Below are 1,134,633 nucleotides of genomic sequence, written 5' to 3'. Positions count from 1 at the left end.
GAGGAGAGGGAGGGAAAGGAGGTCAGCTAAGGGAGGGATTTTGGTACGAAAGGTTCTCCAAGGTTCATCCCAAGTAAGAAATTCAGTTTTTGTTGGTTGTACGAAAATCTGCACTTTCCCCGCTGCTACGCCCGTGTCTCCAAATCCCTCTGCTCTTCGGGATCTCTGTGCTTAATACTGCTTCAAACCGGCCCATAGCACCCGAGTCTTCAGTTGACCAGCACAAAGCCATGCTGGGAGTCCACCGTCTCCATCATCTCACTGTCCAGGAGCGGGCTCTGCAGCTCGGCCAGAACCAGACCCTCACGCTGGCCCGGCTCACATGAGGCTTCCGCCCCGGGCCCTTCCACCTCGCCTATGATGGGAGGGGGGAGTAGCCCTAGGTCTAGTGGGAACTCATACTGGCCTGGGGGCGGAGCTTCAGCCGAGGGGCAGCAGGACTGCTGCTCTACAGGGTAGCAGAAACCGAGGCTGCTGGCTGAGGTTTCATGAGGCGACTGGTGGTGGTGGGGGAAGTGCTGATGGTGGAGAGGTTGCAAGGGGTGGTGCTGAAGGTGGGGGACAGGGAGCATATGCTGGGCGTAGTGGTGGTGGCTCATGTAGGGGTCATAAAGAGGGCCCTCCCCCGGTTCCAGAAGGGGGCTCAGGCTGTGGGGGTGGCTGTAAGGCGGCGAGGCTTGCGGCTGCGATTGAGGCTGGGGGCCGCCGGCCGACATCGGGGACACCTGGGGGGAGTTCTGGGAGGCTGTCGGGTCCAGAGGGGCACCAGTCGCTGGATAGGAGCCTTCAGCGATCTGCATCTGATTGAAGTAGACGGGCAGGCCTATACCCTGCGACTGCTGAAGGTACATCCGCTTCTGGTTCAGTCTGTGAGGATGACACGGCCGAGTTAGGCGCTAAATACTGTTTATGCCTTGGTTGTCAAAATCAGAACTTGATCAAACAACGGGTGTAACTAAAAATGTCTATTATGTCAATAAGTGCAGCTGTTTTGGTTAGCAATGAGACAATTTGGAGTAATGACTTACCGGTGTTCTTGTAGCTGTTGTTCTAAACTTCGGGGGGACTCCTTACAGTACATCTGACAGCTTGCAGGACTGTTTGCCAAAACGCCCGTCTAATGGACACAAGAAACACAAGACGGCTTTCAGCTCGATGAACGTCAGGTCTTGGATGAGCTACAAACAATTCAAACCCCATTATGGGGCCATCTGACCACTACTGAGTTTTGTAATATGAGCCAATTTCTGTCTCCAGTTGCAAACAAAATGTGCTTAAGATCCTCCAAAATGTCAACACTGAAGAAATGAGTTCAACTAGTTCAGGCTGATTGACTATGTAATGGAGGTGTGCTGTGTCCCATCGGAGCGTACCTGCAGACGATGGGTGAGGTACTGCGTCTCCAAACTCTGCCTGCGGGACAGGAGGGGTGGCTGCGGCCCACCTTGGTACAAAGTCGGGCCTTCCTGTTGCTTGGTTGCCTCGGTCTTCCAACACAAACATTGACAAGTCACAAACAGGATGTCCACGACTACACGCAATGCCGTAAAGTCAAGGACACACTTAACACTGCCGCCGTGTGCTCCTGGGTGCTTCGTGGCTCGGTCTAAGTGGCTTATCCGTACAATGTGGCTGCCAAAATGCCTTTGTGTTGACTGATCAACCAGATGCCTTTTCACTAAATGCCATGTTCCATGGGGATTACATACAAGCGGCATATTAAAAGGATGATGGGGCGCCGTGTTATTGCATTATGAACGAACGGGAACAAACAGATCTAGTCACTTTTGCCTATTAATTGTGTGTTTATGTTTAGACTTACTGGAAAACTCCTGTTCCCGTACAGTGTGTCTCATTCAGCGGGCTTGTGATTTGGGCTTATTGAACGGCCAGTCTCTGCTATGGCTAAGTCTGACAGCCTTTGACAATGGCGGCATTCACTTTGGCCCAGGCTGCGGGCCCCAAGGGGATGAGACACGGTAAACAAGCCTCGGTTGGCCAACTCTCTCGGGGTTACACAACAACCCCAGTGACTGTCTTTTTTTTTTCCTCCCCTGCCCAAAATGGGGTGAGGATAGTGGATGAACTGCCAAGCAATGAGTCTGCCATGCGTGTGTGTTTATGTCCGGATTCTCGAGTGCGACTGACCTCCAGGAGGTTGTGCAAGTGGTACTGGGCTGCCGGGGGTGCCATGGCTGTCATTTCACCCGAGCCCATCTGCTCCACCAGCATCTGGACTTTGTTCAGTTCCAGGATTCCTTTGGTCCTCGCCAGGTTCTGGAGATGCTGTCGAAAGGCAACCAGACCTGTGCGAATATTGAGAATGTTGAACGTCAGATTTTATAATTGCCCCCCCCCCCTTTTCTGACACATCTCCTTCCACACGCGTCACTGAACCGTAGTGGGTGTGTTGGTGTGTGTGCGCACATATGACACTGCGTGAGACTGATAAGAGCCATCCAGTGGTGACGAGCAACGGCCGTGTACGATATGTCCTGACTCACTGTGCTGGTGGGAGTTATTTCTAACCCGAGTCAGCAGTCTGACGCAAAAGAATCCGCCGCATCGACTCTCTCTCCCCAAAGAGGATTTAAAATGAAAACGAGCGAGTGAGCGAGCGAGCGAGAGAAACAAGTCACACAAACAGCAAATGGGAGCGCACACATTGCAGGCTGTCAATGAGGAGCTGGAGAAACAAATGTTTTCAAGCTGTAATTATCCTTTCGGCTCGGCAGAAGTGCATGCGAGTTTTATAACGTGTGGGCCAAGATCAGGGAGGCAGTATATGGAATGGCAAAGAGAGTGTTCAGAAATCCCTTCTTGATTACCCCCCACCAAGATTTTCATTGCTGTTTTTATGGCAGGATCGGGCATGGGGTGATGTAATTAAACATTGATACCGATCTAGACAGGGCAAGTGCAGTAGCTGAATATCTCTCAAGCTGTATGATTTTGTGCCGATCCATATTTGGTCTTGAAAGGTCTACCCCTCGACCGAATGCCATCACAATCTGGTAACAAGCCGTCTACAGTGATGTCTAAAGGAAAAGCAAGACAAGCGGGGCGAAAGGGGTGGCGGGAGAAATGGTAAGATGGCGACATGTGTGGGCTGAAACTTTCTAAAATCAGTCGGTGATTCATGAATCAGAGTCATCGGAGGGCCCGAGTAGATGAGGTGATAAGGAGGGAGGGCAAGAAAGAGGGCGTGAACGACAGTGTGAAAATGAGGCACTTTGTAATCTGGAATCTATATGCACATGAGTGAATGTGCAGGTAAGGGTGTGAAAGAGCAGCTGCAGCCGGCGTGTTATGATTGTGTGCTCTGTTGCATGTCAACCCCCCCCCACAGCGCGCCACCTCATGACAGCATCCAAAGAGACATGATCTGACACTTATTCATTCTCGCAGTCACGCTCGTCTCCTTCCGCGCCGGTGACTTTGCCGGTCATACAGGATTTGTCAGTGCGAGCTGGCTCAATCTATCTGAACTTGAATTGCACGCATGTTGAATCGCACTGATAAGCGTGAGTGGGCTCCTGACCTTGTGTGAGTGAGGTGTCAGAAGCGCGCCGTCCTTCTCTGAAGCTGATGGGCGAACGGTTGTGGGTGTCCCTGTGCTGCGAGGTCAAGGCAGCCATCGCCGGGTTGGCCGGCCGAGTGCTCAGAAAGGACGAGGGGGGCACGTGGGGGGCCGTGCTGTTGGCCAGCACCACTTCGTTGAGCGACGGGGGGTCCTCGAGCAGGCTGAGGTCGCTGTGCATGGAGCCCATGTCGTAGCCCATGTCAGAGTCCACGCTGCCCGTGGAGGGGTTGTGGCCCAGGGTGAACAGTTTACCTGGTGGAAAAGGATTTTAAGTGGAAGACTCGGGGGGGGGGGGGGGGGGGGAGACGCACATAAGACCTGAAGGCATCATACCCTGGTTTGACGTTCCCGGCTGGTTGGTGACCTCAGAGAGGGTGTGTCGCCTCTGGCCGAAACGAGCGGCCAGATAGGCCAAAGACATGTGGGGCGCGTCCTCCTCCGCGTCGGGCTCTTCGGTCTCGATGCCCTCATCAATCGACATCTCCATCATGTTGCTAGGAGACGAGGTGGAGGACTTGCGGAGTACAGTGATGGGAGGCAGGGGGTCCAGCATGCAGCCGTTTACCTTTAAAGAGATGTAGGAGATACGTTTATTTTCATCCTCATTGCCCACTTTGAGTCAGCAACTGGATTTTCACTGCCACATCCACTCAAAAGCATGCAAATGACTTGTTGCAATAACAGCCTGCTGTCGGTATGGAGACAGCAACTTTGCCCAAGTTCTCCATCTGCTTTCACTAGTGCACTGGATCGGAATGCAGTTACTCAACAGCCACACGCACGCGCGCGCACACACAAAAACACAACGAGAAACCGTCACTGAGACACAAACGACGAGAAAAAGTAGAGTAACAATTAAAAGTAAAGGAAAGGAAATACCAAAAACGCATTTGAGTTAACGGCTTGGAAAAACCTAAGTATTCACTTTGGCGGTTGAGCGCTGCGGCTTCCCGTCCATGCGTGTTCGCTCGGCAACACATTTAGTCAGTCACATCATCGCAGGACTGCTTACATAACCGAGCTCCATTCACGCAGACACACACATGCACGCACGCCTGTTTCCCTGCACTGCTCTGCTTAGCGCACACACACACACACATCACATTTGGTTGGAGCCACTGGTTGAGGGGGTTCTGCAAAGTACATTTTGGGGACTGCTAAATGAAAACTACATGTGTGTGTGGTGGTGGGACTCTAATAAGAAGCCAACTCACGACAGGCCAGCAGGAAGAAGGTCACTAGTTGGCACAGATAAACAGGAAGAAAAAAAAAAGTGTGTTTTGAGTCTATGTGAGTCTTACGCATATGGAGGACAGGTCGCTGTCCTGTCTGATACGCACACTAGCTTGGAGCTTACATAAGACGACGAGTCATCTGAACTCTGGCAGGTTGACGAAGCAAGCAAATGCCGGAGCCCTCAAAGGAGCATGACGTGCACGCACACACACACACACACACACACACACACACACACACACACACACACACACTTGTGACTCACAACGAGTGAGCTTATCAAAACCAATCACTGTCAGAGCGCATCAGGATAATGTTTCTGGACATTCTTTGGCAGCACGATAATGACTGTAATAACTGCATTTTCCAGAACCAAAGCCGATTGGCCGTCACATGAGGTTAGAGAACATGCACGCGAACATGGGGGTTCCAAAGACACGTGTGTCTCAGCCAACTGAGTTTGCTGCTGTTCACTGAACCTACTTTGGGCGTGTTGACGTCCTCAGCCATGAAGTTCTGCTCCAGGGCGCACGTGGGCTGGGTGAAGGTAAAGGCGTCGGAGGCGGCTTGGGAAACGGCGGGAGATCGCAGCAGACGGACCCCCTGCGGGAGTAAGCCCACCTGGGCTGAACCGCTCGTCGACTGCGGGGAGAAGGGTAAGACTGAGTCTTTCTCCAAATCGCAGCTGTTGACTCTCCGAGCACGGCCATGCGACAAACGGGGATGCTGCCGTTTTCGAACGGTACGAGCAATTAAACGGGGGTGTGTGAGAGGAAGGAGACGAGAAAACAATGCATAAGCGAGCGATGAAGATGAAGGCTGAGAGGAAGAACAGTTGGAGAAAAGAAATGATTGTGGTCAGTGGATGCAGGTGTGAATAAGAGGACTTTGATCATGGCGGCGAGCGAGGACGCGGGCTATGGATTATTCACGAGCTACCTTGGCGACCGTCTGCTCGGCGATGGTGCTGGGCCGCCGCTGACGTGCATCCAGCCTCTGCTCCACGGGGAAGCTGCAGCGGTGGGCCTTGAGCCGCTCTACCAGCAGGTAGTAGATGGCAGCAAAGTGGTTGTAGCTTTTGTTCTGCAGAGACTGGAGCACAGACAGCACATGTTCGATGACATCACTTGATCAAGATTTTTTTCTTTTTTCACAAATGGTCAGGTTCATCCTGAAATGTCACCTGACACTGAATATGTCATATTATTGGATTGACTTCACCTGCATTTAATGTTGTGATTTGCTAACAAAAAAAACCCAGAGAACCTAGTTTGATATAAGAAGCGACCAAAACTTATTATTAGAGTATTAGTTCTCCATCTCTCCCAAACGTCTGCTCCTCTAGCAACATTTCAGTTAACCCTCATGTTGGCCCAGTAATAACCTCCGTTATGCCTTTTTTTTTCCAGTTGCACACAAGCCAGAAGCAAAATTCCTTCATTACCGAATTCCGAGTCCTATTTTGCAATGCCGTGTGGTGTGTACTGTGATTATGTGGTTTTCGGAAATCAAAGACCTCTCATATGTTTCTATCTTGTGACAGAGCTACTCAAAGATATTACGTAATTTCTATTTACTTGTGTATATTAACTGCATCCTAAACGATTCGTGATGAATAATGTCCAACATTCTAATCTGCCTCATTACCTCGACAGTCTTGTGCTGGTCGATGCCAAGGCTGTGCATCAAGCGCACGACCTGCTCGCTGTACTCGCCCACGCCCGTCTGGCCCTCGGCGGAGACGGGCTGCTGGTACAGAACGGGCCGCTGCACCGGAACATCCAGCGCCATCCACTTGTGCTCTTTGATCTGCGCTACGGACAGACGCTTTGACGGATCCAGGACTAACATCCTGCGGATCAGATGCTCGCAGTCTAAGGGGAATAGGAGAAAAAATAAAATGGCAATGAACAAATTAGCGCTGATTCTCGTTAAAATGTCATTTTCTTCCTCTGTGAGACCGCAGTGTCTACAGTCCTTTCAAGTTCCCTCCCGCCCAAATAAAATCTCCTGACCTCTCGTTAATGGCTGGATGAGATTGACGTCAGTCACAGCTGGGTTCTTAACAGGATTAAGGTCTCCTGCCTGCTCCCGCAACGCCTCAACTGCATTCCGAGCTGCCGCACGGCACTCTGAGCCATTCGCACCGACTGCTGCGAGGCTCTTGAAATATGCTTTGGCAGGGTGTAATACACCTGGGATCGTTCGCAAGCCAATCAATTGGAGTCGATTATTCCCTTTCTGACAATCATCAGGACGCTGCGATTGCCGTAATAGCTCTAAAGATAATCTTTTCGTTTGAAGAATCCTTCCAAGGTGTGGCGGAGAAGGTTGGCAAAGTGTGTTTGACTCCAATGGGATTGCTTCAAAGTGGAAAAAGTTTGGAGTTCTTTTAAGGCACTAATCCTGGAACTTGTCTGACGCACCTTGTAAGATGCACAATCCATATTTTCAGCCTTCCAGAAAGTTGAATAAAATGTTCACCCTTGTTACGTGCAGATCCGAGAAGAAGTTCATCTCAACACATTCTTAGCAGCAATCGTCGTCGGATTTTCGGCAAGTTAAAGGAGGTTTGTCCTTGTTGCTACAGCTGTGTTTATAGCAACACCCGAAGACGAATATGTTCGCTCAAAGGTCTAACTTGCCCCGAGAAGATTGTGGACTACGTCAGGGGCAACACGGATGGAAGCTGGCTGACTGACTGACACGCCGTTCCTGGCCAGGACATTACACCACCACCACCACCATGACTCAAGCACAGAAGCATCCCAGTTAACACTCACAGCCTCCGAGTGGTGTAGAATTGCATGAAGCCAAGAGGAACGGCACTCCACTCCGATCAAGAAGCGGGTACTTCATTAGCGACGCTTTATTAGTGGCCATTAGGCATGTGGAGAGGGACTTATATGAAGCGATACATTGTCATAATTGTTGTTGCCAAAATTAAATGATGGAGTGAGTTGAGTAAGTGAGTACATTTAGATTTTGATGTCCCTAATTGTCAACTACGGGCTTGTGAAGCCCTTTGTGACTCTTGTTATTAAGAGCAATACCAATAAACTTGACTTGATGCAAATATAATTCAAAATGTCATTGAATAAAATATTTTAACCGCAAATCTTTGGATTTATGGCTAATAAGTAAAACAACAATGCTAATCTATTAGCCACTGAATTAAGGGCAATAAAAAATAACTACTATCTCGTGAATATTCACCCACCGGCAATTATACTCGGGTTTCCTTCATTCAAAGAATATTATATAAGATCGGTTAGGGTTTAAGAAGTTACCCTTGTTAAGCAGTTATGAACCAGAAAAAGTGATTTGAATCGTAGGATTGTGAAGCTTTTAGCTCAAAGGGTATAAAATAAATACATGACCTTTTCATTAGAAGTGAACAGATGAATTGTTCCTTTAAAATTGATTTCTTAGGGCAAAATGCTATAAATTACTCTTCATAACCCCCTGCAGTAATGGCTTCAAATATGGACATAACATGCTCATGAAGAAAAAATGATTTGCTAATTATTTATATTATTACAACCAATGACCTAAGTTTTAATGATACTCTGCTTTGCCGTCTCTGATGCATTTCAGCCACAACTGTCTGACGTGCACAAATAGAAACGCGGTGTTGGGTTGACGGTTTCCCTGGATAACATGACTCACGCGTCCTCTGCGGTGTGCCAACATCCAGCTGTGGAATAGCGAGAATGGTGGCAGACCATGTTTGCAGTGGGCCAAAATCTCTCCACCGAGATGTGAAACACTCATTGCCAGTTACAATATTGCAAAGGCTTGATTTCGCTTGTTGCTGCTTTGGGTGGGCCACGGAGTTCTTAGATTTAAGGGACAAACACTTTGTCACTCCACCGTATTTACTGCCTGGTGAGATGAGCAACACGACAGAGCAGGCAAGTGGTTTATGGATGGAGCAGAGGAACATACTGTTCTTATTTCTCATGAACAGCCAGTTTCCCTGCCACTCTCTAAACATCACCAGCCCTTTTTCATGTTGTTTCAAGGTCCAATCACAAACATAAAAAAAATGGCACGGTTGCCCATCAACTGCATAATCTCTTGCTAACTAGCTAGCATGGCCAATGACAGCATCAAGGGAGGGTTTCCTACCTTCAGTCATGAAGTAGGGGATGCGGAACCTTCCTTCCAAGACTCGCTGTCGGAGCACAGGTAAAGTGGGTCCGTCGAAGGGCAGGGCGCCACAGACTAACACGTATAGAACCACACCCATACTCTGGGACAATCCAAAGAAAAAAAAAATTGAAATAAAAAATCAGATGGGACAGCACCAGTGAATATTGTCAACAACTTACCCAGATGTCCAGTTGGGGACCCTCGTACTGTTGGCCCTCGAAGATCTCAGGGGCTGCGTAGGGGGGGCTGCCACACCACGTGGCCAGAGGCTCGCCAGGCTCGAAGAAGTTCCCAAATCCAAAGTCTGCCAAAGACACAAAGGTGGGATCATTTTCAAAGTGTTGCCAGAAGATAAAAATCCTGACTTTGATACGTTTACAAAGCAGTCAACTCATGGATGGGCAAAACATGGACTTGGATTGTAATAGTTCATAATAATATTGTGCAGTTGAGAATGATTACATGAAATGATCATTTATTATTTCAATTCTATTATCCAGTGGTATCATCTATACGAGTAGAATTGACAATAAATGAGCATCTTCAAACTGTCAGTTGATGTCACAAGGCTTTATTAGTTATGACATCTCAGATAAAAGTGGATCCAAGTTGGAAAATCTAAGTCCTAACAAAATTGGAAGAGCTTTCATGAAGAAGCTCAGAGACGCCACAGGTATGTAAAAACTATTTATTGTATATTTTTGTTTTGTGGATTGAAACTGTGCTTGCTTGATGGAAATACTAATTGTTTTATGCTGGCCAATTAGCAGTTTAGTCTAATTAATGCCATAGAACATTTATGTCTTTGATGAGAGATGGTCAACCAAATCGAAACCGCCCGTTAATCGTCAAAGTCTGGAGGCGTTTTTATCTCAAAACCAAGTTCTTGAGTTGTTTTTCTAGATAGGTGCAACTTAATAAATTAGCATATAATGGAAAATGTCAAAATATATGTCTTTGGTTAAATTAAAAAAGGGAATCTCATATTGACAACCAAAGGCAATCAACATTTCATTATTTTATTTTTATGTTTTTTTAATGACTGCATAAAGAAAACACCAAATGGGGATAATCTTACAAAAAAAAATTTAAACGATGTCTAATACAGAAATTAGGTAAGAATGGGCCATCTGAAAATGACCTCCCTATGTATTCAATGAATACGTTTCCATTTTTCTTGACTTTTCTAGGAAATCCTAATAGAATCGAGTAAGGCGTGTAACATCTTTACAGTATCAGTGGGCTTTGCATCATGTACTTTATAAGCCAAATATTTTGTATCCTGAGCAAAAGGGGCCCCCGAATGTTCAAATCACATGAGCTCATCAAAGGCTTTGCTCCGACTGGTTGTCTGGAGAGCAAAAACGAATCTGATTTTATCTACCGAAAAGCATGACACGAGAAGTGTCTACACGTACACACACTAAATACACACACTTTGAGGCAACGTCTTAAAATCAAAGTTCAAGCTGTAGTAGCTGTAAAAACACAGAGGCATCTTAAATGAGAAATGAATAAAAAAAAAGACTGTCTATTAATATAGAATGTATGTGGCGTTTATCCACAAAGGACATTTTTATCTCATGAGCAGTGTCTTAGATTTCCAGTGGCCAAAATGGATTTTAAAAAAAAATGTGGTTGCGTATGGAAAGTTACAGGTCAGGATAATAAACTAGTATTGTTTGCTTTTTACCAATGTGATCCATGATTCCTATGGCAGCCACTGATAACAAGCGTAGACAATGGTGCTCACTTAAACCTTTGTCCCCATGCTTTTTTTTTTTCCATCATTTGACACAGTTATATAAACAGGAAAGGGGAAAATAAAGCACAACGAATAAATAACGGTGATTAGGCCGGGAGGTGATGTCCACGAGTGTAGACTCACATGTTGTGCAGCGTGAGACAAAATGAGTTCTACAATTCTGTTCGGCACCAAGAACCTTTTCTAATTATTGGGGTGACAAATGTTCTCACGTAAACATCTAGAACTCCATAAGAAGTGCCACCGATACTACAAAATGATGTTCCACAGTAATGGTGCTTGCTGTGTGATGCTGCTGTGATGTGACACAGGTAAGAGGTTTTTTTTTTTGAGTGCGTTATTGCCAGTGCAGATTTAGCTTCACAAGCTGTGACCCACTTCGTGGAGCGGAATACTGAGCAGCCCGTTTGACGTCAAAACGCTGCCGCACGCTGTGGGCAAGTTGCGCTTGTGTGTGTATGACACACACAACGACATTAGCATAATATTAGCCTTAACGATGGCGCACTAAAAATGTGTACAGCTAAAGGCTCATCAAAGTTTGTGCTGCCAGGCGATTAAGTGGTGCCGTCACGCGATGCCAAGACATCCGAGCTCAAGAAATATGTTTACAGTTTATTTGACCCTAATTATACCGTGGTGAAATGAACCAAATTGTAGTGCTTGCTCAAAATGAGGCTTTAAAAAAATACTCTATTAGTCGCGAGCTGTTGGTGGCTAAAGCTAACTAGTGCCTGCAGATATCTCCATGTGCCAAAAACAGATAGATGATTGAGTCATCTCTTTGCCCCGATGGCTTAACTCGAGCTTCTGTTGCACAAACATGTCATATGTCACCATGGTGGTGTTATGCTTGAGGCTGAACAACAACAGTGTCTTATTTACCTTTGTCAAGAAGGCTATCTTTTCATAGTTGCCCATTAGCAATGTTAGGATGACTACACAACAACCCACTCAATACAATTCAATATAATTTTGTTGAGCGATGGGCAAGAACCCATTCAAGATGGTGAAGATCCAAATAAAATGTGGTATTGTATTCCACTTCAGCAGCAATCTTAAAAGATTCACAATTTAGTGCTGCTCCAGGAAACTGGAGATCTGAGTGTCCTTTTGGTTTTGCAAATGATATTCAACCACCTCTCTACCCAGCTTCAAACAGCCCACCTTGCATGTAAAAAGGCTTTTTGAGGTGGAAACATGAAGGGCACCCCCCTGCTGCCTGTGGTGCCCCCTCCACTCAGCAGTCTACTTGAGCCTGACCTTTTTTCACTGACCGCTACCTGGATGAGCTTCAAATAGCTAACCCGAAGAGAAGAGACATGAGTGAAAATTCAATTGGCTCCAATGTTAGGAATATGTGGAATAGGAAGTATAAGAAATATTGACAACATGTTTATTGATGACATGTCGGGGGGGGGATGAAAAAGGAAATGTAAAATTTCTTTCTAGCTTCGGCGGTTTGAGTCGCGTGGGCGTTATTGATTCAATCCCAATTAGTTTGAAAAGATTCCCCCCACCCCCAATATTGACGATTCATAGTATTTCGTAATTTGCTGTCATTTTAATAAGCCATTTTTGTAGCGCTGCCAATTTTGCATTCATGTCAATTAAAACAAAGAAGTCCACATTTACACTCAGTTGATCATATCCCTCCATTTGTCAGAGTGCATTCTGGGTAAAAAGCAGACGGCGTACAATGCTGCTCATCTCCTCCCCAGAGAGTTTTGTTTTTCTTCCTTCCGCCTAATCGCTAGCCAAGTAATGTTCTGTTCATTGTTTTTCAAAGCTCATCTGTGACGTGAACAATTGGCTGCGAGTCAAAAGTGTCTCTTTAAATTGAGGTAATAACATCTCCACGCAAATGGACCAATGTGCCAGTAAAATGACAGTAATACGCTTCTGTCAAAATTAACCTTTTCGGCTTGGAACATTGCGGATAAACAAACAGCTGCTGTAATTTGATGTTCTTGGACAAATTTGCTCCTTATGTGCTGTTGAAACAATAGTAAAACACGGCACAGTTCAGTGGCACTACAAGCTCCTGAGCATAAACAGAATTAACAGCAACTTATTATCTCAGCCATCACTATTCTCTTCATTGTTCCACCCAGTGACATCCTGACTAGCTGCCTTTAAACACAGTAACTCTAAATTAGCATAAATACTACTAAAACTGTCCACATTGATTTCATCAAGCCTACATCTGGTATTGTTTCTCCTTTGTCCTTCATCTTTAATGTTTCAAATATGAAGCTGTGGTGTCCCCGAGGAGGCATTTCACACTCTTTCCACATCAGTTTTGAAAGGACAGCCTTTTCCAGAATTTGCTCCGGCAAACAGGCATCTCGCACGCAACCCCCAACCACTTCCCGACACAAAAGTGCGAATGGCCAGAGCAGGTAGTTAAGACATTTCTAAAGTGCGTCACTCCTGACGCCATTGCACGGCTATGGATCAAAACCTTTTAGATTTCACACCAACAGGGGAATACAGATGTTGACAAAATTGTTGCCCCATGCCCCCTCCCCACCACTTAATGAAAGGAAAAAACGAAAAAACACAATAACAATATTTATAATAAAAATGTAATGAACATTAACCAAAGAAAATAAGACATTGCTTTTGACTTGTCGTAATTTATTGCATCAAAATTTTTGTCTGTGTGTGCATAGTCATACCTGCAATTTTAATGTTCATGTGGCCATCCAGCAGCAGATTTTCTGCCTTCAAATCCCGGTGGACAATTTTGCGGTTGTGACAGTATTCCACCGCAGACAAGATCTGCCAGAACTTCCTCCTGGCCTCTATCTCACTTAGTCGGCCGTGCTTTGCCAGATAGTCTGCAACAAAAGTAGAGAGGAAAATGATTAAAATGATAAATGAAATCCAGTGATACAAAATCACATGGTAATTTGTTCACAGTTAACAATCTCAAACCAATTTGACACCTTCGGGAAATTTTGAAGGGGTCTGTTGGTGTGATCTTAAAACAAAATTCTTGGGTCACCTGATAAAATGAAGTTTTAAAATCAGAGACTAGTAAAAACTGTTCAAATTTTAAAAAAAATGAATGGTAATAAATGCTAGTAATTTATCTATTTTTCTAAAAGTGAAGACAATTTGTAATTTTACTATTGACACATGAAGTCGATGCATGATTTGTCTTCACGGGCCACATCAAATGATGTGGTGGGCCGTATCTGGACCCGGCGCCTTGAGTTTGACACCCATGTCTTGGATGAAAATGCACATCAAATATTTTAAGTAGAGCAAAATATTTCCCACGAGCCAGCAACGCACATCAAGTGGCAAATTATTCAAGGCCTCAAAGTCTTGTGAAATAAAAGCATCTCGAGGACGTTAAGACTCGTTTTTCTCTTGCTCCGAGGGAATGTTAAATTACCCACGGTACGGTAGAGGAATTGCTAACATCAGAGAAAAGGCTACTGATTAGATAGTAGCTGGTACATTCCAAACGGTATGGCAGTCGGTGACCAGGGCCGCGCTTCATATTTTCATGTAAAGTTGCTAATCAAAAGAAACACCGCAGAGGGGAATGTGTCGAGGAGGTCCAAGAGAGCAGATCGCTAAAGGGACGTCATGCCTCCACGGTCTTTTGAGGCTGCAAGGAAACAGAATGGCCTGACGTGCCCTGGAGAATTTCAGGCAATGGGAGGAGAACCCCCGAGGACACAGATTCAATTTGAGGTTTACTGCTTGACTTTGATATTTGCAAATCATTATCACTGTGTGTTGGATTAAGGAAAGACTCCATTTAATATAGTTAGGTTGTTTACAAGTCAAGTCAAGTCAAGTCAAGTCAAAGACTATATTTAATATAGTTAGGTTGTTTACAACACTTGAAATATTTAAAGTGAATAGCATAAATAAAGTTTTCTCAGCCGGTTCCCTTGACAGGAAAATATAAATCAGAGTGTTTTGGACAAAAGCAGACTACGTGTCCAACGTCAGGTTTAAGCACTGACCCATGTAAAGCTTTTGTTTCCAAAAGAGCGCACATACTTTGAACTCCAGTTGAACAAGCCATCTTTAATTACCGGGCCGTTAAGTAGGAAATGAGTACCCAAAGCGAGTCAAAAGTCAAGCAGGATGAATAATCCCCAGATCCAATGTTGGCCAGGCCAAAGAACTCAACAGAACAAGGGTGACTCATAGCTGTATTAGGGAACAGATCACCAGTCGCTGAGCTATGCCAAAGAGCCGGCAGAGGAATTGAGAGTTTCGTAACAGCTGCTCAGGTTTAGACGGGACAAACAGTGTGTCTACAGGGAAGATTACTGGATCGATCCTTGGCCTAGCTTCAGATCACGCCGCGGTCGGAAAGAGGAGAGAGAGAGTCTGCGGGTGTGAAGTACAAGGGGCAAAAAAAGAAAAAACACTCGGTCTTTTTCCACATCAGTAACCGATAGCCGAGCCAACCGACCACATTCGAGTCACATCTATGCCGCGTGTCAAGAGACGGCGGTGCTTATTTCCTTCTGGAGCGATTCAAATGGCTCGGAGCCAGCTGGAGCTCAGCTCGGTTTTAATATACTACAACTATGATTTGATTTTTGTTTGGTTGAGACGTGTATATTTCAATAGGTTTGAAAATAAATGGATTGAGACGACATGTGATCCAAAAAGAACATTTTCATCAATCCAGGTGGCGCTGTTCTCAAACTCTAATGTTACAATTGAAGCATCATCAACTTTAAAAGACATTAATGATTTGTCGGTAGATATAATTTTATAGTATCTGAATCCTATTCTAGCCTGGTGATTAAATTTCATTACTGTATATTTAGAGCTCTATTAATCTATAAATTTAGGTTCGTAGGCGTAACATTGAAGCATGATGTTATTCCATGTAATGTTAGTTTTATATTACAGCTAATCTTTGAAAGACTTAATTAAAGCCGAGACCCATCCAGAATTTGAAATCGTTCAGGTATTGTTTTATGTCAACAATATTTATTTTAAAGGTCAGTTCACTGCGAGGGCTCTACTGGGCGTAATTTTCAAACGATGATGGTCAAACTATTTCTTTTCTGACAGAGCAAGATCCCCGAGTGATGATAACCGATACGAGATACTTGAAGTAGCTGGGGTCCAACAATTGTTTGTCTTTCAGCTTTTGACTGGTTTGAAATCTAATCTGTGATCACTTGACAGAAGCGGCACGGAGCTGGCAGACAATTTTCTACATCACTCCCATGCAAGCACTGGTACTGGTAGTTATTTTTTTCCCCCAGCAAGAAGATTATTAACTACTCGCAATATTGTCTCGATTTCAAATAAATGAGATATGCGTGTCGTGTACACGTAGTTTGTTTATGCAACAGCACATGACATTCCACAGACAGGACGGGATGTATCGGTTTGGTTCCTTATTTATATAAGCTTTCGTCCTTGAAATCAAATTAGTCAAGTGTGTAAATGTGAGTTTCACCGATGATGTAACAATCACTCGTGTCCATGAGAAAACAGCTGCTGGTGGGATGACTTTACTCATGACTCCTTTGCGGTAGGTAGGTCAAAACATTTTCAAAGGTTCTTTCCTAGCTAACTATTATTCTTAAAATCCACGATGGTTTTGTAAATTTTCTCGAGTACAGTAACATAAAATATATGATTGAGACAAACGGGCTGATTGTTTTGCTGAAATATCAGAAGAGATGCAGATAGACTAGAAACACATTTTGTGCAGTCATTTTTTTTTTTTATTACGAGTGACCCCATGATATGCCAGAGGGCTCATGAGCAAATGCAAATTGACAGTTTATGCAAATAGGGCGGTGTATCAGAAATAGGAATTCTTTGAAGGCAACAATGTTTCCTTCCTTTTCCATCAGGCAGACTGAGATCTGTGTGAGTGAGCGAGCGAGCTGCCAGCTTCGACGCTCCCCTCATCACGCCAGTAGTGCTTTCTTAAATATGCATGCCCTACATTTCCCCACCACCTTCCAAATTCAAATGGATGTCGCCACACGTTTCTCCATTCTATTCTTCTTCCTATTCTATTGAGCCTCCACTCACTGGACTGCTGCTGTATTTGCATTTGACCCAATTTCCAAGTTTGATCCGTTTTGAAATCTCTTGAAGCGCAGCATAAGCAGCTCAATTCAAAATTGCCTTATTGTGGGGGGGGGGAATGTTTTGAAATACAAACAACTAGGTGGACCTTTAAGGTCCCACTGCTGGTGATTGTACAAACCAATGTAATAAAACACTTTCGATATCTGGCTGTCTGAGTCAAAGCGCCGACTGCTGCAACTGATGACGCCATATACGCTGGCTCTTGCGTAACAATATTCCATTGTGCAATCAGGGCAAGGGGGTCAGAGGAATCGGGACACAATGGTTTTCTAAATCCCGGCGATGATCCGAGAGGAAACATACAGACTGTGCAATGTGAAATATCCATCCGTCATTGGTTATCTAAGAGAGACGCGGGCAAACGAGGTGAGAATGAGACGCGGCGGCAGCTGTACATGCCATCCCTTCTCTTTTGGCCAAAGCAGCAGTGAAGCCGTCTATTTTTGATTTTTTTTTTTTTTTTTCCTTTTCAGTTTTTCTTACTGTCTGCTTCCTAGCGCTCTGTGGGTCACATGAGCCGGACTGGCAGTTGCTGAGTCAACATCACAAGTGGAACACTGGCCTCAAAGACACGCAAAGACTGTTTGTTACGTAGACTGTTGAGTAATGCTCTCCAATCAACTGTGTCTGGAATTAGGCTTCTTACATTCTCAGACAGTCTCATGGGTCAGATTGATAAGCGGATCGTGATCTGATTGCATGTCGTTCATATCGGATCAATCTTTCTGTGCCATTCCATTATACACGTCATAACTGTTGTTCATATTACAACTGAGCCGATGAATTAAATTTATGGGTCATAATTTCACGTGACAATCGCTGTACGAACAAAAAATAATAGTTGCAAATTTGCGGGTCTCAGTAAATAAGTCTTTCACAAATTGTGATCCGAAGTAATCACATTTGGAAAACAGCTCTTTAAATATTTGATTGACTAGCCTGAGGTGTCATTAGACAATTGAAATGATTCCAGAAATATTTGTCTTTCAAAGAACTCGCTGCTGCAGTTGATGCAATCCTTGCAGCAACAACCCTCCCGGAGAAAAAAAAAAACCCTACTTGATTTCTGGTCCCCAAGTATGTCCCGTTGGCTGGGTTTAGAGATATCACGCGGCACACACTTGTCTGGTCTCAACAGACAAAGATTAAGATCTGGTTATGTTCCTTCTGAGTGGCTTTATTTGTGCTAGGCATTGGCATAAACACGGTGCATCATCCAAGACTATATGTACGAAAATGCTTACGCAACGACTCCCGCGACATGTGATAGCACTTAAGGGGAAAAAAGTAACTCTGTTCCTCAACAATCAGACGTGTGCCTTCGATGCGACCTTCTGCTGTTACATATTGCAAAGGGCTATATATATAACATCGAACTATTCAGACTTGATTCAGAAAAAAATGACTAAATGTGTGGGTGTGTTTCGTTCAGTCGTCTCGACCGACAATCATTCATGGAGTTTACTTCACACTTGTCGGTTGTATTGTTGTCTGTGGGTGTGCAAGTGTTGAGTTTGAAAAGGGTATTTTTTTGCGTGTGTAAGGGTCAAGGGGGTGCCAGATATTTCTATTCCTGGTACCTTTATAGGCCTCATCTATGCGCCTGTGAAGAGTCCATTGTTAGTCGTCAGGCGGCGAGTAGCGAAGACCTTTAGGCTACAAATGGTGATTAATCTTTTCCACATGCTAATTTGCTCCTGATGTGTTTTCAAAATTGTGCTTTTGAGAAATTTGGTCAAAACAATGACAAAATTTGTGAGGTTTTCAGAAAAGTTCCGAGAATTATGTCCATGTGTGTATCAGTTTATGGCCTCATCTAGATGTTTGCCTATCCTGTCTCTCATACGTCAATTTTAATGTTACTCGTGTAGTGCAAATAGAGCTAATAGCTCAGCAGGTAAATAGTGTGTTTCTACAGTGTGCAGATGCAAAACGACGATACCTTTAGCACTCATCGTGTAATCTACTGCTGTGAAACCTTTTATTTAATCAGCTTTAATGACATGCAGAAGTATGCAGAAACTAAATCAACATCAGTTGATTCTACCCTCGAGCAATAAATCCAACGTTTCTCCTTTTGAAGTGACGTTCACTCACATGTGCAGCATGTGACATACACTTGATCAGGACATTGATCTCAGATTTCTATCACAGGATGATTGCTACTGAGATCCATAAACCACGTGACGGTTGCAACCAATCTCAAACTTGTTTGTTTAAAGCGACGCATCGGGGAAGGTATGTGGTGAAACAGAGCTGGGAGGGACACAAAAGGTTGTGCGTGCTGACAATGCATTTTGAAAAGATCACTCACCGAAGATCTCGCCATTCTTGGCATACTCCGTGACCAGGTAAAGCATGTTCTTTGTCTCCATCACCTAAGGAGGGCAGAGGGCAGTATTGAATGGAAATACACACAAAGACATCACACCCACATTTTTTTTTTTTTTTTGACCGCTGAAATAACCCAATCAACACTTTCACAAGGAGTGTGGATACGACAATAGTGCACAGAGAGTGGAGGTGGACGGGTAGATATCTGAATGGGACTCGAAAACCCATGGCTGTGCTTGCTCAATGCGGCGGTGTGTGGGAGGCGGAGACCCAATTTAGAAGCAGAAACATTCAGGAGATCAAACAGAATTAAATGCGGAGAGCGGAGGGTGAATCAGACACACCGAGCCAGACGTTCACACTCGGGATCCCACTCTTTTTGTTGATGATCAATTTTCCATCTGCTCCGCTGACAAAAATCATTGAGTGAAGAAATGTTTTCTTGGAAAAGGTGCAGCATTGTTTCATAACACATTTCAGTTTGGGCTCTGCTCTGGTGGTAAGGAAGCTGGAGTTATGCATCAAGCAAATGAACCAAAAAAAAAAAGATTTTTGGCCCTCATTCTAGAATTTAATGTCTTCTTGTATCAGAGACTAATATTTAACTTTTTATTTAATTCAATGAATGTCATTGTGATTGATTTCGTTGATACTGGAGGTACTATTTATTTTTTATTTTATTTATTCATATCAGGCAGCTCACTGCAGTATGCAAACCGCACCTGCATAGCATTAAAAAAAAAAAGTAATCCTAAAAGTGGTGACAGTGCGCCTCCCTAACAAGCCATTGCGGTAGCTTTCGGGTATTAGCTGTCCCTGCCGTAAACAGACTCCTTGTTGTGACGACATGCTATGCAGGGAAATGACTCTCGCCCATTATGTGTCATGTCATAACATAAGATGCGGTACAAGCGGAGGGTTCATACTTGAAATTCCAGACAGGGCAAAGCGATGCGCCGTTGCTTTGTGACAAGCATGTAACCAGGCCCTTCTCCAATTATGATCTATGAACCAAGCCTTATGGTTGGCATGCTGAGCACACGTACCAACGATCATGATTTGCGATCGCTCTTGTTCAGTGCTAAGTCAAGATAATGGCGAGGCATGTTAGCCATCGAAAGAACCCCAAAAAATATATACACCGCAATGTTGACTGCAACTATTTTTAAAGCATTCTAATGTGGTTATGTTTATTTAATTTTCAGGCTGATGCCTTGTACAGACAACACAAGCGCTCACCTCCATATTTATTCCCATTTTCACGAATGGATGATGGACTGGACGGTTGTCACAATCCTATTTTCCATTAAAGTGTATAGCAAACATAAAAACAATTGAATTGTCCCCAATGACACAATGTCACAAATGACAAACGAGAGTAGGGACCATTGTGCCTGTGCCTGCGTGTTTCCCTTTACTGGCTCGGGCGTCCCACTGGGCCACAAGGCCAACGCCGGTTTGAGACGGGAGAAGAAATCACTAATTGACCCGAACTGATTGGTTGGCTATGCCTTTGGAAAGAATGACACCCACCAAAATAACATGGCAGAATACTGGAACATGGCCACGTGGTTGTTGTGTAAGGATAATGAACATTTGCCCACTTTGTCCAAACAAACTAGGACCCAACAAGCTTATGTAATTTCACAGATACTGCTAGCGTGTTGATGTTATTGTGTCAGATAGTTTGTTTCCAAGGTACTTAGTTAACCAAATTCAACAGTTATGCATGTTCAATTTGGGATTTTGGTTCCAAGCTGCTGCCTTTTTTTAACACCATCATTAAATTTGTCATTAGCCTAAAAGTATTTGGATAATCTGTGACTAATCTTTGTGTATTACCCTTATTGACAACTCCTGGAGACTTATCAGAAAACTGATTGTGCAGTATGTAGTCTGCTTTGCATTGTAGCGCTCTGGAATTCCTGGCTCATTACATACCCCTAACAAACATTACAAAATGCGCCCAAAAAAAAATCTCCAAACAGATGCAGATCATTATAGCAAAGGGGGCGGGGGAGGTGCCTTCAGCAAAGCCAAATGGAGGATAACGACGGATGCTGCAATGATCAGAAAGCGCTGACATGACGACTGCAGTTAAAGACCGCAACGTATTTCTAATGAGATATTTTACTCTTTCGTGACATGAACGAATAATTCTTTTCAAAACTCATCCAGACACATTTCAGGTCTGGTCAGTTGTCATGCAAAGTGCACGTGACAAGGTGTAGAACACACAGACACATCCTGGTGTCAGGATCGTCAAGACAACTGTTTGTTTGCGGAGCATTAGGATGTGTCTTGGACGGATCCAATTCCCTAAGGACAACAGGAAAGGTGTCTAACTAGGAAAAAGCTGCTCGACATTTTTTAGGGGCAACACTTTTTATTTAATTAATTATACTAATTAATATAATTATATTAATTTAATGATATTTATTTATAATATAATTATATATACATTTTAACATTTTTAACAAAAATACTGACAAATTTTAAATATCCCCAAAAAAGGGCCGAGTTGACCTTTACCTGATAGAGCTTGATGATATGCGGATGATCCAGCATTTTCATGATCTGCACTTCTCTGTAGATCTTCTCGAGATTGACTGCATCCAACTGGGTCTTGTCAATGATTTTAATAGCCACCTGCAAAGAAATGCCGCAAAATTTAAATTTTTAATTTCACAACTGATTAGTACTGACAAGTTTCTGAGCCTTCAACTTTTTTTTTTTTTTTACCTACTGTTCACTTTGTCATGCTTGTGATGGCTTTGTAAACATTGTTTGGCTTCTTTGGAAAAAAGAAAAAAAAATCTTTCAACTTTATGGCTCTCATTAAGAGTATTTTGGGTCGGGTCAAATAATTATTACTCGACGGACCTCGGAGAAATCTCGTTTGGTCCGCAGTGTTCTCTCAAGCTGCAAGAGCAAACAAGAGGACAGCCCAGTTCCCCCTCACAGCTGTGATTCCTCACGTACAAAGTGGAAAGAAACGCCACTGTGTTTTGAGAAAACACACACGGCATTGTGCTACTGTCCACATGCCCGGACCACAGCACAAACAGTACGTTGGTCAAAAGAAAATGATCGCACTGATAACTATGTCATCATAAATCAGTCAGGGTCAACCGTTAAAAACATCATTGAGTGCTTTAGGATATTAATAGTTGAAATCCACCGTATGTGTCATTTTTACAAAGAAACGGCTGAGTGTGTAATGAAGCCATCTTATTCATGTACTGGCTTGATTAATTTCAACTGAAGCGTGATTTTCACAATCGTGTTCATGATCTCGCAATCAACAACACGTTTTACTGTACGCCATTTTAGTGACTCATAAAAAAACAAATTAATTACAACAGTTGTTCTTGTATAAAAGTCTTGCGTGATTTGCAGGGTACATCCCGATAATTCAACTTCTATTAATTTGAGTAGTTTCAGATTTCCAAACATTTTTTCACTCCAGGAAACAAACCCAATTATCCATTACAAAGCAGTAAAATTTGACAGATTTGGAACTTGCTTGCTTTAGTTTAAGGCTCACCGAGAACTTTGACATGGCCTTGAAGGAATCAAATCAAAGAACCTTGTGGCATGTTCATTTGAGGAAAAGGCCTTCAACTCACACTGAAAGTTACGTACAGAGGATAAGAGCTTCGGAAGATGAATGAAAGAAAAAAAAAAAAACATGGAACAATGCAAAGGTCAAAATGGCGTAAAATGACTTCCTGCTGAGGTGGACCGACTGGAGGACCAAAGCCAGCAAATTTATCGCATTAAAGTTGGAAAAATAGGTTACATACACACACCGGGCTAACCTTTCCTCATTGACCCCGCCAAACACTCAATTGCGTCATACAAAGCGGACCCACAAAAGAACGCTGGATAATTTTACAATCTCCAGGTTGGACCAGGTCAGCTACCAGCCAGTCTCATGTGAGCTGTTAACACACGAGGGAAACTATGGAATTGGCAGGTGTCTCATTTGTTTGACATGCATTTGCTTTGGGATTAGCCCTCCATGGCTACAAATGACCCCGGCTAGACTATCGCTGTATTACTTCACTTTACTAACCGGATTAACGATAAGAGCCTTACGATGTGCTGGCCAACAATGGCAGTCTTTAAGGCTCCGCGAGCTTCGTCTTGGCAATGGTGCTTTTGTTGCACGTTATCACTGCTGACGTTACGCCACAAACAGTTGAAAGGCCCAAGTGATCAAAGGTCCTTTTCGCAAGTCTCGTGGCCTATTTTGTCTTGGGCTCTGTGTGGTACCAAGCACGCAAGGCCCCCTTTGCAAGATGACGTCAAGAATTCGGATCTCTGTCCCCCCCCTCCCCTTCCTTGTGGCGCTTCGCCTGAGAGTGTTTCGAATGTCAAATCTAGCAATGTCAGTGGACTGTGTGCGTGCAGCTGAACACATCCCAAACACAGATCTCTCCAGTGTATCCTACTCTTCAGAACCAGAGGCACAAGAAACCCACTAAATCACGTCATTATTTGGCTTACGTAACCAGACCGCCGACCCGTGAAGCTCGCCCCAGATACGGAACGGCTGTGTTTACACCCAGACAGGATCTTTGCTTGGTCGCTTGTTGGGATGGCTGTGTGGGTCATAAGCACAAAAGGTACAGGTGCATGGTACACGGTGACACTTTGTGGGTCAGCTACATGGTGGCACAAAGACAGAGAAACTACGTTGGTCGGCACTCCTGTAAAAGCACAAGAATAAAATAGAGCTGCCTAACATGAACTGAGGTGAAATAATATATGGTTGTTCTGTGTGTGTTTTCTGAAGCAAAAAAAATGGGTGGTATAAAATTGCTTAGTAATTAGCACATAAAGTATAAATGCAGGTGGCAGTGTCGGGGACAGAAAATACAGGTTCTGTACTTGCAAAATATTCCGGGTTCATGGGTAGTGTCGCAGCTTTTACCGAGGCGGTATGACACCTGTGTTTGAGAAAAAACAATTGTGTCACTAGCGTGTTCAAGAAAATGGCTGCTCTCAAAAATGTAATTTACATGTTAGGCCGCTACTGACGTCATCGCACATCTAAGGGCTGCAAGAGCACACAGTTGTGACAATTTATCCTGTTTTGCTGGGTTAGGCGTAAAATGCAGGTGAGAAAGACGCGAATATTTTGCACAATTTTGCAGCTAACAGGATTAAAAACCAAGATGATGAAAACTAAGTTGCTGTATATGATTTGTTTTTTTGCAGGCCACATAAAAGGAGGTGGCAGGTCGAATCTGGTACAGTACAGTACCGTTTCAGTCACAGGCCATTCCATTGAAACAATGGAGAAAGATATTTACAGTTTTGACAGGCTTTTGAATCCTTTAAATGTCATAACATCCCTAATTCTTACCATATTGACAAAAAGCCTGAATACCGTTTCTTAATTCCAGCTCTTTACAGTGACATTTGTCTTGCTAGGAATCAAAAATAATAATTTTGTTGTAACGTATCACCATATTGTGTCTTATTTCATGTCACCAAGGTTGACATGTCTATTCTGTCGTAGTGATATGTCATTGGGTTTAAAAAAAAATAAGATTACATAAATGTCCCATTTATTAGCTAAACGGTACCCAGACATCTTTCTAAGTGAATCATGATGCCAAATGAACGTCCACCATGGAGCAATGCATGTTTACAATTTGTGTTTCCCAGCAGCGCTCACGCTCATTGCTCTTACCGGCAGTGGAGCGTGCCAAGCAGGGTTAAACGTGCACGCTGTCAGCCTTCCGCCAACCTGGGGGCTAACAAGACACACTTCACCGAACCAACTTTGTTTTGCTACCACAATGTCGTCCCCAAATGCACAGGCTAAAAAGTTATGTAACTCGAATCGAACTCCACAGTAGCCTAAGTTAGCTTCCAAGCTAACCACTTCGCAAGACTTTTCTTTTTTTTAAACTCACCTCCGTCTTGGCTATACGATGTCGGGCCAGTTTGACAACGGCAAAGTTGCCCTTTCCTAAAGTGCGCTCGATGTCGTAGAAGCCCACACGAACCGGACCCCGGAGCAGCGGTTTCTGGACGCTGTCAGCCATGACCATGCTGTTCTCGACGACGGGACTGTCTCGGCGGCGGAGGACGAGCTGGGGGGTGATGATGGTGGCGTGGGGTGCTCACACGGGTTTCTTTCAGCTTTTGCAAACAAAAAGCCTAAACTAACCACCGGCTTCTGCCTCCACCTCCGCCGCCATTCGAAGCGTGTCCATTAAAAAAAAATACTTTAGTTATTTGTCGGCGTATTCTTTCAAAACGGCAGCGACACGAGGAGGTCCATTTTCTTCTTTTCTCTCTCTCTTTTTTTGGGGGGCGTGGGGGCAAACCTTGTATGTCACCTTCCTGCAGCCACAATGGTGCTCTACTGTTTCCGAATCAGCTCGCGGTCCTCTCTCTCAGCCAGCCAGCCAGCACACACGAGTTGCCTCGCAAAGAGGCATCATGTTCTCCGCCTGACGTGCATTGACGTCAAAGCCATGGGGGTATTTGTACAGGGGGCGGGGCCACGGCGCCGCTCCACACTTCGGTGCCAATCGGTTGCCACGACAACCAGACCCACCTCTTACGTCAACCGGTAAAATTGCTCTTCCGAAATGCATGTTTGCTCTACTGCCTTGCCTGCCCATCCATCGCCCTTGCTTGCATGCATAAGGTAACTTTCTTTGTGCAGCTCATGCAGGTGCTTCATAAAATTTTCGCGAGGTACAAAAGGGTTAATGTTCATATTCAGCTAGACCTTCATTTGCCTTTTTTGTCACGTGGGTAAAAAAAAAAAGTGCCGTGCAGCATGTGTGGACATTCTGTACATTGTACATGCTTTGATATTTGGAACTTCTGATGACGTATAGTTGTAATGCATTCCAGATCCTTATGATGCATACTAAACAATTATAGAGAATTCTAATTAAAACTTTATAGCATTGACACAAGTCCTCGTGATATACAGTACAAAACATTTTATCAGCCCCAAGCGTCCTGATCAGCTACGTTATAGCACCACTTGCAGGCTAAACAAGGCAATTGCAACAACCCTACGTACAGTAATCAATCCATCCATTTTCTAAACGGTTTATCCTTATTTATTAAACCTTCATTGAATGGTGGATCCATACATCCAAATCTTTCACGGGGGCTGCTGGTGAACCCATCTTAGTGTCAGCACACTCCATGAACTGGACTTCTGTCAATCAAAGAGCACACGTTTGTCAAACAACCATTCACATTCACAACAATGGACAATTTCGTCTTTAGTTACATGACTGAACTAAAAATATCTATGCAGCTACATCTATTTAAATATATATATGCAATATGTATTATTTACATACAAGGTATGTTGCATCTATACAATAAATATAAATAGTATACCGTATGTACTGTGTATTAATACAGTACAATGTGACCAAGCAAGTGTCACGTTTTGATGTACAGCCCACAGGCAGCTGTCTCCCACTGAGTGGTGGACTGCAGACAGGCAGAGCTGTGCTCTGAAGGCCCCTGCTGTCACGCACTAGACTTCCTGAATGTAAGAGTTCCAGATGTGCTTTTGGCATTTCCTGTCGAGCGTTCTCCAAGAACATACTCAGCCTCTTCTTGACTGGGTTGGCTGCAGCTTTCCATGACACACGTAGACCCGAACGGTACTCGTTCAGTCAGAGATTATTTATGAGACAGGCACGCTGGTGAGTGAATCCATGACATGTCTAAAACTTCCTACAAATCTGTTCATTGTCACGGAAGTTTATCGAACAGTCAGGTAAGCTCACAGCTTTATGCTTTGCAGGGGTCACGTTACGTTCTGTCATCTGTGGTTCGACATGTCCTGTTCCTTTGCATCAAGAATGAAATGACGTCACTCTTCAAGTTTAGAGGAAAAGGCCAGAATTATCCTGCTGAATCATTTTATTAAATGAATACAACCTTGCATGAAAACATGCTGAACCAAATATAGAAAGCGGTGCATTTGCGGGCAAGCTGACAAGGCGGAATATTTGGGTTAATCACTGGCTCTTTGAAATGAAAACTGCTGTTACATAACTCGACAGAAATGATGGATAAAAGGGGACAATGTAAACCACAAGAAGCAAAATGGATACAATCAAAACATCTGTGATTGCATAACCTGCCTCACTCATTCCAGACATTAAGCATGCGGGACTGTGTTGAACGGATTCTTTTATATGCAGCGGTATTTGAGTTTTTAGCCATTGATCAATTTTATTTTTGATATATTGACAATATGCATGACATTAATAGTCTCAAGTCCTACTAGTTCCACTGTAGAACCAGAATAATGTGGATATAGTTTCCAGTCACAGGCACATGTTCAGGTATCCTGCACCGGGCATGTGGTAGAGAAGGAGGATAAAGAATACGTCCTTTAGTCTGACAGGGTAAGATTCCTTAGCTCGCACCTGGCAGGCCGCGGAAGAGTGTATCATCCTACCCATAGATCTCATTTTCAACCCAACCAGGCTGAGGGGGACAGTGAGCTCCAGTGGTCTCGTAGATGTCATTTGTAACGAAGCCGCTCTCCCTGTCCGCTAAATATACATTCTCGTACTCATTCCACTGGGGTTCCTTTGTAGCAGCATACGGGTACTTGGTTTTGAAGTCAGCTGGTAGGGTGCTGTCCGGAGTAAGGTGAGAAAGTCTGGTGATGTCACTGAAGGCATAGGGTCCTTGAATAGGGCAAGTTGATGCTTCGGTGGGCAGCCACGGTTTTGGTTGGCCGGTTGAGTTTTTGGTTTTTGACTTTCTCCTGAAGGCAAAAAAAAAAGATAAATAAAAGCCTCTGATTCAATAGGTCTATAGACAGTTTGTAGGTAAGTTTGAATTTAGAGTTGATATCCTTGCTCGCCCCATGGCCCCCCCAAAGAAAAATAAAATCCTAGATCCGCCCATGCGTAGAAGTTCCAGCTCCAGTCATAGTTGTAAAACTTGAACAGTGCTAGCTCTAATTTTGACTCCTCAAAAGTGAATATTGCCATGTTTGTACTGTATCATGGAAAAGAGGCAATGTTTTTGGAGACGTTAGATAAATATTTGTGTTTTGGTTCGTACCGCTTAGCTTGTTTGTAGCAGAAGAAGCCCGAAACCGCAAGCAATAGCAGCAGTAGTGCAGGAATGGTTGCGTACAAGATGTAGGGAACATACAAGGAGTTGTCGGAGAAAGATACTGAAAGGGAGAACAAAAAACAGCTTTCAAAATATTATTCCAAAATATACTTGGCTGAGTGTAAAACAGTCAGTTTTCTTCCAACCTGATGACTCAGGCATTCCTACTTTAATCGTCTCGCCACTTGATGTTGTGAAGAATATATTTGGCATCACAGTAGGAACTGTGGGGAACAAAAGAAATGACTCCATGTTTATGGAAAAATAATTCAAAATGTCTTATTAATGATCCATCCAGTTAGAAAGAGGAATCATAAGTTCTAAACTGAGCAAGGACAAACTGTATGTGTGTCTGAATGCATTTTCAAGCCTTGAGGCATCGGACACATGAGACTTCATACGGTACATGTTGTACCTGCATGTGCTGCGTTCCCTCGCCCTGCCTCTGTAAATACTGCCGTCTTCTCTGAAAATATAAAGAGATTGGGTTTCTTCAGTTGCACAACATATAGTTATGTAATCAGGTACAGCACAAAAAACAAAACAAAAAACACTAACATACTATGAGAGTTGGAAATACTGATTTAATTCCAATAATGATGTCAGAAAACTGTATATATATATGTATTAGTGTTCCTGTGGCTCACCTTTTGGATATTTGCAAACGTAGTTGTTCTTGGCATTGCAGTTGTCGTCATTCCACTGGAAGAGGAAATGGCCTTCCTCATCAGGTGGTGCAGACGGTTGGTAGTAAAGAACCACACACATTTCTCCGCCGCAGGAAGGCTCGTCCCAGTGCCAGTTCCTGAAAGGCACAAGGTTCAAATGCTCAAATTAATCTGAATCAGAATATCTTCAATCTCTCCATTCTATAGCATTGATTATTTTCAGGGGTGGCCATGGCCACACCTGGCCACCCCCTAGCAGCTCCCCTGCACAAACATATGCCACGTAAATATAAAGAAAACTGAAAAACAGAAAAAGTGCTGTCTAGAATGGTGAATTGTCCCACGCAGAGTTTTTGAACGAGACTCAATTTTTTAGACTACGGTCCAATCCCTAATAACTACCATGTGGCCTGAGACAAAAAATGAGTTTGACACCGCTAATTTTGAAAATATGGTGAACCTCACATGCATGTTTTGGCATGCGGCTGAGTACCCGGAGACAACTCAGGCAAGCCCAGGAAGAAATTTGAACCCATGACCTCTTGACTGTGAAGCAGTACACCCTCTGCTTCCTATATTGATTTCACAACATTTCGTTTTGCAGTGTAAAACTGCTAGAGCTAACTGGATAGACTCCCAACAATGACTCATTTAAACCAATAGTGATTAAATTTTTTATGACAACGGCTATTTTCCAATTTTTTCCCCAAATAATGTCTGTGGTTATCAGTCTTGAAGCAGCAGTGGAAACACCAACATAGCACACGCAAGGACAATTTCTGAGTTGCATCTGTGAAAAGAAAAACAACCTGAACTTGGCTTTGCTCCCGTCCAGCCAAAAGTACTGGGACGGGCATCCCGGGTTGACGCTGCCAGTCCTGAAACGCTGCGGGCTGCGGCGAAGGCCAATCCAGAAATCTCCATCGGCGGCGTGGAGCTGCTGGATGAATCTTTCGATCAGTCGCTGCTCGCTTTCTGTTTCGATGCTGAGCAGATCTCCTCCGTCCGATCTGCAGGCCTGCCTGGCGTCTTGGAACGTCAGCCTTCGCCTGCTGTCCTGGATGTAGGACACTTTATAGCATGGACGCTCCGTCCCTCGCCGGCAGATCCTTTGGCCTGGACAGAAACATCAGCCATGAGAGAGAGAACAAGAGGCTGACTGTTGTCTTGAGACTTTCTGTGGTTCTCACGTGGTTGTAAAATTAGAAAGCAAATGGGGCTGTATTGCACTAGGAATGTCTACACAGCAGAGGTCATCAATGATATTTGTCAGAGGACCAGAAAACAGAAAAAAACTGGGAAGCACTGGCCTTAATCAATCAGATGTCACTTACCAGATATTGAATACTTGATTGCTTTTCAACATTTTATGAAATATATGTATATTCAGTAATGGACCGAGAGAAATACTGCCAATATATCCTAACTTATCTTCCTTTATAAAATCTAAAATATCATTTGGACTTGATTACCAATTTGTCAGCACTGACACAATAGTTTTTTTCACCCAACAATCACAACATTAAAGTGAAGGATAGACTGCTGTCTGCAACTTTTCTATTGATTTTGGCGGAACAATTCATGCCTGTGCAACTTTCTGATCATTTTCATCTGTTATTTTGGCTTGACAGCTTTGGCCCAAATATTTGAATTATATGAAAAACTTGTATAAAAGCAACTCCGAGAATGATTCGTGGTCGTATTTCCTGCTACTGGCGTCAGGATTGGAGCTGTTTAGTCGAACTCAAGATGGGACCTCCTGACTGAGCAGCTGAGACGAAAACAACATGTGGCTGTTGATATTTTCCACATCACTCCGCCTGTTAATAATTACAATGCCAACGCGCTTTTCCCCTTCTCAGTCCCTCTGACAATATTTAAAATCTCAGCAGATTGTGCAAAAACAAGCAATTGTTGCCGATTATTATTAAATACACAAAGACGCATGCAAGTTTTAAAATAATCTAGAAACTCCGAGTCAAGCAAGTGTTGGCGTCTTACCATTGATTTTAGAAGCGCACCCATTGTGGAAGAGGAAGGCGATCAGGGCGCCGAACAGTCTCATAAAATCCATCTCGACATGTTCACGTCGGTGTGCTGCTGCGCCGTTATAGCGAAAACAAAACGAAAACGTTGAATCACGCCGTTTTCGTGACAGCAAAAACTCGTGACGAACGCGCACTAGGGCCAACCAAGACTCGCGATGAAATGGGATGTGGATGGAAAAGTGGGTCGTGCGCTCGGCGTCTGACAGAAGGGGGGATGAGACCACCGGTCCCCCCCTCCTCAGTTAAAAAGACAAAGCACAAAAAAGTAATGTCACTTTATAAATTTAAGTAATCTGATCAGCACAAGAGACATTGCTGTTTTTGTCTTACATTGTTGAACATTTCATAATAATGTATTTTAAAAATAATGTACTTAATTCAAAACTGTAGTTTACAACATTAATGTGACTTACAGCATTTACAAACAAATGAAAAGTAAAACATTTTTTGAGATAGGAGATAAACAACTGAAACAATCGGATTGCATAAATGTGCACACCCCCTTGCAGTTTGGGATGTGGCCGTGTCACGAGTTTGATGCAGTTAGTTTCTGGGTGCATGGACAACTGACCCCCCCTACACACAGACCAAAAAGAGTGAATGCCGTCTGGGGAGAAATAACACATAAGGAGAGCACAGAGTCAATCTTGACTTGAAAAGCAGCAATGAAGTGTGCTAAGAGTGCGAGTGAGAGCGGATCTGCTGTCAAACGCATTATTCACTTCACGTCTGGCGAACTCTTGGCACAACAGCATGCTGCAATAAAATAAAAAAATAAAATCAAAACAGACATTGTGATGAGAGAATTGGTGGAGAAGTGTGCTGCATATATTGGCCATTGGACAGGAAGCAGTCCAGAGGAAAGAGAGGAAATCATTTTTTTTAACTCCATACTTCCTGTTCCTTGCTTTTCTTTCGTCTCTAGGCAATGTGACTTGATTTCCAGAATATCCAGATAGTGCTAGTGAGCATCGAGTTGAGCATTATGAAACAGAGATTTAAATTACTCTCCTCCAGTTAAATCAGACTTGATCACAGTTGTGCAAATAAACTGGTTTTATCTTATGGTTTACTTTTTCAGTCCTTTTTTTGTTGTGCTCTGGGCATGATTTGATTAGGATGCAAGCACATGATTTTTTGTCATGTGATGAAGACTTTGCGTGTTTCTCGTTTCCACTGCAACTCACTGGTGGCAGACACACAAGTGATTGTTGACTCTTTGCAGGAATGTATCTTTAATTTCACAGAAGGCCGCCAAAGTTGAAAAGTGAAGAGCAGTGCTTCTCTTTCAATGTAGGATTTACTAAATAATTTAGATACTTCTCCTGAGATCCTCAATTGACTCTCTTCTACTATTCTATTATTTTCTTATGTTTTGTTTCGTTAATACCATCTGGTCTATAAGAAAGAAGGTGAAAAAGTTAGTAGTCCTGGGACTTTTTTGACAAATTTGTTTGTCCTTTTTTGGCCACTAGACGGCAGCAGAGATACGCACTTAAGGCTAACGTGCTTGTTGTTGAGTATAAATACATTTTCACAGTCATTTTATTTTTGTTTTTTCTGTAATACTTTTGTAATTGCAAAATTTTACATTTGATGAAGTAGGTGCACATATAGGTGATCATGTGTGCAATTCCCAGTGTATCTTTTCCCACCCAAATCAACTCAACATCCTTCCTTCAGCCTGGAGGAATCAAACCATCTAATCCGTAAAATAATACCAATATTGTCCATTTCCATTTTGGCTTTGTGATTCATTGCTATTTGTTCCTCTCAGGATAATAATGCGACTTTGGGACATTTTGTTCCAGCACATTCACTACCTTTAAATAACCCATTCACCCAAATGGATTATCAGGAGGAAGAATAGTGTGATTAGCTTGGAGAGATATGATATTTTCAAGGGTTTTGTGTCGATGAGTCTTAGGACGTAAGTCGTGAGTGATGGCGATAGTATGGAGTGACGTGATTTGTGGATAGTATAACAAATGTCCCGTCTCATCATGGGGCAGATTAATGCTTCTTTTCTTGTCTCCTCTTGTGAACAATGACACTCTCTCACTTGAGCAGTTGATGTTGCCTGTGGCTATGTGAACTATATCATACAGCATACAAATGAGACAAAAGTCAGCTTTGACATGCAAGGGAAATTACAAAAAGTTGAGTCCTGTTTGCTTGGACACTTTATAGCTTTTGGCAAATGTGATCGGTTTACAGCTTTGCACAGTATTTCTCATCAAACTGCCATTCATGCCTGTTAATCTCCAAAAATGATATTTTAGCTATGGATGTGATGTTTACCCCCAAGCAGTGAATTGTTCTTTTTTGCATAACTAAAAATAAACAAGACAAAATCTGACTCCTCTCTGTAAATTGCATTGTTTTTCAAATGTGGACTTTTGCTAGTGTTACAAAACTGCAGTAAAAGTGAACTTGAGGTGTTTGCTAGGAAGTTCTCATTTGTTTTTGTGTGTAAGGGTCTAAAATTAGCTGAGTAGACGACTTGTGAGACACACCTTGGAGGTTTTAGGTGTCTCAAGGAGGTCTCATCCTATAAAAGTAACCTTGGATGACAGGCTCAGACAAACACCTGCTCAGGTACCAGACAGGTAAGGCTATCTATTTTTATTTATTTGATTTAAACACATTATTATTTGGATTTTTCAAAACATTATTTTATTTTTTTTATCTCCATGCATTTACTGTTGAACTTTTTTCATTTCACGAACTATCTGCAATGACAATTTTATTAAATAATTATTATTTATATATCAATAAACATGATGAATATATATAATAAATATTTAGCAGTACATATTAGACATTATTTTAGCTTTTAAAAGATTATAATATGAATACATGCATTACATTTCATTTGATTGTATTGCATATCTGTGACTGGTTTTCCAAATAACATCTGTATACATTTCCTGAAATAGACTATGCATAAATCAATAACATTACTTTGGGCTGTTACAATGTTCCTCCCTCTTAGTGCACACAACTGACGTGACATGCCGCATTCCAACAAGATGACTCTCATCCCCCTTTGTCTTCCTCTGCTGGCCATACTGCTGCATCCCACCCTCTGCCTCTACAACTGCTCCTCTGAGTATGACAGGCTCCCAGGTAGCTATTCCCCAAAACAACTACTTACTGTTAATTTTTGGAGTTTAGGTGTTGGAGTTTGTTCTGTCATGTTTTTGAAGATAGCTCAGACCTGACAGTCGACTGCGGCATCACCACGATCACGCTGGAGCTCAACCTGTGCACGGCCCAGTGGGCGGGATTCAATTCGTCTAGCATGGCGCTAAACGGGGAGCACAATGTGACAGAGTGCCAGGGTTCCATTGACTCCAGTGTGGACCCCCCCATCATTCGTTACCTGCTTCCGGTCAACGACAGCGACCAAAACCCCTGCCGACAATCCCTGCAGGTCAGAACCATGTCTGGTGGAAGATGATCGGATTGGTGTGGTAGTCACAGAAAAAATATTTCCTGGATGTGTTGGAGCAGAAAAAAAGTCCAATATTCACATCAACAGTATATGACAAATGACTTTTCAAATTCACTTACATGATGATTTTGCTTTGGCTCTGTTCTGGTTAAGATTGTGGATGAGACTCCAGACCCCACGGGACCCTTCAGCAACTTCCTCAGCATCCAGTCGGTCATCATCACAGGCTTCGTCGACACCCCCAGAACTGAGCAGGGCGTGATCAGTTACAACACGGACCTCTACTATCACTTCTCCTGCCGCTACCCCTTAGAGTACCTTGTCAACAACACACAGATAGTGGCGTGAGTAACCATGGCAACTACTGGCTATTTAAGATTTATTTATTTTATTTTTATTTATTTATTTATTCATCTATTTATTTATTCTGAACAGATCTTGGTTCTTTTGTTTCTTGATTGATTTCTTTTTTTTTTCTTGGCGTGTATTTTTAGCTCTTCGGTTTCGGTGGCAACGAGTGACAACAATGGAAGCTTCGTTGACACGCTAAAAATGGACGTCTATAATGTAAGTAAGCTTGGACGTGTTCAGACGTGTAAATGCAAAATTAATCTCTATTCAGCTTCTTCCTGTTTTTTTTCCATACATCTGTAGGACTCCAACTATGGCTATCCGCTAATCGTCCCCTCGTCAGGACTACAGCTACGGACGAGGATCTACGTGGAAGTAAAGGCTGTGAACCTGACTGGAAAGTAGGTCATAAAACTCTTAGAATAAACTTTAGCCAAACATGCTGTGTTCCTTGGCAAAACACTAACTGGTTAGCCTGTTTGCTCCAGCTTCCACGTGCTGTTGGATCACTGCTTCGGAACTCCCAGTGCTTATAATGTGTCGCAAACCGAGCAACACAATTTCTTCACCGGGTACGATTGCAAAAAACACACTTCTTGGATGGAAGACAGATATTGACCATCACATGTAATCGAAAACAGATTTTATGTTTGGACAACAGCTCACTGCCCAATGTTACAACATTTGTATTTGTTTACGATTAAAACTCGATTTCAGTGTAACAGCAATGTTAGTCGGAAGACCTTGTACACTGCAATTTGTCGTTTGATAGAAATGTCAATATTTACTCCCCATCAGGTGTTCAGTGGACACAATGGCAACAATAAATACCAACGGGAACTCGAATTTTGCCCGCTTTGATTTTGAGGCCTTCCGTTTTGTTCAACACCGTGATCAGACCAAGTCTAGCATCTACCTACATTGCATTGTCAGACTCTGTGAGCCCACCAAATGTGAAGAACTCTTGAACGTGAGCAAAAACAAATAGTCCATTTTTTAAAATATCCCTTACTTAAAGACATCCCTTAAATTTAACACCTTTTGGTTATTCCTCAGGCTTGTAACAAGAGAAAAAAAAGGTCCTTGACTCCTTTCGGACAGGAGGGAAGAGACTCAGCCACTCTTTCCGTTGGACCACTTTACACCTCCGGGGAAGGTAGGAGGAGCCACTGGTCCCCACTATTGACTTGTTTATGTAGTTTGACAAATATTTGACTTTTCCCCCACTTCTTTTTTTCTTTGCAACCCACAGACAGGCCTGCTGCAGAATCTTACAGTGAGTATATGTTGCTCACATGCATAGCTTCAGCTAGGAAGCATTCAAACTTCATTGATCTTCTGTATACCATCAGGTGACAATAATTTGGAATCTCGGAATAATGACCTGGATGTGACGGGTCTGGTTGTTGGGGTGGTGTTTGGATCGGCCGCCTGCGCTCTGTTGGTTCTTGGCGGCTGGTTTGTACTCAAGAGGTTTTGGAGGACACGCCATTTACCTCATGACTTCAACTGATCCCAATATTATGTTTACAACCCAAGATGTACTCCATCTATTAAAAACAACAACATCTCATTAAATATCAGAAGTCAAAGGAGCAAATATTTGCATTCATATTATATTTACAGCCATCTTCCAGTAGAAAATTGTTGAATGGATTTTCAAATTTTTTTGTGTTAAAGCAAATGCCTTTATCTACTTCCTGTCATTCATTTGCACTGTAGTGTTTCCTTTCTTGTGAGATTAAAATAAAACACAGAATCATTTAGTTACATTTCCCATGAGTTTGTTTACAGCAATATAGAAAATATGTACAAAACAATTATTGACAAAAAAGTTTCTATATATATACACATCATGTAGTGCCCTAACGTTTACTTATGTACTATAAAAGTACAAACATGAAACAAACAACAAAATAACTTTTTTTTAACAGTTTTTTTGTATATACAAACCATACTACTAAATTTCTGTTAACACACAAAACAATAAAAACATTTGACAAGCAACTACTAACTGAAAGTTTCAGGATTGTTGTCACAACAAGATTTCCCTTCAAATGTTCATTAGAGGAAGCCATTTTGAAAATAAGGACGGATCCTGCAAAAATCCTTCCTGGAGTGCATGTGATGGTTTTCGTTACATTGAAGAGAAAAACTTAATTTGCATTTGAAGTACATCCATTAGAATTGCAGGACTGGTAACATTATTAGAAACTGTTAATGGTAATACTGCTGAGTTTAAACACAAGAATTTTCAATCACAGCTATATTGATATTCTGGAAACACATTTCTTGTTATCGTTTCTACCTATTGATGGATCAAAATCTTGACCCGACGTGCTGGTTCAAATCCTCAGCCCAATTCGCTGGGTTGACATGTCATACACCATCGGCTCCACAACAAACCGACGAATAACTCGTTTTGGAATCAAATATTTTAAAAAGACGAATTGTAATAAAAATTGCTAGCAACGTCCCTATTTTCTTGAAAAGTGAAGACAATTTGTAATTTTAGTAATGACACAAATTTGATGCAAACTTTGTCTTTGCGGGCCACATAAAATGATGTGGTGGGCCGTATCTGGCCCCCGGGCCTTGGGTTTGACACCTATGCAGTCGTGGATGAGCGATTTCACCCAATTTGGGTTACCTTTGACCCAGTAGGTTATGTAAAGGCTGGTCACTACCTTGTAAGCCAACAATGTGCTAAACAAACAAGCGGGTGAGGGTGTCTCAGTTTATCGTCTCTGTATTGACATGTCACTGCACTGATTGCAAAATGTCCTGGATGAGAGCGGACAGTTTGACAGAGAAGTCTTCCTGCAATAAGCCACCAGAATATACAGGGTGGGAAGAACTCAACTGGACTTCCAGCTCCTCCTCCATTGACGTGAGCAATCTCTCAATCCTGGCGTGAGAAGTTTGGAGTTGGCAGAAGCATTCCACCGCGGCCTTGAGGGGCAGCACGCTTTCAGACTGATCGGCGAGTTCTGCTTTAAGAGTCTCCAAACTATTCTGTACCTCTGCCTTGAGGGACTTCACTTCTGATTCTAGCCTAGAACTAAATCCCCGCCAGAAATCCTCATGAGCCACCTCCACCTCACCCATCTCTCTCAGGCGTTCCGTCACCTCTCTGGTTTGAGACATAAATTCAGCTAGGATGTCAGCCATCTTGGAGGCACTCTGCTCCAGCTCTTGCGTCATCCAGCCGTGGACCTCCGGATACGGGTTGACCTCTGGATTGACGTACATCTTGAGCTGGTTGCACAGGCCGTGTGTGTTGTTGTCGAGTTGCTGGGTGAGCGGGGCCAAGCGTTCCCTCACGTTGGCCAGCATGGAGGCGAGGTGGGCTGGGGACGGAGCCAGCCTCTCCCTCAGCTGTGCCAGTTCCTGATGCAAACGGGCTCGAAGGCGGTCTGACTCCCCGATGATCTTACGCTGCATCTCATCCGTAACCGGGTTTTTGTTGTACTCGTCCTCGTTGTGGTAGAGGCTGCTGTCGTCAATTTGGCTCTTGTAGATTTTACTACGGGACATAACCACTCGGTTTGAATATTTCGGCTATTAATTAGTTGCGGCTCCCAATTACAAACAAATAAAGCTTCAAAACATACTAATAAATATACAGTATGCTGTCCTAAAATATTAACTTACTCTGCTTCTTTTGTGATTTCTGATTTGGTTTGAGCCTGATTGGCCTTGGAATCAGTCCAGGTCACTTCCCTGGTGCCACGATGTGGGTAAGCTGCAAGAAAAAAATAAAATAAATAATAATAAAAGTAAAATAAAATGATAAAAATAAAATAAATACATATATAAACCATATAGAAATAAATAATAAAAAAATATAATAAAATAAAAATGTTTTTGTAAATGTGTGGTAAAAATAGTGAAATTCAGACAAGGATACAGTGATACTATATTGACAATAATATTGAAAATAAAATACCTGAAATTGCCAAGATGGCAAAGGTGCAAATGATGACCATCACTTTTTCTGAATGCATATTTTCTTTTCTGTGGAGGATAGAATACATTAATTCTTGACTCTGCCATGAAAATTGCATTATCTTCATACATTCTATATTTTTAGTCAAGGAAAGACAGAGAAACCATTGTTGCCCCTTACCTGAGCTTCAAGGTGTCTATAGAGCAACCTCTCGGCACTGTCGGCCTTATAAAGCGCCTTGTTATCAGATCTTGCCTGTGTCAATAGTCAACACGTGGAGGGTCACACGGGTGACGGAACACAACATACACACACTTGCACTCACAGACACACTACGCACACAGATGAACTGCTATAAAACTTTCATTTTATGGACATAGCATGATTAGAGATAATGATGTCAAACCACTTTCAGATAATATCCTCAAATATCACCATGAAGATAAACAAGCAATCTTCAATTTATGATAATGGGGAAAGTCTACCAGCAATTATAAATGTCACGATGTACAAATGAGGCGGATCGGTGCAGCGTCCGCAATGGTACTTTTTTGTCCAAATCATTTTTGTTAACACAACACAGACCCAAAAATAAGTCAATCACCAATGCTGATGATGTTAAAAGGACTTTAGCACTTTTGCACAAATGCAAAGCCATTGCTGCATGTTCTGCTGCTTAAAGTGGGTCTTAGGTAAGCCACGACTCGTCACCCCAAGGTCATAGTCCACGGTTGCCATGATGAGCTAACTAGGTTATAACTGTCGTCCAAAGTCTGGTCAACACAATAATAAGAGATGTGTGCATTCCTGTCCAGGAAAACATCACCTTCCTGAATGTCGAATGCACACAACACATACTGAGATATCTGGAAAAAAATGATCCTTTTATTCTAAAAGTTTCTGCAACGTAGAACCAAGAAAATGGAGCAAAGGTTAACAACCTGATTTGTATTTATTTCACTCAGGCATACACTCACAGATTGCAGCTGTTTGCAGGTTAAACTTTTCTGTGAAAAAGTTCTCAGGGGAAAAGGCAACAATTTAAATAAAACAACAACTGAAAGCATAAAGGGGTTTCGTCGAATCTACACTTGCTTCCCAGATACGAACGCCCGATGACGCATGGAACAGTCACTAAATGTGAATAACACCGATGTCACCTTTAGTGAGTAAACACAGCTCCAGAATGAATGTGCTATTCGTATAATGGTAGGTCATAATGGAGTTTTTGCAAACACTGGGGGAGCTAGGATTTTTTTCCCCCTTGGATCCCCTAAAGCTATTTCAAGAGGTCCACACAAACAAAAAAAACCTATTTTTTATAAACTCTACTTTTACATGAGGGGGTCAGTGCCCCTGCAGCCCCCCCTCTCGCTCCACCAGGATTAGCGAGTTATGTTTGAGGTACAGAATATTAGAAAGCGCTCAAGCAAAGCCACAGGCCAGATCATGAATCACTTTCATGCTCATTCTTGAACCAAGAAGAACAAATAGAGCAATGTGATACTTTCTACTCTCCCTCTGCCGCTCTATAAATCATTCAGCATGCTAATGAAAGTCATGGAGCCCAAGCAGGAGCTCGCATGTTCCCTTTGCGTCTTATTAACAGTTAAATAAATGTGGAGAGCTCCATCTAATAGAGTATTTCTTCATTTTTGGGTCGTCGCCATGCCGGAAGGAAGCTGTAATGATCTAATGAGGTGTCTTTGTTTTTTGTTGCTTTCCTGTGGTCTGCATTCTGTTCATGGAGATAATATCAGCCAATATGTCCAAGAAAGACCATTCTGTCAACCTGGTATGTACAAATGTGTTTTATATTGTCCTAGTCTACACACATTAGCAAGACTCCAGTAATTTAATTTAATGTAATGTAAAATAATGCAACGTAACGTAACATAAATGTCACTAAAGAATTGCTCAATCAATTTATTACCGTATTTTCCGGACTATAAGGCGCACCTCAAAACCTAAAATTTTCTCTAAAGCTGACAGTGCGCCTTATAGTCGCGTGCGCCTTATGTATGTACCAAATTCCTAAATTTAAAATGGCCCGAAGCATTGTGTCATGAACTCAATCATAAGTGGCCCACTGAAGACTCTGAATCATGAATCAAAAAGACTATGGATCATTATTTTGTGATTATAAAGTAATTTGTTGCGTCTGAAGTTGAAATAAAAAAGATAAAATAGTGAATGATTTGATTTGGATTAAAAATCTGACATGATGCATTAATGGTGCACCTTATAGTCCGGTGCGCCTTATATAAGGACAAAGTTTTAAAATGGGCCATTCATTGAAAGTGCGCCTTATAGTCCAGTGTGCCTTATAGTCTGGAAAATACGGTAATTAATTTTCCCATTCATCAATTAATATGTGTTAATAAAATACAAATCTGCTTGATACCTGAAACTCAACTTCTTTTTGTGATGGTCTTGCTTTTGTCAGGTTTTTACTGCCTACCGGATACCATGACTCCAATTCCTTGTCCAAGGGGAACGTATGGGCCTTCTGCAAATAGCATAGCAATGGAAAATTGTCTCGAGTGTCCTCCTCAACATTATTGTCCCAGACCGGGTCTGTCTGCATCCCTCCCGTGTGGATCAGTGGCTCAGCAGCCTCACTCTGGCCAGGACACCTGCATCTGCCCGGGAGAAGGACAGAATTTTCAGGTGAGATGCTCCTCTACCCAATTAACTCTCATCATTCAGCACTAAGATAAGAAACCTGAACAATCTGTTGCATCAAGCTGAAAGATGAGCAGATCAGGTTCCCACGTGCACAGCGGGGTCTAGTTTCTGTCTCACCGTTACACTCATGGAGAATAGATTTGATTCTATTTCCCATCTCATTTATCTCATTGAATCGAATAAATTAACAGTGGTACAATGTTGCATAATCTTTTAGAATTGTATTTGTAGTTATATAACAGAACCTTATTGACTTTTCCACAGAGGAGTGACGGGCAGTGCCAATGTACCCTCAATTATCAACCCATCGACGGTGAAGATGCGTGTGTGCACAAAGTGTACAGCATCTGCAGGGATGCAAAAACACGGACCCAGCATGGAGAGTGTTTGGACCGACATGAGTGGTCAAATCACTGCAAGACGCAGGTCATGTGATCGCACACATGGATGCAAAAACTGAAAGTAGCCCAAAGAGCCAAATGTGGAATGTCTTTTGACATAACAGTGTAAATAACCTTTCACCTAAACTGAGAGTGAAGCAAAGGACCAAAGAGCCAAATGTGAAATGCAAACACTATCCGGATATGCTGTATGTCTTTTGACATGACAGTGTAAATAACCTTTCACCCACTCAGCTGACAGCACCCAATGATCCTTTATGAATGTGAGCGGAGCGATAATCTAAATGACTTCCTATCTTTTCTGCAGGTGTGTCCATCTGCAGAAGACTATGAGGGTTATGACGGAGAACTCGGTCTGTGTGTGTGCGTAGAGCCTCCTGGGAGAGCTGCCTGTGGAGGCCTATGTAGGAAAAGGCCTGAAAGTGAACTGAGACTCCAGTGCAAGTCTAGTGGAGAACTGGAGCTGGTTTTAGGTTCTGATAGTCGGGTGAGCAAAAGACATCCATCATTTAAGACAGTGGCGGGATTAGACTCTTATCCTTGAAGGAGCGCTGGATGTCAGAAAACTAGGTGGTCTGTAAATATATATATATATATATTTTTTACAAATTCGGAAAATGTTCAGAAAAAATGGTAAATATTCATTCTGAGATCTCAAAAATATAACAGGGTGAAATAAGGTGGAAATAATTCTGTAAAAAATATATATATATCTGGCCTGGGACCTGGGTGTCAGGGGGGACAATGCCCCCAGGGTTCCCCCTCTAACTCCGCCAGTGATTACTCATTACCCTTGAATGTTAGCGTGAATCATTTGTGCATATCTGCCTTGTGATTGGCTGCCGACCAATCCAGTGTGTGACCGCACTTCTAATCAAAACTCAGCAGCAATGGAAAAGTTCTTGCTGGACATTTTTTTCCTTTTCCACCGACTGCAGTTTTCCATTAGACAATACTAAACACAATAAATAGTTTGAGCTAGGCAGACAATGTACACAAAGCCCCACAACAGTTTTATATTTCCTGCGAAAGGTTCAGACAAGCTTCTTCAGTGTCTTGTTGACCTACTTGATAACCGATATTGTTTGTATGCAGGTGTCGGGCTTCTCCGGCACCATGCTGGAGACTCTCTTTAAAGTTTGGGACTCCCAGGGGAGCTTGCAATGCGGCAGCCATCTCACCCCTCCACGCCCGGTCTACATTGTTCAGACAAGCGGTTGGGCTCACACCTTTTCTCATTGTCGTTCCTCTCTGTACATATCTCTCAAGTTTTCCTTTGTCTTCATGTGCCGTGCGAATACAGAAGCGGGATTTATCGGCCTCTTTAGCGACGGCATCGAACTTCAACAACTGTTTTTGTCACTCGCAGAGCTGCGGGATACTCCGAGGCCTCATGGTTTGAAAATAATATCGATTCCTAATTCCACCAGTCAAATGCAAGGCAGTAAATATTTTTTATTTTATACTCTTTTTAGATGAGTCTGTCCTTCAGTGGGATATGCGCAAAATGGAAAATATGAGTGGGAGCATGGATAATAGCAATAAAGGAGAATCGAGGGAAAGTCTCAGTGGAATTCTCAACCCCACAACATGTCTCCACTTGGGCGATATTCTATTGTTCACCGTCACCCCTCGTGATTATCCTCAGTACGATGTGTAAGCGGCCAGTTAAAGTTTCCCTTTGTCAAGACAATCATAAATGATTCTTCATCTTTTTGTCAGTGACAACTTATACAACACAAACAGTGATTTTGACTGGGGGTCATTGAGGAAACTGAAAGAGGAGCTGACTCTCTCCTGGACACCTCCCAGCTTTTTTTCAATTGTCTTCAACCAACCCGGAGTTTATGTTTTTAGGCTTAGCAGCCATCATCACAAACATATGGTAAGATTATGTAATCTTAAAGAGGCAGTTATGAGGTTTCGTCTTCAAATCTCACGCTCTAAGATTCCATGTTCTGCTTGCAGTGTTTATTTGACCTCCACCTTTGTCCCTTACCAGTACGTGCGGGTAATGGCTGCAGGAGGCCAATGTTACGAGCCGGGGCCCTTCTTTGCAACTATTCCACGTCACGTCACAAGAATGGGCATCAGGAAGAGAAGAAACCTTTTACTGCGTCCTGACTGGCTGGTGACGGGAGGTCTTTTGTTTGGAGCTGCCCTCATCTTGTGTTTATGTGTCATTGTCTTGGTTGGTACACCACCCACAAAAATATTTACCAATGAGAATCAAAAGAACATCCCTCACTTTTTTTTGTGTACCACTCAACCATAATCCAACTCACGTTTCCAGATCCTTTTCCACGAGTATGGTTGGCCTGAGAAGAAGGCAATCACGGCGCGGTATCACACACGGCAGATGACCTATCACATGGAAGACTACGCATCAAAAGGTTCAAGGGTGATGTCACAAATGAAAATACACAGAAAACAACAAGCTGTCATCAGGTTGACTTCCATTCAACCAGGTACACGTCACACATGTTACGCAACATCTGCTCCACGTGCACCTGCTATACACAGAATGTTCATGTATGAACATAAGACACACGTGTACTGAGAGTTGATTGCCCAGCTCTCGAGATAGAAGCATTAATTGCAACATGATGTCAAAATATGTAATTTTTTCCTTCTACTACTGAGTTGGCTTGTTTCTACAGGCAGGTCAGACAATGATCAGAAATACATTCTATTTTAAAACTACATTGAAAATGTTATATTACATTTAAATCTACATTTTTACACATTCCCACTACAGATGTGGGTTTCCTAGAGCGGAATATTATATTTTAAATCAAATAAATTAATCTGCAAACATTTAAAAACTCATCCTCAATGTCTGTTTGTAAAAGACAAATTATTTTTCAAAGATACTGAAATAATTTTTTGGGGCAACAATTTAAAACTCATGAGATTGTTTTTAAACTATTGCTTTCTGCATTGCCTGTTTTTATGTTTAGAAAACATTTCCGGTCTGAACATTGAACTTCCAAATTGCAGGTTTGACTTTAGACTTGTCTTTGGTGAAACTGACCTCTTTATGATCGTCTCGGTACAGAGCCTTCTGAGGAATTCTGGGATTACGAACACCAGGTGGATCTGGAGGCCTTCAGCAGCAACACTTTCTACAACCTGCTTCTCAAACACAGTGTGTCAGTCACTTCACGGCTCGGACAGCTCACCACCGAGGTGCGTATGACAACCTTCAGATCAATCCATGTGGGATTCTGCTACGAGACGAAGTATGGCTTTTGTAAATGTAGGTCAAGGAGCTTTATCAGGGTGTCCTTGAGAAACTCCGGATGCTCCACCCTCGCTTGGTGGATGAGGAGAGCACGGACGACGTTTACGAGAAGACTAGAAGAGAGGTGGAGAAGGAGGTTGTCCGCAGGAGGTCTTTGGCTTCGCACCTGAGGATGCTGCTCAACAGTCAGCTTCAGGTTTAATTGACATAATTCTTAATCCACACCAATTTAATATTAAAAAGATTTCAACGTGGAAGTGTCACATTGAAAAAGTATTTCTTTTCCACTTGGCATCCTCCAGGTTTTGAGGCGAGAGCAGCAGGCACAGCAGAAGGTCCACAGTGTGTTCACGGCTCAAGTGCGAGAATGTAGCAGAATACTGGGCAAGATCCACCAGACAGCTTTTGGACAGCGCCAACAAAAGTATTGCCATTTTTTACAGCTTGCACTGAGGTCTTCTCCTGAACTCTCATTGCTCGTCTTTTCTCAGTTTGATTCAGCGGTTAAGGTCGCTAGTGGGAGAGATGGGAGGGTTGGTATCAGCAGAATGTCGGCGCCAGGGCTCCTGGGGGCTCTTGGGTGAAGGCACGGGGGCCAAGCTGCTCTGTCCTGACACAGGCACTGTGCTGAGCATAGACGGCATCTTTGGTAAATGCTCACTTGACTCACACTGCCATCTGTTGGCCAATGTATGTACTGCAATAACAAAAGTCTTTCCAGGTTCTGATGGATCTCTACGAGAATGTTGCCCTGCTCATTACGACACAGTCACAGGCCTTGTTAGACCAAATGCTCACAGCCACATGTTGCTGAGCAACGGTCACACTATGGCGGTTCCTCCAGATTTCTTTGTGCATCCACAAACCGGTCATGTTCTACCCATTGTTGGGAACGTCGCCTATGACCCTGAAAGTGCCACTTTGGTCATCACGACTGATTTGTGTGCAGGTATTGACCACTGAACAAGAGGAATGGTCTAAAGTTGATAATTATTGGGATAATAATTATAATTAGAATAATTGCTTTACATACCGTATTTTCCGCACTATAAAGTGCACAGGACTATAAGGCGCACCTTCAATGAATGGCCAATTTTAAAACTTTGTCCATATATAAGGCGCACTGGATTATAAGGCGCACCTTCAATGAATGGCCTATTTCAAAACTTTGTCCATATATAAGATATATACATTTGGCCCGTGGGCCGGACTTTGGACACGCCTCCTGTAGTGGCTAAGTATTGGTCCATATATAAGGCGCACCGGATTATAAGGCGCACTGTCAGCCTCTGAGAAAATTAGAGGTTTTTAGGTGCACCTTATAGTGCGGAAAATACGGTACATTATATCAAAAATATTATAAAGTATAGCTAGATTGACATTGTGACAAATAACACACATTGTAAATACCAATCACTGCTCTAACTCTCGTCTCACCTTTTATCCTTACAAGGAGACAACAAGAAATGGGAAAGTCCTCCTATACCTTTCATTCCATACCCGACCTCCTGGCACTCAAACCAACCTCTGCCCAACATCTGTCTCAGAGGCCTTCGACCAGGTCAAAAACTGCAGCTGGGTGCCCCCATGGCAGACGCAGACACGGGAGTCCCAGTACCTATTCTAGCCGTTACCATCCAGCCACAGACTGGTCTGGTCTACCCACTGGGAAAGACACATATATGCCCCATCACACGTTTGCCGCAACCTGTCCAGATTGGTTATCCAATGATGGATCCTCGGACGGGAAACGTTGTGTTGACTGTCGGCATCAGTCTCGATCCGGTGACGGGTATTGTCTTTTATTATGTGTTTACATAGTGCTATTCATTAATTTCATTAATGTAATTTATTTTGTATTTAACTTTATTTATTTTGATTAGTTTTTAGATTTAAATTAATTTCAATGGGGAAAGCCGTGAAACAAATAAAACACCGATGTCAAAGTACCACATAAGTTCATTAAAACTTTATGTACTTGTAAGGTGTTGTGCTGCCAGTAGGTGGAGTCCTGCTGGGTGAACCCTTTATGGAACCTCTGAGTGGGAGAATGACACGAGTGGGAGGTGCAAGCATCCGAGCCGGGCAGCTGGTACCTCATGCAGGAGGGTACCAGACTCTTTTAGATAGCAAGGTGTTTTTCATTAGCAAACATGACTAATGAAATAAAAAAAAACATATGTAAAGAAAAATCTTTGATTATAGGTTCTGGTGGTCATGTTCAAAACAGTAGAGCTCCTGAGGCTCATGAGTGAAGAGTGGGAGTCAGAACCGCCTTTGCAGCTTCATCATGGAGCCGAGCGAGGGTGTCACTGGCAAGATCGTATTGCTGCAATGGCAGAGGAGCTCCATCTGAACTGGAGGAGGAGTCAGCATTGTCAGCTGCACCTTCAGACCAGGTTTGAGATCCTGCTGGACACTACTGAGGGCCTGCAGCAGGATGGAGGCGCTCTGGGTGAGAACATGACCGGACATGATAGTCACTGGTGCAAGTCTTACACAACATTTATGCCCTTCAGGAGACATGACTCTGCCAGGTTCAAACACATCAGTCCCTGCCTTGCTGGGTATGGACTACCCTGATCCAATGGGAACAGGTCTCAGCGTACCCGTGTTGGGGTGCCAGTCCGATCCCATCACAGGATGCACGACAGGGCTGGCAGGGACCATGGAGGACCCTGATGGCAATGGTATAAAAAAAAGTGCAAGATTTGATATATTTTTAGAGCAAATAGACTTGCTTCAATTCTGCAGGTCTGGTGGCAATCCGTTATGGCTCTCAAGCAGTTGATCCTGTAACTGCTGTGTTGGCTCCTGTGGTTGGAGCCAGGCGGGATGTGCTCACAGACACCGTCGTACCAATCACAGCCTCCTATTGGTTGACTGTGGCGGATCAAAACGATAACTTGCAGGTTTTTTGGGGGGGTGGGGGTGATCAGGGAAGTGATTTCTTGACTTGCATGAAATCAGGCCTTTCTGGTAATCGTTGATTTTGAGGCCAGGTGGAGGCTCTGGAGAGAGAAGCGTGTGCACGGAACACTTATTGGCAGCAGCAGAGGCGACGGGAGGAGGACATCCTTGCTGATGTGGACTCAGCTGTGTTCCGGTGTTTTCTGAGACTGATGGACGTTGGCAGCCATCATGAGGTTAATGAGGTGTGACTTATTTCAATTTATTCATTCATTTAAATTAATTTCTATCTATTTTTTTAATTTTAATTTTTCTTTTTATTTTACTTTATTGAAATGTAATACTTTTTATTTACTTATTTAAATTAATTTCAGTTAATTATTTATTTCACCTTACCTTGCCTCGCAGGTCCTGTGGTCAGGCAGGCCGCTAAGGGAAGCAGCTGTGGAAATGCACGACTTAGCCCAGGCTGAAGCCCAAAGAAGAGTAGCCCAACGTGCCACCTTGTCTCTGATCCTTCCTCCACATGTTTTGAATATCCTCAGCCTGGGTAAGCTGCTTTGATAGAAAAACAAAAAAAAAGAAACCTTTAATTGACATTAATATTTACCTCCATTTTTGTTTCTGTTCACTTAGTGGATGAAGAGGAGTGGGATCAGCATTGTGTTTGGTACACTGAGTTGATGTCGGGGCTTGACATGATGGACTTACGCATGGAGCAGCTGCAACAAGATCAGGACAAATGGAACACACAAAGAGGAGAAGAATGGACAGCAAGTGTCCGCCTCACGGTCGGAACATTTATTTTTGGAGCGGAAAAATAAATTCTAATTTCCAGTGTGTTCAATTTGTAACCGCAGGACAGAGAGCCGACGCTGGGAGAAATGCGGGAGCAATGTTCTTCCAGATTGTCCGATTTAGATGTTGCTCTCATTAAGCTGCAATTTGTCCGCCACCTTTCCAAGCTACGTGCTGACACGGCTCAGGTTGGCACACATCAAAATACTTCAAGTAAAGCTTCCACTTTATAAAAATTTCTTTGTTCAGGAAGTCCTGCGTGGAAAATTCTGGTACAAAGAATACGGTCTGATTCGCTTGTGTCGACCCAGACCGACCGGGAACGTCATGAGTTTGCTCCAAAGGAAGATTTTACCTCTGCTGGACAGAATGAACCAGCAATTTGCGGTTGATAAACAGCAAGTCAACTCTAACCCTAACCTCAGTCGCCAAAACGCTTTTGGCACTAACCAGCAGCCAGATGGAGGTAATAAACAATTTGGAAAAAATATGACCTAATGCATAATGATTTTGTGAGTCACTGGGAGTAGACTAATTTTAACGGTGATTTCGATTATCACATTCTGTAATCAATCCTAATGTATTTGTTGCTAAGTATCGCAGATGTAAACACTGGTTGGTTAAAACTGGTGGAGTGGGGGGGGGTGGCATAGGTTAAATGGCATACTAAAGATAGAATACAATGTCCCAGCTGCTTCCTAGTTTAATCAAAGAGCAACTGACATGTTGGCCAGTAATTCGTTTTGCTTTTCCACCATAGTCACGGCAGGCAAATGCTCCAAAACAATAAAAAAATGACATTTCTTGACAGCATGTGTTCCACCAAGTCACATCACTGTCCCAACAATTCCAGGTAATCCAGTTGTAATAATTAAAATGCTGGATTTGTGCCACATTATTAGGATTTTGCTTTCATTCTCAGAGGAGGAGTGGGCAAAGTTGCTGCAACTTTCACCTCTGTTTCAGCTTTTGAAAGAAGTGGAGCAAGGGTTAAAAGGTGGGAGGAGAAGTTACATCATATCTCATTGTTGCTTTTTTTGTTTTTAATATATTATGTGTTAATTTGAGGAAAAAAAATCAATTGTGATGAAATCCTTGAGAATTTTGCTCTTACTGATCTCTCTCTTTATTGTCTGTACTGACACAGCAGTGTTAGTTACATTTTGCGTCACCATAAAAAAGGTTTAAACATTTGCTAGCTTTGATAAAAAAAAATGCTTTACTCTTCCCATCTCTTCTTGACTCCACTAGGATAACATTTCTTTTACTACCCTCATCCCGAATCAAGTCTCCACATGTACCGTAAGAAGATGGAATAGTCCATTGCTTGAGAACCATGGGGGTGCTCTATACAATCATATTCGCAGTTTTATGTGTTTTGTCATAGGTTGTTCTTTAAAACTCGGTCAATGGTGGTAAAAATATACCAGAAGCATTTTTTTTTTTTTTTTTACGAATATAGTGTTTCCTTATTTCATAAGCCCACTTGAGACTCAATCGAGGCCTTGTCATATCATTCTCCCCTAATGACTACACATTTCTCTGCGTATAATCAATCGGTCTCTGTTTTGCTTAGACAAAAGCGGTGAGAGATTTTTGGATGAACTGGAATGTCAGTGGGAATGTGAGGGAGAGTTAATCCCGTTGGAGCCATCCAGCCTCAACCCCAAAGAATTCCTCGTGTACCAACATGGGCTGTTCCTCATGCACACCTTGCATGCACGAAAACTTGTTTGTAACATTTCACTCTTTCTCATGATTATTATTTCACAATACATTGTGCCTGTATTTATTCATGAGGAGTCCGTATGATGTTTTTTCATTTCTCTCGACAGACTCCAACTGTTTCTCTCCAAATAGCTGCGAGGCTTCCTAGTAACAACTACCATAATAACACCTTCAGGAATTCCTTCTTTTATCGGGTAATGTGTTTACCGTATTTTCCGCACTACAAGGCGCACCTAAAAACCTCCAATTTTCTCAAAAGCCGACAGTGCGCCTTAAAATCAGGTGCACCTTATATATGGACCAATATTGAGCCACTACAGCAGGCGTGTCCAAAGTCCGGCCGCGGGTCAAACATATGTATCTTATATATGGACAAAGTTTTAAAATGGGCCATTCATTGAAGGTGCGCCTTATAATCCGGTGCGCCCTATAGTGCGGAAAATACGGTATGTTGAATCTGAAATATGTCTATCCATCCATCTACTTCCGCTTATCCGGGGTCGGGTCGCGGGGGCAGCAGCTTCAAGAGGGACTTCCAGACTTCCCTCTCCCCAGCCACTTCATCCAGCTCATCCCGGGGATCCCAAGGCGTTCCCAGACCAGCTGAGAGACATAGTCTCTCTAGCGTGTCCTGGGTCGTCCCCGGGGTCTCCTACGGGTGGGACATGCCCGGAACACCTCCCCAGGGAGGCGTCCAGGAGGCATCCTGATGAGATGCCCGAGCCACCTTATCTGGCTCCTCTCAACGTGGAGGAGTAGCGACTCTACTCCGAGTCTCTCCCGGATGACCGAGCTTCTCACCCTATCTCTAAGGGAGAGCCCGGACATCCTGCGGAAAAAACTCATTTCGGCCGCTTGTATCCGGGATCTCGTTTTTTCGGTCACGACCCATAGCTCGTGACCATAGATGAAGGTAGGAGCGTAAATCGACCGGTAAATTGAGAGCTTTACCGTTTCACACTCGGCTGCGAACCGCTCCAGTGAGAGCTGGAGATCACGGCCTGAAGAAGCCAACAGCACCACGTCGTCTGCAAAAAGCAGAGACGCGATGCTGAGGTCCCCAAACCGGACCCCCTCAGCGCCTCGGCTGCACCTAGAAATTCTGTCCATAAAAATTATGAACAGAATCGGTGACAAAGGGCAGCCTTGGCGGAGTCCAACCCTCACTGGGAACGAATCCGACTTACTGCCGGAAATGCGGACCAAACTCTGGCATTGGTGATACAGAGACCGAACCGCCCTTATCAGTTGGCTCGGCACCCCGTACTCCCGAGGAACACGGTCGAACGCCTTCTCCAAGTCCATAAAACACATGTGGACTGGTTGGGCGAACTCCCATGCACCCTTGAGGATCCTGCTGAGGGTGTAGAGTTGGTCCACTGTTGAAAAAAAAATCTGAAATGTGATTTTTTTTATTTAATTGCATAGAATTTTTTGCACATCAACTCAAAATCTTGCTGCATAGGTGAAAGGAAACATCTTTTCACATCAATCGTTCACCACGAATCTTCCTGTTGTCGACTTGGTTCACAAACCGCACTTTTACCGTTGTCGGGTTTGACCTGGAAACCTCAGCACAAACGCGACTCATCATCCTGTTGTCAATGTTCCGATATGCTTAAAGTCTTCTCTATTGGTCCAACTGAGGGTAGAAAAGAAAGCCAACAGCAGGACTGAAACCCGTCACAGAAAATGTTAGTTGTTTGTCAATCGGAAAAATTGGTTTGCTAAGCAAAAAACAAAATTATTGAAAAGAAATAATCTTCCACCATTTCAAAGTGGTTATGGATTATTATTGTGAAAATCCATCAACTCAAAAAAGCTTTTTCACAATGGCAACTTTTGTGAAAATCTGTGTTTGACCTTTAAATAATTTTTTCACCCTTCTTAGTGTTGCCATTTGATGGCTGAAAGTAAAGTGGCCGTTCATTGATAAGATAAAAGTTCTCACTGTACACTTCATGTCGCTATGTTGACAGGAAGCAGATGAGACGCTCTTTGTCCGCCGCCAGAGACTTCATTCAGTTGGGGGCTTTTCCCTGCTGTTGCTGCACTGTTTGTCCCATGTCGCAATTAAAGACATGAGTAACGATTCCGCTCCTGCCTTCGAGAGACTTTTCTGGAAGGTACAAACAAGCAAACATCCTGAAAATGAATTCAGCTTTTCCTTTCCTGGTCACTTTTGAGTGTGTCTTTGGACTTTTGTTGCAGCTGCCACAGTTATTTACTTTCTATATGGATTACTTGATTCAAAAATTAAAATAGTTCCTTTACTGACTACTTTGTTTTAAAAGTCAAGTTAGTTTAATAGTTACATTCAGCAGTCACCCTGTTTTGCCACTTCATTGGAAGTGTATTTTTAACAGCAAAATATAAAAATAATAAAATAAAATATATAAAATAAAATAGACAACATTTTTGGCTTTCCGTAATTATTTTAATCAAAATTATTTTTAACAGCAAATTGTTAAATAAAATAAATATATAAAATAAAATAGACAACTTTTGTGACTTTCTGTAATTATTTTAATTAAAAAAAGAGGAATCGTTTGATTGCTTCACTTCACATAAATGGTCTACTCCTTTTCAAGTCAAATAAAATGAAAAAGAGTCTTTCTAGATTCCAACTAACATAAATAAAAGTAACTAAAATAAAACCAGTCGAAACCAGACTATGGTTCTTTTCTGTGTAAAACACTGAACTGCGTAATTCACTGCAAATGTTTGAATTGGTATTCAACCTGGCCTCTCCCTCATGCTGTTCACATTTTGACATCATGAAACCAAGACAACACCCAATAATTGATCAAGTTATATCAGCACTTCCAGCTCTTTTACTGAGCCAAGTTGTTGTCGTGCCACTGTAGGTACTCCAGGCATCTCTCGGGCAACTATTTCAGGCCAAAGTGGGCTTAGATGTCTCCGCACACGAAGCCCATTGGTCATTTTGTGATAGCGAACCTCCTCAGGGACGTTCAAAGTCTGTCATTGTTCACAGCTGTGGGGAACAGTCTGCTTGTCTAGAACAGCCAAGCAGTGTGAGTACAGAGACGATGAAGTTGCATGGTGTTTGCGTCATGTAATCCAAGCGAAGAGTAACAAACTTGTCTTTGGGGAATAGGCCGTCGAGGAATTTGGAAGGAAACACGGAGAAACGTCTTTGGTGTCAAAACTCGAAGGGGTTTTAAGACAAAGAACCTCAGCGAAAGAGGAAGGCCCAAAGCGTCCTTTGAGACGAGGAAGCACGCTGTCATGTGATTTCTCTCAATCGATCATCAAAGAAAAGTGATGGGAAGAAAAAATATGATGGAACTTGTGAGGTCAACACCTCGCTTGGAGATTTAAATAAGCGCACAAGTTGCTCAGGAAGGATGTGCGGTGTTTGAAGACTAACTGTGACAAAAAAGTCAAGAAGTTCAAGGGGGCTAATACTTTTGCAAAGTAGTACAAAAACTATTTGTTGGTCATTTGTGTGTAAGGTGATGTTGGTGATTTCTTTTAATTTATTTATTGATAAAGTGATAAAGTGTCTTTAGGTAATTTATTACAAAAGTTGTTTTTTTCTGCAAAAGTATGTTTTATTTCTCCGCAATTTCCCATGAAACAAAAGACAACTAAAGCATAACTAAAAATCACGTTTATTCCTGCTCAGTTGAAATATTGTGACATCATATTTTTTATGTGACCTGTTTGTATGAAAACTTTCAGTAAATATTCAGTTATAATATTTGTTTGGTAATAAGATTTTTCATTGTTTATAAAACTTGAGAATCACATTTTTTCATAGTTTTAACTGATTTTATTTGTTGTTATTCAAATGTGGACAACTCATACATACATTTTGATTTGATTTGTTTATTTTGGGGGCATATTTAGTCCAAGCACATACACAGCGATTAATATGCCGCTCATAATGAATCCGCACACCAGCGCCGCTATATTGAGCGTCTTGGCGGTCCTTGACGCATTGGCAGCTGCTACCGAGTTCCCCGTAGTATTGGCTTCATTTACCTTAAATAAAACAAGACCTCCATTCAGGGTTATTTGGATTGGCATTTGAAACAACTTGGGCAATATATTATTTTGGGTATGCAGGAAGAGATGAGAGCAAAATAAGGCCTACCTTGGAGGAGAAGTAAATTGCTGCAATGCCAATTGGCAGACAGCAACATAAAGTGCTGCAGATGGACCACGCTAAATAGGAGGGCACTGCAGAACGGGTCTGTCCTCTCTCCATACTGCCTTGCATGTAAAGATCAAGTGGTTGGGGGGGGTGACAGTTGTTGCCTTATAAATGCTATGGGTGGAGTCCCCTGACTTTCAAGTGTTTTACACTCATGCTGCTAGCTATTTACATTTTTACATACACGCACACACACACTGAATTGAAGAGACATTTTTCTAAAAGTAAATGAAGCCTAACTTGTGTTGTATTGCAGTGGGAAATTTGAAGGGAGTGGGGCATCTTTCTTTGGAGATAACCTCGGAGAAAAGACTGAGTCTCAAGTGGATTGATTGTGGAAAGGCAGATAAAGAGCAAAGCGGGCATTTCATCAATAACACGAGCTTTTGTCCTCGGAGATGTACCCTGATGACGTCCATAGCAGTTGCAGTGACCATAGAAAAGAAAAAGAGTCATCTCTGAAACTTTCTTTTGCTACTCCCAAACTTCTTTTCCCTTTACAAGCAGATTATACGAATCTTCAGGTTACTTAACATGCTTGTGCTTCTTGAGAAGCACTTGACCTCTCAAGTCGTGCTTGTGGAAAAATATCACCTTTGCTATTTACAGAAACTTTAAAAGCCTGTCGAGTTGGCAGAGCAGCGAGGTGTACGGCCATTACCGTATTTTTCGGACTATAAGGCGCACCGGACTATAAGGCGCACCTTCATTGAATGGCCCATTTTAAAACTTTGTCCTTATATAAGGCGCACCAGACTATAAGGCGCACCATTAATGCATCATGTCAGATTTTTAATCCAAATCATTCTCCATTTTATCTGTTTTATTTCAACTTCAGGTGCAGCAAATTACTTTATAATCAGAAAATAATGATCCATGGTCTTTTTGATTCATGATTCATAGTCTTCAGTGGGCCACTTATGATTGATTTCATGACACAATGCTTCGGGCCAGTTTAAATTTAGGAATTTGGTCCATATATCAGGCGCACTGGACTATAAGGCGCACTGTTGGCTTTTGAGAAAATTTTAGGTTTTTAGGTGCGCCTTATAGTCCGGAAAACACGGTATGTTTAATGACACAATTCATGACAATGTAGTAGCTTCAGCATGTCCAGTGATGAAGGAGGAAGCTTTAGTTCCTATTCTTATACTCCAGTGTTGAAGGAGGACGCTTTAGTTCCCATTATACCAGAACGTTATGGTACTAGAGAAGTGGCTCTGAACTGGGTCAAAGGTTAAAAGGCAAGGGAAGGGGGAATGGCAGGCAGGCAAGCAGGTAGCACACAGGTGCAAATCCAAATTTTTTGTAATCCAACTAAGGTTTCAACATAAAGGCTTCCAAGAAGTAAATGAAAGTTTGTTTTCTAAGTTCAAAGTTTTCAAGTTCCAAAAAAATACAAGCGTGGAACAGGCTTGAAGTAGTTTGAAGCGGCCTTTGAGCGGTATAAAACTATATCACTACTATCGTCTGTCTTTGTCTAACTGAGACTGGCTGAGACTGATTACCAAGTGGAGCACCCATCTTTACCTGATCAGGTGACTGATCTGGTGACTAACCAGGTGACAAAAGGCTGTCAAATAAAAGTCCATGGCCCAAGGCCAGCAAATCTTAAACAAAAATAAGAATTTAACCCAAGGAAACTAAATTGGCTCCAACAATTATTATTATTAATTATTATTATTATTATTATTGTTTGGCATAAATTGTGCAACAGTACTGTTCAGTGACATAAAAGAAACACTCGAGGGCAGTGTTGTACAATGGATGACAATTTCATTTTTATTATTTTTTTATACTTTACATATAAAAAAATATTAACTCAATAGCGAACTCAATTGATTTTCGGACTTCAATTTTGGGCCAACGGTGTCATCTTTTTTTCAGATTTGATAGTGAAATTTACAATGATCTTTGAAGGCATCTCGTTGTCATGGTAACCCCGTGTTGACATACAGACAACGCGATCTGGTACACGAACCTGCTGGTGTCTCACTACATATTTTATGTGGCAATTTAGCACCCTTTAAGAATAAAAATTGACAGATTAGGTTTATTAATGTGAAAACGTTCCTTAACCGTCTGTACACTACACTGGGGGAAAGAAAAAGAAAAAAAAAAAGATGGAGCTAAACAACATTGATTCAATTGAAGACTTGGATCGTTTCTTGAAGAATGTCGACGAAATAAGTAATGTTCATTTGTTTTAGCCTATAGTTTTTTAATTAACTTGTTAGTTTGTGCTGAAGCTAGTGTACAGTTTTAATCTTTTATGCTATTTCATTTTATATGACAACATTGCTCATGGCTGCAGTGTTTTAATGTTTTTAATCGGATTTTTATGACACTTTGTTTTGCCAGGTAAGCTTGTGAAGGATCTAAACTCACCAGACATTGAAGTCCAGCAGAAAGCTATCAAAAAGGCAGATTGCCAAATTGCATCCCTGAATGGATCCTGCAGGACAAAAGTCAACAAGACCACAATCAATACAAACCCAACACCGAAAGCTCCCGTGGTAAAGATGTTGTCATTGTTCGTCAATTGCACATGGACCAATGCACACGCGTAAACATTATTTCCTCCTTTAAAAATCTATTGTCAACAATATCTCTTCATGTTTTGCAGGATGCCCAAACTGAAAGTGCGGGTAAGGCCCAATGAAAAGAAATATAATGAAAGGCAACAGATTCTTTATATTTCTTTTTATTGTTACGGTTTGTGTCACCAAGGAGTTCTACATCAGAGACATAAATGCCAATAGAAGTGTTTTTCTTTTTATGGCCAGAGAATTTCATGAGGTTTATGGAGAGAGATGCGGAAGACAGGAGGAAGAGGAGGCTCGCTCAAGAGAAAAAGGCCACTGGTGTGTTGTTACCTGCCACTTCAATATGTCGTAGTGAGGTGGATGGGTTGCTGTAGCATCTTGCAGGGCCAGCTGTATTTTCTGTTTAACGTTTTATCCTTTTTGTCTGCCCAGCGTTTAAGGACAAAGGAAATCAAGCCTATGCTCAAAGAGATTATGAGACCGCTGTGAAATATTACAGTAAAGGCTTGGAGGAACTACGTGACATGCAGCAGTTGTATACCAACAGAGCGCAAGTCAATACTTTTTATAAAAGCTTTTACTCTTTCAGTGTTTGACTGTGGAAATGATCTTGACTAATATAACAAAATAATTACTTTTGCAGCATTGCTTGTAACAAACGAAAACAGCATATATTTCAGTACTACTTAATATGAGGTTCCACAAAGATCTGTACTCGGTCCTTTATATTTCAAATATTACTCAGAATGGAATTCCATGTTAATATTTCTGTTGACGATAATACAATATAAAGTAAATAATATAGATGTATTAGAAATATGCAGCAACCTCACAACATGGCAACATGCTGAAAAAAAATAAAATAAATCAATTGATTAACACTTTACAGCTGAAATATAAGCCCTACTAACCCGTTTTCCCATAGCGTGGCTGCTTGCAAAAAGTAACAGGTGTCCATTAGAGGTGTTTATTGTAAAATAAAACAAAGATTTCCCCTGTTTTTACTCACAGCAAAATAAATATTTCATCATAATCGAATTTAAGATGTCCTTAGCGAGTAATTGAGGCACGGTGCGAATAATGAGATCGTTTGATATTGCCCAAAATTGTGCAGGTGTACCAAATTTCTCAGTCGTCAATAATCTCGTCTGGATATTGTGATGCCGAATGTATTTTTTTGACCCCTGTTTGTACCTCCATAGGCTTACATCAATCTAGAGAGGTATGAGGAGGCCATCAACGACTGCGAATGGGCTCTGAAGGTAAGACACTGCCGGATGTTTGCTTCATTTGTCATAGCATGTCACTCTCTGGTCAGATGTATTGATGGGAAAGCAGTCAGACAAACCCTTTTGTGAAATATAACTGTTTGCAATCAAGCCACAATTTAAGCCAATTTTACCGCAAACAGCTGGGGTAATTTTGGAAGGATGTGCTGTTTATGAAGTGGATGTTAATGAAAATGTGGCAACCTGGGTTTCACAGCTTGCTCCCCTCTGGGTAGATTCATCTTTAAAGAGGACATCAACCCAAATTTTTTTTTTTTGGGGGGGGAAATAATATGTTCTGTGCAGCCCAGCTAGTCAAAACACAATGCTATAATTAATGTTTTGTTTACGGAATATAAATTAAACAGGCAAAATCTAGCTTTTTTTATCCATCTCAGTGGGCGGCCATTTTGCCATTTGTTGTTGACTGAAAATGACATCACAGGTGCCAGCAACCAATCATAACTCATCATTTTTCTGAAGTTGAGCTGTTTAAATTTTTTATTTTCTATTTAATTACGTTATTATTACTGTATGTTTTTTTATATAAACTACAATATTATTGGTTGACATTTTCCTTATGACACATGACAAGTTTTGTTGATTTTGAAATATAATTTGAGATAAGAGTCTTTACAACAAAATACACTTGTATCTCAAGACACCACTGTAATAGGCAAGATCTCATCTCACGATGGCTTCTCAAGTTGTGTCCTTACAAATGCTTTACTCTTTTTTTTTTTTTTTTTAAATCAGTGTAATGAGAACTGCACAAAGGCTTACCTCCACATGGGCAAAGCGTATGTTGGATTAAAGAAGTATAGCGAGGTAAGTATGATTAGCGCTCATTATCTCTGAACACACTCTTTTTTTATTTGATGCGTGGCTTTTGTGCAGTACGCTCATCATCTCATCTAATAATGATGGACTTGTTTTAGCGCTGATGCTCAGAACAACTTGACAGAATTTCAAGTCTCAGCATGCATTCGAGTAAGCTGCCGAGCTTACTTGTCGACCCACTTTTTTTCTTTTCTTTCTTTCAACTCCCATGATAAAACTTGTTAAGGCAGAAGCACTGATCTATATTTCTGTAGCATATTTTATGGAGGAACAGAAATTACAGAGACGTTCAAACAGTTGAGGTTGGATCTGGAAGCCTTATTTTTTTTTTAAATATTCATGACGGGAAAGGTGGAAAATGAATAATGCAGGCTAGTGCGACTTAAACATCTCATTAAACAAGGCAAAAACATGTTATTGACTTTTGACTCGTCACTTTTTCTGGGCAACGCCTTTCATGACAATCTTTGACACAATGGTAGATAATGAGATCATAATTGAGTGAGTGTCAATACATACTGCATGAGACTATATTTCTCCTTTTTTTTCTGCAGTCCAGAGCATGCTTTGAAAAGATAGCTCAACTCGAACCACAGATGGAAAAGATGGCTGAAGGTAAAGTTATTTCCCATTGCTCATATTTAACTCATTCAATGCCATTGATGGCTAAAGACTTCAAAAATCCATTTTAACTGTGCTGGCAGTGAATTAGTTAGAATACAAAAAAAAAGGTAATTTTTTTTTTTTTTTTAGTATTTTGACCATTTTTTTGACATTTTTAATCAAATAAATGATTTGAATGACATTTGCATTTTAAATTTAGTAGTTATGTTGTCATTCATGCCAATTATTTCATTCTCAGGGTCCTGACGTGATCGCAACTGGACTGTTGTGGTTGTCTTTGAAGACATTTCTCATCCCATCAGAAACATAACAGTCCAGTTGCGATCGATTCCCGAGTATTTTCAGAATTTTTAAGAGCAAAAGTAAATATTTATCCACTATGGATAATTCAGATTCTGAGCTGGGAAATCCCGAGTGTAATATCCACATCAGGGCTTTGAGACACGATTCATGTATCACAGAATACCTGATCAAGATGGAGCTGGAAAAGAAGAAAGAGAGTGAAGAATTCAACGCCAGGCAAGATTTTGACAAGGGAGTGGAAAAGGCCAAACTAATCCCTCAGCTTGTGGAGAAGCTGTCAGAGCCTGGGCAGATGCTGCTCTACTACTGCGGAATATTGGAGATTCTCTCCCAAGCAGTGACCAACTGTGAGTGTCCTTTTTTTTTTTTTTTTTTAAAGTCGCTGTCTCCTCTGAATCAATTTGTGCTCATTCTAATGTTTCTTAATAATCTGCACCACTGAATCACCGATCGCAGCGAGGTTAATAAATTACAAAAGAAAATAAATCAAGTAAATGCCTGGAGTGAATCAACTGAAGCAAAGGACTTTTTGATTTAAATAATAAGTTCAAAGTCTTTATGTTCTTCTCCTTTCTACAGTTATTTATTTGCTTACAATAATTTATCACCAGACCTATAATAGTAACAATTTATTCAAACAGAATATTCAATCCCAAAACTACTAATTATTTATCGCTGATAATGCTTTATTTTTTGGTCGATATATTTTAGAATAAAATGTAAAATTGAATGAATTCAACACAATTTTTCTGCATAACTGTGTTGAATTAATGCTTATTCGGTATTCAACCAGCTCCCTTGTTGTGACCCAACGGTGACCCGCTTACACTAACTCATTCTGAGGCATTGCCCAAAGGCAGATATTGTAGTTTGCATATAATCCATCATGCTCACTGCGTTCTTTTTCTTCTTAATGTTAATTATGACACACTTTGGCAAGCGTCCCACAGTATAAATACAGATCCTACTAAAAATGACGGCTCTCCAATTCATTTCATGTAATAATCGTTTTTTACGCATCACTACTTGTTTCCCTTCGCACGGGCCGCCATTTCTCATCTACGTAATATATTTTTTTCTTCATTTTGATGACTGCTGAGTGATGTAATACCTGTCTCACGGTGCCATTCAGTAGAAAAGGGCAATTCTTACATAACTCGCCGCTGAAAGTATCTCAGCAGGGTTGACATTACGGCTTTAAAATAAAAAATAACGGCTCACTTCTTGGTTTGACTTTTTGCAGCTCATTGTTAGCGAGGAAGCTTGCCGTCGCTCCCAAATCATTTTTTCTTCTTACGTCCTAGCTACGAGGCTAACAAGGAAAATGAACCTGAACGTTGTCTACAGCTTCCACTGTCCTAAAATATGGTCCACTGACATCTGATGTCATTCTCTGGTTTTGTCCTAACAGGCAGCGGCCAGACGCTTTTCAGGCTGCACAATGGCTTCAATATCATCGACAGCAATGACACGACGAGGAGGTAAAGAGACCGGAGGGAGACTTGGCTGTCAGCTCTCAACGGAGCATTGACAAAAGGAGCAGCAGATAGGCACATTCACGGAAATCCCTCCCTGACCCGACCGAGACCGCTCATGTTGTACGAGGACATGATTATAATGAAAAGATTGAAATAAGTGAAAGGGATTTTTGGTTTAGTTTTACTTTTCCTCTCAGAAATTGCCACTCATGACTCCCTCATGTCACGTCAGTAGGGTTATAATTAACTCGTCAGTTGTTAGCACCGCTATGATTAAAGTGGGAAGACTCTGTCAGTTGAATACAGCTGGAGATTGGTAAAAATAGCTCATTTCGCTTCTGCCGGCAGAGGTGTTGAAAACTGTACAGCCACGCTTTGCAGACACTTCATTTAGTAGGTTCGTGTATGTATTTGATGAGATCCAATTTGAGAAGTGGATCAAAGTTTTTGCTGCTCCAAATATAACTTTGCTGCTTAGTTTTCCACCTTGTAACTGCCAAATTATTGGACGGAGAAACTGAGTTTAGGAGAAGGGTATTTATTTATTTTTATATTATTTTGACTGTTTTTTAAATTAATTTTATTTTTAAATAGTTTTATGCTTGTATTATTTTATTTATGTAATCTTTTTTTAATCAACTTTTATAATATTTCTTATTATTGTTATTTTATTTTTAAATGGTTTTATTTGGATTATCTTTTTTATTTTTTCACATGCCTGCATGTACCTCATTACTCCCCCCCCCCCCACACACACCAAAAAAAGCAATTTAAAAAGTCACTACTAATCAGTTTGAAGGAAACTAAAGTTTATGCATTTCTCCACAGTTGCCTATCGCAGGAAGCAAATGATCCATGCAGCCAAGACTTGTGTGCTTGCATTCTCAATGTTTGGACGATCACATGCAGAGAAAACGGTATGGAGATAATGAAATGAGCCTGAACAAGCCAACGTTCTTTCTTTTCTGTCCTTTCAAGGTAAACAGGAGAAAAATCCTAATGGTGACGTAATCCGTGTTGTATCATATACGGCACAGCTCTCTATTTTTGTCTCCCCCATTTTTTGCAGCTTTTGTATAAAACAGCAATCTTCTTGTGAATGATTGAACACAAAAAAAATCATTTATCACAGCAAGAAACTATTTTGATATTAGTCTCCATTTTCTGTTCCTGATTGCGTCCTTAAATTTTTGTTCCTGACCTTCCGTGTCCAGATATAACCGTAAACATTTCTTTGTGTGGTTTACAGAGGAAAATCAGAAAATACTGATGACGAGTCCAGTGTCCAAAGACTCCATTGTGGATTTGATCTCATCTGAACATGACGCAGTCCAGAAAGAGTGCCTGGAATTGTTATGTTTGTTTGTGCAAACTGCACACGGCAGACATCTTCTTTTGGACAACTTGGATGTCGCCAAGTATGTTCTGTATCACATTCAAGTCATGTGTTGCACATTGTTTCCTTCATAATGTGTCATAAACGCCAAATCGAATTCCAGAACAATTTCCATTTATGAAGCAGTTTCGTGATAGCCTTATTAAAATCTTAATGACATCATTTTGGATTACGATCTGAAAATTGGGCGTATTAGCGTTGTCGCCGAGGATTCGGCGCAACCGCTCTCAAAATGTTCACGTCGTTTCCAACCGAGTGCAATTTCAAGTTAATAACGTACCATTCGCCAAAACTCTTCATCATTTCTCCCTTTTTGTGTCCCCCCTTTTCCTATCTTCCCTTTCTTAATCTGACTCTAAAGGTTAACGAGGAGCCTCATGGCGTGCGTCTCGAAGCCGGGCCGGCGACGGGAGAACAAAGCGCTTCTCATTTTGCAGGAGTTGGCCGGAGAAAAAAAGTACAAGCGCAGCGCTACAAATTCGATTCTCCTCGCAAATGATTCGGATTTCCAAATGTGGAAACAAACCTTACTAGCTATGTGACTGTGACCTAGAGGCCAGCCTATTATACCGCCATGTATCATATCTATATTAAACGCACTTCAGAATGTGGCTCCATCACGGAAAGGTTCTCAGAGAAATGGAAAAGGTAGCATCTTTAATAAATCAACGCGCGGCCCGAGTGTTAATGTCTCTTCAAGGTAAAACGCTGTTTTCAAGCTGTTCCCCTTTCCGAAGCCTCATGAAAACAGACATGAAAGGACAACTGGGGCTCTTGAACACAGCAGGAAATAAGTCGATGCGGCAGCCGCTGAAATAGGGTGATCAATTTCCGCCGTCTCTTCCTCGGAGAGTTATGCGGCACCGAGTTCGACGGGGTCAAAAACATGCATTTTGTCGGTACTGTACGGCGGCTATAACAACCGATGGGATTAGAAAACAAATTAGGGGAAGATCTGCCCTAGAAGTTATAATTTTCAGTTAAAATTGACAGACTATATTAAATCAATATAACGTGGTAGTCAGCTGTTTCTAATGTTTTTGTGAGATTTAAAAAAAGGTAAAAATAATATATCACCAACTCTCTAATGATTTTTGTGAGATTTAAAAAAAAGGTAAAAATAATATATCACCGCAAACACAATTATTATGATCTTTTTTTTTTTTTTTTATACAGCTTGAGTGTTTACGTGAAAATTTTAAAGTCTCGTATGCAACTCCCTCTAGTGGCAAGTAAAGGAATCACTGCCCAAGTCTTTTTAGAGGTGGTACATTATGTCAGAACTATAAATTCCCATTTAGATAATTCAGGCATTCCTAATCAAGTGTCCAGAGAATATAGTGACATATTATATTCAATACAGTATGAATAGATAGTGCCTGGTGATTATCGGCAAAAAAAAAAATCCAAGCTCACTCACGGTCCTAATGAGCAAATGCACCATAGAAAATGGATTGAACTGGATTTAAAGTTTTCTTCATCAACTCGGCTTTGCGGATGCCGAGTCCAGTCTTCCCAGGCGATCACTCAGTACAGAATTGGAAAAATGTTTCCTAATTGGTTTGACATTTCTTGTAGATTAGGAAGTACAAGATGGTCATTTAATGCAGCAATTTGTCGTGTGGAAAGGTTACATTTGCTCGTTGTAAATGAACTCTCTATGTGATCAGCTCGCATGCATGTTGAACTTCATCATTTATTATTGATTTTACCCATAATTTGCGGTAAAATGCAAATATCTGTCTTTCGTATTACTGTTTTGCAGGTTTTGCCTCCAGCTAAGGAATGTGCTTACAATTTCGGTCTCTGAGCAGTTTGCAGCCATAATGGTGAGACAATTAAAAAAGAAGCAGTATTTACTTCTCTGCATGTTTTATGTATGTTTTCACATTCCAGAGCAACATCAGCGAGGACAATCGTCACGTCGTCCCTTCGCTTTTATCAGCTGTTGGCAGTATGAGTCAAGATGACGTCATCCGTCACGCTCTTGCTCACAATGCAGAGTGCTGGAAGGCCTTTCTGCTTTCCATTGTGAGTAATTTTTCAAATATACTCATGTAAATAAAAATAAAAAAAGCTTTGATTATATCCCCTTGGTTCTATCACACAATTTTGAAAACTGTGTGAAAAATTGTGTCCACTGTAGTTGCATGGAAGAGTTTATAATCAATATGGAGTTTTTGAGGCCATTGTTGATTCTGATATTTGACAGGGTAAAAAAAAAAAACTAATAATAAATAAATAACAGAAAATAATAATCAATTAATCAGTTAATTAATTTTATTATTGAATAATAATAAATAATTATTAAATATATAATATATATACATAAAATAAATAATTAATTGCGATATTTTTCATGGTTTTGCTGGCCTTATGACCGTTGAATGTCTTTGCAGAAGCAATGCCTTGCAAGCAGTTACAAGGAGATCCTTTACCCTCTCCTTGGGTTGATCATCAACCTTTCAACCGTGACCTCCTCTGTCATCAAGGTAAGGTTATTCTCATATGCCATCCTCCAACATAATATATTTGCCGAGTGTGATGTTCTGTTTCTTGCATTAAGAGGTGAGAGGTTTCTTTGTAGGAAAACGCAGTTTCGCTATGCGGCTGCTGCCTGGATCTGCTGAGGGATGATGACGAAGGTGTTGTTACTGTGAGTGGCTGATGCTTTTTATAGCACATGCTAAAATGCTAAAATAAAGCAACAAAATGCACCAGAAGGGCCTAACTCTTTAGGTTTTCATTTTTTTTTTTACAGTCATACTAAAATTGCCTGAAAAGTTTTATTTTTCAGAGCAACACCTCCTGACATTTGTGGGTCATTTCCTGGCTTGTAAGCTCTCAGTCAACAAAGTCGTAATGGAGAAGTTGAATTTCTCAATGTTCAGGGATTACTGTATATACGTCGATGTATTTGATTAAAAGCTTCAGCTCCAGGTGCTGTCGTGTGCGTTAATGGCCATTTCAGCAGTTCCACTCGACCTAAAATCGGGGCTGTTGTGTCCCACGCTTCCACCCATCTGTCTCGTCACTCATTTTTATAGCGCACCAACTGCCCGGCGGGCTTATTTTCGTCTCGCTGCCTCTCGTCAACATCCTTTTTTTTTTTTTTACATTTTCCGCTTTTCTCGTGCTATCTTTCCTCACTGTATTTTTAACGCATTAGAATCCCTCTCAAGGCATTGGCGCAGCTAGAGGGGGGCCTTGGGGCACTGCCCCCCCTCCACTCAAAATATGCATGTACCTCCTAGGTGCCAGATAATTGACTTTTAGGTTCAATTCGACTTTTCCGGGAATTGTTTTTCCACATTTCCACCGCATATGGGAACATACAATGAACATTTATCAGCATTTAAAAAAAAATGTTTTTCATTTTATAGCATTTTGATATAATGACACATCTCTTAAATTGATGGATGTGTCCTGAAATCTTTTCTGTTTTGATTTTTATTGTGAGCAAGATTGGGTAGCAAATTTGAACATTTGAGGAAAGGCTGCGTTAGAACTACAAAAATAAGTCTGTTGTTCAAACTGCATGACAAAAAAGCAATCATGGACTTCGAAGCAGTGGTTGCTCCCTAATCTATAAACTGCTTCTCAAATCAGACAAGACCCTCAGGCCTTTCTTAAATACTTGATTTTCTCTTTTCATTGTCTTGGCCTTTATCATTTTCTGGCCACTACAAGACTGAATTCTCACCACCAATGCCTTCATGCTCCTCGATGGCTTCAAATTCAGCTTCTAATACTTATTGATTGCATATACTAAAGCTTGCACCTGGTATCCTTTGTCCATTTGCAACCTATCTCCATGATGACTCAGTCCTCCCGCAAGAGGTCATTTTCTCTGAATGCTCTCTCTTCGGAAAAGTTCTCCCAAACACAAAAACACTCCACAGCCTGAAAGTCCATCACCTTTGCTATATATTACGGCTGCCTTTTGTGTGAGTGGCTATTGTTTGCTTAAGGTTCTTTTTTGTCCTCCAGAGAGCCATGGGCGTGTTGAGCAACGTCCTCTCTCAGTCTTCCAAGGCTGTTAATCATGTTGTTCAGCGAGATGTGATGAAGACGGTGCACCGGCAACTCAAGGTGCCCATATGTACACACAAACAAAATCGGTTTGGGGGTATTAATGCCTGGTAATTGTCAATTTTGGCTATGTGAAGCCCTTTGAGACTGTTTGTGATTTAGGGCTATACAAATAAACTTGACTTGACTTGACTTGGTACTATGGAACATGCTATATTTAAATACAGATTCAATTTATAGTACTGTGGATGAATATTTTTATTTTTTTACTTCTGCTTTAAATGTTTCGGGCTGAACATACTTTTGGTAGCTAAACCACAAAATGGAGCCTATTTTAACCAGAGACATTTATTAATTTTTAAAATGTTTAATTTTTTATTTTGAAAAAATATTTCTTGAAAAAAATCTATGTTTGAATATTTCTAATTTTTTTACATCTTTTAAATTTATTTATTTGTGCACTGCCTTGGTCAAATCAGTGAAACTATTTTCTGTTTTGGTGTTCTTGAACCCTGAGGATACTTTTATTTGTTTCAAAGATGTGTCTCTGTAGTTGTCCAATAACATGTTGTTTATTTTGTTGTGTTTTGACCATCTGCCAGCAAGCCGACTTGGCCACCACTAAGTACGCTGTAAAGATTCTGACAGCGTGTACAGCCGCCAGCCAAATTGCCCGGGAGGAGCTGGTAAAGTCTGACAAAAGTGAGAAATGATTGACAAAATCCGTTTACTATTCCCCTTCACGAGGATATTATCGGATTTATCGATTATGCAAAATAAACATCGACGTTCATGCCATTACACGGATGACCGGTCGCTCATATTCTCTTCCGAATGGGTTTATCATTGGCCACAGAGCTGTCTGTTCTCCGCCGTTTGCTGAGCTCCAGCTGTGATGAGATGGTGTCGGGAAACGCTGCACTGTGTTTGGCCCATTGCCTGGAATTGAAGGGTATCGCCAACAACCTGCTGGGCACCGATATCGTGCTTGAGCTGCTTCGCCATGCCGCCGGAGACGCTAAGAGGACAGCTGTGCAGCAAAATGCAGCCGTTGCTCTAGGGAAGTTGTGTCAATCCGAGCCCAGGTGCGCCCTCACCTCACTTTGCAAAACACATGGTGGTAATTATATGCTAGAATGAGGTCTGAAGTTGAATTAAATGGCCAGATAGCAAGCAGCTAATAGTTTCCCCAAATTCTTCCACTCAAAACCCAAATTAGGCATTTAGTTCCTCTCCAGTATTCATATTTGCTAATATACTCAACAAACCAAAAGCCCTTTGCCTTTTTTACTTTTCCACTTTCCACTGAAGACTAAAGAAAAATTGATCATTTTAAAAAAGCCCGAGCTGAATCGAGGTGACATACTTGCATACATTAACGGCATGAGGCTGCATTTACATTATATAACTCAAGTGACCCAGATTTTTTTTTTCTATCCATCTGGCCCATTTAGGATAGCAAAAAAAAAAATGAATGCACAAAGGTCAAACACATTTGGATAAAATTGGAAAGGTACCAATGTGAGTCTTTCGATATACTTTTAGTGCAAGACGTGATCCATCATTCTGTTATTTTAACGTTTCTGCCTGTCTGTCACTTAGCAGGGTGCCAAAGAAAGAACAAAGCATCAGAGAATAAAAAAAGTTCCGAAACCAATTTACGAAACATGGCCGCTTGTTATATTTACGCGTCCTTACCACCGTAGAACTTGTCGATAACTCTCCTCATCTGCAATTATTTTCCTTCCTGATTAAAGTCGATGATGCGTAAAATCAAAGTCAAACATAAGTAATTTCCTACCAGGGACACCTTCAGAGCGACTTTTTATTTTATCTTTTCCCCTTCAAGATCAAACTTTTGTTCATAAAAGCACACCCTATGTCACCATTTGAATTTCTATTTTTCAGACACGTGAACAAACTTCGAGAGCTGCACGGCTTTGAGATCCTGCACTCCTGTATGAAGCTCATTAAATAAATATGTGAGAATAATCATTTTATTATTATTATTTTTTTTACAACTTGGATCACTGTTCTTGACTGACCTTGTTTTTCACGCCAACATGGAATGCAGACTAATTAGCAGCAAGATGCCGCAACGATGGAACCGGTTCAGTCAGCTTTGCCATATTAACATGATTAATACATTCCAAAAAAAAATCACACTGACCGTAATGTTATTAATTATGCTGGATAAGAAACATGAATCCAGAGAAATGTTTGTCCCAAATATTTCAGCATCCTCGCTACATGACTGAGTGATGTGCTCGCCAGGCTCCACTAATCCACAGCCGCTATAGTTTCAAGGCGCTATAAATATATTTATTAAAAAAAAAAAAAAAAGTTTGTATCTTAAATATTCTGAGGATATTTTATATCTTTTTGGCAGTTATGCCCAGTTGACATTATAAATAGTTCATTCCTTTGCTACTTTTGTGTGGCTTTGTTTGAATGATGTAGATGGTGGCAAAGGATTTTAAAAATGTTAGGTGTGAAGTGAGGACAAGTAAAAAAACAAAAAAAAAACAAACAAAAAAACAGTTTGAACATTTTATTTCGGGTCAGATGAAGGAGGAACTATTTAAATATTGAACAAACCCACAGAGGGAAGGTCAGAATGGGAACGAATAATGTTTGCACACTCCATTTGTGTTTGGAAAACTGTTCTGGGGACAAACATGAACCTTTTTACCCTCTTCTTAACACTATTGTGACAAGTTGATGAAAATGTTGAATGTGGAATGAAAAGAGTATTAGGCAAAAATTAAACTATTAAACTACAACTATTTCTTTCCATAACACTTCAACTCGCAATTTCCTTATATCTCAATAAAGCGACCTTCTGCTTTTAAATCAGTGACGAATGCCACCTCAGAATTTAAAGTTTAATATGTTCACACACACTCCATGCTAATGAAACTCTCAGAACCATTATCTTTTATATAACTGCAGACTAAGGTTATGAAGCCGCGGTTGGTAATGATGACAAACAATCTTTGATAAAAAGGAGGCTTATAAAACTAGAGCGGCAATGAGAACCAATTAAACCGCATGTAATCCATCTTCCACCATGACAGAGCCGAGGATTTAAAGCAAGGAAACATCTTGACCAAGTTCACTTTGATCCAGCTGATAGATGAGAAGAGGTCAGTTCCTTTTGCGTTTGGAACAATCCCCAACCTCATTATTGGGTTTACGTCACTCGTCCCTTCAAGAACGAGAAGATATATCGTGCGGGGGAGGGAGATAAGTCACTAAAAGATTACTGTGTAGGAGACTTTGGTGAATGCGTGATTCAAGTGAGATAGCCACTTGAAACAAAAAAGAATACTGTGTTGAGAATAGGAAAGGGAATTCTTGCACAATTTTGATAACTAACTTGCAATGAAAACTTGAAGGTACAACAACAACAGCAAAGATACAAAAGCAAACCAGGTGACAAAGTGACCTGCACTACTACCGTATTTTCTGGACTATAAATCGCTCCTGAGTATAAATCGCACCCCCGGCCAAACTATGAAAAAAGAAGGTGACTTATAGTTTGGAAAGTACGGTAATTCCATCAATTTTACCGAAGCAATGTTATTCTTTCCTAACGCCGTTTAATCATAAAACCAGCACACCAAAGAGCAATCTGCGTAAAACACTGCAAAACTGATAAAAGGCTCATTCATACCAGTACTCGGATACATCTAATACCAAACAAACTAAGACAGACAAATCTCCTGAAAAGTTCCCCACATCTTTGTGTCAGTGCAATTATGCCTTGATTTACAAAACAAATCAACCAAATTCCAACAACAATCCCTTAAACTCTTTGGCAAGTTAGCTTGAAGCTAGCAATTTCCCCACATTAGTGCGACTCAATGCGTTTTTTTTGTATTGAATACCATCAGTCATAATTTGGCACTTCTTTCCAGCGGCAATCAAATGCTGGCACTGAGTGCTAAAAAACAAAAGCAAATACTTCTCGCCGTGTAATTGTATTCATGGTGGAATCACACAGGGAAATCTTTACAGGCCAACCTTGACAAAGAGCAAGTGCTCACATCGTGTATTTAAATCTGATGCCTAAAAACCACTGACCGCAAGCGATGTTCAAGTTGTTGATTTAATTTTGAAGAATCTTTTCACAGATGTACGATACTGTGACTCAGAAGGTCAGACTGCCCCGGAGGTTTGTCAGTCCATGACTTCGGGGAAGTAATGCTCATTTGCTACCAACACTTTAATCTGCTGCTTGCTCTTGTTGATGGTCATAAACTGAAATTAGAACAAGCTGGAATTTTTTCCTTGGGGAATCGAAGAATTACCCCAGTGGTCTGATACGAGGGGGTCCAAACATATTTCAGGGGGGCAGTGCCCCTGGGCCTCCCCCTTTTAGCTCCACCACTGGTATATGCCATCTCTTTGTATATCCTGTATACCAAAATATGTCATTTGAGAGTGGCCATGCTGGGTTCTTGTTAGACATAACTGACAAGTCAAATTGCGTAAATTAAATTGAAATATTTAGGACAAACTTCGACTATGAATATGTAATGTGTGAGTGTCCATGCTGTGTTCTTGTTACTGATACAACAAATCAAAGCGGGAGCGACAGCGCGCAAGCTCAAGTGACCTCGGCTGTAGAGCGCTGTTTTGCAATCAGGCAGGCATTGGTAAAGAACTGTGATTCAATGAAAAGATCAGCTTTAATAATACAAACAAATGCTGATGTAAACACCATACACTGAATTTGATTTAAAAAAAATAATGAAGCTAGCCAGATGGACTAATATCTGGATTTAGAACTGCTGCAAAACGTACAAACTTGGTGTTCCTCGTGTCACAAAGTAAACTCTTGTAGAGAAAACAACAAAAAGGAATTCAGAGACCTTTGGCGCTCACAAGTCAGGAGGGAGAGGTCACTTTACCCGAACTTGAAGATGAACAACTACACGGGCAATTGAAAAGTCTACCGAGCACCCAGCGCTGACCGTAAAAAATGGAAAACCCGAACAAAAACACAATTATCTCGAAGCCAAAGCGGAGATATTTGAAGCACAAAAATGCCACCGGGTCAGCTTTCGTTGTGGATAAAGGAGAAATAACAGTTCATGAGTCTGGGGTGCAATCTGGAGCACGTGTCGACGGAGCCAGGCTCAAGAGAATTACTACATCATCAGCTTCTATTGCTTTAATAATAGCTTTTAGAGCCGCAAATAATCACAAACATGAAAGGCCGTAGCTCTTCTGAAGTCTATTTAAGCAACAGCAACATAACAGTGTCTTACTCGGTTTGTTGTTTCACAATTAGAAGCGACCGCGAAGGAGATTGCATACTTGAACTCGTTTAACCTACGGACATATTTCAAGTGGAATACAAATTAATATGGTAATTTTAATTATTAAAATATTCTGTTAGAAGCGGACAGAAAATCAGAACCGTTTTTTGTATTGTACAACATATTATACGATTATGAGGATGAATAATTCATAATAGTCATCTTCTGTTGGCCGGTTGTCTTAGTTAATTTGTTTATCCGGAAAACATGTTTGATGGAAGCTATTTCCGATCATAAATAATAATACGAATAAAAAAGAGGTGGAAAAATAAATAAAGTAGAAATAAATAGAACAGGAATTTTGAAAATAGAATGACTGTAATAAAATAAAACTATCGTACTGATAGACCAAATTAAATTTAGAAAGATCCCTCAAAATCAATTAAAAAAATCCTTGAAATAAAAATATAAATAAAAAAATTGATTTGATGGCGTGCCCTATTTGATAACTGAACACACCATAAGCGGTGATACTAAAAGGGATGTTGACCTTTATCTAACATCATTTCTTCTCTCTTAACCTTTCAACTCAATTCAATTTACGATATTGATCGCAAGCCAGTCTGCATCTTCTGTGGCTTTGTCGTTTTGGCACTTGACATTACCTTCGGGATATGGTCAGCGTTTTCCTTCACTTCTTTATTGTAAGACTTTATAGTGTTGGTGTCTCATGTTAACCGGCGGGGATCGTGCCGCCGCCTGCTGCCCTATCAAGTGGTGCCAACCTCGCCATCCGTCTCCCGCAAATGATTAATTACCATGTAGTGTGTGTGCACTGTGATCTCAGGTCCCGCCTGAGGGAAGCTGTGAGACGGGAGGACAGTGGTGGATGTACTCAAAGTGAGCCGATGAAAGTGATTTAAATTTAGTAACACAGGGAGCGACGGCGTGGAAGGAAAAAAAAAAAGGGAGTCCAGCAAAGATGCTGCCGGTGACAGTCAGGGGAGTGAGGTCGGGATATCGTATAAATGGCAGCTTATGTGGTCAGATGATGAGACGTGAGAATTACTAGCCAGTCAGGTAATTTGCTATTCGAAAAAATCAAGAGGGAGGACGTTATTAAAAAAAAATGACTGGTTCAATTAAAAAAAAAGAGATAAAAGCCATTCGCAGAGTGGATACAGAATGAATCAGACACTTCATCGACCGCCCGAGTGTTTTGAGGTGTGATGTACTTGGCTCAGAAAAACTCGGGGGGAGGCAGCTTTGATACATCTGCCATGTTATTATGCACACTGAAGGTCAGATATGGGCTTCAAAGTTGTAGTAAAACACTAAGCGTGGCGAAAAAAAAAAATGCTGATGGTCCGATACAATCTGGTATCTCCTGATAGTGCCGAAATATCACGCAGCAATTAATTGGTTTCCAATCATTTTCGTATGTGGCTTTGTGAAGCTCAGTAATGACGAATAGCATTATAAATGTTTTTCAAAACAGCACAGAATTATATGGACTCGTATACAATGGTGTAGAATGGGGTTGTCTTTTTATAAACTGAATAGCATGCTTTGGTTGACCTGGTAATTTTCCTCTTTTGTGAATCTCTTTCACAGCAAAAAGCTGATTTAATCATCAGATGATTAAATCTATTTGTCTTTGTATGGTCCATCAGCTAACATGGTTTCATACAGGGGTGTCAAACTTATTTTTGTCACAGGCTAGGTTGTAGTCATAGTTTTCCTCGGAGTGCCATCATGACTGTCTTTTGTATACATACAGGCTAAACAACAAACCGATGAATAATAAGTTTTGAAATCAGAGACGAGTAAAAACTGTTCAAATGGTTTAAAAAGATGAAGGGTAACACAAAATTGCTTGCAATATCTAATTTTAAAAAGTGAAAACAATTTGTAATTTTGGTAAAAATTCAATGCAAAATTTGTCTTTGCGGGCCACATAAAATGATATGGCGGGTTGTATCTGGCCCCCGGGCCTTGGGTTTAACACCTATGGTTTAATACAACATTGTATTAGCAGGCTACTTGCGAGCGTACTTGGACGTCACTTCAAAGGTATTGTTGATAATAACAGAAAAAGAGATTCCAGCGATATTGCACAGGAAGCACACAATGCGGCCAAGCTGATTCAAATAAAACGATTATTATACGCTGGAAAGGTGACCTTACTGGTGTAGTTATTCTTTCAACAAGGTGCGCACTGACATATCAAACAATGCTGACATTCAACTTTCTTGCTTTTTATTTACTTTCCAATAACAAACAAATCCATCCTCACCCACATGCCACTCCAAGAAATATTATCAACAGAAAAACTCTATATTACGTCTCGCAGCACAGACAGATGCGTGATTGAAAGGATGCCGTCACTTTTAAGGCCAAATGGTTCTTTTGGAAGTTCTCGTTTCTGCACTTGAATACCCCAAAAGTAAACATTGACACATTAATCACGCAGCGCCACCTGCATTATTGCATTTGCCATGTGGCTGCATTGCGCCTGCTATCTTTAAGACAAAAACAGTACCCCCATCCTTCTTCCAAAAAGTTAATTACCCGTTTGCTACGTTGACATTTTTCATACTCACGCACTACATTTTGCTGTTGTCTTTTCTTAACACTGTCTTAGGCAGAAAAGTTTTCGTCTTTGAGAGTTCAGAGGCTATTGCCGCCAATCTCAGGGAGTCACACACTTTGGTCACATGTTATTGAAGTAATTATTAGCGCTGCCTTCAAACCAAAATGATCGATTTGAGATAAGGATGGGAAAATGTTGCAGGCAAGGAAATTGAGAGCTCATCCGAGCCGTGTGACAGTAAGAGTCACACTGTTTAATAACAGTGTGAGCAAATACGGGAGATATTAATGATATTACGGAAAGGCATTTGCGTATAAAGGCCAAAAGTCTTAGGTATAGACCTCTGAAAAAATTAATCAGTCCATTAAGAGATGGTCTAAGTTCGTTTTCAATCTTCACTCTTCATTTTACATCTCTGATACCTCTAATATTGAATTTGGCAAAGGTCTCTAAATGATAATCAATGTTATGATAAATGATAAACATTTCCTCAGATATCTTCCCAAACCAACTTCAGTTCTGTTATTCTTATTATAAATGTGTAAACCTAATCACAGTTGGATGTATAACATTTAACAATTGGGGACTCGTCTTAAGTCAACACACGTGTACCAACCTTGAATTCAACGAGACTTGGACAACCTTCACTCGAAGCCTGCTCGCTTCCGGGATATCAAGGAGGGACATTCTCGCCTTCAGTGACCGAGGAAGGTCCACGGTAGATCGTGTCCTTTACCAAAATAGCAACAGACAATTACGTTAGTCAACCGACAGTGATGCAGTCAATCATATTAGCGCCATACAGAGCACGGATGTACAGAGTGGGCTGGATGTTGAAAAGCCATCCAATTCACACATTAGTTACCCTCAGAAACGGCTCAGGTGCTGCCGTCAAATTTAGCACGTAATCACAAGAGGCTCAATTAACAATCTTTCAAATTCAACACCTTCGCTGAAGTTAATCCCCTTGCAGAGCAAACAAATCAAAACTTACTATAGGTTTTAATATAATGGAGTCATTTGCGGCTTGTTGTTAAGCCACAACAGTTCAGTGGGGGCCTTGGATTTAGATTCTTTCATCACTAAAAGAAAATAACATGCTGTACAAGATTGATTGTTGGATGTCTGATTGTCGGGACTGTCTTATTTATTGTAAATAAAATAGCTATTTATAAAATAAATTGAAATAAACACTGGGCCTCATTCTGTATTTTTTTTTCTCAAATTGTACTCAAGAAAGTCAAAGACTTCAAGTACAGAATATGAAGCACTTTTAGTGAAGTGATTTCCTTGAACAATACTGTGGTCCTATTAGCATAGATAAACGCTGCGTGTTACCCTTGGACTCAAAACTGCCGGGTCATGGGCATAAACAGAAACTAAGGGGGGGAACTCAATGAGAAGAATTCAAATGTGTTAAGACAAGGTTAAAGCCAATGGAAGTAAAAAAAAAAAAAAAAAATCTAATTCAGTATTTGTGAATGAATATACTGTATTTATCGATTATTTGGTCATGTCTGCATTTGACTTAGATAGGTGAAGAGAAAAAGGGGAATTGAAGGCCAGCCCAGAGCAAGGCTTTTCCATTTATACACTTAGAATTGCTTTGTAAAATGCTGCATATAACCAGTTTAACAATTTTAAAGTCCTTTGCAATTAAAAGTTGGATTATAAAAAGAATCCATTTATTGTATAAGCTAATGTGAATACGTTGTTCACCTCTGTTATCAAATGTGCACGGGTTCTCAGTGAGACATGAATTTCTTGAAATAAGCTTTCCAAGAATTTAAATGTGGACAGACAGATCATGTCATAGTTCATAACTACTTTTTTAGAACTGTTTCAAGGAAAACATCTTTTGTACATTCAAACATTTTGCAATTTTGCCAGTCACTTCAGCTCTTGCTTTGGACCTTTTGATAACATCAAAAAAAAAAAAAAAAATCAGCAAGCCGTCTATTGAAGCTAGAAAAGCAAAAAAAGTAAATTAACAAGCAAAACCGGATTGAATAAGCAAGGTTAGTTTCGCGCTTCAGGCCCACAATTGTCACCTTGAGACAATTACTGGTGAGTCAAAGGCATACGGCCGTGTTATTAATTATCATTTTGGGGTGAGAAGAATTTTCAAAGTAAATTGTGCAAGTAGCTGATAGCGATAGAAACAAAGTCAGGGACAGATGCCATCTTTGCAATTATGAAAACAAGAGACGGATCAAATGATAGCTTGCGCGTCCCTCAGGGTCGCTTTCTATGTCACATGCCCTTTTCATCCCTTTGCATCTGGAACGTTATCAAACATTAAGACAAAAACTTGTAATTAACCTTTTTAATCTTCTTAACTGAAAGCCCAGATGACTTGTTCACACGACATTGACTTGCATGTGTGGCATTCATACAAAAATCGCCTCAGAAATCTTCAAATGGAACAGATGAGCAACTTGTTACTCACTCTGCTTTTCCCATGCTTCCAGAAATACTTTTTGTGCCTGATTCTCACATCGCATCTGTTGTGGTTGTCTCATGCCTGCAGTTTGGTTATGAAACAAAGATTCTCCTCTTTGCTTCTGTTGTTTTCTGTGTATTCGCCCCAATGCAAACCATCGGCTAAATCAATTATTCAGTTTGCTCTTGGTGATCCAGTCAAGAGGCTCCCTGTCTATTGCACACAAATAGTATGAGGGGTCTATTTCTCAGAGGCTCTCTAGCTTTTATTGTTTACCTTTCTTGAGTTTTTCCACATATAGTGGAGCTTTGAGATACGATACAATAAATAATTAAATAAAAAATAAATAATTTAACATTGAAATTATAGAATGCCAGTCATTTTTGCTCAATCTCAGCTCCTCAGTATTGCAATATTCCATCCAGAGGATAAAGAATATAGGCCTGTGAGTACATTCGACCACCACTTATTCACCGGTCGGCAGAGAATTCGCATATTCATGTTTTTTTTTTTCCTAACTTATTTTTAATACGTAGGCTCAGTTGAATTTCAAGCCTTGACTTTGAATCGTGGTCTACTGCACTCTCGATTGGTTGCCATTGAGTCCCAGCACGATGAATAAATGAGTGCGTTGAAGTAGGATTGATCCCGTTTCAACTATTTGAATCACTAGCTGGTTGTAACGTTTCAAATTTGGTTTGTTGCCCTTGAGCTATCCACCAAAGTCGGCGTCTGCCATATGAATGCTATCCATTTGCTTCCAGCATGGTAATGGGGAAAATTAATTTCCTGTGGGGATTAATTATATAATTGTAATCATCAAAACTGATCTCGCTTCGTTTAAAGTCATAAAAGTCCTCCCTTGGAGTAACAAAGACCCGCCAAAATACGCACGGAGAGAGAGGAGGCATCAGGATAACATTCTAGCATTTTTCCTGAGGCTAATTATCAATTACCATGCAGACTAGTGTGAGAATAAGTCAACTAATGACGGTGAAAGTCTTTGTGTGTGACATTTCAGACTGTAGGATACATTCCCAACATCCTGCAGAATCACACTTGCTGAAATACAGGGTGTGCTGGGGGACTCGTTAATATCCATGTCCTTCCTATGCATTGCTTATCGCATTCCTTCATATGTTAATTTGTCTTGAGAAATACACAAAAAGTTAGTGTTGTACACTAATTTCATTAAATCGTGCTTAAAGCTCATTTGTAATGAAGTGACCCACATCCAAGTATTCACTATGCTAAGTGTGCGGCAATGAGTGGCTCTTTAGTGGCCACCACACTTGAATTTTTTTCGGGTCTGCTCCGTGTTCTCAAAGCCGGCAATAAACAGATGAAGGATTTTAAAGAGGTCAGTTAATCGAGGATATTAAGGGTTGAGAGCTCGCCCCGGCGTGGTGGAGCCTGCAAATGCGTTCGGCCGCCTGATGACATGCAACTCGATGAAGATAGACTTCTCGCCCGTAGGTAGCGTATCAACAATCCGATCACGAGCTCGAGGTTTTCATTGGAACATCAATCCACGAGTCTGTCCCGTATAATCGTGCGAGTTGGTAGAGCGTGAAACAGCGGCCGGCAGTGAATGTTAAATTCGATTGCAACACCTGCATACAGAGGTGGATTTGGACGTTCCAATGCAAACCGTTGAAAATGGAGTGACTGCCTTGGGCGAGTGAAACTTGTAAGGTTGAACCTCTAAGGTCAAGCACAATTTGCTTTGTGATGCCAGTTTTCTTCCATTTTGGTTTCGCCCCCCCAAATTTCATGAAATAACGGCAAACTTTGTCTCCAGAAAAACACTGAATACGGCAATCGAATAATTCTTGGTAGCTATCCAAGACATCTTGTGCAAATATTTTACGAGCCTTTCAACCTGTTTTGCTGAATACGCGCAATACTTTTCACACCGGCTTAACCACTTTTTCAGTTAGGTCATCAGTTAGTTTTCTCGTGTCTTCTCTGGACATCTCTGAATATAAATCATCCCGCATGCAAATTGCTCACCGAACACAGGGCAGCAATGCGAATCCAATTGAAGAGAGAGACAATGAGTCCCATTAGACAAGAATTATTCATTATGTCAACCTCACTTTCAAACAAGACTCACACAGTCAGAAAGGATAACAGTGTCAATGACTGCAGAAATCAAACACGTCACCCCCCCCCCCCATGAGACACAATCTGTTTGCCGAAAATCACAATAAATTACTTTTACAACAAAGTGGAATGAACTGCTGGGGTTGCTCACGATTGCGAATGTCATAAGCAGCGTGCTTTGTGCTCACAGTCGGAGCCACATGAAATCTAAATGTACTCTGGATGACAAAACCCACGGGAGATGGCCCAAATATTTATGTGTCTCAAAATGTCCAATTGTAACTTGCTGTATACAGCCACACTATTTCTTCTCTGTGTGTCACCATGTTACTATAATTGTGCATGCTTGAACTTGTCTCAGGCGACAAAACACTTCATGTCCCCTGGAAATTCTGCACAAAAGAGAACTGTGGTGATAATCCCTGTTAAACCCAACAGAAGGTGGAAATAGAAACACAGGTGGCAAAGAACAACTCAGTTGATACATTTTAAGAAGACTGACTAATCCAAATCTCATGAAGCACAAAGTTTAAATCATCCGTTCATCCCTCCAAAGATAGACAGACATTGTGGCAAACACTACTGAAAAAAAACCCCCCACCAATATATGTAGAAAAGCAGCATTGAGAAGAAGCCAAGGAAAACTAAGCTCTAATTGAAACAGGGAGAAAAGGAGAGATTTAAATATTTCAATACAGCAAAAATATTAATCATTTAAAGTTGGGCAACTTTCCAAATGATCAAAGTTGACAATTCTTGCTTTGACAATGTACCTTTTGTTTATATCACTGCCAATTATGCATTGTCAAGACTTCTATTTAACCCTTATTTTTATTTCATTATTTGTTTGACTGAGCTTGTGCAATCAGAATTTTCCCATGAGTTTTAATTATAACTGGTGTTTCAGGGAAATTTTTTGCAAACAAAAATTTTATAAAAACTGTCACATGATCCCCCTTCCACATTACTGCCTGCTTATATATAGATCCAACCCTGTGAAAAAACAAGGTATTACGAGACGTTGGGTAACGCGAGACATCTCCTGTATCGAGCCAACCGAACATAATTGCGGTCGCGTGATTTGGCAGCTGTGCTGTAAACATTTTGAGGCTATAGAAAATCTTATCTAGTACGCGCCACCAAAAGCCTGGGGCTGGCCCCCAACAGTGCCTTACTGGAAAAGCAACTCGAGTCTTCCAGAAAACAATACATAAGATGTTGTAATGTAAAATAACTGTAAATTACATATGTCCCGTGTCAGTCATATTCAAAACAAGAGAACCGGTTTGACAAGTGTTTAGTAAGAGAACAACCTGGCACATGTTTCCAGGACTCCCAGTTGACACTTGAAAATGAAAGTGTTTGCTTTCATAGATAAAGAAAAGGTTTGCACTTCTTTGACATTAAATAGACACCAGGAAATTATTCATTTTCATTTTTGCCTCCATTGAAAGAGAGCAGTTAGCCTTCAGATGTGTGCCCAGAAAATCCACAGCATCCAATTTATCTCAGAGAGACATTGGCACACTGAGTAAGAGTTTTGTTTAAATTCCAATGAAAGACTTAAGACTAAGAGAAGTATCCTGAATTGATTTAATTGTTGTTTAGAATACATTTATTTTTCCTTCCTCAGGTATCTGGGAATGGTGGACCCATGTGCAGGGATGCAATGAAGCAGGGAATGGCTTCAATCAAAATGGTTTGAATTGAATTAAGATGGAAAAAAAACCCTCATCATGGCAAAACAAAAAAAGCAAGAGAACAAAATCAAAATCAGAGACATCACTGTGCAATAACATCCTGCTCTTGCTACTTAAATGTTGTTAGTTACCTGAATGTTGTACAGAGGCTGAGATCAACTGGAGTCAAAGTCCCTGTTTGGCATGCACAAGGACTCAACAAAGAGCTAAGAGAAAGGAGGGAACTAAATCCCAACAAACTGACAATGAGGAATACCTGGACAAGACAAGAAGGAAGGAGCTGATTGGAAGACACAAGGGGCAGGGTTTACAAGTACAGGTGGGAGAAATGACCTAATGATAAATACAAAGACAGAGAAACCAAGGAAATCACAATACTGCCAAAAGGGACAAGAAAACCAAAACAAAGTCCAAAATAAAACCAAACAAACATTATATGCCCTCAAAATTTAGACCGACTTAGGTTTTTAACTCTAATTGCGGGTTTAACTCAGCATTTTTAAGGTGTATTATTTTTTTAAATGAACAGATAAATTGAACGTCTAAGTTTTGTGGATAGTGGCCTTATTTGAGAGAGGGAAAACTGGGAAGACTTGCATCAGGTTACATTACAGATTTACCAATAGACCACAAACGTAATAAATAATTTCCTCTAAATGTCCCTTGTTCGGTTCCCACTTTGTCAAGGAAACAACATTTAACCTAATAGTGTACACTACTCACTTGTTAGCCTTCGGGTTTCAAATTGTTCAGAGATGAGTGGGGAAAAAAAATCTATAATATGCTGTCGGGAGCCATGTACGGTATTAGGTACTTAGACCTTCAGTGGGGACTTAATCCACTGCCTAATACCACCACGTTCGCAGCACAATTTTAGAAACCATCAATGCTATACAAATTTGCAATATAACAGCAGTTCAGAATGAATATTTATCTAATACCATGTCCAGAAGATCCTGTAACGTTTATCTTCACTACAATGAAAAATATTGTTTGTGAGTTTGACAGAATTGTAAAAAAAATCAATAAATAAAAGCAAACACATCAAGAGTTGTGCCAAAGTGTCCCAGTGTCCCACTTTTGAATACTGTTGTGTAAATATATGCTGATACATGAGAGAACTGAAAAGTATATCGGCAGTGTTGGTCCAAAACCGGTTTTGTAACATTCACCGCAAACTCGCAAACGGGTTTTCAAGACAAGGTTTCTCCCACATATCAACAGTTGACTCAGTCCGCATTTCAGACACGCACTTGATGACACATTCATGGGCGCCGCCGATCGACGGGACAATGAGGAATAACCCCGTTAACGATTGGGATTAGAAAGCGAGGGCCTTCACGGAGTTTGCGTAAAGTGGAGGACAACACTCATGGACGCTTTGGAGGCGGCTCCTGGACCCTTCAGGAGCTTTGAAAAAAACGACTTTGAGACGGACTGGACTAAAGTGGCAGAAGGCAAATTTGGACAAGTCTATCAAGTCAAGATCAAGCTTTGGCGGGAGGTTTGCGCCCTTAAAGTCTTTGACACAATCGTGGGTACAAATAACCATTGCAGGTGGGTAGCTACAAGAGACTTCATATTTATATAATATTCTTTACAGGTGTATTGTACCGCTATGCCTTCTTTTTCCAGAAAACTAAAGGAGGACGCGTCCAACATAGCGAAAGTTAAATTCAAGTACCTGGTGTCGGTCTACGGATTCTGCATTGACGTGCCTGCCATTGTAATGGAGTATATGAGTCATGGATCCTTAACTACCCTCCTGAATAGTCACAATCTGATGTGGCCCAAGAAGTTCCAAATCATTCACGAGGCTTCCATGGGCATGAACTTCCTCCACAGCCTGCAACCCCCATTACTCCATCTCAACCTGAAACCATCCAATATACTAATAGATGACCATCTTCATGTCAAGGTCAGTGTCGCGGTATGATTTATTTGAAAGTGGAACGATTTGGTTCGATTCTGTCGGATTACGATTGGAGTCGATATGGTACAATCAATTTCTCGTTGTCATTTTACAGAATGAATGAATTGGTCAGTAGAAATACTGTAGGCATCTTCTTCAAAGTCATCTCTTTCCAAAAAAACTTTTGCATCTTAATTTATTTAATTTGGAACGATTTGATTCGTTTTGAATCCATGCACCCGTGTTTTGAATCAAAACCGATTTTCTGATTCAGATCATTTTGATGTTTTTTTTTTTAGATTTCAGACTTTGGTCTGATCCATTGTGAAGAAGGAACAGACAACAAGTTGTTTATGGAGCATTTGATTGCAAGAGGGAATCTCAGCTACATTCCTCCAGAGATTTTCACTCAGTCCTGTGAACCTTCTGGATTTTCCTTCGATGTGTACAGGTGACTTTTAAATCACACGGGAAATTCTCCAACATTGTAAATCACTCCCCTTTGTTGCAGACTACAAGTAATTTCATATTTCAATGTGATGTAACCTAATTGACCTCATGTGGGATTCGGGTTGTACTACATGCAAATCAAATGAAAATGGTAATTTAAAACTCCATTTTCTCTCACTCCTTTCATCGACAGCTTTGGAATAGTAATCTGGGAGATTCTGACACAACAGAAGCCATACGCAGGTAGGAATAAATTCAGCTCATACGCTGTGTAAAAAAAATAAACAAACGATAGGGACAAGCAAACGAAACAAGAATAATAAGTAGATTTTGCTTTCGCGTTATTGGCTTCATATAATTTGAAAACAACAACAGACCATTCGATCAATGCCTATGCTTTTACGACTGGCCAGTGCATTCCATTGCATATATATATATTCGTATAAAAGAAGGCAGCATTTCTCATAAACGTGTAAATTGGATTCTCCGTCAACAAAGGCAACATATACTGTAAATCCCATTTGGAAATGGTCCTGCCTTCAACCATCACACAATTGTATTCTTAAGAGCTTTAAGTTCGTATGGACATGCATGACCAATTACTTTTCCACCGTCTTGGCTGACATCTATTTTGTGGCTACAGGGTGCAGCATGACCACCGTGCTCTTAAATGTGTCACATGGCAGGAGACCCTGCGTGGAGATCATGCCTGAGCAGAGGCCACGTGAGTGTGATCAGATGATCAGCATCATGAAGCAGTGCTGGGATCAGGAACAAGAAAAGAGGCCACCGTTCTCAGGTGCATAACTTTTTTTTTTTCCCTAGCAGTTTTATGCCAGCCTTGAATGGGTACTTTTTTAAGCAAGAGAAGGTTTTGCACTGGTAAAATGATGTTTGCTGCAATCCATCCAATCTCATTCACAACTCGTGAAAAGGCCAGACAGTCAATTGACACCCCCAGAAAAGGTACAGACTAGTCCATTCACATACAACATTTATATATACCAGCTTATTCATTAACTTTGTATGAAACAGACCTGCATATATTATTGTAATTGTGGCTAACCCGACATTTTCTGACTATTGAGCAATTGCTGTGCTTCGAGAATGTGTGTAGGAGGATACATTAGAGAAAAGTTTCCAACTAATTCAGTGGACACATCTGTAGAAACTGCACACTCAGCAAAAACTGATTGAACATTTTTTTAAAAAGACATTCGTTGTAACTGTCCAGAAAATTTCTGATTTTGGTTGAAAAGCAAAAGACATTTTCATATCATTGAAAAAAAAAAAACATCTTGGTCTAAAAGTGAAAGGTGAAAAGACGTCATTGTTGTTGGAAAGACGTCTTTAAAAAGACCCATTTATCAACGGCTATTTTTTTGGACTAAAATTGGACCAAACAGGACGGGCTAAACACAACCCATTTATCAACTGTTATTTTCGTACTAAATTTCAACATCTATTTCCTCACTAAATAAAGTCCAAGACGGACAGAACGGATTTAGTCCAAACTCCAAACGTCTGGTTTCAAATTTTCATAATTGTAAAGCCTCATTTCATATCCTTATGGGGTGTTTTATTGAATCTTTAAAAATAAATGTTTCAGTATCCATGCATGGCATTCAAAAAGAATTTTACAGATGTGTGCAAGCCACCCGTAAAATGTATTTGTACTACGAGCAGTCAGTTTCCAAGCTGTGACAAAAGACTGAGAAGCGCTAATAACCTGCAATTGGCTCCATCAACGCCGATTTGTCATGTGTTTAATTGCTTTTTTTATCTAGGCAAAGTTTTTTTTTGTCACTGCGTGTTACGCATGAGTGACATGAGGGGGCTTTTAAAAGGAGATCAGACGATGCATCTAGCACAACTTTGTTCAAACAAGCTCTTACACCTCACAAAATCATGTTTATTCATGAACGGTAGCTAATAACATAGACTCTCGATGAGAGCATTAACTCGCAAGTCATGCGTGAAGGTACACTATGATATTGCGAGAACGATGATGAGATTCCACCGCGATTTTAGAGTCACTAGCAAATGCATAATCAGTTTTAATTAGGCAAATTCATGCCGATACTTGACTGTTGTTGTTTTCTTGCAGAAACTGTGAGGAAAACAGAGGCCCTAAGTGAAGTCTTGAAGATCCCCGGACCAATCGATGTCCTCCGCAGCAGTGAAAATGGACACAGTTTGGAATTTCCCAGCACCTATGAAGTTAATTCAGTTTGATAAGTGTAAACACAAAAGAGGTCACACTGTCTAGTACAGTGTTTTCAACCTTTATTGAGCAAAGGCGCCTATTTTTCGTTAGGAACATCTCACAAAACTAAAACATCACAAAGTAGTCATATTGGAATGATGATAATTGGTTTTAATTTACTCACAAATTGGTATCCAGTAATTTCTCAAGAATAAGATGCATTTAAAGATTATACGATTGCCAGTCAAAAGCAGATTTTCTTTTGTACTGTTGATTTTCTGGTATTCGTGATTAGAGATTGAAGTTATAAAATCTTATGAAATCAGAACAGTATTACAGGATCTAACCTGATTTAAGAATCTGCATTTGGGTAATTTGAACGATACATTTTTAAGAATCGATCCAATCCTTTAGCCAAAATTTGTTCGGAATACTTTTGAACAGCTGGGCCTTGGTTATTTTTAAAATATATGTTGGAATTGGTATAATTCTTTCTTTGACACAAAAGCCTAGAAAAAAAATCTAAAATTACCTCTATGCATCCAGTAGCCGAGAGTTTTTTGGTTTTTCTGGGCCCTCTAGAGCCACTATAGTCGACGATAATGTATTCCTAATCTAGGCCCAAACTGATTTAATCGTTTGTTTTTCTGCGTGAAGTAAAACTTAACGAGTAGCTTCTATGCAAAACATTTTTTCTAATATTTTCTTTTCATTGTCATTTTCCTCTTAGATTTCGTCGCCTCACTTTCCCAACCTTCCTACAGGTAAACACAGAAAAGCACATAATGGATCCTCAGCCAGGAATGTTGTTGGTTGACCTTGACCTAGAAATTCCGTGTACCCAACATTCCGCTGATACTACATTCTTAAAGTTTGTCTCCCTTCCAAAGTTTACATAGTGGACGACATACTTGACTTGACTTGACTTAACTTGAAGGGCATCAAACTTTTGTAACCACAACGCCCTTTGCTCTCATTTGACAGAAGAACAATGCGGCAAGGACAACGTGCTCTCGTTCCTCTTTAAGAAGGATTTCGGGAGTTTCCGATCGTCTGTGAAGCGGGAGCACGTGAGCACGCAATTTAACGGCAAAAAGAGTCTCCTGCACTACACGGTGGCCAGCGGGGATGCCAAGAGCGTGGAGCACGTCTTGAGTCTGGGCGCTGAAGTTGATTGTGTCATGGCCAAAGGCTACACCCCATTGATTGTAGCCGTCCTCAACAGGTCTGTACTGCATCGGTATACAACGTTAAAGAATAACATTGTTTGGAAAAGGTCAGGCATGTAGCAAGGGGATGGGATGAGCAGTCAGTTTTGTCAGTAAATAACAAAATCTGGAAAAAACAAGGTCACTTGTAACCTTTTGACGTGGACGTGCGTTCTCACAGGTCCAGCCTGTCTCCCTGCGATGTGGAAATACTAACTTGAATTGACGCCAAGGCTGAAAAGCAATTACAGTGAATCTGTAATCGTATCTCACTGTGTCTGATATTTGGGATGGGCGTGATAGCAGTTCATCAACTATGCAGTATGCAGAAGGACTTGTGGTGGCAGAGTTTTTTTTTTTTTTTTTTGAGTTGTTAAGTAATTGCGGTTGCTTTGAGGGATTGCCCGGCATTGTCTGGTAGCAGACGGTGTGAAATGCGCAGTCAGGTAGGACAAGTCGCATTTACGAGTTGGGCGGAAAAAAAAAGTTAATTTCTGGGTGGGTTGAGAACTTTTATTGGATCCCCAGTAAATTAATTGCGATTAATATCAAGAGCAATTAAATGACATTAGGAAAAATGTGTTGACAGACTGTCAACTGGACTTCGACTGAACACCATCAATGATATTTACTCAGTTTACTTATGTTTTGCATTGTGAAAGTTAATTAAGTCAAAGTCTCGTCTTAAATATTCATTTCTGCAGGTTTCACGATATCATCTTTCTGCTGCTGGAACATGGCGCCGATCCCAATCAGGGAGACGATGACCAGTGGACGGGCGTCCATTTCGCGGCTCAGAACGGCGACGACAAGGCCCTCCGTCAACTGTTGGACCGCGGGGCGACGGCGGATCCCCGTGAAAAATCCGGCTGGACGCCCTTGCACTTGGCCTGCCAGAACGGCCACGAAACGGTCGTCCGCCTGCTGCTGACGCGGCTTTCCGTCAAGGCGATCGGGGAGCGGGAGGATGTGGAGAACAGGACGCCGCTTCACCTGGCTGCCACTTACGGTCACATCAATATAACCAAACTGCTCCTCTCCAAGGGAGCCGATCTCAACGCTACTGACAGCTCCCTGTCCACTCCTCTTCACTTGTCAGCCAAGGCGGGCCATAACAGAATCGTACGGCAGTTGGTGAAGGACGGCGCTGTGGTTGATAGCGTGGACAAAAGAGGACACACTCCGCTTCACCTGGCAGCTCTCAATGGCCACAAAGGCATATGCAGGCAACTCCTAACCAACGGGGCCAGCCCGGAAACCAGGACCCACCAGGGCTGGACCGCCATGCACCTAGCCGTCATAAAGCGGCACGAAGCCACCATGACGGACCTGAAAATTCTGGGTGCTAGCGTCAACGCTCCTGGTGAGAACGATTGGACTCCTCTGCACCTGGCCTGCCACCAGAGCGAGGCCGAAATGGTGGCCAAACTCCTCGCCGCCCACGCCGACCCGAATGTGACCGAGAAGAGTGAGCAGTGGACGCCGTTGCACGTCGCCTGTGCCAGTCTTAGCTTCCCCAGCGTCCTGCATTTGATTTCTCATCGTGCAGATGTGAACACTACTAGCGCAGCGCAAGCTACGCCGTTACACATTGCCGCTCAGCACGGCCACTCGCCCATTGTGAAGGCGCTACTGCTCAACGGCGCCAACAGAACTCAACGAGACTCCTCGGGAGCGACACCTCTCGATGTGGCAAAGAGGCACGGAAAATGTGAAATAGTCCAGTTACTGGAAAATTGACATCTATTTTTCATTTGATCTTTTCATTGACTTGTTAATATACTTGACTTGTTTTGTTGATATACTTTAATATTTTGAGCAGTCCCCGTATTCATACTCACAGATTGTATATGTATATTTTTTTATCCTCTGCAAAGCACTAATATTTCTTCAAATAGAAATGGCCTCCACTCAAAACCTTATTTTGTCATTTTATTTATTTTTTAAACCAATTTTTTCACTTAAACAATATATCATATACTGTAAATGAAGACCCCAATAGTTAATTAAACATTATAAGCCTCAAAATGATTAAAACAATCAATTCAGTCCAGTCTCTTCATTATTTGTGCCACTTTGAATCTTTTCACTGAACTTTTCTAATTAAAAGTACATCGATGGATTGTGACAAGGTAAAAAATAGTGCTGCGAGGTTACTCCAATGATTAAGTCCATCCCTGCAAATGGAGCAAAGCACATCTTGGCATACGCGCTACTCCTTTACCACAGTGACATCTTATTAAATTAAAATGAAATGCATGAAGTCTGGAGCTGTTGACTCACATGTTCCATTTTATTTTTTTTGAACACTTAAGGAACCACTAGAGACTCAGACACAACGGCGAAGGATTGTGAGTGAGGCGGTGTCAAATAAATACTTGATGAGAGAAGACTTTATGTCTTTCCGAATGTGTTTCCTAATGAACGACTGTTGTGGTGTGCTCAAATGCAAAAAATCATTATGCAATTCTTGGTGTCTATTGCAAAAGTACTCTGGGGACAAAAATGCTAACCTCAGTTAAACACTAGTTTACACTGAGCTTAGAGCTTATTTATTTATTTTATTTATGTTTTGTTAAAATGCATATTGGCTTTAATTTATTGCTTATATCTTGGTAAAATCAAATAAATTCTAACTATTTTCCGTTCCATTCCCTGACAATTTACCGTACTTGTTTTTTTCTGCTTGCTCTTCAGGGGCTGGTTAGCACGAAGTAACTAAATGTTTACTCCCTCTGGGTAAGGGGAAAACAAAGCTTATCTTTATATACAAAAAAAATGATCCAGTGACATTTAAAGTGGAAGCAACAGCTTAAATCTCCTCTCTTTAGGAATGTTGTTGTTTATGTTTGACTCTCGGCTTAGTGCCTTTCAGTTACGGGTTGCCACAGCGAGTTACTCGCATGATATGTTTGGCACCGTTTTTTATTCCAGATGCCCTTCCTGATGCCAACCCACCCATGTCAGTGGCTGGGAAATGCCGAATAGCTTAAAGGGTCTTGGCGAGGAACCCAACTACGTTTAAGTAATGGACGATACAGAAAAATGTAATGGTAAATAAAAAATGTGTACCTTAGTGGCGTTATGAGAGCTGGTTAGAATTGAAAATCGGTTTTGCTTTAGCTGAAATGAATCGAAACGTTACATTTTTAAATGGACCAACCGCACCCAATTTTTCGTAAAAAAAACCCCAAAACAAGTCTTCACTACTAGGCTTGAAAACTCCAAGGCACATGGAAAAAAGCAATGCAATCAGAACCAATCGGAACCAGCACATTGCCCTTAATTAGTTGCAGATTGGTAATTGGTGACCAGGTAATTGTAACCCATGCCCAGACGTAGCGGTTCAGCGGTTTCGCCCAATGAACAATATGTTCTACTTTCTTGCCTTGACTGTCTTTTTCTCCTCTCACTGATCCTGACACTCAATAAATAAATCCGCCTCTTCCTTTCTAATCCTTTTGGACAGCTAACAGGGAGCACTTACAAAACGGTGTTTGCGAGTTAGATGAACGATATGCTGATTTATGCTGTCATCCAAGAAAAAAATCCGGTAACCTTGCACCGGCCTTCATTTATCCACTCGACTTTGTGCTGTTCTCAAATTTTATTACGTGATTTATGGAAACGAGCTTCCCTTTGGCGACAGTTTAAATATGATACAGCCGTCAGTATTTTAGAAGTTACGTAAAAAAATACTTTATGATTGTTGTGCACGGTAAAGCGTGTGAGGTTACACACGTTTATGGAATCCACGCCAGAGGCTTTGACGGACTCGTTTAACAACATTTTTCTCCTTCCAACAGTCAAACACTTTCTGTCAACATCATTGTCATTCCAGGCGCTAGGCAGATAAACTCCTTTCCGAAACAACCTTTAATCAGCTCGATCAATGGCGCCGCTGCAACCTTTGAACACATACGGTGACACATCGGATTCCCTCTATTAGCCACTAATTGAGTTAAGCTAATTCTATTTTGCAGAAGGCAGCAGACAGGAAGAAGATTCCTCTTGCAGATTGCTGCACTCTTGCAAGGCGAACGTTATGTCGTGGCTTCAAATGATTTGGTGGCGCAATTTCTCTGTATGATGCAATAACTTCACGATCTGTGTCTAATGAGCAAGTTCACAAAGCTGACGCCAACAATTTTGTCACTTAATAGCTTTGATCAAGAAGAAGCGCCACAAATATCAGAGCTGGGTTCGTTGTTATGGCTCATTAACTCTGGTCCACCTCCGATTTGTTACATTTTGAAACGATTAGAATTTTAGAACTGCTCGTAAAATCGGTTAGTCTATAAGATAGCATAAATCAATAAACATCAAGTTCACAAGTAAAAGGAGCAAATCTATGAATTATAATCGGGACTTTGGGTTAGTTCTGATGTTTCAGAGTTCTAAACTAATGTATTGGGGATTATGTCATGAGGTCACCTATTGGAGGTTCTCCGCAGAAGCCCACTGACTGCAACTACAGCATGGTGGGTGTTCAGTGGCCTTAAACAACCTCTGTCTCTGTTCACCATTGTAACCGGTCCATCTATCCACGCATTTCTGCTCATCCAAATCTCCTGGGGTGGTTATTGCCCTCTCTGGATGACTTCTTTCTTTTGACAGTAGGAAAAACACACAAGCTCTCTACATGTGTCAAAGGATCAAGCTGACTGGTGGTCCTCTTGACAGATCCTTGCAGACTACCGTGAAACGAAGTATTTTAGCGATTAATTTCACACTGGACTCAAAAGATAAAACGGGTTGAAGAAAAAAAAATGTCCCGTTTTAGCCGACGGCGCTATTCAAGTGGAGCCTCTGAAGGGACTTGTAGTCTTCGTATATTCTTATTATCTCTTCACGCTGATTTTTCTTGGTCTTGTCATGTTCTAATGATTAATGGTGAACCCCGCAGCTATCTCACAGGCACAGAACGCAACCCCCAACAATATTTGCAATTCATTCCACTATAGATTGACAACATTTCACCATAGGGATGCTTCAATGCTTATATTTGATCTAGAGCGTGAAAGATCATACAACTGTGATCAAAAAATTCGTCACGAGGAAAAAGCCTGCACTGTTTGATAAAAAAAATATGACATGGTGTAATTTTACCCAAACATCAATTAAGTCTGCGGTACTCACATCATTTTCTCACAATACAAAATTATTAACGCTTGATCGAGTGTGTAGCATCCTCGCTGCGATAAAAATGTCACAAAAGAATATTAATATTCCGCTGCGAGAAAATATTAATTTCACAACTCCACTTCATGTTTCAATCTAACCCCGGGGAATGATTGCATTTTGTGTTTCTCGTGCTTGAATACATTAGAATAAATGGCATTCAGGGAGTGTGTGTTTACCATGCATGAGAGCTCTAATGAATAGCCGTTGTCACCTTTTCAGTGTTTTTGTTGATAATTTATCGGGAATAAGGGATTACAAATATGGAGAGGGAGTGCCGAAGAGATCGCCGTCTCAAAACATCCAAACCTCCCTTGCCGTCGATTGCTGGCACAAGTCGACCCACAGTGAATTAAAGCCCACTCAGATATGCATCTTTTTTCATTTCCTCTCCGCTTCCCTCCTTCCTTCTACTCATCCAACCTCCACGTTTGTTTTTCCATTATAAGCCGCAATCCCCCACTGGACAACAAGCACTTGTGCAAAACCAGTCAGTCAGTGCTGTCACTTACAACAACAAATAAATAAACAAACAAACACACAGTGTTGTTTTGCGCACAAGTGGTCATGCATGCCTAAGTACTGCACAGCATAGAGAGGTAGTTTCAGAATGAAATCCTGGGAGTAATATATATAAAAAAAAAAAAAAACAACAACGATCATGACCAAATTCAGATGCAGCACACTTTTGGGGTGAGAAGAAAACCAGATATTCAATTCCCTTGTCATCATGAATTTCATGTGTTTTGCTGACAGAGTGTAAATGAAGTCTGTGTCATGACCTGACGTAACAAAAAGATACACTGAGAATCACAGATTTTTAAATTTTGATAGTTGAACCACATCGAAGAAGCTTTGCTGGATTGGATAATCAATTAAATTTGACACAATTAGAGTAGTAATAATCTTCTTGGCACGGGGCAGCAGTGTAAACCCTAAAACGCATCTATGGCAAATCTCATTGAAATGCGCTGCTAAATTTCCCTTGATATTCCCCATTTCCGCGAGGTCGGGAAAAGGAATCAGGAATCCATTAAGATCTGTCTTTCGGAATAAATTACCAGCACTGAGAGAAAATGTATATTCCAAGTGGGTGTGTCTTAATTTAAAACGGTGGCTGGAGCTAGTCTTGCATGTAATGGGAGTTTTGTAGGGCAACACTGCCTTCATCCCTTGACAAATAATAGCTCAAAATATATATTTACCCAAATCGTTGGATTGCAGCAAATGCTCATATTGAATCACCCAAGAATTCAGATTTGTTTTTTTCCTTCCTCCTTCGACGCTTTTGACGATTAGATTAAGGAAATGTTGGATTTTGATCAAAATAGTTGTTTTATTGGCCACACTTACAGTTAATATAAAATTGGCCAAAAATATATAATAAAATAAAAATAATATAAATTTGGCCAAAACCTGATTTGTGTGTGTGTTTTTTTTTTTTTTAACTGTTGTCACGTAAACGGCAGTAGTGGTGTTTTGCTTTCCTTGTTTTTGTGTTTTGATACTTTTAGTATTAATTTTTTTCTACTTGAAATACTTTGGATTTCTTTGTCGGCTTTTTTTGGCATTTATTTTAAACAAAAATTCTTATACATCACTCCTCACTTGCCTGCACTTGGCTCCTCCAACTTTTTGCATGACTCTTTAGTCCAACAAAATCCATTCAGAGATGACATTCCAAAAAATTAAATGTCAACTCTAGCCATGAATAGATATGACAGCTGTTCAAAAAATTCCTAGACTAATGTATTTGTATTTATATTTATATTTATAGTTTGGGCTTTTCAGTAGTCCTCCACGTGGATAACCACAATAAAAGTGTCTTTCAATTTTGCTGATGGAGGTGCTCAGGTCTTGGAATGGGACGCTTGACTAACGCTTTCAAATCCATTTGCTCAAAATTGGTTTGCAGGCGTGTTGACAGAGCTAAGCGCTTATCTCATACAAGGTAGGAATGCAACTATTGCTAGGCTATAAACCTTGACTTGCCGCCTCTTCTTCATATAGAATCCCCTCTAGGATAGCATAGAAGCTGTGACACAAATGTTCTTTTTTCTTTTCAGCTAACAAGAACAGCGATGTCCTCCTTGGACCCATCTTCTCCAAGTAAGGCTATTTCCGTGAGCTATGGTCAAGTATTCCAAAGGGCCTCAACAACCCATTGATTCTTTTGAATTACCGAGCTTTGACTTTTTTTTTTTTTTTTTTCTTCTTAACGGTGATTCATAAGCCTCTGATGCAGTTGTCCTTTCTGGCAGTACATGATTTCGAGGCCAATCTTGGAATAGAGCAAATCACTCTTCACACAACATAAAGCCCTTTGGTACTTTTCTCAATTCAGACTGTTCACGAACTGGAGAACTAATTTACCTTTACTTTTAGTGCACTTGCTGAACCCTGATTTAATGTTAGCACTGCGTAAAAAAACAACAACCGTCCATGCCAGTGATCATCATGAGCATGTCTTTGTTTTTTAGTTGAGAACCCCCCCCCATCAATTCACCCTCAAATCTCGGAGGTTCCAAGTAGAAGCTTTGGCAAAGATGTGCCAAGCTTATATGTAGGCTATTTATGAACCCCACCAGTCGTCTGGGATGGGAGGAATGCTACTAAGCAGCTGGCAGATCAATCCCCTCATGCTAAGGATGGGAAAAAGGGATAAATTATTACAACTGGATGACGTTCTCTATTTTGTGTCAACTATTGATGAATGCTCACTCACTTACTCAACGGGTTTTAAAGGCTAGAGAGTTATAGCACACTTTACACACTATTGCTGAAAGTAGCCTCATATAAAACATCAGATATTGACAACACTGGGTTCTGACTATTACATTTTTTATGCGCATGTGATTGATTTCCGTGAAGGAATTTGGTTTTTTTTACTACCACGTTTTAACCGCCACTGGCAATATTGGAAGAAAAGAAAATCCAATCATAATCCATCCAATCTTATTGGTGTGTGATAGTCTGCGTGATTTCCTATTTCCTCAACCTGTTGCTTTGGCTTGTATATATGGAATTAAAAACTCTATATGGAGTTTGCATGTTTTGCATGTTCTCCCCGTGGCTTCTTCCTATGCTCCAAAAACAGGTCAGTATTGAGCCATTCAAAAAACTCATTCATACTGATTTAAACAATTCTTGCTAATAATGGCTGAATTCATTAGCATCTACTGGGTGCATAGAAATGCACTGCAATTTATATAATTAAGGAAATCATCTTAGAATTATGATTCAGAGCTTTATACACCAAAATATAAAGCACTATTAGACATTATCATCATTTAAACAGAATCTTATGTGGCGTGAGAGCTTCCTCTACGCAATCACCACACTCGGATGCCGGGGCACGGAAAGTACGACGGCGATGTTGTCTTGGCAGCGGGGGGTCACTTAAGGTTGAGGGGCTGCTGACTCAGAAAGTAGGCAAGGTAAAAACAAGCAACGTAATATTTGGGAGTCGAGAATGGAGGTCAGGAGAGAAGCGAGTCGCATCGTGGACAGACATGCGGCGATTCTGTTTAGACAGGTACTCTGTAATCAAATCGCCACTGGGGCCAAACTAAGATGACAAAGCTGACCCCCACGCTGGCTGAATTGGTGATGCGGTGATGGCGGCATGAAAAACGTGTTTAATATTCTTCGCAGTTGATGAGATGATGGATAGCAGGTGTGCGGACTGATCAGCAATCAATCAGATGGGTCGGTGGCACACAGACACAAATAGGATTCAAGTCTTGGAAAATGTAGCTGAGATTGAAACGTGCAACACGGACGATCGGTGTTATTGCAATTGCTAATTTTAGTTTGACGGATTATATCGCTCTTATTCATGTTTGGATGCAGTCCTGCCAGGTTGGCCAGACGACTGAATCCTTAGCCAAACTGTCTACAAGTGATCTGCATTATGTAAATTTACACCTTCCTAAATTATATCGTTTCTGTTTATGGTTCCTGTCAGCAAGAGGTGGCCCCGGGCCACTCGGCATCGTGTTATTGCTTTTGTGTTGCAGACATTAAATTCAACATTGCACAGTGATTTTTGACTGCGCCATTTCTGGGGTCCAGCCAGAATTAATATTTGGTTCAAGACTCAGCTATCAATAAAAAAAAAATTCAAACTCTATTGCCGTTACTGAATAATTTGCGCTCTGCCGGGACGTTTTTGTTGTTTACATATTTTTCATAATCCGCGACGGTATTCCGCGTGGGAGGGAGTCGTGTTTATAGGCAAGAGAGGTGACTGATGTTAAACAGAACTCAAGTGGAGCCGCTGAAGGGCAAAGTCATCTAAGAATGTGATTATGACTACTTGCGCCGGGAGAGCGTTCACAATGGCTTATGTTGACTCCCAGCACAATTAACAAAAACTCAAGCTTAGCTTATTCCACGTTCCCCTGCATCTGATTGGCTGGTTTGTGTTTAGGTTGAGATTGATATGCTGCCTCGGGGACGACTCAATGAGTACAAGTGACTCAGCAAGATGGTAAATTAGGCGTACACAGATTATGATTTTTAACATAGGAGCAGAACTTTGCTCATTTGTTTCCGGCAACACACAAATACACTCAAGTTTGCTGAATCAGATGAAAAATGATTATGTCATACATACCAACTAGTTGCAATCAGATCAATCAGAGTTCAAGTCCAACCCTTTTCCATCCCTCAGGCACTTTTTCAGTATGAAAGAAGAAGCCATGCTTTGTTCTACTTTTGCACCTCTCCATGCACTTGGTTTGCGAGAATCACTGTGGAAGAACACAGGAGAATTCCTCGTTAATTGTATAATCATTAGTGCTGCTTCACCCCTTGAAAATCAACATGAACATTTGGGCCGTGATAATTATTCATGCTGATAATTGCGGGGATAATTAAAATCTTTAGCCAATCATGGCTCATTCATCCACCAGAACCCAGAAACTCAAAACAGTTCGGCAGTAGTACTAACTGGGATAGTAAAGTTCTGCAACCACGGAATCCAATTGTTGGCTCGTAAAGCAAAGGAACATTTTACTCCGCTTCTGTTCTCCTGCTGTGACCCCTATGACTATTTTTAGAACTGCTTGTCACCAAGATGTGGAGTTCTCAGAGGTGACAAGAGAAAACACTTGGACGACCAGTAAAAGATGCGCGAAACTGAGCAGCAGGATCCCCCCCCCCATCATGCCTCTGGTTTTTCGACTCGGAAATTCCTCAAAGTAAAAATCGATACTAACAAATGCATACTCATAAATCGCGGCTAAGTACGAACGCATCGTCATGCGTCATTTTAGATTGTCTTGGTAAGAGACAAGACCGGAAAACTGATGAAGTGTCTGAATTAAAATCAGATTAGGAGCAGGAGTGTGGGTGGCCAACAATGAAGAGATTGCATCTGATGTAATTATAAAATTAATAAGTGTGTCTGGGCAGCAACAATGATGAAATAATACTCAACTTACAAACCAATCAAGCCTGATCTAATTACAAACAAAGCAAATCACTGTTGCGTGTTTGTGTGCAGATGCCTGCCGCAATCCGTGTGGCACGGAACCGGAGCTGAGCACACACTCTGAAATTATTCATGAATTCAATCCTGTGTTATATTCCACTTACTTTTTATCACTGAAATTAATTTCAGCGATATGAGGAGTTAATTATTTACACAGCTATGTAAATATTAACACAGCACAAACTAATACTGCAATCCACACTGTTAGGGAAATGAAGTCAAAAGTACATTGAAGCGTGCTTGATGGCATTAACCCCATTATTGTTTGGGATGAGTAACAGTAAAGGTTTAATTTTTAATTAAAAACCCAACAAACAAACAAAAAAATATTTGTTAAAATTCTTAGCATGACCTCACAGTGTTACAAGAGTAATATCATAAGAAAAAAAATCTGTGTATAAAATATATATATACATATATATATATAATTTATATTTTTATTTTATTTTATTTTTATGTTATTTTTATACATATACATATATACATACATATACATATATATATGTAGATAGATATAAATATATATATATATACACACACACACACACACACACACACACACACACACACACACATATGCCATTGTGTTTGCAGACAGGCATTACTTGATGAAACCAACAAGACCCATAAACACGAGTTCATAATTAAATTGATTATGCGGCTATTTTGGATGTGACTGAAGCGGGTCTGCATTAATGGGGGAAATTATCTTCCTGGATTATATTAGAGTAATTCCATATGGCAGACATGGATAATGTTAGGTTCTTTTGGCAGCAATAAAATAAGAAATAACATGGCCTCTGCACATAATACATGTTACGTTTTGTTATATTATCTTTCTAAACGTGTTGGTCTCCCTGTAGAATCACCTTCAGTGTTTCATGTATTTATCCAAATGCTTTTTTGTTTTCCTTCCCAGTTATACCTAACCACTTTTCTCCGCTTATGATAGCCAGAGGAGCCAAAAAGAACCCAAATGTCCTTGGAGATGCTGCAAGTCTATTAAACTGAGTCGCCAAGCACGTCGCATCAGTCATTCAGTGCCAGAAGGAATGGGGTGGAAATGATATGACACCTTAGCTACTGATTTTGTCGGACCACCGGGAAAAGGCAGGAATTCATTTCTACGACGCAAAATCCTCTGAAATACATAACGGCCAATCATATCGCAGCACAGAAAGCCGTCTGATACTTACCTGTCACTTTTGTGTCTCAACAAATACATTAAAATAGATGCCTGCGGGTAATTAATTGTTTCGGGGATATTCTTTATTAACTGGATACTTTTTCAAGGTGTCACGTTATATCTAGCTGAAAGGGAAGAAGCTAATCCTCTCCAAGAATTTGGAAAGAACACATTTACACAACATGTAATGTCAATCTCAAGAGAAACTATCAAAAGTTCCAGAAGGAAGAAAAAGTCTTAAATCTTTAATTAGCTCCCTTTAGGCAAGCAAAACCAGCGGAATTATTCCCAGTATAACTGAGCATTTGGACAAATTACAAATATGAGCAGGATAAAAAAAAAAAAAAAATATGCAGAACATTGAAGGCATGAACCACAAACCCGTGATGGAGAGTTATTTACTATCTCCAAATATGAGGAACTTATTTTGCCCGAGGGGAAATGAAAACACATGCTTTTCATTGAAGAGCAACAATATTAATTTGTTAAAAATTGCCTCACGGGAAACAAATTTTAAACTAATTCCAGCTCTAACAAAACAAGAGGGAATTGTGCTGGATGCTCCAACAACATTGCACATCACTTAGTTGAATAATTGGGTTTGAAATAACAAAAACAAAATGTCCTGCAAACAGAACACACAAAGTGTATTTTTAAACCCCAAAAAATCATTACAAAACAAATGTTAACAAAATAAATGTCAATGTCATACAAGCTAATGGCAATTAGCATAAAGGCTGTAGTCATTAAAAACAACCTAACGGCAATTAGCATAAATGATATCGTCATTAAAATACTTCTTTAGCTCACATTCTTCTCCGTGTGTTCAACGAATATTAAAATGTTAAAATGGCTAACTTTACTTACCTCTTCTCTTTTCTCTGAATTACGTACTGCATCTCTTTAAGAAGACCAAGTGTGATTGAAGTCACAATTCTATGCACACTGTCAAAAGGCATTCAAAAAATATCAGTTAGAAATATGCCATATATGTCGTCGGCCTTTTCAACAACTCCCTTTATGAAGACAAATGTTTGATTAATCACTCACCTTTCTTGATACAATTTGTGTTTCTGGGCTCCCTTGCAAAACTGTCAACAGACATTCATCAATCATGTCATAACTGTTTATTTTGTTTTGATTAAAAGACAACATTTGAAAACCAAAAAGCCTCCTCTGCATTTCTTGACTGTCAGCCACAGCCCTTCAACTGCAACTGATGAATTGCTTTGCAAAGCAGAACATTTTGGGTCACTGAATATTACCAGCTGCTCAGCAACCTTCATGTCGCGCGAGCTGCTGGCGTGGATACGTCCTTTTTTCCAATCCAAATTTTATCGTTATAATGTTGCTGGGCTGCATGGCAAAGTCTTACGGGCGGAAATTGAGTGTCAGGGCCACCGTGATAGATTCTTGAAGGGTATTGAGGCAAACCGGCTATGCGACGCCACATTGAACGGCAAATTGCTAATTTACATTTTGTTTTTTGAGGCATGAATTTACACCCGCTTTCGTTCTGTTCAGCAAACTGCAAACTCATACCCGACCTCCACATCACATTTGCTTTTGAAGACATGATTTAAATATGGCGGCTACAGTTCTTTGTTATAAGCGCACTGTTATTTCACATATGGAATCCATAAATTGAACTGGAACTGTCGAAAACATGCCATATTTCTTACAATAGCAGCTCTAATTGGTCCGATACTTCGATTATGTAATCACAAGCTGAACCACAAGCCCCATCACACGTCATTATTTTTTTTTGTCGCTTTACAATGACTGTGACACCACCATGTGTTGCAATTAATCGGTAGATCATAACATTTTTTTTACATCTATTATGACCGTCATGTGCCGAAGAAGCATGGCATATGTAAAACTGACATTTAAGGGCATCTGCTCTAATTGACACCATACCTCAAAAAATTGCGACAGCCCATTTCATCCTTTTTTTTTCCCCCTATACTATGACAGATTCTAAATTGCCCAGAGATGTGCAAGGTTGTCTAGATGTGCTTTTGTGGTTGGCCAGAGACCAATTCAGGGGATAAGCACTATAGAAAAATGGATTTATGACGATCACCTCCATTTTGGGCATCCAAAACACAGCAGACAGCAGACATGGCACCTTTCTCTGTAATTGACAAAATGCTTCAATTACCCGGCACATGAATTCCATGACCAAGACTGATAACATGCCAAACAGACATCTGTAAAGAGATTTTAGAACATTTCATTTCAACATTGACCTAATAAGAACTGCATGTGGACAAAAAAGGTACATTCATAATAGTATAACACAAATAAAAGCCTCTCCCGCTATTTATTTAGAGATTGTTTCATATTTTTTACTCTTATGCGCTGTCCATTTAACCACTCTAAAACCTAAATGTCAATAAATAGCTTTATATAAGGAACCCGAGCAGTTGATGTACCTAATAAAGTGAATGACTTGGTGCGTTACTCCAGCGTTTGTCGTCGCGACACTTTAAAGGTGACATATCACATTTCTTCGGCATTTAAGAGGTGAGCAAAGGAAATTTGACTCAGCTTTTTAGTTATTAGTCGAGGAGATGAGACCTCAGCACTTTCTTTCGGGAAACGGCATCAATAAAAACAGTGCTAGGAATAGAATCAGTCCAATTTTTGGGGTGTAACTATATTCACAAATGAAATACTGTTGATCAAATGGCACTTGACAGTGTCTCACTGTTTATTGGACATCTTTTTGTCTTTTTCAATTGAACAGATACATTTCATGGGAAGCCGAGTAGAGAAACAGTGTAGCATGCATCACATTTCCGTCGCAGGCATATATAATATAAACACAATAAATGTGTTAGGAAAACATATTTACAACAAATTATAATCATGATAATAAATGAAATATGACATTCCAATTTATAAAATTGCAATCGTGTGGTTATTGGCATAGCCACGATATACAGCAAGAACTATAAAGAGTCTTTTGCCATGAACACACATTCCAAATAGGTTTTCAGAATATAGAGCTCACGTATTTGATTGAACACTGAAAATGAACACTGATTTTATAGATATATGTATATATTTTTTTTAGAAACGAGAAATACACACAATAAATAGCAATTTTGTGTGTGCAGTGTATACAGTACACGGGGACAAGCACAATGTTTTTCTTTTTTTTTTGGAGAACAAGGTACATTTGTCTTTGCCAAACAAGCCGTTGCTACAGACATTTCTTGTTTTACATTCAGAGTTTCGGAGAGAGAGAGAGAAAAAAAAAACACTCCTTAAATGATTCCAACGAAAAAGAAAAATCTCTTCTTTAGTCACTTAGCTCCCTGACTTTGAAAATGAAATTTCAGTTACCTCTTACTGTGCGGTCCTTTCCAAGATGAGGTATTTGCCCAGCCACATATTTGTGTTCATCCTTCAGCGTAAAAAAAAAAAAAAAAAAAAAGCTTCGCCGCGTTTCAGCAGTGCAAAATTTTTATGAACGCCTTTCGGAACTCGACGTTGAAAGTAGTGTAGATGATGGGATTCACAGCGCTATTAACGTAGCCCAACCATGTGAAGGCATTGTACATCTCGGCGGGAACTTTGCATTTTGTGCAATGGGTGTTCAAGATGTGAGTTATGAAAAATGGCAGCCAGCATATGATGAATACACCTGAGAAGAGAGGAGAACCTTTTCAATGATTGGAGGAAATTGGGAGATTTAAATTTTCTTTTTTTTTGGTGCTTTCAGTTTTACCTGCAACAGTAAAAAACTCACCGAGGACAATGGCTAACATCTGCGTGGCCTTCTTCTCCTTCTGCTGGGAGATCTTCCTCTTACTCATGCTTTTCAACGATGTTTGCGTCTTGCCGTTTGGTAACGTCTGCGTCTGGAAGACTTTGGCCACCATTTGTGTGGGATCTCCCAAGGCCTCCTTGCTGGGGTCTCCGTTCTTCTCCGCTTTCTGGCTTTCCTCCGGAGGCGTCGGGGGTGAAGAAGTTGGACTCGCGTTGGCCTTGGCTGGCATCAGCCGCTGGTGACTCGTGGCCGGGGTGTCTCCCAGGGCGCATTGCGGCTTCTGTTTATGGCTGCTGCTTCCGCTGTTGAGCTCGTCCAGTTCTAAATCGTCACCCTTGTTGGAGACGTCTTTAATAAATATCTGAGAAGTGTCAAAAGGTAACAGAAAATTAGAGATAGCTTATTAAAAGCTCATCCAAGCGTTAATGTCTTCAGGACCTAATAAAAGCACTTTTAATGGATCATAAATCTTCTTGTCTTTACCATAGCAATGAAAGAAAATCCCCATCTCAAGATAAGACCCAACGATAGCAAGTATAAAGACAAAAGCAGTGGGCCTAAAAATGATCCCTGCGGAAAGACAGTGCAGCTGTTCCACTGCTTCTGAATGTGGATAAAGAGTTTTTTATTGCTAGTCGTAAAATATGGAATGACTTCCTGGTGAACAGTAGCCAGAAATAATCATCACTGTCCATTCTGAAAATGCCTTAAAATTAATTTGTATCAGCTTGCATTCAATAAAGAATGGGACTCAGCTCTTATCTGTTTATTAATTTTATTTTTTATTTAATTTAATGTAATTTAATTTAATTTAAAAACATGTTGCTTTCTGGGGATTTTTTTTTAAACTACACATATTTCAAATTATATAATATATAACTACATACACCTACTGTGATTGGCTGGTGACCAATCCAGGACGTCGATTGAAGCTCGTACATGCACATCTCTGAGTCGGACGTGCTGACTAATATCTTAGATTCTCCTAAGTTAAACAATTTAAAACCCGGCCAACATCCCAAATTTAATTACAGAGGTTATTTTTTGGTCAGTTGGCGTCCCGGTAGCATCTAACAAATTGGCAGCGGCAACTGACCTTTGCACTGGAAGTGCCGTGTCATATGGTCCATTAATTCAAAAGACAATGAATCTGTTCTACACAATTGACTAAGCAATTATTATGTCGTTTAACGTAGTGAATGGGATGTCACATCTCAAGGTGACATCTTGCTAAATCTCTCCCGGGGTCCATCACATTCACTTTCCGTCACAGTCAAGAAGAAAGAGAGCAAAATGACAACGCACCACCTTCTTCTTGTTGGCGGGGAAACTCCCGTTTGACTTGACAATCATCGTGCACAACCTCACATCTTCCGGGTGAGTGCACTCCTGCAATTTCCCAAAAAAAAAAAAAAAAGTGTCAAGCAAGCAGCAGGTACAATGTCAGCTTACGAGTGATAAAAACGGGGAGCTGTCATCGCGTAGATACGGCATCCTGGAAGGTCAAAGCGGAATACATGAGTGTTAGCACGGCGAGACAGCTCAGCGAGGATATGATCTGCCGATGAAAGTCAGCCCATTAACTTGACAGCATCATAAAGTATACGTCGAGGTAATTTCCTTACAAACAAGTGCAGCCAGTCAGCCAGTAGCTGCATTGAAATGTGATTTGCTTACTCAACAATGATTATTTCCTCATCATAATGATTATCTGCTCATTTGTCAAGATGCTACCATGAAGTGATTTCACAGCCCATTGAATTATATCGTAATGTACCGTAAAAAAACAAAAAAACCCTTGTGTCATTATACAAACACGGATACACACCAGACATGTTTTCTGCCGCAGTGTGTGAGTCAACAAATGTCAACAATTTATATTTGTGGGTTGTTCCAACAAATTTTAGCCCAAGCAAAATGGGATGTTTTTTCTTTCTTTCTTTTTTTTTTTTTTTTTACGGTGCACCATTTAAAGATATACTTAACTCGGGATGTGTTATAGAACATCTCGCTGTAACCGAGACAAAAATCAATATTCATGCAACACAATCCAGGTCCATTCAAAGCATGATGTATAATAAAGCTAAAAATCATTCGAGATTTTTTTTTTTTTCCTGGAATGTTTTCAAAGCTTACCTTGAGTGACGTGGCCACATCAGGAACGGCGGCCGGACCCAAACGTTGCTTAGGTTTGGTGTTGACCCGCTTCCTTCGCTTCCTCAGCACCACGTAGATTTGCACGTAAACCAGCAAGGTGATGATGAAAGGAACATAGAAGGACACGATGGAGGAGTACACCACAAAGGCGGGGTTGGCGATCACGCACAGCGACGCTTCCCGAGTGGCTGCGAGGAGAAAGGAGAACAATCAAAACTACCGGTCGGAAAAAATAAATAAAGGGATTTGTGTTTAGCCCCCTTTCTTATGACTGGTGTGGAATTTGATCTCTTATCCAAAAGGCATCTTACGTGTGTACCATGCTGTTCCTTGAAATTGCATTCTTGGCGACAACTGAGGGTTTGTCTTGGAAATTCATTAGAAAATGTCACCTGGCCTCACCTGGGGGTTATTTACACAATTCCTTTTATTAGGCTCCTTTCCCCATCGCTTGGAACATGACAATACTTTTTTATTCCCACCAGCTTGGGGACTCAAACAAGGTGAGTCATGGAACACCTTTGTCAAGTCAAGTCAAGTCAAGTCAAGTCAAGTCAAGACTTGACTTGACTTGACTTGACTTGGAACACCTTTGTGAATCCGACTGCTTCAAATGTAGCATTTTAAAAATATCCACCCAGCTGCTTGTTCTCATTCAGGTCTTTGTTGGAGCCATCTGTGCTAATTTTGGGTGAGACACAAACGTTGAAGGACAATTTGGAAGATTCAATGATTCCTACTCGAAGGCTAATAAGGGAAGTGTTCAGATATTTTTTAATTTTTCATTACGTTGGTTTAGTTGTCGTTTTTTCCACGCACGAGTAAATGGGTCACTGTAAGTATTGTGCAATAAAGTAAACTCAACAACTGGCAAAGTTGGAGTGGCGGTCTTATTTCAAATCTTGTCATAGAATGTATCCAGACAAATGGTGGTTTACGTTGAAGGTCAGAGCGGCCCAATTTTTTTTTCCCTTCATTCCAGCTGAGTGATGTTTTCACAGGGAACAGTTTGCTCTAGCCAGCAAATAACATCTTTATCAAGTTGGACACTTGAAGATGAACTACTCGAACGTACGACCGCAATGTCGATGAACAAAAAAAATTTGTTCTCGGTTTTTATTATTTGTTTTAATACATCGAGTGTAGAAAAAACCTTACCTGTATTATTGAGCCCAAAGAGAAGAGGACAGGATATGGCAAAAGAGAGCACCCACACCACTGAGATCATGATCGTCACCCTTCTTCTGGAACTATAGCGGGTGTTGTAGAGCATTGGCATCGCAACTGCTGTATAACTGAGAGAGGGGAGGGAGGGGAGCAACTTTGTTTCAGGTCACAGAAACAATATGACATGTAGGATCTTTAAATTGATGCTAAAAGACTCAATTGAATTATAAATAAAAAATAAAATAAAATTAGTTATAAGTTAATTGTAATCATTATAATTAATACATTGAATTATAAATTAACTAATAAATAAAAAATAATAAAAAATAAATGAAATTTATTATTAGTTAATTGTAAAAATAAATAATTGCATTTACTAGCGCATTCAGCACTTGTGCCCTGAGGTAAGTCACGTCCACAAAAAGTCAAGTAGTGCAGCTAGACAAGGATTAATCATCCCTGCATGACGTGAACCAAAGGTTTGAAGTGTAGAGGTTGCCCTGACTTCATTGAGCGGTGAACTTTTGTCAATTGCTACTATTATGTTGTTTATTTGGAACAACATGGCGACTGAAGTTCTCCCATTCTATCCCCCCATGGCAGATTAAGTCGATCAAGGGTGTCTGTGGGCATTTTCAGGCTGATTCCTCAAGAGTTTTTGATTTTCCCAGTGGTCTTACCACTACCCCGACTTGATGACTTAAGTTGTTTAAGTCGTGCAGCTTCTCCATAATGACGTATTCCTCGACCCATTTGGTTTGAGTGATGTACTGATTGATTGAAATCTTGATTTGAGTTTCGCTATGTCTCCCAGCACTGATAAGAGTGTTGTGGAAGAGATACGAGGAGGCAACCCAGATCGGTTAATCAATGTTTTTTGATTAGTCTTCTAATCAGCATCAGGATTTTTTTTCTCTTTCCAGAAGCGAGGGCGAGTGATGACAAAAACAATCTGGAGATTGTTTGAATTGAATATGTGTGGATGACTAAACCTGTGATATGATTTATGGAAGCATTATATGTGTGTGTTTGTGTTCGTGTGTGATGTGAGAAAAATGGATTGGACCGTTGCAAGGTGCAAGGAAAGCAGAGGTTCACACTCCGAATGCTGCAGGGAACACCTTGATGTATTCGTCGACCTTGTTAGTGGAGCGGAGATAATCGTCAGGAAATGTATGGCTTCCTATGGTGTCCTGTACATTGATATTTTTGGTCAAATGTAATTTTGTTGAAGGTCTCCTGGAATGAACGTCGATTTTGAACGTCCGTTAGGGAAGGCATAAAGACAAAATAGATGAGTTAAGACAAATGTGCACTAAAGTCATACACATTTTTATTTTTTACATCTGCATTTACTTTTCCAGTTACTATGTTATTTATTTATTATATGCAGCTGTTTTTTTTTTTTTTCTTTTCAAGTGCTCTATAGGTAAAGTTGACCCGATTTGAGTCTCCAAGAACATCTGGCCTTTCCGGTAAATTAATGTTCATTGACTTTGTTGTTAAAAAAAACACTCTGATTGTTTACATTCTGTGTTTATGATTGGCAGATGTGCAGTTAATGTTAAAAAAGTCAAGGTCATTTGGATTTTTATGCAGAGGGGCCTTCAGATACGTTTTGGTATTTGTTTTGAGTAACTCGAGCTATCCCAAATCATCTTTCCCGATTGAAATGAATGGAAACGCCAGTTATCCGTTCCAGCCGCAAAAGCTTTTGTAATGTTACCAGTCATCTGAGACACAGACGTTTTTTCGAAAGTGTTTTTCAGTGCTGTGCTTTAAAAGTGGATTTTTTTTTAGGGCTAACCCTTAGGGAAAAACAATATTCTAACAAAATAATCAACTTACATTCAATTTTGCTTTTGTAAGGTTCCAAAATATTATTATTCATGTATGCATGTAGCTGCAGTGTGAGCATACGAAGCTGTGAAGTGAACCCTTTCTAATTTACTCCACTTTGATAAGCAGGAACAGGGCGATGTATGCAAAAGGGAGCAGAATAAGCAAACTAGCCTTTCATGTTGGAAAGAAATCGCCGCCTCCAGCTTTCACGACACATTTCATCCAAGACTCTCATAAAATAACTATCCTTTAGGTAAACACTTAGATGTTCTCAACCAAGAGGATGCCAGTCCTGAAAGCCGTCACAGTCATCCCCTCGAGAATCAGCAAGTGAACACCCAGCGTATACGAATCTTATAAATAACATCTAAATGCAAATTGTGGTGTCATTTACCTTTGGCTTCTATACAGACATTCATTTCAAATACAAATGATGATGCATTAGGGGATTATATGTGATGATGTGATTTTCTCCTGAAAAAAATGAAAAGAGACATGTACATGTATTCTATTCCAGTTCTATGTAATGAGAGGTTTGAGCAAGTATTTTATTCTGTGCAGCCAAGCAGAACATCATGTAAAATTGAACATGACAACATTCCGCCTCTATCTGTGTGGATATGCATACATATGTACATATATGCGTGTATATGCATATGTGTATGTGTATATGTATGAGTATAATGTATAGGTATAAGGATATGTATAAGAATATGTATATATACATAAGTATATGTGTATGTATATTAGAAGTATGTTTATGTGTGTATGAATTGTATATGTATAGGTATATGGACATATATGTATTTATATGTATGTAAGTATTTGCATACTATGTATATTTGTATACGTATATGTATAAGTATATGTCCATAAGTATATGTGTATTATAAGTATGTGTATGTGAATTGCATATATATATACTATGTACACAGTATATGTACATATAAGTATATGTATGTATAAGTATGTACGTATATGTATTCATTTCCAGAAAGATGCTATATAAGTCTGATGTATTATTATTATTATTATTATCATCATGATAATTATTGTTATTATTATTATTATAATATGTGCATATAAGTATAGGTATGTGTATGTGAATTGTATAAGTATATGCACGTATATCTATAAGTATATGTACATATATGTATATATGTACTATATGTCCAGATTACAAATTCGTTTACATAATGTATTTATACTCGCCCTTCTAAACAAATAACTAGTTGTTCATCTGACCACAGCATTGCTTGTGGTTGTCTCCTGATTTTCAACAGTATCTAATTAACTCACGGCTTCGCGTCCCCATGAGAATAGTTAACAAGTGAAAACATAATTCCACTTGTAAAGTAGAAAAGATGCGGTCGGGTGCACGCCTTTCCCAAACTGCGTCTCAAAACCTGTGACGAGGCTCATTTCAGTAATTCATATCCTGTCTTATTAATTGGTTCCTGCTGGTTGCCCGTACTCTTGTTAATAAACGTCTGCACTTTGGTGAACTATAGAATTACATTTCTGGACTAACGACATGCTTTTTTTTTATTATCTCTTGCCGTCGCATTTTAATATGAACATACAATTCACATGTTCAGATTGGAATTATCGACCCAGATAGAAATTTATTTTTGCAAACGTTTCATAATCTTAATTCAATCTCTATACAAACACGGATAGACTTCTAGGAATGGAGTACTTACATGAGCGTATTGCATTTTATCAAGATTCTTCGAAGCAAATTCAAACGTCATATTATATATAAAAATATATTCAGGGTGTTATTCATTAAGTGAAACATTTCCTTGAGGAAAAAAAAAATCAATGTAAAGGTGCCAGGAATGAAAAAGCAATGTGAGCATCGTCTGACTCACCGATCAATGCTGATGGCGCACAGATTGAGGATGCTGGCGGTACACATCATCACGTCAAGAGTGACAAAGATGTCACAGTGGATCTTGCTAAAGCGCCACTCCCCGACCACCTGCAAGAGGAAGAATACCGACAAGCGGTGGCTTCATGCAACCATCAACAAAAGGAAGCCGAGGCACTTAGGAAGAAATTGCTTGTCTGAATAACTCACTCTTTTGGGATTTATCCAACACGCCCAAGTGAGCAAGTCCAATTCATTGCTTGTTACTGATTTTTTTTTTTTCTTGAACCCCCTTTACGTATTCAATTGGACCATATAGTACTGTATTTTCCGGACTATAAGAAGCTACTTTTTTTGCACATGTATTTTTTATGATTTTTATTATTATGTATGATTTGTATACCGATCTTAAACATTAAAACATCTGCGGCTTATAGTCCAGTACGTCTTATAAATGTACAAAACAGGAATTCCCTCTAATTTTAGCTGGTGCGTTTTATATTCAGGTGCGGCTTATAGTCCAGAAATCCCGATACATGAAATACGTAAAAATACGTGCAAGGGCAAAAATGACAAACTGCAAACATTTTATAATTGATGTTTACAGTTTATCAGTAAACACACCCAGTTCTGATAAGACTGCTCCTACCCGAAAAAAAATACAACTCCAATCTCTTCGCCGTTCACCTTCATTCAGTGCTTGTAGCCCTCCTGCTGCTTTCAATCAAAAAAAGCGTGCATTTCTAAGTTAGTTAGTCCAAGCACCCCATTATGAACACCGCCCTGATAGGCCACCCCGTCTCGCCTGACACGAGCCCACCTGCCACTTCGCACGGCTCTGAAAAGGGGATGTGACGTATGCATCAGGGCGTCGATTAATCTTTGTCCCTGAGGCCTTGTCATCCAAAAATTAAGCCTCAAATGTTTCACCAACAGCGACCTGACAAAGATTAGACGTTCTAATGAGCTGCCTTTGAACCTTTCATCCTCTTTTACATTTTTCAACCTTTAGAACCTGACTAGTGTCTTGATAGATCACTTTTCTTCTCTCTTGCCGCTTCATGGCAAACTTTGTGGGGTCACCGGCTTTAATTTAGAACCTTAAGTCGGAACTGGCAGGACAAGACTTTGCGTCGACGGGCAACTGCTCGCTTTGTCTCTTTTTGACAGTGATGCCCAAAGAAAAGTGGGTTTGTCGGTGGGGCCGCAGCTGCTTTCGTTTCCGCACGCTCAAATTCCAGCCAAAGGGGGATTTTGCTTTCGCAAGATTGTTGCCATTCAAATTGTGTCAGCATTCTGGGTTTAATATGCAAAGGTGTTACGATGAGCAAGTGAAAAAATGGAGGCTGGGGAGCTGACAGCGGAAGTGGAGGGAGCAATTTCCAATGCCAGTTAAAATCAAACTAAAAGGAAAATAAAGATGTATATTCCTAATAAAATGAAAAATTGAAAACATTTTAGTAGCCTTTAAAAAATGGTCTCGTGGGATTTATTTATTCTCCGTCCAAGCATGTTATTATTATCCATCCCAAAATTCTGATATTGCAAAACCATTTTCCACAGTATAGGTTCAGAAAAAATATGCATCGCCGCTATCATGACATCATCTATGTTTAATCAAGAGTGACCTTTCCGTATTTGTTTTATATTAGAAATTTGAAGCTCAACCCCAGCCTCTGCTTTCCACTCTGGGTTGCACTGATGACTCACAGCTGCTTCGCCATTATGTTACAATACGAAATGATTATGGGTTGCAAAATTAGAAATATTCCCAATCGTGTGAACTGTGATTGGCGTGATATTCTGATGCTATGGTCAGATATAGCTGCTGTTTACAGTACAAAATATATATAAAATGCATATGAATATATATATAAAATATAAATATCATCATATAAAATGCTGTGCTATTTTTCTGTATTAAAAATATGTATACAATAAAGATTTTTTGGGGTTGGCTGGAATCCACTGGTGCAGCTAGCGGGGGGGCCATGGGGGCACTGCCTCCCCTGATCCTTGGACTCTCCGGGTGACAGGCCAGATTATTGACTCTAGGCTATTTTAGCATTTTACTGAGAATTTCTTTCAAGATTACTTTTTGTCCCCAGAAGGAAACTGATTCTCCATCAGCGTTTTCTGAAGAATTTTCAGGGTTGGTGACCCTCTGAGTTATCCGTGAAGTCAGCTGTGTCTGAATTTTTACATATGAATACCTCCAAGTAGACAACCCAGGGCATAACTAACGTAGCCACCAGAAGATCAGCAACCGCCAGGCTGACGATCAAGTAGTTGGTGGTTGTCTGCAGGGCTTTCTCCCGCGACACCGCCATGCACACCAGCACGTTGCCGAATACGATGACAAAGATGAGCAGCGTGAGCAGCATGGCGTAGTAGTTGTAGGCGTGCTTCTGCTCTTGAGCCGTTTCGTTGAAGCCCCATGTTGCATTGTCATAGAAACTGTCGTTGTAGGCATAGTGGGTAAAGACATCCATTAGCTGTGAGTGATGCAGGCCAGCAACCGGCCCTGAAAACACACACGAAAAAAAAAAAAAGGTTAGATAGTGGATTTATGAGAAGAAAAAAATATATACATGTTCAATCGTTGTTCATTGGGCTAGCAACAACAATGGATAAATATAGGCTACATGGGTTGTCATGGCAACCAAAGCCATTACTTTACTTTCATTGGGAACAATTAATGTCTGAGAAATCTTGAATCATTCAGTTGGAGAAGGCGACTGCAGTGACAGCCTAGAGGTTTCTGCATCTGCTTCACAGTTCTTGGTTTATTGAATGTAATATAACAACTGAATAGCACAGATGATTGGAGGCACCAACTCCCCCCCTCCCCCTCCCTTCCAGTGCGGGACACAAACAGTGAGAAGATATCCCAAAGGAGGCAGCGAAAGCACGGGAGATGTTCAGACAGCGAGACAAAGAACCGAAGCTTGCACGCTTTTTGACTTCTCATGTCGCTTGCTACTTACAAATGATGACTGCAGATGCGATTTTTGTGCACTATCATGCCCGAGGCCTGGAATTACTCATGGTGCGACTTTATCATACTACACGGTTGATAAATTGTTTCTAAGTAGGTTAACCATGTTATGCAAGCTTTGTATATGAGGAAAAATATTTCTATATTTCGAATATTTCTCCCCACCGCTGCTAAATTCTAAGTTTAGCAGCTGTTAGCAGTTTCAATTAGAAACATGTTAATAATTTTATATATCTGAATTATCGATTTTTTTTCCAGGTCCATCTTGCCTACACTTGGACTCATCACGAAAGGAGGAAAATTCAATTCAAATTCACTCATGCATTTTTTTTTACACTTGATGCCAATAATACACAATGTGATAGTGAATGAACACAAATTTGTTATAGTTCTAAAAAAGCAGATATATAATACAAAATTGCTATTTTATTTTTATACTTATCACTATACCGACACATTTTAGAGAACAGTCAAAAGTTTTTGAACACCAACTGTTGAATTCTGAATGGTGATTGTTACTTTAACATTATTTCAAAGAGACAACAAAAGCATTTGCAATCCTTCATAAACACCACATTTTGGTGTCATTCTAACGTCCTAAAAATATTATGATGCCTGAGGGATCAACAAAAGAAGCCCGCTGCGGTTGGGGAGGATATCGCAAAAGCCTGAGGCGAACCTGCAGCAGGGTGGTGTGGAAAAAAACATATAATGCTCTGCGCAAACACACACCAAAAAAGTTAACATCTCCGTGGGTCAAGGCCAAAATGTATAAAAGACATCCACGCAGCAAAGGCAACAAAAGGCAAACACAGTGAAACACAATAAGACGCCATTGACTGAAATTTCACGAATGGCTACTTGGCGAATTTCTACTGGCAGCATTCTTTGTATAAAATCAATGACTGAATAGACACCATATAGAAAACTGACTTCATTTAAGCCACACAATAAATTCTGAGAAAATGGAGCTTGAGAGAAGTTCCAAGAAAGTGTCACAAGTGGAGCTCCATCAGTTCGACATGCTTCACTTGAATGACTTTGTACAGTGGTGAGCAAGTACTGCTGATTTGGAACGTTTTCCTTCTAACTAAAAAATAAATAACTAAAATAAAATTAAACAAAATAAAATAAAATAGAATAAAATTAAATTAAACTAAATTAAATTAAACAATTAAATAAATAAGAAATTGAGATTGACATCATTGATGCTCTTTTGGAGTTTCTTACACAATCGGTTATCTAAATTGCTTGCCCATTTTTCAGGTGTGCAGTGTTATATTCAGGACCCATAAAATTCCACGAGAGCCGTAATTCTTGCTGGTTGGTAGGTGATCAAATAAATTCAGTGCAATAACAAAATACAAATTATTTCAAAATATTCCCATCATTTTCTGCTCTTGTTTTCACATTCCTTGCCATTGTAAGTGGCCAAGCGTGTAAAATCCGTGGTACATTAAATCCTCATTTTCCCCACTGTAACCTTTTTTTTAAATGGCTCACTACACAGCCATCGATATGATGCAGCACAAACTATAACCTCAATAATAAAGAAAGTAATTACGGAAATCTATAAATACATGTGTGGCTAATGTTGCGGTCAAAATGTGTATCTTTCGCCATGTCTGGGATTGCAAATGCAGGAAAGGGTAGATAATCGCATCAGCCCCCTCACACGCTATATGTTAATAAGACTACATAATGAAGCAAACTTTGCAAGTGTGTGTTTGTGTGTGTGTGCATGAGAGCATGTGTGACTGCATTTTTCTAAACGCGTAATCAGCCTATTAAAGAAGAGAAAATGCCAGAGGAGGCTGCCTCGGTGCATGGAGAGATGGCATAATTTCTGCAGAAAAACAAAGAGAAGAAAGACTAAGTGAGTGAGTGAAGCAAGAATGATGTGCTCCGGGGGACCAGTTTGTAGATGTAGCCTGCAGATGCCCCGTGCTGTCCATTCTTATTTATTTCGCTGCTCTGCGTATGTGTGAAACCGCTGGCCGCATAGCTGCTGTTTTTCCCTCTCGTTCATTTGAATGCTTTTGCTAACCAAAACAGCAGCACCTACCTAGAGCATGTCATAAATCCTTAATGAGATAAAATGTAGTCTTCACGTTAACTACAAAAGGTTATTCACATTTGGGGTGACATTTCAGGATGAACCTAAAATGCTCTTCAATCTTTATAATTGAACTTTGACCTTCTCTTAATTAGCCAAAGTACTTTTTGCTCAACCTGCTGATGACAAATAACCCTGTAGGTTCAACAGGGAGGGAATTCGTTCATCCACAAGGGAAATTAACAGTTCCAAAGCATAATAATATTAAATATATAAAAGTTGTTGTTTTCCCCTACAGAAATAAATTGAAAGTTATGATTTCAGTGCAATCTGAGGGTTAGGAACAAGGTGCATGCTCTGCTCCACTGACAGATTAAAGAAACCCGTCCTCCTCCTTGCCATGTGGCTTTTTAATTCCACTGTGGGAGGGAAACTAATATCGCATTCCCTTTGCAGAGATTTTTTTTTTTTTTTTTGCAGCCCACAGTAGCGTTACCATTAATACACATTTTCTGTTGCTGTCAAACATCTGCTCCACACATGAGTGAAGTTGTTGGCGATCATGCATAAATGAGCTGGTTTGCTAAATTAACTCGAAATGAGATAAACACCAAAGAGGGAGGGGTGAGCACTGTGATTGGCTAATGCATGAAAAGCGGCGGGTCTTAGGGTGTAAAATGCTTATTGGTGACTGTGATAATGAGTTATATAGTGAAAATGAAAAGAAATCAGCTCCTTTTTGAGCTTGTGTTTTTCAAATTTGATTTATTTCTGCTCCTGGAAAAAAAAAAAAATCTCTTGCCCTGCCTTTCAAACAGCTCCACACTGAGAAGTACCTACAAGACGCATTCCTCCATCGTTATTTGTCTCATTAGCACCAAGGTGCTGTGCTTTCCACTTTCTTGCACAACTATTTTGAAGTTGGAAAAACCCAGCCGTCGCCCAATACGGCCAATATCGACATTAAGCATATCGAAAAGTTGATGTTGGCAATCCCTTCTGAGATGGCGAGCAAACACCCAATTAGGCTTTGCCAAAACACAACCGTGATATAAAATCTGCAGAGAGAGATTTTATTTTAATTTGTCTCCTTAAGCAATCTATTAACTCAGTTTGTTTGATAAGTGATTAAACCAGCAGCTCAAGTTACCTACAGAATATTAAATCACCTCTGCATGAAGCCACAATGCAGTAGACTTGGAAGGAGGCAAGAAAATTAATGAGAGTAGTTAGATAACAATAATCTGTGTCGTTACTATTATTTCTTTTCTCATAATCAAGGATTGAGCACTGGTTTGTGTGCATAAATAAATTGTGCATTAAATTACTCTAAGCAACGCAGCATATCATTTTACCGTCGATATTTTGACAGCTTCGAACCTCCTACACGCTCGACTGCAATCTGGCACATTTAACGCGTTTCTATTCATTTGATCCAACTATTAGAGAGCCATCCCACGCAGTACTGTTGTTGTCACCCGTGTGACCTATAAAGCAATTACATGTCACATGACATAGCGATTTAGTCTGTCAATCAGTCCAGGGCGTTTTTGCAGCCTCTTCAGATGCAGAGGCTCCGCCCACATGTAAAATTACCATTCAAAGGTGACACGATTGCTTTGATGGGAAAAAGCGATGAAAGCATTTCGACATTTGTTTCGGTGTTGGCCTGAATACACACGCACAGCAACAAAACAATCAATTTTGCCTTCTTGTAAACATTTCATCAAGTAGTCCTGTGCTATGGGAAGGCTCAGTGATCCTTTACTAGTGTTTAGAAAGAGGCGCTAGGAAGCAGCCTGAGAGTGTAATCACCACTTGGCAAACACAATGACAATGGATGTTTAACTTTTTTTTTTTTTTTTGCCGCAGTATCACAAACACGATTAGGCATGAGGCCCACATGAATACACAACGACGTCAATCCCTGAAATCCGTTTTGGCAACTCGTCATTGTTTTCTGTCAAATTTGGATCGTTTCCCGTCTCTTTTGATCACCGGACAAAATGTCCTCGGGATTTTGGCTATTGTGAGCGGGCACGACAGCCAATAAAATCATTCCAATTCCCTCTTTGAAGTTGTCTGCTTGATTTTGTGATTGATTAGCAGGCTGATTTGAATCTCTTTACAGTTGTAATGAGGCATTTCCTGCTTTGACAGCACAACAAGAGAATACTTTCACATTTTGTTTTCACTTTGGAAGCTGTCACATGCAAAAAAAAAAAAAAGTCAGCCTCCTGACAGAAATCAATGAATATCTCACATCTATGCAATCCTTGAAAAAAAATGACAACTGCTTGGAATGGACTAAACCCTCGCAACTATCTTCAAACATATTCAAAATCACAGTCGTTAAAGTGCCAAATGAAAACAAATATTTAAATACAGAAAAAAATGTAGATGAATAATACATTGGATCATCATTGTTACATAAAATCAATTTCTGTGCTGCTGTTTTGGTTAGCAACCTCGTTAAAGTTGGTTTAGCAATTTATTTCAATGTATGTATGAACTTACAACCAGACAAGTCTGTCTCCCGAGTTTCTTTTGTGACTCTTCCACTACATGGACGCCGCGATGCGAGCAGAAAGGTTGCAACCCTGGATAGAAGCCAGCGGGGCTGCGTTTTGCGTGCCAGCTTTTATCCTCTCGACTCCCCGAGTGCCCCGGTGTTGTGTGAAGTGCAGATGACGAAGCCAGTCAATAAACTGGCATAAGAAAGCTTTCACCGGTAAACCTTCACGATAACATAAAATGGCCACAATATAATTGGGGGTGTAAAGCAGCCTGCAGCAATTCTGGTTAAAAAAAAAAAAAACATCAAAATACAAACAATTGTATGAATGATTAAAGTTGACAAAAACACATAGAAGACAAAGGATGACTTGAATCGCAACTCAACTCAATCGCACTGATTTTTATTCATAGGGATATGATTGTTTTCTACCATTACAAACCCATTTGAGAAAACAACAAAGTCAACAAATAGAAAAATAGTCACCCCTCTTTATATATCAACACAATTGAGATGTCGTTCAAATGCTAATTCTCAAACTCAGAAATATTGTCACTGAGTGGAACAACAAAAACAACAATAATTCCATACAATTATCAGCAACGTCAATTGAACTGACACAAATAAGAATCTGGTAACAGTGGGGAATAATTCAAGTTTAGGAAATAAACTGTATAAAAGTTGAAAAGTACAAGTAGGAAAGATTTCAAATCAAAGGGGAAACCATAGCAGGCAATTATTTTACAATAAATACATTCTACGGCTAATTCGCTTCTGTATAAAAGAGACTTATGAGTTACAAATTGGACTTTGTATAAAATGCTCCTTTTATGTTCTGTCTACAGCAGAACAATCTAATAGTGCTCGTTTATTCTTCATTGCAAAAAGTTAATTAATGATGATGACTGTAGAAAGAGGAAGAGAATATTAGATTTTTGCTTTGGCTCCAACAGCTCAAGCAAAAAAATGGCTCGCAATTAGATAGCTCGATATTTTGATTGTCTTTGATTGCAGCAATGAAAGAGCAGAAACTATAATTTGCCATCAGAAAAAAAAAATCACTTCTCCCAAGATATTATAATAACTTTCAGTTTGGACTGATACTGTTTGCAAATGGCTGGTGCTTTGCTCCCCCCCTCACCCACCTCTTGCTCAAAGTCAATTGCGATAATCACCGGATCATCCGTGTCCCTAATGAGTTCAATTAAGCCAGAAAAGCACAGCCCTACTCATGCGTCTGGATATTCAGATTCCTTTTTTAAATAAGTGGTCACAGATTAGAGCCTCGCCCAGCATCTTGGTAATATCAAGTTACTATCATAACAAAAAGCACAAACTTAGGCACCTCATACTCATACATCATAATGCACAGTTAATTTGTCTTCAGTAAAAAAAAATAATAATACAATAAAAAATCATGAAACTAACCATCACACTATTTTATGTAAATTTCCAAGACAAATTAAAAGTTTAATTTAATTAGAATTCAATTTAAATTAATGACTGATTTCAAGTTCACTATAAATGATTAATGTATTTGTATCATGCTATAACAGTGTCTCCTCATTCACCTTCTGATGACCTACTAATGACGCAGCAACGAGGGAGTGTGTGGGGGGGGGCAGTCTGTGCCACTCGGCGACAGTGCGGACAGTTAGCAGTGCCTTGCGATTAACTGGCAACCAACATGCTCGCCTTTCCCTCACAGTCATCCGAGACAGCCGCCAGCTCCCAGCGACCCTGAGCAGGATAAGCGATATAGAAAATGGATGGATGCACGCTTTAAAGCAAGCCTCCCTCCGGCAAATCCAATCTCTCACAAATAGACCTTAAAGCATCCATTCTGTACACCCTCCACCGACCTCAATTCCAAAAGTGTCAATTGACGGGATGTAGTATCTGTTGAAAGAAGCGAAAGCTACACTCGTCGGCTCTTATGCTTATTAATAACGAGCTGCTTAAAAGCGTGACACCAAATGCTAAAGTTTTAATGCAATAACTGTGAACGGAAAATTAAAAAAACAAACGATTTTGCATTCTAAACACGCCTTATAAAGTGCTGTAAATTGCGTTTTGTCGGATTTGAAAACAGTAGTTAGCATCACACTGAGCGATGTGGAAAAATGGATCAATTTCATTACATTGTGCCAAGCGGTAATTCAGATTCGGCCTCGGGTGAAAAACTGATAGTCGCACTTTTCCAAAAAAGATACACAACCACATAATATACAGTACAAATAGAACTCAGTGCGGCGAGCTCATTCGTTTAGCAAGTTAAACAGAATCTCGACCGGGTCAAGTCACCTCGGCAGTATGAGCGAAATCCTTACACTTACTTTTTTTACCCACAATGCTCGGTCTCGCATTTGAGCGGGCGCACTTATTCCCCGGTGACCCCGGCTGATCTATAAAAGCATTATCTAACTCCACCGCATTTACAGCGACTGGGCTTTCATTTCTCCGGCCTTACGATAAGCACATGAAAGGATGTTTGTCGTGTTCACAATAACTACTTTTTGTTGTTTCATCAGATAAAAGTGGAGAGAATTTCACTTTCCAAAAGGTAATCGAAACTGGATGTGACCTTTTGACAGCGAGCGAAGAATGAAGAAGCGACTGTAATCGTTCTTTTCTCCACTGAAGTGCAAACTGTTAAAAGTTTTTCCGACAGTCGATCAGGCGGGTGGGGTGATTATTTCACAGCAAAACAAAACTAGTTACTTTGAATAATTCATGTATCCTGATTCTAGACAGCTCACGACAATTTGATAATTATGTCTGACATAAAGAGTGATTAAGAATTTGGTCAATTAAATGGAATTGATTGTTCTTGTTTTGAAGAGAGTGATGCCAAACGTCCAAACAAATATTCGCTATCACTATCTTACCAAACATATTTTTGACAGCTCTTGTATGTGATCTTATGAAGTTTGAACCCATATAAATGCATGATTGACTATCACAAAAAAATATGGCTAACTAGCTTAGAAATCAAACGGCAGTAAATTGTTTGTTCAACCATTTTTCAATTTGATTTAAAAAGGGGGGGTGTAAGAAAAAAAATCTTGCAATATCTCATCTCAGTGTTGTTAAAAGTCAAGAAGATTTGCAAGAAACATAACCCACATCATCACACGGACCACATAAAATATTATTGTGGGCCAGATTTGCCCCCCAAGCCTTACGTTTGACACCCATGTATTAACTAGTACCTAATGTTGTGACCTGTGAGTATAATCCATTAAGATGCACCCTAGTTATGTGCACAATAGAGGACTTGAGTTTATTGCAACATCAACGGATAGCTTACCCTCTGCTACAATAACACAATAATGGTGTCATAATTCAAAAGGAGCTGCTCTGCCACAAAACCTCATAGAATGAAACTATCTTTAATTGCAATGCATTCATTGCCTGAATTGCTAGTAATTTCGCTGTGGAAAATAAAACACCTTTACGCTCCTATTCCAAAAGGCATTATTTTTTATTAAGCTCCTCTGCCTCTATTATTTTAAATGAAATTTGACATTTATTTCATTTTCTGCATTATAAGACTATTTTGTGCAGTTTTGCCCCGTGTTTAAAATGTATTTATGCCAACCTGAAGCTTTTTATTGTAATCTTTTAATCAGTCTTGGTGATTTATTTGTAGCAGCAGTTTTTTCACAGTAAATGTTTTTTTGCTAAGCTGTGTAGGCAATAAGTTAATAGGCTTATAGTTCTAAGAGTTGAGGATTGACTTTGGTCACACTCCAAAGCTCCATGAACATAAAATGTTCTCCTGAGTTCTAGAGATAGCAAAACCACTGACTGATACCGTCAACATGTTGATTTTGCTTTGCTATAATTAGATAATTAGTTTTCTATCAGGCAAGCATCTCAGTCGCCTAGTCAAAAGTCATCAATGCTGGAAAAAGTCAATGACTATCTTGTAAAATCATTTTTTTTTTCCTTTTACAGAAACCTCTCTTTTGTCGCCATATACGGAAAAAACTCACAATTACCTCGCTATGTTCCACAGGCTGGCTGTGTAGGTGGAAACTGCGATGACATTAACTGGCACTCAAAATAAACCTGCGCATTCGAGTTTGAGCAATTACTGTGTCACTATCCTGGCATTGCAATTATACACCCTCTTCTCTGTGCTCTTGTCATCACCGAACATTTCTGTGTCAAATTTCAAAACGTGCATCGACTTTTCTAAAGATTTTCATATCAAGCGTTTGATTAGAAATTACAGGGAGAGGATATAAACGTTTTTGAAAAATTGGTAATAGATGACCTTTCAAAGCGGTTTCACTATAAAATGTATATAAAGTGTATTTATTGAAAATCTCCTGAAATTCCCAATGACCAATGCAGAAAAACACATTAGCATTATGTTAAAAATCAACCTGTCATTGAAAAGAAAGGACATGCTATTTTAAAAAAATATTTTTTTTTGAAATGGCTGGAGCCACTCAGTCCAATATTTGACTGACATATGCAATAACCTATGATGACAGAAACGCCACTCAATAAAAATATTTCACAGCTGGCAGGGGACCGACTGTTCTCTACAGTAGGTAGTGTCACAAAGTGATGAAAGCCAATGAAACACTGGAGATATTCCTGGATGTTTCATGAGAACACACATTTATTAAAAAAAAAAAAAAACAAGGACCGTAGGTTAAATTTGAGGTGCATTGCTGGATTTCAGAGGTCGCCAGAGGGTAAAAATGAGAGAGAGAGCGAGAGAGCCTCCATCAGTCTCATTAGGTTGTAGGAAAGCTCCAACCTAACAACCGATCTTGTCTCATGTGAGGCTGCTTCTCACGCACGAGCATGTTTTTCCAGTCCACGCACACAGGAGCACACAAAAGAAAATCTGCACGCTGTCGTGACTGTAGGTAAATCTCACGTAGCATTATTTGCATCTAGTTATGTTCTTTATCAACCAAAAAGAGCCAAATCATTTTTTTTTTGCAATTTCAGGTAATTATAAAAAATAAATCAGTGCGACTGTATTGAAAGGGGATTGAAATTTGCATATGAATTTTATTTTATATACTCTTTTTTTTCATTTTTTTTTATGCTAATGTCTTGTGCATCCACACGTATTTATGATTCACTGAATTCAAATTCTAAATCATGGCGTATGGAGTTTTCCTTCAAACCATGAGAAAAATAACTTCAAACATGAAAATAGCTGCAAGACTCCAGACTATTTTTTTTTTTTTTAACTCAATGCACAGTGGCCCCTAACCAAAACATTGTGGAAATAGAGAAACACACTGTTACTTGTAAAGTAAATATTCACATTTCCACAAATTTTCATTATATTACTGATATACATTTTTAGGATTGTAGGAATTAACAAATGGAACACTGGACCTATAACTGAATGCATGTTTGCACATTCATTAATAAAAAAAGTGGCTAACTCTCCTTGCCCTACAGACCGGGCGAGTCAACTCATTACTCAGTTATTTTTATGTCTGGCACAGAAGCAAAATAAAAAACAAATGGTGACTCAACATTGCGCCATTATGATGACTGTAGATGAAGCAATACACTTTCAGCCTTTTTTTTTTTCAGTCTCTCTACATCCACTTGAAAGCTTTCTGGAAGTCGCTTACAACGCGTGACGAGGTTTATTGTGAGTGAATCCAAATTAGATTACTACAGCTGTTATATCAATCCTATTTCCCCAACGTGACATTCCGGCTAATCCGTCCCTTCATTTACGTTCTTCTTGCACTAATTAGAATCATCTTATTCCATGTGGATTATGCCAATTAGAAAAACGACTGTTTATGACAAGCCATAGCAAAATGGTATTCAAACGTGAACGTTTTACAGTTTTTTTCATGCAGAATCGATTTTCCTGCCAAGCCAATTTCTCTATTTTTCTATTTATACTTTTCCTGAAAGTGTAAATGAGAAGACAGTTTCTTGGTAAAGGAATGTCATTTATGCAGTTTAAGTTTTTCATGCATTTCTTCAATTGCTGTCATTTTGCCTAGGTTGCCACAGGAGGAAAATTCCTGCTCAAAAAACATATTTTACTAGCATACTACGAAGCAACACTTGACACGTTGAACAGTGAAAAGGTAGTTTGCTCAATAACATAAATAGAATCATGAAAACGGTAGATGATGCTTGGCTCTTGGACACAATGTCTGTCTCAATGGGTTGCAAGTGGTTTCAAGAATGCAGTCTACACAAAAGCAATCGGGACAAAGTGGCTGCAAATATAATAAGTAAGCCGGCTTTTTTGCGTCGAAGCAATAAAGATGGCGTATAGTAGCTTGATCGCCTTTTGATGCCAAGTTAGCTCGTTGGGCTTGATTGAATCTATCAAACCCAAGTTCATCAAAAAGTACCTTTTAGATCAGGGGTCTCAAAATGAATCTATATGCGGGTGTGTTTGGGCTGCATCGAGTATTGCACATAAAAATATTTTTAAAAAATCCACTATTTCAATCATTAGTAACTCAGGATTATATTTCGCTGAAAGCTGTCATGAGCCAGAACTACAGTAGTGCATAAAAGAACCCCCCCCACAAAAGACTAACGAACATTAAATGACAAGGGGGTCGCAAAATTTCATTATATGGGCCCCAAATGGCCCCCAAGCCACATGTTTGATACCACTGATAGATTTTGCTAATTAAAGAACTTGTTTAATTTTGTTGTTTATTATTTATTGTTATTTTTATTGATTGTGTTAAAACCTTGGTAATGATACTACCACCTACAGGACAGAAAAGGAACAACACCATGGCGGCATCTCATTTGTAAATCAAATGACTCAAAGGTCGATTTGTATTGGAGTATTTGTATTCACACAAAAAAAACCATACATCTCTTTCCACATTTTGCAAGCTAGTATGTTTTTTGACCTTCAAGTACGGTCTCCTCAGTCACCGACTGGTAATGAAGCGTTAGGAGCTCACTATCTTGCTTAAGGGCACGTTCGGGATCATACCCATAACCTTTGTGTTTTCAGGGAATTGCTCTACCACCTGAAGCATGCTGCACAGATCTTCCATTTGAAAGGCAATCAGTATCTAAGACTCCTGTGCTCACCAAACGACTCCATCCTCTCGAGTAAAATGTCAAAGAAGCCTCCAGTAAAAATGTCGTTTAGTACCACGCAAGCAATATCCGACCTTTGCCACAAGGGCTTGGAAAATTACCATTGAAGTGAGGCGTGCCGACCGGCGTAGCCCAGCAGCTTGACCCATCACCTTACTTGATCTTTCTATTTTTTCCAAATGTGACCTTTTGACTTACAGTACGTTGTGAGCGGAACCAAGTGATTCACTCAGCGCTTGTGAGCCAGCTGAGAAATCAATCTTGCCCGTGTGTCAGGTTTCATGTGCTGCAATCAGCCTGCCTGATTTAACAATCTGGACTCCTCAAGCGGACTGCGTTTTTATTTCCGTTTGCACACCTTCCTGAGGAAAAGTAGGCTAACTTTCCTCATTTTAACCTTACATTTATCAAAGCTCTATATACTTCTTATATTCAGAATGTGAGTTGCATTAAACACACGGACACCCATAAATACTCTCCGATGATAAATCCCATCTCTTTAAAAACTGGAATGACCTTGCACGTTTAAGCTAGTTTGCATTCCGGAACGCCTCCAATGGACCATAATGGACCATAATGGTAATCCCTGGCTTTAAAAATGCATAAATGGACTTTTTATGGTTGACGGTACTAATAGGGAAAGTGCTGCGAAATCAACGAGACACATCTAAATCCATAATGTAAATCCACTGACGAGCATTCTAAACACTATATTGCAAGGCATTGATTTGCGATTGTAAATATTGAACTTGTCTAACAATATAAGGGTTGCAAATAAAGCAAAATATGTTCCTAATAATTTGACACCATCGCTATCAATATGTCCAAAAAGCCATGTGAAGATGAGGTGTCGCCAGCAATTGGATGTTTTTATTTTTATTTTATTCAAACCTTCTAAATATAAAAGAAGGAAGGTGTTAGTTAACTTCAAATGTTTTTAGACAATGTGAGGCATATGGGCACCTTATCATGTGACAATGTAGGCGCAAAAAATGTGTGTGGGGGCAATTATAACGAGTGCTAAAAATAATGAAGATTCTGTGAAAAACAACACAAAATGAAGCAAAAACACTTCCCATGCATACTAAAAATTACTCGTATGAATCATGTGCAGCACAGACACAACTTTATCAACATTGTTGGGGGGGGGGTTACACATTCTGTTATTTAGGGGTCAGTCCTAGTAGTATTTCTGTATTTCATCCCTGTGTCCTGATGATACTGATAGAAGCACACGCAAAGGTCAGAGAAGCTCCTGTCTACATCCCTTTGCCTTTTTGGGGGTCATCCTGGGCCAAATAAAATCTTTTTTTGTGCACCAGGCTCCCACTGATGAAGCGTAGTTACAAATACGACGATATTTTGACATTGGTGATGTACAGTATACTTGTGATACTGCATGACAAAGTAGTACAAGGATATGCAAAAGAGCTGTCAATGTGATAGAAGTGTGAGGTGAAAGCGGGACTCCATCAGGGATCACCTCTAAGCCCCCTTCATCTTTGCAATACTGATGGCAGACAGATGAGGTTAGCCTGGAATGCCTTTGGACTACAATGTTTGCAGATGACATTGTGAGCTGCAGTGAATCCAGGGAGAAGGTGGGGGAACATTTAGAAAGGTGAGAAAAGTGAAGGATATGTGGTACATGATGATGCAAACTTATGGACACATCAATAGGTACACCTATTGTGGACCTGCTAGTAGATCAATGCTTATGTGATTAAACATGATCAGTGACGTGTTCATGTTGGGTTGAAGACACGTGGTCTCCCAAGAGAGCAGTTTGTTCAATTCAAATGTCACTATTGAATGACCAGCTGCAGAAAGTGATTTGACTCAAGCCATTGTGGTATGCCTGAGCTTTTAATCACTTAAAGACACCCTCGTGTAAATAAAGATGAAAAAAAAAAATCACATGAAGTTGGCTTCCTGTTATCAATTGCTGATTAGAATCAAATGCAGCTGGAGCGGACATGCCTTTCAGACAGACCCTTCTCAGAACCCCTCCAGGAGATTTGATTCACTGGAGCTATTTCTGTCAAATCATCTGCATGGCTTGATAAGTGCACAGGGAAAAAAAGCTGAATCAGTTGTGAGGATCCATAAGGGCCAATACTGAAGACTCCAACTGGGAAGCAAATTTACAGGACATCCTTTTTTCATATACAGCACGCCGCTATTACATTGGCCTTATTTTCTTCCTGCAGGATGCACTTGCACTAAGTACTTACGTGGTGTTCACCTTATCTTACCATACACAGCTTAACAAGCATAATTTCTTAATGACAGTTTCAATTTGAGAGTCAGAACAGCTGCTCACAAAAGATATCTCTTTTCAAAAATATACTCCATTTTTTTGTTCACATTGCAGTTTTTGCTCTTTCCGCTTCCCTATTACAGTCTCAGAATAGAATAAACCTGATCGGTCTGGAAGTCTGAAGGTCAACATCACCCATCTGATTAAAAATGTGACTCTATTTTTCCTCTTTGAAAAAAAGGTTAAACTCAACAATGCCCTCACTGTTGACTTCATTTTCAGCAGCATCACATGCAATTAATTCTCAGACACTGCCCACACGACAAACGCACATTGACTTTCTGCAAGGCTGCAAACACATGTCAGGCTTATTAGTGAGCACATACAAAGCCAATATCAATACAGTAAGAAAGAGGTCGGCAACCTATGGACAGTGGGTCATAAATGGCCAGCCTATGCAATTGTTATGGTCTGCATTCTGCATTTCTAAAAACAAAGACTATATCTTTATATATATACACAACATTCAAATCATTCAACCCACAAGCTCCTTAAAAGTCACTTTTTCAGACAACACAACACTGCCCTGATGTGTTCACTTAAGGATGTGAGCGATTTAGCAGAAGTGGGCAGTATCATGATATAGGCAAGAAAAATGATGTGTGCAAATTAGGGATGGATGATATTTTTCAGATTTTGCCATGTTTTTTGCTATGAGAGGAAAAGGCTTCTCACCACAGCTCTCTTAAGCAGTGGAGCCATTTACTCATATTTGGATATTATTAAAACCACGTAGTGATGAATGCACCTTTAACAGTTAATATGAGTTAATTAATGTCGTCATTAAATGACTCAATCCAAGCATCCTAACCTGACCAAAAAGCTCCAATTAGGCGATATATGTAGGGATAGCATGATTGAAAGGCAAAGTTTGTAAATCTTACCTTCACGCCATAAGTTTGAGCGGATCTGTGTCGCTGCTTGTGTTCTGTTGCCTTCGTTTAAATCCAGCATTGGCAATTAACTCCCCACTTTATTCGCCTTCATTTGCTTTGCACGTTGTCGAGCGCTCTCACGCAGGAGCGAGTGGTTGCATCGACTCCCGCAGGAGGCATCGGGCACGTTTGGAATTAAAAAAACAAAAGAAAAACACTTTAGAAAAAAAACGAAATGACAATAAGAGCCACAGAAATAATCAGCCCGATTTGAAACATCAACCGTGAGCAGGTTGATGATTAAAAATGAATTTCCAGGAATACTTTCGGTGAGAGGCAGAGCGCATCCAAGGGGCAGCTTTTACGCACGGAGTTACCTTCCGTACTGACTGACTGAGGAGGCGTACGTTGAAGACAAGGAGTGAGCAAGTGGCAAAAGAAGGCGGGGTTACATCTGTCCGAAGCCCTAATGCTTAATGTGCACGCTTGCCGGAAGAACGCTCAGTACGTTTTGCCTCACCGCGTCTCCGTTTCTTCTGATTCTCCGCCAATCCGCTCAAACGTGCGTAATATACGCGCACTCTGGTGATGGCATCAGCAGGGAACAAAGTGGACACGTTTTCCTGCCGTAGATCAGTGGCTGAGTGGAGGTGGTAATGTAGCGGGAAATTAAATGGGTATTAAGTGGAAATTAAATTTGGAAGGATGCGCTTTAAACACCGGAAATGTGGCTGATGCTTGAGGCGTGGTATTAGGACGCTCTGCAAGACGAAGTACTCCATCCTCCCTTATTGAAAGAGCTTGTTTTGTTTACGCACTTGCACAAACAAAAGGAATCATTTGTGTTACCTTATAGAGCAGCGGTGGGCAATTCTGTTTTTTTTTTTTAGGGGGGGTCCTGCATGTCTACCTGAACCCCTAATCCAAATCATGAGGATCATTACCCAATACCTAAAGAGTGATTATCTGATCATATGATACAGGTGAGAGGCAGAGAGAGCGAGAGAGAGAGAGAGAGAGAGAGAGAGAGAGAGAGAGAGAAAGAGAGAGAGAGAGAGAGAGAGAGATGTTCATGAAAAGTAAAGTTATCAAATTCATTACAGACAAAATATTTACTATTACTGCTGAAACTGGCTAAATAAGATCCCCTTAAATCACAGGTGTCAAACTCAAGGCCCGGGGGCCAGATACGGCCCACCACATCATTTTATGTGGCCCTCGAAGACAAATTGTGCATCAAATTCGTGTGTCATTACTAGAATTGCAAATTGTCTTCAGTTTTAATATCTTTTGTCTAAAATATTTGACCAATTTTTACTCGTCTGATTTGAAAACGAGTTATTTGTCAGTTTGTTTTGTAGCTTTTACTGTATATAATATGAGGTGCTCATACATTTATTTGGCCATAAAGAAGCTATGGCTACAATGCGGCCCGCGAAAAAAAAGAGTTTGACACCCCTGCCTTAAATAATCATTTTCTTGTACCACTTGTTTTTTCACAATTGTTGGACAAAAAGACACCAAAAGCCAAGAAAAAGCAAAACAGACATAAACTTGGTGGTAATTAGGATTTTATTCAGATGTGTGATTGAAGAGGCTTTTGTCATCTCCCATATCAAGTCACAATATAATAAAAGCGCTGCAAAAATGTTTCACAGTGAGAGTTGAAATATTCGTGTAATGGATCGCAGTTTCCCGCCACAATTAAATGTGTTTTCCTAGGGTACATTTCAAATTATTTCCCAGTTTCTATTTAGAATACAATCCAAAAACCATTCCACGGCGTGAGGCCAATCCTGCTGGATGCAACCACCATGCTGGGCTCACATCAGGGACAGATCCTTTCGTAACTGTTCCTGCATGTTTTGAAAAAAATAAAGCACACCGAGTGCCGGCTCCCCAGGAAGACACGTCCTCATATTCATACGGGTGGCTAGGACGCTCACATCTTCGCAGTTTGTAGCGGGGAGGACACAAACACATGTAAATGCTGACTGCCATCAGGAAACTTTACAGCCTGCTGCCACCCCGATATTGCCTCTATTAAGTTGAGTTGATGAAGGGATGTTGGGGGAATGCTAAGGCGATGGCAAAATTCTGCATGCTGGTTGTCACTTGAAGGATTAGGGCCATGAAAAATTTACAATATTAGCATGGGTCAGCTTGAGTGACAGTGATTAGCACATAAAGAAAAGACGACCCGGTGAAATCAGAGCAGGGGGAAAGGACGTGGTCGTTGATTCCTCTCAGGAGCTATGATATGAAGATATGAGACTCTTATGAAGAAGACAGAGTTGGGTTCAATCCAAGTACGAGACTTTACATCACGTCCTTCCAATGTCACGACACTCGTGGTTGGATTTGATGTTCCATTAGTCTTCTGAGTTGTTAGTAAACGTTAGCTAAAGAGCTAGCTTAAACGGCGTCGAAGTTTACGACTTTAGTATGTTCCTAATTCTCGGGGAATTTTTTTGTTTTGTCTTCGTAAATGTTAGGGGAAGGGCCAAGACAAAGGTTTTGGGTTAAGAGGAAAAAAATTACTTGTGAGTAAATGTTAGCTAAAGATCTAGCTTAAACGGCGTAGACGCTTACGACGTCACGAGTTTAGTACGTTCCCAATTCTCAGGGGATTTTTTTTGTTTTCTCTTCATAAAAGTTAGGTGAAGGGGCAAGACGGAGGTTTTGGGTTAAGAGGAAGGAAAGAGGTTTGGGCCTTAAAGTCTCTGTGTGGGAAAAAAAAAAAAAAAACTACACCAATACATACACTGTCAGTCCAATGTTAAGAAAAAGTTCTTTTATCGCCGTAGAAAAAAATCTTGCAGAGCAATGATTGTTTTCAAGAGGTACTCACCAAAGGGATAAAGAGTGTGAATGATAGACTGAAACGATTACGCTTGAAGGTATCAGTATGAGAAGCGGTGCCTCTAAGCTGCCAAACGGAATCAAACCCATCAAGAAGGCACGAAATTAAAATAGAAACAATAGGCAGAAAAATTGATTTTCCTCTGCAAAATGAATTAAAGGCAAAATATGGTATTTAATTGGGATAGAGGGTTGAAGACATCCCCAGAGAATGACAGCTCAGCGCCCTCACTTTTTCTTCATTTAAAACATATTATTATCTCATTGAGCTGGCTCGCTCTGCCGCAGCAATTATGTACTTAAGTGAATGTGATGGAAGAAAAGATGTTGGCAGTCAAGTCAACATACGGAAGCCGAGAGGCTTCTTGTCTTATTCAAAAAGCCTTTTTTTTTTGCTTTAATGACGCCTCTTTTCCTGTGCAATGCGTGATAACAGAGTGCAATTTTTTTTTTGAGAAGAAGCCAGACAAGACAAGAGAGAGCGATGAAGAGTGAAATATAACCACGGAGGCGGTAAAATAAATAATTAATGTGGGACTTTTAAAAACTAAATAAATTAAAAAGAAATCTCATCTTGCTTCACGCCATGACTTTTTTTTTTTTTTTGGATGACAGAAAGAATTAGAGGAAACTTGAAGCGCTTAAATTGCGGGAGCAGATGCTGGAGTGCGGATAAAGTAGCTCAAGGTCATTCAAGTGTTTTCACTGACACACTCAATAGCCTTTCGGTGACACGTGACCGCAAACGAAGGTGATGGATTTGTTAAGATCCTTTTAATGTTCTCCTCTTGCACGTCATAGACCTCATTGCGGAGTGAGTCAAGTTTAAAAAGCTTCTCTCTTTGGTGAGTTAATAAATGTGGAACATCAATGTGTACTGGAGAGGACAGGAAATGGTGATGGACTTATTTGCCCAGGTTGGAGACTTGGTTGAAGGCAATCTGATGAAGTAGTTCAGAAAAGCAAGCGGTTAAAAGGGCGAATGGGTGTTATGTGGATGATTGTAGAGTGAAAAGCAATTGTTCTCACACGTGACTCATTATTGCTCTGAATTGAAGCTACTGTGCTGGCTGGTCATCAGAGCTTTAGCTGAGAGAAATGGTTTCCTGTGTGCAGTTTATTGCCACCAACAAAACATTTTTTATGGATGAAGTCAAGGGTGAAGGTACTTATTAACAGTACAAAGAGGTCTTCGGTTTTTGGACAGAATTTTGTTCCGACACATGAAAATATTATGTGTTGTGTTCCGCATGAGCAGATTGAGTAACTATTAGCAAAAAGTGGATTAATATTTGGCCCATTCGATTGTATTTGGGGGAAAAAAAATTGCAGGCATGGGGAGAACTTGCAAACTCCAAACAGGAAGACCACCGTCACTGGCGAAACACAATTTATAATTTTTAAAAAATGTCTACATTTATTATAATATTAATTCACGACGGTTGCAACCGGTGCAATTCAAGTGATATATATTTGATATATTTTATATATTTATATCATTTTTCTATCCCATTAGTCAGGTAGTACGACTTGACAGAAACGATTGTGCTAGCTGATTATGACAAAAAAAAAAAATTCCACAAAGCAATATGAGGCTGAACAAACATTCTCAATTTTGGTACTGCAAATGCTAAGGTTAAGGCGCAACAGTGCTAGAAGAACAAACAACAAACGCACACACCATGTTTGCCACCTCACTGACCTCTGTGTGTTTGGGTGAGAGAACAAGCAACAGTTTGCTATTGGTGAAGCCGCAACAACGTGTTTTTCCTGGAAAAACAATAAAGCATTTAGTTTGACCCCTGGGTGCAAAGAGGAACGTTCGAGACAGAGCGAAAAGCACTCAAATGGATGCAATGAGGCGCGGTGAGGAAAAGCAGATCATGAGTGGCAACACTTGATTTTGCTTTTTCTCTTATTTTTGATCGAGGTTCACCGCATCACTGCATCCACCACAAAAAATGTTTATAGTCTGCTCGTGCAAATGCTAAGTTAAATATTCAAGGAGGAAATGCACGTCACTTTTACAGCCACACATCTGCTGGGGGATAATGCCCGAGGGAAGAAATAGCTCCAAGTCACTTTGAGATTGTAGAAATTCTGTATATTGTGTCATTTTGTCAACAGACTCATGCACCATTTCCCCACCCCTTGAATATTTAATAGGAACATGCTAATGGAGACCGAAGACATGCTAATGCAAATGAAACATTAGGCGAAAACAAGAGCGAGAGACAAACTCATTTTCTTTCATTTTCTTCCGTAGCTGTAACGGCTGAAGGACAAATGTGGTGAATCGATATGATTCATCTCGACATAGACTTTGCGTGATATTTGTTCAAAAAGTTTCATCTTCCTTATGCCAACAGACTTTTTCAACTCGACATCAGATTGCTTGCACTCTCTTTCTTAAGTTCTCATCACTTCTGAATATTTCTGTGTGAATTTAAATCAATTTAATCAACTTTTTGTCTCCAATTTACCAATTTGCTCCTCAACTAAAAATCACTGATTAGCATTCGTGTTACTTCGAACAATAATAAAACATTTTAGCTTATTTAAGCTTCTGTAACTTTACAAAAGTCAATACAGGTTCTGACGTTGCGTTTAAAAGATGATTTAGAGCAAGAAATATTCACAGAGAGCCAAAACTAAAGAAATTGGGACAGAGAAAGTCTGATAATGAAGGCAGTGGGTAGCAGAAGGTTAAGGATCTTTATTTTAAAGGAAGAGAAGGCGTATAATTGGAAGCCGGCCAAGTGCTGTGAAAGACGCTCTATGATGTGATCATTAGCTCGAGTGAGGATCTTTCTCTCCTGAGTCAGGTGGAGACGAGAGCGGGAAGGACAATGAGCCCGACATGGCCATGAAAGCCAAAAGGGGGAGGAAAAGGTTACAGTTGGTATGGCAGGACGGCGGAAAATAAAGAGAGGCGATTCGATGGGAGTGCACGCCAAGAATATTTCGATTCATCTTGGGAATCCTTCTGACACATCAGCCGTGGAGTCAAGTTAGCGTTTCAATTTATCAATGTCAAGAAGAGCAGTTGGGAGTACGTTGTGCTGGAATATTGAGCAGCATGAGAAATGAGCTTTGGGGTGGAAGGTGAAGTCAGCGGCACATTTGTGAGAAGAGCAACATATAATCAGGCAGGGGAGGAAAAAAACAAAAGGAAGACCCCCACAAATGGGGCAGCACCAAAGTCAAATGTTCCATTTCCCAAATTGCTGCAGAGGATGATTTTAAAAACTGCCAGCTTTATTTTTTGGGGTGAGTTGGTATTAGCCCCAAAACTGCTGTGAAAGAGAAACATTTTAGTTCGCTCTGGGCTTCCCTCAACAGTTGTCAAATGTAATTTACTGTGAAGCCATGTTGGAGAATATAAATCAAGCGTGGTAAACAAGTACTGAACGAGGCAAAGTTAGTTGGACGTAAACATCTTGGGAAAAAGTCGCACCATTTTTTTTTTTTTTATTCTTCTGCCAAGTGGCACCAATTGGATGAGTCACGGCAGAAAAAAAAAGAGGGGAAATGAACAAAAATACCCTTGATGAATAAAAACAAAATAAACCTAGCATTTGTAAATAAATATATACCTTTGGTCAATTAATATTTTTGATTTTTTTTCAAATTGTGGTTCTCTTTAATTGCTGAATTAAGTACAGTTCAGTTATATTTAACTTTAAAGTGGGATATATTTTCATTTATTCTTTTAGAATTGATTGAATTGATTCAGGAAGTCTTTTATTTCCCTGTTCCCTAAAACTAGGCTAGTGTCAAAATAAAAAATGTGATTCAGTTCAACATTGTCTCCTATTTTTACAAAAGAAGAGGCGAGGTTGCCATGGCAATGACAGGGCCACAATTCTCCCGAATATTAGATAGTCTGACATCCAAAATGAGTTTCCCGTTCGTGACACATGCAGTCATGCCCTTGACAAAAATCGTTGTTTGAGTTACAGACGGCGATGACGCCATACTGATGAAAGACTTCGTACCGTGAATGCGAACGCCCACCAATCGCAGGCGAAAAATACCTGTTGGCTTGATTCATTGTCATCCCCACTCCCACGCCGCCACCCTTTGCCCTTTTCCCGGCGGGCTAAATGTTCAGCGTCGCATCTTCCCATCAGACCACAAGCGAACACTCCTCCTCTAATTTGATTTGTTCGGAAAGGTCACTGCGGAAAATAATTGGTGGAGAATCTCTTAATTTATGTTGGTAATTATGAAACGCAAAAGGTGTGACCGGGAGGACCTGAGGAAAAAATAATAATGGGGAAGCGCTAAATGTAATACTGAAACTATGGAAGTGTAAAAATCTCGACCCTGCGGCTGCATCACTGAAAAGCGGACTCGCTATCGGTCGAAGGTCATGCATTGATTTTTTTTTTCTTGACAGACACACACGGATGGAGCTACATACGATGTTTTTCTAAGGATATTTCAGGGAGTCCACAAAACCGTTTTCCCTACAAACGCTTAAAATATTTCAGAAAACGCTGGTAAAGATTCATTATGTGTTCTGTACGGGAGACGGGTGTAAATTTTGAAAAAAAAATTACGTGAAATAGTCAAAAGTCTCCCTGGCACCTGGCGGGGATATTTTTCTGGGGGGGTCAGTGCCCTCCTAGCCCCCCTTCTAGCTCTGCCAATGCACATTTCAATTGGTTTTGTTAAACTGACTCACTCCCACTCATCAGCATCGCCCGGATTATCCATGAACCGAAAAGGAATCTTATTAACATAGAAAGTGTGGCATGGGCGGAAAATCTCCTTGCCGAAGGGTTCGCATGTCAGTGTGTGTGTGTTCAGCGGTTCCTGGGTGATAGTTGGGCATCCTCGGGCTTCTCGCGGACCGCACTTGTGTTTTTCCATACACGGCGCCGTCAACTACGAGACACATGTCACATGACCTCCTTCCTTTCCTCTTGCCGTCGCCGCCCTTTGTCCACTTTTATCCCATCGCCTTTCACATGCCGTCATCAACGAGGACAAAGTCACCCTTTCCAACTTCAGTCGGACTCCTTTACTGTCATCATAACATTGAGATGAAAAAAAAAAGATTGGAGTGGGTCAATATCAAAGTGCCTTTGGTGTATGTAGCATAAGAATAGCTACAAAAAAGAAAAATCTTGTTTCATGTTTTGCGGTAATGGTGCCTGGATGCAGCATAATGAGGACAAGCAGTATGGGAAATGGATTTGTTGTTGTAGAGGAATGCAATGTTCCTCGAGAACAGATGTCATTTTGGAAAGCACATGACGGTGAATTGTAATTATATTTCCTTGACAAATTTGAGCAACAATTTATTCTGCATTTTGTTGACTATTTTTCCATCTGGCAAATATACTCTTAAAAAAAAAATACTGGGTTTGCTATTTCATTTGGGTTACGTTCAACCAAGCATTTTAAAAGTTTTTATAATATTAAGTCTTGATGTGCAGTGTCAGCGTTTTTCTATTAAGCGAATGTGATATTAAAATTAGTGTCAGTAAATCAAGTAGCGTCTCGATTGGGCTTTTACGTCGAAACGAATGCAAACGCTCGGAGCGAATTGCCAAAAGTGTCATCAAGAGGATGACTTAACGCCAATTCAAACTTGAAAGAGGAGAAACGATGATGCGAAGATGGCCCGGAATAAAGAAGAGACAATTATAGCGGCTGGCGTGGGGCCATGAATACAACCAAGATCACAAAAACGGTGAAGAATGGATCATGCTATTGAAAAAACAGCAGGGGAATGTGTTGAGCTTAAATCGAGTCATTTATTTCAAAATTGTCTCTGTTGCAAACAAAACATTGCGCTTGACGCTCCACTGGGATTTGAGGTACCAAACAGCATTATGGCTCCAAACTATGTTCGCTTATGTAAACAAACTTCACAGACAGCTTCCAGCACTTTTAAAATATTCATTGCTGTGAGTTTCTTTGTTTTTTTAAGTGTACTGGAGGCCACTAGTGGCTCATCTGTAGTTTTGGCTTCTCTCCTAGCTTGTCATGGTGTGATAGCAGTACATGACCGGTGTTGGTTTCAGAGTGATACAAGAAATATTTGAGTGTGGGGAAATTATTGGCGAGTTGCCTTCACTGAAGGTGCTGTTCACTGTCACACTGTGGAGGCTTCACAACCTTCACAATCAATTAATGTCTCACTTTGTAGCCAAGAGGTGAGCTGGAGCGTCTCTACAGGCTTCAAGGGCACATGGTGGACCAGAGCGGGTTTTTAAATATTTATTATATATATATATATCTTCCTGGGAAGAATATTTTTTTTTACTTCTTCAAAAAGATTCATGATTGCAATAATGTTTGGGAAAAATATTTCCATCCGTTTTTTATGCCTCAGTCCTTATTAGATATCTAGTATTTTTTTTTCTTCGTCCGTTTATGACCCTTTTTTTCTTGTTATAATTGTTTATGCACCTATATGTGTTTTCAAAAAATAATATAAAAAATAATATAATAAAATATATAATAATCTCGGGTTCTAATTTAATAACGTGAACCTCAGTGAAGATGAGAGAGAGTGTCTGGCAAGGAGCAAGAACCCAATTAAGTCAAGAAAATTGTTTTTTTTTTTTTTTAGGAAGATACACGGAGGAGGGACATGTTAGACGAATTCAAACACAAATCTTTCTATAAGAAACACTATCGGCCAGCCACAACATTGAGCTCAAAAGTAAACCAAAAAAAAAAACATTGGCAGTTCATTTGAAAAGCTTCCATTTAAGGATTTAGATTTTTGTGTGTTTGACTTATTCACTGCCATTGACAAGAATAGACATCAAATATTACTTTGTACTGAGCTGGCAGTGAATGATTTGATCCTGCAAGCTGGAGTTTATCCCAGCTAACATTTTAAATTGTTTATTTTGACATTCAAGTTCTTGTGAAAGAAAAGTACTGACACAATGAAAACGTTAGACGTGTCAGAATTTCTGCTTGTATAAGGACTGTGAAATTCTGTGAAGCACCACGGTGGAAAAAAAAGTAGAGCGGAAGCCACATGAATAAAAATGCTTGCATAAAAGCACTAAGAAGAGAGAAATGGAAAAAAATAGCAATTTGCCGTAATGCTCATTTGAGGGCATTGATTGAATGGCTGTAGGTGGCTCTATAGAGAATGATTGCTTGTTAGTGCTTCTTCTTCAGAATACAAATGAACTGATTCCAACTAATTATTTACGACAAGTTGAAATGCAGGCAAACTTTAAGGCTTGGTTTTATATCAATGAGTGTTTCCAGGTTGGTGATTCATTTATTTACTTTATTGACTTATTCTTATAAAAAATAAAATAATAAAAATAAAATTAAAAATAGAAAGAAAGAAATACTTATATAAATATATATTTATTCATTATTTATCTTTAGTTTATATATAAAATGGATACAACAAATTTGATTCTACAAATGGAGCTATACGTGAAAATTTAAAACAATTATCAGTTGTTTAACATTTGCAGATTGTCTAACTGATATTAACCGGTTTTTAGTGAATGGCCCACTTTCATTCACGTGATCAAGCCTACTCCACATAGAGCTGGGTCAATGGCGAGTCCGGCTTTTGTTGCCATGACGACCGGTGGTGGAGCCTGAACTTTGCTAGAAGGTTTCAATGGCTGCCTCTCATTCCGCTGGCAAGTGGGTGCATAGCTATCTATCTCTCTATCAATCTATCAATCTCTCTCGCTCACTCTCTATTTCTCTCAGCAGGAACAGTCATGTACTTTAAACTAGTCGATGTGAATCGTGTTTTTCGTTCAGTATTGTACAATAATGGGCTTGGAACAAATTCGACATATTTTGCACACGTCTACAATAACTTTAAATTGATCACAGTTTTTAAAATGTCAGCGGAAATGAGGAGAACAATCACATAAGTGAGGCTGTTGCAGAATGCCAAACAGACATTTGTTGCTAGGCAACAAAGGGGAGATAAGCATCACCTTTCCCCCCCACCCCCACCTTTCTTCTTGATCATACCGAGATGTTGACCCCGGCCACTCGGCCACCTTGCTGACCCCCTCTGTTGACTCTGCACGACTGTTAGCAATCAAGAGGAAATTATTTTCTCAACCATTTTCTTAAGCGGTACTTTTTATATTAGATTATTTATTCTGACATTTTTTTTCCTATCATACAACTTCAGTTTTACCTTTTTTTTTTTTTTTCTTCAGTATGGCATTTGTAAGACTCCTTGATATGTGTGTGGACGTCCTTGGTGTGAGGTTGAGGACAAAATGTAGGTTTACCAGTTGATTTGTTTTGCTCATCTGGGAATGACTGAAACAATGAGAAAGAATGGACACAGTGGACAAATTAGCTTTCCTCTTTTTAGGTAGCTGTACTTTACGTGCCTTTTAGGCATTTGCAGAAAATGCGCTGCTATGTGTCACACTCAACTAAATGTTCCATTTTCAGTGTCATTCATTGCTCACCAGTCAAGGCCTGCTTTTCAATGCAAACTAAATATTTTTCTATCTCACGATACAACTGCACAATAGCCGACGAGATTCACTTTAAGCGAGATCAAATTCACTTGGTTAAATGATTTTTTTATGGCGCAGTGCAGATCAAATATACTGGGTGAAGTAAATTTGATCTGCACTGCGGAGAGGTGTAACACCCTGTTGGCGGGAACGCGACGCTTGTGGCGACAGTCTGGGATCAACTAGGAGGTCTACGTCTTTGGAGACCACTTTTAGGTCTTCGTAATAGTCATAAATGTCACTGTTTTATCGCGTCTTTTTTTTCAGTATATTCCCACTATGATGCTACCGACATTAAAAAAAAACACTGAGCGCCATAATTAAAAGCTAAATACAACTGAACTGTACCTTAAAAGTATTTACTTTACTTTTTGTGATGTTTTAATGTACATTTTATTTGTACTTACTTCAGAAATATTTTTGTGTCCCAGAATCACTGTACTAGGGTGTTATTATCATTTAAACAATAGACAGCCGTGTGAATTCAAATAAATATTTTGAAATATATTTCAATATATTAAATATATTTTTAAATATTTTAAAATATACGTATATAACATGTATGTAATTAATTCAGTTATCGATCAATTCAATAATAATAATAATATAATGTTTAAATATTTCAATATGTAATGGGGAGCTACAGCATGCTCAATGATAATTGTTAATACATCCATAGATTCTGCATCATAGTCTCAAGGGGATGGACATTAGCGTTTGTTGGAAGGGTGAAACGATTTTCTCTACAGGCTACCTTTACCGTCTATTATTTCAAAAACAAAAAGTAGCTCCTCTGTTCAGAGTGCCTTTTGTTTGCAGGCCTTTGACCCGATCAAAAGGCAAATCAGCCTTTCCCTGGCTGGCCCTGGCTGTTGTTTTGCTATCGATCTAGTGTGGTCATTACGCACCGCTCCGAACGATCAGTTAAGCCACAGACAATGCTCGCATTCATCTCTGTCAGAGCTTGAAGGCTTAATCGGAACGAGTTTAGGATGTGGTATTACATATGCAAATATTACAAAATGCTCACAAAAATAAATCTGGGATTTCAAACAACTAAAGGATTAAAACTGCGCTCAAAGCCTTTCCTTTGGTTTAATTGATCCCGGAGGGTTTTTTCCAGCGGGAAGTTTTGGCTTCTTCATGAACTTCATTGTTGAAATTGGATTCTACCTTGCTCATCACTTTTCAAACTCTACAAGCAATAAAGTTTCATTTCTTAGTTTAAATCATGCTCGTGTTGGACTAAGACTTTAGCGCAGTGCTATATTAGCATTTCAAACCTTTTACATGCACTCACATATAAGTGTGGGATTGCATTTAAAGCCAGCTAATGTCAAAACATGATCAACCATCTGCCACCTTGGCTGCTGCACAAAAGTGGTAAAGCTTTTCAAATATCTGGCAAAAGCTCCCTTTTCGTTTCCTTTCAGATCTCCACAGAATGCTTATTAGAGCTCCACAGAGCGCCACTACCACTGTCATCACACTCAGTGATGTTTCGTCATCACCTTCCCCTTCCCACAGGAAACCATGCCGCCACCGGTATGATAAACGTTCCTCTAATCAACGAGCTGCTGGCGAATGGAAAAAAAAAAGAGCGGGTGTGCGGAGGCCGAGATGAATCCAGCCATTGCGATGTCATGTTGTGCACTGTGTCATCTTATTGTGTGCAGTGCATCAGGTGCGGTTTAACACTTGCCCGGCAGCCAGGTGTTCATTTCACTAACAATAGAGCGAGCGCGTCATTGTGCCGTGCACGGCGCCAGCTTCACCCTCATTCGCAAATGAGAGCGCAGTCTGACTTGTAAATGGTCTTTTTATTTAAGGCATGCTCTTTGTTTCGCTAATCAAAGATGCCTCTTGTTTGAAATGCGAGAGAGCGTGGATTAGAAAGGTGGGAGCTGCGGACGCAGGAGGCTTTGGGTGCACTTTGGCGTGCGATGATGATTAGCGATAATTAAAATCGGGAAATATTGTCAAATGTTTTACAAATAACGTAATAAAAAATAAATGATGGTGTCGCTTTTGTTGTACAGGCTTTGTTTTAATGTTTTCACCTCCCTGTACTTATATGCAAATGGTGTCAATTGACACCTTTATCAGAGGTAATTTAATATTCTTCAGAACACTTTGGAATAATTGCATACATTGTGTCTTTGCAAAAGTCCCATGGAGCTGCTTCAAAGTTAAAGCGGAGGACAGGTGTTTTGAAAAAAATAAAACACCAACGATGAGTTGTTGTGCTAGTAGGATTGTGATTCCATCACAAAGCAACTCTGAATAATGCATGAATCAAAAGAACAAGGGGAGATATGAACAAATAATTTAAATCACACGCTTAACTCATCTAATAATGTAATATTAATATTTTGCAAGAACACTCATTCTGTTTGTTTAGCGCGGAAGAAGAAGCCGATTAGAGAAGACAATTAGCCACAAGAAAATAACATTTGGACGGATGTGCACAAGCTATTTAGCCTTCATCAAATTATGACACAACCATTTGTCAAACTTCGAAATTAGCCAGCCTCCCAAATAAGCTCCTTACATCATTTTAAATCCATGCAAAGTCATCACTTTGGTGTTCTGTGTCCAGAGAGCTGTTTAAAGATAAATTTGCATATTCCAAGAATTAATTAACTTTTTTTTGTGCAAATCAATGTAAGAACAGCAATGCCCTTTAAAGAAGCATAGAATGTATGATTAGGATACAGAATAGAAAGTAATACATTCAGTTATCTACTAATGCTCCGCCTAAGGCCGAACACGACTGAACTGAACAATCGGCCCAAAAAAAATACAGTCAGCGACTTATATCTGCAAACCCGGCGAATGACCCTCACTTACATAATCGACTTGCAGCTCTAGTCTCGCTATCTCAAAATGCTAAAGTCACGCATGACGGTGTGAATACAAATTTTAAATCAAGCCGGATTTGCGTTGCAAGAGTGGGAAAAGTGAGAGTGATAACAACCGCTACCTTTTTAAGCAGGTTAACTGATCCGTGTACTGTACATAATAAATGAGGTCACGCTTGGAAAAGCACTCGACTGGAGTTCACTCAGAGACAATTATGAAGTTCAAACAACGACACCTTTGGAAAATGTCACCGTGTGTTCCAGTGGGAGAATGTTATCATCAAGCACTGCCACTGCTTTGGATCTGGATGTTCTATAGGTGGGAAGGTTTTCGAACTCTAATGAAGGGGGGCGGGGCTTAGATTAAAGCTGTTTCAGTGAGTCGTCAGGAACATCATTCAAGATTTCCCCTCATGCAAGACAAACAGAATTAATTACTTAAAATGAGCACTCAACTTTGCCTTCTGATAGCTCAATGCTAACACAAAATGCAAAACATCATAGGGCGGCTAACAAATAGCATCGGTGAGGTAACAATACTCCCAAGCCTTTGAGTCATTTAAATTAGCTGAGTAACTCTTCTAATTTGTGGTACATGACTGTTTTATACTGCCCCTAGTGGCCAATTAGTTTTTTTCTCACGTTTGGCATGCTGAAGGACTCAAACGGCAAGGAACAGAGACACTAAAAATCAAGTGCGGAAATATAAATTCAGAAATAAGCCCAATCTTATGATGATACATGAATGGCATGTTAACAAAAAAATAAAAATAAATCAGCCTAAATTTGGTCAGACAATGATTTGCGGAAGAAGTGGTTAACAAGTTACATCCCAGACAGACGAAGCAAACCAAAGCCACATATTGACACACTTTGCATTTGATCAATACGTCTATCATAACACTTAAATGCTACAAACGAAAGAAGCCAGCTCCGGGAAAGTGACTATTGATCCACAATCACTAAGGCGCATCTGGCCACAGACAACATTCCGCATCATCTCGGCTCCAACATCCTGAACCGAGTGTTTCTTATCAACGTGGCCCCCGAAGAGGCGGGACTCGATAAATCAATGGCGGCAAGCATTCGTTCAGGATGAAGAAACATCAGTTTTTGATGACGTTTGATGTCACTTTACACTAGAGGGAGACAAAGATCCTCTGTGGATGGACACGTGTCACATGAAGATGTGATTTCTTTATTTTTTTAGAAACTAAAAACGTAAAACCGCTCAAGGCTATCTTTACGGCTTTTCGCTTTTTTTCTCAGTGTGATATCGATTCAGGCATGGCGTGATTACTCTACATGAGGGAAAAAAAAAGAATCCAAATGAAGGTGTTTATAGTCATGGCCTGTCTGAGTGCCTGATGTGATGTGACTTCAAATATTTGCCAGCAGCAGGAGGCCGTCTGCTTTAATCCAAATGTATTTTGGTACGTATGTGGGCCACATTACCGGGCTGTATCCTCGGGGATATAACGGTAACGGCAACACGAGAGGGAAGCAGCATGTTGGGAGAAAAGGACAGACGAGGACTTTACGAGATATGTTGCGCAATCAATAACCAATTTATCTGAACCTGATGGATGGATAAAGTTCGCACCGGTGATATTACCAGTTCACCGCCCTGGACTATATATTATCTGACCTTGGGAGTTTTGGAGGACATTTTAGTCGGGTGATTACACCTTGATAAAGGTATGGCTTGGTTGCCATGACAACAGCTGCTCTGGCTCATGGGCTTTGGAACAGAGCAACCTGGATTTTTTGCACTTTCTTTTCAGTTCACTATCCTGCAAGCTTTTGCTTCCTTTTTGTAAAGTCCAAAGCTTTAGTGAGGGCTTATTGTGCAGTGTTGTGTTGAGCCACCGTACTTGAAAAGCACCACAACAGCTATAAAGTTAAAAGTTAACACCATGTACGGCAAAACGTCTGAAACACAGCATGAAAAAAAAACATGGCCGCCTACTAACTCAACTATGTTGTTTTTCCTTTCCCGGGGAAAAAGCTGATATTTTCCGCTGACTCACTTAAAGATTCCAATTTAAAATGAAACACAGCAAATCCATGTCAGCAAACGTGAAATGTATAACCTGATAATAGTACGAGAAAAATTTAGTGTTAGCATGCTAATGCTAGCTTAGTACCGCTAGGCTTGCTGTTTTATTTAAGCTGTTGTCACAATTACGTACTTTTATACCCGCAAAAAAAAAATCCACATCGTGTATTTGGTGTCCAATCAGAATTGAAGATTGACGACAGATTTGGAATTTAGCGGAAGTTACTCAAACATTTGCAGAACAGCCACATGACATTAAGTGGAAAATGTATCCAAAATATAACAAAGTAGTGATAAAGCCTTGACTGAGTGTCGAACATCAGCAACAACTGGCAAAGCAGTGGCTTTTAAGACCTCACTTCTTCTTATGTATTAAAGATTTATACAGAGAAAATAAGAGGAAGAATTGAAAAGCTACAGAAATACAGCTGAGAAAAGATAATAGTCATATATTTGTTCTTTATAGCGGTAATGCACGTCATAACAATAAAAAGAAAGCAATGTAATTCTTCTTACAAAGGTATTAGCCAATACTACTGAAATCAGCCTCTCAGTATGTCTTATAAAATATTGTTGAATAAAATCCAGAGAACTACAGGCAGTAAATAAAATGCTGAGTAGCAGTTAAAGAGTGTGTTGACTTGATTGTACCGATTTCTAAAGGGTCTACATCACAGAGGCACTACGCGGTATGAAGAAGAGGCCCGAGTTCACATGAAGTGCAGCCGCTTTTTTTTTTTTTTACGTGACATTCGACATTTGAACTTGATTTACTAGCGTGGGCACTTGAGTTTAGCGTAGAAAGGTAAGAAACTGACATTTGTGGCTCTTCACAGGAAAACGGCATCGCGTTGGGGAAAGGGGTGAGTGATTCGCTTGGCAGGACTCTGGGATCGCCGATCGTTATCGTCCCGTCATGGTCCTTCAATACCTGGCAAAGCAGAAGACAATCTTCTCAATTTGTGAAGCTTCGTTTTGATCGGTGGAGGGGGTGGGGGGCATGGAAGATGTTATTGTAAAGAAAAAGTTTGGGTCGACTGCTTTTGGGGATTGTACGAACTTCATTCTGTGGATCGTCACTATTGTGGAAACGGGAAATGCACATTGTCGTATTGTCTGATAAAGGCCTTAATTGTAAAAAAAACAAAAAACAGGCTCGCATCTATTTGTTACGATTGTTCCATTGCACAAATAAATTGCTTGTTTAAATGCCGTCGGTCCGGATCAACACAATGGCGGTCCAGCGGGAGCTGACTACACAGGTGCCTTTGGGTCTTTGTCAGCCCTGACAAGGTGACGCAAACGCTCGGTCTCTAACGGAGCGGCGGCGCAAAGACGGCGCTTCCAACGATAAGAAAAAAAGAGCATTCAGCGGAGATTTATGTGGCGCCGTCTGATAGGTTTTGTGAAAAGATGTTAGACGAGGACTACAAACAGATGCGAAGCGGACTCAATTACCATCTGTCTGGCTGTTTTCTTGTCAGCTCTGTCAGGTTCTCTATGGTCTTGAAAATTCTTCACTTTCCAAGTTTTTGAAATGACTGATGCAATCTGCCGAAAGTCAGGCAGCAGTGACAACACCTACGTATCATGTTGCAATATGAGCAACCACCTTCATCCAGTCTCGGAGCGGGTACTCTGTCAAGCGGGTGATTCTAATCCTATTAGTTATTTTTTGTCCATTTAAGTTATTTATGTCTTCCTGTCCTTTCTAAGAAAAGCACAAATTATTTTCTCGTAATTCTATTAATTTGTCAATTTCCGATCACAAGATTAATATAGATGGAGGGGATGTAAGAAATGTTTTTGGGGTGAGGCTGGAACGGTTTAATGGCATTCCCATTCATTTCAATGCGGAAAGATGATTTGGATAACCGGGGGCAAATATGTTCTTTACAAAGCAACATTACCTGACATTAAAAAACTATCGAAACATTATGAAACACTCTAAATAAGGATTGACATCAACTTCTCCATAACGAAACTTGATCACCGTCGTTTAAACTTAGCCTGAATACATCGCTCCCCTTTCACTCACTACTTGTCATTCATCCCAATGGGACTCACCCTATGTCCGGCACCATCTCGTCAGACTTGGAGATCTTGCGGTAGCAGTAAACCATCTCGACCAACAGCCAGAAGGTCAAGAAGACCAGCAGCAAGTACATCATGATCTCCGAGTAGAGGGCTGTGGCGTCCGGGCTGGCTGCGAGAGCACACAAACATGTTTTATTCAATACCCTTGGGGTTATTTCTATCGCGAATCAAACGGTACTTTTTATTCACAGATTTGAGGAGGATGTGTGCAACCCACAATAAACAAATCGGGGCATCATAAAGAAGACATGCTTTTGAGCTTTGTTTTCAATAGGGACTCCATTCACGGGCTAATTTATTCGTAACACCTGCACAATGTAATGAAAATCAATACAAGAGATGTATGAAAAAAATTCTGCCTTTACATAGAATATGTAAAATTTTCAAAAGCAGATTTTTTTAAAAACATGTCTTGTATCACTTGTGCTACAAACAATACAACCTGTGAAGGTAAAGGCGACTTGTGGAGATTTGAATCATCTTCATTAAAGCTTTGGCAAGGACCACAACGTTTGATGGTTAAAAAAAATCACTTCAATACAACAACAACAAAAATATCTCCACAAGTTCGCCTTTAAAACGTGAAAAAAGATGAATTGTGTAAGACATGAGGAATATTTTAACATGTATGACTTAGTGATAAGAGAACCAAACCCATTACTGCTTAAATGTCTCTAATCAATTCAACTTTTTAAACTCGCTACGGTAAATAATGGTGTAACTGAATACAAGGTGCCAAATTCCACAAAGCGATGTGAATCTGCAGCCTCGGCAAATAGCTCTATTATAGTCATATAATCCCTCGCATGGCAAAGTACACACTGGCGCAAACACATGCACACATTTGCACTGAGCTATATAATCCATTTGACAACAATGACCATCATTAGTGGAACATAAAACCGGGCCGTCATTATGTGCAGAACACGGGGGATTCTTCGTGGCATTTGATAACACAGAAGTGGGATATAAAGGAAGACGCTTGAATTAATTACCGACACTACATACTAAACTCAAGATAAATTCTACTCAAAAATCTGCACAGATAAAAACATTCAGTTCATTTTTAGAACACACTAAATTGGGGAAACAATGTTGGCATCGGTGACGGCGAGTGTATGTATTGTAAACGGATGGCGTCATGGAAGCATTCAAATGCAAGTCAAAGATGCAGGAAGCAGAATACATTACCCCTTGCGAAAAGAAAGCAGACAAAAGGGCAGACAAGACAAAACAAAACACACAATTAATCCTTCAGAACATAGAGAGGGTGTGCACTATGGTTATGGTGATTTATTTGCTGTTTTTGCCTTTTTAGGCATGATAGAATGCACTTTGGTTAAAAAAAAAAAAAATTCCTCTCCTCTGATCTTATTTTGAATTTGCTGTGAAGGATATTTCTAATTGGAACTTAAAAGCAGACTAGCCATCCATTTTCAACTGCACTTATCTTCATTAGAGTCTATCCCAGCAGAGTTTGGGTGAGAGACCTGCCCTGGATGCAAGCCAAGCGCAAGGCTCATTTAAGCCTCGTTTCCACCGACGTTATCTACTCTACTCTACTTGACATTTAGCCCGGCCTCCACCGGCAAACTTGTATGGCTCTTCTGTACTTTGCTAGCTTTTTGGCGACCTACATTATTGTGGTTCTAAAAAAGTGGCCCGGTTCTAAAACGTGACGTAAATATTTTAGAGGCTAATTATTAGTCCGAGATAATCAATTTAAGGCTGCTCAAAAAAAAAAAAAAAAAAACATTCTGGGAAAACTGCTGCCATTAATGACCAACTTTGAAGAGAGGGAAAAATAATGACTTTCAAACAAATACTTGCGCTTTTGCGGGGAGGTCAACCTTTTTAACAGTACTTGAATTAACTAAACTAAAATAAAAAAAATAAAAAATCATGAATGAAAAAAATATGTATTATATGTAAAAAAAAAAAAAAAAATCTAACCAAAATTAAAGACTAATAACTAATACTACAATTAACCAAATAAATAAATGAATAAATAAATAAATAAAACAGAATTTTAAAAGCAAATATCAAACCAAAATTAATTAAAAATAATGACAAATTTGAATGCCAGTTTAAAAATGAACCCACAAATCTGATCTTGAGTCATCACATTCTTGTGTAAAGTGTCGGGCAACGAATCCCACCTTCCTCCTTCACTCTGAGCGTGATGTTCTTCAAGACATAAGCTGACGGAGTGAAGGAGTCAAACTCGAACTGGCGAAGCACGTGGCACTCGTAGACGCCGCTGTCGTTGTAGGTCACATTGACGATGCTGATGGAGAGGTCTTGCAGGTCCTGGCTGCCGTTCCACAACAGCCGGCCCTTGAACGGTCCATCCATCTCCATCGGAAAGTCTCCCTCATACTTGTATATCTAGGGATGGACAAAAAAGTGAGATGCTCTTGTTTTATGATCATCACTTAGATAAGAAATACTGGACTGGGTGAAAGATCTTACGAGGGTTTTGTCAGGTGTGACGCCTTCTTCCATCTTAGTGATGTAATACCAATCCACATGGGTTTTGGCTTTCACCTCCTCACGTTTCATACAAGAGATACATGTCAATTTCATCATCTTTCCCAGAACCGCTTCCGTCCCCGAGGGGAGGTCTACGCACACTGGCTGGCTCAGGTGCACTGCGATAGAAGAAGAGCATATGACTAGCTTAGCCGCTGACAACACACAAAAATAAGGAAATGAATCACAGCTCATGGAAAGTCAGCCCCATTAATATTTGGACATTGAGACAATTTTTAGCATTCCAGCTTTGTAAATCAAATACCGTAAAATTATAAATATTTTGTTTATTCTAATATTTTTGTAGTAAAATAAAGTATCACAACATAATGGTCCAGTCTTGCCTATGATCGATTCCTTGCAGCCTTTCAGTCTATAGCGAATCCAATTTGGAGCAAATGGCAAAGCTCAGTAAGCATTAAAGTGACGTCCACTCAATTTTACAGCTCTGCGAGCACTGGGAAAAGGTTTGCCTTCAGTACTTGATCACAAATCCAAGCTCATCCAGGCCAGTGAGCACTAATGATGGCCTCTGCACATTACTATTTGCTTTAAGGGGAAGGACAATTGAGTGGGAGGTAAAGGGGGGAAAAAATGTGACAGTCAAATTATAGGAGACAGGACCAAGTGGGAAGGATGCAATGGGAAGAATAAAAGAGATTATAAAAGACAAAGATGGATGTCTTCTAAGTGAAGCGTGGCAGCAGCAGCAGCCTGCCAGCTGGCCACATGGATGTCTCTAGTGTGACTGGGTAACGTTCTACTTATATAACCAACCCCCACCCCCCCTGCCCCACAGGCAGACTGTGACAACATTGATTCCATCATTTATCTGGCAGTTCAGGGGATGACCGAAAGTGGTCAAGTAAAGTGAGAATTTGAATGGCATTAAATTGATAATTCACAATCTCTGAATAAACAAAGGTCCATTTTAAGGCCTGTGAAGTTAACAAATGAAGTTAGCAAATTCATTATCGACAAAAAAATATATATTTTTTACTGCTGAAAAAGGCTAAGTAAAGTATGCATTTATTAAATTACTGTTATCTTTGCCTTTTAATTTTGTTGAAAATATGTTTGTAATTTTGGGGTTAGTTATTTAAATAACTAAACGAATCATTTTAAGTACTCAATTTTTATCATCGAGTTAGTTGAAAGCATTTTTAAACAGGTATGGATAAAATTAGGTAGGTTTCACTTTTGGGTAATTTAGCAAAAACAATGGCTAGCATGCTAAGAGCAACACTGCAGTGTGCAATACAATTCAGTTTCAAAATAATAGCCTGGATAACATCATTTTGGGGGGCTGCCCCTTCACACACAATAGAGAAAAATGCTAAAAAAATCAAAATTCAAGCCAGAAATATTTGCTCATTAATGGTGCCATCGGACATGCTTTGAACCTCATTCAAATGTAACCGTCAAAAGGACTACAGCTAATCTACACGTAAACACAACTAAGCAAACAAATTTATCGGTGAAGTTTTAAACTTACCCCAAAAAAGCAAAAGGACCACAATTTGTAGATGAACTCTGGCTGGAGTTTGCATATTCAAGTCTCTCTATAGGTACAGCTAAAGATTGACTTTTGGATCTTCCACACTTAACGAGGTCAGGAGTTCAGAGTTCTCAAGGGCAGTTCAGGACCCAGGACAGCGCCACTCCTCGGCGAGGGTGCGCGCGCAGCTCACCTCCGTCCGCGAAACTGGCAGTCAATCACAAACTTCAACTTTATGGCAGGAACTACAAAATAAATAGGCTTAATTCAGAAGCGAAGCTTGGACTTTTGTACAAATCTATGCAATCGAGACTCATAAATGTAACTTGAGCGAACTAACTTCATCAATTGCTTCCTTTCGTTAGTTGAAACGTGCTCACCTGACGCGTTGACATTGTTTCCAAAATCGACGAGACGACGGGCAAAAAAAAGCGAAGGACCTGTGGATTCTCTCTCGGATTTGTACTCCACGCGACAAAAATCAACGACCCCACTTCTCTCTTCAGCCCTCAAAGAATAGCAACGACGCTTCAAGTCTTTTCAAATCTATTTGCGCCATTAAAGAAAGATTTGAGACATTCGCCTGTCCCTCTCTTTCCCACTCCCTTTTGTTTTCCAGTAGTCGCTGATGGGCACTGACGCGCATGCGCGAGACTCCCACCTCCACCGTACGTAAATGTGCATCATGCACATTGCGTCGCCTTTAAGTCAGCTGTTTGCATGAGCGGGCAGACGGTTGCACAACAACAGAGTGGAATAGTTCCACTAAAAATAGCACAAAAAATGGACGCATTGTTAAAATAGTATTCGAACTGAAAAGTGATGCTTTCTATTGACTGGATCACCAAGCGTGACGTCAGCTGGGTCAATACCTCTTAAGTGCTGATGGTACACTCAATTACGTGGGAATGTAGTAAAGATCAAAATGTTTGATGTGGTTTTATTGCTCACAATTCAAATCATTTCAATTATGCATATTCTATTTTTATAATCATTTTTGAACATTTTTCCCTGAAATTGCTGTCCACCCTGTCATCATGCAAATTGCAAGTGTGAGACATATTGTGACATTGTTTGGTACCTCTGAATATACATTTTTTTGGGGGGGTAAATAAAGGCACTATTTATTGGAAAATGGTAAGCATAATTTAATTACATTAGGTGAGAAAATAATTGTGTCTAATGTGGCCTGTAATTGTAAATGTACAGACAATGATGATTCAATACCTAATGTATGTTTATACACTAAAGGATAGTCTCCCTTTTATCCTCGATGACTCAGAGACAGCAGATGTGGATTAAAGTGGTGTTTAACGTGATAATCTGTCAACTGTGTGACACAACACAGCGAGAGGGAAGATGAAGCGACGGTGAAGTATCCTCAGGAGGTGCAATGTTAGGAACGAATCGTTGAGCCTGTCAGATAATAGTCTGAGATGATGGGAGGTTTAGAAGCAGAGACGGGGAAAAAAAAAATATTGGGGATGCTTCTTTCTATTTTTAGCCCTCATCTTTGAGTGAGGAAAAACCACTCTTGGGTTAGATTAGCAGAAGCAGTGGCACGCTGGGAAACGAAGGGGAGCCCTAAATAAGGCACGTCTGCTTTGAGCCATATCCTGGCGATACGGAAACCATAGCAACAGTGATGCGGCGCCATGGTGACCAGCAGAAGAGGCCTGTGCTAGGAGAGTTCGAATTGTTTCTCCAAATTAGTTGATGATAAATTTTAATATTTAAAATCCTCAGAGTACATTATTACGGTTTTGCATTAGGCCTCTGAACATATACATTTAATTTAAAATAAATCATTCTAGTAGAATATCTAATTTATCGTGATTTATTAGCATCGCCCTAATACAAAAACAAATAGACACACACATGCTTCTTGTGAGCACTAACTTCTAAAAATAGCTATCGTGTGTGTCTAACTAAATAGAGCAAGCATAGTTTCTCTAGTACGATACAACAAAAGCTTGACGCACACACCAAGCTCCATTTCAGCAAAGTGTGGATGTGCTGGTGCTGATGCATTGCTGATGCAAACACCTCACTGGCACACTGCAACAAATCTGATTGATAAGACACGCACACACAGCCGTAGGCTCGTGCCAGTTTCCACTCAGGGGGGCGACTTGGCACTGAGCGGCAAACACATACTGATAATAAGTGAAGACTAGCTCGGTCTGACCTTGTGATTTGGCACATAGACACCTTTTGTTCTATTATAAGAAGCTGTCCAGGGAACGTGTCATCACGATGGCTAAATATACTCTAGTCACTTGGATAACATATTGGTGCCATTGAGGATTCTTTTCAACAAGGAGATGAATTATGAATTATACATGAACACATGTTGGTCATCGGCCATTACGTCGAAGTCTTTTCGTGTCTGGTTGGATGAAGTTTATTGTCTTAATTAGAGTGTGCTAATGAACGGGCTGTCTAACATGTCAACTGGAGTATTAGAAACCTGAGGTGGCAGTGCAAGGGGAATTGATTGGGTCGCGGTAAATAGAACCCATGAGGATCATGTCTACATTTATTTGATTATATTAAGTAGTGAAGAAATTCTAGTGAATGAATAAATAAATGAATAAATAGGTAAAATCGCCAACAATCACCTGGAAAAATGTTAGTAAAATACAAATACACATAAAACAAGTATAGAATCTACTTAATAAATGTACACTGTAAAAACCAGATTTTAGACACAGCTGACTATGAGCAACTAACATTTTTTGCAGTGTTGTGTGATGATTTACCTTCTTTCTGAAGTTGGAGAAACTTCTCCTTTGTTTCACGGTTGACGTCTTTCATGATTGATGTCGGTGCAACTTGTGATCACGCCCATTCGGCTGCAGATTAATCAGTGGATTCAATCTAATGCAGGTGTTAGTTTTGGAAATTGGAAAACCCCAAAATTGGGTTATTAAAACAATTGTTACTGACCGCCTCTTTTTTTTTTGTGCGCGTTTCTTAAAAGCCAGAAAATTGCCTTTTGAAATTACTTTAGTTTTTCTTTGGAAAAGAGTTTTCTGCTTGTTTTTTTTTTTAAATAAATCTTGCAAAGACGACCTTAAAATATATTTATTTGATTGCAATAGTAATACAGGGGAAAAAAAATAACAATTTGATTATTTTTCTGAATCGTTCTTTTCTAATTACTTTTTATTTCCTTTTATTTTGGTCTTTTCAGTGTGTACAAACACTGTTTTTCCTTGGGGGGGGCAAGAATATCTCAGGGTGGGTTCGAAAAAGAAAGTGTACAAACCCCAAATTCTTTAAAAAAATGGTGACGTGAAAATGTGGAAAATAAATTCCGGAAAAATCTAAACTACCAGTGTTTACTTCTTTAAGCAGCCGCATAAAAATGTGGTCTCACAAGATCATCACACGCTTAAGTTATATTCTAAACTGTGATTTGAATGATGCAGCACGTTTGGACTCTGTGGTATCTGTGAGCCCAGTAGCATATCAAAGCTTCAACTTTATTGTGCTGATACGTGACTATCAAGGTCACTCTTATCAAGACCTCTGTCTCCGCCGGTTGCTGGCCTCGAGCGCAACCAGCTGGAATACCGCAGGAGGAATCACAAATGTTCCGTGCCAGCGTAGCTTTCCGGAGGCGCCCGCTGAGTCGTGCCGCTGCAATCGTGCGTCCCAGCGCTGGACACGCTGCCTGGTCGCTGCCGCCCGATGCGCTCCAATGTGATTTGGAGCTCATCGAGGCGCTGAGATATGTAGCGTCTCTTCAAATCCAGCAGGAGTGTTTCATTACGGCTCAAGCTTGGCAGAGCTGACCTCTGCCACAGGACACAATCACGCAGCGTGTTACTCAAGATGTGATTTCTTGTGTTGGTTGATAATTTAATCAGTGTTTTATAAGATGAGTTCGACAAACAAACACTTTTTAGCAACAGCTTACCACAGACTGGTCTTCTTCCTCCTTTTCTGTCTTGCTCACATGACCTCTACTCTCCAGCTGCCTGCTGATCTCCAAGAAGGCTTCGTTCATGCGATCTATCTCCTCTTCCACGCAGGTCGCCTTGAAAACAGCTACTTTTTTAAACGGGCTAAGAGAATGAAGATAATTTTGTTTGTGCCACACATACCTCCATTGGAGACTCATTTGTTGGTAAAACTGAAAAAAAAAAAAAGGAAGTGATTTTTGGTCAGTGTTTGATAGAATCGTCATTATCCAAAAAGCACATTATTTTTTGCCGCGGAAGAAATTGGACCAATTCACCTGGAACCAAAAGTTTTTAAGCCAAAGCAAGCAGTGTGACTCCAGGGTCATTTCCTCCCACGAACATCAAATGGGGTCACACTTTCTATTTGCAAATGGACGTGTTTATTTGTTTGAATGAGTCTATTAGCATTATTCATGTGGGGAGATTGCAGATTTTTTTTTTCTCCACTTCGCTTTTCTGTCTTTGTCATAATGAGAGTGGTACTTGAAAAGGACTTTTTTTTATTATTATTATTTTTTTTAGGGTTGACGTTTTTAATTTCTGAATATTTAACCAGGTGCTGTGTAGACGGTCAAAATGTTTCAGGGATGTCTTGTTTTAAAATCACCAACCGGTAAAAAAAAATTCTAAACATGTATTTATTTATAAGCATTATTGGTGTCTATAGATGCATGCATCATTTAATAACTATAATAAAAATATATAAATAATTGGACCAGTGTGGTTTTCACAATCAATGCATATTCTTTGTTGATGAAAAGATACCAACCATGCATCATTATTATTTTTTTCCATCCAGGCTTGTTAAAGCTGTTTTCTAACATTTTAGATCCATTGTAAATTGTTTCATGGTCCAATGCACACGTGTGTTGTTTACAAACGGTGAGCGATAGGAATATGAACTATTTATATGTTTATGACCGACTGACGCAATTGGTGATCTTAATAAATTTCCCCATGATTGCAATGCAAACCAATTTCCCAGCGGGTATAATTAAGGTCTCCGTTTGAAAGTACAGCGGCTGAAAAGTTGACACCGCTGCCTGCTGTGAGGCTTGCGGAAGCCCAGAGGCGTGGAGGCGGAGACGCTTGGTTTGTTTGACTAATAACAGCAGGACACTTTTGTGCTGATGGAAATACTTTTGCTAAATCAACATTATGTTCCAAACTCCTACATAATTGCTGCTTTAGGTTGTGATCATATATTCTCATTTAAACAGATGAAGAGGACAAGTATGCCCGCGTCAGCACAACAATAATTATTTAGGTGTGGTTGGTAGCACGAGTGCTCCCTCTTGTGGTGTGAGAAGGTATTACAAAATTTAAAAAACATCTTTTGTGTGAGGGCTCTTACTTGACTGAGTGTCCTCAGTTGTACTTAATGAGAGATTTGCAAAAAACTGCTCTAAAATGGGATGCTTGTATTTCTCCGCTCTGAAAGAAGAAAATTCATAGCGTGAAATAAATGTGGAAATTCGACTCCACTTTTTTATTAGCTCACCTCGCGTCTAATACATCAGTGAAATGTACTCCTTTGGGAACTCTGACGTTGATAAATTCTTCGCTTAGTGCACCCTGGGGCGAGAAAGATTCATTCAGTCAAATGATGCCATATGGTATCAGTGGTGATATTGAAACATCAAATACGCACCTCTGCTGTGCTCTGTTTGAAAGACAGGCTGAATAGTTGAAGACTTAGAGCTGAGATTGCATCATGAAGAGCCTGCATGAAGCTCTGGGCATTGTTTCCTGGATTGAGGAATACATTTAAAATCTGGTTTAGAAATCGAGAAATACTTTTCAAAAGTGGTTCAACTGCTTCCAAAGGGGATTAGCTGAATTTTCAGTTTATCTTTGCAATCACCTGATGCTACGTGCACCATGGATTGAAGAATGATGGCGATAAATTGTCCCACGTGCTGGAGCTTAGCCTCGGATAGATAAAGAACTTGATGGCCGGCGTCAAAATAAAAGTCCCCCCTGCAATGTGCCAGCAGGCAATTATCGGAGCACGCTGGCAAAAGTGGAAGAGACTTGGTTAGCGTGAGAAGCACAGAAGGGGGCAACGGGAGGGATTTCTCAAGCAGCTCCATCACCCGGCAGCCAAATAGGAAAACGGCCGAGTGCGGAGGCGAGAGGCTGTCCAGCGCGGTTGGAATGAGTTGCACTTTCGGGTTCTCCTGGGATGAATGACAAATTACTGTGGAAGCAGAGGAAATGAGAGTTTATTTGGGGATTTTCGAAAACCGGTTGGTTGCTTTGGGGGATTTTTGTGTTTGTTTACCATTGGGGAGAGGTTGAATGGGATGAGCTGGGGTGGGATTCTGGAGGGATTGGTGGATCTCTTGCAGGGTCTTGTACAAGGGAGATATGCTGACTAGCTTGGCTAAATCCACATCACTGAGACAGGGAGCAGTCCTCTTTGAATGCACTAAGAAAAAACAAATTGTAATTGACGGAAAAAGGAAATCTTATCCAAAAAAATGAAGCATTTATTGAACACAATTTCTTTGACATATTTCTAAGTATTAGTCATTTTTTTGCAGATGACAGAGTAAATATGCTTGCAAATTTTATTATGTTGTCTGTCTACATATGTTGCTGCACCATTTGTGTTCAGATGTTCTTTCCTTAAGGTGATCCCTACATAGCTGTCATTTGTATACCCAGCTCATTAAGGTAGGGGGCCTTCAAGTCAAATAAATAAATAAAAAGACACAATTTAATTATTTTTATTTTAAATTGACCTTTACGGTAGATTTGATCCATTTTTATTGAAACATTTGTTCACTATGCAAATTTGCTGCTTGTTGTGATGTGAGCTAAGTTGAATTAGCTGCAAGAAAAAAAAAGAAATACTACGAATCAACTACTTTGAAGGTTTGTTACTTACTTGCATCATGGCAAAGTGCTTCCGTTTGGGTTAAATCTATAGGTGAAACCTAGACATGAATATTTGGAATCAATACTTTTATGAATGAATTTCTCAGTTATTAAATTAAAGGTTCAAATTGGATGTTGTACCAGTGTGGTCTCATCGTTACTGTTCTGAGCCTGTCGTTCATGTTCCTGACTGTGGCTGTGTAAGTGAAAGGGCTGATCCTGGGTATGCCAAGTCTCTTGGTTCATCTTATATAAAAGGGTCTCCACAGATTTGAGAACAGCTTCCAGTAGTGCTGCAGATTCACAAACTGGTAAATACCAGAGATTAAATGAGATTAAAAAAATCTTATTTATTAAATAAAATAAATGTGAAAACATATAATTAAAATTGAAAAAAAAGATATTCATCAAAATAAAATGTATTTTACATGACTAGAATTTTTTTTCTTACCTTCATCATTACTATTTTTAACAGTCGGGTTATCCTTCGTAGCATTTTGAGACGCTAGCAGTTGTTTCAGGATATGCAGCTTTTTACCATCCATCTTCTCAAACACATTCTTAAAAAAACAAAAACAAAGCAAGTGTCACTTGAGAACACCAGACATTGTCAAAGTATTTGAAAAGTGTTTGCTCATCTCACCTGTAGGGCGTCCACCTGTTGATTAATGTTCCGATAAAACTCCTGCGTATCTTTCCGATGCCGCGCCAACTGCGAAGCCACGTGAAGGTTTTGATCTTCCAGTTTGTCGTACAACGTCTTGACGTTGAACTCCTCCAAATCGCAGCGCCCTGATACCATTCCTACGTCGGAACAGACTCGAGTCACCTTATCGGCGCTAATAACTCTTGACTTTGACAGGACGAGATGGTGCATGTAACGAATAATAACTACACAATTAAAATCACAAAGGGTAACGGAGAGATAGAAATACTAGCACAGTTCAACGTGATAATGGCCGTTGTGTTCTCTTATCATCAATCAAATCGGGGTGGGAGCTCTTAAATGTTGCCCGGTCACGCTCTGTGGACTTTTAATGCAGCTTGCGGACATTAAAATATGCTATAAAGCTGCATGAATAATACAAAAGAGCACAATGAGGAAACTTGAAGCTCGAGTCGATACGAGGTTACTGAACTGGTAGTGCCTCGCGGCCTTCATTACATTTGTTTTAGCCTTGCTATGACAACATCTAAACCATAAGTTGTTTTTTTTACAGGATAATAATCTTTCACAATGTTCAGAGACAGTTACAAATGTGTGCGACAAATTTATTTTCAAGCTCCATTAAGCTTCCTACTCAATACAGATCTACATTTAAATGCGAGCTTACCACCTTTGGAGATAGTCGGCTCCTCAGCCTCCGCACCCTCTCCGACACCTCGACTCCCTGGAGAGCCAGCGAGACTAAAGAGGAAACAAATAAAAGTCATAAAAATAGGGATTCTGTAGCTTTCTTAAGTCTTGGTCAAATAAAGCAACCTCAAAAGACAATTTAATTATCCCGGCTTAATGTACCTGTGTTCACTGCATGAACAGTCCACAGGACGCAGAGGTTCTCCGAGACTCCGCCATTTGGGCTTTGTCCTCCACTGGGAGACCAGCTTGGCGTTGTTGGGCCAAAGAACCACAACTGTTGTGGTCACGGCCACGACGACCACAAAGAGCAGACTCAGGAGGCCTGAATAGAGTGTGGATGTCACGTTAGATGATTGTGTGACAAAAAAACAGCAGCGCTGGATACTGACCTGCGATTGTCCCCCAATCTGGTAGAAGGTTTAGTCGATGTTTCTTGATGACTCCACATCTGATAAGGTGTGCCGGGGTCATGGCCTGGAAGGTCGGAGCCCGAGGGTCACATTCTGTCCCATCCTCACTCACCACTACCACCAAACTCCAATCTGGGACGGCGCTGTCCAGGAATACATATTTTCCCGCTTCCCAAAACGCATGAGCAAACCTGATGGGAGATCAAACAGTATAAACATCGGAAATATTGAAGTATTGTACTCTGAAGTTATTCCAGCAGGGGCTTACCATGTGTTATTCAGATTTGACTGCTTGATGAGTGTTTGCACACGTCTGAAGACCCCAAAGTCCCAGCTGGGGTTACTGTTGAATAAGTGGTCTTTCTCGTAGAAAGGGAAGTGGCTGAGACTGCGATCTTATTGGTAGCCAATGAATTAGTACAGTCAAAATAAAATAAAATTAAATTAAATTAAAGTTACCTGTGTGGTTAATGGTTAGATGGAAAATGAGCATGTCACCAGTGGACAGACAAGCAACTGGATTTGGAATACGAGGAAGGACAGGCAAGTCGTCTTCATTATCGTCTGCGGTTCTCTTTTTCCGTGTGGAAGCAAAGACATCTATTGATTCTGAGAACAGACAAATTAAGTCAATAATTTTTCCATTTTTAATAATGTTATTACAGTGAAAATAGATGATTGTGATTGGAAAGTCAAATCACCGGAAAGAAATATTTCAATGTCTTCTCTTTGCTTGGGAATCCAACCAAACACTCCTTGAGCAGCAAACTGAACCAAATGGACTTTGCCAATATTCATTGCACGGGGGTCTGGTCCTAAAACATCCACTAAAGTCTGAAGGGGAAGAAAAAAAAATCCAATGAGAACCACTGATGTAAGACAAAATATCAACATCATAAAACTGAAGAAAAAAACCAATTAACTTTCACTTATGAATGTGACTGCACGTCTTCTTGTTTTGCTTGTCTTGAAAATTGGAAAACCAAGGACAGCTTTGCTTCATAAATTCCCATTAGAGTAAAATAATATTTTCATTTTGAGCCTTTGGACCGGCAGTATTTGTCGTGTTTTATTGAGAGACATGAAAATTGATCCAGACAGACAAACACAGTCCACCCAGAAAGTCAAGGTACACCAGAACAAAAGTCCACATAGTAATATAAAACAGTAGCAATTAGTCATAATCAGTAAATTTTACCAAGCCTATCATTCAAAATCTTACTTTGACCCAGACTGTGCTGTCTTTTTCTTTAACGCTGAGGAGCAACTGTCCATCTGGAGCGACATGAGCTGATAATTGAGGCATTTTGGAGAGGCAGGAAGCGTCGCACAGCTCCTCAGCAGACACGTATCGCTGACAATGGCAGCTGGGGAAAACAATACCGCACTTGAAAGTCACGACAAACATTTTTATGGAAATGACAACACTTTTACAGACTATGGAGTGAAACACAAATGTGAGTGTTAATCACATGCCCATCTCCACATCCAGAGTTCCTCCATCTGGTCCACATGTTACATTACAGGAGTAAAGAGAAGGTGATGCACATTCTCTAGAGGCTGCAAGCCGAACCTGCCCTGGAGCGCATCTCTTGTATAGCTAAAACGTACACAAACATGAATGTTGTACATCATATCCAGTTAGTAGTATACGTCTGACTTGCTTTCAGTATATGTAATAGAATTCCGAGTGACCTCAGGCTGGCAGTCGAGCGCACTGTCAGAAGTGGAGCTTTTGAAGTCCAGCTCGTTATAAAAGATGAAACCGGTTCTGCACAAGCAGGCACCGTCCGAGCGCTGAAAAGAGCGATTTTTGCCAGTGCAGCTACAAGATGAAGAACCTACAAAAACATAAATGTGCCACGTGGCTATTCCGAAGCGGTAAGAATAACAGTATCGGCAAAAAAAAAAAAAAATTGGGACTCGGCTCTTTCTTATCAGGTTAATGGGAAAGGAAGGACATGATGCCTTTTAAGTTGAAAATAATATCCTTCCAATTTTGTGGAAGGCCATTGTCTGATCAAGCTTGGCTAAGCAATGTTCTCAAAACAAATGAGTTCCAATACTTGGAATAAAGCCAGTTGTGGACTTTCTTACATTTTCACTTCTCGTTTAACTCATTCAGTGCCAGCCCAGTTAAAATGGATATTCGACATCTATAGCCGTAGTGAATGAATTAAGGTCCAAGTATTCTTCCCCATATGGTTTATGGTGATACAGAACATATAGTAGATATGGATGAGGCAATCTAACCTGGTGGCGAAGAGGAGGAACTACCACAAGGGAAGCAGGCCCTCTGGGCATGGAGGTGGTTGAAGGTGTTGGGCGGACATGAGTGACAGTCGCCGAGTGTCGGAGCTTTGGTCAGGTTGCCAAAGGAGCCAGGGAGGCAAGGTGTCGGTTGTGTGGATCCAGTTGGACAAACATACCCCTCGGGGCAAGAGTTGCTCTTGTAGTCATCAGTACCTATGTCATGAAAACACAGAAAGTGAAATATGGACGACAAGGATGAGTGGATTTTTTTTTCTTCCATATATAAATACAACTTGACATTGACGGTGTCCTTTTTTTGGATGTACACACCTGGTGGGCAAAAGTATCCTGGAGGGCATGGCAGGCATTCGAAGAGAGTTGATAGGTAAGGTCGATAGGTGCCACCTTCACATATACTGCAGCAGCACTTTTGGGATCCTCTAAGTCGGCTGATGTTGACAGGTTTTGAGCCGCCATCGCAAGACTTCATTGAGGAACTGTTGGCCGGGCAGTAGAAAGGAAACGGACAGCTGCGGAGGGAGTGCAACGAAGGTTATTTTTTTTTAAAATCCACACACTGCAGAGTCAGTAAGCTCCCTTATCAAAATCACCTTTAAAAAATGCCTTCTATGCCAAGAAATATTTGGTTATTGAAAGGTTAGTGTGCTCACAGTTGTTCGGGGAGATTGTAGAACCGTGACCCCGCTGGACAAATATAACCTGCCGGACAAATTTCAGGCTCAGCAGTCTGCGGTCCGCAGTATGAACCAGCTCTGCACAACTTCTCCGAGGCTGAACCTGAAGAGTCAACAAAAAATATTTTCATTCCCTTCTTTGTCATCATTTTCATATCTGCATTTTCACGGTAAGTGTGACTAAACTCACCTATGGGGCATTCATAAGAGGCCCTACATGGGATCCCATCCACATTGGGTTCCCCGGTTTCCTGAGGGTCTGGACAGAAGGTCCCCCCAGCACATGGTTCACATTGGCTAGGTTCAGCAGCACCAGGCAGGATCCTCTTTGTTCCCGCTGGACAGAAAATGGGTCCTCCAGACCCAGTACACCAGAATCCAGGTGGGCAAGGATTTTTGGAATAATCTGCAAGGCCTGAAAGAAAGTTGTTCTGAAATGAGCTCTTTAATCATTTATGAGATAGCGCCATGTTTATAAAGACGGGAGAATCATCTCATAGATATGATATCAATATGTTTTTTTTTATTATGTCTAGCAGGTGTTTGGTAGATTAAAAAAAAAGATCTGTTATAAATCCACCGCTCAATCTTCAATGTCACCTCACGTAATGTGTTTTAAATTCACGGTCTTCAGTCATATTAAAACGACTCCATTCTTATCTCCGCCACAGGCTCGATGACAAAGGATAATAGTGTGCACATAAACTGAAATTAAAATAACCCGGAAAAGCAGTTTGCTTTGAATTTGAGTCATGTCGAGCTAGAAGAGAAGCATAACATGGTGAAGCTCCACGCAACATTTTACACCTCATTATAAGATATTGCACAACGTGTCTACTTTGCATTTGCCATTTTAATTAACATTATGAATAAGTCCGCCGCCACTTTAATTAACATTTCAAGGAGTAGAGTGGTGCTCATTGTTTGAGATGCTTTGTGCGGCACCTGTGCTGTTGCAGTGGGACCCGGGAGGGCAAGGAAGGCAGTCGCCTATACTGCCCGCTCCGGGATCGGCTCGATAGGTGTGAGCGGGACACGGCTTGGGCCCGATCCATCCGTTACTGTCACCTCCTGGCAAACTGTTACAATAATGACCAGCGGGGCACGGACGAGGATGTGGCTCGCCTGTAAACAAACAAATTTTGGGATTTCGATTAATGATGGATGGAGTCTCTTCCACTGCACATTTATTACAGTCCGAGCACCCGGGTTGAAGAATTGATTTTATGATGTCATTTGGGAGCCTTGTAGAGTCGAGGCTTGGACATAATTCCCCAAACAGTGTTTTTTTTTTTATCCTCTTGCACACTGAGTCCAATTAGCACCATGTCAGACAAGCATGATAGAAGTTAAAAACTTTTCCCATCAGTCTGACCAATTTAAAGCACATAATGAGCACATAATACCGGGTCGGCACCAGTGTCCAGCTGGACATGTCAAACAATCCTGTGCGCTGGCACCTCCTGAATAACTTCTGAAGGTATTTTCAGGACACACCACAGCCTGTTCAGCACCCTCGGGACAGTAGAAACCTAAAAATAAGGATACAAAGTTACTTCCACCTTATAGCTAATATTAGTCATACGTTTTATTTTACAGAGAATAACTGGAGAATTGAAAATGATGTAATGCCGGTGAAGAAGTGGACCTGGTGGGCATGGTCCGGCACATTGCATCCCCCACTGACACTGGGTCAGGTCTGGCAATGATCCCCGAGGAGTTAAATCTGCACTGCCATAAACACATAGATACCCTGCAGCACACGCTCCTTGTATCCGACCAGCTCTGTTGGAAGGAAGAACATGCAGGAGTAGAAAGAATGGATCAAGGGTCACCGCTAAGGTGCCCGCGGGGTACCATGTAGCCACTAGGGCAGCCAGCGGGCATGTTTTAAAAATAGCTCAGCAGTGACGTTGGGGTTTCTTGGGAATATTAAAGAGGTGATCGGTGAGATTTTTATATTTTTTGTATATTTTATTTGATTATTTATTATATTTTATTCTATATATTTTATTATTTTTTGCGTATTGTCACCGATGTCATTATAACAATTTTTTTTACCTCGGATGCTCATTACAAGTGTTAAATTGGCAGTACGTTAGCTTACGCGAGCAAAGCAGAAACACAATTATTTCCCTTTGAGCAAATATGTCCTCGCATGCATGCTAACAGTGCATCTGCGTTTCGTATCTTGCCAACGAACACGTGCCACCTGACAGGAGGTCATGTGGGTGTAAAAGTGCTGTCATGCGTGAGCTCTGCTAGCATTTTGTTTTGTTATTTACCTGCAGAACCTCCCCGGGGGACAAGGTAAACACTCTCGGGCCTCCTGTAGTCCTCTTTTGTTTGGATCACTATATGACCCATTCGGGCATGGATGAGGCACCATGGTACCTGTAAAGAGGATGATTATAAAGTGATTCCTATTTTGATTCAGAATTATATTTGATCACTTTTATTATACCTGCTGGGCAGAATGAATGCGGTGGGCAGATTTGAGGCTCGCCTAGAATGGCCTCCTCGCAGAAGAAGCCAGGTCGACAGGGGATGCAGTTGTCGGAGCCTGGATTTGGCTGGTACTCTCCACTGGGACATGGGAGAGCGAGGGCAGAACCGTTTGGGCAATAGTGGCCCTTGGGGAGAAGCAAACATGGCATTCAAAATGGTATAGAAATACTGTCAATGACAAGAGAATTTTTTTGTCAGATGTAGATTATACCGAAATTGTTTTAGGGTTGGCTACAACAAGCAGTATTACTTTTAATAAAAACATTGTGCAATTAGCAATTTTGAAAGAAAATCTAATTGCCCCTCAACATTGTGAACTTGTTTTAGGGTTGGCTACAACAACTAGTATTATTCTTAATAAAAATTGTGCAAAAATTGCTTAATTTATTAGGGCCAAGCAATTTTGAAAAATAATCTAATTGCCCCTCAACATTGCGAAATTGTTTTAGGGTTGGCTCCAACAATCAGTATTATTTTTAATAAAAATCGTGCAAAAATTGCTTAATTTATTAGGGCCTAGCAATTTTGAAAAATAATATAATTGCCCCTCAACATTGCGATTTAATACGTGATTTTATTTTTGGTCCTCATGGAAAATGAACCACAAATTATTCAGACAGTTCATCTACTTCAATAAAAGTTAACGGAATTTTGTAGTAAATTCAGACTAGATCATTTTTTTTCTATATTTTTGTTTGATGGTGTGCTGTGACATTTTTTTTCAAACATAAAAAGAACTAGTGAACTTTTGCACAGGAAAACAACAAAGGTAGACCGAGACATACCTTGGGGCACAGGAAGGCATACGCAGTGGTTGAAGAGAAATCAAAAGGGCAGAAGAAACCGGCCGCACAGAGCCCAGTGGGGCTGGCGAGACCCTCAGCGGAGCAGTAGTGACCCGCAGGACAAGCAGAGCAGCTCTCCAAGGATACACCTCCTACAAGAGCACAATAAAATCAAAACACTCACTTTAGTTTTTTACAGCAAACAACCAGAACAAAAACTTCTTGATTACCAGTCGTGTTGCGGAAGCTGCCAAGAGGGCAAGGAATCGGAGAGAAGCACCCCGCCGGGCAATAGTGACCTGCAGGGCAAGGCCCATTCTCAGCGAAGTTATCAGAGTTTTGTGGAGTTGGTCCCATGGCTCCACTTTGGCAGAAATAGCCTTGCATACAAGAACCTTGACACAATTCAAAAGGGGCATTATAAACTTCCTTATCTTTTTTTAGACTGCTTGAATAGTACAACAGTAGGATGGTTGTTATGTTTTTGCAAAATACAGGCCAGGGCTAAATTAAGCACCTTGTGGTGATGAAGCTCCATATGTGCTGCAAAAGGATCCAGAAGGACAGGCTGTGCAAAGTGAGTGGGAGTGTGCGCCTGTCTGATTGTTGAAAGTCCCTAAAGGACAAGGTTGAGGCAGTGCTGTTCCAACAGGACAATAGTGACCTACACAGTTGATATGGAGTTGATTTACCTGCCGAGAGGCAATGTTTAATGATCTGACTCATACTCGACTCCTGCTCACCGAGTGGGCAGATGGCGGGCTCCGAGGTGGCTGAAGAGGAACACATCATTCCTCTGGGGCATAGGATGCACTCGGCGGCTCCGGAAGAAGGGCTGTAAGAGCCGGGCTCGCACGGCAGCGCTCTGGCTGAGCCGACAGGACAGCCGTGGCCGGCGGGGCAACGGTAGCCATGGGAACCGTCGGAAGGGGCGGGACTAGAACTGCCGCCAAGGCAAACGTATCTGTTTGTAAAAGCAGAGACGACAGCATTATTGTGGGTTGTTAAAATTTTTCCATAAAAACTATTTTGTTTAAATTGTCATCATATGAGGACTACTTCTCCAAAAACGGATCATGTACAAAATCTGGACAAAACCAGATTTCTCTAATAAGATGACATTGATTTACACCATAACTTCTTTATCCTGACATCATCAAAAAAAGGTCATATATCTCAAAGAACCAAGAAGAGTGCTTCCATTTAACGTTTGCGGTTTACTGAGAGGCTACACAGACATGCATATTTCATAATATAGCAATTCCACCGCACACCAAGAATTGAACAATTTCAAGTTATCCATTTACGGCACTTAAGCTTTTGATTTGAACGGTGTTTTTTCTTCATAAACACTTGAATACTGAACATGTAAGAAAATATGAATTCCAACCTTCCTGTCTTTGTTCTTCTGAGTTCCTTTGGTTACCTTATTTGTCTGGAACTGTACTTTCATAGAAATATGAGTAGCCAACTGAGAGCACTTTGCATAACATAAGCATTTGACAGCAAATACTCGGCAATCTTTTCAAGAGAACTGAAAAGAGCAAAGCGAATGCCTCCCTTTGACAGTTACATAAAGGTGAGGAAAAAAAAAAACACTCTTAATTACATACTAAGGCTTCAAAAATAGATGGATATTATTGCACAAGTGACAAGAGTAAGCAGAAAATAGAACATTGAAATAATGTTTACCCAGCATGACACGGAAGAGCGTCAGAGAGTTGTGTATTTGCAGGTCTATCACAAAAATGTCCAGGGGGGCAAGGGGGACAATCTTCAACCGTCTTAAGACCTCGGGAGATGGATAGCGTGCCTGCCGGGCATGGAATTGGATTTTTTGTTCCGGCGGGGCAATAGTAGCCAGAAAGACAAAGATGGCTTCTGGCAGAATGACTCTGAAGAAGAGCAAAAGTAATTTAGTATGTATTGATACAGTGTAGCTACAAAATGGCCGTGCTTATTTAGAGTAATACGCACTGCCAGAATGACTTCCTGGAAATGGCTGATGATAGATGTGTTACAATAGTAATGTAATGAAATATGACATTTCTTGTCAGACCAAAGATGTAATTGGATTTGAATAGTAGGTTGTACAAATAGGAGAAACAAAATGCAATTTTGTAGAAATACTGTCATTTGGCTATGTTGTAAACAAATCTGACATTTCATTTGATTGGGCGAAAGCTAATGACATGAAGAGGTCATCACAGGGGAAAGTGAAAATCTGGAGATTAGATGTGTGTTTCGTTTCGGACACGGATTTTCATATTAAATGAAACGGGATGTAAATATCAAGAATTTGATAGGAGGTGAAGGCAAGGACATATAACTTGTTGGATCAACGTGTTATATTTTGTAGAAAAGAAAAACAACCTGATATTCAGAAGAGTTTTTGCTGGTGGATCCAGTGGGGCAATAATATCCGGCTTCACACAATCCTGTGGGATGCGAAAGACCAGGCTGAGAACAAAACAGTCCTAAAAAAAATAAAAAAATAAGCAAAATGTTATTTGATAACATCGATTTTATATACCAACAATCCCCAAATGTGGACCAGTGCAAGACAAGTAGAAACTAAAACTTCTGAATTTTTTTTTTCTTCTTCAATGCAATCTTTGGGATTTCATCAGATTGCTCAAATGCTGTTAGCCAAAAATTACCAGCAGGACATGGAAGGCAAGCGTCAATACTTGAGGCTCCAAGTTGGTTCTGAACAGTACCGGTTGGACATGGTAAGCCCGTTCCTTGCGTCATTCCTAGCGGACAGTAATACCCAGCGAGACACAATGTGGGCTTCACAGTACCTTCAACTAAAATGCAGAAAATAACATTGTATTAGGTCACCTGGCGATTATTCCTAAGATTTTTTTTTTCCTACCGTCACAGTAGTATCCAACAGTACATTCAGTACAGTTGTTCAGGTGTGAGTTTCCTGTCATGGAGCTAAAAGTTCCTGCGGGACAGGGAACGGGCGCAGATGTTCCACGAGGGCAGAAGAAACCAGCCGGACACTGAGTCTGATCTGCCTTGCTCGAGCCCCACCCACAATAAAACCCGGACCAACAGTCGCCTACAGCACAACGTGAAGGATTTATTCATTGAAGGAGAAATTTATTGTAATCATCTCAAAAGTGTTCCAATTTGCTGTACCTGCTTTAAGCCCCTGTTTGCAGAAGCCACCAGGTGGACAAAGAGACCCAGTTGTGTTGTCAGTAGGGTTTGGAAGCGAGGCTCCCATCAAGCAAAGAAATCCATCTAGACACCATCCAGAAGGTTCTACCAAACCTTCAGACCCACAGAAGAGACCTGCAGGACAGGCTAAGCACTCACCTGTAAACACAAAGAAGTGACTGAGCTTGTTGATGATCATTTGAATCGGATGTGTCGGAGGACGGAAACATCTAAGACAGCATGGTGGTCCTTGAGGACCGGACTTGTGTTTCTGTGCAATTTACCTTCAGAGGTGAGACCCTGACTGGGCCCATATGTGCCTTTGGGGCAAGGAAGGGGTCGGCCATCTGGAGTCTCCCTGGGACAAAAGAACCCAGCAGGGCAGGGAAGAGGACTGGATAGTCCAGAAGAAGTCCCCCTAGTTGAGCTTAGCCTGAGAGCCTCACAATGGAAGCCGGAAGGACAGCGCCTACACTCAATCTGGCCTAACAGATCCTGGTAGAATCCTGGCAAGAGATGTGTCAGATGGTGGAAAAACATTTCCAATATATAAATCAAGTTGTGTGATTACCAGGCGGGCATGGCTGGCAGTCATCTTTGAATTTTCCTCCGGTTTCATTTCGGAATGAGCCAGTTGGGCACGGGGAGGGGACATTGCTACCCTCTGCACAGTAGTGCCCTGCTGGACACACACCTCCAGACACACTCGACATTGGTGCAGCCGTCTGTGATCCCTCCAGACAGTAGAACCCTGAAGCAAAAAGTGTTGAGCAAATGCTTTTCTCAAGGATTATGATGTAAAATGTGCCTGTCCTAATTAAGCCATTTCTATGCTGATACCAGCTAAGCAGGGTCCAGATACTGCTGAGAGGCCCGTCTCTGAGCAGTAGAAGCCCGGACTGCAAGTACGACACTGTGATTGATCCATCAGCCCGCTCTGCTCGCTGTCATGTTAAATTAAAACAGCAGAGAGAAGAAATAAAAAAAGTGGATTAATATATTAATTCATATTTTTGATGCGTTGTTTTTTTAACTCATTCCAATTATACTAAATAAATGAATAAATTGATTTATTTTTTGATTGGATCATTGATGTTATAATTTTTTGTTTTGAAACTAATTAAGTCTTCAGATTTGCTACACAGAGAAAAGTTTTATTATCAGATATTATTTTCTATAATTTTACTGATGTATTTCAGTTTGAATAATACATAAGGAATAACCAAGGTGTTTTTTTAATATAAAAATTAGGTGAGAATTGCCCTTCTGAAAAGTACGATGCCTCATTTTTATTGAATTTGCATAATATAATAGGTTTCACTTTTTAAATTGAACTCCTGGAATAAACCAACTTTTCCATAATATTTTAATTTATTGAGATCCACCTGGGGTTCATCAAAATTATGAAGCAGATGTTATTCATGAGTCTGAAAGCCTTGCAAATTGTAAATGCTTATACACCGCATGGCAGATTATGAACCTGAATGTTCCTTTGGGGCATGGTTGTGGTACCAAAGTCCCAGCAGAGCAAAAAAATCCAGCAGGACACGAAAAGCCAGTCACGTTGTCCGTTGGGGACGGTTCAGATGCTCCCCCAACACAAACAAACCCCGCGGCACACAAGCCACTGGGAAAAGTACTCCCTACAGAAAAAAGCATGTAATACATTGCTTTCATCAATCATAGATCGAGAAAGTTTCAGCAGAAGTCTCAGTCTGGGGACACATTGCACCTGTTCCTCGGCAGTACATTCCAGGGTCACACGAAGAGCACTGCCACGCTTCCATCAAGCCTATCAGATTTCCGTAAGAGCCCGCCGGGCAGGGCTGTGGAGTTACCGATTCCCTCGGACAGTAAAAGCCTCTCTCGCAGAGAAGTGCAAAGGAAGTTCCTGATTTACACGAAATTTAGATTACATTTTTGCATTTAGATGACTGAGGAAAACCGTCTTCTAATTCGCCTTGAAACTAACCTTGACCTTGGCAGTAGAAACCGGCAGGGCAGGACTCACAGCTACCCCGGCCTTGACTGGGCTGGTAGCTACCTGGTTGGCACGGTATTGGTTCTGCACTGCCCTGAAGTGACCATAATGATTATATTAGAATAGATATTATATATTACCGTATTTTCCACACTATAAGGTGCACCTAAAAACCTCCAATTTTCTCAAAAGTGTGCCTTATAATCCGGTGCGCCTTATATATGGACCAATATGGATTCGTGGATGAGGACTGTGATATTAACGTTTGAGCAATGTTGAGTTATTGACATATTGTTATTGTTATCACTATTTTGAGTGTTACTATATTGTGATTACATTAACGTTTGAGCAACGTTGAGTTATTTATTCTATGCGCCTTATAATTCGGTGCGCCTTCTATATGAACAAAGTTTTAAAATGGGCCATTCATTGAAGGGGCGCCTTATAATCCGGTGCGCCTTATAGTGCGGAAAACACGGTAAGGATTGATAATGTCTATCAATACTGCATGATTAAAATTTAAAACCTCATTAAAACAAACCACATGAGAACAACCTCCAGCAAGGACTTGACACAACAATTCCTCACATTATGTGACAGTGATGAGTGAAAATAGCTGCAAGACTCGGGACACTGGTTGTCTGACCTTCTCACAGTAGTGTCCCAGTGGGCAGACATGCTGTTGCGGCCTCTCCGAGTTCTGTCCCGGCGGACAGTAGTAACCGTCTGCACACTGGCCACTTGGCTCACTCGAGCCTCTCTGATGACAGTAATGACCCGCAGGACAGTGCTGACACGATTCCGCTGAGGACCCACCAACAGAGTCTGGAACGAATGTTATTAGAGAAGAGCTGTTTCCACCAATGTAATTGTGTCGTAGAACTGAGTGTAGGATTATCCACTAATGTTATAACCGAATTATCATATATAGTAGTTTCAGTCTTTTGGAATCAAGTCGCAGTTTCTAATACGTGACAACACAAAGGCGAAATTTGATACATTTCCAGCAATTTGCCGCAAGACAAGATTACAAGATTAAACTACTTTGTGACGGAAATCATTCACAAGTACCCGCAGGAGAGAATTTTCTTCTCTATTACTGAGCTGTAAAAGGCACACAGCAGTTCTTATAAGGATATCAACTAAGAGGATTAGGTGTTGCATTTCAATTACTTGCGATATTAAAATCTTACTTTGTATTGTTCCAAGCGGGCAGGCAAGAGGAAGCGCTGTTCCAAGAGGGCAGTAGTGGCCTGCTGGGCAGAGGGAGGCACGGGGGTCTTCAGAACCTCTCGGGCAGTAGTGTCCCGCAGCACAGGGGCCAGCTGGGGCTTCCAGACCTGCTTGGTTGCAGAAAGAACCCGTCTCACAAGGCTGCGGGTAGGCAGAGCCCACAGGACAATAAAAACCTGAAAAATAGAGGAAAAATATCCCTGAAATTTATCAAGAAGAATCTACAGGTCAAGTGAGGCTTATCTATGACTATGGACCCCTCATATTATAAGCTACAAAACAAACTGACAATTTGTTTTCATATCAGACTAGTGGAAACTTTTCAAATATTTTAAAAAGATGATTTTTAAAAGTTAAGACAATTTGCAATTTTAGTAAGATATAAATTTGATGCACAATTTGTCTTTGCGGGCCACATAAAATGATACGGCGGGCCGTATCTGGCCCCCAGGCCTTGAGTTTGACACCTACTGAATTTTTATGCAAGCCTAGGAGAATAACCACTTTGCTCCAAGAATTTTAAACTGCTCCTTACATCAGTTGCTTTTGTCAGCATGTCTCAATTCCTGTGTGGGGGAGTCCTGTTTTAAACAATGTTCCCGGGTTATTATAGAGAACTAATAAAAACATAAGGAAAAGACTTAAAAATCCAGGGGACCCAGAGGAAATCAGGAATATGTCATAGCAAAATTAAACATGAATATGTGTGTATGAGGGTGTGTAGAAAAGCCATGGAGTTGACGTTTGAGATTTACCCACCCTTGGGGCACATATCTCCCGTATAGGTGGCACATTTGCCATCGTGTAGACTCTTGAGGTGTAGCGGTGAGTGAGTAACAATAAATTGGGAATCTGAGCGGAGATCCTCTTTGACCCACTCGGAGTCTCCCTCTGTGACAGAACAGAATCAGCAAGAACAATGTCTGAGTTATGCTCAGTTTCCTTCACAAGCTGATTTAAACAGCTTTTTATTTGACTGATTAACTTCTTTTTACACTTGAATCAATTATATTTTACCGGTATTGCAGGAGTTGTGAAAGCACGACATGTTGTACATCCAGGACACATTGTTCATTTTTACGAGATACATTTCCTGAAGTATTTCATGAAGACAGCTGAGATGAAAGGAGTTGGCTCGAGGTGCTGGACTGCTTGCACCGATGGTACAAAAGAATCCAGCAGAACACAAACCTACAACAAAAAGAGGTTATGGTTACATTTTTAATTAGAAATTAATCAAAACAATTCATAAGATTGGAACGAAGCTAGTGTGATGCATTGCTCCATGACTGTTGGGACGGAAGGTGCAATCCCCTTACCTGTAGGCCGTGAAGCTCCGGGACCGAGACAGTATTTCCCAGGTGGGCAGGGGCGGCAGTGAGACATGGAGGAAGCGCCCTGCTCAGGAAGGAAGCTACCAACAAGGCAAGGTTGGGGTGAGTCACTACCAGAAGGGCAGAAGTGTCCGGGGGGACATATATCTCCGTGAGGCTGGGACACTGGGGACGACGCCGTGGACTCGTGTAAACAAAAATATCCTGTGGTAGAAAAAAAAAAAAATATATGTATATATATACATATATATATAATAAAAAAAATAGTTTTCAAGCTCTTTATTTTTTATTTTTTTAAGCTATTTATTTATAAATGATGGTTTTCCTCATTGAATTCCCTCTTAGATATTAGTATAATAAAATAAAATTCTTAATTTTATTTTAAATTAATTTCTTAATTTTATTTTAGAATTATGACAGAGCAAGAGCATCTGTGCTGGATTGACTATAAAATAAAAATCATGTGATTGTTTCTTATTCACAGCTCAGGCAAAGACACTCATTCAGAGATATTCCCTTCCCATGGGAGGGGGTGAGGCATCAGACGTGGGCTGCAGGCTCCAGACGGCTCAATGAGAACAGAGCTGTTGCAGAAGGCCCTTTGGCTTGCAGTCGCTGAAGGCCGTCCTACCGAGTGACAAACTGACAGTGCCAATTGGACAGGCAGACAAAACCGATGAACCCTCTGTGCAGTAAAAACCTGAACAAAATGCTCTCATCCCATAAACTCCTCTTCTGTTTTCACAAAAGGGAGGGTGCAGATAACTATTCTGCATATCTATGGAATAGCTGTTGCATGCAGATTGTCCAGATAAAGATTGAAAAGCTCCTGAGCCACAGATGGATGGTTTAGCACTGCCATATGGACATGCGTGGCCGGGCGGGCACTCACATCCTGTGGCCAAATCAGATCAAAAAGCTCATCTGGTGTTTTCTTGTTTCTGTAATGTGCATTGTGACATGTGGAATCCTCCTCACTCATGAGTATAAAGTAATGGTCATGTCCTGTAGGTCAGTCACAACATGTGCTCGTGCATCAAACAACATGTATGGATTTACAAAATGGCCACATTGATTCACTTGGTTAAGCAGCCGGCCTACCACGATGACGCTTTTATTGGACTGCCATTTAGTTTTACAACCTCCTTCCAGGATTGGGAATACATTCCACTCATCTACTGTACCTTTGGGGCTTTACGACACTGTACGGCCACCTAAGGAGCTGATATAGTTAAAAGCAAGCTGTCATCCACAAACTAAATGTTCATTGGGGAATTGACAAGGGCTGAGAAAAATCATTTGGAATCAGCTTTCTCATACCAGTTCTGAATAATTAGATTTCTTAGCCACTTTGGTGACGTTGGCTTGATTCATTAGATTGACTCAAAAGTGAAAGGCCCTTTGTAAGTAATTCCAAGGGGGAAAGAAATAGGACAGCAGTGCAATTTCCCTGATGAAATTAAGTAAAAAATCAATGTGCATTAAAAAAAAAAGTTTAAAATGCAATATTTCAATTTGCTAGCATTTTCAACATTACCTGTGATATTGATAAAAGGTGATGCAGTTGCAGAGCCTTCTGTGCAGTAGAATCCAGGCTTGCAAGGTCCAGATGGGGATGAGAGGCCAGCTCGGGCACAGTAATGGCCAGCCAAGCAAAGCTGACACTCTTCCACAGATGTTGCGCCTTGAATAAACATTTTTTTTTAACGATCAAATCGATTACAGAAAGAGCGGCTGTGAATTGATTAACTGTACATAGTAGATTAACCTTGGTTTTATCCAACCATAAGAGATTTTATCACATAATAGATTCCGCGTATCAAATATGTTAGGAGGATACGCTGTTCAGAAAATGAATGGGTGGCTAATTGCTTTCAGATTATCTACATCGCACAACTTTCAATCACATGTAGCAGTCTAGTCAGGCAAATTTCCATATCAATAATTGTGTCTGATCACCTTCTATGGTGCTGAAAGTGCCGATAGGACATGCAAGCATAATGCTGGTGCCCTCTGGGCAGTAGAACCCTGCAGGGCACCGCCCACCAGTTGGGCCGTCCTCAGGCTGGGGAGAGACAGATCTGTGGATGCAGAGATAACTAGCCCAGAAGTGGAGGACAATTTGGGGTGGGTGATGAGGAAAAGGATAGTTGTGAAAGCACAAGAGACATTTAATTAGTGTGTCCATACAAAAAAAATCTAATTTTAAAGAGTAAAAGGAAAATAAATTTAAAAGTTAAATATAACTGAATTGTACTCAAGGCAGCAATTATATCAATTATCACTAGAGGGAGCCCATGCACCATTAAGTGCCTAGCCAGGCTCGATTAAATGACCCCCTAAAAATGGAGGGCTCCACAGTCCCAGCATTTTACTTTTCTAACAAACCTGTCAAACCATGACGAGATTTTAATCTGTTTTACCCAGGAGAGCAGAACCCACTGGGGGTTTCCAGTCCAGAGGAGGCACAGTACGCTCCAGGAGGACACAGTTCACAGCCCTGTTCAGAAGACAAGCCCGTATGGTCGCTGAAGGTGCCAGCTGGGCATGGGACACCAGACGGTGACCCTGAGCACAAACGGCATATCGATTGTATTGCTGGTCATCAGAGAAGACCATTGTTATCATGATTATACTCAGATAAAAATATTTGCCAAATAATGTCTGAGCTGTTTACTAATGCAACCATCTGCTTGCGGGGGACAAATACACAAAAAAAAAAATTCTATTTTTGTCAAAATGGCTGCCGTCCTACCTGGTGGGCAATAATGTCCTTTAGGACACAGCTTGAGAGTGTGAATCCCGGACATATTGCCCACGTTGTCATCCATGAAGCAGAAAAATCCTGCTGGGCATGAAACACACTCGGCCTGTGGAGAGACAATTTGCAAATTCATACTTTGGGGAAAATAGAACGACAATGAGCAGATGTTTACTACAATCAACAAACGTGAACCCTTGAGCCGCTCGCTTTGCGGGTAGAGTGTGAACTATAAACTTTCCGATGCTCCAACACTTTAAGGGAATTGTAACATTCACTGGAGTAAGCAATTAAAACATCTAACGACACCGTAAGGATTTTAAAAGGTTATATGCACTCACCTGCGAGATCCAATACAAAGACTGCCATAAAAATGGCGCTTTTACGACCTAATAATAATCCCCTTTGATTGAATCTGTCATGTAATTATAATTTAACAAGAGACTATTATTACTGTGTGTGTTTTTTGGTCCTGTTACGTGGCTACACCAGAACAAAAATTACTTGTCAATGTGATGTATTGCAGTTCCAACACCATTGTAAACTAGAACCACAATAATATACAAATTGTTTTTTTTTAAAATGCAATTCCCTGTGGCAAATTGTCAAAAAAAAAAAAGAAGAAATGCATTACAGCATATCAGAACAATCCCTGGTTACGGTGCGAACATGCCCCAAAGGTCTTGTAAGAACCATTGGTACTTTGATTGGATATGAAGTAAGTGCTACGATCCTCCAGCAATGCCGTAACATATATTATTGTTGCATAATTGTAATTGTTGCATACATAATTGCTGTATTACTGTGGAGCTAAGAGGGAAATAAAAAAAGTTCAACATCTCAGAGCCAAAAAACATATCGTAACTGGCTAATTCTTGCACTGGAGTTGAGCTTGCCCAAAAAATGTGTTTTGTGTTAGTTCAATCAAATAACATAAATGAAAGTGCAAATACATGCAGATGTACATAATGCAAATTTTGACTCCTATTACCTAGTAAGGTATGTTTTTTCCCACAGAAAAGTTATGACTCGAGTATTAGTCATCATCTTTCTTACCTGCCCAGGTAGATTTTGAAAGGTCCCTGGCAAGCAAGGTACTGGTTTGTGAGATCCAGGTGGACACCTATTTCCAGAAGGGCAAGGTATTGATGTATTGAGGCTAGGGCAGTAAAAGCCTGCTGAGCACATGAGAGAAGGTAAAGAGAGCCCTCCAGTGGTGCAAAGAAACCCTGCGAGGAGACGGGAGACATCCGTCAACGAAAAGACTAATTGTTGGAAAACGTGATTAACTAGTGCTGACCTGAGGGACACGGCAAGCAGTCAGATATTTGACTGTTCCCGGTTTGATTGCTGTAATGTCCCGCTGGACAAGATAATGGAGCCGAGGAACCCTGTGGACAATAATGGCCCTCAGGACAGCGGTCACCTGTCAAGCCATCATCAGCTGGTGTGGGCGACCAAGCCCCAGAGGTGCAATAATAACCAGCCTTACACTGGCCTGATGCGACAGCCAATCCAGGTGATGCACAAAACAAACCTACATAGGCAGAAAAAGGTTGAACCTTTACAGAAATGTCAATGACTTAATATGAAATGCAACTTTGTATCTGTCGTATCTAGCTAGCTAGATCAGGGGTGTCAAACTCTTTTTTTTTCGCGGGCCGGATTATACTCATAGCTTCTTTCGGAGGGCCATTATGACTGTCAACCCAAATCGATGTATGAGCACCTCATATTATATACAGTAAAAGCTACAAAACTAACTGACAAATAACTCATTTTCAAATCAGATGAGTAAAAACTGGTCAAATATTTTTAAAAAAAAGATATTCAAAGTGAAGACAATTTGCAATTCGAGTAATGACACACGAATTTGATGCACAATTTGTCTTCGCGGGCCACATAAAATGATGTGGCGGGCCGTATCTGGCCCCCGGGCCTTGAGTTTGTGATAGCGTACGAGCTAGCTATCTATCTAATGAAGGTGATTTTAAAACATAAAAGCAAACAAAAATAAAGAAAAAAAAGTGTGTGTGTTGACCTGGTGGACATGGTAGGCAGTCCTGGACCTTTGCCATCTGAGTGAAGGGATTGATGGACCCAGCTGGACATGGGTAGAGGAATTTGGACCATGTCCCAACTGGACAGTAATGACCCTTTGGACACTCATAGAAAGAACCGTTACTGTTTCCAGGACAGTAGAACCTATCCAGATAAAAATATTGAATTAAAAAGTAATGTGGAGCACAGATTTGTTCCATCATTAACAGTGTTCCCATTGCACAAACATCTATGTGTTTACGGTGACTGTGTGTCTTGCTTTAGCAGGTTTACCCTTGGGGACAGGCACTGCAGCTGGCTAGGCCGTCCTCCATGCTGATGGTTCCTCGGGGACAGAGCTGAGGAGCCGCGGAGCCCTCGGAACAGTAATAACCTAGTTGCATGTCCACCAGTGTCATGAAAGAGACGCACACTTAAGCACACAAACGCAGACGCTCGCAATCCGCAACGGACGCACTTCGATTTCCATTGTCGGCACAGCAGCTGTTCATGTTTAGCTAAACCTATTAACTTGAAGAAGAGCTTTGTTTACAAGCTGAGCAGGCTAGCACTGAGCTTATGTAAATTCAGAATGAAATTATAGTTTGCCTTTATGTTCACTATAGTGACATGCATAGAAAAGCTTGTTATCCCTTGTTGTCTGGGTAACAACATTATTCCTATTTGCCTAAACATTTTAAAACCGATTTTAACCGATTTTTAAAACGTGAGTGACCAGCTTTGTTTATATTATGTTCCAGGTGGTCATGGCAACCTTTGCTTGCTTCAAGTTTTCTCACGGTCTATCTCATGTTATCTGTGGCGAGATTTAGCTAGGACTGGTGACTCCCTAAGAATCAAAGATTTATTCTGTGATTTTTTATATTTGGCACACGTTTGTGTCGTCGGCAAAATCGAACAACGCTCCTTGCTGGGATCCACAGTTGGCTCTAGGTAAATGCTGTAAATAATACTGAATTAGATTTCTGTCAGCAAATAATTCCCTAATCCATCTTCAGGAGCAAAATGTCCAAATGAGCCCATTATTCATTCACTCTCAGTTTCGCTCTCTCAAACTGAACTAACCCTAAACTGAAGGCAGCATGCACGGTGGTATGAGTCATCCAGACTGACAAAAAATACAACCAGGAAAGAGGAACAGACGTAAAAGAAAATAACTGCTAGCTGACTAGAGAAGAAACTCTTATTGACTGCCAACCCAATTAATATCTTTGACGTCTATAACCGAACACATCCAAAGATAATGACTCGAGAAAATATTTCAGAAAAATCCAAGAATTAAGCCTTTGAAGACTTTGAGAACATTATTCTCCCCAGAGATGTCTCATTTGTGTTGATCACCTTTTGGGCACAATCCACCACCGTCTTCTCCAGAAGTTGGATCAGGCCGAAGCGCCCCCCCTGCGCAGAAAAAACCTTCCAAGCATTTTCCGGAAGGCGCCGAGAGGCCGACAGCGTCACAGTAGTAACTAGGGAGACAGGGCTCACAATCCTCCTGAGAGGAGACAAGTGGGTCACAAAAAAAAGGATGAAAAAGCGAGTGTACCTCATTTTAACATTCATAACGGATTAAATATTGATTGGCTGCCACAATGAAAACCGTTAATTACTATAAGTAATGTACGGACGTGGCGAGGCGCAGCTGGAGGATAGAAATTATTGATTTACCGTAACTGTAATGGAAAAGTGTGTATTACCACACAGCGACATAAATGAAAACATGATGCAATAATAAATTGTGTTTTGTTTGGATTTTGCAATTGCATGGGCAATAACTGCATTCGTGCATATGGGTCATTTGGAGTCCCATCCATCCATCCATCCATCCATCCATCCATCCATCCATCCATCCATCCATCCATCCATCCATCCATCCATCCATCCATCCATCCATCCATCCATCCATCCATCCATCCATCCATCCATCCATCCATCCATCCATCCATCCATCCATCCATCCATCCATCCATCCATCCATCACGACTCACCTGGGAGGCTAATTTGGTGAGGTTGGAGAAAGTACCACGAGGACACGGTCGAGGATGGATACTGGCCTGGGGACAATAATGGCCAACAGGACAAGGCCCCCCCTCCCCTGGTAAGAAGGAAAATCTTTTGACAAGCATCTCAAAACCATTGATGGAGATTCCTCGTCATATAAATGTCAAGCGAGTGGGCAGATTATAAACGAGCAGCACATCCTGCGTGCTTGTTTACCTGCAGCCGGCGAGTCGGGTCGAGGAACGGCGTTTCCACGTACGCAGTAATATCCTTCCTGACACGCTCCACTGACAGCTGTGCCATTTGTGGAGGAGCAGTAATGGCCTCCATCACACTGCTTGCACTGAGTGACAGACCAGTATCCCGGGTCAGGACCATATGTCCCTGATGGACAGCTTCTCAGGTCAAAGCCAGTTTTCTCAGGGCAGTAGAAGCCTGCAAAACAAATATTAGGACTTTAAGCATAGCAAAAAAAAAAAAAAGGAAATTTATGTGTATTGATAGAGGGAGAAATGTCATAAAGGCAAGTGCTGGGGTCCCTAGTTGTTGGACTGGAGGGAACAAAAACAACGTGTTCAGCTATTGATTGCAAAACAGTCCACTCAACCTTTCGCCCTGAGAAATGCACATTTCATCAGCCAACATGCAGTACGGGCATGTTGTCATCAGGAACAAGGTTTGTTGGCTGATGAAAAACTGTAGCCATCTTTGATTTACCTTGTGATAAATTTGGTCAGTGTGAGCAATTGAACTTGTATCAAACCTGGAGGACACGGTTGCAAGATGCCAGTCACGCAGTGCCAGCCTGGAGGACAAGGCTCACACTGAGTGACATGTGTGACGGCAGCATATGTCCCCGGATCACAAGGTATTGGTTCGCCCGTCCCTTCTGGGCAGTAAGAGCCTTCGGGGCAAGGTCCTCCTGTCATTCCATCAGTCGGGGTGGGTGTGACAGCTCCCCCGAGACAATAATACCTACATAAAAATCATAAAATGATGAGCACTATGCAAGACAAAAATAAATCTTGCCAGGCAGATTGCTGCTTCAATGTTAATTGACAAGCCATGAAAATGAGGCTCATATAGAAATTCCAAGCTGACCTCAAATCTGAATCAAAAAACATCTAGTGACTTTCTGGACACTTTATAAAAGGAAGAGCATGTAGTGTACCCTCCAAGGCAGCGTCCAGTCGGGGAAGTCAACCCAGCTCGGTCACAAAAATATCCCCCAAGACAGATTTGACAGTCCTCCTGTGTTTGCAATCCTGTGCTGTTCGACCAGCTACCCGTGGGACACTCCATAGGAGCAGTGGCGCCTGTACGAGAAGCCGAGAAGATTGTAAAAACATACACGTCACTTTTGCATTTGGTGGCGGTGAAATAACTGACTCAGAAGCCACAATCAGTAGTTAAGGACAAAAAATGGCCTCATTTGAAAAGTAAAGGGTCAGTGCCTTTGCTGTAAGTAAACACATTAATCTGAAGAAAGCACTGTTAAAAGTTACAAGATAGATGTTGTCAGAAAATCCTTTAGGCCACTAGATGGTAATTAACATGAATAAAACAGGAGTGGCCTTAGACGAGGACGGAGCAGAATGTTAACTGCACGCGGCATACATTTGCTTACATTAGCCAGAAGTGTGAGCTCAGATAACCCTGGAAAATCTAAGGCTTCAAAAAATGTAAGGCTTGTGATTGAACAGTGTCCAGCATCACCCTTTGGGTATTGTAAATATTTAAGCAACCCTTAACATCTCAGCTAGGAGTCAGTCAGTAAAGGTCTCCAGTTGGAATATTAATTGGAACACATAAGAGGGAGCACAGAACTCCTATTCTGGAGGGAGCACAGAACTCCTATTCTGGCTTCCCTCCACCTGTGTGCACTTTAGAATTCCTTTTAGAATACTGTATTTTCCGCACTATAAGGCGCACCTAAAAACCTCCAATTTACTCAAAAGCCGACAGTGCACCTTATAATCAGGTGCGCCTTGTATATGGACCAATATTGAGCCACTACAGGAGGCGTGTTTTAAAATTTTTAAAAGTTTTAAAATGGGCCATTCATTGAAGGTGCGCCTTATAATCCAGTGCGCCTTATATATGGACAAAGTTTTAAAATGGGCCATTCATTGAAGGTGCGCCTTGTAATCCGGTGCACTTTATAGTGCGGAAAATACGGTAACTTAATTTTCCCGCCTTATCTCACATGTCTTCTTCCTTTGAATTGATTTATGTTTGATTGTTATTTCTGATGTGGTATGTTGTTATTGTCAATGACATCGTACATATTGTGCATTGCTACAATATGACCTAGTTACCTGCTGGGCAGTAATGACCAGGAGGACATTTTGAACCAGAAAGATCATCCAACGGGGTCGGAGAGGATGCGCCGCCTTGGCACCAAAAACCAGCAAGGCATGGTCCTAAGGGTAGTTTAAAAAAAATAAATAAAAGAATAATAATAGAAGAATTAATTAAAAATAAATAAATGACTGAATGAATAAATAAATAAATAAACGAATAAATAAATTTAAAAAAAAATAAATAAAAATGCATCATCATACTCCAGCACACAACACAACTCCTTGATCCAACCTGCCGGCTCTGAAAGTCCTAGCGAAGGACAGTACTGTCCACCAGGACATGGCATGCAGTCTGAAAGGCTGTCCGTGTGCTCTCTTGGGTTGAATGAGCCTACGGGGCAAGGGTGCTCCTTGGACATGCTTGTGCCTTCAGGGCAGTAATGTCCTTTCGGGCACAGCCTCAGCAAGGAGCCGTTAGCTGTACTCAGCCGGGGATCACAGTAGTAACCTTGTGAAAAGAGATGTGCATATATTTAAATAATATGGGGATATTCTTAAAACAACACTGACACGTTAGGTTAATTAATTGGATTCATGTCAGCATGTGGCTCATTTAATGTAAACATGTTCAGAGATGCTTGTTCAAGTGTTATGATAAATACCTGCATTATGTGGACTCACCTGCTTTACATGTAATGCACGCAGGTTGCCTCTCTCTGTCCTGGTAAGTTCCCGATGGACAAGGCTCTGGAGCCGCACTACCACTGAGGCAGAAATGACCCGGTGGACATGGCAGAGCTTTCGCAACAATTTGGCCAGGGGTGCACCAATAACCTGTGAAGTGTTACGAAATAGTTCCATGGCAGTTAATGTCGAAATTCCAATTATGTTACAGAGTTGAATGAGATAAGCAGTAAAGGAAAAAGATTGGCTGGACATTTCTAACGGCCATACAAATTAGCACTAAAAAATAAAAGTTGAAATACTCACTTGAGACCGAACAAGAGGGAGTTTTCAGAGTAATGTTGCCATCTAGTGGCAATGTTTTATTTATTTATTTTATATCTGACCTGTCAGCACTGGTGGAGCTAGGCTTTTTTTTCCTTGGGGGAGTCATGAGGCGGGGTAACAAGGATAACAAAAACAAAAATTACAAACTCAAAGTATTCTGCTGAAAAGACTGACAAAGATTCATATGTCCCTTCCTGGAAAAATATCAGAAAATACCCAAAAGTCTAACCATATTTCAGGAGGCCAGTGCCCCCGTGGTCCCCCTCTAGCTCCGTAATGTCAGTACAATAATTCTATACTAAAATTGGAATTCTACTTGAAGAAAATTAAAGTTTAATACCAAATTATACATGCTCAAATTTGGAGGTTCCACTATATCTTATAGTCATGACACAAACCTTGATCACAGGGCCCAGTTGGCGTACTAAGGCCCGGTCTACTGCAGTAGAATCCAGCCGTACAAGGTTGACAATCAGCTCTGCTGGTCAGACCTGGTACTGCAGAAAATGTACCAGCGGGACATAACTGCGGTTCTCCGGAACCTTCAACTGTAGGGTGAAAAAAAAAAGTTTATTCTTCATTCAGTAGTTCAAGTGATGTCGTACTACTCCACCATGGACAAATGGAATTTGTTTTTTACTCTTTGATAAGCTCACTTAAAAATGCTTATTGGCAATTAGCGAAACAACTGTTCCTCTGCAGTACAGCGGCGCTTACCGCAGTATGTCCCACTTGGACAGATGCTGCCTGTTCCGCCATCTGTTGGCTTGGCCTCAGTGGCTCCTCCTTTGCAATAATAACCTGGAGAACAGGGACCCATCGGCGAAGCCAAACCTGTTGATCATCAACGGTAGATTTGCATATCATATACCACCGATACTTCACCCAGAGGATACTTCACATTTTAATGAATCCAATATTTCTATCATTATGAAGATGGGAAAAAAAACTTTTCAGTTGGATTATACATTGATTGTTAGCTCTTGTAAATAATTGAGCTTCATTAAATTCTAATTACCTGAGATGTTACAGAAAGCTCCAGGTAGACAAGGGAGGGGCTCTGAGCTGCCTGTGGGGCAGTAAAAACCTGGATGGCAGCGCCCCCCTGTGGCAGTGGCGGGGCACAGACAGTTGGCGTTGGTGTAATTATCCAGGTCAAAGGGTTGGGAGTTCCACGCTGCTGAGACGCAAAACCAACCTGAGGTGTTTAAGATATGGGACAGGAAAATAATAACCTGAATTAGAAGAAGCTTTTTTGTGCAGTGCTGCTTAATCTGGCACTACCAGAAGTCTTTGCACTGACAATGATAAATGAGTCTTCTCTTTTTTGGGTTGAGAGCTCAACAACAGCAATAAAAAAGAAATCAGAACTGACCAGCTTTGCATTTTCCAGACACATTAGTAAGACGCTCCTTCCCACAGAAATATCCAGGGGGGCAAGGCAAGCAGCTGTCCAGACTCTGGGTCATGCGCTCGGGGTTGTAGTAACCACGAGGACACGGGTACTGAGTGGCATGCCTTGTACCTGCAGTATATACATTTAGGACTGTTTAATTGTGATATTTATTTTTACTCACCAACTTTAAACAGAAATTCAGAATGTAAGTTGTATCTAATACGAGAAAGTTTTGCCTCTAAAAATCAGACTCGAAGGGAATTCCGTCAAGGCCAAACAGTCTAAAGCTAGCCCAGCTGCAAACTGTTTTTGTCAAGTTCATAAATTGTTTGGATTGTTGCAAAATGTCACTTTTGTAACCCCTTAATAATCAGAACCAAAAAAAAGTACAATTAAATGAAACATCTCATAAAACCAGTGAATACACAATTAAGTGTAAATAATATAATAAACTAAAATAAAATGAATAATGCACAATTAAGTGTAAATACTAAATAATATAATAAATAAAATGAATAATGCACATTTTAATTTGTTAAAATTCAAAGGAGAGTCTTAGCAAACATCATCTTGGTGGCATAGACTTCTTTCAGATTTACAATTTAAATCTTGATTTTGTATTGGATCTCATTAAATATGCAGGTGTACCTAATGAATTGTCCAGCGAGCAAAATATGCCAAGCAAGAACACAAAGAGGTTTCTTGGTGAGCCTACCATCGGGACAATAGAACCCTGGCGGGCAAGGAAACTTAGCAAAGTCGCTTGTCTTCTCCGGGCAGTAGTAGCCAGCAGGGCAGGGTGAGCATATCGACTGTCCTGTGAGGTTTGTGTAGGATCCAGCTGGGCAGGATATTGGGGCTGTACTGCCTTGCAGGCAATAATGAGCGGGTGGGCAAAGACCTCCCTCCGAGCCTGTAGAGGGGAAAAGCAATTAGATGCGGCAAATTACTGCCATCATGACGGTTAAGCTGTTATTATGATTAATCTTGTGATAAAGCCAGACTAATTCATGTATCACTGTCAACAAAGTATCGTCATGCATTTATATTTCCTGCATTTGGCATTGCTGGAGGTCTATAGGGAAAGAAAGAATTTAATATTTTATTATTATGTGTTACCTGTTGCTGCTGAGTCTCCACCCGGACAGTAAAAACCTGTCTGACATTTTCCCGACGGTCGACTCAGACCTTCAGTTGCACAGAATTGACCTGCCGTACACGGGCTGCACCCGGTGATATCTGTCACGTAAAGACTGAAAGCACAAAGAAATGTCAAAATGTTTAAATTTTAAAAATGTGTTGTATTCGTTCTCCCTGACCTATCCGAGTAGGTTCCAAGGGGACATGGGAACGGGAGACTGGTCCCCTCAGGACAGTATGTTCCCTTTGGACATGCTCCTCCAACTCCAGTACTGTAATTTACATCTGGATTTGGGAAGTTTACACCTGTAAAAAGTTTTTATTCGTTATCCGGTTCATCAGTATGTTGCCAAATTTGAAGTTTGCCTACCTGCTATGCAGTAGTAACCAGCCTGGCAGGGTCCGGTGGGCTCAGAAAGACCCCAGTCGTCACAGTAGAAGCCTGTTAACAAGCCAGAGAAAACAAAAACAGAAAGTCACAATAAAATTGAGATTCTTTCCAGTGCTGGTAAGTGATACCAAATATGAAACAATACTCTCACCTGCTGGACAAATGAGGCACTGCTCCACTTGGCTGAAGCCCAAATGAGGGTTATATGTGCCAGGCGGGCAGGGCAGGATGCCTTCGACACCCCCCTCGAGACAATAGTGACCTAAAGGGCAAGGTTGGATCACCTCCCCTGATAGACAGTAGCTCCCGGGGGGGCAATCTCTGCAGGCTGCTGCACCTTCAAATCAAAAAGAAATTTTAAAAATTTATTTGTATTTTATATTGAAATACTTTTATAGTACCTGTTGTGTTTGTGAAGGTCCCATCGGGGCACGGAGTAGGGGAGGCTGAACCCATGAGGCAGTAGTGCCCGATGGGACAAACGTTCCCTGTCAAACCATCAAATGGTTTTGGAGACACTGCGCCCCCTGAACAATAAAACCCTAAAAAAAAAAGACCAGGAGGAATTTAGTGATTTAAAACCCTATCAGCCATAATTTTTTATTTTTATTGGTCAACATCAAATTAGCTTTATAAGGCAATAAAAGGAACATTATTACTGGGAAGAGCTTTTATTTTTTTTTATTGTAGCTCTTTAGAAGTTGCATTATAAGGAAATTAAAAAAGTTATAATTGCAGAGATTATTATTATTATTAATTATTATCATTACTATTTAAAATAAAAGGCTATAAAAGGCAATCATGTATTATAGTTGTACTTTTTTGTGTAATGTAATGTATGACAGTAATAAATGTATTGACAAATTTGTGCATCACCTGGATCACATATCCCTGAAGGTTGTATTATTCCAGTTGTGTTACAGTATAGTCCAGGTGGGCAGGGTAGGCAGTCTGACAGATTTTGGGCCCCCAAACTATTACTCCAAGTTCCAACTGGACAGGGGTGTTGCTGTGGGTATTTGGTCCCTCTGGGACAAACGTAGCCTGCGGGACACACTCCTCCAGACTCCAAAGCAACCTGAGGGAATAAACGATCGAGTCATTGGAAATTTAGATATTGATGATGTCATACCAGATTGCTTGTCTTACTGGAGAAGCTGTAGAAGCTGCCGAGGTGCAATAATGCCCGGGGTCACAGGGGCCCTCGGGGTCAGCGAGGCCAGCCTTACTGCAAAACCATCCAGCCTCACATGGGCGACAATGATGAACATCTTCACCACCGGGCTCGTCTGAATACCGACCCTGAATCATCACATTACATATATTGTTGACATTAAATTATTATCAGTCCAAAAAAAAAGTCTTTAAATAAAGTTTACATTCATTTCATGTATTATGTACTCAACTGACAATAGGACAAGGGTGAGGAGAAGATGATGCTGGAGGACAGTAGTATCCTTTTGGGCACAGTGGTGGCTGGGACAAGCCGGTCTGGTTGCACAGTCGTCCTCCTTGACAGTGCACGCACGACTGTGCACCTCGGCGCTTTGGAGAAGAAGAGAAAACAACCTTGAATAATATATCAAGTCTGCATCAGCACAATGTCAATTTTTCTTCTTACTGGCTGGAAAGTTCCAAAAGGACAAGGCTCTGGTTTGACTGCTCCTTCCAATGTATAGTGACCCTGCTCTGCTTCGTGCTGGATGGGAGAAGCTGAACCGCCAGAGCAGTAATATCCAGGAGAGCAAAGGCCTGAAGGGGAGGTGTTGTTGGAACCTAAACAATAAAATCTTAGAGGACAAGAAGCAAAATATCTTGGGAGGCTCAAGGTGTTAAACCATTTTTTTTTTTGCTGTAACATGATGATACCCTGGTGGACAGCTGACACAATCTTGAAGTCTACCCAGACCGGAGCTGTTGCTGAAAGTTCCAGGGGGGCATGGAAGAGGCGAGGTGGAAGCTGGTGGACAGTAACTCCCTGGAGGACACAAACCGCCTGTCTTTCCGTCTATTGGAGTCTGGTTAGAATCACAATAAAAAATTCATGTGATTGAATATGTGAGGTCCTTATTCTTGCTAAAAAAAAAAAAAAAAAAACATACAGCAGACTTAGCTCCCTCTTTACAGTAGAATCCAGCTTTGCAGACACCAGAAGCCTCTGCCAGGCCTACCCCACTGCAGTACCAACCGGCACCACAAAGGGAGCACTCCGACACATCACTGAGAGCTGAGCGTGAGCCATAGCTTCCCTCCGGACAGGATTGAGCGGAGGAGGATCCTTCAGGACAATAAAAACCCTATAAAGTCAATGATAGATGAACACTAATAAAGGGAAACAGCTGGAAATCTAGTGTCAGTCTATAAAAGAGTGTGTAAAGCCACCTGAGGGCAGACAGAGGGGGTGTGCATTCCTGGTCGGTCACAATAGTGTCTGGACGGGCATGAAACACACACCTCTCCGCTGTGACCAAATTCTGTGCTTCTGTATTGCCCAGCTTGGCAGGGGTTGGAATATTTGTACCCAGTTCCGATAGGGCAGTAATGCCCGTCTGGGCAAAAGCCAGTCTGCAAGACAAGGGACTGAGAAATCAATTTCTGTGAAGGCAAATTTCTAATAAACTCATTCACTACCATTGAGGTCAAATATCCATTTTAACTAGGCTGGTCGTGAATGAGTTAACTAGAACTGAGTTGTCAAGGACAAATACTGAAACGTGCATGATTGATGGAGTCTTACAGGTGTTGTGATGGGGTGCTCCTCAGGGTGCTCGGAAAAACAGTACTTCCCTTCAGGGCACGGGACACATTCAGTGACTTCACTTAAACCGGGATTGGCACTGTAGGTACCATTGGGGCAGGGAATGGGGTTGGGATCCTGCAGGGAAATGTGGTGGGAGGTCACAAGCCATGATGATAAGTCCGAATGTGCGCTTCTTAAACTCACAATGCTTCCTCCAGGACAGAAGAAGCCACGAGGACAGAGAATGGCTGAGCGGCGAGGGTCTCGGGCCAAGCCCTGAGAGCAGAGGAAGCCCGGGGGGCACACCATGACACTTAGCATGGTTTCTTCACTTGTGGTCTCGTTACTGCAGAAGTGCCCCGGCAAGCACGGAGAACACTCTGCAGCACCTTCGTCCTACACACACACAGAAAAAGTTAAAAGGTTATGGAGGAAGATTCAGCAAGTTATTGATGTTAAAGATATCCACCGGTATGGGGGAGGAATATCGCAAGATGAAAACTTAAAAGACAAAAGGAGAAGAGGAAATGGAAGGTTGAAGAAATAATACATTATATAACGCTTTTATTTAACTAATTCTGTGTTGTCGTTTTTTTTTATTGATTATAAATTTTCTGAAATGTAGATAAATATTAATATTGATCGAATTATTGGCTAAAAAATGTCAGTGTCAGTAGGCCACGTTTTAACAACGCACCAAAAATCAGGAAAACTGAATTTAAATATGCCTAATAATGAAAACAATAATAATATCTCTAATAATCTTTAAGTCCTTTTTACCAAACTACCTACAAAATTAAAAAACTTTGCGGTGATGATAGTTTGAGCTTTTGACCAAATGACTTTTCATACATAAAACTCGGAACTTGGAAAAGTCAGCCAGCGTCAGAGTGAAAAAAAAAAACTTGCTCCTCTCCTCTACACATGACTAATATGAGCTGTATCACTGCGGAGGCTGAAAAGGTAAAAAAATAAAATAAAATAAATAACACCATCAGGATGACAAATATTATCTGCTTCTTACTGATCAGCTGACCAGTCACAAAAGACGGTGGGCGATGAATCTTACAGAATAGCTGCCGGCTCCGCACACTTTGGGGTTAACCGTGGCTGAGTGGGAGCAGAAATAACCGGCGGGGCAAGTTGAGCAGTCCTCCAGCGTCTCCCCTCCTTCCAGGCGGCGAAATGTTGATCTAGACAAAGATGGAACGAGAGTGCATATAGTGAGCCCTCTCGGATATTTAATATCGGTGCTTACGGGGGGCAGGGGGCAGGTTTGGAGCTTCCTTCGAGACAAAATGAGCCTTCGGGGCAAGGCAGGCAATCGTTTTTCTGCCTGTTGCCCATGTGGAGGCTATACGTGCCCGCGGGGCAGGGAAACTGGGCGCCGTATGCGGTCCCTAGGGATGAAAGATCATGCACATAAATGGATTTAGTTCCTCGAGAGATTTCCGATTTTTGTGTACCTTCGGGACAGTAGTGGCCAGAGTTGCATCGGCCCGACGGCGCTCCCGATCCTACCAAACAGTACCAACCCTGCGGGCATGGCTGACATTCGCTTTCGGCTTCTAATCCACTCTGACCGCTCCAAGTACCCACGGGACATTTGTACTGGGTGGGGAACTTGGTACCGGGTGGGCAATAATGGCCGACAGAGCAGGAGAGAGGTGGTCGGTGGATCCCACCTGTCCCTAAGAACCGATGTGAGGATATTGAGAATGAGAAAAAAAAAATTTCAAATACTCATCAATATTTTTTCACTCCAATAAACAGGAGCAACGAACCTCGAAGACAAGCGTATCGGGCCGGACACTGCTGACATTGCGAGCGATCCGTGAGGTCCGTACGGTTGCTCAGTGTCCCTGGAGGACACGCGTTGCTTGGAGCGTCGGGTTTCGATGAACCGGGAGGACACGCAAACCTAAACAGTGAGGGGAGGGGCGTAATTAGTTAAAATAGTCCAGATATTGAGAGTGTCGGTTCCTCACCCTTGCATGCAGTCCACATCTGGAGCCGTCAGAGCGATCCGAGTGCAGGCCTTTCCCGCGTGGCACTCTCTGCAGTCAGCCAACTCAGCCTGACCCTCCAAAGGGTTAAAGGAACCCGGCAAACACGGCACAGGGTCACTTATCCCCTCGGGGCAATAGAAACCAGCCGGGCATCTGAGACAGTCCTTGGAACCTGGAGAAGGAGAACGTTTATTTTTATCTTCCTTTTTCTGTACAATTCCTGGCATTTATTTCGAAGATAACCCCTCTGTGCCCTTTTTTGCATCCCATCTGTTAGGATTCATATTTATCTCATGAGTCATCCTGAATATAAGGACATCATATATGGGTTCATTTTTTATCTTACAACTGCAGTGACATTTCAAGCAACACATCCTTAAAGGGCAAACTTCAGCTTGGTGTTGAAGGAATTCACGTAAATGAAAAGATATTTAATTACATGATATCATAAAATGTAAACCAACTTATTGCTCCTTGATGAGGGGTGAAGGTGCCTCGAGGACATGTGACTTCCTCCGGGGTGCCAGCAGGACAGAACCTTCCGCGAGCGCAAGGCAAGCCAGGAGCTGAGGAGCCTGTCAATACAAACACATATTACATTTTCGGATTTAATTACCGTATTTCTCCTTCCAGTCATCAGGTTGAACTTACCAGCAGGGCAAAATCGTCCTTCGTTGCATCTTTTGCAAGATGCCCTACTTGTCTGACCGACTTGTTCTCCTGCCGTTCCAGCAGGACAAGGTGACCCATGAGGGATGGCTGTGCCCTCCTCACAATAGAAACCCGCTGGGCACAAGAACTGAGGGGAGGGCCGAGCTGAGGTCCCTTCCAGACAGTAAAACCCTCGAGACAAGTATTTGTGGATAAAAATAAATTACCTTAATCGTTCATCAACAATCTAATCAATCTACTACCTGCAGGACAGATTGTGCAGTTTGTCCGTCTCTGGAGACCTTCTTTGGGACCATAACTCCCTGCGGGACAAGGTATAGCGACACCTCCTTCACAGTAATGACCTATGTCGAAAAAGAAAGCATACCGTAATTTTCGAACTATAAGACGCACCAGACTATAAACCGCACCAGCTAAAATTCATGATTCAGGGTTCAAAATTTGAGAAAAAAGTAACGGCTTATATTCCGAAATTTACGGTAAATACTTTTTATATATTACAGACATTATTATCTCTCTACCGAGACAAATGATTACAATATAGATGGACACTAACCTACTGGACACGTAACGCAAACTGAATCCTCAAGTTTGTATGTTCCTGGTCTACATGGACCGGGTTGACTTGACTGCCGCCTACAGAGAGGGGGCGTGGCTCCCCGACACAATGTGGAGGTATCATTACATCTCTGACATGAGGTCTGACCCGGTGTGGAAGTTGAGCCTGGTGGACAAGAGAGCGGCTGGGACATCCCGCTGTGTGGACAGTAACTTCCTGTGGAATATTTGACTTTTTTTTGATTGGGTGTTGTAAATCACGTGCACTCATTTGCATTGAAAAAAAAAAGACAAACCTGCAGGACACTGAAGGCAGTGGATAGTACACAAGCTGGAGTAAAATCCAGCGTGGCAGTCATTACACTCTGTATGATCAAAGTTTGGCTCTTTTCCAGGCCCACACTGTTAGCCATGAAAGTACTGTTAGCAAAAAAATGCACGTAGCAAAACATAATAATCACCTCTTACTTTATGCGCAAATCCAAAAGAGCAAACTGAGTCTACAGGACATGTTAGACACTGAAGAATCCCTTCAGGAGAATATTCTCCGGGAGGACATAAGGAGATGCTTCCATTAGCTGGAAAGCAGGAGAAACCTGCTGGGCAGAGCTTGCAATCTACTCGGTCCTCGGACGCTATCAGACCTGGGAAACAAGGCTGTGACACACCACGGGGAGTCATGACATAATAGAATCGCTCATTCATAATAGAAGACATAATCACCGTTGGTATTCTACAGTGCATCTTTACGCCTAAGAGCTAAAGAATGAGGTCACCACGCTCCGTGTGAGGACCCCCCCCCCCCCCACTTTCTTCTATAACCACATGAATAGTTTTTCAGTTCAAAGTCTTCTGTGGGGGTTTTTTGTCTTTTCAATTGTTATGATTAATGGCTCTAAAGTGATGACAAATATAATCTTGGCAAGACCATTGTGAATCGTGTTGAAGTGGGATTCGACTCTTCACAAATGGTCTTGTTGGACTTTGTAGACCAGGGGTGGCAAAGTTATTTTTGTCGCGGGCCGCATCGTAGTCATAGTTTCCTTCGAAAGACCATTATGACTGTCAACCCAAAAATAGTATAAGCTATGAAACAAACTGATAAATAACTCGTTTTCAAATTAGACTAGTAAAAACAGTTGAAATATTAAAAAAACAATGAAAAAAAAGTGAACACAATTTGCAATTTTAGTAATTAATTAATTTGATGCACAATTTTTCCGCTGGCCACATAAAATGATGTGGCGGGCCGTATCTGGCCCCCGGGCCTTGAGTTTGACACCAGTTTACCTTGCAGTCAGTTATTCTGCTTTTCCCCGTATACGGATTAAATGTTCCCAAGGCACATCTCTGAGCCGCTGATTCATTTCCAGGACAACTGTGGAACAGCCATACGTCATTAAATCAATATTTACCTGCATATTTTTTTTCTTTGATTTTATTGGGGGCTTACAAATGACCCGAGGGGCACTCCAAGCAATATTGGTGGGAGAAGTACGTTCCTTCTGGACACTCAAGAAAATCATTTGAGAATTGGTCTGCGCTGGCTTCAAATGATTAGACACAAATATAACATATGAGATTTGACTTACAAAAAGAAATGAAGTAATATATCGCTCTTACCAGACGTCAATCCGAGTTGGACGCACATTACAAAAATCAATAAATCTAAAAACCACAACAGATGCATTTTCAATAAACATCCAATAAACCGCAAAAGGCTTTGTTAATTCAGAATTGTTTGGTCTGAACCTGCCTGACTGTTTAATGTATGAAAGTGAGAAGCTCTCAGTCGCTGAAAGTGAAACGAGAACACGATTGCCGAGGGAGCGCCGAAGTTGATAATGGTGTTCGGTGATGGAGTGTAACTGGATTCTCCTTCTTCATAATGCATGACTATGTGCTAAAGAGAACTTCGTATCTACGTTTGTAATTATTCATGCGGCCTGTGCTATTCGTTAAGTGGTGACAATGAAGCGAATGGAACACACGAAAATCCAAAAATGATGTGCTTGTTTCAAACATGCACATTTAGGATTTAAAGATTAACATCCTGTTTGAAATGATCATCAGTCGCACTTTCTACAGACATGTACCACATCTTCATCTATTGCATCATTTATCCAACGCTTTTTTTTCCCAACAATTGTCTAGCGCCTTTAAATATCAATGAGTGGGTTTACAGTTGGCATATCATCTTTGACGCCAAGCTTGTCATCTCTCAACTGAACTTTCCATACCGATGCGACAGCTGCAATAAAGTGGAAAGTTATTTTCTTACAGTCTTACGTATGCCACTTCCTGTGGTTAGATGGGGGCTCGGCAGTATATTTCCAAAACTCTGTAAACGAGCTGAGTTAACTTTAAAGGCAGGACTCGACAAGATTTCATTTGAACAATGCTGATCATATTCCATTCAACACTGCTTTATCTATGGATAACCAAAGGTAACATTGATTTTATTTTTCTGTAATTATATCATTATCTAACAAAGAATTTTCTATTTTTACAGATATGGTGTGCTGCAATGTGCCCTTTGAGTATAAGCTTGTTACATTGGGGCAATCCCTCACACTAAAATGCCATTACAACTGTTCTAATGAATTTCTTCGGGGTTGTTGGAGCAAAGAACCCAAGGTCTTTAAGTGCCTCGGGGACCGAAACCGCAGCTCTTGCGGAGTAACTCTTCATCTACCCAACGTTTCCACACAGGATCTGAAATTTAACTACACTTGTTCCACACAAGCAACAGATGACCCGGAACTTAAAACCAAAACATATCAAGTTGTAGCTCTTTATGTAAAAGGGAGTCAACGCTATAATAATATTGAAGCTAGGACAAGCACCCGAACCTGGAAAGTTGCTCCAAGTAATAGTAAGTAGAAAAAAATCTCGCACTCTCTCATTTGCATATTGTCTGATTCATGAAATGCATTTATTTACATTACACTTTTTTTTTTGCCACCACAAACTGTGATTTTCATTCATAGTGCCTGCTACTGTTAAGCCAATGGATTCAAGCGGAGGTGAGAAACCACTTGTTATATAAATACACAATAGTAAATATATTTATTAGCAATGAAATATGTTTTTTTTCTTCTCTCTGGAAGTATGGAGATTTACAGAAACTCAAGTTTTGGCAACTTTTTCCGTCGCTATGGCTATGGCGGTGATGGCTTTGGTCGTTTTTTTGTGTTTGAATCGCAAACGATGCCGGAGGAATGGTAAGTATGATGGGAAAAGTAAAATCTGTTAAATTTATCTGAATTGAATACTATTTAATTGTTTTACACACATTTCAGGGTATGATGATGACGATGATGATATCTCCAGGTCAGGGTTGATTTTTGATATAATATATCCATAATTGGGACTTCGTGATTTCTCATTTTTGTTTACTCCAATTTCAGTTCACCGACACATTCCCGAGTGATTTTGTCACCCACGAAAGGTAATATGAAAAAAATTAATGCACCAAATGAAAATCTGGTATTTACCATTTCGTTATTCCATCCAGATTCATCGGCATCCCAAAATGAACAACGAACCTTAAGGGTTACCTCTCAAGGTGAAATCTTCCCTGCAAGATACTTTTGACAGAGGATGAACTTGTGTCTAAATAAAATATTCTTTAAATATGCAGACAATGAGAGTCAAGGTGAGGTTTCATATGCCGAAATCATGATTTCAATCAGAGGTGTCAGCACACCAGAACTCACTCAGGCCTACTTGGCAACAGAAGACTTACAAAGGGTAAGCGAAGGGACTCTCTAACACTTTATATCTTTCTTTTACTTTTGTTGAACACTTTGTATTCAAAGTGCCATGGACACAGGTTGTTGGCTTGAAAAAAAAAATCCATTTTGTCCTATGATAAAGATGCATTGTATTTTATGTTGGGATGTGAAGTAGGCTAATACTAGTACTACTACTATTAGTGTGAATTTTTATGTGCAGGTTGTTTTTTAATGTTCTATTTACTCTAATACTCACGTTCTTGCTCTGCTGCTTCAGTGGCGAGGCTGTGAATCAATGGGTCACATAGAGGCCTCGCGCTCGGCTGAAAGACTTCACCTCCCGCAGCCCAGAGAGGTCAGACGCAAACTGAGCAGCAACTCGGAGTACGCAGTCATCACACACGCCTGACTTGAGAAGATATTAGCAGCCATCATCTGCAGGGAGAGACAGAAAAATATGGGGTCGATGTATTCTGTCTGATGGATCGATGGATAGAGAATTATCTTTTGAATCACTATAATGTAAATAATGCCAAGATGTTAGTATAAATGCAATGTGTCTGTCTGTATTCATGTTTGTTAATCCTTTGCAACCTGAAAAAATAAAGTTTCCTGAGATAGGCCAAAATACATTTTCAATGTGTGTGTGTGTGTGTGTGTAACACGCGAAAACGGACTTCTAAAGGAATGTAAACGAACATTTGGATCAACACTACATTGTCCTAAAGGTTAGACACATGTTTCCTCAATTTAGAAGTTTTATTTTGACTTTCAAATATTTTTTTAATTTGGAAAATAAAATTCGCGATGTAGTGAAGCCGCGATAAACGAAACGCGAAGTAGCGAGGGATCACTGTATATTATATAGAATTATAATATAGAATTAAGTTATTTTAATGAGAGTTACCACTAGCAAATGACGCCGACGTTTGGAAAGGCCCATACAGCAAAATCCAAATTCTTTTCTTAAATTATTTATGAGATTTAAATTTGTCCGTAGTTACAAACGTTGCCTAGCAACAGGTAACAACAACAACAGTGTCTCCACCGTTAGCATAAACGTTCAGCCATTCAAGGTAGGTCACAGTAATATATCTAAGTCGTCAACTTTAATACACATAAGTATATTTTAAACGTATTATATTTTCAACAGAAAAGGAGACAGATTGTCAGACATTCCAATGACAAGTATGACTTTACAGTGCTAACCGGTTAGCAGCAGAGCCTCATGGGCAAACTTCTCGCGAGTTAACTTCCCTAAAAAAAGAGATTCTTTCCTCGACGAGTTGTCAACATGTCGGTGCCTTTCTGCAACACCCAACTGAGAATCCCACGGGGATTCGGTGCCATTCTGGAAGGACTAGTCCGAGAAATCCTTCGAGATCAACCTGCAGATATTCCCAAATATGCTGCCCTCTACTTCAGGCGTCTTCTCGGCCAACGAGAAAGTAATAATCTTTGCATTTGTTCATTTACTGTGGCGTGTCACCATAGCAGCACCATGAAGTGATTTGCAATTGCTTACCTGTTTTTGGCATGCAGACAGTGGCGTGGATCCAATTCAGTGGGCTGCCAGCTTGGAAGAGCGATTTGACAACGACCGTTCATTTCAGGCCAGTTGGTGTTCAGTCAACGTCGACTGTGATTGATGTCACCTTCCATCTTGCTTATTAGGCTTCTCTTGTGTGTGCCAGTGCTGCTGCAATTCTTTTACAATAGCTCTGACGTTGTATTATATTGTTCTTCTGCAGGATGGTCCTCAAGCGGGGCCTGAAACAGGAGTTTCTGAGTAAGTTTATTTTTTGTCTTGTTATTGTTGTTATTTTTTTTCATGCAATTGTGCATTTTCTGCCTTGTGCTATTTTTGATGGATCTGCAATGACTGAATGATCTAATTTGATTTAATCTAATTGGCAGTATGTAGACGAGTGCCAATTTATAAAAAAAGATCAATTTAATTAACTGTCGGATTTGTTTATGACTAAACAACTGAGTTGATTGAAAGTTGATTAGAAAAAAAGGGCTTTGAAATGAAGCATTGCAATCACGTTATCACAGCATGACTCACGCATCCATGCGTATTGTTAAGATATTCATAATAATTCATCAAATGTACCCATTGAAAATTCAAACTCCACACAGAGGGGCTGAGGCTGTGATTTGAACACTGCCAAATCTCAGAACTGCAAGAAAGAATTGCTAACCACTAGAGCACCACGCTGCCTTTGATATCTGTGTAAAATGAATTTTGTCAGGAACAACACAGCTTGCGTGGGTGTCCCCCTCCAGGTACTCCAGCTTCCTCCTACAATTTGAGAATACACATTAGGTTAATTGAAGTCGAACTCAGCCATGAGTGTGAATGTTAGTCTGAATGGTTGAGTCTCGAACTAAAAGTTTTTTTTCTTCCAGGCTCAAACTGTTGCCATCATACAGTATTTAATTATGCACTCAAAAAAAATGTTGACTGCCTAAATAGATGTAAATGTAAATTTCAACTATTTATAATAAACTGTACTTGAATGAATTACATTTGTTAAATCCAAGTAAATTAAGTTGGAACCAATTTAGTAATTTTGTTAAATTAACCAGAATAAATTAAGTTGAGTCAACCCAAATACATTATGATAAGACCATTAATTTATTTAGTGCTTAAAAATTAATTATGTGGAATTTAAGTAACATTTTGATATTCAGACAAACACAAGTGTCAATCTCCATTTGTTTCCAGAGAAAAAAGACCTGAGCTACAAACCGAAGAAGTGTCCGCTCAGTCCTCAGAGTCCATACAACCTCAAGACTCCGCAGCAACAACTGACCAAACTGATGCTCAAAACGAGCAAGATCAGGAGGTACCTCAGTCCAAGACACAAAGTGGAGTCTCAGGGGGAGACGAAAGCACAGAAGCTGGAGAGTCGAGGGAAGTGGCTGAGGAGGATGTTAAGGAAGTGGCTCAGGAAGAGAAGATAGAAGTGGCTCGGGAAGAGGTTCAGGAGAAGGCGATAGAACTGGCTCAGGAGGAGGCTCAAGAGAATGCTCAGGAGGAAGCTCAGGGGGTGGCTGAGGGAGCTCAGTTGGCTGAAGGGGTTGCTGAGGAGGACACTGAAGGGAAAGCCAAGGAGGATGCTGAGGAAGTGGCTCAGGAGGAGTCTATAGAAGTGACTCAGGAAGAGGCTCAGGAGAATGCTATAGAAGTGGCTCAGGAAGAGGCTCTGGATGAGGCTCAGGAGAAGGCTCAAGAGAAGGCTCAGGAGTTGGCTGAAGTGGGTGTCGAGGAAGACGCAGAAGGGAGCGCCAAGGACACTGAAGGGACCACTGAGGGGGAAGCTGCCGAAGTTGGAGAACCAGAGGCAACCGTGGAGAACGTCACGGTTGCTGATAATCAAGATGATAATTCACAGGCTGCTGATGAAGAGAATGCCAAACCCGAGACAGAAGAAGCTGAAGAAGCACAGTCTCAAAGTGAAGCCCTCATTGACGAACAAGAAGTTCAAGATCAGGCTGAAAAGCCAAATGAGGTGGAAGGAGCGGTAACCGAGGCTCCTAATGAAGAAGATGGTCAATCAGCTGATACAGAAGGAAATTTGGACATCAGCGCTGAACCCATAGAAAATTCCTCAGTTGAGGTGGACTCCTTGCAAGCCGAGCCAGGTGATGATCAGCGAGAAGGTCTAGAGGTGGTTTCAGAAACATTGACACAGGAAGACCAAGTCAGTGAGGAGCCTGAAAAGGAAGGAGAACAAAATGATACCAACAATGAAGAAATTGAAGGTACTTTTAAGGATTTGGACACAATCATGAATACATTACAAAGGTTCTGTGGGTCCTTAAAAAGCATTAAAAGTCATTCTGTGGAGTTTTTGAACATTAGGTCACCATATCCAAACGTTCCATTCCAGGTCAGGCGGCCGATGAAGATCTCCAGGAGGCCGGGCCAGCGGAAGCACCCGAACCCGGCGATTAGAAGGAATCGAGGTAATATTTTGTGCATGCTCTAAATAAAGACAATAGACATCACCAAAAAAACAAATACAATTGTATCCGATTAATCCATGGCATAATCGATAGAATAATCGTGTCTAAAAATAGTGACAGCTAACACTGTAGGTGCATTGGAACCAGTGTAATTACTTGTTATCGGGGGTGTTGTATTAATTTAACGATATGTGTCTCGTTTATCAGCGCTTTGGGAGCGAGGATTCAGTCAGCTGTTGCTGGAGAGCTTGTGTGTTAATTAAAAGAGTCACTTTGTTATGCATTGGATTAATCACAGCAAACAACTCGGAGCCTCCACAGGCAAGGTCATTTATTATGAATGTCTTTTAAATAGCATCTTTCGATGAATGTGTCATTGTACTGTGGAGAGTAAAACGTATTGATGATTTTTTTTTTTTGATAATTAGTAACTGCACCTCTTTCTGTTTTTTTCTCCAGCTTTGTCTTCTAAAGGGTCATGTGATCATGAAAGTCAGCCCGGATCGTGCCCAGGTGTCGATGTCGCCTTCTTCCTCCTGCGACCAGTCGCGTTCCTCCTGTCGAGAAAATAATGGCATGGTGAGACCAACGTTTTTTTTTTTTTTTTTAGTACGCTGAGTGGTTCCGCTCAAGAGGTTAGTAACCCACATGGCTTGCAGTTTTTCTCTGTTTCTCATATGCTGTGTGACTGAGTCATCCTATTTCAAATTCATTAGCTGCGTTGCAAATTCTAACAGGCTTTTGGTTATCAACCAGACACATTAGCTCCACAAACTTCTGTCAAACCATTCAGAAGAACTTTCATCAAGAGCCACATTTGATTTTTAAAGATGTTATTGAAATGTAAAAAATATGTTAAGGTTTAGCTTTATAATAAATAAGGGTTAGCGTTATAATAAATAATGATAATTTTAATTGTATGTTCATCATCATTATTTATTGAGCCAATTAATATCCTAATACTAAAAAAATTGAATGTTATCAGCACCTCCCGATTTGAGCCTTTTTTCATGGTCACATATAAACCGTAATTGTCTTAGTCCCTAATGGCTCCGAGTTGTGTTGAGTGCCGCCGCTGCGCCCACAGATTGCAACTTGATTGAGACGTCCATCATCATCATCTGGAGTCGGCGTTTTAGCCTTATTTCGCCGCCGTCGCACTTGGCCCGCCTCGTCTGATTCGCCCGGACTGGCGAGCGTGCGTCTTCAATCGGTGGAGTAGGAAGAGTGGCTGAGGACGTTGCCATGGTAACGCCTCACTACTCATCCTGCATTCTAGTCGTGGAATTAATAGGTGATTGTTGCCAGGCACGGTGTGTAATAGTAAAAAAAAAAAAAGACTTTGATAGCCCTTGTTTGACTTTTTCCGGCCATACTCCTGAAATTGATCATCCCTTAAACTCGCCGTTAACTCTTCATATTACCTGCCCGACGATCGATGGCGGCAAAGTGAATTCAAGTCATCAGAGACAACTCAAGCGTGCGTCTCAGTTAACGTGGGACTCATTTAACAACGCGGCGGTGGGAGAGAATGAACACGAGAGATGGAAGTGGGATTAATGGCTGTTTCTCTGCCCCTGCATCTTGTCTCCGAGGCTGGCAGCGGCGTGTGGGCGGCCTCGCCAGCTGGGATCAGAGGGATGGAGAAGGCTGTTAGCTTTAATACATTTATAACACCGCCCGGCGCAACTCCGCTGCTTTTATTTTTTGCACTGTTACTAGCTGGAATGGGAAGTTTCAATTATTCGATATTTTGAAATCAGGGTTGGGTTGTTTTTCTATCAACGCACGACATCTGTGTAACTTTATATTGTTGTATGAGAAATGTGAACGCAGTAAGTCAGTAACCTTAATGAGGCTGAAAAGACGGAACACATGCTGACATGTTTGTAGGAGGTCTCTCTTTTCCACCCCCCCTCACACACACACTCCCTCCCTCTATATGTGTGTGTGTGTCTCTCTCCCTCCCTTCCTCTGTGTGTGAGCAAATGTTACTGAGCATGCAATGATTTGTTAGTAAGAGCCAGCGAGGCATCTGTATATAAGCAGAGAGTGACGGCGACACATTCGCACCACCTGAAGACCGAGGTCATCTCTGAGAGTTTTAATATGGACTGCCGCAACGTGAGTAATATTTTTATGATAACTTTCTTACTTTTTGATTTTTTTGTAAACATCGCTGAGGTGTGCGATAATCAAACCGATGACCCGACGATGCGGTTTTCATCATAGATTGATTTGCATTACGGTATTTAAAAAAAACAATGTGTCACATGATGTGGCTAAGCAACACAATCCTTCTCCCAGACCTGGCAACTGAGTTGAGGCTAATGAACGCTGGCTTGCACAGGTGGGTGGTCACCCTCCTACGTTGGAGGGTGTTACACCAGAGACACGATGGTGGGCTTACTGTTTTGTCTGAAATGTCAATACGACCCCCCCCGAGCCCCCCGAGCAATGCTCTGGGTGTTTGTGCCACAGAATCAGAAAGGATGTTTACATAAGTTGTCAGCAGCGACATGCGGCTGACACTTTTCAGAATTTTTCTTCCGCCCACCACTTTTCCTTCGGGACACTTCTGGGATGACTGAGATGGATGCTGGTGTCATTTTTTTCAGGGTCATCCTCTTAAAATGGTTTCAACAAATGTGTCCTACTGAAAGGTGTTTTTTTTACTAATAATATTTGGGATGATTTGTAACTGTCAAGCACAAGAATGTTTTTTTTTTTTTTTACAAACCACGCAGAAGAAGGCCTGCTACTTCCACAACAAATAAAAAAAAAACAACTCGCACAGCAGGCAAGCAAAGTATCCAGAAGGCTTCACTAGAACTCGACTCGATTAAGCGGCTCCTTTGGAGAGTGATAAACCTTTCGATTGTTGAGCGCTGTAATCTCACACTCGATGTCTTCGAACAACAGTACGGGGAAAAGCTCGATAATTCTCGGAAGCGATCGCTGGCTCCAGCTTTTGTTGACGCTGAGAAACTAACACTTCTCAAACTGGCATTGAAATGCAGTCTGGGAAAACAAGGCGCCAATTTCGCAATGTCAATGTCAGTCGTTGAGTGACGCGCAAAGGGAATTATATGCTGACAAAAAATTGCAACGCCTCAGCTGTCAAATTCGGATGGCCTCACATCTGTGTGAATGATACATGAAAAGAAGTCGAAGATACAAAAGCGTATTGTGACTTTTGGGACACCCTGCTTTTTAGTTCTATTATTTATCTGCGAGAGAGGCAAAATAAGAGAAACACTTTTAGAATGATGACGCACAACTACAACACTCTCTAAAAGCCACGATCGATATAATGATGTGGATAATGTTGTTTTGGAATAATACAACAAAGCCACTTAAAATTCTGTATACAAGCCAACTCAGTCATACGATGAGAAGAAGTCGAGAGAAAAATTAGAGCTGGGTTACTGACCTCCCTCCGCGCACATTTTTCGCTATCATAATAAAAATCAGGCGTTTAATGTGTCGTCATGCTATGGCTCTCTCAGCAGGAGGAACGCAGCAGACCCCAGGAGGAGGAGGACATCATGGACATCCCACTGGATGACCCCGAGGCCAACAGGGCAGCCGCCAAGATCCAGGCGGGCTTCCGTGGCCACATGACCCGTAAGAAGATGAAGCCGGAGGACAAAGCAGAAGGAGAGGAGGTGTGGTGTCACAAAATAATATTCCTAAAGACGCTAATTATGCTAACACCCAAAAAAACTAAATTCAACAGACATCTTCTTTTTAAGCCATCCAATTTTTAATTCCTAATAATGTTAGCATAATCTTATTCACATGACATGGACCAATAGACAATTTAGAATCCATACATAATTAATTACACCAATTAGAGCCCACCCTCTGTGTTATGTTATGTGTGATTAAGGCATAACTGAGTGACTCATTTAATTACCCCATAGGCGCTCCAGCAGCAGCCGACTGAATCGTCATTCTCTAAGCGCTGATAAATGAACCTGCTTCTCGAAACATTGTTCAATCACCAGAGAGATGTTAACGTTGTCATTTAGTCGAATTGAAATGGTAATTGAGCAGACAGCCTTCCTTTAGAAGACGCTGTTAAAAATAAAAAAGGGTTGCACTTGTTTCTGTGGTTGCTAACAAAGATACGTGCTGGTTATTTTTGTTTTGATTTACAAGACAAAAAATAAATATAAACAACACAACAATTGTGAAAGTTGTAATGTCATTATCCTGTATAAGCAATGGAGATTTGAACACAAAAGGTGAAACAACACACATAGACAGACAATATAACAATTCACTTGGACATAATTTTTTCATCTTTTGTTGAAAAAATATTAAGCTAGCTTCTAAACTTAATTGTGCCCACCTCTCTTTTAATAGCTTGATGCCTGTCTGTGCTATACTGCCCCCAGGTGGTCAAGTTAAATATACCAGAAGGAGCATCACAGTCGCAATGAATAAGAAGAAGAATGTGAGGGATGGAAAAATTAACCTTGGCAACATGGCTTACTTTCATATTTCATATCTTTAGCATGGTCCTTCGTGGACTCTAAAGATTTAATTAGCTGGATAGGGAAAATGTCTCCACTCTTGATCAAATATGAAACAGCAGGCTTGGGAACAAAAGTGGTTGCATCTAACCCACTTGCTTGCTCCCTTTTACTGTATGTAGGGGATGTACTGTATTTATAGCTGCAGGTGTATCAGCCATACTTCAGTGGGCCAGGCAGAATTAATGAACCTGTCAGACTGAATCCGGAGCCTGGCAAAAAGCATCCCTCTGGGGGAGACCCCCTTTTTGCAACAGGGTTTTTTTTTTTTGTCCGCGCAGTCACCCGTCGCTTGCGTGGGAGTGTCACAAACATTACGCAAAAACAGCAACTCTGGCGTTAAGGTACAGGAGACATAAAATGAACAACACAAAACAGGGAGTTGGATATAAAAGGTACCTAACGTAGCATTTCAAGTGATGATGTCCAAACATATTTTTGAAAAGTATAAAGCAAGGATGGTTTCACTTGTGCCACAAAGGTAATCTATTATACAAGTCAGTTGCGTAACTTAACATGAAATTGCATTATGTACAATGTAACATATGCATGACGAATTTATAATTTATGTCTATTGCATCCCTCATTGAACCATAGTTTCATTTAATTTTTTTATGGCATTTTATATGTTTTATGATTTCCCAACATGCACCTCAATCCTTACTTACCTGATATCAGTTGCACAGAACACACTCCAGCCCTGGAGGGGGAGCTCTATTTGCTGGATCCGGTTGGTCACTGCCCCCAGCGGCTGCAAAAAAAAGGAAAAATAAAACAAAAATTTTAAAAAAAATGTGTGCAGGTATTTTTTTAATCCAATAGCAATCATCACAGCGGTGTTTTAATAATACAATTTGGATTTTGACCACTGTCATGTGGACAATTCGCCTCTAAAAATGTTTTTCCTTTTGCCAGAAATATACAAAAAGTCTGTCTTTAAAATTATCTCATAGATTGAATAGAAATGTGACGTATCAGCTATTGGTATTGGTTGCTTGGTATCGGTATCGCCGAATACTAAAGAGAAGTCCTAATCTAAGATTTCTAAAATTGTGCCGGGATGTATTCTTTTCTACTTTATGACTTCCCACTGTCATTGTCTTCCCCCCTCCCCGACAAAACCACTGGAGCTTTTTTTGACCCTGATAACAAACAACTGTTCTGTCGGTGTTCTGACATACTTAAACTCCACTCGCCCGTTTCTGTTTTTAGAGGCAGGAGGATCGGGGACAGTAGAGAGCGATGACACATTGCAACGACGGCCCCGTCCTGGCCTGGATGTGCAAAGAGAGAAGTGGGAAAGGCTAAGCAACGTAGCAAGCAAGTATGGACGGCTGGCACAAGCTGGCTAAGTTGGTTTACAGGCGCACCAATTTACCATCGTTTTTGTTTCCTCCTTCAACAAAATAATTAGCTTAAATGAACCATTTGAGGATGTGTTGTTTTTGTCTTTTTTTCGTGAACTTTAGCACTTCTTCAGCTGTCTTCATCAGTGTGTACAGATGTATTTGAGGCAAAATTGACAAGCATGAACTTGTGAAACTTGTGCTAGTTTTAGATGATCTGTGAAGATGAATTCCCTTAAAATATATAACAGGGCTTCTCTTTTGGATGGTCAGTGTATGAACCTCGTTTGCATCGGCAGTAGACCTCTGTGGCTTAAATTGTTGTGCATTGTTTTTATGACGTGCTTGTATCTTAATATTTAACTCGCTTGCTAAATTCATTAAAGGGTGAAAAAAGATTCTCTAAAAATCCGCTTGTAGTAGCTTCTACTTCTTTTCTGTTTGTTGAATCGTATAGACACGAAGCTACCGAGTACTTCCATGGTGTCACCAGGCTCATAAATAACCATCCTGTTCTTTATTGCATATGGCAGTTCAAATTAAACACTAATATTTCTGCTCGGCTTACCGAGCCAGTCTCCCGTTATGAGAAATGAGCGCGAACATCTTCAGCCTCCCTGTGCTCCCACTCAGCCTGCCCACGCACATCTGAGCCACAGCACAGCACATATACATTCTCACACAGACAAAAAAAAACACACAAAATTGTCCTGTGCACTTTTGCAAGCAGGTTTTATTTTTGAATATTTTTTTTTAAATCTTTTTCTCAGTCTGCTTTTAATTCCAGAACTGAACTTCATCAAATACAGGAAATTGATCTCAATCTTAAAGTGCACCAAAGTGGTTTGAAGTCAGCGTGGAAATTATGTATTGAGCCCCACTTGACTAATCAGGACAAAAAAAAAAAAAAGGTTTTACATCAAATTCTGACTTGTGAACTGCGTGGGTGACAAAACATCAAGTGGTGTCAGACTATGTGACAATGGGTCCTCTCACGGCGCTCCTGCTTCTCCTCCTTTTGACTGCAAAGAGTCATCCTTGAGTTAAAGAGTGCCACGAGATGAGAGGATGAGGGACGACGAGATGGGCGGTGGTGGGCGGAGCTTAGGGGAATGGTCTTTGATGGCCGACTACACACGAGTGTGTTCTCACATTGCCCGCTTTTGAGCTTTCAATCAAGTTGTTGCTGCTTTATAAAATTTCCCTTTGTAGGCGGGCACTGCAAATTCTTTACAAGATGGAGAAATGTACTTGCAGTATTAATCATTTAGTCTAGAAAAAAAAATGGTACAATAGTCTGGACAGAATTAGTGTCACGTGAAAAAAAATGGTTGCATTTCAGTTAAATTGAATAGAAGAAATAAAGCAAGTAATATCCTTATACCTCCTCTCTTTGCCTGCAACAGGATTTGATTGCAAGCCTGGTTGCTAAGTAACCATTTTTGAATTTACCAAGCTGGCTCCAGTTAGGTTGAATAGAAGCTTAAAGAGGCAAGTTGTTTTTTTCCAACAAATGAGGACCTCGAGTGCACCATTCAAGTACAGTTGCACACTTTTCAACAGCGATTCTTTGCAAGTTCATTTATATTTTCAACTAGTATTTTTCAAAAAACACTCTTGTTGCTTTTACGGTGTGAAAGAGGCCAGCTCATCCATACTATGTCTCTGTCACACACACACAGACACACACACACACAGTTAGGCTGTTGTTGACTATGACTGGGGGTGCCGAGAGGAGAGAGTGGGGCTCAGTGTGTCCAGGAAGAGGCCAGTGTTGCAGTGCAGTGGCGAGAGAGACGTGCCCAGCGTGGTTAAACCATGCTCACTAAGTGGGAGAACGCCTCTGCCCAGGACACAAGATGAAGGCGGGGAGGAAGACAGGCCACAGTCTCTCTACTGACGTTCCTGCACTCCTCACCCTGCTCGGCCTCCTCCTTCTACTCTTCACAGGTGTGTCCTAACTTTTTACTTTTTAAAATGTTGACATGTATGAGCTCCTGGATTGTTGCTGATTGTGTAGTGTGATGTTTCTCTCCCCGTGGTGATTGCACAACAGTTTATTTGATAGCACTCTTAATTATAAACAGTTAAGGGCCCCGCAGAGGTGATTTAGGCATTTTATGACCTCCGCCAAGTGCAAAAGAGGTTGTGATGACTGTTCATTGGTTTGTTTACAAGCAGTATCAATGTTGTAACTGACTTCTCCTTAATCAGTTCCAACCTTTTAAATCCTATGATGCACACGAAGGTGGGCGAGATGCGAGGTACACCCTGGAATGGTCGCCAGACAATTGCAAGGCACTAACCCATTTAAAGTTAGGGAGAATATGTGTAAAGGTGCAGTACAGGTGTATACTTTTGTGGGTTTGTGCTCAGTGGAGCCATTATGGGCTACAGAATCCAATACAATTTCCAAATTGATTTTTGTTAGTGAACCAGGAAGTAGCCTGCTAAGCTAAATTTATTCATGTATTTATTTATTCATTTATTTAATTAATTAATTAATTTTAAATTTTATTTTTACTGGAGGAACTAGGAAGTTATCTGCCAACATAGTGATACATAGAGAAACACATTTGACAATGTTTTTTTTTTCTCTCACTGTTTTAAATAGTTAACCTCTGTGTGCTACTAATTGGCATTTTTACTTTGCGACTGTGATTCTGTTCAAATGTTGTTGAGCGCAGCAGAAAAGTTCAGACCAGCGAGCTGGACCTATCGTGCTAAGAGCTCTTGTGCCTATCTCCAACTTCACCGCTGACAAAGACTTTCTCTCTGGCTCCCAGTTTCTCGCTCACTCTTTTCAAGGGAGCTCCAACAATCGTGCCCTTTGTCTTATCGCCTAGACAACCCCTGTCCGCCGGCCAAAGAGGTTGCCATGACGAAGAGGCGATGCCCTGCTAACTGCCTGGCTGCACAGAATTAGTCAACAGTGCAGAATATTTCTCTCACTTTTTATTCTCTCTCTCTTTCCCTGTTTTCTTGCTCACATCACAGTGGGACTCCCCCCAAGACAGCCGGCCAAGAGCCAATGTTTGGACTTGTGTCCACTTAGGGAGAAGCTGTCTCCACAGGGAACATATGTGCTATGCTGTTTTGCTTACCAAGACAAAGCTTCCCTATAAAGATCTCATGGAAGGATGAGGGAAATCAAAATTTGTATTTTACATGTTGGGGAAGATGTCCTGCAGCTTCTGTGAAGCGGATTACCGATCAAGATGTGAAAAGCATGAGCACAGTGTGGGCACATTTTTTTGTTTTGTTTGTGTGCAGAGCACACAGTGAGCAAACTAATGGCTGCATTAAGGCGCCTATGCAAAGAATTTGGACTCATTAAATTGCCATCAAAGGGAGGACTAAAAACAAGAAGCTAAAATCGTGGCAACTCAGTGAAAGCAAGAAAAATATTTAACTCAATCTATTGCATTTTACTTTTTGTTTTGTAGTGTTTTATGCACATTTCAAGCATGGACAAAATAATGTAAGATAAGATGAAAAGACTTAACTATTCTTGATTGGCTCACTTCCTGGTTCAAGAAGCCCAACAGGACCATACCAATTTTCATTTTTGGAAGTGGGACAATTTAACCATTAAGAAAAACTAGCTTAGCCAGCAGGAGTATTAAAAAAAAGAGAGCTTAGCGAGCAGGCTATTTTCTGATTCATGAAGGAATTTTAAAAAGTGAGGAAGAAGAATAGGACTGTACCATTTGCCAAATAAATTTAGTCAGTAAATGGATCAAAAATTGCATTAAAGTGGGGCTCCAGTCTCTAAAGATTCAACAGTGGTGCAAAAGAAGCCTCTAAATAAGCAGGCCCATCATGATGAAAAATGCACCGTATCATCTGCCTTTAACAATGAAGACACTTTGACACTTCGGAGCAAAAAGAAGCCTGAACGTAAATAATGGAAGTCCAGGAGAACTAATTTGGCCTGGATTTCATTAGCGGTGCCAGTTTCATGCTGACTCGCTGTCACATGATTGTGACTTACTGCGACGTTTCAGAAGAAATGAACCACTTTAACATTGTTAGTGGGATCTTTTTTTTTTCTTTTCAGTCTGCAAATCTAACTACTGCTGTTAGTGGGTGACTTATTACAAGGGAGTGTCCTCCATGCTTTGTTTGACTCAAGTCACTTGAGACTTGACTTGACTTGCAATATATATTAGATCTTGAAACTCTTTTAAAACCTGAAAGTTAAAACTTCAGACGTACCCCAAGAGAGTTACTCGTTTTAACTCTTCATCCAACCTCTCTATTGGCCCCAGGTGAGGTGTCGGGGGTGAATGTGACGAGCCAAACCCAAGTGGTGAGGGGCATCGTGGGCAAAGAAGCTCTGCTGTCCGTCAGCTACTCCAGCCTCAGCGCGGACAAGCCGGTAATCAAGTGGCAGGTGAAGAGGGACAAAGTGAAGCCCGTCACCGTGGTGCAGTCCATCGGTATCGACATCATCGGGAATCTTCGGCCGGAGTACCGGAACCGCATCCTGGTGTTCGAGAACGGCTCGCTGCTGCTTCACAACCTGCAGCTGTCGGACGAAGGATTGTACGAGGTGGAGATCTCCATCACGGATGACACCTTCACGGGGGAGCACTATATTGAGCTGACTGTGGATGGTGAGTCTCTTATCCATTTAGATGGACATGTTGAACTGTGCCAGGAACTGTCAGATGCTCATGGTATTGTGAGCAGGCATGTTGTCCAGCCTTGAGCTCTTCTGCTACAAATCTCACCTTTTTTTGAATCGGCTGCAGTTTATAATCACTACAAAATACACTGATAGAGATAAATAATCCCGGATGCATAAATACGATTAAAAATCAAGTTATTTTGATAGTCTCTCGATTATTTTTGCCGATGAATCAGTGAAGCAGATTGTTTCTATCCCTTTATCCAAAAACAAGAACTCGAATGAACAGAAAATGCACAATCACAAGTTGATAATCAGTTACCGGTCCATATTATCTGTTAGAAATCCGGCAAAAATGTTTTACATTGTTTCCAAAGTAAAAGATGATGTTTGAAACATTTTTGTTTTGTGGCTGTTTGTACAAGGTCCAATATTAATCACTAAAGAGCAGATAGAAAATGTATAGCTGGACTATAAAGTACAAGAAGTTCAATTCAATTGGAATTTCTCAAAACATGTCTTTCTGTATATATGAGCTTCCTATCTCAAGCGCATCTATACTGTCGTCCTCAGTTCCAGTTTCCAAGCCCTACATCCAGATGGTGGCGTCATCTGTCCTCGAGTACAGCGAGCACTTCAACTTGCACTGCTCCCACGACAATGGCACCAAGCCCGTGTACGCTTGGCTGAAGGCAGGCAAGGTGCAGGCCAACGACTCCCGCCTGCTGCTCTCGCACGACCAAAAGGTGTTGACCATCGCCCGTGTCCTCATGTCGGATGACGACATCTACACCTGCCTGGTGGAGAACGCCGTCAGCAGCATGAAGAGCACGCCCGTCAAGCTCACGGTCTACAGTAGGTGGCATCATACATCACCGGGGTTCCAGTATGTATTCAGATGTCGTTTTCATTTGCATGCCAAAGCAATTATTCCATCTCAGTGAGCCGCACAGAGGCATGCCTGCCTTTCAAACAATGTTGGCATGAAAAAGGCATGAATGGACTATTATTTGGGGGGGCGGGGGGGGGGGGGGGAACTGTAAGCAGTGTGAGAATAAACAAATACATAAATAAATAATATGCATAGTATGTATATATGTGTTTATATGTATAAGGATATTTATATTAATTTTTTATATTTCTTTTTTTGTCTTCATCTCAACTGTCTGCATCTGGTTCAGGACGGAGCTCGCTGTACATCATCCTGTCCACCGGAGGCATTTTCCTTCTCATCACCCTGGTGACCGTGTGTGCCTGCTGGAAGCCATCCAAGTGAGAACTTGTCTTTTTTTTGTGTCCCGTCTAATTGATCTCTCTTTGGTCTGGCTGTCGCATAAACATGCAAGTTGTTTTTTGTTTTGTTTTTTTGTAGAAAGAAGCATAGACCCGTCCCGCAGAGAGCCCCCATCTACATGGAACAGGGAGAAAATGGCCATGATAGTAAGCAAAGATTTGTTTTTGCACAATGGTTTATTATTTTTGGCAATGGCAATACAAATATTTGAAGTACCATTTTATGTTCTGGATTATATTTAGCAATGATTTTTTTCATCTTAGTTTATTTAGGTTATTTCATTTTTTGAGATATTTTCATTTTTTGTTTTTAAATTTTGAATGCTCACGCAATACTGATTTTATCATTCGCCCTAATTTATAGCCATGACGTTTCAGAAAAAAATGGATATAATGCATTTCCATAACCTTTTATAATTTTAGATATTTTACAATTATTTTGTGTTGCACAATTATTGTATTGCTGTTTTTTTTTTGTCTCTATTGCAGTCGACGTCGTCCCCAAACCAACCACCCTCGGTCGAAGGAGTCCCATGCCTCTTTATGTACTCAATGAAGATGTAAGTGAAATCTCATTTACATGAATATAAAACAATAAATGTTGTAAAACACTGACAAGATAAACTCTTCACTCTCATCTTCCAGGAAACTCTTGAGCGTTTGGAAGAAAGTGCTTGCAATGCCTACAGCCAATCAGAATTGAATTTCCCCGCAAGCTACGTCCCGGTCCTCCCCACCCATGGCCACAGAACTGAGCCACCCATCTGGACCACCCCGCGCAGGTACTCGCGTAGCCCGTCCCCGCTGGCACAGCTTCTCCCGCAAGCCTCGACGGGACCTCCACTAACTCCCGCACGCTCGCCAGCCCACTCGCCCTGTTCGTCCCCGCGCAGTTTTAGCCCCATCCGAAAAGTTCGGCCCCCTGTCGGAATCCCAAACATTCGTCTTCCCGTGGAGGCGGAGAGTCCCGCGCCCAGCGAGGAGACGCAGCAGGGTTCGCCCCAGCAGTGACGTCACGCCTTGCGTTTACTTGCCAGCAATTCCTTCTGTGGCCATCAGCAATACTTGTGTAGCCTTTTGATGACATCCCGTAATATAAAAGTATTTTCATAGGTTACAAGTACCGAACTATGCAGAGCGCCCTTTTTTAATGTTTTACTCATTTCACTGGGAATATCTGATGAGTAGCTTGGGTATCTACACTTTTTTTTTTATCATTTAAATCTCGGATTAAATTAGAAATCTACAATATTTTGTACTTTGAGTTATTTTTTTAAATATATATCCATATTTGTTTACATTAATACCATCCTATGCCTAATACAGTCTTTTTTTTTTTTTTTTTTTTTTTTTTTTTAAAGCTGTTATGGCCTTTTAGTCCATAAGATGTCCCCATCACATTACATTCTCTCAACTCCCAGGCAGTGGACTTCATTTATCATGTCCATTTTCTTATTTAACTGCTGGGTTTTGGACTCAAAGTATATAGTAGTTCCTAAAATAAACATAGAATTAGGTGAATTAAAATGGCCGCCTAATTAACATGAAGAGGCTTTAATTCAATTATGGCGATTTGCGGTGATTAAAGGGCACTGTGCAATCATGCAACCTCCAATCAATTGGCTCTCAATGTGACCATTCATGATTTCCTTCTATTTGAAGACCTGTTGTGTGTGTTTTGCGTATGATATAATTATTTGTTGAGAAGGCCAGAATTAGAAACAGCTCTTATAGTATGACGCTGTTTGTTTCTTGTGATATTAAAAAAAAATCGACCAAGATAAATCATTTCAAAACTAAAGCCCTAAGAAAATACATTCGATTTTTTTTTTTTTGGTCATCTTCTCAAGACGGGAAATAAAAATAACTCAAATGTGATTGCACAAGTGTCCACAACCTCATAAATGGGGATGCGGCTGTGTTTAGAGTAAACAAATGATATTCATGTTAAACTGGGGGCTATCACAAACCTGTCACCATTTTAAGTGCCTTTGATTAATAAGAAATAAAGTTCAGATCTTCTAGTAAGCTTTTCCTCACGTTATTGCATGATTTTAAGCAGACCAGTATATCATCCGGGGAGCCTGATGTAAAAAGATTCAAGAGTGGATGCTGTTATCGGAAATGTATCTCACCAGTTTTGTCGAATCATCGCAAGGAGAGCACAAAAACACACCAAAAACAGAAGCGTCCTATTATCAGGATAATTTCCCTTCCCCTCAGATGTCCATCCAGCTGCACAGCGAGGCCTTTTGTCATTGAAATCGCTATCATGTCATTGGCACCTTTTATCCTGAAATCTGTCTTTCAGGTGTCTAAAGGTGTGATGTATCCTTTGGATTACGCAACAATATCTGTTTGTTTTGATGAGGACTCCCTTCTCTACGAATAAAAGCTTCTGGATACACATTAAGTCAAGCCAAGTAGAAATGTGGACATATCGTATAAAAAATATTCACAGAAGATAGGGACTAGATTAGTCAATACGTTAAAAATGCTAGCTAGCTAGCCATAACTTAGCGGCTAACGTGGAACGGAAAATATGAAAAGGTCAACTGTAATCACTTTTTAGACAAAAACACGATGTACTTTTCACATTTATTGCAGCATCTCTTCCATTGCGTAGCACCTGTATTGAGATATAGGGAGTGGGATTTAGCGATGCTAATTAGCCTCGAGGGACATGGATACCGCATGACGCTCTCCATCTCTAATTAATGACCTCCTACACGCTGGTTGGTGGAGCGTTTTCACTCAAGCCCTGTTGATGTGGAATTCCCCAGACGAGGGGAGGGGGTGACAGTATTGTCGGAAAACTCTTATCTGGCTTTTGTCTGTGACTGTAGGTCAAGATTTTAATAATTGGCAGTGGGCAGGTGGAGACCGGTTGGTAAAATGGCGGGTAAAATGACTCATATCTAAACTAGCATACATATGTGGAAAATACATGTGCTTAATTGATTTTATTTTTGACAATATAATTTTAATGTATGTATAAAAGATCCACTGAAAATTTCATGAATGTTTGTCAGTGTTTTGAAGATTTTTTTGGGGAAGGTAGTAAAAAACATTTCAAATCTTTTTGTGGGTGTGTAGGAGAAATCAAGGGGGCGGGTTTATACATAACATATATATGTATTATGTTTTTAATTGTGCCATCCATACGAAACTTCAAATAAAACCCACAATCAAGGATTTTCATCACTACTTCTACACTCCACCGATTATCAGGCCATGCCATCCCCTTGTGATCACCCGACTACAAATTAGCACCAAAAATAAACCAGAAAAAAATCTCTTCAAGTGCCTGCGTGGCCTCAACTCATCTGACCAAACCATCTGGTGTGCCTCCTCTCAAGAAGCAAGTCCGCGCATGAGTGGACAAGGGCACGAGAAGGCAAGCACAGAAGAATCATCATGCGCCTATTTGTGATGTGTGTTAATAAAAAAAAGGTCACGAGAGTCAGCAGTAGGGAGGATAACCCCCAAAACAACCCCGTTGGTTGCTCCCTTTTTGACCCATAATTGGGTTATTCTTGACCCAGAGTGTATTAATGGTTTATCTCATGGATCCGTATTTCATTCACCTATTGGCCATTTTAATCAAAACTGTGTTTATGCCCTCCGTATTTACGTGTATCGTTCCCCTCAGCATGTACAAGAGGCCTCTGACCACAGTGTAGGGTCACAGGGGGTTGTCTTATTTCTCACCATAGTAACGGTCCCCCGGCAACCAGCCAGGAGAGCCGGTTATATTGATGGTACACCAAAGCCCTCTGGCTCCCTCACATCTCCATCGCTCAGCTCATCGCCTCGCCTCCGCCGGCTCCGGTTTTTGAACACTCAGGCGAAAGTAAGCCGGCTGCAGCGTCGTCACCCCGGGGACGTTACCGTCGCGCTCCTCTGGGGAAGCCGCCCATCTTGTGTTGTGAGTATTGTTGGCACCTCTCGCTAATTTGACCCGTTTGTGATTTGCGTTTCATCGACTTGTATTCGTAATTAAATATGCTTACTTGTTATCTCTTGCTCATTTTTTATTTATGCCTTTCATTTTTCCTATTTTGTTTGTGTGATAGGATACGTTCCCGTGGTCCCCTCCTCAACTTTGCCCATCAGTGCCAGTCCGGGTCAGCATCGCTACGGGCGTGTAAGAGGAGAGGGAGGTCAAACATGGGCTCCAGCTCCTCCTCCTATGCCCCCAAAGCCATTTATCTGGACGTGGATGGGAAAGTACAAAAAGTGAGTATGCAAAAAAAACGTTTATTAAATTGCCATTTTTTGGGTGGTATGAGTATAGACTCTTTCGAGTTGTCTGCAATTAATTACAAATTAATTATTTTTATCATATGTGGTACATGTTTTGCTTTTAAAGTTGACTCAGTCTAACTTTCATGTAAACGTTAAATTTATGAGAATCTATTCAACGGGAAGTTTTTCCTGATCCTAATATATAAGTAGAGTATTCATGTTCCATTGTTTTAGTTTTTGAGTAGCTTACTATAATATCAAATACACTTTTGAGGAATCCAACCACTGCCTTGTTTTTGATATACAATTGTGCCAACTAAGTTACTGTATTTTAATGTTGGTCGTTATGCTGGTATTTGTTTTTTTCGGGGTGGAACTTAATGTAAAACGTTCAAGAACTGTCAAAATAGTGCAAAATGTACATTATTGTAAAACAACAATTAAAAATAATGAAGTTGAATATGCTTTCACGTCGCAAAACAAAGGCGCTTTATCAAACGAATGATGCTAATTCAATTTAAAGCACCTTCTTCCAAGTATTCTCAGTTGACTCACCCCGCCTGAGTCAGATCTAAAATTAACCTGCCACAGAGCGCACTTTGCCTTCCGGGTGTTTCTGACAGAGATAACTCAAACACCTTGCGGCCATAAATTCTGATGACTGTGATTCGATTCGCAAATTAGCCACATAAAAATTCTTGCTCACATAATTCTTTGCAATGCCGATAAAAAATGCCATCATTTTGTTATTATAACCACCCCGCCATCTTACAAACACTGCTACACCAGAAACTAAAAAATGGCTGTCTGCATTTAGACATCATTATGCATCATTGCAAGAGCACATTGGCAAAGAGCTTAAATGCAACACTTGCCGGTCCGCTGAGTGTTTCAAGTAGAGAGCTGCTGATGACACATGTCTGCTCAAGGGCCCGTACCCCCGATTCAGTTTGTCTGCTCCACCTGCTCCTTTTCAAGGTCACTGCAAGATCATCATCACTTGTGGTCTTTCTTCTACATGCATAGCCATTTTTGTTAATATTCGTGATATTGTTATGCTTTGAGCTGCAGAGCGATATATGATCACCGCACCACCCTGTGCAGCAACACCGAGGCCCCGTATCAAACAAAATAACATCAGAGCGCAATGTATTTTTTTAAGTTTGCTGTGGTTTGTTCTTTTTGTTATTTTTGCTTTGCATTAAATGTCAGGCAAAATCCAATTAAGTGTGTGTTCTTCCTAGGTGGTGTTTAGTAGGCACTGCAGTCCATGTGACATTAGGGAGCTTTTGTGTACCTCTTCTAACATCCCCAGGTTGGTACCACCTGCTTTGTTGATTTACATTTTTTTTCCAGTGACAATTATGATTTCAGTGTAATCTTTTTTTCTGACTAAATTTTCAGTAAATTAGTTTTCTACAAATACCGTAGGTGCTATGACAGGCTATGTAGTCCATCACATGACTAATTTATGCTAACAATTTGGAAGTTAATTTCCTCTTAGATTTTTATTTTTGTATTTAAAAGGAATATATATATATATATATATATATTCACTTGCACTTTAAACTCCATACCACAAGGGGGCAGTGCGTGACTAATAATACTAATGCATGAGTGATTGGACAATATTCTAATAATTGGTAATTGTACCTGCCATGTGCTTCCTGAAGGAACACTGCAATCATGATTGTGGATGCAGAAGGCGCCTTGGTTTCGATAGATCCCACCATGCCGACCAACTCACCCAAGTATGCACAAAATGATATTGCCACACTTTAAAGTGATGACATAAAAAGTCCATGCATCCCCTTGCACAGCCTTGGATGTATTTTATTTTGGATTCGTCCACTTACCTGTAACACATCGTCTATGGAGATTAAATGCAAATTGCTACTTATAACTATCTGCTTTGTGTACAGCTCATTGTATAAAGTTGTCCCCCTGACTACTGGTCAACTCGGGGGTAAGTAAGCAACATTGTGCGTCAACAACAACCTGCAAGGTGACGACTGTGACGTCATTGTGTGTACAGAGAAGGAGGACATGTTTCAGAATGTGCTGTCCCAGGTGGCAGAGCAATTCAGCAGGTAACACTTCTGTTGTTTATTAGTCTCTGGCTGTACCTCAAGTAAATAAATGACAAGCGCTGCCTTTAAAGTTGTTTGCGCAATCCCGTTGAAGATTAGCTCAGTCACACGACAAAACAAAGTATTGTGCGTGTTTTTCCCCTGTGCCGTTTATTTATGCAATATGGTTTCCTCGCAGAGCATTTCGCATCAATGAGCTGAAGACGGAGGTCACCAATAGGCTTGCTATGCTGGAGAAGAGAGTGGAACGTAAGTGGTGGATTTGAAGAAATCCAAATCTTGTCAACATTATGAACACTGTGCTCCTTCTTCAGTGGAGGGCTTGAAGGTGGTGGAGATTGAGAAGTGTAAAAATGATCTGAGGAAGCTTCGGGATGAGATGACATCGAGGAGTGGCGGCAGGTTTGACATGATTTTTGCAAAAGACAATTCCAAATTGTATATTTGAAATAACTTACTGTATATGTTTTCTTTATTTCCTCAGGATAAACTGCCCGTGTAAATACAATTTCGACGACGGGAAGAAGGTCACTCCGAGACGAGATGTTCCCAATTATCCAAAGGTGTGTTTGCTGGGGACATTATAGAAGTATTACCGCTGCTTCTTATACATTTTGTTCTCCACAGTATACACTGTCTCAGGAGACTGTCGAGGCACTGAAGAAGCCAACGTTTGACGTCTGGCACTGGGAGCACAACGAGGTATATGCAAATCCACTTTAATTTAGTCATTAATTAATTTATTATTATATCTGTATGTATTCCTTTATGGTTTCAGATGCTTAGCTGTTTGGAGTATATGTACCATGACTTGGGTCTAGTGAAAGAATTCAACATGAACCCAATCACACTCAAACGCTGGCTGGTAAACAAAATATATGAAGAAAAAAAATGCCTTAAAATATCGTAAATATAATATAATTTAATTTTTGCAGTTGGCCATCCAGGAGAACTACCGCAACAACCCCTTCCACAACTTCCGTCACTGCTTCTGCGTGAGTCAGATGATGTACGGCATGATCCACCTCTGCAACCTGCAGGTGAGGCTTCCCATTTTTTCAGGACTTCTTTGGGCCTTTCCCGATTATTTAAAGTCTCACTTGGTTTTTGTGCAGGAGAAGCTGACTCTCACTGATATGGGCATTCTAATGACAGCCGCGGTGTGTCACGACCTGGACCACCCTGGATACAACAACACGTAAGATCTGTTATTCACCACAAGGATGTTCCGTGAGGAAAAAACAACACCAATATTGTCAGTGTGTTGGAATTATTTTTTTTTTAGCATTTTCATAGCATCCTCCCATGTCGCACACCTATCAGGTATCAAATCAACGCTCGTACGGAGCTGGCGGTGCGCTACAACGACATCTCACCACTGGAGAATCATCACTGCGCGGTGGCTTTCCAAATTCTTTCCCTTCCCGAGTGCAACATCTTCGCAAATGTGGATCCCGAAGCGTTTAAACAGATTCGACAGGTGAGCGGACTTAGTGGTGTGCTCACCAATGCCAACTATGCAGTTTTCAAGCTGACTTCTGCTGACTTTGCTTTTTTTGTCTACAGGCTATAATCACCCTCATCCTGGCCACTGACATGGCCAGACATGGCGAGATACTGGACTCATTCAAGCAGAAAGTGGACAACTTTGACTTTACCAATGAGGAGCATGTGACATGTGTACGTACATTCATTTTTGGGCTACATTTTTTGCCACACACTGCAATTATGCAAATATCATTTATTTGTCATCATTTAATCTTCTCTCCAAATAATTGTGACTGTAAAAAAATCTGGCTGATAATGACAAAAATAACCAGATGGTTTGCCTTTACATTCAGTGGACATTGAGGCCTGCCATCTAGTGGTGACTGGTGTTAGTACAACAAAAATGCCCTTTGTTGTATTTTCAGCTCAAGATGGTATTGATCAAATGCTGTGACATCTCCAATGAAGTGCGACCGACCGAGGTGGCCGAACCGTGGGTGGACTGTCTTTTGGAGGAGTACTTCATGCAGGTGAGAATTTACCCAACTATTTTTTTAAATCTCAAAAAAATATTCAAAAGTCTTCAAGATTCAACTGTACATAGGGAGTCATTGCACAAGGCCAAACACACAAAAGTGATTCTGATGTGATCAACATCTGCGTCTCCCAGAGTGACCGGGAGAAGTCGGAGGGTCTCCCGGTGGCCCCCTTCATGGACAGAGACAAAGTCACCAAGCCCACCGCTCAAATCGGCTTCATCAAGTTTGTGCTCATCCCAATGTTTGAAACAGTCATGAAGGTCGGCTCGCCTGCGCTTTGCCACTAGTGTGAATACTTTGACAAGTCGCTAACTGGTGTTTTGTCAAACAGCTTTTCCCTCAAATTGAGGAGATCATGGTTCAACCCCTGAGGGACTCCCGAGACCACTACGAGGAGCTGAAACAAATTGACGATGCCATGACAGAGGTAAAACCTATTTTATCTATCGTGTATGTGGTTGAGTCGGTGTCTCAAATATGAGCCGTTTTGAACAAAACCATGAACATCATCATCATCAGATGCAGACACCTCTAAATTTCATGTCAAATTTTAATATGGACATTTGCACAAAAGTGATTTGATTGGGTAACATCTATTCCAATGGCTTTCAAAGTGTGGGCAACTTGAAAGAAATGAAACAACGGGAGAGAATTAGTCATTTTTAAAACACCACTTAGCTTAATGCTAACACAGTGCAAATTGTCATAGATAAGCTAGTGAATAGCATTAACATTGCCGTATGTAACTTTTGTACCCCTTACGATGGAAGTTTGCCTGGAAGACTGACATACTTTAAATCAGGCACCTTGTTAGGCTACTATATGGTCCTTGTGAGAGTTCATTCCTGGTAGTTATTGTTTTCTTTTCACTGATTTGGTAATGAGAATATCAGACGGAAATATCTCAGCCTGTACAATTGCTGACATTCCCTTTTCAAGTTCAGTGTTGTATTTTATGTATTTTACATCAGGCACCATGTTGGAAAGCTAAGGGGTCCTCATAAAGACACAAACTCATTGTACCGTCTCCTCTACCTTGGATGAAAATGGCGTCCGAGCTTTAAGCAAGAGATATTTGAACGCAAATTTCCCACACTTTGAAACCTCAAATCAACAGTTCCAATTTTACGCATTCAAAACATTTCATGTCGACGGCACCAACTCTCCTAAAGTCTCGTCCGTATGAGGTGCACACGGTCACACATGCATGCATGCGCACCGCCCCCATCCAAAGCCACTTGCTAACATAAAGGTATGTCTTTTGTTCAATGAGGCGCAGAAGAAAAAAACTGAAAATATGTCATTAGGCGGGAAGAAGAAGTAAGCTCTGCAGTGAGTGAGTGCAGTGGTATCTGTGTAAGTAAGAAGTGACGCCTTGGTTGTGTGCTAGTGTTTAGTGTCATGAGTGTGTGACTGTCTCTGCCTCTATCGACCGCTCTCGGTACTGCGGGAACATGCAAACACTTTCATCACATTAAATTGCAATCGTAATTCAGGTTACCCCAAAAATAGAAGCCATGAGTAAGAAAAAGGGCTTGAAAGGAAATTCACTACAAACTGTAGCAGTGATGAAATTGTCATGGATCCTTTTTTCCCCACTCTCAATCTCCTTGTTGAACTTTTTCCACCATTTCTGCTAATAAGCCAAAGTGAGCGATTTACAAAATCACGGTAGAAGGGTTGAAAATCAAATAGAACAAAGATTAAAAATTGTTGCTATTGGTTGACACTGTCAGAATGGTATTTTTTTTGGCATTTCACAGAAGCATATTGTAAATAAGATGGGAAATTATTTACAATGTACTACAAGGTGAACACACATTTCAACTAGTATCAGTATTCTAGAATACAAAATGTTATAGATATCATGCAATGATTAAAAACTTCCAATCGGATACACGTAATGGACTTCCCTGTCTTGGATGTGCGAGATCAGGTGTCAGCCGGCCCCGACTCTCAGCATCACACCAAAATTGCAATCAGGTAAGAATAAAGAATAAAATATGTTTTATGCTAATAATGAGCTGGCTAACAAGTTCAATTAGAGCTAATAAATGCATAAGGACAAGCGCGATAGAAAATGGAGGCATACAAATTATTACTTTTATTACCATTTTTAGGAGGATTTTAGAAACACCTTTCACTGGGTAGTTTGAAAATAATTGTAATTTTTTTTTAATTAATGCCTTTCTGACAGTGTCAATGATTTTTTTTTTATGCCACCACTTGATTGGATGTCATTCAATGACATTAATTTTTCACGCATGAAAGTTCTGCTTGCAGGTTTTAGGTGATATTGAATACATTCTAATTTTTTTAACACTAATTTGGAGTGTCCTTCCTTGGCAGGGGTCCTCTTTTGTGTTCAAATTCAGCAAAGACTTTAAGAAGAGCGAGTCTGGTTGAAGACGTTGCGTTTCTGCGTTCTGGCCATCAACAAACGTCGCGGCGGGAGAGAACAAAGAGACGACACAGCAACATACTCAACTAAAGTTAGGCACAGAGGGAGCATCCAATCTTGAACTTTGACTTAGACTTTTTTGCACTGCGTGTAACAGAGAGGCACCCCCGTGTGACCTTTGTCTGTTTCTTTGTGGAGTTAACGTTGGCTAGCTCTGTTTGTTTGTGTTTGTTGACAGCACTCCAAACACTCCGAAGAACAGATTTTCTAAAACCACATAAACAGAAAAACACATTCTGATAATTGCCAAGAACTCATATTTTGGTTGTTTTCATTGTTCCACTCATTCTACATTTCTCCACTGATTTAAACCATTGCCCTAATTTAAAATGTTATGTTTGTACAAGGTCATCGTGGGAAGTCCCATTCGTCAAATTCCAAAATTTTCCAAATTTAATCCCCAAATGAACACGTCATGTTATTCCCTCTTTCTTCCACATTTTAACCAGTTCAAACCATTCCAACTTATTCTTCAACTCATTTGCAGTAACTTTCATTACTCCCCTTCTCATCTGGATTATCTGTGAAACTATTCCCATTGCCCAAATAAAAATCTAAAATCCCACATTGAGAAATTCCATATCATTCCCTCCTTTCTTAACAAATTCAAACAGTCCCAAAATATTCTACACATCTCTGGAACTATTTGCATTACCAAAAATTCCCCAATGTTTTAGATTTAAAAAAAATAATCGCAAATTAACACATATTCCCAATCCAGTTTCATCATTTCAGCATTCACATTCAATAAATTGCCTTTTCCATTCACAATGAATAAGTAATTTGTATAAAAACACTTGTGTTTAAAAATACAAAAAAATTGCATGATAAAAAATAAGTACGAGCAACCGAGTGTGCCATTTTAATAACCTAAAACATATTAGGCTTGATTACCAAGGACCCCCAATTTTTTCGAAATGGGTATTGGGTTCACCCAAAACTTTTTAGTCCACATTGTGCAATTTGCATTTCAAAGGACGTTTTTAAAATAAATAATAACAGCACAAATGATTTTAACAACTCCAAATTTGTTTCAAGGTCATTCATAGATAACTCATCATAAAAACATTCAGTCGGTAACAAAAATATATTCCCTAGCATTAGCAATGAGTGCGTTGATGTGATATTGTCCCCCCCCCCCCACCCCTCCCACACTTGTTTCGTTATTGCTGAGGTCAAAGTACAGAAGCCATAACAGATACCAACATAACAAGGGTATTCAAATATATGTGTTTGCATTACTGTACTTCTAATTGTACAGAAATAAACAGTATACCGTAATGTCCGGAAGTATTTGGACAATGACAGCATTTTTATGATGTTTATTTTATACACCACAATGGATTTAAAATAAAATAAAAAAAATCAACGTGTATGTGCTAAGCTAATTTTTACCTCCTCCGTGTCATTGAACACAAGACGCTTGAGTTGCTGTAAATGAAAATATCTTGTACTCCAAACTCTACAACTGTGAAATATAAATACCAAGCGTTCTAAATGAAACCCAAACATTGATTTATAAAGGCAAAGTATTTTCCATCCATCCACTATCCGAACACAAAACAAAATCTGTCATTATCAAAATACTTCTCTTCCCTTGTTCTTGAATGTGATTGCAATCAAACATATCTTCAAAGCAATAAAAAGACAAATTTAGTGGCACTTCATAACTGAATACTTCATCACTTGGCTGTTTCAGTTGAGCTGACATGAATTGTTGCAATTCTAACCAAAGTACATTTTATCATCAGATTTCACACACGAGGCCGACTAAATGGAGCTCGTGATATGGCTGCAAGGGTGCCATTTATCATCTCTCTCTCTCTCTCTCTCTCTCTCTCTCTCTCTCTCTCTCTCTCTCTCTCTCTCTCTCTCTCTCTCTCACCTGAGGTGGCATACAAAACACAAAATAATTCACCAAAGAACACTAACTGTATTGTAGAGGCATTTCTGATCAATTTCACTTTGGTATGTAGCTTTATTTGATTGGTCTCACACACACACACTAGTATAATTGTTCCCACTTCTGCAATCTCGCAGATGATCTCAAAGCAATAAAAGAACATCAGCCCTCCAGCACATGATTGCATTTGAGATGAAATAAAATGTGTCTTTTATTTGTGCATGTGCCCTTTTTGTTAGCCGGCTTCAGGAATGTTCTCATTCAATTTAACACACCAAGCATGGCCAGTGGTTGAAACAATGTCATAAATAAAAGAGATGGGGCAACACTTTTATCATTTTGAGTCGTTCTTTGTTTAGCTTGGTTAAAACTATTTTATTTTATATTCTGTTATTCCATGCAAAACCGACGAAATGCGAAATGAACAAACGTCTGCAAGCGAAATGCTATCGTGCTAATCAAAATTAGCTCAGATGTAAACCGTTAACCAGGCTTCCAGGGTGTTGAATCAAAATATTTGCCTTTACAAACATTATACTCAGTTATGATTAGTTTTTTAAAGACAATTTGGGTTTGTTAAAAAAAATTCTCAGTCATTGTCCATTTAACCAACAGCTTTTCAGATGCAGTTACAACTTTTGGCCTGAAAACACATTATTTCCACATGGCTACATTCTTCTTTGTCTCCCGCTGGTATTTGCACTGCACTTTACCAAATTAAAATCCTCACTGGAAGGTTAGACACAGTTTATGCACGTTCAGGGTTTCGAAAAAAGGTCCAGTGTGTGTGCCTCAGTAATCCTGTACAGCCATTTTTATTGGTTAAGTACATAAAATCTGAGACACATGGGATTTGAATGATTACAGAAAATATTTCATGCTATCTTATTTTATTGTCTGTATTTGTTGCTCATTACATTGCTACTTCCAATTTTCGAGATAAATACAGAGTGTGTAAACTGCAAGATTCCCCGCCATGTCTATGTAAACACACAAAATTCCCCATTTATCCAGTGCCAAGCCACAGATTAGAGCGGAACATCAGGCAGACGGATGAGTCACTCACACGGGCTCGTCTTCTCTGCTGAGCCGACAAACAGCCCGGCTGGGATGGTCTCATGTGACCCCAACGCGTATGCAGACAATGAGGTGGATAATTTGTCATTGCTGACATTCTCCGAAATTATCAGCTTTCCCATCATCCAACCGGGAATTAGCATGCTAACATAAAGATGGACAAACAAGCACAAACTAAACCAAAACTTTTACAATTTTGTTTTGTAGTTTGAGTCATGAACACAGATTTTGTGAACTCTCCCTACAGATTTATTTGTGTTATTATTGCTTAAATAAAAACCATAAAGTGGCCAGCTAACGTACAGATAAGGTAGAAAAATACACAAAACCAGGAATTTTTCCCCTTTCGTTAAATAATAGCTTTTTTTTCAGTATGGGTCAAAATGGAACAGTCTCTCCTCCCCTTGCTAGAATAAACACTGGTACATTCCAGTCATATAAGTAGAAATTGGCTTGCTAATGTAAACGAACGAAAAATGACATGCTACATTTCCCCCCATTTATGCAAAACATATTTATTATGGTGTTTAAACAACGCAACAACAAAGTCACAGGTGTTTTTCCACAATACTAACAATTCTCCATTCTTGTTTGTGCAGACGAGCCTTCCACAATCAAAGTAAATAAGCACATCCAAGTAAGTCAAATGTTGTTTGAAGCGTTCGACTTTTTATTGGAAACGCTCAAGACCTCCCACACTCAGCCATAGGTTGCAAGACACCTGAGCAACTAAATCATAAAAAGGAGTCGTAAATATCATGTTGCTACTGAGGGCATTTAACGCCCTGAAGCAAAGGCAGCTTTGATTTGCAACAGTCTTGATGTTTATTGGCTTGTCACAAGTAGTCACATTTTTCCAATCCGCTCAAAAAGACAATACAGTGATTACACCAGATACTATTTACAGTATCCTTTTATATTGTTAGCTTTTATTGAGCCAGTGGCAGCAACTCACTTCACAAATAGTGAACAATTCTTCAAAAAAGAGGCTTTGACTTCTTTATTGCCACTCTCTGATGACGTTAGCCATCAAACTAAACATAAATCAAAGACAATCACTTAATGTGTATTTGTAACAACCACATAACTTTGCCTTAGAGTCTGCTAGCTTAATGCTACGCAAAACTCTATGGCAGGCAAACAAATGATATCTGTGTTGTGGTGTTAAGCAATGACTATTTTGGAGAAAACACATTTGACAGATACCATAACAGTACTGACAGGCATATATTCTTTATCCACTGCAAAGAACGACAAATATTGCTGTCTGGCTGAGGAGCTGTGACTGTGTACATCCATATGTCTGTATTTTACTGCTCCCTAGTGGCCAAGGCAGGCACTCACAAGATGGAGCAGTACGGTGAATTGATTTCTAGCAATAGTCACGATGAACTTTCACCTTTCTTCCCACAATGCATGTTGCCATTACAACATTCCACTCCATGTGTATGTTTCCCTTTGTTTTCAGTTCATTTATGGGTCACGTGGTTTCAGCATCGAAGCTAACGTCAGTTTTCGTAAATAAGGACAGATCTGATTTCCGAAGAAGTGCGTACATACAGGCTATCTTCAATGAGTCAAGTTTCCGACATACCAGCATCGTTTGGGGAGTATCCTGTGTTGTCGGATCTTTCCATGCAGGCAACCGCCCCCCCATACGATGACCAGATGAAGACTAGTGAATTGTTTTCCCAGCCACTGCGGTTTTCATAACCTTTTGATCGTAACTGTAGCCCATGTTCATCTGCTTGTTTTATTCTTCAACCCTTGTGTCCATTTATCAGTCTATCGATCCACAAGTCTGATCCTACCAAAGAGGCCTGATGGTCCACTACACGACGCTACTTTGTTTACAGCATAATAATCTAGCATAGGCATCTTGATTGTGAGCTGGCGGAAGAGCAGCAGCAGGCCTGGCCTCTTATCTATTTGACAAGCAGAAAACCGTCGGTGCTGTAAAGCAGCTCTAATGGACAAACTGTACGGCGAAGCCCGTTATCATCCTATGTGATAATCTAAACAAATGAGTGAAAAACAGCAAGGTGATGCTTGCCAGGTAGCAGTTCCACCAAAGTGATAAGATCACGACCTACCATGATAGACAACAAGAAATGATGTGTTTAATCATCTGTCATCACATGCAGGGACCGTGCCAGGAAATATTTGCAGTACCATGGAGCTTTAATGCCCTCAGCTATACTCCCCAACATGTTTATTTTTACACAAATGAAAAGCATGCCCCCCCCTACCTCGTCTTACTGTGTTATTAACTTTATGAGAGTTTCCATCGAATTCCTTCACAACAAGGGATGAGGCATTGTTTCAGTTCCTACTGAGATGAATGCAGAAGTAAAATGCGTCATTTTTAAGGGGGTGGGGGTCATATATTTCTACTCATAGTGGTTTGATTTCATGTTCGAAAATTTAGTACTAACGATCGTGCCTATTAGTACCTCCATGCGGGCCCGTGCGCCTCCTCGGTTCTTGCCGCTGGCCCCGGTTGGGCTCAATGTGTAAGGGGATATCTCCCGCCTGTTTGGCTGCAGCCCCGACACACTGAGCACAGCTTAAGAGAGAGGAAATATATGAAAATATCATCAGGAATCAGGAAAGCAGCGTGATTTTTTGGCTCTTGTGTGTCTCCTTGGATCAACAGGTTTTTTTTTTGTTGCATGTGTGGAGGAGAGGAGAGATCAAGCCCAGACGCTGTCTCCCCTCCCCACTGTCCTCATTCCGCTATGATGCAGCTGGGAAACATCCACACGTCTCTGGAGACCTTCTGTTAAAACTTAGCCTTATGAAGGAAAATATTGCAGATGTATAGCTGGTATTAGACGGTGTTAGAGCATGGCGAGCACCTCTGTGAAAATATTGTCGGAGCTCGGAAAGAAAGCAAAGTGTTCAAATAAGCATGTGTTTTTTTAGTCTTGCTACTGTAAATGATGAGGTGCTGCTCGTTGGCTAAAATGTAAAAAAAAAAAAAAGGGATGCAAATCCTCTGTCAAAGGTAATGGTTTTCCATTTAGCCACGAGCATGTCACTGCACATAAAGATATACACGAGTGGAATTGGAATGTAGGACGAGCGGCGAAAAGCAAACAGCTCACGATTAAGCCTTCAAAAGAGGAGAATGTGCGCCACATTTTTTTTAACAGTTAAAGGAAGTGCCTGGTTTAAAGCTGTCAATCAAATTTCTTCACGGGACTTTTGCGATTCTATTGATGTGGACAGGTATGGTGGAAAATCGTCTTTTCCAATTTTGTATGCTTCAAGTCAGGCACAGTTGAGCCAGACTGCGCATGCGCGCGTGTAAAATAGTAAACAATGAAGTGATTGCGAGTTAATAATGAACGTTATGTGCACACTGTGGCTTGCGTCTTTTCTTTGCTATGTGTCACTGCAGGCGTCACTCACGCGGTTACAGTATTGCACTTTGGACCAATTTGTGTTGCCGAAATTTTGAAATGACGCAACCAGCAAACACTGCATATTGACAATTAATCTAATGACGAATAATGCGGCCTGACAACATCAGTTTACTTCAGAACATCTGATGTTGCAAAAGGAGTGTAAGAACATTTCGGGTGAGGTTCTTGCATCCATTTTGGAAAGCTATTTGGAGGCTCTGTGTGAACAACTCTTAATGACACTAAAGAGATTTTGTTTTCTCAAGACCATTGCCTCCAATCTGTTCAGCCTACAGTTTGGTTTTCCAGGCCCTGACTAAAAAACGTTGTTTGCTCTGCCTGATGGCCTCTCTTTGTTTGCTTTCTCCTTCATTGAAGCGACCGTGCCTCGCAGTCAAGTGCTGGCACATTCGGGGGTCATCGGGCCCGGGGTCTCGGCCCACCCAGAATGCTGTGCGTGTGTCGAGAGAGATAAAGACCTCAGATGGTTCAATGCAAGGATGACATGCTGTTTGCAATCGAGCATTAATGCAGTGTGGCTCTGAGATTTGCATTCAGATTACGTGTTTTTTCGCTTTGGTAGCTTCCATCTAATCTGGGGTTTGTCAAAAATACCAAATAGCTCTTCAGAACACCTCACCTTTAGCATAATAAAGTTAGCTAACATGTACTCTTGAACATAAACGCCAACAATGGCATACATTTTCCAAATTTGCTGCAATTATAACTTTATTTAATGTTTCAGTATTACAGTTTTATATTTACTGCCCTGCACAATCTGAAGTTCATACAGCCACATATGAAAGAGACACCCCCTAAAAACTATTTAAAGCATATTGGTTGGGGGCTTCTGACATTTAAGTACATATAAAGACAAACAAACAAAACAACAAATGAAAACAGACACAAAACACTCCAAAGAAAACAAACGATATTTTAATTAAAGAATATTGCTTGAAAACAAAATGTAAAATACACGGTCGTGTGATACCACTATTAGCACGCGGGCTCCCGCTAGTGGCGAGCAAAGGAATCACTGAAAAAAATTGTGCTCAACGTTACTTAAAAACATCTCGCATGGTATTTTAAGTACAATACTTTTGCATTTAATCTTTTGCTTATATGTTTGTCATCATGGTGGTACTTGGAGAGTATAGTATATTTTTTTATGGTTGTTGTACTGTAAAGTTTGAGAGAAACACGTGTATACAGTATCAGAAAAAGAGTGTTCAGTCGAGGGGTATTATTAGTTGAGAGTGCAGAAAGGGGATCACATGAGAGGCCTCCTTCTTCTTTAGGGGGATGGGCAGAGAAGCTTGTGTGTGCGTGAATGTGTGTGTGGCTTTAAGAGTTTACTACCAGCCACACACACACACACGCGCTCTCACACACTAAAAGTTTGCACTGTGGCGCTCGGAAGTGACGAGGCTGCTCAGATCCACGCGTGAAAAGTTGGTGAGCGCAGAATAACAACGTGCTACAATCGGACCGGTGAGACAATCCTATAGAACCGAAAGCTTTTCAATGGAAAAGAAAAAAAAAGGGGGGGAGTCGTCACAACAAGTGAAATGCAGTGATTGAGCGCTTATGCAAAAGCGGACCGCGTACGTGATGTGAGGAGAAGATTTTAGATATGAACGCACACATCGGGATTACGCCTCCGATCTTGCAATCTTTGGGTTGGCTTTTGCGTCTTCGGGGATGTGTGCGAGCGCGACTAAGGTTCTGCTGCTGTTGCCGCTGCTTGTCGTCTGCGCCTTGGGACTGGGCTCCGAGCTGAGGGTTCGGGTCCGACTCATCGACGGGCTGGTGACTGAGGAGGTCCTGGAGGCGGACAGCGAGAAGGACACCATCTCGGTGGAGTTCAAGCAAGGAGACGGTACCCTCGTCACCTTTATGGTCGACTTCAAACAGGTGAGATAAAGTAATTTCGCATCGGATTATAAAATCTTTTTTCCGTTTTTAAGAAGTTTTCTTTCACTGAGATGTTTTGAATCATCATATTACTGTTAGTGTTAAATTGAAGAGTCAAAGTGTTTTTTTATGAACATTTTCCTTACTGTTGGTTGGAGAAGCTTGTTTAAAAAGTTTTGATGCCATTTTGAGCTCAAAAAGTATTCAAACTGAATTATTGAATACACCTGTCACACAACTCCAGGTTAGCAAACAGGTTATTTTTTTAGTCCTGGTAGCTTGTAACATAATGGAAGCTGTCATGCTGTTTTTCAATAAAAATAAAAATAATTTAGACTCAGCACACATGCTTTCTATTTATCCTTCATGCAAAATCATCTAATTTGTCTTTTTAGCACCCCGACTGTGCAGTTGATGCTCCTGATGCGGAGGCTAATTAACATTATTAGTTGACCTCGTGGAATTTCATTAACAAGAGCTTTCAAAAACACACCTACAGAGGGCGACTTCACGAGGGGCACATAGTTCACGCATCAACGCCAGTGATTGACAGGTCATGCAACCATTTCAATTTTAGAAACATTTTGGGCTGTGTTGCTACCACCATCATACTTGGATCTCCAGACTGCAAGGCACTCGTGCGAAGTACTGTTTACACCGTTCTTGCTGTACCAAATTGAAATCCATTTGTTTCCCTTTGTAATCATTGGAGTAATGCAGCACTTTGTTTCCAGGGTTGTAAAAATGTCAAGGCAGGATACCAACACAATGACAAGCTGTACAATATACACACATTCGCGCTCAAACTACTCATTAACTCCTGACTGCTTTGTGATTAAAGATCCCACAATGGCCTCAGATGTCCAGCTGACCACCAACAACAAGTCATTGTCCAATCTTTTCCCCCGAGGTCGAAGCAGAGCTGTCAAAATGAATCAATTAATCGGCGATTAATCGACAACTATTTTAATACTTGAGTAGTCATTTACACATTTTTTTACCTGAGACTTGTCCAAATTCTCTGTCAGCTTCTCAGTAGTAATTATTTGTTAATTTTTGTAGTCATTTATAAAAACAAAGCAAATAATAACCACACCAGTAGAGGAACCCGTTTTTTTTTTTTAATCATTAAACAATACCAAATAAACATCAGTAAATGGAGACGGGGGGGGGGGTGTAATACAATTTGATGCAAAATAATTTTTTCTCAAATTATCCGATTAATCGATTCGGAAAATACTCAATCGTGAGCTACACTTTTGTACTGCATAGCACAAATTTCTGGACTCCAATGTTCAATATGTTCCCAAACTGTAAAAGTCAGGGATACAAAGGCACGATCATTTTAAGGTAGCGCCCTAAGGGTATAATAAATTCTTTTTTTTCCCTGTAGAGCAGCCACAGCCTGTGTCATTTACCTCGTGGTTAGACCACAATGGTCTCTTCTGAGAAGTGGATTGCCCTTTCTTTAGGCTACAATGCTGCAAAAATTCCCCCCAACCTCCCCATAAGTGAATTTAATTCATCTTTTTCACAGAAAGAGGTCAAACCAGCTGTTCTTACTTAAATGCGGGATGACACCTTCCTGCTCTCACCCCCTTGAATATCCCTAAACCCGGCGCTCCCGATCGGAGACCATATTTAGCATTTTTCTAAAAGTAGCCAGGCAGATCCAGTGTCCCTTCCCTGACCGACAATCAAATTTGGAAAGATGACGCAGGCAGTGTTTGACTGTGGAAAAATGACTACTGGGAAGGACATGTCGATTGGGGGAAGCTACAAGTCTAGAGCATGCAGGGAGTGTGTGATCATGGGTGTGCGGTGGTGACGCAAAAGGGATGATCGCTGTCGCAGCCAAGCCTGGTGAGATGTGAAGGGGGGAGCTCGTACTGGGATTAAGTGGGGCACGTCTGACCTTTATGATCCAACGCGTCTGCTTGGCTAACCAAAACGGCTAATTTGCAGTTTAGGGGAGAGTGAGAGAAGAGGCCATCGCTCCAGTAATCGGTGACCCCGCCCCCCCTCTCGCTGCTCTCCCCTATTCTGTTTGCCACAATAAAGGGACATACTCTGAAGTTTTGAGCGGAGAGGCATCGCCGGGGTGTGCAGGGGGCCCCTTTTTTGATGCGCACCCCCCACTCATCCAGGCGCGCATATGGTTTTGTTTATTTGAAATAGAACCTCTTATGATTGTAGTCTTCTGCTGCTTTATCTGCTCCAGTCCAAGGTCACCTCCCCCCTGTGTTTTTTTTTCTTTTCTAACTCGCATCTTCCTGTTCTCGTTCCCCTCCATGTGTTTTTTATTCAGCGCCGTTTGCACTATCTCCAAGATTTATGGAAAGTTGGATGAGCTGTCACTTCCAGCTGCCATGAAAATTCGAAGCGTGTGGGAAGAAGAGCGTTTTAACAGTGATGTTAAACACTTGCAGCAGCTTGGCTACGATGTGCAATTTGTATTCCAAGCAGGAGTTAAAAAAAAAAAAAGACAGCTTTTTCACCTTATCAGGGTAAATTTTAATTGGATTGAATATTTTACCTCTGTGGTGATATTTCTGACAAATGATATGGGTGTTGCTTGGAAAAATGCTACGAAGTCACGATTCCATCGAGCGGCACTTGAGTTTTATTAAACGTGATGCTATTTGGAACGATAAACGCTGATCTCACTTGCTAGCCGTGGAAGCTACGTAATGCCAGTCAATGGTTTCATTCTAGCTGACCTAATTTGATGTGTTTCTTTTAACCATCTTTAATTTTTTTTTTAGCGTTGGGCAAGACAGCAGAGTCTGTTTTATCCGAGGCCAAGTTTCTCGGCCTTCATGCTTCTCGTCCAAGTTTTGGTGGCTTTTTGACTGCACACATGTGGAAACGGTGATGCGGTTGAGCTCACCGTATGAACGTGTCATGTTGGGTAAACCTTTAGAAGGTTGCTGATAAAGTCTTTGGCTGCAGCACTTAATCACTCTCTGTTTACACTAAACTTACTCATAACTTTATTCCAGATGTTTACAGTTCAGCAGAGGCTGATTGCGTCAGTTTAACCCCGGGCATATTTGAGTATTTACAACGTGGGTTAAATAAACTTGAAACGGGGGGACATGCTTTTGATTTCTTTTTTTTTTCTTTGTTCTCAATGGAAATTGCACCCTATTGGAAAATGGCTTATGTCTTTTGTTGGTGAAGCATAAGACACTTAAGCCAGGGTTTATCAACTGATCACATGACATCACGTCAGTGATCATCACCGTTCTCCAACAGCATTGATTTGCAAATAGCAAATCAGCTTGGCTGCTAGTTAATTTTTATATCCCTTTATTGCAGTACAAAGTAAAAGTTACTTCCTGTTTGTAAATATAGCATTTTTACGCACAGCATTGCGCTCATATTGTATTTCTCTACTAATCTTCGCAAAAGATGTTCCGATACTACAGCGCTGATACCAAATGTGTTGCAGGTTAGAAAAACATGAGGTGAAAATGTAAAAGCGTTATATTTGAGAGTACTCAGCCAAGGGAGCCTGGCTATAAAGATCATGGTTAATGTTTGACAGTATGAATTCATATTTCATAAGAGCAACTGAACCAAATTGTTTCCCAAGTGTAGGTTACCTGTCTTTTCTATCCAGATAGTGTTTAAAGTGTTATGGATACGCCCATCTTGCTGTAACAATGAATTGGGAATAAAGAGCACAATGTGCACGGGGAAATGGAGAGCTGCAGGGATTTGATTGGCTCCCTGGTTATCTATGACACACTTTTGTGTCTTTGAGCTTTCCCCACTTGTGACTCCTACTGTAACTTTCTAGCTGTCAATTTCTTTTTGTCTGTTGGTGAGAAATGCTGGTGCTCGCCAGTAATGTACTAGCTTAAGCTTTTTCCCATGACTATCTCTTTATCACATTTTGGCACCATCTCTCTTTGTCGCTTGCCCGATCTTGTACACTTTTTTCGAACAGCCAAGTGTCACCTATTCCAGGAAATGTTAATTGCATCATTACCATGGCGTGAATTCACCCCTATGATGTTATTAAAGCTCAGAGGGACTCGTTATACTCTTGAATGTGTGAAGTCATACATGTAATCAAATCCAAACGTGGTTCCAAAAAAGTCATCCTGGCCCTCAACCTAAGAAAATACAATGGCATCTCAAAATCCCATTAAGTCTGAAACTGAAAAAACAAATCAAGTGCAGTCCCTGGAATTGAATGGTAGCTAGCAAGCTGCTTATCAGAGTTGTTTTGCATAATACTAGCAATTACTTTCTTTTTACACTTGGTTGTCACTTAATGGTGGGAAAAGAATGACCACATATTACTTGGGGTTAGCTTCTTTTTACATGTAATGAAATATAGTTTGACAAGTTCTCCTGAAGTCTGAACTGACTTTTAAAGTTCAACAGCTACTTTGTTGTAGCTCTTTCTATAGAACAGAACTTTGTACATTCATCTTTTAAGATCCATCTTAAAAGGAATTGAAATAAGTTGAGTCATTGTGCTTTGGATTCTGAGCCATATCTGGATTTCATATCTGAAAACACAAGTCAGAGAGCTTTAACCAAGCCTTCCTGTTCCCCTTTCACTCTTTGTTGCCTGGTGACTTAAAAAAAGGCCTCCTGTGTTCTTTTGGTGGCCCTTGGGGTAGCACATGGGTGCCCCCTTTGGCCTCTCATGGCCCCTCGTTCCCTAGTGATGTCTTTATCCTTCATCCTCCTCCCGCCGGCAGACCAGATGTTCCTCTGAAATGCTGTAGATGAAGAAAAAAAAAAGCTTTAGAGAAAGACCAGTTTTCATGCACCTGTTTCAGCTCTCACTTCCACAGGAACTCAACATGGCTCCCAACAAACGTTCTAATCTGTCAGCGACAAAAAATAAAAGACAACAAAAGTCTTTTGACCTTGTTTGTGTGTAACCTGCCTGAGCAACGCCGGAGAGAAAAACATTGAAGATAAGCAATAACAAGGAATGACATTTGGAATAAATTTTAGAAATATATCGTAAAGTAAAACAGGCTCTTATTGTTGTAAGGCTTATCTATTTGAGTGTGTTGCAACAGGATATGAAAACAGCAGGACGCCAGTCAGAGGCTGAATGGGACGACAACCCTCTCCCTTGTTTATTTCTTATCTATTGACTTCATTTCCTTTCCTGTGAGCTGTCTCATTTCCTGAATTCAAAATTTTCCCACACACCGATAATTGCATTCTGTGTGGCAGTGATTTTTTTTTTTTTAAAGGTTACTTTCCATCGTTGACAAAACAAAACAGCAAGGGCCTCCCTCCTCTTGATCTGTATAGTTTTTAACGCCATTGACTTCCAACGGCTTTGCTCTTTGGACAGCCAGGTGTGACCAAGCCCAAATGTGACTCCACATTCCTGCCGTCAGAGTCTCTGTAATTAGCTTCAAGTCAGGCATTTCTTAGCACGGAGCTTTTTTCTCCAGCTTCTTTTGTGTCCCCTTTGTTTCCTGACATGATCTTTAATCCCTGTCCTGCACCTGAGTTCTTGTTGGGGGGGGCTTCTGCCCACCAAGGCAAACATCCTCCCCCATCACTAAACATCTTAACACTGTGTGTTGTTTTAAAAGGGCAAACGGAGACTTTTAGGTAGGACACGGGGGTCGAGGATAAACATTGGATCGTGTAAAGTTTCTACAAACAGAAGCCAAAAGCGGCACCTTCTCACATTCCACTTGCTTGCTTCGGAGCTTCCAATATGAGAAATCACGATTAATGTAAGGCAAGAGATTTTGGATCAAGACGGGTCGAAACTAGCGAAGTACCATCGTGATCATTGTGAAATACGGAATGGAAATTTTGAGGAACCTTGCTGAAAATATTTAGGGTTATTTTTAATTTCACTTCATTTAGTTTTAGCATTATTTTATTATTTTTCAACATTTATTATTATTATTTATTATTTTATTTATATATATATATTTTTTTTTACCAAAGCTTGTCGGGACACTTGATGTTTCGTGAGTCTGATTAAATAATTTATGAAAGAAGTGAAACAACAAATTTGATTAGATTTGAGATTTGTTTTATCGCATCTCAATTAATTCATTTTTGTTACAAACGCAATAGAAAGATAGATTGTTTTTTTCTGGGATTTTTAATGATTTTTTTGTATTTTTTTTGGTCTTGGTTTGGACCTCCAACTGTTTTGACCTTGTCTCCCTTGTCGTTGTCTTGACTACGACACTATCGAGAACTATGTACCAGGTTACAAAGAAGGCAATGATTGGCTAGTTAGTAGTCTAAAACAATCAGAAACTCGGGAACGTCTATTTGCTTTTGGTTCAAGTGAGGCATTAACACACCACATGCAAAAAGGTGGACTGGAACAGAAGAGTTACATTGAGACTGTCATGTTTAGGTTTGGAGGACTGTACTCCAACACAGTACCAGATGTGGAGTATCTGATTTTTTTTTTCTCATGTCCCCATGTGATTCAAACAAACATTCCATGCATGGTCAATTAGCCACAAAGCTGTGCCATTATCCAGATTGAGGCATCAGGACTCCCCAGGGACCATCCATCAACCTTATCTGGTTCTTAAGCGAGGATTGGAAATCGTGATTGGCGGATGTTTCGCTCACCTACTAACCCGCTGCTTTTATCCAATGCGTGCGTGTTCATGCATGTTTTGATTTTCAATGAGCATGCTTGCTAAAAGGGTGACCCATAGCATTGTTGGAGCGCTAAAACATTAATGTCACGTTGAATTATTCGTTCAGAGAGTCGGCCATGCCGGGTTACGACTACAGTGGCTGAGAATATTCTCAGTAAAAGGCACCCTTTGAGGCTTTCAATAGGCTTTTTGTGCACCTCTTAAATAATCGGGCCCACCGAAGGTAACGCGGCAATGAAAGCGGCACCCGACTCCTGTTTTAAAGGTCCAAGTATGAACCACTTGCATGAATGCCCGTTTGTGTTTGGCTACGGGCCAACGGTGGTTTTGCCCGCAAAGTCTTGGGTGTGAGGAAGCAACGCTGAGGAATCTGTAATTGTCTGGATTATTTACAGCCATGCTGACATTTGTAGCTCTCTGGTGGGGAGAAGCCTAAGGCTACACCATTCTTCTTCTTTTTTTATTTTTTATTTTAACGACGGAGACAGTTTAATCTGTCGCGTCCTTACCTGAAGAAGCTCGATGTTGGTGGGCGAAAACATCAATTGTATATGTTAAAGGGGTGTGTTTAACATACTTGCTGAATTATTTTGAGATGGAGTCTTTGTGTTTAGATTTATGGAATCCTATAGAGGGAGTCGTGGCACTCATAGTGAAACAGGTGCTTGGGAAGTTTGAAAGACTTTTTACTTTGATTTACTACCGGCAGCAGTTTTACTTGATGCTGTGATGAAATTTAATTTGTACTAGTTTTCTTTATAGTTGCAATGAATGCATTAGTTGTGTATTCTCCATTCATATTAGCTCTGCACATTATATTCTCATTCTACGTCTTCCATGATTTCGTCTGTGAATAATTTAGTGGCAGTGCTGGTTTTGGCCGGCGTACGTCCGTCTCGTCCAAGCAAACAGCTGAAGTCGACCGCAAGTGTGCGGGTATTTAGGACAAGATGATGTCATTGGTAGAAGTAAGTTTGCTTGTGAAAGCTCAACTGATTATTATCTTAGCGTCTCCTTAAGCACTAAGATGGTAACACATTATTATAATATTTTTTTTTAGAGCCTGAAACCCTCATCCCAATAATAGTTGACTTCAGATATTCATTAGGAAATTTATTTAATGACTACATCCCCTCAGGTAAAACTGAGTAATTGTCTAATTATTTTTTAAGAAGTCAAAGCACACCGTTTTATGTCAGGTTCCAAACAATTGTGCACAACATCAACACAACACCAATAATGTTAAATTGATCATTTAATGAGCTGGAAAAGGTTGCAAATTTTATTACGCTGTCATTGATTAAAATTATTGCTCACGTTGCTAGTATTGTAAATAATGTAAATGACTACGTACAATGTATAATAATAATAAAAACAATAATTAATAATAAAATATTGCAAAAATGTATGCTTCCAATTAACACAAAGGAAATTAAGTCAAACGCCCATCTGGATTTGTTTAATTGCCTTAAGAGGGCACAACCACTCTAAAGCCATTATGTTTGTTTTGCTGTTTAATGTAGCATCTTCAATCACAGTTGCAAAAGGTTAAACTGCTCTTTTTAAATGGCTCCATTGTGGTTTCATGAAAAAAAAAAAAAGTTGCCCTTTTTTTTTTTTTTTCCAGCCTTTTGGCAAAAATCCAAATAGCGGCCTATGGAAGTAGACAATCATTCATGTGGACTCATCGTGACACGGGGGGATTGTGTGCAAGCTGTTGTCACTTCAGCAGTGTTCCGACTACACACAGTTGGTACAGCTACTCTTTTCCTCTGTAATTACCCAGAGAGCCTCGGGGCACATCCATGCGGCTGACATGAACGCCTCCCCATTTCTATTTCCTTTCTCGGCTTTGCACACACGGTGTAGCAGCATGTGTGTACAATACGGGAGGTCCCGAAGCTGCTGAATATGATGTGTAGATCATAAATGTCAATGTATTTAGGGTGTGTCTTTTTTTAGAGCCGGTCATATATTTTCCAACTTTACATGCATATTCAGACATAGGGACAACTTAACTTGCATGTTTTGTGAAAACTCTGCACAAGAAAGCTGGAGTCCACATTGGTGCTCACATAACTGCTAGTACATTGTGTTTCCTCTTGCAGATATAAAAAAATAAATAAAAAAAAGTTTGGAGCACAGAATTTTTACTTTCATCTAAGTGAATGTCATAAAGTACCATTTGTCTTTTCCAATGGGGATGGCTCCATTGTGATTGTGTGGAGCGGAACTTTGTGGCTCAAACAGCTTAAGGGGAAAAAGTTATTTTTCCTCATATTTTTATTCATAGTTACATTTATACTGAATGTTTTCTTCCTTGAAGCTTGGGAATTGTTTTGCACAATCCTTCTCACTAATTCACATAACAGCAAAAAGCCAAATGATAAAAGAGCATTTTTAACTTCCTGCCTTTTCCTTGCCATGCATGAAGTTAATGTCACACAAAACTGCTAAATCAATATTTGCTCAGCAATTTGTTTCTAAAAGGTCAAATAGTGTCACATGATGATGTTTGCCTTTATTGTGTACTTGTCGGACACTCTCGACCGACAAAAATCCTTTGCTGAATGAGAAACGTGCAAAGCGGAGTAGTAAAAAATGCTTCTGGGGGGGCTTTGCATTCTTGTTATGCACGCAGGAAGTGGGAGTGCGGCTCATTAGGGTTATCAGGGGCATGTTTATTTGTCCCTCCTGCTTTTGCAGACTAAAAGCTTCTTCTCTGCAGCCTGTTTGCTTCATATGAGAGTGTGAAAAGCGGAGGAGGGGTGTTTAGGGACAGTGTGTCTGTCTCGGTGGGAGATGGGGAGAGGGGGGGTAATGTCAGATGAATGGGAGGACAGGTCTCCTGTGCTAGCTGGAGATTCCCATCATCCTTTGCATGTCCTCTCACAGAGCTCTTTATGGCCTTGGCTCCTGATGCCAAATCTTGCGTGTACTTGCCAACGGCAACAAGGTCTTTTTTTTTTCCATGGATTTTCCACTATCACCATTTGCTACGTCTGCAAGGCCCCATAAAAGAGGAGGTTTGAATGTTTTTAGCATTTACAGGAAGGGAAAGATTCAGTCAGAGGCTATTTGAACAATACAGTCACTCTGGTTTTTTTTTATTTCCATCTATACATCTAGTCCCAGGTTTACATATTTATATCCAAATTTTACATTTTACGTCAATGTTGCGATGGTTACAGTTGTTTAATTAAAGATTTGGATAATTGAGCACAAAAGCTGCAGCAACACATATTGACAGACTAAATAGAAAAGTTCTCACGTGCATATATTCTTTATCCTCTGTTAAAAACACACACACACAAACACTAGAAGTAAAATGATAATAAGCATTGGCGCACAAAATCATGACACATTAAAATTAATGTTGGTGTTGCAAGTGGAGTTGGAATGGATTAATGACATGTCCATTTATTTAAATGGGGAATGGTGTTTTGATTTATGAATGTAGTCACGCCGAGGAATAAAGTCACAAGTCAAGGCAGCACTTTATTTAAATCATTCCTGGCTGCATCATTGTGTAAATGAATGGTTAAAGCCCACATTGCTCAATGGAAAGTCGTCATTGCTCATCTCTGGGTTCTCTTGGCAGGAAGTAAAGATATTCCGATCGCTAATCCTGGGCGAGCTGGAAAGAGGACAGAACCAGTACCAGGCTCTGTGCTTCATATCCCGCCTGGGCCGCAATGAGATCATCCCTAGCGAGTCCATGGCCCGCCTCAGACAGGTACCACGTGGTCGGCGACCATTTCCATGTCAGATGCTGATTTATGTGATCTTCTTAGAAAAACCCTCACGCCATTCGTTTGGCGGAGGAGCGTCGCGGGCTGGAACAGCTGACCATGAGCGCCTCCGTCAACGTCAGCCGGGCTTGGCGGCTGAGCGGCCACATCCACAACATGTGTGGCGAGGCCCACGAGGCCATCTACACCACAGAGCCTGACGTCAAGCACTGGCTGGACAAAGGTCAGGGCTTGCGTTTCTTTGTTTAGCTTTGCCACTTTGCTCTTATCACAACTCTGATATGACTACTCCACTTATCTTGTTGATGGTACTTTTACTTACTTACTTTGATAAAGTTTTGTGTTTTATATTTGTATGTTTACATTCCTAATACCGTATTTTCCGGATTATAAGGCACACCGGACTATAAGGCGCACCTTCAATGAGTGGCCCATTATAAAACTTTGTCCTTATATAAGGCGCGCCGGACTATAAGTTGTACCATTAATGCATCATGTCAGATTTCTAATCCAAATCAAATCCTTCTCCATTTTATCTTTTTTATTTCAACTTCAGACGCAACAAATTACTTTATAATCACAAAATAATGATCCATAGTCTTTTAGATTCATGATTCATAGTCTTCAGCGGGCCACTTATGATTGATTTCATGACACAATGCTTTGGGCCAGTTTAAATTTAGGAATTTGGTCCATATAGTATAAGGCGCACCGGACTATAAAGCGCACTGTCAGCTTTTGAGAAAATTTTAGGTTTTTAGGTGCGCCTTATAGTCCGGAAAATACGGTAAGTGTCCTTGTTTCTGATTACCGATATTTCCTATTCGAATGGGACTGAATAATTCATCCACAGAAAATTGACATTGCAGTGAAACATAATTTAATTTTCAAAATTGTGTTATTTGAAATATATTGTTTTATGAAATATGAAAAGTAGAAGTGATAAAGACCATTAAAACTTAACGCCATATTAAATTGTGATATTTGGGGGAGAGGAAAAAAAATAAAATCACAATTCGATTACTTTCCAAAATGTCTCAACAGGAATTTAGACATGTTTGAACAGCCGCCAATAGCGAAGGAGACCACACAAAAGCATTCGCTTGTGGATGCTTGTCCCCGCATCGACACAATGAAATCCAAACGGTATCGGGGTGAGGAGAATGTGCTTGAAAGCTTCACCGTTGTCCTCTTCCAGCAGCGTTACAGCAAGCAAACAATGTTGGATGGTCATGGTCCTGCGTTATCTGTCACAGACGCATCTTCTTTGCATGATAAAGCTTCCTCATCTGCCCTCTTTGTTGCAGCTACTTTTAGGCCCGCCCCAATTTATTCAACTCAAAACATTGATCTAACTTGTAATTCTTTCTTTGCAGGCATGGACGGCTCCATGTTCGAGCCGCTACCCTACACATCGGTGGCACCTCAATTCCAGGCCTGTCACGCCACTAAGGACCTGTGGGAGCCATGTTTGTGCACGTACGGCCTGCGCCTGGAGTGGTACCCGTGCCTGCTCAAGTACTGCCGCAGCCGTGACACCACGGGCAAAGGCTCCACCTACAAGTGTGGCATCAAAAGCTGCAGCAAGGGCTACCACTTTACGTACTATGTTTCGCAAAAACAGCTATGCCTCTGGGATGAGGAGACCTAGTTAGACAGCAATTTTATATGATGAGTGAAACTGGATCAGGTGGAGCTGCGGCGAGTTCCAGATGTTGACGCTTGGAAAGAAATTAAGGGAAAAAAACAATTACTGTCAGCCATAAAGTGATTTTTGCCTTTACTTTGGAGGGAAACATGTCGCCAGGGATGATAAAAACCAGCCAAAAACTCGGATGGGGATGTGCCTTCATCGGACTTGAGGAAAAACACTGCAGTCATGGTTTCCCAAACTGTGGGTGGAGGCTCAAAAATGGGCCCAGAGGGGATTCATTTTAGGGTTAATCAAACATATGACAAACAATTAAGATTTGTTGTAATAAGTTAATCTCTTGTGTTAATTTATCTACGATACTTTTTTTTGTGAGGAGTGGAGGAAAGCTTCCCAATGCTGGATTATTTATTTTGCTCGCATATGGATTTTACTGGACTATCTTTTTCTTTAATTATTTTATCGTAACCTTTTATTGATGTCATTTTTGCTGTTTTTTTTAAGCAAGCTCAGTCAACCACGGGTACTCAAACCACAAAAAGTCTTCAAACTAATCCTGCAACATTTCCATTTGTGACTTTTGTGTTTTCAATCTTATAATAGGATACTTCGTTTGACCGCTTGAACCCATCATTTTTGGGCGTTGTTCTCGGCACTCACATGATTGTAATTGTGTGTCGAAATAAGCCAAAGTCAAAGGAAAGGTTGTCCAAAAGAAGGGTGTAATGTTTCTGTGGGTGAAAACAGGCTTCATTCAGGAAGACCTACTGCAATGTTGGCGCTCACATTCTTACTAAACAGAAATGTGGCCTTAGAGGTGCCAATACTGCCACCATGCGGTCATTTCTAACACGCTCATGTTTACGTCCTCTTCCCGTTTCAATGAAATTTTGTTCTTTATGCAGTTCAGCTCAGATCTGTGCTCACTTATCATGTATTGTTCAAGGAGAACTTCTTAAACTTGTGGGACCAAACAGAGCAATAATCAAACTTTGTCTCAGTCATATTGCGAAAGAGCCAAACTTTTAAATCTGTGGATTTTTCCAGAGAGCAAGTGCCTTAATATTTTTACCTTTGCTATGTGTCGGTGTGTGTAGGTTAGCATTTAATAAGACCTACCATGCAAATCTAAAATTTAATAAACCCGCAACTGTACGTTTGTATTATAATTGTCATACATTTAATATGGTGACATTTTACCCAGCCCAGTCTAGCTCAAGTTGTTTTTTTGTTTTTTTTGGCGTGAAAGAGGTTTTAATATGACATGAATTTGTGATATAAGGAGGAAATGAAGCCGTTAGCTAATGTGCCATTAAAGAGTTTCGTTTTTATAAGGATTGTCTTAAATTTTCTTTGCACTGTATTGTCTTGATTTCCCTTAAGTAATATGAACAAGACTTAACCACCTGTCTACTGGAGTAAACATTATTTTTAATAATAAAGGATATCTGTTTATATTTTTTAATATTTTTTTATCACCATTCCCCCCGATCAGATTAAGGATTTTTTTTTTACATCCATCGTCTGAGTTTATTACATAATCCACGTGCACTGCTTTGTCTGACCGCATGGTGTCGTTGTCGTACCAGAAAAAAATAAAATAAAAACAAAGCATCCATCTATCGTAGCGTGGGGTCAAGAAGACCACCGTATTACATTTCGAGAAGGAAAATCGAATAAGATCGCGAAATGACGAGTTAAAATGTAATTAGAAATAAATAATCCGTCTATTTACTAAAGGAGTCGTCTGCTTGGTGGGCGTTTAACTTGAGGTTGCGAACGAGGCATGAAGATGGAGCCTTGGACCACAGTTAGCAACGACTTCGAGCTAAATTTTATTCCAACCGAAACATATTTTCATTGTTTATTAAATATCTGACGTGACACCATCCACATGTGCGCCATCAAGGTAACAATTATTTTTAACCCCTTGTCAATATTTGTAAATGGGAGGGGCGGTTTATGGGCATGTTAGCTTGCCCTTGCTAACTAAGCAGCATCCCATTGTGTTGCATTAATGTCCACAGTCGAGGACTGTCGTTTGTTTGCCTTCTGGGTGGGACATGTGATATTTGCTTAAAAACGCATTCGCGTTGCTGAATGTCATTTAAATATATGTAACAGCAATTTACAGCAGTCATTTCAATGGCTACACAAATTGTTTTCATAAATTTAAAGCTCTCAGGGAGTGTCAATCTAAGACAAGTGCGAAGTTAGTAGTTATGTTTTAAATAGAAACACAAAGTCAAAAAATTTGGGTACAGTTTCTACAGCATTACAATTTTATTTGCATGAGTCAATTTGCACTTCAGTTTGCAGAGCACACAAAGTCCTCAAAACAAATGATGCATAAAAAGCACAAGTTCCCTATTCAAAAGCCTAAATTTAGTTTTGAAAATGTATTATCCACTTCCATGAACCTACTTTGATCCCCACTGAAAGTTTCCAACAGACATTTCCAAATTTGTTGACATAACTTGCTCAAGAAGCCAAAGTCTGAGGCCCAGTCATCTCTCATCTAGTTTTGCATTGTGCAAGGAGAGGCTCCGCCGCCCATGCAACAAGAGCCAGCCCGTCCAGCTGCTTGGTACAAACGTCACAGCCGGCGAAGGAACGTCCCCCTCACCCCACCAAGCCCTCAACGGGTCAACTGTAGTGCTATTCTTGCAAAAGCAAAGGCTAATTGTTGTAGAAAGAATACCACAGTGCTTGTACTGTAAGCGATCTCATTCGGCGGGATGCTTTCGTTGTCTTCAGAGGGGAACATGGTTGTGCTCGGGGCGCTCCTGAGCATCACCGGCTGGGCGTCTCTCTACTTGGCATTGTGTCACGCCAACAGCCGCCGCAGCGCTGAGTGGAACTGTCGCCTTGTCACCCTGCTGCATGGCATCCTGGTCATTTGCATCACGGCTTACATCGGCTATGTGGATGGACCCTGGCCCTTCGCCTATCCAGGTAAGTTGCTGGCCAGTGGTCCTCAAACTTTTCTCACCAAGAACCTAACACTATTGTGACCAATACTAAAATACAGAAGTAAAGTAGGTGTTTATATTCATGTTCCTCTGAATTTAATTTTGATAATGTGGTCTCAAACTGAATCTGGAAACGTATCATGTCCCATTTATTGCTCATTTTTTTTATTTGAATTTGAATTGTTGAATTATTCTCAGTGTAGTACATGTCACAATTGGCACACCGGCTCCCTCTAGTGGTCAATAAAAGAATCACCGTCTTAATTTATTGTTAAAAAAGTTTGTTTAAACATTTATCTAAGTTCATTCTTTTATTCAACTTTTATGTGTATTTTAATTGAATCAGCTCACCCATGAGCAGGGGAAGTGGTAAAAAAACTAATATGTCATTTAGAAATATTGAAACTTTTGTTTGTGTGTAAGGTACAAAGAACACACCTTTGCAGATAAGTGCCTTGTTGCTGAGCCTGGGCTACTTTGTCTTTGACATGGCCTGGTGCGTCTACTTTGGCACCGAGGGAGCCGTCATGTTGGCCCACCACACCATGAGCATCCTTGGAATCCTGCTCACCCTCTGGCTGGGCGAGTCGGGGATCGAGGGCTGCGCCGTCCTCTTCGGCAGCGAGATCACCAACCCGCTTCTGCAGGCGCGTTGGTTCCTCAAGCAGACGGGACGTTACGGCACGCCCCTGGCGCACACTGTGGATGCGCTGTTCGTGCTGCTCTTCGTGCTGATGCGGATCTTTGTGGGAGGCACAATGCTGTACTGTGAGCTGATCTCGCCAAGGCCCAGATTTTTCATCAAGTGCGGGGGCGTGGCCATGTACGCGCTCTCCTGGGTCTTCATGGTGGACATTGTTCGCTTCGCCGGCCGCAAGATCAAGACTTGGCAGGAGCGGCAGAGGGAACGACAAGAGGCCGCCAATGGAAAGAGCGATTAAATGCTGACAACTTCAGTGTAGTGACATGAAAATGGGAGTAAAAAATGCTTTAGGCGGTTATTCAGACTGAACCTTTTGTTTGGTTGTTGGGGATAAACAGCGCAGAGGAGTTTTATGTGGCTGGAAACCAAAGCACTAGCAGATGTTGCACTTGGTTACAAGTGTCTCTAATGGCGGCAACTGTTGGTGTGTACATCATGTAATGGCCATCATTTTTGGATGAGTCATTGTTGCCCGGAATCCAATACTGTTCGGTGGAAGCCCCAAACTTTGGAGTTCAACTAAAGACTTGGCTTAAAAACAAAAAAATCAAACATTCTGGGAAATTAGCATGAAGTTGAAAAAGAGAGGCTTGCCACAGAAGTTTTTTATTTCCCCTGAAACCTTTGAATAGTGAGTAGTTTTAGTTTTGGTTTCATCATGGGGAATTTGGGATTGTGGAATGTTTCGACGTTAAACAGCTTGATTGTAATTAATGTGGCAAAATGTTTGCGGTCCCGAGGTTGGGGGTTAAATTAAGTAATCTAATAAATGGATTGATTTGACTTTGAAGCTTCCACTAAAGAAACAATGTTGCTCTTGGTTGCAATGTTGAATGAACAGAGCAAAAAAGTGTTCCAAAAAAAGTAGACACTGTTTACAACTTGTGATCTTCTCAAACCATGTGAGTCATATCGAAAACTTAGTGTTTTGTTTTGTATATAACAAACTGTGAACAGATTTGGAAGCCTTACTCAGGGAGAAATATTAAACAACTTTAACTTCTTGTTTATTTTATTCAAATTCATTCATTCATGTTTTTTTCTTGTGTCATATTACTCTGACATACTTTCTATTTGGTAAAATCATAGTTATGAACTGTGATTAGTTTTGGTTAAAGGTGCTATGAGGCAAACGCTTTAATCTTGGTTGACTGGTGAAAGTACAATATGTAAATCTGTTGTCTTTACTTTTATAATATTAGTGTACAGTGTTATTTCATTGGTTTCAGCACAAGTCTGTTTTACCCAACTGCCACATTACCAGGTGAGGAACATCATTGTGTATATAAGGAGAAAGTAAAATGTCTAACTGTTCTGTGCCTTGCTATTCCCTGTATGAACATTGAAAACTAGTGGCTAAATGGGAATTTGTGTTTGGTAAATAAATGTTCTTCAATTGCTCAGTTGTACCTCGGTGGTAGAATTTCCATTGATGTCCACTAGATGGTGCTACTGTTTAGCAGTGATATGACAAGTGACGTGGATCCATATAGAAAAGGACTGTAAAGTTATTTTCTTTGTACAGAATAAAGTGCTTTAAAGACACGTTTAACTACGTCATCATAGTGTTTATCCATCCATCCACATAATTTAATAATATAACTGAGTATATCATAATCATTTAATAAGGGGAGGTTAAATTGCTTAATTTGTTAACGGTGATACGTCAGATAACAATTGTATGATTTACATTGTCTTCCAATCATTAGAAATGGTTAGATACACCCATAAGTAACAAAACTAAAGTAAAATAGCCATGTGATAAAAAACACGCTTCAAAAACAGCCCTTGCTTTGTGTGCCATTTGACCTGGTGTTAATTGGTGGTGAATGATATATTTTTTTCCATAAAGTAATACCTACGTATGAATTGAGTTTAACATTTTAAATTCTTTAAAAAAAAATTAAATTACATTTTGATTGTTATTTTTAACGCACCTCGACAGCCAGGATGCTGTTGGAGTTTTCCCCATCTCCCGGCGGAAGTGGTTGGTGGTGGAAGTTAGGAATTGCGGCGGCTAGCATGCTAGCAGGCTAGGGCGTTGCTAGCAGCACACTGGCAATTTTTTTTCTCTGCGTTCCTTCAACTTTTTAGTATTATACAAATGACGCCGAGCATTGTGAGAAAAGGTCGTGATCGTCCCTGAAAGTTTTAACACCTTTTCGGTTTGTTGGATTTTTTTTTTTACGACAAGTCGCTGGCAGGAGACTGCTCGTTACTTTCTGTCCCGTTAGCTTGACCACTTTAGCCTAGCCTGCTTTTCCATCCACGGGAATTGTGCTAAGAGACGACTGAGCGACTCCGTTCTGGAAACATGGAGTCAAGGAGCGTCGAGCGGTGCTAATACATACACAGACCACTCGGATTCTCTTATTGCCTCGCGGAGATACTTTTTCGAAAGCCGGGGGACGCAAAAAAAGACTACTGGACACTCGTGCAATATTTTTCTCCACTCTTTTTTAGATTCGGACTTGGTTTATTTGCAGTGGAAACAAGAGCACACGACGCAAAGTTTTTTTTTTTCTCTCATCCCAATAGAGCGCATCTGTTTTGTTAGCTGAGAGCTACCAAGACTAAACTCTGCTTTCCTTTGAGGATTTCCACACAAGATCATTGACAAACAATTTTTTTCGTTTTGCCCCTTTGATTTCAACATTACGGTATCGAACGACTCTTCTTGGTAACGACGAAATCGGGCAAGAGATAGCAAACCGCATAGTGCCGACTGGAGGAATCTGCCGGATCTCACGGGGACGTTCAGTCCCTTATTCAAGCCGAGCAGGGGAGGTGGCAGACGGACTGCATCGCCACGGTGTCCGTAAGATTGGATTACCCAAAAAACTGGGATGTGAATTCGAGTTTTACCCGCATGCAATTCGGGCCAGCGGTGTTATATATGACCAGAGGAAGGATATAATCTCTTTACTGATTCATTTTTAGGGTCTGCACCATTTTAATCCGTCTTGCTTGGACTACCCCCCATACATTGAGGATATCTGCCATCTGCATCTCTTGTTTGCATCTTTTTTTATATTTATTTTTTGAAACACCAAGGCTATCCTTTCACGAATGCCAGAGAAGGACGCTCAAGCAAGTCGCCACATCACACTCTGGAAAATGTTAATCGGATATAATTTGCTGCAAATCTAGAACCGGAAGCCCAATGAGTGACACACAGTCCAGCTTCACTGACAGGTACAGTATAAACACCAATTATATATTCTGCTATAGTATGAAAAGCACAATCTCTTCATTTACAATGGCCAGGCTCTGATTTATTAGGATTACATTTCATTATTAAATCTTTATTACCTGTGCGGCATCTGACAACTCCCCAAAGTGCCACACAAGTATAAAGAAAGCTTCACATTAATACTCAACAAAGCTAGCTTTAGGTTCTTATTTCATTGTTGTTTACTCAGCCATATTGCACCGACGAGTCAGGAAGAGTCACTTTTGGCGTACTGCTGCTATATTGTAATAAATTCCTTTTCCGATTTTATGATTATCACACCTTTCTTCTACTGTCACTTCAACCCTTCAAGAGTGTCATCGTCATCCCAAAGAAAAGGTGAAAGGTCGTCATGGGCTTTTATTTCTGAACGAGCCGAATCTCCACAATAATGTAACGCTGGCTAAAATGGAGTTCAGTGAGGTGTGCTGACTGGTCTGAATTCTATTTGGTGTTTTGATCTTCCTTGGAGACGCTTTGATTTCGCCGACGTAGCTCACCGATAAGACGTTGGTGCATTCCGAGTCGATCGCTCCGTTGTCGCAGTGTGCTGACTAATAACTGTGCCATGCAATCTAATTAACAAGGAGCTACATCCGATCTTGATGGAAACCCTGCTGATGTTTGCTCGGTTAATGGAGTTCCAACCCAGCAAAGTGTTCTTAAGAGACTCTGCTTGGCTAGGTAACATCGCTAAGCCTTCAACGCTTACCTTCTCCTGCACCCATTAAAACGATCTTTGGATTTAGTCGCAACCTCCTAATCATCTTATTGGAGCGATCAGTCAAGAGAGCTTGGACACCAACAGCAAATAAATCGCACCACTTAAATGTTTCTTGTTCTCTCTTTAATCCATTAGGATACTCTCGGACGCATTACATGAGGTTAATTCCTGCGTGGTTTTCTTCGTAGCAATTTATTCCCTCTTTTGCGTTTTGACCTGCTCCCTACCTGAGTCCCACATACCTGTGAGGAAAGCAAGCCAACTCCCTGGAATGTGCTTACTTAGTCAGGACGGAAGCAAGCACCAGTTGTAGCGTTAAGAGTTTGAAGCTCCGTTATACTTGCTAACCATCCCCCCCTTTGGAACGATGACAGCGATGGTTAGCACCCACTTTTCGCTGGTTTTTTTTAGTCGTGCTACCACAACACTGGCCCTAATGAACCTACTGGAGCGCAGTTGCTACAATCGTTCCCGTGTGAAGAACGTGTTTTGGAGATGTCAACCGCTATTTTCCTACTTTTAGAAAGAGAGCGCAAACCGCAGGTTTACAATATTTATGTCGTGTGAGTTAAAGATAACCCGACATCAGTAATGGATGTTTAGTGTTTTCTCCTCTGTGTTTAGTTCAAATTGAATATTTAATCGTGTTTCAATTCAGGTCGATTGTGGCACCATGATATGTTTTTGCTGCGTCGGCCAGGAGTGTGAATGTAACATCTATCGAGGACTGCGGGTCAGTTTTGTGAGCTACTGGTTCTTTGTCACAAAGTTCTGCTGATCTCCACGCTTTTTCTCCTACCCCGCCCCACCGGCCTGCCCTGAGGCCCTCCCGGAAAGTGGTGCTGGTGACATCACTAAAAATAAACAATAGCATTCAGTGGGAGCAGGCTAGCTTTAGTCTGTATGCTCCTCATAGATTCGTGGATCTAGGTCAGGTACATGTGAGGAATATCAGGGCAAGATTGTTTTGCGGATAGGTGGTAGTATTGATGATTTGTGTGAGAAACTGAGCTGTTTATATTTTTTTTGTTATGACTACAGACACTCATCCTACTTGTGACAATTTCAAATTGACCACCGAGCAAGTTCTCATTGGTCGGGAATGTCGTCAACATTGCTGACTCGTGAATCATTTGTGTCTCCCGCCTTCCTAAATGTTGCCCATTTTCAATTTTTTTAAAAGTGTTTTATTATTATCGCATTTGTCGATGTTGCCGGGCAAACTATATTTGGATTATTTGGGTAGAATGGCTCAGCAAACCATACATTGTGTTTTATGATTCGTGAAGAGCAATAATGAAAAATAATCCTCCACTTTGGCCTCCATGTCCTTCTTTTATAGATTCGGCAAAATACCTGTCCAATTCACTGCATTGTCTCATAATTGCATTTTATGGTTGTCATAAACGCAAACTCAATTTAGATCGCTATCATTCTGCCATGGTAGCATTTCATTCAAGGGCACTTTTACATTGTTAAGCAAAACCAAAGTGGAAGAATATTGAAAAGGAGACAGAAGACGGGGGGAAAAAAAATAACAACAATGCCCATAGATGCTAGACAGTGGGTGGAGTTTTTTTAGCCGGTGCTTTTATGTGCTATAGCATTATGATCCTGATGCTTGCGGACACTGTCTAGGGTCCTGCCCCCTTAAGCCAGGCGAAGGGAGCTTGAGGGCCACACATTACTCTCACTCCACTAAAGACACGATCCTTACAACTGAGAAAAAAAAAAAGAGGACAAGGAAAGAAAATGTTTTGTAGCTGTGAATGAGGCCAGCGGCATTGGGAATTATTTGGGAATTCATCTGAAAAGTCCTGCTATGTGATAAAAGTATGGAACAGTCTTGATGATACCAAAATGTTTTTTTTATGGACAGTATTTTGTAAATATAGGTTATGATTTGCAGTAGACTCTAATCTTGCCGTTTCAGTGCTGTCCTATACTGGATAATTTTGATTTATGGTTGGCATGTTGGGACTCCTTTTCCAGTCCATTTTTAGCTTCCACCACAGCATAAAAACTCCGATTCACTAATGTGTGCTTTGCTAAAATGCTAGGACTGGGAATGGGAGCGGGAAATCCTCCTACACAAGTTTGAAAGGGATCTCAGTTGGTTCTGACCATATTTGATAGTCAATACCTGGATTCCCTGGGTAACAGAGGAAATTATATTTTAAGGGATCCAGCAAGGGTCTGTCATTGGTCCAGTGTTTTTTTTTTTTTTTTTTGTGCTTCACTACCATATGCCAATAATTTTAGCTCTGCTGCGTGGCTACTTTATTATTGCTATATCACTGCACAGATATTCGAAACTCCATTTTTTTGCAGTTTCCGTAGTTTGAAGCACATCCTCACTTTTGTGGTTTGCGCTAACAAGATGGCTGGGAACCGAGAAGAGCGAGTATAGAAAAGCGCAGTCAGGGGGATTTTTTTATTTTTTTTTCCAAAGCTTGTTTGGTTTCTGGAGAAATAAAAAAGCAGAACTTGTTTTTGAATACAGTCGAGATATTTTATTTCAAGGCCAAATCATCCAGTTCTTGTACGACATAAATCATTTTGTTCCTCGTGGTATAAAATGTGTTTGAGAGTCTCTGCGGTTGGCTTTCACTTTTCAAGAAGAGGCAGTTCAGTACTTTGTGACGACTCTCTCCCTCTGGATGAGATACACCATCCCAAACATCTCTTTGCCAGCAGAACTTAATGCGCAGAGGGAAACGGAGCAGCAAACCTCCCACTGCACTGCGATTAACCTTGCACTGTTGCTTTTTGCTGATTCAGGGCTAAGCAGCCACTTTAAAACGCTGCTGCACTTTGTCAAAGAGCATCAGGACTAGGACACAGGTTCCACCACGGACTCGGATCCAGCCCGTATCGAGTTTTTCTCCACCTGTAATTTTCCCATAGCCAATCCCCGCAACTAGAAATACAAATTCAAATCTTTGTAAAGTTGACATTTTAAAATTTAGTATTAAATGTTTTTGCACTGATGTGACAAATAAATAAAAACACATTTCAAGCAAAAGTAAGACGAACCGACTTAGTGCTCCTCGAGCTTTTGTTCACATGCCTCGTCATGCCAGGAACTTTTTCCGACTGATCAGAGAAGTCCTCCGGTGTTCACGTTAAACAGCGTAACCCGTTGGACTACCTCCTTTCCTTTCTCAGTCCCAGAGGACAGGAGACAGCATAGCGTGAAGAAATGTCTATCCCCCGGCCTTCATGTCAGGAATCCTGATGAGGTTTATTGGGGCAGAAAGGGCAGCGTTTTCCCCCTGGAGGCTTTAGCTTGAGCTCCAGAACTATTACTTCTGTTTCTTCCTACGCCAACAACAATTGCGTTCTCACCTCCCCCCCTTTCGCCTCTCTGTCTGGTTCAAACGCTTTCTTTAAATCTGTGCCCCAGTTAACACATCGATACCTTGAGGGCTCCGCTAAGGTCACAGTCTGTTTGAAATTCGACATGGCGACAATACCGAATGGAACGCAAGTGCGTGGGTGTCAACGTCTCCTTTCTCCTTTGGAACGAAGGTGACCCGTTTTGTGTTGTGCGTGTGTTTGCGCACAATGACACTTTGTGACTCAGGTAGACAGATTAGATAACATCGGCGGCGCGCCGTCTCTTATTGACAAGCTGCAGTCGAGATAAAATCGGTCCCGCTGGCTGCGTTAGAAAATCTTTCCAATTTCCCAAGGTGCTCGATATGACTCAGCCGCCTTCACTCCCTCGGTTTCCAGTCTAATTTGCTGCTGCTGCTACGTGCGAGGTAATGTGGTCGTCTTTCTGGAATGGACCACTCCTCATTTTGATCTCCGCAGCCTCAAGGCAGCTTCCAATCCTTTGCAGACTTTAGGCAGGCCACGCCTCCTTCAGGTTTTAACACCACATGAGAATTGTTTTCATTCTTCGCAGGTAGGGTCGGCAAAAGTTAGATATGAGCAGGTTTTTTGCACATGGTCTTTCAAAACCTGAATATTGCCAATATAAACTTCTTGGAGTCCCGACATTGCGGAATTCTCCACACGTCGTCCCTGCGGCTGTGGCACTACCACCCAAAGTAGAAAATTGCTACGTCAACTTCAAGCACACCACCCCGCCCATCCTCCATATAGAACAGACGGAAAAAAAATCTGGAAAATAATGACTCTTCATTGGAGTGTAAAGAGGGCCAATGTTTCTCAACTTTGTTAGTTAACTTAAATGTTCAGCTTTAATCGTGTGTGTGCGTGCAGGATCCTTCCTGCAGGACTTCCCCTTGAATCCTCCCCCTGTTCATCTACTCTTTAATTATTCACCAATTTCCCTTCCTCTTCCTTTCGGGAGACTCTTTCACAAAAATAAGGCTGTTCGTCATCCCTCCCTCCCCTTTGCTGCTCACTCGGTCGGTCTCTCTCCCTCGCTGGTCGAGTCACGGTCTCCCTTTGCTGCCACTCTTGCTGAAGTTGGCCCAGCTCTGGCGCAGTTTTCCATCAAAACAGCAAACCTCAATGGAGCATTCAAGCCCGGGCCCGCTGCAGTACATCAGCACCCTCACCTCTCCACTCCCACCCTGCTCGCCCGCCCCACCCTTTTTCTCCCACATAACGCTTCCTGCACATTTTAATGGTTCGCTCTTTGAAGCTTGAGGAACAATTATATGCCTTGAGGAACTTTTTTTTTCTGGCTGATGAGTTCTATAAATAGTTCAATATGATTTGGGGGAAAAATTTCACGATAAAAACAAAAATGGTGGTAGGCTGATTGTGGTACTTAAAAATGATTTTATATTAATGTGAATATACATTGCATAATTTGAGAAGAGATGTCAAGAGGTCAGTTCTCCCAGACTTATCAGATAACAGGCAACTGGATCTAAAATCCAGTTTAATCAGATCTCGCCACTAAGTATGCGTCTTATCCTGTCCACGTTGTCATCCTGTTTCTTTCCCCTCGTGAGCTTCTCTGTTCTCATTACCGTGTCCATCGGAGTATTTAAGTCATTATGAGGAAACGTAACAAAGGAGCACTGTTGTCTGCCAGACAGACAATTGACTGTTAATGCGGAAGCGGTACAGTTCTCCTTTAGGATATGGCGAATATGGGAATTTTGCCCATAAGGTCTGTCCAGCTGGTTGGAAACCTCTCCGGTAAAGTTTCAGGCAGCTGTTTCCTAATCTCGCAATAAGCTAATGCGCCGAAGGATTCCTGGTGGATTTGGTATCAAATGAGAAGGACGGCTATTTGGTCGTAATGGTTCATTGTTCCCAATCAATCAATAACTATAATAATTGTTATATAAATTTATAATTTATATGATTAATTTCTAAAAATTGGCACCATGTGCCAAAATTGAGCAATGCAGTATTATTATTATTATTATTATTATTATTAATTTATAATTTATATTAATTTATAAAAATTGGCACCATGTGCCAGAATTGAGCAATGCAGTTTCATTATTATTATTTTCATCATACAGCATCAATAACTATAATAATTGTTATATTAATGTATAATTTATATTAATTTATAAAAATCGGCACCATGTGCTAAAATTGAGCAATGCAGTTTCATTATTATTATTATTATCATCATTATCATTATTCTTATTTTCATCATACAACAAGCTGTACTTGACTGTCTTGTTTTCATTAGCGCCCACATGAACCCAAGCTAGCCTGCTCGGTTTCGCCTTGTTCAGTCTGTGTTTATATGCCTGTTTTTTTCCGGGTCTCTCCAGTTTCGAGCTTTCATGGGAGTTGGTTCCTTAAATCTTTGGGATTTTTTTTTTTTTTTTTTTCTCGCTCTCTTGCTGAGTCCCTGGAACTTATTACAGACCGAGGCATTTTCATAAACGAGCCATTCAGATGCCCAGTCTGAATGGAACACACTGTCACCGGGAGAAAGAGAGTTAATAGTCACTCGTTAGTCGCGAGGCCTCCCCCGTTATGACGACTGAAATGTAAACTTACTCGCCCCCTCTGTTTTGTCCCATAATGGTACGTTCTTCAGCAGTTTAACAGTACGGGTAAAAGTAATATAATAATCAAAAGGAAACAAGGCTCTTTCTAAAAACAAATAATAAATCAGAAGTGTGGAGTTGGGATGTCACTCACACACACGCGAGCAATGAGTGATCTGCGAGTCGGAGGACATTTGACCTGGAAAACGCTTTAATCTGCCGCACAAGAACTCGCATGTTTGATCTGGATTATCATGTTTACCAGAGATGGGTCTCATGGACATGTATCTTGTTTTGCCCTCTTCCGTCTTTGCTTTAATCTCGATGAGGTCATCGTTCCGAGATATTAACATTGGCTCTTCTCTCTCTCTCTCTCTCTCTCTCTCCTCTCCTGCAGGTTTCCCAAGAAAGCAAACAGGTACGGAATCGTCTTTTTGCTGCAATACAGAAGTCTTCTGAGCTCAGACCAAACATGGCCTCCTCCACCCCCACCCTGCTGCTAACGCGCATGCACACACAGTGAGGGACAAAGGAGTCCCTCTTCTAAGTGCGGCCCATCACTGCCTTTCACTGCGAACAGAACAGTGGCCTTTCACATTTGGGGCCGGCATAGGCAGCGGCAACCATACATGGCCCGCCGAGGTCCGAGCCAGTGCGTGGCGGCCGTGGCCTTGCTTTTGGGAAAAGTCCTTTCTCCGGCCTTGCTCAGCAGAGCGCCTCCACATCCTCTCTGGCTGTCACATTATACACCGTGACACATTGGCTGTGACTCACACACGTTATTGTCAGTGCCAAAGTGAATAATTGCCGCTTCTGTGTGGCAAATGAATTCTCAGTTCCTCTCGCAAAAGCCCATCGAGCTTGCTGCGTATGCATTGCACGCAAGTTTTAATTAACTTTTCGTCAGTTACAAATATATCCCGCCACTTACACAAAGCAACCTCTGAGGGCCAACACAATTCATTACGGAATGCTAATTGTTTGAATTCCATAGTTGAATTGCCATAAAACGTTTTATTAAGTGTACTGGCAATTTGAACATATTGTGAAACAACCCCAAATGACTTCAATGATTGCAAGCACTTTAGGCTAGGCGCTAAGCTAACTTGCGCCGCACCCGCTATAAGCTGTGGCTAGCTTGCTAATCGCGAGCTAACGCTGTCCTGCCATGGTGCGAAGCTTTATTAGAGAACTTGCACAACTTTGTTTTCGTCTTTTGTTGTTATTAATTTTTTAGAAATTAAATAATCTTAGCTAAGTGACTTTATTTACGGTTTAGAAATACCTCCATTTTACTTTTTACTCTTCAGTTTGTATCTTGATAGACAGTGGACAGTATTCAACATTGACAAATTTGCATTTTCACAGAATTTTGGGGGTGAATTTATTTTTGTTTTTATTTTAGAACCAGCAGCATTCTCAGCAAAGACCACCCGCCGGACAAGAGACCTAAAAGTGACAAAACCTCGCTTTCCTCCAATGAGTTTGACCCGACAGGTAATGTTTAACTCGCAGGCAACCAACCTGTTTTTGTTCTGTTTTTCCTTTCCTCCTTAAATGTGCTCTGCACCTTTCCCCCCCACATCTCATCGCTTCATCTAACTGCCTTGTTTGTAACGGCGCACCCCGCCTCTTCTGCTCTGTGTTGTTACACAAAACACAGTCTAAAAAAAAAAAAAAGTGTGTGCCGATGACAGTTTGTGCAAGGCAGCTGAGATGCTGAAAGGATGTGTGTCCCCCTAATGGTTTTGTTGTCTTTGAAAACTTTGACCAGTGTGGTCTGATCTTTATCCTGCTTCTGTTCTGAATGTGTTTTGAAAATAGTCTGTCTCTTTCAAATCAATCAAATTTAGAATAGTTAGATGGTCACGTTTTAATTTCTTTATCTACGCGGCTGCCTGTCAGCCATTTTACTTGAGGGCGTGCAAATGTGGCGTCTTGTGTGTTTGGGTGGTCTTAATGCAGATTTCAAAAAGCCTTTCAACTGGCTACACACGTCAAAATGCTCTTTTAAGAAGAGTTTAAGAAGGTTTAAAAAAAAGAGATACAGTCCAACTCAAGCTTCTGTAATCGAACCGTCTAAAAAAAAAAATCCTGCACCTCATGATGGATTATATTAATGATACAACAGCACATGGAGAAATTGTTTTCTCTGGGAAGTTGGAGGTTGTCCGCCTGTGGGAGGTGCCACACACACATTAAGAGACACATTTTGGTCAGACAAATGGAAACACTGTTGCTACAATGAAGCAGAAATAGAAATGTTTGGATCGTCTAGTAGTGTGTCCACAGAGCACCGTGTAAAACCAAATCAGAAAGTACAACGCCAGGAACCCAAATCGAGTGTTTTATTATTCTTATTTTCTTTTTCCCCATGATCACTTTCCTCCCTCATGATTTTCTATTTGGTGTCTTTCCTTCCTTTTGTGTTGTTGGTTCGTGTTCTGTGTGTGCGTATGTGTGTGTGTGCGCGCCATGCTGTCTGCGTGGTTTGGGGGCTGTGAGCAGAAGCTCTGGTGGTGCAGAAGAGTGGCAGCAGCAGTGTGCTAGCAGAGGGGAAGCCTGAGTCCTGTGGTAAGGATACTCTTGCCGGGATGAGTGGTGTGACATCTGCACAACTTTTTTAACATCTAAACATGCTGGTGTGAGAATGCCTTAAGATGAAGACAGTGCTTTTTTTGTTTATTTTGCACTTAACGAGGAGAAAGTGCAAGACAAAGCTGGCGGTGCATTTTGAATCGATTTGATGAACAGTAAAAAAAATAAAAATACATTGCCTGTTAAATAGAAAATAAAAATAAAGCTTTTTTCAATTATTTCCATTCCCATGATTTTTTTTGCTAAGAAGAATTCTTTTTAAATCCCGACAAATCATTCGACCACATTTGATATATTTATAAGATTCCACAACTCCTCCTCCTTTTGTACGCTCTCAGTTTTAAATGTCAGTTCATCCTCTAGAGTCCTTTTTTTTTTTTATAGCGTTTCAGCAAAAGGGGTGCCAATAACAAATCAGTTAGGGCCTCTGAATAATGCATCATTGTAAATGGATTGGCCTGCTCATTGACCATGTCAGCACTCCCCACTTGTCAAGGTTTTTATAAAGCCTGACCTAATACACACAGTTAAGCGTGGAACTCAAGCGCAAGATCAACATCTCGAGGTAAATTCACACCAGCTCTTTAGCCCATATGGCTTAATCACTTTGACACCTCTGCTTTCACCTCGCTCCCTGCCCCCTCCTTTGCCCCCTTCTGTCTAGAGCTGTGTCACCCCCCCTCCTCCCCAAGCCTGAGGCTTTTTGCTTCCCCAAACCTCTCCACATCTATTAGCTCCCATTCCTTCCACAACCCCCCACAAGCCATATTGATCCATTCACCTCGCCGGTCGGTACGTCAATGGTTAGAAAATCTCAGCCGCAACAAGAAACTAGTTCAAAGGTCATACACGCTGGGGTCAATTTTAAGTAATATACTTTCCAAGATAACGAGGTATTTACTCAAAAATATCGGTCCTTTGGGAATTCTTGACATTGTCGTGTCAGCCCAGTCATTATCACTCAGACGTTAGATAAACGCTAATCTCCTCTCGCCACGCTAATGAAACCACGCGTTAAGAACCTGAGAAGAATCGTTTTCCCCCTTTAGGCTGTGAGAAAACAAGCAGCAATGTCTGGATCGCCAGATCGCTTTCAGACATCCTTCAAAACAAATGCACGGCCAAAAGGCATCCGTGTCCAAATACTAATAATGATCATTGGAAAATGTTTGAGCGGAGTTTTTGTGTAGGCGAGTTTAAACAATTTCCTGTGGTATCGCAAAGATATTGTGCAGCTGTTCTTTGCTATACACAGAACAGTTGACCTCCATGATCCAAAACAGTTCTGGTTGATTTTCATCTTGTATACATTATAAGATAACATAGAGAGAGAAAAAATGTCCTTTAAACATGATGAATGTGTGACATTTGATTCAGCTCATTTTCAAAACACGTACCACCCTTTCTGTGTCTCACTTGCAGGTCTGGTCCAGCGATGCGTCATCATCCAGAAAGACGAAAATGGCTTTGGGCTCACAGTCAGCGGTGACAATCCGGTGTTTGTGCAGCTCGTCAAAGAAGGTGACACAAGACTCGACGATTCTCATTATTTTGTTGCAATAACTGCCGCGGGGAAGTTGCCGCTGACGCACTTGAGGCACCATTGTGGCTGCCGATTGTTTATTTCCGGAGTCGGTCCATTTGAGCGGCATTATCAGGTGTCATCAATGCATGGGAGGACTTTGACGGGAAAATTGCTTATACTTATCAACACAAACAAAACTGAAGTATCGTTCGTTCCCGGGAAGCAAATCAATGAAGCTTCATTTGAGGCTTCATATGCTCCTCATAAGAAGTCAAAGACTTTCAGCTTGACAGGACTCACAAGTCTAATCTTTTGTTTGGGGTGGAGCTGTGAAACAGGTCCTTCATGAAACATAACCACGGTTGTAATACTCAAATAGCTGCTTTGAAATGTCAGGTAGTATTTTTCTCCAAAGTGTTCCGCCGAAACCAATTTGTTTTCCTTTTCTGTTTCTTTCACGCTCTGATCTCTGTGTGTTTCTCAGATGGTGCTGCAATGCGGGCAGGCGTTCAGACAGGAGACAGGATCATCAAGGTGTCGTGTTTATCTTCAACTACCCCCCTCCACCTCCTCCTCCGCATGAATCATATTGTTTTCTTGTCAAAGGTCTAAACAGGATCTAGGCTGCCACCTTGTGGCCATTCTTTCTTTTTCCTCAGCTGTGTGTTTGGTATGTCGGTGTGTTTCAGGTCAACGGAACCCTCGTAACACATTCGAACCACATTGAAGTGGTGAAGCTCATCAAATGTAAGTTCTTTTTAAATAAAATCTTGCCGTCGTGCTGGAATAGTATTGCTAATCTCTCCGCATTATTCTAGCGGGCTCCTATGTGGCCCTCACAGTACTGGGTCGCCCTCCGGGGCTCCCCCAGATCCCCCTGTCCGAAGCCGAGTCTGAAATGCTTGGCGTGACTATTTCCTCCCCAAACTCGCCTGCGACAGAACGCCCGTACAGCCCTCACGATCGGCTCTCCTCCACACCTCAATGGGTAATCATCTTATAAATTACCGAACGGGATTTAGGGATGAAAATGTTTTGGGGTGTTTGAACTATACGTCCCTTGCTGTCCAGGCGATGAAGGAAGAGTACGGCCGAAACCCCTCCCCCAAACTACTGAAAGACAACCAGGAAGCTAAGAAACACATTCCACAGCTGCAGGGTCAGCTCTTCAAGGCCACCGGCGCAACACAGGTAAGCCTGCTAACACGCAGGCAGGTATCGAGGGACGGGATCCCGAAGATCCCGGTGCGAGTCAGTGAAGAGCGTTTAGACTCCAGACATACATTAATCCTAATCTTATTTGAGGATTAGGCTTCAGAGGAAAGCCACTCTATTTTGCCCGTACCATCTTTATCTAGTTCCTCATGTAATCGCTAGGGGGTTGCCCTGAACGCATCGTAATTCCATGTTTAGAGTAGTGACGGCGCATACATAATTGTAAAGAAAAATTTCGGGTTGTTGTATTTTTGGTAGTATGTATTCTGTTGTGATGTATTTAATTTATCAGCAGCTAATTTTTCTGTGGATGTTTAGGAGGCTGCTCCAGGTGGAGATGCAGATGATGGTAGCATGTTTGAAACTGAGCACACTCATGCGGCGAGAGAGAAAAGTGCTGACTTGTCCTGGAGCAGCACACCTGTACGTTGGTCTCATTTTTTTTTTTTTTTTTTTTAAATGATGCAACATCTGTATTCCTCATCCTAATTTCAATACATCTTTATGTATGATTACTGTTTGGTTGATACGGAAATTTGAGGTTGATTGTAAATTGTTGTGCCTACAGATTTCTGGATTTGGACTCGTCTCTCCAGAGAGTTTTTGCCCGAGTCCAAAGAGCACACCCAGGAACAGCTTCAACTCCTGCCACTCCCCAGAAACAGAGGATGCCACTGATCTGGTACAAATCATCTCCACCCTTCTCCCGCTTCGGTGTTATTGTCGGACATTTTCGACTACAATATAATGTCCACCTGCACCGTTGTCAGAAGATTTTGAAACGGAAACCCTAAAATGTACAAATGTGTTGCCCGCAGGACTCTCTGTCTCCCACCACCGTCAGCAGTCCCTCCTCTCGTATCGTCTCGCATATCATTGGAGCTGAGGACGATTATTTTGATTCTGACCAAGAGCAGGTATATTGCAATATTGCCATTCATCAAATTTTTTTCTATTTTTACATCCTTGTCCATGGTTTTCTTTTGCAGACAAATGGCCAGTGTAACCGCTTTACCAGCATTGAGCAGCTCAAGTCTCGGCCCGCCCACCTCGCAGCCTTCATGCATCACGTCATATCTCAATTCGATCCGGCCCCGGTGGTACGACACTCAACGCCTTTTGTTTTGATTCCGTCTGAGCTCTTTGTTTGCGTTATTCATTCTTTGTCTCGTGTCCCCTTAGCTGTGCTACCTCTATGCTGACTTGTACAAGCAGACCAACTCCAAAGAGACCAGACGGATGTTCATGGACCTCCATACCTTCTTTATTGATCGGGGAGCAGTAAGCACTGACCTTCTTCTTTTTCATTATAGTGAACACAGCCAGAAAGATGATACAATTTAATTATCGCGGGTATTGAACAGTTGGCCTTTTCCTTTCAGCATTTGAAAGTGGCAGTTCCAGAATCCATTTCTGCTGATCTTGGTCAGTTTTTCTGCCTTTGCTTTTTTTTTTTTACGCTCAAATATAATCGGGCTCTATTTGTTCTTTAACGTTAAGTATTTGCGCTGGTTTTGCAGATCGACGGCGGACAGAGTTGATCCCAGAGGAAATAAACAGACAACACGTTCAAACACTACAAGATTCTTTACTCCCTGACATTCAGAAGAACCTTGAGGATTTCAGGTAGACTTGATTCTCATATCAATGTATTTTCCAGAGATGTTATTTTTTTTTAATCAATCACATCCACATCTCAACATTCCATGTTTGTACGTGTAGACAAAAACGCAGCATGGGCCTAACCGTTGCTGAAGTCGAGCTGGGCAGGCTGGACCAAGAACGTGGACGAGATCGTGTCACCCTCGAGCGCGAACGCTCTTATGCTGAAAACATCATAACCAAGATTGAGGACATTCTGTAAGTGAAACAAATCAACACGCCAGATTCGGTAATAAACATTCGTGTACAGTCAATGAGGCACTCAGAAATATTTGCCTTTGTAGGGTTACTGCTCAGACGACCGAAGAGGAGAAGTGGTAAGCTGATTTAAATGTATGAATGTTGCATTGCAGCACTCGTTTTGATTAGTTGTTATCGTTTTTCGAAATAAGACCAGACAAGCTAGATACAATATGCTCACATTAAATAATTAAAAAAATGAAACGATTGAAACGGCCCATTGCGCACCACCATATGTTGGAAGCATTTCCCAGATGGCATGCTGTGACATATGGTGCAGTATTGGCTCTTGATCTCATTGTTTTTCTATATCACAAGTTCCAGGGTAGGCTCGGTTCATTTTTATTTATTTTTTCCTCTCTTCCAGCACTACAATGCAGTATGTCATTTATACATACATGAAGCACCTTGGTGTGAGGGTCAAGGAACCTCGCAGTCTGGAGTCAAAACGGGTCCGGATCAATTTTCTTCCTAAAATTAAGGTATTGTCGCTAGCTATTTTTAACAGTGCCCCTTATTCTTCCATCCTGGCTTTTAATTTCATCTTTTGAATTCCTTATTCACAGAAAAGCATTAAGACAGAAAAGGATGGTGAAGAGAAGGTGAAGAAGCCGAGGTTTCCCAGTATCCTCGGACCTCAGCGTCGGCCCAGCCGCATTGAAGCAGCGTCGGGTGAGCTACTAAAAATCAGGAGTTCGCTTTTGAGGCATTTGGAGGTTCTGACCGTCCTTCTCTTTCCATAAAGTGGGCAAAGCCCTTGACGGTCGACCTAAGCCTCAGAAGCAAATGTCTCAGCCTAGTCTTCAGCCTAGCGAGCAAACGGATGCGGGGCGTTTAAGGGGTAGCCAATCCAGCGAGGGCCCCGAGCTCACACACCCCGCATCTGTCACCACCTCATCTCCAAACAGCACCACTTTCAGCTCCGATGGTAGCCGAGACACAGACTCAGGTAAGCTAGCCAACCAGTGAGTTTTGACTAGAAGAAGCGAGTGAGATTTTGTTCGTAACACAAGTCTTGACTTTCAGGTGGCACTCCAACTTCAGGCCCCAGCAGGCTGAGCGACGGGCTTCAGTCTGACCCCCTCGACGGGTTGCCATATCCTGCATCGCACTTTGACCTTTACAGCCTGGACCAACTCCAAGAGGAGGACAGAGAAACTGACAGGTGCCTGAACATTCACACGAACATCAATTAGCTTTTTTTACCATGAACACTCATATTTGCAGTTGATTTAAGGCGGGACGAATCACTTTATTGAACAAACAGTCAAAAATAAACTAAGCATTAAATAATTATATTCATACACAAGCTGCTAGGTTGCTGCTGCTTGATTACTCACTTCTGTGTTAATGTTGTAGAACCCACGAGGGAACACCAAGGGCCATCAGAAGGTGAGGTCATATTTCTTGGTGGTTTTAAATCAGAATCAAAATCGGAAGTGCAGCAGTGAATAATCCGATTTCTTTTCCCCGCAAGGCTCGAGGGAGTGGGTGCCACCGATGTCCAGAGCGAGGATGACCAGGGAACAGACTCGGAACATGACCCGCTTAACTGGCAGCAGCTTGTCGGACGTGAGGTTCTGGCGGGTCTCAGGCCTCTTGAAATCAAGAGACAGGAAGTTATCAACGGTGAGGGCATAGAATCATAAATACTGAATCTCTAGCTGAAACAAACTTCGAGAACTTTGGAGGATTAACATGACGGCCTTTTTTTTTTCCAGAGCTATTTTACACGGAACGTGCACACGTGGGAATGCTGAACGTTTTGGATCACATCTTCTACCAGAAGCTTTCAAAAGATGCTATCCTACCTCCTGCCGACATCAAAAACATCTTCACCAACTTGGAGGAGATTGTACAACTGCATGGTGCGCTTATACACACGCACACACTCGCATGTGCACACACTCCGACTTACTCGATTCTGCTTTTCAATCCAGTTTCCATTTCGGAGCAGATGGCAGCAGTGCGGAAGCGCAACGAGTCATTTGTCATTGATCAGATAGGAGATGACTTGCTCTCCTGGGTGAGTAAAGTTCTCAAGCTGGAATTGCATTTATGCCTTTATGTTACAGAAGCACTGATAGGGTGAAATTGCTTGACGGCAAAAGAAAACACGAGTGTTTGTTTTGATTACTCACATGAGGTCATTCTGACTGATTTGTACATGACTATTCAATTTCAAGCTTGTCTAAAAAATCCCTACGGGACATAAGTAGGCTAAACGCTCCATACCCGGGACCTCGTCTACATTTAAGCTGTCTCTGCCACAAGAACTTAAGCCTGGCTCCCTTCTGAGAGTGTGGTGGTTCAACACGGTCACCATGGCAACTGCCCCTGACCCACATTAACCCAGCCACTGTCTGTCTGTATTTGCCCCTTCGCGTCTTGGTGCGGGCGCCTAACAGTTCAGTGGTGGAGAGGAGGAGAAGATCAAACAGGCCGTGGGGACATTCTGCAGCAATCAGCCTTTTGCTCTGGAGATCATCAAGACCAAGCAGAAGAAAGATTCGCGCTTCATTTCGTTCATCCAGGTAATATGCGGACATGATTAGCCTTTCGTTTGCGTTCGGGGTGCTGAAATGAACCCGGTGTGCTTCTCAGGAGGCGCAAAGTAACCGATTGTGCCGGCGACTGCAGCTGAAGGACATTATTCCGGTCGAGATGCTGAGGTTCACCAAGTACCCCTTGCTGCTGGACAATATCTCCAAGTACACTGGTAAATCCCATGTGGCTTTCTCACTGGCACAATGATGTCACTGAAGAGCACATTCTTCTGCAAACCAATCACACTCATTATTTGGTGTCTCACACTGGGAAAGCACCAACGATAAAGTGCAACAATGTTTTATGCTGTTCTCTTGCCCAACTGTTTTATTTATACTGGCTCAATGGACGGAGGGAGTAGAAATTTACCAGAGTGGGCCTTAATTCATCACTAATGTCATATTGTTTTTCAGATGATGCAGTGGAGAAGGACAAAGTTAAGCAGGCAGCCGACTGCTGTCGAAAGATCCTCAATCATGTCAACCAGGCTGTAAAGGAAGCAGAAGACAAGCAGGTGTGTGTGTTTTCTGTCTGCTTCTGGCTCTTGCTTTAAGAAGTAAAAAAAAAAAAAAAAAACTTTTTCCCTCCCTACTACAGAGGTTAGAGGACTATCAGAGAAGACTGGACCTGTCATCTCTTAAGCAGACGGACAACCCAATGATCCTGGAGTTAAAGGTGAGCATTTTTTACCTTTAATTATTTAGGTGCTGCTGTTTTGGTTTGCTATTTTTGGGTGAACAATAGCATAAAAATAAGTAACTTATTTTCGTCAGAGAGAAAAATCGAGACGTCAATATGGGGAAGAACCTTTGATTTGATATGTTTTAAATGGATGACAGAACCAACTATTGAGAGATGGCATCTATTAAAATAGAGCCAATATTTGAAGAAATACTGTTCTAGCATAATGGGGATGATTATTTTTCTGGTGTAAATCGTTCTATCTGGTGCCCTATAAGCAAGTAGATTCTATAAAATAATAATTACCCTGTGATGTGTTATGTTCCTGTCAGAACCTTGACCTCACCAAGAAAACCATGGTGCACGAGGGGCCGCTGTCATGGAAAGTGAACAAGGACAAGACGATTGGTCAGACATCTAAAAATATAAAACCGTGACTGAAAACAGTTGTCGGCACGCACTGATGTTATCTGTTCGTGTCTTCGCAGAACTGTACACTCTCCTGTTGGAGGACATCCTGGTCCTTCTCCAGAAACAAGACGAGCGTCTCATCCTCAAGTGTCACAGCAAGAACCTGGCGGGCACCGCCGACACCAAACACATCTTCAGCCCCATCATCAAGCTCAGCACTGTGCTGGTGCGCTCCGTGGCTACAGGTTCGCTCGCAACCCGCCTCCTGCAATGTCATTGAATGCTTCTAGTAGATCCCTCAAGGTCACTTTTCTTCTTCTCTCCTGTCAGACAACAAGTCCTTCTTCGTGCTCTCCATGTCTGAGAACGGTGCACAGATCTACGAGCTGATGGCATCCACAGTTTCGGATCAGAGAACGTACGACACATTTTGCCAACATTGTAATATGTTTTAGCGCCACCTACAGGGCTGCAGTAGATTATTTACCTCAATTTAGAATCTGTTTTATTTCTTTAACAAATGAGTGATTTTTTATCTGTTTAACGCTAATGTGGGTTTTCTTTTCCACTCACCAGGTGGCAGAATTTGATCACTCAAAGAGCCGAAGCCATGAAGGTCAAACCCCACAGTGTCATACCTTTACCTCAGACAGAGTATGTCCATTCATCATCTCAAGACAGTGACTCCCCAACCTGTGATCTAAATGTCTCTTATTCGTTTGCCAGTGGAGAGCGAGATGGTGTGGAGATCATCACGGCTGGCGTCTCCAGACTGAGTAAAGATCCAGACCGCACATCCACCGGCAGCACTCAGTCCACAGGTGACTGGGCTCACACCTTTCTTCCACTGTATCAGTGTACTCCTTTGGATAAAGCTAATCACGGACTATCTTCTCAGATAAAGAGAGTAGTCCGGCTGTGAGGCGTGTGACTCCGAGCCCTCTCCCCGCAAACAATCCTTTTGAGGCGGGGAAGACGGAGGAAGAGGAGGATGGGGAGGAAGGTTTTGTGGACCCGGAGCTTTCGTACCGAGGGACTGAAGACGGCAGCGCAGACTCCTTTAATGTGTTTCCCTCGAGAGCAGATGAAGCACTTAAAACATGTGAGTACCTACCAAAACAAAAATCCTTTACCAATGTGGTACTGTAATTTACACTTTTGATTTGACAATATGCTTAGTAAGAATTCTAATAATAATAAAATGATTTCGTTCTTGGCAGTGTCAGCGCTGAAGCAGGTTTTGGTGACGCAGCTCATGTCGCAGGAAGCCGCAGAGCGGACCAAGCGCTCCACAGGAGCTCGTCTCCTCAGGACGACCTCGCTAAGGACGCCTGTAGAGAAACGCGTGATGGTCCACAATGGCTCGGAGAGGAACAACTCCCAGACCGAAGACCCCGCGCAAGACTTGGGCTCCGGTGACACGGGCTTCTTTGACTCACCCGAAGATTATGGTGAGCATCCTCGCTAAGCTAGTTAGCACTAGCTCCGGTGACTTCAAACTTCAGTTTTCGGCAGCAATTTGGCAGATAGTGAAATATTATATTATATATATATTTATTACAACTTCTAAAACGTTTCTGACTTATATTTGAACAAAAAATGAAGAAACATGCATCTAATATTCTGTACTGTCTGCAATGAAGCCTAATTGCACAGTCTTCTGTTTCATCATCACATTTAAGTGTAGTACAATACTGCCACCTGGTGGCTGAAACATGCACATCAGACACAATGTCCATTTAATTAATGTGTGAAATAATGACACAAACTTTAATTCATTACACTTTTTTTATATCACAAGTGTGGTCACAAATACAATATCTCAAGGGACCGCTGTATTTTGATTCTTTATCAGCAGGATTTTTAGTCCTGGAAGGATATGGCGGACAAGGGGAGAGCAGCACCGACGAGGACATGTCGCCCGCCGGGAAGCAGCTGAGCGCATCGCAAGGCTGCGCCGCCGACTCGGGCATCAATCTGAGGTTCTCCTCGGCGTCGCACGCCGGCAGCCTCTCATCTTTTAGCAGACAAGTCCTGTCTCACCTGCGCAACCTTCAGGCTAACCTCAACCATCTGAAGGTAACCATTCGTCACCGGCTAATGTCCATGTGCCCATCTCACCATTCATCTATTGTTCCAGGAGGTTGAAGCCAAGTATAATAATCTTCGTCAGAGGCAGGGGAAGTCAACCACACACTCGGATGGAAACAAAGGTATATTGGCTGTCTCACTGAGAACTTTGAGGACATTTTGAAAAACAATATTTATGGAAAAGTCACAAAAACTGAGTGATACAGAATTTGTCTCTTTGCTCATTGTGTCTTTCCCCAGATAAGAGATAGTGGACATCTCAGCTGCACCTTCTGCCTCAAGGGGGGGGGGGGGGCTAAGAGTGCTACCACCTTTGTGTGTGCGTGTCCTGGACATGGTGGACCTTCTATAAGCTTGTCCTCTCACTGCTAAGCCCCCCTGTCCGTTTTGTTGCTACACAAAGCAAGAGACTTAAAAGGGGCGCAGTCCGCCTCCTCATCAGCACAAGGCAATCACCCATATTTCCATCTTACAACCCCCCCTGCAAGAAAGAGAACTTATACCAAAATGTACAAAGAAATGTGGGTTTATATACAGAATATATTTATATATATACATAAAGATCTATGTATATATATATTTAGATACAGTATATGAAACAGCAAGCAAGAAAAGGAAAAAATTTAAGATAATGTATTAAGATTTTTTTTTTATCCCAAGATGTATTTATTTTCCTTTTGTTTGGTTCCTTTTTTTTTTTTTTTTTTTAAGTGTTTACTGCATTGCGTGCATGCTGTTGCTACTTTGGCTGCTTTCTTTCTTTCTTTCTTCTGTCACACAGGCTTGATGTGTGTGTTAGCAAGGCTCACCCCGCTTCCAGTGAAGTCCCACTGAGAGAGGCCCGTGTATAGAAAGAACTCCTTTCTGTGTTGTCTTTGAAACCGAGGACTTCACACGAACTAGAATGAAGAGTCGCCGGGGCTCTGATCTAGTCCTGTTGTCTTCTTCCTCCTCTTCCTCCCTTATGGATGTGCTCCTCTTCGCCCTCCCCCTTCCCTCCTTCCTTCCTTTCCTCTATACGTTCTTCCCGGTCATCCTGCCTGCAGGTTTCTTGTCTCTTCCTCGAGAAGGGCCCCACCACTCTTCCTAACCTGCCTGCTATCTGTCTCCTCTAATCCTGTCATGAAGTTCAACATGTACTGTACCACGCTCATGTTAGAAGGTTATGCATAACTTTAATAAATAAATGGTGCCCTGACCCATTCGAAAGAAAGCGACGTAGTGTTTACATTGTACATTTGGATCTCGTAGAACATCTGCGGGGAGTCAGTTCTGTTTTTATATTCGAGTACATGCATTATTTTTATTATAATTATTATAATGATTATTATTTTTTATAATTATCATTATTATTATTATTATTTAACCACAAATATGCCATTGTGCAATATTATATTATAAATTATATTATAAATATTATTTTTAATATATTCTATTTGAATGATCACTCCCCTGGACCCAAATGATTGTGCCAAAAAATGCATTGTTGGAGAAGTTGCCAACAGGTGGCACACTTTCTCTATTCAAATAAGATAGCGCTCTAAAAATCTGCACCATTTCGATTTTTAACTCTGTTTATTTCCCCAGGTAGTGTAAGATTGTGTATCTACCCAGATTATTTTTTTAACAAGTATTTGAAATGTATTAATGAATGCATCCCTGATATTACATTGCTCATAAATGAATGATTAAATAGTTTTGGAGCACGCCTGAAAGAAAAAAAATCAGAGTAACAGTTTCAAAAAATCCCCAAAACATCCAAACCAGAAATCCACAGCAAACATTTATTCAATCAATTTATTCCACCAGAACATTATTCCCATAAAACATCCCCAGATGGAAAAAGGGCTCTCCACCCCTGCTTCGGATGCTAATTGGATACATTTGCACAAATTGCCAGTGTTCACCTCATGGTGTAGTGGGATGTTGTTGCCATGGTGATTAATTCCAAGATAAGGATGCTTGACTAAATGACTTACCTGTGACAGTCAAGCAATCCTTTTCCCCTCAGCCTCGTGACAATATTGATGACTGCGCATATGTGCATGAATAACACCGTACATGTTTCCATTAACACATGCATGGCGCCGTCGAATAGATTGTGAATTTCTCATCAATATGTTAATGCGTCCACAAGTGTCTTATTGCCACCTTCATATTTATTGACTTGCTTACCTTCATGCTGCATCCACATATATATAATTGAATCATACTGCTGCTCCATGCAATATTTTTGACATTGTGTACCTTCCTCTATTTTTAATGTATTTCCCTCGTCAATTTGCATAGTCTCGCCATTTACATTTGATAAGAAAAGAACTCGGCGGATTTGTTTTAACCCTGTCTAATTACTACACAGCACTTTGATGGAGGAGTTAGTTAAAAAGCTCGAGGCGGTCCAGCTGGCAAAGCGCTCTAGCCTCTCCTCGCCTATTAACTCCGTAGCCTCTGTGGAGATATGTGACCCGGGAGCAGACCTGGGATTAACAGAGCGCACCTCCTCAGCGGCAATCGATGTTCTTTCTGGCAGGACCACCGCTAACAGGGAATACACTTGTGTCGCTGTCCCGACTGGGTTGCTACAAGTTGTAAACAATATGTCAAAATGGAATCAAATCTATGAGGTCTACAAAACAAAAGGGGCGAAGTAGTAAGGTCCATTAAAAAATGGTAAAAGGACTTTGGGATAAATCCAAACTTGTGTGTCCCATCGGGTTATTAAAAAGGCACATTGAGTCCGTACATCGTTTAATTTCATTGTGTGGGATTGTTTTACGAAAGCACGTCCAGAGAATGAACAGCCTTGCACAGTACGCTTATTATCCCATCCATAATTACAACACGCTGTCTTCTAATGAGTTCCTGATGCCCGACTGCTGCTTTGCTTTATGTTTAAAGCATGAGCATGAATTTTACATGAGCTCTGAAGCCGAACAGGTTTGTTTTATATTGACTGTATTTGTAAACAGTGAATTTGAAAAAAAAAGGCCTCCCATCTTCAGAGCGTCAAAGATGTTTGTGGTCATGGGTGAATCTCCTCAAGGAAACAGAATCTAATTTCCACTGACAAATTCATTTAGCGAGCGGATCCTTAAATAAATGTCAGGCTGGGCTGGAGAGCACGCCACAATCTAATCACACCTTGTTTCATATCCGGCCCGTTTTGTATTTCCATATACACACACAAAAAAAACCCCGACAAAACGCCATGTGAAGAAAAACACATTCCCTGAAAATATGATATTCCATATTAAAGGAGGCCTTCAGATAAGGTGGTAATGCATGCCTCCATGGAAGATGATGCGCCTATCCACAGGGACCAAACTCGGGTCAGGTGATTTAATCTGTCTGACAAGCTTCTGCAGAGTGCTGATCAATAATGCTCCGATGTTAATGTCAGACCCAAAGCGCAAATAAAGATAAGAGTGAGAAAAGAACAACAACAAAGCCTGAGCGGAATGGTAAACGGCTCTTTGTTAGTCGGGTCGACTCTCTGCTCTCTCTGCAGGACGGAGGCCCAAAGCGGCGCTTGGGAAGGGCTCCCCGCCGAATGCTTCCGTTCATCTGTCAGCGCCCTGCTGTCTTGGAAGAATGCAGCAGGTGCTGATTATTTGCAGGGAAGCATGAAGGTGAGACATCTCAACTTACTCTCAAGCAGTGGTAGAGCTAGAGGGGGGGACTGCGGGGTCACTGCCCCCTCCCTGTGAAATATGCTTGGACCTCCCCCAGGTGACGAGATAATTGACTTTGGGGTATTTTCCAGGATTTATTGTCCACATTTCTACCTGTACCCTATAGAAACATCTAATGAATCATTATCAGCAGTTTATGAAGAATTTTTGGGGTTTTGAAAAAAAAAAAAAAACATGTCTTGCAGAACCCCCAAAAGCCCCCCCCAAGAAAAAAATCCTAGCTCCGGCAGTGGTGCGTATTCCAGAAGAGATATGGCGAGGAATTAAAGCCGGTGTAGTAGTGAGTAATTATTATTTTTTATTATTTATTCATTATTTTACTTTTATTATTATCTTACAGCACTTTCAGTTGCATTTGTTGCTAAGGTGCCCATTTTTGTGACTTGTTTTCAAGCTCCTTAATGGCATTTTCAATGCAAACTGCACAAGCAACACTTTATTTATAAATAAAAAAAAAAAAAACAGCCTCTTTCCAACAGCATGTTTGCTTTAACAGCTAACCTAAAGAGACTTTCTTAATTCCCTCAGTGTCGATAGAGGTCACGCACTCAAAATCACCAGTGGTGATGAGGACGAAGAGTACAGATTGTAGACTTGCCTAAAGCGAGGGAGGCACTCGTTGTAATCGGTGCCATTTAACCCTCTAATCAAGTCCGGATTGGTGACTGGCAGCGTTAGTGGAATAAAAACAACACCGCATATAAGTGATTATTAAAATGTTCCCCTGCAGGCCTATGACTCCTTTTCAATTCTGAATGGAATTAAAGATGGTCTCAGGAGAGCCATGTACATCCCCACAAGTAGAAGGTCAGGTGGCCATCTTCACCGGAGATCGTTGATTGAGCTTGTGTGGACTTGAGCACTCCTGAGACGATTCTTGAGCGCATCGATTGACGTTCTGCTCTCTCTCACGTTAATGCTTGGATGCTCTCCGGTGTTTCGTTTCAGCAGTTAGATGAGCCGACTGAATTGATCCCCAAAAGAGTTTCTTTTATCCGTTTAAAAGAAAATCCTCTAACTTGAGATTTTTTTTTTGGAACGAGTCTTGCCATACACCATTTAAAAAAAAATCATTAGGGCAGCATGGTGATGAATCGAAGGTGCAAAATTCTTCACCTGATTCCTTGAATCGTCACTACTGAATATTTAGTAAATTGAAGCACTGTCTAAAAGTGACTCAAGATTCTGTCAAGATTTTTGACGTGTTTTTGCGTGCACGTGTCTATATGGTGCGACGGTATGATTTAGCAGCAATCATCCGTAAACACCGAGACATCATCATTGGCCATCTGTGCTGCTTTGCTGTGCATTTGGACGCAAACCAAGACAATAATGTGATTAATACGCTGCGTCACATTCTGACCCGCTTCACTTTCAAGCACCCACTGCATTACATTGATCATTTAATGTATCGAGAAACTTTCCAAAACTTTTCTCAGCCCTCTCATATCAGTGTTAATATTCAAACTGTGCATAATAAAATACTGCAGTGATATATATAATCGTCTTTTTACTCTTTTGTTTCATAAATCTACTGTGAAGCATTTTCGTGAAGGTTATTTGAGGACATCATAGGCTGTCAATACATCACCGCTTATAATGCAAATGAGGGAAATTCCTGTTCTGATTTGTCAGTGTTGTTTATTCCCACTCGGTATATATTGCCAGCGCCAGTCAATCAATATAGCAGCAAGGGACGGGCCTGACCATTCATGCCAATGTGTTCAGCATTGTGAGATGCGTCCTTTTGTATTGACATTTAGGCATTGGCAGCTTGATTTGCAATTCCCGAGCGGCCGAATCAGCCCTGTCAACGCACTGAGGTGCCAACACAGTTCATTTTGTGTCAGCTAAAACGGAAGTCCTCGAAAGTTTTACGCAAACCCTCAAATAAAGAAAAAAAAAATACTTGGGCCTCTAATTGCTTTGCCACTGTAACATTATGCATTTAAGTATCTGTAAAAAAAAAGGACTGATTCAAATTAAATGTATTTCTCATGAATGTTAAATAAAATTAATTAGTATTTAATTGATTAATTTGCCTACCACTCGAGAGAGCTTATACTTGTGCCACACTTTGGGAGTCACTGAGCTTAAACCGTTTAAGTGCTGTAATGGACATTTAACAGAATCAGTGCGTGATCGGATAATAATGCCTTTGTCCCTAGACATGGTAAAGCGGCATGTAATGCACTGTCGCAAGTAACTAAACAATTATTTGTGATCCCAAAGTGCCTTATGTTTAGTGTTTAGTGTGACAACAGCAAATGTGTTAGTAGACCTTGTCGGTGCAGATTGCATTGATTTGATTTGATCTTCTATTTCTTACAAGGAAAAGTAACTCTGTGTTTTCAAGGTTTTATTATACGTGAACAGAATATTTAGCACCATTATTGGTGCTTTGAGATTTTATTTATTATATGCGAACACCACCAAATTACATATTGGTGCTTTGAGATTTTTGTTTTGCAATAATATGTATGAGGCCCCGCCACTCTAAACACACTATTTTGATTAATATTGCATTTGTGGAATATGAATTAAGCATAAAAAAACCACACGTTGTTATCCTTCTATGCCCTCTATGAGCGAGGTTTTATCTGACAAGTAACTGGCTAGGAGTCATCTTTTTGAAAAAGGCGTAAATGCAACATTTATCGAGCACATTTTAACAATTTCTTTCCAGCTGCTGATTGCTTCTCCTGGGAACGGCGTGTACCAGGCCTGACCGCTTCTTCACGTTCGACCTTCTGCTACTCTTCTGACTTTCTCCACGCTCCATTAACGTCACATACGCACAGACTTTGAGCACGACCTCAAAATGGAACATCAAATGTGAGGTGTTAAACTGCAATGCAACACGGTGCAGAGCATTACTCCCACTCTGGAAAAATGACCGTGACAATATGCCTTGACATTCCCTTGCATATTTTTCCCACTTGGGGGCAGTAGATGCAACAGTGACATATGGCAATGGCAACTGGTTAGAAAACTGTTGCTTGGATGGACTCCATGTTAGATAAATCTTCTGTTTCCCAATCGCGTCAGAAGTTGACTTGTAATTTGTCATTTTTGTGCATGGGGGATCCCAGCAGCTTGCAAACGAGGGGTTACCAGCATGATGGGAGCCCTTTTAAAAAGGTCCACTTGTTCTAAAAATAGCCCTCCACTAAAATGCATCTAGCTTTTTTTTGTACTCTAAAAAAGAAAACAGAACCAGAACCAATTTTTGAATATAATTTTGCTTTGAACTATTTTTTATGACCAGTTGCGCCCCCTACTGGTCAATGTGTGTTCAAGCCAGAAGACTTAATTATATCAGGTGAGTTCGTGAGGAGGAAACATTTGATGCGGAAACATTGTCAACCGCGTCTGCAGACTGCATAGTGTTTGATTTATGGCAATAATTTGTCTTTATAACAAATATTTGGATATTACAATTGCACCTAAACGCAGCAAACGAACCGAGGAAAGAAAGTGGCACCAAGAGGGAAGTCATCTAAAAGGAAGTCAAACAAATCTTGCATATTGTCCTTCATGCTGAATGTGGATCTGACTTAAGCCAGATATCGCTTAATGGTAAGTCTGCCACCCTTAATATAGCATTGAAAGGCAGCTTGGCAAACTGCTACCTGCCAAAGCACTTAGTGTGCATCTGTGATGGATTTTCTCACCGTGTGTTCTCTGTCCTGAGTATGCTCATGTGATTATGCCACTTAAAAAAGAAAGCCTATCTAGCGTGGCTCATTTGATCCCACGCGGGTGCCAATGCAAAATTATTAACTCTACCCGCATTAGTAGGAGGAACACAAATATCCTATTACAATCCAATTTTAATTCCGCCCTCATATAATAGTGCGTGATGGAGTCCCTCTTGAAACCCTTTCTGCACCATTAATAGTTTATAAATTACTTAACACAAGGTGCACAAATTAAATTGGCGAACGGGACAAATTGTCGTGTGCATTTGTGCTGATTGCATGATATTTCTTTCATTCAATGCTGCTGAGCCTGTAAATAGGGCCTTGGCTATTTCCCCAGTGTGGATGAGCTCTGTGGAATAGAGTAGCTGTAATTCAGGAGCAGAGCAATGCAGAACAACAATAAAAAAAGAAAAAAAGATTCATCCATGATGTGCTTTGGAAGAAAACATCCCTCAATGGATTTTTCTTCCATCTTGCCAACATGTGAGTGGGCTGCAGTGTGTTCCGCTCATGCTTTTTGTTCTGACAAATTCTTTTGTAGCACCCAAAGTGGTGGGAGTACTCCCCCCCCACCATTACTCCCAGTTTGAGCAAAACCGCTGTGTGTATCTCGCCACCATATAATGAACCACACAGGCAGCTGCAGCAGTGTGACCTTTGTGAACTTGCTTTCCTGCCCACCAAAATGTTGACAGGTATACAAAGTGCAAAGTCGAGGTTGTGTGTTAATTGAAGGTCAGTAGTAGCTCCTCTCTGGAGGTTATGATGTACTTTTCACCTCTGTCAGGTGGGGCGGGGGGGGGGGGGGGGGGTGAGCAGTGCCACTCTGCTGCTGTGTAAATGATACTCGTACATCTCCGAGACGCACTGGAGGGGAAAAAAACAAATTAATGTTTTTGTTTTTTTCTAGTGAGGCTGGCAAATCCTGCAAATATTGCAGATCAATAGAAATAGTGGATGTAGTAGTCAATGTATGAAGGTCTATTATGTCAAATGCATTGATTTCCAATACAATAGTTTCATTCAAATCCAGACACGAGGCAACTATACAATGTAGGTGATGTAATGCTCTTAAAGATCCAGCAGATGGTGCTGCTGTGGAAAGAGTTTGTGACTTTATGTACAGTGAATCAATGCATATCGGGGGTCAGGAATTCATTTTGGTGGGGTGGGAGGAGGCTTGCTTGATTATTGACAAAAATGCAGTTTCACTGATTTTATGCTTAGTCCAAAACCATGTCTCAAACTATTGTCACAGTGCCATCTGGTGGCATCTTGGTGCCAAGCAGCTGTTTTGAACTGTGCGGAGTAGCTTCAACATTCAGGCAATCGCTTTGCCCATTGAATCCGAAACAAGAAAATAATCGGTATCGGCAGCCTCCACGAGTACCCAATACCTAAAAAATAAGACCGATATTGGTCTCATTCCGATACCAGATATCAGTACTCGCTCATTTCTACTTATTTTCACAATACCAGTTTCTGTGCACGATATATTACACTCCACAGCCTCAATTTTGTTCCTACCCTTAGTTCGGGTAAAATTTGCCTTCCTCCATTATTTGTTACCTTGGAACTTTTTGGAAATGTTTTCATTTGTCCATAAAGTAAAACGTCAACTCTGCAGGTATTTTTATTTTTTTTTCGGTCCATATGGACACTTGACACGCACCTTTTAATTATATACTAATTCACACGTTTGAAGAAGAACAGCTCATCGGATTTATGTAGGATTATACACGTTAACGAATCCGATTGCTTTTCACACCTGATCAGATGCGTTGAGAGAGAGAGAGACCAGTAATCTCGTTTGTGCGTGCGTGTGCGCGCGCGCAAAGAGAAGGAGAAGGCGCTCGCCTCCTGCGCTTCAGCTCAGTCTGCTCTGCGTCCTTTTAGCGGACTGCAGTGGATGCAGTCGAGCTGACGGGACTACACACACAGGCGCGCGCACACACACAACTACTTAACATGTAAAGGGAGGTTCGGAGCGTTCATCAGTTTGGAGTGTGAAGGAGAAAAAAAGGCTAAATGTCTTTTGGAATGTCTCTTTTGTTTCTCCACAGCGGGATACGGGATACGCAGCATGACCGGTGCGCGTGTTCAAATGAGCCCAATTGATGATGTGGACCCCCGGCGATGTGATTTTACTGCGATGGTGAGCCAACATGCAACTCTTCCTCGGCTTTCTAGCGACTGCTCCTCTTCGAGGATGATGAGCAAGGACCTGTGTGCATATTTGGATCTTGACTTTTGAATGAGAATGAAGAACAAGTGCACGACACTCGGGCTTTGAGGTGCCCATCTCTCAAGGAGGAACAGTTGTCTTATTTTGGGGGAGAGGAAAAAGCAAAGGAAAAGAGAAAAAGGTAAGATACTTTTGATTGTTTTATTGCTGCAGTATGCTGATTATTTAAATGCTCTTTTACTCCTTAAACTTGGTCATTCATCTTCGTCCTACTTGCTGCAGCCCAATTAGTAGAAGCTCATCTTTCTATCTCTCTATCTAATCGGCTCTCCCTTGTGGACCAATTTAGCATACCGCCACCTTGAGGTGGTCAACATAAGGTGTGGGGGCCATATATGGATCGAAAGAGCATTTAATGTGGCCTACCATGCAATCAATTGTAGTTTACATTTTAGCAGGGTGTTCAGAAATAAGAATAAAAAATCGAACGGTATAATATTTGATTTCCCACCAGCAACAATGAGCAAACAGAGCTTTTATATATTACCTGTCTGTGATGTGAATCCTTTTTGCACGAGACATCCAATGTTCATGGTGCCCTCTCTCGATATTTACTACGAGGTGCATCTGTGCATAACGTATCTGTTTATGACTCCCGTGTCTACAAATAGCAAAACATGAATGCTGCCTAATTAGGACTCTAGGCAGTAGGATGTTGAAACAACAAGACCTTCATGGGAGGCATCATTTCACAGCTTTCTTAAAAATAAAAAGAAAGTCTGGAAAAGGCTTGCTCGAGTACTTTGTGTGTCGCTCCCGCAATGAATAAACGCCGTTAAGCAATCTGGCCGAGGCTCCTCAGTCAGATAGTCGTTGAACAAAATCAATTTGCAGGGAAGAAGTTAATCTGTTGGCAGTTTTAAGTTGAGGCAGTGTGACGCAGCCTTGGAGGATCACAAAGGCTTTGCTGCACATATGACAAAGTGCCTCTTAAATTGTATTTGGAAGCAAAATACAGTGATTCATTCACTGAATAATAAGCCAATTTTTGTATGATAAGCTAGAATTGATCACCATGACAACCCTCCTCTATCCATATCATTTAGTCACTCGCTTTTTCCAAGATTGGAATCACGCCTTGGTGTTCTAATTTGGTCCTCTGATGTATGAGCTCATCACTAGTGTAATGGCTTGGTTACTCAAGTCATGTTTCAGCGTTGAATAAAACAAGGGAAAACACAAATTTTCGTGAGTGCATTAGAATTTTATATCAATTGGGTAGCAGTAAATTGAAAATGACTTGGGAATTATGCTCTTAGGCTAATGGTATACAGTATGTGGAGGCACATTTAATTGGTATTGAAATTAATGAAAGTGAAGTGGCTCAGTGGGCAGGGCAGCAAATCTGTCTAAAATCTGCAATTATTTTTTAAGACTTTGCATGAACTCTTTTGGTTCATCATCACGAAGCCGTGATAGTGATTGATTTATTTCGATGGTGTGGTGAGCAAGTGGGGTTACCAGCATTGGCGGTGCTAGGATTTTTTTTTTTCTTGGGGGGGGCATGGGGTGGCCAAGAATATCCCAGGAGGTTTGCAAAAAAACACAAACAAACCAAAAATATTCTTCTGGAAACATCAAATAAATGTGCCTCACAGGGGTCGGGGAAAAATGTGGAGAAAAATTCTCGGAAAAATCAGAAAATACCGAAGTCAATTATATAGGCTGGCACCTGGGGGGGGGGGGGTCCACAAAGCGCCCCACCCCCAGTCCCACCACAAGTGCAAATGCACTGCGATATGTCATGGGAAGTGCCACTTGTCAATTTTTAAAATTTTAACCTTTTTTAAGCGAAACATGACAAGAAACAGCTTTACACTTGCTTTCAGGATGTGTAGGACACCAGTTTTGTGTATTAATTATGTTAACTTATTAGTATGATTTGGTTTAAGAATTGGACGGCAAGCGACTTGGAATGCTGATACGGGCAGAAATGTTCCCGAAGCTTGCCTAAGACTTCAATATGTCACATTATGTTAATGTTTGTATTTGATTATGAGGGCAGTATGTTCTTGCATGATCATATTTTGCATGTACTTTACAAGGTCAGCAATTTGTTTGCTACGTTCTCAAGTGCTGGCTACACGTGTTGATCAATATTCATGGAACATCACTGCACCGATGTGCTCTTTTAAAGGACGTTTTGCTGATATTTCAATATGCTCTTTTTCGGTGTTAATTGCCGCTCAATACAGTTTATTATTGTGTGCTTCAAATTATTTTCCCTTACTACTTTTTTCGTGTTTGCGTTTAGTCACTAATGGAGGAAAATTCACATAGATTTTAAATGTTTGTCACAACTACCACATTTTTTATTTTTTTCCTTCAATTTAAGTATTAGTATCGGCAGCCTCGACGAGTATTGATACATCCGGGATCGGACCAGAACAAAAATTTGGTGTCATTACTCACCCGTCTTGGATTGATGCCAGCTCATCCGTGACCTTTATCAGGGAATTAGATGGATGGAATATTATTGATTTCCTGAGAGAAATTCTGCTTTGGGAGTAAGTGCAGAGCCCCACTAGCTCCAGGAGGTGGTGCTATTTTGCTCCTCAAGTATGAAGAAAAGAGGAAAGTATGTTAGGATTGTATTTTGATTCAGAATACACTTAACGGACGCCCTCAATCCCCTTTGGCCGACAAAACTAGTATATCTAACATTGAAGACGCATTTCATATTAAAACACACTTTGTTGTTGTTGGTAGCGCACATGATTCAAAAGACTACACATTCTCAGGCGTCATATCGGGTGATGCTTGTATGGATTTATGGCATTTATGGCACAACTGCTAGTACGTTATCCAATTTCACTCGCAGTAAATTCAATTTTTGGGTCCCCCCGAGTGGAGTTTTATGGCGCCGCCCGTCCCCATGTGGCTATTTGTGTGCTTGCTTGTGGTATTTTGACAGAGAAACTGCAGGTGGCAGGGCTGCTACTTTTGATATACCTTCACAATGTTAGAGGAAATATTTCCTCCGTTGCAAGTGTCAGGATGAATATTTATCAGCGGAGTAATCCCTACATATGATTTTTTTTAAGGTTAATTGATTAGTAGCGAAGTGATTACTGGAGCAAGGAGGAAAATATCGCTCCCTTGTTATCCATTCAGATAAGCACGTCTGAGCCACATTTACCAGAAATGACTGATGTTGGATGGCTGAAAGGTCAAAGTAATAAAGCAAATACGATGGCTGATGAAAGATTTTTTTTTTTTAATTCTCACAGAAGCGTAATTGGCTGTGTGCATCCATGCGTGTGTGATCGTGTGTGTGTGTTGTGGGTGGCTAAGTTGGACCACGATCCAACAACTTCATCAAGCTCATGTTTAGGGAGATGATGGAACATCGTCAGCCTCAACAACGTGTAGTTAGCATCACAGGTGACCTTGAGAGATGGACATGCACATCAATCTCACTTTTCCCGAGGTGTTGTACGTGACATGCTGAAGTCGTGAATAGTTGTGCACACAATTAAGGCCCGTTTTTGAAGAACATCTATTCCTGAAAATAATGCAAAACTATTTCAGTTGCCGTACTGGAAACCCGCCCACGCTCGGCCTACATTATGCGGGATGAAATATGTTAGTTTGCCTCGATGTCGATACTCCTCAATTTGCATGCTAAAGAAGTCAAACTTGGCATTGTAAAGTGGTACCTTGTATTATCAAACTACTTTTCCTCGTTGAAATGAATTGAAATTATTGTAATAAATACATCAAGTTAAAAAAAAACATCTCTTAGTGGAAAAGGTGTCAAACTCAAGGCTTGGGGGCCAAATCCGGTCCGCCACATCATTTTATGTGGCCTGCAAAGGCAACTCGTGTGTCAACTCAACGTTTCTTGTTGAAGTACCAAAATAGTAAATATTCTTCCCTTTTAATAACAGTGAGATATTGCAACATTTTGTAAAACCCCACTTTGAAAATAAATTAGAAAATTGTTCAACTTTTTTATGCTGGATTCTGTTGTGTATAATATAAGTCATTAATGGCCCCACGAGGGAAACCATGACTACGATGACCCCTGCCTTAGCGCATACAATAACAGATAAAATACAAATAAATCATTGATCATACCATGTATGCAGTAAATCATCAACATAACTCTGACTCACAAAAGTGCTCGGTGGCAACAATAATCCCAAGGCAACATGGTTATTACAAGCTGAGCCTCTCTGGGTTTGTGTGACATTTACTGTGAGGTCTTCACTGATCGCCTTCAGGTTAATTAGCATCACGCACTGCAGCAAAGTTTGTGAAAGCGACAAACACACCTCCGTATCTGTCTCGCTTTGTTCACTTAAATATCCGTTGCCACATATTCTATCGATTTGTTGTCCATCTTTTGTTTGTCCCTGACGCATGACACCTTTTGTGTATTGACAAAGCGGTCTTGATAGTTTTGCGTGCTTCTGCACACAATGAGAGGTGGAAGTAAGCAGAGCTGTATATTTCAACCTCCTCCAGAAATGAGATTTACCGTCAGTTTGCTCCAATAATTGTTCCACGCTTAAGTGCTCGATATATTATCGGAGCTGTACTGAAGGCGGCTCTAAAGGTGAGCAATGAACCAGAGGCAGCCCGGCGTGGAATAACCTCAGCAAAATATATATGGAATTTTTTTTTTTTTTGAATTACCAGAGGCAGACGCCCAGAGAAAAGCAGCTATACTTATCATGTTGAGTGTGCTAATGCAAGCAGAGTCATCCGGTCCAAGGTTACGCCAACAATGAGACTTGCATGATGAAGCCGGCATCCTAATGATGCTCAGGGATGTCTCGCCACTTTCCGTTCATAGACGGATTTATTGAAGAAGAAAAACCGTCAAGGAGGAACATTATCACTTTTCTTTAAGGGCATCTAAAGATGCTAAGTAGAAAAAAAAAAGCCAATTGTACTTGTGTCTAAAAAAAAGGCTTGCAAAATCTTTGAGGAGCGTTTCATCAATGGCTTGGTGTGAGCAGCAACTTTTTTTTTTTAATTTTGAGGATCAGTTTGTGGCAGTTTTCTTGGTCGTCTCTCAAGGTTTGTATTAAACAATAAAACATGACAGCGAATTTATAGGACTGTTACTATTAAATGTTTCAGGGTTGAAGTATTCTACTGCAATTTAAATTGAATCAAATATGAAGATAAAAATATTTTTTGCTTGCAATTATGAATATGAAACATTTGATAACAAACAACCATATATATTTTTTAATGAACCAGCAATTAAGTACCATCCACTTACGCTGTAGTCACATTTGGCCGTACCTTCGCCAGCTCACTCTGAGTTCAAATGTGAGTGCCTACAGCATGTGTTCTACACAAGCCGCTTACACTCTTCATCCATCACTGAAGAGAGTAATGACAGGTAGGCGAAGAGCTGATTGCGGTCTAGTCTTTTTTTTTTGGTCTAATTTTTGCAGCTCTGTTGCACAATATCGCCGGGATTAGGTTGCAGCCGTGTTGTTGAAAACCGAGTGAACCATTTTTTATGTGCTTCCTTTAAGGCTTTTTTTTTTTTGGTCACGAAAGTGCATGTTGTACGTGTGCTCCCTCGGGAGGTTCTCATCTAACTGTCTATAAGATGATCCATATCCACTGTGTTCCTTGTCAGCTGTTGAGACAGTGATGAACGACATGAAGAATTTTTTGCAAGGCAGGTTGCCATAGATAAAGCACCTGCGTGGTTGCTGACCTACCTGTGGCCAAGAATAAGAACTTGGACGCTGTAAATATGGTGACTGCGACATTCTGCTTCATGGCGATGATGATAATTTTAATTTTTTGGGTGGAATATATCACCGATTACTGAACAAGGACTTTTTCATTATTTGCTTAATTACCGTATTTTTCGCACTATAAAGTGCACCGGATTATAAAGCGCACCTTCAATGACTGGCCCATTTTAAAACTTTGTCCATATATAAGACATTTGGCTCGTGGGCCAGACTTTGGACACGCCTGCTGTAGTAGCTGAATATTGGTCCATATATAAGGCGCACCTGATTATAAGGCGCACTGTCGGCTTTGGAGAAAATTGGAGGTTTTTAGGTGCGCCTTATGGTGCGGAAAATACGGTACTATGTTCTGTTTAATGACTGTGCTATTTTTAAATGTTTTATTGTTTACAGACTGTCGTCACTGGGCTATATCCGACTTCCCCATCTCTTGTTGCATTCAAAGGTGCATTGATGTTGTTGTCTCAAGTTGGCACACATTTCTTAACAGCAGTCAAAGCGGCGTACTCCTAAAGATGGCATAGACATATAATTTCCCTTTGCTCTTTGTTGACACAGATAAATAGTCTCCCTGCCGCAGTGTCGGACTCATTATTATGTTACAAGCGAGGTTAGCTTTGCACAACGGCAAATCAATAACACATTAACGTAATAAAGGATTTGCAAGAAGGCAGGACAGACCTCACTCACTTTTTCAGAGGGGGCGGTGGTGGTGTTGGGATAATCGGCTATGATTAACGTCTAATTTCACAGATGGCTTGGAATGCCACCAATTTGCTTTGACAATGGAACGCAACTTGCGTGACATTACACCGCAGCTGCGATTATTCTGTTGGAGATGAGCATAGTTCAGGGATCGAGGAATAACTTCCTATAGCTGGCTCCGATTGCTTGATACTTGTTGCCATGGCAGCCAGTCTTTACCCTCTAGTTTGTCATTGTGCTGATGAGCCATTACATCTAATGTAAGAGTCAATCAATACTAGGAAATAGATTGTGCACTGCCATGGTGCCTCACATACATAAGGGAGCATAGAAAGCAGCATACTTGGACACATTTTTTTTCAAGGCGGAAAGTAAATTACTAGCCTCGCTTGTAGCTAGCCTTTTATAGCAACGTCATCAAAGTCTGAACAGTCTGTTAAAAGTTGTAGTTTTGTAACCTTTTTTAACCTTTGTCTACATGATTGGTTACTATTTGTGTTAAAATTATGCTTAAAGTTATAAGCGCTATTTGTTAGGCCTCTGTTGTGTTTTGCATTTTTGGTGGTGGAATCACAAAAAAGCAAAACAGACTTTTTACATAACGCAGATGCTTATCAAGATGAGATTTGTTGATGAGCTGCAAATGTTCTAATTTTGCAGCATCATTTTTGCTCATAGTAGATAACGCCAATATTTCCGCCCTCATCATTCTGTCCATACTGTTCTGATTCTCGGTTTTGGATCAGTGTATGATTATTTTAAGCAGTATCTCTATTGTGATTATCTGTGTACGTGTCTCAGCCTATTGATGCCAGAAGATAAAAATTCAGCTCGCCTCCACTCGGCCATGAGAAGTAAATTTGTCCACTAAAATGTTCAATTTGTACGAGTCGCAGACCTCAAGCGTAACCTTGACGTACAAGATCGGAACATTCTCACATTAGGAAGCTGTTCTTTCACGCTGTTGAGTGGGTTGCACTTTGCTGTCAGACTGTTTTCTTCCAGCCCTCGCAATACAAAAATACTTTATGAACTTGTCATGTGGGAAGTCAGTGTGACGCACCGTGGCACTCGTAAGACACTTGGACCCATGCTAACATACCGGGGATAAATTACATACGGCCACTTGAACTTTTCAGAAGGTCTTCATCGTACGCTATTCCAACATAAATATTTATTTAAAAAATTTATTTGATAGTTTTCTATGGTCCTTGAGGGTGTCAGAAGGGGCGTGCGCTCTAGTCCAGCCACCATCTGATCACAGGCCATAAAGTCCCAAAATATTTCACATTGACATCTCTAGATAATTTCGAGTCTTAAAATGAACATCTTGACTTTTATCACAAGTCCTAGAATTCATTGCCTTAGCTGGGGCAATTGTCACACTCTTTAAAACCCTCCGAACATGCCAAATACCTAATTGGCATTCTGTACTCATGTTTCAGTGTTGTGATTTATCACCAGAAGGTTGTTATGCAATATCATCATCAGTGTGGGTTTAATATACTCCAGGGGATATGTTGAGAAGGGAAAATTATCATATTGCAATAACCATCACAGAGAGACATAATACGACATTGTGGGCAGTATTTTAAAGTTAAACTCCCCCCCCCCACCTGTCTTTAAAATGATTGTAATGCTGACTTTGATATTTTTTAGAGGGATGTTAATTTGACATGTTTATTGTCAAGTCTTGTGGTTATTTAGTGGCATACAACTGCAACCACAATTACAATACTGTCAATAAAGTGCTCTAGGAAATTCTTGACATTCCCCCCCTAACCCTAACCCTAACCCTAACCCCCGCTTTAACTATGCTAATAGCTAACTGTGCATTTTGAGAGCAAAAAAAAAAACCTTGAACCATGCAGTGTAAATCATTCCACATATGTTTCATGCTCCTCCAATTGGCCAGTAAGGTTCACGAGTCACCGAACACGTGCCCGCCTACGCCTTGATTGACATGCGGCGTTACAGTGGAGAGCAGTCAAATGGAGACACACTATGCCCTGCCACTTTTTAATCATGTACTCCGGGCTGTGGCTGATAAGAGATGTAAGGGCGATTTACGGTTCAAGGAGAACGTCCTTGCGTTCGGGGCCTTGGGATTACGTCGCTTCAACCGTGTTCTGACTGGATCACATCAGTATTCCGATGAAGGCCTCCTCGGAGGGGTTACTGGAGAGATTGGGAACGTAGCACGGCCGGCAGAAGTTGAATGGAACAGACGAGGATTGTGTTTAATTTGAACTCCTAACGTTATGATGAGTACAGCAGAGAACGGTATATGTGTTAATAGCTTTTTAGATATGATGAGATTGGCTGACCTCGTATCTGTTCCAGAATAGAATAGCGTCTATGCAGAAGGTGCAGCGGGAGCTATCGACAAGTCACCGCGTGGCCTTTTCAGATAGCCCCGAGTCAAATCATCAAAAGATGGTAGTTAACATAGCGAGATCAAAAAGGGGGCCAAAAATAGCAGAATCATGTCGAGCCGTGCAAAAACCAACTCACTCTGGAAGAATAAGATGGTTAAATTAACTCCTTCCGAGCCTGAGGATACGGCAGCTGCAATTTTATCAGTGGTGGGGCAGTGAATTTGTGCTTTGCTGGCCACCAGTTCAGTTCAGGCTCCATCCTCTATGGTGTTATTAATTATTTAGGTTTTATTCTACCAAGACTCTGTAAAGTGAAGTCAGACATTTTTTAAATGAGACTTTTGAACTTGTATGTTTATTCATCCTCCATTAACAAAAGTCGGTTTTGACATCCTGGCAATTAACCCATGTTATTTTTCACAGTCTACAACCAATTTAGATTATAAAAAGAACGTTAGGAGAAAAAGATCTACCATCATAAATGTGCTCTAGTAATGAGCCATTCATTATACAGGCAAAAATGTGCTGAAAACGAAAAACAAATTCATGTTCAAACCAAAACAGTCGCAGTTTGTGCTTGTTGGTCTGATGTCAATTGCTTCATCATTCGTTTCCAAAAGGCGATCGCTTAATAACAGAGATGTCAGAGGGTGGAAGCTGTAGTTTACAAACAACAAAGCATACTGGACAGTTGCAATTTTTGGAGCCAGATGCATCGTCAGTATTTTGTCAAAAAGAACCAAAAAATATATGTTGGACAAATTCAAAGCATTCAAAAGTATTTGTTGCCAAGTAAGCTACAGGCTTTAATTTACTTTTGTTTGTTTTTTAATTGCAAAATTCCTCTAAGTCTGGAGACAGTCTGGATGAAATAATAACACCAGGAATGAGAAATGTTAAGCAGTGGGTGACCCCCCCCCCCCCTCCTCCCACCACACTAAGCCCCACTGATAATTCATCAGAATCCAACGAGGTCGACGATGTGCATCCAGACTTGCGTAAATCTCTTCTTTACCGTCGCCCTTCCCGCCCTACCTGTCACGACTGGTGCTGCTTGAAATTTTGTTGGCGTCTTTGATGAGCTCAAATGTGAAGAGCGATGAAACAGTGCTGAACTGAACTGATTGCTTTAATGACCTGGATGCTCATGCTGATCACAGTATGTGACCTGCAAAGGGGGAAGAGTGCTCCAAGAATATGCTTTTTAGTCGACGGACATGTTCTCCGCACACGCACACACCTTCTCCTCGGAGACACTTTATCGTTACAGAACCATCTTTGCTGACCTTTTCCAGCAAGACATTCGTAAATGCATGACTAATTTTTCTCAATAGCCTGCATTAAGGCATCAGTGTAATATTAAGAAATAGTGTTCCAAAATGAATTTGGCTGAGTACATTTGCCAGCTCAATCGCCTATCGGATTCTAATTACTTTCCTGAAAATCATGTGTAGGTGTTTTGCAAGCCTAATGATGTGATGTCATCGATCCGACAGTTTTCTACCGCACTTATTATCCTTGTTAGAGTCACGGATGACTTGGAGCTGAATTTTTAGGCACTAGTTTTTTAATCAACACAAAAAAAAAATCTTAAACGTTACAGAAAAGGACATACAGACTCTGGAGGACAGAAAATTTAGATTCGACGTCTATAGCCGCCAATGGTAGTGAATGAGTTAACCTCGAGACAAAAGTTTTTGTCACAATAGCTTTTAGCGGTGTCACAATAGCCGCGGGTTTCCGTACACGTTTTTACTGAACTCATCCTCCTGCGTATTATCATCCTAATTAACCCAATGAGTTGATTGGGTAGAAGAAGGTCTCTCAAATTGATGAGTTTATTGCAGGCAATTATTGTGCCGCCCTTCCTGTCCCGGCGTTATCGGCTCATGGCTAGAGATTTGGATCAGCGGATGTGAGGCCCAACTGTGTGTTCTGTGGAGTCGGCTATCGATTTGAGGAGCTGCGGAAGAAGTGGAGAGGAAGTCGCCGTAGGTGAAGATTACTGACGGGAGTAACGTAATGGCCTTCTCACAAAACCGAGACAAGTTGTACTGTCTCAGTTTTTGTTTTCCATTGAACTTTTTTGGCACGTTTAAGAGGTAAAGGTGTCATAAATACTGTATTTTCCGGACTATAAGGTGCACCTAAAAAAACTCCAATTTTCTCAAAAGCCGATGCGCCTTATAGTGCGGAAAATACGGTATGTTAAAACGGAATCGGTTTCAAATGCAAATAATCATTGCAGTAAATTGTTGCAAATGGTTGGCTAGGATTCTTATTGTCCTACCGAAGTTTTATTAGTTGAGGTCATAGCGCATTTTCTCGCTCTGTTTTATACTGAGGGCAACCGGCCAATTTGTGTAAAAACAGGAGGCGCATTTAACAAAAGGAAAATGCGTTATAGGTCAGGTGCAGCTGCCTCTTGCTCTCTGAAGACACACACACGCACGCAGATACACACTCTTTACGCCGAGATGTGGAGGAATCCACAAACACCCACTAAACCTCGTCCGGCGTGAGCCATAAAAGTGGAGTGAATGCACACAAAATGGTGGAAATAATCAAACAAGGTTATGGTGTGTGACGTATGATTAATTACCCGGAAAGATGGTTGCTTTTTATTCCGCTATTGAGGTACCCCCAGACTCCTTTTTTTTGGCTCGACAGAGGAAAAAAAAAATGCTATGAGTTTGCACAATGTATCATTGATTATACTTACGGGATTGTTTTGTCTGTTGGAGTGGATCAAGCGTGAGCTCTTTGCATTTGTTCTCTTTATGAGCTGTGTAAATTGTGTGCATTTTTTTGTCTTCACGGCTGTAACTGTTCATTGAATAGAGCGCAGTGAGGTAATCAATTGCTAATGCTATTCGGTTACACCATAGACTCGAATTAGGAAGTCAGCCAGACATACTTAAATGCATAATGTATGGACGCAATATTAACATACTTGAATGTGTGGGACAGGAAGGGAGCACTTAATTTTTTTTTTTTATGAGTGCTTCATATGTTTCCGCCGAGAAGAGTTTTTCATGCGAGTAATTACTGTGATTATCATATTTTGAGGTTATGTAAGTCACTCAAAGGACTAGTGCGTCATTAAACATAAGATCAAAAAGACTAATTTAATTTGGAATAGTTTGCAAATTTTTTTTCGGTTAGTATTTAATTATTTTCCCACATAGTAGTTAACGGAGCAGTTTTTGGAATATGTCAAAATTACATGCATCCAATAAAAAAATAGGATTGAAAATTGGATTGACCCAAACAAAACAACTCATTCGATTGCACAAAACAACCCAAAAAAAAAAAATATTGCAAAACAACCCGCCCACCCCCTGAGTCCAATTTTCGACCCAGCATATTGAAGAGTCCAAATTTGGGGGGGGGGGCGTGGACTGTGCAGGAGCAATCCTTTTGTACACTGACGAGCCTCTGTACTGGCATTAAGTACATCATTGCCTGCTTGAGCATCAATGAAACAGCTTGCACCTCTTTACTCTTAACAATAGGCTGCTCAATAAAACTGCACCTACTTTGCTTTCTCCCTTGCTCAACTTGCTTTTAATCACATTTTTCTTTCACACTTTAGTTTGTCCTTGAAGTTATTTGCAATGTCTTCTGAAATATGCGGCAGCTTCTTAGAGGTGAATCAAGCCCGCTTAATTACATCAACCCGACGGCTTCGTATACAACTAGGTTAGGCTTCGCCACAAGTAGGTGGACAATGTGACCCGTGCTGTAGATCAAACAGCTGAACGGCTGTTTGGGGACAGGGTCCTGTCTGCCTGACTGAACTTCATTTTTCTCCATTTAGCCCCCCATCTCACACCTGTAATAGGGTGGTGGTCCACATGAATGCTCACAGCACCGCTGGGATGGAGCAAAGCCGTACTGCTTTGTCATTAATGACACAAGTTAACACATTGGCAGAACTTCACAATTGGAGACATTTTCGGAGACTCACCCTTGGCATTTCTTCGCAGACGCAATGACAATTGCTTTCTGCACCGTCATGTGATTGGAAGGTTGGCATTAAGTTGATATTCCACATTTGATTATTTTTACATTAATAGTAAAATGTCATCTTCTCATGGTCTCCCTGGGCTTGATCGGGTTATCTTCAGAAGTCTCCTTTCGTAGTTTGATGGGATTTCCTCGCCAGTAGCCTCCCTGGCTAGACTTTCTCCCATGTGATGTCTTTGCCCAAAACAGAGTGTCGTCGCCAGTGAGTTAGCAGCCAGGCGGGCAAAGAGCCAAGACGTTTTGTTTTCTCGCAACTGACGAGCCAGACTACACCAAATCAAGGTCACGTCATAGCCAAAAGCGATGCAGAGTTGCGGTGTTGTACATGCACAGGTTAGCTAACCAGCAAATATTGGATTGTTTAACCAAGTTGCCACTGAGTGTATTTGGGAATTTGGTCCCGGACAGAAGCATGCATTCATTCAATAGCGATGAATCATTTTTTTTGACATAATTTAGTGATTATATTAGTTGACTGCTGTGCGGTGTTGCAGCTCTGCTGACACGGTGAAGACTTCCTGTGGTTTTTCCTCTTGGTTTATTTCTGATGAGCATCAACAGTAAAAAAGTAGCGTGTGCACCTTGCACACATGCTGCCGGAGAAGAGAATCAAGCCCTCGGGTTGGTGAGCAATGCTCTTTTGCTTGGACAGTGCACATGGGTTGTAAAATCAGGTCAGTACATTGAGCAAACAATAGATTTTCTGTTGAAATGCCTGGAAACTTTGTAATTCGGGTTCACCTCATGCCAGGTTTGGACGAATCAGTCCTGTAAAAGAAAAACATAATTTTATGCCTGATCTGATCACGCCACATCCCGTGATACTGATAAGAAGGCAATCGTAGGATCGTTAAAGCGCAACTTAAATGGGTTGTCACGGTGATGGTTTTGAAACTCACAAACATGACAATACATATATGAAGCTGGTTTTCTTCCGGATAAGATGAGATGACCTTTCTTAACGCATCCTTGCAACGGGCCTCATTGTTGACAGGACTCCTGACGTATTGTGCTTGAAGGTCAGACTTGCATGCATTCCGGAGCTCAAGGTGATAATGATAAGGTAAATATTGTACGTTTTCATCTGACAGTGTGACTGGTGGCAAGTAAATACATCATTTTTACCCTTTTGATGAACATACATTATGACCTTGTCACCTAGCAACCACATATGACAGAAATAAATATTGACAACCCCTTTTTTTCCCCCTATACCTGTAGACGTTCGTATGAACAAAACAGAGTTGTCTGGTTTGCACTGGATAACCGGCAATCCAAGCAAGCCACGCGCCAGGTCTTGTGAGAGTATCGATTGAATTGACTATGTTGCTTGAGCGCCAAAGAGCCACGCTGTGAACTGGGTCCTGACAGAAAATGGAAGAAATAATAGCGGAGGGTCATAAGTGTAATGGAAAACATTAGTTCAATTCTTGACAGTGGAGTGTTTACCACCAAATGAACAGAGCTAGAATGAATGAAATATTTTTCTTTGTTCGTATATATTTTAGGTTAGCTGGATATCATGTTTAAAAATACTAATTCTCTGTACAACTCGTCTTGGAATTCTCCCGTGTTTTACTCCAAGCTTAGTACATTCATTACCTCACTGCAGTTTGTCTTTTGAGCAACCCTCCCCTTTGCCCCGCCCCTGTCTTATTCCCAAACAAATTGGTCCTTAAAACATTTCTTCCTACCACTACCCTGTCATGTTTTTGGCTGCTGTGTCTCCAAACTTGGTGTTTGGAAACTGTGCTGTTTTTTTTTTCCTTAAGACGACTTTGTCTCTCAACTTACTCCAGATATGATGTATATTCCTATATGTGTTTTAATTGATATACTTTATAGATCAAACATGTACAGTAGATTTATTAAGCTACAGAAATGCAAGTTTTATTCTCCCGTTTTTTTATTTTTTTAGTTTAAATATTCACAGCAGGATAAGGATACAAATCACGACACGGTTCCTATTAATCAAACAGTCCGTTTCCAAAACATTTCTACAAGTTAATGAATGGGTGGGGAGAAAGTGACCCCGACAGCACTTTGCCCAAATTAATTGTCTTTCCTTGGAGCATACCAATATTAGGACAAACGACCGCTCGATACTTTGTGTGTGTGCCTAGTTGCACTAATCTCAGCCACTGGCAGGAATTAACATTTCATCTTATTTCGTCCCCTCCCTGTCTGGAAAAATCACTGACTGAGACATTACCACTGTCAGTCTTGGCGTTCGACAAATGTTGTTTTACAAAGCATCCATATGTTTTAACTGCACTTATTTTCTACATTGTACTGAAATGACTTGACATAGCCTTTTTTCTTTTTCGACTGCCGAATCTGAACGACGCCGACAGCTTTTATTTCCCGGCAACGACAATTATGGCACTGTCGTCAAAACAAACACCAAACCCCCCAAAAAAAGTGATGGATACTGAAAACTCTTGCTGGCTGCTTTAATAGTTGATACCGTGCCTTCCCCTTCACGGAAACATGCTGGCTCAGGTCATGCTGACTCACCCCTCACAGCGAGCGAGCTGAGAGTGATGAGTTCTGTCCGGCCTCAGGAGAGAAATGGATATCAGCTCCATTTTGCTAAATTTAAGACCATTTGGATAATATTGGCTAAGCATTATGTTCAACCATGTTATCTTCGTTAGGATGTTACAAAGACTTAATTAAAATTAATTGAAAAAGGCGACACAGAAGCTTTGAGTCTTATAGCTAGGTTTGAAACTTGAAACTAAAACTGTTGAAATATTTTTTAAAAATCAATGGCAACAAAATGTTCCTAGCAGAATTGGTATTTTTTTAAAAGTGAAGACAATTTGTAACTTTAGTATTGATATTGATGCACAATTTGTCTTCAGGGTCCACATAGAATGATCTGACGGGCCGTATCTAGTTTAGTTTGACACCTAAACTGTTAAATTGAGAGAAAAAAACCCCAAAAACTAATTCACTCTAGCTCCCAAATGACAGATTCCCAATATCACCAACTTTGAATGTTGAGCTCTTCCTTCCCCTTAATAGAATTCGAACTAATCAGTGAACCACAGAATGACTGGTTGGAGTTTGAGAGGGAGAGAACAACATGGCCACTCCAGTTGCGTCTGATGCAGCTTGATGTGAATGCATTGGGAGTGAGGCTTGCACTCCCACCAAGAAAGCTCCGGAAGCAGCCACTGATTACTCCTTGCGCTGCAGCCGCTAATGATTTATTTATTTGGAAATTACAGACGCCTGGAAGAGCTGGGCACCATTGATAAGGGAACGGAAGAACGAGCAAGGGAGAGAAGAGGTTGGAGGTTCCTCCTACTTCAGTGCTTGTGTATATTTATATGTACGACTATGCCTGAGGAGCAACACCGAAGGATGCATCAAAAGGCTAATTGTCGTATTGACATCAGTAAAAAAAAAAAAAAATCTTCCAGTCGGATATTTTCCTGGGAAACGATGCATGGATGTTCATGCCAAAGGCACTAGTCTGAACATATTGCTCTTTGATCATACTGCTTTTCCTGATTTTGTTTTTGTCCGTTAGTATAAGGAAATGTGAATTGGAAAAAAAACTCGTCATATTGAATCACATTTCCTTATCTAACGCCAATACAATGTCGCCAAAACCCGATTTAATTATCCGATTGTCAGATGCCATGTCACGAGTGAACAGCGGCAATAAAAGGTGAAGCCAGACAAAGGCCGCCTCTCCCGCTGTTCTAACGTGTCTTTAGTGTTTTCTCAGCACATTGAAATGGGAACCAATTCAGCATGCACAGGTGAAGTCGAGTTAGAAATAACTGTCTGAGTCTTGTTTCCATGACTTCACAGCAGCAGCATTCTGAATCAATTGATATTTGTTCCTGACACTAACAAAGCCCTTAACATGAGTTTTTTTCAACCAAATGTTTTTCAGTAGGCTGAGACAATGATGTTATGCCAATTTGGACAGCTTGAGGCACTGGAACATGCAACTCGCCTACGTATGTGATTTGTCTCATTTGCTGCGCGGGCCGCATTGTGGTCATAGCTTCTTTCCATTATGACTGTCAACCCAAATCAATGTATGAGCACCTCATATTCTATACAGTAAAAGCTACAAAACAAACTGACAAATAACCCGTTTTCAAATCAGACGAGTAAAAACTGGTCAAATATTTTTAACAAAACTATTAAAAGTGAAGACAATTTGCATTTCTAGTAATTACACACAAATTTGATGCACAATTTGTCTCCGCGGGCCACATAAAATGATGTGGCGGGCCGTATCTGGCCCCCGGGCCTTGAGTTTGACACCTGTGGTTTAAATAATAATAAAGAAAACGTTGATTATCTAAATCTAAACAATTGATCTCTGAACAAGAAGCTTTCTGGACTCGATCATGAATATCCACAATGTATTTAGTCATAATCTTATTCCTTATCTGTGCCTGGGTATCTGCATTGGCGTCGCCTATAGAAAATCAGTTGGTGTGTCCTGACCATTGGTCTCTCTCACTGAATGACGTGAACATTATCAAGATGAATGTTTCAAGGGTGCACGTCATGCGGTGGCCTCACTATTCAGAAGAGTCGGGGAATGTGATCTATTACCCGTCTGGCTTGACACCAGGCTGCCATTACCAGACAAACTGTCCCTAAATCAGATATGTCTACTGACTTTTTTGAATGTCTGGATCCAACTTGCAATTTAAGTCGAGGGGGGTGAGCATGTCAAGTTTGGCTGAATTTGCTTTGAAAAAGACGTGCAAATCAAACCGGGATCATCACCCGACTGTTTTCTGCAGGCTTCTGGTTTCACCACTTTGTCTTTGGCTGACAACATGGTTGTTAACATAAAAACGGAAGAGATAGACTATGACTCTATATATTTTCTTCTTCTCTGTCCTATGGATCATCCTGTCAGATATTCACGGTTGTCTTTTACAGAGCGCTTCGGTGCTCTCACTTCCGACAAGGAATTTCACCTCGTCAGCACGGTGCCTGAGCTCTTCCACAAGTGTTTGATTCATCACCATCACCTTCCACCCCATCAAGCAATGTGTGCAAGAGTCATTTCAGGACGTAAGAAACAGAGGAGTAAAAAAATATAAACCTGTGCTTGGATACAATCCTTAAAACGAAGTCAGGTCAACAAGCGTTATGGAACTGCTTTTGTCCAAGTACTGCTGTAATCAGTGTTCGGACAATAATTCCCTTCGTGCTATTGACCACTGGTACTTAACCGATTGACAAAACAATCCCGAAGGTGCGGCACATTACTATTGGTGATTTTAATTTGGCAACGCTGTTTCTGTTCGAATTCGAGTGTCTTGAAAGGTTCTGCGTGTTTTTATGAGGTAGAAAGAAGCCATGTAAATATGTTTCCCATTAGATAAGGAGGATTGTGAATAAAAGAAATGGCTTCAACTATCAACCTCCAAATGGGAAACGGTTTTATTGTTTTCCTAAATGGCAACTTCATAAGGCGGGCGTCTGTCACCCAAATGACTCCTGCTGACATTTTCGTTTAAGTTCTATTCAGCACAAAGCGGCGCCATATCACTACGTTTGCTCGTATAAGTCTTGTTACCTGCAGAGTGTTGTTTGGTGTTAATAAAACAGCTTGAGTGTGCAGAGTAAAAAGTTCAGCCCGTTGTACCTTTTTTGCTTTTCTTCACACCATGATTCCAATGTAAAAACAAAAGGCTGTAACCTTTTCGTTGATTACCCTGCTCAGCACCTAATCAGTTGCTGATTTTAAAAAATCTCTTGACTGTTTTTTTTTTCTTCCCTACAACATCACATGTTTTGAGATATAATTGTTTGACCTATATATAAGCTTTTTTCAGTCAGCTGACATTGGCTGCAGTTTTCTCGTAACGTTAATGAAGACCAAATTAGATTATAATCATCCTGAGTGACAAATAATTATATATTATGAAAAATAGACATTGGCTACTTACGAATACATAATCCCCCCCTTTCCAGTCGACAGGTTGTTTGCGCCACTCTCACTTTCAAACAAAGATCAAGTAGATTTTGCCCTGCATAAACTACATGCGAGAATGTTCTGCATTTTAATGATATCTTAATTGAGACGCTTGACCTTTTAAACGACGGCAAGATATGCTAATAAGCGAGCACGGTAAGAAACAGACACAGACGTGCCAGCAACGTCAATGTTATATTTTATCTTGTAAAAAAAAATCTGGTAGCTTCTCGCCTGTTTAACATATAAAAGCTTTATTTCAGTGATGTATTCTAGTCCAGAAGTTATGCTTAAACTTTTGAAGGACAATTCTGCATTTCATCTTTCCAGAATTCTGGCCATAAAGCATAAACGACAGGACGTATCTTACAAAGTCATAAAATATACTTCATTAAATTGGAAATAAAATTTTAACTCTTTGACTCCACATATTTTTTTGCAAATGTGCCGAATAAACTGCCATAATAATAAAACTTAATGGTCATGAGTCGGTTAGACAACATCATTCAGATTTGTTTTTTTCATCTTAATTTCAAATAATGAAACTTGCCAATATAACTAACTGGATGCTTTATCATCTGAATGATCGCTGGCCAAAAGTCACATTTAAATCACAATTACTCGTGAATAACTGATCAAAGCTTCATCTCCCCTTAATTTGCCATCTTGATCTTTCTTTGCTCGGGAAGATTTAAAGTATGCTTGTCTCATTTGACCTTTTTCCCCCCTCATACATAAAAATGCACGCAGTATAATTACAGCAGCGGCATCCTCCCAGATGTTACAAGACGGCAGCGGCGGGCATTAACATATCGTAGCAGAGCTTTACAAGTCATCCTCTGTTATGATTAACGAGATGGGACTCTACCTATGCTAGGCAGCAGCGTCGCGCAGTCTATTAAACAAATATTAAGAGTGTGACATGTCCATGTCATGCTGAAGTGGCCTCCATTAGTACCATAAAAAGCCTTTTGAGAATTGTTATTTTCCAGGAAATATTTTTTGGGTAATTATTCAAGCTTGTAGCGGAATCTCTGGATTTGGATCACTCTCCATCGCTAGTAAATCTCCTGCAGTGTTTTATTCTTATACAAATTTAATGATGCCTGTAAAACACATTTTAGCCCGCCTCGATCTTTTTTGGCAGCTAATCATCATTTCAAATGAAATTGGTGTGCTCCAGTGGAGCTGAGTCAGTCCCAAAGTAGACTCCATGAGCTCCTTAATGGAGAACTAATGAGGGTCTCTAGTCTCTGATCTATTTTCGTTGAATGTTTGCATGCTGTGAATGACTTAGCATGATGACTTAGCATGTGTTGATCACTTGAGTGGATACCCAGGGCACTTTGAATCTGTGGTAAAAAAACGAGACCAGAAAGCCTGTTTGACCGTCCCACGGAAATTCCACTTTGTCTTGTCCTTGGCTTGCTTTCCCGATTGCGGTGACACGCTCATGTCAACATCTTGCATGATTGAAGTGTAAAGTGAGCGTGGGATTGGTGCAGAATCGGGTCTATTTTGTTCAAACAAGTCATCGCCCTCAGCTGTCAAACTTTATGAATTTACTTCATCACTCTGTTGAAGCGTTCTGTCTTCGTTTTGGGTGACACGGAGTTAAGTGTAAGGTAATTGAGCGATTCTCGGGCTCATCCAATTTCTTCTCGTCTCAGCCTTCTCCTATGTGCGGTGTCTACAAGGTGCCACCTCGTCATAGATCTGCTTTAACGTGTTATATAAGCAGCTTTTGGTCGACGTTGTCTTTCCATTTCGGAGCTGCAAAGTGTGTTCACCTTACAATATGATTCTGAGAGGCAAGGAGACAAATGATGTGATTGTTGGCCCTTAGTGTGAGATATCACATGTGGCAGAGCAATTTCCATCATGGGCTGTCTAGCACAGCTATTAATTTTTCATTTTTGATAGGTAAAGATTTTTTTTTTTTGAGAGCCTGTCTTGCTAGTCCAACAATGTCAGTAAGATTGGTCTGGTTCCTATGAGGAATCAATCACACATGGAGGGGTCGTCTGACTCGGCTTCCTTTTTTTTTTTTTTTAACCTCGACACCTCGTCTTAGAGACGCTGAGTAATTGAAGGTGAAATGCAGTGGAAAATCGGGTATGGAAATGGTTTGATGTTAAAATGTACAGAAGTAACAATAATAATCGTCGTCGTGTTACGTTTTTCAAAGCAGCAAGTGATGTTTTTTTTAAAACATCACATTTTTGCCCGGTTCAGCCAAGCACAACATTGTGAATGACAGAGCATATTTTGCGCCTCTGAAGCAATCATTGGCGGAGCTAAAGTGGGAAATATGCTTGGACCCCCCAGGTGACATGTCAAATAATTGACTTTTGGGTATTTTCTGATATTATATGAATTTTTTTCCCCCACATTTGCCCTCGTCACCCACGGGGAACATTCAATGGATGTTTCTAAGATTTTATTTTAATAATTAAAATAAAAATTGGCGCGACCTCCTGAAATATTCTTGGTAATCTAATGATACCCCCAAGGAAAACATACAAGTGGACTCAATAGGAACACAATAAATTAAAATTATTTTTTTATTTGCTGTTCTAATGTACAAAAACAGTTTTTCAACATCATTAAGGATTATTGTATTTGATTATTGTAATTGAGTGAAACCTATGCCATGTTAAAGGCATGCAAGTTTTATTCATTAGTTAGTACTTATATTTGTTCATTCCAAATGTATCTCAAAGCAGTTCCATCCATCCCAACCTCATACAATATTAGTCATATCACCAAATTGGCTCTATTTTTCCCTCTGTCCATTTTTTTTTCGAACCACACTCGCTCCGACAAAGACAGCAAATAAGTCCCTGAGAAGTGAAGCAGCACAAAACCCACAACAGCCTCTCATTATCCACTAAATAGCAGCAGATTAATTACAATGACAGTGACAGATGGCTTGTTGCTGGATCATTGAGATGGGACCCAGGGGAGGGCCGCAAACATCACAGGTACAGAACGGTGACTCCACAGCCGCCTCGCGTGTCCTCGACAATGTTCGAACCTGGCTGAGAGACACATCATCTTCACTGCTCCAGGAGGCAGCTCTTTTCCTCCAAAATTCACTTGAACATTAATTCTGGATGAAGCCTGCTGTTTTGCGAGCTGCCTAAACGATCATCAAAAAAGATCCGTCCGGCCCTGCCACTAGTCCACAGTGTAAACTTTAGAGAATAATTCATTCATGTTGAATGATCGGCGGTCTAGTTTGCACTAATGGCATTCTTAAGTGAGTCTAAAAATGTGTCCCCAAAAAACCCAACCACTGTAATAGTAATTTTTTCCCTTGCCCGTCTTCGTTATTGCATTTCTCATCAACATTTTCCCACCCACTGTAATTCTCACCAATTATCTGTTTTTGAGTGGGCCACTTATATGGGTACTAAATATAATAAGTGTGCACTTCAAATGATAACAATGGCCTTTTTTTTTTTTTCTTATGGAGAGTTGTCATAAAATACACTATGCTCTGCAGTGGCACAGCAAGTCACTGAGATTCTCACTTAGATCACTGAAAATTATTATTATTATATTAGTTTCATTATTATATTGTTTTGTTATTATTGTTAATATATTTGTTTTATTATTATTCACATTATTATTTTTTATTATTAGTCATAACATTTTTAATTGGTTTGGTTGCAGTTAGAGACTTTTAATCCATGTTTTTAAAAAAAATATATATATATATATATTACAGTGACTTGATCCAATGCAAAGTGGCACCCAGCAACGCTGTGTCAATGAATGTGGTTCCACTCAAGTGTGTTAGAATTGAAACACGCTTCAATTTGCCGCACAGGTCAGTTTTCATGCTTTTATTCAGATTTTAAGGCTTGCTCCTAGGCCTTCATTATTCAGACGTGATGTTCTTTTCTGCCAAAGTCTGCACAATAGTTGTCAACTCCAATTGAAGCAGCGTAGCTTTGTGCTGGGCTGAATCTGTTCCAGAGGGCTGAGAAGTGCAAACATTTTCCAAAAAAAAGACAGATGTGATGTAATCATTGCTCTTAATATGTAGGATCTCACTGGTTTTGAATTTTGATTTTTACATTATTTTAATTTATATTTGGCAGATAGAAATTTCCGATTTATGGTATTTATTTTGTTTAATTTTTTTAATATTTTTACTTTTCAGTATAGCCATTTCATTTGTTAGTGGAAAATTTGATTAATATTCATATTATTGACAGAGAATAGTTTTCATGGTTTCAAATCCAGTAACGATTGTAAAAGCGTTTCAATGGGCGTTCTCCCGCCATGGCAATCGTCGGGGTATTCTTTGAATCGGAGTGGAAAATGGAATATAAAAATAGACCGGTTTAGTTGAGAGATGGCTCGAATGATGCAATGAAAGTGAAGCGAAAGATATATAAAAGTTGACAGCATAAAATGCAAATGGGGGTGATATTGTATGGTCACATGCTGTGTAAATAAGCATTTTTATGGCTTGTTTTTATGGGGTGATTACTACTTTTGGCTCTGGGATGTTTTTTTTTTTTCTTCCCCCAAAGAGAACGATAATAGTTGGTGAAGAGGGGGTTATACGAGGTGTGTTTTTTTGCAGCTGGTTTTCCATGTTTAGCATGCAATCTATTTATCTTTTCTCAAAGCGAACATCCGGGATGGACCTATTTCCGTAGACACATCCATCTGCTTGAGCTTATGCAAATAGCACAAAATGAAACACAGGATATTTGAGGCGAAAGAATTATTTGCTCCTGAAAAGGGGGGGACCATTTATCACATAACGTGATGGAGTGGCTGCAAAAGACTTGGAGAGAGGTGGAGATTCCAATGAATTTAATTTGCAGAGCAGTCGGAAGGGGGAAGAAAATAACGAAAGGCATAGACTGCTTTTAAAATTCAAAATAAATGGGGAAAAAGGAGAGCTCAATTTTCTCGCTTGATGCAATTACTCTAGTCACTAGAATCATATTTATTTATTACGGTTTTTTTGTGTAACTAATTATGTAATTAATGTTGTGGAAGTCGTCTTAGTCATGTGGTTGATTTGGAAAGCTGATTTTCAAGGGCGTCGAGTACTTTGAATAAAAGCACAGCAGTTGGGTAGCAGCCATTATGTGAAGTGTGTGGCATCTATTTAATGGTCAACACTTTAGGCTTGATATTGGAAAATCACAAATGACACTAAATTGCATGGTGACTTTAATGCAGTGGTTAGCATCGTTTAGCAAATACACTTGGCTCTCCAACTACCTCCATAATTACAGTACAGTAGTGAATTATGTTCCCAAGTTCATCCAGAAAATGCAGTTGTTACTTTTAAAGTCAATATTAAAAACTAACAAAAAAAATCAGCAGCCACAGGCTTCCCGCGGTCTGATGAATTACATTGCACGGGCTGAATTCATTTTTTTGAATATACGGTATTTCTTGGCTGACGCAATCCTGAGTGGGTCCAATCAGTTGCTCAGTTTCCACGTCGCTTTCTGTGACCAATCAAATTTGCATCCATTTTTACATGCAGAGTTTTCATAAATCACACCCTCCATGCTCTTTATATGGGGATGCGGTCCAAATGTCACCATTATAATAAACCTCATGCATCTCATTTATGAATATTGTCACAAGTATATTAAAAAAATATATCACTGTAATGAAAAATCTTGATAAATAACACACAATAATTATATTTTCAATTACGGACTTACGGCAGCGAGCCAGTTTGGAGCTAGCTATATCGTCACCGGGTGCGCCTTCTGGAAAACCCCCCACAAATGGACTTCAATGCCACAAATAAGACCCCCCCATAAATAAATGGAATGCAAATAAAATAGCACGATGGGAAACCTACCAAAATTGTGACATTTAAAGCCAAGTCCAACTAAGGTTTACACGCTTTGAGGCATTTGAGAATTGAGGTTTCACAGTTTTCCATGTTTTATTGGATCTACACCATTAACTTTTGGTCAGAGGAGAATGTTATGTTGCCCTCCTGTCATAATTACAATTTATCTGTTTCCTGCTCCCAAATTCCCCTCTCAAGCGCTATTGTTGCCGGCGGCGGTCTTCATATTCGGATGGAGGTGATTATATTCAAGTCACTCGCTCGTCTCAGAAACGGAAGCCAGGAAAGAGGAGCTGAAAATAAAAGCTGTGAAAGTTGTCTCTCTGCAGGTGTCATCCCTTTAATCACTAAAGTAGTGCTTCTGAAGCAGCAAAGTCTGCTTCTAGTCTTCAGGGGATGACCGTCTCCAAGTTGTGAGGATTTATTTTAACACTGTTTTTACAATGCGTGTTGGGAATTTATTTTTTATTTTTTTTCTGAAGAAGAAGATGAGGAAGAAATTACAAGTGATGCCTTGAGGGTCTCTGCAGGGCTTGTGTGGGCACGCCATGTGTCGGAGCAGATGTTTGAACATGTTCTGCTGCATTGGGGGATTGCGACAGACACCAAGGCCGCTCATAGGGGGCAAGTAGGGAGAAGATTTGACAATCACAAATTTAAGCTTGAAAATTTGGGTTGATCTATTAAATATCCATAATTTATTTTTTTTATTTAGAAAAAAATTCCTTGGATAGTTGGAAAAGCACACTGGTGCAGAATGTTAAAAAAAACAAACCATACAGCTCTCAGCCGAAATAGAGTCTCCAAATCCATGTCCCCCAAAGGAGTAGATGATAAAGTTCCGGGCTGCCCATTGACCCAATGTGTACCAGCAGGGACGATGAGAATGAGAATGAAAGCAGCTTATTACAGCCGTTCCCGGAGGCGCAGTGTCGGCCGGTCTCAGTCAGGTTCTGATTGATAGAGTCAGACTCTTGCTAACACACAGAAATGAAAGTGAAAAAAATCACTTAAATATAGCATATTTCAGATAAATATCAGCGTATGGAATTGTCTAAGGAGCTTTGTTACAACTCCACCAAACTCAGTGCTGGCAAATCAGTAATGCCAGTCACACAATGCTTTTGGTTGTGTGTCTGAATACCGTTGCCATATTTAAATGGTAAGGCCGGTTATCTGTTGAATATTAAACACAGTGAATGAATTTTACATCGAGTCAGCTATGTGTCATTTGGAGAAGTTAAGTGCTGTGTTGTAGTGCGAAATAAAACATTCATTTATTTTCAGTTTATTTTTTATTTTTTCTGTCACTGTGGTGCTAATTTCCTGATCCTTGTTTTGGTCCTACTCATTTCCTGGGCCACATCGCTCCTTGTAATTTGGGTGGATCAATAAAAGGTTTTAGGATTCAAATAGACAAAGGAAATTAGAAACTTGCCTTCATTACATGTTTTTGTTTGCATCTATTTCGGCTGCACGCTTCACGCGAACGTACATCAGACCTTTCGCTTGTGGATTTCATTTGGCGTGAGGCGAATCAATTACAGACGAGAGAATATGCAAATGAGATGATCAAATTAGCGGGGAGGCCGTGGGAGGACGGAGGGAATGACAGGGTGGGCGGTAAAGGACGTGGTGTGCGAGAAGATGAAACACGAGGCAATGGCGATAGCGGGGAAAGAAACAAACCGGAGAATTAGCAGCTAAGCTAAACTACTATTAAAAAAAATAATAATATAAATGAATAACATATACTACCATGTTTCTTTTTCTTGTCCCGTTGAATATTCATTCCTTCTTTTGAGGGTCATTTTTGATGTTAATGAAAAGACGGCCTTGATCATGAGAACTGCAGTATACATTGATCTTTTCACAGGGACCTCTACAAGCGGTTTTTAATTGCTTCTAAATGAGCCGGTATTACATCCTTTGAAGATCATCAATCACAAGTAAAAACAGGTTCAAAGAAATGCGTCGTGTTTCCAAATCAGTGCGTCGTGGATGTAAAAACAAAACTGGGTAGGAGTCCATGAATTGGAAAACTTCCTCACTTGCAGATGGGAAGGGATCAAAACAACAGATGCAAAATGGCCACTAAAATACATTTTATATAAGAACATTTCAATTCACTTTATTATTTTGCGACAATTGTTCGGAGTGGATCATTTTCCTGAGAGTTATGATTCATAAAATGTCCACCCATCCATCCATCTATCCATCCGTTTTTATGGCACTTGTCCTTATTATGATCGTGCAGGCTAACTGGAGCCTATCCCGGTTGACTTGAGGCAAAAGGCAGAATACGCCTGAAACTTATTGCTAGTAACCATTCACACTTGGGAAATTCAAGTCCTTAGCCCACTGGTGTCAAAGTCGAGGCCCGGGGGCCAGATCCGGCCCACCACATCATATTATTTGGCCCGCAAACTCAAAATTATGAGTCAACTCAATGTTTCTTGTTAAAATGCCAAAACTCTAAATTGTCTTTCCTCTTAATAAAAGTGAGATATTGCAATGGTCTTTTGTTAAAACCACACTTTCAAAATAAATTAGAAAATTGTTTTTTACTGGATTTTATTATGTCATTATTGGCCCTATGAGGGAAACCATAAAGATGATGTAGCCCGCAACAAAAATTAGTTTGACACCTCTGCGTGTTTTTGGAATATGAACGGAATCAGGAAGACAGCCAACGTTAAGTCACTTTATTAAAAACATGTTGGCTCATCTGATGACCTTTGACATGACCGTTCATAAATTCCTCCAAGATTCTACAGCGTCACCTTTAACTTCTATCCCAACGTCGTTTTGTCTTCACGGTCAAGCATCTCATTACAGAGCCATTAGTGTCGCTTCTTCTCTAAGCGCAAACAGGTAGAGGAGGAATACGCCTACAAAACAAAAGTTGGAAGTCGCTGAAGAATACGCAACGAGACGTGGATCAACATCGGGATGGATACTCGGGATTGTGTCAATTAGTTTATGCTACACAGTCAATCTTGGCTGACATTGGCTAAGGGAGACAGGGCACACTCCAGGGGGACAAAAAAAATCTATTCTCCTCTAATTGTCTCCATTTGTTTAGCCATGGTGGGGTTACTTATTGCGTGTGCAGTTTCCTAATCTTTGAGTCACGCCGCATATTTTACATGAGAAAAATCTCAAGACACACCACTAAACAAAAACATCCCAAATGTGTGCAATGTAATTGTTCTTCCCATAACTACATTAAGTCGCTGGCATAGATAGATGAACGGAGATATCTATAATTAATCCTAATAATTTTCACACCAATTAAGTGAAATTGGATCATTTCCTGTTTCACATCAGATGATCTCTATCTCTCCCTCTGTCTTTAGGGAAGGGCTGTCAAACTCATTTTTTGTCACGGGCCGCTTTGTAGTTACGTCTTCCCTCATTGAAAGTAATAAACACTTAATCGTTTCAGCATGTTATGACTCGGGATGGGAGAGTACCGATACCAGGTATCGGTATCGGACCGATACTGGCCTTATTTCAATGTATTGGTACTCTCCGTATTAGTCGCCCTCTTGTGGCTGTTTTGTGATTGGTACCTAACAAAAATCATTTATAGAAATAGAAAAAAAAACATGAACAATTGCCATGCCATGCACCTTTAAATGAGAATAATATAATGCGATGTATCGGTCTTTAAAATGATCCGTCCTTGTTTTGGGGGATATTTTGAGTGTCAATAATACCTGTGGTATCGGTAATTGGTATCGGTATCTGTCACACGAGCAGTTTGGCTACCTGGCCAACCCTGTATTGAGCATTCTTACCAGTTACCAGCCCTGCCACCATCTCCAACTATCTTTTAGGGCTCCCCCGATGGCTGCCTCACTCCATGTTGATTCATTTTCCAAATCAGATAGCTCAGTTCCCTCTGAGTGTTAAGTTTGGGGGTCAATGTTGTCTTCTTAACTTCCCCCCTCTGGGGACGGCATGAGCAAATGAGGCTATTTCATCGGCTATGAAAGCGAGGTTGGTGGAAACAGTGAGAAAGTAAAAGAGAGCGAGTTTGCAGCTGCTCTTTGTGTGTCTAGTGGAGAACTGATATAGGGCCACAGGAAGAAGGCCACTCAACACTCCGGGCACGTCCCTGAGAGCAGCAGCAGAGGAAGCACTATTGCCATTCAGTGGCATCGACTGCAGACAACTAAATGAGTCTGCTCTGTCCTGCAATGGCTAATGTGGCAGCGCAACCTACACTGCACCGAACTGTGCCCTCCCCTTCTGCTTTTCGCTTTTCGTAGCCTTTACTTTTCTACTTTGTGTCCTGTTTGCCACAAACATAGCGATAGAGTTGGCAACATTGGTCAAAATAATCCATCTGATGTTAATTAGGTAAAACAAAATTTCATTTTCAAATTCGGTTTATTTCTGCTAATCTGGAATGTATAAAGTGGAACGTTCTAAAGTCAAAAACATCTGTTTACTATTAGTTCGCATGAGTTAACATCTCATTTGTTTGGAGATAGAATCTAGTTTTCAAAGGAAAGCAAAGGAAATTGAAAATGGCTGCTTTATCTCATTTTTGGTCAACAGTGATTTTATTATTTTTGTTGACTAAATGTACTTAGCAGCTTAGACAAAAATATGTTTTCAGCCTCGCCGCATGTGTTGCACTTGATTTATCAAACTGGAAAAGGCAAAAAATAAAACTCGTCAAGTCCTCCTGGTATTTATTTTCGCTTAACTTTGGATCAAACTTTAGATTTTTGTGCAATTATAGAGGATTTTTCTGAAAAATATTCATCAAACTAATAATTACTTGTGACGCTTTCAACCTGCCACTGTACAAAAAAATTATTGTGAAACTTTGTGAGTTGGCCTGTGATATTGCCATTTTGCATCATCAGGAATCTAATTGGACAATTCCCATATGTAAGTGTTACTTCACATGTTGCAATCTTGAGCCCCTCTGAAAATGTTTTCATTTGGACTTTTCACATCTGTCACCAATTCCAACTTTAATCTGCTGCTGCCCATTTTTCGGCCTTCCACTGACTTTCTTCCTTGTGTTAAATTAATACTAGTACGGATTTTGGTTCCAGAAATCGTCACAAATTTGAATGGACAATACACGGATTAGTTCTTTGTTTTGATTCTTACTACTTAAATATCCATTCCATTGGCACGGACTAAGACGAGGATTTGTTTCCATAAGCCCGTTACGTATTTCCTGTGTTCAACTTTTCACCGAATGTCCCCTGGGCAATCCCACCTGAGGTTTGATGGCAAAAGAGTGACACGGGTCAGTATCACGGACGATGTAATGACAGCTCGTGAATTCTAAACGTTTTATCGGCTCTCTGCAGACCGCCCGGGCGCCGCGCAGCTGCCTTTCATTTCTCTTGTGATGCAATGAATATGGTTTTCCAATTGGGGTCGCGGCACGGACTGATAGGCAACCGTATTCCGTCACACCGCATAGTTGAAAATGGCAACTGAGGGATGGCAGGAAAGTGAATATCGGAAATCTGGCGCCGGCAAAAGAATTGTTTCACAAATCCGTAAATAAAAAAAGCAAGCAGGCCATGTTTGCTGAATTGAAGAAAAACAGTTGATAATGGAGACATGTTTTGGACTGATTAAGAGGTGTCAGGCTCTGGTAAAAACCAATAAAACAGATTTGTGATTTTCTTCTTGGCTACTGTAGCTGTAGGCTCCAAATGGCGAAATTGTCGACAGGTTTACTTGCCATGAAGTGAACAGATGCGCCGCACTGAGCATGGGGAGTAATGTAGCAGAATGTTTGACTTTCCAAATATTTACAACCAAAGTGCAACAGTCCAAGTTTTGAGAGTGTTGCTTCTCAAGCGCCCAGTCCTGCTTTGCGATTGCAAGATTTTAACACTGACGGAAGTGAATTTTAGATTTGGAGACTAGTATCGGCGTCTGTGACGACTTTTTGTGAAACGATTCTTAGGTACTTGTGTTTTACGGCTCTTGTCAGGTGGACACAACCCAATTAGAAATTGAGCCAGACTGATGCAACAAAGATTACAAAACTGACCTTTTGGCTGAACTGCAGCAGCCATCTTGAACCTTTTTTATCTAATTTGTCCAAGTTTGCGGATTACCTACATTGATTGATGGTTGTGTCAAAACCAAACATGATAATCCATACAGACTCGTTTCTCTTGGCATATTACATTGATTTCGTGGCCAAACATCAATGTTCATATTTCATGATTCTGGCTGTTGCAGGTAATTTAGCGCACAGTTTGACTGCAAATGACATTTTCACTTTTCGGAATAGGCTTGTGGAAAGGTGATTAGAAATTCTGTTGGATTTTATTATTGAATCAAAAGTTGATTTTATGCACCTTGGGGATGCCTTTTAATTATGAACACTGGAATTGTAATCGTCTTTATGGGATTGGCGGCTCGAGCAGTCATTTTGGCACAGATAGAGAAACATTTTCAAGGTCAAAACCAATCCATTGTTTTTCATAGGGAATCATGTAAAGTCAAATGATTTATTCCAGATGAAATTAATTTCACTATCGTAAAACCTTGATTAATTTTACAGGCAATTGTAATGTATGTGCAACATGACTTGAGTTAAAAGCGAAATGTTGGTTTGAGAACACCTTCAAGTCTTCCTGCATTAAAAGGATTGTTTTGTTTAAATTTGGACTCACTGGGGTGCTTGAAGGCAATTATCTGCTTGAGGAGCAAATTTTGCATTGCATGTTGAGCGATTTGGTGTTTCAAGTCCAAAACCAGTTTTGATTAGTTTTATTTTTTGTCAGGTAAACGAGTGGAGATTTGTGACGCACACCTCAAGGACTTTGTTCCTTTCAAAAAATGTCCCTAATTAAAAGAAGATTGGCCTTGAATTATTGAACAAACTTGAGTGTAGATTTTGTAAGCATGTTAATTGCTATTTAAGTTTTTTTTGTGTTAGCTACTGGACTCTCGGGAACATCTGCACGAAATTCTTTACTACAAGTTTTGAGGCTACTCCAAACCAGTTTACAGTCAAAATGCAAGTTTATTGATAAATTAAGATTGACTGATATTGTTTCTCTTCACAAACAGTCTCAAATGCTTGATTTTTTTTTTTTTTTTAAAGACTCAAGCTTCTGCCATTCAGTAATTGTATATATTAAAAAAATCCCAGCAGTAGGGTTTTTTTTTTATTATTATTATTTTTTTTATTGCTCCCTGATGATAAATTGTACACTTTGGGATCACAAGCTCACCACCTGTGATTTTATCATTTCATTATTACCAAATAAGCGTCATTTGCCTCATTTGGTTTTATAGCAGAGCAATTGAGGAGCAAATTCCACCTCTATCAATGCCGTAGTTATGAATTTATTAATTCACCATGTTTCTCCCATTCTGTATTTTTGAGAGGGTGGGGGGTGAGAAGAGGGTGGAGGTTGTTGTCAAAGAGCTTCTCTCCTGATGACATTTAAAAACAAGACAAATCATTTGAGTAGAACAAAGTGCCCTTTAGGGTGCTTCAGCCCGAGTCGGATCCCTTCATCTATTTTCAGCCTTCATCCCTGCTTTCAACATAAGTACCTCTTCTGCCGCTTGTTAATTTAATATTTAAAAAAAAAAAAAAGAAAAAAGGATGACAATCACCTGCTTTACTGGTGCTTGTGACTCTTTTGCACATTGAAATGAGAATGGATGCAGATTTTTTATCAAATGTTTTACAGATTGGGAAACTCATTATTTTAAATAATAAGCAACATTACTATATGGAGTACTATGTGAATGTAAAAACTGACTGTTTTTTAATAAACAGCACTTTTCCTCTTTAAGGTTGGATGAGCTGGAACTTGATTTAAAATTGACATTTTTGCTCGGGTTGGGGATATACGGGTCCTTGTGTTTGCAAACAATCGAGACAAAAGTAATGGCAGTCTGATAAAGGGATGAATTGCCTTTCACTCAAAGCTTTCCATTTGTGCTCTTCAAAAGTTCCAATCGCATTATTATTTATTCCACGTTCACTCCAAGAGCTGAAATATTCATTGGGGAATCAACTGTAAATCTACAGAACAAAGTGTGCACGATTTCTGACAAGTGGATGTTCTGGCAGAATAAAAGTGGGCAGGAAAAGGCAACACTGGATGCTTTAATTCTTGGATGACAATCCTGTCATAATGATTTCACATTCCTGTTGATATTGGAATAAAATACCGAACAGCCATGCACCAGATCACAGGGCGTCTAGAAACATTTGTTCCTTTGCACATTCAGATCATTACGTGTGTATCTGGGGATGTGACTGTTTCTTTTGACATAAGGGAATGAACAAAGAACAACATTTTAGGTGGTCATGTGAAAGGCGCTGGAGTTGACAAAAGGTTCGAGGCTGCTCTTTATATGTCTCCCTATAGAGAAATTTGTCTTGGGGCAAGGGACAGTGGCATACAGGAATACAAACAATCGTACATCAATATAACATACTGTGGCAGGGGCATTTTCGACATGGGCTTTCAGTGCACATGATTTATTCCATCTCTTAATACCACCAATATTTTGTTAGAAATGAATACACAATATTAGTTATATTTTTATTTTGTATATTTATTTTTATATTTTTATTTATATGCTATACACCTCTTAATACCTCCAATATTTTGTTGGAAATGAATACACAATATTATTGTTATATTTGTATTTTGCATATTTATTTTTATATTTTTATTTATATTTTATTGTTATAATTATTTTAATTCCTTATATTGTGGTCTACAGTATATGTACATGCTGAAACCATCCCAGGAAGTTGCCAATAATTTTATATAGTTTTAAGAAAAAGTACTGAATTAATTAATACAGTAATAATAATACTGTATATTTTAGTGGAATAGAAACTTACCTGTATCAGGATTCAAAATATTTTTGTCCATATCGTGCATCTCTACTTAATCTTATTGGCTGTCTATGTGAATTAACCAACTTGACTGAGGACGGAATGAGTTTTATACAGTATCAGATATATTTGCATAGTGATTGAATTTGTAAAAGTGACAATATTTTCTTCTTTGCTACTGATAAAATGTCTCTCAGCCAACCCAACAAAGAGCAGCAAACAAGAGTGGGTAGCAACAGTGGAATAAGCTATTTGCTATGATTTTATTTTACATGCCATTAACAAGGAACGCTACAAGATGAATGCTAATTGTAAATACATGAGCCACATATTACAATTATAATGAGTAATTACAGTGCAAATGTGCACGTTCTGCCCAGTTTTGAATGCCGATGAGTTTGAGAAGTTACTCAATGTATACACTGTGACAGCATGAAAAATGTTGAAGGCGCTAAATAAAGGGGAAGGCTGCTGAGTAAGGGACAAAGTAAAACAAACATCAGCAAAAATGGACAGTAAATTCTGAAGCTGCATTTTACACAGCCAATCCTCATGTGGATTTTGGATGTCCTCTGCAGTGCCACCAGGACGATGATTAAAAATGCAGACGTTAAGTCGTTTTTTTGCCTCTGGGGCGGAAAAGCATCCTTAAAGAAAATATTTACAACAATGAAATCAATTTTGTTTACGATCATCAAAATGTTTCCTCAAAGATTTTTCTCATGTTTCCTTTCAGATTGTATCGACGACGATTCTCATTTACCGGAATCCAAACGAGTTTGTGCTTGTGAGATGACGAGAAGCTAAGTGGCTTGTACAACCACTGACATTTGACAACCTGGTGCACTGCAACATGGATTAGAAACCCCGCACCTCAAGAAATCAAAGGTAAGAAGATGTTGCTGTCTTCCTTATCGTTTTTCAAACTTCACATTTGGGAATTGACAGCACCAGGAAGCGCTGGAGCTTTAGAATTGATAAGATGGCAATGTTTGGACGTGCGCCTACGAAGGCGACAGCTGCGATATGGAATTCTACCAAACAACTGATTTTTTTTTCTCAAACCATGGTATCAATTTTTATGAATTATTCAACACAATCCAAGGTGAGATCAGCGAGTGTGTGACACTGTGATGTTTTTTTTTTGTGATAATGCAAAACAAGGAATGTTGCTGTCAGACTTGTGACAGCTGTAAATAATTTCATTCAAGGGCAAAATAAACTTCAAGCATCCAAAAACAACAACAAAAAAGGACAAAATGCGTAATTATTTTTGTTTTTTTTTTGGTCGTCTCTTCCCATTAAAACAGTCCTTCAGCCTGCAACTTTTTTAAGCAAGCAGCAAACACAAACAGAGGTCATTCGAATTTGCAGTCGTGTCCGCTTTGCTGTTCTCTCAGGCTCATAGCTTCACTTTCTTCCTGACCTCCCGCTTATTTTTTTGTGCACTGCAGATGAAGATGCCCTCTCGGAAAAGACATTTTTATTGCTGCTGATTTAAAGGACAAAATGTGCCATTGCCTGAAAGCTTCCTTGTACCCTGCTACCTATTGTCTTTTGTTTATTGTTGCAGGGAGGGGTAAAAATAGGGGTATGAGTGGATAGATTTGTTCAAGCTGTAAAGGTATAAAAAAATATTTTCTATTGCAGGGTTTTAAAAAGCTTTGTCAACTCAAGAGGCAAGTTCAGAAAAAAAATCACATTACATTGAACCTCACAGTCAAAACAAGCTAACAAATGTAACGACAATTAGTCTCATATATTTACGTCTTGGCATCTGACTTTTGGTCAAAAAAGCAGATAATTCAGGGGGGGCAGTGCCCCCGCGACCCCCCCTACTAGCTACGCCACTGTGACCAAATACAGTACTTTATATAGTACCTGCTACTACCTGTCAGCAAATGTAACAAGCTGTGATTTCCCCATTAGTTTTACAAAAGTAAATATTTTGCTAAATTTGTGGATATACATTTTTTACAAGCTTTCTATGTGGAGAGCACAGTAACTTAAAATCCAACCATATCAGATAGCCCTCAAGATAGATGTGAGTTGGTAAGTACCGCTTTTGACTAACTAAATTATTTGTAGGACTCCTTGTTACACTTTAAGTCACATTATTCCAAAATAGCGATATTTTTAGTGAAGTCCAATTTTTGTCAACTCTGCCTACTCGCGTCCTCCCGTCTTTAAATGCTTTTTTAATTAACGTAGGAAGAGAAGGCAAGCGCAAAGTGACAGACCATATGCTTTTCATAATTTTTCAAGCTACTACTCTCCCACAGGCAGCTCCCGCGAATATAAACACCCACTGTAAGACAAAATTTCTCCGAGGCCAAATCTACTACTGTCAGTGTGACTTTTTACCAACTCTGGCACATTGCAAATGGGTTTGTGGAGATGGTTTCAGTTTCATTGCCCACATGTGCAATCTTGCATGAGATGCAAGTATTGACTATCACTTTGGTGCAGATGGCGTATAATACCACGCCCCCCCTCCCCCCCTCATAGTACGTGTCAACCGCTCTGTTTAGTGTTGCCGTCGGGTGAATCCTTTTTGCTCAGCCATGCTGGGAAAGAAAGACGCTTGCTGGTGTGTCATGCTCATTAGTGTTATCTTTGTAGCACTCCGGGTGCCGTCGCATTGATCCTGGCCTGTAGGACATTGATGTTTACCTGCATTGCAATTAAATAAAACATTTTATATTGTCTTTCAATTGGGGGGGGGGATGCTGAATGAAGGCTGTCTCTTCTTCCCAGTTTTTGGCAAGTGCAATTTTATTTGTGCGCCTGCTTGGATTTAATGAACTGTTTGCATTTTTTTTTGTGTGTGTTGACTGAATTCAGTCTGGTGTCGGTTGCCGCCGGGCCCCGTGGCCTTTCTCTGCTTCTTCCCTGACTGCTCCTGGAAAGTGGAGATAAGAGCCACTGATGTTTGTCTGCTCCCTGGCAGATTACTCAGGCAGACAGGTACGAGGAGTCTGGCAGTGCCAGTACGCCCGAGGCCAAAGAACTTTCACAGGATGGCTGAACAGATCACGGCTCGCCACCTGTACTCTGTGAGGGCTGTCGCTGCTTAGCCAATTACTTTTCAAAGAGAAACAAACAGAGAATATTTAGGAAAATGCGAATGTCATACTTGTGGTGGCCTGCAGCGTTTATTTACTCAACGGGGATAGTGGCGGAGCTGGAGCTTATTAGGCTTCGGTGCTTTTGTGGAATAATATTAAACAACGGCGGTTGTATACTGCATGTCAAGTGGAAGGGGATTTTACGACAAATACTTAGCTTATATTCTTCAGCTTTTTTGTGCCATCCAAATCAGAAAATAATTAGACTTCATATGCATAGCCAATAGGAGATGTAAAAGAAATGAGCTAACATGATGAACTGGATATAATCTGCATAAAAGTTAGCCTAGGGTGGATTTGCTTTTTGTTTAATTATGATTGAATGAAAAAGAGCTTTTGTTAAAATGCACAAAAGGCAAGGCAAAACTTTTCATGACGAGAAGTCAGACACAGATCAGGTCACATTGTAGCTGATTCTAAAATAAGACTTTGTGAATTGACTTTGGATTGAACTCAAACTTTTTCAAGGAGGTTATTAGAGAAAAAATAGACAAGCAATTTCCTTGTACTTGGAGACTTTTATTGTCAATCATCTATTCAAAACATCACAACAGTGAACCCGGGATGTTGGAAATAAGTTTTAATTTACTTTTAGAAATGAAGTCGACTTGCGAGCACGTTGACTGAAGCTCTGGAAGTGTTGGCTGTGTAAATCTTGGACATATATTAGCCTATTCTGTGTTGAAGTGGCTGTGGATTAAGGGAAGAAGGGCAAAGTGGGAAATCTCAGTCCAGAAAGAGTCAAAATGACTTTTACAAGAATGAGTACAGATTATGAAGTCAGTTTAACGTGAAATAGACAATGAATCCGCCACTGAATGACATTTTGATTGAAGCATACCACTGGAATAGCTGCATGACGTTTGAAAATTGTGACAACATAGTACACACTGCCTTCAGGCTCAAGTTATTATAGTTCCATATTGCCTAGCAGGCATAGCGACATCTTTGCTGGCTTGACACTTTTCTGCATGCAGTCAGTCACAGGGCAAATGGGACATTGTGCTGGAGGACACTAAGTTGGAATCAGCTGCAGCAATACAATATACCAAAAAGTCTGATTCTCAAAATTGGCAATTAATTGTGAGCAATGTTTTCAAGTGATAGGTTCAAATTAACTAAGTTTATGTCTGGTAATTAAAATCAACCAGGACTTGTTTGTTCAAGACTTTCTCTCCTTCTTGGTCTGTTTTGTTTTATTGCCAGCAAACAGTCATATATGCCAAAAGTATCAATTATCGAGCTTTATGGAGTAACTTCACTGCATAAATTAATACAAACTCAATTATAGATATATGATTTTTATTTTATTTCTATTATATATATATGAACATTTTATAATATACATATTTTTATATATTTTTGTAAATTGATATATTTTTATGATTTAAAAATCTATTATAAAATTATAAATAAATAGATAAGTAAATAAATTTATGTATATATAATTTTATAATGTACATGATCATTTTTATAACTTGCTATGATGCAAAACACTCAAGAGGTTTTAATGAAAAGAAATAAAATAAAAATAAGAGGAACGAAAACTAACAGAGAGAAATTTTAAGACGCCTGAGGCTCAACCGAGACGGATAAGACACAATGTGGAGTCTCAGGCAAAGACGGACGGGTATGTGGTGGAGGATTTAGGGGAGAAAAAAAAAATGTGGGAGAAATATTTGGGAAAAAGACATGATATCCGAGTGGGAATATGCTGTAGTTGGAGGAATCATAACATGTGTTGTCAATGTGACGATCAAACAAACTTCAACGCAACACTTTTATACAGTTTTGCCGTCTTTGTTTCATCTTGAGTTTTATCAGGTGAATATTTAGTTTTGGGTGGGGCGGGGGGTTTCTCTTGCTCTTTCCTGTAAGGCTAATGGTACACACTGAGGGTAGCCATGCAAAACTCAGTTGGCAGAGGATTTGTCTTGAGCTTTTCACTGTGGCTCACTTTGCATGCTTGATCTGTATCCCAGTTTTCAAACCGAACCTGATCTGATCTGCAAATGTATTCCTCTTGCATTTTGGAGAGCCAGGTGATGCTCTCAAAAACAGAATATGTTTTCATTCTGACAGCAGGCCTATGCAAACTGAGCTCATTATTTTATTTAGTCACCACTTTTGCAATTAGAGGCGGTATCAAAGCACCAAAAAGTCTTTTTGTGACTTAAGGGTCGCGAATAGAACAGGATGAAATTAAAACATAACCTGTATTTTTTATTTTTTTACTCTTCAGATGTTTTATTTTGGTAGTAGTTATTTTTGCTTTCACTGGGCCTCATTAAACCCAAGGCTGGTGTTTGTTTCACGACATTGTGCCTGCCTTCAGGAATGAAATCCAAAAACAATCCCGCATTAATTCTGCTTTCACAAACCCCCCCGACAATTAAAAATCAGGCACATTGCTATGCTACCCGGTTTCAGCCCACGCTGTCATAAATGGAGAGCAAAGATGAATGAGCGTAGCTCACGTGCCATATTGTCATTGTCTTTTTAGTTTGCACTCAGCCTTGGGCAAATCTCCTGCAATGGCACAGTTGGACAGCGTCGACAAATACGAGAGAGACAGATTTGCTTTTGGGTTATACTGCTGCTTTATTGTGAATGGCAGGTCCTTATCAACACTCTCACTGGTTGATCACAGTTGAAAGGGGGTCAGGCTGAATTAAAGACCAGCTAATTAAAATGTCCAGGGGACATGTGAGACCTTCTTTCTTTTATCTGATGGAGCATAGCTAGAGAGAGACTAGAAGGAGGAAACAAAAATTTCTTATTGAGCAAAAATATCGGATAAAAGATCACGTAATGTCGCTCTGTGGTTATTTTTAGTCTCTACTTTCTTTTCTGTTTGCAGTCTATTAGTCATTGCAGGAGACTTGGTTAGAGTTCGGTATTCCCAAGAGGAGAGACTCCTATAGCTGGATAGATTGAGGTTCCAGTGATGTCCATTAAATGACGCTTCTGTTCTTAGGCTTCTCTCATCTCGTCTTCATGGTGTGGCATTTTTTAAATTACCCCATTTTCATAGCCTATTGGAGAACAGCCACTTTGCATTTGCATATACAGTATATGTATGACATTGAGGTGGATTTAGGGGTGGTTGAAAGGTCGCACAGTGACCCTTGTTGTTCTGGGTATGTTTTCCTGACAAAATAGGAATTAAATAAATTGGTGCTGTTTCTGTTTCTGGATACCTGTTGTTTGCATGCATGATGCAGCCAAGGCTTGATGTGAAGGTGTCCTGAATTTGACTGACACCATGAGTGAATCAGCATAATGAGGTGCCATGTTGCCTGTGGAAATGATTACTGCGGTAGGAGAGGCATTAGATTGATTAGCACAATCTCCTCCTCTGTCCCTGAGATCCACCACTGTCATGTTTATATATTAGCCCATCCGTTCACTTTCAGGCAATATTACTTTTTGATGGGTTAACGACATGGTGGTTAACTATTAACTCTTTAAGGGTGATTGTTTTCTTTATTTCACCTCACACAGACAGCTTTAAATATTTAAATGGATGCTAATGTTAGGAGTTTCTAGCTCCAAATCCAAATAAGGCCTGTTTTGCAGGAACATGAAATTAAGCTCATATTTACTTTTTTTTTCTTCTAACCAAATATCACATATTTTCCGTTTGAATAATTTGGAGTTATCCGACTAGAAAATGTTCAATGTGTTTTTAAAAATGAAATCACGGTGGTTAAGTTGAGCCAGCCACAAGACCAATTGTGGCGTGTTGCGCTTGTAAAATTTTAACGCTGATTAATTGATTGCCAAGGTTAATTATTAATGCCGTAAACCGTGATTACTGAATGTCCCATTTGTTCCAGTTTGCGCTAACCCTTTAAGTTCGGTTGCCTTCTAGGAGACCTCAAGACCCATTTGTCAAGCTAGCTCCATCTCCCATGGGTCGCTGGTGATCCATGTCGTGAAGACTATAGGCATTAGTTATAACATCAGTCAAGTCAGTGTTTAAGGGTCCTTTTACATTTTCAACTGGTTCATGCAGACCTAAAGATCGTTTTTAGAATTATTTTACTTATCCTGTGTAGGTCTCTCCATCAGCTTGATTGATTGTACGATAGTCTCCTCCCCCTACAAGTCAGATCACCACTTTGGTTCTACATGAAGCTTGACGCGGCTTAATGCAGCTCTCCTCTGCAGTGCCATGAGCTGCTCACAGCAGAAGCAGCTAATTGGATTGATAAAAAGCTAATGTGAATGGTGCCTGAGGAGTGAGGAATACGGCGTACAGCCTGGCCAACTCAGCTTAGAAACTCGCATATGAATGATATCGTCTTCTGTACTTCAAAAGTTACAAGGCATCGTTACTGATTGACCCGTGGCTAAGAGATTGGATTCGCCGTACCTTTTCCACTCTCACGTTTTAGGCTAGCAGAACATTATTTGTGATGTACGACAATCAGGCTTGCAGCAAATTGCTTTTAGCCTTGAAAGACTTTCAGATTGACAGCCCGAATGATCACGATTAATTGATATTGCTGCTGAGATTGATAGGTGATGGTGTAATAAATGGGTGCATTAAAATATTTGAATGGGTCAAAGCAAGGAGTCATGAGTGAGGGGAAAAAAATAGGAATGATTAGTGGGATGATTGAGCCCCGCATCATTACTCAAGTTGCTCCTCATGAGCTCCATAACTGAATATGGAATACTGTTTACATGGCATGCGTAATGTCTAAAATCTTATGCTAAGCTATGCTAAGCAACTTTTGTTCTCATGGCTTCCGTTCTCATTTTGCATGCTGGACCTGCTCTCGTGTGAGTCCAGAAGCCCCCGCTCTGAGTCCAAGGCTTAACTCTGGGAAGGGATGTTATAGCTTGTCTCATGTGTTCTCCAAAGACAGCTTGGTGTGTTTTAATTATCCGGCTTTTTCCGCTTTGTGACATCATCGTTTGAATCTAAAAACTGGGACTGGAGGCCTAAATCAGGTTCAGCCATTATATAAAATCAAGGCATAGTTTCTTTGTGAATTGAAGTGTCCACAATGTGCCACAAGGCACAATTTACATTCAGCCGAACTGCATGTCATTTTTTTCCAAAAACTCCTTTTAGTCTGAGATGTACCAAACAGCTTGGCGTCCTTGAGCTCCCAAGTTTCTTGATTGAGGAAAGGCAACAGAGATCTCTCCGATACATTAACCTTTGCACCGCCCCACTGCAGTGTTTTCAGCTTCTAAGGCTATTTATAGACTCTTCCCAAAAACTTTCATTAAGATGCAGTAAAAGCTTTTGCTCTCATCCACACAATAATGAATGGCACCTTGAGCTCCAAATGTTATATTGCACTGAAAATCTTTGCTGAATGCCAGATCTCAGGTCACTAAAATCCATTTCCTTGGAAGCTGGCTAGTATTCTATCAGGCATATGCAAGATTTGCCAGTACAATATAGAAGATATATCAGAGAAGTTCCAGGGCTGGTGTCGCAAAATAAATATTTGAATAAACTTGCTTTACCCCTTAAAGTTTGGATTTGCAGTACTGTATTTTCCGTACTATAAGGCGCACCTAAAAACCTCCAATTTTCTCAAAAATCGACAGTGCAGTACCTGGGTGAGCTTTTCTAAACGTTGCAGTCACGGTAACCCCCAGAGACAGATCTTGTGAATGAGGTATGAATTTTAATTTAAGCCTCATGCACAAACGCACCGACCAACTCTCTGTATACTAATATATTCTGATAGTTCCACTTCTGCATATTCATTTTGCAAGGTGAGCCAAAACTACCAGTTACGGAACATAAACTGTGCAATAATCCTTGGCCTTGTAATAGCTGTACTACCAAATTATGTATGAGGTATGCTTCGTTTGCATCTCGATCAATGCTGGAACACACAGCAAATGGGCACATTAGTCAGCTCGGAATGGTGGACGACAAGTCTTACTCTGGCAGGAGCAGCCGTGTGCTTAGTTTAAGAGTGCTTTCACGTTAGCTAAAGCAAAATAAAACAAATTAAATGAAGTGGCACAATCATTAGTACGATTTTAAATAAATATGTTTCAGTTGTATTCAAAAATGAAGCTTCATTAAACCTTGGGTGTCTGAATGAAGTCATTGCTTGAAATTGCTATATCTTATCTAAACCGATAATCCAAATGTATTTTCATTCTGCCCGACAAAAAGCCAGACCCAAAGGAAGCGTGCGTATTGTGTCGCTATATAAAGGCGGTTTGAAAAAGTGTCTGTTCTGTTATTTATGGTCCACTCACGGACTTTATGAAGTAAGGTAGTTTTTGCCAGTGCCCTCTGTCTGCTGATGTTAGCTGGAGTACACTGCAGCATTTTAATGGATGCACTCAACGTGTGAGATCTGTTTGGCTCCAATCCTCAGAAACAATATTAGCTGGAACACAAAGTGGGAGCACACATTGGGGTTGGATGCCAAAGTCTGTCCGTGATAATGCTTTGGATAGGAGATGGTAGCATGAAAAGTGACAAGATGGACTTTACTTTTTTACAAAACTTAACATTGCCTGAACATCAGATTTGGGTGACTTGACTTACAAGTTTTTTTAGATACAAGCCCATCAATGGGATATTTTTTCATTAATTGGAGTTTGTTAATCAAAAAAGGCAATATCTATCTATTTATCACAAATGAAGATTGTAAATAGCGGCGCCCATGATTTGCTTTTGCAGGCCACAGAAAATGATGCGAGGGGAACACATGTGGCCCTCGAGCCTTAAGTTTGCCACCTGTGCAATAGATGCTCAGGAGATATATCGTAAAAATATTTAAATGAACAGGCGGTGCGGGTGTACTATATTTTACAACATACTCGAAAGTAGCGCTGTTGTCGCTGATGATAACGAGAGGGTTCCTCTCGGGGTGCTGAATGTTTAAATGCCACACTTTGGAAGTGTTGACTCGGGCAAAATGCCATCCATCCATTGAAACTGAATGAACTTGCTGCTTTATAACACAAAAGCCAGAGGGAGAGCGCAGATAAAAGGCTAATTTACTATATCAAATACTTTGACATGCTAATGTTCCGGTCCGTTGAAGGGAATGTAAAGTTATGAAACAAAGATTTAACGTCCTATCCAGCTTGTTTGTTTCCCTGAGCAAGCAACATGACAATGTAGATTTCGAGTGGTCTTTGGTTGCCATTAACCTCCCTTTGCCAGGAAATAATGCGTGCATGTCAAGATTTGTACTCTTAAAAAGTCAAAAAATAAATCTTTTTCATATTTGCCGTTCCAAAATAGACACTCAAGCACGCCGAGTCCTTAAATCCATTGTTAATAAATACTATAACATTTTTCTCAGTCAGATGCTGTTTATGCACAGCTCAATAAAAAGTAATTATATTGAAATCTTTTGAGACTTTTGTGATTAAATGCTATATATATATATTTCACTTGAATAGACATAGATTTAGTTTGTACAAATTGGCTAAGAGAACCCACAAATTTGATGTTCACAAAACATGACTTTTAGGATGCAAATTTTCTAATCCTTTTTATTGGAATGTTTATTTTTCAGCACTTTAAATTCTGATATTCCAGCCACTCCGAATGGTCAAATTGTGTGACTATGGACCCACGGTATCCCACTTTGTCAACTTGAAGGTTTCTTTTTGTTTTCATGAATAATGTAAAGCAAGCAATGGTAGGCAGCTACATCAAGCACTCTTTTTCTCGCTCGACCAGATTTTGTTACTTCAGATGAGACACTCTAGAAAACCAGCCAGGACATGTGCAAAAAAAATAAAATAAACCTCCCACGTAATGTGGAAACATGGCTTTTTGAAGCACAACTTCAGTTAGATGCATTGAGATTTTTTTTTTTTCTCACACAGCAGATCAGCAGATCTCCCTCAGATCAGCCATCAGTCATTCACCCTTGAGATTCTAGCTTGGAAGCCATACACCAGTGATTTCAAGATGACACAACTAAAATCAACGCTCACATTTTCTAAAATCAAAATCCTCTCATGAATGGGGCTGCAATAAACAGTGGTGCTACAGATACGAGTGACAGGATTTTCAAAATAAGAGCCAAGTCAAGCTAATTTTTGTGAGTAAATGTTTGGGATTGTTAAATTCAACATATCTGACTTCACAAAATGTAGTAATCTTGCAGCTATAGTGAACAGTTCTTCCAAAAGTCAAGCTGTTTACACTCTTTATTAAATTTCAACGAAACACAATTATCGTATTTTCCGGACCAGAAGGTGCACCAGACTATAAGGCGCACCTTCAATGAATGGCCTATTTTAAAACTTTGTCCTTATATAATGCGCACCGGACTATAAGGCGCACCATTAATGCATCATGTCAGATTTTTAATCCAATCAAATCAATCAAATCAACTTCAGACGCTACAAATTACTTTCTAATCACAAAATAATGATCCATAGTCTTTTTGATTCATGATTCATAGTCTTAAGCGGGCCACTTATGATTAATTTCATGACACAATGCTTTGGGCCAGTTTAAATTTAGGAATTTGGTACATAGTATATAAGACGCACTGGACTATAAGGGGCACTGTCGGCTTTTGAGAAAATTTTAGGTTTTTAGGTGCGCCTTATAGTCCGGAAAGTACGGTACAGTCTACTACTTAATGCTAATATACGAGATGAGCCAACGATTAGCATCTGGTGATGTTACAATACCAATTAATGGATATTTAGCTTTGAAGATATATTATAAAGTATGTTATTCTCATTAGGAGGAAACAACAAGACATTCACAGAGTCAAGAATGGAATGCAGGTATTTGGAATGTCCACATGTTTTCAACTGTAGAAATCAATGGTGGCCTAGCAGATGGCGGCGGTATCACGGGGGGGGCATGCCGTGTTCACCTCTTTATGCTGCACGGTCTCCTGGGAAATCCAGGAAGACTGTCTGCTATAATCAGTGTAGTCTATGATGCACACACGGTGTTTGACACGGGTGGCTCTGTCCTGCAACCAGTTAAAAGTGCGGCCTCGAGGGAGCAAACCGACTTAAGAAACTGGAATGTATCAAGCCGAATCTGCTTCATGAGGCTTCTGAGATGGTCTCCAATTTCAAAATATCTTTTCCCTTAGATGGCAATCCTTCTGGTTCAAAATATTCAGAAGCCAATCACAGCGACATTTATTTTAAAAGGAGATGACAAGACATTCACGGAGGAGTAAATAAGGAAGCATTCTGTTGCTTTTTATTCTGACTCAGCCGGAGCAAATTGGTTCCCTTTTCCTTTCCAACCTTGACAATTAAGCAAATATATTACATAAATGTATGTCAGTCTTAATCCCGCCGCTGCACATCTTCGATCACCCTCCAATGTTTTGTTTTAATTCCAGCGAGCGAGCGTCCGTGGTTTTTTACTGGCCATTTGGCTCGCATAATGACATCTCATTAGCAAGGCTCACCGGCAGAGCTTGGCAGAGCTCACAATTGTGTCAAAATTGCTGATAATTGTGACGAGCGCTGTGATCAAAACATTGCCAAGGATTTTTTTGCTTTCAAAGAGCTGGCTCCACTCATCATGATGAATTGGATTCTAATTGACAAAAGTAGGTATTGATGATGACAGCGCAATAAATCACTCAAGGCCACATAAGCTGATGGTGCAGCAGAATCATTAATTTTGTAAATTAGCAATACATTTTTAGCACTCCTCATTGGTCAGTGAATATTAGTGGTTCTTTGTGTTTGTTTAATATCAGATCGGTTAAACTTGTGATCTGCCAGAACACAGGTTTCATGATGGGGACAGTTTAGACTGCTAATATTTCATCTGAGTCGGGATTGTTGTTCCCCATCTCGCTGCGCAGAACCGACCATGTTTGACTTTAAAGGTTCCATTGCATTCTGTGCCAACTCGCTCGCTCCTCGTCGTCTTTGTGCCACCACATCCAAAGTCCCAGAGCGAGCGGAAGAGTAGCTATTGCACATACTCCGAAAGAAGTGACTTTGTTCGTCAAACAAAAATACAATAGCCTTATCTGAAGCTACTCAGTTTTTTTTTTCTCGCAGCACAGCAATGTCTAACAAAGGGGCTGCGGTCGCTGTGATTTCCCCCGACGCCTCCTCCACTGCGATGCTACGCTACGGTACCTCTGGTGGAAAAAGACTCTGGTAGTCAAAGTAAGTTCAGACCTGCAGAGAAACCGGGAAATTATATGTGCACACAAGACACACCAGGATACTCACACGGAGACATAAAACCTCGGTTGTAAAAGCTATCTTTCAAGAAACAGAATAATAGTAAAGGTGGAGAAACAGGCTTTTTACACGTAGTTACTGCTCGCCACAGACAGCCGGCAGATTAAATCAGCAGCTTAACTTGTTCTCAATTAAAATGTGGAGCACAGCAAGCGTTCACCTTCTCCCTCTCCTTTTCAATCACAGTAGTACCTCACTAGGTTTAACCGTCCTCTTTGATTTTTCGAGATAAATTACTAAAACAGACTTTGCTGTCGGTGAGATGTCATAAATAAGGTGTGTCACCAAAAACTATATCCAGCAACTATAAAATGGCTCGGAAATCTCAAGCAAGGTCATGACAAATTTTTGGGCCACGCGATCGATAAATCTCAGCCTTGTATGGTTCGAAGCAAACTTTTAAAATCAATGGAGGAATTTTAATGGTCATATATTGGGAATTTGCAGCTGGCCAAAACAAAACAGTCTGAAGGTTATCCAGTTTGTAACCGCTGAAGAGATTCCAAACGGTGTTTGGCCTTGGGTGTTGGAGAGGATTATTTTGCAATTATTGGCTGTTTGCACCAAAAGAGACATTCATCTAACACAGACCCTGAATTAGATCAGAGGTTGGTTGAAATGGATATAAATCAGGGACCTTTGAGATGGGCCTGGGATCTTAATCCTAGGAAATACGACCAAAAATAAATTCTCTTGCTTTTGGACTTCATAGCAAAGCAAAGAGTGACACAACTGCTGGGAGGGGCGGAGTCAGAAGCCGAAGTGAGGTGCTGAAACTGGAAGAAGCAAAGGAAAGTGCAGTGTGTAGGTGGCTCCCACACAGCTCAACTGGGCTCAGCTCGGCTTAACCAGCCTCGCATTCGCTTCCACGCTACGGCCTGTTTGCCTGAAATCTCCACGGAAGGGACACATCAAAGCCAGGGCATGAGGCCACCGGTGGGCTTAGGCGAGTAGCGCACATGTACAATAATGTGCGCAAACACAAAAAGCAGCTAAATGCTCTCGCTCCTTTGGCTTCCCATTGATTGTTTCTATATTGCTCCTGTTCTCCCCGAGCTCCACAGTCTTCACCATAAAAAGGCAGCCGCTACTGGCACGGCATTTAACAGTTAGAAAAGATCAGCCTGCAGCCAAACTCTATGTGCAAAAAAGACAAAATGGAAAAGCAGCTTTTACAACAAGTACGCATTTGTTTAAAAAGGGAATAGAGCTTTCTTTGATTTGAAAATAGTGGTTCTATAAAAAGGCAGACCGTCATTGTGCACGTATTTCGGTTTGTCTCAATTTGTCTTTAATGATGGTTATCATATTTTACGGACAATTAAGCACACCGTATTAATAGGCGCGGTTTTAATTAAAGGGTCGCTAAAGACGTATAATTTTTGTGTAGCACAGCAATTTAAAGAGTTTATTCCATAATTGTCTTCCGTTGGAACAATTTAAAGCTTAAAGCTTCGATCTAATTAGCTAGTAGGACTTCATTCCCCATGATTCATCGACATCAACAGGAAGTACGTAGTCCTAGTTGCGGTTGTTAATTGTTAGATGTTAGCCTGATAGCGGTTACTGTATTTTCCGGACTATAAGGCCCGCCAGAAAACCTAAAATTGTCTCAAAAGCCGACAGTGCGCCTTATAGTCCAGTGCGCCTTATATATGGAACAAATTCCAGCCCGCGGGTCAAATGTGTTGTGTGATATCAACATTATTTATATATTGTTATTGTTTTCACTATTTCAAGTTATTATATTGTGATTGCATTAATGGTGCGCCTTATAGTCGGGTGCGCCTTATATATGGACAACATTTTAAAATGGGCCATTCATTGAAGGTGCGCCTTATAGTCCGGAAAATACGGTACTTGCCGGTCAGATTGACAGCAAGGAATTAATAAAAAGGAATTTGTATGAACTAAAATGCTGAAATCATACGTAGGGCATACATTTGACATCATGCATCTAATTATCTCTTGGAGGAAAGCCTCGTCTCTGGATGAACAGTTAGCACAGACGCTGACATCAGGGACTAAATCTCTCCTCTGCTGTTGAATCTATAAAAAGTCAAATTGGTGGGAAAGGATAGTCCCACCTTCTTGCCCAATTTTCTCCCCTTCTGTTTCATGTCTTACAAGAGCTTCCTCCCACATGCCCAAAACATTTATTCTCGCTTGGACATAGACTCTAATTTGCGCGTAGGTGTGAATGTGATGGTTGTCTCTGTGTCAGTCCTGTAATTGACAGGTCATCAGTTCAAGGTGTACTCTGGTTTTCGCCCTAATGCTACTGGGATGGAGTCCAGCTATCCATGACCCTGAGCAGGATAATTGGTAGTGAAAATACATGGATCAATGGGATGTCTATCAGGGGCATAAAGTGGGGGTTGGCAGTCACCCTGGGTACAAATTTGGGACCAGGACGGAAATGCATACTCGGAGTACAGGCATAGCCATCTGGCAGCCCTGTTTTATTGTTGTCGCTTTCATCAATTCAATATATTTTTGCCATGAATTTTGTTTTACCGTGTTTTATATTTGGAACTCGGGAATATCTGACGAGGAACAACAGATGGAAATTAGCCTATAGCTACAATCTGGATTGTTTATATCTCTGCATCTGGTATGTCAATGGCGTTGATTAACTTGTCTTTTCTAATAAATACATTTAATTGAATTTACCGTATTTTCCGCACGATAAGGCGCACCGGATTATAAGGCGCACCTTCAATGAATGGCCCATTTTAAAACTCTGTTCATATATAAAGCGCACCGGATTATAAGGTGCATAGAATAAATAACGCAACGTTGCTCAAACGTTAATGCAATCACAATATAGTAACACTCGAAATAGTGAAAACAATAATAATATATCAATAACTCAAGGTTGCTCAAACGTTAATATCACACAACACACAAAATAAACACGTAAAGCTTACTTTAATAAATTAGACCTCATCCACAAATCCATATTGGTCCATATATAAGGCGCACCAGATTATAAGGCGCACTGTCGGCTTTTGAGAAAATTGGAGGTTTTTAAGTGAGCCTTATCGTGCGGAAAATACGGTATACAATTGTCTTGAAATGAAGGATTACAACCACCTATTTAGCGTGTCTACAGTAGCTTAAATAACCATGCTACCTAGCACGCTAACATCACATTATGACTTCACAATATGCAGAAGAGCAGAGAAGAATCCAATCATTTTCGTACCCTAAGTACATTTAGCGTCAAGAATGAATTCCTCTGCCTTTGGTCAGTCTTGTTTTCATTGAGTGTTGGTTGGCATTTGTAATTTAGTGTGACATGCGTTGGCGTGTATTTTGGTGCAGACAGTAATGCTTGCTGCCAACTTGAGCAATCCCCTTAATTTTTCATCAAACCTCATCAGTCAACTCACATTTCCATTTGTCATTTTCAAAGTGACAATTGCACAGCACTTGCAAGCATGACTGTTGAGTGGAGGTCTCGTTAATCAGGCCCTTGGGCCAGACATTGTATTATGTCACAGTTTGACATATCTTTAATGACAACCGCCACTTCAATGCTTGCACACAAATCAAAGTAATTGACAGCCACTCAGATTAGCTGACGTGTTTTGTACTTTGTCATTTTCAGACGTGGGGTGTGTAAATGGTGATTTGTTGCATTGTAGACATTTATGGAGAAGTATGTATTATTTATTTTTTTTCCCCCAAGAGCTTTGCCATTGTTTGTATTGTTGCTGCTCAGTAAACGCAATGCATTGATCTGTAAATAGACGAGAACAAGCACCTATATTCTGTGTCTTATTGTCAATTGTGTTTTAAATCTTGCATGGTTGACTAAAGCCATAGAAAAACATAAATTCAATTAGAACTGAGTTCGGGATTTTATATATTCTTCTCAACTGAATGAAAACATTCATGATTGCGTTTGTGTGCGTTTGTGTTTGACCATGAGAAATATGAGAATTAAGACTGACTGCTTAAACGACTCTTCCTGCCTTGACATCTCCTTCCAACCCATTGCATTATTAAACTAACAGACGCTGCCAAAAATGTCAAATTGAATATTTTTCTTGCTCCATCTTTCGATTTATTATCCTCGGTTTTGTGTGTATCCTTGACAAGCTTGTGTTCATGTGTCACAACATACAGTATTAAATGTTTATTAAATGTGGGCGTAATTGCATAAATTACAAAGATAGCAACATGTTGAATGTCTATACCAAATTATACAAACTGATGAACAGTGGACTAAATTTAGTCCAATTGTTATATTAAGCTCCTGTTTCCACGCGTGTCAATTACATCAAGATATAATAATAATAATTATAATAATAATAATAAACTTGAGCTTTTAATTCATGGAACCACAGATCATAAGGTCTGTACATACAAAAGTTGATTTTTTTTTTTTTCCCTAGTCAATTTTGTAGCCTCTTCAAGTAATTACTAGATTTATGTTTACACATTTACTACATTTTAATTTTATTTCCATATGACCTCATTTTATTACACACCTGCACCTATTCACAGTATGTGCAAGTTTAAGAGTTGACAAGAGCAGTTGCCTAGCAACAACTTTGGATTCCGATTGCTTCCTTTCCCTAACTGTAATTATTTGAATGCACGTGTAATCAAAAATAATGTCATAACATTTTCATCAGGGAAAAAACATTTTGTCATTGACATTTAATTGCATACAACAAACCCAATACATTTCTGTCTACAATCTGACAGAGTGGGAATTAAACACCACATTGCGAGTGACACGCCGAGGTACTGTTTGATGGAGCATTTTATTTCTCTTGTAAAAAAAAATGTTTTTAAATTGAATAAGAGTCTGCTGGGCAGAGGTGAGCTGCAGGATGTTGTAATCTCTTTAAGGAAATGTGTTTGTGATGTGCATATCTCTACATTGGCTGCTTGATAGTACAAGCAGATATCATATACACTATTGTTCCTCCGTCTTAAAAGAACAGATGAGATTTTCCTTGGAATGCTGATCTGGATTTTTTTATCCTAACAACTAAAGGACTGTCCGATTTTCTTTTCAATTCATTTACCTATTTCAAGTACACTTGCATGAGAATGGCTAGTAAATTGGGAGCCTCATTATTCAAGGTACTACTATACTTAAAGAAAGTTTTCTTTTTAGTCTGGGAAGTAACTTGAAAACTTACTATTTTGTACCCAAAAAACTAAAGGACTGCTAATTGGAAGCAGTATAACAAGTCTCTCCTGTCTTACAGGATTACCTTGCTTGATCCTGCCTGGCATTATCACCACCCTGACTTAATTTAAAGGGTGGTTATTCTTTGATGAATGGAAATTAAAGCTAATCCCAGTTACCCTGGCCTTTAGCATGGACGGCAACCCTTGCATACACATTAGCTTCCGTAATGGTAATCACATGGAGTCAATACAGAATGTAAAAATAGCATTTGGATTTAGGTGATTAAACGTGATGGGATACAGACGTACCCAAATCTGCAATTGTTGTCAATAAGATCAGAAGGATCAACAAGCTAATGACAAATGTGCATCGTTTGGCAGCTAGATTTTATGAGCGGAGCAACCGTCTGCTTTTGCTGGCGTTCAAACTTCGAATCGCTGGTGTCATGGATGAAACAATGAAAATGTTTTTAGCTTCGCAAAACGCAAATTTTATTCTCTATATTTGCATTATGTTTTCATGTATACATGTGACTAGAAAGCGAAGTGTGTGGAGTCTCTGTAGCCAGTGAACAGGGCTTGCGAGAGCCTCTCAAAATGTCTACAGTCTACTTTACTGTTGTTTTCCTCTCATTTAGGCAATTGGCTTCTTCCTTGAAAATCACACCATGTTTTTATGGTTCAGAAAATACTGGAATATATTGTGTAGAGCCTCAAAACCAGATTAAGGGTTGCAGTTGTGCAGTTGGAGCATGACGGTAGATGTGTGGTGCTCAATTGCGTCACCAACTGTCTTGTTTTTCCTCAACGGTCCGCTTCAGTCGCGTTTGGTGGCTTTAAAATATGCGAAGACGTCATTGGAAAAAAAACATTACTTTTATAACTTTGGACTGGACTCAATTTAATTCTCAAGAGTCAGAGAGAATATGACGCATTAACATTTTAATGAAAGATATTGCATGATTTTCATCTGCATGTTTATAAAAAAAAAAGAAAGCATTCCGTGAGAACCTCAGTTGTCGAGGATTAGAGTTATAAGAGTGTTTTTCTTTCTCCATTATGGTCTGGTTGTCCTCTAATGAACGAGTACCGGAATTCTTTATTAAAATCTAAATCTCACTTCATGAATATCAAGCTAATGCAAATTTTGAATGTCACCTACTCTCTTTGGTACAGACGCTCACCGTTGCTTCCCATTTCCTTTTAGTGTCTTGCATTTGATCGACATCTGGAATATGTTTTACAGTTAATTATTAGATGGTCCCATCAACACTTTTATGACTTCATACCTATTACTGCTTGTGATGAGATGTCTAATGAAAAAAGACCTTCTAAAGGGTTTGCGCTAACATTACTTTTTCTACGTGGCTTACGGCCCCATAGTCTCACAATCGCTCAATAAGGAAAGTCGATTCAATGGCTTCCGATGACAGATGATTAGCTTTGCAAAACTATCATTTGGAAGATGAATGGAAATTTTGGTGTAAGTAATGTTGAAAGATACATTTGATGGTGGCAGTCGCAATACACAACCATTTCCTCTTCTATGGTTATCGTTACACTTTTTAGATTCGCCATCAATGGTACTCTTACTCTAATTTTCTCTTTCCCAGATTGATTTGATGAAACTTTGTGACATAATCCACATGTTCAAAAACAATATATTGACTTAAAAAGAATTTTAAAGAGACTAGTTTTGAGTTGGAGGCTTCATTGTATATCAAGAACAGCAATTCTGTGTCCTCTGAACATACTACTTTCCATGCATACCTGAAATGGGATGCCACAGTCTCCCTGCTGCCATGTCAATGATCATTATTTCAAAACACCTTCAGAAATTCACTTGTAATGAGTTGTCTGTCTAAGCGACACGATTAGATCGGCTCTTTCATATGAACACATGATAAAGGTAGTCCAGGGAAAGAACTGCCTCAGATGTACGATCACAGGCAACGTTTTTTTTTTTTTTCATCTGACAAGATACACACGCACTCACGATCTTTTTATCTGTGTGCAAATTAGTTGATGTATGCACACATCCCAGAGTGTAATGGGAAAAAACGTTCGCCCCCTCGGCTACCCTTCATCCCTCCTGTCGTCTTTTCAGTACCTTCCCTCTACATTTACCTTCACATTGTGTTTTACCTTCACCTCATCTCGCCTTCTGTGTCATCTGTGCCGTGATACAGAACTATAATAAGCCACATTTCAACCAAGCTGTACGATGTACCAAAAATCAGTCTCCGTACTATATAGTATAATATAAAACATGAACTACAGGTGGATTCTGTTTTACTATATGTTCCACATTTTATTTGATTTTTTTCACTCATAAAAAATGCTCATGGCATGTCAAGGTCAGCCCACCATTCATAGAACAGTCTTAAAAGATATATGACAGGTTATTATCTGCTGCCCTTCAGAATGCCCTCCTTTGTGGCAAACAGTGTCTAATGTGTGCTTTTTCTCCTCAAAAAAATACAAAATTGCTCCCATCCCATTAATTCCCTTCATTTCTCTTCCATTTTTCTTTAAAGGCATCCCCCCGCTAACACCAGCTGCTGCCCAGCAACCTTGACTAAAACAAAAGCTCACCAGTGATTAAACAGAGTAATCCTGTTTCTGTGACAAAATATGGCCGCCATAGATCACACAGCCTCGTGAAATGAATCATTAGAAATTGTTGTTGCATTACCAGAGGCTTAGATGAGAAGTCAAGTGCATGCATTGCATATACATGCCAAGATTATGCCTGGAGAATCTATTGCTGCAGACCTTTACATAGCTCATTAATCATGAAAATGAATCTTTTTGGTGGTTCAATTAGGAGATAGAAGGCTACAACTTGTATACTGCTGGTTTTGTATTTAAGAATAAATGGGAAGTTCATTTTAGTGAGACTTCAACTATTTTAATGAGAAAACCAATAAGCTCCATTTGCAGACTGAATACCGATGCTTATGGGTGTGTTGTATAAGCAAAGACAAATGATTCTCCGTGTTGCGCAGGATAAACTTGGCAACCTATCTGGAACCGAATGCACGCTGGAGTAAAGTCCAAGCATTCATTAACTTTTTGTTTTCTGCTTCTTTTTCTGTATGTGCGAGCATTATGAGTGTGAAAATGGAAGATTACATTGGCAGCAGTTAATTGACTATTCAAGTAGATGAAAATGTGTCGATGAACGTGAACTTAACCAAATTAAGCTATCCAGGAAATTATCCAATGTCTAAATGATGAGTGGGCGGAAGTGGAAGTATGATTGCCCAACCTGACCTGACCTGACCTTTGTGCTCAGTATTGGACAAAAGTGAACAACACTTGACAGATTACAATTACCGGACCTAAAAATGGAAGAAAATGGTGAGTTCCTTTTCCCTGCTCGTCTTCTGGGCATATTTTCAACAAGATTTAAGTGTTTGATGTCATTGAGATGTTCAATATTTTATCACGTTAATGGATTCTTCAATCCCAAAATGTAATTGGATCATTTTTTTTCACCTCTATATGTGACTTTTCAAACTGACATTTCCACTGAACATATTTTCGTATTCTTCATCCATTCTTCAAATGTGGATTCAAGTGACCAGAGGGTCACTGCCACGTGTTATTTGACTGACTGCAGCAGACAAGCTGCCAGTGCGTCAAACCCAAGGGAAGGAGAGACTTTATAAACTGATGGCGATGTGACCGGACAGTGTACTTTGGTACTTTGGTACACAAAGCATTGAGAAGAGCCAGATGAGGTAGCCTGGGTATCCATTGAGGATTTTTCCTATACACCTCTCTGGGATCGTCTTTGGGTCCTCCAGGATAGAGATGGAATGTCTACGGAGAGGAACGTCTGGTTTAAATCCAGATATTATTTCTTAGTACGAAAAAATTTATGTATTCCTTCCATTCCGGAATAAGTTGTATCGGTCTTGGAGCAATACTATGGTGCTTTATTTGCAGCCTCAAACGCTAACCTCCATTATCCTGCACCCTGCAGGTACAAGCCATTTCTCTTTCCGACTATGCGGAGTCACAGAGGTAAACTAAATCTGTGATCGTTTTCCAGCCCGGCCACTTTGATTGATGACCGGAATGGCTGTTTAATATGATGGCTGGGTACCATAGAAACCTTCGAGAACTGTGAGCGGACACGGTCCTGACTGCTCTGTCTGCTTTTCATCTTTCATTAGGCTGAGTGATTGGTGGTAAACTGAGCTGGTTCACTTTGATGCTTTTAGGTAAAACGACTCACGTAAAATGGGATGACACATAATGGACGTTGCGTCACTAATGTTCGCCTGAACGGATCGTACAATCGGCTCGGTTGCTGCGCCGGTTTCTCTAAAGTCGACTGGAGTTGACTTTTCTTCTGCAACTCAATATGTGTGTTTGCCTCTTCCATCACTTTAAACATCTTATGCTTGCGGTTCTCTACTTAAATTTTTTATGGTGAAAATCATCTGAGCTACCTGAAGGGCGACAAACCTTTTTGAAATATCTCCATCACTTTTACACCTGTTGCCAACAGCGCGCACAATCTGTTAGTGAGTCAATATGCAATTTAGCACATATACTGTAAAATAGATATTTTTTTTATATTGAACTTTGTGCTTTACTGGCTTTCATCTGTCACATCTTTGACAGACTCAGAGAACGATATATCGGTGCCATCAATTAGGTGATGCTAATAGCACAATACAGTTTAACAGGTCAACTTATTTCGTAGGGTTACTACTAGTTTTTTGTGGGATCACAATTCAAAAGCAATATTTCATTTCCATTTGTTGATTTTTTAATTTTTTTTTTATTTTCATTGTAATTAATACTTCTGTCAGTTTGGAATTGTTTCAGTGACCGCTGTGTTCTTGTACCAGCAATTTTCTGCCAGTGTCTTAATTTCGCATCGTGACAGTCTCAGCAGCAGCAGAGTAATTAGTTGCACTACACGTGCCAAGAAGAGCAGCCTTTAGTTAATTATATAAGATACTTGACCCACATCGGTTTCATGGTTTAAACCTATTGAATTAATCTACAATGCACTCACTCTTGACCCCATAAGCAGCAATGGCCATCATGCTTCGTGTCTTTATAACGCAAGAGTTACCAGACAGATTTTATGGAACTGTCGTCATTCGTTCCTCCCCTTTTTGTCCCAATAAACGCTGTATTCCAGTTCCAAATTTCAGTAAACGTCTGACGTATTTCATACTGCAGTAATAATAAAAACTGTATTTTCCGGACTATAAAGCGCACCGGACTACAAGGCGCACCTTCAATGAATGGCCCATTTTAAAACTTTGTCCTTATATAATGTGCACCGCACAATAAGGCGCACCATCATGCCAGATTTTTAATCCAAATCAAATCATTCTCCATTTTGTCTTTTTTATTTCAACTTCAGACGCAACAAATTACTTTATAATCACAAAATAATGATCCATAGTCTTTTTGATTCATGATTCATAGTCTTCAGCAGGCCACTTATGATTGATTTCATGACACAATGCTTCGGGCCAGTTTAAATTTAGGAATTTGGTCCATATATAAGGCGCACCGGACTATAAGGCACACTGTCTGCTTTTGAGAAAATTTTAGGTTTTTAGGTGCGCCTTATAGTCCAGAAAATACTGTATTTATGGTTGCAATTTTGACCTGCTAGTCACAGAAAAGTGTCTGGCCTAAGAGCATGGTGTCCCCAACTAACACAGCAAAGTAAACAACCCGAGTGGCCGTCCTGTAGATATCCCCGTAATTGAAGCATCAGATGACCGTCAGGATTGGACCTCATTAGAGGAGCACTAAGAGATCTGAGTCTTCTCGGGACTTGAAGTTGAAAGTAGATAAAATAAGAACCCGGTTGATGATGACTACTGTGTACGATGTTCTTTAGTATTACAATAAACTATCCTGCACTGTGTAGATTTTTTTTGGGCACAGTTAACAACTATTTCATTCTTCCGAGTATATTTTGTTGACTGTACATTTGCAGTAGCTTTGAAAGGACTCTCTTGACTGCAATATAATTGGAATTTAGCTTCCTCCTTAACATTTGCATCTGCATTAATCCATTAATAGTTTTTTTATTGACAATAAATAGTAACAGAAAAGCGTGCTTCAGTACTGTGTATGTGATTATAAAATAGTTTTACCTGGCAGAAGTGCACCGAGTCGATTTGCTTTACAGTACAGGCCATGTCAATAAAACACGTTGACATTTATTTTACCGGGAGCTTTTTGCTTAGACCCGTACTGCTTGACATTCAGCATTTTCGGAATCAGCCGGCGTGTGTTTGATGGAATAATATTAGTAAACAGCTTTCATAAAACAGACCTAATTCAAAATGTCAACTCTTGAATATTGTTGGAAGTTCTAATAGCATGTTAAAAGGGGTTAAAAGATAAAACAGGTGCCGACTGAATTTATTTTCAGTATGATGGGCCTGGGAAAAGTACTGTGGGCCTCGAGGCAGGTCCCAGAGCTCGTTTGTCAAAAATAACAAGCAGTGATTTGGCATTCCATAACAGATATTAACATTTTTTTTTTAAACTACAAATTTAGTTTTGCAGATTTTTTTTTAAATTTTAAATTAGCCATTGTCAAATAATTCCTTTTGTGAGAAATGCTGATGTATAGTTTTGTATTGGCAGTATTGACATTACAGTTAAAAAGCCAAGTGTGCATTAAGGGATACTTTTTTTTTAAACCATTGGTGGTAAAATACAACTTGCAACAATTGAAATCTCCAAAGCACTTGCATTCAATTTATGTGCAGAAAAAGAATAACTAACGAAGCTAACGCCCACCTAAATTGGTGTGCTAGCTCCTTAACCAATGCAGCTGTTAAAGCAGAGTGACAAGCTGTTACAATTTAGTGGCACATTGATTCTGAAATGAACTTTGTTTCCCTCCAGCGCTTTCTGCCAAACGAGAGGCGTCATTGCCGGAATCTGCAGACGAACTGATTTTCAGACTCGTCTGTTGTTTGGTATTTTCTATACCTGCCCCTGGCGTTCTGAATTTTTATAGACTGAATGTGACAGTATCAGCACGTTGACCATTTTGTCAGTGCAAGTTGAGGTCAAACGCAGCAGTTTTGTTCTTTTGCGCTCTTATCTCAATCACCAACACCGAGCGTAGCCATGGAGTCGAGGCGCGCACTCGAGTGGTGACGGATCAGATGAGCGTGTACTATTTGGTAGCCATTCATTCTTTGATTCAAGCATGCCTTTTTCCTCTTGTCCTTTCTGCTGTCATCTTCTTCATGAAATAACACTGATTTCAGCCTCTCCACAGGCCACTCGTGAGGCTACACAGCCAGTCCCTCCGGCCCCCCTTCTATGCTCGGAACATTTCACCAATCAGTCACAATTGTTAGCTTTGCAGGAAAAGTTCCCATTTGAAAGGAATCAAATGGAATAAGTCTTTAATAGTCACAGAATGGGAAATATCAATTCAAATAGTTAATATGAAGGAAAAATTCATACAGTTTTAAAGCTAAGCTATTCAATGAGTTGCTCGCTAGGACCTTGGATGTCTCGCACGTATTACCGCATTTTCCGCACTATAAGGCGCACCGGATTATAAAGCGCACCTTCAATGAATGGCCCATTTTAAAACTTTGTTCGTATATAAGGCACACTGGATTATAAGGAGCACCTTCAATGAATGGCCCATTTTAAAACTTTGTCCATATATAAGACATTTGGCCCACGGGCCGGACTTTGGACACACCTGCTGTAGTGGCTCAATATTGGTCCATATATAAGGCGCACCTGATTATAAGGCTGTCGGCTTTTGAGAAAATTAGAGGTTTTTAAGTGCGCCTTATAGTGCGGAAAATACGGTATGTCGCACTTCCTAGCATGTGAGAGGTGTTTTAAATTGCATGCAATTTTCGAGACGCATTTTAAGGGAAAATATAGTTCCATACATAAATAATTATCTACGGCTTTTCCAAAAGGTAATCTCATAACAACTCGGTTGGATCTCGAGGCAATTTTCCTGATGTGCCATTACCTCAACTTATTCTGACTCTGCCTGATTGCACATTGTGGAATGTGTTGAAAGAAGGGACTGGATAAAATATATGGACGGGAGGGCAGAGCGGGCCTGTGCTGCTACAATGGCTATCGATTAACAGTTTGTTACTGCCTCTGGTCCTGCCCGACTGAACGTGGTGTGAGGCGGGCAAAAGAGGGTTTTGATGGCCGGATTTAATCTGAAATTGTCTACCTCTCGCTGCTCGTCTTCAGTGCGAGTAGCAAAAAGTTATCGTATGTAGAGATTTATCATGGTCAGTATTTTATTTTGGATTTTTGACAAAGAGCAATTTTGTTGTTTTTTTAGTTAGAAGCATTTTTGTTTAGTTAATGAAAAAATGTTTTCCATTATAGTTTTTTTTCAGTTTTTCAATAACTATAATTTGGAACTGGCAGTCTACAATTGTTATTTTTTTTTTGTCTTTCTTTAACCACAGGCTCTAGGTTAAACAATAGATGATTGAATAAATGGATGAATCAACAATAACATCACTCCACTTAAGCAGACTTCATTTCTGCAGTCCATAATTTCCTCACCATTTATACCGCCACAATCCAGTAGGCGCCCAATTGGGTCCTTCTGGGGAATTGGACAGTGACAGATGTTTTCCATACGCAAACACTTCACCCGACTTCATCGTTTCCTCTCCTGTCTCAACATTTTAAACATTCTAATATTTTATTCTCTCGAACTCAAATGTGAATCCTTACACTACTTGCATATTCATAATCTTCAACACAAGTTACACAATACATGCTTGATGCCACTCCAGAGACTCCCAGTGGAACAATAATAAATATGACTTTTTTTTTTTTTTCCTCGTGCTGTGTATGTGGATCAGACTGCCAGATGTAGTAACCCATTTTGCAAGTGAATCGCTCTGCGTTTGATGTTTGATTGGCAGTTGTGATATTTGAATTGTGTGGAGTGTCGCTGTGATGGGCACGTCAAGCAGCTGTCAGATTTTTCTGTCCTGTCAGTCAGATCCTCTTCATTCCGCCACGTTGAGACAGTGCAGACAACCTCGCCACTTGATTGCTAAGTCTGACCTCTCATTGTATTTTGTCTGCTGGGGCCTCTTACGGAAACACTCAATGTGTGTGTGTGTGTGTGTGTTTCGTGCAAATGAAGCTGTTTGTACGTGTCTTGGAAACGTTTGGATTGTTTTTACAACTTTGTTGAGAATACAATAATGACACTGCAGAACTAGTCGTAGTGATTTTATCTCAAGTTTGCTTTTGGAACAGAAACAAAGATAAAATGTTTCTCAATCCGCTGCCTAATCAGTAGTCTGGTCAGGATCAAACCAAAAATGAAATCCAAGCCAGTGCTCTATGATTGCCTGTCTCTACCTGTTCATACCAAGGCAGAGCAAAGAAAATCTCGGCAATTGCGGGGGTGTTTCCAAAACAATCCAGTCTGCATCGGAAAGTAAGACTTTATATTCTCGCGAAGCTTAAGTACCATTGATGCCTGCTTTTCCCAAGTGACCCTTTATTCTCCCTCTTTATACACCTTGTTTACTCTTACCTTTCCCACTTTAGGTGATTTATTATTGTTGAGAACTAGCAATCACCCAGATTTTGACAAGGCGGGAGTTGAGTCATGAATGTTATGCATTGCAATAAGTAGCACTCAAAGCTTATTGCCTTGGGGATCAAACTAAAGGCCCGGGGGCCAGATTCGGCCCGCCACTTCATTTTTTATGGCCCGCAAAGACATATTGTGCATCAGCTTTATATGTCAAAACAAAAATTACAAATTGTCTTCCCTTCCGAAGGAAACTATGACGACGATGCGGCCCACGACATAAATGTCTTAACGCAATGATTACTCAACCCGCATAAGCATCTTATATTAACTTCCATTGATGACATCATGGTTATACACGAGCTGTGTGTAGGTTTCTTTCATTTCCTTTTCCCGTGGGAGAAAAAAGCTTAGCTTACGGCTATTTTCTGCAGCAAATTTCAGTCGAGGAAGTCTCATCTATTATGTCACTGCCATACTAAACGTGCACTCCTGGCGTGAGTGCATGTCGCTTGCGTCCAACATGCCTCCTCCACATTCAGCTTCCATGAAGAATGAAGCAAGGTAAATCCTCTTGTGAGCATAATGAAATAAGCTGCAAGGAATTTCCGGTTCTCAATTACCTTTGGAAGAGACCCTTGATTTGAGCCTTTCCTTCTTGACATCTTCAGGGCAGCCTTTTTACAGCTGTTATTTGCAGAGATTTTCCAACAAAAGGTCTGAGGAATTTTTGGGATGTGTTCACAGTCCTATCACGTTCTCCTCGGGCCTTTTTTTTTTTTTTTTTGCAATTACTCAGCAATGTAATGCAGGAACTTTCCGTTGTTTTATCACTTCTCGCTGTCATTGATGCACATCGTATATTTCAACATTAGCTATCACACAAAATGACTGGAGATGAACTCAATCTGTAATGTACTGTCAAATCTTAAATCATAACATAAATCCTTAAACTTTATTTTTTCATCACCTAGAAGCCCGGCTTGTGATATTTCCTTCGTCACACAGGACACGCAGCGGATACTTTTTGTGCCGATCCATCACGTGACGATAGCGCAAGATGTGTTCTGTGATTAACCATCGACTCCATTCATCACCCAGATTCTACTCGGAGTGGATTCGACTGCCACTGGACGTATATTGTCCTGACAAATTGGCGACTCAAGAAGGAGATATACGATCACGCTGCTCATACTCTCGTGATTCACATCAGCCCTCTCACGCTACTAAGAGTATCAACAGGAACTAAATAACAAGATCATCTTTTCTTGCCACTCTTGAACTCTTCCAAACTTTCGCTTCACTGCGTCTGAAAATGAGTGTTTATTCAGAGTCTTTGATTTTTTTTCTCTCAATGCTCCAGGTAAGGTTTGAAAGTTTAAACAACAAGGAGTTTAATGAGAGCATGTGGATAAAACTTACATGTCAGTCTACTGGAAAGATAATCATCCTTGTAGATGCCGTCTCTACATCGTCTCATTTCCATTACCGTTCGCAGCAGCACTAACTCCACAGTTGGATTCATCCGAGACTGTTTTCACACAGCTGGTGCTGTTTTCTTAACCAAAGGCCTTCAAATGGGCTCGGCAATTAACTCTTTAATGTCCGTCTGTGAACAATAGCATCTGTGAATAGAGATAATTACGCTGGTTACTGCCTGTTTTCCCGTTTCCTAATTGGAAAGTCTCGATTCGAGAGAGATGTTTGTCTTAAGTGAGTGACACAGTCCGTGACTAATCGGGGTATGGTGTCTATATAAGAACATGGATTTCATCAGATCTGTCCATGTCGTCTTTTGTTGACATCTGTAAGGTAGCTTGAACTGGAGGTTGAACCACTCATGGTGATTTGTCTTTCATGTCAATTACAATATTGTTCTTAAAAGTTGATGTAGTCATCTTGGATCTGTCCATCTTAATGTCAGTCTTGAGGTACTTCCAATTTTCCATGGCTGAACAAATGATAGAAAGTCTGGCAATATGTTTTCAGTCTTGCTTGGCAGTTGTTTTGTCTTCTATAAAGTTTGATCAAATTCCAAATCAAATAACCTTTCAGATTTGATTTTAGTGCTGTTTGAAAAGTTTGGTAGTGGTCCTACAAAGCAGAACGCTTAGGTTAATGGTTTCATGTGTTGTCAAAAAAAAGTTCCGCTTAACCTTTTGTTCCTGACATTTCCCTGCTGGTCCAAACAATGATGAAAACACTGAGTCCTTTTGTTCCTGTTTTTGACTGAAGTGTCTGCCATCTTCACAGGTGAGACACTTTCCTCCTGTGCATTTTCCTGATCACACTGACACGCTTCTTTGTTTGTCCTATTTGATTAGCATTACTCTATCAAGCTGTCACCGGCACCTCGCTGACTTTCCGAGACGTCTTTGAGATGACTTGCTTTGTTGCGGACCATGTACGAAGAAAGTAGATGAAAACATCTCTTTATTTGTGCTTTGAAGAAGATAGCGCTGCTTTAGTATCCTGATAAAAGTGAACTGAATAAGAAATCTCAACCTTGGCCGATGCTGCTGTTTTTTGTTTTTAACCAAGTTGGCAACAGATCATCGTCATGAAACTGAAATTGTGAAAAATGGTCAGATTCTGGTGTTCCAATACTTTTGTACTTGCAGTACATTATTCACAAATTGATTGTTGCAATTATTGCTTTGATTCATTCTTGTTGAGTGCATGTCTTGTAATTGACCATGATGCATTGCAAGATTGCATTACATAGTGTGTAATCAACATTGCGGATGCAATAAATCGAATGACACGAAATCAGTTTCGTAATATAGTAGATTGATTCCCTATGTCTTATAAATTGAGCATGAAATTAAATATCTCTTGAGGTTTGTGTCTTGGTTAATGTGGAACAATAATTTGGAACATGTCCAAAATGAATCATTTAGTTGTTTTCAATTATGTATATTTTTTTCCTTTTTTTTTAAAAATAATAATCCATAGTGGATGCGATCATTTTCAACATTAATATCCTGATGAAGCAACACTTATGCTGAAATTGCAATGATGCTCGTCATGACCTTCATAAGCTTTCAAACACAAGGGAAACTTTTATGGTTACGTTTTCATAAAGCAACCAAACAACGTTTTCCTATTGACGAGCGTTGTTTCACATATCAGAACTTGTCTGCGCATTGTTACAGCGTGTATAAATAAGCCCCCATTTATTGTTGCTGACATAAATGAATCCGATAACAAGGGACTCGATGTCCTTGCCTTCCAAAATGTGCCTCATTAGTTTCACTGACTGCCATCGCATTTCACACTGTTCAGCTTTGCAACTACTGTTTTGAATTTGTATTTTTTATTCTCACAACTTTGATCTTTAAAGTTAAATTATTTTTTTTGCGTTGAATTTGCAAGCAAAAATGCTGCTTTGAATTTTTATTTTTCATTCTCCCAACTTTGATCTTTAAAGTTTTTGGGTTTATTTGCGTTGAATTTACAAGCTAAAATGTGAGACGTTTGCATTATATTGAGAATCATGGATTTAAAAAATACTTGCGGTATGCTTGCTCAATGCTAACAATTTGAGTTTTCCGCCTACTTGAACAAACCAATCAACCATTTGAAATAAAGTAAAATGTAGTGCTGCAGATCCCAGGTGGAGCTGGCATCTGTTTTAGACTCTCTCTAATAGCTTCCCACCATGCAAGAAGACCGACACAGAGACAACAAACACATTTGGAAATGGTTTGCGCCACACAGCACTTTGGAATTGAGTTTACCAGATGCTTAGCTTCCAGCAAGTTAATTGAAACGTCATCAAGCATCTCCTCAACATATACCTGCGATATCTGACTTTGCTATATTTTGTGTGTTCCAGGTGGCTGTGACAGGGGCACCCCCGGGGCAGGACCCATGAGGAGTTATAGAAGATGCTCACAGCCTGGGCGCTTCTGCTCTTCTTAGCCATGTGGGTGACAAGCACCTCTGGTGGCCCGCTCTCCTTCAGAATAGGTACGTCGTTTTTTGGATTCATGGATACTGTAATCCGTTAGTAGTTACCTTAGCATTTACTTTTTGCACACATTCAGTTCGCTTGGTTTACCTTCCTTGGGTGATTTAGTATTCTAGAAAAATAACCATTATTCTGGTACTATCCTTATATTGGCCAAATGGGAGGAAAGAGTTATCGGTATTAACGATCGACTAGATTCGGACAATGCTTAGTCAGCATGAATAAGCAGGTGGTGAGTATTTGTAGGCTGATTGATATTGTTTGGGCTCTGATTTGATTTAAACAAGATGTTTTTCAGTTAAGGAAAATGTTCTTCTACTTTTCCCTGAACAGTTTTTTAAGACCAAACTACGGTCCAATTTTCTCAAACAACTTTGGCCTCAAGAGGCATCATTGTCGTAAGCATTGTTAGTCCCTAACAATCCTGTTCCTCTGCATATTTGTTATTGATGCTTTTTGTTTGTTCTATTTCTTATGGATGGCCGGGGTTTCACGCTGTGCCGTGGTTTTTGACGGTTTCCCACGGTACGATTTTTAAGGGAAAAATGACCGCCCCAAACAGTCCTGAGCAGTGGCAAAAGTTCAAAAGATCAGATTCAAAGAAAACTCTTTAATGATTGAACTTGATGGAACACAATGCATAGCTAGGATTTTTGTAAGGAGTGGGAAAAACAAAATAGAGTGCCTCGTTGTTGCGCCATGAGTGTGCGTGTGTCACATTGCTGAAAAAGACTACACACTTTCTCCTAAAAGGCACCACATAGAGCAATGCAGCAATTATAAGAAAAAATAAATATCAGAAAAAAATAATGATCGGTCAATTTTATCCTCCACGCACCTGAACCACCAACTGAATTTGAATGTTCCCATCGATTCATTTTCTGCTGCCATAGCAGAGTTGTTTTCAGGTTAGAGGGGAGTACATTAATAATGTAAAAACCTTCCTAACGATCCCCATGTGGATATTACAAGTCTGTTGGAACATTAACTCAACCCATACATGAAACATGTGACTGTTTCTTGACTGGGAGCAGTAAGAGTGTGGTTTCAATTGGAGGTTTTTAAGTATCTTTTAAAAATAATTTTTCGCTCTTCCCACCCCTGAAAATGGGTTGCTTTAGGCTCTTTTAGAAAATCGGAGGCATATTTTCTCGAGAAACCTCATGCAGTAATTATGGAAATATGAAGTTCAACTAAGGGAAAAGTTAAAATTATTGAGGAAATGTGAATATACAGTAGATCATTATCTTTTTTGGCTCATAGTTGGCACGACAGGCCATTTTTCTTTCTAGTGCTCCAGACATTGATCAGACTAAGTGTCACCACCGAGAAATGTCAACATGTCTTTTATTTCTTTCCTTTTTTATTATTTCTTTGGAGTTTTCCCTCCTGCCATCATCTTGTTTTTAAGAGAACATGTTTTTTTGCTCATTTGTCATGACAACCCAAACAGCAGAGCTTGTTAATGTCGTTATACGCACCAGCAAAATCACAATCATATTAGTCTTCCTCCTTACCATTGTTCCAAATATATCCGCCGATGGCCCCCTGTGTTTACAGCCTCCTCCACCCAAATCCATCACATGTCATACACACAGCGAGTGTGTGCAAGTGCAAAACCTGATTGTGCAAACAATGTAAAGGTATATAAACACATTCAAACTAACACAAGCTCAAATCTCTGCCATTTGCGCTCCAGGACATGGTATTTAACATGACAGCCCCCTGAGTCCCGCCTGCCTTCCTTCCTGCTTGGCATGTCGCTGTCTGGCATGCACTGAATGCAAAAGGGCCAAAACCAGCATTTCGACCATGCCACACATTCCCCACGAGAACTTGCCAGCCTCAAGTCCAATACATCTCAGCTGTGCTTTTGGCACGACACATGTGAAATTGACATTTGTTTTGGAAATTAAATAGATGAGCACCGTAGTTGTTCATACTGCAGACTTTTGATTAACTGCCACTGTGTCACAACCATGAGAGGCACTGGGAAAATGACAAAAAGGAAGTGAAGCATAAATTAATTTGCTCATTGTTTCATGCTTGGTCATTAGAAAAGACAATTATTAAAAATACAGTGGAACAGGAAACCACCGGGCCTAAGGAAAAACAGTCATGTTAAAACTCGCTAGCATAGTAGCCATAGCCAACTTCCGCCTGTTCAAAGCAATAATGCTAGATCAGTATTGCTGGCGTTGCAACTTTATTGAAGTTGAATATGTGCTGACTATACATGACTATTTTTCATGCCGTTATGAACGATGACTTGCTAGCAGCTTTAGCACTGACTCGCGCTGCATAAATAACAATCATATTAAGAACTGATTAAAGACAAAGAACCAAAATAACAATCGTATTAAAGACAAATAACCTAATTAAAGAATTTCATTTTGTCTTGGGAAAAAAAAGGTAAAAAGGATGATTTACCGAATAAAACAATGACATTATTCCAAATCACCAGCATATGGTACTTAGTGGTAACATATGGTGGTGTAATAGTACTTGTATTTTCCAAATGAGTGAAAAAAAAGATTTCCTTTTAGCCATAGCTGTTGATTTTGATAAATCCTTTGGTTGCAAATTCATTCCTCCAAGCAGGTTGTCTGTTTTTCAACAAAGAAAAATGGAAGGACGTGCACCTTTATCAATATTCAGCTACCATTAGCATAGTGAATCTCCATAAACACAGTATGCAGCGCACTCTGCCTCTTCCAGCATCAAATATGACTATAAAAGCTTTTCATCTACTATTAATCATCCAATATTGCTTTCCAAACCCAGATGCATTTCTAAGCTTTACTCGCGTAAAATCAATTTTAAGAAACCCGTGCTTCCAAATGCATTCAAACTTTAACCTTTATAATATATTGAATAAGCTCCCGTGAAACAAATGTGTATTTAAAAAGCTGTGTGTCAAATGATAACATTGAAAGCGGTGTTTTATTCGCATATTTATTTCAGATGCATTAACCTGACGGCGACACTTTATTGCCGTTGAAGGTGACCTCATCTCAACGGCTTTAAGTGCAGAGCAGTCATTTGAGCTACAAGTGGTGGACGTTCTCTTTGGAAATCATTTCATTTTATGTAATCAAAATATTACATTAGGAATATCTTAAGGTGTACTATATATAGCTGCTGTCTAATAAAAAGCAGCACATAACATCGTGAATGTAAGAAAAACAATTCTCAATTACTTTTGCTCCTTTTAATGAACTCAACTTTGACACAGATCCAATTCTTTTTTTATTTAGAGACTGACACTACATGTTCGTTAACCAATTTAAACCAAATTAACCCTAACCCTTTTTCACGACAAGCTTTGTCAGAAAAGTTACAGGACAGGTGTCCCAAAATATATTTCTAAAATCCAAACTACAGTTTTCTCATTGTAAGCATAAAAACCTGTTGATTGTCTGTACTGTCTATCCTGTAATTCTATTCTGTCATTGCGAAATAAACCCATTCATTTCACATCTCACTGTGAACAACAAATGAGTTATGCAAAGGGGCAGCCAGGGAATGTTTGAGAACCGACTATTTTCACCGCCACTGACATTTGTTGGAAAAACATTTTTCATGATTAAGTCTTCAGGGAAACATCGAGGGCCACGCTGTCTGTATTTGTTAGCTTCACTCGCCCATTTATTCGCAATCTTTCTCTGCCTCGACTTCTTGAGAGGCTTGTTGTCACACTAACAAAATGGGTCAGAGCACCCATCATATTCCCTGGCAGCATACTTCAGCTCTCTTACCGATCCGGAGAACTCAGGGGACAGCTTAGGGATGTAAATCCTTAAGCGTGTCCTGTCCTGTGATCTCCTCCCACTTCAGAGAGACCTCGGTGAAGTCGGGGCATCCTTAACAAGCTACACATACAGGTTAGCTTGTGCCCCAAATTGATTGTATTCACTGTATATTAATCCGATTAATCTGAATTTTGTCACATATTGACAATGGCATTGAACTAAAAATAATTCTGTGTTGGTCGGGCCCTAGTACGTATTGAGCAGGGGTGTCAAACTAATTTTTGTCGGGGGCCGCATTGTAGTCAGTTTCCTTTGGACGACTGTCAACGCCTTATATATAGTATAAACTACACAATAAACTGATCAATAACTAGTTTTGAAATCAGAGACTAGTTAAAACAAATATTTCAAAAAAGATGAATGCAAATAAAAATTGCTTGCATTTTTTAAAACATTCTTCAAGTGGAGACAATTTGTAGTTTTAGTATTGACACATGAAGCCAATGCACAATTTGCCTTTGTGGGCCACATAAAATGATATGGTGGGCCGTATCTGGCCCCCAGGCCATGAGTTTGACAACCATGCACATCCAACTTCCCGAGGGCGAATAATTATTATTGAAACTAGATTCAATGCCTGGATTTATTTTTAAACCTCATCCACAAAAGACCCTAAATAGAAGGCGCAAACCTCACTGTCGTACAATAAGACAAGGACTCAAATTCACTTTGAATGGACTCGTTCACCTTGCTCGACAAATAAACCCACCACAATAGCTCAAACTTAAAGCGAGCTAAACAAACGACCAGCTTTGTGGCAATATTATTTCTTAAGAAGCAGTCGCAGAGCGCCCTTAAGCACCCAATGCATGCTCGTCAGACAAAAGATCAGGCAAATCCCTTTCTTTCCTCTTTACTTTTCTTTTCTTTTCTCTGTACATTTGGGAGCACATGTTCTAGGATTTTTGCTGGCCTGTATTCAATTTGCTCCGTTTTCTGCAAACGCCGTGCCTGTGCTATGTTTATGCAAGTTCCCAAGGCTGGAGCTCTCTGGGTGGTTGCGGGTTTGTCTTGCGATAGATGTGCATATGAAGGTAAAGCCTGATTCCCAGTAGAGTGAGCACTTGTGAAGCTAATACCCTCGCCTTGCACACCGCCCCATCCCATGAATCAGCCAGCAGAAAGAAATCCTGAAAACAAAAATCTCCTACACAGTTTTTATAGTGAACAGCAAATATTGTATACATAATGTCAGTGGGTCACTCTTGTCCAAGTTTCTAACTTTATTATTTTACTTTTTCCATTATACCCCCCTGACAGACCGCTGCGGTGTATTTGAATCATTACAAGTGTTTGTTTAAAAAAAAAAAAAAAAAACATTCTCAGGGCAGGTTACCAGGGTTGTCAGGAGATGCATGATGCATGTTTTATGCAGTATACAAACTCCATATGGGCCCGAAGGTACGAACACATGCAGCGAGGGTTATTGAAATTGAAATCTGGAGGAAGTGGTGGACTCTACTACTGATATGACTGATAATGTTTTGCCAACACTCACAAGTCAGCAGCAGCACTGGCAGCAAAAAGTCAATTTCTCAATTGAAACCACATCAACACTTGTCGTGGCTCATTGAAGTCTAAAACAGATGAATCGTTGCGTCCTTGCCACAAGCTCTTTTTGCCTTTACACGTTCATTTAATTTGGAGCTAACGATGCTTATAACTGCTTCTAAGAGAGAATATATATTTTTAATTTTTTGATAATTATTTTTTTTTAAATAAGCATATCTTCTCGCTGCTTTTCGAGCTGAATTGCTATTTTATTTATAATTAGTTTTTCTTCTTTTCTCTTCTTTTATGCTTGAAATAAAAATTTTCTATTCAAAAAAGTCCCACCCCCCAAATTTTTTTTTGTTGAAGTAGCACCATCATGGCCATCAATGAAACACAGCATAGTAATTCTGTTGGATATTAAAACATAAAATAAATACTTTATGCTTTCTGTCTCTGTTTACGGTCGTTTTATGTACTGCGGACCACAATGGAGATAAACCCTCAGGCTTATTGTATTTTTATCGTCTGTGATGCTGTGTGTCGGGAACTAAGACTTGGTGACACCACGCCCAAAAAAGTAGCAGCTTATAGTTAGGAAAATATGGCAGAAGTTTTCACCTCTTGGGTGTCGTTCCACTTTAATTTTCCAATTAATAACTATTACAAAAAGTGTTCTTGAACACAAAAGTGTGTTCTGTCCAAAACGGCACCCAAAGGTACCATTCATCCTATAATAAATAAATCTCAGGTTTTAATAAGTGTAGCAAAGTAAAAGACCCTTAAGGAGAGAGCAAAATTCATTTCTTATTGGCTGCAATGAAAGAGCCGAGCGATGTTCTGCAATTATGCACACTACTTGGCTGCTGAAGTGACCAAATAAATTATTCAGGAAATCTGATAACGTCACAGTCAACAACCACGCATTTGTATTACAAATACACAAAACACACGAGACAAAATGAACCTTGGCGAGTGAATGCTTCCTCAAGTGGTTTGTTAAAAATAAATTGTAATTCATATTTGTTCATTAGCACCGCAAGTCCTTTGCGTGCCGTAAAGTTTTGCACTTTTTCCTTACCTTCTTTCTTGAAAACACTATTGGTTAAATAATTAATATGGTAATTAAAACGTGAATGTTTACTGTGTAACCACAAGGGTCTTGCGCAATCTTAAAGCATCACCAATATTGATGTTTTCTCATCTACCTCATGGTGCTGCAGATATTCCTGACACAACAGCTTCCCCATATGGACCCCAGTGTTCTCTTCCATTATTTTGACAAACAATGGGAAGTTACCCAGTGCAACAGTTATGTAATATGATTACGGTAGTAAATCTACACAGAGGAAAAGCGGAGACCAATCAAATGCATTTCAATTCCCTCCGCACGGCATGACTCAATCAGTCGCACCTCGTATTCCGAGCAAGAGAGCGGTGAGGAGGAACGTTAAATGGATAATGACGTAATGATGATTTTTTTTTTTTTTTTTTATTACAACTCTACCGCATTGTTTATTAATCCATGCATCTGTTTTCTTTCATGGTTGTCCTCATTAATCTTTTGTGAGTTGCATGTGGTTTCAGGCAAGGGCAGACATAGCATTAGGCTAACACAAGACCGAAATGTCTTATGATAAACTGATGCTATATTTTTTACATAAAGCAATTATTATTCATTTTAATTATTGATTAAATAAAAAAACTATGAATTATTATTATTAATTTTATTATTTAGGATAGAATATTACTTATTTAGGAACATTTAATTTTAAGCCACCTCATTTTGAAAAATCCTCAATACAAATAAACATTTTGACAAATATCCTCACCACTACTAAGGTAATTATAATTATGCTCCAGCTCATTTTGACATTATTTTCTATTATTGTAGCTTTTTGTTTTTTTGCCTTTTTTTTTTTTTAAATATTTTTGACGGCTTACAAAACATAAAAACCATGAAGCCCCTTACAAACATTCATGACTGAGCCGTATTTTTTTATCAAGGCAGAAATAGGGATGTTTTTTAATTTATTCTTATTCAGTGCACATTTGCACTTTCCGCCGTTGAATCTTCAAAGACAAGGACATCAATTTCCTGCTAGCCTCCTCAAGCTGTTGTGCTGGGTCGCTTCCCCTTCCCTCATCCATTACGCTCCACGTGGCGTGGACAGCACTGCTTTTAAGGGGAATTAGAGGGGAAGATTTGATTAGTGGTTATTCATGCCAAGGAAACACTTTTTATAATCATGTTTGCATTCTTTACTTTTTAATCATGTCGCACGTGTGCACTGCTGTTGTGGCTGTTTCATGAAATTACGAATAAAATGAAAGAAATACAGTAATAGAGAAGGTCGGACACTATTAAGTTCCATCATAATTTTGGGCGTAATATGCCTTAAATAATACAAGCAAACATTGGATTTCATTAACCAACAAGGTGAAAAGCAAAAACGTGGTAGTAAATTTGGTTTAACTTGGTGTTTTGATTAAATCATAAGACAACGACTTTGAGTCGCATTTTCTATTAACTTTCTTGTGCATTTTCCTGTTAAGGAGCACTTTGTGAACAATAAAAAGGCGATACCTGCCACATTAGATTCCCATGCTAGCTAGAGAGAATGGTTGTATGTGCTAGGCATAGAAGTGATTGTCCCAGAATATTTTCATGGCTCAAACCCCTGTTCTGAATTTTGCCGTTAAACGTTTTATTAAGATGAAAAATTAGTGAAACATTCAACAGTTAGTAAAGGTCAAATTAAGTTCATCTTTAATCAGATTTTAGATTTAGGCGTCTAGGTATGTATATCTATATAAATGTACTATATATATGTACATGTAAAAATTTTGTGGATGGATGGATGGATGGATGGATGGATGGATGGATGGATGGATGGATGGATGGATGGATGGATGGATATGCGTGTATCAGCCTACTATTTTCTTCATAAAGGTTTTTATGGCTCCGACATTTGACGTACTCCAAGTATAATTGATCTCAATGGAAAAGTAGGATGAAAGTCAGTGTTATACTGTACTCTGCTTTACATCCCATAGAGTGTCGTTAGCTTTTTATCACCTATCTGCGGGAACTGCTTTTGTTGAGTGGGTTTTGATCAGGGTAGTAAAACACAACATTATTTGCCAATTATGCAAGCACTCATACGGCTGTAGTCTTTACCATCAACAGGAAAAGTTGTTCTTTCTGTTCTGGGATAATTAAAAGCTGTTTAACCAAACTGGAATTAAATGAAGCAAGAGTTTTACTTGTTGTTGTTCCTTTGTTAATCATTTTAATTAGACCCACCAAAATAATACTAAGCAGAGACATGACGAATCACAAATCTCAAATGCGCAGGTCAGGACCAGCTGAAAAATGTCCGTCACAGTTGAAAAGATCTTTAATGGCTAAAATTTGGACATTGCCAACTAACTGTATTGTCGTTGTAACCTTTTGTCTTGATTTGACGTCAGTTTGGTGATGCTGTGAAATTGTGTAGCGCTCTCTACAAGATTAAATTGGCCCCCAACTTTCCACCCAAACATCATATTTTTATGTTCTAGAGTTTTTGGTGTGGATTTGTCACAGTCTATTTCTCTTTCGCTTCTTTTTTTTTTTAATCTCTACCATATTTTAAATCTATCATATTCAAACGTAGTAAAATCCATGTATTTCTATAGGTACCAGCCTGTGCAAAAAGTAGTTGTGAAACTCTTCTTTGTTGGTCTGCATGACGACATTGTACTGCTCCTCCTAATGGCCAAGTTGATTTAATTGATCCACCCTGATGAAAAATGTTTTTCCTATCCAGTCTTTTTATTTTCTATTTTTAGTAACATCACCACAGAAACACACTCATGTCCTCATATGAGGAGCACCTCAAATATGGACCCTCTGTACCAACATCTCTAACCCATTGCACTACTGCGATTATGGCGCCCACTCAAAATTTTGAGTCATGAGTTGTTGCAATTTTTTTTTTTTTTTAATATTACATTTGGTTAGCACAGTCATCAGCAGGCATCATACTTGCCTTCAGCAGCATCTTTGCTAACCCGCCAGCACATACATGAGCTTTTTGTTCCCACTCACTTCTGACTGTGTTGAATATGCGCTGTGCTATTCGCATTGCCTGCTGCTTTTGTTCCTTTTAAGTTATTGCAGTGTAGTTTTGGGTAATTTATCAAGCCCTTCAAAGGGACACGAAGGGGGGCTAAAATATGCAGTAACTACGCCTTTAAGCGGTGTATTCTTATCCCTTAATCATTTTTCATTTTAATCTCTGTAATAGGTTATATTACATTGTATTCACACTTAAAGAAAAAAGCCGTTTAATGGAGACGACTATGACCCTTTATCTTATTGTTTTGCTTTTGGCAGATTAGATGAATTCATCATCCTGTTTTCTGTGTCCTCCATTGCATTCATTTGTGCACGTTTTTCTTCGTTTGATGTTTATATTTTGTGTTTGAGATCATACTGGAGATTCCTATATGACTAAATAAAAATTTGATTGGACCACATTCAAAAATCGCTTAACAATATCACTTGCGCTGATCAGATTTTCTTGTTCTACACATTCTGGTATGTCTGATATGGAATATGTTCTGGTTATTTTTGACAATGTCTTGTCTTAAATGTTGAATAGGGAACACATTTTTTATATTTAACCTTTGATAGATTTAAATCAAGCTTTTTTCACTCATCATTTAAGTGTGGCAATTCAGTGGCATGCGGGTTCACAGTTCACGTTTGGTCATGTTTCAATATCAAACTGTTTATTTTGATATGTGTGTTGGGAAACAATGTACCCTGTAAGGTTTGAACATCTTGGTTTGACAGACCCTTATAGGCAGGCTTTTCATATGATGGCGACCGAACAAAATGCCTCGGGGTCTGATGGCCGAGTGTACCTCATTGAGAGAAAAGGCCCTAGAGGCAGACAGCCTGAAGGGCTTGAGAACAGGTGCTCTGATGTAAGGTCAGGGCCAACCAATTGTAGTCCGTGAGTAAAATCAATTTATCTATCTCTATTTATCTCTCTAGCTAGCTATCTATCAAGCTAGCTTGCAGGCTTACTACCTTGCAGCGACCTATCCATCTTCCCTGCAACGCATCACTGCAGTTTGTGAATTCCTAGTCTAAGTTGAATTAAATGAAGCACCAAAGGGCACTTTTGTCCACCCAGGATTTCTAAAGTTAAAATTTCATGCTGAATTCCCTTTCTGATGCAGGGTTCACATTAATCAAGGCTTTCAACCAGCACTCTCGATCTTAGTACCTGAGTGTTGGGCAACTGCATTACAAATGCTCTTAGAAGCCCAGATCGGCACAGGATAATCGTGGAGAGCGTTCAGGGATGTGAGTGTATTTAATTGCGGACATTGTGGACAACATTGATAAGATAAGCACAGATGTAATTAAGCACACATTTAGGGTTGCCTCTCTGGTAGTCTTTTAACCATGTGTAGAGAAGACGGCTATTTTCCCCGGGCAGCCAGCTGTTATTAGCTCTGCACTGGTCTGCGTTGAGTACTTGTGTGCAGAATGAGTCAATGGGTGTCCTATTTATATTTCTTCCATCAATTTAACGCAGATTATAGAGTGCAATCCTGTCAGGGAGCCCTGTGGACTATTTGCCACTGCTTATGTCCAGGCCTGTGCTGTTTACACATTACTCACCCTTATCACTATTAAAGTAGCATAGCCCACCTTGAAGTTCTTTTACAACTGTAATTGCAAAAGCATTTTGGGCTTTTTGTTTCTACAAAACCTATATTCAATTGAACAGACTACAAAGAGATATGTGATGTTCAAACATTATTGCTTTGCGAAAAAAAATCTCTCATTTTGAAGTTGATGCTTGCAATATATTAAAAAAATGCTGGCCAACAATAGACTGGAAAAGTTGAAGAATGGCATAAACACTTTTGGAGCATTCCATTGTGGCACGATTGACTTGAATTGGATTTTTATTTTCCAGTGGGCGCACCAGCGCACCCCTTATGTGCGCCCCTGTCTATAACCTGTTTTTGATGTTAAAACTCATTTCTTGGCTGAAACGAGATGAAGTCAGATGCAGGCAAATATTGGCATTTCGATAGATTTCTTGAGCACTACTGCAAGTATAACGGCACCTCTTGGAGACAACTCTTCAACTTTCACACATGACTTGTCATTCTTCCTCATAACCGTCTCTCTTAGTGATTTCATTCTGTATCTCCCTGATATCATCCTTGAGCTTTCACATCTTTTCAAAAGGACTTACATTCTCGAGGGCTGCTGATTTTCCGCTCAGTTCACTTTGAGTATATTTTTTTTTCTTCAAGTGGATAAGTGCTGCTCCGTCAGGGCCACTTTGTCCAAATTATGATGTTTCAAGATGCTGAATTCTACCATTAGGCCTTCTTCTGCCATGAGGTTTCTTTGTTGTTACTAGCGAGACTCCGAGATACTTGTTCCTCCATCCTTAATCACAACTGTGTGCAGTAGACTAGTAATCAACATGACGTGTTCTCCTCAGATGAGGAAATTATATTTCTTATTATTCACCCGTGCATATGACAGGAACTTTTGCTTTCACAAGTCAGAGAAAATAAACTGTGGTAGTTAGCACATCTGCCTCAGAACTGAGCGAGTCTACTCCCAATCTCAGTTCTCGGCCTTCCTGTGTGTTAAAAAGAAGCTCCGAGTTTGCAGTCATGACTTGGTTCTGGGCCTTCACTGCACCGCCTCAATCGTTTTTCTATGAGGTTTGTAAACATCTGCTTTCTTTAGTCATCCCAACCTGATTTCTAAAATATAGCTCCTTTCTTGCCTTATTTTCCCCTCTTAACCTTTCCTCAAACTATCTGCTGCTTTCCCTTGACCTTGCAGACAATTACATGCCTCTATCTGGTAGCCCAGGTCTGTGCAGGAAGATAGGCCGACTGACAGTTAATGACACCCAGTAAGAGTGGAAATTCCCTAAGGCTTGTTTTCTTTTTCTTCTTTTTTTTATTTTGCCTGCCAACCTGCCAGCCTTTCATCCCTCGGGTTCTAAATTCAAACTACAGCTGCCACATCATTGCTATTTGCTTCATAATAACCATCATCCGTCTATACCTCGTCTCTGTTGTCCTTGCTGAGATTATCCATGTGACGCAGCCTTCATATTTTCACTGGGTGTCAAACACCATCTGTTGATTTCAACGGGTTTGCCTAAACATATTCATTTATTTTCATTATAATCTGGTTTGTCCGCTTTATTGGTCATACACTCAGTACTTGTGCGCAGCATTTATTAAATTTCACTCATTTGGAGTCTAAGGCAGAAGGAGAATTAATAGCGTGTGTTCAACAGCTCATTGAATTTTACTTTTTTTCATTTTCCCAGTACTCACACTTGAATTTATTCTGAAAGACTAAAGAGGTGACGGTTTGAAGTACTGTAAATTGAAAGGCAAATTTGAATGCATTATATGCTTTTAGCCACGGATGATAGTTGGAGCCTGTGTTTGTCAAACACGTGAACAAATAAATTTCCTTTTCCAACTCAGGTAGCAACATCCAACAGTTGATGCTTTTTAGTCATACACAGACATGAATTCCCGAATGTTGTTGCTAACCAAAACAGCAGCACCTAAACAATCTGAATTTCTCACTTCTACCACCCTGTTACTTTCTGAGCTTGACAGTCACAGTATTCCCTCGCACATTGAAAACATTGCTGCTTGTAAAGATTTATCCATCAACATGTTTTTTGACCTACAAAAGTGGTAGAACATGGTCCCGGTGTACTGTCTCCTCAAGTATCCGTCTTTTCTCCTTCGGAGAGCCCACAGCCTTTCAAAGATGATGTCATTGCCAGGCCCAGTTTTGACAGTAACTTTACAAGACACGGCACAATGCGGATTTCCACTGCTGTCATCATGTTATGATCCAGAAGGGTTGATCTTTTCATGAATGAATCAGTGAATAGATGAAAGTGCTTTACCTCCAATGGCTTTCCTCTCACTGCTGCAAGGTCCTTAAAGCTAGACTGGCCATGCTGGCTTCAATCAATTTAAGACCGGGTTATACGCTTACCTTTTTTGAGCTGATCGGAAGAATCCACTACATTGATGACATTTTTTTTTTTACTTCTGCCAAGTCCCAAAGTGTGACAGCTGTTTGTTGGTTGGATACACACCCAAAAAAAAAAAACATAGCTGATTAACGTGAAACTTTGTGAAAGGTTATTGTGTATCTTTAGAGCTTTTTTATATTTATGTGCCAGAGCATGTACGACATGATTTCACTTTTTTTTTTTTTTGATGGAAAATATAAATATCGTTATTTCCTACTGCTGCTCCCAAATGCAACGAGGATTGAAAGTGTAAATATAAGGTGACCAACGCTGCATATAACTGGAATCGGAATGAATAAATGTGTCTAACAACCTTGACTGTTTAAAAGATGTCCCTGTTAGAGGGCACGCTACATCACACTATATTTTGGTTGGAAATTGCCACCAAGATGTTGATTTTTTTTTTTTTTTTTTTTTCTCCTCCAGTTTCTCAGATTCACATTTTCCTACTCCCACTCAAAAATATTTCTCGCTCCCAATGAGCTACTATTTCTATCAGTAAATCAATAAATTGGTCAGAATGGGATGTATACAAAAACACAGGGTAACAAAATTTTTCTTGCTACGGATAAATAAAAAAAAAATTGACTTAAAAAGAAATAAACTGAGTGCACTTTTCAAATCAGCATACCAATTTTACTTTTAATTAGCATAAAATGTAACTCAACACATTTCTTTTCAAAGTCGTTCCCCTTTTATTAATGACATTTTTGTACAATTTCTATTCCATATCGAGATCATTTTCAGCAGACAGGTTACAGTGCCCGCACGTTATGTTCTGAAACTAATTGAAAAGTCATAACCCTCAGCAGTCACAATGGTGCACTCATGCTTCTGATGTCCTCTACACTCTGCTTCCTCCACTCATCTTCTCGGGTCGTAAATGAAAACTAGAAGGCTACATCTGACTACGTCTATCCCGACCTCCTGTCACAAGGATTCTCTGCATTTTATTTCTGCCCGCTCCCATGTGCCGAGGCGTTCAGTCAACCGCACTCCCTTGTCCGTCTTCTCATGACAACCATTGCTCACTCACGCTTGCACCACTGTCAAATGAAAGCCTTCTTGATGTCAGAAATCCTGCCAGCAGCTACAAAGCATGGAAGGAGATTAGTAGCTATAAGGACATCAGGATGTGGAGTGTTGTTCTTGGCTCCACTGATTTAATTTAGGTTTTTTTTTCGCTGATTAATTTCTTTCCTGGATAGCCAGCTTCTATGAGATTGGCATTGAGTCTCTCTGCTGTCATCGCATCAGAGAATGAAATCAAAGATGAGAGTCGGCTGGGCGGACGGTCCAACGTGGCGGTGTGGGACCTTCTGATGCTATCTAATTTTGTATTGCTTGAGTGTCGCCAGTTCACTCACAGAAGCAGTGGAGTGGGTGGACTGGTGCAGCTCACGTCTGCGTGACCGGACTTGTTTTGAAAAAAGCCTGCCAGACTCGCTACCTCTAAAAAAAAATATTTTTCGTGGGGCACTACCGTGTTTATTAGCGTCAACACCCTTACTAGCTGTCACCAACCAAATCACACTCAACACATTACTGTTGTGTCACATGTGGCTTTTTGTACCCAAGAGTCTTTTGTAACACTTTGCTTGGTTTCTTTTTTGTTATGGATCGCAATTTATCTTATTTGACACCTGCCACTCCCTACGTGACCCGGGTGAGCCTATTTCATCAATCTGAGTGCTCGTCTGACAGATGCAACACTGCTGCATTTTACGCTTTGCGGATGTCCTGTAATCACGCTGACATTGTCACAGTAACCCGAGTGTGGAGTCATTCTACAAACTTCTGCATTTTTTCTTTCCCCCCTCTTCAGCTTGAAAATTCAAAATTGACAGGAGCATGGAAAAAAGGTCAGAACGACTCTCCCATCTTATTAAAATTTTAACCATCCAAATTTTTCCTTCATTCGGTTAAGGAAATGAAGTCAAATGGCCTTCCTTCATGTAAAGATTTATTTAGTCACATTCCAACATGTCTGGACTGTGATGGATTGATTCTGGTCCCGTCCTCCCAAGCATTTAAATGGCAGTCCAGTCTATCTTTTAGCGTTCAGCCTCGCATTAACATGACTTCACACGTCAACCCATTTGCACACATTGTGTTACGTGGGGGCTATATTACATCATGTGACGACAGGAAGTCAATTTCTTGCCACCTTGTCTTCTGAGAACAAGGTTTTCTAATTATGTAAGGTTACAAGCGCTTCCTGCAGGACTGTTTGAGGATGGACTTGATTTAAAAAAAAAAAGGATCTGTCACTATGTCCATATTATATTACAGTGTACAGTAATGAAGGCGACCTTTGTATGATAAAGAAACCCATTTGAATTGCACGTCATTGGAAAACCTTGACCTCGCATGCACGTCATGCCGAAAGAAATTTTCAAAGGATTCCTTTTTGATGTAACCCCTTAATTAATTCCGCTCTTGTGTTAAGAAAGGACAAGATGCAGAAAGCTTGAATGTTGTACAGTGGACGAATGGAGGTAATCGGAGAGGGCAGTTGGCTTTGTGCGTCAGCTGTGAGGTCTGTATCATTGCTTATGTGAGTGGTTGATACTTGAGATTTCTTTCAATATATCTCCACTGAATGGATTTGATTAAAAATATTGGTATTCATGTTTGCCTGGTTCTGCAAAGGATGTTCATTTAAACGTTGCCTTTCAAAACTTTTTTTTTTCCAGGCTAAAGTTGTTTTATTTAGAGGAAAATAAATAAACACACCATTTAGTTTTGTATTTTTTTTTTCATTTTTATTATTATTTGTATATAAGCAGTTTTCTATAAACCAGCCTGAATAAGTGAATTCATTATTTATTTATTATTGTTTAATTTTTATAATATTTTTATTTAAGTAGTTTTCTAGAACCCAGCCTGAATAAGACCCTTGTGAATTTCTTGACTCTTCAGACAAATAAGCACAACTTTGATGGCCAATTATTTTTCCTAAATATTTTTGCATCACCGTTAATCCATTTTGGATTCTTGATACTTGACGTGAAAGTCACTTTGTGCACAAAGGTAATAAAAGTGCACAACAGTTACCTGTCAGTACTTGTGAATAAAACATGAACTAAAAAAAGTCCAAATGGAAGTCATGACACTAACGTGTTCAAAGTTCTTTTGGTCAAAGATCAAGTCAACTCAACTATTCACCATTTCACGTAACGGCTTTTACCTCCGACGCCTTTAAGCACTTCGCCATTAAATACAAGGTACAGTCGACTTCAAGTAGTTCATTCGATCTGCGTTTAGTACACGGCCTGATGGACAAGGAGACATAAGACCAGCCAGTCGATTTCTCAAAAGTATAATGAGTGTCTTACCCTTGACTGACACTTTACTGAAACTTCAACTAAAAGCATGTTCTACGCATCTCCAGCGCCTTAGTACAAACGTGGGGCAGCGCCTTTGCCTTTTTTTTTTACCATTAAGAGGCGGCTCAACTTCAATGAATACGATCCCGCCCACCCACCCCGATTCAGTTTGAAATGTGAGCGCCTCCCCTTAAGATATTCAATTTACTCTTGTTATTCTTAAGAAAACATACAGTCCATTTTCTTCAAAACTGGACGTGTTTTAATAATCAAATGTCGTACTGCTCTTTCTCGTATACACCTCTTGGCCCCCTTGAACATATAATACAAACTTCTGGGTTTAGGGTACATTTAAGGAGCTTTAGGCTTTAGTAATTTTCATTGTTCTTTGCAGAGGATAAAGAATATATGCCTGTGAGTATTTTTATATTGACGTTTACGTGTGTTAGTCCATCACTTGTGTTCAAATGCATCACACCAATACTATGTGTTAGCCCGCCTATGTTATTTAGCGTTCTTTGTTAGCATTAGCTAAATAAACTTTTGTCAGACACAATGCGTAGCTCTTACAGTGAACTTCAAGTGGGAGTGGCGATAAAAAGCCACCTTTTTGAAGAACTGTATTGCTTGAAAGTCTGCAAGCAACAGAGAGGCTCAGTTATTTGCGTTTCAATACTTTTGTCTTCCAATTCCAGAGCAATCTACCAGAACTCCTGACTCTTACTTTGCTGGAATTTAATTGTTATATCGCGCCGCACCGGTGTGATGTCACGCTATCCATGCATGCAGCTGATGCAGCAATTGGCATCTCAGCTATAGTACACACCTGTTGAGAAGCACAAGCCAAATCAGGGCTAACCTTTCCAAAGTGTACCCTTGCGAACTCCACTCGCTTGCCGTAGCGCATTAAATTTGAATGTAGTAATTGCACTGCACCATGCAATAAAGGCTCCCAGTTTGCCTCCGCAAACTATTATTGCAGATGAAAAACTTGATTTGCTTAATAGTTTAGTGCCGTTGAATGCTCAATGGGTATTGGCGTAGCAAATCAGCCAGGCGTGCATGTTTACAAAAGGATCGCATCTGTGAGAGATGCTAATAGACCTCCAAAGATCACTTTCTGCTGCTTTGCGCTCTCCGAGGATTTTCTTTTTCTAAATGCCTGCCGTCACAAAGACTTTCTTCCACGGTCCAAAGCCTTAGCACACCTCCCGGCAACTCATTGATTGCTTTCGCTGGATCAAGGGCCAACTCATGTTTCCCTGTATGGAATCAGTCTTCCTTGTTTGCCAGCTGTCACGTATTGACCGACCCTAAATGTCAGATCCCATAAGAGCGGGCCACGTTAGAATTCTAAGTTTCATTTAACAGACACATGCCTATTAGTCTGGATAGATTGGTTACATTTCTTCAGACGTGTGTAATGTGCCATTTCGTGACTCAGAATCGCTTGGGTGGCTGGGAGGGGTGAGATCACACATTTGCTTCTTGTCAAAGAAATGTAGCACTAATGAGACGAGAGAAACGGAAGGGAAAACAAAGGTGAAAACGAAAGATCACATGGGTTACATTACTCTTGTGAAGAGGCCATTGCAAGTTTTGTGCGAATAATAAAAGCCTATGGGTGGACATAAAAGCCACTGATTAATCTAAAAGTAGAATGACCCCAAGGTCATGCAATGGAGGGGTAACTCTGTACGATAGAAATTACTCTATATCGTCCAAAAATATCTTGGTATTGACCAAGGAAATGAATCAAAAAGATTCATTTTGAGAGCCGATTCTCCGGAATTCGATTCTTTTGACTCACTGTGTGTTTCTGTGTGTTAGTAGTTAAGTTCTCCACGTCGTCCAAAAAGATCTTAGTAATGATCAAGGAAATGGATCAAAAATGTTCATTTTGAGAGCCGATTCTCAGGAATTTGATTCTTCTGACTCATTTGTTCACTTGCCCGGTCATTTCTTTGAATTCACCTGTGTGTCTGTCTTTGCAGCTGCCATCCTTGATGATCCTATGGAGTGCAGCAGAGGCGAGCGTCTGGCCATCACGCTGGCCAAGGACAGCATCAACAGGAGCAGCAATCGCTCCATCACTGGAAAGTTGGAGGTGGACATCTTTGAGCTGCTCAGAGATAGCGAATATGAAATGGGAGAAACAAGTGAGCTGCAATTTTTCTTCCATCTTCACTTTCTATTCATGTGTTGGCCATGTGACATGATATATTGTGTCCAGATTTTTTGATTAGCAGTGTGACTGTGAAGCAAAGTGTGGAAAAGCAATCATTGATTGAGTTAATTAATTCACAATATTCAAGGTTCATGTTCATGTCTCAGTCTCTGATTTAATTTTCCAATTTCGCGGCCTTATTTACTGTATTAATTAAAATGACATCCACCATCAAAATAAACATCAATAGATGGTAAAAATATACTAAAAACACCTTCCCCAAATGGATTTTTTTTTCAAAACTATCTTAATGTAATTGGCTGGTTGCATTGACATTCAGTGAATACCACACAATATTCACCATGCAACCTTGAATCGCTCCTGCTCTCTCTACCTGACTAACAAACACATGCCTTCTCCTGCCAACCATTATTTTTATTTAAATAGACTACGAAAACTGATTTCCCAATGCTGTTTGTCTCTGCAAATCTCCATACTGACCTTTTAATGTTTTAATCTAAAAGTATCCAAAATCAATGCCATAAGACTTGGAGATACGAATTATGTGGTTACTGTCATCTGCTGTGACTGGAGCGTGTGCGTATTGATTTTCCATGTGAATCTGTTCGACGATCACTGACAGAGCTTCAGCTTTATTACTTTTTTTGGGTTTACATGGATGAGCGGTCAAAATATTTTTCATGTCACATTGAAGCAGGTTGGTGTGCTGGGTGCGCTTGGCAAATGTTTTTTGTGTGACAATATGCGGAATTAAAGGGGGAAATTGGATTAGGGATGGACGAGTGGTCATGGTTAGATGGGAATATCACGGAGGGAGCGGTCGGTACCTGATCGAAAAAGTCCTAGTTCTCACTCAACAAATCTTCTGCACTCAGTTATACATTTGGAAGGGAGGAAAAAACATCCCTCAGAGAATTTTGGGGCAAGTCCAAATACAGTTTTGGTGCAAGAATATGAATGTGTTCTCTCTCTGCCCTCTTCAGCCAAATTGAGGAGTTTTACTTTTGTTCTTTTTGTTTATACACATCTCTTCCTAACTTGTATGACAGTTATTATTAATAATAATAAAATATAATAAAATAATAAATTATATAAATAAAATAATAAATTAATAAAATATATGATATAATATATATATTAATAAAATATATATATTAAAATAATATTAAAATGTTACTGAAAACACTGAAGATGGAGGTCAAGTAGCATCCCGGATTTGATTGTGTTTGACGTTGATAGTTCTATCGCGGGAGCAGCACACACTCGATGAGACTCGAGATCTTTCGAATGACAAAAACAAATAACTTTCATGCACCAGTGTAGTTTAATAAATTCCAAACGCCACTTCCAATGAAGTTGTGACCACGTCTAAAACCTCCCCAACCAATATTCAGTTGAATACTCCAAAGACACTCACATGCGCACCTCCTACCTGTGCTAATGGAAGCATGTGGTCATCATTCATCCTCATAATCTGCTGAAGCCACAAAAACAGGTGCAAATACGTGGATGGGTGCACAAGTGCAAACCCGCACATATGCACGTCTCCGCAAGCCCCCACGGGTGACTGAGGGATTACTTCTTAATCATTCGATTCACTGCCTCTGGAGACACCACACGGACCTGAAACGTGTCCTCCTTTGCTTCTTTCTCTCACAAACACACACGTTTATCCTTACATAGTTCTACTATATGTGCCCGGCTCGCTTCATTGGGCATTGAAGTTTAATTGGAAGCCAGGGATTATAAACCCACAAGAAATATCTGTTTTGTGTTATGGGAGATGAAAATATATGGTGTGTATACCAAAGAGTGAATTTTTCGTGTTCACGGCCCCAAAGGTAAAGCAGATAAAACATGTAACCAGGATTCATGATGTTATATTAAACAGGTTATCATCATCCATTTGTGCTTTACTGTTTATTTATGTACTGCTTATCTGTCTTCTCCATTCATATGTGTCAGTTTTACATTCATATCAGATCCTCATACAAGTCACAGTGGAATTTCTAAAGTCTAATCCATTTGAGATGGTGCTGAACAAATGTTCCCATGGCAACAAATGCATACAAGGGTCAAAAGTGTCACTGGAATAAAAAAGGCAGTGGGATTTTGAGAAATCACATCATGCAAAAAAAAAAAAAAAAGACAAAGCAGAGATTTTTTTTTTTTTTTTTGCTAAGAGTAACACTTGTTTTTCTTTTCACAGTGTGCCAAATTATGTCAAAGGGCGTGGTGGCGGTCCTCGGTCCTTCTGCCAGTCCGGCCTCCAACTCTATCATCAGTAATATCTGCGGTGAGAAGGAGGTGAGTTGATTTATCCGCAATTTGGATTTAACAAAATTCTTCAAATGATGTGTTTTGGAGTGGCTCGCGAGTCGGTGCACTTGAATGAATTTTCACCAACACTAACCTCTCCTGGGAGATTCTCCTCATTATGAAAATTGCTTTGCCACTAATTATGAGTTTCTTTGCTTTCAATTACATCTATGAGCCATCTAATCTGATTATTTTCCTCACAACACGAAACAGACACATGATCATGAGGCAATGAATCGGAAAGATTCCATTTCTGGCTCACCATCCATTTTTAGGTTCATTTGTTTTTTTTATTTATTGCACTTTTGGCCAAATCTGCTATCAATTATGAGGTGACATCTCACATTTCTCCTTCATTGGTTGCTAATTTAAATAATGAAGTCCAAATTCAAAACTTGGGCTTTGTTTTGACAGTTTCATACAAAAAGTAACTTTTTTTTCCCCCAAATTTTAATCAGTGTAATTATGTTTGTGCGTCAGCACCGTTATGAGGTTCCGGCTACAAATCGTGGCATGTTTTTTTTTTGGTATTCAGTCTTCCTCCCACACTTCAAAAATATCTATGTTACATTAACTTGTGAAATCCACTTCAACCACAATATTAAGTTGGTCTCTTGCACACAGTGCCAATGGTTCAGCATCACTTTAAAAGCAAGAGAATACCTCTCTGATTGTGATTACCAAAATTTAACATAATTGTTTGCAATCTGTAGGCATTGTAATAGATTGGGTGCCTACAAATGTACCTAATGAGGTTATAAGAAAATGCATGTGGTGTGAAATTGCCTATGTTTTAAATTTAGGTTCATTTGTCCGCCCTCGTTGTTCATTTCGTTCATTTCACTTAGGCATTGATCTGAAAGTGTGTGCGTTTAAAGAAGCTGAGGTTGAACTAGTCGACCCGTATAAATGACATCATTCATTGACCGCCCTTTATGAATCACGGTATACGATTATCGACCTATAAAACGATGGCATGTAACAGTGAGACGATTTCCCCCTCCATAATTTAATCATAACATCATATCATTTTGTCTTCTTTCAGATGCTTCCAGTGTCAAGACATGGAAGTTAAAAAGAGTTCTAAAACGCTCCGTGAATAATTTAAGATTGCGCGGTGTGTGATCATTCGTTTTGAATTTGGCCATAATGACATGCGACATCCATACGTGGCAGCGCTTAGCCTCGGCAGTCTCTGTTACATCATGTGCGACACGCCATGTTTCAGTCTGTCAAACAAGCAAACAGATACTGACTGCCTGCTGTTCCGAGTGTCACTTGGCATTGATTGCCTGAGCTGACTGCTTTGCAACACCCACTGTGATAATCCCTACTGTAGAAATATTAAAGATCCTCAAAAAGGATTTTTACATTTATATCACTGCAGATTTATTGTCTTTGAGACTGAGATTTTTGCAGATTTTTTAAGCCCCCTTCCTTAACGACTGTTAGCCACCGCGTTAACGCGACATGCTCTTAGCTAGCTTGCTATACCTAGCTTCTAAAATCTTTCCGTCGGATAGTTATGAGGTTGCTTTATTGTTCTCTTAACGGTAGGTGAAGGTAGTTTGTCCCCAAGCTGTCCCCCAAATAATAACGCACAAGAAATAATGGACTCTTGGTGTATTACACACCCCACAGTTTGAAATGATTTCCTTCCAAAAGTGAGTTCCGAAACTGTCAGCCATTGGACTCCATCTAAATACCAGCCTGCAGTGACAAGGTCTTATCCCTCCTGTCATGTGAAATGGTGTAACCGGGTACCTTAGCTTCGGGTATTTTTGCGAGAAATAGCTGTCAAACGATATTTGTTTCATAGTTTCCTTTGAAATTATGAGCACTTCGGATTGCTGCAAAAGCTTTTTCACAGTTCCGCCACACCTATAGCTTCCATTTCTAAATTGTTTCCGAACATTTAGTCTCCTAGGAACATGGATGCCCATGGTGACAAGGAGTTAAAAATATGAGCCGATTTCCATTCCGAAAGTCATTTGGGCAATATTTATACATTTATTTTTGATCATATGCATTTGTAAGCCTCTCAGTTTGTTTACTACAATTTGCAACGTGAGCTGAAGCTTTGAGTAAAAAAAATAAACAGATTCTCATCAGAACTGTGAACCAAGATAACCTGTGTGTATGATTAACATATCCAGTGGAAAATTGTACCGCATGTGTTCGGAGAGGGTAAAACCGCAACCACGATTACCACCGTATTCGAAATGTACAATAATTCAGAAAGTGCTGCAAATCAGCCTCATCCAACAGCATGGGAGAGAAACTCGCCTTTGGGAAATAAACCTTTATTGAATATTTGATAGTCTGCAGCAGGCCTCTGTGAAAATGCTCCGCAGGAGATGAGAAGATTGGCTGGTGGCCTAATGTTGCATCCCAAATCAGATAGCACCCTATCACTTGCCACCCCCTCCCCAAAATGCCCTCCGAGCTGAGCAACTTAGACAGTCACGATGTCTTTGAATGTACCTAAAGGTGTGACGTGGTGACATATGGTAGCTCATCAAATCGAGGCCATCCATAAAATGACGTTAACACTTTATGTATTGCAGGAAACTTGGGCGTAATTGGCCAAAAATTGGTGTTTAATTTTTTAATAATTAAGAACTCAAAAAATATTATTATAATTAAACTTACCAAAACTGAGTGACAAAATATTTTCATTCAGGAAATTAAATGAAAACAACAGTGCTTTTAAAATAAAAGTGACATTTTAAATGTATTTACATTATTTTGGCGTTGCCGTATGTCCAACAGAGGGTTGAAAGGTCGTTTGGGAATTTTCAGTTCATATTACACAATACCCAGTGTGCTTTTTATATTCAATTTGGACAATTTTTATTTGAAGTGGTAAAAATAAACACCTTTGAAGACTCAAAATGACAACTTTTCAGGAAATGATACAAAAGAAAAATGGCAAAGTACTTAGAGAGCACTTTGAGAAACTCTAATAGACGTCAGAGGTCATCCACTGGAGGCAAATGCTCTTAGATGGATGGCACAAATATCAGTAATTATGTCAGTTCAAAGGTGTTATTGTTCACGCACAGGCTTGAAAGTTAGCTGCGGGGCCCATTTTGAAGTTCAGCTCACCAAAATCACAGCAGCAAGGCAAAGAATTTGAGAGTGCAAACTTGACAGCATGTCGTCAATGAATTCCCGAGCTTTGAGATTTGTTCATTTTACCCAGTCTATCACACTGGGCACAATTAGCGTATTTCAATATAATCAGACTAGAAATTATTTAAAATTTTTCACTTAAAAAAAAAAATAATAATCAAGATTTCGTCATGGCATTTGGATCTAGTGAATTTCTTTCAGGCTTTTTTTTTTTTTAAAGGGGATTCATTTCAACTGCGGGAACGCACCAGTGCATCAATGATTCATCTGCTGAAAGTGGATATAAAATGTGACAGCGGTTGTCACATTACGAATACATCATCATTTTCTTTTCGTTGTTCAAGGTGAAAGCGGGTCACCCTGAACAATATTTGCTCGGGGGGGGGGGAGACTTTGTGTGCGCGACCTGTTTCCACTGCGCACACCGCTAAGGTGATCGCACAGCGCGAGAGCGAGGCCACAGATGCTGTGCCGTCCCGTTGCGGCTTGCGTGGAACATTTGCTCCAATATTGCGGCTGACAGAGCCCACGAGATGATCAGCACATCATGGACAGCCGCCTATCAATCTCCATCCGCTGGTGCACTGTGGGACCAAGCCCATCTGGGTTTTGCTGTAACTAATGGCGGGGCAGCCACTGTGGAGAAGGCGGCTGACTGCGTACGCCGCGCCGCCGGTTTCTTTCGATCCTTTGCAGTCAGACATGCGGACCTCGGGGTCAGGATTTTGTGCAAGGGCAGATTTATATTGTCTAATGAGAAATATTTAGTCATGCATTAGATAAGAGTCGTGTTGCTTATCTGCAGGCTGGCAGAGGAACTGGAATTTACGCTCCATTTTCCATGGCTCCATTTGCTTCATCATTTTACATGAAGGAATTTAAAATTCATATTTTATATGCGAAGGACCAATGAGCGCGACTATTACGATTTGCTCGGTTAGGAATTGAACGTGATCCAAGTTCAACTTGGATTTGTTCAGTTAGAATATAAAGAAATTAAACTTTTTTGCCTAACTGCTTCAATTTGATGGACATTGTGCTGTTCTTTCTGTTGTGCACCACTTGGCCACGGGGGGGCAGTGTAATACAGTGGATCCATTGTTGGTCGTTTTTCGCCGAGGATAAAGAATATATGCCTTCTAGTTGATCCAACATTTTGGTGTGAGTAACTTTTTGAGAATGAACATTTTTCTAAAATAGTTTTGGCAATCTCTACGTTCTTACCTGTTATACCTGATATTATTTTTAGAGGTACTATATTTTTCCAAAACGCCTTGCACTTATAACCCCTGTGGCAATCAAATTGAGCCCAGTTTTTTTTTTCTATTTGTTATGGAAACTTTATATGTGATGGCTTGATTAGGTCAGCTCCCATTCTTACATTTTTGCAACCTAGTTTCCACTCCTGTACCACGAAATGTACATCAACCCTGTGTCTAAGTGAAAAGAGTCTTTCTTTTTTTTCTGTGACTCAAATGTGTCAGAAAGTCATGAATATTAATATCAAGTCTGATGTTCTGTAGTTGCTCGGGGCTTGCAAAGCCATCTGCTTGGAGGAGAGCGGAGAGATTACACCACTACATGGTGGATGGTGGGAGGGGAGGGAGGGCACTCAGGTAGGATTTAAAGGTGAGCTCGGGGTCAGGTGGGCACAGTTTTGACTTGGAGGGGTCACTGGTAGAGCACGAGCCCCCTGAGATAAGCAATAATGAGCTTTTTGCCTTCAAACACTCACAGGTGGATAAACACAATGCGCTGACAAATAAGGCTGCGTTCTCTATAAGCAGCTGCAAATTGCGGTCGCTTATGTGAATTTCGCTTTGATGCCTGCTTCTTTTTGGCCTCTTAATTTGTTCTTTGGGTTATATCATTAGCACTTGCTCCTTTTTTGTTTTCTCCCTTGCGCTAATTTCGTCATTTGCCTATTCATAACCTGCATGGTGGTGTCTTCTCAGTTTGTGTCAAGTGTATACGAAGCTGTCGAAAATGATTTTCACCTACGAGCCTTCCAGCTATTCAGCAGCTTTTTGTCACTCTAAGTCCGAGAGCCAAGCCTGCAAATCCTTTCTGGCCCGGAGAGCGTTTACACTGCAGCTATGCTTAAATTAGAGCGCTCCCGTGCCAGACGCCGGTCAAAAGCCCGGCCGGCGCATGGCAGCTGCTATCGTCGTGCAGCCAGCACACATATTCATCGCTCATTTGCTTCACTGCTCCAGACCAATGCAGACCTGCAGCTTTTTTTTTTTTTTTTAACTCCCTGGCAGAAAAAGCATCCAGAAAGCATACCTGCTCTCTCATGCCAAGTCAAAGGAGAGGAAGTAAATGTTTAATGGCGTACTCTCATTCACAACGCCGTTGAAAGTGTGTTCTGCTCTGGTGGGCTTAAGAGACATAAATTGAACCAGTGTCTAATAAAAAAAAAAAAAAAAAAGCAGCTAGCAATGCGAGGTGAGGAATAATTAGTGTCTAAGAGCCTTGCAAAGAATGTGTTATTGGAAAAGACGTACGGCTATAATTCCGTGTAAAAGAGGTTTGCAAATATCACATTCTAAGGAAGAATAGTCATATAGAAAAATGTGTTATTGGAAAACACGTATGGCTTTAATTCTCAGAGTGGCTTAAGTGCTAAACAACGTTGCCACAGACTTTTGATTTAACATGTATGATGCCATTTTCGCTTTTCTTGAGCTCTCGCGATCCATCTCACTGAGGAACTCTTAAAACTGAGGTGTCGATGCACAATTTGTCTTTGCGGGCCAAATAAAATGATGTGGTGGGCCGTATCTGGGCCCCCGGGCCTTGAGTTTGACACCTATGTCTTAAAAGATAAGAAGCTCTGATTCTCCAGATCTCCAAAAGTACAAAATGATTAAGGATATAATTGATTGTGTAGTTGTCTCTCACAAATGATGACAAACCACACGATTGATAATAGAAACTGCCACGGGGACATAATTCTGTGAAAAAAGAATGACTTGTTAAATTAATCATTACACAAATCTCTTTCATTTTAGATTAGTTGACATTTCTTTTGGTTGCACATTTCATGCTTTATTACATCATTGCTCTGATGCCCCCCCCCCCCCCCCCCCATTTCAACCCATCAGAATAAAAGATGATTAAAAAGATATTGAGTATGTAGGAGAGTTGACGTTTCCTTGATCTCCGACTTAAGGCGTGCTCATAACTTTGCATACCCTGGCAATATTTGTAAAATGTGTAAATAAAATAGAATGTGATCCGGCAAAACACATTTCATTTAACTGTTTGTCAAAATCTGCAAAGTGCTCTATACTTAATTTGAAGACCCGTCCAAACTTTTCATATTTTTTCCTCAAATCAATATTAATTTGTCCTCGCATTGACTTTTATTTTCATGCATTATGAACCAAAGTGTGGAAAATATCTTAAGAACAATTCTATGAACCCTTTTGGACACTTGAACTGTCTCAGAAGTGTCATAAAATTGTGTCGCCTCAAGATTAAAACTATAAATGGTTCAACGATCAGTGAAAATGGTTAGCTTGGATACATTTTCGTAACCCCGATAGCCGGCTTTGTTGCACTCCTCCTTCGAAAAAGTGATTGGGAAGTTCATACAACCTGTTTTCATATCTCTCTAACATGCTACCAAGTTCATTTTCATTTCTAAGCCCCCATCATGCACCCCCAAGGGAAATCTCCATAAATTCATTGTGTGACATTCCTTCTCCTGTCAATATTACGAACCCATTTGCACTTGTTGCTCTAATTTGCACTCATTTCTCTGCTTTTGTGTTGCTATACAATATTTCCAGTCAATTTTCTTCTCTATCTAGAGACATTTTTTCTAATATCCGTTATTATGGAATCTACACGAGCCACGGCTCGCTGAGTTTTCCTTGTTATTGTTCTCGGGCTCTTCCTGCGCCTGTCTTGCTTACTTTATCATTTGCCCTCTGCAACCTATTTCTTTCTCGCCCTTTTCCCTTCATCTCACACCCAAGTGTAAATGATAAGCGGGTCAGGCATGCTAATGGAAACCAGGGAATAGTAAAGGCTGCCACTCAATGTGGCTTTCCTTGTAATTGGCGCTTAGGCGCTTTATCAGTTAAAAAATGTCTTTTATGTTCATCCATTAACTCCAGATGATTTGAGTCACCATTTAATTCAAAACACGATCAGCCGCTAGCTGCTAATTTTGCTGGGTGACTCCTGAAAAGCTAATTTTCAGCTAACAGACACCGCAAACCGACTAGCTAGTGTCGTTACTGAACCTGTTTGTCATCTTTTGGTGAAAACTCACAAAAATGGGAAACTGCAGAGTGTCACAAAATTCCGCAGAGAAAAGAAATTGGCAAATCAGAGTTTGGAGTTTGTCTCGCTGACAAAGTGATATTCGTAGTATTATTTTAACAGCAACAGGAACCATTTACGAGCGTTGACATCAAAATAATGGACTCAGGAAAAAGCTTAGATCCACTTTCACAGGAACTAGACCTTTGAAAACTTAAAAAAACACTTTTATTTCAATGGTTGCAGTGCAGCAAGACAAGCAAGAGAAGAAACTGCTGAATGTTACAAGGATTGCAAAGTCAAAGCTTTAAATTGCTTATTAATGATGGTGAGGTGCTTGCTTAATCTCAATAGACACTGCCCAGGCAGAGTCAAAGAAAGACAAAATGCAGCTAATAAGCCTGCTGCAATGTGGGGCATTCCAGATGCCCAAAGTCGAGAATTGAACCAATGATAAAGTTCTAGCGCCACCACTGGACACAAGTGGGAACCGATTATTAGGTGTGAAATGATCGTTAGGTCCAGTTTGAAATGGAAGTGTTTTGAATGAGCTTTCTGCCGAACTTGTTCAAACATCACATAAATCACATTTTGATTATTTTTAATTGTTTTAGTTGTTCGCTTTTACCAGATGGTCTGATTATGTTAAGACTTAGTCTACCATTGTGGACTGTGACGATATGACTCATTCAAAGACTATGCCGCAGTACAAATTTATGTGGTTTCAGTGGTGGATGATGATAATCTTAAGATTAATGTTTTAAAGAGTCAGGGCAATTTAAACGAGCAATACTTAAGAGCCAAAACTCCGGACTGTTTCTCACATTCAACTTTTTGCCTTTCGAGCTGTCACCGCTTTCCTCAGATGTCTTTATTCAGCCACTAGGGAGATATCCATCCACCTACTCACTGAATTTTTTACAACACTCTCCAATAAGACTCCGTAAGGGGTTAGGGAAGAGGTTAGGTATATGCAGAAAGTGCTTTCCCGGTCATCCCTGGTATAGAGCCTTTCTAGCTAGCTCATTTTCCAATGACATTGGCTCTGGAAAAGGGCAGTGGAGTGAGGAACGGACTCCAGGAGGAAATGAACTTTTTTTTTTTTCCCCCCCATCTGAATGGTCTGATCAATGAGATAGAGATCTCGTGGTCAATGTTCCACTTTGCTAAAAGGCACCATGGGAGCCGCGGCACACTTCATCTTTATCACTCGGCTGCTACTTCCATGGCTACTGGGACCTGAAGCAGGCTCATTACTAGCACAAATTGAGATCTCGCTGCTGGTACTGACACCAAGATGAGATGGTTTCGATGGTGGAGTTGCTGCAGCCATGTTGGGCCTTACTTTTTCTTCCCTTTTTTTTTTTTTGGGGCAGCAGCATAAGCAATTCATTTCAATGCAAATACTGATTTACACAAAAAGGCAGCAGAACATTTGTTGACAAGTGTTTTCAAGGACAGCTCTCTTTTATCATCCAAGCCTGTGTTGTGTGCTAATTGATAGCCAGAACTTTGCAACATGTGTACAGTAAACAACACCCTTCAAACAGTGTGAACGCGGCTGACATGTTTGATGACCCATAAAAAAAGTGTTATGATGAACAGGTTTCGCTCTTCCGCTGCTCAAAGTAACAGATGTACTTTGCACATTATGACTCTGCTCTGCATATGGCGAGCTCACCTACTCGCTCTGCTCCACTCGGATTCACAGCAGACAGGTAGCAGAAAGGCTTTCACACTCGACTGCATAACTCCAGCTCAGTAGTTGGTGATTCCTGGCCTGTTATTTGAATATGACCAGAAATGTTCTGTTGAACTCGAATAGCCCGCAGTGGAGCAAAAACGTCTGCTAGGGTCGAACAATTCTTAACGTGGCAGTCTGTCTAACTGCTAAGCTACTTTATCCCCGAAGGTCTAGCGCAATATATATTGGTTTCGACCCTGATGCAAATTGACTAACTGCAAATGTTTGGGTGGTTTTATTGCATCGAGGGGAAAATAAAGGCATATATTGTTGCACGCCACCAAATTAAATGGAAGGATAAATTCTAATCACACATGATATTGTTGACACCCTTTTTGTTTTATCATGACAATGAGCTTAATATGGCTCTTTTGTGACAGTCATGATGCGACATTGTGTGATTTTTCATTGACGAGACTGGGTGTTCTGTTCATGTTCATTCGAAGGTGACTCACAGCAAGTCCTCATAACATTGTAGTGTCTGTTATGAATCATGGAGGCGTTGGTTAGCGCACTGTTTCTTAACAAAAGCAGAATTGTATGGCTGTCGGTAACGCAGAAAGAAAAAGTAACTGCACATATACATCTCTCTCTCGCCTGTCTCTCTCTCTCTCTCTCTCTCTCTCTCTCTCTCTCTCGCCTGTCTCTCTCTCTCTCTCTCTCTCGCCTGTCTCTCTCTCGCCTGTCTCGCTCCCACCTGTCTCTCTCTCACCTGTCTCTCTCACCTGTCTCTCTCTCTCTCGCCTCTCTCTCTCTCTCGCCTGTCTCGCTCCCACCTGTCTCTCTCACCTGTCTCTCTCTCTGTCTCGCTCTGTCTCTCACTCTGTCTAGCTCTCTCTCTCTCTCTTTCTCTCTCACCTCTCTCACCTGTCTAGCTCTCTCTCTCTCTCTCTCTCTCTCTCTCTCTCTCTCTCTCTCTCTCTCTCTCTCTCTCTCTCTCTCTCTCTCTCTCTCTCTCTCTCTCTCTCGCCTGTCTCTTGCTCTCTCTCTCTCGCTCGCCACACACACACACACACACACACACACACACACACACACACACACACACACACACACAATTTTAGACTTGCCGCTGTCATGACCCCCATCAACATAGCATAAATGTTGCCTATCAAACAATTAGCAATCAAAACAGGAACCTCTAAGACTCACAATTTGCGTACATAATTAAGTCAATGGACATCACACCACTGCCTTGCCTATCTAAGGATTCCAGCTTTCTTCTAGGTCATGCTAGCAAATCACAGGGTAATGTTGTCAATAATGAATGTAAGCCTATTGTCAGCGCATCGTAATTGGGTCAACATGTGTTTGCCGATGAGCAAAGGTGCATCCTCTTTCCTCCTGCGAGCAGGGCGTGCATTGTATTTGTTGGCTCCTGTGAGAACGTCCTCATTAAACGCCCGTCACGCCGCAGTCTGCAGACCTGCCATCCCTTCTGTCACACTGCAGGGAAAACACACGCGTGTGCATATGTGCGGACAAGAGCACATGCATACTGGATACACAAATCCAAAACAGAATGAACACCATTACCATTCGCTCAATCGGGAAGCGTAACTTGAGAAATTGTCACACAACCTATCAAATGATTCCTTCTATAATCGATATTACTGAGTGATGACAGTCAAAGTTTAAAATAAGAGGATTAACTTAAAAACACATTTTATCTTTAACACAGCCAAATTATAAAACTTAATAAATAGATCGAAACCAACATTGACTCAGTAAATATGATTTTAATTCCAAAAGAAGAGTACAAATGGCTACTGTCCATTTTGCTGCCAAATCGACAAAATCAACGTATCTGCCAACTTTAACCGAGAACGAAAGTCCTTGACCATTATAGCGTCTGTAGTTTGAACAAAAATGTATCACAACAAATTATCTAGTTTTTACTGGAATCTCACTCTTGGTCGTTCTCATATGACAATCGATCTGTAGGCTTTAAGTCTTGGCTTTCTCTCGTGTTTGACTTGTACTCTGTCTTCATCTGCTCATCCCGCTCGCTGACAAACGTTTTTCTTTCAGCAGCAGTCAACACTGCGGTTCATCACGACAATGCCGCCAGAAAGCACCGTTGGCTCTTAATGTTGGAAAATATTTGATATTTTCGTACAGCCTGCTCCAATAGCAATAATGACTCAGCAGATGTTGAAATAATGCTTCAATTTAATTTCAAATACCAAATGTTGACTTTCAGATATTTGTTTTGCGCCTTGGTAAAAATATGCCATCACTCTTCAAACAGCAAATTAAACACCTTAAAAACAGAGTGATGGAAAATATTGGATATTCATTTACATTCATGAGATGAAAATATAACTATATATATTCACGTATTTTATATTAAAGTGGAAACGGAGGCTTGGAATCAGTGGAACAAATAACAGACCTCAATTTCTTAATGTCACCACATGAAAATAGGTTTTAGTGCTACCTCAAAATTTCTAATGACTTTCCTCCATAGAGTTCAACTACATTTGGAGTAATACCGGAATGACGCAGAATACGCGATTTTCCCGATCAATCGACCAATAAGGGTGAATTATCGGAGCTGTTGGTTGTAGATAAGAAGTGTGGCAAGTGCTTCGAACGCGGTCGACAACTCGCTGTTCTTCTTGCCGGGACATTGATTTTTCTGTCTTTGGAGTCAAAACATTGCACGGCAACTGTTAGGTAATCAATTCATAGTATTGCTTAGAAAAAAAAAGGGGGGATTTGTAAGATCATATAGAAGCTGGTCTACAACCTTTTGGTTTAATTTAGCAAATTTGACTAATGAACCGATTAAAGAAATTTTTTTTTGCCTATTTAGACGGCAAACTATTGAATCAACAGCATGTTAGAAGACTACAGCGAAGTAGTGCTATCCATTTTCCCCCTCGATAGCTTCAAGGCACAATTAACAATCAATTCCACACAATTGACCAAATTCTTAACGAGCAATTAATCCTTTCCCTCCCCGTCCCCAATCGGAAATAGCTTTTTCCAGGAACAAACGTAACACCAGGACAAAGTTTAAAGAAACTTTGACAACTGTGGAAAATAGAACAGAACTGTACATTGCGAATCAAGAGAAAATGTGACAACTTTGAAAAGTGAAGTGTAAGATTGGACAAATCCAATTGGAACAATCAAAGATGGTCCCAGAGTGGGGCTCAGTTCCCCTGCATGCTGCCCTACTATTATTCAGGTTTAGGACTCCTTATTACCCAGGTTTGAATGTTCCATCAGGGGGCTGTCACCGCTCACTGTCCCTCTATCTATCCAGATACCAAGGGACTCCATTACACAACAATGGGCAAGGATTGAAAACCAATCAAGGGAATATGGGGACGAGGACGAGGCCAATGCATGGCCGCTGAGAAGAGCTCAGACAGGCAATCTGCCTTGATGAAGAGGCTCCCTTCCCCGTTGCTCTTCTCCAACTCGGCATGTCCTCCAGTATCCCCTTCAAGCCCCACTGGGCTCCGCCCTGATGGTTGGCCAGCTGACTGACCCAACACCTGCTACTCACTCTCACCCCATTTCCCACTCCGGCCTCATAGACAACCTTGGTTGTGAATATCTGGTCACATCTTCTGGCACTAATTTCATTCAGGGGAAATGGATGCAAGCTGGCTTTGAGTTGTGATGCCATGTTAGCAAGAGGTCACATAGAGTAGTTCCCATTATAAAAAGGTCATTGGCTTTGGAGTTTAACAATCTGATGACATGGTTTATGAGCACATTTCACAATTCCAGGTCATGTGACCTGAGAGGTTGTGATGGGCAAATGAAGCTTCAAATCGGCTTTATGAACCAGTTGTATATTTTGACTCCTCTAGATGGCGGGGTTGGTTTAAAGGGCTTGAAGGAACAGCTAATCAGTGTGCTTTCAGACCAGTTTTAAATAGCTTGATCAAAGACTGCAACTGGTTCGTGAAGCTTCATTTGCCCATTACTACTGTGAGGCATTTAACGTCAAATGTTCTGCTCCACATATCTGCTCACTTGCAGTAGAAACTCGCCTGTGTCTAAAACACTTTTTAGTGGAATTAGAGTTGTTTGGATTTAATTACACGCCATGTGGGAATACATATATTTCTAACGCTACAGCAAATCAACACTGTGAGAACAAGGGTAATCAATCAAGATTGCATGCCCCACTGAAGTGGACAGAAGTGTATTTATTGATTCTCAACAAGGGCTTGGCTGACTTTTCTTTTCTTACCCTCTGCGTCTAATTTTTGTTGACACAAGAAACACTGTATGCCTTTTCTACTCATTAATGAAATCCTTTTCTCTGAATAATACTAAGCCGAGATTTCAACCTGGGTTGTAGACGCAATTAGCATGCACAAAATGTGCCGATCAACATCCCTAATCAGAAAGATACAACTAATTTTGATAATGAATGATGCCAGTAAGAGTTACACTAATATTTCACTCTCGTCCAAGCAGATCAATTAACGTTAATTTTCCCTAGAGGTTCCTTGTTATAGCTGTACAACATGATCAGCGAGTAGATTTATGAGATGTTTTATATGTTTTGTCACTGTCACGTCACCTGGAATGTAGATCTAGTGATCCGTGGAGTCTTGTTAAAAGATGTTTGAAAACATTGGCTGCGGAGGCGTTCAAATGAATGCTGTGGAACAAGAGCTTGTTCTTGTGGGTGGCATGAAAACAATTTCTGTGATCCATAAAGACAGTTTAGTATCTTCGTCACTCGTGAAAAATGTGTGGTGAGTATGCATGTGCAGCTGCTTAGAGGCTTGGGCTGTCTTTGATTCTCTAATGGAAAATATTCACATCCTCATTTTTACATCTTTACAATTTTGTATATTTTTGTTGGTGGACGTGTCATGTCAAAGTGTGCCAAAAATGAGATGTCTGCTTGAGTTGTGATTTGACTCAAGGTCAAATTTGGGTTGCAGGTTGAGCTCAGAATTTTCTTTTGAATTGGAATAGTGATTTGAAGCTATTCTATTTTTAACCAAGAGTTGAGGGTATTATCAAACATCCCACACTAGCAGTGTCAGATGTTTGATAGTGAGATAGTCGACAGTAATGTGAATAAAGGTTAAGGGTACTTCTCCTCAGACCACGATCAGATAGTGTCAGAAATAAAATACTGAGCATGTGACTTCTCTGACCCCACCCCCTTGACAGGAATTGAATTTCTAGCCATGGTTCAAATTCAGGTTGAAGAGTGGTTCCTCAGACATCTGTCTGGGAAATGTCAGATGTGCTTTGACTGCTTTCAAATTCAGGTTGAGGGTCGTGTGCTCCTCAGGCATCTGTGGAAACTGCTGTCAAAAGTAAAATAGTCAGCTGATTTTAAGCTGGTGGAAATAAAGGTTGCGGGTGCTACTTCTCAGACAACTGTCAGGTGGTGCCAGAAATGATCACTTAGATTAGATTCATTTATTTTTTTATTATTCACAGATTTCCAAAATGTGGGACGGTTTCATTTAACACCTCTGGCAATAATTCGACGTAAATTGTAATGCTGACTTCCTTGTCCCGGTACAGGTTCCTTATGTGAAGGTGGCTCCGGAAGACATTCTGAAGGTCCAATTCCCTCGTTTCACCACTCTCGACCTGAGGCCAACCAACATGGATGTCAGTCTAGCTGTGGCGAGTCTTCTGACCTTCTTTAACAGCACCACCTCCTGCCTCATCTGTGCACAGGCCGACTGTGAGTACAGAATATGGAATCATCACTGGGGGGGGGGGCATGTTCACCGAGCTTCCATCCCTACACCTGCCGACATAGTGCAAACAGTGTTTCATGTGTTTTCTTTTAAGATGTGTTGACACACCGTGCTACCCCAGATGCACGACAACTGCGTTCCAGCAGCAGATGCGGCACTTTATCAAAATCTCACCCTCTGACACACTGTCTGAAGCAGCTGCTGCAATCCGCAGAGCGTGCTCGATGCCAACATCCCAAAATAAACAGTCTGCACTCCATAATCATCATCTAGAAATCCACATTAAATATACCTTGTCCTAGGGTAGTCCCTTAACGCCACCTGATAAGGATCAAGCTTTGACAGATGAAAGAAAAACAACGAGTTGGTGGGAGGAGGAAATTTTGTAGGTGAAGTCGGCATTGATTTCACCGACTCCTTGTCAAAGGCACTCGTTAGATTCCAAAGATACTAAACTGAATGACCTCAAAAAAGCCTCTTAGATCCCCTTGGGGCAAATTTATTTTGGCAAATAGAAAGGAAGATTAAATCATGGCCTGTTCCCACCCTCTTGTAGTCCAGCGAGCAGTAATTACAACTCCCCAGACAAAGGCATGGTGACCCTGAGTGGCACCGGCTAACATTTTTTCTTTGCTTCCACAGTCAGCTTCACACTTTCAGAAAGAGAAATGCATTCATATCGAACGGCACACAGAGGGAGTTGAAACATGTCGACTTTTGCGTCCACTTTGACTACTACCCGCCATTAATTTCCACTTAAGTGTTTTAACTGTCACTCAAAGTACGTCAGGGACATCTATGCATGAACAAAACATTTTTTGAAAGGCCACACCTTTTTAAGGTCACAAGGCGCTAAATGTACCGTATTTTCTGGACTATAAGGCGCACCGGACTATAGGCGCACCTTCAATGAATGGCCCATTTTAAAACTTTGTCCATATATAAGGCGCACCTGACTATAAGGCGCACCATTAATGCAATCACAATATAATAACTTGAAATGGTGAAAACACTAACAATATATCAATAATGTTAATATCACACAACACATTTGGCCCGCGGGCCGGAATTTGGTCCATATATAAGGCGCACCGGACTATAAGGCGCACTGTCGGCTTTTGAGAAATCTTGGGGATTTTAGGTGAGCCTTATAGTCTGGAAAATACGGTACGTAAAATATATTGAGGTTTCTGTTTCAGCGGTTACGTCCTATTTTTGTGAGTCTATTATTACATCTTACAGTGTTGGCCAAAAATGATGCCGGCCTCTAAGGTGGCCTTAGGACATCAACTTTGGAGTGTTGGGGCAAAAGAAACTCATTTTAAGCATTATTTCCTCCCTGTGATTGTGTGTTGGCATGCTGTGAGGGGTCTGAAACGGAAATGGGGAAAAGATGAAATAGGAGAGTGGTTTGTTGATGATGCTGTTGAGCTGCAAAACATAAGCAAAATGTAATGATGGAGCTGAGGAAAGCAGACAGACAACCTCCGGTTTCATACGCTGGCATCAAGTAGGAGATTGCCCAGAAGATGGGGGCGTATTGATTGCATGCTTTCCTCTGACCTTTTTCATTCATTTGAACTGAGTGGCAGCATGCCTCGTTTCACGCGCAAGGTCCTCCGGAATCGTTTGGTCCCAGCTCCCCGAGCCCCGCCCCCCCTTCCCCATCGACTATTGCAATCCGACATCGGCTTGGCACCGTGCTGTCAATGACTCGTCCACATGTTCTGGCCTCATTAATCATCCGCACTACCGCCAGCCTAATAGAGTGTGACCAATTCATGCACATTTTCCAACGATGGCTGAGGATGCACAGGAGTGGAGGTGTAATTGTGCCCAAAGGTAGATCGCACGCCAACACAGACGTTAGTCGAGCGACAATCCTCATGATGCAATGTTTTAACATTTTCCCTATACGACAACTGTGCGATAATTGCTATAATGGATGAAACCCATTTATGGCATGTCAAATGCTACTCAAGAAGGGAAAATGATTTTTTGCTCTAGGAATGGCCTTTTTAAGCATGTATTAAATTTTAGAATACAATCAAATATTTTGTATTTAAACCAAGCAATTTTTTATGGGTCCTGTTGGCTTCCCAAAAATAATTGGAGGGACTTGTATATGAATGCAGCTTCGTCGTCATCATGAGAAGTGAAGCCACCAGTGGCCACTCTTTTGCCCTGTGTAGGAATAAAGCCATTATACATAATGCTAATTATGCTATCATTCATAATGCTAATTATTCTATCTTATTTAATGCTAATTATGCCAACATAGTATACCTTTCTGATCTGGCACTCGTGAACCTGCTAGTTTTCTCATTTGTCAGTGTGGGTGCATAAAAGAAACACACAAATACATGGACACACACAAACACACACACAGAAATCACTTTACTTATTTGCACCAATACTTGTAGCGGCCATTTGAAGGGACACCAAAGTGCACTTTCATAAATGAGGTGATGGGAGGTAGCTGCAACTACGTAAGCTCAAACAGCACATTTAAGAAGACATTCTTATTTCATTAAGGAACCGGTTTCAGGAGCTAGTGGGCTCTTTTATTTGATCTTATAAAACACCCATGAGAGTATTTGTAGACGTACTTACTTGCCGTCCATATATTCTGTAATGCAAATGTGAACTTGACTTCAGTAGCACAATGAAAATTCTTCTGTTGTTGAAATCCTAAAGGTAGTGTTTAGCTTTAACTTCCTGCGATTGTTAATGGACTGACACTTGACATGAATTCCACATTTGTAACCTACGATTAAGGTTGGTCAGCGAGACACCTTGATGATTAAAGAAATCTAGAGAAAGGTGTAAGGTTGATTTGCAGAGTTTAATTGAAGGGTTTGGTATACATGAGTGTGACTGATGATATGATTAACTTGCCATGGTGGTGAAAGGTGCTCCATGTTCACATTCCGTCAGTTTGCTGAACACGCTGGAAAAAAAATGATTTCGTTTTGTCAGCTATTTAATTTGTGGACGGATGTAAAGGTGATTAAGTTTGGGTGTTCCTCGTGAGTTTGTTCAGTTTATATTACTTCTGTTTTTATTCAACAGATATCTTGGGTTACTCTTGGGGGTCATTTCTTGTTTTCCATTTGGTTCAAATAGAAAGTGTTTGTTGTCTCTGTTCAACAGTCCCAAGCGACGCCCACCCGCCCCTTGCATTAATGCAAGAATCACATTTTTCCTCAAGGTGAACTTTTTTTTTTTCTTTCTTTAGCAGTCGGTGGAGTGACTCCTATATAATGACTCTGGAAGTGAAGTGGTGCATAAATCTTAGTGAGTGCTGGGGAGGCAATTTGGTGGATAAGAGTATAACAAGACATTGACTATTTATCATCTTAGATGTCAGTATAAGGTGGACCCACATTTAAATCCCCAGGCCCTTGCACTGCAGTCAAACTAAATGACAGAGTAATGAATTTGTCTCTACGTGATTGTTTTTCATCATTCGAATCATTTGCTTGAAAAATAATGCACACGTTAATATTGCAGTTCTCACATTGTGCTCAACAGAAATGCAACAAAAACAATCATTATGTAAATCTATTGTGTCTGACATGTTCTTTAGCGTGTGATTTGCATCGAAGCACTGCCCTAACCAATAAAACAATAATTAGTTTCAAAAGACTCCTCAATCAAATAAATGATTTCCAGAATGTACATTGCACAATGGAGACTCATCCGTGAACGACACGTGAGTATAAAAACATAATGAGAAAAAAAATGTTGTGTACTTGGCCATTTATCAACCTAGTGGCCTTCAGTAGAACCCGAATACGGGTAACAATTTCACTTGAATAATCTCGATCGGTGTGTTTACGAGCCCTACGTTTTCGACAAAAAAAATCTTTGATTTTAAAGTTATGACACTCTTTTTAGTTGCTGTCATTGTTACTTTGTGTCAGCGTCTAATCCTTCCACATTAACTTTTGGCAAATTAAAAGCTTGTCTCATAAATCCGACTTCCCACCACGCGCGAGTATTTCTTGCGACTAGTGATGATGGAATAAATATTTAATTGTGTTAAGTTTCATTTTATTAAACACTTCATGAATATTTAGCTTGAAACATTCAAAACTAAATAATTCAGATGGCATTTAAGAGTAGTTGCAGTATGTTTAATCGGCATTTAGATTCTGAGGGGGTCCTTGGAAAATAAAATCTCCCCTTTATGAGGTCCCTCGACCCCAAAAAGAACTCGTATTTGGAGTGCGAGAGGAAGTTAGTGTCCTCAGCTCTGTGAGGCTAACGTGCTAACGGCTAGCACACTGCGGTATTGTCAGGCGACTGCACCTGACGGGAAGTCACCGATGAAATATGGTTCCCCTCTGTGGTTATATTTTGGGTTAATGGGGCGGCGATTACGCTGGCACCTCACGTTTTTTGACACATCTCCTCTACTGTACATTTTAAAGTTCATATTAGTAGCAAAGTCATAAAAGTAGGTCTTACGATGCCCACGGCTAAATGATGACTCATCACAAAGGTGTAATATATTATTCACCTGCACACGCTGTGGATTTTTATTCTCTGCAGCCTGTTGTGGCTGCATTTGCTCTTTCGATTTGGGCTTGCTCGTAATCTTGGCATCAAAGCAGAACTCAAAAAGTATATTAGGGAAAAAAAAAGGCTTATTGTTACTGCATTTCTCAGTAAAGCCAAAATGTGTCTGACAACACACATCAGTCAAGGTCAAACCTGATTTTTTTTATTCAGCTGTATATTTTTATTTTATTCAGGCGAAGCAAACTGGTTCCCCAAAGCAAACAGTGAACGATTATATCACCCGAGTGTGGAAAAACTCCTCTTTGATTGTGACGCAGTCAGAACCCTGATGAGAGCATGAACTTCCTTGGGTGTCACTATATTTGTACGCAGCCACGTCAGACACAGTTCACCGTCTGATGTCATAAAATCGACGTGAAATTGTACTTGATGTGAGCTGCAGCACAGGCTTGGATGCCAGGCAGGCAGACAAGGAGGGTGATTTAGTGGAAGCTATTTCAAGCTCATCAAAGACGCTCTGTGTTGTAGCACAGAGGGAGCTGCAATGACAGGTTCAAGGCGGGGGGGTGGAGGGGAACTGGGGGTCTCATGTCATGGGCGTCCACATACAGCAAAACAAACACTTTTAATATTATAGCGCCATGCAGACAGGAAGACATCGTTACTGGCGCTGTTAGGCACGACGGGGAGATCATGTGCTTGACCGGCCGTGCTGCTGACAAGCGTGATTTCTTTTCTGCATTTATTAAATAACAAACAGCTTCTTATGACATGAATATTAGAACAAAAGAATGGAAATTTCTTTTAAAATGAGGAGCTATTGCATAGTAATGGAATGTAAAATATTTCATAAAAAAATTGGCATTGATATTTATGACAATCAGGTTTTGTCAAGATTAGGTGAAGCAGCATGTGACTCATTATCGAAGGTTGCTTTTATAGTCGCTGTCAACAATCAGATGCTTATCATGAAGTTGGGAGTAAGTGTGGCAGAAGCTGCCCTTTGACCTTAGACTGTACTGACTGCACTTGCTCCGTTCGCCATCTCCTCCTCGAGTAATAAACAACAAAAGACCGGCTTCTTTTTTTTAATTACGGTAATATAAGATATTAACCTCTGCAGATGAGCTCTGACAAGATGCCAAGGCGACTTTCATGCTAATTTGCTGAGGTCTATGCTCTCTAATAATCCCAGTTGAGTTTTCTTTCTTTTCTATATTGGAAATTAGCCAAATAACCTCTCAGGGTCTCTGCTAAATATATGGATGCCAAGTGACTCGTTAACTTCTGCCAGGAGCCTTTTGATTAAGTTGGCTACGTTTTAATTAGTGCAAATCCCTCTTACCTTACTGGAATCAAAACAGTGTTAGCACAGCCAATGAGCAGAAGGCCATTTGCTCAAAGGCTTTTGTGTGCTAGACAGAAGTCACAACAGAGTGCTAGCTATCTTTTTTTCTGCATAGGAAAATTGTTTCATGGACATCAAATCAGTGATTGGTATAGTCATCATTAATAATTTCTACATCTACGTTTGTGAAATGTTATTAGTGTGAAGACAAATCAAGTCGAATTTAGAATCTTCACTTCGTTATAAGTAATCCACTGTGTGTCTATCTGTGCTTCTCAGGCTTATTGAACCTGGAGCAACTCCTCAGGCAGTTCCTCATCTCCAAGGAGACCTTGTCAGTGCGTATGCTCGACGACAGCCAGGACCCGACCCCGCTCCTGAAGGAGATACGAGACGACAAGACCGCCACCATCATCGTCGACGCCAACGCCACCATGTCCCACATCGTTCTGGAACGGGTCAGTGTTGTGTGCACACACGATAGAAATGTAACAAGACTCCCCCAGGACTGAGAAATGCTCAAGGCAAGAAATGTTCAAGGATAAAAGTAATTCAATATGTAGAGAATTTAAAAAAAAAAAAAATTGGTTGCACTTCAATTTTGATTTGTGGAGATATATATTGTATTTCCCACAGGGCACAAAGGAGAGAGAGAGAGAGAGAAAAAATACAGGAGGAGTAAAATGTTTTTTTACCGCCATAATCCATTTGCTGTCTTGAATCACAAGCAAGATAAATTGTTGCACTTTGGGCTGAGGGCACATCTTTAAAAAACACAGCATCATCAGTCTACAGTCAGAGAAACAGTCCGAAATAAAGGCAGAGGAAATAAAGCAATGTCATAAAGAATAATACTAAAAAAGATGCTGCGACATACAAAAAAATATTGATGACAGCATGTTTTACCATTTCAATGCGACTGTTTACCACAAATAAAATTATATGTGGGATCTCAATACACTGAAGATACTATGCCTGGAAAAAAAATGCGATATTTTGCTCACTGATTTTAATGCAGGAGGCACAAAATCAAATCCAGTGGGGCGGAAAAGGTGAGTACTGATGTCAGCTGTGCTGCTGAGGTATTTTGTAGCAGCAAATTGCACAAGGCATACTGTGTACATCTTTCCTTTTTTCTTGACACAGAAAAATGTCGCTCTACTTCTGCATTGATATGCTTTGAGGATGTTTGCCCACCAAAATTAGAATGACTTTTGTGAAATTTTAATTTGTGTCAATGACAATGTCGACTAGTCAGTGTTTAATTTCGGATTCATATTCCATTTCTAATCTGAGGACCATACGTTGTCCTTAAACCACCATGACTATGGGTAGTTCTCCGTAAGTATGGTCCACCCAGATGCTTAAAAGCAGACCCACTTTGAGAGTAAATATTAATTTCCCTTTACAATTAATCACCAGATTTTCCTGCTTACAATATTTCAAGCATACTGCATAGACACAATAAACAACCATGCTGAGATTTGTGCTAATTTTATTTGTGAAAAATAGTCATCACAGCCACTTTAGTTCTTTATTTATAACACACTATTTCTTTATTGATTCATAGCACACAGTTTAATTTTAACCATATGGAATGTACCTGATTTGGAACAAATTAATTATATCACACTTCTGGGTCATAGTCTCCCACCCAACCTGTAAATCCCTCTGTCCATCAAGTCCAAACAACTTTGTGAATCTCATTCTGTTCTAAAAACATCAGAATACTTCATAAGTGGAGCTATTATGCAAATCCAAATAGCCCATTGTGTTAGGGAAGAACATTTTTATGGTGCCATTAGTAAGTGTGACACTGTCTCCAACATAACAATATGATCCTTATGTGCTTTGTCCTCTCCGGCACATGCTGATAATTAACCTTTCAGTCCATTATTAACACTTTGGACACTTGAAATAATGACGCTTCATCTGATTGGAGACTAATGTCTGCGAGGGGCTCGATGGCATCGATAGTAGAATCTGGGGAAGTGAGGATGTTTGGCAGCAGCATATGGCCCTGCTGTAATTAATACACACCTCATTATTTCTGCAAGACAATGGATGGATAGATGGCCAGATTGAAGGTGACGTCAAGTGGATGCATAATGGAGTCGAGCGAGGCAGCGATTCGTTCTGTTCTCATTTGCGCTTTTCCGCTGTAGTCTTCTCCTCAATCAAGCATTCCGACTGCCATCAGCGGTCATCTGGTCACCATAGCAACCCTGACAACCACGGGCCAAAGAGCAGTGGGAGTCCACAGTGGGATGTCTTGCTTCTCGTCGCCTTTGTAACCCTTTCTCTCCTCCTTCTTTCCAACGTTATGACTTCAGAGACACTCCAAGTATTGATAGATCTATGACCATGACATTTAAAGGGATGACTGGAAGATTGGAGCAAACAACAGGAAATGAAAAGGAATTTGGCTTGATATGAAATTACCCCACAAACTTATACCTACAAATAAAGTGACAAGTTTGTAGAGAAGAAAACGATCCTGGCGACCATGGAAATCACAATTCAAGGCCACTATGGACGAAACTGGATGGATCCCAAAGGTGACAGGTTATAATTGGTGGTTGGATCAAACGTGACAGACTGTGATTGCCGTGGATGCCGGGCCTCGTTTAGAACTAGCTAGCATACTAGCTAGCATACACTCCTGCCACACCCATTAGCTGAATGCCTAAACACTTTGTCGTAACGTTGGCATATCTTTTCTTCTGTTCTTCCCGGACAAGATATTATTACTGTAGTTCTCCATGCGTTCTTGTTATCCATCCATCCAACTTCTTTCTCCCTTTGTGTCAAGCTGTCTGCCTTTGTGAATGTCAAGAGACAAGGGTGTGGAAAAGCTGGCAATCCCAACTCTCAAGTGGAGAGCAAATCATATCAAAGCTTCCCACCGACGCCTTTGCCAGGCTCAGATGATAAGAGCACCCCATCTTGTCCAAAGGGATCCCGACATGTCTTGTGTACATCCTCAAATTGAGCCTCTTTGGACAAAGGTCGATCTAGCAATCGCCTCTGAGCTTTTAGCATTCGGAGCGATTTAGGTCCGTTGTGCTAGCGTGTTGAATGTAATCTCATTCAGTCAGGGGACAGCCGCAAAGTCCTCGAGAAGTAAAGATAGTCAGCTCACGAGTCAGCTGGCTTGGAAAGACTTTCCTTTAGCATTGTTTTCTTGAAGTTGGCAGGATTTTAATAACTTCTATGCAACGATGCGTTAAACACCTAAAGGAGTCTTTCTTAATTCAGTTTAATGAACTTTTTCTTTTATTATTCATGTTGCTATTAAATACTCGAGATGAATATTCAAGACTTCTGCTGCTTCCAAACTAGGAATAGGAGTGAATTTACATGACAACAGTGAAGTAAATTAAATATGAAATGTAATTAAAAAAAATATTGGAATGGGAGAATTTGAATGTTATAAATATTTCATGCTCGCTACTTGGGGGTGGTAGAGCTATATTATGGGTTATTGACAATTTTATCAGCCATTTTATACTTTAGTCTTGGTTTTAGACAACTTTCAATCACGCCTGTTAGTTTTTAGGACTTTTCGTCAACCTCAATCTGTTTTTGTTTTTTTAATCAAGGATTGATTCAACATCACCTCCGCTAGTTACAGCCCAAATATTACGCTCCATTGTGCCTCATTTACTTCATGACACCACTAATCACCAATCAGTTCCACACAATCAACCAAATGCTTGACAATCAATTAATCGATTAATTGTTTTTATGGGACAGTCACGCTCTGAATGATCTGTTGTACTTGTTTGGACAGCAAACTCTTTGGGACACAATTAACTGTACCTGTGCAGCCAAGTGCTCCATTTTATTTTAACTGCTTCAAGAAACAGTTAAAGTAATAAATAAGAATTGATTTATTTCAATTACTATGCCCTTTACTATTTCGTATTTTTAAATTTGATAGAAATATATTCAAAGCGGAGATTTTTCAAGGTCATTGTTGCTAGTTTTGGAAAATACTGACCTGGTCATATCGCATACTGTGTGCCAATACCTATTTTTGATAATGACGGTAATTCTGAAAAGTTCACCATCTCCTTCACGGTCGCACTCTGCTGTGACTTTGATTTAATCAAATTGTCAGACAGTTGTCGAGCAGCATACTAATTCACCTCAGAAATTTAATTGCTCCCTCTAGAGCTGCAGTCAGATAAATGTCTGTTCTTATCAAGAATGGGATTTGATCAGCGTGCCGTCGAGTGGAGCGCAAGTTGGCTCACCTCTCACTCCTTCATATCCTTCACTCTCTCCAGTTTGTCTCTACAGCTTCCGTTCAATCTCCAAACCTTGACTTTTTGTATTTTTTTCCCCTCCTACCACACGTCTTCCCTCACTGCTCTTGTTTTTGTGTGCAGGCTTCAGAGCTGGGAATGCTGTCAGTCTACTACACGTACATCTTCACCTCTCTGGTAAGCAAAAAAAAAAAAGAAAACATTCAGTTGCATCTTGACTTTTTGCAAAACTTTGTGGTGGGGTCAAATCTTTGTAAAGATCCTTATAAACTTTTATCTTTAATTGTCGTATAAAGGTTCAAATTAGTTTTGTTCATAATAGCTCCACAGAGACGATTCACTCCAGGCTAATTTATAGCTCATTACAACTAAGTTGCGGCCATCTTTTGGCATTCGTTCACTGCCTGAGAATTATTCGCTTCTTTTCGTCACTCCTACAGAGAAATAATGCTTCACATCATTTCTCGCAGGCCGTCCAACACGTAATGGAGATGGTGTTGCATCTCTAAAGCTTATCCATTATTCTCACTGAGACACAAAAGTACAAGCAGCATTATCGCCACAAAAATGTATTTCAATGTTGTTATGGACAATTTAGAGTCTTCATTTAAAGGACAAAATATTCCAAGCATAATTTCAAATTTGTTATGAAAGTCAGCCAGATCTAGTAGGAGGTAGGATTGTACTTTATTTACCTCACATTTCTTGGTTGCTACATTATCTAATGGAATCATTGAGTCCAGAAAAAAATAGGAGAAATGGTCCTTTCTTCCTAAAAGCTTTTTCTACACTACAGCGAGCGAACATACATACAAAGGTTAGAGCAAGTTAAATAACCTACTGGCACTGTAATTTTTTTTTATTTCTGGCTTCCCTATATAACACCACTGCTTCACTTGGAGCCTATGACCTTTGACCCCAACAGAAGACGATACGGGAGCCCAGTGTCTTCATAATGGGATCTAAGGCTGATTTGCCAAGACAAAAACGTCTTAATTTACAACCTCAAAAATGCTCAAGGGAATTATTTAGCACTTCTCTTAAACAAAGGAAATACATTTCTGCCAACTAGAAGATTAAAATCCCGCTCAAACATCATGTATTTATAATACAGGAGGATGAAATTCACGATTGTAAATGATGAATCGTGCCGTAAAAGGACAACCGATGATGATACGTGCGCGGCGTACTTAAGAAGGGCACGTTCGATTAAATATGCATGGATTGGAAGAGATAATAGAATGTTAATACATGCGTATTAAGTGCAGCTAATTCACTTTAGAATCTAAAGTGAATTTTAGGTCATGTTATTGCTCCCCTTGCATGTCTTGCACTTAAGGGCGTCAATGAGCCTGTTCTTTGCTTTCATTTCGTGTTGGCTCTCATTCCTCGGCTTTGTTGGCTCTTATTTCCTCCGAGCGCCGCTTTCTTCTGTCTGCTTTAGCTCACTGGCACTTCATTTATCTTTGCTCGAGACACCCCTGACTAACGATCTGCCACAGCGCTCCATTGCCTAATCTGTTTCCCTTGAATCATCTCAAGACGCTCGTCAACGTCCTCGTGCTGCTCAACTGTAACTTTTCGCCTTTCTCTAGTCTTGCCCGCTCGGAAATTTGGCCCATTTCTGTTTTCAGTTTCTGCTGTGTTTATTCTGTTGTCTGTTTGTCAAGAAAAAGATGCATCTAAAGTCACAAAATGCCAAGCTTGTATTGTGTGAAATTAAAATGCTGTACTCCAAAATAGAAATATTTATATACAACAAACAGCTATAACAGAAATGAAAGTCTCAAAAGCCCCTTTTGTAGGCGTTTGGTTGCTGTTTTATAATTTCAGTTCTCACCAAAGCAAAAAATATTAGTCTTCTGTCTGATATGTTTCTTTTCACGAAAGCTTATTTTCTCCGCTTTTTGGTTTGAAAAGCTGTTTTTGATCATACAAACCTACGAACCCCATCTACTGCTCTAAGACAGCATGCTCATGAGTGGTTTGGAAGATGAATGAATAAAAGTTTGACATATATAAGATTGCGCAATATGGTTTTACCGCATGTTATAATTTATGGCTAACGTTTCCCAAAAAAAAAAAAAAAAAAAAACACCAGTTGATGAACTCAACCCTTCATTTATAAATATGACTAAGCTTTTACATTATATCGCATAATTATATAAGTATTAATATTATGAACACAGATTTATAATTAGGGCAATAATAATAATAATGATTTGATTTGCAATGAAAAAAATTGTAAAAATGTGTTGATTTATTATTTTTGAATAAACCCGTGCCACAAAAAGAGTGAAAAATAGCATCAGGCTTGGAAAGGTTACCTTTTACAGGATTGTTGCGGCGTAACAGCCGACATCATGCAGCCTCTCAGTGGCAACTTAATATAGCATACACACGGGAGTCATGCACACACACGCACAAACATACACAGAGGCTTGGCGTAGCCAAGCTGATGGATGGTAGGCACAAAGAATGATAAAAGGACACACGCTTGTGCAGGCAGACACATTTTCAGTCCCACTGGCACTCAGTCTGTGCTGCGTGGCTTCCATCTAAGTGATTTGTTCCCCACCGCCCGAGCTACTCGGCGGGATTGAATAAATCACATCAGGCTGCCAGTGACTCATCATATGTTGATGGTACCCCTAATGTCATTTGAAGGTTAGCCGAGCACAAGATCGGGCCTCCCGGTGACTGCGTTGCGTTTGTTTTGATCTCGACAGAAAGAAAAGCGAGGCGCCGCATGCGTGCTTTTATGCAATTGGGAACTTTACTGTGTGTTCAAGATGTGTTCTGAATGCAAATATTCGGTCAAATCGTGACTTGACGGTTGAGCTGAGCAATATGAATATCATGAAATACAAAATAGGCTATTATAAATCACAATGTACCACCACGTAGACATTCTCTGTTATTCTATAAAAAAAAAAAGATACAACACTGCTTACTTTTTCTCACTTTATTTTGAAGTGAGATTAAACAGACGTGTATCAAATGAGAAATGCAGCCAAAACTTTTCCCATATAAAACTAACAAATGTAAACAGATGAGGTAAACAACTACATATTTTTGCGGGAATGAAGCTATAAATCTAAAGAGGCATAAAACATAATATGGATTTAAAATTAAATGGATTCGAAAAAGACACAAGCTCTCCTGTAATGTATTTTTGATGACGTGAGTGCGTAACAGTACAAGTCCAGCCCAACAACGTTTTTTAGAACCGTGTCCCAACATAACCCCCAAATACAAATCTTGTCAGATATGATTCTCAAACTGCAGCACGAGTACATGGAGTGGTACCAAGGCTTTCATTAGTGGTTTATAAAACAATCCCTGAATTAAATACTAATATAAAATGTGTTTTTATTCTTCTGTCTGCACCCTCTTGATACCTTTTGAGTTCAGTCCTTCCTTTGGAGTATGATGCGTCTGTGAAAAAAAATGTTGCACTAGATTTTCTCAGGCTCATCCTTTAAGCCGCTGTTGAAAGGTCTGAAAGGTGCTGAAAAGAAAAACAACAACTTAAGTCTGTATATCATTTTGTTGTGTGGATAAGGTAGATTTACGTAGTTTGGATGGATCAGTGTTGCCAGCTGCAGTCATTGAAAATATGTCATACTTACATGCTGTAGAACTATATAAATAATAAAAATACACTTAAATTCATTTGAGAGACTTTGGGGATATTCATTATTATTATCATTATTATTTATTATTAAGTAAACTGTAACTTCATCTTTTGAGCTCTCTCGATGTCTTCAATCTTCTGATTTTGTGACACTATGGAGTTTTTTTTTTTTTATCACCATTCAATTTGAGAGATCCTCCTGTTCATTTCAGCTAATGTTGTCGTTTTTGACCCTTTTTAATGTAGCCCTATACTCTTATGAAGTGTCCCCCCCCCCCCCCCCTTAGGCTGAGGCTGTTATCTAAATGAATTTCCATTCTTCTTTGTCAACACACTGGCATGCCATCCATGCTTTATTTGCAAGACCTCTGAGCTCAACCTGTGCTTCTAATTATTTCTTTCATCCCCCCCCCACAAAAATAGAATTGTCATCTAAGAGCAGCTCAAATTATTATAAAGGTTTGTTTTCCTCCACTGTGGTTGTTTTGCCCTTTGGTGTTTTTGTCATTTCACCTTTTCCTCTTAAACAATCCTCGCTCCATCTTCTTCAGCAAACAATACATCTCCCTCCGCCCACGCTGCCTTCTTCAGACTTCAGCTTTGATGAAAAATATTATCTAGGTGATACAAAATTCAATTTCACGTGTTTATTTGCTCTGGCAGATTCTCCTTGTCAATATTTAAAAGAATTTGGGTAGTATATATAAAAACAAAAGCATCGAGCTTGCCCTGAATGAACTCTAGAAGCACCTTGTCATTCAAACTGCTTCAGCGTGCACTCATTGTGACTGTGAAAATGATTCCCATTTAATTAATTCCCCTCCGCTTATGTCAAGTTGATATTGCCCTGTTTAGACTCATACGTAGCTGAGACTCAATCAACTGAGAAATGGAAAATGTAATGGGCGACGCGGAAGGGCAAAAAGGCATGCAGACTGTTAATATTGTTACTATGTCATAAATATGTGCTTGCCTGCCATTTGTAATCCAAACAAATAATGTTCTCTGTACAGTACTGTACCGTGATTTACGCTATATATTTTTTTTCATCTGTCTGAGGATCACTTTCGTTTCCACGCTTTAAGCAACCATGTACAAAACCAAAATGGCGACCAAAACCGAGCGAAACACGCGGCGCTAACATAATAGCGGTAAATTTCTCCAATAAACTCGACAGTACCATTAGAATAAATGATTTAACGTTCAATGCTTCAGAAAAATAATGCACCTTATGTGTGGAAATGTTGTAAAATAAACCTCATTGACTTTACACCGAATAATACGATACGTGTCATAGGCTAACAAGCACCGCTTCAAAGTAATGAGTGCTACTCAAATCTTAAAGCATTTTAACATTGCAGAAAATGGATAGACATTGTAAACGGAATTTTCAGAGATTGAGTCAAACAGCTGGAACAGACTATAAATGGCCCCAAAGTCTCTACTTCTTTCTATTTCTCAGGTTACTAAGACAACAAAAGCAAACTTTTGTGAGCTCCAATTTTGCAATGGGAATGCGAGAAAATGTCACATGTAAGAAAAGGATGATGTGGAGCATCTTCGTACACGCTTTAGTCAACCTTCTCGAGGAGGAAAATGTCACATTTTCACTTAGAGAACAGAACGATGAAAGATTTGCAACGATATCCAAGGATGATGTTATTCTGAGTCATTTTTGCATAAATTTGTGGGTCACGTTGGCAGAAGGTGCAAATATGCCATCGTGAACTGAAGTGGTACGTTGGCTGATTATGCTAACCTTTGCAAAAAAGGTGCATTTCTTTCTGTTGACCCAGAAAACAAATGCACTGCAAATTATTATTATTATTATTAGCATGTAAGTGGCAACAATACTCACACTGTGCTTGAGTCGAAGTGCAGATCCTTGTCTTGTAAATACTTTAGTGAAAGTAGAAATACTGATTCAATCCGCAAAGTGCATGAATAATTTCTTTCTACGTATGTTATTTCTTCTCTTCCGATAACGCATTTTGTTCACCGCGAAATCCTCAAAACCCGCTTTCCTGTACTGTAATGACTCCATGTCTCCATCCACCCTGTTACCACCCACTTTCCTTCCCACTCCCACTTCTTGATGCCTCACTGAAGGCAATTGTATTACACGCTATTATCTTCTAAATCCCTCGGCTTGAGTCGCACAGCTTACTGTCGCCTCTTGCAAGGAAAGTTGGAATTGGTTGTTGACTTCCTTTTTATACGATGTTATTTCCTCCCATCATCATGTGCCGGATAACCAGTAAATCTTTTTCCCATAACATTTCTTCATTTATTCTGCATGCCATCTTCATCCAATTCTTCTATCACATAAAGTATGTAATAATAAAAAAAAAAAAAGAAATAATCATAATAATCATAATAATAATAAAATAATCAGTTCAGTATTGCCGGTGACAGTACACGATTCACTAACAATACTAAATCCTAACAAATATTTTTACCCAGATTTGCCTTTGATTCCAAAATATACTGTCTAAGATACGATACTTTTTTTTTGTCCTACATTTGAAAAAAAACGACACAAAACAGAGAACCAGGATGCAAAAAAAAAAACCTTCATACCAAATTACATCCCGCATGTCCTCAAATAATGGCCTCTGCTTTCAGACGTGATATCTCAATTAGTCAGCCAATGTTGTCCACTGAAGCAAGACAACAGCTCCCCTCGTACGGGCAGACACTTCGTTCCCATTGTAACCTCCATTGGATTAATTCTGTGTGGACTAATCAACAGACAACACTGGGTTTTTGTTCCAGCCTTTTTCAAGCATGATGTAAAGGTCAATAAAGGCCTCCTCGCTAATAGCTAGCATGAGCATCTGGCAGTTGCGTCAATAAACACGTCTTTCCCAGAACCATACGAGAAAACGTGCTGTTTAGTGTCGACCGCAAAATGAGAGCGGGTCCGTTTTGTGGCGCAAATGAACAATATTGTGTTGCCACCGTGTGATGTTGATTTTACTGCCTATGGTCATTTATATGATCCAATTTATCTTCATTTCTCGTGTGTTCTTTCACCACAGGGATTATTTTATTTACAATTCACTCCAATTTGTGTGAATTGTACAAATCAGCATTTAATTGAAGTGTTTTAGTTAAGGAGTCCAATCACACATTTACCATGCCAGGATCTTTTTCTTTTTAACCCACGGGCATATAAGGGCCACTTAACACTAAATACGCTGTTTGGGACTAAGTGCTACTAAAATGTTGCAACTGCTGTATTCCTCTGTTGGTTACCGGAACGTCTAAATGATTCGAGTTCAATTCCTCTTCTATGAATGAGAGCTTCGATATTTCAATAGTACGCTGCGTTAACATCCGCTCAGTAGTATGTAAGCAAACAAATTAAGGATGCAGCAACTTCTGGGAAACTAGACGTCAGCGTTGCTCTGTCACGATCAATTTATCAACATCCCGTTAGGCAAACATCACGAGATTAAATGTGAAATTGATTTAATTAGAGCGCGCACACACAAAAAAACTCTTAAGCCTCTTTGTCATCGCCATTGACGGTTTCCTTTTTAGTGACAGCAAGAGGTTTGAAACAAGACTCGGAATGGCCTTTAGTCAATTTAATCTTCCTCTAATTCTTTTCACTTTTGAGACGGTATTGAGTTTGGAAGATGGAAAGGTTGTTTATACAAGATGCAGTATGGCTGGAATTTTTTGATTTCCATGTTAAACTGGGTATTTAGTTTTTTTCAATTTGCTGAAATTTTGAGTTCACAATATATATGTTGTTTTTTACAATGTGGTCTGAAGTATAGAAAAATTAATCGCAAAAATCAATAACTAGATGTCAGAAGAGTTTCAAGGCCAAAAGAGATAGTAGGCTACTGTATAGTCCAAACTCTATTCAAAAGTGAACCTACAAGCTTTTTTTATTCAGTGTTAGCCAGACAATCAAGCAGGACATCTTGTGAGCAGATTGTGCGGCATTGGCTTCATTCAGTTCACATAAACAGGTGACAGTTTGGTGGCAGCAAATCTTGGAGCTGCTTCACCATGACAACACGTCTGCTTACAATTCCTTGCGCAACCTCCAGTTCCTGGAGAACATTTGGTGTGCGGGAGCAACCTTCTGGCCTGTGCGAACTCCCCCGACCCCCTTCTCTTTCACAACCTAAGGAGGGAAGGCTCTTTTTGAAGACATGGACAACATCTCGATGTCCATGATGTAGGATCTGGATCGGTTTCCAGAAGTATCCCTCCAGTAGAACATGAAGAGACACCCCAGAAACTAATTTAGAATTTTCTCAATCACCCCAAAGCTTCTACCAGTTTGTGACAACAAATAGAATTTGGAAGCCATTTTCCTCTGCTGGCTAGGTCCTGAATAGCTTCCTGGAATAGACTATTTCCGATTCCTAACATATGTCAGCGTCTTAAATATTCATACATTTTTAGACTCCAACGATCTAAATATTAATCTGGGCATAAGGTCGCTACCTCGCAAAATAGGCTGTTACTGTTCCAGGTCAAAGCCAATGTAATGGTGAATAATCGAATAAACCGAGCCATTTGTTTCCGACCCCCCCTGCAGGCGTCCAGCCAGATTTTGTTTTGATGTATGTGACTATTATGAGCTTTGAAGCCGAGCTAATGTATTAACAATAGCATGCTGCGCAGAGATAAATGCTATGATAAGGTTTTTCTGATGTAGCCGTGGACGCTTTTAGCCGCAAGGCGCCGCGCCCTGCGGTTCCTGGTTTCATGTCCAGCTATAGAAGATTCATTCCATTATATACACAACTTTCCGTGTATAACAAATCTTCACGGCATTTTCGGCCCCCCTTTGCGCTTCTTCTTTTCCTCCCACGCAGCCCCCCTAAAAGAGCATCATTCGGTAATTAAAAGCCCGCAGGAGGCTTTCGAGGCGAGATTTACGTGGCAATTGTTGCTATGATTTACCGCACTTTGCACAGAGAATCTGCATATTAGAAAATATATTTCATTCCGCAGTGAAGCCTCCAGCGGGGTGTTCAAGTTTTGAACTCACCTGACCTAACCCCTCATTTCATCAAAGGGCGGAAATATCAATAATTAGTACCTTATCTTTTCAGCAATCAATATCCAATTTAGAGAAACATGACTTAAGACTGCCTGCTTGGTTTGCAGTGCGGCATGGCAAGATAAGAAATATTGCCCTTTTCTTTTCGAATCGGCAGTACTTATCGCCACTTAAGACGCTCTTTATCGGAGCGTGCAGGAAGTGTAGGAAATGTCATTAATTAACGTTGCGAAACAGAATCAGATGACTACATCTTATGTGAAAGGTGTCCTTTATCGTGATCGACTGCTGAGAATTATCAGTCAAGTGTTGCTGGGTAGTTCTTGTGGCAATTAAGCCCTTTTAGCATGGCAACATTAAGATTTTTTTTTTTTCAAGAAAATCAATACAACTAACGGGAGACTACGCAATGAACATTCAACTAATAAATAGTTTAATTGCATTTTGTTTTAGGGAGCACTAGTAGTTTCCAAATAGAAATGATAATGAACTCATAATATGGATCACTATTCAATTTGGATGAGAGAAATTAGGGTGTTCTTCCCAGATCTGTGTTTCCTGAATCAATTAAAGTACAAATGTAATAAACGTGCAAAAATAGAAAGTCACATTAAAGGCCAAACTAATCTCATCATAATAAATGGAAATGCCACATAATAAGTCCTACAAGCAGTGTTTTTGTTGCTATATATGGCATGTCATTATCATCCTGCTAACAACGTTGAGGGCTAACTTGATTAGCGTGTGTGCTAATTTCCTTTAGCGTGTTAGCTTGTGAACTCTTGTTTCCTTACCAGTGATTTCTACTTGGACCTCAATTTCAAGGTAATCATTTTCATAATATACTAAATAAGTCATCATGCGTACTCAATAAATCAGTCATAAATATAAATTATAATCAATTAAATCCACAGAGTCGATAAAATCCTCAAGTATCTTTTTTTATTTATGTTCATCATTAGCGGCAGCGACAGTGCGCGTGGCTAGCGCACGTACAGTCAGCTATCATTTGGCAGCTACGAGTTGAGACGACTGAAGAGGCAAGGAATCCCTTATTAGTCCCTCAATAGTGACAACAGCAGCAGGATCAGCTCATCTTCCTCAAGGATACTTCAGCAGGTCTGAGGACCAACCTAGAGTCCAAGTAGCAATTCCCAGCTGGCTTCTCCTTTCCCAAAGAAGCGAAGCCTAGGGACAAATTGTTAGAAGCCGGTTGCTTCCAAGAGATCCTTCAAATCATTTTTTTAAAAGTATCAGGCTTTAAAGTATGATTTGAAAGACTTGTCCATGTGTCTGGAGAAGAGGAGGAGGTGTGATGGGAGGCAATTGTCAACTTATCTCTCATGGGATCTCATTATTCAGTAGTTAAACCAACAAGTTCACGGATACGGGAATTAGTGTTTGATGAGTGGATATGAATTTAGCATATGTAGCAACGATCCATTATGTGGGACATGCATCATTTTCTGTATTTCCCCCATCGTCCTACTTCTTTAGTAGTTTTGCCACTTTGAGTCAACTTTTCACTCCGCCCCTCTCTCTTCATCATTTTAATTCTGTGCCTTTTTCACCCTCTCAATGATCACAGTTGGGTTTGACCCTCCTAAAGTCTGCCTTCACTCTCCCACTGCTGAGAACCAATCGTCCTCCACTGAGCCATGCCCAGGTCACGTTTGCCCCTTTTAGTATGCCAGAGCGAGTTATCAGTGAAATAGTTGGAAGTAGTCTGCATTTGTCACTAGTAAAAAAAAAATGAGAACAAATAATTGGCTCCACAAGGAATACGAGGATTAAGTGCAAGATTTGCGTCAATTTTGATGTGTGTCCAACATTTTCAATTATTAACACAACTGCTGGCTCATGTTCAAAAACCCCGTGGCGCAATCCAGTCCGAGTCGTAGCCGATGTCAGGAAAAAAGTCGAGGACAATCCGGTGTTTGTCCCCCAGCGCTTATATTCTGTCTGCCACTTGCTCACAAGCCGCGAAAAAGATCTGCTTCCTTATCCTCATGTGGCTTTCAAAGTATTTTGTAAGTCTGAGGTGAGTACCCACATCACATTCACATTTTATGAGTGAGCCAAGCAAACAGACCGCCGTTAAGGGTGCCATGTGTTCCCAAACCTGTTGTGGTGAGATGTGCCTCGTAACATTCGTTCTGCTCTTAGGCTGCCAATAAAGGCTTTTAAAAGCAACATTGAAAATAGGTTGGAATCTCAGGAGAAACTTGTTGGTCTGCTGACATCACATGTGTGATCATGTGACAAACGTGCGGCCATTATGGAAATAATCCAAATTTGATGACAGCGGTCTTTTGCTCCGTCGACTGTGTCTATTTATTTTCGTGCTCATCTTCACAATCCATGGGAGGGGTGTCAAACTCATTTTTTTTCGCGGGCCGCATAAAATGATGTGGTGGGCCTTATCTGGCCCCCGTACCTTGAGTTTGACACCTGTGATCTATGGCCTCACTGGTTGACTGTCAACCTGTCAAATGCGAGATGGCACACGGGGGTCTGTCAGGGCTGCCACCTGAAGATTGGGGGGTTGTGCTTTCTGACATCTCCGTTAAGCTTCAGGAAACGACCTCCCCATCTCCGCCTTCTATACTCCCTTCACGTTTTCATTTCGATCTCCGCTTGTCCCCTGTCGGTGCTTCCCTGCCTGCAAGACGTGACTATAAACAAAAGAGCTGAATAAGATGCTACTTTTATTTTGCTTCTTGTTTTGTTATTTTATTGATGTTTTTATGAGCTCACCATTCTTGTTTGGTCTGACTCATTCAGTGATAATAAATAAATGGACGAGAGCGAATTGATGCCATTTTTGACAAATCAACCATAATAGCTGAAGTAAAACTTTTTGGATTTGAACCTTGACTGAGACGTGTTTTGTACTATTTTTCCCCAATTGAATATGGCCCTTGGAGGATTTGAAATGATACTGTTAGAAAAACAGATTCCATATCAAGTCACATGACTGAATACGATACGTTTACCGTATTTTCCGGACTATAAGGCGCACCTAAAATTTCCTCAAAAGCCAAAAGTGCGCCTTATAGTCCAGTGCGCCTTATATATGGACCAAATTCCTAAAGTTAAACTGGCCCGAAGCATTGTGTCATGAAATCAATCATAAGTGGCCTGCTAAAGACTATGAATCATGAATCAAAAAGACTATGGATCATTATTTTGTGATTATAAAGTAATTTGTTGCGTCTGAAGTTGAAATAAAGATAAAATGGAGAATGATTTGATTTGGATTAAAAATCTGACATGATCCATTAATGGTGCGCCTTATAGTCCGGTGCGCCTAATATAAGGACAAAGTTTTGAAATGGACCATTCATTGAAGGTGCACCTTATAGTCCGGTGCGCCTTATAGTCCGGATAATACGGTACTCTAATTGGCTAAAATTGTATATGCTGCATTGACATCATTGTCATTTCACCCCCACAGGAGTTCTCCATGCTGCGATTGGATGATGTGGCGGATGAGCGGGTCAACATCGTGGGTTTTTCCGTTTTCAACCAAACGCATCCATTCTTTGAGGATTTTGCGCTAAGCCTCAACCGCTCCTGGCAAGAGAACTGTGAACACGCTCCCTTCGCGGGCATCCCGGTTAGTCCACACAAACGAGCGCATAAATACAGCATGCACGTCGATGTGTTTCTTCACAAAGGCCAAGCGGACCTTTAAAGGCCGAATGCATCTGCAACTCAAACTCGCCACCCCGAAACAAAGTGGCCACATCAAAAACAACCGGCAAATTATACAAGTATGACATTTATCCAGTTAACTACCGTAATTGTAGCGGGCATCCGAGCCGGTTGTTTTCCTGGCGGCGTCTCATTAAATCTATTGTGGTGCCTTCATTCACTTTGAGGATTTAGAGACTACACAGTGTTGCTTGCTCACAGCCTAACATTTAAAATAGAAAAAAATAAATGGTTTTGTACTCGTATTATGTGGGGAAAATTACAAAAAATATTAACAATCGATTATCATCGGCTTTGCGATTTTTGTGAGCATATCGTTCTCACCTATTAATGTTGGAGCAGAGTTGTAAAATCAAATGCGGCTCTCTGGATACACTTTCTCTGGATTTGTGCCAACGCCTGCTCTAGGAGATTATTTTAATCGGTATTAGCTTCCCGTTTATTCGATTGATATGAAGGAGATGGAGACAATAGAGAGATAGATACGATAGATACGATGGAGATATGAGATAAATGCAACGGATACGATGGATAGATGGCTTTAGTAAGTGTTCATTGCTAATGTCTTGTCGAAGTGGAAAGTTCATAAAACAAATATGATGTGCACCAATATGAAAAGATGTCCAATTCAGATATAGTGTGTCAAATCGTTCCCTTCGCAAATCAAATTATTTCTGCAGTGCGGTTTGCACTGTCAAGTACTTAGTCAGAAGCCAATACAAGAGTCGGTTTAATGAGCAAATCTGTAATTGAACCGAATAAATGCCGGCGATGAGACAACGCTAAACAATTTGCCCCCCCTCCGTTGCGCACCAGCCGGCTGCCGAAAGAAGCCAATAAGCATTAGAACGCAGTGGGATCAAAAAACTGTACAGTTGCTCACGCAGCAGGTTGCTTGAATACTTTTCAGCTCGCAGCATTGCGCCTTTATGACTAATTAGCTGAAAGTTGAACAAATAAAAGGCTGATGGCACTTTTGTAAGATGAAGTCATCCGGCAACCCCAAGAAGAGATCTGCTGTCTTTGACGCTAATGACGTCTGATGGATAAGTGCAGGGCTCAACTGCATGCCAGGGGGGATTTATTCTGGTGGGATACACGGAAATTCCCGAATCCTAATAAATTTACCTTTCCGCCCAAATATCGGTTCAGGTGTACACTGCTGAAGCAAGAAGAAACTTGCAAGCAACGTGACGTCCGCTAATAACGCCATATGTCAAACCTAAAAAGCATGCAGCCATACTTCTCATATCCCCACACATTGTTTGAGGGCATCACGTCGCTCTTAATGCTCAATCCACCAATTAGGATGTTATAAAACACACCACGGTTTCGCAGTTTGATGACCTTTTTGCTAGCTTTGTTGCTGCACAATAGCCTGTATCATTATCCGTCAAATCATCAACACTGAGGACTCTCGCTGTGAGCTCAGCAAGGTGCAGCTGCTGTGAAGATGAGCCCATTTGGACATCAGACGTGAGAGGAAGTGAGATGGATGCTGTTCTTTTGATAGGAGAATGAAAAGACTGCATCTGAGACAAAGTGACACTCAGAACGCCACAGTGGGCCTGATGTGGAAGCTGATCGAGATAAATATGTGGATTTAGCTTACGCGCGAGTTGATTTTGCAACTTTAAAAGGGAGTGCGCAACATTTCAATGCACTCACCATTTGAGATTTCACTAAATCAATCCAACTACTATATTTAATGATCGAGTGGAATCATCTCAGCCCCCTGTCGAGCGCTCACCGAATGGCAACCGCTCACGTTTCACTCAGAGTTTGTGAAGTTGGTGTGCGCATGCATAATACATCCACCTTCCTCTCCATCTCGCTCTTGTGCAGCTCTCCTCAGCTCTTCTCTTTGATGCGGTATACGCGGTGGTGGCAGCGGTCCAGGAGCTGAACCGTAGCCAAAATGTAGGCGCTACTCAGCTCTCCTGCAAGTCCTCCAAAATCTGGGAGCACGGCACCAGCCTCATGAATTACCTGAGGATGGTAAGTTGGCCCCCTGGCAGGACTTAATAAAAATGATAGTAATAATAATTCAACGTGCCTTTATGGAAATGTTTATTATTTTGGCAGGGGGAGCTATTTATATGTCCATATAAATCAGGGATGGGGCCTATAGCTACACCTAGGTGCCCTTGAAGATTTTCAAAGTGGGTCAAGTCCAAATAGGGGACACTTTATGATCACTTTACTTATGGGTTTCTTTTTTTAGAGGATAGAATACCAAAACACAAATTACTTGTGACAATAATTTATTGTTTTTATAGTATATATGTACATAGTGTAAGAGTTAAAAACCTTGTGTACAGGAATAAATATTAGAAACACAATTTAATATACAGTAGAGTCAGTGAATATATATTTATACATAAATAATAAAGCTAAATTTCAGTTGTAAAAATGTTGCAAAAAAATGTTCTCATTAAAAGTTTGACTTTTGTCTGATGTGATATAATTTAGAATTGTTGTTTTTAATACATGTTCATATCTTGGCTAATAATTTCTCCATATATTTTGAGATATTGCCTTTTATTATTATTAATATTATTTTAATTCATTTCAATGAATGGGTCAGTGAATAAAATGTTTTTCAATTGAACATAATGGCTTTAAATGGCTGGTTTCAAAATACTCCATTTATTTTTTGCCATTTACTCAAACAACAAAGATAAAATAGAGCTAAAAAAATGGCTCACGTTTTCTTATTATTCTACATTTGACTAATGGATAAGAAAAAATCCTTTTGTCTTTTTTGGGACAGGTGGAGCTGGAGGGTCTAACAGGCCACATTGAATTCAACAGCAAAGGTCAACGCTCCAATTACGCCCTTCGGATCATGCAAAGCAGCAAGGATGGCCTAAGGCAGGTAAAGTGACCCCCCCTCAAAAGTCATATCCATAACGTGCTAATGCTATTTCAATGCACAGTTGTATTATTGTAAAATATGCCATCATTCATTATAATGTAAATAATTAAACCATTTAGCCATCATGCTAAATTCAACAGGCATGCTAATATGTGGTAAAAATTTCAATATGTCCTTTATATTTGTCGATGGGATTTCCCTGTGCAGGTGAGTTGTAAAGGTGAAACAATTCAGCCACTCTGCTGCGGCGTGCATGCTTAACAGCAGTCGTAAGATTTTTTTCTGATGTTATTGGAACATTCTTGGGAACACTTTAGAACGAAACAACAATCCTCGACAGGCAGGGGAGTGTCAATTTTGGGAGAAGCCATTGCTCAATTCTCTCCCATCCATCAACGCCTTCTTAAAATGCACCGCTGGAGCCCCAGCAGTTACAGGCAGCTGAAATCTGAGGTGGAAAATCAAGAGTGTATGCGAATAATGGATGGAAGGTAAAACTGGGGTGGGAGATAGAAATCAGGTGTAGAATAACTATATGGCGTCAAATAGATGAGGTGGAAGGGTTATCGAGATGAGGTACAGTTTATGGAAGTTAATGAGAGGGAGGTTGGACTGTATTTGCTGCCAATTAAAAATTTAAAACTTAAATTTTTTGCTGCCATTTAAAAAAAAAAAATGAAATGATTTCATCCAACCAAAAACTAATTAGTTATCTTGCTCATTTTAACCAAGCAGCTTTGTTTTGTAAGATTCCGAAATGAGATTCATTAGGAACCGAAATCAAATCCAGGTACCGGAATTGGAATCATCCGAATTCAAATGATGCCCAACTCTGTTTTTGGATCACCGTAGCTAGCGCACAATGCAAAAAAAAATTGCTTGGCCGAATCTGCTGTAGTTGTGCATCATGTACATGCTAGCACAATAAATGTCGAAGTCTTGAATATCCTGGACCGGTTTGACTGGAGTAATTAAAAAGCTCCTTTGTGTTACGCTGGAACAGGTATTTTTGCGTAGATGCTGTCCAGAAAGCCAATCGTCTTATATTTCTTTGTCCTACACATTTTAATCCAGTAATTCTTCCTCATCTTCTCTTTTCAATGGGATAATAAGTGATTACAAATGTCTTCTATTCTTATGTCCTCTTACGCATGAGCGGCAGAGATTACGATGAATAGCAACGTTTGAAGTGCTCCGGTCGATGCCGAGGCTTTCCTCTTCCTTTAAGACTTAATATCACTTTTCATTTGAAATCCTGACTGCTTGCTGTAAATCTGATGAGTTTAATCCCATGGTTTTATAAAATATGTCATTTCAGGCGGCCGTTGTCATTGTTAAGGAAGGCTCGCGAGACACCCAATCTATTATAAGAATCGAGGAGGTCACTGTTTTTGCGGCGCCATTACTCTTTTTTTTTAACACATAAAAAATGTCACTCTGTGGCCCAAAATGTTGCCGATTCAGACATCAGCTGCCTTTATTAACCTTGTCTGTGTCTTTTTAATCTGTCAGCAGTCTAGCGAACATCAGGCGAGTGTAGCGGTGTGTAATGCGATGATTTCAAGCAGAAGTTTGTTTTGGTTCGTGTGGAAAAGGCAGGGTTAGGGGGAGGTTGCCGGCGTGGGGGTGTTGTTTGTTTTTGTTGACTAACACCTCATGCGCCACATACTGATGCCTTTGGGCTCTCAGGGCCAAACAAAAACTGAAAGGTGTTAGGGTCTTGCCAGACGTAAGTAGTTCAATACAAATAGAGCAGGGGTGTCAAACTCATTTTATTTCGCGGGCCGCATTGTAGTCGTAGCTTCTTTTTGGAGGGCCCAACCCAAATAAATGTATGAGCACCTCATATTATATACAGTAAAAGCTACAAAACAAACTGACAAATAACTCATTTTTAAATCAGACAAGTAAAAACTGGTCAAATATTTAAAAAAGAAAGATATTAAAAGTGAAGACAATTTGCAATTCTAGTAACGACACACGAATTTGATGGACAATTTGTCTTCGCGGGCCACATAAAATGATGTGGTGGGCCGTATCTGGCCCCCGGGCTTTGAGTTTGACACCTGTGAAATAGAGTATAACATGTAAGCATGAATAGGTGCAGACTAAAAAGTTTCCAGAATCTTTGACCTGAAATATATCCTAAAATGATTTTCCATTATGGGTAAATTGTTTCCGCTAGCATCCTGGAAGGAATTGAATCTTAAAGGTTCCAATGTAACTGTCAGGCAAGAATTTTCTTTTTCATTCACAATCCACACATACCTGCACCATTGATAATGCGTCGGCATTACGCAAGTGTTTCGATTTGTTCGATCTTGGCAGGCAATGAAAATGAAGCAGCTGCTTGTGGTGCCGCTGTCCCACTAGGCCAAGCAGGCTGATGTAAGAAGGCGGTCTGGCATTCTCTCACGCTCTGGCACCTTTATCCACAGGAATCTGTGAATAGCAAGTGGAGCGAAAGCAGTGGGAGAACAAAGTGAAATACACCCAGAAGGTGACTACTGTGTAGTCTAATTGGAGGATGTTTTCTTTGGTTTATTTTTTGTGTGTGTGTGATTTTACTCTGTAATTTAGCTAAGTGACTGTTTATCTGCCTCAGCAGTAGGCATCAAATCAAGCCAGGAGTTGAAGACCCTGTAAAGTGGACTAAATGATTTGTTTCAAAATGCTTCTGCATGTTTCAGAATATTCACTAAAAACAATAAATCTGAGAACTATCTAGTAATGAATTGTAAAGCTATAGCGGATTTTTTTTTACTGGCTTTTATTTTATGTCATTTTCTTGGCACGGCAAAAATAGTGAAAAAATTAAAATCTTTGTTGTTAGCTGTGCCATTTCAACGCTTAGCTGGCTATGTCTACTTCCTGAAAATGCATCTTCTGCTTGGATAGTTCACTTACTTGGTTGCCATGTCACCATGGTGGTGGTGAAAGGATCAAAAAAAAAAAAGAAAAAGTCTGACGTGACAGCCAGCATGCGAGCAGGGACTTCGTGCTAGCCTGGCTGCTTTAGAGTGCCTCGTTGTCATGGCATGCTGTCTATTAGTGTAGCGGATCATATTTAAAGAATACACATTAGAAGAAACATCAAGCACATATTAATCTTTGACAGTTTTAACTGTCAGTATTGAGTTCCATATTGTGGGAATGACGAATGATATTATTTTAATGGAAGCATCTGTAATGCCCTTGACTCATCCGTCCATTTACAAGGCAACACAACGAGTTGGTTACATGTGGCTTGCGTGTGCATGGATGTTTTTGATTCTCCAGATGGTACAAACAGCAGGACGAGGCTGTAAACAGACATCATGGCTGATATATATAAATGGCTAAATATCACTGGAGCATCTCGAGTGACATTGGAGATGGTTACCGGAATAGATGGCCATATCATGTATTTGATGGCTTGAATCAAAGAGAAGTGGCGGGCTGTGGCGAGTGTTCAGATGCAGACTGATCAATCTGATGTAAGTTGCCAGCTTCTTTTTGCCTCTTTTGCTGTGTGCGCATCAGCACTTATGCGCTCGGTGGCTACGAGCAATGGTTACCCAATGCATTTTTAGCAGGGGTGCAGGTCCCCTCCAAGCAAACCACAGCACAACAAATTAGATAGCCCTCCTGGTCTACATGGAGATCTTTGACAACAGCCTGCCTGTTAAAAAGTGGACGCAATAAAATGAGTAATTACTGCAGTGTGGGACGTGCAGGCTGGCTGTTGGACTTCACACGTGTGCCTTGCAGGAGGCTGCCTGGCTGTGAAAAGCCCCGGCCAGCTCCTGCGGAGAAACAATCGCTAATGAAGTTTTGCTATGCAGTGACTTAACTAAGAGCCGTTGGGTAAAAGGAAGGAGGAAGGGGTGGAGGAGGGAAGCGATGCATGAATTCTATATTTTTAAGTTTGAAGACTGATGGAGAGACACTATAGTAGTGGATCCAGTTTATTTCACTCATTGGGGGGAAAAAAATGTCAAGAACGTGCCATGCATTTATTTTGTCAGTTTTCCCAACTCTCATTGAGTCGAGGCACGTCAGAGTATTATACAAGAGTAAACTTAATTTAAATAATATTTATAAATATAATTACACAAATTAAAAATATTATAGATAATTTTATTTCATAATTTAAATCACGACATCACTACCTGATCTGCAAATTAAAGATGTTATGCTAATTAAAGAATGTGCCTAAAATGCCAAAATGTCGGCTGAACCTATTTTTGGCAATTTGAAAATTATGCCTAAGCTCAATTGAATGAGCTGAAATGTGAAAGAAGCATGTCATAATGGGGGAAGGAGAAAAAAATAGAAAACATGTGAATTGCCTTCAGAATTCACGGAATTAAATCTTTCCTGGTGGACTTGTTTTCTTGGAAGCCGCACAACTTCTTTGTCATCATTTCCCGATACATGCCAAGTCCATTCATTTTTCTGGATGTCATTTTGTGTAAAATTCAGACTCCCTCCAATGGTTTTTGTTCTCCATTCTTGAGGTAATAGAAATCCCTCCCAAGGTGAATGAGCAAGCGATTCACAGCGGATTGACTGAAATAGAAAGCAAGTGTCCCAATTCATTCCTTTTTTTTTTCTTTGTCAATTTGCTGCACAATCCAAAGTGAATTGCCCAAATAAAAAGAACTGATGCCAGATACATCATCTTTGGCTTCGTTGCCCCATTTGTCTTCCATTTTTTTCCCCACCCCAATCTTCAAATCGCCTGTCACCTCCTTCGAAAAGACTTTCTTAAATTGTATCGATTTTCTTTTCACTAATGGACTCCTCTTCATTTCATCACCCCCTCTTCTCATTTTCATTTTATCTCCCTGCGGTGATTGTCTCAATGGACTATCAATAAACTCTTAAATCATTCAGTCTTGTCTTAGGAGTCCAGCAATTACAATCATCTTGCTACTTTTTATGTTTTAAACCTCATCTTGGTGTCCTTGTGTCCTTAAATTGAAAGTGAGTTAAACCCCGCCCACTGCTCCTCATCCTTGATTGACACGCTTCCCCGCATGGGCACGGCTCCCAATTTTTATAAAATGATTTGAGCAATGTTATTCACACGTGACTCGTTCCAGTTTAAAGGCCGAATATGCTCTTTCAATTTCTTTCTCTCTTTATAGTGGATTTATTTATTTCCTGTCAGCGCTAGCGTCTACTTTTATTATGGCAATCTGCTTTTTTTTTTTTCTTTCCTCTCTATACGCTGCCTTTCAGAACACTATTACTGTCACGGGGATGCGCCGCCACCAATGCAGATTCTCTCTGTTCAATCTTTCCCTGCTGCAACAGTGTGTGGAGGAGAAATGGGAAAGAGTTGGGAGGTAGGACAGGTGGGGGGGGGCTAAAATGAGAGGAGTAGCGTCGCCCGGCGAGTTGACACATTCCAGATCACAACCATCCCTTTTCTCTCATGAGTGACATAATCATTTGGGAGCAGCTGAGCTCTGCACATCACACCCCGTCTTTCTTTATGCATGTTTTTGCCTCGAGCTTAAAGGGATCCATCTTTAAAAAAAAAAGCCCTCCCTACGGTTTGCTTGTGTGTTTGAATTTTGTGCAACAAGGTGAGGTGGCAGTGTCATTCCATGAAAAAGCTCTCCAGATGGTGCGCTAAAATATACTGTAGCCGTTATATGGTCATGACATAAATGAACAGGCCTGATAATTGAGTTGATTTTGAATCATCCGAGTTTGTTTTAACGACCGTGGCAGTATAGAGTCAATGGGGATGGGATTAAATATTTATTTTGCCTCTTGTTATCGCTAATGTGATGGGCATAAATGGAAGAATGTAATTGTGAATATTTGGTGTGTAAATGTGAACTCAGTAAAGACGAGGAGAAGCCTAGCGTTGCTTTGCTAATGTTCTATCATCTATTTTTGAGTCAAAAGCCCGTATCTTGCTGAGCTGTGAGTTTTTGCGAACGTATTTTGTCTGGATTCTTAAACAGTTGCAAACAGTTGCAAATGGTTGCAAACCGTGTTTCTTGTTGAATGTGTTCACCTGTTTGGATTTGTTGTGACTCACAAGTCCGGTGTAATTGCTAAACAATTTAAAATGTTCACAACTTTTGTTTCCTTGAATACAAACATAGCGATGTATTTCCTCTGGATTCTTAAAAGGTTGCAAACAGTTGCAAACAGTTTTTCTTGTTGAATGCGTTCACCTGTTTGGATTTGTTGTGACTCACATGTCCGGTGTAATTGCAAAACAATTTAAACTTTTCCCGCCTTTGTATTCCATCTTAAGGCGAATTAGAATGTCCAGCCTGACTCGACAGCTTTGACGTTGGTGAGCACACGCATGCTGATATGCGGAGGTGGATTGTATGCTCAGATATCAAAGCTTGCTGATTGGATGTGGAGGCTGCTGATTATAATGCACTGCAACTGCATCACATGGCTGATAAATCACTCGTCATCTTTTGACATGTTATTTTCTCCGGGCTTTTTCCCCACATCTCGTCTCCTGAAGATTTATCGACAAAGACTTCCAAGCCCAGACGGCAAACACTGGAGTCATGTGAGTGCACCAAACAAAAGAAAGTCAACTCATCCTATGATGAGATCAAATGAGAACAGAAAGAAGTCAGGCTGAGTCACCAACCTTCTCAAAAGCATCTCCTCAGTTTGCATCTGCAATCTGAAATGGAGATGAATTATGGTATGTCAGGAGCGCACACAAATGCACACACACAAACACCGGCATGCACTTGTTGTGTTTTGTTTGGTCTCTGTGAGACATCCATCGGTCCCCCGTCCTCTTTTGTTTTCCTCGTTGTGCACTTTGCAGGCTGTGCAGATGGGGAATAGATCAAAAGCATAATGTCGAGTTGTTGTTCAGCCTTAAAGGATTTCAAAGCTGAGTGAAGCTCGTGTGCGTCTGTTTGCGTCAGCCCCGAAAACGACATGTATATATTTTATGTCCATTTTTAGCAAAATGCATTCGCTCATGCTTAAATTGAAAAACTCTGGTCACGGACAAATAACTTGAGATGCGTCTTGGAATTTTTTTCTCCCACTCTCACTGCCGGATATCGTCTCTGCTCAGCATGATTCTACTTGCTATTGACACATTTCCATTTGCAAAAGCAGATACTATTTTTGCTCCCAGTCAGGGGTTCCAAGTTGATAAACTATGTCAGCACGAACATGGGAAGTTGCAGTAAAATGGAGAATGTGGGTTATAATTCTATAATATTAGCATGTTTCGTCTACTGTCTTTTTCAACAACAATATGAGGGTGTGGAGTTACATGTCACTTGTTTACATGTACAGTTACATGAAGTATGTTCTGTTTTGTGTTGTTTTTAGGTTGTATAGACTTTTAGTTTGTATTTTTATTTTATTTTTTTATTTTAGTAGATGCACTGATCGGTTGGTACTTTTAATTTCATTGTACATGTGACAATGACAATATCTATCTATCTATCTATCTATCTATCTATCTATCTATCTATCTATCTATCTATCTATCTATCTATCTATCTATCTATCTATCTATCTATCTATCTATCTATCTATCTATCTATCACGACTAGTCGTGTACACGCTAACATCGGTATTATTGGTGAAGTGTCGTTATTGAATCGATGTCCAGATATGAACATTCAAAATATTCATATTAAAAATTAACCCATGCCAGTTAAAGTTAAGTTAAAGTTGTGGATAGAATAAGAAGTTGCTGAGGAAGAAGTAGGAGATCCTAATTTTTCTCCTTTGTGATTGGTTATTAAAAGTAAATAGTAAAAAATAAATAAAACAAATATTTGTAATATTATGGTTTTATTATGGCTGCAGTGCTTGATATATATTGACCGTTTTTTTTTTTTTTTTCTTCCCCCTGGGATTCTTCGCCTCTTGTTTGTTTTCACTAGCAGTGCCAATACGCATGGGGATATTTGAACAGCTGCCGGTGTCAGTAACTGCGGGTCTATTGTTTGCGTTGCTGCTAACACAAGATGCCGCGAACACGAGGCGCTGGCCTGCCACTGCCTGTCAGACTGACTCTTGAATTTGCAGCAAGCCATCTCAGTCACCCTAATACCACATAACGAGTGTTTGTGAGTTGAATCTCAGAAAATGACATGTGTGAAGAAGCACACACGGTTGTCGCCGCAGCTGGAAGTCATGGCAAAAATATGCCGTGTTCTCTTCAAAGTCAGTGTATTCTTTCTGGGCCCAATCGTCTTCACTGTGCGTCAGTGTCAAACACCCGCATCAGCACCTGTGAACTCCTCCAGCATCACCCGCATTCTTCTCATCCTGCCCCTTGATGAGACACATAGTGAGAACTTCGCTGGTCCACTGGAAAAAAAAACATGCTGCACACACGTCCAAGGCTGCAGGGTGTTTTTTTTTTTTGTTTGTGTATACTTGACATGCTTGCTGTGTTACCAGTTTGAGCATTCGCAGTGGGGTGGACTACTTTCTATTCAGTTTTTGTTAAGCTCCTGCTTGTTCTCATGTTATCCATGCTGCCAACCACAAAATCTATTTATTATAAAAGATCTAAAGATGTATAAAAATTCCCTTATGCCAGCGTAATGGTAAGTGAATGAACTGAAAATGGATGACTTCTTGCAGTAACGCAGTCAGTTTGGCTGACCTTTTTTAAGACTGAAGTTTTTAGAAGTTTTTTTTCATAAATAAATAAATAAATAAATACATATGAACGTAAATGTAAAAATACATTTAGAAATACATGTAAAAATAAATATACAAATAAAACTAAATATAAAAATAAATGTAAAAATAAAAACTAAGGTAGAATAGTTATGAGCTTTGAAAACAAAACACAGCAACCAAAAAAGCTGCATAAAACAAAATAGCACTTTCTATGATTACAAGTTTAAGAAAATAGCCAGAATTAATCCTTTTAAGTCAGAATCAGAATCAGCTTCATTGGCCAAGTTTGTGCATGCCAAACAAGGAATTTGACTCTGGTTGATCTATGCTAGCTGTCTGTTTAAAAGTATCAATAGTACCGACTTATTGAGAACCGCACACACCTCTCACCACACTGTCTCAATTGTGACCGCACCAACAAGTTGCCACGTCGATGACTCCAATCATGATGATTTAGTCTTTTTCCAATTAAAATCGATTTCTATCTTTGGGGATATTCAAACTCCATTTTTTTTCCTCCATTGGGGAAGAACATTTCTCAACACTGGAACCCCTACACACACAAACTAGGACGACAGCAACAATTTTTGAGCGCGCCTCATTTGTAGCGCCGTGTCACCCGAGTGCTTTGTGTCTGTAAGCGGCCTGTATGACATTCTACTTTATAACACTTCCCCATTCCCGCCCGCCTTCATGATGGATGCGTCTGTCATTTGAAGGTGGCACTTTTCTGACGGCCAATCCTAAAGCGCCACCTTAATCTCCAGCACCTTCACTAATTCCACATTATCGAAGGAAGACGAGATATTCCATGTTTGGGTGTCTCATCCTTGTTGTCATCGTTCACATGGGCTTCTTTTTCATTTCACACTTGCATTACCTCTCTGTTCGTCTGTCTTTCCTGTCTGCCAGTTGAGTCTAATTCCTCCTCCCTCAGCCCCCGAGTTGTGTCTGCCCAACCGGCTGCTGCTCGTACCTCCTCATTGATTTTCTTTCCCTTCTCAGCCATATTTCTCCCCAAGTCTTTTTGCTCCTGTAATATTACCCTGTTTTATGATACCCCATCACTCATCTTGCCTTCTTGTTTCTCTGCAACGTTCAAAATGTTCTAGCTGTCGGCACTCTAACCTGTACTTTTTGCACGCTTGTTTTTTTATTATAATTTCAGCGTGAATACCAAATTAACAACAGTGCAGATGTGAGAATTTGAACTGCTTGAGTTATTTAAATTCACACGGTCTGCTCCGTGCTGGGTTATTTCTTTCTAATTAAATTATGTCGGTTGGGCTTTGTCAGCGGCGGTTGCGGTGTTGTTTTTGCACCAAATTACTTCTGGAATTGTGGCCAGAATGTTCAACCTTGCTTGGATGTGGTTTCCAAACAAAAGGAGCTCCCGCATTCCAAAAAGACCCATGTCAAGCTGTTCGAAGATCCGACCTTGTCCCTAACACAAAAGTTTTACAAAGACTACATGACAAGGTTTTTCCATTTACTCCCGAGCGTACGTTCCTGCTTCCCCAAGCTGACGCACACATTTTTCCTTCCTGTAAATCGCACTGACTCACCGACGGCACCGCTTCGTTTCCACCGACCGGCCCAAAGAGAGTTGACGGCGCGGCCACCTAAGAACCGTTTCCTTCCCTTGTATCATCAACGCCTCGCCTCCTCATCCTGCTTACATCTCCTTCATCTTCCTCTTCCTGTATGAGTCACCGTGACACCCCACGCCATTATCTCCTCAGTCACACCCCTTTAGTAAGGCCTCCGCAGACTCCCCACCTAGATCAACGGAACCACCTCCGCATTCTCCGAGAAGCTATCACGCAGGCCGACTTGTTGAACACCGCAGGTCCCTTCTTTCTTTGTCACAACATCACAGTTTGAAGATACAAGGTAGCAGGAAAAGGAACGCGGGTTCATTTGGGTCAAAGTATCAACCGGAAGTAAGCCATGGTATCCAAGTACTTATGTCCAGGAAGTTTTAGTGTTGCCCCATTAAAAAATGATGGCCAGCATCATCGGTTTCTACTTCCTGTTTTTGTTTTTCCTTTTCTGCCATTTTGGTAGAGCTTTCAACCAGCCTGGTAAATTCATCTTTAAAGTTTTTTTCTTTCATCCAACCAAACTTTCTTTCCCCTTTGAGCATCAAAACTGCAATATGATTGAAACAACCTATTATCCAAACTATCTGATCAACATGAATGTAGTGGAATCTCAGGAGTATCGTCTCTTTTAAACGGTGACCAAGCTCAGTCTGCTCTTTTTATTATGCCTTATTCTATTCCCTTCTCCAGTCTTCAAATATACAAATTCCCCAAAGCATGAATTCCTGGAGCTCATTTGAATTCCACCTCGTGACACATTGAACCCGACAATGCATTAGACTGCTGAATTAGAAGCAGTCTTTTGCTCTGGCTATATAACATTCATAACACAGGCGAGGCTGATACTGTGATAAATGGCATAATATCAAAATGTTTCTAAACCAGAAATTTTTTTGATGTCTTGGATCACTGACTTTGAACGTAGATGATTAGAAAAGTTCTTTTGAATTGGCTCCCTAATGTATTTCAATGAGAATCACATTTTTGTCACCAAGCACTCTATGAATATTTAATGAAAGTTTGTCCTTTTTCCAGTTTGTAGGCTCTTTAGTTGCATTCTTCGCTGGTGCAGGTGGCTTCCTTGTATATTACAAGTATCAAAATAGAAGAAAACTAATAAAAAGTCAGTTTTGCATGTTATCTGATGTTCATCACTATGTTTTTGGTGCAGAATATTTGATGAGCTAAGGAAATTAAAATTCTTGGACTCATAACACCTGTGATGGCTAATCTTTAGGGTTAAGGCTTGTCTTTTGATCTAATCTAGTATTCAGGAAGATTTCATAATCTCACCATTTGCAGGAGTAATTTACATACTTGAAGGTCAAAGAAAGTATTAGAAATAGATATAGTTGAATAATAAAAAATAATATAAATACATACAAAATGAATAAATACATATCTTGGAAGACTCCAGCACACTTTGGTGTGGATATTGGCATTTTTCTTTTATTATAATTTATTGTCCTCATTAGAATCCCTCAAGGGGAAATTAAAACTCACACTCTGCTGCACATCTGTGTTGTACATCACACAGAGAACCAGATCACACACATACAGGGAGATATGTCAGAGTGAAAGGAGGGCAGATGAACAGAAGCCAGGAAGCAGATGAGCGTTTTTCCAACATCTAGTTACTTTTTTTACATTTCTCCCCGGTGGGAAGTGATCCATGACCCACTGACAGTCATACATATGAGCTACGGCTTTATCAGAATGAGACTTCATTGAAATGCAAAATTCACATTGAGAAACGCAAGAAATGATAGTTAGAATAAAGTTACAAAATACATTTTTGACTGACTGCTTGTTTTGTCACATGCCATGTTTGATTTATCTTTGTGCTACAACTGCACTTTTAAAACCACTGATAAAGCCTACAACACATTATCAGACAACGAAGTGCAGCTTCTGCTCAGTGTTTTTATTCCGAAGTGTGAAATTCACAGGGAAGTAGAAATGAATGTCCAATAATGAAGACTTTCCAATTCATGTGGGAAAATGAGTCCGCATCACATTAGTAGTTGTGGAAGAACCAACAAATGGTTTGTCTGATCTGACATTTGAGGGATTTAGTTCAGCGGATGGTGCCAATAATTTTCAACTGTGTGTTTGTGAAGCCCTTTGAGAATCTTTTGTCTGATTAATGTCTGTGAAACTCAGATCTTTTGTTCAAACACATTGTCCAAACATTTGTTCATCAATTCTTTATTTGTGTTTGGGGGTAAAAAAAAAAATTCCTTGTGATACAGCGTAGCAAATTCACAAAAATGAGAACATGGAAAAGTTGTTAATTGTTTTAATGAACGCATTATGCTGTTGCTGATTGAACACATGCCTTGTTTGTTCCTCTCGGAATCACAAACGCGTCTTTTTCACCTTCTACAATTACGCAAAGACTCTTAATTTCCTTTTTGTCTCACCATTTTGCAACGTCTCTCCTTGTTTATACGCTTGTGAATGTCATAGCGTTGCTCCTTTTGGTGTCAAATTATTCGATTGGCCTTTTCCAGCCGCTGGACATAATGACTGATTGTGTGTTTATTGTGTGTGCTCAGATTGGCCTGTGGCACTCTGAAGATGGACTGTCTATGGAGAAGAAGCTTCCATCAATCAACGTGACGGACACCCTCTTCAACACGACTCTTACCATCACTACAATACTCGTAAGTGGCGTGGCGCTCACGTGTCATGGTAATGCGTCAACAACAGCAGTATGACATTTAGCGGGCTGGCGGACAGAAATCAAATTGTGTCCTCTTGTGAAAAGAAGCCACGGCGTGCTATCGCTTTGCTTCTACCGAAGGCTCCATCACCGTGCATCAGCCAGAGCGATTAATTCACCGTGTAAGGGATTTCGCCATCTGATACGGATGGTGTGAGAGGCACTTTGCTGGCTTCACTCTCTTACCTGTTGACATTGTTTTTAAGGAATCTCATCAAACTGTTTTAGCTTTCGGCAATCGATTCGGCCATAAAAATGTAGCAATATAGAAGCACTTTTGACTTTACCCAACAACCGTTAATGTTATGACACAGTATGTGTAAAAACAGTAAAGGACAGTCCGCCATCTTGCTAACGTGGGTAACAACTTTTTCATGACTTTTTGTGACTCTCCCATTAAATGACGAAGTTGCGTAACGTGACTTGACGTGCGGTGAATTAATTTTATCGTTCCCTGCCACTAAAACAGCACAACAGTCTTTATTTATTCCAGCTTTGACTACCGTATTTTCCTGACTATAAGGCGCACCTAAAACTTAACATTTTTCTCAAAAGCCGACAGTGCGCCTAATAGTCTGGTGCGCCTTATATATGGACCAAATTCCTAAATTTAAACTGGCCCGAAGCATTGTGTCATGAAATCAATCATAAGTGGCCCGCTGAAGACTATGAATCATGAATCAAAAAGACTATGGATCATTATTTTGTGATTATAAAGTAATTTGGTGCATTGAAATAAAAAAGGTAAAATGGAGAATGATTTGATATGGATTAAAAATCTGACATGATGCATTAATGGTGCACCTTATAGTCCGGTACGCCTTATATAAGGACAAAGTTTTAAAATGGGCCATTCATTGATGGTGCGCTTTATAGTCCGGTGCGCCTTATAGTCCAGAAAATACGGTAGTTTGGATGGAACGCTAAAAGCTAACGCTACTCCATGCTACTACTGTGTTGGCTGCATATGCTAAATAATTAATTAAACAAACAAACTTTTATATGCTTTAGCTTATTACCGTTAACTAATAAAACAATGCTCATAAAAGTGTACGAAAGCAATATCACACGCAAGATCACGACGCATCGTATCGTATATCACCTTTGCTGTGATTATTTTTACAACCGAATCCCGATTAAGACTGTGCCACATTGCTCTCTCATGTGTGATATTACTTAATTGAGTACCTTGAAGGTACAAGCGTGCTATACAAGGGAAAACACATTACCTTTTATCATCGACTTGGGTCGAGAGGCATGCGTGTCCAATGAACAAGCAAACAAATATTTACACCTGTGGATGAGTTAGTGTCTTCAATGGACCCTTTTTTTTTTTTTAATGTGGAAAGAAGATGAAACAGGGAGCAGTCAGAGCGGCGTTTCGGAATCAGAACTGTGAGGGAGACGTGATGCTAAGACATTAACATTTTCTGTCACATGCAGAGTAGCATTGAAAAAAAACTCTATGGGCATCATTCAAATACAAATGTGAACGTATTTGCACCCAAATTGAGCTTGAACCTGCCTGGGCTTGTAAGTTTGCTACCTTCCAGATGTATTTCACCTCCAAACTGAGGTCAAATTGTGCAGAAAACTAAGGTTAAGTCGATTCCCCGGCTGCTTTCGTAACTACTCCAGCAAAACTTTTCGGCCTGTGCAATGACTGAAATATTAACACAGATGAGGAAAAAAAATGTGAAGGGTTAGGGTTTTTTTCCAACTGTTGTCTACACTATGACACAAGATGATACAAATATAACTTTTTTGATTCCGAGATCGGGGAACATGGATGAATTCATCAGTCACGGAAAAAAATGTCTTATTTAATCAGCTACTTTTATACAAAATGATGCAAGATATTAGATGGACGCTACTCTTACATACTAGTGGGTACATTATTATTATTAATCATTTTATTTTATTTATAGTACTATACCATCATAATAACCCATGGAAAAGATAACTTATTTAATTCCCTGCACCATACTCTGGTCTGGCCAACGGCAGAACACATTGGGAAGTATACTCACAAGTGTTCAACTTACAAGTGTTTTTTTTTTTTTTTGCTATCAGCTGTTAAAGTGTAAAGTAGCAATTTGCCCAATGTGGAGCCTGAGAATTCGTATTATCAGCTGCAGTGGCAAAGCAATAAGTAAAAGAACACCGACACATATTTTGTTGGTCTCATTGAGAAGGATTCCCACGGAACGTTCCATTTCACCCTGGGGGGGGGCTTGTTGGATGAAGATGTGAGCGTTTGATAACAAATGAAATGATTCTTTCACAACAAGAAGTGGATGTGAAAGAATGAATTGGGCGAGCTTGGCGGCTCAATTTCGTTTTGGAGATATAGAGTCCCTCGACCAAACTTTGGAATCCACCGCTGGGCAATTTTCAGGGCCTATCACAGCTCATTCATCACGATATGATTGCTATGTCGGGCTTATCTTGCTTGTGTGCAGCAGCTGATTTTTTTTTTTTCTCACCTGCACGACTTTGTGAGCTCTTGAATTAGCACTTCAACGAGTAATAGACACCTGCTTCCAACATGTACGCGTGCAAAAATTCCTGACGCCATTCCACGGCCTGTATGCAGCAGTTTTATGACACGATTGCTGTCACAGTCGGAATTGACAATTGCGTCTCGCACACCCAGGGGGCATGTGTTTGTAATCATTGATCCCATTTTTACACTGTAGTGAATTTGCGGTGGTTATTACCTCTGTAAGTGTAGCCATGTGATGGAAAAAGCCAATTGTTTGCCTCTGTGGTGCGGAAAAAAATATCTTTATATGTTGTGTTTTATTGCATTTTATCTCTGTTCTGAAATGCAGTCGTTGTCAAGCTGTAAAAAGGCTAACTTGTTTGCATTTTGATATCTTTGGCTCCTTATGGCTCAAGCTGGAGCTAGTATGTTGTTACGATGTACTTGTACGCATGTCCTATTGCATTTTGGTATTTCTAAAAAACGGATAAGCTACTTCTGTGTCTTGAGATACAAGTTACACGACTTGTGTGTTTTTCAAGGTATGCTGCCACAGTATAGCTTAAGTCTGGTTAGCTCAATGCTAATAAACTAAGCAAAACTCCATTGACAGGCTAATGGATAGCAGCTATGTACTGGTGTTAATAAACATAATGGCGGGAGGTTGGAACAGATTCCATGCATTTCCATTCACTTCAATGAGGAAAAGTAATTTAAGTTGAGCGTTAGACCAAACTACTCATTTCTATGTTGTTATTTATAGAACTACACTGATTTTTGTAATGTTTTGCCTTGACAAAAAAAGGAAAGCCATTCAGACAGTGAAAAAAATAAAAAAAGAATAGTCTTTGTAAATGCACAATTATCGATAGAGCACTTCTAATGCATCCCATTTGATTATGTAGGTGTACCTAATTTTATGGCCTGTGCACTGGTATTCTATTTAGTGTCCAAATAAGTTACCCGACGCACTTATCAGTCAACCACCAGACTTCTTCGCCTGGGAATAAGAGGCTGCTTTAGAAGTCTGACTTTTGTTTTGTCTTCAAACTTCAACTAAGTTTGTACTCATAGATGCTAAAGACTCATTTCCGTACAACCCTATAAGGCACTTTCAATTGTCATGATAGGTATTAATTAAATCATGGAAGGTTTTCCGATGGCCTCCGACCGTAGAACCGATTATATCTATTTCCATTACTTCCTTGTTCTAAGAAAAGTCTTCTAAATCCAAACAAATTGGAAATCGACTGGCATCTCAGAACAGATTGTTTCACCTCACACGTTTAAAAGTGCTTCTAGATTTGACTTCACGGAGTATTAGAATCAAAGTGATTGCGTCTGAGGTCTTTAGAGAGGGAAAAAACATCCTTTGGATTAGGAACAGATTGCAAAAGGAGGAGGCATGATAGCAGTCAGGCCAACACACGTAAATGAAAGACGGCCCCTCTTTTATCGATTCCTGTTCCTGCCAGCTTTAATGTTACGACTGCGTTGATCAGAGAAGAGATGTGGACTTTTAAGAGAATACATATAGCAAAGCTTTATCGCACACTCTACTGAAGGTCCAAAATGATCCTGTTTTTTTTGTAACAGGCATAAATCATCCAGGCAGAGTAGAAAAAAAATTATCAAGTGGTAGCTTGACACACAAGTCCAACCTGTTGATAAATGTTTTTAGTTTTCTCACACTTATTAAACATTATCACAGCATTAAGTTGAGGGAAAAATTACAATAAAATATCATACACATTTGCTATTTCATTATGAAAAGAAATGATTCAAAGCGAAGGTGCATAAGGTCTGGTAAAATAATTGCACTATAAATTCATTGTGATGTATGGCACTCTGGACCACAGTGGGTGGCCAGAAAAACTGGGAACGAGAACATAATTCCAAAAAAATACACACACACACGTATACTTAATTTAAAACGCCTTTAAAATGTGAGAAATCAGCAAGTCAGTATCTGGCCTGAGCACCTTTTGCTTCATGCATAGCAAAACATAATCAGAATCTTGATATGCCGAACCTGGGGAGGTGAATGGATCATCTCGGCAAAGGAGATAAATGCTCACTCACACTTCAGACCATATTTGAGATGTACCAGGCCGCAGTTGTAAATAAGAACTTGTTCTTAGTTGTTTGCCTGGGTAAATAAAGGTTAGATAAATAAATTAAATATATGCCTTGGAAAAAGGCTGAGATTTTGCAATTCGGCTAATTCATAAGATGTCAGTAAAAACATTGCTTTATATTTGTCTCCATAGTCGTCGTTCTGTTATGTGTGTTTAATATTTCTTTTATCTGAATTACGCCTACATTTTAGAACACATATATGGGACGTCGGTGTAAGTGGCAGGTCCACTTTTTTATATTTTCATTCATTTCAATGAAAGATGGATCGATAAAACTTTATTGCCTTTATATTTTACATCACTGTCAGCGTAATTCATAGGTTTGTAAGGCAAAATTTGATCTTTTATAGTCGTCCGTCTGCTCAAAACATTCCAATCATCATCCGAGAATGTCAGCTCTTTTTAGCCATTGAAAGGATGTCATTTTATTCACGTTAAACTTAAAATCTGCTGGATAAAGACTAGGCTGCACTTAAAATGCAATTTTGAGTAAATGCATCGCTTTAACGGTGACTATTGCTCTTGTATGTAACGTCAATAAACTTGCCCATTTACAATAATGGAGATTGTACAAAACTTCTTTTTCAGACTCTCTGATGTTGCAAATTTCACCTCATTGTCCTCAGACGAGCCATTTTAAACTCTTTAAGTCAACACAAAGGGTTGTTGCTATGACGACAACACGAGGCAGCCTGCTGGGCAACACGCTCTTTCAGAATTAGCGTGTGGAGTAATTATTATTATTACGAGGCTTGGAACAATCAACGTTTGCTTATATCAAAATCAAACTCATCAGACCGTTGTGAAATTCTCCCCAAAAAAATTCACAAAGCACTATTTTGAACATGTTGACGTCATTTAAAGTCTCGACAACTTACATTAGAAAGAAAAGTCGGATACTAGCTATGAAATTGGGCTCCGTCAGCGAAAGAAACATTCCGATGTCTTCTTCCGAGCCGTATTTTTTGCTGGGTTGACGAGCTGTGGAATCAGCAGCAAAGTGGTACACGACAGACACTCATTTCGATGTGTTGGAGCGCTTGACACTTGTATTGTTTGAAAAACAGTCCTCGGTCCAAAAGCATCAACTACATAAGACACTAATAAAGACATAGTCGGAGTGAGCTGCAGTAAATGCTGACAAATGTTTTGTTTTATTCTCTTACTGCTCTCTCAATCTTTCCCATTGAAATTGCCATGCCTGCACCACCCAAAAAAAAATTAGTTTTTCAATAATCAATCAAATCAATTTCTTGGCTGCTAAAAAAAATATTCTGTTATATTCAGGAGAATCCATACGTGATGCTGCGGTCGGATCACCAGGAAATGGAAGGAAACGAACGCTACGAAGGCTTCTGCGTGGACATGCTGAAGGAACTGGCAGCCATACTCAAGTTCAAATATCGAATCCGACTTGTGGGGGATGGACAGTATGGTGTCCCTGGAGCCAATGGAACGTGGAGCGGTATGGTGGGAGAGCTCATTTCAAGGGTATGCAAATATATATGAGTCCTGTGAACTTAAATGAACATGGTTATCTCATCAAATATACATGAACATTTCATATATGTGAGTTGTATTCTTAAGGGACTTGCATTCAAACGCTCATAGTACTGAACATTACTATTATCGAGCTATTCTGCTAATTTGAGAGCTTCAGAGGGACTAAAGTTAGTTTAAAATCGACTATACTACTTTCTATAGAGGACTCAGTATACATTAAGAGTTTAGATTGCAAATTTATTTTGTCCCATGACTTCATTTATAAACCAAAAGTATGTAAACCAAGGTAATGGTTCCCATTGAAATGAATAGAAATGCAATTCATCCGTTCAAGTACCAAAACTAAATTATACGTAACTTTTTTTTATCATTGTGTGATCAATGTAAATATACTACACAGCTCATTCTTCTTCGCTGGATTCTTAAAGCGTAACCACTTGATCGGTGAAACTTCGACTGTAAAGGACTGATGAAATATCACAGCTGTGAGATTTGTCACAGGGTAAAGGTCATTTGGAGGAGTGTTTCCACAATGTAATGGAACAATTTGTCTTGTTTGATTAAAGGCTTATAGACAAGAGGATGAAAAGGGGATCAAATAGAAGGAAAAAAAATTAAATGTTTGCCAACTCAATGGACGGCAGTGACAGAAATCGTCCAGGTTGCTCGAACCATTAATTACCTGCCGTTGCCTTTCGATACTGAACAGTATTTCATTCCAACAATTTGACAGCTGTCACACAACCTGGAAGAATAATTATTAAACATACCAATGAGAGTCCAGACTAGCGCACTTTTCATTGCGTCCTAACATTTACTTGGCCGCTAAGATGTAATAGGAAATGAAACCGCAGAGAGTTTTCTTGCAGTTAGCAACACTAGAAGGCATAACAGGAGGCAGCCAAAGGAATCCAGTTATCAATATTAATATTCTATTGTCACATAAATAATTCAGCCGCTGTTACGACCGCGTGTTCATCTCGCAAAGAATCTGCCTTTGTAGAAATTGCCTCGACAGCTGCTCCCCGCGTGCGGCTTCCTTCCGGCGCTGGGTGCAGCCGATCAGACTTTCAAACGACTGTGAGCTTAGGATAAAAAAAAAAGGAACGAAAAAGATGAGGCAGAGGTTTGGTCCCGCACATGATGAAGGGCAAAAACCTCGGGCAGCTGGATACACCAAGACACAATGTACTCGTTTGTGTGCAGATCCAACGCAAAGGCTTTCGTCTGGCCACCCTACCTCATAGCCGAAACGTATACACAAGACGGGAGATTGTTGTCACAATTATTAAGTAGCCAAAACATTACTTGCCAGAAATTCCTGCACACCATGGTTTGTGTGGTACGAGACAAGAAGGCATCAGGAAAAGCTGAACTTGATTCGCGGTCAATCAGAGATGCTTTAAATTGAGGCGGTTGAATGAGTTTGAGAGCACTGAGCACTGAGCAGAAGGTGTGGGTTCAAAGGCCAACCTGGTGATGTGATCTAAACGTGATCAAAAGCTTTGATTAATTATGGAACAAATCGAACAAAGAACAGCAGGTCATGCATTTGCAGCGGCATCTGCAGCGATGCGGTGTTCGCCTCCCTCCATTCTTCACAATCTCCTTCATTCTCCCACGGCGGCACAAGCGCTGCCCCTGCCACTTTGCGTCCCTCGGGGAGATGAAGAGTCCCTCGCAACTACATTTTACAACCTTGTTTTCTTGTTGGCCATTTTGTTACCGTGTTTTAGCAGCCACTACTGAGACCACTTCTCTGAGCTGCTGTATAAATGCATTTTCCAAACCTTCGACTAAGACAAAAGCGAGATGTACTTAATTGGGTACATGTCTACTATTTTGTCAAAATGTATTCTATTTGAAGCCCTCCCAAAACTTTCAAATGTATATTTTGTGAGACATCTACAGCTTTGTTCAGCTGGTCTTTGACTCCCGGGCATGACACGGAACTATTGACTGTGTGTGTTACAGAAAGCCGACTTGGCAGTCGCTGGCCTCACCATCACTGCGGAGCGTGAAAAGGTCATTGACTTCTCTAAACCCTTCATGACCCTCGGCATCAGCATCATGTATCGTGTCCACCTGGTAAGTTACATCACACACAGTCTAGCCAGTTCAAGGACGTTACTGTAAGTGCAATCGGCAGATGGGCTAGGACCAATTTTGCTTTTGTAGCTCTTTTGGGCTCTCATCCAAGCTGGGTTCCCAATTGCTGTAGTTTCACCAAGCGGTTCCATTCACTTTGTCTTTTGAGAGTTCCACAAACTCCAGTCCAGTCCTACATGTTTTAGAAGTTTTCCCTCTTTAAACACACCTGATGTTCTTTCCATCCAAACACATATCCATCCATCTTCCGACCTGCTTATCGTCACCAGGCTCGCGGATGTGCCGTGGTTCTCAAGGTTTCCTGGGTTAATAACGCTGTGGTTTGAAATAAGCTATTCCAGAAGCCAACTATGCAGAGAAGTAAACAGAGAAGACCCTGGTTCACCTCCATTATTGTTGTCACCATGTATTTTTGCGTATCGTTGTGCCGTGGGTTATCGATGAGGCGAGGCTATTTTCTGTTGAAGCAACATCTGACACGAATGGCTTCGAATGACACTGATTATCCAAAGTGTCTCAAAAGTGCATGTACTTACAATTATATATATATATATATGTATATATATTTATATATGTATATATATACACATATATATATATATACATATATATACACATATATACGTATATACATATATATATAATAATTATTATTTTTGGATTTATATTATTATTTTCATTTTTGATATCTATATACATATATATCAAAAATGAAAACAAATAAAAATCAATAAAATACATAAATAATAAAAAATAAAATAAATAAATAATAAAATAAATAATAAAATAAATAATAATTTTGTACAAACTGTCCAGCATAGTGCGGATAGGACTAATGTCTCTTGCCTCTACGCGGCGCCCTCCTTAACCTCTGTTGTATCAAGAGAGCAAACCCAAGCAAGAATCCTTGAAACAACTTAAGTGCAGCGGGATGCTTGCCAATGTTTGCAGAATCAGAGGCCCATTAATCAGGGTCGCCCTCCTCTAACACCCAAGGTGACCCGAGCAGCGCTTAGCATAGCACCAATTGGAGGCTAAATTGTCCTTTGTCATATCTCAGGAGCATTTATTCCCATTCTCCGTTGCTGTCCTGTTTCCCATTCTTGTAAACCTTTGTACCTCCCCGTGGTTGGCGGACTGTACTAATAAGTGGAGCGGCGAGGCTCTCAATTGAGCAGTTGGGGAGAATCAATCGATGGTCTCAGCAGGTGCAGTTTTAAAAGGCTGCTGGGAAGCGTGGCGCCTCTGAAGTAGGAGGCAGGCAAGCAACTGGGAGCTTGAAGCGACACGGGGATGACATCCCACAGGGTTCACACACACGCACACCGATGAGTCGAAGGTTTGAAAATAAGAGGAAAAGTGAATGTTCTTTGTTTCATAGCACTCTCTTGACTCCCGTTGGCCTTTCTGACACAACGACGTGTCACACATCGATTTTTGTCCGACTTTTTCAAACTAATTTTCAGTCAGACCAATGATTGTTAGATTGTTTGATATTGATTTCTTGGGGATAATTGGCCATTTGAAAGCTTTTTCTCCACATGTCTTGAATCTCCGTTAAATACTATTGTTGTCTAGTTTCTATAGTTCAAATATTTCAAGCCTAAACCCTTTGCAGATATTTAAAAATGTATTTTGTGGTTTACTTTGTAAAGCAGATGCGTTGATGGGAAAATACATTTTTGAGTGATAATTACTTTTAATTCTGTGGAATTAAAATCCTTTCCTTAGTCATTCACTGAAAAATTCACCCATTTGCAGAATCGTAGCAAAATTTAGCCTGGGTTGTTAGCAGAGATTTATTTTTAAAGGTAAGGTTATAAGATGAGTTTAAATATCTATTTGTGTTTTGTACTCATCGTCTATGTGGTATATTTATGGTTGAAACTATTCTAAATAAAAAAAACAGGGTGGCTCTTGACGTTTCCACTGTGGACATTTTATGAGCTTATGCGTAGGCAGCAATGTGCGTGCCTCTATTGGCCTCAGTCAGTCGTCATAAATATGAACAGTGACAGTGTAACCTTGAGCTATCGGCAGCCTGCTCATATTGAAACTTTCCCTTTTGTCACCTTCACCTTCGGTGTGACAAAGCCAAGTGAGGTAAAGGAGTCCTTAAGAGATGTCAATACACTCATTGCCTTCAAGTCGAGGACTCTTACGTGAAAGGAGTCGCTCGTAGTAGGTGTGTTGCATAATTAAATTGCCGTCCGTTGGGGTTGAAACGGAGTTGTCACATTCAGCAGTGGTCCTCAGGGCAGAGCGTGGCGTATAAAGCTTTATTGACTCGCAAACATAATGCCGAGTCTGTGGAAGTGCCACATGTCGAATAAATTTGTCACATGCATCGAGCGGAATCCACTTTTACGCCTCCACATTTTGAATATTTCGGTTGTTTTCTCGTGGGTGACACTCATGTCAGTTTTTAGAAAGGCTTCACTCTTGTAAGAATCGTGTTGTCAGTGACCTCGTGACCCCCGATTAATTCAAACGCCGTTTTTGAGAGTAGCGGGGGAAGTACAGAAGATCATAAAGAGAAGAAAGGAGAAGTAAATGAGCAAGGAGTATGCTAAAGGGCAAGGAGATGGGTAGATGAGAGCGGAGATGCAAGCCGAGGAGAAGAGTTGAAATGACAATGGGAAGTGTCCTTCAGTGAGTCAGTATTCATGCAGGCAGTCTCCAGGGGCAAACATTGTGGTGTGCATATAAAGAGGCGGGATGAAATCCTTGACTGGATAACCTCACCAGCTCTTTCAGACACGCGATAGAGAAAACAAAACTATTAAATGTCAAAAGAAAGGCTTCCTCTGGTTCTCAATAGAAACATTTGTCTTTCCTCGTCGTTTTAATGCTCAATTTGTTGAGATCGTATCTAGAAAATTGTGAAAATTATTTGGTGTTTTTTTTTTTTTTTCCCGTTTAATGATTGCCTTGGAGGCTGTTACTTTAAGGAGACGTTAGCCTCCGATGACATAATCCGCTTGCTTCGAGCAAAGAAATAATGAAGGACGTTAAATGTAACCTAGCTCAGTTTGCTATACAGTACATCTTTATTTATTATTTACTACTTTGTTATTTTTATTTTTCATTTTATTTGTATTTTATTCTTGTATTTTATTATTTTTCATTTTATGATTTTTTATTATGATGATGATGGTTGTTATTATTATTATTACTTTATGATTTATTAACTATGGCATCAGCCACGACTTTCTTAACTAGCAAAAACTTAACAGAGCAGACTGGCTAAGATCCACATAGTGTACGACAACGCAAACAGCTTCTGACAAGCTCTGAAGCGTCAACACGCAAAGATAAACACGCACCACTGTGGTCTCACTGTCTGTCATGCACAAACAAACAAACACAAAAAGCCAAACATGTACTGGAAAACACTTGTGAGCATCTGAAGAACATTCAATATTTGCCTACAAGTTATTATAAAACGTGAGCTAACCTTTTAGTGACACTCCATCCGCAATTAGAGTCACGTATAGCTTGTTGGGAGTGATTAATCTCATCGCACCAGGTTATTAAAGAAGTGGCACTCGTTTGACCTCGCAGAATATGGAAATAAATGTCATGCAAGGAATCAATTGGTTCTACTCTGTTTCTAGCCTCGTATTTAAAGGTTTAAGGGTTTGAATATCCGCTTTAGCCTTTTTGTTTGAAGTCTAAGAATTGAGTTCATTAGACTTTGACATCAATGTGCTTGATTAATTTTTTTTCTTTTATTTATATCTGTGAAAAATCATGGTAAGTCACAAATGATGCATGAGGTGGGTGACGTTATTCTCTGTAGTTTGTTAAATTTCTTATTTTCCTGCTAAATTTTACTTATCATTCTTTTATCAACGCATTTGAACACAAATGGTGCAGTAAGGCAAGTAGACAGACAATATTACAATCCTCATATATTCTTTATCCGTTCCAAATGCTTAATATTACTGCAGTTTAGTCAGTTTAAAAACTCTTTATATATAGTTCTGTATGCCTGAATAATACTGCATCCTGTTAGCCATGGTCCACACCCCATAAGGAACACAGTGTGTGTCTGTAATGGATCAATGGCTTTTCTAAGTAATTTGTGATGCTTTGAGATATTTGGAGTTGAAAGCGTCGACCCAAAAGGAATTAAATTTGTAAGTCAAGCCACCACTCTGTTTATCAGCTCCTTTTATCTACCACAGCTGGAAAAAAAAGTTTTTAAAAATTCACACTCTATGAATCCTAAAAAAAAAAAACGCTAAAAGGCACCATCAGAGTTCTTTTATATTATGAAAGGAAACATACAGAAAAGAAAGCAAATGGAAATGTGGAAACTTTTTATGCAGTTCCATTTCCAAAATAGCATATCTGCTGGAACCTTCCCATTATTTCCCCTGCAGCTCTTGAAAGCATAACTTTGTCTTAATGCACTCATATTAAAGCACTGAGATCTGCAGCAAACACAACACTATTTTGTTTTGTTTTTTATTAACCATCCACCCTCAGTCTCGATTTTGGATCTTTTGGCCACCATCTGTTGGCAAAGCTACAGCTCTGTTCATCTTTGTAATGGTGCCTCGGTGGGGACTTAAAATGCGGAGAAGAAGGCTTGGCAGTTAACAGATCGCTGCTTCAGCACGCAGCCAGCAAAGAGGAGGAGGAGGCGTGTCAGCACAAAAGGCCATTAGCACGTTCACGGCAACGGCAGCAACAAGTTTTCATCATCATGGGCGTGACATTGTCGTCATTCCTCCAAATTGCACATTCTTTCCTCTTTTGCTTTCCTAAGAACCCTAACAGTGCATCAAACAGCGCTAAATTGGACCTCGTCGATCATAACAAACCCTCAAAAAAATCATCCCACCCGTGTGCCGCAAATTTCATTTAGCTCAGGGCTAAGCAACTATTAGCCAGGCGATCTGGCATTCGTGGGGTCCCCCAGGGACTTAATTTGCAATTTGGCATTGGACTAATTTTGGGAGGTGGCTGATGAAATTCTAATTGATGAGCTAGTAACAGGATGGCGTTGTTGTAAACGGAACAATTGGTCATGTTTTATTGTCCCGCTGACCCTTTCAGGGTCGCAAAGCAGATGGCATATCTGCGTGGAAGTGGATTGTATTCAGCATGTCCGCTCAACACACACACACACACACTCATAGGTGAGCACACACACATTGCTGTGGCACTAGTGAAGGAGTAATTGGTTCCGTTTAGAGGACAGTGGCTGTTGGGGAGAGATAATGAAACATGAGGGTCCCTCTAGTCTATTACTTACAAAGAGTGGGGAGGAAGTGATGTTACTGTACTTCAGATTTTTTTTAGCTTTTTTTTTTTATCTGTACTTTAAGTGTTCATGTTACTGATGATTTCACATTTGGAAACTGATTTTTGTACTTTTATTCCTGACTTTGTCAATAGACACTTGTGGTTTTCAAACTCTGCAAAAGATGAGGTATAAAAACATTTAATGTGATAAATGAGTTTTTTAAGAAACCAGCTGTCATTTGACTTGTGAGCAAAAGTTTTAAATAGTTTAGTGACAGCGCACAAAGTTTGAAACTGACTTGGAAGAAGATAGTAAGAAAACTTTCCATTATGATGTTTTTCTTCTATTTTTATCTTTTGTTTTGTTGTAACAGAAAGTTAAAAATGCCTTGGTATTGCATAAATGTTTATTGGTAAACTATAAATGTCGCACATATGAAATTTGAATCACATTTTTCATTTTTCCTTTCTGGGTTTGTTTTGATCCTTTGTTATAAAAAAATTATTCCTCAAACTTTTTTTCTGGCCATAACAGGATATGTCAGCATAAACATGAATAGATATAATATGGAATTAAAAGTTGAATTTGAAGCAGCAGAGAATAGGATAGAAAGCGATTTGTTTGTATCTTTATTAGCTGTCATGGTAATATTACCCTCGTGTGTTAAATGAAATTCACCCCCTGTTGCTCTGATTATACTGTTTTGAGTCTCCTCCGCCCCCCAGCAATTGAGTCATGTTTCCTTTTATTACATTGTGTTGTTCAACACTTGACATAAATTGTGAAATTAATTTTTTACAGCTTAATCTTTGGGAATAGAAACTCTTATTTGCCATTTTGTCTCACTATTCACCATCACTCCGCAGTATTTACGGCACATGGGAGACCTACTTTATGACTGTTGATTTGAATGTTTGTTTATCAGTTTACAACGCGGAAATCTATACTTATCGCATCCAACTAGCATTGTTTACTGCCACACTGTTGCGGACAGCTGTAAATGTTGATTAACTCAGAGTCAATTCAGTCTGTGGGGCAATGGAGTCAACATGGAACTTGCCCGCTAATTAGTCCGCCTTTGTCGGGTTAGATTAAGTTTTATCATGATCCAAAGTTGATGTAAACACGGTTCTGGGTTTATTTCAGGGTCGACGGCCAGGCTACTTCTCCTTCCTGGATCCGTTCTCGCCAGGCGTGTGGCTCTTCATGCTGCTGGCCTACTTGGCCGTGAGCTGTGTGCTCTTCCTGGTTGCTAGGTAGGATGCACACTCACATTTTTGGCCCAACTGACAGCTGACCTAAAAACAATCACAAATAGACATGGGCTCATATGTATCAATTGTTTGTTCAGGTTGTAATTCAGACAAATGTATAATATCTACCCCATCTGCAGCTCTTTCTCTCTTTTTTCTGCAGATGGGGTATTTTTGAGTTTTTACTTGCCCCATTAGGGATTAAGATGAGGAGATGTCATTAATATTCATCAACAGTTAGGGCAGGGGTGTCAAACTCTTTTTTTTTCGCGGGCCGGATTATACTCATAGCTTCTTTCGGAGGGCCATTATGACTGTCAACCCAAATAAATGTATGATGACCCCATATTATATACAGTAAAAGCTACAAAACTGACAAATAACTCGTTTTCAAATCAGACGAGTAAAAACTGGTCAAATATTTAAAAAAAAAAGATATTCAAAGTGAAGACAATTTGCAATTCGAGTAATGACACACGAATTTGATGCACAATTTGTCTTCGCGGGCCACATAAAATGATGTGGCGGGCCGTATTTTGCCCCCAGGCCTTGAGTTTGACACCTGTGAGTTAGGGTGTGAATTCCATATGAGTCTTTTTTTCTGATTAAGGGCTTTATAAATTAATTTCATTTGACTTGGAATTGTCCCTAAATGATCTTTCCTCCATCTTTTAGTCAACTTAGCTGAAAAGTAAGTCTGGCTTTCAAGAAATCTACATCTAGTTAAAAAAAATTTCAGACGGCTTTAGGAGAAAAAGCTGGAATCATCGTTGAAGCCATTTACCCTTGTTTTCTCAATAGCTCTGCCTTTGTCAAACCACATGAAAGGATTTGTGGTGCCACTGGAGATGACTAAAGCTTCCGCTACCCAGAAGCACATGAAGTCATGGTGAAAAGGTCTACTGGGAGAGAAAGGAAACAAAAGAGACCAGGGAGATGAATAGTTTTTGTGTGGTTAGTTCTACGGGGGCTTAGACTGGTGTTTTTATCCTTTTCATTCAGTCTCTGCAGGTGATCACAACACCAATAGAAGAGACTTTCACTGGCTGGGTCTTCAGCGTAACACTGACACCTAGTGGTTGGATAGAGAACTGAAACTCAAAACAAGGCAATGAAATCTATCCAGTCATCCATTTTCCACTGTATTGTGTTAATAGAAAACTTGTGATTGGCTACCAACCAGCTTGTTCACTTCATCGTGGCTAAAGTTAGCAGTGGATCAGCTCCAGCTTACTGGCAACTGGCGTTTATGGCCCAGATGCGCACTAAGCAACACGGCCAAAACTAGCTGAAGTGGATCATCGTAAAACAAAAATATTAAAAAGAAAAAAACGCAGACAACCTTCGGACTTCATAAAATGTAATAGCTTTATCAAAAAAAAGACTTTCAAGCCCATTTTTCCTAATTCATACTGAAAACCTTCTTTGTACTTGACATCTACTGCGGGAAGTTATCCGACAAACTAACTTTTCTGAACAGCACCGTTTCATGTATTACAAACTTAATATTAAAGTAGGCAGCACATGAGAATAAGAAGTTAGTAGACACTCCAGAGGCAACTAAAAGCCTTTGTAACTGTCGGATTTAACTCCTGCGCCTTTTCCCTTTTACTTGTTTTTTATGGTAATGCCAATTCCTGAACTCACTTGAATTCCCACTCACGCTGCTTGCCTGGAGCCCAGTACACCGCTGTATATCTTGTTTCTCTACAGATTGACACCTTACGAGTGGTACAACCCGCACCCCTGCCTGAAAGGACGCTGCAACCTGCTCATCAATCAATACTCCCTCGGAAACAGCTTGTGGTTCCCCGTCGGAGGTTTCATGCAGCAAGGTTCCACCATCGCCCCCAGGGCGTTGTCCACGCGCTGTGTCAGCGGAGTGTGGTCAGTGTGGACACTAAAGTTGCCGATCCGTCATCTGTTCATCTTCATTTGTCTTTTTTGGAGCCGACGTTATCACCTTGCCCTCTTCGTGTCCGTGTCTTCTCATCTAAGTTATGCCGTCATTATGAAGCTCCTCGCTGCCCCTCGCCGTTTATCTCCATACATCTGTTGGCTCATTTGCATAAGAGCTACATATGCTCTCCATTCCCCTCGCGCAGGTGGGCGTTCACATTAATCATCATCTCGTCGTACACCGCCAACCTGGCCGCCTTCCTCACCGTTCAGAGGATGGAGGTGCCCATCGAGTCAGTGGATGACCTGGCGGATCAGACGGCCATCGAGTACGGCACCATGCACGGCGGCTCCACCATGACCTTCTTCCAGGTCAGGGCTCGTGCACAACACTCCCTTTGATAGACTGTTGATGCTGCTAGGTCAATATGGAACACGTGCAGATTGACCCAAGTGGCCTTTGAATCGATGACTCATCGGTGATGTTATCCCCCCGTGGTCACCTTCCTGTTTAGCGCTAATCACAGGTTTCCTGCCTCCTTGACCACATCTACTCAATAGCTTTCTCCTCAGAAACCAAGTCTTGAGCAAAGCAGCATGACCTCAGCCAAAACAGAAAAAAAAAATAGTGGAAAATGGAGAGCGGATGTGACAGGGGAAGTGAGGCAGTGAAGAACGATATGGAGCGAAGGAATTATATATGTAGACCTGGTGGCTGCTTCCCTGTGTGCTTTATAGCCCACTGGACTGTTAATTATTTCGGTAAAGACAAGCTCAAAGAAAGAAGAGGCCAAGTTAGAATGCTAAGTGAAGAATGGGTTCTGCGAGGAGAGCAGAGGAAAGAGAAACTTGCACATAAAAGTAACAAAACGTGCACCGCTGATGCTTCTGCTGGAAAAAAAAAGTCACTTCATCTTAAGTCGGAGCTAATATTTATCTTCGGACGTGAAGGAAATACAGTAGAATTGATCCCTGCGATCATAAAACACTGTATGGTCACTTTTAATAAATCACAAGCTCCCCCTGCTATTGGTTTATAATTGCCTACAGATGCCACAAGATGGCGGCAAAGCACTTAAAACAGACAGGATCATAAAGCATCCTGCATTTATTGTACATAGCCGTTAGTTACTTCAAGATGCCACAAAATGATGTCAAAGCACTACTTTACTCCAAATGACTTAACTCACGATACCGGTATATTACAAGTTGGTGGCAAAGCACTACTTTTGTCAGAAAGAAGCTCTTCAACACACTTCTACATAGTTTCTTAGTACCAAGATGCCACAAGTATTTAATCAAATAAAACTATGACCTGTATTTCACCCACAAATCTTTGTAGCAGATGGATAACAAAACAAACTTGGTCTTCATCTGCAGCTAAATTTGTCTTCTCACGATACGTTCTGTCACGGCTACGCAGAACTCCCGTTACCAGACGTACCAACGAATGTGGAACTTCATGCACTCCAAGCAGCCCAGCGTGTTTGTGAAGAGCACGGAGGAGGGCATCGCTCGTGTTCTCAATTCCAACTACGCCTACTTGCTGGAGAGCACCATGAACGAGTACTATCGCCAGAGGAACTGCAACCTGACGCAGATCGGCGGGCTGCTCGACACCAAGGGCTACGGTATCGGAATGCCGCTGGGTGAGTGGGGGAGACGGCGGGGAATCGAGTCGAAAATAAATCCAACGAACGGTTCTTCAATCCATTTTGAGGCTGGGAACAAAACTTGTGGAGCAAGAGAATTAGTTGGAGGATTTGACGGGAAAAGTTAAATTGAAATGTAGCGCATGAGCGGAAGGGGAAAAAAAGACAAAGACAAACAGGTTTTAATAGAACATCTCTGATGGGGGAAGGAAAGATAAGAAAATGTAGAACTTGGCTCCCCGCTTGCTCGGAGACTCAAATGTCTTCAACTTTGATCACATGTTGAGCGGAGGAGAAACACCTTAAAAGTAAACAGGAGTTATTTAAATTCCTCTTAAGTATGTATCAGCTCAATCTTTGTCAAACAAAATCATCCCATTGGATAACTAAAGTTTGCCTCACTAAAACATTTTATTAAAGTACAGTGGTGCCCTAGGTTTTTCCCCAAGATATCAGTTGTCATTTTTTTGTTTGATTTGTAAACTCAACTCACTTTACAGCTGTCTGCAGTTTGGCAGAAAGTGAACAAAAAAAAAATCTTTTTTTGCCACTCCCAGTTCAGGTTATCCGTTAAATTTAACATAAACATATTGTGTACTTAAAGCAACTACATAACTTAAAGCCTTATAATATACCGTCCATTATTCAAAACAAATCCTTGAGGAGAAAAAAAAAAATTCAGGATTTACAGCAACTTCATTTTTGTATACATATCCTGTTATTTTTAACAGAGGTGTGTTTACTTTCTATATCAGCTGTAAAAATCAGCTGCTGCTATAATTTCCCACTTGATAAATGTTTAACCTTGGTGGAGTTCTGCGCTCGCAAGGTGCTTTTTGTTATCTGATAAATGTGTTTGTTTCAAAATAGACTCAGCAAAAAAAGCTGAAAAAGCACCACGTTTCCAAATTGTGTCATAGTGGCCCCCTACAAGTTACACAATCAGTCAGCGTTTTGCCTCTTTTTTTTGACTGCAGGCTCCGTGTACCGTGATGAGTTTGACCTGGCCATCCTCAAGCTTCAGGAGGACAATCGCTTGGAGATCCTCAAGCGGAAATGGTGGGATGGCGGCAAATGCCCAAAGGAAGAGGACCACCGTGCCAAAGGTTCTCATCTTGTTGACCTTCTTGCTCCGATTATATTCAACTCACCTCATGCTGTCCTTTTGGTCTTACTCCCGCAGGTCTGGGAATGGAGAACATCGGCGGCATCTTTGTGGTCCTGGTGTGCGGCTTGCTGGTGGCCATCTTCATGGCGGTGCTGGAGTTTGTTTGGATGCTGAGGCACGCGCCAGGAAACGAGGTGAGAGAGGCGTATGTCACCTGCATCTGCTTTGTGTCCCTCTACCCCCCCTGGCGCCCGCCCCCCCGCGGGGCCGCCAGACTCCCCTCACACTGAGCAGGTCTGACACGTACTCGCCGTCTGCTTCCAAACACACTGAGCACAAAACCAAAGATTTACCTCGCGTGGTCTACATGTTTAGTAGATGTATTGCTGTTTAAAATTCTAAATATTCAGTATATCACATAGTTAAAATGAATGTAGTCGGGTCTTATTGGTGCAATAATGGTGCTGGCAGTCGTAGCCTTTTTATCTGTGTGTGATTATTGCTCTTCAAAATCCAAGCGAGCCTATTTGATGCCTTCCACTGTGTGCACTTGGCAACGGTGCAACTTTTATTGAAGTTATTGTTAGGGTAGATAACGTTTCGTAGCCGCTATACACTTCTAATGTGTAGTTATGATCAGGGTGTCCGTTGAATGTAGCCTCGTGTCAAATCGAGAAGTTTGAACAATCCTGTAGCAGCTATCGGTTTGCCTTCTTCCACACAAATCGTTCGATTGGACTAATCTCTGATGTGATGCCTTCCAAATGATCCTCGATGACTGTCCCTTTTTTTTTCTTCAAATGGACTCTCCGCACTGTGATTTTACTTCAATAAACATGCAGTATGTCAAAGTCAAACGCCGACTTGTGAGTCCTTCTTTTTATCGCATATACTGAATTTTATTTGCTCTAAAATTGAGTCTATTTGAGGAATTACGGTAATGTTTTGTGGTATTGACCAGCGTCTAACCTCTAATGTGTGATCAGTCTGCCCTCTCTCCCTTTCCCTCCCCCTTTCTATCTGCCATGGATGCTTCCCAACAGTCGGTGTGCGAGGAGATGCTTCGCGAGCTACATGGCATCGTCCTGTGTCACGACAGCCTGCAGGTGAGGCGCCGCCGGACGTCGTCGGTCACGAGGCCGCGACCCCTGCCCCAGGAAGAGCGCCGGGCGCGAGCGGCCGCCGTGGGCCTGGCCAACGGGAAGCTGTGCGGCGGCACAGGGCTACCCGAGCCGTTCTCCCACAGACTGGCTCAAGAAGCCGCCCTGGTGGCCAGAGGCTGCAGCCACATCCGCATTTGCCCCGAGTGCAGACGCTTCCAGGGGCTCAGGATGCGTCCCGGGGCGGCCGGAGCGCTGCCGTCCCCCACGCCGAGTGAAGAGAGCTTAGAGTGGGACAAGACGACAAACAGCAGCGAACCTGAATAACACGAGCCCCGAAGATGTCCGCCTTCCGAGTCGGACGGCGCTTTGTTGCTGGATGGCCAGACACAGGACCGAGGTACTGACTCATCTTTTTTTTTTTTTTTTTTTTTTTTTTTTTTGGAACCTCCTGGGGCGGCTTTGTCTTTTCCTTGCTCATGGAAAAACTGATGAGTCTGTCTCATGTCGGCCCTCGATACTGCTCCGAACAGGACGCGCAAAGGACAAAGCGCCATGGGCCATTTGTACTATGCAGTATTTTCAAGTCATTTATCAGTGTGCTGTTTCTTTCTCTCCCCGTCTTTTTAAATTATTCCTGTCCTCTGTTGAATTACCAGTACTGAATATTGTTGTTATATTGTTCCTGGGGGGGGGGCGAAAAAAATTAAACATTAAACCAGTTCCTTTTTTAATCTGACAATTGTATGTTACAAAATGCTGACAGAAAACAAATTACCGGTTCCTGAACTCTTTTTGATGTTTTGTCACATTTGCTTAAATAAGACGTTAATGAGTCTTTTAATGTTTTTTTTTCTTCTTAAACACTTCAAATTTTCCTGTGCCTTCGCCTCTCGTCTGACATCTTTGACTCCATGTCATATTCAGTATGACTTTTCTTCGCCTTTCTATGACCTCTTGTCCCAATGTAAACACGCACAGGGGAAATATTCATGAATGACTTGAGGCCAACAAACATTCCTATGACTAAAACGCAGCTGCATAAACAAATAAATCGGTCCGCAGTAAAAGGGAGAAGGTTTTTATATATTTATATCAGCAGTTGACATGTGTTCTTTTAAATGTCAAGGCCCTTCAACTTGAATTGAATGTGATAGGTTGCGCAAAGCCCGAGGACCCTTTCAGTTTGCATCGGCCGACTTGCTCTGACATTTTCATGCATTCATTTTTGCAAAACACAAAGTTAGAATAGATTAGTCTGAAGTCATCTGGGACTACGCCGTAAACAGGATATCATTCAAAGAGCTCACTCGGATATGTTGTTGCTTCGTTTCAACATGTCCTCGCTCAAATTTAGTCAGAAGGCTTACAGAATGCATTTGTATTACTTTTTAATACCGCTCTTTTTTTTCTTTTTTTTTTTTATATTAACTATTTACATGAGATGTTTGTTTGCTCAACTGCAAAATGTCTAATTGGGTGATGCCGCACGGTAGTGGGAGGCCTTAGAGATGCAATGTGTTTTTATAAAACATTAAATATGACATACAATAATAATATGTGCAAAACACAACAGGAAAAAAAACAGGAAAACCAAAATACCAAACACAACAGCAAATAAAAAACACAAAACAGCAAGTCAAAAAATACAAATACAAAAAAAATCAACAGCAAGTTCAACAAAACTCACCAAAACTAATCACAATAGCAAATTAAAAACACAAACATCCCTTTTGTGATTTATATATTTAAATGCACCTCCTTGAAAGAGTAACACTCCCTTCCTTTTTGAAAGCTCTCATTCATCTACTAAAATCGCCCTTTGCTAATCTCTGCGATGTGTCCATCTTTTTAAATGCGCCCATCACCTTCATTCCATCACTCCTCCATGACATCAATAACAGCTTCAAGGTGCCTCCGCCTGTCCTGGCACGCAATATTTCACATTCTTCAACGTACTCGGGAGGGAAATATTTATGACATCAAACTGGTTAAAAAATACACAACATGCATAACCCCCCCAACTGTGTGTATGGTGCAGAATATTACACATGCGTGTGTCTCTATTGGGACCGTCTAAATACTGGAATAATAGAAATTCCTTAGAACTTGGAAACAAACTTGGAAAATAAAGCCGAGATATCCCAAGTGAGAGGAACACAACAGAATGAATGACAACAAAGAGCCAAGACACTCGGGGCAGTAGAACTGCTGTCGGTGTCAAACTGTCGACCTAAATGTAAAGTAAAATGTCTGAAGCATTTCATCACAAAGATGTGAGTACGAAAGCCAAAATATTAAATAATGTTCTTATTAATTACAGTAAAAGTGTTGAGATGATGTATTTGTTAGCTAATAATTTCCAGAAAGCTCTAGAAATAAGAGTAGTTTCTCAATTTCACTCTTTTTAGTTGATGATAAACATGAATCTTTGTAATACACAAAAATGGAGGGCCCCATGACTGTTTGCCTCGGGCCCCCAAATCACTAACTGTCCCAGGTACTAAATCAGCGATTGCCAATTAGCTTGAGGACAAGAGAATCTGTCGGGTGCATTAAAGCTTAACTATGACCTTCTCTGGAGAGACATTTTTAGCGGCCTTTATGTATTTTATTGGCATCTTAATTTCATTCCAAATGCGTCCTGTCACTTTTTGTGCTCTTTATGCTGATATATTTGCCCTTTTGTGCTGTTTAAAGGTGCTAAGCCGTGCCAGATGGAACGCCCCAATGGTATGTAGTTCCTCCTGTGTCCTCTCGTGCTGATAAGTCCAACAGTAATGTCAACCAGAAGAACCTAATTCATAAATGTCTCCTGTAGCTAAAGATAATTTAGCTATTTTTGTCTCACATGAGAATCATTGGACTCTTGCTGACGTGAGACTTGTCAACAAACCATTTCTGACTTTGATCTGAATGAGGGGAGTAAATGCTTGATTATCCTTTACTGAACTCCTTCACTTCCAACCCAGTTAACTGGGATCTTTGACGTCTATATCCGTCAATGGGAGTGAATGGGTTAAGTTACCAAATATGGTTTCTTGTTCTAAACAGGTCTGCGATGATCATGATCGGTCTTGTGGTATTTTTAATCCCAGTCATTGACTTTATGTAAGCTTTTGTGTTGTGCGTGATATCCACATTGTGGTCTCTCTCTCTCGCTCTCTCCAAAGTGAGATGGTGTCAAGGCTGTTACTCAGCTGTTTACTTGCTGAGGGTTGTTGGGCATTTTGGCCAAAACATCCTCAGTCAAAGACTAGTAACCTTCCAATCCGACAGGAAGATGGGCACGCAGTACACACAAATTACTGTTATTGCCTCTCTGCACTTGGCTCCATGGGAAATCACAGTTTGGACATTGAAGCAGCTGCAGGCAAGCTCCTGTGAGTCGTCACAGAGCTAACCAAACTGCAGCAGATGCACTAGTCGGATTGGAATTGAATTAAATGTGGACAACTTGAATTATTTTCTTTCAATAACCCACTCTGGTAGTGATCATTTCCGTAATGTATCACACCAAGTACTTTTTAACAAACCCAAAAAAATACTTGTAGAAAAATACTCACAATATTGATCAACCTTATAATACAGTACAGCAATAATGTTCATCAAAAGTGAGGCAGATGTTTTACTTATAGGATTTATTATTATTGTAACCCACAGAAACATGATGCATAGTTTTAACATTTAGTTCAGTTTTTCTTTTGCAGCCTTCTAAGATATTAGTACCACAATATGAATCACTAATTGAATGTGCTTATTCACAGAGAGCTAGATTACAATATCAATAAATTAAGATTTATTTGGCCACTAAAAAACTATATACGTTTTTATCGTTGTAAAGGCAGAATGTTGAATACAATTTTTGAGTCCTTGCCCAAGTGTGCTCTGAATGGCTAGTTGTCCCATATTGCAGGAACAAATAAATGGCGAACTCTAGTGGACATTAAGCATCATTACAGCACTTTTTTAAAATGTATATATTTTAATCCCAACACCTACCAATGTACCAGTGCATGTATTAATTGAAACATTGAGCTACATTTCTATTATGTGATTGAAACCTGAAAAATGTCCATCCATTTTGTATAGTGCTTGTCCTCATTCGGGTCACAATTGAGCTGGAGCCTATCCCACCCTGGACTGGTCACCAGCCAAGCATTCTCACTTGCTTTATTTAGAGTCTTCTAAGATCTTAAAATACATGTTACAAAATCCATGCAAGCATAGATGGAACATGCAGAGACCACACAAGAGGGCCTCAGTCAAGATTCACACCCCAAATCTCTTGAGTGGACAAGCGCTGCAGAAAATGGAAGGATGGAAATGTTTGACCACACATCTACAATTCGACCTCCATGTTGTCTTTATACTAAATACTAGTAAGTGTTGCGCAATGTTCTCTTGATGGGGGGTTTGATTTCCAGTATGTCCCTTCCAGAAAGCGACTCTGCCTCAGGCAGTCTTGCAATTTCTCTCTCCAACTATGAAAGGTCTCCTTATGATGGAAAATCCCTTCGTGTGTGGTCAACACTGAATACAAGCTTGTGATGGTGGCGTGAAGTGGAAAGATAGCCAGTAAGGAAGTGACTTGAAAATAGTGTCATGAGTGTTCATCTAACAATTTGGGTTTGTATTTCGAAAAAAACGTACTGCAAGATGCTTGTATCTCAAGACACGAGTGTTTGAGTAAGGCGCATGTTCATGGAACAAAAATCCAAAGCGTCACTGTACTGTGTTGAAAACTACAACAACGCCAGAAGTATTTTTCACACGAATCTTGTTTGTTTTGCTTCAGCGTTAACTGTAGGCCACTGTCGTTGCCATGGTGACACGTGCTGGCATGGCAGCATGAGCCCACCCGTTGCTACTGTGGTGACTCACACACACTTGAGCCATAGTGAGACACAGCAAAAGCATCCCCGGTTGTCAGGGGCGACAAGGGCGCTACACGTAAAAATTTAAACCTTTATTCTACTGCCCATCTCCTCGGGGGGGGGGGGGGACTTTGTTTTATGCAGTGTACAGACAGGCGCGCGCTCCCGATCATGTAACGTGAGCGCGCCTGAGGGAAGGCGTGGAGTTGGGATTTTGAGGGGGGGCAAACGGAAAGAGAAGAACAGGAAAGGAAAGGCCCGTGCATACACGTCACAGGGGGGAAGCAGCAAAGAAACGCTACCGGGCAATGTTGAATTTTCACCGTTATTTAGTCAGTCTTTGTCCAGCGTGTGTCTCGGCTCCACGGTGCTACTTCCTCTCCGGGGCCGTCGGCGAGCGGTCTCCACCAGCCGCGCCGCACGGGGCTGTCACCCAGACGCCCCACTTCCCCTTCGAGCTGCAGTTAAAGGTATCATCAACTGCTGCTGACTACACAATGGGAGTTCGTCAGTAGAACTGCAGAGAGGACACGCTTCGAGTCAAACCGAAGAAGCGGTGCTATTGTCCTCCGAGCTCACTCGGCTGCTCCCCATCGCCGGGCTGCGCGTGTGTCCGCACGCCGAGGCACGGAGAACCGCAGCTAGCCGCAGCTGCATAGCGCGTTTTACACTCGCCTTTCGAGGACTGTGTTAGCCACATTTGGATTTTTTAATTCGCCAACCTGATCGTTTTACCGATGGAAGCCTCTACTCGATAGTCCTTCCTTTCTTCCTCTAACCCATCGGGTTAGGGGAACTCGCCGGATTTGCCACTCGGGCGCTGTCCTCGCCAAGGGGGGTGCCCGGCCGGATCTTCAGCTCCCTCCCTCCCCGACGCCTGCCGCGCCTCACCTGTCTGCGGCTCTGGCAACCAGACCCCAGTCGCCCCCGAGCCCGAACATGGCAGGCAACCTGAAGAAAGGCGGGGGACTCATCGGAATGATGAAGGATGCCTTCCAGCCACACCACCACCACCTCCATTCGCACCACCAGCCCGGGGCCGTGGACAAAAAGACCGTGGAGAAGTGCTGGAAACTGATGGATAAGGTTGGTCAAGAGCGACTATGATGACGAGCGGATGCTTGGAGTGGTTGGTTGCTAAGCTAACTACAGCTAACTAACGATAAGCTAGCTAATTTCCGTGTGCTGCTAACGGTAAGCTAATCAGCTGGATGGCGACATGCTTAGCTCGTGTTAGCGAACTGGCTAATTTGATTTTAAATGACGCTCCAAGGCTTCACTGCCCCGTTACTTTTAAATAAGACTTCAAATGACTTATAATCTAACCACGTCAGCGTTACGAGTTAAATATTTCTTTTGAAGGGTTTGTTTATTCCGTTTTTGCCATTCACTACTAACAATTTCTTTGTTTTTGCTGCCACATTTACACACCATAATAAGTTGCAGTTGAAATTAGTAGGAAGGTTGACACTAGATTTTGCTTTTTTTCCCCCAGAGAATATACCATTTAAAACGGGCTGTTCTTAAATTGGCTGGTTTAAGGAGTCTACCCTGGAAACTCTTTAACAAAACATTAAATGATAAGTGGTCCAACTGTATTTTCAAGGGGGAGACACGTTTTGTGTACCCCCCACGGATTCATGCATTTTGACCTCCAGTTTCCTGTGAGCTTCACACAACAAATATGAGCGTGAATAGGAAGACAAGACACTCTTTTGTCTCTTCCTCTTTGAGTGTACCAGAGCAGGGAGACATCTTTCATGAAGAGGAACCTCATCATAATCATTTGCGTTATGGTCATTTGCTTTGGTTAGCCTAACAAGGCAAGGTAGTGTTACACTGTTTGGGTTAATAAGTAGAGTTTTAAAGTTTCTTTAAAATCGTAATAAAAAAAAAAAAAGTCAACAGTGACCGTCCAACATTTTTTTTTTGGTTTGTTTTTTTGCTTTGACTTGCACGCACTTGGAGATTTTAGCACAGATAGTGAATAATTCTCCCAAAAAGAGGACAAGTGTTTGCTTCAAGCTGTTTATTACCATACCCAGTTAAATTTTACTGGGAGACAAAACAGAATTTCACCACTGTACGTAAAACAACCATGCAAATTTGTCTTAAAGTCTGATAGCTTCATACACAGTGCCAAACGCCATAGATGAGTTGACAAATGAGCATTGATGTCGCTGTATCAAAAGCCCATGAAGCAATATATATTTGAACAAATGTTGTGCACGCGTCGACAGACAATCTAACAATACTCACAAGCATATATTCTTTATCTTTTATCTCTTTTGTGTACCATGCCAGACAAACTAACGCGCATCCTTTTTTCCCCCCAATGTTTTGAAACCTGCGATCTTGAATGTCATGACGATAGTTTCATCACATCTGACTAATTACATTATCAAACACGTCACAGTGGAGTCAATCATTTGTGTGGGTCTGTGGGAGGCTTGGATGATAAATTCTCACCAAAACTGGCTGCATGCCGAACAGTGAAGCGTAAAAGAGTAACGCTTGCGCTTTGATCCTAACAGCATGGCGCAGTTCAAAAAAATCCTGTGCGCCATGTTATGAGGTGCATCACTGCACAATTAAGGGAAACAAACCAGTACAGCAAAAGAGCCAAACTTTATTCCATTTAAATTTGACATCTACACACACGTAAGGTGCACTGAAAGCCTCATTGAGATTTTTGAGAAATTAAAATTATTTTAAAGGCTCCCTATAATCAAAAAAATACAATACCAGAACTTTGGGGTTTAAAAATATTTGGGCAAAATCGGATTGTCTTCTTTTTATGCTTCACTTTTCTAGGCAGATGGTATATTTTCCAGGAACAGTCTGAACGCTGTAGAAACACGGAAGCATGTTCTTGCTTGTTTACAGCTGAGGGCTTAGAAAAGTGCAACACAGTTCAAATGCCCTCATCGAGTTGACTAGTGATCCTGGATTTAGCCCGATACTATAATCCGTAAAAACTGAGCCTAATTTTTCTTCAGAAATACATTTAAGGAAATTTAAACTGCTAATGTGGACAGCTCTGAAATTTGCCACAAGATTATTTATTGGGCATTGAGGTATTTGTAGCACCTGTGTGTTTATATACAGTATGTGCACGTGGCAAGCTGAGTCATAGTAGTGTTCTGGAGTTGTTGATACAAGTAGCATTAGCTTGCCAACAGTCTTATCAGGTCAAAACCATGGGTAGAAAGTCACGGGTAGTCAAGAGCTGTGGTTCCCAACCTTGTTTGTGCCATGGATCGCTTCAAACATGATTTATGCAGGCGGGTTCAGGTTGTGTACTGAAAAAAATCATAATCATATTTTAAATTGCCATTTCTAAAGCATCTGTACTAAATACTAAGATAACTTATTAACTGGTGGGTGGGAACCACTGCTGGTTTATTTTCATTATCAAAAAAGTACGATTCTATTGGTCATAAAGAATCCCATTTCATTTTTTGGGGACATTTCAAACCGCAGCAATGGATATGAGGTACAGTTTCCTAGGTAAAGCCTTATTCTATTCCAAATGCATTGTCCAGCTGTAGTAAAATGATAAAAACATATCCACTAAAAATAACCATTTGGGTAATGTCATATTTTAGTAGCATCAATTACCAACTTATATTCCCCTTGCATCAATTGGAACAGAACCAATGTTGAGGGCCAAACAATGAGCCGTTCTCATGTTAGACTACATTTCCAAGTTCCCAGCGAATGTTCCCCAAGGGGAATAAATAGTTACGAGGTTTTCCTGGGGGAGTCTCGTCGCATGACGCGTTTCAAGACCGAAATGTGTCAGCAGTGGAGTAAAAAGCGCCAGTGGAGTTCATTCAGTCACGCTTTCACCAAAATCTCAATTCATTCAAAGCTCTAACCCCTGAGCAGGGACTTTTTGGGGATGGATCTGAATTCCCAGCAGAGATACACAATTGTCTTCAAATGCTTTTTGGGAAACTACTGCCTATACTATTTGACCTCATTGAGGTTCATTGTGAAGTTGTTTGGTGCAGTCGTGCAAAACTTGTCTGATTCAGAGTACAAACTAACAACAGTAATATCGACCCGCCCTCAATTTATCGATTATTTGCTTGCTAAGTGGACATTTCTTGGAAAGTAACGATGGAGATGTGCGCACAACATAATCAATTTCTAGTGGCCAGCTGATGCATAACACATGATGAGAAAATTCTATCCGAGTAGTCTTGAATGAAATGAGCCTTTTCCTCATTCACAAGGAGTAGTCAATGAATTCCCTTTATAAGTGGTACTTGGAAATGAATTGTCTTTTTTTTTTCTTTCTTTTTTTTTTAAAGGGAATTTAATAAAGTACTAAGAAAGAGCAGTTGTGGAAAAAAAACAGTTAGCCAGAACAGAGATTGATGGAAAAGCTATTGCCATAGTTGGGGTCTGCGTAAATGTCACCCAATTTTTTTATTTGTAAAGTGTTCAGACAATAAATCCCAGGTACTTATTTTGATATATTTAATTTTTGTTTTTTAAATGTGAGGATAAAAATGGTTCGCACTGAATGAGGTAACTCCAAATGTTACACATTACTTTGTGGCGCAATGCTGATTAACAGTTTTCTGGACGTCAGAATCTTTTGAGCTCTCATGCTGGCCAAAATTATGTAAAGATGGTCATCTCCCGTTTTTAATTAACAGATTTCTTAAATTCCTGTGACTTGATTTTCATGCCTTTTTGTCGTGATAACAATTGTTAAATTATTCTCACAATTACTCTTATGCAGTTCCTTAACACTAGAAAGAACAATTATTTTTTGCTTCCTTTTGGAGCCACGTCCTGATCCTAATGTTCGGGTGGTGCTAAATGTGCCCCCACACTTCCTCTAGCTCAGACTTTGATATGAGTGTTTTTCAACGGTCAGCATTTTGTTCTCACACAACTACGATGATGAGATGAAAAAAAATCCCGCAGTCGTTGCATCATAGCCGTCTGTCCAGCTGCCGTTTTATGGGAAGACTCCTCCAGTCTGAGTGCTCTATAGACTTTTTTTTTTTTTTTTTAATGGTCATCATCAGTGACTCACATTGCAGAAGAAGTACAGTAGGATGAGCCAAACAAAAGGTCAAAGTCAGTCCAGTGATCATTTCTGACCACGGCGTGTAGTTGATTGACGACACGACAAACCGCCAGATGAAAGATTATCTCTTGGTTCACCAATTGCCGTGTCGTGTCAATGATGAAGCTACAGAAGTGACGGAATAAATGATAAAAAGCCTGCTTTGGAATCCAAATAGTTCAGGTTTGTGTATATGATTTTTCCATTGGCCTCATACCAAGACCTTTTGTTCAGTCATGAGAGGAAGCACTGTGCCACTGTGATAAATTGCACTAAAGCCATAATGGATGAACTAAAGAAAGCCCCGGAGCAAAATGCGGCATGAAAACCCCCTCTGATTACTTGATTATTTTCTTCCGTTTTTCCTTTTGTGTCTTAACGCACCTTCCTGCCACGTTGCCTCTTTGCAGGTGGTGCGCCTGTGCCAAAACTCCAAATTGGCGCTGAAGAACAGCCCCCCTTACATCCTGGACCTGTTGCCAGACACGTACCAGCACCTGCGCACCATTTTGTCACGCTACGAAGGCAAAATGGAAACTCTGGGCGAGAACGAGTACTTCCGAGTCTTCATGGAGAACCTGACTAAGAAGACCAAGCAGACCATCAGTTTGTTCAAGGAGGGCAAGGAGCGCATGTATGAGGAGAACTCGCAACCCAGGTGAGCGTCTCTCGTCAAGAGTGTTGAACTCTTCTCATGTTGCGCCATGTGCTTTTTATTTTTATTTTTAATCAAATGCTTCTCCTCTTAGTGGAACATTTGATAATTCAGTTTTTTTTTATGCTCAGTTCCTCAGTGACACTGGTCTCTTTCATTTGCGTAAAAAAAAAAAAAAAACATCCACCGCCATGTATTTCCAATAAAACAGTCGCCTTGAGCTGTTTGAACAACTTAAATATCTTGATCAACTAATTGCATAATGTGACTGCATCAAAGTGAATGGAACATTTAAGTAGTCCACACGCCCAGTCTAAACTCACAAAGATGGCTACTGACAACTATTTTAAAACCTGAATATTGGCAGTATTTTAAAAAAACAAAAAACGTCCATGTAAATGCGCGTAGGAACCAGAATATTCTGTTGATCATGTTTTTTCCGAATAAGGGTTACCTCTTTCTAACTGCCATTTACCAGGAAAATAATCTTGGTCTTTTGTAGTACAGGAAGTAATTAACCAGAAGAAAAGCACACTTCCGTTTTAACATCAAGCTAGCATGTTCGGCGTACGCTAACTATTAGTCATAGAATCGGCAAAGACTGTGACCGTGTTCACAGAAAAGTCCCCGGATGCAGCTTTGACCTCTCTTAAGAGAGCCTTTCATCTTTTCCCTGGGCTAAGCTTCAATCGAATCCTGGCCACCATTCGTAGGTCCAGATGGTTGCAGGAAGTGGTGGGCTTGCAGGCAGCAGGCTCTTGCAACTGGGAGGGCCCGGCCCGCACGGTACTGACAGTGACGGAGCTTTTGCTTGATTGTTTTAAGGCCGTGGAGCGAGTCATTTGTGATTATGGGCTCCAGATATCAATGTGACTTTTGATACTCTTGTGCAGCTAAATGCCGAAGTTAGATTGTTCTTCCTTCCGTAAACCTGAATCTTTACATCTGGCTTCTTCTTCTTATGACTCAACGAAAAAGAAAATAACGGCTGCTTCTAGTGCATGACTACGAATGTGTACACTTTAAAAACAAAGTGTAAATCACACTTGTGTTTTTACTTTCACATCGAGAACTAGCAGATTATCATATTTTATGGCACTGAGTCATTTGTCCTACTTTGAGACTATCCACTCGCTTCTCTGCGCTGTTGTACACAATCAGCTCCTATTATTATTCAAACTGAGCCAAATGAGCTCAAATATGCACAAATACTCTCTGTGTATAACTAATTATTAAGCGGATTATGCCCAGCAGCCAAGATTTTCAATTCAAAACTCTAATGAGGGTTTTAACTTGAGGTCTAAGACAAACATAAGTTATAATACCAAAAAAAAAAAAAGAAGTTGGACAGGAAATTAGAGCAGGCTGTTGTTGGCTTCACCGAGGTGCTTGTTTGTGGGGTTTTGTGGTTGGATCAATACTGAAGTGCACTATGTTGAGTGCTGTTTCCTGATGGACATCTGACATGAAGCCAGTTCCACGTATAAAGTGATGACTGCTCGATATTTGGGCCGGATTTCAAACACATGCTCCCACTGTGTTTTTCTTGAATGATTAAGACATTGTTTCAAATACCGGAATTTTATTATTATTATTTTTTAAACTATAAGACCCGCCAGATTATCATACACAGTCTCAATGAAGCCCAAAAAATATTTTTTTTAATTTGCATTTGTTTTCCTAATATTAAGGGCAGACTTTTGAATTAATTGTAAAAAAATTTCTCAAATGGACCATTTTAGTACAATTGGTTCATGAAAGCCTATAGAACTTTAAACCATCGATTAATCGACACATGTGACCGATGATCCCAGGTGACATATTTATAAAAATGGCTGAGAATGCTGTTATTGAATGCTATTATTTTTTTGTTTCTTTGTTTGTCGGGCTTCAAAACTTTCATTAAAACCTCACCCCATTAATGTATTGGCGAAGAATGACCGAGTTTAGCTCAGGATGTAAATGTCTCTCCATTCTCCAATTCCACACAAATGTAATTCAGGGTTGTCCAAAGGAAGAACAACTAAAGCGTTGTGTTGCAACTGCTGGACAAGTCCCAATTTGCCCCGCACTCCAGCCATCTTGAGTGACTTCAAATGTTATGTCAACAACATTTAGTGTACCTCTTCCAAGACTTTGGCTTCATGTGACCAATCTAAATGTCCCTCCTAGATTGAAGGAGCAAAGATAATACAGCTGCAAACTGACATTTGGGCTACTTGTAAATCCAGACAGACGTTCATTCTGTAAGGGTTGACCTTTGCTGCTGTGCTGCGCTGTATTAGCACACTACGCTTTCTGGCTGACGAGCAGAACTACTTTATCACGGCCAGCAGGAAACAGGAAGGGAGCAGCCAGCTGCAGGGTCAGAGGTCAATCTATAGCACCAGGGGGGATAGTGTGGTGGCGGGGGTTGACAACAACATAGTGTTTGGGGGGTAGGGGGGGGCTCTGCTCTTTGCTGTGGTTGCCGCCAGGGAGAGATGAAACATGGCAATCAAATGCGGCTCTTTTGTGGGACTCGGCATTGTTCATGTTGGCACAGCAGCTTAGATAACAGCAACAGTTGGAGGGGGTAGTACAAACACTGACAACAGAGCTGCTATTGTAAGATGGAGATGCCCGGGAGAGATGCGATTTAGTTCCCTTTTTTTTTTTTTTCTGCTTCCTTTTAATAATTGGGACACTCAAAAGATGTCGCGCTACTTCTCATTATATACGCCTCTAATATATTTTAGAGGCGTCAAGATTAATCAGGTCCAATTAATCGTCTTGTGCATTAATTAGAATTTCTATAGACTTTTTGTGTCTAATCAAAATGACATTTGCAAACTTTCGCTTTTACTTTGAGAAACGATGGCTTGTGTGATATTACTTAACTTTTTAGTTTTTAATCAATAACACCAAATAATCAAACCATTATTGTTACCATTATCGGTATCAAATGGTTTGTAATACCACTTTTAACACTGATCTGCAAAGATCTTTAAACAGATCTAGCTCTAAACTTATCACGCTATCCTCGGAGACAGTTCGCTCTCTTTAGCGGCCATTAGTTTATAAGGTACACAGTGTCGTGTAGTGCAGCTGCAGTGTGGTCAGTCTTTTTATTACTGTCGCTTTCGTGCATGTCAATTCCTTCTGCCCGACATCCACACACACATTCTTGTGTGTGTGTGTGTGTTCATAAATCAGGGTTCTCTTAGCATCACTCCTCTAATGCTGCCAGGTGCCACTGGGCTTTGCCAACATTGCACTCTACTCCAACCTCTTCCCCTTCTATCATTTTCTCACTTTTCGTCACGTCACTTCTGTCCTGTGGCGGAATCTTTATATACGCCAATGCTACAGTCAATCTTGTCACATGTCGCAGAAAATTTAATTAACTCACTAATATAACAGTTTGAAAACAAACAAGAGGAGTCTCAGATAAACATGTGACCGTCAGTCCACCCAATTGTGCAAATATGTGTGAAAATATCAATTTCACGGGGGTTACTGTGTAATCTGACTTTTCCTCCCGGCTTCTCCCACTGTTACCGTTTTAGGCGTTTTACACCAAGGGAAAAAAATGTGTTTTTAATTAAATATTTCTGACATGGTGCGATAATATCACCATGTAAAGTTAATATGAATACACTTAGTACTCTAAAATGATTCAGCCTTGGCATTGTGACAGCGCTTTAACCACAAATGGTCTGTTCTCTGCGTTCACAGGAGGAACCTCACCAAGCTATCTTTGATCTTCAGCCACATGCTGGCCGAGCTGAAGGCCATCTTTCCAAACGGTCTGTTTCAGGGCGACAACTTCCGCATCACCAAGGCTGATGCTGCCGAGTTCTGGAGGCGTGCCTTCGGGGACAAGTGAGACCTCGATGCCAATCATTTTTGAAATGTTTGTCGGTGCTCACAATAGTGCGTTTTACCATTGCTCTACAATGATTTTAATCATCAAGTTGTATTTTTTTTTTTTGTGCCAAAGGACCATCGTGCCTTGGAAGGTGTTCCGCCAGTCTCTTCACGAGTTCCACCCAATCAGCTCAGGCCTGGAGGCCATGGCCCTCAAGTCCACCATCGACCTCACCTGCAATGACTACATTTCCGTTTTTGAGTTTGACATTTTCACCAGGCTTTTCCAGGTAGGTTGTTTAGTTAAATAATACACGCCACCTTCATTTTACGCTCCCTCTCAAGGTCATTCACCTTTTCCATTTGCACCACAAAGGACTCTCATTTCTAATACCGGACAAGCACTAAGCAGATTGGATAACATTTTCGACATGAGTCATGCTTCTTTCTACTTTTTGTAGTCAGGAGGACTGCTAATCAAATACACATTAAAATGCGGCGTCTCAGTTCTAGCATTAACACGGGTGCTTTCCCTGGGGTTTGCATAATCACAAGCCACAGGAAAAAAGGTCAGAAGGCGGATATGTCTTCAAAACATATTCATCCTTTTTTGCAAGCATTTGCTTATTAACACATTGCTAAAAGGCAGTATCAGTCTGACTTCAATTTTTTTTCCATGTTTCACTTTTGTGTTGAAAGTATTATTAACAGTCCATATTTGGTGTTTAATGAATTATACTGAATTATCGTGCAATTTTTAAATGGCAGCGTTGCTTTTGCTCTTGTGCACTTAAGTCAACCTTTACGGATGATCTATGTGGACTCTTACTTATTGCAATTTCTGCTTCTGTTTTACTTGTGAGGCGTGTGTAACTAATGTTAACATTATGTTCTCATACTTGATGGTCTTGGTTGTATCCACTGATTTGTCGCACTTTCTCTCTCTCCGATAGCCTTGGTCATCCCTTTTACGGAATTGGAACAGCTTAGCGGTCACACACCCAGGTTATATGGCCTTCCTCACTTACGACGAGGTCAAAGCACGACTGCAAAAGTTCATTCACAAACCTGGCAGGTGAGACAAAATGACACATTTTTTGTTATTATGAAATATCGTATTCATCGTATACATAACAGGCATTGGTTCCAGTTGGGTTCGGCGTGTGTGTGTACTGGTACCTAGCATCAATAGCTTGATTGTGCTCTGAAAGACGATGTCACCGCTTTGGCCGGCCTGAATGACGTTCACATTATAGCGTGAGTTGGACAATTTATGGTGCCAGCGGCCATTTTCTTCAACACCTCATAGCACACCAAGCCCAAAAGTAAACGTGTACGCCGATACAGACGTCAATGCGCTCTCATATTGCATCATTGCAGCGTCTGTTTGCACCCCAAATGTGCTCATCATTAAAACCCAGTGTGAACTTATCACCTTTTTTTTTTTTTTTTTTTTCTTTTCCCTCTTCCCCCTCAGTTACATCTTCCGACTGAGCTGCACCCGGCTGGGCCAGTGGGCTATCGGCTACGTGACGGCAGATGGAAACATTCTCCAGACCATTCCTCATAATAAACCGCTCTTCCAGGCCCTCATAGATGGCTTCAGGGAAGGATTGTAAGTCTACAAGTATTCATTTTGGCATGCTTACAGTGCAGTGTCATGCAAGTCCTAAATGACTCATGGCCTTGGCTATCTCACCGCAGTCATGATCCTTTGTGAACCAGAAAGGAGCTTGCTGACTAACAGACTAGAAAAAAAAAAAAAAGACTGCATGATGCTTATACATTTGAACGAGTGTAGTACAGCCAGAGTAACAAATAAAAAAAGAAATATATTGGGATAACCGTGCTACCTCTTCGGTGTTATAGCCCTGCAAAGTTTCTGACAGCTCAGATGACCAAGCATAACCTCTGTGCCTCTACATCTCCAGCTATTTGTTCCCTGATGGCCGGCCTCAAAATCCAGACTTGACCGGACTGTGTGAGCCTTCGCCTCAAGATCACATTAAAGTCACACAGGTCAGTGCAGCATGCTTTTTGATACATTTACGTTATTGTACCTAAATAAGGACAATGAATTGAGTTCAGTCAAATTACTTTTCCAACGATCTGGAATCGAATGAACTGTACATTTTGTCAGACTGACTCCACTGTAAATCATTGTGGAGAAAGACCTGAGTTGTATATTGGACAGCAGCGACTTGGCAAATCCACTCAGCGATTTTGAGTAGAGGTCCCTGAGGGCTCATGATTGCCTTTGGTTGCCCCCCCCCCCCCTCTCTCTCGCTCCAGGAGCAATATGAACTCTACTGTGAGATGGGCTCCACTTTCCAGCTGTGCAAAATCTGCGCAGAGAACGACAAGGACGTGAAGATCGAGCCCTGCGGTCATCTCATGTGCACCTCCTGTCTCACAGCGTGGCAGGTACACTGCGTGTTGTGACTTTGTTGGCTTTTGGGGTTACGCATTCCTCATCCCCTGTCCACATTTGCAGGAGTCCGAGGGTCAAGGCACGGGCTGCCCGTTCTGTCGCTGCGAGATTAAAGGTACCGAGCATATCGTCGTGGATCCATTTGACCCCAAGGACAACGGCGGGAACTCCTGCAGGGGCCTGTTTGGCGCCGAGGGCGCTCCGTCACCCAGTTATGACGACGATGACGACGACAGACTTGAAGACCCCCACCTGATGATGAGCAAACTTGCTTGTACAAAGGTAGCTTTGTGAAGAGGATTCACAAGAATGAATTTTCCGTCATGTCATCTAGTTTGGGGAAGTTGTGTGGTGTGCTCTTTCTTATCACCTTGTACTATCTGACCACGTGTCAGATTCTGTGCAACGGACGTCTTTTTCTCCTGTCATTGAAGTTGTTTTGTGTGCGTGATGCAGGTGGAACGTCCCCCCTCACCTGTGTCCATGACTCCTCAGTCATCCCTTCCACCTGTGCCACCCAGACTAGACCTGCTTCCACATAGACCCCCTAACCCACCTGGGGCCTCCAGTCCTGGACTCACGACTAAGGTCAGTCATGACATGCAATTTCATGTGGGTGTTATGTAAATTAAAAAACAGGAATCAGCATATTATTATTGCATTATCAAATATTACACAAGACAGTTCATCTACGTTCACCCAAGAGTTAGCGGTTAGCATTGCTCTGCTCCATAGAGCAGACGTGTGAAGGAGTTTAGAACGTTCCCGCACTTTCTCCCCTTTTGTTAATCGATTCATTTTCCGCAGAGTTAATCAATGCCAGTCTACTCGGGGAGGCGGTCGTTTGCACCAGTTACACGTCGAAATATGGCTCGTACAGATAGTAAGCTTTCAGGAAATGGCCCATATTGTGCTGTAGGATGACTGTTTTCACAGCTCTGAGTCAGCCAATGACAGCAGTGTTGTGAAGAGGAAGTGGGTACATTCTGTTGCTGTGTTTTACCTCACAAACAGCCAGACTGCTCAACACTTTTTTTTTTCCCCACATTGTTTGCGATAAACTTGTGGTTATCGCTACTAGTATAAAGTCTACTAAAAAGAAAATATCCACAATCTTCATTTGAAGTAGCTTACGCCAGATCTATTGGATTTTTCAAACAGTTGTTTAATCTCATTAGATTTGGCTCTCACATTTCCTCTCCAGGCAGGGTCTCATCACAAAGACAAGCCCCTTCCTCTCCCCCCAGCACTGAGGGATCTCCCACCTCCACCTCCTCCCGACCGCCCCCACGCGTCCACCCCGTGCTTGGAGGGGCGCTTGCAGAGACGGCCCCTACCCTGCACGCCTGGTGAGGCTCCCCGAGATAAATTGCCTCCGGCACCCCCAAACCGGCCGGCCGCCGACTGGAACTCCCGGCCTGTTCCCAAAGCCCCGACATCCTCGTCTTCCTCGTCTGGTCAAGTCTCTGTTGTGGGTGTGGACATGCGTGCAGGTGTCAGGGAGCTCTCCAACCGACACTCCCTCCCTTTGGCGCTGCCCTCTGCTCTTTGCACCGACCCGCAGAAGAACAATAACTCCCTCAGTTTGGATCACCAGCTGGTTAGCACTACAAAACACCACTCCCATCTTGTAATTTGCCAAAAAAAAATACCAGAGGAATTTTTCTGCCTTTTTTTAATTCATGTTTTGAGATTCTACTATTTCCGTTTCAGAACTTTGTCTCAGCGGTCGGACAAGATTTTGACAACCCCAAAGTCAAACCATCATCCTCTGCCAATGCCATCTACTCACTGGCAAGCAGGTATTTATTGAGCATTGTCTTCTTTTCAAATGCATGATCAAGAAATTAGCGAGGAGCACAGTGAGTTTCATTTCCGTCTCAGTTCTTGGTTAAAATTTGCATAGAGAAAGATGGTTTGTGAAATGAGTGTTTGCATCGTGGTCACGGAACAAACATGTCTCTGTCTTTTCCCAGACCGTCTTCAGCCGTGAGGTCGGCAACAGGCGAGGAGGCCCGCGATAGTGAGGAGGAGTCAGAGTACATGATCCCCTCTTCAAGGCCCGTCCTGCCCCCCATCGCGGCGCCACCTATGGTAGAGAGCCCCCCGGTTTCGAGGCCCCCGCAGCCTCAGTCGGTCTTTGCCATTCAGACGCAGACTCAAGCCATTGCCTTCAATCCACGGTACGCATTCAAGATGGCTTGCGACACACGGTCACGTAGTGGTGGGGTTGCTTTATTGTAGCTTTTTGTTTCCTTTGGTAGGCCGATACTAGCCGAACTGGAGGATGGGCCTCCCATGTATGAGGCCATGTACAACATCCAGGCCAGGCCGCAGCAAGCCCAGGATTCAGGTTTCTAAAATGACAAAACTAAACACAAGTACGTGACCTCAGTTCTATTCTGATGCATTCCTCCCATTTCCATTAATGCAGATTATTCCGAGCTTCCCCCTCTGCCCGTGACCAACGGCCCTAGGGAGCACACAGCCGAAGACAGGGAGGAGGAGGAGGACAGCGGCTACGATTTCCCCAAACCGCAATTGCCGATGCCCCCCACCCGACGAACCTTTTCCGAACTGGGAGGGTCCTCCTCATCAACTTCATCCTCCTCATCGAGCTCATCCTCCGTAGCCGCCTGTAAGTTTGCTACAGTTTACCGATCGAGGTTACATTTCTCTCGATGAATGAGCGAGTTTGGATTTTGCCCAGAGCACTTCAATAATTTTATTTGGATCACTGCCAAAGAAGGTTTTCTGTCTGCTATGGTTCAAATTTTATTCATATGTCAGTCAAGATGGGTTCTACATTGCTAACCTTTTGAGGATGCTCTCAATGTTTTTAGTTCACAGTCGTATGCTACATCTTGTCAGTCGTCACCCATCTTCACCCTTGTTCCTTCAGGCATCTCAGAGCCTGTGGAAGCCCCAGAGAGACCTCCCAAGCCCCTCCCAAGGCGCATCAACTCTGAGCGCCGACCCAGCCCCGTCCCTCCGGTCCCCGGCCCTCCCGGTTGCGGGGCGACGGGAGGTGACGTCAATCCTCACATTAGCAGCGAGATCGAACATCTCATGAGTCAGGGATATTCGTACCAGGACATCCAGAAAGCACTGATGATTGCACAGAACAATATTGAGATGGCCAAGAACATCTTGCGAGAGTTTGTCTCCATTCCCTCCACGGCGCACATTCTCACATAGCACACTCGGCTATTTCACCCTGGCTCGGCTTGATCTTTTTATTTTTAAAGGTCGGCGCGGCTCGTTGCCTGGAGCGTGACCCTCTCTGGTGCTTGTCGACCCAACCGGCCCGTTGTGGAATTTTTAATTGGCTGGCGCTCGCAGCATCTCTTTCAGCAGCCTTCTAAAACTGCGACAAGAGCATCTCGCCAGGCCCGACTCGGCGTCCACCATGTTGAAAAAACAGGACGCCTTTCGGAAGCCTGGCTGAAAATGTAACCGAGACCTCATGAATAAAATGTATGTCTATATGAAAGTTTAATATATGGTTAAATGTATATTAAATGTGTGTAATATATACAAGTTAGTATGTGAAAAGATGTCCGCTTCGAGGGTCACTTTTGGTACAAGCGCCAAGCATGCGCCTGTTGTCTAAACGGCGATGCGAGCGTTGACTTGAAGATGACTCGGATTGGCACCACTGCGTTTGCGTGTTTGTACGTGTTGGAAATGTAAGCCCACAATTTTTCAAATCCTGACCCAATTTAATTTGTCAAATGAAAATGACAGAAGGAAGTTGCAAATTGTTCTTTAAAACAATTTTAAAAAATGACCTGTAAATGAACTTGAAAGTCAAATATCGTGCAAGCAGTGATTGTCTTGCATACCACTAGAGGGAGCCTAAGATTCTGGTAATCCATCTAGCAAAAAATGTTTAAATGGTGCAAATTACCTTCCTTAGCAGGTATGAATGAATTTAAATTGTAAAGGTAAAATTGTTCTGTTGTACATCTAAATATCTGCCACTTTCTTGTGTCATTTCAATCTTAAACACCAAATGCAAATATGCTTCAACTCAAAATTCTCAATTGGTACTCAATTTTTTTTTCATGTTCTTGATACCAACTTGTGTTTTATTTGAGGTCAGCACCCTGGCGTCTGTGTGTGAGTGCTAGCATGTGTGCTTGAAGTGAATGTTGATATTGTAATGTTAACCATCACGCAGTACCAGATGGGCTCATGTTGTGTGATTTGAGGTGACTGATTTTATTTCATTTCATTTTTGACATCATCGTCAGACTGGTTCAGGTTTCGGTCTCCAGCTCAGTGCGGTGTTTTAATTACAAACAAATTTTTGTCATTGATTTCATTTTGGTAATATATTCTTGTAATATCCTAAATATTGTTGTAATTAATTCAGAAGTGCTGCACTGCTGCTACTATTATGATAGTGTTAAACAATTAAGCCTTAAGTGTACGTTTGTGAATATTGTTTAACTTGGTCGTCTGCCTTTAAAGTGACAGTATCGCCGTTTTCCTGCAGTCGCTAATGTAGCATACTTGAACGTACAAGCAGCTTGAGAGCTGTCAACTCTGCAGTGTTTTTACTTTTTTGGGGGGTGGGGTGGAGAGGTAGCTTTCTTTCAGATCGTCATAGCAACAGTAAGCAAAATGTAAAGCGGGATTGGGCTTTAGGGTCCAAAGTTACACGTCATAGAAAGGGAATAGCTGATGATGTAATAGGTTGGCCCACGGCTTTGATGGACGTCAGCAGCAGGCCAATTAGGCCAATTCGCCAAAAATAACTCAGGAATAACTTTTTAGACCCGCTGAGTCGGTATCAATGAAGTCACACTTGTAGCCTTTTTTTTTTCCCCCCTCCACACGTTTATTTCAGTCATTCTAACTTGCACAATATTTTCCAAGGTCAGCAGGCCTCTGTAGAGAGAAGCTTCCAGGTACTTGGAATAAACACACACGAGCTTTGTGGTACATTGATGTAACACTCCTGTTGTATATGAAGAATGTGTGTCTGATGCTTTTCCAATAGCGAATAAGCTTATTCTGGTTTAAGCTACACGGTCAATCCTCATTTCTGCTTTTATGTTCCTAGTTGCCTTGACAAACTTCTTGAATGGCAAGTAATGGAGTCTTCATTACTGTTCCGTAATTCCAGGGCAGTGTGTTAATTGTGTATTCATGTACTCGCACAGTATACCAAATTGTGCTTTGATACTGTCACTCTAAAGGCGCTTGCAGTCATACAAGAATGCTGTCGGCTCTCATTTTACATTCCTGTATTCTGCCTCCCCCCCTCACCCCAACAGAATGTTTTGTTTATGTGAATAATTCTCGAACGCAGTGCCATTTGTGTTGAGATCGTGATTGACTGAGGCCTTTTGTTGTGTGCGCATGCGATTGTGGGTGTGTGAGCTTCATCCAGGAGCACCTGCTGTTTACTTTTCTTCTTAGTCCCCAAAAAGACTAAGCACATCCCGAATGGCTGTTTTCTCTACACCTGCAAGAAAAAAAGTCATGCTTTATCGAAATGGGGCCACCACAGGAAGCTGTGGTTTCACGTAACCTCGTCAACAGCCGTTTTGAGAAAAGAAAAAAGGCATTCGTTAAAATTCATCCTTGTTTTCAAAGATCATATCACTTTGGAAGACTGCACAGTGCTGTTAATAAAATTGTAAGCAGGAGACATTTTGAGATTGTTGTGCTTAGTTGACAACTCTAAAGATATTTTGGTGTATTTTTATGTGTAATTTGAAGGCGCTTACTGGTAATTAGATGTTGACCTAATTATTGCAACGTGACACCATCCAGTTTCTGTAACGTTTGTCCTCATATGGTCAAATGGTGGCATTTAGAATATTTGCACTAACGGGGCAATTGGGGTAAAAAGCAGTAGAGCAGGAAAAATATGCAAACCTTATCCAAATTCCAATTTTCACATTAGCTGAAGTGTCAGTACTTTTGTCCGTATATGTCCTAACCTGTTCTTTTAATCATTTTTTTCCTGGCAGATTGACGAGACATATTACTAAAGAGCATGTGCTAAATACATAATCAAAGTATCACGCCACAGTAAAAAGCAGCAAATTGGCTTGGAAGTTCACCAAGAGGACAAAGCAACAGACAAGCTCAATGTAAGTACAGAAGCAGTTCCATAAATCAAATATATTGTTTTGTCACATTGTTAAAATCCTAAATCTATTTGGGATTATTGAAGCATTACATAAAGCGTAATTAAGGAAAATATGCATTTTCTGTTAAGATTTCTTGCAAAAAAAACTATTAAAAACTAGTAGAGAAAATCATATAGTGCCTTTAGTACCTAAAATAGTGCAGTACCAAAAAAAAGTATAGAAAAAATCTAAAATAAATAAAACCACTAGAATTTGTATGTTAAAAACAGCACTTTAAAATACAAGAATATTTTTAAAAACATTTTAAACATTTATTTATTTTGGATGCTAAAACTGAAACTGTTCTGTCATAGTAAGGCATACAGATCCTCCATGATATAATTGGGTTAGTTATAAATTATAAACCATTTAAAACAAACACTCCCTTCAACAATGTTTTTATTCAGTAGAATTTTTAAAAAATGATTTGAAAAGGCATCACTTTACATTTCATGTCTCTAGTGATTTAAAGGGCATACGTAAACAACTGATTTAAAAAAAAAAAAATGTGAGTAATGGAAGTTCATAAAACAACTTGAGCGTTTCATCAACAGGACTGCACAAGTAGTAGCAGGACTCTACAGTATCATGATCCAAATACCAGAATGTCACAAGGCACGAAAACATCTTTACAGATAATCGCTCACCAACTAGTATGATGCAATATTTTCACCATTAAATGACAACTCTTGCACATATCAAAACTATACTGGCAAACTCGATTTCCGGACAATGTGAGAGCTATTCTCCCATCACACTTCAAAGTATCAAAATCATCTCTTTTATTCTTTGTTTGCAAATACAAAGGCCACGCTATTGTTTTCTTCAAAACCGTAAACCATTCACTGCCATTGACACCTATAATCGTCAAAAGATTTTAACTGGGTTGGCAGTGAATGAGTTAACTGAAAAAAAGGCTTCACATGGGTAGAGATTCTGTCACTTTGGCTTTTTGCGCTTAAATATTCACTGAACACATGAATACGATTTCATAGACAAGCCTGCTGTCCGTCACGGAGAGGACAACGATGCAGTCACTAGATAAGCTTTCATTTTCACATCACACAAATAAGTTTCACATTCAAGAAACACAAGTGGAGACCACAGAGAAATCAGTGCACTAAAAAAAAAAAAAAAAAATCACCGTGCTTCATTTCTTAACAGTAGAACGTGTTTCTTGTTTTTTTTTTTTGCATATATATATTCAAAGCTCCTGACGTAATCTCTTTGGCCTAATAGTTTACTATTTATAAGCTTGAACACACACACATGCAGTATTCAGAATGTGAAGGAACAAAAATTAATGCTAGATGTTAATTCTATGATCTATAATAATTTATAACAGGTTTGCAAAAATATATCCTTTACAGTGGAGGTGTGAAGACGCTAGCTTCAGAGATTTGAGGGAGGATGTCGATTTGATGATTTAAGCACTAAAAGGCAAAAATATGTTTTGAATTGTGACATATACACAAAAAATTTTCAGTGTACGGACTTTAGCAGAACGGCCGTCTCTGCTCTTCATAATCAATACACTTTAAATAAGGAAATATATATACACGGATGACAATATGTACACTGGAGGAAGAGATTGTTCGGGTAGCTCTATAGTGATTGTTCGGCAATAAAAAAATAGTCCCTGCTCAACGGTGTTTCAGCAACATACAAAACGGACAGCCTCATTCAAACAGTGTTGCATGTAATCAAGCCCAGTGTGATCATTTTGGGGTCTCAGACAGCTTTTGATTGACAGAAAAAAGAGGCTGCGGTGGAAGCTGGGAGCCATCAGCGAGTGTCGTCAGGTCACAGCGGTGGCTTCCTCCTCACTGTTGTTTACTCCACAGGACAAGCACACAAGCAAAGACAAAAAAGTAAGTGCATGGAGGACAGGAAATTTTTTACTGGTGTCGCACGGGGTAGATGTTTACCTGGTTGCTGGAGGGTAATTTCTCTCCGTTGACCCCGAGGAGAACGGCGTCCTCTGTGTCGCTCTTCATTTCCACCACAATGTTGTCTTTGCTGGATTTTTCTTTGGTGCTACGAGACACAAAATATGTTGAAAATCGTCCATTTTAGTATGATGTTATTTTTAAAGAACAGAGTTAAATCACAAATAGAATGTAATGATTTCATGGCTGAATGCTGCAATTCAATTTATTGTGCTGCAACCTTTGGTGTACCCACTTTTGCCACTAGAGGGGAGTATTATACAGCCAAAGCGAATACACTGTAAGTGTCACAGTAAAAGTGTAATTTGCGCCATTTCTCATAGAGTCTCAAATATACCTGTGAGTATTCTTATATTATCTGTCTACATGTGTTGCTCCACTATTTGTGTTTGAATATTACTTTCTTCTAAGATCACAATTATCAAAGATAGCTGCCTGTATGTAAATGGCCTTTTCCATTGTTTGTTAGCATTCAGCTAAGTGGTAAAAAATGTAGCTTTAAATGCAAAATGTGTAATCCTAAAAATGAAATGAATGGAGAGAAATATAAAAAGGTAACAAAATAAAGATGTTCACCCTGGGCAAAAACGGTTTACTGATCATGATGTGTACTTACAGGTCCTGCTTGCCGGAGCGGCCGCAGATCTTTCCTTTCTTGTAGAGGAAGTAGAGCACGCTCCCCAAGATGGCCAGCAGCAGGATGCAGATGATGATGACGACAATGATTACCCCGTTGCCCTCTGGTGGTGAAGATGCAAAGAAACAAGGTCAGCGTTTGTGGAAAATGAAGGGTTGTGGGGTCAGGTGCATGGTGGGAGGAGGCCGACTGTGCAGCATGCTGCAGCATGGAGGGATCTTGCCTCGGAATAGAACTTTGGTCACACCTGCTTCCGGGTGGCAAAAACTCTGAGCACAACAGGGCAAATGTATGTTTTTTTTAATGTATAGTATTTTTTAAGTTTCAGTCATTTTACTTTTCTGCCACCCAGAAGTTACCTGGTGCCTATTGTTCACAAACATAAAAAGATCTACAGTCCAACTTATTTGGGGGGGAAAAAATGAAACCTGGAAACCTAGAGAGAAAAAGAAGGTACAAACATTCTGAAGTGGAGGAGAGCGAAAGTGTGCTGATGCATGCTGGGAATGATGGTGTTCATTTGGCAGGAGCAGAAGTGTCAAATCCAGGTCCAGAATGGAAAACCCCTGCCACGGTTTGGCTTCTAATCAACCTAGCCCACAGACAAACCAGGAGCTCGCTGGTTTACCTGCCCATTGATTAGAAGCATTTCTGGACCTGGATTTTGAAACCTCTGGTCAGGAGAGCCAGCGAGAGAGCAGAAAGTGGACCCTTGAGCACCAGAGGGACATACTGTACAAACCTTTCCTGATTTTCTCTGGTGGAATAGCGGTTGCTGCTTGGACTGAGAAAAACCACATGAGTACAATCATCAGTGGGGAGGCAAGGGGTAATTGAATAACTCTTACTAGCAGGCCACACACACATATATTCCAACACATTGAATACAGTATGAAGTGATTTGAAATATGAGCATCCGGTGAGAACGTGTGATGGCGGTCAGTCGCACAGCTCTCCTGCGTAATGTCATTAAAGTGACACTTGGTAAGAAACAGAAACCAGGAAACCTTGTTCATCTAAGAGGCCTGGAAATGTCTGGAATGCTTTAGCACAACTAACTAGACTTGAGGAGGCACCAGAGAGTTCCCCTAATGGTAGTCAGGCAAGTTTCAGCTTCGTCCTTACAGTCACACTATCGGCCTGCAAGTTTTCTAACTAGCCTTAGCCCATATCGTCATCGCTTTGTGCTAATTTTGTATCCTTATACATGTATTTTATGAAAATAATTGAATTAAAATGTATTACATATAAAGTTTAATAAAACAAAAAAAATGCCTAACCGTTTAAACAGCTTTCAAGATTAAGTGCAATTGTTCCTCTCGAGAGAACCTGTGGACCACACCACACTTTGAAGACCAATAGTCTCCATCTTACAAAATCCCAAAGTATTACGCTTATTTCACGCTGCACCCTCCAGCGAGTTTCACCATGTTGTGTAAATGTTGCAGCTATACGCAGTGATGATGCAGAGCGACTGTGACCTTACCTGTGGAAGAAGAAAGAGTGCTTGTGCGTGTGGTGGTAGCTGCTGCTGTGATGTGTACAACTGCAATAAGGTAAGAGGCACACAGCGGACGTCACAACACACACGGGAGGAGGCCACAACCATAGTGACACACAATCAACACATTAGCACAGCCTAAACACAAATAACAGATGTGACACACACCAGAGGAACACAGAGGGGGGGCGGAGAAGGTTCTCAAGGCTCTATGAGGACCGTAAACAGAGAGTCTGTCTATTAAGTACTTTAATTTTCCTGTTACTGTATTAAGAGCCTGACTGAATACTAACACCAATTCTCAAGTGAGTTTAAATATGTATATGTGCAGCCAGGCAGAGATTGCAGTGATTTGTAGCCTTACCTGTAGAAGAAGAAGAAAGAGTGCTTGTGCCAATGGTGCTTGTGCTAGTGGTAGTAGCTGCTGCTGTGGTGTGTACAACTGGAGTAAGGTGCAGAAAGGTGGTCACAACATTAAATGGTGGGGGAAGGGGGCGGGGTAAAACAACAGTGACACATAACACGTTAACACAGTGTAAACACAAATAACGGATGTGACACAGACCACAGGAACATCGGGAGGGGGGCTCAAGCAAGTCTCAGCTAAATGTGGCGGGTGGAGTCCAAACAGATGTGTCATTGTTGAATGTGTACGATGAATATGTAAAATATGTTGAGTTGAGTCAATAATTGTAGCCTATGTCAATTGGAATATATTTGATCATATCATAATCTGTTGAGGAACATTGTGAACGTATGTCATCACCCTCAGAGATGGCAAGATGCTCGACCCTAATATGAAAATGCAAAAGCCAGGCAGGAACTCACTAGCTTTGATGTTGTATGCCAGCGCGTCAGCGCCGTACTCGTTGGAGGCGTTACAGAAGGCGGTGAGGTCTGATGTGACCTCCACGCTCACCATGCTGTGGACGCCGTCGTCCATCTCAGTTTGGGATGTGGTCTCCAGAATCTGGAGTGATATAGCAATTAGTCAGGTTCCATTCCAGAATTGGAGAACAATGATCAGTGGTACCTTTCCATCAGCGGTGGTCCATATAACGCTTGGAGCCGGGAACCCTCGTACATGGCAAGTTAGGTCCACTGTGCTGGACACACTCTCCTCGATGTCTGTGTGTTCTGGTTTTATAATCTCTGGGGCACCTGAACAGCGAGTAAAAAGTTAGTTTGTCTTAAATGATCATTCTAACACAGTTTTTTCAACAATTAGTAACTCAACATCTAGATTGAAATAATAATAAGCAAACAGACCTTTGACATGGACTTGAAGGGTGGCCATCTTCTCCATGCCATCAATTTCAGGAACGCTCACCACACATTTGTACGTCCCCGCAGTGTCAAAGGTGGCATCCTTCAACATTAAAATGTGGCCTGTCGACACCTCTTGTCCATCCTAAAAGCAGACAAAGTTAACAATCATTGATTTTTATCACTTTTATTATGAATAAGAAGTAATTGTAATTTAAAAGATTCAGAATTCGAAGGGTAGCGCTTTCCTAGCTCCACCCCTCGGTCGTTATAGCAACAAAAACCACACAGTGAGGTCTGGATCGCGTGCGAGACCTTGAACCAAGCTGTGTGGGTCTGTAGAGAAGACAGGGCGTTACAGGTGGCTGTCCACTCCTCGCCTTGAGCCATCTCCACGTAGCTGGGCAGCACCACCACGGGGTCGAGGTCTGCATTCACAATAAATAATCAAGAGTGGTAGCGGCGGTAAAGCAAACTTCATTGGCGGGAGACGTACAATTAACAAACACAGTCGTGTTCCCTGAGAGCTCCTCATAGGTGTTCATGTCCATTGAGATACACTCATAATCTCCACTCTGGAGGCGGGTCACATTTTCCAGCACAAGCATGTTGGACTCCACATTATATTCTGTCTATTAAAAACAATTGAAAAGACATGTAAATGAGAGTGCTGGACAATTTAAGTGAGGAGCTTACAGTAGAGCCTTGAGATATAGTAACTGCTCACCCCTCCCCTCTCTGGTCAGCTGAGAAAATATGCCGGAGAGTTCTACGGTCTGAATACATGTCGCATTTTTGTGTTCAGGTATGTATTTGTTGCTTATCAACAATACATATTTGCTAATTATTATTATTAGAGTTTCTCAAAATTCAGGTTGCAGAAATTTCTTGAAACAATTGATATCTTATAAAAGTTGAGTCACTTATATCTCAAGGCACCTCTGTATGGAAGAAATAATAATAGTCGCTTACGGTTCCGTGCTTGACATAAACAGAGGATGGCATATTACCGTTGCCATGGCAATTAAATATAATTGAATCGCCCTCTTTAATTTTTCCTTTTGGTGACTCCACCCACACGTGGACAGCAGTGGACGGGTCTGAAACGTAATACAGAAACGGGATCAGAGGTGAAGTGTCATTATCGGAAATCTAAAATCCCTAATTAAACCAAATGCCGGGTTTAATTCAAATCTAATCCAGGTTGTTCCACTTTAATAAAATAACTGTCTGACATGCATTTGTTACATCACGTCTTTGTGTGAAAAGACTCGTGTTGGTGCGTTGGGTTGCGTGAAGCTCACAGAACACGGTGATATTAATGTGGTTGGTCTCAGTCATTCTGGTTCCTCCTGGAACGAGGTAGGTGACCTCGCAGTAGAATCGAGCATCTTTGTCCTCCTTCATCACCTTAAGGCTCAGCTCACTCCTCACGGAAAAGAGGCCGCTGGACTCAATGGTGGTGCTGGCCACTACATTCACCACTGCAAAAACAACACACGGAATGTGACCTGGTGGAACTGAGGTACGCGTTCATCTCAGTCATCACGTCTCACCATCACTAACTCGTAACGGAGCCCTGTTTCGGTACCACGTAATGTTTGGCTTGGGGAAGCCATTTTTGACCTCGCATGAGCCAATCTGGAAAATAGTAGAAATAGGATCAATTCTGATGATGATGTCATCATTTAGTATACGGAAAGCAGTGTTACCTTGGACAGTGTGTCTTCATCGGCAAAGACACCCGTCTGCATTCCCTCTATGGTTGGGAAATCTGGTTTTTCTGTGTAATAAAACAACTCAATCAATAATTAGTTTAAAATGATTTTTTAAATACGTTACACTCAAAATATGTTATTAATTTATTTATATGATATTGTTTCATTGAACATAAAAGGATTTTTTTAAAATACTTTACACTCAAAATATATTTGATCAATTTATTTATATCATTGTTTCATAAAACATGAAAACTAAGATATTTTTTACATTTTTAATGTGACTTAAATCACTTATTAAATTGCAATTAAAATATATTTTACAAAATTATTCAGCCCTAGAAACAAGACGCCAATGATTCATGACGGCTTTCCCAAAGAAGCTCTGTCTTGCGTCTTACCGAACACCAGTAATTTGGTGCGTCCCTCAGAGACGTCATCGGTCAAACTCTTGATGAGGCAGATGAACTCGAGCTGGTCTATAAGTTGCACATTGCCGATGGTCAACACCACCTCACCGGTGCCCGCCGTCACGTTGACCATGATACGGTCCGTGAACTGCGTGTTTCGTTCCACCACTTGCATAGTAGCGTCCTGATAGTAGATCTTCTGCTTCTCTCCTGTTCTTAACACCTGGAGATCAGAATTACTGTTATTGTGCAATGATAGCATATTTTGAACTTCATGTATGAGGTCAGGAAACTCACATAGAACCACTGTATGGTCAAACCGCCAATTCCTTCATCTGAGGTGAACATGCAGGTGATCTGAGCTGTGTCTCCTTTGAAAACCTCCACCCTGTCCTCCATGCTCACCTCCACCACCGCCCATGCTAACAGATAGAGAATAGAAGAAGCCTTTACATTGCAGTTTTATGCAAAAGCGGTTTCAAATTGACAGTCGTGGCAAGATTATTGTCAAACTGTAAAACATAAGTGGAGAATTGTTCTTGTGGGCGAAGTATGGTGAAACACCATGTCAACGTAAACACAAAGAAGAGTCGCTATGACGAGAATGAGGCGCCCACCCATGTCCACATGAATGTGCTGCATTCCACTATGTCACCCTCTGGCAGGAAGAAAGGCTCATTTTACCCGGCACAGTGCCCCCACTGTTCCCTCCCAGACTGCCTTTGAGGGACAACTGGTTTTCTTTTTCGGAGCTTGATATGATGTCATGCATCCTTTAAATTTGCAGCACATGTCCACAGTGGATAATAAGACCTCAGGATCTAATGAGCGGAAACACCTGAGCTCAAAATTGAGGATAGGAATACCAATAGTATGTAAAAGGTTTAAATTTTAAAAATAGAAGAAAACTGTTATTTTGTCATGATGGAGGATTGGGTGTAACATTTTAAAGGAAAATTATAATTTATTTCATTTTGGAATAATGCTGTAAAATGTGGAAAAAGTGAACAATGTATTTTGCCATTTCAAACTGCCAAATTTTGGCCAGCCAAAAAATAGAAAGAATTACAATGAAAGTTTTAGAAATAAATAACAAATATTTTTTTTATTATGATGACCATTTTCCCCCTTCCATTTTTTATTTAATCATCGCCAGTGTTTCAAACAAACCATCATTTTGACACTTTTTGGTTTTTTTCTTGTAATTCATATTCTGACCTTTTTCTGATGTTTTTCACAATATTAATATTAATACCCTAACCCACCAGACCACAAAATGAATAATTCCGTTGGCCTTTAATTTCAGTGTCTACTAGATTGTGAAGTGATGAACTTCTGATGTCACATGATGCCTAAATTTCCCACTGACATAAGAATTAGATTCATTTCTAACATGAAGCGAGAATGTTTGGTTTTTGTGGCGAATAGACTCATAATTGATGGCTTGGCTCATCATTTATTGTTGTCATAAAAATAGTTGTGGTTGGAGCTAATAAATACAGTACATTCATTCCGACTAAGACATACCATTACATATCATTGATCAAGTCTTGCATTGACCTTTCTCTCAATAGGATCCCTTCCTCTTTTGGAATTGGCCTCCAAGTGACCCTGAAGGTAATAAAATGCTCACATGCTCCCATTTCGTCTCGTGTTTACATGTGAAAGCCAGGCGGCCCCGTGTTTGTTTGGTAACTTCTCGCCGTGAGCTTGGAGCAAGGTTTTAGTCCAAAGATTATCTGTCTGTCAAGGACAGTGGATTTCAAACAAGCACATTAAACAGGTTTCGTGATTTTTCCGCTCACAAGTACAAGTTCGAGCAAAATATTACACGACCTTCAACCACCAGAAGAAATCATCTACCAAACCCACATTTGCTGATTTTTTTTTTATGCTATATTTACTTCTTTAATGCCTTGTTTTGTTATAGATGGACTTAAACAGTGCACCCATCTCCATTATGGACACCCCCACCTTGCCGTCACTCTGCTGTGTGTTGCCATTCGGGACCTAATGGAGCTGGACGGGTAAGAGATCCAATTAAAATCTCGTAGGTAGACATTTCCTACCCATTAGCGGTGGAAGGACAATGCTGACTCACCCCCCCTGCAACATTCTCCCCCACTTCCTCTACCTGATACAGCTCACCATTGAAGGCCTATTCATGGGAGACTGTGTTAAATGTCACTTGTATTTTATGTGCAGTGCATCGAATGAGGAGAAGCTGGCACTACACGAGGCCGCAAAATCGATTGAGAGCAGTTGGCGATAATAGTCCTAAGTCAGTATGACAGAAAAGCATTGAGCTTCCACTTGAGAGAGGATGTTGCTTTTCCTGCCAGCAAAGTCATTTTCACACATTTTCAGATTCAAACACAGCGATTTTATTTGCTGAATCTGTTATTGACTCACAAGATGGCCGTGATTGATCTTGGGAGTTTTTGTTTAAGCCGGGTCCACACTTACGGATCAGTGAGTATGTTGAGATTTGCTGTTTGCTTGTTCAAAAGTTTCAGTCTGTTTGGACTTACGCTCCATGAAAGCTGCCGTTCACCGTTTAGCTCGCAAATCCCTTTTACGCCATTGGCAGCCCGCCCAAAATAAAGATGGCCGCTTCCAACAGACCTTAACGTGAGCTGGCAATCCAACACAGACTATACTCTGAGTTATGAACGATAACTCCAACTTGACGTCCATCCAGTTGCGAACGAATCTTGCACTGAAAACATACAATTTACATCAAAATATTTTAGAAGTGTTTTATCACGGACAAAATACTCCATAAGGCAAGAAATACTTTTTAAAACTTTTTTAAATGTAGATTAGAATCTTGTTTTGATATGTGGACAAAAGTGGTGTGTTAATGGAATCTCTTCTTCCATCCAGGGTGTTTAATTAATCAAAGGTAGCATATTAATATTTACATACCAGTGCAGCATTGTCATTGTTTGCCCTCAACTAAGCCATCAAGTATGACGTGAGAGTGTGTTGTTATAAACTCGAAAGGTGATCGCCTGGTTGGTGATTACATTGGGACGAAACACAAGGGGAGTCTAATTAGCTTCTAAATAACTCCAGGATCTTATTCCAATCCGCCATGCGCGTCACTTGGCACCAGCAACAGAGATCTGCGACATGTTTCCAGTCCTGTCACATCTAAGAATAACAATGGCCTATCAAACTTGTTTGCTTACATGATACTGCAGCCTGACAGCATGCTGACCCAACTCATGCCAGGAATAGAAGCCCTCACATCAGGACATGAGACAGAGCGAAGGGGAGCATGGGAAATCGGTGTAGTCTTAAGAAATTTGCTACAATGTTAACAGATGATCATGCAAAGATGAAGATGGAGAAGATGTGTGAACAAGCAAGAAGTTGAGTTCATGGACCTTTATTTAACGAATCTGTCAGTGGAGCACTTGGAATATCTGGAGGAGGAGTGCAAATGTCAAGAGGTCTGCATGCCATAGCGGAAATCGAGTCACTGCTCTGGAAGTCATAAGAGAAATTAATTGATCTCACAATTTGTATCAATAAGCATGCCCAAATACTTTCCGCAGGATTACAAAGGACGTAACATTGCAAATTTTCAGCACAAATGAGGCTGGTCTTGAATTACTAGTCGGCCCCCGCACTCCATCTCACGAAGATCTAGTGCCACGACAGTAGCCCCCACTTAGTTTCGCTCCACCCCACTGAGCGAACGGCTCACAAGAATGCGCTGGGAAAGTCTTGAAATCATAGACACTAAAGGCCTTGTCACACATTCATCAATCACATTAAAGCTTTGTGACGCATCCCGGGACATTTAAAACCAGTACACGCACACACACCAAAACCCGCCCACTGCTCCATAGTGTTGCATAAATATTCTGTAAAGTAATGAATATATATTTTTGTCTACTGTTTGAGTGTTTAAGCCTATATTTGCACAACAATGACCGCTCAATGGCATCTGCTCCATACGTCAGACGCTTGTGGTTTGGCGTGAGGAGTGAGGGGCTTCCCTAAAACCCCCTTGACAACCATGTTTGTTGGTATTTGGACTCAGCAACTCAAGATGGAAGAACTTAGCCTATCATCATATTCACAAATAGTATCTTGTAACTGGATTCTGGATGGAAGAAACTAATGGGATTCCTAATGTCCTGATAACTGTCGTATGCAGATGAGCTAACTGCGATAAGAGTTTTGAACCTAACGTGAAGAAAGTGTTAAGGATTTGCTTTCGGGCCATCGCTAGTGGTTTAAATAGCTGATGTTCGTGCAGCTGGCGTGTGAACAAGTCCAAGTCGGATGATTTACTGCCATCCCTTGGGATTGGCTTCAACCTCCATGTAAGCCAGAACACGATGAACGATATAGAAAACAATGGGTGGATTTGCATGGTTTGAAACTCTCAAAGAACTACAGAAAGATTTTTTTTGTCAAGATGGCGGACCCAACCCAGGGTTAAATGAGACGTGGCTAACAGTTGGACATGTTCAGGTGACATGGACACAAAGAGATGGACAGAAACAGATGGAGCAGGCACACAGTGAACTTTGCATTCTCGTGATACTTCAAGAGTCGGTTTGTCGCACCGAATTGGCAGAAACCTTTGCTTAGGCAAACATGCCGAGATTTCCATTCAATATCAGGATAAGCAAGGATGCAGAGAATGTAAATAAAGTGGCGACAATAAGAGCGGACCACACAGGAGCAGAGATTGGAAGGAGGGAAGCGCGTTCCTTCTCTGGTTTCTGACGGAGATCTGACTCCATATTGGGTTTCAACAAACCACCTGCCGTGGTGATCGGCTCGTGCTGATGCTGGCTCGCTTTTCAGCTCACCAGACTCCAATTTGTCTTGCAGGAGGGGTGCGGGTGGTCACAAGTCTTACAACACCAGGGCGATGAGTGTTGACATGAATTTATGTTTTCGCTTGTACAATATTGACAAATGTTTCTCACATCCGTGGGATGTAAGAGACCTCAGAAGACCTCCAACATTGGCCAATAAAGACAACTCGGGTTTTGATTTTTGCGACTTTTTTTTAAATCCTAATTAGGGTATTGTTTTGTTTTTCAACTCAAATCCTGATTTGACTTTTGCTCTTAATAGCCAATTTGCTTCCCACACATACATAAAAAAATGTGAACGCATTGACTTTTGACATCATGTAAACTATTCCCACGTCCAGATCCAAAACTTTCTCATAAAAGATAAATTAGCCTCAAATGTATGCCGACTTGCGTTTGTAAGCATGTGTGTGTTTTTTTTTTGTCCGATTGCATCTCAGTGAGGCGCTTCCTCATGCCTGTTCACATGATGGTACAAACGCCCACTCCATCCTTTTTCCCACGTCCCAAACTGTACAGCGCGGTCCCCGTACGAGCCCGCTTCGGAGAGGGCCGAGGTAAAATAACACAAATTACTCAAAAGTATGGGAAAGGCCAACAGGGACGATATTTTCGGACGGGGGTGATTGTAGTGATGCGGTGGAGACGTTCCATGACAAGTATGAGAACGCAAATTTGAGTGCATTCCTTGCCTGTCGAAAATTTTGACTATAGATGAACTTTTACCATGAGATTGTTTCTCTGACTTGTGTTGATGTTTTCATCAGCTTTGATGATCAAATGGTAAGATGACGACTTTAATATGTCAGCTGAGGTTCAATCAAATTTATTAAAATCATGTTAGAGCTGCAGTCCGCCAACATTTAGGCGTGGTCTGATCAGGTCTAAGTTTAGATCAACTTTTTGCCACCAAAATGTCATTATGGAAGGATCATACCAATAAATGATTGAGAGTCATTATGTTGACCACATGCCTTGGTTGATAAGTGTCTTGTCGGAACTAGTTTGATACTAAACACGTCATGTGACTCGATATGAAGCTGTAACAGTGAAATGAAAACAAAGATCTCTTGAGCTCCGCATCAGCTGTTTCTACTTACTGGGCACTTCAGTCACGTCAATGAAATCAAAACCAATTATAAAATCATTAAAAACTATTTTAAGCAGTACGGCATAACCCCACCAAAGTGATCCGGGTTTGATTTAGTACCAAAGTGAAAGGCCTTCATTGACACACAAAACATCAGAAAATAAGATAAAAAGAAAAGAGTGGTGTTTAATGTTTGCCTTACAGTTAAGTGGAGAAGAGCCCAAACCATGACTGTTAAGTGGTCCAAATCACGTCATGTAACTAAACAAGGCAAAGCCACATGGGTTGACTATGTGGAGTCGACACACGGCCCGTGGCTGCAGCCCGCTTGGCTGCATTAGGTTAAAAGCATTGTAATGGGCATTAGGAGCATTATTTCAGGGAAACAACATCCATTATTAAGCAGAGATGCAAACCCTCCTGACAGGACTCCCGTCTCCACGTGTGTCTCCCTCAGGACCCCCTCACGTATCAATTTGGAGCCTCTCTAACTGTAACGGCCACGTTCAAAACAAAAAAGTCCAAAACAGCTTTTTTCAATATTGCTTATTCTCATAAGGGGGTCGAGGGAGAACTGGAATGTATCCGAGATATTGAATCTGACTGTTGAATCAGTCACTATTGCCTCAGCGGCATACTTCCTGACACATTGTCTCCACGTCGTGATAACGTACACAATGGCGGCCACGTATTTGCTTTCTTCTTTGCAAAAAAAAATATCTGTCTGCCTGTTTTGGGGGTTCTGGCTGCTATAAAGTGTTTCCCGGGAAAACGCTTAACTGGATGATGTCAATCACACAGGTGTAAGTCCAGCCATCTGGACCATCTAAAAGAGTCTTGGATCACGTTTCCCTTGCACTGTTATGTCTGGTTGATATTCTGCAGGCTCTGTGAGCAGAGTTTTTTTTTTTTTACCTTTTTTTTTAGTAGTGTCGCTCCTAAAGCCAATCGCTCATATAAATATACTGGATTACATATCACACCGTAAACTTCAATTTGTAACTTGCCTTCCACTAATGTCCCTACTTTCCTTGTTCACGCACTGCGTTTTCTGATCAAATCATATATTTTCAGAGATAATTCGATCTTACAATTGCTTTTATTTACCCATCCAGCCATCCACTTTTATAGCGCTTGTTCTTATTTTGGATTTTGTATGTAGCAGTCTATCCCAGCAGACTTTGAAGCTATGGGTTCACCCTGGCACACATTACAACTATAGCACATGTCCCGCAACCACTCCTCCGTGTGCACACCCCAAGCATTCTCCTTGGGAATGCCCACTACATTTGTTACTTCACACCCCAAGCAGTGTCCAGGAATGTTCATCATTTGTGAAAGCCGAGAATCCGTGTGGCACCGGCGTCAGTGTGAATGACAAGCAGGAACAGCTGGCTCCCCTCGGAGCTATAAAGTCAACTTTGACCTGTGCTGGGAACAAAAAGCACATTGATATCGTTGGAAACGGAGAACCTGATCTGGAGCTTGAATAGACAATGCTAAGAGAATCCAAATATGTTGGCACTTGGAAAATCCATTTGTGTTAGTATTTTGTCGTTTATATTATCTTGTTGATGTAAATTAATGGATAGAAAGGTAGATACACTATTGGGTGGCTGCGTATATGGTGCACTATAAAGTAGGTTATCATTCTCGACCACTAGGGGAGCTGTAGGACAGGATGTGTCTTATAAAATGTGACCAGGTAACAGAGCGAAGTGCGAGTCAGTTGTGCACATTTTAGCATCTCGCACCACAAACATCTCACTAAAGTCTTCAATTATTTGAATCTTTATTATTGTCGTTATTATTAGAGCACACAGACTTTGTAATGACGCAATTTTTTTGTTTTCAGCGGACACTCAAGCTCAGTGCCAACTACGCGAAACAACCAAACAACTCTCTGAATGCAAAAATGTCAGGAGACATCCTGCCTTTCCCCCCCGTTTCAAAAGGTATCGTCATTCACCCTCAAAGAATCTGCAGACACCACAGAACTTCATCCTGTTTGTGTTTTTGACAAGACAATCTCTAAAATGTCATTTACAGTCACCTTTGTGACCAATGAACTTGAAGTCCAAACAACAAAGAGCAGGATTAGAATCTCCATTCATTTTTAGTCTTGTGGCAACATTTCCACACAAAACAAACAAAACATGCTTTTATCTACAGTCATTTAGCTGCAGGAAAGAGATAAAACACCAGATAGAAACGTATTGTTTTGCGATAATCTACATGACGAACACTAACAGAGCCTGTCTGTTATTATAAAGTCTGACAAACATTGTCCCGTTATTCTAGTTTTGGTACTCTAGACGGTAACATTTGTACAGAGATCCTAGTTAGCGCTAACACAGCATCCAAGGTGTCATTCAAGACGTCCAAAGCAGGTGGCCTTGTGTTTCCATAGCCCAGTGATTGGCAAAATGTAACATGAGAAACGTGAGAGGCTCTCCTGAGTGGTTGTAAAATTTTTAAGTGAAGTAGTTTTTTTTTTTTTCATTACAGTTCAGTTGTATTTAACTTTTTGGTACAGTAAAATACAAGTCACCTTGCTTGGTACGATACATCAACTTCAGTGACGATCTTTGTTAACAGAAAGTATGACTCTAGTGTGATTTCATGATCACAACAGTCGAAAAGTGAACGTGTGTGTTCTCAGCATTTTGCAGTCACCAGGTGTGTGCAGCTGTTGCTCTCATCTTGGAGATTTAAGTGTTATCAGCCAGAGGCCCGGTAACCTTTAATCCGCTTTATACAGCTGGAATTATATTGTCGTGGCAAAGGGAGCAATGCATTCAAATAATCACCACCCTCACACACTGCCCCATATGTATTTATATTTATTGCAAAGTGGCGATTCAACCCAAAAAAATAACGTGTATAAGGAAACATATTTCATTATTAGCATTAAAAAGAACCTGATATTTTTTTTGTAAAGATCTGATCAAATTTCAAATTTGGACATTGATAATTGTGACTATGCTGCATGATTGGTGTCAACATTTAACATTTCAAACATTTTGCAACTTTATCGTAGGCCTTCCGTTCAGACGTCAGTTAAAAGAATTATAAAAATTTTAATTGTTTAGTAAGACAAAACACTTGCAACTTCCTTCCTCCCACTGTAAAACAAGCGTTTCCGTAAATATGTCATTCATCGAGACTCGAATTGTTTAAAAGCTCGACATGCTTCGTGCGTACACAATAATAGGACTACCGTGGCTGAGTGATGACAACAGCACAAAGTCCTGGAAGCAGCTGCGTCCACCAATCAGCCGCCAGCGCTGCTCAGTATTGAACCCGGTAATGGTGATAATGGACAGTATTCACATCGATAGAAGCATCAGACTGTAAAAGGAAACCTTTGGCTTGCAGGTGGTCTGCAACAACACTTTCTAGCATAGAGGGGAGCAAATAATAGTTTGAAAAAGCAACACTTTCTGAATACTGTTTCATCAGAAGTTATCATGTCTCTCATTTCGCTATTCTGGGAATGTCTGCCCTTTAAAGGTGAGACTGATGTGGATCCACGTGAGTTACAGTGTTGCAATCAGGATGCTTAGATCACATCGACACGGGTTAAAGCTCGCTCTGAATAAAGACACATTTTGTTCAGCACGCAGACAAGAATCTGCTCGATGGATGCCTGAAAGTGTGCAGTAATAGGCCCGATTATTCAATCGCACGTGGTGAGACTGGAAAGACTGACTTTATCCCGCGATTAAAATGCCTGAAAGTAATAAGACATTTTATATTTAGCCACTGCTATGAACGGTATTCATCCACAATTCATTTAAGGGAGTCAGGAAAAACAGAAAGCCTAGAGCGGCGGAAGAGAATTGAAAGCTATGTATGGAAAGGTATTTTTAAAAGCAGACGGTCAAATGGATGCCAAAGCAAGGGGAGGCCTAACTGTGTCACTATTGTAGCCAATCAGAGCCCAGAAGAAAGGCCTTTATAGAAAAGTTAGAGTGGACCTTCTTCATACTAGAATAAACTAAAAAAAAAAAAAGAATAATAAGTATTGTGTGTAGTTGTGGTTGAACCGATTTGTCGAAATGTCAGTGAGTCGCCATGAGTACAAAAATAAGATGGCTGGGGTCGTGAATAGGAATTTGCTTTGTTAGCTTCAGCTATTCTGATCATCAAATATTCATACAAGCGGGACCACGGGACATGTGGTGGGAACCGGGGGCGCCGTTCGTTATCGCAAAAAAAATATGTCCTAAAATGCACGGACGACAACTGTGTGCCAACAAGAACTTTATTCATATCACATTTACCTGTTTTCTAAAAAAAAAAAAATAATTCAGGTAAAGGTGCAATGTCATTTTTCCATAGTCCAAAAAAGCTGGCATCCGCTAGACTATGTCAGAGAAGTATTAATTGATTAGTCAGCTTTGACGTGACTTTTATCACATTATAGTTGGCTATAAAATACCTTTAGTTTTCTTCAAAAAAAAAAAAAAAAAGTTTGCTTTGAGAGAGTTCCCAGGAAGAAATACTGTAAAAGACAGTTCAAGTGTCTTTTATGTTCAAGAACATGAACTAAAGACCTCCACACGACTTTTCCCAAGAAGGGTCACAAGTGAAAGCGTCTCACGTAACTGTGTGTAAATCTTCCGGAAAAATCTGAATTCATGGACTGGTAACCGTTCTGCTGTGCTACTCATCAACCAGATCTGTGGAGCCCCCATTTTTCATGCTGCGACAGAACAAAGCCGTTTATTGTCGCTGTGAAGAGCAGACAGCGGGGCCCTTTACATGAGCCAAGTCAAAAGCTGCTGCTCTTTGGCCCCCCCGCTTGATTGGCCCATGTCACAGGAAGTGAACATGTCCTGGGTCGCTGCTGCGCTTCAGCACCCCGGCTGTCTTTCCTCTGATGTCATGGCGGAAACAAAAGATGGGCCACTCATGTTGACCCACAAAATGACTTATGTTTCCCTCACAAACTAACAACAACCAAATGATGCCATTTTTCAAAACAATTAATTTACGTCACCAAAAGGTTTAAGATTTCCTTTAGGTACCACAAGATGGTGGTAAAATTAAACCTCATCGCCCTTCAACACAATTCCTTGGCATGATATGACTCAATATAATAAAAAAAAAAATCAGTCCAGGTGTTAGCAGGGACACAAACCAGCCAGGCGAGGTCCAGGAAATGACTACCAAGTGTGAGGGAGGTTACTTGTAAGAACCTGTGAACAATAGTCTGGCTGACCCGAAACGGAAGATGAACAAACACAATACGTATGGAGGAGGTAGGGAAAGGTGGCCAAAGACAAAGAGGCGAGAGGGAAGTCCGACCCTGAACGAGAGGAAAGGTCCGGGATGGGCGGAGGCCGCATGAGCATCCACGGCATGTGACACACAAACAAGTCCATCAACGACACAAATTAAGCCGCACAGTAGTCGTTAACGCCGTATTCCGAGTCACGCTGCTCTAAAAATAAACAACCTTTTGCTTCCGATGTAATGTGCGCAAGAAACATTGACTTTTCCTCCGGTCGAGTGAATAATTAATTAAAGCATGTATTCCAATGTACGCTTAGAACTTCTTCAACTGATATGAAAGAGGAACATACTGCCGCGGTCAGATAGGAGCTGACAGAAAGCAGAGAACTTCTGTGAAGGGCTAAAAATACACAGCCACCTTATGTGACCGACTTTATACAGTGAGTTCAACATCCTCTTATAGTTGACCTGCCCAATCACATGCTAGTGATATTTTAAATTTTAAAATTCAAAAACAAAAGCAGCGAAATATGATGTGCTGTAAAAATGCATGACTTGAAGTCATTCTGTCTGAAAAAAGTTAAAACAATTTTACAACTCTAAGCCTGTGCACTAAAAAAAAAAATGTATTTGCATACTTTAAAAACAGCCATAGCAACATTCACTCATTTTTCACCCAAATTGAATCTAAGCAAGAGTATGAGTCACACAGAAGTTTCTCTTCAGGCAAACAGCTGATCTGCAGCTTTTTTTAAATCTCTATAAAGCTCTACTATGTCCACATTAGGGTTTTAACTGTTGTTTTTTTTCCCCCCCAGCACTCACCCGTATAGCCGTGAAGGAGGAACACAAGTCCAGCCAGCAGAGAGGCAGAGAGCCGTGCGTCCATGCTTGTTGATCGGTACAGTGGAGGTCCGTCTGATGTGTGTGTGAAAGTGTGTGTGAGAGAGGCAGGAGGAGGGTGTAGTAGCATGGAGTGGTCCTGAAGACGCACACACATTGAGGGAGGGAGGGAGGGAGGGAGGGAGGGAGGGAGGGAGGGAGGATGCACCCATGCAGGGTGGTGTGTGTGTGGGGGGGAAATGAAATAAATAAAATAATAATTAATTCATTTGACTATAAATACATTGAAGGTGAATTTTCTGTCTCTCAATTTATATATTTATAGTCAAATGAATGAATTCATTGTTAATTTACAGTCAAAATGAAATTAATATGAAGAAATAGGCAAACAGGTTAATTGGTTGATTTGAATTGCACTACGAAATGCAAGTCCGGGTGAGTTTCTGTATATTTATAAATTTATGATGGTGGTAGTGCACTTTAAATCAAATATGAAAAAAAAATGGTTCGCCTGCCCTGCAGCATAATTGCCACTGCATGTGTTCAAAATAATTTCATATTGGCAGAAAATCAATTCTGCTTGTTGTAAACTAAACTTTATATCTTGATCAACACACTCCGCCTCCATGCCGAATACCGATCTTAATATGGTGCCATGGCAGGGAATAAAGTGGTCCAAAGTATGTTAAAACACCTGCCAGAAGACATCATATCATTTACAGTACAGTATGTGATGCTGCTGACCTCTCTCTCTCTCTCTGCTGGTCTCCCGGCAGGTAAACAGTCTGAGTGAACACGGTCTTGGCTTTCGCTGACGGAATATGTCTGCAGTTTGCCAAACTTGTAATAGAATAAGAGTGCCGAACACATGACCCCGTTTGATATTACGAAACACATTCTCAGACAGTGGTATGGTGCATAGTTGCCTAATTTGTTCAATACTTGGCTTTGTAGATTCTGTCCATCGTGATGGTTGGTCCAAAACTAAAATCAAACTGCTGCCTGCATCTTAAATATTTCACGGTTTGAAACCCAAAAGAACGGCGGAGTCACGGGCAGCAACATCAGTTGCATACGATCTGCAAAGTCCGTCGTAAAGCCAAACAATCTGGGCACCAAAGTCGTCCTTTCGTGACTTTGTTTGATATCGTGTGAAATTTCCTAGTCGGTGCACTTGGACGCAGATGAAAGAATGCTAAGATGTGTGGTGCATGTTGATCTCTGACCTTTAGTGCTGGAACACTGCGTTTGACACATGTGGCTGCCAAGCGGACTGGCACGGCTCCATATGGAGAAGCCAGGCATATCAAAGTTACTGTAATTCTGAAGGCGTTCCACGCTCATGATCACTGTTGCGTCCAAAAGGGATAGAGGAGCGGCGGCTCTTTTATTTTTTGGACACTGTAAGCACTTGTAAATACTCTAACACCTGCTTGCACTGGCGGAGCTAGAAGGAAGAGCCGTGGGGGCACTGCCTCCCCCAAAAAATTCAGATAATTGACTTTAGGCTATTTTCTGATTTTTCCAACATTTATTCTTTCAACATTTCCACCTGTCCTCCATAGGGAACATTTTTAGGATTTGTAAAAAAAATATACATATATATTTTGCGGACCCCCTGAGATATCCTTGGCCCCCCTCACAGCCCCCCCAAGGAAAAAAATGCTTTGCCAGTGCCTGCTTGAGACTAAATAATGACGCATTATACACTTAATTCGATTCTAGAAAGTCCACTTTGTCCAAGGGGTTGTGTTACACCAATATTTGTTTTCATATCAACAAATCAGATTTGTTTGCTCTATTCCTGTACAGTATTTGTTTTGATTTGTTAGCAACGCAAACAAGAGTTCATGAGAGAGCAGCCCGGGGAGATTTTGTGGGTGCCAACAACATGGCACTGTGCATGCCTTCACCCTTCACTTGAGGACAAATGCTCAAATTGGTTGGATCGCACCCATCACCGAAATAGAGTCCAGACTAATCTGGCCTGTGTGGCATGTGTGATGTGGCGGCCCTGCAACAGGACACATAATCTATGCTTTGTCTGCTCAGTCCACACAAATGAGATTTATTGGATGACTTTTGTTTGTCTCGCTCGTGCGGGGGCGGGAAAACGCGACAGTCGTGCCGCCTCAATTTTTATGAGCATCAAATTCTAATTCAGAATAGCCAACTAATTGCAGAATGAATGATTCCGATTTTATCATAACAGAGCACTGAAACATGTCAAATGCTGCTTTCAGTTTTTTTTTTTTTTTTAACGTGATTCATGTTTCCCCTCATAAAGATTATCGGAGAGAAGCAGCTCATGGAGATACGGACAATGTCTCTTTGTGTTTTGATGGAAATATGAGGCCGATAAGATGTCATCGTTGTCTGAGCCACCTGTGATAGCTGCGCTTTGTATTGTAAAGGAAACTGAAACATTCCATCTTAACGGAAATGAAGGGAACAATTGTCATTTGTGGATCGTCTTGCTGTGCTACACACACTTTCATATTCTTAACACAACTGCATTGTTCAACCAAGGTCAATAAATAATGAGCTGCCATGGAGTTAAGGTGTGGCACACGCAATGCGACAATGACCATGCGTATTAAAAAATAGCCGACTAGGGGAAAATGATTTGAGAGCAGCCTCTAAAAATTCCTTAAGTATGACACGCAAAAAGAGAGTCGCCTTTGGGCTAAATTTAATATGATACATCCTGGAAAGGGCATGTGGGAATTTACAGGGCGGTGGGTTGATGTCATGGGGGCTGAACGGGGAAAACAGAAGCAGGAAAAGGACGGCCCCCCTCCTCAACAAGGTTCCCAGGCCAAGACAGAACAAGCGCATGTTGGAGGAGAACCTCTCCCTCAGCAAATCGTTTTATGCCTAAATGCAATCTGGAGTGTAGCAGCAGTTCTGTTTATGCAAAAAGCAGAAGTCAGACAGAGCCTGAAGTCACAAAGTGTCTTTTCTTTCCCTGCATTAGAGAATAAGTGACAATGTATAACAAAGGACAGGACTTCCTGCAGGACGGCCCAAGTGTGTTCTGTTAAATATCATCCTTGTGATATTGTTCTCTAATATAAAGAAGGAAGGAAGGAAGGAATAAAGATGGAAGTAAAACAAAGGGGGAAAAATGCAGTCTCATTAATTAAGTTTAAATAGTGTTTTTTTTACCTGTGAAATTTTGCCTTTTTGTGCCAAATGAGAAAGAATGAATAGGAAGGAAAGACAAAAGAAAAGATGGAAGAATGAAATATAGAAAGAAGAAGGAAGGGGGAAGAAAAAAGAAAAGGAGGGGGGTTAAGAATAAGAAAAACAGGAAGAAAGATTAAAGGGAAAAAGAGATAAGGGAGGAAAGGACAAGGAAAGAAGGAAAGGCAGATGAGGAAAAAGTGGGAAGAAAGTAAAAGTCCATCCGTCTGTCATTCTGTCCATCTGTCCCTGCATCCATCCATACAGTTTGATTGATTAGAATTGATATCAAATTGACTGAAGTGGCATTGACTCCATTTTCAACTTTATAATTGGAATCAAATGAACGCCAAATTTAATTATTTCTGTCCCATCTGTTTTGAAGGTGTATTTATCTCGCCTGCTGTCCTCACTTATGTTGCTGTTTGTGTATGGCGCCCCAGTGTGATTGATGGCTTGACACCACACCGAAGCTGAGTGTTGCGCTCAAGGCCCAAGGAAGGAAGGCGAGGAAAAGTAGTCATTCTTTCCGAGCCATTGAGGCCAGTCTTGAGAGGGCGTCTTTTTCTGGGCGTTGTCCACCCATCATGAGAGACGCCTATTGTGCCTGCTCCTGCCCGACGATGACGAGGGGGGGGCTTCCAGTTATCGCCGAGTGGGAGAGGAATTAGCATTTCTGCAAACTGCTGTCAGGGCAACGAAGAATGTGACAAAGAGACACTTTGACAAGACGTGAACGTTCCTTTGCCATGATGATTACACCGAGTGGGCGGAGTTAGTCTCCATAATTGCCCCACTGATATCTTTATGTGGAGAAAATATGCTTTAAAGCAGTATACTGGGGATTTCCCTCTTGTTTTGACTTCCATCTTGACTCCTGGGGAAAAAAAAAAAAACAGCTTTGAGTTACACGAAACCCGACGACCGTCATTCAAGCTGAACTACTCGTGTAGTTTATTATTGGATACATGACACAATGTAATCTGGCTGGACAGAAATGGAGTAGCAAAAATCCAAGTAGGAAGTCACTGCAACATCCTGCAGATGCTCGCGTGACGTGCTCAAGGTCCTGAGAAAGGCCGATCAAAGGAAAGGAATTCCTCCTGGATGAGCCCCACTGTTTTACTCATGTTATTCATATTCATCATTTGAGTCAAGGCAGAAAAACTAGGAGCAAATTACTCTTTTTTTAATCCACCATTTTGTCCCCAGTTTACCCATTTGAGAGACACAGATCCAATCAGGGCAATCAGGATGGAATGTGAGGTCCCACGCTGGCTCAACTTCTGCTTGAATTCATTACATGCCATCCATTTTTCGTACGTCTCATCGAACACGAGGATCCGCCGGATAAGTCTTACAAAATAAAATGTTTGTGCTACTGTTCATAAAAGACAAAAGCTTTAGAAATTCATCACTAAAGTTCTTCACACTGAAGTTCGAGGTCAAGTAGTAAGGAGTTCTTGGAATTCCTCGGCCGCTTGAGCAGACAAAAGACGAGGAAGAGCAGGTCACACACTTCCTGTCTTCTAAAAGGGGGAAATGACCCGCTAGGGTGAGACGCCCTATCGCTGCTACGTCGCTGTTGTCGTCCGTGGAGGCTCTTTGAAGGAAAAACGTCAAGGTTGCTGGGATTCATCCTGGATGAGTCTTTTGCCCTTTTTTGGGGGTGGCTTGTTTTGTTCTGACCACAAATTCTTCTGTACAGGGCTTGCAGGATGCGCCAAGTGTCCGATCAGCTGGAAAGTCTGCTGATCAAGCCTTCACTTCACAGTGTGTGTACGTGCATCTAACTTCCATCATTTTTCACCAAAGAGTCAGTGAAAGTGCGGGCACCTGATACCCGATACTTCATTAGCCCATAAAAAACACTTTAGAAATCCCTGCAGAAGCAGCAAACCTTTTGGTAAGTGTTTATTTGGAAAGGAGCAATTTGAACTTGCACAAAACAAACACAGGAAGCTGGCTGTTTGGCTCATGTAGACCTGATAGTGTTTGCTACCATAAAAGGAGCAAGAAGCTTCATGGTCAAGAGAAAAGTACCTTTTATAGCCGCTTGTAGTGTGTTGTGGCATTAGACGCTTAAATAAATGTCATTCGTCATGTGTCTGACGGTTTGGAACAGAACAACACCACCGCCACCTCTGAAAAGAAAACAAAGGTTCATTACTAAATAGCTCAGACAGGGAGGATGAGGCAGATTAAGGTGAGGAAGGAAATACAGATGACATTAAGATTAACAGGTTGGTGGAAATGAGTGAAGAATAACAGCAGGAAAATATTGCATACGTAGTATGACATAAGGAAAAACACAACTTGATACATTGTGTCAATACAGTAGAGTCGAGTAAATGGAGGAAATCTTCTGTCCTCGCTCCCCCATAAAATGTGAAAAAAATCCATGCACAAAATTATTCCTATATTTGGTTTAAAATAGTGCTTCCTAAAGTTGATTTAAAATACCAAGTAGCTCTTGAGCACCCTCTAAAATTGCTTTTTCCCCCTTCCTTCTTGATCTCCAATTTACATATAAAACCTAACACAAAATGAAATTCAAATAAGACTAGATAATTTTTATGATTTTCTTAATTTCTTGCTTGTAAGTCTGTTGATGTACATGCCGAAATAAACAAATCAAATAAAAAATAAAATATTTCAAAGTGTCTTAGCTGAACAAATTCTAATGAATTATTACCGTTTTTTATAAAAGTATCTCCTTATTCTAGTTAATAAATTGCAGCCATAGTATTGAATTAAAAATGCTTTTTCACGGAGAGTGGATATTGCGCAGGCGCAGAATGACGTCACGAAAGTAGTAAGAGGACGTGACCAAAACAAATATGGCGCGCTCCTCAACGATAAGAAGCGTGTTGAAGCTAACGGTGAACGTCTCCTCTGCCGTTCTCTAATGATCTTTCCTATGATCTAATTCAACTCATCAATGAGAAATATACATTAACTGATAGCGTTGCAGTTCACAAATGAAAGCAAAGAAAACCAACGAACCACGTAAGTACGGCGGAAGTCTTCAGTTCATATTCGAGAGTAAACATCCGGTTGTGCCTTCGTCGCCAGCACCTCGTTGCTTCAGGAAAAAAATGGGAAAGTAAAATAATTCCTCCTTTTTAAAGGATGTTGCAACAAAAGGATCACGTGATGGTTTAAATGCGATATAACGGAGCATGCAAACAAACATGGACTTTGACGTGCGGACACACTGAGAGCATGGGACCAGTAAACATTGTCATTTCCACTGTAGGAAAATGTCTCGATGCAGTCTGTTTATTGCTGGACGTCAATTTCCTCCTCGTCCACACAGTAGTCCGCACTGTCCTGGCAGTGTATCACTTTATAATCAACCTGCCTGCATTGTTCGTGTACTCCATCCTGGAGCTTGGCAACTTGGGACTTCTCTGCTTGCTCTCCACGGCGGAGGCAACGTCCCACATCGCCCAAGGTGCGACGGCCGTGCTGGGACGCCTCATGCTGTCTCTGGAGGGGCTTCTAGAGAGCTTGAAGATGGTGGGCTACCTGATGACGCACGTGCTGCTCCGTGGCAAGGAGCAACTGTGTCGGGGGCTGCTGTCGCTGCTGGAGGCTTGCGGCATCGCGATCAGCCTCCTGGTCTACCTGGTCAACACGGGGATCAACTACACCCTCATCGCCGCCCTCAACGTGTACTCGGCCGTGCTCAGCGTGTGGCAGACGGTTTCCAGCCCGCTGCAGATGGCGCTGGAGCTCACGCTGACTTTCCTCACCTTCCTCTACAGCAGCCTGATCGGCACGTCGGCCTTCCTGTGGTCGCCTTTCAAGCTGGCTTTGGACTTTCTGGCATCACTGCTGCACATCTTTATCAGCATCTTCATACTCAACACGTATGGCTTGGCGCTCACCGTCGGCATAGCGCTGGCAACAACAGCCTACCTTAACCCAGGAGTCACCGCGCAGGCCTCACAAAGAATCGCGGCTTCCGTCAACGCCTTCCCGGCGATCCAGAGACTTTCCACGGCGCTCCATTCAGCTCTGCGTTTATTACGAGGCGTCCTGCGGCACCTGCGCCGGGTGATGCTTCAACTATACCTGCTGGAGAAAAGAATCTGGCAACAGTTGTCTCGCCACAGCAGCCAGTTGAGCCTGGCGCTGAGGACGCAGCTCCACAGGGAGAACCGAGCGGGCGGCGATCCAGATGGCGAGGAGATCAGACGAGACCCGCCCGACGGCAGGGCGGGAGACCACCAAGAGGAGCGTCCGGCATCGGCGTCATCGAGCGAGGCGAGACCTCTGAAGGCGGAGCAGCTGTGGCGCCCCCCGGCGGAGAACTTGCTGACGCTGCTGAACGAGCAGGAGCAACGCAAGATGTGCGTCATCTGCCACGACTGCGCCAAAACGGTGGTGCTGCTGCCGTGCAGGCATCTATGCTTGTGTCGAGGCTGCACTGACATTCTTCTGCAGCAGCCCTTCTACCAGCACAACTGCCCGCTGTGTCGCCGCATTATTTTCGACACCATCGAGGTGTACCTTTGAGACGGCACAATAATTCCACTTCCACATTTCCACCACCACTAAAAAGGTCCTTTTTTTACCCCCTCAACAAGGATCGACTCTAGTTTCACTGTGACCCTGAAATAGCCACTTTCATTGAAGAATGATTGAAGAAATTACATTAACATCCAATATGCCAACTGTAACAAAACTGAATTATTCTGTCACAGTGTTGCGTCTGCTTCAGTTTTGAGGTATAAATGTTCTCCGCCATACTTATGTTTTCTGAGTGCTCACTCATGAACTTCCTGGATCTTATGTTCAAAAGAGATCAGAAAATGTGTACACAAGCAAGTGAAAATGGCTGACTGTTAAGTTGATTCAGGCTGTGAGACAGGCTTGAATGAAATTTTTTGGTGCAAAAAAGTGATGATAGACATTTGGTTTGGGGTGATCACATGTTAAAGAAGATGCATTTAGAAAAGAAATATAACAGAAAATAATTTGCCAAGATGACTGAGCCTATACTGCATGGATGTATGTGGAAAGAGAACAAAAGTGGTGCTTTTGTCAGCCTCATTGTAACATTGCGAAGCCGTTTGTTTGTTTGTTTGTTTGTTTGTTTGTTTGTTTGTTTTTGTTTGTTTGTTTTAACAATTGTGGCTAGATATTCTCAGATCCAAAATAATTTACTTTATTTAAATGATGATTCGTTTATTTTCTACCACTTAACTTGATATTTGCCACGAAATGACTTGATTTGTATTTTTGCTTCTTTTTTCTCCTTTCTTATTTGCATTTTTTTTAACACAAACAATCCTTAAATCCACAATGCCAGTTTTTTTTGAAGTTTGGTGTTGAATCAGTTTACAATGCTCAGAGAATCATTGTGTTGTTGGTATGTACAAAGTGCTATCAACCTTTTGAATTGTTTTTCCAATGTTGGATGACCTTATATAATTTTCTTTGTTGTTGCTTGCATTGTGAGTGATGCTCAAGAATATGTTAGCTACATCCTCCTCAGGTATTTGTTAAAGGAAGTTGGAGTATGTCATTCCTACAAATGCAGTAAAGGAGCAAGTGTTCAGTGTAAAAGAATTGAGACAATGTGATTTGCAGACTTGAATGTAACTCAACTGAGATGGAGAATTGAGTCTTTTCATAATAAAACAGCAGCAAATAAATTGTCACCATTTTGCTAATTATTTTCCATTTATTCATCTAAATAGTCCACTTGGTAATAGAATTTTTCTAACAATCTGAGTTCTCGAAAAAAATAATAAATTGATTATTTGAAATCACTGGCACGTTACATATCTGTTTTAGGATTTTGTGGACCACATCTCAAAGTATTGGACGGTGTGCAGCAGCACGTCGGATGACTGCAAGTAGCAGTCGAAACTGTCAGCAGGTAACATCTAAAAAAAATTGAAAAGAATCTGTTTATAGTATTACGAAGACATGATGACTCTCATCGCAATAAATAAGTGTGCATACTTGTGCAACAACGCTTGTGTTGGCTCGTGAGTGAACGATACGTTCAAAAGAACGAACTTTTCAATGAACGACAGTGAACGAATCACTTCTTAAAGTGATTCGTTCTTTTTTTTCAGTTCATATGACTTCAACCAGTAGGTGTCAGTAATGCCCATTGAAGCTGGTGCCACCTCGCCGTAAAACAAAACGAAGAAGAAAATGACGTCACTTCCTCTTCATCAACTGAACGGATGTGTGCGTGAACGAGTCATTAAGTGAGTGATTTGCATTTCCAGGTCATCGCGAGAACGGATCAGTGAGGGAACGAGTCAATGGATCAACTGCCTTCCTTCCCGTGCATCAACGGATCAGTCAGTGAACGTGCTGCGTCTCCCTCCTGTATACTGTGTACTATGTAAGCCAGAATGTAGATTTAAGATTTGCCAAGGAAAGAAAGAACCATTCACTGAAACACCACTTCTTTTATGCGCGTTTTTTCCAAGCTAACGGCTAACTGTATTGCACGAAGGGATGCGCTGTTAAGCAACAACGGGGAGATTATGTTTCTCTTTGGGTAATCTTGATTTTATAACACTTATAGTAGTTTTTAAATAACGTGTATGCATATCTACGCCTAAATATTGTTATCCAAGATATCTACTGCAATTTCACGTTAGACTGCTTGTTCGAAATTTACTTTTATTATTATTATTGTTTTAATAAACATTCAAACCTGTTAAAACTTGTCTGGTGTTTTATTTCTTGTTTTTATTTTTTTGGGCATGAAAACAAAAATCTGTTTTTATGACTATGTATATGTGTTTTACGTTGTGTAATATGTGTTGGTGTCCCCCCAAATAAAGAGCAAGTAGTCAAATACACATTCTTGACACATACAAAAAATGCATAAAGTTATGAGGTATACCTGAAAATGATGGTGTGCCTAATGTAATATCCGTGTGACGTCACAGATCAACTAACCAATCAAGAGGTGGGGGTGAGGGTGGGTGTGGCACTTTTCACTTTCAGTTCAGCTTTGCCCATGATTTTTCCCTAATGAGGTGGCCTGTTTTTAGGTACGCTTGAAAATGACAGCGTACCAAAAGGAATGTCCGTGTGATGTCACAGATCAAACAGCCAATCAGAAAGTGGGGGTGAGGGTGGGTGAGGCACTTTTCACTATCAGTTAAGCTTTGGCCATGATTTTTCCCTAATGAACTGGCCTATTATTAGGTACACCTAAAAATGGCGGTGTACCTAATGGAGTGTTCGAGTGATGTCACAGATCAACCAGCCAATCAGAAAGTTACCCTCATTAAACACACCTGCGTGAAAAGTTTTAGCTACTTTCACGTTCAAAAGGAGCTAAAAGTTTTCACGCACCTGCACTTAACGAGGGAATCACACGGACACTCCATTAGGTACACCGCCATTTTCAAGTGTACCTAAAAACAGGCCACTTTATTAGGGAAATATCATGGTCAAAGGTCACAGGTGTCAAGCTCTAGTCCTCGGGGCCGCATTCCAACATGTTTTCCAAGTGACCCTCGTTAAGCGCAGGTGCGTGAAAACTTTTAGCTTCTTTCACGTTCAAAAGGAGCTAAAAGTTTTCACGCACCTGCACTTAACGAGGGAATCACACGGACACTCCATTAGGTACACCGCCATTTTCAAGTGTACCTAATAACAGGCCACTTTATTAGGGAAATATCATGGTCAAAGGTCACAGGTGTCAAGCTCTAGTCCTCGGGGCCGCATTCCAACATGTTTTCCAAGTGACCCTCGTTAAGCGCAGGTGCGTGAAAACTTTTAGCTTCTTTCACGTTCAAAAGGAGCTAAAAGTTTTCACGCACCTGCACTTAACGAGGGAATCACACGGACACTCCATTAGGTACACCGCCATTTTCAAGTGTACCTAAAAACAGGCCACTTTATTAGGGAAATATCATGGTCAAAGGTCACAGGTGTCAAGCTCTAGTCCTCGGGGCCGCATTCCAACATGTTTTCCAAGTGACCCTCGTTAAGCGCAGGTGCGTGAAAACTTTTAGCTTCTTTCACGTTCAAAAGGAGCTAAAAGTTTTCACGCACCTGCACTTAACGAGGGAATCACACGGACACTCCATTAGGTACACCGCCATTTTCAAGTGTACCTAATAACAGGCCACTTTATTAGGGAAATATCATGGTCAAAGGTCACAGGTGTCAAGCTCTAGTCCTCGGGGCCGCATTCCAACATGTTTTCCAAGTGACCCTCGTTAAGCGCAGGTGCGTGAAAACTTTTAGCTTCTTTCACGTTCAAAAGGAGCTAAAAGTTTTCACGCACCTGCACTTAACGAGGGAATCACACGGACACTCCATTAGGTACACCGCCATTTTCAAGTGTACCTAATAACAGGCCACTTTATTAGGGAAATATCATGGTCAAAGGTCACAGGTGTCAAGCTCTAGTCCTCGGGGCTGCATTCCAACATGTTTTCCAAGTGACCCTCGTTAAGCGCAGGTGCGTGAAAACTTTTAGCTTCTTTCACATTCAAAAGGGGCTAAAAGTTTTCACGCACCTGCACTTAACGAGGGACTCACACGGACACTCCATTAGGTACACCGCCATTTTCAAGTGTACCTAATAACAGGCCACTTTATTAGGGAAATATCATGGTCAAAGGTCACAGGTGTCAAGCTCTAGTCCTTGGGGCCGCGTTCCAATATGTTTTCCAAGTTACCCCCATTAAACACACACAACTGATTCTAAAGATTCAGTTCGAGAACTGGAATGCACATCACTGGTACAAAACAGTGTGAGCTGTTGTAAACTGCTGGTCGAAATAGCAGACTGGTTAGTGACTCAGCTCTAACCCTAACCCTAAGCACAGCAAAAGCGAGAGCAAGCCTAACACAAACCCTAACCCTAAGCAAAGCGAGAGCAAGCCTAACCCTAAGCACAGCAAAACCGAGAGCAAGCCTAACACAAACCCTAACCCTAAGCACAGCAAGAGCAAGCCTAACCCTAAGCCTAAGCACAGCAAAAGCGAGAGCAAGCCTAACACAAACCCTAACCCTAAGCACAGCAAGAGCAAGCCTAACCCTAAGCCTAAGCACAGCAAAAGCGAGAGCAAGCCTAAGCCGAACACAAACCCTAACCCTAACCCTAAGCACAGCAAGAGCAAGCCTAACCCTAAGCACAGCAAAAGCGAGAGCAAGCCTAACACAAACCCTAACCCTAAGCACAGCAAGAGCAAGCCTAACCCTAAGCACAGCAAAAGCGAGAGCAAGCCTAATACAAACCCTAACCCTAAACACAGCAAGAGCAAGCCTAACCCTAAGCACAGCAAAATCGAGAGCAAGCCTAACCCTAACCCTAAGCACAGCAAGAGCAAGCCTAACCCTAAGCCTCAGCACAGCAAAAGCAAGCCTAAGCCTAACACAAACCCTAACCCTAACCCTAACCACAGCAAGAGCAAGCCTAACCCTAAGCCTCAGCACAGCAAAAGCAAGCCTAAGCCTAACACAAACCCTAACCCTAACCCTAACCACAGCAAGAGCAAGCCTAACCCTAAGCCTCAGCACAGCAAAAGCAAGCCTAAGCCTAACACAAACCCTAACCCTAACCCTAAGCACAGCAAGGGCAAGCCTAACCCTAAGCCTCAGCACAGCAAAAGCAAGCCGAAACCTAACACAAACCCTAACCCTAACCCTAACCACAGCAAGGGCAAGCCTAACCCTAAGCCTCAGCACAGCAAAAGCAAGCCGAAACCTAACGCAAACCCTAACCCTAACCCTAACCACAGCAGAGCAAGCCTAACCCTAAGCCTCAGCACAGCAAAAGCAAGCCTAAGCCTAACACAAACCCTAACCCTAACCCTAACCACAGCAAGAGCAAGCCTAACCCTAAGCCTCAGCACAGCAAAAGCAAGCCTAAGCCTAACACAAACCCTAACCCTAACCCTAACCACAGCAAGAGCAAGCCTAACCCTAAGCCTCAGCACAGCAAAAGCAAGCCTAAGCCTAACACAAACCCTAACCCTAACCCTAACCACAGCAAGAGCAAGCCTAACCCTTAAGCCTCAGCACAGCAAAAGCAAGCCTAAGCCTAACACAAACCCTAACCCTAACCCTAAGCACAGCAAGAGCAAATCTAACCCTAACACAAACCCTAACCCTAACCCTAACCACAGCAAGAGCAAGCCTAACCCTAAGCCTCAGCACAGCAAAAGCAAGCCTAAGCCTAACACAAACCCTAACCCTAACCCTAACCACAGCAAGAGCAAGCCTAACCCTAAGCCTCAGCACAGCAAAAGCAAGCCTAAGCCTAACACAAACCCTAACCCTAACCCTAACCACAGCAAGAGCAAGCCTAACCCTTAAGCCTCAGCACAGCAAAAGCAAGCCTAAGCCTAACACAAACCCTAACCCTAACCCTAAGCACAGCAAGAGCAAGCCTAACCCTAAGCCTCAGCACAGCAAAAGCAAGCCTAAGCCTAACACAAACCCTAACCCTAACCCTAACCACAGCAAGAGCAAGCCTAACCCTAAGCCTCAGCACAGCAAAAGCAAGCCTAAGCCTAACACAAACCCTAACCCTAACCCTAACCACAGCAAGAGCAAGCCTAACCCTAAGCCTCAGCACAGCAAAAGCAAGCCTAAGCCTAACACAAACCCTAACCCTAACCCTAACCACAGCAAGAGCAAGCCTAACCCTTAAGCCTCAGCACAGCAAAAGCAAGCCTAAGCCTAACACAAACCCTAACCCTAACCCTAAGCACAGCAAGAGCAAGCCTAACCCTTAAGCCTCAGCACAGCAAAAGCAAGCCTAAGCCTAACACAAACCCTAACCCTAACCCTAAGCACAGCAAGAGCAAGTCTAACCCTAACACAAACCCTAACCCTAACCCTAACCACAGCAAGAGCAAGCCTAACCCTAAGCCTCAGCACAGCAAAAGCAAGCCTAAGCCTAACACAAACCCTAACCCTAACCCTAACCACAGCAAGAGCAAGCCTAACCCTAAGCCTCAGCACAGCAAAAGCAAGCCTAAGCCTAACACAAACCCTAACCCTAACCACAGCAAGAGCAAGCCTAACCCTAAGCCTCAGCACAGCAAAAGCAAGCCTAAGCCTAACACAAACCCTAACCCTAACCCTAACCACAGCAAGAGCAAGCCTAACCCTAAGCCTCAGCACAGCAAAAGCCAGCCTAAGCCTAACACAAACCCTAACCCTAACCACAGCAAGAGCAAGCCTAACCCTAAGCCTCAGCACAGCAAAAGCAAGCCTAAGCCTAACACAAACCCTAACCCTAACCACAGCAAGAGCAAGCCTAACCCTAAGCCTCAGCACAGCAAAAGCAAGCCTAAGCCTAACACAAACCCTAACCCTAACCACAGCAAGAGCAAGCCTAACCCTAAGCCTCAGCACAGCAAAAGCCAGCCTAAGCCTAACACAAACCCTAACCCTAACCACAGCAAGAGCAAGCCTAACCCTAAGCCTCAGCACAGCAAAAGCAAGCCTAAGCCTAACACAAACCCTAACCCTAACCCTAACCACAGCAAGAGCAAGCCTAACCCTAAGCCTCAGCACAGCAAAAGCAAGCCTAAGCCTATCACAAACCCTAACCCTAACCCTAACCACAGCAAGAGCAAGCCTAACCCTAAGCCTCAGCACAGCAAAAGCAAGCCTAAGCCTATCACAAACCCTAACCCTAACCCTAACCACAGCAAGAGCAAGCCTAACCCTAAGCCTCAGCACAGCAAAAGCAAGCCTAAGCCTAACACAAACCCTAACCCTAACCCTAACCACAGCAAGAGCAAGCCTAACCCTAAGCCTCAGCACAGCAAAAGCAAGCCTAAGCCTAACACAAACCCTAACCCTAACCCTAACCACAGCAAGAGCAAGCCTAACCCTTAAGCCTCAGCACAGCAAAAGCAAGCCTAAGCCTAACACAAACCCTAACCCTAACCCTAAGCACAGCAAGAGCAAGCCTAACCCTTAAGCCTCAGCACAGCAAAAGCAAGCCTAAGCCTAACACAAACCCTAACCCTAACCCTAAGCACAGCAAGAGCAAGTCTAACCCTAACACAAACCCTAACCCTAACCCTAACCACAGCAAGAGCAAGCCTAACCCTAAGCCTCAGCACAGCAAAAGCAAGCCTAAGCCTAACACAAACCCTAACCCTAACCCTAACCACAGCAAGAGCAAGCCTAACCCTAAGCCTCAGCACAGCAAAAGCAAGCCTAAGCCTAACACAAACCCTAACCCTAACCCTAACCACAGCAAGAGCAAGCCTAACCCTTAAGCCTCAGCACAGCAAAAGCAAGCCTAAGCCTAACACAAACCCTAACCCTAACCCTAAGCACAGCAAGAGCAAGCCTAACCCTAAGCCTCAGCACAGCAAAAGCAAGCCTAAGCCTAACACAAACCCTAACCCTAACCCTAACCACAGCAAGAGCAAGCCTAACCCTAAGCCTCAGCACAGCAAAAGCAAGCCTAAGCCTAACACAAACCCTAACCCTAACCCTAACCACAGCAAGAGCAAGCCTAACCCTAAGCCTCAGCACAGCAAAAGCAAGCCTAAGCCTAACACAAACCCTAACCCTAACCCTAACCACAGCAAGAGCAAGCCTAACCCTTAAGCCTCAGCACAGCAAAAGCAAGCCTAAGCCTAACACAAACCCTAACCCTAACCCTAAGCACAGCAAGAGCAAGTCTAACCCTAACACAAACCCTAACCCTAACCCTAACCCTAACCACAGCAAGAGCAAGCCTAACCCTAAGCCTCAGCACAGCAAATGCGAGAGCAAGCCTAACACAAACCCTAACCCTAACCCTAAGCACAGCAAGAGCAAGCCTAACCCTAAGCACAGCAAAAGCGAGCAAGCCTAACACAAACCCTAACCCTAACCCTAAGCACAGCAAGAGCAAGCCTAACCCTAAGCACAGCAAAAGCGAGAGCAAGCCTCACACAAACCCTAACCCTAACCCTAACCCTAAGCACAGCCAGAGCAAGCCTAACCCTAAGCACAGCAAAAGCGAGAGCAAGTCTAACACAAACCCTAACCCTAACCCTAAGCACAGCCAGAGCAAGCCTAACCCTAAGCACAGCAAAAGCGAGAGCAAGCCTAACACAAACCCTAACCCTAAGCACAGCAAGAGCAAGCCTAACCCTAAGCACAGCAAAAGCGAGCAAGCCTAACACAAACCCTAACCCTAACCCTAAGCACAGCAAGAGCAAGCCTAACCCTAAGCACAGCAAAGGCGAGAGCAAGCCTAACACAAACCCTAACCCTAACCCTAAGCCTAAGCACAGCAAGAGCAAATCTAACCCTCAGCACAGCAAAAGCGAGAGCAAGCCTAACACAAACCCTAACCCTAAGCACAGCAAGAGCAAGCCTAACCCTAAGCACAGCAAAAGCGAGAGCAAGCCTAACACAAACCCTAACCCTAACCCTAAGCACAGCCAGAGCAAGCCTAACCCTAAGCACAGCAAAAGCGAGAGCAAGCCTAACACAAACCCTAACCCTAACCCTAAGCACAGCAAGAGCAAGCCTAACCCTAAGCACAGCAAAAGCGAGAGCAAGCCTAACACAAACCCTAACCCTAACCCTAAGCACAGCAAGAGCAAGCCTAACCCTAAGCACAGCAAAAGCGAGAGCAAGCCTAACACAAACCCTAACCCTAACCCTAAGCACAGCAAGAGCAAGCCTAACCCTAAGCACAGCAAAAGCGAGAGCAAGCCTCACACAAACCCTAACCCTAACCCTAAGCACAGCAAGAGCAAGTTTAACCCTAAGCACAGCAAAAGCAAGCCTAACACAAACCCTAACCCTAACCCTAACCCTAAGCACAGCAAGAGCAAGCCTAACCGTAAGTGAAAAGTGCCACACCCGCCCTCACCCCCACTTTCTGATTGGCTGTTTGATCTGTGACGTCATTCGGACACTCTATTACAGGGGTGTCCAAGTCCAGTCCTCGAGGGCCGCATTCCTCCATGTTTTCCAAGTTTCCCTCGTTAAACACACCTGATTCAATGATCAGGCTCCTGCCGAACGTGAGGATGAACTGATCATTTGACTGCCAAAGTGCCAAAAGTCCCAATGATCGTGAGCCGCAGGGGGGGGGGACCCCATTTCAACCCCTTACACTGAGTGCCAAGCAGGGAAGAAATGGGTACCATTGTTATAGTCACTGGTATGACTCGGCAGGGGTTTGAACCCACAACCTCCCAAACTCAGGGCGGACACTCTCCTCTTAGGCCACTGAGCTGGTAAACACTTGTATTGTAGTATAACACTTATAGTCGTTTTTAAATAACGTGTATACCTATATACGCCTAAATATTGTTATCCAATATATCTACTGCAATTTCACATTAGATTGCTGGTTTGAAATTTGCTTTTAATATTATTATTTTTTATAAACATTTATGTTAAAACTTGTCTGGTGTTTTATTCCTTGTTTCTTTATTCGCCAATTAAAAAAATCACCTTAATCATGCTTTATATGACAATATGTGTAAGGTACACCTTCAATAGGTACACTACACAAGGTTTAAAAAAAAGAATAAATAAATAAAGCACATCAAGGTAATTTCTCGCATCTGGGATCGAACCAAGTTCTTACCTAGCAAGAGCTCGAGTCACTAACCAGTCGGCTATTGCGACCGTCAGTCGCCAATTGCTTGCACTGTTTTGTACTAGTGATGTGCATTCCAGTTCTCAAGTGAACTGAATCTTTAGAATCGGTTCCTTCAAAATATTTTTTTCAAAAGAATCGTTCACCAAATCGTTCGCTACACTTTCTTATTTATTTATTTATTTACTTATTTTACCTCGTGTAGTGTAACCCTAACCCTAAGCACAGCAAGAGCAAGCCTAACCCTAAGCACAGCAAATGCGAGAGCAAGCCTAACACAAACCCTAACCCTAAGCACAGCAAGGGCAAGCCTAACCCTAAGCACAGCAAAAGCGAGAGCAAGCCTAACACAAACCCTAACCCTAACCCTAAGCACAGCAAGAGCAAGTCTAACCCTAAGCACAGCAAAAGCGAGAGCAAGCCTAACACAAACCCTAACCCTGAGCACAGCAAGAGCAAGCCTAACCCTAAGTGAAAAGTGCCACACCCGCCCTCACCCCCACTTTCTGATTGGCTGTGATTTGGCCTTGTGCACCAATTGATATGCAGTGAGATTAATGACTGTCTTGGCCCTCCTTTGAAATCTTACATAGCTTGGCTGAAGATAGGCTCAAAAGAATTTGACAAGACAGTAATTTTCACATTTAATTTTTTTTATTTGCAAAGTGTTCTGGCATAATATCCAAAGACATTTCCCCTTCAAATAAATTGCAGTCGGTGTTTGGAATTTTGACAGTCAAAAAGCTTTGGATGTTCCCCTTAGTCTTCCAAGAGTTTTGCATCTGTTGAAGAGAAAAAAGAATATCAAATGAAATATTTCACGAGGCGCCTTTCAAACGGCATGTGGCCCCCTCACTTTTTACGCCGCAGTACTCATCACACTCGGCCTTGCTGTAGAACTTGTTGCCGTTGGTCTGGCAGAAGCCTGCTTTGTAAGGCACACACTCGCCCAGGATGGAATCAAAAGACCAGTTGAGGGGCTCACCCGAGCACGTCACGGCGGTCAGGGGGAGACGACACACCGCTGCAAGGGAGGAATAATGGCATCACCATCTCACACACTGCTGAATGTTTAGTATTCTTACTGTATTTTGCTGGTTTGTTTTACTTATTTTGATTTGACTGCTGCCATGGTTTTAGCCATGTTTGAAAATATTCCCATAATTTAAGTAACCCTTGCAGTAATTCATAATTCATCTAAACTGATGTCATAGATTTTCCAAAAGGGGCTTCAGTTCAGTTCAAAAGAGTATTTTAGCAGATGCATACCAATGGAAGTCAGTGGCTAGTGCCAGTCTCAGTTTGATTAACTCCCCACTTTTCTCCCTTCACCCTAAAAAAAAGGGGGGTGGGGGGGCTTTTGTGGAACTATTTTGAGTTTTAAATCACATTTCCTCAAGTGAGAAGAGCTCGGAAAGCCTTTTCCATGGCGTTTGCTCTTGTTGGGGTTTCGCCCATTAAGTCAACAAATGCTGCCTCCCAAAAAATCTATTCACAAAGGTGGAGACTCAGAAAAGACATCATCGTGACTTACATCATCCAGCTCACAATGTTGCTGCATTTGGGGAAATCATTAGGCTGCGAAGACGCCAGTGGAATGTGTTTACTTTGGTCAGGTTTGGGGAATCAAATGCACTCAGTGGAGCGTTGGATTGGAGTGATGGAAGTGCCACATGCTTTTGGAACCGTTACTTCATCATCTCCATGCTCCTACAATTTTTCTTCCCCACATCTATGATTGATTATGTCAGTGCCTGTCTGGGAATCACTGATGTGAATATTGTGTTTCCTTTGGATCTTTCTAAAAGCTTGTTGTCAGACTTAGAGTCGGATCACGTTAAATGCTGAAGGAGCAATGTCAATAATACGAGTGTAATGCAATCAACTGTCGTCCTTGAATCGTATCACTCATTGTGCATTGACAAACGTATCCAATCGTCTTATATCGGAGAGATGCGCAGCTTTAGTATCTGTGCACTCGTATCGATAGGCGTTCAGTGTCAAATTATGCTCAACCATCTAAGACACGGGTGTCAAACTCATTTTAGTTGCAGGCCACATTGAGTCATAGTTTCCTTCAGAGGGCCATTATGACTGTCAACCCAAATAAATGTATAAATGTCATATACAATACAGGGTACACGACAAACTAGTAGTTTTGAAATCAGAGACTAGTAGAAACTTAAAATGTTTAAAAAGATGAACGTAATAAAAAATCCTAGCAGAGTCTCTATTTTTTTTTTAAAAGTGAGGACAATAGGCAATTTTAGTATAGACACAGTCGATGCAGAATTTGTGTTTGCGGGCCAATTATGTGCCAAAATTGGCCCGCGAGCCAGAGTTTGACACCCCTGAAGAGATTCCACTGTACAAATGCAGATGCTGGAAAAGCAGTCAAGTCATGCAGTTTAGTATATGCCCGTTGTGAATGTCATTACAAAACAAAAACGTATTGACGTCTCGTCCCAAATATCCCTTATTAGGAAAACCTTAAATGGGCCATCGTGTGGTTACTTTCCCTATGCAAGGTATGACCGCTCATGCAAACACCGCAGAGTTTTTCCAGTCTGAGTACACCAGGAAGCCGCTGAAAGTGCTGTCTGTCTTGGTACTGGAGTAGAATCCATTGTATTCCCCCAGAGACATCTGGATCCACACCTGGTCCCCGGGAACCAGGTGGACAAGGGACCCGCCCGACAACGACGCCGGTTTGGGCCAGTTGCCGAAAAACTGGAAATAGGAGGCGACGGTGTGTCCGTTTTTCATGAGGTCAAACTGCAAACTGGTGCGGTACACGGTGGCATGGACGGCAAAGTAGTACACGCCGGGGACTTTGCAGGTGAAGCGGCCCGTCTCAGCGTTGTAGTCGTCCTGATGGTTGAGCAGGATCTTGTCGAAGAGCACCACGCCGCCCGCGGGAAGCGGCATGTTGCGGCCTTCGGATATTTTGGCGCTGAAGGCTGATTTGGGGGCCACGGCGCACTGTCCCGCCTCACCCTTCTGCCCTCGTTCTCCGGAGTCACCTTTATCTCCTGTCAGGCCTTGCTCACCTGTCTCACCTGTGGGGTACGCAGGCGGGAACTATCAAATACACAAGCATATTGAAACTAAAACAAATCTGGCAGTTTAATTATCTTATGTGATGTACTTTGGTGTGGGCCCAAGTCTCCAAACTAAGGCTCAGGGCCATTTGAGGCCCACTGGGTAATTTTTAGTGGCCTCCGGCATATTTTCCTCCCAGCACTCTTAAGTCAGCTTCCCCCATTATCATAAAAATAAAAAATAATAAAAAAAAAAAAAGATGAAAAGTAGCACTTGACTGTATTGTAACCGATAAAAACATAAAAATTAAATAGGTTGTGCACCATGATAATTCTCAACGGGGAATTGTGTTGCCCCTTCTGTTGTGTACGTGCATTGGCCACAAGGGGGCAGTATAATGCATAAAGACATACCTACAGACACAAACAGGTGATGTAATGTCTATGAAGTGCTGCCTCCACAAGTGAAAATGCTTTTCCTTTTTTTTTTTTTTCCAGGACACTTGCTGAGCATCGTTGCTGAGAAAATGCCACTTGCCACCCTGGTTGTCACGGTAACAAAATGTGGACTTGCCTCGCCATTATCTCAGCAATATATAAACACCGTATGTATTTATTTTAAATAGTTTTATGTGAGAGAAATTTGTTTGTTACCTGAAGCTCCCATGTCTCCCTTTTCTCCTTTCTCCCCCGGAGCAGAATCTCTTCCATCCCGTCCATCTCTCCCAGGCAGACCAGGGGTGCCGTGAACTCCGGGAGAGCCCGGGATGCCAGGGTGGCCCGTACACAGACTGGGAGGAATCTTGTTGTCCTCTAACAGAGTAGAGAGACGTACTTGGAGAACAAGCAGGAAGAGCGGTAAAGGCAGCGTCTTGAGCGTTGTCATTGCAGAGCACCTGCACACAGAGAAAGATGGCCTGAGATTTCAGCGTTTAGACTGAGCCGCACAACCGTCTGAGGAAGAACCTACGACTTGGTCAGTGAATCTCAAAGTGTGCTTCAATCCCCGTTGCACCCCCCCCCCCCCCCCCCCTTGTTCAACATCGCTTATCCTGTCCAGGGTCACGAGGGATGCCAGAGCCTATCCCAGCTGACATCAGAAAAAAGACAGACTGCAACCCGAACTCATTGCAGTCTGTTGTATTTAACATTTAAGTACAATACAGTTGAATTCAGTTTATATTATTAAAACTGTATTTTGGGATAAATGACTGAGAAAGTACATTTTAGGGACTAAATTAATGAAACAAATATTACAGAAGTCACATTTGAAATTTGGACTAATTCCTGGACTCACACTCCAACTCGGGAAGTGGCTGAAAAGAGCCCCAGTGGGAAGCGAGCAAATGCCTTTTAAATTACTTTACATTACTTAAGACTGCTGACTGAAATCACAATAGGACAACACTGGCTTCTTAACAGATGTTTGTAATGAAAGCTGAATACCAGACAGTTGACTCAGAAATAAGTCACTTTCCAAGTGTTAAAAGTTTATTGTGAATCTCAACTTTAGCCATGTTACTTTTTGTTGACGCTTGGTGTTTTTTGGAGGAGGGTGGGTCCCGTCGAGCTGCGGTTAATGAAACATCAGCCAGTATGGGAAGCATGCATGAGGTGGACAGGAAGAAGTCAGCATTGCTTAACCATAAAACGAAGCTGTGAAGATGGAGAAGAATGTTGAAGACATTCATAGGTGTATGAAAGCCCTCAGGAGAAACGTTTAGAGGAAGCAGCTGGTTGAGGACAGGGCCAAAATAGAATACATTATTGTATTTGACTACATACGATGTTATATTTGAAAGCAACTGTTTTCCAAGTTTGTTCATGTGTCTTTTGAAAACTAAGCCGTGATTGGTTGTTTACTGACCCTAAGCAACCATGATGTCATTTGTAAGTAAGTAGCAAAGTAAGTAGCAAAATGGATGGATACAAAAAAAATGGGTGCATTTTGCACTTATGTTCCACAAAGCACAAGTAACTTTCATAAAAACAACTTTAAATTTGTAAAGTATGACAAATAAATTGTAAATTGATTGTCACTAATGAAGCAAGCTGAAGCAAACAACACATTACAAAAAGTGCAATGAGGCCAAATTCAAAGGTACTTTCTCACAAAATCAAACATTTGTGATTCTTGAGTTTCTGTACTAGCACGCAACACTTGGCTCTTCCCACAATTCTTCTTCTCGTCAAGTAAAAAACGTTATTAAATCTGATGTGACTTAGCTTTTCTGTGTGTGCTCTTCTTCTATAAAACTCAACAAAAAGCATCTTGCAAGACATTTATGCCTCAAAAGTTAACTTACCAATGTCAGCCAGCTGCTGGCGTCTGTGAGCTGAAAGGAAATGATCATGAAATCCAATTAGGCGGTGGTTTGGGTGTTTGCTGTTTTGGGTGGAGGACAGAGAGCGAGAACAAGAGAGAGAGACAGCTAGGGAGGGAGGGGGGAAGAGAGAGCGAGAGAGAGAGAGGAAGGGGGAGTAAAAGTGAAGAACATATTTTGGTGTGACATTAATGCAGATGGAAGGAGAGATCTGAGGGGAGAATTATGTAACGTTATATTGTCTGGAACAAAAGCGGCAGCTGTGCTCACAAAAATGTGATTGTCCGTCATCCTGTGTGAGTTTCAAGAAAGGATTAAGTTGTCAAATGTAATTTTGAAATTGGGGCTAAGATTTTTTTAAGTTGGGTTTTAAAGAAGAAAATAATAGAAAATAAAAAATTATTTAAAAAAATACATAATTCTTTTTTTAAGGCATTTTTAGATGCTTTTAAAAATAAGGTGTTTATTAAAAAAAAAGACCAGGTTTTTATTTGAAAAAAATAGAAAATCTGCTGTAATTGCAGAAAATGTGTGTGAATGCTGAAATACAAAAATTTGAACACGCGTTATGATGAGTGAAAATTAAATTAAATGAATAGCAAAGTTGGACTAAATAAAATATGTTGTGCCATGTTATTAGTCTTCTCACACGACAAGACAAAAATGGACTAAAGGAGACATGTTTATTATTTAAACTATCACTTAAATAAAAAAAGTGCATAGAAAATAAACATGATTAGAAACTTTTCTTTTTACACATTATGTACAACTTTGTTTCCTCATTATACATTCAACCGAGTATAGTTTTGTGGTTTATTTTCTTTTTCACTGTGGTGGTTTTCCTTCATTGCTGGGAGAGAACACTGTCATGAATACGGTTTATTACGATGATGATGGTGGTGACAGGCGGATTATCGATAAGACAATAACACTTATTGAAGGCGTTTAAAGACAGAGCCTGTTCAAGTTTTCTGCCCCCCCCCACACACACACAAATTTTTGTCATCCGCTCCCACGGCGAATCCACATTCCATCCAAGGCTGATGAGTTTTTCACCAGAAACAATCTCATCTCGCTCACACACATACGCGCACACAAACACACAACCCCGACTTGTTCGACCTCTGAAAATTCCAAGTAACAACTCCTTTGTGGATGTTGCACAAAATAAATAAATTAAACATTCAGCATTATGACTCTATTTAAAAAAAAAAAAAAAAAAAAACAGTACATAAGTACAGCCAAAGCTTCAGAGGACTTGAAAACCGCCATTTTGGTGGGATATTAAAAAAAAATCAAATTTTTAAATTATTACCACATCAAGTAAAAGTCCCTGTTTTAACATACAATGAAAGAAGGAAAAGGGGGACTAAAAAGAAATGACCTCAAGAAATTCACAAGCACATGAATACACTTACACATCACATAAAACTGCTCCTTTGCGAGAAAACAAAGAATGAAAAAGAAAAAAAAAAAACGGCACCGCCCCTTTCGTGGTCTGAGGTGCGATCACAGGCACCGCAAAAACTGGTACTGGATATCCATTATACGAAAAAAGAAATGTTGCACGTTAGTTTCATCTGATAGTACTGTAACACAAAACCATTATAGAGTACATTGAAACATTGCTAGTATAAATCGGCTGTTTTTGCTACTGTAACTAAGTTTGTCTGTCCATTCCATATATTGTATAGATACTAACGTACAAGACTATGCATGTGTCTGTATAATATTGTCATGTATTTATACTATAATTACAGACGGAGAGGGGGCGGGGCCACTGATGTGACCCCTGCCGCTAAGAGGAAATGAAGTCCAAGAAGCCTTTCACCAAAAGTTTAGAATTTCTAGACGGAGCCCTTGAGATCGGCTGACACGTTTGCGCCGATGCTCACGCGTGAAGCCATCGGATCTGTCGGCACGGCGACGGAAAAGAACATCCACGCTCGCAAAGCAAGGAACGTGGAAGAATTGAGTATACATTCATTGTAGCAGCACAACCCAGCCAGTCGCCCCTCGCCCCCAGGTGGCAAGTAGGAGGGGGCTTGTGTATGTACCCTCACTGTCAGGGTAGAGGTTTAGGCCCACTTCACTTTGGTGCCCACTGACAGTCAAGTGCACTTGGTAAGAGCCTCTCTGCCCCCCCATGACATAGGATCAAGTGTTGGTGTTTTCACCAGGGGAGGGGGGAGGCAGCGTGGGAGTCACTGCGAATGATGTCAGCATGAACGGCAGGAAAAGAAAAAAACAAATGGATGTTTTTATGGAAGTCCTAACACGGTTGAGCTCTGGTTACATGACACAGTGGTGCTTTTATGCACTGGAGTATTAGTGCCTGCACTGAAAAGAATGAAAAAGGAAAGTCATTTTCCAAGACTAATGTATTGTCAGTCGTTTTCGGGGAAGAAAAAAAACAAAAAAACTTTTTGCAAGCACAATGGTAGTTTTTACTGTTATCGTTAGCCTCAAAGCACAATTAAAAGTAATTTTAAATTTATGGTCACAATGTCAGTATTAAAAAAAAAAGTAATTTAGTGTTTTTTGTTGATTTCCAAAAATTTTCAGTTATGACTTACAAGATACTCAAGAAAAACAGGTATCGATTTTTCTTTTTACGATACAAGTCATAATGTTTCATTTAAAAAAATATTTTAGATAAAATTTTGCAGTTGTAATACATCCAAGTGGTGCAGTTGAGGAAAACACGTCAAATTTGACAGAGAATTGTAAATTTTCGAGATTAAAATTGTAATATTTTGAGAATAAAGACATATATTAAGATAAAGGCATAATATAACAATAATAATATAACTGAGAAAATTCCATATTTTTGAGGTAATGACTTTCTTAGAACTTTTTCTTAACTTTTCAGTGCAGTTCTAAACATCCTTTGCACTCACTGGCTATGTGGAGCATCAAAATAAAGGCACCTCACTATTTAAAAAAAAAAAAACAACAACTCGATATCTTGTGTACTTATTGATATGACTTCTCTTTTCTGCGTGTTTGTGATGTGGTGAGGAGACAATAAGGCTGGAGAGAGGAGATATCAGATGAGAATCAACCATCTAAACTCTCCCAAGTGCATAATAATAGTAGTTCACATGAGCCACACCGCCAGCTCCCAATTATAACGACGATGATGACGACAAGAAAAAACGAAATTAGCTTTGACCATAAGGCCCGGGTGGCGAGCTCCTGGTGGACTGAAGCCGAGCGGACCGAGCCAACGTCAGTCTTTGGAATCAAATAAAACATTCAGACCTACAAAATGATAATTAAAAAAAAAAAAAACAGAAATAAAATTTTACAAAGGCAGCGGAGTACAAAACATAGAGAGCGCTTTAGTGTTTGTAAACCTCTATTTCCTACAAAAAATGGCAATAAAATAAATATGACTTTTTAAAAAAATATAAATACCATCATTAAGTGCTATTCACTAGTGAGTGCTTTTTAAGTCTTTTTTGTTGCTGCTGTAGAAAAATATACATTATTTACATTTTTTTAAAATCGTGACATTTGCCTTTTTCCAATAAAAAAAAAAGACAAGACTTTAAAACACGTAAGAACATCTCCGTAATAATAACAACAATGGTTATCACAAGAGGCGGTGTGAAAATATCAATTCAAGGGCGCCATGTTTGTGTTTGGTTCTCTTTGCTGCTGTCATTTGGAAGGATGAGTCCAAACAGAATCATCGAAAACGAGAGACGAGATAAGAACGACGGCGCGCTTTCTAGAAAATCCACTGCTCTCCAGGGATTGCCTCAACGAAATAAAAAAAATCTAAAAAAAATATTAAAAGATAAATAAGTCTACTAAAGCACGTCAGTAGAGTCTCGGGGGCTCGTGGTTGTCAGTCCACCAGAATCTCAAGCTGCCTTTTTTTTTTCTCCCTCTTTTTCAAGAGGCTCCAGCCAGTTAAGAACACAACGCTCCCATGGTCAAATCAAGCGCACGGGCGTGACGAATAACATTTTTTTTGTTTTCCTCATTTGAGTCGCTCTCAGGTCAGCAGGTTTGTACCTTTAGCGAAGTCAAGTCACCATGGCTCTGAAGGCATCAGGGCACATTCACACAGGCCAAATGTGCACAAGAACAGCTGATCACACCAGAGAAAATATCAACTAATTCAAACGGATTTCTTGTTCCTTCGACAAATTGCACTTTGGTGTAAAACGGAACCTTTGATTTTTTTTTTTTCTTTTAAAAATAATTTAACTGATTGAGAGTGGGTCAGTTTTTTTTTTTTTTTTTGTCGATCCAAATTTCAATAAAATCAAAGTGTCAATCAGCTAAAGGTGAAGCTTGGCGAGCCACATTTCGCAAAAGGAGGCACGATATATTTGACTTTCTATTTATGGCCCCTCCTCCTCTGCATATTGCGTCCGAGTGAGAGCAGACTCGAGTTCAAAAGTTGGCACAAACTTGTCAGTTGAGGAACTTGCGGCACTTCTTGGCGCCGCAGTTGCAGGGCAGCTTGTTGCCGGCGTCCTCCACGGGGAACTTGTAGTCGTACGTGAGCTCCTCGCCTCGGTGGATGCGGCGGGCGGCCAGGATGACGATGTGCTTCAGGCCGTCCGCCGTGATGACCCGCGAGTAGCAGTTGGGCTCACACGAGTGGTTGATGAAACGCGCCGCGTTGCCGTGCACGGTGGCGTCCACCACCTCGTAGTCATCGATGCGGAACATGTAACAGCCGATCCCCTGGGAAGACAGAAGCGCAGTGACCCACATGCTTGAGCTAGCATGTTGATTACGCTAGTGTGCTAGCAAATACAATTCACAACAAAGGTGACTTGTTTGAAATGATTAGTTATTTATGTAACATGAATCATGATTGTGTGTATGGCTTTGGTACTCTGTGATACTCTGTTTTAAATGTTTTGCTGCCATCTTGTGGGAAATATTTGTCATTACAACCCTCTTTTTTTGAGGGGGGCTGTTAAGTGTTTATAGTGAAAGATTTGGAGAAACGTTCTCATTTTATTGAATGAGAAACCATGTCGTAAATTTTATATAATTGTTAGCGTAGCTTCACCCACACTGATGGATTGACTTTAGCGTGTTAAATGAATGAAAAGAGAAGCATGTCAAAGTAGCCCTTGGGGAAAAAACTGTTTGGACATTTCGGTGTAAAACGATTCTGCCCACTTAGCCGCAAAACCACACATGTGCTTCTTGTCCTCACCTTCCCGTCGTAGTATTTCTCCCGCTTGTCGGTGAGCACGGAGCGGATCACGTTTCCGGAATATTCAATGACCATCTCGCCTGCGTCGATGGTTTTCTTGCAGAACAGACCGCGGCCGTGAATGGGGGATCTATCAAAGGATAACAGATCACATTTCGGTCTGAACCCTGGAAAGACTTTTTGTTGGGTCTCAGGAGAGCATCAAGCATAAAATTAAACAGTTATTCTTTATTACTGAATACCTGTAGACTCCAATAGTTTCCTTGGAGGTGGCCTTGAGGTGTTTGAATCTCACTGCGAGTGGCAGTTCCATAGATGCACGTCTGCAAGGAGAGAATAGTTGAACAAATGGAATCACTTCAAATTGTGCTGTCTGACTGACCTGGCAGTCCTGAGCTGTCCTTCCTCTTCATCATCTACCTGCGGCTGGTACTCAGGCGGCTGGCGGTGTTTTGAGGCCAGGAAATTGAACATGTCAAAAACAGACTTCCTGCGGGGCAGACAAGTTCAACAAAAGGCAGCATTTAGACATGCTGTCCAAGAATGGACTAATTCGGCACGTGTGGGCCGCAAGCCAACCTGTGGTGGACCTCGGCTCGAGCTGAGCCGTGGGGATTGATGTGAGGCTCTTCGGTTTCCTTGGGTTTGTGGAAACGGAAGCGGTAGCTCCGACAGTGTCTGGAGCCGTAGAGCTGCTCTAACAGGAACACCACAGCTTCGTGGACCACTCCCAGCATCCTCAGTCCGTTCACCCCTGTGGGAGAAAAAAGGAAAACCATGAAGCTAAATGAATTTATAAATTTGCAATGATGAGTCAAGATCACGTTACCTTCAAAGGACACCTTTTGTAGTTTAGCGTTGGAGCGAGCTTCCTGCACTTTATCGGTCAGGGACTTCCAGGCGTCTATAAAACAGACAATTAGGAACACGACGGAAATTATGTTGAAGTGTGAAATTCACCTTCGATGCTTTCACAGCGGATGTGGAAGCCGTCTTCACTGTGAATCTCAAAGATGATGCCCTTCTTGGGTTTGCTGTCCAAGCCGGTCTCTCTGCCATCTTGGTTCGGTGGTAAAGCGACTGCGACGCAACCCGGTCCCGTGGTAGGAGAACCTTTGTCTTTGACGGCAACCTTTCCGGGGAAACCGGGATCTTCTGAGTTCTTCTTTTTACCGAGGACGCTACAAAGGATTCAAGTAAGCATTGACACAGGTCAATAGAGAAAGTATGAAGATAGGCGAGGAGAAGCGGCGTCTCCATACCTCTTGTTGTTTGCCTTATTTGGGGGTTCGTCCGTGTCCATGGACTCAGGATAGCTGGCTTCTTGAGAGGTTCTTTTCAAGACAAGTGGAAAATTGGCATTTTGAAATTCAATTGGAGATTTAGCAAAGTGCCAAATGAGAAATTAACTCACCTCGACTTTGAGGGATTTTGTCCCGCGGGAATATTGTGATGCTCCTCAGCTTGTGAGACCTTCACCTTTTTACCATTGCTCATGTCTGTGCTCTTCCTGCTCCTTTTAGCTTTGGGTTTGCCCTTTTCCGCCCTTGAAATTGTAATTGTTGCCGATGCCACACCGGTTGAGTTCTGCAGACTTTGATCGAAGGTCCGTTGTATGGGAGTGGTTCTGCAGCTCTGGGAGTGCAAGGAAGTCTGGTTCTGGGTGAAGACTCCGACGACGCGGCCTTTCACGGGGCTCAAAGTGGTGGCTGGCGCAATTGTGACGGTGGTGCTCGCGCTGGAAACGGCAGTGTGAGGTCTGGAAAAAGTCGGACGTAGGTGCATAGTGCCGCCTTCCGTATCTCCATGCTGAGTGACGGCCACGCTGAAGGACTGCTGCGAAGGCAGGACGCAGATGCTGTTGGCTAAGGAGGTCACGGGAGAGCCCAGTTGGGATACCAGAGGAGTCGGACCCGTGGACTGAAGGACCACCTGCTGATCGGACAGGCTCAACCCGTGCGGGCTAGCCTTAAAGAGGAGGTTGCTAATGGACCCGGTGATTTCAGTCGAGCTAAGGACGGGCGTCGAGAGGGACACGGACCCGGATGTCAGGAGGCCGGCGGCGCCGCTCGAGGGCACGGGAACAACGTTTAAAACGGACTGACTGGTGTTGAGTCCCGAAGGTAAGATGTGAGTGGAGGAATCCAGCACACCAGCCTGGGCAGTTCCGGAAATTCTCGGCTGAATGAGTGTAGTGGGATCCAAGTACATGACGTTACCGGATTTGGGTCTTTTGATAATATTAGGAACCTTCCGCTGAGAGCCGGTTAGGGTACTTAACTCGACTACGCCACCAGGCTGGCCGGGGATACTCGCTGTGAGCTGAGGGGACGACAGGTTGATGAGGGTCATGTTGGGAGGTCCAACATCGGGGGCCAGAGTGGGCTGACTGCGCGAGCGTGCCAATTTCTTTGTTTTTTTGGGCAGAAGACGAGATATGGGCCTCTTCTTACCGTGGGCAGAGGAGAGAACGGTCGGGACGGCGGTGAGAGAAGACGCGCTGGACACAATGGTGACACCGGGGCCCAGCTCGTGCCGCCGACCCGCTTCGGAGACCAGAATCTGAGGCTGCTCGCGAGAAGACAATCCGATGAGAAGTCCTGAAGTGGTGCTTGGAATTCCTGCTTGGAAGCCAGCCTGGGCCGTTCCTCTGAAGGTGTGAATCTGAGGGGAGTGAGACATCGTACCTAAGACTTTGCCACCGGCAGGAAATATAGGCTGGGATGCAGATAGTCCGGTATTCAAGCCCGTGGCGAGCGTCATGGAGCTGAGTACGGCTTGAGAGCTGGTGTCCATCACTCCCGTGGCTGTTATTTTTTGGGTGACTCCATTGGGGACAGTCTGGAGGACATAAAGAGGCTGAAACTGCTGGTTGACCACAATGAGTTTATCAGGGCTGGGTTTGATGACAGCTGGGGCGGAAACTTGAACTTGGGATGGTCCTGGACCGGTCACGGGGCTGCCTGCAGCCGCGGCTGGGAGGAACTTCTGACTCTGAAGAGGAAGTGATGGGGAGCTCGGCAAAGCAGGAGTGCCGGGATTCCTCGAAACGTCCTGGTTCACAGTAGTTTCGATCACTTGACCGATAGCGGGGCTCGGGATAAATTGTTCAGGGGTTATGTGACCTTCTGCGACTTGGGTATCCCTGTTTCCCAAAGTGGCGGAATCGCGTTGATTCTCCGAGGGTGACACTCCGGGTCTCGCTCTTTTCTTGTCCCCGCTCTTCCCTCCGCCCATTGAGTCCGGGTCGGGCGTCAAGCCCAACATGTTGCCACCGGTATGGTTCTGACTGGGATTCACAGTCGGACTGCGTGTGGTGAGCACAGAAAGATCGGAGGGCAGCTCAAGTGGAAGATAAGGCTCCTCGACGGAGATGGAGCTGTTCACGCTACTTTCGCCCACCCCTCCGCTCTCAGCGCTGGGCAGAGGCTCGGAGAAGTCATCAAACAGAATATCTTTGCGCCGGTTGACGTCCACCCCGTAGCCTTCATCTAGCAGCAGCTCGGAGGAGGAAGACTCGGTTTGCTGCCCCAGGGCCTGCATTGACATCGGCGTGTTGAGAACAAACTCCATGATGTCTGACGGCAAAATGTTACCGCAGTCATCACTGTTGTTATTGTCGGAGTCTGATTTAAGAAGGTCTGTGTTGAGGGATAGTTGAGCTTCCAGAGGATCCTGGCCCTGACCTTGCGGCTGCGACTTGCCACCTAAAGCCAGGCAGTTCTCTTTGTGCCCCTTTCGAGTGTTTCCGCTCAACGTCGCAGTTCCTCCGCCACTGCTGTGTGCGTCTTTGGCAGAGTCGTGCGAGTCTAACTTCTCCTGATGCCTGTCTCTAGCTCTTCTTCTCGGGGTGCTCTTGTGCGGCGTGGAAGCTGAGGTGACTGTGGTCGTCGTGGTGCTGGTGGTGCAGATGCTCGTGTCGCTTTCTGAGCCGTCGTCGATGCCGTCCAGCTGACCGATGTGCTGCTTGCTCAAAGTCCTGTCAAACACGCCATACAAATGTCAAAGAGAGAAAGAGAGAGAAAGAGAGAGAGAAGATATTAGTAGGAACTTACAATGCGTTGCGCATGTCCTCTTCCGTTTTTTCTTGTGCCCTCTGCTGCTGTTCTTCATCTTCTAGGAAGCGTTGGAGCTGGGAGCCGCGACCCAGACGCTGATCCAGTCCTTCTATTGAAGGCAGCCCCTCACCTGGGTTGATTATCGTCCGAGTGAAGTTGTAGTAATAGGGGTCCTTGAATCGCTGGTTCATTCCGCTGTCATCTTCATCTCCGCTGTCTCCTGACGAAGAGGACGTGCTCATGTCATCCGCCCCGTCCACTTGTCCCTCGGCGGACTTCTTGCGGCCGGTCCGCCTTTTAACCACGGGTCCGGATCCATCGGCGCTGCCGTAGAACGGAAGGTCCTCTTCCCCGTATGAGCGGACCCCGTAGAAAGGTGTAAGTCCAAAAAACATGTTGGAGCGAGCGCGGGCACTGCGACGAGGGTAGCGCCGCTTGGCCGAGCCTGACCCGTCGCTGTCGTCCTCGTGAGGCGTGTCGTCGATACCCCTGTCGTGATAATCGTCATGGCCTTCCGCCTCGTCTTCCGTTCCTCGAGTGAGGAGTCCGTGGTGGTCTCGTAGCTCAGCGCACGGGTGGTCTTTCTGCGAGTCCTCCTCCTCTGTTTGGGTCTGGGTATCGGATTCGGAGCTGTCAGTGCTGCTGGCGGAAGGTGAGGAGAAGAGAGGGGGGCCGTCACGCTGACGGGTCGCCTGGCCAGCAGGAGAAATTGAGGAGGTCGTCGTCGCGGGACAAGCGGATGAAATGCCATCGACGTTATTGGTGCCGTTGGGGTCCATCTTAATGTCGGGCTTCAGAGGGGTCACGAGGGGTTTCTTTACAGCTTTCTTTTTCTCTCTCTCTCTCGAAGACAACACTAACTGCTTCATCGTCGGTTTGACGTGGGACTGAAAGGACGTCTTGGTGGCTTGGCTATTGTCCACGCTGCAGCTGAAATGTTCTCGACTCTTTGAAGAAGACCTGTCGCTTCCTGGTTTCTCCGACGTCTCCCCCTGAAGCTTGCCGTGGGATTTGGCGCCGCTTCCGAGCAGCTGAGCTTTACTATTGCTGTTGGGATTTGCGCCGTGTGCGCTGGAGCTGCCCGTGGCTTTGGTGTTGTTGTTCAAGAGCGGCGATTTGCTGTTGTTTTTGCTATTTTGGAGATGTTTCACTCTGTCTCGGTCTTTCGACGACTCTCGGTTGCTTGCCGCCTTGACTTTGGAGTGTTTTTCTTTGGCGGCCGAGGCCGCCGTGTGCGTGGAGCTTCGTTTGACAAGGTCGTCATCCGCCGGTGTCCTCGATGACCAAACAGCTTTCATGGCCGCTCCGGCAGCTGGACTTGACGAATGATCATTTGATTTACGCGCAAGAGTTGGGGAGTTCGATTTTCCCACAACCGTGTCATTAAAAAGCGAAGACGGCGTTAAGCTTCCCGTGCTGTCTTTCTCCGAGCCGGGTTTGTCCTTGGACTGGATGACGTGAGAAACGGACTTGTGATGAGCCAAAGAAATATTTTGCTCTTTGCTTCCATGTTTCCCGTATTTGTGAGTCTGCTTGCTGCTAGCGCCTCTCTGCTGATGGCTGGAGAGGACAGCGGTGCCCACAGGAGGAGAAGACTTGCCCGAGCCACCAGGTGCCAGCCTGGGGTTCTTACTTTCACCTCCGCCGTGTTTAGACTGGTTACCAGGGTCACTTTCTTTCCCTGAGTCTTTGTTTCTCTCTGTGCTTCTATAACTGGAATCCCTCGAGGGAGGTCGACCCTTTTCCGAGTCTCTGCTGGATGGTCTGTCTTTTGCCGCTTCCCTGCTAAATTGTCTCTGCTTTTCAGAGTCTCTCAACGCCGAATCCCTGCTGACAGCTCTTGCTTTTTCAATATCCTTTGAGCCGGAATCTCTAAAGGCTGATTTGCTCTTCTCGACATCTCTGTTGTTTGACTCTCTGTTGGCCTGTTTTCCTTTGTCGGATTCTCTGTTTACTTGTCGCCTCTTCTCTGAATCTCTCGAAGCGTCTTTTCCGAGAATTCTCGCCGTGTCGAATTCTTTCATAGCCGGCTTCCTTTTTTCTTGCTCTTTGGCTATTGATTCAGCAGTGTCAGAGTCTTTTTGCCTGAGGTCGCTTGATGATCTGTTCCTTTCAGCATCCTTGGAGGATTGACCTCGACTCGACCCCTTAAGCTTGTCTGTGTTTCGTGCTCCCTGATGCGTGGAAGGTTGCGGTCTATTCTGCCCTGTCATGAAAAGTCTTGCCCTTTCCTTGTCCCTCTGGCTTGAGTCCTTGCTGGCGCGTTTAGCCTTTTCGGGGTCTTGGGCAGGTGAGGAGATAAGTGGAGGGGGTGAGGTAAGAGGCCGTGGCAAAATGTGAGTCAGTGATTTTACTACTCGGTCTTTATGCAGTTGGTGGGGAGGAGCAGCGTGAGAAGGAGAGCTGTGGCGTCGGGAGTCAACGTTCCGTATGACCGGGTCTGGTGAGGATTCACTGATTTGAGTCTGGGGTTGAGAGGAACCTCCTACAAAAAAACATTATTTTTTTTAAAAGACAACAATGGTCCAATAACATACTAGACATAATATTAAGAGTACTATAATGTCTGAATATCTCTATTATGACGTACTGCTGTACCTAATGGAGTGTCCAGTGAATACAATTTTCTACCTGGAGAAGGCTGGGTGACAGGTGGGTAGCTGGGTTGCCGGTTTCTGCTGTAGACTCGAAGCTTGGGGGTCTTGGCAGGAGACAGGGTCTCTGCACGCCTCGGAGACTCAAATGGATCAGGAAAGTCTTCAGAAAAAAGGGGGGAGATCAACATGATGGCTCTAAAACTGGTCAATTAAAACTGAGGGTGTTTCGAGTACCTTGTACAGGAGGAGCAGGAGGACTATGTGCTATGGTGATGTTCTCCTCAGGGGCCACCATGTTTTTAAACTCAGACTCTCCCACAGGAGGGTGACAAACCAGGATCCTACAAGTGTACACGCAGCGCTTTCGTGCATCTAAAGTACTCCAGTACACCCTGGAACATCTGGAAAAAGGCAGATGACGTCATAATTCAAGTCACTCCATATCACCTTTTTTTTTAAAAGCCACACTTACTGGTATCCAATGGGAAAAAGTTTCCGTTCGCAGTCTGAGAGTTCAGTCAATATGCCCAAACAGTCAATGGTCATGGAGCCTAGAGAAATCGGAAAAAGTTGCAATCAGTCATGAAGAAATAATGTACGGACAGGATTGCTTTACACTACCTATCATCATGTGAACATTTTCAGGCTCCAGTCCTGCCAACCATTTCCTCTTTACGCTGATTCCCTCCAGATCAACCAGAACCCTGCGCGTCACCTCAAAGCCAGACACCACCTGCAGGAGAGGAACAATTTCAAAATGCGTCACAAGTCCTCATTGAAAGCCGTTTATTACGTCCTCCGCAATTATCTCAATCGTTTCTTACTTCTCCCTTAATTAGATCCTTGTGCTTGGAACAATAGACTTTGTTGTCCTCCAGAAAGACGCAATGGCCATGACGGGCACACATGAAGTGAAAGTTGCTGGTGCAGGAGGTGAAGCAGCAACCCACTGTGGCGCCTGGTTTTTGACACATCTCACAGCGCTGTGAAGAACAACATGAGGGGGGGGGGGGGAATATTTATTTCATGCCAGAGCTGGATCAGATCAGTTCTTTATCATCTACCATGTGTTTTACTTACCAGCTGTTTCCCCCTGAGAACAGCCATGTGTACATTTTTAAGGGAGCCGTCATCGTCCTCAAAGACCTCCGCTGACCACAGTGCGCAGTTGACGTGCGTCCACTCGTTTTGTCCGATGTACAGCAACCTGCCACCCTCCTGGACATGTCACATGCGACGCGGTTTTAGCATTATGGATATTCCCAACGTGGATGAAGTGGACTCACGTTTGTGTTCTCGTCTCCGTATTTTAGACACAGTGCACATTTTCTGTTGTCGCTAACACCTGGTGGAGGGGGAAACTCTGGGCAGTCTTCACAATCTGGAAAATTGCATCAAAGTCATGACAAAGTATTGGATTTTCTTTTCCCCCAAATCCCAGAAACACCTCTATTGTCAGTTTATATTTGACTCATGAAATCCATGTTTAGTTTAAGTGAGAAGTTCTTGTTACCTGGTATAAGTGGAGGTAGTGGAGGTAGAGCTGGAGGACGGGGTGGAGGGGTTGCTCGAGAATCTGGTTCAGCAGGGAATTTGGGACAGGGGGCTGGAATGATGTTTTTGATGAGGTGGGGGTGCTCAGAGCGGGACAGCTCCAGTCTCTCCTGCCACTGGGCGTAGTTGTGGTCCAGGGATGGGGGCAAGACAGCATTGGGAAGGAGACCACTGCTGAGAGCAACAGCAGCACACACACAACATTTGGTTCTCGAGAAAACAAAATGCTTTAATATACCACTACAAACACAACAATACACTTATTACTCAATAGCTTTCAAATTAAGACAGTATATTATCAGCTCTTGGATTTCCTCACGGAGCAATAGAAAGTTTCCCCGAGTAAAACGTGAGCAGTGACACCAGTTTGGATTCCATCTAAAAGTCAAGGCGGTAAAGACGGCTACTGGATCCACGTGATGGATCATTTTGCTTCCCCCCCGTATACAACTTGACAAAGTCAACCACAAGAAGACCACAAATATGAGTCTGAAAGTGCCACGTGATGCCGTTACAGTTCATCTCCCAATAAAGTCTGCAAAGCAGGCAAAGCATATAATAAATAATAAATGGTCTGGGAAAGCTGATAGCTCCGAGGAGAGTTCTGAGCGCTGGTGATTAAGCGAGAATGTGTCAATGAGTGTGTGTGTGCGTATGCGTGTGTGTGTCAAGCACAACTCCAGTGCTCGCTGGCATTGCACGGTTACACGTGGCATGAATATTCATTGCAGAAATCCATCGTCTCTACAAGGAGCATCATTAATTCAATACAACCGTTTCATTAGGAATTCTCAGAGAGGGAGAGTTGTCTTCGGGTGCTCCTCTATTCCATCGATACAGTCGAGTTTAAACTGCCTATAATTTGGTCCATTTAAAATAAAAATAAATAAATAAATAAAAATAAATAAATAAAAATTGGACTGGTTGGGTAGTAGGCGGGGTTATTTTATTGATCCTCTCTTGTAGGTCTTTTCACTGTAGTCAATAAAGGACTTCAACATAAATTCAGAGGGCAATCATGCCATTCATTAGCGTGACTAAATCTCACTTGGCAGGAGGGCAGGATATGCGTTTAACAGCTCGCCTGTCGATCAAACCACTCCCATTAAAATCAACTACAACTGCCGCAATATATAGAACATTCATTTATTCCACACAAATGGAAGGCTTTGGGATATATATATAAAAAAAAAAATGAGACTGAGAAAAATCATTTCAAAACTTTTTTTCACCTTTGACCTGCAGAGCACACTATAAATGTGTTTTGATCATTTCCAGAGGGAAGTGAAAATAACCGAGACACTGTGGTTGCACAAGTGCGCACACCCTTTGATGACAGAGATGTTGCCCTTTCAAGACTCAGAACCAAACACACCAATTCAAAATTCTTGTTAAATAGGAGTCAGCACACATGTGCCACCAAGTAACCCCAAATAAATTCCAGCTGCTGTAGTAAGCTTTTCATGACTCCTTTTTTTTTTTTTTTTTTAAATTCAACCTTGGCAGCGGTAGTCCACCGAGATCCACCCGTTTGTCCTACGCCACTCATTTAGTCGATTCAGTTTGACTTGAAGGCTGAAGTGGCTGAAACTCTCATTTTTCCTCTCAGCCTTTCTATCCACTCCATATCTCAAAAGGAGGTTGGCGCACTCAAACCAACACGTTCTATAAATATTAGCTCGGCGCTTTCTAGCAGCCTTTCGCCGCCACACACGACGGTATAGCATCTCTTTCTCTTGGGTAATTACAGACCTCCGCTTCAGAGAAGAGTTTAAAGGCTGTGCTCACGTTACATGACTATTAAAACCTTGATTCCCACAGTGAAACTGGAAAACACAAGACGCGGCCGTTCCAAGGAAACTGTTTGAAAGCCATCAGATATTAATTAACATCGTTTGACAGTCTAAACAAGCAAAGAAAAATGCTTATGATACAGAAGCACCGCAACTTGTAGCTGATACTCACTTGGCGCAGACATTTGGCCTTTCCCAGAAGCGGGAATCTTTCGCTTTGAACCAGGGAAAGTTTCGGTCCATTTGCTGTAACAGAACAAACAACTGGGATAATTCCTTGACCTAGTATTTGGCTTTTTCCACGGAATATAAATGAAGGAATATCACTGCTTGTCGTGATCACGCATACGTTTTACAAAATTGTAGTAAGGTCTTGTTGGAAGAATTGTGACGCAGCAGTGCTTACCCGGATGAAGTAAGACTTGACCATGCTGTTGGCCTTCCGGCTCTCAGGCTGACCAATGTCACTGTTGAATGCAGTCTGAATGATTCGCGCAATGTCGTCACTGAATGCCAGCTGAAAGAATGAATGCACACAGACTTAGTAGTGACTTGACTTGGGAGTTTAATTCATTTTGTGACCACACTATAAAAATAAAAAAAATAAAAAAGGCTAATGTAAACCTTGGCCACCAGGAGGCAGTAGAATACATGCATATGCAATTACAGTCACAACTGCTGAGTAACTTGCAGGAAAATAGTAGTTTTTCACAGATGATAAAGAATATATGATTATGAATATTGTTCTATTGTCTATTTTAAAATCACGACCTTTACATTATATTTCCTAGCAACTGTCTGCTACTTTCAAAAGATGAAAAATTACTGAATCGTAATAATAGCAGCTTGAAATTATTACCAAAAAAACGAGACAAAAAAAAAAGGTACGTACCACAGACTTGTAACGGCCCTTATCCATTTTCTTCTCCACAGACTCCAGGTCTGCAGGGGAATCACCGGAAGTTGCAGTCGAGGCTTCAGTCAGGACTGGAGGGTCTGGGCCCTCAGGGGAGCGACGAGATGGAAGGCTCTCTTCAGTCTCGGGGTTCAGCTCTGGAGGTTTCACCGCCTACACCAAAGAGGAAGAGTTGTTGTGAGTGTGGATAAATATAAAGAGGCACACAAAATCAAAATTGTCTCTGTGGTTATCTTTTCTAACCTGTCTGTAGCGGAGTAGGTGAGTTGAGGTGCGTGAGTTGAGCAGTGCAGTGAGGATGTGGCGAATGCGGCCCTGGAGCTCCCCTTCCAGCGCCGTCCGCCACGCAGCCGGCTGGCGGTCTGTACATTTGGTACACGTGTAGGCAATGCTCTCCGGTAGCTTTGACAGCAGCTCGTACATTTCATCTGAGGCGGAGCGGGGGGAAAATGACGGGTCAGTATCTTGCGTATTATTGGCCTCATCATCTTTTCACGGCTCATCAATATGATAACTGAGCGCTGACAGGTGACAAGCGTGTGAATCTGCAAGAAACGGTTTCATTTGGCCTTTCTGAGGCCGGTACACACCTGTCAGGCTCTCACACTTGGCATGAACCCAACAATTGCAGCGTCCGCACTGCATCGTTTTGCTCTCGTGGTCCTCATCATTGTAGCACTTATTGCAAAGTGGGCAAGGGTTCCCTATGATGAGGATTAAAAAAGTCAGATTATTTGTAATCAAATGTCAGATTTTTTTTCCACATCAAACAAATCCTTTGAGCGTTTGACCTTTAACCTTTGGTTTAATAAAGGTTTATCAAATCCTATCTGTTATGACCGCACTACTTTGGCTATCGTGTGCTGGCCGCTTACCTTTAGCAAAGAGTTTGGCACAGTCATGACACATGGAAAAGTCATGTGACCACTGGGCATCCCAGGACTTGCCGGGCTTGGTGGTTCCACAACGCTTACAGCAGACACACTTGGTGCAAATCTGGGAAAAAAAACAAACAGGCGTGAACAAGTTAAGTTGAGGACCACTATATTGCTCAACCTAGCATGCAGTTGTGCCAAAAAACATTCAAGGTGTTAAAAGTGACACTGTGGCTAACACGTCACGTTTTCATAGTTGCTGTCTGGGAGAAGGAAGAAAGTCGATGAGGATTTGACACTGGCGTGCCAAAGTTGGAAATATCATCACGTGTGAACAAAAGGTTGGGAGAAGGTGAGACAAAGTGTGTAGGAAGTGTGGAACGGCATCATCATACCCAGACTTTCTTCTTTTTGGTGGGTCTTGCAGGGTGGTTGGGGCTCAGGCACTCCGGGTGATAGCTGTTATGGCACTTAGCACACTCCAGCAGCTGCTGCTATAAGGCCGGTGGAAAAAACAGATCATGCAAATATCAACTATGGTGTAATAGCCGAGATTCACAATGCAAACACTATTGGAAACTGCTCCGAGAGATGTCTAGCTAAGGAAGGCACATGTTCAGAAGTGTATCAGGCAAGATTTTTTTATGAGCATGTAGCTCCTATTTTCAGGAGTTGATTTATCTGAGGCGGTTAGACACGCCATTGGCCTCGCTGGGAGCTTTCGAGCCACGCTCTGCTCTCTGCTCGTGTCGAGGAGCCAGAAATGGAAGCCAATGAAAGTAATAAATAACTTAACGCCCTTTAGGCGGATATTTGTTCCAAACAACTCCGAGTGTAAAAAAAAAATCTATTTACCAAGCAGAGCTCCAATGAGTAGATCAATCGTATCCGTGTTGCTTATCAACTTGGACTAACAAGCCAAAACAATGCAACAAGTGTTTTTGACTTCCTTTTGTAAATCACACATGCATAGATGTACATTATTACTACGAAACTGTAATGAATACCATGTGTGGCTAACGCCATGTGCAGCATGCACAGGATTTGAATTAAATAAAAATCCATAAAACTGATAAATGGCAGTCTGCGTGCAACGCCAGGAAGTGTTTTATGAGAAGAGCTTCTCCTTTGTCTGGCGAGATAAAAAGAAAAAAAAAATCATCCGTACTGTACTGAATGTCTTACTTTAGTTTCCTGGTGCTGGCGCCCGCAGGCCTGACAGAAGCGACATCGGCGACAACACCAGTTTTCAAACTGCTCCTGGAGAGGCCGTTCAGATTCCCCCAGGCAAAAGAGATGGAACGGTTCGCAGCAAACCTGGCAGAAAACAAACTAGAGACACAGACAAGAAACAACACATTTAGTTTTTAATGCACCGACAATATTATTGTCGACTCCCACCACCGACTTGACAGGAAAATCAAAACGTTTTTACGACAGGAAGCCTGTAGGAAATTTCAACAGCGCTTCATATCTATCAAGCATTTCAAATATCAATTTCTTCACCTCGACATTTCCACTGCTTGCACATAAGAAGCAAAGAACCCTGGGCGTGACAGGCACAGAGGTGAGCTGGCTGAGGCCACCCGCCTCCCACACCTTCTCTACATCGTGGTCCCTCTTGAAATCAACTCTGATTCGATGCACTCCGTCGCAGGGCGCCGTGGACTTTGCTTGGCCCCTAGTCGAGGGAGTGCCCAGCCAGTTTAAAGTACAGCTGCCGGGGGATTTCGTGGTCAGCGTCTTCTTGGGTGCATCATAAAAAAAAGGAGAAGAAAGGTAAAGAGCACAGTGGATGATTTGCATTAGGGTAGGAATGAGAACACCAATTTAATAACAAATCTTCATTAAACAGCCTCCATAATTAAAAACATTGATCCAAAAATGTCTTGCATGCCAAGAAGTGCGTATATTTACATTTTGCACCCAAATGAGGTCATCCCCAAATTAGCATTAGTAAGAATTTAGCAGAATATAGTGACTTCAGCCGGTTTTTAAGTCTGTGGAAATTTTGACCCGCGCCGTGGCTAATCCCACTTAACGGCTACTAAGCTTCTAATTATATATGACAAACATTTAGGTTGATCAACCGCTAAAAACGGGTGGGAAAGGTCCAAGTTTCCTACCTTGTCTTTTGGTTTCTGTTTAGGAGATGGAAGAACAGAGCGAGAAGATGGCTTCTTCAGCTGCTTTGGGTCAACTAAGGAAAAGTAAAAACATGGGAGAAAATTAGTCAGACATTTCAAATTTAATTTGACAAATTGAAGTAACACAAGGTAACAAATTTAGATTACACGCTCATCCTCAAACACATTCATTATCAACATAATAAACATTTTTTGCTAACTTTGGTTAGCTAACTTTCTTTACAGAGCCTCCATATTGCTATTGTTTTTTTTTTTTTTAACGGAGCCATTTTGGTAGAAAACAGGCTGCAGTTACAAAAACCACCCCAAAAAAAAAAATGGTGTCACCAGTCTCTTACTTGTATCTGACCCTGCTGTTGCTGAGCTCTGCTGTTGCGGCGATTGTTGCTGAGTCTTCTTCTTAGGCTCGCTGAATGGAATCTTGGGTGAGGCGTCTTTCCTTACCGGTGCCTGACCGCTCGGCGGCCCCTGCGGCTGTTGGGACGGCTGAGGATGAGACGGCATGGCCGGGGAAGGGGCGGGGGAATTCTGAGCCGAGGACGAGGAGGAGGAAGATGAGGAGGACGAAGAGGATGAGGAGCTGGACGAGGAAGGTGACGAGGATGAGGAGGAGGATGACGAGGCCGGCTGCTGCGCTTTGTGGCCCTTCTTGCTCGGGATGCTGCTGGAGACGGACTTGGATTCCGGAGATTGGGCCTGGCCTACGAATGTGCTGGTGGTTTGCGGGGATTCATCCGGGGAAGGAGAAGATGACGGAGCTGGGGAGGATAGTTGTGGTGGTGACTCTTGTTTTGACTTCTCCTCGCCCGGGTTGGGAGGAGGAATTTCGCTCTTTTTGTGGGGCGGTTCCTCCTTTGACGGCGCAGCAGCAGGCTTGGTGCCAGACTCGGAGTTCTGCCCTTTAACTGGATTGAGACCCTCCTTCTTCTCAGCTAAACGGTTCCTCCTCTTGTCCTTTTTACCTTTGCCCTGCTTCTGAAGAAACAGCTTTGAGGGCATCCACTGCAAGTTCTGACACTTCCTCATCCTGTAGACGAGGGGGAGAAAGGGACTCTTTTAATTTCTGACACGAAGGATTATTTGATGAATTGTCATATAGTGAAATTCTTGATGAACTAAGACTTACTTGCAACACTGCTTTTTGATGTTCCGTCCCCCAAACTTGGGCTTGTCAAGGCAGTTGGTACAGATCCCACAATCTTCAGGAACTTGGCAACCTGAACACTGGCCGCAGCGTCGCGAGCGCCGACCTTTTTTGGGAGGAGCTTCTTGGACAGCCCTTTGCCGTGTCTCCCGTGGCTTTATGGGTGGGGACTGAGGCTCGGCCTCCTCCGAGCCTGCTACTGATGACTTATCTGAAGATGAGAAAAAATACATCTTTTAATGGCAACTAATTGACACGGCACTCATCCAAGAAGTAGTCACATCCTCAATCTTTCCCCACCATCATTCCCCATGGAAGACAGGATCTTCTCCCTCTCCTCCCAGGGCAAGGCACTAAGTGTGGGCATGTCATCAGGGAACACTGCACGATTTCGACCGAGCGCCACAGCTGCACGACGGCACACATGCTTGATGCGTGGACTGTGTACCGAGGTCTCGGAAGAGTCGCTCTCTTGACCCTGTTCCCGACGACAAAACAAAAAGAATAGTTACACTCAGACAATCTCAAGGTCAACTTTCTAAGACGGCCCGACGCGTGTATGAGTGTGATGACGGCCCACGCCCAACTAATCAACAGATTAGCTGGAGAAGAACAGAGGCGAGGTCTGTTCAAAGGATTGCTTTCAAAAATCAAACGCTGGGCTGCTTCGTGCATAATGTATGAAGCTAACAGAATTCCCCTCAAGCAACACCCTCTGTGGGACTTTCCTATCATCAGGTTTCACTTTAAGTACAAATACAGATTTGTATTTATACATTTCAAAATAAACTGCATGGGGAAACTGAGATGTTTTTGTGTGTGTGTGTGTGGTTTTTTTTTTTTTTTAAACTGACCTGGACCTTGGTTTGGTCCGCAGGCTTCAGCTTGCTCTTCTTTATCTCAAAGAGCTGAGCTTTGGCCTTTCTTAGAAGCCCGACAACCCGTTTGTCGGCCGCAGGTTGTTTCTCCGCTTGTTCCAACACGGATCCAAGCGAGGAGACCGGGAGATGTTGCTTGCCCGGCTGCCCTGGAAGGCTCAGCGCCTGCTGGCTGGGAGGACTTTGTCTCTCTTCCTCCTTTTCCCCATCTTCCACATCGGCGCCCTTCTCACCAGATCGCCCCTTCTTAGGCAAACGTTCCTTAGCGATGGAATTGGGAGCAGGGGCGTGGAAACCGCCACGCACCTCAGAGGATGGAGTGTCTGTTACCGCATCAGCTGACATTGATTTTCGTCTCCCCGGAGCCTTTTTTGGAGCAAGAGATAAAAGAGTGTCTTCGGAGTCCCGCCCATCTATAAAGAGGCTGGAGGGCACAATAGGGGAGCCATCTGGAGTGGTAACCTTACTCCTTTTCTCCAAGTCCTTCCTCCCTTCCTTCTTACTTTCCTTCTCCCTGTGTTTCTCACCATCCCTGTCCTTTGGAGCAGGCTCCTGGGGAGCTGGCATGCTTTTCTCTTTCGCTCCTTTCCCAGCTCCTCGTCCCGAGTCCTGCTCAGTGGAAGGAAAGAGGGGGAAAAGCGGCGAGGATGCCGATGAAGTGGTTGATAAAGGCGCCGGCGGGTTTCCAACTTGCCCTCTCCTGCTGTCAGTTATCCCGTGTGAGGTCAGACCCATGGAAACGGAGAAATTGCCAAAAGGAGCAGGAGTTAAGGCACTAGTAGCTAGTGGAGTGGCAGAGCCCCCCGGCAAGGGGCTGGGGTTACCGCCGGAGTCAGACAACTCAGAGGATCCTCTCCCCGTAGACATCTGGCGATCCCCCATTTGACTGCTGCGCCTGGTCATGGAGTGAGAAGGAGACCGCGTTTGGCCACGTATTATCCCCGACATGAGTCGCCGCCTGCGCCGTGAGCTTGACGACTTGTGGTGGGGGGAAGGCGAACCCGGGCTTCTGCCGGAGGACGAGTGCAGCGTCACCGACTCGAAGATCCTATAGTGGGCTTCGCTGGCCGTAAAACGCGGGGCACGCAGTAGCGGGCTACGCTTTGGGTGAGGTGCGTCAAAGCGGGAGGAGGAGGGATGCTGGTGGTGGCTGTGAGGGTGGTGAGGGGCGAACAGGCGGGTCCCCGTTCCTGATCCGCCGCCTTGCGCGGGGAAGGAAACCGGAGCGGCCCCTCCTCCTCCGCTGACACCTTGAGGCAGCAGGCCGACGTCCTGAGCGGTGAGAGGGGGAGGACGGAAGTTGTCAAAAATTGGTTTCCGAATGAGGCCCTCCTTGGCGTACTTGGCTGAGGAGAAGTACCGGTACTCGGGGTGGGACAGGGACGTCCAGCGGAAGGTGGGCTCTCTCAGAATGGAGCGGCTCCTTTTGTCCGACATGTTGGATAGCACTGATGAGCCAGACATGAACGGTGGGATGGGATGTGGCAACCAGGGCGACTGTGAGTGATGCTCACTGATAGCAGCTGTGCTAGAAGAAGATGACTGGGGAGGCTGCGGTGGTGTGAGGAGAGGAGGAGGTGGAGGAGAAGAAGAGGCCGTGGATGAAACTTGTTGTGAGTTTAGAAGCGCAGAGGATGACATCAGCACACCAGTAGGTGGACTGATGATGGGCTTTTTGCCGCTGGCTGCTAGCGTCTCCCTTGTAGTCTGGCCTTGAGTCCCTCGACCCGCCCCCTGCCCTCTCCGGCCACGGCGGCTCCTCTTGGATAAAACGCGCTCCGGCTCCGAGGGAGGTGAGGGAGGCTGCGAGCTGTGTAGCAAGTTGGGCTCCCTTTCTACCTGCGAAGACGGGGAGTGCTCCTCGGCCTCCGACAATGCTTGCGTGGCCTCGGAAGCCTGCGAGTCGCACGAGGAGTCGTCCAAAGTGGGGCTGCTGGATCTGGAAGACTCTGCGGAGGAAAGCTGCGACGAATGTTGTGACACGGCGCTCGATCCGCAAGAAGCGGCGCTACTGCTGAATCGCCCGTTGGCCGCGTTGTCGGTATTGCTATTTAGCAGACTGTCGGTTGCTGATGGGACGGCAGGGGCGGGAGCTGGAGGTGGAGGAGGAGGGAGGCAGTCGATGGGTGCGGTCGTACCCGTGCTGGCGGCGGTGGCTGTAGTGGAGGCCACCGCCGGCGAGGGTGAGGAAGAGATGGTGGAGGTGGGTTGGGTGGATGTGGACACTGATGAACTGGGGGCATCCAACCGTGCAATCTTCATGTGGGGTGGAGGTGACAAGAAGTTACCTTCGTCTTCAATAAAGCGCTTTGGGGTTTTGATGATTCGGAGGGAGACGGTGCTGACCACAGGCATGATGAACTGCCTGATGTTCTTCAGCTGCGTCTTCCTAATCCCCGCCTCCAAGGCGCCCGTCCCACCGGCTACAGCTTCCTTCTCCATTCGTTTCTGCGCTCCTTTCTTAGCGCGCTGCAGAAGCTGTTTAGCAATTGTGGCATCCGTGCGCTTGGACGGCGGGACAATCCTGACGGGTTTCCTGTGTCGAGGGCTTTTTCTGAGTCCTACCGCCTGGTCCGGCATGGAAGGAGATGGCGAGGATGGACGATTGGAAGAGTCCTGGTCTTCCCCAGCGTTCACATGAGTGGGCATGGGCTGCTGTGGTTCTGCGCCTCGCTCCCCTCCCTTTAAGGCGTTATGTTTTCCTTCTCCACATTCCATGGAGGTGGAGAGCTGACCCGCGGCGGATTTGAGACGCTCCGCTGAGGGTGGGCGTCCACGTCTACGGCGAGGCACGCCGGGCAACGTCTTCAGCCGGGACTTGAAAGACGTCAGTGAAGATGCTCTCTTCAAGTTAGGAACTTTGGATTCACCCCGCCCACCTTGGGGTAGATTGGCATGGTGCGGCTGAGCAGAGCCCACCGGTGCTCTCTTTGCACCTTTTCGGTCTCTGTCCTCCTCGTTGTCCAGGCTGGACTCAGATCCGGCTTCTCTATTGTCCTCCGCTGCCGCATGGCTGGCAGTACTCCAAGCTTTTCTGGAACCCGATGACGGCGGACGGCCTCTTCGCTTTTCCCCGGTGCCAGGTGGCCTTCCGGGCAGTCTTTTCACCTTCTCGGCTGGTCTTTCAGGACCTTCAGGTTTGGCCTGTGTGGGGGAGAGAAAGGAAGGAGGGGAAAGGCGATCCGCAGCAGCTTTTTGGCCAGTGAGGGTGCGCGGTGGACGTCCTCTTGGCTTCTTCTCTTGTATGAGTGGGTCTTCTGAGAAACCCAAAACACAATGTAAAGAAAACGTTAGTCTTTATTATCCATCCACTGCTTTGTATTTTATGCGCTTAAAGAAGAACAAAAGAATTCTTCATCAAATTATGAGGCCAACCACCACAAAATAAATAATAAATTATGCATGTAGACGAGAGAAAGAATGAGAATATTCATAGGCTTCCAAGAGTTAATAACATTCTATCTAAATCAAACAAACTGCAACAAGGTCTAATATATCAGACAAGACAAAATGTTAACTTGTTCCAAATCTATTACACAACCTAAAACCGGCAAGACGCTGAAATTACGGCCCCCTTGTAAACAATGGAGGCTTTTACCATTTTTTTACGATGTCACATTTTTTTTGTCATGGGAATAACCCTCCAAGATAATCTAACCGTCTGGCCAAAAGCTATATTGATACATCAAATGGTGTACACAGCATGTTCCGCACAAAAAAAAAAAAGACCTTCTTGGCAGAGGTAACAAAAAATAATAATAATAAGTGGTTTCAGAACCTGAAGTGGTTGTTGATGGACTTGGTATTCTTTTTTGCTCAGTGCATGTTCCAAATCCTCCAAACACTTCTTCCTGAAAAGAGATAAACAGAAGAAAGGCAGTTCAATATTTTATGACTATTATGTGCAAATAGTTGGCTTGCATCTGTGTACATATTTGTCAGCTCTGCAACACTTGAGTCACTCTCGATTAAAGCAGCAATCGGTTAACCGTTCCACGATCGTCATAACGGTTGAATTAGCGCCGTGATCACATCACTTCAGGAAATTGCGGTCAAAGTCACATTTTAAAGAGCAAACAATATTTCCATTGATTGATTAACACTATGTGAGTGTGCAAAGCACAAAGGATCAAATGAATTGGCAACATTGAGATTGCACTCAGTGACTAAGATGCTTGCAGGCTCCCCCAAGGGAAGGCAAGTCTCATGTTTAGGAGCTGGCTCATAAGTCAGAAGTCATTCGGGCACAATCGAACATCTCAATTATGACTCAAGTGTCAAAGACTGAATAGGAGCCGATTAAACGATTGTGAAAAGCTCACTTCCTTAATATGCAAGTGACAGGATGTTGGTAACTTCTTGAAAAGAAAAACACCAAAAAGTAGGGCAACCTTGTTTTAATGACTGACCACAGATTTGATAATATTGCATTTGTATTCTTTTTATTTAATATGGTCGTTGTGGTTGGAAATGCATCATAGTGTGGTGATTATTGATCATCTATAATTGTGGTTACCTTCAACCACATGAGAGGGTGAAATTATTCTAAACACATTTATTTCATTACGCAAGAATTGGAGAGAGTATAAGAATCAATTTTAATGAGTGGAATGGATTCTTAAAACAATTTTATAGTCTTGCCTGTCCGTTAAAATCAGTGTACACATTTTGAAATGAATGGAAAAAAAGAAAAAGGAACACATCGGCGCTCCTCTTTTCAAGTTTACAGTACAGTAGCACTGAAAGACGACCTTTGACACCGACTGTGCGCCTTTACTTCTTCAGCTGAGAGTCCGCGTGCGCTTAAGAGTTGAGGGGAGGATGTCTTTTTATCATGTTTATTTATAGCGGTTACTGTGCAGGGATGCACTTGAGGTCGCGTTGGCCCACTTTGCAAAAGCAGCTGCGATGTGTGCGATCTTGCACATGTAAATGACTGCCGGCTAAAAGTAAAAAAGCATCCTGGGCGAGTGAGTAAGAAATCACATTTATGAAACGCAACCATTTTGGATATTTAAGGGGAAGATGTGTCCCTGAGCATCTTTTCGACGTACTAAATGCTCCGTTGCTAAGCATTCCCTCCTCTTCCTCTCTCCTCTCCGTCATTCTAGTCTCGGCTGTGAGCATGCGGCCCCTCTCTGTGGGCGTTGTTGCGGCCGTTGAGGAAAAGGGGGGCGGGGTGCCAACGGACGACTCTGACTCGCTGCGAGTAGACCTTGATGACATCACACCGCGCTATGCCGGGAATCAGCTGCACAAGGGCGAACGAACGGCACGACACCTCGTGGAAAGGCACGCCAGGCTCTCCCCGTCAATCTGTCAGGCAGCGTTTTCACTACTAAGGTGGATGTAAACAAGTAAACGGCATGCGTGGGAGGGGGAGGGAGGAAAGGCGAAGGGAAGATGAAACACGGAAACATCATCTCGGCTATTAACGACAACAGGGAGGCGAAGGCGTCTCCCGGGAGAACGAGAGAGGTCAGCGGCCGCGACATGCTCGCGCACGCCTGCCAATCCCAAGTCTAAACAGGCCTCCCACGCACAACAAGGCCCCCACGCCGTCGCTTTACGCCCACGGGCCGTGTGATGAGCTCAACAGCAGGGGCATGCTCAGGGAGGTAACTGCAAGATGTAAACAAACACTGGAGTGTGAGGTACGCTCCATATGTTGCTTGATTTGTAGCAGCCAGGATGTTAGTGTGAACACCAAAATGTTCCTCTGCTCGTTCCTACAAAACAGGAAGTCCTCAATTAGGGCTGAAGGATTCTGAAAAGTAATCTAATCAGGGGATTTAATATCTAATTATTTTTTCAAGGTTCTCTTGCCCATGTAGTTTAACAAACAAGCAATAAATGAATCTTTATGGCATGAAATCATATCTGATTCGTTAGGCTAATGCAAAAATAAAGGCAAAGAAATGAAATTACAAACTAATTTGAAAAAGTTTATCTACTTCACCAAACCCTTTTAATGCAAACCTTAAAATTGATGCAGCTCTTGCATCACAGCTGTACCTAATGGAGCGACGGGTTTAGTGCAGTACTTGAGCTGATCTAAAAGGACTAAAAGCAAGATCAGCATGATCTGAGTTGCTGCACAAAGAAGCGAGAGGGACTATCCCCAAAAGCCACAAGCTGAATGTGAATTAGTTTTGCCGAGCTCATCTTTGCATCATTTTGACTAAGTTGTAAAGTAAAAACTTCCGTCGTGCAGATAAGACTTGCAATCCCCGACTGTGAGCAATCAAGAGAAAATAATCATTACACTATTAGTCTATCCAGATTGGTTAGAATGTAACTGTGCAGGCTGGTCCACTATAAAATAATTTAAATTCAACCACAAAAGCCCCAGTCACATATTTTTAGTCACTAAGACATTAAACAATTTTGAACTGTGGGTGCAACAGGGGCTTTCCACAGTCAGATTTTTTTTTAATCATCAAAGTTTCCAGCGACCAAGATTATTTCACTAACGTTCTCAATTTTTCCTTTTCAAGGGGCTTTTAAGTTTCCTCAGCATTGTTTCACATAAAAACAGGTAGGGGGGGTGGAGGGGGCTTGGATCTACCTGAACATCCGATGGCTGATGTTCTACAACCAACTACAACCGCTGCTCTGATTGGCTGTGGCCCAGAAGCCCTCAATTTACCTCAATTGCTTCACGACGCGATTCAGCAAAAGATCAATTTACCACAAGAACTCTTAACAAATTTATGAATTCATATGCCCGGCCCGAGTCCATTTCATTTTAAGCGGTTCAAATGAATTATGCAATAAATGTTGAACCATAGAAGTGAGTGTGGAATTCACTTGCGTGCATTTAATGGTACAATCAATTTCAGCGCATAAAAAAAGCGACGCACAGTCGATAACAGTATTTTACCATTCCGTAATACATTGGCAATTTTATTCGTTGATCGTTTGCATCGATTTACTTTTAAGAGTGAGACGTGTGACAAATGTCTGCAATTGCACAGAAACCATACACCACAATTACGTGCTAAGTACTTCACATGAAGTTAACCAAAAGTCTTTATTTCCTTAAAAGGCAAGAGCTTATCGACTTCAGTTCTTCACGAACTTTGGCTTTGGGTGTAGTTCGAGCAATCGAATGTCCCACTTGGCAGAAAGTTGGCTGGGCAAATAAAGCTGCATCATCGCTGACATTTAAGATATAAGTAACACTCTTGATCTTAGCAACTCGATCGGGTAATGAGTAAGACCGGGACCGTGTGAGTAAGAAAAGGAAAACAGAAGTGAGTCAACCCAGACTGTACACTGAGCATCTTACAAGATCAGCATCGCCCTTTAACAAGGAACCAAATGCTGTTAAAGCAGACCAATGTGCCATTAGGGACTCGCGTTGAAGGTTAAAGGCATTGTATAAATTTCAAGAGTAAGACCATAAAAATGTCATTTCATTATTTTATCCCTTCCGGAATACATTAGATTTGTACTCATGCATACATAGATGTTTAATTTTAGGGGAATCAAGATTATTCTGGATCCAATTAGTAACATTCTGATAAAAAGGTTTTGCTAAATATAAAAAAAAATTGTCAAAAGGAACTCGACTGTGTAGGTCAACTTCACATAGCAAACAATTTACTTCTTTTGACAGTAAACTGAAACGGAAGTATCCTCCACATTCAATACACACGTGGCACTCCACAATTTTTTTTTTTTTTAAATACTTGTTTGGCCTTGCCGCAGGTCTGCATTCAACCGAGTGCCGTTCCAGTTATCAACGGAAAGGTGGAATTTCAAGTGGATAGTTTAAAAACCCTTTGAGACATTCCAGGAATATTTCATTTGACATTTACAGCACACACGAGTACCTCATCCTTTACTGGAATAAAAATTGGTGATGAGATCATACTCCTATACACCCCTCGGATGACACATCCAGTCAAAAGTGTGTTTACACACACGCATACTACACACGCACAAACTAAACGTTAGCCGCCCCAAAGCAAAAGGTGGGCTTTTGTTATGTTTGAGTGTCCCAACATGGAGCTGCGCAACTGTTTGACATTTGTTTGACAGCACTCGGTCCAAAACAAACACTTGGGAGTAAACCGACTCCTTTTCCGACACCCAACACCTGAAAAGCAGACAGACAGCGGACAAAGAAAGAAGACTGTCCGGCACGTGTGCCTTATGTCTCACACGGCTACTCATGCATGCACAAGGGGGGACATCATATCTCGGGGACCCTTATGATACTCCAAGAAAAAGACAATTCCAGCCGCTCTCTCCATCACATCTCCTAAAGTGGAGGTGAAAGCGCCTTGACCGCCTGCTGTAAGCTGAATAAAGCCATGGATGGGAGGGTCTGTGACGAATTCTCCTCCCAGTGTTGTCCTGTAGGGACAAAAAGGGGCGGGGGACATTGGGGTGGGGGGGTAGTCCCACATCCTTTGATATTCCAGCCTGCGCTCTTTCAGCCGCCCATACTTTGTGAGCACGAGAATAAAAGCAGACACAAAGCTTCCTGCTCCAGTCCACACGCTGTCTCTGGGATGGGTGCGTGGGTGAAAGCGGGGGAAGGGTTCCTTCTATTTAAACAGGCCAAACACCTGCTGGACTCGAGCCCCATGCACCAAAATACACTATGCCTCTCAAACCAGTGGGCCGCAGAGACATATGGGGCAGGGGTGCAGCAACATAATGGCATTGCACGGAAAACAATCCTCTCCGTGACGCTGCTCGCTCAACCTCCACTTTGCTTGTATTTGGTATTAATTATCCGTATACAACCCGTAAGCCGTCATAAAACTTTATTAACCATACAGCCATTCAAATATAAAAATAGGTTAACCAGTGTTAATAATACAATTGTTCATTTCAATGGCAAATTAACAATGCAAAGATGATTTGCTCTGCAGCTGCAAAGTCTTCAGCACACATCCAAAGTGTACAAAATAAGATTGTTGTGGATAGGTAAAGCGTTCAGCCTTGCTCGCATTAGCCTTGCTAGCATCTGCCTTGCTAGCATCAGCCTTGCTAGCGTCCGCTATTCCAATCGAGTTTCAAATAACTCCTACCAACCATAATTTTTTTTCAAGCTCGCCTCCGATATTCCATCTTTCACGCTATGAAACAGAAAATGACACTGGCCAGTTTTTTTTCAGAGAAACTCCCACAAATCACAACAGCGACAATTAGCAAAATAGTTGTATCTTTACTGACAAAATATGTCCAATTAACTTTTGATTAGTATGAATTTGAGGTAACTATTTATTTTAAACAATGAGGCAGGACAGTAGAATTAAGGGGTCACAGTAGTGGAAGAGAGTGGGGACTATGTTGCACAATTACAAAATAACAAAAACTGGACAGATTGGAAACCCTGAAAAAAAAAGAAGCAACTGAAGCTTGGAGCGATCAAGAGAATGAATTCCCTCCACACACACAAAAGCTAACAAATGCCTTCATTTGGACAGCAACAGCCGACAAGCACCCCTTTGAGCCGCGGCAATAGGCTTAGTAATCCATTCCAAAGTGGCAGCTGTCAGAATAAAAGTTGCTCTGCTCCTCAGATGGAGTTCTGTGTCTGTGTTGGATTTGGGTTTTTCTGTCTGGATGGATTTGGGAGGGAGGGAGGTGGACTTGGCCCAAAGTCCGGCTGGCGCTCTGTTCAGCGTCACCCTGTGAACCAAGCGGGGCTGCAATGAGCCTGAACAATCCTGCCTCAGTATGGCCACCGATGCATTACACTGATCCTGAATGAAAACCACAAGCTGTGTCTACAACTTATATCTTGGAGATGTAACAATTCACACTCAATAAAAGTAAAAGGCTACCAAAATGTGTGCCAATAGACTCTGTAGTGTACAGTATTTTTTATTACCATAAGGCACACTTCTGTATTATCCTTTAACTTTCTCGAAAATTGACAGTGTGCCTTGTAATTCGGCGCACCATATGGATGGATGTCGGCTTTGCAATTTAATTTCCTTCGTATGTGTTCTCCTTCTTATCCGCATCTAATCGCTAGCAGGCGTCCATGTTTTCATCATACCAGAACTTTCTGCTTTCCAAGAATCATGGAAAATGCGTATGTATGAAATACCGTAATGAAGTTATCATACCACCCAAACTCAGTTTGCAAAAAAAACACAAAGCACTAATGCACTCTAAGTATTAATTTAGTGCTAATAAGTGCCTCTCCCCCGTTAGTGAGTAAAGCTAATGGTGTTTCTTATGTATTAATATTAGACAGGTTAACTTTTGTAAAAAGATTTCTGCAAAAGTTTGTCAAGATAATAGACTTTATAATTACATTTCTCAAAACATACAATTGCGACAGCTGGAGGAGCAAATTAGTCCAAATATAACTGATGTCAACGAAAGTCAAAAAGCTTAAAGGAAGTGATTGTGATTGCCATTTGATGCCACTGTACACAATCGCAAATCTTTTTTTCAAAGTGTGATTAAGCATTTATTTATAGAAACTATTACTGTGTGTACCAAGCTAGGCCCTCATCTTCAATAGGCTGTGCTGAGCTCTATGAGGGTGAATGGCCCAGTCTGCCTCTCTGCATTAGTAAAACTGCAGAGCACTCAAGAAGGTAAAGAATACATTGAAGTACAAAACAATACACACCAAATGAAATGTGCATCATTGGAAAAAAGCACGAAGCACGCTCTAAAACTAAAATACATATATTTTTCATCATGCAGCATTGCGGCGAACTATTCTGTCGCTACAAATCAAATGTGCTGCTATACTTTCATTTCTCTTGCATCCCACCAGAAGAAGATGTGGGATTTATTTTTGGGGAGTGTGAATTGAAAAGGCTGATACATTTTCAAGTGGGGCATTTGAGACTGCTGGGAAGTGGGAATGTCTTCTTTACTCCTTATCATCTCAGAACTTGGATCTTAAAGTCTGGCCTGAAAGTATTCGAGTCAAATGTGAATAAACGACAGCATTTCCTTTGTTTGTGAAAAAAAGGCTGGGTGATATGGTCTTAAGAACCTCTCACCATCACCAAATAAATCGGATCCAATTATAATTGATTTCCCACCATCCGTTTAATAATATTAAAAAGCAGATGGCAACATATGAAAGACATGACAAGGACAGGCCGGCCGGGTATCATTTTCTTCCACTTGGTGTCACCTCACATTTATGTTTCACTGAAAGCCTGTGCTACCACATACATGTGATTAAAAAACATAAATGGGGAAAAAAGATGGGGGCCATTGCACAGCTTTGATATCAAAATATCATCCTGCTACCTGCAAAATGGCCCTCGGGCCACGAGTTTGAGACTCCTATTATAAAGTGAATTGTGAGCTACATTGCCTTTCTGATGCAACCAGAATACTCTGCATGAAAAGATACAACATGTATCAGTCCAGTACATCACCTGTAGTGAAAACAAAATGAACGACTTAAGTCCACTTGCAACCACTGCCTAGTTGTTGCCACTGCAACGGTAGCACGCTGCTGCTGCTTCTGCTGCTGGCAGAAAAGGAAGATGGTAGTTCGCTAAGGCGAACACACCCCCACATCACACGGCCCGTCAAGCGGGGTGCTCGTTGTTGTTGTAGCCGGCCCTGCATGCGCACTGTCACTCGACGAAGCCAACTCGAAACTCCCCAAGTCGCACATAATCTCTCTAAGTGCAAAATTTTAAAACAAACAGAGAAAAGGGAGGATGCATGTGGCTCCGTAATAAACGTGACCACGAAGCGTTTGCAAGCCGCGCATCGTGTCGCTCCTAGCGAGCTACGCACTGGCTACGAAGAGAATGGATTCACCTCCCATTTTCCAACGCATCAGCAGTAGCATGACGGCTAGCGTGGCGTAGTATGCTAATTTCGCTAGCCAAGCCACAAACAGCAGTAGAAATGGCTGCACTTGTACGCTCCACATTGTGATGCCCGACCCGTTGGAGTGATGTCAGACAAGCATAAATACTTGGCCGATTTCCACAAACCTGAAAACACTCAAGAGGTGGAAATAAAACTGTACTACGGGCAGCTAGCGTACGAGCTAATCCACCAGCTAGGTTAGCCAAATCTTCGCAGCAAGATGCACATCTCAAGAAAAGCCTGTGATTTAACACAATCATTTATTGGAAATATACCCGCGAGAGAATTAAATGAAACGAACTACTGGCGTGGAGGAACGCTAACTTCGAGTCCCGATCATATTTCTGTGCTCTCGCCCCCTTCAAGTTGACATGTCTTGTTTTCAAACATACTACACGCTACCTTGAAGGGTAGAATTCATACAATTTGTATTCAATATTTTTTTCGCATAGAAAGAAAAACAACTTTTCCTGTTATAGTATGAGACGTGCAAGTCTTGAAGCGTCCAATCGAGCTAATGTCAAGTTGCTAACTAATAGAGCAGTGAATGGTTACATGATGGGTGTTTGTTATCTGTTAATAGTGAGTTAGTAACGCTAATAATGTGCCCTTGGGTGGTAATAATAATATTATAAACACTCATTTCTAGAAGATGGGGGGAGTGTTTTGTGTTAGGCTGCTAGTTACGGTCCAGCCTAAAGAGTAGGAGGATGTAGCCTCTCTTCTCACTTCTACTACAAACTAACTTTGTTCCCAGCAGAACCTGACACAAGCAAACGTCTCGGTTCGGTGCCGTGTGGGCTACGGATAAAAAGTTTGTGCTCGTAAAAGTGCAGCAAAGTTAACGGAGCATCCTGGCGATGGCAAGTTCTGCTCAGTTCGCACACCGATAGATTGTCCACGTTTGGACTGTTAGCTGCAAAACAACGAACGCTTCTCCCGGTACCGAGACTCCCCAACCGGGATAGTCTCTACCTCACCCCCCATTCCGTCCAGTGCTTACCTCCGCGCTGCTCGAATCACTCGATTCTCCCAAAACATCCCGAAATTTCTGCAGGTTGCTCCCGATGACCGAAGAGACCTGTAGTGCAGCATCAAACCCGGGTCCGAGGCCAGCGGCGTGCGGGTGGGCTCCCGGGTCGTTCCGCAGAGAGGCAGTGACTCTTACCCGGCCCGCTCTTCTCCCGGTGCCGGAGTTGCTGCTCCCTCCGGGCCGAGCGGGGAAGCGCCACCGACAGCTGTGCGCCATTTTACACTCTGTGCCTATGTGCCCTGCAATCACAGATACGTCGGTGGGCGGAACCCTGAGCCAGCACTCCACATAAACAAGCTCCGCCACGGCCTCCGCTCTTACTGGCCGACGCGTCGTTATCCAGGTTGCGGGGCGGACCCGACACTGCCCGGACAATGCATTCGTTCAGTGGGCGCGATTGGAGCTCAGCGCCGCCGAGTTCTAATCAGATTCAGGGGCTTTGCCCGGGAAACGAGCGGCGCACTTGAATGACAAAAAGAAGCAAACTGTTGGAATAAACTGTGGAATAAACAGAGGCACGCGACAAAACCAAACCACTTCTTTGAACGAGAGCAATGTTGCACGAATCGACGCATAATAAAATCCGAAAATAGCGCAAGTGTTGTTTCAATGCTCCTTGGTTATCTGTACCATTAATAACCTATTTATTTGCTTTAAAACTGTGCCACGTTTGCAAGAAACATGCATTTGTGGTGGTGATGTTCGATATTCCACCATTTTTTCTCTAAAAGCACTCATTAACAAGCAAAATAAGCCCACCTCATTTTACACAGTGAAAAATAAAATCTATCATATAGCCACAAACAAAAAAGACAAATGGTTTTTATTTTTTTAATTATACTGTACACTCAAAGTAAAATTTTACAATAAAACAAAAATAGAGCATTATATTTTCACCAAAGATTCTTAAAGCACAGGCATGCCAAACCATCACATACTATACTTCCTTCACATTTTGTCTTGATCACAACCACATTGAATAACTTTTATTTCTTAAATTCTAAACGGATCAACCTGCACTTATTGAGTCAATCACCTCCTTGCACTCTACCTGCAGCTCTCTCTATTTAAAAAACCCAAAATGTCTCAAAAGTGTAATTCAGTTGGCTCTTCATGTTAATGCAAACAATATAATATCCTTGCAAAACACTACCAGCAATCAGTTAACCGTTAGCGATTTAAAGGGAAATTAAGAAAGTAAAATCTGGTCTCAGGATAAACACAGGGAAAATAAAATAACATTCAGCAGCCCGTACTGTTGTATTATATTGTAATTTGGCGTTATCAATCCAAACAGATTATTTTAAACGCCTCTCTGAGAACTTTGCCATCTCTTAAACGCTACAAAACATTAATAATGAAAAATAACCCCTCACCTCCCCATCTTTATTGTGTTGGGTAAACAGAATAAATGACATCCCAGTGAATGTTCAGCACCTCTGTAATAGATATAAACATTTGTATTCTTAAACCGACTGTCATCAGTTTCTTTGTTTGTTTTTTGGTCAAGCACCAGCAAGCACATAGTTGGCAAAAAAGAGATTTCACATTTAAAACTAAGGAATTGTGCTGTGCATAGTCTTTCCAGCAGGACTTCCTTAATGCGGTATCTGACAGGACAAATATATTCTTTAATCATGTCAGACCTTTAAATGCTGACGTGTGCTTATGAAGCCGTCATTGCAATTTACAAAACAAATACAATGAGGACTCTAAATAAAAACCTCACACATTTAAAAAAAAAAAAAATTGCCTTACAGTTTAGGTGCTGTTTATATCTCTATGTAGCTTGACACAAAAGTGCTGTGTATTAGTAATGCAACTGTAGTTGGAGCCTAAGTAATAAATATTCAACTCTGCCATCTAAGCATCACAAAATACTTGTGTAGCTATATGAGGTTTTGTTAAGGTGGTACGTGTGTGAAGAATATTTAAAAAGCCCTAACATTACAATTGATGTAAATGTCAAAGTACCACAAAAGTCAAAACAGGGGTGAGGAGATTCAATTTCAGATTTTTTTTTTTTAGTCCTCAGAGGGCCGTACTGTTTGAATGAAAAACTTATATTATCCATATGTATCATTAGCATGGTGACCTTGCTTCCTGAACCCAACAACTATTTGTGCAGGTGAACTGTGACACGACATCGCAGATGCAACAGCCAATCGAGAACGCAACATCGATTCACATGAAAAAAGGTAAGAAGCCAAATCCAGACCACTGCTGACAGGCCGTACCAATACAGTATATACAGTATGTATATGTTGTGTTTGAAAATAATACTTAATATTTCTAATATTAATTTTATGTGTACCTGTGGTTAAAATAGTGCAGCGTGGAGAGTCTCCGTCGACAAAATGTTGGGGCAATCAATGCTAACAGTCTCTTAACTAGCCACACTCTTCTTTATTTTTCACTAATAGCTACAGCGGGCATGAAAATGGTGCCATTTTGTTTGTGGTTCAATAAAAACTGACACAGGGGTCACCAAGCTTCTTAAACTTGAGAAGTATTGATTAATGCAAAGTGTGCTATACACTTCTGAAATTAATTTGCTGAGATTACGTTGATTATAGTTATGATTAATTGATATTATGAATAATTATGTGGACATTTGTATTTTAATAATTAGGAAACAGATAAATATCAATATGCAACCCATTTTTATTCTCCCAATCTTCACATTCCTAGAACACCATATTTCATTACCGCTACTCATTTTTTAAATTTTTTTTTTTTTTTGTGCTGCAGCAAGTTGCTATGTGGTCGTGGGTCAACCGCAAGGTGTGCGAGAACGAGTCGCCGATAGTCGTTCATGATAGTTCGGTTCAGTTGCATTTGGGTGTATCTCTCCGTGTCTGCGACGCGCCGAGGAGGTTAAAATTAGCTGACTGGTATGAAACATTTAAGTGAGGTTTTTAAAAAAAATAAAAATAAATCAACAATCTGGATGAGGCAAATGCTTTTTCACGGTCCTGTAGTTGCGCTATTCTGCTTAAAATCCCATTACTCCCAAAATGCTAATGTTTCCCAGTGGGCAAACATTTGTCAACCAGCTGTGATGCGGCAGTCTGTTGTACGAAGGCTAGGCTGTATTAAATAGGATTTGAATGCAGTATTAGACAGAAGTCTAGAATCTGTGGCGACAAGCACACCAGAGATTACCCCTCCTCCAAAAAAAAAGGCAGAGGAGCACTCTCGATGTAAAAGAGGCAAGCAAACAAGGATGCAGTCACTGTTAGGCACTGAGCGGATCAAGTCTGGTCACTTGGTCCCAGCTGCAGCCTCTCCTGCTTATGCTTATCCAGCCACTGTAAGATCTGTTGTCTGAGCTCCTCATTTGGCCTGATCTGGTCCATGGTGAGTGGACTGCGGTTGAACGGGTCTGTCTGGTCACTAGAATGAGGACACACTCTTTTTATAGACACTTGTTTGTTTTTTGTTTTTTAAACCCGTGGCAAAATGAATCAAGTTTACGAACTTTTAATTGATTCAACGCAACGAAAACAAACCAGAGATGTAAAAGAACCCGGACGTTATTTGAGAACTAACCTGAGGAGATGCCTTGCTATAGTTGAGCGGTCGACTGTGACGTTAGAAGAAGGAAGAAGAACGGGATCGAGCATCAGTGTGGACATGATGGGATCTAAGAATTCCTCTGGGGCATCCGAATAAGTCTCCTCGTCTTGCAACTGTCGATCTGCATGGGACTACAGTGCAGGCAGAGTGACAGGAGAGTTTGAAATACACAGGATTCCTCCCCCGTCCCCTCCCAAAAATATATTTTGATTGTCTCCTACAGAGACAAATACCTTTATTTTATCAGCAAGGAGTCCAAAAGCCACAATCATGTCCCCGGGCTTGTTGATTTTCTTCAGTACCCTCACTGTTTGGGAAAAGAGGGTCGGCGAATACGAACGTCCATCCTTTGGGACGGTAGTACAGAAATTCTCCTCATCACTTTAAAAGAAAATACAAATATATCAAATCACAGTAACTCAACCTGTTGAAGCGAAATCATCCGACACAGCGTTCACACATACCCCAGATTCAGGTAGATGGTGCAGATGTCAGAGACAAGCTGCTGAGGCTTAAAGTCAAACTCACTGAAGTCCTTCACTTTAAGAGCACCCATCTTGGGTCCTACCAGGTGCTGTAAAAAGTAGTTGAGCATGGAGATGATCCTCTCAGCCAGAAAAGGGTGCACAAAGATCCCTTTGATCTCTAGGAGGGGATAAAACAGGGACATTATTGCAGAAGAATGGCAAGAATTTAAAATATAGCGCATTCGAATCAGTCCGACCTGAGGTGAGGAAGGCCAGTGTGCCGATGGTCTCATTAGACATGATGTTGTGGAAGCGGCCCAGCTGTCCAAACATCTGCAGGCTTGACTCCCTTTCCCTTCGGGCATCAGGGGCCAGGTCATCCCACTCCCCTCGATCCCGCTCCAGCTGCAGGATCTTGATTTTACTCAGGTACTGCAAGATTCAAAACAAGTACAGCTGAAAAAAAAATCGATTGTTTCCCTTGCACAGTGAGACAAAAACTACTTGGAAGGGGATATGCGTTATTCCTGGGTTATTTGTGTGGTGTAGCCTCACCTGAATAGCCTCATCCAAAAGAAAGATGGCGTCGTTCATCAGCAGGTTGAGGAACCTGAGGAACAAAGGAGGATTCATGGCTTCCAGGTTCTTGGATGCATAGTCTGCCAAATGCTGAGAAAACACAAAAGTACATGTTCTTATTAATCTGATACATGGCCATTGGTAGTAAGAGCCAAGTTGGTCTTTTATTTTTTCAAAACCAAATGAAAAAGAAACACATCTCTCCTGTTACCTTGATACTCTCTCTGTAGTTATTTTCGCCCCACATGAACTTGAGGATGGGATACATGGGTCTTCTGTAATTGAACTTCTGTTCAAACTGGTGAGGATCACCTGAAGATCAACAAGGGGCAAAAAAATGAAAGGTTTCCATTTGCTGTAGAGCAATCTGAAATTGGCAATTTCTTTGTGGAGAACATCTTTTAACACACAGCGGGGTTCCCTTTTTCAATATCGTCCCCACATCACAAACATCTCCAAAGATATTTTGTTTGTCTCTGTTTATTTAAAAAAAAAACATAGCTAAATGAGAATTTCAAAGCAAACATGGTGAGGTGGCATTTTGTCGTTGTGTTGCACGCAAACGGAATAAGTGTCTCACCTGTAAATTCAATGTCCACAAACACAGTGATGAGGGCTTCGGCCAACTGTGGTGCATATTTGTAAGAGCAGAAGACTCTCTGTCGCTGGAAGACGATTGGCTGAGGAGAACCAGGTGCCAGAGGCAACATGTGGGGCATTACAGCCTCTAAGACCTCTGCCAGCTCTGCTCTCAAATGTGGATTCTTCATCCTGCCATGAATTCAAGATGTTCTTTACTGAACCACTCATGGTTTTGTTTGATCTACCACAATCAAATCCTATATTGTACCTCTCTACATTCCCCATGAAGACGGTGATAAAGTTAAGAATCTGCTCAAGACTTTCGGCTGAGGTCTCCAAAACATCATCAGCAAACGGACGCAGAAAGATGAGAAAATCTCCCAAATTCTCGGCAAAAAACTCTGTAAAACATACAAAGGCACCGAATCAACCTAATCTCATAGAACGCGTTTAATACTTTTCAATCGTATTGATCTTAACTGAAATATACTTAACCTTACCTGGTACGAAGCAGAGCATGGTGTTCTGCAGTGCTGGCAGCGGAAAACTGAGTGCTACATGTTCAGGGCCGTGGTTTCCTAAAGCAAACTGCACCAGCAGAGCGGCAGTGGACGCTTGGAGGTTAAGGCAGCATTGCAGCATGGCGGGCTGCGTGGTCGCGGCTTTGGTTGACAAGAAAACAATCATCAGGCGCTCAAACTGCTCCAAGAGCTGCTCCGTCATGGGGCTGCCTGTACGGTGGGCTTCTTCGCACGTCACCTGGAGCCGGTGGAGAGACTGGTTCATCTTGACCAGCTGTTCATGGAGTCTGCGACGACACCACACCGGCTCATGTTTGTCACATGGGAGACACAATGCATACGAGGAGTGGCGAACCTGTGGAAGCCGAGATGCAGGGTGAGCTGAGTGAGGACGAGGTTTTCCGTCAGCAGGCTGTAGGACTCCACTGCGGGCTCCTGCGTGGGCTGGGAGGGCATGGGGGTCAGACAGGTTTCTTTGTCAAGACCTGGCGAAGGATACAGCTGATTATTCAAGTGTATAAATTCACTTGCCACTGCAAAAACATGCATACTCTTTTTCTTATTCATAATTTGCGCTTTGAAGCCCGACACAGTTACACACACAGAGTAAATTGCAAACAATCGCGCTCGGACTGTACCACTGACCAATTCATGTCAGTAAAATGGCGGCAATAATAAACAAGGTCATTAGAAGGACGCTTTTGTTTACCTCTCGCATGCACATTGCGAATGCGCCTCTCCTCTTCACTCAAGTCTCTGATTGCGCAGTACGTGGGATTAAATGTGAGCAATTTGGGCGAACGTGGCCGGCAGAAGGGCTGGCACAGCCTCAGAAGTGCTGCGCCCAAATTCAAGAAGAACGCATCGGAGGCGTACATCTGAAAGAAGATCTCGGGCATTTGATTGGCCCAAATCTTGGCCCGGCCAGCGTTTGCGTGAAGGCAGTTGCCCAACCACGACAGCAGCAGGTGGCGCGTCTCATTCGACCGCTGCAGCAGGTATTTAAACATTTGGTGCAGCTTGTCGTGATACTGGCCCATAAACTGCAAAAGAAGGTCAACACCTGGGTGAGCTCCGATGCCTTCATCGGGTTGACAATCACAGTGGTCCCGCTGACAAACAAAGAAGTGTTCACCTGGTGGATGTTTGCCTCCTGTACTTTAGTCTCCTGACGGCTGGAACGTGATGGGTTCAGGAAGTAGCCATGTCCCTCGACCACTCCTGGTGTTTTCAGCAAGCAAGACACGCTCAACACGGTTCCTAAAAGGCTCTTCTGGTACATCAAGCCATTAGCCGGATCTTTGGGCTGAATGTGCTCCATCAATACCTGGAAGGATCAAGCATCAGTGGACATCTTCATGTAACGTAAATAAACATCCAAAAGTGCTTTCTGACCTTGGCAATATCTTTATTGTAGCTGAAGTAGAGAAGCACGTCAAGGTAGAAGTATAAGAAGGGCTGACACAGATCCATGTCTTTGACTCTCCCCTGGAAGATATCAAACACTGGAACCATCACCTCCTGAAAGGTCCGCACCTCTTGGTCTGAGAGCAAGGCATCGATCACTTCCTCAACAAACTCCACCACCTCCTCTGGCTCTGAAATGCCATCAAGACATTCCGAGGAGTGAGCAAAAATGACACATTAAGCTTCTGCTGCACAAGAACTTGACCAAGCTCAAACCAGAACATACGTGCTCTACTGTAAGCATCCAGGAGCAGGTCCAGAAGCTGCTCGTACACACTTTGGTTGACGTAGATTTCTGGGGTGAGCAGAACTGTGCGTGTGTTTGAGACTGTCAGGTTCTTACAACGAACGGAGAATGGCAAAAGTTTCTCTGGCACCTTGGTCACCTGATGAAACCAAAAACACCAGTTTTATTCAAGTGGACCCTCGTTATTCACATTTTTATTATCAATACTCTTCTTATCATACCTCTTCCTTTGCCCTCTGAAAACAAGCAAAGAGGTACGGGATGGCACATTTCTCTCCAGCGTCACGATCAGCTGACAGGTTCACAGCGCTGCATGACGTCATGTAGATGAGATGGTTTCCTGGTTCGAGCAGCAGCAGACGATTAAAAAGCGCCTGAGGAGAGGGGGGGGGGGGGGGGGGGGAAGCAACAGGAAGAGCACATGATCAAAACTGCTGCTACTCAAAGAAAGAGTGGCGACCTAACCTGCTCTATGTTATCCATGTCCAGCCAATCCTGTCCATCCAGATCAGCCGCCATCTCCTCCAGGTAAACACAGCGAGGCGGGATGCCATTGCCCCCTCTTAAACCGGGATCACCTAGAAGAGAGGATAAAATATGCACACATATGCACTGGATTAATCGCTACTGAAAGAAATGAAACAAAAACTTGCCGGAAAAAAAAAAAAATTGAATTCACAGGTTGGGGTTGGTATCTGTGACAAGTAAATGGATTTCACTGCTGTGTTTATTGGGTGACTTGGGTTTTTTTATTGTGCACTTCCAAAGAACAATGACTCATCTTGAAACGAGTGTCAGTTGCAAAGAGACCCTGCACGCTCAAAGCAAAACTTCCCGCAACGTGACGGTGATGAGTCATGATTCCAATCCTGCACATTCTTCGTGTGACTTCACCATATGACCAAGTCAAGGCTTGATGGGAGTGATAGTGGCAACCAAAATACATTACAGCTGAAAAACAGCTTTGTGGGTGTCACATTGTATTAGTGCCATCTACAGGACAAGACTGGAACATGTCAATCTATCTATCCATTATAATACAAACAAACAAATATTACACCATCATTACATTATAAATATTAAAGTATTTTTTTCTAATTATTGATGACTCCTAAATGTTTTTTTTACATTCTATGAAAAGGCTCAAGGACAGGCAGAACAATTAAATATTCTCCCACTAGATGGCAGAAGGGAGAATTAACCTTGTATGTTTATTGTAAAACTGATTATTTTATTGCTTGTGTTTGTTAAAAAATACACGAGAAGATTCAAATATCATGTTAAATTGCAGCTGAAGTTGTGATTTACTCACTGTTGTCCAAAGTGATGAGAAATATACGCTGGATCATGTGATTCACATTGAGTTGCTCGCACAGTTCCTGCCGGGATCGGAAGGATCGGCTTATCTCTGTCACAGAGTCGTCATTGTCGTCGACGCTATCCGACACAGAGTTCTCGGACTCCGACTGGCTCTCTCCGGAGTCATCTTCTGTAAATGTGACACAGTTTTAAATCTGTCTTCTTAGATCTGAAACAGTACAGTTGTTAGGTACAGTTCATTTGTATTTAACTTTTAAGTACAATGGTTCCTTGAAATACGACTCATGTGTATGAACAGCAGTTTGACTGCTTCATGAAGCACTTCTGAATTACTCACGTGGCGGTCCAGTGGGTAACGATGCAGACTTTTGGCCTGACGCAAATTGCTTGGCATCAGCCAATGAGCTGAAGAGGGCGGCGAAGGGGTTACGGGCGATGTTGTGGTTGTTGTTGTTGCCTTGGTCAGTCATCTCACTGAGGCTCAACACTCAGGTCAGCCAAGATCATAGCCTTCAAGGATTCAAAATCATTGTCACATGATTTGTCACTACCTATTTTTAACAATGTGCTTCCTAGTCTAAGATCATTTATGCTTGCTCACGTGCACAATATACATATTATACTGTTGTTATGGTGATTGCCAAGACAAGCTGCACAATGTGCAAATCCAGAAATTGATGATTTAAGCAGACACAGAGGGGTTGTTGATGTATAATATCTTCCTTCCTACCTGCTCGGTAGCTTAGTGTAACTTCGCAACATCGGTTTTTCAGAAACGTGTACTTAATGTAGGATTGTTCGTGGGTCACCAGATTTCAACGATGACATCGAGAGGCTTGAATGATTTGGTCGTAAAAAGCAGTGCTAGCTGGTAGACGGCTAATCACTTTAGCAAGTTAGCTAGCGTGGGAAGCAACAAGCTAAGTTGTCAGTGGCTTTTTCGACATCGATTTCATATATTCGGACCAGGACTGCATGAAATAAACAGCTATTCTATGCATTCAAGTGGATAAAGGTCTGCTGGCGTACCTGTCTGTCTTGCAAAGTGTTTATTTTGCTGGTAAATTCTTCTCCGTATCACTACGAATGCTGTCAGTTCCCCAGTAAATACAATATATGACGTCATCAATATGAGTCGGACTACATTTCTTTTTTTTTCATTTTCACCCGTTTCAATGTTTTTGTTATGATCATTTTATTTTAATGATTTTTATTTACATCACAATGACTCCATGCGTTATGTTAAAAATATGTATAAATATATATCAAATTATTGTTTCCTTATCCTTATTATTATCATCATCATTATTATTGTATATATAATTAATAATGGATTTTTATAAATTATTTAGTCATTCATAAAAAATGACCTTTGCGAAAGGTTGGAATGTGTTTAAACACATCAGTTAACAAATTGGTCTACATATAAGAGAATGTTAAGATATATAACTAATTTTATGTGTGAAATGAAATTAAATGAAGGTAAAAGTCTCTTCCTCTCATATAATATTGGAATTTTGTGTTTTTAAAATTACAACATATTACTGGACAAGTCACTTGTTGGAGACTTTAAGTTACTTTAATACATGGCAGTACTACATTGGTTACATCAGTATTGACTGGGAATCCAGTGACCGAACCCCCAAGACCACCAAAACCAGTTTCATCATGTGAGGTCAAGCCTTTCATATGATTTGAGTTATGCATGGAAACGGCTGGTATCCCACCATGGTCTGCTCACAGATATCAGGAAAGCATAACGTACTTCTCAGCAATCTCTAACAAGTACAAGTTGGAGAACCCCGTGGGGTCCTTGGTCTGGTGCGTCTCCATGACAACCATCCTGCACGGAGATTATGATATATGATTTAGAAATACGGTGAGCACTGCAGAAATGGCATCTGTTTGGAATCAGATGCAAAAAATTAAATATCAGACCTGTCAGATTGTATCAGCCGGAAGAGTTTCTTGGGGTCAGTGGTCTCTTCTAACACATTGGCGACACCTCTTTTCTTCCTCAGCCAACCGTGACGCCACACTGCGAACAATGTGTCCTCCAAATACACTGCAGAAAAATAATAATAATAATAAAAATAATAAAAATTAAAAAAATTTAAAAAGATAAAATCTTGCTCTCAGATACACACAAACATAAACTGACCAAAAACCCATATTGTCAGAGCCTGGATAGCTCAGTCGGTAGAGCATCAGACTTTTAATCTGAGGGTCCAGGGTTCAAGTCCCTGTTCAGGCGCTATCATTTACACAGAATAAGCAACAAATTGGTCTCTTAAGATAATTTAAAAGTGCTGTGTTGCTTAAGACATAAACCTTGAATTTCAGTGGTTGCTTAACCAGCTTTTTGACAAAAAGTTATTTAGGTTATTTCTCACAATTTGATGATAAATCCAAAAAAAAGGAAAAAGTATCAGCACTAATAATAGGTCCTCTATTTTTTTAAATTCCCATCTTTTTAATTTTTATTTATATTGTTCTGCTATTACTATACTATGATATTATTTAAATTCCAAAACCTTTGGAAGATAAAGGTGACTCACCTACAGACTCCACATTATGTGAGAAGGGGGTCTCGTGAGGGTGGCCGCTCTTTAGCGCCCCCTCCAAGCTGACGATGTGTACTGTGCCTGCAGTGTGAAAGATGAATGACACATAAATGATTAAGTAAAGTATTAAGACAATATGAAGATTACATGAACATACCTTCCAATAAGACCAGCAGCGAGTTACTGTCCAACTGTTTGACTTGTATGACATCTGAGTCACGTTGATCTGTGACAATACACACGCAGTGCCGCTTTTCATCATTGCTATGTCAGTTAATTGCTAAGACTTAGATTACTATAATTATAATTACAGTAGTAGTTGCAGGAGTGTGTGTGATGCTCACCCGTGTCATTGCGTGTGAAACAAGAGTTGGAGTTGAGGTTGATGTACTCCAAAGCGACGGGCAGCGCGTGATCGGAGCCCCGGGAGACCCCGATACAAACCAGCGGGTACTCCTGCTGGGGGTCCAGCACGGTCTCAAACACTCGCAGTGTGTTGGGGAGGGGAAAGTCGAAATGCTACATTGATGGAATGACAAAATACTGGTTTGTGATGTGCTTTTTAAAGAAAAAAAAAACATCTCTCTTTGTTGCAGCTCTGCCTACCCTGATCAGCAAAAACTTGTTCATTGGCTCGTACCACTGCAGCAGCACCACACTGGACTCCAGAGCGCAGCACAGGAAGTTGTCCGCTGACAAAAAGGAATACATGCTTCAAAAATAAATAGTACCATCCGCAAAAGGAAGAATGTTGAGTAAGGAGAGGAGGAGACAAGGAGATACAGTTAGGAAGGATTGAAAAGGAGGCTTGGGAGTGAAAAAAAAGATAACTGGAGGAGGAAAAAAACCACACAGTATTTGTAGTAATTGACGTATTTGTGAATACCGACTGAGCACGTCCTGCATCCTTTGGTGTCAGGAATTTTACACGTCACTGCACATTTCCTGAAGATGCATTTTCTTGGGTGAGTTAAGGAGGTACAAAACATGTGATGAAGATGTGGCAGGATCAGGCGTTACCGTGGTAATAGCAGATGAGTGGGCAGCGCCACCATCCTTTGGTCCTTGCGAGCTTGCTCGTGAAGCTCCTTCAGCGAATGGGAGTGAAGCTGTGAGGATTTACCTAAAAGAAGAAAAAGAAAATCTACAAGATCTTCTCAAAAGAGAGCTTTTATATAGTACTTCTTGATATGTTCCTCCAAGTCCTAGAGAAGAAGATGAAGACGTACCCGATATGGACATGAGTACGTTGTGACAGCTGTAGACCCAAGTGCACTTGCCAGGATACAACTGAATAAGAGCAGAACAGAGGGGCGAGTCAGGATTTCTTTAGACCTTGGAAATTAAAAAAAAAAAAAATCATTGCATGCCAACAAAGTAAACTTACTAGCTCCATGGTGGCCTCTGAGCTGTTAAGGTTAAGTGTGTAGATGCCTTCCTCTGCACCGACAATCAGGTGTTGATCTGAGGGGGGGGTCAGAAATGGCACGCTGGGTCGCACACTGAAAACAACTTTAAAAAGTGGTGCATTCCCTATTTAGTTGGTACCTTTGGTTTCTGGGTGTTCCCAAGTGGTGGAGCACTTTACTTTGAGAGGACAGCCGTGGAAAATCTTCTTAAAGTAGATCTGAACCAGGAAGGAGGACATTTGGCTGTACGATCTCAAATAGTTTGCAAGCTCAGAGCCTGGATAACTCGGTCAGTATATAACGACAGACTCAACCGAGTCCGTTAAAGTCCATCCACAAGGGTCCTCACCCAAGTTAGTCAATGGTGTCACGAAATAAAATCAATATTGTCCGTTAATAAAGTCACAAAAATCTTTTAATAGTCACTTAACTCCATCAATAGTCATTCAATTCTGGCGTCCGTCCATCAATAAACCTCAACCTTTCAATGAACTCTTTGGGAGCTTCTCTCCAGAGCCTGGGTGGCTCAGATGGTAGAGCATCAGACTTTTAATCTGAGGGTCCAGGGTTCAAGCCCCTGTTCAGGCTTCAAGTCAGTAAAAGAAAGTATATACCAACTGTTTAATGTTTTTAACATTAATCAAGTACAAGATGATGAAAATATCTTTAAAGACACAGTCAAACAAAAGTTTTGCAAATTTGACACACCACTGAGAAGAGTATTGTTAACTGACCTCCCAAAGGTCAACTAATAAAGTAAATTGATTGTCACTGCAGTAAACCTATCAATAACATTCATTAGAACTCACAAAAGGTTTCCTGAGAGGATTCACACACTTGGCAGGGTCCTGAGAAAAAAAAAAAAAAACCACACACACACGAGATGTGTCATGTAATAATAAAAGCAAGAAGACTTCTGTATTTCGACTCATACCTTTGTTGAGGGCGGCTGGTGTCTGCGTCTGCTTTTTGGAGGCAGCTCGGGAGGTAAGGGCGCCACCTGTTGGTCTAACAACTGGAAGGACAAGGGGTCTGCACACACATGCACACACACACAGTCCATCAATCAAGTCACTAAACTCCTACGATCCCTCAATAAACTCCATCAACTGTCACAAAAGTCTTCTAGATGAAGTTACTCAAATCGATCACTGAAGTCCCTGAATAAAATCCCCAAAAGTCTATCCGTGAATAAATTGAGTAGATTAAAATGCATGTGTGTGTGTGAATGTGTGTCTGACCCGAGTGTCTCAAATGGCGTGGAGCCGCTTTGACAGGCGTCCCACTGGATGTCCTGACGAGGGGCAAGGGGACGCACAGAGAGGACGCTTTGACATCGTCTTCTACCCAAATGATTTCCTCAGAGCTGGAACGCACTTTGGGCTACACACACATATACATTGATGACTTTAATTTCTGTCATAAAGGTTTGGAGAAGTCCTGGACTTGTTTTTTTTACCCTAGGGGGAAGTGGAGGTGGCATCTGGTCCATTGGCATTGTGACACTGCGGGGAAACAGAGAGAGTAGCTCGAGAGTGTGTGAATGTGTGTGAGATTGTGTGTGAGCTGCTTACGCATCCACATCATCATAGTCGTCGTCTGAAGAATCAGATCTCTTGCCCCTGATGCCAAAAAATGAGCACACGTTTAAATACACATCCAATACAACGATGTGTGTGTGTGCATACCTTGTGGGTTGTGTGCCGGTGCTTTTTGAGCTTTCTGAGCGCATCAGCTGCACAGAACACATTAGAAACACGTCGAGATTGTATGATTAAGTGTGAATGATTGCATGTGGATATTTTGTATGGATGGATGGTTGTGTTTTTAAAGGCTCACAGTTATATGTGCTGATTCTTTCTTCACGGGGGTTTGAGAGTAGATCTGCTCCACTGCAACATTATTAAGGAGATTTATTTGATTAAATCATTCAGTCTTACTTACTATAAATACATTTTGTGAAAATAGCAAGTCAGCAATATGTTTTTTGTCCTTTGGACTGGACAACTAACGAAAACTTTCAAGGGCCTGGATAGCTCAGTCGGTAGAGCATCAGACTTTTAATCTGAGGGTCCAGGGTTCAAGTCCCTGTTCAGGCGTTTATTTATTAGAACACCTAAATAAATATTTCCGGCGGAAGATTTACTGGAAATGTTGAGAAAAGGGCTAGAACGTAAAACATTCTAAAAAAAAAAAGAAGTTACTAATGTAACGAAAAAGTTCCTATACAATGTTATATTTAGTTTAGTAAAATCAGTCACTGATGCCCACAAATACACTCAATGATGTTTCTAGTCCTTTAGTAAAGTCACATTAGTCTATTAAGTCACATAAACAAATAAAAGTCAAGTAGTATAATTTCCACCTAGGCACTGTACATGATTATTGTCCATTGATAAAGTTACAAAAGTCTGACAAGAAAGTTACTTAGTTTCTGAAGAACTTATGAAGTTGCTGGTTACTTCATATGATTGTGTGTTGTCTTACACTTTGTGTGTGAGTGTTTCCTCTCGGCCCAGTTGTGTTTGTTGATGGACTGGATTCTGTTCAAAGATCCCACTGCACTCACCTTTAATCCAAATGGAGATTTTAAATCAAGTCAAATTGATGTCATAATGTGCTGTGAGTAAGTCAGACCTCCATGTCATCATCATCTGTTGCTGGGTAGAATTTGAGATTCTCTGGGTGTCGACACTTCTCCAGCAGGTCCAACGTTAGTGCTCGGCTCAGACTTTGTTGGGTCAGGAACATGTGCTGAGACACGAGAGCAGATACAAATAAAGTTTAAAACTATTGTTAGCTTTTTAGTGTTTCAAATTTGAGCTCAAAATTGAGCTTCAAGCTTGGTCGGGGTTTCAAACAAGGGTGATGTGTAGACAATCGGGCTAGCAAGCAATGGTTTCAAGCCGGGGTTAAAAGTGAAGGTTGGGGTTTCAAACTCGGGTATTAAATGCAAGGTTTCAAGGTACACTTGATGATCATATGACTGACTGTAAGCATCTTGGAGGCACTTGGTCTTTTCTTGGGGTTCTTCACCAGCATGGCCTTCACAAAGTTGTAGAACATGGATGACCTGCATACAGTAAGTATGCCACCTTATATCAGGTCCATAAGTGATGTAACTGAAGGTCACAAGGTGTCTATAAATAATGTCACTCACTAAAGTCACTAAAGTCCATCAATAAAATTACTCAAATCCATCACTAAAGACGTAAAATTCCCAAAGTAAATAAGTTGCATTAAAAAAAAAACAGAAATTCTATCATTTCAATGAACGCTACCATTTTGCTTTGTCCTTCAGTTTGGGAGGTTGATAGCCACTCTTAGACATGAGGAACAGGACACTTAGGGAAGAAAAAGAAAACAGAATTAAATTTTGATGATGATGATGATGATGATGATGATGATGATGATGATGATGATTTACCGTAGCGGGTGGAGTTCGAACATGGGAGGCTGCAGCTCCGCCAGCTCAATGGCAGTGATGCCCACCGACCAGATGTCACACAGCTCATTGTAACCGCCTTTAATTTCCACTGCTGCCACCTCTGGCGCCATCCTGAGGGGAGGAGGGTAACTGGTCAGTCAACCTTTTGAGGTCAAGCATTTATTTGCAAGCTCACCAGTACGGTGTCCCAATGAAGGACATCCGGCGAGCCAGTGTGGCCGTAATTTGGGCGGAGATTCCAAAGTCAGCTACAGAACAGAGAAGACAAAATTATGAACGCAGATGTGCCTAGTTGATGAGTTGTCATCTTCTTCACGTTCCACCTACCCAACTTCACCTCACCGTGGTCGGTGAGGAGGATGTTGGCACCCTGGAGACAACACAGAAGAAGAAAATAACTCACATACAGTACAGATACAGTATAAATATGAATATACTACAAAAGCCCGAACAAAACAGAATGGGGCTTAGGATACAACCCAGAGGTACTCCACAGGCAAATAATCTTTTATCACTTTTTTTCTGTACTATACCATGTTTACATCATATTTAATGAGTTCACCTTGATATCTCTGTGCATTTTTTTCTGTGCATGAAGGTAGTCCAAACCCTAAACAGACACACAAAAAAACAGGCACACCCCACACAGAATGTTTGACATTTTTTCATTAGTATCATGTTTGGTATGATGATAATTATAAAAAAATGATTTTTGTGGCCAGCGCAAGTTTAATGTGAGGAGTTTCCTGAATTATGGAATAAGAGGTGCGCACAATCTTTGACAGGGATTATCAACTGGTGGTCCGCGGCCCTCTAGTGGTCCATGGCTGTATTGCAGGCGGTCCATGAAATTGGAAATGGAATATAATTGTAACATTTTAAAAAATATAATGGATTTATTAATTAGACTTGATTTATTTTCCAGCTAATTTTATGAATCATTAAATATCCAAATTATGTCAAATGTAACTGAGCTTCCCAAAATAGACATACAGATGCAAATAAACAGCCTGTATAGGTCTATCCTCCTTCGGTGGAAAATAAAATAATATTCCGGCAAATCAGTAGTCCCTGAGTTGCTTCTTGGTTAAAAATGGTGGTTCCTTGGACAAACCCATGTCTATGACATGCCGGAATATGTTAATAAGAAACTGTAAGATCTCTACTTGTGGGTGATGCAAAGTTTCCAGGGTGATCACGAATTGTCATGTGCACCGGGGGCGTGAAAAACAAAACTGCCTTGGTCTGCCGAAACATCTAGTATGGCGCAGTATGGTCTGCTAAATTCCCAAACACAGTAAATTAGACTTGCCCTGCCACAAAAATGAGCCCATGGTGTGACTACCTGAAGCATCTCCCGGCAGATGTACGCAATCTGTGCTTCTGACAGAGACCCAGTTACTGTGAGATACAAATAAATCAAAAAATGATCTCTGCTTATCAATTACTGTGTCTTAATCATAGACAATAATTGTGATTATTGTTTACCAGTGTAGATGTCCAGCAGGGAGCCTCCTCCGCAGAACTCCATGCAGATCCACAGTTTGTTGGCCCTGCATGTCAATCAATCAACTAATCAATCAGACAAAAACAAATGTTTGACGCAAATGGTCGCCACGCAGTCTAACCGTAAGTAGCTGCCATAATAAGCCACAATGTTGGCGTGTTTGCAGCTCCTCACGATGAGTATTTCTTGCTGGATGGTGGAAAAGTCATCCTCTGGGGAAGAACAAATAAATGTTTGTAACAAGCTCAGTCACGACAAAGTAAAAAAGAAATAACCTACTTACCTGGTTCGGTTTTAATAATCTTAATGGCTGTCAGATCGCCCCTCAGCTTATTACGTGCCTGCACACATAAAATAAACACTCATTAGATTGGTCAGGCGAAGTTTGTTTGTATCATTAAAATTAAATATTGATCATGGGCAAGTTAATTCCATTTGACTCAGTGGGTTCTTAGCTGGCCATTTGTGTCCAACTTGCTCCCCCATTTTCTAAAAATATTTATTATTATTATTATTATTATTATTATACATTATATGCCAATACCAGTTCCAGGGTTACACAGAGGAGCTTTTCTATTAGATTATCCAATCAAACCGTTTCTTGAGTTAGGGGAATGAAGAAATAAGCATTTAATGAAACAAACGAGGTGGAAAAAAAATCTTCCCATTACAGATGTCGCTACATGGGCAAAAAATGGCCACGAATAAGATAAAAGTGCAGTCAAATTTAACCAGGGCTGATTGTAAATAAAAAAGCACAGAAAGTGGATAAAAAACCGGTTTGTGTCTTTGTTGCCTTCAGGCCAGTTGTGTATATTCTTTGTAGATAGAAGAAAAGTTACTTTTTGATTATGCTTTGACTCAAGTGCAGTTGCATGCTTTCAGTTCTCGCTAAACCACTTCCTCCTGACCTGTTAGGCCGCGCCAAAGCACCAAAAGCGCGATAACAAATGTTACTTATCGAGAAACAAAATACAACACTGGAAAATTGCAAACAGTAATACATTCATTTAACACAGAAAATGTTCATTTGGCTATAATTACAGATTCATTGTTTCAGTTGCTTCAATCTTCCATTCCATCTATGATAGCTAATTTAGCAAAAATAATAATAATAAATTATTTAAAAGATTATCAACTGACCTTGTAAACTTCCCCGTAGGTTCCCCATCCAACCCTCAGTAGAATCTCATAGTCGTCCTGAGGGTTCCTGGTGGAGAAATCCTCTCCGTGTTGAAGATCCATCAATCGATTGACTTAATTCTCACACATGCACACACGCACATACACACAGGGATACAAATAACACACAAGGATACAAATAACACACACACACTTAATGTAAGCGCTGATGAACAGCCTCTAAGTCACTTTTTCTTTATCTCTAACTTGTCGTCGGGCAGCTGCAGAGGCCCGTGCACACTGCACACGGAGACGCGCACCTTCCTGTTTCTCACTCACTTGCTCGTCTTACCCTATCAGCACTCCAGTATCTTCACTGATTATCTGCTCATTTGCAGAATCAATGCAAATTTACTTCTAAGTGTATTGGTGCATATGTCAAAAAAACACCAGCTGTGCTCAAGAAAATTAAATCGAAATGTACTTGGGTTGAGTTTGCATTGAGGTCCGCTGAATATGTGTTGATGAAACTGTCAACTCGACTGTTTCATCGCAGAACACGTCACACGAAACCACATTACACATACGCACGTAAACATTCCAAGGGCGGCCCTACCACTAGGCACCAGTTGGGGAGGGCGCCGCAACCACCCCTCAAAAAAAGTATATATACTTTTTATTATTATTATTATTATTATTATTATTATTATTATTATTATTATTATTATTATTATTATTATTATTATTATTATTATTATTTTTAATTATTTTTCCGGTGGTTGCAACCACCCAAAAATATTTTTTTGTGGTCGCAGCCACCACCCCCCAATTTTTATTTTTTTTTGTGGTCGCACAAATTGAATTTAAAGGTACAGGAAAAACAATGCACTCACTTGGGCTAAGCGTGACATTTATGTGTCTATAAGTCATTTGCCCATTTTTGATCATTTGACCAAGAAAACCCCAAAAAAGCTATTAAGAGAATGTTGCCGTCTCGTTGTGTGTTTGCTGCCCTCCAGTGGACATTAGTATGAGGCAGAGCGCAACAGAAATTAAAAGGGACCGAAGTAATTTCTAAATTTGGAAAAAATTGACAATATCTTTGTGTACGCTGATTACGTTTTAATCACGTTTTACGTTACGCACGTACTTTACGTTTTAATTTAGTCAATCGCTAGATGTTTATTTCCGTTCCGGTCGCGTGTCACTTCCTGTCTGTCACTCTTTTCTGTCCGACTCCCTTTTCGCTCCACCGGTGCCTATTTTCGCTCCACGTGAGGGGATTTCATTTGTGCGCAACCCCTCTGCTTTGCACCGTTTTCGGACAAAAATGTCGTCGACTTTCGAGCAAATGAAGGCAAACGTGGCCAAACTCTTGCGAGGAATTGATCGGTACGAAGGTTTAGCTCGGGCTACATTTTTCGGTGCTACATGCTAATGAGAAAGCTAGCTACATTTTGCAACTTGCTGGTTTCTAAAATCACACAAATGTCTCACATTGAAGTTACAATTGAAATATATGTTACTGTTCTAGAAACGTTTTCTTGCACTTTATGAGGGTGTTATTGACATTATCGTGAAATCGATGTTGTTTAAGTTGGACTGCCTTTATTTACATACATTATACATAGTTATTTTTTTTGTCCTACTTACTGTCCATGAATGGAATTAAACATACATTTAAATATGACTGTTAACGTCTTTAAGATTACATAAAATACGAGTGAGTTGTATTATAAATAGAATTTCCTATAAATTCCATGATGTGAATTTTAGCTAGAAGTATGTTAGTGATATTTTCATGAGCACCCTCGTACTTGGAATAGTTTTGTACGATAATAATATTTGTTAATCAGTACAAAATGAATTTATATTGGCTAAGTTATATTTTTTATTAACTTTATAATTATTTGTGTAAAAAATAGTGTTAATTAAATGATAAGCTCTTATGGCATTTTCATTTCACATTAGTGGTGTGTAATTAGTTTTACTGTCCCACCAAACATCAGGTACAACCCAGAAAACTTGGCCACGTTGGAGCGTTATGTGGAGACACAAGCCCGGGAAAACGCATACGACCTGGAGGCTAACCTGGCCGTTCTCAAGCTGTGAGTTCCGAAATCCTGACATGTCATCTTTGTATCATTGACACTAATGTGATGCGGTATCCGCCAGGTATCAGTTCAACCCAGCCTATTTCCAGACCAACGTGACTTCCCAGATCCTGCTCAAGGCGCTTACCAACTTGCCTCACACGGACTTCACACTCTGCAAGTGCATGATCGACCAGACACACGTATCCTCTCGGTGCTACTGACAATTTCGATTGAATAATGAACTTGTTTTTTGGAGCTGTAACCAAATATAGCAATTGAAAAAAAATTATATTCCTAATATCGTGTCCTTGTTATAAGAATCTAGTAGGCTTTTCTGCAAAATTTGGGTTGGGGGGGTCCATTTCCTTGACTACAGTGCCGCAAAAAGAGGAGCGCCCGATCAGGCAGATCCTCGACATGGGAAACCTGCTGGAGACCTGTCACTTCCAGAGCTTCTGGGTAGCTCACATATGCACGGGCGCATGGTGGATTTTTTTTGTTTGTTTTTATTAAAGCTCCTTTGTGTTCTTCACAGAAAACTCTGGAGGTGAATCGGGAGCTCATCGATGGAATCACAGGCTTCGAAGACTCTGTCCGCAAGTGTGAGTTAGATCGCTGTAATCAATGCAAAGTGCAAATACATTTGAACAAAATTAATTATTTTATAAAAAGTGACATGAATTTTATTTTAAATATCAGAATAAAGCTCTTAATGACAACAAAATGCAACATTGCATGTAAAAAAGTTATAATTGCACAACAATAAAGCCTTAATATATGAGAAAAGAAAAAGGAGAAAATAAATTTTATATTCAAGTTATTGTATGAAATTTACAGTGAATGACATCAAAATATAGCACAGATTATATCGAAAAAGTGATGCTTTGGGTGCAAATGAGATATGTTTGTTGTGCAGTTATCTGCCATGTGGTGGGCATCACCTATCAGACGATAGAGCGCTGCCTACTGGCCGAAATGCTGGGAGACCCCCCTCTGGGTAAGTTGTAGAACTACAGTGAGTGGTACTTTGACGTAAGAGTGCACTTTGGTATTGATGCACGTGATTATGTCACACTGCAGACACGCAGGTGAAGGTGTGGATGAACAAGTACAACTGGACAGAGACGGAGGATGGACAGATCTTCATTTTCAACCAGGAGGAGAGCGTCAAGCCCAAGAACATTGTGGAGAAGATTGACTTTGAAAGTCAGTACAACATGAGGCTCTTTTGTTCACAAATTATGCTCTTTGTTGTTTTTTTTTATCATTTTTATGTTTTCCACAGGCGTGTCAAGCATCATGGCCACCTCACAGTGACACACACCACACAGTAAAGCCTGGCAATTACACACTTTTACACAAAATAAAAATAAATTATAATTCCAGTCTTATTTGTCCTATTCTCATTTTAATTATGTCATCTTGTCACAAATAAATACACACAAACAGACTTTGGTAGTTGTTCCGGCTATGATATAAAAGTTAATTATTAACCCAGATGAAGAACATGACGAAGAATGACAATGAAGGACTACGAAAGCATTTTCACGCTATATGTGAGACACGTTTCATTATTTCATTGTAATTTAGTCAATTTAAATGCCAAAATTGTGAAATGTTGCTATTGCAAGATAGTCAAGTAAAGCTGTCATTTTACATGATTAAATTACATGGTCTGAGATTAAAATAATACTGAATTCTACAAAAACTGCAGGCATGTGAGATTAAAATCTTAACTATATGAGAATAGCGTCAGAAGAAAAAAAAGATAAAACCCGTGACGTCATCCGCCCACGCTCAGGTGAAGCCGTACCTGCTTTGAAGGCGTGTTGTTTCTTGCACGACACACTAAATAAATCCCAAGTGCAACTGCACGACTCTTTCCCTCCTCTCGTCCCCGATCCCCTACGAGGAGATGGAGAAGTCGCCAAGTTTGTCGTCCGAGTCCGAAGGCTCACTGCCTCCCCCGGTACCGGACGACGACGACGCCAGCTCGGGGTGCTCCGACGAGCTGCTGGGATCTCAGTCGCGCCGTTGGTTAGCTGAGCTGATGGCGGCGGACGAGCCGGCAAACGACCCAGTCAACGGAGAGAGGATGGCGGTGGGTCGCGACGGGCTCTTCGTCGACTTCAATTTCCCTCTTGGAGAACTCGAGATGAAGTCCGGCGTCGAGTGGAAGCGGCCCAAGGTCAACCATAACACACAATCGCGTTATTACGCGTGACTCGGTGTCTATATTACTAATTAATAGTTGCATTTATTTAAAAATACATATAATAAAAATAACAAGTTATCAGCTCGGCTTGGCGTTTTTGAGTGTAAATTTACATATTATTTATGAACATATGATTTATGATCACATGACATTCAGGACAACGTTGTTCCTCTCTGTGGGGCAATTAAGTAAAAAATGCAATAACTTTAAGTAGCTCATGGTACTCTATGCTACCAGAAAGACTTGTATAGCAAGAACATAACAAACACACCTGGGACAGGTGAGACTTAGTTGTAAGCCAGCACGTGTGTTTTTTAATAATTAAATACATATTTTGCTCTTTGCTAGGATCTGTGCTTGTCGCCTCAGTTCATCGTCGATGGGGCGTCACGCCTGGATGTCCGCCAAGGGAAGTTAAGTGAGTGGAAGTTTTTTGTGGGTCTACTCATAATAAGCAATTGTTCCAAATTTGTGAAGTTAATTTGGCTTTGAGGGTGAAAATATTCCTAAATGTCTCTTTGAAACCAAAAATGCATCTTCATATGTCTTTTCAGCCATGACTCCTTGAGACTTTTTGGTGGTTCTTCTCGTAATAGCCATGCATTCCAAAGTTCATGTCGCTAACTGTAACTGGCTTCGGGGGCTAAATTTTCAAAATGGTGTGAAAGTGTCTGTTGAGCCACGTCTGCAGTATCTGAACTGCACATATGTGATTTTTAACTTCTTGATGCTCCTCTTCAACTTCTCACACCTCCTTAAGGTGACTGCTGGTTGCTCTCTGCCATCGCTTCTCTTGCCGTGCACCAACCTCTGCTCCGCAAGGTGGTTCCTCCCGGACAATCCTTTCAGGACGGATACAATGGCAGCTTCGTCTTCAGGGTAAACACATCAGTGTTGTTCTTGGTGTTCACTTTGGAATTATTTGGTTAGCAAAACCTCACAAGAACATTCTCAGGTTTCATCAGGACACATTTTGTTCCCCGGGGGAGCAATCACTAACCACAGGCATAACCTGTTTCAATGTGCACTCCACATGAAATTATAAATGCAACAACAATTGTAAATTGTAAACAGATTTAAAAAAAAACAAAGAATATTGATCTAAATCTGTTTTTAAAATCCGGAAAAACGTTTTAATCTAGAAAAAAACTTTGTAAGATATTTTTTTTCTAATTACTAAATTAATAAACTAATAATCTATCTTTTACAAAGCTCAATTATTGACTAATGGAACTTTATTCAAATTATATTTTTAAAAAATGTGCTTCTAGATCAGATGTTTAAGTTTCATTGACCAAATCAGTGATATAATGTCTCTCTTGGCCTTCCATAGTTTTGGCAGTACGGCCAGTGGGAGGAGGTCCGAATCGACGACCTGCTGCCGACGTACGGCAACAATCTGCTCTATCTCAGCTCGCCGGAAAAACGAGAGTTCTGGAGCTCCCTGCTTGAGAAGGCCTACGCCAAGTGAGGACCCCTGTCTTTCTGTCTCCAAATATATGTCAATCTCGCATTGTCCATTTGCGTGATTAAAAATTTGTGGAAGTGTACAACATAAGACTTTTAACTGAAAGGTGGAGTTCTTTGGTTTGAGACAGCCGTCTTGGATGAATTTCAGGGTTTATAATTTGACAAAAAAAAAAAAAAGGTTGCGCAAGAACCCTTTCATGGTTAATGATTATACATAACAGTTGACAGTTAGTGTTGTGTGTGGTAATCCAGGCTAAAAGGAGGATACCGCGCCCTGGACATGGGCTTCCCTCATGAGGCCATGGTCGACATGACGGGCGGCGTGGCCGAGGTTCTTAGCGTGGGCTTGCTTCCCAGAGAGCTTCCAACCTTCCTGGCTGAGCTGTTGGCCAAGGGAGCACTCATCAACTGTGCCAACACACAGGTAATGACGCCCTAAACCTATTGAGCAACATCCTAATTTTAATCTCACCGCTTTTTCTCCAACATTTGTTTTATTTAACATGACTCATGACTTCTTTTTTTTAATGAATGCTTTGTACGGTTTTGTTTCTCCTGCAGGGTCCTGTGGAGTACAGGAATGATATGGGAATCATGTTCAGACATGCTTACTCGCTAACTGCTGTGGAGAAGGTAAATTGATGCTTGTAACTTCATGCCTGTTAATATTAATCATCTACAAATGTCTGGAATTTACGTTAGAATCATTAGCTGCTCAAAATAGGAGAACAATTTCAAAAGTATTGAATTGTTTTTATATGATTAAGTAGTTTTAAAGTTGGAACAACTGTTTGCTTATCGCACATTTAAACACCAAGGTGCAGACCACTTATGGACCCGTGGACCTGGTGCGTATCCTCAACCCGTGGGGCAACACGGAGTGGCTGGGCCCATGGAGTGACCGAAATGGGTTTGGATCATTACAATGACTTTTGTTACTATTTATAGTGCTATGTAATACAGATAAGAACCAATGAAAAAAAGAAACATGTATCATGAATTTTCATCTTGATTGATTTAGGAAGAAGTCAATTTTTTTTCTGCATAAACTGCTTTTGCAGGCCCGAGTGGAACACTGTGAGCCCTGAGGAGCAAAAGCGACTGCACCGAATCCAGCGGGAGGATGGAGAGTTCTGGTGAGCTAAAATAAATAAATAAATAAATAAATAAAATAATGTTATTATTATAAATCATTAACTGTCATGGTATGATATCAGGTTTCGAAGTCCAGAAGTGATGATAAAGAGAAAAGGAAAGATGGATGGAGAGGAGAAAGAAAATGTATAAAATACAAAGGAAGAATCAAATCAAAAGTGATGTAAGAGTAAGAGGCTGAGAAATGAAGGGATGAAGAAGAAGCAAATAATGTAAAGACTAGGTATAAAGGAAGGAATTGAAAGAAAGGAATGTGGAATTTCAGGACACAGCAGAAAAACATAAGGTGTATGCTGGTATCAATCTGCGATGTTAGCAAACAAAGATAAATGGGCCGTTCTTGTGCAGGATGTCGGTGTCTGATTTCCGGCAGAACTTTGAGACTATGGAAGTGTGTCACCTAGCTGACCTGCAGAACGATGACGGCGTGCAGCCGTGGTCGTGCGCAATGCACCATGGGAGTTGGGTGCCACGTGTTTCTGCTGGGGGCTCTCCCAAAGGGGGTAAATACACACAAAGACAAGATAAAATAAAAACTTTTGGCCACTTCTTGCTATGAAGAATTTGTATGACATGACCTAAATGTCATTTCTTATTTTACTTATATTGGTTAAAATCATTTCAAATATACACCACACAACACAAAAAAAAGATTTCAAAATAAAGTAACTTTTGTTGGCTCAAATAATTTAGACAGATAACTTTCCCAACAGTGCCATCTAGTGGGATGTCAAGGTAGAGCTTCAGTTGTTTTTTTTCTTTATCAATTTTGAATACATTCCCTTTCGTGTTTTTCAGGTTGGTTCTGGCAGAATCCACAATTTGGCCTGGTTCTTTCAAACGGGAAACAAGGATCCACTGAACCTACCATGCGCTGCGCCTTTATTTTGGCCCTCATGCAGAAATATCAACGACGCAGAGGCATTGACCTGTCCATTGCTCTTCACATATACCCGGTATATACTCACAAACTCACACTAAATTCAGAAAAAAAAATATATATATAACTGGGCATCTTGAGCTAATTTGTCTTGATAAGGCAATGTGCATTTTGAGTTCCTCACACACATTCATTCTCTCTCACTTACACTGATTTACAGAAACTACTAGAGCCTGACTAGTTCAGTCGGTAGAGCATCAGACATTTAATCTGAGGATCTCGGGTAGAAGTCCCTGAGATCACTGCCTCATACAATTCAATCTAATTTATACTGACTCATTTTATTCTCCAGAGCCTGGGTAGCTCAGTCGGTAGAGCATCAGACTTTTAATCTGAGGGTCCAGGGTTCAAGTCCCTGTTCAGGCGTTGTACCTTCTTCATAAAGCGAAGTGCATGCATTTTTCTAGTGACAGACTCACACACGGATTCTCTTCCATTGATTCACATAGTTTTCCAGAGCCTGGGTAGCTCAGTTGGTAGAGCATCAGACTTTTAATCTGAGGGTCCAGGGTTCAAGTCCCTGTTCAGGCGTCATACTTTCTTCATAAAGCAATGTGCACGCTCCTTCCCTGGTCACGGACTCACACACAAATTTTCTAACATTGACTCACAGACCTTCAGACCCTGGGTATTTTAGTCGGTAGAGCATCAGACTTTTAATCTGAGGGTCCAGGGTTCAAATCCCTGTTCAGGCATTGTACCTTCTTGATGAAGCAATGTTGCCTGCTTCTTTCCTGGTGACAGACTCACACACGGATTCTCTTCCATAGATTCACATAGAGTTGCAGAGCCTGGATAGCTCAGTCGGTAGAGCATCAGACTTTTAATCTGAGGGTCCAGGGTTCAAGTCCCTGTTCAGACATTGTACCTTCTTGATGAAGCAATGTTGCCTGCTTTTTTCCTGGCGACAGACTCACACACGGATTTTCTTCCATTGATTCACATACATTTGCAGAGCCTGTGTAGCTCAGTCGGTAGAGCATCAGACTTTTAATCTGAGGGTCCAGGGTTCAAGTCCCTGTTCAGGCATTATACCTTCTTGATGAAGCAATGGGCATGCTTCTTCCCTGGTCACAGACTCACACATGGATTCTCTGACATTGACTCACGTAGATCTTCAGAGCCTGGGTAGCTCAGTCGGTAGAGCATCAGACTTTTAATCTGAGGGTCCAGGGTTCAAGTCCCTGTTCAGGCGTACCTTCTTGATAAAGCAATGTGTATGCTTCTTTCCGGGTGACAGACTCACACACGGGTTCTCTTCCCTATTCAGGCACTGTATGGTCTTAATAATTGGCGGTCACACGATTATGTTAGACATTAGTTTTGGTCCTTGTGCATGCTTTTTTCCTGGTCACAGACTCACACTCGGATTCTCTGACATCGACTCATATAGTGCTTCTGTGCCTGGGTAGCTCAGTCGATAGAGCATCAGACTTTTAATCTGAGGGTCCAGGGTTCAAGTCCCTGTTCAGGCGTCATACCTTCTTGATAAAGCAATGTGCATGCTTCTTTCCTGGTCACAGACTCCCACAATGGATTCTCTGACATTGACTCGCAAACATCTTCAGAGCCTAGGTAGCTCAGTTGGTAGAGCATCAGATTTTTAATCTGAGGGTCCAGGGTTCAAATCCCTGTTCAGGCATTGTACCTTCTTGATAAAGCAATGTGCATGCTTCTTTCCTGGTCACAGACTCACACAATGGATTCTCTGACATTGACTCACGGAGATCTTCAGAGCCTGGGTAGCTCAGTCGGTAGAGCATCAGATTTTTAATCTGAGGGTCCAGGGTTCAAGTCCCTGTTCAGGCATTGCACCTTCTTGATGAAGCAATGTTGCCTGCTTCTTTCCTGGTGACAGACTCACACACGGATTCTCTTCCATAGATTCACATAGTGTTGCAGAGCCTGGATAGCTCAGTTGGTAGAGCGTCAGACTTTTAATCTGAGGGTCCAGGGTTCAAATCCCTGTTCAGGCATTGTACCTTCTTGATGAAGCATTGTTGCATGCTTCTTTCCTGGTGACAGACTCACACACGGATTTTCTTCCATTGATTCACATACATTTGCAGAGCCTGGGTAGCTCAGTCGGTAGAGCATCAGACTTTTAATCTGAGGGCCCAGGGTTCAAGTCCCTGTTCAGGCGTCGTCCCTTCTTAATGAAGCAATGGACATGCTTCTTTCCTGGTGACAGACTCACACACGGATTCTCTTCCATAGATTCACATAGCGTTGCAGAGCCTGGATAGCTCAGTCGGTAGAGCATCAGACTTTTAATCTGAGGGTCCAGGGTTCAAGTCCCTGTTCAGGCATACCTTCTTGATAAAGCAATGTGTATGCTTCTTTCCTGGTGACAGACTCATGCACGGATTCTCTTCCCTATTAAGGCACTGTATGGTCTTAATAATTGGCGGTCACACGATGTTAGACATTGGTTTCGGTCCTTGTGCATGCTTTTGTCCTGGTCACAGACTCACACTTGGATTCTCTGACATCGACTCATATAGAACTTCTGTGCCTGGGTAGCTCAGTCGATAGAGCATCAGACTTTTAATCTGAGGGTCCAGGGTTCAAGTCCCTGTTCAGGTGTTATACCTTCTTGATAAAGCAATGTGCATGCTTCTTTCCTGGTCACAGACTCACACATGGATTCTCTGACATTGACTCGCAAACAACTTCAGAGCCTGGGTAGCTCAGTCGGTAGAGCATCAGACTTTTAATCTGAGGGTCCAGGGTTCAAGTCCCTGTTCAGGCAATGTACCTTCTTGATAAAGCAAGGTGCATGCTTCTTTCCTGGTCACAGACTCACACATGGATTCTCTGACATTGACTCGCAAACAACTTCAGAGCCTGGGTAGCTCAGTCGGTAGAGCATCAGACTTTTAATCTGAGGGTCCAGGGTTCAAGTCCCTGTTCAGGCATTGTACCTTCTTGATGAAGCAATGTGTATGCTTCTTTACTGGTGACACTCACACACGGATTTTCTTCCCTATTCAGGCACTGTATCGTCTTAATAATTGTCAGTCACATTTTGGTCCTTCCAGGCACCTCACGAGGGCGCCTACCTTTCACCCGAGGATCTGAACAAACTCCGGCCAGCAATCAGCAGCGGGTACTACTCATCGCGGCGAGAGGTGGTTCTTCGGGGCCACCTCCCGCCAGGTCACTATATTATCATCCCGTCCACCGCTGAGCCCAATCAGCAGGGAGCCTTCATGCTACGTGTGCTTACCGAGCAAAGCCACGCCGCCACGTGAGTCATCTTCGCCATCTTTTTCTTTGTACATAAAGATTTTACAGTGAACCCTCCTATTCATTGCTCTTTCGTACTGATAGAATCCAAAGCAATGAAATCAATTAATTCACTCAGTTGTTTAATTTATTGATTTGAATACATTTTCTAGTCACACTAAGTGATGATCTTATTTTATTTATTTTACTCAGTAATTCAGTTGATTTAATTTGAATTGAGTTCTTAGAGCCAATTTTCAGATGGCGCAGCCTGCATGAAATCACTTGACAGTAATATACTTCAGTAAATCCAGCATAAGTGTGTTGTGTGTTTCCAGCCCAACTCATCGCCCAGCAACACCAGACCTCACTTCAATAACAGCGGTAAAGGCTTTGCCCATGTTAGCATTAACGATCAATCCTAATAGAATTATGAAAATACTTTCTATTATTTTCTCCCAACAGCCTCATTATCCCCATCAGGCAGCGCTTCCTTCACCTAAAGCCATAATGCAGCTCTTCAAGAAGCACTGCAACAAGGTTCTAAGGTCTCTAAAGAGTTTGTAAATATTTCCACATTTCATCAATATTTTCCTTTTTTTTTTTTAAACAGAAAGGATTTTGCAAACCACATCACCTCCACAGCTTGCTAATTGAGGCCATCCAGGGAGGAGGTCAGTCTCACATTAATACAGAGATAGCCCAACATTGTATGCTTGATTTTCTAATCCATTTGGTGGTGTGGTTTATAAAATGTATGACATTATGTACTGTTCATTACTAACCGTGTTCAATGTGCATGTGTGTGTTAGGTAAACTTGTGTGTAAAGAGTATGTTGTGTTTAATATAACCTGTAATTGTTGTGTTTAGTGTTGGCAGGCAGTGAGAAGAACTTGGCCTTGGAACACTGCAAGAGCTTAGTGGTCCTCATGGATGTATCCTTAATAAAACCATTTTATTAGATGAGAATTTAGGCTCTGATTTTGGTAGCAGGGATTTTCACTTCATTTTGTAATTATTTCATCTGAGAAATTCCTTGACACTTGTGTTATCCCTCCAGAGTCAAGGGGTTGCTCAGCTAACTTGGTTGGAGTTCCAAGCGCTCTGGGACAAGATTCGAATGTGGACTGTGAGTTAACGTTGGATTTAAAGACTGTGGAGGATTTGGTGTCAAACACAGTCTTTGACCTCTTGCCAGGACATCTTTCTGGTGTACGACAAGAACAAGACACGACGTTTGGAGTACAAGGAAGTGGCCCCTGCTCTGAAGGCTGCAGGTACCAGCTTATCATAACAGCTTGCAGTTTCTTATCTAAACTGCAGATGGCGACATTGTAAACAATTTCATCCCAAGATTAAGTTTTACTAATAGTGCGACATAAAAATTTGGAGTAGAAACCAGGCCTAAAAACATGCATGATGCTGACCAGTTTGGCTTACTAGTTCAAAAACGTGAATAATATCTTTTTTTTTTTGGTGGTGGTGAATAACCTTTAAATCTGCCTTTTCTGTACATTCTGTCCACTTTAGGCATTGTGGTGGATGACCTGGTGATGCAGCTGGTGGGTCTGAGGTACACAGAGCCCGACATGACCATCAGCTACCCTGGCTTCTTGTACCTTGTCATGAAACTGGAGAGCATGATCCGTAAGAACATTGGAACTAGAAGGGACGCTATATGGATACAAGTATTGGGAACCAGTGTTTAATCAATCTATTGATCGATCGTGGTGGGATTTTAAGTGGTCGGATGACATCACAGGAGAGGTTTTCTTCCTGTCATTCTATCCCAATACTTTTGTCTATATAGTGCATTCACATGCCCATTATTTAGTTAAAGCTGCTGATTAAACACTTATAAACTGTCTTGCACTTCTCAATTTTCTTTTTTTTGGGTCTCTCCAACAGATAAATTTCACGCTTACGACATGGTGAGAATGGGCTGCATTTCGTTGAACTACAGACAAGTATGTCCACTCCTCCGAGATTTCTTTAATGTTTGACATTTCAAGCTTTTAAAACTGCTAATTGTGTTGTGTTTCAGTGGCTCCACATGACCATTTACAATTGAGGCTGAAAAGATGCAAGATGTACTCCCAGGGTTTGTTGTGCATGTGTGTGGTCTTTTTCGTATAAATGTACATTGTTGCTACGCTGACAGAAAGATGCATGAAGCACAGTTTTTATTGTTCAGGCCGTGATTGAAATGTGGCTGCTTATTTTTCTATGTGCCTGCTTAGAAAGCTCCTGATTATTTTTGATAAATGAGCCTTTGTTATATTGTGACTGATGTCTGTGTGTGAGTGCGTGGGTGCTGCGCACGTAACTCATGTTAACAGTCAGCAAGAATATTCAGCAGCAAGATGACAACATAATCCATACTGTACTTTGCATACAATTACACAAAGCAAAAATAGTCTGTGGCATTGAATGTGAAATATGTAACGTATTGAATTTAAATGACAGCAAATATTAATTAAAGGACTTTTTCAGAGATGGGTTTGGCTGCAATGCGGCTACAAATGCACATGTTCAAGTAAACAAAACTCCAACAGGGGGCGCCGGATGTTGTCACACTTTTGTAGCTGAAGAAGATTTGTCAGACTTGGAAAAAAGATTTCCGTCTACCAACGTTTTCATTGTTTTAGAACTTGCGGTTCAAAGAGGACACGAATATGCATGCGTAGTGGAAGAGAGTGGTGCGTCGTTGTGTACGCACGCGCACGCACACACACACACACACACCAAACTTGACTCGCTTTCTTCAAAATAAAAGCTATATTTTATAGTTTTAATAAATATTAACTCCCGTCGTGGTTTTTTTTTTATGTGACCATTATTTGATTTGCCTGATTTAACCTTAATCAAGTCATTTGATTTTCCAAGATTAAAAAGAAAATCTTTTCAGGTACACTATTTTTTTCTCATTAGCGATAAACATTCACATTTCAATAACAAAAAATACCAATTGAAAAAATACATGATAAAATAAAATATGCTGCATCAATGTGTTTGGAAGTAAGTTACTGTGCATGTATTTTAGGCAGTTGGCTTTATTGTGAAGGTGTTCGCCGGAAGTGTCTTGCTGGTAGGAGCGGCCGGGTTCCGCCCAGCAGCCTCACACCACGCTCAGGGAAAGCTTTTCTTCTGCCTGCGAGCACCCTCCCCGCCTGCGAACACCGGATACTCCAGCCTAAAAAAAGAGAGAGAGGAAAAAAAAGAGACCCCTGCACGGTGACGGCCGAGAGCGGCGAGAGAAGGACTCCTTCCTGCGTCGTGCTTCCGTCCCTAACCCGGCCTCTGGTTAGATTTTGGTTCGTTTGGGCATTTTTTCCCCTGGCCGTTTGACTATTTTTTTTTGTCACCGACATGGTCGATTATCACGCCGCTAATAACCAATACTCAACGGGCGGGCCGCAGACATACATGGAGCAGGAAAACGACTGGGACCGGGACTTGCTCCTGGACCCGGCATGGGAGAAACAGCAGAGGAAGGTAAGGAGAAGTCAAGCTCTTGTGGCGGGCGGGTGGTAGGGAGGGAGTGAAGCTGGAGGCTGGGAATGAGGACGAAAATGGCAGGGGAGGGACTGGAGGTCAGGGAGCGAATGCAGGCCTCGGTTGGCCCACTTTCTCCATTATGGCTCCCGGGGTTCGGTCAGTTTCACCCCCCTCAAGTGCCTCCCGGCCCATTTGATTAAAATTTGATTTGCTCTTGTTTCTCATCGTGCTGCTGCCACTTTATTTAATACATTTTACAGCCCCCGAAGCCGCCCACCCGAACGGAAACAAGGCGCCACATTGTCCGGAAAAAGTCAAACTTGATCCGTGTGCGCCTTTAGTTGAACGCTCCGATCGCCGAAACTCGGTCGGGTTTTTCTGCCACCGCTTCCTCAGCGCTTTTGGTCCGTTTTTGTCGCCTCGTTTGGTTCGGGTGGCAATCCCGATGACAGCTGGGGGAGGATTTTGTCCAATAGTTTGGAGAAAGTTTTAGTGGTCAAATTTGACCAGATTTTGTTTGATAACTGCGAACGCCTTTGATCGTGTGTGGGAGTTTTGAGGTGTTCTGCAGTTACACTGGTGAAATGTCATACAAACGCTACCTAATGCGATTTTTGGTGTGTAAATAGACGAATTAGTCCACTGTTTCCCACTCGTGTAGTTGTTGAGATACTCCCTTTCATTTTCTGAAATAAATCACGGCGAATTTTACGAGGGTTTTTTTCCACGTTCTGGATGTCACTGAACGCAACGCAATAATTATAGGAGTGACACCAACGCCCGCTCTAGTAGTAAATTACATAATTAACTAAAATAAAATGCTTTTGTAAAAGTATAACATTTTGTAACTGTAGATAGCATCTTTTTCCCCAAAGTAGTTTTCAAACTTTTGCCCTTTACCAGATTTTGACAACTGCGTGGTGTGACGTTCATAGTGTGTGGGAGTTCTGAGTTTCAGTAATCATAGTTGTGAACGTCATAGGATTTTTCATTCATTCATCTTCCAAAACGTTTCTCCTCATTAGGAGGGTTGCGGGCATGCTGGAGCCTTGCCCAGTAGTCTTTGGGCGGTAGGCGGGATACACCCTGAACTCATCGCCAGTCAAATTCAGAACACATTTAGACGAACAAACATACACACAATCACATCTACAGATAATTTGGAATGGTTAATCGGCCTACCATGCAACGAACTCTACTGAAAATCATTCAAAAGAATTAATCTAATAACTAAATTGCTAAACAACGTCATTTATCTTCAACAACTCTGTAAATTGCATCATGTGACAAATATTCAGGGAAAATTCAGCTGACTCATGACCAGTGTAGTTTACAGTTGAATATTTAGTTTTAAATAACATTTGTGCCGGTCATTGTACGTTTTAATTCACACTTTTGCTCTTCTGGCTTGTCTTTCATTGCTGTTGTATCATTAGATAATAGCACAGTGTGAAACTTCGCAGGAAGTCCTCAAAACTTAGAAAATATCAAAAGTAGCATGTTGGCTTGGCAGTGCATGTAATGAATGGAAAAGAGTGAGTGCGACAGTTTCCAGGACTCAGCGGGGTGCGTGTTGCGAGAATAATGAGGAACTATTGCTTAACGGTGTGGAATGGTTGTGTGTGTGTGTGTGTGTGTCAGTCACTGGTCAGATGACTGACATATGTGCCAGCGAGTGGCATGACAACATGTTCGACAGTCACAGGATTTTTTTAGGTCATCCCGCGTGTCTTTTATACGTCAAATTTCCTGGGGCCAAAGTCTGCACTGAGCAATGATTGACTCCCTGCGCAAACACGAGTGCTCAGTGAAGTGATTGATTGACAAGTACGACAACAACGGACAGCGCATGGGCCACCTGACGGACTTCCCTCGGCCCAACAGGCCTTGGCGGTGGCAGCGCGGGACGAGCAAGGGTACATTCCTGTGGCGTGGCCTCGCTTGTCGTGCCAGTCGTTGCGCAAGCGAAAAAAAAAAAGGGCGTGCGGTTCACACCTTATTTTGATAAAGTTGTTGGGAAAGAATTGGAGAATTGGTTTATAGTGGCTGTGTTGGTAATAATTCCCCAACCGCTATATAGCGGGTTGTAAACAGCAGAGCTAGTGGGATGCTAAGGGAGGGCAGCAGGAAATATAACTATAAATATATACACACACACACACATAGTTTTTGCTGAATCTCTCGTCAAACCTGAAATGAAATGCTAAACATCCCCATACACTCTTCAGCTTGCATACAACAACAGTGAGATCTCAAAGGTTTGAGTTTGGCCAATCACAAGGCACATATTGAGCAACAAAAACCTTCAGACAATTTAGTCTTCAAAGAAGACTTTTAATAGTTCAAGAAATTATCAAAACATAAATGTGTGCAATCACCCACTTTTGTTTAATTCTACGGAGTTGTCACTTATTTGCATTTTAGTCGAGTTTACAACACCCCGTTCCACACGTGGGCCGGATGTACGTATGATTGAAATCAAATCTTATCCGTCGCATGTCGGAACACGCCTCGCTGCGCCCTTGACGCCACCGTCTGCAACACGCCGAGTTTCCTGGTGACAGTTAGCCTCCACATATTTCCAGAAGGACTCGAGGGGGTGTGAAAATGGCGCGGGGGTGGTAGAGCAAACACCAAGAAGCAGTTAAAAAAAACTGGCATTAGGAAAGTAAAGCTGTATTCAAATTTTTAATGGAGTTCCAACTTGGTAGCCACATGGAATGTTGTAGTAAAAGAACCTGTGCCGTCTAAAATCTGTAAACAAACACACTTTGTTTTGTATGTTTTGATTCAAACATGTTTCTTTTTATATGGTGAACAAAACATTTTTATAACGTATTTTTCTCCTCTGCTGTACCATGACTTTAAAATCAAAGCACATGGTTTCCGATGAGTATGAGTTGTTGATGTTCCCTTCCGGGTGTTTGTCTAATTTTCTGAAAAGACAAGATGAAGGATAAGATTGGAATGTAGTCATGAAGAGAATGACGTGAGGTCCAGATAGTCACACTTGCGTTGTGTGCTTGCGTATGTGCGTTAATTTTTACAATAGTCGTTTCAGTCTGTGGTTGTCTGGCGGGATTGTAGGGTGGGGCATCCGCCGTCATTTTAATCGTCTTAATGTTGAATTATACTCTCAAGTGTTTCCAAGCTGCTACCAAGACATCTTTTTCCTGTGGTGCTGCCAAGATAGGCATGGGCTCTTGTTGCTGTTGCCTTAAAGCAGGCAGGACTGGCTAAGACTGGCATTTGACTCAATTTCCCAAACTTTACTATGGGAAAAATGAGCTATTAGTCAATCTATAAAGTTGTTTTTTTAATGTTGTTCTCTTCCCTTCTATGTCATTGTTGCCAACACTAGGGATAAAAAAAAAGAATTACACTGACATTGTATCATGCGGCGCTTTTGACAGCGTTTAGCAGCGACTCCAGCATTAGCGGCTAGTACCATCAGCGGCTAGCAGCCGTCAAGGTAGTTAAATAGACAAAAATGACGTTGAATATTTTGATGGCCTTTCCTATGATCACATTTCTACAAGGCAAGCTTACTCAAATATGCTGTTTAAGACAGGATAATTGCTAGCTTACTGTGTTTCCGATGTTAACTTGTCTGTTTCTTCAAAAGCTATTGTCTAAAATCTCACTAATGCCTCTAGAGAGGAAAATTTAAGTAAAAAATGTTGGTTAAAAATTAAAACCATTTGAATTTGTTTTTGTCGTGATTCCCGACAGATTGGTCTTCACATTGTACAGTCGTTTAAATTCTCATGAGGTATTATTTAGCTTCTATGCATCCCGGCACTCTTCGACCTTTGTACAACAAAGCAATTAGCAGATGCGTTGGTCGCAGTTCTAATCAACCTGGCAAATATCTCAGCCTTGTGTAAACGGGATGTCAGGTGATTGTGACCTGACAGGACCTTGGGTGTCATCCGTGGTCATCGGGCTGGTTTTGGTGCAATCTTGTTTGAAGTGCGTTTACACTGTGTCGGTGGGTTTAATGCAATTGGCCCACTTTGTATTCTGGTCTCGAATCTTATCTCTTGGCTTCTTGTCACGCTTGTTGACATAAGATAAAAAACAATGAAGACGCAAATTGGCTGCAAGTGTTTTTCCGACACCTTGCTCTAATAGCATTTGACTGCACCGTATGCATCTTTTTTTTTACTTTTATATTGTATTTGATTTGCTTGCTACCCAAATAGGTTGCCTTTAAACCCCAACGATCTTCTCTGCAATCCCAACATTTCATTGCAGTCTGATTTTTGTCCTTCTTTGTCCGTTAGTGTGGCCATCCCTGATCCGCCACCCCCTCTTTTACCCAGCCAGCTGATTTCAGGTCAGCTGTGGGTAAACCCTCCATACCCCCTCCCCACCTCAACCCCCCTTTCAGCTGACCGCCATCCACAATCCCCATCCAGCAGACGGCCAGCCAGAGGACAGAGCGGTGAGGAATGCAGGCCCCCCTACCGCCCGCCGTACTCCCACCCCTCCCTCTCAGTCTTTTCACCTCGGTGCAGCCATTGAACGGCGTGATGAAGCTCAGGCGGCCCGAGGGGTTTTTGTGGGGGGGCTGCAACATTCCTTTGGTGGCTCATTCTAGACTGCTCGGCCGGTGGGTGGGGGGCTATTTGCTGGGAAGGGGGCGGTGTGGCCTGTTTTTTTTTCCCCCCTTCCGATAGACATACAGAGAGTTGGGAGGTTTGTTGCTTTGCAGAAGTGGTCGGCATACGTCGACAAAGTATTTTTATTAAGTGACCCAAACAAGATGTCAAATTCAAGTTTTTAGAGAACCTAAGATCTCTGGGAAAAAGCATACAGGCAGCCGATGCTTGCCAAGCCTTTTTTTTCTGTCTTCTATCTCTCAGCATCATCTCGTCGCCATGGCCTTCCAGTTGGTACGGATGCCTTTCTCTCTCGCGTTATATTTTTGGAAACGCCGTTTCAGAGCTCTGCCACGATGCTCTCCGCATGCTCCACGCGGCATCTGTCCAGCCCGCAAAACCCCCACCTTCCTCACAGAGATTATATCCCAGATCAGATGACCGGATTATATCCTGATGTGACTTGTGTGTTTCTGTTCAACGTGTGTTTGTCACACTGCGTTCACTCATCCCAATTTCCGCTACAGTTAATCAGGGTTTTGGAAAAAACCTGCTCCCTGCTTACTCCGGCTTGAAAATACTCGAGCCTGGAGGATTCTGCGCTGATACTAGTTCAGGAAGTGTCAAGTCGATCCTGAATCGTAATTACTGGAGACGCCGAGCATGCAGTAGTTATTTAATTAGCTGTCGCCGCTCGAAAATAATTACTTCTGGAATCTAAACTATGACCGTTTTTTTTAATTCCCATGTCTTCGCCGATATTATTGTAGGGTTAAGTTGAAATGGTTCCACTCCTCAAAAGGCCCAAACATGATCTTTTTCAAGTATGTAGTCGACAGCCAAGAGAGTCGCATGAAACCACAAGATGTCTGCCGGTGGAAAACAACATAACTGGTATGGGTCAAGCCTAAACCCGTCTGTTGTTTTAATGCAGTGATCCTCGTGTCCCAGATTCACGCACGCGACCCCCACCCCCGGGCCCCTCCATCATGGCGGCTTCCAACACACAATCCCTTTTTAAAATGAGTCCAATTTTACACCCCCTCTTTGCGTTAGTTTGAGTGGAGAAGGTGAGTCAGTGGATGTCTGGATCATTCCATGTAAAATTAGCATTCAATCCCCGAATTTTCGAGAAAAAAAATTCTCGCAGAAAACTCTTGGTAACATAAGAGCGTAGAAAATTTACGTAATAGTCTGGCTTTTTCTTTTGAAATTCCCACCACACCTCAAAATGAAAAGAAAATCTCCGAATGACTGTTTTAAACAGTAATACGGCAAAAAGCGCAGTCGACAGATGAGAAATGCTCACGTGAAACAGATGCCAGCAACAGCTTCGTCACTAACACCTCGAGCCCCTTTCACACCGTCTAGAAAAGCTGTCATTCTTTTTGGATTGTTCCGTGTGAAACCGTGTACCAAAAAATAGGAAGATGATGTGACTAACAATGCATTTTTATCACGGTAGGCCGCAATTTATCAATACCAACAGTCAAACTTCCCATTTTAAATGTGACCATGGTATGAAAGAACAAGTTTTATCGTTTCTTTTTTTTTTTTTTGTGACAAGCTCTTCTATCGCGACTCAGATGTCCTCAGCCTTGGCGTTGTGCCCTGCAGAATATGGTGAAAAACCTTGGCTATAAAAACCTCCCACAGCCTGGGTTATTTTCTTCCATTTGTCTGAGTTGGAATGGATTGTTGACAGACTCGCGTCAGTTGTTAGCAGTGCTGGCTTTGCATTTTCATTATCTGCTGTAGTTGCAGTTTTTATTTTTTTGGTGCGTGTGTGACGGGGTTTTGACAAATCTTTTGACATGTCCAGTTCTTGTTTCCCTGTAATATCCAACTTGTGTGCAAATATCTGCTTTTTTTTTTTTTCTTTTTCATCACGCCCTACCACCACCATTTTTTAAAGTACATGACAAATAACGTCAGTTAGATGAGCCTAAAGCTACAAAAATTTTGGACGAGACCGTTCCTGATAGTCGCCATAGACGGAAAGACCACAGGAATGTTTTTGCAACTCGACAAAAATCAACAAGCACTGAAAATCATGATCCCTTTTCACAGTACCCCATGATAGCTGATGCCGTTCTGCGTAAAAGGCAATGGTGGAGAAATGCAAACATTTAATCATAATTGAAAACAAAGCCTAACTTTTCTCAACACTAATGTTGTTATCCTTAATGCATTCTATTGCGGCATCAATTGTGCGCTTCAGCTCTCAACTGCTTGGGTTGCTGTTGCTAAGCAACCTGATAATACGGCATCTTATTTTTAGTTGCAGCTCCACACAATGACCAGGTCGTGGACCGTTTGTTAACCAGCCCTCTGGGGAAAAAACTCAGCGTAGTAATGGGGAGGCGTCTTCTTAAAAATAAACATTTTTAGCACTTGTATTGATGCGAGGAGACCGAAATAAACTATCAAAGTGAGACAAAGCAGCTACGTAATCCTTCACTTTAACCGAGTGGCCTCCAGTAACGAAAACGTAGCGCTAAAGCTAGAAATGACAAAGCAGAGAGTCAGACGGAGGCTGACACAGGAGTCTTTGTCGACTGAATAATCCGCCCCACGGGCCAGCTTTGATTGGATCAGACGGGATGGGCGGCTCGCGGCCCGCGGCGGACGGCTTTACCGACCCACATCAAGACCAAACAAGGAAGCCAACTTTCCACCAAAGCAAACACGCCGGCCCTTGAGGAACATCCGATTCCCGCCTTTCAACTTCCTGATTGTAACGTCAGGGACACTTTTGAGGGTGTTCAGGTATCGTTCTTTCCATCTTGTTGGTTTGTCGATTGCTTCGTCTCACTCTTGACACGTGTGGTGACTTCATGTTTGAGACGGTAATAAGCAGAAAGCCACAAAAGCCACAGCGACTTCCTTCCTTTCTTGCACTTCTGCAGTAAACTGACACGAAGCCACTCCCAAAGTCTTCTCTCCCGCTTGCAGTCAGTCAGACCTTAAATCACCACAATCATGATTGATATCAACTTCCAAACATGGGCATTGTCATATTTTCCCCCCCTGCATGAAACATCTGTACATAGAAGCCAGACACTGTAAAGAAGTTACTTTATTGAGTCTTGACAGAGCGTGCTATGCTTTTCAGTATTTTTCAAGTAAAAAAAAAAATCTTGATCTACTCTGCGCAGTCAGCGCTCAACATTCTTTTTATTTTTGCATGGTGATTTGCTTTGGCATCCACTTTTTTTCGCGTCGCTCCGGCATTAGACCAGAGAATGATGAAGCCATAAAGAGGGACGTGTGTGTGTGCATGTGTGTGTTCTCTGGAATGTGTGACCGAGCTGGACTCGGTGTGTGTGTGTGTGTGTCTTTTTTTGTATGGGTCATCAACAAGCGGAAACTCCGGACCATTGCTGGACTTTTTACAAGGACTCCCTTCCTTCTGTTCTTCCTGGCTGCATTCTTGACATATTTTCTCAGTCAGTCAGATGTAACGTCAGCAGAACGCCGCTTTATTTGCTTTGACTCATGCTGTCTTTTCGTAAAACTACTAAACAGGGGGCCATTTAAGGACACTCCCAGGAAGTCTTAGTTTAGATTTAACTTGCTTTGTCACTTCCTGTCTGGTCAATATCATGCGTGTGTCAATGTGTGCATGCCATGTAGTGTTACACACCACAAAGCTGGACAATCGAGGGAGGCGGGGGGGTTGTCACCTTGATCGAGGCGTGTCGGCGGGAGGTTGCTGCTCGGTTACATCACTGTCGTCACGGTGACAGGCGCTTGGGTGTGTTGCCTTATAAGGTAAAAGCTGGTCAGGCGGGTGGAGACAAGGAGAAGGAGGCGGGACAGGAAGAGACCGGGTCGGCCTGAAACTCCCGCCAAGCTGCATTTTCACACCCTTGCTGTGCTTTTATGTGTTTTAGCCTCTATTTGGCGCTCTCTCCGGCATTGGGCGGTGCATTCTAGCCGTGACACATCTTTAAAGTGTCCTTCTCATGCCTCAAGTGCATACTCAGGCCGTCAGTCATGCACACTCTTGTGTGTCGGCACTGTGAATGTTTAACCCCCTCCTAATACTAATAATATAAATAATTCATTTGTTGCCATTATGTGTATTTATTATGTAATCGTACAGATTAAGTTTTAAAGAACCTTTTTTCGAAGAGTTAAGACTCAAAATGTAGGTCTGGGGGGGACTGTGTTGTGTGTGCACGTTTGAGAGTGTTGCTGCACCGTTTGTGTTCAGTCCGTTGCTTAAAGGCTTATAACGCCGCAACATAAATGCTAATTAGCATAAGCTATGACGATGGATCAGGAGCATCGATCGTTTCCAAAAGTCCCGAACAAAGCTGCCTTGCCTCGATTTGTTGATGTTTGCAATTGCAACAAACGTAGCGTCTTTACAGCTGCTCATGTTTGTGGAATTAAGGAAAACAAGGCCACTCTCGTGTCAATAAAATGAGCCACAGGCACTGTGCTGCGATGGCAAAGTTTTAAAAACATCCTTTGATACGCCGCTTGATTACTTCTCCTTTTCGGAACAACAACTTCCACAAACTGGTTTCACATGTCAACTTGAGCTGCTTGGTTGGCTTGCATATCTGTTGCAAAATTAAGGGAATTGTTAAAGTTGGAATCTTTCCATGGGGACAAACTAGGAATTTGGTTTAACTCAATCACTGCTAGAGGTTTTTAATTCAGTTGCTCACATTGCTAACTTTCTTTTCAGTCTTAAAAATGTTTTGCTAAATTTGTACTTTTAAGGTCACTGGGGCAGAAGACTCAAAATACACCGATTGCATCGACAATATTTCCCTTGATGACAAAACCGTCATATAATGCATTGCCTTTAAATTACCCTAAATTTCTATTTCCTGTTATGCTCCCATGGAAAGTTTCCAATTTTGAATATTTCTAATATTTCCCAGCCTAACTTCCCCATGAGAATTTCCCCGTTATTTTATTTTTTTTAAACACTGCTGCTCAGTTTCAGTGTGGCCATTTTCGCGTGAGCTAATCAACACCATGCTCACTGAAAACATTCCATCGTCGTTTTTAGAATAAAAAGGCCAAAATAAACAGCTGACACTTTGCGCTGGCAGCTCCCAGCCAGGCCGGCCGAGCTCCTCGATTGCAACTGTGGGAAAGTAATGCTTCTGACAGGAACACACACTCCCTTTCACAAGTGGGTGTTTAATAGTAATGATGGCTATAAAATACAAATGGCAAAGGCGTTTCAGCCATTTTGTTGCATTTTCAGCAATAAAACAACACTTTAAAGTCACATTTCATCAAATAGCTAAATTGACAGGGAAGTCAAAGAAAAAGCAGTTGTGTTTTAGTTTAACAAAAATTCTCTGGCCGTTCAAGAAGTTTTAACTTCACTTTCTCAAGGTCCATCTGTGTTATGAAATGATTTACTTGCGGGTCAGTCAGTAACTAAGTAGAGCTTGACTAAACTTGTGTTTTTTACAATAGTTCCTCATTAAAATGACTCAAAAGTGCCTCCTACCGGCCTGGCCGGCCCACCTCACAACGTTTTTCATTCAAATTCTGCGGCTGTGATTTTGGTGCTGTAATCTTCTGAACAAATGGCACCATCTGCCCGACAGGAAATAACTGACATCATCATGAGCTAACAAGTCTGAAGCTGTTGGCAACTGGCAACCGCTGCTAAAACGAACTCGGTCTTTCCATTCAAGTCCCGAAGAAAACGATCGGATGGCCTTTAGTCCTCAGGTGGTTCACCGGACGCGCTCGGGGTGGGTTAATATTTAACTTCCCGTTCCGCAGAATGCCTTTGCCGCACATTCCTGGACAATGAACGTGGACGTCCTCCCTCCACCCACGCTCGGCTTCCTGTAGCGCGGCTCAAGACAGGAAGTGTGGATTAGCTTGGCTGCTGATTGGCCAGAGGGGAGAGAAACCCAAGCGATGGTGTGATATGAGAGAAACAGACAAAGTGGACTGCTTACTGATTATTCTTCTGTGATTTCATCCTGTTATGCGCGCCAACACTTCATAGGCCGTAAAAAAAAGCAGCTGAACAGTGAGGTTACTTCCTTCCTGTTAGCCTTTCAGACAAAAATGTTATTACAAATGGCAGTAGAGCTATGAATCAAATTTGAGTGTCCAATCAAATTGCTCTGATGTGTTGCGTATTTGCAAAATTGCCAATGTGTAATTCATTAAAGCAATAGACTCAATTTACAGTACTTCCCTAAGGTGGCCCGGAATGTGTTTCATCTACTCAACTGCAAGGATACCAACCTACATTTGGAAATTGGCAGCAGTCTTTTATGAGTAAACCCACAAACATATCTCAACAAGCCATGTTGGCAAAAGATGCAAAGTCAGCCATTTTTGTTCAAAACAACAATTTTTAGTGTTTTTTGAGCCATCTCTCCAAGACTTAGTTTGGAAATTCGTCCTTCTATTTTCCATCCTCTCGAAGCTTTTACACACAATAACCTGAAAATGTCAACTGGATGCATTTCAACAAGAGTGTGGAGCGTTTATGCTTTCAAAATATAATTGTGCAACGTCTCAACCTGAACAAACGTTTGGTGGTGCAATGAGTATTGCAGCAGTATGTCGACATGTCTTGGGTCAGGGACCGTGTACACCGCGAGCAAAAACATGGCAACAGTTAAACTGCAAAAATTTAGTGTAGTGTAAATGTTGAAGGAGCAAAAGGGCTCGACATGCAAATGTTTCGGTCAGTGCCGTCTGACCTCGCAACAAAGACAGGAAGCGACATAAATAAATGAACAAATACCCGCACAGCTTGACATTTTAGTATGAAAAGTCCCTCTTGCCCCCACCTCCACACTAATTTCCTGTCTTGCAGTTTTAAGTTATATGGAAAAATGGCAGTCAGTACATGAGCAAAATCAGCCTCTAGATTTGGATGAGTGGTTGGTAGTGACTTTTGGGACAGGAGGATCATCTTGCACAGGCACGGACAGGATTAAGATGGCTGCTGTGCCCATGTGGTGGACTCCCACATGCCACCGTCACATAAGCAGCTTAAGTTGCCAAATAGCTATGCAGTCTCCTGAATGTCTTTAGTTTAGCTCTTGTAATTTTTTTTAGGGAAAAAAATATCGATTAGTCCAAGTCTCACAAAAGGACGCACTCAAGTTCTGGTACAGGAAGTTGGGCATTCGCCAAAATAAGTCAGGTTGCAAGTCACGGTATGGCAACATTGTAGTGCCTCCAAATGTTTTTGGTCTGAAATCCAGGCTGGCAGCAGGTTCCACTTGTCAACATGAAATTTAGCAGGCATGACAATCATAGAATAGAGTAGACCCACAAAAAAGTCTCAAGAAGCCATGCCGAAAAAGTGGCAGGAAGTCTGCCATTTGAGTTTAAAGCTGCCATTTTCTGGTTCAGTTGATTCTTAAAAGACAAACTACTCGATTTAGTCTAGTTGCTCCCACATTTAGTAAACCACATATATTAGACAGATGTATGATGCTAAATTGCCATAACGAGTTTACGTCATTGCGTGCATCCAGAGGATGGCGGCTCAGTTTGATGACTCTTGAAATGCTAATAAGTCAACTCCACAAGGTCAGATCTCAACCATATGTTTTGGGTGTGTTTTTTTCCCCCTAACAACATATCAGCACATAAAGCAAGAAGGTGGACCTAACTTTGTGTGTCTGTGTGTGCATGTTTGTCTATGTGTGTTAGTGCACATATGTTAATGATAACCTGTCCAGACTTGAGAGGATAATGAGACCCGAGAAACCTCTGCAGCAGAGTTCTGTTTTGTCTTCTGCACATTTGTTCTCGTGTGTGTTTAAACGTTTGTGTGTGTTTAAGGCGTTTTCACTGTCAAGCGCTGACCTCCAAGAAACTGTTCAGACTAGTAGCCACGGGCTGCTTCTTTCATTTAAGCCTTTCACTTGTCAAATGCACGAGTAGACCTTACCCCGGATCTCCCTATCTCCTGGGGGTGAGGGGGGGTGTATGATGAGGGTGAACTTGTGTGGATGGTGTCCAGTTCCTGCTGTCGCTCTACAGTAGCTGTGGCTGCGTATCCACTTACAGCAGTACCGTATGAGCAGAACACCAAGGAATGTCAATTGAGGCCATTTTGTTCTTGGGCCTTTGCTGACTTTTCACAAAACACACAGCTATTGATTCAACTGATTCGATTTTTTTGGGGGGGTGGGGAGTTATTAAACATCTAATCCAGTTTCACCTAGGAATATGGATTTTGAAAGTTAGGTAAGTCTATTATGGCTAGATTAAGTCACCAGAAGCCATAACTGAATGCTCCCAAAGGCGGCCATTTTGGTTTTAAGCGGCGACACTTCCTGTCATAAAGATTTTTCTTGGATGCCACCAAATTTCAACCATTAGACAGATGGATGTTACTAAAATGTGACAGTGCATGACTCAGCTCATTTGCATGTCTGTCATGAGTAGACCCACAAAAATAACACGCCATCCCACAAAAACTCATGAGAGGTGCCATTGTGGTTGATGCAGCGGCCATATTTGGGTCATTTGGGCAGTCTTTTCAAGAGTCAGATCAGATTTTGTTCAATACTAAATTATGAAAATTTAAAGCATGGTGGTGAAGTAGGTTTAATGTTTAGAAATGACTGAAATGGAACAACTGTGTCCTGTGATGTTGAAGTGAGACAGTACAAAGTTGTTCTTTAATTGGCCTTGTCAGAAAAAAGGATGTAGGAGTGTTTGTGTCAGACCAGACCAGTCAATTACTGAACTTCATTCACAGAGCCAGTCTGGCCTAGTTGGCCATATTAGTCCTCCAGGGTCCTTTCTGGTCCTGTACAGTCTCAATTTTTACAAGCCTCATGGCACTTTGCTTCAAAGAGCCTTTTATTAGACCTGTTGTCGTATTCCAACTTCTGTTTTTGATCGCCAGTTCCTCTTCCTGCTATTTCAAATAATTGACAATCACGATGTATCTGTCTGAGTCTAACAAGCTGTTCATAGCTCGTGTTTGTCATCTTGGCTTCTCTCCACCTCTGAAGCTTCGTTTGGGGTGTCGGCACGTCGCTGCCTGTCCAAGGCCCTTAAAGCCTTTCTATAACTTGTGCGAGAGTACACGCTGCAGTGACAGGTTGTCAGGGTGTGACACGACTCAACACTAGACATCACGCTGATGTAATTTCATGAGAGGCGTGTCATCGCCTGTTCTACAATTATGGTGGACTAACATCATGAGAAAGATTTTAAACACTGACCTCACTGGTAGATGGTTATTTTTGTCTGAATTTGTGAATTCTAAAACGTGAATATCAAGTGAAATACTGTATCACGTTCTATTTTGGTGGTGATCGCGTGAACGTTATTCGTTTAGCTACGACCCCTGAAAATGGCCCAATGACAACACCTTGAAACTAAAACAGCTACCTTTTGTGTTTCGCAGCATGGCTCCTAGTCATATTATGAACATGCATGTCAGATTTTGTATACACATGATGCACCGGTGACCGGTTGTAACATTATCTAGCTGTATTGTATTCCATTTGTTTTAGTATCCTCTCGTAAATGATAAATAACCTACTTCAGCTTTTACCTTCAACTTGTGGGCCCGCTCGGAAAAAAGGTTCAGTTGAAAGATGTTTGCGGTCTTCAGCAGACGGCTTCAATTGCCAGATTCCTCCACCCTTCACCAGTGAAGCATGCAGGACAGGGTGGTTAAATCTACATAGGAGAAGACATGTTGGACAACTTAAACACTTCCAGACGCCTTCTGGATAAAATGACGCCCAGTAGAGGAGCGAAACTCCGACGATGGATGTTAGGTCCGTGCTAGCCGTGCAGCTACTCTCGGTTAAATGGCAGCTATTTACATTATCTTCACATGTGCACGTGGGTCACATGCTAATAATGCTTTAGCCATCCGCAATGAGCAGTCATTTTTTGGTCGTAAGCACGACATGTCATTTTTTCTTAGCAACAAGTTGCCATAGCAACAAGATTCTTTCACGCACTGTTTTTTTATGATCAGAAAAAATTTCACGCTCATGACTAGAAGGTGATCCTTCCAAAAAAAAAAAATGATGTGAGCCGATAGGCCGCCTGGGCAGGTTTAACAGCTCTCAAGTTGCACATTCAAGTAAATTAAGCACCGTACACAAGTGGTGCCACGCCTTATTGTTCCTGAATGCAAGCACACTTCTTGCCTTCTAGTAAAACTACGAAAATCAGACATTTTACCCTGTTGGCAGGTACAATAATGAAATGGTAGATTCATTCTTATTTTTGAAAGATTTTAAGTTAATGTGTAGTACTTTGTGTGTTGACAAGCATCTCAATAGCGACGCTCAAATTCTTGTCTAAGCGGCAACTTCCTGCCTTTGCTGCACCACTTCCTGCTGCATTGAGCCATGCATGCACCAGAAGGGGGACATTGTTGTCCCGCTCCTATCCCCCAATTTGTCTGTTTGTTTAGGTGAAATGTATCCCCAATTCTCCAACACCAGCACCACCCACCCACTCGTTTATTGGGCGGGGAGCTGAAGGGTGCCATTATCCGCCTGCCTCAATGCACGCTTTGTGCCGTCCGCTGCGGTGTGATGCTGAACGGGGGGCGGGACCACCAGAAGCACACAATTATAATGTTTTGTAACTCAGCAGTAAAGTGGGGGTAATTGGATGCACGATTAAGGGCCAAAATGTCACATTTTAAAGATAAGTCTTTCAAGGCACGTGTTTTTGGGGAGTTTTTAGGGTTAGGGTATTTTTGGAGTTGTTTAAACCCTAAGTTGTTGAAGGCTGTATATTTTACCGATGCATTGAGAAGTATTGAAAAATGAAATATTTTAGGAGCATATATTTTGCATGTGTTATTTTGTCCCTATTTAAAATGGTATTTTTCTCACACATTTGGTTAAGAGGTTTGTGGTCTTATGTCCTCCCCGAAATAGGTAGTGTATACTGTATAGTGTATTTAAATTCAGATGTAAAAAAGTAATGATAATAAAAAATGACAAAAGCACATTTTTCCAGGGAATGCCTGCAGTCCAGAAGCAAAGAATGTTGAATTCCAGAGCGAGGCCATGATCTTTTTTTCCCCACACGTCTGTTTATGATTTGTCGCTGCGTTGTGTTATGGAATTCATTACAAGTATCACAGATGTTTAGTCAGAGTTCCTGTCGGGATTAATGTGACATGAGTGTGGGAATGTGCTCCAAAAGCAGGCTGGATTGAAGATAATTTTCACAAGCAACCTTGAGGTGGATAATGATGACAAAAACATTAGATCTCAGCTTGATTCCAAGATGAGAGGGTTTCAAGATTAAGGCTTCAAGGCTGGATTTGGGTTTGAAACAGCGTTTCCACACTGGAATTGCATTTCAAGTTAGGGTTTCAATATTAATCTAAAGTAATCTGAATTGGGATTATTTATGCAAGTAATGATAAAAACATAACTTTACTCGTTTTCAAGAGGAACATGTCCCAAAAAAAATGTTTATGTGAAGCTAAACAATACGTGTTTGACAGCCACCATTTTATGGCCTCCAACATCCACTTCCTGTCACAACAAAGCGGTTCCTGAGCTGACTTCCTGTCTACTCAAAAGCTTTTTAGCCCCCCTGTTGTTTGTTTTCTCTTACATCAAAGCATCAATGAAGTACAAATAAATACATGCACAAAGGCAAATTCACTCAATATTTGGAGCTAGTTAAAAAACAAACTAGAATGTCTGTTAAATTAGTTTTCAAATGAAGCGATATTTTTGTTTTAGAATTGCAAACTAAGTATATAAATTAGACATGGCCGCCATCCTGTGAAATATCACTAATGAATCCTTGAGTGTTTTCCTGTTGAGATGCACATGTGCAAATCATTTCAAGTTGGATGAAAGTGATGGCCAGAGCACATTTTCCCCCCCCAACTTTCTTGAGGTCATATCCCGATTTTCCATCTATCTAAGACACCTTCTTCTGAGGATTGTTATTGTTCATCTGCGCTAGTAGACAGCTGCAAACCGTTCATTCATGAAGTGTGTACGTTGTTGTGTGTCCTCATCTAGACGTTCACGGCGTGGTGCAATTCCCACCTCCGCAAAGCCGGCACACAGATTGAAAACATCGAGGAGGACTTCAGGGATGGACTCAAACTCATGCTGCTACTGGAAGTCATCTCGGGTAACGCCTGATTTAATGTCATTCCATTCAAATTTGGATTCCGGTTTCAAAATAGTTTAAAACCAACAATAGGGTCTCAAATGTTTCCTAGGTATCAAACCTGACTCACAGCTAGACATTTTTTTTTAATCTTTCAGTCTAACAACTCTGTAAACAGCACAGAAACAGACATATTGGCTGCATACTTTCATGTATTACATATGTACTCTGTATTTGCATATTTATATACATATTTGTCTGGCATGTCCTTTAGGTGAACGGTTACCCAAGCCCGAGCGAGGCAAAATGAGGGTTCACAAGATCAACAATGTCAACAAAGCTCTGGACTTCATCGCCAGCAAGGGAGTCAAACTGGTCTCCATTGGCGCAGAGGGTCAGTAGACACGTACACATTTCCCAATGGTTTATTTGGAGCGGGGCGTCCAAAAATGACCTTGACGCGCCACATGCTGCTTCACCAATGCGTCACATACTCCTGTGCAGTGGAATTGATGAGTTAGCCTCAAAGTACGCGTGCCATCTTGTGTACTTATTTAAGCTATGTGTGGTATTCCGGCCCGACCACATGCCTAGCTGCCGTACTTGCGTGCGTTCGATGGCATGAAGTACTAGAAATGTGTGTCACACCTTCATGCATTCTTTACCTTTTCTAGATTTCTATTGATGTTGTGGTTTGGGCATACTTGCAGCATTAATAAATCAGATAGTAATTGTTGTATTTACTTATTTGGACACATAGTTGTCTTCGCTGCAGTCTTGTGACCTTCAAAATCCATCTACTGCATTCCACACTGAGTTCATCAGCAAATATGTGACTTTGCGGGGGGGGATTTTTTGGCCTGCAGAAATCGTGGACGGAAATGCCAAGATGACCCTGGGAATGATCTGGACCATCATTCTCCGCTTTGCCATCCAGGACATCTCTGTTGAAGGTCTTTTTAAATTATTTTCACGATGGAAGCTATTTATTATTCACATTTCATATTTTTTAAAATTCACTAATTGAGCTAAATGACTTCTGGTGTTTGATTTCAAGACAAAATGTCTGTCCGTGCACAATCGTGCGTTTCTTCATCGTCTGTTTCTTCTTCTGTCTTATCCTCACAGAGACATCGGCTAAGGAGGGTCTTCTGTTGTGGTGCCAGAGGAAGACCGCTCCCTACAAGAATGTCAATGTCCAGAACTTCCACATTAGGTAACACAACACACACACATACACACACTGCAAAATAAACTGAGCTGCTGTGGTGCTGCAACACAATAACAGCTGGTGTGTTTTTTTTTTCTTCTTGATGCCACATTCTTTTTTTTCTTATTAAAATCTGTAGCAAGCGCTCCCCCTGGTGGAAATGTTTGCACTGCAGTACATGTTTACTATCATCATATTAGTTTTTTATGTCATGGTTCTGGTGTAACTGGTGTTCTTGCACTCCGGCAGCTGGAAGGATGGCCTCGCCTTCAACGCTCTGATCCACAGACACAGACCGGAACTCATCGACTACGACAAGCTCAGAAAGGTGACCGGCGCTCATTGTGAACCATCTTCTCTACCAAAGTAGAGGCATGGCTCGTGTAGACTAACTAGTACTTAATATTGTATTGAAGTCTGATTGCAAACTTTTTTTTGCTGTCTGTAATTGCTCACGCAGGATGACGCTGTGACCAACCTGAACAATGCCTTTGAGGTGGCCGAGAAGTACTTGGACATCCCCAAAATGTTGGATGCCGAAGGTAGACCTCATTTATGTCCAACTATGTGTCCGTTAGTTGCTTGTATTTAGAATTACTATGCAGATTTTTGTTTATTATTAGTATTCTTTACTGACTTCTTATTGAAAAAAAATGTGTAAGTAAGTTGTTTTAATACAGAAGATGTGTTTATGTTTTTAAAGTAGGGTTTCAAGCCAGGGTTAGGGTTTCAAATAATGGTTTTCAAGTCTTCTTTGGGGATTTATGTCAGTACATTAAGACAGGTTGCAGTTTTTGGATTATCAAATTTAGGTTTTTAAATTTTGTGCTTCAAGTCTGGGTTAAGGTTTCAAAACAAAGTTAGTGGGTTTTTTTTTCCAAAGTAGAATTCTAGTCAAGGGTTTGGGTCTCAAAGTAATTTTTAAGCCCAATTGAGCTTTCACAATAGAGCTTCAAATGAGCATTAGGGTGTTAAATCAAAGTTTGGGTGTTCAAGCCAAGATAAGCATTTTAAAGTAAGGATTTGAGCAAAGGGTTATGTTTTTTCAGGCTCGCAGTGTGTCATCATATGTATTTTGCTGACTGTGCATTGTTGTGCATCACTTAGCGTGTGTGTTTGTGTGTCTGCGTGAGTCTGCGTGTCGTACATATGCATCCATGTTTAATCACGTCTTCATAACCTCCCCCCTCAATAGACATTGTGAACACTGCTCGTCCAGATGAGAAAGCCATAATGACTTATGTGTCCAGTTTCTACCATGCCTTCTCTGGAGCTCAGAAGGTACCCCATGTCAGCTCCTCTGTTACGCCCCTCCCCCTTTTTACTAACAAGCGTCCCACCTCCCTCTCCACTCCATTCGGCATGGCCTTGCCCTCTTTCACAGCTCTCTCCGCTCCGGCCCTGCACAGCAAAAGGATACGTTGGGACACAAATACGCAGCAATCTACATCATACAGTCAATTAAACTCAGATGGTGAAAGTGCAATAAGTTTAAAAAAAATAATAATTAAGGAATCTTTGGAACAACAACAAAAATCTGCTGTCAAGGAGATAAAGTGTTAATCTCGACTTTGAAGTCTATTTAGCCTGGTAATCCTATTTAATCATATCGAGTCCCATTAGAATGATCCAGTAGTGAACAAGATTAGAGGATTTTGTTTCGTTTTAGGGCAGTTAATTATGCCGGTAGAGTTCTTTGATGGGAATCCTGTGGGCACGTTTTGTTCTCTTAATTTAACCACCCCCCTGCCTCGGTGTGTGGTGTCCTCGGGAGAATCGGGCGTTCAGGTTGTAAGACGCAGCACTTTCACCAGTATGTGTTTTTCGTGACCGGATGCGTCGATTGTTGCGTTTGTGTCCAAACGTGAGCCGTGAAGCTCCATCGGTGGGGATGGCGTCACTTTTAGGTGGAGCTGCAGACGTACCCCACGTTCCCTCCAAAGTTGCTTTTGGGTTGCTTGGGCTTCACTCTTTGTTCTTCTCCTCTCTCTTCTCATTTCATCCTTCGCTTCGGCTGTCGGGCAGACATCGTGGGCACGCTGAGGCCTGACGAGAAGGCCATTATGACCTATGTGTCCTGCTTCTATCACGCCTTCTCGGGCGCGCAGAAGGTAGGCGCTTCCAACACGCCCTAAAACTGAGAGTTCCCATCATTTACGTGCACATTTGTTGGGGTGTTTTTTTTTTATCTCTGCTTCCCATTCTTGAATAGCAATTTGGTGGAAAGGATGTGCAAAAATATCATCTGTGATTTCTTGATGGGAACTCTCTGAACACGCTTCTGTGCTTTTAAATGCGCTGTTTCTCTTAAAAAAAAAAAAAAGTTCAGTCGGGCTTCACCCTCCCAAAGTCACATCACGGCGTTGCTATTGGTTTGCTTTGAACGTTCCAAAATATTTTTTAGAATTCACAAACTCTTGGTACATATTGTAATTGTACTGGCAAAAGCATTTTCAGTTTAATGTGTGACTTTGGGAAGTGTTGATTTCTTTGAGAAATGCAAGTCAACATTTTTCCACTTTGCTTCAATTGCTGTTTAACCACAATTCCACATTTTGTTATTGTTTGTATGTTTTTTTTTTTCTCCCCCCAATCAAAATAATTTTGTTAATAGAACCTCAAAAACACTTAAAATTCGATTGACTCGAGTTCAGTATTGAATTTACTTGTCAAATGTGTTGTTTTTGTATTCCTGCAGTCCAGTAGTTAATGTCGTAGGACCCGCTGGACTTCAGCACCGCTTGAACCCGATGTACTCCATGTATGGATCCATTTGAGACGCATGGTGTTGGTTTTATTTTTTAAACACCGAGTTTTTGATTGAGGCACATGAGACTAACCAACAGCAGCTTCCTGCATGTTGTAACCATCTAAGTGAGGCTGCTGAGTTGTCGTTTTTTTAGTATGGCAGTTGATTTTCACCCCCCCCCCCTCAAAACACGTGTGGATTTTTTGTTGTCGTTTTTACGCAATGAAATTTCGCACCCAATCATTGCTCGTGTGTGTTCACGCCAATGACTTGAACCTGAAGAGTAGACTTTTAACACACTTTGGAGCATGTTTTGGTTTTCAAAATGGGCCACGGAATTTTTCGATGAGGTAAAATACATACAGGTATATTAATAATAAAATAATTTTCGTTTTTAAGTTATTCATTTTGAAATATATTGTACTTTTAAAAAAATTGTAAGAAGCAATTTTACATTTTATTTTCTATTTTATTGTGTAAAATTGGTTTACTGATATTTTTCGGTTATTGATTATACATACATCCATAAATTAATTCATAAAAATTACATTTATAGGTAATTTATTTTATAAAAAGTTAATTAAATAATTGTAGGAGGAAAAAATTGGCTGCAATAATGCTAGTCTAAGGTATTGCTAGAACATCTCACACCAACATTTGTGTGCTCCCCGCTAGGCCGAGACCGCAGCCAACCGCATCTGCAAAGTCCTGGCGGTCAACCAGGAGAATGAGCACTTGATGCAGGAGTATGAGAAACTGGCCAGTGACGTGAGTACAAAGTCGACATGACTCGCCTGTCCTACATTATTCCGATTGATGATTCCATCCTCCGTTCCCACAGCTATTGGAGTGGATCCGTCGCACCATTCCCTGGCTGGAGAACAGAAATCCAGAGAAGACCATGTCTGAGATGCAGCAGAAGCTGGAGGACTTCCGAGACTACCGTCGCATCCACAAACCACCAAAGGTTTTTATCCACTTCCACATGGAGCTAACTGTTTAAATTATATAGCTACTGTCTTTTCTCAACCGCATGGACAATCTTTTTCCTTCCCACCGACACTATAGGCTGATTTTCGCACAGCCATGTTTTGAGCTAAAGTCCAAAAAGCTTTGACTAAGTGAAAATGAGAGGTTTTTGATTCATACACCAGAATAAGATCACTTTTGATGAGAATTTCTTACCTCATGTAAAATGAACCAATGAGAGGCTGCAAATATAAATCTTTGTGGTGTAAACAAAACATCGTTGTTGGCAGGCAAACACTGAAAGACCTCGTCTGATTGGTTCACGTGACATGAAAAAAAAAAAACAATTCAAGTTCCTCTTCGCTGTATCATAAATTTTATGGGTTTTAATGACATTTATTTCTGCTAAGCTGTATTATATGTTGCTAAGAGGTATATTTCACCAGCTACTTATTTACCGATTGTTAAAATCTTCACTAAATATTACACAATCTTTACATTGCTGCTGATGTTATCTAATAGTCAGCAGTTTCATACTTAAATGCTTTGTGTAGATCCTTAATGTGCTTTAAATATGATTTTGGATTCCACTAGTCCGTTCCTTTACTTACATAACAGGTTGAGTTCCCTCTAAGAATTGGTATTGTTGCTTCCACAGGTCCAGGAGAAATGTCAGCTTGAGATCAACTTCAACACGCTGCAGACCAAACTGAGATTGGGTGGCAGACCTGCCTTCATGCCGTCAGAGGGGCACATGGTGTCTGTAAGTACAAGTACACACATTCCAAATCCGAAAAACCTTGATATAGAGTACTGGGAATGTTTCACGATCATATCTCCGTCCTGCTTATTCGCTCTTCAGGATATCAACAGAGCATGGCATACTCTGGAGGGTGCCGAGAAGGGCTACGAAGAGTGGCTCCTCAACGAGATACGACGTCTGGAGAGATTGGATCACTTGGCCGAGAAGTTCCGCCAGAAGGCCTCCATCCACGAATCCTGGACCGACGGTAAATCCACAGACTCCTATTCCACAAAGAGTGACCAAAGCAAAACATTTACATGTGCGTTAACATTTAGGCAAAGAGGCCATGCTGACTCAGAGAGACTTTGAGACAGCCTCGCTGTCCGAGGTAAAGGCGTTGCTCCGCAAACACGAGGCCTTCGACAGCGACCTGGCCGCCCATCAGGACCGAGTGGAGCAGATCGCTGCCATCGCACAGGAACTCAAGTAGGTGAAGAACCAATAAATGGTGAACCGGTTTGTTGAATGTAAATATAAAATAAAATGACTCATGAAGGTTTTTGCAGAGCCCAATGGTGTTTAACCCATGTTGTCTTTCAGTGAGCTGGACTACTACGATTCTCCCAATGTCAACGCTCGCTGCCAGAAGATCTGCATGCAGTGGGACAGCCTTGGAGAACTCACCCAGAGGCGCAGGGACTCTCTTCAGGTTTGAGACCCACCATCTGGTCACCACAATCCATTCTTAGACCCTCTTGGACTCTCCCATGTACTCGTCTCTTATTTTTAGAAAACGGAGAAACTGCTGGAGTCCATCGATGAGCTTTATCTGGAGTACGCCAAACGGGCAGCGCCCTTCAACAACTGGATGGAGGGGGCCATGGAAGACCTGCAGGACATGTTTATCGTCCACAACATTGAAGAGATCCAGGTACGCGACGGGAACACGACATCGAGGACAGAAGCACACGGCGGATGATCAAATAAAAGTTTCTCTCTGCTCCCTCAGAGTCTGATCCGTGCCCACGAGCAGTTCAAGTCTACCTTGCCCGAGGCCAACAAGGAGCGCGAGGCCATCCAGGCCATCCACAGCGAGGTGCAGAAGATCGCCCAGCACAATGGCATCAAGCTGAGCGGAACCAACCCGTACACCACCATCACGCCACAGAGTATCGACAGCAAGTGGGACCAGGTAGAGTACATCTACAGGATGTGATGTCATCCCGTAGATTGGGTCGAATGGAGTGAGGTTCTTCAGACATTTATTAATGTGAGCATTTGTCTCTCTGCAGGCAGAGAAGTTGGTGCCTCAGCGTGACCGGGCCCTCCAGGAGGAGCTTCTGAAGCAGCAGTCCAACGACAACCTGAGACGTAACTTTGCCGAGCAAGCCAACGTGGTGGGACCCTGGATACAAAACAAGATGGAGGTACCGCGTTAGCTCGTCGGGCAGAATAGTTGCCGAATAGCGTAATTTAAATGAATGGAAATGCGCCGACAGGAAATTGGCACGATATCCATCGAGATGATCGGCACTCTAGAGGACCAGCTGACCAACCTGAAGGAGTACGAGAGCAGCATCGTGAACTACAAGCCCAACATTGAACAGCTGGAGGGCGTCCACAAACTCATCCAGGAAGCCCTCATCTTTGACAACGCGTACACGGCCTACTCCATGGAGGTACTAACGTAGTCTTGTGCCGCTCAGATATTTTGTAAGAAAGTTTTTTTGACACAAGCGCCCTTTCCCGCAGCACATCCGTGTGGGCTGGGAGCAGCTGCTCACCACCATCGCCAGGACCATCAACGAGATTGAGAACCAGATCCTGACGCGTGACGCCAAGGGCATCAGCCAGGAGGAGTTGTACGAGTACCGCGCCTCCTTCAACCACTTTGACAAGGTCAGGCATGCAAACTTGGGTCTCATAGCGTCACTTAATATTTTTAACACTTTTCAGGGCGTAAAATCCTTCAGTAAGTTTGTATCTGCATTATTTATGTTGTCAACAACCACCTTGCATCATTAAAATAATCAGTATTGGAGATAATCTACAAAAGGAAGGTCACTTGTACAATTGTGAGGGCGGTGGATGTTTTACTGTTAATATTGGCACACTTTTTAAGGTGTCAGACAGAATTCATTTGGAGGTTTTATGGTTGGAATCGATTATTCAGCCCACAAAAGGATGAGGAATCACCACTAGTGGGCGCTGTTTAACTGTCATTCATCTACAATGTCTGTGACTGTCTCATAGCATGTTAGCGTGAATTATATTGAGTTAAAAAAAATAATCTGATATCCCAACATGCATTTCAGTACCATGATTTTGTGTGAACATTTGTTGAAACAACCATCCTTGTCTGTCTTCCATTTGTGCCATCATCCTTCCCGCATGGTCCATCGCATCGCCCGCCCATCTCCCCCACCCACCTCGTGGTTGCGATTCGTTGATTTGTCATTGGCTATCATCGGCCTGCCTCAGGATCACAGTGGGGCTCTCATGGCCGAGGAGTTCAAGGCCTGTTTGATCAGTTTGGGCTACGACGTGGAGAACAACAAGCAGGTAGGAACCCCTGTTCCGGTGGGGGACAGAGTCCAGGGTGAGGCCACGTGGAAGCAGGAAAGCAAACATCACTCCCGTCAAATCGACATGATTTTTAGTTTGACCTGTCGTTAAATATGACTCATCAAAACACAACTAGTTGAGACCAAGTTAAGAGGGTATAGACAGCATAGACGTGCCAACCTTGCTCGAAGAGATCATATTATCAGACTCGTCAGTGCCTGGTTGGTTTTCCTGCTTCCAAGGCTCCTCTGGATTCAGGCCATCAAGCTTGGAGCTGTTGCGTCCCCGTATGTCCACCAGGGGTCTCTGTTGCTTTGCACAGGTGTTGTCTTGGGTCGCTCCTGCCAGTTTTTATGTCGCTCTCAACATTGACTCTATGTGCTTTATCTTTTTTCCCCTCTTCCCTCGCTTCCCCAAACACGACCCTCTTCCCCTCTGTTTCCACGTCTATCTTACCATTCCTGTCGCGTCTCTACTATAAATTTCCCACCTTACCCGGCCTCCCCCCACCCACAGAAGCGATCGGGACAGATGGTGGCAGAGGATTACCGAGCTCTGCTCATTTCTACAGGAAACAGCCTGGTACTGATGCCAATGCTGGCTTTAGCGGCCCTCTCTCCTCGGGGTGTCTGCAGGTCCAATAGTGGGAGCACTAAAAGCATTACATGACGAGGATTAATTTGCTAATTGGAATATGGCCGCACGTACTAATTTGGCCGTATGAGTCACTCCGGAGATTTAAGTTGTATTATTTCGAAACAAATATTTCACAACCAAGAACAATAGAGTTCCTGATCCATCGAATCCCAGTTCCTCAATTTTGGGTGCGTTAGGAAATTACGTTACATTCAAGTTGTCATGTCCCATTGTGACCAAAGATAACAATTATTTGTGTCTTTTGGTGCTTTAAATTGTTGTTGTGGACTAAGGGAACCATACTCTGATGTCAGTGTGTAAATGTGTCAAAGCTGTTTATTGAGAGCATTCACCTGCAGGCACCCTGCTGGCTTTTCTCACTATGCTTGTCATTTCCTCTTTCTAGCGCAGTAAAGCTAACATTGCATGCGTGTCGTGTTGTGTTCTCACAGACATACCCATCTCCATGTGTGCGTTTGTCATGTTCAAGTGTCTCCCAGGTTAACCTCTTGTTTTTGTGCACCGTCAGGGCGACGCTGAGTTCGCCCGCATCATGGGCATCGTGGACCCCAACAACACAGGCACAGTCACCTTCCAGGCCTTCATTGACTTCATGTCTCGGGAAACCACAGACACGGACACCGCAGACCAAGTCATTGCCTCCTTCAAGATCCTGGCAGCGGATAAGGTGAGTTTGGAAAGTGACGTCTTGGGAAAAGTTCCCTCATGCAACATTTGGTAGGAATGTCAATCCAAAGTTGACCCATAAATAAAACACAGATGGGAAGTGATAAATTGTGCATTCCGGCTCTCTGCTTTAATCCATCCCTTTTCTGCTGCCCTCAGAACTTCATCACTGCCGACGAGCTGAGGCGGGAGCTACCACCCGACCAGGCCGAGTATTGCATCGCCAGGATGGCGCCCTATTCGGGGCCCGACGCCGTCCCCGGCGCCCTCGACTACATGTCCTTCTCCACCGCCTTATATGGCGAGAGTGACCTGTAAAGACGGTGGACGGAAAAGGGGACGGTATGCACGGGGGGGAGGGGGGCATCGAGAAGTAAGTCGACTGCGAGGTGCCGCCCCCGCGTGTGCCGGTTTGAAAGTGTTTGAGTGTGTCGAGTGAAGTGTATTTGATGGAAAGCCGTTTATTCAATATCCTTGATATCCAACTTCAGGTAGTAGACAAATCAGGGCATGAGTAGAACGACGAGGCAGTCTTGTTTTTTTTTTTTTTTTTTTTTTTTTGGCACTACTACTAGAGCTACATTTGGCCTACTAGTGCAGAGTTGCATACTAGTTGTGCAACCACGTTACTGGGGCAAACAAAAAATGCCCCATTTGACAACATGTTGCTTTACTAGTATGTCAAGGTTGTACTACTAGTGTGCAGAAAAAAAAATGCACTCTGGACAGTTAAATTGTCTTATAAATCAGGACGACATGCATACAAGTACATGAAAGCCATTCGGGCATTTACTTGATATCCCTGAAATACGGCGTAAAGTTCAGTCCTAGTTCAAAAAGAAAAAAGTCGTTCTGCTAATGCGCTGAATTGTCCAGTGAGGACAAAGAGTTTACAAATAGATGGACCTTCAGATGGCTATTGAGGATATGGAATCATTGCTCTCAAGGCTTCCTTCCCTGTTTTTTTTGGGGGGGTGGGAGGGAAGGGCAGGCACTTGTTAACTTAACCCTCTCTGCCTTTTATTTTTTTTATTTTTTTTTTTTATTTTTTGAGGCGGGTAATCTTGATAAGTATGCGAAATTTATTTTATCATTTTGGATTTCTGGCACGACTGCCGATGTTTGTGTATTAGGTCATAGTTATATGCTGAGGCGTCCGGATTAGGTGGAAGGGGAGGGGCGGGACTTTTCGAGGGGGAATTCGATCAATCTGAAATGAAACCACGTATTTACTCACAATGCCCTTTGTTGCTGGATAAGGTGACCAATCTTGTTTCCCTTCCTTTTCTTGATTTTTTGGAATAGAGTGTGCTGTAAGGACACTGTAAATATTTGTTTTCTTCCTTTTCACAATGATAATGGCACAAAAAAAAGAAAAAAATTGCCCAATGAGTAACTGCCGTCATCATTTAATCAATTTTACTGATCTGTGTCCTCAGCACCGTCTTCTTTCTTTTTCTCTCTTTTTACTTCCTCTCATCCCCCCATTCTGACCAGTCTTCAACAAAAATTGTCCAAAAGGAAATGAAAAAGAAATCTATGCAATATTAATGATGATGAATTGAGGGAAGGGGGGGGGTCTAAATTGATGGCAGATTTTTTTTTTTTCTGACTGTTTGCTTGGTTTTTTTTTTTTAATTTTTTTTTTTTAAAGGGGGCACATATTAGAGGAGGGGATAAACAGGAAGTCGCGTACAAAAAGACTCCAGGACCAAAAGCTTCTAGCTCTCTTTTCTTGCTTTTTTTCTTTCTTTTTCTTCACCTGGCAGGAGAAATGAACTCTGGAAATTGTGATTTTTTTTTTCTCTCCCTTTTTTGTACTCTTTAATAATAATGAGAAACCTTATCTGCTGTACTGGAAACTGCAAAAAGGCCTTTTTTTCTCTCTAACCATGATGATGATGACGACGATGATGAGTGATGCTCACCAAGCACACATAAAAAGTTTCCTTACAAAAAAATGCTTCTGGATTTTATGTCCTCCTTTAACCTGACACTACACACACATCCTGTATTTATTTAGCTTTTAAATGGCTTCCATTTAGTCTTCAGTCTGTTGTACACTGTGCATGCTTAATGCTTGCTCGTATTAATTTTTCTTTCACTTCCCCCAAAATGCACTAAAACCGCCTTTCCAACATAAATAAAATCCACGTTTTCACATTATGTTTTTTAATTAACTTAAATTTGTTTAAATGTTTATATTTAAAAAATGCACTTATATTTGAGTTTTCTGCAAATTAAATTGATGTAAATTAATTGAGGGAAGAACTTTTTTAACCAAAATCCACATTATTTTATTATACTGATATATTGAGTTTATTTTTGTTGATTATTTTTTATTGGGTGTTTGAATAGGAAAACAAAAAATTGTATCAAAATTTAACTGAGGATGAACTTAGAGTAATAAGTATATATTTTTTTAAATTAAACAGTCTGGGTTTTTCAGGGGTTGATTATTTTTTATTATTTTTTATTAAAACTACCATCATGTAAATCCAACTTCATTTGAAAATAGAATAACTGGGGAAATGCACATTATCAAGAGTCAATATTGATTCTTACTTTGTCACTTTTTTAGAAGAAAAAAAATCTCTTTCCCTGAAGGGCTACTGTGATCAGGCCTGCCTACCCCCGACTCCAAGACAAATTGTCCAAAAGCTTTTCTAGCTTTCCCAATAATTCTCCCAAGTATTGACGAGGTGCACACCGGTGGATGCCTAATATGGATTTTTTAAAATGATATTGACATGAATTATAGATGAGTGTTTGGATGTATGGTGTTGTAAAGCATATTGCATTCTGGGATTGATCTATAATTCATACAGAGCATGTGCTCTCCTCTTGCTCCATCCCTCGAGACGTCCCCAAATGACTCGCAAATGCCAATTTAGAATATTTAAATGTGACCGTTTTGACCTTTAGTGTGCTAGCTTGTCATTTTCTTTTTATATATTTTGGTTATTTTTGCAAGTTTTTATGAAAATGGCTTTGTCAACGCAATCATCGGCCATTTTGCGTACCTGCTTGGCACATCAATTTCTCCCTTGCACAATGTGGTGCTGTCGGTGAGCCTTGCTGAGATTCCTTTACGCTCCCCTGAGTGACATTCCACGCTCTCCAGAGTGTATTGACATTGGCAGAAATAATCCGCCGCAGCTCGGTGGGAAAGAAGTTTATTTCCAGCTTGTATTGTTTATTCTCAGTGATGGACTGTCATGACCATATTTGGACACAGCAGGAAGTGAATGCTGACATGTTTAGCTAAAGAGACACAGAGCAGAACCTTGGGTGTATTATTTTACTTCAACTCTGTGATGTTTGTTGGCCGTGTTTCCTTTTGTCTGCTTTCTTTTTCTTTGGGATGAGATGGTTTTCAAGTTAGGAGCCTTCCTTTTTGACTTTTCCTTTCACCTCGTTTCATTTCCTTGTTTTGTTTTGTCCTCTTTTTTTCTTTTTGGTTTCATGTCCTTATTTCTTTCATTGTCACATGAGGCTCTGATGTCATGACTGGGAAAATCCAGCATGGCGTGTGGCCCTCATTTAGAGCGTAAAAGCGGATTAGACACGATTTTGGTACTTTGGTAATTCCACAAGCCGGAGAATCTGTGAAAGGGGGGGCTCTGCCGCTGTGAGAGGAGTCAATCATGGATGATCAAAAAGTTTATTCTTTCATTCACATTTTTTCCTCTCCCCCTCCTCTGTCCTTGTCACCTTCTTTTTCATCTCCTTGCTTTTCTTGATTCCAAATTTTGTCTCGTTCCTTTCCTCATTTAACTCCTCATGATCTCACTTTATACTTGCTTTCCCATCTCCTCATCTGCCTTAACTTCATCTCTCCTATTTCCTTGCCATCTTCCTCCCCTCTTATTTCCTTGCCTCCTGTTCTTGATGAAATTCTTCCTTGTGGGCAAAGCAGCTTTCATCCCTCACCCTCTTATCTTGTTTTCCTTTCCTTGTCTCCTTTCCTCCACCTCTCTCTCAAATAAAGCTCCTTTAACTTCATCCCTCCTTCTTTCCTCCTTGTCTCCTCGCTTTTGTTTTTGTTTCCTCTCTCCATCTACATTTTCCTCCCCTTGCTTCCTCAGTGTTTTCCCTTCTCTTGTAAACAAAGCTCCTTTAACTTCATCCTTTTCTTCCATTCATCCCCACGAGAACACACAGCTTTTGCGTGTGCGTGAAATGAGAGGGGGGGGGGGGGAGAGGGGCGGGGGGTGTCGGTCGGGCCGAGGCGGGACGTGCTGGTGATGATGATCCTGCCCTTCCTCAGTGGTGGTGCACATGTCGTCGGGTGCACATCCTTCTGCGCCTACTTCATCACTACCACCACCACCACCACCATCATCATCTCAATCATCAGCAGTCGGAGATCACAAGGTAAGAACACATCGGCTTTTCCACTTGTATTGCTCGTCGCTTATATATCAGTGTGTGTTTATGTGTGGTGCGTGTGCACACGCGTGTGTATGTCGTGCGTGCTCGTGCACTCGTGACCACAATGTGAGAATGAAGCGTGTCAGCAAAACGAAGCTTCCAGAAGCTCCATTGCTCCACTCATGACGACGTGCACGCGTCCCCAAAGTTGTCCTCGGGAGCGGTGTCACGCACGCACTTCCCCCGGCGGCAGCGCGCACGCACCAGCACCAGACGCCTTTTTTATTCATATAAGGAAACCGTAAAAGTTAATGAGACGCCAGCTGATTTGCATACTGAACACGGGAGAAGCGTAATAAATCAAACAGCATAAAAGGATTTGGTTCATGTTAAATATGGAAATAAATCAAGTGCTGCACATGCAGACAAACACTTTCTATAAATCTTAGGACAGCTTGACAGCTGTGCGCATGCGCGTCACAGACATGCATGAGCCTGCAATTGCGCTCTTGTTGACGTGAGAAAACATCGATACCATTACAATCATACAAGATATTATAAATGATTTTAATGTTGGAAAATGTTCACACATGGTGTGGATGTTCTTTGACTCAACTGCAGATTGGCGGAGGCACTAAGAATAATTGTAGTATGTTTATATAGATGCTGGACTTTTTAGCATTTTTAGGGACTATAATGAGAACTACCTGACTCACTAGGTGCTGCTGTTTTGGTTTGCAGTTAGCAAAGGGTTTCTTGACTTTTTCATGTCTGTTTGCGAATGGTAGTGTGCATAAAATTACATAATTACACTTGTTATTTGACTTTTATGATAGAAAAAACGCATGTGTTTATTTGAGGGAGACGCTTATTTTTCTTTAATGCATAATTTATCCTTGACTAATTAGGGCAAAGCATTTGGATGTTTGAAAGTGTTGCAGTGGAATAGTAGAATTCTTATGCTCATAACTTGGAATATTTGTTTTTTTTTGCACCTGGTGAATAATTGTGTCACGTCTATTTGTGATAGAATATATCATGTACATTTTTGGCCTTTATTGGGTCACCTCTGCACTCCTGAAGCATCAATGCAGGGGAGCGGAAGAGAAGGAGGAAGAGGAGATCCTTGCAGCAGGGTATCCCTACGCAGCTTTTCCCTCCCCCTTCTCTTCTCTCTGCAGCTTTCTGGGGCTTCCCTTGATTCCTCCTTGTGATGTTTCATCCATGATCTCGCTCACCTCCTTCCCTCCCTTCCTCCTTCCTTCCTTTCTTACCTTCCTTGACGGGCGTGTGTAGAGCAGAAAGCGTATAAATGAAATGCGCCGCTCATTTGCTGTAGTGACTGATGACTTGTCAAACGTGCTTATGCAGCTTTTTGTCCCACTTGTTCATTACGCCTCCCTCCCTTCCTCCTCTTCTCCCTCATCCGCCTTTCCTTCTTGCTCGCCCCCTCCCCTTATCGTTCCCACTTGCTGGTCTATTCCACCTTCAGTCCTTCCCTCCCCCCGCCCTCCCTGCATCCTGCTTCATTTTTCCTTCTGGCTGACACACATTTCACACCGTCAAAACATGTTCATGCCTCCTTTTGCACCTTCATTCCTAAATATACCTCCTCCCCTAATGTTTCTGTCTTTCAATGCCTTCTTCATCCTCTTCTCTTATTTACACCTCCTTGCCTCCTCATCCTTCCTCCTCCTCCAAACTACACCTCCTCTTTTTCCTATGCCTTTCTATCCCCTTAACCTCACCTCCTTGCCTCCTCCTCCCATCCTTGCTTCCTCATCCTAACCACACTGCCTGGTCTCTAACGACACCTTCCTACCTCCCCCATCTCCTTCCCTCCCTCCTCCACCTCTCTCATATCTCCATCTCCTTGCATCACCTTCCTCCCTCTTCCTTGTCCTGCTCTGTAAACCTCACCTCCTTATATCCTTCTCCGCTTGCAGCTTCTTGCTTCCTTATCTCCTTATCCTTAACTACACTTCCTTGTCTCCTTATTCGAACTCCACCTTCTCCCCTCCCCTCCTGTCCTTGTAATTACACACTCCACGCTTCCTCCGCTTCAACTCTTCTATCTGTACCCACTCCCGTGAAATAACGACAGCCCCATACCTCATCCCATGGCTCTCGGGGGATTTCCCGACCGACTGTTTCCACTCGCCACCACTTACCTGCAGCCCTGTGACTCATTTACATAGTTTCACCCCTCTGAGGCTACATGAACTACCTTCTACCTTGCCAGACTACACAAAAACACTGTCATGTTAAAGCCAAAGGCTAATCAGCGCTATCATGTTAGCACAGGTTAACATGAGCGAATTCGGCACATTGCTCGATAAAATTGTTGACATGGTCAGAGTTGTCTGCGACACGTGCAGAGATTCCCTACATTAAGTGATAAAATGTAATTACCGACTTGGTGATGAAAGGCTCCCTCTATGTGAAAATAAAATAAAAATCTTAATGGGATCTTGCTTTATTGGGGCTGCAGAGGCTTTTTGCAAGCATCATTCAGAGAGTCTCCAATAACGGCGCTGAGTCACTAGATTTCTTGCTCGTTGCTTTTTTTCTTAAACATAAGTCAACAGAGGAATTGGAAAGGTTGCTTAAGTAGAATCACTGAGTAACCCTTTCTTGATTTCATCATCCTAAAGTTGCACCGTCATGGTCTCAAAAACGAATACTTAAGATGTTGAGTGTCTTGTAGGATGTAGACCATGTTAGCGACAATATTAGCATCATTTGATTAAGGCACCTAGGAATTTGATTAAAAAAGATCCCATGTTTTCTTTAAGATCATCCTTTTAATTTATGCTTTAATAGATCTTTATCTTTGATCTGCTACCAGCTGAACCATCTTCTTGTAACCACATGCTGTGTGTTTGTGTTTGTGCGTTTGTGTGTGGGCAGATTAGTACCCCAGATGATCCATATGAGTGGTAATGTTTTGCCATATGGTTATGGCACATTACAAGGAGCTTAAAATGTATACAAGTAGAAGTGCCTTATGTAAGATGCCTTCAGGCTCCATCCTTGGAATGTTGTTGACATTGCGTTGATGCGTATGTGTTGTATTGTATTGTCAAGTTGTTGGAAGTTGTCGTGTAATGCAACCCTCTGGCGCTTGATACGCAACAATGAGCTAATTTGATTTAATTATCAGGTGATTGCACCATGAAAAATCAAATGGTGCTTTGGGGCACTTTTTGTTGACAGCTGAGCCTCGGTGCTGATGCGGTGAATGATTGCCAACTGTTGTGTCTTGGCAGAGGTTCAATTACAGTTTGTCACAAATGACAACTTTCGTTTTGTGAAGAGAGAACAATTGATTGAAAAGCCAGCCGGAGACGTGCACTCCAATAGAGAGCTGATTTGATGTATTGTGTCTGTTACTCGCTGATAATGCTCGTTAGCAGCATCATGCTATCAGCAACCGCCGTGGTGAAGGTGAAGGTCAATGACGAGGAGGTTTGTTTGCTGGCCATGAAAGGCTCGTAAACAATAACAGCAAGTCATTAGCATGCCTAAAAATATACAATTGTCCTTTGTCCCAACAGTGTTCAAAGTGCCACCAAGACTAGCATGCTTTACCTCCTATGTGCTCATTTGCATATTGCATCACACGTGCTGTCCTGAATATTTGGCAAAACTGCGAGTAAAACGTCCTGTGTGACTTCACAGTATCCGATCACGAATCAGGGAAGCGTTCGACTGAGGGCCAGATGGACTTTTTACAGCCGTCGATGATACGCCTCGCTCAACTAAAATGGAGCTTTGGAGACCGTGTTCAGCATTTTGCATGGTCATCACTAAAGGTGATACAATACACATCTCGGCTCAATTCAATGCTATGGTTATTCTCAGTCATTTAAATTCCTCTGAAATCACAGACACACCTTTTCGTTTGCTCCGTACTATGTTAAGGCTGAATTCAGGGAATCTTTGGGTTCTAATTCTAATTTAATTTTGAATGAGCATCATCATGCTGTAGTTTGCGGTTTAGTTTGGAGCGTCCCCTTGGGATAGAGCTGAACTATGACCGAAACAATAATAATAATAATGCCAGTTGAATAAATTGACGATGAATGGATGCCAAGAAGTCATTGCGGTAAAGAGGATCACGTAATTCCACCAGCGCCAAGATGGTTTTTACAGAGCAGATTGCGGGCTTTATTTAAAGCCAAGGATTATTGCAGCTGTTTGTGTGTAAGTGTGTGCATCGTGCACTGATTGAATTCATCTCCACGTGTAACACTTCACTTACATCCCATCATGATCTGTGAGTCATTATCGCTGAAGCCTTGGAGCCATCTTGCTTCCCAGTTAGTTGGAAAATGACGACGTCTCTTTTCCCATTAAAGAAAAAAGCTATTCATGTTTAAGAATTAGTTGCCAGGCCCATTTGGAGTTGGGCTCTGTTGCGAACTAAAATAGCAGCTGAGCCCGTATTAATCAAATTACTGAACCCCTCTCGCAATTTAACGCCCACCATTTCTCAACGAGTAGTAACTGTAATTACATCAATTCACGGAAGCTATTACAATGATCTGCCCATTTGAGTGCTGTTGTTAACCAAAACAGCAGCACCAACTGAAGCAAGCAAATAGTCTATCAAGATGAATCAAAGTGAGGTTTTCTTGGGGTTAGTTTATTGCTGGGAAACTTTCCGAAGGAAGGCTTCTAAGGATATGCAATAGTGTGTGCGTGCATATGTGTGAAGCTCTTTTTATTGCTCGTGTCAGCCTTCCACGTCCTGGTCGGCGCGTTCCCTCTTTCTCATCGAATGGACCTGTCAGCGTGTCACAACGTTGAGTTCGGGCCGCTCTTTTAAATTGCTCGTTATTCTCTCTCAGAGCAAATTTGGAATGTCTTCTGTGAGGGTGACAAGAAAGACAAAAAAATAAAAAGAGGGGTGGTGGTGTCAAGGGTGGATTCATGAGTCAATCTGCTGGCCGCTGGCTGGGGGGCGGTGAGACTCACTGGAATAAAAGGAAAGTCTGGTCAATTAAGATGAGCGATTTTGCCGTCGCCCTTGGCCCATGAGATGAGAACTAGTGGGTCAAGCTCAGACAAAAGCATGAATTAGAACCTCTCTTAGGGTGGACTCCACTGGAGCCTGGAGCTGACTTGACACTCGGGCCTGATTTACTAAAATCCCAAATAGCGGGAACTACATCGTATTTTCGCTCGAACATTTTTTGCATGGTTTGCGCATGATCTACTAAATTGTTTTGACATTTTGTGGCCCTCTGTATCCTCCTTTGCTGTATTATTTTTGTGTTAAATCACAATTTTATTTACATTAGGTATGTTATATGGGCCCCCACTAATCTAAACACGGTATTTTGATTAATATTACATTTGTGGAACATGAGGCAGCAAAATATACTCGTTTTTATCCATCTCAAGGGTCGGCCATTTTGCCACTTCAACTGAAAACGACATCACAGATCCCAGGTGTCACAACCAATCACGGCTCAGCTTCAGAAACCTCGTGAGCCCTGATTGGTTGTGACCTGAGCAACCGTGATGTCATTTTCAGTTGACAGAAAAGGGCAAAATGGCCGCCCAATGCGGTGGCTTAGAAACAGGTGCCTTTTGCCTGTTTAATTCATATTCCACAAACATTAATCAGAACTCTCCGTCTCGACTATTTGGGTTGCAGAGAACATATTGCAAAGAAAATTTGGGGGTTGACTTCCCTTTAACGTTCTTTCAGCGTCTATCTTTGCGTGTGCAAGCGTGTGTATGACACATCGTCTTGCATCATGCCGCATCATCCCCGGGGGCGGCGGTCGTCCGGGTAATGAGCACGCTGCAGCTCCCTCAGACACCCGGGGCACTCGTACACAAGATGGAAGGCCCCTAACGTTTATCCCTTGCTTCCTGTCCACGTTTACGACTGGCCGGGTGCATTTGCCCAATAAGACAACATGATTATCATTTAAGCTCTGTGCTGTGTTTTGCAAGCAAGTCATAAAATTAGTGACTTGAGTCGATTCGTGTTCAAGTCATATGACTCGAGTCCTCCATTCTGTCAGTTGCTAGCAAATTTACAAAAAGTCTACTAGATAAATGGGCACTGCTAAATTTGGACGGGTATGAGCATTCATTCTTGTCTGTGGGTGAAACATTGCAGTAAAATTTGATGATTCACCATAAAACAAAACGCTGATAACTCAGATAACTTTTTTTAAGACAGAAAATCATGAAATTTTATAGACGCGCCTATCACGAGGAAACCCATAAAACGTCTCGAGAAGATCTTTTTGGTTGGAAGCAGTCATCATTGGGTGTTTGGAACATCTCCAGGTGTCTTTTTAAGGGAAACCTGTACTGGATTTTTGTCTGACTACTACAATATAGATTAAGACAATAAATTGTGAAAATGCTTACTTTTTAATCATTGCGCGTGGGCGGAGCATGGCGGCTGAGTTTGATGACTCATCATTACAACACAAAACAAGCAAGTTAACTCCACAAGGTTAGAATTTGGCCAAATATCTTGTGTGTGACAGGAACTAAAAAAAAAAAAGAGTAAATGAATTAATTATTCAAACATCTACTCACTTGTTTTCCAAAGTGATTCATTAGGATTTTTATTGCCCTACAGTAGTTTGGCATTTTATTGGCTGCGTTTAAAAGTAGATGAAATGCTGAATGAGCTTGGCAAACAAATGGATTGCAAACGTGTGCGCATTTCTTCGGTGTGTGTGTGTGTGTTTGGTTAGTAACTCGGTCAGGGTGAATGACGCAATAAGAGAGAACATTCTGATGAAGCATGCACCTGCTGCGAGACCACCTGGATTAAACAACAAAGCTACACATACACGCACAACATGCCTTACCGTGCTCCCACCAGGGAAAAAAATAATTCAAAAGGTTTTTGCTTTATCAATACACACCCCAAAAATTTGCCACCAAATAATTTCACTTTGCCACATCTCCATGTCTTCAGTCACATGCTCACATACAGAACACATCTGAAAGATTTATTGAGACCTTTCTGTATCGTCCATCACTTTCCCATCAGGACTTCACAACATCTGTGTGCCCGTGCGCTAGTGTGTGTTGCTCCTGTCAGCCCCTGATCCCCGATGCTCATCATGTTCTTCATCCTCGTGTTTTTTTTTTTTTCCTTCACCCTCCGCTGGTTTCACCTCACAGAGTGATGGACTGGTTCAGATGCTTGTAACCCCGGTGGCAGGTCTCAGAGGGGAATCTGCTTTGATTTGTACTTTGGGAAGTCATCCGTCAGCTTCAGGAAGTTGTTCCCTTGAGCTGCAGCTGCCAGAACAAGTGCCTTCTGCTCTGTCACTCAAGACTTGATTTACTTTTAGTTACTTTTTTCCATCAAGGCGCTGAATGTTTGCCAAGGATCCTTCGGGTCAGTCCTGGTGCAGTTTGTAGCCATCTTGTTAAAGTTTGGAGAGATGACAAATTGTATGTGTAGATTGTTATGGTTTAAACCAATATTATGATTTTCCTCCTGCTTTCATTTATCAATGACATAATTGTTATGCAAATGAGTCATCGCTTTGTACTTTGATGGCATTTAGCATAATTGTCTCACTAAGAGAAAGCATTAGTAAATCGATGATACTCACACGCTGCTAACATGATGTCTCCCGTGTGGTCGTGGATGACTTCAGACCATCGTTAAAATCAATCTTCATTTAAGTCGGCGTGAAAGTCGGCGCTTTAGGCCTCGGATGTGCTAGATCCAATCGGCACGTAATCGATGGCGGTAAAACAGAAGCTCACGTGGGTGTGATTGTGAATCGTTTTTTTTTGTCACCTCAATAGGTGATGGTTGGATGATAATGGATGGTTAACGGAATTGCTGGACAGAGTGATGGATGGTTGGAGAGATGAATAAATGGATGGATCAATGGTGGATTGTTGGACAAACAGACGATTGTACTGAAATCCAGATCAATGATGAAGAGAATGGATGATAGCAAGAGTCTATGGTGTACAGATGGACAATGGCAGAAGAACATTTGAGACCAGAGTCATGTGACTCGTAAGGGATTATCTGATTGGCTGTTGAGTCTTCATGAATCATCTACTAATAATTGCCTGCTGCTTCCCACCCGACATGAGCGTCTGTCTCTTTTATACTTCAACATTACAACTTTACAGCAACAACCATAACAAGCTGAAGCTTTCATTTGTTTTATCCGTTTACGCGCTGCTTTTTTGCCACTACTCCAAGCCCGCGCTCGGCCATAATAGCACCTGACAGCTCATTCTTTCTCCTATCAGCGCTTCTTCGATTAATCTGTCGCTATACGAGTTGCTATAACAAGGGACCTCTGTCCACCATTGCCTGGCTCGTCTCGAAGACAAGCTGCTGCATCCTTAACGCTTAAAACAGAGGCCTTCTGTGAACAAAAATAATTGGTCACGTTTTTGTTCTTCACTGTCTTGTTCTTCACCGTTCATCCCAATCAAAGTCACGACTGTCCCATGGAGCTCGTTTACCTGCCGGCTCAGGTTTTTACTTTGACTATTTGACACCTATGCTTAATGACTTGAGTTATGATGGATGCTCCAAAATACAAGTATTTTTTCATGTTTACTGTTTTATCTCTAGTACAGGGGTGTCAAACACATTTTTGTCACAGGCCGCAGTTTCCTTCCTTCGATTCCTTTGAAATCAGAGACTAGTAAAAACTGTTCAAATATTTTTAAAAGATGAATAGTGATAAAACTGCTAGCAATATCTCTATTTCTTAAAAGTGAAAACAATTTGTAATTTTAGTATTGACACATGAAGTCGATGCACAATTTGTTTTTGCGGGCCACATAAAATGAGGTGGTGGGCCGTATTCGGCCCCCGGGCCTTGAGTTTGACACCTATGCTCTTGTAGTTTGATCTGAAGCAGGTCAATACTTTTGCTCATACACTCAGCAGAGCTCACTACAGTTTAAAGCCAAACTGCAGTGAGTCTGTGGTTTGCATTTTAATTTTTACTGGCCTCTTTGGTACAGTTTGCATTGTCGCTTCTGGTCTGTGCGGTTTGTGATGTTGGTGTGAGTCACTTTTGCTCTGGTTTTTGTCTTCAGAGGATAAAAATGGATGTTAGCTTAACAGTTCATGCTTAAGCAGGCGGAAACCTTTGAATATGCTGTCGGAGCAATTTTCACATGCGTGTGTGACTTTATGCACCTGACCATGTGTGTGTATTTACATTTGTGTTCACTGTCATGTAATATAAGCTACAACAAGATAAATGAGAGTATAGCACACCACTTTCTGTTTCACTGACTGCTGAGATTCAATTTAAGTTTCATTTAAAATCATGTTGTTGCTTGGGTAATTGCACGCATACACAGCGAGCATTTTATGGTCAAGGTGCAGCGTGCGATGGGATTCCACACACGTCCACCACTTCTACATTGTGAGCAAGGTTTCATCTTTTGTTACGGTCTGCCTCTGTGGGCACCCGCCCACACACTCCATCTCAAGTGCCAAGTCGTAACACACATCAGGGTCGGTGAATTTCAAATGAGCATCAATGCAGTGCATAGTGTGTTAAAGGATTTCAAGATGGAACCAAACCAAAGCAAACGATCACACGCACACAGGCCTAATTGCGTTCCCGAAGGGAAGCTGTGTCCTGTCACATGTCAACGTGATGAGATCAAATGATGTAATCATGTTTGGATGCTCTTAAAAGAGTTGAAACATAATCATAATTGGATTTCTGTATTTTGGTTTCAGGGCAGCCATGAGTTTGAGTCGGGGAAATCAACCTCGTATAATGTGTAAGCGTGTGAATGGACAAATGTGTGTGTATATGTAAATCGACAGAAAATATATTTGATATTTTTAATATATAAGTCACTGATAAGATAGCTGTTGACAATTTGTGTTTTCTTTGTGCAGAAAAAGCAATGATAACATCTTTACATTGAGTGTGTATGTGAATGGACAGACATCTGCTTCCTGGCAATATTGTCTTGCCTCCCTGCACACATGTAAACAAACACACACCGGTCTCATCAATCACGTCCAATTGGTTGCAGTGTTTCTGTTCATTTCACAGCCCGATTGCATCTCGTACCTCGTTAGCTGCCTGGATGAAACCATGACGTCTTCCTGAGTGCTGGCATCCAGTCATGTCATGCCTGATTTTATCGGGGGCGAGCGATAAAGCATCATGCACATCAATAACAGCTGAATATTTTAAGTTTGATCAATAAGTCTCCTTTAGGGTGCTCTAACATCAGGTGTGTGGGTGAAAGTCAATATGTCAGGTTTCTTCATTGGAAAGCAGGTTCTAAACAATCTGGTCCAAATAGATGATGTCATGGTTATCAATTTTTTTGTTTTATTATTATTTTTTTTAGCAGTACTTATGAAGATAGTTGAGCATAACCAGATAATGAACTGAGCAATCCAGACAAGGCTGGACAACCGCTTCTGTTCTAGTGGAGCAATTGGGTGCGTGCGAGATGGGCAAGCGATATAGAAGACACTTTAGCGTAATCGGGTAATTTCAATCAAGCTGCTTATCGCAAGAGTGCAAGAGGAGCAAGTTGGGGTCTGTATAAGTGGCTCTTGTTAATATTTCCCATACATCCGGTATTATGTACACTTGCACTAGTCACCAGTTTGCATGGTGTCGTCACGGCGACAATGATTCATAAACCTTATATGTCTCTGATGATTTCTGCCCAGATACAGTGATGGGCGGAGTATGGGGTTGCTGCCTCCTAATTGGCTTCCCGGGAGAAGGCCAGAGGGGAATTGTCCGTGCACACACACACACACATGTTCATATGCACAGCAAGACACTATTATTCATACAAGGATTTAATTGGTGGCTAATGTCTCGCGTGTGTGTATATGCACACATGCTTGTACGCGCACCCTGGGTGAGTTTAAGATGTTTTGGGCCTTGTGGGCGCTTGACTAGCTCACACAGACACACACACTAATGAGGTCTTAAAAAGCAAAGATGGTATGAGATGTTCATCTTTATCACCAATTAGCTTTGTAACCTGTCTAATCACACGTTTACACACACGTGTATTTGCAGCAGCAGACAATTCATTAGGTACACTTGCAAATGTGAGCTAATATAAAAACTCTGTACTTTGGTTTGAAGTAGTTGTTTTGACAATTTCGAGGAATCCTTATGCAAAAAACTTGTAATGCTTAATGTAATACTAATGCTTCCACGTTTACAAGACGGAAAAATTGCAAGAGATTTGCTTGTGGGCGACAAACCTTTGATGACAAGCCATAAACATGACACTAATATTCTTTTTTTTTTTTCTTCAGAAAAATTAGACCCCTTTAGCCAATTTCATTTCAGAAAATAGACATGCATAGACCCACAAAACAAATCTCGAAAAGCCATGCCTGAAAACACACAGGCAATTCCAACGTTTCTCTGTCTTCTGTACACGACTTGACTGCAGATGCTCTTTCCTTCCTCTTCTTTCATCCTCTTCTTTTCCACTTTGCCGTGTTTATGTTCTTTTCTTGCATCAGCATGACTCCAGTGTCTCTCTTTGGTGTGTGTGTGTATACGCGTGTGTGTGTGCGTCTGTGTGCACTTGTGTATGAGAGAGTCCTCCATCAATGCAAATCCCCCAATCAGGTTATCTAATCTCATCTAAATGCGAATGACTGCAGGCTGATTGCCACACACATTCACACATGTATCAAGCATAATGATGAGGACACACACACACTCACACACACATGCACACACATCTTTCGTGTTGGTTCTGGAAACAAATGAGGGCAGAGTGAGAAACCGGGACCATTGTAATTACTGAGGGTGGCTGGAGGGAGATGAATGTCTCGACACATTTGCGTGCACACACACACACGCTCACACAAAACAAAGTTTACAGAGCAACCAGAGGGAGGTGAGGGTAAAAGAATGATGCTGACAAAAAAAAGGAGGAGGAATGCTAAATAGAAGTGGATTTCCGTGTTTTTCACTGCCGCACTCTAATTTCCTCACTTTACACTGGCAGGTATTCCATTCCAATCTAGTTTTGATTCAGTTTGAAGCTCAATTGAGATGGAAGGATGTCCTATTTTATGTTTTTTTTCTTTCTGATTGAAAAAAGACGCCTCTTAAAATCTCACCTCCTTGGTAGCATTGAATTTAATTAAAATTGATGATAATATTTTATGATTAATATTTTGACAGATTTAAAAAAAAAAAAAATCAAACATGCCCTGCAAAGGTTTGCCCATGTTCTAGTGTAAACAGAGAAAACGAAGCCAAAATGGTCCTTGCCATTTTTATGGCTTCCAGCAGCATGTTTCAATTTCATTTTATTTTGTGATGAAAGACAAGATCCATACATATCCGCCGCCAAGATTTTTTTTTTCCAGCTGGCGTGGGTGTCCCTCTCAGGCTCTCTCGCTGCGGCATCTCATTCACCCACCGCTCAGATTGGGAGCTAGAGTCGAGTAAATGCTTTGCACTCAGCCGTGTCCTCGTAAACGCACTTTGATGGGCTGGCAGATGCTCCGCTTCAACTTGTTTAAGGCTTGCGTCAACGCATGCATGTTCAAGGACAGAAACACTCCTTTATTAGAATGTTCAAGCATCCGAAAAATATGATTGCATCATATTTTTTCGATAGAATGATATCTATTAGAATTAAAAAAATGCAATCTTGTATTGTTTTTTTTTTTTTTTTTGATAACGTCAAATTATCACATTTTGTAGCTTTATTTTTTTTTAAATCTAGTATCCTCCCATCTCGGTTAGCCATTAGAGCATTTACGCTCGCCAAACGTATCCGACATCCTGAGTCGAGTGGGCCGAAGCACGCTTTCAATGACCTTGTCAGAAACTGTTGTTCAGTCTATCAGTTCCCACAGTCCCTATAATGAGGACGAGGGGGATGAAGAAGACGTGTCCTTCTGTAGCTGCTTCACACTCAGCCAGTTACATAAAGCCGCCAGTGATGTGTTCCTTTTTAGAGCAACCCTGCTCTCATTTGCCGCTAATTGTATTCATCTCCAATCAGCTTCAAGCGCTCCTAATTACTCAATGTTTATGTCGGTGGCTGACATTTTCTCCTGCTTGTCTGCCTTTTCTTCTGCTTCCTCTCTTCACTCTTCAGCAGTGGCAGTTGCTAATCTAGTTTAGATTACACGGGCCAACCACTGCTGATCCTCTCACTCCATGCAGATTAGACAGCTGAAATCTGATCAGATAAAAACAATCTAAAATCTCCACACACTACTGGAAGCAGTTGAACCAAAAGAAATGTGACAAAATAAAGACAATAAATAATTGGTAATAAAAACAATTCTTGGAGTAAGAAAGCCTCCCTAACCATGTTTGGCCTGATTAATAAAGACTAATACAGCTTGTTTACGTGTTGTCATATTATAACTCCATAAATAATAATTTTCTTGATATTTAATTTTATGCATTACATACAGTTAATAGAATTTCCAGCTTTATATGGAAGTAGCTTCTTTCCCGGGGTGCATCAGCGAGCTGTGCAATTTATTCAGAACCCAGTGAAGCGGGTTATTACCTTAACAGTGTGTAAAAGGGCTATGAAGTCATTGACCTGTCAATCACAATCACTTGTGTTGCTCAGAGGAAAACACCGAAGATGAATAACACGCGCAAGGTTATCTCTACAAGTGACAGTGTCTCGGGTTGCTGACCTAACGTTTATTCATCTAGCTTTCTGGCGGTCTGTAGCCATTTCGCATCCCACATCCCGTTAACATAATGCAAACAGATTTGCATTTAAATGGGATGTGCCCCATATATTCTGCCTAGCAACAGGTGGATGTGTCGGTCGGGTGGGGCAGAGTAGTTATCTGCCCCAAATTGGCAGAGAAGCATCATTATGAGTTTGAATTTGTTATATTAAACTTGAAAAAATGCTTTGTCCCATGTGTTTTTGCGTAGGAACTAGTTGAATTGCAATTTTGTCTTTTGTAATGTGGGGCAGAGAAGCCATTGCCCCAAAGTGATTAGAAACACACCGAGTTTGATTACCTGTTCTGTGTTTTGTTACTTAGTTTGTTAGTTAGCACTTAGCAAGGAAACAAAAGAGCGAATTTATTTATTTATGTTTATTTATTTACACTTTTGGGGTAAAAATTCTGTACATAATAATGTGATATTATAAAAACCTATCTCTAATTTTAAAAAAAATCGGATATAGTAAGATTAGCTTGTTTTTATTTTAGCCATGGGTGAGTAACAAGTGGCAGTTCACATATGTCTTTTCTCTGCACCAAGATGGTCAGTAATGAGCACATTTAGCTTGCGGCAAAAATGTCATTCCAAATGAGCTGATTATGAGATTGTTGAGCTTTGGCTTATTGCAGGGTACTCACATAATGATGAGGGCAGTGCATCTATTATATCATAGCATCTTAACAACGGGAAATTCTCAAGGGCTGCTACCCCATTGATCCACAAACGATCCAAGAAGTGGATGGCGGTTAGATGAGTCATTGTTAAGCCTCACTGAAAGAGTCACTTTCTCTTGATTCCCCTTAATGAATTTGATATGCCGTCTGGGTTTAACTCTGCTAGTAAAACATTGATGGCAATTTTTTTTTTAGACTTTTAAACAAGATTTCCGTTAAAAAGGTCATCAATCAGGGGGTATCAGCTGCAATCTGGACATAATTGGGAGGTGAACTTTAAAGTCTTCCGACTCAATAATGTCACCCGATAGCGTTTGGGTCGACATTTAGCTACTCAGACCTTTATGTCACTTGATTAAGCCCGCGGGAGGAGAAAAAAAAAAAATCAGCAAAGAATTGTCCTCGTCCTGATTCTTTTATTGCAAAAGTAACTCTCGTGTTTCTGATAATCACACCATTTTTGGGCATCTCACATAGGCACCGAAACTCGAAATGGTGATTTAATTTAAAAGCTAAAAGGTTTTCATTCAGTCATCTCTCGTTCTTCTTTCCTGCAGTTGACCGACTGCTGATTGGAAAGAATTTCTATGTGGCCCCAGAGTGGAAGAAAGAGCACCAAAGAATATTGGTAAATTTTGACCACTTTCATGTCCACTTAGACTCTTTCACACTGACAATCAAAGTCCACTTTTTGACTTTTTACCCCCTAGCTGTCTGTCAGCCTGAACTTGAAGTGACAAAAGTACTCACACTCTGTTCTCAACCAATTCACTGAAATGGCATTTGTATTTTCCAATTTACACAACGTCCTTTTTACTAAACTTTTTCTTTCAAAACTTCTCTGACCCACTTCTCTAACTGTCAATCAATTTCCGAACAAAAGGAGCATTCACAATGGTGCCGAAACACAATAACAGCCCGTGCGTGAAGCTGTTTCGCACAGTTACGCCATCCAGCTAGGCCGCAATTGACACTTGTGACTCAACCAGCCAGAAAGAGGTCGATGGCTTGAACAGGCTACCGCAGTGCATTGTGGGTTAAAGTAACAATAATGGCTCATTATGTTCAAAGGTGGCCAAAGCCAAGTTGTGATGAATGAGCATTGTAGAGGCCATTAGTGAACAAGCATGCGCGTGAATACGACTATTGTTGCAGTGATTTTTTATGTTAAAGAAATGCTAATGGCTAAGTCAGCAAAAGTAGTAGCAGCAAAATGACACTTTAGTCAAATGAAATTTATGATTTAGTATGATGAACGTAATGCAACAAATTTGCTCGGGTTCTTTTTAACAGTCAGTGGGCAAAATCTCAATCTCTTTTATGCATTTTATTCTGAGTGTGGAGAGACGGCTTATAAGTGACAGCGCACTGCTGTGAGTCTGCAAATGTGCTTTTCTGCTCTGAAAATTTCCAATATGTCAAAGTGCAGGGTGTTAAATTAAACATGAAACTGGAAGTCATTTAATGCTCACGTTATTGATATGACAATAATAAACACTTGGCAGGTGGAGGGATTGCTTGCTTGTTGCTTGCTTTGCTGCACAAAGTCTTAAGTTAATGAAAATAGAGCAGCTCTTTCTTAGATTGCACCTGTCAAACTGCCTGAAAAGCACTTTCCACTCTCACAAAGTGTCCTGCTCTGTCTCCATGACGACTCACACTGTGTGTGTGTGCATGTTTGTGCATGCATAAAATAAATGTTGCTTGTTGTTGTCAAAATTGTGTTTTCTCTCCTGAGTGTTCTCACAGGAGTATGAGAAAACTAGATCTAGGCTGGATATGAGGACAGAGAATTAGACCTGGAATATAGATAAACAGATAAAGATACTTTATTGTCATTGTACAAGGCTTTACAACAAGCTATTTATTTTTTTCAAGTGGAGCAGCGGCCCAGGAAAACTAGAAGAAAATATCAAATGAAGAAAAATAAACAATATTTTTAGGGTAAAAAGAAAAAAATAATAATATGTACCAAAAGGTTAATTTTTCCATTTTACTTTGCTGTTTTAATATCTATATTTCAGTTCAAATTTGCAATTTAATGTGTTTTGTATTTTTCTCTTTGTTACGCACCGTTCCATCCATCCATCCATCCATCCATCCATCCATCCATCCATCCATCCATCCATCCATCCATCCATCCATCCATCCATCCATCCATCCATCCATCCATCCATCCATCCATCCATCCATCCATGCATCCATCCATCCATCCATCCATCCATCCATCCATCCATGCATCCATCCATCCATCCATCCATCCATCCATCCATCCATCCATCCATCCATCCATCCATCCATCCGTTGTAGAACATGTGTGACAGTCACAACAATGGGCACCTATTATTGTGACATAATGTAAAATTTCTTTTATATGTGCGAGTCTTGAGGAATCTTAGCAAGGAGAGGGATACTATATTAGTAAACTACTGTTGGCATATGAGATATAGAGAAAATTGATCTAATGTTTCCATCGGAGGCCTGAAGTGATGCCATCATAAAATGTTCAGTTAGCTTTACAGCAGCTGGAGGCACCGGATATGAAAACAAGTTATTGTCCCCAGAGAGGACAACACAGATGAAGCTCAGCTGTCGGGCATGTTTAGGTCTCACCCTCATGCACGAACGAACCCTGGAGGCCAAACAACAACTTGGCGCGTGTGTGTATTGTGTGTGTGTGTGTGCACCATCTGCTGTATGTTGTATTGCTTTCCATCCGTCTGATGTGTCTCTTTGATATTTAATCAACAGGTTTCTAGATCATTTGGGACTTGCACATTAATTAATCAACATGCCTTGGAGGGTTGGTCGCCAATGGATACTGTCACAGTCTCGCAGCAACTTTGCAATTTTGACATCAGTACTCATGCACAATAGAAGAAAGCAGTTTTTTTATATATAAACTGCTTTCTTCTTTTGTCCATGACAATTGGACAAAGCAAAAGTAGTGAGAGTGTGAAATTTGTACTTCAGGGTGTGTTGGGAGCCCAATAGGCAGCTTTATTATTTACCAATTTAGAGACAATCTTCCCCTTCCCCTCGGCAGAGAGTTCCTCGGCTCCGTGTTTGTCTCTGCGTCTGTCTCTACCCAAAGACTTCCTGCAAACTATGAGGACAATTTGACGTACATTGCTGTGTTTGTGTTTCGCTTTGGAAAAAGAAACAGCGAAATGAGGTGCAGAGAGGCTCAAAGTGCATCACAATGCCACTTTTCAATGCCCGAGAGAGATGAATGTTCTCACAACTCTCAGCTTTTAAGAGGCTTTTTTATGGCTTCAGTCACAAAGTCTTCTCCAGAGCGCCACGTTGTAACTAAAAGTGTGCAGACTCACACTACAGAACAAATGATTGGGAGCTGAATCGATAGCCGGAATGTTTTGCTATAAACTCTTGTTATTCATGCATCAATCAAACTTCAACATTCATAAATAGTGTTACATTAATACTGCTTCAAAGGTGTTAACAAAATACAAATAAACATTGCAACATAAACTAAATTGACCAGGTCAGTCATGAATAAACACACATGCAAAGAAAAATCTGAGCCATACCAACACTGAAGTCAAATAATGAATATTTTTTGAAGAGTAGTTTTGTTTTGTAAATGTTTTCTTTGTATGTTTTGCGAACCCCGCTGAGATACCCTTAGCCTCCCCATGACCCCGCCCCCCAGAGAAAAATATTCTAACTGTGCCAGTGGTTGTCAGCGCTGTTTGCAAGACCAAGCAGAAAATTACCTGATGGATTGAGGCAATATGCAAGATTAGATCTTTTTTTTTCTTTTTACCCCAATGAATGAATCGCAACTATGTGAAACTGATCCAAATTAGAATTGATCGGCCTTGGTGGTGGTCTCCAGCAATATATTCACAATACATTCCGTTATTTATGTTATTCCATTTTAAAGCTCTCTGTGTGTGTCTGCTCGTGAATGAATTAGCTTTGCCCTCAGCTCTGTCTCCTCCGGTTGATAAATGAAGCTTTGCTGTCTTTTTCGCTTTCTCAAAAACAACCCCCTCATCTCTCCACCATCGATCGATTTGCCCCTCAGGATCTCTGCCCCTGTCGGCATGGCAACAGTGCGTCGCTGATCCATCAACACCCTCACAGTTTTGTCAATCCAGTCATGCTTCATTTGTTTATTTTATTTATTTGAAAGACAATAGTGAATCTGAATCCCTTCCCTCTGGTTATTTGTAATGTGATGGATATTGTTATTGGACAGAGCGAGATTGAAAGAAGGCACACAGATTGAAAGGACCAACAACAAAATGGAGACAAATTACTGTGTATAAAATGTAAATGACAACAATAACATTGCTTAAGAGCTTCTTTAACAATTCAGTCACGGGTTAATTCACCCACATTGGAGCTTTTCTCTTTTAACTTCAGAAGAGCCAAAAAAGTATGCCGCTTGCTTCTCAAATGAGTCATGAGCCTCTTTTATTTGGACAAATACTCTACTCACCTCTTGAAATTATTTGGTTATTCATTAAAAGGATGGATAGCACTTGCACGCTCCCTTAACCTTTAATGGATGACCATAAACTCCTTGTGATTTAAAAGCGGTTTTCACCAAAACACATTTTATTTGTTCTTTTTTGCAAACCTACGATTCCCATCATGAAGAGACCTTGAGTCAAGATGTTATAATACTGAGGCGAGGTCATGACACCACAAAATATTTTTATTAGGTCGCACCAAGTTTGAAGTCTGTGGTCCAACTAGGTAGAGACAAAATTTGGGTGGACACTAAACGAGCACATCTTGGCTCCTGAATTTAGATTCACTTATCTTTTATGAGCAGATGGCAGCCAGACCCAAAAGGACACAAAAAGTCCACTTTTAAAGGTGCCCTGAAATATACAAAAAAATGAAAAGATTTTAAACACAAGGCTTACCATATTTTTATTTTATTTGATCTCTTTCTCTCTTGAAGGTGAACTAGCGCTTTTGCCTGCAGCCGTCCTTCGTGTGCCCTCCAGGTAGCGCCGCCATGTCTCGCTTCTCCTCACCCGCCCCGGCCCTCCTCCTCTTCGCCCTCCTCTTCCTCTCCTCCGTGCCACCCTGCCGATCCGAGTCCCAGCGTGGGTCGGCGGTCTCGACCTCCGTGCTGCCCTCCTCCCTGCCTTCCGCCGGGCCATATGGAAATAGCAGCGTCCCAGCCAAGGGCAAGTGCGATGACGTGACGGTGTGCAAGCCGGGCATCCTGTTGCCCGTCTGGAGACCCAACCGGCCCGGCCTCGGGAACCAGATCGCCCGGGCGGTGGTCTATTTTGTGTCTCTCATGTACATGTTCCTGGGGGTCTCCATCATCGCTGACCGCTTCATGGCATCCATCGAGGTCATTACATCACAGGTGAGGTCACTTTTTCAAACTTCATCCAAAAAATAAGCAAATACTGCCTCACTTATATTTAAATCAAGCCACCTTGGGATCACAAAAATGCACTTCTTTGCAGTTCCTTGTACCACGGCGTTCAAAAATAACCTTGGGCAATGAGCCACATGCTTCTGGGATTCATTTTGAGCATGTACTTAAGTTGCCAAATACGATTCACAAACATCATTTATTATTCATTATTGCTGAGTCTTTTTAGTCCGGTCGTCAGGAGTCGAGGAGGAACCAAACAGGAACTTATTGGATTAATTGAACACAGTTATTTTAAGAGTATAGGATCAGTTAGTTAGTACAATTTCCATTTTGTTGCCTTGTACTTTTTGACAATCTAAATAAAGTTGAATCCTTTCTAAATTGATCTACGTGCATGCTTATATTATCGTTGTGTGTGTGTTTGACCAACAGGAGAAGGAGGTGACCATCACCATGCCAAACGGGGAAACATCAGTGGCAACAGTTCGAATCTGGAATGAAACGGTGTCGAATTTGACGCTAATGGCTCTGGGCTCCAGTGCACCAGAGATCCTGCTGTCAGTCATAGAGGTACACACATAAGCACACACACTATTGCTATTCCTTAAGCACATCAGTCTGTATTTTATTTTATTTTTTTTTTTTTTTTACTTACTTGCTGATTTTTATTTAAGTACAAGAGTTGACTTAATACTTACAGATGCTATTTCCACCACCTCTGCAGGTGTGCGGTCACGAATTCAGGGCCGGCGAATTGGGACCGGGCACCATCGTGGGCAGTGCTGCCTTCAATATGTTTGTGATTATTGGCATTTGCGTGTGGGTCATCCCACAGGGCCAAGTGCGCAAGATCAAACACTTGCGGGTCTTCTTCATTACCGCTTTCTGGAGCATCTTTGCCTACATCTGGCTCTACCTCATCCTGTCCGTCATGTCGCCCGGTGTGGTCGAGGTGAATTTATTTACTAGCATTCAACTTGAGGTCCATGTAATAATACGCAATGTCAATCAAGAAAAGCAAAGCAGTCGCATTAATGTCATCATGGTTTAAATGCAACTGAATTTAAATTTTTTTCCTGTATTAGGTATGGGAGGCCTTGGTGACCCTACTTTACTTCCCAGTTTGCGTCATTCTGGCCTGGATCGCCGATCGCCGTCTTCTCTTCTACAAATACATGGGCAAGCGTTACCGTGCCGACAAACGTCACGGCATCGTCGTGGAGATGGAGGGAGACCTGACGCCCAATAAGGGCGGTATGGAGATGATTGGCGACAGCAAGTTGCAGCCATGCGGAGGATCTGTAGTTCCTGCAGAGAACCACGGCGTAGACGGTTCAGCGGGCAATAATGTGGGCGCGGCTACGGCCGGGTCCTTGACCATGGGCGTTGGAGGTACCCTACCCAACTCCAACAGCGCTTTGGTCAATATGGAGACCAGTCGGGAGCTGGATGAGAGCCGCAAGGAGGTAGGAAGCAGAACACATGATTGTTGAAAATGTTTCTTGATGGCGGTGTCGGGAAAAGTGGCATAGCTGGGTGGGGGGGGTCGTGGGGGCACTGCCTCCCCTCCCTTAGAATATGCTTGAACCGCCCATGTGCCAGACCAGATAATTGACTTTTGGATATTTTCCAATTGAGATATTCTTAGGTCCAAATGAATGTTTTGCACCCCCAAAGGTTATTCGCATCCTGAAGGAGCTGAAGCAGAAATATCCAGACAAAGAGCTGGATCAGCTGATGGAGCTAGCTAACTACTACGCCTTGCTGCACCAGCAGAAGAGCAGAGCCTTCTACCGCATACAGGTAACACTGGAGGAATATGCCCAAAGCCAATATCTTATTCGCCAATATCCACCACCTCTGTTTACTCAAGGCCACACGCATGATGATCGGAGCCGGTAACGTCCTGAAGAAACACGCCGCGGACCACGCTCGTCGCGCTGTGGTTACCGACGAGGAGGCGCCAGAAGATGACGACCTGGGCGAATGCAGCCGCATTTCTTTTGAAAACGCTCACAGCCAGTGCATGGAGAACTGCGGCATCCTCACGTTGGCTGTTGTATGCCAAGGTAGGGAAAAGAAAACTATAGCCAGGGTTTTAATTCAGACTAAATTTGCATATCCTGTTCATCCATTTTCAATAGCACATTAGCCAATCACAGTGGTCATTTATCTTCCTGCTCTCGCACACATTGGCCGGCCTTCTTCTACAAGTTGGGGTCAAAACATATGCAAATTTTCACAGAAAAGTCCAATATTGATTTCACCCTATCTAATGAATTTCCAATCTGATGCGTTCAGGGGGCTTGGGAGAAAACACCTTCTACGTGGACTACAGGACTGAAGACGGTTCAGCCAACGCCGGCTCTGATTACGAGTACAGCGAAGGAACGCTGGTGTTCAAACCAGGAGAGACTCGTAAGGAAATCAAGGTAAGAAAAGATGAACGTTGATTTCGATATGGACAACCGCTTCAACGTATTCGATCTCCAGGTCGGCATTATCGACGACGACATCTTCGAGGAGGACGAGCACTTCTTTGTGCGGCTGCTCAACCTGCGAGTGGGCGACGCCGAGGGGATGTTCGAAAGCGACGAGGCGGGTGCCGCACCCAAAGGCCGACTGGTGGAGCCCCTGGTGGCCACGGTCACCATTCTAGATGACGACCACGCCGGCATCTTCACCTTCAGCGAGCGTATGGTGCGCATCAGCGAGAGCGTGGGCACCATGGAGGTGACGGTGGTGCGCAACTCGGGTGCCCGCGGCACTGTCATCTTGCCGTACCACACCGAGGCGGGCACCGCCAAGGCGGGGGAGGACTTTGAAGACGCGCAGGGCGAGCTGGAGTTCACCAACGACCAGACAACGTGAGCTCAGCCCATTGATGCCACTTTTTGATGCTTGATCATTTAATCCGGGTGTGCATTTGCAGTCAGACAATCCAGGTGAGGATAATCGATGATGAAGAATACGAGAAGCATGAAAACTTCTTTATCGTCTTGGAGGAGCCACGCTGGCTGAAAAGAGGCATTTCAGGTAACCGGCAAGAACCCCCAATCATACATCAAACATGCTCAGCAATGTCAAGCACATACATTCGACGTGCAAAGCACTTAAGGCATGCATTCACTACAACCGCAAAAATCCAACAAGCTAAAAGCGTACAAGCCACATATGAGGCACATTCATCCGACACTCCAAGAACATACATCATACATGCTAAGTACATTATATACATGCCACACAAACAAATTACTGGCAAAGCACATTACACATGAAACAAGGTTGTGTTAAGGATGAGTCAGTGTATGACTTTTGTCATCGGTAAATATTCTTCCTCCCTTTTTGTCTTCATTACAGCTCTTCTTCTCAGCCAAGGTAAGATGGCTTCTGACTTATTTAGCTTTTTTGTTGTTATGCCATTTTTGTCCTCAATTGTTGGTGCAGTGGTGCTTTGACTTACAAGCTTGCTTGATTTTTTTCTCGGTCAGAGGATAGATAGCATTCTAAAAAAAAAAAATCAGTAAATAGGCTTTTTAGTAAATATCAAACTGACAATATGTGACGATTCACTGTACCACTTCATTATTATGATCATAGTCGTGCACCATGTGGAGAAAAACATGTCGACAACAGCCCGCTGGTGACGTCCTGCTGCTCGGCCTTTATCATTATAATGATGCAGGAGAACCCGCTGTTTTTCTCTGACTTGATCATAATTTCATTGAACATATCTGTAACACACTCAATTCTCCCTTCAGAAGGGTCAAAGGGCCAACTGAGCGCTGAGGAGGAGGAGGCCCGGAGGATTGCCGAGATGGGCAAGCCCATCCTGGGGGAGCACAGCCGTCTGGAGGTGGTCATCGAGGAGTCCTATGAGTTCAAGGTGGAGCAAGTTTTTTATTTCAATACTTTAAAATTACAACATTACAATCTTGCTAATGCATTTTTTTATACAATATTAATTCAACCACAAATATAGCCTGCATCCATTTTTTGGATGATTTACAGCAAAAGTCATGTAATATTTTGCGGATTCATTTAGTTTCCGAAATTGGTCAAATAAAATTTATTTGCATTTACGTGCCAAAAAGAACCACTCATTATGCAACAGAAATGGCTAAAAATTACATTATTTAATATTAAATTTTATTATTATTTTCGACCAAACGTAAATACCTTTAACTAGATTTAGTTTATAACTACAAAGCAATGAAAGCAAAGTACTCTAGTAAAAGCAGTCAGTATATTTAATTTATTCACGATTTCTCCAGACAACCTCTCGTCTGTCAGTTTCCATTGATCGTTCGCGCCTGTGTTCGCAGAGAAAACGCTTGGGAAATCGCTGACGTAAAAACCTCCCCACAGCCGTTATTGTGATGGTTAATGGCTTTCTTGCCGTGTTAATGACTTATTGATGTCACCAAAAAGCTTTAAGCCCCAGAGCAATTCGTCTCTGCATGAGTAGGCGGCGTTAATATTCGTCGGAGGCATTAAAAATGGAAGCTGTACGCTCGAGACGTCATCTCAGATGGGAGTCACGTTCTCCAGGCTTTGTGGTCTTCACGGCTTGTTTAAAATCCTTCTCGTTTTGTTTTTGACAGAGCACGGTAGACAAGCTCATCAAGAAAACCAACTTGGCGCTGGTCATTGGTACACACTCCTGGAGGGAACAGTTTGTGGAGGCTGTCACTGTGAGCGCAGGTATACTAAGTTCACATTAGGCCAAGATGGGCTGCAACATTAGTGAGAACAAACAATATAGAAAATGTGGAGATGAAATGATTTTATTTCTTTAATTAAAAAAGGGAGCAGATATCAAGGCAATACATTTTCATTTTCGCTGGTGGAAGCAGCACTTCATACACTACAGCCGAGACATTTTCAGAAATGGACAGAGAGCAAAAGATTAACTTGATAGGTAGACAAGCACTCCAGAGAGCCAATTATATGTATACAAGCTCTCTTGTTTGTATACAAACATCTCTCTTCCATAATAGTTCATCTTTAAAATGATCTGACCTACAGTCTTTCCGCAACATCAGCTTTACAGACTACAATTGCTGCTGCACCAAGGAACTTAAAGCACTAAAATCAAAAGCACCATCATGGGACTTTTTAAAATTGCATCTATAGTTCATTCTTGATAGTAGTAACTATTGTGAGGAAGCAAATTTGCTTTTTGTCATCTTTGGTGCCATTTAAATGTTTAAATAAGCCAGTGTAAGTATTTTATCTTATTGCAATAAACGTGACAGAATAGTCAATGCCGCCATCTAGTGGACATCACGTAAACTTCACTTTGCTTCTTTGCAATCGTTTAGGTGACGATGACGAGGAAGAGGGCCGTGAGGAGCGCCTGCCCTCCTGCTACGACTACGTCATGCATTTCCTCACCGTCTTCTGGAAGGTCTTGTTCGCCTGCGTTCCACCTACCGAGTACTGGAACGGCTGGGCCTGCTTCATGGTCTCCATCAGCGTCATCGGCCTGCTTACTGCCATTATCGGTGACCTGGCGTCGCACTTTGGCTGCACGGTGGGACTGCGAGACTCTGTGACCGCCGTTGTTTTTGTGGCCCTGGGAACGTCCATTCCTGGTGAGTGAAGTTGTCCTCATCTTTAAATTATTCCATGGATTAAAAGGGATTGTCTTCCACTGAAGTAACCAATGCTTGACTCTCTTGTCTTGTTTCTCCCGCAGACACGTTTGCCAGCAAAGTGGCTGCCGTCCAGGACCAGCACGCAGACGCCTCGGTGGGCAACGTGACAGGCAGCAACGCCGTCAACGTCTTCCTTGGGATCGGCGTGGCCTGGTCGGTAGCCGCCATCTACTGGAAGAGCAAGGGCAAAGAGTTCCGAGTAAAGCCGGGCTCACTGGCCTTCTCCGTCACGCTCTTCACTATCTTTGCGTTCATCTGCATGGGTGTGCTACTATTCCGGCGCCGGCCCTCCATTGGAGGTGAGCTGGGAGGGTCTCGAATGTCTCGTATCCTCACCAGCCTGCTCTTCCTGGGCTTGTGGTTCCTTTACATCCTCTTTTCCTCCCTGGAGGCTTACTGCCACATACCGGGCTTCTAAACAGGAGACACATGCAGGACACATTTTGACACACTGCAGGTCCAAAGCAGGGGTTCTCAAACTTCTTGGGTCCATTATACCAAGGAGCCCTTTATAATCCTAATGATAGTTACACATAATTACCAAGAGTACGCCTGAATCCCCCCAAAAATCAGGAATTGTAATGATATCAAAACAAAGTTATATTTTGTTGGGATGAACAGCTGTAATGCTACATAAAGTTTTCTCCAACACCGAGTTTTAATATTATGGTGATACATCATAATCATATCAAGGCTTTTAATTGACCCAAAGCAAAGTTTTTATGTTGTGCAGATATATCCACTTTTTAAAAAATAATGTGACATAATAATTTCTTGCAAACTATTTTGCCCCCTCTTTAGCAATAGCTTTGGGATTCAGGGACCCCAGTTTGAGAACCTCTGGTCTAGAGGGCTATTACATGCACACACACAAACACAAATACACGTGACATGTATGCATGTATAAAGTGACAGAAAGTATCAGAGGGTAAAAACAAGTGTTTGAATGGTGAGAAGAGCTAGCGTGAATGTAGCATGGATGCTAAGGAAGCTCTTATGGACAAAGAAGATCCATCGGCAGAGGCGAAAAAGAGTGGAATGTTTACAATGACTTTGCTTGTTAAGAGTTTACACGGCTAATGGACGGAACAGAAGGAAGGCGCTTGTAAATAGAACCACACTCATCCAGAGCGAGATGAAAACACACCCCGCCAAGTGGACTCCACGGGAGGAATCAAAGTACTTTGCTGTTATCCTGCACGGTTGCCACAGTAACCGAATCTATCCAGAAACATGGATGAAGGGGATTTTTTTTTTTTTAGCATGTGTAGCCACATGTGGCAACATCACCTCATATGAGGAATTTCGAACTGTACTGTAAAAAGCCATACTTGCATTTGTGTGTTTACAGCCGCCTCACCTGAGAATTCTAGATTCTAAGTGTTTTGTGAAAAACTTGGAGCAACACTGATCTAGATTCAATTAGAGCAGCATAAACCCCAATGCGATCTTTTCTCGAGCAGGTAATGCATGGGTGGTTCATTTAACATATAAAGCCAGGGGAATTTTATGTGCTGAAGACTCATTAATGGGATTTCTGTCCACACAAAGCTTGGTGACGCCACCCATACAATGCCTTAAAAACAATGACAGTCTATGAGACCAGTTTTGATTGATTTCTCAGATCGATCTGCACTCGGGATTTGGGATGAATAAATTTGCTGAGCTAAGGTAGCATGTATGTAAGTGGTCTTAAGGGACTGAGAAAAAGTCCCCTCGGCAGCAGGTGCTGCATTGCTATTTTCGTGTTTAAATCTAATCTCATATTAAGTGGTAGTATTAGTTTTACTATGAGTTGCTGGATTCAGGTAACACAGCCCGCTGAGGCAGATATTTGTGGCGCAGTATTGCACAGGAGGGTGACAACATCAATTTAGCATAACCCAAACACCCTAATCTCAACTGTACACTTTTCCAAACCCTAATACTAATCCCCCTGACTAAATTCTACCCTAGGCCCTAATAATAGTCTAACCCTAAACCAAACACAAACACCGAAGTCCCAGGTCTTGTCCTGCACGGGTTTCCTCCTCTACCGTAGATACTGTAAAAATATAGACCACTAAGGGGTGCAATTTACATAATGTACATACATAGCCATTCATAGTGTCCAGGTGTGCTGCTTTCCACACTGCAAACAAGCTTCCGCGTGCAAAGACTTCAAGATATGAGACACAAATGCAGCACAATCCTCTGGAGAATTTGTTTACTGTAAAAATCTCAGCACCGGCAACGATAACAAGTGCAAACTGTGAGATGAAAAACACTCATTTTGCCTGAATGAAGCAAACTTTGTAACCTTTCTAGAGCTAATTTTGTATATTTTTCTTTCAGCTACATTGAGGTTGTTAATTTTGTACTTCTGGACCATGTTCAGAGTGGTCTCAGTGTGCACAAACACACCACAGTAGTTTACATGACCACGTTACTGACAATAGAGATTTTGATACAAGTCTCAAGTGTAGAATATCAAGTGAGTGTATCAAAATAGAGCGAGCTAACCACGTGTGCTGACTGCCGCTTTGCATTGAAGATAGATATTTATTTATTTTTATTTATTTATTTACGAAGATGATGACCTTGTGCCCACAGGTACATGGTTTCCAATATGTGCAATACAGGAAATATGTTTGTGGCTGTGTTCGGAATTACTCACTCATTCCTCTCTCCCACATCACCATAAAGGGATTTTTATATCAAATCAAAAATTGTTTCGATAATTACAATGTAGCAGATCGTCAACTGATGGACTTTCCGTAATACAAAGTGAACACAAATATATACATAATAAATATTACATTGTTTTCGACTTTACATAACAAATATGTGGAATATATTTGTGATAACTCACACTGCACCTACTGAACAGACAATTCACTACATAGGGGCACCACATGGAGGATGGAGAATGATTTCCAACACAGCCTTCTCCTATTAGCTTCTTTCGACGTGAGGTCATCTCCGTCTTGTGCCAGTGTTCTTGTCACTCCTCATCCCGCTCCCTTTTGTGGCGGAGTTTTGAGTGTACGTATGTAGCATGTTTACATGAAGGAACAATGCAGAACGTGCAAAGAATACAACTGACACCGCTGGGGCAGGACCGTCTTGCAATGTCCAGCCAATGTTCTCCATTGCCAGAACCTTTACTGTTTGGCTTTCGGCCTTTGCTGTTCTCTAGTTAGATGTGATACCCTCTTTCCTCTTCCCGATGTGTGTGTGGTGTGTGCGTGTTCTCGCCATGTTCCTCGCCAGTTGCATGACGGAACTTTGTGTTTTACTGTATGTGTTTCTAGCAGCATGTGAAGGACGTCTATGGGCGTATTTTATAGGACCAGTTTCCCTTCGCCCGCTATTCCACTTTGGGTGAATTCAAGTAGCAAGCGACGTGAACATCAGTCTACTAAGTAGTTGCCTTGGAGGGACTGTTAAAATAAAGCCTGCTCTGTTGTTTTTAAGGCGACTTTTCTAAGCCATGTCGCAGGTCTTTGTTGATGTACAATAACTGTCGTGTTTGTGTTCCCTATCCGATGTCTTGTTCTGTGTCTGTGTGAACATTTCTGCCTGAAAGTTTCCAGATAAAAAAAAAAAGATGTGATTGACATTAGCATTTATTCACAGCTGTGATAAATCATTAACTCAGAATAATATATTTAAGTTTTATATCAAATGCAAATGTCTAAAAAATATTTAAATTTAAAAAAGATGCTTGTTTTTCAGAACATGGCATGAGGTGTAATGTGTTACTGAAAGAAAACAAAAGTTCTTTATTCAACGGAAGTTGTTCTTATTTGAATATATTTTGTTTATTTTCAAGGCAGCACGTGTCTGAGTGTATTATTTTGCACAACATAAACTCATCCATTCATGCTTTTTCTATAGAGCTATTGTCCTCATTTATTTTGAAAACCGGAAAATACAAATACTACAGCCTGGGGGCGACATGAGAAATGAGTTTAGATTTAATCAATATATTACAAAGAGTTTTTACCCCCAAAAAATCTGTTTTATTTGCCTTCATATGATAGTATAGTTAGAATATTCATATAAAATATTTATTTATATTTTCTTTTTCTTTTTTTTACTATTTATTCTGCGTGTGGAATCAGGAAGTACGTCATTTTATCAGTACGCAACTGCGGAAGTGACGTGCCTAATCCCGGATGTTGCCTCCCAGTTAACCCGTATGTTGTAGCAATCACCTCTCTCACCCTCTGCCGGAGTCATGCTTGAAGGCTGTTAACGGAATTCAGCGTCTCTTTTTCTTGCGAATCATTCGTCGCGCGCAAGCAACCGACCCCGGAGGTTGGAAGAAAAAAAGGAGCCTTCCCCAGGCTGGGTGAAACTAATACGATTCGAAGGTGAATCGGAGATCGTCGACGTAACTGCGGAAGAAGGTAATAAACGCGCGTGGTCGCCATTGTTGTGGGGTAGGCTGAGCCTGAGGCCTACCAACCGCGCGCGATTCCACCCCAAAAATATTTGTTCAAATACCTAATTTTCCGCATTATTAAGACATACTTATAGAAATTGTGGACTGCAGTGGATTCATTGTTCACTATTTCGCTATTAACTAAATTAACACCGTGATGAATGACGACGGTTCGTCCGCCATTAACGCACGCGAGTTGTATCGTCGCAAGCGCGGGCTAACGGACAGTTAGACTGAATTAACATAAAATTAGCTAAACATAGTCTGTTTAAGCATTTTTTTTTTAAAAAAGACCTTATATCCAAAGTATTTTATTTATAGTCAGATCTAGTCACCAGCCAAAATTGCGCTACTTAAATGGTAGCATGCTCATGGCGTCAAAACGTGTTCAATTACGTTTTTGTTTACAGTTTGCAAATCCTTTCTAATAAAGTAGTAACATTTTAACGTTTTAATTCATTGCGGGACTAAACATGACTTAATATATACATTTTTAAACTAAATAGCTCCGTCTTTAATCTGTTCCAGCAGTCCCTAAAATCACATATCTGTTGCATGCTGTATGTAGTGATATGTGACTTTGTGTTAATAGCTGCTATTGTATCACTTCCTTCCCTACCTGCAGCCAAATGTCGTCCTACTATTCGTCGTCCCGTAGTTCGTCACGGGCCACTGACTGCAAAGTCTATGTGGGTGACCTGGGCAATGGTGCTGCCAAGGGGGAGTTGGAGCGGGCCTTCAGCTACTACGGTCCACTGAGGACCGTCTGGGTGGCCAGGAACCCACCGGGGTTTGCTTTTGTTGAGTTTGAGGACCCAAGAGATGCTGAGGATGCTGTGAAAGGCATGGATGGAAAGTGAGTATATTTTTTCAAGTTTCAAGATAAGTTCCGTGTGTAAGGGCATAAAATTAATTGCAGGGCTGATCACAATGTACGATAGGAATATTGAGTTGAATTGTGTCTTAATGGGCCTGTTGTTGTCCACAGGCTCCTGTGCGGCTCACGTGTACGCGTTGAGATGTCAACGGGCATGTCCAGAAAGGGCCGTGGACGCCCCAGCCGGCGCCAATTCGACCCGAACGACCGCTGCTACCAGTGTGGGGACCGCGGCCATTACGCCTATGACTGCTACCGCTTCAGCAAGCGAGGAGGAGGCCGTCGTAGCAGGTAATGGCTTCCGCACCGTGTTACACGTTGAAGCTCCTGTAGAAATCTCTCTAAACATTGTTAACCCAAACATTGTCTCCCACAGCAGGTCTCGTTCCCGCTCTCGGTCACGATCCAGGTCCCGTTCTCGTGGACGTCGCTACCGATCTCGTTCTCACTCTCGCAGCCATAGCCGCAGCAGGTAAGATGAGTTTATGTGACCTTACAATCCTCATACTAATCCTAACTACTTGATTATTTTTACCTGAATGAGTCTTTTTGGCTTGCTTAAGAGGCAGAGTTGGGTATTTACAGTGCACTGAGAGATAAAGATACTTTTACTTTTTACCATTTTACTTTGAAGTGAGCCTCATGTGAGTCCCCCGTCTTTATTTCCAGGAGCCGTCGCCGCTCTCCATCCTACTCGAGGCGCAGAAGCAGGTAAGAAAGACTGTGGGCTGCCCTGACCACATCAAAATTTGTATGTGCTCCCACCACAGCTGTAATTATTCAACTTCTTGTCTTTGCTACATCAGGTCTGGCTCCCCGGCCCGCTCCAAGTCCAGGACTCCGATAAGGAGGTATGTTCTCAAATTTGGGACATATATCTTGATTGGACTGCCAAAGTCACACAGTCTGCTTGTCCTCTTGTGAGGTGGTTGCATGATCTGCATTGTATAGGCAAATTCATGTATATATATAAAATTTTCTGCAAGCTTTGAATGACCGGGTCCGTCTAATTTAAAAATAAATTGTGGCCCTGAGTACAAATGTTTGTGTGCCACTTGAGCTCATTTTTGTCTTTGAATTTTGGCACTGGATTTAGTGAAGTATAAAATGTGTGTCTTTTTCTTTCCAGTCGCTCCAGGTCTCGTTCTCGGTCCAGATCCGCACCAAGAGGGCGCTCTGCTTCCCGTTCTCGCTCTCGATCACCCTCGGCCAATCACAAGAGGAACAGGTAAGCGACCAATTTCTTGTTCTCGCACATAGGCCCATCTAGTAACATTTAGTCCCGCCCAGTCCGGCAAGTAACACTTGGCAGGAAGGAGCACAAGGTGGTTCTAGACGATTCCGTCATATCGCAGCTGGAGTCACAGCAGTTGAGTTCTAGGAGGTCATTCGCGCTGCTAGTCACAGGTTCAGGCAAGTGCGTTGACCAGACCAGATCTTCCTTCCGAATCGCCATCGTCGTCCACGCCGATACAAGCGACCTGTGGACCCTGAACCGTCAGCCCGAACTCATCTGAATCGTCCACCTCTGCTGTCAGTCATGTTGGCGTGGCAGGGGAATAGAGGACCGCAACCGGGGACTTGTGCGAGGTGTAGGGCCGAAAACGTAAAGATGATCTAAGAGCGTGTCAACTGTTGTTCTCGTGCTTCGCTAAATGAATTTTGGTTAATTTAAATGTTATACATGCTTTCAATTGGGGGGAATCCCGGCCCTAGTGTGGCTGAGTAAATTTAAATGCAGAGCTGCAGCTAGATTTGAGCATCTTTGCCGCACAGTTTTGTTTATTTTTCATATTTTCTTTGAAGTGTGTGCTGGGAGCTGCGCACTGCGCTGACACTACAGCTGATCCCAGGCCCAGGGTCTGCCAGCTGGCGGTGTGTACATCCTGCGGGAGGGTGACTAAGCGCTGACCTGAGATCAGCCTTCGCCTGGCGTTAGACAGCGAGAACCTCCCCCCGCGCAGTGAATGGGTGACCGTCTGGCCGACCGACGCACACGCTCAGACGAGATCAGCCCGTGCACTCTTACGACTGTTCTCCTAGAGTCACCCAAGGCCGCCAGCCAGCCGGCAGATCTACCAGAGCGCCGACACGAACAATTCAGAGTTCGACCATTTAAAATCCATTACCTACCTACCTACCAGACCCCCTACTACTACTACCTACCTACCAGAGCTCTGCGGCCTCTGTCTTAGCTTCTGAAAATGAGAGCGAGCTGACCAGAGATCAGTCTACAAGAGCGTAGTCATCCGTCCTTCAGTGCTTTCATCCTTCGCTTCTCTGTACTTGTTGTTTCTGCCAGTGTCTCCAAAGGTAACGACAACCCCCTACTCCCCCACCCCATCCTCTCTATCTACCCCCCCATTCCTCACATGACAAGCTCTATTTTATGGTCAAAGCAAATCCACAGACTTGATGTACAGTGGGGACATGGGTGGTGACCATGTATAAAGTTAAGAATGAGCATGCTCGCGTGAGTGCTGTGAGTGTGTGTGTTGTCTCGGAGGAGCGCATGTGTTACATGGGCAGAAACGTTCATCTCAAGCCAGAAGTGCTGAAGGCCAACCAGACAGGTTGTCCTTTTCCTACCCTTTCGCATCAAGGACTCTAGTTAGCCGCTGAAGGGTATTGCTGCAATTTTGTCCCAAGATGTCACCCACTTTTTTAGTAGTGAGGTGATAGATCGGTTTTACTTAGCACCGAGGATGCCATTATTCATTTCTCATTTTAGACCTGGGCCATGACATGTAACCCGGCAAGTTACTCCTGACAAGTTGTTCAAATGACAGTGGAGTGAGTGTGTTGTCGTGTGAGGGCGGCGGTTGTCTTCGACCTTTGAGTCTCCCCTGCAGCGAACTGACTCCTCCGTTTTTCTGTTTCAGTCGTTCCCGTTCAGCAAGTCAAAACCGAAGTCCAACACCGGCCGGCAACTGAGTGAAGAACAAAGCTACTCCGTCCGTTTTACAACAGCCCGCCACGTTTTCCATGTCAGGTTGTTTTCATTTCTATAGACAATGTGCAGGTTCAGAGGTCAATATCCTCTTGTCTTTAATGTCTTTATTTTGTTTCAAGCTAAACATAGGAGCGGACTTTTAACCAATTTCAAGACTTTGAGAGTCTAGTGTCTAACATTGAACCAACCATTCACGAGGCAGATAATCACGACCTGCTGTTTTTCATGAATAATATTTTCTGTGCTGCACTGCCCCCTCAACTTAAAACGTTTATGCGCAAAATAGAGTTCATGCTTTTGGCTTTTTTTTTTCCTGTGTATTATAATTTTGAATTTGATTTTGGGAGAGGAAGGGCTGCTTGAACAGTTGTTTCTATTAACACATTGGCAGTTTCGTTTTTAAATAAATCTCTCCAACATAACTCCATGGCTGTTTGTTTTTCAACACAGATTAACTAGATAACTGACCACCATTATGTCTTCATCAGAAAAATTATTATTGTATCATGATGCTGGACTTGAGCTGTCGCGATTTGTTGCAAATTGGATAAACATGCACTTTTCACCACACTAATAAAACTACAGAGGAGACGTCACGCTTTGGAGTATTGACGTTCTATTGGATACGGCTTGAATGACGTAATCGATTGAACGCAGTATCCGCCTATCAGACATGCCAATGTAGAAGGGACAAAGGCCGGAAACAGAAACCCCGGAGTTGATCATCCACTTCGTAGCTTTGACAATTAGCCACCAACCTTTTTAAACCACGAAAACATGTCAGCAGCGGCGGGTCGATATTATAGTGAGGATGGAAGAGCGACCAAAAGACAGAAAACTGACGGAATGTCAACGGTGAGCACTTGGATCTTCGTGAGATTCGGATTGCTCACACCACGTGAGCAATGCGAGTTGCTAGCTGCAAAAATACGAACGCAGTTTTGCTTTACTGTCTTAAATTATTTGTATTTTTGCTTCCGGCTATGATTAACGTATACTCAAAAATTCCATATGGCAAAGAAAACTGCTAATGTGCACCTCATATAGCTCAGTCGGTCGTTATATGTATGTCGAAATGGCGGCATTTCGGGCGTTTTGACCCGCTAGGCCTTCCAGAAACTGCTTTGTTCTCCGCCGGTAGCTACGTAAGCTTTAGCTATCCGTTATGCTAACATGTAACTACTTATCCTATATTTACATGATTTGCTACATTTGTTTCTGTGCAAGTGCCACTCTACTCTTTACATTTAATACAGCTCTTACCTCATTTCATCGTACAGTATGTATTTCGTTTATATAGTTTGCCCCACTACTGCTTAGTAATATAACCCAGCTACAATTTAATCAAACATCACCATGGCTAGATTAGACGCCCCCCTGTTTTAACATTAAGTTGTTCAAAACATATCGTATGAAAAGCAAAAACAGAACATTCCAAACGCCCGTATATACCACATGGACTATCACGTGATCCCTCCCGGTTCAATATGGCGTGTGAAACATGGCCGATCAGGGGCTCAGTGTTTGTAAAATCACATTCACGTTTATGTCTCTTTGAAACCCTACTTAGACTCACAAATTCACACCATCCGTCTTTAAATCCTCCAGCACCTTTGGCGAAAACATGAGATTTTGCATTTCATAACTTGCGAAGGGAAGCAAAGATAACTTTCCATTTCTGCAATAGAGCTACGAAGATCCCCACAAGACTCTTCCGTCTGTAGTGGTGCATGTACGAGGTCTGGTTGATGGTGTTACAGAATCAGACCTAACGGAGGCTCTGCAAGAGTTTGGAGCCATCAGGTGAAGAAACTTCCTTCTGAAGTTTTGTGTACTAATCGGACCCTGATACTGAAACAATTACAAAATATCTTTTTACTCCTCTCCTTTTACAAGCTATGTAGTGCTGATGCCCAAGAAGCGTCAGGCACTGGTGGAGTACGAGGACATGAACGGCTCATCCACGGCTGTGACCTATGCCGCTGACAACCAGGTGTACATCGCCAACCACCAGGCCTTCATCAACTACTCTACCAGCCAGAAGATCTCTAGGCCTGGTGACTCTGACGACTCGAGGAGTGTCAACAACATACTGTTGCTCACCATCATGAACCCCATCTACCCCATCACAACGGTGAGTGAGTCAAAATAAAAGATTTGGCATAACCTCTGCTCGCCCTATAGCACATATCTTTTTCTCTACAGGAGGTACTCTACACCATTTGTAACAACTGTGGCCCCGTCCACAGAATTGTCATCTTTAGGAAGAACGGCGTGCAAGCCATGGTGGAATATCCTTTCAAAGAAAGAGAGGGGGGGTGGGGCAGTCTTGTGATTCCAATGGCGTTACACTTTCATGAGGGCTTGATATCTTAACTTCGATGTCACATTTGACTCTGTGCAAAGCGCCCAGCGAGCCAAAGCATCTCTCAACGGAGCCGACATCTACTCTGGATGCTGCACGCTGAAGATCGAATACGCCAAGGTACACCTGCTGGACTCGTACACTCAAATAATACGTCCTTAAAAAATTGGTTTACGTAACGTGCCATTGCGTTTTGTTCCCTCAGCCCACCCGGTTGAATGTGTTCAAGAATGATCAGGACACTTGGGACTACACTAATCCTAATTTGGGTGGACCAGGTAAAACTTTACACAAACTGTTTTTCAAAAACTTGCTTAGTACAAACACAAATGACTTGTATCACAATGTCAACGCCGCCATGTGTCACACAAGTAGTTCCTGCGTGATGTGGGCTCACAACATCTACATCCTCAACTCAAAACACTGCTGTGATATCACTTGAGTATAAAACCTCAATTAGCTTGCGGCTGTGTGGCGGGAATGTCAGGAATGCTGATTTGTCTCGGAAACTGCGATAATGTGTAATTTGCAACCGGTGTTTTGACATCGTTTGTTCTGTTTGGCCAACCTGAACAATGTCTGCTGCTTAAGTGGTTTAAGTATAACCTCCCAAGTAACAAAACCTCAACATAAACATTAAATTGCATAGTAGGTGTTGTTGAAGTGCTCTTAAAAAATGTAGTCAATACCTGCTTTTATGATTGATTGTTTTTTACAGACCTTTTAACACAATTCTAAGTTGTTTATAAAATTGTCCCAATCCATGAAATTTCGATTTGAACAGTAAATTTGGAAAATCAGATTTCTGTGGTTAGGCATAAAACCAGACGGAGGCAGTTTGCTCCCTTGATTGAACAAAGCATTGCTGTTGATGACAAAAATCCTTTGTGCGTGTGCGCATGAGTAAAAAGAAGCAAAAACAAAATTTGTATGGATGGTCTTGAGAAGTCTTACTATTTCAAATTCATGGCGTTATTTATATATTTAATCCCTACTTTGCATTCTTGTGCACACAGCCGCAGCTTGTCAAATGTGCACTTCGATCTTTAACATTTTTTTCCCCCTCCTTGAATCCTTTTCTGGAAACACAACTGATCCCGACTATTATACACGGGCACAAATGCGCGAAAGTCACAGAAGGGGAGTGGCAGACACATGCTGACATCACTGCCGCCACAGAGGACATAGCCCCCTCTCACACCCCCTCAATCAAGACTGTGTAGGACTTTATTTACCATCACTTGCCGCTCCACCCCGGAGCGCCACAACAGCGCACACGTCTAGAAGGCGCCGAGCTACGCTTGGTCCCAGACACACCGAGGCGCTCCAAAAGCTTCAACACCGCACCCTCCACCACCACCACCTTCAATCATCATCATCATCACCACCACCACCACCACCCCAAAATGGAGCCTGATACCAGTGAGGACAACACAAAAACAAACAAAAAGGCCACACTGATGCGCCAACAGCACCACACACCGCAACTGATCCAAGCACGGAGCTCCGACTGATGAAGACACTGCTGACAACACCAGCACCAGAACAGAACACGCAGGCCCATTTCCGCTGACTCAGCCTTATCCTTCTCTACATTCCTCCTTGTATCGATGCTTTGTCTCCCATCTTTCAGAGTCTAGAAGCTGGCTAAGTCCTCCCGCCCGTGTGAGGCCGCGTTGCCTCGGGGGCTGGCCAATCCCTTAAGCGGACTGTTCCAAAAAGGGAACCAAAAGGCGGACCTGCCTGAAAGTGGGACCGGGCGGTGCTGGTTAAGGCGCCGAGGTGGCCAGTTGTATCTATCTCCCTCCGCAAAAGAGGCTATGGGTGTGCGATGAAATGAGTAATGGAGTGGTGAAGCCACCGCAGCCTTCCTTCCTCTGTGTGTGCGCATGCAGTAAGTAACACCAGAAGCCTCCTCAGCACCCAACATGGCCACACCTCACTTTTTTTTACACTCTCTGGACTGCCAGCAATTCAGTGTTGAGACTCCCCTTTCTCTTGACGCCACGTGTCAAGCTTGTAGCCGAGGTCCTGGAAGGGAAGTCCTCACCCAGGCTGTCGCCACACTTTACTGCCAGTTTTTAAGTGAAGCCCGCTCCCTCTCCCACCCTCTGTGCTAACATTGTGACCATGTAACATGGCCTCCTCTCTGAATGTGTGTGATTATTGTTTACCCGTGCAGATGGTGACGTGGATGGCAATGGGAGCAACGCAGGTGTGTTTCCTTTCTCCGAAGTACTAGTATTTGTCTTGCCCTTGATTGACAGTTTGAACTCACTCCTGGGTACTTCTACCAATCTGTGCGCCCCTTCCACAATAAAGGCTACGTCTACCATCCTTATTTTAAAGTGGACAGTTTAAAAAATATAAATTACTTACACAGCGGGGGTCTTTGTTGTGTCCTGTGACACACGCTTTGGTGCACCCCGGAGTAGAGTGGGCGGAATAAATAGTGGCCCATTTTCCTGAGACAGGGAATTCTTGATCCTCGGGGGCTATGTTTACCAAAGGCATTTCACTCTTTTTTTTGTTTTTTATTCATTATTATTTTTGATAACACTGGTCATATTGAGTCAGTGTCATTGTGCGTTTGTTTTTGTTGGTGTGCAGTAAGTTCTCCCCCTTGGGCTACCCCAAGCCGTAATATTTATTTGTTTCTCCTTAGACGACATGAGTGCCAACCCCAACAAGCGTCAGCGCCAGCCCGCCCTGCTGGGGGACCACCCGCCAGAGTATAGTAAGACAATTAAAATACAATTGTTGATCAGTCGCAATGACTAAGTCTCTAAGCAGCTCACTGCGTTACCAACAGGTGGTGGTTACCATGGATACGACGAGAGCTACGGTTCTTCGCCCTATGAGAACCGCCGCATGGGACCTCCAATGAGAGGCCGCAGCAGTAGAAACTATGGACCCAGCTACGGACCCCCGCCCCCTCCCCCTGGCGAGTATGGTGCCCACGCAGACTCACCGGTGGTCATGGTGTATGGACTGGACCCCGTCAAGATGAACGCCGACCGTGTTTTCAACATATTCTGTTTGTATGGCAATGTAGAGCGGGTCAGTACACATTTAAAATCCATAAGAAATGTGTAGAACAAATGATTTAATGAGCCCCTGAATGTAACTTCACAGGTGAAGTTTATGAAGAGTAAACCAGGCGCTGCAATGGTGGAGATGGGTGACTGCTACGCCGTGGACCGTGCCATCACGCACCTCAACAGCAACTTCTTGTTTGCGCAGAAGCTCAACGTGTGGTGAGTGGACACTCGCTTGTCGGCGTAAAGCGATTGCATCGTTCCCGTCAGGTACAACATCCCGTGTGACCTCCCTACGATTCCTTGGGCGCAGCGTTTCCAAGCAGCAGGCCATCGTGCCGGGCCAGTGCTACGAGCTGGAGGATGGCTCCAGCAGCTTCAAGGACTTCCACGGCTCGAGGAACAACCGCTTCACGTCACCCGAGCAGGCGGCCAAGAACCGCATCCAGCACCCCAGCAACGTGCTGCACTTCTTCAACGCCCAGCCCGATGTTACTCCAGAGATATTCTCCCAGGTGAGGGCCGAAATAACACAACTACCTTGTTGAGGAATTCAGCTAGATTTACCTACTCTCTTTCCATTACAGATCTGTGAGGACATCGGCGTCAAGTGCCCCATCAACGTCAAAATGTTCACAGGCAAGAGTAAGATGTTATCGTGGTTGTTTAGATTAGCACCTAGCGCTAATGCAATGCTACCAATGCAATCTTGACACACAAGCCCCAAACAAGAAAAAGGTATGAATACCAAAATAATGATCTGCATTGAGCACAAAGGTGATATATTTGCAGGGACATGTCATGCTGGATAATTGGCAACAATTGGGTACACGGGTTATTTGTACCTTTTGCCATCCAGCGGAAGACCATTTAATTTTTCTGCCTGTCACTACACCGCTGGCATATAGAAACAAAAATCATTTCTGGTGAATAAATTCGATTAAAAGAATACAGAGCCAGTGATAATGTAATCAGAAACATATCTAACAATCCAAATGGATCTTTTTATTGTATTTCCCCCTCCTATTTCTGTTTTTGCCCACCAGGCGGCGCTCCTTCGAGCGACCGCAGTGCTTCAGGCTTGCTGGAATGGGAATCCATCAATGATGCCATGGAAGCTCTCGCCTTGATGAATCACTACCAGATGAAGAACGCAAGTATGTAGTCAACCTCTTTTTCCACACGTTTGGCCAAGGGTGGCATGGTGACACACTGGTTAGCACGTCCGCCTCACAGATTGGAGGGTGCGGGTTTGATTCCACATCCGGCCCTCCCTGTGTGGAGTTTGCATGTTCTCCCCATACCTGTGTGGGTTTTCACCGGGTCCTCCGGTTTCCTCCCAAGCGGTACAGATAATGGATGGCTGTTTAACCAAGTGCAGGTTCTCTCAAATTATGAGGAAGATGTTTGTCAACCTCTAATACTAGCAGCTGACTCCCAACTTTTCCTTGTTCCAGCCGGCCCGTACCCGTACACCCTCAAGCTGTGCTTTTCCACCGTTCAACACGCCAACTGAAGAGCTTTGGGTCTCAAGTTGTTGTGATGCAGTTGGTGCAAACTTTTTTCAGTAAAAAAAACGTTCCGATCTGCAGTTGTCCTTTTGTTTGTTGCTTATTCGCTCTCTGCTTTTGGTGAGAGATGGATTTTAGGATTTACAGTGTGCTTTTCATGCTGATTTGTGAGAGCTTTTATTTTGACTTTTTTTTTTTATATACATATATATATAATTGCCACGTCTCGAGTTTGGCTTAATGTAATTGTTTTGTTGTAAAAAAATTAAACATGGGGCTGAAACGAGTGTGTTTGTTTCCAAGAGTTTTAAATGAAAGTCCAAGGATGTTTTCAAAACAGGAGCTAATTTATTTACAAATTTGATATACTGTAACACTACAATCAAAGAATTGTTGTCATAAATGCAACCACACTATGATAATGCAAACGCAGTTCTGATATAGTATGGACATTGATATTAAAGTTAAATAATTAACACATTTAGACTGATTTTTAATGAATGGCTTCATCTTGTCTCACTTTAATGTATGTTGTATACTGTGTAAAAAAGAAAAATAATTAAACTTAATGTAAATAGAGTAGATAAGTAAAACTCTAGATCAACCAGTGAACACAATTAAAATTTACTTGCGGATGTCTGCATTTTTTTCTTTCATTTCAACTACTTGATCATTTTATTGAATTACTCGCCATCCATTTTGAGCTTTTTTATTATTATTAGTGATTATTTAGGGATTGTTTTTGTTTAGTGCATGTCTTCCTTTTTTTTTTTTTTTTTACTGTCTGCTTCAGCAGACATCATTTCCAGATTAAAGCTTTTTTCAGCATGCAATGTTGCTTGATTGCGGCTCTCAAATGTCATCGCACTGGGCTTGGAACATCAGTTTAAGAACCTGCAACGCATCAAGTGGCTGGAAGTGTGGCATGTGCTGCTGAGTTCCATCCAGCTGATGTGACAAAGTCCACTTTTGCATATCAGCATCAATTGTTGCAATTCTACCTTTATTTTCTTTCTTTCAGCACTCATTACTGCCATCTTCTGGTAGCCACCAGTGATTGGTTTAATCCAGGTGTCCCTAGCCACGGGCCGCCAAGCCACACAGGAAAAAAATAAAATAACATTTTTATCGACGATCAATTCATTCTGGTCAAGACGCTCGTCCCAGTCACGTGACATGTTTTCCCAGTCGAGCCCGCAAAGCTAGCAAAAATGAGAATTTATTTTGAAAAATATAAAGAACTTGCCAATCGTCGCTGTGTCTCTTGACACAAGATGCTTGTCTCTGTCACGTGACATGTCACAAACAAAAATGAGCAAGAAACAGAAGTTTGGAAAGCTTTTTCGGAAAAGGAAAAAAAGCCCAATGAGGAGACTGAAGAAGAAGAAGTTACCACTTATAAGAAAAGCTTCATATAAAAAAACACTTCTGGAATCCTACTTAAAATATGGATTTATCGCCAGAGTCAGGCTAGCTAACGAGGCAATGAAGCCTTCAAAACTGCTTGGGCACATGGAGACCAAGAATCCTGCATTAAAAGACAAACCTTACGCCTAGATGGGACCGGCTCGTTTCTGAGAAACAAACTCGGTGCTCCCAATAATTCAACGTAATGGTGAGTTTTATTTTTATGTGGTTTATATTTGTTTTTATGCCAGTTGTATCATTTTATTTCATCGTAATTTTATATAACCGGTCCTCGAAAATTATTCTAAGGTTGGAGACCATTGCTGTAATTAATGTATGCTGAATGAATTTCTGCAATGTTAGTCGTTGAATCTTGTCATGTTACATTTTTAGGACCACACCTCAGGTTTGATCACAAGTTTTATAACCAAACGAATGAATGATTTAATAGAACGACACTGGATAGACCAGATAGTTTGTTAGAGAGCTTTTATTTTGACTTTTTTCTTAATATACAATTGTGACTTTGACTTAATGTTTGTTGAAAGACAATTAAAAAAAAATGTGGCTGGAACTGAGTGACTCAACAGGATGACTAGCCATTTTGCTGGATGGCTACTCACATCTATATCTTCAGGCGCAGTGTTTTAATGGAAGCCAGCAGCTCATAATAGGAACTATTTCCAAGCTCAGCACTGCGACAATGTTCTAGGCCTTAAAAAAAATCAAAAGAAAGCTTAATGAGTAGTAAACAAGAGAAGTGCTAAGTGTCATCAACCTCGTGACTAAAGAAAAACCCTAAACACTAATAAAACTATGCAACTTGCCCTGAATATGAATGAAAACTAAAGTTAAAAAACACAACTAAAAATAAAATAAACATCAAGTATAATGGAAAAAAAAATTATCATCCCGAGGGCGGTTAACTATATTTTCAAATTCATTACGACGAAAATGCGAAAAGTGGTAAAGGAGCTCAGCATCCCAATCAAAAGGTACATAGAATTATCATTGATGCAAACACTCATGAAGTCCGCTCAAATAGAAGGTGAAAACCTCACGGATCATAGCTCATCTCCCCAACACACTCGGAATTCTCAATAGACTCTTTGGCAGGTGACTGAGCAGGCAACCGGGTGTGAATTCTTGTATGACGTTTTAAGTTTAACTTCAGAGAGAATTTTCTGCCACAAACTGAGCATGAAAAAGGTTTCTCACCAGTGTGGGTTCTTGTATGAATTATTAGATTTCCCTTCACGGAAAATCTTTTGCCACAAACTGGGCATGAAAAAGGCTTCTCACCAGTGTGGGTTCTTGTGTGCGTGTTTAAATGTCCCCTATGATAGAATCTTAGGCCACAAACTGAGCAGGAAAAAGGTTTCTAGCCAGTGTGGATTCTTGTGTGCATTTTTAAATGTCCCTTCTGGGAGAATTTTTGGCCACAAACTGAGCATGCAAAAGGTTTCTCTCCAGTGTGATTTCTTGTATGACTTTTTAAATGTAACTTGTCAGAGAATTTTTGGCCACAATCTGAGCATGAAAAAGGTTTCTCGCCAGTGTGGATTCTTGTGTGCGTGTTTAAATGTCCCCTATGATAGAATCTTTTGCCACAAACTGAGCAGGAAAAAGGTTTCTCGCCAGTGTGGGTTCTTGTGTGCATTTTTAGACTTCCCCTCTCAGAAAACTTCTTGCCACAAACTGAGCATGAAAAAGGTTTCTCATCAGTGTGGGTGCTTATATGAAGTGTTAAAGCTTTCTTCCCAAAACATATTTTGCCACAAACCGAGCAGGAAAAAGGTTTCTCACCAGTGTGATTTCTTGTGTGCTTATTGAGACTTGCTCTCATTGAAAATTTTTGGCCACAAACTGAGCATGAAAATGGTTTCTCACCAGTGTGGGTTCTTGTATGAATTGTTAGAGTTGCCTTCTGAGAAAATATTTGGCCACAAACTGAGCATGCAAAAGGCTTCTCACCAGTGTGGATTCTTGTGTGCTTTTTTAAGTTCCTCTTGTCAGAGAATACTTGGCCACATACTGAGCATGAAAAAGGTTTCTCGCCAGTGTGGATTCTTGTGTGCGTGTTTAAATGTCCCCTATGATAGAATCTTTTGCCACAAATTGAGCAGGAAAAAGGTTTCTCGCCAGTGTGGGTTCTTTTATGAATTGTTAGAGTTGCCTTCTGAGAAAATATTTGGCCACAAACTGAGCATGCAAAAGATTTCTCACCAGTGTGGATTCTTGTATGCCTTTTCAAATGTTCCCTCCGAAAGAATATTTGGCCACAATCCGAGCAGGAAAAGATTTTCTTTCTTATGTGTATTCTCATGTGTTGTTTCAAACTACTGTTTTGAGACTCATCAGCAGCAGCAGCAAGAATACGTGGCGACACGTCATCACTATCTGATGGTGGAGGTGCTTCTCTGGTGCCTTCTCTGGTCATTTGTTGACTTGAGCTGCAGCTTGGAGGCTCCGCCCCTTTCCTCACCTCATATTGTTGCTCATCTAAATTCTTCACAGGAACACCAGTCAATAGCATCTTGCAGATCTCCTCCTCTTCTTCCTCCTTTTTAATGTCATAGGAGTCTTCTCCCTCCTCTTTAATGTCACAGGAGTCTTCTCTCTCCTCTTTATTACAAGGCACTTCTGGCACTTCCTCTTTTATAGTGCAAAAAAATGTCTGCTCCATTTGTTCATCCAAGTGGTGGACCTCTTTGCCCACATCTTCCTTTTTAACGCGAATGCGCTCTTGCTCCTGCCGTTCAGGACGAATAGCTTCACTGAGATCTGCAAAACAAGACAAACGCATATTAACAATGAAAGTTACAGTTGAAGAAAAACTGGTCAAACCTATACAAGGACTTTTTCAATCTGCCTATCACACATGATTTTGATAGAATTCTACTAAAAATAAACACTGGAAGAGGATTCATAATAGAAAATAGATGTGTACTAACCTAGTCTGTGCAACACAACATAAGGCTGCAGCCAAAGATCTTCCAGTCGTGGAGGACTACGGTCCTTTTCCTCCACGTACTTTGCTGTGGTCCTTGCAAACATTTTCTAGCTGCAACCAAGCAGGAACAGACATTAACTGACACACTGAACCGAAATGAAGACATCAAGTATTTGTTTGACTCGCTAGGAGAACTAACAGAGAGCGTTTCATTCTCCAACACTTTTTGTCTCCCCTTTTGAATGTTGAAGTTGCTCTGGTTTCAAAGGCGTTGCTACACTCAAGGGAGATTCAACGAGTTCTCCCAAACAGAATGAAACTAGGAGGCATGTTAAATAGTTGAATGTCAACTTCAACTGTTGTTTACAACGTACACCCAATACCCAAAACTACATTTTCTGTAGATCGGACCTATTTTAGCAAACGTGATTACGCGTTATCATCAGGTAGAGTGCACGAGGGCATTGAGATTTAAAATCGGGAGCATGCCTGCCTGCAATCATCACTGCTAATCCCCGATTTGGAGTATTTCCACACTACAGTGTGGCATATTTGAGATCGAACATTCGTCGAGCATAATCACGCTAAATATGATCATGTTAGCATTGTGCTAGCTACCACGCTTAAAGCAGCGGGCTCCACTTCTGTACTGTAACCAAGCAGTACAACAAAAAACGTTGCTAACATGATAACTTAGGTCCACAGTTGTAACTTACCTCTTTCGTCGTTGCTGTTGTAATGTTGCTAATGTTTCTGATTCACCACATAAGTTGCGTGTTTGTCTCATGCAGACAAATAGAAGGCAACAAGCTTCTGTTTGAATGCTGAAAACAAGCGTGACTTTGTCGTCGCTTTACTTGCGACGTAATGATGACGTCATTTGAGAGAGAGGTCCCTGACGCCCTCTAGCGAAGGACCGTGGGACGTTTAGTGTTGTTGACCAGCAAAGTTGGAGGCGAACTCCACTCACATAATTGCCTGTACTGATAATCACTGATAAAAACTAAGGAACTTGCCCTGAATATGAATTAAAATTCAAGTCACCTAAATGTTGAACAGAGGCTGTGATTTACCGAAGTCAAATTCCTTGTTTGGCACGCTCAAACATGGCGAATAAAAACTCTTGAATCTTAAAAACCACAACAAAAATCAAAACAAACACCAAGTGTAATGAAAAATACAAAACTATTATCATCCCCAGGCCGGTTAACTTTATTTTCAAATTCATTACAACCAAAATCAGAACAGTGGTGAAGGAAAGGACCTCAGCATCCCATTCAAAAGGTACTTTGAATTGAATTATCATCGATGCAAAAACTCACTAAGTCCACTCAAACAGAAGGTGAAAACTTAATGGATCATAGCTCACCTCCCCAACACACTAGGAATTCTCAATAGACTCTTTGGCAGGTGACTGAGCAGGCAACCGGGTGTGGATTCTTGTATGACTTTTTAAGGTTCCCTTCAGAGAGAATTTTCTGCCACAAACTGAGCATGAATAAGGTTTTTCACCAGCGTGAAGTCGTATATGAAGTGGGAGATATCCCTTCACAGAAAATCTTTTGCCACAAACTGGGCATGAAAAAGGCTTCTCACCAGTGTGAATTCTTGTGTGCTTTTTTAAGTATTCCTTGTCATTGAATCTTTTGCCACAAACTGAGCATGGAAAAGGTTTCTCACCAGTGTGGGTTCTTGTATGACTTGTTAGAGATCTCTTCGCAGGAAATCTTTTGCCACAAATTGAGCATGAAAAAGGTTTCTCACCAGTGTGGATTCTTATGTGCTTTTTTAAGTTTCCATTGGCAGAGAATATTTTGCCACAAATTGAGCATGAATAAGGTTTCTCGCCAGTGTGGGTTCTTGTGTGAATGGTTAAATGTCCCCTATGAGAGACTCTTTTTCCACAAACTGAGCATGAAAAAGGTTTCTCGCCAGTGTGGATTCTTGTGTGCGTGTTTAAATGTCCTTTATGAGAGAATCTTTGGCCACAAACTGAGCAGGAAAAAGGTTTCTCCGCCCCTTTGCTCATTTCATGTTCTCGCTCATCTGAACTCGTCACAGGTACACCAGTCGATGGCACATTGCAGATCTCCTCCTCTTCTTCCTCCTTTTTAATGTCACAGGAGTCTTCTCCCTCCTCTTTAATGTCGCAGGAGTCTTGTCTCTCCTCTTTAATACAAGGCAGCTCTGGCTCTTCCTCCTCTTTTATAGCGCAAAGAAATGTCTGCTCCATTTGTTCATTCAAGTGGTGGACCTCTTTGCCCACATCTTCCTTTTTAATGTGAATGTGCTCTTGCTCCTGCTGTTCACTGAGGTCTGCAAAACAAGACAAATGCATATTAACAAAGTTACAGTTGAAGAGAAACTGGTAAAACCTATACAAGGACTTCTTCAATCTGCCTATCACACATGATTTTGATAGAATTCTACCAAAAGTATTAACCAGCTCTGCGTAACACAACATAAGGCTGCAACCACAGATCTTCCAGTTGTCGACGGCTACGGTCCTTTAAATCTCAGCTTTCTATTTCTCCCTATAGTTGTCTCATTTCGCCTCAGCTATAGTGTATCGTGCCCCTTTTTGATTGGTTAGCAGAGAGCAGGGCTAAATCTACACACAAACACAAGAAAGAGAAAAAAAAAGTGTCTTGCTTGCTTCTGATTTTTCTTCTTAAGTCTTGGTAAATCTGGGGGCAAAACAAAACCCTAAACACTGATAAAAACTAAGCAACTTTCCCTAAATATGAATTAAAATGAATTCAAGTTAAAAACCACAACTAAAAATGAAATAATTATTCAGTATAATGAAAAATACAAAAGTATTATCATCCTGAGGGCGGTTAACTTTATTTTCAAATTCATTACAACCAAAATACGAACAGTTGTAAAGGAGCTCAGCATCCCAATCAAAAGGTACATAGAATTATCACTGATGCAAAAACTCATGAAGTCCGCTCAAATAGAAGGTGAGAACTTCACGGATCATAGCTCATCTCCCCAACACACTAGGAATTCTCAATAGACTCTTTGGCAGGTGACTGAGCAGGCAACCGGGTGTGAATTCTTGTATGACTTTTTAAGTATCCTTTCTGAGTGAATTTTCTGCCACAAACTGAGCATGAAAAAGCTTTCTCACCAGTGTGAATTCTTGTATGAAGTGTTAGATATCTCTTCACAGAAAATCTTTTGCCACAAACTGAGCATGAAAAAGGTTTCTCACCAGTGTGGATTCTTGTGTGCGTTTTTAAGTTCCCCTTGTCAGAGAACAGTTTGCCACAAACTGAGCATGAATAAGGTTTCTCACCAGTGTGAGTTCTTGTGTGCATATTTAAATGTCCCCTGTGAGAGAACCTTTGGCCACAAACCGAGCAGGAAAAAGCTTTCTCACCAGTGTGGGTTCTTGTGTGCGTTTTTAAATGTCCCTTCTGAGAGAATTTTTGGTCACAAACTGAGCAGGAAAAAGGTTTCTCACCAGTGTGAATTCTTGTATGAAGTGTTAAAGTTCCTTTCGTACAAAATGTTTTGCCACAAACTGAGCATGAAAAAGGTTTCTCACCAGTATGGATTCTTGTGTGCATGTTTAAATGTCCCCTCCGAGAGAATTTTTGGCCACAAATTGAGCATGAAAACGGTTTCTCACCAGTGTGGATTCTTGTATGACTTTTTAAGGTTCCCTTGTAAGAGAATATTTGGCCACAAACTGAGCATGAAAAAGGTTTCTCACCGGTGTGGAGTCTTGTATGACTTTTCAAATTTACCCTCTGAGAGAATCTTTGGCCACAAACTGAGCATGAATTTGGTTTCTCACCAGTGTGGGTTCTTGTATGAATTGTTAGACTTCCCTTCACAGAAAATCTTTTGCCACAAACTGAGCATGAAAAAGGTTTCTCGCCAGTATGGATTCTTGTGTGCGTGTTTAAATGTCCACTCTGAGAGAATTTTTGGCCACAAATTGAGCATGAAAAAGGTTTCTCACCAGTGTGGATTCTTGTATGACTTTCTAAGGTTCCCTTGTAAGAGAATATTTGGCCACAATCTGAGCAAGAAAACCTTTTCTTTCTTGTGTCTATTCTCATGTGTTGCTTCAAAACACTGTTATTAGCACATTCCCCATACTGAGAACATTGCCTGTGTTTGTTTTGAGACTCATCAGCATCAGCAGGAATATGTGACAACACGTCATGACTCTCTGATGGTGGAGCTGCTTGTGATCCGCCACAGTGGTCTCCATTACCTTCTCTGGTCATTTGTTGATTTGAGCTGCAGCTTGGAGGCGCCGCCCCTTTGCTCATTTCATGTTGACCCTCATCTAAACTCGTCACAGGTACACCAGTCAATGGCATCTTGCAGATCTCCTCCTCTTCTTCCTCCTTTTTAATGTCATAGGAGTCTTCTCCCTCCTCTTTAATGTCACAGGAGTCTTCTCTCTCCTCTTTATTACAAGGCAGCTCTGGCTCTTCCTCTTTTATAGTGCAAAGAAATGTCTGCTCCATTTGTTCATCCAAGTGGTGGACCTCTTTGCCCACATCTTCCTTTTTAACGCGAATGCGCTCTTGCTCCTGCCGTTCAGGACGAATAGCTTCACTGAGGTCTGCAAAACAAGACAAACGCATATTAACAATGAAAGTTACGGTTGAAGAAAAACTGGTCAAACCTATACAAGGACTTTTTCAAGTTGCCTATCAATTTTAATAGAATTCTACTAAAAATAAACACTGGAAGAGGATTCATAATAGAAAATAGACGTGTACTAACCTACTCTGTGCAACACAACATAAGGCTGCAGCCAAAGATCTTCCAGTCGTGGAGGACTACGGTCCTTTTCCTCCACGTACTTTGCTGTGGTCCTTGCAAACATGTTCTAGCTGCAACCAAGCAGGAACAGGCATTAACTGACACACTGAAACAAAATGAAGACATCAAGTATTTGTTTGACTCGCTAGGAGAACTAACAGAGAGCGTTTCATTCTCCAACACGTTCTGTTTTGTCTCCCCTTTTGATTGTTGACACCCAATACACGAAACTACATTTTCTGTAGATCGGACCTGTTTTTGCAAACGTGATTACGCGTTATCATCAGGTAGAGTGCACGAAGGCATTGAGATTTAAAATCGGGAGCATGCCTGCCTGCAATCATCACTCCTAATCCCCGATTTGGAGTATTTCTACACGACAGTGTGGCATATTTGAGATTGCACATTCGTCGGGCATAATCACGCTAAATATGATCATGTTAGCATTGTGCTAGCTACCACTTCTGTACTGTAACCAAGCAGTACGACAAATAACGTTGCTAACATGATAACTTAGGTACACAGTTGTAACTTACCTCTTTCGTCGTTGCAGTTGTAATGTTGCTAATGTTTCTGATTCACCACATAAGTTGCGTGTTTATCTGATGCAGACAAAATAGAAGACGATAAGCTTCTGTTTGAGTGCTTAAACCAAGCGCGACTTTGTCGTCGTCGCTTTACCTGTAACGTAATGATGACGTCATTCGAGAGTGGTCCCTGACGCCCTCTAGCGAAGGACCGTGGGACGTTTAGTGCTGTTGACCAGCAAACAAACCAATATTGCGTGAATAAAAAATTGTGCACGTTTTCAAAAAAAAAAGTCAAATAGATTTTAATAGCGTGCGTTTGTTTATTCGCCCTCTGCTTTTCGTGAGAGATTGATTTTAGGATTTACAGTGTGCTTTTCGTGCTGATTTATGAGAGCGTTTATTTTGACAATTATATATACATATAATTGACACTTCGCGAGTTTGGCTTAATGTAATTGTTTTGTTGTTAGAAAATAAAAAAAAAATGTGGCTGAAACGAGTGTGTTTGTTGCTAAGTGTTTTAAATGAAAGTCCAACGATGTTTTCAAAACAGGAGCTACTTTATTTACAAATTCGATATACTATAAATATTGGGCATTGATATCAAAGTTAAATAATTGACTAACACATTTAGACCTATTTCTAATGAATGGCTGTATCTTTAACGTATATTGTACTGTGTAAAAAAGAAAAATAATTAGACTTGATGCAAATAGAGTAGATAACTAAAAATCTAGAAGATTAACCAGTGAACATAATTAAAATTGACTTGCAGATGTCTGCATTGTTTTATTTTAACTACTTGATTTATTTTATTGAATTAGTTGCCATCCATTTTGAGCTTTATTTTATTTTATTAGTGGATTTAGGGATTGTTTTCGTTTAGTGCATGGCTTCCTTTTTTTTTTTTTACTGTTTGCTTTGTTGTGTCACGTTCAGCAGACATCATTTCTAAGCTTTTTTTCATCATAAAACACTTGCTTGATTGAGGCTCTCAAATGTCATTGCACGTATACACAAAGCATTCAAAGCACAAAACGAGCATCATTTCTTTGAGTCTTCTGTGACATGGCATGTTTGTACAACAGGAGGAGCTGGCAGTAATCACGCACTTGATCCGCTTGATCTTCGGTAGTGTGCTGCTGTTGTTTTGTTGCCGTCTGGGTAGGCGCCGGCCGCCTCGAACATGAGCCTGTTAGCTGTCGTGACACTGCTACTCATTCTTGTCCTGTGTTGGACCTGCAACGGTGAGTAAATATTTTCTTTAGATGTAAAGGGATTTATTAACCACTGTAAAGGTACGAGCAGTTTAGCCCTTTTCCCTGTAAGAGCACTGCAGGGTTGTAACAATCTACTCGACTTTGTGCAGCAAAAGAGGTCACATGCTGGATGTTGTCGTGGCTGTCATCATTGTTGTTTGGTGTTGTCATAGCGTACACCTACTGTCCATACAACTGGAAGAACCACAAGAACAATTGTTTTAGAAGGTACGAGTACAATGTGACCTGGAAAGCGGCTGAACGTGGCTGTACAAGAGAGGGAGGCCATCTGGCTAGCATTTGGCACATCAAAGACATGGTGACTCCTCTTACTGATCCGAACATACACTCTGAAAATCTCTATCGTTATATCTGTTTATTCCTGTTGCAGGCGGTTATAGCGTCAGAATATCCAAGGGAGGATCTCTGGATCGGTTTATCCCGTAAGAACAAGACTGATAAATGGAAATGGAGCGACGGAAGTATTTACTTTCCCGAGTAAGTGTCCTAGTCAGAAGAAAGCGCGACATTGCTTGCATCATTGAATAGGTTGAATTTGTCCTCCTGTTCACTTAACTGGTATTGAAGATAACGACTCTAGTGGTAAAAAGCAAACTCAAGACTTCTGTGCCTTATTTGGCATCTTCTTTGGCTGCTTGTTTTGTATCAGGTATTGGAGTACCTTTCAGGCACGCAACGACACGAAGTTCCCGCAGTGCCTTGCGTTGGAGACTAAAACGAGTACATGGAAAATTAATGCCTGTGACAAGATGAAATATTACATCTGCAAGATGACCCTGGGTTTGTCCACACTTTGATGATTATGGCTGCATGCAATTCATTAACAACTTAGGAATGTCTATCGGAGAAATAGTGTTTGTGCCCCCGTAAAGATTCTCATGTTCATAATTGAAAAGCATTTAGAAGTGTTATTCAAGATTCATTTGTTTAGGCCAGAAAGTAAGGTGTGGATGATGTCCTCTAAATGTGCACTCTCCTTTTACATGAATTTTGTCCCTGCAGAAGTGTGCCTTTGTCCTCCTCCATGTCATAATACTACTACTACTCCTGCCTTGTCCAACACTACCTCCCCTCGTTCTACCTGTCGTCCTTGTACTTCCTCTGCTCCTGTCTACACTACTATTCAAACCAAACTGAATACCACCGCCGTGCCGCAAACCATTTGGGCACCGGACATTTGCAAGATGTCAAACAATCAGTCCAAATCGTGTGCCTCAGATGACCCCAGATGCTCGTGCCTGCTTGGCTTGTCGGCCAACCCGGTAAGTTGTTTGTGCTGCGAATGCATAAAGAGTATTGTTACCCATCTTTTGAAACTATTTAAAACATGCAACAAAATGAGCAAAAACAAAGAAAGTTGAGCTGCATGCATTTTCTCAATTGCGTGTGCACAGAATGGTTCAATCCAAGCTGCATTCAACGACGGTCTCGGTGTGAATCGCAGTGTTGTCATCAGAGGACAGGCCAATTCCACTGCAGAGAGGTAATAACTTTTTTTTAAACCCAAAGAAGGCAATAATTGCAATCGTGCATTGCAGGCTCATCGTCAAGCTGCTTATGGGCAAAGACAACGTGACTGCCCTTCAACTGAATTTCCACTTTGGAAACAAAAGCATTGTGCTCAACTCCCAAGTGGACAAAAACACTGCCCAACAGACCGTGAACGCTTCTCAATCCCACCAGTTTGGACCCGGACTCAACTTCAAGGTCATCAATCAAATTAATGTGGAGATCCGTTTCGACCTCAAAAAAATCCTAAATACTATATTTCCAGGGTTAACCTGTAGAAAATGTTGACTAACTGAAGTATGCTTACTGACCCAGCTGTCTTCTTCATCATCCAGATTGTCATTCAATGTGGCAACAAAACTTTCAACATGACCTTGGATGACAACGTCCAGCTGGGCTTGGAACATCAACTTAGGAACCTGGAACGCATCAAGTGGCTGGAGGTTTGGCACGTGCTGCTGAGTTCCGTCGTGCTGATGTGACAGAAGTCCAAATTTCTTTCCGCACTCACTACTGCCACCTTCTGGTATCAATCAACGATGGGGGTAATGCGTTACTGTAATATATTTATGGATTACTCAATGAATTTTCGCAATGTTAGTCGTCGGATCGCTTAACGTTACATTTTTAGGACCACACCACAACTTTGATCACAAGTTTTATAACCAAATGAAAAACATAAAAAGACATTGAGCCATTTGAAAAACATAAAACATTGAGCCACTTAGGGCCGATTTAAAAGTGACATTTGTGTCACTTGTAAGTTTGTGTTGAATATTTCTGTGATATTGCATGTTATATCCACAATAAAATTAAAGGCAAGTATTTTTGACCTGACATTACTGTAATAGTGAAACGACATTTTTAATGTACATTTAAAGACAGCAGAAAATAGTCGACTACGGCGTTTACAATCAACTAATATATGTATTTGCAGTTTGTAATTGCGCATGACTCCTTCAGACATCAACGACACTTTGTGTGTCCTGAAGTCTCCTCGCCTTGGAAAAATATTTCCAACCTGAAACTGGACCATTGTTTTTTTCCTCATTTGAATTGAACAAGACCACGTCCATCCATCTGACCAAATTTCCCTGGTGACCCGGTTATTTGTTTACCCGCCCATGTCCAATGATGTTGTCGTCTTGTTGTCTTTGACTTGTTGGCTAACGAGCCCCTCGGGTGGAGGAGCTTCATCCAATTGGAGAAGCAACAAGTGTCCAACCAGAGGTTAAGCGTCGTGGGAGGACGCCTGATGGGCTCTATGGTTATGTTACCAACACGGGCTTGATTACCTCAATCCGAGTATTGGTTCTCATGTGGATCTCAATGTAGTCCAAAGTGAAGCTTAGCGTTCGTCCTTGCACATGTCCCTTGAGCGTGCGCCCAACACTTGTGCCTCAAATGTTTGTGTGCTCGACAGGGGTCAAGGGTCACTGACATACTCCCAAGTTTAAAGGGGACAACGGGTGGCAGCTGGTGGTCCCGTGAGGTCGCTTTTATTGGTAATTAGCTTCTGAGGGATGAAAGTGTTGTGTTGATGCTTGATGTCTGTCAACATGATTAGCAAAGTTGGGATAAACATGTTGACGTGTTTCTGTCCCATGTGTGTAAAGCTGCCTGTCAACATTTTGCTCTACTGGGGACAAAAAGCAAAACTCACTTTGACCTTTGGAGCACTGCACATTTGTGGCAAGTGTTCGTCAGCGCATTAAAGTTACAAAAATTGTTTGATCCAAAACTTGTATTGAAGTGGAGCTAAATGGGACAGGACAACAGCCATCTGCTGTCAAGTCTCTCGATTTGTCAATTGACGCTAGAGCCGAATGTTTATTTTTTAAACAAGTCGTGTGTGACGTCATGCGGGCTGTGACCATGATGGCTCTGATCCACTTGTGAAGGGAAACTTTGATTCTCTCTTTCATCTGTAACCGCTTTAAACAAAGCAAATGTAGGAATCTAGAGAGCGCTGTTGTGAAAGTGTGAAAAAATTTGCTGAGGTGTTTTACAATTCTGTAGTTCTATTTGTTTTTTTTCTGTGAAATGTGAAGCCAATTTTCACCACAGCATAACTTAATTTTTTGTACAATTTTCCAACTTGAAATTTTTTTTAGTTTGTTGCTTTGAAAATTTGAATTCACTCAAAAACAAGTAATGAGTGTTTTGCCAGCTTGGCAATAATTTGTCCTGAATGGTGTACAAAGCCAGATATATATATTTTTTTGTATGCATGGCAACACGGTGACAAGTTGAACCTTCTTCCATCGAATAGGAATACGTCAAGGTTAAGAAAATAATGCTAAAAATGTCAAGTCTATTGTTTATGAAAGGTGCCAGCCATCTAAATCGAACTGCCTTAAAAGGTCAAAAAGGGGACGATGAGAAACGAGGGGTGAGGGCTGAGGGGGCGTGGCCTATGTGCTTTTGGTCAATAAAATCTCCAGCGGCCTCTTCAGCTTTCCTTATCGTCACGACGCTTTTTCAAGCGTATTTTAGAGGCGAATATCTTTGACAGCGCTGTCAAGAAAAGCACGCGATTGTTTTGAATTGTGGCTCGGCTTGTAGTTTTTGTTGTTTGGATTCACATCTTGAATCCTTTGACAGCCTTTGACTGAAAACAAATGCAAACTTGTTTGGTATATGTTTCTGTCCTGGAGTAGTTTTGTGATGGAAGTATTTTGATTTAGGGTGTTTTGACACACAGGGATGGAAAAAAATCTTGTGCATGTTTTTGACATGCGTTGGGTGAACAGAATTTGGATGTGTTCTCAATGCGTGTTTGTTGTTGTGACGCTTTTAACTGAGGGATGAATGTGTGTTGATTGAGAAAATGAAAGTTATTTAGGTTGTTTTGAAGTGACAAAGGCAAATTAACCTGTGTGCTTTTAATGTGAATTTTAACACAACCTGTCAATGCACATTTAACACAACTTTTGAATGTTTCAGTTGATCTTCTGAGTTTTCTTTATTTGCACCTCTTCTGGCTCCTTTTTGAACATTTCTCAGTTGGCAGACGTGCACAGTACGGCAGATTCTTCCCGCTCGACAGCTTTCCGTCACAGATGGCGAACTCCTCATGGTCGCCACCGATGGTGTTGGAACTAGACGGCCTGAGCGGCTGCAGTGTCAGCCAGCGCCATGTTTACTTTGCGCTGGCACTCATTTCATATGTGCTGACGCTGCTGGTGAACTTAACGCTGATGGCGACGGTGGCGGCGGAGAAGACGCTGCACCGGCCCATCTACGTACTGGTGTGCAACTTGTGTGCCAACGGCATGCTGGGGGCATCTTGCTTCTACCCCAAGTTGCTTCACGACCTGCTGGCTGAGGCGCACGTGGTGTCATATGTCGGCTGCCTGGTGCAGATCTTGGTGCTCTACTACTACGTCTTCTGTCAGTTTGCCAGTCTAACTCTGATGGCCTATGACCGCTATGTGGCCATCTGCTGCCCGTTGGTCTACCGTGCCATCATGACCACGCAGAAGGTTCGTATGCAGTCCTTTTATTACATAGTGTCACTGATCTTAAACTTAAAACGGTGTGCTACCATTTAGTGGCCGGCAGTGGAATTACAAGATGGAGTTGCACAAATGTTGCATTGATCTTATGTTCCCTAAGGTTTGGCGGCTGCTGCTGCTGACATGGTTGTTGCCGCTGCTGGAGACGACAGCGGGCTTGATTCTGACGGCGCGCCTGCCGCTGTGTGGCCGGCGGATCCATCGACTCTTCTGTACAAACTGGGCGCTAGTCAAGCTGTCGTGCGTCGACAACACCATCAACAACGTCTACGGTTTCTTGCTGATGTTCCTGCACGTGGCGCAGGCCGTCCTCATCGGTGTCTCGTACGGCCACCTAGTGCGTGCCTCGCTGCGTTCGCGCAGCAACCGCCGCCGCTTCGTGCAGACGTGCGTGCCGCATGTGCTTACCCTGACCGTCTTCACTGGCTCGCTTTGCTTTGACGTCCTGTTCGAGCGCTACGGCGGTGGCCAGTTAGCGGGCTGGCGCCACGGGCTGGCTGTGTTGTTCATGGTGGCGCCGCCCCTCCTCAATCCGCTCATCTACGGCATCAACCTGCAGCAGCTCCGGCATCGCGTCCTCGCAAACTTGATGCCGTGGCGCCGCGCTCCCTAGGCGTCAAAGTCGGAGCCGCCACATCATTTTATGCATCTTGCAAAAGCAAATCATGTGTCATCTCTTCCATGATCTTTGCTAAAATCTGTAAATTGTCATCTGCAACAAATAACTTGCTGTGAGGTGGCGTGCTCTACTTCTGTGCGTGGTGTTCTCCAGCATGCTCCAGCGCGCCCGCGACGTGCGCCTCACGAGGTTGCATTGGTTTCGGTTGCGCCTTCCAGGTGGTACCGGTGGTCACAATGACACAAAGCAAAGTTGCAAGAAATTGCATTGCGGCCGTCACGAGGACGCAGGTGTGCTCCACGCTGACGTCGGCCAAAATAACGCAGACGTGATGTTCCACGAAGAAAAGGTCAAGCAGTACAATCCATACAGATTTGAGTTACCTTGTGTATGAAACGTGGTCTATTGCTGTGGCTGCCTTAAAGCAGTCATAAATATCTCAATATTCTATTCATTACACTCATTTCTTGTTAAATTGGACATGAATTATGCACCTTGACTAACAACATTTCATATATGAAAATGTATATTTAGTCTTATATGAGCACTATACTGTATCACAAATTGATTATTTTAAATTATTTTTTTCCAGAAACTCCTTTAAGTTTCCATTAGATGTCGCTCCCATGCAGCTCTCACGATAGTATTCATCTGTCCTGTATCCCAAGCGGTAATTGATATTTTGTCATTTATAATTAATTGTGCCCCACATTCCACCCTAAGACAGCTGGGATAGGCTCTAGTGCGCCCAGTGGCAAAAAAATTATGCATTATTTTTATTATCCACTGATGACAACTATAAGTGAATGAGCTCAACTACTTCATAGCGTGAACTCAAGCATAAAGGTCATGATATAGAAAAATTGTATCATATCAATACACCTTTCTTTAAATATAAATGTAGGTCCTCTAGTTGCTAATTATATTCGGGTTTCAGTGTGCAGGACGCTGACCTATCTCTCCACCATCTATCTACTATCGATACCTGAAGAGTAAGGCTTAGGGTCAGGGGTCACAAGTTCGCTGGATCAATGACTACTGCTTGTGTAGCCAATGGGATGCATTTGCAACTTGAGGGAAGAACTTCAAAATGTATGTTCTTCTAACCTAAGTTGCATTCTATTTGTTCACCACTAGATGCCACAAAATTATACACGCTGTCCCTTGAGAAAAAACTTTGACTTAAATGTATTTCAAAGTGACAATGTAAAAATATGAAAACAAATTTGAATAAGAATAAAAGCGTTTTGTCTTTCAAATGGTTTGTCTGTGCCGTTGCAGATATAGTTATAATTCAACCACCGCCTCACCCATCCCCAAACCTTTTTGCGCCGTCTATGTAAAGTGACGTCAAGTGGAGAGGATCCACAGTGGGTGGTTTACCGCACAGTGGCGCAGTGGAGCGATGGAAACACGCCTGCCTTTCCCCCCTTTCTCTATCCTTTCTGGAAAACATCAATGGGAAGTGTGGATTTGCATGTCCGGCCGCGTGTGCCAATGGGCGCACTGGAAAGGCAGTCTTAGCGGGTGGAGCCGGAGGGGGGCAGCCCAGTAAGTGCACAGTGAACAGGCGAAGCATCCGAGCTGCACTACCAAACGCCACACAGATCAACACTGACTTGAAAGCATCGTTCTTTGACGCCCTATATCTCCGATTCATGCGTAAGCTTGTCTTGGTGTAACGCCGCGTGTTTTGTGTGTGCGTGAGTTGAGTGTGTAAGTCTGCTTGAGTTACGCCTAAACAGCGACACCATACATTGCCGTCAGGGAATCAAAAGAGCGACTGGAGAAGATCTTTGGAAATACTGCTGAATTCTCTTTGATTAATTTCTCGTGCTGGATTTACAGAGAAGATCCGATCATCCGTCGTTGTCGGTGAGTAGATTGAACGCAGCCCATTCCTGGTGCATCCCTCTTTACTTCCTCGGTTATTGGCTAGCAGGCTTGTATATGTAACAATAGCACGATGCTCTTCGAGATTTTAGTGGAGTAGATGAGAGATTATAAATGGGTGATTAGCATCTTTCATTTGAATAAATGAATAAAATGTGACCATGCATTGACAATACCTCACGTCCATAAGCCAACATGGAAAAAAAGTGGAACTTTTGCAAAGCAATGTGTGACAATTCTGTATATTTCTATAAAAATCGTCTCTTTGCTGCTTCTTCTGAATTTTACTAATCTGATGTTTCTAGCCAATTTTCTTCACAACAGCCTGGTCACCAATAAATCAGAAGCCTTGACTGACCTGTCTGCAGATCCTTTGAGTCTGTCAATTGTTTTTTTTTCATGTCATGTCTTTGAAGAAAACAGTGGTGCATTATACTTTAATGTGTAATATGATCTCAAAGATGATACAGATATTGAGAGAACTTACCCATGGAAGTGTAGTGGGGCTTTCATTGAACACACGTGCTTTTGTATAGACCAGAGAATATGTACATGAAGTTTCATTGTGTGTAGCACTCCATCTGTTCCATGACATGGCATTCCGCACAGAGTACTGCTGGGGGCGGGGTTCTGACCCATTGCCTCAGAGAGTGAGAAAGAATCACATGTTGTGCATTAAGAGAGTAGGTGTAGTATTCAGACCACCACAAGCCTTACACCACCTGTGAAGACACCATCTGGATTTAACATTAAAATGAGATAATAGAATCTGGGCAAGATCTGGGATTTTGTTGAATTAAGAAAGTGTGGCTACTTTTCAGATCAAGGTGTATACTGTTTTTATTCCATGCTACTGTTGTGAGCAGCAAGAGGTACAACAATTATCCGATTAATCGATTATCCTAGTGATGGATCATTTTCTGGATAGATAAAACTAGATTGATCCACTGTGAAGTTTTGTTAGTGTTGTTTGGGCATGGTTTAGATTTTAGGCTGGATCAAGACTTGTCTGGAATTGAGGTGAAAGTTTCAAGTTGAAAAACGTTCAGGCTTCTTAGGACAAATTGGGTGTGATGAAGCTAACTGCTGAAACACTGTCATGAATACAGCCAAGCTCTAATCCACCGCATGCATACATTCCACGCACGCACTTTCCACATCCGCTTAGACCATTTCCCGTCATACAGCTCTTTTTGCTACTTCATCTTGGCTGGCTTTTGTTGCACTCCCATTCAAAGGGGGCAAGGGTTGGCCCAGCTGACAGCACAATATGACTGGGATCAAAGGTCATCCAGCTGGCCAATCATAGGGCTGTCTGCCGTGGCCGGTAGCGGAATCGGGCGTGCCCCCCCCCCTTTGTGCCGGTCAGGGTGGGTCTGCTAAACAAGCAGCTCCACTTCCATACCCGGTCCCGCTACTACCGGTGTCCACGTCGCACTTCCTCCAAATCTGAATACTGTAGTACTTGCATGCTTGGAAATAAATGCTGGTAAAGATTACAAGAAAAGTTGCTCTTTAACATTTTCTTTATGATTTCAGGTATTACATGAATGAAAGCATGCAATCAACAACTGTTGAATTGAACAGAGAATTGCATCTCTAGTGGCGGGATGAATCAGAGCCACCCAAATTTAGTAATGGGATGTGCGGTACTTGAAATTTTTTCGAGAGGGGATGGGCGAATGTTAGACATAGGCTCGCCAACAGCCAATATAAATATGGGTGACTGCATAATAAGACCGAAAGTGCAATAATGGATGTTGAAGAACAGACAAGAGGCCATTTTAAATGAAAAGTGTAAAATGTAGAGCACTTTGTTTGAAAAAATTAAATAAATAAAATAGTGCAGTATGTGACAGTTAAATATGGCACATATCCAACTACTATTAAAACAAACATTCATGAAAAGGATTAACGTCCTTAAATATTAATTAAATCATGATGCCACTCAATGCATTTGAACAAGATTATTCTTGTATATAATTAGCATAAATTGACATTTTGTCTAACAGTACTACTATTTAGTGTGTTAACACTGCCAGTTATGTCAACTCGAAATTTAACAGAAAAATAAATAAACAACAGCTTGTGTTGCTACCCATGTGGACCAATTTGTGGCGTGCTATTCTTGTAAAAAAAAAAAAAAAACACTAAAGTGATGTCACAGCTAATCTTTGAGTGGGTCTCGGTTTAGAAAACATTGCCTCTGTTTACAGATGCTATGACTCATTGTTGCTATGGTGAAGAGCTCTGACAGCCGAGCTGCTGATGAGGAGCAACTGACTCCACATGACTCTTCTCCCTCCGCTCGCTCTTTCGCACGTTGTCTCCATCAGTTGATCTGCCTCTCCTGTCAGCGCCTCTTTTTTATCCTCTCCTTGCTCGTCTTTCTATCACAGACGGCGCCATTTCTTTCTCACTGCTCTCGCTGTCAAAATCAATCGATTCATTGACTAATCGATTATCAAATGAATCAACTACTATTTTATTAAACGAGTAGAAAAATTGTCCAAATCTGCTTTCAACCTCTCAACAGTAGATTTTCTCAGTATTTCTTTCTTTCTTTCTTTCTTTCTTTCTTTCTTTCTTTCTTTCTTTCTTTCTTTCTTTCTTTCTTTCTTTCTTTCTTTCTTTCTTTCTTTCTTATTTATTATTTATTTATCTATTAATTAATTAATTCCTATACTGAGTCTAATGTCTATGATCAAACTGCGCTGTGATTTGCAGTAATATTAAATATGCTAAACTTGTTTTTGATAAACACTTGTGCCTATTACGCTACTGTATCTTCAAGTTGGTGGTATTTTTGAAATCTTAGTATTTTTATAGGTTGTCCGTGGTGCAAAAAGTTTGAGAACCACTGAGGCTAACTCCCTTTGTCTTTTCTCCTCTGTCCTTGTCTTGCTCTTTTTTTCTTCCCTTTCCTCTCAAGTCATCGGTTTCTTCAACTGTCTCTCTTTTGGCCCCTTCTCTTCTGTCTGCTTTTTTTTTCTCTCAGTGAAGGGAAGTAGCATTCACTGCTTGCAGGCTCCCAGTGGAACAAACCTCCTCTTTGTTTGTCTCCACTGGAAGATGAGTAGTCTGTCCAACTCGCAATCCCTACAGAGGGATTCGGAGTTTGTCACTGCTGAGGTAGCCACTCAGAAAGGTTATAAATTAGCCAGCCACTCAAACCATCTGGTCCGTAGGTTTTTGCATGGGCAGCCAAATTGACAGATACCATTGGGAATTTAGGCAAATACCTGATTTAACACTTTTTGATTGGCCAGCCAGGAGTTGGGCTGGACCCATTAGTTGTCTTCAATTCTAATTTATCTTCCTACCAAGACATCTTGGACAATTGTTAGTATCTAGCTAATGGGAGCTGTTTGGAAAAAAGCTCTTTCTCAATAATACCCAAATGCACGCGCACACGCACACTTGATTAATACCATAAGTGATTAATTTACTGCAAGAGATAAAATAACTATGAACAGACTGCACAATATTAGCGTTTTGCCACTCCCATCACTCTAAAATCATGTTGTCCTTTTTTAGATGAGTTCTCAGCACCACCCTCTCACAACCAGGACGTTTCCGAAACCTCCATTAACATTGATTTTCGATGAAGTTTCAAGGCTGCACGTGCTTCACATCAATCTTCTCAACCTGATCATTCTGCTATCATTTTCCCAGTTTTGACTGAGCTGTGCTCAAATGACCCAACTTCCCACAATCTGGAATCTCAAGTGATCTTGCTTGTTTGAAATGTTAATTTTCACAGCTATGTGTCCCAGAAAGGAGAGCTGCCAAAACAGTCTGACTCCCTTAAAGCAATACAGTGTAGTGGAGATGGCAATGATACACAGGAAGTAGATTGCGTGATGTCATTAGCACACGACGACCTGATTAGTTCTGCCTGTCTCCCTTCATCTTTCTTGCTCATGTCATTCTCAGTGGGTGAGGAGCATGCCTCCTTCTGGTAACACCTTGTCTCCTAACAGTGGGTGGGTCAAGTTAGGTGTGGTGATGGTTCCTATAGTCACCAGATGGCCTCTGACTTGCTGCATGAGGAAGATTCTTGAATTTCTATGCGTTTATATTTTTTTCTCTATGCACCACATAGGGGACTTGTTCTAAGAATCACAGGGAAATTTTACCCCCCCTCTCCGTCTCTTTTGTCTCAGCTGCACACTCAGCAGCTTTGAAGATTTTCCCCTTACATTCACATACAACACATTTCCATGTCGTCTTTCCTCCTATTATATTTACATCCCATAATCCATAATTCAGACACAATCTTACGATGCCCCGAGAGGAAAGACAGTAGCTCGGTATGCTCACTTACTAATTCCCTATCTAGCTGTATTTTTTTTAAAATAGGGAAAATGGATGCAATAAAAATGCATAGCTGTTTTGTGGCACATAACATTTGACCTTATGTAGTTTGAGGGACCCATTTTCTATAATGTAAGATCACATTTTGTTTTGTGTATGTAGGTCTAGTGTTACGCCATGCAATCTGTCCCTATCCAATATTCACACTGCTAACTAAACCTTGAGGGCAAAGACATGGACGCAAGAAGAATTTTCAGATTAAAAAGAGGTCACACTTCCTTGCTCTTGCTGAAAGCTTGCAAAAGGCGCATTTATCAATTCATTATTTTTGTTGCGGTTCTGAGAGTTGGCTCTTAAGTGAATGCTAATAACACTTTACCTGAAACATAACCTTTAAGCCCACTGATGGATTGTGTGTGTGTGTGTGATGCTCGTAGTGAAAATAAATACAGTGAAAGTGAAGACGTAATTTTCCCTTGGGTATTAGCTCCAGTAATGTGTCTCTTTCTCTGTTCTGCTGAATATAAATTAACTTTACTGTGTTTTGGATTAGTCATAGGATTTAAACCGTGCGAATCTATTGAGGGAGCATAGCTCCATGCTCGGCGCATCAGAGAAGTTCGTTTAAGAAATCTCTCTCCAGGGAAGTTGTTTGGGACACGATGCAAGATTTGATTTTTTTTTTGATGCATTATTGCACAAGGGTGGGCCACACTATTGACAGATGGTTGAGTGTGCCGTGTGTTTGCCTACATTTGGTTAAAGAATTGGGGGATGGGAGTTTTGGGGGGTAAAATGGGGGACGAGATGTGTGCGTAGAGGTCAGCGGAGGCACAGCTGGTGAAACCCCCTCTCTAACCAGCTGCTGCCTCAAAAGAGTCTGTCAGCAGCCTGCTTGGCTGCCCGCCTTTACATGTCTTCTCTTGTCCACTCCCCTCACTTACCCTGCAGACTCAACCCAGCTGTTCCAAAATATCTGCTACTGTGAGGTCAAGGTGTCCATAACAGAAAAAGAGAAAAAAATTACATCCTTGGCTCAGAGGTGAGAGACGTTCTGGAGGTGCTGCTTGTGTTTGCTTGCACTGGAGATAATTTAATGGAGGAACCTTGCATGACCTTGAAATATGTTAGCGAAATATCATACCATTAATTATGATTAGGAGGTAGAAATTAGAAAAAAATTGCCATTAACTCCATGTAATTTCAAGGAAGATTATTAGATTGGGTGGAATGATGATGCTCTGGTTAGCAGGTCTGTCTCACAGTGCAGGGGTTCCACGTTCGATTCCAGACTGTGTGGAGTTTGCATGTTCTCCCCATGCTTGTGTGGTTTTCCTCCATGACGAATAAAGATGAACCTTAAAAATGTTGGTGGTCCACCAATGCAATTTTGATCGTGATCATTCAAATGACTTGGCTTGATGGTTGCAGTCCAAAAGTTGAAAAACTCAAGGCCACCTTACTTGATCACCCCGAATGGTCAGCACCCTCCCTCTCTCTTCCAGTACTATTGTTCCATGGATGACAAGGCCCACGTGCCCCCCCTATTCAGCCTCCTAGTGGGGGGTAGTCGGGCTCTTTGTCTGGCGGCCATTGTCCCAGACACGCGCTCCCATTTGACGGACACACGTGCTGATAAAAGAGAAAGGGGGTGGAAGAGGAGTAGGAGGAAGGCCCACCGCTGGCCATTCTTCTCCACGGTGGTGGCGGTGAAAAGACGAGACGCGCTGACCATCTGTGGTGCGTGTCTGTAATCTCTGGTGACTACCCGCACGCACACACGCGCACTCGTTTCATGTGCAAAAGAATCCCTCGCTTTTGTCTCGCCACACTTTACTAAGGAAACAATGCCGAGGAGGGAGTTTCTCTTTGCTTGTGACGTCTTTTGTGCTTGCAGGAGTCACCAAGATGTATGATGATGTGAGAGCGGGCCTACTTGTCACGTTGCTCCTCTTTCGTCTCGATCAAAAGCAGCTATGAGCTTGTTGTGTGTCAGTGTTTTCTAGCAACACGGTAGGACACTGCTCCCTTTTGTGCCATTTTTGTTTTCCTCTCTCGTAATACATGAACCAGTCTGCTTGAGGGTCTTAACATCAGTTGGGGTTTATTGTTTGTCATCACAACACTCATTTTGTTCTCACAAGTTCTTGGAACTGGAAGCTCGGAAGTAGAATATTAGCTGCATGTTTTTTATCAGAGAGAGTCGAAACTCGTGCTCTAGTAAGAAATTGCTTCTTGGGAGCATTGCATTTCAGTTTAGTTCTCCACCATATAGTCGGACTGGTAAACCACTGCAGAGCGTGTGGGCAGGTCTGTGATGCACCATTTACAGAAATAGCCAAACATTGCCGTGTGATGCAATGTAACCCACCGATGCATTCAACAAAAAAAAAAAGTAGGAAATCAAAAGTGCATGAAGGCCAACCCTTTTTTTTCGAACAATAAGCCTGTCACCCATCCAGGAGACTGCAGTATTTATTTTCCCACTTTTAAAAAAATATACATCTTCTTTATGTGCTCCCAATTCGAAAAAAAATAAATAAATCACAAAGTATATGAAAAACCTCTGCGTTGTAGGAAGGAAGAGCGTTCAACAGAAACACGGAAGCCTCTTCATGTCACGGTAGCGTTTGTCTTGAGAATTCCATGTTCAACATAATCCAACTTTATCCAACTACAACTGCCTGTTTTAGTGCACCAATTTTGTTTGCCATTCGTTCTGCATGACCAGACTCTGCTTTTAGTGTTTGTCAATGGGACAGGACCACCCTGTGAAGGTCACCGTGTCTAATCTGCACGGCAACCGTGACCCCTGCTCAATCAAAGTAAAAACATTTAATATAACAGTCCCAAAAAAATTACCATATTTTCATTGTAGTTATTTGATTGCTTTAAGCAACGTATTTATTGTGGTGGGAGATAGAAAAAGACAAGACCGCTTTCCCGTGGGCTAAGCGTGCTGCATTTCTGAACAGATTAGAGGGCAACTAGACAGATGGTAGCTGCTCCCGAGACAAACGGACTGACAGACAGATGGATATATCTATTTAACAGATGCATATCAATTGAGTCAACCTTCCATCACGTGTAACGTGTAGAGGTTGGTCTTTCCACTTCCCAAAAACGTAATCAGCGATGCTATATGAACTGGCTGTTCTTCATAACGCCACGCTGTGTCCTTGCTAAACGTTTCCATCCTATCAGTGTCATCATCATGTACGTTGTGTATAGAAAAGCACTTTTAGACCAAGGACGGACAGAGGTAATGAGGCAGATGTTAAAAGCTCTAAAAGCATATTGATTTTTGACTTACGGCCTTGCATATAATTGCTTTACATGCATATATGTACATAATGCATGAATGTGTTGTTTGGTGATCAACAATATTAAATTTGGCAAGATACACACAGATACTGTAGAAATGTGCCCTGTGATAATTTAAATTTCTACAATTTTTAAAAAATGTCTTTTTAATCAAGTCTAATATCCTGCTCATACCACATCAACTGATAGCTTTTCATCCATGCATGACTGTGTGTCATTCTCCTTCCTTCCAATAGGGGCGCTCCTAAACAAGGCAACAGAATGCTCCTTCATCAGCCACCCTCCTCACTCCATTAGACAATTACTTATTTCACACAAATCTAATTGTTACTTGGAGAGCAGGAAGAGGCTCACTTGTCTCCTATTCCGCCGTCCCTCTTCCAGAGTCTCCCATGTGACCCTATGTCGCCAGTAGTTCATTCCACCATATGAGAACAAATTTAAGATATCTTCTATTGATGTTCTAAATGTCCACCAAAATACCCCTGGTTGCCATGGGATGTGGTTGCCATGCAGCAGTAAGGCTGATCATTCCAATGTTTAGCGTTGCGTGAAGGAGCTGGGATGCCCTTTCGATTAGCACCAAAAGCTTCTGAGTTTCTGCCGCTACCTTTAGACCTCACATGCTCCCCCCCTCCCCAACTCTTTATTAATGGAAACCTATTGACTATGTAATCCAGTAGACAAACACACAAAGTGGGCAATTGTGTGCTTGTGTCCAGAAGCCACTTGAGGGCACACTCACACACTCCTCCATCATACCACAGTTGTGATGAGGCATCATCCTTTTGTTTCTAAAACTTGTTCTGTGTGGAGAACAGAAATGATCTCATTTTTAACACACATTCCTCAGTATGATGGTTTGTTTGAAAGGCTTGTCTTCTGCTCCAGCTTTGTCTCCTCCTCAATGCTTATTTTTAGATCTGTCTCATTGTCACCCTCCTTTCCCGAGTGTCTGTACATCCGATTCCTGGAGGAGTGCAGCAGAAAGGAATAGGGAGGAAAAAGTCAATGATGAAAAGGCATTTTAGAGTTATTTTGTTAAAATGGAAGTCTTTTTTGCTCCCTTTACAAGGCGATGCTGTTATCCAGCTGTCATCCTCAAGTGCCCCCCTCCCACCACCATCACTTCTCACCCTCTCCCCTAGTGCACTCTTGACCATTCCACCAAGAGCAGATGGAGTGCAAAAAACTGTGTCATGACTCGCTTAACCACCACCACCACCACTCCCCTCCTTTTTTTTTTTCATGCAGTATTTCCCCACTCCCAGGATTTGGGCCAGCCATTGATTTATCATTTATTTATAGCGCAGCTGTGAGCAAGCACGCTTGTGCAGTATTTGTTTGTTTCTGTGCATCTGTACAACAGACGCTCACGTGGACGGACGCTGATTACTGGGAATTGCACGCATCTGTACGCTCCTTTTCCAAGTTAATCTCTTAAGAAGAGGTGTGGTTCCCTTTGGCTCTGCGCTCGCTCCCATCCCAGCTCCTCAGTGTGAGTGGCGATATCATCACACACTCTCTACTCCGCTCATCTTTTTCTTGCGCCGCTCTTGCTGCTCAAAACGTCAGCTCGTCACATCTGTGATCTTCTCTCCTCTACGATGAGTTCTTGCGGTGAGATGGGTGATGTCATCGAATCCAGGTGAGTCAAACCGATGTTGGTTTTGGGCAAGAAGTCCATGGCGTCATCATTTTTGTTGCCTTGCATTTTTTGATTAGATTTTCAACTGTTTTGACTCCAAAGTGGGTCACCAATGCGTAAGTAATCACGATGACATTTCATTTCTCTGAGCGCTATAGAGGTCAAAAGCAGACGTTATATTTTTCCTGTTGTGTTATTGGCAACAGTCGCTTTTCAAACCCTGCCAAAGTGATAATAGATCTCGTCTAGCCTGTGTCCACGGGGTTCATAGTAGATAATAGCCTTAGCAGATGCCCATATGGAAGAGATTAACATGCTATATACGTGTAAACACACAACATATTGTTTCTGTGTTATATGCACATATTTTTATGTTTCGGAGCACGATTTTGCCCTTATGCGCGTTTGGCATGCATATCTTTTCCACAGCAGAAGGTATGTTTTCAATCATGTCTTATAGGCTGGAGGATTTGCTTAATTCCCGAGAGTTTCGAGAGAGGAACAGCTCGAATGTGTTTTGTGAAACGTGGCGAGAACAAGGCGCAGAGTGAGAAAAATGAGTGAAATGAGGACAAATGAAGAAAAGCGAGCTGCAGACTCAACAGGACGCAGATGAGAGGAGGAGTGTGAAAGTTGGGTTTGAAAAGGAAAAAAAAAAGTGAGGATGAAGAGAGTGGAGAGACCGTGTATAAATCTGGACAAGTAGGGACTAAAACTAGGCCAATGAGATGCTTGTGGAAAAAGAGCCATGTTTGATGACTTTTTCAACATAACGTTCAAGAAACATTGTGGAAATGTGGAAAAATTTCCATCAGTGCAGATGTTTTCCCCAAAAATGCACAAGTTCCAAAATTATGAGGTAACATCTGACGTATTTTGGGTGGACAGGAAATTCTCTTTGTGTGTGCTAAGGCTGAATATTTTTCACATCCAGTACACAAGGGTTTCCTTTTTCAGTTCAAGACTCTCGGACATGGGCGTAACTGTGTGCCACAAAGCGACAAGACACCAAATTTGCATTTTCTTTAAAATCTAATGCAAAAGATGTAAAAATAAAAGACAGGCATATTTATTATGAATTAAGTAATTATAATTACTATAAATACTGTCAATTTAAGCAAAGATTAAGCCGATGCTGAGTTGTTTTGATATCCACAAATGATCCATAACAACTCTCCCATCTCAGACGGTACAATAAACACTTCTGATTAAGAGAACGAGTCATGCTTCCTGTGAGTTTATTACCATTTGTAATCAATTAAACAGAACCAGATTACACGAGTCCATTTTATGAGTCAGTGGAGTCGACGTCATAATTATTTCAGTAGTCATACTGTCTGTGGCGTTTTTATTTAGAGGTGCGCAGCGAGGTTTTAGGAATACAAAATGGCCGCCTTTAATAATCAAGCTAGCATACGGGCCTGTGAGAAGAAATTGATCTGAATTTATCCTAAATTTCTTTGATATCAGAGACTTGTTAGATATTATGGGATGTCCTGTGGGCTACAAAGTAGGAGAACAGGATGACAACACGATATCGACCCCGCTGCTCCCCTTCATGCCTGACTGCACAAAGTCTTTGGATTAGCTTCCCTGCCACACCCATTTCCGTCACTTTTACAGTACTACATGTAATTTATATGACAATGTGTCAGTTGACTAAAGAACACTGTTTCAAACTGAGATTAATCAACGGCCAGAACACACTCACACATGCACACACACTCCGAGGCGCAACTCGTGTGGGTGGGAAATGAAACAATGGCGGGAGGGGCAGTGTCAAAGTGAAGTGTTAATCCCGGAGACGGTACGAGACTGAAAACCTCCCTGTGGAAGTAACAACAGTTTTATTTATAGAAAAGATCAAATGCTGTAGAGTTTCAAGAGCAGTTTTCATCTATGGTTGGCTGGTGTTGAACTTGATTTATCTAAAATTATCTTATTTGGATCTTCACTTCATTAGTAACAATGACATTTTCTCCTGTTTTCATACAGACAAGTTTTTTTTTTTCTTTTCTAGGTTTTTGTCTTGACAACTTGTTTAACTGTGTGTATGGATGAAACCAGAACTGTACTTAATTGGGTTTTTATTCAAGAATAACTGTACGGCTCATTTAATTCCCTCTTTGTATTGTTTTTATTGAGTGCTGTGCTTTTTTTTAGTCTTCTTTATTAGCATTCATATTCATATAATTATTAGCATTCAAAAAAATATGGTGGTATGTGATTTTTTTTTAGAGTTGGGCGTTATTCTGCATGCTTGGTTGTTATTGTAGTGACACTCCCTCCACATTCCCCACAATGTATTGCCGCTTTAGTCACTGAGAAGATTGAAAGCCTATTATGCAAGATGAGCACCTGCTAATGGACTTATGTGAGCTTTCTTTAATGCCTCCAATCGCCAGCAACTCCTGCGAAACATGATATTGAAGGTGGTGAGAAAGGACATTATGCTCGTGGGTGTGTAGGAACGGATGGAGAATGACAGAGACAGCAGTCGCTAGTCACGGCTGCCAGGCTGATGGCTCGGCACATGGCTCTGCTTCAGCTGTCAATTTACATCAGTCAGCAACACACACACACACACGAACTGTAATTCACTCCACGGATCTGATTGTATTGTTGCTAGAGAGCAAATGGGGATTGCGACTGGGTGATTTGTGGGACTGCAGCGATGATATTGACCTGAAAATGTTCAGTGTGACCCGGCTGTCTGGCGCTTTCAGAAGCTGACGATTGTGTTGTGACATTGTTTTTAGGACACTGGCCTACTTTGGTGATGAATTATATTATAGGATTTTAACACTAAGCCACTCATTTACTTTTCAATAGGTTTTATTTGAATTATTTGTTGAGTGCACGCTTCGGTGAAAGTCATCAAACTGAAAATTTATTTCTGTTTGTACTTTGGTGTGGTATTGTGTTGTCAGTTTTGTAGCATTTGCGTGTGCAAAAAATAATTCTTTCTTTTCTCGATCACATATGAATAAGTCCACCTTGTCCTGGGTCAGGCTTGAGTCTAAACACAAATGGCCTCATTTATCTGCACATCATCACACTTTTTTTTTTTAATCCGCACTCCACCTGTTGTCTAAAAAGTGTGTTTATGTGTGTGAGAAAGAAAGAGAGAGAGAGGGACAGAGATGGCATGAATTCTACTGTCCTTATCCGGGTTACTCAGTGTCAGTTGAAGTCTGCAGGCCTTAAAAAGTGGGTCAGGTGTATGTGTGTGATTGTGCGCGCATGCGTGTGCGAGAATGAAGGGATGGGCTGCCTGTCTTTGCCTCAAGTCTAGTCTCTGCCTCTGAAACATTTTATACAAGTCTTATGCAAAACATACTGGTCAGAGATTTGGTTTAAATATATTTGTAGGCTAAAGTCTTATTTCTTTCGTGCATCATGTGCTTCTGCTTTGCTGCAGTTTCATGGTCTGGAAAAAAAATAATGGTTTAAAAAAAAAAGTGGCATGCCATCAAAACAGTAACTGTCTCACGTTTAATCACTAATATATTGTTTTTTTAATGTTGCACTAATTGTTGTTGTTTTTTATTGTGCTGACTTGTTCTAATTATATGTTCAGCGTTTCTGCTTTTGATTACTTTGGAATTCTTTTTGTGTTTCTTGTTAAGTGTCTGGAATGCATTTATTATTGCTTCAGTTTGTTGTTGTCTTTTCCTGCTCCAGGCATCAAATTTAAAATGAGAGGAAAAAAAAACATTTTGTTTGAAGTATATTTATTTGAATCTAGGTCAAATCATTTCATGAAACTGTTTTTGTGTTTGACACAACATCCCAACTTCACTGCAAATGAGGTTTGGCGTTAAAAGACCAAGTTGGGAAACAAATGTGTCAAACAGACAAAATGGAATATGGCTTTGATTTGGGCTTTTGCGTATTTTGAAAGCGTTGCTGTGACTCATGCTAAACTTTGCACGCACTAGCAAGCACAACGTTTTGCTTCTCTTTTGAGGTGCGTTTCACTACACGTGGTTTAGAAGAAGTGTGAGGGAGGGAGGAGTCCCATTTTGGCAAAAATTGGGAGCTGCTGTCGAATTGAAAACATCTGGATGAAGGAGAAATGCAGTGTGTGCTTGCCTGCGTCACGTGTGTGTGTTTTTGAGTGTGTGTGTGAGAGAGAAAAAGTTGGGAGTCCAGCCAAAGATATCAATCAGATTCCCATCTGGTGACCACTAAACACAGCTGGAAAGACATGAGGTCATGCAGCCTTAGCACAAATTATACAAAAAGAAGTACACTCGGCACACGTGTGTGTCATGATTGTGCGAAAAAATCAATTTAATTTGTGCTTAATGCGCTCTGGAGTCAATTGACTCGTGAGCAGTCATGGTTGTCAGCTAGAATAAGATCCAGCTCCATTGCTGCGACCTTGAACAGGATCACAAAGTGGAGGAACGTTAGGAATGAGATTTCAAATCATCTTTATTTATGTCGTCTAGTGTGTTGGTTGTTTTTTGGGCAATTGCAAGGCCCGTGAGTTTAGGTAAAGAGACTTCGGATTCTACAAAATATCACATCTCTGTCGAAGGAGTGTGGACTAATGTATCGCAGATGTCTGGACGGGAAATTACTGTTTTTCTTTTGGCATCACGCCATTGGTTTGTGTAGTCTACTCAAAGGTGCTGATGGCTTTATGACTGCAATGTTCTCATTTTGACCTTTTTATTTATTCATGTTTCGTTGTATTGTACGTTCTTTTGCTGCTGCAGAAAATCCTGCATATGGTTCTTGTCGACAGGGTGAGGTCACAACTATGGAAAGTGGTTTACAAGTTGCATGCTCAGTAACGTCTCCGCCCCTTGACTTTCACTACGTTGTTCCGAACTTCATCATTTTGCATTGTGATGCTCGGAAAAATAAATGTGGGCCTCTTTGACTGCTATGCCGTGGGTGCTTGTTACTGTTTCTGGAAATAAATGGCACAAGTTACAGCGTGTGTGCACATTGACGGTGTGTGTGTGTCCATTCCTGGCACAGAGCACATAACTCACATGCCAGGAATGAGTAATGCCACTCGAGCTGTTTTGCAGCCGTCGCGTATCAGTAATCCACATTACACACGCGCCCGTGAGGTGAGAACGAGTGTAAATTTACACACACACGCTTCCGGCCCGCCAGATATTACCACAACTGCAGCAGTGATGATTAGAAGTGATGTGTCTGCATGTGTATATATATTTGAATGTGCACGCTGACCCTCTTGTGTAGTTCAGGGAGCTTTTTCTTCTCTTCACGCTGTAGATTTTATGCTTACGTTATGGACATTATCTGCCTTCAGTGTGGAGGAAGCGCAATTTTACACCCTGTTGTAGCCAACAAGCCGCTTTCTGGGCCACCCGGACAGTAAGAAAACATTTGCCTCTTTGTTACTTTGAACTCTTGAATGAGATGAAAATGTTTAGTTTCTCTATGACCAACTGATTAAATTAACGTTTCATCATGGTAGGCTTCTGTATATAATGAGACAGGACTATCTCATAGGAATGTAAACAATTTGCATAAATAGTGAGATGCGGCAAAGAACCATGATGAGATTTCAGCTTTGGGCGAGAGAAATGTTTTCGATGCACGCCAGACCCTCTCCCGCGGCAAATGTGACTGTCGGGGAAATGAATGTAATTATCCTTAAAAGCAGCCTTGGTTTGAATGGTGTCACGTTTAATTGTGCAGGGAAATTAGCGTTGCTGTACAGAGTATAGATGCTGAATGGTCCTAATTAGACAGCACTGACACTGCACATAGTATTTAGGGAGTAGTTTTCGTGTTGATTTCCAAGTGCACAGTCTGAATGACGACTTTTTTTTTTTTTTTTTTTTTTTTACTAGCTTTGCTGTTTTTTTTCACCCACTGGACACATTATTAGGTACATCTTCACAATCTTGAGATCCCTTATATGGGGTGAATATAAATCTGTATAGATAACAATGATCCATTTGGATTGTCATAGGATTCCTAATATTCTATTCCAAATATTTAATCCTCACATATAAAGTAGTAAAGGTAACCACAAAAAGTCATAACGTACCGATGTGGAGAATTATCATATTTATTTTGTCGTACTTCTTTTATTTATACTCCTATGCAGATCGCAAATATTCAAATTAATGGAAAAAAATTCATTATTATTATTATTTTTTTTCTTCTTCTTCTATGTCAACAGCACCAGGGAGCACGTGACGCCGGAGATGAACAAGCTTCGTCAGAGCCTGAGGAGGAAGAAGCCCACCTATGTACCCGAGGCCAGCAGACCGCATCAGTGGCAGGCAGACGAGGAGGCTGTACGCAGGGGCAAATGTAACTTCTCCGTACGGGTAAGCCTCACAACCCTCAATATTTTACCAGTGAGAAAAGCAAAGGACTGTTTCCCTTTTGTAATCGATAACCTCCGCCCCAGAGGAGAGAAGAGCTGGAGAAACAATGACCTTTATTGAGTTATGGATTTGAGGAGGCTGGATGAAATGACTCTTTGTGAGACGGCAACATGGAAAGGCGATAAAGAGACTCAAGGAGATGTGAGCTAAGACTGAGTCATACCGTATCAGATAAAAGGAGCACATAATAAAGAGGCCTTGAATAGGAGACCAGAGGGGAGAAGGTTATAGTCTAGTAAAATATGGAAGTTCTTCTTTCTCTGAGACGTTTAAAAAAAAAAAAAAAAAAAAAAATCCTGCACACCTGCTGTTTGTTCTCACGGTCTTTGGTTTTTATACTTTAATATACTACAATATTGTTGGACAAATAGAGTTATGGGAGTGATGTCCCTGCTGGCACTGGCGGAGCTAGGATTTATTCCTTGGAGGGGCTGGGGGGGCAATATCATCAAGGGGTCCACAATACAAAAATATAGTTTTTACAAACCCCCATTTTATTTTATTTTATTTGTAAACATGACAAACATTCATTATAAATTCCCTATGGGGGAAATTTGGAAAAAAATCCTGACTTCAGTCCTGCTTCCTTTCTGTCCTGTCATCAATAATAGCTCCAACATAATATAGAACCGCTTGGATGGTCGCTTTTCTTCTCCTTCAATGAACAAGTAATTAAAACAGACAGGGAAGTCAATGGAGTGGATTTCAAATTAATATCCTGTTCATACTTTGCTCTGCAGTACCTGGGCTTGGTGGAAGTGGAGGAGTCCAGAGGGATGCATGTGTGCGAGGAGGCGGTGAAAAAGCTTAAAATTGTGAGTATATGACCAACACACAATCTTGTGCAAACACATACTTTCATTATTTTCTGCAGTTTAGTTTGGTTAGAGGCTTTGACTTGTATTTACAGTATAGATTGGAGACACACAAATCAAAATACACAAAATAGTGTTGTCTGGAAAACATCATTTTTTATCGTGACCCATTTGACAGAAGCAGATGTCTGGAAAAATAAACACATTTGCTGAGGCTTGTTTGGAGATGTACAATGTTATTTTTGCAAGCAGTAAACATTGCCATGTTTGAACTGCACATCTCATCTGTCTTTCCAACGCTCCAGCTTTTCAATAAAAACTCTCGAGTCTCTTCTTCTTAATAAATTCCTCGCCCACACCTCCTCATTTACCTCCCACTTTAACTCCTGCTTCCATAAATTGCTTCCTGTCTATTCTGCTCTTTTTCTCTCGGTGGGATTATGCAATAACTAGGACTCGTTCTGCTACACAATGGTTCAAAGAGAATTATTTAACGCTTTGCCTGACTCACACGGTCACAATTCCGCAGACTTCTTAAAAGTATTGGCTTGGACCTTGTGTTCTGAGGTTTGGGGGAAAAAAACTTTTTCATGACCCTCCTCTCTCATTTCTTCCACCTACACCCCGTACCGTAAGTTTAGATCATTAGCATGGCAAGAACCTTGACACGCTAACAATAGTTTTTGATGACATCACTGCTAGAATGAGTTCATTAGTAAACCTCTTTTCTATGTTTTTTTGGGTCTTTGTAGAGCGGGAAGAAGACAGTAAAGGCAGTATTGTGGGTTTCCGCCGACGGACTCAGGGTGGTTGATGATAAGACAAAGGTAAGCATGTTTTTTCCCATTTAAATGTTTTACATCTATTCACTTGCCCTTTTTTATTGCTGAGAAAACAAACGTGACCTTGTACGCTTGACTGAGAAAACCTTTCATTACCCTTTATTAGCTCAGCTGAATTGTAAATCCAACCTTTACAAAGATACTAACTCACTTGGTTGACTCTTTCAGCAGGGTATCTTTTGTTTATTGTGTTTAGTTGTATAGTTTGAACTATGTGAGACACTATAGAAGTACCTTGCACAAAGCATTTTTTTTATTTTTTAGTATTTTACCTCATTTAGAGCCATTGACTGTTATAGACGTCAGAGATATTAACTGCATTGGCAGTGAATGAGTTAATAATTATTGATGGCGTCGTACTTAATGAAGTGAAAAGTTTAAATATAAACATTTTCTCCCACTCGTCTTGGTCCTATAGTGGTGCTTAGCGGGAGGAGGAGCTCAGATATAAAATTGTTCTTGAGGAATGTCTGGTGACTGAGAGGCCACCCTGTGTGAGAGCAACTCACCGGGAACTCTTTTGAAAGTAGATCATGCTAAAGAGCTGCAGAGAATAAAGGAGCGAGTCAGTTCAATGGAGAAGCTCCTTCTTTTCACTTTATAGTTAGAAGACCACACACGCACGCTTGAGCTGTGATTGGTTGTTACCTGAGCCCTGACGCTATATAGCCTTGGTTGCACGTTGAATGAAAAGCAGACATCACATGACCACAGTCAGTTGTCTGGAAAAAAAAAAGCTTGCACTGCCTTTCACCTTGGTACCAGCAGCTCCCTGCATTCACTCACTGTCCACTGTGAATGGCCCTCTTTCTTTTTATCCATTTTCCCTTATTCTCTCTCTCCCCCTCTTCCACGCCTTTCTTTGTTTTCTGAGGCCAAAAAGGATGTGAGTGGATGCGTGTGTGAGCCTTTCTGTCTTTCTTTGGCCCTTTCATCAGCCTCTCGGCTCTTGTGTTGTGCTTCCCTTTTTTTTGTGTGTTTTTGGAGTGTCAAAGAAGTGAGCTCGGGGCCCCTAAATATACACTAAGAAAGCGATACCCCCCTCTAAGTCTGCTCTGTAGACACCGAGGCAGGCTGAATAAACCTTTCATAAAAGGAGAGACGAGTGGAACAAACATCCCAGAGATTTTAAGAGGCCGCAGTGTCAACAGTCTGTTGTTAGTGACTTTTATAGGTAGGGCTGAAAAAAAGCATTTGGAAATAGCCGGTTAGGTATTGGATCAGTTTACTCAGCACTGCAATGGTTTGGACTCTCAACCCATCTTGGTCAAACTGATGTCTATATCTCTTTATTGTTCCAGGACCTGATTGTGGACCAGACTATCGAGAAAGTCTCCTTCTGTGCCCCGGATCGAAATTATGACAAGGCGTTCTCCTACATCTGCAGAGACGGCACCACCAGACGTTGGATGTGCCACTGCTTCATGGCTCTCAAAGACTCGGTGAGGGGGGAAGCGACAAGCTTCTTTGTCTCGCTTCATGTTTGACCTTTTGTATTAATTCTTTCATTTTTTTAAAAGCCCCTTAAAAAGTTTCTGTCTGTGACAGAAACAAAACTCCCTAGATAAAAGAAAAAAAAAATCAATGAAGGCTTTTAAAATACATTTGTTAAAATAAAAAACTTTTTGCAAAACTCCCTAGACAAAAGAAAAAAAAATCAATGAGGGCTTTTAAAATACATTTTTTAAAAAAATACTTTTTTTTTCTAACAAAGCTCCCTAGACCAAAAAAAAAAAAAAATCAATGAAGGCTTTAAAACACATTTGTTCAATCAAAATGGCTCCCTTGTTAGAGTTCTAATCATCAGTCACATCTTAGTGCTGTTTTTATTTCCGCTGCATTAGGGGGAGAGACTGAGCCATGCAGTCGGGTGTGCCTTTGCTGCCTGTTTGGAGAGGAAACAGCGACGGGAAAAAGAGTGCGGCGTGACGGCATCTTTTGATGCTAGCCGCACCTCATTCGTACGCGAGGGCTCCTTCCGCGCCAACGCTGCGTGCAGTGCCCACGGCAGCGGCAGTGAACGAGATGACAAAATGCCGGAGAAGAACAAAGGTGAGGTCCTGAGAAATAAATATTTCCCCTTTTTGTTTATTTTTTGAAATCCAAATGAAAGCGACTAAGGTGTGTTTACCTGACTGTGGTTCCTGTCTCCTTCCTCCAGACCAGCCCTCCGTTCACGCAGCCCTGCCCCCCGGTACTGCCTCCCCACCCGAGGGTGCGGCAGAACCCGGCGGACCTCACGCCATCCCCCGCCGCCACGCACCCATCGAGCAACTGGTACGCCAAGGCTCATTCCGGGGATTTCCAGCTCTGAGCCAGAAGAACTCTCCCTTCAAGAGACAGCTGTCACTTCGCCTCAATGACCTGCCATCCACTCTGCAACGCAAGACTGACTTTGAAACCAAGAATCCCGGTGAGTTGAAGTTAAAAACAGTAGCTGCCACTAAGATGCGCTTCGGTTATTTTCTATTTCTGCAATTTTTTTTTTACTTCATTTACTGCAGTTGTCTTCATCTGGTTTGTGTCTGCTGCATTCTTCCTTTTTTTTCATCCTCCCACTTGCCTTTTGTGTGCTCCTTTCTTGCTAGTACTAGAGGTGGACATGAATTTGTCCGGCGAGGGAGACATTAATGATCTGTGTAGCCAGATCAACACCTCCTTCACAAAGCCATCCGAGGACCCTTTCTCCAACCATTGCCCACCTGCGAATGCTCTGCCAACCTGCATCGTGCCTCCAGCCTTGCCTCCTCCTCCAGCGCCGATACAGGGTAACACACGGTGTTTTCAATAATACACACCCAAAGTAAATCTTAGGCTCACTTTCACAAATGCCATCAACTTTTTTTCCTTTCAGCCACATCTTCTTGGGTTCAACCAGATCCTCCTCTCCACTCTCCTCCAGCATCCACGGCATTGCAGAGTGGACATAAACGCACACCCTCCGAGGCGGAGCGATGGCTAGAAGAGGTCTCCAAGGCAGTCAGGTCCCAGCAGACCCCCCCACCGGGTCCTACCATCCCCACTATTCCGGGGCCACCGTCTGTATCGAGTCAGCAGATAACGAGTCTGGCCCCGGTGTCGCTCGGTACCATGTCCAAACCGCTCATCGCGGGCCCATCTGCTCTCTCAGCTCAGCCCCTCCCACCAATGTCCATATCATCCGTCCCCCTCATACCCGGCCCTCCAATTTCAAGCCCCCCTATGTCTTTGCCTTCCATGTCCATCCCCACCATGTCCGGTCCGAGTATGTCGGGAGCCCCGATGATCCAGCCCTCCCTCGCGGGGGGTCCCCGAGGCTCCCTCCCAAGCATCTTGCAGCCCTTTCCTTTGGCTTTCGACGCCACTTCGGCTCCTGTGGGCATGTTCGCCGGCCAGCCCGTCCAACCGGCTTTTGTTCCCATGCAAACCTACATGCCGGGCTTGGCGAGCAGTATGACCTACCCAAATGTCAGCGTACCCGTGGTCGGAATAACGCCGTCGCAAATGGTGGCCAATGTCTTCTGCACGGCCACTGGGTCATCTGGTACGGGAGGTGTCATCGGCTCCGGAGTCGGAGGGCCTAAAGTGGGCTCGCTCGGATCGGGCGGGACCCAACACCCTTACTCAGGAGTTCCCACTGGAGGCTTTTCCACACCATTCCCCTCCACCCCTCCACTTTCAACAGCCATGAACGGTTTCCCCACGCACAGCGGCGCCTCCGGAGCCCTTCAGAACGGAAACGCTAACAATGCTGGCAGCACGAGCAGCTGGCCGCCAGAAGGCAGCCATCTGACTGCTCCCGTGACCAATAATTCCCAAGATGATGAGCGTTTTGAGGCCCAGTGGGCGGCACTTGAGAGCACCAACACCAAACCGTCAGCTCAGGCACCTGGGAACAAAAGCCCGGCGGCGGCCAACCCGTTTTCGAACAACCTGCAGAAGACTTTTGAGATAGAGCTATAAGGTGAGGAGAAAGCTCGGTGCTAATTCAAGCATCTCTGTCCTGAAACGCCGCGGCACAACAACGATGTTGCTTTCTTGAAGCTCCAACGAGCGCTTTACACATTGACGGGCTGCCGCCAGGAGCTTTTCACATCTCAAACGGATCATGTGATGATCTAAATCCTGCCACACCGCCTCGTTTCCGCCTCACTCTGGCTTTCATGTCTGCACTCCGGCTTTACTTTCTTTACCAGCTGCAAGTCCCTTCACACATCGACTGTGTCACTTGGCGACACGCTCAGTTGCTTTCTTTCAGAGGTGACTCAGATGCATTCCAATCCCACGGACTGATTTTGGCAGTATTTGTTGTGGTGAGAAAATCCTTGTGAAGAACTGAAATCATTCTTGTGTTGACTGATGAACAGATTAATGCTCTTGTTAATCTTGAGAACCGATTGTACGTACAGTGGATGTAAAATTTCTACACAGCCCTGCAAAACTTTTTCAACCAATATTGTGACCATGACCTAAACAATCTAATTGAAAAAATATTTTCAAAATTAGCAGTAGAAAGAAACAACAGGGATAACATGTGCAGGGTTAAGGGTGTGCACACTTATGCAACCACAGTATTATAGTCGTATATTATTACCGCCCTTCTCATTTTTTTTTTAAATTGAGTTGTACAGATTACAGGTCATGTTTTTAAAGTAGCTTGTTCTTTTTTCTATCTCAAATCTCAAAACTACAACATTTGAACAGGGGTGTGTAGACTTCTTATACCCACTGGACCTAAAAGCAGTGTTTTTCAACCTTTATTGAGCCAATGCACATATTTCAAAAAAATTCACGGCTCACCACTTACAAAAATAATTCTCAAGAGGTACAGGTTAATCACGTACCCTCAGACATCTGGTGGAAGAGCATTTTATTATTTTGCCTTGTTGGCATCGATAAGTTAACAAAATATATGTCTACCTTATTTTTGCGAGCTCTCATGGAGAAACAAGAATGTGCATGAATTCCCGTAGAATGTGGCAATTTTTTTCTTCAATGTGCTCCTTTTTATTTTGTGGGCGAAGGATCGCCGCAACGATTTGGATTTTATGGAGCGGTAGCGTTTTTTGTCATTAAGCTTTAGTGAGCGCCTCTGACGAGGAAGAGGTTATGCTCCTTATTTGAAATATTAATGCTGACCTTTTTAATATTATCAGCTCATGGAGCACAGGAATAAGGTGGATTAGAAAATTATACAATTTTTGTCAAAAATGATTGACTTTGGATTTTTTTTTTTTCTGGCACAACTGATGATCTCTCATAGCACACTGGTTGAGAATCACTGCATAAGAGGACCCATTGTGATTTATTGCCAAAATGATTTTATTTATTGTACTTTTTTTTTTTTACATTGACAACTTATATATTCCTCAAATCCAACATGTTTAAGTGTTTCCTTAAGATATTTTTTATCGCATATATTTATTTTTATTGAACTCTTAAGAAGGACGAGGGAAACAAATAGGACCACGCAGGTCATCTATATTTGTTTAGGTAGCAATCGAGAGTCAGGGCATGTTACGGGAACCAAATACTACCCATGGATGAAATGGATCATGTTGCCTGGCACGTGTATATAGTGGCATGATACTCCCACCCATACAGTGGGCACTTTTGCTTTCTTTCCGGACAAATCAATAGAACTTCACGTTTATCTTTGGTGGACATTTCTCTAGCTCAAAGGCTCTGAAGAGTAGCCGTCCACCTTTTTCCAGAAAAGTCAAGCAACGGTGTTTAATTAAAACAAGAGATGGAGAACCAACATGATGATGACGATGAGAGGGAACAAGTGAGTTTGGAAAAGTCATCTTACCCACAGAACAGACTGCCTCCTCCATTTCCAAATCTTGTTACTCCACTCTTCAAACTTGCATCTTTTGAAGTATTTATTTTTCCAACTTTAGCACACAGTATTCCTTATTTACAGTCTGATAAGCAAGATTTACCAAACAAGCAAGCCTCAATGGGAGTTCAACTGTATGAAGAGTTAGTGACAATGTTCCGTGCTTGTTTTCAGTAGGATTCATTTATAAAATATTTTTTAATAAGGCAGTGTTGCTATTTGATAGGCTGCCATCTAAAAAGAAATTCCCAATTATCAGGTGGTTTGTTTTCTGACAAATCTTACCCCCCCCTTCCACCTACCCAACAAATACAAATATTTGAAACAAGAACCTATTTTATTGTTCACTGAAAATATATTCTTTCACTGGACTTGTTTACACACCCTCTAAATTATATGTAGGTTATTGCAACAAAGCAAACTAAATGACCTCATGAACTTGATTGTAAAACTAGTTTAGTGATGGTAACAGAAAACAGTGAAGTTTATTTTTAATCTTTATTTACAGACTTTTTTGTATTTAAACCAACATATTTGTATTGTAATTACATTGTACAAAAGATGAATAAAGTAATATAATACAATACTTGTGCATCTTTACAAGATTTTTGTATGTGTGTTAATTCCTCCATTCTTATCATTACGTTCTTCTTTTGTGTCCTCTTGAAACCCTAACCCGAGTTTGAAACCCTAACCCTAGCTTAAAACCCTACTTTGAAACCCTAACCCTAGTATGAACACTACTTTGAAGCCCTAACCCAAGTATGAAACCCTACTTTGAAACCCGAGTTTGAAATAGTGATGTGCAGTACAGTTCTTTTAAGTGAACTGAATCTTTAAAATCAGTTCTCTCAAAAGATTCGTTCAAACGAATCGTTCAACGAATCGTCCTCCCTCCCTCCCTCCCTCCTTCTTTCTCCCTTCATATGACTTCAACCAGTAGGTGTCGGTAATGCCCATTGAAGCTGGTGCCACCTTGCCGTAAAACAAAACAAAGAAGAAAATGACGTCACTTCCCGTTCACGAACTAGTCGTGAATTGCATTTCCTTCTCACCAACGAACGAATCTGTGAGTGAACGAATGAATGATTCGCTTTCCAATTCAACACGAGAACGGATCAGTGAGGGAACGAATCTTGATTTTCCCTTTCGCGAACGAGTCAATGGGTCAACTGCCTTCCTTCCCGTGCATCAACAGATCAGTCTCCCTCCTGGCGTGGACTATGTAAACCAGAATGTAGATTTACGATTTGCCAAGGAAAGAAAGAACCACTCACTGAAACGCCACTTCTTTCATGCGCGTTTTCTCCAAGCTAACGGCTAACTGTATTGCATGAAGGGATGCGCCGTTATGCAACAACGGGGAGATTATGCTTCTCTTTGGGTAATCTTGATTTTATAACACTTATTGTAGTTTTTAAATGACGTGTATGCATATATACGCCTAAATATTGTTATCCAATATATCTACTGCAATTTCACATTGGATTGCTGGTTTGAAATTTACTTTTAATTTTATTTTTAATAAACTTTTATGTTAAAACTTGCTTGGTGTTTTATTCCTTGTTTTTATAGTCGCCAATTAAAACATAAAAATCAGACTTTTATATGCTTTATATGACAATATGTGTCAGTACACCTCATGGACACTTCAATAGGTACACTACACGAGATAAAAAAAAAAGAATAATTAAATAAAGGATTAATTGCACAACAATAGAGCATCTACATAATTTCTCACACCAGGGATCGAACCATGCTCTTACCAAGCTAGAGCCCAAGTCACTAGCCAGTCTACTATTTCGACTGGAATGCTACAATTGCTTGCACTGTTTTGTACTCGTTATGTGCATTCCAGTTCTCAAGTGAACTGAATCTTTAGAATCGGTTGTGTGTGTTTAACGAGGGTAACTTGGAAAACATATTGGAACGCGGCCCCGATGACTAGAGCTTGACACCTGTGACCTTTGACCATGATATTTCCCTATTAAAGTGGCCTGTTATTAGGTATACTTGAAAATGGCGGTGTACCTAATTGAGTGTCCGTGTGATTCCCTCGTTAAGTGCAGGTGCGTGAAAACTTTTAGCTCCTTTTGAACGTGAAAGAAGCTAAAACTTTTCACACACCTGCGCTTAACGAGGGTCACTTGGAAAACATGTTGGAACGCGGCCCCAAGGACTAGAGCTTGACACCTGTGACCTTTGACCATGATCTTTCCCTAATAAAGTGGCCTGTTATTAGGTACACTTGAAAATGGCGGTGTACCTAATGGAGTGTCCGTGTGATTCCCTCGTTAAGTGCAGGTGCGTGAAAACTTTTAGCTCCTTTTGAACGTGAAAGAAGCTAAAACTTTTCACGCACCTGCGCTTAACGAGGGTAACTTAGAAAACATGTTGGAACGCGGCCCCAAGGACTAGAGCTTGACACCTGTGACCTTTGACCATGATCTTTCCCTAATAAAGTGGCCTGTTATTAGGTACACTTGAAAATGGCGGTGTACCTAATGGAGTGTCCGTGTGAGTCCCTCGTTAAGTGCAGGTGCGTGAAAACTTTTAGCTCCTTTTGAACGTGAAAGAAGCTAAAACTTTTCACGCACCTGCGCTTAACGAGGGTCACTTGGAAAACATATTGGAACGCGGCCCTTCGAGGACTGAAGGTTGGCACTCCTGGTTTAAGTGAAAAGTACCACACCCGCCCTCACCCCCACTTTCTGATTGGCTGTTTGATCTGTGATGTCACTTGGACACTCCATTAGGTACATGGTCAATTAAAAAAAAAAAAAAAAGCCTTCCTATACATGGCCATTACAATTAAGCCATATGAAAAAATCCTGACTATAATGCTATACAAGGTTTCTCGTCTTTTAGTGCCCCCGTGTGTACTTTTTAAGTATTACTCACATGACCAAGCAGGCGAGAGGCATTAAATTCAAGGAGGGCCCTCGAGATCAGATTTCGTTTATCTTTGTTTTAGTGGAGTGTGTTGAAAAAAAAAACATTCAATTTTTTTGTTTCAATTTATCAAGGTCACTCAGTGTGGTTTCAGGCTGCCAGTTGACCACCTCTAATCGTAATTTAAAATGAACAAGTGTGAGTGAGAGAGCGGAGAGAGAAACACAGGACTGTTTTGGAGGACAATTTGTCCTTATTTATTTAAAAGAAACAACAATAAACACAAACTTTTCAGATAATTTTGTTAGGTATAGAAACCTACACACAGCAAGTCCCAACATTATGTATTTCTTACACTAAATAATTAATTTAACCATCAGCATAACCTAATGATCCAGTTTGATGAGCCTGAGAGAAAGATAGGCAGGCCAACTTGCTCAAAAGAGTATTTCAGACATTGGAATGTCTTTCAATATAATGCTCCATTTATTTTCCCACACTGTGGCTGCTTGGTCAAGAAAGATGATATGTGATTTAGGAATTTTTAAGGGCATTGCTTCTGTGCGCATACAGGTAAGCATTTATTGCAAGGAGACATTTCGCGGACACGACACAGTCACGCTGATCTTCAAAGTGAACTCCATACGTCAATCTCCAGGACATTCCCATCAGACAGATGTCTAATCAATGAACAATAAAATCCCCTCCAATTATTTGGAGCCTCAAAAGTTATTCCCATGTTTGGAACAGAGCTTACTTACAACTGCAGTAGGTGAAAATCTCCCACTGGTTCTTTTGTTCTCCACTTTTCCCCTACAGGTTGCTTGGCGCAGGACTTCAAGCCATCGTCACGATATTTTAGAGACAACTGAGAGCAGCTGAAATCTGCAACAAAGCCGACCACTGAGCTCTGATCAGTTTTGCTTCTACATGGAGCAAAATCAATTGGAGACGGCGGAAGAGGTTTTTTTTTTTTTTCTTCATTCAGGCCAGCCTCTGAAATTAACCCTTCTTTGGGGCATCAGATTGTCATTTAGTTTGATTGGAGACTTAAGGGCCGTACTTCAGAGACCATCGGTGGAAGCGGCACAGCTGTCGCATACTCTCACCGGGTGGTCCCACCCTCTTGATGGTACGGGTTTCATGTGTGTGGAGCAGGGGCCGCACACCCCCTGACCACAGGCTCTGCAGTGGTGCTTGGACATGACTGGAGTGAAGACCTTTGAGCACTGGTGGCACTGTGTGATGTCCTGATCCGGGACCCAGTAGTCTGGTCGAGCCACATCCTTCACAATGCCTACAAAAACGCCAAATGAAAATAGTGGACTAAAGTTTTGGCAGTGCCAAGAAAAATGCAGAAGTTGGAATTGTGATTATGACTTGAAACTCACAGAGTGGGTAGTCTACTGCAGTGCTGAAGATGTCTAAAGTGGACTGAGCCACCTCCGCCACCCTGCGAGCGATGAGACCACGGGGCTCTGCTTTACACACTAATAAAAAAAAAAAGAGAGACAAAGTTAATCCATCTTGTGGTCCTATTTATAGCTTAGCGGTGCAAACATACAATAATAAATGCTGACACAAAAAAATGGCTCCCCTTTCGTGTAACTTTGGTTGAACCTCCGAAAGTGAAAAGGTCACCAGTGGGATGTTTCTGTCTTACCCTGATTGTTGGTTTCGTGCGGTCCTCCCTGACGATAGCAGGCCAAACAAACTCTGACGGGGCTGCTACCCCAACCCCTCTCTGGCACCGGCATCCTGTGGCTGGAGCACAGGTGACAGAAGCCCTCGCCGCATGACCGACAGTGATGCTTGCGCTCGGCCTCCTCAAACGCTTTTTGACAGCCGTGACATGCCTAACAAGCACAGCGAGGTATTGTTTTTTCTTGATCTGAAAATCTCATCTCTTGAGTTTGTGCGTCAGTCACTTACTGTAATCTCCATGTTGGGTCTCCAGTACGGTGGCGCCACCTGGTCAGTGAGCCAAGCGGTGACAGCTTTAGTGGGGCCGGTGCTGTATTCCGACACCGATTGGATCACGTAGTTCATCCCATCCAGAACCCTCTGGGCCGCATTTTGGTGGTTGGTGAGGAAAGTGTCCGACTGAAAGTGTGCAAAATGTTTACTTGAAAGAAATTGCCAGTGTCCAACGACAAATGGCCTTTTAAAATTCTATCTTGTGAAGAAACAACGGATGGATGACCTACCCCCTCCCAAACGTGTTTGACCTCAGAACGCACGACGTTGCTTTCGGGATCCTGGTTTCCTACCCAGTACTGTCTGCTGCGGTAGATGACGCCACAGCTGGCACACTCCAACACATAGCTGCAAAAAAAAAAAAAAAAAAAGGGGACATTCAACACAAAAGGAGTAGATGGCGGAGAACGTCGCGCGAGACCTACCCCGACCAGGCAAACTTGGCAAGACCAAACCACGGGTTGTCAGAGGAGGCCGAGGTTTTTGGCACAACTGTCACTTCTCTTCCACCTTCATAACATCTCTGGTGGGCGACACGATATTGATTCAAATCTAACCCATCTCGAGACAAGATTTTGTTTACATCGCGATGTCAGGAGCGTATCATACCTTACAGATAAGGACTTTGTTGTTGTACTGGTGTGCATATTGGCACAGTCCATCTGCCATGTGAGGGACCCTGTCTCGCAAATGGTTCATTCCATTCTTGCAGCGAATACTGGAGCCCACGTCAAACAGCACATCGATCAGAGCAACACAGCAGATTTGAAATTTTACAAGCAAGCACGTGCAAGGGCCATTTGCCTCACACTGTGTATGCTCAAAGTTTGGAATATTGATTATTAAAGTGATTCTAATAATGAGATAAAACCTTTTTTATGATGGTGAGAGACACCCTGGAATTTAATGGTGGAAATCTTTTGAGGTGATTTATCTTGGTCTCTTTTTTTGAAATATCTCAAATGCCTGCCATTTGAATGGGGTGTGTAGACTTTAGAACTTTAAGAACGTTGACTTACTTGCAACTGAGGCAAACCGCAGAGCAGGTGAAGTACTCATCTGGGAAGAAAGTGTGCAGATTCAGCTTGTCCTCTGGTAGGTCACCACAGAAGCGTTCACTGAGGGCCTATTGAAAAGCAAAACATTGTTGAGCGTGCATGCAAACCTCCAGTACTGTTTGTGTCTAATGGATGTGTATTATTACACCAACATGCACTGCTTACTTGCAAAGCCCGAAACACGATGCCAGGATGGCGGGGCGAACGCGTGTGAGTGTTTTGCACTTGCTGTCCGAGAGCCTCCAGCAGTTGGCTGTAGTCAGTTGGAGCAGTGACCGTTTGGGTGCCCACGTACTGCACTGAACTGAAGGCATCGGTACCCAACCCCAGATCATGAAACCGCCTTTGGAGCTGCATGTCGCCATTGCCAGCCACCTTTGAATCTTAACAGCACATGAGAAGATGTTACATCATATGGAATAAAATCAGCAAAAATGTCGGCCGATCTGTCACAATCCTTACCACGGCCCAAAGGCTCTGTGCGTATGGTCTCGTGAAAGACAATGACAGCAGGTCCAAGACATGAGAGGGGCACATCCAAACCGCAGCGGCTTGACAGGGCCCGAAGCTCAGGGGTGAAGTGTTTCAGATAGGCCCCCGACGCACTGCTCAGAAACTGGAACATGTCGCTGTGTAGACGCTCGGCTCGCGTCCGATAGATTACTATATCTGACACTGCCAGGACCTGGAAGAATGGAGATGAGGAACTTGATGACAACATTTTCGCTGGGGTAGCAAACAAACAAATGCAAACTAAATAAAACAATGCATTAAGCAGTCAAGTATATACAATTACCTTGAGCAGAAGCCTCATTCTCTGGTTTTGATTGGTAGCTGATCCCAACAAGCCCGCTCCCAACAAGCCCTCGGTATCCAGGGCAACCAGGCTGAGGGATGGCTCATAAGCGGCCCAAACACCCACCGTACAGGAGCTGGGGGACTTGGATGTAAAAAACACACTCTCGCCATTGAACAGGATATGGTTCAACGTATGTGACTTGCCGTCACCGGTGTTCCCAAAGATGGAGAGTACTTTGACACCACCCACATCCGCACAGTTGAGCCGTTCAACAAAATCTGACTCACTGCGGACCTGGAAGGAAAACAGGGAAATGTGTTTTAGACTGGACCGGGATGGTTCAGCTGCAGTTTCAATGCAAATCTAGAAAACAGTGCTATCACATAATCTCCCTTCTGGAACTATTGGAACTGTAAGGCCGATTATTTTATTTTTGGTGCTAACTTAAAACACTTGGCTTTGATATCAAAGACAAATAAGAGAAAGGGGATCAACATTTCAGCTTTTATTTTCCAGCTAAGTCTGGATCTGACACACAGCAAATCACAGTTAATCACAGTTAATCAAAAAAATAACGGGAAAAATATGGCCCATTGAGACTGACAAGTACTGTCTAGATGTCTATCTATGTTGATCTGTTTATCTTTCTAATACTTATTATGCCCAGTTTAGGATTTGGGTTAAGCCAGTGCAGAAAAATATATAGCAGTGGGCAACATGACATGATAGCCAGATATAAATGGATGAAAAGAATAAACAATCTGCTCATTGAACTGCATTGATGAGCAACAGAATGATCCCCAAAACGGTTTGTTTGGTTCTGGATGAGTCACGTGTGTCTATTTTAGAAAACCAAAATCGTTATTAGACTTTCCAAGAACAGCCACAACAATAAACACTTACGCTTGACACAGTGACTGGCACAAACGGTAAAAGTGTCGAGAGGAATGTATTTGACAATACAACGTAGTTAACAACATAGCTCGGAGTTGTTTATGGTTTCGTTTCTTAGCTTAGCAGCTAATTGTTAGCGATTGTTAGCTAACTTCACCTGCAGGTTTTCCTGGTCATCGACCAGCAGGAAGCTTCGTACACCATCGGGATGCTCGTCTAGTTGCATTGGACACAGTGATGTTTCCTCCGTTGATGCCATGAGCACTTCAGACATCGTTGTTTAGAGACTTAATACATGTTCTTGACGAACGAGGGGAAAACAAAAGTTCAAGCCCTGAATCCCGTGGTGTCAATCAAAACAACAGCGCGTGTATTCCGAGTTGAAAGGGGAGGAGCCAATGTGGACGCAGACGATGACGTAGCACGTCGTTTCAGTTGGTGGTCCGAGTCTGCCCTCTTGTGGCTCAAATGTAAAATTGCAACGATGCCATTTAAAATTAATAACTTTAATGAGCATTCGTGCAGCGTGCACAATGCACATAGACCAGAGGTGGGAAACCAAGGCAACATGCTAAACTTATCTTTGCATTACGAGAAGCTAATTTGTCTCGTTTTAATACATAACTACTTGTTTATACATGGTTTGTGTTGTGATTAGGAAATAAAAAATTTAAGCAAACGTTTCTGTAGCCATTCAAATTTACAATATACTCAATACATATCCAGCATGGCCTATATTTTTTTATGCAATGCTGATGTGACAATAACATGAAAGTTGAATAAATAATTTTGAGCAATTCAATTCTGACTTGAGAAATTTACCAAAACAACCGAGAAAAACTGTAATAGGAAAGTGCAGTTGCGGGGACTTAGAGAAGGTCCAAGTCTAATTCAATCATGAATGTCAGAAGGAATCAATTTTGCCCTCCTCTCAATGTTCCTGATTAATGAATAATTAAAGCTGCCGGGTGCAGGACCTCATAGAAAAAGGTTATGCGCATGGACACAGTGCATCTTCATTTTGGCAGGGCAACATATTTATTTATTTATTTATTTATTTATTTATTTATTTATTTATTTATTTATTTATTTATTTAAATAAATTGATCAATAACCCAAATTTATTGCAACTTTTTAGCCACAGAATAATGGCATCAATGTACACGAGCGATCCAGTCATGCAAGCCATCTCGGTATTATTTAACTGTACTGTATGTGTTCAATAATTCGGCTGTGGATGGGTGGTTTTGCCCTTTCGGATCCAAGGCGGGACCGTGGCATCCTTGAACTCGCTACCCACGCTGGTACTTGTAGTGCATTGCTCCTGGACATGTTTCATGTTGACATGCGTAAAAAACTACACTTCCCCTCTGCTGTCGCATGCGCTCCCGTCTCCCATTGGCTGCCCATTCCAGCCGCAGCCCCAGAGAATGAATGAAATTGAAATAGCTGCTACATTACATGTACAATACCGGGCGCCGCATCCTTGCATTCTATCATACTACACCAAAATGGCCACAGCGGTACAGAACCACCTCAAATCGTAAGTACACCACATTCGCCTTTTTCCTATTGGTGAACGTTGTCAGTGTGATTGAATTTACCGTTGCACGACTGCCAACACCTCTGTGCATGCCGCGCACACAGCACAAATAGAGGGAAGACAATAAAAATGCAGAAAAGTTGCCTATCTGCGTTGTGTCGGCGCTACGGGGTGATTGTGCGTTTCAGTGCAAGCGGAGCGTGTGTTGATTTTCTCCGAGCCAGGTGCAGCGCGCATGAGTGCAGGAGCATGCAGGAATGCCGGGGCTGGATTCAAGTGACCCGGTATGTCCCTTGCCAGTGTGGCCAGCCAAGATCACGGTCAGAGGCAGGCTGGAGGAAGGCAGACAGTTGAGATAGCGTTACCTGTGTGGACAGAGAGGAACAGGTAGGAAGCTTCAGGCGACAACGTTACCTTTAGTGCTCGCTATTCTGGCCGAGGTATTTAATTTTATTCTAATTAAGTCGGCAATCAAAGCCTAATTGCAACACCACGTCCTGCATTTATATTGCAATTTAGCGCGCGTTTAATTCCACAATGGCGTGCTCCAGGAGATTAAAGTTCCTTTGAGGCAGCATCTTTTTTTTTTTTTTTTTTTGACAATGCCGAGTCTTTTTGTTTTGCCGTGACTGTCTGCAGCGGAATGCAGACGCCTGCTACCCGCTTAGGCATCCGGCCAAAAAGGTGGATGGTGAGCATCTGTGAGGTACCAGTGCAAAGATTACAGTATTACGTTTTAACTCATATGAGTTGCTTTTCTCGCCACATTTGCAAAGGTTATGCCATTTGGCGTGGGATAGATATATCTGTGTGACGCAGGCGTCCATGAATGACTCTCCTGTATGGGCTGCTTTTAAAGAGCACTTGCCATGCATGCAGCTGGAAGTCAAAAGCGTGGTGCCTTCATAGCCTCACATTGTATTCTATAGTTTGTAACACTCATGTCAGGTGAATTTGATGGTCTGAGTTCCATGGAATAGAAGATGCTGGTGAAAGGGCAAGATATGAGAAAGAAGAGTTGGCTGAAATAATGATCTCCATCCATGCATTTTGTTCCCATTAGCAAAGGACAAAGTGTCCATCAATTGGCAGGTTTGGTTTCTTGGTCTGGTCTGTCGCAGGTTTATCGTTGTCCTGAAATGCCCTCAAAGCTGCTAATTAATTCAGTAGATGTGAAACCTGTGGTAAACATCACCACTGGGTGTCCACTGTGTTGTGTTTGCACGTTCAAGACAAATCAGCAGTGACTCTTCCAATCTACTGGGGTCTTTCCAAAATTCCCTCCGCTTTCTCTCTCTTGGATTAGAGATAATCTCTCTCTCTCTCTCTCTCTCTCTCTCTCTCTCTCTCTCTTTTGCTCTCTCTCGTTCTCTCTCGCTCTCTCTCACTCTCTCTCTTGCTCTCTCGCTCTCTCTCACTCTTCTTATCACCTCTGATGACCCGCTTCCACATTCAGGCCCTCTCCCTTCATCATTTTCCCCATCCATCCATCACTCCTTCTCCATCCTTCCTTTTATTTAGACACGTCCAAATTCACAGTGTTGCTCTCCTTTTGTCACATTGGTTTCACCGACCAAAGCCCATCAAACTTCTTTGCATGTTCCGTCGAGTGCTGGGGGAAATTTTATTCCGTTTATTTCACAGAAATCTCATTTCCTTTTCGGTGGACTCACAGTACATGTTGGCATTCTCAACTCTGACTTTTCATCTTTTTGTTCAAATGAAATAATTTTGTCTTCTTCTCATGTTGACCAACCAAATACTGATTCCCCCCAAATTCTAAAAAAAGATATCCCACCTTCAATCCTTTGTTTGTCTTCATGGGTGCGTGTTCTGGTATTGCCAGCAGTTCCGGTTTTTTTTTTTTTTTTTGCCCTGCCTGCTCGGCTGAGCTGAGTGAATAATGAGTTCCATGTAATAAACCTCGGTGTGCAAACAGGCCCGTGTGATGGCTGAAGCACAGCCATTTCTACATCTTCATTTTCCCTTTCAATCTCCCCCACCATTCCTTAACTTGCTCATCTGTAGAAACGTGTACGTGCGCGCGCACACACGCACGTGCACACACTCCCTCCTGCTCATACTTCTTTATTCATAAGGGAGCAAGCCTTAAGGTCTGATGTTTTTAAGGGTTATTTCTTTTCCTTTCATCTTCTCTTTATTTGGATTTTATTTCTGCTTTACTTTTTTTGGAGAAGACGAGATTGAGAAAGACTGTGAGAGAGGGATAGAGAGAGACATAGATAAGTATTTTTAGCTCTATGACCTATTTCTCCAGTGCTACCTAACTGACAGTCAGTCAGCCCCACTGCTTTTGGGACCTTGAGTGATTTCCGTCCAGGAATTCGTAGTTCAAACTAGTCATCCGAGTTGAACGATCGCAGAAGAAAACAACCGTCTTGAGGATGACTTCTCGATTCTTGTGTCCGGTGCACCTTGTTGTCAAGAGTTCTTAGCACCAACACCGCTTCTTTCTGCATCTCTTGAACAGGGATGCAGACAGGGGAGGAGTTTCTCGTGATGGTGGCGTGTTTTCAGAGGGAGGGAGGGGGTTAAACCAAGAAATCGCCAACCCGAACACTCACATGCGCACACAGGGCCAGATACGGGGGTAAGGAGTCCATCGCCATTATAAGAGGCCAAGTGCAGTGGCAATAAATCTCACCTGAAGGAGCTGCTCAGAGGCAGATTGCCTCACCCTGATGCACTAATACACACTGCAGCTATAGCTATGCGCCGTATACACCCACACACACAAAGAGCAGATATGCATGCATGCACAGGGCGATCGAGACACACTCACCAATGTGACTCTTCATGCACGTGCGGACACGAAAAAAGAGGCAAGTGTGCGCATAAAGGATTCAAAACCTTTTTGGTTTCTTTTAACAATAATATTGTCTCACCAAAAACTGTGAGCTATATGTTCTGTTGAGATAATGGACATCATCGTACGCAACTCTAATCTTAAAATGTTAAATCTGTGGTTTTTAAAACATAAAGCTACACACATACTGCAAGTTGTATACATTAATGGGCGAGAGCGAGAGAGAGAGAGAGAGAGAGAGAGAGAGAGTTATTTCAGCGAGCGAGAAAGTGGAGGACAGTGGAAAAGAAATTGAATTGGGGGTGGTGGGGAGGAGGGGTGGTGGTGGTGGTGGTGGATTGGTACGGGTGATATTGCATAGTTTAATCTGTTGAGTTCAGCCATGGAAGGGCTGAGTTGGGGGAGGGGATGAACAGTACAGAAGGCCGCCTGATATTACTTCTTGACTGTGTGCACACACAAAGCTCCCCAGGCCAGGAAATGCCACTATGAGTGGACTTTTTGTTCACGTGGGTGCGAGCAAGTGCACAGATGGACAGCAAGTGGGTGAAACAGGTGTGTGGAGCGGGTGTGTGGACTTGACTGCAGGGGTACAAATATTTTGAAAGCTTTTTTTTTTTTTTTAATGGACTTATCATGCGCCAATATACACAGCAGTAAGTGATCTGCAATCTGCTGTTTTCATGAAGTCATCTACTGAACATCATAAAATCAACTTGCAGTCTTTTTTCTTATATCACAAATCACAACTGAACCAGAACTACTATCTTATCATTTCGATTTTTATATATATTAATTTGGGTGCTTCCCAAGATTTCCTTTGAGCATCTCCAATGATCAGGTTCCACCGCTAGGGGGAGCCCTGTGTACCTCTATTGCACTCTAATGAGCGTTAATTGCTGTAACCAGGAAATACAGTTAGGAGTGTGTCATAGAGAGAAAGGGAGGATGAAACATTGGACTGGGCTGAAGCAGACTGCTTCTGCAGCACAGGACAGGACAAAAGCTCAGGGTGTCCTGGTGGAGTCACTAATTCTGTCTATCCAACACTAAAAGAGATGAATTAATAATTTCACAGATACCGGTGGATTTTAATAGTATGATTCTGAAAGGAGCAATAAAACATAACCAAATGATTATAATAAAATATTGGAAACACCTCTCATTATCATGCAGAGCAATTCTACAACAAAGCAAATTACAATCACTATAATAAAAAAAATGTTAAATGAATAGCTCTACCATACTCTGTCAAGACTGGATCTCATCCGGCTGTGCAGGTGTACCCGTTGATGTTTACAGTAGCCAGTATGTGACATATCTAGGCTACAATATGCATAGAATAGATGTTCTTTGTGTTATCTGCAGCCCTGCAATGTGAAAGGCTGAGTGTTTGTCATTAAAGTAATGTCTGTCTGGACATTTTTCATTGCAGCCTCTGCTTAGTGTACATTGGGCAAAATGCCAGTTAATTACTGCTAGGCTGAATCTATTTCCAATTGTACTTTCTGTAAACAGTTAGACAAATTAATCCTGGAATTAGAAAATTAAAGAAAATGAAAGAGGAAAAAAAGAATTACAACATTTCAGCCTTTTTTTGTTTGAATGAATGAATTTGATTGTGGCATGTGTGGTGTGGTGATTAGTTTCGTTTCTGGATGAGTCTCTGTGTGGTGTGTGCGCTTTGCATCCTGCCTGACCAGCTGGATCATAGCGGCGCTGCTGGGAATATAAATTGTTTATTTTAGCACAGGTGTGGAACGTGGCGGCAGAAAAGTAGATGCAAAATGTACGCCGTGACAAACCACAAACTCAATAAACCGATCTAGAGATTTGATTAACATATTCAAAACAACTACAGTATTTAAAGTCATGGCTTAGCGTCAGTATTAGCATGTTTTGTATATAATTTTCATTTCATTTTATAATTTTTGTTTTTTTATTTTATTTTTTTGTGTTTTGTATATTTTACATATATTTTTCTGAACTTATTTTAGTTGCTTTTATTTCCTTCTAATTGAAGTTGGACAAATGTTGACAGGATTTAAGACATAATTTCTAAAAAAGGAACACTAACAGAACTCAACAACATTTGAACGGATAATCAAAAGCAATTCATATCTGTTTTTTTTTTTTTTTTCAAAACTGCTCCTGAAAGACTGCGGCGTGATGCTTCATTGGTGACCATTTTCACCAAAATGAAGGCTTTCATGGTCCCCATCATGTCTGCAAGCCTTTTTTTTTTACGATTAAAGATGAAAAAGTGGTGTCCATGAGCGACCCCCCCCCAAATGAGCTTTTCACAGGTCACCGTGCTCCCATCCTTACTTTTTGCCCGTCATATGTCATTCTTCCCCATCTCCTTTGCCCTTCCCTGTCTCTCTATACTCTACCCATCCTTCCTTTTTTTTGTTTTAATCAAACCACCTTCTTTTAAGGCATTTCCCTCTCTCCTCCCCCTCTTCTTTGGCTCCACCGACTTTCAATCTCACAAACAGTCATTTAGCTTCCCTATCTCAATACTATAAGACTTGGCCGCACCTAAATTGATGCAAGCTATTTTCTCCAGCTGTCAACTTACAGTATTATCACGGAACATTTCGGTAGCTCAATGGACGGCATGTGATGGAAGGGAGAGGATTGCAAGTGAGAGGGTGCTTTGGGAGGTGGTGGATGGGGAGCTCTTTGGTGGCCTGTTTTACATTTTGAATGTGTTCTCAACCCCCCCACCGAATCGTTCTCTCCCTGGTATTTTACTTTGGTCATCAGTGAAGCTTTAAATGCCAAGTATTCTCTTCATTGTTGTTTTCAGGCAAATATTACAGTCTCCCATCATTGCGCTTTACACAAAATAGGTATATGCCTCTATGGGGATCATTTCCCCCTCCGTATTTTGGCTTTAATTGATCATTTAGTTTGAACAGGCCTCTATCGTGCCTGATTCGTATTTGCTCGGAACTGCTGGGACTATCACTGGCACGGCATTAAAACAGTGATGCAAGTTGAAAAAGGCTGAAATGCTGAGAGTGTATGCGGCAGTAGCAAGAACAGATGTGTAAAGCTGATTTGTCTTCAGCAGACTGAAGAGCTCATTTGTTGTGACATATTAACAAACGTGGGCATGCTTTGCCCCACATATTGTTTGCCGGGATCACATCCTTTAAATGTCACATGACCAGTGTTGGCCAGAGAGGTTGCAGGATTATTTAGGTAGGTTTTAAAAATGCTACCCACAAACTATCTGCATCTGCTGACAGGTTTTTTTTCCCTCTGAGAAATGCATATTTAAAAACCATAAACAGTCTTTTTGTTGTATATTTAGCTTGTTTTTTTTCAGTTTTATTAATTTTTTAGATGTTAAGCCCTATTTTAGTAGACTGGCACACCTCCATTTTCATTCCGGTACAAGTCTAGTTTAGCGTGTTTGGGGATTTGGCAGACCGCATTGTCCTCTGCAGGTGTTTTTTTTAAATTACAGGAGTGTTTTTCACACCCAGGCGCATGATTCGTGATAGAAGGCGGTCTTTGACAACAGATCTTCAGTGCCAACTTTACACTGAATTTACTTTACTTTGAATTTAAAGGAAATGCTGGGAGCTGCTTCTACTGAATGGCAAGCAAGTTGTGTACGTTCCCTCCCACAACGGCGCAAACGCCCCCTTTTTAAAACACACAGCATTTTGCACTAGACAAGCCTTTGTAGAAATATTTAAAATATTGGATTAAACATTTTTTTCAGGGCCAAGGTAGCAGTCACATCATGATTTATATTTTATCCATATATGGGTATAAAATTAAACTGACCACATGTACCGAATAGTGTGTCTCGTTACTTTTCTTAAAGCTTTGGTGCACAAGTAATTTTTTTTTAATATATTAAGTAGTGGCATTTGCTTACCTAGGCTTTGACTTGGCATGTGTGTCATGTTTCTGGTGCGTGTAGACCAGAGTGACCTTGGCGCATGTGCTCAGCAGGAAGACGCAAGAGAAAAGTGATTAACTGTAAAAAGAGAAAGAGGGATGTGAACGCACAATAAATCACGTCGAGAGAATGTAAAAGTAAATAAAAATGTACTTATAGAAGAGAATGAAGCCCAAGGCACAAGGCAGTGGGGGGAAGGAGTGAAAAGTCAAACCAACAGTGGAATGGAGAGAAAGAAAACGGGTCGGGAAGAAAAATGACTCATACTGCATCTGCTGGGCTTCTTCTTGTCTCCCCCACAGGCAATCTGGAGGTGCAGTCATCAAGAACAGGTAAGAGAGCACAACATGGCACTGAATGTTAATAAGACTAAATCAGCGAATGAGAAAAAAAATATTGCATTAGTGACAATTGTGTCAAATTTGACTGTTGTGAGTCCTTGCCAGTTCATCTGCTGTACTTTTATGGCATCGTGCAACTCTGCAGTTCAACAATTGAGACCTTTTAAATGAAACCATTTTAAACATCATTTGGGAATTCGAAAATGGGACTCCAATGATTGTTTGGAAATGAAGGACATTTTCACTGTGGAAATTTCAACTAAAACAACAATAATGAACTGCAAGTCAGTGAGAGTGACGCATTTCTTTCCTCCTTTTCTCCTGGTCCAGTCTTGGGGAAGAGTTCTACAAGGAGGCCATTGAACACTGCCGCAGCTACAATGCCCGTCTGTGTGCCGAACGCTCCATGCGGCTCCCCTTCCTGGATTCCCAGACAGGCGTGGCCCAGAGCAACTGTTACATCTGGATGGAGAAGAACCACCGTGGACCAGGTGGGACTTTCAGATCTACTGACAACTAGTTTCATTTTATTCCTTCTCGGGCACTGCTTGCTTCTTTCTGTCCTCGCATCCCTTCTTTGGTTTTATTTCCTCCGCCTTGCTTGCTTACCCCCTACCTTGTGGGCCATCTTCTCTACTTTCTTTACTCTAGCATTAGTGTATTTGGCAGAGAAACAGACACCCCTGCGGCGATGATATGCCACTGGCACAAACGAGCCCTCAGAGAGATACTTACACTGTGTGTGTGTGTGGGTGTGTGTGCTTAAGATTTATGTCAAAAGTGTTTTTGTGAGTTTACTCAGTGAGACAATATACTGTAAGTTGCTGCTGTCTTTTACAATGTGCATTTATTGTTTTAATAATTATGCATAAAATTGCTTTTTTTGCAATGTCTGTTATGGTGTGTGTGTTTTGAATTTTTAGGTCATGCACCAGGTCAGTTGTACACATATCCCGCTAGGTGCTGGCGTAAGAAGAGACGGTTAAATATTCTGGAGGACCCGCGGCTTGTACCGATTGAGTTCAAAATTGGTAAGGAGGAAATGAAATGTATAATAATGGACTTTATGTTGGAAGTTGAATTTTTGGAAGAGGTTTGCAACTATATTGTTAATAGAGCAATATTGGTATGCTCTCTGGTTAGTAAATTTGCTAGAATGTTTGTATTCTCATTGCAATGTTAGACTATGAAGCCTCCCTAAAGAAGGAGGGCGGTATTCCAGATGGTCCTGTGTTGGAGTCGCTGCTTGCCGGGGATGCGCTGGACAAGAAGGTAGAAACGAAAGAGGAGGAGCCCATGAGCGAGTGTCAGGTAAGGCATGTCCGTTTTCCTGATCTCTTTCTGGTTTTCTTTCAGGGTTATGTTATCTTGTGTTGAGCACAATCTGTTTCTCCCACAGAAATTGCTTGTCGGAGATTTCCCTCACGAGCTAGATGTGGACGAGATGGAAGAAGATGTTCCGAAGCGCAAGAACCGTACCAAAGCACGGGTATGGCATCACTGACATTTTTCGTCATATAAAATGCATTTTGTTGTTGTTTGGATTAGATTAAAGCGAAGGCAAAAAATACAAACGATCCTGAAGTTTGGCTGCTGAAAAAAAAGTCTTTTTTTTTTTATCTTTCTGTTTTTCCTCATACAGCTTTGATTAGACAACTTAGTTGTCATTTTTCTGTCTCTTTCGGGGGATCCTGTGGGAATATAATCAAGTGTTAACAATGTATCTTGAATACGATCACACACTCTTTGACAGCGACACCAGGCTTGTTAATTGGAGCTGTTGGTCCCCTGCTAGGTGTCATCAGTCCCCTCCTGCTGGAAGTGAAACTTTGCACTGCGAGCAGATGATTAAAATGCAAACGTGTTCATGTGTTGACACATGGAGTGATGAGTGTTTTGCTCCGCTATTTTAAATGTTTGCTTCGGCAAGTATGTGCAAACTGTTTTGTCCCTGTCACCTAAATGATGTGTGTGTTTACATGTATGTGTGTGTCTGTGTGTGTATGTCAGGCCTATGGGGTTGGTGGCATGAGAAAGCGACAAGAGCCACCTGCTATAGAAGACAGAGACAAGCCTTATGTCTGTGACAGTGAGTTTTACACTAATAACAGCACTTTGTATTTTTTTATTTCTGAAATTCAACTTACTATGTTTTTCTTTGTCTGTTTTTGTGTTCCAGTATGTGGAAAGCGCTACAAGAACCGCCCAGGGCTGAGTTACCATTACACTCACACACATCTGGCAGACGAAGAGGGCGAGGAAGACTCAGAGAGGCACACACTCCCCTTCCAGCGCAAAAATAACCACAAGCGTAAGTCTGCGGATGGTTGTTGCGTTTAGCTCATTGATGACATTGAAGTCTGTTGGTTAATTTGACTAACTTGCAGTACTCAGGTTTTGGGTTCAAATCTTAGCTTGGGCCTTCCTGTGTGGAGTTTGGATGGTTCCTGGGTTTTCTGCATTTTTTTGCTCACAAAGAGGCATGTTGGGTTAACTTAAGATTGTTAAGTGAAGATGGTTGGGATAGGATCTAGTTCATGGGTCACTAGCATGGACCCCAAAACCACATTAGTAGCCCACGGGCATGTTCTAGATATAACTCACTTGTGAGACGTGTTTTGTTTTTTTGCCACACTTCTATTGGTATAAGATTGTAAATGACAATAATTTATAAGTAACTATTATAGTTCAAAGGTCAGTATTGAAGTGCATTGCTAAATCAGGGAAAAAAGGCAAAAAAATTGCATATTTTTTTCTTTTTATGTTTTATAAAAGTAAATGATATAAATAAACAAATACATTTATATTTTACATATACTAAAGTCCTATCGTTCAAAGGTCAGTATTGTCGTGCATGGCTAAATCATAGAAAAAAGCCCAAAAATGCACATTTGATTGTTTCTATGTTTTATATAAATAAATAATACAATATAAATAAATTAACATTTTATATATATTATTTTTATATAAGTTTTAGAACCTGTACAGAAAATAACAGCAATCTTTAGCAACCATTATTTTGTTAAATGCCCCCCTGAATACCAGTGTCAGTAAAAATCAATTTTATAAAAGTACACAATGTAACGCAACTCCTGCATTGGATCTCATTGTGCAAATGTAACTCATCAAGTGGCAACGAGTACATACTGTACCTTCGTACAGTATGCTGCATGCTCCGATAAGATCCATGTTCCCATTGAAACTGTAGCGCACGCCTCTCAGTTAATTGGCAGTAGACAATGTTAGATTGGCCTATCTTACTGAACAGACTCGCCCATTGTGTATGCACGACTGTGTGCATGAGCATTTTTGCTTGTGTGTATTTAAATTGTTTAATATCCCCCATCCTTCCCTGCCATAGTCAGTCCATACACATGCACAGATAAACAGACACACATGCACATATACATTACACACACACACGGTCTTTGAAAATGCAATCTTCCCTGCTGCAATGAATAAAGGAAGCTTAGCTGTCTTGCCGGTTATATATATGTGGGTGGGGTCATGCGAACGTGTAGCCCGTTCGCCCGTGCATGCATTCATGTCTATGTTGCAGCATTATGGCTCCCCACTCGAATGTGTATAATGGAGGACACACTACCACCCCTCAGTATTAGCCCATATGTAATAATATTAATATGGCTTCACTGAATGAGAACAGCACTGCATGCATAATTCATGTTTTATTCTGGCTTTAAAAAAAGCTGTCTAGACGCTATAGGTGCCATATGCAGCTTCTAGTGTGCACAAAGTCGTTCAGAATTGCCACCCCATTTTTCAGTTTTTTTTTTTTACGCTGTTCTTTTTTTGTTCTCCCTTAAGTCATTTCATTCATCATCTAACTGAATCTTCGCCTTCCCCCAGAGCACAGACGATATACTACTTACTTAAAAATAAATTATAAATGCATGTGTGCTAAATGTGTGTTTTTTTTTTTTTTAATTGTCTTTGTAGTTTCTCATCGCCCAAATACGATAGGGGTCGACAAGAATGAAATTGCAGGGAGGCAGCAAAGAAAAGAATGTGCCTGCGTGTTGGCATTGATGTGATGGCGAGAGGGTTGAAGACAGATGGGAGGAGGATGAAGAAGGGGGGGGGGTTGGATAACGGGGTGCGCTCAGTGTCCGACTGAAAATTGGTTTGGTTGGAATCAAGATGCAGGTAGGCCAATTGGTCGATGAAAACAGAAAATGAAACGAGCAAATGGCAGAATGCAACTAGAATGGGACAGTGTGGATGTTGCTAAGAGAATAATGATGCAAGGGGGTTTTATATAACGTCCAGTCCATTTCAGAATTGAGATTTAGGGGCTACTTTATCTGGAAAGATAGACAGACAGACAGATGGCCCAATGTGGAACAGTCGGAACACTGAGTGTGTGCTGTCTGGTCATTGGCCTTGAGTTGTGTGCACGTGTTATATGAACAATTATGGTGGGTGTGTGTGTATGGGGGGGGGGGGGGGGGGGGTGTACACATCTGCTGTATGTGGTCAACATGTAATAGAGCTCTTTGAGAGTCAGCGTCTCTTTGTTACGACTCAGCATTGTTGTTGTTGTGATTATTTTTACACAACAATATGGCCTCCTCGTTTGGGTCGACAGTTTTAGAGATGAATTCTCATCAGCAAAATTCATACAAGAATAGCTGACAGACTAAAATGGCAGCTCTGTGTCTATTGTCACATCGATTTAGTCCTCCCTTGGGACTGAACTTGGGACTAGTTTTTTTGGCCACAACTGGGAAATAAAACTAAGAATTCATTTTTTCTTATTCAAGTGATACATGGAACAAACATGCTGTTCTTTCCAATGTTAAGATGTCCCATGCAGCGCCTTCGTGGATGTGTTCATAACTTTTCATGACAGCGATTTTTTTTCTTCGCTGTTGATTGGTTGATTGTTGCCACTGCTGCTTGGCTCAGGAGAGGAAGGGAAACGGCTGTTGCCTAGCAATGTGGTTTCCATGGTTACCGCCAGGGCTCCCACCTAAAGACTTCACTGTTATGTACATTGAAAAAAAACATGAAATAGTCATGGAGAGAGAGAAAAAGAGAAGGGGCAGACAGGCAGACAGACAGACATGAAATACGAATGCAGGGTGTAATGAGGAAGGAAGATGTGAGTGAGACACAGTGGGATGGATGGACAAAGCCAAATCATGAGTAGGGCAAGCTCAGTTCATTAAAAATAACATAAAGAAAGCAAGCAAGGCGAAGTACGCAGACAAAGAGAAGAAGCCGTTTTTTGGTGTAGAGACTGGAAGAAAAGCAAAAATACGAATAATAAAAAAAAATCTCTTCATGATTCATCATATAGATTCCCCCAGAGTGTTGGGCTGGTGAAGGCAGGGTAATATTGGAGTCTGCTACATTTGGTATTCTGTCTCAAGATGCTGTGCTGTGGCTTGCCGGCGATGGCTGCTTGCTTTGTGGTTCCACGCTTGTGTCGACCATGTTTGGATATGCTGCCCTCTCCAACGAACCAACCACACACACATGGACACACACACAAACACACCAATATATAATACAGCATTCCCTACCGCACTCCTAAATCTACCCTCGCCCACAAACAATTTGTCTATTGATATGTATCTTGTCTGGGTATGGAGTCTCTATGAGTCAATGTCATAAAACTGAATAATAATAAAAAAATAATTAATTTAATAATACAACAATTAAACTAATAATAATAAACTATTTAAGACTGATAAACAATCAATATAATTGTTAGCATGTAATTTTTTTTTCGAAAGCCGGTGTGGAGGAAAAAAACAGCGTGCCACCAGCACCACCACTTTTTTAGGGCTGCCACAACAGTTCTTCACAACACCCATTTATACTGTTTGGATCTCCAAATTTCCATAAGATTACTTCTTTCTTTGTCATGTGATGTGTTGTGAAGATTTGGGCACACATTCAAAGCTATTTCACCCTAGAACAGAATAGGATCTATCATTTGCATCCTAACTGAGGGGACAGAAGCCTGTGCTGGCTAAGTGGTTCTTTCCAAGGGAGAGCAAGTAAGCGTGCACACAACACAAAGACACATTTTTGTGTGTCTGCAGTGTGTCTTTGCACCCATCTGTGGCTATTTACTAAACGAGCTCACAAATGCAGATTGCAGAATATGATCAATTTGTGTATGTCGCTTCAAGTCGACGTTATTACACAGCGGCCATAGATCAAGTTTTATTATGCACCAAACCTGCTTCTCCCTTCCTACTTTGCAATGTCATCTCTGCACGCACTTGTATTCTACACGCATACACTTTCCGCATGTACACAGACACAGACACACATTGCATGCATCTCGAGCCACTCATCTTTGGGAGTTACGCAACCTGCTGAGTGAGTGAAAAATATATGTGTGTGTTTGTGTGTGCGCACATTGGAGGTCGAGTTATATATGATAGCTGCAGTGGATAAGGGACAGATATGGCCAGATGTATTGCAGGACAGAATTCCAATTAGATTTTTGCAGGTAGTGTAAAGCAGGATGAGGAGAAAGTCGCCCCCCCCCCAAAAAAGAGCTGAAGAAAAGAGCAGAGAGAAAAACAGCCATAATGAGAACATGTGCAAAGTGCAAAGAGAAAGAGAAAGGATGGGGTACATAGGCAGAGGGGAGGAAAAAGGGATGAGCGAGGAAGACGGTGACTTTTCATCTGTGACTGACGGTTTCCATCCGACTGCATTCTTGTCTACCAGGAAAACCTGAAAATGTCTCCTTGAGCATCTTAGCTATTGTGTCTGCAACAATGCACATGGATGGTATGTACATTTCAGGTAAAAAAAAAGAACCCAACATTTTTTTAATCAGGAAAGCTTTGTGCGAGTGTGTGTGTGTGGCTGGACAGATGAGGAGCACCAAGGCTCGCATTTATCACATTATAGAGACCAATTGGGGGATGGGATCGAAACTGGACAGCAAAAGTTATTAAAGCAAAGACTCTGGAGTAAATTCGTGTGTGTGTGTGTGTGTACTGTACTATGCTTTACTCCGAAGAGGTTCTCCTCATTAAGCAGTAAGGCGACAGGAGTGCAGAGTGTGTGCTTTCACAGGCGGCTGCTCCGATACAACCAGAAGCACGTTTTTTTTTTCTCCCCACCTCCCCTCCTTGCACTCCTCTTTGTACCTCCACCTCATCTTGCACTTCTTTTTCTTCCATTCTCTCGACTCTGCTTTGCCCTTTGCGTCATCCATCACTGAAATCCTCATCTGTCTTGCTCCTGTCGTCTTCTCCCCATTATATTGGTCACCTCGTCTGTCATTTTTTTTTTTTTCTAAAAATTAACACAATCTCATATACTATATGTAAATGAATTTCTTATTAAAATCTATCTTTCTATCGTTCTTGATGTTGATAAGGCAAATGGCCACAACATTACAGTACCATTATGAGAGCAGGTTCCACTATTAATAATTGGTTGCATTCATTAGTTAGTCATGATTGAATGGTACATGATAATCCTTCAGAAAATACTGATTAAGTTTTATTATATGCTCCCTACATGGCATATGTGGAAATGTCGGAAAAGAAAAATCAGAAAGTACGCAAAAGTCAATTACCTGGTCTGGAAACTTTGGGGTCCAAACATATTTCAGGGGATGAAGCAGTGCCCTCGCAGCCCCCCCTCTAGCTCCGCCACAGATTGAAGTGATTGCTGTCAAGGGAGGCTTGAACAGCTCATTAAATTTAAAGGTTTTGGTACTTATAGTCGATTCTTGATGACTGCTGTTACTTATAGCGAACACCAGAAAATCCATCGTAGGTGATCCGGCAGGTGTGAATGTCGCATTGCAGAATCAGACCTTATTCAAAGGTGGTGTGAGACCACTCAAACGCAACTCACGATCTAAATTATACACCCGAAAAAGATCTGTGCAACATCAGGTCATTTGTGACACGTTAAGTCTAATATATTTAAAGTGTGAGGTACTCATGGAGGGCCCACTTGACCCGTTAGCCACCATTTGCATTCGATCTGGCTAAAAATTCAAAATGCCAAACAGAACATTGGTTCTGAAATATTTGAAAGGTCAAATTTTCTCAAGGGGTCAAATGTGGAGCGGATGTTATTTGGACTTCTGCCAGCACACAATAATATTTGCAGAAAAGCATTTACATTTCTAAAAGAAGATAACATTTGCCCTCAGTCAAAAAGTCATATGTATTCTTGTGACAAAGTCAAATTGCTGCATTATCTCCAAACTATTCAGTTTCCATGAATACATTAATCAATGTAGCATAATGTGAAGTCAACCCAATTTCACTCCACATAGTTTTATTTCATTCGCTACATTAAAGAATGACTTGCGATAAAGCCATTATAAAGTTAATTATCACTCAGTTTTAATATTTCTAATCCTTCAAATTACATTCACTTAATATCGTGTTTCATTCCACATAGAATCTTGTTGGATTTTGCATAACTTTAGCAAAATGAACTTGTTACACAAAATATTAGCATATTAGATAATAGTGTATTATCAAATATAGTGATTGGGCCGTGTGGAAGAAGGGTGAAATAAGCCGATGGGGTCAAAGAGTAGAGCGAGAAAAGAAAGATGGGGGGGGTAACGTGGTGTCGGGGGGCAAGGAGGGGTAGAAATAAGGAAGGGAGGGGGTATTTGTGGATTCATCGCTCGCTGGATGATTCCCAGGAGGATGTCTCTCCAACACTTGAAAGCTGTGAAGTGTGTGGTTCTGCTCATACTCCTCTTGGTAATTGGAAGAGGTGCGGGGGGGGAGTTGGTGGAGGCGGGAAAGGAGGGGTCAGTGAAAAGGGGTACAACAAATGGAAATGCAAGCAAGAAGGAGACAAAAAAAAAATGGGGCTGGTGGATCACAGAAAATATGGCGCTTGGGAGGAAGAGGTGAAATCCACATTGTTTTACTTGCAGCATGTTTTTGCCACACATTTTTTTTTTTGCTAGTTTCCATTCTTCTCGTTCTCCCTCATATGGCCGGCAGTGGCGTGTCTGTGGTTGCAGGCTGGTTCTAAAACAAGCCCACAGGCATTTAATCATTGATGGACCCCCCCCCCCCCCTCCTCTATAGGGCAGCCTCAACTCAAATACAGCAAGACCTGCTGATTCACTTCTGCGGTATTCAGACACTCACAAGCTTGCAATACAAAAACCAAGCAACACAAATATTACTGTTGCACACACTCGTGTTCCAATTGCCCGTCTTGCATATATCCCATCAGACCCAATCAGTGGCAACAAACATAAAAACATAAAAGTATTTGACCATAAAAATGTGACCATACTGTGTTTGTTTTTGCTCCAGGCTTGTTTATAATGCACAGAAAACATCTGGCTATGTTGATTTTCCTAAACATAAAAACACTTCAATGCAGAATTATTCACTCAGCAGCCACAACATTAAATAGAGTCGAAAAAAATGGAGACTGTGATCCAAACTAAGAACACAACACTGAACACGCTGTACGAAACTGCACCAGGAACTCGTCCCAGTGTCCTTCTCATCATGCGGTTTTAGCAGCAGCAGCAACAATTTTGACACATTTACAACCTTTAAGTATTAAAACTCAGTGGAAGCTTGCCAAATTAGATACAGCCAAGTGATATAAATTACAACAAAATGCCCCCCTTGGCATAAATTTTAGTATCCCGGCAATTAAATGCAGAACTTGTATACAATTTTATATTGTGTAATATGAAATATTATATTTTGTTTATAAATTACTAAAACTAACACGCTGAGTTTTAATTTTCTTTCACAAGTATTTCCCATCAGTGCAATTTCCATTTTCAAGCCAATGGGTTGTCAGTCCTATTAAAGATGATGAGACCTATAACGCCACACTAAATCTTTTATCAAGTGATGATATGAAAATTTTTTAATCAACCAAAGCACAAAGCAGGACCTCACGTATCTGTTGCCATCACCTGTTTGATGAAATACAGGTAATATATCCAATAATGAAAAGCCAATGCCACCGAGATCTCATCATGTTATCGCTAGCAAAAAGATTATTAAAATTGTGATACGGCTATCTGTCTTATGAATTTAAGGTAAAACTGACAAGCCATGGTCAGCAGAACTCTATAAAACCGCCTTGAATATTTTCCTTCCACAAAAGCGCCGGTGATTTAAATATCATCGTGATAACAAGCCCATCCTAACATGTTATGATGTGTAATATTGTTTTGATCCGGGCATCCATGTTGTTAAACAGTGCACAGTAAAGTGTTTTTATAGTTACGACCAGCACTTGTTTCGTTTTACTGTGTCTAGGACAGCAGCATATATAAATACTATTATGCAGTCATTCCAAATCTTTGTCCTGATCAGAAACATTTAAATTATTGATGGAATTGGAAGGATTACAACGACTAACCCTGTGAGGCTCCTTCTCTTCTCACCCTCTTTTCAATCACATTATCACCCACCCCACCCCCTTTTGGCCAAACAAAATTCCACCCAGGAATGGAGGGATTAATGACCTCTGGCTCATGTTCGCACGCACACACAAACACACACACACACGCACAAGCACAACCGCATGCTATTGTCTCTCTACATCTTATCTTTTGCTATTCTTCATCACAAATGATTTCTTTGTTGTTTGTCTGCATGCATTTGTATTTATAATCCACGTTAAATTAAAAAGGACCATATATTGCATCTTCTGGAAAGGACATGTGCAAGAACAAGTGCGCAGAGGTCATGTGACTGTTATGCAATCAACAGCAAAAGTAGCAAAGACAATTGAATTGTCGAGATGGATGTGGAGGCTGGAGCTGGACTGCAGCTTGTGAGTTGGTCACAGCAAGGGTTCTGTGCCCTCTGCTGGTAGGAGGACATGGCTGGGTGCTGGGTGCACACCAGACAAATATGCAAGATTTTATTTGGCCCTTTCATTTAATGCCTCATTAATTATTATTTTTTTAACCTACACAACTTCCATATGCTTCTTGATTGATTTATAGGTTCCACTGGCATATGTAATTACATTAACTTTATTTTTTCCAAAGCTTTTCTTTATTTTGTCATTGTTTTCTAATGCGCCGTTTCGTCTTTGTCCCTTTGACAGCCAAGAAAGCAGCAGATGGCTCGGTCATCGCCAATGGATACTGCGACTTTTGCCTTGGAGGCTCAAAGAAGACTGGCTGTCCCGAGGACCTTATTTCCTGTGCCGACTGTGGACGCTCAGGTAGGGTAAAGATTATGGGGATGTTTGGTGGTCCTCTGTTGATACACAGTGACCTTTTCTCATCAGATAGGTCATATTATAGACTCTCAATTATTTTAAAAATGGACCATACCAATGTTTTATGAGCACAACTTCAACCAATCGTGTACAGCAAAAATTATGGCAATACATGCACAGAATTGAGATGTAGTAATATTATTTTTAAAATTCCAAATGGTTCACTGATAATGATTTTGTTAAAATCAAGCATACCTTTGTTTTCACCTTCTTGTGTTTGTTTCCATTCATGTTGTAAGTTGCATGCATTTTCCACCAACAATGAATTTTATTTTATTTTATTTAAATGAGCTTCAAATAAGAATTTAGGCTGTGCATAGGAATCGAGTATGATGATGCTTCTGCATGTACCATTTATTAGCTCATCAATCCATTTGTGTCAAGAGTAATACATTCCTAAAGTCTGTATGAATGGACAGATTGCAGGTTTGCTGTATTTTGATTTGATTTGTCCAATTTATGTTTTTTTTAATCCAAAATAAAATCAAAACAATGTACATGATTTGTAATGTAGAGGCTAAAGCATGCAAAACATTGGTATGGTCCTTTTTCACGGCGCTAGAAAATGTATGTATGGATAACGAAGTAGGTGTATGGTAATATGTAACATTTTTTGAATTACACAACATAATCCGTTTTAAACAATGCAAAATAGATGCCATCATAAAATAATTATTGAATGAAATCTGATGTTCACGTCCGCTGTAAACATCGCTCAAATCTGAATAAATCACTGAGGACGTAATCCAATTAATGGATGGATGGCTGGCAAAGCTCGAAGTACAGAAAGTAGTTGTGAAAATTGTGTGGGTATGTCCGTGCTGGTGTGTGTGTTTATGTGTGTGCATTTGCATGTGGCGCACCCAGGCCACCCGTCCTGTCTGCAGTTCACAGTGAACATGACAGCTGCAGTGAGGACTTATCGCTGGCAGTGCATCGAGTGCAAGTCCTGCAGCCTGTGTGGCACCTCTGAGAATGACGTAAGATTTCACTCAAAAGGAAATTTGTGGAAAATGTAAAAAAAAAAAAAAAAAAGGAATCGGTTTCGAATGGAACATTTGCCTAGCAACAAGAATGCCACTGCACCTGCTTTGTGCACATGTGCAAACAACAAAGCCTGCTGCTCTTGTGGGTCCTACTGGACATGTTTTTTTATGATTGCGGAATGAAATCAACAAAGCTTTATGTACAGTAATTACATGCGGTATTTTGTACAGCATCGTCCCAACTCCCATTACAACAATTTCAGTGTTTAATTCATGTTCCTAGTGAACCCGTGTGGCTGCAGACACACAAGAACACACATTTTTACTGACTGCCGGCATTTGAATTTAACACCACAGCAGGCTATGACGCTCTGAGCTGTATATAAGTTAGCAATTTTAATTGGTTGGAAGTTCTATTTTTAATCAATTAAAATCTCTCGGCTCTATGTAAGCGACTCCACCCGATGTTTTAATTTCCCAGCCGAAAGCAGGCCGGCGGTGTGAAGGAGGGCTGCGCCGTTGTGGGAGTGAACACATCCAACTTCAATTGAGGTCAATAAATAAAAGCGGCACTGCACTAGGCGTGCACTTGAATCACGACATGTCGAAAGCACATTCGAGCCCCGATGTGATCCGAGCAGTCGCAAGGTTTAGTTCGACTTTCTGCCACCAAATTGTCACTCCGCCAGGTGCATCTCCAAGACACTCCTTCAACTGCACCGGACCGCTCACCTTGGCGGAGACCGGTCTACCAACCAAATTGGCAAACACGTACCACGAGCCTAGCGCCGATACGAAAAACAGGATCCACCGTCATCTGCGCCATGGCGCAGGTGCGCTGTTTACAGAAATCAAATCCTCCATGTTATCAGTTGAACTGAGCATTTATTTTTCTGTTCCAGGATCAACTGTTGTTTTGTGACGATTGTGACAGAGGTTACCACATGTACTGCCTGAGCCCTCCTATGTCTGAACCTCCTGAAGGTATGTAATACTTTTGCTCACCAAACCTAGCTTAAACACTGGATATGTTTTTTTATTCCAATTTCAAGTATTAAAAATCAATCGAGCAAGAGCCTTCTCTAACAAGCCTGGCTTGACGGCAAGTCACAACACAAATCTAACTGTGGGGGGAAATAACAAAAGGCCAATGAAGATGGATTATTTTACAAACAACACTAATTCAATACCAAATTAAATACAAGGTATGTGAGTAAGAATCAGTGGTGTATGATTGTTGCAAATATGTTGACATGTGTAAATCAAAGGCAACTGGAGTGAAAATTAAAGACAAAACCCAAAAGTCCTACCTGGTCGGGGAGAGAGCAGAAAAAATAAATGAGGACAGCACAAACAATTTAACAGCACAGGTGACCTCACTCAGGTGACCCCACCCATGCCTACCATAGGAAACCTCCCACAACAGGCAGGGGAGGGCTGTGAGCATTCATGAACTTTCAACCGATACTTTTTAAAAGAACTTCTTTTTACAAATGCTGCACTTTTGATTCCTAATGAATGCGCCAAACCCGTACTAACCTACTTGTCAAATCCCTTCCAAGCGCTAACGGCGGGCCCAAATGTGATGCTCTGACAGCAAGCTTTCATTTACAGCATGACTTAACACCCTGAGATGAAGGATTAATCCAAAAGGCTTTACAATAGCAGTGATTGAACTCGTCATTTATGTGTGTGTGTGTTTCAGGAAGCTGGAGTTGTCATCTGTGTTTGAGACAACTGAAGGAGAAGGCCTCAGCCTACATCACCCTCAATTAATTAATCTGGAGAGCTAGCTTTGCGTGCCTCATCCTTTTGGCCCTTCATCCCGTCCCAAACATTCCATCCGTCGCCCTCTGTCTGTCCGTGCTTGGGTTGCCCTTTCGAGAAGCACCGACGCGCCCCCACGTTCCGACCCCTGCGACCTTTGACTCAGCACAGGACCCAGTGACTTCATCCAAACATCTCCTGAGGAGAGCTATGCTGTAACTTCCAATGTCTATTTGCTGCTCTGCTGTGAATCGACGACAGAGACACATACACACACAAAAACACATTTTTCTCATCTGGTGCAGAAGAATTCATCAGCTGGCAATCGGTTTGCTCACGAGACACTCCAGTCTGCCAAGGGCACTTTGGAAGAATTCTACTCCATTGGTGCCCCCTTAAGGGCCCTCAGAAGAGCCCTAATGATCTTTGGCTGCAACTCATTCAAGTACAGAGTGAGAATTAACCAAGACGGAAAGGTGCGAAGCACAGGACGTGGCTCGGAAGACTCCGGAAAAACAACAGGGCCGGATCTTTCACTCATACAAACTTTGGAAAATAAACTTTGAAGGGTGACGCAATGAACTTTCTCCGTAAGATCTTGCTGCCCTGAGCAGTTTCCAATAATTGTACAGAATTCAGACGCATTCTAAAAGTAAACTCTTGAAGACAATTTAACATCTAGTGGATGATCTCAGAATGGCTTTTGAAAGCTTATAGTGTCCATTTAAGATTAACATGTGGAAGAAGAGAGAGGGGATCCACTCAAATCAACTATTTCTGAACAAACACTGTATTTGGGGCAGGGAAATGACTGTTTAAAAATCCTTCCACTTGGGTGAGACAATGACTGTGAAGCCAACACATCACCACGTGCTTGCATATCGTCCGTGTGTTGAGAATGTAGGATTGTCGTGTGCAGTTTGTCTGGCCTTCTTTTTTTTTTTTTTTTCTAAAAAAAAAAAAAGATTCATTTTTATTATTTTTCATTTGCATGTTGTTATTTTTTTGGGATTATTTGGGAAATGTATCGTTTATAATTGAACAGGAAAGAAAGCACACTTAAATCGCAATAATGTCTTTGTGATAAAAGCTGTTTTGGCCAAATTAGGCGTGTTTTAAAATGTGTGTGCGTGGGTGCGTGCGTGTGGATCCGAGTAGTAGTTGTAACTGGCTCCAAACTCAATGGGAGCTACTTTATGTGAGGTGGTAGCAGTTGAGTCGGGGGGGATGTTATTTGAATGTGAGGAAAAACAACATTTTACTTGTCAAGCATTCCGGCAGTGATGCGGGTGAGACTGAGTCGTCGTCGTTTTAAACAGAAAAAGTTACAAGCTAGGATTATGTTCGTGCAAAACCAAATTCAAATGAGTCTCGGAGTTCACACTGTGACGCACATCAGTCTACCAGCCATTCCACAACACCAACTCTCAAGTGATACATGATTATTTTTGCTGTGTCTACCTCTCTTTTATTTTATTGATTTTTTTCTTGTCCCTCACTATTCAGGGGCTCAAATTGTGGAACGAACTGCAGTTTTTCTCTTTATTATTCAATTTACTCTGTCTAAAATAATCACATTTTATTTTAGTATTTTAATTAAATTTTTATTTATTAATAATAACCACTCCAATAACTCAAGCTCAGTATGACCAGCTGTAATTGCATCCAAATGCATCTCTCTCTCTCTCTCTCTCTCTCTCTGTCTCTCTCTCTCTCTCTCTCTCTCTCTCTCTCTCGCTCTCTCTCTTTCTCAGCACAACAAACCACTAAAACCAGCATGCACATTTGTGTCACTCAACCAGAGAAAGTACAATGTTTCATTAAAGATGCAAAGTAGTAGATATTTTGGGGAGGAAAAATAATATCCTGAGCCAGGATGTCTGGCTGACCTGACAGGAAACTCACAAACTAATTTAGGAAATGATTTTAACCAAACAGGATTCTTTTTCCAATCATCAGTGAGATTTAAACTTTGAGATACAAAGAGTGCAAAAGGGAAATATCATTTTCTCTAATATGTTCTGTGCAAGTCTTAACTCATCATCAGATGTTTTTAGAACAGTACAGCACAGAGCTCCACCAAAGTCAAGCAAAAGTAACAAAAACAAGGAACAATCAGTGATGAGCGCCTATTAATGTTTTGTTAGTGCATCTGTTCATTAGTGAGCTTATTTCCGGGTTTATGGGGAGTGAAGAACCAACTGGCAGTGCCATTATGTTCTGAGGAGCTGGCAGATCCATTAATGCCATGCAGCCTCAAATGGTGAAAATGCAATCCTGTATCTGCAACTTTACCAAGTTTGCTTTGGTACGTTTTGCATTATCTGTCGAACTCTCCTATTAAAGTCTCTGAGGTTGTCATGCTGGTTAAATCCACAGTCGTATGAGTGTAAAATCTTGATCTGAGTGGAAATAGCAGACTGATTGTGTGATTGAGAGAATGTTTGTATTTTTTTTTTGGATGGATGGTAACTGAAAAGCCTTTAAAATCAAAAGCTTTGCTGGCACTTAAAGTTGGGAGTCATTTTTTGATTGTATGATGTGAGAAGGAGATGGTAGCCAAACACTATGTTTTGTAAATGGAAATCTAAAACATCCCATGACCCAATTTCAAAATGTGGTGTGGCAAGGTCAGAGTTGATCCTTTTTTTTGGCCATTCTTGACTTCTCTTGTAAATTCTCAGTCTGTGATTTTGCTTGCACTTTTTGATTTCCCCACCAAAAAAGAAGAAACTTGCAAGAACTTTAAGTATGTGTGCGTGTGCATTTATTATTATTTTTTTTTCTCCTCAAATTTGATTGTCTTCTGTAAATAACCCAGGAAAGTTGTTTTTTCAATTTTATTTTCAAAATTTTCTACCTATGAGAGGAAGATGGAATCTTCTTAGACACTTTTTATTCTCATGCTGACAACACTGCAATTATTTGTAAATTCAACATTCTCCATTTTTTTTTTCTTCCCTTGACTCAGTTTTTTCCATTAAAATGATGAGATGGAAAAAGAATGTGTTAGTGTTGTCTGTGTGTTTTGTATGCATTTATTTATTTATTTATTTATTTATTTATTTATTTATGTTCTTTGATGCAACGCATGTAAATGTGATATTTTAAAGGATTTTTTTTTTCAAATGCAAGTGGGTAGTAATATGAAATATATTACATTTGGAAGTAACTTAACATCACTGTCTATGGTAGAAATCTATAAAAGATAAGATTGGGTTCTGCAGTTGCCTTCAGAGAATCACTGCAGAAGCAAGCAAGCACACTTTGCTATTCAGGGCAGGTCCACTTTTTGCTCTTTGTGATGTACTCCTGCAGACGAGACATTCATCACAGTGGCTGTGTTGACCAGACCCAACCGAGCAACAGCAGCAGGGTGTAGTTGAGCTGATCAACCATTCCATTTTGCCTTCTCTGCCTGCTTCCACAAGCCAGACACCAAACTGCTTCCTTGAGGCAGGGATAAGTGTTTTAAACGTGGAATGGGCTTTGAAAACATGTCGAAATACTTCCTGCATTCAATATTTGGCAGGACTCCAACCTTCCCATGCTCAAACACCCCCCACCCCTTGCCGCCATTTCTAAAACCTTAGAAAACCCCACATCTGAGTAAATGCAGCACGTACACACACACACACACACACACACACACACACACACACACACACACACACACACAGCCAAGTGCCGCCATCTTTAACTTCATCATGCTGACCTCAGTTTCCCTTTGATAACTATGGAAATATTTGTGTACGTGTGTGTGTGTGTGTGTGTGTGCGCACGTGCATGTACGTGCACGTGTGTGTGTGCTGTGCCTGTGTGTGACTAACCAGCCAATTACCACATCTCCCAGACAGACTGAGACTGCCAATCCTTTGCCAACCAATCAGAAAGGGGCAATGCGGTACTAGGCCGGGAGGTGGTTACTATGGTAACCAGGAGGCCTGTTTGCATGGTGGCTGATGGAGAAGTGATGGATTACAGTAATGGGATGGACTGGGGCAGGGGGTGGTGATAGGGGAAAGCAAGGATGAAGCCACGAAGAGAGGTGAGGATGGAGAAAGAAAGAGGAAAGGAGAGAGGAATTAAAAAAAAAAACGGGGGGAGGGGCAAGTGGGGGAAAGAGTCAGGAAGACTCATACATAAATATATTGAAAATGAATGCATCTGAAATGAAATGACTTAAAAATGAAAAATGAATGAGGCTGGACAATAAGAGGAATGGGGAAAGGAGGGGGCAGAAGAAGTGGTTTGTATTTCTGTTTGTAGATTGGTGGTGGTGGTGGTGGTGGTGGTGGTGGGAGAGGGATTTCATCAGTTTGGAATGGAATTCTTATTCTTTCTTCGGTCTGCTTTGAGATTTCTGCCGTGCCATCTGCCTTTGGTGCAGCCAGACAAGTAATTATGTAGAAAGTGAAAGACAAAACAGAAGAAATTCCTCACCATAAACTAAATTCCAAAGTCATCTCTCATAATTAATAATAGCATGGATGTAAAGTATTTGAGTAAATATTACATATTACATATGGCTGTCATAATGAAGAAGAAAATAAAACTGAGCATGGTTTTGTACTGAGAGAGTATTTCATAATGGAGTCTTTTGTAAACTATTGAGCGAAATTTGAGCTTTGTCTAAATTGAAATCAAATTAAATGAAAAATGTTATGCTAACGGACCAGTCACCATGTTTAAAGTGCAAGGGCAGTTTTGATTGACAGTTTCTTGAAGAAACACTATGAGTAATTATTTGCTCTGATAAAGGTAATGCTTTTCAAAATACAACCCAGCAAATCATAATCTAATCGACAATAATTTTCTGCCACTCATAGTTATCTTTAATGATAATCAGTCTCAGACCATTTTAATTCTTCACCTGAGACAAGCCTGTTCATTATTTGTATTAGTTTTAATAACGCAGCCCAGCAGACTGGTTCATGAATTTCTCAAGTATATTTTTTCTGGTTGAGGAGGAGCGATTGAATAATCTTGCAATTGCGATTTAAATGGGGGGAAAGAACAAGGAGGTGAAGTGGAAAAACACAATTCAATACTGCAACCTAGAGGCAGAATTAAGTAACATCCATTTTTCCCCCCCTTGGGCAAGTCAGTGCCTGCGTGGGTGGGTTAATATTATTTAAAGAAATACATAAATAAATAAATGAATACAATTCACCTCATCGTTATCATAACAGGTAAGTTAAATTCGAAAATACCACAGCTGTTTGATTTTGTCATTTTTGAATCTGATCCCTTTATGCTTTCAGCATCAGACAATAAAGTTTTATCATTCAAACTAATTGCATTTGATTTACACTTTATTATCAGTCTGCCCTTTCTTGTTTATTGTGTGGGAAAAAAATAACAATCAAAACAATATGAGTCATTAAACATTTGTTTCATTTCAGGTCCTTAATAATGAAAAAATAATAATTACACTCCGCAAACGGAGTTGCAACTTCATGTCCTGTTGCCTAACATCTCTCAGTCATTTTGATGCTGGGTCGTTAATGTGAAAAATGTACACGGGGCAAAGTAATAGGAAAATATGAGTCTAATTAAATAAAGCCTGATTTATTTGATCTAATCCCCAATGTTCCCTGTTTGTTTTATTTCGTCGCCATAGTTTTAGTTAGCTTCATTTAAAATCAACATTCAGTTCAGTTGGGTCTTTTAATTAAATTGACCCTCAATAAATGAATAAATGAAACTTGAATGAAGGGGAATAGAAGTCCATCTTGACTCATACTGACATTCATGAGCACTGGTGAATACTAAATGTGTGTGTTCAGCTGGTTGGGTAGTGGGGAGTTAGGGTGATGGGCATGGTGCCTTATTTTTGTGAAACAGCATTTTTGCAGCTGCTGTGTTACTCAGAAGACATTTTACACTTCATCCTGGTTGCTCTGTGCAACCAGTCTACTTGTTAGTAAAATAAAAGCCAATAGAGAAAATATAATATTGCCACAGCAACAGCAAAAAGAAACACGGTGCGCAATTCTATTCATTTTTTCCAATACAAAAATTCGATAGCTTAAGTTCCTTGTTTCTGGGGCGGGGATAGGATATTTTTTTTCCCCATTGAGGCCCTTCCAAGGTATCTCTGGGGTTCTTCAAAATATTATATTTCTTTACAAATTGAAAAATCTTCAAAAAATGCTGTTAAAATTGAGCATATTTGGGGGATTGAGGAGGCACTGCCCCCCGACTCCACCCTTTAGCTCAGTCAATGTTCAACAGAATCCGCCCATATTTAGATATGTATCCAATAGTTTGGCTAATTTGACTTAAATGGGTGATGTGATCAAGTAAGAGCAAAACCTTTGAGTGATGTTTTCACACCGTCTGTGCTGTGATCGTGGGAAAAGCAACACATGAAGAAAGTGATAACCCAGAGCAGCCATGTGCCAATTTGTAATCAAATCTGTCAAACACACTTATGTTTTATTCCACATTTGCTTCAGCTCTACATGACCGCAATGTTATGTTATCATCAAGCTGTATAAAACGGATCTGCTTCTAATGAATTATTACTTAGCCTGAAAGGATTTTATATTTGAAGCTCTTGATGCATAAGTAAAGAAATTCTACATTTCAAATCATCAAAATGTCCATATTATTTATGCCAGAATATTTTCCACATTACTCTCGTGTCTGTTAATTACTTAATTAGTTGACTACACAATTTATTATAGTATTCTCATGACCTTAAAAAAGCAATCAATACGCACACATACACACACACACACACACACACACACACACACACACACACACGCACACACGTGGTAGCTTAAGATGAGATAAACAAAGTTAGTACAGGTGAAAGGTGATGTGGAAACATGTCGTATATATGAAAGTCCCACTCTCCCTTCCGTGCACACTGCGGCAGCCGACGAGTGTGAGGCATGGTGAGTGCACGTACACACACAGTGAATGAACAGTTTCGATTTCTCACCTTTTAATTCTCTTCAATCTAAGAAATCCACGATGGAAACCTTGGCAACGCTGTGCACTCTTCTGCCACTCTTACTTTTTGTTCATGGAGACCTTGTGGAACAATTTGAGGTTTGTTTTGTGTTTATCGCTCTGGGAAATGAAGCATTTAAGTGAATGCTCAAAGCGTGTTTGTGCTCTCAGTAATTGTAAACATTTAAATTTCGCCTCAGGATGTGCCTGAATGCTTGAAGTATTTCTACAAAAGCAAAGTGCCAAGATGGGGGTCTTCAACATCTGGCACTGCTCATCTCTGTCAGCGATTTGCTAACCGGTAAATAGTGGCATTGTAGCTTCCATATGACAAAATTCACTGTGTGGACAAAAGTTTTGGGACAGATGCTTGATACTCAATTGCAAGGTGAAATATTTTGAATGTGTTTTGATTTTCTGTTCAAAATTGTCACTGGTGCTCCATATAATAATACTTTTTAAAAAGTGTTTTTGACAAGTGATGAGGGTCTTCATACGTGCAGGTATCACTTTGCCACTTTGTACGACACACACCACCGTATTGCAGTTTACTCTGCATACGTGTTCGAGCCCAGCAATGGAGGTGGACGGGAGAGAAGGTGGTTTGTAGAGCCTCAGGTTGGTACAACGATGAATAATTATGATAATAGTGTGCAAAATCTGCAGAGGTCACGAACTGTTTCTGATGTTCTTCTAGCTGGTAAATAAATCGTGGCAAGCAGATATGAAGGATGGTTACTGGCTGGGGAAAGATTATCCTGGGATCTACCTGGGGGAGAAACAGGCTCTCAATGAGGACTACACACACTCTGGCTTTGACAGAGGTCACCTCAACCCCAATGGACACCATGCAGGTAACCGAGAGGTTGGCACTAGTCTCATGGGTCTTCAATTTCTGAGTAAAATATGCAACTGCTTCAAGAATTGTCTTTCATTATTTTTATTTTGAGGATCAGGTCATTGTCTTCTCAGTCGGCATTTTAATCCCTCGCCGCTATTTTTACAGTTCCTGGCCGCAATGCCACATTCACCCTCACCAACGTGGTTCCCCAGAACCCCAAAATGAATCAGGACGCATGGAGAATCCACGAGTCTCAACTTAATGATCTTTTCCGCAAAAAGTGTTCCAAGGCCTACGTTTTGGTGGGTGCGGTACCTTCTACGGATAACTGGATTGTGAAGAACAATGTGAGGCGTGTCAACATCCCAGACTACCTGTGGAATGCATACTGCTGCGTGGACAACAATGAGAAGCCCATTCAAGCGGGCGCCGCTGCAGCAAGAAACACAGAGGACAACTGGGTGGAGAAGTTCTCCTTGGATGAATTCGACGAGTTCCTGCAGCAGTTCTCAAATCAACCAGTAGGGGAGCTCTTCCACAATAGCTGCAGCATTTGAGACGGTCATTTATTATCTCATAGTGCCAAAGATACAAATTGTTAAGATATATTTTCTATTCAAACGGCAAAACAAAATGATTTATCATTCCCTTTTACAGCACCGAGGCTGTTCATCCAATTTTAAGCGACAAACAAATAAAGATGAGCGTTCCAGATTTTTTTTTTTTCACGTTCTTTCAAGATGACCTCAGCACAAAATCAGCCCAGCAGAATACATTTTTATGACGACAAGAAGTTGTCAAGAGGATTCCGTGAATCAAACTTTTCAATTTGCTCAACCGGAAATAAAAATACAATTTCAAGTACACCTAAATGAAAATATTTGCTAATTGGGAATCTAGAGTGAGTACAGTAGCGTTGCCATGCGATAAAATGCAGCGGAAATTCGGCGTATGAATTTCCGAATCCGTTTGAAAATGCTCTTATTGGAATCAAAGTCAACATTTTCTTCTGAAGGAGGGATTTGTAGTTCATAGTTTGACACGTCTATGTCTAGCGGGCTCAAGCGGCCAATGTCGGCCTGTTGGGACATTGTAATGAAAGGATGCTGTAATGCTTGCGAAGCAGAGATTCTCTGCTGCCCGTCCAGATGCAACATCCGTTTGAGCAGGTCTAAGAAAGCCTTTCTGTTCCCCACTTCACCTTCCATACACTCTTCCTCAGGTGACAAAGCGATCATATCTTCCAGGGGTTTGGGAAGCTCTCTGCAAGAATCCTGTTGTTTGGGTTTCTCATTATTTGCCGCTTCAAATTCTTCAGGTGTCATGAGGCGATAATGAGAAACCCCAACCTCCTCATCTTCAGTGAAGTAGTTCTCAGTGTATTTCCCAGCTTGAAGTAGGCGGTCGTCTGGTTGGCCCAGGACGCAGATGATATGCTTCATCATTTGATATTCACAGTTGACAGCAAATAGGTTTCCAGGCAGGAAGAGGAAAGCCATGATGCAGCCAACGCTCCAGACGTCTATGTTCTCATTGTAAGGGAGCCCGAGGGTAATTTCTGGAGCTCGATATCCCACTGGCTGAATTTCTAAGCCCAGTTTAATTTTGGATGCTGGAATGGCATTGCCAAAGTCTATCAGTTTCACCCTCAAGGGTTGTTCTTTTCTATTAACAATCATTATATTGTCAGGTTTGATGTCAGCATGTAAGATACCGAGACGCTTCAGGGTGACCAAAGCCACGAGGAGCTGACGGGTAATGACGCGGATTTCGTCCAGAGACAACGGCTGACGTTGTCGTTCTTTCAGTAGATAGATGAGATCGCAGTCCAATACCTCAAACACCAAACAGATGTTTCCCTCATGCTCAAACTGCTCAAAGAACTTGACCACGTTGGTGCTATCTGCATCCATGACACTGATCATTTTCAGCATGGACAGTTCCTTCTCTGTGTCCTGTTTGATGGTAGGGTCATTTTTCAAGATCTTGATGGCTACCACCTCGGAGGTTTCCAGATTTGTGCACACCGCCACTTTCCCATAGCATCCTTCACCGATGAAATCCAGGACGGAGTAAGCATTGGACTTGCTGTACAAAACCTTGCCAATCTTGACTTCGGGACTTGTCACTTTCACTGCAAAACAAGTAAAGACAGGACACCACTGTCAAGTCAGTAGTTAAACATACCAGGTAAATGGAATAGAATTGAGGACACTGCTAGTCTGTGAGAAGCATGGTGGTTCTGGAACTGCTCCATCCATGGATCTTTGCAATTTTGGTGATTTAGCCAAGACTGTCATCCAAACCCTCAGGACAAACAAGAGGGGGAAAAAAGCAAAACAAAGTAAAATTTCGCTCGGGGCCCTGGATTCAGCACTGGACAGCGCCCTCGCGCCTATCACCTTAAAAGTGGGACAAGTCTGCTTACTCCATTCTCATAGTAACTTGCAAATTTTTTTTAATCATAAAACGGATAGGCTAACTCATCTAATATTAACGTGAGTAAATGAAAGACTCCCCCAATAATAATAATTAAATAATAATAATAATGTAGACATTTCTTTTGACCCAATAAGTTATTTAAGTAAACCAAGTACACTTACTTGAAGAAACAGATGAGGCTGAAGACTCCGAGCTTGTCCATGAAGCCATTTTCCAAAGCTCCGTTTGCTTCTCAGGTGTCAGCAGTTCCTCTGACAGCTAACCTGTCCACCTTTCTGGAACTTCTAATTTACTGACTGGTGACGTCATAGAGAGCGTGTTCAAGTTGAAATGTCCCTTTTTGAGCGGAAAGCCGTAATAGAAATGTCAGTAGAGGAGATCCCTCAGCTTTCAAGACGGCTGAACTGATATTCAGCATTGTTGATATTTAGGGACGTCGTGACGAGTCATAATCATAATAGATGTTCAACTGTAGATATGACGTTAGCTACTGTTCCATGCCTTCGTCTGGTCTATTTTTGTACACAACTACCGCAATAAATGAACTCTTCCATGAATGTGATAGTATATACATAAATGACGTTCAAAGGACGTGCGCTCTTTGTTATGCAACAAGTCAGTCGGCGAACACGTTCCTTCGCGGTGCTGAATTTAAATAAAGGCAGATTTATAAAGGACATTTTGCAATGATTTGAATTTACTATTAATGTAATTAATATTTGTAAAGGCTGGCGTTAATTGGTATTAGGTCGTGCATGAGCAACACGCATGCGCAATCACACCCTAGATTAATTTATTGTAACGTTTTCGACGTTTGTAAACGTTTCCTCTACTACAATGGACCTCCGTGTAGTTACATTTAGAATCACTTCCGGATTACTTTCCAAATATATTTTGTTTTAATCTTTTTTTTAGGAGCAAACCTCTGTTGTTCATCAGTGTTGAAGATTTCATTTTATTTTTGTTCGGGTTTCGCAATAATATTTTTGTCCATGAAATAGTTTTAAGATATTTTATGATATGATCAGTTTATAATATTAACCACTAGATGGCAGGCATTGGTTACTGGCGGTTACACTGGTTCTGCTTTTGGGGATTTGTGGGACAAACATTGTAGGATAAAACATAGTACTTGAATAAATCAAACATTTTGAATGATTTGATTTTTGTGAAGAAAAAATGCACGAAATGAGTGCATCATTTTAAATAGCGCATTCTTGGCTTAGATAATAACTAAGACTTTTGCCCTTTACGCTTGTTGGCCAATGATGTTTGATTTATGCAATGCAGTTTTTTTGTTATCTCAGTTGATTGTTTTCAAGGTTTCTCTAAGTAATTGCGCCACACCTACAGTAGTCTACTTTGGCAAAACATTCTTAATGGGAACTTGAAATGCTGCTCTACTTGTGTTAACATTGCATTGCAAAAGTTAATGACTGCATTCTTTTAAGTAATTATTGCGACACCTGGGGCAGCAAATGATTGACTGTTTTGACCTTAAAATGATTAGTTATGTCATTTAATTAATTTAAATGTGTGCTCGTAAGCACACCGTCAGCATTTTTAGCTACAAATTTACACCCATCCATTTTGTACTTTTAAAATTAATAAGCAAATGTTTATGTAAATGTAATCCATGTAAATGCTCATTGGCCAGTTTTCCATTGACAGCCCAGATTAGGCACGTGTACACACAAATATATTTAAAACCCGAAAAGGTTATTTGCAATTGTACCATCACCCTTAAGTGCTCTATAAAACCCAATGTTTTTTTTATACCCATATGATAAAAAGTTAATCTGTGGGAAAGGTATGAAATTCCCCGGTGTGCTTATTTCATTGAGGGTAGTACAACACCAACACTTGGCAAAATATATTGAAAAGAATCACCTTAATGAAGGCAAAGCACAGATCTTGACACATTTGACAACGTATCTCATTCAACCAAACCGGACCATTGGGTGGTCCACCCAGGTTGGAAGGTTGGCTACTTTCTCCTCTGTAGCCTTCTCTATTGGCCAGCTCCATGCCTTAAAGAATCCACACAAGTTCATCCCCACGGTTTTGGAGAAAGTCTCCGCATAAAGATTCATCTTGCCGTTGTTGTCCTTTGGATATTCGGTTATTTTGAGATACGTAGCAAACACCTTTTTGAAGGCATCCCAGCCAAATCTTTCCTGGAGCTAGGTGAAAGGGCACATGTTTCATTCATCCGCATCAGTTTCATTTCAGGTCAAACAGGTGTGTTAAGGCTTCACAGTCACGTAGGCCTTTTTATTCCTTAGGAATGTACTAATGTCTTTAAAAAAAAAAAAATAGGTGGTTCTTGTCTCTCACCTGCAAATATGTTTCAAGAGCCACCCACACCTCCCATTTGCTGAGTTGCCTGCCTCCTTTTACAAATTCCTCCAAACGTTTCGTTCTCTTTTCTGCAGTGACATCTCCATGAGCCTATATTGAAAAACCAATGTTGTCAATTTAAAACGATATTCTCCTAAAATAGTCAAAGAAGAAAAATGAGTTCACCTTTTCCCTGCTGATCCCTAACACCTCCTCATTGATGTACACCGACCAAATGTTGCACGTGCACTCTGTAGTGTGTGGCCGGAACTCCCAGGGTTCTCGCTGCTGGTTGTGACCAAGCTCGTGGATCGGCCCCCATAGGCCTTCAGTCTTGGCAAGCTCCAGGTTGACCAGTGCATCTGCCGAGACCTTGTGCATCATGATGGGGTATCCGGCGTGCATCCAACCTGAAGAGTGATAAAAATAATAACTCTCCATCAGTTGTTTTCCCCAAAAAATGTTTCTGCTAGTTCTCTAGTGATGTTTTGTATAGACTCTTTGGCGTCCATACAGTACATACATACCATAAGAAATCTGCACATCAGCAACGAAGCGTTCTTTACGAGGGAACTTGTGCGGCTTGGCGGCTAAGTCAGCAATGCCTTTCATGATTGCGTCCCAGAAAGCTGCCAGCAAATCTGGTCTATCCAGATTCCTGACGACATCTGATGGTACTGTGAGTATGATATTTTCAAACTCCAACTCTGCCCAAGGGGAAGGAGCTGTTTGCAGCATGGCCCAATTGGCTAATGTTGTCACACCTGAAGAGAGTAGAGTGATACAGATTTTAAAACTGCCTTATGGTTTATGTAACTGTTTTACGGATTTGCAGAAGCAGCTGTAATCTGTATAATGTACAGTCAAGCCCAAAATTGTTTAAACCACACGGGTGTGAATTATTTTGGGCTTGATTGTTGGCCTACATCTGCTACAAATAGATTAGACAGAGGTAAGCCCCAAAATAATTCATACCCGCGGGGTATAAACAATTTCAGGGCTTGACTGCACATGCCAGGCCAATAGCTGGTGAGGCACACCTTGTTCTTACTTTTTATCCTCACAATTGAATATTTATCACGGTAATGAGAATATTTACCACAACTGTGTATTTTTAGGCTTCAAATATAAAAAATATATTTTTCAATGTCATTTCATGGAGATGGCCACATATTATTTAACCGCAGAAAGGACACAAAAAATAAAAATCATCATCCTCACCTGATTTATAATAAGGTGCCGGCACAGCTACCTGCACTGTGATTTCTACCCCACCCACTTGGGTTTTAGGTGGGGCCACCAAGTAGATGAGACCTCCCCACAAGTTCCACACCTGGATCATCTCAGTCTCAATTGGAAATTGCGTGTGAACACTGGGGGCTCTCTTCAGTTCCTCATGCTTAAGATAGTCTGTTTGACAACCAATTTGGACCTGCGGCGGAATAGAAAAGATCCGTGCAGACAATGTTAGGTTCAAATTCTTTATGTAAAAACACCCATTGTAATGATTTTCATTATCAAGCTTGAGTGGGAGTTTATCTTTGGGTGAGGGGCGGGGCATAAACATAACATGCATTTTTTTGGGGTAAAGTGATTTGACACCGTGCCATCGGAAGGAATGCAGCAGGAACAGAACAATTCAAAACAATAATCATTTGGATTTGTTTATTTGTGACATACCTTCCATCCCTTGTTGACGATCTGCTCAGGAATCGCTATGTAGGTCTTCATACCATGAGAAAGATAGAGCCCAGTACTGATCCACTCTTCACGTTCTGATGCATAAATAGAAACACACAATATCATACTGTACCTTCAAATACGGGGAAAACAAAAGGCCTTACCCGCTGTGTTGACATTCAACGGGATCCTGTAATTATAGACGACAGGCAACAAGGGTTTCTCCTTGATGAGGTAAGGAAACAGGCTGTCAGGATTGGGACAAACCTTGTAAACTTCAGGGCCCATGTTGAGCAGGAGATGCTCTTTGGGGCTTTTCACTGGGCAGGTGTCACACACCTAAGAAAAAAATTGAGGTGCTTGAATGTGATTATATATGTATAATATAAAACAGCAACCAAAGACCTGGTCCACTGATCTACCTGAGGGAGGCCTGATTTCTTCAGGACGTGCGTAAGGGTGGACAGGACTTGAGCGTATGAACAGCGATCATGGGCTTCCATTTTTAAGAAGGCACTACAGTCCCTGCCAAATCTTTTAAGGTATTGTTCCTCATTTTCGGTAAGTTCCTCTTCCTGTGTTACGTGAGCGACAAAGCTTTGTAGAAGGTGGCAGAAGTGGTACGTGTCTTTCCCAATCTGGCTGGGCACAGAGGCTTTGAAAACACCGCCGCGAATGGTGTCAGGCAATAGGCTCAAGCCCATTTTGTTCAGGATCTTGTTCCCTGCAAGTACAATCGTGTCAATTCGGATACCAGGAAGCTGTAAAAAACCTCAGCATTCTTGCGGTAGCATATAATACCTGAGAATTCTGTGAAGGGGTTTTGGTCTTTGTGTGACTGTGCCCAGTACCAAGCATGGCCACCAATCAGGAGACCTCCCCCCTCCGCCACAAAGTTGTGGATCTCCTGTGCATGTTTGTCACTGTATGCGGAACAAACAAATACACTCAGGTCATTCCTGAAGTCGCTCTTCTCACACTTGAACCCAGATTTCTTGAGATTGTCGAGGGCTTTATGGTGCAGGATGCCAACAGTTCCATGTCGCCCTCCATCCAACCAGTGAATAGCATTGGTCCAAAATGGAGCAAGTTCCTGTGATGAAAAAAGTGTGTTCCTCACATGACACATTTAGAACGACACGTAATAATACACAATTCCGTTTTTCATAAACGTTACCTCTCGACCCAAATATCCTTCTTGGCCCACAACAATAACACGTCCAAGGCCATAATAAGAGGCTGCCAGAAAGGGCCGTGCATCTTCTGTCATTCCGATTGGGAAGGCGAGGCGTCCATGAACTAGAATCTCCGAAGCAATCGCGTTGCCCGTAATGTCAAACTCAGATATCCCCTGAAGTAAGAATTCCAAGTCGTCCTCAAACTCTTTGTCCAATCTGCAATTTAAGAACAAATGGCTTTAAAGCACACAAGAACAAATGAATCCTCCTGCCATTGACCTCTGAGCAAACACGCTACTATTTCAATTACAAAGGCAAGTAATAAAGGTCAAGGATAATTTGAAAATATAGAAGAAATTATCTAGAGTGGAGAGGTGTAAAATATAACAATACTTTTAGTAACAGTGTTAATCTAGACATGTAGTCAACAACACACCTATGATATTAGAATTTACTTACACTACACGCATCCAGGAAGCTGGAATCTGAGGGTAGACGGGCACCAATTCAGCATCAGCATAATGTTGAGAGAAGTAGATACCGGTCACAGCAGACACTTTATTCCCTCCAAACCCAAGCAGCGTGTTCTCCTTTGGGTGGTCTGAGGCCCAACTCCATCCTTGCCCTCCAATCAACACCCCTCCACCGTTTTTCAGAAATGCCACCAGGTCCTTCCCATCTGTAGTCACGCTGTAGGCGTCTGTTACATACACACCAAGATTCAAACTCTTTTGGAACGCCTCAACAACTTTGGTTGGGAAACTGGATTTGTTGAGATTTACAGCCACTGCTTTAACATTCTTGTTGACCCCCACCGACGGGTTGCCATCTCCTCTCAGCCAATGGACTGCATTTTCCACCAGATCGGTTAATTTTGTCAGGTACCCTTCATGTCCCAGGACCACAATTCTTCCGGAGCCGTACCGAGAGGCAGCCATCAGCACCTGGCCTTGGCTGTTTATGACCAAAGGAAATGCATGTTCTCCAGTCAGCAACAGGGCGCTGGGAACATTAGAGCCACTCAGGTCCACTTCTTTTAAGTCTCTCATCAGGGACAAGAAAGCTCCCTCATTATGACTTTTTTGGGTCGCCATGGCATAAAATGAATCCTGCAATTTATATCAAAAACAGACAAGTATTATTTAAAAAATATATATATAATAGATTAGTTAAACATTACATCCCATCAACCAGAATAATTAGGCGTTCTCTACCAAGTTATAGCAAAGTCTGCACAGTACCACAAAGTCACATATTTACCTGCAACTTGCAGCTGAAGCAGAGGAAGTGATAGTGCGCACTGTAATTATATTCTAGTGCGGTAGTACAATAGAGGCGGGGAGTCAAGTGAGCATAACCCACTCAGAGGCTTTTGACAAAGACAAGGAACAAACACTATTGGATGATAACATGTCTCTCCAAAGCCTTAGATTTTGATCATTTCTCTTCAAGGGATACGCCCGGGTAAATTTGAAGATCCATTCTCGTTTTAATGTAAGATACGCAAGGTAAATAAAGCAAGGTCGTCCAAGGAAGTCACAGTAGTTTGATTAATTATTGCCCCTGACAGTTGGGATAAAAACAGTTCATTATTATTACATAATCGAGTCACATAAGACAAATGTATTTTGATGTCCCGTCACCCTGCGCTCAAGGTAAAACGCTCAAAATTTACCAAAAAAAATGAGGAACTACTCCAAACCAGTTACTTCCCTACATCAGCTTACTTAGCTTATTGATTCCTCTTGTACTGTTTCTTCTGTTTTCCTCATTAAATCGAAAGTCAGTCACAACGGAAGTGAGAACGTATGCGCAGTTAAAAACAACAAAGAATACGCAATGTTGATGTCACTTGACAAAAATAGAAAATATGTCCAGTAAGAAATAAATAAAGAAATGTCTGTATTCTAAATATCTTATTTGTATTGTTGGGATCGCACAAACGTTTGGCGTGGTCGGAACTATACAACTCACCACGTTTCCGGGTGGTCCTATTATCAGAAGGACCGTTGATACTTCCAAGTATTACCACTTTTGATCAAAACAAATCACAGTTTGAAGTGAAAATAAAAACGTTGTCGTTCCGATCTTCACGACTTGACTGTGTTGCTGAAATGTCGTGCGTTTTGGTTAGTTTATCCGGCGCTCAGGTCCTTTTGGAGGATGGACGAGCCGTGGTGCTGGGTCGAGGTCCCGTCACCGGAGTGGTCGACAAGAAGTGCTCAAGACATCAGGGTAAATTTAACACTCACGCCTTCACAAGCTTTCGCCAAATCTCTCTTCAAATAGATTATCTGTTTAATTTCCTAGCTTTAATCGTTGATTAAAATGTCTCCTGATCAACACTAAACATAATTGAATACTGACTGCAATTATTTATTTTATCAAGCAATTTCACAAACTTGCATTTGTTTAGTTAAACTCAAACATTCTTTTTTGAATGTGTGTGATTTTGTGTAATTGTGACAGTCATGTGTTTTTTCAGTGAAGGTGGTGGCTTGTTTTGCAGACCAGGATGTGGTTGTCACTCAGGTAGGAAAACAAACATTTTAAACTAGTCATGCGCCCAGCCTATTTTGGAAACAGTGGTTCCCCCCCCACATCTCCTGCAGCAGTTCATATTTATCTTTGCCTCAGGTGTCATTATTCCTAAATAAATGGTAATATATTTGATTTTATTGCCTTGATCTACCCTGCATGTTTTGATAACATAAGTATTTTTACTCTTCCCCAGCTGGGTCCCAATCCCAGTTTCTTGGAGGGTGAGAAGCTTGGCCGTTGCCAATCTGGTAAACTCAGTCATGGTGGCACCCTCTACTTGGTCAACCAGCAATATCCATTCAAAGTGTGCTTCACCTCGAGCTCCGCAAGACCTGCTTCTGGTACGGTCCAAAGAGGACTCAACAATTCAAACAAAACAAAAGGTGGGAAGAATGGGAATGAAAAAGGATCACCATGGAGTCCACCTAAGCGCACTATAAAGGATTTCTATCCTACCTCTCCCGTAAAGGTAAACTAATTTATTTTTTAAGCTGTATTTTAGCTGCAGACTTGTGATTTTCATAAAATGTCTAGTCCTTAAAAAGGCCGCTTAGCCCAGAGAGAGGACATCTTGATGGAAAGCGTCACCGAGGGGATGAGGAAGCCTCTAGTGAATGGAACGAGGAGGCGAGTGAAGATGAGAATGAGAAACGAGCAGAAGAAAAGCTCAGGCAACTCCAGGAGTTGGCAGAGACAGCCATCAGTGAGAAACGGAACCAGAGCCCAGCAGCAACAGAAACACGGCCTGCATCTTCTTCCTCCTCGGCCTGTCTAAAGAACTCTTGGCAGCAAATTGCCAACCTCATGCTTTATACTGCAGCAGGCGTCAGAGGGAGTGACAAGGTGGGCACCGGTCGAATTCTACCAAACTGAAAAAACATTGTATTCATTCATGAGTCTTCATCTCCAGATTGCTGGGTTTGACATTGATGGTTGCATCATCACCACGAAATCAGGCAAAGTCTTTCCTACTGCACCCGATGATTGGAAGTATGTCAGTTTCCCTGAAGCCCCAAAATTCAAAGGATTCATTTACCATCACAAATGGAAGAGGTTTTGTCTTATTTTTGTATATCATTAACAGAATTCTCTACCCTGAAATTCAACCTCGGCTGACCAGCTTGATCAAGAAAGGATACAAGGTGGGAAGAGCAAAACGGGGATATTAGCTAAAGACAAGCCTAATTAAATCAATCACATGATGTGTCGGTTTGGTTTGTCTAGGTGGTGTTTTTTACCAACCAGATGGGGATCGCTCGTGGAAAACTGAGACCAGAAGTCTTCAAATCGAAAGTGGAGGACATCCTCACCACACTGCAGCTGCCTGTGCAGGTTTGAATGGTGGAACTAACAATATACACAGACTAGGGCTGTTGTCATTTTTTAAAATCAATTATCCTATTGATTAATTAGGGAATCTAAAGGCTGTCTGAATGTTTTCTAGATGCAAAAACAGATCAATGATCAAATTCAATCTCCCTTTGTAGTGTCCACAAAGCTGATGTGTGGATTGTTGTCTGTTTCACAGGTGTTTGTGGCAGCTGGTCCAGGAATCTACAGGAAACCTGCAGTGGGAATGTGGAATCACTTGTGTGAGAAGGTACGTTACAGTCAAGCTCAATCAGATGGAAAACTGAGGTAGACAGTGGAAGAATGTCTCGCAACAATAAATAAAATCTCGGGTGCTACCCTAAAGCATGCTACATAGCATGTGGTTGACATTGTGCTTTTTTTTTTTTTTTTTTTGTCTTTCCCAAATAGGCCAATGATGGTATTCCTGTGGACAACACACAAAGTTTTTATGTCGGAGGTGAGTTTTGTAGGAAGTCTGAATGCGTTACGATATGTATCATTTCATCACCATTGTCGCCACAGCTACCTTGAATGATTACTTGATTTTAAACCTAATTTAAATAAATGTATAAGTTACATTCAACAAATACTGACAACCCTGCTTAACTTAAAAACTCCAACTGTCTGATTATACCCGAAGATGCTGCAGGCAGACCTGAGAACTGGGCCCCAGGCAAGAAGAAGAAGGACTTCTCCTGCAGTGACCGACTGGTTGGCCCTCTTTGTATTCTGGATGTGTTTTGTTTTTTTATTATTTAAAAAATAATTTTTGCACAGGTGGTCAAATATAAACTTAAACTAAAATTTGTGTCTTTTTCATGTCTGCAGTTTGCTCTGAATCTCGGCCTGAAGTTCCACACTCCAGAGGAGTACTTCCTGGGTTGGAAGACCGCCTCTTATAATCTACCACAATTTGACCCCGTGAGTGGAAATATGTCATGCATATACCACATTATCCACATTGTCTAGATTTCTTTTTGAAATTAAAATCTGAATTCCAGAGAAAACTGGACTCCAGCGCCAGACTGTACGACCCGCCGTCTGCGTCTCTCACGGCTAGCAAGACAGAAGTCATTGTGGCCGTGGGTTTCCCCGCTTGTATGTAAATGCTGCCAGTGTTTTTCATTGTGTTGTTCCTGTATCACTCAATGGTGCCTTCCAAATCTTTTGTCTTTTTGTTTTTTGCAGCGGGCAAGTCCACATTCTTTCACACCCATATTATCCCAAAAGGTTACGCATACGTCAACAGGGTGAGTCATCAGTGTGGCCAATGCAAAATTATCTTTATTATCTAAATCCTATTTATCCGAGCATTGTTGATAGGACTCTGGAACATTTAAAGGCTCGCCTTCCATGTGGTGAATTTTTGGTGTCTTCAGGACACACTGGGTTCATGGCAAAGCTGTGTGGCAGCATGTGAGCGTGCTCTGAAGGAGGGCCGCAGCGTCGCCGTAGACAACACCAACCCTGACCCAGAGTCTCGCAAACGGTAGCCCACAAAATATCTTTCTTTTATATAATTAGCGATACTTCTAGATGAGAGCTTCGTGTGATGCTAAGCGGTTAAAATGAAAAAAAAAAAAAAAAAAAGAGTGCTCTGACTAACTAGCCTTTGTTCCTGCATATTCATGGACATAATATTTGTCTTTTATATTGGCTTCTGCATCATACTACTGTTTTGACTGGATGCCATGGTTGAATGAATTGTATTGTTTATGTAAGCTCTGGTTGTCTTTATATTTTTTCTAGTTATGTGGATGTGGCCAAGGCGGCGGGTGTGCCCTGTCGCTGTTTTCAATTTTCAGCCACCCTGGAACAAGCCAAACACAACAATAGAGTATGATTCACCTTTCCATACTACCACGTGTGTTCTGTTGAATAAACGGTTACATTTTCATAATGTATTTTTACTGTTGTTGCCAGTTCCGCGAGATGGCGCCCTCAGACAGCAAACATGCCAAAGTCAATGACATGATTTTCCAAAGCTATAAGTGAGTAACTCCAGTCAAGAACAATTATCTTATTTGTCTTTATATTTCCAAGATTACATGCGAATCCTTTCTAATGACTCTTCCTGTCTTGCTTTCGTTCTTTTGATGAGCAGGAAGCACTTTGTGGCACCTGCTCTCTCTGAGGGATTCTCTGAGATTCTCAGCATCCACTTTGTCCCTGACTTTAAAGACAGCCAATCAGAAGTCTTATTTCGTCAGTTCACCGAAGGCTGATGGCGCTCATCACATTTATGAACAACGAAATAATATTGATTCTAAATGGTTAATATGTGAGTGGTGATACTGTCCCAGAAAGCAAAACACAAGTATTAAAAGATGTTTGTTTTTTTACACGATTGTACATAAAGTTGTGTATAAAGTGTGCTCAATGAACATCTGCATGTTGTAGTGAATCATTTCTCAAATAAAAAAAATATTTTAGAATCTGGCAGTAAGAGATTTTATATCACATTTTGACTAACAATGTAGTAGTGGTGTAATGACGTGCCAGAACACAAGGGGCGCTATAAATAAAAATACGGAAAACTACGATGAAGAACGCCGAGCCTGGTGTTGTGATCCAAGTTGGCGACACCGATGTTTGTACCGTTACCTTTCCTCTTTGATCGGATTTGCGTCATCTGATTGTTTTCAGCATGGAAAATGTGGGAGAGAACCGCAAGCGCAAAATGAAGTTTGAAGTGATGGAGTTGGCAGTGTTAGTGGAAGAAGCAAACAAGCACATTGGTGAGTTGCAGGAAAGAAATCTAAATATAAACAGAAGAAACGCAATATGGGAGACAATCTGTAAGAAAGTCAATGCTGTGGGTAAAACAAGTAGAACCCCAGATGAGGTTAAGAAAAGATGGCAAGATATCCGAAGAAGAACAAAAGAAAAAATGGCTAAGAATAAATCGGCTGCTAATAAAACAGTCGGGGGATCGGCAGCGCAAGACATACCTCTCTCTGCGATTTTGGAACAGTTACAAATGACCTTCTGCGATGAGAACATTGAAATTGAAGAATTTGACATCCTTGAACCAAAAACTGAACCCAAAGGTAGGCCCACGTCAATATTTTGTGCTGCACATATTTTTGTTGTTGCACACAAATGTTAATTTTGTGCAGTCACTTCTTAAAGTGACAGAGGGTAGATTTTTTTTCCTTTTTTAAATTCCATGAGATTCTTCTAAACAACAATTCTGTTTTATCAGTGACTCCATTAGAAGCTCCAGAATCAGCGCCGCAATCAAGTCAACCAAAAGCACCAACAGACATCTCTGCAGAGCCTCAGAAGAATTCATCTTATGAGGACATAGACAAGGAGATGCTCCAGCTGCAGAAAAATCAGTCTGCAGCCCTTCAACATGGCTTACAATCCATTGTAAAAGAGGTCCGAGTCGTGTCATCTGTTATGCGTGCATCCCGACGGGACACGCAGGCCATCGTTGCGCATACCAGGCAACTGGTCAGCGCCGTATCCGACCTCACGACTGCCATCAGTGTCCTGACAAGAGTGATAGAAGAAGGCGTACGGGCAGTAGGAACTCAGAGGACATTCTCTTCAAGTGGCCCCTCGACTGAACTATCGGGAAATGAAGAGGGACGGGGTGGAGAAGAAGGAGGTGAAAGCGAAATACTCCCGTGTGAACCTCAGCGTAATCTGCGGAAACGGAAAGCTTTGATGGATGAAACAGTTTCGACGAAAAGGACATGAATGCATCGCAATTATTCATATTGTGTCTGGATAAATTTAGTGCTGAAGAATATTTCCATATTGTTTCATGGAAAAGTGATCAAATCATAAATTTATTTGTATTGTTGTAATCTGTTATTGCTTTACTGATTTATGTTATGTCACACTTGTACTTTTGAATTTTGTGTACATTGTGAATTTTTAAAAAACTGCAAGTCGCAGTGTTTGGTTAGTTACTGCAGTAACTCAAAGATAAATACACTGTCATATTAATTCATGAGTTATTTGTCTTTATTTTAGCCCAAGTATAACCTATTAGACCAATACCCCCCCAAAAAAATACATGCGAAGAGGGTGTTGGAAAAATAATCCCTCTCTATCCAAATCTGTTGGATATTGTATTGAAACTTGCCTGTGAATAAAACATAGGTTATCCTAAAAAATCAGGGATTATTGGACTTAAACCAGGAGCCCCACCTTTCCGTGCCCCCTCCTTCAGGGCTTAGCCCTCTCAGCTGACTTGGCTTTGGAAAAGAGTTTTAAAAAGTGTATTAGAAGCTCTCACACAACAAACCACAAGAAGTGCGTTTGTTATGGCGTTTTTGACATTATTAATATTTCTACCTGGAGCTTGTTGATGGATGGCCACCTTTGTGCTGTTCTGACGCACATGAGGACTCGCATCACGAGAGCTCTCCATTTGGATTTGTTCTTTCAACTTTTCTAATGGGTTCGCTAACAAAACAGCAGCGGACCAAAGATGTCGGATCTCACTCGAGTAGTCGTTGACTCGGACGCTTCGGACATTTACAAGGTGAGAAAGGTCAACCGTGATGGTGACGCTGATTGCGTTGACAAGATAATTGCTATAATTGTTATTTGCTTAACCTTTTCTTGGTGCTATTTACCTCTGATATAAATTGTCGATTTTTCCTATCATTCTTTGTCCAGAGTGTGTTCTGCAATCCTGCCTTTGAGTTGGAAGGAGAGCGAGAAGAGCATGTGGAGGGATTTGGAATGACCTCAGTGACCCCTGAGCCCATCAAACCACCAACTAGTAGCTTTGCAAGTAAAAAAAATATATATATCCAGAGGATTTCTGCATGCAAAATTTTATCCAAGAATAGATTCTTTCAAATGTCTTGCCACAATCCCGAGAAAGGTGTTTGTGTGTAAATATTCAGGTCGAGGCTGGGGTCTCTTTGTGGTGTGTGTTCTACCTTTGCGGGGTGCAGGTTGTGGCTGGGGGAAGGTAGTGGTCTCTGTCGCTGCCCTGCTCCTGGTTGTGGCTCTCGGCCTGACACTGGCCCTCATCCTCACACGTGAGTGTCTGTTTAGCAAATTACAAACGTATTGTAATACAATAATTTTTGTTTTTACATTCTGTTATGAATGAAGAGATGAAAGGTCAGGAGGTTGAGGAGCAACTGTTGTCCACCAGCCCTCCGGACCTGTTGAGTGCAGGAGGTGGGGACTTACCTTCAATTCCTGCAAACAGAAGCCAGCTGGACAATGTGCCAGTACTCCACCCTGCCAGCATCCCTACGACTGAAACACGTAGGACACAAATATGTTCATCTCGTCAAAGCTGATGCTTTTTTGGTTACAGAGCAGACAGCTTTCCTTCCTTTCAGGATGTGGTGGATTTTTGACGGATTCCGAAGGTTTTTTCAACTCACCAAACTACCCGGGCTCCTATCCCCCCAACACCTTGTGTGTGTGGGTCATCCAAGTCACGGCCCCTCAATTAATTCAGATCCATGTGACCTTTTTGAGTGTTGAGGGTCCCTCTCCCTGTTTGTTTGACTGGCTGGAGGTACAGGAGCATCTAGAAGACAGCTCTGTGGTCACAAGGTTAGTGGACCATCATAGTTAACACAAGTATACAATCCAGTTTTACACTAATAGAATTCACATACTGTTTATTTTTATGCTTGTTATGCTTTGTCACCAGCAGGTCAGCCCTAATACTAATAAACATTCGATATTGGTGTGTTGGGTAAACGTGAAAACAAAAACAAAAAATAATATTAAAAAAAAAAAAAAAATCTGTAGTTTTAAGTTATAATATCGTCATTTACCACTAGAGGGCATACATGGCTTAGTTACACTAACACAGGGTTTTATACTGCCCAATGCTACATTTGCAATGGAATGGCAAACATAGTAACTCCATAATTTTAAGTGAGTAGATTTCTGTGAAAAAAAAATTTTTTTGAATATGCCGCCAATAAAACTTGTGTTCTGTGTATTAAATAAATGTTGGGGCTGTATGTGTTCCTCCTGTAGGTTTTGTGGCGCAGTGGCGCCACCAACAGTCAACACAAACAGCAGCACAGTATGGGTGACCTTCCATTCTGATGGCAGCATTGCAGGCCATGGATTTTCAGCTCAGTACAAGGCCTTGCTGCCTGGACACAGTCAGTGGTTTGTGTGCATGGATGACAAACTAAAGGAAAATCCTTTCATTTGTTACCTGCCCGTATGCAACATGCTCATGTGCCATATCTATCCATGTAATGTGTGATGTGCTTGTTTCTCAGAAAGTTGTTCCAGAGACGAGTTCATGTGCGACGGTGGCCGCTGTCTGCTGCCTGTGTCGGTGTGCGACGGCCATCCAAATTGCCATGACCAAAAAGACGAGGCTAACTGCAGCCGTAAACACAGCGGTGAGAGAATGGGATCTCATTCATCGAAGTAAAACTGACATCCCACAAATTCCTTAATTATCTCATTTTTGCTGTTTCTTTACAGAATGCGGCGGGCAGAAAATGGGGCCACACGGCTTCCTGGCAAGTCCAAACCACCCAAGGCCATACCCTCAGCAGCAGGTACATTTATAACAATTTTGCACTGGTTACCACACCATAAACATACCGTTCCATCTCCTTAGTTTTGCGTATGGCACATCTCCGTTGAGGAAGGTCACGTCATCACGCTGCACTTCCGAAACTTCAGCCTGGAGACTCAGGATGTGTGTGACTTTGATTATGTAGAGGTGCATGACAGCAGCAACACTGATGCTGGAAGAGTTCTGGGAAGGTAAGACATATTGTGGTTTTAATATTGGAATATATTAGTAAGTTTTCAATTCAGTAATTATATGATGTACCACTAGAGGGAGCCAGATCCCCACACATTGTATTAGCATCATTTTGAGTACAAGGATGCTAATGTTGGACCTAAGACAATTTGTTGGTCCGCCATTTCTCTTTTAGTTCATCTCTAAAATGTTTTTTTCTGTGTCAGGTTTTGTGGCACCACCCTCCCACCTGACCTGACCTCATCCGGCCAGCACATGACTGTGCTGTTTGTGGCTGACGAGGGAGTGGCTGACAGCGGCTTTAACGCAACCTATCAGTCCATATCGCTGCTGGATAGTGAGTTGTACCTCTTACAATAAGACATATTGTCACAAAAGTTATTTTTTTATATACAATGCATAACTGGATAAAATTAAATTTACAGATGAACTCAATTTGATCTCGAAACTTCACGGCACATGCCAAACTCTTCTACATTGCAAAATTCACAATAGTTATTTGCTCAATTAATTGACAAAATAAATTTGTGACTTGCTTGTTAAAGGGACATGCGGTCCGAAGCAGTTTGCCTGCAGTAGCGGCGAGTGTCTTCACTCGCGATGGTTGTGCGATGGCTGGAACGACTGCCCTGATGGAGCAGATGAACGAGATTGCAGCAACTCCACTTATCCTCCCTTCAGTGAGTAAATGCAATCAATCTGTTATTTCCATGGCGACTGTCAAGAAAATAATTGTAAATGTTCCTGTCACCAAAAATATGGGTCTTGACCTTTTTGTAGTGTTTTGAGTAGAGGTTTGTCTGTACTTAACTGGATTATGCTATTTTCTTGATGTCACCAGCTTCTCCGTGTGAGTCAATCGAGGTGGAGATGTGTCAGGGTCTTAGCTACAACCTCACCTCATTTCCCAACATCTGGCTCTCCATCGCCGATCAGCGAGAAGCTACCACTCTTCTGCGACAGTACAGGGTAGAATACATTTTGTCAAATTAGGATCCACCTTGGACACACACATGAGTTAAGACATCTGCATTTCTTTCCTCTGATCTTGCCAAAGGTTCTGATGGAGCTTGCCTGCTTCGAGCCATTGCGCAAACTGGTTTGCGGGATGTTCTTGCCACAGTGCAACCCTCATGGAGGCGTCCTGCAGCCCTGCCGCTCTGTCTGCTCCTCGGCCGAGCAGCAGTGCAGCCAAGCCTTGGATCTTTTCTCCTTTAGCTGGCCCTTCAACTGCCACCTCCTGCCCGACACACAGGACCCCTTTGAGTGCTCGGTGCCTTGATCACTACAAAAGTAAAGCACTAAAAGCAATATGAGTGAGTTAAAGTCCTTTCGGAAAAGGTTCAAAAGTTAGATGATCCAAATTCCTCTAAAATAATAAATATATCGGCTGGTCTCTCAACTGCAAGACTATTTCCTTTATTGCCTTGTCAAGGTACAAGGAATTAAAAACGACCGGAAGCAAATTTTTCCAAGTGATCTTTAATGCATTTGTCCTTGAACATACCACGTTCTGACATAATATAATATGTTCAATCTTAAACAGTACAGGTTTGATTCTGAGTGAGGTAAAAACGTGATAAATGTAATAATAAATATCTGGGACTCACGGACTTCACATATTGTCTTGTTAGCTGCAAATAATTTATGGAAACTCATGTAATCAATTCATTGAGTCAATCAGAAGATGTGTAACAAGTCAAAACGGTTTTATCATAGCAAATTGGCTTACTTCATTTAAAGGAACTCTGTGAGAACAAGTAAAAATTGTGCAGAAAAAGTTGAAGCTTGACTGCACATGATTAAATATGAACTCTGAGGCATATGATGATTGTGCTTCACTGCAGATGTGATGGGACAAGAAGTTTTAGTGACTGGTCTAAGGCAATGGCGGTCAGGCCCCATACGCGGTGCTTCCCGTTACGAAACACCGGCATCGTGTAGCTGTACCTGTCCCCTCTGCGGAAGTGTGTGTACCCACGGTTTTGTGGGTTGCACAAATGGGACAAAGACAACGTAAAAATCTCCTCTACCTGAGAACCAAAGAGAAAGAGAATGGCTTGAATGTTGCTATCATTAGAAGTCCGGCTTAAATTATAAGATAGTTCTTTACCTCTGCAGGATTTGGTTGGAAGGACAACTCCTCAAGCGGGCCTATGTTAGCAAGCACAGGAGCCACCATCATCCCTGACTAAATAAAGGCCAAATGACAAGTATAAGTTCAAGTCACATGACTTAGTATCATCGTAAAGTGTGTGCACGGAGAATTAAGTGTTTCCTAACCCGGGCCGTTTACATCAGTGTTGGGGGGAAAAAAAGCTTCAAATTTGCTTCATGAAGCAGTTGTATTTTTTGAATCCTCTAGAGGGCACTCTCTGAATTTCATTTTCCCATCACATGCAAAAAATAATAGAGTGAAAGAAAGTCTTACCCTGTCCCTGAGTGGCTTGAGGACACCCCAAACACTTTCTGTTGGCACGTGAATGCCAAGCTCTTCCCGGGCCTCCCTCAGCGCAGTGACCACCACATCACCGTCTGATGGATCACTCTTTCCTCCAGCAAAGCTACACCAGATGTGGAAATGAGGACTCAACAAAATGTGCAGAATATTTACCACATGCCGCTACTAACCTGACATCCCCCCTGTGCCCCTTCAACGTGCTGGAGCGCAGCGTGAAGAGAAATGCTGGTTCTCCCTCTACACTGCAGAGCAACGCCAAAATGGACGCCCATACTCCTTGACTCTTTCCTTGGCTCTGAGTTTTATTGCCCTTCTCCACATTATACATCTTCAAATTGGGCGCCAGGTTCCGGCGACACCTGTTTTCATTTTCTGGAGTAAGACACTCACTCCAGACTCCATGAATTGCTCTGGTTTGGTGAGAAGAGAGGCTATAGGCTTGTGCTCTTGTGCGGACATTTTCTAACCATTGCAAAGAGCTGACAGTCTTCTGTCTGGAGCAAAAATGGCCATAGTTTGTTGTATTCTTTAAATTGTGCAAAGGATGGCAAATATCTTGAAATCTTCTCCGAGGTAGACGGCAAGCTGCGTTTGATAAACTGTCCTGAACGTTCACAGCTTGCTTTGAAGGAGACTTAGCAGGATCTGTGGATTTTAGGTTTTGTAACGAGGCCTCTTGACTTAGTTTGCTGTCACATTGTGAGTTAAAAAGAGAATACTTTGTCGGACAGGCTCCTGCCTCTGTAGAGAGTGACGAATGTGTGCGTCTTCCAAAAATGCCTTCATGTCTCCATTCATTCAAATACCATCCAGCGCGGGTACAGATGGACTCATTCAGTCGCAGATGTGACCTTAACGGACATGAGCTGACCACCAGCTGTGACCCCCGAAACATTCTATAAAAAGAAGTTAAAACACGTATTGGTTAGTAAAGATGAAGTCATAACATAAAAATGTGATTTGTTGAAGTCCACTCAATACAACTATTAATTTAAACATGGTGATCAGAAGTTCTTTACCTCCCAGAATACTTACTGTACTTTTTTAACTTTTACTTCAGTAAAACTTAACAATCATGAGTCATTTCAGCACAAGTAACTTAGCTTCAATTTTAAGTATGGAGTGAGTACTTTTACTATTTTGATTTTCACGGCTGAGCAAACTACGGCAAGTCTAAGAATCGTATAAAAGACGAATGAACGTCTAGCGACTTGTAAGCAATTGCAACCCGAACAGGTAGGTTGAACTCTCCGGCTACTAGCAGCTTCGTGGTTGCCTTTTACACAACCAGAAAATAAATGCAATTCGTGCATTTAGTGTGGAGTTGTCCACGTGCATGTCTGTGGATGAATTACTAGCCAATCACGCTAGTACGATTGCTGATATAAATAAATGTAATGTTTACTAATCTGGCGTCCGCGTTCACGTCAACTAGCTGAATAATGCATTAGCATAATGCGAATTTGTAGTTACGAAACGTAAGGTTACATGGTTACTATAAGCTACGTAAGGTTGGACCGTGGAAAATAACCATACGCTTGCACAAAGTAGAATTTATTTAGATGAAACTCACCTTGAAAGTTGAATCCACGGCGTCTACACAGCTGCCATTAGTTGTGATGCGCAACGTAGCTTCAAGATCGTCACTGTTGCCATCATTGCGCAGTCATGACGCAAAACTATTTTTACAATATAATGAAGTTGGGAAGAGAATGGAAAAATAACGTTCAGGGATGGATAATAAAATGAAAACAACTTTTTCCACAAAGATGTAAGAAATTTATTAAAAGAATGAATGGCTAACCAACGTGTCGATGAAGCCGCCATGTTGGAAAGGGCAGCATTCCAATCAAAGTCAATGCATTTGCATTGATATTAAGTCATAACTTCCTTATTTCTTAACCGATTTCCATGAGTTGATTTTTAGTGTCAACACCAAAACGTGCATTCAACACAATACAATTAATTAATTACACTAATTACACTAAAATAAGGAATATTGTACCCAGATTAACATGTAGTTCTTCACTTTAACAATTGAACGTAAGAAAAAAATTCAGGTGACCACTTCTAAAGCGAAACTCCCAAGAGCAGGTTTTACCAGTTTCACCCCAAGTCGAACCTGCTGTAGTTTCTAAATAGCATGTGAATCACACAACTTGGAATTTTAAACCTTACACACACACTGTGTTTTTCCTCCCTCTTAGGTTTCTTCTCGTTTCTAACCTTGGAAAGGAAACTTTGCGCTTCCATCACAGCACCTCATGGCCTCAGCCTGGTCTGCAGAGGAGACTTTTGTCTGCTCAGTATGCCTGGAGACCCTAAAAGATCCAGCAACTTTACCTTGTGGACATTCTTATTGTTTGGCTTGCATCCAGAATCACTGGGACATTGGGAACAGCAGGGGCCAATACACCTGCCCCCAATGCAGGCAGATCTTCAAGCCTCGACCTACCCTGGCAAAGAGCACACTCCTCGTGGAAGCTATGGAGAAACTTAGGACCACCAATCTCAAGCAAAATCCCTCTGCGGCGGTTTCTTCTGCTCCACCGTCAGAACCTACCTACCTGGAAGTTCTTCCAGATGTCGGACCACAGCAGCTGCGTATCTATCCTCAGCTTCCCACTGTGGCCGCCAGACCCTGCCCCCAACATAACCAGCCATTGGATCTGTTTTGCTGTCATGACAGGGAATGTGTGTGTGTGGTCTGTTGTCAGCATGGACACAAAGGGCATCGTGTGGTCAAACCTGAAGAAGAGAGGCAGAAGAGACAAGTATGAGCAAACTGAAGACATTCAAAAAATACCGGCTGCATGGCATTTGATGTAATTTTTGCACTTTTTTTTTAGGAAGAGCTCTCTCAGATGCAGGCGGAGGTGGCAAGGCGTGCCAAGGAGACAGAGAAAATGCTAAAAGAACTCCCGAATGTCGCCCGTCAACAGAAGGTATGTTCATTATAATGTATATATTTTAGGACATATTTACTATCCTTAGTTTGCTCTTTCTGTTGTCAATTGGTGTATTGCTTCACATGGCTGACTTGTATGGAAGACCAAAATTGCCAAAATCACCTTAAACATGCACATGAATAGCATATGAAATTGTTAAAAAAAAAATTGCATCTCATCTTCCCTCTATTGGTTCAGGCTTTGGTCCAGGTTCTACAGCAAGAGAGACTGGATTTATTTTCCGATCTTGCCAATGTCATCACTCTCACCGGCACTCAATTCAATGAGCTTCTCGGCACCCATGAGCGATCTTCAGGCAGCAAAATTGAGAGCCACATTCACAGACTTGAGCAGGAGATGGTACAACTTCACTGGAAGGGGGAGGAGCTTAGTAGACTGGCAGACATGCAAGACCATACCGGCTTCTTAAAGGTAGTAGTTTCAAGCGGCATGGTCTTCAATGATATTTTGCAGAGTGTAACGATTTTCCTTCTTTAGAATTTCCTCACAATGGAGATGGCAGATTCAACAGTTGGCACACAAGAATCAATTCTGTCCAAAGAGGAAGCGGTGGTGGCAGATGTTCGCTCGGTTTTAAAGGAGCTACAAGAGTCTGTTAAGGAGCTCTGCAAATCTAGTCTTGCTAAACTTGTCACTTTAGGTCAGTGGTTTTCCACCTTACCTCCTGTCATGGTGTGCTTGATATTAAGTGGACTCTTATCTCCGTAGTGAATGAGGACCCTGTGACCTCAAGAACGGAAGGAGCCACAGCACTCAATATTATTCCAGTCAATGGCTTTTCATCTCTACAAAGCACAGGTGGTGTAAACTACTCACCCAAATTTCTCTCAAGATTACACGATAAACCATTTTGTTTTTTATTCCTGTAGTTTACGAGACACTTAATCCTGCACCTTTACCTTTGCCACGACCCCAAGGTATGTGATATTGACTATATGACCAGCAAGACATGAATCATGTCATCTTATTGCAGCGCTCAGCACATGCTAAATATTGAGATTGTTGAGTTATGTTTCTGGCTTTTATCTATTTATTGATGTTCTGATTGATTTGTGATGTATTTAATCAATTCAGTGTCTGCCAATGAAGCTTCAGCACCACCTCCACCACTCCATCAGGCTCAAGGTGACTAACAACGCTTTGACATCCTTTTCAAAACATTCACCCTCTCCTTTCTGTTTTTGCCTTCAGCACCTTCTGTTACAACATTAGGGCTTGTAAGTCCAGAACCAATGAGTAGGAAAGAAATGCTGAAATGTGAGTCCGTTCTTTCCAGGAATAAGAGAGAGAATATATACGGCAAAGAAATGGTTCTAATGTCTGAATTAAAAATGTACCTTCTAGTTCGCTTTGAGCCCACGATGGACCCCAACACAGTGTATCGGCACATACACTTGTCGGATGGCGGTCGTAAGGCCACACTGCGGACAGAGAACCAGTATCCAGCGTACCACCCGGATCGCTTCCTCTACTGGCGACAGCTTCTCTGCAGCGAGCCACTTGGAGGTAGCCCATGCTACTGGGAGGTGAAGTGGACTGGCCCAAAGGTGATCCTTTGCAAAAAGAAAATAATTCCTCTATTCACATTTTCATTCAGATGTGCAGAAAAAAAAATGTTACAGCATTTTTTGTTTTAGCAAGTCTGAGCAGGTCCTGATTTTTTTTCCCCCTTCCTAATAAATAGCTGTTCTGTAATTTTTGCACTACACACAATTACTTTTTGCAGGATTTTTTTTTTAATTGGATGTTCACTTCTTTACCATCCAGATTACCATTGGAGTGGCATACAAAGACATGGATCGCCGGTCTTCTGATGACAAAAGCCGTTTGGGCCACAATCCCCATTCCTGGAGCTTGTATTGGTCTGGGACCGGTTTCTCCTTCTGGCACAATAACCAGGAAAAACCTCTGGGTTCACCTAAAGGCAGACAGATTGGAACCTATCTGGACCAGCATGCGGGCATTTTGGCTTTTTACCGTATCGTCAACGACGAGGCTCACCTCATCCACAGACATGTGACCCAGTTCAGTGGTCCACTGTACCCAGGGTTCCGCTTCTGGACTGGAGCTGGTGCTACTGTAAAAATCTGCCAGTTGGATTGAAATCTAAATGTAATCACTGCATTAATATAACTGTAACTTAGTTGTATTTGCAAGATGATCCCCCCCCACCACTATTGTGTCCTAATTATTAACACAAATGAACATTAAAAAAATCTATTCATCACATACATGTTTGATTTTATTATTTTAATTCTGATCTCTCTAAATTATATATTTCATATATAAATGAAAAAGTACAAGAAATATGAATGTCAAAAAACAATAATTGTAATTTTTTTAAAATTAATTAATCATTTCCTCTACTGACCCTTAACACCAGCAATCAGTTTGATCTGAATCCATACTGAGCTTGATATTCAAAGCAAGAGATCTGACCTACAATTTTAAACAAAGACTTTATGTATGTCATGAAGAAGAGAACAGACAAAAGGTGGAACAGGGGGGAGAGTTTTGGATGACATTTAAATAGCTGTGAATCCTGACACTGCAAACATTCTGACCCTGACATTCAGACAACCTTCCTCACTGCAGACATCATGCAAGGTGAGACCAGTTAAATTGGATCGGATTTGATTCCCATTAAAGGAGATAAACTTTTTTTTTTTTTTACCAAGATATTATTTGTGCCTAATGTGACTCTTTGTCTTCCAGCTGCTGTATTCTTTTGTCTTCTGGGGTTGGTTAGTTGTAAGAATCCTTTTTCCTGGGGTGGCCCCTCAGCATCCCCTGAAGATGACAGTCCCAACCAAGAAGAAGGTCAGATTCTATAAAAATTCTGAAAACTCCTCTTAAAATTTCTGATTATTTTTGTGCATGTGTTCAGCATGTGTGACAGACCAGGCGACATGCGGCTGCTGCCTGATGCAGCAAAAAATACACAGGATGAAGATGTATTTTAACACCAGCCTCAGCGAGCTGGAGAACGAGTTGGCCAGGACGAAAAACACACTCAACAATATCCGAGGTCAGAAAAGTGAACAACATCAACTTCCGCAATGCTTACTCATTTTTCCAACATGTCTCCTTGCAGCGAGCCGCAGTGCCTTCTCCGTGGCTCTAACAAACAGTCACACTTTGACCTGCTACGGGCCCTTCCGTGACGACAAGCTCATCACCTACCAACATGTTTTCATCAACTTGGGCCAGGGCTACAATGCAGCCACAGGGGTCTTCACCGCACCTCGTGATGGCGTATACAGCCTCGCCTTGACCGTCTACAGCGACGCCGGTTCCCCCGGTAACAGCCTGGCGGCCTGCGCCAATATGCAAGTCAACGGTCAAGTGGTGGCAGGCCCAAAAGAGAAAAATAAGCAAGATCAAGAAGATAGTGCTTCTATTGTTCTAGCCATCCACTTGACGGCCGGGGACAAGGTGGCTGTTAATCTTCCCATTGGCTGCTTCCTTTGTGATGACAAAAGTCACTACAACACTTTTACTGGCTTTCTTCTGTATGCTACTGACTGACCTGTATATTTACAAATATTTCAATAACAGTCATGATGAAAAGTTTGAGTGTCATTTTTAACCGAATGTGTTGTTTTTATTGTGTGTCACAACATGATGGTAGCCCTCAAGGTTATAAAGGTTAAACCACATTCATACAATGCAGCTTTATTTACATTGCGCGTTCTTACAGCTGTTGCTGTAAGACATTTAAAAATAAAACAAAGTACAGAAATAAGAGAGCTAACTAAGTTCACTAAAAGAACAGAGTGGAAGAAAAAATGTCATAAAATTGATTTTAAAAAATCTTTAGAAGAATTCAATCATAGGCATTATTGGAAAAAAAAAAGCTGAGTTTTTACATTGACATAAATTAATTTATTAAATAAATAAATTGATAAATAAATGAATTTTCTATGTAAAGCGGCTTTGAGTGTTTGGAAAAGCGCTATATAAAACCGATCTATTATTATTATTATTGTAAAACAAGTAAAATTCATACAAACACACTCGTGATATTTGAGCTAGGAATAAAAAGATCACATGCAGCTCAGGATGTACACCAATTAATTGTGTATTTAATGATAAAATAAAGGCTTTGAATGAGTTGCAATGACAATTTCTGTGTGTGTGTTGTAAATATTCATGACACTTAGTCAGTGGTTTAAACGAAAATATCTCTGTCCTGCCCTGATAACCAAACCTGTGCCTGAACAACTAACACAAAAGCCACAAAAAATCATGACATCATGATGCAGGCTACTTACAGTACATGATACTTAAACATGTAACATATATGTGATTGCAGCCACTTCAGCATGAGAATTAGATGCACGAAATGATGGCGTGACATCTGAGCTGCTGTTGATAAGATCAATGGCACAGTTCTTTTTTTTTTTTGCTTTCAGACCTATTTTTTGGGGGGGCCACCAATGTCCCTGTAGGGTTAAATAACAATATTCTATATGTCAGTTCTGGTGTAGGGTGGGATCCAAAGGTCTAATATAACCCTTTCAGGTGAATGTAAAGGAAAAGTATAGTGAAGAAGTGGAGCATCACTTTTGTATTTGATCCCGTGTGACATTCTGTACCATGAAGAGGTGGTGCTTGTTTTGCTCATCCCTAGAAAGGAGACGGTCACCTGAATGTCTTGCCACAAAACTCTTCCAGGCCAGACCAAGAGTCAGTTTCAAAGAAAAGCTTTCAAAAAAATAAGAGGACGATCAACAACAGTAAGTTTACTCTGTATCTATTCACATTATAGGATATTAAATAAATTATAGAATAATAATGTTTATGTATTGCTCTGTTGACATAAAGGCAGGTGGTGATAGGTTGATCTAAATTTATCACACACATTGCAAATTGAGTGTGGTTGTAACAAAAAGGAAAGATTATTGGAAGAAATAAATTATTTAAAAGATTTAAACAATGTTAAACATACCATATCCAGAAATGGCAAATTGTGTTAAATGTCCAGCCTCATCTTGATTATATTCACCTTCTACCATTAATTAGAATCTAATTCTTATACACAGTATAGACTACACAACAAACTGATGAATAACTAGTTTTGAAATCAGAGACTAGTAAAAAAATGTTCAAATATTTTAAAAAGATTGCTAGCAATAGCTCTATTTTTTGAAGTGAAGACAATTTGTCTTTGTGGGCCACATAAAATGATGTGGCAGGCCATGCTTTGGCCCCCGGGCCTTGAGTTTGACACCTATGAATTAGATGATGTCATTTCAGATGGTTGTATTTCGACCTCTAATCATGTTGGGGGCGCTGTTTCTCCACGGCTGTGTGGCTGACCAGTCAGTCAACCAGATGCTGAAAGAGATTGCTGGTACTCACACACACTCTTTTTGTGTACACTCAATCATGGCTCATTCAGTGATGTTGAAATTGATGCTTTGATTTAAAAAAAAAATAAAATAAAATTCCCAGTCAACTTGCAGGAAACCGTGACATGTGACAAATGGGACTGCGACTGCGCTTTCAATCATCAGCGTGGCTGCTGTTGTGCAGCCAATGACATGTTTCAAATAGAAGATGACACTTTTAAGAGGATGACCTCCTTGTGGGATGACATCAATATGTTGAAGAATAAAGTGGACACTTTAAGCAGTAAGCCAAAACTGCTGTTTTGGTGATCTGATTATAATGCAGAAGCTTACAAATTTCTCTTTCTTTTCCTAAGATGGCATCAAGGTCGCCTTCAAAGCTAATATGGACTCATCACTTCTCATCACTTCTTCTAATAGCTGCTTTGGGCCTTTCAATACCAATGCACCAATACCTTACACTAGGGTCACTTTAAATGATGGCAATGGATATAACCCCTCTTTAGGTAGGATTTTTTTTGTCTTTTTAATTTCCAGTTTGTTTGCTTTGCTTTTTCTAAGTCTTTTTCCTGCAGGTGTCTTCAATGTACCACAGGATGGAGTTTATGTCTTCTCCTACACAGTCTACTCATCTGTGGAACTGAACCAACGACTCTACCACAAAGTAAACAAAGATCCTATCACTGAAAGAATTTCTTTGGTTGACTGAAACTATTGTTTTCTTGTTTTTGATAGGTCAGGATGATGAAGAATGGGGAGGTGATGACAAGCACTTGGGAGGACAATCAAGAGGATGGGGAAGACAGCGGCACACAGGTAATTAGTGAAATTGATCCAAGATGAGAAAACAACTATGAATAATTGAATGTGTGTGTTTTTTAGACTATCACAGTGGACATGCAGAAAGGCGATCAGGTGTATATGGAGCTGAAATCCGACAGAAAAATCTGTAAACATTTGGAGCTTAATACCTTTTCTGGTTATATTCTCTATGCCTCTGTATGAGATTATTTATGAGCTCAGTTTGAAGAAAAAAAATGAGTTAGCTCTTTAAGACAACGTGACATAGTCTACATTGTATTTTTGTTTGCAATGCATGTTTAACTTTTTGTATAATAAATAAACACACCACATCTGACTTTTGTGGGTCTGTGTCTGCATGTGTAAATAAAAATAATTCATAGATAAGAATCCCAAACCAATATAAAGTCTGTTCTGAACTCTGTAAATACATTTCAAACACATTGAATAAAACATATAAATAGACATACTGCAATTCTAGTTGAAGGCTTGCAACATTTTGTAATCCAGCTTTCCCCCACATTCCAATTACATGCATGTTAGATTCACTGAAGACAGTGAACTTCCTAAATGTGAATGGTCGTCTGTCTCTACAGCTCTGTGATTGACGTGGTCAATCCAGGGTTCACTCCAATTGTAACCTTAAGTCAACGAGACTTCTTACTTACTCTGTTTTGGCAGCAGAAAGCTGTGCAAAGACATCCCTGCAATGGAATGTAAGTCTAGCACACACACTTTGGAGCACAGCTAGAGAACCATGACTGCCTGTTTTCCGTCTCTCAATTCGTCCGGAGGCTTTGTAGAAACCTGAAACAACAATGATCATTTGAGTCAGGTGTGTTGCAACGAGGAGCCATGGAAAGAGGCGGGATTATTTTTTTCTATAAGAACAGAAAATAGGAGTCCGTTTTGATAATGATCTCATCCAGCCACTCAGAATGATGAGGGATGCGGTGAAAGTATTTGGAGAATTCCCGCGGCGTGGCTGCTGCCTGGAAGCAGCTCTACCCAAATAAGGCCAGGCTTTTGAACTGTGCTGATGGAGTGGGAAGTGTTAGCAGGGAGCTGCAAAAGGCCATGCCCTTTTTAGGATGAACTTTTCTTTTTTCCCCTTCCCATCTAGCCCTCCTACTTCCCCATGATACGCCCTCTATCCACGGCACCCACCCTTTCAAATGTTCCTGTCATTAAATCGTCTGGCCCACTTAAGGCAGCATTTTTAAAGAGGGAGGTTCTCCGCTAAGAAAGTTGCCACACTCCACCACCAGCTGTGCAGTCGGTGAGAAGAGAGCAGATTTATTCCATCACAGTGAGTAAACTTTAATTACGTTCATCCACGCGTCAACAAATTTGTAATTTATGACCTATTGACCTCCCAAGTAGGCAGAAGGTCAGTAAGATGTGACCTTGATTATAAATTGACAGCTGACCAAGTGTGTTTGTTGTCGATTTACCCGAGTACACATATAAAAAAAAAAAAATGCATTTTTTTGTTTACTTGAATCTGCTGGTGACTAAAGTAGATTTTATACTTTAAAAAAAAAAAACATCTAGGGATTAGTACAGGATTTGTCTCGACAGCACACTATGTCAACCAAGACAGAAATCAACAAACTATGCATTCAGGTACAAAATTGGAATAAAGCAGTAAAAAAAAAAGTAGACTAATGCCATCAAATTCAACTATCCATAAATTATTTTGGGGTTGCTAAGCGTGGTTGCTGGGCTGCATGATGTAATGTCCCTACAGAGTGCCATCTGGAAATGTCTGTTTCCTGTTCTGGCTGTAGGGAGACAGTCCTGGCGATGGCAACTGCTAACCACAGCAGGAAAACACAACCGCAGAGAAGGGGAAAGTAAAAAATAGCAGCGGCCAATGTCGTAGTTGTGGGATGCAGCATATTGCGAATCAATTTCAAGATTTAACTGTAGCAACACTGATTGATGCGTTGCCTGGGATAAGACATAAGGGCCCTCCCTCAAACCGCAAATGGAGAGCCTAATGAAAGAATCTCAGGTTTCATTTTTTTCTTTTTCCTTCATATCAAGAAGCTTGTGCATGTAAAGTGTGGATGCAAAAACCCTAAAATCCTTGTAAAATTAAAAAATGTCTTAAAATTGACATCACAGATTACAGTTTTTCTCAATGGTGCTTACCAAGTAAATAAAACGGGTCCACGAATTATAAAAATGGGAATAAGATATGTGATATGTTTCTAATTGAACTGTTTTCTTCACTACGAACAGTCCAACTGGAATTGGAGTCAATGGTGGCAGCATCACCCACCCTGTTCTCATTTAGTGCCTTAACTATTTTGAATTTTGAACCTTCCCAGGAACAGGAAGGTGAAGTGACCTGACATCAAGATGGCAGCAAAGGTTGGATGGTGCAGACAGCACCTTGATTAGGGTTCTGCACAAAAAGCAATACTGTACAATATATGGCAAAGCATATATGTTGGCAGAGTGCAGCAAGTCATGTGACAAAGACGAAACATGCAAAGATGGCTGATGTAGAGCTCCCTTTGTGCACCACGCAACAAAATGTCCGTCGTGCGGGAGGGACACTCTATGCTGATAATGTCACCCAGTTGCAAAAGAGGAGATCCACTTGAGCAGCTGAGCATCTTCGCTTCATTACACGCTTGGGACATGCATGTCAAACATGTTTGTATGGACAATTCAGACGTGTAGATTGATGTAAATGCTTCAGAGTATCATCACGCGCATGTTTAAGCTTCGAAGTTACACTTGGACTGTTTGCCTGAAATCAAGGTTACGTTTAAATACGGAACATTGCAATAATAAATGTTTTGTGTGTTTCTAATTCCCCGCTTACCTCTTCCATGTCACCAGGCAGCCGGAATGGCAAATAAAGGCCCATCCTACGGCATGAGCCGGCAGGTTCAGGATAAGATCGAGAGCAAGTATGACCAGGAGCTGGAGCAGATTCTGGTGGAGTGGATCAGCCGCCAGTGTGGTCCTGGTGTCAAAAAGCCAGAGGAGGGAAAAATTGGATTCCAGACTTGGCTAAAGGACGGATGTGTGAGTGTACTCAGCATTTTTGTATTGGACCCAACTTATGATAAATTGTCACGTTTCCTTCGGTTCAGGTCCTGAGTGAATTGATCAACAGCCTTTTTCCTGGAGACAAACCTGTGAAGAAGATTCAGAGCTCATCCATGGCTTTCAAACAGATGGAGCAGATCTCTCAGTTTCTTAATGCTGCCGAGAAGTATGGCGTCACCAAAACTGACATGTTCCAGACCGTAGACCTCTGGGAAGGTTCGATGGGGCTTCACTTGTTTTACTTTAAACACAAAAGTCAAAATAGAACCAAACCCTTTTTTTTTTTTCTGGGCAGGTAAAGACTTGGCAGCAGTGCAGAGGACCTTGTCAGCTCTCGGCAGCTTGGCGGTCACAAAAGATGAGGGCACGTACCAGGGTGACCCAAACTGGTTCTTCAAGTGGGTCCCCATTGTAAAATAATTAATCTTACACCCTCAAGAATTTCTATTTATTTTTGTGTTTCTATTTGTCTTGTAGGAAAGCCCAGGAGAACAAGCGAGATTTCTCCGATGATCAGATGAAGGCGGGCAAGAATGTGATTGGTCTCCAGATGGGGTCAAACAAGGGAGCCAGTCAGGAAGGAATGAGCTACGGAAGGCCAAGACAAATCATGTAAACTCCCCGAGCCACGTAAATGAAACGTATTATTACCCTGATGCCCTTTTATACCATCAGAGAACCTGTAAACACCCGCATTTGTAAAAAGGTCCTAAATTTCCAATTCAGTGACCCCCTGCTGCTTTATCAGGTACCTACTTTCAAATTAATAACCCCAAGTCTCAACTTTTGACACATCCCACCACACCATTGACTTTTGCAGAGGCTCACCTTGCGCTGTTGTCACTCCCAGTTTAGAAACTCAATATGTGTCATAAGCAAAAACAGTAAACTACAGTATATGATCCTGGATTTGGTCATAAGAAGCATGTAATCGCCAATCCTTGACAACACTGGGTAATATCCATGCTACTTAAAAAGGATCTATACCTCCCGCTATCAATGCCTGCTGTATCAGCACTAATGTTTTGTACATTTTCATATTAAACAATGACTTGGAAGTAAGTGTGTGCAAAATCTGTGATTTGTGCAACCCGAAGGGTGGACTGGGATTAAAGTTATTTTTAATTGTGGAGAATTGCACTGTAAAATTAAAAAGAAAAATTGTAATCATGAAGCGGTTACTGCCGGAGTATTAAATAAGCACAATATTTACATATACAATATTTCCAAATTAGATGATATTCCATCATGTCCTTTATTCCATAATTTATGTGACTTGCACAGAAAAAACACCTTGCAACTTCTTTCTAACTGTACAACAGTAGAAAGAGAACTCTAAAATATATATGAACTTTTGTATAAAAAACAAATTATATACCAGTACAGTATAAGGCATATAATATATGCAAATTTCATAAGTGAAATAGAAAAAGAAAAAAAAAATATGCATATTCCACAATGGAAAAATTCAGGTCAAGTTTTTCAGTAGTTGGTTGATAACCCACAGAAAATATTCCTGGGGCTTTCAAGTCAAATGCAATTTTATCCTGCATCAAAAATATCCATTACTCCTAAAATATGTCTGTACCATAGTGGAATTTTAAATTGAGGCCACTTCAGAGGAGGACCTAACACTTGTTCCCCCCCCCCCCCCCCCACACACACACACCCACACCCAACCTCAAACATACATCAGATTCACACCTTCATAAAGTGCATACATTACATTCCTCACAATGGTAAGCTAATTCTTCTTTAACGAGACCTTTTGGTTTTTTGCAAGGGATGGCTGCACAGACACACCCATTTCAAAATGATGTTCATACAAGGCCTCGAATTTGAAGCTCCACAGCAAACGTCATCCACAGTTCAGTCAACAGTCGACATCACACCGTAAGACAAACTCTGTGACCCGGCCGGAGGAAGTTTGAATGGAAACCTGAGGTACCCAAAGAGCACTTTGGTCTGACCTTCAGCCTCTCCGTCACATGGTCAGCATTTCTCGATCGATAAGCGGCATTTTGGCCTCCGAGTCCAGCACCGTATGCAGCTCTGTCTCAGGTTCTTGCTCCTCTTCGCCAGCATTCTCTTCATCCAAAGCCTCTTCCAATCCTCTCGCACCACGCTCATTCCTGACGTTGTGACCCGCTTGCCTCCAGGGCAGACATTGCAGGCCTCTAATGTCCAGGTGGGCTATGGCTGCCTCCATTATGTAGTAAAGAGACCAGAAGAGCGCAAAGCAGCCAAGCAGGAGGAGGAACTGGACAACAAAAAGAGCAGCAAGATGGAGGGACATCAACCAGGGAGAATTTAAGTTCCAAAGAGTCCATGACAAAATAAAGACATGATGCTTTTTGATGCGGCTTGGGTCGGCGGGTCACAGAGAACGGACTTCACAAAAATGTGTGAGATTTCTCTGGAGGCAACTTACCCTGAGGCTGCTCGAGGTGAAGGGACTGATAACCTCTGATGGTATATCGAGGCCTGGAGAGCAAGGCAGGGAGAAATTGCTGTCCAGATATTTGCCACTCATGGCATCCTCCACCAGCCTGTTATTAATTGGACAAGTGCTTCGTCACATGATCCAAGCAAGTCACAGAAGAGCATTCTGATTCTGATATCTGCCGCCAATGCTCTCAATCGGTTTCAAAAATGTCATTGAGGTCTTACGTTTGTCTATCCTTGACCTCCTTGAAAGTCATGGACGATCCATACAGCGTCAACTTCCACTGCTCTAACTTCCCCACATTGGCGCATACTTGAGACAATGGTTCCTCTACATGAGCACAGAGATGGGTAAATGTGGGAAGAAGTCGGCGCTACAAGAACAAATCAAAGTGTGTATGACTTGAACAGATGCGGCTTACTATGGTCGGATATCTTCAGGCGGTATTGGCCGTCAGCCTTCTCCCCCCAGCAACGCACAGTGGAGAAGGTCCAATCCTGATAGCCTGCAGAGTCTCTGTGTGGGAAGAAAAAGCAAAGGCAGAGCACATTATTCATTTTTGACATGGCTGAGACGCTCTACGCATGTATTGGGAATATTCTACGAGGGAGGGCTCACCTGTCAATAGCCCGTCGAGCCCCGATGACCGATGAAATGCCGCTGGGACAGAACAACACAATCTCCAGGTTGCCACGACACGGGTGGGTGATTGTCACGGTAACAGCCACATGCTCCAGTGTCTGCATCCCAGACAGCGCCAAGTCAGCAGCAGTGACTGAAAGGAATAAAACAGCATAAAACTTTTTGAATATATTACATTTATTAGGTTTTCTAACTATCCTTCTGAGAAAAATCAAAATCATGTTTTCATATTTCCATTCTACCCACCCTGAATTTGGATTGGATTTAAACGAAATATTTGTGAAAATTTGGATGGAACCTCACCTACCCAGCCCTCAAATATCATCAAGATGATCCTTTAGTACTTCCTGAATGATGACAACTAATGAGCCAATATGCTTTTTTGACCATTTAAGGTTGCAAACACCCAGGGGACTTGGAAGGGACGTGAGTTGTATAAACAGAGGTGTAGAGTCATGGCCAATAGGTAGAAATTCTCAGGAAAGTCAAGTAGCATAGACAAGAGGGGTGAAAAATAACACAGTTGACAGTTATATTTCCCTTTGATTTATTTTGAGAAGGATTAGGAGGAATGATAAGAATAATAGTTCAAGGGTAGAGGTAAATGTCTACTGAACAGGCAGTCCCTTTTGGCAGTGGGCCTGACCACTAAAAGTGTGGAACAGTTCAAATAAAGGAGGGGTGAGGAGAAGAGATGCGAGGCAGGAAAGTATTTCTGCAACAAATATGTCACCACGAGCTCAACATGTGGAAAATAAGACAATATTAATCCAAAAGAATAAATAGAGAAATAGAGAAGCGAGTTGCTGAACTACAAATGCCCAAAAGTCTGAAGTGAGACAACAAAGAAGTAAATGCGGACGCCACAATACACCAAGAGCAGAACATTACCTAATATGGAGGCCAAGTCAGACTGAGGAGAATAAAGAAGGGGAAGGAGGGAGGCGGCTGGCTATGCGGTGCCGTGAAGTAGTTAACCATTAAATGCAGAGTTGAGAAAGAAGAAAGCAGCTACACATGACGCTACCTGTCCAGGTGCGGAGCATCTCCTCGGGATATGATGGAATGGACGCTTTCTCCGCTATTACTGAGCTCTGATAGGACACAAGAAATGGCACTGACTCCCATACCTGTAAAAAGCAGAACAAGAATATACATTTCCTTGATTCAGTAATTATTGAGAACTATTTTTGCCCCAGACTTCTAATGATGTACCTTGGCTGCATTAACAAGTTTCCATGCGTTGAGGAGACCAAAACCATGTTGATGACTGTGATGGAAGCCTGCTCCGTTCTCCCTCCAGTCTGAACTGTTGTCACACTAATGGATGAACGTTCCAACAAACAAGGTTATTATTTTGTTCTCATGCCTGAATCTATAAACGCTCTCCACTGAGAGCGGGTATCGTGACAACAAGGCACCAGATGGTTTACCTTGGTGGCAGTGAAGGCGATGATGTGCTGGACGTCCCTCCAAGTGAGGCAAGGCCGGACTTGAAGCATGAGGGCCACCATACCGGCCGCCAGGGGGGCGGCGGCAGACGTGCCGGTGTGGCGCTCAGTGCAGCCTGTCCCCTGCTGCATGAACCAGTCTGATGTTACCTACACAGATGGGATGGCAGTGAGGCTATACATACCATAGAGAACCTTGTACGGTATAAACAGCAACATGTTAGTAATAGCTCTGCTCGCAGACAAACAGGAACTCGCAAGAGTAGCCCTGAGCTTGACGGAATATGCATCACAGGCCACCCAAGTCAGCAGCAGTGACTAAAACAGCTAAGAATGCTTCCTTCAACGACCTCCGTCACACATTTGTGCATCTAATACAAGATTGGATTAAAGTATTCAGTGGATAAAAAGCCAGGAAAGAAAACTCTAGGCTGTCTGATCATTTTGGGAGAGCACAAACATAAAACACTTAGAATATGTCCATTGTATTTGTGTAGACGGTGGATTTAACAACATTCAGGTGGTCTAGCTGTAAAGAAAGCCAAGAAGAGGAATTTGTCCAAATAAAAATAAAGAGCCATTAAGTATATTTACTCTAACAGAGGATAAGAGATAAACTAAACGTGAACAGGAATAAATCCTTTAACTATAGACACTAAAGTAAACAGAGCCAGCTCCTAATGGAATTGGGATTAGATTGCGAACTTGCCAAATTTCACCTGAACTCCATTAAACATGTTCATGATACTACAAGTTCCTGTCACTGAACATCAGAGACCTCAAAAATGAAAAAAATAAATAAAAGGAAACTGCAAAAGCAACAAATAGGTCAGTTCCTGTATTGTACAATATGTGTTAAATAAATGGCTGATAAATCCACGCACATTCATTACATACAAGTGCGGACATTTTCGGCACGGTGCTGTGCAGTTAACGACAAGCATAATGGAGGGAGGAATATGGAGGGAGGAATTCTCCACGGTCCCAGTGTAAACACTCTCCCTAACAGCTGTTCAAGCCGACAAAGATTTCAGGCTCATGATCACTGTTGTGTGTGTTCCTGTTTTTGTTTGTTGTTGTCTAAAACAGCTGTTGTGATGCAATAGCTCACAATATTTGCATTGCATTCAATGTAAACAAAGGAGGTGTGTGTTTATTTTGCTAATTATGATGGACAGACACTATAATCACATTTCTCCTTTGGCTGTGCTGTAGCCAGTTCTCAAATTCTACAATTCTCAAAAGCATTTGTTGTGTCGTGTTTCCATCCCGAATGGGTCACATAGCTAAATGTGAAAATTCCAATGTGAGGTTAACACTTGGTCATTGAGTACACTGTGGTCAGCTCATGGCTCACTCGCCTCTAGAGAGAGGTCATTTTGTCAAATTGCTTTTCCCTCCAGGCAATGGCATTCTTAGCCCAAAATGTTTCCATAGCGACAAGGGACAAACAGCAGCAAATGAAATGAGTAGCTTGTCTGATTTGTATTGGTAGCTGTCTTATTTTCTTTTTACACCGCAATGAAATCAGTGACCCTGAAACCATCAAAGCAATTGAACTACTATTTTTTGCACATGCATTTAGTGTTGTGAGACCTACAATGCTCCTCAGCTTGTCCTCCCCACTGCTGAAAGTAACAGCCAACATAGAAGCACACTCTTCGGCATAAAAGGGCATCCTGCCATTCTCGTCAACAGCTCCTGCATTCAAAACAGTACAATATAACAACTAGCTTGGGGAATGTCAACTTGCAAAAATGTACACTATTTTTACCAATGGTGATCGTGTAGATGGAGTTGGCATAACCATCATAATTGCAGTTGTCATTATATTGACCACCATTGCCACTGGCTACCACAAAGACGCTTCCAAAGCCACGTCTTCCTGCAATGACGCCATGCTGAAGTGCAGCCTGTGAAGAAAAGAAGATAACAAACTTACCAACTATGAGCTACGAAACGACATGAAAGCTTGCAATGAAAATATTGAGGTGTATTGCCCCCTGCAGGACAAAAAGAACACTCAAATAACATTCTCACTTTGCCCAAGGGGTGGGGCCCATCCACAGTGCGTCCATCATCATCAGGACCCCAACTAGGAGAAAACACAATTGACATTACTGTCACAATGTGATAGATTGATTTAACAGGTTTTGAAAATGACACAAACTTGACAAAAGTAACACTTTTGTGTTACCTGCAGCTGTAGATGTCGTTGATTTGATAGTGCTTGTTGAAGGCTATGGCCTCAAGGCTATCTGTCAGGGGGCCGTCCAGGACCCTTATACCTGGGGATGAACGAGATTGATGTTACAGCCGATAGCTCAGTCAACGCATTTCAATGGAGCGTTCACCACAAAATACATTTTTAATATGTACCTGCCACCTTACTGCCATACGCCACACCCACAGCACAAAAGCTGTTGTTTGGAACTGCAGCGATCTCGCCGGCACATCGAGTCCCGTGGTGGTTGTCGTTGTGGACGTCAGAGTGGGGCATAGGGTCTGGGTCATTGGAGTTCAGATCATAGCTGCCCTCGGGACTCTATTTGGGTAGATATGTAGTCGTTTGAATATTCATTCTTATAATTCTCATGAAATGACTGTTAATGGAATGCATGAAGAGTGACTTACATAATTGGCTCTTATATCTTGATGGGTGTGTTGCACCCCGTCGTCTACCACCACCACGGTGACCCCTTGGCCGGTAATGTTGCGCTCCCAAATTCCCGTCACGTTGATGTCCATGTCCTTATTAACATGATTGTGCTTCAATGTAGCCATATTATTAGAAAGGGGAGGACAGAGATTAAAGTTGTTACATTGTTTATACAGAACAGGTTATTGATCATACAGTAAAACTACGCCTTACCAGGTGCCACTGTTTAGGGTAGTGAGGGTCATTAAAAGCCATAGATCTTTTCGAACGGCTGAGTATCTTCTCTTGGGAGTACCAAAGGACATTAGGGTGGTTTGCCAGCACATTCGAAGCTTGGGGGTTATTCCTCCGAATATTAGCACCAAGTTGAGAAGAACACAGCATGTAGTGGCCCTCGAGCTGCCCAATCTGGCCTTGGTTGTGCAGCCCAGCCTGTTCTGCCACCTGGAATGGTGAAAGTAGAGATGATGTACACAATTTGAGCTCATCCCACACCCGACAAGTTCAAAGTGTGCATAAAGCACAGTACCTGGTTGGCAATTACATCAAGTTCCTCTGATTCCTCAAGATGCAGATCAACATGGAGACGGACAGCCCATGACTGACCTGGACCGCAGGATGGCGACGAAGTCGAATGGGGAAAAGGAAATGATGGAGCGACAGAAGGCAGATGTGTCAGAAGTAAAAAAGCAAACGATGAGAGAAACAGGAGAAGAATGAATGAGGTGACATGGAGAGTTGCCATCACAACAAAGGATGACAACAAAAGCCACCTGGGTGAGCCTTCATCTGAACATCAATCTGAACGTGAGAAAAAGACAGCAAAGACAAAGTTTGGTTAGTGGCGATTTGAAAATAAGTGCTGGGTCAGCATACAAGATTCAAGAGTTTTTATTCGCCATGTTTGAGTGTGCCAAACAAGGAATTTGACTTCGGTAAATCACAGCCTCTGTTCAACATTTAGGTGACTAACAACAACACTTTCCTCTTACAAATTTAACCCTGTAAGATTTACCCTGTGTTAAGCGTTGTATCTGATCATCAGCACATTCCGAAGGAGCCCAATCGTGATCCTAATCATTTAAAACGTGCGATAGGTTGGGAAACTTTTAAAACATAAAGGAAGACGACCATTCTAGGACCATCGAGTTATATCGAGACTGTACTAGTTATTCAACTGTATACACGGTACATCTACCACGCAAAGGCTTCATAACAAATAATCGTTAAAAATATCCCGTCTCAGATAATTAGTCACAAACAGGACATGTTTTTTTTTTATATGCTGTAAGTATGTTTTGAATTGCTTTGAGGCTACGTAGGTCAAACCGATACTGTATATCTAGCTTATTTCTTTAGCCGATTACTGTATAATTTGGTATTGTACGTAAGGTAAGAAGTAAAATAACAGGTTAGACAGCTAACAGAGGTAAGCAAACTCGTTTTTCTTTTTCAAATAATTGTCTGGTCTTAATGCGGAAGTTATCAGCAATGTAGCAATACAGTGTAATAGATCGGGCGTCTATTTCCTGTCTTTTAGTAAATAAAGGAATACTCGACATTGTGTTTTAAAATTTAAAAGGGTCTGTCGTTAAATACCTTGAAATGCGACTCGTTCTCATGTGCCTCTGGTGAAATCTGTGAAAACTACAGTATAAACTCCTATGACGTGCTGTTTGAGTCACTTCCGCAATATGTCAATTGGTCACTGCTTGTGCGTATGACGTCATTGGGGTGCGCTTCAGAAGCACGTTAGAATCCCAATTTTTTTTTTTTCTAAATGTATTTTAACCATATAATTTTTGAGACTACGAGTAATAATTTCATCTACTCGTGCATGTAATCCATATATTTATTTTTATTATTGATAATTATTTCCTGCTCTTTAACATATTCTGCAAACCTTTCATTTACTATCAAATTCAGTTATTTTAGGAAATAAAAAGACCATATTTTTCTAAAGCCTTTAACGTTGCATCTGTGAATATGCTATTTAGCCAACAGTATTATATAATTAATAATCATTTATAACTAAGCAGAAAATGGGTAATGGTTCATTGTGTTTTTGAGCCATTATAAAAAAATAACAACCTTGCAAGGGTACATATCATTGTTTTAAATGACACTTTTTTCCTTTATTATTAATCAAACATTTTGTGGGCAAATTCCAAATGTTTATCCAGTTAAAAAAAGCATCCAATAATGAATTGCATGTGGGATGCATGCAACATTTTTCTGAAACAATGTGTGTAAAATGCTCATGTTGTTGTGTTTTAAAGTGATAAAAATCTCACCAACTTCAAATTCTTTTTGATCAGTAAATAAGAAAAATATTTCTAGACTGGGGTTATATACTCTGCCGAACTTCATAACGACAAAATCACTCCATGAGATATTGCAATTAAAACTATATCAAATGAATTCTTGGGGTGTTACAAATGCGCCATTTGAAATAAATAACTGACCAACTGACTAAAAGCCTTAAAGGTTTTAGATTGACATTTAAAATACAGTATCGATGATGTGCAATAATGCGGACTTTCTTTGCAACAATAACAAAATGTGGCGTACTGTCCTTCAGAACAAAATAAAAATCTGTCAAACTAATGTTATATACAATAGATACACTTAAGATTAGAGTACAATAAGTGACATCAAATACTGACAAGGTGTTCAACAGCTTCAAGCAAAACAAATTACGAGGTGATATAAGACATGTTAAGCTCACATAGTTTTCCTTAAGAATTCTTTGGCGGAGTTTGCGAAATAGTGTATTTTAATAGATGTCATTATATAATGTTCAGTAGTTTCATTCATTAAATCCGTCGGAATACTTTTCACGAGTACAGCTACACGCGAGCGCGCAAACAAACGCAGACATGCTGACATCTCATTCCTTTTTCGTCATAAGCAACAAAGAGTAGATCTAAAAACACATTAAAACCACACACAGTTAATCATGCCATTGCACACGGTGTCAATTATGGCTCCCTAAACATTGTAAACATCCAGGTCAGTTCATTGCATCAAGCTCTGTAATATTTTTCTCTTGGGTTACCATCTAATAAATATCTGTTTCTAATCAAGTATTTATCATAAATTGAAATCATATATAGATGCTGAAAGCTATTTGTTTCCCTTTTTCAGCCTTTGTTTATATAAGGCTGATCTGCATAGTAGCCTGCATGAAACAGGAACCATTTGATTAATATTTATTTTACCATCACAAGCCTGTCTGTGCTTAGTTCTAGGACACACCAAGTGTCTTTCAAGTATTTTCGTTTCCTGGCAAATAAATCTTCAATTATTTTTGCTTTGCCGCACAGACGGCTTCCTGTCAATAAGCGATAGCAAAGCAGTTTCTCTTAGCATCGCCACGACATCCAGCCATAACATTTTACAGTACAGTACAACAATAAATGGAGTGGTCTCGGTCCCAAATCAAAGTGTGTATTAGATTGAGGTCATTATGACTTCGGTCAACTATTTGCATGTGATGTATTGGAAATGGGAATACAAGGCTCCATGTTGACCCAGCTAATTTGAGGACTCCATGTTTCCCATAGTCTTCTGGTTCACCAGCTCATTTAAGAAGTGATATGTCATCAGAGAAGTCCCCCTGTGGGTGAAGGCAGCGAGCAAAGCGCCACTGGCACACCATGAGACACAATGGCAACATGAAGAGAGCACAGATACCCGCCATGATGTAGGCAATAGTCATAAGAGTGGACTCGTCCGTCTGGGGGATGTTGTAGCCGCAGTCTTCCAGATCAATACCGTAGAACGGGCCTTCCACAGAGGCTGTGCGAAACTCGTCATGAACTGGAAATGGCAGAGTGGGGTGGGTTGTGATTACGAGAAAAAAGATGGTTAAATTACAGTTAACTAATCTTTTTTGCAACCATAATCCTTTAATACAATACAAATCTATTCAACTCTCTATTTCTCCACACCATCTTACTCACCATGGCATGTGCTGACAGCAAAACCGATTCGGCTCTTTTCTCGATCAAACACCACATAGAATCCTTCCATGATAACCGCTCCCATAACTGTGCCGGTGCTCGACGGGGACACGGCAAACTTATAGCAGTCTTCCTGAGCAGAAGCGACATCCTCAACCGGCCGCAGGTATTGCTGGATGGAAAGATGAAAATGTCTGTTACAATTAAGGGTTTATGTTTTTTCCACTATATTACAGCTGTGAGCAGTGGGGCTCAATAAACTTGGCTAAATTGACCGTATAAATTGGTGGAGATTAAAATGGGGATAGCAAGATGAAAATTGTGTGCCTTTACCTGGGGCAAGATGGAGATTCGAAAGGACTGATTACGGTTTTCACTCATCAGATAGAGAGAGATGACTGGGAAGATATTCCAAGGTGTCGTGCCGGCTTGCCAACACACCAGCTGCTCGCCGAGCCAGAACCCAGACGGAAACTGTTCTGTCTGAAATACAGGCCGGGAAATGGGTTCATCAAGCTACCATACGACAAACCATTTCGGTATTTATGATCCAGCAAAATTCATGTGGGTCAGCTCATCTATCCCTTTATCCCTTCAATTTGATTCCAATCTGTAGACAAATTCAATAAATGTGTACTGACTGAGGAAGCTGCTTCAATAGCCTTGACAGCGGCCTGGAAAACTTTCCGGGGTAGTCGAAGGTTCGTGGTGCCACTGTCCACAATGCTCTTATCGTAATTGTACTGCAAAGATAGAGAAATAACAAATAATAGCTTTCGCAATCAGCACCATTCAAAAGATTTTTTTTCCTTGACTTAATACTGCCAATGCCATCCGTGCATCACAGCTTACCTCCTTACAGTCCATGTTGAGGTCCTGTCCATTCACCTCAATACGCACGATAATGACCTCATAGTACCACTCCCGACGGATGGGAGTATACCAAAGCTCTCCCACAAAGAGGGATGTGTCTATGCCTCCGATTATCTACAGGATAAAAAAATAGTACCCTGCTAGCCATGCACACCGGATGATATACAGACTTTCGTGTTTGTATCACTGCTGCGTGTGTCTTACCATGCTCCCTCCAACAGTGGCGCTGCCCAGGGAGTAGTTTTGGGTAAAGCCAGCACCACATAACTGGAGAGAGAAGAAGTTGGGGACAGGAGTCTGGCGAACCAGGGAATCGAAGAAGGGCTCCAATCTCTCATCAGGCTGAAATAAAACGATATTTACTTTTAATTATTATTTGGGGTTCATTTTAGTCTTCATTTGAAATATATGATTAATTGCAAAACAAGCAGTGGGAAAATGTGATTCCATTTTGTTTTGGTGTAAAAAACAAAGCAATATTAAAATAAACATGAAAAGCTCTCGCTATTTTTGCTCCTTAATTTCCTTAACTGACGTTGAGGAAAAGCAACAATCAGTGCCTATACCATACCCGTGCTATATCAGCATAAGCCAATCCAAGGATTCCCTCCCAGTTAGATCCATTGATGAAAAAGCGATCAGATTGGGTGATTGCAGCAATGTTGGCACGGAGCGTGGCATTTGGGCCGTGTGGAACGGAGACGAGATCTGTACCCAACTCGCCTTCCCATCGACCCTGGGTATATGGGACATACACGCTTCTTCCAAGGTCCCGGTAAGAGGTGGAACTGTTGATGAACAGCAATAACCATTTACCGATGATCATCAAATGCATCGATAGGATCTGTGTGTACTATCATTATTTTTATGCATTTATGAGGTCCATTGTCATTTGATGTTTCTGTAAGCAAATTAGTTAAAAAATGGAATATATCAGGGATTTAATTGCAAGGCCATGTCAAGAAATGTGAGTGAGAATACTCACAGTGAGCGATGGTAGTATCTGCGCAAAAATGGATGAGAAGCCGCTCCAACAGCAAAGTTACTGCTTCCCGTATCCACAAGGATGTTCAGCTAGAGAATGGAGAGAAACAGAATATTTAAATATATGACCATATGAAAACAATACTTGCATAAAAAACAAATTAGTCTGAAATCATGCAGTACATCAATCGTTTCCTGTGTTTGCATCCACTCATCACCTCCGACACCACACAGTCTAGTTTGTCCTCTTTTGTAATGTCCTGAGTGATGTTTCCTGTCACCCTGAATGTCCTTCCCCTCTGTCTCCAGTTGAACTTCTCGGGTTGCCCATTCAAATCTCTGGCTCTTTATTTGGCTCCTCTTTGGTTTACATCTCAATGTGAGTATCATATTTTGCAGTCTGACAAACAGTGAATGAAAGTGAACTAGGACATCAGCACAATTGCTAGATTAGGTAGTTATATTATGCACGTTCTCCAATTTATGATATATAACCTTATTCAAGCATTTATGAAATAAAAAATGTTCAAGCAAAAATTCCACAGACTACACCCCTTTTTTTGCCAATGTATTTAAATCACTGAAGATGCGAAAAAATGCTGACATCGATATAAAAAACTGACTGCAATGTCAGAAATCGAGTTTTGATTTCACTTACGCTCAAGTACTACGTTACCTTTTGCGGAGGAGAGCCCACGGCCATCTCCACGTAATAGCCCTGCCCGGACTTCCCCCGCAGGTTGTCGATCATATCTACGAAGTTGATGCCGCTGGGTGTCACTCCCCTCCGCCGGCGAGTGCTCATCCTCCTCGCGTGGCCACCCTCGAGGGGCGGCGGTGATTCGGTGCGAGCTCCTTGGCTCAGAGGTAAGCGAATAGCTCGAGGCAGGCCCGAAGTGTCCGGCACCGGTTGTCCGCCGACTAACTGACACAGAATAGTCCACGCCAGAATTGCTGGCAGCAGGCGAGGTTGAGCTCTCGACGACTCCATGATGGAGCACAGGACCGTTGCAACTGGAAATGATGGCTTGTTTCCGCTCAATTTGACATTCAGTTTCCGGCGACACGGGATAGTGGAGGTGGCGAGCGAGCTAAGATGACGGCTAAACCCATGACACAGATGACCGTGCTCTGCCTCGGTGTACTGACGTAATACCACAACGGAGAGAGAAATCTTCCTTCTTCACACTACTGAAATTCTTACTAAAACGATCGATATCATCTTCAGGCAACCCTCGGTGTTACGGAGAGCTCGGGGGCTACAACAATCGAAGGCCCGCGGCTTTTTCTCTCGTGGCGTCGGACGACCGAACGCAGTGATAACAAGGAGGCTGTCCGGCGGGTTGACGGCCTACTCGCATCCGCGCCCTTTACGAAGTCGTTCATCTTGTTCACCACCTCCCTGCCTCCTCCCGGTCTTCCTCCATCCGCCCTACTGCATCTTCTAACTCGACAACCCCAGCATCATCGTTCACTGGAAAAAGGGGCATCGACTTCCTGTGAGAAATTTCAAAATAAAAGGCTTTTCGAAATAAAGGTTAGATGTGACGGGATCCGGTTTATCGGCGACCACGAGGACTATTCAGCATTAAAAAATGTTTTAAAAGTACAGTTTTGTCAAGTACAAGCGGAGCTTTTTTTTTTTTTTAGATTTCTGTTTTAATAACACAACGGGAAAAAAAGCTTCTTTGTTCACAAATAGTTTGACCTCTTATTTACTTACATGGGCCTAGTGGAGGTAATAATAAAACGTCCAATTGAAAATGTGAGTCACTGACGATCTCTCTCTCTCTCCCTCTTTCTACGACACATTGTTGCTTTGAGAAGATCCGGCACATTCCCAGTAAGATGGTAAGCGGAAGGAAGCTGGAGCTCCAAAATCAAAATTTCCATTGTTGCTTCCGACTACTGCATCTGTGAAGTTGCAACACTGTCCACTTTGCTCCATCAGATGCGAGACTGCCTCCTGTGCTGAAAATACAAACAGATTGTGTTGTTGTTACACTTAAAATTGTTACAAAATAATTAATGATTGTAAATTGTAAAAAAGACCAAGATAAAAAGTTACAGTAGATGTGTAGTACTTTCAGATATTACATGCATGTACAGAAAAACATTCCTCCACTCACTTTTTAAGCCCCTTTCCCTTCCTGTGTTTGTGACATTGCGCTCAGTCCTGTCCGCTGGTGGATGCCACGTTCCGAGAGGCTTGGGAATGTTTCCCCTGAGATCACATAAAGCATTTATCTGACACCTTCTTGAGGAAAACTTAATTGTACAGTGTACACTAACCAATCCTGTATGTCTGTTGTTCTGAAGCCTTTAGCAAATGGATTGCTAGCTATCTTCAGCTGAGTGATCTGGAAGAAAGATAGATTCAATTCCATCAGTCATATTTCATTCCAAACCTGTCTGGGTTTTCCTACCCTGTGGTTTTGATAGGCAGTGACTGCCATGAAGCGAGTCTCGGGGAAGGAGAAGGAGCAAAAGTTTCGGTGTGCATTTAAATGGCTGTTGGGCGTTGTATCCACATACACCACATGGAAGCGTGGCTGGTAGCGATGCATTGAATTCAATATCATCTGGCGGGGAGAAAAGGAGAAAACCATTTTGAACAAAAAATGTTTTCAATGAAAGATTCTTCTAAACAAAATGACAAAAACTGACATGCCCATTGTCATCCAGCAAATTGTTGGTCAGCTTGAGCGTGTCAAAAGACACAGTCTGCTTCATCCACTGGGCTCCACGAGCTGGTGAGTCCGGGTGGAAGTGCATCCGGCTCGGAGCCGCAATATCTGCTCGACCTGCTACCAACCAGGATGAGCTGTGGAATGCATATCTGACACACACATTATAACCTAACTTACAATGGAATTGAATTTAAGATGATTAGATCATCATTGATCATATTTACCTATATCTTTTATCATCTACAGGAATAAAATCCATGAGCAGAACATATTCAGCAGTAGGATCCATTCCCGAGATTCGGACCTGGAACGTCGGAAACATCCTCCTGCCAGTTTTTTAACAGAAATGGAATCACAAGTGGAATTTCAAGCAGAAGGAGCAAACAGAATTTTAACAATTACCTTCCAGCTTTGGTGACAATCATTTCAGTACCTAGCTCATCAAACTGCTGCCAAAGAGAATGCATCTCCAGCTGAACTCTGACCTTATTGACGGGCGGGACCTTAACGCTCAACAGCGATGGACTGTCTGTGCAACACATTGAAGGTAATGGACAATTTTGAGACAGTGTTGAACCTGAAGAGAGAATTATACATAATTATCATCACATGAATATACGATGTTACTCCATACTTACCATTCCTCGACATTCTTGTAAAGTTTAGGGATCGTATGCCGAGTGTGTTCTTCTTGTAGCAGCTCCCTTTTTTATATCAAGTTAGAAAGATGAAAAATGATAATCGCCCACCAAGTCTTCCAAAAGCGCATCGCAACATTTGTGAGAGAGTGGTGGGAGCATCGGGAGTGCGGGTAGGTTTTATACATCTTCTGACTCTCACTGGGGACCACAATGCCTTCCTCATCCATTATAGTACACATAATGCCATTGACATGTACTAGTCACAGCTGCACATGTCTATGTGGCCCCAAGAGCTGTCACAATTAAACACACATTTTGGCAACAAATCACACATCCAAGCCGTGTTTACGTTAACGCCTATTTGATTTAGCCCAAAGCTAGCTTGTAACACATTATTAACTTTCAACTTATAGTTACTTTGTGTGGATGGATGTAGACTGAAACAAATTGATTCGATTTTTTTTATTGAGAATATGAAAAGCTGAGTCTCATCACCACACTGATTGTTAATTCTTTAAAACTGAATACGGAAATGAAATCTGTGTTTATTGTTATTCTCTTTATAATTTGGATTTGGGTGTGTTTGTCTGCATGAGCCGATTTGGTGGTGTTGAAGGTTTTCAGCCTGGGGTGTTTTTACCCTAATAAAGACCAGACTTAAGTTTGTCAATAGACCAGGTCACGTTGTGGATTTATCAACTCATTAATCACAGCTATGTGATCAACGATGACCTCTCAGTAGGCTGTCTGCCATAGCATCACGTTTCTGAAAATATTAGAAAGTAAAGAAAAGTGATGATTTGAGAGGTAGAAGGATTCTGTCCTTTGGGACGGTATTCCTGGAATATTCCTTTTGTATAAAAAAGATGTATAAAAAAGCTCTACTGTGGTTTATTTTAGCTAGTTTATTTCGAACTAGCATGAAAACAACCAAATGAGCTATTTTTACCGTTCTGAACCACATGAGACATTTTCTTTCTATATTTCTTACCCGATTATCAATTCCTTGAACAATGGGCATAGAAAAAAAACAAGATTTGCCTGAACGCCAGACATCCAATTGTGAGTATTCATTTCCAAATAACGTTACAGGCGGAGAGTATTGTGTTATTCTGTGTGACTTCAAATGAAAAGATCTCACTTTTTTATTCGATATGATGAAAATGTTTTAAAATTAGGACAACAGCACAAGGAGAAAGGTTTTCATAAACAGTCAGATGTTTATTCAGCTGTCTTTTGCCAGAATAGGTTTCATGAGACAAGCATCATCACAGATCCGCTTGTGATAGCCCAACGAAAGCATGCATGTGCTAAGTGTGTACGTTTTCATTCAAATTATGCTTGACTAGCGCTGAAGGTTTCGAAGACGGTCTGGAAGATAGTTTGGAGTTTCGTCTTGACATCTTCAAACATTGGGTTAATCTTCTCTCTCAGAGCAGCGAGGTCTTCTGCTTTGATAGATTTGGCTTGGGCGTAGGCCTTTCCAATCTGCTCTTTGTATTCCCCCACGTATGGACCGACCAACTCTCTCAGCTCCACCAGACGAGCATTGACCTTGGTGCGCACAGCGTCAATGATGGGCACGAGAGCGGCCTTGGTCTCCTCAATGTTGACAGAGATCTTTTGACGCAGCTCTTCCACAATGGGCTCCAGCTTGGTTTTCAGAGCTTCCATCTGAGCATCGTGCTTGGCCTGGTACTCTGTGATCACAGGCTCCAGAAGCGTGCGGTACTCTTCGATGTGTTTGTTAACAACTTCGTTCAGCTTTGTTTTGTAGGGGGTGAGTTCCAGCTCCAAGGCATCAACATCCTTCTGGACATTATCTCTGAAGGTTTGAGTAACCTCACTGAGTGTCGTAACCACACCGTCGGTGAGGGGAGCGACGGATTCCTGTACGGTTTTGAGCTGAAGGTGAAGATCATCCAAGCGAAGGCTGATTACGTCTCTGGTTAAGAAGAGGGAAAAGAAGAACACTTTTTAACAAGACATCAGATACTTTAAAATGGGAAAGGTGAATCAATCATTCGCATAATTCCATTGGTAGATCGAACAGACTGTAGGACTGGTTTAAAAAAAGATGTCAATGAAATGGCCTTACTTGAATTCTTTGTACTCTGTATCATCAAGCTGATTCAAGGCCTTTTTGACACTTTCTTTCATTTGAGTCAGATAGACGTCAACAACAGCCCGGGCATGGGCCAGGGAGGTGGGTGCATCAGCCTGCAGAGAAGCAGCCTGGCAGCCTGTGTAGGGAAACATATATTAAGCATAAAAAAAAAAAAAAAAAAAGAATCATTGTTGAAGGAAGTCCAGAAGATTCCCTCAGAGGGTATCTAGTACCAATCAGAATACTCACCAACGGCCAGCAGCAAAGTGATAGCGAGAGCAACAAACTTCATGATGGAGGTCTAAAAAGAAAAAATAAGCGTATTAAATTTCAATTGTAAACAACACCAGCAAAGACGCTAAAATGTTAGACTCAGGTATCCAATAATAATAATCTAACCAAAGCATAACTCCGAGTTGACCCAAAGAATTAAATGAAAATGTGATTTGGCCTGCTCTTTGAAATAAATCCAGACATAATCAGACACAATAATAAAATTAGCCTGTGCACCATCTTGACTAGGAGTTTTTTCAGAAGATATGATTTTCTAAGGAGCAGAAAACCCGTGCACTCTGTCTAATAGATTAAGAAATTATTTTGCCAAACATCCTTGTTCTACATCCCCAAATCCCACTTGCAGCTATGGCTTGTCTTACCTGGTGGAGTTCTTGAGGAGACTGTCAACTTGAGCAGGAGCAGACCTTTTATAGCGCTCAGATATGGGATGAGTCGTTGCATGGAGGCGGGAGGGAGGTGTGGGAGCTGTGTCTCCGTGGAAGTGGACCTCACCCCCCAGCCATCTCCCTTAGCAGGGGACCAAGTTGAGAGTTCAATGGTCACCTGCTGCGAGATCACTCGTCATGCACACAAAGACTTTTTATTCTTCTTCAGTCTAAGAGCATGTGGCATAACATCACTAAATAGCTCTTAATTGTTATTCATTAAACTAATGAGAGGTGAATAATAGATGCTAAATAATGACTGTGTAAAACCAGACAAAGTTGAACTCGAGTGTTACGGGACGGGGCAGTAGAATACAGGATAAGTAAATAGTGTAGGTATGCAAAAGAAGGTGAAAGTTCTGATGACTCTATTTGAACTAGTTGGATTAGCCATTTTGTTTGCAGCGGATGAGACATTCACCTTGATACAAACACAGGCAGAACATGTCTACGGAAGATTCCATGGAATTAACACAAACTCCAGTGTCTAGTCACAATAATTAAAAGCTTACTAATTGGGCGGTTATTCTTCGGAGTGCAGTAAAATAATTGTGTGTGTGATTTGCGGACATGTGTGTGTTTGTGTGCGTGGGTGCATGTGTGGGAGAGAGTGTAAATTTGATTAATAGGTCAAAGGGTGGCGTGTGCCATGCTGATGTTTGTTGTCTTATCTCGTGGACTTTGTCACAGTGGCTTCATGTCATGAAATTCGAGGAAAAGGAATGAATGTACCCCATCACCAACAGCCACATATGTAGTGGCTAGATTGAAAGTCAGTCAGCCATAGAACATTGACCTGTGCAAAGCTCTCGATTCCACCGTCACTGTACAGCGGTGTACAGACAAATCTGATAAGGATGATCCACATATCAGCTGCAGACTTCGGAGCTGCTGACCAAGATGAAAATGGGCCTCTCAGAGGAATGGCTTTTATCTGGGACAGCAACCTTTGAGATGGCACTCAGTGCATTTCATCGATTTGGCATTCACACTTATCCGTCCATCGAGATAAGCGCCATAATTGTTATCAAGAGGACCTCAGTGCTCCTCCAACCTGCTCATTTCATAATGTTTGTACTGCGATGACAAATGTTGTGCTACATTTTCAACATATGCTTCTAATAATCATAATTTGTCATCCATTTACTTCTTTTATGGACAGACAGGTGTAAAACGATTTTCAAGAACTAATAAATATTTAATTGGCAAATCCACCACTTGATCAGACTCTGGCTGAGGGTCAGAGTTCATTTCATTGTTCCAGCTGACTTCATAATGGAGCACCGTTCTAAAACCAGCAGGGGAGGTTATCTCAGCTGTAAGCAACACTGAGGAGCTCTTCGCTTCCAACCCTATCCACCCCCCACATTATTTCAGATTAATCCGTTCAACCCTTGTGATGATGTTTTTGTCATGGCACATCTGTTGACCTCTGCTTTTAAACTTGGGTCAAAGCTGTGGTTGTGTCATTGTAGGTTGCTTGACTCTATTTGAGTGGGCAAAGCAAGGTCATTCAAAATGAACTCAAATAACCAGAATTACTCTGGATTTTTTTATTATCATCCAATATTCAAATGATTACTAAAAGTCAAAAAATTGTTTTCCAAATAGCCTGCCATGAAGTAAAAGGTGACTATACTATCTTTTTTGTTTATGAGCATCGCCATTTACCTCAAAAGATAAGGAACCTGCCAATACGCAGGTTTTTTTCCGAAGCAAAAACGGGGTGAACAAGGGCATGCAAAGTTTTTTTTTCTATTTTTGGGAACGTCACTACTTGAGATGTCAATCAAACAATAAATCTGTGGGTCTCCTGATTTTACACGCATGTGATTTAGTGAATCATTTCAGACTCAAGGCCAGTCAGTGGGTGTCTAATACTCAAATTGCCCAACAAGTGGAGGTTATTCACCCATTACCCAAAAAGTCAAAGCAGCCACATAAAAAAAAAAAAAAAAACAGGATATGAATCAATGTCAGTGACTCAATCAAACAACAAAAATCAAGCATAGAACAAATGAGTCTCTTATAGTTTGTTTTTCTTATTTACATAACTAGTAGTTTCCTAAGATATGAATTAGTTCGGGTTAGAGTTGGAAATAGCACACACGCGCGCGCGCGTGCACGTGATTAAAATGTAGTGCAATATGAGAAGTGTGCACATTCGGTGGGACACGTACGGTAGCCGTGGTTTCAAGTCCTACGGAAGGTGACGTCATGCTTGAAGGTGAGCTGACGAATTTTTTTGTACACGCCTTGAAAAGATACTCATCTCCCAAATGTAACCAAATAAAAATAGCAGACTGGCGAAGCGCGAGACAGTTTTAACATGTAACCGGTTTTGCATGTACCATTTAAAAACAACAACAACCTGTTAGCGTCAGTCCTCCCCCAGAATCTAGGACAAGTAAAATAGCTGCTTGGTTTTAGGATTATGCGCTGCTATTATATGAGCATTTCTCCCAAAAGATTTGAATGAAACATTTGCCATGAAGCATCCTTCACCTGTCACGTGTGTGACGACGTGTGTGACGAAAATGCTTTTGACATCAGATTTGTTCTCCAAAATTACCGAGGGATCGTCTTTTGCTTCCATAACGCTCATGTCTTGTCTGCTTATAGGTAAAATAACAATTATTATTATTAATTTATTTTCACATAATATAGGCCTTCTTGTGAGCTGTCAGCAGTAGCTATGAGTAGCTTGAAGAATCCAGAGTCTGATCACTCTGAAGAAGGTAGGCACTGTGTAAGCATATTCTATGCCTAAACATTCAATCCAATTACTCCATGTTAGACACATATGTGTCCATTTTGGGGCTGGCTGAATCCGATAACTGTCCACAGGTCGATATTAATTCCTGTTATTTCTATCAGATATCAGGGTGTATGCACGGGACATAGGAATTGATCCAGAGAATGAGCCAGAGCTTTTGTATCTAGCTAAGGAAGCTATATTTGCCCATCTGCCCCCAGGATGGACTGAAAGGTAAGTGATGCAGGCCTCCATTTTGACTTCTTTATGGTTTTTCCATAAGTGACTTATGTTTGTTTATTTATTTAGCACTTTTCCACCTGCAAAGTACCTGCTGCTAATTAGTGGTTAGATGATGACGTCAAGATATTGCATATTCGATTAACACACCTGTTAAGTGCGCCAGTGGATGACTGACCCGGGCTTAGATGATACAAAACTGTCAGCCATTTTGATGTGGCAATATTTAGAAAGATGGAGCGACATTCATGTCAGCATTCACGGTTTGACCTGTTTATAATACAACTTTACCACCATCTTGTGGCATCGGTGCCAAGGAACTACTCGTTGAAGTGAGTTGAGAAACTGTTATGCTTTGGCGTCCCCTTGTGCCTTCTACCTGTATGTACAGGGAATTCTAAACATTTTAGGGAAACCTCAATTAAAGAGGATTGCCATTTGGCTTCTATGAATAATAAGGGTTCACTAACTATGATGATGTGCTTATGAATGTACCTGAGTGTGCCATGGACTTTTTTTGCTGTTTATTTTATAATTTGGTTCTTCAATGTGCCAATTAAGTTCTACTCTTGACTCCAACTGATTTTACCCCTACAGCTATGATGAGAGTGGAAAGCCAATATTTCACAACCACTATTTGCAGACAACCACGAATGAACACCCCTGTAAAGTGCAGTACCGTAAAATGGTGGCTCAGGAACGTGAGCGTATCCAGCGCACCGGTGCAATCCAACTGGACAGAAAAGAGGCTGAGGAGACTAATAATACACACGCAGTGAGTGGCTTAAAGATAAATACCCCCGCCATTCCACCCACAAGGGTGAGACGGAGTCTCTCCCATCTGACTAATGGTGTATATATATATTTGGAATCACACAAATTGCTGTCCTTCAGCTCTTTGTCCAGTTGACAGATCTCTGACTCCATCCAATGTAGTAAGCATCTAGATTCTAGGGTGACAATGACCTGAAATAAATTCATATTTGTCTGACCCTATTTTTTAATTGATTCCTGCTCTCCTGTTAAATTCCTCCTTCGACTTGGTTCTATCCTTCACCAGATCGCAAGCAAATATTGTGCTTCTTCCTTTTTTAGGCACGTTTCTTCAGTGGATTCTTAAGTTTAATAAGCTGCAAGTGTGATGAATCAACATCCTTGACACTGATCAGCTTTGACGACGATGTCATCTTCTCAGAAAAGGAGGTACATTAACACACGTGTACACTTGTCACGTCTTAAGATTTCAGATGAAATTTTGCTGTCATGTAGAATTATATAATGTGTGTTGAAGTTAAATTGTTTTATTCATCTGCATGTGTGTGTTGCTTTAACATGTGTGCACTTGTGACCACATCTAGTACTCTGGGGGCACTGTTAGTGACGGTCTAGCAGAGAAGTTGGAAATCCTTCTTGATAAGGCCCATTCTTGGGACCAGAGTAGCGGCTCGCCACTGCAACAGGTGCATGAACTTGGTTCTAGCCAATGTTATCCTGTGTTTTCTCAGGGTGCTCAAAAAAAACTTCAAACTTCAGCTTAAAATGCAGAGAATTTGGTTGTACATGTGAATAATAAAGCTCATTTATATATATGGTTATACATTTATCTATAATCCACTCATTGTGACCCTTAATGGCTTAGTGTTGACTTGTGAGATTTTGCTAAATTATTTTAACTTATTCCACACTTTTCCGCTCTTTCAAGGCATGTAGTATATAATCTTTCATTATTGTCTTTTCTAATTAAATAATAAGCTGTCTAGCGGATTTCCGATCTCCGACAATTCTATTTACTGTGATAGTCAGCTGGAGACGGATGAAAAAGATGAGGAGACTGATACTGATAAGAGGTTTGTTTTGGTTTTTCATTTTGTTTCATGATGTCATTAATGTTATAAACAGACAATAAAAATCATTTGATAAGTCCTAAAATTTTCCTAACTATTTTACAATGTTAGCTCTGACAGAACAGAATTACTTGGACTCGTCTTCATTATGATGTCACGTGTGTGTGTCACTTTTGACCTTTATTTTTTTATTTATTGGTTTATTTATTAGTTTATTTATTGGTTTATTTATTTTATTGTTTGGTAATACAACTTAAATTGATTTACACCTCTCGTTCAATACTTCTTCAGCCCAGATGAATCAGGAAATGACTCCTCTGGTGAGTATTACAATAGTGGATCATAAACTAGAACACAATCAGAGCACTGATGCTGTTTGTGACCCAGCAGCCAAAGAGGACCAGGAGAAAGACATTTTGAATAAACCTGGAGTAAGTAACTGATAAATAATGATTTTATCAAATATGTGTAAAATTTGCCGATGGCGAGTGTAGTATTTCGTCAAAAGTTTTTTAATCGACAGTTGAATCCATTTCAATCTACTCCAAAACACAATAAGGTGGTCCATTGAAAATTTTTGCTTTGTCAGCGTTCTTTTTACAGAGGATTCTTGAGTGTTTTAGGCTTTGGGAAGGGTGAATGTTTTTTCTATGCACCTTCAAGAAGTGATCATAAAGACAATGACATCTCTGCAAAAGAGGTAACCGTATATCACAATTGCTCATTGAATATAATTGCTTCAGTTGTTGGCAGAACTACTTTTTTGATAGTGAAACAAACTTTTTTTTTGTGCGAGTGTACAATTCTGTACACTTGCTGCTGATAGTTGGCTGTAACAAATGTTTTTCCAGCAAAACTTGAATGTTCTGTGCATATTTTATTTTGTCAGGGTTTCTTTCGCAGTGGATTCTTGAGTATTATGCATACCAGGGAAGATGATCAAGTAGATATTGGTCTCATGGCTGAAAAGGAAGTGAGCAACACCAGTAGATGAATAGCAAAACAAAATAGTTGCAGGGGCTCTCCTGAGATCTTGTTGACTTGATAGTGTTGAATTAAAAGTTTGCTTTTTGTCCTATTTGTGTCCTGAAGAATCCTCTTTGCTTTGACTATCTGCTAGAGATGGATGTCAAAGAACGGGCAGATCAGGTGACTGAGGCTCCCAAAAGGTTTGTCTTGTGATCTTTTTGTTTTTGTTTTCTAGAATATTCTGTTACAGTATTTCTAGAAAATAGTGACTGATCGAATTTGTGGTTAAATTTTTAAAAGCAATTCCCCACTCTTCTTATCGCTGCCTGCAGCCAAGCAGAATCAAGAAATGAGTCATCAAGCAAATACATCTGGAGTAAACCAAAGGATGGATACAACACAGGCACTTTTGATATTGAGGGTTCAGATGATGAGGAAGAAGACTCACCCTTAACAGTTAGTGGCTGATGGTTAAAGTATTAGTTTAAGTTTAGTGCAATGGCAATATAGATACTGTGTTTCAGTTCATTTGCTTCCACAAAGATTTTTTTTTCTTCTTCATTGCTTGTTTGTTTTCATTTTATTTTGAGAGGGTGGATTAAGATGTAATGTACATGTTTGTGTTTGTATTTGTACCGTAGGACTCAGAAGTGGCCATCAGGGTTATAGATCCAGCAGAGGAGATAACTGAGCTTGAGGTCCAGTCTGACGACCAAAGTCCAGAATCACCAGAGCAGGAGGTATAAATGAATGAATTAATTAATGATTAATCAAAACTTGATCATTATTTTGTTCTTGTTGTGTTTTCAGGTTTCAGAAAGAGTTTTGGACAGCAGTGATTCTGTTTTTGAGACAGAGACTAGTAGTAAGAGGTTTGTTCTTCTAAATTCAATCATGAAAGCAACTATTAGCCTAAAAACATCAAATCAATCACAATCGGACTGTTCTGATTATCTAAGAACACTTTACGCCTTTTAGCTGAGCTGGCTTCATCACTTTGTGTTAAATGCAATAAGTTGTCATTTTCAAAGAAATGACATGAAAACTCCAAAATTACAAAATAAAATACAATTTCAGAGCGCTATCTGTGTTTTTTTGTGTGTTTTTGTACTATTGTCCTCCCTGTAGCCAAGACGAGTCGGGGAACGACTCCTCTGTTGAAGATGAGGACATCCAGTGCGGTGTTACTTGTGGGCGCTCACTAGCTAAGCACAAAGAAGACTTCCCCAAAACAAGTGATGTGAGTGGATGTTTGAGCACATGAACGTGTGTCAAAGTCTCTGTGGAGTAATTTACATTGGCTGTATTTGATCACGCACTAACTTATTTTAGGAACAATCACCAACAGTCATATTTTTTGGAACATATCAGTAGTCACAGCAATCACATTTCACGCCAATAATGTTGTCGTCTACTTTGAAAAGTTTGGAAATGGGCTGAAATTTAATTGACCACATGTAGAAAACCCAATCTCCACATAAGAATGTCCGAGTGCTAACCTCCAATACACTGTGAAGCGCTCTCTAAAACACAAGACTTAAAATATTAAATGTGTCCAAACTTCTTACCAGGTGTATATTTATGAATTACCTTGTCAACAGGTAGCACCTAAGGAACTGCTGAGAAAGACGGAAGAGGAGAAGGAGGAGGAGATGGAGCTGTTTGAAAGGGAGATGGAGAAAAAAATACAACTCCGGAAGGAGATCTTTCTGGATGTTGAGCAATCAAAATGGCAAAAAGAGTTGAGTACACTCTTTTGCCAGGAGGAACTGATGAGAGATGAAGATGGGCCAGCGGAGCAGTCAAAGAGGGAAAAGGAAATTATGTTGCGTCACCATCTAGACCAGTTGAGCAAAGAGGAAGAGGAGGAAATGGAGGAATTGAGGATAGAGAAAGACAAACAAATGTGGCAACAAAATGAGGCGATAAGGAGAGAAGATAAGTTAATGAGGGACAAGGAGACAAGTGTACGGCTTCACCAGGAAGCATCGAGCATGAAAGAGGAGGAGATTTATCAATTTGAAATTGAAATGAAGACAACACATCTCCACAAGGAGAAACTCCTTACGGATTGTCAGGAGAAGCTTTTGAAAAATAAAGAGGAGGAAGCAGAGCAGTTCAAATGGAAACTGGAGATGCAAATGCTTCCCTGCCAGAAGGAAGAGGAGATAGAGCAATTGAGGCACATCCAGGAGGTACGGACTAGTCGACAAAAGGAGGAGCTGATAAGCGAGGAAGAGGAAGAGATTGCTCGATTGATGACGGAAAAAGAGACAAGAGTCTGTCGACAAAAGGTGGAGTTGAGGAAAGAGGAAGAGGAAGAAGTGGAGAGATTGAAGCACGCAAAGAAAATGAGACTTCGTCACCGCCGGGAAGAACTGAGAAAAGGGGAAGAGGAGGAGGAGGAATGGTTGAAGAAGGAAATCGACATGAGGAAATGTTTCTTTGAAGAGGAGCTCAATCGAGCTCAAAGGGAGGCAGAGCAGTTAATGATGCAAAAGCAGATGAAGCGGCAATTCTGCCTCGAAGTGCTCAGGAAAGAGGAAGTGGAGCAAGCAGAGCAGTTGAAGAGGGAAAAGGAGACACGGATGTTTCAACAAAAGGAGGAGCTGATGGAAGAGGAAATGGAGGAGGTGGCGCTCTTGAAGAAGGAGGTGGATGAAAGAATCCGTCGCTACCTGGAAGAGCTGAGATGTGAGGAAGAAGAAGAAGCACAGCAACTGAAGCGGGAGAAGGAGATGAGAATGCAGCACCACCTGGAGGGGCTCCAGAGAGAGGAGGAGGAGCAGGCAGACGTTTTGAAGAAGGAGAAGAATGTTCGATTTCATCTAAGCCAGGAACAGCAGCTGAGAGAAAAGCAGGTGGAGGAGGAGAGGTTGAAAAATGACATTGAAAGGAGCAAACGTCTTCATGAAGAGGAGCTTCGCAGGGAGGAAGACGAGGCTCAGCAAAGGAAAAGGGAAAGGGCCATGAGAACACACTTACGACAGCAAGAGGAACTCAAGAGACATGAAGAGGAGCAAACGACGAGAGACAAAATGATGCAGCTGCACCAAGAGGAAATGAGGAGAGAAGAAGAAGAGAACGAGCAGTTGATGCGGGAAAATGATTTGAGGAACTCTCTCTTAACCGATCAACTTAGCAGAGAGGACGAAGAGGAGGAGGTTGCGTGGCTAAGGAGGGGCAAAGAGATGAGGATCAGGCTTTATCAGGAGAGGCTGAGAAGAGAGGAAGAGGACGAGGTGGAATCTTTCAAGAGAAAACAAATGACCAGAATGTGCCTTCACCAGGAGATGCTTAAAAGAGAAGAAGAAAAAGAAGTGGAGCAGCTACAGAGGGAAAGACAGACGAGAATGAGTGTCTTCCAAGAAGAACTGAGAAGACAAGAGGTGAATGAGTTGGAGAAATTATGGAGGGAAATGACAGAGAGATCACATCACCTCCTGGAGGGGTTGCAAGAAGAGGAAAAACCTTTGATCATGGAAAGCGCTGGGCAAAAAAATATTCAGTCTAGCAGTGAGGGAAAGAAGGCAAAACGGCTAAAGGGACAGAACAAGGAGAGAAGGTTGGAGAAGGCCAAATCATGGCCTCGCAGGAAAGAGCACAGCACAAAGAAAGAAGCAAAAGGGCTTTTTAGGAGAGAGATGGAGAGACCAAAGAAGGACCGTGGAGAGGAACTGGAAAGCGACAATGAGGCAGACAAATCGAAGAGAGAGATGACACAATCATGGATAAGCCTGGAGTTGAGCACAGAAGGAGAAGTGGAAGGGCAATTTGCAAAGAAGATAGATTCAAGAACAATGTGCCATGGAGAGGAGAAAGAAAGGACACAATCGTGGCTAACCCAGGAGTCAAGCACAGAAGAAGAAGTGGCGTGGAACTTTCCAAGGAAGATGGAGTCAAGAACAATGCTCCATGGAGACGAGACGGCGGTGACACAGTCGTGGCCAAGCCAGGAGTCCAGCACAGAGGAAGAAGTGGAAGTGCACTATGTAAGGCACATTGGGGCAAAAACAAGACTCCGTGGGGGAAGACTAAGAAGTCAAGATGAGGAAGTCGGCTTCTGGGAAAGAGAGAGCAGAGTGCCGCTCCGCCACGAGATGAGAGAAGATGAGTTTGAAAGATTTAGGAGAGAGAAGACGAGATCGTGGCCCTGCAGGAAGGAGCACGGCACAAGGGAAGGAGTGAAAGGGCTCTTCATAGGGGGAACGGAGACGCAAACAAGTCTCCATAAAGAGGGCTCCAGAAGTGAAGATGATGAGGGAGAGCTCTTCAACAAGGAGAAGATCGTATCGTTGGTCCGCCAGGTGGAGCTGAGGAGAGAAGAGGATGAGGCACAACAGTTGGAGCGAAAGAAGACAAAAACATGGCCTCGTATGAAGGAGCGCAGCGCAAAGAAAGAAGCAAAAGAGCTCTTTAGGAGGGAGATCGAGAGAAAGAGAATGCTCCGTGAAGATGAGTCGAGAAGTGAGGATGAGCAGGAAAAGGGGCAGATGCAGCTCCATCTGAAGAAGGTGATGAGGAAAGAGGATAAGGAACAGCAGTTTGAGAGAGAGAAGGCAAAATCGTGGCCACGCAGGAAGGAGAAGTTTAAGGGGGAACTCTCTAAAGATGAACTGAGAAATGAGGATGAAGAGGAAGGGAGCTTGGGAACGGGGCTGAGAATGTCGCTCAGCGAGGGGGAATTGAAGGAGATTGAGGATGAGGCAGAACGTCCAGAGAAAGAGAAGACAAAATCAGGGATTTGCACAGAGGAAGATATCAAAATTAGATTGATAAAAAAAATTGAAACACAAACAAGTTTCCATGAAGATGAAGTGGCGGATGAGGAAGATGAGATATGGTGCTCCTCAGGAGATGAGGAAAAGGAAGGCCCGGTGGGGAGTCAGAAGCAGGTAGAAAGGTCAAGACAGGAAAATAAAACGCATGTCCAGCAGGAGGTAAGAAAAGATGATGCGGAAGAGGAGGATTTTTTAAAAAGGCAAAAACAAAGAAGGATTTTTCTTATCGCTGAAAAACTGAAGCAAGAGGAAGAAGAGGAAGTGGAGAAGTTACAAAGAGAAAAGGACACAAGAATGCGCCAGTACAAAGAGAAGCTCCGAAGAGATGAAGAAATTGAGGCAGACAATTTAAAGAGAGCAAAGGAGCAGAGAATTTGTCTCCTTTTGGAAGAACTGAAGCAAGAGGAAGAGGAGGAGGCAGAGAGGCTGAAGAGAGACAAAGAGATGCGAATGAGTCTCCTACATGAGAAGATGCAGAGTGAGGTTGAAGATGGGCAATCCAAGTGGGGAAATGAGGGAAGAACTTGGCTCCACCAGGAGGAACAGAACAAGCACGGAGAGAAGGAGAAAAGGACTCGAGAGGACCTGAGGAAAGAGGACAAGGAGGCAGCAGAGGAAACGGCCCAGGTCAGACAATCAAGGAACGAAAAAGAGAAGACATCTCATATCCAGGAGGAGGTTCAGGTTCAGAGAACACGTCACAGCCAGGAAACATCGAGGAACGCCGAAGACGACGAGTTCAAAATGGAGGAGAAGCGAACGCATTACTCTCAAGATAATCTGAAGACAGAGGAGGATAACGACGCAGAGCGGTTAAAGGTCAAAAGTGAGAATAGAATGGATTGTCTCCAGGATGAGCTGAAGAGAGAAACAGAGGAGTTGATCAACAAATTGAAGGCTGAGAAGCAGAAGAGAATGCGGCTCCGACAAATAAACCAGTGGGGGGAAACTGAGGAGAGAAAACTCAAGACTGAGTACAAGGAAAGGCTGAAGTAGGAGAATTGTATTTGTTCTATGAACATTTATTTGTGTAAGGCATTCATTATCGTTTTTTTTACAAGTATCAAGATGTTTAATCGATTGCTCACATACAGGGCTTTGCGGCAGTATCTCCTGGTCAAGAGAAGACATGAGGAGACCCTGTTGGACAAAATGTTTGAGGAGAAGGAGAAATTAACAGAATCTGCCTGGATGGACAGAGATGAAGATCAATTACAGTTCAGGTTTGGCATACATTTTCACACAAAACAGTGCAAAGGAAAGGCTGAGAAAATTGATGACGTGTGACCACGCTTGGGTTCAGGCAGGACCGTAAAGCTGCCATCAGAGCGCTTTGCCTCGCAATCGAAGACGAACGGGAAGCTGAAAATGACAACATGAAGGCTGAAAGGAGGCAATTCTTTGAGCGCATTAAGGCGGAGCCAGAAGAGGACCTGCATGAACTGAGAACCAGATTTCAGGAAGACAGGACAGAGAACTTGACCTGTTTAAATCCAGAGGTATGGTACCTGTTAAATACTTTCATCTTTTTGTCTTAAAAACATGTCTGATCAATAAATAACCTATAGCCAAGTTATCTTTGAAATGGTATTGAAATGTCCAATGGGGTAAACCAAGCAATTTCCTGATTTAGATTGTCTCTCAGCATGCACGAGAGAAGAGTTTCAACCCAGGGTTCCATAGCACTTTATCACCAACGAATGGGCCAGGTAGTATTGTTCTTATTACACTTTTTATTGACAACCCAAAATACTAAGTACAATACAACTTTAACTGTCTCTTATTTCTTATCCATAGCTCCGGAGCCCCAACACGAGATATTTAGTGCTTTCAGATCAACTTCTCAGAGGACCAAAACTGCATATCCCTCACCCTTTAGGCTAACTCTGGCAGCTCCCCATCTCAGGAACACCACACCTACCTACAGCACCACTCATCCCTCATTGGCGACCTCAGAGTCCCTGCTCAGTCACGCAAAAGCAGCACTGCCTGCAAACCCCTTCATCACCACATCCTTGAAAGAAACATACATGATGAATCCTTCTGTTGGCTATTGTAGTCAGCTGGGCCTGAATAGATTCAATGAGATCACGGTTTATCGTTTCCAAAGACAAAATTCACAATGGACTGCTTCTCCACTGTGAAGGCATTCTTATTAGTAGTTGATGCAGTACATACATTTTATCCTGCAAAACTCTTTCTGTAGAATATCAATCTGGTGAAGTCAAAAATAGCCAATAAATGCATTATTTCTCTCAAATCAGAGATTCCAGAAGCAGTAGGAAAACAAATATTTAATCTTATCTAAAATTATAAAAGTGCCTTAATATATTAGAATGATAGAAAGGTGTATTTGTTTCAGTAGGGTCTATTAATTAAAAAAGTAAAACTCGTATGAAAAAAACAGTCATCCTTTTCAGAAAAAAACCCCATGACACAATTTCTAGATTCAACACAGAAATAATCCAAATGCTGATTTCTACCTAAATTCTGGATTTTAATTGCTTATTATTTGTAAGCATAATGTTTAAAACAATATTATTGCAATCATTTACTCCGTGACGATTCTACATATATAAATTTCACGTTTTTTTTTTAACATCTACTAAAATAAGTTAATAAAACTATGCGTTTAGTGACTGAACATCTATTGTGACCAAAGTGGAGGAGCGATTGGACGTGCGATGGACAAAACCTTTCCGTTTCTCCCCACTTGAAAGAGACATTCTATGACGGACTGACAACCTTTGTGACGACACCGTGACGAAATAGATTGACTTAAGCCAAGTTTCCCGAAAAGATTCTCGCTGTCTTCGCCATAAATGGAATGCGTTCGTAATTGTTGTCGCCCGTTTTAAATGTCAAGCTGAGTAACACAAATACCGACTAGTTTGTAAACCCTGCAAGGCAACATGTCTGCAGCAGTCATGCACGGCACGGAGGTCGTCGAGGAACGCAGTGAGGACAAATTTGAATTCTCTGAAAAGGGTAAACACTTTTTCTAATCAGTTGTCCAGATGTAATTTCCCAACTGATTTTTTTTTTCTCCACCAGAGCTCAAGGAATATGCGCAAGACATTGGAATTGATCCAGAAAAAGAGCCAGAGCTTATGTGGCTTGCGAAGAAAGCCATGGTTACCCAACTACCGACAGGATGGTTAGAACGGTAAATCACTAAAAATAATAAAATATATATGAAAGGCATATGTAAAATAAATAAATAAATAAATAAATTAAAAAAAACTTGACCAAAGCCCCAAATGTTCACAAGTATTCGCCGTTCAAGGAGATATCAGCTTTATGTGAATGTATAAATTGGAGCTTGTGATCTTTGTTTTGACTTAAATCTTCTGACTTGATACTTGCAGTGAGGATGAGAGTGGAAAAATGTCCTACTACAACTGCCAATTAGACACATCCATTCGGGAACATCCCTGCAAAGCGCGCTACTGTCAGCTGGTGGTTCAAGAGCGCGAGCGTCTCCTCAATTCAGCTGTTGATGGGATGCCTCTTGTGAAGAATAAAAAAGTGAAGGAAAAACTGGAGGTAAAGTAAAGGACGAACGAATCACTCAAAACAGGAGTAAGTTGATGCTACCAAACAGAATTTTAATGAAGCGAAGATGTATAAAATGTAAAACCGAATGCCACTGCTTACCTAATCCTTTCTAACCTATAGTCAATTGAATAGTTCCCACAATTTAAGAATTTAAGGATATTATCTACGATCCATAATAACATCCAAGACTCAAGACATAATCAAGTAATAGAACTGGCTTTTTATGCCATCTTTAACCTACATAAGGTATTTTTGTATGTGGTTACACCTTAGATCTCAAGGGACACTGATCTAGAACCAGCAGAAGAAAGTATTAGCATGGCTAGTTCTGTGGACCGCGGTTGCAATTCACCACAGCAACAGGTACGTCCCTGCGCACGACATGCCTACTTTGGTTATGTCTGTCATAATTTTGTCAAAATTGTTTCCGTCTCTCTTGTAAAGCTATCGGGAGAGTTTTTCAGCTGTGATCTTTTAGAGAGAGTAGTTGAAGAGGAGCATGAAGTGAAGAATAAGAACATCACAGCAGCTGAAAGGTTTGTAGGAATATTATTATAACATGTGGTCATATTTCTAAAATTACTGTTTCAACTTCACAAAAATATGCCATTTTGTTTTTGTCTAGTTACCTTGAATGTGCAGCAACCAAAGGTGGACTGCAAATCCTTGAGGAGCACCCAGATGAAGAATTTGAGTTCTCTGAACAAGGTACAAAATCTGTTGCCCATAATCAAACCTACCTTTTAAATGCATTAACTTAACTTTGTGCTACAAGACTAAATATCGGTCTTAATTTGCAATTCAAGACGCTGGCACTCACTCTTATAATATTCTATGCTAATATTCCGACGGTCTTTGTTGCTTTGTTTTTCCACTACCTCATCAGGCATCAAGGAATATGCTCAGGATATGGGCATCGATCCAGAGAAAGAACCTGGCCTGATGTATCTGGCCAAGGAGGCCATGTTTGCCCGACTTCCTCCAGATTGGATTTCTTTGAAAGTGTAATTGCGCTTTTAAAAAATAAATGACACATCTTTCACCATAGCTTGTGAAAATAACCCACCAAACACACCCAAGATGCATAACTTATTGCTAGTACAGTAATTCATAAAAAATGCTGACTATACATCTCCACAGCCTGGAAAGTGAGGATATTTTCTATTACAACTACCATTCAGCCACATCTACATGGGAACATCCTTGCGATGCGCACTACCGCAAATTGGTGGCTCAGGAGCGTGAGCGCTTACAGCAGGCTGCTCTCTTGGCATCGGAAGGCCAACAACACACGGAGAAAACAAACAGCGTAAGTGTGAACCTTTTAACCCATGCTTGTATGACCAATTGTTTTTAAACTGTATATTCCACCTTTAACTTTGAAGGGATAAATACACGTGGGTTATTACAGTCCAATTTTTTTTTTTTTTGCAAAAAGCACCTTTTAAGACAATGTCAAGGTACTAACTACATGTGTGCAAAAAAGGATTGCAGAGGCGCTGATGCTGACTCAACTGAGGAGAGGACCAAGCCAGAAGTGATCGATCATGACAACCACAGTATTGAAACGACACTGCAACAGGTACGTGCGCAGTTTGCCACTCACCAAACCAAATAACAAATCTTGCATCGCATTTATCAGAGGTGACAGATCCAGGTCCAGAAAGTGGAAACCAGGAGCTCACTAGCTTCCAAGAGCTCGATCACCTGCTAACTCGGTTGATAAGAAGCACTTGTGGCTAAAGCCAAACTGTGGCAGGGTTTTACTTTATGTACCTGGATTTGACACTCTTGACATCTACCGACTATTCCAATTGTTTTCCAGAAACCCTTAACTGAAAAGTTGTTTTATCCTGTTTTCTGTCTCGAAGCAACGAGCAGAGTTTGGTGAGTCTGGCAGCTGGATTTGTGACAGTCGACTGGAGACTGATGCAAAAGAAAAATGGGACAGTGATGGTACCAAGAGGTTTGCTTACTCTTACGTTACTCCTGGGGAACTATATCAGTGATAAAATTCATTGTACTTTTCGATTCCAGACTGGTTCAGTCATTTATTATTGTTTCCTATTCAAACAGAAGGTAATGTAACCCTTCCTTTATTAGCTACCTTGTGTCTGGAGCAAGCACAAGCAGTCTACCAACCCACGAAGAGCACAAGGATGAAGAACTTTCTGAGGAAGGTACACGCTACAATGATCAACATTAAAAACTTAGGGCACTTAATTTAACAGCTTTCTTAGGGGAAAAGTTGATTTCAAGTGCTTTTTGATATTATTTTGTCATGTCATCAAATCATTAGCAACGAAATAGAATATTAGTTCTTCATGCTCTATTGGATGGATCTGAAAGGAAAGCAGTGGGGTGTTACATTATAACAAATTCTCAATTTCCATGTATCTCTTTAATTTGCTTTTCAGAGATTATGCAATATGCTCGTGACATAGGCATAGATCCAGAGAGAGAGCCAGAGCTTATGTGGCTTGCCAAGGAGGCCATAGATGAAAAACTGCCTCCGGGATGGTTAGAGCGGTAAGACAAGATGCACAATCAGGAAAAGATTGAGTTTTTTTTTTTTTTTTGTTACGACAGTAATTTTGCATGTAGCACTTTTTCTGAAATTCATAACTTTTGGAATTTAGGAAAATTAATTTTGTACACCTTTTAAAAGGACAAATATTTCGATAGTTTCATGTTAATATGATTGTTTTATGTTAAATAGTACCTAAACGTTGGAAAATGATAATATGGGCAACCATTGCCACAATGAGTTCATCTAGCAGGTTGTGGACTACAGTATTTGTTTTATACTACCATGGAAAAGACCTGTTCATGTACTCTCTTGTGACTTGATCCCTCCAGAGAAGATGAAAGTGGAAACATTTACTTCCACAACTGCCAATTAGACACGTGCATTTGGGAACACCCTTCAAAAATGCACTACAGTCAGCTGGTGGTTCAGGAGCGTGAGCGTATCCAGCGCGCCGCTGTCGATGGGCCCTCTGTGGTAAAGAAGAGCAAGAAGAAAGTCAAAGAAAAAAAGGAGGCAAATAAAAGGGGGAAGGTAACACTCAAAATTAGCACACACAAAATTGGTTTCCAGACAAAGCAAAGTTTGTCTGCTTGATTTGATTTGAAAAAGTGCACCATATGTTTTTGGATTTCTCTCTGCGCATGTACAGAAGAAGAATTCACGAAGTATTCGTGTGGATTCATCTGAAGAAATTTCAAAGACTATTTCGGAAACAGTACAGCAGCAGGTGCGTGTTTCCTATTCGCTCATTTTCATTGAGCTGTATCAAAGCTTGATATGTCAGTGACTAAACAACAGGTTATTTTGTTTTGTCTCCAAAAGATGTTGGGAGACCTGCAGGATTCCCATATTTTGGCAAAAGATATTGAAAAGGTGCGCAGTGAAGAAGAAAAATGTGAGAAGGCTGAGATTCAGAAGAGGTACGTAAAGTGTACCATTAACATTTTTGGATGTAGTCAAACCTAAAGAATTCCTGAAGTACTATACCATTGACTGTTCTTTTGTTTAAAAATAATAACCTCAATAACCTGGTATTCTATTACCTAGGCCTTCAAAGTTTGAGAGCACAGTGGAAGAAAACCAAAACTATCAAATCAACTCGGAAGAGGAGACGAGTGAGAGGAAGAATGAAAACGAAAAGGGTGATTATAGACAGAAAAATGTCAAGAAAGAGAAAAGAAGCAAGGAAGATGGGAAGGAGGGAACAGATGTCATGAGCAAGGAGACAAAAATCCATCTTCTCCAAAAAGAGAGAGGAGATGAGGGCGAGGTGTGGCACTTGAAGTGTGAAATGGACATACAAAAGCATCTCCCCCACGAAGAACTCGTAAAAAAAGTGGTCAAGAGTTTGACCGGGAACAAAGAGGAAGAAGGTCGACTCCATAAGGAACAACTTAAGAAAGAGGAGGAGGAGATGAAGCTCTTGAAAAAGGAGACAGCGTTGCGGATCTCCTGCTACCTCGAGCAGCTGAAGAGAGAGGAAGAGATAGAGGCAGAGCGCTTAGTAAAGGAAAAGGAAACGAGAACTCATCAATATCAGATGGAGCTGAAAAGAAAGGAACAGGAGGAGATGGAGCGCTTAAAGAAGGAGATGGAAAGTAGAATATCGCTCTATAAGGAGGAACTGAGTACGGAAGAAGAGAAGAAGGTGGAACATTTCAAAAAGGAAAGGGAGAGGAGAAGACATTTGTGGCAGGAGAAGTGTAGGAAGGAAGGGGAGGAGGAAGAGTTAAGAAGACAGCTCCACTTGGAGAAACTGAAGAAAGCGGAGGAGGAAGAAGTTGCACAGTTTAAGAGGGAAAAAGAAAAGAGGATGTGCTTCCTCAAAAAAGCAGAGGATGAAGAAGTGGAAGAGTTCATGAGAGAGAAAGAGATGAGAACAAGTCTCCGTCTGGAGGAAAGGAAGAAAGAGGAGGAGGAGGAAGCGAATAACTTCAAACGGGACAAGGAGGCCAGAATGCATCTTTTTCATCAAAAGATGATACAAGAGGAAGAGGAGGAGAAAGAACGCTTGATGAAGGAAAAGGAGGAGCAAATTCGTTTTCACCGGGAGGAGGTGAGGAGAGAGGAAGAGGAAGAGTTGGAGCGATTAGAGGCAGAGAAAGAGGCAAGGATGTCTCAGCACCGGGAACAGCAAAGAAGAGAGGAAGAGGAGGAACAAATGCTAAGGGAAGAGGAGGAGGAAGAGAAGATAACCAAGGACAAGGAGAAGAAAATGGAGAAGCTGAGGAGAGAGGAAGAGGAGGAACTCCAGCGGTTGAAACAAGAGAAGGAGTCGCGAGTGCATCTCTGCCACGCAGAGCTGATTCGAGAAGAAGAGGCAGAGGTGAAGGTCTTGAAGACTGAGAAGGAGGCAAGGATGCAAGATCGCCAACAGGAGCTGAGAAGAGAGGAAGAGGCGCTGGTTGAGGAGTTGAAGAGGGAGGAGACCAGGATAAAAATGGAGATCACCCTCTGCAAGGAGAAGTTAAGGCGAGAACAAGACGAGGCGGCCGACTTAAGAACAAAAATGGAAATGAGAATGTGCTCGTTCCGGGAAGAGCTGATGAAAGAGGAAGACGAGGAGGCGAAGAAGTTGAAGACTGAAATTGAGATGAGAATTCAACTGCACCAGGAGAAGCTGAGGAGAGAGGAGGAGGAGAAGGCAGAGCAGTTGAAGAGCGAGCTGGAGGAAAGAATGTCCGACCACCGGGATAGACTCGCCAGAGAGGAAGAGAAAGAGCTTGAGCAACTGAACGCGCAAAAGAAAGTAAAAATGGAACTCTACCAGGAGAAGCTAAAAAGGGAGGAAAAGGAGGAAGGGGAAGAGTTGAAGGCAGAAAAGGAGGCTCGAATGCGTGCCTGCTGGCAAGAGTTAAAGAAAGCGGAAGAAAAAGAGGTGGAGGAGTTGAAGAGGGAGGGCTCGAGATTAAAGTCAGAGATGGAAAAGAGGTTGCAGCTCTGCCAGGAGACTCTCCGCAAAGAGGAAGAGGAGGAGATGAAGAAGTTGAAGACGGAGAAGGAGACGCGAGTGGGCCTTCGTCGGGACAAGTTGAGAAAAGAGGAAGCGGCGGAGGTCAAGCAGATGAAGACAGCCAAGGAGACGAGGGTACATCGCCGCAGGGCCGAGCTGAAGAAGGAGGAAGAGGAGGCCGCCGAGCAGTTGAAGGCTGAAAAAGACGTCCAAGTGCATCTCAACTGGGAGAAGTTGCGTCGGGTGGAGGAGGAGGAGATGGAGCGCTTCCAACAGGAAATTGAAATGAAAATGCGGCGCTGCCGAGAGGAGCTAAGGCGAGAGGAAGAGGAGGTGGAGAAGTTGAAGGAGGAGGAGAGAACCAAAAAAGAAGAAATGCAAATGAGATTGCGTCTTCGCCAGCAGGAGCTCAGTCGCGAGGAGGAAGACGAGTTGCAGCGTTTGAAGACCGCAAAGGAAGCAAGAATGAACCTCTGCCAGGGAGCGCTGAGGAGAGAGGAAGAAGAGGAGGCTGAGCGTTTGAAAATTGACTTTGAGAAGAGAATGCGTCTTCAACAGCAAGAGCTGATGAGGGAGGAAGAAGAGGAGCTGGAGCGTTTGAAGACGGTGAAGGAGGCAAAAGTCAGACTCTACCTGGAGGAACTCAACAAAGAAGTCAACGAGGAGTTTGAGTGCTTGAAGAAGGAGAAAGAGCGACAGATGCACTTCCACCTGGAGGAGTTGCGGAGAGTGAAGGACGAGGCGGCCGACCGTCTGGAGACCGAGAGGGAGAACCGATTGCAGCTCCACCTGCACGAGCTGAAAAGGAAAGAAGCCGAGGAGGTTGAGCAGTTCATTCTGGAGAAGCAGATGCGATTCAAGACAGAGATGGAGGGAAGAATGAGCGTTTTCGTGGAGGAGCTCCGAAGAGAGGAAGAGGAGAATGCAAAACATTTGAAGAGGAAAAAAGAGATTCGAATCGGCGTTTACCACAATGAACTGCAGAGAGAAGAGGAAGAGGAGGTGGAACGTATGAAGAAGGAGAAAGAAAGTAGAATGTGTCTCTTACGAGAGGAACTGAGGAAGGAGGAAGAAGCGGAGGCACAGCTTCTGAAAAAGGAGAAAGAGGCGAGAACGTGTCAGCAGAAGAATGAGCTGAAGAGAGACAAAGAGGACAAGTTAAAAAGGGAGAAGCTGAAGAAAATGCGTGGCCGGCAGGAAAAGCTGAAGAGAGAGCAAGAAGAAAGCGTCGAGAAGTCGAGGACTGACAAGGAGACACGGTTGCGCTTTTGCCAAGAGGGGGAGAAGATCAAGAGAACATTGGTGTGTCCGGAAGAGCTCATCAAAGAGGAGGATGCAGAGTCACCAGTGAGGGAAAAGGAAAATCAGCCAAGTGAAGAGGCCAGAGCAAAGCTAACTCAGTCAGGCCAAGAAGATCAGGATGAAGGAATAGAGAAAGGGTGGAAAGCAAAAAGTCAACTCCAGAAGATACGAGCAGATGTGGAATGCTTGATGAGTGAGAAGGTGCATGCAGATTATTTGAGACAAGAGACATTGAAGCCATTGTATCTCGATCGAGACAACGGGAGTACGGAGGATGAGGAGAAAGAGAAGACAACACGTCTTTGCCTCGAGGAACTGAGTAAAGAGGAAGAGGAGGAGATGGAGCGGTTGAAAAAGGAAAAAGAGCATCGAACACTTCTCCGCCAGGAGGAGCTGAGGAGACAAGAAAGTGAGGAGGTGCAACGGTTGAAAAGGGAAAAGGCAGCGAGAATTTTTCTCTGCCAGGAGGAGCTCAGGAGTAAAGAAGACGAGAAGGCGCGTTTGTTAAAACAGGAGAAGGAGAGGAAGACGCAGCTCCTCAGGGAGCAGCTGAAGCGAGAGGAGGAGGACGAGGTGGCACGCTTGAGGTGGGAGAAGGAGAAGAGGACACGCCTCCTGCAGGAGAAGCTGTGGCGAGAGGAAGAGGAGGAGCGGTTGAACCGAGAGAAGGAGAAAAGAGCGTGTCTCCGGCAAATGGAGCTGATTCGAGAGGAAGAGGAGGAGCGACTGAAGAAGGAGCGGGAGAAAAGAACACGTCTTCGCCGGGAGGAGCTGACGAAGGAGGAAGAGGAAGAGTTGGAGAGGTTAAAAAGGGAAAAGGAAAAGAGAATGCTTTTACGTCAAGAGGAACTGAAGAAGGAGGAAGAGAGAGAAGCGGAACAGTTCAAAAGGGAAAAGGAGAAAAGAATGCGTCGGCTCCTGGAGGAACTCAAGCGAGAGGAGGAGGAGGAGCGCTTGCAGAAGGAGAAGGAGAAGAGGATACGTCTCTGTCTGGATGAGCTTAGGAGGGAGGAGGAGGTGGAGATGGTCAAGCTAAGGAGGGAAAAAGAGCAGAGAATGCGTCTCTGTCAGGAGAGGCTCAGAAGAGAAGAGGAGGAGGAGATGGAGAAGTTAAAAAGGAAGAAGGAGAAGAGAATGCATCTCCGCCAGGAGGAGCTGAGGAGAGCGGAAGAAGAGGAGTTGGAGCAGGTCAGGAATAAAAAAATGGGCGTCTTCCAACTTGATCAGCGAAGCGAGAAAGACGAGGAGGAGGAGAGAATATCCAGCAAGAAAGAAAAAAAATTGCGGCTTCGTCAAATGAGCCTGAGGGGAGAAGAGGAGAAGAAACTGAAGTTTGAGTACAAGGAAAGGCAGAGGTAGGCTTACAAATTTAATCACGTTTGTGCGGTGCTACTGAAATTGACACTCGTGATGGCAAAATGAAGCTTCATTTTTGCTTCAAGAACCAGTTGTTGTATTTTTAGACTCCTTTGAGGAATGAAAAATGAAAAGATGTCCCCCCCTCGAAAAAAATTATATTCATGATGTTTTCACATAAATTTGAAGTATCAAATGATGTTCCAATCTGTGCACCTGTTAAGGGCTTTGCGCCAGTGTCTGCTGGTCAAGAGGAGAGACGAGGACCCATTGTTGATGTCTGACCAGAAGGAGGAATTAACAGAATGTGCCCACAAGGAGAAAGAAGAGGGCCAACCTAAGATCAGAAGAATGTCAATTTTTTCAAACCTGAGGTTTGTGAAATCGTCGTACTTAGAGACCCACCGCTAAGTTTAATGATGCACAGCGTGCGCAATATTTCACGTTTGCCGATTGTATGTCTCAGAAGCTAGGAGACATGAAGATGAAGGATCTGACCGATACCATCTTCTGTGGGAGTTGTGAAACGATGGCAAGGTAACATGCTTGTGCTAATGAATAAAAGCAGAACATTTAAAAAAATCCCAGGAAATTAAAAAAAACTAAAAAATCCCAGTTTGATTATTCTTCAAAATCCTTCAGGCCTATAATGAATGACAATTATTTATGTATGTCATCTTTTTTTATTAGGCCAGTCCGCCCACATGGTCCAAGTAACAGCATCAGATCTTCTGTGCTTTGTGACCGAAGGTTCAGAAGCACCACACCTGTTCTCAGTAGATCGGTTTTAATGTGTGCGCCTGCGTTTGAAATTGATTCTGTAGGAGCATCTAATGGTAGGAAAATGTTTTTTTTTTTTTGCAACTGCGCAATTGTTGTTGTGGGCCGCTAATTGAATAGCAATGATGGAGTACATGCTCATTTCAGGGTTCAGTTCTCTTAATGTGTGAGGAGTTTTGAAATAGATACATTTTCATGTTTCACAAGGTTCTTGATTTTTGCAGTTTTTAAAAAAACACAACAAATGTCTTTTATGTGCGTTGCATTCACTTCATTTTAACTGAGGTCTTGAGTTTGTTCAGTGACTTCATAATTTTGGCACCCACCTGCAACAAACAATCTGAAAGATTATATGACAAGGAACCTTTATTCAATAACTGTTGATTAACATAACCGACATGATTTTTTTAATGCAAAAAAAAAAACCTTTCCGCATCGCATCTGAAACTATCATGACAATATAATTACATTGGCTGGTTTCTTTGTGACTCACACGATAAAACACTGCCATTGCGATTTGTAAAAACACATTTAGCAAAGGACATTTGACAAATATAAACATTCATTTTCAGTCATGTTTCAGTACATTGTGAACAATAAATAATCACAGATTCAGGCTGTAGTTTGAGCAAAATAGGATATATATATATATATATATATATATATCTCAAATGTAGACAGTAAACATCAAGTACATCAGCAATACAATTATTGATGGCAGCGAGATGAGAGAAATGTTCAGCATCGATAAACTGTTGATTGGAGGGAGGGGCAACCTTGCACCTACCCCGAGCAGCTGATGGGGCCGTGACGGCCGGAAAGGCTACTGGCTCTGCTTTTGGACGTGGACGGACCAAAAAGGACGATAAGGCAAATGAGGAGCGCTTCAGGTGTGTCCAATCTAAAACACGTAGATCTTGTCTCTCTGGACAGTGTCAAGGTCATCGTCCATAGTGAGCAGAACCTGAAGTTGGAACAGAGTAAGCAAACGTCCGTGTATTCTTTCTATAATGTAAGACAAAAGATGGGACTTGCCAAGAAGGAGCCAAACATGGCGATGGAAGAGAGGAAGTGCCAAATGTCGTGATCGTCGAAAAATGAAAGCAGGATGCAGTCGCGGTTGTGCTCACGAGATTCTGCCGGTGTTTTCTGTTTCAAAACAAATGACACTTCATCATGAAAAAAATTCTCATGTGTGTTGTGTGATGACTGTCAATAAATTCTCCAACCTGCCAGGTGCTAAGACCCTGGAAGAAGAAATAGAGCGCAAAGCCCCACACCACCGCCGTGAAGAGAATACACACCAGCGCCAGACACTGGATTCTCTCACCGCTCCGCAGCTTTAACACAAACAGAACAGGTCAAACATCAGGTAAGTCTCAAGACATCTTGTGTAAAAATGATCACCTTCATAATGATGTAGAAGGCAAAGTAGAGCAGAAGGTTACAGATTGCAATAGCCAGCAAGTAGGAGGCAAAGTCATTGGGTCTCTCGATGAGGCCGTAGGCAGCGCTGCGGAAGGAACATCGCTTAAATGACATTGTTTGGATTGCACCTCACACACACACTTAAACACAGCGGTTTACTCACAGGGACCAGTTGACTATGTTGCCCATTACTAGCAGAACCATACGATCCTTAAAAAACACAAACGGCATGGATTAAGAGACGTCAGATGAATGACATTTTATCTTTATAAAAGTGAATTCAAGTTTTCTCATTGGAATACACTAATCGGTGACAAAAAAAAGCCCCCCCCACCCTTTATTTTGAAAAATGATGTTAACCATACTATCATGCAGACATTACTCACAATGTACGTGGGGCCGGTGCACTGTCGAATACAATCTGTGTAGACGACATAAACCATCCTGCGCACAATGCCCGAATCTGAAACAAAACATTCACATATCAAATTGAGTCCAAGAAATACATTTTACATTTATCTAATGAAATTATCAAACATTTTTACCTATGCAATGAACTTTCTTTTATGAAATAATTTTAATTATTGAAACAATCTACACACTAACTTTTCTTAGTTGTAAAAAAATTAAATCTGAGAATATTTACTCTCACTTTTATACGAATGACCTGACAAATTTTGTAACCCTTGAGTATAATCATCAATTTGGTATAAAACCTTACCAAGCCTCCATCTGCCCATGTAGTAGAGCTGTGTGCTGAGGAGAAGTGTGGCCAATATATGGATGATTGAGAAAACGATCCAAAACACAGTGTTACCTCTCCCGAACACCTGTAAACATCAGCACATATCTGAGTTCCAACTTGTCAGGGTGTCGAGAACCGTCGTAGGCTCGTGTGCACGTACCACTCCGAGCACGGAGAAGAAGATGACTGCGGCCAGGCAGGCGTAGGCAGTGTAAGCGCTGGCGTTGATGTCGGGATGTCTCTTCTGGTACAGCTTCAGCATACACAGGCCAGCGATCATATACATAAAGGACGTGTCTGCAAGAACATCACAGAAATAATTGAGCTGGTGAGTCTGTGCAACAGAAGCGGGTTTAGCTGCCACTCAGAAAAGTTGCATCTGTTCCTGAGCTCCCCCTACTGTTGTGAAGTTGAACTTACAAGACGTGGACAGACCCCCAATAAAGATGATAATCATCTGCATTATTATTAGTCACTATTCTTGTTTTTTTTAATACTGCTATTAATATTCTGATTTTGAGGAAACAATATTTTGTACAATTCTCTAGTTAGGGCAGGGGTCAGTAATGCGGTGTAGCCCCCAAGGACCACATGAGTAGCCTGTTCTAAAAATAGCTCACCGGTGGTGGGACATTGTGATTTCCTAAGTCAAACTTTTTCCAGGATATGAATCGTTTTGAGATTAACTGTACTTCATACATCGATATATCGTAGCAGGGGTAGAAGAAAATGATGGTGGCGGTGTGGTCTAATGTGTCACATTACCAAACTGGAAGTTGGTGTAGTTGGGGCAGACATGGTAGCAGGCGCTGAGTAGGCCTTCCATCATGAGAGCGGTGCCCATGGCATAGAAGAGACCAAAATGCTTTGGGATGCCACATTCCTGAAATGAAAGGACAGCAGTGTCAGACTTTTTTTTTTTTTTTTGGGACAGGCGGCTTAATACATTTGTTGAGCACAGTACGGGCCAGTATAGCCAGTTGATGTCACACAAACTTACCAGTGCATTGACTTCATTACAGGCCAGGGCTCGATTGTGGACAATGTCTCTCTTGAGGACGATGAGGAGAAAGAGGAGGCCCAGCATCACGTAGCCGAGGTTGCTGAGGATGTTGTTGAACGCACTGCGTAGTTGTGGAGCGGATGAGTGAAATGCCGAAATCAAGTAATAGCTCATTTGAGCCGAGTCCGAACCTGAGAGCTCCGAGAGGGTGAGCGCACATGAAGTTGTAATAGCAGATATCCTGGTTCCCCGTGACATTGACAACCTGATCAAAAAAAAGATTGAGTCAATATGTAATAAATGCTTTCATTTGTTTATTTCCTGTTAGCGTACCGTTTGATACGTGATGACCAGCTGGATGACAGGCAGAGCGTAGAACACAGCGATGGTGGCGATGTTCCTGATGAGAACATTTTGTCAACTATGGTGTCACAACTTTGGCATCATAGAAAAAATATATATTCTCACCAGAAGTAGATTTGATATTTCTTGCTGAGGACCCTCTTGTCTTTGCGCGACAGGTCAGACACACAAAGATACTTCTGTAATCAACAAAGAACACAGGGACATTGTAAATTCCCAGATTTTTCATTTTAATAAAAATTCTCAATTTGGTAACACGACTTGAGACAAGGCTTACCTTGGTGCGAACAATGTTTTTGTCCGAGTTGATGTCATCCAGTGTGTCATAGTCGTCTTCTTCTATAGAGCTCAATGACTCTTGTCTGCTTCTTCCGGCACTTTTCCAACCAGTCCGTTCTAATGGAAAATAACTTTTTGTTTACTAAAATGATGGACTATCGTCGGACCGGTAATCGGTTCAAGATTTAAGACAAGGGGCTTCCCATTTGTGTCACAGATTTTAAAATATCTCCCACACACAAAGGCTGATTGCCAACACCTTAAATCACACACCACTGTTTATGTCCGTTTAGTCCAATTAGAATACCAGCGTCTCCGAGAAAAAAAAAAATATTGATTGACATTCCAGTGATTCGCTTTGGCATAAAACTGTTTGGGCCAGCTATGTGGCAGTGCATCACCAATGCAGATGGTTGTGTGGTGTAGTTGAGTGAGGATTGGTCGACGTTTAAAAGGCTCCCTTCCTGACGAACAAAGGAACAGGAATGCGTTGAGGGAGCAGAACTTCGAACAAGGAGCTACTACAGTTAGCGTGAGGGCACATTTGGGTAAACAAGACAGTCATGACGTGTAAGAATATATCCCGTACCCATGTAGTTGTCAGCTGAAGCCGCACTGTCAAGTGAGGGGGCGCTCTCGGTGACTGCTTCTGAACTGACTGTGCTATCTGTTGGATGGACATATCAATTCAGGAACCACAAGAGGGGAACAATTGAAAAACAAAAGCAGGGTAAAACTCACCAAGGGAGCCATATTCATTTGGTGAAGCTGTAACCTTGCCTATAGACAGAAAAAAAAAAGTTCATCGTAAGACTCCAGTGTTTCTCTGCTCTCTTTGCAATTAACAACAACCTATTTGCCTATTTTTTAAAGACCTACATCCTGCAAAATTTCGGTCCCAATTGACTATGTTGAGGTGAGGTGCTTCTATTATACAGGCCAACATCTTACCCAATATAAAACTGATGCTGTGGCATCTATTAGTGATTATTTAACCTTTTAAGGGAGGGTTAATTATTTCTGGATTTATTTGCAGCATGGTTCCCTTGCATTGCAACACAACTTCGCCTCATCAAAAACACAGCAGATGAAAGTGCAAGACATGAGCAGGCATCAGAACATGTTCGAACAGAAATGAGAAACATGTAACCACTGCAATGAGTTTAAAAAACGTTATTTCCATCCTGAAGTTAGAAAAAAAGCAGCAGGCAATGCAGTACGTCTGATAAATTTTGCTCACTCTTTAAGCAGCAGTATGTAAACTATTGTTTTTTATGCTAGTAGCATCACTAACTAAAACTGCTTTCCTAGAGCAAACAAAAAATGATATTTCATTCATAGCTCAAAAGTGACACATGCTTTGAAATCATATCAATACTATAAAGACATACACATGCACGGAATGGAGCATCTAATGACAAACAAAAAGACAGGAGCAACTGTGTGTTTATATACCATCTCCATTTTTCCCCAACAGAGAAGCTGAAGGACGCGTTAGCAGACAGGAAAGAGAATAAAAAACAGATTGTCCGGTTAATATCTACAGCCCGCCCCCTCGTGTGACCTCACGTGACCCTTGCTCCTTTAAGAGCTGGGTTACCTGTCTCAGCTGGTGATGTGTCATCAATATTTTCAAAGAGCTCTCTCCTCCTGGCTCTGCCCACAACAAAGAGGCAAGCAAATGCAAATTAAATGCAAGTTAATCGAATCTTCTGACCTTTCTTTAGGAGACGATGTCCAAGTCTTACCGTTTATTCGCCACACAGGCCACCAGCAGAGTGACAAGGTAGAAGGAGAGGAAAATTCCAAGACATAGTAGCATGCCCAACACATACACCTCTGCTGCAAAGTGGACCCCGACGCATTTTAATCGTGGTTACACATTGGCCATTTTGACAATAATCAGTATAAAAGTAGCTTACATTTTATAGCAAGGGAGACCACCACGTCAAGGGTTTTGCTGCGGTTACCAGCGTCGATCAGCTCATCGGGGCGTAGCGGGTAGAAGCGCAGCGGACCGCCACAGGCCTCGTCTTCTGTTTTTACCACAACTACCACGTAAAAACTGTTGCTGGGGAAATCTTTTCTCTGGATAGCAAAAGGGGGGCAGAGGACCAAAGATTAATAGACATGCTAGCGCTAGGTTTGCCGAGGTTTTTTGTATAGTGTAGACATTTTATAATAAATTCACCCCATGTTTTTTTTTTTGCCAATTCCGATAGTTTCCGCTTTTCAAAATGCCACACATAGTTGAAGGACTACCTACCTGTACTGTGATGGCACCTTTTTTCGTCATAGTCTGATACATTCCAATGAAGGCCACATTGTTGTCGAGGTCATAGACGGGGCACTAAAAACAGAAAAACAACAAGAAAACATCAATCAGATTAGAGAGATTACACAAATAGAGCTAACTGGGGGTGAGGTAAACAAATCAAATCGTACCCATCAGAGATCACTATCGCCTTAAGATAAACATTTTTCGTGCTATTGTTACTGCAAACCACTTAAGGTCCTTATTGACAGCACGAGAAGAGAAAGTCTACCTGAATGTCCTGGATGGACATAACGGAGCAAGGGAAGTTCATCTCCGAGCTGACCTTCACAATCACAGTGTCCACCCCTTCAGGAAATACATACTTGAAGTACTGAGAGAGAAGATAAGCAATTCGGTGAGGAGATCTTTAATATTGTGTTCTCAAATAGTATGTCAAGCATTTATTGGCTATTGACTTCATGAATTCTACTTCCATAATATTTTGGCAACAGACTAACCAAAGGATTGAGTTACAATTTGGCACGTACAGACATCTCAAATCATCACAATGTCTTTGCGCAAACTACGTGCTAGATACACAATATCAGCTCATGTTTGAACAAGCACGACTTCCTGTTATTGTGTAACATCAAATATTCCCACATCCTTTTGTTGACGCTGCACTTCTTTCGCTAGTTCTCATTTCTGGTAATTCTAACAAGACCCGTGCGTACCTGAGGTTGGGAGGGGGATGCAGTGAAGCTGAATTTCGTTTCTGTTCTGGAATCAAAGTGAAAATCAGTCAGACGAATCAGTTGCAGTTTAGTTATCATTCCATGTTTCCGCCAAGCAGTACAGATTAAATGGTGTGACACTGAACACTAGGATAATATTTATACTAGCAAATGAATTCAACTAAGACAGCACTGAAATTACACAACAGAATTTTATTATATTCCATTTGAGTTTAATGTTCATTCTAACAGGAAAATGGCCAATTCTTGTCGACCAATCAAAGGATAGCCGGAAACGAACTAAGGTTTGGTAGAAACAAAATTCCCTACTGTGAATGTTTTTTATTATTTTTTTTTAATGTGGTGTATCTGCAGGTGTCACTTACTGCAATATGAAGCTTTCAACGCGGCTGACCCTAAGCTGGTAGTTTGTATCCTGGCTGGAAAGTGTCGACACATCTATGAAGAAGAACTGGGTCTCCGATGCGGCCCGTGTTGGAGGTTGGCATAATGTGCGGCCCAAATGATTGTATGGGTACTTCCTCTGATACCTGGAGAGTACACAAATACACACAGATTGTATTGCTTTGTATCAAAACCTCAGACAGCGAGTCCTCGCTTGATAGTGACTGATAATATTTTGCGGTTACAAACGACTATTTAGAGCGCAAGTGTTGAAATTGTTGCCTTTGTTTTTGTAATGATTTTGACTGCTGTTAAGGGTCAGCTGACTTTAGTGGTCATGTGTTTTCAATAACTTTGAGCAACTCCCCTCAAAAATTGCAAAATGTGTATGTATAAATAACTTTCCCAGACTCATGACAAGGAGATCAGTAATCTCTGAGGATGTGAAAGTGCAAAGGTTCATTACGAAATGTGACATGATAAGAATTTGAGCATGTTAAGAATTTTGCAGCTATTTAAATAGCCTATTCTCATTTAAACATTAACTCATTTGTTAATATTGATTTGTATAACTTTGCTAGTTACTTGTTCTGGTAACACGTTTGTGTGATTGCAAAGATATTTTGCGGGACACCCTTGCTGCACGGGTGGTCCATCACTTACAGGCCTCTGAGGATGAGGGGGACCTGAAAGGACAGCACAGCTTGCTTCTGTCGCACCACAAACAGGATCGGACTCTTGAGGTTCTGCGACAGTACGTCCACGGAAACACGAACTCCTTCCGTCTAGGACATGAAGAACAATAAATCACCGATGTACTGACATGGGGAAAACAACTGACTCGCTTACCTTAGTTCTGGAGACGGTGTGATTGAAGGTATAGATCGTCAGATTTTCACTCGTAACTGTGTCGTTATAGATAACATCAAATTCGCCTTCTCTCTGAATGACATATTTTGTCTCCCCTAGAGCACCGTTGCCGCAAGCCAACAGGGCCACCACGCACAACCACAGCAGGACTCCTGCATCAGGTCCAAAGGTGTTTTTATATCGTGACTTCCAGTGACTCCCCAACAGCATTTTGTCTCTTAACATTTTCCTTGAAGCAGTGAACGACACCCGTTCAGGAATTAAATGGCGAAACGAACTGTGCAACTCCGCCCCATTCAAATGACTCGAAGTAAACAGGTTGACTGTCAAAATTGTGTCATGCCCTGTCTTGGTCCAAAATAACAGGACAGTGTGAAGTCACAAGATCGGAGCACCGCAACAAGACTGTAGTCCTACGGCAAAACAGACGAATCCTGACAGGCGGCTATGTTGTTTTGCTACTCTTAGCATTATTGGCTAGCCCGCAGCTCCATGTTTGAATCTGGAAGTTTAGTCCGAGAACGTCGTTTGAGTGATCGAGTAGGCCTGCTCGCAGTTTTTTAAGTCCGAGTGGTGCGTCCAGGTGTGTGGCGTCCCCGTGGATTCATCTGAGTGTTTCTGTAGTGGTGATTTGGCATAAAACCATCCTCCTTGCCTCTTTGTGATGTGTGAGGGGATAAATGTTGTTCATGAATAGCGCCCTCATCAGGACACAAAGGGCTCGATTGCGCAATAAATATAATATGCAATAAGTACAATACAGTACACATGACACATATAACGTAATGGATGTCAAAAAATAAATATAAGATTAAAAGTAAAAAAATATATATTTTGACTGGCAAATAAGTTCGGATGAATACATTCAAACACACTATATGTACAATGTTGTATATACATATATAGATAGAGAAAAATATATAAAAAGCATACTATTAAAAACCAGCAACATTGTGGAAAAAATATTGCAATCAATCGACACAGTTTGTTACTGCATTTATAAATGTACGTTCAAACTCTGGAAAGACCTATCCAAATTCTAATCAGCAGACAATTCAAAGACTGATAACGTTCTGTGATTTATTTTTTTCTCCTGATTAAGTCTCAAACATGAGTGTATTCATCAAATCGGGATATGAAATGCATTGCCTAGCCTTAAAATGACTACACAGAAACGATACGCTCACCTTAGATTACCTCGGCTTTTGCTCGAGCCTTTTTGTAGTACCTCTTTTTACCACATGGTGATGCTGTCTACAACATTTTAGAGTAGAATAGACGGGTTTAATATGAGAACATGTCACTCATCTATTAAAAAAACCTTTTGATGCTATAAATATAGTTTATAGGTTCCAGCCTTTGAACAGACAATCTGTCAAGAAAGTCCTGAAGCTAGAAAAACTGACGTCAACAATTATTTTAAAATTTCATGGTCTAAAATCATGACCCAATCGAAATCACCTCTACTTTGTCATGTTATGTTACCTACATGCATTTATTTACATAATATTCAGCCTAGGCCTTTGAACATGATGGTGTTTATTGAAAATGTTGAGTATCTCTCCAGTGATTAGGAGTTGCTCATAATTTAAAGACAAGAATTTGTCATATTATTCCATCTGCAGAACACGTCTACTCACGGCGCTGTGTAATGGATCACTGAATCATGGGCGCCAGAGCGATAATGCGCACTTCTTTGTTGCCCTGGCGACCACAATACGTTTTTGTGGATGAGGTCATGTGTTACGCGAATCGTTTCCATAGTAACAACCTAGAGAGGGCGCTGCGAAGGAGCGCTGCACGTAAAATGACGCAGGGCGGGGGCGTGCGCGCGCTGCGCAAGGCTGCTTGTTGTTCCCGCAGAGAGAGGCGAGAAGATGGCGGCCGTGTCAAGCGGAGGTGCTGCCGGGACTCCCGCGGTCGGGATAGCGCACTCTGCCCGACCGAGCCACGCAGGCATGGGCCCTCAGAACCGAGTCCAGCCATCCCCCGGGATTAGCCACCCCGGTCGTCCTGGCGCGGCCACCGGCTGCATCCCCAATCCTGCTCAGACTTCGACCACCAGGCCCCCTCCTGCTCGAGTGGGCCACTACGAGATCGAGCGGACCATCGGCAAGGGAAATTTTGCGGTCGTTAAACTGGCCACCCACATCATTACCAAAGCAAAGGTAAGGCGACTAGTTGCGGACTATTTTAGGTGACCAATGGCAAGTTGTCATTGCGAATTGATCAGGGTTTTTAGCGCAACACCGGGGACGAAGCCGGGGCCTTCAAGCTCCCCAGACAAAACGGCAAGCTCGCTTTAGGGACACCGCTGCTTGTAGTCGGGTCATTCAATGCATGACATCTCTGGAAATTGTTGACATTAAACGCAGTTAGTGGAGACAAATCAGCGATAGTTCCACACAATTCTTACGCGACATTACTCATGGTTTCATTTGTGACAAAGCGCAGAGGACAGAGAGAAGGGTACTGGCGAAGATCTAAAGAAGAGACGCAAAATGTTCCCGCTGTAGCAGTTAGCTTAGCCGCAATTAGCTTTTTTGAATGCAGCTTTAATAAAGAAATACCAATGCATTGCAATTATTAAAACGCTTGTCAATACTTTCTAATAAGCAACAAGCATTTGATTTTATTCGAAGTGTCCTTGCAGCTGGGATCTTCAAAAGCGACAAATGTCCCCGTTAATTCATCGTCCGGAAAAATGTCTAACCGATTTTGACAAGGATGCTGACTTTTTTTTTTTTTTAGTAGTTCCATCTATAACACCTTAAATGTTATTACATGAAACACAGTAATCCTTCAAAGAAGTCTTTAAAGTTACACATAACATTTTTTTTTTAATTTGGGGTCTTTTTTCCCCCCCAGAAACTCTCTGAAAAGTAATCTGAGAAAATATTAATAGTAAAGTACACTAGTAATTGTATGTTGACAAACTCCATTGATTATGTGTCAGTTTCACATCTGCAGTTAAGTTACTAATGTATCAATTTAATAGAAAATGAATTTAAAAAGTGTTAATGATGTTGTCATCACTCGACACAACTCCTTTAAGAGTTATTTAAGGTGAAACTAATTTAATGAAAGTTGTGCTGAGGTAACATTTACACAGCTTATCCAGACAGCAAAACCTTTCCTTGTGCTTGACTCATCACAGCAGCAGTTTCTTCATGTTTGTAAATAATGGACCTCTGGGTGCAGTGAAGTAATTCCCCCCGCTCCTTTTATTTTGATGGTTTGTCATTTTATGAATCAAGAGATTTAAACACACAGCAAGGCATATTCCACAATGCAAGCTTTTGTTTTTTTTCCATCCCACACCTGGAGGCAACAAAGACCATCCTAGTCCGCTTGGCAACACTCAGGCATCATCGGCATAAACATCCTGTTGCCGGTAAAGTCTGCCCAGGGCATAAACTTGTGATTAAGTTAATGTCACGGTCAAACTGTCATTGTGGAGTAGTAAAGTGAGACTACTCTACTCCAAGGAACATTTTGTGCATTGATGATTTTATTTTGTTTTACACCATTTCATACAACTTCTTTTATTTGGTTTTCTATGTTGAACCCTTGGGACATATTAGGAAGCACTAGTATTGTTTATTAAGCAATTTTATTCATTTTTATTCATCCTGTTGGTAGCGATTGTTGCAAAGCTTGTGAAGACAAAAGAGAATATAATTGCCTCAGTTAGCATATTTGGCATTCTTGAATTTCATGATGCAGGGACAACAGAACCGAAGACAACTTGTGATTCATGAGATATTTTTGGGTGCTCACATGTTGAAAGCCTGCAGTTTGAAGTGCTTCTGCAGTTTTGCCTATTGAATGGCTTTTAGTTTGTTTACTGTACGCACTGTTTAATGTCATGTTTGTGTTTAGATGCATGCTGACAAGGAGACATGGGTCAATGTGTTTTGCATCTGCAGCTTGCGAGGCCAAAGCAAGTCTCTGTAGCACAATTTCACGTAATAGTGGTGATACTAAATTTGCACCAGGGTAGAGAACAGAATTGTGAGATCTTCTCTCTGCTTTTTTTAATTGAAATTTTGTAATTTCAGGTAATTGTTTGCTTTTTCTTTCGTGTAATGAAATCAATTTAACAATTAAAAACAGTCCCATAGGAAAGCAAAAATGAATTATTATTGTGCAGTGTTCAAAACTTTACTCTGTGGTGCAAAATGGTGCAAATAACATTGGTCATATAAGTGTTAATCATGTCAATTTAATGGAAAACGAATTAAACAATACTATGTAGCTGTTGTCTTATTTTATCTTCAGATAGCCCAATGTAGCAGCAGGGAGAGGAACATGTGAGGAACATGTGCTAAAAATTAAAATAATAAAAAGCGTGATCAAAATTTCACCCATATTAAGTGAATTAAACTTCCTCTTTCAATGAAGTCTTTGTTGACCCCGTTTGACCATCAGTTCAGTATTTATTTAAAATTTAATCTTTGAGCCAAACACAGTGCGAATGCTCAAACGATAGAATGTTATCGAAGTTCCAAGAATTTGTTTCAAACTCAAATCAGTTTAATTTCGGCCAAATCTGAAAATCATGAGTACGAGCGGTCATAAAAAAAAAAAAGAAATTCATGTACAAAATTTTCTTTTGTGAATGTTATAAAAATCTTCATTGTTTTATGTTGCTTTGTAGCGCCTCAGGGGTCCCCCCCTTCACTCTCCCTCACTTCCCCTTTCTGTCTGCAACAGGAAGTCTGTCTTGTCAGACTGCCGTTGTTCCTTGGTTATCAGGAAAAGGGAGGTTGGGATGGCACACAACAGAATTTGACAGAGGATGCTTCTGCTACGTGTTTGTTAACATTGAACACGCATGGAATTTTCTCACACACGCTTATTTATTTTTAGTAGTGGGTAGCGTTTTTTTTAAACAGCCTCATCAAATCCGCTCGATTAAATCATGAAAGGAATCCTGCCATTCCAAATTTCCAGAGAAACACTCTGTCACACGCCGTCATCTTCCACACTGTTGGTCCCACTGTTGTAGACTCGGTCGTTATGCAATCACCTTAGTGACTGTCAAAAGGTCATGGTTGAGGTCTATGGGAATATACGTACATGTCAACAATCATATGTCACTGATTGATTGGCAAAGTATGACATCACAGCTAATCAGATTGTGAAACATCGGCCGATCAGATCGGCTTTAAAGTGTTGTGAATTCTGACTTTTTTTTTTTTGTGTGTTCTTTCCCTTAATTATCCCTGTCGCCAATTTCTCATCTATCCCAATCTTCTCTCTTTGTTACCAGGTGGCGATAAAAATAGTGGACAAGACCCAGCTGGATGATGAAAACTTGAAAAAGATCTTTAGGGAGGTTCAAATCATGAAGTTGCTAAAGCATCCGCACATCATTCGTCTGTATCAGGTATGTTGGCAGATTTTGCTTACTGGTTATGTTAGTGAGGTTAGCCATTACTCACCGCTGGGCCTACTGGTTTGGTTGTAAAACTTAATCTTGTCTACAGGTCATGGAGACAGAGAGAATGATTTATTTAGTAACGGAATATGCCAGCGGTGGAGAAATTTTTGGTAAGATGCACTCCACATTATTATTATTATTATTTTTTTTTTGTGTGTACTTTGAAGCAGGTTTTGATTTAATTTTCATTTTATTTATTTATTTTTTTAAATATAATTTGTGGTGTACTTAGGAGAGGAATTTTGGTTTTGATTTAATTTTCATTTTATTTATTTTTTTAATATAATTTGTGGTGTACTTAGGAGAGGAATTTCACATTTCTTAAAATGTCTACAATGTAAAATATAGCATTATTTTTGTTTGTCAATAATTATGAGGGATATCTTGTGTTGTCATTTCTTTTCTTTTAACAATCACTTGTGCTTTGCACCTCCAGACCACCTGGTGGCCCATGGACGTATGGCAGAAAAGGACGCCCGGAAGAAGTTTAAACAGATTGTCGCAGCAGTCCATTTCTGTCACTGCCGTAACATTGTCCACAGAGACCTGAAAGCCGAGAACCTGCTTTTGGACCACAATCTCAACATCAAAATAGCAGGTGTGTGAGCTGGCACGAGAGAATCTTACTTGCTTTCGGGCTCTTTAAACTCAAGTCGGTGTAGGCAAGTGCTAACATGTGATGGGAGTATTTTCCATATGCCCAGAGAATGAAATAACCCAGCTCTCTGTTTCCTGTCAGATTTTGGTTTCAGTAACCTGTTTTCCCGAGGACAGCTATTAAAGACCTGGTGTGGCAGTCCTCCTTATGCGGCACCAGAACTTTTTGAAGGCAAAGAATATGATGGACCCAAAGTAGATATATGGGTGAGTTGACAAACATTAACATTCCTCCACAACTATCTATTGAAAGTTTTGCCGAGTCAGATCTTAAAATACATATGCAATTTGTTTTATCATTTCATTTAATGGAAGGCTTTGGGTGCAGGTGCTCGCTGTCGTTTGGGAATTACTATAATCTTGTTCTCTCTTGTCTGTTCAGAGCTTAGGTGTGGTCTTATATGTATTGGTGTGTGGTGCCCTCCCCTTTGATGGCAGCACTCTGCAGAATTTGCGAGCACGAGTCCTAAGTGGAAAGTTCCGTATCCCCTTCTTTATGTCGACAGGTACATCTTATTTCTGCCCCCTCCTAAAAATAGTTGCAGGATAATATGACTAAATGTATCCGTATGTTTTTGAACAGACTGTGAGTATTTGATCAGACATATGTTGGTTCTGGAGCCCAGCAGACGGCTAACAATGGAACAGATCTGTAAGAACAAGTGGATGAGACAAGGAGACCCAGACCCCGAATTTGAAAGGGTGAGCTCTCAGAGAACTAATGTGCAACTCTGGATTCCAGGAAAGATTATATTGTTCGTAATAACCTGAGTGAATTTAGACATTTGTGGAGGGTGAACAGTGCCATTCATGCCATGGTGACTCATAATCCAAAAGAAAAAAAGAAAATTACTGTCTGTGTTCTGCAATTTTGTACATTATGGGTGTCATCTTTCTAATCCTGATTTATTCCCTTCTTCTCCCATTCAGTTGATAGCAGAGTGTGAGCTGGTTAAGACTGAAAGAGAGACAGAGCTCATCAATGAGCAAGTGGTCATAGCTATGTCCGAAATGGGCCTGGACAGAGAACGCACAATTCAGGTCAGACAAAAACTGAGCTTTTTTTTTTTTTTTTGTGGTCAAACTGAGTTTTTACTAAAATGTTCCCTGTTTTCTTTCCTCAGTCCCTACAAACAGATGCATATGATCACTACAGTGCCATCTACAGTTTGCTATCTGACCGTCTCAAGAAACACAAGACGTTGCGCGTTGCTCCACCCGCACCACGCCCCATCACCTATCCTATTAACACTGTACAGGTAAATACTTTCAATTTGAGTTCAAACGAGCATAGCGCAGAAAAGCTGTCTGCTGCAAAATGATTTTGAGCTCAGTTAAAAAAAAAAAAAGCCAAGATAATGAGTTAAGTTTAAGCATCACTTCACTATTTACGTCCTATTTTATCAATGGTTGAAAGCCCTCGTGCTAAATGGTTACTGACCTTAACCAACGTGCCAATCCCACTCCTCTAAGAGGATTGCTTCAAAAATGAGTACAATCCTCACCTGACCTTTTTGTCTCACTGTTTGCTTGCGTAGATGGATCCACAGGGTAATCCAGTTAGCATAACGGTTCCTCATGTCCAGCTTATCAACCCAGAGAACCAGATTGTTGAGGTGAGTCAAGGATGGTTGGTTTTTGCATCTTTGCACATTTTATTGACATTTTTGTCAGAATAAATATTTAATTTACTGCAACGCCAATTTTAGGTTGGATGAAAGAAATTTTATTTAAGATTTAAATTATTGCATGATATTTCCCACTATAAACAAATTGGAATTTTAGACATCACAAATATAAATGTTATGCTCCAAGCAGATTCACAATCGCATTAAAATGTAAATTTATATTCAAGCCCTGTGTCAAAATATAGAATTTGGTCGCAAAAGTGAAGTCATCTTGTATAATACTTAATATATATACTTAAAGGTTATTATTTTAGAATCAAAGATAATGATTAAATATGTGTGATTTTTGTGTTTAGCCGGATGGCAATATGGCACTCGACAGTGATGAAGGCGAAGAGCCGTCTCCTGAAGCCATGGCTCGGTACCTCTCAATGAGGCGGCACACTGTGGGTGTACCAGACCAAAGGTAATGCAGTCATCTCCTTTCACTCTGCAGTTTCTTATTGCCACAAATATCACCACCGGGGCATTTCTGGTGTTAATAACTTGGCATGGATCCCTGTGCCTCTCTAAATGCATTTTTTTCTCCTTGACTATTAGGACTGAGATGCAAGAGGACCTCCAGAAACTGCCACCAGGTTTCCCCCGGGGAGCAGTGCCCCAGCCTCCTTTCCCTCCACTCACGCATACAATGGGCCAAATGCACACTCTCATGCCAACGCAGAGCCTACAACCCACACAGCAGTTGGAATACAAGGTGCAGTCATTTAAATCCTCTCTTAGAAGTTCCCTTTAGTCATCAGATAACTTGTGGGGACCAGCAATGCCACATAAGTTGTGGGCCAAGATAAAGTCCCAACTTTATTGATTTTCCATTCAAACTTCAGGAGCAGTCATTGCTGCAACCACCCACTCTGCAATTACTCAACGGCATGGGGCCTCTTGGTCGAAGAGCTTCCGATGGTGGTGCCAATATCCAACTACATGCCCAACTCCTGAAAAGGCCTCGGGGGCCATCACCTCTTGTTACCAGTCCAGTGAGTAGTCGTAGTAGTAATTGATTAGTATTATTCTTTTTTTCTATTAGTTGACTCAGTAAGGTTAATGGAAACTCTCTGCTTCCCTCAGCACCCAATTCCTGCTGTTGCTCCGGTTGATGAGGAGGGATCAGATGGCGAGCCAGATCAAGAAGCGGTACAAAGGTAACTGAGCGTGACAGCTTTTGGTTGTAGGATACCTTGTACAGACGGGTGGCTGTCAAAACTGGATCGTGTGAGTGGCATGTTACCTTGACAGTGGGTGACTGTTACAGGGTTGGTTAGTGCTGGGAACTTGGTCAAGGTAAAGCCTTCTTAACTAGTCGCATCTTTTGCTGGTGGCCTGGGTTGCTGGGAGCGTGCTTTGCTTTTTCCCCCCACGGGTGCTGGCCACTCTGCTGTGGCGCTCACCTTGTCTCTGCTCCTTCTGCCATCGTGCAAGTGCCTTCCTCTCTGGCTCTCAACTCAAATCAGCCAAACTCTAAAGCCACCACTTCTTGATTCCTACGTCAGTCCATGCAAAATTATACTCCTTTCCACCTTTTCTCATCCAGCTTTGCTAACTCTCAGCTTGCAAAGCCTGTACTGGAAAAATAATTAATTGCGGAATACAAGTGCTTATTATAAGCTCTAACATCACTTTGTGTTTGAATTTTTTTACAAAAAAATGTTGCATTTACCCCCCCCCCCCCCCCCTCCTTTTGGCAGTGGCGGGAATGGGTGGGCCTTCCCCCTGTCTTTAGTAGCAAACAAGGGCAGTGAGCTGACCAGCACTGCTTCCTGTCTCCCACCCTCACCCCCCATCCTCCCCCTCCCTGCGGCCCAGGTACCTGGCGAACCGCTGCAAGCGGCACACGACGCACGCACTCATGAGCACATCGCATGGCGATCCCTCGGCAGAGCCCCAGCGGTCACAGGGCCCCCGCCAGAGGGTGGTCTGGGCCCCTGACACACACACCCGGTGAGGGGATGCACCCACTCTGTGCTGGATTACGCACAAACTGTCTCAAAGTTACTGAGCACGCGCTCTGCTGAAAATGACCGCACCTTTTACGTCAAAACCCGAAAAAAAAAATAATTTAAATGGTGGTGTTTGGTGCAAAGAGAGGTATTGCCCCAGCAAACGGTTCCAGTAGTTTTTTTTCTTCAGTTCGTTAATTGTCATTTTTGGTCTGGTTGACTGACAACGGAGTTATTCAATTTTTTTTTTCTTGATCTTGTTTGTTGGTGTTTTGAGGCACAACGGATGCACGTGGCTTTTGGTGGACATCAAAATGATGTTTGTGATGGAAAGTGGGTCAACTACTAAGCAATGATAGACCTGCTTCATGACACCCCCGCAGTTTCATTTCAGAAGCAATACTAAAAAAAAAAATACTCATTGATTACCAGTCAGCTGTTATACTAATCTAGTTAAATATGTTTTGTGAATGACACTTAATCAGTTTTATTTTTCTCTTTGTGTCTGAATGTTTGTCATTTTTTGTTATTTGTTATTCCTGTGTGCTTGTTTCCCCCCCTTGTGTGTGTGTTTGTGCGTCTCCGTTGTGTGCTTGTTCGATTTGTTTTTGTTCTCTTTGGTCTCCTCCTCAGATCAAGCTATAAAGACTGTAACACACTTCATCTTCCTATGGAACGCTTCTCACCCGTCAGAAGGTTCTCTGACGGCGCTGCCACCATTCAAGCCTTCAAAACGCATCTCGAGAACAGTAGCCTCATTAAACAACTCAAGCAGGTACGTACAGCTTTTATTTTGAAGGGGGTTAGTTGTTGATTAGCTATCCCTTCAAAGTAAAATTATCTTCACATTTTTTCTGATTGATCTTTTTACAGGAGTGTGAACAGCTCCAGAAAATGTATGCGGCCCAGCAGGATGAGCGATTCCTGGAGCACACCCAGCAACAGCATATTCTTTACCAGCAAGAGCAACAAATCCTCCACCAGCAAATCCAGGTATGCACTTACAGAGTCAGAAGAATGGCTAGCATTGAATATAAGCATGATTGCAAAATTCTTCTCTACAGGGTCTATCTTTAGGCCATGGAGAGAGTCATCCCAGTCACCTAACCCACCAGCTCCAGAGGTAAATTATATACTTTGCATCCAGCAAAGAATGAATCTGATAATGCGGTGCAGAGCTCCTGGTAGTTGAAGTGTTGTGTAATTGTTGTATCTATATTCTCTCCAACTCTCTTTCTTGTCCTCCCCCAGGTTGCGTATCCAGCCATCGAGTCCTCCGCCAACACATCCGAGCAACCACCTCTTCAGACAGCCAAATCAGAGTTCTCCGCCTGGCTCTGCAGGCATAATGCCAGGGCATGGTAAGTACTGTAAAATCTTGAGAAAAACATGCACACCAACATCATATGCTTTCCAAAGTATCTCCAAAACTGGTAATGGTGACTTCTTGCCATGAGCACAAACACACTCCCCACGTTTTGGAACTGCGTGTTGATAGCAAATCTGGATGCCCCTTTACCTCTTTGGCCCACATGGCAGGAAATCCATTATTTCCAAAAACAATTTGCAATGCGGGACTTGTCAGACCACAGCACACTTCCTCTCTGCATCGCTCCAACTCGGATGAGCTCAGACCCAGAGAAGCCGGCATTCCAAACTTGTTTGTGAACATTTTGTTCTCGCCCTCCTTAGGTCCATCCTCGGTACCGTATCAACATGGTTCTCCTTCACTGTACCAGGGTCAAAGTGCTAGCCCACCTCCCACAGGCCTTCCAAGAGTGCCTGTACCAGCCAATCAGCAGTCACCGTCTGTACACCCATCTGTCCCACTGGCTCAGGGTGTACCTCAACAGCAGCAAGTGAGATTTTTAATATTTTAATATTACCGTCAAACTTGGACTATACTATTTTGCCCATCTTTTATTTTCTGACTCAAATGTCTGATTTATTCAGGTGACTATTCAGGTACAGGAAGTGGAATTGGGAGTTGGGCCACAGAGACAGGGTAGCTTTTTATCGACGCCCTGTGGACACAGAGTTCTCGGAAAGCAACTGAGTGCCGACAATGCAGAATCGCACAGGTGACATGAATCTTCCTGCACAGTGACCTGACGGAGCTTCAGTGTTCGAAACGTATCTTAACCACACAGGCCTGTGAATGGACTCATTCCATTTCATTTTACAGGACCCATGTTTGGAATTGTTTCATTTCATTTTAATCACGCCGTAATGCTGTTACTTAGGGTAAACATTTTATATATAAGCACAGGTAACAAGGACATTAGTTACCATCACTGACAAAACAGTAAGTGGAAAAGCCTCATGGACAACAACTGCTCTTGCTCCACCTCTATTTATTTGGTGAGTGGATGTACAGTATGTGCCGTGGCAGCAAGTGTAGAAGTGTCAATAGTTTCAGTAGGAGGTTCCAGATTTGTATTGTGTTCAAATATTTACACCCTTTTCTTCACTGAGAGAATGTGTGACCATCCTTACATAAATGTTGACCCAGAAAGACCCACAAATCTCTCAGTGAAGACTTTTGAGTGTGGGAAAGGACCTGACATAGTTTGATAACTTCCCATATTGAGTGATGTAGTGACCTGCTCCACATTCTTAAACCACAGTCCCATTTTGTTCTAATAGAACATGTCGTTGCTAATTCTCCCCCTTTGTGCTTTTCAGTCGTAGCCTTGGACGTTTCACCTCAGCCTATGACCAGGCTCAGTTCAATCCCCACCTTTTTTCTGCTGACGCAGCCACTCGAGGTGCCCCCGGAGTGCTGGGTGCCTATGGCCAATACCTGCAGGGGGCCTCTCTTAACGTACCTGGACTGGAGGGTTACCAAAGCGGGGCTTTGGGGGCTGGCAATTATGGCACCCCATCATCACTACAGCAAGCGTTACTCTCCCCCACTCCAATGGATTACCGCCCCCCACAACAGCATGTTACACCCACTCTGCAGGGGCTTTTGTCCCCCCGTCACTCTTTAACAGGCCATGCGGATCCTCGGTTACCACCGCAAGACTTGGCTGCACTGCTGAAGAGACAAAGTCCCCGCTCTTGTCCTGCACCCCCAACACCGCCTAATAGTACAACACCGGAATACGGAGAAATGCTACTTCTGCGCCAGCTGAGCCAGGGTGAGAGTTTGGAACCACAGCCGCCTCAAAGCTCCCCAGCAGGCAAACACTACCACCACCTTCTTCAGATCCGACCTCCAGAAGTCCAACCACAACAGCAACCTGACCAAGCACCTTGTCCGAGCTTGCCCCACTCGGAAAGTATGGAGGAAGATGAGGTACCAGCTGGCTACCATCACACGCATGAAGGCCTTCTGGTCAAAGCAGGAGAAGGTCATGAGCTCCTGGCTCCCCCTAGAGGCAGCACCCCTCCCTACAACTCTCCTACACACAGACGTGGCTATATCAGTCTGAGTCCTCCAGCATCTAGAGGTGGGTTTACCCAGCACTACTTTCAAGATTTCAAGATTAAGGTGACCATACTTTACACACCCATTTTTTTATTTTTATCAGACTCTGAACCTTTAGAGTGCAGACAGACAGGACAAGCTATGGAGGTGCCTGACCACAACGGCTTGGGTTATTCACGAGGTCAACAAGGAGAAGTTTACAGGTCTCGAGGACAACTTCAGCGTCACCACACCATCCAGACCTGTGATGACGCATATGTGAGTGGCTACATATAGTAGAAAAAAAACATTGGATTTTAACCCTGGATTTTGAACCGTCATCCTGTGGTATAGGTTTCATGTTCACTATTCTTTCCTTTATGATGAATCTTCTGTCCAGGACCAAGCTGAGCCCATGTCTGGGATGAGCCTCTTGGCTGGGAAGGCGTTAAGTTCTGCTCGCATGTCAGACATTCTCAGCCAGACGTCACTGTCAGAAAGCCAGCAGCTGCACCATCGGGAAGAATCAGGTCAGCACTAAAAAAAAATTGCAATTAGCTAAAACATTATTGACTTGAAGAAAAAAAATCCATATCGGCAATAAAATGTCTATTTCCAGCAGTATGTGACGTTGAAGGGGAGCTTCATGCGACGACCTGCTATCCCTCTTCCTGCACCACAGATATGCTTCTCAGCTATAAGCCCCCTGACCTGCAGTACAGCATGGAGCAGGCCGGAGTCTAGCAATGGTTTGTCATCTTTTCATCTGGCCAATTGCAATGCAGATATTTGGCAACACATGGAAATTTGCATCATACTTTTTTTCCCCCTTGTGTCCATTGTCTTCTCTCCAGGATGCAGTGTATCCCATGTACAGTGGTCTATGTCAAGCATCCTGACATGTGTTGACTTGAGTTGAGCTGCATCATGCCAAACCGCCATCATCCATCTCTCCATTGCTCACCATCTGTTTGTCAAGAGGGAGGGGGGGAGGGAGGGAGTTGTTAACGTAAGATGACAGTTGGAGCATTCAGAAGGTCAAAGTGCCACCATCTCCTGCACAAACATCAATCATTTGTTACCAGTGGGTTCTTCTTGACTAAGATTGTCCCACTCGGCACCCTCGGTGCGCATATCGTTTTGTGCCTCAGTGGCCACCGGAGCCGGTTTGACTTCCAACGGCACAAAAGGAACAGACACACTGCTGCAACAGATCCAAAGTATTCACATTGTGTGTCTAATGATTCGTGCGCACACTTGCTCAATGAGAGGCGTGGAGAAGAAAGGACTTTTGAAGCTGCAACCGACCCATCGCCCCCCCCCCCCTCCCCTACTCGCAGACTGCAGAGCTTTTCAGACTGGACAAGAATTTCTGCATCGGTGTTTGGAGTCGGCCTCCATTGCTCCCTCCCAAAGACTGAGCTCAGTTTCATTTTCACGAGGACAAACTAAACCAGCTCATTTTTTTTTTTTTCGTTGTTCTTGCTTTCAACTCCCAACCAACCACCCACTCTTTTTTTTTTTTATATATATATATTTTATTGTCAAATAGTAATGTCCATGTTAGACATAATGGTCAATATTGTTACTGTTGTTATCACGGTTTCCAGTATAATGTTTATTAAGATGACATTATTATAGAAAAACAGATTTTTCTTGCAAAGATGACAATAATTAAGAGAAAAAAATCTGAATTCTGCACTTTGGAGTCACACGATCTTTTCCTTCCTCCTCCCTTTCATGATGTCATACTACTTTTAGGACAGCCCCAATTTCATGTCATCCTTATTTTTCCCACCTGCTGTTACCTTCTCTCTCATGTCTGTGACAGTGTATTGCATTGTGGGTAGTTTTACCAGATTTTTGCTCCTTTTCCTTGTACAGCGATGCCATGTATAGAATGCTTTTGCAATTTCTGAAATTTGTTTTTAGATGTTGGGGAGGCTTTCATTTTCTTTCATCATTTTTTTTTTATGTTATCAAAATGTTTACTGTTTTGCTTTATGAATCTTGAAATTTCCTGCCAAAAGAGGACAGAGAAGAGAGACAGGGCTCTTTCTATGTCTTAAAAACGATTGTTCATATTTGTTTTAATATTATATTGAGACACTTGAATAAGAGGAGAGTAATAATTTTTGTTGCTTTTTAAAGTATTTCTTTTGTTGATGCCATTTGTATTGCTGTTGCGCCTGTTTTTATTTGCGATAGTTGTGGCAGGCTATACAGGGTCAAGTTCGAGGCTTTGTCCGGGTTGGTTTGGGTGCTACAGACTTGATACTCGGGGAAAAATAACAAATAGAAACCTAAAGGGAGTAACTTGACATATCATCCAAAACCTAGATGTATAAAGACTGACAACCCCCCCTTCTTTTTTTTCATTTTTTATTTTATAAACCCTTAAAATTTGCTGTGATCCCTCAGCCATTCTTTATTATCTTACGTCTCATGGCTGGACAGATGGGACAGTTAAAATTTTGGTTTGGAATTGTTGATACACTTGGACTCTAAACGATCAAAAGGAAACAACAAAAGGTTTTGTCTTTAAATGTGAATTCTAAATTTGGTGTGCAAAGCACGTGAATGTAAGGTTTCATGAGCCCATTTTTAATTTACAATAGTGCTGTTGGAAACTAAACCTGAGGGACCACAGCAGAACATTTATCTCAAACAAAAAAACATTCTTATCTCCCCCTTATTCTATGTTCTTGTTTGAATGTTACATTTCCCCCCTTCTCTAATGCCAACTAAAAACTGGTGCAGTAAAAAGGCCCAATTGCACAATACCAGACTGCCCGGTTGTTTTTAAAAACCAGCAGTCATTGGTGTCAAGCTGCGCTCGTGCTTTCCATTTGCACTCTAACTTCCTGCGAAGACTCTATAAACATTTCCAAAAGTTTCAATTCCTCCAACTCGCCTTGATTTGTTCTATGTCAGAAATGTGCTGCTGACCTCTGCACCAAGCCAACACTGATCCGTAAAAGCACTGAGGGGTATAAAAAACATGCAAGTCGTTCATGAAATCAAAGTTAGGGCTGCAGGAAGATTCAGTGCCATTGAATGGGAAGTGCTGCACATGAGTCGGGCAAAGTGGGGGAGAGCTGCTTCACACACCAGACTGATTCTCCCTTTCTGTTTTGCCTCCTTGATAACGCCCTCTAGTGTACGTGTACTCCTCATCAGCCTTTTCTTTCTTTGCAAGTCGGCTCTGCTCCACTCTATATTTTTCTTCGATTTTTTTTGCCTTTTTTTTTTCATTTATGTTGAGTACAAAAATACTAAAGTGCAACAATGTTTAAAAGATTATCAACCAAACTAAGATGAAATATATATATAAATAAAGAAATACTTTAAAATGGCATGGACGTGTGTCTTTTTCTTTTATACTATTTTTTTGGGGGGGGATTAAGCTGATAAGGAACGTTTAAACCACAAAAATATATATTTATATTAATTTCTAATACATTTTAAGATACTCCTTACTGCAGTGCTCTGCATGCTACTGCTTCTGTCTGTGCAACTGCACTGCAGAGACATTCCAGCCTGCAACAATGGAGCACCGAACAAGTAAGTGCTGTGCATTCATGGTGACTTTTAACAATTGATCGATGCTCAAGACTAAAATGAGAAGGAAAGGTTATTTTGTTCAGCACAGTTCAAAACATCTCCGCCTCTCTTTTTCGCTCCCAATTCCCAGAACAATATTGGTGTGTGCATCCATCCATCCATCCCTCCTCTTCCCCTTCATCCTGCTTCTCTCTCCCTCCCACTCTCGCCTCGTTTTAGTGGCGGCGGCGTGACTGCCTGAGTCAGCTCGCTTTGCCAGTGAGTAAACACAGCTACTGGAGGTGCCATATCCTGCAGAGCAGAGAAACGCGTGTCTGTACGTGTGACTATGAGTGGACACAGATGGGAGGGCGACTGAGTCAGAAAGGCGGCCTTCCTCTCATCGCCATCCTTCGCTCTCCTGCTGCCATGGAACTCCGGCAGACGGAATCGCAGCACAATCTGCAGGAAGGGATGAGGTAACACCGTGTGTGTGTGAGTGGGATGGATGATTTGAGATGTGGAAAGCACAAACATCTGTATTAACATGCATGTGTGTGGGCCTTTGCAGAAATTTGTATTGCCATTCTGGATTGTTTGTGTAAAACCAAGGCCCGGTGGATGCATCCAATTTCATTATAATGTTTATGAGGTGTGCGTCACAATGATCTAATAATTCAAATGGCAATAAGAGTTACTGCATTCACACTATACACATGACATCAGCAGTGCTTTATCTACACTAGTATCTGTGTTTTTGTGTATTTTTTTGTGTGTATTTTCTGGATGCACTAAAGGAGGATAGAGCTATACAGGCTATGTATTTGGATCTTTATGTCTATTTTGAGAATCTCAGCTACATTTGACATAATTTGGATAGAATTGGAATATTATTTTGTTTTGCACTAATGGAGGATAGACTTATACTGGCTATATTTGCATTTATTTTGGGAATCTCAGCTACATTTGACATGATTTGGACGGGTAAACAATTTAAATAATTAGCTGGAAAGTAAATCAAGACTAAATAATACGTTGTATCTTTATAATGTTATAATTATTTTCCATTTCCAATTTCGCGGACCACCTGCAATACCGCTACGGCCCACTAAAAGGCCGCGGACCACCGGTTGGCAACATGTGATGTAGCGTAATAAAAACAGTTGCTCCTCATCCACAACTTCTCAGCCTTGCAAAGCTTCTATATTATGACAACAAGGTGATGGATGCAAAATATGCCTCCCCTCAATAAAATCTCCGAAGTAGTATTTCATAACAAACTCAATCCCTCTTTCCAGGTAGGTGTGTATGTTATTGTAGGATGGATAATGTGTGCAAGAAAATGTGGTCGTCAGGCTCCCAGGCCGTGGTGTTCCTTCACACGCTGGCCTTATCCTGGACAGGTGACGTATGCTGTTGCTTGACTTCCGTCAAAAGATGTCAGCCGTATTTTAAAATTTTAGTTTGTCTACCCACAGGTGCTGTTGAACCCGCCCCTAAAATTGATGGACATCGTCAGACAGTAATGACACTAGGAGAAAACATGGTTCACAAGTTCCACTGTCATTCAGATGGTTGGCACACACCGACTTTGTTGACCTGGTACCTGAACGGTGAGCGGCAAAGGTCGCACTCTCCTAAAGGAGGTCAGAGGAAGACAGTCCAAAAAGACTCTGAGGTCACAAGACTGAGAGCCATTCACAATAGCACATTCTCCCTGCGGGCCAGGAAGTGGGACAGAGAGCTGGTGTGTGTGGCAATGAACCCCAAATCAGGGGAAAGTTACAATGCCACAGTCACACTCAATGTCCAATGTGAGTACCCGTGAATCATTTATCTGCAAAAATTTTTTTTTTGATACAATGATTCTTTTAACCACCAAAAAAAATACCATTTTTATTACACTAACTCTGTGAATCTTCTCGTCTATCTTCTAGTTCAGCCTGAGATCGTCCGGCTGAGCGCACACTCCAGTGAAACTTCAGATCCCGGTCTTCTATTAAGCCTCTTTGCGCTGGTCCAGTCCAACCCGCCTGCCACGTTCACCTTGGCGGATCAATCCGGTCTACTGGTGGCTAACATTTCAGACATCATCATCCTCGACTCGCACGGCTACCCTTGGTTGACCAATCACACACTGAGGGTCACTCTCAGTACCCTATCAGGAAATATCTCGCTGAATGCTAGCAACAGTGTGGGCACAACGCAAAGTAACCTCACGCTGGCAGGTTGTTGGCGGGGTGGGAAAGGGGGACATGGATGATTTTTGGAGGCCTCACTTTATCTGTTCTCCAGAGTTCCTGCAGTCCCGTGTGGAAGTGCCAATGTTGGGAATTGTAGCTGGAGGGTCCATGGCCTTCATGGCTCTTCTCATCCTCAGCCTGATAGTCCTTTGCCTCATGCAAAAACCAACAATTAAGTCCATTGGTAAGACAACACAAGTCCCTTGCAACAACACTTTAGCGGTGTAACATAATTTAGTATTTTGTGTTACAGATGAGCCAGTGGAGATTCTGATGACAACAAAAAGGTAACGTATTTTTTTTTCCTGCCAGGGTTTCTAATTCATTTACCTTCAACAGACTATGTGAACTAAACTTGATGTTCATATTTACATTTGGTTTTATTGTCCTTGCATAGTGACTCAGTCAACCTGAAAACAGACAGAACTTACATCCCCAGAGAGAACATGTCTCTTCCTTCCAATATGCAGCTCAATGACCTCAGTACTTTGAAAAGGGGTAAGACTTAAACTCAGGGGCCAGATGGTAAACTACATTCATGATTCTAACCAAAAATATAAAATGCAATAATTAAACAAGGGCGCCAAAATTTCGTAATCACATATCCAGCCTTTTACTTTCCTTAAACTTAAATGTTGCGACTCTGCAAGTGTGCACACCATCTTGTTTCTAAAATGTGGCTTTATTCAGAATAAATCAATCACAAAAAATTATGTTTTAGAATTATGGTCAAAAAGTTCAACCTTGGGCTTCCTGTTGCAACACACCTGATTGTAATGGTCAGATGATAAGCAAGGTCTGCAGAAGCTGAAGATTATCCGTCAAACTGCATCTTGCTTACATGTTTTTTATATTTCATCCATTGCTCATACATGGCTTGCCAAAGCACGTGAGATCACCCACCAATTTAGTGGGGGAGACAAGAGGACAGATGAGGAGGATGAAGATCTGTCTTTAGCCTATGCTGCCAGAGGTAAGGTGGCGCTTTTTTGCATTTATTACTTGCGGTCTTGTCATTTGTTTTGTCTTGATGCTCTGGCTCTGCCAGGTTTCGCCAGATATCCAATGGTGGGCTACATCTACAAAGTGAATAGCACAAGCAGTGAGGAGATCTGGCTCTAATGCAACTCATGAAATAGACAACTGCATGCATGATTATTTGAACAGGGACTCTACAATAAGTCACCCATGTATCCCTTTAACAGTCGTTAAGTCAGTGGATCATACGAAGTATCTATGCTTCAACAATTGTATTGGAAAATCGTGTGTGAACTCCACAACTAATGTGTTGCCATCTGTAACCATTTGCTTGTAGTGTTCTCTTTCCTGCTGTTATAAACGGAATGCCTTTATTCTGCAATGCACACTCCAGAATATTCAAGATGATACAGTATCCTCCATAATTATTGGCACCTATTGGTGTTAAAAGACTTCAAATTAATTCATATTGTGGATATATACATGCACGAGTGCAAATTTACAAATGAAGTTGATGCAAAAAATATTGATATATAAATTATATAGAGCATACTGTATAACAGTTTCCTTATGTATATGTGTATGCATATAAAAAAGATGGTACTGAATAAAGTCAACATGTCTATTTCGCCTCGACTGTTGCTCTCCTGATATCCACAAGAGGGCGCTAAAACACGTTTTTTGCTCGTGAGCGGCCTTTTGTCTGCTGAAATATGCAAGGCAAGTGTTTGTGTCTTTCACACAAGTAAACTCTTTTGTGTAGACATCCATTTACATTTTTAATGGTGCAATAGAAATTGTAGAATCATAATGCATGTTTAAGTTGTGTGAATGTGTGTTTTGAGAGAGGGAGAGACCGTCAGGTGCAGTCTGCGGCTCAAAGGGTTTCGACAGGAAGCTTCGTTGTGCTGTGGCTGAAAGTATTTGCTTCCTGCAGCACCTCTGCAGCATTTGAGGGAATATGCACATTGCCACACGAACAAAAGACATTTATTCAGTTATTGAGGAACACATACTGTACACTTTTGCCTTTAGTGTTCTTTTCATTTTGTGAAAATAAAAAAAAACAGTACTTAATTTTTAAAACTATCAATCATATACAAAGTAACGTGATTTACTTATGTATTTATTTCAGTACCCTTAATTAACTCATAAAATAGTAGCTGACTATTATCATATTTACACAAAATAACTTGGCCACATAAAGGGAATATTTTTTTTCTATAGCATTGACTGAGTTGATCACAATAGCAAGAACAAAAGAAGTGGTTGCACCGTGTGTGTGTGTTTTTTTAATGCTGCTAGTCCCTGGTAAATATTTGGAATACCTGACTGCACAAAGGAGGGAGAGTTAGATGATGAGTAAGAATTTTTAAACTAAATTCCTTTTATAGTACAGCACTGTTGCATTGCAGTATGTTGAGAGAAGTGTGTGTCTGTATGTGCGCACATACACTTCCTACTCCCACTCAGAGTTCGAGAGAGATGAGAAAAAATGAGACAGCACCAGAAGCACGACTGATGTAAATATTCTGGTCAGTATTTTCAATATTTATATTTTACTATGTTTAGCAAATAGCTTTCTGGTAAGATTGGCTTTGAAGCACAGTGCATGTTTTGATTTAAATCAAATAATATGACGTTTCATATTTTTTTACTTGCTTATCCACAAAATTATTGCATGTGACGATGGAAAAGTTTTAGTACTGTGTTTTGACAAGACACCTGACTGCTGTTTGTGCATACAATGATGACAATATCTCAATCTTCTATCAGCACAGCTCTGATGACAAAATGAAAAGCTACACTGTTGTATCTTCGTTTCTGGTTGTTTGGACACTCACTGGTGAGATTTTCTTATTGTGGCATCATACATGTTTGGAAACATTTCATGAAATTTTAATGAGGCCCACTGCATATTCTTTCCAAATTCTTCCACAGAGTTTGTCTGGTGTGGTGAAGGTACGTCCAACGGTGGGATTCAGTTCAACTGTCTTAATATTTTACGAGTCATTAATGTTCGATGTTCCTCACAGAATCGAACCTGGACGTGAAATCTGGATCAGCGAAAATTACTATTTTGTGTGGTAAAGATAAATATGTGTCAAAAGATGGCAAGAACGTGACGGCTCTGACTTTGGAATACAAGGATGAGAACTCTGGAGAATACGTATGTGTGGATCGAGGAGATCGATCAATTGTATCGAAGATTTATGTAAAATTCAGAAGTAAGTTCTCATACGGATTACTTTGATAAAATATTGATTTATTTTTGAATTGTTTGATAAATTTTTCAGTTGGTACCACAGCAAATCCATCCATCCATCCATCCATCCATCCATCCATCCATCCATCCATCCATCCATCCATCCATCCATCCATCCATCCATCCATCCATCCATCCATCCATCCATCCATCCATCCATCCATCCATCCATCCATCCATCCATCCATCCATCCATCCATCCATCCATCCATCCATCCATCCATCCATCCATCCATCCAACATCTCAATGTCAATGCTCTTGTCTTTGTTGGTGTCCAGCTTGTGATAACTGCGTGGAGCTCGACTGGTGGTCCGTTTCAAGTCTCGCTGTTGGAGATTTGATGGCTACCATTGTGCTCGGAGTGGGTGTCTATCTTGTTGCGTCACGGTATCATGCCTCTGTTGTCTCCTCACAACACAGAAGTAAATCCATCAACCATTTCCTTTTTCAAACGTTTATTTTGGACACGATTGATTTTCCTAGATCTTCCTGCTGTGGGTTAAATGTATTTTTCTTTTCAGACTCGGATAGAAAACATCTTATTCCATCTGAGAACCAGACAAGAGTCCCAAATGCTGATTACCAAGAGGTAAACTAAATCTCCAAATACTAAGATGTAAGTTTCTTGTTAGAAAAGGAATAATAACCAATGTGTATGTTTGTTCTTCCCTCAGCTGAGTCACACGGCTGGTGGTAGACAACTATATGATAGCCTCAACAACAAATGACAACCATGGCCCACCCTAAAAAAATACCGTGCTCAAACTAAAAACCAGTTCTTGAGCACCGATTTTGGGATAATTTTTATAAAGCATGTATCAAAGACTTTCTGTCTGCTTTTCCCATGTAATGACGTTAATAAACAAATTCTTGTTCCGTCATTGTCATCTCACTTTGATTTAGATGGAGAGAGAAAATACACATATATAATCAAGGAGAGAAAGACGCGAGCTTGAAAAGAAAGCCAAGCCTTGCCAAGAAATCTCAATTAAATTCTTATGTCACTCCTGTTTAAAGGCGTGATAAACGTGACATTGATGTCATGACGTCATGTTTGAGGTGTTGCTGGGAAAATCCAGTGCAGACAAAATGAGTAACCAAGCATTTTTACACAGTAATGTAGCAAACATACTGAACGTGGCTGGATTTTTTTTTCTCCCTCGCTCCACTACCTCTCTGTGCACGTGGGAGCCTAACGGATATGAGCTGTGGCTTCTCCACTCATATCCGTCGAAGCATCACAATCATGTTTCCAACCACAAACATTAAAAGCAAAGCAAAAATTAACTGCATTTATTGAGCTGTCCTTTGCAAAAATGTTTTTATACATAATATATCGCACAGCAAGTATACTGCAAAACAAGCATGAATTTATTTTTAATGGAAGTATACATTTAGAACAGTTCAAAATATTCAACATTTTTGTATTGATATCCTTCTTTGTTCAAGCCAAAAAAATGCACAATGATTTGACACTAACAATAAAGTAGGAATTCATTACTCTGTACATTCATCAAAGTGATTGGTGGGCATTTATTTATTTGTTTTAATATATGGAGGTTAACTTATTTTTCCAGTTGTGTAACAGGTAATGAAGTTAGTTCCCCTTCAGCAACCTGCCTGCTTTCTTCTGCATTTCTCTTTAAGCTGGGTAAGTAATGATGTCACTTCTATGATAGTTTAAAAATTGAAATTGAAATACTACATAACTATGCAAAAAAGAGTAATGAAAGTATTTCATTGTCCAATTTTTTTACAACTTTGGAACAAATCAGAGGTCATCCAGCACCTAAGGGCAGATGATTTTTTTCCCTTTTTAAGACCCACTATGGAGTCTTTGCAACCCCTCAACCATGTTTGTCAGATGTATGTGACGCACCGACGTCATGCGATCGTGAAATATTCCAATATACACATCATAAGGTTGGACTTTTGGTATTTTTCCCCAGTTGAGCCATACTTTGTCGTGTGAGCTTTCTAAATATTGGTTAGGGTAAAATGAGTGACCTGCTTGTGTAAATATGGAGGTGCCAGAATACTAGCAGTTGTATGTCTTGCATTTTAACTTGTAACCAGCCAGCCACAAGTGCTTCATCTTGATCGGCCGCTGTTGATAAAAGAGTATGGATCTTGGGAGCGGTTGTGTGCCTTTAGTTCCTGTCAACAAAATAATACAATTGGAGGTTAACTGTGCCCCTCAGTGGACTTTATTTGGCCCGAGTGAATGCCAATTTAATTCTTGTCATAACGTCATGGAAAATTTGTTGTTACATTATCCTGTACTTACATCATAATCAGGAGAAGGTGTGTCCGGGCCTGCAGTTGCAAAAATATAGAAACACATGATAAATGTGAACTTAATTCAAATGTTAAAAAAAAGTTGAACATTTTCAACCTGTAAAAAAGTAATCAGTTATTCTTATTGCGATAAAAAAAGTCATAAAATTACAAAATTTAAAAAGGATTGTTCAAGTAGCAAAGGGGACTTTTATACTCATTAAAATGGAATTTAAAACACAATTTCTCACCTTTCGTACCCAGTAAACTTATCCTCTTGGTGCACTTGTAGATGAGTATCATCAGTATAATTGTTATGCTTACATCGGCAGCAATGAACATCCCAAACAGTTCTGCATCCAGCTCAAAACAATTGGCACAGACTGAAGAAGGTGGAGAATAAGTGAGATATCGGAAAAATCATATGCACAATGTCACATATAAACACATCCATGGTGTCAACTTACCTTTTCCTTCCACATAAAAATAATATTTGATTTCATCGCTGTTTTTGTCATATTTGCAATGGTAAAAGCCTTTGTCGTTGCCTTCAACTGTTAAGGTTTTGCTTGTATTGCGAGGTTCAGATTCTCCTTTTTTGAACCAAGTCCCAGTTTCTGGACATGTCATTGTGAAATGCTCCCTCCAGAATGACACTCCACCTTAGATATAAAATAATTAAATTAAACTAGAATACATTTTTTAGTGTTGATACAATAACATCATCGCAAAGACATCAAGATTTAAAATTCAGATAAATATGAGGCGACATTTTAGAGGCAGAAAATTCGAGTGCTCTTTTTCTCTACTCAATGTTAATAGCGACCTTTTTCAATGTGTGGTAAATGAGACAAAATAAAACCTATTTCATTTAGATAGCATACCAAAAAACTTTTAAAAAAGCAAATATTTACCTGTATTAGCTTCCACAGCACTTAATATTAGGAGGTGACAAAAAAACAAAGCAAAGTTGTACATATCTTCTGAAATGTAGATTTCATTTACATAAAGCTTTGGGACCAAGCTGCATTCTGTCTGACTTTCTCAAGCTGACGCTCAAATCGGCGCGCACGCACACACGCACGCACGCACGCACGCACGCACGCACACGCGAACATGCAAGCGCAGGCGCAAACATGCAAGCTCAGGCGCAAACATGCAAGCGCACGCGGGCAAGCACTGAATTCATTTATTTAGAGTAGTTTCAAATAATAATAAACCAATAAAATTGTATTAAAAATAAATTTAATGTTCTTTTAAAAACGTATCTTTTCTGCCAACTCGAAAGGAATACTGTATTGTACTGCACTGACATAGATTTTAAGTGCAGTTCTGCCCTCTTGCGGCTGAACGGTGCACATAACACGTCATGTTGATTTATTGCCTGCATCCACCAAACTCTATTAAAATTGAAAACCCACAACAATAAAGAGAAAACCGAATAGTTTTATTCGACCAAAAGAAATGAAAAATTTGGCCTCGTTCAACTTGGATTTAATTAGAAATAATGCAGATTTCCAACTCAAATTGTCTAATTTAACCAATATGTCACCTTGGTTAAATTAAATTAATTACTATTGTTGTTCATTGTTATTGTTGTGATGTCGCGTTTTCTTTACAATTAAGCGTGTTTGTGCAACACCCATTGCATTTGCAACCATTTTGGCATTTGGAATTTACGTTTGCGAGGAAAGACAGCTGGAGGCTTGCCACTTGGTGGGTGGGTGGAAGGTTTAGGGAAGGAGGTTGGGGTGCTGACTTAATTGAGAAAGACCAGTGGCGAGTCACAACGCGTCCATTAGACAAAGAAGATCGAGTCGAGGACTCTCGGAGTTGATTTTTCCCTTAAAAAATAGCAAAAAAAGAACAACTTTTTTTTCGTCTTCACGGGGAACGGGCAGTCTCTCAATGTGCGTAAAAGGGATTTTTTTCCTGTGTGGACTCGCAGTCTTAGGTGAGATGGTCTCATTTCACGTCAAACTAATGCAAGAAATTCGTATTAAGAATTAATACAAATTGTGCAATGTTTTGGACTCGCAGCCTCAGGTGAGATGGTCTCATTTCACGTCAAACCAATGCAAAGAATTCTTCTTAAAAATTAATGCAAATTGCGCATTGTTTTGGATGATAATCAACACCTGGAAATGCATTAAATCCGTGTGATTGTTATGGGGCATTTAAAAGTACTTTCCAAGCCAAAGACAATGCTGAGATTTGAAAATGCCAGAGGGACTTGAACCTGCATCTTGGTGAGGTCGTCATGCGTCATAACCTGGCGCAATGGTGTGGGTTGGTGCCATTAAATAGCCATAAGGGAGGAATCAAGTGTGGAAAGACAATGCCTTGGCAGTAATTGCCAATCAGCAATTGTCACAGCTAGATTTTGTTTTGCTTCACTCATTTCCTGCTTTTAATGGTACCGTTTGACCCGCACAGTCTCAGGATATTCAAGATTCAAGAATTTCTATTGGCCATGTTTGAGCATGCCAAACAAGTATTTTGACTCCGGTACATCTCAGCCTCTTTTCAACATTGAATATTTCCCTCTTATATAGTTGTCATAAATATCCTTTTCAGTAAAGAAAGCTTTCTTGGATCCACTATCCGTTGGATGGTTTCCTCTGTGGACAATGCCGCAACACAACCTGAAACAATATTTTTGTGGATTTTTTTTCAAGATCCTGCACACACTTGGAAGTTGAACACATAAATCCAAGGACATGAAAATGTTTCCCTTTCCTTTGCACTTGGAAGCAATAATAACAGTGCATGTAGGGTTAAGTACATGCAAGAATGCATGCATCTTCACATATTATTTTCATAACCTTGTACAGTACATCCTGAAACCGGTCTTCTTTATTGACTTTGATCTATATGCCCCGCATTTTTTTTATTTTTTGCTGTAGCTGTGCTGCAAGTCAGTGGGATCCATGTATATACTCCTGGGGATGTGATGGCCATCAACGGGACGGACATTCGTCTCAAGTGTACATTCCAGACTGCCAGTAAAATCTATCCCAATGCCGTCATCATCTCCTGGCGCTTCAGACCCCTTGAACCGGGCCGAGAAGAAGAAGAAGTACGTTTTACTATGTATCATGGCGCATCCATCTCCTTGATCAGTTGAGATATGCTCAGTAATCAGACAACCAAGATAAATCCTGTGTTGGTGTATATTGTGTGAAAAGAGATTTACAAACCCACAATTATATAGAATGAAGTTCAAAAACTGTTATTTCATCCCCTGAAATATTTAAAGTTGCCTATATGAACATTTATCCTAAAATAAATGGGGGTTATTTATTTTTATTTTTACTTTATACTATTTCCCGATTTTATTGTTGTATCACTATATTGTTTTATCTTATGCTATGTAAGGTGACTTTGAATGTCAGAAAGGCGCCGTAATTATTTATTTTGAAAATAATGTGACAAGGACTCTCAGGAACAACCCAGGCAAAATTTAGCTCATCCCAGACATACAAACTTATCAGTCAAAAGTTATCACTAAAATACATTTGATCAACTTGCATTTCCCCTTCTAGGTGTTTTACTACCAGCAGAAAGCGTACTTTCCTCAAGAGGGCATGTTTAGGAATCGCACCCTCTGGGCTGGTGACATCATGGGCCAGGATGCCTCCATCATAATTCGTGAAGTGAATTTCGCTTTCAACGGCACTTACACATGCCGGGTCAAGAATCCGCCGGATGTGCACGGCTGGGTTGGAGAGATTCGACTGCGTGTCGTCAATCCAGGTTTAAAGATTTATTTTTACAAATTATGTGAAGAATTCTTATTGTATTTTAAATTCCACACTGAGAAGTCAATTATATTATACATTTTGTCGTGGCTTTAATATAATGAAAAAATAGTCATATTTGTAAAATGTTTCAAATTGACCTAATTCCATTGACACACACACAAAAAAGTCAATCCATCCAATTTTAGGATTTTATGGAGTTTTTTTTAATCAGGTTTAAGCAGGTTGAAAATTGTAACTTATTTTTAACGTTTGAATTCATATTTATCATGTGTTTCTAAATTTTTGTACCTACAGGCCCAGAGCCACCTCCTGATTATGATGTAAGTACAAGATGATGTAACAAAAAAATTTCCATGACATGTTATGACAAGAATTCAATTGAAATTATGTTTTAACTGTAAACTTCAATTGTGGAAGAAAAATCCCATCGAAAATATCAAAAATATGAAAATATCAAATTAAAGCGGAAATGCATTGTTCAATTACTCCTTATCAGAAATCATACCAATCAGTTTCTATGTCTGTAATGAAACTAGAGAGGGACCAGGTGACTACTTGTATTATATCCCGCTATCTGTTGCATCGTGTGCCTCTAACATCGTCATTATTGTTTTGTTGACAAGAACTGAAGGCACAGAACCGCTCCCAGGATCCATACTCTTTTATCAACAGAGGCCGATCAAGATGAAGCACTTGTGGCCGATTACAAGTCAAAATGCAAAACATACAACTGCTAATATTCTGGCACCTCCATATAGAGAGATTTACACACTGTTCTAAATGTATACTTCCATTAAAAATAAATTCATGCTTGTTTTACAGTATACTTGCTGTGCGATATATTATGTATGAAAATAATCTTGTGAAAGACAGCTCAATAAATGCAGTTAATGCACCTTCCTTTTTACGTTTCTGGTTGAAAACATGATTGTGATGTGAAGATGACCCACAGCAGGAAGGTTGGATTCTCCCTGTGTGGAGTTTGCATGTTCTCCCCGTGCTCGCGTGTGTTTTCTCCGAGCACTCCGGTTTCCTCCCACATCCCCCAAAAAATGCTTGGTAGACCGATTGAGCACTCCAAATTGTCCCGAGGTGTGAGTGTGAATGGTTGTTCGTCTCTGTGTGCCCTGCGATTGGCTGGCAACCAGTTCGGGGTGACTGCTGGGATAGGCTCCAGCACGCCCGCGACCTCCGTGGGGTCAAACGGTATAGAAAATGGATTTTAAAGGCAGAAAATTTGAGTTGTGCATATCTTCTGAAATGTATATTTCGGGATTCAGTTTCCGTTTTACAATACATTCACTTCAACATTTACATAAAGCTTTGGGACCAAGCTCCATTCTGTCTGACTTTCTCTAGCTGACGCTCACATTGCGCGCCGCACGCACGCACGCACGCACGCACGCACGCACGCACGCACACGGGCAAGCACTGAATTCATTTATTTGGAGTAGTTTCAAATAATAATAAACCAAATTGAATTGAAAATAAAAAAACAATATTCTTTAAAAACGTATCTTTTCTGCCAACCCGAAAGGAATACTGTTTTGTACTACAATAACTGGTCTACATAAATTTTAAGTGCAGTTCTGCCCTCTTGCGGCTGAACGGTGCACATAACATTTCATGTTGATTTATTGAACGCCATCCACCGAACTCTTTATTAAAATTGAAAACTACAACAATAAAGAAAAAACGGAATAGTTTTATTCAACTAAAATAAATTAAACATTTGGCTTATTTAAACTTGGATTTAATTAGGAACAATGCAGATTTCCAACTCAATCTTGGTTGAATTAAATTAATTACTATCGTTGTTCATTGTTATTGTTGTGATGTCTTCGTCACGTTTTCTTTCAAATTAAGCGTGTTTGCGTCACGTATTTATGCAACACCCATTGACAAAACAGGTTGGTTCAGCAACCAAACATTTTTTTGCATTTGGAATTTACGTTTGCGAGGAAAGACGAGACAGTAAGGAGAGTTGGAGGCTTGCCACTGAGGTGGGTGGGAGGAAGGTTGGGAGCTAAGGGTGCTGACTTGAGAAAGACCAGTGGCGAGTCACAACGCGTCCTTGGTGGTTAGACGAGGAAGATCGCGTTGAAGACTCCGGAGTTTATTTTTTACCCTTAAAAAATAGCGAAAAAACCCAACTTCTTTTTTTTGTCTACACGGGGATCGTGGGATTACCAATAAATCTCCCGTCGTCTTGATCACTCCAGGCAGTCTCCCAATGTGCGTAAAAGGGATTTTTCTCCTGTATGGACTCACAGCCTCAGGTGAGATGGTCTCATTTCACGTCAAACTAATGCAAGAAATTCTTATTAAGAATGAATACAAATTGCGCATTGTTTTGAATGATAATCAACACCTGGCTATGCGTTAAACCTGCGTGATTGTTTTGGAGCCTTTAAAATGATACTTTGAAAGCCAAAGACAATAGATTTGAAAACCCCGGAGGGACTTGAACCTGCGTCTTGGCGAGGTCGTCATACGTCATAACCTGGCGCAATGGCGTGGGTTGGTGCCACTAAATAGCCATAAGGGAGGAAGCAAGTTTGGAAAGAGAATGCCTTGGCAGTAATTGCCAATCAGCAATTGTCACAGATTTTGTTTTGCTTCACTCATTTCCTGCTTTTTACTGGAATGTACATTGAATGGTACCGTTTGACGCACACAGTTTCAGGATATCCAGGATATGCCCATTCAAATCACAACTTACACCATGCATGGACACAATGAAAACAAAATAAATGTTTCCGCTTGTTAAAACCACTCACGTGTCAGTCAGTGCCCAATGCAATGTTAATCAATTAATCTGTCAGTTTCAAATAAGGAGGTCAGAACACTGGATAAGAATACAAGTGCTGAACTAATAAGAGCATGTAAATCGGAAAAAAGGTGTGTTTTAACCGATTACAACATCACGGCATTCCGTCACCGCAATTACATCCTTCGGCTTTTTTATCCTGGCAAACACTTGAAGTCATGCTCAAACAAGCAGAGTGCCATTTGTTTTTGTGAAGCGTTGACCTCAGGGCCTAAAATTGTAACTGTGTACGGAAAACAAGTCTTTTCTTACAGATGGATCAAATACCAAATTGTTTGGTGGAAAATGTTGATCTGAAAAATGTTGAGTGAACACTCAATAGCTCAACTTTTTTTCCCCCCATTATGAAGCTCTATTTTCAAACCAAAGACATTTTCCCATTAAAAGAAATGAAAACAGAATTAATTTGTTCCACTCCGAGAGCTAAATTGTCTTCTCCACAATTGTGCTACTACATATATTTAATTCAACGGGAGGCTACCTCGCATCAAATCAAATCAAAAGAAGACAGACACCCGCCATTTTTATGATACTCATTCTATGAAGCAATAGTTGTCAGAAAATCTTGTTTGGGAACCGATTTGTTCGTGCAGTTGAACGTTCATGAACTGACCTTCCACTGTACATAGCAGGAATGTTTTCATGCCAGTAATACCCTTTTTTGTAAACACTTCAGCTCATCATGCTGTCTCTAACTTTTATTGACACTTTTTGGACTTTGTTGATTACCAATCTTGGAAATGCAGGTGGCAACCATAAAATACCTTCAGTCAGACATTTAAGTTCAAGAAAAGGTCACATGCAGATAGGAAGAATTTTTCAAGTCCTCCCTTTATGCAGCAGCGATTCAGTGTACTTTCTGTCTTAAAAAAAAAATCTTTTTTAGCTGGGGTATATGGGTGGCATATTAAATTCTTTCACTAAGATGATCATTTTTAAGCCTTCTGTAAAGCCAACAATGTTAACATGTGCCAACCTGTCCTGACTTTCTGGTTTCACACACACATGGATTGGGGAGAGAAGGCGAGAGCGAACAGATGGCTTTTGTTGACTGCAGCATAGCGGCGATTCCATTGGTTGTTTAGGCTTCGACTTCATTCTGTTGACAGTTGTACTATGTTGTTTCTACTCTTTGCCTTACTGTGTTTCTAATCTAATGACAACAGTGAACATCACTTTGATTAATGACATTCTGAGCTGTGTTGACCCACCTTGGGAGGATGTCTGGCCTTTGAGATTCGACAACTGCTCAAGTGTAAGATCACAGTTAATTAAGGACAGCAGAGAGAACTCAGGAATTTTTTTTTTATCATTTCATCAGCATTGTAACTCCTCCCACTTGATACAAATCAGCAAATATTTTTTTTTTATTCAAAGCATTTTTGCAAGTGGAGCCAATAGATGAAGAGAGCATTGGAGCAGCTTTTTTTTTTTTTTCTTGGGGTGAAAAAGGGGAGGCAAGGATATCTCAAGGGGTCCGTAAAACATTTTTATTATCTTTTTACAAACTCCAAAAATTCTGTAGAAAATTTAAATTTATGATAAATATAATTTTAGCATAATTTTCTTGAAAATTCAGAAAATACCCAAAAGTCTGGCCTGTCACCTGGGGGTCCAAGCATATTTTTGGTAGGGGCACAGTGCCCCCAGCGGCCCCCCTCTAGCTCCGGCAGTGACAGATATAGTTCTAATGAAGCAAGTTAAGATTATATAGATTATGATCCATAACAGTTTTGTTGTTAATATTACGTCAGATTATTTTTGTTGCAAATGTTTATCTGGAAGGAATGTAGTTATGCTAACTGCAAACATCTGGGGTGAATGTTATGGTGATTGTCTATTCCGCCACTCACCATCACATGGACACCCTAAACTTTTCAGTTTAGTTTTGAACTTTATATATGGGAAACTGAAGGTCTTTTGAAGGCTGCATATATCTATCTAGTTGAGACCTGTAGGCTTTGTGGTTGGATCGAAGTGTTTGTAATCCTGACAAGTTGTTGAGTCAGCGACAAGGTGATAACAGAGCAGGTTTGATGGATTAAAACTCTTATCTGCATTCACTCACCACACGCCTCTTATTGATTTTCAGGATTTTTTTTCTTCAAGGAAACATGTACTGTATATTTATGTGCCAAAATGTATAGATGCTTTGAATTAGTATTGTCTTTATCAAAATATTTTTTTTAAATTTAATTGCTACTCCCAAACTGTATACCACTCTTTGAAAAATGCAAAAATGCATCCCTCCCTGCTACAAAACATCTAATTCAAATGATCGGGATCGTTTCAGGTTTCTCCAGCGCTTACTGATGAGCACATGTACAATAGGCATTTCACCACTTTCTGTCTTCTTAGTCTACACATATGTGGTTACCTGAACCTGTTCTTTCCAGCTTTGATTCCTGACCATGAAAGACTTGCCTTGTTTCCAAAAAGGCAAAAGGAAAAAAACGTTTGCAGAGCCCCTCACAAACGAGAGAAGAGGCTCTTTGTAATTCACTGAGCTATTCATGTTTCTTCTATGTCCTAAGTGTTTCCTCCACAGCTGACGTAACAGATACTCAGGTTTCCTTTGCCTGCTCTCTTTTGTTTCTGAGCCACCATGTAGCGAGGAAAAGGCACAAAACACCCTGGAACAAATCTGTACAATACTTGATGTGTCCAATTGAGACATCAAGTGTACCATAATGTTATTCGTAATTACTTAGCTTTCTTTCCTGCTCTTTCCCACTCGAAGCTGGGTGTGGTTGGCATTAGCTAAGCAGGATGTTCAAATTAAACAAGGGGAAAGATTTAGACCAGACAGAGCGATATGGTAGGGTGGAAGAATGGCTCGACAAAGACCTAAACAAATAACTCCTTCTAACGAGCGCCAGTACATACTCCATCATCCTGTTCACGTTGATCTCTTGATCACATGTTCGAATTTAAACTCCTTCTTCCTGTCTACAATCTTGTCTTTCAGTGGAAAGCTTTGAACTTCTTACCTTCACAGCAATTAACATTCAATAATTAAACATGTGTTTTTAAGTTGAAGAATTTAAAGTAATCGTGGTAATGAGCGCTCTTAATTGAAAAAGACCTCATTAACCTGAATTTTTAATCCACTCGGCTGTACTTGAAAGCGTAAATTAGCGACGCCTGTTTAATTAATTGTTAAATTAAAGTACTGATTGGTTAAATGAGATGTGTTAAAGCTTTGAAGATGTGTTGACTCGATTCCAAGAGAAGTATGATGACGCAATTGAGCTTTGAAATCGTTTGACTGGAGGAGGAATCCCACAATTGCTCATCTCCTTGGTGACTCATTTACTCAATGAGGCAATTATGGAAATACATAACTTTTCTGGCATTTTTATATTTTTTGCACATTGCTTTTTTTTTCCCCACATTTGTCTTCTCTCACGTTTCTTCAGCTGCATTTAAAAGACAATATACACCGAAATAAGGATGGCGTAATCTGGTGATGAGAGAGATGCCTTTTTAATGGTGTATCGGGGCCGCCTGGGTGCCCTGCTCTCTCATCCCGGCCCACAGGAAACATTCTCCAGTCTGATAAGAACGAAAACGTGCTGCTTAAGCTCCCAAGCCCTGCTGACATTTTCCCGGCTAACAGCTGCCCTAAAGGAACAATATGACTCACAACGGCTCTTTTACATCTTCTCAAATCATCCTTGGTAGCACTTTTAGCACAAATATGGTTTTCTGCTTTGTATATTATTTTGTGAACGTGTAATTAAGAGGTCGATTTCAAAACCCACTGAAGGCTCAGGTCCTGAACTCGCTGGTATGTAGACGGACAACTATTCACACTAGAAGTAAAGAAAGTGAGTCAAGGAAAATCTGTTTAATTATTAACACCAGAGATGGGAATTTCTACAAACCATTGGCGATGAAAACAAATGAAGCACTCTGAGCTTTGGGAAACAGAAAAATTCCGGAATCCACATTTGTAAAAATGTATGTGATTTCACTGCAGTCCTGTTGGTGGAGTTACAAAATTACAAAATTGTATTTTAACTTTTTTAATTTTTACTTTTATAATTTTCCCCTATTTTTTCTCTTTTTGTTAATCTTTCACTTGAATGATTCCGTATTATTTGTAATATTTGAATATTCGGAATAAATAAAACAAAAAGACTCTTCTATTTGTTTTGATTGTTATACATGACACGATACGTTGACAGTCATAAATATTCTTTTCAGTAAAGAAAGCTTTCTTGGATCCACTGTCCATCTTGATGGTTTCCTCTGTGGACAATGCCACAACACAACCTGAAACAATATTTTTGTGGAAGATTTTTTTTTTTTGAGATCCTGCACTCAAACCCGGAAGTTGCACACATAAATCCAAGGACATGAAAACGTTTCCCTTTCCTTTGCACTTGGAAGCAATAATAACAGTGCATCTTCACATAATATTGTACAGTATATCTGAATTCCTGAAACCAGTCTTCTTTATTGACTTTAATCTATATGCCCCGCATTTCCATATGTCTTCTTCTGTAGCCGTGCTGCAGGTCAGTGGGATCCGTATATACACTCCTGGGGATGTGGAGGCCGTCAACGGGACGGACATTCGTCTCAAGTGTACATTCCAGACATCCTATAATATCAACCCCGATGCCATCATCATCTCCTGGAGCTTCAGACCCCTTAAACCGGGCCGAGAAGAATCAGTAAGTTTTGATGCATGCATCTCCTTGATCAGAGATATGTTCGGTAATCAGACAACCAAGATAGACCCTGTGTTTGTGTATATTGCTTGAAAAGAGATTTGTAAAATTATCTAACCCATAATTATACCGTATGAAGTTCAAAAACTCTCATTTCCCCTTCTAGGTGTTTCACTACCAGCAGAAGGCGTACCCTCCTCAAGAGGGAATTTTTAGGAATCGCATCCGCTGGGCTGGTGACGTCTTGGGCCAGGATGCCTCCATCATAATTCGTGAAGTGAAATTCACTTACAACGGCACTTACACGTGCCAGGTCAAGAATCCGCCGGATGTGCACGGCTCGGTTGGAGAGATTCGACTGCGTGTCGTCACTACAGGTTTGGAAATTTATTTGTGAAGGATTCCTATTGCATTTTGAAGTTGTGGCTTTAATATAATGAAAAAAAAAGTCATTTATCGCAAATGACATCCTTTGTATTTTCTTCTTCAGCGTCTTTCTCAGAGCTTCTGCTGCTGGCGTTGGCCATCGGGGGAGGGATCGCCGTCGTGGTTCTTCTCCTCATCATCATCGTGTCTTGCAGGAGGTGCAAGAGGAAGAGACTGAGGCGGGACGGGGAAGTGGAAGCTACTCGCCAAGACAGAAAAGATCCCACCGTATGGTAAGGCCAGGAGCAACGTGGCGGGAAAGGGAGAGGGGTGATAGGGAGAGGAACGGAAGAATCATAGACTTCCTCTCTCGCTCTCCATCTGACTGTGGGCATCGGGCTTCCTGGGGCCTTTGACTCTTTCCCGCTGGACATTAATCTTTTTCCTTCCTCTCCAACCACAATCTTTGGATCCAATTGAGGGGCAGGTTCCACTAAGGAGGAGACCATGAGAAAGGGTCCTTATATAAAATTTGCAGACACACAGCATTCGTCACACAAGCTTTTTTTTTTTTTTTTTTTTTTTTAATATCACAAAGTGCCTTTCACTTGAGCAATGTTGTTGTTTTTAATCACTCGGTCTTTTCCTGTTCCTTTAAATGGACTTGAAACACCATTTCCTGTTTAGACTATATGTTTTGATGATGTGGCATTTGAACTACAATGTTTACGACTAATAGCATTTCAAATTCATCTTGTGCATGAGGAACCGTGAAATAATGCTGTTTCATAAAATGGCTTTTGCAGCAATATTTTTTCATTTGGAGCGCTTAAAAAAAAAAAAAGGCAGACAAGTTTGACTCGGCACTAATCCCTTCTAACATTACCATTTGCTGTTCTAAATGTTTGCACCAACTACTCATTTCATGAAAAAAAATGCCTCCTCTTGCTTGGGTACCACTTTGCACTCTTGGGTTTTCAGATCTCCTTGTGAAATTCATCTCGGTTACGGTGAAGGTATTCTCGCCTCTTGAGAAAAAGTGGCTTTAAACACAGGTGGCGGTTGACATGGTCAGAAGTAAATCTTATCATCAAGTTTGGACAAGTTCTTGATACCCTGTGTGACTCTAACCCTTTGTCCTTGCTGCTGTGTGTTTGATCTGCTTGTCCTCGTCCTTTCCCCTTTGTCTGTGATGTCCTCTGCACATGCATGGACATGAAACATTCATGAACGTGCGTGCATGTATTTCGCTGTGTGTGTGTGTTGCTTTCGTCTTCCCCCACGCCGCACGTCTTCCTATGTCCCAGCCACCCATTGAGGTCCATCCACCTGTACCTATCACAGACGTCCATAGAGATTGACAGTTCAGACGGAATGATCTCAGAGGCCAGCACTAAAGATCCCAGCTCCGAATCAGGGGGCTCGGAAGACGATGACGATGATGACGACGAAGATGACAATTCTGACTAAAAAGGTGGGAAATAACAAGAGGGATGTCCAATTGCTACCAAGAGAATTATATTGCCTCTTTGCGAGTAGACGAATGGTGCACTGCTGCTTTTGAAGTCGTGCACGCTGACATGGTGAATTGAAGGAAAAAGCTGACGGATGTCCTGTCTGAACAATTGGGAATAGGCACAAGGAGGTTGAAAGTACTTGAAAGGGAAATTTAAAGCGATTTGTTTTTTTGCTTCCTTTAGTACGACCGAACAAAGGCTGAGTTAAATCTGCTGACGCAGCAGGTGACTGTTATTTTCAAAACCCATTTTATATCCCAATTGGCTGGGCGTATGTTACATCACTGGCGCAGCTAGAGGGGGGGGGGTCGCGGGGGGCAGTGCCTCCCCCCCCCCCTGAAATATGCTTGGACGCTCCATGTGCCAGGCTAGATATTTGACTTTTGAGGTTTTTTTTTTTTACATGCCTCCCCAAGGAAACTAAAAATCCTTGCTGTGCCAGTGCATTACATTACTTGAATAAAAAAAAACAATTTTGCTAATATATTCCACCTTCAAAAACAAACAGGTTTCTGGTGTTTGAGCCACAGTATACAAACTCCCATTTCAAATGTTGCAGTTTTGATCTGAAAAACCTTTGAATGCAAACTGTCTTCTCTCAATGCAACACATCCACTAACATGACTGTAAAGAAATTTTATTTTGTAATTGTAATTTTATACTGATGATGTAACATTGTCTCTAGGTTGTTTTTACTTAATGCCTAAAGTATTTCATTCCTTTTTTATGTAGATAGAGTATACACATAGAGTTTTTGAAAATGATTTTCTAATAAAAATGCCTTTTAAGTATTTACTCCATTGTGTTGAGTATACTTGAAGCCATATGAATAAATAAATGAATATGATCATGCCCTAGTTTTGAAATACACTTACATGATTTGACATCCTTTTATCAAATTCATCTATTATGTAAGAGAGTTATCCATTTACCAACATTTATTATGCATCATTATCTTTAATACGATACAACTGATTGTGTGAATATGCTATGCAGAAGCTTTATTTGTTTACCTGAAAGTTTCAGTGTTGTTTAATTCTGTGGTCTGCCGCCCTGACTTAAGCAGGATGAGGCTGTTCATAAATCGATAGATTTGTTTGTTTGTGTGTGTGTGTGTGTGTAGATGTGTGTAGGTGTGTGCTTGTCATCATATTTGTGTGCTCTGATCAAAGTCTATTCCTCTGGGAGCAATTTAAGTTATTCTGTGGCAAGGCTTGACAGTGTGTGGACATGACGGCAGGGTTAACGGGGTTGCCTGAAAGTGTGCATCCATGCAAACAAAATAATTAGATTATCATAACCAGATAAAGTATGACAGGGTCTCTCGGTGATCTTTTTTTTTTTTTTTTATCCCACTGCGTTTTAATTGCTTTTGCAAGGGCTTTGATATATGCCTGCAGATAATCCATTTAGGATTTTCTAGGATGTCGTGACAAATGCAAACCTGTTTTGTATGTGCCTTGTGATTGGCTGGCAACCGGTTCAGATCGTACCTCAGATGGTATAGCCTCACCCTGATGATGTCATCAACAGAATCTATCTCGAACAGCCTTTCCCAGGTCAAATCATCGCAGAGCTCTGATGAAAAATACATTTTTCCACTCTTACTGGCTACTTCAATGTGGTCTGCATTCCACACCTTAGAATGGGTTGTACCTGGCACAGATACGATTAAATTCCATGGCATGCTCACTTGTGTGCGAGTACGGACAAACACGCCAAAGCATGGGCTTGTCATGTCAAACTAAAAGAGAAATCACTTCACATCCACCCAGGAAGGACATACAGAAATGTACTCTCACATTCACTAAGTCATTTTAATCGATATCTTAACGAAACTTGATTTTCTTTACGCATATTTGGTAGAAGGATTTAATCTGATTGTTGAGTAATGCTGCCATACTTGTTTGTGAGAATCCTTTCAATCTTGTTTCACAGAGTGGCGATCACTCATCAACTACCCTTGTCCAAATACTATCAGAGTCCATAGAAACTATTGAACAGAAGGGTTTTTATTTCAAGGAATATGGTTGCATGTACACGGACAATCTGAACCCCCTTTTTGTGTCTGCTCCATTATTAACAACTGAAGTCTTCTCTCACAGTTTGATGGCAGTTGCAAAACAAAAAACCTGAAAGGGAAAAGACTTTGGTTTCGCAACAGAGATTTCAACTGAAACTAACACCGGACTGCTTCAGCAGACAGACAGAGAACCCCTGTGCTCACACGTACACAAAACATGTTGCAGCACAATGCGGTCCTGGTGCTGTAAGGAGGCATTGCCCAGGAGATAAGACAAACACAGACAAGAATATTAAAGGATAAATTTCAGGTGACACAATACATGTGGATGGTACAAATAGTTATTATTTAAAAGAGAAAAGCGAGCATCATCAGTGATTTGTCATGAAATGTGAACAAGACTACAATATGTCCAAAGACAACTGGCTTAATTGGTGATGAACGATCCACACCAAATAGAAACATAAATATACTTCAAAAGAAACACCCACAAAGATAAGGCAAAAATAAATACTTATACCACTTAGGGACAATTACCAAAGTAAAGATTGGATTCCAGGATAGTTTAGCGGGGCTACAAATAGCAGGCTAGTCCCAGCAGGGCATTTGATGTTTTCCTGGCATGGGAGATAAGGCAACAAATCAGGCCTCAGTGGGATCATGGATGATAATAAAAGACTCTGAAACCACTAATGGACAGTTTGTAAAAATAAACCATACTCGCCCACTGCTGTAAGTGTATTTTTGTTCACAAAAAGGGTAGACTTGTCATAATCAAACATGAACACCAAAAAAAAAAAAAAAATCTGGACTAAGACTAGGTTGCAAAAAATGTTTTGGTTTTCAATTTCCATCTGCTATGGTTTGCAAATGCCTGTTGTAGATTGTAGTGTAGGCGACAGGAATGACATTAATTGGGATTCGCTTCTAATTTGGATTATGAGAGGCAGGTTTCTATTCTTGGCTGACATTACTTGGATGCTGCAAATTGACAGGTGACAGTGTTGGCCTAATGCTTTGAAGAAGAGTGGAGCGCCTCCATTCACATCATACAGACACGTGAGTAATTTTGAGGGTAACATTAAATAAATGGTAATATTTTTTTTCATTTAAAAAAGATAAGACTTACCAACAGCGTTTTTTTTTTTTTTTTTTTTTTTAATTCCCATCTTGAGCAACAATAATTATTGCACGCATATTTTTCGAATATAGTCAATATTATAATCAAGATTATTAGGTAATATTTGAGTCAGTTACTTGGATCGGAACTATTTTACTTTCCCAGACGATCCATGAAGCAGCACTTCCTGATCCACCTGTTTATCAGGTACTTCATTTTGCTGCGCAATGGAGACTTGAGTCACGTTGAACGACTCAATGGAAAAACTTTATCTAAAGCTTTGACGTAGTTCTTTTTTTCCCAAGTTATATCTTGTGTCAACAGCAAATGAATGTTTCTTTAATTCCTAAAATGCATCGACATTGCCACAGGAGGCAAGACGCGCTGCTGTTCCGTTTGCTCGTTTTTCTCGGTGAGTAAACAGGCCATGGTTCGGCTTTCGTGTTGTTTATTCACAAGCGTTTCAGTCTCGAATTCATTTCTTTGACGTTACAACGCTGGTTAAATGTCAATGTAATTTCTGAAAAATGTTACGTGTGAGGCCAATTCGTTCATTTGAACTTAATTTTACAGTGCACAAACTATTTTCCATATTTATTTACTTCCTAAAAATATTTTTGTTGTTGGTGCTACATACGAGCGCATTGATCTATCTCTATTTTTCCCCTGTAAAAAGCTTTATTTCATTTAGAAGCACTGCCTCATGCAAATTAACATATCACTTTGCATTTAACCTATTGTCACCATATGACTTTGCTCAACACCTAAACTTCCTTTTGTTCCCACTTAAGTTATATGTGTCACTTTTTTTGCAGCTCCTGCACTTGTTTTCTCCATCACAGTGAGTTCTCCAGCAGAGCTCCATGCATCCAAAGGAGACACCGTCACCCTGTCCTGCACTTTCACTTCCACCAGTAGACCCACCAGCAAGATGACCATTGACTGGTCCTATAGACCCCAGACTGGAGGGCCACCACAGACAGTGAGTGCAGATCTTGTGTGGTGTATGAAACTCTGAAAAATTGTTGGCTGTTGTGAAAACAAAATTAAGAAGGATTTTCTTATTGATGTTTGAGGATTAGCAATACTAAATATAAAAACTGGGACAATGGCAACAAAAATAAGCTACTTGAAATATTTTGTGTCTCAGTCTTGTTGTGAGTGAACAAACTTTGCTTCATGAGGTACATGGTTTACCTTCGCGGGCCACATAAAATCCTGTAGAGGGCCGGATCTGGCCCCTGGGCCTTGAGTTTGATGGCATTGTTGTACGGTATTGAAAATTGCTGTGTGCCGCAAATACCCCTTGATGGCAGTAATGGCTCATGGATGGATTTAGGTGGCTGATTGTTGAAGAGTATGTTGAGAGTCAACAAGACACCAAACTTACAAGACGACTGCATAACTCCATCGTTCCCAAAGGAGTTTGATTTATCTTGAATGGTTAGGATCTTCATCTGAACTTATTACACAGGCTGAGCTCTCAACATTCAGCTTTTTGTCTATATCCGGATTCTCGTTCCACCCCTGGATTTTATGCATTGTACCATTCACTTCTTCCTTGTTTCATTTTTACTTTTGTCCAATAGCAATTACTCTGAAACTGGTACTACTTCATAGTAATGAGAAGTCAAACAATGCCTTCACCAATGTGTGTTTTTGACTGTGCTAAGATTGACACATGATTAAAAATAAATATGCTAGCAGCCAAACAAGTTCCTCCTTAACCAAAACTACATTTGCTCAAAAATGTAAGTACATTTTGCAGTGTGGTCACTTTGAGGCACCGTAGCGCGGCTTCAAACTTAGGTCGTTTTTGTTGCATTCTATCAGCTCACCACTAGATGGCAGAAAATTCTACACACATACCTTTAAAATCATGTATACTGTAAAATCTAAACAGCGCATTTATTTATTTATTTATTTATTTATTCATTCATTTATTTATTGCTTAACGTAATGATCTGCTGTTACCCACTGCCTAATCTACCTGGCAACAGTCGAACAAAGGAAGTACCTATTTCTTTCCACAGTCCTTTCCAAATTTTTAAATATCATCAGTTTCGATCGTTACATGTGCTTCTTCTGTATCCGTTTTATAGTCCATCCCATTCCAGACCAGCCTCAGAGGCTTCCCCAGTAACCTTATATGAAGAAGCTACCTAAATTCCTTTCCTCTATGATGATATTGTGGTCTTCCAAAATTCCATTCCAACCCATAACAGCACTCAATCCTCTAACCATGTTCAATCAGGGTTGAGCTTCATTGACCAATCCACTAAAAACCACCACATCATTTAAGGAGTTCCATTTGGGCTTGAAGAGAGCCATCAAATGTGGTTCTGTGTAATTGCATAGTGTGGTAGTTGCAACCCTATATGTCATTTCCTATAGGAGCACTCAGAGTGAAGTGAAGGCTAATGTTTTGTGGCTCTTAATGTGGAGTACTGTTGGTTTAGTCATTAACAGACAAAGTTGTCCAGCTTCAAAGTGCGTAGGAAGACGAGAAGAAAGGGAATTGCTATGTCAGCATGCACGTACACGTGTGTCTCAACATGTTATAACCTCACAAAACGCCACAGCTATTGCAAAAAGCTGCTACACCCAATCCTACTCTTTTGTTTTATTTATTATGGATTCATAAAGTGTTGCAGTCTGATATTGTCCGTGGACGGAACCAGGTCAGAATTATAACACTTTCTATTTTTCTGCCAGTATTTGCCCTCCATCCAATTTCATTAGCTATTTTGGCAGGTTTATATGTCTGAGTGTCCCTGGTCGTATATCACAGTAGCCCGATTACAAATAAGCATGTGAAAAGCTTCATCATAAATACAATTATTCAGCCAAAGCAATCACAGTTGCCACAGTGCTTGCATAGTTAACTTGGTCCCAATGAGAATTAATTTAATAGAAGGCAAAAGACCGGATGCTTGCTGAATTACATAAGAGTGAAAGCTTATTGCCAAATGCAGCAGCAATCTTTTGAATTCGAGTGAATTATGCTTGAAATAACTTCTATGGTTGGGAAATATTTTCAATCTTTCATACATTAGTAATCTTTAGTCCTTCTGTGCCATTTTTTTGTATAGAACTTTATATAACTGAGACCAAGGAAAAATGGCATCAATATGAAGACGCTATAATGCTAACCTGCTTTTGCCAGCCTTAATTTGACCTTTCTGAGAAACTTCTATTATGTCCATGTCTGCCGATCACGTCCATGTTCACTTTTTTAGCTGATCATCTTTGTGCCCATATTTCTGAACATTGGTCTCGTCACTCAGCTTGTTCCACCACCATCTGTTTCACCACCTGCTGCCAGACACTTTTTCTTTAGATGAAAATGATAGCATTGTGGTATGCATGCTTGCTTTTAGTCTTTTTTTTTCTCACTGAGATTTTAAAACCTAGTAAACATCTTTCGTGGGCGTCACTCACGGCGTTTTGAGCATCAAAAGCTGCTCAAGTTTTAGACCAATCTGAGTCAGATTGACCGATTGGTAGCAACTTCCCATTTAACATTTTCAGACACTTATCTCTCCGAGGAACCCCTACCAAGAAATTCTGCATCGACATGAAACCTGATCTCCTTTTAGCTATTTGATCTTCACCATTTGTCCATTGATTTCCTAGGTGACATATGTTTATCTATCCTGGCGGAGGTCTCAGTGCTCTCGTTGAAAAAGAATACACTGCGGTGAATACAAATCAATGGCCCGAATGTTGTTTTGTTCGTAAGCAGACGTGCTATCGTAAATTTATCGTACAGACACTCCAAACAGCCCTATTTTCATGCCCAGCGCAAAAGTGAAAGCTTATTGCCAACTGGAGTTTTTTTTTTTTTTTTTTTTTGGCATGTTCACTAACACACACAGTTAGAAACGGGCGTCTGCGCCATCGTGGGCGTGAACACAGCCGTCTTGCTTTCTGGCTGATAGAAGCAAACTCCTCTCATTCCTTTTAAATTCAGCGGTCTACAAGACGAAAGCAGAAATTGACTCGCTGGAATCTAAATGTATCACGGAAGGTGTTCCTACTCCTTCACCGATATACATATGAAGCTCCAAAGTAGTGGAGTTGCTATGGCAATGGCAGAGAAGACTAATAATATTTCTTTGCCTCCTTTTCTGCTTTCCACAGTTCTTCCACTTCTCCTCTCGTGCCTTCCCGCCTGTGGAAGGCCAGTTCAGTGGGCGTATTCAGTGGCGAGGAAGCCCGGCAAAGGGGGAAGCCTCCATCGCTCTGATCAATTCAACACTGAATGATAACGGAACCTACACATGCTCAGTCAGAAATCCCCCAGATGTCCACGGGAGCCCAAACTCACACACAGTACTCAATGTCACGCCAAAAAGTAAGTCGGTTGCTTCACATATCTGTCACACATTTGTCATTTAATCACATAAAGGTGAGTGTATTTGAATGCTACATTTTCTTCAGATGACGAGACTTGACATTCCGGTATGGCTGAATGGAGACGTGACATTCCTTTGCAAACATGTATTTAGTGCTGCTGACTCATCAATTATTAATCTATTTGTATGTGTTTGCACATTGACTCATTCTGTCAGCCCGCCCACTGGAATACAAAAGAGTCTGTAATCATTTGAATCCATGTTGTGTATAGTTACGGATCACGATGTGTGTAGAGGTTGTTTACTCTTTAACAGCTTGTTGCTAGCGAGGAACCTAAGATTCTCCTCCTCCTCCTTTTTCACCTTGTCCTCCTCAGCACCCACCATTCGCTTCTCGGATATTGGAGTGCTCCTTTTTTTCATCCTCATCCCTTCCGCCATCATTGTCCTCGTTCTGATTGGTCAAATGTTCTGCCCCGAGAGAGAGCGCAGCCAATCCAAGGGCTACAGATCAGCCATAGAGGTCGCGGATGGGTGAGTAGATTTGTTCAACCAATCACTGAAGTGGGTCCCTTGGGGTTTAGCCAGCCACCGGTTGGTATAGATTTACCTCTGAATTGTTCATTTTTACAATGGTTAAACTAGAATTAGGTTTGAGGTGGAAACAGGACCTGGCAAATCATTGATCAATTAGCACGTATCGACTTATTCAAACTAATCTTATGCATTCATTTCAGAGGCTGGAGGTGCTTAATAATAAAGTTTTAATGAATTTATTGTTCAAAGTAAAATTACAGAACAGAATGACAGAATCACAGCTAATTTTTGCCAACAGAATAAAATGACAAGTCTTGAAGTCTTGTTGACTTCTGGTTTTCTCGTGTCTCTTGATCAGAGAGGAGAATGACAACGATCACGTGGTGGACAAATTCAAGGCAGCCACATGTTGTGACATAATAATGACGGTACAGTACATTTTACATACTCTTCAGAAATGTCATCAAATTTCAGCCCATTTTCACGTCTTATTTTTTTTCATTTGTCTGTGTTCAGGACTCAGAGGGTGAACACGAGTATCACTACATGAAAGCTGCCACTGAAGGTTATGCAGAGTCAAAGTGCTAGAGTCCCCCGACTTGCTCATTTTGTAGATGTCGAAACCTGCCGAGGCCTTTTACAGGGGTTGTACTGAATGAAAATCAATGTTGAATTAATGTACGTGTCAACCTCACAGTAGGCCACTTTGGTAAAGAAATGCATGTGATATTGTGAAGGAGATGTATTTTGTCTAATTTATTGCACGTGTCATAGCTGCTGATGTCTTATTGCGCTTATTGTTGTGTCAAAACACATTTGGTAGTAAAATAAAGACTTTTTTGAATGCCACTTAAAATGATTATGACTGTACATAATTTGTATTTATAGCGCATCATTTTAATTTTGCAAAGTTGTGCTTTTTTTTATGTGCCCTTGCCAGATTTATATTTTGGAAACTTTTGCTACCGTACATTTTTTAATGAACGCGTGATTTTCGCTGAATGAAGAAACAACCCTGACTTTTGAGTGAGATGCCTTGGCAGGATAAGATATTTGGAACGATTTCTGCCTAGGCAGTCTGTTGGTAAAGCATACAGCTTTAGTTTCCTCTTCTTTCTGTTTGTTCTGTTGAACTGTTCATGAATGGAATCTCTTTCAATATTCATGACTCTTCCTGAGGATTCCTTTAAATAAAGTCTCAAGGACAGACTGGAGTTGTATGACATTAAAAAGGCCTAGTAAAAGTGCAGAAAAAGCAATGAGTCCTCATTCTGTCTCATTTATTTTCAATTTCTTATTCAGCTCGTTCTCACCCCCCCGCAAAGCGTTTAATAATTCAACAATTGCCATGCGGTAATAATTATCATTCCTACTTCATCGGAACTACCATGGCAACAGCTTACTCATGCAATGCAGAAACAATATTGAGGAAAATAATTGAATGAAAAAAATATTGTATGTTGGGTATTCCTCTTTGGATAGGATCCCTTTGTGGCACAACTGATTTATCATTCAGTATGAAACATCTGAACTTCCCCGAAGACATGTTGCATGTGCACTATTCATGCATGTTGAAGTCTTGGCTCAATTTGATGGGCTTAATTGGGAGGATTGGAGCTGGCTTGGGATGAGAAGCGCATCCAAGAGTGATCAGCTGTCAATCACAGAATCCAAATTATATATATAAAAACAAGCCTTACAGGACATGGTCATTAAAAATTTAAAACAAGCTATACATGGTCTTTTTTTTTTTTTTTTTTTTAAAGCCTTAATATACATGGCCATTTACCATAATCATTTTTCTGAAAAAAAAAAAGCTTTACTATACAAGGTCATTTCTTTCTAAAAAAAAAAAAATCCTTATATGTGATATCATTTATTTCGAAAAAAAAAAAAAAAAGCCTTACTATACTATGGTATTATTGAGTTCAGTAGTAGTAGTATTTTTTTTTTTTTTTACCTGTACAAAAAGTTGCTTAAGCGACATTTGAATGCATGAAGTCTGAAAATGACTGTTAACGTCTGTGGAATGTAAAAAAAAAAAAAAAAAAAAAAAAAATGAAGAGAGTGCTGGGAAAGATGACGCATGACACATTATGGTGATGTAGAAGAGCAATGTGATAGTGCCAGACTTGTGCAGCGGGAAGACTGTGGCTCAGGGGTGTAGGTCAATACTTTCCCCTTAGTGACGTGCATCAGGAATAATCCCGTAAAAGAGAAGAGATAAATCACACACCAAAAAAAAAAGAAGAGAAAAATCACAAGCGTGTTGTTAACCTCCCCTGTCTGTCCATTAGTGATGTGCATTCCAGTTCTTTTAAGTGAACTAAATCTTTAGAATCGGTTCACTCAAAAGGTTTGTTCAAAAGAATCGTTCACCGAATCGTTCCCTACACTTTATTTATTTATTTATTTATTTTTCCTCGTTAAGTGCACCTGTGTGAAAAGTTTTAGCTCCTGCGGAACGTGAAAGTAGCTAAAACTTTTCACGCAGGTGCGTTTAACGAGGGTCACTTGGAAAACATGTTGGAACGCGGCCCCGAGGACTAGAGCTTGACACCTGTGACCTTTGACCGTGGTATTTCCCTATCAAAGTGGCCTGTTATTAGGTATACTTGAAAATGGCGGTGTACCTAATGGAGTGTCTGTGTGATTCCCTCGTTAAGTGCAGGTGCGTGAAAACTTTTAGCTCCTTTTGAACGTGAAAGAAGCTAAAACTTTTCACGCACCTGCGCTTAACGAGGGTCACTTGGAAAACATGTTGGAATGCGGCCCCGAGGACTAGAGCTTGACACCTGTGACCTTTGACCATGGTATTTCCCTAATAAAGTGGCCTGTTATTAGGTACACTTGAAAATGGCGGTGTACCTAATGGAGTGTCCGTGTGATTCCCTCGTTAAGTGCAGGTGCGTGAAAACTTTTAGCTCCTTTTGAACGTGAAAGAAGCTAAAACTTTTCACGCACCTGCGCTTAACGAGGGTCACTTGGAAAACATGTTGGAATGCGGCCCCGAGGACTAGAGCTTGACACCTGTGACCTTTGACCATGATATTTCCCTAATAAAGTGGCCTGTTATTAGGTACACTTGAAAATGGTGGTGTACCTAATGGAGTGTCCGTGTGATTCCCTCGTTAAGTGCAGGTGCGTGAAAACTTTTAGCTCCTTTTGAACGTGAAAGAAGCTAAAACTTTTCACGCACCTGCGCTTAACGAGGGTCACTTGGAAAACATATTGGAACGCGGCCCCAAGGACCGGAGCTTGACACCTGTGACCTTTGACCATGATATTTCCCTAATAAAGTGGCCTGTTATTAGGTACACTTGAAAATGGCGGTGTACCTAATGGAGTGTCCGTGGGATTCCCTCGTTAAGTGCAGGTGCGTGAAAACTTTTAGCTCCTTTTGAACGTGAAAGAAGCTAAAACTTTTCACGCACCTGCGCTTAACGAGGGTGACTTGGAAAACATGTTGGAATGCGGCCCCGAGGACTAGAGCTTGACACCTGTGACCTTTGACCATGATATTTCCCTAATAAAGTGGCCTGTTATTAGGTACACTTGAAAATGGCGGTGTACCTAATGGAGTGTCCGTGTGAATCCCTCGTTAAGTGCAGGTGCGTGAAAACTTTTAGCTCCTTTTGGACGTGAAAGAAGCTAAAACTTTTCACGCACCTGCGCTTAACGAGGGTCACTTGGAAAACATATTGGAACGCGGCCCTTCGAGGACTGAAGGTTGGCACTCCTGGTTTAAGTGAAAAGTACCACACCCGCCCTCACCCCCACTTTCTGATTGGCTGTTTGATCTGTGACGTCACTTGGACACTCCATTAGGTACACCGCCATTTTCAAGTGTACCTAATAATAGGCCAATTCATTAGGGAAAAATCATGACCAAAGCTTAACTGAAAGTGAAAAGTGCCACACCCGCCCTCACCCCCACTTTCTGATTGGCTGTTTGATCTGTGACGTCACATGGACACTCCTTTAAGTACGCCGCCATTTTCAGGTCTACCAAATAACAGGCCACTTCATTGGGGAAAAATCATGGCCAAAGCTGAACTGAAAGTGAAAAGTGCCACACCCACCCTCACCCCCACCTCTTGATTGGCTGGTTGATCTGTGACGTCACATGGACACTCCATTAGGTACACCACCATTTTCAGGTATACCTCATAACTTGTCGAGAATGTGTATTTGACTACTTGTTCTTTATTTTGGGGAACACCAACACATATTACACAACGTAAAACACATATATATATATTGTCATATAAAGCAGTTAACCAAATGTCAGATTTTTGTTTTCATGCCCCAAAAAAATAAAAACAAGAAATAAAACACAAGACAAGTTTTAAAAGGTTTTAATGTTTATTAAAATAATAATAATAAAAGTAAATTTCAAACCAGCAATCTAATGTGAAATTGCAGTAGATATATTGGATAACAATATTTAGGCGTATACATGCACACACGTTATTTAAAAACTACTATAAGTGTTATAAAATCAAGATTACCCAAAGAGAAGCATAATCTCCCCGTTGTTGCATAACGGCGCATCCCTTCATGCAATACAGTTAGCCGTTAGCTTGGAGAAAACGAGCATAAAAGAAGTGGTGTTTCAGTGAGTGGTTCTTTCTTTCCTTGGCAAATTGTAAATCTACATTCTGGTTTACATAGTTCACGCCAGGAAGGACACGCAACACGTTCACTGACTGATCCGTTGATGCACGGGAAGGAAGGCAGTTGACCCATTGACTCGTCCGCGAACGGGAAAGTCAGGATTCGTTCCCTCACTGATTCATTCTCACGATGAACTGGAAATGCAATTCACTCATTTAATGACTCGTTCACTCACATCCGTTCAGTTGGTGAACAGGAAGTTACGTCAATTTCTTCTTCGTTTTGTTTTACGGCGAGGTGGCACCAGCTCCAATGCGCTTTACCGACACCTACTGGTTGAAGTCATATGAACTGAAAAAAGAACGTTCTTTTGAACGAATCGTTCACTCACGAGCCATCACTACTGTCCATACCCCACACCCCAGTTTGTGTCCGTCGCATCTGCTGGAACTCAAAGCGGGGGTGGGGACTCTTAAGTGGCACTACAGTGTGCGTTTGTGCTCCGAGCAAAGACAAACCCAGTATGGGCGTTTGCCGATCTTACTTTTTGGTGATGATTCTAATTCCAATTGTGGATTAAATGAATGCACATTAAAAATGAGACACATAGGCAAATTGTGGGGGGGGATTCTGCCACACCCGATTCTCTTGCATCCGTTTCTCTCTCTCCCTCGCACGCACGCACAGAGTCACTCCTCCTCTTCTGCTCTCTAAGTCTATCTGCTAGTGTTTCCATGAGAACAGCGCACTGGGCATGGGGGGTGGGCTGGTGGGATGATGGCGCGGGTGACGTGTCCTAAGAGCACTGTGTGCGTATGCATGCATGCGCTATCATCTTTGCTCACTTTCACATTTCTCTACTGGCAAGTGCAGCTGCTGGTAGTTCCAGAAAACATGCTTTGGCCATTGCCTTGGCAATTTGCATGTTGAGTTAACACTAATCTGAGCGCACAGCGTTCTTTGTACACTGTTGGAGAGGCAGCCTAACAAGAAAAAAAAACAGTCCATTTGCAAAGCATCTATCTAGGGAGAAAAAAATCTTATTGGGTGAACAAGTGGTGTTATAGTTGTGATAGGAGAATACAATGTTGAAATAAAATTTCTTAATAGTCTGTAGTTTGGCTGAAAGGGGATGAAAGATGTAAAAAAAAGAGGAGTGCTGATATAAACTAAATGGTGGAGATGACCCCCCCATCTTTATGAGTGAGAAAAGGAGGATAGAGAGAAGTGGGGGATAGTGTGAAAGAAGGATAGAAGAAGGGGTGAGGCAAAGGGTGGGGTTTTAAGGGGCGGGCTTGTAGTCATTGTCAGGCAAGGGGGTGGGGGGCAAAAAAGAGAGAGGAAGAGAGAGGTGCAACCAGGCAGACTGACTGAAGAGAGCGCATATGTGCAGACTGGTAAGAGTAAATGCACTGGGCAGCATAGCTGTTGATACAGCCAGAGAGAGAGAAAGTGTGTGTGTGTGTGAGTGTGTGCGTGTGTGTGCACGAAAACCGGCGAGTGTGTGCACGCGAGAGAGAGAGAGGGAGAGAGAGAGAGAGAGAGGGGGGTGAGAGAAGAAGAGAAAAGAAGCAAAAGGGAAAGAAAGAAGCCGAGAAGAAAAAGGGAGGATACTACGACAACAACTATGCTGTGCTGCATAAGAAGAACCAAACCGGTAAAGTGCTCTGATTTGCTTTTCATCCATTTCCATTTTCCAGCTCTTATCATGTGGTAAAATGCTGCATCTCAACTTTGAACTTTGAGCGTGTTCCTTTACTGTCAGGAGGGTATAGAAGATGTTGATGTAAATGACTTGGACTTAGGGGTGGGTGGACAGTTTGTCTTCCTATAGTGGCTTCTCTACAGAGACACCAGACACGCCTTGTGGATGCAATTCTCCTCCATGAATGGACGTTGCTGCTACGATGCCTCTCGGACCTCATCACGTATTTGCAGTTAAGACAGTAATTTGATCTGAAGCGGCATTGATCATGCACTTGTTAAAAGAGAAAGAATATCGAGAGACACTTGATAGCTTCCGTATTGTCAAACACTTCATTGTACATATTAAACTTACTAACTGATGCCAGGATGGTTAAATCAGACTTTCTATTGTCTTGAGAAGAAGTGGGTGACACCCCAAAAAAAGTACATTTACACAGTGAGGAGGAGAGAGGGGAAAAAAACTGGGTGGGGTGCAGAGTGAGTGAGCAGCACCATCATGTCAGCGGCCTCGCGGGATTACAATGGGAATAAATGAGTCTAAATAGATTATCATAGCCCTCCAGCTCTATGAGTGGATCCTGCCGACGGAGGCTACAATGAAGTGTGCACTTATTTAAAGAGTGTGAAAGGGTGGCGTTGGCTCGCTAGCTCAGGATTTTTTTTTTTTTTTTTTAAAAAAGAGGCAGACAAGGTGCTGCATGGAAATGGGTGGATCCGAGTAGTAGAAGAGGTACCATCATGGGAATATTTTCCATTTTGATTGACAAGAGTCAATTCCCCCCCTCCGCTGTCGTTAATCAAATGTGAATGTGATTTTATCGGAGTCATGACGTGGTAGATTTTGATGGCATTTGATTGCTTCGTTCATTTCTGGATGAGTCATATTGACTGTGGCAGACAGAAGACAGAACTAAGGTAAGGCGTGATAGCAGGAAAAAGATGCCGGAATACTGAGATGAATATTTTCAGTGCACTGTAGATGCATTGAAAGGTGCAATGCATGAGGAGGGGGGGGGGGGGGGGCAGTGCAGGTAAAATAACCATTTAAATGAGACTTAATATATGGCAGAAGGTAATGAGTTGGGTGGGTGCAGGAAGGCAGAAAGGAAATGAAAGTGGATGGCAGCAGAACGGGGGATGATGGTTGGAGGAGGTGGGGAAGAAGGGGCGGAAACATGGAGGGAGGGAGGGAGGGAGGGAGGGGGTGGGTGGGAGAAAGCCGGCATGCTGCACACTGCAGCCATGTGGTGGGTGAGGCGCCGGCTTTTAGCGAGCTTTCCCCACGCCGAAGGCTGCTTCAAGCATGAGTGCAACTCCTGGGATGAACATCCAAACCTCTCGACGTCTGCTTTGATGGACTGACTGTAATTATGAGAAAAAAAAATTAACAATGTTGCATTGCACTCTGCCATAATGAAAAGTCATGTGCTAAGGGAGTGGCTGTAAATTTAGTCTTTGGACACAAATCAATTGAGCAACCTTTATTTTTGGAAGTCAAATTAGGTTTTTTCCATCCAGAATCCTTTTTCCGGGGAAGGTCTCATCTTAATTCAAAAAAAGTGCACTCTTAAGAAGCTAAATCTAATTCACCCTAATAGTTTCTCCTTAGCTCCGCCCACCACCATTTTTTACAGTTAATCCTCATCTCAAAACCACACCTGCCTCTCTCCTATGCCTCCACTTTCAAATCCTCCCACTCCACCCGCCATGATTCTTATCTCCGCTTCAACTTCGATTTAGCTGTAGCATAAGCCACAGCCCACATTGCCTGCTCTCCTGTGGCCACCACATCATGTCCGGTCCGGGCATCCTTTTCTCCTCTCCTCCTCCCCCCACCTGCATCTCTCCTCATCCCTCGCTCCCTTGTCAGATGAGTGGTGATTGCAGAGGCTTTGTTCAGACAGTGAGTCTGTAATTGAATTAAAGGCTGCTCCAGAGGATGTAATGATGCTAGCATACGGTGGCGTATTACTCTCCACCAAACATTTTGTCGTTAAAGGAAGTCGTGCATCCTGTAACATCGCTCACTGATTGACGGCCAAAGAGTGATGCGGCGATGGCGACCGGGGGGGTCTGTCGCCGTCGCCACCTGAGCCGCCCTAGACTCATCTGCAGGAGATAGTTGGCTACAAGGGTGTGGTGCTTAGGCTGGGTGAGCGAGACAGCGAGAGGAGAGAGAGTGAGAGAGAGAGAGAGAGAATGAAAGCAGAGCTGCCTTGGTAAGAAACAAAGTCAAGATGGCACAGACAGCATGTTTGCCGCTTGGTGTCTGGATCATTTCTCCATCACTAACTACAATCAGACTTTGATCCTATAACCAATATTCTTTTTTTCAGAAAGCACATGATGGTTCTAACTGTTAACATATGTGCAATAATTGCAAATTAAACGGACACACGACATTTAATTGACTTTTGAATCCTTTGCAAATGAAGCAAAAAGAGGGAATCAAATCATTTCTCGTGGGTGTTCTACCGCATCGGACCGAGCGGCGGGATGGAGGAGGAAAACTGCATACCTGACATGTTCATTTTTGTGACAAGTGCTTCCACGGCACATCAAGCATCACTCATCCTAACGCTCAACTGTCTCATCCTTCCCTCCCCCCTTTCTGAAACAAGCCTCTAATGGCCCCGGCAACGAGACACTGAGGTGGCGGATTGCTACTGTGTCATTGTTGGGGGATGGGGTGTCCGTGCATGTGTGCTTATAGATCTCCAGCCAATGACTCTGGGTGTGGTTCTCACGACAGCTGGTACCCACCCAAGGGCAGAGGCAGACAGAGAGCGCAACAGACTGCACATGTAATAGAAATATCCAGTGGTTAGATTATGTGCTGAACAAATTCAGACTCTGAGTCACGTGATTAATTTAATCAACATTATTGTAGTGTAATCATCTTGTGATTTTCCAACATCATAGCTTTTGTATCCAAATTGCACAATTGTAATGTAAATCGATTCACATTGTATTAAGATCTTTTGGAGTCCAAATCAGGAGTTTGAAAATTCTGCTAAGTAATCAGGTCGAAATGGTGGTCCATTGTGAAGTGATGGGAGTGGTCTGCTTGTACCCGTGGGCAGTGCTGCTGGATTTTTTTTTTTTGAATGAAAATGTGTGCTGCACAGATACAGAGGGGAATAGCGCCTGCAATGAGGGTACGTGACCGGGATTTAATTAACATGAAGCGGATTTGAGGTGGAATATAATACACGTGAGACACTAAATACATTTTTGAAAATCACTTTTTTTCTTGCTGCAAGGTTAATCATTTATCACTTGTAGTTTATCACAGATTCTATCAATTACCACTGCAGTGAATCATAAAAGTCCATAGAAAATAAAAGTATCACGAAGTTAAGCATTCTGGAACGGAAACAAAAAAAAAATCGGTATCAATAATGCAAACGATGATGCCACAAATGCGGTCCAACCAGGATGATGATCTTCCCCTTCATCCTCATAAACTCATATGAGATCACTTCTGGCACGTTATTACATTTGCACTCACACACCCTAATCTCTAAAGTAGCCGACAACCCCCTCCGATCCAATAATGATGTCATAGCACCATATTCCCAGACACCCTCGTCCCTTGCTGTCTTCCTCTCTCCTTGCCTGATTCATTGAACGCGGCCAGTAAGTAATTCTATTTAGAGTTAAGTGCTTGGGTCAAATTTTGGCAATTGGAAGCACCAATGGGATCAGTCGTGATAAAAGGCCCAGTAAGTCACCGGGGACTTAGCTTATTAGGACTCCATTTTATCACAGCACAAAAGTATATATTTGTAATATAATGAAGCTAAATTGCTCAGGGTAGTATGTCTTAAGAAGTGGATGTTATTAGGCAGGATTTACACCTTTGGAACCTTTGGGCGTCAAATGTGAATATAGTGGCACCTCTGCATCTTGTCGTCGCCTCAGCAATACTCAACTGACACGGTGACCCTGAAGATGACATGTTGGTTTTAGGGCCTGCAGATTCTACATCATGTCACACCAATGTGCTATATATATATCTATATCACACACATGCACACACACAGAAAATAAAAACGACTATCAGCACCTCTTGACCCCCCCCCCACTGCACTTTGACACAACCTCCCAGGACCCCCCCCCCCCCCCCCCCCCCTCTTAGATTGCAGCCCCTGATTTATGAGCTCCTATCGGCTGGCAAGAGGTCAGGTACACTGCCAATCAAGAAAGTCTTTCATTGCACCAAGCAGCAGACAGCACTGCGATGAGTTAGCACTCTGGTTGCCAAGGTAACCTTTGATAGTTGGAAGGGACATGGTAGTGAATGCTGAGGAAATTGAAGCAGGCAGTTGGTTTCCTAGCAGCCAGATGAGACTGAGTCCCAGAAAGCTGATTTTTTGAGAGGTAGACCCATTCTTTTGGAGAACAACTGTATGATTGGATTTTGTTATAATTTGGGGGACATTTATGAATATTCATGTACACCATAAAGATTCCTTATTGTCAATTTAAATTATTAAGCCATTTAACAATTTGTCATTTCATGATTCACCATGGTACTAAATAGCACATGACATTTAAAAATCGGCTTCTGACGCTTTATAAATCATTGCTAAGATAAGAGAATGGACTGAAATCAATCAATCAGAAAAAAAACAAATTGAGTCTGCATCTTTATCATTTGCCTTTACTTATGTTACACTGCTTGCATGCACAATTTGCGTTTGCATTGATGTTGCTTATCCACATTTTTTAATCTGTTCATTCGATGCTTTTGATTGGTTTAAAGATATTTAACCTCAATTTGTTTGCTTATTTATTTTGAATGTATTACTGTAATTTTTTCTTTGCATTTTCAGTGCTCATCATTCTTTCCTTTATTTGATTTGATTTCTTTTCATTAGATGATTAAATGACTCATAACACAACCCACAATTTGATGGACAACTTTGGATCCAGTAACCAAAGGTAATATAACGGTCCCCTTTTAATAACTCCTTGTCCTTTTCCTAACCATGGTCCTCATCCCGCCTTACACTCGCATTTTTTTTCCTAACTCGTCCTGCAACGTTGACCCAACCTGTCCAGTACTTCTACATCAGGCTTACCGATTCTCAAGTTCACTAACACCTGTCCTTTTCCATTTTTAAAAGCATTTTCTTCTATCTAGCCTTTATTTACTTTAAAAGGTAAATAAGAAGGTTTTCCAGCATGACAGCTTGAGATGATCATTCTCAAGCAATATATTTCACCACTGTATTCGAATACTTGATATTTGCATATTCATGTTGCTCACTAAATATTTTTGTCAGTATAATTGAATGAAACTTCATTCTTGGCGACTAGGTGGAGAAAAATGAGGATGCGGACCAGAAAATTGAGCAAGATGGGACCACCAACAAACCTGAAGACAAGGCTCATAAGGCTGCCACCAAAATACAGGCCAGCTTCCGTGGACACATAACTCGGAAAAAGATGAAAGATGGAGATGAAGAGAAGGACGGAGACAATCCTGCTGCTGCGGAAGAAGCGACTGAGGGTGGTGAGGAGGTGAAGAAGGCAGAAGGATCTCCAGCCGAAGAGGCCGATGCTGCAGAAGATAAGGGGAAAAAGGAAGAGGAAACGAGCCAAGCCAAAAGCCCGGTGGCAGAAAAGCCTGCTAACTCACCAGCAGCCGCCGCTCCCTCTCCTGCAGGAGCAGCAACGTCTCCAGTAGGGGCAGCACCCGCGGCATCCTCCGAGCCGGCCAAAGAGGAGCCAAAGATGGAGGAGAAAGCTGAAGAGAAGCCCAAAGATGTGGAGGCCCCAGCTGCAGGAGTCAAAAGTCCCACCACAGCCACAGCTGAGGAGAAGGTGGAGGAGGGTGAGGAGAAAAAGGAGGAGGCCAGACAAGCCGACGTGCCTGCTGCTGTCAGCCCGACACCCGAAAAGGCGGAGCTTGACCAAACAAAAGACAAAGGTATGGATTAGTGTTAGAAATCCCAATCTTTCTGACAGGTATTGAAAAATAAAAATCAAAACAGGAACAATCGCACAGTTCTTCAGTCTGTAGGAACCATGAACGAGTGGAAAAAGGGTATTGAGTTCACAGACTAATACGATCTTTGACACTGCACAATTAAAATGGCCAATAAAAATAACTGATGGGCCACTTGGCAAGCACCCCAGCAAATAGCTGCTTGGCCCTGCCTCCAAGATTTAAACATTTTTGGCAGACCTCTACTGGTTAACATCAGAGTGTGCCACATTACATCAGATAACCCAATCTGAATTTTTTATTTTTATGATCTTCAAGCTGAACTCACAAGGTTGCTTGATCTTGGTTGATTACCTTTAAAACTCCAAACACATTTGTTTTCCAATTAAATCAGCACTTTGGAAAGGAAAATGGTTCTACAACGGCGCTACTCCATTTGTGGCCCACGGAATCTCCTGTCTGGGCCAGACAGGTACACTACAGTTAATGGAGCATGCTCAGTCTGGAATAGGCGGGGGCGTGAGACACACACACACACACCCACAACGGCGCACACCAACTGGAGCGCTACACTGAATCTAGGTCACCAAGCAGCACTGTCTCTGCGTTGTCATAGTTACCACCTCAATGGGATAGCTGTCCCGCATAGAGCAAGGGCGCAGATAACAGGTGTTCTGATTCAGATGAATGATTAATGAACCATACCGGTCACGATCCACACCGGGGATGTCTGTCACGCATGAGGAACCATTGGCCCCCATCTGCTTGATTAACACAACTCAATCGAAACATAAATCGGCAAACAAGATGAGCTTCCCAGAGACTCCATCCGTCCAACCAGCAAACCATTTTCTTGTCCTCATATGTCCCAAAATGAAATCAAATCAGGGAAGTGATATCACTTGCTTACTAAGACTTCCCCCCAAAAAAACGATGATGTCGATTGTGATCTCATCTGCACTCACCGGAGTTTTTTTCATAAGTACATTATGATGACTCAGGCTCGTGCGCTAATTATACTCAACCTGTAAGTTCTCCTATATGACTCATAATGTCTTGAGTCCCATCACCATTTAAACATTAATGTATCAGCACTTACACACGTCATCTTCCCAGTTTCAAATGCACCGACGTCACCCTTCAATCTATATAAGAGGATGAGTTCATTGTCGTGCAGCTTATGACATCAACTTTTTTGGAAGATGATCAAGGCTGGGCTGATATTACAAACTATGGAGTAAGCCCCCTCAAACCACAAGGGCACACATTTTGTAATTTCATCAGCAATCAAAATAATTTCCACCGCAATGGATCATTGTTACATGTAACGGTATCAAATTCTCAGAGTGGTTTAGCGTGAGGACATCACATGATATCAGACTTGACAGGTTGGAGTGCTCTCACTTTAAATATTTAAAGGAGCCATTAAGAGCGCGCACCCTTCTTATTATTTACAGTCTCTATGATCTCACAGACATGAGCAACTTCTGCCTTACACTCTTGAGTGCTTATGTGTGAGCAACACTTTAACTCAGACTTTTGATGTGCAATATCTCAAAGGGCCAGATGGATTATTCTCGGCCCTGATGTGCAAACCGTCTTTCTCCAGCTCATTTTTCAGTCTCCTTGTACGGCCTCCTCTGAATTTTATTTCCGACCCATCTTTTCTCTCAGATGCTGCAGAGGAGTCTAAAGCGGAGGGGGAGACCCAAGCAGATGCAGGCGCAGAGGCCCCCGAGTCCAAGGACGACTAAGGCAAAGTCTAACCTCCAAAAAGAAGAATTAAGAGAATGAAGAAAAACAAAAATCTAAAAAAGGTTGCTCTTTGTCTTCCCGGTGCAAAGGCAGTCCGATTTTATTTGTTTGTCATTTTTTGTGTGGCAATGATTTTCTCATGTTGGGGGAGTTTCCAGCGTGACGTTTTTTGGCTCAAGCTAATATTATGATGACGTGGTGATGATGATGTTGTTGTTGTTGATGATTCTGAAATATGATTGTTATGCTAATGAGGAGAAAGATTTGATTTCTAGCATCCTTTGCCATGTATTGTAAACGGTTTGGCAGTGGATTGTAAAACTCCCAACTGGATGGATACACATTTCATATTTCGAGCAAACCAATTCATCTTTATCTGCTTTGCAATGCACACATTGCAAATAAAATCTGGACTTTTGCCAGTGCACGCACAAAAAAAAGCTGGTTTTAACATGCAACTCGAGTTTTCGTTACAGTTCACGCGTACTGAAAACGCAGCAAATGGGAAATACAAAACATTATGATAAGAATGTATACTCAAATGTGTGTCATTTCCAGTTGGAGAGCTCTCGCTACTACTCCGCTTGACTCATTCAAGCTTGAATAACAACCCCCCTTTTACAAACTGTCTTAAGCCTCATTTGCAGAAAAGGACCTGTTGCCAATATGGAAATGCCATAACCGTATAATAAACCTTAGAAATCTGTTTAGTATTATGACATGAAAACTTGTATTCTGCCACTCAAATAGGAGAGCAGTAGCATGAACCATCGAACCAGATGCATGATGGGAACTCTCCCTCTGAGAGGAAAGTTTTTGCATTTACCCAAACTTAAGAGGTGTGGCGGCTTCTTTTTGATGTCTTTGGTGTTGTTATGACCGTTTATATGAATTGGGATAATCCTCTTGCACAGACGTTAAGAAAAATACATAAAAAAATGAACACATGAATGAGCAAACAAACAAAACAAAAAACTTTTCCTATGTTTCAGTGAGTGCAATGTCCAGTTTCAATCTAACAAAGAATTCCAACTTGTGAGGAAAAAAAAATTACAAATGGTTTCAATGTCTGTTTTCGAAATAAAGCAAATGTGCCAATTACCAACATTAATTGTGGTGTTTGTTTAAAAAGTGGCCGCTTTTACCAGTTTAGTGTATACCTGCAACCCAATGAGGACAAAAAGGACATCCACAATATTCTAATATGACGTCATCACAATGTCACAACCACTATTAAACTAATTTTACAATTTATAGCTGTCACAATTCAAACTCCTGCTATGAAACTACATTTTTACCCAAATTATCTTCACTACTGTGGAGTTATGATTTTAGATTTCATTTTGTCCTGTTGTCTCCAACGGTACAGAACAGGTGGTTAAAACTTTCACATATTGATGTTTTATTAACATGATAAACATGCACATACAGTAACTTGTGCAACATTTCATTAGTGTTAAAGGTAAACTCAATTACAATTTTTTTTTTTGCCATTACAACCTTACGTACATGGCTCAGCATTGGGATGATTTGCTCTCTTATGACACCTTGTGGCTAAATTACAACATTGACGCTGATTTGGCACTGACAGTAAGGAAAGATGAGCATCCTTATTTATAAAACACAGTCGTTCTATTAATTGTTCTAGTATGTTAAATTGTCTTAATAGTGAGGACAAAGACTGCAATGCTAAATCAGCTTTCCATACTGACAATTTCTACAAAATGATGTGCTGGCATTAAAGCAGATTTTTCTCAGGGACAAAAATGTCTGTCAGAGAAATTGTAACAATACATATATTCTTTTATTAGCATGTTACATGGTTATAAACACAACAGTTTCATTGAAGATTCTGTGTGTCCACCTCCAAAAGTTACACAACATCGCTAGTCACATTCAAGTACATAACATTGAATTCAAACAACTTTTATTCTCTTTTATGAACATAATCTCATTTACTTTTATTACATATCTTCTTTTTTTTTTTTTAAGAAACTGCAATTACCTTATGCCATAATAAAGTTAAGTAAAATAGACAAAAGTGGGACATTGCTGTTCCTTAATGCTTGATTGAATCTTAATTACAAATGCCATTGTTACATTTTCCGATTGAATACTTGCAGTTAGAGGCTTTGTTGATTTTACAACATTCTACTGTAGAAACATCACACTGTATATACACACAGAGGACATAAAGAAAGAATTAGAAAGAATTGTCACCCTTGAACTTTCGCTTGCCACATGCTTGTCTGGTGTCAAGTTCAGCAGTGGTGAGGTGTAAAATATTAAGTGCTGATGGATTGCTTTCTAACTGCAAGGACGGAATTGGACATCCGTCTGAAGGACCATAAATGAATTGATTGTATCTGCCATACAGTTTTCCTGTTTAGACTGCCAGCTGTCCACAAACATGCATGGGAGGTTCAGTGAAAACTTCACAAAGCTGTGTATACTGTTGTTGTCTATATGTGCGCTGTGATTTACTGGTGACCAGTCCAGAGTGAGACGTTGCCTTGAGCTCACAATCAGCTGTCACGTGGCTCATCCACAACCCTCAACAGGATATGTGGCAGAAAATAAGATGGATGAGGTGTGTATTTTTATTCAATGTCAATATGGTGTTTGGCTCAGATAACATCTTGATGATTTGGAAAGTAAATTACATTTCCACGACAAATATGGTTTCTGTGGCACAAAAAGAAAAACAAGAGCGTATTTGTTCATAATAACAAAGCGTACAAGCTATTAGCATATCACTTTTGTGAACTACACAAATGGAAATACATTAACCAGCCACAACATTACTACCACTTGGAATGAGATCCAACCAGAGCTGTATCAATGTTGTGGTTGGTTTATTCATCTTAGTAATATCTTAGGATGGCACTTTGGGTGTTGGTTGGACTCTGAGATGACCTGTGAAAGGATCCTTCAGTATGTTATACGGAGTTGTTTCTGATTTTGTTGAAAATTGCAAAATGGAAATTAATCTTCTTTGGTTGTCTATGGTCTCTTAACGCAAGGCCAATTATTCAGTTTTGTTTTTGTTCCTCGGTCAAAGTGAGGCCGATGAACCTAGCAGGATGTCACACGAGGACACAACTGTTGCCAGCATTTTGAATAAAGCATATTTCTGGAAACATCACACTAAAGATTAGAATTATCATTAGTCTAGAGTTATTTTCTCGGTCCAAAGCAAACATTTTTGAGATGATGATGACATTTAAAACAAAAAACATTCTTTCGGAAAGGTCTATTGTTAATTTTTTTTTCCACTTACAAGTGTGAATTATCATTGAAAAGTTTTTGTATAGAACAAACTCATAGTTTGAAATCAAAACAGGAGCAAACAGCTTTACACGCCCCACTCACTATCAAGTCAGTGTAAATACACAAATGTTTTACAGTACTTTACTTTGAGTTGTCACAACAGTGGAAATGTGACCAAACAGCATGCAAGTGACTTGAGGTTCGGTGAAATGAAGAAACAACGGCACCGGTGTAAGCACAGACATGTTTTTAGTATTTTAGCTGTTGTGTAGAGGGGACGTGATGATGCAATAGCATGATGTGAATAAACATTCAATGGTGCTGCTCTCATTTTGAATTCTTACAAGCCGGAAGAGACATTCCACTGCCCACTGTAAACCAAAAAAAAAAAAAAAAAAAAATCGAATAATTTGTAACTTGCTTGAACTCAAATGATTCATTCTCCGTTGCCAGTTGAAGAAATTATGCTCAAAGTATATCAGTGGCAACAAATCAGAGATGCAAGTACATGTTTTTGAACCGCACCATTTTTTATTTTGGTCATGAAATACTTGCGTAAGCACACATGAACGTCTTCCGTTTTCACTGTCTGACATGTTTTGCGCTTATGTGATGAAATAAAACGTTCAAAGATTTGGATACCTTTCAAAATGTTTGCATTTTCAGGCACCAAAACAAATCTTGAATGTACTTACTTTCCAATTTTTTTTCAACTGCTGAAAACATATCGGAAGAGTAAGATAAAATATTTGCTTGCCTGGCATTTTATCTGACGTGACATCCTACTCAATTCTCATGAGAATAGGCTGTGAGAAATTTTTAGAACAAAAAATGATGTTGGGAAAAAAAAAAGGTTGCGACGTCACAAAAGATTGATGATCGTATTTATCACCAGATCAATTTATACTCTGAATAAAGTTTACTTGACTACACGAATACTGCAGCTAGAATATTTGATGCTATCTCATCATGTAAAATTTGGCAGATTATTCCAACTTATATTATTGCACTGAATAAGCAAAATCCGGAACGCTGAAGTTCTTCAAGATACTGTTGGCATCCTCGTAAGTGGAATATTTTTATGTTATTCCACAAAGACACAAGTACACCAAATTCTAAACCAGCCGCAGAAAAGCAGAAACAAAAAAATGCGTACGTATTAAAAAAAGCAACACAATTCATTAAAAGAGCACTGTTTGCTGATTCTGTCCTTCACGTTTTTTTTTTTTTTCACGTCTATGGTGTCATATTCATTACCAGACGCTTGGCATAATATTTGCAAGCAGTGCTTGACAGCACGTAAGGTGTTCGTAACGATGCAAATAGTCTGGAGGCGGTAAGGTCGGTGTAGCAATAAGGATGTCGGCGAGTAGGAGAGGAAGTGAATGGGGAAGGTCAAAGGCCAAGTGGGAGGAAGAAGAAGAGGAGAGGTATTAACACTTGATGAAAAGGCAGGCGATGGAGGTCATGAGGAGCCACAGTGATTGAGATACGGAAGCGGCGCCGCTGATATCTCGGCCTGTTCCAGGTCCTGTGGGAGGAAATCAAGAGTGTTTTGAAGGAGACACCTCAGAACAGTGTCGTGTCAAGATCATGTCTGTGACACATTATTTTTTTTATTTTTTATGCTAGTACACTTGACAAAAAGCTACTTCTTTCTTGTCTTGCTGAAATTGAGATGTTTTGGACAAGTGAGTGAGTTAACTTCGAGTGTCATAACTCATGATTTTTTTTCCCTTTTCAAGACATCATTGGTATTTTTTTTAAAGCTCAAGCAAAGTGAAAGAAAAGGAGAGCAGTAAAACGAGTCAAATAAATAAAAAATGCAGAAACTCGCAAGCTGCGACATAGGCCAACCATCCATTCTCCTGATGTCATTCATTAGGCCATGCCCCCAAAAGCACACGCTGTACAAGATGATATAATTTGCACTTTATATTGTTGGTGTGTTTACTTTTGGCCAAGGATATTTTAGAGCTTCCACTGTTATGAATTATAACTGACAGTAAATCAATGTCCAATATTTTCAAGGAATAACCAACTTGAAGTTATGAGTTACAACGTTGTGAATATTGCCAAAGCAAGATTTAGATTCAAATTAGATTATCATGGTTACAATTTTGTAAAATGAAAAAGTCCCTTATTTGTTTATGTATGGATGTAAGTTCACATACAGTATACTCTTCAGAAATGAAAATATATAAAAATTTAAAAACATTATTGTTTCAAACACATGCATTCAATTAAACTGTGGTTAATTTAATGACTAAATTAATAAGACTTTTGCATTTTTGAAGATGCTTTTCACTAATTTTATTTTTGCAAGCAACTGTAGAGAAAACGATTTGGACAGACAATGATAGACTGCGTTAACAATATTTTTCCACTAGATGACAGCAAAGACACAGTAATCTCAAACCAAGCTAAAAGAAAGCTTGAAATAACATTTTCCCTCATCTGTCACATATATTCAACAATGTAATGGTTCTGCACTGATAATCTAGCACTAGGTGTTAAATCTTACGAGCCAATGCCGACTTTTTACGATTCCTCATCAACCTGTCTGAATGAGGCGTTATCGGAGCACAATGGGAGTTTACTATATACTTTTATGTTATTGCTGGCAAAAAAGAAAGAAAGGAAAAAAAAAGCCTTTATACTCACTGTAGAGGAAGACACTGGAATTTTGGACACCCAGTCGGTTAGAGGCCACACAAGTATATTTCCCGTAATCCTCTTCAGTAACACTTGAAATGGTGAGAATAGTATAGGTACCAAGTACTTGGATATTGATGGCCTCAGAATTGGACAGCCTGGAGTAGGAAAATACATAACATGAACCGACTTTGGAGTGGAAATCAGAAACAACTTTTCAAGCATGAGAACAGGCTACAACCTTTTTCAAATTTCACCAAGAAAGCCGTCTGCACTTGTTATTTTTTAAGAGCAAGCATTTGTGTGCTGCTCACATCCCGACTCGCACCACCAAGCTTCTGACACTTCATTATGTCAACTTTGAAATATGACTTAGTGCAAAGGAATCAATACAATTTGGTAAGTCAATTGGTCCAGTGATGAGCTAACCTCTCCCCGTTATGCCACCGACTAAATAAGACCTCCAACTTAATGGATCCCATTATGCTGATCAAGGCCTTTATATCATTAGGAAGAGTTCATTTAAGGAGCAATCACTTTATCCTGCTCATGTGTGCTTACTATAAGAAGGCACGCTAGCGGTTTATGCTGACACATTAACAAAAAAATAAAAGGAAAGCCATAAAGCTTGGATGGCTCCCGTTGGGGCACCTTCGAGGGAGTGTGTGATGACAAGTGCATGTGAATGAGAACGGCTGAGGATAAGAGCACAGCGTTTTGTTTTCGATTTGCCACCATGACAAGAGGAAGATGGAAAAACATGAACCAGTAGATAAGGTAAGAGAGAAAAAAAAATCATATTCACTACTGATTACAAATCAAATGGAAAAGATAGAACAGTAATTTATCTTCTTGGAACACGAAAAAAAAAAGCTTTCCATATTTTGTTTGGCAGATTTCCTTGTTGTAACAATGCTACTTGCCAATGAATCTTATACTGTTAGAAATATTTGGAAAGAATTCATGTGCGGGGGATCAATAACAGGAGTGTCAAATATTCAATGGTTCTGCCAAATATATTTCCCAGGAGTTATCTGCCAAACACAAGGTTTAGTTTTATATTTATTAAGTTCAGTTCTTTCTCTGTTTTTAACATGAGAGTGGAAACATTTCCAAAGTATTATCCAAAAAGTTGAACTTATGAAGGGAGTTGAGAAAACATTTGATTTGATCAATGATATCAATTTCCAGAAGAATCTAATCAAAGGGAAATTACTACAAGATGTGACAGATATTATGCACAGTGGGGGAAACAAAAAGGAATTCTTATGAGGAACAGCTGTGAATAGTCGGGATTCTTGCAAAAGCAATCAAATGCTGGACATTTCACGTAAACGATTAATATTTATGCGTAACTTAAACAGTAAAATGGTTTTGTATGCAAGTGTCGCACGAACATTTCGAAGCAAAATCATCTGCTTAGGTTTTAAGTATGTGTTCATTCCATTTATTACTAATTGACTAAATGTCAACTATTAAGACAACAAAGAAAATTGGACATATGCTTCATTGATATTCATTTCTTCATCATCCACAGTATGCAAATGGGCCTCGATCCAAGTCCATCTTTCCTCTTTTAATCAGTACCAATAGGAGTTACTCCGCTGTTAAAAAGCATAACAAATCCATTCGCATTACCATAAAAGAATAATTAATATTGTCCAGCGTGCAAGATATTTTATTCCAGAGCGGTAAACTATAAAATCAACTAAGCAGGCACTGATAAATGGTAGTACTATGTTGCATAACTATTAAGAGCCAAGAAGAAAAACTGCAATGCCACTTGCAGTTTCTCTCATTGAGACTACGAAAAAATGGTGGAACATTTGCAATGTGAGCGGAGGGAATTTGGGGTTACTTCACATTGAAATAGTGTGTCCCAGCTGTCATTATCCGGGAAAGTCATTACACTCCTTGAGACTTGCATTACACTTGAACATCTGCTTCTCTCGCACAATTTGCACTTTCACAAGGGAGCGCGTAGCATTGTCTGTGTGTCAAGTCGGGCTTCTATTATGAATTACTTTCTTGCTTCAAAACATTGCAAATTGGCTAGTGTTAAAAACTATTGCATTGACACTGACATGAAATAGCCTGTGTGGCCTAGGATGCACTGAGTGGAAATTGAAACTACGCCCTTTTGTAATGATTGAGGTTCACTGGTTAGAGTTGAGACCATTTGGAAAGAAAAGAAAAAAAAAAGGTACCTTTTTTCGTCCCTGTACCATTCAAATTCCGGTCTGGGTACAGCGTTGGCTTCACACCCCAGCGTCCCCATGCCGCCAAGCTGGGCCTCCAAGCTCTGGGTTTTCTTTATGGTTGGCGGGTCTGCACAGTTCAAAATATAAATATCAGTTGCATTTCAAAGATTGCGACCGAACCAATCAGAAAAGACTGCAATAGTTCATCAATGCAAATGATGATGCTTGGCTTATAAGTCAACAAAGAGTTACCGTATTTTCCGGACTATAAGGCGGACCTAAAAACCTAAAATTTTCTCAAAAGCCGACAGTGCGCCTTATAGTCCGGTGCGCCTTATATATGGACCAAATTCTTAAATTTAAACTGGCCCGAAGCATTGTATCATGAAATCAATCATAAGTGGCCCGCTGAAGACTATGAATCATGAATCAAAAAGACTATGGATCGTTATTTTGTGATTACAAAGTAATTTGTTGCGTCTGAAGTTGAAATAAAAAAGATAAAATGGAGAATGATTTGATTTGGATTAAAAATCTGACATGATGCATTAATGGTGCGCCTTATAGTCTGGCACGCCTTACATAAGGACAAAGTTTTAAAACGGGCCATTCATTGAAGGTCCGCCTTATAGTCCGGTGCGCCTTATAGTCTGGAAAATACAGTAGTAGCAATGACATATTTATATGGGGAGGATGAAGAGTGCTTCAAAATGTTCACACTCCAAACATCACCCTCCCACGCTACCTTCTGTCAATCTCAACTTTTATCCGCTCTACATTCTGTGACATGAGTTATGACGAGAATACTCATCATGGCTTTAGGACGTCTGTGATTACTTACAGTTGACAATCACATTGACATATTTGACGTCAGGCGTGGCGACATCATTGCTGGCCTTGCATTCGTAGCGACCTGCTTGGGTTCGCATTATACCAACGATGTCCAAGTACTCCTCTCCATCAAGCGGCTCGGCTGTACGGAAAGACACACGGAACATTCAATGAGTCCGAGTGGACTCAATTTTGCCCGGATATTGCTCATTAGCATAAACAGAGAGGTCAAACGTACAGCAAATGACAACAACAGATGAGAATGAAAATAGAGACGACTAAGCAATTGACGTGTGTAATTAAAAACAGCTAATTTAACTTTGAGTAGTCTCGCCTAGTGTGTTACAAAAGTAATAGAATCAAGGCGTGAATGGATGTGATTTACTCTCTAAAGAACCACTTAATGTAGCATTTCCCACATTTTGGACCAAAAGCAGCGACTAAAAAACAACACCCTGAATAAATGTGTATTATCTATTTAATGAAGTGTAATAAAGATAGATTGGGTAATCTTGTCCATTGGGGAAATATGTGTGTGTGCAATATACGTGCGGATGCATTCAAGCTCGGCTTCATAAATATCTCTACGTTGTGTTTGAGCCATGTATGCATGAATGGGCTTGAAGACACTTTGAAGGTTTCCAGGGGACATTGAAAACTGATTCAAAGCGTGCACATTAGAGGAAAGTTCATGAAGCCTGGAATTACACCGCGTCACATCTATATCTCACCGCTAATCTGGAGAAAGGGGCAAGTGTGCGTGACGGCGATGGGGAATGAGGATGATGGAGTATCAAAGGGAAGGAAAATGAAATGATTTGATGGTACATGGTCAAAATTTATGCTATCAAGTGATCACTTATTTGCAGGGAATGATAGACAAGGAGTTTTTTTTCCAACATGAAAGATTCTTTTTATTCTTGCATTACAGCCTTTTTTGCAAACGAGGTAGGTCAGCTTTCTGTCAACCAAAACATTGCTTGCTAAGCAGCCTTTAATCACACATTCTCTTCACATTAAACTGCAGAAAGTCAAAGGGCTGCTGGGGAGATGCAAAGTGAAAGAGAACGGGGATTAATTTGGAGTCCTAAAGGAATTAGACTTCCTCTAAATGGTTGCTGGATACTAATTAGCAGGTGAGTTAAGGTTGCTGTGGAACTTTTCCATGTTGATGTGCCCTATCACTAGAATCAATGGAAAACACGGCAGTGGTGGAAGAGTAACGACTGTGAAACATCAGCTAAGAAATGATTATCATTTGCATATTCTCATGCATCTTTCATCAGCACCATTTTAGCACAGTGCGAAACGAGCATTTATTTCTCACATGCTAACTTATGTTAAATAGCTGATTTGGCTTGGTTTGCATGAAAAACTATTTTTAATTTCTTTCCATGAGTGTGGCTATGCGTTTCGCCGTGTGTGTATATGAGTGTGTAGTTTTGTGTCTTTCTGAAGTCAGTGTGACTGAAAGGATGAGTTGTCACTTATTCACATCGTTTTCATCAACAGATGCCTCACCGTGGCGATAATGATACACTCGGCTAAATTGCGCAACTACAAGTTTAGTTATGATTCATTGCAAGCCCTCAAGTAAAAAAGCAATGGAATTCAAATATAAATCTTCAACTCATGGATGGAAATTTTATATGCTATGCTATCGCAGCGAGGAGGTGTTTGGAAATAAATGCATATGCTCATTGGTTGTGACACTTTGCATTTTGATGTGCTCTTATGTCCCGATTCAGTTGTACAAGGGGAACAACCCGCTTGAGCATCTTTCTCTCAGTCTGACAACAAAACATCCTCTAAACAACTTGGTACTACTGCTGTGTTGCTGACACTGCAAATATAACAGGAGAATAATTTTTGAACTCGAGAAATGAAACACTGTATTGTTTTCAAATTATGGTTGTATTGAAATGACACCTCAGTTATTATGGTCACTTTTTTTGAGGTACACATTCAATAAAAACAGATCCAGATTTGGATCCAAGAACCTGATTATGATCAGAAGTTAATAAATTTGTCCTCAGAGAATGCTAAAGGTACAAACTGCTGGTACAGTTGTTTTCAAAATACCTAATTATGCAAAATTAGCCAAAGTAAGCATGTATCGTGGTTATGGAGTCACTAATTTCCTGTTATAAACATAATATTTATTCATTACCTCAGCTTAATTTGACAATGTTGCACGAGAAGAATCGACTATGTGTTGACCTTTTGTCTCACCCAGGCACAATACCCGTATCGCTTTTCCTCCAGGCTACAGCTACACTTTGGGATTTTCATGACTCCAGGCTTTCGAAATTGCTTAGAGAGTGCAATAGAAAGTGCTGAGATGCTGCATACTACGGCTGAGCTTCATTGTTCAACTAGACCCAGTGGTGAATAACCAGACTGTATAGATTTAAGCCATTTTGTGCTCATTATCTTCCCGGTGTGACACTTACTTAGTGCTTATTGTGAATTACTAAGTGTATGTTTGTTTTGCATGGTGCTTCTCAGAAAGCAAGATGAGGAGCAGAATATGGACGACTACGGATAAAAGATGAAATGATTCAGCAGTAGCGTGAATCTAAGTGTGGACGATTGTTTATATTTGGTCAGTTAATTGGCTCCAGCTAACCCTTAACAAGAAAAGCAATAGAAAAAAAAGATGGATAGATGGCTGAGTGGCACAACAGATGAAGAGAACCTTTTGCAGTCGCCGTGATAAACCAGGAGGGCGATTTTTCTAAACACTCTGCTGTGGCCTGGCTTACCAAAGATGTCAAAGGCACTCAGCATCAAAAGTCCAAAAGCATGCCTTTGCCAAGACCCATTCTAAAAGGGTTTTGACTTCAATATTTAGCTGTATCATAGGGCATAAGTGTTTGGGCTGTGCTCCAAATCTGTTCATTTGGAATAGATTCTGAGTTTAGTCAGACACTAGAGGAGACCTTGAAAGCTGCAGGACTTGCTCAAGGACACAGCAAATATGACTATTGTTGGACACTTAACAATTGGTAAGTGGCTGAAAATGTTTTGCTGACACTTGGTGCTCCTCGTACAATCACGATGAAGTGAAAAAAGAAGACGAGATATTTCATTTTCAAAATGATGGATGTTATTTCATTTTTGTGGGGAAAATAAGTGTGCTTCTTCTATTCCAAAACATTGTTGAATGATTCTGGGGTAACTTGCTGCTTCTGGTTTTCAGTTTGAAATAAGAATCGTATGGTTGTGGCCACCCAATTGCATTCCAATATTTCTGATAAGTGGACAAATATTATGATTCCTGGTGCAATCTTGGGATTGGCTATTCATAAGAATTACTGATTCAGCAAATGTTAAAACATTAAATCAAATTGTGACCTGTCTTTTGTATGTGTTCACATAGACTTTGTTCAAATCTGCTTATTTTTTTAGGTCCTTGTTAGCTGAGCAGGTCTAGACAGCCAAAGTAGTGCTGCAGTGAAACCACAGGCTACCAAACATCATTATTGACACCCCAACATGCTCTCACACTGAATTCAATTCAAGGACGCAAAAAAATTTGAAATAAACACATCTGTAGCATTTGCAAGTCACGAATGTTTCAATTTGAGAAACAATATGAACTTGAAACGTTATTGTTCAAATAATGAGAATAGGAGATTGGACCACTGGGCCTGCAGAGGACTTCATTTTTATTTATTTAATTTGAATGAAAAAATAGGAATATATTGGGCAAGATATCCACAGTGACACACTGAATAATAAGCATTTGGACGGACAAACTTTACCTGAGGGGTTGAGCAGCCGCCAAGTAATTAGCGGGTCCGGCCTGCCGCTAGCCAAGCAGCTGAGTGTAACATTGCTGCCCTCGTTCACTATCATGTCTTCTGACATCTTGTAGATGTTTGCTGGGACTGCAGAGACAAAAAAAAAAAAATCATTTTTGTATGTAAATGTGTTATTTCAAAATACCAACACTCTTATGCCAGCTATTTAAAGTTCAAGCAGGAATACTTAACGATGGACACAAAGAAAGAGAAAAATAAGTTAACCTTGAGTCTTTTTGTAAGAAGAAAGGTTTCTGATAATGACATTTTTTTGCACTTTCAAAACATTTTGAGGGTGAAGCACTTTCACTCACCATATGTTTAATTTTCTGCTTGAGGACACAAATGCTAGGAAAGCGCCAGATGATCGTATAGTTCCTCTCAAGTCTTTAAACAAATGGTAGAGATTGGATTGTTGGAAGGGATTTTTTTTTTGTTGCAATGTGTGTAAATGGATTTACAAAAATAAACAATCGATTAATGCTAATCACATAATCTGTGGCTTGTTTGTTCTTGATGATGACTTTGGATTTTGGATAAAAATTGAACACATTTATCATTTTTGATTGTTTCTCAGACTTTTTTTTCCCCTGCAATTTGAAAAACTGAACACACATCACATCACATTGTCAAGACATCATTTACAGTTTGCTGGATAAAACCATAAAAGCATTCTCAGAAATTGACGCAACTTTTCCGATTCAGAGCAAATACCAAGGATAAAAAGCACACAGAATTCAGCCACACCAGGATATAAATGCGAAAGCGCATACACAGGTAGTCGCAACAAAAATTGATTCCCTTTTTGAAGTTATGACCACCACACACTGACATGACCTTTCCTAGTTCATTTCACACGTCTACATATTGCACCATTCCCTCCTAGAGTTGCAGACAACTCTGTGATTTTCAGACATATTGGCCAAAATGGCCAAGGGGAATCCATCTGTCTGACAGTCCGGGTCACTTACAGAAAAGATAAAAGACGCAGGCAAAGGTTGCTGGTGAGTTCAAGCAAAGAGCAACGGTGATGAAATCTCAAATAGCCGCCATCCGTATTAAAGATTAAACCAAGGTTATGCTGGCCGCTAATGATGACTACTTTTTCAAATATGGCCAGAGTGTTTCACCCGCAGTCATTGTCAATACCCCTGTTGTCATATGTGTCAATGGAATGGCCCCATTTAAATGCATGAGAGGACCTCTTGCAGCCAGCATAAAGAAGATTAAAGAGGATTGCAGTTTTATTTTCAGGAGATCCGGTCTACGCTCGAGGAGGAGGGGGAAAAAAAAAGAGAGAGGAAACGTGACTTGTTGCTTTCATTAAAACTTCAAGGAGTTTCATTATGAGGGTTAGAAGACAAAGGACAATTGGAGTACATACTTCTCCCTTGAGGGCTTATGAAGATTGTTGTGCTTAGCTGTTGCGCAAGACTCGATATTTAAAACAGATATTGTGGACTTTGGATATCTTAATAATACTTAAAGGCAACATATGGTACTGGATAATCTTAAAATTGTATCACTGCAACTTGTACCAATAATTGGAATAAATCAGTGGTCCCCAACCACCGGTCCGTGGCCTGGTAAGTGGTTCAGGGCCAAAATCATTTGTAATTTTTTTTTTTTTTTGCCATATCGCCTGGTCCTATCAAAATAAGAGAAAACGTGCACCCAAAAAAATGTTAAAAGTTTGCATGCCATGTTTTTGTAGTGCACTTTAATCAATTGAGTTTAGTTTAATAAAAAGTTTGAATGCCACGTTTTTGTAGTGCACTTTAATCAGTTGGGTTTAGTTTAATAAAAAACTGCAAATAATTTTAATAACTTCTAAAGTGCATTCCAACTACATTGGAATTGGCTTTTGTAGTCGTAATGCCAAAATTCTCTTTGTGAATATTTACTTTCCATTGCAGCAGTTATGGGCCATTGGGAAAGCTGGTGAAAATGAAAGCTGAGCTGACACATGGAGCATATTGGGCTGCACACTCTATTGGATCCATATCTTCATCCCTTCATTTCAATAACATAAAGTAGTGGCAGCCAAATATGCCCACCTCAGAAATTTCTCCATTAGATGACTTTCCAGAATCATATTGACAATGGAAACTGTGACACCACTTGACCTTTCCACTGTAAATTCTTAATATGCTGCCGACCGTCTTTTGTCATTGTGCTATTAGCAGGAGTACATTCATGTTAAAGGATTAGTAAAGTGCCATGAGCCATTTCATGTGACGCATAATCGTTGGAATGTCTTTGAAATTCAATATAATGCAAACTTCAGTGAAAGACCATAGACGGCTCTTTCAGCAAGCAAAGGCTATTATGACAAATTCAATGAGTTCCAGAATGAACCACATTTTGCCCATAGCAAAACAAGCAATAATGTGCACATGTATGATCATATAACAGTAGGCACATTATCTCAAACAAAAAGACCAGCGCTCAATAAAGTGAAAAAAAAAATGGAAGAAGTCAGGCATTAGGAAGTAGGGGGTCAAGATGGTGGAGGAGGGAAGTGGCTTCAAAAGCATCACTTGAAAGGTTCCGTTGTCCCATGATAATTCATAAAAGGTCACTTTACTTCCTGGCTGCCCAGTAGAGGGGACAGACACATATTTGAGCACACAAGCAATGCGACCCACCCGCCGGGGTCATGCACAGGAGAGTTTGGATGATTTGCTCCATAAATAGAACGACAGGTTGAGGAAAAAAAAAAAAGTTTGTTTGTCTCCTTAGGTCTGAATCATTGTGATGTTAGTTTCACAGAATTGAAATATAAATCAGATGGATATTCAGTTATTTTCTGCTGCATATCCTGTTTATGATCACAGGTGGATTGTAGTCTACATCTTGTTTATGTCCTCGGAGGCTCTGTAGTTTTGAGAAGCATGTTCCTTTAAGTGTTCTGTGAAATAGCCCGTATGCCAAAATGGTGAAGTTGGCGCTACAATAATATCGATTTGGCTGCTCACTAAGAATCATCATCAGCCATCATCAGCTCTGTTCTAATCATGGACGGCCAAAACTGTAAACAAGGCAAGAGAATTTATTTTTCTTAAATAAATAAATAAATAAATAAATAAATAAATAAATAAATAAATAAATGAAGTGTCTGAACGTAAGAACTTTTAATCTATCGAATTAAATAGATTAAATTAAATTTAAATAGCAGCATAAAATATGAATAAACTGTGTTCGAATGGCATTTTTGAGTCTTGTATAATATTAAGTGTCCGTACAACTATAGCTTTAACAAATATAACACAACATGGAAAAAATAAAAACAAATTCTCATGCACCCACACATACATGCACCCACACATACACACACCCACACATACATGCACTTGGCCTGGCCTACATTTCATAAAGATCTAATTGGATTGGTCCGAAAACAGGCTGTTAAATCAGGATTCGTGTCAGGCATAGTGCCCCCTGGTGCTTCCTCGTCTGATCCCCCCTCAGTTCACTTTTTCCTTGCACGGCAAATTTACTTTGTCTGATCATTTGTTTTCCAATTATTTCACTATCCCTGTAAGCAGAAAATTGTCAGGTTTGGTTATATGGGGGTCCGTTACTGGGGGCTATATTGTGGATAGTGGAAATGCATATACACATGAAACTAAATGTCACACAAATATATTTCCAGTAATTACTGGAAATGTGCTTCGACAAAATTGAATCCAAAACTCGTGTAAAAAGATGAACATCACTACAGCACTAAAATCGAATGTGACTGAGAGACACAGCAGAGGACAAAATAGCAGGGAATTAAGGAGAAATAATCAATGTTTGCTTATAGCTGTCGCATTAGCTGATAAATGAGGCTCTTGGCAGAGTGTGGAGGTGGACACAAGACATTCAATGATCAAGGAGTTAATAAGCCGGCACAATGGATTCAATGAAGACAGGGCAATTTGTTGCCATGGATCGCAGAGAGAAGCATCGATTCACATATTGACCTTTAAATACACAAACAATAGTTCATATTCTTGCTCATACAATACGGTCAGCTGTTGCGTATGTTGAAGTCTATCTGTATGGTAAGTTCTTGATATATTAATATATAATCAGAGGTCTTCATTTGAAATAAAAATGAGTGTGGACAGTAAATACAATTTCTAATTTGACACAATTTAACTTTTAATAAGTTATGTATCTGTACTTCTTTTTTTTTTGCTTTAAACTTTAACTTAATAAAGCTTACCTTGCACAATGAGGTAGACCAGTGAGGGTCGAGGCCGCTGCTTTGTCTGTATGGAGCAAGTGTACGACCCTTCATCATAAATATCCACCTACACAATAATGCATCATGTTAGTTGTTTATATTTAATATTTTTAAATAAGATGCAGATGATTAATGTCCTTGAGTCAAAATCCAATTAAAATAACCACAAGAAATGAATGAAGACTCTTGCAACGTTATGAAGAAGCGTTCAGGGCATTTTCAAATCTTGCTAAGTTATGCAACCAGCCCTAAATAAACACACAAAGCTCTTTTCTTCACAGTCATGCATATTGTCTCCTCTATATCGTCACCTCTTGGGTCATTATTACCTTCTGTATGCGTAGGCTGTACTCAAGTTGTCCTTTGGTAACTAGATCGACTCTGGGGTCCAGAGACCACTTGTCCTCACCGGCAAAGATAATGTTGGATCGATTGAGCCAGGCCACCTTGGAGGTTTTGTCATCAACATAACACCTGTGGGAACGTCAAGAAGAAGTGAGGAGAGGAACGAAAGACTCGGAATGGAATCTGGAAGTGGATTTACATGCAAATTTCAGAGTTGACTCCTTTTAGTTAGGTTACCTTAAAATTATTTTCTGTTTATTTATTTGCTTTGTCTTGTTTGTTTTTCCTCAGTTCTACAATCTACAAAGTTTCTGGCAAATGTATTTTTTAAGCAGGGAATGTAATTTAATTTGCAACACACTCATCAATTATGCATGTCTCTCCCGAGACTATAGGTGCATTTTTTTTTTTATTTGACTTTATCTGTTGAGAGCTACAACAAGCAAGGGCAGAGCAGATTAAGGTGAAAAAATATCTCCTTTTGTCACGATCACAGGCAAATAAACTTTGAAACCAGCCCGTATCATTTGCATGCAAGTCAGCGTTACACCACCACATTATTATCGTGCCTGACAATATTTTGTGAAGGAACTGAAACTATTTGGTTTGATTTTCATTGGCCATTTGCAACAAACAAACAAGAACAATTAGATTTTTCATTGCGAGTGCATCCACTGTGTCAATAGCTAATGAGATGTTTCCCCACCAGCACTCGCAAGTCCATTTCGAATAATTCCCGTATAGCTTTGTGGTTAATTTTGTTTTGTTCCATGTGATGAAAAACACACTGACACGCTTCTGCGGTGGTCTAATTGGTTCTCTTATTTTAATGTGTGTTTTTAGATTTAGCGGAGTTTACGAGCTTTGGTTAAGAATCCCTAAAAAATAACAAGTATCACGGCGCTGCATATTTTTTGATGAAGATTCGATTCAAATAAATGACTCTCAGAATTACAATACGAGTCAGAGCCGAAACTGCTTCCATTATCATTTCCAATGAAGAAGCTTGTTTTTATACCTTCATACTGCAGTAATCAGCGTTTCTCCCTTGTGGGCTCATTTTCCACATCCGATTAATTGGGTTCATAAGGATTCCATTTGATGCGGCAGCTACTAATTATCTCATTTTATTTGTGTTGTCGAACTTGAAAGGTTAATTCATGGAGGGTTCAGCATATCAAACATGCAACTGACAGGAAATGAAAAGGTTAGCGTGTTCCTCTGTGATTGTCTGTGATGGAAAAGGCCGAAATTACAATGGATGCGGGATTTGGAGAAAAAAAAATGTTCGAAATTTGCTATGTGGTTTAAAACAAGACCCACTATATGACCTCATCATAACTCTTAGGTTGCCGCAGTCCATTTTGTGTTGACGACAACAAAAGCGCTTCAATTGATCCCCCGAGTGTGTGGAAGGCGAAATCAAGTTTGCCACTGCATCAAACTGCACAAACTTATGTTTAGAATGTTTAAACTAATACAAAGACAATGCTGTGCTAATAAACTTTATACAACATTGAGCTCAGTATCAACTACTAAACCTCAGAGAGCGAGTGGATTGCATGGGGCAGAAATGATTGTTGAAGAATTTATTTTGACATTAATTCCCTTTAAGCCCGACTTACAAAGGCTCATGCTGAGTATACATTTTCACACAATAGACAACCTTCTGATCTAAAAAAATAACAAAAATGCTGAGATGAAGACAGCTGCTTTTCCTCATTAATGTCTAATCAGGCTGTTCTTGACAGAAATGGTGACCAGAAATGTAGACTTGAAAACTGCAAGGGTGGATCAATGCCTGTCATTCATGAAACTACATTCCTCACTGAAATAAAATAAATAAAATATAAATAAAATACATTGTCACACTGTGTTGTTGTCATGCATTAAGGCAGTGAAGCCAGTCATTCCTTTTGTGCACAAGAATCAAACTAGAGGCCCGGGGGCCGTATCTGGCCCATCGCATCATTTTATGTGGCCTGTGAAACCAAATCACGTCTGTCATGAGTCATGACCCTCGCTAAAATCTTGACCAAAATATGTCATGTGCAATAAATAATTCAGATCTTTTTTTTTTTACAATAACTTGAACAATAATTGAAGAAACTGCTATAATTGACATTGAATTTCAAATCTCGAAACCTATCGATTTTTTTAGTAGAATGTGATAATTCGATGGGACGATTGAATATTTATTTTGTCTCCCGGTCATAACAGCCCTCCACGGGAAGCTGCATTTACAAAGTGGCCCTCGACCAAACTAAGTTTGCCTTTGCTCCCAAACATTATCATTCATTCCTCCTATTATGGATTCATTTTGTTATCCATTCATTCCTCGTTCTAAACCGCTAGAATTTTGAGCAGGAAACTGTTTCACTTTGAATATTACAAAACATTTTGTGTCGCTCATACCAATGAAGCTCCTCTTAAGGGAGACAGGGAAGTGTGTGATGACAAGTCGATGTGACAGAAAGGGGGGGGGGGGGGGGGCAAAAGAGAGACAGTGACAAGAGATGGAGAGCTTGGGTCTCTGTCAGTGCCTTGCGGCAATGTAAACCACAGAAGGGAAAGTGAATTGAAAGGCGTGAGACTTGAAGTGGAGGATGATGCATGGTCAAACGACAGCTTGAAACTCAAATGAAAAGAGATGTTAAGAAAAAAAATCATTCGGATATGCAAATATATATTAGATTGAGACTTAGAAGCACACTACATATAAAACACAAAATACATTACTTGAATTTATGTTCATTCTTAAGTTTTCTTCTTTTCTATATGGGTCGACAGCTCTGGTAATGCAATTGAGGCTCGCTTCTGCCCATCCTTGAGATTTCTTCCAAATGGTAGTTGAGTGACTTTCACAATTTGCAGTTTCCAACATTTTTCTTTCTTTTAATGGAACTCTTGAGAGCAAAGCTGCACTGATGATAATCTTGCCAGATGGAAGAAGCAGTAAAGCTCTATAGAAGCATTTTTTTTTCTTTTGTTCGGGAAAGGAGAAAATAGTTCCTTGTGCCTTGTGGAAAAAAATGACAAATGCTTCGAGATGTGTTGTTTTGAATGAATAGCTTTACAAAATGTAGCAGGGGGCTGTTTTGTAAACTGCTTCTGGGAACCGGCAAGTAATAAGGTGTGTTCTAAAACAATTCACTTCAGTTAGCAATTAAAATATTTCTCAGAAACTGTGCTTGGAGAAGCTATGATGACTTGCTAATTGTATGAAGAACACTTCATATAAAGATGATATAGGACGGCTATTATTTTGGACGAGAGAATTTTTAAGGGTGACACATAGATTTTAAGATTAAATTTGGCCTTGAGTCAGAACTGTGAAAGAAAAAAAGAAGGTCGTAAAGACATTCACTGTCTCCTGGAGACGTTCAGAAAATGGAGAAAATAAGTTTTTTAACCTCCAAGAACTAGCTTCACTTTATCTTCTATTTCTAGATCCAATTCCATTGACTGCAAGCCTCTATTATAATGTCAAATGTGTCATTGAACATATCCCCCAACGAAAATTAAATAAATCCACGACGTGCCATAGATAAAAAAAAAGATTAGTGAAAGAATTTGAAGTTTACTTCAAAATTCAATCTCTCAGCATTATAGTAAAAAACTTTAAGACAGAAAACTGAACCCAATGGCTGCTAGAAGAGAAAGCGAGAGACTGCAAACCAAACACTAAACAAAACAAATGAACCCACAAATTCAAGCTCATTTAAAAATCAATCAGAGCCATCACCTCAGCGACTTCCTCATGACACCTCGCTCCGTCTCTCTTTCGTTCTCTTTGCGCACTGCTGCTGCTTCAGCCTCCGGTGATTGGAACCTCTGAGCCATTACATTGATACGGAGGAATGAACTGAATAAGGAAATGGATACACACTTTGTTTTCAAATGACTATTGTTTCATCAAGCCTAAGAGGATGTGGAGGGACAGCCAGTGCGAGGTTTTGTTTTCCGATAGGTCTGAACTCAACGTGGAACTACAGGTGCGAAATATGGCTCAGACTTTGGCACCAAAAACCAAATTAGGTATATCTTATAGTGAACTGCATTGAACCCAATAAGCAATTTTCCTTCTATGATGTCACGACAGTCTTTAGCGTTGTCAACGTTTAGGTGCGAAAGTTGAGAAGGTGTGTTACATTTGGTGTTATGCTCTCACAGCCTTTCATAATTGTCGCTTGGAGTTTAAAATGTAACCTCATGGCAAATATTTTGTTGTGTAAGAAAAAATATTTCAGATGTGCATTAGACTCAGATAGCATGTCACGATCAAATGTAGCAACTATCTGGAAGAATTTTTTTTTTGGCAGAGCTTCCATCTGGAACATTTTAGAAGCCTTTCTTAGGAGACCTCCTCACTTCTAGTTTTTACCAGGCTCTTGAGTTCCTGTGAAAACTACAAATCTTTTTGTGTAAATATATCTAAGTGTCTGTGCAGGGACACGAGGGTGCTGGAATGTTCAGCAAACCGCTAATGGACCATGTTACAGTGTCTCGTTGAGAAAACAACAGATGGGGGACATCTGAGCTCAAGTCTTTAGCTAGTCCATAATTTATAGAACGCATTCCACATTTTTATTCTTGCTTCCATCGTTTCTACCACATCTATAATACAGTGTTACGCTTGTTGGGTAAATTCTCAAGTGGTATCTCAGAGCACATGGATCAGAAACATTCTTAAGGTCCACATGGACACATTTCAAGAAGAATGTTGCATTGTTCATTGTGTACACTCAACATCTTTTTTAATATAAGCAAAAGAAACCAACGGGGGGACGAGACAACCAAAAAATGCAAATGTCTTATCAGCAAAAATAATTGAAGCTGGAGTTTGTCTTTTACAACGAAGCTTCATCAAGGTTCAAGGGACATGTTTTTATGGACTGGTGAGACCTTACACCAATATGATGGAAATGCTAAACTTTGAAGAAAGAAAACATCTTCTCAAGATCCCAAGTTCATCTGTGAAACCGAGATATTGATTTCTTATCTCATGTTCATCTCCAAGTCAAAGGCAAATGTTTCACAGGAAAAAGAAGTAATGGGCTTAAGAGGTTTTAAACGTTTTCCGCACAGACTACAAAGGAGACTTCCAAATATTTAATTAAGTGATTGATGTTTCTCTAAAGAGGTCCACTAACTAATCAGATACAAAACATTAAAACACACCTCCAGTTATGTTAAAAATAATTGCCCACAATAACTTACATGTAGCCTCATCACTCAACAAGCGGGAAATAATTAATTCCATTAGTCTGTTATCGAAAGTGGTTTCCATATTTGATATTCTGGCTTCGGGGGGGGGGGAGGCAGACCCTGGAGAGAGTCAGACTTGACAAGTTCCAGCTCCACATGGTTGCATTTAATTAGGAGGGGAACTATCAATCTACTTTATTTAGCAGACTCATGATAGGATGTGTGGGAGGGGAGGGGGGGGTGCTTATATCAACTGATTTCCCTCTTTAATCAGGGCTAATCTTCAATCACTTCCACATCGCAATCCAAGGTTATTAATTTCAGAACGTGTATAGCTGCTCAACAGGGCATTTCATGATACTAACTTTTATACCAACAACTAGTAATAGAAAGAATTGCATGAGGGACACTACATCAGCCTTTAATGGATTCTTAATTTGTTGGGGTGGATTTCTGGATTCCTTGCAGCTTTTACGTGTTGGCGTTCGAGGAGTCCCTTGATTTCTGTGACCCGGGGGCTCGCCTCGCCAGCCTGTGTTGATTCCCGTGGGAGTAACTTGCTGCATTGGTGGTCATCAAAGGCCAATACATCAGCCACTGCGGGCTTTAGTGGCAGTCAGAATGGGTAGTGCATCAATATTGGCAGCCACAATTGCTTGAACAATAAAACAAGCATAAGGCAATATTGCTTTCACTAGTATTGGATACAATGTTATGTTAAAATGTATCTGATGCTCTCGCTTGTTCAGCCTTACTGATCTCGAAATTCATACACAAGATGAGACTATGTTCTGATCCAAAAGATAGTGACCGTTTTTTTTTGTAATATTTTGAAGAAAGACTGTTTTTTCCATGCAAAGTTGTAATTCAGATTAGAGAGAGCGAGAGATTATAGGCGATCTGCAGGATTATTACAGGGATCACTGGCCCTGGCAAGTTAAATGAGCCAGGACATTTGTTGCCATGACTTATGTAACACTGCACATATGCATTTGCAAGAATTGTCTCTTGCTATTCCTGTGCAGTAAACACTAAGTCAGAGGAAAAAGTCTTAAAAATTAAATCCACACCCAAAGCAGGTTCTGGTTCTTTAACCCCAACTGGCATAACCCTGAACAGAATATGTTGGATGTAAAATTGATGAATGAATAGAAATTGTTGAACATTTCATCTGTCAATGGGTCTATGGTCTACTCTAGTGTAGCATTTGAGTAAGGCCTAACCAGGATCATCTTGAAATAGACTACTCGCAAATCTAACTTCAATCCTTGCCTTTAATACCTTTTAATCCTGTTATGTGTCCAAACTACGGGGAGCGTGTGTAAAGGTGAATTAAACTGTGTTCTGTTGACCGTAAGAAGTAATCACCCACCACTTTGACTCTCCCTGATCTTCTTTTGTGTACTTTAAATACAGCAAAAGCGTATGAGAGCCCTCAAGTTCATTTATCTCCAACGATTGTTTGAAATCCCACTCACATTTCTCACACGCTTAACAAAAACAAGTCGTCTTTTGCCAAGAATTCTTCAATGTTGAAGCAGAAACAAAACAACCCTTAATCTTTCTACCTGCAACTATACAAACAGGATTAGTCCCAGTTTTTCCCCCTAAATTCTCTAAAAGAAATACGTCAAATCCAGGGCTACTCACTGATCCACTGGTATTGGTCTAACCCTCTGTTTCATGTCCTAAATACACTGCTGCGCTTATCTAAATGAACAGCTCTGGTCTGGCGGCGAAGCACTTCAATCCCAGACGTGTGTACCCGTCAACATACTGCCAAGCGTAGAGAAAAGCTGAATATAGCGCAAATCCCATCCATGTTCCACATGCTTGCCTACAGTAGCTATTAGAAAAAAAAAAAAATATTCAAGTTGAGGGAAAATTTTGAATTTATGACCCCAAACTCCAGTTCTGCTAGCCAAACAATCCTAAATAGGTATTTTAATTATAATAAGCTAACTTTTAAATAAACAAATAAATAAATACATAAACGAACGAATGAATAAACAAATAAATGAATAAATAAATGAATAAATAAATAATAGAGATGTTGCTGAGGTGTTTTCTTTATTAGCCAATTGTGTAATTATTGTGTGTAATTAACTTAGAATGCTGATGCATTGTGATCTTCAGCCAACAATTGCACCACAGACGGCACACGTAAAAAAAAAAAAACACACACACAAGCAATCAATCTCACTGACAACTTCTACTGGGCATTATTGGAAAGAAGAAAGTGACAGGGGAAAATCAATAGGGCAGCAACCAACTTGAAATAGCTGCTGATATGCTGTCACATGCCATTTCCCACACATGCACTACTCTGAAAGTGGACCAGGGAAAAAAAGAAAATAATAGTATGGCTTATGTGATCGGACTATTTTCCAATTACAGTGTCAACCAGCATGCTAAGTGACTAAGAGGTGTGTGTGTGAGTGTGTGTAAGTATGTATACTGTATGAAAGCAAGCGCAATCTACAAACATCAATGTAAGAATGACACTGGTTATGCTATCCCTCACTTTTCCTAAGGAAATCTTTTCTTTTTTAATAATGAGGAAAAAAATCTGGCAGGGAACAAGTGACGAAGTCAAAGAAATGACATTTGGGTGTCAAGTCTGGCTGAGCATGACAAGATGTTGACTCTCAGAGGTCAGTTTCATCTTGGTGATTGGTTCTCCTCCATTGCCAACCTCTTCACCTCTCATCCTACTTATCGTCTCCTTGGTGTGTGACAATGGTTCTTCGCATCCTCTCCCACACTGACCTTCTCAAGACTAGATTGGAAGATAACAGATGACTATACTGGAAAAATAATGTGAGTTTAAAGGACAAAAGTAAGTTATGATTGAGCTGCTGTTTGCTGTTAAACCATGTACCATCAAAAGGAAACAAACGTGTTTTCAGGATTCACTTGTCGGTTCTCTACAACCCAAGAGTGAAGAGACAGAAGATGAGAAGTGACGGATGTCGACGTTAGTACGTCTGCAGTCATCCTTCACCTTGTACAAATGATGACCATCAATGTGCAAGAAAGGAGACGGCAGGATTTTTTTTTAATTAAGTCCAAAGTGGGATGGAAGAAAAATAAAAGAAGAAACTGGGATAAAATAAGGCAAAGGGTGAATATAATTAAACTCCAAATTCATAGAAGCTTATCAGCCAGCTTCACCCTAGAGAGGAAGTAAGAGAACAAGCAAGCAGAGGATAAGAGAACGAAAAATCGAGATGAGGAGCCATAAAGTATGGAACAATAATCAATTCAAACTGGTGTGTTTTGTATTTTCTGTGCAAGTTATCATTAGGCTGCAATGTGTGTGGTAAATGTGGCTATGACTTTTGTTAGACCAGAGTCAGAGGTCTTGAATAAACAGAGTGGGCACAGCAGCTCCTGACCCGCTGGCCTCCATCCTTCCCTCTGTTGAATAAAACATCACTCAACAGCCATCCAGAGACAGTCAACACAAAATGACATTCCATCCATCAGTCAAATTTAACCTCTGGCACAGCCTATTTTAGCATTTAAAATAAATCCAAATCTATGTTCATGCCTGACTGAAACATTACTATTAGTTTTGTTCAATGGTGGACATGGAAGCATTTTATGGAGGCGCAAACTATTTCAGGTTGGCTTAATTTATATCTAGAGAAACTGAAACTTAAATTGATAGTTATTGGTGTCAAACTCAAGGCTCGAGGGCCAGATACGGCCCGTCACATTCTTTATGTGGCCCGCAATGACAAATCAAATTTATGTCAGAACTATAATTGTAAATTGTCTTCACTTTTAATAACTTACTAGCATTTTTTTAACCATTCATCTATTCAAAATACTTGAACATTCTTTACTCGTTTCAGATTTGAAAACGAGTTATTTATCAATATATGGGTTGACAGTAATCATGGCCCTTCTAAGGGAACTATGACGACGATGTGGCCTGCAACAAAAATGAGTTTGACACTCCTGAAGAAGGATGGTTTGAATATGTGCACTACAAAACTAGCTTCTCAATCCCGCCACTCATTTTCACTGACTACTCAGATTACAATTCACTCTTTGCTCCATATTGCTCTCACCGGTCCGCGCTGCGATGTTTGCTCGTTTCTCAGTCCCACACAGAGCATAGGCGGCACAATATCCGGAAAGAGTCATTCTGGCAATACTTGCAGCATAACAAGCAAACCCAAAGACTAGAATTGATCTCAGTGGAGCCCAAAAGATAAACGATAGTGCAAATTGGAAGAGGATATTATACACAAGTACATACAAAAAAAGTGGGTGTTTAGGGGCGTATTTACACAGGTGCATGTTATTCCCTGGATTTTACAGTAATATGAGATATAACAAACACATCAGTTTGTGGCAAAAAGAAATGAAAACTGTATTTTTTTTTAATGCATTTTCTATGTCAACTGCCGCGACATTTCTGTGGACCTTAATCCATCAAGCGAAGGGAAGCAAGGACTGCATAAGAAGATTTAAGGCTGACATAGTTCACTTCCTGAGGTGCAGTCAGTTGTAAAAGAACATCTCTGATTAGGAAGTTCCCCCTAACACTGAGGCCACACGCTGAGACTCATGGTTACTTCCTGGTACTATCTTTATTGATGACAATGATTGAACACAGCCCCGGGGGGGAGCTATGAGTAATGGAGTTGCTGTACAACATTCGGGTTGGAACTCACACACAAAAGCACATAGCTACTATACAGAAATCCAAACCATACAATTATACCACACAAAGAATTTGAACTCTGACAGCACACACATATCTTTGTGTCAAGCTAAGGGCTTGGCGGACATAATCAATAAAACAGCGAACCATAGTGAATGCACAGCCTTGTCTCGCCGGCCCACCCCAGGGTGACATGACCAACATAGTACAGTCGATGCAATCATTCAACGGCATGGCAGCAAGCACTCCTGTTATGTTCCCTTAATAGTGTTGATTAATATAATAAAGGAGGACTGCATTTGTATGTTATGAAAGTAAAAGCTGATTGGTAGATTTATTAAAAAAGAAGCATGGCAGAGGCAAAATAAGAGACACTCCGGAGAAGTTAAATTAAACAAAACATGGCTTTTATGTTTTCACTGGCTTCCTGGAAATCAAGTGTTCCAGTAACTCATTAATATCTTCCATTTCGACTTCTAAATTAATCACTCCAAACTTGATTTTGCAAATGTGGTACTCTTGATTTGGATCCCGCTATTTAAGATCCAAGATTGCAGCCTTAGTAGACCGCACACAATACGATCCCAAATGGCACTCCCAATCTGTTAAGAGACAGCCTGCAATTTAGCACCCACAGTCTAAGATCCTCAGGCCCCAAGATTTGTCAAGTCTTAGAGATAAAAGTTGAGTGAAAATATTAACTACTACCACATTCATTTCTTCCACATCACTCACAAGAGGAAAAAAATAATGGATGTTTTGAACACTGAATGAATGGAGTGACTAAGTTTTGTGCACTACCATGTCTCCTCGAAATGAATAAATAAAAATATACATGCATAAATAAATAAACACAAATAAATAAATAAATGAATAAATAAATAAATGAATATGTGTGCTGTGTGTGTTTAGCTGTTTTCACACTGATTTGGAAAATTGCAAATTTGGCACATCAGAGGCATAACAGATTATTGAAACCTTTTAGACAGAATCTACCCAAGTAGGGCATTCTCTTATCTGTGATATGTATTTACACAGCTTATACAGCTTCCAGATAATTAGATGTGCGGCTGATGTCACGCCAGCATCAAAAATATTTGTCAGATAGTGTCAATTGCTTTCAACACAAAGGGTCAGATATGCTGTTTCTATTTTCACGCTATTCATTCAATCTCTGTCTTGCATACCTCTGAATTAACTTTACCGACATACTTAATATATGCTTACAAGTGTAGTTCCTGTAAATTGACATCCTTTCGGGATTAACAGCAGACTAAACGGAAAAAAAATGAATAAATCCAGAATGTTAACAGATGTATACAGTATAAGCATGATTTCATTATGTGATGGATAAATTGCTTGATTATGCACACACAATTGTGATTAACTTTGCACAAGGGCATACATCAACTTCCAAAGGTGTTTCCTCTGTCAGACACTCCATATTCTATTTTGGGTTTGGCCGTGGATCAAACATTGGGTCATGATGAATAACTACATCAACTACAGTTGGTTGGTGAGGATGATCCGCTATTGTTTCGCCATCAAACTTATCCGTTTCAAAACTACTATCCGATTCTTCCACTAAGAGGATAATTGGATGGGTGTCCAAGTAGCAGGGCTGTTTCTGCAAGCTCAGCAAAACCACAAGATCACCTGCCACTTTTGCATCTGCCAAGACCGAGACCATGATGAGATTATGCAAGAAGAGGATCAGTCTGATTTCTTATCCTTAATTATGCCAATATTAACATCACCTCTACTTGATCTATTTTTGTATACTCCAGTTTGTATAAGATTCAGTTTTTGCTGCCCCCCCACAAAAAAAATTATTCACAGGGTTTGAACATCCACTCAATTTTTATTTGTTTGAAAATAGTCCGCAGAAAACTCATCCACTTGCCGTTGAGACTCCTCCATTCATTTCCTGGAGGTTGACTGAACAATCAAAAGTAATGATATTTTGATTTGAGAATCAATTTCAGAGCATAAAGATCCGGTGGCGGAACGGTGGTAATGGATCTTGGCAGAATCGATCCGCATATCACCAACGTGTAGTTTGGATTGAAAAAAAAAAAATCCAGCTCCCTGCAGTTGTTTTGAATCAGTCTTTAGTCAATTGCTCCTTTTCTACAACAGAGGCTTTCTTTGTGAACGTCTGAACGAGCAGATGCACACACACACTCACTATGAACGACTGCTTTTCCTTCCAAGCTTGGCTTCGGGAGGACATTCCATTCCTTGCATATTAATCACTTCATTCATGAGGTGAACAAGGTTTTGCTCTCCAGCCAACAATTAGTCTCTTCCTTCCTCTACTGCTTCTCCCCCCCTCCTCTGGTCCCCAGAAGAAAAACACAAGGTCGGGTCCAGCAGCCTAAAATCAGATATCTACTAATAGTCATGCCGAACACTGTCGGCCAAGGTTGAATCCCAAAACAGTTGCAGTACATAAGGTGTGGTCCGGAAATACCCATAACTTCATATGGAAAAAAGAAAACATTTGACAGTAATAATATTGAGTTGTGTTTATACAAAATGATGAACCAGGAAAAAAACTCAAATAAAGTGTTAATAGAAAATATACGTATATAGAAAATAAAGAAAAAAATACAGAAAAATAATTGTACAAAAATAATTAAAATAATAATAATTAATAAATAATTTTTGGTTTATTTTTTTCTATTTTTTTCTATTTTATATAATGACGATGATGATCATCATCTCTCTCTCTCTCTATATATATATGAACTAATGAACTAAACCAGTATAAATAGGGGTTTGAATATTAGTATGATGTTGATATAGTTTTTCCCCGATGCTTTGTTTCAGAATTATTCATAATTTAGTGAGTCAGGATTAAGAAGCAAAAGGAAGAATGTTGTCACTTTACTATAATGCTCTCAATTGTGAGCATGGACAAGGGCAAAGAACCAAGTGATACATCTTCAATAAATGTGATGTAACATGGATCCAATTGTCCCAGGATGATAAGGCTTTTATTTCACAGTGAGGACAGGGACTTTAATGACTTGGGGAGGGAGATGAGACGATCACTAAGATGGCCAGACAGTGGGGCAGCATGGCACCACTTAGTCCTTGCCAGTAACGACTTGGACATGACCATCCTTCTCTGTCACAGGGGTCAGGCTCTGCAATGCCAGAATATCTGTCTAGTTCCCACACAAATACTACAATAGTGCACTAGAGCCTGTGGAAAGGGGAGTGGGGGTGGATATAGAGAAAGGGGCTCCACAGCCAAGAATGTAGAGGCACAGTTCATGGAGAGAGCACATTGGTTGACTACAATTGAGACGAGAGAAAGGAAAAAGACTGGGGACTAAGACTATATACATACAAGGAAGAAAGAAAAAAACATTTTGTGCCTTTGGATTATGTTTGTGTAGGACTTTTAAGTGACTGAAAACTAACAGTAACCATTTTGCTTGTTTTGTCAATTCAGCACTCTCTAATGTTTATGTGTAGAGCGGAAATGCTCAAGGGTGGGAAGGGGCCACCGGTGACTTGTTCTACTGTCTTTAATTGACTTTATTTGTCACAGGAATGAAGTATGTGCCGTATTTTCCGAACTATCAGCCGCTACTTTTTGCACAAGCTTGGAATCCTGCGGTTTATCGTCTAGTGTGGTTTATCTATGGATTTTTATGATATTGTATGATTTGTGCATATTCTCTGACATATGGAAATTAAACATTAAAAGACGTGGTTTATTGTCCAGTGCGGCCTATATATGAACAAAATGGGAATTTTCCCTAATTTTAGCTGGTGGGGCTTATATTCAGGTGCGGCTTATAGTCTGGAAATTACGGTGTTATATTGGATAGATACATTAGATGGATAGGTACATAGCGTACCAGCTTGCCTGCTCTGTATACAAGCCATTGAGCTTCAACTGTTTTTTCAAAACATCACATCTGTTCTCAAATCACAGCACTGGTCACCTGTTAAAAAGAGATTTAATTCCAAAGTTCTTCTGTTGGTTTATAGACTGGCCTTGCAGTTCAGCACATAGCTGACATGCTCATCAATTACTCTCCACCAAGAACTCTCAGCTCATGTAGCAATTGCAGTCTAATCTTTCATTGGAATAACACTAGGCAAGAGGTGGGGCGCGGGGCAATAAATATTATTGGCTGAAAAATACAATGAAAATAGACCTTGAAAAAAGATTATTAGATCCTACTTTTTAGATCAAATTTATAATGCAGTTTAGTTTACTCTTTGCCATTTAGAGTGATATCTCATTTGTTAATGAGGGCAATCCATGAAGTGACCTAGGGCTGAGCCAACCATACGCCCCAATAAGTTAGCCCTTGATCTATTTCAGCTAATGAATCACCTAATCAATATTAGCTCAGTGAGTGTACCCCCCCCCCCCCCACACACACACAAACGCGCTCACAAAACATGACATTTCTCTATCCCTCTCTCATCCTTTGCTTGTGTTTCTCTCGTCTGTCCTAATTCCGTGCTCCACTCTGCCTGCGGCTCAGCAATCTGTCTCCCTGTAGAGATGGGTTGGAATTGTTCATATTTTTTTTTTTAGGAATACTCTGACATATTCCATACATTTCATTAAGTAAAGATGTGGCTGAAATCAGGAGACATACTTTCATATTTCAGTAATCCCTTGCTCCTATGACCATTGACTAAATTGCCAACTTAATCACATGTACATTTTAAAACACCGAACTCATTGAAATAGGAGAAAAGAACAATACACAAACATTTGTTTACATATTCACTGCATTTTTAACAAGGCTCTGGCACAGATGCAATAATTTAAAGCCTGCAGGCGGAAATCAGCAACACAGGCCACTCCTGTTTTGGACTTAGTTACAGTCTCAATTAATGGGCACAGCCAAACCACAAAAGGCAGACCTGACAGAAGCACTCAACATGAAGAATTGTAGAAAATGGTCGAAAGATCGCCCACAGAGTCTTACAAAACTTACTCGGATAAGTGAATAAGCAAACTAATTTAAAAGAAAGATCATTTTTGGCCAAGTTACCCATTTATGAAAGACGGCACCACATAAGTAAGGGAAGTGGACATTGTAGGTCATTTTTCAGCATAGGCAAACAATAATTATTAATCAATCAAATAATGACGACCATATATGTTTTTGCCAAACACTGCTTCAACAGAATTAGACTGCGACTCTCCGTGGTGTGATAAAAAAAAAAAAAAGAGGCATAAACTGTGCGGAAAGGAAAATAAGGCTGATATATATTGCACTTTTAAAGATGGTGCTTATATTGCATTTTGTAATTATGCAAATACTGGAAAAAATTGCACTTGCGGGTACTGTATTACACTAGTAATATGGTTAGAGGTTAGATAGATACCATGTTAATGAATGAGAAAAATGAGTTTGAGAGGTATTGCACTTGAATAATGTAGAAGGTGGTCCAGATCTTTGTTGTGTGATGAATTATGTGTGGGTGGGCTGTTGTGTGTTTATAGCTCCAGGGTGGATGCTGTCCCTGAGTCTGTGGCTGGAGCACGCGTGTGCTCTGTAGTGCCTGCCGAAGGGCAGTGGTTAAAAAAAAGTGGTTGTCGGGTAGCAATTGTCTGATGATGTTTTGTGCCCCGCTGAGGTAGTAAGAGCTGGCAATGACCTCTTAACTGGACAGAGAGCAGCTTGTGATATTCTGGGCTGCTTTTATTACTTTCTGCAGTGCTCTACTGTTAGCTGCCTTGCATTCAGCATACCACCCTAGCTCATGAATCTGTGACTTGGTGAGAGGTCACCAGCAGCTTCTCATTCAAGAAGACACACTGAAGAGATAATGTCAATGCGGTCTCAGTCTGAGCTTGTCTGCTTAAGCAGCTGCCCCTATGACCTGACCCTGGATAAGCAGAAAATAATGGCTGGATGGATAGCCACCATTATTCTGATTTAAATGGGTAATGAAAAAAAAATCCCTGCCAATGAAATGCATTGATGAGACTGAAAATGAAAGGTACTTACAGGGACACGATTTTAGTTTATTACTATAGCTTGCAGTGCTGCAGAACTATATTGCATCACTCTGAGGGATGCATCTCTTTAAGGAGAACTTGGAGCTTGAATCATTTAAAATTCTGAGGTGGGAAGAAAACACACAGGGAGACGCTAAAATAAATATACAGTCTAACTCTGTATCCTACTTAAAATTCCAAAGTGTAAATAGTGATGGCAAAGACAGAGTTTGTACTAAACTGGCAACAGAATGAGAACATATGCTTATAGCAACCATGAAGAGTTTTAGCCATTAGCAGAAACAGCTTTCAGCCTGATGTTACTTTGTGGGCATTTGGACATGAATAACTTTATGAGCAAAATACAATATGCAGGGAAGAGCGCTCTCAAGTTACCCACCAACACAATACAGATGGTATATAAACTCTCTTCACCCCAGTTTTTGATCACTTTCAAGCAACAAAGGAAACGCAATGAAAAGATTATGCAACAAAGGATATGAGAGAGAGGAAAAAAGTGGTGGAATCTAAAAGCTACAAAAGGATAAAAGTTTCATAGAGTCAAAATGAAAATGAATCAGCAGCCTCCGCAAAATAAGTCACGTAACACCTTATAATGCGCATCATTTTTTTTTTTTGCTGACAACCACACAAAACAACTCCAAAGTGATTACAGCTCACTAGTAAGGTTGAGGCCTTGGACATTTGCTAGCCACTCAAATAGCAGTAGGCCATTCCAGAAGCATGCATAATGATTGTATTGTGATAGATGAAATAGGTAAAGGGAGTAATATTTGCATCACAAGACGGCAGAAAACACACAGATGTGTATACGTGGATGCACACAAACACACACACTCCCTTACAGTGCTTGGGGCATGCAGTTGATTAGCAATACCCAAGTTCAATAATATCCACTGCATGTAGGTCACAATAATGTAGGACCTATAATGTGTGATCATAAAAATGTTAGCAGTCAAACAGCAGCAGATCTGCCACATACATCACACTAAATAATTTCATGAAAATTTATTGCATGAGTTGATTTAACATGAATGTAAATTTATTGCAGAAAATAATTTATTGCATTATTACAGTTGTGCTATGTGTGGTTGGGAAATAGAAGTGCACCTCTGATTGCAGGTCACATGGTTAGGACAACCTCCTCCCTCCTAATTTTAAATCAAGGTTCCATTGTAAAAAAAAAAATAGAGTGGCAACGCTATTAGGGTGCATTAACAACAAATTGCGACGATTTTTGTCATTAACGTAATCTTTTATAACCACTGCCTTAGCTTGATTATCTCAGCATGAAAAAAGGATTATCCCAGCAGGATATCTTTCCGGCACAAACATTTAAAAAGTGTAAACATTTCTAAGACCTACTCCAGAAATGCAAATGATTGCACACACACATTTGCACTACAAGCCCAAATTTACACACACAAATACATGGCGTGAATGGTGAACTAAAATCCTTCTATTCAAATCATGGGGATCCCATTTTATACTATCACAATCTGAAAAGCATAAATAAAGCACATAATGTCTGATGTTGGGTGTCCAATAAACTTAATCTAATTTCAGGGATAATGCATACCGGCCAGTGTGGCCAGTACATCTGGCAGTAAGCTCCGCCTTTAGGCATGCATTGAACTCACAATAAAAATATCATAAATAGGTTTTGGCTGGATCCTGCCAACTGTGTAACCACAAAAAATGAACAGACTGTTCCACATCTCTTTTATGGGTGATTTTAAAGGGTCCCCCGAAAAAAAAAATACAGCTGATGCAAGAGACACTTGCATCACAAGCTTTTTATATAAGATGGCGCCATGAATTGTCTTCCTGGGAACCATCTGGTATCTTCATTTTAATGTCGCAACCTTGCTTGGTGGTTGGCTGGGAGACATCACATTGTTCTAATACCTTTAAAAGAGGCATACGTCTTGGCTTCTTCTCAGCCATCTATCCCGCCCCCAAACACATTATTGCTTTGTGATCTGTCCGATCAGGCTCGGAGAAAATTATCGGGTTTGGTACAAGATGGATTGTCATGTTTTTGTGAACTCACAAATAATGCGAGAATTCTGCTTGGATGCAAGGATAATGAAAACAAGGAACGAGCTAAAGTGATTACAGATACCCAGCTAAATGTTTTACTTGATTATGTTTTTTTTTCCTCTCGAAAGAACTTGTGATAGCCCGTTTCTTGTCAAGCTAACCCTATATACAGTATTATGGCCTACCACTGAGAGGTAACAGTATTAGTCTTTGGTTATCCATGTTTGGTCTGATCGGACGTAATGGATGCGACAGACGAAACATTTATCAAAAAGCATTTCTTGAAAGCCTTTGTTCTTTCCTCAACAGAATCAGATGTTTCGAGAATACATCAAGCAAACCATTTTAGTGAGGGTCAAGGCATAAAAATAACCCGTTACAGTGTGTAGCCTGATGGACAGCTTTGATTTATTTATGAACAAATGAAAGAGGAGATTTGGTGAAGGGCCATGCAGTGTGGAGGTTTTAGTATTATTATTTAGTTTATCATATAATGTTGCAGAAATTCACAACACTTAAATTTCCTGGTTGCGCATGCATGAGGAGATGGAAATTCGATTTTCATTGTCTCAAACTTTTAGGGAAAAATAAAATTATTCAGAGACAGTCCTTGCACTATATTTACTGGAGTTACCAACTTTGAATCTGCCAAAGAGTTGGTTTTCTGTGCATATTTGTCCACTCCACTGCGCCTGTCTGTAGGTAGGCAGTGACTGTGAGGAATTGCCGAACAGTTGAAATACTCTATATGCATTGAGTGTCTGTCCTGCTTGCACAACAAAAGAGCAGAATGGACTTTATTTTCTTTTTGGTAAGTGTGATGTTTCAATATTCAGGTGGATCAAACAACAGTTCAGATCTCGGTTTCTTGACCGGGTTGTTCATAGAAAAAATAGGTTGAAGGCACAGTGTATTTCTTTGAAAACGAAGCTTCACATGAAACGATATTTTGAAAGAAGCCAGCCACTTTACAGTATTGAACAGTGCACCTGAGAGGAGAGCTTCGAGTTGTTTGGTCTGGAGAAGGCATAATTTAGATCCAACTGAGCAAAAATCAAAGTATTTGGAACTGAAGACTGAGAATGTCTGAAGTATTTCAAAAGACTTCATTAAACTTTGCAGGCTCGGCAAATCCCGGATCACTCTCCCCTAGATACTGCTCTGTCCCAAAACAAAATTGGGACAAGATAATAATGACTCCACTGGCAGCCACTCAACACGCACACTGTGGGATGAGCAAAACTGAAATTGATTTGAAAATCCTACGTTGGCCTGGGAGGGACTGGAAGGGATTATCGTGCTGATTGTACTAACACTGTCACTGTACTAACACTCCTCCCTCTGTTCCTCCCTCCCCATCCTCGCCATTCATCTTTTCTTGCAACTCTTGATTGGCGCATACTCTGTGACAATCAGATTTATTTCCACTTGTTCCTTGCCATTATCCCCATTTTCTTATCTCAGTTCACTGATAATCAAAGTCCAATTGATGGACAGTCCAATCCAATCAATACAAGAAAGGGAGCGAGAGAGAGAGAGAGCGAGAGAGCAAGAGAGTGCTCCCCCCCTCCCACCCTGAAATATGCTTGGACTCACTGGAACATGGCAGTTAAGCTACCAAGTCATGGGCCGACAGACTTTGTAGGGCCAGTATTATGTAAATTAGGAACACAGTTCTGTCACCATCTCGGAAAAAAAAAATCATAATGCCTCATTTGCAGATACTATTTTACAAAGCTGAAAGATTTGCTGGGTTGATTGATTTCACACTTGGTGGGCAGGCAGCAAATCCAGATAGCCAACTATGAATATATATGAGCAATTTAAAAGTCAATTTTCCATCACACTGCCTTTTTAAAACAACTGGCCCAGCTGCAATAAAGGTGCTGTGAAGAGTATAGTGATCAGTGGCCCACATCTTGAAACAGTGGGACGAGAACTACTAGTACTGGTATGTCATGCCCTAGATTGAAATGGCTAAGGTCTGTGCCAACGCTATCGACGGTCAGATGTCACTACAAGAAGATTCAAATGATTAGAATGCTAGAGCAGCTTGTAGATAAATAGATAAAGACCTTCAGTAATCTTTGGGTCAGACAAGTCAGAAAAGAACCCTTCATTCAAATAGTGACGCAATATTCATTAACTGTATTCTATAGACTATGGCATGTAAAAATGATTATTTATTAATTACGTGTATATATATATATATATATATATATATATATATATATATATATATATATATATATATATATATATATATATATATATATATACATACATATATAATCTGCCACAAAGGCAACGCACGTTTTACATCACGTGGTCAGTTACATCTGCCCAGCTGTTGACAGCTTGCGTTGTCAGGGACGTGATTATATTGGATAGGGGCTGCATGGGTATTATAAAAACATGACTTTGCCATGCAACTAACATACAAATATGGCTAAATAAATGCCAGCTCTGTAGGTTTATAAAATCAAGCATCCTATATGTACGCTTCATTCAAAATAATTCTGGTACTTTACATGCTGCTATTGTCAACCATGCATCTAAGGAAGTAACTGTTCTAATTCTGCCAGGCAGGCACCCACAAGAACATCTCAAGGCCTCACTTTGCTTTATTGTACTATGATAAAAGGCGATGTTGTGTTATTGAGGCGCCCCCTCCACTTCTCTAAACAAATTCATGGCCAACAATTATCTGCACAAAACTCACATCAAACCGACACTGAATGGCCACAAACTGTGCAATTGGGAGGAATTGCTACACATCACATTGCCAAGACTGCTTGCTTTCACTTCCAACCAATCAGTAGCTCTAAGGAAGGCCGCCAAAGTTATAAAACGAGCCTTGTTTACCTTATAATGGCCGTGTCACCCTGGCGGACCGTGATGTTGTCGGTGGCCCGCTGCATGTCCACACTCCGGACGGGGAATCCTGTAGGAATGAGACATAACAGTCTGAAAAAAGAAGCCTGAAACTGCCTCCAAAACGATTTGCGTCCGATGAGCATTTTTTTTTTTAAGCTCTGCAGCAAGTGTTTTGGCAGCAATCCAAGAGATAGTGACAGAATGAATCAGAGTAGTTGTCCAGAAGTCTTAAACAGTCAATGAGGTCCAATACAGTCCAGTAAAGTACTTAGGGATGAAAACATGCAGCGTTGTCCTCGTACGATACACCAATGATGTGCAACGCTTTCGGCGTACAAAGTGCTGTGAAATCTCTCTCACCCACCTACCCCCACTCCCCTCTCTCTCTCTGCCTTGCTCTCCCTCACTCGCTCTGGTTATCCAGTGCCTGGCTGTGATGCTCCCTATTGGTTGTCAAGACAACAGCACCCCCCGAGGTCCCTTTAAGTGGCACACTGAACAAGAAGGGACAAGAGTTTAGGAGGGACACACGGCCTTTTTTTTGTGTAATTTAAAGTTCCTGTAAAGTAAAATCCTCACGAGTTTCTAAATATATTATGTTTGAAGATAACATGCTGTGAACATACAAATACTTACAATATAACCTTTGATAATATGCCGGCATCAATGAGTTACATTTTTAGTCCTGTAAATGAAATATAGATTGCGCAACCTTTTGTTTTCTAACCTTTGTGTCGTGCACCGACACTCACAGGCTCCTATAAAAAGCTAAAACATGGGATATGATTGTTGATATGGATAGATAAAGATTCTGAAATATTTAAAGGTGCTGTGACTTATCCTGCCCTCACAGAACAATGATAAAAAGAACATTTAATTGGTGTAGCGTATAATGCAAGCAGCCTCCGAAACCTTTGAAGTATTTTTGGTCTCATTATCTGCACGGCGTATTTAAATAATGTTTTCTGCTGACTCCCGACCTACATGTTTACCTCGCCACTATTCCACTTGCAGGAGTTTAACTGAATCAGTACTAAAGAAAGTGGAAGAGAAAGTGCAACCGATGTTGTATACTGATTTCTGTGGGTACAAAGTTCCAGCTGCCAACAATGATGACTGCATAGAAGTCATCACTGAGTCCATTCTCACCTCCTCCATCACCAGCTGGCACTTGGCGGCAAGTCACCCTCTGTGCAGAGAAAATAATGTGCTGTAGTCTGCACATTGGTAAGGCCTTAGGGCGGGCAGTAAAGATTGTGGTACCCATACATTACCCTCTGGCAGAAGGATTAAGTACTCCAAGAAGCAAAACTCATACTAGTATCCTCTTGTGATCTGAAATAAAATGATCAGTGTCTAATAAATGCGTGGGCAATACTAAAATATTCCCTTTTCTAAAGATCTTGTTCTTTTGAATTTGGCAAAGTGCTAAGTATGAATGATTATGACTGATCAAATACTGTCAAGTTAAATCAAGTTGAAAGGCTGAAAAATAACTATAACTAATAACTACAAATATAAAAATGGTCATGCTCACTGACTCTGTGCTTCCTTCTCTGAAATTTCTCAGAGGAATATACAAAAGAGCCAAAAGCTCATCTGTCTGCAGGCCCTCACTTAATTCTCATCTGCATTTTCTGATCTGCATTTTGCCTCTGTTCTCTTAATTAGGAAGCAGCAGACAAGGAATTGAATATTTTATCATAGTTTTGTTTCACATTTTATTTGTTCATCTTGATGATCTCCATGATAAAGAAACAAATCCTGTCACGACGGAAAGTTGCTCTCACTGTCTTGGTCAAGCACCTCGACTTGCACCTCTACTGCCGGAAGGTGACGAATGATGACAAACTAAAAAAAATAAAAATAATGACATACTAAGCACATCCAGCAGACTACAACCCACGCATCCAGCTTGGATAGCTTCCATCTTATCCTGTCCCCAGTCAGAGCTGCAAGAGCTCTCCTCTGCTCTATCTACTGAACTCCATCAATTCAAATTAAAACAAACAAACATAAAAATATATAATTTTCTCATTGGGAGTACTCACATGCAGATATTAAGGAGGCATGCACACATTCAATTGGTTTATCGTCCATGAAATTGCATATAATGGAAATTTGTCTATGGTTGATGCTCTGATTATTACCCAGGGCAGAAGCAGAGACAGCGGCAAAATAGTATGAAGAATTTATGCGTGTGTGTTTGTGTGTGTTGGAGGTTTCTTGGGAGTTAGTTGGATGGCTGAGCTGTGTTTGAATATGCATGCTTTTATATTCACTTTAACTCCTAATTACATCTTGAGGGAGACTGACAGGAAAGATGGCTACTAGCAATTTACATTGTCTGAAAGTGAATAGACTTTCTTTTGATCAGTGATTGGAAAAATACAACTACTAAGGCTTCCATTTCCAAAAATATTTAACAGCCAGGCAAATAATAAAAGGTGACCAAAATAATTTACTCTTTTACCCAAGAGATGTACCTCATTGCATCTTTCACAAATCATAACTGGTTCAAGTTTAATCTCCCCCGCACTTGTTTTTCGCTGAAGTGGCACATACAGTATATACAGCGACTCCATGGCGACCCAGTCAAAGCCTCCCTCGCATCCAAGCTGCCAATTCGTGCCTCAGCCTCATTTATTTATAACCCCCCCACACACACACACATGCACACAAACAAGCTCCCTTTCTCTACTTTGTCTTTTTCAAACTGCTTACCACCTTTGCCACACACTCACTTTTCGATTCTCAGCTATTTCCCAGCTTTCTGAGCGTTTCCCTTTGTCTGAAAAAAAAAAAAGGATCACAGTGAGACACAGTCCCATTTGGCTTTATTTCAAGACCAGGTGGTTTGGGAGAGATTCTGAAGCAGATTGATGGCGCGGCTTGGAAATATCTTCAGTCGGAAGTTATAAATAAATTATGTATGACATGTAATTCCTATGTATAAACATGACTATATTTTTCAATAGTGAATTTCAAATTGACACCAATGCAAGTGTTATTTAAAAAGAATAGCACCGTATTAAAATGAGATGCAAGGTAAGTGGGCAAAATTGTACTGTACATCATCAAAAATACGGAAAACTGGGACTCAGTTGAGAAATGGGGGAACAAATATCCATCTCGATCATCAACTACCTCAAGGCAGAGATTTTTTTGGTTCCACCATTTTTCAAAGATTGTGGAGACTTTCTAACGAACCTGTCCTACTTTTGGAAACAAGGTGGATGCACATGTGGTCAGGTTGAAGTTTCAAGCACGACCATAAATCAACAACAAATTATTGATTTCCACCAACAGCTCTGCTGATACCTTGAGATGGATGGATATGATTCAGGGTTTGAACCGAAGGGTCTAACCCAAGGGTGGGCGAAATATGGCCATTAGTCTGGTCATATAACAAAATATGCTGGGGAGGAAAGAAATTGTTACAACAAAACCGACAAATGTCCCGCAGTTATTAGTCATCGAAGATTAGAGCAGTCTGCACTGGAGTGGCTCAGCTTTTGCTGTAATATAATTTGAATTTCACTGGCAATGAAATGATGCTTCAATTACTCATTTGGCCTTGATCGAGCCTCCTTTGGTCATGCAGATTGTTGTGTAGCAAGTGACTGCTGGCATCAATCATTTTTTGGCCTCATTAGAAAACTTTGGCCTGCCCATATGGCAGCGTGTTCATGGTCACTGGCTCCCAGAGGACACGCTTTGGCTCGCGCTTGTTTCGCAGATGTTCAATGCTGGTCTTGCTGATTGTATTACAACATTGAGTGTACATGCCTGTGGGGCAGTACAAGCCTTGAGAATACGAGCAAACATTTTCTGTATAATATTCATCTCAACAAAAGAAAAAAAATGTTTTGAATATATAGTGTACTCAGTAAAATCCAGAAAAATCGAGTGATTGTCGCACAAATAGTAATGATAAACAAATAAAATATTTAATGACGCGTACAATATAAATGTTTGACGAAAATCATAAAATTTTAATCACCGTCTCAAAAACTTAGCAAAGACCCCAAAAAACTAGTTGCAATGAGTTTCTACAAAAGTTTATTTGATCAATTAATAAATGAAGAAAAGAAACAACAGCTTTGAGCATTTTCTATCGTCTTGATCAAAGTGGCAGCTCTACTATTTTTTTTGTTTCACTTCACTTATCCAACTAATAGAAATGATCTTCAGCCTTAAAGATTTTAGTTGGGCCAAACACATGGGAGGAGATGAAGGGTGAAAGCCAAGCAATGTGGCAATCAATTTCCCCAACTGTGACATTTACTGCATTTCATTCAATAATGCCTATAGTCTTTTGAGGGGGTACTGGCAGGACACTCACCCATTTAAGAAATGAATAAGGGGATTTTCAGGGGGAGGTTTTGGGTACGGAGTGACGGCAAAAATACACTTGACGGAGACATATAGCTGAGACTCGGTCGATGTAGATGATGGATGGATGAGATGTGAAAAGCAAATTGAAATAGAAATAGGGGGGGGGTGAAGTGATGGGAAGCAGATGATAAATGTATTCAAGTTTTCCCTTAGCAAGCCATCATTGGAGATTTAAGATCTTTTACTGTCACCTTCCCATGCTAATGGAAAAGTAGCAGCCATGCGCACAAATACAGCACCGTGACAAGAGGAGGACAGCAAGGTGTTTTTTGTGTCCTACAGTACACAAAATAAAATTTAATTCTATGATTGAATTTTCACACACAACACCAAAAATTACCCCAAAATCTTTTGTACTTTAATTTTTTTTTTTTTAGATTTGAGCAGCCCAAACTGGGTTGGTCAGAAATCAGTAGAACTATGTCGCTGAGTCCTGAGTAGGTAAGACACTCTACGTAAGGAATTTAAATTACATATACGGTTAATTTAATAGTCATTGTCTGGAACGTTTACGGCTTGGGAGTAGAATCATTACGGGGACCGTCTTACGAGAGTACGTAAACTGGGCTGCAGCTCCCTTCCAGCCTGTAAAAGAGTGCTGGGCCGTAAAGGAGCCAGCTCAAGGAAATAAATTCCAAAACGGCCTGAGGTAGGGTATTGCAAATAACAGACCTGCGGGCTAATTTGGTCACAATTACATTCTGTTGGACATTGGTCATCCCAAGAGCTCGTTATTAGAAAGTGATATTGGGTAATCTATTTTGTCCCAATCATAATTTAATGAGTATTCGTATAAGACATTCCAAAGCTATTTATAAAATAGTAACTGATTAGGAGTCAGATTATGCTAACTGCACAAGTCAGTTGTGTGGACCACCCCATTATCTGTGGCAACAGATCCATTTACATAATTTCAACACAGAAAGACGTTTAAACATGATTTATTGAATCTGAGAGTGGGAGCGAAATGAGGTGATATTTAATTATTAAATTAATGATAGACACGCATGTTAATCCTTGTTAATTAATTACATAGCAGACGCTTTAAGCCACTCTATTATTTATGATGTCACCCAAATAAAGACACTTAATACTTTAATGCATCACCCACTCCAGTTCATTGAAATGTTAAAAAAAAAAATCAGGTTTGCTGTGTCCATCATCACAGTTGCTGATCAATGAGTTGTGAAGTTTCTAGGGGCTTGTGGAATATCGTATATGTTTAAATAAAAATAATACACAATACTCACTCTCAGCTAATATGCAGAGATGCGAGGCGTATGTACACAACAATTGCTCGGTTACATAATGGGCAAATGGAGACCATTCTGAGGCTTTTCATTTAGGATTAAACTATTTGCATATCACTAATGCAGTAATCCAGCCAACGCATACCTAGAGGGAGTTGAATATTTCAGTTTGACATCTCAGATGAATAAAAAAAACAAGGATTTAAACTCAAATGTTCTTCTTAGATTGTTTAATGGGAGCATAATGTTGGGGCCACTCTATTGTAGGACACATCTAAATTATTTTTCGCTCCATAAAATGCTCTGAGAATTATTAAAAGTTATATATTTTTTCAGGAAACGAAAACATGTAGACTTTCTGTGGCCACATTCTCACACCATATCAAGGTAACCTTTTTTTCCTCTCACATGGACCCACAGGCTGACAAGGCCTATTTGTCTCTGGTCAAATTGAGCTTTTCATCACATCATTGCCGGAGGGCACTTTCCAAGTCCAAATACAAACTTATTTCGGTTGCCAGACAAAAGTGACAAACAGGAAGTGTTTTTCACCTTTGCTTTGAGGTGAAAGTAAATCAAATAAAGGAACAAAAAACAGGTTTATGGATGAATTAAGGATTATAGTGTGTTTGTGGGGATTCAAAGCATGGTCAATTACAATAATATTATTAATTCCAATATATACCCTTGCCCAATGCGAGTTCAATTTAGATTTTTTTTTCAGATCCAACCAAGATAATTACTTTACATCTTACTCCAAATCTGCAAATAATAGGCTTATTTGTCATAGTATAGGGTTTGGGTTAGATATTATGATATTACAACTTAAAATTGCAGTCAACCCCTGCATACCCGTGGTTCAGCACCCAGAGATTTGCATATTTTTTCAATGATTAAGAATATTTTGGTGTTTTTTGGGGTATTTTTAAGGCTAACTTAATTTTTTTCTGAGATTTTTCCACAATCTCCCCCCATCCCCACATTTTCTTTGAAAGAATCTTAAATCAATGTGTTTTTCTTTTTTTTTCTTTCTCTTATTATTTATGGTGAGCAAGGTATTGATAATTAATTAATCAGAGGTCCACTCAGAGTGTGCTCGGGGTCCTCATGCTGCCTACGGGCTGCCGGTTGCCCATTCCTGACACAGACAATGGTTCACTTTTGCTCAACAAGCCCAACAGCCTGATTAAAAATTGAAAAGCACGCCTGCAACCCTCATGAGGTTAAGCAGTCCGCAATATGAATAAATGACTCTTTATACTGAAAGTACTTCACACTAAAAAGATAAACATTATTGTCATATTTGAAAAATAAAATCAGACCCACTTCATCCTGATATTTTAACACACACAAAATCTTATCATTTAAGTTGGCTTACAGTACAATAAGTCAGAAATCACCACTTTCTGGGGGAAAAAGATTAGTTTGAACTGCTGGATGAGAATACATCAGACATGGATGACCTGCTTATCAATTCTACCGTCAATCTCATTTATGAGGAGATCTATGATGAACCTAATCCATCAAACTGCCGAGTTCTAACAAAAACAGGCCTATCACTGGCCTATTTAGTCACTGGTGCTACAGGGAAGACGATGAAAATGGGCATGGAATTTTTTCCCTGGTAAAGGGGAGACATCTGCTGGCTATTAGCTCCTCTACAACTCTGATTTGTCCCTGGAAATAAGTTGAATCAAGGCACTGAACTCTTCTCTGTTTAAGATGTTTCACCTGTAATTCAAAAGGTTTCATTTAAAGTCTGAGGTGGGTCAATTAGTTAATGGAGTTGACTTGGTCAATTAAGCTTATATGTCTTAATATATCTGAAACAAGGGCTGCATTCATTTTCCAGTTGAAGCCGGACACTGATTTGCTCGGATAAAAAAACATGAAGTGTATTGATATGAAGAATCGGGGAGTTATGTTCAACATGAATCAAATTAACTTGAAGACAATAGGTGGGTGGGTTGACATGACCATTATGTCATTGTATTGCCAGTACCTTGTAATATAAGCATATGGTGACATCTTAAATATTTCAGAGACTATTTTTCCAAGTGTAAAGTTGCTCTATGATACATAAATGCGTACACGGCCATCTGTCAGATCACAATTTTATGACCTCAGTTGACATTTGTTAAAAACAAAAACAACATAATAGCAGTTATTTTTGCCAAGAATATCGTTTGAGCGAAAACGTAAGTCATCTCAGTTGGCATTTACTGGTTGTAAGCAGGTGTGAGGCTCTGAAGAAAATGGCCGCATTGCGTTTTTCAGTAAAGTGAAGAATGTACTATTTAGCAATGAATGTTTTCTTACATGTAGTCAGCACATTTCAGGATGATAAAATATAGTTGTAGGAGTATAGTCTTGCAAACAGTCAGCAAACCAGTCCACAGTTTCTGTATTTGTATTCTGGCTCATTTTATTTTCCGTGTGGTGTTTGCATGTTTACCCGGGGCACGTTTGAGTTTTATCAGGGGCATTTATGATTTTTGCATCTCCAAATAGTCTGCTATGTAGAAGAAAAGTGGAATACATGAAAATAAAAGCGAGCACTTTAGCCTGAAGCCCTTTTTGGGATTAATCCATCAATCTATTTTCTGTATTATATTTTCATTTTCTATTCTGCTTGTCTTAAGCAAGTTGATTTGGGGTAAGAAGCAGTATACACCTGCTCAATCACTTGGTAGAACACATATAGACAAACATACTAGCATTTATTCCGACTTCGTCTTCAATCAAGCTAACCTGCATGTTTTTCAAAAGGCAAAACAACTTGCAAACACAGAACGAACATGCAAACGCCACGCAAGAGTGCTGAGCCAAGATTCAAACCTATAGTACCATTGGTGTCAAACTCAAGACTCGGGGGCCAGATACGGCGACCACATAATTTTATGTGGCCCGCGTGCATCAACTTCAAGTGTCAATATTAAAATTACAAATTGTCTTCACTTTAAAAAAAACCTTTTTTATTACCATTCATTTTTCAAAATAGTTAAATAGTTTTTACTAGTCTCTGATTTGAAAACTTGTAATTCATCAGTTTGTTGTGCAGCCTATACTGTAAATAGTATAAATCATAATGGGCCTCTGAAGGAAACTAAGACTTTCTTGGCGGCCCACGACAAAAATGACTTTGACACTCCAGCCCTAAACTGTAAATTCAACGTGCTAATCATAACGCCCCATAGTACAACAAAACAGTCATTCGTACCTATTTTCATATATTGTGTAAGTGTCCCACTATTAGCTACGAGATAGTGATTTAGATAGCGGGCCCTTTTAATGTGACTGCTTCTATTGTCACACTTGTAAGCCGTTCTCCCGTTGCTATAGAAACATCTGAGGAAAAGAGAAATGATCTCCACAGTAGTGTGTGCACGTGCGTGTATCTGTGTCCATGTGCAAGAGTGACTTCAAAGAGGACTATTGAGCTGTGTGTAATGAGTAAAATGCAGTAATAGTAGAAGTCACAACAAGTCACCCCTGATTAAGTGTCAGTGTTAGGGGCACATGAGGAGAAATGTGATGCCAAAATGAATGGCCAGTGACTGTCAAAGACATTAAAAAAAATAAAAAGTATGTTCAATTTGTCGCATTGAAGCAGTGAAGTTGCAAGTGACTTTTAAATATTTATGGGCTCCAAATCCCTGACAGCAACTTTTGTCAGTACCCACGTGTAAACTCAAATACGCACACACATCAATTTCCTAACAGTGCGTTTGTGTCAATTAGCCCTAAATAAATTCTAATCTCCCTTTATAGCAATGTAGGCCTACAGTTGAGTGCATAGCTAGAAGCCCCTTTTTAGTGACAGCTAAGAGAATATAGAATTAGTGTGACTGATGTTCTATGTTCCGCAAATGGGCTTTGAAAGAGCCTCCATATTTCTGTCCCATCTTTGAGGGATCTGAAAAATAATCCCCTTTCCTTCCCCGCATAAAATGTTCCCAAAGCTGCAAAACACCCATTGTAGGAGGGTATGGAATATGCAGGAGATGGTTTAAATTAAGCATACGCTTAAGATTTGCCACTGCGGCTAAACACTCTCCGTCATTTATTGTGGCTTCTCTCCTTTAAGTCACCAATCCCCACCTACATAAGATATACTTCTAACAAGTATCGTTTTCACTAAAGGAGTACGAGGAGTAGCTAATCATGCAACACGTCGAGCAAGAAGAGAGAGCGGGGGAGACTGAGAAGCAATTTGAACTGCTTAGATAAAATGAAATGTAGACCACAAAGAGGTGCTACAAAATACTTTTAACAGACGTTGTTGTTAGCTTGGTGACTATATAACTCATTCAAATATTCTTCCTAACCCAATTAGAGTCAATTATTACCATAATATGAGTTTGAGGACTCATGAAGGGTAAATTCATCCGTCCATTTTCTAAAACAGCTTATCCTGTTCAGGGTCGTGGCCAGCTGACTTCTGGCAAACAACATTGCAAACTACTACTGGCACTCATTTTCACAATGGGAAGTGAACCCTCGCTGCCTGAATGGAAGTAAGGCCAATGGTTCTCTACCCCATCAGCGACTTGAGAGTAAATCACACGCTGATTTTCTTTCCCCGTTGAGTTTCTTATGACATGAACTAGGAAAGCATGACCTTCGCATTTCATGCAGTCTCTGGGATGAAAGGCAGCGGCTCTTTTATGTGGCCAACCAGTATTTTCCAGATGATAGAAATTCATGCGTGGCATCAAGGAATAAATAAATACCACTATGCAAAGGATATGTTTTGAAAGTCAGTGTAACAAGAATTCAAAAATACATTTTATATTCACACTATTAAAAAGAATGATATGCTCTTTCTTTATATAGGTGAGAACAGTAAAGTGCGGGGGACATATAGAGTAAGGAACACTGTTAGAAATCTAAACAGGTGAAGAGAACAGCTTTCTTTACATGATGGTGTTAAGCTACCCATCTCATGTAGTGAAACCTAATGCCCACTGGATGTCAGTAGATCCTCCTATTTTATTCTCATCTTTTGACACCCAAGCACCAACTATAAAGTGAGAGCCACCAAAGTGTCTGAAGCAAAAAAAAAAAGAAAAAAAAAAGAAGAAAACTGCTGCAAGTGAAGCCACTTGAAAAATTAAGAATAAATGTCCACTCATGTCCATTCATATGTACAGCAAAAGAAGAAATCAGAATGTGTTGTATTCATAAATCAATATTAAATCTATGTCTGCAATACAATGTGACTCCCAATTTTTGGAGCCAACAAAAGTTTCTCAACCAGTCCTCAATCAACTCCAATGACGGAAATACTTAATCCAGAAAATAAAATGTATCAGTTTTGCACCTTTGTGCATATCCACCATCAAAAGTATTGCACGTTGCACCATCAGAATCAGGATGAAAACTTATTTCATTGCTATGGTCGGTGAAATTTCCATTCACAAATAGTTTTTTTTTCGGGGGGGGGGGTGACAAACGATGGAATGCTAACAGCTCAAGAAAATAAACAATGAAATCTAAGCATAGGAATGTGCAAGAGATATCAGTGTGATGTTTTAAGAGATACCGTCTTATTTTGTGCTCAAGAATCTAAGAGCCGAAGGGAAGAAGGAGAAAGGTTCTGGTCTGAGTGGACCGTAGAGTCATGCCTGAGGGGAGAGAGCCGAACAAGCTGTATCCAGGGTGAGAAGTGCCCGCTGGAATTCGACCTGCACGGCCTCGAGTTGTCTAACCGTACAGGTTCTGTATGGATGGGAATTTACAGCCAATCACCTTCTCAGCCGTGTTCACATTGCCAATGTACCATTTAATAATGAAGGAGGTAGGGATGAACTTAATGATAAACGTGCGGAACTGCACAAACGTCTTCGTTAGCAGCTGGAGGAGTTTTTTCCAGATGTGGCAGGAAGAATATCCTCTCCTGCAGAGAGCTGAATGGTTTAATCCCACTTGAGGTCTAGGGTGATGGTGGTGGAAATGGAAAGGAGTCCAAAATAGAGATGAGGGAGTCTGTGAGGGCGAGGAGACACTAAGGGGCCGTGACCTTCCTCAAGTCCACAATCGTCTCCTTTGTTTTCTCTCGATTGTTGAGTTTGCACCCGGACACCAGCCAGTTCAAAGATGGAGAATCTGATGTCCCACAAGATTCACATTAAGGTTGGTGTTTACCCTGAGCATCTGCAATACGGACAGACTCAAAAGTGAAACAGCAGAGAGGACATTATATGCATGAGCAGATGTTGGTGCTGATTTGCAAGTGAGTGCTGGTGTGACTAAAGGCTTGCAAATCAGAAAAAGTATCCTTCAGAGGAGAAATTGGTGCATGGATAAATTAAGTAGCTCCAATGGACAGATGTGCATCTTTGTTGTTGGATTCTTTTTTTTTATTCTTTTGTATAAAGCGAGGGTATGATTAAAAAACATATGGAGGTGAACAAAACATCCAACCCACCATGTTTTCTTCCACTTAAGCTCGTTAGGGCCGAGCATAGCTGGATTGTATCCCGGATGTCTTTGGGTGAGAGGTGGGGATTTGAGCCCAGAGCTCTTGACTGGGAGGCAGACCTGCTATCAGCTATCCCTCCATGTCGCAAAATAAAATGCATTTTGAAAGCTGGTATATAATTTAAATACAGTTGCATGTATTCGATGACATCCAAATGTTTAATACAACAGATGGTCACACATACTCTATAATTGTGTAGATGCTGACAAAAATGCTAATCTACACCTCACATGGTCTGTCACGTTAATTTTTTTTTTTCATTTCTCTCATACATACACAATGGCAAGAGGGGAGATTTTGTAATGCCAAATTATTTCCTTTTGTGAAGGGAAGATACGCTACAGGAAGAAAAGTCTAAACGCAAAGGGGAACAAAAACTCAACAACATACATAAAGGAAAGGCATTGTCTTGTTTGCTGTCCAGATAATAATTACAACTCAGCTAAAGATGATTAGTTGTCAAAGGTAACTACTGACTAGCTGTCAGTGATCATAAACTGACTTAGCACTTGTAAAAGTAAAAAAATAGGGCCGTTGAAATGAACAGAAATTGACTTCAACGCCTAATTGAAAATAAAAGTTAATTACAAAATATTGTATCAAAATCGCTTTTATTGTATCGAATTATATCGTTCAAAAATGCAATAAGCTTATACTGATACGTATCATAACTTAATAATAATTTCAGATGTTTTAGGCCACCCTGACAATATTTTGTCTTCAGAACCAAGACAATGGCTACCCAAAAGAAAACACATTAAAAAAAGACAGAAAACAGGTTTGCATTTTTAAACACAACACCAGCTCTTTCTCCCACTAACTTACTCAATTATTCAAACTCACTGTCTGGCTTGCTCCCTCAAGTCATTACCGTGATCAATTTTATATGGATTGTTTAAAATATGCCTTTAAAAGTGCCTGAGAGCACATCAATCACCACAGCAATAATAATGAAAAAAAAAAAGTCATTTGCAGTAAACTTTTATCTATTTAATAATGAAATTCCAGCTCAAAAATAGAGGCCTCGGTTTTAATAACCAAACAACATGAAAATCATACTCTCACTATAATAATATTAGTGAAGAAAAAACAAACAATAACTCACCGTTTTTTTTTCAATCTCAATCCCACTGTCTGGCCTATTTTTGTTCAACACTGTTCTCAAAAGCTGGAGGATTTTTACTGTATGCTCTCCTGCTAAGTTGCCATTTACATTATACTCACGGCGACACCCTTTTCAGACCACCAGGTTGGTGGGGAGGGGGCAATGAGGAAACGTGACAGGCTGTGACTGCTGCGATAATGGGTTCTTTTGCACACGAGATGCATTAATGAACTGGTTTTTCGAGAAAGCTGATATGATCAAGATTTATTGAGAGTCAGAATGTATTTTGGAGCCGGTGCCTGACAGGGGGGGGGGTGCTTCATACAGGAGTTACAAACGTGCTTCAAAGCTGCCCTTCATCCACATTTCTTCTGTAGAAAGCAGTCATAGAACGTGGGAAGCATGAAGAAGCCCATTAAAAAGTCAGAGGGAACGTATTGACATGTGTGCTAGACTACAAGCTGAACCTGACAGAGTGGACTTTTGAGAATTGAGAATTCACCAGCATCGTACCTCCCATGGCCATATCGCGATAGATGTGAGAAAACTTAGCAAGAGTATTAAGGAGGGGGAAAAATTGTCCCAGCACGCCACATTTGGGCCAAACGGGGCTGCTGAGGCTATCGGGAACATCGTTTGAACACAGCCCTAATGACACAGCTTGTTTCATCATCTCCGAGTAGTATTTTAGGAAACCATTGAAAGCCACCTGTTGCATTGGCCCTGCAATATGTCATAAATTCTTGCTGTGAAGAAACGTAGATTTATCATTGCAAGTGTCACTGCTCTAGATTAAACTAGCTTTTGGGGCTCTTGGCCACCGGTAATGGGCCATTTGGGGCAAGGTTTCAACAAGTGGCTCATCTCTCCGTTCATCTGTATTGAGCAAACACCTGAAGAAGCACAGGGAGCCGAGCACATGGGCCATGCAATGCAAATCCTGCCATTGGTTACTTGTTATTCTGTAGCAGCTGCGACAGCATGCTGGTGTTGCTTTCACCTTGGGAGTTTGTGTGTTTGTGTCACTATAACTAAATCAGGCAGCTACAAAACAAGGTCTTTCTATTTTCAGTAAGGCATCCCCTCCTATAATTTAACATTTTAGATGAAGTATAGAAACTTACACATCAATTCTAGCTATTCTTGTATGGGTATGAATGCTGTTATTTATTTGTGGCAAGAATGATTTACGAAGTTTTAGTTTAAGTTCAGTTTGCTTGGGAATGTATTGTTTGGAAACATTTATTAAAAACACGCATGCCTCACTTGTTACTCTAGTAGTGTTCAAAACATTTAGGTTTATACTTAGATAGGACGTAAAGGACAGAAAACTGAATTCTGAAAAGTTGAACCCTAGCAATCTAATCAATATACATACATTCGTCCGTCCATTCATCCATCCGTCCTTCCAGCCATCCTCCCACCATCAGAGCAACTTCTCCCAACAAGGCTATATCATAACAACACTAAAACACTAATAAATTGGATCGGCAGGCTAACTAACGCTGGCGATAGATGTGAAAGACTGCGCATCACTTATTTCTCAGCAGACGGCTATCACAGCATGTAGTCCGAAAACACTTGGCACCAATACAAACTTCACAGAATTGCAGCACAGTGGATGATCTGAGAAATTTAGCAGAAGCAATTCACATCTAGAAAACCACTTAAAGTAAGTTGGTCTTCAAAAGTCTTTTTTATGTATGTATGTATGTATGTATGTATGTATGTATGTATGTATGTATGTATGTATGTATGTATGTATGTATGTATGTATGTATGTATGTATGTATGTATGTATGTATGTATGTATGTATGTATGTATGTATGTAATTTCATATGTATTTATGTACGTATGTATTTATGTACGTATGTATTTATGTACGTACGTGTGTATGTACGTACGTGTGTATGTACGTACATGTGTATGTATGTACGCGTGTGTGTATGTGTGTGTGTGTATGTATGTATGTATGTACATATATATGTATGTACATATATGTACGTATGTACATATATACGTACGTACGTACGTACGTACGTACGTACGTACGTACGTACGTACGTACGTACGTACGTACGTATGTATGTATGTATGTATGTATGTATGTATGTATGTAATTTCATATGTATTTATGTACGTATGTATTTATGTACGTATGTATTTATGTACGTACGTGTGTATGCACGTACGTGTGTATGTACGTACATGTGTATGTATGTACGCGTGTGTGTATGTATGTCTGTGTGTATGTATGTATGTATGTACATATATATGTATGTACATATATGTACGTATGTACATATATACGTACGTATGTATGTATGTATGTATGTATGTACGGACGTATATGTACGTATGTACGTATATATACGTATGTACATATATACATATGTACGTATGTATGTATGTATGTATGTATGTATGTATGTATGTATGTATGTATGTATGTATGTATGCATGCATGTATGTATGCATGCATGTATGTACGTACGTATTTATTGTGATATACTCTAGGTGTTTCTGGCAACTCTCACTGCTACATATGCATAAATCTTTATTTTTGTTTCTTGCTTTCCTTTTTGTTTTGTTTTTTTAGTATACTCATTGTGCCCCAGTGTTAACCAACCATGATGTTAATGTATTCGTAGCATATCATCTGGAAAATAAGGGTGATGGCGAGAACATCAAAGTAGCCAGTGTGCTTCGCACTAATTAGGACTTTGCTCCCATGGAGGCTGACAGGATCTTGTCCATGCCAGCTGAGGTTGGCCCGCTGTTGAATCTGAGATGAGGAGAGCACACAGAAAACTAGACAAAAAGCACCTTGACGCTTCTATGAATTCCGCCTAAATATTTCAGACGAAGTCAGATTAATCCAGAGAAATTTTAAGAGAAAAAGCTAAGATGAATAGGTGCAACTGTACGAGAGGTTCTCATTTACCATGACACAAAGTTCAAACTTGGATATAAGTGCCAAAAAAGGAAGGTTAATTATAATAGCCTTATTTCAGAGAGGTAAATTAGTAGAAACAATACTGAGTGCCTCTCCAGACCCTTAAAAAGACCGACTACAATAATTAAGTTAAATTAGGTCTCATGTTGTCCATCAAAACTGAGCCTTCATTTATTTGTGGAGGCTACAGCTACGACACTAACATTGTTTAAAATATGATTGCGTGAATGGTAAAATCTTTTATAGTCAGTGGATACACTGTATGAAAGCACTTTATTCGTCACGTTCTGCCTTTCAAAAACACAAGTGGCCCGAAACCTTACGAGTGTACTACGACTCGACGAGTGACATTGAACGACTTTGCGATGAGCAGAAAAAGCACAAATGTGGGAGGAAGAAAGAAGAGAAAGAGCACCCAGTAGCTCGAGATCCTCGTGACTATGTGTTTGTGGAGGCCGAAAAAAAAAAAAAAACAGGGGAAACAACAACAGCTTTGAAATTGAAGATAATACAGTGAGAGACAAAGAGCAGAAGAGAAGACCGTGAATATCTAAACACCCACTGGCAGTTCAGCATGAATAGAAAACATGTCTCCCTTGAAAGCTGCGAGTATCAGAGGAGAGACTCTTCTCCCGAAAGCCTTTAAATGCTCCTCTCTACTTTTGGAGTACAGATGTCAGGGAGCCTGAGTGGAACATGTCATGTCAGTGGATTCACCTTTGCGATGTAGCACTATAGAATGCGACGGTAATCCACTCCAATCCGACCATGATTGTATCTAAAAGCAAATTTGGCCAAATGGATCTTATACACGTTGTCTTATTCTCTTTGTTTCTTTATGTTTTTCCCTATGTGGAGTATTTCAAACTCACCATTGCATTAATTCTGGTCTTGTAATACTGTAAATCAGTTAATTGCGGAGCTGATAACAAATCGTTTTGTCATTAACTAATTTGAAGAATTTAATCAACCTCTCAATACCTTGAGGAATGAGCCATTTATCTTATTTTAATAGTCTTTAAAGAAGCCAAACAGTAGTTAGGTCTTACTTTTGCAATAATGCTTTCAATAAGATGGATTCATGGAAAGAGAGGTCAGCACAAGTCTTTGTCACCATGCAGAATACAAAAGTGACTTTCTGCTAGTTTCTGTCAAAGAAGAGTTTCAAGTTCCCAGGCTTCGCTATTTACTCTATATTTGCAACACACTTGCGAGAACTGACAAGCAAACTATCAAACATAGTATATAATTTGCTATTTGCGGAAATGACAAATTTAAATCTTGATAAAACTCTAATTTAAGTCTCAGGCAATGAGATGATTTGCAACATTTGAATTGTTGTCTATCTCTTTCGAATCCCTGACGTATATTATTAAATGACAGGCTGCTGTCGATTATCATCCTACTGAGTGACGACTTGATGGGTATTAATATTCACCACATAGCATGCTGTTCATCACAATTTGTCACATTCATTACTTTTGATGAAATTAAAAGAGAAACGCAATATCAGTATTAATAAAAACAACATGACAGTGAAAGTTTGGAATTGAGTGTTTGTGCTGCTTTCATCTATCCATCATAATTTGCTGCTGTCAAAAATCTGAAATACCACAATCAATCCACACACCAAAAACATTTTGAAGCACGTTTTATATGTGATTATTCTTTGTACGAAGAGCTGAGCCAGATATATGAATATCGCCTGTTCAACGTGAGAACGTGATCTAGACTGACAATATAATAAAATTATATTTAAATTAGATAAATGTGGAACGCCTCGAAGTTGAATGTACCATTGAATAGTTATGAAAGTATCACATTCAAGAAATGGATGGTGAACTTGAAACAGCCTTGATCCCAAATAAAAATGACAGAATTGAAATAGACGTACGTAGCAGTTGCACGCAACGCAAAAATTCTCGCTAACGGTGAGGCAGAGGGATCACGTATAACACATTAGCGCATCCGTGTTGTTTTTCAGGAATCAAAGTACCCCTCCCAATGATTGACTTCTCTGTTTACCTGTCACGATATGAGGAAGTGTGGGAGGTTAGAGATCTATTTATGCAAGCCAGCTGCTTTCATGGAGCTCACTGTGACAATATAAAGCATGCGGCTGATGGAGGAGATAGTTAACAAGCCGGGGCAGCAGCAAGTTATGGGTGGGATTTTCAAAACTCTGATTACAACAAGTCAGCAGGCTGAGTGATGAAGCGACGTGCTCCTCCGAAGTACGTCCTTCAGAAACTCCTATGTAGAGCTTTGAGTGAATATGAGTGTTGGTTATGGCCTGGCGAGAAGCGGAACACCCTTCACTGTCATTCCCACCAGCAGAAAAACACTCAGCTGAAGGCCTCTTCACCTCACTTGAACAAAGAAATGAAACAGGCCACTCGTGGTTGCGACAATTAATGACTAGAATAAATTACTTTAGTTATGGTTAAGTGGAACCAAAGGCATTGCTTTACCTGATTAGTTGGACTTTCTGCAACGTGGGCGTTTTGAAGGATCAGCTGTGGCTCCATTTGTTTTTGCATGTGTAATAAGAATTGCTTCATTTTTAGTTCTCACAATATTAAGCTTCTTAAATCCTTTCATGCAATTCTGTCTTGTGACAAAGTGTTTTTTGAAAGTAGGGCCTCTGTTGAAGATAGATCTTCACTTTTACCGTGTTGATTATTTCTGTTGGGTTAGTGTCATTGGTGCACTTACCTCAAAAAAAGCACAAAAGACAGAAATTATGATGTTCTAGTAAAAGGTTGTCTAACATAATAGCAACAATTATACTCCCACATTTTTCAAGCAAAATTAAATTTTTTAGTGTCAGAAAGAATATTACTGTGAAAAGTCAGAAAGGCAGAAGACTTATTTATACTTATCAGCCATCAACAATATATACAGTAAAATATACAGTACATGCTGACAGTGAAAATCTTTTGGAGAATGATGTGTATATATATATATATATATATATATATATATATATATATATATATATATATACAATTTTATTTTTACATACATACATACATATATATGTATGTATATATACGTATATATAATTATATAATGTCTAATACAACAAATAAAATATAAATATGATAAATATAATAAAAGTATATAATATGGTAAACAATTCATACACTGGCCAATGTTACAATGTATCCCAACTATGGAAATAGAAGAGTGAGGGAAATTCGCAATAATCTGAAGTGAGACTGACAAATGAGTTATTTGATATAATTTTTTAGATGAGTGCACTGGGAAATGGTAGATAAAGCATTAATTTCACACTTGATACTACAAATTGTCGTCTTATCACTTCTACGTAGTGGCTCACAGGACTTTGAACTGTCAGCTATTACAGATGAGCTGATTAAAAATTACAGCAGTTTCTCAATGGGCAATAAATTGAATTCATAAAAGACTTTTTGTACATTCATGCCCAACAGTTGAAAAATAAACAATTCATTTGTCAGAAATATTGGCTTCTCGTATCCTTCGCCAATCTGATGGAATCCACGAGCTGTCACGTCTCCTTCTGCGAGATACATTGTACTACATATGTCCGACATTCTCTCCCAAAAAGCCTTACAACAGCATATACTGTACACATTCGGTCAGTCGAGTCTATAAAATGGATTCCAATTTGCATTTAGAATGCCCATGTGGCCAATTTCCTATTGGATGATGGGAAGCAGGCCAAAGTAGAAAAAGGCATTTTACCTCTTGAATAGTCACCGAGATTCCAAATGGAGCAAATGTTCACCCAGAGGGTTTCACTGAAATAAGAGTAAGACTCAGAACTTTAAATAATTTTTATGTCAAGTTTTGTCAACAACCCTGGAACGGACAAATTTGCTCGAAATACCCACCACTGGTAAAGATGCCAGTCGCAATATTTTTTGATTGTATTGTAGGCATAACATTAATTAATTAAATTAATTAAACATTAAATATGTTTTCAGTGTATTTCAATGAATAAAAAATGTAAAGATTTGCAAAATGTGTTAGATTTTTATTTACATACTACATAATGATTTCCTAATTTTATTGGAACTGGGCTTTGTAAATGCCAAAGTCAGTCATATATATTATTTGCCTTTTTGCTGTCTTCTTTTTATCATGTTTTGTTCTTTGTGTTTCATGGTTTTAAATATATTCAATCCTGTCCAAGCTTTAATCTCACATTCAAGAGAACAAGCTCGCTTTCTAAATCCATTTTTTTTTATCACATTACAACAGATCCCTTTTGCAGATAATCATATAGCAAGCCCTCTGGCTTTTAAAAAATTAGGTCAAACCTGGATCTTAACATATCTATGATGGAGGAATACAGCATGTACCCTATACTAGATAAGCTATTGTTGAAAGTAACTTAGTTTCGCGGGCATCTTTTCTGTTTTGCCTCTGTTCTCCTCTATTCTTTCTCCTTGTTTCTTTGTTTCTCATTGTGTCTGCTCCAAATGATAAAGAAAATGGATTCAGCTCCTTTGCGAAGGTTGGGACAAGGCCATAAATTTTGTGTCTACCAAGGTGGTCAATCTGATGCGGCTTTAAATAACTCATTATGCAGAGTGCATTGTTTTGACGCATACTTTCTTTCCCACAAAAGATGGAGATAAAGAGAAGAAGCAAATGGCTCATTTCTATTCAGGAGACGATATCCAATAAAGCTTCTCTTTTTTCGTTTCTCTCACGCTGCCTGGCATGCCTGTTACAGATGGTCAAATGGTACTGAAAAAAACGATATGATGCAACAGTATGCATTTCAACATTATTGAATTTTTTTATAACTTGTCGTTGAACATTTACAACATGCAAGAACTGGAATTTCCGTACTCTATTAACTCCAGTGACTGAATCAAATCGGAATCTAGACTGGGGGGGTAAGGTCAAGGTATACAATGAAGATAAGCCTATTTAAAAGGTAAAAAGTCAGACACAATGAAACAAAAACAAAATGAAAGAAACCCCCTCGTACACAAGATTGATAAGGATCCAGTTCAATCCGGGTCTCATAACATGAAAAGCCAATTATCAGGTATAGCAAAAGGCACAGAATACAGATGTAGAAATAAGCAATAGTAGCTGAGAACACAAGCAACCTAAGGCGAGGTGCCATTAAGTAAATAAATTGCACTGGGGACGAATGAAACCTGGAGCCTTTTGACCTCCTTCTCGGAGCGTTAAACTGACAGCCTGTGGGCAAAAGCTCTCAAACTCATTTTGGAGGGGATGATTAGGGCAATTCAGATAGCCTTATCCGTCCTCAGAACCTGTTTATATATATATATAGTATATACACATATATATAGAGTATATACACATATATATATAGTATATACATACATATGACTGCAAATGAGACGAGGCGGGAAGAACTTTTCCATTGATTTAACAATTTTGAAATACAACATAGTGGAATTGTCACAATCTATTCAGCAAAGCAATTTTGAAGCTTTAATTCGTAGCCCGTCATAAGAGAGAGGCACTTCTTTCAACTGCAGTTCGTCTATCTGGTTGTGGCAGTTTAATATATTTCTCACCAATGATAAATTTAATTGAAGCAAGAATGGAATGTGTTTGAACTTCAAGGTATTTCTGCAGTATATTGTAAATCTATAAAAGTGTGCTCTCACTACACTGTTGTCAATAGAATTCCAAATAACTTCCAATTAAGGGATGTTGTAATGAATAAACTTGAGAGAACTTGAATTGCTAGTTATATTTTAGTTGAGTGAACAAAATAAAGTCGCATTTGCTACATGCTCTCGTCAAAAATTCTTCTAAGATCTTTGAGATTTGTAGAGTAAGACGTTTGATGAACTAAAAATGAAACAAGTGCTACAATTGCTACCCATAACCAATTATTTTAGGGAAGAGCTTTGCACAAAGACAATGTCGAAAAAAAAGAAATCTCACACATGGCAGGAACTCCTCACAAAGAACACACTTTCTTTCTCATCTCACATTTTCTCCCAAGAGAGATCATTTACTCTCTTCAGAGTCCTTTTTTTTTATGATTTTTTTTCTCCTCCATGCCTTCTTTTTTAGAGCAACACTCACCTTAGTGGCACCTAATCTAATTTTCTTTTCCCTCATCCATTGGGACTGTAACTCCATTGCTCCATTCACCCGCATCCTTTTATACTTGGTGAGAAATTGTGTGTAGTACAGAATCTATTGTTGTTGCATCGCCCAGAGAGCAACGGGGAAGTACAAGGGTGAAATGAGATACAGTACATCAGTACCTTTCCTGATAACCAATATTCCAAGGAATCTTCGTCCGAGACGAGGTCAATTTTCCGTTTATTGAGTGCGTGGTATACATCGCGCCTGTTGATACGTTTTTTTTCCTGGTATTTTCTCTACAAAGCCTGTTGATGCTTTTTTTTTTTCCTTCCTAGTCTACAAAGCCTTGACTGTCGGTGAAGTTGGAATTTAGGCCTACACTGTTTTTCCCATTTGTAACATCCTTGTCAGTTCCACTGCTCTGTTTTCAAAACTTCATTTTGTCATTTGAAATGGATTCACATTATTCAAATTACGATATAAATATTAATGCGGAGGTCTCAGATGGGCTGCGCAAGAGAAGCTACTGGCGGCCTTCTAATCTCACAAGCCTGGTCAGGGAAATTAGCGGATACGACATCTGAATAGTAAGCATTGCTAGTATCTGGAATTGACAAAGACAAGGGACATATTTTTAATTGGGAATGAGAGTTTTGTCATTCACTGAAGTCCGACCTTACCAAAGACAATTTCCACAAAACCTGGTAACCTTGTCATGTCAGAAAACATTGATGTTAGCTGGGAGAAGATCCAGCACCCCCCGAGCCTGAACAGGATGAGCGATGTTGAAAAACGATGGATGCACTTCTTGCTTGGTGAGTCACATGACTAGCTCCACACCAGCCTCCTCTTATGACAGTACTTATCAGAAATAGAACTTATATTGTGTTTCTGGCCTCCGGTAGGGGAAGACAATGCTAATATAAAAAGGGAGGTTTACATCTGGAGGGTTTTTCCTATTTTGTTTCATTTTAACTTCATTAAATATTTGTAAGCCAAGTCACAAAGTCATTCAAAAGGACTACCATCTAAAACCTCAGTCTACAGATACAATGCTGGGAAAATATAATCTAAATAAAAAGAAAATATTAAAACATATATATTTTTAAATATTGCATATTATTTTGTCCCTACTGTGTTAAGATGATCAAAAAATACATATTTGATATGTAAATAAATAATTATAAAATGTAGTTGGGAAACCTGGTATGCCCAAACTCAGAGCTGTGAAATGAATGTGTTGTTCACTATGCCACATATGTTGAACTACCAACTAAGTGAATTGTAGCTCCTGTCTGGACGTGATAAATGGCGATACAATATATTAGGCCTTTAGAATCATCTCTCTGACATTTGTTCTATCAGCCTTAGAGCAGATCAATAGTTTTCTAAATGCTCATTGCTTAGTGTGTTTTCTTCTTCTAGGCACAATGCCAGCTCAGCATCGGCATAATAAAACAAAGTGGTGTGATGTTGGCTCAGTACTTAAAAAATTTGCATACTGACAACATTCATTGAGAGTGTTTTTAAAAATCATCTGAACAGTTCTGTATAATTCAGCCAAAATTTTCAATGGTTATAATCGTCATATTTGACCGATATATTTCTTTTGCACTTTACCATAGTTTGTCCTATCCCAAATTTACAGTTTAGCAGACAGACAAATTCTTACGGAAGTGAATGCCAATAATTTGGCAGTTCTGCAGCAGTGACATTGGTGACCTGAATCTCTAACATTCACCTCCATATTAAAAAAGGGACAGCCTCCCAAAGAAACTAGAACATCAAAAAAGTTGCGAGACTTGTCAGGTGTGTTTTTCTGCGTTGGCAGCGGCAAGATTAATGTCACATGATTTGTTATGACACATTTTGGGGTTTTGCATGCATAAGTTCTGTTTGATTCCCGGTATTTATAATTGGTAATGCAGAAACAGTGCTTAGGGTTGATTTGATATTTTTCTCCTTTCTACTTCCAAATTATTTTGCAAATGGTGTTTTCTCCGATTTTTTTTTAGTCTATGCAGACGTCATCAAATACCTACATAATTTAGTTATAATAATTAGAATATTTAAAATGATTAAATCGCTGATGTATACATTTTACATAGCAGTGTGCAATGCACCATACAAATCATATTGCAATAAATTTTGCCCAAATAGCTCACATGGAAAAACAACTGGACCTGGGCACTGCCTTGACTGACAATTTGGATAACTATCTTCCAACAATCATCCACAATATTTTCACACCTGTTCTTGTTCAAATAGCGAAAGCGGCATGAATTTAAATGCAAATTAGGTTGCCTATGATTATTCATTACACTGAACGGTCACAAAACATCAGTTAATGGGACAGGATTTTCCAAACCAATGCACTTCTTTAAAAATCCCCGGGGTAGCCATCCGTGAAGGCAGTGTGTCAGATAGCTGTATGAATTTCCTCTGCCATACACGGATTTTGTTTCTAAAAAAGACTACAACAGTGTTATGCGGGGATTTATGAAACTCTTGCTGGTTGAGTACCTATTGAAGATTGCAAAACGGTCTGTCTTAAAATGATCCTAAAATTCAGCTCCAAACAGAATGATCGGTAATTTGTGTTCACACTAAATAGATGAATTTTGTCAGCTAAAAAAATAAATGACCAACTCTTGTGATCACTGCCTTCAATAGAAACGTCAAAACCGAGATATAAATGAGGGCCAGTGAAGGTCAGAGAGTGTGGAAACTAAAATGACAAACAGGAATAATAATGATGGACAATCCTGTCCTTGCATGCTCCCCTTTGACGGAATGTTCCTCGGTCATTGAAGTAGCAAATCTTACATCAGACAGTCATAACCTATGCAAGGAAAAAAAAATATACGACAAGGTGTGTCTAAAAAGTTCCAGAAATAAATCAAAAATAGACACATTTCAAACTACAAACCAAGTTTTTTCTCTTAATGTTGGTCAGACGAGCCCTTACAAAACTCTCAAAATTGACTTTTTCCATAGTGAATGAATAAGGATGAGCTAACAAACCCCAAATCAAGTCTTTCATAATAGATTTTCCTCGCCATGTTGTTTTATGACTCCCCACAGACGAACATCAATCATCTGTTCTGTTTAAAGTGAATGACTTTTTTGGGATGAGCAGCTGGCCTTTACGAAATTTTACTCAAACGGTAGTTTCATTTGGCAGATGGCGATTTAATCATTCAATTGCCATTCATTTGCTTGGATTAAAGCCTTGACTGTTTTACGAAATTGCTGTCTATGTTCTTGCCATATTCTGTTTAGACCTGTCTGTCAATTCTCAAAGCATCAACCCACAGCTACAATCATGCAGCCAACTTTACTTAGCCAACATACCGGAAGAAATAACTTTCATTTTAACGCTTATGATTAACATATTCTAAAGTTAAAAATGGTTGTTTTAACTTGCTCTGCAGCATGAAACCTCTGCTCCTCCGCTGCCAAGCTGGAATTAGCAGCGCCAGTTCAACGGAAGCTTTGAAGTCGGAAATACTTCACCCTACGGAAGTGATCTGAAATCAGCGGAACTCTCAATGAGGGATTTACTGATACCGACAGAATTCCCTTCATTTGAAAGTGTCACTCCACTTTGTTCTCTTGTGATAAAGATATTAGTCCCCTTCTGGCCTTTCTACACATAAAAGCCAAATGCTTTTTTTTTTCCACCCCAAAATATAACGAGAAATTAGCTCAATTTACAAGACCAAATTTCTTCCAGTCACAAAAGATTTCCTTCCATAATTGAATTAGATCTTTTAGAAGACCCATATAAAAAATGTTAACACAATAATCTAGCTTGACTAAACAATGATAATCATTTCCATCTCACTCATTTGACAAAAGAATCATGATCTCCCAGGCGATGAGTTCCACCTGTGCACATTTAAACTCAATGGGACACTTAAACTATCCCCTATCCCACGGGCGCCATAATAACAAATTAACATTTACTTGTAAAAAAGAGATTGATGGTAATAGTTCCTAAAACATGCGTCCCTGAGGTGTATATTTCACTTGATTGTTTTGAGACGGAAGATGGAGTCTGCGTATTGAATGGCAAGTGTGAAATGTTCACTGTCTGACGAACAGACAATTTTTTAGTGTCTCTCTCCTCCGACCTTCTGTCCACTGCATCTGACTTGTTGTGAATACCATCCCCTCCTGAAACCATTTCTGACACAAGGCCAAACAACACAGGCCAGATGACCGTTATTTTCACAATAGCACACAGGGTGCACATCTGTGGCAGACATTTCCACAAAGCATTTTGCAATATGAAAGCTGGAATCAACACAATGCTGTTCAAGGCAACATGAGACAAAGGTGAGATGCAACAATGTAACATCATGTTCAGTTTTGCTATTTGAGAAGATCTTTTTTTTGAGTGAGAAGAGCATCAAAAGAGCCATCCAATAAGATAACATTTCTTTTTGGCATGTACTTGCAAAGGGAATATATATTTTCCCCATTATCAGAGACCATTTGGCAGGGGAAGGATTACAACACTGACACACAATCACACAACATAATCAATCAACCCAATAAAATCAAAGTCAAGGTGATGGCAGTGAGAAAGCCAATAAACTTAATGGATTATGACAGAAGAATTAAGTTACCTCATCTTATCGCCATAAAATAGTGACATCCTTCACTATGAAAGAGTCTTCAAAACAATAGTGTCTTATAATATCCCACACACTGTAAAGCCTGTCTTTAGTTTGTTTTATTTATTTATCTTCTAACAATACCAAAAAATGCAGGCAGAAGATTTTTCAATTACTGAAAGAAATTCCTTGCATGCCAGCATGACAACTTTCCAATATTGCAAACAGGGTTTGCGTAGATCCGTCCCATCGGGTAAAGAATGTAAAAGGGAAATTGAATATTTAAGAAATTTAATTTAAAAAAAAAAAAAATCACATACCTCGTTTTCTTAGGTTACTTAAATCCTTATGAAAACATATTGAAATCTCACGCAATAATCAAAATAATGAGATGAAGCATCAACACTACCACAATAGTAATAATTTTAAGACGGGATTTTTCCGGGGTAGTGTAGGAAAAATACCTACCCATGAAAATAAGCATACAGACATATATAATCTATTTAGGAAGTTGTCCGACAGATAAACCCATAAGGAAAATTAGCGACTGGATATGTTTATCACCAGTTAGAGGGCAAATCTCAGTTGAAAGACTTTGAATCGCACAGATGAAATAGTCTGCTTGTGTGGCGTACTGACATGCCGTTTCCTTTGAATTCATAGTTCATTTGAAACCATGCTGGGGGCAAATTAGTTTTGCATTCTGCACCCAGGATGGCAGAAATAATTTCCACAGCTGCAATTTTGAGGATGAGAACAAATTGGAGGCGAACCAAAAGGAAATTTTGTTTTCATTCAAGATCTTATGGCAAGCGCTCACAGAGTGGTGCCATGGGACTTTCACTCAGTTGGACTAATGATGTAACTGACTGATGTCAAACTCCATTTCTCATTCCCTTAAGATAAGGACAAGAGGGATGATTGTTCAATAACTTACAATATCTGCAAGTCAGAGCTGCAAGGAAAGGTCACACGAATACGTCTGTGCTCTCTAAGTGAGAAAGCGAGAGAAGATCTACTCCAGACACTATAATCACGCTCGACTATTTAAAACCTTCTCCAAGAGGACATGGTGGCCCACAGTAATGGTCATGATGCTGTCTTTCTTCTATGAGCTATGACTGTAACTTAAAGATGAAAAATAGACCTCACCGAGGCCCATTTGTACAACAGATGGCACGGACTGTATTTGCTGCTTATCTTGTGCAACAGGAGTCACCTTCTTTTAAATTACATGCTCGCCATATCTGAGAACATTTGAGATGTATGTGTTTTGTTGGACGCGTTATGGTTTTAGCGTGTGTGTGAGTGTTGCACTAACGGCAGCTAACACTCTAATGGGGTCATTAGCACGGCCAAGGCTATTTCTTCACACAATTGTTTGTTTGTTATGTACTGTTGCAGTAGAAAAAAAATAGAAATGTACTACAAAAACTTTATGTAAGATAAAGATTGGATAAGGAAAAAGTTTCCATTGTGACATAATATTATTTGTGTATATTTTGTACCACATTATGTGATCAGCAATTGTGAGAAAGTCACAAAAGTACAAAAGGAGAATAATCTCATAACTCCCAGAGGGGAAATTAGTGTTACAGTACCAAAGAGCACATTGTTTAATAATGCAAATACAAATAACAATAAATAATAATTAAAAAAAATAGAAATAAAGTGCTACATATGATTAATTTACAATAACAACTGGCATTGAGGCTATGAATGAGTCTTTTGATTGAGGTTTGTGGTGAAGGGCATGTTTTGACAAATGTCGCCCACACTGCTGTTGTAGTGTTGATTGCGAGGGCATAACAGAATCTGCTCCTGGGTAAAATAATGTGTTCGCTAATGAGCTCCCCTTCTGCCACAGTTTATCATAGACAGGGTGAGAGGAGTTATTCAACATGGCACTGTTATTGTACGTCCACCACTCAGCTATCATCTTGAGGTTGCCCACTTCTAGATCAACCACTGAGTGGGTCCACCGTATCAGACCAAAATGTAAGAAATACATTCAGTGAGAAATGAGCAGGGATGAAGGAAATGTTCATCTTGCTCCCATTAATCTGCGATTCACAATAGCTTCCTACAAGCCAGTGGAGTGGATTATTGTAAAAGATTCACACTCCACAAGCCCTGTTGCATCACAAGCCATCATATACTCAAGGTGAATTTCCGAAGGGAGGATAAAAACCCAATATGTGGGCATTGTGAAAGATGGCGTACATCTCGACAAGACAGACACCTAGCAAGGCGGAAAATTGGAATGTTAAACAGAAAGGATGGCATTGAGGAGAAGTAACTGTGAGGAAAAAAGGCAAATTGGCATTGATATTTTTCAGGTCGACTGGAGTCAAAATGAGAATTAAAAGGCCGATTATGGCTGGATTGGGTAAACTGAAAATTCAGGGCCAGACTGCAATGTTCAAGGAATTCTGAATTTGAATAAATATTGTTAGGGTATTACTGAATAGATTGCTAATTTATTTGATATAGATACACTAATAAGTGTGAAATTGTGTCTCTTCATTAAAACGTCAACAAAAGTCGGTCCGAGCATTGAAACTCAAGGGCAGTACCGTACAATTAAATGGGTTCGAACAGGGACCTTCTTGATCTGAATTTATGATGTCAATAACTTTTCCATCTTTGACTCAAAACTAATTTATTGAGCTTTGTGGTTACTAACACTTCAACAGTACATTTTTTTGGGGAGAGCTGGGCAGTTTGATTTACAGTAACGATAACACAAAGACATTTGAGGATAAAACAACCACAATTTATTGAAGACATTTAAAAAATGCAGTAAACAAGAGTCTACTCCTCAAGTTAACAATTTTCTTTTTTGCCTTTGCTATGTGATCCGCAGCAGTATGAACAATGCAACTATTTTTTAATTTGTATTTTTTAAGCGCGAGTGTGCCTTCAAAACAAGCCTATATTTTTTCATTTGAGAATTCATTATTGTGTAAAAGTCAGACCTTTGGCACGGAGGCAGAAGATGAAAGTGGAAAAGTTCATCTTCATGGATCATCAATATTGATTTCTTTTTGGAGTAATGAGGACATATAGCAACCAACGAAGTTCGCATCACACATTTTTTTTTTCTCGTCGAAATGCTTAGCAAAGGGGCTCTAATACACTTCCCAATCCCCATGCAGCAATCTGGGATGACTCCCCACTGACAAGACATCCTCACACATTTTCGTCAAATGATCTTATCAGTGTAACTGCTGAGAATAGAATTTTTATCTTTGTGTACTAGAGAAAATTCGACAAAGGAGTATCACACTGCAAAGGAACCTAATTGAATGAGCAATACAGGCCTGAAAAATAAAGATAATAGACATTAAATCATTGAAATGAAAGCATGGAAAGTGACTTTTAATGAAAACGACCTGTGTTTTGTTCATGCCACCTGAGCTGTGATACGAGAGCTGCTCTAAATGCACTGCGTGTCGGGGTTGGACAAGGATGAGCTATAGCAGTAAAGAAGTAGATGCTAATCCTGTCAGCTAAAAAAAAAAAAAGAATTCAGTACTTAATGAACCAGTGAGGAGGTTCATGGACACAGTAGACAGCTAAGATATAAAAGCAAGGCGGGAAGGACTGGCAGTGTGTTGAAAGCAGACCAGAGAGGGACAAGGCTGGACGCTCATGTGAAGATTAGCCAGGGCTGAAAAGAGCATGAATAGCTTTTTTGTCACCCAAAACAGGCATGATTGTCAAGAATGTTCCCACAGTGAAAATATGGCTGGGCTAGCCAAAAAGAGAAAAAAAAGGTGAGACACTTTCACTGGTGAATTGCAGCATACAATGAGCTCAAGAGCAGACAAGAGGGGAGAAAAAGATAGAGATAAGATGAGGGGAAAATGATGCACAGGGAAAAGAGAAGGTGAAAATGAGGATACTTCAAAAAAAAAAAAATGCAGATTCAAACATGGCTCACGTTGCATGTTTCGATCCATTGTAAATGGTCAACCCTTTGAGAGTCCTATTCTAGTGGAACAGACAGATCCAAGTTACAAGATCCAAACCAGCAAATGCATTACTGAAGACTAAAAACATTCTTTAATTAATCTAGTGCTGGATAGAAGATCAATCCTACTAATTCTATTCCTGATGAAGCCACCCAATCGAGAGCTCCAACGTGTAAACTCTTCAAACTACATCAAAATGCTAGTGGCATGTTTTTCTTCCTACTCCTCTGAAGATACATTAAGCCCTCGCTCACAGCCATTTATGTTCACTAAGTCACATCCCAATGAATCTGGATTTTTTTTTTTTTCGCTAACGGTACTCGAACGAGCACTAAAGAAAACACAAGCACTATGGCAAGGGTGATGTATTACCGTCACTTCTGCTGACTATGCACTTTGCGGTCTGTTTACTAGTATGTTATCCACTTAGCACGTGTTCCAAACACAGCACAACTTACTGATACTGATCTTTTCTTTACATTGATCACAAACAAATAAACTACAATATGAGAAGACACACAATTCCTTGGATTGCACACAGCATGTTTAATACCGTTTCCTAACTGCTCACTGAAAAAGCCCCCCCCCCCCCCCCCCCCCCTCCCCCTTGATTTGATATGTGTCCTTTTTTTGTTATTTCAAGCTGTTTGATTAGGGTTCCAACTAAATCAGCATGAAATCAAAACGGCTTCACTCATGGTATTTTCAGGGAATATTTTTATTCACGTTCCGGGAATTGCGGATAAAATGTCGACCTTGACTTAAACATCAAAGTTTGTGTGCAGAAGCGCATATTGTGACTGTCACTGTAAATAATTTGTAACAAACCAAACTGGAAAAAAGATTGACTGCACTTGAAGCTAATGTACATTTGCAATGGACGCTAACATAATTTCTTGCCTCCTTTGTAGAGAAATTTATTCCTTCTTATTGTGGTCGAGGAAATGATTTACTGCCCCGGGGAGTTCAAACTGTGGGAAAATAGACTGGATGGAAATCAATTGTGTATCTAACTCCTATGGGCACGAAATTGATCTCTGAAAGGTAAAGCAGCCTATTTCTTGCATCACGTTCTAGTGAAAACAACAACAGACATGTTTTATTCAGTGATGCTGATAACAAAGTAATACTCTAAAATGGTGACCATTTGGAGGAATTAATAATCTAATATGTCACCGTTTCAAATACAATATTTAAATTCTATCATTCAGTTTTAAGGTCATTTTCATGCCAAATATATTGTTTTGGTCACTATTTGCAAACACTCCCGGAATATTTTTTGTTAGCAACATTCTAGTGTGACACAGGCTATTTTTAATATCTAGTCACAAAAATTGCAGAAATTGTTTGAGAAAAAAACATTTGAGCTAAGGTCTTTTATGGTCTCTTATTTGTCTTTATTTGTTATGACTGGGAAACTGTGTGTTGGGTCAGTAGGTTCTTTCATGCTGTGTGCATACTATTGAAATAGCAGTGTCAAAATTGCTTTGTAAAACGAATGCAATGTATGAAAATGGAACACAAGGATAAATGATCAAAACAATGTGACAAAAAGACAAAATACTAAGATTAATTTAAAACTAACCAGGCAGTTCCTGTAAAATCTGTCTAGTGTATGAACACTCAGATAAAGACTTCTTGGGGACATTGTAGATTTAAGGTTTTATATAACTTTTAATAAATCTCCATGGTCACCAAAAAAAAGAAAAAAACACTGAGCCAATAATAATGAGACAATTTAGTATGAGTTCAGCCACTTCTATATTTTCCTTTTGCATTTAAAATGAAAGATCCATGGATAAAGAAAAGTGAAAGGGTGAGGAGGTTAAAGAGTGGAGGCCGGGGCTGCAATTGGCTGATTAAAATGACATTCTATAAGTCAGATATGGTGCTGTAAGGAGATTTCATATCCTCTCCTCCACACTCACCCACCAAGTCTAATCGACAGGATTTATCAGCCTAATGTAGTTCAGTGGACCTCTAAAATGGCAGTGGAGATGGCTCATCTAAAGTGCATGTAAAGCAGAACTGAGGAAGTAATGAAGTGAAGGCTTGTGTTCAGTGCTCATCCGTAAGGTTGAATATATATTAATTATTACGTTAGCCCCTAAACATTTTTGGAAAGCTTCCTATTGACTGCAATACATGACATACATCTGAAAACAATGACAGGACACACGTCTTCCTATTAAAATAGCATAAAGCGTTCATCCTTAGATGAACAGAAAAAGTCAGCTAACATATAAATCAGGGGTGTCAAACGCATTTTTTTTCGGGCCGCATCATCGTCATGGTTTCCTTCTGAGGGCCATTAGGACTTATATACAGTATAGGCGACACAACAAATGATGATAATTAGTTTTGAAATCACAGACTAGTAAAAACTGTTCAAATATTTAAAAAAAATGAACGTAATAAACATTCTATTTTTGGAAAGTGAAGACATTTTATAATTTTAGTATTGACACATGAAGTCCATTCGCAATTTGTCTTTGCGGGCCACTTAAAATGATGTGGCGGGCCATATCTGGCCCCCGGGCCTTGAGTTTGACACCTATGATATAAATGATACCTGTAGTTTATATGATGGAGGTAACTACAAGCAGACTTGAATTCCAAACATCACATGTTTGATTGAGTGTTTACATGTGCAAACACACACACACACACATACACACGTACACACACGCACACACACTCGTGTTAATCCTGAGCTTTGTGTCAGCTGGCATTTCCTATGCTGGTGGGAAATGAGCTGTGACAGACATTACTGCAGCGGCACACACGGAATAAGAAAGTAGTCCCTGCTTTTATGCTAGAAACACACTCAAGGTTACACTCCTTTGTGCTCTCCAAACATGGGGGATAAAAGAAGGAAATATTAGATAGACAGATAGACTCACTAATGAAACCATATACAGCTGACAGACTGTTAATCAGTGGATTTCCTTCTATTGCATAAGATGAGTAGGAGGTTTTGGCAAGGGAACACTTCCTACTCATGACAACATGGAGTGCATTTTAATGGGAACAACTGAAGCTGGAGCTCCATCAGTCCTTCATTAACTTACAGAGCTGCATAACTTGTAAATCTTATTACTGAGCATGTTTTTCCTTTATAGGGAACTCATTTTACAAGCCACTTCAGAGGCACATGCGTCAACATGCATGTCAGCATATACGGCAATTAAAAGTTAATAAATGCAAGAGACACAAGTTTATTCTCACGAAGGGAAGAGCAGACTAAAAGTCCTTGGCATGGCCAAACATGACACTGTGAGAGTATGAAAGTGCTGCCACCCCTCTTATGGATGTGTCACATTAATAATGTAACTGTAAATAACGTACATCCCCGCCATTGTCTCATGTGGTTACGATCCAGAAGCTTAATAGGTTCCAGGCGCCGAGTTACATTCTGTCATGTTTATGGAAAGGTGATATCTTTGCTCCACTTTTCTCTGAGACAGGTTTTGGTGAAATATTGGCTGGAAGTGTGAAAGGTTGGCTATACATGCCCTTCGATTGACTAGCGACAAGTCGTGGATTTATTCATCTGACCCAACGGCATCTGTAACCTTAATAAGAACAACTCATTGAAAATAGATGAATGATTATCAATTCTTGACATTGTTAAAGACACCCGTGTTTGCTGTTAATCAAAAAACAAAAAAGGTACAATGTCAGTCTAAGAAACACATGTCTCTGATGGATGGGGTAACTTCTTGCTACTAAGAATGAGTCACCATGGATACAAGTCTCAAAGTCACAGTGTAGTTAAACAGCACTTGGCAATTTCACACTACATAGCTCTGTGTTTGTAAAAGACTGCGTGAAATGGCTTACAGTCCCTCTCGCTCTCAACACACCTCAAACATCCCCCTCACATCACAAGAAATGCGACCTGAGAGCAGAAGTCAGGAAACTGCAATGTTTTCCCCCTCATTTGTATCCGACTTTATAATTGCAATTGAATGAAAAACTTTCCGAGACACAAACATGTATTTTCAAACAAGCGTTTGATGGAAAAAAGTTTCTGCTGAACAACAACAAAATTACATTGACATTATGTCAACCTTGTTGTCTGGAGCAGCTCTAATCAATCTTTGTGTATTATGTCAACATGTCACCGATAATGACATTTGTCTGAAATTGTGTTTGCATTAGCATTTTCCTTCGAGTGCATGACCACTGAATGCTAATCGTGGCATCTTTGACATCTGACTGATTTTAACGGTGGGGAGGATTCAAGAAAGTCCTCTCCTTCCATCGCCGGTCACTTTACATAAAAAGTACCGTATTTTCCGCACAATAAGGCGCACCTAAAAACCTCCAATTTTCTCAAAAGCCGACAGTGCGCCTTATAATCAGGTGCGCCTTATATATGGACCAATATTGAGCCAGTACAGCAGGCGTGTCCAAAGTCCAGCCCGTGGGCCAAATATATATATCTTATATATGGACAAAGTTTTAAAATGGGCCAGTCATTGAAGGTGCGCCTTATAATCCGGTGCGCCTTATAGTGCGGAAAATACGGTACTCGTGAGGACAAGCAGTACAGAAGATGAATGAATGAATAAATGAATGAACGAATGAACGCTCGAGAAGAAGATATCAGCTCCTTACCTTCCCATCAGCATCAGTTCTCACAACAAGTTATAACAAGCCTAATTTGAGTTGTCAAGGGTGCCATGTTTGCGTAATTCCGCAGCGTCCTAATATAAAGAAGGTGCACGCAGGCAAGTTGCGTCAGTGCTTCTTACAAGACTGTCACTGCACATAAACAGCTGCTCTAGCCAGAGCTCATGTGGGAAATCTGGCATCATTAAGCAGCTGGGCAGCAGGCCATCTGGGACGTAGGGACAGGTGGAGCAACTATAATAAAAGAAGACATCTCCAAGCAGAGACGCAATATAGTACAGTATGTGTGTAATCACACGGCACTCACATTCAGTAATCTTGGAAATGAGCACACACACTGTCTGGATCTCATTTGACTTCCTTTAGAAAATATGGACAAATAGTTAAGTGTGTATCCCACAAGAGGAAGTGTAACCCAGAAACACACTATCCTCACTCGAGTCCACTGAGCCTTGAGCAAATCTCTAGCATTGCTACCTGAGGGATGAAACCCAAGTGAAGCCAACCTGGAACAGCAATGATAGAAGAGATATTAAGCCCACTACAGGGTGAATAATTGCGAGTGTTTTCAAAGGATGAATAATTGCGAGTGTTTTCGAAGGACGCGATTGCTGCATTCACGTCAGAGTTTGTCAGGGTTCATTCAAAGTCGCAAACGTACGTTAACCATTCACCAGATGTTTGGCAACTTTTTAGTGATTCTTTTATTCGCTTCATTCACATCATTCATTCTCATTTGTTGTTGGCTGCTCAGTGGAATGAAGGCTTTTCATTTAATTACCATTCAACAAGTGTGTCTTTCCTTTCTTTTACTCCCTACAACAATACTGAGAGTTTTCACAACAAGTAGACTTTAAATGCTTTCAAGTCTATTAGCACTTTGCTTTGAACTGTGAAATTTGTATCCCTCTCATTTCCCTGGTGAATGTCTCCTTTGTAGGTCACTACAGCATCCCAGTATGATACAATTACGCATAATGACATATTGTGTGGCGTGATTTTTTTTGCTCTAAAATAAAAGACAGGGTATAGTTTTAGCAAAATTATCCAGCATGACAAAAAGTAATCGTAGCTGGCTCACAAGCTCAGTCACATCCCACTGATGCATTTGTTAGCATGAAAATCAAGGCCATGAACCCATTACCCGTGTCCTAATTGAGTGTGGAGAATGGACGGTTGTATAAGAGCAGCAAGCCTGTGCTGAAAAGACAAAGTGTGCTCGCTCCAGTATCACCTTGGAACTGTCAACTGGTCAACATAGGAAGAATGGCTTTATCTTTTCTATTGTTATTCAGTGTGTCGCAAAAATCAAAAATGAGCAACAAGTTATTTTTAAAGTATTATTATTAAATGAATTATTATTATTAAATTAATTTAAATGATTGCTTTTAGGAAATATGTCAATACATTTTCTGTGTGTGCGCAACAACAAGAATCTTTAGAGGCGATTAGTGATTAATGGAACCACTTCAAGCCAAGTGTGAATCTTGCAATCCACCGTCTGCTGATTTATATGAAGAATTTAAGTGTCAAAGTCTGCCAGGCTTGCAGTAATACTTGACTGATTAGTTAAGCAAATGCCATCAGGAATGAATTACGGTCAATGACGGCACAGTCGCCATGTGTCACCTAATACACTAAATGTTAATTAGTGCTACTCTAGTTTATTAATCTCCTCAATCTTATCCTGAATTTATATTTGTCTTGTGCAAAATCAATATAATTGAATTTGTCTTCAAATTTGAGCCATTGTTGTTGGGTGTGCCAAAAGTCATTATACACTTGTTTCTAGTAGATGAAAATAATAAAAGATCAGTTTTGACAGCTTTTGCTTTCCAGTTTTTGGGAGCATATCAGTGACCAATTGCAGCTCTACAAAAATTGCCACTTAGATTTTTTTTCTCTTTCCTCTACTGCAGTGCAGCTCCAGTTTAAGAAAGTTTATGACCATCTCACTGTTTTCAACGCATAGTACACTTTCCCTTAAAAATGACATTTTCTTTAAACAGGATATATTCTTGACCATCCAAGTAGTTGAAAGCTTGCTCGTCCTGCAAACCACTAAACTCCAGGCGTTACCACAAAGCCAAGGGAGAGTTTTTCTTTTCCCACATTGCCTTCCCAACATATTGCTGCATCGCGTACAGTAGATGGTCATCCATCCTGGATTCATTTCAACAAGATGGCACCGCAGCTGTTAGAGCTTCGTGCGTTGAGATAATTACATGTGCGGCAATGCTAGCGCCATCGTTTGGGACAGTAATTTATGTTTTCATCACAAAGTGACACCACAGTGAATCAAGGGTAATAAATGTCTTTACACGCTGTGTTTTATTTTCTAATCCTGCTCAACACTCAATAGAAATTATTTTATGTATAAATTATTTAGAAACAAAAAAAATTAAAAAGTAGAGGGTGCTACAATAAAATAATGATGAGGAAAGAGAAAATATGTCAAATGAAAAATTAAGAAAAGTAAATTAAAAATATATGCTCGTGAAAATATAAATTCAAAAGACACAAACCACAGTGCCCTTGCTTGCATTTGTGTGAACGTGTCGTGCTTAAAAGAAAGTATTTTCTTCTCTTAGCCTTGCTTCATTTAATGTGTTTTACAAGGCCTCTTGGGTTCAGCATCCACTGACATACTTTTTTCCTTCCTCGAGCTCATTTGCCACAATGTAACATGCCTGTCCCTGTGGTGGCATATGTCCCAAGGGCACTCGTTTGAGCTTGTGTGCTAGTGTGTGTGTGTGCGTGTGTGACAGTGCGATGAAGAAGGAGTGCGTTTCTGTTCTTTGAGACAAACAGCAAGTGAATTAGAAGTCTCATACATCAGTGAATAAGACAGACTATGATGATGTGCTGGATGTTGTCTCTATAGGAAGTCATTTTAATAATTATTAAAGACAGAACGTGACAGCAGAGTGAATGTGAGGTTGACCATGGTCGACCACGTAACGGAACCTTGAGTGGACTTTTTTCCTTCATTGGTGAAATCACTAAATCAATCACTTGGGACTAAATGAAAAACGGTGCTTGTTAATCAGTGAAGCCAGATGGGCTTATTGTGAGTTCTTCTAAGGAATTATGAGCAAAGCAATAATGTACTAATGTGGGCATCAACGGTTTTACTGATTGACAAAATGCATCAAGTGCCCCAAAATCAGACAATCAAATGACTGAGACAAGATGATGAATAACAATTAACACTCAGGTTTCTTCTGTTAAAGCTGCTTAAAATAAATTGTTGAAAAAATAAAAATAAAATACCAAAAAAAATCTAATTAATCTATACAATTATTTCACAAACAACCAAACAAATAAATAATAATTATGAATAATTAATTTGAACACCCCCACACCTTGGGGTATGGTATCTTAAATCGGAACTGTTTTAATCCGACCACTTTGTACCTTTCTTTGCAATCAACTCAAAACACACACAGTTTCAAAGCAAACAGTTATAAACAAATGTATTCCCCTTGTTGTTCCATACAGACCTGGAGCCATTTGTAGTCAACACGTAGATATTTATCAGAATACAGATTATTTTGTTCTTTAACGTGGCTGAGGGGTGTAGAAATCGAAATGATAAATGTGAGTAGCCTTGTAGTCTGATCATGAAAACCTTAAACATGATCAAGATTACGGTAAGGATTTGCAAGTATTCTCAGAAAATCTCCTCGCTAATCATTGCTTTGTGCCTCTCATTTGAATATGAATTCTCCAATAGACTGAATTATTATTGTTTTTTTTTTTGCAAAGTTCACCCAAAAACATTTGCTGTACATGCATTCTTAATTCAATCTCAATTAATGAAATATATGTGAACACTATTCAATTTTTTGTACTGTACTTTTTTTTCCAGCATCATTTGAAACAGGTTGCTTAGAAACTCATTTGATATTCATTTCACATTTCCATCACCCTTCTCATTTTTGGTTCAAGCCCAAAGGAAACCGTAATGTGTTCAATAAAAGGTGCCATCAGCAATGGGAGTGAAGGTGCTGCATAGAATCCAATTGAAACTATAGAATGGGGAGTGAGCATTGGTTTTGTTGTGCTCGTGAGAGACAATAGCTCTGCTCATTACATTAACAGTCACATTAGTGAATTGTTTATTTCTTAAAATCCTACAAAAAAAAACATGTATGTATCATTCATGTCATTTGACGGCATCTACAAACCAATCATGACACCCTAAAATATTTTTTTTTGCTTTTTCGGCTCCCACAATGCACACAATAAAATGTGCAGTAATTTGCCACATTTAGCAAACAAATTCCTGTTTGAGCCTGATCAATTTCCTCATCCATTAAAGTTAACACTTCAGTTTGCATCCCTCTTTTATTTTATTTTTTTAAATCTTTTTGGAAATAAGTCGCCCAGCCATCTTGACGGGTACTGTGAGAGAGTGCTCATTTCTCACAACCTCCTGCAGACAAACTGAGAGGCTTTGTTGCTTGTAAAAAATGCTCTTCGCTGGATGTCCTCGCTTTGTCAACAAGTGCCACTGCTTGCATACATATCTGACGAAAATGGAAAGGCAAAGAGACCAGAAACTGACAAAATCAACACATTTAGTCAACACATTGTGGAGATCCACATGCTGCTGTACAATTACGCTCAGCACACAAACGCTAAGCAATGTGTTGGATTCATAACTGGAAGGTCATCTTAGTTTAACATTTGCCTTGATAAGTTATTTATTAACATCAAGATTTTGTTGGGGTCTATTTCGGTCTGATAATTACCAGTCCGATGTTTGTGCATCCCTAATTTTTGCCCTTTCAAGGATTTGAATCAAGGTCGACATGCACAAGTCATGTCTTGTGACTTCACTACACTTTGAATTAGCTCATAAAATGTTGGTAAAGACAAAGTAGCAAAAACAAGGTGGAGCAAAGTCATACAAGTGGTTTTCTACTCCAATCAAATATTTTTTCTGCAAACCAAATAAGTAAGAAAAACATTCCTAGGGTCACTTGAGAGTCACACATGCTAAACATTTTCCAATCTGAGACCAAGGAGCTCTGATGCACCGCTAGTGTACTAGCAGGAGCAATAATGTTCTTAAAGTTCATCCCAGTTTTGCTCAGGTTCAATAAAAAATATTTTCTAAATGTCATTGTAGTCTACTGGCTAATTATGGTAATATAAAAATAAATCATCTGCTATCTAAATAAGTTTGCATCCAAATATTATTGACAGGAATTTTGTTTTGTTTTTCTCCACCAAAAACAATCAAGCCTCACTTTAATTAATCCAATGAGTGATATAAGAAGAACATACCTGTGCAAAATCTGATTAACTCTCAAACTAATTGTAAAGGACAATCATGATACAATCTCAAGGGTAACTGCTTTTGTTTCTCTTTGTATAACCACTCGAACACATTGGCACCTCCTCCAACTCCCGTCTCTCGGGATTCAACTGTGATGGATATCTGACCATGACAGCTTTAAGTGTGCGTCTGAATCTTCACAGCAGAAACCTTTTAACTTTATTAAAACTGTCACACTACCATTATTCATGCAATGAGGGAGTGATAGAATAGGAGGTTAGGGCTACTATACAAATTTAACTAGTCTCCAGTTATGTTTTTGTTCACTTTGAAGTAGCCTATTAAATGTGATGTGAGATATTATGTGAGTCAGCTTTTGAGTGCGTGGCATAACTACAATTAATTGATTCATGATGATTGTTGTGCAACAGTGATAAAGTAGGCGTCTTGTAATTTGTAGATTTATTACGGTATTGTAAGCTTGGCGCATTTGAACAAAACATTGTCATAGTCCTAAATAGTCCTTTGCTAAATGTTTAATATTTGCTCAAGTGCAAAATTTGTGAACAGACACTGGATCTGTTATACTTACAATTTTAGTTCATTTTATTTACTGTTCTAAATTTGAAATATTCTTGAGCTATTATCGCAATAAACTTGATACTTAATGCAATATAATATCAGCATGAAAAAAAACAATATGATTTTTTGAGGAATATCTGTAGTACTAAAACAAAGTGTCATTGAGGCAGGGGCAAATGACAAATGTTCAAAAGTCATAATACTCAAAGTACTAGTACATATATAACAAATGATAAGAATACCGTAAAGCAAAGATGTCATGCGGAATTTCATCCAAAAGATTTTTTTCCTCCCATTGTTTAAAGTAGTTGCTGCATTTTAGGTGTAGAATTTTTTAACTGACAAAACAGCAAAGAGGAAATGTCAGTAGCTCTCCTGATATATTCTGCAGGAGTCTCTGCAGACTTACTATGTACATGTCAAAATCACTTGTCAGTCCAAGTATTTCCACCAAACTGAGACAACTGACCATGATGGCCATGTCAGTCCATGCACGTATTCACATTTATATCGACATATAAACATACAATTTGTTATGCATGAGCTCTGCTTCTGTAACAAATTGAACAGCAGTCTTGACTAACATGAAATAAAAAAAAAGCTCAGCGGGGTGCAAACACAACTCCCTGAATGATGACATCCATGCTGGAGGCATCTTTGCCTTTAAATCACATGCAGCAGGAACCTCAGAGCCCCACAGGCAAACCTTCTTAGTATTCAAAAACTAGACACTAAACAAACAAATATGATGGCCGGAACAAGGAATAAAAAGAACCTCATAATCATCTAACATCAAACGGGTAAAACCAGACACTGCGTAAGTACAGATATGATTTTCCTCAGACTAGAAAAGCTACATTATTCATTGGAAAACAAATTGTGATTCATCTTTGTGTTAAGATTCATTTGCAGCATAGTGGATTGGGAGCAGAGAAAAAAGGGGAGGGGGGGGCAAGGAAAATTATTTTAGCAACCTTAATGTTCAAAGAAAATTAACTGTCATTTATAATTATTTCATACTGGGATCTAACATAATGGAACAAACTTTGTACCAAAAAGCGAGACACCAAATCGAAATCCCCATACAGGAAAAAAAAAATGAGGAGGTTCACCACCCTCATCACTGAGCACACACTTGTGCGCACAGGAGAAGCAGATGAGAGTTAACCTGTGATAAGACATTGATGGCTAGATTCAAGCAGGGTAATCCTTCCAACTCTCGGCCCTCAGACTCACATCACTCATGGACAGGTGCTGAGGCCATACCCGCATTGCTTCCCGTTGATTGTTGGACTACGCTTTGACGATAACAAATAGTAAGCAGAAGGGCGTTTTTTCAAGTAGATGATGATCTGAGTCTGTCATCCATCACTCCAAGGATACACAAACTTTGGTATGCGAGTCAAGCGCATCCTTCTCAATAGTTAAAATCTGTGATTGATGGCGTCAAGCTTTAACGTCATACTCAATAAGCCCGAGACTGCTTTTGCTGCCTAGGTTGATGCAACCTCTTTTCGTAAGAGTGGCACTTGATTTGACCTTTTTTAGTTCATGTTTGGAGTGAGATTTTTTGTATTTTTTAAAATTATTATTATTATTATTATTATTATTATTATTATCAATGCTCACAGATAACAAAATCATCCCAGAAATTAAAATTTAAATCTAAAAGAGCCACAGAAAAAAAAAAGCTCCAATAAAGCCATGTTCCTGTTCTGCATTTTAAACTGACATAAATGATGTGTGATGCTTGGTAATGCTGGAACATATTTTTAGGAGTGAAAATGCCAGACAAGTGGAAAAAAAATATTTATTTCAGCAAACTCTTAAGTTTTGCCAAGCTATTGAAATTAATTACCCACAGCCTTTATTGTGACCTTTGAGTTGCTTGGAGCAGAAAATGGCAAGTCCAGAGTAAATCATTCAATTTCTAAAGTAGGTAAACATTTCCAAAATGAGTGTTGATGCTCTAAATCAGCAGTCCCGACTCTGTCGGCATCACAACTATAGAAATTCTCTCCAGCACCAATTCAAAACGATTGAGGAAAAAAAAAAAAACAGCAAAATACCACAATATTTATGAAGCCAAAAATAATCATTGACATTTAGCAGAAATTACTATTGATATATTGCCACATTGATTTCCACCAAGGGTAAAGCACATATTTTCAGGCCTGACGTCACCAGAATCCAATATCTAAACCTCTGTGCATCTGTAGCCTGCTTGCACTCCATGATGTAAGCTCTGATCTCCAGCTTCCTGTCAGGCAAAACTCAGCAGGTGCGGCTCAGTGAAACCACCTCATCCAGCAACACAATCAGCCCCAGGGACCCCCCCTTAGGATGCCTCATCTCTCGAAACCCTTCTCCCCACACAAATAGCTGCACCTCAATGCCTCCAGCTGTCAAGCTCCTGAAATTTGAAGATGACATCACAGTCATCAGTTTCATCAAAGAAGCTTGGAGTGGTTGGTCTGCAGCCAGCACAACCTTAAGATGAACACGTGGACTTTTGGATCTGGTGACATCCTTCACTATGGCTGCCTGTCACAATCTCTGACTGTGGAATTCAAATTCATTCCCAAAAAAGCCTTAATGTATTTTTCGCCGCTACTGCGGACACATCTGACACTGGAGTTGACTTATTTCAGCATTCCTCCATCACAGTCTGGTTTTGCAAACATGAGTGCCCCGGTTTCATCACTCACTATAGGATCTTACTTGTGTGCTGCAAGGAAGTGGACAGGCAAAATTCTATAGTGTTTGGATTTTTTGCAACATGAGTCATACTGACAGCAAAACAATTGTGCAAAACAAATCCAGTTACCAACGCGAGAATGGGAGGAAAATAACATAACCTAGAAATGACATAAGTGTCAAAAATTTTAATATTGTCACTCTTTGTTCTATTCAGGGTCATGTCACTAATTTTCGTTTATTGTTCAAATATGAGAAACAGCATGTATCTGTGAAGAGCAAGACTGCACCACTGCTGCAATCTGGAAAGCCTTTTTATTGAACTTTGGTTTTATTCCACCCTCTTAAACACATGCCCTTGGGCTCACTTAGATTACATGCATTTAGACCTGATCCATAAGCATTTACATGTCAGTTCCACTAGGAAGAACCTGGCCTAATTATCTCTGCATGTCTCCGACACGTTGGTAATGCTGAATTCCCAATTTTCTTTCTGACTCCCAACTTTTATAGACACTTGTTTTTTTCTACACAAATCAGAGCCCTTCATTTTTATCTTCTGCTCAGTTAATAAATAATTTCCTCTATAACCTAAGTTGGAATGAAAACAACAAAGCGCAAAGTTAATGCATCCAGGCAGAAAGAAATTGGTGTGCTGTTCAGTCCCAGTACGACCAGTGGCGGAGTTTAATCCAGATTTCCGACAGTCGGTCAGATTTTTTTTCATGTCAGCTTTTGCCTTCTCAACAAAAGGCCGACAGATTCACATGCCTCGTCGTCTTTTAGTTTCCCTTTTGGGGAAGATTATGACACTTTACTCCTAACACAGTTGCGATCCTGGCTTCTTCTGTTGTGGCAGGCAGCTTCTTGTCGTTCGCCATTGCTCGAGGCTTTTAATGTCAAGCATCTGGTTCAATGATGGGGCTTCTTCTGACAGATGGGTAACTCCTGGCAATGTGCAATCTTGCCAGGAGATGCTGTGGCTCTCAGTCTGCTCCCTGCTGGCTTTCCGAACATACCGTGGCTCACGTCTACAAGAGTAGCCTCACACCTGAATTTATAGCAACAGACCTCAGAGCTATGAACGGAGACGTCAACAGATTGTGTTTCTCCTCTTACTAACAAACTGAAACAATATAAAATACACATTGTTAAATATCAGACCTATAAAGTGCTCATCTCTTGTTGCATGAGCATCAATATGCAAGTCCTCAGGCTGCTGAAAGCTACCAACAGCTCTCAACAGGAACAATAACTTGTTGGCTGATGCGGTTTTATCTACCGTTACTCCCACTCCTTTTCCATTTATTTTTCATGCAGAGTTCTACCTCCCACAGGTTTTGTCTCTTCCCCTGCCCATATGGGAGCTGACAGCACTCATCAGATGACACTGGACTTGACTAATTTTCTCTGGAAATCAATGGCCACATTTAATCAACAAGCTGGAAGGTAATGGTTTTAACAGGGCTCCGTAGGTGGGGACATGGTGCTTTGACTTTGGTCACAATCTGACAGCTGTGAGAAATGAGTTATATGCTCACCATAAAATTATCACATTCCAAAAGTCGATACTTTATGAATTTTGCATGTGCCAATATCTCGAATATTTGGTGAAAATAGCTAAAGATGGCTAAAGGTGGCAGCACAACAAATGTGCAAATGGCACTTTAACACTATGTGAGGTTTACGTCACATATTTCAAAGGTTTGCAGTAGAAATGAAAGAAATGTTAATTATTTAAAGGACATACTTCATCGGGTATGAACAAAGAGGACATGATAGCACGGGATGTGTACAGAGGAACATGCCTGTCTTGTAACAGATGAGAGAACAGTCCTTGCTAGCCACTTTGAGTTTCATACATATATTCAAGCAAGTCACTTAAAGTCACCTGAATGGGTTTGGTTTTGCAGCAATTTTGGAATTCAACTCAAATATTGGTGAAAAATCAGGGAGGTCAACATATCTCAGTTCATGACTTTTGCATTTTGCTTTATTTTGTTTTTTGAGTTAGTCTTAAAGAATAACAAGTTGTGTTGCGAAGAAGAAAAAAACGAAGTGAACTTCCTTGACGCCTGTCAAACAAAGTTGTAAGCCGCAATACTTTGTTCTAGTTTTAACGTTTTAAGGTATTGACTGCCTACGTTAGCTCCTCCATTATTCCTACAGCTTAACTTCTCTTTTTTTATGAAATATTCCAAGTTGTATTGTTACAAAGATCCTTTGAGGATGGTGCTCCAGTTAAAATTCTGAAAATAACATGTAATCAAATGTAGAAGACTAACTGCTGAAACTGACCTACATTTTTAATGAACATTGCATTAATCTTCCATGTTCTGCAGTACAGACAGGTGCCTTTTGTCCATTTTGTTCACTTTCCAACAGCGTAAGTCTCATTTTCAGTGGCCAGCAGCCTCCACCTACACAAGAACCTTTTGACCCACATCCTGCTTCAAAGCGGGTAGTGCCTGAGCTGTGGCCAACTGCCCGCTCAGCGGAGCATTGTCACCTCCTGCCTGCCCTTCACTCAGACTTTTTTTTTTCTGGAGGTGTTTGTCCCTGCTGGGCCTTCGGTTCTTGCTAGCATCGCACATATGTGGCTCCTTCTGCACCTCACGTCACTCACCAAAATATAATTTTGAAAAAAGGTGCAGAATGTTAGAACAAGATTGCGATCTTAATATGGGGTTTGTGTTAGTTACTTTTGAATCACTGCTACATTTCAAACACTGTTTAAACCTATCCGGTATAGTTATCGTCAGGGGTGCGCATAAATGCAACGATTAATTGGTTATCAGATTAATCGCTAATCATTTTGACAACTGATTAATCGTTTTGAGATGGTGATTCATTTAAATATGTCCAAATGCTCGGAATTTCATTCTCTCAGCACAAAATAAGGAAAATTAGGACATTTTTGTAGTGATGCAACGATAAATCGACAATCGATCATCAGATTAATCGATAATTATTTTGACAACTGATAAATCGTTTTGAGATGGTGATTCATTTAAAATTGTCCAAATGCTCATAATTTCAGCCTCTCAGCACTAAATAAGGAAAATAAGGAAATTTTTGTAGCGATGCAACAATAAATCGACAGTCGATTATCAGATTAATCGATAAATATTTTGACAGATGATTCATCGTTTTGAGATGGTGATTCATTTAAAATTGGCTCGGAATTTCAGCCTCTCTCAACTGAATAAGGAAAATACTGTCTGCACACCATAGGGTGAAAAGAGCAGAAGGTTGCAATACTTTGATTTTCCATGTGACATGTGTCGCAATTTATGAAAGCCTGCATTTCAACTTACCCACAGCGATTACCAAGAAAAGCAATTTCTGCCCTCTCAAAACTGGAATCGAATATGAAATCAAAGTATAGGGGGAAAAACATGCAAACCACGTCACTGCTGCAAAGTCACCTCAGTGTGCTTGGTTACTGCACCACTTCACATTATGAATCACATTGATGACTCACATTATTGATTTTTGTCATTATTTCTTCCAATTAATGAATCAAATGTGTCAGGATCAAGTCTGCGTGCTCTGCTGTATCCAAAAGTACTTCTCTATGAAATCTGTTAGTGTACTTGTGGTTTAGGAATCTCTTGTGAAAACACATTCTGGCTTTGCTGAGAATGAATTGGTTGAACCAAATGTCTTCCCAGCTGTCTCTATTCTTTCAAAACTGCAATTCTAGTCAATTAAAAAACATTCATTAACTTTACCCAGAAAAAAATAGACTGATATTTCATAAGCATATGTATCAAAATCATGCATGACTGCCATTTCAAATTTGCAACAATTATTAGAAAGCTCTTGATAAACCAGGATTGGGCGGGTTTCAATCTCTCTGGCATGCTTCATTAGTCTTCTTAATTAAAGCCTAATTTGCAGTTTGCAGCACAACAGGGAGCCAAGATTCACCCTTTTCCTCTTTAGAAAATAACTATCTGTCGATCCGGTCCATCCATCCGTCTACCTATATATCTCATTGTATACCAGTTGGAGAAGAACAATAAAGGCATTCTTCTTCTTCCCTTCTTTTTGAAAGAAGACGCTCCATGACAACCCTGAGTCAGCTTTCCCAGTGGTTTATCTACTTTTGATTTGGGCCAGGATTTTTATACCTTAATCAAATGAACACCACCATTCTCTTTCCATCAGATTCGTTAAAAACAAAAAACACAATATCAAATATGGTCTCATAAGCTCCACAGTGGACTCACTTACGGAAGAAAAGGTAAATGTCGGAAGTGTCAAGCGAATTGTTAAGTGGTATGGAGGCAAGTAGACTGACAGCTATTATTACAGTCTATTTTCAAATGACCACTTTTCTACCATGACAGCTGCACGTGTGTATGTAAGTGTGTGTGAGAGGAGATTGACATCCAAGAAGCAGAAGAAATTGACAGATGAAAATAAGGTTGTGGAGTGACAGCTCATATAAAACCTGTCAGACGAGCGAGCGGAGACCCTCGGTCTATTGACCTCTCAAACTTCTACTCAGGGACTAAACTGACAAACTAATTACCCACAACTTGCGTTAAATAATGGAAACATAGCTGTCAGTCCAAACGTGTGTTACAGTTAAGTGTCACACGTACATTCACTTTAGCACTGAAACTTGCTGGTTGAATCAGTCAGGCCATTAAAACACTACTGGTGATCACATGAAAAGAAAATACAAATAGTTGTTCTATAATGATATTAAAGCCATCTAACAAACTAAATTCAGCAGCATTAACTAATTACCATTTTATTCTCTGGTGACTGAAACACACTCTGAGACTACACTATCATTTCATTTCAAGCAGTAAAAAGGTTGCAAAATGTATTTTTATAAAATCAGTGAGCACACACGTCTGAGTTATGCCATAGACACATACTCCACGTGGAACAATACAAATTAATTACTCATGACCCAGAGTTCTAGGACTGGGTGGATTCTGAAGAATACAGTAAAGCACAAAGGAAATAGCAGCCGAGTAGTATCAGGTCAGAACATCTTAGGCTCTTCTACAGATGTGCTGAAGTTCTACACACAAGGCACGTATCAAACTATAGACTGAAACTACCCCCAACGCTCCAGATTTGGCTTCAGTTGAACTATTCAGCAGATGTTGCACAGAAAGAGAGCGAACGAAAGCAAGAGCGAGGGCGAGCGAGGAAGAGAGAGGGAAAGAAGGGGAGAGAGAGAGAGAAAGATTATTATTATTATCATTATTATTATTACTTGTATTACTTTTATTATTAGTCCAACCCTTTACAGAAATTAGAATGTAATTGAGAATTTTCTGCAATTAAATGTGATTAATCACATTTTCTACTTTTATTTTCCACGAAGCTTCTAATCCAGTTGTGTCAAATCTTTGAATAATCATCAGATTCATGACAGATTGTTGGATTATTCCAAATATAATTAATCACATTTTAAATCATCATTATTAGCTTCCTGATGTTGATTTATCTCGTGATGATTACACATTTTTGCATGCGTGCAAATTCATATTGATTACTGCATTCAGAAAAAAAACACATTAGTAGTATGCATCTGTTTTTATTTTATTTTTATTTTATTCACATTTATTAAAGCTGTGTCCTAATAATAGTGATAACTATCGATAACTGAATTACCAGGCTAGGTCTAACTGTACGATCGGATAATACCCGCCCTTTCAGTGTCCCTTTCAATTTAAAATCAGGCCCTAAGTATTAAAGTTAAATAATGCGTGTTGACATTTGCCCAGCATCCATAGAAGCGCTATTCATATACAGTATTGTATTTTTCTGTTTGTTTAGTAGAGCAATATCCACATTATTTCGATGTCTAGCGGTGCACTCCCAATTGCATTCACAGTTGGATGTTTCCAGAAGAAAATTAAAAAAGTGTCACTGTGTTTGGTTAAGATGATTACATTACATCCAGGTGTCCAGAAATTTTCCCACAGGATTTGTTCACCATCACTTGACTCTCGTATGTCAAATGTGAATGCAATTGCTGCAAAAGCATTAGTTAGGTACAATTGGGTGCAAACAAAAATAAATCTCACATAGGTACTTTCGTTTCATTTATGAGAATGAGAATCCATCAGCATGAGTGAGTTACTATATTAGCTGTTGGAATGAAATTAATAAAATCCAGATATGTGCATGTACGGTTGAACACACAAAAACTATTAAATACCTTTAATCCTGTAATCCAATTAAACAACCTTTCGTCTACAGAAATTCAGCGTCTAATTACTCAACAATACTCTGCAGAAACGGAGTTCATTATTTGAACGTTCAACAATGAACTATAGAGGAATCATCTTTTGTCCCTAGGAATCAACTATAAAAACAATAATTATAAAAATAACATCTACATGCATTTGTGACTTTGGTTCATTATATTGGCAATACATATTTGAAACAAGATAATTAATAAAAATAAAACGCTACAAACACAACCGGCTCATTAATCAGGTGAACCCAGTTTAATACCGTGCTGCTAATAAACACCATAAAAGCCACTCGACAACAAAACTTGAAGGCATTCATTCTAAGCGGACGCAAACTCATTAACATTCATCAGAAGCTAGATGTTTTGTTTGTACTTCAGAGTGGCTGAGCTCATCTAAAGTAACTACCTATTTTCCTCCGACATTGCCAATGTGACAAGTGTCATTTTATTTAAAAAAAAAAATGCAATGACTCTTTTTGACTCAAATCTCTAATCTGCTCACCGTTCAAACTCTGAGATTAGACACTGGTGAGGAACAATCAAGCTGAAACTAGGAAATAATGCAACTATGTGCAAAGAGGGAGAGGGAGAGCGAGAGAGAGAGAGAGAGAGAGAGAGAGAGAGAGAGAGAGAGAGAGAGAGAGAGAGAGAGAGAGAGAGAGAGAGAGAGAGAGGGGTGGGAGAGGGAGGAAGGGAGAGGGAGAGACAGAGAGACAGACAGAGAAAGAAAGAAAGAAAGAGGAAAAGAGAAAGAAAGAGAAAGAAAGAGAATGAGATCGAGAGAACGAGAGAGATCGAGAGAGAGAGAGACATCTCAAAAAAGAACACGTCGGCCTTCTGTCAAAAGTAAACAGCAGGGTACCGAAAGACTGTTATCAGACTAGATGATTGGAAAAAAAAATGATAGCCCTTTCTTCAGAGAAATATCCACCAAAATGTGCTTTAATAATCAAATTATTAGGTCTTAGTTTGTTTTTTTAACCATTTTTTTTTAAACAACAAAAAGCTTTAAAAAATGATTGCATGCCTCCCTTACACACCCTCTTGTGAAAATTGCACTGAAGGTAAGTTTGAAGAAAATCGTTCATCGAATCGAATTCAATGCCAGAAAAATTGCAATTCACTCTTTCCCTAAAATCGTTCAGCCCTCGGGGATAGTACTTAAAGTTAGACAAAGGCATAGACAGGAAGCCATTAATTTATGCCGACCATCAACATGCATTGCGGCAGTAAAGAGCCACATAAAGGCATCTCGGCAATGCAAGAAAATGTAATCTGACGTTTGATAGTTTTACTGTAATGTTTGAAAAGCAACCAACTGTGAAAGTTGTATCAATTATGTAAATTGGTTTTGCACAAAACAAAAAAAGTTTTCTCATAAAGTACCTTCCCACGTCTTTATAGTTAACAATAGAATCCAATACAAATCGGGCCAAGTAATTTATGTGCTACAACATCCACAAGCAATGTTGTGGCTCCAAGATCAATAGCGAATGTGATTGTAAATTGTGACAATTATGTCTGAAGTGTCTTTCTGAACCAAAGCAAACTGTCTCACGCACCATGTCTTCTTCATGGATCATCAATCTGACGAGAAAAAAAATAATAAAAGCCATGGATGAGTCTAGAGACTCGTTTACTGCTGTATTCTGTCTGTTGTGCTTAGTGAGTGATCTTGATAAATGCCTTTGATCAGCATATTCTTCTTTTTGAAAGATTTGGATCTTTCAATCTAAATGTAAAGTATTCAAGATGACTGGAATACTTTCAAACTATTATATTTTATATTGAACAAAAGAAATCAAATTAGAAACAAGCTGACAAAAAAAGAGCCGAATTATGACTGCCGTGAAGCCAATCAGTGATTAGCAGTAAAATCACAAATTTAACCTCTGATCCCTCCTATCTCAAAAATCTTTTCGCAGCCGTACAACGGATTACATACTTAAAGATAATCTAGTCGATTTTGAACCATATTCCCCTTCTGACCAAAATTGGTGAATCCTGATTATCTGATGATCCTAAAAGTGATCTTGGCAGAATCTTTTGTGGTGCAAATTTTGTTACCTGTGATATTCATTACCCCGCACCTGACCCCGCCCCTTTGCATTCTCTCGCCCTCTGACATAAACAGCTAAAGTTCCAAGTGAATTCAAATGAAATAATACACTAAAGCAGAACCTGAAGGCAAATAACTAAAAATGATGGTATAGAGCAGGAGAAGGCAATTAATTTTCCAAAGATATATGCGAAACAGGGAGGGAGGGGGGGAGAAGAAGTCCAACCTGACTTCCATGATCTGGACCAGGACTTAATGCTGGTTTGCTTGCTTGAGAGCACCAACCAGTTGGTAATCCTGCCACGTAGGCTTTTCCGATTACACATGTGCAGGAATTCTATTGATTATTGTGTTTCTATCAGATCCACACCTGCTTCAGACACCATTTATTTTATTAAGTCTAAAGTCCCAACACTATCCATCAATGTGTTGCCGGTGCCCCAACATTACTCAATGCGTAATTGCTGGCATTTAATTACACAAACCAAAAGACTGATTTCCACTTTAGTTGTTTTCCACATTTTAGCTAAATGGTTTCATTAATTTGCATTCTGTTGGTATTCTTATAGTCAGCTCGATTGTAGATAAGATCCAAAACTAATTTCGGCAAAATTTCAGGATGAAGGTTGGGTATGTTGAGACTAAATTTGGGGTGCAGAATCGACGTGGATGCTCTTTATGCAAAATCACTGATCGAGTGGTATGCCATAATTTGCCCAATAGATCAATTATGTCATCGATCACAAAACAATTAAACACAAAAATACATCTGTTCAATTTACATTTTTTTTAAAAGTATGCACATTGATTGCAGACGCAAATCAGACCACTCACATGAATAATGCATAAAATAAAATCATTGGAGATTGTGACTGTGTCCATCCTTTTTATGCAAATCCAACTTGCTCTTTTGAGTGCATTTTCACCAGGTGGGTAATATATAAATATGAATTATTACATAAAGACATACAGAGCGATATGGGCAGATGCAGTTAAGTGATTAAGTGGAATTATTCAGCCTTGACAGAGGTATGTGAGTGCCATTCAGATAACGTACATTTCTTGTACAAAGAGTATGCAGCACGCATCACGCACGCACGCGCATTTTCTCTCCCTCTCTCAACACAAATCTGCAAGTCCACTTGCATAATATCAGTCCTACAGAGACGTGCGTGCACGCGCACGCACTGGGACCCGCGTGCACGCTCACATATCCACACACACACACACTACTGTACGTGTGCAACTTTTGTTTCCAGCTAGCCTGCAGCTCATGAAGCAGAATGAAGTCAGCAGTTCCAACAGCGGGACTTTCTGACAGGTGTTTTTACATGAACCGAAGTCACTTATGCATCTTTTTAAATTCGAATCACATGCAACAACAAACATCCCTGGCGTTATATTTCCCCTCTAAGAACAACACTACAGTATTTCATTGTAAAAAAGCGTTAAGAAATAAATACAGAGATTAAAAGCAAAACGATTTCTTGCCTTGAAATCCAAAGAGGAAAGCGACCCCGGAAATCCATACTGAGTGTATCCACAGGTAAGGCATGATGTAAACTGCTCCGGTCCGAAAGCTCCGCGCTCAGCCCGACGATGTTCCTTCTTCAGAGGGTAATTTCCAGCAGAGAAAAAAATGTTGCAACCGATAGTGAGAGCAGCAGAGACAAAAAGCCCAACTGGACTGGAGTCTGTCACTTCTTCCTGTGGTGCCTTCACATACCCTGAGATGTTAGCGACCTCTACCGGAACACGGCTCTTTGGATTTTGGTGCTCGTGCGCGTGCTTGTGCGTCTAAGTAGTCACTTTATTCATCCTTGTCAGGCACCATATCATGTGTCTGAAAGTATCATCGTGTCACCAAAGGCGTTTTGAAGATGTACTAACCACACGTGCCACTGCGCTGCCCTAATAAAGTACCGTTATGAATAATTTATGAGTTTAGATCTCTTGATATTCACCTTCAGGAGATATAGGCACTATTCAATTCAATGCCAATGTTTTCTGTTTGTCACTTCGACAGTTTTTTTTTTTTTTTGGTTCCTGATGAGTTTGCTGGCAATTAAGGATGCAATTGCAAAATTCCTTATTATGCAATACTTTCTGCTGTTGATTGTGTGTAATGAATAATTCTGTTACGGGCAGATGGCAAATTTAATGCATTTGTAGAAAAAATGTTATTTCATTAGCTCATGCCACTAATAGTTTTGCCAGAAACAATGAGACATGCAAATGTTGAAAGTGAACTTAAATGGAATAAGGAAAAGCGTTTTTGTGTGTATAATTTTGATATTTTCTGTAAGTGTACATAAAAGCTTTCATACAAAATCCTTCACTTTGCTGACTTTCATTCAAACATTTTCATTCATTTTACAGAATGGAGCACATTCACATCATCAAAGTTCAAAGCGCTTGGCCGCGACGTGTGTTCACTATTAATTTTGCTACTGTGTTTGGGTCCTCCAGCAAAGCCTTACTTGTCTGTGCCAAGCCTCAAGCGGTCGAATCTGGATATGAATCGGAGAATATATGGATACAATCTACTGCTGCCATCCCCGATTACCGATCTGTGGGCCAAATCCAACCCATGAGAGCAAGCAGACTTAACAACGCTACAAGCTACAGTACCATAATGTTGATAAAGTGCGAGCAGTTAGCCGACTGCTTTAGCAGAACAAAAAAATGTAATACTAGTAAATAAACGTAAAGAATGAATCAAGAGCAACATGGTCTTTGCTAAGAAGCACAAACTTTAACCGAAATGTGAACCGCAAGTCTCAGCGCTCCATTGCGTGGACGTTTCAGCACCATGGACAGCGACACATTGCGCCTTGATCCAATGAGGCACAAATGGCGTAGTGGTGCCGTTCTAGACTTCGGTGTCGGTAATGTGGGTTCGATTCCCATTTAGAATTGTAAAACAAAGATTTTTAATATTAAAAATTATAATAAATCTGTACATTGTTTGACACACTTGTATGACATCACTCTTGCACAGAGTTGTATGCTTAAGTAGTCAATGCAACGGACAATGTACACACACTATTTATTTAATCCCACGCTTTTTTTTTTTTTACCAATTTTTACTAATTTCCCATACTCTGGGGAACCCATAAACATGTACACTTTCTTCAATTAAGGTGAATGTCATTTTGAAGCACCTATAGAGGTCACAAATACCGTTAAGTCAAACCTCTAGAGAGTGAAAAAGGAACTCAAGGGGCACTCTAATGACAAACAACGGTGCCAGTCAAGCTATGGAACTTAATGATGTTTATGCTTGGTTGGATTCGGAATATCGGGATCAAGTGCTGAGGTCACACTCCTCCAATAATATCATACGCATCCTAAGCTCACAAGACACTTAGCCCCCGGTATGGTAGTCATAACACACAGTGTGATGAGGTACTCATAAATGAATGCAACCTCTATCTGTCTGTTTATTCTACATTGAATTTGTCCATAAAGCGGCTTCATTTATACACAGAAATGAGATGAGATTGCTGTGATGTTGCAAATTACATTCATCACATAAATCCTTCATCTCTGTTACCACAAATATGCAGCATATATAAAAGGCTCGGAAAACTGTACCACTCTTCTATTGAGTCTTGCAGCTCTAGTTTTTGCCATTTCGCTGTCCTGAATAAAAATGTTTATTTCTATTTCTAGTGACTCCATCCCAAAGGTTTGCGTCCCACCCGACCCACAACTGATTACCTTAGACTCTGCTGAGAGAATTTGATTTATGACTGTTTTCCTCATTATGCTTATGCTCTTAGCACCAACACCGTGACTCTCATCAGTAAAAACCTGTTAATGTTTCCCAAATGAATGTGTGACCCAGAAGACATGATGTTTGAACATTCCCAGTGAAACACTTGGATCTCTTTTCAGAGTCCTATTTTCCACGTAGAACAACATCCTATTGTGAGCAGTCATTTCAATCTTGAAAAACTCGTCAACTTTGTTGAAGCGAGTATTATCCTGTTGAGGGATGTTTGGTTTCCCTCCTGAGTATCTGGCCTGACTGAAGGGGAAAGAAGGATAACTCTTAAGGATTTTCTAGTTTGGTCTCAGCAGACTTGTTAGCTGGTTTCCTGTCAGTGTAAGCCCACGACACAGATCAAAATGACTGATTGTGTGCAGTCTAATAGTTTTGCTGAAATATACTGAATTGTTTGTGGTCCAAATTATTATTTTGGATTCCATTTTTATTCTGTTAATGACTCGCTATAATTTCAAATTGAAAACGTACGGGAATTATTGACCTATTTGTGTCATCTCTTTGTTCCAATGTGTGAAAAATAACTAAGTCTTAGTGTAACAATACACAGTTACTGCAAATTTAGATTAAGAATGTTAATGGTTTTTGTTGAGTATCTTTTCAAATTTTAAGCAATACGTTTGATTTTAATATAATTATTATATATATATATTATATAAATAAAATAAATACGTTTAGTATAAATAATTCGATTTTATGGTTTCAAATTAGCTCACAAATATCCCTTTATGTATATAAATATGTCTTTTCACAATATGGAAAGCAACTATTGAATGTCAGTGTCTGCTGCGTATAATACGGGGGGGGAAATAACGTGCAATATTACATAACATGGGTGAGACAGAATTGAAAGAGACACAAGAGACTATTGCTCTCTTGTTGACAAATGTAGGCTACACTAATTGAAGTATAATTGTTGTGAGATTCACAGCAAGTGCACTAATTGTTTCACATCTTTTTAATATGACTGTCACCCACTTTCAGTCACTTAGAGAGCTAAGTAAAGGAAAAGATTAAGAAAAACACTTTATTGATCCCACAGTGGTGGTTACAGCAGCAAATAAAATGAAAAAAAATCATTATCAAAGTAAACCTGTCGTGGGGACAATAAAAATGTTTGGAAAAAAATGTGTCTGTGTCTGTAGGTGCAGTTTTCCTGACTGAGTGTAAATGTTTGTATGCCATTTATTGACTAGTGACCATTCCAAAGTGTGGTGCACCTTTCGGGGTTGATTATAAACAAATAAATAATTAAAATACGATTGCAATACAATAGAGACAGATGGAAGCGGAAACAAACAAAAACATGACCTTTTCCAAACTGAGTTTGCTGAAATGAGACAAAGGTTTTTAGAAAGATGCAAAAGTGCTTGTGGTTTTGCTGGACAGGTAATTTATCTTGGTTAATTTGCATATACGTTTGTATGGGACGCTTTCATTGTCTGCCACTTATATAGATGGCTGAACTAAGAAAAGTAAAAAGAAAATGGTAAACAAATTTTCAACACATTTGAGGAGCTTTCACCCGTTTTCTCCACATTGGTGGGGAATTATTCTTTCTGTTTATACATCCAAGCCATGTTTTGTTTGCCCTCCTACAAACCTCTTTCCACTCCGAAAGCCCACCTCAAATAGCGAACCTTCCCACATTTAGTCCTACACTTCCCTTTCCATCCTCTCTAATTCACAAAGGACATCAGTCGAGCAACTCGCATCAACTGCAGTCAATAAGACACAGCTTTGCCTGGAAGAGCGTTGTCTCCTTTCCTCCCATTTCTTTGTCCTTGCAATTGTTTGTCTTTTTTTACTGTTACAACCCACAGAGCTCAATTTACTGCACAGCACCGTCTGGTGAAACAAAAACAAAAAAACACCTTCGCAAGTCCCTAACAGATTTACTTGACCAAGGATTATTCTTCAGTCAAGTTGAATACAAAGAGAAAGTGACCAAGTTGATTTCATATGCTTTTACATACTATTTATTATCATACATGAGTAAAACTACTGTAATTTCTGGACTATAAGCCGCACTGGCTAAAATTCACGGAAATTGTCGTTTCGTTCGCATATAAGCCGCACTGGCAGGTGTGTTTATGTTTAATTTCCACATATAAGAGAATATGCACAAATCATACAATATTATAAAAATTATGAAAAATCCACAGGGTTCAAAGTTTATGCAAAAAGTAGCGGCTTATAGTGCGGAAAATACAGTAAGATGAAGAATTACTAAATGAGCAATGGTGGTAGATAATGTGCCAACAATAATGAGGAAAACAATCACTTATATCAATTCTGATAAGAGTTTACAGTGAGTAAGGAGCATTTGATGTCAAAATCTGCTGAGAAATGATGATGGTGCTAAAATGGGCAAGAAAAGAAAAAGTCAGAAAATAGCTTTCTTATCATTCATGCTCTTGTGGTTTCTGCATAAAGCGCGGCTCAGGCTCTGTCAAACAGCAGAGCAGCAAAAGTGCTCCGACTGAATGTTTTGTCCTCCTTTAAAAGGACAGTCGATGGAGGTCAGTTTGTGTGTGGATGGTCTATCATTTACGGGAAGAGCTTGTGTTCCGCCATTGATTGCTCACGAGGGAGCAGCTTTATCTGTCTGTCTCTGACAGACGACAAGATCGGTGAGATGACTGTTGGATAGCTCACCATATAAAATGATTTGATAGTCAAGAACCGGGCGAAGAGGATTCTAATCATCGCTCCATAAAAAACAAATACTGTGTGTAATTCCACTAAATTTACAGTCCAGGGTAATATTCAATAATAATATTCAAAGTGATGATAACTTTTTTTTTAATACATTAAATTTGATGTCTGCTGTACCTAATCAGCATTAACACATTTTGTGGGTATTTAGTTTTAAAGTTTTTTTTCCATTATAAGCCAATTATCCCACTTTTTTATACACGCGTCCAATTTAGCCAAGGACATGTTTTTAAATTTGACATTCATGCGGTTTGCCGTTTGCATGCAAATAGCCTTTGAAAAGTAAAAGCTTGCAAGAATGAGATGATTTGACTCTTTATTCAAGTATGTGCTCACTTCGTGCCCACTCAGCTGAGGAAAAAATGACTGACAATGCAACCGCCTCGAAAACTTTACATCAGCTGCCAATCTCAAAAGTGTTGAGGAAGAAACGGCTTCAATTTATTTTGGGAGGAGCACCTAATCATTTGTGCCAGAGATTCTCAACAAAAAATGGAAATGCAAAATTGAGCCATACTTTGCAAAAGATACGTATACACATTCTAAACTCTTCTCACAATACAAATCTATTTATACACAAGCACCCCTCATTCAAATTCTCACTGTCACCGGTGCATGTGTCAGTGGAATCTCTGTGTGACATTTTGTTTGTTGAAACAGAACAATGATAATTAGATTCTGTCAAGTGATTTGTCTGTAGACTGACATGGCCACGTACACACATTGTGTTGGACATCTGTCACCTCCTTTGCAGTTGTGTAAGAACCGAGTAAGGTGAAGAAGAGGACTCAAACATTGATTAACTCCTCCTTTGTGCCTGGTTGCACCTCACTGGATATCCCCAACTTCTCATAAGAAAGTGTCAGAGGTTGCTAAATCTATCTGACGCTGAGGATTCCATGCTGAAATAAACAGACTGACGGCGCTAGAATATCAACAAGCATCCGAAATAAGTATACAACTTTTTGTTGGTGATTATTTCAATTTGATTAAAAGATTAAATTCTATCTAGATAATAAAAATATCGCTAAATATAGGCAGGGGTAATATTGAATGCACACTCGATTCCAGTCTGCATCGTGTACCATTTCACACTTTAACTGGTAGCTGGCAAGAAGCTTTGCTTTAGGTGTCATAAGTTATTTAGCGATCAAATCTCCTCCACCTGAAGCTGCTATTTCAATAAAAGGTCGATACAAGCCACAGCCAAGTGTAGTGTTGAATCTCTGAGGTCCAGAGCTCTGTCATCTTATTCACCCTCTCATACTGTTTGTATTCTTCATTGTGGGCATGTGACATTTATAGTCCTTGTTAGAGAATTGGAGAATTTGGTATAAGGACCAAAGCTAGTATACACACAAGTAAGTTTAAATAAACTTCTTTCAATAAATTTTATGTGACGTGAGAGGAAAAATAAATCAAAAATTCCTTTAATGCATGCTAACAACCTTCACAGCACACGACCTTGGCAGCATGTAAACATTGTTGCACTTAAATTGCATTCGCGGCTACTGGCTAACGAGTGCCGTCAAACAACAACAAACTACCAAAAGAAATCGAGTTGGTTATTAAGAAATCTCTTATATACTCCAATGTATTCACACTTGTTCTTTTACCATCCAAATAGAATTATAATTAAGATCCTCAAATAAAAAGATTTCCGATAGCCGCATCCAGCATACAGTGCGCCATTCTTTCCATTTCTTTGCCAAGCAAAGCTGAAAAAGCATTACTGAAAAACACATTTGTGGTGCATTATTCATGGTGACAGAAACACAATAGGATTTAAAAAGAGCTCATTGCCATCACTGAGTTCAATCTAATGTGAAGTGCAATTCAGCTGAAGCTCTGCAGATAACCCTGCAGTGACACCCCCGTAACGGGGACCTTTTCTATCCTCCTGGTCTAAAGGGATTATGAATGCAGCTGCTTTGAATGAGAATTATATTATCTGTCGTGAGGCGAAAGGCACATCAGCTTCTTGATAACATGACTGATGTTCGATTCAGATTCATATCACTACGTTTTTAAAATTGACCAGACTACTCTAAGATCTTTACAGTTTCCGTTTACAACAATGAACTATTTTTTAATATTTTAACTAACACCTTTTTCAAACTAATTTCTATTTGTCAACCAGCATGTTATCTAGATTTAATCTGAAAACTGATTTAACCTCTTAAACATGGATTCTTGTATGACATTTTTTTTATTTTTCATGGCTATCTGGTCTACTTCGGAACTGATGAGTTGAAATACGTAAAATGATCCTTTCACATTATGTAGGTTTTATATTTCAATAGAAAAATAAACTCACAGTTGAGTGAATGATATGCAAAACTTTTTTCCCCTATTTGTTTGTGGCTGAACACAGCAGCATAGAAAAACAAAATGATCAGCAGGAAGTATGCCCTATGATCAACATGAATCATTTTTTGTTTTGCCAACAAAATAATGTGGCTCCTTTCAGGATACACTGAATCTGGTAATGATAACAAAAACTAGTTTGTTATTTGTATACGAGTATCTTAATGTGTCTGGGTAATATTCACCAAAATGGAAACTGGCATAGGATATTTAAAGTGCATTTTAAAAAGATGTATTTGTCTTATTTCACTCAAATATAGTAAAGAAGAAGGAAAAAAAACATCCAATTACTGCTGTGGAACTCTATGGTAGATGTCAAACACAAAGCTGACCTAGTTACTTTTTCACTCCATTAGGTCAATAAATCACTCATTAAAAATGCAGTATATATTCATTCTGGCTCGGAGAACACACTTTAAGCATCACTAGTATGCAGAGTGAAATTAACAATACCCTTAAAAGCACCATCTTGGGCAATATCAGGATTGGTAATGCAGTATAAACTGCAGATGTTGGAATATTTAGTGTTGCATTTTGTCTGGTCACAAAGTGCTCTTCCTCGTTGCTGACCTAAGCTATACTCAACGCTTTGTATGTAGTTAATGTTTAGCATTATACTGGCTTTCTTTATTCCAAAGTCAGCGGTTATGAAATAGCACTCAATGGAAATGTTGGATTTGTGTAATACAATGATCAGATACTTTAAAATATGAGACATTTTATGTCGATACTTGTTTAAGAAAAATCACTTCATCTATGCACTCAAAACATTTCGAAGAATAAATGCGGTACACTCCCTGGACAAACATTTTTTTTTTTCCACTTTACAGGTGAGATAGTTTCAGCTCCAGATAGCATTTGCTGCCCTCGCCGCAACCGTCTAAGCCAGCTAATCGATCTTAAAGCCATCACTCCATTAACACACTTTCACAAGTGCTATTTAGAATGGATGCACTTACAGTCTGGAGCACATCATTACTTACTGCTGACATTTAATTAGAAAAGAAGGCTTGAAAAAAAATGTATGGAGAGTAACACTATTACTGAGTAAGACTCGTTCATTTTTCAGCCTCAAAATCTTCCCCTTTTTTGATGATTATTGGGTTTTTTTATTCTGCTCTGTCACAAATTGTTAATATTGGCTGGTAGCGCTTGGTTTATTGCCCAAGTGTTTGTATTCTAACTCAATTTGTTAGATAATGATATTTCAGGACGCGATAGAAGAATGAAGGTATATTGGCAATGTTTGGAACTTCTAATTTGTTCTACACAAAAATAAAAATAAAAAAATGAAAATATTTTGCTAAAGTAAATTACATTTAATAAAAAAAAATAGGGAAGGCAGGTTTTGACTCTTGGCATCTTAAATGGGAATTTGATTCTAATTTGATTCTAAATTAGCCCACAAATCATTCACAGTATGCTCACAGCTAATGCAGACATGCTTGACGTCAAACATACTTTAATACATTCAGCACAGATTGGAGGCAGCATTAATGAGAGGTTGATGGATTACTCTATATTGTCGTGTTTCTTCATTTCTTTTTCTTTGTTTTTTAATCCCGTCACATTTCACTTAATCCCCTTATCCCTCTCGATTTCATACACTGTCAGAAAAGTCACTGCTTTATTCATTCTTCTTTTTGTCCACTCATCTTTCTGTCCATGCGTTCTGAGCTGATTAGCCTCAGGATTGTTTAGTCTAAGCAGAATATTATGCCTTTACAACAATTAAAAAAAACTGAGTTTGTCTCTAACGTGAATATATTTGGGCAACATGTCTCGTCTTCTCTCGACAATCCCTATTAAAAAAAAAATGTCTTAATCTTAGACATCTCAAAACTGTTACTGGCTCTCTGTCTCCTTCCATGAATTGTTTTGTCTAATCTTTATTTATACTTTTATGGTTTACATAATCTGGATTTAAAATTTTCCATCCAAGCATGCGTCATGCGTTCAAGCACATTCACATTGTTCCATGAGTCCCATTTTAAAAATGCATTTGCAGACCCAACATTAAAATAACATTAAGAATCGAATGAACCCGAGATGAACTTCACATAGCTGACTTTAATGCAACAACAAAACAGTTGATGGCATTTTGGCTCCATCACCACACACCTGCTTGTTGGACTTTGTGTGTCAGGGGTTTCTTTTGCAACAAGGGTCACAGCCGATATTGTCAAAATAAAATAAATCATCCTCTTGTATCACACACTAAATGTCCAATAGCTAAGGCTGATATATCACCACCCTGGCCTATGGTATTCACGACCACTGCAGCAACTTTCTGCAGAAATCATGAATTTATTGTGGATCATATAAAATTGAAGTCGACAAATCCGTCTATAACCTTATACTTCATACACTGCCAGATTTCGTCTACCATATACACTTAAGTCGATGGGCGAAGCTTCTGAATTGTTTCATGCAGAAGTTTGTAATACTTTTTCATTTCAACCAAAAATGTGCACACAAGAAAGCATTTTTGGGGATTTAAAAATAAATGTATAGCTAACTTTTGTTCCAGGCAGATTGGAGTCATTAAATCCTTTTGTAATTCTAAGTATACATTCAGACCATTGATGCATGCACTGAGGTTTACAGACCTTAAAATGATCAAAAAGTTTATGGTCCAGAAGGAGAACATAAAAGTGTACTTTGAGGCTCTCATTTAAGTTCAGCCTTTTTTTTTTTTTTTTTTTTTTTTTTTTTTATGTTTCCCAACTGTGTCCTTACATGGCCGCAGAAGGGCAATAACTTCATTTGTGTACTACTGCAGAATTGACCGAATATATTCAGCCTGTTTTCAGGCCACACTACACTCTGTATAACTTGGAGGTTGCATTATATCAAATAAGCCTACTTTTATTTTATTTCGGAAAGAATTGTTGTTGCATGAAAATGTTTTGTTCCTCTCTCAAAGTTAGACAAAGAAATAGAAATAATCCTCCGTCAATAAATATGGTGACTCTTTTTTTAAAACATTAAAATCAAGTGTGAGTCGTCATTTCGTTCCGTCTATCTTCACATTCCCATTTAATTTTCTTATCTTCATGTTTATCGTCCAATCTTTCTTAATCTTCTCCTGTCACAATTTGTCAAGTCTTAAACCTCATTTACACGTCTCTGTTTACTCGCAGGAACCATTTGGTTGCCAAACGACACGCCTTTGTCAAATAAATACGTTTGCTCCAAAATCGATTTCAATGCCCTCTTCATCTTTTATGCATGTATTTCTCCATTCATTCACTTCACCCTACTTATTTTCAAACTGATAAGGAAAATACATTCAGCTCCTTTGGAAAAAGAAAAGTTATCACAGAGCAGAATGTCTGTGGAAAATCAAGTTGAGTTTGAAAACTATCTCAAAGGGGAAATATTGATGTTGTATTTGACTCTTGATTGAAAGCTAATGGATAGCTCAGGAAATCCGGTTCATGTGTGTGTGTGTTTACATTCATTCACACACAGAGATGGTGTAGCGGATAACTCAGCTGGTTTAGTTGCCGCTCAGAGACAATACATATAAGTATGCCTCGTCTCCCTCTATATATGCCCTGGCTGTGATTGAATGCCGACCAGTCCTGGATCTGGTCTGCCTTTTGCTGAAGTCAGCTAGGGGGGCTCCAGTTCCCTGTGATAAGCAGTATAGAAAATGGATGGACGGACATATAAATAGCACACACACATTTGTACAGAGATACATAAACATGCTTCCAGAGACACAGAATGGATGTTATTTACATCCTATGTGTGATGTGTTTCATTGGTGAATTACCATATAAATAAGTGCCATTGCTTATCGAGCTTTATTTGAGAGGGTAGAACAGAGTGATAATGAGAAAGACAAAAAATGAATGCAAGACACAAAGAAATGATTTTTTTTTTGTAATCCCCTGAGCCTTTGCACTCTGTTTCTAAAGCCCCAAACAGAAATGCTTAGAAAATGATCTTTTTTTTAATCAAAGTATGATTCAGAATAACCCCATTGCATAAACTCTGGATATGCAGATTTGCATATTGATACACATCTTTTAATTCTCAAGACAATCAATCAGGGGCTAGCGTACTAAGCAAACTGATTCATAATGATTTGTGATCCCTGATTTTATCAATTAGGGATTCATTGTGGATCATTAAATGCTTCCAATTTTGTGTGGTGTTCAAATAACTTCAAGGAAAGGGCAAATAAGGTAAAATTCACTCATAACACACCTCAGACAATACGGCAGACTTTATAGGACTAACTTATAAAATATAAGTCGGGCATTCCGTGTCCTTGATTTGGAAGCTGCAGAACTGGGACGAAAGCAGTTCTATTGTTTTTATGTGTGTATTTATCTAGGCTTTGGACCAGGCTCCTATTTCCACTGTCTTGTGCCCTGTTGCATTACGTAAGAGCTCCCACAATACTACTTAATACTTTATTAATTCATGTCTTTGTTCTCATCAGAACACATGCTGCTGAATTGCAGCACTGCACTCAGACAAACAAATATGGCGCCCCTATAATTTTGAGTCCAGCTAATGTAAACAGCTCACCCTTGACGGATGACTGCATTTTACTGAGTGCTGTTGTTAACGCGTGGCTTCGATCAATTTTACAAGGCTCGCATACGAAAAGTGACAAAAATCAGCCAGTAAAACATATATTAAATACATTCTACATTTTTTATGATGATATACCGCATCTGCAGCTTAAAATTCGTGTTGGTGTGTGTGAATGTGTGCATATTTTTGTGTGGGTTGTTTTCTCTGTCTGTCTAAATCAAAATAATTCACTCTTCTGGGATTACATGATCTATCTGGAATACTTAGCGGGTAATACCGGCAGTAATTCCAAACAAGTAACAGCTCTTTCAAAGTTCGGGATTTATGCAGTTTCACAGGTAGGGATTTTAATGGAAAGCAGAATTAAACCAAATTTAATTTAACTAAGAAAACTAAACTTTATTTGAAGAGTTGGGTGTTAACTTTCCGGCTCGTGTTCACTGATTATGCACGTCAGATATAGAAACTGAAACTTTATATCTGTTGAAAGAGGATATTTTGGTATAAATAAATTGTGCTAAAAGCCGGATGACTCGACAAAGACAATTGACACCTCACTGGTGATGCAACATTTCTAATTTGGCATATGTTTTTTTTTATCTTTCATTGGAAGGCATAGGGAGTTTAAATGGAATTAGGAGGTTGTGGGCGGCGTCAGCACTCTCTCTCCCTCACACATGCATGCACATAGACACATATACCCCCCCCCACCACACACACACAGACACACAGACACACACACAAAGTCATTTAAAGTTGCAAGAGGAGAATGGAAACTCATCTACTTCCCATCAACTGTCTAATTAACGAGTTATCAATGCCCCCTAATCTAATTCTAGAGTCCACTGGAGTAAGAAAAGTTGTGATGCAGGCAATCAGAAATGTGAGGCCTAAATGAACAAAGTAACCAGGCGAGAAGGAACATATAAGACAGAGAGAAAATATAAGCAATAGAGAAAACACATTTTGAGAAATTATATTTATAATATTATAGAATTTAGGAGACTTTCTGAAGCCTTGATTTCTGCCACCAATTACTTCAGTTTTCATCATGCTCAAATAACAGATCTTACTGATAAAGGCAAAGAAGAGGCCTTATGCTATTTACCTTTACTTTTGTGGACCAAGTGTGCACTCCCTCTCTCATCTACAATCATGATGGGCCAGGTAATGATCCCAAAAACATGAGACCGCAAATCCAAACAGACAGCTTCATCCAAAGAAAAGCTCAACAGGGAGGTCAGATTTATGCCCATGCATTTGTAAACATGTTTATGTCTACATACTGAGTGGTGAATTGTCACTCTGGAAGGATGCCCGGAGGCCACAAAGCTGATGTTGACTCTCTGTCACTGACACAAGACCAGGCCCAACATCTCATTCATCAGGGTTGCAAGCAGTAGTTTAAAACATTCTTAGATGTGGACGAGAGCTTCACATATAACTTCATCAGGATGGTCAAACAAAAACAAAATTTCAACTCGACGTGGGCACTGTTAAGCATTCTTGCCACTTCCGTGACACTTTTATTTGGTGCCATCTGTATCTTACCATCTGTTTATGCTTCACTGCAGTAAGCAAGAATGATATGTCAGAAAGTGATATTTTATTTTTTTCTCTGTACTTGCTATGTGCTTGCAGGACTCTAAAACTTATTTTGCAGCCAACTACTTGACAAGAATGTTTTATACTACTCGTGTCATCGCACTGGGCAGTTTGAGTATTGCTGTTTTTTATTTAATCACTCATGGGCTACCATAGCTCAGGCTCATGATAGTTTTTGTTGAAACACAATTCTGAAGAGACACCTAGAAATCAAGAGTTCAAGACTGAATTTCAATGACAAATCTCAATGATATGAAATTCAAAGGATATAAATGAAACAAGCAAACATGATTTCGATCTGACTCTTTCGAGGTTGCATATTAGATGATGAAGGACTAATTGAAGGATTTCTAACTAGCTTGTTGAAATCTTTTGCTTCCTGGCACCTAAAGCATTCTTTTAACAGACTATGATTACCAATGCTTCTTTTAGATTGACAAGAAGCAAAGAAAGTCATTAGCAGCATGCATTCTCATTAAGATGCTAAGCAGTGTGCAAAATAGACTATTAGTGACAATCCAGAAAATACTTAGTATTTCAAAAGTGAATAAGAACCCTTAATGTCAGTACTCAAAATCCCACCTGGTCTTTTTTTTTTTGAATTAGTGAATAAATTATTATCAGTAATGCTTTTGAGGGTGTGGAAATTTGAGTGTGCAGGGGATTGCATGAGGCTAAAGATATTTTACTGCACTTCAACGGTGATGGTTTAAAATATGCAGGCTTCACTTTGACAGTGAGGGAATACACACCGACATGGTTTCCTCCAGAGGCAGCTGTCAGTCCCCTCTCCATCTTTTTTTTTTTTTTTTTTATATATTTGGTTGACTTCTAACTCGTCTAAAAAAACACTTATAGTTAGCTTATCCTTAATCACCTAGTACACTGCTTTAGAACGCCAAGTCATTTGCCATGATTTCTCTCCTCCATCTGTTCACATTCACACACACAATTGCTGGGTTCTGCTAATTTATGATTTTTCTTTCTCCTGCTGTTACTTACTGCAGGTATTTCTGGGTCTGAATCTATATTTAATTTACTTCTATTTGCCATTTGGAGGCAGATGGCAGACCACTCTGAGTCTGGAATTGATACCGGCGAGAGTTGACCTACAAGAGAACCATTACGTTTAAATACCCCTTCCGTTGTAATTTGGTTATTTTCTCGGGGAAAAAAACACTTCAGGTTGGACTTCAGCTATGATAAGTGCACTCGTACACAAATACAAATCCTACAGGGAAGCAAATACATTTTCAACGAGATAAAAAAGCAACTGAAGTACATTATTTTTGTTTTATTTTTAAAAATATTTTATAAAAATAGTCCAAAACCCACAATGTCTTTGACATACACACTTGCAGCAAGGATACAAATCCCCTGAAGTATTCTATGTTAATGACCGCTGGAACTCTTGTTTCTCCTGTCGGCCCCAAATAGTCCTCCTTGACAAGTAAATTTATCCCACTGACAATTTACCAAGAATATCTGATTTATTAGTATTGATGTAACACCCATTGAGAAACAAAGACGCAATGAACCTCTAATAAACACTCATTCCTGCATTTTATGCATTTTTTTTTTTTATAGATGGGAAGGGCATCTGCAAAAAACATCTATGGATCAACTAGGGGACAACGCTGAAAGATATGAGAAGATGGGACCAAGGACGGAACACTCGGATGAGACTTCGGGCGGTCTAAGAGAAAAATGTGAACAAAAGTTCACAGTGTATCAAGATGAGACATCATATTAAGTAAGGCTGCAGGGTTTGGTCCAGCACTATAATCTCACTTCAGAGCCCTTCCCCCAAAATGAAAAAAAAATTAAAAACACATTTAAAAAAAAAAACTCAAAAATAAATAAACAAAAAACAAGTAAACAATTAAAAAAATACAAATAAGAAAAATTAACTTAACACACTTAAAAAGAACAAAGAAAATCACATATAAAAATAAAAAATAAATGAGAAAAAAAAAAAGAAACATTTTGCAGTTCTGTAGAGTGTACATGAACTTTAATGACCAGGAAGTATTTTTCAGACAGTGGACTGGAGTTGTTGATAGAGTCAAAGATGTCACGGAACCAAACCAGCTGAGAATTGGATAACTGTGCAAACATGTCTGTTTCAGTTTGTCCACACAATGTCAAAGTTGATCTCTCCAGTCAGGTCGTTCATTTTGCTTGCAACACTGAGCATGTACAGAGAAAGAGCGGTTCTTCCAAATCCTATCTGTCATAAAATATTTTTCAGAGAGGAAAAAAAAGTGGCATCACACACACAATTTGTGTGCTTGTGTGCGCAAAAAGATTGAAGGGGAGGGTCGAAAGGCCCTCCCGAAGAATTGCTACTTTGAAATATATGACATAAATAATACATGCAACCTCCATGCACCTAAGTGTCCTTGAGTTCTGTCTGATATTTACTAGACAATACATGATAATAGATAAGACACCATTTACCAAAGTGAGCTCCAACCAATTCTCTTTTGTCTAAGGCTGACATAAAGAGAAGTCTGCAATGCATTCATTCAATTTCTTTTTAGTCTTTTTGCATATAAGCCTATATGAAATTATACCTGGCTCTTTCATGACTTTTTTTATTTTTTACAATCAAGCTTTTATTTGTTGTGATTTGTACTGAATGCTTTTGTCAGCTGCCACAATAGACATGTGACCAAAGCAACAATGGAGAGTACTTGTATCTATGACAACTGGAAGCTCAGTTGCATCTCCCTCTGGAGGAGAGTGAGACTTGATCTCTGGACAGGGACGCTTGCACATGCATCACACAGCAGTCAACTGACAGCATCTTACCCGCCTCCTGTCATCTGAGTCCAATTTCATATGAGCCCCATGTCAATATAGACGTCTTACCCGAACCACTCAATGTAGCAATTGCTTTACAGTGACTTATAGGCTCCAGTTGTGCCAATTTTCTTATCTTTTGCGTCTGTCCTCATATCTTCCCTTACTACATCTCTCAACCAGCTCCATGCACATCCTTGTCTTTTCTGGACATTTCCAAACCATCCTAAGTCTTCAGCTAGCCTTGGCTGTCCTTCCGATGAGCTCATTTCGAATCCCATCCTTCCAGCTGACTCGAAGAGAAAACCTCAACATCTTCATTTCTGCTATTTCTAGCTCTGCTGGCTGTTGTCTTGAGTGCCGTACATCATGGCTGGCCTCACAAACTGCCTTAGAAACTTTCCCCTTCATCCTGAAAGATTCTTCTATCACAAAACACACCTGACATTTTCCTCCACCCATTTCAACTTGCTTGGATCCATTTTGTCACCTCCTGACCACAATCCCCATTGCTCGGGACTTTTAAAGTCCTCCACTCTCCCTATCTCCCTCACTCTTCGACCTCCAACTCTCTCATTCATGCATTTATATTCTGTCTTGCTTGAGCTAATCTTTATTCTCTGAATTTTTTTTCCACCCCATTGAATTTTCTATTTTAAAATATTAAATGTTTGGTTCAGAAGAAACATGTATCAGATTAAGTTTAAATAAATAAATAAATAATAATATTCATCTTCTGTTTTAATTATTTCTAATAAGTCAGTATTCCATCACTGTTGAGCTATATTTAGAACACACTTTTCAGGTATTTAAATAAATTGACACATAGCAGCAATTGCTCTAATTGCTACATTTAAAAAATAGATGGGATAGGCAGATTTATGGGCTATCGATGCCCTCATGCCTTTACAACAAATCAACTAGAAAATGGAAAAACCCACATGCGGAGCAGAGTGTAAGCTGAATGCAAATTCAACAGCACTCAAATAAGAAATACTGTTATTCGCTATGAAAAAAAAATACTTTAAAAAAATCAATATATAAATCAATACAGGTAACCACACACTTTTTTTCTGTACGAGGCTGGATATTACTTTTTCCCACCTCCATGAGGAATATAGTATCAATAACCTTTTACAATATAGCACAGAACAGTGTTAAAGATGTAATTTACATTTAAAACACAATTTAAGATCGTCTCTGAGACGTGATCATCACGAGTGCAATACTAAATCACACTTTTGTTATGACAATCATACGGACAAATTAACATTGCAGGTTTCAGATTTTACAAAATAAATTAAATCTTTGCATTTTCAGGCACTAACCACACAAAACAACTTTATCTCTCTTTTCAATCTAATCCCTTCATAATTTCAATTTGGACTGCATGAGCAAGTATTTGCACACTATCCAACAAGAACAACTTCCAGCAGTCTTTCTCCAACTTTTTATGTTATGCATTAAATCGGGCACACGCCCCCAAACACGAAAAAAAAAATCGTCCTCTTTACAGCCAATAAATAATCAGTGTTTAATGCCACCCCTCACAACCAGAAAAAGCACCACTACACAGATGTAAAGATTCGAGAGCAGTAGCACGGACTTTATTCCAACAAGGTGTCACCAGTGAACAATATAAAGCAACTTCAAAAAAACAAAATGTCATCACAAGAACAAAACAGCCGACGTAGTATGATAACAAAAAAGGTGGACGAGGTGCAGACTTATCTACACGAAACAAAAACACACACAAGTCGCTGAACGGAGAAGCAAGAGTCACTACATAAGTTTCATCTTCCAAAAACCTCCACTCTGGCGAGCTGCATCTTAAAAAGCCTGAACGGCTGCGAGCTGCATAATACTCAGTGACATCTTGACAGTTTAATACAGTTAAAGGGGTTCTACTGTGGAGCTTTAGATACTGTAGACTGTCAATGGTTGCAAGTCTCACAGGGTTTTACAGGACAAGAAAAAAGACAAAGAAATCAGAATGTAGTGGCAAAACATTGACAGAAATCAGCATTCCTCCCAAAACATGTCTTTAAATCTTGGCTGTATCATTGTAAATATACCCTACCTGTATTTGTGACCTTTATTGTCCTTGTTCCACATCCTTTCAAGCCACAAACAATTCCTCACACAAACATAAAAAAGCTCTCAAGATGTTTGATGGATCACCTTAAACACTTCTATAAATCTAAAAAGCAGCGAGGTTGTAAGAAGCAATGATATGTTACACATGTTTTGTCCTGTTTTGAAGGGCAAAATGATGGAGGTTAAACTGTGTGTGGTTGCTCTATCAGGGGAGTCGCTCGGTGAAGCAACCGAGGTTCAAACCATTGACCAGACAGAAGGGAGCAAATTCAGGCCCGTGGCAGAATGGGATGGGATCACAGGTCGGACATTGAAGAAACATATACCATCCCCCTAGCTGGCATGGAGAACAAGTACTGACTTCACATACATTAAAAAAGTTTCTTAAATAGCCACGTTGTTGAAGGACTCTCTGGAAGCCATATAATCACTCAAGGGAAGAACTGAAGGTCTTACAAGTAGCTTGATGTAGCTTCTATTGTTCTATTGTTCGCAACAAAATAGCTCATTATAGGGCAAGTCATGTCAAAAAGATTCGTTATGATATGTCGTGAGAATAAGTGGAAGAATGAAGATGAATGGATGTTCTATACACCTTATACACTTATCTAAACACGGCATACTGATGGAATAGTTTAGAGTACTGAAGCCATATAGAATATAATGCAAAGAAATTCTACGACTTGAATTCCCTTTTACTACGTACATAATATTGCAGCAAAATGCTTAGGATGTATAAAATATTTCCAGCTATTTATCAATCTGTCTCATTCAGTGCTATCAAGGAGAGAGTCATAATGAACAGAAAAGTAAACAAAGTCTTTAAATTCAAAATGGGCAAAACAAGTTATTGTACAGTATACCTGATTTTCCGAAGGCTTAGCATCAAACGCATGCTGCACCTATATCTACAATTCCACGCAAACTCTCTCACTCATTGCCTTTTCTATATGCTCCATCATGTGGCTCGCAGCCCAGTTTCATATCTGAGCTGGCTGGATACTGCAAAGCACCATCAGACTTGAAGAGAGGAAGTCAAGTGTAAATGCATTTCACACAGCAGTGGCTACACAAGAGTGTCCAAGGCCGGCTGCTTTTACAGTCCTATGCAAAAAAAGCTGCCATGTTTTTTTTTTTTTTAATACTACAATAAACGACTTAAGATAAGATAAACTAACATTGCTGTTGTCCCATGACAACCATTAAGTAAGAACTCTATTCATCTTTATTTAATAACTATGTTCGGCATCTTTGTTGTTGAGGCGGCCAACCACTTTTTCCCAAAAACCCATTTGTGGGATGACGGTTGAAGATGCAGACTAAAGAAGGAGTCCCATTGGGCATGTTTAGCCTTTCGTGGCAGCTATGCTTCGTTTCAGATATGCCTACATGATAACTTCTAAAGCAGAAAGTATTCTGACTTAAATAATACATACAAGTTGAGGTTGGGTTGCTTATAGCAAAAGACGTAGACACTTTGAAAGTGATGTCTAGTGCCTATGGAGTCTTACTTTTTGTTCTTTTGGTTGAGCCTGTAAGCAGTGTTGCGAACAAGCAGGCTGCTACTGACAAATGTAATTCATCAGCCGAGTTGACCATATTTTCAATGTTCAGGGTGAAGCAAGGACAGAAACTTTAAATCTTTGGAACCAGCCCACATTTCAAAATCAAAGCCAAAAAAGTGTGATAATTTCCTCTTGCATCATTTTACCTCAAACATCTGGACAATACAGAAAAGCCAAGTGTTGTGTTAAGTGCTGTTGTAAAGTGTGAAATCAATCCACTGGCCTTCTTTTGGGAGAAAGCTTGCCAAATAAATTTTCCATAATTTCTCATTTCTAAGTGCTGGAACTTTAAAGAGACAACCTTGTGGGTTTTTTTTTGTGTGGAATAAAGGAAGCTTTTTTGAGAATAATCCTGTTGTATCTCATTTTTGTCAGTCCCTCGGCTTTTAAGTGACTGCATACCCTACAGACACATTATCTCCCAATTTGTCCAGTCCAATTAAAATTTTCAAATACCAAAATGTACTTTGTATTATCTTGCCTGCGACTATACTTAAGAACGATCAATCAGTGAACAGAAGACTCAATAGCCAACTAATTTTTTTACATTTCCTCATTATAGAAATATAAAGCAAAATGGGTTCTGGGAGCAAATCACCAGCTCATCTCACTTTTCCTTCCTGTGGTGCTAGCGTGAAGCCACTATTTCACTTGATTGCTCTTCTATCAGGCAAAGCTTAGAATTTGGGAAGTCATTCTTATGCCAAGCTGACTCTGACACAGCAGGTGCTTGCTTTCGACTGTGGGAAACTTGAACTTCAACATGAACTGAAGGTGGCAGAGTTGGAATAATCAGTGCTGAGCTTACTGAGTAGTGCACTTTTCACACGGAGACGTGAAAAAAAAAATCTCAGTTCTCCGAAGGGTTCAAATAAAAGAACAACTATACAACATTCCAGATTATTGTTAAAAATAAACTTGGGTTATTTATTGAACTGTCTTGATAATGGAACACAAGTGTCAGTTATCAATAAAAAAAATAAAAAAATAATTCTTTCAGGAAAAAAAATGATACATTCTCTTTTATGAATGAAATAGATCTGACAGTGCAAATTAAAAATGCAATAATGTTGTTGAGTGGACAATATAAAGTTCATCCAACATTCCGTTTTAAAGTAATTGGTGCCTGACGATTATGGCAAATATATAAATAAACCGCTGCAATTACCTCGGATGTTTTCATAGCAAACATTTACACTTCTTACACTGTCTGTGCTTTTGCAATTGATCCAATTAGTGGTAAACAAACACAAAGTGTTTCTTTTCAAGCCACCATTCACTGCTTTAATTTTCAAATGATGACAGTAGAGGCGAGTGTAATTAGTCGCAAAATGAATTCAGTCATATATTGATGGAATAATAATTTAGAATTTGTCAAAAAAAAAGTCTAACTCTGTGCCTTTAAATTACTTACTCACAAATTGCCTTTTAAAGGACTCCGTTAGGTCTAATAACTTGGCTTGATTACTCCTAAATCCTATAATAGAGTTTGCAAATTAGGACTGACTGCTACAGTTACCAGTGGCTTTTTGTAATGCATTGAAACCCAGACTGCTTAGATTTATGCTCAACCTATTTTAATCTTGCAATTATAAGTCTTATGTAATTCTGTTTATTCTTCCATGCATCTAAATTAAAGCTTGAGAAAGGGACGATTCTTGAGGAGCCTAGTTTTTCTTTCTTCTCAATCAAAGCTGATGTCTAAATATGCCAGCACGATAGGATGACATCCGCTGGTAAATCAAAAGAAACTAGTTGTTTGTTGTTTGTCGTTGTGACTTCAGAATCCCAAACACCAATTTCAATGTCAACATGAAGCAAAATTTGATTTGCGATAAGGGAATGAAAAATGAATGTTCGCTACCGAAAGGGAAAAACAGTGGTTTGACACTTTCAGTGCACTGCAGTCAGGGTTCTCTTTTGAATATGGAGGCATAATGAGAAAACTAAATCAAACAAATAGCGCAATAGTCAAAGGACTAACAGTAATTTGATGGAATAAAGATGGCATAGAATAGACTAGATATTTTAAAGACAGGGGGGACATTCAAACAAAAACAAAAAAGACCTATAATGGCTTTTGCATTTCAGGTCAGAACTTACAAGGTGTGCTAAATTTAAAAAGGATGAATACCATCTACAAATTGCCATCAGCACCGGTATTCAAGCACTGGGACATGGAACATCCAGATAAATGCCACAAGCCTGCCAGGTGAGGAAAAAAATAGAGAAGGCAAGAAAAAAAAATTCAATTTGAGCCTCCAGTAATGTTTTTGCTCCATTAGAGTTTAAATGGAAATCTTTTCACTTTCTCCACAAAGGCACTGACATTTTAGAAATGGAAAACCACACTTTAAGGTTGCTTATTATCAGAAATAGAAGATCATTAGCATTTTAAAAATTCTTAGTCTCTCAATGACTACCGTATTTTCCGGACTATAAGGCGCACCTAAAAAACCTAAAATTTTCTCAGAAGCTGACAGTGCGCCTTATAGTCCGTTGTGCCTTATATATGGACCAAATTCCTAAATTTAAACTGTCCCGAAGCATTGTGTCATGAAATCAATCATAAGTGGCCCTCTGAAGACTATGAATCATGAATAAAAAAGACTATGGATCATTATTTTGTGATTATAAAGTAATTTGTTGCGTCTGAAGTTGAAATAAAAAAGATAAAATAGAGAATGATTTGATTTGGATTAAAAATCTGACATGATGTATTAGTAGTGCGCCTTATAGTCCGGTGCGCCTTATAGTCCGGAAAATACGGTACCTTACCTGTAAGGTGCGTTGTGGCATGGCGAGCTTTTGCTGTTGTGGATTGAACTGCAATGTTTGGCTCCTCAGGTACTGAGCCCATGGGAAAGAAGATCCAAAAGAACTTCACTGCTTGTATCCATTAAGCTGAATAAAGAGACAACTATTTTAGACACATCGGACACTAATCACATTGTCTATTTCGTATTACAGCCACAATTTATCTTCTCCCAACTAATCACCAGCCACATTGTGTCTTTGCTTTATTTCATAACCTTTCACCAAAATCTGCTCCTTTAAGACATTGATGCATGTGACAGAGCTGATGAAAATAAAGGAGGTCTGATGTTGCTCTGATATCCATCACTGGAGAAAGAAAAAAAAAAAGACTGGGCACACACAAGCCTCCACAGAATGAATATGTAGTTTAAGTCACTTATCAGATGGTCTATAATGTATTATTTCTTATCTGGAATCTTATTGTCTACCCAAAAGCACACTCAAGACTTATAAAGGCTTTTCATTAAGTCTGCTTTGAAAAAAAAATCTCTACCATATGTCGAAGAGGTCTATGGGTGCCATTGCTACAAAGGTATAACGAGGAGTAGACGGTTTGTGGGGGCAGTTCGGCACTTAGCACTCTAGAAGAAAAAAAGAAAAAAAAAACGTGGCTGGGAAATCTGTGGTCAAGTCGACGAGTAAACCAAATCTGATAAAGGCTATTTCAATGATGAGCCACATTGAAAGTGTCCAATCAAGAAACTATCAAGAATTGTTTTCACAACATTACAAGCCTTTCTAATTATCAGTTCACAGTTTGAATTTTAGACGGACTGTCCAATGTGTAATAGAATTGGAATGCCTTTGAGCAGCCTGGAGACTCTGCTGTCAGTTCAACTGTCAGCAGTTTCAAGGGCTCGTCTCTTCCCTCTGACACAGACGACGACTACACAGGAAGACTTGCAGACAGCAAAGAATTGCTTCTCATTAACTGTACTTTGACCACACAAAGCTCGGTCACATGATGTGCCCCCAGAGAAGATGGTAGAATCCTCACCAGAATAGGTCATAATATTTTTGACAGGAACTTTACATAGGCTTTTGCCTTTAGAATTTGAATTAGGACCGGATGGATGGACTGGAAATGTAAAAAGAGGCTATAAAGAGCACTGATGTATGGAAGCAGTGAGAGCAGAACAGTTTTGTCATGTGGGATGAAATTCCGGCACATTCAGTTCATTGACTTTATGAAGGGAGATTATCTGTTAAACAGAGAAAGAGGAGATTGCATGAAATGATTCCTTGAATGTGAAATGTGATTTTATTTTTTATTTTCTGCATTAGTGTAATGCTGATCTGGCCAAAGTACAGCCCCGGGGCTCAAAACTCTGACGGACCCTCACAGTAACCATAAAGTGTAATATGGAGTGCTTTTATTTTATATGCAGGTAGTGAGCAAGTGCAACGGCTTGTCTGCAGTATTGACAACTTCTCTATATTTAATGACTATTCTGACCCCTCCGGCAACTATTTTCCAAAACCGAGTAGCAAAAATAACAATAGTGGTTTGAATGTTGGAAAAAATCCTATTTCCTGTTTGGTGAGTTGGCTATGCACAAAATTGTCAATGACGGTTTATAATTTTGTTTAAAATGTGTATTTCCCAATTATACCAAAACATAACACACTAATGCATGTAGCAATTAATTGAAACGAGACAGTATTATTTTTCGAAATATAAACTTAAGGTTAGCATGTTAGGTAGGTAGGTAGGTAGGTAGGTAGGTAGATAGGTAGATAGGTAGATAGATAGATAGATAGATAGATAGATAGATAGATAGATAGATAGATAGATAGATAGATAGATAGATAGATAGATAGATAGATAGATAGATAGATAGATAGATAGATAGATAGATAGATAGATAGAACTTTATTTATCCCACAGTGGGGAAATTTTATTGTCACAGCAGCGTACTAGAGTGCAAGAATACAAGAAACGTGCAAAATATAAAAATAGATAAAATTACAGACAAAGAGAAGCTTGACCCTCAACAAATGCTCCAAGTTCTAATGCTGCCCCTTGGCAGAATTAATTGCCCACCCCTGGCCTACTATAAAGTCGACATTAACACATTCCCTCCTGCGAACAATAAACGGGTTGGAATATTTGCATAAATGCGCCTGCTGTTCCTGATCACGTCTGGAAGCTGGTCATTACTGCCTGAAATCTACCATCGGGCCGCTGGCATAAATGTGCTTCTGGCTACCAGTGATGAAAACATGATTAATTGGCATCAGTACAAATATGGCATCCTTGGGGGCATGTGAGGGATAACGGCTGTATGTGTTCCCTGTTTTCAGCAACAGACATTTTCATAATATCTTCACAAAAAGGCTCAGCTTCCCTAAAGACATTTTGATTACTTCCAAACTCTTGAAGATCTAATTCAGGGATTGGCAATTAATTTTGCAAAGTGACCTCATGAGGAACTGGATGGCCAAAACAACATGTTAACCTCAACTTTGTTTGTAATTATTTTATCTTATTTATATATGTAATAAAAAAATACATACAAAACACATACAGACAAAATAAATCTAATAATAATTAAATATGATCTGAGCAATAGGGTGTTAATTTGCGTTCACAGCATCATGGGCACATTGCCAACTCTATTTATCTTACTGTGATCATACACAGCAGGATGTGCATCCATTCGTAAACTATGCACACGTCCCGCGGCGAGGACAACAACCGGGACATTGGTATTAGAAAACCTCTCCACTAAAGTGTCCAAGATTGGTGACAAATCCTTCAACTGGGGATTAGTTGGCATGCATGGAAGCACATCAGGTGGTGAGCAGCTGTGGGGAGCACATGGCATGGAGGTAGAGCTAATGCTTGTGATGCATGAACAGGTCCAGCGTGGCCCCACGCTTCTCTGTTGGGCATGTCATCGCTGTGCTGATTGCTGCATAACACACCTTTCTGTATGAGATTCTTTATAGCTAAGTCAAGTCCTATGCAAAGAATGAAATCATGTCCAGATTTTGTTACGTCTTGGGAAAAGTGTTGCTGCATAAACAGTTTCCTGAGCGAGACAGCAGGATTTAATTAAGATCTATAAATTTTGAACACGATCAATTTAAATGTTCCCATGCGGTTCACCTACCAGTTTATAGATTATTTATTGCGTAATTTATGATTTTATTTTGCAGTATACATATTGTAATGACTTTGCATTCGGGGAAAAAGTAGCCACACTGTGCAGCTGTGTATCTTATGCAGGTAGAACAGTAAAACACACACTGAACACACCGGAGCAGCTGTTTGCCACAGCTCACGCCCAAATGATCGCAAACATATTCACCACATTGTGAGCCAACTGGCCAACCTCCCTCCAGCTGGATGACATGTTACACCGCCCCACCAACCTACCTTTGAACAGGAGTCCTTGGTAATTTAGTTTAACAGTAACTTAGACCCATAAAACAAGAACCAGATAGGACATTAATTTAACAATACAGTTTCTAGGTATTTGGACGCTGACAAAGGTTTTTGGTGTTTTGGCTGTATACAGTAGACATGGATTTGAAATAAAACATGATCTTTAATTTTTAAACAGCACTATACAGTCGTGCTTTACATTACAACAGACAATTCCTTCAGTGTACCCATTTGTAAGGGATCAATATTCTGCACCTTGCTTTAACCACATATTGATTATTTAATTTTAAATCCATTGTGGTTCTGTATAAGGGTAAATACATCAAATCTACATAATAATGCAAAGGCCTTAGTCAGCTCTGGCTTTATTATAGTAACCCCCTTTACAATCACTGAATGAGATATAAGCAGCCGAAAGACAATTGAGAAGATATCGATAACGTCCAAAGAACTGCATTCAGCAAACCAGCTCACTGAAATGGGACAATCACTACACCACCATAAGTGTTTATAGTATAGTTTTATTGATTGATTTATTGAGTTATCCCCTCTACATTGTCACAATTAGTTGGCAGCCTGACCCAGTCAATTTAATAGCCAGTCTGTCCTTTGTGCTTGGGAAAGACAATTACTTTTTCTATCACTCTCCTGTGCTGTCAGAGTTCAACCCTGCTTACAGAATTAGGCCGATGGCAGATCCACATGGCACTAAATGATTTAAAGTGAGTCGGGCAAAGTGCACATCTTTTGTATGTGTGAGAGGTTCACAGTGTGATGGGATTGTTGTTTGTCTTCTCTGGATGAGTCCAATTAAAGTTTAATTCACTACATAATATTAGAGCATATTTTATTCGAAGAATGTCTGATGAGCAAGTGGTGTTTGAAAAAAAAATAAGTGCGAAGAGGAAGGCTGACCATTTAATAGCAATTGGAGCCAAAGTTATTTCTCCGACGCTTTAGTACAATGCCCTCTAAATATTAAAATGCTCATTAAAATATAACCTTTTAAATCTGGTGTGTGCCAATGTTACAGTTCATTAACTAGTTCAACATTATAATACTGTGATGTTCATGTTCCTGCCATAGACTACTGTGACCGGAATGTTTTTGGATTTGGATTTAAAATATTAACCTTCCTCAAAAATGTAATGAAAAACAAATCATTAACATTGCACAAACCATGTGAATTCCTATGCTCCACACACACAAGTAAGTAATTTCAGGTGCATCCCTACAATTGAAGATGTTTTTCCCATTTCCAACCCAGAGATATATACGCTAATACAAAACCGGAGTGCCTTGGAGTGATGTAATGAAATCCAACCTGCTGTTTTGTGATTTACTCGACTCATTCTTCAGTGCAAAATTAACACACTAATCAGTGTTGCTGAATTGTGCAAGGGAAATCAATTTTGCAGCTTTAGTTAGCAGGCGAATCAGTGCAATAGTTGAGCTGTCTGGAACATTTAGTGCGGATGAGTCTTCCAGCCCAGCAACTAAATACTTGTGACACAATGAAATGTGACTGCAGGGTTGTTCTGGAGACATACAGTCTTTAGAGTTTAGTTGTTGATGATAAATTTAACTTTGATAAAAGTGGAAAACAAAATCAAGAAGTCATTCTGGTGGTTTAGCGTCTTAGTAGATTCGCACAATGTTTATATGTCGCAGTTGCTTTTAACACTCTCCTCCATTTGAAGCTTCAGTCAGATGCTTTTTTACCTCAATTTTGAGGGAGAGGTATCACAAGACACTAATGCTACTTTACTCACAGTACCTATGTCTACTGACATCCGACCAGTCTGTATCGTACCCATGAGACAGGCAGCTCAGAAATGTATTACAGTGTCAAAAGGTTGCAGTACAGCCGGGCTATTCCTGGAAAGGCAAACAGATGGCTGTCTGGTCGGTTTACAATGAAAATGAAAATGCAGGACATACTGTAAGCTCTGAGCTAGAATGTAAATGGAGACCCAAAATGTATCATGCCATCACTTTGCTATAAAAACCTTAAACCTCCAAAATTGCCAATCACTGCTCAGTCATCTCCATGTGCTTTTGCCAGATTGGACCCGAAGTCAGCTGGTGTAAGATCCAGCTGTGCATAGACAATGATAAGGATAAGTGCGATATAAAATTGATGAATGGGTGACTTTTATTTTGTTTTTTCTGTGTGTAGTCTTCTTGGCAAGTGTTGGTGGGTGGAGCCAGCTGCCTCACATCTGCTGGCAGTTACCATCAGTGGTCTTCATGAGTGAAAGTAGAAAACAATGTCCCCGAAATGCGGCGAATACATGCACTCACACACACACACACACACACACGTGCACGCACTAACACACACGCACTTTTTCATTGTGTATGCCAGCGTAGTTATCTCTTTGTCCTTCAAAAGGAAAAATGTTCCATGTGTGTGAAAACCATTTAGGGCAAGAGAGTTATTCACACTCCATTTTCCAAAATACAAAGTTAATAGTGTGTGAACTGCATCATCATCGCAATATAATTTGGCTCCAACTCCCTGTATCATCAGCTAATATTACTCATTCAACCCACACCATTTCACAATGCCACACAGTAGTTCCCAATTTTTCACTTCACTCATATTGGCTCAAGCTTCCCATATGCAGGCCCAAGTCATGTGACCCACGGTCAACTTTTAAAGAATTTAATTGAATCTATTTTCATCAAGCAGCACCACACAAAAATGTATTGTTCTTAATCACTCATGCCAATTATTTTTCTTTACTTGGATGTATCATACAGTACATGCAATATTATTTACATGCAAAATATGTAACATCTAATTTAAATTTTAAATACAGGCAAGTTTCAAATTTTTATTATAATAGTTTAGCTTAATTACACCCAAATGTAAACTATGCACATCTGTGCGGCTTTTATCTTTTTATTCAAACCAAGCAGTGAAAATATGTGATTAGTGCTTTGGGATCGTGAGATCCATTAAAGGAGATGTGACTTGATTAAGAATCCAACAAAGGCTCATTTTGTTGATAATCAGTCTTCCCCCTTCTATCACCCTGTCTCGTTGCATCTTGCGGTACGTTCAATCATTTCCACAAATCACTCTTTAAATTTACAAAGTTGAATGCTCTAATTATTTCGAGAAGCCTTTCGGAATAGGCTGTCTTTGTTTCTCGTTACGAATATCAAAATACCAGATTGCATGGATCAATCTTGTGGAAGACCTTGGGACTGCAAATCACCAATTGAAAAATGTTATCCATTTAGGTTGTAGCAAATGAATTTTTCTAATTTGCCCCAAAGTAGTGGTTCCGCTAATTCTCTATTATTTCCCCACTGTTCTTATTTCACAGATAAAATTTTTAAGTGGATTCAGTTATAAAATAAGGGGCTCACGTTCTACTTTAGTTCAGCGATCTCATCATGTTTTGGCACACTGGATAATCATCGCAGTTGCACTTCTACCTTAAGCAATGTGAATGTGAATATTTCATGCAAATTATTAAATAGTAATGACATGCTAAGTTAGTGTCTCTTCAGTGTAATATAAAATGTAATAGAGCCTAACACCTCACAAGGGCGGGAAGATGGTGAAACGTTTCATTCACTGGAGTTAATGAATGCAGTTGAGAATTTTAATGACTAAATGGCTTCCATATTTTCAAACAGGCCTATTTGATGAGCAAAGGTGTTCCTTGATGTACTTTATACATTTATTATGTATATTTAGTTCTGTTAGGAAAAAAAAGACTTTTGGGCAGCAGAAGGAGCGCTTGATGCAAAAACAGGCTGAGGAACAAAAGGGGAAATTGAAAACGGAGATGAAACTTGAGCAGAATTTGAGACTCGAGTAGTTTTAATGAGGGTGACTCAGACTTCTTGTATTTCCTGTTTGAACATCTTGCAGAGACTCGTGGTTACATGGTCTGAGTCAATACGTGTGATCTTGTTAAAGTATGTGTTGACTGGTAAAGAGCAAAGAACGTTTTCAACTTTAAATGCCAGCTTCATGTTAAGTAAATTAAAGCGGCTTAGCCTGTAGCATTGTGCTATGTTGCATACAAAAGGTCATCAATTAAGATTTTGACTACATTAGCATTCAGGACATTTCAGGAAATAATGTGGCCTTGTGTTAATTTGCCATCATTGTGTTAGTTAGTCACCTCATTATGAACATACAGTTATGGCAATTAGATTTTAGATGCATACTAAATAATCTACTTTTGTGAAATGTGCACTGTGACCATCTAAATGCCAGTAGCTGTTAATAACTGTGTACACTTTTGCATACAAAATAAGAAGTAAATGAATGCATAATAAATGAAAGCACCTAATACGGAGTGAAGTAAGACATAAAGATGCTGACTATAAATATGTTCCTTTTCTAATAATAAATAATAGATTTATGAGATGGTACTATTTTATAATGTTTTTAATCTTTCTTTTCATTTTAGTTTGCTAATCTCAAATATAACCAATGTACTTAGTTATGCATGCATAAAAAGTACACGGTAGTGATTGTCTCCTCAAATTACAAACAGACCACGGACACTTGACTTGGTTGTTATGGTAACCTATGCAAGAGTGGTCCTCTGTAGGATGTCAGGGATGGAGACATCTGTGATGAAATGTTCTGGTTTCCTGTGATGATTTATTTTTCCTACCCACTTAATTCCACATTATTCATTTGTTTAATCTTTTTTTTCTCTTCAGAAAAGCTTGTAAACAATTATGTTGTTTTCATATAACATGGTGATTAAAGAGATACGCGACTGGCTCTACTTGCACAAAAGAATCAACATCATAAGAAAGCCTGTATGGAGGAAGCTCTCAGATCATGGTGACATTATAGCGAGCAGTCCTGGTGAGCACTTGTAGGAAATAACCACAGCAGGGTCTGACAACCCAACAGAGCTGCTAATACTTCAGGATGTACAAAACTACTTTGAAAAAAGCTATAATTCAATTTTGGAATTAGCAAGGAGGCTTTTCAGAACTCCTGTCATCACCAAAGTACAGAGCAAAAAAACACACAACAAATGGACTGGCTTATCTGCTCCCCAGACTTGAATCCAATCAAATATTTGTGGAATATTATCTCTCGCTCCATCCACCAAAACAAAATTATGAAGTTCCCCTGCTGTTGATTTCTTTTATCTTCAATTTCTTCTTCTGTTGTTTACACTACACCTTTGACTCTAAATAAGTCTGAGAGGTGTTTTACAAGTTAAAATGGAATGTGATGTATTAGACTATAAAAGACCCGGCGGCATATAGACCTACTTTAATAAGCCACTCATGTCTACTCAGCATTTTCCTCTCAGTGCTACTCAAACGTGCTACTAAAACTTTATGTAAGGAGAGTCCCCTCTCAATATGTACATATGGGCGCATAATATTATCATGAAGACTCATTCTCTCTGGTGAATGAAAGTTTAAGTGGTCACTATTCACTATTATTATAATCAACACAGAGTGCGTTCGATGATATGCTTGATTGGGACTAACCCGACATCAGAAGGACCGCATTGAAAATAGTGTGCTTTTATTTTCAGTTTCACAGTCTGGTGCTTTGTTCAGCCAAACAATTACACTAAAAAGAAAATCCAGTAATTTATTTAAGAAATGCTACCACTGGAGATCTTAACACACCGTGAAGCTAGAAACTCAAAATACAACACAAAACTGACTGTTAAAAAAAACAAATCAATGAGTGAATCATTCGAACAGAAGCAGCTTCAGTTTAACGAAGATTATGTCTAAAAACATGGCTTGCAGCAATGCTCCATAAACAACCATGAATTGTAATGTTAAGTAAAATAAACAAAACATGTACCGTATTTTCCGCACTATAAAGCGCACCGGACTATAAGGCGCACCTTCAGTGAATGGCCCATTTTAAAAGTTATATAATACATATATAAGATATATACATTTGACCCGTGGGCCAGACTTTGGACACGCCTGCTGTAGTGGCTCAATATTGGTCCATATATAAGGCGCACCTGACTATAAGGCGCGCTGTTGGCTTTTGAGAAAATTGGAGGTTTTTAGGTGCGCCTTATAGTGCGGAAAACACGGTAGCATAAACAAAAAACGCTGACATTGAACAACCCAAATTGTTTCCTGAACATTTGATTTTTCCTCATCCTCAGCTGCAATATAGTTATCCAATGGAGAGCGTCCTCTCCAAGGAACTAATAAGGGCTTTTCAAAAAGGGGATATTGCTTGACAGCTAGACTGGACAGATACACACATACCGATATGTTTTGAAAGCAGATAGAGCAGGAAAAGTATTATTGGAGTTGACTCATTAGAGCTCAAAACAAATAAGGTCCCATTACTTTGGAAAATGTTGCGTTCCTCTCATCTCATTTCTCCTTCATCTCTCGGCATGTGACCCAAAAATGCCTGAACCTGTCTACATTAGGACTATTTGCAACAGAAAAAAAAGGGTAAAACATGAGACCCATTTTGCTGAATTTTTTTTTTTTCCGCAAAGGTCTCGCTCCACACATATACTGTCATTTTAAGCAAGGTGAAAAAAACATGCACCACTTCCATGATGCTCCGGCTATTGTTAGGATTCCAATCCATTCTATTCCTATCCATTCTCTCTGTTCTGGATATTATAGGTAATGATAACTCTTTGGGGTCCAATTGAGAGGCTCGTTTCCTGTCATCAAATGCAAATCAATCTGCAACACTTATATTTGATCTGTGCTCAGCAAATCCTTCGATCGCTATATACATCACGGATGGAAACATGAAGACTACATGGAAAGAAAATGTCATTTCTGCATTATGTGAGAGGTCATAGTGTCACGTAAGCAATATAAATGCGTTCATATATGCTGCATTCCCATTATAGGGTAGATCGAATCTATATTTTGCCTATACTCATCATGTTTACGTATTATTCTATCTTTACACTCCAGTTCTTCTGCAGATCTCCATGACGGCACATAAGAACTTTTTCAAAATGTAGCTTACCCAAATTTTCTCTTCCAAACAATATAAATTTATTTTTGAACTGGGCATCAAAAAGCATAGATGTTTTTATGGATGTAGTTTATGCAGCATATATATTTTCATGGCTCTACTTTCCCATCTCAGTTATTGCATGGCTTTCCAATGCTGACTAATGCACATCAATGAATGGTTGGACAGAAAAGCAAGAATTCTGCAGACAGCAGGACAGCGCTAATGCCAATTCCTCATGCATGAAAGCCTCGGTGGCAGAGACGATGATACGATCATTTACTGCAATGACAATCTGTCACGCAGCAAGATAGTTTGGTTTTGAATGTAAAATCATTCCGATAGCTACTCCCCCTCATCAATCATCAGTTGATGTCAGGACGGTGTTTCGGATGAAAAAAATAGATTCAGTGGCGATGCTGGTTTTTTTTTGCTTTGGATGACTTGATTTCGCTTTCCAGTGGGACTTAGTGTTTCCTTTTCGCAAGTTAAAAGCTACCGAGCAGCTGCCACATCTTTTTATTGGTTCTCATTTGCCTTATCCCCTGCAGCAGGTGCCAAATCACATTCTTCAGATCTGCTGTTGCATGGCTACAGAAACCCCAAGAAATGAATGTAATGTGTCTCAGTGCTTAGAATAATAACCTTTTTCGTAGCCGGTGGGACTCAGGCTGGGATGAAAAATCTGGCTGTTACACGCTTCTGAAAAGGTGATAAGAGACGTGCGGTACTATACTTTATTTGACAGGTGCAGTATTGAAGACTCCCCCGACCAGGAGCGAAATCAAACGGGCACCTACAGGGTCAGACTGTAATGTAACAGGGTCAGAACATCATTAGCAAATGTCACAACTCTGATTCACACCGTAGGATAAATGTGACATCAAGGCAGCCTATTCACCAGAAACCAACTTATTAGTATTCAACAGTCTTACAGATACAGGCCACAGAATTTCTAATGGAGCATCAAGTCCACCCTGGACTGAGGATTTTTTTTTTTTTTTTTAAAGGTCACTCTGAACCCAAGATGCAGTCTGACAGTCCTATCGACTATATGACACTGCTTCAAGTGGGACATATGTAAGTTATGAATCTATAAAAGTCATTTGTGGTGAGTGTGCAAATTGAACAACATATTGTTGAATATTCTGTTTGTTGAAAGTACGCAGAATTGTATGTTAATAATTTAGGCACTCTTGCATATTCCTGATGAGTTAAAACGGAATATTAATAATTTTGAAAATTAAACTTTTCCTCCCCTATTTTTAAAAGTCTGAAGAAAAAATAATTCATCATCATGTATTCATGCACTGTGGTGAAAAAAGCGTTGGAGTTGTTGGACATTGCATTTCTGCTCTAAAAGAAAATCTGAGAAAATTAGCTATTCAACATCTACATTCATGTAATCTTTTTTTCCCTTTACAGAACCAGTTGATGGTATTTACAATAGAGATAATACAATAATACAGAAGAATAAGAGCAGAACAAAAGCTGACAAGTACAATTATTTTTTGGTGCATTTGAATTTAACAGATGCAGCAGCAGTATCTCAAAAAAAAAAATCTGGTCCACCCAATTTATGAGAATAATGTAGAAAAAAAAAAAGATCACATTTGAAAGAGACGTTAAATCCAAAACTAAACGGTGACACATGTAAACTATGAAGTGGGCTGAATGAGAATATGTGATGTCTCTTGATCCGCCCATTGGATGAAGAACTCTCATGAAAAGACTTTTTTTTTTCCTTTCTGACCAATATAATGGCCAATCATCAAAGCCACAGTCACAAAGGTGAAACTCCATCACTTTGCAGCACCGGTCTGATATCTCATGACACATTATTCATTGGAACTCTATCAGTGAGCACCTTGATGTTAGCTCAGCCAGAAAGCGTCACTGATAAAGGTGCACAACGTTTAATGTGTCAGAAAGTTTTGTACGTGACAGAAAAGTAAATTTTGTTTCAATGTTAGTTCTATTGCAATTGTATTTATATCGGATTACATTATATTGTAATGATAGATATGTCAAAAGAGTATATTAATGATTGCAACATTATTTGATCTAAAGTGTGTCATGGAACGAGCACTTGAGCAATGAAGGATTTTGTTCAATGGTTGTTTTTCTAACCTCCTTAGATTCACTGGTTGCTCATTAAATTATTTTCAAAATAATTATTAGCAGTTTCCGTGTGGGTGTCTGTCTGAGGAAGCATTAAAAAACAAAAAAGAGGGAAAAAAAACAAAACGTCCACACGAATTCTAGCACAACAGTCCTGCACCATCCCAGATGGCAGTAAACTATCATAGGCCTGGTGGTTTTATCGCTTTTAGAGCATAAGGAAATAGAGGCTTCGCATAATTAAATTGTTTTAGAATGCTGCTGGACAAAAAGCTTATCTATTGTTTTTTTCTCTCCACTTTTTAATTGCAAGGTTCATGTAGTATGACTACTATCGGGCCAACTATGTATTTATGTACCTAACTTCTTAAGCTCTCAGTTCAAATATCGTAACTATCGAAAAAATAAATATTAAATTCCTCTCAGCTGTAACGCCAGTGATTTGACAGCAGTGAGATGATTTTTCAAATGGAGTCATAGGGATTAAGCTTTTATTGAAGTGTCACAGTGATAGACAGTTGTGGACATGGTAGCAATTTGTGCAGTTTATAGAGAGATCAGGAAAGTGACAACACTTGACACTCAAGGAATTTTGAATTATTATTTTTTTTCAGATCAGACACAAACTATCCTTATAAAATGTGACGGGAAAAAAAATCTCAATGAAAACATTCCTGATTGAGCTTTCATTCAGGTTCAGAGAAGGCGATAGTGGGAGACCTTTTGTGCAATTAGCAATTAGCCTTGTGAAATAATTAAAATGAGAAGCAAAAGGTGGGATGACTAATTTATATTAAGAATAATATCAATTGAGCGACGGTCATGAGAAAATGTTCATAAAAGACCACCAGCTTTGTGCTTCTGTCTAATCATCCTCTTTGTCAGAAATATACGTGAAACAGGTGAATGGAAAACAGGGAGTGCAATGTGTGCCTATTTAATCTTGTCACACATCAGCGATTTGGGGATTTGTTTTGGCAAGCACCCAAAATTTACCTTCCAACCGTCTGTTTCAGTGCAAGGTCTCAAAATTCCTCACATCCCCACTTGACAGTAAACAGATGGCTCCTTAACAGAAAACACTGTTGCGACTTTCAACTCGTCCCAACAGGGGTCACAGAGAGTCACTCAAATGATTTGTTGGGCAGTTTTTTTTTTTTTTTACTCCACACTCAACCCATGTTTCATTTAATACTGAATTTATCTGCTTTTCTTTTTTCTATTAGAGTTTCAAACCAATCAATTTCATGATTATCTGCACTCTGCATTTTGCTGACCAGCCTATGCCTTTAGGTAACAAAAGGAAAATGATTCAGCTTGCTGACTCCAATTAAAAAAATTAAAAAAAAGGAGGACGATGGCATGCAATTATAGACCAGAATAAAACATCTTTGTGTCCATTCAACTAACGCAACCTTTTAATAGGGGCTAGGAAGTGATTTAGAAGTTGGCACGTCTGGCTCTCTTGCAGACTTTTTTTTTTAATTCCATATACAGTGGCATGAACAACTATTTCAACTCTTTTTTTGTAGCCGCCTCTCACTGTTGGTAGCAGTTTGCTGCTCCCCACTGCCCAATCTCTTCTTTATCTCTTCCCCGAGGTTGACCACCGTTAATAAGGCAACATTGTTTTTAGATTGTTTTTGCTTTTTATCTGCACACAATATTGAGCATAATGAAAGTTCTCTAATTTTCTGGTCGTAAAAATAATATCTTCCAATCTTACACTCTTAACATATTTGCATATTTGCAACTACAGTTGGTGCAATTTCTAATATAAATTCGTATGGTTTGGTTTGAAGTATTCATCATGCTGAGGTCATCAAATTACTTATTCAGTGTCAGTCTGCAATGAGATTATCCGGCATCAGTCTTCAGTGAGACTAATTTACATGTCGAGATAAAGGATTGATAGTGTTTGCCTGTTTTCCCATTCGGTTAACAGAAGCATTCACATTGACTCTAATTAAACCACAACAAAGCTCTAAATGGAACAAAAAGATCCAAATTGTCATTTAAATCTTCTTATGTTAAATTTATAGCCACTACTTTGATAAGCACACATATCCTGAAACAAATGACTGCATCATTATTGATCGTCCAGATCAATCCTCACTTTGTCTTTTGTCGGAGCAATTCGAAAATAATACAATTGAGTCGACATTCTTTACACGTCAATGCTTTTTAAATTACATTTGAGTAATATAGGATACAGATAAGTGAGGTTTCTGAGGATAGGCAATCAAGATCCAACTGGGACTTTGGTACTCAAACTAGCCAGGAAGTAGCAGGGAGAGAGGAAAAATAGATCAAACACATATGGAAAAGTGGTACTTCAGCAGAAGTAAAGTAAGACTGCTTTACCATGGGGATATCGTTAAAACCCTTTCCACTTCTTATGTCTTATTAATCTAGCTGCTCGTCCCTGTCTTTAAAAAATATATATTCCTGGGAGACTTTAAGATATCCATAAACACTTTTAAATAAAATCAAAGTGATTTTATCTCGGATTTTACTTGACAAACCAAAGCTATGGAGGTTAACTCTTGCAGAGCACACTGAACTGAAAGAAATAAATCTGATGGATTGATGTGGCTCTATCTATGTAAATACAAGATTTAAAAATATAATATCATGCACGTATGGAGGTAGACAAATTAAATCAGCCCTATAAATTCATCCGTTTTGCTCTTTATACTGATAGAAGAAATAAATATGAAATCCCAGCAGCTCCGGTGACCCCTGATATAATTATAAATATAATTTCAATATTTCAAATGTCATGCTCGATGCAAAGTGCTGAGCAATCTAGTTAGTGAGGGCTCATTTGTTATTTATTGCACATGGAACATGAGGATCACAATTTCTTTCATTTGGGAAAAGACCAATGAGTCAACAGCAACAACCGCAGTTTGTACGCTATAAAAACCTTACTTTGATAAGCTGAACTTTTCGCACACCTCCAGGCCAAGAAAGTGTCGGCAGATAAGAGTTCAAACCAATTAACATCAACATCAACACGCTAGCTGGGTAGCCACCACCAGGGAGTGTTTCCAATGGCACCAATCACTCCACAGCAGGATGCTGACAGTGAAAATTGAAAGTGTCTTCCTGTGCGATTCCACTGACAATCAAAGAGTCTCGAGGTTCTGCACGGAAAGATGTGAGCGACTCAGAGGGCAGACTCACATTACGATGTAGACAAGATTGGAGCCGATATGGAGCAACCCCTGGGACGGGGGAAGCGTTAATTTATAAAATAGCTATCTTGTTTTCTGATGGGATTAGCATCTTGCTTGACAAAGTTTTTTTTCAGAATGGATGTTTCACAGAAGATATAGATTTAGCTATCCATTTAAATTCTGATGGAGGATGTGACATTTAAACTCAATTTTCTCACCAGTAGAGCGTATTTATACGATATGCTTAACAGCACTGACAACAAATACAACAGTCTCAAAATTTCAAGAGGATATTAGAGGCAAGCCAAATGTAGCATTTTTTGTATATATTTACCAAATTAATGTTAAAACACAGGCTAGTTTTAAGATTTATTTAGTCATAATGATGCTAAGTGATAACATCTCCATGAAATGTTTGGGAGGAAAAATCATTTTATTTAATCTGGCACACTGTTATTGTTCTACGCTGAGCTCAGCGAAGTCATACGTCCGACCCTCCAAGCAATCAAAGATTAATGAGCACATTACCTTTTCAAGTTTCGACACATTTGGGATGAGAAATAACGTGGGCCGAGCAGGACTGCAAAACATGCAGTGTAAATTCTAACAACACTTAGAATTTAGAATCAACACATTGATACCTGTTTAAAAAGGGATGATTTTATCTGTTGGCTTCAGTGCCACAGATTTAGTGTGGCTTGATGATTGGCAATAATTTTCTTCCTCCCATTCCTAATTACGCCCTACAGGGGACAACATCTGAACAGCCTGACAGGCTTTTAAGTAAACTTAATATAATGGAAACAAGCTGTTTATCGTGATCATTGCCTGTAGCTTCACAGTGAGGAATAACATAAACAAATCACACATAAACAACTTATTGGCTCATTGTTGACTGGTTTTGGCCCAAATACTGGACATAAAGCCTCGAAAGAGGTTTGAATTTACTTTTTCATTTCACAACGGTGTACAACTATTGTTGTAGTTTGTCTGGTTTGGGCTGGGTTGGATGTTTGAATATAATTAGAACAAAATGAATTCATCGACGTGAGGTTAGTTGTAAAAAAATTAAGTGACAAGCTTTTTACCATAATTTTCCTTTGATTAATTTTATTTTATTTTATAAGTTTCCATTTTAGTCTTCATTTCAATTTCCCCTTTAATTGAATATATCTTATTACTGTCCATTTTGGGCTTCATTGCTAATTTCCCTTTAATTGATTATATTTTCTAAGTTTCCATTTTGGTCTTCAGTGCAAATTTTCCTTTAATTGACTATTTTATAAGTTTCTATTATGGGCTTCATTACAATTCTCCCTTCAGTTGATTGTATTTTACAATTTTCCATTTTCGAGTCATCACCTTATCATGGGAGAGGGGTTTTGCATGTCCCAATGATCCTCGGAGCTAATTTGTTGTGGGCTTTTTCTATTTTCTGCTTTTACATGTTGCTTTTGAAACCTGCAATCACACAAGCCACTATCCGATGTGATATGTCAAAAGAAGGGCAGACAGCGTGGTATATTTAATTTAGAAATTCCATTCCATTTCCTCACAACATTATCAGCTCTACATGGGCCATTGAACCCCCGTAATAGGCAACACCAGAGTTTTCGACTGTCATCTTTGTCAACCATCCCGGGTTGAGGATGAAGTCATAAATGCTTTTTTTTGCGATATCATTTTGGGTTTTAGGTAGTCTGTAAATGTTTATTTATTTATTCTGATTAACACCGGCACATCTATTCCATTACTTCCCAAGCCGAAGGACACATCACTAATGTGGAATCATTATCCCTGCTAACAGATTGTATTTCTGTTTCCTGTAATGTCATCTGCATCTCCCCGAGGTGACACTGCACTCCCACTTTTAACCAACGAAGGAGGAAACTATATGACACTTTGACATGTTCTTTAATTTACTTCATTTTTTCCCCATATTAACGTAGGTGGAAATGTTAATGAAGTGCATTCAAGTTTAAGAGTTTAACCACTTTCAAAATAAATAAATTGAGGCTTTATATATACAACATATATATTCCTAGGACAAAAGGGACATTTTCTATAATACATTCCACAAAGGAGACTCACAGGGATAATTTGTCAATACTTTAGAAGTTATTTGCATTCACGGGTGACCTTGTTGTGTGCAGCCACCTTCTTTATGCTCCCATAGTGTCTACACAAATGTTTTCCATATTTTCACTGATGCAGGGGAGTAAAAAATATTCAAACGTCTGCATAAACTGTACGCTCGTCAAAACAAACACAAACTGGCATTCTCATTTCTCAAATGTGCTGAAAAGTCACTTTACCATTTACTATGGAGCAAGTCAAGTTGTAAACTGTAAGGGAACTTTATGAGCGTTACCCAGAAAACATCAGAGAACTCAATTTAATGCCTGTATGGCGTGCACACAATAATGAACTTTTTTTTCTTCTACAATTTGCAAAATAAAGTCATATTCATGTTGGTGAAACATGATTAATACGTGTAACCAATGTCCATTGCTTTTGTTTGGTTTGAAAGAAAGCAGATCCAGGTTGACCTATGTTTCTCTTTTTCCATTCAGAATTGGAACCGATTGAACGGCTCGAATCAGATGCCCTAGTTGCACCCCGAGGACAAAACACGGGTACAACTAAAAGATTATGGAACACCTACATCTATCAGAGTTCATTTGTTCATTTTCCTGATATAAACAATATTAATGCTCGCTCAAAAATAGCTGCCTGTCAGCTGACGTATTGTTTTGTTACCATTGTGGCTGTTAGGATTTGCTTCGCAGTGGGGTGCATTCAGAATATCAACAATAAACACAACTACCAGATTCTTGTTCAAATGATTCACTGTTTTCAACTGAATCTCGATACATGGCCGGCATCAGCATGTATTATTGCACAGTGTGGGATATTATAGTTACTAAACAAAAGCTCCAATTAAAGTTTCATAACTGTTTCGGTGAACTGGAACGACCCCAAGCAGGAGGGAACAAGTCAGATACAAGAATTTAGCATAATTCAGACTACAATCAAGCAGCTGTCTAGTTTACCCTGTGGGCACCTTTTACCAGGGTTGCCGTATATGTAAAATGCAAAAAAAATATGCATGCATACAGTACGTGAATGCATTTTTATATACATGTACAGAATCAGAAAATAAAAAAAGTAAAAATAAGACCAACATGTTTTTATTTTAGCAGAATTTGAAGTCTTCTGCGTATCCCAAATGAGTGGAGGAAAAAAAAAAAAGCATTAGTCCATCATGAAAATCAAATCATTTAAAAAGTTCTCACTGTTCCTTTTTCAGGAACAGCCTGCACAATGATTTTATACTCAAGAGTACACAGATGAGGACAGGGTGTGACTTGCAGGAAATCAAAGAGGGATTGTTGAACATGATGATTGGAAATACAACATGGATCATCGTGACACCAGTACACATGATCATTTGTTTTCTGCAAACAAAAAAGGACAACTATTTGTGTGCCTCTAGTTAGTTCATTTAATTCTATTTTTAAAATCATATAATATATAGAAATATATTTTAAAATTAGTTTTATTTATTTTATTTTCGTGAATCAAGTCTGATGCAACATAGACGTTGCTTGAGGAAGAACTTGAGCACAAAATGCAAAATTATATTCTATGCATGTTAGATCTTCTGAAGACACCTCACTTCTCCATATGTATGCGTTTCCCCCCGACCCTAAGTCACTCATGTGATGTTCTCCAGCTCTATGGATAACTCCAGGTATGATTCCCGAATCACTATGTGAGGGAAAAATGCAGAGGTGACATATTATGATTTATGGACGGTACCTGCCTTTTTCATTTCTTTGGGACCAATTATTCCATTGACCTGAAAAGATGTATTGTACACGTAGGGAAAAAGGGGGAAGTATATAAAAATGAGAAAGGAATGTTGTCTGTGAAACAGTTTCACTGCTTTTCCTGAATCCTCCTGTTTTCATAGGTTTATATATTTACAAATGTGAAACCAGTAAGACCAACCACACCATGTGACAGGAAATGGTGAACATAACGAATATGAGAGTTAAGCATCTAACCAAAAAGTGAAACTCTTTGCAAAAGCACAATAAGGCTCACCTTCTGGTTTGAAAAGCATGTCACAGGGGAATCTGATTCAAGCAAGAGATACAAGCAGGCCACAAAGGCCGAAATGGGTGTGATTTAGAGGCCAATTATTCTGCACCCAACTGAATGGCGGTATTTCACCTGCTCAAGACTTGTGCTGAATACCAAAAAGGAGAGAAATAATAAGAGGGATATAAGTACACAATACAGGGATGCAGCAGTCCTGCAGACTTACTATCACATTAGGGGAAAATGTGACCTTTTTAGTCAGGCAAAAATTGTGGATTCAAAAGGTGTAGCCAGTAATAAATCACAATATTTTAAACTTATTTACATGCACCACAGATGCTAGTTATCTATATAGTCACTATTTGTTACAAATGATTAAATCTGTTTACCACATTCCCAAAGGTTGATAAATAAAACCTCATTTGCTCATGGATGCCAATAAGGAACAATTAACTTGGCTTTGTGCAACTTCAATTATTAATACCCATCAAGGAAAAAAAAAAAAAAAAAGGAGATGTGAACATTTCGGAACTACTAGCTGGGCACATTGAATTTAAGCTCCACCCACATAATTTTAAAAAGAATTACCGGCACACCACAAGGCTGTGTACTCAAAGATGATGAATGTATTTACGTTACGGGATGAAGCAAAATATCACAACACCTTCTGACAAAATCACTATTAAATATGATGAGAGCAGATGACAAGGTGAGAAATGATGAATTGCACACAGAGTTGAAAAGGAGGAGAGGAGTAAACAACAGATGAGCTGAACGACTGCAATATCCCTCTTTAATTCATCATGGAAAATTAAGCACATGGTGTTCATGGAGGTCTCAAGGGCGTTGCTCATATTTTATGTTTGGTGTGTAGTGAATACAGAATTTATCCCAACAGACTTGTATTGTATTAAAAAAAAAAAAAAAAACGGAGGCGGTCAATCAACTGTGTTGTTGTAAAACCTCCTTTTTAAGCACCTCCACTTGACAGACAGACATAAAAACAAAGTCTTTTTTGTTAGTTTGTTTGTTTGCCCAAGTAGCATCGTGCCACTGCAAGATCGTTTCCCGCTTAGCTACACACCAAGTGATGCAAATTCTAGCAAATGCCCAAAACAAACTAAAATGAGAGCAGACAGCCAACCAAAAGCAGATGGCTAATTAAATGGAAACGTGACTGAGTCGGACAAACTCAGGAAATGTTAATGTTTTTTTTCTGGACGAGTGTGCTCGTGTCGGTGGTGAGGGTGTGCCTTTGGTGTTTATCTATAAACCATTGAATCTTTAACATAGTCAACTATTTAATTTATTTTAATCTTCTTAACTCCACAGATAAGATATTTGATGCTATGAAGCCAACAACAAAATAAAGAATAGTTTCTTTTATAGTGGAGTTAAATCAGTATTAGATATTATACCAAAATAAGAATTGCTGACTACTTTGTTCTTCAGTCTCACAGCTTGGGTCTTCACTTGTCTTCAACCAGTCCATGTTCAAAATCAGAAACCAATAATAAACTGGTAAAACAAGCCCCCAAAATACATTGTAACCACTACCTTCGTAATTATAATAATAGGTGCCCACTCCTGCACTGATCTAAAGCATTTTGATTGAATGTCCTCTGACGCTAACTCTGGAGAGAATACTTGTCGAATCTGCCACGGCCACCGACGTTCTCTAAAGATGACTGGCATCCAGGTTTCAGCCATATAAATTCTTGCCAACACATGAAAAGCATGTCAGACCTTGAGCAGAACATGAGAAACACGAGGGACCCATCAGAACATGGCTGCCGGGAGAGAATATACCGGCACCCGTGGTAGATCATGAGCTGTACTGCAGAGCACCTTTGAGCCTCCAGGGCACAGCAGCCACGGAGGAGCCATTTACCCCCACGGCCCGTCACGGATACTGTGACAAACTGTGGAATTTTTTTTTTTTTTTTTTTGCAAGATTTGATTATGGGTGAAAAAGGCCCAAATCCCCTGAGCACACTATTTGCCAGGCTGAGGCTGCCGTTGCTGCCGGGAATGTAATGTCAACTCAGCATTCGCAAGAAGAATTGGAAGGCCAGGGTGGAATTTACAGAAAATTACAGCGACAAGCCTCAAGGATTCCAGCACAAAGTTTTAAGGACTGACAAAAAACAAGTTGGAAAGGAATAGAAAGGTTAAATTTTGCAGGAAGAAAAAATCTAATTCCAAACATTCACTTTTATCAAGCATGTTTCGGGCTTGCAGTGCATCTTTTGATACGTCTGGCCTCGTTAAACTTTGCGGCTGCAAATATGATGGCAACAACAGAAGCTCTGCAAAAAGATTTTGTCTAATGTACATAAAAAAAAAAAAGGGCAAACAATTAACATCCTGGGAGATGCAAAAAAGCAAAACAACTTTGTGGCTTCAACTAGATTCTGTGTTTAGATCATATTCAGTCTTATTATGATGACATGTTTAACATGTTGCCTAACATAAGGGTCCATTTTAATTTAATATGTGTGAGACACAACTGACAGGAGATCACCGTCAAGCTTGCTCGCCTTTCTAACATACCTGCGTGTTCCGCCAGACGTCCAGACGTTAGCCAGGTGGCTGAAAGACCCCAGCTGTGAAATGCTCAACTGACATCTATTGGCTAAAGACCAGCAGAAGCTTGTTACACATCAGCAAAGGCTAACATGGGGCAGATGCCTCTCAACCCTGTTTGATGGGCGACACACATTTGGCAGTTCCAGCCATGAACGTCCTTCTTGGGTCATAAATCTTATTTTAAAGCTCATTTGAAAGGGGAATGGTCATGTAAATATGTATATTATGTTTATTCTTCTTTAGCGTAGGTATAAAATTAATTTTGTATCATTATAAACCCGATTCTTCTCCCCTGGTCATCATTTTGCTATGCAAAGAAATATATGTAATGATTGTTTTTACTCACTTTGTATTTATTATATTTTTCTTGTTAACAAGGCAGAAATATGAACAACAGACGGCCATGTGTTAATCTGTTGTATTCGAAATTTTTGCTGTCTACTTAGAGTCCTCCTGAGCTGCCACCAACGTAATTGTTTGACATGCTTCAGAGAAATGGCAGCTCATCAAGAAAGGAGGCTAGCTTTGAAAGGGACAAAAAAGTAGATTGTGATAAAAATAGCTCAAAATATTTCTATATCTATTTTTACATGAGCAGGATAAATAATATACAGTTATTGACGAGTAGAATTAATTCATTCATGTCTGAATGGATGGAAGTTGTATTTTGTGGAATTCACATTTTCAATTCTTCCTTGGTTTTATGTACACACACACACACGCACACACACACACATATACACACACACACACACACACAGATACACACACACATACAACTCCTTGAAGGTCTCTAGCTGCCATTTGTTGTATTCCTGCAGGCCTTGCACATTTTGTTGCTGAATACTGTATGCATAATTTCTGTAATGACACACTTGTTTGAGCAGATAGCGTTATCTTGAGAAACCAGTGATACAGACTAATTTGAATAAGTTAATGCCCAAGCAGAGTTGTAGAGTATCAATTGAACCACCCCCCCTCCCTCCCCCGCCTCTCCCCTTCTACCCCACAGAGACACACTGTGGATTCTTTATTCCTCAGCTTTAACATAATCGATATTCTAACTACACAGCAGAAATTAGGCTATTGACAATTTGGCCCACAATACGACATTTGTAGACGTCGCTTCGTACCCAGGTACAACTTTAATTTGATTGAGCTTAACCTCCTGTGATCAGTATAGACGAGCGTTTAGCGAACTGTCCACCTGCAAAAACAGCTGAAATTTGTTTTGTTTTTCTTTGTGGCTTTACACTAGACCAGAAGACTTGTGATCTATCTTAGTCTTCGTCGATGAGTATGTCAGGGTTTTTTTTCCTCTGGAGTTGTATTTGTATTGTGATCGTCTTTCTTAACTATGTCAAGTAGATTAAATGCTCATGGTCTAGTAGAAGGCATAATAAAGTTTTATGTCGAAATGAGGTTTTGGGGGAAGGGTCCTCCAGAATCATCATCCAAGATGGAGATGAAACCATTGCACCCATTGATGCGCATTACTATTAGTCTTTCTTCTCATCAAACCTCGGTTAGAACTATTAGATGTAAATCAGAAGTGAGAGGCACAGAAATGAAACAATGCGCTATAACTCATTTAATGAAAGAAGAAATTGGTCTTGCGAGGAATTTATTGCATCTAAGGCTCAGCCTCTCCTCTGTTGTGCACTAGTTAATGACTCTCACGGTGAATACTTAACAGAGACACTGATCTCTGGACACGGAAACATTGAGAGGTCAATTTTATTTCATGGAGAAAAACAAACCCACACAATTAAAAGCATGGTTCATATTAGATTGGACCCAATGGGAAGCAAGATCCCATGAAGAGAACCTAATCTTATATCAAAGAAATTGGCACTGGGTGTTTATGTAGCAAAAATATGAAAAAGAAACGGTCAAATAGTTGTATATTTTCCAGGAAACATAAATGCCACCAAAAACGCCGTACCCGGATAATACATAGTACGTTGCAAATAACAATAATTAGCTTCCTACAACTGTGTGCGCCGAAGGGAAAAATGAGAAAAATGCATCCTAAACAACAAGCAAAAACACACACAAGGAGGAATTTTGTGATAAGTAACCGACCTGAAGCTCTCCTCTAAGGGACAGGCACTGTTACAAATCTTTTAGAATTACATGCTGTTCCTTCAAGCAGACATCACTTGGGGCATGTACTGTGAAGTGAGCACAACAGATCTTGGCAAACCTTTTGTTCGCTGGCTTGATAAACACGCGCGTGCCTCCTAGTGCACTCAAAAATATAATAAATTAAAAAATAAAATAAAAATTACACACAAACACAGTACTTCAGTCATAGTTTGTTCTCTTCATCAACGTTTTCATAAAATACTTTTATCAATATATACTGTAAAAATGCACTCAGACACTTTCTCTCCATCCATCCATCCATCCATCCATCCATCCATCCATCCATCCATCCATCCATCCATCCATCCATCCATCCATCCATCCATCCATCCATCCATCCATCCATCCATCCATCCATCCATCCATCCATCCATCCATCCATCCATCCATCCATCCATCCATCCATCCATCCATCCATCCATCCATCCATCCATCCATCCATCCAGATTAAATTTCCAGAGCGCTAACTCAATGATGCACTGCATAAACACAAGCTATTGAAAATCTGCAGCGAGTCCAAACCAAAGACCATGTTCGTAATACTAGCTGAACTCTAACAACCCTTTGGGTTGTCTCCTGGATTATATACCAGCTTTGTTCTAAATCAGAGGTTGATCAAATCAATGTTCTTAAAATATAATCAATTAAATAAATCCATTTGTTTTTAGCTCAGTGAGTCTAAACTTGGAACCTTTTATCTAATACTCAAAGCGCGACCTCTGACATGAAAACAAATTTTAAAGAACCACCTAAGTCAAAGATTTTCCAACAGCTTGGAGGTCACAATATGATCTTGCATTTATTTTATTATGTCTGTACCTCAGATTTGTAACCGTTACACTGCATGCCAAGACAGAACTCTCAGCACAGAAGTACAACACAAAAACACAAGGATGCAAAGTCTTCATTTACCCACTTGAAAAATTATTATGTTTCAATAAAAATCCCCGCAGAAACATCATTTGTCAAATCTATCTTGGGCAAATAAAAACAGTGGCTTTATAGTCAGCCAACACAAATCACATAGTGGTCATTATTATAAAAAGTATTTTCGGTCCCCGCTTATGACTGCTACCAAGCTTCCCCCAGGAGCACCAAAGAATATGGATGGCAAAGCACTTCTCCTTAATCAAGGAGCTTCAGGAATATTCATTAGTGTTTGCTGCAGGTCAAGAGTGATATCCTCTGAACCCTAGTGCTTGCTGCTTGCATTTGTCACCTAACTGCAAAAGGAAATGACAACATGCAATCCCCACAGAGATAAAGAAAAGAAATTCACATAAACCACAGTCTCCATTTCTCAAGCACTTGCTCGCATCTCGTTAGTTGTCTTCACTATGTCTTTAAGAGAGCTTACATTAGCCTGCATATCACAACATTTGGTCGTTCAATTAAAATAATATCAGACAATAATTCCCCCCAAGCCATAGTGACTGCCAAATATTGTTGTGGTCACTCATGTGGAGTATTATTTAAAGGGACTCTTACTTGTTTAGGTTTTAATATTCATGGGCTATCTTGTCTCACTTCACTGGATATGTCCGCTTAAGAGCGCCCCAGTGCAGAGGGAAAATCGTATTATAAAAATTCTGCATCACTCACAATTGGATTACAACCACCTGCATTTTGCTCATACTAATTTTCTCATTTAAATTAATCTCAGGTACATGTACATTTATAAAAACAGCTCAAATCTTGCTGCTTGAACCTTTCCACGGAAATTGTAGCTGTTCATTCACTGATGCCAGCGGTGATGAATTCCTTGATGGAGGTCTCCGAGTTCTTGTTACAACTTCAAAGTTACCTGACTTAAGTGTCATCAATCTCACGTGCAGTATTGTAAACCAGCTCACGTTTCTGCCATGCAGTGATGCCGATAATAGACGCTATAAATACCACGGTAATGCTCACAAGGAATTTAAATTTGTCTATTCAACTTGGTTCACGGCGTTTGAGTTTCACATTGACAACCAGTTAGTCACCGGGCTAGCTATCAACAAATAAATTACAAATGCAGAAGGCAGCCACAGCTCAAGATATTGACTCAGTCTTCACTAATTCATGTTCTCGTCTCTATTTTCACTTCGCCTCTGCCTGCATGCTTTTTTCTTCATTATTCCATTTGTTCCCCTTCACACACCGCCACCTTGCTCATCCCTCCCCTCCTTGCTGGCACTCCACACCATCTCGGCCACTTGCCAGCATCAGAGCCCCGTTGAATCGAATCCAATATTCTCGGTCAGGGGTGGACGCTGTTCTACAGTATGTACTGCAATCCAGTGGGAGACAAAGAAACAGCTAATTGATTCACCCTTGAGCTCTCCGAGATGGGCCAATTCAGTTCTATTACTGCAATCATTGCTAGCATGATCTCCGAGGTCACGCAATATATGAATGACAAAGTGATTCGTCTGGATTAGATAAAAGTTTTTCAAAAGCACTCTAAGCTTGGATCCCAATGGCGTGGATAAATGAGACATAATTACCATTACTGGGCACAAGGGCTGAATAGATTGTCTGGAGATGACATGAATGTAGATGTACTTTCTCCACTGAATGTGAATGTGCATCATGTAAAAAAAATAAAAAGACATGACATCTATGAGGGACAGTAAATCGACATGTGTGCTAGCTTTAGACATGCACTGAATTACAATGCATGTTATTAATATGTTGGCGACTTCACACGCTGACTCAATAACATTTTAGAGGGCGTTGTAAAATGGTAAGGTCACGACACAGGGGATCCAAAATGCAGAAGTAAAATAAAATTGGGCGAGCCTTGCTCACCTGCAACTTTCTGGCAATTGGCCATACGGCTCAACCTTGCAAAGGAACATGACCTTTCCTCCAAAAATAATGTGTCAAAGGGAAACAAAATGTGCCAAGGTAGAAGCTAGCCTACCTGGTCTGTTCTGCCATCTAGTGCATACAAACCCAAACAGTCATTAAACAATATGATTGTATGATAAACACAAATATTTACCTCTTGAAGCAGATTGGCTGGTGCCTGATGATGACACGAGGGATCAATTCCTTCATTTGAACAAATGTCCTGTAATCCTTTGTCCTAGGGTAAGGAACCCGACGAGATCCACATTTCCCATCACTCCTTGCTACAACACCTGATTCTAATGATCACCTCATCAGCAAGCTCTGTATGCGATGCATTTGTGGCCACCGAGCAAGCAAAACAAGCAGAACAAGGGCTGGAAGATAAACACTGGACTGTTCTCCAATTGCAGCACACCCGTTTCACACACACCACTTGTCGATTTTGAGTCTTCAATCAATCATGTGGGAGGAAACCAAAGAAAATTCACATGAACTGAAAACAAAGGCCAGAACAGAGACTCGAACCCTGGACCTCAAGTGTGACATGGATGCACTAACTACTCACCCACCATGCTAAGCTGACAGACAAACTAATATAATTAGTGCAATGGATAATCTAGTGTTGCAAAACAGAAGGCTTGTGTATATCTTCCATGAAACCAAAAATGAACGAAATAACATGCATCAGTTCATGAGTGAACTTTACCAGCCAAGTCATTAGCACACAGTAGGCTACTGCCATTGTTTGCCTCCGACCTTTTTATATACAGACCCCCCAAGGAAGAAATCGATCCTCTGCACTGATGTTATCGAGAGTGTCTTTGAGTTACAGCATGATTGGAGCTTTTTCACTTTTACAAATTGATATGGACAATTTTAGAAGAAAGGTAGTTGAAGTAATGAAAGGGGTGAGCTCTTCTTTAATAACTTGAAAACTGTTCTTCTGTGGTTATCGGGGACTGTAAGATTAAATGTATTGACACAATTAATTTGGGGGAACATGAAACAGTGTAAGCATAGTTATTTGCCTTCACGGGAAAAGCAGAAAGAAGCCAGCTCGACATGATAGAAATCATCAGGCCAGGTTATTTTACTTGTCAAGTGCTCCTAACAATGTAAGTGGTGATGATGTGTGTATAAATACTGCTATCTAGTGGTTTATTCTAGAAGTACTTTAGGAGCATTCCAGCAGCCACCATTTCTTATACCACTTGACCTCTTAAAGCTTGCTGGTGAACTGCAGTCCATCTCAGCTGATTGGGAGCAGAGACATGATATTGAAGAGCTTGTTTTTAAAAGATATGAAAACATATTATATTAAATGACAAATGATGATCTTGAATGGCAGTGTTAAAAATGCATGCATTGAATGATGTGGAACAATAATGAACAATATTCAATTTTCTGGAATTGGGTGAAAAAAATGACACACTCCAGGAGAAGATTGTATCAACAATATTTTATTCTCTACAAGTTCCAGTGTTATGTTTCCTATTTGACATTTCAAACCAACAGTAAGAACAAATTGATTTCTTTACATATTTACAAATTGGTTTGGTCATTATTCACTCTAACATCTCAACGCTAGGTCATGGACACGGGATATCGGTCGTTTAGTCACCGTTTGCCCATTTAGATTTTCAAGGTGGCCATTGTCCCTTGAATAATAATAAGAGAAACCTGAGAGCACGTCTCAGTGTTAACAACCACGGTGAGGGGACATTGGCTGAGATGCTGAGAAAATCTCGATGAACTTCATTTGGAAACACTGACAGGTAAATAAGAAAGGATGTGGTTACATGTGTGCGTTTGTCATTTTTGGAACTTTTAGTTTGGATGTGTTTGAGTAGCATAAGCAAGTTTAAAGAGAAGTGACATGTGCAATGAGTCCAACTTTGTCCTAATACTTTTGTCCATGTTGGGCATACACAATATTAGACTAGCTAATAAACTAATCAAATAATCCATCTGAACTTTTCCATCTTTTTCGTTTGAGTGAAGAATGGCACATGTACAGCTATGACTGCACCGATTTACATATATTAAATATAAACAGAATTATAAAAGTCAGATTTAGTTTCAACCCAGTGTAAATAACTCTTAGACGATGACACATGAAGATGACAGTGGCTCAACGGTTTCCAGGACAACAAGAGATTGCATTTCCCGACTGCAAATGTATCCAGGAAACAGCAATACAAATAAAAACATGAATTCTTTTGTCAAATTGCAGAATACATTTTTTTTTGCCAGAAGACAATATTGCATTCGGTTAACATACAAGAAATGTCAAAGCTGAGTTCCTTTGCTGAAAATTTGGTTAAAAATATAAACACATATATTTCTACCATATACAGCGTAAACATATTGGGTTTACCTGCCTTGTGAACAAAAAATGTCAATTTTCTGGAGGAAAATAAAGCAAGAAATTAAAAAATAAAACATCCCTTCAGTGAATCAGCAGGATTTTTTTTCGGTGCCTCCGACCCCACAAAATGTTAAGACACGAGTCAAATTCAAATGATTTCTTTGATTCTAGCCTAACGTTGTAGTTACAATATGTACAGTAAAAAAGAACAGTAATTGCTTCCTTTGTAAAGTGTGGGGGTAGAAATTATTTTTTTAAATATAGATTTGTAAATTTCACTAAGCATTAATCAAATAAAAAATTATTTCCAACAAGCAGCACAGAGGTGACAAATCAAATTAGGATAACAGTGAAGTTAAAAAAAAATGCACCTGCATTTTTTTTCTCTCAAAAAATATATATTTTTAAAATAAAAACAAAAAGGACAACAACAAAAAAATGGAGATGCATCCTTTGAACAGTGACATCATGTAAAGAGTTGAATGGGTATAAAGCATTTGACCAATCGTTCTGGTAGGCTGTCTAAATTGCTCTAAAAAGTGCTTAAACACAATAAAAACTTTTATTTTATAACATATTCTGTATTATGCAACATTTTGCATCTATAAAGCCTGTCATTCGCATTTTCTTTCTCTCTCTAAGGCCATTGCAGTCGTTGTGTCATTCTTGTTTATGTTCATCCAACATTCACTTTTTCAATGCATAACTATCAACATCCTCCTCCGATCCCAATTTTTGAATTTGTTGAACATCAATTGTGGCCAGAAAATATCCTTCAACACAGACCACATGCATTTACGAAGGAATTTGAGATGACCCCTATCTAACCACGGAGTGCCGCCAAACTGAGCTTGAAATGCCTGCATTGTTTTGGGGGGAAACAAAACCAACAGTTATAAAACCATCCAACAACAAAAAAAAATAATTTGATGATTTAATTCCAGTCTTCTACTTCCAAATAAAAAGGTAGGATAATTTTAATAAATAAATTGGCATTGTAAAAATCCTACTTTGTTTTTAGAATTAAAAAAAAAGAACAGCACACAGTAGAGAAAGACACAGTTGAAATATTCAAATAAAGGGCAGCAGGCTGTTTCAGCCCATATTCAGTTTGGTTTTCATCATTGGATTTTAAAAAGCAACCAAAAACTATGTAAGTCCTGTTTTCAAAGAGAAGTTTTCAGACCAGGGAGCCCGCTCTGCTTTGAGCGGGCACCATGACGGGCACCGCCCCCATCCGCTCCAGCGTGGCCTGGCTCACGGCGTACGAGTGCGTATGCTGCCCGTGCGCGGGCGTCACCACTGGCTTTAGGCTCACGGAGCCGTTGCTGCGTGCCATGGTGGGGGGAGATGGGGCTGAGTTTGTCGTGACCACCAGGGTCTTGGGTGGCGGGAGTGTGTGACTGCCGTTGGCAAAGGTGGAACTTGTTGTCGTCGCAGGCTGAGCGTGACGAGACAACGGGGCCGAGCCCGGTGCCGTGACCGCTTGGCCGTGCCCGTGGCCCGGATTCTGGGACTGTCTGTGCCCGTGTGTGCCATGGACAGCTGTGGCGAAGGTCTGTCGCGTGTCTCCGTTGTACCGTGTGTATGAGTTGGTGTCATAGTTGGGTTTGGGGTTGTGCCAGTAGCGACTGTTGTAGGTGTTGGTGGAGGTCAGGGTGTCGTTCTCTGAGGATGAGGCATCGGCATGGAACGCTTTCACTGATGACGACCTCTTTGGGGGGAGGTCGTCTTCCCTGTGGAGATGATCGAGTGAGAAGTCTGTCATGTTGGATATTTACTTGAAAAATTCCTTCGAGAGAGTCTCAAACAATAAATTGTTACAATTCTCCAAAGGAAAAAAAATATTGATTAACCTGATCTCATTGGGTATCTCCTCCTCCTCGTATTTATTCTTATTCTTCCAGTAGTAGAGGGTGACCACCACCAACAGGCAGCAGATGATGAGTGCCAGCACTCCAGTTGCAATGGTACCGGCTATCAGGCCCACACTCTGAGGTTGGGCTAAAGAATGTTGGGAAAAAAATTATGCTGATATTGTACATCTTAATCCACAGGGGTAATAAGAAGAACAGATTAATTAGAAATTACACAAAACTTACTCAGTACTGGAGTACCGGTAGGGTTTTTTTTCAATTATTTATTTGGAGGAGTGCTTTTGACTTTTATTTGAGTCATATTATTCTAAAGCAACAGTTTTAATTTACTACAAATTAGACAATTGCTCTGCTTGACATGCTTCATCAAAACCGAAAAAAAAAAAAACATTACATTCCTCGCTGTCACGTAATGCTACCTCTTTGACCCCATCTCTTCATTTTGGTCTGATTGTGTCAATCCCGGCAAGTTTTGACATCACCGATGAGTGATTGTTGCAACTTTGCTTGGTTTCATACCAGTTTGACAAATGTCACAGAGATGTTTTTTTTTAACTGTACATCTCATGAGTGAAATGTTTATAAATAGCAGCAGTGCCATGCAGCAGGTTTGTGTCAGAACGTTGTGTTTGGAGCACTTACGCGGAACAACCTGAAGATTGAGCAGGCATGTGCTCTTGCCAATGGCATTGGTGGAGGTGCACTGGTAGAGTCCTGAGGTACTGGTGCTGATGTTTCTCAGCGTCACAGTGCCCTGCATCTGGTCTGAGACGCACGCACACAGGTTGTGTTGTAAATCAAAGACACAAATCGCAGAATAAAACCCATTAAAGTAGAATCTAGAATGAATGAAGTAGAATGAATGACTTAAATTGCATTTGAAAATTCCATTTCTGTTACTACTTCGGCCATTAAACTTTAGAGGGCGCCAGATAGCTATAATAAAACGTACTGCAAAAGCCATCAGCACCATTTGGAAGCGTTGTTGCGCTTGTAATGAGTCTACAAATATTCTGTTTTAAAAAGGATAACGCTCAGTTTTGATGGACCCATTATTGGTACATTAATTTAATGAGTAAAGAGTTTTTTTTTTTAATTATAATCTTTGGTTATGTGCTTTTATTGAAAGTGGTTGAAAAGTCTACTCAAATATTACAGACTAATAAAAAACCTCAATATGACACAGAAGTTATGAGCACTACAAACTAAATCCATAATTCTAAATACCTCCTTGACGCTGAATCATATTTTGACCATTGAATATATTTTGCATATTTAACAACTGTTGCATATTAGTTTGTTATAGAGAATGGATGTATGAGTTAAGCGGTTACATGCACTGTGCAAAAGCACTACTTTCACGACAAGGCTCTGACTACTGCCTGGAATATTTTATTGACATGGAGAGTTCAATTTGCACTCACAAAAAATGCAGTTTCAATTGGCTTTTGTTTCGGAGGCCTTTTTGTACTTGAGCCTTTATTTGACCGGTAGTGTACACACAGTGCAACAGGTGATGAAGACTGTCTGCTGTGCAAAGGTCACAGCCGGATAAGAGAGGAGAGGCCACTGAAAAGCTCTCTTAGGCTGAATGCCAACTGCCGAGTGACCACATCCAGTTTAACACATGCAAGTGCTTCTTGGATGAAGTGTGAAAACGTCAGCAATTGGTAGTCAGCCTGAGAGAAAGGGGTGAAAAATAGAATAACACCAAAAATTCTTCATCACACACATGCAACACATTCCTCGTTCTCATTTGAATCACACAATCGGTCCTCAGAAGGATCACAGGATGGAAATCTCCAGGTATGGTTGTGATAAAAGTAGGCGGAGCCAGCGCTCCCTCACGTGTGTGTTACATTTACCAGCAAAGGTGGGGCAAAAGGGAACCCCGATGGCCAGCTTGTTTCTAATACCTTGCATGGCGTTGTGCGGCAGCTTGGGCAGAGCGTCTAGCTTCTCCCACGAGTAGGATGGTGTTGGAATACCTTCATCTGAGCTGCAAAACAGCATGATGTCGCTGCCCACATCCAGCGTTCCCTGGAGTCGACATGCTGGCACCGAGGGGGGCACTGAGAGATGAAAACAGTGGGTGGTGATATCGCAAGCACTTTACAATGCAAATATTTTATTTGGATTTATTTTATGCAAAATTATATTTACAAAGACCAGAAATGATATGGTCTTTTAAAACCAGGTGAGTCAAAGTAATTTATCCAGCAGGTGCTTATTGTTTGTGAATGAAGACAAATGTGTCATTTAAAAAGTACCAGTACTCAGATTTTGATGTAATTTAAATACAAAATAATTGAAAGTGTTTCCAAAGAGTAATGTCAACAATCATGTGGCATAACTACCTAGCACAGTGAGCCCGATGACACCAATATTGCGCCCCCCTCTGTCCGGGAGGTTGTTGACCAGACACTGGTAGGTTCCGGTGTCTGTCAGTTGGGTGTTGTTAATAAAGATGGAGGCACTTGTACTTGGCATGGTGGAGACAAAACCCACACGACCATTGAGGTGGTTCGCGAGGCTGAACACCTGGCCGCCCTGGTAGATTATCACCTGGATTGGCATATCACAAAAAGGGAGAAGGGAGGTGGCAGCAAAAAGGTGAAGGAGGGGATGGGTGTGGACAGAAATGAAAATATAGCGATTAGTGACAGAGCCTCAGTTAGAGCAATACTAAAATCCGACTGCTTAATTTATGTCTCTTTTGTAGAGTGCTATTAAGTGGTTGGGGAAGATCCAGTACAACCTTGTGCAAAAAAGGGGGGAAGGCAGTTCTACTCAGAGAATGTGTGAAAATTAAAAACTTGAACAACTTCAAAATCTCTCGAGAAAAGAAAAAAAAATCAAACAAAGTGAGAAAACATATTCGAGTAAGTGCTTCCTTCTAGTTCAGTGACTAAAGAGAACATACTAAAACGATGCATAATTGAAAATGTTTGCCTTCAAATTGTAATTGTATGTTGTGTGGCTCACAAGGTTGAACTACCTTTCTCACAAATCCAAATCTAACACATTCTTTTGAAGCCCTGCTGTGATTTTTAACTAACTTTGAACAAGCTGGTTTGTGTGGCCGAGCCCCCAATGCAAAACAGCTCTCAGCCCTCAGCTGGGCCTGCACAAAAGATGAAGAGGACACACACAAACACATGGCTTGTGCACATGCGCACAGCAACTCACACTCAGAGGGGAATCAGAGGGGCCCATTCACTTGGCTGAAAAGACTCCTCATTGAACAGTTCAAAGACCCAGCCAGGGAAACAACCGGCTTCAGTGTGTGTGTCTGTGAGCGTGAGAGGGATAGTTTTGATGAAAGCTGTGGGTTTGTGCGCGAGCACGTGTGTGTGCGTCTCTGCTGTCCGCCGCCGCTGCTTAACGGTTGTAAATTGTGCGGCTGCAATTTCCTGAGTGCAGCGCGCGCTCGCTTTGTCCTCTTACGTGCAGATGAATAGGCAGCTCCTCGGCTGTGATGAGAGCCCGCGACTTCATCTCCTCCAATGTCTGTGTAGTTTGCTATGTCACGGTGCATTCATTTTCTCGTGGGACTGGTATAGCAACGCATCGTGGGCTTGAGAGTGTGTGATTGCTGGGCCAAAATAACTGTCCTCGCTTTTTTCCCCACGTGTCACGACGGCACACTTTCCCCGCTGTGTTGTTTTATACTTTTAGAATCACGATGCTTGCTGAAAACAATCAATTGAGCTCACGTCAGTATTCAATTTGTGTGCGAATGAATGTGCAGAGGAATAAATAAAAAAACAGTGACAACTTTTGATGCATTTTACTCAATCATGATTGTGCATTTGTTCTATCTTTAAATTTAATCGAACCTCTCAACCGCCGTAATATCGAGTCTGTTGATCCAACGTACTGTACGTGTCTAAATCATCTCATCCTCCCGCGTGGCCTGCTTGGCTCGACCACTGTATACGAACGGAAAAGAGGTCAGCACAGGCATTCAGATGATGGACAGAGCAAAGAACTCTGCTAGCCCAAGTCTGGACACGCCAGCGCCTTTGGAACAGCTCTATCGTTCCTAACCTAACGTGTTATATTGCACGCGTGTTTTGTTTTCAGATGAGCATAGCCTACTTCTGAGCAAAGCCAAGGACCTTTTGGCTGCGAACACAAGGGATACAGCTACCGCCTAAATAAAGCCTGAATAAACCTTTAAACCCCCACGGCCTCCCTTCAATTTTCTAACCATAAGCTGCCACTGTTATCTCTTTCTATCCTCTGAGACATGACATCAACAATATGAGCCGGGACTCACTTTAAACTGCAGGTTTGCCATATGTTCCTCCTCTGTTTTATTGTCAATCATGTTTCTAGTGTGGATTTCTAGGATCCACGTTTTGCTCTGCTTATCAGCTTGCGCTCAATCTAGAATTCGGGAAAGTTCAACATTGTTGGTATTCTATCCAGGAGTGGCCATCCTGGAAAAAGATGATTGCAAGAACAGAATGCAAAGAGCTCAGTAAGGTGAAGAAGAAACTTATGTTGAAACTTTGCTACATGGATGAGGTTGGAAAAAGTTCACCTGTTGAGATTACGATTGTCACATTTTGGACATTAGTGCTGGGACACACCCACTCCTAACACACCTATAATGGGATCATGTTAATCAAACATGAAATAACTAGGCCTTTGGTGTCCTTGGTTAGGAAGGAGAAACATCTAAACATAACCAGCCTGATTGTCTTTATGTTTACCTGACCCATGGTAATAATCCTTTATTGATCCTAAGAGGGAAAATTCAATTGTAGTCTTTTTACTATGCGTATGGCATAGACTCATCCTCTGATGGATTGGGAGGTTCAGATGAGGATCAAAATCTGATCATCTGAAATACGTTGACAGATGTTCTCTATTACAGATTAATGTCATTTTTTTGCGCTACAGATTATCCCTGACCTCAATATAATCAGAGCAGCGGTTCACTTCAAATTGTACATTTATACTTTGATGTATTTAAAGAGCTGCTAAAAATATCATTTTAACAGGCTCGTAACTTTACTGGTGAGAAGAGGTAATTAACACTCCAACACAGATACAACTCACACATCACAGTCTATGATGTACATATACACACACACACCTTTTTTTTAATATGCACACACACCTTTTTTTTAATTTGTAACATCCATATGGCACCTAGGTAGCATTTCTGCGGCTAGTTAAGAACTAGCACAATAATCCAAAATTAGTCTAAAACTGATCTGGGCAAAGTAAAGCCATAGGCAGGCCCATGGAGATGTTTATCCTAAAACTCGAGGCTATATTTCTTATTTCTCCATCTATCAATTTCTATCCATCCATATTTTATAAGATTTATCTTCATTCGGGTCCCGGGTGAATAATAGCCTACCCAAGCCCAATTTGGGCAAGAGGCCCAGGAGTTGTCGCCGAGTAATCGATACAGTATTCTACCAAATTAATTTCAAGACCATATCCTTAAAAAAGAAAATCATGTGATGTGGCTGTAAAGCACACAAACACACCACCGAATGAAAAGTCATAACACCAAGCACTAATATTCTAAGTAACACCACAGAAGCCAAGTTCGGTGCGTGTGAGAGGAGCTGACATTTTTCGTGCTTTTGCGTTGTAACAGAGCTCAATAAGTAGCACTGTCGCTTTTTATCTGAACAAGGTATTCAAATTTGAGAAGACTGAGTGCGAGCTGAGTGGCCCAAGAGCGCTTTCGCTGACTATGAGGGTGTGTAAGTGTACAGAGTTCTGTTCAGTAATTCTTAATGGCTTTTAGCATCAACTGTAATCATTTATGACATTCTCTCTTCCCAAAATGACCTTGTTCTAGCACTGTCGCCCCCCTACGCAAATTCACACAAAGAACTGAAAGTGCTTTTTTCTTATTGTGTATGGCATTTCGTTGTTTATGACAATGTGCACTTGAAAAAGTTGTGATCTTGTGTTTACACTTCTAAAGTACATATTATGTAATACAGAGTGAAGGTGCTGCATGAGACTTTGAATATCTCGTGGCGGTGGATGGCAGCTAGCTGCTATCGCATGAGGTAATTCTGGTCATTACATTTGTCGAGCATATTTGAGCATCACAGCAGTGAGAACATAACAGCGTGATGTGCAATATGCACTTCTGGGCTTGTATAAATTCATGAATCTGATTTGACATATCTCTGGAGAACTTTGCATGCATGTTTGTGTCACTGCAAGTTGCGTGGACACGGTAAATATATAAACTGCATGAGCTATGCATGGATGCATGTAGATCTGTGCCGCATTTTGGACCAGCAGCATGTCTGAAGCTAGTTTGTGCCTGTGTGCAAGCGTTTGTGTGGAGTGAACAGCTGCTATATAGAGCCTGTCGTGGGCATGAGGTAATTAGTGCAGAAGATAATCATATTATTTGGACGGCCGACCAGCGGAGGTTCAAAGTGAGGGAAGGCAGGTGAGCTTGTATGGCCAGCAGCTGCATGTTAAATAAGTTAAAAATGAGTCCTGGAAGGATGGAAGGACAAGTGGAGGAGAGGTGAGAAAAAAAAAAAAAAAAAGGAGCGTGGAGCCATAGCAGGAAGTGCAGGAATTTAAACTAACTACACAACACAATAGAGACCAAATTATACTTGTTTCAGTCTGTTTCTGTGTAATGAGCAGAAAAAAAAATGCTTGACACATTTTAAAAGCAAGGACACACCTCTACAGCTATTAAAAGCTAATAGCTACAACGTGTACGTATGTAACTTATATCCTCAAGGTGCGTTCAGATGCACCAAAAGAGATTTTCAATCTGCACAAATTTGGCTCTAAAAAAATCCATGTTTTAACTTTGCGTGAATAGATTTATTTCATGCGCGGCAAATCACATTTTCGGTAACGTCACTTAATGTTTTTTATTATAGTAGCGACTTTTTAGAATTTAGCAAATTGCTTTTACTTAGCTCCAATATGAGCCAGTCTTGGGATCCAACACTATGATGACAAAAGCCCGATTAACTGTACTTGTGAAACACAAAATACTACTTTGCTAACATCTCAACCATGCTCATAGCTATTTCCGCAAAATACAGACTGATCATTTCAGTTTTTCACTGGCAAAAAGTGACTATATAGTATACATTTAAAAATGTACATTGTGCATAACCTCTTGACCTTGCATATGTGAGTATAAAAGAGTATCAAAAGTGTCTGGACATAATCTATTTTTCAAAATACTCTTCAGGCTCTATCTGAACACACCTTGATCCAAACCAACATCATATGTACCTGTTTTGACTGCAAGATGTCAAGGTGAAAGCAGCCATCCACATGAGGCATACGCAGTGAGGTTACATTGGAAAGGGAGTTAGAATAATCTATACTATACGTTTTCCATCCTTCCTTTAATTGACTTTTTCTTCTCTTGGAAGCTACGGCATAGAGTTCAGTTCCACGAAGAGCGAGTGTGTGTGACTGCACCTGTTCTGGCTGGTTGGCATTGGACAGTGGGATCACCATCCAGATGATGTTGAGGTTGTTGAGAGCAGCGCTTGTGGTGAAGGAGCAAGGCAGGACGGCTGCTTGGCCTCGGGCTACCTGAATACTGCTCTGTGACACCATCACATCCAGCGCGCGTACGCTCACTGCAAAAGGGAGAAGCAAAAACCAATCAGTGACTTCATACACAAATGTTAAAGTCGATCTGAGTTATTGGATCACAAAAACTGTGAAGCTAGTAAAGCTCATACTGTCAAATTGATATTATTTAATATTCAAAGCAAGCTACTCTTTAGAAATGTTCTAATCGCACCCACACAGTGAAACGTAGCATGAGATAAAACCATCGTTTGTGAAACAAATGTTGATCCCGAAAAAAAGCAAGGAGCTATGGATCTGTTTTGCTCATCTCAACACAGCTGTCGGATATAACAGACTCACAAAGACAAATTTGAACACGCACAACCTATTTCGAGTTCAGCTAAAGAAATTACAGCCTAAACTAAGTTACCTTCCCCCCCACAAGCCATGTCCGAAACCCTCAATGACTTCATCTTATCGAAAGATTGTGAGGGGGATGATGTCTCTGATAGAATTACAGATAATTGATCATGTCCTGTTAATCCTCTTTGTTAGTCATGATGTCAGAGTCATGAAAATGTGAGAGAACTACTACTTGTCTTTGCTTTGTTTTCTTGTTTTTACTTGCCACGAAGCACTTTGAGATTCCTCCGAACGTAAAGTGCGTTCTAAATATAATTTATTATTATTAGAACTAAATACTAAATATGGACCTTGGCTCGTTTGTGTTTTGTCTCTGCACAGCATTTTGCATACGCTATCAACTGTTTTTATTATTTTTTTTAACTGTCTGTCGCTTTCTTGGTCTGGCTGCAATTTCCTACCTACGCTTTCATCAGGCTGGAAGACAGAGTGTGTTCTATACACTAACTGTCGACACAAGGGAGGCCGGATAAAACACTCATCGATATAGTCATGAAAACATACATAAATAATTCAAGCCTTTTTACTTAAAGATATTCCACTCAAATGTCAGCCTCGCTGTGACCTCTTTGGACCAATCAATGTAAGCCAACAAATATTGTCCTCATTACAGGTAATGACTTGCCAGTAAGTCATATTAAAGGAAGGAAGAAAAAGAAAGATGTGGAACTATACTTATTTCATTGTTTTATTTTGTTGAGTTGTAAGAGTGATAATATGAAACACTGAGCTTTGATCGAGCACTTGCACTAATGTTTCTTTGATTGTTCTTGCCAGGGGCTGAGCTCAGTAAATGTCTCAGTGGTTATGTAAATTGTCACAGGATGTTAACAGAGCCCAGTGGAATCATTTTCATTTCAAACAGCCTCAAATAAATGGCCAGTTTACAGCTATGCTAGTTAAATTCAAAATTGGGCATCAAAAGTGTGGCAACAGATATTAAATAAAAGTGACAAATGTTCCAAATGATACTGAACATTTCATGAAGCTCATTCATCGAAGCTCATGTTCTCCGTTTGAAGACTGAGCAAAAGAACAAAGTGGGCTTTCTAGGGAGTCTAAATAGACTACAGGCAATCCCACAGCCCTTGAGGAGTGAAGGCATAAACAACATTGATGTGTTGGAAAGATCGTTTCTCCTTCAGGAGCCACGCGTCCAAGCTGCTGTTGGTTAATACATGAGAACGCAAGACACCACAAATCGAAGGTACATCGGTAAATGTGATGCCTGAGCTCAAGGCTCATCCTTGGTGGCATAGAGCAGGAGTTTTCAACTCCATTATAACCAAGAAGCAACTCGGGGCCCACTGCTTTGGCGGAATATTATTTCATTATGCACCAAAGGAGGATACACCTATACAGGCTATTTATTTGCGTCTGTCTATTTTGGGAATCTCAGCTACATTTGACATAATTTGGATGGGTAAATGCTTCACAAAATTTGATGAAAAATAGATCTAATCCAAATAATAAATCAATATTATTCTCAAAAACTATTTTCCATTTCCAATTTCCCGGACCACTTGAATACATCCACGGACCACTATAAGGCCGCGGACCACAGGTTGACAGTCCTCCAAACTTTCCAATACTTTACATAATGTACTCACATCTGCAAATTTACTGTACTGTACAGTAAATAATATTCACTTTTACAGTATAATCCACAAAACTAATTAAGAGCGTTAACAGTTGGCCATTTTTATGCATAACTACCTTTTTTTTTTTTCACAACAGCATTTCTTTGTGTGAACGTGAGAATTTCATGGACGTGGGAGGAAAAGAGTCCAGGAGCAACGAGAGATCGAGCGTAAAAATGCAGCTATCTCTTGCTTGAGGGGTAACAGTTGGCCTCGCTGATTCCGTTTTAAGTTTTATCTGCACCCTTTTAGAAGAGTTGGGCTGAAATGGCAAGTCGCTCGTGTCTGAGTGAAAACATTGAACATTATTGGACAAATGTTCGCAAATAGTATTTGTACATGACACCTCTGGCTGCATTCAAATAAAATTCGCTGTCCCAGGTGGTTCATTGTGAGATGTGTTTGTGTTGTTGTCACTGCCCGTGATGTAATCCATCATGCAAAACAACAGGCGTGCAAAAAAAATCCCTGTGAAACTCAGGTGGTATATTCGTGTACCCAGCTGTTGGATGGCAATTCATCACTAAATTCAAAGCATGTTGACAGAAAAATAGGTCGCATGCTATTCCTTCCTCATCGAGTCTTTACTTAATCTGAAACTAAAACCCTTGGAAAATCTTCTGAGGACTGTTTTGAAGTTGCTTGCTTTTTGAGTTTGATTAATTATTATTGTGTATAATGATTCTTTAGGAGATTCTTGGTTTTGTGAAAACATTTTTTTGACATGTTCAATGATTTTCAGCATAGTTTTGCATCAATTACAATGTAAAGAAATTTAATTTCATTTTCTATATCAGTTGAGTTGATTATTTTTGACTTAATGTTTAATTTGTCTGTCTGTATTTATTTATTTATTTATTTATTTATTTATTTATTACACATTTGTCATAAACTGCTTTTTCCCGACAGTTGTTTAACATTGTGTCACCAGCAGATAAAGTACATTATCTCAAATTGATAGACAAAAGCCAGTGACTACCCCAAAGTTAAATCCTTCAATTTGGAAAAATAACTGTCTCTTTTCATCAGTCGAAATGTATTCTCATTGCATGAGGGATTTGAAGATTTTTTTTTTCATTTTATTTTTCCAAACCCAAACTATGATGTCAGCTCAGTGTCTGCCAGTGATTTGCTCACATGACATTGCCTATTTACATCCATTTCTATGCCTTCCACTGATCTCCCGGTGCTGCACTCCACCCTCTTCAGGCTGCCCGCCAAACATTTGCCCATGGACAGAGCTTAAAAAATCTCTTGCTCATCCTTCCTCTCATCCCCCTGCCCCGCCCATCCTCGTTGACCTATTAGCCACATAGACAAACCGCTTGACGGGACTCACTTGACTAACCCCCATATATACTGCAAAATATTTACTAAAGGTAAAAATTACATAGCACAACATTTCTCAAGAGATAATCTTTTACGACTTTACTTGTGGCTTCTGGTCACACCCCATCACATGAGAATCAGCACATTCCGACTTTCTCCTCATGAGACTGAAGAAGGCCTGTTTTAGAGCACCGCATCTGACCACTTTAGATCCATTAAGTATGCATCAACAAGCCTTCTGTCAAAAACTTGCAAACTTTGCAAAAGAGTGTGCTCACTGTTTGGTGAGACAAATAAGAATAACATTGATATTTTTCCTCAATTTTCGTCACTACTATAAATTAAAAAAGATAGTGACCAGTGATTAACATTAAACTATTGTGCTTGACTGGGTAAAGTGAGTGAGCAGAAGGTTAAAGTAGGCCAGCACTACCCTTGTGCACAGATAAGCCCGGGCACTGGAAGACTACTGATAAAGCAGAGAACAGATGGCTCAGCACATGCATACTCAAACTTAACTAACACACACAACACACACAATACACACACAATGTCCAAAACCACAAAGTACCTACTTTAGTTGTGTACACTAATCACGGATAGCTAGTTCACGTGCAAACTCAGATTACACACATGATAAAAAAACCAACATGATGGTTTACAAAAATGAAACAAGACTTGAATTCTTCCCCAAAGACTCAACCAGCTACCGTCTCATATAACGCCTCTGTGTGGAGTAATTCCTTTTCTTGGCAAACTGCACGTTTGGCAAACCTGTCACAATGTCTGTGTATAAATCTAACTTCCTGGCAAGCATGCTGATCTGCCAGTACATGATTGGCAAGAGGCTCAATTTTGGTCTTTGGCAGCTGTAATCCTCAAGTCCCTTTTAACTGGGTGACATGCCCCTTGCTTCTCCCAATGAAGCGAAAAAGAGCAGTCGAGTATTGTCAAATTGGTTTCCGGGTACGTCTTGAACGACTTAAAGGCATAGATGAAACAATGAAGAGAGAAAAAAAAATGAGAGAAAAAATGTCTTAGCAAATTAGGTAAACTAGATGATATGAAACAATGAAGAGATTGGTTGTAAAATGATTTAATGTAAAAAAAATATTGTGGTAAACTAGATGAAAAGACATAGATGAAACAATGAAGAGAGGAAAAATATGAGGTAAATAAGGTAAACTAGATGATACGAAACAATGAAGAGATTGGTTGTAAAATGATTTAATGTAAAAAAAATATTTTGGTAAACTCGATGATATCAAGACAGCCAAATAATCATGTTGAAATTTGATTGACACCGTTAAATTAGTATTTTGTGCTTGTAGTTTTGAACCGATACCTTCACATCATTACCATTTACAAAGGCTTGTAAAATTTGTATTTAAAACTATATTTTGTTGTATTGATTTCAATTCATAATTTTGATTTCATATTTAATTTTAACATTAAATGGCTAAAGGAGGCATGTGAACAAAACAGTTCACTTAATAGCTCATTGAGTAGTGAATGTGGAGCTTCATTGTAGTTTCTCTCGTGTCTGAGGGTTAAGGACAAATCTTGACACTCTCTCTCCACTGTCTGCACGAACAGGTTAGCCTAAATGCAGTCTAAGCCTCTCGGCCGAGCGAGCAGATAATACCGGTCTGCCTGTTCCTGGAACCATCACTTAGCCTGAGGTAATCTTGTCTGCACCGCCTTGTACTAATTGTCTTGTAAGTCTCTATTGATTGTATTTCAGACATGAATATCCTTTCAACTGTTACTGTAGTTTTCTAAAATTTGATTAAATCAATGATTTGCAACCCACTGGCAAAAACTGTGAGATGGTGAGAATCAGCAGGTCCTCAGCAGGTGGTTCCATCCAACAGGAATAAGGACTTGTAACGATTTATCTTCTCTCCGAACCCCTGTGGCTGATCTTCACTATGAACACTCACTCAGTTCATTGTTTCTTGTCCCTGGTTGAATTGAATGGAGCGCGATCCAATGACTATATAAGACTGGGACTTGGTTTCTTTCTCCCAGATCGTTGCTGAAAGCAATGCTTTTTGTTCCATTCGTCTCTTGCTTCACATCGGCACTGCTGTGATTGCCCGATTTCACATGGGACTGAAGTAACAGTCGCCTCTGATCATAGGCCTGAGGCTTGCAGTGCCTGCACTTCACAGAAAATGAATGAGTCCAATAATTGTTCTGAATCCAGGCTCGATACAGTACACCCATTTTTTTCTGCGGTTTTGGGCTCTCCGTGTGCATCGTTAGTCAGATGCGTCGTTTTTTTGAGAAGCCGTCTGAAAAGATAGGACAGCTCCATGTTTGTTTGTTTACCTGAAGTAAGGGGATTTCAATTTTACAGTCACTCTATCAAATAACTCCCCATAATGATATAAAGAGCGTGACAGGGTGGGGAGGGGGCGGGATTAGTAGACAAGGATCGAGTTGTGTTGTTTGGCACTGAATGGAATCACCTCATGAACTGATTTGCTCCTGGATTAGTTCAGTTGTGCCGCACGACAAACTCCCCTGCAAACGATATTTGAGCGTCGAGAGTCCGCCGAAGATGTGCTTCGTGGGTGTCTCGGTCTTGTCGAATCAGATAATCGCGCGGATTCCATAATACGAGCAATAACAGGGCAACCTCACTCAATTATCTTTTAAACGCTCAAATTATTAAATAAACAAAAGGGTAGCAAAAAGCCAGCCCTTGGCCAATTCATTTAATTTCACCATGTCTGACATATTAGGCAGTGACCTTTTGATGGTTTCTTTACATGCATCTGTTTTTCAATCCAGACTGCTCTTCTCTTTCCGGGCCTGCCATCTGACATCTCTTCCAGAAGACTAATAACATTTATTCATTGTATGCATGATCTGGCTTGTCAAACTATATTTAAAATGACTAAGAAGTCAGTAGCTTCCCTTTACCAGCTGTCACACTATCAGACATTCACACACACTATCTTTTTATCAAACTTTTTTTGGCTATGGTGACAGAAAAGTTTGCAAGCTCCCTGTGGACAGCTGCTCGGCGCCGACTCCATCATGACAGATGAGCAGCCAAGTGATGTATGTTCTTCGTCGGAGAAGAACAAGCACACAAAATTGATTACCAACGAAAGCCATTTTAATCCCATTAAAAAAATACACTTGTTTGTTTTCTCCTCTACTGCATCCAAAGCATCATTTGTCTTTTGATATGACATTTTGTTTGTAGAACATTACTCATGCTTAATAATGCTTTGGATGTAATGGCTGAACTGTGATTGGTTCGCTCACTCGAGTCGGACAAATGAGACCAGTCTGTTTAATTTTGCGTTTGATTGAAAACATTTTGGTTGTGATGAATATGAATATTGTTCACAGCTGCAGATGGCCCACCATATTTTTTAGGTAAGCAAGTTCATCCATCCGGCTATTTTGATTTGAATTGTCAGGAATTGTGAAAACGATTTGAAATGCTAAAAAAAAATTACACTTGGTTGGAGTTTTTTAGCGTAATGTTAAAAGGAAAATGCAAATTTTGGCTATTTTTCCTATTACGTTGCATGTAAATATTGCAGAAAGAAAAATGATTAAGTGAGTAATATTTCTGGAATTAATAAAAGAAGCAAATATTAGCGTGGAGAACAACACAGTGATCTTCTTATCGCCGACCATATGCTAAATTCTAAATCCAAAAAGTGCTTATCTAAGTTTCTGTGTCCTTTGCTGGATTGCGATGTTTGGCGGCCATCAAACGCTGGCTCAGCAAACACGGTGGCTTTATCACTCTCCACTCTTGTCAAATTTACATTTTTGTTTCATTCAGGAGGAATGAAAGACAAATACTTTATTGTATCACACATACAGTAGACACCTCCATCGTTCTTATACCATTCAGCAAAAAATAATACTTGAAGAGAGACAATGCATAAAAGCTGAGTCAGTCCTCTATAGGCAAGCTTTTTCCCCAGGCTGCAAAAAAAAATTTAAGCGGGCAAACTGAGGACTTGTACACTAATCAACTCTCCATTGCAGTCAAATGTTGGGACCCAGTTTTTAGAAATTTGAAACACATCTAAAACGACTCCGTTGAATGTTTCATCGGGATGGGACTTGATTAAAAGTAGTTGCAAGTTTCTATTTTGGTGGTCATTTAGTATTTGTACATGCTCTAAGTGTGTGTATGTATCGGTGTGTGTTTTTGTGTGTTTCTGTGTGTCGGCATGCGCTTGATGGAGCAAAGCCCCAATGCCAAGCACATCTGCTCCGGACGCCTTTGGCACTGCCATATGGCTGGCAAACATGCCTCCTCCTTCCCTTCCACAAAAGAGAGAGTTTACAATGAAAACAGGAAATGGATGTGCGCTTGTGGCGTGCGAGAGATGCGGGATGGAAGGAAGGCGAAAAGAGGCTAAACAGCTGACGAGCGAGGAGTCGCACGTGCTGGCCATTAGAAGAAAGAAGCTCCTCCCTTCCAAACAGACCCCGACACAACAGCACTTTTCCCACAGAGGTCAGGTCACTTATTACATAAAAGCTCAGCTGCTGTATTTTTACCTGGATGAGAGCATGCGCCAGCAAAAAAAAAAAAATCCTTTTGGGAGATTTGTAGTGACTTAATCATTTTATTAGTATTATCGTAATCTCACATTTTAATGATTAAGAATAAGGACTCTTTCAGGCTGCACAAAAATGGTCAGAATATGATCAGAAAACTAGCATGAGAAGTTATGAATGACAAGTCTGAATAGAAAAAAAATGTAGGACAACAAGATTTTTCCGAGTGCTATTTTGATGCTTCATTTTAGAGTTGTAAAAATCCATCACATGACAGTTGGAATCCGCATAATCACAAGATCAACAAGTTTGCTTTGCTTGTTAACATTTCAACAAAGAGAGCTACAGAGGCCTTGCTCAAATCTGACATGTAGTATCTTTTCGGTATATCATCAGAGGCACCCGGCATTGCTTCTTTCTTTTCTTCCCCTCCTGACCGATCTCATCTCAATATAGCTTGTTCCTTATTAAACTACACTTCATATCATCCTCCTTTTCATTTGCATCTCCGGCCTTATTTTTTTCTCCTCTGTTACCTGATGCTATTCACGGACGCCATGTTAATATGGATCAATTGATCAGTGTATAACTGTCCAGGGACTGTCCACAAACTGGTCAGAGACTTCATGGCGTGGATGGTGTTGGTGTGTGTGTGTGTGTGTGTGTTCGTGGATATACTGCTCGACGAACACAAACCTATTGATTGTCTTGGTGTGTGTGCAAATCCGCTGAGACTGCTCAGGCCGTGACTGACAAGCTCCGAGCGGAGTCTGGGGATCAGTTTGTCTACGATGATGTGTAAGTGCAAATGTGAGGACAGTACACAAACTTGTGTGACGAAGTTATTATTTAATTGGACAAACCAACTTCGGGGACTTTCTGGATGACACCCATTTTTCCAACTAATCCACAACAGACTTTCTTGCTATTTTTGGGGCATTGTCTGATTTTCTCATTTTAGGAAAGCTCATGTTATTGTTTTCTTTTTTGTGTGGAAATCACAGTACAGTTATTTCATTGTTCTCCCTCTCTGCAGTATTTTTTTTCATATATATTTTTTTATTTACTTTACTTTTATGTTGGGGAATACACACAATAAAATAGACTGTCCAAATTTGGTTAGTTTTTTTTTTTACCCCACAAATCAATACGACTGATAAGTCCCTACATGGGTCTGTTTTTTGTTTTTACAAATTGGACCAATGCAAAGCGTTGAAATTTACTTGCTCTCATTGGCAATACAAGGTTAATGGTGCAACAAAGTGTTTCCTGAAAATGTCTGATTTCTGTGAGGATTCCTCCTGATGCCAGCAATATACTTCAAAATTTGCGCACAATAAACCTTGAGTGGTGCTCAAGTCGCGAGAAGGGGGGAAAAAGTCAATTAAGACTTACTCAAAAATGGACTGGGAATACTAAAACAAAGAAATAAAGACAGAATTTCATCTAGTACAAAATCATATATTACATATTTTGCATATATTACATTTTTAAATGCATTTTGCAAAATGTAGCGAAACGAGGCTGTTCTCAACTACTCAACCATTTTTTAAGAACCTTCATGTTGTATGCATTCCGAAACCCAATGTCAATCTCTTCACTCTGTACATACATCATCCCCCTGTGATCCTCGTGCACTTTCTCCAGCTTTATCGCTCCCGGCCTCCTATATTTTTGCCTCTCAGGGATGGAAAAGACCACGGTATTATTAATGGAGCTTAGTCACTGAAGGCTTTTATAATGCTGAAAGCTCAATATGTTAACATCAAACACAAAACAGAGAAGTACTTCAACAACAAACCAGATAGTTCATCACTAACAGCTAACGTGGGCACGTCATTGTGTTCTCACATCTTACTAGAGAACCCACATAAATCCAGAACACGCCCCTAAATAATCAGCTGAGCTATTCACGGCTCAGGGCTACACACAGAATGAACACATTCATCACATGATTAGTGTGGCGGCCGTCTCACACTTCATCAGTCTATTCTTGTTTCAAATGGGGTGGGAGAAGGCAAAAATATTTACAAAAAAAAGTCAAAGGGTGCAGGACATGTGTGATATTCTGACAGATAAACACTTGAGATGACTGCTGTCAGTTTAGAGACAAAGAAATCAAGTAAATGAAATAGTACCGTATTTTCCGCACTATAAGGCGCACCTAAAAACCTCCAATTTTCTCAAAAGCCGACAGTGCGCTTTATAATCAGGTGTGCCTTATATATGGACCAATACTGAGGCACTACAGCAGGCGTGTCCAAAGTCCGACCCTCGGGCTAAATCTATATGTCTTATATATGGACAAAGTTTTAAAATGGGCCATTCATTGAAGGTGCGCCTTATAATCCGGTGCGCCTTATATATGGATAAAGTTTTAAAATGGGCCATTCATTGAAGGTGCGCCTTATAATCCGGTGCGCCTTATAGTGCGGAAATTACGGTAAATTTAAAAAAAAAAAAGGAAGCGACAAGAGGGAAAAGTCTGCTCTCAATATCAGGTGATGTATGACGTTAGGCGGGAAAAGGTCGTTGGCTCTCGTTGAGTAACTAAAGAGAATCAATGGGAGTGCTAAGCACGTGGAATAGTCAGTGTGACTTTCAACCCTTAAATGTGAAGGAAGCTTGAGCTGTCTCATAAAACAACATGATTACTGGCGAAGAAGTCGAGGGCAAATGTTGGCAAATATAAATTGTGGCTCGATGTGACTCTCAATGGCGCTAACATTGACTGAGAACAATTTGATCTCCCGCGGCTTCATTATCACTCTCAGCTATTACGCAGCATTTGGAAATTGAATGCACCTTTCACTAGAATATGCTTTGCAATGTTTATTTTTGGTTAAGTATTATGATTCACCATGTATATTATAGTACATTGCTTGCTAATCCTTTTTCTCAAATGTTGTGAAGTAGAAACAACAATCTAACTCGAGAAAGGTTGGAAATGATACAGATGAGATGACAATATTTATTTGCAGTGATAAACCGTATATGTTTTTTTAGAGAATAAATATATGAACATATCTAATCCTATAGTATATCAGATTTTTTTTTAAAATAATCTCCAGGATTTAAAGAATAACCTCACCTATAAAAACAAACCGGATCTGACCTTTGACCTTTGTAATGCAAGGAGAGAAGAATTTGTAGAAGATGGCATCATAATTTGCGTCAAGTAGAATAGAGAATAAAGAATGAACTTATTTCCTGTTTCCTAGAATTGAAGGGCTGAGCTCTTTCTTATCCACAAAGATAATCCCTAAAGAATATTTGTTGTGCTGCATTCAGTCTTTCTTGGATCGACATCCTCTATTCAGTTGTTACTTTTTTCTCTCCCTCCATTAATGCCACCTTAGACAAACGACCCATTAGTGGCCATTTAAAATGACTAAATAAGAATCAAACCACATATTGATCTGTTCACCGAGTGACCGCGTAATTTCATCACTTTTGTAGTCGCTAAAGCTGCTAATGACTTTGGTGGCTTGTTGTTTTCCCCTTTGCTCTCCTTTTTCCGTGGACTGACTTCAAGGTTATTTTATTTTTTATTATTATGATGTGAAAACGCAGCGGCTTTAGCCAATAAAATCATTTCCAACCATCACTGTGTCATTTACATTCAAATGAATTCCATCAAAAGTCAAGCTGCATGTTAAATGAGCAGAGAGTTTGGCGAGCCGGCATCTCCTCTGGAGATGGGAAGAAATGAGGCGAGCGAAAGTTTGTGACACGGTGAAAGTAAAATTGGGTGAAATGGGACTTGGGGGGGGGTCTGAGTTTCAGCAATAAACTTCTGCACAGAGACGCATTCCTGATAACACAATCGGATGTTGGCGAGGAATTGTCACACAAGCAGCGTATCATTTTGCACACATCCATTGATTTCCGATATATCCTTCCACCAGAACAATCATCGCCATTGATTCTTCCACATCAATATTAGGGCGTGAGAGTCAACCAGTGGCGTCTCTTTCAATACGATACAGCTAAAGGGCAGGGAGGGGGGGTGGCAAAGGGGGGGTGGGGGGGCGGGGGAGTTAGCCTGTGGTGGTATAATTGCGTAGCATGTCAAAAACACTGATAAATAAATCAGTGATTACCTCCCTTTGTGCTGTAGCAATATTATTGAATATTCATGTAGGTAAATGCATTCATGCAAGAGTCTCATGGGTTTTACAGTTTGGTCTTTTTTTTTTTTTTTTAGTTTGTAAGCCTCTCCCACTCACTCACACACACACACACAACCACACACACACGCACAAAAGAAACGCTTTGAAGTGTGTTTCATGCCCAATACATAAATTTGAAAGCTCTCCCATTACTTCTTATAATGGTAATATGCCGGGCATCATTTTTTCCCCCCCACTCGTGGCATACAAAAATTCGAAACGGGTGGTGAAGGCAATCCATGCAGTGTGACACACACTGTGCCATTTACCTCACAATTGTTTGAGTGTGATGGCAGTGGTTGAAAAGCCACCACCTTTTCTGACCCGCTCACCTGATTGCATGACAATGTGGACGGCATATTTTCATCACTCGGCTCTGAGTTGTGCGTTTTTTTGCGTGCGCAGTTCTAATATAGGAGAAACTATGCACAAAAGCACATTTAGATGCACGCAGCACGCACACAAATATTCCCACACACCATTGATGGCAACTTAGCCTGCATGATTACTGTGACTCTAAGCTTCTTAGCGGTTCTGTCCCATCTGGCTCTGGTGTTTGTGGCATCATTCAAGTACCCACCCACCCCACCCACACAACACACACGCATATACACACACACACACACACTGGCGTCACTCCTTTCCGCAACCTCTTTCCATTTCATCCTCTATCATACATTCTCACCGACACCCACACAAACAAACACACATGGGCACAACAGAGGCGGAGCAAAAGGGATGATAATCCTGCGTAATCTGGGTTTACCAACTATTAGAGCTGTGCAGTGTTTTCTTACGTAATCTAATCATCGGCAGAAACGTGCAGTCAACCACCGGAGTTTGCTTGTGTGTGTCCATGCTGGAAGCTGGAAGCGATGCCTGCTCATGCCACCTGGGCCATGTGGGAGAATATGCACACACAAACACGGGCCAACGTTTCACACACAGATTTAGATTACAGCGTAATGGCACACATATGCGTACGAGCTCTAATCCGCACGCATTGTGTAGCTAAGGAGGTGTGTAATTTAAAGTTCAGTGGGCATTCCAACTTGGACAGAACAAACTTCACACGATCCATAATGTCCAAACAAGCACATGCTTAGTTACTTCAAAAGTTGCACTATACAATAATTCAGTTCTCTGTGAACCTTTTGTGAGTACAACATTGTACATAATTTAAAATATGTCATACAAATGCTTAACATGAGCAAAGTTGACTGTTCCATGCTTTTGAATTATTGAAAAGACATAAATTGAAATGTACAGTCATGAGTTTGAATTACAGTGGTAAGTCCTGGATATGTTCACTTGATACTGTATGTTTCATCTCATTGGCACGGAAATAAAACTTGCTGGGTCACACTTAATCAGAAATGCAAGGCTATGTCGAATACACGGCCGATGACATCATCCGCAAAGGTGGGGGGGATCTTGCAGTTCAACTGCCAATGTCATGACCCCAGAAAGTCTGTTTCTGATTCTGAAATGTCAAGCACAATGTTCCAACCATGCTGATTTTGATGTAAATGAGGGACGCGGCAATGATTGGGCGAGAAAAGACCACAATGGTGCACAAAGGGGCAAACGACCCGTTATGCCCAATTCTACCTATGCAGTCTAGCAAAATACTAAAATGAATACGACCCAAGCACAGCGTTAGACATTGCTTTGTGTTAGCCTCGCGCACGGCACAAAAATAGGGCAGTTAAAGATTATCATTCAATTTCAGAAGTCTTTATTTCTGTCAGCTTTACAATAATAATAGTCTGACTTTTTTTTTTGACAGCATAAAAAGGGTTCGTTTAAAAAAATTGATCCTCAAATCCAAAGTAGTCATCCATAAAATGAGGAAAGGTTATTTCACAGTAAATCGTCGTGGTGTTAATATCCACAAATTCACTTTATTGATTTGATTACATTTTACTTCAGTGTCATTGAAAATATATGTCAAAACGACGATGAGTTAAGGTTCCCCCCGACATTGCAAGTTAAGAATATCTTTGACCACTGAGCAAACATCAACATGCTTTTTGCAATAACAGTTTTCTTCAACTTGTGAGACAAAAATACATGGCAGCTTTCAGCACTTTTACTCCGAAAACCTCCCGAGGATTTTCCTAAATGCCTCTAACAGACTCCATTTCAGTGAGAGATGTCATTGGGTTTTTATTTATGTCTCACAGACATGCTTGTTTACAAATCTCTGAAGAGCAGCCTACATGCCTTTTCAAAAACAAACCATACATAATGCAAATAATAATAAAACTAATCAAATATTCTACAGGACTGACTGGCTGACCTGGAAAGAATTTTATCCACAAATATTCTTCCCCACATGTTATATTCAGTCATGTTTTATTCTCAAGTGGAAGATTTTGATATGACTATGGAAATACATGCAGCGGAGAAAAAAATGAGTTCGTGCTCCAATCTTGTGTGCATACAGATGTGAAAACGGAACTGGTGACAGAGATTGAGCGAGGTGTGTGAGATGAGGCACCCATCGTAGTGAGAGGCTCACATTATGAATGATTCATGTGTTCATGTGTTTAACCATATATGAAGACCTTCCAATCTCTCAAATGGATCACACTCTCACACCAAGAGGAGAAAAAACACACCTCATGGATCTAAAGTACCATGTATAACTTTTAACCACATTTCTAATAGGATGTTCAATCGTATCTCTTTTTCCCATATCGCTTAATTTGATAAAAAATTTGGGATTCAAAGCATTGAGGCAAATATCTCCATAAATGTATGCTAATATGAGTTGATCATTAAGGGATGAACGATAGCAGGGGGGTGCTCCATTTGTTAAAACCGCTAACGTAATTCAAAAGAGAACACAATAGGAGTTCATTAGTGGAGAAATACTCGGGCTTGAAATGACACGACTGTCTCTGCTTTCCATTGTATAGTATATGCCTGCTTTGTGAGACAATAAGATTAAACCCGGGGAAGAATGTGAGGGCAATCATTATCGCCATTCATTGTCCCAATAGGAGGAAGAATTAAGAGATCTCTGGTGAAATGCTCCATTCTCTTGTAGTCTGTCCCAATGGGAATCTTTGGTACAATATGAGATCATTAAGATGTGCAAGTGTTGTAAATGGTAGAAATGTGCACCCCTGCGTCTCTATACGCTCGTTTTTTTTTTCCTTTCCCATGTGGGGACTGTGCCTAATGAAGTCATCATTACTTTGCTGTGGACATAGCGAATAAAGAACGAAGACCAATTTGTTTTCATTGCATGGTCCTTTCAAATTGTGAAAGGTAGCGGTGACACAGAGGAAATCAAGCGGCGTGCCGCACTACTGGTGGATCAATTTAATGGCCGCTGTGGAATCAATGACAGATCCTTCTTTCAAGCACTTAATGTAGCTAAATTTACACGGAAATTTCATTGAGACATCTCGGAAGAAATGGTGACTTTCTACTACCTCCACAATGACTGCACCTCTCCTGAAGCCCTTTAGAAGAAGGTCAGGGAGAGGGAAAAAAATAGCTGTAAGAGCTCTGACCCACATGTGTACCACAGAACTGTCATAGGCGAGTAATGAATGGGTGACCTTGGTTGAAACTCGTACCTACATCTTGTCTTGTCTTGGGGATAGTCCTAGAAAGATGGTTAGTTTTAGACCTTGCTAAGGAAATGAGGCAAACAATGAAGCCATTAAGGATGGAGAGGGAAAAAAAAGCAGCAAGAGATCATGGGAAGCATAAGGATGGCTATCACAGGGATTATAAAGCTCTCGCAGTGTTTTATGTGTTGATAAAGAGCTACAAGGATTCTTTTTATGGCTGCACTTTACTGTTGGGCAGGTTCACGCAGCTAGCTCGACCGAAGATGTCGTACATCAAATGCCAGGCATCATAATAGGGACACCACTAAGTGTGCAGCATATTACGTACAGTGAGAGAAAAATACTGATTTTGGATTGTGGCTGAGAGAATCTTGGACTGTTCTTGTTCACCTCAAAGGTATGCTGAGGTTAAGGTCAGGCCTTTCAGTTTCTTCACCAATAAAATCATTGGACCATGCCTTTATGGACCGTGCAGTACGCGCCAGGGAAAGAAAAGGACCCTCTCTGAGCTTTCTCCATAAAGTTGGAAGCATAATATTGTAAAAATGTCTTTGTAAAACAAAGAATTAAGATAGAAAGAGAATCAGAGCCTAGCCTAATCCCTAACTGATTATATAATTGGTATATTAAATAATGATTAGATGTCGTGCCGCCATTAGAATAACATTTTAGAATGTTAACACTGCTTTTTAACTGTTATTGTTTATGTAAATTAATAAAACAACAATAAAGACAAAAAAAATGTTTTTTTAATGGAGAGAATAACATCTCTAACATCGTTCCGGTGGTGGGAGCAAAAGCAGAAACCACCAAAGCTTGAGCTTAAGGAACTCCTCACCCTCGACAATAGCGATCAGAGAATTTTGCTTGGATCAGCAAGAAAAGAAGTTTTGTTGGTTATCCTCTATTGTTTAATAGAGAAGGACTTGCCTCGGGAGTGCATGTGCAAGTTTAGAATACCAATTAGCATTAACCAGTTCTCTGATATTCTGCTTGGGGGTGAGCAGGATTTTTTTTTTCTTCTCTCGTTCATACAAAGCAGAAAGTACAGGAAAGATAAAAAGGAGAAGTGGAGGTGGTGGTGTTGGTAATTCACTTTTTTAATCCTGCTCACTTTTGAAGAGTTTAAAGAGAAGTAAAGACTTTTATTTTTCAACTAAGTTGGCCAAATTGGTAATTTTCTTGGTTGTAATGATTTTGTTGGGGCTTCAAAATGTCTTTTGTTAATTGTGTTTGGGATGACTAAGTTTATTTTGAAAACAAATTTGACACAATTAATCAAAGAGAACCCTCATTGAGAACAATGCTGTTTGAAATGATTCCCTTCTGAAAACTTGGTAAATAATTTTCTGACAGTGTCAAACTAAAGTTATTATTTTCATGAAGCATGATTTATTTTTTTTTAAATACTTATATAACAATTTCTGGGGGGGGGGGAAGTTCGACATTCCTCACATTGCCACATGTATCTCTTGAGAGGCTGTGATTCACCCTTAAGCCCAGGATCGTTTTCAACCCAACACGGAGGTTTAATTGATACATCCCCTTCCGAAACTCCCCACAAGAACCGCAAAGACCGAGGCTAACACATGCTAAGTAAGGAGCTATTAAAGGTCTGCCTAGAGATAAACACTTTGACATTCTAAGTATACACTCTTGACGGAAGGACATAGCATAGCTTCCATGTAATTTATACACTGATGACACTGGAGCAGGTGCTCTTTTCATCATCTGCTGATTGACAGACAGAAAAACAGGTAGCTGTTTTTTTTATTTACCAAAACTAATACATTTGTGGCAGTAAAAAAAAAAAAAAGTCCCAATTGTGTGTCTTATCACTCAGAGCCACACACTAAAATTATCTGTCATTTATTAGGGGCGTGACTGCAACATGGTTTAAAAGAGAAAACATGATTGATGCAGTTTCTGAAAATAAAGCTGACGTCATTTCCATCCAATCCTGGAGATTTCACACTAGAGTCTGTGAAAAATCACACTTAAAGGAGCTTCAGTAAAACGGGGCTTAATTGCCAGTGACGTGATGCACATAATGTCTGCTACCTTGCCGAGTTAAATACACAGGAAGGATTGGATTTAAAAAAATTAAAAAAAACAGACACAGAATGCAGACATAATATCATATACTATACAAAAATAAATAAACATTGAATAAAGAAAAATGGCACCATTGACTTCATTATTAATTTTCTTGTGAAAAGTCACACTGGGAAGAAAAAAGGGAGGGAGAAAGGGCGTGGCACACAATTCTTCTTTTTTTTTTTTTTTAACAATAGTTATCAATTTACACTTAATCATCACACATCCTGTACCTGAAAGCCATCTTCACGGAGTGATCTTGCCTGCTTGTTAACCCGACTCGCACTGATTTATTGCAGTCCTCTTTGACTGATTGTGTTCAATTACGCTCAAGCTTTGGCATGATAACACTGGAATAAGGTTATGAATTATAGTGCGTATGATTCCAAGTGCAGACTCATAAATTCCTTCAGGTTATGAACATGTCATGTATTACGCGTCTTGTCTGGCTGTTGGACTGGTAAGAAAGCCGTTTATGTATTCGCACAGTTCACTCTCAGCTGATTAAGGAGCTTGCTGATCACTGGAAAAGACTAATTATTTTTGCTTCGTTGGTTTCTCCAGCACACTCATGAGGAGCGTGTTCTCTGGCGGGGGGATGTTATGCATATTAAAGGGTCTTCATTAAAGATATCTAGTTCATTAGTGAAAACATTGTGAACTTTTATTTGATTTGATTATCTACAGTGTGCGCCTTGAGTTCAGCCTTAAGGATGTGAACAAATCACAGTGTTTGTGTTTTAATTCAAATGTTGAAGACTTAAAATATTGTTGGGAGGTATCAGATAATGGACATTTTCTGATAGAGTTGAGCTCATAAAAATATGTGTGTATCTAATTTTGTCAATTAAGTCACGGGCGTCAAACTCATTTTTGTCGCAGGCCGCATTGTAGTCATATTCCTTCCTTTTAAAAAGATGAATGGTAATAAAAATTGCTAGGAAGTTCTCTATTTTTCAAAGTCAAGGCAATTTGTAATTTTAGTAATGACACATGAAGTCCATGCACAATTCGTCCTTGCAGGCCACATAAAATGATGTGGCGGGCCGTATCTGGCCCCCAGGCCTTCAGTTTGACACCAATGTGCTAAGTGAACCATATTTATTCAGGTTCCGGACATTCACCACATCTTTCGTAAGACGGAAGCCAACGTGAGCGTTTTGAGACACTTGAATCCGAGGTATGTGAAGACGTCGGGGGGCGAAGGGTCAGATTTAGAACCGAGTCTTTGAAAGACACACAGAGCAAGACTTAGTAGCTTGGCATTTTAAAATGACAAAGATGAAATCGTAAACCGTTTCTTGGAATAGCCCCTTCACTTAGCCGCACCGGCAACTCGATCGCCTCGTCACTTTCACCGAGGTCAAAGAAGTCTCTCGCACCTTCTCTTCTTCGTTGACGCAAATCGCCCTCACATGTAAACTCATTTGGTTTGTATTACCCACCCTGGTGCGTAAAAGTCTGAAAATAACCACTCAAATGCCGCAGCTGCTGTCTGGAAATAGAATCCGCATCTTGAGGTGTTTCACAAGTAATTACGCACTCTAATGCAATGTGCTAAAAGGTGAGTAAAGACTGAGTGCTCGTGGTTAATGTGCATTTGAAAGTTATTAAATTTATTACTTCCAGTCTGCTGTGGATTGTTGGGAAAGGACACAGAGTGCAATAATTTCATTTTAATGTATTCTGTGACTATCCTGAGCCATAAACAGCACAGGTTGGGACAGCAAATAATAATTATCACAAAGCCAACCTAAAGCATTTTGCCGACAAGAGCAAGCCAAGCAGAAAAAATTGCCTGAAGCAAGGAAGCCTATGTGATCGTGCACAATGTAGGTGTGTGTGTGTATGTACTCCATACACTTCTGCACAGTTCTCTACGAATGGCCTGTGACCAAGAAAACATGCAATGAAAAGCCAACGCTGCAACAAAAATCAGCCTCTTGTCAGCTTCGACCTTTTCTGCATATTATTGAAGTTACTGTATTCAATTTTCATAGCGAGGAGGCTCCGTGAGGTCTAGGAGGTAGAAACCAGCTGATACTGAGCAGGCACTGATACAAAACAAAAGCCCTCTCCCCTCTCTTACATCTATCAACCCATTTATCTCACCATCAGCCACGCTTGCCCTCTTGTTATCACACATCCACTTGTTATTCGCATCTTGCACAAAACACAGAGCCAAGTGGAAAAAAAACACAAGAGCCCAAAGCGATAGCACCAAACTACAAACTTAAAAGCTCCAGTTGATTGTGATGACAAGAACTGAGCAGATTGTTGCATTTTTCGACTTCCAAAAAATAGCATTAATCTAGCATGGCGTAGGACATCTGTGGTTGACATGGCAAAATGGCTGCTCACACGCCGTCTGTGTTGGAAAGTGACAGAGGAACACCCGAGGGCAAAGGCGAGAGCAGTGGCTCGCCTTCTTTAAAAAACATTTTCCTCTTTTAAAAAAAAAAAAAAAATATCCAGAGGAAATAGTTTCGCTCCCTCCTAAATCCAGCCTTTCTCACAGCCTTAAAATTCAAATTTATTTAATAATACAGATATCAATCAGAATAACCTGTGTCGTTATATGGTGTATAATAAACGTACCAGCTATTTTATTATAAGGTGTAATGGAATGAAACTGTGACCCCCGTCGGTCTTTGCCACAAAGCAATGCATATAAACTCAAGTCCAGGAATTGAATTCAGTGCAGCTAGCTCACATTTAAATATTTGTCAAACATAATAGCCTTCATCACACAGCATCCACTTGACATTACTGGTGTATAGAAAAGGCACGCATTGCTTTTCTTTCCTCCCCCCTGCTGCGCTTTTCCCATAATGCTGAACGAGGGCGGCATCGTTAACACACGGACGGGGCCTGATAGATGACCGGCTTGGCCCTCCACTGCTTCTCTTTCATCAACTAGAAAATAAAACGACTACACTGCTGTTGAACCTTTCTTTATGACGATTGCACAAGTCACAAAGTGAGCGGTATCGTTGGAGACGTGATGCAAGCAAGACAGTGGCTCCTCTATTCCAATACACACGGGCCATTAAACTTGAGCAGACCATCGTTTTTGAAGGAAAAAAAAAAAAACTCAGTCTATATCATCTAATGTGAAATACACAAGCCCATTACATTCATCTTCTGCTCCCTAATTTTAAGCCATTGGTACCGTATTTTCCGGACTATAAGGCGCACCTAAAAACCTGACATTTTCTCAAAAGCCGACAGTGCGCCTTATAGTCCGGTGCGCCTTATATATGGACCCAATTCCTAAATTTAAACTGGCCCGAAGCATTGTGTCATGAAATCAATCACAAGTGGCCCGCTGAAGACTGTGAATCATGAATCAAAAAGCCTACGGATCATTATTTTCTGATTATAAAGTAATTTGTTGCATCTGAAGTTGAAATGAAAAAGATAAAATGGAGAATGATTTGATTTGGATTAAATATCTGACATGATGCATTAATGGTGCGCCTTATAGTCTGCCTTATATAAGGACAAAGTTTTAAAATGGGCCATTCATTGAAGGTGCGCCTTATAGTCCGGTGCGCCTTATAGTCCGGAAAATACGGTATTACTATATTCATTACGTCTCCCAGGGGAGAATCTCACAGGGTCACAATGTTGCAGTCACCATTGCAAATAAAATAAGTTTTATTGTGTTTTCCCAGACAACATACAGTAAAAGAGGAGACCTACTTTATGGTACTGCACAGACGCTTCATACTCGAGGGGCTCACAATTAAACCTTGCTGGCCTCCAGCGTAACCAGTGTGCTCATTATACCGGACATACACATACAGTGGTGAGTACTGTAGGTGCTTTTGTACACGGACACTCTTGCTACACTTGACTGCTTGATAATGCCACATTTAAATCTCAACATATAAATAACAAGGGGGAGGTTGTGTGTGTGTGTGTGAGACAGTGGTGTGAGCATGTAAGTAATTGCCTTCGTCTCAAGCTTTGGGTATTGGAAGAAAAAATCCACACTGAACTAACTCAAGGATCCCACTTGGCATCCCCTGAGGACAAAGATGTGTTTTAAAGTGTCAGAGCAGTTCTTTTAGCATTTGCAGCCTAGCAACTATGGCGACTCCAGGACAGGCTCTACTAGTTCGTAAAGTGGGGAACCTGTCGAGGTTTCACGCAAGCCTCATTGCTTCACCTTTAGGATTTGCCACCCACTGTGACAGTCCTGGAGATGGATACCTTCACAGACTCACTTCTCAGCTGCCTGCCTGTTCACAACCTACTGCCCTTCACTCTTGCTTTTTTCTTCAGCCTTCCCTCGCCACCTCCATCGACCCCCCCCCCCCCCTTTCTCTCATTTCCTACCTACAGCGTGTTGGTAGTGGCGTGTCACCTTGCGCTTGTGGCGAGATGATGATTAATAGCAAAGGAAACCAGGGTGGTTGGGAGATGCGGTTGGAGGAGGACTCGGTTTACAATCGCTTGTGGACGATCGAAGATAGTCGTGCGTGGTTGCTTTTAGATCTACGCAAAGGCTCTTAGCTGTTTTCTCTCCTTGTGATCTTATTGTGCTTGTCCATATTTGATTTGTATTGGATTATTTTTTTTATTGCACATGAACTACTGATATTTTTCTGAATTGGTTGAGACAACATTCAAGTGCATTATTTATTTATTTATGGACCTTTACCTGCCATGTTGCACAAGATTGTTCATTTCAATGCATGTTTTTGTCAATATCATTTACCCATTAATCAGTTATCATAATTTTATTCTTATTATATTGGTTTGACTATTTGTGAAGAACAATGCAGATATCAGGTGACGTCGTCAGTATCAATAAAACTAATTTGAGAATAATATTTGATAGAATACGTAATGTGGATGATACAGAAGATCAGTTGGTCAACTTTGGATGACAAACTTTGGAGATAAATGTAATAAAGGCATGAACATACTACACACACTTATTGACGGGTGTTAGTAACATTTAAGTCGCTTTATTTTGACAACAACAAGCAAAGCAACAAAATGTGACAGGACTCATGAGTTTGAACTTGAGCAGTCAGCAACTTGCCAACTCATAGTGGGTAAAACTGTTGAGTCATTGAACAGATGCCCGTGGTAGATGCATGCCGTATGAGCAATTCAACAGCAAGGCGCACTAACAGATTGTCCCTTGAGCATGCTCATATGTCAGGAATATAACGGCTACATAATCTTGGTCTTTTCTTCCATGATTCAGTGATCGTATTGACTGTGAACAAATTAAACAAATTTAGATAAAAACTTTTCTAGCTATTTCTTGCACTGATTCCAAATCTGCGCTAGCTTTTTTTTCTAGCACATCAGATTTTCATTATAATAGTAATAAAATAACAATACTAATATAAAATGTTTATTTATAATTCTTTTCTTAGTCATCATTGAATTTCACCACTTTGGAATTATAATGAATTATGTTATTATTGTTCACCTGTCATGAGCTCACATTTGGTTGGGATCGCCACAAAAAATATTTCCCCAACTAGTTTACAAATAGAGTGGTGAGGACCATCAGAGTCCATCTTGACTTTCATGCATCACCATCAGCATCTACATCTGGCCCAGTTCCTGCATGTGGCAACAATATAGCATCTTCGTGCAGTAATGAATCAAATTAAGTGGAATGTCAACTCTGCTAACCGAACTCTCCTTCTCCTCTCAGCATGAAAGGAATGGCTTTGTGACTTCAATTTGTCTCTCCCCACCCTTGCCCACACAATTTTTTGCATTGCAGTGAAAAATGAAAAATATATGCAGGCACTCATGGAAGGAATAGAAAAGGGGGGGAAAATGAAATTGGAAAACGTGAGACTTTATTCATGTGTAAGTCTGTATTCCACTTTGTTTGATGTGAATAACTATTTTTAGTCCTCTTTGTAGACCCAATAAAGTGGAAAAAGCAAATATTGCACTAAATTTTGGTCATCCGTCGCTTTGTTCAATGAACCAATCAACTCCTGATAGATAGTCTATATTTCATACCAAAAGACGATCAGTAGTTTTATTTCTACTTGGTCTGGTTGAGTTTTGCGATGAGAGCGAGTGGCTCTCCTTGCATCACCAGTTGCAAACCAAAAGGTGTATCCAATGTCTTGGGGGGCAATGGGAGAAGATGAATAAGGGAAGCGGCATAAGACCCACTCTATATATAGCAGGTAATCTGTCATTTCATTTTTGTCGTCTCCTTTCCCCTCGTTTTTGCTCTGAGGGATGAGGGATTGATGTTCAGAAGATCAGAGGGAGTAAGGAGGGGATCTTGGAGGCATGGTGAGAGGAGAATAGTGTATGTGTGTGTGCGTGAGGAAGCCTGAGTAACTACTTTTTCTTTGAGGCCCAGTTCAGCTGGCCAAAATCCAGGTGGAATAGTTTCGGTTCCCACATCTCAAAAAAATAACATCGGTGTCATGAGTGCCAACACTCTCATGGCGGATTTTGACTTTCCAAAAAAAAAAAAATGCAATTACTTCTCAACAACATTCGCCTTCTGTGCCTCGAGGCACACACTTCTAAAGGGGGACATTGTTTTGAACATCTTCACATCCAAAGACCAGTTGATCTTTTTCATTCAAACAGGAAAACCTTGAGTGGGAAAAGGTTGAGACTTCCTGCTGAGCTGCTTTTTGATAAAGTTCCTGTGGTCAGCTCAAAAACAGAGATGAAGCAGATCAAGATACTGACGGACCGAATGAGACAGCGAGTGGGTAGGATGAGAGAAAGGCGAGGAGGGATTATACTGTGAAAAAGCAAAGGAGACAAAGGGGGAATACAAAAGCCTTCTGCTACAATACATCTTTGAGCAGTTGGGCATGATCACACGCTTTCATAACACTCTGTACAACCTGGGCGAGCTGAATCAGCAGTGGTTCAAAAAAAAAATCTTCAACTCCTTTACAAGTCCCAGGAAGACTTCCAAGCGGATCTTCAATCTCGCTATACCAAAAGCCGAGACTGCAGCCGTGCACTAATGCATATATAGGGGCTTAGCGGAATCATTAGAATAACTCAACCATTCGCAGTTAGCAAGCTAGCTCGCTCCATCTCGAAACACTTTCTCTGAATAATTCACAGAGGTGTAAATAAAATATATCCAGTGGCCTTCACCCAAAAAAAAAAAAAATTAGAAACAAGATAGCTGCCACACTGAGTAATGAGTTCTTCTTGGGTGAGCAAAGGAGTTTATGTGACACGCAAGCAGATGCATGGAACATCAAAAAGAACCTCACCTCAAATGTCAATTATTCACAAAGATATTGAAGGCACGGGTGGCGATGCTCGGCATAAAATTTTTCAGAGGTATCTGCCGATGAAAAGGATCTTCTTAACCAGCAAAAAAATCAAAACAGGAGTGATTGGACTGATGAGAACTCAAACTACATGACAAGAAGAACCACAGATGATCGTGCACTTCATCCAGCAGGAAGAAGTGTGATGTTTTCTGAATATTTCATGAGACCAACAACGAGGCCAGTTCTAAAACAAATATCTCTGTGATCAATGAGGCTGCAAGCTGTGCGTATCGGTTTAAACCGACAATTCCAAACTATTTTGACAAAAGTATTAGGACAGCTGCCGTGTTACACATTTCAAAACAAATCTCCCCAGAGCAACATCTTAGGACAGCAGCTCCTTCTCACCTCTCTCCCCCCTTGTCAATCACAGAAACACGTCCAAGTTGCCACCCTCACCTCTTCCAGCTCATTACAAATTCAACTCCATCTGTTCACTGATCCAAACCACCGTCCTCCATTCTTGTATTTTCCTTTTGAATGAATAATTGTTTCACTGAGGAAGGCGGGTCAACAAATAGGCGTCGTGCAAGTTTTTAGTAAGCAGATTCTTCTTCAACCATACCAAAGTTATTTAATTTAGTTTTGACACTTTCAATCGGGAAACTCTACGGAACACCGCAAACTATTTCTAGTAGTGGATCCAACTAGAAAACCAGTTGCTGGTCACTCATTGGTTAAGTAGTCTTGCCTAGACTATCATACATTATCATTTATCATTAATTTATTACTTGCAGAAATGTGCTATTCAGATTATTAAATATATAAGTATTAATTATTATAGATCTATATAATTATTAATAATTCTATTCAGATTATTAATTTAAATCTCAACTCCATATTTTTCTTAATATGGTTCTATTTTTGGTTTAACTATTTATACTGTTCTCATGGGGGGGGAAAAAAAGGAACGATTCAGTATTATGGTGTCATCTCAGCCTCCGCTGCTCTGTCTCCCTCTAATTTCCCCACCCATCTATTGTCCTCAGATCATAGTACACGAACTCTCATTACAGGGGTGTTAATAGACCCTTTTGCGACAAGATCCTCTTTATTATCCATTGACTGCGGACTACATTTCTAAGCTGATTAGCCTGAGCTGTCTATTCAGCATTTCAATTATCAACATAGACTCTGCCTTATATCACATCACTGACAGAGAGCACGTCATTACTCGCAAATACTCTTAATCTCGGAAACCCGCTGCAGAATGAAGGAACTATGAAGTGATGACATCGCAACAAATCTGAGACTCTGAGGCAAATGACAAAATTAACAGAGATTGAGAGCAGTTGAGACAGGCCGAGAAAGAACTGCCATTTTAGCATAAATGGAACAGCTGGCAATCATGGGAAGAAATTGAGCACAGGAATTAGTGATGCCGTTTTCATGTCATCCAAAATATGACAATCTCTGGGTATTATGGGTATGGGTGTGAAGTGTTCCTGCTTTTATTAAATAGCCAGTGAACACAGGCGTCACTGCGTTCTGTCGGAGTTCTTTTCACACTCACTAATCCATTGGTTCATTGTTAATCCAGCTGTGTGCGGAACATGGCTGACGTCAAGGAGTTGCTGGCGGTATTTTGGTCAGCATCATAAACTGTAGTAGCACGGCGGGTGTTATGTCTTTCACGCACAGTGGAACTTCCATTTTATGGACCAGGAATCAACCGACTATTTAGTGGACAACATTTGCCAAAGTCAAGCTAAATGTTGTTGTCGTTAAGAGGAATACTTTTTAATTACATGTTAGCATCTCCTTTATTTGATGTTACTTTTTTTTAAGGGGGGGGGTATGACAATTAATCAGACTTTGAAAAAAAATCTCGTATTAAAAAGTTGTGCTAGCTATACTTCCTTTTGGTAGGGGCAGTAATAATCCACAAGATACGAGAAGAACATTTGTGAAGCAGTACTTTTCCTTGGATATTGTGCGGCCTATACGCTGACTAATGAATTCGAAAAGATTTTCCCAACGGATATAGTCAATGATAGAAACAAAGATTAGGACTTGACAAGCTGTGGAGAATGTTTGTGTGCAGATCCGTATAAACCGAAAGATAAAAAGTGATGTGTGTGGTGACACCCAGAATGCTAGAAGCAAAGCAACAAGGGGGCCTTATAAAGACAAAATGATGGAGCGGAGTAGAAGAGAAGGACAAGAGAGCTGTCAGATTGAGATTGAGTAGTTTAAAGTGGAGGGGTTGTAAAAAGTTGAACGCCACGCTCTACAATGATACAAGTATGCATCCCAAAAGAGAAACTGAAAGGAGAAAATAAAACGGTAAACGATATAGCGAAAGCGTTGTACAGCACGTACTAAATGTAGTAAAAAGAGACAGCAGATGGTGGGGATTATTACGGACTAAAGTACTCTGGGCCCTACTGAGGGAAGGCCGTAGACGTAAAACCGGTAAGCTTCAATCTGTTATAAAATGCGCTGCAGGGTCACTATTACCATAACGAAGAAAATGCAAAAGCAGAAAACGAAAGAATGCAACATAGTCGTAATCACTAAATCTGTGTGTTGTTTTTTTTTTACCTTTTCCAGTGAGTGTGTCAAACCTTGAACCTGTAAAACAAGAAAATAAAACAGCATCATTGACATGTTCCGATTTACTATACAAGCATAAAATTCACAGTCGATGCAAAATTCTGCACAGATTAAAAGGCTCTGATTCAAAGGGTGCGAGATTTATCAATATTTATATGATTAATATGGGTTTCGTGTGAAGTGCTGTATTCGTATTTTGATGACCTTAAGTATGGAAGGAATGCAAAATTAGAACAACCTCTCAGTATGCAACACAGGGTGGAGTGAGTGAATACTACATGTGCATATAAATGAACATAGCAGAGGGGGGGGGGGTCAATTACAGAACCCTCAGCAACATGAACTGCAGCCCTGTAGAACTCACACAAGCTTGGATCCCGTCAACAACCTTTACCGTTGCTCTTCTGTAATTGCTTATTGAGCCGTGTCACTCACAACCTTTTTTTTTGTTGTTTTTGTTGCTTGTAATTGTTCATTATTCAAGGCTGACTGCTGCGGTTTATGTTGTTGTCGGGAATGTTTAGAGAATCAGACCGTTTCTGGTAGTCAGAATGTAAGTAGATAAAATATAAATAGGATAAGGAGTTCATCATGAAAAGTCAAGTCGTGTAAAACAAAATGTGAAAAGAAGTTGTAATACTTGCCGAAAGAAAAAATAATAATAAGATGGAGGTCATTATTGGGAACGAGCATTTCAATTTAGCATTTATCTATTGGACACCTTTCCACCAGGTTGACTTTGCCGGATGATTATTAAATACTGTATCATACTCCTATTTTAATGACTTTCCATGAGAAAGTCAATGTAATGTCCTCGGTAGTGATGGAAACAGTTGTGTGTTCATACACGCTATTGACTACTTTTGTGTCCTGACAGAGGACAGTTAATCCAATCCTTCACTGGCAATCAGCAGAGTAATTATTGTGCATGAATGCCTTTCCAGCAATTGTACTATTTCAACTGAAAATCTCATTTCTGAGGACTCCTGACTGCAGGTTTTATCGAAAAACATCCAAAGGTTACCAGACGCTGTCACCCCCGGCGAGTCCTTCATGACTCATAATAAAATATCCCTTTCTTTCTCTCCCACTCTCTGCCTTAATGAAATTGGACAGTAGCTGAATGGACTCCAATTGATTTCATGTTGCCGATATCATCATTAATGCAGCTGTCGTTAAAAATGGCTACTCTGTTCCCCTCTTCTACTCACTGGCAGTTCCCAACAATCACACCTCACTTAAGATGAAACACCAATAACGATTGATTAAAAAAAAAAACATGGAATAAAAACGTAAATGCCACATAAGAAGGCTGCCACCAAGACTTTGCAAAACTGTGATGCACATATGCAAATCACTCATCATCGTGTTGCCCTCATTTAACTAACTAGACATTATTACACATAAGTGATGCCTCATTGAGGTAGTCAAACAAACAGTGCTTTAAATGGCAATTCAATGAATCCCCTTCACAAATTACAAGTCACTCAGACTAAAGTAATCATCCTCCGTATTTTCTGGCTGAGTGCTGAAGGTTTGAGGCAGATGTTTTGCCTGGCTGATCCTGACTGCTCATGTCGCCATCGCTAGTCAAGTCCTCACGCTACCTGCGACAAGCGACCTCACTGTTCTCGAGTTGGTTACGGAGAACAGCAATCATTTCTCCATTGGTTAAGCATCGAGGCCCACGCTGACCTCAATCTAAAAAAGGTCCGTCAGCTGGCAGCTGGAGCAAAGGGCTCATGGGAGGAGAATGGAAGAAAAACAGGGCATGCACCACAAAAAAGAAAAAAGAATTGCGTTGAGTTAACATGGTGATCTTCACAGCTGTTAAAGCTAAAAAAAAAAAATTTAAAAAAAAGTTAAACATAAATTAACAGCGCAAATTAGTGGAAGCAAGAGTGAAATTAATAACTGCAGTGAGGTCTCATTACTGTACATTTGTCGTCACACGGGAATACCCGCATGGCTTTTCAAATAATGCATGTTCCTGAAAAGAAAAAAAGCTGAAATGAACATTTGTGTTTTAGAAACATGCAATTTACTTCTGCCATTCATATCTTTGGTTTCTATAAAACAGAGTGGTTGTGTGAAAAACCCATTACGTGATTTGGGTATAACTGAGCATAGGAGGCAATTTACAGACAATTCGGACCCATTAACGCCATTCAAATTGGTTTCAACTGCCAAGCTCCTGACATTCCCTCATGTCAGTTTCCATGGTGATAAAGACAGCAAAAAAAAACATACACACACCTACTCTTGTATCACCCCACCTCTTCCCATCCCCCCAAAACGTTACACACCCTGTCACTACATACAAATATAAATGAAAACACATTTTTATTCAAAAAGGACTACAAATATTTCAGATATTATATATGAGAACAGCAGATAGCTAAAGCAATTCAACAAAATATTCTATTCCCACCAACAATGTTATTAAAATGTACAACTAAATAGACAGAAAAAAATATATATATATTATAAATATATATATATTTTTTTTTTAATCTAACCTTTGGTGCAGTAATTGCGCTGAAATCCTAAAACCTACACTTGATTTCCCTTGGAAATAAACAGACAAATATTTCAGATATTATAGATGAGAACAGCAGACAGCTAAATCAATTCAACAAAATATTCTATTCCTACCGACAATGTTATTAAAATGTACAACTAAATAGACAGAAAAATATATTATAATTATTATTATTATTTTTTAAATGTAACCTTTGGTGCAGTAATTGCGCTGAGATCCTAAAACCTACACTTGATTTCCCTTGGAAATAAGCAGACAGCGTCCACTTCTCTTTCATTGCCTTCCTCTGATCGCAATGGGTTGATCGGTTGGTTCTATTACCTGTCCCGCTATAATGGGCTTAGACAACATTATCCTTCGTTGACTACCCAGCATTTTCATTGAGCTATAGTGTACTTCAAACTAGTATATGCTAGTTTGGTTCAGTTTCATTCTGCCTCATAGCTCACAGCGGTGCCTGTGTTTTGTTTTGCTTCAAAAGACAAAAAGACTCAGTGGACGTAGAAGAAATGCGGCTTCAAGGAGAACAGACATGTTCTTCCCTGAGGCAAAGCTACACTTTTCAGCAAAAGGACAATCACTGGGTAGTGAGCTGCAAAGTTGGAGATGGAACATGCCAAAAGAATACGCTCCCTCAGGAGGTGAAGTGTTTCTTTAAAAAATAAATTGCGCTGCCATGTTTTAAGCACATTGCTGGCATGCCTTCACACATGGTTTCATGACCCACGGTAGTCACACCTGATTCTCAAGCTCTCTTGAGTCTTAATCAAGTTGTTTGTTTCGCAGAGGCTTCATTAGAACTTTGTGTGATTGTTTAGGTGTGAATGCCTCTGAGTGAGACTGTGTGTCTGCTCAGGTGGATGTAACATCCAAACAAAGACGCACAACACACTCAGTGTCCTCGAGAATTTCCAAACCAAAAACACAAACAACTGCCCCACATTGTTAATATTCCATTTTCCACACTTTCTGTTGTTGGAACTACAATTCTTTGCAAGGCAGGCTGCAGGAGTGAGGCCATTGCATTTTTTAGTTTTTTATTTGTTAATTATGTATGTATATTTATTTATATTTTTTTATTTATTATATATTTATTTTTATTTATGTTATCTGTTTTTTAATTTATTTATGGAAAATGATTTCTTTGTTTTCCATTCCAGCTCACAATTCTCATGGGTCCTAGCCTACATTACAGCACAAAGACTATTAATCTTTGATGATCAGACCTTTTAATATTGCTTATATAATATTAATTTGCACCTGAAGGGTAGTATACGGATGCACTCAAACAAATATTGTAGGTGCGATCAGTCAAACTTTACTTTTGTAAATGACATTGTCATGGTTCCAATTACCTCATTTAGATGTTTTTTCTAACCTCAAGAAAAAGAATTCATAAAGCTAGTTGGTGTGCTTCATATTTTATCTGCAAGGCTCTCGGTGGCCATCAGCTGCTTAATGTTTTAATAAGAGCCGTATTTGTTCAAAAGAGGCAATTATGTGTTCAAATGTCTTACTAACATTAATGAGCGATTGCACAACACGAATGAACGTCAAAAGGCAAATAATTACGAAAGCTAGGGATTCATTATAATAACCAAGAGAAAAGTCTCTTGAGGTCAATTATCTACTTGTGTTAGCCAAAGACTCTTGGCCCCAATGTCCAAAGACGCAATCTGCAGCAAAGGGGTTTGGAAAAAACACAAAAAGGCCAACGAACATAATTCAACTAAATATCCACAAGCACACAGAGTCAATGAGTCCCCATGTTTTAGCACAGAAGTCAAACATGTTTTGCGTATTACCAACCAGGCTGCTGTCCTTTAATCGCAAGTCAGGCTTTAATTGGAAAAAGTGTGAAGGGACTCAAATCTGTTTGGCACAATGAGATGAAAGCGTAACATTGCCTGGTGGTTAAGCATGTGTTTTTATCATGAGGTCATTTTACAGTCAGTCTGCATGAACAAAACAGAAAAGTCCGATTTTTTTTTTCCCATTTTAACGCACAGCAGATGTACATTTCGATAAAATGCTCTTGTAGCCACACAACTCTCATATACAGTAAATCTCAGTTAATGTCCTCACATACTGCACTTATCATCATGAAAAATCTACTTAGATGATGAAGAAATAAATGCGTTTACGGCCATAATTTAAAAGCCCAAGTAAATAATGCATTAACTACAAGATCAAATACGACGTTATTTGCAAAGTCCTATTTCAGATTAAGTGGCGAGAGTGGAAAGACCACCCATAGCTCCCCATAAATAATCCAAGATATTTTTAGTATCTAGGGATTAATTAAAAACAATTTCTCAGCAATTGACAGGTATGAGTGATGATTTGCATTTAAAAGGTACCATTGCATTTTTTTTCTTTTTCTTATAAATACGTCAATATTTCCGTCGCTTATGAATTGCCACATTTGTATTCCTAATGATGTTGTAATCTGCTGTGTAACAAGTCACTCATTTCCATTTCCTGAGAATCCGATTCTTATTAAAATGCCAGTACAGATGGACGGAATTCTTAAGAAGCCAAGAGTCTGCAGAGTTTAACTCGGGGTTGAATTGTGCCAATGTAGAGCAATACCACGTTGAGCCCCGTCCGTCCGCTGCTGCCCCTGGCAGAGAGAACAAGGCCTGCTTGTTTGGCAGGGACCTGCTGACAGGAAACATAATGTATTCAAATGCAAATGAATGCCAGTGAATACACGGCCAGCCAACGTAGCACCTTGTCCTCCCTAAAGTATATAAATGTGTATAAAAGTCGTACAGTAATTGAAACGTGCACACTCACAACCACAGACTGCTCACTGTCTGGTACAGAACCGCCTGATGTGTCTCATCACCAAGGAGACCAGCACTAAGCGGGCGCCTGGCAGAGACAGACTGCCATTTAGCATTTAGGACCCCACAAAGCTTTCAGGCAGAGAATGGAGGCCTTTTTTCAATAAGAGAGAGAGAAAATGAAACACAAGGCAATGCATTAGTCACGGAATGAAATTGGAGAGAATGAATGAGTGTTTGAGAGTCACATTGGAGAGCAGAAGCGGGCAGGTTAGCAACAGGGTAAAAACACAGCTGGAGAAAGAATAAAAGCGAAAGTCAAAAGGAGAAGATGGTTTCGCCTTTACATCACTGACTGAATAACCATTGAGGATGATTTGTCTGACTAACAAAATGCCTTTTGAGATTTAAGACACGTGTGAATTTTAACTGACGTCATAAACGGGGGTTTCTATTAATAATCATATCCACCTGAGTCTCCGCTGGGAAGGCGGCAAGTGCAAATGAAGTGCAAAGAACCATTATTTTTGATTTATATTTATGCAATTTGGGGAAAATAATGAAGCCGGTGGGGTTGGAAGGGGAGATTATATGAGAACACAGTAAATCAACTACTCGGCTGCCTTTTAAAAAGCGAGTGGAAGATTGACGAGTTAAATGGTTGAATATAGGAAGTAAGCTATGCCAGAAGCCTCCGACATATAGTCAGGTGAATTAATTTTCCCTTCATTTAAAAAAAAAAAGTGTGTGGGGGGTTTAAATGCAAATGAATCCCCACAGCAATTCTGCTTTCCAATCATGGGCAAAGCAGAAGGAGCGTGTTCTACTCTAGCCATTCCAGACCCACATTCCAACCCCAAATCATCTTCTAAACACAAAGAAATTGCTCTAAAATGGGACAAAGCCTCATATTAATATAGTAGCCCTGTCCCGAGTACAATAGCATCATTGATCATTGCATGTCATCATTAAAAAAAAAATACTGTTTGGTCTTACAGCTTTAATAAAAGGAAAATGTCAACAGTTGACAGGCCAGAAAAGATGGATTGTCTGATATTGTGTCATTGATTATGATATATATTTATTAGAGTTTCACAGGCCCTTTGGAGAACCCTCACCACTCTTCACTCCTTTTTCTCTCACTTTCTGTCCATCAATATTCTACACACTATGCTTTGTGTCATCACGTAACAATGGAAAAGATAGCCAAATGGAATTTCGCACGCTTGGCTGTAATTACAGTTGTGGTGGTGTGCAGACGGTAACAATTTAATAGTCTCTGGGTAATTACCCCAATTGAATAGATGCTAGCTAAACGGGTTGTTTGACTTTGCCTGAATGTGGATGGATTTGCTTGTGTGTGAGTTAAATGGTAAATATACTCAAAATTATTAAAGCTCATTAAACATTGTCCCGAACGTTACAATGCAAGTGGCAACCAGCCATATATTTACAAAAAAAAGCATCCTTAAATCCAATTGCAGATTTGTTCATACTGTACAAACAATCTCCCAACCCCCAGCAACTGATTGGATTTCAAATCGCTCCTACAATCACATCTATATGATTGCCACGTGCAGTATGCACCTCAGCCTGCCCTTCAATCACAGAGTGCATGCTCACAACAATCAAAAGGAAGTTAGCGGGCAGAAGAGCATTTCGTAGCAACGTTGATATATCCCCGGATACCACAAGCACCTTAGGGAAAATACAGAAAAGCTGTGTGGAGCATCAAATGCCGTGCTCCCATCCAATAATCTGCTTTAAGATCATTGCAGTTTCCAGAGCTGCTTTTTTTCCAGGCTCATTCTCATGCTCTATTGAATTGAACGTGTATTCCAGATACATTTGTATTAGAAATACTCAAACTTGGATAACAATTTGTCAGACTGTATTGCAAAGCTTAAATAATGTGTGAAGCACAATGCAGTTTCAATTTTAATTTCAGGATGCTAATTTAATGGCAAAAAATGCTTCACTCTTTAGCTCATAAATTTCCAAATATGATCTTGTAAATCTTTCAAACAAGTTGCCTTTTGCTCTAATCTGTATTTGTGCTGTGCAAAAAGGGAGAACGGCAAGCATATCATTTTGATTTAACACACAAAGCTTGTGAATGTTTGTAAACGACCCTTGTATTGTGTGTGTATTGAACATTTCTACAAGAGTCCAATAATAAAGACGTCATCACGAATACAACTCGCCGGCTGTAAATTCTCCAGACAATGGCCTGCTCCGTTTACAAATAGAATCAATTGGACATAATGCGGATGTTGTACAGCCGAGATGACAGATTTCATGCCTGCTATTGCCTAATATGACTGGCTCCTGTAGCTTACTCTATCTGTATACATTATATCATACATATATCTATATATCTATATTATGGAGGTCAGAGGCTCTGCATTATGTCCCCACACAATCGGGTTCATCAAGCGCCACGAGGTCATTTAGTCATTTGTGTAGATCGATGAAAAATCCATTTTAAATTAGCAATGCAGAGCTGCAGTAATCTGGGGAATGGAATTTTGAATTACACGTACACGACATATGTTCCGCTGTTTAGAAACATAAAGCCTGTTGTCATTGAACATCTAGTCCCTGATGATTGCATGAATATAAATGGGCCAGCGGTTATCAATTGTACCAGCACACAACTCAAATCAGCAATTTTCGAAATGCTATCTTCTTTGAAATGGAAACGGGAATTATACAACTATTGTCTAACCTGTTGGCAAGGGTTTGTTATTTATTTTCAAACATGGCTAAAATTGGCGATACTGTGATTATTATGTAAGCTGTTTTCAAATCTCTTGAAAACACTTTCGTACAATGGTTTAATTTTGAAACAAAGCAATTAGTTCCGCAATGCCTTCCATCTCTCGCTCTTTTTTTTTTCTAATTTCCCAATTCTCTGTAATAATTACCACATTGTCCTAAAAGAAACAATTAAACAGCTCAGTTGAAAAGTATTATACTAGTCAGCCAAGCAACTACTGGAACCCGTCAATACAGTCCAGGCACCTTGTGATCCTTTGGGATCAACTGTAATTTATTTGCTAGACGATCTGTTAGCACACACTTGTGGCTTTCATATGTGCACAGAAGCGTTTCCTTCATCATTGATCCCTATGATGACAATAATATCGGTGATAACAGAGATTAATTTTGCAGAGCGTGAAGTGTGAAATGTCATAATATATTCTGTCGGGTTTGTTCAAATAAAATGTCCTCCAAGATAATTGAGACAGTGAATGTGTGAAGCGGTCAAGCCATTCAGTTCATAAAATTTGATTATTGAGATTAAAAAAAAAAGTGCAATGTTTGTTTTGAGGGCAAGGTTGAAAATAAAATGTCTTTAAATCATCTCGACATGGATTACCAAGCCACCTTAACACTACGTGCCAAAATGATGTGATGCTGAGGACCCATCTGCAAAGATCCTGTCAAAGCTTCAGAACCAGCAAGGTGTGAACGACATGAGAGATAGCTCTAAAAATTTATGAGCGCAGAGCGCATACACACGCAAGTGCACACACACACACACACTCAACTGATAAGCAGCATCAATCGAAGACATGATCTCATCTGAATGCAAAGCGTTTCTGCAGGATTGCAGATATCATCGTTTTTAGACTTGGGTCTAAGAGTGATGATGTTATTGGTGACGGGTTCTTGCCACATACAACAAATGGTCTTCCTCGCAGATTATTTTCATTTCTATGTAGCAAAGACACATTGGCAGAACTAAAGGGGTGGGCCACTGGAGCAGCACCCCCCCCCCCTTTAGCTGTTTTTCAACTTTTCCATGATTTTTTTCCATATCTCCCAATTGATAATATTGTGGATGTTTATCAGGGTTTTTTGAAGAATTTTGAGGGTTTGTAATTTTTTTGCTGACCCTTTGAGATTACTTGGCCTCTCCACGACGCCCCCCCCAAGAAAAAAAAATCCTAGCTCTGTCAATGGCCTTAATCTATTTCCAAACATAGTGTTTACTTCAAGATGGGCCAAATCTCCTGAACCAATATTCTCAAATAGGGTCAATTTAACAATCAGGTAAAATTAAAACTACATTTACCTGCATGCTCATGACTTCCTCATGTGACACACTGAACAAAAGGTCCAACCAAGTCAAAACCTCAAATACCCAAACATCAGTGACCACGTCAGATGTTTGCCCCAGATGCTTGGCCAACTGCCGAGCAGCCTTCAGGCCCCGCTTTAATGTGTGCTTAAGAGGCTGTATGACGGAGCGACTGCTGCTCTCTCTCTCTCTCCTCCAAATATCTGCCTATCATTTATTCATTCACACTCCCAGGACCGCTGCCGTCGTCATCTGAGGACCACGTCGTCTGAAGTTCTCCAGGCCTGTGTCGCTCAAAACATACGTACATGCACACACGAACGTGCACTTTGCCAACAGTCCCGCCGGTCTTTTAATTTTTTGACAGCCTATTTTTAGTGCAAAAAATAATCGAGGTGGAAAGTTCCATCTGTCCAACACTCGTGTTCCAGCTGCTCCTTTTTAGCAGCAGGCGGAAAGAGCAGTGGAAAAAAAATGCTGCTTATCAGATAAAACTGACACAGAGAGGATTTATTTATCACATGAATTCAGCTTTGGAAGGATTTACTCGGTGAGAGGCAGCTTCTAAGTTGGATGCTTGGGAAGAATGCGTCTTGTTTTGTTTCTTCCACAGAAGATGATGTAAGAGTGGGCATGCGGCTTGTCACTTCTGAGAGCTCTGCTTCTCTAGTCTCGCACTTACACTTCAAAAGTTAGCGTTCAAACTTTTTACTCTTAACCATCTTGACTTGTCTCATCTGATATCAGTCCACTACAATTGTCGTTACGATATTGCTGGATTTGTGATTTATAGCAGCAGGCTATTTATAAGTGACGGAATCACAAAGTGATCCGATACTAAATTCTGGCATTGATCCAAACAACAGTATTTTTTTTGGACAGATGGAAGTTTATTGCATAAACACATCACAACGCTGTTCAGTCAGGTTCATCCATATGTTATATTATGAGCCGTTTATCATCATCTGCTTTGTTCCGCACCAAAGAACCAAATTATACGTGTGAGCACAGCCTAAAAATGGAAATCACGCCTTCACAATACTTCACGTGTGACCTAACGACAATATTATGTAAAGTACAGCAAATTTCATCACTGCCTCTACAGAAGGCATATTTTGTATGGTGTGAATGACACATTGATCAAAAGTGACCGGGCTAGCTTTGTCTTTTCAAACTTTGAGAGGTTATAAAGTTCACAAAGAAAGTGCAAATTCAGCTTGATGTCAGTACGCACGCCCTGAATGCCAAAAAGCTCGACAAACACCCCGAGTGGTTGTATAAACAGAGGGACAATGCCATGTGAGCTGTTAGATAATCGCAAAATTTTCCGGGAATATTTCATAAATGTGCCATGCTCTGCTTGAAAACAATACACCTTCTCTTTCACTTAATGTGGTCAACTGATTGAAACTCAATGTTGGTTCTGCCCGCACCCCTTGAGGGCTGTTCTGGGTGAAACATTAAGCCCGGGCACACGCACAGAGCAGCTCTGTGCTGATATCGCCATGAGGGGTTCATTGTGACAGGAGCTGAACCAATCAGTTTAAGAGCATAGAGCCTCCACTGTCTGTTTTAGAAAGACTGGAAACTTCCGTTAAGAAGACCCAAGACTTCACTTTTGCCAAGTATTTAAAAGGGAGAACTATAAATCTATTCACAATTTAAAAGAGTTCCCAGGCGAATCAACAAAATGTAGTGTTTCGGTCAAAATACCTCAAGAATGTGAAATTACAGTACACTTATCACACCCGTGTTTGCAGGCTAGTTGAAATCAACATGTTTCAGGGAAGCTAGGTCATTTCATCAGGGCTGTAAAAAGATGTTGCCATGGTGACCAAAGGCAGAGTGGTGTCCTGTGTAATGTGTATTTTATTATTTTACATCTTATTATTATATTTTAACTTTAGATGTGTATTTTTCTAGAAAATCCCTGATCAAATTCCAGATAGAATCCAAAGGTGTTCTAATTTTCATATTTAAATGAAGTTGAAATATGCAAATTATTTATTTCACTGGTCTGTATTAAATATATTTACAGTATTTATAAGAAAGAAAAAAATAAAACAATAAATGTAGCTGGATTTTGTGGGCCCACCCATAAAGCAGAGCTACTGCTGATTTAAAACAAAGGTCACAAAATACCGCAACAAACTATCTCGTGTCTGCTGACATAATCAGGCGATCAATCTACGGCTAAATTGTGACATGCAAAGCGTTGAGGTCAGTACACACGGCCAAAACAAGCCACGACAATCGATACGCTGCAATTTATTTATAGACGCACTTGTGACTTCCCACTGAGGCACAAGAAGAGGAGCAAGTGTCCCTCAAAACAGTTCTGATTTTCATTCAGTGGCTTTGGAAACTTCCATTTTAACACGGTTGAAAAATGGCTATAGTGTAGTCAAACTATTTTGGTCACACACTAGCCCAGATTGAACCAATCTAACAATCTTACTTTGTGTGTGTCAGTGTGTGAGAGAGTGAGAGCGAGACGGAGGAAAAAGAACCTGAGTAAAAGTGACGAGCCACCGTCTGACTGCAGAGGAATACGGCTAAATAAGTGAACAGCCAAGTGAAACACGTCGACAATCACAACTAAATTCAATCTAACACCAAGACTGTCACATCCAAATTGACAGGCCTTGCCCGTGTGAGTGTGTGTGTGTACATATGGTCCAGTGGAAAAGCTGGCGGGGTGTTGGGACTTGCTCAACATTCTAGGCAGCATTGTTGTTGTTTTAAGAAATTAATCATGAGCAATTATTATATATACATATATATATTATATATACTATGTGGGTGCTTAAATGACTGCTAGCCTTCATTCAGCAGCACTTACAAGCTAGTCAGATAAACGTCAAGTTTGAATCTGTAGATGTATGATTTGAAATCAGAAGAAAAAAACATTCTATAACAAAAAAATAGTAGTTTTGATCAAAACTTAATTACTCTCAAGCCTTCTTTACGCTATATAAGTGGCTGACTTTTTTTACGCTTAGCAGTTGGCAGTTATGGATGTTAAAATGCGAGAATTGAGAATTTTGACTTTTGTTTCCATTATATCTTACAGTAAAGTTGTTCCAAATAAACTTACAGTTGAAAAACAAAACTGTGTCCGAACAGATAGTTTGACCTAAGAGGTCAGCCCATATGGCTAATTATTGCTATCCCATTACAATTTGTATGGCTTCCAGCAATAAATATTCAAAAGGTACGAAAAGAACTTTCCACATTTTACACTTAAAGTTCATTTATAGTAAATTACATCATGGAGAGAAAAAAAAAATCACAATTACTACACTCATAGAAATAAAAATCAAGATAGGCTATTTTCAACTATGTCAAGCATCACTGGAAAACCCTGATATACTTTTAGGTAACTTTACTTTTTAAAAATGTATTGTTTGATACTGCAGGACAATTTCCGGCCAAAGACAAGTTTTAATTTGAAATAACGGTGTCCAGGCCACAGTCGCTAACACACGAGCGTGTTTTACTGCCTGCCTGGTCAGAATGTTTGTTAATCTCGTGGATTATCATTGCATCCTAACCACCGCACATTGCGTTCATTTCAAAGCGCAAACTCGCCCACTCTTTGCGTATCTGCAACAGTTGCGTTCCATGGGCGAGACAGTGAGAATGAAAGAGAAAGAGAGAGAGCGCACGCATGGATCAAACGTGTACAGTCCAAAGTGCTGTGGACAAAGATGCTTGCATGCTGAGGAGCTAGAAGTCATTTGAAATCGGTGCTTTAGCTTTAGTTTGGTGGAAATGTGGGGATTTGACTCCCGGGTAAGATAAGTATTAAGGGGGATAAGAGGGGGGGGGGGCGTCAAACGCGCCCAATACCACAATTCCATCTTTTTTTTTTAAATGTATTTATTTATTGATTTATTTGTGTTTATTTATTTGTGTTTATTAGATTTTTAATTGTTTGTTTGTTTATCGTTATACAATTATAATTTTTATTATTTAGGGTTATGTGATCTCAATTGGTGTGTTTCATGCATGTTTGTTCCTTTCATTCTTTGATGCTTTTTAATAAACCTCTTCCATCTTCCACACTATCAGACAAGGCAATATGTGTGTGTACACATTCCTCAGTCATTCTAATAGGTTTAATTGTGCTGCTGCGTAAAATCACTGCCAACAAAAAGTTACAGATTTTGGAAAAAGACTCACCCTCCATGCAGAAAATGACCATCCAGGCTATCCAAAGGTCCGAGTTATGAAACTTCACCATTGTTTCGAGCTGTTCAGTTCTCTGGTCCGCTCAGTTGCCTTGCAGAAAACTCGTCCTTGTAATGGCATGTGGCATGGAACTAGTAGGGTTTTACGCAGCGCGCTCAAGCCACTTTGTTTGCCCAAAACAAAGTGAAATGTTTGCACGCGTGCTCCAAAAGGAGCCCCCAATTCATGTCCGCTCCGGTTCACCGGTCGCTGTCTCCCGTGTTGGTGCGTCTCACCCTCCGATGTCCGTAAGCGGATCAGTCCAAGTCTTCTGTGTAAATAACCCGTCGGTTATTTGCGGTTGGTGCAAAGCCCGATCTGAATCTCTCCACAAGTGTCTGAATGCAACTTAGAAATTCATCCCAAACTGTCCGTTTCCCCGCCGCGTTGGTGAGTGTCTCCAGCGCGTCCTGTGGCGCTCCATGATTCCTCGCTTGATCTGCAGCAGCTGATTGGACCGGGTGTAAATTTTACCTGAAAGGATTTGAGCTTCCGGTTTGAGTCATTCAAACTAAAACTAGCCTTCGTTAATAGTTGGAGAATATGACATATTCATGAGCATGCATTGCCCGTTTGAAAAGTAAAGCATTCCAATATGCGTCATCTGTTAACTCTGTGATGACATTATATCAAAAGCACCAATTAAACCTTTTACTCTTGTACTTTGTTTGGGAACACGTTCAACTTCCTGTCATTGTTCAAATGTTTCCGTGCACTTGACGAGCCTCAGTGACAGACAATTGGAAATCGGCTGGAGTCCGGCTGTTGCCTAGAGACCGTTGACGCCGGAAAGGAAGTGAAACGTACTTGCGCCCTCTTGTGGTGCGTTCATAGATCGACTCATTTGGAAAATTACAGTAATTGCAATGAATCTTTTCCTTTGTAACCGTTCTGTCACACCAATTTTATGTGGCCCACGAAAGGCTGGAAATAATGTGCACCAATAGCAAATATCTACTTTCTTATGAATTGCATTTGAAGCAAATAGAAAACAAAGCACACATACACACTTAGTATCATTTGTTGCAAAAATATTTAAGATTTTCACCTTGAAACTTCAAGTCCTTCAAAAATGTATTTGTTTCACTGATCATTGTGTTGATATTTTTATTTGGATGGTCTTCTGGTGAAAAGCAGGGTGCAATCAAAGATGCTGCATTCAATGTTTGATCCACTGATCAAACACCTCAGCAAGTTAATTTGTCAGATGTTTTGTACATTACAGGATGTGTTTTGTGTCTTGGTCAACACACAACAAACACACCTTTTTAAATCAATATAATAAGTGCCGGCAGCACAACACAGACTCTTGGGTGTTCTGGGTTTTCAATCTTGTATCCAGGAAATTGCATAGGAGAAGTCTGGACAAGATTTTTGTCTGCGATGGAGATAGAAAATGTGTTTTTAAAAGACAAGGCGGACCAAACTACGTGACATCTCTAGGCACAATAGCTTTGCGTCAATAGCTGCAAACTCAGGCTGTTGTGGGACACAAATGCAGTGAAACAAACCATAATTTGAATTGTGATTACTGAGGCGCTACATGAGAGTCTGGTAGCTAAACTGAGCCAGAAGGACACAGATGCATCCTGCTTGTGAACACTTTTTCATAGCATATGTTGCTCGATCGTCATCATGAGCATATTTGAAGTCTCACATCCCTTGTATACTTTTGCAAATCTGGCAATATGTTTGGAAAAGGTTTTGCATTTGAATATCTTTTCTGGCTTTCCTGTGTGGAGTTTGAACGTTCTTCCCATGTCGTTTTTCTTCCTCCCACATTCCACACAATGTTCCACTATCTGTGAGCTGCAGTGTTTTAAGAACAGGCCCGCGCAGGCTCCTCATGAGGTTCTTAAGGGCAACATGGTACCCACAGGCAACATGTGGGTGACCCATGTGAGTGTCGAATGGTGCTTTGACTACATGCGCTCTCTGAGATTGGCTGCCGATCGCTTTAGGGTGTATCATGTCTTTTTTCCTTTTTGGTTGGGATCGGCTCCACTTAATAATGGTGTGCAGCAGAGGAACAGCCATAAAAATGTTTTATAGTCGATATTTCATATTAATCACAAGTACGGAGAATTTCTCTTATTTCCTTTCTCCATGTATAAGATTTTAAAGCCCTGTTAATCTTTTATACTAAATGTCAATTCCATTATATGTCAGATGAATAAATAATTTTAGATGTGTAACCTTTATGTAATTTATCATTTTTACTTTGAGCTTTTTGCATAATTTCCCAAGTCTACAGTTTTATTTAAGAAGGGTAAAAAATATATAAAACGACAAAAAAATGGACAAATATTTTTTTTTCAATAATTATTTAATTTGATACCTGCAAGTATCTGATTGGCTACAAAATACCACAATTTCAGACTTTTGATTGACACCCCACCCCACCACCAAGAAAAGGAAACAATGCCACCTTGCGGTAAAATACACAGTGCTTTCAGCTATAATGACTTGTCAGACCATTGACTGACTACCCTGAGCTCCAAGCAGACCAGCACCTTGCTGGCAATGGAATAATGTTGAATTGCATTTACACATACACACACTGCCAGCAAGCCAGATCTGCCCCTTAGGAAGCATCAGCCCTGAAATGACAAAAAGCACGATATTTACTGGAGGAACATAAGATAATTTATTAAAGTAAGTGCCGCAGCTCATTAATTTTATAAATAAATAGTTCTGGCAGCAGTACTGGCCCCTAATAAGCACTCAAAGTAGCGAAGGCAACATTCGACCATGTGACCTGTTTGTTTTGCCCTCACGGGAAACTGCACTGATTGTGAGAAAGGCTGCAGAATATTAACGAAAATAGTCACAGATCACAGATAGCAAGACGAGGGTGGGGTGTGTTGTGGCACAGCAGGTGAGACCTGTTATGGCTGCATAGCAGTAAGACAAAACAAGGTGTGACAGCTACGTGACAAGCAATATTTGGTTTGGTTGAAAGATTGTCAAATAAACGTAAAAACTCACCTCGTCGCTGCTGCTACTACTGCTGCTTGAGGAAGAGGAGGAGGACGTGTTGGACCCGTGCTCTTTCTTATGATCCTTTTTCTTTCCATCCTTTGATTCCGTTTTCTTTCCATCCTTATGGTGACCACTCTTTCCATCTTTACTTTTGCTCTTTCCATCCGATGACTTATTCTTGTCACCGGATTTGGCCTTGCTGTCACCCTAGAATTATTACGTGGTAGATTTCAGACGTTTTCACCTCAATCTGTCAAGCATTTGTCAATTAAAATGTCATTTAAGTCACAAATTAATCCTAATATACCTGTTGAGACAGACCTTGTTGTAAAAGTCAGTCAGAAAACAAATACAATCAAGTAAATAATAATAATAATAATAATAATAATAATAATAATAAAGTACCTTATCACCCTTCTTACTCCAAGGCCAGCTAAACTCGTCCTTGTTAGCGTCTTGTTTGGTTATTTGCTCCTCACCACCGCCCATCGCTGGAAATGAAAACAAACGTAGTCAGCACATTTCATTTAACTTCACTCAAAGTTTAGGTTGAGCGTGCAACTGGTAGGTGCATTGTCATATTAGGTGACAATAAGATTCAAAAGCTTCTTGAAGTGAAATCTTACCATCATTAAGATTGAAACTCATCGTGACTCCGTGCAAATCCAAGTGTCAACTATGACAGCAGACCGGAAGACCTGAGCGTCAATAAACTAGCCGCACCTGAAACCACGTGACTCAACCAAGCCGCACCTCCGGCAGTGGAACGAGGAGCTTCCTGGAGCGCAAACGCATTTTTACCACTCACTAGTTAATCATTTGAACAAAATTATCGTGTGCAACACTGCAGCATGAAGCTCACCTATTGAATTGTTTTATTAAATTGCCGGGTTCCCCAGCTGCCCCCCACCCCCGCTTCAAATATATTTATTCATTTTGTATTCATTATTTAGTAATTTATCTCATTAAATAAAGGACTGTTTTGTTTTAATTAGTAAAACATTTACAAATATACATTTTGTTTATTTAAAAAAGTATATTCATTGCTTATTTGAATTATTAAAACTAACTAAACTGCATTTTCTTTAAATGCTGGACACGATTTGGACGAAAGCATGTAAAGTCGCTGCTGGATTAATAATGATCGATACAAAATACGGGCAGCTTTTTTTTCTCCACTCTTACCTTGCATATTGTCAAATGTCATCTGATCCGGCAAATCTTTTTAGTCCAAATGTTGGGTTAATGTTGAGATCTCTCTTTGTTTGGTCTATGACTATGCAGCCTGTCCTGGCACGTGTTAGAATTGTGCCAAAACACTTTTTTTTTTTAATTACATCCATGAAGCACATATCAATCACTACCTTTTTCTTCTTTTCATCTGTTAAGAAATGTCAGATATAGAAGTTGAGCTGTTGATGAATCTGAACCCTTACACTGTTTGTACAGTACTCGACTTAATAATAATCAAAGACAAGGTACACAAAATCCAATGTTGTTGTTTTATTCCCTGAGGCAATTATCCCTTCCATAAAAATCATCTTTTCTTTCCTACGGCACAATCATTCCTCACCAAATCCACATTTCCTTTGATTCCTTTGATTGAATTGTTTTGACATCTCATCACTTGTAAGACCTGCTTCTGTATACATCAGTGGCGCTGAAGTGCGGGGTGGGACGGGTCCCTGCGTCCCTATATCGGTACGTACCCCCCATCAACGACTCCATGGGGCTTAAGGGTCTGCGAAGGGGTGGCCGATCTCCGCCAGCAGTTGTGGTCACGGGTGGATTGGAGAGTGGGGGAGCCAGAGGATTTACAAGGGGTTTGGAGGGAAGCAATGGATAAGTGATGACGGGAGCGCCACCGGGCTTAATGGTTTTGCTAAATGCCGAGTATCCACTTGCACTTGGCTCTGGTGGTATATCTGGAGAGGCGCTTTTCTCAGCACCAGGAATTTTCTGCAATGAAAAAAAGGAGAACGATATGATGGGGGGGTGGTTAGTATTTCAACTTAGCTAAAAAAGTTTCCAAAAGTTGATTTAGCATGATATGGCTCCTTCAAAGACATGTTCCCATTTCATGACTTGCCTTCTCTTTTTTCTTCTTGTCTTTTTTGGCCTTTTTGTTTTCCTTGTCACTGCCGCTGGAACTTGAGGAACTGGAACTTGAAGAACTGGAACTTGAAGAACTGGAGCTTGAATCCTGAAACGTATGCCACAGGTTGTAAAAAATAAACATAAGCTTTACACACCCACTGAATTATCCTTCCATCAATCCGTCCGTCTGTCTGTCCATCCATCCGTCCATTCATTGCAATCACAGCACATACTGTATGGAGAAAACGTCAGGTGAGTGAACCACTGATACTCAATGAACCCACCTTTTTCTTCTTCTTGTCCTTCTTCTTTTTCTTCTTCTTGTCTTTCTTCTTTTTCTTCTTATCACTACCGGAACAATCTGAGTGCTTAGATGCAAATGCAACAATTTGGTTCGCGCACTGTAGCCCTGCCCTCCCAATTTACATAAAATCTGTTTGAAATTTATTGGCAGTCTCACTTTTTTCTTGTCCTTCTTTTTCTTCTTGTCCTTTTTCTTCTTTTTCTTCTTTTTCTCATCATCACTAGAAGAATCACTAGATGAGGAAGAATCCTGCACAGAAAATCATTTATATTTAGCATCTACAGAATGGGTACTTACATTCTAAGATTACTACAGCAAAAATACAAATGAAGGCTTTTTAATTCCGTTTCATTAAATTGGAACTCTCATATTAGTTTGTACAGTTGTACCTAATTAAGTAATAGTAGTGTAATGTATTTTTTTCACCTTCTTCTTCTTCTCCTTCTTTTTCTTCTTCTTTTTATCTTTTTTCTTCTTTTTCTAAAGAAATGATTCATCATTTAAGTTCAGAAAAAAAATCACTGTAATGGTGAATAGCTCATTTACTGACCTTGTCGCTGTCACTATCAGAAGAGGAGGAGGAAGAGGAGGAGGAAGAGGAAGAGGAGGAAGAGCTGGCCTTCTAATGACAAAGTAAAAACAACAAAAATCCACATTATGATCAAAATTGCTGCAAATATACTGTATATTGAAAAAAAATCTATACAACTAAATTAATAGTATAATGCATTTACCTTCTTCTTTTTCTTCTTCTTCTTCTTTTTCTTCTTGTCATCATCACTGTCAGATGAAGAAGAGGAGGAGGAGGAGGAGGAGGAGGAGGAAGAGCTGGAGTCCTGTTCAGAGATTGGGAGAATAACATTATGATGAAAAGCTGCTGTAAATATACTGTATATGTAAACTATTCTAGACAAAAATATTAATAGAATAACGCATTTTTATTTACCTTCTTCTTCTTCTTTTTCTTCTTCTTCTTTTTCTTCTTTTTCTTCTTGTCATCATCACTGTCAGATGAAGAAGAGGAGGAGGAGGAGGAAGAGGAAGAACTGGAGTCCTGTTCAGAGATTGGGAGAATAATACAAAACACTGATTACTGACTACACAAACAGATTACTGGATTACACAACCAACAAAGGAAAAATAACAAACCTTCTTCTTCTTCTTCTTCTTTTTCTTCTTCATTTTCTTCTTCTTTTTCTTTTCATCATCACTATCAGATGAGGAAGAGGAGGAAGAAGAACTGGAGTCCTGTTAAGACAATATTTAGGAACATACACAAGTCATTACATAATAATAATAATGATAATAATAATAATAATAATAATAATAATAATAATAATAATGCATCCAATTTATCTAGGTCATGGAGGATGTCAGAAAATTGGGACCCCAGAATTAAATACTGTATTGGATAATACAAGAGGTACAAATGCAAACCTTCTTCTTTTTCTTCTTCTTTTTCTTTTTCTTCTTTTTCTTCTTGTCATCATCACTGTCAGAAGATGATGACGATGAAGAAGATGAAGAAGAAGAACTGGAGTCCTGTTAATACAGTTTAAGTATAATAAGTACGTATAATAAACCAACTCACAATAAATAAAATCAAGTCAATACAAGAGGGATACCACACCTTCTTTTTCTTCTTCTTCTTTTTCTTCTTCTTTTTCTTCTTTTTGTCATCATCACTTTCTGAGGAAGAGCTATCAGAAGATGAAGAAGAGGAGGAGCTGGAAGAATCCTAAACATGAAATTATACACAAATTATTTATTGACTAATTAGTAACAATCAGTTTACTCTTTTGACCAAACTTTTTTTTATACTGTACCTTCTTTTTCTTCTTCTTCTTCTTCTTCTTCTTTTTCTTCTTCTTCTTGTCTTTTTCATCATCATCACTGTCTGAAGATGAACCAGAATCCTATTGAAAAAAAAAATCAGCATGAGGCTCATTTGATTATTTTGCTCTTTTCATCAACACTACAATCACCTTTTGCTTCTTCTTCTTCAACTTCTTTTTTTTCTTTGGCTCCTTCCCATCCTCTCCCTCTCCCTCATCATCACTTAGGTGGCCTTCCTCGGTACCACCCGGGAACACCGCTGCTTAAAGAGTTCGAATGACACCTCTGACCCATACAAAAACTTGATGTGTTGAACATCACACTTACCACCCGGTATGTAAGTTATAGACGGATCTTCTGCTGCTTTATACTATTGGAAAAAAATGAAAAATTATCAGATTTTTAAGCGAGGGATATATTGTACATAATGTTCATGTGAGTTTGTCACCTTATCATCATAAATGTTATCTTTCGATGCATCTTCAACTCCTGTGGAGAACATCAATATGAACATCAACAAATATGTTTGGTTGTATTGATTGTTAGTATTAAAAAAAAAAAAGTGTCACACTCACCTGCTGATAAAAGTGATTCTTGCGCTTCATCCTGTGAATACAAGTCAAGATCTTTTTCACTCCTGTCTTGGGCTTTGCATCATTACATTTTTATTGGGGTCTTTTTATACTTCACTGTTTTGTAAAACGTTCTTGTAATTGCAATATGGACGTAATTATGACTCCATATTAAATAAAAATAATGTGAAGTTAATGAGTTCTATTACTGGAACACTCCGGAAAAGGTAATAAAGCCCCTCAGAAATCTATGTAGCCCCTCCAGCATTTTATGTAATATATTTTATGTAATATAGTTACAAATTATATTATCAGTATGAGTAATTTCATAAACATGGTTAACATACCTTTTCCTTTTTTTGCTTTTTCTTCTTTTTCTTTTTCTTGTCATCACTGTCAGAGGAGGAAGAGGAGGAAGAAGAGGAGGAAGAAGAAGAGGAAGAAGAAGAAGAGGAGGAGGAAGAAGAGGAGGAACTGGAATCCTATGAAAGAAGCGAAAGTTTAACAATTAGCGTCAAGCCTAAATTTTCATTTATTTCCATGATTTAAAAATGAGATGAATAAAACTCTGTTACACATACTGTAATCACAATACCTTCTTTTTCTTCTTCTTCTTCTTCTTTTTCTTTTTCTTTTCATCATCACTATCAGAGGAAGAACTGTCAGATGATGAGGATGAGGAATCCTGTGAAGTAAAAGAAGGAAATATGAATTGATGACAACACTATTTTTTTAATGGATGTTTTTTTTCCCCAAAAAATAACAGCATTGTTTGGCATAGCTGTACCTTTTTGTCTTTCTTCTTTTTCTTTTTCTTCTTCTTGTCCTTTTTCTTTTTCTTCTTCTTGTCCTTCTTTTTCTTCTTCTTTTCATCGCTGTCTGAGCTGTCAGATGAAGAGGAATCCTGTGAAGCGAGGGTGGAAAAGCCATTTCAATGAAACAGTTGTCTTAATATGAGTTATTTACTTTTTTATTTCTACTACATACAGCAGTGCTATATGATGCAAGCGTATACAGAAGCTTTACATGAGACAAACGTAAAAATCTGCCATCGACAGCATTGCGCCAGTCATTAAGCATGGCATGCGTGGATTTACCTTGTTCTTTTTCATCTTATCCTTCTCTTTCTTGTCATTGCCCTCATCAGAAACCTGAAACAACCCAGAAGAAACTGATGTGATGAGATATATTCATAATTACCTAGAAAGGTAGATCTGGAGGCGTACTCCATGATTCCATGGCAAAATGGGAATATTTCAAATGAAATGTCATTCATCTCTCACCCGCTTTAACTCCGGGTCCCCAGGAAGTTGCATTTGTCCATCTAAATAAACACACAACAATATGGATCGATCAGTTCAGCCGAACCACCAACAATGTTTTCCTCCATATATGAATCTCCCAGGTCAAATAATTTGACCTACCAGTCGGAGCTATGATCAACCTGTCCCACATGTACTCAGGCACCACTTTTTTCTTCATCTCCTCCTTTTTCTTCTTCTTCTTCTTCTTCTTTTTCTTGTCATCCTTCAAGATAATAATGTGTTACAATTATATATCTAGCTAGAGCAAGTGTTCTACACAGAGAAACTACAATTGTGTGATTTCATATTGTAATTATGACATTGTATTACAATAATACTATTTTTTTTAAAAGTAGAGTATTGAAAGCAGGTGTTGAAATGCTGAATTATTATGTTGACTATGCTGACTGCCCCATTTAAGATTAACAACTGGTTAAACAAGTCATTCTTCACCCATCATGATAATATCACAGTCAGATGTTACTTACTGGAAAAATGAAGGTTAGATAACCGACATTTTTTGTATAAAATTAGAAATACCAAAAATGTAGTCGCTCCAACTACATAAAATTGCTTTTGTCCATTCTGGAGTGGTAAAAAAATAAATAAAAAGAATGGAAATCAATTCATTGTTACAACATGTCTGTGTTGTACATTCCAAATGGGTGTGCCTTCAATCATATACTACCTTAGCGCCGCCACCTACTTTCTCTAAGTCCAAAGCTTGAGGCAGTACTACCTAATGGAATGCAATTTTTTTTTTTTAAGTCTTGCAGCTTGCACCCAAATGCCGGAGGCGGCGATCTTTGGTTTTATCTTGTTTCCCTAGCGCAAACTGCCTTAAGTTAAGAGATCCTCTATTTTTAAAAAAATAATAAAGTTGTCAAAAAGTTTTCAACTTTAATCAGGTTGCTGCTGAAATACTCTTCCAGCAAACTTTACTTACTACCAAGTTTTTTTACACTCACCAAAAGCACAAGTGTGGATCATGAGCTGAAGTCAAATTTGGAAATTTTATAGGTCACATCAACAAAGCACACATGTTCACTCAGTTTGAATTAAATGTGCATAAAATGAAAGCTGGAGGATTTTGAAATGATTTTTGCAAAGACATTCTTGCTGACTTGGCTAGAGGGGAAATCATGTGACGACAACGTCTAGTGCCAGACATGCTGAAGCAATATTTGGACACGCACTTGATCGAACTTACCTCACTATCACTGTCTGAAGAGCTGCTGGAAGATGAGGAAGAGGAGGAAGATGAAGAACTGGAATCCTGTAGGAAGAGAGTGGTATCTTTTTTCTGAACAGGTTTATTTATTTGGGCCTTAATTTATGTAAATGAGATTGTTGTCTTTGCTATGTAGCGTAAACAGGGAAGGGCTCTTTAAACACACGACCGGGCACATGTCCACCCATTGTAGCTATGGAGGCAGCCTATTGTACCTATCACAAAGTGCACTTGGTCTACTTTCAACAAAACACATTAATCACAAGCCTGACCAGTTTAGTGCAGTGCAGCCAGGCGTGTATTTACTTCTTCCCAGGCACGGCACACCCTGAAGATGCCATAAAAGGCCTCATTTGCTGCCTTGTAAAATATATTCTCATTCTAAAAGCCATGATTACACTTTGATTGGATATATTGTAATATCTTCATCAACTGTTTAAGGTAATTTATTTCAAATTTACATCACATCATTTCCATTGTATTACAATAATTTATTTTATTTTTGTTTGATTTGATTTTTTTAGGTTTTTGAGATGCATCTATTCATTGAGGTTGATCTCAAAACTGCACCCCACTGTCACTGAAAAATTGACATATAATCCTACTAAGATTTCCCATAAACACTTAATATTGATAAAAGTAATAAAGAAATACCTTCTTTTTCTTCTTCCTCTTCTTTAGTTTCTTCTTCTTCTTTTCCTTCTTGCCTTCATCCTCACTGTCTGAGGATGATGAAGAACTATCATATGAGTATGGTACCTGGCGACAAAAAAAATCACATACTTCTTACTATTCTTCAATTTGGAAAAGAGTGACTGAATTGTTACTTACCTGGCAATCTGTAGTTTCTATTGGTTGACTCCTGTCATCGACACACATTTGTATTTCTACCGGCTCTATTTCCTCTGTGAGAGACCCCAAACGACCGGGTGGGAAGGCTGCTGGTTCCTCTACACTTGCAGCTCCACCAGGAGCTATGGTACAAAAAATAGGTCATACGTTTATTACATCAAACGAATTTGCATGCATTCTGAAATGAAGATTTTTAATTGTTCACATGTAGAATTAACAAACACTGCTTCCATTTAATGGCTAATGCAATAAACCTCAACAATGACTTCATTAAATGATGAGAATAATCAGCAGCGCCCCACCCCTCGCAAGAAGAATTGCCCAATGTCCTGTGAAATTCTGTAATAAAACAAACTGAAATAGGCACAGACTCATTTGAAAAACAGAGGTTTGATGTCTCTTGATCGTGTAGTATGTATGAGCTAAAAATACTTGTAGATAAAATAATGTCATTGGAATCAGCTAACCTTCAGTGAGAGGGAACTCCATTTACGTCCACCTTTCTCCTCTGCCGAGGAAACCTCCCAAACACACCCTTCCAGGTTTATTTGTGAGGAGACAGCATGAAAGATAGGGCTGGGTCATAAAAGTATGTGTTAAGTTGGGAGTGCTAAAAGAAATTTCAAAATAAATCAAAATTTGACCAATTATTATTGTTTAATGATCAAGAAAGTTAATATACCACGGATAATACCATATATACTCGTGACTGTATTTCCTGTACAGATAAGAATATTATTGGTATGCGTTTTACGCATAAAATGATGTGTGTTCCTTTATTTTGAAAACCGTAAAAAAAAAACGTTTACCTGTGCCAACAGGTAATGCTTGTTCCACTACCCGTAGTCGTAGTGACAAGATTGTAGCTGTCTGAAACAGGAAATGCCACCTATTCAGTTGACAAAACAATACAGATTGGTTTCTTAACTATTCAAGCTTAACATTACTCATTTGAGGAGATAAACACGCAAGTCTTGGACTAGTTTGGAGGGTCCGGTGGTTTCAAACAAAGCTCACAAACTGATGTTGTTGCGCCTCGTAGCGGATGTTTCAAGTTCTGCATCAAATCTGGAAATGCAGTTCCTGCACTAAAGTTAGATGAAATATAATTATATGTTTATTTATTCGTATACAAACGATCAAAAACTTAAAGTGGCTCCAAAATGATCCCTTAAAACATAAGCGACATTTATGGAGCATGTGTTATTTTACTAATTTCAATAGCCTCTCAAAAATGAAGTGTATCAAGAAAATGACGTAATTGCTACGGGTTATAAATGGTGCATGAGGAGCCAAGTAGACGGATGTAAATATGTAATAACAAATGAAAAAAAGACGGAGTTGTCAAGAGCAACAACGGAGACTCCAAAATTGCAAGCATATTTTCAGAGTAAAAAACAGATATGATAATCATAAAACAGAAATTCGATTGATTCCATCAAATATACTTGAACATTGTGCTAAGTCATTTTAATTTCCTAAAATATTGATATCATGCATAATAATGTTAAAATATATATAGTTTGGGAGCATTGTATTTTACGTTGAAAGAATAATCATACTTCCCTTTTGACTTTGTAATCGTGTTTTTTTCTTTTCGGAATTGGTGACGCTGTCATTCAAAATACTTCTCTTTGTATGGCTTACAAAGTAGAAGAATGTCGCCCACCGCCTGAAACAGATAAACAGAGTTGACGAGATCAGCACGGTACATTGATTTTTTTGTTTGTCTGTTTAATTGCACCAATCTTTTGCATGTGTTTCGAGGTTCCAAAACTTGCTTTCATTTTATTTTCATAGCTGCAGTCGCCTGACTTCATGGCGTTCTTTCTCGCACCCTGATGACTATGCCGAGCCACACGGTGTCCGTGCTGGCCGCACTGTGGTTCTGTTTTGGCCCACACGTCTTCTGCGATTATCTGAGGCCAGATTGTGACAATGGAAAGGTTCAGATTTTTTTGTTATTGTATTTTCCAAAGATGATACTTCTTGCACCGATTGACATCTCAAATCTGATGTTTGCATAGTTACTTGTGGAAAGGGATCTACCTGCAGATGCCATCTACTGGGGCTGTCCTGCTCCCGCTGCTTGGTTAAACTCCACTCAGGTAACCATGGATACAGCAGCTCTTCAATCTGTACCTTTGCATGCTTGACATCTTTTTGCCTGCATACCACTTTGCAGGCATGACCAATCGACCCACTTTTAATCCTACTGTTATGTTGAATTGTGCACAGCATTAAGTGACCAAACCAGCGAAGCTTGGTCATAAATTATTCCTTGACATATTTCATGCAACGCTTGGAAAATGCATCGTTTTGAGCGTTTGGGGTACACAAGCCCCGCCTCCACCCAGCTGGGATAGGCTGCAGCACACCCTAAAATGATCAATTGCTATATAAATGGATGGATGCATGTGCTTCTCATGATGAGTCCACATGATGAGAGTCCTAATTGTGTCAAACCCCTTCCATGATGCTGTCCCAATTGTTTAGCTCTTTTCCATTCTTTGCTCCTCACAGAGGTTCTCCAGTGTCACCACAGTGTATAATCTCGAGGTGAGCAAAGTGGTGTTAAAACTGACATCCTACGAAAAGGGCTATGTGTGACCACCTTTTTTTTAACAGCTTCCCAGGCCGGTCTGCATAAATGAGCCAATTTCTTACCACCACAGCATCCCTAACAGGTAATTGTATTTTATTCTTACAATTGAGTTTGATCATCCTAATAAAGGCGGCAGTGTGGTGCTTAATGGTTAGCACATCTGCTTCACGGTTTTCATATCCTCCAAGCGCTTAATAAATAAAATATTCATAACGAGGGATTGATATTCTACTCTAATGTGTCATCCGGTGGTTTCTTCGCATACGTGCACAATTTTTTTGTGTGTCACAGCGGTGCGTTCAGGCCAGTTGGAGCACAGAGTGGAGAATACTTGTACTGTCCTCCTCAACGGTGGCTTAATAACCTGCATGTGAGTGACTTTCCCTCAATCTATTCCAAGCTGAAAAAGTTGGTTTATTGTATGGTTGACAGTTTGTAAATCATCATATTTTTTTGCATTTGATCTCATATTTGTGTTTGTTGTGTATTTACCAGCAAGGAGCTGCCGTATTGCTCTACCATCCCTGCGCGGCTTTCAGCGAGCGTCCGTTGGTGTCCATCCTTGCCCGCTCATGTCTTCTCGACTACATCATCACTCCTCACCCACAGCTCAACAAATCCATGGTAAGAGGTGATTCAAGGTTAGAGTTTGCAATTCATGGAAGAACAATTCTGTATTATGTGTGTATTCAGCCTGTAGCCTTGGTGTCTTGGGGGAGAACGTTGGAACTTTCCACTGCGGCTTCTTCAGATGTTTGCCATTGGCTGCAGAGCACGACGACCTCGAGTAGTCACATCAGTGGCAGCTACAACTTCCTGTTGACACGCGCTACAGAGCAACATGAACACACACGTCGAGAGAGACGTCATGCAAAGACCAAGGTTTGAGTCTAACCTTTTTTTTTTCTTTACCCCAGGGAGATGTTTGTAAGCATCTGTTTATGCAAATCCACAGGAGTCTGTGAAGCAATGCTGTGAGCAGATCATCTCATCATGGTTTAAAGGAGGGATTGAGGCCGAGAAAGGTCCCATCCCAAAGACCAGAAACAGACAAGACCTACAAGGGCAATCGAGGCAGGAAAGGGCCGCGATCCCACCTAATGATGACATAAAAACAAATGGAACATCTCAAGTGTCTCATGTTTTGACATACCTGAAAAACACACATGGACCACGGATACATTCTCTACTGGATGCAACTCTTACAAATCTGTCTGATCTGAGGAAAGCTGCATTTCAAAATCAGGATTTGTCATCCAAACCTGCAACACAGTTGGGGTCTAAGGTGTCAGGAACTATGCAGAAGATGGTACTCCTCAAGGTCTCCGAGACCGATAGACGTCAGCCTGCAGCTAAACACAGCTCCACTGCAGAAGGACAAATGGAAAATGAAGTGGTAGATTTGAAAGCGAGAGAATTGGCGCAGGAAAGTGACACAAAGGGGCAAGATGAGTCAGCACCTCCAAAACACACTCACCCAGGGCGGGGGACTGACACCGACAACTGTGACACTTGTGCAGCAGGACAACAGTGTGAATGCGTCAAGGACTCCGAAGGCCGAGCCACACTGGTGAGCGGCGGCTTGGCGAGGACCCGCAGGTCGAATGACGCGGTGTGGGCTGCGGGGGCTTTGGGCTTCCTGCTGGTTCTCCTCACACTGTCTGTTTTGCACACGCGTCTATACCGCCACTGGAGGACCATGCCCAGTCTGTACTGGCACGACCCACAGCAAGACTACGACAGCGTGGCAGGTTGGTCAATCTACAATCAAAAAGAGACTCAACATTTTTTGAATAGTATTTCATTTCAATAATAATTGTCTGGAGCATAATTATGACTCATCACATATTGGCCTAAACTGTTATTTTGGATTTTTGTCTTCTAGACGTTATTCAAAGAAGGCTGCAAATTGCAAAGAGGAGGCGGAAGAGAGGCCGAAGACAAGAGTGTGCTCTCCTACCCAGCTCCTCGAGCTCGGAAGAGTACATGTAGATGAATGAAGGAACCATCGTGTTTGGGGAACTTGTTCAAGATAGTGTACATTTTTTAGTTTGAGGTGCATTTCATAAAGGGACAATATATTTTTTTAACAGCCCTACCACAGCAGTCTGAAAATTTCAAAGTTGTATATTTCATATCATAAACATTGACTGTTCAAATAGTGCACCAACTAATAATAGTGTATTTCTTACATTAGAAAGTTCATCATGTGTGTTAAGAAATAGAGAAAGACATAACAGAGGCCTATTTGGGTAAATTAGTATAGGTTCTATTTTAAGGTTCACTCCTGTGACTTTTGCACAATAGTTGAAAAGAAAGCAGCCAAAACGTGGACAATTAACTTGTTTTATTATTTTATTACAAATGTACAGCTTATGAGTTTCCGTTACGACTGACCTTATTAAGTCATTGTTCTCTGTCTCTACATTTATACATTTTTTAGTGTTTTTCTGTTAAAAGACAACGCTCCCGTCACCCATCTCCCAAAACGTATGCCCGTGGGGGTGACGGCACAAGGACAGCAACGCCACAGTGCACGACGGCCGGTGCTTCAGCATTGGGCTAGGCTCAAATAAAATCACAGGCTGATGGAAGGCTTGGTCCAGCCGATGACCATTGGGGTGTTTAAAAGTGTAAGCAGATGGAGAAACGAAAGTGTGCTGAGCACGATGACTAAAGCAGTTAACATTCACACAAGACTCGGCGTCCACTAAACGAGGGACGGCGAGAGGCTCCATGTGCATTTTATTGGACCTCTCCCTCCCTTGTCATTCTGAGATGACTTGTAGTGCTAAGCCCAAGCGTGCTTCAGACCTTTTCCTATTCCACCGCACATATGGCAGCCCTTGCATCGAGCACCTAAATGCACTTGAAGTTTGACCTTAAGGAGAGTGCGTCACATGTGATTTCATCCCGTTGGTGCTTGGAAAAATAGTGCAACTAACGGCACAAGCTAGCAGCTAGCTCCATCTTGCAGCACACTCACAAGGCCAAATTGTACTGGATGCTTGGTGAATAGCTTTCTTAGCCTAAAGCCCACTTGGGCAGACAAATAAGACATAAATATGTCACAGACACCACCCTAACATGTAGCTTAATATAAAATATAGCATGAAAATATAGATGTTCATATATAAGTATGTACGACTCTAGTCTAAAAGTTGAATGATGGAAGAAGCTTTGAAGTATTTCAATTACAGCCAGTCAAACGAGAGATGATCATGTGCAAAGGCATTCAATATCAAGCAATGATACATTGCAAGAGTCTTTTTTTTTTTTTTTTTGGGCATGGCAAACAATCAGCCCTCAGCTACGGAGGCATGCGACAGATGTGAGCGAATCAAACTACCAATTTGAAAAAAGTTGACTCAAGTGCTGCTGAAGGTGGCCAATTTCTTCAAAGTGCTGAATGGGAGGTAAAATGTTTTAGTCAAACTGCGTGTTTTGAGGATGAGAAACCAGCAGGCTTGTTTGATTCTGCACTATTTGGCACAGTCCGAGCAGTTCTGTCACCTATCCGAGGCCAACTATCCGTGTTCACAATGCCGTCGGCCCAAATCGGCACAATGACAGAGAATTAAGAAAACAATCAAATAAACAGGGCTTGATTGTGCTCACCAGGCAGCTAAAAATAATTGGAAAACAAAATCATTAACAAGCATAAACATATCTTCGGATAGTGTTCCGGATTGCTGAACTGCAACATTCGACAATGGCTAATTCTGAGATGATTTCACTGGAGCGATAAAATGAGGCAAACTGTAAGAGGAAAAAAAACCAAACAAACAAACAAATAAATGAACATTAAAAGACAGTTGAGGTTTGATTCAGGTCCTGTCATAAAACAAGGCCAAGGGGTTTTTGGTCTGACCGTTCCATCCAAACGCTTTGGCACCTGGTAAACCCCTCGGCTGATGAGTGGCTGTTTAAAGGAGCAACTCCAAAAGAACGCTCGAGAAATCCCCAGGACTGTTCACAGATTGCTTGTTAAACTAAATCCCAATGAGAAGTTGAACAATGTCTCCCTGCGTCACTAAATGAGAATCATACGTGAGACCGTGACCAACATAACACATCAGTAAAAATATCATTAAAAAATAAGCAACACGATACATCACAATTATTCCAGTGTTAAGTGTTTTTTTGTAAGTCTTAAGAGATGTAGACGCATCCCAAATCTGCCTGTTCAAAATGGGGGAACGAAGAAAGAAACATGCCAGAACATGCCGTGATGGACCTCCACAACAGGCTGGAACGCCTTTGCGGGAGCAAAACCAGAGAGGGCGACGTGTGAGCTGTGGAGTGGGGGATCCATTAATCCAGACACGGAGAGCAAAAGACGGGCTGTCAAAGTTGATGTTGTTGGTCCAGGTGATTGAGCTGAAGGTGGGATGCGGAACCACATCGGGGGAATAAATAAAGTGGCAGCATATGGGGATGCGCTTGACTGTACATCAGCACCATCTTGCTTCCTTGTCGGCGTCCCACGTGAAGCCATTTATCTTACACATCGCTTTCAGCAGCTCGTCGTCCTCCACCTGCTCCCTCTCTGTGCTCATTTAACATTTCCATCTGACTCCTTCCCATGCATAGTCCAACTTCTCTTTGCCCACTTCATCTCGTGATCACATTGGACCTCCCCCTGTTCCTGTTAATCCTTTTTTGCGCGGACCCCCTCCCCTCCCATCTTCTCTCAATTGTGTCACTGTTTCTTCTCACGGGTGGTGATGGTGACCAACTGCTTGGCGGCCTTAGCTATGTCGTAAGCGCACTGGATGACCTGCTGAGTGAGGAGCTGATAGTCCACGGCGGGAGCGCCCGGCTCCGAGGGCGCTGCCTTGCGACACTCCACCTGCAAGCGTGAGGCGCTGGAGGCCAACAGGCGGAGCGAACAGTGGACTGCATCCAGAGCTGGCCGCTTTACAAAAACAAGACCACAAAAAGTTTGAACTTCCCCGTGTTGAATTGAACATCATTTAACTTACCTTCGGAAAGAGTGAGGCCATCTCAGTGACAGCAGAGTGGATCTTTTCAGAACACGGTACAAAGCTGAGGAAAATAATTTCAATGTTGAAATACAATTAAAGCAGCACTCATTTTGGGTTTTTGGCATCTCACCTGTCATGTTTAAACTCCTGAGCTGCCCGGAGAAGCTCCTGGATGTTCTTGGTCACTTGCTCAGTCTTAAGTATGACGTCTTCCGTGCACGGCAAGGTGGGGTCTGGATCGTACATTTCCCTGCCTCCCTCTTCGGCCCCCCCATGTCCCTCCTCCTCGCTACTGCGACCCATGCTAAAAATAGCAACATAATTGTCAACACCTTGGGGCATCCATCAATTATTTCCTACATCGCTTGTCCTCAAAGTTGAGAACCGACTTTGGGTGAGAGACGCACATGAATAACAATTCATATCACACCTCATTTTCTGTACGCAGCGAGCGACATGCGGTGAGTCTGACCTTATCGAGGGCTCGTACGTTTGCGTGTTGTCGTAGTCGCTGTCAGTACCGCTGCCATGCTTATCCGATTTGGAAATCTGGGGAAGGACACACAATGGGCGTCATTATCATTCACCTCATTAAGCCTCTCATCACTCCCATGTGAAGATTGTTTGGAATTGGAATTACTCTTTAATTATTGATCAATCGGAATCGCTCACTTGCAATTAGTTTTACAGTTTCAAGGCGACCATCCAAAAAATTAAAACACACCAATTCAGCATAAGACTAAGCGGGCTAGACACTGATGAAGCATTATAGTCAAAGTAAGCGTGAAATTAAATAACGGAATGTTAAATGGGATCGCGCCACCATTTTTTTTTTACTTGTGGTATCATCTATGCCAACTTGAAGAACTCACCATATACCGGCCCATCTCTGAAGATCCAGACAAATGTTGACCTCCGTATGAGCCACCTGTACTACCCTTCCTTACCTGTAAACAAAGGGGAGCATAGGGATGGATATAGGAAGAGAGGGATGGCATGACAGCAATGGACAAAATAATGGGTAGAAGATTAGTAGAGAGGGAAGGAAAGTGATATTGATGGAGGGGGGTGAAAGAAAGCAGAAAAAAGATGAAGCATCAGCAAGAGCCGCTTTGATTGTAATCAACACAGCAGACCTAACGGTAACTCTTCTCACTATTCAAACACTTGAGATTGTGCAGACGCTATCTACAAAACTGTCCAAAACTGACTACACGACATTGATGTTCCCCAGTGCTAGAGCACATCATAAGCAGAGGGCAAGCACAGTGTGAAGATGAATGGCAAAGCAAACAATGACAGACAGAATGCTTACATCCGCAGGATGCATGGCTGCACTGCAGTGAGCATGAGACAGACAGGTGAGGAGGCAGACAGAAAGACAAACAAGGTAAGTTTTTTTTTTTGCGATATGGCCATCACCGATTGATGCCGGATGAGCTGACCGATCGGGTCTAGAAAATGGCTGCCTGTACACTGTATGTGTATAATCTTCATAATATTGTGGCTGTTTTTGGACACGGCTGTTAATCAGCTTTAATTTTAAAGAGCTAACTCGCAGCGAGGGAGTTGAAATGAATGCCAAAGTGTGCAGGAGAGGAAGGAGCATCGCTGGTGTTACGAGTCACCAGACAAACAGAGACATTTAGTATTTTTCATCTTTCTCATTCAGATAGCACTTATTGCAAGTACCCCGACTAAAAGATACAATTCAGTTATTTTTGGCACTTGAGTGTTTCCGTTTTATTGCTGAATGGGGGAACACGCACACAGTGGTGTCTCTGAAAGAGAAAGATGAGAAGTGGGAGTGCAGAAAGAGAATGATTCAAAGAGAAATGGTAAGATAGGAATTTGACCGCTAGCCCGTCAATCAGGCCTAGGAGAGCCAATTCGGGCCTCCAGAAGGAAGGGAGAGGTCTAACTTACGCTGGGTGTGTTGAGGGGTTGCAGGCGGGCCGCCAGGGAGTCCAGGGCTGGGGGACCATGGGCCGTGGGGTTGGGGGCAGCCCCGGGCTCATACATGGAGAAGGCCTGGCGGTCTCTCCGATGGGAATGGGACTGCGAGGTGGCTGAGGAGGGCACTGTCAGCCCAGAGTGATCAACTCCTTTCCCCAATACGGTCAGACCCCCACCAATCACGCCTCGCATCCCACCACCCGGCCAGCAGGTTCCCGCTCCTCCTCCTCCACCATGGCCCCCGACCCCATGGCCCACTGGCCCCCCAGCGTGCTGGCCACCCCGCAACGCGCTGTTCTCTGTCTGCATCCGTGTGATCTACATAACAGGAGGGAGGGATCAGGAAGGGACCAGAGGATGGAGGAGGCAAATGGGGAGGTTGAAGGGAAGGGGGAGGGTGTCAACTAAATCGTCAAGACAAACATTCGTAAGCACAGGTACAGTAAAGGCATGCAAAGGACTTCAAGTATTAACTGATATCAGTAGGGGGAGGGACGGAGGTGTGGTAATGACACGTTACACTGACATGTTACATGATGAGACGGGGGGACCAGGTTTTGGGGAAGGACGGGTGTCTCCAAAAATTATATTTAAAAAAAACTGAGAAATCAGATGAGACTATTAGGTATAGTAGTTGTCAGTAGGGCTGGTCCATTAATCAAAATCTAAAAATGTAATTTCAATTTTTTCTATTCTCAATCTTAAAAACATTCTAATTGAAGAAAACATTCCTATATTTAAATACAAGATGCACTGTTTTAAAAGCTAAAGTCAGTGTAAACTCCCAATGGCATGCTAACGAGCGTTGACTTCCGTAAATGATATTCCTTCAATTAAGAAATATATACACACCAATGTTTTTGCAACACACAGCACACACATATGACATAATGCTCAAAGACACACATTCTTGAAGTGCATTGACTTGTCAACCAAGACTAATATACCAATTAGACTTTACCATTTAACATGCAATGCTTCATGAAAATATTGCACCTTACCACCCCGGAGCACTTTGTCTATAAAAATATATGAAAATAGACTTTGATACTGTGCCTAAAAATATGATGCGCCCAAACGCTAATGTAGACAAGCAAACATGATGCAGCCTCAGATAATACAATGAGAAATTTCACCTATCGACATTATGCAGGAAATTGCATTGGCAGAAAACTGTCACAATTCTGTTGGAATAAATTACACCGTGTCTGTTTTAATATGTGCTTATCTCCATTTCTCAAGGGCTTCTCTTTTACCCTAATAAAAAATGTTTTGTCTTGAACTGTATTCCCTGTTGATCTGAAATGTACAGTAAATTCACGGCCCCTTTCCAATTCCTACCTCTTTCTGAAGCCGCCTGAGTTCCTCACTGAGGTTGTTGTTGACCTTCATCAGCTGCTGCACTTTGGCTTCCGAGGAGGCCAGGGCTTTCTTTACCTCCAGGTACTCCTGTAGTGTGATGGGCCCGTCGGACAAATCGGATGAGTCCATACTCTGGTGGGAGGATGCAGAAAGGCACCAATGAGGAACAACACGTTTCGTCAGGGTTCATTGTTTGTTACTCACTCATGCATCTTTTCAAAGGACTGCCTTTTTATTGTATGCTTTTTTTTGTGCCGAGTCCAAATATAGGCATAAGTTTTGCAGCTTTAAAGTCTATGTAAAGTGAAAATGCATCTTCATAATTTGACATGGTAAAAAGACGAGTGCATATCTCTGAATTCACTTTAAGATGGTCTCTCATAAGAACAGAGCTTAGCGGTGTAAAAATGCTTGAGCTGTACAGCTGCCTAATCTCCCCCCCCCCCAAAAAACACACATGTGCACACACAAAGAAGAGCTTTGGTTCTTGCTCTTTATGCAACCCCCTCACCACCACCACCCACTTCCTGTGACTTTGGAACAGGCAGTTCGATAGTACTCCTAAAAGTGGTCCAACACAAATATTCCATATATGCCGTTTATGCCAGTACCCAGTATAATTCCAAACTAATTAACTTAATTTAATGAATACAGCATTATTCCAAGTCATCGTTATATGAAATGCAGCATACAGTACAAATTTTGTACATTTTAAGTAGGGACTTTTGAAAGAAACTTGATAAGGAATTCAATGTGTTTCCTGATCTAGCACAATCTTTTTTTTTTTTTATTACTACCGCATTTCTGCGCCATGCAAGAGCCACTCAAGTCAGTTTTTCCCCTTCCTCTCGCTCTGTACTGTACATGAACAATGCCTCTCTGACGGGACCCCGAATGTGGCTGGTGATGTCACTCAGGAGCTATGTGGCACCGCTCACAGAGGCCACTCCCTGTGTAGCACGCTGGGACAAGCAGTCATGGAAGTAACCACGAATAAGCTTTTTGGCTTATTTGTGATATTCTGAGTAGGAAATGAGTTTTTGTTAAAGTGGGGGTTACCTTTGCACGGTTGTTGCGCTGTGCGTTGTTGTTATTTTGGGTGGTCAGCTCGCTGTCTGTATCTTCATCTGAGGCTACACTATCATAGTCATGTTGGTCATCATCAAATCCTAGGTCCAATGGATCTGGAGGGGAAAACACACCACACCAATTATGTACAGTTCAATATATCAGGACTTCATCGGGTTTTCTAAAATGGGCACAATAGGATTGGCTGCTTGCTGAGGTCGCTTAGAGCACAGAGGGGAGTGGCGAGCAGTTACACGTACAGTTTCATCTATAAAAAGTTTGCGTATGGCCAAACTTTTGTCTGTGCAACCCTCCCATCACTTTCTCACCAGTTGGACTGCTGAGACCTTTCCCCTGCTGTCGCCTTTTGGCATCACTTAGGATGTCAATGATGAGAGTAGCAAACTCCCGAGCATTGAAACGTGCGAGTTTCTGACGGCCCTGAGGGAGAAGGAGAGAAAATGGAACAAAAGCATTAAAACAAAAATGTTTAGCACTCAGACCGAATTAAAATTCATCTCAAATCTATTAGCTATCATTGGATTCATGGCATAAAAATCCATCTGAAAGCTAATGGTTCACACACTTAAACTAGTGTGGTCCAACACCATGTGCTGTGGAAAAATACAGTCACGCTGAACATTTGGAACGCTCACAAACGCACAGGCCATCATGAGTGTGCAGATACAGAAATATGAGGATTTGAACAAAAAGAAAAAAGCTTACACTGGAGTAAGATTGGAAAAATTTTTCTCGTATGTGTTCTTTTTCTCATAGCGGTGAACTTCTCATGACAAGATAAACAGCATAACATGATTACACAGAGCGAGCGGTTAGAGCGCCGCATTTTCTCACAGCTGTCCATTTCACACTCGTACAAAAAAAAAGAAACTCCCGCCTGCCTTTTCTTTTTTAAATTTTCTCACTATTATTGTGTTTCCCCCCGTGTGCATTCTGTTTCTCATGCATACAATAAAAGTGTGTTTGTGTGTTGATTTACCTGGTTTCGTGTGGCAGAATATTCAGGATTGACTGGTAAGAAAGGCACAGCGCTTCGCTCCGTAACCAGAGTACTGTGATTCTGCGTGGTAAGCCACACTAGAGACACAAGCAAGAGGACCAAAAATAAATGTCTGTGGTTAAGTAACAAGGTCTTGGATGTATCTTAGACTGCCAAATCTTCAAACACAGCTATGTACTACAAAAACACATTTTGCAACATGCACAATTGCGTCCTTGTGAATGTGCGTGTGTGTGCGCTCGCCCTTGCCACTTACCTCCGGTATATTAGTAAAAGAGCAAATTTGACTGCTACTTCTCAAGAGAGGAGGAAAAGAAGGAAGTGCAGAAGAGGAGAGACCAGAATCATTTGAGGCAGTCTCTCCACCTCCCACCCTGTTCCTCCTCCCTCACATTTTTGCCTTCCCTCCAAACTTGAGTTTCTCCTCACCATCTACGAACTCTACTTGTTTTGTTTAATCAATCACTGTTCAATTCAAACGGCTACTCGGTAAAGGTCAACAGGCGACAGCCACTTTATTTCTTCCACACTCAGGGGATGTGGTTCACCTGCGTCATTTTCTCTGCGATCCACTTCATCATAGACGTCCATCGCAAGCTCCTCAAACAGACGATTATTAAGCTGTCAGGCAAGCAGACAAACACATATATTAAATGCATTGGGAAAAAAAATAAAAATTAAACCTTCATTGAGAAGAAATTACCGCTTGGAGCTTCTTCTTGGCCGCCTTTGCCAGTTCTGAGAGGTCCAAACTAAAAAGAAAATTTTTTTTTATAAAAGTAAAAGGAACAGCACTGCTAATACACCTCCGAGTAGATACACAGTGGGAGGGAGGGTGCTGAACATGGTGGAGAGATGTTGGACAACATGTCGATAAGGAGAGATGAGTAAGAGGTAAAAAAAATAAATAAATTGGGGAGACGAGATAGCAAGCACATTTGAATTGGGATGGATTTACCGTCTCCAAGGGAGGATGAAACTGAGGTGGTGAAAGCTACAGCTGGGCAGCCAAAAGTTGCCAAGCTGTTGCCTTGCTATTTTATTAATGAACCCTCGTTAATCTGCTGCTTCTTTTGCTAGTGGTGAGACATTAAATCGGAATGATTTTCTTCCCACTGTGAAACCGCTTTGGGAATGTACAATTGATAGGGTTTGCAGAAACAGAGGTTAAAATGAGGAGAAATTCTGGGTGGGGGAGGGAAAGAGGAACAAGGAAGTAAAGATACCTCTGTGTCGGGCACTTAGGACGAGCTCTGGCTCCACCGAGCGAAGCAAAATGGAGAGAACAGAAAACGAGTGAGCAAAAGAAAGAAATTGACAGAAAGAAGGGCGGAAAACCGTCTTCAAATTTTATCATCCGCAAGTACCATTCACCAGATGGAGTGATCTGAGATGCAGGCCCTACAAAAAAACTCTTTTTGGCAACAAAATTATTTTGCAGTATGCTTGAGATATTTCAGATCCTTCAGCATCCACTGTGACTTTTTTTTATGATGCATTTTTAGCCATTATATCTAAATGATGAAAATTAAATATTTAAACACAGACTAAATCTTGACCTGGAACTGCCAGAGCATTCACTTTAATCATTTACGATTGCAAAGGAGGGCCAAATATGATGTGGTGCCACCTGCTGGTCACTACGAATCGATATCAAACTACATCCATCTCAAGGCTACGTGATACCAACCATGCATAAATAGGCTTGTAGTATAAAACATCAATATTATGGTCCATACCTGTCTGCCATTTGAGGGATGATATAATGGCCATTCTTGTGATCTGAACAGGAAATAGCACATTGATACAATTGTACTCATCAATTTAGTACAGCAACAGACCGTTCCAGCTTACCTGGGCGTCGGCCACACAGGTAGAAAGCCAGCCTGTCCGTCAACTCGTACTGACATTCGACCAGTCGCTCTGCTAACTCGATGTGGCCCGCCTGCCTAAAACACACAACAGGGTCAAATTACTTCTGGAATAGATTTAATAATAGTTAAGACTCTTTTCTCACAGGATTTACCTAGCATAGTCCATGGGTGTGCGCCCATTGATATCAGGTGCTCCTGGATCGGCGCCGTAAACCACCAATAACTCCGCTTGTAAAATCTGCCCTGCCTTGGCTGCCACATGGAGAGGCGTGGTGCCCTTCTCCTGGGGAAGGTCGCGGAGACAGAGTGTCAAGACAAGCCTAAAGTAAAGCAATCAGTTTAACAAGCCCTGTGTGGGATTTGCATACCGGATGAAAGAAGTTGGCCTGAGCGCCGAGGGACAGCAGCCGAAGACACGTCTCTAAACTCCCCGTTCGCACACTTGAGTGAAGTTGCTGATAGGAAAACAATGAAAGGCAGAGGAATCCAGGGAGGGAGAAAAGGACACGGGAGGGGGCGATTAAACATGAGGTTGAGATAGAAACAAACATCCGTCCTTCTTATTGGCCCGGTGAAGCTCCACCGCAACACAAGCCATTATTGCATCCTGCTTTGTCATTCATTTTACATGATGCCATAAGGGTTTTATTAAGCCGCTTTGCATGTGTGCACTATGTGTTCCTGTGTTAGGTGTGGGACCACCCACTGACGTCTGCAAATTAAACATCTTCTGTGCTTAAGCATGTAATTCAAACGTATGGCTGAGTCCAATTTTTACGATGAAGATGATTCGTCAAGGGATGGCAGTTGTGCTCTCACCTTGCTGAGGTCCTTGGTGGTCACGCCGTCATCATCGCGACAGGGTAGCTTGTGCACAAAGGCCAGCATCTGGTATTTGGCTCTGATGAACTCCGACTTTGTGGTACTGTATCAAAGGCATTTAGTGAGGATGGTGATAATACAAGATTAGAAGAATTTTTTTTTACGCTTTTGTAAATGAAAGCTATTGATTGAACGTTTTGTGGGTGTACAACACGCTAGTAGTTAAGGTAGTATGCTTACTGGACTTTGTCCTGTGGGTTGGGTTTCCTTCGACCGCTCTGTACCTGAGCGGGATCCAGTAGACTGTGTTCCCAAATGGAGTTGGCACCATTGCCGGCCAACGTTTGAACCATCTGAACAAATACACAAGCGGGGAGTTTACCAGGACTGATTCCACCTTTGGCAGCAGACCTTAATAGCAGAAGCAAACTGACCGGCCATAACACTACCCTATTTGTTTATATATATATATATATATATATATTTTTTTTTTTGCTTTTCTTTAATGTAAATCAAAAGTTGGCTCCAAAGCCCTGGCTAATAGGAAAGTCCTATTCATGATTGTAAAGGAAATATTTTTAAAGCGATTTCCAGCCAACTAAGAGTCTGCTATTGTGTGTCTGTTATTTTTACAAATGACTAACCGATTTAACGTGTGATCACGGAGATAGCGGCCGACTCTGAGAGGGACACACTTAATTTAATCATATTCTGGAAAAAGTCATCCATGGCTTTTCCATCCCCCCATCGCTGTATGGTTGCTCACTCACCTGCATTAATGCAGGCGGCCATCCGCTGTGCCTCAGGTGCTTGACTATGGAGATATGGCGGCCTAAACTGCGGTGGACTGAACAGCATTCATCGCAGATCAGTACCCCTCGGTTGATACTGGTCCAGCCCGGGTCTGAAACACAACATATGGTTTGATGGACTTTGTAAACATGTTTTTTGTGACAATGACAAAAAGCTTTTTATCCTTCTTTAAAAGTAGCTATGTACAGTGCATCCATCCATCAATTTTCTAGGCCGCTTATCCTCAGCAGAGTTGAAGATGAGCTGGAGCCATTTCGAAGCTGACTTTGGGGCAAGTGGTAGAGTACACCGACCCACATCTACGATTCAAGCTGGGATAAAAACATGCCTGAGCTCAAGGCATTAATGGGGCTAAAATAATGCATCATTTGATGATCCAAGTTATACTACAAAATACAGACTGCGAAATGGTGGCTGTGTGGCATGACACAAATCAATTGCTCCTGCAAATTATGGACAAACACACATTTCATAATGCAGTTATACATTATAAAACTTCAAAATATATTTGAATTTTAAAACACCAAGCAAAAGAAACACATTAACTTGTGCTTTGACCAAATATCGCATTTGCTTTTGATAGGGCCTTAAATGTCCTAAAACATTTGGACACCCAAACTGCTTTAATGCGTGATTGCCGGCCGCCAGCTTACCCCACTTGACCTTATTTCAATTACTAAAGTATCAAAGGATTAAGCGCGTGTGCGTGCGTGCGAATACAACAATACTTTTTCTGATGTTGTTTACAGAATAACATGGGAAGAGAAGCAGAAAAATCTAAATTTTCTCCCCACAAATGATTTCAAGATTAGAAACAATATGCAATGAACAAATATGTGCAGCAGATTAAGAATTGTCATGTCAGGACACTTATTTACATCTATTTTTACATTTGAAAATTTGATATTTACGATCTACACATCTTTTATACACGGTATATAATTGCATTACACTTTACTCACTGCTGCATTCACTTCACGGACATTCAAAAGTGCCTGTTAGTTTACTGAGATGGAGAGCAGCAAGATGCTGAGGTAAGTAATACAAAAAAAAGTAGCAAGTTGTATCCAGCAATCACTGAGGAGAAGGGCAATAAAACTATTGTGACAGCTTTGGATACACGCACTAAATAAGAGGCATCAGCGAGGAATGAGCAGCTGTTTAATGCGTGTGCACATGAATGAATGCTGGCAAAACACACACAAGCACCAATGATTATGACCCAGAGTCCGAACCAAACGTCATGGTGAAATGCAAATAAATGTCGCTGTTGCTTTTCTTTTTCTTCCAGATGGGACAGAACGTAAATATTACCATTGACGTTCATGATGTGTTGCAATCAAATTCTGAATTATTTTGATAAAGCGTTACCAATCATTAAATAATAAACTGCTTAATACTCTTCCACATAATTGACAGTTCACGCATAAACTGTAACATCTTGGGCAAAACTTGTCATTTAGCCAAAGTTGGCTAGCGAGCTTGGCTACTGCGTTAGCTCAACTAGCAACTATGACTACGAAACGATTGAAAACATAACAATCGAGTGCTGCAAATTCTGAATAAAGTCATAAGACGGGGTGATAAAGAACGTTGACGTATTTCCGATGTGCTAGCCTGGAATTTAATTCAAACGATCAGCACAAATGTTAAAATTCGGCAGTTTACGAGCTCAGCTATTCCTGGTGTGTTTAAGCCCAGAAAAACCAAAACAAACCTATCCGGAACAAAAAAACGATCTAAATCCTCCACTGCACAACTTTCGCATTCGACCTTGCCAAAGAAACATCCAAGTCTGTCTTCTAAAATGCGACAATGGTTAGCTTCAATGAGCTAGCGATGCTTGGCGTTTCAAAACACGCCTATTTTCGCTCAATATGGAAGGCCTAAGCGACGCTTCGGAGCACTGGCCGTTTTCCTAATCTGTCCAGCCGCAGAAACAGCGCCCGATCTCGGATCCTTTCGCCCCGGCGCATCGCCCTCCTGAAGTATTGTGCGGGTCACCATTTCCCTTGTGTTTTGATTTTTTTTTTTACCTGGCGCACTGCAGTCAGCGCAGATCTCCGTCCGCTGTAGCTTTCTTGACATATCGGAAGTGTCTGAAATCGAGAGGTGGATGTCGGCGATGATGTGCTAGTTCGCCCTTTCCCCCCCTCGAGCCACAAGCGCGACGTCTGCCGTCAGCCGATGCGGACCCTCAATCCCCGGAAGCCGGCTGGTGCGAGAGGTTTTCCCGGCCGGCGATGACAATTGAATTTCGCCGTACGTTCCCCCCGGTTCCTTCGCTACGCGCATTGGCAAAGTTATTCTAGATCGCATTTGTGTGCACCGTGCACATGAAGTGGATAATTGTACTGTGGCTATTTAAAGCGCTTTTCGCAGTTATGAGTGTGTCAAAGATGTAATGGTGAAATCTCGCCAACAGGCGGCAGCACACCCAACGCCCCTGCAGCCAACCTGCGGTTATACTACGTAAGGTATTTCTTTGAAAGCATGCACCTGGAAAATTATGTACCGTAATACTCGAATTATAGAGGCAATTGGGTAGTTTTTTCACTGTTATACAAGATTTAAAAAAAAGTTGGTAACTCCCTGGACAATCCCAATTTAAATCCAAGATATTTTTTTTCAAATGTAGGGAAATCTACAAGTTCATTAAGGAAGTTTTTATCCTTTGTTACTTTGATCACGGAAGTTAAACCAGTACACTAAAACTGACCCCTTTTCTAATTGCCTCATTCAATATTAATAAAAAGGTGTCACCAGACTGCACTTTAAAGAAGCAAACTGAATAAGGACATTTATCCTAAAGGTGACAGTCACCCTGAAGTAATGCTCTTTCATTAAGGCTTTAGTACTTTGCTCTGCAATGTACGTCTTTGGGCAATTTGTGATATACAGTACCTCACCGCTGAAGCAGTCAAGCATTAATACGACCGTTATAATCTAAACATTTAGGCCGTTCTATTTCTGCTCCTCAAAGGGCACACATTAGTGTCACAATTTCCCAATAGATTCAAAATTAGCCAAGGAGAACTTATGTTTCAGTTCAAAAGTATTGATTTTTTTTTTTTCGGCCACAAGAGGACCAAAAGGCAAGATCATGGTCAGAAAGTCAATAATGCACAATGATACCAACAAACAAAGAAGTTACTCAGTGTCCAAAAAGATTGGTGATGATCACCCAACCTGCTAGCTCACACTTCCTTATGACTTTTAGACTTGCAAGACGTCTAGTTCCCTGAGATTTGAATGAGGTTTTGGAGAAAATATGCAAACTCACAATTTAAAGCCACAAACGTCAAACACGGGACCTGTTGATTGAGACACATATGTTAACCACTTTTACTTATGCTACATATAGTTCATAATTAAAACATTTTACTGCTTTGCTTAAATTATAAAGCAGTGTGGGATCAGTTCCCACTCAGTAATTACGTGAAAGGTTGTCTGTCAAGTCAAGTGCTCTGTGATTGACTGGTGACCACTCTCAGCATTTTGGTCAGCCCTGTTGGATAATTGGATTATAGAGGCAGTGAATCAGGAATAAATAAATAGTAGGATTGCCCATGAATGCTTGCAAACATTAGAGCAGCTTATAAAAGAAAATAAATAGGCATAGTCTGCTTTTACTCATTTTACGTGCCTCCTTGAATCTTTGTTTGCTCATTATTTTGTGCAGCCTATTTTGAGACATAAGTTCAATCACAGCATCCCTCGGAGCGGATTGGCTGACTATGAGCACATTTGCTTGCAAGCTTGTCAGCGCATCTCAGTCAGCGGGCGGATGGGAGGAGAGCAAGAGAGAGGAGGAGAGATGGAGTAGGCAGGGGAGGGAGGAAGAGGCGGCCAAGCGGGTGGTGAAGAAATAAGCCACATTTCGCCGCGCGACCCAAGCAACCGTTGTCAGCGGGTTCCGCCGTTAACCAAACGCCCGACACGCTTCTGGACTCCGGACGACGGCGGCATGATGATTAGCTTATAGCGAGCATCACTCACAAAGTATCCTTTTACCATCCACAGTGAAGCCGGAGGAAGAGGCAAACTATGAACGAGGATGATTTCTGCTAAGAAAACTCCGGAGAAGAGTCGCTATCCTCTCCACTATCTGGTGTGGCACAACAAGCACAGGCAGCTGGAAAAAGAGCTGACAGCCAACGAGCAGGTGAGAGGAGCAGCCTTTTCAAAAACACATCCATTTCATATTCTGTCCATAGGGCCTGATTCTTTATTTGCGGCGTCTGTTGGGCGTGTTTTGTGCACGCGCTCGAGTCGGTGGAGATTTATAAGGTGGTGCAGGTGGCATCTTGGGAACGCTTCATTTAGCTGCTCGGTAATTGGTGGTAGTGCTTTTAATTGTTGCGTGTAATTTTTCTTGCATTGTGCTCTGTCCTCTTTTCATTGTAGTGTAACCTTTGTTTTTTTTAAACGCTGCTATAGTCACCCCCAGCGCATGATGATTTCGTCCTCCAAAACCTACTAACCAGTTTTGTATGAAGTTGAATGAGTTGTAATTGAATCTTTTTTGTCAATCTGGTGATGATGATGCAATGCATGCACATTTGCAGCAACATTGCACCCACAAAACCTTCTATTCATCTTTTCACCAATTGTGAGTGGGTGACACAAAGCAGATGTGGGAGTACAGTTCTGAAAAAAAAAAGTCAAACATGTTTGCACTTATTGTGTAATACTTTGCTGAGAGGAAAGCAATAAACTGTAGTTTCATGTAAGTGAGTTACATTGAAGAGGACACATTATTTTTTTTTATGTGTAAAACAAAGGCATTAAGACTCAATGTCATTATATAAGAGATGCTCTGCAGGATAGGTTTTGAGTGCATGCATCAGTCTCAAGTGACAACATTATAAAGTGTGCATGATTAACACACAAAAGCATGTAGAGCTTTCTGTTTGAAGCAAAATACATAAAGTAGCCCACATTTCAAAATTATGGCTATTTAAGGATCCAATTCTATACCTGCCTGACATACAATATCTTCCATCAACCAACCACAGGACGAGCAGATTTAGGAAAAAAAAAAAATGGCTGACATCATATTAAGATGTCTTCCTAATATGTTCCATGAGTCCATTTTTAGAAACATGGGTGGAGTTTTCTTTATTTAAGTATTTCCACACACTCAAGTATTCTTTGTTCCTTTATCATTAACTTCAGAAAAATACTCTTAGGTTCTAAATCTCAGTAGTCATCCTGCTAAATCTGATGTCAGATCAGAGCAAGGTGTGATGAGACAGGAAGACAGGTAGCAAAGCAGAATAAACAGTTCCCCTTCTCTGTTCCTCTCCTTTTGTTCCCTTGCGCACGTTATCTATAAATACCTCTTTTCAAACAAGTCAAGAGGTTTTTTTTTTTTGTTTAAAACAGAGCGATTCATTGAGTTTCGCCATGGATGTAACAAGCAGTACACTTCACATTGACAGAATTTCGTACAGACCACTACACCCGAGTAAATTCAACAACAAAGTCACAAAGTTCAACCAAAGCGCCCGTATTTATCCAAACCACTTTGGCTGCAATGTTCAGAAAAATGTATGACTGATGACAATGAGGAACCAAAAAAGGAAATAATTACATCCACCTATAACTGTTTAAAAGTCAAGTAAAGCTCACAACTGAGTGACTAAACAAGCCCGGATTCTATTTGAGGAAATGAATGGACAATGGAATCTTTCAAAGAAGCTTACCAAGAGCATATACTGACTGACTGTGAAATGACCTGCCTTCATTTGCATCACCTCTTCTAAGGTGCAAGTATAAGTGCCAATTGGTGATAATGGATTCCAACGTCACATGTGTAAGCTGAGAAAACCTTCTAATAACAATGTAGGCTGATATTTGTAGAGCGTATTGTGCCTGGGCTTGGGCTTTTTTCTCCTAAAGTAAAAGTTTGTGTGCCATTTTTTAGAATTTCCTACAAAATTCTTTCTATAAATGAATTATTTTGCGGCAAATTGTGTTTTTCCATTTTTTAGAATATCCTACAAAATTCTTTCTGTAAATGAATTATCTTGCGGCCAGTTTCATGCACCTCTAAAATTAAATGGTAAAAAAAGATCCCTAATGTTAGAAGTCAATGTGAGAAGAAAACAAGCAAAAGAAGAGGACGAATTATTCCTCTTTGCAATCCAACGCATTTCCAATGATATCACACTCTTTGTCCAATTGAGCAGTCCAATCAACTGCAGTAGATTAAAAAAAAAAAAAATCTATACCTCTCTTTATACTTTTAAAGCAGGACGACGCTATGCGGGATTTATTTCCACTCCGCATCGATACACTAATTCTGATCAAACTCTCCTTATTCACAATCATCCGATATTGAAAAGCACATCACTTTATTTATGTGGCAAGTGGCTGACTCGACAAGCTTTAGCCTAAAAAAGGGCATGTTATCAACAGCCGACAATTGGAAAAAGGTTCTATGAGAGGAGTCCAATCTGAAGGATGTGTGCTATGGAGAGAAAAGACGTTTCTCAGAAATGAATCTCAGCTGTGCTCTCCTGTGTAAATAACCAAGTTGGCAGAAGCAGTGGAAAAGTAAAAGCGGGCAACATGTGAAAAATGAAGTAGAGGAGGCACAAATATGGTGAGGAAGAGAGAGAGAGAGAGAGGGGGGATGTCTTTATCCGGAGCACAGTGTGTCTGACTAAAAAAAAAAAAGAAATGTCAGATAATAATTCAATTTGGCTTGCCGTGGAATGGTGGCGGAACATCCAACTGGCTTGTGAGATGTGCAGATGGAACGACGGTAGCTTTGTTGTGGTGTGTCATTGGCCAGCTCTTCTCCACATCCTGACATGGGATGCTCTGACAACTTGAAATTTGCTCTGGGCTCCATTGGGTTGTGTGCTAAACTGAAGCAAAAGACTATTTAATGGAAGCAGGGCTCTCATTACAACCCGTGAGGTGTTAATGGTAAATCAGCGCAAGATTTATCAGCTGACCTAAGGGAAAAGAGCCATTAATTATTGCTCACAGGTTGTCTGTGACGGGCTTCTCTTTTCCTCTTCTCCGACTTCTACCATCCTTCTTCCCCTATTGATTAACCCCACCCTCGGCCCTCTTACTTTCCTCAGTGTAATGAAACCCGAAGTCCTAATTGCAGCCAGGAGAAGAAGCCACAAAGAGAAGCTACAATGGTTGGGGGGTCACATTTAGTTAAGTTGCAGAAAGCCTTTTAACAGAAGGAGACAGAACAAGCTCAAGATTGACAGTAAGTGATAAAAGAAAATGCAAATGAGATTCGATTGGGGAAAAGAAAGCAAGCTTAGCAAGGGATGGAAGTCAAAACAAGATGTCGCGGATTAAAAAGTCGAGGCAGTATCCCTCGTGTGGAATGAATGTCAATGAGGCTCATGTATCAATAACCAAAGTGTTAAATTAGTCAAATAATACCTTAATGTCTGCCTTTGTAAATTAACAGTTAGCGTGACTAAAATGCAGTGAAACATTTAAAGAAAAAAAAATCTGCAATGTAGGTCAGCTGTCGCACTTTGAGGTTTTGCTTGTGTAACTTTCCAGCGCTCCAATTCGCAGTCCCCGATGCAAGTAAAACTCATCCGTGATGTTTTGTCAATTTGTTTTTTGAGTTATTGTCCCACGTTTGCTACGCTCAAACAGCTGTCGGAGTCGGCGACATGAATCAGCGTTTCGTGGCAGTCTTGCATCTTTGCTGGGGAGAACTAAAACTTATTTTGCAACTCTTCTTTCTCTCTCTCCCCATGTGGGCCAAACATTTGGGGGAGATTACCTTTCGGATATGCATGGCCATTTTTGTGTGTGCATGTGTGTGTTTTGAATGAATGATTGATGTTGGCCTAAGTACCTGCCAAGCTGCATTGGGCCACGAACACAGTGAGTGAGGAAAGGGGGAGCGGGCTGGTGTGGGAGAAGGAGCAGATGCCATCGCTAGAAATGCATATCAATAATGCAGTCATTGCGCTCAGTACTGAGGATGTGTGTGTGTGTGTGTGTGTGTGTTTGTGTGTTGGGGGGGTGCTCAGAATTTGACTGTAAAGCACAGTTAAGCAAAAACAATATATATATCCAGAAACTGCTGGTTATTGCAACAATGCTTTTAAAAAAAAAAAAAAATCATAAAGAGATTTTAAAGTACAGTCCATTCTGTAGCTGATTTCAGTGCTCTCTGTCGTTTTTTTTTTTTTCCTCTGTCATTTCTGCAGGTCGCGTGGACTTTAGCACTTAGCTTTAAGTGGCACTTTTGTCATAATTAGTGTTAATGTGTATATGTCGCCTCCATCTCGCCGACGTGTTGTGGGAAGCAGCAGATGCAAACAGCACATTCAAACAATAATAGTTTAATAAAAGACCTTGTTAGTGACTTTTTTATGCAAATGGATAAATCTGCAGAATTCCATAACAGTAGTTTTGCTCTCAAATGCGCTGATAAAAACTCATCAAGTTTTGAGGACAAATACATATGAAATAATCATCAAGCAGGAAATGACGATGATCAAGTCCACCTTTCAAAATTAAATCGTACAAACAATAATTGAAAATGGAATGAGAGGTTATGTGTTGGAACCCAGTTAGCCCATTTCCAACAATTCCATTCTCATAACTTATAGAGGGATCGTTTTTAGGAAGGCAAAGTAAGGTTGGATGAGTTTTATGTGACATCATCAAACACTGGAAAAGATATTAGGGGCCTGAAGGCTCTCTTTGCTTGGGTTCATTTTAAAGTCCATAAATGTCACCCACCACCTCTGAAGTTCATGAGGATAAAAACTTGCCTCATTGTGGACGGTGACACTATGGTTCCACTCAATGGGGAGAAGAATCAGCTTGGGTTCTTCCTTGCTTGCTTGGTCTTCTTCCACGATCTAAAAAAGTGATGACATTCAAATTACTGACAGTAATTGTTTGAATTCCGGATATTGGAATCTGTAGTTGTGTAAAAAAGGTTGTAAAGGACTGTAAAATCTCGACTTCTCCTTCTATAGTGTTTCCATTTCTTGGGCTTAGTTCTGTGTATTGGTCGGTCAAATGAGTCCTTTTTATGCTGACGAGAGAGAAACTCAATCAAGATCACTAATGAGGAGTTAATAAGGTTTGGCCTTGTCAAGTTCAAGTCATTCTTGAACCGTCAGCACCACTTAGTCAAATGTTTCGCTACGTGGATGTCAAAGCAAGACTTCATATGACTTTCATTCCCATCATGGGTTTTTATTTCTGAGCAGCAATGCTCTCTGTCGATTGTGTCATTTGAGCTAAAAATAAGAACGTGGTTATTTGTGACACACTAAAGAACTGACATGAACTCAAATAATGTTTCAAGCCTAAATATGCCTCCTTGTTATTTGATGTTGAAAATAATTCTGTCTGAGGTGTGACCAAAAAAAGCTTTCTCCTTCCTTCGCCTTTTTATTTCAATTTGTTCTTGAGCAAGCGATCGTAACAACACAGACCACTTTTGTTCAAAATGGCTAGATGGCCTTGTTTCTTTTTTTGTCATTTACGACACACAACACTAGCTCTTAAAACATGCACAAAATATCTTTTTGGACTTAATGTTGGTTTGCAGTTCGGCAGTTTTGTGCCATCATATTTATGCAGAGGCCAAGATTGCAACTCTGCATCACAGAACTGCGAGGCAAACATGCTAACCAGCAATCCACCGTGCTGCCCTCACCCTGTTTCATGTTATATAAAACACAATTTTCTGATACACATATGGCAATTGCTGTGTCTGCCTCCGCCTTCCCACGTTTCTGTCTATTCTTTCCCAGCATCCACTCATCTGCGTTCACCCTCGGGCTCCTCTTGTGTCTCTTCAGCTCAGCCATCAACCTCCATCCTGCTAGCTGTAGTAATTGAAATGAAGTACAGCTATAAAATGGGCTTAAATTGATAATCGCCAGCATTACAGACGTCCTTAAAAGGAGAGAACATTGAATTAATGATTGGCGACTGCTGTCTATGATGATTTGTGAAATGGGCACATGCTGCTTATCCAGTTTCCATTTCATGAAACAAAATATTACTTTTTTAGAGGCTTGCACAATTTTGCATTTTCCTCCAGCTATTCAGCTTTATTGTTAAACAATAGAAGGCTTAGTTTGGATTGTAAAATGTTTCCTGTGACTTTGATAGTTCTTCACATTCATGAGCTCCGCCATACGGCGTCCGCAGTGTCCTTCGAGACAAGGAAAGTGACTTCATTTGCATATCACACTGTTGCTGCACAGCACACACAAGTAAACTGTCGTCCGTCTCGCTTCTCCTGCATCGCAACGATGCTTCCTCTGCCTATTCCCCGGTCGACATCAGCACCCGAGGGAGTCTTGTTGATCTCTCCTTCAGCTCACTTCTCAGCCTCCCTCCATGCTGCATGCTCTACTTTTCACTCCACTCCTCCCATTCTAGGTTTTCCATCCACATTTGCTTGTCTATCTCTACCCGTGTCTCCATGGTGGCCGCTTAAACGCCGAGTGAGTAGATGGAGAGCAAATAGATCAACTTTATCAAGTTATATCAGTGTCATTTGATTTTATTCTAGACAACACATTATGTCTTACTGAATTAATGGTTCACATTTATTTATTATTATTAATCTATTATTATTATTATTATAATCGCAGGCTTGATTTTTTATATCACAGTACATGTTCCAGTAAAAAAGAAATTTTGGGCAATTTTAAGCTTAAGTGTTGTGATTATGCATTTAAATGATCTTATCCCAATATTTATCTAGAATAAAAAAACATACGCTCCAAATATAATCCAGAATGGATCACTCATTCAGATGCATAGCAAAATGGTTTCAATTTGGGCTTCAAAAGCAGACGGCGATGAAGCGCACCTAATGTGATGTTCCGGAGACTTGGAAGGATGAAATCTGAAGGCAGCATGGCGGCGTTTGGGGAATTACCAGGCGTCATGTTCCACATGAGCTGACAGCTTCATCTTTTCCAATGCCCACTATCATGTCTGAGAGGAATTGGGATGTGGAACCATGAGAAAAATAATTTGTGTTATATGTTACGAGCCATTTGACAGACGAGTACTACATTGAGAATTACATACTTGGCAATTTAACCTTTCTTCTATGTGCAAAAAATAATTCAGCCTCGTTTAATGATTTTACTCTTCAGGAAGCTGTGTGCCAACTTGTTAAATATCTTCACCAAATAAAAATGCTTGTAGAAGCTAAATGAATTCTGCTTTTTCATTTGCCTTCTGTAAATCAAGGCAACTAAATTTGATGGGCTATTGAACTCAATTTAACCATACCTGACACTCAATAAATTCCGTATAAACCAAAGCAAAAATAAAAACCTTGGGATGGGTGCGGAAAAAGAGACCATGGTTGAACCAGAGATTTCAAATCTAACATCCCCAAAATAAGATGCTGAGCAATGTAGCGGCCATGACAGATCAATTAGCACCTGTCACCAGCTCCCTCTCCACCTCCGCTGTCACCTTCTTGCTGATGTTTCCTTTTAGATTTAAATTCTCTCCCACCTTCGGAGTGACACATACTGTAATGCATTTCAGATATAGTCTGCTATCTGATGTCACGTCACGTTATTTTCTTTTTGTATCTGACTACCTCAACCCCCCTGACCCCTCCCCAGACTGATTTAGAGTCTTTGGATCCCCGGGGTCGAACTCCTCTCCACTTGGCTGTCACACTGGGCCACCTGGACTGTGCCAGAGTTCTGCTGCAATATGGAGCTGATGTCAGCAAGGAGAATCGGAACGGCTGGACTGGTGAGTGCATTATTATATTTATTTTAATTAATGCTCTTTATTACCGTATTTTCCGGACTATAAGATGCACCGGACTATAAGGTGCACCTTCAATGAATGGCCCATTTTAAAACTTTGTCCTTATATAAGGCGCACCGGACTTAATGCATCATGTCAGATTTTTAATCCAAATCAAATCATTCGCCATTTTATCTTTTTTAACAAAATAATGATCCATAGTCTTTTTGATTCATAATTCATAGTCTTCAGCGGACCACCAGTTTAAATTTAGGAATTTGGTCCATATATAGGGCGCACCGGGCTATAAGGCGCACTGTCGGCTTTTGAGAAAATTCTAGGTCTTTAGGTGCGCCTTATAGTCCGGAAAATACGTTAGTACATTTCACACTTGAATAAGTAACTTTAATATCTGACCTGAAAAATATACTAGAGCGACTGAGACAAAGTGCAATCCGCTTAGCAAGTTTAATCACAAGTGCAATGGTAACAATCGGTAGTAGCAAAGATTTTATTATAGCTTTGTTTTGCTGCCAAGCAAGCTTTGAGATTAGTAGCAAAGTGGCTACCTGATGAATGAGTTCAAAACTGCTCTTATTCATAAATTTTCCTTTGACCTACTTCAGCTTCTGGCTGCCGCCTTAAACTGCTCATGCACATCAATTTTAGATGAGGCCTCAGTGATTGGGCTTTTCTTTGTCACCCCTCTCTCTATCTCTCAGTTCTTCAGGAGGCAGTGAGTACTCGAGATCCGGAGCTGGTGCGCCTTGTACTGCGTTACCGTGACTACCAGAGGACCGCCAAGAGACTGGCGGGTATCCCCGTCCTGCTGGAACGACTGCGCCAAGTGGGATTTCTCACAAACATGCAAAAAAAATATATAATAACCCCACACCAAAAATGGCTTTGAAGCAGTGATGCCTTCATTTGAATTATAGATTTTGATTTCACGACTTTATTTTCACATGAAAATGGAGTATTCCTAGCTCTCTTTAAAACCCATGAATAATTTAGTCATCTAGGGGATATGATATTGAGAAACATATTGCTGCTTGCACTTCTGACATGCTTTCCTATTTTTAGATTTGATTTTAATGCATTTGCTGTGAATGTTACTGACATCAGTAGTAACTACATATTACCTGTTTTTGCAGGATTTGTATTTGTTGTATCCCCCCATCGTAGATACCAAACCCCTCACACCTATTCGTGCATTCAAGTCACACACTTGCAAATGTCTGTAAATAAAGCCATTAACTCGGCAACTCTCCACATTCATCACTGTTTTGTTTTCGCCAATGGTTGCATTCTGTTGTGTGTGCAGGCCCAGGACTTCTATGTGGAGATGAAATGGGAGTTTACTAGCTGGGGTCAGTCAGTACACCGCGTTTCATTCTAGTGACTGACCTCGATTTTATCTATACATTGAATCTATTTCTATTTTTCCTCAGTACCCCTCGTGTCTCGAATCTGCCCTAGTGACACCTATAGAGTTTGGAAGAGTGGTCAGTGTCTCCGCGTTGACACGACTCTCACCGGGTTTGAGCAGATGACCTGGCAGAGAGGAAATCGGAGCTTCATCTTCAGGGGGCAAGGTCTGTGAAAATTTACAAACAATGCTGATATTTGCTCACATACATTTTCGATGGCAAGATTTAAGTGTGAAATGAAACAAATCTCAAAGTGTGACTGTTTTTTTTACCCTCAATGCTTTTTATACTACGTGTGCTCATTTTTCTCCCCTGGCACCACAGTTCTCATTTTATATTTATCTCTGTTCCTTTTACATCTTAAATAGTTTTTCCAACCGTTCCCTGGACTCAGATTCTGCAAAATGTCCTCCCGCTTTATTTTCTTTTCCGCGGCCCGTGTGATGTAATGACACGTTCTCTCTTCAAAACAATCACTAACACACCATTTATACTTGGAAAAATGTCACGTCCTCCATTTTCAACTGGCCTATCTTCCATCTGCACCTGCTCGTGCATCCTCCCACCCCAGACTCCAACGCAGAGGTGATCGAGGTCGACCACGACAGGCAGCTGGTGTACTGTGAGACCTTGTGCGTCTCGTCTCTCGCGGCGCTTTCACCCGGTCGGGGAAAAAGCGGCGCCTGCAGCAATACACCCGCCGGTTTAGGCCTTCTTGGGGGGACGCAGCCCAGTGATGAGCAGGTGGCCGCCCGCCTGTCTGCCGCTGTGGTGACAACTCAGCTGGACACTCGCAACATCGCCTTTGAGAGGTCAGCTGCAACCCATACTCGATTTTTTTTTTTTTTTTTTTTTACTCAAGTACTCAACAATCTCAAAACACTAGAGACTTGACACACATTTAAATCTACGATCACAGGCGGTGCTAGGATTTTTTTTCCTGGGGGGGCCCTTGGGGGGCATTTAAGGATGTGAACGCACTTGATGCATCTTTGCAGTATGGCTTAAATATTTGAAACAACAAACCAACTGCTCTGTTATACAGTACAGCCTGCAATAGCACTGTGGGTGTTGCAGTCTATTGCCGAAGCAGCCACTTAAAGCCCCCACTGTCTCATACAGAGGGTGAGAGGAGCCATGCATGACTGATGTTCATATATTTTTTTTTTTCAGCATCCACTTCTCATCCACTTCTTTTATGGTGTCTAGTGGGCAGTTCAATACTGACCTAGCTTGATGAGTCTCTTTCTGTGCTTCCACCCGCAAAAGAAAATTTATCTGAATATTAGTACAGTAATAATAAACAAGAGTGCATTAAACTGTATGGATTAAATTGGATATTCCATTAGTGGTAATATGATGCTGTAATACTAAACAGGTTTAATAATGTTTAACACATTCTTCACATTCATTGGCTTGGCATCTGGAGCATATGTTTGAATTCATCACAGTGCCTTAAAGGCCAGATACACCTCAGAAATGTAAAACGTTCTTCACTGCTTTTTTTTTTTTTTTTTTTTAAATCGAGAACAATTACACCGAGTTAAATATCACAAAGCTAAATTGGAAATTAAAACATGAAAAAGATAAGTTAACTCAGCAGCCTTTCACTCAAATCTTCAATTAAGGAAATGAAAAAAAAGTTTCTTAAATGTGAGGCCAGTTCTAATGAAAAAGACGAGGTAATAAATGAAGCTTATCTGCCTAATCCTCTCTTGACACTCAAGTCATTTATTACAGCCCACTTGACTTTGGCTGTCTTTAAGTGTAATGCTTCATGGCACTGATTAATTCACGCAAGTCTGACTACCGTATTTTCCGGACTATAAGGCGCAACTTAAAACCTGACATTTTCTCAGAAGCCAACAGTGTGTCTTAGATTCCGGTGCGCCTTATATATGGACCAAATTCCTAAATTTAAACTGCCCCGAAGCATTGTGTCATGAAATCAATCATAAGTGGCCCACTGAACACTATGAATCATGAATCAAAAAGACTACGGATCATTATTTTGTGATTACAAAGTAATTTGTTGCGTCTGAAGTTGAAATAAAAAAGATAAAATGGAGAATGATTTGGATTTAAAAAATCTGACATGATGCATTAATGGTGCGCCTTATAGTCCAGTGCGCCTTATATAAGGACAAAGTTTTAAAATGGGCCATTCATTGAAGGTGCGCCTTATAGTCCGGTGCGCCTTATAGTCCGGAAAATACGGTACTTGTCCACCAAAAGTTCACAGGGGGAGCAAGAAGACTGAAAATACAGATACGTATGTGGCTAGGTTGTGAATTTTTCTAGTCAGTGTGCTCCCTGCCTACATGCTAATTATTTATTTAGAATGCATGTCAGCATGCCTCACTGGTGAATCCACCACACACGGGATGCATATCTTTAGTCAGTCATGAATAACAAACATTTAGATAAGGATTTGGGAATCCTATTAAAAAATAAATATATTTTAAAGAATGTATTTAATGTAAAGTCTGTGGCTTGCAGGAACAAGACAGGCATTCTGGGCTGGAGGAGCGAGAAGACCGAGACTGTGAACGGATATGAAGCCAAGGTAGCACTTGACAGCCTGTCAAGTCTCTCACACTGTCCACACAATCCAAAAAATGTCAAAACTCAGTTGATATTTCTTGCAATGTGCTTTCCAGAAGAATTGTAATGTTATTTTATACTTTGATTGCTTCTGATGCTTGATGGTATCACCAGACTGCCCGTCGCCGTTTTCCCGTCTTAATGTCCACGAGCGAACGTAAAGAAAAAAAAAGATGTTTCTATTGTGACTTAGACATACAATGTAGATACCCCAGACCCCATTTGTCTGCTCAAGCGCCGCAAGGGATCGATCAGAGACAAGTGTCACATATCGAAGACTATCAATCACCGGCGCTTTAAAAGCAATTCCGACAGGCCTCAGTAGTAATTGTTATTTTCTACGTCGCTGATTTAGAGTTGGGAACATAAATGGACACACTCGCTTGAGCTACTTTCCGCTCTGCTGTTGTTTTTTGACTTTCCTGTTGTGAAGCATAAACATAGTGTGAGAGGCCAAATTGCTATTTTGAGGTTAATGTTTTTTTTTTACATTTTTATTATAGTAATAAAAACGAGTCGTATTTCAGCATCGCACCGAGCAGTCGTTTGGTATTTTATAGCTTGCTCATCACCACACAATCATTTTTGTCTTTTTTTTTCTTTCATATTTAGGTGTATGCCGCCTCAAATGTGGAGCTTATCACCAGGACCAGAACTGACCACCTGTCAGACCAGAACAAGAACAAGATTAAAGGTTACCTATATTTTATCAGATAATACTGGATGTTGTCATGGTAGTCATAATGGTTTGGGATTTTTCTTTTTTTTTTTCTTTTGTTTTGACTTATGTTTTATAAGTTCAATTAGCTGTCGTTAGCTTTTAGAGCAGGTTTTAGTTTTATCAGTTTTATGCTTTAGAAATTATTTATTTATTTATTTAGAATATGGAATGAATGCAAAAAAAAAAGTTCAGTCAGAATTTTTGTGTAATAAAGTTAACTGTAATTTCAAACAACAGTTTGATCTTCTTTTTTTTTTAATTCTTGTTGTCTTGGCTATTTGTGTGTGAGCAGGTGGGAAGACTCCCCTGCAGAACTTCCTCGGGATTGCAGAGCAACACATGGGCCCAAACAATGGGGTGAATATCGACATCTTGAATTCTCCTCTGCTTATATTTGTTTGTATTCACTGCATGCGCCTCGGCTTTGTAGGCCCTGGTGACCCAGATGTCAACCCCGGCGGTGACCAACCCTGCGGCGCTGAGCGCTGAGGAATACTTCAATCCCGGCTCTTCCCCTACGTTGAGGGACATCGGCCACCCGTGCCAACTCACCACCAAGACCCAGAGGTGAGGCGGCAGTTTTCCGGTTGACAAGACTGCCTGGCATAAAAAGCAGAGAGGAGCAGCCACGCGTGCAATAATATTTCCCTGTAAACCCGGCCGACAACTTGCTGACAAGCTGAGAAAAAAGAAATACAAATATCGGTGAGATTTTATCACATTTATGCTGCGATTTGACTTATGAGGATGCCTCGGCCAAATCGCTTTCTTATTAGCTGTCACGGGCCTATTTAGCACGTCCAAATAATACCGCCCGGGATAGTAATTAGAATCCAGCCATTCATTTTCTACACTGCTTGTCCTCATTAGAGTTGCAGGTGATCTGGAGCCAATCCCAGATGACTTTGGATTGGTCGCCAATAGCAGGCCACTTAAACACTAGACAAATGATCCTTCACATTATGGACAATTTACAGCAGGGCTGTTTTCATTTGAGGGCCACACACAAAAAGCATGGAAGGATTTAAGAGCCACTTGAATTGAATTCATTCAACAAAATCATTTTGGTCTGAATAGTTATTTCTAAATTTGCATATCTGGAAAAGTGCCACAATAATATATAAACCAATTTATTCATTCTGACTCTGCCAACCTTCCACCTTTTCTGTCTTTTTTTTTTTCTTGGAACTAATTTTGCGGGCGGTGTCGAATGTCACTTTGTGCCGTTGGCCGCTGAAAAATGGATGGCAGGCCACAAAGAATTTCCATTTATTTTTCATGATGAATTATTTATCATATCAGGCCACAAGCAATAATACTTTAATATCGTAAACAAAATATTTTGCATTATGAACGACAACAAAAAGGCTTAACTCGTTTGTTGTAGTCATCGCAACAACTCGGTTTTAATGGTGCAGTGGCAACAGTGAACACATTAAGAGCAAAGGGAATGTACTCTGCTTTTATTTAATTTTTTTTTTTTTTTAATTCTTATCCCATTAAACAGCTGCTTAACTCTAAGACTTTCCCCAAATTCAATCATGTTGCTTTTTTGTGTCATTTCCGTGACTTTTTTTTTTTTTCACCTTGACACGAACATTTCAGTGCATTTATTTTGGGTTGTTTTTAAGCACTTAATATTTCTATGTTTGGAATTGAAACTTTTCATTGCGGCCCCTTGCATATTTATAGCACACGGGTCTTGTGCTTGTTGCAGGCAGAACAAATGCATTTTTTTATTTTTTTAGTCCATTCTCCCTTGAATTATTGATTTTTACTTTCCTCGTTTCTTCTCGAGGTGAACTTGGAACACATGATTTTCGTGCAATCTAGACTCTTGCAACGTGTAAAGTGTCAGTGAAAGATATAAATTGCACCCGCAATAGTGAACTCAGTGACCCAATAACAGGCTGTCTGTGTATCGTTGGCATGGAGACAAGTCCCAGTATACTACCCTCCCAAAACAAGTGAAGGAAAACATATTTCAAATCATCTCCTGGTGTCCTATCAGCCTCACTACTCCTCAAAGAAGGCCTGGTCTCATTTCAGAAAGTGACGTATATGTAGTTCGGGGGCCACAAATAAATCGCCTAGAGGGCCAATAATTTAAAGTCTTCACTAAGTCGCGTTTTAAAATGGGAGCTCAGAACAAGAAGCATCCAGGTAGTGGAATGTTGTCCACTTGACTGAATAGGCTTCTTTGTCTGGTTTAGTATTCAGCTCACTGATCATCGCTGCATAATTCAAGGCGACGTTAAATGATGAGGAGAGAATGTGTAAGGCTGTTCTCAATGCCACGCTCATTCACAGATCCATTTGCAATTTAGGCATCGATCAGGCCAACGCGATTCGGTTGGCTGTCAACGTTAACAGTTTCTCTGATGTATGTTGGTGTAAGCACTAATCAAGATTCACAATGTAAAACACGAGGATGATAAGTGGTGACAAAGCTAAAAGATAAGGGATGTTCATTAGTCAACCTCTTGTGTCCAGATTCAAGGCAAAGCTCTGGCTGTGCGAGTCCCATCCTCTTTCGCTAGCAGAACAAGTGGCACCTATCATCGACCTCATGGCCATCTCCAACGCCTTGTTTGCCAAGCTGCGGGACTTCATCATGCTACGCTTGCCACCAGGCTTTCCCGTCAAGATCGGTGAGTCCAGACGTGGAAGAACAGATGCCGGAATAAAGATGAAAATGTTAAATAACAAACCAAGATGGAAGTAAAAGAGGGAGTGAGGGAGCAGGAAAAGCGTTTTCATTTCAAAGGATGAAAATCCATCAAATGCTCCCCCCCTCCCCTGCAGAGATTCCGCTCTACCACATCCTGAACGCCAGGATAACCTTCAGCAACCTAAACGGCTGTGAGGAGGGGTCAAGCGTGCGCCCTGACAACGAAGCCGGGGTGGAAGGTGGCGGACAAAGATACACCCTAAGGGCGGACACACCCTCGCCTGGCAGCGACTCCTCCAGTGTCTCCAGCTCCAGCTCCACCAGTAAGGACACTCACTCCTTCACTTACTCATTCACTCACTGACTTCCCCCTTATGTGCAGTGTCGTGTCGAGCCGGCGAGATCCCCCCTTGTGTGTTTGAGCCCCCGTCCGGTTACACCATGCTTGGAGGCAAACAGAGAGACACCATGAGGGAGGAGGAGGAGGACCTGCTCCAGTTTGCCATTCAACAGAGTCTGCTGGAGGCCGGCTCTGAATACGATCAGGTGACCACGTGCGACGGCGATGCCCTTCAGAATGTGTTCTTTAAAAAGCACCCACAGTTCCCTCACTGACCTTCTCGAAAGTTTTCAATGCACATGTTGAACAGTTTAAAGTTTTCAAGTGTTTGTTTTTGCCTCCACAGATGCAATCTTATCAAACTTAAATCTTCACCCTATATAGTCAATTGCTGGGGCTGATAAATGGTGTGTTAAGACGTGTGCCTTTGCACTTGAAAGTACGAAATTAAGCAGATAAAGAGTTTTGTTAAAAAAAGAAAAAAAAAGATCAGCAGGTTTATTTCCAAAACAAGTAACATGGCAAATAACTAATAGATGTAACCAAGATAAGGACGTATGCATTTTACTGAAAACACAGGTAGTTTAAAGGCATTTGAGACAGTCGAAAACTTTTGAATTTAAATGCTTCCCAGTAGAATGCATGACAATGTTCTTCTTTCGCTTCTTCATTTTCATATCATGTTTGCTTGCTTCATCAGCAGGCAATAACCCCAATAAAGATGTGCGCACCTGATGTATGTTTTTACACAACCCATTAAAATGGCCAAACTCATGTTCAACCTCATTTACATGTTTCTCACCCATCAATTTCACAATAGTTTATTTTATAATATTCAGTTTGCAGAATTTAGACTTTCTTTGTTTTCCAACATGCTCATTTTTTTCCAGCATTGCCTTTTGGTGTTAATTTAACCACAAGTTTTTCAGTCATTCCCCCCCCAAAAAAAGATGAAAAGTTTATATCAACCGATAAAAGTTATTTTTTTAGATGCACTAACGCTTGCAGTGTTCCACAAACTCATCTGGGCAAGCAAAGTGCGTGAATTTTACCAATGCGTTTTTTGTGAATGTGTGCATACCAATAAACAATGGCAATTCATGAAAAGAAATATAAATACAAATATATTTTTAAAAAATGATTAAAAACATTGCTGATCAAAACATACCCAAATCGTGCGTTGGCCAACATTGATGAGTCTCTCCCGGTGTGATGCCGCTCCATCTTCAGCAACCCTAAAAGTTTGCCCTCCTCGCATCCGGAATTTCCAAACAAACGCCGTGAAAAATAATCCAAAATGAATCCAAATGCAACAGTTTGCGACCTATTGAATTGATAGACGTGCAGGTTTATTTCCCAAACGAACAACACGGCAAATAACTCATTAGGTAACCAAAATAACCAAAAACACAAAATACACTGGTAGTTTGAAGGCATGCTTTCTGTCAACTATGCCATGTTTAAGTGCACCACGGGTTTTAAATGCTTCCCAGTACAATGCATGACAATGCATGAGTCTTTCTAGTGGCATGGAGGTAAATTGCATCTATGCAAAACTAATGTAAAAGGGAAAAAAAATGTCTCACACAACCCTCATTGAAGTAAGCTTGAAAAAATGTGTTAAATTGCCTGTGCAAATGATAGAACTACATCCAAAGCAGGCTTTTAAAAAAACATGCAGCGTTAGCAAAAGAATAAGAACAACAAATTGTTGAGCAAAGATCAGGCAGCCTTTCCAAATCCCAAAGCTCGGCGGTCCTCATCGTTCTTGGCTTTCCTCCAGATGTGGATGGAGCCAAATATGGAGTCAAAAATAGGTCAGGCAGGATGAGAATGTGGAGGAGGCAAAGTGGCAGCTTTATGTTGTCAAATATTGAAAAGTCTTACGTTACTGTGATGTGTATTGGATCAATGAAAAACATTTTAACATTTATGTTATTAGGTTTTAACTCTTGATTGACATTTCCTGCAAAATTCCATTGGTCTACAAATTAAAGGTTGTGTCATTTCTTTCTAGGTGACCATCTGGGAGGCATTGACCAATAGCAAGCCTGGAACACACCCCCTCTCTTGTGATCCAAGTCGCCTGGAGAGGTCAGCCTTAAGTTCAATCAATCATTCTTCACAACCAGGGCCGGAGCTACATGGTGGCCTGTTCACATTTAGATTTTAAATTGTATCATAAAAAAAAAAATAATAATCCCAAAGATTTTCAAACTGTGCATCCTGCTCCCTCATGCACATTGTCTCCGACTTCCTCACACTGCTTTTGCGCTATTGTTTTTCTCCTCCTCCTCTTTTCATCTTTCTTTCCATCCCTGACTCACATCCTGTACGTTTCTCCTCCTGTCAAACGCACACGCGTCGTGTGTTTGGAGAGCAAGAGGGGGGGAGATGACAGTTTCCTGCTTTCCCAGTGTGCAGATGTTGACTTTGCCTTGTTATCTTTTCTCTCGCTATCTTCCCTCTTCGGAGACCGGCGGATGGACACACATACAACTTCCTCTCCATCCTTCTCACCATGCAGTTGTCACTTTATCACACACAGAAAATTAAAGTCAACATTTTAAGGAACTCATCTTAATCTTGTCTCGCCCTGGCCAGGATCCCCCAAATGAAACCTCGCTCCCCCTCCAGCCTCTCCTCAACCCCCTCCAAGAAGCAGCAGTCCACCAGCTGCAGCTACGACCAGCAGCTGCGCATCGCCATGGAGATGTCTGCCCGGGAGCAGGAGGAAGCCGAGCTGAGGCGACGGAAGGAGGAGGAAGAGCTGCTGCACATCATCCAGCTGTCGCTTATGGACAAGTGAGGTGTTTAAAAAAATCGTAAGCACATTTGGAAAGGATTGGAAGAAAAAACAAATGACTGTTGTGCTTTTATAGCATTCAAATGGAGCTTTCTCGTAAAGCCAGATAGGATGATTAATGATGAATTTAAGATGGTTGGCACTAGTCTTTCCTCTCTGCATGGCACTTCTCCAGTGCCAGTTTTAAAATACCACCCGATACCGGTTTAGGCCTAAATCACCTGGTGGAAGTAACGTGAATGTTGAACCCTTTGCCCCATTGTATGCTAATGAAAAAAAAAGGAAAGTGAAATTGTTCAGTGGTGTGTTTTTTTTTTTTTTACTTGCACAAAAATCCAAATGTACTGTATTTACACTGTAGTTGGCTCACAATGTGGAGTGCAGATGTGGAGGTGACAAACTGGAGCACAAACCTCATAAAAGGTGAAGAAATGTCTGAGTGTAAAAAAAGGTACCCACAATCTTCCACCATGAAGCATCTTGAACATCAAAAATGCTGATGGGATGTTTTATGAATGTAATTAAAACTGAAACGGCCGACCTACAGTTTTGATACAGACACCATAATATTTTAATTAATACTTTTCTCACCAATAGCAGCACAACTTGAGGAGAAAAGTTCCTCTTTAATTCACAAGTATTCTTATCGGCTTGATAAGAAAGATTTTTTTTAATCACTTCAAATGTTTTTATGAGTATGCTGGTCAAATAAAGGAACGACTTTTAAATAAGTGCGTCTCTTTGTGTGGCTGTTTTTTTTTTTTTTTTTTTTTTAAATCGTAAAATCTTCTGCAGTTTAATCCCTAATGGCGCAGTTTGTTCCAAAGATAATGATCCATGCTTCTTCACTGTGTCGGAATCCCGCAGCGTTATAAAATTAGATGACATTTGTCTCCGGTAGCCAACAGTGTAAAATTAAATGTATGCTTGAGCTGCAGACCACTAACTTGTACAAATCTGCTGGAATAAAAATAAAAAAATCCTTTACTACCCAACTTGCAAAATTCATCTCAACTTGATTTAATTAGCAAAATCTAATGAACCACTTCAATTTGCTCCTCACTTCAAATCTGATGTTCTAATTACAAAAATACCAAGTGGGGCTCGTGATGTATATTATTTTGAATGTACTTTATAATCAGGTGCTTCAATGTCACCTCTTCTGGTTAAATAATTTAGTGAGAGAGTGAAAGGTACCCTGGTGGCCTCTATCAGTGTTTAATTAGCCTCCTGAAGCAATAAGTAAAAATGTCAGCAGTGACAGCAACCCCCCCCACTGTGACGTGGCTGAAGTTCAGGCGCGTGCACGATGAAGTGCACTTGCTGTCCAACAGATGGCAGTAGAAATCAACTATGTGTATATTGAGAAGTCAGACGTCAATCAAAAGCCAACTGTATTTATTTACTGCTAAAGCACTGAAATAAAAATAAAAAAACAAAGAAAAGTCTTGAACATATTCTGTTTTGCCCTGGTTGAATTAAAACATGATTTTAAAAACATTTGTCCATTTGTGGAAAAACAAAACACGATGAGACTATCGAGTCTCCATTGACAGTGCAAAACATTCTCGTAGGATAAGAAATAAAAGAAAATGATAATCAAAACAGTAAAGTGCATGTTTTGAGAAGAAGCCCTCTTGTTGGAGTTTATACACTTTGCAATGAAAGTCACACATGCACACACTGGACATAAAAAAAGGTTGTCAATCCAGTTTAAACACATCCAGTAGTTGACATTAGGGGCTGTTAGAAACAGAACTTCAAGGTTACCTCATAAACACACACTACTGAAATGTTCTCACAAACAGTACAAAAACATGTATTTCAGTATATATGAGCATTTCAGTGCAATGTGTGAGAGCATTTCAGTATCTTGAGTATTTCAAGTGCGTGTCAGGTAATCTTGACTCCAATGGAAAGCCATAAATGCTTTTATTCAATCATCTATATAAATCCTGTTTAAGGTTGTCCCCATCAATCTGTCCGCACTATTAAAAAAAAAAAATAGCGTGCGACAGTAGAGTAAGCCTGTCTTGCTGAAAATGACCCGCCCCTAATACTAGAGCCCGAGCACACGGATTGGTTAAGATATCGAATAAATGATTAAACGGCTTTCCATCGAATCACGTCACTAACGACTCCTCACACACGCAGTTGTCATGTAATTGCAAACACACCTGCTACACGTTCCATTGGCACACTCGGTGCTGAGTCCACTTGCGTGCGTTCCAGTGAAGTCACATGGTGCACTGGGTGAGGTCACATGGTGTTGTACAGCAGTGCGGGGGCAGCGGCGGCACGCTGCTTCCTCTCACTGGCTTTCCGCGAACGTCTAGAAGAGTAAGCCCTCACCTGTTGCCGCGACGACGACGTCGAGCCGCAGCCCTCCGCCTCCTCCCGCTCGCTCCTCTCAGGGGAGCGGGAAGGGGAGGGCTCTTCACCGGGTAAACGTGTCTTTTCGGCAATATTGTTTGTGGCGAGAACTTTCTGCTTCTTCCACGTGTCATCCGAATGAGATGGCGACGTGGGGAAAGCGCAGTGGGAGTGCGCCGCCACCGCCGCCGTTGTCCGGGCGTGCTGCCTCAGGTCGAGGTCGCTGAGGTCGTTAGGTGACAATTCCAGGCAGTCCAGTTTAGCCAAGGAAGCTGACCTCTTCATGAGCGAAGGCGGGGTTAGGCCCGCCTGGCGGATGCGAGCCTCCAGCTCGACAGCTCGGTGCCATCCGGCTGGCTCGAGGAGACTCTTCCCATCTTGTTTGAGTCGCTGCGCTGCATCTGAACCGGGAGGGGGCTCCGCTTCGATGAAGAGAGGCTGCCCCGTGTCCGGTGTCTCCAGGCCGCCGCCTTCGTGGAGGAACGCCTGAAGTTCTCTCAAAGTCTGGCGAATCCTCTCCAGCTCCTGGCTACCACGCGCCAGACGCTTCTGAGCGGCGCAGTCGGAACCGCAACTCCCTCCCACACTGAGGGAGTCCAGGTTCTCGTCAGGGTTGGACTCCTGGATTGTGACCCCATCCAGAGTCATTTGGAGCTCATTGTCTTTTTGGGTTTGGGCTGAGGTATGTTGAGATGAGTCTACTGTTGGAGTATCATATGTCATATGGCTTTGAGGATGTAGAAGAGCACCAAACGTGTGGCTGATAGAAGTGTTTTGGAGGTTGGCTGCTTCTGAGTCGTTCAGTTGCTCAGCAACAGTCTCACCCTTGGAGCGGCTTGGAAGTTCGAATGTTCGGACAGGGGGGTGCTCGCTGCATGGAGAAGGCAGTGGGGAACGCTGGGCCGCCACCATCTCCATTTCCTGCCTCAACTTCTGCTCCAGCTGCTCGGTGGCCCGCCGAACAGAGCCGGCCGGCAGGTCGCACGGCGGCGTCGAGGGAGACGGCGGGCACGGCAAGACTTCGGGCTCCGCCCCTTCCGGAGGATCCCCCCGAACGAGCGGAGGTCCATGCAAGGGTGGAGAGAATGGCGACGGTGAGGAGGGGGTGGAAGGAGTTAAGGAAGTAGTTGGGTGGCATATGGCTTCGATCTCAGTTACAATATGGCGGACTGATATTCCGTTGTCGTGGTGAGGCTGATCAAAGCTGTCAGGGCTGAGCTTGTCATCGCTAACCTCGGACTGCGGACAGAGAGAAGGTAATATGTTTTGTTAGTGTGTTGAAGTAGGCAATCAATTTGTTGTTTCAGGCTAGATTTACATGACAAGCACCTAGTAAAAGGCGAGGCCACTTCAAGAAAACAAATTGCATCATTTATCAATTTTGGGACAAGAGAGCAATTTGAATTGGTGTTTAATATCTCACTGAGAAAATGAAAAACGCAACTTTGATTAGAAGAGGAGAAAACCTCTGCTGACAATGAAGAACTATATTTTAATTTAAAAAATGGAAGCTCCCTCTGGTAGCTTTAGAAAGGTTGTGCTGTATAAATGAGTAAATAAGGTGGCACTGAGAATACATGAAAAATGAAGGGAAGAAAAAAAAAAAATACTATATAGAACTGATGTTTGTAAAAAAACTATGTCATAAAAGAACTCCATGGAGACAGGAAGATAAAAACCGATCGTCACCTGACTTGTCCCGTCTTCACTCGCTTCATCTTCCTCAGTCGCTCTGTTGTCATTGGCGTCGAGGGAGGGCGACCTTTGCTCAGAAGGTTGCTGCGTTTTGTCCTCTTGGGCTAAGCCCAGAAACTTCTCCCTGGCGCTGAAGAAGTCGATGCTTTGCGAGCTGTGGTTGGACGAGCCGTCCGCTTCGCCGCGGTCATCCGCATCGTCGGGAAACTCGCTGGGGTTGTTGTTGTCGTCGCTACGCCCAGTTGAGGAAAGCGGCGTGGGGACAGGGGCGTCGCTGACCGGGCTGCATTTCTCACTCTGCGAATCGGATGGCGTCTTTTCCGAGGTGTCTGACGACATGACGGTGACGGGGGAAAAGTCCTCGGAGCTGCTTTGCTCAGGGTAGTGAAGAAACAGTTCCACTGGTTTGCTCTCCGCGCTACCCAGTGGTGTCGCGTGACCCTTGTGAGCCCGCTGGACTTCAGGAGTTGGGGGGAGGATGAGGAGCGAGGGGGGAGGGATGATAGCAGGTACCGTAATGACCGGGTTCTCAGCGGTGGCGACTTTTTCCTCTGGGACGAGCACGACTGCGTGCGGTCGCGGCGAGGGCGTGTCGTCACACTCCGTTTTGAGCGGCTCCTCAATTGGTGAGTCGCGTGCATCGTTGCATTGCGTGTGAAGTTTCGAGGTTGATTTAGCTACGTCGTCAGGTTCAGAAACTAGAGCTTGGAGCACGGCCACGCCCAGGAAGTGATGCAAGGCAGGGGAGGAATTATTATTGTTGCTCTGGGAGTCGGACCGTCCCAGGGAGTGAGATGAGGATTTACACATTTGTTCAGGGCGATCTGATAGGTCACTATCGGAGTGGGAGCGCCATAGTTTATTATGCCGCTGTTTGCTGGGAAAAGACAAATCAATCATGAATAAAATACTCGTGACTCACTGCAGTTTACGTTCAGGAATTTTAATAACAATCCCACCTGGCGAGCAGAATTCCCTGATATTCTTCCAGCTGCTTCATGAAGGAGGGGTTCGGCTTGGTTACAGCTCGTCTCTCCTTCACATACTCAAAGGCGTCGTCCAGCGACCAGCCGTACTCCTTCATCGCGTAAGCGATGACCGTGGATGCCGAGCGGCTCACACCCATCTTACAGTGAACCAGACACTTGGCACCGGCTTTCCTAGGAGATAAGAAAAAGAGGAAAAGTATTTTTTAGCCCAAAGCTGGGAAAGAGGAGCGTGTGCATTTGCGTGAAGGCCTACTTGGCTTTGGTAATGAACTTGTAGGTTTCGTTCCAGTACTCCAGCAGGTTGGTGGCCTCTTCGTCGTACACCCTGATGTTGTGGTACTCAAACATGCCCGGGAAGAAGTTGTCTATCTCTCTCGTCACATTCAAGATGTAACGGACGCTAGATAAGAGATGGGAAGGTCACCTTTCAACGTCATCATCGATTGATGTTTTCTGTTCAATGCTTAGTTAATGCCACCCAACCAAAAAATATCGATAAATGAAATGTAAATGTCAAATGTAAATGTTGCTTTTATTTATGCAATGCTACAGTATATTGAGAAATACAAAGCAAGGCTAACGTGCCATTCGGCTTCTCTTAGTTTAATCTTTTCAGGACACGTATGTGCATTTTTCGCATAATTCCGATAACGTAATGCGTTATAAATAAATAAAATCACATCTGCAGAATAACTGTTCTTATTGCAATCCAGAGCTTATGTGTGGGACAAACATCTTACCCGCTGTTCTGTAGCTCCTCCAGGTTGGAAGCGTTCCACTCAGAGCCCTGGAGACAACACAACTCTTGTCAATATAAAGCTATCCCATGTCGGGTTACAAGCTCATATTTGACACAGTCGGCGGTGACTAACTCTAACCGAGCCAAGACTTATTAATCATTCACTAGAGGATGATGTAACGGCGGCTGGAGTCCTGGTAAAAGGACAACAAAGAGACTTTGGGGTTCTTACCAGGTAAACATGTTCAAAGATCTCCGTGGGGCTATCCATTTGCCCGAGGATGACGATCATCTCGTTGTCAATGAACTCCTTAAACTCCCTCAAGTTGCATGCCATCTGCATCTCCAGCTCTGTGCGGATCTAGTAAGATCAGGTAAGGTAAGCACAGCGGTCAAACTAAATGATTCCACCTTCCAAAAGCAAAAATGTCTGATGTCTGGTTTCTTACCTCCTTGCTGGTAACATTCTCCAAGTCCTTTTGCATCATGATCTCTCGGAGGCGCATCTTGATCAGTCGCTCTGTGCGCTCCCTTTCTGTGGGCCTGTGCACAAATTAACACACATTTGAAAAAAAATTCAATCACACACAATCTTTGGGGGTGCGCAAGAACAAAAAGAACTGTCATGTCATGGTGGTAAGCGCTTCTGTTCACTGAATTATTCGAATGCCAGCGAGATGATTTATTCCACCAAAGAATGACAGCTTTGTCTGATTCTCAGAAACCAGAGTGGGAAGAGAAAATCTGAGATGAGAGACACTAAAGTTCCCTTGTAGAACACTCCTGTTGACTCCATGCTATTCGGAACGCTGACTTCAAATGGCCTATATGAAACGTCCCTTCTTCAAAGCTCCTTCTTTACGTAAATGCTCCCTAGCATTGGGTCAAACGGAGGGCGTGCTGTGAATTCTTCGTCAGTTGGCTTGTTTGTCTTAGTGCTTGACCCCTCCAGAATAATTCCTCAGGCTTGAGAGTGCCTATTCTCCTTTGCCAACAAAGACACTGCATCAAGTCATGACTGAAGCGTTTTATAAGGCACTGGCACGCCCGCAGACAGCCGGAGGGGCAGCTGACCGCAGAAAGCCACGGAAAAAGTCATTTTTTTCAGATGCATGACAGATGTGTGACAACACGATGCCTGGTGATGAGGAAATAAATTCCATTCTGTTATGGTTTACTTCACTTTGAGCAATATGAAAACAGAATAACCGCTGATATCACTTAGTGGTTAAAGAAAATTAAGTAAAAGACAAAATTATAAGCTTCATTGTCAACAAGCACTAGACTGGGTCACCTTCTGCTACAAAACAAATACGGATTGATGTGTGTGTGTGTGTGTGTGTGTGTGTGTGTGTGTGTGGCTGTGTGTGTGTAGTGCTCGTAAAACATGTGTGGCCCGCCTTATTAAGTCTACTCCAACACAAACAGAGCCCTTGCCGGGAAAGGGTGACGAGTTTATGTTCCAGGAGAGCAGCACGTACCTGATTGTTTATTTGGATTTTTTCATTTTATTGTCAGCCACCTTTGCTTTTTCCCAGTCCTCCCACCTTGCGTTCGAATAGAAGCGTTCTATTTAAATCTTCCGCTGCCAACGAACGTGCGCTCGCCTGCCACCTGCTTCTGTGCGTCTGGACTCTACTTTTCCAAATGTAAACCAAGACAGCTAAAGGCTCAGTTATTTTGGACGCTCCAGAATCTCAGTGAGAAACATACGCACGATCCAAATGTGTAACAAGAGGCACATGACTAGGCAGAAGGTGAGGAGGAATTTCCTTGGCATTAGTCGAGCCATAAATCCATCCTGGTTTTTGATACTTCCTTATGGGACTGTTGACAATTCTGTTATAAAGTCAACGTATTTCAGTGTACATACGCCACACGTGTCATTTTATTTGATCTTCGTCTATGCCAATTTTAAAATGCCCTAAAGTTACAGCAAGCACGTGGATGCTCTTGCTCAATGTTCGATGGAAAATGAAGCAACTCCAGCAGAACGTGAGAAGTTGTTGGGCAATGTTTTGAGATGTGATGGTCCTCTCTGGATGTGCTTTTCGATAAACAGACACGTGACAGGCACGTTTCAACTTTCATGTTTTCTAACTGGGGGTAAATTTGTTTTCTAAACACTGAGTTCTATAAATTATGCAGGCAACCAATGGAAGATTAACAAGTGTATGATGATCACGTCAACAATCTACTCACAAATCTGTGAAGAGAACAGGTGAATTGGCACGGTGTGACTCAACATCCTGCATGGCGTTCCACTCGTTGATGCAGAACTGGTTGGAGGAGATCCTGCTCTGATAATAGCTGACCCATGTCAAGAACAGGCTGCCCGGGTAGTAATTGTGGCAGCGGGCAATGTCACACGCTTTGTGGAGTGACTGAAGAGCCGACCTGACATAGGCAACAAAAGCAACGTTTCACAATCAAGGCAAATAAAAGACATCTGTGGACGCTGAACAATACGTTCACGTTTTACATTGTTCAAGAAATTAAAAGTAAAAAATGTCAAAGCGGTTCACGTGTCTCTTTTCCTAAACATAGCCCACGCTGGAAAAACAATTGGGTTTAGTGGGAAACCACCTACTACATGACAATGATAAAAAGCCCTGCTTCCTTCAAACTATTTTCTTACGTTCTGCAAGTAATTATCCTGAGCCCAAACTAAAATGATGCGTACCACATTGCCTGGACTGAGACTGGCTTGAAAACATGAACTCGATTCACAGTTGACACGCTGAAACCTCTGCGGAATGAAAGAGGGACGGTTTGAGAAATCGAGACAAGTCACAGCGATACGGTAGGCGCGAACCAGGACGTACCCATCTCCGTCCAAGTGGATCATCGTGTCACTCCATAGAGGTAGAACCAAGCCCACGGTACAGCAACTGGCAGAGACAAGCAGCATGTCAAATATCACAATAATGGCTTCCACATGTTACAAAGTCGAACTACTTCCATGTTTTATTGTGGTTTTGATTCGGAAAAAAAAATTATTCGCTTGGTCTGTACTTTTTCATCCCTCATCCCTTTTTGTGCAATTTAATGGGAAAATGCTCATCATGTTAAATAGAATGGTACTAACCTGTCAGAGGAATAGAAGTCCATGCCAAGAACGATGGATTCTTCTGTGTCCTGTCTGCCGTTGGTGGAGACCACCACCAAGTAGCGGGTTACCTGATCGTAGGAACTCTCCAGACGCACAGCCTGATGGATTGGGGGGGAGAAAACCAAAATAAAAATCAGACTCCTTTTTGTATCTGACTACCACAATGGTCATTTTCATGACTGTGGTGTACTTATCATTTTTAAAAAGTAATATCATGCAAAAACACAATTTTATTTCCCCCTAACAAAAAATAAAATAAAAATCCCTGGCCCAATCATCTGATTTTGTCTGTACATACAATACGAACATATATGAAAAATAAAATAATATATAAATATATTTACAAAGGGTGCCAGTGTGTTACTCACCAGTCGGATTGTGTCCTCCGGCCGCAGCACAGTGAACATAGTCTGAAGATGTTTCTGGAGATCCCCTAGTAAAAAATATACGCATTTAGTCTCGGTTTGTCAGGACATTCTTGGCAGTGAAATGTTAACATTAGAACCGAGATACTGTTTCATTTCGCCTTAGGCCAGTTTCGGTGACACTGTCGTCATTTTGCTCGATAGAGCAGAGTACTTTCTTTGTTCAAAAACATGGTGCCATTTTTAGAAACCCTTTGTATATATTTATAGTTTCGCCACATTCTACACAATGTTATGTATAGATGTGAGGTTCTGAAAACAGCCAATGAGACGGCGATACTTCTATGTAAATCTTTTACCTGTGTGCTTGTTCCAGCGCTGGCTGATATGAGGTGCAGAGTTTGGCGTGGGACTATTTCCTCTTGGGAGAAAAAGAGCTGCACCTTTTACTGTGAGGAAGCTCTCGCTGATACTGTACGGAAGGAGGAAAATAAATAAATAAATTCGTATGCCTTAAGCGGGGGGTGACACAAACATAAAATGTCACCATCTAACAAGCAGACTATGTTTTTAGCCATTTTAATACTCGCAGCTAAAATTGTATCTTTTCAAATCTTCAACCACGTGTAAATTGAGCCTGCTAAAAAACAACAACGCAGATATCGAATTAAAATGGACTGTTGTTTTATGAACTTATGTCACTGAATGTATCTCAAGTATAAGTGGTGCGGTCACAGGATTATGTCATTGTCGCAGTTCTCGATTCAAGCCCGTGTTGGCAGGAGTCACCCCAAAATCGGAACAAAAACAAACCCGAATGGGAACTCAGAACACAATGTTCTCTGCTCCTCCACACAGCTGGATTACACACACTGACTGCATTCACTGGAGCAGCTGTGAGCAAAGAGGGATAGCGGGACTGGGAGGGGACAGCGAGAAGATGGAGCCTGCTCCCCTCCTCCGCAATGTTTGATAAGCGCTGGCCAGCACACAAATCTCTGGACCAAAAGGTGATCTTGTGTTCCCCTTTAGAACACTTCATCGCGTTAAGCGTGACTGAGGTCACTGCATTGAGGAGGATACGTTCGAAAAGCAAAGTCAGTGTGTTGCTATTCTCAGCCGTTGCGGCGTTGAAGTGTGAGGCGCTGGCTTTTTTGTTTCCACACACCGCGTGGTCCACTAACCTTCGAGATTCTGTAGCCATAACGAGTGTGTCAAATGACATTGAAGGGAGCAGCACACATCCATAAAGATGGTGACATAGCAGGTGACAGCCATTCATGTGGCACTTGAATAACAACCATGTGACTTGCCGTGTATTAGCACACGCAGAGTGACCACAAATCACAGACACCGCTGTCAGAATTATTACCACTAGCCAGATGGGATCTAAAGCCAAAATTATCGTAGGATGTATTTAAGACAAATACCACGTGACACCACGATCATAACAAAAACATTACGTACTATGTGGGTGGAGAAACAGGGAACAGATAACAGACAAGGCGCTCGCCTCTTTTCTGTACCACCCAGTACCAATCTTGCTCATACTGATTAAAATATCTAAAGAAACAGTCTGTAAAAGAACTACCATAGATAAAATACACAAATCAGTATGGTAAGATTTCTGCCACTTTTTTTTTTAGGTTTGACCTATGTGTGTCTTTACAGTGTTTAAAAAAAAAAAAAAAAAAAGAAAAAGACATGATGCGGCAAGCCAATTCTCGCTGAAATGATCAAAAAAATTTAAAAAATGCATTTGTGTTAGAGAATGCTTTGTCCTCCATTGTTGATCAGGTATGTCTGAAAACCTTTTAACCACAAATACTTTTGATAGAGCTCTTGCCAGGGGTGTCATCAGATTTTGTGAGAACCTGATTTTGTGGTTTATGACGGGTACATGAGAATGAAAAAAGGGAACATACTGAGAAAACAAAGCTACTTGGCAAACCTGTTCTACTGACCTCTAATAGGGGCGGTTTCATCACCTCTGGGCTTTGAAATGAAGATGAGGAACTGACACGTGAAACATGCTGAAACACCCGTACTCGTACAGGTGTCAACATGAAAAGTCAAAAGTCTGAGCAGGTCCCAATAATTCTCATTATAATGTCTGTTTTCTTGTTGCTACTTTACACTCACAGAACTGATCGTGTGCAGTTCAAAGGGTTCATGACTTGGTCTATTTCAAACTCATCCTCTTGTGCAAAACAGGATTTTTCGGCTGCCTGGCTTTTTCCTGCGTAACCTAATCTCTTCCCAGCTCCGGCCATTCAATCTTCCTTGCTGAGTTTTTGCTGAGACCACGCATGCAATCGCAATAGACAGACAAGGGGGACAAGAAAGAAAAACAAAACGGCAGCCATGAGCAGTACTCATTTCCCATAACCTAGCCACCCTTGAGCCAGCTGTTTCCGCTCACTCCCCCTTCATCACATCCTCTTTTCCACAATCCCGGCGTCGACTACTTTTTCAATCCGGTCCCTACGTTCAATCACACAGCAATGACCTTGTAAAGCTTTGCTAAGGTCATCGGTAATACAACCTCCGCTGAAAGTCGTAAACGGAATGCTATGCACGTGCAAAATCGGACTCTTTCAAAACCGATCGGAGAATACACTCGGCTTGAGAAGGTTGTGGGGTTGCGTGTCAAGGACGGAAGCTAAAAACAGACCAGTCCTTTAAAAGTGTAAGCTATTGATAGATGGCATTCACTTCGTGTCAGTCACTTACTGTACATAAAATCCTATTGAGGGTTCGCGGCGACATGCAGCAGAAGTTCAAACGGGTCGCCCGTATATGCAAATGAGCGTGGAGTCTAAAAGTGTCAGTCACTTACTCTACATAAAATCCTATTGTGGGTTCGCGATGACATGCAGCAGTTCAAACGGGTCGCCTATATATGCAAATAAGCGTGGAGTCTAATAGACCACATATAGAGTCCTCTAACCACAATACTGTGTCTATGCATGCAGTGCATAAGCCTCCAGGCCTAAACTGGAATTCCTGATGTAAATGTAATATGACATGACATAACTACCTGACATGTTCACATGACTCATATTTGGTTTGATGCAGAATTAGTAGAAGTCGCTTATGGCGGCTAACGGTAGGTGGAAGTAAAAATCAGCAATGGATGACCTACATATTCAATTGGCTTGCTCTCTCTCTGCCCTTTGCTCCCTCTCGCTATCTCAACCTATGAGTGGAGGACACAAATTCTATTCCAAGTTAGTTCTATGAGGAAGCATTCCCTGTCCCGGTTGCCAAATGGTTTGTTCACTTGGTTTTAGTTGCCTGAGTAGAGTTGATTTTTTTTTTTTTGCAGCCATTGAAGAATAAAAGTAAGGCAGCAGTTCATCCGAGACACAATCATCACTATGGAAGGATCACTCTACATGGTCGGCAGATAAGTGACCCCCCTGCCCGCCCCAACCAGCCTGTGCCCATATTTGTCACTGTGAGATGGGATAAATTTAGGGCAGAGCTCAATGGAGGGCAGGCTCATAAGGTTCGAAGCTGCATGGGGGTCTAGACGAGGCAAAGGGATCATAGTTTCTCTGGAAGCACTTCTAATTGTTTTTAGAAGCAATGAAAAAAATCAATTTTCCACCATCTCCGCAGTAATGAAATAATCAATACGAGTTTGGCAATTTCATGCTTTGTAGGAACAGTTTGGGGAAGTTTGCTTCACTTCAAACTGTTTGCTTAACTTCAAATTGGGTTTCCCAAATTCCCCTGTGATTGGAAGCAACATTTTGGATTCTGTGCATTTTTGCCTTTTATCGGACATTGCAACCAAACCACCCACTGAATACACGTCACATTTTGAACGGACTCAAATTGATAAGCAATGGGGAAATAATTGGATTATGACGCAAGGGCGCCTTTCATCGCAAGAGTCAAAAGGCTTCACAGAACCACAGTCGATAAAGATTGACAACATTCCCTGGTCCTAACCAGACAAGGGGAAAACTCAAAAACCCATTTGGGAGTCTGGAACCTTGAGAAGGTATTACAAAAATGTGAGGGGTGTACTCACTTCTGTGGGAAGCTGTATCTCATCAACAGCACAAAGACTTGAATTTTGATGTAACTATAAACTAGATGGTGTTTTCACAACACACTTAAGTGTTCCACTCCTTTCTGTTTTCTTTGGGGGGGGGCACAGGACTTCACCTGTCTGCCCAATGATAGCACCACTTTCGGCCCACTGATATAATTTAATCTTGTAATTACTGAACAAATACATTGTACAGTAGTGAACACAAACAAACACTAAACATGCTCAGACGTGGAACATAACTTCTTCACCTCAAAGGCCACAAACGAGTATTCAAGCAGCATTTAATTTAAAAAAAAAAGTAATTTGAATAATAACTAAAGCTTTGACATACTTCCGCCCCCACCCTCACTTAAGGCTTTACTCAATAACCTCAGAGTACACATTCATGAGTAAGATGAGTGACAAAACACTGCAATCAAAAGTGGAGCTGCCCTCGACTTCCCCAAACCCGTGACAGAAGGCAATTTCTCACCCAGGGCTCTGCCAACTGCTGACTGAACAAGAATGTTACGAAACACTCAACAAAACACAGACAGGGGAGACAGACGCATGAATTGATTTCCTGGAAAAGTGGATGAAGATAATTTAATCACTCATGAATCAAGTAATTTCAACTCCTGATTTTCTTTTCATGATCACAGATTTTGTCTGATCCTGATGAGATTGAGCTTTTATTCCATCAGTATTCATTATTTCTTATTTTGCCTTCTTAGGCATTTAGATTCATTTCAGTCTTTACCACTTCAAACACAGAAATTAATACATACCGCAACATCACAATCCAAACAATGCATTACTGATTATGGATGGTAATCCGAATAGCAAACATTGATTTGGGGTTTCCTAAGAAGGAATACTGTAAACTGAATTTTTTTTTTTTTTCTAGGAGTTATCTCTAGGAAGCAAATGTTATGGCGGCTGACTTGACTTCAAATGGAAGCTGGCTTGACAGGAGTCACATTGGCCGAGTTGCAAACTGTTTGGTCCATGAATGCACACGGACGCTCACCTGCAGGAGCCTGATAAAGAGCCTGATCAATTGAATCAGGTGTTTAACAAGGGAAAACCTATAGGAATGCAGCCCCCAGGACTGGAGTTTGACACCCATGAATTAAAATATAGTGCATTACACCATTCCTCAATCTCTATTAGCAGGTTATGTGGGACCAAGGTAACGATCCCGCGTGTTTGGTCTTGTAAGACGCATGCTCTGTGCAGCTTATGTCTCAATAAGGTCAAAAAGCAGCGGTGATGATGATGACGATGATGATGAGTAAGACCCTGGTACTGCTACATCCCGAGGAAGTACATTCAGCGCATGCACACTATATTGCAAAACTTTTACAAATGTCACAATCCCAAATATGAAATCTCAAACCCAAAGATGTTCGTGCACATATATAAACTAATATCACTGGGTTGATTTGTACATAAAGGACAACGAAGAAACGTGTTTCCCAATTAGATGCGCAGGAAAACACTTACAGTTGGTTGATTTCATTATTTGACACCACCGCGTCGTCGCTGAAGTACGGCACCATTTTGGCCCCGCAACACGAGCAGAAGCTGACCGCCGACGAGCTCCCAGAGTCGGTCACAGCACCGAGGGTCATGTCGGCGTGTTAGTGGAGCCCAGGCAAGAGGGAGTGGACAAATGTCAGGTGCTCTCCGTAAAAAACTAAACTTTTACTGCCCACGCGTGTGCTCCGCCATGGCAAAAAGACACACTCGATTCAAGTTCGAACCACTTTCCTAAACAATAGAGTGGTATTCCGTGGGGCAGAAAAAAAAAGAATGCCAGCTGAAGTAGATGCAAAGTTTTACTTCTAGTCTGACTAAAAGGACGCCAAGATAAGCCCGCAAAATCCCCACTGGGTATTGTTAAAGTCTTGATTCGTAAAACTGTTTCCTAAACGCGGTGATTTCCTTACTGGGATGCGTCACCGCGACCGGTTTGTACAGTACTGGGACTAGTGACAGGGTTCACCTCATTCCAGTCAGAGTGGAAAATCGCGACGCATGTGCTATGGGCGGGCGCAACGAGGGCAGCCAATGAGAAAGCGGAAGGCGGGACAACGAAATGAGAAGCCAATTACGACACGAAGAAGGCAGGCCAGCGAAATAGGGAGCCAATCACACAATGAAGTAGGCGGGTCCAGCTGGTGAGCCAATGAGGGTACAAGGGAGGAAGGACAAGCGATGCTAGAGTCGCTTCTGCGTCCATTCGAAGCAGCTGATCACACTGTTTACATGCGCTTCCATGCCTTGGCTGGCTGGACGTGTGTTTATCCAAGTATTTACTGGCTCGAGTGTTCGACTGTCCAGCCACTGCATGCTTTGCTATAAATAATACTCACAGTGCAACGCCATGAGTTTTGTAGCTTCTAATAGCCAGATGGGACCCTACTAACCTCTAAATGACAAAGGGGTCAAATAAACTACCAGTACATTTATTTGACTTTTATATATTTATATCTAATAAATGCACGTACATTTCTGTCTATGGGGTGACCTGGAATATAAAATAGATAAATTATTATAATTTTTTTTGTAAATATTACATTCTCTAAAAGTATGGTCTAATTGGATGGACTCAAGTCATTATTATATTCTTACAAGGAGAAGATAAATGGGGAGTTTCGAGAACCTTGGAAAATTCTGTGAGCCTAATGTAATAGAAGCAGATAAATCTGCATGAGTTTTTGATTTGCCTTCAAAATGACTTGTGGCCTGTCCACACCCAAATCTTGTGCTTGTTACATAAGGAGCAAGTCGCATTTGAACGAGACAGCTTTAATGGAATGTGACTCAGGTGGCGAAGTACACGCACTTGTCTGGTCAGGTAAGTTTGAGGTGGTGAAAGTATTATATGTAGCAATTCCACACTATGTAAATAACGCCCGTCTGTGGTGTTAGAAGAACGATGTTTTACCTCATTTTATTACCTCTTAAACTTTTTATATCCTGCTGCCATGACAACATCGAGAGCCATATGCAAACTGTCAACAATTCGAAAGAATGTAAAACTGCTGCCCACCTCGTCAAATCTGACACCAGTTAACTTCTCCAGCAGATTCCTTTCATAGAGTGGAGTTATTTGCACTCTTATGTGTGGAAATTTTATATAAATATGTCAGCTGTTATCAACAAGGATACATTTGAGTATTATTTGATTACCTATTTAATAGGCAACCACATTGCATGTAGTGTGAATTGAATAGTGCCTTGCGTGCAAGCTTCATCTGTTACCGCATTTCCAATAAACCTTTTGGCCAACAATACTCAATTGTGTAATTCAGGCCTCCTCAAAGTAAATGCTGTTATGTCATCGTGGAGCATAAAAAGGATGATTTATCCAGTCAGTACAATTATGGTGAATATGAAAATCTTAAAATATTAAACAATAAATATTAAAACAATAGAAAAATAAACCATAGGTGTGGTTTGGCAGGAGTATTGCTCAATGCATGCAACGTAACCATCAGTTCTAACCAAATCAAAGTGAAGCAAGCAGTTCTGGGAAATGCATATACTTGAACATCAACCACAACAACTTATGACAAATGTGTCATAACATTGTGTCGTGTCCCGCACTGAGCAAAAGTGAATACATCACAAACGACACAAACACACCAGCACCTGCTCTGGTCACGCTACACCACACTTGAACTCACCTTCCTATGTACCCCCGTTGCATCACAAAGTCATTTCGCCAGCGTGCTCTCTGGTTAGCTAGCACACAACCCAAACACAGCTGCTTTGATGCTTTAGTCATGAGGTTCGGTTTAGTGCGGTCAAATTAACTGGCCTTTGGTGGGAACCTGGATTGCAGGCCGGTAACATGAGAGGGATGTTTGTTGTTTAGCCGAGCTCTGGAAAAGTTACACAACTGGGATCTGAGCAAAGGAACAGACACATGGAGGTCAAAGATGAGCTGAAGTTTAAGCTCATTCATTTGATTGAGCTATAAGAGGCCCATGGTAGAAGCTTCTGTAAGGACTACGAGCCCACATGGACATGACCTGGGCAAGAGTCAGGGGTAATGACTCTTTTTATTATGTTTCTGCTCTTTTGTACTCTTATTTAACTTGCCGGGTGGGTCAATTTTGGTGAATTGTAGAATAGACTTCAATAGAAATTGAGGTATTTTATGACTTAGTTTGTCCTTTTTAGAATTGTAGCGTGTGGAATATACGTTAATAGTCAAATGTGTACTCTCCCATATTTAGAGATGGCTTTGTGTGCATAATTAAACAATCTTATTTATTTTCATCACTGGAGAGTGTTGTCTTTATATATTGACTATAAATATAGACTGTTTGGTTGGCTTAATAAGATGAAGCACTTTCCTCGGTCTTTTTTAATTTCCTGTCTGGGATTAGTGTGGAAAGAACAGCCAATGAAATACAGATTGTAGATAAAACCAATACATTGTGACATTTGGTCCCTTCGCATCATGCATGTTAAAAGTCCCTTTATAAGTTCCAGGATCCAACCTTCGAGAAAAAAACTTCTATTCTATTAAGTCAAGGTTTTCTGTTCCTTGGATGGCTGGGCGAAAAAGTTAATTGGACCACGGCTGTTATGTAATACGCATTGGGGGTCACTCAAAAAGGTCCCTGGCTTCAATCGACATGTTAGTGCGTTAAGCAATGCTGAACAAATGGTGAGCAATGAGCCAAATGGTGAAAGCGGACGTTGATGGTGCAGCAGGGAATACGTGCAGCGTTTGTCAGCGTGTACGACTTCAGCAGCTGCAGCAACGCTCATGTGTTACCTAACAGCTAATGAGGAACATACGTCTTTTAGGTACTATCAGGGTGTTCAGGGTTCAGAGGAATGATGTCATCATGTTTTAAAAACATTGTGTGATATAACACACGAGCATATCTGACATCGGGATCAAATTGAGAACTGTGCACACAGCATACCGTTTTTTTTGGTTTTGTTTCATTATTTTCACTGCAATTCATCACTGTCTCAACAATTTGAGGCTTTTTCTCAATAACTGACAGAATGCTTGACTCAGCAATAATTTACTCATTATTCATTTTCACCAAATATTCTATCTGTTTCTGGCAGATTAAAACTCAGTGGTTATGTTCAGAGAAAAAAAAAAAATTGTGGAAACATTTTGGGTTTCGCTTGGATCATTTTGTCACAAGGCAGAAAGAAAAATGTCATTCCTGTATTTTTCCTTATGGCAGGTTCAACAGACACAAGACTATCCATACTTGTGCTTTAACATTCAATTTGGAGGTTCACAGTTGACTCCTGATCACGGGTGATGGAATGAGTGCAAATAATGAAATGTTAGAGGGGAAACTCAAACACCCAGAGGGTGAAGAAGACAGTATAAAATGGAAATGACGCAGATGGTACAGAAAGCTGTTTGACTTTAAGAATGCTTTATTTGTTACGCTTGTGGGCTCGATGACAAATGCCTTCCACTATTTTAACAGTGTAAGCGAGCAGAAGCCTCTTTAAAGGTTGGGCATTCCAGGAATTGCTCAGGAGAAAAGCTCCAGGGATTGACTTCTATGTAATATTGTTGCAGAGGAACATAAAGTAAAACCTGATTTGCTGTAAGACGGATCAGTTCTAAGCAAGCATCAAAGACCTCTGGACCTCAGAAACTCCAAACATCAGACTCCGCATTTTTTAAATCTACAGGGCTCCTATTCTTTGAGATACTGTAATTCAACAGTTAAAAAAAAAAAAAAAATCACACAACCTTTGTAACTGACTTTTTTCTCACCCACTGTCAGCTCATATTTTCTTGAGGCCAGCGATTCTGCACTGTGATTAAACCACAATCCACCAAATTAAGCGAAACAACATTTCTTCATACACCTAAAAAAGCCACACAGCCGCAACTATATTGCACAAGGAACACTGCATCAGGAGTCTGACGACAATGCAAACCAAGATCCGCTGGGTGAACCTGACATTGTGTTCTATTACACCCAAAAAATCAGAAAGTCAAGGTTTGTGTTTTCCTTTGGCTTTCCATTTCACTCCGTTGATTTATTTATTATAATATAAAAACATTAGACGGTCTTATTCCTAGAGATCAAATGGAGTTGCGCGTAACTTGACACACAATGTCAGCAAGAGACCTCAAAGTACCTCATGAGAACAGTTTTCAGTCTGTCTTGAAGAATTAACTGTGTGTGGGTGTGAGTTTAGCTCATGAAAAAAAGAAAAGAAGAAAATATGGACTAGTTTCAACAACAATTCATTTCTCAGGGATGTCCCTGCTTATTTCAGCCAGACGATGCCAAGCCACATTTGGATGCGTTACAAGAGTGTGGCTTCATTGTAAAAGAGGTCGAGTACTTAACTATCCTTGCCAGCAGAACAGACATCTATGAAATTGATCATTTCTCCATGAGAAAAATACAGCAAAAATAGAGGAACCAAATCAGCATTTTTTTTGTGAGCTGTGTAATTCTATAATAACCTTGAGTGTTAATATGTGATCACGAATTTATCTATTCAACTGGGTCTTAAGAGTATGTTCAAGGTTTTATGATGAAATAGCACAAAAATTGACATCATATTGGAAAGAAAATGCAGCAGCAACTGATTGAATATTGATGTGCAAACGCCCCCTAGTGGCCGAACTCGCAAATTGCAGTATTCACAGAAGAACAAATAGATACCAAGGCTATGACGTGTGTGACTGACTAAACAGGATGTGGTCTCTCACCTTCTGGGTTGAGAGCGACAGTCATCCTCACCACTGCCCGATTCCTAGGAGAAAAAAAAAAAGACAAAAACGTCATCACTTCAACAGAGAACACAAGCATCAGGCAGACCATGATGGCTGCTGAAGCAGTCAATTAACCCGCCATTAAAAGGGTGTGTGTGTGTGGGGGTGTGTGTGTGTGTGGGGGGTCATTTGTGATGTCAGGCAGCCTCCGCAGAACAGACAGAAGGAATATGGCTTAAATAGACTCTGTGATGCTCGTCACTCACTGACCTCCCCTGCCCCCACCAAAATGCAATCATCCTCTCCCACCAGCAACCAGTCCACCACAAACACAAACATTTTAATCCCTATGGTAATCCCTCCCAAAAAAAACACTCAGGAACTTTCTCTTCAGCATCAATCTGTCAGTCCTGGTGCATGCAAATCGACAGTATTTGCATACTGGAAACCAGGCAAGAACTGGATTTATACTGGAATTGGAAGGTGGTAAATCATGGTAATGTAGAATGACGCAGGTGTAAAACCGGTGCAGTTAGCGTGATCCACTACTCCCAGTCCAATCCCACAGATGTGATGATCTGAGTGGACAGCTGCCAGGCGGAGGGATGTTCTCCGGATCAGCTATCCCACAGCTTCACTTAAAGACAAATGGACCAATAGACAGGCGGACAGACACGCATGCTTCACTATTTTAGTGACCTAAATGGAAGAGAGTGAAAATTCCTGCAATGATGTTTCAATCCCATAATAAGCAATAAGGTAAAATGCACAAACTCATCTCTATGGTTACCTCATCTGCATGCACGTGTAGGGAGTGGCATTATAGCCAATGAGAAGAGGGGATTTGGTCAGGCTGCTAGGCAGATTACAGCACACAAGGGTGCGCCGCTCCCTGCTGTGCTGAATGAGAGTAATGCGAGCTGCGATGATGGCTGGGTCGCTCATTTAGAAGATGCGTTCAATGACAAAATTGCTAGAAAAATATAGGTGAAAAGTATGGGGAATTGTAGCAGGCTGTTCTGGCCATTTTTTTTTGATGGTGTTGCTCTCACTCCACATGCAAAGACTCATCCAGATGTTTACTCCATGCAAAAGTAATTTTTTGATATGATTTTGGAATGTGAAGTGTTTTTTGTCAAGCCACCTTGACAATTATTCATGAGGCTGCTGTTGCATAAGGTCTGTTCAAGTCTGAAAATCCTGGATATGATTGAGGTCAGGGCTCTCAAATGCTTCCACTCAAAACGCATCTTATCATCTTACCTTAATTCAATATTAATAATTCAATAGACATGTGCATATTAATATTTTGGTGCAGTATATTCTGTAATGTAGCTCTTGCTTTCAGCTTCCAACAAGTGTGACTGCATTACACAAAATTCTATCCCACAATCTCATGAAAAGTCATTCTAGGAGAAGACACCAAAATGATGACTATTATTACTGGTCATTAAAGGGGACATAATATGGAAAATGTACTTTTGATTTGCCTTCCCATCCATCAAGTTAGAAATGAAAACAAGTAAATATGTGCCAATAGAGCCTGATTCCTCCTTAAAAGAAAAAGTTGCATCCTACGGCGCCATCGCAAGTCATGTACGGCGCTCCGCAGTCTTCTCCACCACTTCGGAAAAGTCAAAAAGTTGCGGCTTATCATTCCAATCCAACCACAGACAGTCCAAGTCAGTTCTCATTTATTTGTGGTTGCTCAATGTTTCAAATGTATTTCAAGTTTGACAACTTAGGTAGTAATTTACTGTGGCAGCTGGCGTAATTTTTTTTCCGCTTTACATTTTCTTGCTGCCTTGCTACACTAAACGACATTATGGAAACAATATACTATACACGAACAAGAATAACAAGTCTGGGGGAAACTACCCCCCCATGAACTTCCTGCCACCCCAGGTAAAACTTTCAGCTCCTGGATGGGCTGCAACTCATACCTCCAAGACCATACCAGCCCAGAATCAAACTGTATACTCAATTCCCAGGTCTTCTTCATGCCACCAAGAGACAAGGCTCTTCACCCTAAACACACATAGTCGTTGCGTTCCCAGCCTGAGCCAACACTGACCACATTCGGCTTACACGGCAGTTTTATCTATGGAAGCCACGCCGACACCGCCTGTCTCGGTTTGTCTGGGCGGCTTGAAAGCCCCATGTCAGTGGCGTAGATAAGAGAACCCTCGAATAGTATGACATGCCCGTCACACTAACCTGCTTTCGGGGCAGCTCCTTTCTCTTCACTGTCACTCTGCCAAGTCGCCTTAATGGAGGTCAATGTAGCAGAAGGGATGCTGACATGACAACACTTTTCGAACGACATCGTTTAAAACTCCCCAGTGTCATTATCCAAATTCAAAATTAGTCACGCTTCTTCCTGAATAGACTCAGGAGGAAGTTGACAAACTGCTAAAGATAGCGGCATTACTGTTTGTTAATATATAGTATTTATTTTCAAATAGTGGTGGTTTTAACAAAACAATAGAGTCAGAGAATAACTTTTCTGCACATTTGATGCTACATGTGCACAGTCAGCAAGAAAAAAAAAAGAGCAAAACGAGTGATAGGGACATTGCTTTCCGCCAGATGTCAAACAGTTGACGGATACTCACCGACACACAGGGGCTGGAGGTAGTGCTCGGTGTCGGTGACCGCTGGACGGTGACCAGCGCCATCCCGCCTACACCTGCTAAGACCTCGGTCACCTAAAATAGTAAAAAACCGGAATGCCGGACATTTTCATAGGACAAACTACAGTTAGCTCTCGAGGTTGAGTCTGGTTGCTGCTAGTGCACCCGGCGTAGTGAAGCTCCACGGGTTGTAAAAAGACAACATCCGGCGATGTAGGTTTCATTGTAAAATTAGTTTAGGCTGACTTTCGTTTCAGTGAAGCCATCTTCTTTATGGAGTTACCGATCGAAATTTTTTACTGAATTATTTGGGTGTGTGTTTAAATTAAACACATACCCAACAATGTATTTATTTTTATAATTATACTTTGCATCCATGTGAAGATAAATGCTTTTATTTTGAAAGATGAACCTTCAACAATTTCCTGCCGCTTAATATATACTGTACCTTCATCAAACTTGATTATTTTTTTGGGCTCAGCAGCTGGCGTTGTGCGCATGCGTTGGAGTTGCCAGCTGTCAAAAGGGTGTGAAGGCTGCCTGATGAAAACTTAAATCTCGAAACTACGCCATAAAGAAAAAAAATGAACGAAGAGGAATATTGCA

At 40.9% G+C, this 1,134,633-nt stretch overlaps 72 protein-coding genes, 11 long non-coding RNA genes, 18 other non-coding genes and 1 pseudogene across 186 annotated transcripts in view; 63 read left to right on the top strand and 39 right to left on the bottom strand.

Moving 5' to 3' along the window:
- sik2b (salt-inducible kinase 2b) overlaps window positions 1-25,670 on the bottom strand; it is a 28,587-nt gene extending 2,917 nt beyond the window's left edge. Inside the window, exons 1-15 of one of the 2 annotated variants that reach the window (XM_088381701.1) lie at window positions 25,106-25,670; window positions 21,708-21,824; window positions 19,156-19,219; window positions 13,421-13,582; window positions 9,154-9,278; window positions 8,951-9,074; window positions 6,467-6,693; window positions 5,756-5,911; window positions 5,303-5,461; window positions 3,917-4,148; window positions 3,542-3,835; window positions 2,149-2,306; window positions 1,374-1,487; window positions 1,029-1,117; window positions 1-867 (exon numbers count right to left, since the gene is read on the bottom strand). The exon at window positions 1-867 is cut by the window's left edge and continues 2,917 nt beyond it. In XM_088381701.1, the coding sequence (XP_088237827.1) occupies window positions 210-867; window positions 1,029-1,117; window positions 1,374-1,487; window positions 2,149-2,306; window positions 3,542-3,835; window positions 3,917-4,148; window positions 5,303-5,461; window positions 5,756-5,911; window positions 6,467-6,693; window positions 8,951-9,074; window positions 9,154-9,278; window positions 13,421-13,582; window positions 19,156-19,219; window positions 21,708-21,824; window positions 25,106-25,243 (2,817 nt within the window). In that variant the 5' untranslated portion in view covers window positions 25,244-25,670 and the 3' untranslated portion in view covers window positions 1-209. The remainder of the gene's footprint in view (window positions 868-1,028; window positions 1,118-1,373; window positions 1,488-2,148; window positions 2,307-3,541; window positions 3,836-3,916; window positions 4,149-5,302; window positions 5,462-5,755; window positions 5,912-6,466; window positions 6,694-8,950; window positions 9,075-9,153; window positions 9,279-13,420; window positions 13,583-19,155; window positions 19,220-21,707; window positions 21,825-25,105) is intronic. The other variant, XM_088381702.1, reaches the window with a different exon arrangement.
- A 1,410-nt stretch (window positions 25,671-27,080) lies between these two features.
- laynb (layilin b) lies at window positions 27,081-31,249 on the bottom strand. Its single transcript, XM_088381706.1, has 7 exons — window positions 30,983-31,249; window positions 29,791-30,097; window positions 28,961-29,118; window positions 28,729-28,779; window positions 28,460-28,537; window positions 28,260-28,374; window positions 27,081-27,957 (listed from the first exon to the last, which is right to left on the bottom strand). Exons 1-7 carry the CDS (start codon window positions 31,053-31,055, stop codon window positions 27,639-27,641), a joined length of 1,101 nt encoding a protein of 366 aa, XP_088237832.1. The 5' UTR covers window positions 31,056-31,249; the 3' UTR covers window positions 27,081-27,638.
- A 1,724-nt stretch (window positions 31,250-32,973) lies between these two features.
- LOC148395412 (zona pellucida-like domain-containing protein 1) lies at window positions 32,974-36,690 on the top strand. Its single transcript, XM_088381370.1, is given in 13 exon segments — window positions 32,974-32,982; window positions 33,606-33,638; window positions 34,025-34,039; window positions 34,041-34,158; window positions 34,239-34,465; window positions 34,640-34,830; window positions 34,981-35,053; window positions 35,141-35,238; window positions 35,326-35,409; window positions 35,636-35,807; window positions 35,894-35,993; window positions 36,090-36,113; window positions 36,190-36,690. Coding segments are annotated over 13 exon segments (1,305 nt in total). The 3' UTR covers window positions 36,351-36,690.
- Window positions 36,359-39,033, bottom strand: LOC148395411 (uncharacterized). Its single transcript, XM_088381707.1, has 4 exons — window positions 38,967-39,033; window positions 38,787-38,854; window positions 38,492-38,582; window positions 36,359-38,363 (listed from the first exon to the last, which is right to left on the bottom strand). Exons 2-4 carry the CDS (start codon window positions 38,842-38,844, stop codon window positions 37,598-37,600), a joined length of 915 nt encoding a protein of 304 aa, XP_088237833.1. The 5' UTR covers window positions 38,845-38,854; window positions 38,967-39,033; the 3' UTR covers window positions 36,359-37,597.
- A 972-nt stretch (window positions 39,034-40,005) lies between these two features.
- LOC148395410 (uncharacterized) lies at window positions 40,006-46,083 on the bottom strand. Its single transcript, XR_015859591.1, has 3 exons — window positions 44,910-46,083; window positions 44,161-44,239; window positions 40,006-41,428 (listed from the first exon to the last, which is right to left on the bottom strand). It is a non-coding gene; the product is annotated as an uncharacterized LOC148395410 (long non-coding RNA).
- Window positions 40,376-54,331, top strand: LOC148395409 (uncharacterized). Its single transcript, XM_088381708.1, has 32 exons — window positions 40,376-40,581; window positions 41,233-41,456; window positions 41,739-41,900; window positions 42,183-42,362; window positions 42,971-43,091; window positions 43,179-43,271; window positions 43,351-43,531; window positions 43,598-43,760; window positions 43,878-44,066; window positions 44,169-44,343; window positions 44,934-45,064; window positions 45,139-45,315; window positions 45,422-45,543; window positions 45,611-45,768; window positions 45,841-46,068; window positions 46,573-46,911; window positions 47,105-47,253; window positions 47,325-47,574; window positions 47,639-47,809; window positions 47,874-48,031; window positions 48,122-48,274; window positions 48,438-48,579; window positions 48,666-48,820; window positions 48,890-49,015; window positions 49,077-49,293; window positions 49,639-49,680; window positions 49,750-49,824; window positions 50,404-50,558; window positions 50,663-50,749; window positions 52,535-52,681; window positions 53,423-53,593; window positions 53,677-54,331. The coding sequence occupies exons 1-32, from the start codon at window positions 40,404-40,406 to the stop codon at window positions 53,842-53,844; spliced, it is 5,187 nt and encodes a 1,728-aa protein (XP_088237834.1). The 5' UTR covers window positions 40,376-40,403; the 3' UTR covers window positions 53,845-54,331.
- On the bottom strand, window positions 54,062-54,836 carry LOC148395408 (uncharacterized). Its single transcript, XR_015859590.1, has 2 exons — window positions 54,679-54,836; window positions 54,062-54,566 (listed from the first exon to the last, which is right to left on the bottom strand). It is a non-coding gene; the product is annotated as an uncharacterized LOC148395408 (long non-coding RNA).
- A 1,740-nt stretch (window positions 54,837-56,576) lies between these two features.
- On the bottom strand, window positions 56,577-81,620 carry LOC148395406 (uncharacterized). The gene is made up of 4 exons (XR_015859592.1): window positions 81,466-81,620; window positions 75,702-75,815; window positions 57,127-57,193; window positions 56,577-56,762 (listed from the first exon to the last, which is right to left on the bottom strand). It is a non-coding gene; the product is annotated as an uncharacterized LOC148395406 (long non-coding RNA).
- On the top strand, window positions 56,674-81,389 carry ttc12 (tetratricopeptide repeat domain 12). Of its 2 annotated transcripts, none has more exons than XM_088381705.1 (22): window positions 56,674-56,928; window positions 57,100-57,254; window positions 57,365-57,386; window positions 57,525-57,602; window positions 57,717-57,838; window positions 58,487-58,546; window positions 59,309-59,380; window positions 59,947-60,007; window positions 60,478-60,666; window positions 61,731-61,800; window positions 62,626-62,714; window positions 63,047-63,215; window positions 63,555-63,650; window positions 64,959-65,022; window positions 65,090-65,224; window positions 65,593-65,685; window positions 65,781-65,849; window positions 67,184-67,285; window positions 67,828-67,927; window positions 68,082-68,310; window positions 69,134-69,207; window positions 81,268-81,389. In XM_088381705.1, the coding sequence occupies exons 1-21, from the start codon at window positions 56,862-56,864 to the stop codon at window positions 69,201-69,203; spliced, it is 2,112 nt and encodes a 703-aa protein (XP_088237831.1). In that variant the 5' UTR covers window positions 56,674-56,861; the 3' UTR covers window positions 69,204-69,207; window positions 81,268-81,389. The 2 variants fall into 2 exon arrangements, with proteins under 2 accessions (XP_088237831.1, XP_088237830.1); XM_088381704.1 differs by lacking the exon at window positions 81,268-81,389 and adding an exon at window positions 69,300-70,152.
- Window positions 81,621-82,556: 936 nt separating the features above from the next.
- On the top strand, window positions 82,557-89,373 carry ankk1 (ankyrin repeat and kinase domain containing 1). Its single transcript, XM_088381703.1, has 9 exons — window positions 82,557-82,891; window positions 82,970-83,252; window positions 83,546-83,697; window positions 83,890-83,939; window positions 84,340-84,495; window positions 85,804-85,916; window positions 86,633-86,666; window positions 86,887-87,127; window positions 87,815-89,373. Exons 1-9 carry the CDS (start codon window positions 82,707-82,709, stop codon window positions 88,848-88,850), a joined length of 2,250 nt encoding a protein of 749 aa, XP_088237829.1. The 5' UTR covers window positions 82,557-82,706; the 3' UTR covers window positions 88,851-89,373.
- A 12,288-nt stretch (window positions 89,374-101,661) lies between these two features.
- drd2a (dopamine receptor D2a) lies at window positions 101,662-128,083 on the bottom strand. Its single transcript, XM_088380893.1, has 8 exons — window positions 127,648-128,083; window positions 112,008-112,318; window positions 109,796-109,905; window positions 106,071-106,207; window positions 104,892-105,100; window positions 104,061-104,144; window positions 102,735-103,116; window positions 101,662-102,629 (listed from the first exon to the last, which is right to left on the bottom strand). Exons 1-8 carry the CDS (start codon window positions 127,715-127,717, stop codon window positions 102,433-102,435), a joined length of 1,500 nt encoding a protein of 499 aa, XP_088237019.1. The 5' UTR covers window positions 127,718-128,083; the 3' UTR covers window positions 101,662-102,432.
- Window positions 128,084-128,774: 691 nt separating this feature from the next.
- On the bottom strand, window positions 128,775-152,860 carry scn3b (sodium channel, voltage-gated, type III, beta). Of its 6 annotated transcripts, XM_088380898.1 has the most exons (7): window positions 150,420-150,721; window positions 150,037-150,284; window positions 148,482-148,660; window positions 148,169-148,397; window positions 145,980-146,118; window positions 135,436-135,532; window positions 128,775-134,681 (listed from the first exon to the last, which is right to left on the bottom strand). In XM_088380898.1, exons 2-7 carry the CDS (start codon window positions 150,089-150,091, stop codon window positions 134,679-134,681), a joined length of 702 nt encoding a protein of 233 aa, XP_088237024.1. In that variant the 5' UTR covers window positions 150,092-150,284; window positions 150,420-150,721; the 3' UTR covers window positions 128,775-134,678. The 6 variants fall into 6 exon arrangements, with proteins under 6 accessions (XP_088237024.1, XP_088237023.1, XP_088237021.1 ...); XM_088380897.1 differs by having other exon boundaries at window positions 128,775-135,532; XM_088380895.1 differs by lacking the exons at window positions 128,775-134,681; window positions 135,436-135,532; window positions 150,420-150,721 and adding exons at window positions 136,249-138,786; window positions 152,802-152,860.
- Window positions 152,861-153,111: 251 nt separating this feature from the next.
- Window positions 153,112-192,068, bottom strand: LOC148395402 (uncharacterized). Its single transcript, XM_088381666.1, has 95 exons — window positions 191,963-192,068; window positions 191,665-191,883; window positions 191,351-191,452; window positions 191,088-191,279; window positions 190,901-191,011; window positions 190,416-190,608; window positions 190,212-190,348; window positions 189,894-190,118; window positions 189,686-189,827; window positions 189,497-189,620; window positions 188,632-188,823; window positions 188,425-188,562; window positions 188,070-188,252; window positions 187,790-187,984; window positions 187,557-187,705; window positions 187,309-187,477; window positions 187,098-187,232; window positions 186,837-186,989; window positions 186,564-186,765; window positions 186,089-186,229; window positions 185,839-186,024; window positions 185,667-185,738; window positions 185,476-185,602; window positions 185,276-185,409; window positions 184,872-185,069; window positions 184,136-184,285; window positions 183,779-183,958; window positions 183,478-183,594; window positions 183,159-183,308; window positions 182,431-182,583; window positions 182,042-182,257; window positions 181,765-181,869; window positions 180,618-180,762; window positions 180,210-180,421; window positions 179,663-179,881; window positions 179,434-179,540; window positions 178,787-178,940; window positions 177,719-177,818; window positions 177,426-177,589; window positions 176,685-176,921; window positions 176,441-176,613; window positions 175,379-175,493; window positions 175,047-175,191; window positions 174,583-174,722; window positions 174,161-174,307; window positions 172,609-172,827; window positions 172,307-172,480; window positions 172,049-172,180; window positions 171,250-171,465; window positions 170,703-170,881; window positions 170,048-170,150; window positions 169,808-169,966; window positions 169,556-169,718; window positions 168,916-169,019; window positions 168,647-168,826; window positions 168,360-168,581; window positions 168,055-168,234; window positions 167,783-167,974; window positions 167,565-167,714; window positions 167,278-167,381; window positions 166,597-166,799; window positions 165,648-165,868; window positions 165,422-165,568; window positions 165,135-165,299; window positions 164,905-165,056; window positions 164,076-164,244; window positions 163,897-164,005; window positions 163,260-163,396; window positions 163,018-163,143; window positions 162,557-162,736; window positions 161,802-162,026; window positions 161,588-161,714; window positions 161,247-161,446; window positions 160,917-161,129; window positions 160,359-160,504; window positions 160,136-160,263; window positions 159,886-160,030; window positions 159,365-159,497; window positions 159,123-159,272; window positions 158,932-159,058; window positions 158,643-158,854; window positions 158,413-158,575; window positions 158,228-158,301; window positions 157,537-157,697; window positions 157,345-157,453; window positions 157,035-157,201; window positions 156,904-156,952; window positions 156,295-156,441; window positions 155,875-156,210; window positions 155,662-155,759; window positions 155,512-155,585; window positions 155,365-155,444; window positions 154,152-154,180; window positions 153,965-154,084; window positions 153,112-153,842 (listed from the first exon to the last, which is right to left on the bottom strand). Exons 2-95 carry the CDS (start codon window positions 191,858-191,860, stop codon window positions 153,630-153,632), a joined length of 14,637 nt encoding a protein of 4,878 aa, XP_088237792.1. The 5' UTR covers window positions 191,861-191,883; window positions 191,963-192,068; the 3' UTR covers window positions 153,112-153,629.
- A 1,918-nt stretch (window positions 192,069-193,986) lies between these two features.
- LOC148395401 (uncharacterized) lies at window positions 193,987-196,025 on the top strand. The gene is made up of 9 exons (XM_088381126.1): window positions 193,987-194,113; window positions 194,179-194,541; window positions 194,657-194,692; window positions 194,777-194,890; window positions 194,969-194,999; window positions 195,077-195,117; window positions 195,184-195,234; window positions 195,310-195,419; window positions 195,681-196,025. The coding sequence occupies exons 1-9, from the start codon at window positions 194,065-194,067 to the stop codon at window positions 195,810-195,812; spliced, it is 927 nt and encodes a 308-aa protein (XP_088237252.1). The 5' UTR covers window positions 193,987-194,064; the 3' UTR covers window positions 195,813-196,025.
- Window positions 196,026-196,330: 305 nt separating this feature from the next.
- Window positions 196,331-199,958, top strand: LOC148395400 (uncharacterized). 2 transcript variants are annotated; one of them, XM_088381650.1, is made up of 7 exons: window positions 196,331-196,479; window positions 196,557-196,851; window positions 196,946-197,016; window positions 197,155-197,192; window positions 198,135-199,174; window positions 199,303-199,378; window positions 199,838-199,958. In XM_088381650.1, exons 2-6 carry the CDS (start codon window positions 196,698-196,700, stop codon window positions 199,365-199,367), a joined length of 1,368 nt encoding a protein of 455 aa, XP_088237776.1. In that variant the 5' UTR covers window positions 196,331-196,479; window positions 196,557-196,697; the 3' UTR covers window positions 199,368-199,378; window positions 199,838-199,958. The 2 variants fall into 2 exon arrangements, with proteins under 2 accessions (XP_088237776.1, XP_088237777.1); XM_088381651.1 differs by lacking the exon at window positions 199,838-199,958 and adding an exon at window positions 199,586-199,816.
- A 1,358-nt stretch (window positions 199,959-201,316) lies between these two features.
- LOC148395399 (neurogranin-like) lies at window positions 201,317-205,828 on the top strand. The gene is made up of 3 exons (XM_088381652.1): window positions 201,317-201,502; window positions 202,891-203,046; window positions 205,132-205,828. The coding sequence occupies exons 1-3, from the start codon at window positions 201,488-201,490 to the stop codon at window positions 205,153-205,155; spliced, it is 195 nt and encodes a 64-aa protein (XP_088237778.1). The 5' UTR covers window positions 201,317-201,487; the 3' UTR covers window positions 205,156-205,828.
- A 923-nt stretch (window positions 205,829-206,751) lies between these two features.
- hepacama (hepatic and glial cell adhesion molecule a) lies at window positions 206,752-213,604 on the top strand. The gene is made up of 7 exons (XM_088381870.1): window positions 206,752-207,215; window positions 209,537-209,884; window positions 210,472-210,753; window positions 211,080-211,170; window positions 211,271-211,338; window positions 211,681-211,751; window positions 211,837-213,604. The coding sequence occupies exons 1-7, from the start codon at window positions 207,125-207,127 to the stop codon at window positions 212,200-212,202; spliced, it is 1,317 nt and encodes a 438-aa protein (XP_088237996.1). The 5' UTR covers window positions 206,752-207,124; the 3' UTR covers window positions 212,203-213,604.
- A 1,708-nt stretch (window positions 213,605-215,312) lies between these two features.
- Window positions 215,313-224,248, top strand: pde9ac (phosphodiesterase 9ac). 2 transcript variants are annotated; one of them, XM_088381607.1, is made up of 19 exons: window positions 215,347-215,430; window positions 216,684-216,754; window positions 217,113-217,190; window positions 217,362-217,405; window positions 217,475-217,529; window positions 217,708-217,778; window positions 217,844-217,931; window positions 218,014-218,092; window positions 218,157-218,231; window positions 218,308-218,394; window positions 218,465-218,569; window positions 218,645-218,727; window positions 218,853-219,009; window positions 219,096-219,209; window positions 219,443-219,547; window positions 219,688-219,816; window positions 219,888-219,983; window positions 220,830-220,912; window positions 221,906-222,055. In XM_088381607.1, exons 1-18 carry the CDS (start codon window positions 215,362-215,364, stop codon window positions 220,878-220,880), a joined length of 1,557 nt encoding a protein of 518 aa, XP_088237733.1. In that variant the 5' UTR covers window positions 215,347-215,361; the 3' UTR covers window positions 220,881-220,912; window positions 221,906-222,055. The 2 variants fall into 2 exon arrangements, with proteins under 2 accessions (XP_088237732.1, XP_088237733.1); XM_088381606.1 differs by lacking the exon at window positions 220,830-220,912 and having other exon boundaries at window positions 215,313-215,430; window positions 221,906-224,248.
- Window positions 224,249-229,768: 5,520 nt separating this feature from the next.
- Window positions 229,769-243,807, top strand: oafa (OAF homolog a (Drosophila)). Its single transcript, XM_088380479.1, has 4 exons — window positions 229,769-230,318; window positions 240,549-240,683; window positions 240,742-240,922; window positions 242,076-243,807. Exons 1-4 carry the CDS (start codon window positions 230,106-230,108, stop codon window positions 242,348-242,350), a joined length of 804 nt encoding a protein of 267 aa, XP_088236605.1. The 5' UTR covers window positions 229,769-230,105; the 3' UTR covers window positions 242,351-243,807.
- A 193-nt stretch (window positions 243,808-244,000) lies between these two features.
- Window positions 244,001-247,570, top strand: tlcd5a (TLC domain containing 5a). 3 transcript variants are annotated; one of them, XM_088380480.1, is made up of 4 exons: window positions 244,001-244,259; window positions 244,889-244,937; window positions 245,108-245,305; window positions 245,746-247,570. In XM_088380480.1, exons 1-4 carry the CDS (start codon window positions 244,245-244,247, stop codon window positions 246,261-246,263), a joined length of 780 nt encoding a protein of 259 aa, XP_088236606.1. In that variant the 5' UTR covers window positions 244,001-244,244; the 3' UTR covers window positions 246,264-247,570. The 3 variants fall into 3 exon arrangements, with proteins under 3 accessions (XP_088236606.1, XP_088236608.1, XP_088236607.1); XM_088380482.1 differs by lacking the exon at window positions 244,889-244,937 and having other exon boundaries at window positions 244,011-244,259; XM_088380481.1 differs by lacking the exons at window positions 244,001-244,259; window positions 244,889-244,937 and having other exon boundaries at window positions 244,959-245,305.
- Window positions 247,571-247,993: 423 nt separating this feature from the next.
- On the top strand, window positions 247,994-270,106 carry arhgef12a (Rho guanine nucleotide exchange factor 12a). Of its 3 annotated transcripts, none has more exons than XM_088380477.1 (40): window positions 247,994-249,220; window positions 256,321-256,341; window positions 257,329-257,420; window positions 258,432-258,497; window positions 259,944-260,042; window positions 260,531-260,580; window positions 260,736-260,793; window positions 260,865-261,034; window positions 261,118-261,237; window positions 261,580-261,684; window positions 261,830-261,943; window positions 262,080-262,178; window positions 262,251-262,361; window positions 262,444-262,542; window positions 262,644-262,686; window positions 262,782-262,887; window positions 262,984-263,121; window positions 263,208-263,240; window positions 263,531-263,645; window positions 263,730-263,835; window positions 263,909-264,112; window positions 264,190-264,328; window positions 264,523-264,555; window positions 264,641-264,792; window positions 264,885-265,031; window positions 265,104-265,189; window positions 265,572-265,697; window positions 265,768-265,882; window positions 266,124-266,224; window positions 266,308-266,385; window positions 266,724-266,799; window positions 266,880-267,047; window positions 267,133-267,220; window positions 267,379-267,456; window positions 267,529-267,623; window positions 267,701-267,904; window positions 268,023-268,253; window positions 268,661-268,881; window positions 268,943-269,015; window positions 269,134-270,106. In XM_088380477.1, exons 1-40 carry the CDS (start codon window positions 249,189-249,191, stop codon window positions 269,142-269,144), a joined length of 4,203 nt encoding a protein of 1,400 aa, XP_088236603.1. In that variant the 5' UTR covers window positions 247,994-249,188; the 3' UTR covers window positions 269,145-270,106. The 3 variants fall into 3 exon arrangements, with proteins under 3 accessions (XP_088236603.1, XP_088236602.1, XP_088236604.1); XM_088380476.1 differs by having other exon boundaries at window positions 247,996-249,220; window positions 268,658-268,881; XM_088380478.1 differs by lacking the exon at window positions 258,432-258,497 and having other exon boundaries at window positions 247,996-249,220; window positions 268,658-268,881.
- Window positions 270,107-275,905: 5,799 nt separating this feature from the next.
- grik4 (glutamate receptor, ionotropic, kainate 4) lies at window positions 275,906-443,650 on the top strand. 5 transcript variants are annotated; one of them, XR_015859428.1, is made up of 23 exons: window positions 275,906-276,164; window positions 278,353-278,655; window positions 312,794-312,945; window positions 343,940-344,073; window positions 362,809-362,973; window positions 365,212-365,309; window positions 379,996-380,161; window positions 386,332-386,510; window positions 390,447-390,500; window positions 402,450-402,611; window positions 404,555-404,707; window positions 405,483-405,587; window positions 418,390-418,497; window positions 424,467-424,670; window positions 426,657-426,770; window positions 433,195-433,304; window positions 435,015-435,188; window positions 435,407-435,572; window positions 436,624-436,849; window positions 437,830-437,958; window positions 438,036-438,154; window positions 439,004-439,460; window positions 441,761-443,650. XR_015859428.1 is itself a non-coding variant. In XM_088380771.1 (23 exons), exons 5-23 carry the CDS (start codon window positions 343,992-343,994, stop codon window positions 439,385-439,387), a joined length of 2,898 nt encoding a protein of 965 aa, XP_088236897.1. In that variant the 5' UTR covers window positions 275,906-276,164; window positions 278,353-278,655; window positions 312,794-312,945; window positions 325,199-325,304; window positions 343,940-343,991; the 3' UTR covers window positions 439,388-439,794. The 5 variants fall into 5 exon arrangements, 4 of the variants coding, with proteins under 4 accessions (XP_088236897.1, XP_088236896.1, XP_088236895.1 ...); XM_088380771.1 differs by lacking the exon at window positions 441,761-443,650 and adding an exon at window positions 325,199-325,304 and having other exon boundaries at window positions 439,004-439,794; XM_088380770.1 differs by lacking the exon at window positions 441,761-443,650 and adding an exon at window positions 325,194-325,304 and having other exon boundaries at window positions 439,004-439,794.
- A 485-nt stretch (window positions 443,651-444,135) lies between these two features.
- cbl (Cbl proto-oncogene) lies at window positions 444,136-461,621 on the top strand. 4 transcript variants are annotated; one of them, XM_088380776.1, is made up of 17 exons: window positions 444,136-445,023; window positions 449,437-449,684; window positions 453,399-453,545; window positions 453,664-453,820; window positions 454,484-454,605; window positions 455,008-455,145; window positions 455,462-455,549; window positions 455,823-455,954; window positions 456,025-456,243; window positions 456,418-456,549; window positions 457,166-457,310; window positions 457,455-457,591; window positions 457,675-457,763; window positions 457,938-458,144; window positions 458,226-458,314; window positions 458,396-458,599; window positions 458,864-461,621. In XM_088380776.1, the coding sequence occupies exons 1-17, from the start codon at window positions 444,877-444,879 to the stop codon at window positions 459,157-459,159; spliced, it is 2,697 nt and encodes an 898-aa protein (XP_088236902.1). In that variant the 5' UTR covers window positions 444,136-444,876; the 3' UTR covers window positions 459,160-461,621. The 4 variants fall into 4 exon arrangements, with proteins under 4 accessions (XP_088236902.1, XP_088236899.1, XP_088236903.1 ...); XM_088380777.1 differs by having other exon boundaries at window positions 444,138-445,023; window positions 457,455-457,561; XM_088380773.1 differs by having other exon boundaries at window positions 444,137-445,023; window positions 457,166-457,591.
- An 871-nt stretch (window positions 461,622-462,492) lies between these two features.
- mcamb (melanoma cell adhesion molecule b) lies at window positions 462,493-481,754 on the bottom strand. Of its 5 annotated transcripts, none has more exons than XM_088380840.1 (18): window positions 481,592-481,754; window positions 469,889-470,013; window positions 469,583-469,814; window positions 469,176-469,246; window positions 469,020-469,104; window positions 468,768-468,947; window positions 468,436-468,563; window positions 467,960-468,095; window positions 467,779-467,891; window positions 467,467-467,608; window positions 467,231-467,358; window positions 467,026-467,167; window positions 466,562-466,639; window positions 466,183-466,242; window positions 465,439-465,480; window positions 464,676-464,799; window positions 464,039-464,147; window positions 462,493-463,946 (listed from the first exon to the last, which is right to left on the bottom strand). In XM_088380840.1, the coding sequence occupies exons 1-18, from the start codon at window positions 481,737-481,739 to the stop codon at window positions 463,944-463,946; spliced, it is 2,046 nt and encodes a 681-aa protein (XP_088236966.1). In that variant the 5' UTR covers window positions 481,740-481,754; the 3' UTR covers window positions 462,493-463,943. The 5 variants fall into 5 exon arrangements, with proteins under 5 accessions (XP_088236966.1, XP_088236967.1, XP_088236968.1 ...); XM_088380841.1 differs by having other exon boundaries at window positions 462,493-463,936; XM_088380842.1 differs by lacking the exon at window positions 466,562-466,639.
- Window positions 464,682-491,426, top strand: LOC148395388 (uncharacterized). The gene is made up of 7 exons (XR_015859436.1): window positions 464,682-464,826; window positions 466,145-468,988; window positions 471,166-471,208; window positions 471,522-471,618; window positions 477,381-477,480; window positions 481,585-481,678; window positions 491,050-491,426. It is a non-coding gene; the product is annotated as an uncharacterized LOC148395388 (long non-coding RNA).
- On the bottom strand, window positions 471,849-473,821 carry LOC148395391 (uncharacterized). Its single transcript, XR_015859485.1, has 3 exons — window positions 472,984-473,821; window positions 472,520-472,892; window positions 471,849-472,310 (listed from the first exon to the last, which is right to left on the bottom strand). It is a non-coding gene; the product is annotated as an uncharacterized LOC148395391 (long non-coding RNA).
- On the top strand, window positions 487,586-490,467 carry rnf26 (ring finger protein 26). Of its 2 annotated transcripts, XM_088380847.1 has the most exons (2): window positions 487,586-487,804; window positions 488,055-490,467. In XM_088380847.1, exons 1-2 carry the CDS (start codon window positions 487,777-487,779, stop codon window positions 489,317-489,319), a joined length of 1,293 nt encoding a protein of 430 aa, XP_088236973.1. In that variant the 5' UTR covers window positions 487,586-487,776; the 3' UTR covers window positions 489,320-490,467. The 2 variants fall into 2 exon arrangements, with proteins under 2 accessions (XP_088236973.1, XP_088236971.1); XM_088380845.1 differs by having other exon boundaries at window positions 487,587-490,467.
- An 8,585-nt stretch (window positions 491,427-500,011) lies between the features above and the next one.
- c1qtnf5 (C1q and TNF related 5) lies at window positions 500,012-504,867 on the bottom strand. The gene is made up of 4 exons (XM_088381826.1): window positions 504,724-504,867; window positions 503,072-503,313; window positions 500,233-502,435; window positions 500,012-500,158 (listed from the first exon to the last, which is right to left on the bottom strand). The coding sequence occupies exons 2-3, from the start codon at window positions 503,301-503,303 to the stop codon at window positions 501,915-501,917; spliced, it is 753 nt and encodes a 250-aa protein (XP_088237952.1). The 5' UTR covers window positions 503,304-503,313; window positions 504,724-504,867; the 3' UTR covers window positions 500,012-500,158; window positions 500,233-501,914.
- Window positions 504,868-505,407: 540 nt separating this feature from the next.
- On the bottom strand, window positions 505,408-539,045 carry kmt2a (lysine (K)-specific methyltransferase 2A). 3 transcript variants are annotated; one of them, XM_088380835.1, is made up of 34 exons: window positions 538,724-539,045; window positions 529,673-529,745; window positions 525,871-529,151; window positions 525,317-525,494; window positions 524,999-525,227; window positions 524,211-524,899; window positions 523,852-523,925; window positions 523,232-523,468; window positions 522,911-523,057; window positions 522,121-522,219; window positions 521,726-521,846; window positions 521,441-521,554; window positions 521,094-521,278; window positions 520,827-521,003; window positions 520,341-520,451; window positions 520,107-520,180; window positions 518,101-518,315; window positions 517,874-517,968; window positions 517,668-517,805; window positions 517,412-517,570; window positions 517,209-517,320; window positions 517,060-517,138; window positions 516,822-516,988; window positions 516,622-516,747; window positions 513,988-516,475; window positions 511,347-513,911; window positions 511,195-511,266; window positions 510,893-511,113; window positions 510,762-510,836; window positions 510,512-510,686; window positions 510,315-510,422; window positions 510,175-510,255; window positions 509,933-510,062; window positions 505,408-509,448 (listed from the first exon to the last, which is right to left on the bottom strand). In XM_088380835.1, exons 1-34 carry the CDS (start codon window positions 538,967-538,969, stop codon window positions 509,173-509,175), a joined length of 13,317 nt encoding a protein of 4,438 aa, XP_088236961.1. In that variant the 5' UTR covers window positions 538,970-539,045; the 3' UTR covers window positions 505,408-509,172. The 3 variants fall into 3 exon arrangements, with proteins under 3 accessions (XP_088236961.1, XP_088236964.1, XP_088236963.1); XM_088380838.1 differs by having other exon boundaries at window positions 518,101-518,312; XM_088380837.1 differs by having other exon boundaries at window positions 522,121-522,216.
- A 514-nt stretch (window positions 539,046-539,559) lies between these two features.
- On the bottom strand, window positions 539,560-548,634 carry ube4a (ubiquitination factor E4A (UFD2 homolog, yeast)). The gene is made up of 20 exons (XM_088381487.1): window positions 548,545-548,634; window positions 547,853-548,025; window positions 547,508-547,684; window positions 546,661-546,773; window positions 546,417-546,569; window positions 546,175-546,334; window positions 545,877-546,079; window positions 545,617-545,808; window positions 545,191-545,524; window positions 544,837-544,966; window positions 544,461-544,768; window positions 544,229-544,361; window positions 543,959-544,149; window positions 543,590-543,690; window positions 543,355-543,468; window positions 543,057-543,231; window positions 542,797-542,977; window positions 542,566-542,713; window positions 542,306-542,463; window positions 539,560-542,149 (listed from the first exon to the last, which is right to left on the bottom strand). Exons 2-20 carry the CDS (start codon window positions 547,983-547,985, stop codon window positions 542,008-542,010), a joined length of 3,246 nt encoding a protein of 1,081 aa, XP_088237613.1. The 5' UTR covers window positions 547,986-548,025; window positions 548,545-548,634; the 3' UTR covers window positions 539,560-542,007.
- A 438-nt stretch (window positions 548,635-549,072) lies between these two features.
- Window positions 549,073-558,041, bottom strand: map4k1 (mitogen-activated protein kinase kinase kinase kinase 1). Of its 2 annotated transcripts, XM_088381465.1 has the most exons (31): window positions 557,587-558,039; window positions 556,727-556,784; window positions 556,565-556,655; window positions 556,425-556,489; window positions 556,282-556,337; window positions 555,499-555,546; window positions 555,264-555,306; window positions 555,112-555,184; window positions 554,916-555,047; window positions 554,770-554,832; window positions 554,480-554,561; window positions 554,126-554,242; window positions 553,976-554,057; window positions 553,328-553,380; window positions 553,177-553,223; window positions 553,063-553,110; window positions 552,948-552,993; window positions 552,730-552,871; window positions 552,423-552,520; window positions 552,298-552,336; window positions 551,628-551,706; window positions 551,467-551,543; window positions 551,309-551,369; window positions 551,100-551,202; window positions 550,966-551,024; window positions 550,686-550,771; window positions 550,424-550,598; window positions 550,237-550,305; window positions 550,074-550,160; window positions 549,454-549,580; window positions 549,073-549,358 (listed from the first exon to the last, which is right to left on the bottom strand). In XM_088381465.1, the coding sequence occupies exons 1-31, from the start codon at window positions 557,686-557,688 to the stop codon at window positions 549,262-549,264; spliced, it is 2,505 nt and encodes an 834-aa protein (XP_088237591.1). In that variant the 5' UTR covers window positions 557,689-558,039; the 3' UTR covers window positions 549,073-549,261. The 2 variants fall into 2 exon arrangements, with proteins under 2 accessions (XP_088237591.1, XP_088237590.1); XM_088381464.1 differs by having other exon boundaries at window positions 553,063-553,223; window positions 557,587-558,041.
- trnak-uuu (transfer RNA lysine (anticodon UUU)) lies at window positions 549,697-549,769 on the top strand. The gene has a single exon. It is a non-coding gene; the product is annotated as a tRNA-Lys (tRNA).
- trnak-uuu (transfer RNA lysine (anticodon UUU)) lies at window positions 552,004-552,076 on the top strand. The gene has a single exon. It is a non-coding gene; the product is annotated as a tRNA-Lys (tRNA).
- On the top strand, window positions 553,515-553,587 carry trnak-uuu (transfer RNA lysine (anticodon UUU)). The gene has a single exon. It is a non-coding gene; the product is annotated as a tRNA-Lys (tRNA).
- A 737-nt stretch (window positions 558,042-558,778) lies between the features above and the next one.
- Window positions 558,779-561,052, top strand: eif3k (eukaryotic translation initiation factor 3, subunit K). The gene is made up of 8 exons (XM_088380875.1): window positions 558,779-558,957; window positions 559,575-559,673; window positions 559,741-559,861; window positions 560,043-560,120; window positions 560,197-560,263; window positions 560,578-560,658; window positions 560,742-560,867; window positions 560,947-561,052. The coding sequence occupies exons 1-8, from the start codon at window positions 558,896-558,898 to the stop codon at window positions 560,976-560,978; spliced, it is 666 nt and encodes a 221-aa protein (XP_088237001.1). The 5' UTR covers window positions 558,779-558,895; the 3' UTR covers window positions 560,979-561,052.
- A 455-nt stretch (window positions 561,053-561,507) lies between these two features.
- On the top strand, window positions 561,508-571,164 carry LOC148395364 (calpain-9). The gene is made up of 20 exons (XM_088381724.1): window positions 561,508-561,849; window positions 562,225-562,294; window positions 562,637-562,755; window positions 563,210-563,343; window positions 563,599-563,770; window positions 563,908-563,979; window positions 564,165-564,256; window positions 564,408-564,482; window positions 564,850-565,004; window positions 565,300-565,457; window positions 568,483-568,691; window positions 569,008-569,053; window positions 569,135-569,209; window positions 569,283-569,343; window positions 569,541-569,605; window positions 569,731-569,799; window positions 569,869-569,947; window positions 570,201-570,317; window positions 570,579-570,637; window positions 570,715-571,164. Exons 1-20 carry the CDS (start codon window positions 561,577-561,579, stop codon window positions 570,739-570,741), a joined length of 2,127 nt encoding a protein of 708 aa, XP_088237850.1. The 5' UTR covers window positions 561,508-561,576; the 3' UTR covers window positions 570,742-571,164.
- On the top strand, window positions 565,735-565,807 carry trnak-uuu (transfer RNA lysine (anticodon UUU)). Its single transcript has one exon. It is a non-coding gene; the product is annotated as a tRNA-Lys (tRNA).
- trnak-uuu (transfer RNA lysine (anticodon UUU)) lies at window positions 565,900-565,972 on the top strand. The gene has a single exon. It is a non-coding gene; the product is annotated as a tRNA-Lys (tRNA).
- trnak-uuu (transfer RNA lysine (anticodon UUU)) lies at window positions 566,064-566,136 on the top strand. The gene has a single exon. It is a non-coding gene; the product is annotated as a tRNA-Lys (tRNA).
- Window positions 566,231-566,303, top strand: trnak-uuu (transfer RNA lysine (anticodon UUU)). The gene has a single exon. It is a non-coding gene; the product is annotated as a tRNA-Lys (tRNA).
- trnak-uuu (transfer RNA lysine (anticodon UUU)) lies at window positions 566,398-566,470 on the top strand. Its single transcript has one exon. It is a non-coding gene; the product is annotated as a tRNA-Lys (tRNA).
- trnak-uuu (transfer RNA lysine (anticodon UUU)) lies at window positions 566,564-566,636 on the top strand. Its single transcript has one exon. It is a non-coding gene; the product is annotated as a tRNA-Lys (tRNA).
- trnak-uuu (transfer RNA lysine (anticodon UUU)) lies at window positions 566,844-566,916 on the top strand. The gene has a single exon. It is a non-coding gene; the product is annotated as a tRNA-Lys (tRNA).
- On the top strand, window positions 567,011-567,083 carry trnak-uuu (transfer RNA lysine (anticodon UUU)). Its single transcript has one exon. It is a non-coding gene; the product is annotated as a tRNA-Lys (tRNA).
- trnak-uuu (transfer RNA lysine (anticodon UUU)) lies at window positions 567,178-567,250 on the top strand. The gene has a single exon. It is a non-coding gene; the product is annotated as a tRNA-Lys (tRNA).
- trnak-uuu (transfer RNA lysine (anticodon UUU)) lies at window positions 567,345-567,417 on the top strand. Its single transcript has one exon. It is a non-coding gene; the product is annotated as a tRNA-Lys (tRNA).
- trnak-uuu (transfer RNA lysine (anticodon UUU)) lies at window positions 567,512-567,584 on the top strand. Its single transcript has one exon. It is a non-coding gene; the product is annotated as a tRNA-Lys (tRNA).
- trnak-uuu (transfer RNA lysine (anticodon UUU)) lies at window positions 567,678-567,750 on the top strand. The gene has a single exon. It is a non-coding gene; the product is annotated as a tRNA-Lys (tRNA).
- On the top strand, window positions 567,955-568,027 carry trnak-uuu (transfer RNA lysine (anticodon UUU)). Its single transcript has one exon. It is a non-coding gene; the product is annotated as a tRNA-Lys (tRNA).
- On the top strand, window positions 568,121-568,193 carry trnak-uuu (transfer RNA lysine (anticodon UUU)). The gene has a single exon. It is a non-coding gene; the product is annotated as a tRNA-Lys (tRNA).
- Window positions 568,287-568,359, top strand: trnak-uuu (transfer RNA lysine (anticodon UUU)). The gene has a single exon. It is a non-coding gene; the product is annotated as a tRNA-Lys (tRNA).
- Window positions 571,165-571,806: 642 nt separating the features above from the next.
- On the top strand, window positions 571,807-598,988 carry LOC148395363 (alpha-actinin-4). 2 transcript variants are annotated; one of them, XM_088381714.1, is made up of 22 exons: window positions 571,807-572,165; window positions 588,772-588,886; window positions 589,140-589,259; window positions 589,732-589,818; window positions 589,994-590,081; window positions 590,325-590,403; window positions 590,536-590,617; window positions 592,101-592,186; window positions 593,500-593,592; window positions 593,666-593,791; window positions 594,452-594,556; window positions 594,656-594,803; window positions 594,874-595,024; window positions 595,139-595,247; window positions 595,329-595,469; window positions 595,548-595,730; window positions 595,831-595,965; window positions 596,038-596,217; window positions 596,291-596,437; window positions 597,020-597,100; window positions 598,269-598,427; window positions 598,586-598,988. In XM_088381714.1, the coding sequence occupies exons 1-22, from the start codon at window positions 572,040-572,042 to the stop codon at window positions 598,742-598,744; spliced, it is 2,700 nt and encodes an 899-aa protein (XP_088237840.1). In that variant the 5' UTR covers window positions 571,807-572,039; the 3' UTR covers window positions 598,745-598,988. The 2 variants fall into 2 exon arrangements, with proteins under 2 accessions (XP_088237840.1, XP_088237839.1); XM_088381713.1 differs by lacking the exon at window positions 592,101-592,186 and adding an exon at window positions 591,271-591,356 and having other exon boundaries at window positions 571,808-572,165.
- Window positions 598,989-602,644: 3,656 nt separating this feature from the next.
- On the top strand, window positions 602,645-632,040 carry slc8a2b (solute carrier family 8 member 2b). Of its 2 annotated transcripts, XM_088381711.1 has the most exons (16): window positions 602,651-602,803; window positions 617,747-617,817; window positions 622,129-622,548; window positions 622,996-623,133; window positions 623,288-623,515; window positions 623,649-624,029; window positions 624,241-624,366; window positions 624,437-624,632; window positions 624,865-624,995; window positions 625,057-625,430; window positions 625,496-625,599; window positions 625,924-625,941; window positions 626,325-626,449; window positions 627,168-627,267; window positions 627,888-628,160; window positions 628,265-632,040. In XM_088381711.1, the coding sequence occupies exons 3-16, from the start codon at window positions 622,186-622,188 to the stop codon at window positions 628,639-628,641; spliced, it is 2,934 nt and encodes a 977-aa protein (XP_088237837.1). In that variant the 5' UTR covers window positions 602,651-602,803; window positions 617,747-617,817; window positions 622,129-622,185; the 3' UTR covers window positions 628,642-632,040. The 2 variants fall into 2 exon arrangements, with proteins under 2 accessions (XP_088237838.1, XP_088237837.1); XM_088381712.1 differs by lacking the exon at window positions 617,747-617,817 and having other exon boundaries at window positions 602,645-602,803.
- On the bottom strand, window positions 607,279-610,687 carry LOC148395362 (uncharacterized). Of its 2 annotated transcripts, none has more exons than XR_015859525.1 (4): window positions 610,408-610,687; window positions 609,803-610,214; window positions 609,197-609,321; window positions 607,279-607,779 (listed from the first exon to the last, which is right to left on the bottom strand). It is a non-coding gene; the product is annotated as an uncharacterized LOC148395362 (long non-coding RNA). The 2 variants fall into 2 exon arrangements; XR_015859526.1 differs by having other exon boundaries at window positions 607,279-607,672.
- A 352-nt stretch (window positions 632,041-632,392) lies between the features above and the next one.
- On the top strand, window positions 632,393-636,904 carry srsf7a (serine and arginine rich splicing factor 7a). 5 transcript variants are annotated; one of them, XR_015859594.1, is made up of 9 exons: window positions 632,395-632,617; window positions 633,278-633,508; window positions 633,641-633,820; window positions 633,906-634,001; window positions 634,199-634,240; window positions 634,336-634,380; window positions 634,659-634,757; window positions 635,336-635,842; window positions 636,412-636,904. XR_015859594.1 is itself a non-coding variant. In XM_088381737.1 (8 exons), the coding sequence occupies exons 2-8, from the start codon at window positions 633,282-633,284 to the stop codon at window positions 635,427-635,429; spliced, it is 780 nt and encodes a 259-aa protein (XP_088237863.1). In that variant the 5' UTR covers window positions 632,393-632,617; window positions 633,278-633,281; the 3' UTR covers window positions 635,430-636,904. The 5 variants fall into 5 exon arrangements, 4 of the variants coding, with proteins under 4 accessions (XP_088237863.1, XP_088237865.1, XP_088237862.1 ...); XM_088381737.1 differs by having other exon boundaries at window positions 632,393-632,617; window positions 633,909-634,001; window positions 635,336-636,904; XM_088381739.1 differs by lacking the exon at window positions 635,336-635,842 and having other exon boundaries at window positions 632,394-632,617; window positions 633,909-634,001.
- Window positions 636,905-637,164: 260 nt separating this feature from the next.
- Window positions 637,165-643,683, top strand: LOC148395359 (heterogeneous nuclear ribonucleoprotein L-like). 3 transcript variants are annotated; one of them, XM_088381726.1, is made up of 14 exons: window positions 637,165-637,337; window positions 638,170-638,285; window positions 638,379-638,616; window positions 638,688-638,775; window positions 638,873-638,967; window positions 639,053-639,125; window positions 641,030-641,062; window positions 641,513-641,584; window positions 641,660-641,907; window positions 641,983-642,104; window positions 642,199-642,400; window positions 642,473-642,524; window positions 642,932-643,042; window positions 643,343-643,683. In XM_088381726.1, exons 1-14 carry the CDS (start codon window positions 637,260-637,262, stop codon window positions 643,399-643,401), a joined length of 1,587 nt encoding a protein of 528 aa, XP_088237852.1. In that variant the 5' UTR covers window positions 637,165-637,259; the 3' UTR covers window positions 643,402-643,683. The 3 variants fall into 3 exon arrangements, with proteins under 3 accessions (XP_088237852.1, XP_088237851.1, XP_088237853.1); XM_088381725.1 differs by having other exon boundaries at window positions 642,473-642,530; XM_088381727.1 differs by lacking the exon at window positions 641,030-641,062 and having other exon boundaries at window positions 642,473-642,530.
- Window positions 643,684-645,277: 1,594 nt separating this feature from the next.
- LOC148395358 (uncharacterized) lies at window positions 645,278-648,627 on the bottom strand. 2 transcript variants are annotated; one of them, XM_088381729.1, is made up of 4 exons: window positions 648,473-648,627; window positions 647,758-647,867; window positions 647,030-647,587; window positions 645,278-645,517 (listed from the first exon to the last, which is right to left on the bottom strand). In XM_088381729.1, the coding sequence occupies exons 2-4, from the start codon at window positions 647,858-647,860 to the stop codon at window positions 645,429-645,431; spliced, it is 750 nt and encodes a 249-aa protein (XP_088237855.1). In that variant the 5' UTR covers window positions 647,861-647,867; window positions 648,473-648,627; the 3' UTR covers window positions 645,278-645,428. The 2 variants fall into 2 exon arrangements, with proteins under 2 accessions (XP_088237855.1, XP_088237854.1); XM_088381728.1 differs by having other exon boundaries at window positions 645,278-647,587.
- Window positions 648,628-648,944: 317 nt separating this feature from the next.
- On the bottom strand, window positions 648,945-649,989 carry LOC148395357 (uncharacterized). Its single transcript, XM_088381369.1, has 2 exons — window positions 649,878-649,989; window positions 648,945-649,802 (listed from the first exon to the last, which is right to left on the bottom strand). The coding sequence occupies exons 1-2, from the start codon at window positions 649,987-649,989 to the stop codon at window positions 649,138-649,140; spliced, it is 777 nt and encodes a 258-aa protein (XP_088237495.1). The 3' UTR covers window positions 648,945-649,137.
- A 426-nt stretch (window positions 649,990-650,415) lies between these two features.
- LOC148395356 (uncharacterized) lies at window positions 650,416-653,276 on the bottom strand (annotated as a pseudogene). Its single transcript, XR_015859593.1, has 3 exons — window positions 653,087-653,276; window positions 652,512-652,621; window positions 650,416-652,347 (listed from the first exon to the last, which is right to left on the bottom strand). The product of XR_015859593.1 is annotated as an uncharacterized LOC148395356 (transcript).
- Window positions 653,277-654,070: 794 nt separating this feature from the next.
- LOC148395355 (uncharacterized) lies at window positions 654,071-656,706 on the top strand. 3 transcript variants are annotated; one of them, XM_088381730.1, is made up of 8 exons: window positions 654,071-654,327; window positions 654,450-654,658; window positions 654,731-654,837; window positions 655,010-655,140; window positions 655,363-655,622; window positions 655,755-655,843; window positions 655,899-656,067; window positions 656,205-656,706. In XM_088381730.1, exons 1-8 carry the CDS (start codon window positions 654,267-654,269, stop codon window positions 656,349-656,351), a joined length of 1,173 nt encoding a protein of 390 aa, XP_088237856.1. In that variant the 5' UTR covers window positions 654,071-654,266; the 3' UTR covers window positions 656,352-656,706. The 3 variants fall into 3 exon arrangements, with proteins under 3 accessions (XP_088237856.1, XP_088237857.1, XP_088237858.1); XM_088381731.1 differs by having other exon boundaries at window positions 654,075-654,327; window positions 654,513-654,658; XM_088381732.1 differs by having other exon boundaries at window positions 654,077-654,327; window positions 654,565-654,658.
- A 165-nt stretch (window positions 656,707-656,871) lies between these two features.
- Window positions 656,872-661,331, top strand: LOC148395354 (olfactory receptor 52J3-like). Its single transcript, XM_088381733.1, has 2 exons — window positions 656,872-659,354; window positions 659,488-661,331. Exons 1-2 carry the CDS (start codon window positions 658,932-658,934, stop codon window positions 659,998-660,000), a joined length of 936 nt encoding a protein of 311 aa, XP_088237859.1. The 5' UTR covers window positions 656,872-658,931; the 3' UTR covers window positions 660,001-661,331.
- An 89-nt stretch (window positions 661,332-661,420) lies between these two features.
- numbl (NUMB like endocytic adaptor protein) lies at window positions 661,421-685,641 on the top strand. Of its 8 annotated transcripts, XM_088381718.1 has the most exons (11): window positions 661,421-661,668; window positions 661,774-661,881; window positions 670,910-671,188; window positions 677,367-677,517; window positions 678,318-678,392; window positions 679,145-679,219; window positions 680,536-680,676; window positions 681,079-681,286; window positions 681,396-681,647; window positions 681,823-682,002; window positions 682,089-685,641. In XM_088381718.1, the coding sequence occupies exons 3-11, from the start codon at window positions 671,148-671,150 to the stop codon at window positions 683,174-683,176; spliced, it is 2,211 nt and encodes a 736-aa protein (XP_088237844.1). In that variant the 5' UTR covers window positions 661,421-661,668; window positions 661,774-661,881; window positions 670,910-671,147; the 3' UTR covers window positions 683,177-685,641. The 8 variants fall into 8 exon arrangements, with proteins under 8 accessions (XP_088237844.1, XP_088237848.1, XP_088237847.1 ...); XM_088381722.1 differs by lacking the exon at window positions 670,910-671,188 and having other exon boundaries at window positions 661,855-661,881; XM_088381721.1 differs by lacking the exon at window positions 670,910-671,188.
- A 2,537-nt stretch (window positions 685,642-688,178) lies between these two features.
- Window positions 688,179-693,066, bottom strand: LOC148395352 (zinc finger FYVE domain-containing protein 1). The gene is made up of 12 exons (XM_088381710.1): window positions 692,833-693,066; window positions 691,779-692,075; window positions 691,445-691,667; window positions 691,148-691,365; window positions 690,944-691,050; window positions 690,534-690,642; window positions 690,350-690,447; window positions 690,155-690,272; window positions 689,880-690,050; window positions 689,611-689,803; window positions 689,339-689,437; window positions 688,179-689,244 (listed from the first exon to the last, which is right to left on the bottom strand). Exons 1-12 carry the CDS (start codon window positions 692,947-692,949, stop codon window positions 689,012-689,014), a joined length of 1,983 nt encoding a protein of 660 aa, XP_088237836.1. The 5' UTR covers window positions 692,950-693,066; the 3' UTR covers window positions 688,179-689,011.
- Window positions 693,067-693,778: 712 nt separating this feature from the next.
- On the bottom strand, window positions 693,779-714,907 carry LOC148395351 (uncharacterized). Its single transcript, XR_015859527.1, has 4 exons — window positions 714,852-714,907; window positions 701,235-701,274; window positions 700,944-701,045; window positions 693,779-694,583 (listed from the first exon to the last, which is right to left on the bottom strand). It is a non-coding gene; the product is annotated as an uncharacterized LOC148395351 (long non-coding RNA).
- On the top strand, window positions 694,074-718,313 carry dpf1 (double PHD fingers 1). Of its 4 annotated transcripts, none has more exons than XM_088381404.1 (13): window positions 694,074-694,218; window positions 701,270-701,299; window positions 701,639-701,799; window positions 702,232-702,339; window positions 702,531-702,619; window positions 702,708-702,797; window positions 703,319-703,397; window positions 703,488-703,619; window positions 712,379-712,498; window positions 713,423-713,535; window positions 714,231-714,374; window positions 714,444-714,525; window positions 715,247-718,313. In XM_088381404.1, the coding sequence occupies exons 1-13, from the start codon at window positions 694,106-694,108 to the stop codon at window positions 715,315-715,317; spliced, it is 1,332 nt and encodes a 443-aa protein (XP_088237530.1). In that variant the 5' UTR covers window positions 694,074-694,105; the 3' UTR covers window positions 715,318-718,313. The 4 variants fall into 4 exon arrangements, with proteins under 4 accessions (XP_088237530.1, XP_088237528.1, XP_088237531.1 ...); XM_088381402.1 differs by having other exon boundaries at window positions 702,492-702,619; XM_088381403.1 differs by lacking the exon at window positions 694,074-694,218 and adding an exon at window positions 694,474-694,605 and having other exon boundaries at window positions 702,492-702,619.
- A 3,786-nt stretch (window positions 718,314-722,099) lies between these two features.
- Window positions 722,100-723,829, top strand: LOC148395349 (endonuclease domain-containing 1 protein). The gene is made up of 6 exons (XM_088380355.1): window positions 722,100-722,216; window positions 722,287-722,373; window positions 722,475-722,575; window positions 722,778-722,892; window positions 722,972-723,128; window positions 723,281-723,829. The coding sequence occupies exons 1-6, from the start codon at window positions 722,214-722,216 to the stop codon at window positions 723,670-723,672; spliced, it is 855 nt and encodes a 284-aa protein (XP_088236481.1). The 5' UTR covers window positions 722,100-722,213; the 3' UTR covers window positions 723,673-723,829.
- LOC148395348 (homeodomain-interacting protein kinase 1-like) lies at window positions 723,649-727,263 on the bottom strand. Its single transcript, XM_088380348.1, has 2 exons — window positions 725,719-727,263; window positions 723,649-725,249 (listed from the first exon to the last, which is right to left on the bottom strand). Exons 1-2 carry the CDS (start codon window positions 725,765-725,767, stop codon window positions 724,012-724,014), a joined length of 1,287 nt encoding a protein of 428 aa, XP_088236474.1. The 5' UTR covers window positions 725,768-727,263; the 3' UTR covers window positions 723,649-724,011.
- A 152-nt stretch (window positions 727,264-727,415) lies between these two features.
- Window positions 727,416-732,924, bottom strand: LOC148395347 (TRPM8 channel-associated factor homolog). 3 transcript variants are annotated; one of them, XM_088380339.1, is made up of 12 exons: window positions 732,730-732,924; window positions 731,215-731,864; window positions 730,755-730,971; window positions 730,379-730,670; window positions 730,000-730,301; window positions 729,742-729,916; window positions 729,578-729,672; window positions 729,119-729,329; window positions 728,425-728,661; window positions 728,084-728,307; window positions 727,895-728,008; window positions 727,416-727,740 (listed from the first exon to the last, which is right to left on the bottom strand). In XM_088380339.1, the coding sequence occupies exons 2-12, from the start codon at window positions 731,847-731,849 to the stop codon at window positions 727,498-727,500; spliced, it is 2,745 nt and encodes a 914-aa protein (XP_088236465.1). In that variant the 5' UTR covers window positions 731,850-731,864; window positions 732,730-732,924; the 3' UTR covers window positions 727,416-727,497. The 3 variants fall into 3 exon arrangements, with proteins under 3 accessions (XP_088236465.1, XP_088236464.1, XP_088236463.1); XM_088380338.1 differs by lacking the exon at window positions 732,730-732,924 and adding an exon at window positions 732,483-732,676; XM_088380337.1 differs by lacking the exon at window positions 732,730-732,924 and adding an exon at window positions 732,016-732,422.
- pnkp (polynucleotide kinase 3'-phosphatase) lies at window positions 732,716-737,084 on the top strand. 2 transcript variants are annotated; one of them, XM_088380347.1, is made up of 17 exons: window positions 732,716-732,990; window positions 733,241-733,287; window positions 733,490-733,765; window positions 733,831-734,139; window positions 734,207-734,286; window positions 734,381-734,438; window positions 734,521-734,628; window positions 734,825-734,896; window positions 735,058-735,106; window positions 735,290-735,360; window positions 735,478-735,570; window positions 735,651-735,747; window positions 735,838-735,899; window positions 736,029-736,138; window positions 736,399-736,486; window positions 736,573-736,640; window positions 736,754-737,084. In XM_088380347.1, the coding sequence occupies exons 1-17, from the start codon at window positions 732,870-732,872 to the stop codon at window positions 736,872-736,874; spliced, it is 1,830 nt and encodes a 609-aa protein (XP_088236473.1). In that variant the 5' UTR covers window positions 732,716-732,869; the 3' UTR covers window positions 736,875-737,084. The 2 variants fall into 2 exon arrangements, with proteins under 2 accessions (XP_088236473.1, XP_088236472.1); XM_088380346.1 differs by lacking the exons at window positions 736,399-736,486; window positions 736,573-736,640; window positions 736,754-737,084 and having other exon boundaries at window positions 732,717-732,990; window positions 735,973-736,052.
- Window positions 737,085-737,177: 93 nt separating this feature from the next.
- LOC148395345 (uncharacterized) lies at window positions 737,178-738,609 on the top strand. The gene is made up of 2 exons (XM_088380353.1): window positions 737,178-737,699; window positions 737,855-738,609. Exons 1-2 carry the CDS (start codon window positions 737,297-737,299, stop codon window positions 738,355-738,357), a joined length of 906 nt encoding a protein of 301 aa, XP_088236479.1. The 5' UTR covers window positions 737,178-737,296; the 3' UTR covers window positions 738,358-738,609.
- Window positions 738,610-738,874: 265 nt separating this feature from the next.
- Window positions 738,875-742,993, top strand: mfrp (membrane frizzled-related protein). Its single transcript, XM_088380344.1, has 13 exons — window positions 738,875-739,150; window positions 739,288-739,405; window positions 739,521-739,658; window positions 739,735-739,893; window positions 739,971-740,190; window positions 740,626-740,756; window positions 740,880-741,005; window positions 741,091-741,167; window positions 741,230-741,378; window positions 741,586-741,716; window positions 741,925-742,059; window positions 742,221-742,348; window positions 742,437-742,993. The coding sequence occupies exons 1-13, from the start codon at window positions 739,097-739,099 to the stop codon at window positions 742,659-742,661; spliced, it is 1,791 nt and encodes a 596-aa protein (XP_088236470.1). The 5' UTR covers window positions 738,875-739,096; the 3' UTR covers window positions 742,662-742,993.
- Window positions 742,846-745,657, bottom strand: nudt8 (nudix hydrolase 8). 3 transcript variants are annotated; one of them, XM_088380350.1, is made up of 5 exons: window positions 745,414-745,657; window positions 744,011-744,736; window positions 743,811-743,943; window positions 743,493-743,570; window positions 742,846-743,412 (listed from the first exon to the last, which is right to left on the bottom strand). In XM_088380350.1, the coding sequence occupies exons 2-5, from the start codon at window positions 744,733-744,735 to the stop codon at window positions 743,218-743,220; spliced, it is 1,131 nt and encodes a 376-aa protein (XP_088236476.1). In that variant the 5' UTR covers window position 744,736; window positions 745,414-745,657; the 3' UTR covers window positions 742,846-743,217. The 3 variants fall into 3 exon arrangements, with proteins under 3 accessions (XP_088236476.1, XP_088236477.1, XP_088236478.1); XM_088380351.1 differs by lacking the exon at window positions 745,414-745,657 and adding an exon at window positions 744,876-745,353; XM_088380352.1 differs by lacking the exon at window positions 745,414-745,657 and having other exon boundaries at window positions 744,011-744,485; window positions 744,560-744,707.
- ftr86 (finTRIM family, member 86) lies at window positions 744,972-749,038 on the top strand. Its single transcript, XM_088380343.1, has 11 exons — window positions 744,972-745,076; window positions 746,048-746,614; window positions 746,690-746,785; window positions 746,987-747,220; window positions 747,287-747,449; window positions 747,518-747,607; window positions 747,679-747,726; window positions 747,884-747,934; window positions 748,001-748,066; window positions 748,154-748,356; window positions 748,577-749,038. The coding sequence occupies exons 2-11, from the start codon at window positions 746,105-746,107 to the stop codon at window positions 748,910-748,912; spliced, it is 1,797 nt and encodes a 598-aa protein (XP_088236469.1). The 5' UTR covers window positions 744,972-745,076; window positions 746,048-746,104; the 3' UTR covers window positions 748,913-749,038.
- On the bottom strand, window positions 748,917-753,961 carry LOC148395339 (uncharacterized). The gene is made up of 2 exons (XR_015859358.1): window positions 753,633-753,961; window positions 748,917-749,599 (listed from the first exon to the last, which is right to left on the bottom strand). It is a non-coding gene; the product is annotated as an uncharacterized LOC148395339 (long non-coding RNA).
- On the top strand, window positions 749,165-750,398 carry cbln20 (cerebellin 20). Its single transcript, XM_088380360.1, has 2 exons — window positions 749,165-749,837; window positions 749,904-750,398. Exons 1-2 carry the CDS (start codon window positions 749,687-749,689, stop codon window positions 750,335-750,337), a joined length of 585 nt encoding a protein of 194 aa, XP_088236486.1. The 5' UTR covers window positions 749,165-749,686; the 3' UTR covers window positions 750,338-750,398.
- cbln18 (cerebellin 18) lies at window positions 752,069-753,242 on the top strand. The gene is made up of 6 exons (XM_088380357.1): window positions 752,069-752,165; window positions 752,267-752,446; window positions 752,520-752,669; window positions 752,739-752,827; window positions 752,899-752,979; window positions 753,046-753,242. The coding sequence occupies exons 1-6, from the start codon at window positions 752,069-752,071 to the stop codon at window positions 753,166-753,168; spliced, it is 720 nt and encodes a 239-aa protein (XP_088236483.1). The 3' UTR covers window positions 753,169-753,242.
- A 151-nt stretch (window positions 753,962-754,112) lies between the features above and the next one.
- tagln (transgelin) lies at window positions 754,113-757,095 on the top strand. 2 transcript variants are annotated; one of them, XM_088380358.1, is made up of 6 exons: window positions 754,144-754,273; window positions 755,301-755,343; window positions 755,821-756,009; window positions 756,078-756,249; window positions 756,329-756,431; window positions 756,511-757,095. In XM_088380358.1, exons 2-6 carry the CDS (start codon window positions 755,332-755,334, stop codon window positions 756,647-756,649), a joined length of 615 nt encoding a protein of 204 aa, XP_088236484.1. In that variant the 5' UTR covers window positions 754,144-754,273; window positions 755,301-755,331; the 3' UTR covers window positions 756,650-757,095. The 2 variants fall into 2 exon arrangements, with proteins under 2 accessions (XP_088236485.1, XP_088236484.1); XM_088380359.1 differs by lacking the exon at window positions 755,301-755,343 and having other exon boundaries at window positions 754,113-754,273.
- Window positions 757,096-757,256: 161 nt separating this feature from the next.
- On the bottom strand, window positions 757,257-764,936 carry pcsk7 (proprotein convertase subtilisin/kexin type 7). The gene is made up of 17 exons (XM_088380342.1): window positions 764,831-764,936; window positions 763,761-764,032; window positions 763,445-763,675; window positions 763,207-763,341; window positions 762,952-763,117; window positions 762,770-762,860; window positions 762,613-762,667; window positions 762,347-762,485; window positions 762,173-762,273; window positions 760,555-760,722; window positions 760,337-760,441; window positions 760,149-760,251; window positions 759,098-759,254; window positions 758,901-758,995; window positions 758,704-758,809; window positions 758,465-758,582; window positions 757,257-758,293 (listed from the first exon to the last, which is right to left on the bottom strand). The coding sequence occupies exons 2-17, from the start codon at window positions 763,974-763,976 to the stop codon at window positions 758,018-758,020; spliced, it is 2,262 nt and encodes a 753-aa protein (XP_088236468.1). The 5' UTR covers window positions 763,977-764,032; window positions 764,831-764,936; the 3' UTR covers window positions 757,257-758,017.
- A 402-nt stretch (window positions 764,937-765,338) lies between these two features.
- bace1 (beta-secretase 1) lies at window positions 765,339-770,514 on the bottom strand. The gene is made up of 9 exons (XM_088380345.1): window positions 769,730-770,514; window positions 769,055-769,143; window positions 768,641-768,857; window positions 768,274-768,411; window positions 768,049-768,183; window positions 767,838-767,939; window positions 767,530-767,679; window positions 767,197-767,368; window positions 765,339-767,053 (listed from the first exon to the last, which is right to left on the bottom strand). Exons 1-9 carry the CDS (start codon window positions 770,042-770,044, stop codon window positions 766,815-766,817), a joined length of 1,557 nt encoding a protein of 518 aa, XP_088236471.1. The 5' UTR covers window positions 770,045-770,514; the 3' UTR covers window positions 765,339-766,814.
- On the top strand, window positions 769,705-774,280 carry LOC148395334 (uncharacterized). Of its 2 annotated transcripts, none has more exons than XR_015859356.1 (5): window positions 769,705-769,920; window positions 770,108-770,202; window positions 770,282-770,552; window positions 770,881-771,806; window positions 771,990-774,280. It is a non-coding gene; the product is annotated as an uncharacterized LOC148395334 (long non-coding RNA). The 2 variants fall into 2 exon arrangements; XR_015859357.1 differs by having other exon boundaries at window positions 769,728-769,920; window positions 770,881-770,904.
- On the bottom strand, window positions 770,653-772,380 carry LOC148395335 (T-box transcription factor TBX1-like). Its single transcript, XM_088380354.1, has 7 exons — window positions 772,146-772,380; window positions 771,968-772,069; window positions 771,721-771,892; window positions 771,480-771,635; window positions 771,346-771,413; window positions 771,183-771,277; window positions 770,653-771,024 (listed from the first exon to the last, which is right to left on the bottom strand). The coding sequence occupies exons 1-7, from the start codon at window positions 772,283-772,285 to the stop codon at window positions 770,855-770,857; spliced, it is 903 nt and encodes a 300-aa protein (XP_088236480.1). The 5' UTR covers window positions 772,286-772,380; the 3' UTR covers window positions 770,653-770,854.
- On the bottom strand, window positions 773,581-775,252 carry apoa1b (apolipoprotein A1b). The gene is made up of 4 exons (XM_088380356.1): window positions 775,148-775,252; window positions 774,741-774,792; window positions 774,483-774,627; window positions 773,581-774,329 (listed from the first exon to the last, which is right to left on the bottom strand). The coding sequence occupies exons 2-4, from the start codon at window positions 774,781-774,783 to the stop codon at window positions 773,720-773,722; spliced, it is 798 nt and encodes a 265-aa protein (XP_088236482.1). The 5' UTR covers window positions 774,784-774,792; window positions 775,148-775,252; the 3' UTR covers window positions 773,581-773,719.
- A 1,958-nt stretch (window positions 775,253-777,210) lies between these two features.
- On the top strand, window positions 777,211-798,535 carry cep164 (centrosomal protein 164). Its single transcript, XM_088381368.1, has 40 exons — window positions 777,211-777,440; window positions 777,881-777,951; window positions 778,091-778,202; window positions 778,806-778,983; window positions 779,304-779,411; window positions 779,567-779,668; window positions 779,961-780,055; window positions 780,344-780,372; window positions 780,440-780,483; window positions 780,642-780,752; window positions 780,942-781,025; window positions 781,145-781,221; window positions 781,354-781,477; window positions 781,663-781,761; window positions 781,832-781,893; window positions 782,150-782,261; window positions 782,623-786,794; window positions 786,897-787,025; window positions 787,106-787,301; window positions 787,436-787,511; window positions 787,600-787,944; window positions 788,710-788,790; window positions 788,857-788,968; window positions 789,171-789,348; window positions 789,634-789,723; window positions 789,805-789,896; window positions 789,986-790,068; window positions 790,247-790,364; window positions 790,501-790,669; window positions 790,847-790,942; window positions 791,232-791,326; window positions 791,464-791,540; window positions 791,778-791,889; window positions 792,220-792,421; window positions 792,540-792,617; window positions 792,713-792,810; window positions 792,938-797,500; window positions 797,726-797,875; window positions 797,968-798,038; window positions 798,192-798,535. Exons 2-39 carry the CDS (start codon window positions 777,909-777,911, stop codon window positions 797,972-797,974), a joined length of 12,699 nt encoding a protein of 4,232 aa, XP_088237494.1. The 5' UTR covers window positions 777,211-777,440; window positions 777,881-777,908; the 3' UTR covers window positions 797,975-798,038; window positions 798,192-798,535.
- Window positions 798,536-798,629: 94 nt separating this feature from the next.
- Window positions 798,630-807,066, bottom strand: sidt2 (SID1 transmembrane family, member 2). 2 transcript variants are annotated; one of them, XM_088380340.1, is made up of 26 exons: window positions 806,345-807,066; window positions 806,159-806,280; window positions 805,477-805,641; window positions 805,091-805,136; window positions 804,646-804,747; window positions 804,366-804,449; window positions 804,022-804,187; window positions 803,848-803,941; window positions 803,700-803,755; window positions 802,841-802,879; window positions 802,689-802,766; window positions 802,501-802,563; window positions 802,098-802,216; window positions 801,926-801,999; window positions 801,791-801,857; window positions 801,649-801,722; window positions 801,455-801,578; window positions 801,220-801,337; window positions 800,615-800,751; window positions 800,431-800,539; window positions 800,096-800,172; window positions 799,873-799,919; window positions 799,689-799,794; window positions 799,511-799,621; window positions 799,317-799,430; window positions 798,630-799,245 (listed from the first exon to the last, which is right to left on the bottom strand). In XM_088380340.1, exons 1-26 carry the CDS (start codon window positions 806,588-806,590, stop codon window positions 799,183-799,185), a joined length of 2,601 nt encoding a protein of 866 aa, XP_088236466.1. In that variant the 5' UTR covers window positions 806,591-807,066; the 3' UTR covers window positions 798,630-799,182. The 2 variants fall into 2 exon arrangements, with proteins under 2 accessions (XP_088236466.1, XP_088236467.1); XM_088380341.1 differs by lacking the exon at window positions 802,501-802,563.
- A 1,127-nt stretch (window positions 807,067-808,193) lies between these two features.
- sik3 (SIK family kinase 3) lies at window positions 808,194-822,863 on the top strand. 4 transcript variants are annotated; one of them, XM_088381201.1, is made up of 26 exons: window positions 808,194-808,533; window positions 811,641-811,757; window positions 811,858-811,921; window positions 812,248-812,409; window positions 812,551-812,675; window positions 812,851-812,974; window positions 813,052-813,170; window positions 813,399-813,509; window positions 813,593-813,727; window positions 814,007-814,084; window positions 814,453-814,562; window positions 814,697-814,853; window positions 814,984-815,133; window positions 815,225-815,298; window positions 815,960-816,094; window positions 816,727-816,868; window positions 816,967-817,086; window positions 817,158-817,216; window positions 817,345-817,454; window positions 817,786-817,952; window positions 818,047-818,174; window positions 818,779-819,548; window positions 819,630-819,784; window positions 819,906-820,035; window positions 820,128-820,254; window positions 820,360-822,863. In XM_088381201.1, exons 1-25 carry the CDS (start codon window positions 808,243-808,245, stop codon window positions 820,247-820,249), a joined length of 3,855 nt encoding a protein of 1,284 aa, XP_088237327.1. In that variant the 5' UTR covers window positions 808,194-808,242; the 3' UTR covers window positions 820,250-820,254; window positions 820,360-822,863. The 4 variants fall into 4 exon arrangements, with proteins under 4 accessions (XP_088237327.1, XP_088237325.1, XP_088237329.1 ...); XM_088381199.1 differs by having other exon boundaries at window positions 820,125-820,254; XM_088381203.1 differs by lacking the exon at window positions 815,960-816,094.
- Window positions 822,864-822,989: 126 nt separating this feature from the next.
- Window positions 822,990-826,897, top strand: tmem25 (transmembrane protein 25). 2 transcript variants are annotated; one of them, XM_088381501.1, is made up of 10 exons: window positions 822,990-823,069; window positions 823,289-823,527; window positions 824,347-824,451; window positions 824,527-824,862; window positions 824,986-825,276; window positions 825,344-825,475; window positions 825,545-825,578; window positions 825,689-825,789; window positions 826,178-826,264; window positions 826,340-826,897. In XM_088381501.1, the coding sequence occupies exons 3-10, from the start codon at window positions 824,370-824,372 to the stop codon at window positions 826,411-826,413; spliced, it is 1,137 nt and encodes a 378-aa protein (XP_088237627.1). In that variant the 5' UTR covers window positions 822,990-823,069; window positions 823,289-823,527; window positions 824,347-824,369; the 3' UTR covers window positions 826,414-826,897. The 2 variants fall into 2 exon arrangements, with proteins under 2 accessions (XP_088237627.1, XP_088237626.1); XM_088381500.1 differs by having other exon boundaries at window positions 823,038-823,069; window positions 823,200-823,527.
- A 760-nt stretch (window positions 826,898-827,657) lies between these two features.
- Window positions 827,658-829,417, top strand: LOC148395328 (T-cell surface glycoprotein CD3 gamma chain-like). Of its 2 annotated transcripts, none has more exons than XM_088381502.1 (7): window positions 827,658-827,804; window positions 828,046-828,115; window positions 828,211-828,231; window positions 828,306-828,497; window positions 828,815-828,958; window positions 829,058-829,125; window positions 829,211-829,417. In XM_088381502.1, the coding sequence occupies exons 2-7, from the start codon at window positions 828,064-828,066 to the stop codon at window positions 829,262-829,264; spliced, it is 531 nt and encodes a 176-aa protein (XP_088237628.1). In that variant the 5' UTR covers window positions 827,658-827,804; window positions 828,046-828,063; the 3' UTR covers window positions 829,265-829,417. The 2 variants fall into 2 exon arrangements, with proteins under 2 accessions (XP_088237628.1, XP_088237629.1); XM_088381503.1 differs by having other exon boundaries at window positions 827,717-827,804; window positions 828,051-828,115.
- Window positions 829,418-829,815: 398 nt separating this feature from the next.
- Window positions 829,816-831,890, bottom strand: LOC148395327 (T-cell surface glycoprotein CD3 epsilon chain-like). Its single transcript, XM_088381504.1, has 5 exons — window positions 831,728-831,890; window positions 831,281-831,475; window positions 831,065-831,196; window positions 830,824-830,852; window positions 829,816-830,693 (listed from the first exon to the last, which is right to left on the bottom strand). Exons 1-5 carry the CDS (start codon window positions 831,789-831,791, stop codon window positions 830,628-830,630), a joined length of 486 nt encoding a protein of 161 aa, XP_088237630.1. The 5' UTR covers window positions 831,792-831,890; the 3' UTR covers window positions 829,816-830,627.
- A 658-nt stretch (window positions 831,891-832,548) lies between these two features.
- On the top strand, window positions 832,549-835,484 carry LOC148395326 (myelin protein zero-like protein 2). Of its 2 annotated transcripts, none has more exons than XM_088381413.1 (5): window positions 832,549-832,767; window positions 833,720-833,892; window positions 834,359-834,569; window positions 834,872-834,897; window positions 835,201-835,484. In XM_088381413.1, the coding sequence occupies exons 1-5, from the start codon at window positions 832,722-832,724 to the stop codon at window positions 835,204-835,206; spliced, it is 462 nt and encodes a 153-aa protein (XP_088237539.1). In that variant the 5' UTR covers window positions 832,549-832,721; the 3' UTR covers window positions 835,207-835,484. The 2 variants fall into 2 exon arrangements, with proteins under 2 accessions (XP_088237539.1, XP_088237540.1); XM_088381414.1 differs by having other exon boundaries at window positions 832,726-832,859.
- Window positions 835,485-836,545: 1,061 nt separating this feature from the next.
- On the top strand, window positions 836,546-844,764 carry LOC148395325 (myelin protein zero-like protein 2). Its single transcript, XM_088381412.1, has 5 exons — window positions 836,546-836,856; window positions 841,920-842,089; window positions 842,253-842,463; window positions 842,577-842,745; window positions 843,760-844,764. The coding sequence occupies exons 1-5, from the start codon at window positions 836,811-836,813 to the stop codon at window positions 843,920-843,922; spliced, it is 759 nt and encodes a 252-aa protein (XP_088237538.1). The 5' UTR covers window positions 836,546-836,810; the 3' UTR covers window positions 843,923-844,764.
- Window positions 844,765-847,289: 2,525 nt separating this feature from the next.
- mpzl3 (myelin protein zero-like 3) lies at window positions 847,290-853,266 on the top strand. The gene is made up of 6 exons (XM_088381757.1): window positions 847,290-847,524; window positions 847,928-848,094; window positions 851,256-851,469; window positions 851,848-852,004; window positions 852,366-852,435; window positions 852,524-853,266. The coding sequence occupies exons 1-6, from the start codon at window positions 847,440-847,442 to the stop codon at window positions 852,593-852,595; spliced, it is 765 nt and encodes a 254-aa protein (XP_088237883.1). The 5' UTR covers window positions 847,290-847,439; the 3' UTR covers window positions 852,596-853,266.
- A 4,701-nt stretch (window positions 853,267-857,967) lies between these two features.
- On the top strand, window positions 857,968-867,153 carry gap43 (growth associated protein 43). The gene is made up of 3 exons (XM_088381538.1): window positions 857,968-858,281; window positions 863,657-864,269; window positions 865,962-867,153. Exons 1-3 carry the CDS (start codon window positions 858,252-858,254, stop codon window positions 866,039-866,041), a joined length of 723 nt encoding a protein of 240 aa, XP_088237664.1. The 5' UTR covers window positions 857,968-858,251; the 3' UTR covers window positions 866,042-867,153.
- Window positions 867,154-867,824: 671 nt separating this feature from the next.
- On the bottom strand, window positions 867,825-1,008,557 carry lsamp (limbic system associated membrane protein). 7 transcript variants are annotated; one of them, XM_088381512.1, is made up of 14 exons: window positions 980,843-980,936; window positions 980,199-980,269; window positions 906,942-906,988; window positions 905,472-905,532; window positions 905,347-905,386; window positions 904,566-904,691; window positions 904,186-904,264; window positions 883,369-883,513; window positions 883,019-883,106; window positions 878,767-878,892; window positions 875,010-875,141; window positions 874,175-874,295; window positions 871,977-872,125; window positions 867,825-870,843 (listed from the first exon to the last, which is right to left on the bottom strand). In XM_088381512.1, exons 7-14 carry the CDS (start codon window positions 904,239-904,241, stop codon window positions 870,746-870,748), a joined length of 915 nt encoding a protein of 304 aa, XP_088237638.1. In that variant the 5' UTR covers window positions 904,242-904,264; window positions 904,566-904,691; window positions 905,347-905,386; window positions 905,472-905,532; window positions 906,942-906,988; window positions 980,199-980,269; window positions 980,843-980,936; the 3' UTR covers window positions 867,825-870,745. The 7 variants fall into 7 exon arrangements, with proteins under 7 accessions (XP_088237638.1, XP_088237637.1, XP_088237640.1 ...); XM_088381511.1 differs by lacking the exon at window positions 980,199-980,269 and having other exon boundaries at window positions 980,843-980,968; XM_088381514.1 differs by lacking the exons at window positions 904,566-904,691; window positions 980,199-980,269 and having other exon boundaries at window positions 980,843-980,968.
- Window positions 1,008,558-1,009,665: 1,108 nt separating this feature from the next.
- igsf11 (immunoglobulin superfamily member 11) lies at window positions 1,009,666-1,061,779 on the bottom strand. Of its 3 annotated transcripts, XM_088381762.1 has the most exons (8): window positions 1,061,280-1,061,779; window positions 1,047,665-1,047,694; window positions 1,019,916-1,020,079; window positions 1,014,824-1,015,031; window positions 1,014,383-1,014,538; window positions 1,013,109-1,013,231; window positions 1,012,446-1,012,593; window positions 1,009,666-1,012,325 (listed from the first exon to the last, which is right to left on the bottom strand). In XM_088381762.1, the coding sequence occupies exons 1-8, from the start codon at window positions 1,061,338-1,061,340 to the stop codon at window positions 1,011,770-1,011,772; spliced, it is 1,446 nt and encodes a 481-aa protein (XP_088237888.1). In that variant the 5' UTR covers window positions 1,061,341-1,061,779; the 3' UTR covers window positions 1,009,666-1,011,769. The 3 variants fall into 3 exon arrangements, with proteins under 3 accessions (XP_088237888.1, XP_088237889.1, XP_088237890.1); XM_088381763.1 differs by lacking the exons at window positions 1,047,665-1,047,694; window positions 1,061,280-1,061,779 and adding an exon at window positions 1,029,564-1,029,649; XM_088381764.1 differs by lacking the exons at window positions 1,019,916-1,020,079; window positions 1,047,665-1,047,694; window positions 1,061,280-1,061,779 and adding an exon at window positions 1,019,724-1,019,872.
- A 1,845-nt stretch (window positions 1,061,780-1,063,624) lies between these two features.
- LOC148395320 (uncharacterized) lies at window positions 1,063,625-1,065,086 on the bottom strand. Its single transcript, XM_088381909.1, has 4 exons — window positions 1,064,936-1,065,086; window positions 1,064,715-1,064,800; window positions 1,064,316-1,064,516; window positions 1,063,625-1,063,927 (listed from the first exon to the last, which is right to left on the bottom strand). Exons 1-4 carry the CDS (start codon window positions 1,064,955-1,064,957, stop codon window positions 1,063,922-1,063,924), a joined length of 315 nt encoding a protein of 104 aa, XP_088238035.1. The 5' UTR covers window positions 1,064,958-1,065,086; the 3' UTR covers window positions 1,063,625-1,063,921.
- A 711-nt stretch (window positions 1,065,087-1,065,797) lies between these two features.
- On the bottom strand, window positions 1,065,798-1,073,081 carry LOC148395319 (uncharacterized). 7 transcript variants are annotated; one of them, XM_088381893.1, is made up of 26 exons: window positions 1,072,973-1,073,081; window positions 1,072,485-1,072,627; window positions 1,072,308-1,072,412; window positions 1,071,633-1,071,698; window positions 1,070,543-1,070,645; window positions 1,070,402-1,070,442; window positions 1,070,216-1,070,269; window positions 1,069,906-1,070,022; window positions 1,069,714-1,069,803; window positions 1,069,466-1,069,600; window positions 1,069,122-1,069,152; window positions 1,068,995-1,069,035; window positions 1,068,874-1,068,916; window positions 1,068,696-1,068,805; window positions 1,068,537-1,068,626; window positions 1,068,341-1,068,448; window positions 1,068,148-1,068,252; window positions 1,067,860-1,067,958; window positions 1,067,657-1,067,764; window positions 1,067,445-1,067,546; window positions 1,067,261-1,067,332; window positions 1,067,137-1,067,190; window positions 1,066,867-1,066,959; window positions 1,066,691-1,066,774; window positions 1,066,399-1,066,512; window positions 1,065,798-1,066,268 (listed from the first exon to the last, which is right to left on the bottom strand). In XM_088381893.1, exons 1-26 carry the CDS (start codon window positions 1,072,992-1,072,994, stop codon window positions 1,065,933-1,065,935), a joined length of 2,466 nt encoding a protein of 821 aa, XP_088238019.1. In that variant the 5' UTR covers window positions 1,072,995-1,073,081; the 3' UTR covers window positions 1,065,798-1,065,932. The 7 variants fall into 7 exon arrangements, with proteins under 7 accessions (XP_088238019.1, XP_088238021.1, XP_088238020.1 ...); XM_088381895.1 differs by having other exon boundaries at window positions 1,067,261-1,067,329; XM_088381894.1 differs by having other exon boundaries at window positions 1,067,657-1,067,766; window positions 1,067,865-1,067,958.
- Window positions 1,073,082-1,073,088: 7 nt separating this feature from the next.
- LOC148395318 (uncharacterized) lies at window positions 1,073,089-1,076,526 on the bottom strand. The gene is made up of 5 exons (XR_015859637.1): window positions 1,076,373-1,076,526; window positions 1,076,023-1,076,207; window positions 1,075,603-1,075,939; window positions 1,073,453-1,074,177; window positions 1,073,089-1,073,375 (listed from the first exon to the last, which is right to left on the bottom strand). It is a non-coding gene; the product is annotated as an uncharacterized LOC148395318 (long non-coding RNA).
- On the top strand, window positions 1,074,083-1,077,519 carry tp53i13 (tumor protein p53 inducible protein 13). Its single transcript, XM_088381908.1, has 10 exons — window positions 1,074,083-1,074,213; window positions 1,074,306-1,074,451; window positions 1,074,533-1,074,613; window positions 1,075,029-1,075,064; window positions 1,075,134-1,075,192; window positions 1,075,402-1,075,480; window positions 1,075,606-1,075,734; window positions 1,075,804-1,075,992; window positions 1,076,066-1,076,861; window positions 1,076,996-1,077,519. The coding sequence occupies exons 2-10, from the start codon at window positions 1,074,347-1,074,349 to the stop codon at window positions 1,077,100-1,077,102; spliced, it is 1,581 nt and encodes a 526-aa protein (XP_088238034.1). The 5' UTR covers window positions 1,074,083-1,074,213; window positions 1,074,306-1,074,346; the 3' UTR covers window positions 1,077,103-1,077,519.
- On the bottom strand, window positions 1,077,443-1,091,405 carry git1 (G protein-coupled receptor kinase interacting ArfGAP 1). Of its 3 annotated transcripts, XM_088381900.1 has the most exons (21): window positions 1,091,051-1,091,402; window positions 1,088,972-1,089,105; window positions 1,088,442-1,088,554; window positions 1,088,199-1,088,304; window positions 1,087,748-1,087,834; window positions 1,087,532-1,087,662; window positions 1,087,360-1,087,454; window positions 1,087,245-1,087,287; window positions 1,086,732-1,086,758; window positions 1,086,209-1,086,257; window positions 1,086,054-1,086,126; window positions 1,085,485-1,085,582; window positions 1,084,814-1,084,925; window positions 1,084,476-1,084,600; window positions 1,083,396-1,083,548; window positions 1,082,025-1,082,372; window positions 1,080,971-1,081,045; window positions 1,080,571-1,080,647; window positions 1,080,229-1,080,402; window positions 1,080,096-1,080,159; window positions 1,077,443-1,080,028 (listed from the first exon to the last, which is right to left on the bottom strand). In XM_088381900.1, the coding sequence occupies exons 1-21, from the start codon at window positions 1,091,100-1,091,102 to the stop codon at window positions 1,079,813-1,079,815; spliced, it is 2,352 nt and encodes a 783-aa protein (XP_088238026.1). In that variant the 5' UTR covers window positions 1,091,103-1,091,402; the 3' UTR covers window positions 1,077,443-1,079,812. The 3 variants fall into 3 exon arrangements, with proteins under 3 accessions (XP_088238026.1, XP_088238028.1, XP_088238027.1); XM_088381902.1 differs by lacking the exon at window positions 1,082,025-1,082,372 and having other exon boundaries at window positions 1,091,051-1,091,405; XM_088381901.1 differs by lacking the exon at window positions 1,086,732-1,086,758 and having other exon boundaries at window positions 1,091,051-1,091,401.
- ankrd13b (ankyrin repeat domain 13B) lies at window positions 1,090,832-1,112,071 on the top strand. 4 transcript variants are annotated; one of them, XM_088381903.1, is made up of 17 exons: window positions 1,091,045-1,091,276; window positions 1,091,440-1,091,486; window positions 1,093,038-1,093,179; window positions 1,100,636-1,100,771; window positions 1,101,491-1,101,615; window positions 1,102,093-1,102,138; window positions 1,102,220-1,102,363; window positions 1,102,770-1,103,010; window positions 1,104,698-1,104,764; window positions 1,105,415-1,105,496; window positions 1,105,816-1,105,880; window positions 1,105,954-1,106,090; window positions 1,108,017-1,108,174; window positions 1,108,329-1,108,517; window positions 1,108,577-1,108,740; window positions 1,110,552-1,110,628; window positions 1,111,139-1,112,071. In XM_088381903.1, the coding sequence occupies exons 3-17, from the start codon at window positions 1,093,072-1,093,074 to the stop codon at window positions 1,111,341-1,111,343; spliced, it is 1,944 nt and encodes a 647-aa protein (XP_088238029.1). In that variant the 5' UTR covers window positions 1,091,045-1,091,276; window positions 1,091,440-1,091,486; window positions 1,093,038-1,093,071; the 3' UTR covers window positions 1,111,344-1,112,071. The 4 variants fall into 4 exon arrangements, with proteins under 4 accessions (XP_088238032.1, XP_088238029.1, XP_088238030.1 ...); XM_088381904.1 differs by having other exon boundaries at window positions 1,091,440-1,091,491; XM_088381906.1 differs by lacking the exons at window positions 1,091,045-1,091,276; window positions 1,091,440-1,091,486 and adding an exon at window positions 1,090,832-1,091,013.
- On the bottom strand, window positions 1,097,350-1,110,021 carry LOC148395315 (uncharacterized). The gene is made up of 3 exons (XR_015859638.1): window positions 1,109,703-1,110,021; window positions 1,099,861-1,099,988; window positions 1,097,350-1,097,881 (listed from the first exon to the last, which is right to left on the bottom strand). It is a non-coding gene; the product is annotated as an uncharacterized LOC148395315 (long non-coding RNA).
- Window positions 1,112,072-1,112,721: 650 nt separating the features above from the next.
- On the bottom strand, window positions 1,112,722-1,134,204 carry ssh2a (slingshot protein phosphatase 2a). Of its 2 annotated transcripts, XM_088381891.1 has the most exons (15): window positions 1,134,010-1,134,204; window positions 1,131,392-1,131,435; window positions 1,120,973-1,121,085; window positions 1,120,617-1,120,681; window positions 1,120,225-1,120,346; window positions 1,119,962-1,120,027; window positions 1,119,820-1,119,885; window positions 1,119,339-1,119,533; window positions 1,117,586-1,117,679; window positions 1,117,369-1,117,497; window positions 1,117,138-1,117,184; window positions 1,116,651-1,116,797; window positions 1,116,368-1,116,568; window positions 1,115,403-1,116,285; window positions 1,112,722-1,114,952 (listed from the first exon to the last, which is right to left on the bottom strand). In XM_088381891.1, exons 1-15 carry the CDS (start codon window positions 1,134,070-1,134,072, stop codon window positions 1,113,600-1,113,602), a joined length of 3,588 nt encoding a protein of 1,195 aa, XP_088238017.1. In that variant the 5' UTR covers window positions 1,134,073-1,134,204; the 3' UTR covers window positions 1,112,722-1,113,599. The 2 variants fall into 2 exon arrangements, with proteins under 2 accessions (XP_088238017.1, XP_088238016.1); XM_088381890.1 differs by lacking the exons at window positions 1,131,392-1,131,435; window positions 1,134,010-1,134,204 and adding an exon at window positions 1,126,165-1,126,675.
- Between the last annotated feature and the right edge of the window lie 429 nt (window positions 1,134,205-1,134,633).

This window comes from Syngnathus floridae, chromosome 7, assembly GCF_059516105.1.
Source record: "Syngnathus floridae isolate MCC-2025c chromosome 7, RoL_Sflo_1.0, whole genome shotgun sequence".
NCBI classification, from domain to species: domain Eukaryota; kingdom Metazoa; phylum Chordata; class Actinopteri; order Syngnathiformes; family Syngnathidae; genus Syngnathus; species Syngnathus floridae.
This window is presented reverse-complemented; position numbering and strand designations above follow the sequence as displayed.

Coding starts and splice junctions, on each gene's coding strand:
- laynb (XM_088381706.1), bottom strand. CDS start 31,055: ATGGATTTTATGAGACTGTTCGGCGCCCTGATCGCCTTCCTCTTCCAC. Junction 29,119..29,790: donor GGGAGCAAAGCCAAGTTCAG/GTTGTTTTTCTT, acceptor TGTGCCTTTCAG/GAACTGGCACTGGGACGAGC. Junction 28,538..28,728: donor AGGGAACGCAGCACATGCAG/GTACAACATGTA, acceptor TGTTCCCCACAG/TTCCTACTGTGATGCCAAAT.
- LOC148395411 (XM_088381707.1), bottom strand. CDS start 38,844: ATGCATTCAGAAAAAGTGATGGTCATCATTTGCACCTTTGCCATCTTG. Junction 38,583..38,786: donor TGCCATCTTGGCAATTTCAG/GTATTTTATTTT, acceptor TTTTTCTTGCAG/CTTACCCACATCGTGGCACC. Junction 38,364..38,491: donor GAAATCACAAAAGAAGCAGA/GTAAGTTAATAT, acceptor TATGTCCCGTAG/TAAAATCTACAAGAGCCAAA.
- LOC148395409 (XM_088381708.1), top strand. CDS start 40,404: ATGTGGAGAGCTCCATCTAATAGAGTATTTCTTCATTTTTGGGTCGTC. Junction 43,272..43,350: donor GGATACTCCGAGGCCTCATG/GTTTGAAAATAA, acceptor TACTCTTTTTAG/ATGAGTCTGTCCTTCAGTGG. Junction 47,810..47,873: donor GGAGGACCCTGATGGCAATG/GTATAAAAAAAA, acceptor TCAATTCTGCAG/GTCTGGTGGCAATCCGTTAT.
- ttc12 (XM_088381705.1), top strand. CDS start 56,862: ATGGAGCTAAACAACATTGATTCAATTGAAGACTTGGATCGTTTCTTG. Junction 57,839..58,486: donor TGTATACCAACAGAGCGCAA/GTCAATACTTTT, acceptor GTACCTCCATAG/GCTTACATCAATCTAGAGAG. Junction 62,715..63,046: donor GATCACATGCAGAGAAAACG/GTATGGAGATAA, acceptor TGTGGTTTACAG/AGGAAAATCAGAAAATACTG.
- ankk1 (XM_088381703.1), top strand. CDS start 82,707: ATGGACGCTTTGGAGGCGGCTCCTGGACCCTTCAGGAGCTTTGAAAAA. Junction 86,667..86,886: donor CTTTCCCAACCTTCCTACAG/GTAAACACAGAA, acceptor CTCATTTGACAG/AAGAACAATGCGGCAAGGAC. Junction 87,128..87,814: donor ATTGTAGCCGTCCTCAACAG/GTCTGTACTGCA, acceptor TCATTTCTGCAG/GTTTCACGATATCATCTTTC.
- drd2a (XM_088380893.1), bottom strand. CDS start 127,717: ATGCTGGATTTAAACGAAGGCAACAGAACACAAGCAGCGACACAGATC. Junction 104,145..104,891: donor ATGTGGCCACGTCACTCAAG/GTAAGCTTTGAA, acceptor GGGAAATTGCAG/GAGTGCACTCACCCGGAAGA. Junction 103,117..104,060: donor CCGCCAACAAGAAGAAGGTG/GTGCGTTGTCAT, acceptor GACACTTCTCAG/ATATTTATTAAAGACGTCTC.
- scn3b (XM_088380895.1), bottom strand. CDS start 150,091: ATGCAAACTCCAGCCAGAGTTCATCTACAAATTGTGGTCCTTTTGCTT. Junction 146,119..148,168: donor GCTCAGAGTGAAGGAGGAAG/GTGGGATTCGTT, acceptor GTGCTCTCGCAG/CCAGCCCGGACGCCACAGCC. Junction 138,787..145,979: donor GAGATGGTGCCGGACATAGG/GTGAGTCCCATT, acceptor TCATTGTTTCAG/TCATTCCCAGATGAGCAAAA.
- LOC148395402 (XM_088381666.1), bottom strand. CDS start 191,860: ATGTCCCAGCCGCTCTCTTGTCCACCAGGCTCAACTTCCACACCGGGT. Junction 171,466..172,048: donor GGGAGATATGTGCCCCAAGG/GTGGGTAAATCT, acceptor TCTATTTTTCAG/GTTTTTATTGTCCTGTGGGC. Junction 158,302..158,412: donor TGTTCATGCAGTGAACACAG/GTACATTAAGCC, acceptor TTTCCTCTTTAG/TCTCGCTGGCTCTCCAGGGA.
- LOC148395401 (XM_088381126.1), top strand. CDS start 194,065: ATGCTGATCATATTCCATTCAACACTGCTTTATCTATGGATAACCAAA. Junction 194,114..194,178: donor TTATCTATGGATAACCAAAG/GTAACATTGATT, acceptor CTATTTTTACAG/ATATGGTGTGCTGCAATGTG. Junction 195,420..195,680: donor CAACAGAAGACTTACAAAGG/GTAAGCGAAGGG, acceptor CTGCTGCTTCAG/TGGCGAGGCTGTGAATCAAT.
- LOC148395400 (XM_088381650.1), top strand. CDS start 196,698: ATGTCGGTGCCTTTCTGCAACACCCAACTGAGAATCCCACGGGGATTC. Junction 197,017..197,154: donor ACAACGACCGTTCATTTCAG/GCCAGTTGGTGT, acceptor GTTCTTCTGCAG/GATGGTCCTCAAGCGGGGCC. Junction 197,193..198,134: donor CCTGAAACAGGAGTTTCTGA/GTAAGTTTATTT, acceptor ATTTGTTTCCAG/AGAAAAAAGACCTGAGCTAC.
- LOC148395399 (XM_088381652.1), top strand. Junction 203,047..205,131: donor ACAAAGCAGAAGGAGAGGAG/GTGTGGTGTCAC, acceptor TTCTGTTTTTAG/AGGCAGGAGGATCGGGGACA.
- hepacama (XM_088381870.1), top strand. CDS start 207,125: ATGAAGGCGGGGAGGAAGACAGGCCACAGTCTCTCTACTGACGTTCCT. Junction 207,216..209,536: donor CCTCCTTCTACTCTTCACAG/GTGTGTCCTAAC, acceptor TATTGGCCCCAG/GTGAGGTGTCGGGGGTGAAT. Junction 211,339..211,680: donor GGGAGAAAATGGCCATGATA/GTAAGCAAAGAT, acceptor TCTCTATTGCAG/TCGACGTCGTCCCCAAACCA.
- pde9ac (XM_088381606.1), top strand. CDS start 215,362: ATGGGCTCCAGCTCCTCCTCCTATGCCCCCAAAGCCATTTATCTGGAC. Junction 216,755..217,112: donor ACCTCTTCTAACATCCCCAG/GTTGGTACCACC, acceptor TGCTTCCTGAAG/GAACACTGCAATCATGATTG. Junction 218,232..218,307: donor GGCACTGGGAGCACAACGAG/GTATATGCAAAT, acceptor TTATGGTTTCAG/ATGCTTAGCTGTTTGGAGTA.
- oafa (XM_088380479.1), top strand. CDS start 230,106: ATGTGTGCGAGCGCGACTAAGGTTCTGCTGCTGTTGCCGCTGCTTGTC. Junction 240,684..240,741: donor CCATGGCCCGCCTCAGACAG/GTACCACGTGGT, acceptor TGATCTTCTTAG/AAAAACCCTCACGCCATTCG. Junction 240,923..242,075: donor CAAGCACTGGCTGGACAAAG/GTCAGGGCTTGC, acceptor CTTTCTTTGCAG/GCATGGACGGCTCCATGTTC.
- tlcd5a (XM_088380480.1), top strand. Junction 244,938..245,107: donor CCAGCCCGTCCAGCTGCTTG/GTACAAACGTCA, acceptor CGTTGTCTTCAG/AGGGGAACATGGTTGTGCTC. Junction 245,306..245,745: donor CTGGCCCTTCGCCTATCCAG/GTAAGTTGCTGG, acceptor TTTGTGTGTAAG/GTACAAAGAACACACCTTTG.
- arhgef12a (XM_088380476.1), top strand. CDS start 249,189: ATGAGTGACACACAGTCCAGCTTCACTGACAG. Junction 257,421..258,431: donor CAATGAGTTTGACCCGACAG/GTAATGTTTAAC, acceptor GGCTGTGAGCAG/AAGCTCTGGTGGTGCAGAAG. Junction 261,035..261,117: donor TCTCCTCCACACCTCAATGG/GTAATCATCTTA, acceptor CTTGCTGTCCAG/GCGATGAAGGAAGAGTACGG.
- grik4 (XM_088380769.1), top strand. CDS start 343,992: ATGCTCACAGCCTGGGCGCTTCTGCTCTTCTTAGCCATGTGGGTGACA. Junction 390,501..402,449: donor CGTACATCTTCACCTCTCTG/GTAAGCAAAAAA, acceptor TCACCCCCACAG/GAGTTCTCCATGCTGCGATT. Junction 405,588..418,389: donor GCAAGGATGGCCTAAGGCAG/GTAAAGTGACCC, acceptor GTGTGTGCTCAG/ATTGGCCTGTGGCACTCTGA.
- cbl (XM_088380773.1), top strand. CDS start 444,877: ATGGCAGGCAACCTGAAGAAAGGCGGGGGACTCATCGGAATGATGAAG. Junction 449,685..453,398: donor GAGGAGAACTCGCAACCCAG/GTGAGCGTCTCT, acceptor CTGCGTTCACAG/GAGGAACCTCACCAAGCTAT. Junction 458,600..458,863: donor CTCATCCTCCGTAGCCGCCT/GTAAGTTTGCTA, acceptor TTGTTCCTTCAG/GCATCTCAGAGCCTGTGGAA.
- mcamb (XM_088380840.1), bottom strand. CDS start 481,739: ATGCTACTACACCCTCCTCCTGCCTCTCTCACACACACTTTCACACAC. Junction 467,892..467,959: donor CACGACTGTGTTTGTTAATT/GTACGTCTCCCG, acceptor TTGTGAATGCAG/ACCTCGACCCCGTGGTGGTG. Junction 467,609..467,778: donor CCCACACAGCTTGGTTCAAG/GTCTCGCACGCG, acceptor GTCTGCTTTTAG/GATGGACAAGAGGTGTCGAC.
- rnf26 (XM_088380845.1), top strand. CDS start 487,961: ATGCGATATAACGGAGCATGCAAACAAACATGGACTTTGACGTGCGGA.
- c1qtnf5 (XM_088381826.1), bottom strand. CDS start 503,303: ATGACAACGCTCAAGACGCTGCCTTTACCGCTCTTCCTGCTTGTTCTC. Junction 502,436..503,071: donor GGGAGACATGGGAGCTTCAG/GTAACAAACAAA, acceptor CGTACCCCACAG/GTGAGACAGGTGAGCAAGGC.
- kmt2a (XM_088380835.1), bottom strand. CDS start 538,969: ATGGCGCACAGCTGTCGGTGGCGCTTCCCCGCTCGGCCCGGAGGGAGC. Junction 524,900..524,998: donor ATCAAAAAGCAGTGTTGCAA/GTAAGTCTTAGT, acceptor CCTCGTCTACAG/GATGAGGAAGTGTCAGAACT. Junction 521,555..521,725: donor TGCCAAACTCTTTGCTAAAG/GTAAGCGGCCAG, acceptor TCCTCATCATAG/GGAACCCTTGCCCACTTTGC.
- ube4a (XM_088381487.1), bottom strand. CDS start 547,985: ATGACTGACCAAGGCAACAACAACAACCACAACATCGCCCGTAACCCC. Junction 544,362..544,460: donor CATGCTCTGCTTCGTACCAG/GTAAGGTTAAGT, acceptor TATGTTTTACAG/AGTTTTTTGCCGAGAATTTG. Junction 543,469..543,589: donor ACTACAGAGAGAGTATCAAG/GTAACAGGAGAG, acceptor GTGTTTTCTCAG/CATTTGGCAGACTATGCATC.
- map4k1 (XM_088381464.1), bottom strand. CDS start 557,688: ATGGATCTTCAACACGGAGAGGATTTCTCCACCAGGAACCCTCAGGAC. Junction 555,307..555,498: donor AAATGCACAGAGATATCAAG/GTGAACTCATTA, acceptor TGTTGTCTCCAG/GGTGCCAACATCCTCCTCAC. Junction 553,381..553,975: donor GAAACACTCACACACAAAGT/GTAAGACAACAC, acceptor ATAATGTTGCAG/TGGAGCAGATCTACTCTCAA.
- eif3k (XM_088380875.1), top strand. CDS start 558,896: ATGTCGTCGACTTTCGAGCAAATGAAGGCAAACGTGGCCAAACTCTTG. Junction 558,958..559,574: donor CTCTTGCGAGGAATTGATCG/GTACGAAGGTTT, acceptor ACCAAACATCAG/GTACAACCCAGAAAACTTGG. Junction 559,674..559,740: donor AACCTGGCCGTTCTCAAGCT/GTGAGTTCCGAA, acceptor GGTATCCGCCAG/GTATCAGTTCAACCCAGCCT.
- LOC148395364 (XM_088381724.1), top strand. CDS start 561,577: ATGGAGAAGTCGCCAAGTTTGTCGTCCGAGTCCGAAGGCTCACTGCCT. Junction 565,458..568,482: donor TTGCTCTTCACATATACCCG/GTATATACTCAC, acceptor TGGTCCTTCCAG/GCACCTCACGAGGGCGCCTA. Junction 568,692..569,007: donor GAGCAAAGCCACGCCGCCAC/GTGAGTCATCTT, acceptor GTGTGTTTCCAG/CCCAACTCATCGCCCAGCAA.
- LOC148395363 (XM_088381714.1), top strand. CDS start 572,040: ATGGTCGATTATCACGCCGCTAATAACCAATACTCAACGGGCGGGCCG. Junction 590,082..590,324: donor GTCCAGAACTTCCACATTAG/GTAACACAACAC, acceptor GCACTCCGGCAG/CTGGAAGGATGGCCTCGCCT. Junction 595,966..596,037: donor GGATACAAAACAAGATGGAG/GTACCGCGTTAG, acceptor ATGCGCCGACAG/GAAATTGGCACGATATCCAT.
- slc8a2b (XM_088381712.1), top strand. CDS start 622,186: ATGTCTCGCTTCTCCTCACCCGCCCCGGCCCTCCTCCTCTTCGCCCTC. Junction 624,633..624,864: donor GTTGGCTGTTGTATGCCAAG/GTAGGGAAAAGA, acceptor TGATGCGTTCAG/GGGGCTTGGGAGAAAACACC. Junction 626,450..627,167: donor AGGAGTCCTATGAGTTCAAG/GTGGAGCAAGTT, acceptor TGTTTTTGACAG/AGCACGGTAGACAAGCTCAT.
- srsf7a (XM_088381736.1), top strand. CDS start 633,282: ATGTCGTCCTACTATTCGTCGTCCCGTAGTTCGTCACGGGCCACTGAC. Junction 633,509..633,640: donor GTGAAAGGCATGGATGGAAA/GTGAGTATATTT, acceptor TGTTGTCCACAG/GCTCCTGTGCGGCTCACGTG. Junction 634,381..634,658: donor TCCAGGACTCCGATAAGGAG/GTATGTTCTCAA, acceptor TTTTCTTTCCAG/TCGCTCCAGGTCTCGTTCTC.
- LOC148395359 (XM_088381725.1), top strand. CDS start 637,260: ATGTCAGCAGCGGCGGGTCGATATTATAGTGAGGATGGAAGAGCGACC. Junction 638,968..639,052: donor TGAAGATCGAATACGCCAAG/GTACACCTGCTG, acceptor TTGTTCCCTCAG/CCCACCCGGTTGAATGTGTT. Junction 642,105..642,198: donor GCGCAGAAGCTCAACGTGTG/GTGAGTGGACAC, acceptor CCTTGGGCGCAG/CGTTTCCAAGCAGCAGGCCA.
- LOC148395358 (XM_088381728.1), bottom strand. CDS start 647,860: ATGTTTGCAAGGACCACAGCAAAGTACGTGGAGGAAAAGGACCGTAGT. Junction 647,588..647,757: donor TGTTGTGTTGCACAGACTAG/GTTAGTACACAT, acceptor CTTGTTTTGCAG/ATCTCAGTGAAGCTATTCGT.
- LOC148395357 (XM_088381369.1), bottom strand. CDS start 649,989: ATGGAGCAGACATTTCTTTGCGCTATAAAAGAGGAGGAAGAGCCAGAG. Junction 649,803..649,877: donor AGAGGAGGGAGAAGACTCCT/GTGACATTAAAA, acceptor TGACGAGTTCAG/ATGAGCGAGAACATGAAATG.
- LOC148395355 (XM_088381730.1), top strand. CDS start 654,267: ATGAGCCTGTTAGCTGTCGTGACACTGCTACTCATTCTTGTCCTGTGT. Junction 654,838..655,009: donor GGAAGTATTTACTTTCCCGA/GTAAGTGTCCTA, acceptor GTTTTGTATCAG/GTATTGGAGTACCTTTCAGG. Junction 655,623..655,754: donor TTGGCTTGTCGGCCAACCCG/GTAAGTTGTTTG, acceptor GCGTGTGCACAG/AATGGTTCAATCCAAGCTGC.
- LOC148395354 (XM_088381733.1), top strand. CDS start 658,932: ATGGCGAACTCCTCATGGTCGCCACCGATGGTGTTGGAACTAGACGGC. Junction 659,355..659,487: donor CCATCATGACCACGCAGAAG/GTTCGTATGCAG, acceptor ATGTTCCCTAAG/GTTTGGCGGCTGCTGCTGCT.
- numbl (XM_088381717.1), top strand. CDS start 676,389: ATGTGCACGCTGACCCTCTTGTGTAGTTCAGGGAGCTTTTTCTTCTCT. Junction 680,677..681,078: donor TCATGGCTCTCAAAGACTCG/GTGAGGGGGGAA, acceptor CCGCTGCATTAG/GGGGAGAGACTGAGCCATGC. Junction 681,287..681,395: donor AATGCCGGAGAAGAACAAAG/GTGAGGTCCTGA, acceptor TCCTTCCTCCAG/ACCAGCCCTCCGTTCACGCA.
- LOC148395352 (XM_088381710.1), bottom strand. CDS start 692,949: ATGTCTGAAGTGCTCATGGCATCAACGGAGGAAACATCACTGTGTCCA. Junction 691,668..691,778: donor GAATGAGGCTTCTGCTCAAG/GTAATTGTATAT, acceptor CCATTCTTCCAG/GTCCTGGCAGTGTCAGATAT. Junction 690,643..690,943: donor GCGGTTTGCCTCAGTTGCAA/GTAAGTCAACGT, acceptor CGTGGGCTCCAG/TATTCGCTGCAAGAATGGAA.
- dpf1 (XM_088381402.1), top strand. CDS start 694,106: ATGAATGAAATTGAAATAGCTGCTACATTACATGTACAATACCGGGCG. Junction 703,620..712,378: donor GCGCAAAAATAACCACAAGC/GTAAGTCTGCGG, acceptor TCCCTTTGACAG/CCAAGAAAGCAGCAGATGGC. Junction 714,375..714,443: donor TCATCTGCGCCATGGCGCAG/GTGCGCTGTTTA, acceptor TTTCTGTTCCAG/GATCAACTGTTGTTTTGTGA.
- LOC148395349 (XM_088380355.1), top strand. Junction 722,374..722,474: donor ACCTTGTGGAACAATTTGAG/GTTTGTTTTGTG, acceptor ATTTCGCCTCAG/GATGTGCCTGAATGCTTGAA. Junction 722,893..722,971: donor GGTGGTTTGTAGAGCCTCAG/GTTGGTACAACG, acceptor ATGTTCTTCTAG/CTGGTAAATAAATCGTGGCA.
- LOC148395348 (XM_088380348.1), bottom strand. CDS start 725,767: ATGGCTTCATGGACAAGCTCGGAGTCTTCAGCCTCATCTGTTTCTTCA. Junction 725,250..725,718: donor AGCCTCATCTGTTTCTTCAA/GTAAGTGTACTT, acceptor CTTGTTTTGCAG/TGAAAGTGACAAGTCCCGAA.
- LOC148395347 (XM_088380339.1), bottom strand. CDS start 731,849: ATGGCGACCCAAAAAAGTCATAATGAGGGAGCTTTCTTGTCCCTGATG. Junction 730,671..730,754: donor AAGGATATTTGGGTCGAGAG/GTAACGTTTATG, acceptor TTTTCATCACAG/GAACTTGCTCCATTTTGGAC. Junction 729,917..729,999: donor AGAAATCAGGCCTCCCTCAG/GTAGATCAGTGG, acceptor TTTTTTTCTTAG/GTGTGTGACACCTGCCCAGT.
- pnkp (XM_088380347.1), top strand. CDS start 732,870: ATGTCGTGCGTTTTGGTTAGTTTATCCGGCGCTCAGGTCCTTTTGGAG. Junction 732,991..733,240: donor GAAGTGCTCAAGACATCAGG/GTAAATTTAACA, acceptor GTGTTTTTTCAG/TGAAGGTGGTGGCTTGTTTT. Junction 736,641..736,753: donor ATGATTTTCCAAAGCTATAA/GTGAGTAACTCC, acceptor TTTGATGAGCAG/GAAGCACTTTGTGGCACCTG.
- LOC148395345 (XM_088380353.1), top strand. CDS start 737,297: ATGGAAAATGTGGGAGAGAACCGCAAGCGCAAAATGAAGTTTGAAGTG. Junction 737,700..737,854: donor ACCAAAAACTGAACCCAAAG/GTAGGCCCACGT, acceptor CTGTTTTATCAG/TGACTCCATTAGAAGCTCCA.
- mfrp (XM_088380344.1), top strand. CDS start 739,097: ATGTCGGATCTCACTCGAGTAGTCGTTGACTCGGACGCTTCGGACATT. Junction 741,168..741,229: donor GGCCATACCCTCAGCAGCAG/GTACATTTATAA, acceptor CCATCTCCTTAG/TTTTGCGTATGGCACATCTC. Junction 741,717..741,924: donor GTCCATATCGCTGCTGGATA/GTGAGTTGTACC, acceptor TGCTTGTTAAAG/GGACATGCGGTCCGAAGCAG.
- nudt8 (XM_088380350.1), bottom strand. CDS start 744,735: ATGTTTCGGGGGTCACAGCTGGTGGTCAGCTCATGTCCGTTAAGGTCA. Junction 743,944..744,010: donor GGGCACAGGGGGGATGTCAG/GTTAGTAGCGGC, acceptor CATCTGGTGTAG/CTTTGCTGGAGGAAAGAGTG. Junction 743,413..743,492: donor TCCAACCAAATCCTGCAGAG/GTAAAGAACTAT, acceptor TTTGGTTCTCAG/GTAGAGGAGATTTTTACGTT.
- ftr86 (XM_088380343.1), top strand. CDS start 746,105: ATGGCCTCAGCCTGGTCTGCAGAGGAGACTTTTGTCTGCTCAGTATGC. Junction 747,450..747,517: donor TGCTAAACTTGTCACTTTAG/GTCAGTGGTTTT, acceptor TTATCTCCGTAG/TGAATGAGGACCCTGTGACC. Junction 748,357..748,576: donor TGAAGTGGACTGGCCCAAAG/GTGATCCTTTGC, acceptor TTTACCATCCAG/ATTACCATTGGAGTGGCATA.
- cbln20 (XM_088380360.1), top strand. CDS start 749,687: ATGTGTTCAGCATGTGTGACAGACCAGGCGACATGCGGCTGCTGCCTG. Junction 749,838..749,903: donor CACACTCAACAATATCCGAG/GTCAGAAAAGTG, acceptor GTCTCCTTGCAG/CGAGCCGCAGTGCCTTCTCC.
- cbln18 (XM_088380357.1), top strand. CDS start 752,069: ATGGTTGTATTTCGACCTCTAATCATGTTGGGGGCGCTGTTTCTCCAC. Junction 752,447..752,519: donor TAAAGTGGACACTTTAAGCA/GTAAGCCAAAAC, acceptor TCTTTTCCTAAG/ATGGCATCAAGGTCGCCTTC. Junction 752,980..753,045: donor GGGAAGACAGCGGCACACAG/GTAATTAGTGAA, acceptor TGTGTTTTTTAG/ACTATCACAGTGGACATGCA.
- tagln (XM_088380358.1), top strand. Junction 756,010..756,077: donor CTTGGCTAAAGGACGGATGT/GTGAGTGTACTC, acceptor CCTTCGGTTCAG/GTCCTGAGTGAATTGATCAA. Junction 756,250..756,328: donor GACCGTAGACCTCTGGGAAG/GTTCGATGGGGC, acceptor TTTTCTGGGCAG/GTAAAGACTTGGCAGCAGTG.
- pcsk7 (XM_088380342.1), bottom strand. CDS start 763,976: ATGGCAACTCTCCATGTCACCTCATTCATTCTTCTCCTGTTTCTCTCA. Junction 762,274..762,346: donor CATCTACACGATCACCATTG/GTAAAAATAGTG, acceptor TTTTGAATGCAG/GAGCTGTTGACGAGAATGGC. Junction 758,294..758,464: donor TCACCTCGAGCAGCCTCAGG/GTAAGTTGCCTC, acceptor TTTGTTGTCCAG/TTCCTCCTCCTGCTTGGCTG.
- bace1 (XM_088380345.1), bottom strand. CDS start 770,044: ATGGAGTCGTCGAGAGCTCAACCTCGCCTGCTGCCAGCAATTCTGGCG. Junction 768,412..768,640: donor CTTATGCTGATATAGCACGG/GTATGGTATAGG, acceptor GTTTTATTTCAG/CCTGATGAGAGATTGGAGCC. Junction 767,369..767,529: donor GAATCTCCATCTTGCCCCAG/GTAAAGGCACAC, acceptor CTTTCCATCCAG/CAATACCTGCGGCCGGTTGA.
- LOC148395335 (XM_088380354.1), bottom strand. CDS start 772,285: ATGTGTTGCACAGACAGTCCATCGCTGTTGAGCGTTAAGGTCCCGCCC. Junction 771,893..771,967: donor GTAGATGATAAAAGATATAG/GTAAATATGATC, acceptor TGTGTGTGTCAG/ATATGCATTCCACAGCTCAT. Junction 771,278..771,345: donor ACAACAGACATACAGGATTG/GTTAGTGTACAC, acceptor ATGTGATCTCAG/GGGAAACATTCCCAAGCCTC.
- apoa1b (XM_088380356.1), bottom strand. CDS start 774,783: ATGAAGTTTGTTGCTCTCGCTATCACTTTGCTGCTGGCCGTTG. Junction 774,628..774,740: donor CACTTTGCTGCTGGCCGTTG/GTGAGTATTCTG, acceptor TTCCCTACACAG/GCTGCCAGGCTGCTTCTCTG. Junction 774,330..774,482: donor ACAGAGTACAAAGAATTCAA/GTAAGGCCATTT, acceptor CTTCTTAACCAG/AGACGTAATCAGCCTTCGCT.
- cep164 (XM_088381368.1), top strand. CDS start 777,909: ATGAGTAGCTTGAAGAATCCAGAGTCTGATCACTCTGAAGAAG. Junction 780,056..780,343: donor GAGACTGATACTGATAAGAG/GTTTGTTTTGGT, acceptor ATACTTCTTCAG/CCCAGATGAATCAGGAAATG. Junction 782,262..782,622: donor ACTTCCCCAAAACAAGTGAT/GTGAGTGGATGT, acceptor CCTTGTCAACAG/GTAGCACCTAAGGAACTGCT.
- sidt2 (XM_088380340.1), bottom strand. CDS start 806,590: ATGTTAAGAGACAAAATGCTGTTGGGGAGTCACTGGAAGTCACGATAT. Junction 800,173..800,430: donor CATGGGCAGATGGAGGCTTG/GTAAGGTTTTAT, acceptor GTTTTGTTTCAG/ATTCGGGCATTGTGCGCAGG. Junction 799,795..799,872: donor AACATAGTCAACTGGTCCCT/GTGAGTAAACCG, acceptor TTCCTTCCGCAG/CGCTGCCTACGGCCTCATCG.
- sik3 (XM_088381199.1), top strand. CDS start 808,243: ATGGCGGCCGTGTCAAGCGGAGGTGCTGCCGGGACTCCCGCGGTCGGG. Junction 811,758..811,857: donor ACATCATTCGTCTGTATCAG/GTATGTTGGCAG, acceptor TCTTGTCTACAG/GTCATGGAGACAGAGAGAAT. Junction 819,549..819,629: donor GAGTCCTCCAGCATCTAGAG/GTGGGTTTACCC, acceptor TATTTTTATCAG/ACTCTGAACCTTTAGAGTGC.
- tmem25 (XM_088381501.1), top strand. CDS start 824,370: ATGGATAATGTGTGCAAGAAAATGTGGTCGTCAGGCTCCCAGGCCGTG. Junction 824,863..824,985: donor AGTCACACTCAATGTCCAAT/GTGAGTACCCGT, acceptor TCTATCTTCTAG/TTCAGCCTGAGATCGTCCGG. Junction 825,476..825,544: donor ACCAACAATTAAGTCCATTG/GTAAGACAACAC, acceptor TTTGTGTTACAG/ATGAGCCAGTGGAGATTCTG.
- LOC148395328 (XM_088381502.1), top strand. CDS start 828,064: ATGAAAAGCTACACTGTTGTATCTTCGTTTCTGGTTGTTTGGACACTC. Junction 828,498..828,814: donor GATTTATGTAAAATTCAGAA/GTAAGTTCTCAT, acceptor GTTGGTGTCCAG/CTTGTGATAACTGCGTGGAG. Junction 829,126..829,210: donor CAAATGCTGATTACCAAGAG/GTAAACTAAATC, acceptor TTCTTCCCTCAG/CTGAGTCACACGGCTGGTGG.
- LOC148395327 (XM_088381504.1), bottom strand. CDS start 831,791: ATGTACAACTTTGCTTTGTTTTTTTGTCACCTCCTAATATTAAGTGCT. Junction 831,197..831,280: donor TTTTTATGTGGAAGGAAAAG/GTAAGTTGACAC, acceptor CACCTTCTTCAG/TCTGTGCCAATTGTTTTGAG. Junction 830,853..831,064: donor AAGTTTACTGGGTACGAAAG/GTGAGAAATTGT, acceptor TTGCAACTGCAG/GCCCGGACACACCTTCTCCT.
- LOC148395326 (XM_088381413.1), top strand. CDS start 832,722: ATGTGCGTAAAAGGGATTTTTTTCCTGTGTGGACTCGCAGTCTTAG. Junction 832,768..833,719: donor GTGTGGACTCGCAGTCTTAG/GTGAGATGGTCT, acceptor TTTTTGCTGTAG/CTGTGCTGCAAGTCAGTGGG. Junction 833,893..834,358: donor CGGGCCGAGAAGAAGAAGAA/GTACGTTTTACT, acceptor TTCCCCTTCTAG/GTGTTTTACTACCAGCAGAA.
- LOC148395325 (XM_088381412.1), top strand. CDS start 836,811: ATGTGCGTAAAAGGGATTTTTCTCCTGTATGGACTCACAGCCTCAG. Junction 842,464..842,576: donor ACTGCGTGTCGTCACTACAG/GTTTGGAAATTT, acceptor TTTCTTCTTCAG/CGTCTTTCTCAGAGCTTCTG. Junction 842,746..843,759: donor AGAAAAGATCCCACCGTATG/GTAAGGCCAGGA, acceptor CCTATGTCCCAG/CCACCCATTGAGGTCCATCC.
- mpzl3 (XM_088381757.1), top strand. CDS start 847,440: ATGAATGTTTCTTTAATTCCTAAAATGCATCGACATTGCCACAGGAGG. Junction 848,095..851,255: donor CTGGAGGGCCACCACAGACA/GTGAGTGCAGAT, acceptor TGCTTTCCACAG/TTCTTCCACTTCTCCTCTCG. Junction 851,470..851,847: donor ACTCAATGTCACGCCAAAAA/GTAAGTCGGTTG, acceptor TGTCCTCCTCAG/CACCCACCATTCGCTTCTCG.
- gap43 (XM_088381538.1), top strand. CDS start 858,252: ATGCTGTGCTGCATAAGAAGAACCAAACCG. Junction 858,282..863,656: donor GCATAAGAAGAACCAAACCG/GTAAAGTGCTCT, acceptor CTTGGCGACTAG/GTGGAGAAAAATGAGGATGC. Junction 864,270..865,961: donor TGACCAAACAAAAGACAAAG/GTATGGATTAGT, acceptor CTTTTCTCTCAG/ATGCTGCAGAGGAGTCTAAA.
- lsamp (XM_088381508.1), bottom strand. CDS start 980,924: ATGGGCTCAGTACCTGAGGAGCCAAACATTGCAGTTCAATCCACAACA. Junction 904,265..980,842: donor TGCCACAACGCACCTTACAG/GTAAGGTACCGT, acceptor TCATTCCTACAG/GATTCCCCGTCCGGAGTGTG. Junction 874,296..875,009: donor TGTCAATGTGATTGTCAACT/GTAAGTAATCAC, acceptor TGAACTGTGCAG/ACCCGCCAACCATAAAGAAA.
- igsf11 (XM_088381762.1), bottom strand. CDS start 1,061,340: ATGGTGAAGTTTCATAACTCGGACCTTTGGATAGCCTGGATGGTCATT. Junction 1,015,032..1,019,915: donor ATGCCAACCAGCCAGAACAG/GTGCAGTCACAC, acceptor ATGCCAATCCAG/GTGATAATCTACCAGGGCGG. Junction 1,012,594..1,013,108: donor CAATCTTCAGGTTGTTCCGC/GTAAGTGCTCCA, acceptor AACATTCTTTAG/CCCAACCTCAGAGTGTGGGC.
- LOC148395320 (XM_088381909.1), bottom strand. CDS start 1,064,957: ATGAGTTTCAATCTTAATGATG. Junction 1,064,801..1,064,935: donor GAGTTTCAATCTTAATGATG/GTAAGATTTCAC, acceptor TTTCATTTCCAG/CGATGGGCGGTGGTGAGGAG. Junction 1,064,517..1,064,714: donor GGAGTAAGAAGGGTGATAAG/GTACTTTATTAT, acceptor TAATAATTCTAG/GGTGACAGCAAGGCCAAATC.
- LOC148395319 (XM_088381893.1), bottom strand. CDS start 1,072,994: ATGGAGTTCCCTCTCACTGAAG. Junction 1,072,628..1,072,972: donor GGAGTTCCCTCTCACTGAAG/GTTAGCTGATTC, acceptor TTTGTACCATAG/CTCCTGGTGGAGCTGCAAGT. Junction 1,067,959..1,068,147: donor AGAAGAAGAAAAAGAAGAAG/GTTTGCATTTGT, acceptor TTGTCTTAACAG/GACTCCAGTTCTTCTTCCTC.
- tp53i13 (XM_088381908.1), top strand. CDS start 1,074,347: ATGACTATGCCGAGCCACACGGTGTCCGTGCTGGCCGCACTGTGGTTC. Junction 1,074,614..1,075,028: donor CTTGGTTAAACTCCACTCAG/GTAACCATGGAT, acceptor TGCTCCTCACAG/AGGTTCTCCAGTGTCACCAC. Junction 1,075,735..1,075,803: donor CACAGCTCAACAAATCCATG/GTAAGAGGTGAT, acceptor GTGTGTATTCAG/CCTGTAGCCTTGGTGTCTTG.
- git1 (XM_088381900.1), bottom strand. CDS start 1,091,102: ATGTCAAGAAAGCTACAGCGGACGGAGATCTGCGCTGACTGCAGTGCG. Junction 1,086,258..1,086,731: donor CCTAAGTGCCCGACACAGAG/GTATCTTTACTT, acceptor TTTTCTTTTTAG/TTTGGACCTCTCAGAACTGG. Junction 1,083,549..1,084,475: donor AGCGCAACAACCGTGCAAAG/GTAACCCCCACT, acceptor TCCTCCCACCAG/AGTATGGACTCATCCGATTT.
- ankrd13b (XM_088381906.1), top strand. CDS start 1,093,072: ATGATTTCTGCTAAGAAAACTCCGGAGAAGAGTCGCTATCCTCTCCAC. Junction 1,102,364..1,102,769: donor CTTCATCTTCAGGGGGCAAG/GTCTGTGAAAAT, acceptor CTCCCACCCCAG/ACTCCAACGCAGAGGTGATC. Junction 1,108,518..1,108,576: donor CTCCAGCTCCAGCTCCACCA/GTAAGGACACTC, acceptor CCTTATGTGCAG/TGTCGTGTCGAGCCGGCGAG.
- ssh2a (XM_088381890.1), bottom strand. CDS start 1,126,292: ATGACCCTCGGTGCTGTGACCGACTCTGGGAGCTCGTCGGCGGTCAGC. Junction 1,120,347..1,120,616: donor CGGAGGACACAATCCGACTG/GTGAGTAACACA, acceptor CCAATCCATCAG/GCTGTGCGTCTGGAGAGTTC. Junction 1,117,498..1,117,585: donor AGAATGTTACCAGCAAGGAG/GTAAGAAACCAG, acceptor TGATCTTACTAG/ATCCGCACAGAGCTGGAGAT.